The sequence below is a fragment of the Peromyscus californicus genome, unplaced genomic scaffold (genome assembly GCF_007827085.1).
Source record: "Peromyscus californicus insignis strain IS unplaced genomic scaffold, ASM782708v3 Scaffold_14__1_contigs__length_90479793_seg_2, whole genome shotgun sequence".
Classification (NCBI taxonomy): Eukaryota; Metazoa; Chordata; class Mammalia; order Rodentia; family Cricetidae; genus Peromyscus; species Peromyscus californicus.
In genome coordinates this window covers 14,517,133-15,497,132 of record NW_026294436.1, presented here as the reverse complement: position 1 = coordinate 15,497,132, position 980,000 = coordinate 14,517,133, and the positions used below count along the sequence as shown (strand labels likewise).

The 980,000-nt window shown below is 43.4% G+C and overlaps 11 protein-coding genes, 1 long non-coding RNA gene and 4 pseudogenes across 36 annotated transcripts; 8 read left to right on the top strand and 8 right to left on the bottom strand.

Annotated features, from left to right (window-relative positions):
- Positions 1–69,953: 69,953 nt before the first annotated feature.
- Cxcr4 (C-X-C motif chemokine receptor 4) lies at positions 69,954–73,892 on the top strand. 2 transcript variants are annotated; one of them, XM_052736544.1, is made up of 2 exons: positions 69,954–70,108; positions 72,285–73,892. In XM_052736544.1, exons 1-2 carry the CDS (start codon positions 70,094–70,096, stop codon positions 73,326–73,328), a joined length of 1,059 nt encoding a protein of 352 aa, XP_052592504.1. In that variant the 5' UTR covers positions 69,954–70,093; the 3' UTR covers positions 73,329–73,892. The 2 variants fall into 2 exon arrangements, with proteins under 2 accessions (XP_052592504.1, XP_052592503.1); XM_052736543.1 differs by having other exon boundaries at positions 69,957–70,114.
- Positions 73,893–143,167: 69,275 nt separating this feature from the next.
- On the top strand, positions 143,168–143,268 carry LOC128110238 (uncharacterized; annotated as a pseudogene).
- An 87,380-nt stretch (positions 143,269–230,648) lies between these two features.
- Dars1 (aspartyl-tRNA synthetase 1) lies at positions 230,649–284,658 on the top strand. Its single transcript, XM_052736825.1, has 16 exons — positions 230,649–230,878; positions 232,674–232,731; positions 235,528–235,620; positions 243,926–244,028; positions 259,227–259,329; positions 261,516–261,596; positions 262,905–262,964; positions 271,240–271,351; positions 273,112–273,246; positions 275,645–275,792; positions 277,446–277,592; positions 279,480–279,522; positions 280,302–280,382; positions 281,631–281,742; positions 281,892–281,963; positions 284,030–284,658. Exons 1-16 carry the CDS (start codon positions 230,813–230,815, stop codon positions 284,119–284,121), a joined length of 1,506 nt encoding a protein of 501 aa, XP_052592785.1. The 5' UTR covers positions 230,649–230,812; the 3' UTR covers positions 284,122–284,658.
- Positions 284,659–293,266: 8,608 nt separating this feature from the next.
- On the bottom strand, positions 293,267–295,455 carry LOC128109368 (G1/S-specific cyclin-D3-like; annotated as a pseudogene).
- A 5,909-nt stretch (positions 295,456–301,364) lies between these two features.
- Mcm6 (minichromosome maintenance complex component 6) lies at positions 301,365–330,011 on the top strand. Of its 2 annotated transcripts, none has more exons than XM_052736823.1 (17): positions 301,365–301,597; positions 305,001–305,147; positions 307,043–307,153; positions 309,250–309,499; positions 312,735–312,900; positions 313,116–313,261; positions 313,666–313,816; positions 314,830–314,971; positions 316,711–316,852; positions 317,823–317,930; positions 319,732–319,887; positions 322,166–322,294; positions 323,403–323,564; positions 325,121–325,256; positions 326,383–326,541; positions 328,027–328,166; positions 329,568–330,011. In XM_052736823.1, the coding sequence occupies exons 1-17, from the start codon at positions 301,491–301,493 to the stop codon at positions 329,682–329,684; spliced, it is 2,469 nt and encodes an 822-aa protein (XP_052592783.1). In that variant the 5' UTR covers positions 301,365–301,490; the 3' UTR covers positions 329,685–330,011. The 2 variants fall into 2 exon arrangements, with proteins under 2 accessions (XP_052592783.1, XP_052592784.1); XM_052736824.1 differs by lacking the exon at positions 301,365–301,597 and adding an exon at positions 301,651–302,107.
- A 5,475-nt stretch (positions 330,012–335,486) lies between these two features.
- On the top strand, positions 335,487–378,505 carry Lct (lactase). Its single transcript, XM_052736690.1, has 17 exons — positions 335,487–336,135; positions 342,995–343,110; positions 347,015–347,098; positions 349,258–349,360; positions 350,550–350,628; positions 353,068–353,788; positions 356,546–357,191; positions 358,559–360,115; positions 362,273–362,541; positions 365,705–365,995; positions 366,697–366,895; positions 367,980–368,182; positions 370,008–370,117; positions 373,777–373,911; positions 375,064–375,287; positions 376,030–376,263; positions 377,495–378,505. Exons 1-17 carry the CDS (start codon positions 335,487–335,489, stop codon positions 377,710–377,712), a joined length of 5,838 nt encoding a protein of 1,945 aa, XP_052592650.1. The 3' UTR covers positions 377,713–378,505.
- A 2,625-nt stretch (positions 378,506–381,130) lies between these two features.
- Ubxn4 (UBX domain protein 4) lies at positions 381,131–417,161 on the bottom strand. The gene is made up of 13 exons (XM_052736822.1): positions 416,873–417,161; positions 409,957–410,059; positions 405,375–405,403; positions 404,360–404,478; positions 401,604–401,778; positions 401,223–401,316; positions 399,192–399,246; positions 397,960–398,124; positions 395,842–395,966; positions 392,054–392,156; positions 387,499–387,630; positions 385,421–385,620; positions 381,131–383,405 (listed from the first exon to the last, which is right to left on the bottom strand). The coding sequence occupies exons 1-13, from the start codon at positions 416,952–416,954 to the stop codon at positions 383,267–383,269; spliced, it is 1,521 nt and encodes a 506-aa protein (XP_052592782.1). The 5' UTR covers positions 416,955–417,161; the 3' UTR covers positions 381,131–383,266.
- Positions 417,162–423,840: 6,679 nt separating this feature from the next.
- On the bottom strand, positions 423,841–563,418 carry R3hdm1 (R3H domain containing 1). Of its 7 annotated transcripts, none has more exons than XM_052736816.1 (27): positions 563,250–563,418; positions 516,154–516,362; positions 514,126–514,336; positions 504,308–504,349; positions 503,731–503,820; positions 498,643–498,757; positions 497,601–497,679; positions 488,290–488,349; positions 488,067–488,207; positions 484,055–484,163; positions 483,867–483,962; positions 481,584–481,621; positions 481,450–481,500; positions 481,175–481,353; positions 478,529–478,783; positions 476,681–476,832; positions 473,168–473,269; positions 470,050–470,355; positions 464,778–464,901; positions 449,200–449,354; positions 442,897–443,048; positions 436,511–436,614; positions 432,948–433,120; positions 429,737–429,881; positions 426,253–426,335; positions 425,767–425,851; positions 423,841–425,171 (listed from the first exon to the last, which is right to left on the bottom strand). In XM_052736816.1, the coding sequence occupies exons 3-27, from the start codon at positions 514,294–514,296 to the stop codon at positions 424,810–424,812; spliced, it is 3,369 nt and encodes a 1,122-aa protein (XP_052592776.1). In that variant the 5' UTR covers positions 514,297–514,336; positions 516,154–516,362; positions 563,250–563,418; the 3' UTR covers positions 423,841–424,809. The 7 variants fall into 7 exon arrangements, with proteins under 7 accessions (XP_052592776.1, XP_052592774.1, XP_052592775.1 ...); XM_052736814.1 differs by having other exon boundaries at positions 481,127–481,353; positions 563,250–563,417; XM_052736815.1 differs by lacking the exon at positions 563,250–563,418 and adding an exon at positions 527,885–528,021 and having other exon boundaries at positions 481,127–481,353.
- LOC128109541 (ferritin light chain 1-like) lies at positions 522,294–527,175 on the bottom strand (annotated as a pseudogene).
- Positions 563,419–563,746: 328 nt separating the features above from the next.
- Positions 563,747–730,558, top strand: Zranb3 (zinc finger RANBP2-type containing 3). Of its 3 annotated transcripts, none has more exons than XM_052736812.1 (21): positions 563,747–564,369; positions 573,507–573,674; positions 622,320–622,338; positions 637,807–637,985; positions 640,045–640,276; positions 651,407–651,492; positions 668,674–668,845; positions 671,045–671,161; positions 684,319–684,438; positions 687,812–687,931; positions 691,122–691,301; positions 695,014–695,166; positions 706,432–706,840; positions 709,868–710,065; positions 711,892–711,983; positions 715,293–715,394; positions 717,150–717,292; positions 723,456–723,566; positions 724,374–724,770; positions 728,545–728,676; positions 729,915–730,558. In XM_052736812.1, exons 2-21 carry the CDS (start codon positions 573,514–573,516, stop codon positions 730,023–730,025), a joined length of 3,234 nt encoding a protein of 1,077 aa, XP_052592772.1. In that variant the 5' UTR covers positions 563,747–564,369; positions 573,507–573,513; the 3' UTR covers positions 730,026–730,558. The 3 variants fall into 3 exon arrangements, with proteins under 3 accessions (XP_052592772.1, XP_052592770.1, XP_052592773.1); XM_052736810.1 differs by having other exon boundaries at positions 563,747–564,507; XM_052736813.1 differs by lacking the exons at positions 563,747–564,369; positions 622,320–622,338 and having other exon boundaries at positions 573,573–573,674.
- LOC128109352 (COX assembly mitochondrial protein homolog) lies at positions 657,657–657,984 on the bottom strand (annotated as a pseudogene).
- Positions 730,559–746,064: 15,506 nt separating the features above from the next.
- On the bottom strand, positions 746,065–809,580 carry Rab3gap1 (RAB3 GTPase activating protein catalytic subunit 1). Of its 2 annotated transcripts, XM_052736808.1 has the most exons (25): positions 809,510–809,580; positions 809,355–809,410; positions 802,254–802,329; positions 793,209–793,341; positions 791,425–791,503; positions 785,764–785,883; positions 783,456–783,621; positions 780,484–780,583; positions 778,068–778,149; positions 775,955–776,023; positions 773,663–773,736; positions 770,204–770,296; positions 769,580–769,746; positions 766,958–767,047; positions 766,206–766,378; positions 764,767–764,821; positions 764,179–764,535; positions 760,454–760,591; positions 757,359–757,586; positions 751,866–751,962; positions 751,671–751,774; positions 751,268–751,383; positions 750,761–750,863; positions 748,320–748,340; positions 746,065–747,586 (listed from the first exon to the last, which is right to left on the bottom strand). In XM_052736808.1, the coding sequence occupies exons 1-25, from the start codon at positions 809,525–809,527 to the stop codon at positions 747,350–747,352; spliced, it is 2,952 nt and encodes a 983-aa protein (XP_052592768.1). In that variant the 5' UTR covers positions 809,528–809,580; the 3' UTR covers positions 746,065–747,349. The 2 variants fall into 2 exon arrangements, with proteins under 2 accessions (XP_052592768.1, XP_052592769.1); XM_052736809.1 differs by lacking the exon at positions 748,320–748,340.
- Positions 809,581–823,560: 13,980 nt separating this feature from the next.
- Map3k19 (mitogen-activated protein kinase kinase kinase 19) lies at positions 823,561–867,011 on the top strand. The gene is made up of 14 exons (XM_052736807.1): positions 823,561–823,820; positions 827,740–827,935; positions 831,021–831,209; positions 836,994–837,148; positions 838,177–838,292; positions 840,232–840,344; positions 842,553–842,643; positions 845,035–845,107; positions 847,954–848,183; positions 849,281–849,324; positions 854,205–856,613; positions 859,281–859,430; positions 864,406–865,103; positions 866,249–867,011. Exons 2-14 carry the CDS (start codon positions 827,762–827,764, stop codon positions 866,313–866,315), a joined length of 4,509 nt encoding a protein of 1,502 aa, XP_052592767.1. The 5' UTR covers positions 823,561–823,820; positions 827,740–827,761; the 3' UTR covers positions 866,316–867,011.
- Positions 867,012–875,552: 8,541 nt separating this feature from the next.
- Ccnt2 (cyclin T2) lies at positions 875,553–907,881 on the bottom strand. 6 transcript variants are annotated; one of them, XM_052736803.1, is made up of 10 exons: positions 907,696–907,881; positions 906,876–906,957; positions 890,938–891,066; positions 889,089–889,149; positions 887,308–887,370; positions 884,610–884,655; positions 882,727–882,890; positions 879,796–879,866; positions 878,166–879,339; positions 875,553–878,067 (listed from the first exon to the last, which is right to left on the bottom strand). In XM_052736803.1, the coding sequence occupies exons 1-10, from the start codon at positions 907,851–907,853 to the stop codon at positions 878,000–878,002; spliced, it is 2,016 nt and encodes a 671-aa protein (XP_052592763.1). In that variant the 5' UTR covers positions 907,854–907,881; the 3' UTR covers positions 875,553–877,999. The 6 variants fall into 6 exon arrangements, 5 of the variants coding, with proteins under 5 accessions (XP_052592763.1, XP_052592761.1, XP_052592765.1 ...); XM_052736801.1 differs by having other exon boundaries at positions 875,553–879,339; XM_052736805.1 differs by lacking the exons at positions 890,938–891,066; positions 906,876–906,957; positions 907,696–907,881 and adding an exon at positions 884,774–884,867 and having other exon boundaries at positions 875,553–879,339; positions 889,089–889,108.
- A 325-nt stretch (positions 907,882–908,206) lies between these two features.
- Positions 908,207–932,008, top strand: LOC128109632 (uncharacterized). Of its 9 annotated transcripts, none has more exons than XR_008217873.1 (5): positions 908,207–908,712; positions 913,955–914,007; positions 916,997–917,096; positions 917,362–927,425; positions 931,669–932,008. It is a non-coding gene; the product is annotated as an uncharacterized LOC128109632 (long non-coding RNA). The 9 variants fall into 9 exon arrangements; XR_008217870.1 differs by having other exon boundaries at positions 916,992–917,096; XR_008217875.1 differs by having other exon boundaries at positions 913,955–917,096; positions 917,362–917,460; positions 923,642–927,425.
- Positions 911,231–951,000, bottom strand: Acmsd (aminocarboxymuconate semialdehyde decarboxylase). The gene is made up of 10 exons (XM_052736800.1): positions 950,944–951,000; positions 943,279–943,323; positions 941,218–941,314; positions 938,156–938,205; positions 937,518–937,754; positions 931,741–931,834; positions 928,830–928,925; positions 927,351–927,523; positions 917,025–917,123; positions 911,231–916,536 (listed from the first exon to the last, which is right to left on the bottom strand). Exons 1-10 carry the CDS (start codon positions 950,998–951,000, stop codon positions 916,465–916,467), a joined length of 1,020 nt encoding a protein of 339 aa, XP_052592760.1. The 3' UTR covers positions 911,231–916,464.
- Between the last annotated feature and the right edge of the window lie 29,000 nt (positions 951,001–980,000).

Sequence of the window (980,000 nt, the reverse complement as noted above, 5' to 3'; positions counted from 1 at the left end):
CTGAGCTTTCTCCTGGGGTTCTCTATCCCCAGGGCTGTAGGCAGGGAAGGCTCCAGGCTAGATCTGACCCTCCCCTGGGTCAAAGAATGATTTTTTTCCCCTTCATTTTCATTGAAAAGTTGCTCTTCAACTTAACACAGTGAAACTTCACTCCCCAAAAGAATAGAAAAATAACCCAAGTCCTGCTCAATAGTGTAAATATTGGGATAAGATAAACATCTGAGCTGCCTTAAAAAGACCATTGTGTTCCCGCAAACTGCATTTCCTTACCTTGAAGAGAGCTCTGGAATCAGAGAGCCTGAGGTTTTAAGGAGGGGTTGAAGCTGTGGTTGGAGAAGAATGGCTGGGTAGCCACACCCCTCCCCAGGTCCCAGGTTGCACCCAGAGGCTTTCCCACTGGCCTGTTTAACTATTCTCTACCCAGCAGGGAGGCACCTCCATCCCCAAGGCCTTGCTGGGCCTCACTCTCGTTTCTGTTGTTGTTGTTCACCAGGAATGTGTGCTGGGTCAGCTAACAAGAATGTGTGACCAGTGTCTCCAGGCCGGCTCAGTCCTCAGGGCCTTGGGGAACCAACTGTATCTTAGCATCATTCTTTCCGTTTTAAAGTTCCTCAGTCTTCTTCTGGGATAGGGAGTATATGCACAGTATAGATAGATACACAGTATAGATACACAGTAACACTGGTAGCTGCTTTGTTTGTTTGTTTGTTTGTTTGTTTTTACAACTCACTGCAAGTTTCCCCACATTTTGTGTGTGCTATGTGTAATTCATTCCATCCTGTATTTCTGCTGCTTTTTCTTTTAGAGACCAAGTCACATGTAGCCCAGGCTGGCCTCCACCTCACTCTTGTAGCCCAGGCTGGTCTCTAATTCCCGGCCCTCCTGCTTCTACCTCCTAAGTGCTGGGATTATAGACATATACCACCATGCCTGGGCCTTTGTTTCTATTACGGCGTAAGAGGCTCAGAAATCGTCCAGCTCATGGACTTTGAATTCTGCGGTTTTATCCAAAAATCAAAGGCAAGTGACAGATGGGAAAAAAGAAGAGGAGCAACCTTGACTTCTTTTAGCCAAAGCTTCAGTTTTGTTCCTTCTGCCTGACATTTTCCCCGGGGGTCATCTCCTTCCACCTAGATGGGGGAGAGGAGAAGCCTCCCTTCACTTTTTAAAGACTTGAACTCCAAGAGCCATCTCAGCAAGGCATGGAGAATTCCGGACGTTTCCTCCTGGACAAAGAGTCAGAGAGAGGTTGGAGGTGGAGACAGGGGTCTTTCAGGTGACTCAGTGCGGCCAGTGGGGCTCCTCTGCCACAAGCAAACTGGAGGGTGGCCTGAGGGTGGAGAGGGAACTGGGAGGTCAGGGGCTGGTGTTGTGCTTGGGGGTGGGTGGGCTCTGTTTGCTCTCCTTAAGTTTCTCCTGGGGTTTGTGTTTGTAGATGACTATCTCCCATGCATTCGAGCAAAGAGACCAACACATTAGGAAAAAACAAACATTTACATAGCCCGGGAAGTCCCTGCTCCAGACCCCCTCATTCACAGGACTCCAACCATTTAGAGATTAAAACAAGCTGGGCTTGGGGCTTTGTTTGGTTGACTTTTTTTTTTTTTTTTTCCCCTCCTGGGTAGTGTGGATTCTTTCCAGAGCTCCAATCCTCAGGAGTGAACTTCAATGACAAGATCCTCTTTTCTCTTCCTGCAAAGGAAAACCCAGACGAGCAATGCAGTTTCCTGACCAGTGAGGGAATCCTAACAGCCTCTTCTGGTCCATCCAAACATGCTTTTGAGTTCCGGAACACTGGTATGGGAGCCAATCATCTATGTGATGGTCCTTTTGAGTTCCGGAACACTGGTATGGGAGCCAATCATCTATGTGATGGTCCTTTTGAGTTCCGGAACACTGGTATGGGAGCCAATCATATATGTGATGGTCCTTTTATTATTCAATCTTGTTGAGCTATCATCAGTCATTATCCCCAGGAGATTAACGATCCCTTTTTTAAACCCATGCAGACCCTGTGGCTCTAAAATTATGAAAAGTTCAGGCTGAAAGCCCCTTAGGGAATAGCTGGTCCAGAGATTTTCAGACTGAGCCATTAGGGAGTCAGGAAGTCAGCATAATGGGTTAGAAGCACATTTTTAAGAAAATACACAACACAGAGAATTTCCTATAGTGAGTTAGTATTGTTTCATGAAGCTTTTGTTCCAGTTATGTATGTGCTTCTGAGGGTTGGGGTATGAAAGTACGTCACTTTTCTCGTGTGTGTGTGTGTGTGTGTGTGTGTGTGTGTGTGTGTGTGTGTACACTTGTGATGTGTAGTGTATGTTTACATACATGTGTGGAATATGAATACCCATGCACATTTAGAAACCAGAAAGGGATAATAGCAGGTGTCACTCTCTATCCGATTCCCTTGAGACAGGGTCTCTCACTGAACTGGTGGCTAGTAACCCCCCTGTCTCCACCCTTCCACAACTCTGGGATTAAAGGTGCATGAGGCTATGGCAAGGTTTGTAGTGAGTGCTGAGGATTTGAACTCTGGTCCCGTGTCTTACAACAAGCCATCTTAACCACTGAGTCCTCTACCCAGACCTCTTTTCTGTGTTATAGGCCAGAGGGGAAGCTAGTCATTCTCCCATTCTTTTTGTTTTGTTTTGTTTTGTTTTTTGAGACAGGGTTTCTCTGTGTAGCTTTGCGCCTTTTCCTGGATCTCACTCTGTAGACCAGGCTGGCCTCGAACTCACAGAGATCTGCCTGGCTCTGCCTCCCGAGTGCTGGGATTAAAGGCGTGCGCCACCACCGCCCGGCCATTCTCCCATTCTTACCAAACCAACTCCCTCAGCTCCCTCTCATCGGTCAGCACACATCATCTTCTGTCTGGTTTAGGTGTATTAGCGTTTAGTACCCTTCCGACAATAAGCCTGTGATGGCTAATATTGTCAACCTGACAGGGTCTACAGCCACCCAAGAGACAAGGTTCTGGGCATGCCTGGGAAGGAGGTCCCCCGCATTGGTTTAATTGAGGAAGGAAGCCCCACTGTGTATGTGAGCAGTACCATCCCACAGACTGGGTCCTGGACCAAACAGAAGGAGAAAGTGTGTGCACCATCATTCATCTCTCTGCTTCCTGACTGCAGATGCCATGTGACCAGCCGCCTGGCCCTCCTGCTGCCATGCCCTCCCACAGGGACGCTGCGCCCTTCAACTACGATCCAAAATGAATCCTTTCTTAAGTGGCCTTTGTCAGATGTTTGATCAGGACAAGAAAAAGAGTAACTACCACACACATGGTCCAGTGTCACCTCGGTAGCCAACGCAGAACAGAGTGCCAGGTTCCGTGTTAGATGTCCAAACCCAATGACTCGCCAAGGCAGCAGAGGAAGATAAGGGGGAGAAGAGAACTCATCGAAAGGGCCGCCATCTTGAATCTCCAGACCACCAAAGACAATCATTACACCATCACCAAGTGAGTCCAGCAATGGCCGTCCACAGCTTCTTATGTCCTCCCAGATACTGGCCTGAGCTCATTGGTTGCAATGCCTCCTTCATCTTCACGTGGAGCTGGTAGGATGTTATTATTCCAGGGCCAAAAGGGTATGTATGCTAACTACACCACTGCACTCAACTCCTCCTCCACACAAAACCCCGTTGAATGCTCGACATGACAGCAAGGTCAAGGCCCAGAGTTTATTGGAAGACTTAATAAGTAGATGAAGAAGCCGGAACTCTTCTTGGAGGTTGAAACAGAACTACTGGGAAGGGGGAGTCTAAGGAACAAGCTAGCGTGAGAGAGTCTTCTCAAAGGGACAGCAGTGATTGATTGTGAATCACGGATGATCTGAGACATGTCCACCCTCCCTTCCACCACCCAAATGTTACCACTTCTCCTCCTCCATTGGCAGGACCAAAGGTCAATCCAGGGGCATAGTGTATGGGTTTGTAACCTCATACAGAAGACTTTTTTTTTTTTTTTTTAGGACAGGGTCTCATGTAGCTCAGGCTATCCTCAAACTTACTACAAATGACCTTGAACTCCTGATCCTTCTACTTCCACCTTCCAAGCACTGGGAACATGGGCTTGCATCACTGGGACCAGTTTAAGTGGTGCTGGGATTGGAACTCAGGCTTCATACAAGCTGGGCCCTCACTCTACCAACTGAGCTACATCCTCGGCACCCCCAGGAAGAAATCTCACAGCACTCTTCCATAGCCCGATGCCTTTCCAAAATTTCTGCTTTAAAACAAAGAGAAGAATTAATGTGAGGCTGAGCCATGGAAGAGAAAATTAACTCGGCCCTTCATCAGCTTGGACTCCTGGGGTTGCCCAAAGACAGCGCGTCAAGTTAAAGCGTCCAGTGAAAATAAAGGAGGAAAAGAGAAGCCTGTCTTGGAAAGCCGGCCTTTTCTTTCTATTCTTTGCTGTTGAGGAGGCAAAGCTGGTTTGGTTATTCTTGTTCAGTCTCCTTGAGAAATTCTCAGTGTGATTGGCAAGACATCAGGAATAACAAGATAAAGTGGTGGCGTGAACGCCGCTGGGAACAGAGGAGCCTTTGTGCTGGCCTTGCTTTAGAAGTGGGAAGAAAAGCTGGGATTTGGGCTTTGGTGCAAAGCCCTCGCATGTTACGCTTACAGTATCCTTTCTGTCGGAAATGCTAGAATACTTCCCCTGCAGGTATTTACGGTCTGTCTCAACATTTGCCCGACTCCTGGCACTCCCCTGCTTTCATTCATAGTGGAGACTCCAGTATTACATTGAATTAAAACAAAGGCTAAATCACCCAAGAAACATGGAGGTGTAGAACTCATTCATCATCTAAAGAGGGGGAAATCACTATTCTTCACAAATACAACACACCAGGAGTATGTAGCCAGACATAGGATAGGACCCAGAAAGCTGGAAAAACCAGCCTAGAAAAACTACATCTAAAACCACTGCAGGGGCTGGAGATACAGCTCGGCTGATAGAGCACTTTCTTAGAATGAGCAAAGCCCTGGGTTTGATCCCCTGTATGGCATAAAACCGAGTATGGCGGTGCTCAGAGGATCTGAGCTGGATCTAACCTGAATGCTGGAGAATTAACTTTCATAGTCACAGAAGGTGCTATGCAAGCTGCCAAGGGAGAGAAGCAACCAACAGTCCTACCCCCAGGTGTGACATCTATAAACCACAATGGCAAGATATTCCTAAGGGTACAATAGTGGTTATTCCTATCTCAGCAGCAACCAACAGCTGTCTAACTGGACTAAACTGTTTAGACCCACTAAACAGGAAGGAACTCAGCACTGGTACTGGAAACCTAGCCAAGCACCAGGGCTAGTGAGGTCATGGATCCTAAAAGAGAACCTTCCCCCACCACTTTCCTAAAACACTGTAATTCCTAACTGCACTGTAAATACTTACCCTTACACCCACAGATAAGTGTAGCTCCCAGGACTCACCAACAACATCGCAACAGATGAAGACCATTACAGAAAAATCCAACTGACCAAAATGAAGAGGAAATTGATCGTGAGTTGCCCAGGCCCAACTGATACAGCTACAACACAACCCCTAAGCCCAAGGCTCAGGGAGCATCATAAAAGATCGGGTGGAAAGATTGTCAGAGCCAGAGAACCAGGAAATGGGATGTGAGATTGTATCTCACAGGAATGACAGGAAATCTTCACCCATGACACCTCAGCAATATGGCTGTCTAAACAAGATCTAAACAAGGACAACACTAATAGATGTGCTGACATGGAAAGGGGGAATTTCTTGGGCTCCCATCCCTAGACAAAGAACTACAGGCAACTAAGGGATACTGAAAGTGGGGGAATCCATCTTCCCCAAGGACGAACCCCTTAATTGGTTACCCAATGCTAAGAGATAATAAACAGACAAGCAACACTGAACAGACTCACCTGGTGTAGTTAGAGTATATATAATACATAGGTAACAGTAACAGACTTTTAAATTTTTTAATTACATGTATGGGTGTTCTGCCTGCATGTGTGTATGTACTTCATGTGTGTGCCTGGTGCCCATGGTGGTCAGAGAAAGTACCAGATCTCCTGGAACTGGAGTTATAGATGTGAGGCACCATGTGGGTACTGGAAATCAAAACTCAGTCCTCTGCAAAGGCAGCCAGTGATCTAACTGCTGCTGAGCCATCTCCCCAGCCCCAACAGTAACAGGTTTTTTTTAAGGCCATGAGTTTGAGAGGGGGACATGAGAGGAATTAGCGGGAGGAGAGGGAAAGGGGGAATTACATAACTATACTTATATTTTTTAATTTTAGAAAAAAAATGGTGGTACATGATTGTAATCTCAAGAGGGTCAGAATGCCAAGGTTATCCTTTGCTGTATAGAGAACTCGAGACCAGCCTGGGCTACATGAGAACCTATCTAAAATGAAGAGACTAAGGGGGTGGGGAGTTAGGAGGAGAGGAGGAAGAGGAGAAGGAGGGACAAGGACAGGCCACTTGAATACCCATCTCTGTTGTGTTAATTTTTTAATCATTTATCACTTATTCATTCATTATTATTATGTGTGTGAGTGCGCGTGTGTTTATATGTGTGTGTGGTGTGGAGGTCAGGGAACAACTCTGTGATGTTCACTCTCTCCTTCTACCCCTATGTGGTTTCTGGTGGCGGGAGCCATAGCCTAAGCGATCCTTGACACACATGCTGCCATATTTGGGCTTCTCTCCTCTTTTCTTAGATCTAGGCCTTGCTTAAGTCTCCAGAGCACCAGAACCTCTTCCCACAGATCCCAGAACCTCTTCTCAGATATCAGGTGAATGAGCTGCAGTTAGACAATTAGGCAGTTAGGCAAGAGTAGATAGATAACCCCCAAAGCTACATTCCCTGCGAGCTGAACAACCCATAATTAAGTCCCTTCCTGCTTGCAACCCCCAATTACTAAGTCTCTTCCTGCTTGCAAGCCCCCTTTGCCTACCTATATATACCTTGAGAGAAAAATAAAATTTCGGAGCTTGATCAGACGTCCTGTCTTGCTCTCATTCTTTGTGTCTCTTGTCCCTCTCATTCACCGGCCCTCCCGTTAGGTCCCCGTTGAAGACGCCGCTGGCCGGGGCATTCTGGGATCCAACTTTCTGGTTTTGCATTGCAAGCACTTTGCCAGCTGAACCATCTTACCAGCCTTGAATAACCCACTCTCCAACACTTCCAAAGCCCTGGCATTCCACTGTCCTGTATCTTTTTCCGTTTAGTCTCTCTTCAATAATCCCAACAGACACAGTCCTTTCATGTGTCTTACTTGATTTAATTTGAGTTGTCTTATGTCTGTGTTCTGCAGAGAAATACTGTTTGCTTGCATCCTGTAATATCCTGAGACCCTCCAATCCTTGCCTGAAAGCCATCCTATGCATCCCATTTTTGTCTTGTGGATTTCATTCTCAATGCCAATATCCATGTCCCATTTCATATGAAAGTGCTTTTAGGCGATCATCAAGGTAAATGGATATGTTAGAACAATACATCATGCTTCTCTGTCTGCTGGAAGTGCAGGCCTCCCAGCACCATGCCCCTGCCCCCATTTCAATCCCAGCTCTGGATGGAGCCTCTGTCCATCACAATGCTTTCAGCTGCTAAGAACAGAATATTCCATTTAAAGTAACATTACTGCCCATAAAAGACCACAGAGGCAAAGAGTGTCAGATTGTTTTTAGTGCCTCCAAAATGGCGTCAAGAACCAGACAAAGCAGCACACATCTGTAATTCCAGTGCTTAGGAGACAGAAGGATTTCCAGAAGCTGGAAGTCCAGCTAGCCTGGTGCCATAGCAACCATCAACAAGACACCCTGTCTCAGACAAGGTGGAAGATGAGAAACAACACCAGAGTTGTCCTCTGACCTCCACATGTGCACCATGGAGTATACATACGTATGCCCACACACACACACACACACACACACACACACACACACACACACACTCACACACACACACACACACACACACACACATGCATGCACATGTGATTTTTTTAATGGTATTGGGGCCCCTAGTCCTGGGCAATTTTCTATTTTGCAGCTTCTGAATGGTCCTTAGGTATGTTCTTACACAGGCACAAAACTGCTATCATGGGTTCAGTGTTCCACACAAACACAGCAGCACCAGCTTGAAGAGAACAAATGTGTCCTCCCACAATCCACTCTCAGGAAACTTTCCCTTATGTGTCCTCGGCTACAACTGGACTCCAGGCCATGTCTTAGCTGCAAGGGAAGCTGGAAATTTTCTACAGTAGGATGTGACTTCTGCAACAAGGAGAAGACAGAATAGAGGCCCCATTACCCTTTGTTGGGTAAGCAACTAGAAAGATCTTTTCCAGCTCCTCAGTCCTACCAACATTACCCTCCTGACAAGGAAGGACAAGAAACAACCACTTGGATGGACAAAATTCTCAAGAGACCCCTCAACAAGTTGCCCTGCTATCAACGTTTTCCTTGTAAAATACCTTCCTACTCTTCCAGATGAGTTCAGAAGTCTCAGGTCATCCTTGTCTACACAGTTGGACTCAAGGACAGCTTGGACTACATGGAACCATCAAGAAAGAAAGAATATTTTGGGGTATCAGAAACTAGAAGACAAGTTGTGGATAACTAACAAATAACACTAAATTTACATCAGAGCTGGGAACTAAGGAATGATGGTGAGTTTGACAAACTAAGAAGACACAGAGCTGGAACATAATAATTTAGACATGGGCTTGCCAGACAATCCTGTTCTTCTGCAGAAGTAAAAACCTAAGACTGAGAAAGGATAAGAAGAAACTGACAAGACTCATACAGCTAAGTAGTAAAATTAAGTAGGATTTAAACCCAGGCCACCTGACTCCATAAGCCCTGTTTTTTTTCATAGCATGAAATAACTTTATTGGGAAGGTGATAGGCTCCTTTTATAGGTGTGGATCAGAGTCCAGAGGACATCTGATGAGACTCCCAGCTTCCTATATCCCAGAACAAAGAATTGAACCAGAAACACCTGATTGATTAGTAGTAGAAACAGAGACAGTGTATTAGGGCCGAGAAAAACATGCCTGCCTTAGTTATTGTTCTATTGCTATGAAGAGACACCATGACCAAGGCAACTTATAAAAGGGAAGCATTTATTTGTGGGCTTGCTTAGAGTTTTAGAGGGTTAGTTCATGATCATCATGGCTAGTAGCAGGAATGGCTCTGGAGCAGTAGCTGAGGGCTTTACATCCATATCTGCAGGCAGCAGACGGAGAGAGGGAGACTGGGCCTGGCTTTGACTTTTGAAACCTCAAAGCCCACTCCTAATGACACACCTTCCTCCAGCAAGACCACACCTCTTAGTCCTTCCCAAACAGTTTCACTAACTGAAGACCAAGCATTCAAATCTATGAGCCTCTGGGGTCATTCTCATTCAAACCATTATAACTCCTGAAAAGGGAAGTAAGCCAGAGAGCTGGAAATGGTTAAAGGCTCAAGAGCCCCAGACCCCAGCTTCATGATCCTTTATAGACCATTTGCACTGTACCTGTTTTCTCCCACATTTGGAGAAAATCATGGGATTTTTTCCCTTCCTTTCTTTCAGATAGATATAGCTACACCCTCTCTGTATATATGTATGATGTATATGTGTTTGTGTATGTGTTCATGGAGAGGTCAGAGGACAGCCTCAGGTATCAGTCCTTGTCTATCACCTTGTTTGAGGCAAGGTCTCCTGTTACTGGCCAGGGCATATTCCAGGCTAGCTATCCCAGGACTTGGTGGGGATTCTTCTGGTTTTGCCTCTCCTCTCACTGTAGGAGTGCTAGGTTTACAAATGCACACTACCAGGTGGTTTCTAGAATCCCAGCTCTGATTCTCACCTTGTATAGCAAGTACTTTTACCCACTGAGCCAACTTCTCAGCCCCCCCTTTTTTTTCTTTTCTTTTTTTCCCTAGGTTTTCTTCCTCCTTAAAAATTTTCAGACAGCTCAGGACGGCCTTGAACCTCCAGTCCTCCCATCTCCACGTTCTGAGTGCTGGGACTGCTGACATGAGCCACCCTGCCCAGGTTTGTGCTAGGATTCAGTACAGGCCCTCATAAATGTAGATGGCCAAGTACTTTACCAACTGAGCTACAACCCAAGCCCCAATAACAGGATTTCTTGTACGTGCTCTGTTCCTTACATGCAGCACTCGTGGAGAGTGGTTTCTTCTCCTATGTGATACTTGATGTCTTGGCTCTCTACCCTCCTGCCACACTATGATAGCAAGTGCTGAGGCAGGTAGACCCCCTGGACAGGGCACCAAGCAAGCCCACACCCCTCACTTCTGAGCTCTACCATGTAACCCTTCCTTCCTTAGACTACCCTTGAAGGGTAAATGACTGCCATGGAAGGCTGTGGCCAGAGATCGTCTTCCAGAACTCAAGCTCTTTCAGGAAGCACCTGATCCTTTAATTACCTGGCACCAGAAAGGTTCAAGGTCAAGAGCTGTTGTGACTCTGCCTAGGAGAAGAGGGAGGCCTTTGTAAAAGGTGGGTTCTGAAGGGCACACGTAATACATGCTTTGGGCATTGTCTCAATACATTTTAACATGGGCCTAGTTGTTTGTTTGTTTGTTTCTTTTCCTTTCTTTTCTTTTCTTTTCTTTCTTTCTTTTTTAAATTGGTCTTATGTAGCCCAGGCTGGCTATGTAGCTAAGGCTCCTGTAGCTTGAACTCCTGATTCTCCTGCCTCCACCTCCCAAGGGCTGAGATTTCAGGAGTGTACCATCACACCCAGTTTATGCAACACCAGGGATTAAACCCAGGGCCCTGTGCATGCTAGGCAAGTTCCTTACCAACTGAGCTACATCGCCAAGCCCTGGCTTAGCTTCTTACAGTCCTACCTAGCAAAGGCCTGAGAAGTCCCTATAGATGACCATTACCCAAAGCTAGTCCAGAAGCCTTCAAAGAAGGCTTCCAAATGTCTGGGTATCTGCTTTCACAAAGCCTGAAGACTGTAAGTTTCAAGTGTTCTTAACACCACGCACGTGTTTTTATCCCCCAAACAGAAGTAGACCAGACAAGACATTGGGGCAATGTTCTGATTGCAAGTCCTTCCCGATAATATCTTCAGATAATACAGCGGTAAGCAACCCCACTTGCAATCTGCTGAAATAACTGTTGCTGGGGAGCCTGGGGCTACAGAGGAGAAAGGAAAGTCGCTACATTGACCATCAAATTTGCAAGACTGGCTGGCTGCAGGGACTTCCCAGCTGAGCCTGGCAGTCTTTGTGGGATGCTCACTGTTACACAGGGCAGCCACTCAGTGAAGGCATCCCTGTCGGGATTCCAGCTCCTGTTGAAAACATTGTCAGCTGCTATTGTTTTGACGGTTCTCCGAACAGTCCTCTCTTTCATGTCCCCCATTCATGAAAACACGCCCGGCCCCCTTCCCCTGGGCTCTGGGATGATTTGCCATTTATGAAAAGTTCTCTCTTTAAACAGTCAGTGCAAATCCCAAGTTAGGCATTTGAAGTTCGTGACCCTTCCTTCCTCTTTAAGTTCCCAGCTCTCCCTGCCTCACAACTTGCTGAGCTGCAGGGAAGGAAAACCCCCCTGAGAACTGAAAAGCCTTCCCCATCTTTTCTCTCCTCCTAAACAAGCAGTCTGCTAGAACAAGTAAATGTGAGGTCTTTGCTCCTCTCCTGCACCCACGCCCTGCTCCTCTGCTTTCCCTTATTAAGGAAACAATGAGGCGAGCCATCCAGGATATGCCTGTGTGGACAGTGATGTCCAGCCATAAATCACTTCCTCACTGGTGACTTTTATGGGTCAGGGAAACCATATGGCCCGTGCCTCTGACTGTGGGGCAGACTCAGCTAAGCGATGCTCATTTTGAAACTGCTGTGGAGAGACAGTGAAGTCAATAGAAGGCTTGCCTTTGCTAGCGTGAGGACCCGAGTCCCATCCCCAGAACCCACGCAAATGCTAAGCGTGATAGGCCACACTTGGAATCCCAGAGCTGACTAGGTAGACCGGTAGGTCACTGGGGTTCAACAGCCAGTCAGCCTAGTCTCCTTAGCTAGCCTCGAGACAGTGAGAGAACCCCTCTGAAGGAAGAAAACAAGATGCATGGCTCCCAAGGAAGGACATTTGAGGTTGTCCTCCGACCTCCACATGCACACTTGTGTACATACGCAGATGAGTGCTCTCTCTCTGTCTCTCTATCTCTTTGTCTGTCTGTCTGTCTGTCTGTCTGTCTCTCTCTCTCTCTCTCTCTCTCTCTCTCTCTCTCACACACACACACACACACACACACACACACACACACACACACACACACATAGATTGTGGTGCACACTTTGCACATGTTTTAATTCCTCTGTACCCCTCATGCATGAACTTCACTCTCTGGCCTGGGCTGCCTTCCTGCCCTGCTCTGTGCCCCACCCCCACCCCAGTTTACTTGCTCTCTAGCTTAGACAGTCCTCATGGGTCCTTCCTCGGTTGGCACGGTGAAGACAGCCCCAGCCCCATGCAGGAGATGTTTCTGTGGGCAGTGCCACCCTGGGTGGATATACTTGGTCTTGGTCTCACCCTTTCTCCTCTTGGCAACAGGAATGACATAATGCGATTTACCTCTTCTGCAAATTAGGCAAGGCCAGCCTTGGTCAGGGTCGGTCCTCTTGCACGGCTCCTACTTCTGCACTGTGGAGGCCTCACGGCTGCCCCATTGCAACACTGCACTAATTACGGCATCATTCCCCTGCCTGCTACCGTTCCTAGCTGCAACTTCTCACCCAGGGAGCACTGCCCCCCAAATACACAGCAGTGACACAGGGGGCCCAGCAAGACAGAACAAACCATTTCCTTCCAGACTGTCAGCTGGAGAAGAGAGCTACAAGTGATTTAACTGGAGACATCTTCACACTGGAGCCGGGTATGGAGAGACAGGACTGAAGTCTGCAGAGGTGGTGGCAGCTCAAGGCCAGTGTGGCTCTCATCTTAGCTTTAACGGTCACCTTAACACAGCCTACAGTCCCCTAAAAGGGGAATCTCATGGAGGGATTTCCCAAATCAGGTTGGCCTGTGGCCATGTCTGTGAGAGGTTGTCTTGCTAGTTAGTTGATGCAGAAGGGCCCGGCCCACCGTGGGTGGCACCATTTTCTGGATGGGTAGTCTTTGGGCCATATAAGAAAGCTAGCATGACCTTGGGTGAACCAGAAAGCACCGATCCTCCATAGTTCCTGCTCCAAGTTCTTGCTTGGGCTCCTACCCTGACTTCCCTCAAGGATGGAGTGCAACCTGTAAGCTGAAAGGAACCCTCCCTTCTCCCAAGTAGCCTTTTGTCAGAGTGCTTTCTCACAGCGACAGAGATGGAACTAGAACACTTACATGTACGTATATATGAAACGGAAATTAATTTCCTGTTTTAGTTGTGGGTCCTATCCCCAAGATAGTGCATTATATGTATATAAGTACTCCAAAGTAAAAAACAAAACAAAATCCAAAGTCTGAACTGCTTCTCTTAAAAGATGGTCAAGAACCTGAGACTTTGGGTGTGAGGGCTGGCAGAGTGCTTGCCTAGCATACACGAAGCCCTGGGTCTGATCCTCAGCATCACATAGAGCAGCTGTAATAGTGCATTCTTATAATCCCAGGGCTCAGGAGACAGAGGAGGCTGTGTGAAACATTGTCTCAAAAAAAAAAAAAGAGTGCTCCTTTTACAGACAGGGAAACTGAGGCAGAGAGTGACATCTCAAGAAGGAACAAACCATATACCCTGTTTACTATTTATGATAGTACGGTCCTATTGTATAGTAGTCAATACTGAGGTGAACAATTTGAATGCTCTAGTCATTTGATATTTGATTTACTAACAGTAAGGCCAGGCTTGGGGGTCAGGCTCAGTTAGAATGCTTACCTACCACACATGAAGTCCTAGTTTGAGTCCCAGAACTACCAAACCCAGATGGTGGCACAGGCCTGTAATCACAGCACTGAAGAGATAGAGGCAGGAGGGTCAGAAGGTCAAAGTTGTCCTCAGCTACACAAGTTCAAGACCATCCTGGAAGTGTGTGTGTGTGTGTGTGTGTGTGTGTGTGTGTGTGTGTGTGTGTGTGTATGTGTGTGTGTGTGTACATCCCCACTTACATAAACAAAACCAATATTGGATAGGTCAACTACACTGTCTACTTTGTTCAATTTGATCTCAAGGCTCCAGTACAGTTTGATATATAGTATACATTAGTACATTAGTTGAATAAACTAATTTTATATTTACATAATATTCAATTTATTATTAATATATTTAATATGTGGCATATGCCTGCTTAGGACTACTTACACACATAAGGAAGTGTGTGTGTGTGTGTGTGTGTGTGTGTGTGTACAAAGTGACATATTAACCAGGACTCTTGTCTGCAAATGACAGAAATTGGTTAGAGCAGCTTAAGATAAAAGGAAAAGAAAGACCGGGCGGTGGTGGCGCACGCCTTTAATCCCAGCACTTGGGAGGCAGAGGCAGGCGGATCTCTGTGAGTTCGAGGCCAGCCTGGTCTCCAAAGCGAGTACCAGGAAAGGCGCAAAGCTACACAGAGAAACCCTGTCTCGAAAAACCAAAAAAAAAAAAAAAAAAAGGAAAAGAAAGGAAAGGACAAAATGGCGCACACACATAAACTGAAAGCTCAGAGGTGGACGTCAAGCAGAACTGGGTCTGAGACTTCAGTCAAGCGTCAAGTCTGGTTAAAGGAATGCAGTATTCCATAGGCTCTGGCTGAATCGACTCAATCTATAGTGAGAAAAAGCAAAGCAGGGCGTCATCCTGTGTCGGCAGCTCAGGGACCAGGAATCACTTGGGCTATGCAAGCTGAAGCCATCTGTGCACCCTGAGCTGACCTCAGAGGCCAGGGGAGCCCGGCTCTGATTAGCTGGAGCTGGTTGTGTGCCTTTCTCTACAGGAGAAGGAAGGCGGACTTCAGCTGCTTTGCTTCCCAAGCTACGGGAACAAGTTTCTCGTGAGGAAGGAAAGCTTAGATGTTAGACCGACACACGGTACCAGCTCTGGATGCTGCCGTTCACTAAAGAAGAGGTCCGACTTCCTCAGCTGCGTTGTGAGGCCCCAGGGATGAGTCTCCAGAGCCTAGAGACTCCTTCCATCCATCTGTTCCTCCTTCAGCCTCTGCTGGGAGCTTACTTTGCTAAAGTTGTAACCCTGAAGAATAAAACACCTTCCCACTCACGTCCAGTCCTTGGGCCCAGCATACTGACTCCCAGTAAGTTGCTTTTCTTCTTATAGTGTTTAGGAGACAGGGAGATGTAGATGTATCCAACCATCTTATTAAATAAGAAACACAGAACCAATGCAAAGAAGAAAGCCAAGAGGTCAGAGCTAAGAGCTAAAACCTTACCCATCCTCCTGCGGTGGTCCTACCTCTCTGAAAAAGAGCTACTTCCTGTGTTAAAGTCTTTATAAAGACTTTCGGTTCTGCCTTCTCATTGGTTGTAAACCCAACCACATGACCGCCTATCTGTACAGACCGTCACTGCCTGTCTGTACAGACCTCCAAGTCTTCTATGGTTGGTATTGAGATTAAAGGCATGTGTCTCCAGTGCTGGCTGTATCCCTGAACACACAGAGACTTACCTAGCTCTGCCTACCAAGTGCTGGGATTACCAGCGTGCGCCACCACCGCCCGGCTTTCCTATGGCTTGCTAATAGCTCTGACCCCTGGGCAACTTTATTTATTAACATACAAATAACATTTTAATATAAATAAAATATCACCATAGGGAGACCACCTTCCCAGCACAAGACCGCACTCTCACCCCCGTCCCCCGGGGTCACCAGGCCCACTGGCTCATTCATGCTCCATTTCTCCAGTTCTCACCCCGGGCACAGGTTGTCTGTTCGGTGGCCATCTTGAGTCCTTTATAATTGGCCAAACCACTGCACGCCAAGTGTAAATCTCAGCCTGCCATGGCATCAATCACGCCCACGCAAAGGGGATGAGAGATGGCCTCCGTTCTCGATCATCATTGCAAAGCCAGTAATGCATGCAGAGAAGGCAGATCCATTTATGAGGGGCCGTGATCTGTAACCCACTAAATGACAGGCTTCTGAGTGTGTGTGTGGGGCTGCCAGGGAAGGGAGCAGAGCCCTGGGAGTTCATGCTATGCTCGGTCATGTTCCCTCTTCTAACAACCGTGATGACACTCAGTACATAGGCCACTCGGTAGCATGGCTAAAGTGCACAAGGCAGGGTTTGACTTTACATGCAGTTATATAAGAACCTTCCAAGTGACTTCCAGCTCCCTAACGAAGTCTCTGATCAGTAAGCTGGTAATCACTTATCGAGGTTTCTAAGAATGGCCAAAGAGCTAAAAGGAGGCTACAGGGTAGCCTGTCCTGGCTTTGGCCCACAGCCTCCTGGTGAAATGAGACACACAAATGCATTTTTAGGGGTTCTGCTACTGCTTCCCAGTAAGAAAAACTCACCTTTTAAAGAGCCCAGACATCTAGGAGTTGAGGAAATGGCTCAGTTGGTAAAGTGTATGCCTTGCAAGCACAAGGAACTGTAAAATCCCCAACACACACACACACACACACACACACACACACACGCACGCACGCACAGAGCCAGGCATTGTGATGTATACTTGTAATAGCAGTCCTGGAAAGGAGGCAATAGGTGGATTCTTAGGCTTACTGGCATGCTGGAAGAGCCAAATTGGTAAGCTTCAGGCCAGTGGGAAATCCTATCTCAAGGAAAGAAAGAAGAAAAGGAAGGAAAGAGAGAGAAGGCAGCATCCAAAGATGACACCTGACTTTGTCCTCTGGGAGAGAGACAGAGACAGAGACAGAGACAGAGAGAGAGCTAAACTACTTACCTTAACATACTAAACTCTAACACATTAGGCCCACCGTCCAGCATGGCAGCAATCAGCGGTGGTGACAGAAATAAAAGCTGCTCACAACAGTTCCCAGGGTTACCCCCACCCCATCCTCCTCTAAGAATGCTCACACCCCTCCCTCTCCACAGGCATTTTACTCACCCACCTCCTCACTGCCACCCAAGTCAGAAGGCCAGGGCTGGGGAGATGGCTCAGTCAGTAGACCGCTTAGTGCCCAAGCACAAAGACCTGTGTTTGATCTCCAGCATCCACGTGGGGAGTGGAGCGTGGTGGTGGGCGTCTAAAGTCCCAGCATCGGGGCAGGTGACCAGGGGATACCTGTGGCTCATGGCCAGCCAGCCTAGCCTGCTGAGCTGCTGAGCTCCATGTTAAGTGAGAGACCCTGTCTCAGAAAGCAGAGTGGGGAGGAACTGAGGGAGACACCTGACGAGGTCCAATCTGGAACGGCTGGCATAGGTATGGGCTGACGTCCTGGAATCCCCTGAAAGCCTCAGGAAACAGTGTCTATGTTTTCCTTGGCTTACTCCAAACATGCTTCTCAAAAGCTTCCTGAGAAAGGATGCATGGAAGGTGTATTTCTTCTCAGGCAGTTCTGCGCTCACCTGATAGCCTCGCTGGAAATTGAATCCCAGGTCTGACCCTTCACAATTCCGAAGGCAGTTTTCCACTGGACTTCCGCTCTCCAAGTTTCAGCTGAGAACTGTGCCCACTCTAATTAATGACTCATTTTAAGTGGCATGGTTTTGGCTCTTCCTTTGGCTCAGTGTTCTGAAAGTTCGTGGCGGTGTGAGTGTTGGGCTATTTTCACGCATTGTGCAATTATGATGAGCACCTGACGGCCTTGCAGTCTACAGCCCCTGTTTGTGTGCTGTGGGGATTAGTCTTTGAACTGTTTCCTTGACAACCCTTGAACTTTTCCTGGTCTCTTCTCTCTGAAATCCATATTATTTAGACCACCTGTGCTGTTTCTGAGACTATCATCTTCACTCCCCTACGCATCCAGCTCTGTCTTTTTATTTTCAGGAGCCTTAGGGTTTTTTTGTTTTGTTTTGTTTGTTTGTTTTTGTTTTTTGTTGTTTTTTTGTTTGGTTGGTTTTGGTTTGGGGGGTGTTTGTTTGTTTGTTTGTTTGTTTGCTTTTTAACACAGGGTTTCTCAAGACAGAGGTTCTCTCTGGAACTTTGGAGCCTGTCCTGGAACTCGCTCCGTAGACCAGGCTGGCCTCGAACTCACAGAGATCTGCCTGCCTTTGTCTCCTGAGTGCTGGGCTTAAAGGCAGGTGCTACCACTGCCTGGTGGTTTTTGTTTTTTAATTTATTACATTGTTGTTTGTTTCTTTTGAGAGGAGGAGGGTCCACGCCACTGGCGCATTTGAAGGTCAGAAGACAACTTACAAAAGTCAGTTCTCACTTTCTGTCACGTGAGTCCTGGGGATTGAACGCAAGTCCTCAGGCCTGGTGGCAGGTTCCTTTACCAGGGAGCACCTCGCTCGCTCTGATGTAGCCCAGGCTGATTTTGAACTAGCTATGTGACCAAGGATGACCTAGAACTCCCGAGTGTTGGGATATGGAGGCATGAACCACCAAAGCTGCTTTCGGTGGTGCTGGGGACCGAACCCAGGACGTCGAGGATGCTAGGCAAGCACTCCACTGCCTGGGTTACATCCTCAGCCCTGTTTTATGTTTTTAAAGACAAAGTCTCCTGTAGTGCAAGCTGGTCTGTCTTTTCATTCTTTTTGGGGGTGGGGTGGGGGGGTTTCTTCAAGTTTCCCATTCTAATACTGAATTTTCTCTTTTGCTATTTTTTACTCTCCAGTACTGGGGACCGAACTCACGGCCTGCACATGGTAGGCAAATGCTCTGTAACGAAACTCAACCTTCAGCCCCTGGGAGTAAATTTCAAGGTAGCTCCTTTTTGTTGTCTGTATATTATTTTTTAGTATCCTGTTCTCATTCCCTAGTTAGAGTGTCTTCTGTCCCTCTAAATATTAAACTGTACTTTTCTCTATTCTATGCGTTTTCTTCTCCCTGTCTAATTTGTTTCTTCCAAACTGTTTTTTTTTCCCCTGTTTACTTAGTTTTTGCTCGTCCTTTCCTGTTAGAAACCTTCCCCAGATGTCTGGTGATCCTTGGCCATCTGTTCTTCTGAGGAATGGGGAACTAAATTGCTGAGTCCCAGCTCTGCACGCACAACAGGTGGGCTTCGCAACACGGTTTCGCTCCTGGGTGTCATCACCCTGCACCATTTGTTTGGAAAACCCCCCATCAGTGCCTTCAGATCTTTCTTTCTAGTGATGGTTGGACTCCCCAGAAAGGACCTCTCCAATCGCCTGCTGAAGGATCTGGGCCTAGCTGCCATCATTTTGGGGGAGAAAAAAAAGCAACCCAGCACATACAGTTCACTCCATGACCCTTTATGTATAGGTCCCGCTGGTCCTGATGCCATCAACAGAGAATAGAGTTCCAGTCTTCTGCAGGGAGTGCCCAGTCTAGAGAGCCAACCACTCCTTCAACAAACTAAATGGTCCTCTTTTGTGTAGGTGTATGGGGGTGTAGGTGTATGGGGTGTGTAGGTGTATGGGGGGTGTAGTGTATGGGGTATGTAAGTGTATGGGGTGTGTAGTGTATGGGGTGTGTAAGTGTATGGGGTGTGTAGGTGTATGGGGTGTGTAGTGTATGGGGTGTGTAGTGAATGGGGTGTGGAAGTGTATGGGGGTGTGAAGGTGTATGGGGGGTGTAGGTGTATGGGGTGTAGGTGTATGGGGGTGTAGGTGTATGGGGGGTGTAGGTGTATGGGGTGTAGGTGTATGGGGGGTGTAGGTGTATGGGGGTGAAGGTGTATGGGGTGTGTAGGTGTATGGGGAGTGTAGGTGTATGGGAGTGTAGGTGTATGGGGGTGTGTAGTGTAGGTGTATGGGGATGTAGGCGTATGGGGTGTGTAGACATATGGGGGTGTGTAGTGTAGGTGTATGGGGGTGTGTAGTGTAGGCATATGGGGGTGTGTAGTGTAGGTGTATGGGAGTGTAGGTGTATGGGGTGTGTAGATGTATGGGGTGTGTAGGTGTATGGGGAGTGTAGGTGTATGGGGGTGTGTAGTGTAGGTGTATGGGGATGTGTAGTGTACGCATATGGGGGTGTGTAGTGTAGGTGTATGGGGTGTGTAGACGTATGGGGTGTGTAGGTGTATGGGGTATGTAGGTGTATGGGGGTGTGTAGTGTAGGTGTATGGGGGTGTAGGTGTATGGGGTGTGTAGATGTATGGGGTGTGTAGTGAATGGGGTGTGGAAGTGTATGGGGGTGTGTAGGTGTATGGGGGTGTAGGTGTATGGGTGTGTAGTTATGGGGTGTAGGCATATGGGAGTGTGTAGTGTAGGTGTATGGGGGTGTGTAGTGTAGGTATATGGGGGTGTGTAGTGTAGGCGTATGGGGGTGTGTAGGTGTATACGTGTATGGGGTGTAGGTATATGGGGTGTGTAGTGTAGGCACACTTGTGCTGCCCAGCCACCTTCGATGCTTTAGTTGCTTTGTTTATTTTCTTGTTGGATTTTGTTTTGAAGCCCCAGAACCCATGTTTTCTTAAAAAAAAAAAAAAAAAAAAAAAGGTGGATGTGACGCTACACACTTGTAATTCCAGTGTTAGGGAGGTAGAGGCAGGAGGATCCCTGATGCTCGAGAAATAGCCAGCTTAGCCTTGAAGAATTCCAGGCCAGTGAGACACACTGTCTCAAAAAAATAAAAAAGGACAGATGGTATTGGCTTCTGAGGAGCATCTGAGGATGTCTTCTGGCCTTCATACACATACATACACACACACACACACACACACACACACACACACACACACACACACACGCCTGCACCTTTGTGAGTGCTCACCCATGCATGTGCATACACACACACACACACACACACACACACACACACACACACATCACTGATTGGCACTGTGTGAGGTGTCAGGTTTCACAAGGAGCAAAAGCAGATGTGTGATTTCACTCTGACACCTGTATCCAGCCCTCCCCGTCCTGCATCTACTTATTTGCTTATGTCTGCCGTACTGGACCAGAATATGAGCACCAGCCGGGGCACAGACCTAGACATGTTGATCACCTCGTTATCTTCAGCTCCCTGCCACATGGAAAACGACCAACAGTCGTTAACAAACAAGTGAGCCAGTGTAAGGAAGAGGACGTCTCCTCCAGCTCCTCTGCCAGTTCCTTACTCTTCCGGTGACCACCAGTGTCCTTGTGAGCGGAGCGCCTCACACCCCAAAGCATCCCACCTCACTCCTTCCAGTCTTTGGTTTTTCCTGGTGCTTACTCATCTTCCTGGCCTGCTCTAACTTTTCTTCTGCTCCGCCCCTCCCCAACTTTGACGTCAGTCTAGTTTTCAGTCAAGGAGGTGAATCTGTAGCAGCTGTGAGCGTGCAGAGGAGGAGGGCTCCCACCTCGATTCTCTAGAAAAGTATAACTAACTTGGCTAAAAGTCAGGGGAAATGGAGCAATGACTCAGCAGTCAAGAGCATGGGCTGCTCTGCCCGAGGGCCAGCACCCGCATCAGGCAGCTCACAACGGCCTGTAACTCTAACTCCAGTTCCCGGGCTTCTGATCCTCTGGCCTCTGAAGGGAGCTGCTGCACACATGTGTATCTACCCCCACACAAGCACAGTTTACACATATATATGTCATGTACACACACACACACATACACACACACACACACACACACACACACACCAACATTCTTGTGGTTGGTAGAGCGCTTGTCTAGCATGCAGAGGTTCCATTCCCAGCACTGCATAGACCAGGTATAGTGTGGCTCTTACCTATGCCACCAGCACTTACTTGGAATATAGAAGAGAGAAGATCACTGAAAGTGTGTGTGTGTGTGTGTGTGTGTGTGTGTGTGTGTACAAATGCCTCTTCATATGTCGGGGAGTGCACGTGTATGTGGAGCCTAGAAGACATCCTCAGGTGTGAGCCATCCACCTTGCATTTTGATACAGCATCTCTCCCTGACCGAGGGCTTACCTGGTGAACTAGTCTGACCGGCTAGCAAGCCTCAGGGACCACCTTGTCTTCCACCCGCTCAGTGCTAGGAGTATGAGCACATGCCACCATGTCCAGCATTTCCACCTGGGTCCTAGGGATCAAGCTCGGGTCCTCGTGCCTGCGCACCAAACGCTTTGCTGCCTGAGCATCACTAAGCCCCCCAATGGAGAGTTTTATTGACACTCTAATTCAAGCGAGGTGCACCAGAGGGGGAAATAAAACCAAAACAGCAAATTCCCAAAGTGGCAGGAGCAGGTGGGTTCATCAGAAGAGAGGCAGGTCAAGGGAATTCCGGGACAGTCACGGTCTAGACCAGCGTTTCTCAACCTGTGGGTCGTGACCCCTTTGGGAGGCTTGTATCAGATATCCTGCATAGCACGTAGTTACATTACGATGCATAACAGTATCAAAATTACAGTTATGAAGTAGCAACAAGATAACTTTACGGTTGGAGGTCACCACAACACTAAGAACTGTATTAAAGGGTTGCAGCGTCAGAAAGGTTGAGAACCACTGCCAAACAAAAGCCCAATTCACAGTGTGCTCACTCATCCTTATTGTTCCAAGCCCTCCTCCTCTCCTACTATTTAGTAAAAACCAGACTGAAATTGAAAATGGAGAAAGTTGTTCATTTTTCTCTTTCATTAAGAAAACATATATTAGCCAGATTGTGGTGGCGCACGACTTTAATCCCAGCACTTGGGAAGCTCAAACTCGGATCTCTGAGTTTGAGGCCAATCTGGTCTGCAGAGTGAGTTCCAGGACAGCCAGGACTGTTACACAGAGAAACCCTGTCTCAAAAGAAAAGAAAAAAGAAAAAGAAAGAAAGAGAAAAGAAAAGAGTTCAAGGCCAGCCTTCTCTACAAAGCAAGTTCCAGGACAGCCAAGGCTACATAAAACAAAAACAAAACAAAAAAACAAAAAAACCCACATATATTAACTTTTCTAGTATATTCAAGCACTGAATGAACAAAACAGATCTATTTTCATAAATTTAGAACCTAGTGGAATAGTTGAGCCACAAATTAATATATGAACAAAATAGATATTTGCAAACATTCACAAGTGTTAAGAAGGAAGGGAGTGGGGTTCAGTCCTAAGTTAACAGGCACCCACTTCTTTAGACGTGGTAGACAGTGATGGCTCCTCTGAGGAAGTGCCTGGGACAGATAAAATAAATCTGTTTCACATTCCAGATGCTCATGTTCTGGCAAACGTTTCATGTAATGCAGGCTGGCCTCAAACTCAAGATGTAGCCAAAGACGGCCTAGCTGACCCAGAACATCTGCCTCTACCTTCCAAGGACTGAGATCACAAGCATATACATTGTCCAGTTCACACAGAGGTGGGGATGGAGCCCAGGGCTTTATACATGCTGGGCAAGCACTCTACTGAATGAGCAACAACTCCATCTCCCAGAAGTACTCTCTACCACTTGGGAATTAAGCCTTCTCCTCTGTTAAGTCCAGTTGTTACTGGCAAGTACAATATCAGCTGGGGAAGGAATTCTGATTGGCTGGAGAAACCTATCCCATCATCTTGCATTTATCTTGCTTCCAAAAGGATTGGTTCATATGTGGGCATATGATTCAATTAAGGCCAATGAGAGGCCTAGGGAAACAATCCCATGAGCACATGAGGACCTGAGCTCTATCCCCAGAACCACCGTGCGTGTGTGTGTGTGTGTGTGTGTGTGTGTGTGTGTGTGTGTGTGTGTGTGTGTTGGTGATGATGGTTGTGGTGTTGCTGTTGTTTTAAAGCCAGTCAAGGTGGCACACACTTGTAACCTCAGCACTGGGACGATGGAGACAGGGGGATCTCTGGGAGTTGCAGGCAGTTAGAGCTGACTGACATGGGTGCTGGGAACTGGCCTTGGGTCCTCTGAAAGAGACTCGATTGTTTTTAACTGCAAACCTACTCTATTCAGCAAGCTCTGGCCAATAAGAGACCCTGCCTCAGACAAAACACTGCTCCTGAGAAATGACACCCAAGGTTTACCTCCGGCCTCTGCACGTACACACTTGCACACGTACCCAAAGCATGGGCTCACCCAAGCACACATGAACACGTACACTCACCCCGAAGGCCCGTGAAAGAGAATGCTGGCCTGGACCTCAGAACTCACGGCCTCTTTGCTCCTCTGTGTTTATGCCGAGGCGATGCAGCCTGAGATGTGGTGGTGGTTTCGTTGTCATGCAGAGAGACTCAGAGCTATACAGAGGCTGAGAGAAACGGGGTCTTCGGAGACATGGGTCAAAACTTTCTGAAAGTCAAGACTACCCAAGACTCAGAAGACAGCGGCCCGTCATTAGATTCCTTAAACAGTTAGGGTATTTCGAGTGGGAGTTTTTCTTACTCTCTGACAAACAAAACAACCGTGCCTACTAAAGTGATATTTCAGCTAAATCCTGAGAAAGAAGCAACCCAGGACCTAAGAGGAAGTAGGAACACTCTAGGCTAAGGAGCAGCTCTGAGAAAGTTGTGGAGAGAAAAATCTTAAGAGCACCAGGGAACTGAGAAGAGGCGCCTACGTGTGAGCCTGGGAAGAGAACAAGCTGAGGCCAGACTGGCAAGCAGCGGGCTGACTCTGACTTTTGGGCCCTGGGAAGGAATGTGGGTATCTTGTGGGAAGGGGAGGTTTCGTTTGTGTTCTGTTCCTGTTGATGTGATAAAATACCCTGACAGAAGCAAAGGTTCACCTTGGCCCACAGTTCACAGAGGGTCCATGATGGGGAAATCCAGGTAGCAGGGGCCTGAAGCAGCTTGTCACATCATATCTACAATCAGAAACGAGTTCAGTGAAGGCTCCCTGCTGCTCAGCTCCTTCCATTACTTCTATAATCCTGAGGGCTCCAGGAAGGGAATGATGCTACCCCACAGCAGATGGGCCTTCGCACCTCAACTGAGGTAATCAGGAGGCTCCTGACTGGCATTCGTAGGGGCCTGTCTCACAGGGGATCCTAGATTCCATCGGGTGGGTGAATGTTTAACACTAGGTAGCACACTGGGGTTTATTTCTTTTTTCTTTAGGGGAATATGGAGGGGCACGTGTGCGCATGTCTGTGTCTGTGTGTAGCAGCCACAGGCCGACCTGGAGTGTCTCTCTCAGCCCCTTATTTTAGGAGGCTAGAGACTGCCATTTTGATGGACTGGCTGACTAGCAAGCCCCAGGGATTCTCCTGTCTCCACCTCCTCCCCAGTGCTGGCATTATAGGTGTGTGCAGCTGTTCTCTGTTTAGTGAAGTTCTGGATTAAACGGGATTTAGTATATGCGAGGCAAGGCCTCTGCCAACTGAGCCTCATTGCCCAATTCACGCCACTCTGTAGGCTTCCAATTCCACATCTGCATAATGAGATCATTAGACCGACTGATCTAGTTCCATTTTCATGTCTCCTAATTCTCCAAAAGGAAAGAAATTGATGGGAGAGGAAAGAAGGGGGCCTAGAGAGATACCTCAGCAGTTAAAAAAGGCTTGCTTCTGTTTCAGAGGACCCACGCCCAGTTCCCAGCACCCATGTCAGCCAGCTCTAACTGCCTGTGGCTCCAACTTCCGGGGACCCAGCACTCTTTCCTGGCTTCCAAAAGCACCTGACCATTATGTCCATACTTGTACCTGTGTACACATAAATAAAAAGTAGATCTTAAAAAAATAAAGAGGAAAGAGAAGAAATGTGAGAGAGACCCATCTAGGACCAAGAAGAAAGGAAGGAAGGAAAAGACAAGAACGGACTTAAAAGACCTTGGTCCCTGGGATCCAGCCCCTCCAAGGGATGGTCTACTTAAAAATAACACTTGGTTACCGGGTGTAGGTTTTTGCTTTGTACCAGCTAATATATATTGCTTTCATGTATTTAATTTATATTTTTGGTTGTTAATATTATAAATAGTCCAAATTTACAAAAAGGTGTCAGTGGTTCAAAAATGGTAACAATAAAAATAATATGTAAATACCGTACCTCAGGATAGCCTCTGAACCTCAAAGAGAGGACAGACTCGGAGATAAATGAGGGGGATGAAGCAGCGTGCACTGGCGGTAAGAGCATGGCCATGCGCTGATGCACATTCACGGTGTGAGTCTGTAAGTTGAGCACAAGAATCTGAACACTGGGTTGTACTGGATGGGTAATGGGTTTGCCCCTCAACCTCCAAGGTGATGCCTGTTATAAAATGTTTTTCTGAAATAGCAGGAAGCCATGAAAGCTTCAATGTCATTCTCAAAGTTCTTTGATAGAACAATAAAGATTTCCCAGGACACGCACAAACATGAGGACTGCTTCCCAACACAGCGCTGATGGGGTTTGTCGCTAAAGGAAACTGACAGACAGGCGGGCATCATAAAGCAGGTGTATGCCATCTGTAGCCAAGAAACGAGTGAGACCAACGCCCGCATCATGATAAACACTGTGTTTGGGGAGAAAGCAGAAGGCCCAGGAAAAGACTCCTTTATCATAGGACATGGGTATGTTGTGTGTCATTGGTGGTGGGAGAAAGGTGGATGACCCGAGTACGAGGATGACAGGCAAGTGCCACCATACCCACTTTACACCCGAGGTCTAACCCAGGATCATGCATCCTAGGCAAACACTGTACCAACAGAGCCAAATCTCCAGCCCCCTTTCTCTCTTTCTTTCTTTCTTTCTTTCTTTCTTTCTTTCTTTCTTTCTTTCTTTCTTTCTTTCTTTCTTTCTTACTTTCTCTCTCTCTCTCTTCCTTCCTTCCTTCCTTTCTTTTTTAATTTAATTTATTTTCATTTTATGTTCATTGGTGTTTTGCCTGCATGCACGTCTGTCTAGGAGAGGGTGTCAGATTCCGGGGGATCAGAGTTACAGACAGTTGTGAGCTGTCATGTGGGTGCTGGGAATTGAACCGGGGTCCTCTGGAAGAGCAGCCAGTGCTCTTAAGTGCTAAGCCATCTCTCCAGCCCCTCTAACCTCTTCAGCCCTTTTTTTAGACTGCTAAAAGTAAGTTTTTAAAAAGCTTTACTGTGATAAAATACTTCATGTGCATATGTTTACATTATCACTTATAGAATACAAGCCAACTGTTTTGCTATGTTACATTCTTGATTTTTAAAATTACCATAAAATATAAATGATGTAATTTTTCCATTTAGCCAGTTTTATGCATATGATTCTCTAGTATTAATTCTGTTTGCAAGGTTGGGCAACCATCACTAAGACCTACAAGGCTCTTTTTTTTTTTTAAACAAAGATATAATTAACCTGACTGTTCATTACTGCAAATCCATGCTGTAAGTGAAAATGGTTTTCATTTGGCAAACACTTATATTTTGAGCCCTCCTGTAAAGTGGCAAAGTTCAGGGGCATCAGTTTTGACAAGTCTCCATCTCTGTGTGAATTAAAGAAGGCATTTCCAGCTACTGTATGAGGGCCCCTCTGCACACCAACCTGCTCACAGCATCCCTCCAAGGGACCACCCGCTGTTGGTAACATGCCTTTTGGTCTTCTTTCTGTCTTAAAAGCCTTCCCTACAAAGCAGTCTTTTGAGATGTGCTTGAGATACAGGATATTTATTGATGTTTAAGCTTGGGATCAACAGTCATTGAAGAGAGAAAAAGGAGGCAAGAGGGCAGAGGTTAGAAGATATCTTCAACAAATGTTATCAGAATAATCAGCTGCGATCAAGAAGTAATCAGCGTCAATGAGGCAAACTCTTCTGGGAAGTGTTTCCTTAGGGTCTGCACACAGGACTTGTGGTCCAGGGAGGCCCAAAGCTGTACTTTGTGTTGGTAGCCAAACATGGTAAATGTTTTAGAGTTTTCTAGATAGTACTGGTTTTGAAGGCATGAAGGATACAGAGAGCAGCTGAGCATTAGCACTATGAGAGGTCATGAGAGACCATTGGTGAATGTACAGCCTTGGCTAAAGTGGAAGCCTCAAGACTGAAAGGATTGTGGAGAGAGGCTGGAGCTTGGTACCCTTGGCAGGGTCAGAGTCCCTGAACAGAACCCAGAAGAGGCTCCTAGTGAACGTGCACCCCAGTTGCAATGGAGCCTGGAGCATTTGGAGATGCCAGTATTATGGGATGACTGCCAAGGCTAGGGGCAGCTGTGGAGTGGCGCCTGCCTGAGCATGAGAGATAAGCTGCATGAACTGTGTACGGCAGAGCCAGAGAAACAGAGCCATTCAAGGCCCTTTGGAGCCCAGAGGATTGGGAGTGGGTCCCAGACATGAAGAACTGAGCTTTGCACAGTTGGACTTTGGTTTTGATTTTATTTAATTATAACTGTGTCCCAGATATTCCATCTTGGAGTAAGAAAGTGTGTAACTTAATTTTCATTTTATAGGATCCCACAGAAAAGACTTTGGAATTTTAGAGTAATTTTGAATATTTTAGAGGAACTTTAGATATCATACAGAAACTTTAGATGTTTTAACTTTGAGCTTTGAAAGAGACTTGGGATGTTTTAAAGAGACTGAGCTTTTAAAGTGTTTAAATTTTTAAAGACTGAGATTTTGAAAAGTTGGAATATTTTTGTATCGTGATATTAATATTGACTTGCCATCTTGGGGACAAACAAGAAAGGAAAGGTTCTAGTTGAATAATGTTGTGTTTGTGTGTCAAGTTTAGAAGGATCGATTGTGCTTAACACAAGCTAGGGTCATTTGGGAAGAAAAAAACCTCATATGAGAAAATGCCCCACAAGATTGGCCTATCTGTGAACCTGTGGTACTTTGTTGATTGGTGACTAGTGAGGCAAGGCCCAGCCCTGTGTGGGCTGTGCTACCACTGGGCAGGTGGTCTTAAATGGTATAAGAAAGCAGGATGAGCAAGACATGAGGAGCAACCTAGTAAGCAGCACCCCTCTATGGCCTCTGCATCAATTCCTTTCTCTGGGTTCCTGCCCTGACTTCCCTGGATGATAGACTACAAGCTGTAAAGTGAAAGAAACTCTCTCCTCCTCAAGTTGCTTTGGATTATGATGTTTTGTCACAGCAATAGAACTATATCTAAAACAATCTCTGTGTGTGTGTGTGTGTGTGTGTGTGTGTGTGTGTGTGTGTGTGTGTGTGTGTTTGTGTTTAGAGGCCAGAGGTCAACTTTGGATATCATTCCTCAGGTGCCATCTATCTAACTTGTTGTTTGAGACACTGTCTTTCATTGACCTTGAACTCAACAAGTGCGTTAAGCCAGTCTCGGAGATCTGTCTGTCTCCACCTCCCAGTGCTGATATTGCACTTGCTACTATGTCTGGCATCTTATGTAAGGGATGGACTTCAACTCAGGTCCTCATATCTGAGGAGCAAGCACTTCACTGACTGAGCTTTCCGTCTAGCCCCAGGCTTGTTCTTAAACCAACACCTTTGGAATGGAGACAAAGCAAGATCAAACAGGGAGAGAATGTGAGCTAAGGTCCAGGCTCTCTGGAGACATTCTGAAGTTGGGATGACCCTATCAATGTGTCTTGAGACCCACTGAAAGGGCTCATCACGTGGAAAAAGTGGTATTACCTCTGACCACAGCATCCCCAAAGGCTACCTGTGACAGCCGAACACTGTGGTCCTAGTTAGCTTTCACGGTCCACTTGATACTTGTCTAGAGTCCCCTGAGCAGGGAGTCTCGGTGGGAGAATGACTCAGATCATCTCGGTCTGTGCGAACATCTGGGAGGGTTGTCTTGACTGTTAATTGATGTAGGGGAGCCCAGCCCACTGTGGGCGGCACCATTCCCTTAGCAGGTGGTCCTCAGCTGTACAAGAAAGCTAGCTGAGTTTAAAACACCCTGTGAGTCCACAATCAGTATTCCTTCATGGTTTCTGCTTGAGTTCCTGCCCTGACTTCCCTCAATGATGCCGTATGATCTGTAAGCTGAAATAAACCTTTTCTTGCCCTGGGTTGCCTTTGGTACGAGCGTTTCATCACAGAAACAGAAAGGAAACAAGAACAGCTGTCTTACGGGAACACACGTGGATACTTGTAAAAGAAGCAGCATCCATTTCTCACTCCCCGAAGAGTATGGGGCCATGAATGTCACAGCACCCACCACCACAAAGGAAATGGTGAAACTAGGAACAAGATGGCAGGCATCACCATCACTGATAAATAGTGGCTTTCAGGTTTTTCATAAGGAAGGAGGTTTTGAAATAAAAAATGAGATAAAAAGTAATTTCTTCATGACCGTGTCTATAGTTTCAAGAGGCTTGCTCCATGGTCATACCTCACTGAGATAGCAGTTTGAACAGCCTGTACCTAAGTGGCCAACTGAAGGAAAAGATAAGGGGATTGCTTTGAGTCACGAGTTGGGGCTAGGAAGATGGTTCGGTTGGTAAAGTACTTGCTGGGCAGGTTGGACACTTGGAACATGTCTAAAAACTGTGAACATGGCTCCTTGCATCTGCAACCTTAGAGCTGATGGGATGGAGACAGGCCAATCCCTGGAACTCAAAGTCTTATCAAATCAGTGAGCTCCAGGTTCAAGAGATCCTGGACCCAAAATAATGATGACAGATACTGACAAAGATACCCAGTGTCAACTCTGGCCTCCACATGTGCCTCACATTGATTGTACACAAATGAATAGGTACATAAATTTACATTACACACATACACACACACACATACACAGAGAGAGAGAGAGAGAGAGAGAGAGAGAGAGAGAGAGAGAGAGAGAGAGAGAGAGAGAGAGAGATTGAGCCATGTGTAAACAGCTAAAAAATTCTGAAAAATGGAGATGGAGAGATGGCTCCAAGGTTAAAAGCACTTGTTACCCCTGCAGAAGACCTGGGTTCAGTTCCCAGCACCCACAGGCTGACTCCCAACCATATGTAATTCCAGTTCCATGTGATCTGACACCTTCTTCTGACTTCTTTGGGTACCAGGCATGCACATGGTACCACAAACATACTATTCAGGCAAAACACTCATACACACAAAATAAAAACAAATAAATCTCTAATTTGTTTTAAGTCAGAATGAGAAAACATTTTGATTCATGGCTAGAACTTAGTGGATTTTCTCACTTTTCAGAAACAAGCCTACTGTGCTATTTTGTATGTCTAGAAACACACCAAGTGTGTTTCAGAGACAAGTGGAGCCCAAGCAGACTGGACATCCACTCACCATCCCCTGACATTAGCCCCCTTCAGAGAAAGCCCTCACCATGATTCAGGATCTGTAAGTGACTTTACCCAGAACCAAGTACAGGTGCCTGTCCCCTGCTCCTTCAGGACTGTGAAGTATAATCTTCTAATGTAATAACAGGAAAAGAGAACATAAGGGAAGGAGGAAAACAGGAAGAGAAATAAAGGACATGTGACTCAAGCGGATGATTCAAAGAGATCACAGAAAGAGATCCCCCAGCTGAGAGATTCCTGGAAACAACGAGACAACCATCATTTTAAATTTTTAGAATCACCTTTATTTGTGTATGGGTGTGTGTGGTGTGTGTGAGCATGCACCATGGCATGTGTTTGGAAGTCAGAGGACAACTTGTGGGAGTGAGTTCTCTCTGTAGTTGGAATTTTTGTTGTGCCACCAGCCATCTCTCAAATAAAGACAAGGAGACTTATTATTAATTATGAATGCACGGCTGTAGCTTAGGCTTGTGCCCCAAGCTCTTTTAACTTAATGAACCTGTTTTGGTTCATGTATGGATGCATGTATGTTTTGCCTCAGGGGTTTTTATCTTTCTTTCATTCTGTGTTTCCTACTTTCCTCCATGTGATGTTTCCTTATGACATTTTCATGAAGGCATACACTGTCCTTGGATCATATCCCCACAGCCCCTCCCACATTACTCTCTCGAGTCTTCCTTCCTCCTCCTCCTCCCATCCCCCTTCCTCTTCCCTAATAGTTCCTTTCTACATCCAGTGTCATACAATTTTGTTAAAAATGCTTAGGATTGGGATTAATGATTGCTTCAATATTTATTATTGACACATGATGAAAATCACAATGTCTTTCTAATTATAACTGATTATTAATATAATTTTTATTATAATATTAATATTTTATTCTAGGGATTGAACCCAGAGTTTTAGCATAAAAGTAGAATTTCATTTCTACCACTCAGCTATATCTCCATCCTATTTATTATTATTGTTATTTGTTGTTGTTGTTATTGTTAATTTATCTGGTGAGGTGATTTACTCTTCTAGACTCTGAGAGTGTAAGATGAGTTTTTAATATTAGTAGGAAAATGTTCATTTTAAACCTTGCCTAAAACCAACTACTCAGTGTGGTTTGCAGGGCTGAGGGTTCCTTTGATGTTGCTCAGCAAGCACTGTGAATGAACCAGACAACCTCACATTTAACTGTACACCAAGGGCTTTGAGATTGTGATTTGGAAGGGCTTTGACTGAAGGAGTCTTCTGGGCAGACCCAGGCTCTCCTCACTCATGCTCACTCTGTGGTCCAGACTCTTAAAGGTAGTTTCAAGGAAGGAAATGCAAAGTAGCTAGAAATGGTTCTGCTATCCAATGGCCCAGCCTCTTTAGCTTTCTAGGGTAAAAGCACTGAGTGGAGGAAATGAAATCCCAGCTTCTCTCTCATGACATTGTTGAGGTTTGCATCCTGTTTTGATCAGAGGGTGAAGTGGACCAGACCTGTTTCAGACATTCTCACCCTTTGTTTCCAGATTTGGGGACCCTGAGCAGAGGCTCAGGGAGGAGGAGGGAGGCCAATACAGACGAAGAGTTATAGGCTGATGTAGAAGAAGTGGGAGGGAGGAAGAAAAAACAACAGTTAAGATGTCTGAGAAAGCTAGGCATAGTGCCTCACACTTTTAATTTCAACACTCCAGAGGTGGAGGCAGATGGATCCCTGTCAGTTCAAGGACAGCCTGATCTACATAGTGAGTTCCAGGGTAGCCAGGGCTGCATAGGAAGACCCTGTCTAAAAATAAAACAAAATACAAACAACTCAGAAAAAATAAACAAAAGGATGTTTGAAAAAGTCATAAGAAATTATATTATTCTCGCCGGGCGGTGGTGGCACACGCCTTTAATCCCAGCACTCGGGAGGCAGAGGCAGGCGGATCTCTGTGAGTTCGAGGCCAGCCTGGTCTACAGCGCGAGATCCAGGAAAGGCGCAAAGCTACACAGAGAAACCCTGTCTCGAAAAACCAAAAAAAAAAAAAAAAAAAAAAAAAAAGAAATTATATTATTCTCCATTTACCTAAAATCACATAATATATTTAACTCTGTATATACATGTCCATATACAGTTTAAATTAAATTTACTTACCTGGGCTGAATAGCCTTCCCAAGAACCACAGACTATGTAACAAAAACCAGGCATAAGAAGGCCACTTTTGGGTCGTTAGTTATCATTGTCCAAGAGACTCCCCAAAACATTACAAGCTACTGCTGTTGTCCTTGGTTACCCCCAGAGGTAGAAGGTTAGTATCTATCTTAGTTCGGATTTCTATTGCTGTGAAGAGACACCATGACCAAGGAAACTCTTATAAAGAAAACATTTAATTGGGGTGGCTTGTTTACAGTTCAGAGATTCAGTCCATTATCATCATGGGAAGGAGTATGGCAGCTTGCAGGCAGACGTGATGCTGATGTACTAGCTAAGAGTCCTACCTCTTGCAAGCAACAGAAAGTCAACTGAGATAGTGGGCAGTATCCTGAGCACAGAAAACCTCAAAGCCCACCTCCACAGTGATACACTTCCTCCAACAAGGCCATATCCACTCCAACAAAGCCACACCTTCTAATCCTGCGAGTCCCTATGAGACTATGGGGGCCATTACATTTAAACTACCACAGTCCCTATTGCTGAAGACATCATGAACTTCAGACACAGGACTCAGATGATCTGAACTAGATCTGACCAGACAGCCTCCTCCCCGAAGACTAGTTCTCATGGTACAAGAAAGTGCCATCCAAGCTTCCAAGGGAGGGAAGCAACCAATAGTCTCACCAACCTATGGTTCCTATGAACTACAGCAATGGCCAGCATGGCATGATAAACCTAAGGGTATGCTAGTGGCATGCATGCTTTGGCAGTAACCAACAGCTTTCTGGTTGGCCCACTCAACAGCAAGGAAATCATGCCTAGTAAGTTGTAGATCTTGGAGAACATACAATCATTTACTAAACCAGCACAATCCCTAACTACATTCTAAATACTTATACCTACAGATAACTGTAGTTCTCATCAAAGAAACTTCTCTTTGCACCAGATGAGACCATTATAGAACACTGGAACCAATCAAAATGCAGAGAAGTGATCATGTGGGGCCCAGCCCCCACTGATAGCTTTGTTTACAACACAACTCCTGTACAGTTATCCTAAGGCTCAGAGATTATAGTAGAGGAGGGGGCAGAAGGATCGTACAAGCCAGAGGAGTAGGAAGTTTGCTGTGGATTGTGTCTTCTAGAAGTGTCAGAGCAGCTGCTCCTGTGAAGTCTCATCAGCATGGCTGCCTAAAGGAGACCTGAAGCAGGATGACATCAGTAGACAGGCTGGTGTGAAAGGAGCAAGCTCACATGGCCTCAGCCCTAGACGAAGAACCACTGGTGACTGAGGAACGCTGAGAGGGGGAGAAATAGTCTTCCTCAGGGGTGAGCCTCCCGTTTGGTTATTCAGTACCAAGTGGCCAGCTGTGAATTCACATACATACAAGTGACATATATGGACCGAACAGGATAGAACTCATATCCTCATGTTTTCATTACCAGCACTTTACCAACTGAATGTCCTCCTCAGTCTCTGTCTCAGCAGGATTTTATAGGCTACTATAGCACAGGGTGGAGGAAGAGCCTGGTGACCAAAATACATTTCCAGCATGACCTCCATTTTCATGGAGTTTGTCTTTCAATGAAAGTAGTTCATTTTGTTCATGTTATCACAGAGTCTGGTAAAGGCCATTGTCTTCGTTAGGCTTCTATTGCTGCAATGAAACACCATGGCCAAAAAGCAGGTTGGGTAGAAAAAGGTTTATTTGGCTTACACTTGCACATCACTGTTCATCATCAAAGGAAGTCAGAATGGGAACTCAAACAGGGCAGGAACCTGAATGCAGAGGCCATGGAGGGATGCTACTTACTGGCTTGCTCCCATGTGCTCAGCCTGCTTTCATATAGAACCCAGGATCACCAGCTCAGGGACAGTACCACCCACAATGGGCTGGGCCTTCTGCCATCAATCACTAATGAGAATGCCTTACAGCTGGCTCTTAGGGATGCATTTTATCAACTGAGGCTCCCTCCATTCAGATGACTCTAGCTTGTGTCAAGTTGACATAAAGCTATTCAGGACAGCTATGTTTGTGTGGAGAAGAGACATACACAGACAGATGCAGCTGTATTCTTGCTGTCATTCCTCACTATCATAAGAATCACACCAGAACCTTAGAGGAGACCAACATCCAAAGATGATCGTATCATAATAAAATAGTGGGCTGGGGAGATAGCTCAGTCAATAAAGTGCTTGCTATGGGAGCATGAGGACCTGAGTCTGAATCCCATACTAAATGTGAAGGCTCTGAGCTGTCTGGACTGTGCCCTTGAGTGACACAGCCAGCCCTTTGTGCTAGCATTAAACAGGCTCAAAGGAGACAGTATTTGTGTGGTTGATATTCTAGCTAGGCTGATAATTTATGTGTATCTTCCTATCCAGCGTCACATGGGAGTGTCCAACTTTCAAATGAATAAATAAAATGAAATGGACTTCACAGCTTCTAGGAGAGAGAATACACTGTATAGTGGCATCTTGAGATGAAACTTGTCCCAGCGTCTCCAAGAGTAGAGAAGAGGAGGTGGGCCCTCTGGGGAAGGAGGCAGTTTGCAGATGGGCATGGATGTCACATTAAGTTCACCTTTTGTGTCTGTCTTAGGGTTGGCAGGGAACTGAATGGCCACTGTGGAACAGAGAAGAAAATGTGCAGCCAGAGTAGAGGTCTGGGTATTAAGATGGAGAGGTGGGGATGGGAGGTCAGGTTCAGGAAGACTGAGAGAAGAGGAAGAGAATCAAGGCGGTGGCAGAGGAACTCTGATGTGGCTGTAGGTGTAGCCTGTGACATAATTGGCCTGGCCACCGGCTTATACATTGAACCATGACATGGAAATAGTTAAGGAGATGGGCTTAGGGTGAGGTTGCTGGAGTTTGATTCCCAGATCACAGTCTTGTTACCTGCTCGATACTCAGTTTCCCCACCTATGAAATGAGGATGACAATAGCTGTTTCTCACAGACTTGTCCTGAGAGTAAAGGTGATGTGCAAAGCGTTTAGCACAATCCCTGGCCCATCGATGGGCAGCTGGAGTATTCAAACTCATTCTGCTGCTTACTCCAGCATAATGCTGACATGGTAGCGATTGTGAAACGCCATGTATTACAAGTACCTGGAAGTCAGGACACATGACTGAGTGGTAAAGCACCTGCCATGCACATGTGAGGACTGAATTCAGACTCCCAGACCCTCTACAAACAGGATTGGGTAGCACATGTCTGTAATCCCAGCATTCCTGTGGTGGAATGGGAGGAGAGACAAGAGAATTCCCGCAGCTCATGGGCCAGCTGGTCTGGTGTGACCAGTGGAGTACAGAGAGAGAGAGATCCTGTGTCTCAAACAGGTACAAGGCTAGACCAACACAGAAGTTGTCCTCTGACCTCCACACATGTACCGTGGCACGCATGTGCCCCACCCCCAACATAGGAGCTACTGGACATGATTCCATGTTTTCAGGGGATGGACTTGAGAAGGATTTAGGGGGCTCTTTGTTGGAGAGCCCTATCCTGATCTCACAACTTGGCTCTATTGACTGTCACAACTTTTGTGAAATAATTATAATGACAGGTTGTAATTTTTGCATGTTTTCATTCTGAGGTAGGTGAGCAAGATTAGTTTTTTAACCTTGTCTTATAGACATAATAGTTATAAGCACCCCGATGTGCAGTCACACCATCTCTTCCTTTCGCAGTGGTTGTGGGTACCACACTAGTTTCCTGGTCTGCAGAGAAGAAAAGTGGAGGACAAGGGCTCTGCAGGCGATGGTGATCAGACATCTCTGTCCTGGGAAGAGGCTAGAAAGAGGCTTAAGGGGCCAGGGGAAGGTTAGCGCAGCCGAATTAGAACCTATCAGTTCTATGTATGTGTGTGCACACATGTGTGCACACATGTGCATTAGATGCCAGAGGCCAGTGTTGGAATGTCTTCCTCAGTCACTGTCTACCTGATTTTTAAAAACAGGATCTCTCACTGGACCCAGAGTTGGCTGGTTCAGCTAGGCTGGCTGATGAGCTAGCTGCAGGGCTCCTCATGTCTTTATCCTCTAGTGAAGGAATTACAAGGGCGTGCTGCTGCCCCAAGCTTTGAGAAGTGTGGGTTCTGGGACTTGAACTCAGGGTCTCATGTTGGTGTAGCAAACACTTTACCGACTGAGCCCTCTTCCCAGGCTCCATGAAAGTTCTTGAAGGAGATTAGGAATGATTGGAATCCCTGACACAGAACCAGCAAAAGAATAGAATCTAGAACCCCACACGTTTTAGAATGTTGGTCATTCTTTGGTATACTGTAGCTTAAATTATCCTTAATTAAAATTCCCCCCTGGGAGAAATAGAGAACTGATGGGCTTCTAGTGGAAAGTCATATTCGTGACAAAAGACAACATCCTCTCTGACTTGGCTTCCACCTGAAGTGTTTGTAGCCGGACGCACGTGACTCCTTTTAATCGATAACAATGGTAACTGAGCAGGTCCTCTGGGGACATGATTCAGGGTGAGTCAGATGCACATGGAGGCCTGATCCAGCTGTGAGGTCCTTTTTTTTTTTTTTATGTTTTGTTTCTGGTTGTTGTTTTGTCAAGGGGTCTCCACTGTGTGGAGCTTAGGTGTTGATGGGATAGAGTTGGACAAAGTGGAAGGAGAGGTCCTTCAGTGACTGCAACGTTGTTGGGCACCAGCAATGCCAGCCACCACATCTGTCGCTGTCCCTGGTCCATGTGTGTAATGGTAGCATCTGCACCCCAGGCAGACTGTGCTCTGGAGTTGTAGGAGAGCCTACAGGAGAAGAAGAGAAGAAATGGAGCTCAGGCACAGCCTTGGGACCATCAGGGACCTCCCAGGACAAGGTCCTTCCCATATATGATGGGTAGCCCTTTCAAGGCCTGCAAAGCCCAGATGGGCCCTGTGCCTGCTTGTGTCTTCATCCCAGTACATGGAGCTGAGCTGCTGTGTCTTTTTTACTTCCCACCTCAGGGCTTCCTTCACAACTTATGAGTGACATCTTTGGAATTTTCTTTGGACCGGCAACCAGTTCCCAAATAAGATATGGAGACTTATTATTAATTATGAATGCTCGATCTTAGCTTAGACTTGTCCCACTAGCTCTTTTAACTTAATTTAACCTGTTTCTATTCATCTACATTTTGCCTCTGGGCTTCTTACCTTTCTTTAATTCTGTATGTCCTACTTTCCTGCTTCCTTCTTGTCTGTCTGGCTGCTGGCATCTCCCTGGTGTCTCTTTTTCTTTCTTCTCTGGAGCCTGAATCCCTCCTCCTCCTTACTCTCCCTGCCTGGAAGTCCTGCCTATACCCCCTCCCTCGCTTTTGGTCATTCAGCTTTTTATTAGACTAACCAGGTGCCTTAAGCAGACAAGGTAAAACAGCAACACATCTCTACATGATTAAATAAATGCAACACATCTTTACATAGTTAAACAAATATTCTGCAACATCTCTACTTTTACCATGTGGATCTGGGGAATTGACCTCAGGTGGTCAGTCTTGATAAGAAATGCCTTTTAACCAATGAGCCATCCTGCTGATCCCCAGTCACTTCATTTTTAACATTTTATTTTATTTCTCTTTTTTTAAGGCTTATTCTTATTTGTGTACTTTATATATACTGTATACAATTTTATAGTCAATGACCTAAATTGTTAGGGAGGGCTCTAACATCACACATTTCCACAGATATGTTTTTAGCTCTTTCATATATTAAAACTGTACATAGGAGATGTAGTTTTTTCAAGTTCAAAATATGGTTCCCATTGTTGAAATCAAATTTTAAGACCACGACACTCAATTGTCTGGAGCTTTATTGTTTGGCTGTAAACATATCCTATTACTCTGTCCATCCCTATCAGCTTATTTAGTTGTCTCTACGGTGCTATGTTGCTTCTGTTGTACATACTGTCTACTTGTTTACTGTAAAAGGCTCTCCCACTAAAATAGTCACCACCGAGTCTGTAAACTTTGTTACCCCACCCCCTAAAACAATGGTAAGCCCATGGCACTTACTAAATGTTCAGTGAAGAAGTGGTGAGGGATAGGAGCTGGCTTGGTTGGCAAAGTGCTTGCCACACAGGCATGACAACCTGAGTTCAGGTTCTCAGTATCCACATGAAAATCTGGATAAAGTAGTGTGCCACCGTAAACCCGGTGCTGGATTACATGCAGTAGAGACAGAGATCCTGGGCCTCACTGGGCAGTCAGTCTCGCTGAATTGATGAGCTCTGGCTTCGGTAACAGCTCATGTCTCAAAATCTTAGAGTAGAAAAGCAATGAAGGAAGACACTTGATGTCAGCCACTGAGCACACATGTGTACATATTCATGAACACCTGTACACATGTACACAAATAAGCAAATGAATGGCTCTGTACTTATTCAAGAAACCACACTTATCTATTATATGAGAAGGCCAGGTATACTAGTGGGTTTGTTTCTTTAATCTATTAGGCAGATTAAATATAGTCTACATATACAACATATAATGTGTAAAGTAATATTCTGGAGGAGTCTTGGGATAGAAGTCCAGGGCCAGGGAAACGGATCAGTGAGGAAAACGCTTTGCTCAGTCCTTAAGGACTGAGTTCAGATCCCCAGAACTTATTTTTTAAGTGTTTTAAGCTTTTAATCACCATGGTGGGAAGGTAGAGATGAAGGATGCCTGGGGCTTGCTGCCAGACAGCCTGGTTGACTTTGTGAATTCCAGGTGCCAGTGAGGGACCGTGTCTCTAAAGACAAGGCGGGGCCTGAGAAACCATGTCTGAAGTTGACCTCTGGCAAGCCCATGGCAGGTGCGTGTGCACATACATGTACCTGCAGACATACAACAGAGAAAAAGAGAGTTCAGAACCCCAACAAAGCGACAGCTGGAAGGGCCATCTTTCATGTCGTGTCCCAAGAGGATGCAGGAAATCAGTCCTGGAGCAAGCATCCTTGGGAACTTGTTTGATCAACCCCATTATGCTTTGTATGTCCTTTATTTTAAAACCCTCCTTCCAAATACTGTGCTAGCACAGCCTAAATCAGTCCTTTGTACAGCGTACATACCTGATGCTCATTAATAAGCCCTTTGTTCTGATCTCCCCTGCGCTGCACAGCTGCCATTACTGTCGGTCCTTACCCAGGCATTGCCAACAATCTCTTCAAGCTCTTCCTCACACATTTCTTAAAAGCTGGCTGTTCCATTGTTACCATCCCGGGGGATTATCGACCAGGTTGGGTTTGCATTTATGAGCATATAACTGGAGCTGACACAGCCCCCTTACCACAATTAATAGTTCTTGGAAGAATTTGCCTTCTTAGCACTTTATAAATGGCAGGTTTTAATTAGTGTCACTAATAGCTAACTAATCAGAGAGAAAATAATTAAGTGACTGCACCAGTCGAAGCGAGAAATATAAGGCGGTGTTAGAGTCTGCATGGGTTCAAGGTGGAAGAGGTTGCCCCTTGTTTTGAGAGTGGTGTGGTCTTCTCCTCCCACTGACCAGAAGTTACTGACGGCTGGCAGACTCTGTTTCTATGTATAAAATATCATTTGGAAACACCCGGTGCTTCCTTCCTCCCCCCCCCCCACCCCCACCCCGGTTGCCCCTCTTATTTTAATCATGCTCGCTCTATTTTATAAGCAACGCAGCTGCCTGTGTGGGGAAGCCATGTACCACTCAGAGTCACGGTTCACAGTTTGCTGGATGTACGCCTGCATAATCCTTTGGTACTTTTGGATTACTATCCACCAGCACGTTTTCCCAGCTTTTCGTCGTGAGAATGGGCTCCTGGCCAAGAAAGCACTCATCCCTGCTGAGGCCCCACCTGGTGCTGCCTTGTGGAGCCTCCTCCATTCCAGGCCTTCAGAGGGGCTGGCTCTGAATGTTTGCACAATCGTCTCTGAAAGCTGAATCCAAAGTCGTTGCTCTGCAGACTAGCCAGTGCCCACAGGATTCTGCTCCAAGTTAGAGTCAGGAAAGGAGATACAGAAAGGGCCAGTAAGATGGCTCAGCACGTAAGGGGGCTTGCCGCCAAGTCTGAAGGCCTGAGTTCCATTCCCAGAACCACATGTTAGAAAGTGAGAACCAGTTCGTGCAAGTTGTCTTCTAACCTCAGCATGGTGCACTATGGTATGCCTGTACACACACACACACACACACACACACACACACACACACACACACATACGCATACACACATATACACATACATATACACACAAAATAAATTAAAATGTAGAAAAAAAGATATAGAAAAAGGAGATCCCTTAATTATAGTCAGCTTGCTTTAATATTATCCAATTATATAAAATATATGTACTTTTTCAAAATACATACATATGATTTGTATAAAATAAATGTATTTAAGCAAGTTTAAATAATAGCCAAGTCAGATCAGAGGATTTAGGGAGAAAATAATATACCTACAAAGATTAATACCATTCCTCAGGCGGCTGAATTTAGAAGACAAGTTGAAAAGCCTACTTGGAATACCTAAACCCCTCCTACACTCTACATCAATTAAAGCTTTAACCCATTTTAAAAAAAATGCTCACGGCCATTTACTGCCTGATTCTCTCTTCAATCCCTTCTTGGATTTCAAAGGGGTCTTTGTGACTGGGAAACAGAACAAGGCATTTGAGCTACACACACACACACACACACACACACACACACACACACACACACACATCTGTCAGTCATGTCTAATACCCAGAGCACGTGTAAACTCCTTCACAGGGCCAGGACAGTAGTACCTTGCCATTTGATCTCCAGTTTTAATCCTTTCTCAGCTAGATTTTAACAAGTGTAAGCAGACAGTCCGGGAAGCTGGGTTGTTCAAACAGCCCCTTTCAGATCAAAGACCCAGACCCAAAAGACTGAAGAACCAAAGATTCACATTCATTGCATGGGCAACTACCCAGAATTCATCTTGAATATTAAATCCATTTCAAATGTTATGAAAATAAGAGATTTCAATGCACATTTTCCCTTTCACACAAACCATTCAGGAGCTGGAATGCAGAAAACATTTGAGAGAGTATTCACTCAGGAGCAAAATACTGGGGGTTTCTATGATGATGCTCTCTTTTATCCATGGAAGGTATTCCAAAGATCCCCACAATGGATGCCTGAAATGGTGGACAGTACCAAAATCTAACAGTGTATTCCATACATACACCTATGTAACGGTGTACATAGACACAATAAAGTTGGTAAGTTAGCCAAGCATGGCGGTACAGACCATATAGCATGCATTCTGATTACTCTCACCCCAGCCTTTCCTATCTCCCTCCACCCTCCTGTCAACATCTTTCTGTTCCTAACCTTTTGTCTTTGTTATTGTTTGGAGACTAGGGTCATGTAGCCCCAGCTGGTCTTCAACTCCCTATGTCCTGGAAGATGACCTTGAACCCCTGATCCTGTTTTGTCTACCATTCAAGTGCTGGGATGACAGACACCACAAGGCTCAATGTTACATTTTGGCTTTGTTTCTGAGACCTCATGAGTTCTTTGCTCCGTGTACCCTGACTTCAGTTCTGCCACATAGAGCTAAAGTTGATCTGTTCTTCCTTTGTTTTAGCCGGGGTCCCCCCTTTGCACTTCAATGAACCGATCCTACTAGACACCTTCCATGGGAGTCTATTTTAATTGCAATTAAAGACTAGCTTGAGAAGGTATCCTCTCTCTACATTAGCTTCTTCAGCCTGCCAGAGTATGACAACAGCATCTTCATGGGCAGATACTGCTCTCCGGTGATATAGAGAGGTAGGTAGACAGAAAAATGGACAGACAGACATAGAGAGAGATACATACAAAATCTCATATAGCCCAGACTGGCTTTGAACTTGCTATACACCCAGTAATGACCTTGAAGTCCTGGTCCTCCTGCCTCTTCCTCCAGAGTGCTGGAATGAGAGACATGCACCACCATACCCTGTTTATATGGTGCTGAGGATGGAACCCGGGGTCAGACAAGCACTGCAGCTCTATCCCCAGCCCTCTCTAGCAATTTTTTACATTTTTTGGCTCATTCCTGAATCTACATAATCGTCCCCTGTTGTAGTAAGAATCATGATGTCGATCATTTCAAGGGCCTCCTTGCTCAAGTCTTCATCTATACTTAATACTTTCTGGAATAACACATTGCTGTCAATCAGAAAGCGTTTTCTATTCATGCCTTCTTCTTCCAGTTTAATGTCTCTTCCCTCTGAAGCACTTATGAAGCACTTGCAGATGTAATTTTGGCGGCTGGAGGCGTGACAGCCGACCTGGCCATTTCCTTTCTCCTTTCCCAGATGGAGGGGGGATTCGTCCTTACTGGAGATTGTAGCCACCTCAGCATGGGATCTTCTTTTCTTCACTTATGAAGCCAGGATCTTGAAGGACGCTCTTTAGAGCTTCTCTTTGTTCTATTCAAATGCGGTCAGCGCTAGCTTTGTTTGGGGTCACCTGAACGGAAGCACTGTGAGACCGTGATGGTAAACCTGATGACCAAAAACAGCCCCCGTCTTCCTTTCCTCTGTGACAAAATACTCTGGTAAAAGCAGCTTCCAGATAAACCGAAGGGTTTGTTTGGGTTTACCACTCTGAGTTACCATCTATTGTGTCCGGAAAGCCAAGGATAAAGAGCTTGAAGCATCCGGTCACGTGACATCCGTAGAAGACAGCAAAGAGTGGAGCATGCTGCTGTTCAGCTCCTGTCCCCACTTACACAGTCCAGGGTCCCCTGCTCAGAGAGTGATGAGGCCCACAATTAAGACAAGTCTCTCCTTATTAACTAAGATCATCAATAGAATGCCCCATAAGCGTGGCCAGAAACCAGCCTCCCAAGGGACTCTAGATTTCGTCAGATCGACAGTAAACACAACACTCACGGCACCTGACTGATTCATGAGTGACTAGGACATTGTCTTGGTTACTGATCTACTGCTGTGAAGAGATGCCATGACCAAGGCAACTTATAAAAGAAAGCATTTAGTCAGGCGGCAGTGGCGCGCACACCTTTAATGCCAGCACTGGGGAGGCAGAGGCAGGAGGAGTCCTGAGTATGGGGCTAGCATGGTCTACAGAGTGAATTCCAGGACAGCCAGGACTGTCACACAGAGAAACCCTGTCTCAACAAAAAGAAAGAAAGAAGGAGAGAGAGAGAGATGGGGGGGGGGCGGGGAGGGAAGAAGGAAGGAAGGAAGGAAGGAAGGAAGGAAGGAAGGAAGGAAGGAAGGAAGGAAGGAAGGAAAGAAAGAAAGAAAGAAAGAAAGAAAGAAAGAAAGAAAGAAAGAAAGAAAGAAAGAAAGAAAGAAAGAAGGAAAAGGGGGGAAAAAGAAAAAGCATTTAATTTGGAAACTAGTGGTTCCAGAAGATTGAAGTCTATGATCGTCGTGGCTGCAGGCCAGCAGCCATAGCACCGGAGCAGTAGCTAAGACCTTACATCTTGAGACAGCAACCAGAGGCAGAGAGAGAAAGAGCTGACTGGCAATGGTGTGGGCTTTTGAAACCTTAAAGGCCATCCTCAGTGACACACCTCCTCCAACAAAGAAACTTCCAGAAATAAACAGCTTTTTTTTTTTTAAGCTGTCCGCTGTTCTGAGCAGTGTGGTGAGATGAACTCCATGCACCAGGTGTGGTGGCACATGCCTATAATCCCAACGCTCAGGACGTGGAGACAGGAGGAGGATTAAAATACTAAAAAGTGGCAAAGGTTAAGGTGTTTACCTTTCTAGTGTTACCAGGGAAACAGGACATAGAGTCCAAAGTCAACCATGAAGGAGGCTTGTCCTCCATGGCCTCCATGGCTGTTAATCCCCTTAACAGAAGAGACATTCTTCTCATAAGCCTCACCAAGCGATAACAGGAGAGGCTGTACCCCGCTAGCCTTGACTTTCCTCCCCTCCTTCCAACCTTGTAGAAAACAGAGGTAAAAGGTCTTCTAAACCATTTTCAAAAGCTAACATCCTCCTCACCGCTCCCCTAGTATAAACAGAGTGGTCCACATGAGCACAGAACTTTGAGAAGAGTTAGGCAATGCCATGCCAGGCTGGGACTGTAGCTCACTTAATAGAGTATTTGTTGAGCATCCACACTGCCCTGGGTTCCAACACCAAACTGAATAATAGACCAGGCATGGTGGCACATGCCTGTAATCACAACATTCAAGGGGTGGAGACTGTGGAATCAGAGGTTGAAGATCATGTTTGGCTCCTTAGTGGGTTTGAAGACAGTATGAGCTACATGAGATTATCTCAAAAAGAAGGAGAAGGCAGGGCGGGGGGGAAAGGGAAGAAGAGGAGAAAGGGGAAGAGGAGGAGGAGGAGCAGCCACTGCCATGTCATTTGACTTAGACGACATATCTTATTTTAAGTATATATTCCCAAAGACAAAGATCCATAATTTTTGAGAGGGGAGGGTGACACCTAACACGTGTGTACACTGGTAAACTGGAACTCCGCTTCCATTCAGAGAAGTCTATTTGACTTGATATGCACGCACACTCCCAAGTTTCACTTTGCATTTCCGGGTTCACTAAACCCTCAGATCCGACGTTGAAAGTCAAAGTGAAACCCCCTGTAAAGAAAACCACACTGATTTTACCTGCTCTAATGTGACTATTTTGGGAAACTCTGATCATCATATCAGTGTACTCCACACTCACCTTTGGGGTTATATAAAATACCTCCACTAAAATCTCAGCAGACTTGACTCACCTCAGAAATGCTCACCAATGCAGGAACTTTACATAAAATCAAACACTCCTTGCATAGCTAAAAAATGTTTTAAAAGAATCCTTGCTGAAAGCTAGGGCTGTGGTTCAGTTGGTAGACGCTTGCCTGACATGCATGAAGCTTGGGTTCCACCCCCAGCACACCATAAGCCAGCATGATGGCACACACCTGTCATCTGAGCACTTAGGAGGTAGAGGCAGGAGGATCCCAAGTTCAAGTTCAGCTACATAGAAGAAATTTTAGTTCAGTCTGTGATACATAGACCCTGTGGGTGCTTGGTAAAAGCCCTGAATATCTCGAGTCCCTAAAAAGAAAAGAAAAAAAAAAGCCATAGGTAACTACACAGATTTCTCTATTACTTACAAATACTGTAACATTGCCAATAAAAGAAATAAAAAAAAAAAAGAAAGAGAAACTGTTTAAAGAATCAGCGTAGAGCAATTGAAGGGGGCAGGGATCAAAGATGGAGTTCTCTCTCACTCATTACTGGAAAAGATCAACTATCCACCTGTTACAATAACAAGTCTGATTGGAAATGCTGACTTGAAATGTTTCCATCAGTGCCAGCGCCACACTGGTCCACCTTAGTCTGAAACTGCTCCGTGTTCCGCTCCGGAAGGCCACCGTCAGCACACCAGGACGCATTCTTTCTGGGCTCTTCGGCTGTTTACCCTGAAGGAGTAGGACCTGAGCCAGCCTCAGCCCAGGTTTTAGGAGGAAAAGAGCCAAGATGCTAAATGTATAAATAGCTCAGAAGGACTGGCCAAGTCAAGGGTCAAGGTCAGAGTGGCAGGGTTAGAGCTAAATCAGGTGGGAACTGGTCAGTCAGGAAGGCTGAAGAGGTGGAAGTTGAAGGGGAAGTAGGGCTGTTCCCCAGTAGTCTGCACCCCCTACCCTTTTTGGGGGGCACCCGGTTATGTAAGTGAGGGGCACCCCGGTTATGTAAGTGAGTTTTTACACAGCCCGATGCAGAATGTAATCAAGCTAAGCTCAAAGCGTGGTAAACAGGTGAATTGGGAGCAGCTGGATACTTCACCATCCCCCTTTTGAAAAAGAAAATATAAACCTGAGTTTTAGTTTCTTGGACTTCACTGACTAAACCAGAAAGACGTAGCAGCACCTGGTGGGACATGCCCATAATCCCAGCATTCAGGAAGTTCAAGACCAGCCTGGGCTATGTGAGACCCTATCTCAAAAAGAGACAGCCTCAAGTGGGAATTCCATGAAGATGAAGATGGGAACAGATGACTGTCTTACTCCATTGTGCTGTTTGTTATCTGTTATCCACCCCCCCCACCCCAACCCCCGACTGGTGGTAATTGCTTGGGGCCTCTCCCTGTCCCTGTCCAGAAGTGTTTAGTTCAGACCTTTTAAAATGTTCATTTCTGGTCCTTGTTTATCACATCCAGGGCCTCATCATGAACAGTAGACACACACAACCACTAAGCTCATACGATACTTTTTTTTCTGTGTGTGTATGTGTGCATATATATATGTGTGTGTGCATATTCGTATGTAGGCAGATGCTTGTGTATAAACCTGTGTTGACATGCATGGGCTGGCCAGAGGTCAACCTTAGGTGTTACTTCTCTACAGCCATCCACCTTATGTTCGGAGATAAGATCTCTCACCACCGGGATCTGGAGCTCACTAGTTAAAGACACTGGCTGGCCACCAAGTCCTAGGGATCCCCTATCTCTATATCCCCAGCACAGGGATTATAAACATATATGCATATGCCACCACACACGGCTTTTTACGCCAGTTCTCAGGCTCAAACTTGTGCCCTAGTGTTTGCAGGGCAAGCCCTTGACTCGGCAAGCCACTCCCCGGATCCCCATAGGACACTTTCAACGCGGAGGGGTTTCAGATGTTAGAAGCGTTTGTCCCCAGAGCGATTACAGTCTTCAGGAAGCCCCACAGGGTGTCACTCTGATGCTCGGTGTGCCTTCCCTAGAACGAAAGTAGATGTTTCTTTTCTGGAACTATCTAAAGTATCTTCTGGGCGGTCCGTTTTCCCGCCCTTTTCCCTGTTTCGCAAAGTCATCCCTCTCTTCACCCCCAAAGATTATAACATCCGTGTTTCCAAGCTGCAGAGAAACCGTTGAAAATTAAACCACAAAACAGCATTTTAATGAGAACATTATTACCTAACACTCCACTGTGGTTTTACATGGCTTCGTGCCAACCTTCCAAACTGCTGTAAGAAGCCAGAAGTCCAGAGCTGAGCGAGAGAGAGGGGTAGGGAGAGAACATGAGAAGTTACATCCCCCTTAGTGAAGGTAGCTTTCTTGGACGGCTTCCAAATAGATCTTTCTAGAAGGTTGGAGGTTATTATTGGTGCCTATAGTTGAAGACAACTTTCTTCCTGTTTTGAAGTTTGAAAGAGAAAGAAAGGGGGGGGGCACCCTTGAATTAGTACATGATGTCCTCAGTGAAGTGTTTTCAGCTCTGAAGTGGCTGTACCCAGCACTGACTATCTACCTCATCGCCTGCCCTCTGCATACCCAATTGCTACTTCTGTAACCTAGGCTACCAGACCACAAGTGCCTGTGTGGTGCAGGGTGAAAACCCCAACAGAGCAGAGCCAAGGTAGCCGCTGGTCCCCCTTGGTCAGCAACTGAATGCCCTTGGTTCTGGGCACCGAGAAGAAGACGGAGGGGCTTCTCACAGAGGGTCACTTCTTAGAGACCATCTTGCCTTGGCCTCCAGCTCAGCCAGCAGTTAGGCCTGGAGGGCTGTGGTTTCATTTCCACATTGGGTTTCCTGACTTAACCCCTGAACCACCCTCTGCCATCATCTTCCCACAGGTTCGGTGACAACCAGATGGCCCTCAGAGGCAGCAGGGAAAGGGGCGGGTGGGGATGACAGGCTGGGAGACGCTGAGCGGAATCCCCTCCATTCCACAGATGTGCAAAGCCAGGCCCACGGGGAGTTTAGAAATCACGCAGGCACTAGGTAGTGGAGACACCAGTCCAGACACTGCCTTGATTTCCAGGCTGTGGCGATCGCCCTGCACGACACCTGTGTTCCTCTCAGTAACAGTCACTTAAATGACTCCTGCATATCCGCAGAGCAGTTGGGGAAGAGTGGGCCGTTATGATCTGCTACGCTTCCTAGCCAAGCACTGCTTGCTGAACTAAATGAGCAAGGATAAGCAGAGAAGTACGCTGAACTCCTGCTGTCAAGGAGTGACACTCATCATCATTGTCGTTTTGAGATAGAATCTCATATATCAAAGTTTCATGTAGTCCAGGCTGGCCTCAAACTCTCTAGGTAGCCAAGGATGAGCCTTGGTCTCCTGAACCTACTGCCTCAACCTCCAGAATACTGGAATCACAAGCATACACCACCACCACCACACCCAGCTCTATGCAGTGTTGAGGATCCAATCCAGGGCTTCATGCATGCTAGGGGAGCTCTCTACTAGCTGAGGTATGTTGCCAGTCCCAAAGAGTTGCACTCTTAAAGGTAACAAAACCATGAATACAATCAGCGTAGAAACAAGACAAGCCTATGCAAAGCAGGAGGCAAGAGAGGCGCTCACTAGCATGATGCAATAAAAGGCAAGCTCCTGGGCCGTGGAGATGGCCCACTGGGTACAACACCTGCTGTACATCAACATCCTTGTGCTGGACCCGAGTAAGATCCTTAGCATTCGTGGAAAAGCCAGGCCTGGAATGTGATTGCTGGAACTCATTGTCCAGCCGGCCTAACCCACCTTCATGAGCTCCAGGTTCAGTGACTCTATCTCAAAAAAAGAAAAAAAGAGAGAAAGGAAGGAAGGAAGAGAGGGAGGGAGGGAGGGAGGGAGGGAGGGAGGGAGGGAGGGAGGGAGGAAGAAAGGAAAGAAGGAAGGAAGGAAAGAAGGAAAGGAAAGGAAGGAAGGAAGGAAGGAAGGAAGGAAGGAAGAAAGAAAGAAAGAAAGAAAGAAAGAAAGAAAGAAAGAAAGAAAGAAAGAAAGAAAGAAAGAGAAAGTTATTGAGGAAAATATCCTATATAACTTCTGGCCTCCATGCTCTCACACGTGACACACACACACACACACACACACACACACACACACACACACACTCACACACACACACACACACTTCTATGCACATACACAAGCACTTGTCTGTAAGAATGCACACCACCCCCATCACCATCCCTGTCCACAAGTACCAAAAGGTAAATTCTCTCTGCTTCTTTAAACTGACTAACCCTTTTCTCATCTCGTCTTGGTTTTGAGTTTGCCTCTTCCAGGCAGCCTTCTGGTTGACCTTAGATTGTTCTGTGACATGCCTGTGTCCTTGACTGGATGCCCACCAGCTCCATGAAGACCGGTCCTAGTCAGCTGTGTCCACTGCTTATTCCCTTGCCTGGGGCCCGAACTCAGTTGGTGTATAGTAAATGTTTGCAGAAGGAAGCAGTGAATGTCTGCCAGGAAGCTTTTATCCAGGACCTGTCAGGAGAGATATAATCTAGATAGGAACCAGTTCCATCAATACAAAAAATCATCCAGAGATGGGTGCTTAGTGTCTCTCCTACACACACCACAGAAAAGTGCCGTGATAGGCGCTAGTGAGAGGTCAGGAAGATGACCCCATCACTGTAGGAGTCTACTTGAAAGGAGAGGGAACAGCAAGTGAGGTTTCTGTTGGGAAAGTCGGGTGAGGTGGAACTTCGTGTCACTAGGTCTACTTGTACGACAATAGCATCCAAATTAAGGTGAGGCTGCAATCACACACAGCTCTAGAAGGCAGATGCTTAAAAAGAAGTGGGGCTGGTGTGGTGGGTCAGTCAGCCCAGTGATCCCCAGCACCCACATAAAAACGCTGGGCGTGGCAATGTGTGCTTCTCCTCTGTGTGCTGGGGAGGTGGAGGCAAGCAGGTATCTGGGGCTCACTGAGCAGACAGTTTAGCTCAGCCAGTGACTCCAGATCCCAGTGAGAGAGCTGCTCTCAGAAAACAATGCGAAGGGCTTCCAGAGGCAACCAAATTTAATATCTGGTGTACACACACACACACACACACACACACACACACGCCCACAGAAACACACACAGGCACGCACGCACGCACGCACGCGCACGCACGCACGAAAGACAGGTGGAAAGCGGAATTAAAGAGAAAATCCAAGTCTGAGAAGCCACTCGGTTTAGAATCAGATTCTGGGAACCCTTTTCTACATTTGCAGGCTTGCCTGTGTTAGCCAAGCCCCGCCCCCAGCTTCAAGCTGTTGACTCTTTCTGGGACCTGAAAACACTGGTTGAGTTTCACCTTGGGAAAATGCAAAGGGGTCAGCTGCAGTGAAGTGAACAGTCATCCTCACGTCCATCACAGATTTCTCTGGAACAGCCCAGGAAGGGGGTTCCGAGAGGACCACTGACTCATATCAACCACGGAGCACGGGAGAGCGTTTCATGTGGTGAATCTGTGACCCCGGAAACCTCTCTTTGGAGAGGATGTTCGCTGTGGCACTTGTGTGCGCGCGCGTGCGTTGCCTTTGCAAACAAATCAAACAAATCGGTGTCATCTTTCTCTCAGAGTCACCTGGTAGGCATCTACCAGAAAGAAAAAAAAAAAAAGAAAGGGACTTCCAAGAAGTATAATTGTCAACAGCCAAGTGGTCTCTGGTTTTGCAATCCACCACTCACCCCCAGGGAATCATAAAGGGGAGCCAATACTGTCTCTGAGGAAGGAGTGTGAGGCAGGAGCAATGGGATCTGGGCGTCTGATGATACATCTTGATTGTAATTTGAAGGGATTTAGATTCACCATGGAAACACACCTCTGAGCGTGTCTATGAGGGTGTGTCCAGGAAAGTTTAACTCGGGTGTGAAGACCCATCTTGAATGTAGGACCCCTCTGTGGGCTGGGGTCCCAGAGTGAACGAAACAAAGAAAGTGAGCTGAGCACCAGCATTCAGTTCTCTGCTCCCTGACTGTGGGTGGAATGGAGTCCGCTCCCTCATGCTCCTGCTGCCATGATGAACTGGACCCTCAGACTGTGAACCGGAAGGACTGTAGTCTGCCTCCCATCACTCACTCTGGGCAGTTCACAACCACTTATAACACAGTTCCAATAGCTTATTCAGGTACACACACACACACACACACACACACACACACACACACACACCACGCACATACACAAAATTAATTTGTTTTTTCAAGACATGTTTTCCGTGTGTAGCCTTGGCTGCCCTAGAATTCACTCTGTAAACCAGGCTGGCCTCGAACTCAGCCATCCATCTGCCTCTGCCTCCTGAGTGCTAGGATTAAAGGTATGTGCCACCACCACCTAGCTAAAAATTAAAATTTTAAAAAGTAAGTAAATACAAATTTTAAATATGTAAAAATACTCATATATACATATTCAGGTGTGATCACACACGCTCTCTGACACAGAGACTGGAGGGTTCCTGGAGCTCACTGGCCAACCAGTCTAGCCAAATAGTGAGGTTAGAGACCTTGTCAAAAAAAAAGAGGTACAAGGCAAGGGAGACAGCTCAGTGGATAGAACACTTGCTATGAAGCAAAAAGGACCTGAGTTCAAATCCTCAAGGACCCGCATAGAAGCTAGGCATGGCCAGGTGTACCTGCAACTCTGCAGCTGAAGACCAAAGACAGGTAGATCCTGAGAGCCTGTTGGCCATCAGCCTAGCCAGAAGAGCAAGCTTCAGGGTCAGTGAGGGACCTGGCTTCAAAAATAATATGGAGGTACAAATAGAGGAAGACATCTGACATCCTCCTCTGGCCTCCTCACATGCATGGACACAATACACACACACACACACACACACACACACACACACACACACACACATACATACACACACATATACATACACCACACAACACACACACACATATATACATATACATAGACACACATGCCTACACACACACCACACACATAAACCACTAACCAGAAGAGTTCATCCTCACCAGATGCACATGCCTCAGGATGCAGGATTTAAGCAGAGAAGGCTGCCATCCACCCCAGAGCAGCTGTGAGAAATGAAAGCTGCTGTCTTTCTGCCTTTGGGGACCCCCGTGGAAACCCACCTGCTGTGGGGTACAGTAGAGAGCACAAAGCAGCTGACTCCTGGGTTCTACTTAAAGAATGAGATGAGGAGCAGTGGGGGTGCATGCCTTTAATCCCAGCACTCGGGAGGCAGAGCCCGGCGGATCTCTGTGAGTTCGAGACCAGCCTGGGCTACGGAGCGAGTTCCAGGACGGCCTAGGGACCCGAGTTCCATCTCCCCAGCTCCCACAATAAAAACATAGGCATGGTGGGACAAGCTTATAATCCCCCCACTGAGGAGGCAAAGACAAGCAGATCCTCGGGGCCCCGGGGCTCACTGGCAGGGCAGCCTAGTCTAAAGGGTGAGCTCAAAGCCAATGAGAGGCCCTGTCTCAAAAGTAAGATGGATGCCATCCTAAGGAACAATACTTGAGGTTGTCTTCTGGTCTTCGTACACATGTGCACACATACGTGTCCATACCCACACACAATATGAACATGTACACATACAACATAAAAAGACAAGAAAAGAAAACACTAACTTCCGGTGCCCTGGTCCTTCCCTCCCACTCCCCCCACATCTCCCACGTGAGCGTCTATCATCTTTTAGGACACAGCACCTCCAACACAGAACTGGACAGAGCAGCTGAGCCACAGATATTAATGGACATTCTAGACATGTGGCAAGAGGCAGGCAACCCTCATCATCTCTAGTTTTCAAAGCTAGGGGGGAAACTGAGGCACTAAATGAAGGAGTAACTTGTGAGAAGCCCCTTCTTTTGGGTGTCTTAGGAGGAGAGGGGAAGGGAGTGGTTCATAGCTCCTGGCAGCACCCGCCCCGCCCTTTCTGCTAGCCTCACTCTCCTGTCTGTGTTGGCGCCAATTTGTGCTCTTGAAATCTCAGTTGTGGGTTCAAGGTCATAACCGTCTGTCCCTCTACAAGAAGGGGCACACCCATTGTTCCCTGGTTCCGCTTGTACATTGGGGTTCCAACTGTCGCTCCTCAGATACCACACAGGTTTCACTTCCCTGAGCCCCGATTCACTCATTTTTAAATAAGGATGTATCTACCAGGGTAGGTGTGAGAAACGAGAAAAGGGGAGCGTCAGATCGGGGCCACAGGCAGCTCTCTGTGATGCCGTTCACACACGACTGAGCACTTCACAAACAGAGCATTGTGATGAAGTATTTTTGTTCTCATATAAACATATCCTGTCTCAGCTCTGGCTGACGTAGGAATCACGGCATTTTTTTTTAAAAAAATGCAAATGCTCACAGCCCCACCTGGACCTATCAATTCACTAAGGTCAATGGTGGAGGCCCAGGGATCTGCATTTTACTTTGTTTGACCTCCTTGCCATGCAAGGGCTGAGGCCAGGCTAATAATCATCCTTCTAGAAGGTTCCAGAAGGAAGTCTTGCCAGTCTAAGAGGCGATTTAGAAGACCCAGGAGGGTCCATGGCTTCTTATTAGGTTGATTCTTGTTTGACATCCCTCTGCTTCCAGCTATTAGTATTCACAGAAATATTTTTTCCACCCGGCTATTTCGAGCTCATCTGCCTGGCAGTTGGAGTGTGGATAAGCTCTGGGCTCCAGACAAAAGCAGTTCTTCCTCCAGGGCTGCCTTTCTTCTGCCAAACATGAACATCACTTTTAACAACCACAACATTTCACCAGCCACCAGGTGAAACTGGCCAAGCTGGTTGTGTCTATTAGCATTCTTAAACACACACACACACACACACACAAAGCAAACCAAGTCAAATTCCTATGAATTCGAGATACCTTCAAATGGATACAGCACTTTTAACATAGCAGCAGCCATGCGTACTTGAGAATGATAACACATTATCTGTTCAGTCTGCAGAAAGAGTTGGGACTGGGAGATAATTTTTTTAATGATTCATTTTTATTCTCTGAGAATTTTATACATATACAAAAATGAAGCATAATCATATTGACTCCCCATTTGCCCCCAATTCCCCTGTATCCCCCTCAACGGGTCTCCCTTTGTCCTTCTTCTCCTCCTTCTCCTTCTCCTCCTTCTCCTCCTCCTCCTTTCTTCTTCTTCTTGTTCTTCTTCTCCTTCTCCTCCTTCTCCTCCTCCTCCTCTTCCTCCTCCTCCTTCTTCATGTCTTCTTCACTGTCTCCACCTTTTTTGATAACCCATTAAGTTCAATTAGTGCTGCTCCTATATGTGTGGGTGGAACCGTCCACTGGAGCGTGGGAAACCAACCAGTGGCCACACCCTCAAAGAACGGATCTCTCTCTCTCTCTCTCTCTTCTTCAATACTTATCAACTGCCAGTAGCTCCTCAGTAAGGGGTGGGGCCTGGGGAACATCTCCAGACTTGGGTGTGTTCGGGTCCTTGACAGTGACCTTCCTAGTCAGATGCCTAGCAGTAAACAGGACACTCAAAAACATAACTGTAACTATGGCGTCAAGTTTGGGAAGCAAGCGCCTGGCTTTTCCTTCTGGAAATGGTGGCCACGTGCCTTAGGAATGACTCTGGCTCAATTTACAAAGACACAAGTGCAAAACTGGCTTTGTTCTCTATTCAGATGAAATTCTACTTGCAGGAGAGGATCCCTGGGATTATGCTCATGAGGTCTTGAGCAGGATGTTCCAACAATGTGCTATCCAGGAAGGAATCGGTGTGCTGACAAGGTTCACTGGGATGCCATTTCTGTGACCCCTCCCCCAGGAACTGATTGGTAATGGAACCTCATCTGAGTCACTGGGTCTTGACTTTGGGCATTCCTGATTCTGTAGGCCTGAGGAAGGTGGCTGCTTTCCAGCTTTTTCTATGTAATCTATCTCTTGCCGTAAATGTTACAGACGATTGTATCTGCATGGCCGCTATGACATCACTGATGTTGACTTAACTCTTAAGTTTCTTAGGACATTTGCCTCTTCCTGGCTCTTTCCTTTCACAGCTCTTAGCACAATCTCCAGCTCTAACTGATCCTCAATAACCACATACTGATTTGCTTCAACCTAACTTAGTGACCTACCCTGTAGAACCAAGGTTAGACCTTAGGGAAGGATCTAAAAGTCTAATTTTTTTTTTTTTTGGTCTGCCAGTTTTGACACCCCTGATGATTATCTTTCAAGACATGCAAAGCACTGAAGTCACCTCAATGACATCAGTAACAGGATATCTACTGCTACACAACAGCCCACAAGTCACGGGCAGGCATTGGTTGTGAAGCCAGCACCCAAGCTTTGAAAAAACAAAAGGACAAGCCTTCAGAAATTCTCTAGACACTCCTGAACAGACTCTCCTTGGAACTCCATTCATCACACTCTGGCCTCAATTCCAGCCCCTCTGTCTCCAGCTTCTTTCTTATTTCCCAAGATCCCTCCTGCTTGGTAGCCTTCTTCCCCAACTCCCACCACCATCCAACGAGCCAGAGTTCTTACCACCTCTCCAACATGATTTCATCTGGTCTCTCAACTTTCCCATCTCCTCCATACTGCACTTACAATCTTATTTATAACCCCAGAGCTGGAGTTATAAGTGGTTGTTAGACATCCAGCACAGGTGCTAAGAACCAAACTCAGATCCTCAGCAAGAACATTAGATACTCTTAATCACTGACTCATCCCCTAACCCCTAAATTAATTGAAAGTCAAGATCTGGATGGATTCTCCAACTCAAATTCTTCATGATCTTCCTATTATTTGATAGAACAATGTCCAGACCTCTTGACCTTGATTGTGAAATCATCTGAGCTCTGACTGCAATGTACTTTTCCAGATAGGAATCCAGCCTATATTCTGGCCAAGCTGGCTGAATATTTGTTCAAGGTTCTATCTTTCTCTACACATCCTTCTCCTCCCTGTCCACTTCTTTCCAAGTTCAGAATCTGTTCCTATTCTCCACTTGTTTATCCTCCTGTGTGAAAGACCACCTCTCACTTTCCTAGATGCTATACAAACAGTGCCCACACTAGTTGATATCATGCTTCTGTGTGACCCAATCAGGAGGACTACAATTGCAGTTAGAGTTTATGAATGGAGAACCAGGGAGAGACTGTGAAGGGAGGTGGTGCCGGGCAGAGAAAGTCTGAGGCTTACCCTTTTATTTTTCAAAGCTTGCCTGTTGGTTTCACAACCAACGCCTGCATTCTACCGTGAGCTACCACGTAGCACAATGTTCTCCCCTTGCTTGACTGAGGTCTTGAGACCAAAAGCTATTTGTTATCCATCTAGTATCCTTCTTTGCACCTGGCAGAACCATGCACATGTTGGCACTCGAAACAGGAAAGAATGAAAGAAGGAAAGGAAGGAAGGGAGGGAGGAAGGGAAGAAGAAAGGAAGGAAGGAAAGAAGGAAGGAAGGGAGGGAGGAGAAAGGGATAAAAGAAACGAAGTAGAAGAAAAGAAAAGGGAGAAAGGTCTGAGGATACAGCTCGGTTAATAGAATGCTTGCCTGCCAGACAAGAAACCCTGCTGTTCCATCCTCATCGTCCTATAAACTGAGCATAGTGGTGCATGCCTATAATCCCAGCACTAGGAAAGTGGAGGCAGGAGGATCAGAAGTTCAAGGTTATCCTTGGTACACAGCAAGTTTGAGGCCAACCTTAAATACATGAGATCCTGTTCCAAGAAGAAAGAAAAAGGACGAGGAAAGGGGGAAAGAAAAGCCTGAAGAGATGGAGAAAAGGGAGAGAGGAAGAAAGGAAGGGGGAATAGCCTCAGAAGGAAGAGGAGAGCAGGAAGGGGAGCCATGGAAGAGGGTAGATTATGATGATAAGTGGAGGGGTGTGTATGTGTGTGTGTGTGTGTGTGTGTGTGTGTGTTAGGTTCTCAAGGGGGATGAAGGAAACTCGCACCATGGAAGGGCTTAACACCAATCTTGATTTCACTCCTCCTCAGACTCATCATCTTATTATCCCCAACCTTTCACAACAGAGCTGGGGTCGGGCTGAGACTTGGTCCCTGTGATTCATAAAGTCATAACGAGTAGGAGCTTACCTCGCCCTTCACTTAATCTAGATTTAATTAAAACATCTTATCTTTATAATAATGAACTCTTAATTAATGCTGTTTCAGTTTACAGAATAACCCTATGGATTACCCTGGATGGTCCTCTTATCAATCTTTCAGGAGACCTGGTTAATAGGATTCCCAGGGAGTCATCCGTAACTTCGGAGTCTGCGAAACCTCTTGTCTCTGCTCCCATCTCCTTCTGACTCACCCACAATCCACTAAGCCCTTAAGGTTTGTCCACTGGAGAAAGCCGTCTACTCCACTTTTCAGGGCACCATCTACTTCACACGCCCACATCTTCGGTCACAAAGTTCTCTCGGCAGAATTCTGTTTGAACCCCTCAGTCACTCCACCACCAGAACCAGGTCTTGGACTGTGGCTGTAGTTCAATTAGTAGAGTGCTCATCTGTCAGGCACAAAGCCTTGGGTTCCGTTCTCAGCACTTCATAAACCAGGCATTGTAATCCCAGCAGGAGGGTCGGAAGTTCGAGACTATCCTCTGCTCCATAGCAAGTTTGCAGTTACTCTGGGTTCCAGGAGACTTTGTGTGGGGGTGGGGAGGGTACAGCACCGGGAAGATGGTTCCGTGGGTAAAGTGCTTGCTATACAAACATGAGGACTACAGTCAGATAGCCAGCGCCTACATAAAAGCCAGGCATAGTCGGATGCGTGGGTAATCCTGTGCTTGGAGATGGGGCAGGAAACAGGTTCCCAACTGGCCAGCAGTCTAGCTAGAACAGCTAGCTCCAGGCTCAGTGAGAGACTCAGTCTCAAAAAAATAAAATGAAGAGTTAAGAAATCCAGTGTGGACTTCCAGCCTCTGTATACACACACACACACACACACACACACACACACACACACACACACACACATACACACACACACAATGTCTTTGGGGGGAACAACCAGAGCAGCACCCATTGAGGGACACTCCAAGGACCTTGCTTGAGAGAGGGAGGTCCATCACCAGATAGGCAAGCCTGGCTTACTGCTGTTACATCAGCTTCCGTGGAAATCCTGGAAGATGACCCAGGAGCGGGGAGATTAGAAGACCCATCCGTAACCTCTGGTGGGTCAAGAAGTACAGCTATGTTCACACACAATCTGACCTGCACAACCCACCCCAACAACAGAGGGAAGCGAGGGTGGCCTGGTAAAACCCACTTCCCTCACTCTGGGGAGAAGAAACAAGGCTGCTCACACTTAGAACAAAGTGGCAAAGTGGGACAACAGAGTGGGGGGGGGGGAGCGGGGGAGCTCAGACTTCGCTGGCCTCTTTTGGCAAAAAAAAAAAAAAAAAACAGTATGTCTTGTAACCCAGACTTATCTTAAGCTTACTACGTTCCCCTAAAATGACCTTGAACTTCTGATCCTCCTGCATCCACCTCCTGACTGCTTAGATTACGTGTGTACACTACACTATCACCCCCAGTTAATACATTGCTGGGGATCAAAGCCAGAGTTCAGTGCCAGCGAGGCAAACGCCTTTTCAACTGGACTGCACCCCCCTAGCACGTGTTCACAAAGCTCTCTTGACTGCTGGGGGATAGATAATGGCAGACCCACTGTCTGTAGATCTGTGCTTTCAAAAAAAGAGAGAGACTGAGGCCACCTGGGACCCATAAGAAAGGAGGGTCAATGAAATGATTATGTTTAACGTAGAAGGATAGAGAAGGTCTTGAACTGCCGGGCCCCAGGGGGCTCTGCTCACAATCTAGGTCGGTCTACTGACTCTCAGCCGCAGTACCCTAGAGAGAAGCCTAGATAGGGATGTGGGACTAAGCCTGAGTCAGGCTTTCTCCTTGCTGGAATAGGGGCTGGGGTTTGGGAAGGGAAAAACAGACGAGAGTGAGAGTGAGTGAGTGGGAGCTGCTGGGAGCCGGGCAGATTCCGAGGCTGAGACCAGAATTCAGCTCCGTGGCAGAGTACTCGCCAGCATTCATGAGGTTCTGAGTTTGATACCCAGTGCTATGAAAAGGAAGGAAAGAAGGGAGGAAGGAAGGAAGGAAGGAAGGAAGGAAGGAAGGAAGGAAGGAAGGAAGGAAGAGAGGAAGGGAAGGTGGGAAGGGGGAAGACAGGAATGTGGGGGAGAGAAAGTGGAAGCCATCAGAAAGAAAAACTCAGAAATACTAGAGAACTTGGGTTTCTCAAGCAGTTGGTCTCTGTGACGGGCACTGTGTGGGCATGCATGCATGCATGCACACACGTGTGAGAGACGTCGGGAGGGGGGGCGGGGAGGGAGGCTTTGGTAGGAGGGTGGGTAGTTCTTTTTTTTAATCTTGGCAAGATGCCAAGTTATGACAAAAACTTTCCTACGCCACATATGGTTGAAAGGCAATAGGAAAAAAAGAAAAAAAAAAAAAAACCTCAGAAAAGTAACCAGCTGCTAGAAGGCTAATACTGAAGTGAAATTGTACCTGGCAAAGAGAAACAGAAGGCCAACCCTGGGGTGAGCTGCCCTCCCGTTCATCACCCGAGATAAGAATCAGAATCTGTTCATAGGAGTGGAGACCTGTGAGGAAAAGGTTAATCCCAGGTGTCCAGTGCTATTCAAAGGCTCCCCATGAAGGTCACTCTGTCTGCTCTGACCCCAAACTAAGCCACGAACCAGCCCCATGGAAGCCGCTTTTTGGATATATGCATGTGTATATGGAAGTCATACTCTGGTGTCATTCCTCAGAGGCCTTCCACCTTGTGTTTTTGAGACAGTGGTCTCTTGCTGGCCTAGAGCTGACTGATTTGACTAGCGTGGCTGCTAGCAAAGCCCAGCTATCCACCCACCACTGCCTCGTTGCTTGGGGATTACAAGTGTGCTACACCTGTTTTGTTTTAAGCATGTTCTAGGGATTGAACTCGGATCCTTCCACGTGTGTGGCAAGCATTTTACTTACTCAGTGATCTCACCAGCCCAGTGAGCCGCTTTCCAGGAGATCAAGAGGCCATCAATAGGGGCAGACCTGGGACCTCTGATGCCAGCCTTCTCTGTGGAGCAGCCCACCCTAGGTCTGAAATGCAGTCTAGGCCAGTGCCCAGAGGTTGGCAAAACAGAACCAAAATACCTCCAAGCATATGCCATTCCAACAGGCAAAATAATGGAGTGAATGAATGGGGATGCAAGGAAGAAAACCCAGAACACAGCCCCTTGTTATTTTCAAATGGTCCTGTAGACATTTTCATTTCTTTCATTTAACAGTAATAAGCCACCTGGCTTGTTACTTTATTTTGTATAGGTCTCTTGTAGCTCAGGCTGACCTTAAACTCTGTGGATCAGAGGATAATTTTGAGCCTCTGATCCTCCTGTCTTCACCTCCGGAGTCCTGGAATTATATAGCACGTGCTTCCACACCCATTTATGCAAAGCCTGGACTTGAACCCAGGACTTCATATCTGGGGGCAAGCATTCTGCCAACGGAGCTCCAGTTTCAGGCCTCCGTCCTCAATATTTTAGTTATCCACTGTAATCTGGTTCTGCCTAGAGAGCCAAGTAAAGATGGGGTTAATTTCTCATTATCAGCCTGCTTCCAACATTGCTCCTTTCACACATTTTCTCTGGAAGACATCTGCAAGTCTCAGGAGGCCTTAAAAAAGCTCAGCACTAAATCTTTTTAGTCGCTTAATCCCCAAATCCTCCATGTTTGAGATAATTTCTTTTATGAAAGGAAACCCTAACCTGACCCGATTCTCCAGTCAAACTTGCTAATGGAACAAAGGAGCTGCTCCTAGTGTGCACTCTGAGCCTCGGGGAGAAGTATTCTGGGAAGGGGAGCATTTTGCCTGGTCCTAGGGATGATGCTGCCTGCCGGTGGCTTTGTCTTTGTCTCCCGGTGACTTCGTCAGCTGAGCTCAGGCTGAGTCAGATCCAGTGGATGGAACATGGGAGAGAGGAGGGACAAACAGAAAAGACGAGCTATCCTGTAATGAACAGGGGTCTGGTTCTGCAGTAGTAGGCTGCCCATCCCTGGGCAGACATGCTCAGAGACAGGACCACCCACGTGGTGCTAGGGACAGAGCCTCTTCCTATGGTTGGCAGATGAGACCAAATGGCTCCGAAGATGCCTTCCAACCCCTGTCTGAGACGCCACCGTAACAACAGGGGGTTTTCAATGCATGCATGAAAAACTATTGCTTTGCTTTTCTTCCTCCATCAGACCTGCCGCTCTTTTGCCCTGAAATTAAAAGTAAGAACATTTCACATGTTATTTAAGGCTCCATTTCTCTTTACCCATTGCTTATGTGGGCAATGGTGAAGAAGGCCATTTGCTTGGTTAATTAAAGCCCTCCACTGGCAAGGAAGAGGGAGAACCCATGCTGGGGGTTGGCAAAATATAGAAATATTATTAAAAATAGGTCATATTTATTGAGTACGTACTTGTGTCCTATATGCTCCTGAAGATTTTACCTGTATACCATATTTAATCTTCCCAATAACCCCAAAAGTAAACCGCTAATGTTACATGAATAGTATGACAAAGAAGATAGAGATAGTCATATATTTGCCTGGAATCCAAACTGGCAAAGAGCTCTCAAAACCAAGTAAGTCTTGGGGCCGGGGATGTGCCTTAGTCAGTAGAATGCTTGCCTAGCGTACACAGGGCCTTGAGTTCCAACTCCAGCACCACATGAACAGGTAGTGCATGCCCGTCATTCCAACACTCATGAGGATTAAGAGTTCATGGTCATCCTTGTCCTCAGTACACAGAATTTGAGACTAGCCTGGGGTACATGAGAATCCACATCTCAAAAAAGTATTTAAAAAGCAAGGAGGAAAAGAAAAAGAAAAGCCTAGATGCATCGCGTTGGCTGTTTTCCATCCATGGTGTAAATATTGGCGCCGTGGCCCGTTTCAGATTACCACTGTAATGTGTCTGATTTTGGAGTTACAGGAGCTGAGCGGAGTAAGACCATTAGCACCTCAGTGGGCTAACCCCAGTACTCCTTACTGTCAATCACACAGCCACACTGCCTGGCCTGCAGTCCTTTCTCCTGGGGCCCTGTTTAAACTGGAGGAGGAGGAAGAATGTCCTTGTGAGTGAAGGATGCCATTTTACCACAGCTGAAGGGTAAAATGGAATCAGCCTTCAAGGTAGCCGAGAAGACGGGGAGCCCAAGGATGGAAAGGGGCTGAAGAATCAGAGTCCCAGAGAACTTGTGAATTCTCTTCAGGAGGAACCCACAGACAGCTGACCTGAGCTCATGGACTCTGGTCCCTAAGCCTACTGGCCTAGGCCCTCTGCATGTGTGTAACAGTTGTATAGCTTGGTCTGTTTGTAAGGCTCCTAGCAGTGCAATCAGGACCTGTCCCTGGCACTTAGCTGGCTTTTGGGAACCTGTTCCCCATGCTGGATTACCTTGTCCAGCCTTGATACAGGGGGAGGAGCTTGGTCCTACCTCAACTTGATGTGCCATGCTTTGTTCAAGCCCATAGGAGGCCTGCCCCTTTCTGAATGGAGACAGAGGAGGAGTGGGTGGGGAGGGGGCAGATGGGAGTCAGGGCGGGGAGGGGGCAGGAGGAGAGGAGGGAGGGGAAACTGTGATGGGTATGTAAAATAAAGGAAAAAATGTTAATAAAAACAAATCTATTATAAACATCAGAAAGAGAGAGAGAGAGAGAGAGAGAGAGAGAGAGAGAGAGAGAGAGAGAGAGAGAGAAAGAGAGAGAGAAAGAGAGAGAGAAAGAGAGAGAGGGAGGAAGCAATGAAGGAAAGAAGGAAAAAAGAAGAAGAAGCCATTCAGGAATCAAAATGGAGAGTCAACTCAAAATTCCCAAATGATTAATTTCAGTCTCAAGGGAAATGGGGAAATTATGACCCAGAGGCCTCCCTGCAAAAAAATCTATAGCTAGCATTTTTCATCTCATTGGAGAGAGTATTCCATCCTAACAATGCCCAACTCTATCCTTTCTTCTCATGCCTCTAGCCATATCTCAGTCAATATGAAAGTTGAGAGATCTTTTATCTGAGCCAATGTTTGTTCATTTTCTTTTGTTCTTGCTTCCTTTTCTCAGAAATGGGAGAGGGATTTCTTTTGGCTTCCTGGTTGGAGATCAAGATTGGGGCATTCTGCATGGTGGCAAACACTTTACTACTAACCTAAACCATTAGGCCCTTAAATAATACTTTTGAAGTTGATAGACTTCAGATTTCCAAAGATCGGAGGTTTTAGCTTTAAAATGACCCGTGAAGGGCCGAGAGATGGTTCAGTCTGTAAAGTACTTACCATCCAAACACTGAGGGCAGCTCATATAACCCACTAAAACAGCTGGATGCGGTGCTGGCCACTGGTAATCCCAGAACAGGGGAGGTAGAGATGGGTAGATGTGAGGAGGGCTAGCCAGTGTATTCCAGGGCAGTGAGAGACCCTGCCTTAAAAATGAGGTGTATGAGCCGGACGGTGGTGGCGCACGCCTTTAATCCCAGCACTCGGGAGGCAGAGGCAGGCGGATCTCTGTGAGTTCGAGGCCAGCCTGGTCTCCAAAAGCGAGTTCCAGGAAAGGCGCAAAGCTACACAGAGAAACCCTGTCTCGAAAAACCAAAAAAAAAAAAAAAAAAAAAAAAAAAAATGAGGTGTATGGCTCTTGGGAAATGACACTGGAGGCTGGCTTCTGGCCTCCACATGCAATCATGTGTATGGGAGTGCACACACGCATGCACGCACGCACTCACACACGCGCGCGTGCACACACACGTAGTTAGAATGAACGGTGTGACCTAAATTCCCACATAGAGAGATGGAAGCAATGACTGACATTTGTAGACAAGGCACATGTCCTCCAGTGACCCGCAGTCCCCACCACTCTCTACTGTGTCTCTTGTTTACAATATCTTCATTTCTAGCCTTTGTCCCTACAAGTAGCTCTGAAGGTCCCACTGTTTTAGCAAAATGTTCAAAAAAGCACGGCATGGATCCACTGAGCTCTCTCTCACACACATGCTTCCCACCCCGTCTTTCTGATGACATATTGATCTTGGTAGACTCAAAGCCCATCTGTGGGGGTGATCACATGACCACATTTCTAGGAACACTATGGCTCTGCCAGAGGTTGCCAAGTTCTCTTTAGAAATCCACTGTCCACAGACTCTGGTCGCTTCCTCTTGCTCCATAGCTGCCTGCGGCCACCACCAATAAATTACCGGTTTAAGGAAGACAACGACAAGCCTTTTCCATGGAGAACAGAGTCTGCTCCCTCAATTATTTCCTAAGATCCCGCCCTCCTTCCCAGCTTGACACCATGGCTTTTGAGCTGGTTTGCTGCTGTGCCTCACACCCACAAAGCCACACAGCAACCGCCATGTGAGCCCAGAAGGCCTCCAGAGCAATTCTTCCTGCTGGTCCTCGGATTAGTCAAATCACGATTACTGCCTTGCTGACTGAGTGGCCATTTTGTTCAGACGACTTACCAGGGCGACTCTAAACTGTCTCTGCTTGTGTACCAGTTGGACCACTTTTATTCAGTCAGAAAAATCTTGTCTTGTTACGCAGCTTTGATGGAACTCGCCGCTAATCTCCTTTTAGCGTGTGTTGGAGTGGGAGGGGGGGGTCGTCTTTCAGAAATTCAAGTTAAACTTGAAGAAAAAGAGCTTCTCAGAAAACTGGTAATGTTTTTCCTAAGCTGGTGCAGGGCTGCAAGGTAGAAAATTTACTTTCCAAAACCATTTTTCACCTGTTAAGTGCCGAAGACAGAAGCTTAGGGACAGGAAGGGTGGCAGGGCACGATTTTCCCTACTTGACATTTGATAGCCCTGTGTCTTGCAGCTCAACCCTCTGCTAGAATTACTGACCCCTTGGGAAGTAGTCTGTTTCTCTCTCTCTCTCTTTTAATCATTTGGGAAAACATTAACTCCATCCTTTTGATTATCCCCTACAATCAGCAAGAAAGGCTGTACTTTTTTTTTCCTTTCAAAAACAAAAAAACGAGGGACGCGCTGAAATGGATCTCAGTTGGGAGAATCCTTGCCTTGCATGCACGAAGCTCTGGATTTCACCCCAGTGCTGCAAAAGAGGACAAGAGAATCCATTATATTATCTCTTCCTCCTCCTCCTCCTCCATTTTCTTCTTCTTCTACTTCTTTTTCAGTGTGTGTGTGTGTGTGTGTGTGTGTGTGTGTGTGTGTGTGTACACATCAGGGGTTGGAGGGGAAATCAGTATGTGTGTGTTGATGTGCCATCTATTTGTTTTTAGAGACAGGGTCTCTCACTGACCTCATGTGCAAGATCCAGAGATGGCATGTCTCTGTCTCTTGGGTACTGGGATTACAAGTGTCACCTTACCTGGCTTGCTTTATTTTTTTTGTTTTCTCTCTCTCTCTCTCTCTCTCTCTCTCTCTCTCTCTCTCTCTCTCTCTCTCTCTCTCTCTCTCTCTCCCTTAGCATAGGTTGTGAGAGACTGGATTCTACAAAGCAAGTAAGTACTTCACCAACTAAGTCATCTCTGGACCCTTGCTATTCAGAAGACCTTGAATGTCGATGCCTCCTGCCATCTACCACCGAGAAAAGGAGCTATTCATGAGCTTTCTCCCTGGCTGACTTGGAGCCTGTTTTGGACAGAGCAGAGCTTTCTGTCACACACGCAGAGACAGCAAATCAACCAGCTGTAGAGCAAGCAACAGGAGGTGGCAGGATGCTTGCCACTGGGTCCCTTTGTAAGCGTCCCCCACAAACTGCGGCCAGGGCTAGTTACCCTTTGGGTTAAAGCAATCCTGAGAACTTGGGGACACTGCCAAAGCCTTGACAGCTCCTAAGCCTGGCCTGTGTTGCCAGAGCCACATGGGGAAAGCTGTTAATTCTTTAAACGAAGGTTCAGTAAACAACCAAGGGGCCCATCATCTGCTCAGCAGCGGGCTAGCTGGAGCACTGCGATCTGAGCATTCTGGTCAAGGAACTTGGAATGTTTAGGCAAGAGGAGGATAAGACATATTTGCTTGTTTAGAAAGTTGAATCACAAGAGGTGTCACTCAAAGCAGTAGGTAAGTAAATGCCAAATGCCCTTGTGGAGGAAGAAGCATTCAGAGGGTGGATTGCGATGGCCAAAGACAGTCATTGTGATGGAGTGGAGAGAGCTGGGGCTCTGGAGCCAGGCAGACTGGGCACAGATTTTATGTGAGCACAAGGTGGGACGCTATCTCCCCACCACCACCAGACTTTAGCTTCCTTATCCTGGAAGACAGGTCTCTGCCTGACGGGACTGGGAAGGGGATTAGCCAAGGAGGATGCACTTAACAAGCATTCAGTCCATATTTGAGTTTGATTCGTTTTTTTTTTTTCTAAAGTACACCACAAAGCTGAGGTGTAACTCAATAGGTAGACAGCCTGTCCCACATGTACATAGTCCTGAGTTTAATTCTAGCACCACATACACTGGGCATACCTGTAGAACCAGTACTTGGGAGGTGGAGGCAGGAGGACCAGAGAATCAGAGTTGAACTCAACTACACAGGGAGGCCAACCTGGGATACATGAAACCCACTGCCTGAGGAGAAGACCCAGGGCTTCATGCCTGCGGGGCAAGCTCTCTACCAATGGAGCTACACCCCCTGTCCCCTAAGACACATTTTGGCATAACTGAGGTCATATAGACTAACATACAGTTTCCATCCCACCCTGTGCAGTTTCTTCCATAAGCATTTCCCCGCACTGTTAAAAATCCTTCACAAACATTCACAACACCCGTATTATTTCATTCACAGATGCACCAAAATCGCCTGCACTAGTCTGCTAATAGTGGACATTTGAGGCTACTCAAGCTATCATTAACTAGTCTATTATTAACACTACTGTAAACAATATTCCCATGAAGAGCTTTGTAGATTAACTATTTCCTGGGGCTATGTCGGCTATAGGTGGAATTAGTACTCTAGGAAGGTTCTGGCTACATACAAAATACTTTTCATTGAAGCTGCTCAAACATCATACACACACACACACACACACCACACACACACACACACACACACACACACACACTTGCCAGTGACAAGCAAGAGGCGGCTGGTCTTTTCCAATCCAGAATCCAAATATTATCTTTGAAAGAAGAAAAACCCCCCTCCCCCCCCCCCCAATTCTATAGTCACCAAATAGCATTTCATTGTCCCCTTATCTGCTTCCTCCAGTGAATATCCTTCACAAGACCCAGAAAGGCATGTGCAGACCATGGAAGGAAGCTCTCTTTTGTCTGCCAACAACCAACAAATATTAATTATGCAAATCATTTTACTCGGATGGTACTATCTGTCGTTCGGGGACAGGTCTGGAAGATTCGCCTTCTCCAATTCTAGCCTGTGTGCATGCAGGAGTTTGGAGGTTCAGTACAGCTGACAGTCCTGCTGCTGTCCAGCTACCCATCCCGAACGCTAGCACTCTTCTAACAGGTGTGACATTCCAGCCCCACGGCGCTTCTGTCTGCCCTAACTAGTTTATGGAAACATGATTATTAGTTATTAATTATTATATAATAATATAATTATATAATAATTGTATCATCGATACAATTAGGAGTGCCTGTGAAAGTTCTTGGCTCCTAACCTGGCTGTTTTTGAGGGTCGCACCTCCAAATTCCAAGGATCATCTAAAGTGCAAAGCCCAAGAGGGCCTGACCCGCAAACTTTGGGGGAAGAGTGCCCAGGCCACACAGGAAAAGATTACAGAGAAAAGGTTCCCAGGCTGCAAACTAGCTCCCCAGTACCTCCAACCAAAAGGCTTCGTTAGATTAAGAAGGGGATGCAAATGTATTATAGTTCAGCTAGCAGATTGCTTGCCTAGCGTGCACAAAGCTCTCTGTTCAAGCCACGGCATCACGAAAACTGGGCATGGTGGTACACCGCTGTAATCCCAAAACTAGGCAGGTGACAAGACAGGAGTATCAGAAGTTCATGGCCAGCCTGATCTACATAAAACTGTCTCAAAACAAAAACGGGGATGGAGAGGACAGCGATTGGAATAGAGTTCAAGGGTCCAGTCTGGGCCTGCATTCTCCTTAGGACCATCCCAGGATGGGGGCGCGGGGGGGGGGGAATGAATCTGGGTTGCCTGGCAACCCAGGCTCCCGCCGCGGGAAGTCTCTTCTTCGCCCTCAAGCCTCCCCCTCCCCCCCCCCTGCCCCCACCGCAATCTCGCAATCTGGTTGGTTCTGGCCCCGCCCTTCTCTCGCTCCCCGCCCCACCCAGGCTCGGCGCCGGCCCGAACTGGCGCGAGTCTGGGAAGCTGTCTGGGCGCCCACTCCATCCCCTAGCCTGTCTGAGACTCTCCAACCATCCACCCCCACCCCCGCCTAACCAACTCTTCATTAGGAATTCCCATCCGTGCTCCAACTTAGTGTTCTGCGTGGGAGACGCGGGTTAGGCGTAAAGGCAAAGCTCTGGGCTCAGGCCTGGCTTGCAGTACTGAGCTGCTTTATTTGGTCCCCCAGAGCTCGCGGAGCGCAGCCCGCCCGATGCTGGGACTCTGTAATTACCTGTTAACTATAATGCATTCCTATATGCTTATGAAATGAAAATGAACCTTTGCGTCTGTGCAGGTTTCTTAGAATTGTTACACATAGTCCTCGTCGCTAAATCCCTCTTTATAATAAAGCACACCTTAATCATTTTTTTTTTTTTAAAAGTCTTTTCACGAATTGGTTGCCACTACTGTGATTTTCTTGCTGGGAGTATACCTCCACTTCTCGAAGGGTCCGCAAGTGTTTTCTGCTCATCGACATCTGATCCTGATGTCATTACTGTGAATGGGCAGTAACACACACTTGCATCCAGAAGAGCTTGGATAGTATAGTAGCTCCTGACAGCTCAGGGAATGGAGTCAGACCATGGCCGGGCTTCCAACATTGCCGCCTACTGGTTAGGTAGGTGCCAAGTCACCCCCTTCTCCAAACACACACACACACACCCCACGCCACTCTGGTCTCAACGTCTCCATCGGTAAACTCTTAAGTCTAGAAGTCTATCCACTTGGGCAAGGATGGATGCGCGACCCACAGAAACTCGCCGGCTGGTACCCTGCTTTCCCCAACATTATCCGGCCCGGCTCTGGACCCACGAGGTGACCTACAGCGGAACAGCAGCAGCCGCTCTCAGACTTCGGCGCCCTAGCGCTCCGAGCCCCTCCCCCGCCGCGCTCCTCCCGCCCCGTCCGATCTGCGCATGCGCTGCCCCGCGAGCGTGTTTTTATAAAAGTCCAGTTCGGGCCAGAAACTTCAATTTGTTGCCTGGTGCAGCAGGTAGCAGTGACCCTCCGAGGCGTTCGGTGCTCCGGTAGCCACCACGGCTGGAGAGCGAGTGTTGCCATGGAAGGCATCAGTGTGAGTGTAAGTCCAGTTGCATCCTACCTTGTAATAAGCGTGCAAACTTAAGAGCGCAGCCCCTCTAAGAACGGGTGGAAGCGAACAGAACCTTGGGGATGCTAGGGTCACGAAGAAGGGGCGCGGGAGCTAATTTTTTTTTGTGAGCATGGCTATAGGGGGAGGAGGATAGGAATATTTTTCTCAGTAAATAGAGGAAGGGGGAGGTTCCGATGGAGCTTTCCTAATGCTGCTCCTGTTTCCCCCTTGAGTCTCGTGGCGCTCGCCGGCTTGCACGCTGTTTGAAAACGTCCTGGGTTTGTTTGTGTTTGTTGGTTTGTTTGTTTGTTGCACACGGGCGAAGAAGGCTCGCGCTCTGCCCCGGGACTCAATCATCGTCTGGTCCTCCTGAGAACCGCAGTTTCTTACATTGTGTGAATGTAGAGACTGAAGTCCGTACGTGTAGGCAGAGTCCCCAGGTCGACACTCCATCCTGGGTGAGCTTCGAACAGAAGCGTCTTGGAGTTAGGAGTGCGGTTCCAAAGTTCCCTGCCGCGGACGGAGGAGCGCCAGTCTCCGGCGGGAAACGCGCACTAGCCTACCGCGTCGCTTGCCTAAGGGGGGTCCAAACCGCGGCAGCCGCGGGGAGGTGACCGAACGTGGCCCCTCTGGGGTGGAGTGGCAGCGCTTTTGCGGACATCCGAAAGGTGGCAAACGAGCCTCCCGAGGTCTGAGTGGCCTTTAGGATTGCCCACGAGAAAGGGGCATACGCCTGCAGCATTGCAGCTGCTGGCCGGGAGGTGTGCTCGGCGGCGGGACGGTGGTTGGGGACAGGAGGGCGTGTTGGAACCGCACCTGGGTTGTGCCGGGTCGCCGCAGGGATGAACAGGTGCAAGCCTGGAGACGGTTTGACTGAGCCCCAGTGCGGAGTTTAACCGTCGGTGGTTTCCTGAGTCTTTTGAAACCCCCTCGCGTAGGGAGGGTTTTGTTGTGTATTTTTTTTTTTTCGTTTCCTCCCGCGGCGCGCAATTCAAAGGCGCTCTCGCACTGGAGCCGCCCAATCTGTTGCCAGCACCCGGAGGGACGATCCTGGCGCGCAGCCAGGAGGAACCCCTGGAACCGCTGCCGGTTGGCCTTAGGCCTGAGTGCGGTGGGCAACAGCGCCAGCCCCTAGGTGGGTGACTTGGACTTCGGGGCGTGCACGGTCTAGACCCCCCCCCCCCAGCTGCTTACCTCGGACCCCAGTAGCTAGCTGGGTCGGCTGCAGGGTGGGAAAGGACTGGGAGAGTGAGGAAGTGAAACTTGGGGCGAAAACCACGGGGTGCAGACCCCGTGACTTTCCCCACCCAGGATAATGTGACTCTAACGTCCCAGATACACCCAGCGATAAACATGGGGGTGGCAAGAGAGGCTTACCTTCCAGAGAAGCGCGGGAGGTGGGGTGGGGTGGAGTAGAGGAGCACTGTTTGCTCATTTTTAACACTCCCATAACCCTGAACCGCACCCCCACTTCCAAGACTTTGGCGTTACTCCTCTTTCTTCACTACGTGTGACTTGAAATGCAGTGGTCTGTGTTTAGACAGACGTGAGAAAAAGGAAATTTTGCACCTAAAAAGCGTTGAGTCTTGGGGGGGTCCCCCACCATCATGCTCTGCCTTTCCTCCCTTCCCTCCTTTGCTTAATCTTCGGAGAAAAAAAAAACTTACTCCCATCTCCTCCTTCAACACAGATTTAGCTCCACACCGCTGGCTCCCACCCTGCAGCGCCTGGGAGTGACTTCTTTGTGTGAATGGAGGGGTTTTTTTGTTGTTTGTTTGTTTTGGTTTGGGATTTTACTTTTTTTTTCCCTTGCCTCTCTCTCGGGGGCGGGCTGGAGAGTCATCCAAGACTAGGCTGTGCACCCCTTAGAATCTCAACGTCCTTTTGTTCTAAACAAAGACTCCTAATTGGTTCCACTAAAGAAGGGATATAAGGAAGTGGCGGTGGGGAGGATGGATGGAGAACCCCGTTGGTTGCAGGATTCTGTATTCTCTCTGGACCTCAGCCAGCCCTTTGGAGTTTCCTGGAAAAGGCTGGATTTAAACCTGCAATTAAAAAAAAAAAAAATGCTAGTTTATTAAGCACCAGGAACACCTAAAACTTGCGAAAGGCTTGTTGACCTTGTAAGTGATGTGCATGTCCCTGTTTTCTTTTGCAGATATATACTGCAGATAACTATTCTGAGGAACTAGGGTCGGGAGACTATGACTCCAACAAGGAGCCCTGCTTCCGGGATGAAAACACCCATTTCAATAGGATCTTCCTACCCACCGTCTACTTTATCATCTTCTTGACTGGCATAGTGGGCAATGGGTTGGTGATCCTGGTCATGGGTTACCAGAAGAAACTGAGAAGCATGACTGACAAGTACAGGCTGCACCTGTCCGTGGCCGACCTCCTCTTTGTCATCACGCTTCCCTTCTGGGCAGTGGATGCCATGGCTGACTGGTACTTTGGGAAATTTTTATGTACGGCCGTCCATGTCATCTACACTGTCAACCTCTATAGCAGTGTCCTCATCCTGGCCTTCATCAGCCTGGACCGGTACCTCGCCATTGTCCATGCCACCAACAGTCAGAGGCCAAGGAAGCTGCTGGCTGAAAAGGCAGTCTACCTGGGTGTCTGGATCCCTGCTCTTCTGCTGACTATCCCTGATTTCATCTTTGCTGACGTCAGCCAGGGAGATGGTAGGTACATCTGTGATCGCCTGTACCCCGACAGCCTGTGGGTAGTGGTGTTCCAGTTCCAGCACATCATGGTGGGTCTTATCCTGCCAGGCATCGTCATCCTTTCCTGCTACTGCATTATCATCTCCAAGCTGTCTCACTCCAAGGGCCACCAGAAGCGCAAGGCCCTCAAGACTACAGTCATTCTCATCCTGGCTTTCTTCGCCTGCTGGCTGCCGTATTACGTCGGCATCAGCATCGACTCCTTCATCCTTTTGGAGGTCATCAAGCAAGGGTGCGATTTCGAGAGCCTTGTGCACAAGTGGATCTCCATCACAGAGGCCCTAGCCTTCTTTCACTGCTGCCTGAACCCCATCCTCTATGCCTTCCTGGGAGCCAAATTCAAAACCTCTGCCCAGCATGCACTCAACTCCATGAGCCGAGGCTCCAGCCTCAAGATCCTTTCCAAAGGAAAGCGGGGTGGACACTCCTCTGTCTCGACAGAGTCGGAGTCTTCAAGTTTTCATTCCAGCTAACACTTACGGAAAGACATATATAATATATATATATATATATATATGATAAAGAACTTTTTATGTTACACATTTTCATATATAAAAGACTGACCAAGCCTGTACAGATTTTTTTTATTGACTGTTGGAGTTTATGTCTTTTTTAGTTTCTGTGAGAGTTGACTTAATTTATATAAATATTGTTCGTTTGTTCCATGTGAATGAGTGGCCAGGTTCTTAGTTGTTGTTTGTGTGTAGGACTGTAGAGCTGTAGAGAAAACTGAAGATTTTAGGACATGTGGTGAATGAACTGAAGCTAGAAGTGATCCTCAGCTGTTGCTGCCTAATCTCTCCGTTCCCGAGGAGCACACCCCCCCCACCTCCCCACCCCGCCCCACCCCCACCCCCGTTCTTAGGTTGCTTATAGTTATACTGTGTGATTTTTCTGTAAAGGATGGCACTTAAAACCAAAGCCTGACATGGTATAGAAATGCTTGTTTTTCAGTTTTCAAGAGTGGGTTGCTCTCAGTACCTACAAATGTACAGTCTTGTATTAAGTTGTTAATAAAAAACACAATGATGAACTTACTTGGTGTTGTACTATGTTGTCATTTCTGCTGGCTATCAGTAAGAATATGTTTGGGAAAGTAGACTAATGAACACATTATGGCACAGCAGAGATCCTCCTGGGTGTGTGTATGTGGGCTCCATGTATGTGGGCTCACGTATGTGCACATGCATGATGCATTGGGTGGTCAAGTCAACTTTAGATGTTCCTTGGGACCTGTCACACCATGCTTTTTTGGGTTTTTGTTTTGTTTTGTTTCTCTGTGTGTGTGTGTGTGTGTGTGTGTGTGTGTGTTTGGTTGGTGTTTTGTTCTGTTTTTGTTTTTTTGAGACGGTCTCTCGCCGGCCTAGAACTGGATAAGTAGACTAGATGGGTTAGCCAGCAAGCCCCAAGGAAGCAGCTGTCTCCCTCTTCCCAGAGCTAGGATCAAAATATGCACCACCATGCCCAGTTTTTCACTAGCACCGTGGGAATCAAACTTGAGTTCTCAAGCTTACACAGCAAGCATGTTACCAACGGAGCCGTCTCCCCAGCCCATCTTACACGTTGTAGAATATTTTGCTTAAGCTTTACCTTACCTAACTGTTGTCCTTTCTGCTTCTATTATGGCATAATATTTGCAGAGGAGGGAACTAGGGCACCGAAAGCTTAAGTAACTTGGTCTAAGGTGTGAGACAAGCCATAGCCAGTATTTCAAAGTCTGTCAGAAAGCCAAAGCTTTACACTTTCAACTCATGGAAGCTTAAGCATACCTGTGCAGTGCCCAGTCCCATGAAGGACTGTCTTTCAGAAAGATGCGTGTGCACGAAGCAGGAGGAACACAGGATGCTGCTTGCATCTCACTGCAGCTTTCCATCCGTTCCATCCGAAGGGAAGTCGGGCTGGACACTGTGTATCATCTAGCGTGGATGGCATCCCTCCCTTCTTACAGAGGTGGAAACTGAGGCTCAGAAACTGGCTATAACTTTTATCTTCAATCGGCACAACCCAGAGTTGACACCCTTTCTCCATCTTACCCACTACTGTCCCCCAGAACACCTGGCCAGATGTCAACTGAGTTGTTGTGAGCACAAAGCCAAAAGTGAATGTTTTCTTCATAAAATTAGCAGTAACCAAAATACCGTCCTTGCAATGTTTTCTATGCAAATCTCAGCACCTTTATTCTGACTCTTACAACACCAACATCTCCTGAGGGCCTCAACTAAAGCAGCTAAAGAATTAATGCCAGTTTTTTTGGGGGGTGGGTCAAGATCTATTGAAGCAAGCTCTTCTCCATCGCCCGACTTTGCACAAGATTTTAGAGCCTTATGTAATAACCTACAGCTATTTACACTAACGTTGTGCAAGCCTCAAACTCTTGAGTAAATTGCAGGTCCGGTCTCCATTTGAAGATAACTTCTCCTCTCCGGTGGCACTACCTCTCCCACTTTGGAACACAAACAGGGTGCTGAAGGCATGCTCCCAGATAGTAAGTGAGATATAATTAAGACAATATTTGGTCTCTTAGTAATTGTTTCTGGCACAGAAAATCTGTTTGGGAAGGAAAAATTGCAAGGCCTTATCTTTCTTAGGCAAATCACATTTGTTCAAGACAAATTATAGATCCTGTGAAGGGAAATAACTTAATTACTTAAAATAGAATCTAATTTAGCTGTATGGTGTTTTTTTTTTTGCAGCAGCCTATGGATCCGGGGTAATTCATGCCAGTGTTCCTATTCCACTTGAGGACACAATTAGATTTTCAGGAGGAAATTATCTTGAGTTTTCTTGCCTTCCTCGGGGGAGTCTTAATTGGATCACCCTGAGACATAGTTTTAGATGTGCCTGCTGGAGGGCTTGGTCGTAAAGCTGTGACCACTGTGGCGGGCTTCACTCCAACCTGCTCCATAAATATTTATTCACAGGGAGACAATAGGAGAAATCTTTGGGAGGAATTCTTTTTCTTTTCTCTTCTTGGCTTGAAACCGCCTCAGCCCAGATTCCTCTCCTTTGCCTTGGAGCCTCGACAAAAGGAACTTAGTGGAAACGGAATTCCCAGCATCACCAGTCTTCATGGGTATTTCATTCTCCCTGGGAACAAAGGCTGATAGCTCCTTCTCAAAAAAGAAAAGAAAGGGGTTTTTTTTTTTTTTTGGATTTTTTTTTAAAGGGTTTTTTTTTTACTCCCTCCCTCTTCCAAACGGGTGCCCCACCCCCAATCATCCTCTGTCCCAACTCTGTCATGATGAACTGCTTCAAAGCTTTCCCTGTGTCCTGGTTTGTCTGGCAATGTGAGGAAACCCAGTCTGCCGGCCAGCCCTCACATGAAGTAACTGATTGTTCCTTGGGCTCCTCCCCCATGAATGGGGCCCTTGAAGGTCAGTAATGTAGCTGCAATTGTATAATGGAAGCTAAAATATTTAAATTGTATGCATGCTGCCAATAATGGTAGGAATATGACATCTGACTTACAAATGACATCAGGTCTCTAACTAGGCAGGAGCCTGGATGGGTTTTATCTCAAAAAAAAAAAAAAAAAAAAACCAAAAAACTTTTGTTTTCCTGAAATGCCACTGGGTAATCTATCTCCCCAGTCTGCGGGCTTCCCAGCCTCCTTTCATGGCTGTATTTGTGTGAACAGAATCATTCCAGGGTGCTCTTTTGGGAGAAAACAGACTTTGTTTTAATAATTGAACCAAGTGTCTGTGGTTTTTCTCCTGTCTGCTACTCAGACACTAAATAAAGGCTCCACATACAATTGTGCATTGTTGTTCAATGGAATACTCATTTAGGAGAACCAAGGCGCCCTAGAGACAAAACTCAAGTTACCATAGAAAGCAACTCAGCACCCCTGCAATGCTTAGAAACATGTTCTGACAGCCTAGCGTCCTAAGGATGCACCCAGCTCTCAGGAGGAACCCTTTTGCCAGTCAGAGCTAAAGAACGCCCCAAGAAACCAGGGCGTCATTCCCAAGAGTACAACCTACAAGGAATAGTAGTGTTCTGGGCCCACAAGTAATGAAAATGGATTCTTTAAAGGCAGTGGTCCTCAGCTGGGAGCCGTGTCTCCCTCCAGGTAACATTCCGGTAGGTCCTGGAAATATTTCTGAGTGATCCTATTGAAGGGGGCAGGAGATGAGGGCGAAAGACCAGAGATGTTGCTTCAGATCCTATAATGCCCACAAAATCACCTGCCACAAAGAACGGGCTGACCCAGAATATCAGTGGCAGTCCAACTTCAGAAACTGCCTTTGAAAGGGAGATAACTCCATCAGTAAAGTGTGTACAAGGGAGGAGGTGGAGACAGACCGATCCACTGGGCTTGATGGCCATTCTAACCTACTTGATGAGTTCAGGCCTAGGAGAGACCCTGCCTCAAAATAAACAACAACAAAAAAAATGTAGCTGGCACCTGAAGAATGACAGTCATGGTTGTCCTCTGTCACACACACACACACACACACACACACACACACACACGCACACGCACACGCACACGCACACGCACCTGCACATTCATACAGACATACACACTGGTAGTTTGAATGAAAATAGCCCCATAGGCTTATAGGGACTGGCACTTTTGGGAGGCGTGGCCTTGTTGGAGTAGGTGTGTCACTGAGGGCGGGGCTTTGAGGTGTCAGATGCTCAAGCCAGGCCCAGTGTGGCTCACTGCCCTCTCCCTGCTGCCTGCTGACCTGGATGCAGAACTCTCAGCTCCTTCTCCAGCACCATGTTCTTGCCTGTGTGCCGCCATGTTTCCCACCATGATGATGACAGACTAACCTCAGGACTGTAAGCCAGCCCCAATTAAATGTTTTCCTTTATAAGAGTTGCCGTGGTCATGTGTCTCTTCACAGCAATAGAAACCCTAACTAAGACACACTAATGCACACACATGCACACACACGGGCACCTACACAGTCACACATGAATACTCATCACACACACACACACACACACACACACACACACACACACACATACACACACACAGAGAATCCCCTTTTGAGGTTATAATGCTTATGAAAATAAGGATATAGACAACCAGTATTTCTTTTTTATGTAAATGAAATTTTATTTGTGTGTGTGTGTGTGTGTGTGTGTGTGTGTGTGTGTGTGTGTGTGTGCGCGTGCCAAAGCACATGTGTGGCAGTCAGAGGACAACTTAAAGGAGTTGGTTCTCTTATCTTGGGGGTCCCTGGAATCAAACTGAGATTGTCTGTTTGGCTGCAGGTGCCTTTACCTACTCAGCCATCTTGCTAGCCTGAAACCAGAATAATTCTATGAAATAACATGACTCCACAAAGGCCTTGATAGTTCTCTTTGAATGCCTTGCCATGCCCAAATTTATAAGTTAAAATCCCACCACTTCGAGGGGATGGCCTTGAAGGGAGACCTCTGGCAAGAGATGGGGTCATAGGAGATGGGATTCCTGACCAGGGTCAGTGCCCTAGAAACCCAGCCAGCCTTTTAGACCTCCTAAGGGCAGCTCAAGGCCACCAGCTATGAGTCACAAAGCAGGCCCTCACCAGACACTGAATCTGTGAGTGCCTTGATCTCCACTTTCCCAGCCTCCAGAGAAATATATTTCTGTTGTTCCTAAGGAGTCAACCGAGTATTTGTTGTTATAGCAGCTCAGCAGAAGAGCATCACTGGGTGGGATTCCAGCGGGATGCCAACATCTTCCTTCAGCCTTGTCTACTGGACTTCACTTGAGGGCACTGTGCTCCTCCTCACCTGCTCATCTCACACAGTCCTCTTCACCCTGAGCCTCTTCACATGCACCTCTTTTCAGCCCATTTTCTTCTCTCTTTAGATAATCTTCACATCCAGGCCAGGGGACTCTGCCATTACTTCTCAGCTCCTGGAGGGTGAGTGCAGTCCACGAAAGGATGGATGACAGTGCACAGTGAAATGTAACCTCTGGGGATCCTGTAATTCCTGTCTAGTATTGACTTCTCTAAGCCAGCAATGTTTATTCCCTCACTCCTGACTCAGTTTAGAACACTTTCTAGTTTGTTTGTTTGTTTTCTTTTATTAAAACAAACAGGAGCCGGGCGGTGGTGGCGCACGCCTTTAATCCCAGCACTCAGGAGGCAGAGCCAGGCAGATCTCTGTGAGTTCGAGGCCAACCTGGTCTACAGAGCGAGATCCAGGACAGGCACCAAAATCACACAGAGAAACCCTGTCTCGAAAAACAAACAAAACAAAACAAAAACAAACCAACAAACAAGGAATGATACAGAACCAGCCCATTCTTCCCCTGACTGCCATGGATTCAGATCATTTAAACCAATCCTGTTACGTCTGGCAGTTAAAAACTTGTAATCCTTCTGGGGAAAAAAACAAAACAAAACAAAACAAAAACAAAAAAAAAGAAAGAACAAAAAACTTTTCAACTGAAAATGCCTGCTAGCAGCAGACTAAGTTGAGGGACCTGCTCTGTGAAGAAGCCACCTAAGGAGAACGAATTTTTCAAAACCAAACAAACAAGGGTGTTCAGGCACACTATGCCAGGTGCTCAGTGTTTATCTGACAGAGCCAGTGTATGATTAGGTTGATTTACATACTGCAGTTCAACTAACCAGAACCCAACTCATCAACACTCTTCATTAAAGAAGATGACTTCCTCATATGGGACCCCGTCGGAAAGAAAGGCATACATATTGAGAGCCACTGAGTCCCAGGTGCTCTCTGACTCAGGATACAAGAGCCCCACCAGGGAGATACCACCACCGCCATTTTCAGGAGAGGACACGGGAAAAAGACATTAAACGACAAATGAAAGGCTATTCTCTTGCTAGTCTGTATAGTAAAAATGCTGCACAATCTCAAGTTCTCATTCATTGTTTCTCTATGTCTGTCTCTCTCTATCTGTCTCTCTGTCTGTCTCTCTGACTGTCTCTGTCTCTCTCTCTCACACACACACACACACACACACATTTGTGTGTTTTGAGATAGGGTCTCAGGTAATCCAGTCTAGCCTCAAACCAGTCAAGGCTGAGCTCTACCTACGTTTGGGGATTATATATTTGAACCACTATGCCCCATGTATATGTGCTGGGACCCAAACCCAGGGCTTTGTGCATGCTAGGCAAGCACTCTCCTGACTGAACCAATTCCTAGCCTTATTAATCCAAATTAATCTACCTTTTCTATATCCCTCCAATCCCAGACGCTAACAATAACAGTTACTACCAAGCCAACAACACACACCAAGTGACTTTGATTATTCCATCTTTACAGAAGCTCTATGCAAGTATTATATTATACTATATATGATATAGTATATATATTACTGTTGTATAAACAGAGAAGCAGAATCATAGAACTCTGTCTAAAGCTGGCCCAGTGTCACAAATATAATGAATGCTAGAACATGGATTTGATCAAGGCAGTCTAACCCGAGTGAGCCCTCTTCATCATTTCAGGGACTTGGTTATTTCTCCTGATGTCACTCAGTATTCAAGGAACTAACCATGAGATCAAATAGATCTTTTATAGAGCTAAAAGTTTGGTGGGTGGAGCACATATGTAACCCCGGCACTTCAGAGGCGGCAAGAGGATCAGGTGTTCAATACCAGACCAGGCTACACGAGATCCTGTCTCAAAACAATAAACAACAGCAGATCATTCATGTTCTTTGATGCTCTTCAGGTTTAAACAGTAGACATCTAGCTGGTCTTGCACTCCTTAAGTTTATTTTTATTATTTTATTTTATTTTATTTTATTTTATTTTATTTTATTTTATTTTATTTTATTTTATTTTATGTGTACTAGTGCCTTGCCTGCTTATATGTCTGTGCACAACATGCACACACTGCCCTCAGAGGCCAGAATAGGGGTTCAGCTCCCCTGGGACAGCAGTTACAGACATTTGTGAACCACCACATGGATGCTAAGAATTGAACCCAGGTCCTCTGGAAGAGCAGCCAGTGCTCTTAACTGCTGAGCCATCTCTCCATCTTAACTGCTGAGCCATCCATCTCTCCAGCCTCTAGTTTTATGTTTTAAAGCAACAAAGCGGATGCTAACATCTTAGAAAGATTTTCACTATTGCTTCTTGTAACAACACACAAGTTAGCCTGGTGCACTGCACCTGTCCTATGGCAGGCACTCAATGACGTATTAGCCAATGAGCGTGTGAATGATCGCAATAGATTTCTGCTTGTGAGAGCACACCATTCTCCAAGCAGTGATTAATGCTTGCTTGTGTGATCTGGTTTCTTCCCATCGGTCATCTTTCCTAACTATTCACTTATTCAGCAGTCTGTTGAACAACACTCTCAATGAGACAAATGTGAAAGATGTTCCCAGTGGAAAGGATGCCCTTTAGCCACCCACCTGGACACGCTGGGAAGTTCTCTAAAGGACTCTCAAACTGCCCTACCTTCAGCATTTTCAGAAATGAAGCTTCCATCCAGCTGTGAGGGTTTATACTGTTGCCAACTTGACAAAAACCTAAACTCACTAGGAGACAAACCTCTACATTGGGTTGACTGAGGTGGGAAGACCCTCCCTAGATGTGGTTAGCACCATCCCATGGGCTGGGATCCTGGGCTTCATAAAAAGGAGAAAGTGATCTGAGCACTTGCATGCACCTCTCTGCTTCCTGACTGTGGATGCCGTGTGGTCAATGAATGGCCTCAAGGTCCATGCCTTCCTCACCATGACTGACTACACCCTCAAACTGTAAGCAAAAAAATCCTTCCTTCCTTCAGTTGCTTTTATGAAGTATTTTTGTTGCATCAGTGAAACAAGAAATGAATACATCAGCCTTTCAATTTTCCCACTGTAGTCCACCCTCTGGATCCCAGCTACTAGACCATGGAGGTATTCTTCCATATCTATCAGACCCATATCCACAGACTCAAGCAACTGTGCATTTTAAACATTCAACCAGCCTAGTGAGGTGAATGTTGGGTAAAGATGATTACTGCCAAGCCCAATGATCTGGGTTCAATCCCCAGAACCCACTTAACGGAAGGTGATTACAAGTTGCCCTCTGACCTGCACATACGTGTTACAGCTCACATACATATATTCACACAAATTAATAAATGAATGTAATAATAAATTAAGTATTCCCCCAAATAATGAAGTCTAACATTCATGTACATAGTATTTCTATTAAATGATGTGTTATAAGGAACCCCATGATGATTTATAGAAGAGAAGATGTGTGTAAGTTAAAAACAAGTACTACATCAATTTACGTAAGAGACTTGAGAATCCATGGATTAGGGTATCCATCCTGAAGCCAAACTCCTGTTCATCAGGGAAGACTAGGCTTAATACCTTCTCAGTCTTCTGCTCATCCTATTGAAGGGACGTGGATCCAGGCCTCCTCACAAGATAGAACCATACAACCTGATCCCAATCCTGTTTCCTTTCTACTTGTCAGTCCTGGGGAAGCTAGTCACGCCTTGAAGATAAGAGCAGGAATTGTGCCAGATCCTGGGATATGGGAACATGCCCTTAAGGCTGTTTTTCAGCCTTCTGTCCACAGGAGGCAACTTGTTAGGCCCCGGGACTGAAGAAGGAAATGGAGACCATCACTTTGGGCCACAGCCCACTTCCTTTGGGGTCTATCAGTCTGAGTAAGCTTTTCCATCTTAAATTCTTAACAGATGAAGTCTGGGATGCGTAAGCTCGTGCGAACAAAAGGCTTTGGCAAAGTGAAAAGCAGCCATTGCACAGGACACCATGCTTTTTTATAATGAATTTTACTTTTCAATTAATTCTGTGTCCTAAGTGCTAAGACCTTTACAGCCTGACATCGTTAATTAATGCAATGAGCTTTCATAATGCTGTGCCAGTGATGGCCAGCCTCTGCTGTTGTGACAAGAAAACATCTACCCATGACACGTAAGTAATCGAGCGTGGCCCTGTTCCTATAAAACCTTGTTTATGGAGGCGGAAACTTGAGTTTCATAGAATTTTCTTGTCATAAAATGTTTTTCTTTTTACTTTTTTTTTTGTCTTTGTCTTTAAAAACTTAAAAATACAAAAACTGGGGCTGGGCAGGGGACTTAGTTGGTAAAGTGTTTGCTACACACACACACACACACAAGGGGGCTGAATTTGGCTCTCCAGCAGCTACACGAAAAGCCATTTGCAATGACATGCGTCTACAATTCCAGCACCAAGAGGGAGACACAGGAGGGTCCCCTGGACTTGCTGGCCAGTCAGTCTAGCCAACTGGTGAGTGCCAGGCTCAGAGGGAGACCCTGGAGAGTTGAAGAACAGCAGAGGAAGACACTCAGTGTCAGCCCCTGACATCCGAATGCACAGGCACAGTCTGTACCCACAGACATGTGCGCGCACACACAAATCCATCGGCTGATTGCTGTTTGATAGATTTTTTTAAATGTAAAAGTCATTCCTTGATCTCAGGCTCTAAGAAGCAGGTTCCAGGTCAGAGCTGGTTGGAACACTATCGTCTACTGATTCCTGGTTTCGATGGTACTTTGACAGGCAATAGAAATTCAATACATTCAGACAAAGAAGTATAACTGGAAATATAAGTGAGTTTATTCTTTAAGCTTCTCAAGACTCCAGAAAAATAATGACTTCCCATTTATAAAGCACCTTAGTGTTAGGAGATAGCACCATTGGTAAAGTGTTTGCTGTGCCAGTGGAGGACCTGAGTTAGATCCCCAGAACCTACATTTAAAAAAAAAAAAATCAAGGCTTGGTAGCCTGTACTTGTAATCCTTATACTAGGGAGGAAGAGCAGGCCACTTTAGACAACTTGATGAGTTCCTGGCCAGTGACAGACTCGGTCAGCTCCTGAAGACTGATGATGCTGAGGTTGACTTCTGGTCTCCATACATACATGCACGCATCTCCACACACTCACACTGGAACACATACTTATGTACACACACACACACACACACACACACACACACACACACACACACACACACACACTTTACCATTCCACAGTGATTCTCCAGAGAGACCGTCAAAGTGGGTCTCTGAAACACTTTGCCACTGTGGTCTGCACTAAGATAGTTGGCTTTTCGTCCACCTCTGTGCAGCCCCATCTCTCCCATTTCTCAAAGTGCTGGTGAAAGTACCCTGCCGTCCCTAATATAAAGCCATCAGGGCACACTGCCTAACCATCTCAAGCTAATCCACAAGCTCGGCTCCTCCATGGTGATAATCACCAGTCACAACTTTTGGCAGAGACGCCCCAGACGGTCAGTAAGGAAGACAAAAGGAAAAGCCATAATCCCTGGTGATGAATAGTGTTTCCCAGCCACAAGCTGAGCCCCGAAAGCCCAGGCAGAGGCAATGGTGCAGACAGAACTTTTGGATCTGACTCCAGTTTTTTGGGAGGTGGGGGGAGAATAATTCTATTTCCTTTTAGCTTTCAATGCCTCGTAGGAATGTCAGAATTAACCTCCAAAGGACTGCCACGATGGTGTCTCTTGCTAACAGTGTCTCCAGACAAACTTTATTACCTGGACAACATACTTTCCAAGGAGAAAAGACTGGAGAAGAGGCTGAAGAAATGATAAAGTGTAGCCTGCATCACTGGGTCCTCTGGTGTGTCTCTACAACAAAGGGAAAAAAGTAAGCTCGGTGACCACAGCCCACAGCAGAGAAAGGCTAGCCACCACCACCTGGGCTAACAGTCTGAGTCACTTTATCACTAGTAAGGACTGAAAAAGAAGAGGCAGGTGTAGACACCATGAAACAGGATCGGGGCTGAGGAGACGGTCAATTGGTAAAGTGCGTGAGGATCTGAATTCTGACTCCCGGCACCCACGTAAAAGCCGGACATGGTGGCACATGTCTCTAACCCCGGTACTGAGAAGGCAAAGATCGGAGGGTCCCTGGAGCTTATTGGCCAGCTAGCCTAGTCAAACCAGCACGCTCCGGGTTCAGTGAGAAACCCACCTCAAAAAATAAGGCAGAGGAAGACACTTGATGTCAACCTCTGTCCTTCACACAAGCAAATATGTATCTGGGTGTGCATGTGAGCACACACACACATCATAGGAAAAGATACAGAGAGAAGATTCACAAAAGAGGAAATAAAATTGATAAACAAAACCAGGAAGAAATGTTCAACCTCACTAGCAACCAAATTAATAAAATTCAAAACCACAACATGCAGGGCTTCTCGTGTGTCAAAACTGCAAACATTTTCAAAGAAGCAATGGCCACAATGCCAGGGTACAATATCACACACACCAGTGAGTATAATGGGCAGACCGAAGCTGGCCAATCCCCGACAAAGCCAGAGCAACTGCCCTGATGCCTCCATTGTCCCTCTGACCCCAAGAAGCCATGGGAAGCAAGCCAGTAAGCAGCACCCCTCCGTGGCCTCTGCATCAGCTCCTGTTTCCACTTGCTGCCTGTTTGAGTCCCTGTCCTACTTGACTGCCTTCTGGTGACAACTGTGATGTGCAAGTAGAAGCAATATAAATCCTTTCCTCTCTCTCCATGGTGTTTCGTCACAGCAATAGACATGATAAGACACCGAGGATGGCCTCAAACTTCTAATCTTCCTGCCTCTGTGTCCCAAGTGTTGGGATTACAGGTGTGCACCCCCACACCTGGTTTGTGAGTTTCTGGGGATCAAAGCCAGGGCTTCACGCACGCAAGGCAGACATTTCACGAACCGCTGCCGCTCCAGCCCCTGTGTGTATTTGCTCTAGAAGAAGATAAAGTGACTCCACAGGTGGTTTGAGGGACAGATCCAGGGTTATTACATTTTAAAATTTTTATCTACATTTCCAAACGTGCTGAAATAAGACAGGAAAAGATAATTTAGCTTATTTTCACAGGTTTGGGGTGGAGAGAAAAAAAATGTTTGAAAACCTGTAAGCTGCTTTCTACCCTACAGTTCTCCAAGACGAGAGGCCGCTTTATTTCCTCTGGTTTTTATTTTCATTGATGTGTGTGTGTGTGTGTGTGTGTGTGTGTGTGTGTGTGTGTGTGTCTGTGTGTGTGTGTCTGTGTGTGTGTCTGTGTGTGTGTGTGTGTCTGTGTCTGTGTGTGTGTGTGTCTGTGTGTGTGTGTGTGTGTCTGTGTGTGTGTGTGTGTGTCTGTGTGTGTGTGTGTGTCTGTGTGTGTGTGTGTGTCTGTGTGTGTGTGTCTGTGTGTGTGTGTGTGTCTGTGTGTGTGTGTGTCTGTGTGTGTGTGTCTGTGTCTGTGTGAAGTTTTTGTGAACATGTGTGATGCCGTGCATGCATGTATGTGTGTGCACATGTATAGAGGTCAGAGGTTAATGTTGAATGTCTTCCTCTATCACTTTCTTCTTCGTCTTTTGAGACAAAATCTCTCCCTGAATCCAGAGCTTGTTTCTATGTAAATTGAGGGAGAGCCAGACAAGACGCTAGCTAAATGATTGTCAAGCTGAAATAGACATTTGTGGGTTATTTTCTTTCTATTTTAATTTATTTATTTTATGTGCATTTGTGTGAAGGTGTCAGATGCCCTGGAACTGGAGTTATAGACAGTTTTTGAGCTGCTGGGAACTGAACCTGGGTCCTCTGAGAAAGCAGCCAGTGCTCTTAACTGCTGAGCCATCTCTCCAGCCCCATTTGTAGAATATTTAAGGAAGAAAATACCAGACATACAGATCACCCTCAGGATATTCAGAATCTTGTGACAGAATCCACCACCTGCAGACACAGCGCTGCTACAGCCCTGGATCTTAGGGAAAGAACCGCAAGAATCACCCAGCACAAGAGAATGAAGCTCGGGGCTAAGTGATAGCAGCTGCAATCTGGGCTCCTAACAGGGTTGCCTGTTCTGAACTGATCGTAGCACCAGGTTTATAAGACCAGCCCGGTGAGGTTTTTGTGGAGGCAATGCAGATCTGAGATTGCTGAGAAGCCTCTACATAGAGGTCTGGACTTCCTAAATCCATTTGGAAGTAAACATACTATAGCACGCCTTTAATCCCAGCACTCGGGAGGCAGAGCCAGGCGGATCTCTGTGAGTTCGAGGCCAGCCTGGGCTACCAAGTGAGTCCCAGGAAAGGCACAAAGCTACACAGAGAAACCCTGTCTCGAAAAACCAAAAAAAAAAAGAAACCATAAAGGAAATCTCTGAACGGGCTAGCCATTCACAGGCAACAGCAATTGTCCAGGCAGGGCCTGAATCTGGGACAGTGTGTATGTGGGCAACTCTAAATATTCCACGGTTGTATTGTATTGGAAAGGAAATGGCATGTTGGGGGGAAACTTCCTTCATTCCAATAAGCTCCCCCCCACAACTACAGCAGCATGCAACAATGGTGGCCTAGCAGGCCACACAATGCAGGCTCTGGGGTGGGAAACACCAGCCGAGAAGACCAACGTTCACCCTCACAGAGAAGATATTGCAACCTTGGGCATCATAGAGAAAACGAAGATGAGAGAAGAAAATTAGCATTTTCCTCCTATGGTCAAAACTAAATAAGTATATTGACAAATAGCTTATTTATTAATTTGAATCATTATTCTGGGTTGCAGGTGATCTGATTGTCAATACACAGTATATGGGCTGGAGACACGTCTCAGTCAGTAACGTGTTCGCAGTACAAGTGTGAGGACCAGAGTCTGAGCCTCAGAACCTGCATTAAAAAGGCTGGGTGTCCTGGAGCACCTTTGTAACCCCAGCACCTGGGAGGTGGAGGCACGAGGACACCTGAGTTTGATGGTGAGTTTCAGGCCAGTGAGAGACCTGGTCCAAAACAATCAAGGTGGATAGCGCCCAAGGAATGATACAAAGGTTATCCTCTGGCCCCACACGCACATGCATCCACACGCACACAAACACACGTTTTAATGATATGGATATCGTGTGCTTTGATTTAGATCTGAAAGCCACGGGACACTGAAATCTACGCTGCTGTTGTTGATATGTGGTCTTTTCTATCGTGGAAATCCGTGTCCTTAGGATGAATGGCCTTGTTAGATGAGCACTGCCAAACCCGGCGTCACTAAGAACCTTGGTCTAATCCTTCTTGTCAGGTTTTTAGGTACACTCACTGAACATTTTGACTATAAACGAGAGAGCTGAAGAAAGGTATTCATTCTTTTTATTCAGTATAATTTTATTTTTCATATTGTATTTTAGTCCTATTTCTATTAGTATAACAGCATAAAACACACCAAACAGTTCTTATTTGAGCTTTTGCTTTATTATCTCTTTCCAGTGTATATGTGGGGGTAGGGGGTGGTGTGGTATGCATACAGACCTGCATGAATGTTTCCGTGTCTGTCTGTGTGTGTGTGTGTGTGTGTGTGTGTGTGTGTGTGTGTGTGTGTGTGAACACATGTTGAGGGGTGTGCACATGTGCAAATGTACACGTAGAGACATAAGCTTGATAGCAAGGATCACCCTCCTTGGCCCTTCCACCTTATTCTTCAAGGCAAGGTCTCCCAATAACCCAAAGCTTGTCTGTATAATGTGTCTTACTGCCTTGAGGTCTTCCAGTCAGATGAACTCATGGGAGTTCTTTCTTGACAGGATACTGAGCAGCACCCGGGAGATGCACTAAGTCCCACCCTGGACTCTCTGAGCTTTACTTTAAGGATGGGGCTGGAGAGCTGAGTGGGTAAGAGCACTGGCTGCTTTCCCAGAGGACTCAGGTTTGATTCCCAGCACCTACTCCGTAGCTCACAACCGTCTGTAACTCGAGCTCCAGGTAATCAGGTACACAGGTGGTACTCGGGTATACACGCAGACAAAACAACCATACACCAAAATATTTGAAAAATGAAGAATAACATCAAGTTTTTAAGCAGGATGAACAACACAGCACTCAGGAGGCAGAGCCAGGTGGATCTCTGTGAGTTCGAGGCCAGCCTGGTCTACAGAGTGAGTTCCAGGACAGGCTCCAAAACTACACAGAGAAACCCTGTCTAGAAAAAAAAAATGTGAAGAAAAAAATTAGGAGCCTAGGTACACAGGAAAAGATTTATAAGCAAGAGAGTGTGGAGTCTATAAAAGATGAAGGTCCCCACAAGTCAACATTTCTGTTTGTTTATTTGTCCATGTGTTTGTTTTTTGAGACAGAGTCATGGTCATGGCTGATCTGCAACTCTGTATGTAGCCAAGGATGACTTTAAATTTCTGATCCTCTAGCCTCCAGCTCCCCAGTGTTGGGGAAATGGTTTGTTTGGTACTGGGGGTGGAAGCCAGGGCTTATTACATGCTAGGCAAGAACTCTGTCAAATTGAGCCACATCCCCATCCTCTCAACATTTCTTCCACAATGCCTGTTTCAAAATAGGCACTCTGAGGAAGACACTGAAACATAAGAGACGCATCCATGATATTGAAATGAAAACTAATGTCAGTGTGGTGGCCCATGCTGGTAATCCCAGCACTCAGTAGGTACGGGCAGGATGATCAGCACTCAAGGTTATCACCAGCTACACAGAGAGTTCGAAGTCAGCCTGAATACATGAGACCCTGTCTCAAAAATTAAAAAAGAAAAAGATTTTTAAAAAGTCAAATGTCACGTGGGCTATAAAACAGACACATAAAAGAACTTAATTTCTCCAGATTGACTTGCTGAAGTTTCCTTTCTTCCTGTCATTCAGACCCAGTATATCAAAACAGATCCAAACACCTTCTCCTATCCACCACACCTTCTTGAACTTTTGGTGTGAAACCTGGAAGTCCCTCGTGGCAATCCTCTGTCCTTCCGAGGTCCACCCCAGCCGAATGAGCCAGGTAGAAAGAATCTATGCAGATGACTTAGTTCCTTTGTCTTCATCCAATGTCCCTGCCCCAGGGACTGGGCCACACACAAGCTCTGTCCACCGGAGCTGAAGCTGGTAGGAACAGACAGACATGAAGTGTATTTCCTCCCTGTGTTTCATAAGGTGTGAACTTCTCCTTTGTGAAAGCTGCCTATGCGCCTCAGCTTTCCTGTCTCCATATTCTCAAATTGGTGTGTAAGTGTGCTTGTGTCCTGCTCCCCCAGCGTGTGTGTGTGTGTGTGTGTGTGTGTGTGTGTGTGTGTGTGTCGCACAAAGGTGTGGCCACGGCCCAGCAATGTGTGCCCTGGCAGAGGCCAGAATAGGACAAGATGGTTGTGTGTGGTCCTCCACTGCTCTTCACCTCAAGCTCTGGGACCTCTTTGTCTCCACCCACAGTGTTGGGGTTACAGGACACCCAGGCCCAGCCTTTTATGTAAGTGCTGGGATTCTGAACTACAGTCTTCGTGTTGGCCAAACAAGTGCTCTTTACCCACTGAACTAATCCCCAGCCCCACTGTCCTGTTCTTTACTTGGCTACAGTTTCCTAATCAGAAAATGAGAGGTTTGAAAAAAAAAAAAAAAAACAACTGATAGCAACACTGTCACTCTTCAAATAAAGTCTTATGTGGGACTAGCGGGGCTGGGGATGCGCTTCAGTTGGTAGAGTGCCTGCCGAGCATGCCCAAAGCCCTGAGTTCAATCCCCAGCACGGCCTATGTCAGGCATGGTGGCAAAGAGCTATAATCCAACACTGGAGAGGTGGAGACCGTAAGATAAGACTTTCAAGGTCATCTCCAGCCTCTTAGCAAAGTACAGGCCAGTCTGGGCTATAGGAGACCTTGTCTCAAACAACACACACACACACACACACACACACACACACACACACACACACACACAGAGTTACGGTGTCTTCTGGACATGATGGGACCATTGCCTTCATGAACTCACAGAAGCTGCACACGATTGTCTGCATAAGACCTGCACATCATCAAGCCAGTTAACAACCCAGCATGGAACAGGAAGGGACTCACAGCTGAGGAACTATTGACAATTGATGATTTCGAGTGGAGTGATGGTTTTCTTTAATGACCCCTGGTTGGTCAACTATGCTCCAGTGAAAGCCCCACACCCATGTGTGTATAAGCAGTACAAACTGAACTCAGTGGGTTATCAAAAAAAAAAAAAAAAAAAAAAAGGACACAAAAGAGGGTGTGGGAAACATCCAGGAGGAGTTAGAGGGGGAGTTGGGAAGTACATACGTTCAAAAGACAAGTTTATGGTATGAATTTCACAAAGAATAACATTCTTAATTTTATATTAAAAATAAAAGACTAGGTTGCTGTGAAATAAAATTAGAAAGCTGAGGAAGAGGAGGCTGAGCTGATGGCAGAAGGATGAACTGGAGCCAACGTGGCAAAGTAGAAGGGAACAGATTCGGAGACATCAAAACGGCAGCGTACAGGGTGATGGGCTCAGAGGGTCTGGAGAAGGGAACTAGAAAGGCCTCCGCTGTTGTGTCTGAAGGCTGCTAAGATAGGAGAGAGTGAGGTGAGGTGAGGCTGAGGGCAGAGAGCGGGACTAGGTCCTGGAGGACCTAGTTTAGGATGCTGGGGATGCCCCTGAAAAGAGACGCGGCATGATGCGTTCAAGTTTCTGTCTGTGGTCAGGACAAGACTGGGTGGGGTCAAAACCAGACTAAAGATGTCCATCAGAGATACCCACTAACTTTATCTGCGTTTGGCTTGTGGGTGTTTGTGAGGTAGACCTTTTAGTTAGAACTGGCAGGATGTGGAGACAAACAGGTTTCTGACTTAAGAAATTAGGTGGCAGTCTGGAACAACGGCTCGGAGGTTAAGAGTGCTTGCTGCTCTTGCAGAGGACCAGAGTTCAATTACCAACACCCATACTGGGCAGCTCACAGTCACCTGTAATTCTAGCTCTGAAAGACCTGACACCCTCTTCCAGCCTCCTCAGGCATGGCACTCAGATGTATAAACTCACACACAGATCCACACATACACATAAATAAAAACAAAATAAATGTTAAAAATTAGGTAAATGAATATGACTTTTACTGAGATGTGGAAGACAGAGTGTATTAGGAGATATAGATGAACGATAGATAGATAGACAGATAGATAGATAGATAGATAGATAGATAGATAGATAGATAGACAGATAATTGGTAGATAGATGATGATGATGATGATAGACAGACAGATAATTGGTAGATAGATGATAGATAGATAGATAGATAGATAGATAGATAGATAGATAGATGATAGATAGATAGATAGATAATTGGTAGATACACAGACAGACAGACAGATAGACAGATAGATAATGGGTAGATAGATGGATGATAGATAGATAGATAGATAGATAGATAGATAGATAGACAGATAGATAGACTCCAATTTGCTATGTAGTGAAAGATGACCTTGAAATTCCACCCCTCCTGCCTACCTTCCAACGCTCAGATTGCACGTGTGTGTCATCTCACCCAGTTTATGAAGTTATGGGGATCAAAGCCAGGGCCTCGAACATTCCATTCTGCCAAGTGCTATACTAAATGGCCCCAAAGCAATGAACTCAAATAAGACAGAGACATTCCTTTTTAAAGAATAAGCCATAGACAGAAAGCCCGGGGCTGGTAAGATGGTTTTGCCATCAGAGAAGAAAGTTCCAAGGACTGGGGACACAGGCTCAGTTTGTCTAGCTTACCTAAGGCCTTGGGTTTCATCCTCAGTAACACACACACACACACGCACACACACACACATACACACGCACGCACGCGCGCACGAGAGAGAGAGAGACAGAGACAGAGACAGAGACAGAGAGACAGAGAGAGACAGAGACAGAGAGACAGAGACAGAGACAGAGACAGAGACAGAGAGAAACACAAGATCCCTACATTTGGATCTAAGTTAGGTTTCAACACCCCAGAGAGCAAGTAGAACAAAACTGTAGGGCCATCTCCTCAAACGTACCTACATATCTCCTGTTAACACCTCTTTAGTCGAGAGGAAGGCCACGTGACCCAACCTAAATGGAGCAGAGAACTAAAATGAAGACTTTGGATGAGTAGACAAAGGCCAGGCTAAATTTTAGTATTAGAATTAAATTTTAATATTAGAAAGGGTGTTGTTGAATATGACAGTGGGGAGTGCTTGGTACCAAAGGAGAGATGAGTGGAAGGAAAAGGCCCCTCCAGAATGTCCAAGTGGAGATGACCAGTAAATAGATAGGAAGATGTGTGTGCAGAGCCCAGGGGTTAAATGAAGCAAGACCTGTTTATCTCCATGAAGTGGTGGGTTGAGATTAAATTGGGCCAAGGATTTGAACCTGAAGACCTCCAACACTTTGAGATTGAGCAAAGAATGATAAGCTTACATAAACTAGGGAGAAAACCAGGGAAGTAGGAAGAAAGCCAAGAAATGTGTGGTCTTATGTCAGCCAAGAGCTGGCAGGAAGGATGGTACATTGTGTAACAGGCTAATGAGGCACTCGGGAGGACCAGGAGGCAGACACTGAAAACAGTGCTCCCCTGCCCACCAAACCTGTCTGGTTTCCAGGAAAGTCTTTTGTCTTGTTCTTTTTTTCCAAACAGGGTTTCATGTATACCAGGCTGGCCTCAAACTCTCTCTTTTTTTATTTGTTTGTTTGTTTATTTATTTTTTGAGACAGAATCTCACTATGTAGCCCTGGCTAGCATGGAACTTGATAGGTAGATCAGGCTAGCCTCAAACTCAGAGAGATCTGCTTGCCTCGGCCTCCTGAATGCTGGGATTAAAAGCATGTGCCATCATGTCCGGTTTCTCTTTTTTTTCTTAGTTGTGTGTGTGTGTGTGTGTGTGTGTGTGTGTGTGTGTGTGTGTGTGTGTGTAATGGATGTATATATAATGTGTGGGAGGGCATGCACATGCCACAGGGTGTGTGACAACTCTGTGAGGTCACTTCTCCCCTGTTGTCTTTATGCGGACTCCAGGGTTTGAACTCGGGCTGACAGTCATGGGCAGCAAGTACTTCACACGCTGGGTTATCTCTAGGTCCTCTGGGCTTAAACTTTCTACTTTTATTCGTTCATTTATTTATTATACTCCTAGCATGCAAAAGGTCCCAGGCTGCATCCCTGGCACCACAAAGAACTTGGTGCAGTAATGCATGCCTATATAGTGCCAGCACCTGGCAGGTGGGGGCAGGAGAATTAGAAGTGAAAAGCCATCTTCAACTACATAGTTTGAGGCCAACCTGGGCTACATAAGACCCTATGAATGGATTGGTGGAGGAATGGATAGATAGATAGATAGATAGATAGATAGATAGATAGATAGATAGATGGATGGATGGATGGATGGATGGATGGATGGATGGATGGATGGACGGACGGTCGGACGGACGGACGGACGGACGGACAGACAGACAGACAGACAGACAGACAGATAGATAGATAGATAGATAGATAAAAATATGAGATTTGGAATTTTAATTTAGTGTCCAAATCCCTATTTTCAAGATGGATTTAAATTTGGGGCAAGATTCTTATCCTTCTGTTCTTGAAGTAGCATATATAATCCTTGATTCTTAAAGAAAACGCTTCAATCACTCCAGCAAAACGATACTCATTCAACACTAGTAATAACCATTGGGGTTAGGGCTGTAGCCCAATGGCAGAGTGCTTTTCTTGCATGTGTGAGGCCTTAGGTTCAACCTCCAGTACTGCACTACTGCTGCTACTGATAATAATAATAATAATAATAATAATAATAATAATAACCATTAGTGTTCTAGCCTCATCTCCATTGCTATAATAAAATTCCCTGACAAACAGCAATGTAGGGGAAGAAAGGGTTAATTTGGCTTACAATTCTGTTACAATGCATCATTTGGGGAAGTCAAGGCAGGAACTTCAGTAGACAGTTACAACACACGCATAGTCAAGAGCAAAGAGAGAAAAGGCACATCCTTGTTTCTTGTTACTTGCTGCTTATGGTCAGTCAGCTTTCTCCACTCTCAAACAGTCCATGGCCCTGTCCCTGAGATAACAGCATACGTCCCCAGGCCAAGCTGATCTAGATGACTCCTCAACTGTGATTCCCTTAGCAGGTGTCTTAGCCAGAGTTTCTATTGCTGTGAAGAGACACTATGACCACGGCAACTCTTACACAGGAAAGCATTGAATTAGGGCTGGCTTACGGTTTAGTCCATTATCGTCATGGCGGGAAGCATGGCAGTAGGCAAGCAGACACGGTGCTGGCGAAGGAGCCAAGAATTCCACATCTGGATCAGCAGACAGCAGGAAGGGACTGAGACACTGGGCCAGGGAGAGCATCTGAAACCTCAAAGCCCACCAGTGACACACTTCCTCCAACAAAGCCACACCTCCTAATAATAGTGCCACTCCCTATGCGCTTATAGGGGGCCCTGTTTTCTTTCAAACCACCATAACAAGTGATTCCAGGTTGTGGCAAGTTGGCAATTAAAATTAATCATTAGGAACTGGAGAGATGGCTCAGCAGTTAAGTGAACATTATAGGGTAAAAGAGCCAGTAGAAGAAACCCACCCTAGCCCTGAAATCAGAGCCAGTGAAAGAAACACACCCTGTCCCCAGACCCCAGCCAGTGAAAGAAAACACTTCAGCTCTGAACCCAGAACCAAAGAAACACACCCTGACCCTGAAACCAGTGCCAAAGAAACACACTTTGGCCCTAGAATCACAGCCAGCGAAAGAAATATACCCTGGCCCTAAAATTAGAGCCAAAAGGCTAAAAAGGGCTAGTGAAAGAAACACACTTTTGCCCTGAAACCAGAGCCAAATCTGCCCCTGACCAACCAAGCAAAAAGTAACCAATCCCTGAGCAGGAAAACCAACCAATCGCTGAGCACAAGATCAAGCCAATCTGAGCTCAAGGACTGAAATCTGACCAATTCCCACCCTGAAAAATCTTCTCCCTGGAAAAACTCTGCCCCTAAGAAGCCCTATATAAGCCCTCACCTGTTCAGTTTGCAGTTGCTTTTTTCCACCCGGCCAGAGGCAGCCACGCTCCTGGATTCTTCCCTGCCAATAAATCTCTCGAGTGAGGTTTGGGTGAGACCTTCTTTGGCTGGAGCGAAGCGGAGAACCTGCAGAGCCGAGTTGTTGCACTCCCAGGGGGACCTGAGCGGAACTGTAACAACATCACTGGAGAAACCTTCCCCTGGAGCAGGGCTGTGAGCTGCTACGGTTACTGTGACTTGTGGTATTCCTTAGCTCCCGACTGCCAGAATACTTTTCTATTGGAGCAGGAATGCTTACAAACATGCCAGTCTGGCAGAAAACCCAGGTTTGGTTTACAGCACCTACACAGTGGCTCACAACGGTTCAGTAACTTCAGTTCCAAAGAATCTGATGTTCTCTTCTTTAAATTTTTTTTAAGCCAGAAAGTGGTGGCTCATGCCTTTAATCCCAGCATTTGGGAGGCAGAGGCAGGCAGATCTCTGAGTTCAAGACCAGCCTGGTCAACAGAGTGAGTTTCAAGACAGACAGGGCTACACAGAGAAACCTTGTCTTGAAAAACCAAAGGGGAAAAAAATTTTTTTGGAATTTTATTTATTTGTATTTTTGTGTGTATGAGTATTTTGCTGCATGGACGTCTGTGCACCACGTGTGTACAGTGTCCATGAAAGCCAGGAAAGGAAGTTCAGATCCTCTGGAACTGGAGCTGCAGACATCTGTGAGCTGCGCTGTCAGTGCTGAGAATGGAACCAGAATCCTCTGAAAGAGCAGCCAGTGCTCTTCACCACTGAGCCATCTCTCCAGCCCCTGATGTCTTCTTCTGACCTTCACCGGTACCAAGCATGCAAGTGGTACACACACACACACACACACACACACACACACACACACACACAGAAAAAAAACTCACATATAAAAAAAGTATAAAAATAAAAACTAACTGCCACAATTATTATTGTCCTGTTATTATTATTATTATTATTATTATTATTATTATTATCTTAAAACATCTGTTCTTTGTTCTGCCCTCCCCCAACCCCATTTCATCTTTCTCCCTGGATTCTCCTCATCCCCTGACTACCCACAAGTGGCGAGTGTGCACACACTAATGAGGTACTTGGGCACTGGAGAATCATAATCCCAAATCACAAAGACCCTGCATAGGACCTCAGCTGCCATCCATAAATGTTTATTTAAAAGCAAGATAAAGGTGGAATTAGGCCAGCACGGAGCCAACGCGGGGAGTGGGGGAAAATATGAAGTGTCAATTTAACATCCTTGTGTGTGTCCCTGTCCTTCCCAAGCTCATAACTTTGGCTTAATAGGATGTGTCACCGTTAATGCCGCTTCCTCCCAGGAACAGCTTCATACAGCCCCTCAAAAGCAGTTATCACAGATGATGGGGGAACAGAGACACTCAGTCAGCCCCCCCCCCCACTTTCCATAATTGAAATGCTTAATTCAGCCTTCGCAGCAGTTCCTACAGATGCTCAGATCTGGTTCTGAGTCTGGAAATCTGCAGTGAATGGACTGACTGGGGATGCTGAACAAAGAGAAGCATCGTTATCTGTGATCAGGAAACAGTAGCCTAATGAGTGTTAATGTCCTCCTGCTGAGCCCCTGTCATCTACCGCGTGATGCTTTATCCTCGGGTTTTAGGGGTGTCATCTTCCAGCTTCAAGAGAGGGAGGCTTGGAGCACAGACAGGAGCAGGTGTGGAGCTGAGGCTGGTGTGCTGCCCAGAGGGGAAGAATTAGCTTCAAGATGCCGCCCACACCTATAAGGATTTTCTAGACTGAGACCTTTATAAAAATGGGCTCCAAGGGGCTAGGGAGACAGCTCAGCCAGTATGTGTTTGCTGTGCCAGTGTGAGTTCTTGAGTTATAGCCCATATTAAAAAGTCAAGTGTTGGGGCTGGAGAGACGGCTCAGCAGTTCAGAGCGCATAGTGCTCTAACAGAGGGCTGGAGCTCAGTTCCCAGCACCCAGATTAGGCAGCTCATACCACCTGTTACTCCAACTCCAAGAGATCCTGTAGCTAGAGTTTTCCTGCCTGGCCCACAGTCAGGACAAATCTCTCTCACCTGCCAGTCCCACAGCCACTTAGACCCAACCAAGCAAACACAGAGACTTATATTGCTTACAAACTGTATGGCCGTGGCAGGCTTCTTGCTAACTGTTCTTACAGCTTAAATTAATCCATTTCTATAAATCTATACCTTGCCACGTGGCTCGTGGCTTACCGGCATCTTCACATGCCATTTCTCATCATGGCGGCTGGCAGTGTCTCTGACTCAGCCTTCCACTTCCCAGCTTTATTCTCCTCCTTGTCCCGCCTACACTTCCTCCTGCCTGACTACTGGTCAATCAGTGTTTTATTTACCAAACAATCAGAGCAATACATTTGCCATACAGAACATCCCACAGCAAGATCCAAATGCCCTCTTCTGGCCTCTGAGGGCACCTGTATTCAATTGCATAAAACACACACACACACACACACACACACACACACACACACACACACACTTCTCTCTCTCTCTCTCTCTCTCTCTCTCTCTCTCTCTCTCTCTCTCTCTCTCTCAAAACACAGATAAATCTTTTTTTAAAAAAAAAAAAAAAACATACACACAAAACCAGAGTGTTGGCACACATTTGTGATGTCAATGCTGGCAAGGTAGACAGGTGGATCCCAAGGTTCACTGGCCTGCTGGCCTAGCTGAATTGGTGAGCTCCAGGCAACTAAGAGATACTGCCTCAGAAATCAAGGTAGATGGTGCCTGAGAAACCTTTAGTTTGTCCTCAGGCCCACTTGTGCACACGAGTGTTCATTAGTGTGCACACACTAAGACAACTGCACTCAGCTTATAAGGCCATTGAAAACAAGTAGCAATTAACTAAACGCATGAGAAGGGTGTGAGAAACGACTTGGGTGTGTGACTTGCTCAATCCGGTTCACCTGCAGGAGAATCTGAGTCTGGTGGAAACACATGAAGGCATGATTTCTCAATGATAAACTTGGAGTCCAGAGTAGATCACGCAGAAGTCAGCTTAATAAGTCTGCTTCAGTGAACACCCTGACGGGAAGAGCTGCATGTGGACCATCCCCTGGATTCCTTTCTTTTCATTTATCCACCCCCCCACCTTGAAGTCAGTGCCCTGATGGACTGATTTGAAAGGCAAAAAAATAGCCTTAGAGACAGTAAAGAAAAGAACCTGTGTGCAAGCCATACATGGAAAGGTGGACGGGAAAGAGAGATAATGGTAAAACACATTTCCCATAGAACTGGTATGCATTATCTTAAAAGGAGATTTAAAAGACCCAGCTGAAACCCTCCCCATGAGGGTTTTCTAGATGCTGGGCCCCTAGCCAGCCATATTTGGCTTGTAGTCAGAGTCAGCACCCCCCCTCCTTCTACCTCTACCTCCCACATGCTAGGACTATGAGCACACACCCATATGCACTTTGCACCATGCAAGGATAGAACCCAGGGCTTCGTGCATGCCAGGCAAGCACTCTACGTCCCCAGTCCCTGAGAGGGGTAATCTGAGTAACGAAGAGGAAGGTTCTTTCCACTCCCTCACTTCCTTCCTGAAATAAAAATGTCTATCCTAATCTGTACAAAGCCAAAATGTCTACAGGAGAAAGCTGCCCATTTCTTTAACTCCCGTGTTTCTGTCAGCGTTAAAAGTAGAGAGCAGTGGATACAAAGGGTACAAACGCTTTCTGGAAAAGTCAGGGCCATCCCCTGCTTCTAACCACCTTAGATAATGGAGTTCCTGACCAAAGGCAAAAAAGAAATGTATCATTTGTTTGGCCACTTTCCAATAAGGCTCCAATCTAAGCCCCAGTACGAAATATGAAAACATTGTCCAAAAGTGAAGCTGTGATAGAGGCTGGGAGAGGGCTCGGACAGTAAAGTTCTTGCCTTGTTAACAGTGAGGACGATTGATGTGGGAGGGCCCAGGCCATTGTGGGCAGTGCCATCCATGGGCAGGTGATCCTGAGTTGTATAAGAAAGCAGGCTGAATGACTATGAGGAAGAACCAGTAAGCAGCATTTCCCCATCACCTCTATTTCAGTTCCTGTCTCCAGGTTCCTGCTCTGATTTCTCTCAGTGATGGAGCGTGATCTGAGAGCTGTAAAGTGAAATAAATCCTTTCCTCCCTATGTTACCTCTGGTCATGGTGTTTTATCACAACTATAGAAACCCTCACTATGACAGCATGTAAAAGATGGATGCGGACATGCACATACTTATGATCCCAGAAGGTCTATGGAGAGAAGGAAGACAAGAGACGGATGAACCCTCCGAAGTCCATGAGCCAGCCATCCTGGTATACCCCGGGGCGAATAACAAGAAAGAGCCTGTCTCAAAAAAGGTAAAAGAAAAAGGCCCACACCTGAGCTTGTCCTCTGACCACAGGCAGGCTTTGGCATGCATGCACCTATACTCACACACATGAATTTGGGTGCGTGGGCACACAGAGAGAGAGAGAGAGAGAGAGAGAGAGAGAGAGAGAGAGAGATTTAAAATAGATGAGTAAAAGATAAAACTGTCCCCATTGGAAACTCCACACTTCTCAGATTTTCATAAGTGCCTGTTCCTCGGGCACCACCCATCTTGTGTTTTGAGAACTGGTCTCTCATTGGCCGTTTTCACTAAACTGACTGGTCAGTGAACCCCAGGGACCTTCCTGGCTTGGCCTCCCTAGCACTGATATACAAGTGTGTATCCCCACTCTGGCTTTCTCTGGGGGTTCTGGGCATAGAATCCGGGTCCTCGTGTTTACACCACCAGCTCCACACCTACTGAGCCGTCTGCCGGCCAGCTGTGGGAATTTGGAAACGAATGAGCGGCAAGGTCTTCCACCAGACTGTAGAGAAAGCTAGACTTTAATAAACAGAAACCAACAATCAAACAAACAAGAACATTTCTTGGGAGTGACCGGCAAGCTGCTGACGATTGTGTGACATCTCGCTGATAACACATCCATTCTTCAGGAAACACATAGCGGGCACTTAATCAGTGAATTTGTGTAGCAATGAGCTGCCCCAAACTCAGTAACTTAAAACAGTCATCATCTTCTCCTCCTCTTCATCCTTCCTTCTCCTCCTCCTCCTCCTCCTCCTCCTCCTCCTCCTCCTCCTCCTCCTCTTTTTCCTCCTTCTTTGGAGATAAGGTCTCATGTAGCCCAAGATAACATTGAACTTCTGATCCTCCTATCTCCACCTCCCACAATGATGGAGTTACAGGCATTCACCATCAACTGAGCCCAGCCACGGCTGGCCTGGAACTCCCTTTGTAGATCAAGCCAGAATTGAAGTCATGGAGATCCACCTGCCTCCTGCTGGAATTAAAGGTGTGCATCACCACAAACAGCTAGTCAGCAATTCTTTAGATGGTCTGTGAGGGTGGACCCAGCTAGACAGTTTCTCTGGTCTCACTCATGTACCTGTGGCCTGCCACTGAGCACACAGGCACAGCACCTCTGGGGGCAGCGAAGGTGGGTAGTCTGTGTCTCTCAGTCTCTACATACTAGCCTAACTTCGTTCACATACAGTGTTGCAGAACCAAAGTCTAGGCTCAAAGCTGACATCACACCCCTTCTGTGAATTTCTGTGGCCAAAACAAGTCACAGGCCAGGAATTGCAGAGCTCAATAGCAAAGGCTGAGCACAGAAGGAAGAGAAGAATTACTGGGGCTTTTCCAACCCAACGCAGATACCCAGGGGAGAGCTAAGCTCTGAGAGAGAGAGACAAAGCCCAGACACAAAGCCCATCTTCCTGGAAGCTACAATCTATTGTCTATGGTCAAGATCTACTGGTTAAACCACTGCTAACGGAAGCACATCTGTCTATAGCTCTAAGACAATGGGTGTAGAATGATTGTTTACCTGTGGGACACTAATGTTGACTCTATTAATTGGCACTTGGCACCTGAGACAGGGGCTTCTTCGTGCTCAACGTGGGACCTATTAACACGTCTTATTGTGAGTAGAACTAATTACTAAAATTGGATTGCAACCAAGCCACCCTCGGCCACTTCTCTCTACAATGCCAGCACTATTGAGCAAAGGACAGTTGCAGTTCTGTCGAAATCCTGTTTTAAGACAAAGTCATTAGTCCATCGCCTCAGACTCCCAGTTGCATCTGGTGCCCCTGGACCAGAATCATTTGTCCAGAAGGTGACCTTCATCGTCATGGCTTTTGCTTGCAAACCAACCCCCAACAAACACGTGGCAAGCTAAGAACCAGGAGGCCCAGCCAAGGTCTGTTGGCCATCCACCTCCCAGATGTCAGAGCCCAGAGACAGAAGGTGATTGTCTCCAAAAAGCCTCATCCTGTGGCTCTGCAGGGGAGCAGCCATGTGGCAGACATGATGGGACCCGCTTTGCCAAGACAGAACCCACCGCGGAGCCAAAACTTGGAAGAGAAACTTGCCAGATCCTGGAGGAAAGGCTGGGCCAAACCGTTCATGGGCTTTGCCTCAATCTTCCCTCCTGGAGAATGGGGCCATTAGTGCTTTGTCCTCATGCTTAGATGTACACAAGGGTACTTCTGCTTCTGTTAAGTTGACTCTGTCAGTCAGCAAACTCTTATGATTTGCCATAGGATGGCTCAGTCTGAAAAGTACTTGCTTTATAATCCTGAGGACCTGAGTTCAGATCTACAGCACCCACATGGAAACTGGGAGTGGACTTGCCTATCTGTGTGCAGAGTCAGGCAAACCTGGCCTGTCAGTCTAGCCAATCAATGAGCTCTGGATTCAATGAGACAAAATGTCTCAAAAGATAAGGCTGAAGGCCAACGGAACAGCTCACTGGGGAGAGGCGCCAAGTCTGAAGACCTGAGTTGGATCCCCGGGACCCACATGGTGCAAAGAGAGAACCAATTCCGATATCTACATTCACTGTAGCACTCTGTGACACTTACACACACACACACACACACACACACACACACACACACAGAGAGAGAGAGAGAAAGAGAGAGAGAGAGAGAGAGAGAGAGAGAGAGAGAGAGAGAGAGAGAGAGAGAGATGAGGAACAGCCACAAGCCAAGCATCAACGCCAGCAGTCCCATTACGCCCCTACTTAACACCAGATGGTACACAAACTTGCTTATTTCAGAGCAACAGGGAGGTTTCCTCTGGGTGGTCAAACATGATGGTTCCAGAAAGTCACCTCAGAGCTGAAGTAAAAAGGGAAAAAGTAAAAAGGGAGCAAGCAGGGGGTGGCCCTAGACTGCCGAAGCTCGAGACTCCCACAGGGTTTTATCTCTGCTCCGCTTTCGGTCTTCTTTTCAGTAAGAACACCTCACACATCACTGGAGGGAAGGGAAAGGGGGCAACCTCACCCAAGACAGTAGCAGACTGTCATCCAGCTGGCCCTGGGCCTCGGCACTCTGGGAATCATTAAACAAGCTTTCTCTACAGGCTTCTTCATGCTCTCTGTAGGTTCTGCCCGTATGCCCCCAGTGGCTTGTCTCGAGGGCACAAAGTTTCTTTCTGCCTCCTCAGCACAGCCTTCACAAATTACAGCTGGGCTTCGCAGAGAGCCCATGTTGTGTTTGCCTTTTACAGATGTGATGTCGAGGTGAGAAATGAAATGTCCGGCCCAGGGTTACAGGCTAGTGAGTGTGACCCAGGTGTGACCAGGGAAGCTGGGGCTCCCTCTTTTAGATTCTCAATCGCATTGATAAAAGAATTTTAAAAATGGATTCAGACCGGGCAATGGTGAGGCACAGGTTTAATTCCAGCACTTGGGAGGCAGAGGGAAGCAGATTTCTGAGTTCGAAGCCAACCTGGTCTACAGAGCGAGTTCCAGGACAGCCAGGACTGCACAGCAAACAAATGGACTCAAATGAAGCTAACGGGCAATTTTATTGAACTTTGAGAGAAAAATAATAGGAAAGGCGAGCTGAAGACCCTTGCTACTACCAGGGGAGGGGATGGGGGAAAGGCAAACTTCTAAGGTGGGCGCAGAGGTCAGAGAAACAGCCCAGAGAGTCTGGGAAACCACGCGTAGGAGCGCCAAGCTACAGATCTGAATTCAGAGGGCACCAAATTCCAGGCTCTTGTTCCCAGGGCAAAGGACTGCACCAGGGGCACAAGACTAGAAATAGAGACAGCATATCCATAGCTTAATGCCTCATTCAGCCATCACAGAGTCGCTTCCCCCAGCGGCAGACGGGGGCAATGCAGAGGCCCTTAGCTAGACGTTATACAGAGAGAGAGAGAGAGACCTCGGAACACACAGCTCTAAATGAAGATGGTTCCATCAAATCCCTCCCATCAGAGCTCAGGGAACCCACAGAAGAGGAAGCGGGATGAATGGAAGACTCAGAGGAGGATGGAGGACACCAGGAGAACAAGTCCTTCTAAACCAAGTGAGCAAAGCTCGTGTGATCTCACAGAGACTGAAGAAGCAGCAAGCGCAGGGCCATCACGGGTCTGCACCGGGTCCTCTGTGTGTACGTGACGACCAGCTGGTGGTCAGTACAAATCTCTCCCACTCACGTCCCCCAAGTAAACACTCAGAAGCTTATATTAATTATAACTGCTTGGCCATTAGCTCAGGCTTATTACTGACTAGCTCTTACACTTAAATTATCCCATAGTTCTTATCTATATTTAGCCACGTGGCTTGGTACCTTTTCTCAGTTCTGCCTCATCATCTTGCTTCCTCTGTGTCTGGCTGCCTCATCATCTTGCTTCCTCTGTGTCTGGCTGACTCTGTCCTTTCTCTTCCTGTCTCTCTCTCCTGGATTTCCTGCCTGGCTATAACCTGACTCACCATAGGCCAGAGCAGCTTCTTTATTAACCAATCAGAGCAACACACATTCACAGCATACAGAAAGACATCCCACAGCAGTTTGCTATAAAGAACAGCAGAGATACAGTTTAATCACTGCCAGAGAGCTTGGGTCTTGGAAAGCATGAGTGCATGCATGTGTGCGTGCAAGCTCTGGATTCGTTTCTTTGTGCACAGTCCAGCTTGTTTTCTGAGACAGGAGCATGCCCAGTGGACTAGTTGACTGCCTAGCAAGCTCCAGGGGTTCTCATCCCTGCCTTCAGCAGTGGAGTTACAAGCATAAATCACGTCAGCTTTTTAAGGTGTATTCAGGTCCTCATACATGCAAGTCAAGCACTCTACCAGCTGAGGTGTGTCTGTGGCCTCGCAGGGAAGTTTTGCAGAAGTACCATCCAACAGGATACTCTATTGTGATGGGAATGATCTGTGTCTGCTATTAGGGTGTTGGTAACATACACTTGAGTACGGGCAGGAGTCAATGACATGGGCCCACTCAGATCACTCCTGGGTAACTCTGGCTCGCAGGTTCCTGCCACCATTATCCACCCCCATCTTTAACTGTACTGGTGTTTACTCAAGCTTTTGTTTTATAATAAGAAAAAAATTCAGGCCAGCAAGATGACTCAGTGATTGAAGGTGCTTGCCGCCAAGCCTGACAAAGTTTGATCACCAGGATCCATGTGGTGGGGGAGGTGAACCAACTCTTGCAGGTCTTCCTCTGACATAAATCAATGAAACAGAGAGAGAGAGAGAGAGAGAGAGAGAGAGAGAGAGAGAGAGAGAGAGAGAGAGAATCCTTCCGTTATGGCCAGTTCCATGAACACTTCTGGGTGGGTCACTTGAATCTCTGTGTGGCTCTTTCTATCTAGGACTGAAATCTGGAGTGAAAATACTTAATTCCCATCCTTTTTAGAAATGAAGTCTCAAGTAGTCCAGGTTGCCCTTGGAATCACTATGTTTGAACTTTGTTGCTGCTCCAAAGGTTGGGTCTTTGTTTTTGCCTGTGTACATGTGTCCATATTTGCATGTGTGTGCATGCACACATGTGGGGATTCATATGCATGTGTTCATATGCTGTGGAGGGCTGAAATTGACTTCTGGTGTCTTCCTCAGCCAGTCTTCACTTTACTAATGGAGGTACAGTCTCTCGCTGAACCCAGAACTAAACAATTCTGGTTGGTCTGGCTAACTTGTCCTGAGGATCCCCCTCCTCTGCCTCCCAGGTAACTGCCATGCCTACCCAACTTTTATGGCTTTCACATGGATTCTGGGGATCCAAACTCCAATCAGTCCTCACCCCTGCAAGACAAGTGCTTTATCTACTGAACTAGATTCCTGGCCTGACCTTGAATGTCTGATCCTTCTCCCTCCGCGTCCCACCTGCTAGGATTACAAGTATGTACCGCCAAATCCAGACCATGCAATGCCTCGGATCAAACCCAGGGCTGTGTGCTAGGCACGCACTCTACCAACTGAGCTCCAGCTCCAGCTCCTCAGTTCAGTGTTCCTAAGGAAAAGGTGATGCAGCCCCCAGGATCTATAGGAAGTGCGGTAAGATACCTGATTCAGAGCACAGGTTTCAGATGTAGCAAGCCACGAGGGATTCGATTCCCAGTTTTTCCGCATTTTTGCTGGAAGAGCATGAGAGAGTTACACCAACCTCTCAGGTTCTCAGTTCCTACATGGGTTAACTGGGGTTGATAAGACTGTAGGGTGTGGTGAGGATCAAAAGAAGACACGCTGCCAGCCTGGCATACGATAGTCATGAATGTCACCTATTATCACGAACAGCAGCAGACATTAGAGAAACCAGCCTTGGAGGCAATAGAATGCCTCAATTAGGGTGGAGGCTTAAGGGAGTCTGCCTCTCAGACTGATTTATCATCTGAGAAGTGGCTATCCATGGTTTCGATGACACCACGATAACTGGAGCCTCTGGAAGCCGAGATCCAGATTAAGGGAAGAGATTCTCTAACTTGGCGTGTGTGTGTGTGTGTGTGTGTGTGTGGCTCCACGTTGGGGGGTTGGGGGGGTGGAGATAAAAGGACAAGAGGATCTGGAGGCGTCTCCAGTAAACATTACCGACTACTGGGTGACTTGCTCTTTTTGACAGACTCTCATCGGCTAGAGCTGCCCACTTAACTCCCAGAGCCTGGCTGATAAGTCCAAGCTGCAGCTGCCAGGCCAGCCGGGGTCTGCTCAGAACTTCAAATGAATGTTCCCAGGCCCGCCCACTTTCTCCACACAACGCTTCCAGATAAGTCCCCCTTGCTCCCGATAAAGGCTTTGAAGCACAACTTGTCTGTTAACAACTGGCTTTTGATTGTGCCTGAGTTTGATCTTCATTTTGTCCTTATTCATCAGACCCTTTAAATGGGTCCTTTCACACTCCTCAGACCAGCCTAAAGGAAACCCCATGAAACAATGGCCCAATTCTCCCTGGCTTCAGGGAGCCGAGCTGTCAAAGGGGAACACAGGGGCCTCCTACAGGGCTGCAAAGGGAAAGAGGTGTGGGTGATGCTCACAGCACAATGAAAAGTGAATTCAGCAGGCTTCAAACACAGTGACCCAGTGAGGAGAGCAGAGATGCTGCCTAGGCCGAGGCCCAGGGCATGCTCTTCACTCAGCTTCAGAGGAAACACATTCCCCCAGACAGCGGCTTCTCCCTGGGAGAGTACAAGGTCACTAGGTATCCAAAACCCCAGCACCGCATAAAACCAGATGTGGCGGACATCTGAAATCTCGGCATTCAGGAGGTAGAGGCGAGACAGAGATCCAAGGTCATCCTTTTCTACACAGGGAGTTCAAGGCCAGTCTCGGCCTCCATAAACTTCGTCTCAACAACAACAAGAACATGACGTAGGTGCCTCAATGTAGTGGACTGTACCAATGGCCTCAACTGCAGATGGGGAAATAGGTTATAAAGCAAACACAGTAAAGTGTCAGTTGAAGAAATTAGATAGTTTGTGTATGTGAGTGCTCACGGCACAAGGCTTTTAACCTTTCCGTATACCTGAAAATGTGTTCAATGAAATGATGCAGGAAAGCATTCCCAAAACAACAATAAACAAACAAACAAAAAACCCAGAGCCCACTTTCAAAGAAGAACAGGGACCCAGCTGTTCTGGGCTGGAGGGGTAGTGTCTTTCGGAGATTTGGGTGGGGTTTTTTTTGGTGTTTATTTTAACGTTCATTTGTGTGGGATAGGGGTGTGTGTGTGTGTGTGTGTGTGTGCGTGTGTGTGTGCTTCTTATACCCATGGACAACTCTGGGGAGTCAGTTCTCTCCTTCTATCTTGTGGGCTCCTAGAATCAAACTCAGGTTGTCAGGCACGGTGGCAAGCACCTTTTACCAGGTGAGCCGGCTCGCAGGCCTTTTTTCCTCCCTTTCCTTCATCTTTTTTTATTTTTATTTTATTATTATTTTTTTTAATCCCAGCTTGGCCTTAAAGAACACACTCCGTAGCTGAAGATAATCTTGAACTCCTCAGCCTCCTAGCATGCGCTACCAAGCCAACCCAGCTAAAGCCCAGCCCCGGCTACAGTAATTCTCATGATACTCACCGCCCAGTCTCAACAGAAGGTGGTTATAAACACGGATCACCAAGCTCTCTGGCCTCCTGTCTGATGAGGGGTCCACTTGTTTCCCCACCAGGCTCCTTTGGGTGCTGTCTACCGCACTGAAACATAGCCAGAGGAGCTCTCACAGAGCCAAGCTGATACCAGAGAGCCTTCACCAGAACCGAGCAGATACAAGGGACACACCTTCGAGCCCCTGAGACAACGAGAGTCAGACGCCTTGTCTCCTATAAAGCTAGCCTGTTTCTAGTATTTCATTATAATAACAAAAAGGATGGCAGATTGCATCTTCCCTAATTCCTGGGTTGATGCCTGGCCTCAGTGTGGTAGATAAATGGTCCCCACAAAATCTCATCTGTGAGGCCCGAGAGGTAGCTTATCAGGTCAAAGTACTTACCACCAAACCTGGAGACCTGAGTTCAATGCCCAGAACCCACTTAGTGGAAGGAGAGAAGCAACTCCTGAAGATTGTTCTCTGGCCTCCATGTGAGCACTGTGGCGCATGCGCGCCCACATATACACATGCAGACATACGTATGTACATACATACACACATATCGTAATTTTTTAAAAGTCATATATCAAACCCCAGGTTATAAGGGAGGCAGGGAAGTGGTAGGGGGAAGCTCTAAGAATGAACTCAAGGGTTCTCACAGATTAAGACGAAAGAGGATTCAGCAACTAATTTAGAAGGGGGGTGTGGACAGCGGAGAATGAGTCAGGTCTCAAACTGAGAACGCAGTGACTAGAAATTGATAGTGACAAGGTAGATAGAGAAGTTGCACAAGAGATTAAACTCTAGGAGGCCAGGTCTGAACATCCTGACCACACAGAGATGTCCAAGTGGAAAGTGGGTCTGAGGCAGGCTTTGCACTTAGCTGCAGTGCACAGGGATTAGAGCGACAGCCAAAAGACAAACTGCTTCCGGGACACAGAAGCAGGCCTGGGAGATGGGCAGATGGCGCAGGCAGGGAAGCGCTTGCCTGGCAAGCTTGAGGAACCTGTGTAAAAAAAAAAAGCCGTACATGGCGGTGTGTGTTTATAATTATAGCAAGAGGAAGCAGAGACAGGCAGATTCCTGGGCTCGTGGGCAAACACACCCAGTGTGCTTGTTAAGTTCCAGGCCAGTGAGAAATGTGGTCTTAAAAACCACAGTAGACACTGCCTTTCTGTCTGTTGTCTGTCTGTCTGTCTCTCTCTCTCTCAGAGAGAGAGAGAGAGAGAGAGAGAGAGAGAGAGAGAATGAGGTTGAGGTTCATTTAGCTTGCAATTTGGAAAGCTAACTATCCAAGACTGGGCAGTACCATTGATTCAGCCTCTGGTGAGAGTCTCCCTGGCTGGCTCACGTCATAGAGGGTGACATCGTGGCAAGAAAGAGAGATTACACGACAGAACAGGAGGCCAGGAAGCCACTGAGGGATCAGGTTCGCTCTATCTATCCTAGCAGTCCACTCTCAGGGCTACAAATCCCGATAATCTAAACATCCCTTACCAGATCTTCAAAGGTTCCACCACTTTAACTCTGCCACACCGAGAACTGAGTTCCGGGACATAAGCCCTTGTGGGACTAACTGTGTCCAAACCACAGCAAGCACCTTTGTTTCTATCATACTTTCTTTTCATTTCCGTACAAGGTGTATAAAATACCATCACATCCATCCTTAAGTCTATAGTTAGTAGACTTGAGCACATGATAGGATTTCTAGAACTTTCTCATCTTGAAAATCTGAAACTCCAGCCTCATTAAACAATGACTCACCCTTTTTCTCTTCTCCATGGTCCCTGGAAACCACCTTCCTACTTTCTGTTTCTATGAATTTGACTACTTCACGTAGCTCACATAAGTGGATTCGTACATGTTATGGTTTGAACCACACAAGCTCATGTGTATGAATATTTGGGTTCCAACTTGCAGTGCTGTTTTTGGAATGCTGTGGAAGACTTTGCCTGGAGAGGCTCAACATGCATGCCTACTCACCCCAGATAGGGAACCCACGACAGATCAAATCATTTCACCAAAGCCCAACTCGGTGAACCACTGAGTTTTTCTTGAGGTTACTAACAGGAGTATGAGTGAGGGGTGAATTACAGATTCAGGGATGACTAGAAGGCAGCTGCATTCCTGAAAAGCCCACCCCAGACTGGCTGAAAACTCACAGAAGCTGAATCCCTGGAGCTCTCTGCCCAACTTGTAGGCAGCTCAACAGGTCCAAGAGATCTCCTCTCACAGCAAGGCTCATCAGAGACTTCTCTTCCAGCAGTTGTCCAGTGCTTTTATAAGAAACTGGGGGTCAGCTTTGGAGAACTTTCCAAGTCTCAGCTTTCCCAGACAAGTGACATTTGTTTACCTCTTGCATTTCATAAACTACCCCCCCACACACACACACTTCCTGGAGAGAATGTCTCAATTTAGAGTAAACTGCTACCCACAAGAAGGGTACTGGTCCTCCAGGAGGTAGATCCAGCTAGAGTAAGTGAGTCTCCGGTGGCAAGCCTTGAAGGCTATAATCCAGCCCTACTTCCAAGCCAGCCTCTTTCCTGGTTTGCTGAGATGTGAACAAACCACCTCAAGCTCCTACTGCCAGAGAGCCGCCAGTTACTGCATCTTCCCACCACAGTGGACCGTAGTCCCGAAAACCATGAGCCCAAATAAATCTTAATCCCTTTGAGCTTCTCATCAGGTGTCTGATCATAGAGTTGAGAAGAGTACCTAATATAGAAAATGGTACCAGGAGTGGGGTTCTTACCGGGATAAACCTAACCATGGGATTCATAGGCCTTTGGATCTGTTTTTCCAGGAAGAATGTGGAAGATTCTGTAGGCTAGAATAGCCCTGGAGTTCTGTAAGCAGAGCTTAATAGGGTGCTGGAATTACAGTGAACTCTAAAAAAGCAGCACCTATCCAAGGGTTGGAGCAGACCCAAGAGCTCTCAAGCAAGGACATTGGGAAGCACAGCTGATTTTTTTCCTGTCACAATCACTTGTTTCCTGGCAGTCAGTGAAAGCAAGGCCAGGGACACTGGAAGTCTCACAACACCCGTAGCTCCACATAAAGAAGAAGGGCTCACTCCCAGTGCTGGCACCACACGGCACAGACACAGGCCATGGGGATGGCAGTCAAAACACCGACTGCTCTTGGAGAGAACCCAGTTTGGTTTCCAACACCCAGTTCTGGGGAGTCCAATGCCTTCTTACGGTCTCTGTGAGCACCTGGACATGCATGGTGCACACAAACCCACACAGGCACACACAGAGACATAGAAGTGAAATAAATAAGTTTTCAAAAGACAAAGCAGAGGCTTGGGCACACTGTATAAATCACTTGCAGTTCAAGCATGAGGAACTGAGTGCAGGATCCTCAGCACCCGTGTAAAAAGGCTAGGTGTGGCCTCACCTGCACAGGGGAAGTGAAGACAGGCAGGATCCCCCAGACTTCCCTAGCCAGCTAGTCTGGCCAAATCAGGAAGCTCCAGGGTAAGTGAAAGAACTTACCTCAGAAAGTACAGTGGAGATGGATAGAGGAAGACATTCAATGTCATCCTCTGACCTCCACGCACTCAGGCACACCCACACCCACACATGCACATACCCACACACATGTAGGCACATCCACACCTACACATGCACACACACACACACACACACACACACACACACACACAAGCAGGCACATTCACACCTACACATGCACACACACAGGCACATCCACACATGCACACATACACACACACACACACACACACACACACACACGCGCGCGCACACACATAGGCACATCCATTCACACACAGGAGGGAGACAGAGAGACAGAGACACAGAAAGACAGAGGCATGGAGAGAAACCTGGGCTCTCAACAATTTTTACAATGTCAGTGAGATCGAGGACTACAGTTCTAACAGTTCACCAAAACACTACAAACAGTTATACAATCTAAATGACAACAGTGTTCATACGTAAACATGGCTCCAAGCTAAGTCCCTCAGTTACTGCCATCCTAGAAACAGCCACCTTTCAGCACCCGATACTAAGATTTCTGGAGCATCCATGGAGGAGGTGTACAACTCAGCACCTAGAAGTTCTAGGTTATGGTCGCAGTGTCTTCAAGCTGTGTCTTCCTATAAATATCAGCAAACACAACTTTCTATAAAGGAGTAGTTAAAAACGGGAGCTTTAGAAAAATCATCTGTGTGTCTGTGCTCATGTGTGTGAGTGTAAGTACACACATGCCATGCTGCATGTATGAAGAAGGTCAGAGGACACCCTTGGGTGCAGGTCTTTGGCCCTCCCTTGCTTGAGAGCAGGTGTCCCTATTATTGTCCATCACTGTGCACACCAGGCCAGCTGTTTTATGAGCTTCTGGGGACACCTCTGTCTCTGTCTCCCATCTCACCACAGGAGCACAGGGATTATGGACACATACTACCACATCTGTGTGTGTGTGAGTTCTGGGGACACAGACTCAGGTCCTCATATTTGTGGGGCAAGTGCTAAACCATCTCCCTGGTGCCCCCCAAACACGCTGTTCCAACAGAAACATGAGATTCCCATTATTAAGTCATCTCTCTTAAAGAAAAAATTTATTTATTTCCCATTTATGTGTATGCCTACTATGTGCACCACACACATATAGCTACTTGCAGAGCAGAGAAGAGGGTGTGGGATCCTCTGGAGCTAGAGTTACAGGAAGCTGTGAGCGGCCTGTTGTCTGTTGTTGTTGTTGTTGTTGTTGTTGTTGTTTGGGTTGGGGTGTGTGGGTGTGTGTGTGTGTGTGTCTGTGTGTGTTCTGAGAACCAAACTCCAGTCCTTTGCAAGAAAAGTAAGCACTTAAGCACTGAGACATCTCTCCAGCCCAAGTCATCTCCTTTATCTTGGGAGGGGGTGAGAAGGGGTCAGGGTCTCATGTAGCCCAAGCTGGCTTCAGATTCATTAAATAGCTAAGGATGGCCTTGAACTTCTGATATTCTTACTTCCACCTCCAGAGTGCTGGGACTAGAAGTCTGTAGCCTCATTCTTGGATTATGTGATACTGGAGGTCAAACCCAGGGCATCATGCATGCTAGGCAAACTGTACCCAATAAGCCATATCCCCGGCCCTCGAGTCATCTTTTAGAGGAGAGGAATCCTATATTTTCCAGACTTCCCCTAAAGAAAAGACACTTTGACAGGGGAGGGGAGAAAAAAAAAAAAACCTTTCTCCTGACTGTGGGCTTTGCAAAGAGCAAAAGATAAGAGTTCTTTTGTGAAACATGGTTTTCAGGCCTTGAAGCTGGTGTTTAACCCATACTTCCTGCAGAAAGCCTGCAATTCTGTACCTCCGACTTGAGTGCTTATGCTGTGTGCACTGCAGGGCCCTAATCTTCAGAAGATCTGAGCCAGGAAAGAAAGGGAAAAGGGGCCAAGGTGCTTTCACGCTCATTAGCATTTTCAATTTCCTTTTCCACCCCTCTTCCTCCTCCCTCTTCCTCTCCCCACAATGAGCTAATTCTTTGTGATCGATTGTGGCTTGTAGATAACTGGGCGTGCTTTCTTGCTTTCATATTCTCTTGTCCATCACACAAAGCACTCCAGATGCTGCTTAGATGGAAGATGTCATGAACCTGAAAAATCTTAAATATCCACGCAGCGTGTTTTCATCTCAAGTTACTGCTCCCTCCAGTTTCCATAACGGGAGAAGGAGCCTGACTTCCCCCATCTTCCTCTTTAGAGTCACACAAAAAGAATGTGAACCATTTGGATGCTGGGGAGATGGTTCAGTTGTTAAAATGCTTGCCCCACAATCACCGGCACCCACATGAAATGTGGGGCGTGTCGGTGTATGCTTGTAATCCCAGAGCCGAGGAGGCTGAGACATGGGGATCCCTGGGGCTCGGAGGGCAGAGGCAGTAGCCAAACCAGTGAAGTCCAGGTCCAGTGAGAAACTCTAGTTAAAAACTAGGTGGAGGAAGCTGCGAAGATGCCTAAGTGGTTAAAAGTGCTCTCCCAGAAGACCTGAGTCTGGTTCCCAGCACCCACCCTGTGTGACTTACAACTCCTGTAACTCCAGCTCCCGGGTATCCAAGGCCCGCTTCTGACCTCCTCTGGCACCTGCACTCTCGTGTACACATTTCCACACACAGACACATACATATACACAACTGAAAATAAAATAAACCTTTTTAAAAAATGTGGCGAACAAAGAGACAGACCTCTGGCCTCCGCATGTACACACACACACACACACACACACACACACACACACACACACACACAAGAATGCATACAAATACTTGTGCACACACCTACATATTAACTTATTAATTAATTAAACTAGATAAATAATAAAATCTAAAGAAGGTGAACCACTTAGGGACAAGCATAGGGCCCATCCTCGTCATACTGGAAGCTCTGAACGTTTTCACTGCACGTACCATGGATGATAAAACTCTAAGCACATCTTTGTTTTTCCTAAATAACTGCATTATCCATCTAATGCTAGAGATGGCATCTGCTCTGTGTGTAATTTCCATACTCACTTGGCACCATCAACCGCCTTTGATGACACCAGGGGCTGGTGCTTTGTGGTTTCCTCCCTCCTTCCAGCTGCAGGACCCAGATGTCAGGTTCCGGAATGCGTTTTCTCTGGCAGGGGATGGCTGGCTTCCCTCGGCAGTCCCCACATAGGTGGCTATTGTGGCCAGGCCAGCAAAATAATGCAAGATCCCTCCAAAGACAGGACTCAGATGTTTTTACGAAAAGGAAAAACAGAGTCTGAAGGAGGGGGTGGGTGAGCAACACACATTTCTTACGCCTTTAATTATAAGCCAGACGTGTGGCAGGCTGGAGCCGAGCAAATTGTGGGTCTCTCCATTCAACTGTTGCTGGGACATTTTTTGTCCTCCTGGCAATTTGGGTTTTTTGTTTTTTAAATCTCCCCGTTCTGCATCTGAAATCAGCAGCTGGGGAGGATGAAGGGGCTGTCTAAATGAATCCCACCTAGAGGAATAACAGCATCAGGACTGATGTAGAAAATGCAGGCAAAGAGAATAGAAAGCAAGGAGGGAGAGGAGGAGGAAGATGACTTCCAGGAATTGGTCAAGTGCAGCAAGGGCAACCTTTGGGTCACCTAGATGTTGGGAGGCCTCTATAGCTGCCCTCCCTCCCTTCCTTCCTTCCTTCTTTCCCTTCTTCCCTTCTTCCTTCCTTCCCTTCCTTCCTCCCTTCCTTCTTTCTTCCTTTTCTCATTCATCCTTCCATTCTTTCTTTAGTGTGTCTGTGAGGATGTGTATGCAGTAGGTGCACATATGTGGACAGGCCAGAGATTGTCACACTTGGGTGTGCTCTCCAGACACCTTTCCACCTTGTCTGTTCCAGACAGGGTCTCTCACTGGACACTGGAACTTGCTGAGTAGGTTAATGTGACTGGGCAGCCAGCCCTAAGGAACTGCCTGTGTCTGTTTCCCCAGCACTGGGGTCACGGGTGCTGGGAACTGAATGGTGTCTTCACAGTTTCAGCGCAAGCACTTTACACACGAGCTATCCGTCCAGCCCTTGGCTTTCTTTTGTGAATCTGAACGGAAAAGGTCTGGGAATGCAGCTCAGTTGGTAGAGCGCTTGCCTAGCATGCACAAAGTCCTAGGTTCAAGCACCACATAAACCAAGAGTGTCGGCCCCAGGCCTGTAATCCTGGCGCTGGGGAGCTGGGGTCAGGAGAATCAGAAATCACTCTTGGCGACAAAGAGAGCTGGAGTCCAGCTTGGAATACATGAGATCCTTTCAAAAAAAAAAAAAAAAAATGAAGGGAGACCAAGCAACAGCCTGCCCAATAACCTGGCCTGGCTTAAGCTGGGTCTGGCTTCAAAGGAACCTTAAACAAAGCAGAAACTCAAAGAACTGCCTCTGGGTGCCGCTTTCCAGTGGGAGCCAAGTTGGACCAGGAGCAGAAAAGAAGCTCAAACACAAAGGACTTTGTGGTGTTTAATTATTGTTGTTATTACTTTCTCCTGTCCAAAGCAGCTGGGCTGTGCTGAGCAGTTAGTTGTGTGCAGGGCCGAGTCTGAAATTTCTCACAACCAATTCAATCGACTGAGTGCCTGTCCAGCGGCCTCTGACATTCCCAATCAGATCAAAGGAGTTCACTGAAATGTAATGAGAACATGACTCCCAGGCCAAACACGGACTAGCCACTGCTGTTAGGAGAATAAAGCATCGTGTCTGTATTGAAAAACCAAAGGAAGGAAGGAAGGAAGGAAGGAAGGAAGGAAGGAAGGAAGGAAGGAAGGAAAGAAGGAATAGAAAAAGCATTGTGTCTTAAGGGGACTTGGCTCCCATGAACTCACCAGTCTGGCTCTCTGTGTGGCCCATGTGCATCCAGTGTAGTGGTTCTCAACCTTCCTAACGCTGCGACTCTTCAATAGAGTCCCTCATGCTGTGGTGACCCCCAACCATAAAGTTATTTTCATTGCTACTTCATAACTGTAATTTTGCTACTGTTAGGAATCACAATGCAAATATCTGTGCTTCCCGGTGGTCTTAGGTGACCCCTGTGAAAGGGCTGTTCCACCCCCCAAGGGGTCGTGACCCCCAGGTTGAGAAGCACTGATCTAGACAGAGCCCTGTCTCTGTCCCATTCAGTGGCCACCTCCCTGACCAAATACTGTAGATGATATCTCAATCTGCTGTCTGTCACTGTTGAAAAACACCCGAGAGTGGATCATTTTTACCATAAAAAGGCTTGTTTGACTCTGTTCTGGAGGCCAGGAAGGTGCTGCCATCTGCCTACCGTCCAATAAGGGCACTCTACAGCTTTAACACCTGAGGGAGGCAAGCAGGGTGCCCGTGACAGGCAGCAATCGGAAACCAGACCCACTTATCACAATCTGGCTCCTTACTGACTAATGGTCTCTTCAAGGCAAGTGCAGCGTATAAACCCGGTGCGTGCCTGTCCTTCCAGCACTCAGGAGACAGAAGCAGGGGGATCAGGGGGCATCCTCGGCTATAGAGCAAGTTTGAGACCTGCCTGGGGTCCATGAAACCCTGTGTAAATAAACAAACAAGCAAATAGAATTCAGCACCAACTCATCCCACCTGGCTCAGCTTCCCTCTTAAAAACTAGCAACCCTCAACAGCCACGCCTCCCGAGTTTGGTGGCAGCAGGCCGTACTCAAACCGTAGAGACGTGGTGTCTTATAAACAACGGGAATTTCTCTCTCCCTGTCCAGGGGCCCGGTAAGTCTATGATCAGAGTGCCAGAGGTTCAGCGTCTCGTGGTGGCACCTTGTATCCCTGCTACTCACATGTTCCAAGAGACTTCTCCAGCCTGTTCCTTCTTACACACATAGCCTCCCTTTCCCCCGACTCATCTTCTACCTCCATGATGATACTAAAGAGAGGCTAAAGAACATGAGATGAGGCATCTTGCTCTGTTCCCAGTCCCAGCTACAGGATAACCCATCTTGCATCTGAGCACGTGCAGCCTCTGGAAAACAGGCACCCTAGGTCAGAGCCATCCTGCCTCTAACCATCTGGCCATCAGCGGTGGGTGGTGAGTTCAGTCCGCTCAGTTTGGAATGTCTGCGTGATGGTATCTGAGAGCCTTCCCTAACTCTAGATTCTAAAAGCATAAGCATTAGGGCTAGGGAGACAAACTCAGCGGATAAAACACTTGCCTTGCAAGTATAAGGACCTGAGTTCCATCCTGAGAACCCATTCAAAGAAGCCAAGCTCCCTGATCCATGCTTCTAACTAACTCCAACTCTGCAGAGATGAGAGCCTGAGACAGGGAATCCCTGGAAACTCATTGACCAGTTAACCTAACCTGCTTGAGGTTCTCGACCAAGAAGAAACCCCGTCTCAAACAAAAACATGGGAAGCTCCTGAGGCTCTCCTCTCACCAGTGCACACCCACATGTGAGTGCATGTGCGTGTACACACACACACACACAAGTGCACAAACACACTCAAAGATGAACCAACAACGCCTTTTAGTGCAAAGGACCAAAAGAAAGCAGATGACCTATGCTTGTGTTGATGACTGCAGCCCTGGATGACTGTCAGGAGTGTATGGGTTTGAGAAGATGCCAAAAGAGTCCCTGTGAGGAAGACTACGCAAGTACTTGGGGAAAATACCTTATTTACATCTTTCACTTTTGAAAATAGAGTCTTTGAGGATCCCTCTCTCTAGCAGCTGTCAGGGTTCTCTGAAGCACTGGAAAGCCGAGGTGTCTGATGGGAAATGTGGGAGAGTTGGAGGAGAGTGGAGTTGTTGCTATGTTGTATAGCAAATAAATGACCTTCTTGTCTACTCCAATCTGTGTGTGTGTGCACACGTGTGTGGCGGTGAATAGCTGCACATGCACATGTATGCACCTGCTTGTGGAGGCTGGGAATCAGTGACAGGTGTCTTCCTCAACCCACTCTGCACTTTCTATTATTATTTTGTTTGCTTGTTTGTTTGTTTTGGGGGGTTGTTTTTGTTTTGGTTTTTTGGTTTTTTTTGTTTTTTTTTTTTCCAAGACAGGGTTTCTCTGTGTAGCTTTGAGGCCTGCTGGAACTCACTCTGTAGCCCAGGTTGGCCCCGAACTCACAGAGATCCGCCTGCCTCTGCCTCCTGAGTGCTGGGATTAAAGGCGTGCGCCACCACCGCTGCCACCATTGAACCTAGAGCATACTAATCTGGCTAGGCCGGCTGGCCATGAAGCCCCGAGGATCCTGCTGACTCTGCCTTCGAGGTGTTAGGATCACAGGTGCACACCACCAAACACAGCTTTTCACGTGGGTGCTGGGGACTGAACCCGGGTCCTCACACTTGCACAGCAAGCACTTTACAGACTGAGCCAACTCCCCAGCCCACCACAGATGACTTTTTTTCTTTTTCTTAATTGGCTAAGAACGGTGGTGAATACTTGTAATCCACACTCCCAATCAAAAGGTAGAGGCAAGAAAATTAAAATTCAAAACCGACCTCAGCTACTGAGTGAGAAACTATCTCCCCAAAGCACAAATATGGGGAATAATGGGGAAGGGTCAAGTGGGGAGAGGGGAGAGGAGGATGTGAGGGAAGGATAACCAACGCTAAGGGTGTGTGAAAAGGCCATATGGAATCTTGCAATTTTATAAGCTTCATATATGTGCGTGTATTCATATGTATATATGAAGCTTGTAAAATATCCATATAATTCATACATATATATGAGTTTCCCTACATGGAGGATTATGCTCCTTTCAGAAAACAGAGGTTGCTAAATAAAATGCCCAGAACAAAGTACGGGATACCTTTTCTGAGTTGTTGCTCAGGGGTGTCCCAGAGACCTCCAAAACAATACAGGATATTGTCATTGCTCTTGGTTGCCCACCAGGACTTGATGGTAGGACCCTACGGTTAAAGCCACCGCATTCTTTGGTGACAGGACATGGAGAAATCAAGTTAGTACTGACAAGAGGCTTCCATCCTGCCGGCTAGCTTCACTAGCACTGATTTGTGGTTGTTTGAGACAGGATCTCACCATGTAACCGTGACTGGCCTGGAACTCACTATGTAGACCAGCAGGTTAGCCTTGAACTCACAGAGATCTGCCTGCCTCTGCCTCTCAAGTGCTGGGATGAAAGGTGTGTGCCACTGGGCCAGGCTTGCTTTCCTAGTATTGAAAGGTGATCTAGGGGTAAAAGTCATCAACAATCTCACCCAGCTATTAGCTATGAGCTAAATGACTGGTGTGGGCAGGCACCCCATGAGTGAAACAGTGGCATGAATGGTATGGGGGCAACTAATTGCTTTTTTTTTTTTTATCTGATTTAAGGCCCACTCCAAAAAAAGGAAACACATGCCTGACAATATTAATCTAGCCAAGAACCCATGGTTGGCTCACGGGCCCCAGGGATAAACCTACTATTAATATTTGCTAAAAGGAGTACCAAACTACCCTCTGCATCTCCATCTCTCTAACCACAGATTAATGCAGCTTTCAGATCTCATCAGAGAAGCTTCTTTGTGCAACGAATAGCAGTCAACACAAAAACTCCCAACAGGGAGAAAGACTCTCCAGAGCGTTCATCTACAAATAAGACATCATGCTACCTACACTCCATCGCCACAAGCTTCGGGGACCATGCAAAAGAGGGAGGGGAAAGATTGTAAGAGTCAGAGGCTGGGGAGAACCAGAAGGAACTAGGACCTGGGCATGACAGGGCCGCTGTCCTCAAGAACTCAGCTGTGGTTCCCTGCACAAACCTTGCACCAAGTCAAGCCAAGCAACATTCCAGATGAAAGGGCAAAGGACTCAGGGCTCCGGAGCTCCCTCCCCTCTCTGATGGCTTCTGGAGGAAGGAGGAGTCAGACTTCTTCAAGGGCGGGGTTCCCCGGTAGGTCAACGGCACTCCAGTGGATGGCCACACATACACAGGAGTATATGGACCGAATAAATTGGACTTAGTGAGTTTTTAAAAAACAAAAAAAAAAACAAGGATTTAAAGTTGGGAGGGGCAGGGGATAGAGAGGAATCCAGGAGAGGACTGGAGAGTGAATGTGATCAAAATACAATGTATGCATGTATGAAATTATCAAAGAATGAAAACATTGTATTCAACTTGAAACTTCACAAAGCATAAGTCCGATTAGGTCACAAGGCAAATGTCTGCCTACCAGCTGTTGTGACAGCAACAGCACGAGCTCACAAGACCAGAGAGACCTGGACCCCACCACCGTGACTGTGCCCCAATTCTATTCCGTCTCTGTTCTCATTCTTCACCATAGTTTGTCTGGATGGCTGCAGGGCTCTCGGAGGCTCTCCTTGTTTTCCAGTGTCTAGTAATTATAATGCAAGAACAGTCCCTTTCCGACAGCAATTATTTTTCTGTGCTGCTGCAGCTGGAGGCTTCTTACAGCCTCAGCAGATTTGTGTGTCCTATGGAACGCTGAACTGGGCTGTTTCCTTTGTGAAGCTACACTGGGCTGGGCTTTGTGTCTATTTTTGACCACTTGTCCCTGAAGATGGCTATTAGATTTCTCCTCTCCTTTCTATGGTCCTGAGAATCAAACCCATCGCCTCATGCACACAACGTAAGCTTTCTCCCACAAGACAGTCGCCAACCTTCCAAGCTAAAGAGCTTAAAGAAGTGATCTTCAGCCATGTGCTCTCAGCCTCCTAATCTTGTGGGTCTCATCTTTTCTCACCTGGTTCCTACTCTACCATGCATCCTATGTCATAGAATCATTCATTTTTATTGTTTATGGAGTAGAATTTTTGTTTTTGTTCCCACTTCCCTGAGGCTTACAATCTAGTGAGGGGGAAAGATCCTCACTGGTAAACAGATAAAGAACATAATGCTGGTGTCCATGGCTACCACAGTACTGTTCACAATAGCCAGGATGGAGAATCCACCTGGGTGTCCAGCAACAGGCAGATGGATAAAGAAAATGTAATTGATAAATAGATGATTGATAGAGCATAGATAGATAAATAGATAGATTGATAGATAGATAGATAAATGATAGATAGACTGATTGATAGATGATAGATAGATAGATAGATAGATAGACAGACAGACAGACAGACAGACAGATAGATAGATAGATAGATAGATAGATAGAAGATAGGTAGATTGGTAAGTAGATGATAGATATAAATTAGATAGACACAAATTAATAGATGATAGATAGTTATACAATAGGTACAGATATCTATATCATACACATCCATAGAGAAGAATGAAAGTATGTAATTTCCAGAAAGGTGGATGGAATTAGAGACCATTACGTTAAGCAAATCAAGCTGGACTCACAAAGAAAAGCAGTACACGCTTTCTTTCTCGTGCTCAGCCTGGAACTGAAAATACTTTGGGCTGGACTGACAGCCCTGTCAGCAAAGCACTTGTCCTGCAAACATGAGAACTGGGGTTCAGACCCTACGGACCGGCTTCAAAGGCGGGGTCCGGCTGCGTGTGTGAGAACAGCCCTGCAGAGACGAACAAGCAGATCCCTTGGGGAAACTGACCAGGCGCCTCGCTGAACTGGGGAGCTCCCGGTGTAGTGAGAGACTTCGTCTCAATTAGCAAGGCGGAGACTGATGGAGGAAGGCAGTCACTCTCGGCCTCTAGACTCCACACAAATGTGTGCATGTGTGCACGCGTGCACACACAAACATGGACGTATGCTACATGCACGTGAGACACCACAGACACACGAAGAAATATGCACGTGACATGAAAACAGGAAGGGGACTGTTTGTAGAGAGGGTGAGGGGAGCAGAAATGGGGAAGGAGACAAGGAAAAGTACCGGGAGGCGTGAATGTGAGCCAAGTACGGTGATACACACGTGTGAAAATAACATGACTAAACCCATTTTTCTGTATGTGAACTAAAAACATCAATAAAACGGAAGTGTGCCAGACGCCCTCTGCATTCTAGGTTGCTCTTTTCTATGTTGCTCAGAGCCCATGGAGACCAACCTTGATGTATCCGTCACCCAGGATTCCCTCATCTCTGTCTTCTGAGGAACATCAGTGGGTGACAGAGGTCAGAATGGCGTCCCTCCACCAGGTGGTCACTGGCAGAGGTCAGATGATAAATCCTTCTCTGCCATGGCTTCACTGTGTCCGCCTTCCTGTGTGTGTGTGTGTGTGTGTGTGTGTGTGTGTGTGTGTGTGTGTGTGGTATGTACATATGTGTGTACGCATGTAGAGGCCAGAGGTCTTCATTGGGCATCTTCTCCAATTATTCTCTTGAAACAGGTTCCTCCCACTCAGCCCAGAGCTCCAGGAACCCTCTTATTTCTGCCTCCCCTCCCACAGCTGCTCGTGGGTTACAGATGTGCACTGCCACACGGCTTTGTGTGAGCACTGGGGTGAGATTCAGATCCTCATTAGCAGGACAGATTTACTGACTGAGAAAACCGCTTCCCTTGGCTGACGATGTAGTGTAGTTGGTAGAGTGCTTGCCTAGCCCTCATGAAACCCTGGGTTTCCATCCCAAACACTGCTTATAAACTAAAGTGGCGGCTCACTCCTATCATCCCAGCATAACGAAAGTCAGGCGGGAGAATCAGAAATTCAAGGTCATCCTCAGATACATAGGGAGTCCAAGACCAGACTGAACTACATGAGACTCTGTCTCAAATTAAAATAAAATTGTCTACAATATGTATTTTTATCTTATCTCTATCACCTCTCTGATTTATATCTGCATTTCATAGCAATCTATCACCCATTTATCAATTACATTTTCTTTATCCATCTGCCTGTTGCTGGATCCAGGCTGATTCTCCATCCTGGCTATTGTGAACCGTACTGTGGTAGCCATGGACACCAACATGTGTTCTTTATCTGTTTACCAGTGAGGATCTTTTCCCCTCACTAGACTGTAAGCTCTGTGAAAGCAGTAACTGAAAGAGAAATCCCACTCCATAAACAATAAAAATGAATGAATACATGACATAGGGTACATGGTAGAGTAGGAACCAGGTCAGAAGAGATGAGACCCGTAAGGTCTCATCATACCCATTTTCCCCACGGATGCCAAACCCTGGATGTCTCCCGCTCTTGACTGGTTCTCTTAATTCTGCCCAGATTCTTGAAAAGAGTTTACTCATGAAATCACCCTACAATGAGGATATCATCTATTTTCTACCACGATCCTGTCTCAAACCAAAGTACAATGATAAAAGCTACAAAAAGAAATCAGAGTAAGTGGATGGAAATGAGGGGACGTAAGAGGAAGAGGCTATTCAGTATTCAGGAGACGGAAGTCAAGGAAGACATCTTTAACGAGCGTTTGAGCCAAACAGTGGTGGCACACACCTTTAATCCCAGCACTCGGGAGGCAGAGGCAGGAGCTACAGAGCGAGTTCCAGAACAGCCAATGCTGCACAGGGAAAGCCTGTCTCAAAAAAAAAAAAACAAAAAAAAACAAAGGGGGGGGGCAACATGTGAGCAGGTGAAACAAGGAGTGACTCCTGTGGCTGTGGAGCAGGAGGGCACTATGACCGGCCGAGCAGCAGGTGCAAAGGCCCTGAGGTGACCGCAAGAGGTCCAATGTATGGAGTACAGTAAGACAGAGAAAAAGCAGGCTGTAGCCAATGCCAGAAGAGTCAGTCAGTCAAGCCAGTCATAAGAACTTGAGAATCTGTTCTGAAAGAAATGGAAAGGAGGCGGGCAGAACATCTAAACAGAGGAAGAACATGACCTGCTCAGTTCTGAGAAGGTCACTCCAGGGCTGGGGGACGGCTCAGTGGGCAAAGCTCTTGCTGTGAAAATGTGAGGATCAGAATCCAGAGCCCCAGCACCCATGTAAACACCGAACAGGCATGGTGGCCTGCGGAAATCTCACTACAGGAGAGGCAGAGACAGAGGATCCCCAGGGCTCTGGCTAGGCAGACTAGCTGGAACTGATGAGCTCCAGGTTCCGCCTGAGACCCTGTACACAAAGACACCATTAAATAAAGCAGTGAGTAATCGAGAAGATACTTGATATCAACCTCCTGCCTCTGTAGATGCCCACACCCATGCGCCCACCTGCATGTGCACACGCAAACACATATACATGCATACCACACACACACACACACACACACACAAACATGAAAAAAGAAAAAAATCACTTCAGTTGTGGAGCGGAGACTGTGAGACCAAAATGAGCCATCTTAGAAATAAGACCAAAATGCCTTCACCCAAAAACTAAGGCCTAAGATTTCTCCTTCTAGGAATAGGCCAATAGTTACTGAAACAAGTCAGTCCAGATTCCAGAAACCAGGAAGTATAAAAGTACAGAGTCACAAGGTAGTCACGAGGTAATGCCTGCCAGACTATAGAATGTCCTCAGGTAACTGACCATAAAAATGCCCCCACCTGAGGGCAGCCAATGAGAAATGGTGGTGGGCAACCACTCCCTTAGAAGTAAGATTAAGCCATGATTTCTAGAAGCCCCTAGAAGCGAGCCAATCAGAATTGTACCCGTACTAGCACCCCTAAACAATGTAACCTTGTGATTTTTCCCTTTAAAAACTGAGCTTGCGGACAGGCGGGCACTTCCTCCAGCCTCCACTGGGTTGGATGTATTGGATGAAGTCCCTGCCTAGGCTTGTATTTGGATATCCAGAATTAAACCTTGCTTTTGCATTCCAGCATGCTCGTCTTTGGTGGTCTCTCTGGCGGTCACGATCTGGGCACAACAGAGACTATGATAGAAAGGCCATCACAGAAGCAGGGAAAGCCATCATAAATGATAGAACTCGGACAAAGGGAGGCAGTGAGAAGTCAGGGATTTGTTTCGGCTGATGTTTATTTGTGATGTTTATTCTGCATCTAAGCAGAGATGATGAGGAGGAGGACTCTCAGCCGTGGGGTGTACAGACATCAGGATGGGAGCTCTAGAGTGGAGAATTATCCATCTATAAACAGTCTCTGAGGTCATGAAACTGGATGACATCAGCTTATGATTTACTATCTTTGGAGATACAGAGTCCAGGGCTAGATGTTGGAGCCCACCACCCTTAGGGCTCAGGGACTCCAATAAAGAGCCTGTATTAGGGAGGAGCAAAGTGTTTCAGGCTGGGTGTGGTTGCACATGCCTGAATCTCAACATTTGAGAGGTAGAGGCCGGAGGATCAGGAGTTCAAGGTCATTTTCAGCTACACATCAAGCTCCAGGCCAGCCTGAGCTACAAGAGAACCTGTCTTAAAATAAAAATAAAGCTGGGCAGCAGTGGCGCACACCTTTAATCCCAGCACTCGGGAGGAAGAGGCAGGAGGATCTCTTTGAGTTCGAGGCCAGTCTGGTCTGAGTTCCAGGACAGCCAGGCCTGTTACACAGAGAAGGATTGCCTGCTTAGCCCTAAACAGGACATCTGTGTCAGTACCACCCCCACCCCACCCTCCACCAAGGCTCCCGAGATATCCTGGAAAGACCGGAAGAGCTGGAGGATGGGGAGGAGCACTGTGAAATGATGCCTCCTGGAAATGACCAGGCCATGCACTCAGGAACTCCCTGCAGCTGTGCTTTCCTGCAGCAGACCTGCACAAGGTCGAGCCAGCAAGGTCAGTCAGCGTTCCGCAGGCAGGACTCATTGGACTCAGCAGGTTACAAAAACAGACATAAAGGGAAGGCTGTGAAGGTGGGAGGGGGAGGTTGTGGGGGACACTCGGGAGGTGGGAGGGGAGATTTGGGGTGAGAATACAGGTATGTACATATATGTGTATGTATAATGTACGTATGTATATATATATATATATGAAATTATCAAAGAATAAAGAAAATATATTCTATTAAAAAAATAGGAGCTGGAGAGATGGCTCCATGGTTAAAACACTCGAAAACACAAGTGTGAGCACCTGAGTGTGGATGCCCAGAATCCAGGTAAAGGGAGATGTGATAGTACGTGCCTGTAACCCTGGAGTTCCTACACACATACATATGAATGCATGCATGTGAGCTCTTGTGCACACACACACACAAACACGAGTGTGCACACATGCACGTGTGTGCACACACAGAGAGGAGAAGGGGCACTGGAAGGGAGTTTTTTGGTGGATGGTGAGGAGTAAGTCTTGTTTAAAGAGTTCAAGAGGCAGATGGAAAGAAAAGAGATGAAGGGGACAAAACACACTCTTTTGGAAGTCCTGCTGTAAAAAGGGCGGCACCAAAGGTGTAGCTGGAAGGAGACCCAGGGCCGCAGAAGGTTCTGTTGCGTTCTGATTTGCAGGCTGATGAGAACAAGAGTGTTGTGTAATGTTTTGATTGTGTCCTGACAAATAAAGCTTGCTTGGAGTCAGAGGACGGAGCCAGCGACTAGCTGACCAAAATTAACCATAGAGGTCTGGAGGACTGTAGACAGACAGGAGACAGGAAGTAGCAAGACGGGGCTGAGAGAGGGTCTCAGCCCTTTTGGAGGAAGGAACAGAAGTAGGAAGTTACTGGTGGTTGCTCCCTTGCTTCTATGATCTTTCAGGTTCTTACCCAATATCTGACTCTCGATTTTTTTATTGATAAAGAATAATGACATAACACTTCATAAGAGAGAAAATAGCAACATGGTGATGCTCAGGAAGGCAAGTGTGAAGTGGAGAGGGAATGACTTCCCTGGGATTTCCATTCCATTTGTCTCTTACTACAAGAGAGCTGAAAAGGTGGCCGTGGCTAGAACAGAGGGGTGAAGGAGGAGTTCAGGTCGTGGGGGCTGGAGAGATGGCTCATCGGTTCAGGTGGTGGGGGCTGACAGGGATTGTCTTCTAGGGGTTTCTGTCTTACCAAGAAATAAGAGAGGTGCTCCTCTGAAGATACACAGGAGGGAAAGCTATTGACAGCTTGAGGAGAGAATGTATGTGTCCATAGCTGCTAGCTAAGAGGATGAGCTACCTGGAAAGGGAGATGCTCAGCGAGTGTAGTTATCCCTTCCAGATCTGTAGCCACACCGACAAGGGAATTCTCACTGGCCTAGCATCTCTCTGTGGGGTTCAGTCCTCACACATGGCTCTCTGCTCTTTGGGACCCGCTCATTTCTCAAGGAATGGCATATTGCTCTCTCTCTCTCTCTCTCTCTCTCTCTCTCTCTCTCTGTGTGTGTGTGTGTGTGTGTGTGTGTGTGTGTGTGTGTGTGTGTGTGCGTGCGTGCATGTATGCATGTGTAAGTACATGTGTATCTGTATGAATGCATGTGTAGGTCAGAAAACAACCTCAAATATCCTTCCTCAGACACCATCCACCCTGGTTTTTGAGACAGGGTTCTCGGCAGCCTGATTTCTAACTAAGCAGGCTAGGGTGGCTGGCCAGCAAGTCCTAGGAACCTGCCTGACTCAGTATCCTCATCCCCAGGATAACAAATATATACTGCTACACCTCGCTTTTTATTTACATGGATTCTGGAGACCGAACTCAGGTCCTTGTGCTCAGAAGGCGAGCACTTTCCTGACTGAGCCAACTTCTCCCCAATCCCTAAAACTGTCTTTTTACAATATATTTTTATTTTTAATTACATATAATTGTGTGTGTCTGCAGGTGGATCTGTGCATGTGAGTGCAGTTGAGCGGAGGCCAGAAGAGAGAGTAAAATAACCTGGAGCTGGAGTTGCAGGCTGCTGTGAGCCATAGGACATGACAGCTGGGAACTGAACCTGGGTCTTCTGCAAGAACAGCAAATGCTCTTTTGTTTTTGTTTTGTTTGCTTGTTTTTGGTTTTTCAAGACAGGGTTTCTCTGTGTCACCCTGGCTGTCCTGGAACTCACTTCTGTAGACCAGGACTGGCCTTGAACTCAGAGATCCGCCTGCCTCTGGCCTCAGAGTACTGGTGTAAAGGGGTTCGCCACCACCGCTCTGCCAGCAAATGTTCTCAACTGCCCAGCCTTCTCAGCTGCCCTCGATGCTGTCATATCTAAAATGAATTAACACTGTAACTCTGTTTTCATCCTGCTGAGCACTGTTTCAGACATACAGAGGCACAGGAATGCTGCTGGCACTAGACAGGTTTGGAATCTGGCTAGGGAGCACTGGTTTGCATACAAGCCCCTGCATGAAATAGCTAAGCCGCCTTGACCACGAGCACACTCAGGGCTGGAATTACGAATAACCACTATAAGGTTATAGGAACTGTTCAGCTCCGAGAGACAGGAAAGGCTTGGCGGCAGCAGGCGCAGCATCTACAGGGGCAGTGGGAAGAGTCTCTAGGCCTGCAAGTCATCTTGTGTGCTCTCCGATACCTCTCAAAATACGGCAGTGAGCTCAACTTTCTCCCAGCGCTACAACTCAGCCCTATGCCTTTGAAAGACACACCCTGTCAAAATATGTGAAGTTGAGAGTCCTGAGTCCAGACCTCACATGGAGGTCTGAAGGAAAGAAAAAAGCAACTACTTACATGCTGGCTGCTACCTCTTCCCTCCCTCTCTCCCTCCCTCTGCCCTGCCTCCCAGGCGGCTGGGGACAGGAGCCTTCACCCATTCTTCTCAATTCATTTCCTTTTTGAGACTTCTTTTCACTTGCTGTTTGTCTTAACCAGAGTTTGCCCATATTTGGGATAGGGGAGTTAGCAATGGAAAGATTCAGTCCCTCTCTCTTTCCCAGGATGGGCGACCTCCTTCCCATTCCTGAGACCTTTAGACGTGTACATTATCTCTATTTTGGATGGCTACAGCTAGGGCAGGAATGAGCTTATTTTGTCTGTTTGATAAGCGGGAAAAGGAACTGGGGATGCGGCTCAGTTGGTACAATGCTTTGGCCTTCACAGATCCCTTGGTTCCATCCCCAGCATCGTATAAACCCAGTGTGGAGCTGGCCAAGGCGAGGCACACCTTTCATCCCATTAGTCAGGAGGCAGATGCAAGGGAATCTCTGTGAGTTTGAGGCCAGCTGGTGCTACACAGTAAGATCCTGTTTCAAAACAAACAAACAAACAAAAAACTGACCACAGGCCTATAATCCCAGCATCGGAGAATCAAATATTCAGGGGCTTTGGCTAGCCTTGAGGCCAGCCTGGGCTACATGTGACCTTGTTTGAGAAACATTAAGAAGAGTATAGTTTGTTTCAGAGCTCGTTGAGTGACAGACCTATGTCACCCTAGCCCAGGCACTGGAAAACACATACCCTCTCTGAAGGCCCCTGGAAAAAAACCAGAGCCGCACACATTTTACATTTCAGGTTGCACTTGCCACTCAGTTATCTTTCCCAGGCTTCACAGAGATAAGAAACTCACTCAACCTCTGTCATCCAACAGACAGGTTCGTAAGTTTCAGGAGGCGGCAGAAACCACATGGCAGCAAACAATAAAACGCAGTATCGGCGCCCCAGGGTTCCTATTAAAGATGATTGGAAATAGGTTTGGGACTACCACAGGAAGTAAGATGCCTGCCAGGCGAAGGAAACAGAAGTGAACGCGGCTGACGCTGTTTGGCTTTAAAGGGCAAACCAGGTGAAATCTTGTAACCTCAAAGGGAAGACAGAAAGACAAGACTGAGATTCACTTAGGTTAAATAAATTTAGACCATAAAGGAGACTACTTTCTTTTTTTTTTTCCAGGGGGGCGCGGTTCAAGACAGGGTTTCTCTGTGTTGCTTTGGAGGCTGTCCTGGAACTCACTCTGTAGTCCAGGCTGGCCTCGAACTCACAGAGATCCACCTGCCTCTGCCTCCCGAGTGCTGGGATTAAAGGCGTGCGCCACCACTGCCCGATGTCAAAAGCCAATGATCTTTTGCCTACCGTAGAAGTAATGGCACCCTCTTTTGTGTAGCACTACAATCTCTGTCTCCGTCTCTCCACGTCTCCCTGTCTCTCTGTCTGTCTCCCTCTCCTGCCCCACCCCTTCGGGATCACACCCCACCAGCTCAGCCACCGCTGCCTGCTCTGGAGCTGTTTGCGGGTTTGTGGAGATAATAGTCAAGAACTTGGCCTGTGGCGACCCAGGAGGACTGTCTCACTGGACAGGCCTTAAGTCCAACGGGAAGGAAGAAGGCACTGGTCCTGGAGAAGTGAGGGGAAGGTAGACATCACCAGCTTCGGAGCTCCGGCCTTGGCTAGGGCTGCAGCCTAAGCAGAAGTGAAAGGCAGAGCTGGGAGCAGACGAGAGTCTGTGAACGAGCTGGGAGCTCAACCAGGGGAGCCCCGACAGGCTCAGCCTGGACTGAGAGCATCGGGAGGACTGGAGGGAGAGCTTTTGAGATAGGACTGAACGAAGGACACAGACAGACAGATGGACGGATGGATAGATAGTGCTGTGGGGCATTTACCAGAGAAGACTGCTCAGACATGGGTTTAAGCCAATAGAAAGTCTTTATTAGTCAGCCAGTGAGGGTACTCAGGATCCCAGCATAGTCCAGAGTCTTCCTCAGGGTGAGATTTTAAGCACAAAAAAACACGTTCTGGGTTGACATACTTCAGTTAACAAGAACAGTTAGCCAGACGCAGAACTGCAGAAGCCAAAAAGCAAGGTTAATACACTTGGAGACTTTTCCATAGCTGTGGACTTTGATAGAATAGGCCTTTGCGCCGGGCGGTGGTGGCGCACGCCTTTAATCCCAGCACTCGGGAGGCAGAGCCAGGCGGATCTCTGTGAGTTCAAGGCCAGCCTGGACTACCAAGTGAGTTCCATGAAAGGCGCAAAGCTACACAGAGAAACCCTGTCTCGAAAAACCAAAAAAAAAAAAAAAAAAAAAAAAAAAAAAAAAAAAAAAAAAGAATAGGCCTTTGTTTTCATTTTTGGCAGGTGGTGCTGTCTACATGCTGAGTTTTATAGCCTGAATGGTACTTCTGTCATGGAGTCAGTTGTGCTAAGGTCTGGAGCTTTGCTATAGATAGATAGATAGATAGATAGATAGATAGATAGATAGATAGATAGACAGATACATACATACATACATACATACATACATACATACATACATAGAGTGGTAAAGTGGTAGAGATTTTTGTTTTTCTTTTTTGAGACAGGGTCTAGTATAACCTGGGCTGGCTTCAAGTTCACTGTATAGCCAAGGATAACCTTGAACTTGCAACCCTCCTCCCTCTGCTTTCCAAGTGCTGGGATTACAGGCACAAGCCACTATGCCCAGTTTAGTCAGAGCTGGGGACCAAACCCAGAGCCTCCTGTGTGCTAGGCAAGCACTCTACTGACCGAGCCACATCCCTAGAACAATGGTCATATTCTTGAGAGCTATTCTTTTATGCTAAGCATGTAATGTCCACAGCAACCTGGGAGGATAAGTCTTATCATGGGTTCTATTTTATAAAGTAGGAACCTAAGGAGGAGAGAGATTTGTAAGCAGTGGTTCTAGGGGGTAAGTAACTCCTTGTGCGTTTATTGGATAAAAGAGCAAATCAGTAAGTCACAATTCCTACATGGGGGGGGAGGGGTGTTTTGTTTTGTTTTGTTTTGTTAAAAAAATAAAAGCCTTTTCAACTTTCTCAAGCAACTTGAAGATGTGTTTGAGATTCCTAATTAAAACTCTGGTCACAAACTGCTTAAAGGAGCAGCTCAAATGGTGTACAGAGCAGTCAAAGGGTGATCTTCAATGAGTTTATTTGACTGTAAAATGCAAGACGGTGAAGACTGTTATCTCAGGGAAGAGATAAAAGGCAAGCAGGGGCAAAGATAACAGATTTCGACAGCCACAGGATCTGCTCTCTGGAAATCACAGCTGTTTTCTGTATCTGCCAGCCAACTGGAACTCATCAAACTACTTTGTTGAAAGCCCACAGGTCCTGGCAGTTTAGAGAGGTATTCATGTAGAAAGCCCCCAGGTCCTGGCAGTTTAGAGAGCTTTCGTCCAGTTGCCATGGGAAACCGGCCTGCTAAGGAAGTGCAGGGGTACCCAGTCTTTTGGCTTCTCTAGACTAAGGGGCATGCTTAAGAACGGTGAGATCAAGTTTATACACACTCGCGCGCGCGCGCGCGCGCGCGCGCACACACACACACACACGCACACACACACACAGATGTGCTTGGCTTGCAAGCCTGAGGAACTGAGGTCAATCCCCAGGTCCCATATAAAAGAGCCAGATGTGATGGCCACACTTGTAATCCCAGATCTGGAGAGATAAAGACAGGCGGACCCCTGGTGCTCACCGACCAGCCAGCCAGGCCTACCTAGTCAGCTTCAGGCAGGTGAGAGACTGCCTGAAAGACAAAAAAAGGTAGATGGTGCCTATGGACTGACACCCACAGTTGTCCTCTGGCCTTCACACCCACATACATGCCTGTGTACCCCCACACTTGCACACACACACAAATTGGAAAAAAAAAAGTCATAACTTTTTGAGTAGGCTTACAGTTTTGTGTTGGGCCACATTCTTACCCATCCTGGGGTCCATGTGGCCTGCAGACTGTAGGTTGGACACCCATGCTAGAGCTTACCCTCACTCATTCTGCGTTCAACTGGGGAGCATCCCCTCTCACCACTGAGCACTAGTCGGGGACAGGGACCCCAGGGAGTCTCTCTGGACTGAAAGGCTATCTAGTACGTATGGGTAACAGCAGTACCGGAACGGCCATTGCTGTGGTCTGAATGCTTGTCCCCTCCCAGACTTTGTATGAAAGTTTAGTCACCACTGGAAGCACAGTAAGAAGAAGAACTTTTAAGAGATGGTTGGACCAGGAGCTCTCTGAAACTCACGAGTACATTAACACTGTTGTTGCTAGAGACGGCACCTTGTTAGAGAACAAACCGGCTGGTGAAATGAATCAGTAGGTAAAAACGCGTGCCCCCAAGCCTGAGGAGCTGGGTTCACGCCCAGGCCCTACTCGGTGGAAGGAGAGAGTCGACTTCCCGAGGTTGTTCTCTCTCTCTCTCTCTCTCTCTCTCTCTCTCTCTCTCTCTCTCTCTCTCTCTCTCTTTCTCTCTCTCACACACACAAACTCATTTAATAAATGCCATGAGAAATGTGTGTTGTTTTCTTCCTATGCTCCCCTGTCCTTCCTTTCTCTCTCCGTCTGTCCTGCCACAAGATGCCAGAGCAAGAAGGCATTTACCAGATGCCAACCCCTCACCCGAACTTCCCAGTATCCAGACCTAGGAGCCAACAACTCTTTGTTCATCATAACTTACTTAGTGCAGAGCTGGGGCTACTCCTCAGCTGGTAGAGTCCTTGCCTGGCAAGCACAGGGCCTTGGGTTCCATCCCCACCGTTGCATAAAGCCTGGGGTGGGGATGCATAAACCCAGTAGAGCACTATACACCTGCGTCCTCAGCACTTAGGTGAAAGATGCTGCAGGAGCATTAGAAGTGCAAGGTCATGCTCAGCCATATATTGAGTTGGAGGCTAGCCTGGGCTACATGAGACCCTGTCGGTCAGATAGATAGATAGATAGATAGATAGATAGATAGATAGATAGATAGATAGATAGATAGATAGATACTAATTTGGAGAAAAAAAATGAATTACCCAGTCTGGCATTCTACTGGAACAGCACAAAACAGACAAAGACAGCCATCTAGCCAATCAACAAGCTTTGGGCAGGACCTACTCTGTGTTCTGCTTCAATGCTTGGATTTGCCAGCAGAGTAAAACAGTCCCCTTGGGCTACAACTCAGGGGACCTCATTTCTTTACAGAAACCGACAAGCTAGACTACACGTTGTAGCAAGTCAGTTTCGGGTGGAAAGCCAGCTGCATTAACAAGCTCTCAGCTGCTCTCAGCCAATCAGGACGCTGTCTCAGCTGCCTGTCATCACGGCAACAGGGTCAACGGCGTCTGGTTGCCAAGGGGCCGCTGCCAGCCCTCTGCCCTTCCTGCCTCGTTTTTATCACCCATTTCCTCTGACTGCTTGGCCTCATCCATAGTACTTCTGTCCGCTGCTGGCCCTTGAGCGGGCACTCACGCTGAGCAAAGTCACCTTAGAAATTTCGTTTTCACTAGGCTTTGCGTGTCGCACACTTGTGACCCCCGCCCCCGAAAGACACCCCGTGATCAGTTGCTACCCAGCAGCTTGGCTGAGGTGAAGGGGGAAATGGGGTTAGCATTTACTGAAAGTGGGCAGGCTGCAGTGGAAATCCCCAAAGAGAAAGATGCAAAGTATACTGTTTCTAGCAAGGATGGAGAGAGCTGTGGAACCAAAGTAGGTGTGGGCACCAGAACACAATGCAAAAATTAGTTCGATGGTGAGAGGAAAATGTGAAGACTATGTCTCTTTAGGTGAAAAATAAAAATTTTCAAACCTGTAAAATAATAAAAAGAGTAACTTAATAATGCCCCGATGAAATAAGTTATGCCTACTTTTTTCTCCAAGTCCTTTAAAAAAACATGATAACCAGGTGTGATCACGGCTGTCCTGCAGCAGTCAGGAGGCTGAGGCAGGGGGATGGAGAAGTTCAGGTTAGCCTGGGCTACATAAAAAACCCTTCTCGAGAGGAGTGAGAGATAGGAAAACAGGGCGTAAGGAATGAGAGGAGGGGGGAGGAGGAGAAAGAAAAAGAGAGGTCTGGGGCTGTAGCTCAGTTATTGGAGGGCTTGCCTAGGGTGCACAGGGCCTTGGATTCAATCCCCAGGACCTCATAAAGCTGGTGTGGTGATGCGTGCCTGCAACCTCAGCACTCTGGAGGCTGAGCCAGGAGGAAAGAAGTGCAAGATGATCCTTGGCTCTGTGTCAAGTTCAAGCTCAGCCTGAGCTACACGAGTCTTGTCTCAAAAAAAGAAAGAAAGAAAGAAAGGAAGGAAGGAAGGAAGGAAGGAAGGAAGGAAGGAAGGAAGGAAGGAAGAAAGAAAGAAAGAAAGAAAGAAAGAAAGAAAGAAAGAAAGAAAGAAAGAAAGAAAGAAAAGAAAAGAAAAAGGAACAACGTGGGAATGGGAGTGGAGATAAGGTGAAACCTGCTTTTTGACACTTTGGTCTCATGTCCCCCACTTCCCCTCCATGAAATGCCAATCATTTTCAAAACTAAGAGCTGTTGCTGCTAGTCATCGTGCTGGAGGTGGCTGTGTGTGTGTGTGTGTAACTTCTTGGTGGGCCTTGCTTCATGTTAAACACAGTAAAGCTACTAAACATCTGCCTCTTTGAAGATGTGAAGTCAAGCAAACTCTGTTTCCTGTAGACTCCAGCGTGTGACAGAGTCAAGGCTGCTCCCGGGTCCCTTCCTGTGGAAGGATGCTTGTTTTACAGCTGCTCTGGGCCCCATTTCTGCACTTCACCTCTTTCAACAGATGTTGTTCCCTTGCGGCCTGTGTCACTTTTGACGCTAGCCAGCACCTCCCCACCAGAGTGTCTCCCCACAAGAGTGTCTCTCACTTCAAGTCATGTAAGTCAAAAGGAATCTCCCTGCACACTTCATGCATATATTAATCCGTTTCATCTCTACAGCGCCCTAATTTGGATAGATTAAATTATCATTTCCATGTGTGTGTGTGTGTGTGTGTGTGTGTGGTGTGTGTGTAATAAGTTGGTGATGCACTTAGCTGTGCGTGCACATGTGGAGACCAGAGGTGGACTTTGGGTGTCTTCCTCAGTTACTCTCCACTGTGTGTTTTTGAGACTGAGTCTCTCCCTGGACCTGGAGCTGACTGTTTCAGCCAAACTGGCTGGTCGGTGAGTAGCTGATGGTCCTCCGGTCTCTGACTCCCCAGTCCTAAGATTGCAGACATATGCCATGCCTGGCTTTTACATGAGTCTTGAATATCCAAACCCAGCTTGCACGACAAGCACTTCACCCGCTAAGTCATTGTCCCCATTTTACAGAAGAGAAAAATGTGTCTGTAAAACTTCCTGGTCTGTGTGTTTCTGTGAGGGAGTCATAGTACTGCTGGGCGTGTTCACTGCACACTGTAGCCCTTGTCGTCCTTGATGTAACCACTGAATCGAGGGTTCAAACTATCCTATTGTGTCAACATTTGGTTGTATTGTAACTACTCCTATGCCCTTGGCTTTCTCCAGATACAGTCCTCATCTCTTCACAGAGAATTCACCAGAAGACAAATGTTGCCCGGGGTCCAGACTGCCCATCTGGCATGCAGGAATAAGTTAGCCAGCCTTCCATCTTCATGAGCCAAAGAGAGACTGCGACTCCACCGAGGGTCCATCACGGCGCTCCTCCACAAGCCAGGTGGATACAAGGGATGCAGTCGCTGCCTCTCTGCCCTCCCTCCCTTCTACGCTCTGCCCATTCTTCCCTTCCAACTGGCCAGGCCAAACAGCAATCATCCTTCATGGCAGCTTAGTTCATCTCCAGAAGTGAAAGCCCATTCCGATCCCTTGCTGTGATTCCCCCAACAGTGTGTAATGTCCTGACGTGTCCTCTCCCTTTGCTTCTTTGACTTCCAAAGGGCAAGGATAATCGCTTGTGCTTATGTGTACCTAATAACCACTGTCAGACTCACTGACGGGGCTGGAGAGATGGCTCAGCGATTAAGAGCATTGGCTGCTCTGAGGGGGCCCAGGCTCGATTCACAGCATCCACATGATGCCTCACAGCCATCTATAACTCCAGTCCCAGGGGATCCAATGTCCTCCTCTTCTGGTCTTCACAGGCTCTAGGCACACATGTGGTATACAGACACACACACAGGCAAACATGTATGTGTGTGTGTGTGTGTGTGTGTGTGTATGTGTGTGTGTGTGTGTGTACGTGTGTACATATATAATCAAATAGCTTTTGCCTAGCAGAATTAGGAATATAAGACCATTTGGGGGCACTTGTCCTATTTCACAGATCAGGCAAAAAAGCCCGAGATGTGAGAATTGCCCGTGAGGGTCAGTCCTTGGCCACGTTCCTTAGCTGGTGGTTTCTCTGGCTTGAATTTCTACGTTTGTACTAAGCTCAAGAGCAACTGCCATTTCTTCTCTGGCTTGGGTGTAGAAAAATGTGAGAACTGAGATCTAGGCCACCAGAGAGAGGGGATTTACATCCAACCGTGTATGTGAGACTAAAAAGAATGCAATACAAGAGCAAGGAGAGAAATACCAATTTGATGGAATCTCGTTTGATCAATGTCATCGACTATCTTATCTGTTTTTTTTTAATTATTACCTAAAAACCATGAGTCAAAAATACGTTTGGTGGAGAGATGAGGCTGTGGCTCAGTTGAGAGAGTACTGGCCAAGCATGCGGGAAGCCCTGGGCTCCCTTCCTAGCACCATATAAACTGGCTGTGGTGGACCAGGCCTGCACTTCCAGCAATGAAGAGACAGACACAGGAAGATCAGAAGATCAAAATCATGCTTGGCTACGTATTGAGGCCAGCCTGGACTATAAGAGACAATGTCTTAAAAAAAAAAAAACCAGTGAGGAGAGCTACCCAGCTTTGAGTCTTCAAGACACACTGAGTAAGAGGAGAAGCAACTGACAGAACACATTCCCAGAAGAGAGAGCTCTTAGTCAAACAGGGATCTGTGGTCGTGGTGTATTTATGGAAAGCCCCATTATTTACAGCAATTCAAAGACAGCGAGGCCGGTGGACACTGGGGCACAACGGCGTTATCCGGAAGCCCTTCGTTGGATTTGATGGTGTTGAACACTGCTTGCCGGAATAAAATTGGGTAGCTCAAAAATGGCTTCAGACAGTGGCCTGCACAGCCTCTCCAGCTCTGTTCTGGACTTTGTAGAGAGCCGCCACATCCCTGGAATGTGAGGGGTTATTTACAGGAGTGTGTGCAACTCACAATGTCTACACCACTGAAGAAAATGTCTGTCCCTGTCCCAGGCAGCCATTAACAGAGGGGCAGCATCTCAGGCTTGCTGAGTTCTCAGGACACTCCTGTTCATGTAGTGACTCCTCAGTGTTCTAAGATGAGATGGGAAATGGAGACCACCCCACCCCAGGGACCCCTGCTCTCAGCGTACTGTCCTCATGATTACCGTCTGAGTACCAAAAGGTGAGTCATGTCTACGGTCATAGCATCCTGAATGTGCCCAAACCTCATCAAAATATGAGTTATTCTGAAATTGTAGTTTCCTGAAGTTTTCTCCTATTCATCAACGTTATTGTTATTTCACTATTCATTAACATCTCTGCTAGAGAATACAGGACAGGAAACAAGACCCCTAGGGACACCATAAAGAAAATATTTAATCTGGTCAATATTAATAGAAAAGTCTTAGGGATGGTGAGATGACCCAGGAGGTAAGGTGCTTGCTGCCAAGCCTGATGACCTGAGTTCCATTTCCAGAACCCACATGATGGAAAGAGAGAGCTGACTCACCCAAGCTGACTTCTGCCCTCCACAAATACACTGAGGCTCACACATGCCCAACACATACACACAAATAAATAACATTTTTTTTTTTTTTTGGTTTTTCAAGACAGGGTTTCTCTGTGTAGTTTTTGGTGCCTGTCCTGGATCTCGCTCTGTAGATCAGACTGCCCTCGAACTCACAGAGATCTGCCTGGCTCTGCCTCCCGAGTACTGGTGTTAAAGGTGTGTGTCACCACTGCCCGGTGGTGGTAGCATCTTAACAGAATGATGGTCCCTAAAGTCCCTGAAAGATCCTTTAAAAAAAATATGTTATTGGCCGAGCGGCGGTGGCGCACGCCTTTAATCCCAGCACTCAGGAGGCAGAGCCAGGCAGATGTCTGTGAGTTCGAGGCTAGACTGGTCTGTGTTCCAGGACAGCCAGAGCTGTTATACAGAGAAACTCTGTCTCAAAAAAATTAAATAAATAAATAAATAAATAAATAAATAAATAAATAAATAAATAGAGGAGACGAGAGAAAGAGGAAGGGGAAAGAAGAAAAGAGAAGGAAAGGAGGGAAGGAGAGAAGAGGAAAGAAAGGGGAGAATGGAGAAGGGAAGAGAAAAGGGAAAGAAAAGAGAAAACCCAATAGCCAGTTCCTTCACATAGCCAGAGTCATGGGTGAGCAGCAAGAGGATCCATGCTGTGTGGTGGAGGGGCCAGGCTCTCCCAGACTCCGGGTGCTGTGTGGTGGAGGGGCCAGGCTCTCCCAGACTCTGGGTGCTGTGTGGTGGAGGGACCAGGCTCTCCCAGACTCTGGGTGCTGTGTGGTGGAGGGACCAGGCTCTCCCAGACTCGGGGTGCTGTGTGGTGGAGGGGTCAGGCTCTCACGACTCCGGGTGCTGTGTGGTGGAGGGGCCAGGCTCTCCCAGACTCTGGGTGCTGTGTGGTGGAGGGGCCAGGCTCTCACGACTCCGGGTGCTGTGTGGTGGAGGGGCCAGGCTCTCCCAGACTCTGGGTGCTGTGTGGTGGAGGGGCCAGGCTCTCACGACTCCGGGTGCTATCATCCTCAGAATGCCAGCTTTTCCTTCTCACACCTGTTCATTTGTGGAGTTGAGATAGCCATCCCAATTCCAGCCAGTTCCCTCACAGTTGGTTTCAAGGCAGAGAGCAGACGGCAGGGGAACAGGCTTCTTTCCTGTATCTTCACATTATTTATAAAAACAGCCCCTCCATGAAACCCTTGCTTGTTTGTGGCCCTTAGGTCACAGGAGCCAGGTCTCATCTCAAGGGAGGCTAAGTCGTATGGGTCTTTACAGCATCCAGGCTAGATGGAGAAGGAGGCAGGAAAGACTTTGAAATGACTCAAGGGAGAGCTGAGCACTAATACCTGACACCAGGAAAGACTGCTTCATTTGACAAAGGGGAGAGAGAGAGAGAGAGAGAGAGAGAGAGAGAGAGAGAGAGAGAGAGAGAGAGAGAGAGACTGAGGCTGGGAAATTCAGAAATGTACATTTCGCATTTGTTTACTAGACTCATAGCTGGTTGGTGACATGGCTAAAGCTGAAAGCTGGGTCAGCCTGACCCTAGCTAGCCTTCTGCACGCGTGTTAGACCACACTGAGTTTGCCAAGAAACCGAAAGGAGGCAGGTAGCAATGGGGATTTTTCTATCAGACAGCTGAAACAATGTTAAGGGCAGAGAGCTGGTTTTTCTTGAATAATATAGACACTACCACTTCTCTTTCTCATTTTCTTTTTTGATTGTGTATGTGTGTGTACAGGGAGTGGAGAGAGCTCTGAGTGAGTGAAGTCCTGAGTGAGTGTTTGTTGACAGGAGCTGGCCATGTTAAGTGGCAAAACCTTTCCCCTGGGGTAAGGTTTAGAAGCACGGCAAAGCCTTCCTCAGAGGACCCAATGTTAGTATTGACAGTGTTTGCAAAAAATGCCCACCATAGCTCTCCTGCCATGTTTAAGGCCTGAAGACGGCTCTCCTGCAGAGACTGTTTTGTCGATGGAGATTAGCTATGTGGTGATGTATTGTGTCCCCCAATATACTGTGTCTCCCAATAAAATTTACCGGAGGATCAGAGGAAAAAGCCAGCCACTATATTAACATAGAAGTCAGGCAATGGTAGCACATGCCTTTAATCCTATCACTTGGCAGGCAAGGATCTGTCTGGATCTATGTGAGTTCAAGGCCGCACTGGGAACAGAGCCAGGTGTGGTGGCACACGCCTTAAATTTCAACACTAGTTAACCATAGAGGTCTGGAGGTCTGTACAGACAGACAGGAAGTGACAGAGCTGGGCAGGAAGAGGAAGTGATGTAGCTGGACTGAGAGAGCAAATGAGAAAACAGAACAGCAAGGCTTATAGGTGTGGGTAGACAGGAAGTAGCTCGCTTTGAAAGCTGTGGAGTTGGTGAGGTAAGGTTAGCTGTGACTTTCCCTATTTCCCTGATCTCTCAGGTTTTCACCTCTATATCTGGCTCCATTTTTTTTTATTTAATAAGACCATTTAGAAATTTGTCTACATAGATAAGCCTGTCTCCTTGATCCAGCTGCCTCCATGTTTATCTGCACGTCATAACCCCACCTCCTTGGTAAGCGGTGTGCAGTAACCCTGCCTCTCTGTCCAAATCTATATGATAAACAGCCTGTGCTTAAGGAGAGCTTTGTCTTCTCCACAGAGAGTCCAGATCACCCAATTCCAGCTTTTGTCTGTGGGAGTCTGTAGGTCTGCATTTTCTTCCTTCCCTTACCGCCCCAGTCAGGTCCATCCTTGAAGGCAGGCTGGATGTTGCACATGGGTTTGAGTTTGTATTTGTGGCAGAGTGAAACTATGCACATGGGGAGGAGGGCACCTCGGTGTGTATGTGGCCAGAAGACCACCTTGGTGCCATTCCTCGGGTGTTCTACCCCTTTTGTTTGAGTCATGGTTTCTCATTGGCCTGGACTTCAACATGGATGCTAGGCTAACTGACACAAAAGCTTTCAGAAAGATCTCCTGCCTCCACATACAGTGTTAGAACTCCAGGGGAGCACCTCATGCCGAGCTTTTGATGTGGGTTCTGGGAAGCTGAACTCAACTCCTCATATGTGCAAGACAAGCACTTCACGGAGCCATCTTTTTAGCCAACACAGCCACCTTTCTGCTAGAAAACAGGCACTTAGCTTTTATTATTTTTTTTTTCCTTTGGTTTTTCGAGACAGGGTTTCTCTGTGTAGCTTTGCGCCTTTCCTGGAACTCACTTGGTAGCCCAGGCTGGCCTTGAACTCACAGAGATCCGCCTGGCTCTGCCTCCTGAGTGCTGGGATTAAAGGCATGCGCCACCACTGCCCGGCGCACTTAGCTTTTAATATTTTTTACGATTCGTTTTTATTTATTTGTTTATTTATTTTGTGTGTGTGTGTGTGTGTGTGTGTGTGTGTGTGTGTGTGTGTGTGTGTAATTAGCTGGCACATTTGTGCAGGTATCCTCAGAGTCAGAAGAGGGCACTAGATCCCCTAAACCCATGAATCTGGAGTGGGACAATGTGAACGCTAGGAACTGAACTCAGGTTCTCTGGAAGAGCAGGAAGCATTTTTTTAAACTGAAGGAACTTCTGGCTGTGATTTGAATCGACCATACCAACAGTTATCTAGGTCATAGTTTCAGTGGAGAAATACATCCCAAGACTGGTTCAGAACATGATTCCCTACCTTTATCTGACAAGTTGGGGGCAGGGGATCTGGAAAGAGCTGACATGCTTCAGAAAATTAAAATGCATACACTATTTAAATTTTACAAAGTGTAAAGGCTACTGTCAAGATCGGCAACAACAACAAAAAAAAAATTCAGCCCGGGCGGTGGTGGCGCACGCCTTTAATCCCAGCACTCGGGAGGCAGAGCCAGGCGGATCTCTGTGAGCTCGAGGCCAGCCTGGGCTACCAAGTGAGTCCCAGGAAAGGTGCAAAGCTACACAGAGAAACCCTGTCTCGAAAAACCAAAAAAAAAAAAAAAAAAAATTCACTAATTACTAGTCTTGTGTTGTGTGCCACTGAGTGTCCTTGAGACCTTACCATGTGTTGCTGAAGTTGATTTGGCTTTACTTTCTTCTTTATGACTTCAGAGATGATTTTTTTTAATGGCTCTAGATGCTGGAGAGATAGACAGCTCAAGGGCTAAGAGCTAATCCTGCCCTTGCAGAGGACCTGAGTTCAATTCCCAGCACCCACAATCAGTGGCTCACAACCATCTGGAATTCCAGCTCCAGCGCTCTCATGTCCTCTTCTGGCCTCTGCAGGAAACTGCACACATTTGCCCAAACACACATGTACACACAGAGAGAATCAAAGAAACACATCTCTTTTAAAAATAAAAAGCTTCTAAAACTAGAGTGTTTTTATATCTTTATTTTTCTGCCTTTGGGCAGATAGAGTCTTGATTCTTTGTGGATCGTTATTAAAGACCCATCTTTTGACAGAACAGAACAATGCCCTAAATGGTATTAAGAAAGCAACCACTCTGGGCTGGAATCCAGGGCTAAATTACTTGATTCTCTTATGAAATAAAGAGATGAGGTGTTGGTTGCTCCTGAGCAGATCCATCCCAGATCATGTACACTCCAGGGATGCACACACCTTCATGTCTTCTAGGAAGAAATGCTTTTATAAAGAACAGTTAAGTGCTCACTAAACACTAGAACAAGACTGAGAAGATTAGCATGGCCCCCATGCAAGGATGACAAGCAAATTCATGAGGTGTTGCAAATTCTCCATGGAAAAACTGAAAGAGTCTACAACTGATGAGTCAGCCTGCTGTGGGCATCATTGTAAACAAGCAAGTGTAGTCAGACTTTCATTGGACCACCAGTGCCCAAATAATGATGTGGGAACTTCTTATTAATTATGAAAGCTTCGCCTTAGCTTAGGCTTGTTCCCAACTAGCTCTTGTAACTTAGATTAACCCGTTTATATTAATCTATATTCTGCCATGTGTGTGTTGTTTTGTTTTGTTTTGACCTCTCCTCCATTCTGTATGTCCAACTCCCTCTGTGTCTGGCTGTTCAATCCTGCACACTTCAGATTCTTCCTGAGTTCCTCGCCCCAGAAATCCTTCCTATCCTCTCCTGCCTAGCTATTGGCCATTCAGCTCTTTATTAAGCCAATCAGAAGGCACCTTAGGCAGAGACACATCTTTACAGTGCACAGAAAGATCATCCCACAATGAGGAAGTTAAGAGTGAGATTCCTACCATGAGAATTAATGTACATATTGAGCGCATTGAACACTCTAAAAGCCAAGACAGCTTCCTGAAATGGGTGAAAGAAAATGACCAGAAGAAGGAAGCCAAAGGGAAAGGCGCCTGGGTTCAAGTGAAGCACCAGTCTGCTCCACCCAGAGAATCACATTTTGTCGGAACTTACAGGAGGGAGCCTGAGATCCTGGAGCCCATTCCCAATGAGTTCATGACTTAATGTACAAAAAGAAATAAAGGACCTAGATGGTAAAGCATTCTTCTAAAAAGAAAAATAGAAAAATGAGCAATTGAGGACTGGGGATGCAGCTCAGAGGTAGAGTGTGCTTACCTAGTGTGCACAAGGCCCTGAGTTCAATCCCTGCTACTCTGATAAGTAAAAGAACAAATAAATAAGGAAAAGAAAAAAGGGTAATTGATAACTTTGAAATCCCATGACACTTCTGATAGATTGTGGTCTTCCATGCATTTATTAAGAACCCTGTTACTATTTCTGAACACAGAAACAGTATATTTATGGTTTCAAACAACCAACTAGAGTGTCTAATTTTAGAATAAAGGCAATTCATAAATAGTCTTCATCTGTGACCCTTGTACAGTAGTTCTTGGAAATTCTTACGTCATGCCTATACTCACCGGTACCCCATGACTATGACAAGTTTTTGGTAGTGGGCAGGGAGTTGCCCAAGCTTTCTCTCCAAGTCCTCCTACCTCTCTGCCCTTTCAGTGTCAGAATGGCTTCCCCTGAAGCAGTTGAGGCAGTACGTCCCTTCTTAAGATGGACCTAAGTCTCATCCCCGTCCATCACAGAGATCATAGAGAAAGACCTATGAGTATGATGTGCAGAAACTGACACCTCTCAGATCCCCTGCCACGGAGAAACTTGCTTTCCAGATGTAAGAACTGTAGCCAACAGATGGCTGCCAGCTGTCAGCATTTTCATGGTCACCCTTGAGTAGAAAGAACCACTCTGCCAAGGTTGTGCATTCTCGGCATGATCTGCATTTACTGGCTGTGAAAGGCAGTGGGCTGCAAGCTAGGACAGCTTGGTTTGGCATGGGAAATACAGGTGGGCAATACTCTCCAGAGAGTCCCAGAGGGCTGGCAGAGGTTTTTGTTGGCCTTGAGTTTCTGATGCTTCGTCTTCACCTACCTGGAGCTGGGATTACAGGAGTGTATCACCATGTATGCTTTATGCCATGCTGGAAGATCAGAGTCTGAGCTTCGTGCACACTCGCCAAGCCCTCCAGCAGCTCAGCCACATCCCCAACCTTATTGCTCGGTACAAGTTATGAACCAACATACTGCTATCAACTAGTCTAGTTGTGATTAGATTTCCTTAGTACTCAGCTACTTCCTTTTCCTGCTTAGGGATTGCATCATGGCCCCCACATAGCTTCTAGTCATCCTGTTTCTCTAGGCAATGGGTCCTCCCACAGGATTTGACCCTATGTAGTATCTTACATCTAAAGTTCTGTCTTAGAATCTATTTTCTAGAGGCAGACATGGTGGTGTTTGCCTGGTATCCTAGCATTTGAGAGGTCAGGACAAAAAGACAAGGTGTTCAGGCTCACTTTCATCCGCATAGAAAGTCAAAGACCAACCTGAGCTACATAAAACCCTCTGTTTAATTTTTTTTTTTTACTTAATTGTAAAAGAGGGGGCTAGAGAGATGATGCCATAGTTAAGATAACTTGCTGCTCTTTCAAGGGACCAGAGTTTGGTACCCAGTACTCACATAGGGTGGCTTACAAATGCTCTCTACTGGCCTCCAAAGGCACTCACACATGTGCGGCATACACACACATAGTCACACATATACATTAGTAGAAATCAATCTTTTGAAACTTACAAAAAAGATAATAATCTGTTTCTAGACCTAGCCTGTGTGTGACCGTTGGCTGCCTGCACAGCAGCTTTACTACCTTCTTGCTAACGGCATCCCAGTGTCATTAATCACAATGTGTCTATGGGAAGGAACTAATTCCCATCTTGCTTTTTGTTGACTGGCATCGGATCCAGACCTAACCAAGACATAAGGGAATGCTTCCCAGGAGCTTTCCCTCAAAAGAACACTTTCTTCTTGGTTGATAAATAAATAAAAGTTACCGTATTGGGGCTCTGCGCATCGCTGGGTACTGATTTGCAGTTAATAGTTGCTGAGGGAGGGAGAGGTATGTTCTTCAGTAGTGTAGGCACAGGTGCCTATGCTCCTGGAAACAAACCTTTGTTCACGCGCCTTGTCTTAGGATTTCTACTGCTGTGAAGAGACGCCATGACCACAGCAACTCTTATAAAGGAAAGCATTTAACTGGGGCTGGCTTACAGTTCAGAGGTTTAGTCCCTTGACATCATGGCAGGAAGCATGGCAGCATGCAGGCAGACGTGGTGCTGGAGAAGGATCTGAGAGTTCTGCATCTGGATCCTCAGGAAGCAGACCAGCCAGCAGGAAGAGAGAGTGAGCCACCGGGCCTGGTTTGAGTTTCTGAAATCTCAAAGCCCACCCCCATGTGACATACTTCCTTCAACAAGACCATGAATACTCCAACAAGGCCACACCTCCAATAACGCCACTCCCTGTGAGTCTATGGGTGCCATTTTCATTCAAACCGCCACACTACTGGGTGCTGGCCTCAAACTCAGAGATCCACCTGGCTCTGCCTCCCGAGTGCTGGGATTAAAGGTGTGTACCACCACCACCTCAACATTAAACCCAGCTTTTCACATGAATAGTAGGAATCCAACCCCAGGTCTTCACACTTTCATGGGAAGAACTCTTACCCATTGAGCCACCTCCCCAGCCCAGAATGTCATGAACTTTTAAGAACATGGGTCCCACAGAGGCTGAACTGGACAGTGGTTCTTGCTAAGGCAGCAATAGACCCTTAGTGGCCAGGTCTTCACTGTTCTGCTCTCCTGTGTATCTTTCCTCTACCTCATAGCTCCCACTCCCCATAAAGATGATATACTTAATGCATCCTACACTTCTCTTAATCTGACAGCCTTTCAGCTTCACCTCCCACGAGACATTCTCATTTGGTCCCTGTTGAAATTTCTCAGGGAGAGAATATAGTTAACCGGGCTCGTCTGTGTCTGGGAGGCCACACCTCAGGACATGCGCTACCTGGAGTCTCTTGTCTTAGTTCCATCAGTTATGCTTGGAGGAACAAGGTCCCCTGGTACAAAGCCTAGCCACTCAGAGCTGCCTCTTCAACATGACTGCTGTGGGATGTTCTGTATGGCAAATGTGTTGCTGATTAGTCAATAAATAAAACACTGATTGGCCATTGGCTAGGCAGGAAGTGTAGGCGGGACAAGGAGGAAAATAAAGCTGGGAAGTGGAAGGCTGAGTCAGAGAGACACTGCCAGCCACCATGATGACAAGCCGCATGTGAAGATGCCGGTAAGCCACGAGCCATGTGGCAAGGTATAGATTAATGGAAATGGATTAATTTAAGCTGTAAGAACAGTTAGCAAGAAGTCTGCCACGGTCATACAGTTTGTAACCAATATAAGTCTCTGTGTTTACTTGGTCGGGTCTGAGTGGCTGTGGGACTGGCAGGTGAGAGAGATTTGTCCTGACTGTGGGCCAGGCAGGAAAACTCTAGCTACACATGACTGTGTGGGTACAGAGTGCTCAGGCACTGAGACATGGGGTCTAAGACCCTGGATAACTCTTAGCATCATGTCTGTTCTCTCACTTACCAAATTCATCTGCTTCTAATACTTGTACATATGTGTGTGCATATTCATATGTGTGGATGCATGTGTGTGTACAGGATATATACACACATGTGTGAAGGCCCAAGGACAGCCTCAGATGTGGTCCCAGAGGTATTATCCACCTTGTTTTTTGAGACAGGGCTTCTCACTGGCCTAGAACTCATGGATATGATTGTGCTGGTGGTCCATGAGCCTCCTCTCTCTACCTCCCTAGCATGGGGATTACAAGCATGCACCAGCATGCCATCTTTAAACACACACACACACACACACACACACACTCATTTGTCTATGTAATTCTTATTTATTTGGAGTGGGTGTACATGTGTGTGCCACAGTGCATGTGTGGAGGTCAGAGGATAGCATGGAGGAGTTGGGTTCTCTCACCAAGTGAATCCCAGGGATCACCTAGGTGTAAGGCTTGGCTGCAGCCACCTCACAGACAGAGCAACACTGACCCATTCGTAGCTTTTTTAAAAAACATGGGTTCTAGAAATCAAACTCAAATTGTCATGCTTACAACACAAATACATCATCTTTACAGCCTTTGCCTCAAGTTTTCTAGCCTATCTGTCTTGTTATAAACTGGAAGCATTCCTGTCTCACAGGAATAAAAGATAGGATGTTTCCATAGATACTTTTGCTTCCTCCCAGGACTGGAGAGAATGGGTAAGGGGAGAGAGAGAGAGCAAGAGAAAGGAAGAAGAAAAACACAAAGCAGGAGAGGACTGTATCTGATGGATGCAGACAGGTGTCGGGATGAAGACTTGGCACTTCAGCAAGAGAAGGAAGCAGGAAGCACGGCGTGGGAGGATTGAGGTCCAAGCCAGCTCCCATCTCAGGCCAGAACCAATGGGAAACGGAGAGTGGGTCATGGAAGACTGAGGTTTTAATGGGTGACAAAGGCTGGTCTAATCCGACAGGCTCCTGCGGCTCCGTTCTGCTCCGTGGAAAACATTCCACACTCCCAACCACACAGGGTCACCGGGTTCTTCTCACAGGAGCGCCGTGCCTCTTCCCTGGCATCAGCGTAGGATGTTGCTACTAAATATCTCATCAGGGTGGCCTAAGCTAACTCCACTTCCCCCAGGGCCAGAGACAACTCCAACTGACCACACTGAATAAAACAAGCCATGGGAAGACTCAGCCCAGGGTGCCCACAACGTGAAGCTGAAGTGGAGTTTGTACGCCGTGACGACCGAAGTTTCTTGCAATGATTTGCTGTGCCCAAGCCTTGGCTTTCGTTCCTCTCTCGATTTTTAAAGCTGGTCTCTGAACACTACTCAGGCGGTGGTTGGTCCTTTTGATGTTCAGCGCTTCTGGGGAAAAAAAAAATGTTATTTCATTTTCTGCAAAGGTGGCCAAGCCTGTTCCGTATGGAAGAGGCAAGCCGTTCAGGTGTATGTGAGGACGCGGGAGTGAAAGCTGTTTTTCTTTGAAGGTTCAAAGTTAACACGTCAATTAAACTCCAGGAAATTGTGCGTCAGATCTTGAAATGCAGAAGCTAAGTTAGGAATCCCAGAGCACGGGGTTAGAGAGCCATTATTAAGGAAATAGATGAATCTGAAGTACTGGCCACAGTGGGTAACTTCCTTTTCGTTTTTTATTTTGTTTCTAGTGTGTACGTGTTTGTGTGAGTGTGCATGTGAGTGTGCGTGGAAGCCAAAGGTCAGTGGAGAATGTTTCCCTCTACCATTCTCCACCTTATTTCCTGAGCCCGCAAGAGCCCACCCATGCAGCAAGAGGAGCTGATTTTCAAGCTCCAGGGAGCCTGATGTCTCTGCCTCCCCAGGGCTAGGGTTATAGGCACACACCACCATGGTTGGCTTGTGTATGGGTGCTGGAGACCTGAACTCAGGTCCTCATGCATGCTCTTTACCAACCAAGCTGTCTCCCAAGGAAACATTGTTTCCATTCTTGTCTCCAATTATCTAGCTTGACCCTCTTCTTATTACAGGAAAACTCAAAAAGAACTTCTTTGGTCATGGCTGCCAAAGCAAGACCACCTAAAAGTCATGTTTGATTATGAGGATAGGTTAGAACACAGCCTTTTTTTTTTTTTAACTAAAGGGTGGTTTTGTCTGAACAGTCCAAATTGTGGAAGTGACTTGATGAACGAAGATGAAAAGTTTTCAATGTGTGTCTAAATAAGGCCCAAGGGGAGGGGACCAGCTCTCAACACGTTCTTCGTCGACAGTCTACATGCACTAGGCTGTGAGGGAAGCTATAAGGGAGGCAGAACAGTTTTTAATACCAAAACTAGTGTATAAAATGAACCTGTAAGAATTAACTGAAAATAATGTAAATGTCCACATAGGCTGTGGGTTTTGAAGAGGTTTCTTTGAACAAGACAAAAGTCTCTGCATGGAGAAAGGGACGTGGACACAAAGCCACTCCTAATGAAGAGGCTATTTGCAATTGATAGCTGCTGGGAAAGGGAAAATCATTTTTCTCCAGTGGAACCTCACTGGGTAGGTCAACCACACTCTAAGGTGGGTCCCACGTCCAGGAGTAGTTAGCCACATAAAACAGACTGCAGGATTTTATTGAACTTTTTGTTTTGGTTTGGTTTTTGTCTTCTTGGGGTTGTTTGTTCTGATTTTTGTTTGGGGAGGTTGGAGTGGGTTTTTTTGAGAGAAAGAACATGTAGGTAGGGATGTGGGGAGAATCTGGGTGAAGTTGAGAGAAGAAAAAGAATATGATCAAAATATATTATATGAAAAATTTATTTAAAAATAAATCAGAAGAAATTTTTTTTTAGTTTTGTGAACTTTCAAAAGCCTTCCTCTGGGTCTGAGGAGATACCTCAGTGAGTAAAGTGCTTGCCATCCAGGCGTGAAGAAACTCTGTGAACGCAGACACAGTACTGTAAGCCTCTGTAATGAGAACACCCCTGTAGTGAGACGTCAGGGACAGGAGAATCCCCAGAAGCTCATTGGCCAGCCAGCCTTGTGTAGACATCAGTACAACAGCAAAGAGGACCTGTCTCAAACAAGGCACAAAGCAAGAACTGGCACCCCCAGGCTGTTCTCTGACCTCCACACATATTGTGGCATCCATGCATCTGCATTCACAGACATGAGTGTGCACACACCCATACCAAAAAACAAGAAATAAAAAATAAAGCCCCAAACCAGGGCTGCAAAAACGGCTCAGTCAGTAAAGTGCTTAACTTGTGACCTCAGTTCAATTCCCAGGACCCTTATAAAAATGTCTGGTGTGGTAGTACATGCTTGTAATCCCAGGGCTGAGGAGGTTGGGACTGGTGGATCTCGGGGCTCAATGGCCTTCGAATCTGGCCTATTTGGCAAGTTCCAGGCCAGTGATAGACCCTGTCTCAAAGAAGCTGGACAGTGTTCCTAAGCCTGATACCCAAGATTGTCCTCTAGCCTACACACACACACATACACACACACACACACACACACACACACACACACACACACACACACACACACACCTGCACACACACATACATACCTGCACACACACCTGCAAACACAGTACCATGTTCCCACCCATTAATAATAAAGAGGAAGAAGAGATACATGACCATATTTTTAAATAAAGCATAGTCAATAAACAAAGTCCATGAAAATTTTAAAGTATCTTTTTACTGCTTTCTATATCATCATATTGCCTTTTCCCATGGATTTCCCTTACAGGCATCTGTAACTCTCGATATTTTTATTTTTAAAACTTATTTTTAGTTAGAGGCACTATCCCTTTATGAGTCTATCTGAGTCAGGAAGTCAGACCACTTCAGGAAAGTGTGGGCTAGTCTGGGATGGGCAGAATTTTCTTATCATCAGGACATGTCCCTGCCCAGACATTTCAAGGAAATGTTGGAGAAGGTTTCTTCATTCTGGAGCATGCCTGTCAGCTACAACAGGAGAGAGTATGAGGACAAGCCCAGACTGAGTTTCCTATTTGGAGCCAGACTTCATTAGATCCGGGCGAACTTCAGCTATTTTTTTTCCAAAAAGTTAAAAGAAGAAAACCAGGTTTAAGGAGAGGTTGCTTTATGTCAAGAATCACAAACGTTTAGACAGGACTGAGGAGATGGATGCTGGGAATAAGGCACTTGCTGTGCAAGTGTGAGAACCAGAGTTCGGATCCTCAGCACCCAAGGAAAAGCCAAGCAGGTGCAGCAGCTGCTGGGACCCTGGCACTTGGGAAGCAGAGACAGCATCCCCAAGGGAAGCCAGCTAGCTAGACTAGCCAATCCGAGAGCTCTGAGTCACCTGAGAAACCCAGCCTCAGGAAATAGGCAGTGGTGGAAGATACCAACAACAATCTTGGGCTTGTACATGTGTGTACACATGTACATTCACATCTGTTTGCACATACTTATATCCATACACACGTAAACATGAATATGCACACATACATCACACACACATGTGCAAAAAAATCCTGAAAAAAATTAGATGGAGCTGGGAAAATGGCTCAGCTTGTAAAATGATTCCCACACAAGCAGGAGGACCTGAGTTTGATCCCCAGAACCCACGTAAAGAAGCTGACTCTGGTGGTGTGTGTCTGTAATCCCAGCACTGGGGAGGTGGAGGCAGGTAGATTTTGGGGCCTCACTGGCCAGCCAGTCTAGCCAGATAAGTGAGCTTCAGACCAATAAGAGACCATGTCGGTGGGGAGGGAATCAGGGTAGATGTAGAAATGCTAGGGTTCCTGAGAAATGCTAGCCAGCATTGACTCTGGCTCCCACATGCATACACAGACATATGCACCTACCCTCAGGCACGCACATACACACACACACACACACACACACACACACACACACACACACTATAAATATTAGGAATAGAGGAAAGAGATGAGGGAATCAGGAAGGGCAACCTGCAAATGGAGCAGGCTGCTTCTTTCATGGCCTTCTGCTGTTTGATCAACATGCTTAGTGGCAGCCCAGTGACAGCGTTAGACAGTCAATACATGTTTTTAAGCATCTATTGTGTGGAAGGGCTGTTCACAGAACAAGGCCACGCAAGTGTTTCTAGTAAGGAAGCAACCGCGTAATTAAAGGTGGGGGTGTAGCCCAGCGGTAGAGTACGCGCTTACCACTGATTCCATCCCCAGCACCAAAAAGACCAACTGTAAGAAATACAACCGGCTTGATGTGCAGTCTTGGCCCCCTGTGGACCAGAGCTCCTATGTGCTGAGCCTGGGGAAACACCTTCCAGATTTCACCTCTGTGATGCTCATCTCCTTAACCACAGCCGGCTCTTCAGCCCCGACTGGCCAGTACCCATTTTCCCAGGGAAGCAGAAGTTTAACCTCAGTGATGCTGGTCCCCTGCTAATCACAGCATATGCTTGAACCCCAGCTGACCACCAACCATAAATTCTGACTCCAAAATATCACAGGAATGTCCCAGATAGTCCTCGTTTGACTCTGAAAGTTCACCCGCCAGGCCTCCACGGTCCACACTTCTCTCAACACAACGGTCATCAAAGTTTGCACAAGAACGGCTCATCAAGCTCTGAACACTGGTTGACTTTTTCAACTCCAAGTACCCAAACACTCTGCCACCTTCCCCAAATAGTCCAAAGGCACAAAAAGCCACACGGTCAGGTTTGTCACAGCAGCACTCCACTCCCAGGGCTAAATTCTGTCCCGGCTTGCTTTTTCCCATTGCTTCCATAAAACACACTGACCATCAGCAACTTGGAGGAGGAGAGGGTTTATTTCATCTTACACTTCCAGGTCACAATCCCTCTTTAAGGGAAGTCAGGGTAAGAACTCAAGACAGGAACCTGGAAGCAGGAATCATAGAGAAGAGCTGCTTACCATCTTGTTCAGGAGCTCATGCTCAATGAACTGTCTCAGACCCACCTCCCTAGGGATGGTGCCATCCACCGTGGGCGAGGCCTTCCTACATCAATCATCAAGCAAGACAATACCTCACAGACATGGCTGATCTGTGAGGCCATGAGCCAATCTGATTCAGACAATTCCTTAATTGAGGTTTCCTCTTCCCAGGAGACTCTAGATCAGTGGTTCTCAACCTGTGGGTCACAATTCCTGTGGGGTTGCGTATCAGATATTTACATTATGGCTCATAACAGTAGCAAAATTACAGTCTTGAGGTAGCAATGAAAACAGTTTTATGGTTGGGGGTTACCACAACATGAGGAGCTATATTAAAAGGCTACAGCATTAGGAAGGGTGAGAACCACTGCCCTAGATCATGCCAGGTTGGCAATAAAAATTAACCAGCACGGAAGTATTGTGATGGAGACATGTAGGGAACCACAAGAATGAATGATAAAGGTATGTAACCTAGTCTTGGAAGTCAAGGAATCTTCTCTACAGAAATGGCGGTTAAGGTGGGCCCAGGGAGACATGGGAACATTTGTCATATTAAAAAGTGAGAACACAGGCAACAAAATGGTTCAGCGGGGTAAGGGTGCTTGCTGACAACCTGATGACCTGAGTGTGAGCCCCGGACCCACGTGGTGGAAGGTGGAAGGAGGGCACCAACTCCTGAGAGTTGTCCTCTGACCTCCACACTCACCCACATGAATGTGGGCACATGACTGTCCATACTAGTTTAATTTCTTTGTTCTGATAAAGTTCCCTAAGAAAAGCAACTTCAGGAAGAAAGGAGCTTATTTCAGCTTAAAACTCCAGCCCAGAATTGTAGGGAAACCAAGTCAGGAACTTGAAACATCTAGCCACATCACATCTACGTCAAGAACAGAGAAATAAACGCATGCTCAGTTGCTTGCAGCTTGTGTTCAGATCTATTTCTCCACTTCCATACAGTTCAGGATCCCTTGCCTAGGGAATGATGCCACCTACAGGGGACTGAGTTTTTCCACATTAGTTAATTTAATTAAGACAATCCCCTACATGATCCAACCCAAAGTAGACAGTCCCTCATTAAGACTCTTCCCAGGTAATTCTAGGTGGTATCAAGTTGACAATTAAAGCTAACCATCACATGCATGTAATTTTCACAAGAATCTAAAATACACAGTACTCTACTAATTAAAATAAGAGAAAGAATGCTAAATTCATCATTCCTTGGACTCATCTATATCATAATAATAATACAAACATAGATGTACAACATTTTAAATAACCAATTGATCTAGACTTTGTGGGTATAAAGCAGGTAACAATATCCCCATATGTTGTGGGATATTTGTACACTGTCTAAAATTGTATTGCTGTGATTGGTGTAATAAAAAGCTGAAAGGCCAATAGCTCAGCAGGAGGTATATGTGAAACTTCTGGGCATAGAGAGAACTCTGGGAAGAAGGATGGAGTTGCCAGCCACGTGGAGAGGAAACAGGAGGTACAAGATGGAAGAGAGGTAATGCCATGTGATAGAACCTAGATTAATATAAATGGGTTAATTTAAGTTATAAGAGCTAGTTAGGCGCAAGCCTAAGCTATAGGCAGGGCTTTCATAATTAATAAGAAATCTCCATGTCATTATTTGGGAGCTGGCCGGTGGGACAGAAAAAGATATGGGTGGGACTCATTCCACCCATATCTCTATAACTTTGCAATGTATTTCCCATAGCTGAAGAGTTCCTTCCCATCCTCCTCGCCCCTTCCTCTACCCTAACCTCTGTCATTATACAGAGCTATGGAGGGAATCAGGAGTGGGAGGGCTAAATAGAGAGCCCCAGCTAACACTAAGGGGCCATTTGAAGGACCACATGGAAACAGATTACAATAGAAGCTTCTTAAAATGTAAACATATGTGGAAAAAAATCTAAAGCAAATCACTAGACAGCAGGGGAGACAAAGCCCCAACTAGACACCTCTTGCCACCAGGTGAAACGTCCAGTGCCAGCAGAGGGTTACGTCTACTTGAGTTGTTGGCCAAAGGGGCCCTGTGGGAACCCCCAAACAACTCAGACTGTTGCAAGGCTATCGATTTCTCTCCACAGACTAATGGTAAGGCCCTATTGCTAAAGACAACACCTACATATCTCAATGAACACGGAGACGTCAAGCTGGAGCCTAACTAGAGCCCTCATGCCTGCTGACTGGTGTCCAGGGTACTGGAAGGGACTCTGCACACTACCAGAAGAGAAAGCTAAACACTAACCCAGCTACAAAACCCTTCCATCTACAATAGTGACCTGTTTGCAGGATGTGCTGGTGTGAGAGTGATACAAAAGTTGTGGGACTAGCCAAGAACTATCTGATTGGATTTAAGGCCCATTCCATGAGATGGAACCGGATGCTGCTCGGTGGCCAAGAACCTGAAACTAGATAGGTCATGGACCTAAGAGAAAGCCAAATACTATTGTTCTGCTAACAGAACATTGTGATAAAATAACTCTTAGCAACATTCATTCTGCTGCATCCATAGATCAGTGTCTCCTGAAGCATCATCAGAGAAGTTTCCTCCTGCAGTTGGTGGGAACTGAGGCTTACAACTGGACAAATGTGCAGAGAGTGAGAGACCTTGGAACACTCAGTCTTAAATGGGATGTCTTCATTAAACCCCTCCACTCAGGGCTCAGAGAACTCTGCTGAAGAGGAGACAGAAAAATTGTAAGAGCCAGTGGGGAGGAATGGAAGACACCAGAGAAACAGCCTTCCAGACACAGCAGGGCTGACGAAGATATGAACTCACAGAACTGTGGCAGCATGCGCAAGGACTGTACAGGCCCAAGCCAGTTGGGGTCCCAACATGGAGATGGGAAGTAGATATGAGTCTCCATCCCTAACCCAGAAGCTATCTCCAACTGACAGTTGCATACAAAGGAAAAGGTAGTTTTCTCCAATAAAGTCTCACTGGTTATACAAACCACATTTAAAGGAGGCCCCATGTCCGGCAGTAGATGGCTGTGGAGGTTTGAGAAAAAAAAAATGGCTCCCAAAGGGAGTGGCACTATTAGGAGGTGTGGTCTTGTTGGTGGAAGTGTTGCCACTGTGGAGACAGGCTTTGAGGTCTCATATATGCTCAAGCCACACTCAGTGAGACAGTCCACTTCCTGTTGCCTGTGAGATGTAGAACTCCCAGCGACCTCTCCCGCACCATGTCTGTCTGTGTGCCACTATGTCCTACCATGATGATAAAGGAACCTCTGAACTGTAAGCCGCCACCTCAGTTAAATGTTTTCCTTTATTAGAGTTGCCATGGTCATGGTGTCTCTTCACAGCAATAGAAACCCTAACTAAGACAATGCCCAATAGAAAACAAACTCAATGGTGTTTTTGTAGATTTTTTTTTTAATCTCAGATTGCTTTCTTTGGCATTTTTTTCTTCCTTGTCTTTTGCTTATGCAGTATGGTTTTCAGTTGTGTGTTTTTATGGGTTTTGTAAGTGTGTGTGTGTGTGTGTGTGTGTGTGTGTGTGTGTGTGTGTGTGTGTGTGTTTCTTATGCTTTTTGCTGTTGTTTTTGCTTGTTTGGTCATTTTATTTTGTTTTGTTTTTCCTCTGTTTGTCTGTTTGCTTAGTTTTATTCTGGTTTGTTTGGTTTTTGTTGGCCTTTTTGTTGTCTAAAGAGAGAGAGAGAGAAAGAAGGCTTAGAGTTGGATGGGTGGAGATGTGGCAAGGATTTGGGAGGAGATGAGGGAGGGGAAGTCATAATCAGAACATAGTATGTGAAAAAATTATTTTCAATTAAAAAATGAACTAATTTAAAAAACCAAAAAAGAAAAATAGTTGCATTTACCCAACTAAAATCTAACTGTTTAAAATCCACAAGCACATTTGTAATAACCTGAGAAATTTTCTTCTTGCCTAGAAAATATCTTTATTGTCTTGATTTTTTTCGGAGTCTTATGTTGTCAACATTGTTTATATACACTGTTTTATACATTATGTATTTCTCTTTTGAATCTTAATTGTGATTTATAAAACAGCTTTACTGACAGGGCCCAAACCAATGGCACAGCAGTTAAAAGTATATTCTGCTCTAGCAGAGGCTCTGGGTTTAGTTCCTAGCACTCATTTGGGGCGGCTTATAACCACCTGTTAACTCCATCTCTACAGCAGTGGTTCTCAAACTTCCTAATGCTGTGACCCTTTAATACAGCTCCTCATGTTGTGGTGACCCCCAACTATAAAATTATTTTTGTTGTTGCTTCATAACTATAATTTGGCTACTGTTATGAATCATAATGTAAATATCTGATATGCAGGATATCTAATATGTGACCCCTGTGAAAAGGTCATTCAACCCCAAAGGGGTCACAACTCACAGGTTCAGAACCATTTTTTAGGGAATCCAACACCCCCTCTGGCCTCCACAGGCACTGCACTCATATGCACATCTACACACACACATACACATTTTTAAAAAAAAACTTTACTGAGCTATAACTCACATACCACACAGTTCACCCATTTAAATGTATGGTTCCATGGCTCTTCCTACAGTTACAGAACAGAGCCTCCATCACATAATCAGTTTCAGAACGTTCGTTGTCCACATCCTTCTGCCATAACCCACAATCTTCCCAACCATTCTCAAGAACCATTAATCTGCCCTCTGGCTCTATAGATTTGCCTATTTCAAAATTAGACAGGGATCCACAATAGAATCGACCAATTTCATCTCTGAGTATTTACCCAGAGAAGTGTGCTGCAAGCCACAGGAAAAATGTAATGGAATCCAGCTACTATCACAAGGACTTTTCCGAAGGTCAAGCCATGGCTTAAGAAGTTCTGGTGATATTTTAGCTTTTGTATATATATTAGCCAATTCCTGCAACGATTTTCCTGTATGCTATGTATGCTTCCAAGAACTCCTAACAGTGTATTTTATCTGAAATACCTATCAAGCATCCAAGGCCAAACGATCTCCTGAATTAAGGCAAATTAAGCTCAGACCCTCCTTTCTTATACAGCCTTAGTGGTATTTATGCTAACATTGTAGACTCATAACATTTACCTAACCACCTCTAGGAATGTAGTTTGAGCACATAAATTCCCTTTTTCTGATATATTAACTGATTTTAGCTCATAGTTGACCTCCTCCTTTACCACTCCCTTTTTTGGGTTGTAAAAGAAAGCCTGACGGTCACTGCCTGAGGAAAACTCTTGTCTGGCTTTACGACCCTGTAAGAATTCAAGCCTGGTGACCTTGCTCGAGCTAGAGCACTACTATTGCATGGATATATGACTGTGAACCTCAGAGACTTAGAGAGGATTTTGATTGGAGAACTAGATGGAGAACTAAAAGAATGAGATGGAAGATGAGAAAGACCAAGATGGGCCAGAACTAAGATGAGAGAATTAAGATAGAACTTAGAAGGGACAGCAGATAAATGTAGAGAGAAATCAGGCAAGAAAGGAGCTAGGCATGAGAACAGAACTGAAGCTGTGTAGATAGAATTTTATCCCAGAGGAATAAAGTAGACGGACTAAGAGCTCGGTGTGCTTAGATTCTTTTCTGAAAAATATTTCGCGCTGTTCGTAGCTTCTCTTCTGGGTCCCTGGGAAGATTACTAAGGCTGGTCCTTAGTAATATTCGAGAGAAACAAAGTATTTACAATTCATACATGTAAATTGTGCGCGCACGCGTGCGTGTGTGTGTGTGTGTGTGTGTGTGTGTGTGTGTGTGAGAGAGAGAGAGAGAGAGAGAGAGAGAGAGAGAGAGAGAGAAAAGAGAGAGAGAGAGATCATATGTGGTTGTATAGATATGGGTATACTAGCCCCATACAGGCACAAGTAGAAACCAAAGGGGTTGATATCAAGATGTTCCCATCAATTGCTCCTCAAATTTTTTTCTTTTGAGACAGGTCAACAGGTCTCACTATATAGCCCTGGCTGGCCTAGAACTAGCTATGTAGATTAGGCTGGCCTTGAACTCACAGAGATCCACCTACCTTTGCCTACCCAGTGTTAATATCAAAGTATATTCCATTATGTCCAACAAATTTGGGGTGTGTGTGTGTGTGTGTGTGTGTGTGTGTGTGTGTGTGTGTGACAGAGACAGAGAGAGAGAGAGAGAGAGAGAGAGAGAGAGAGAGAGAGAGAAAGCACTGGTGGGTACATATATGATGCAGATGTGGAGGTCAGAGGACAATTGGAGTAACTGGTTCTCTCCTTCCATCATGGGTTCTGAGGATCAAATTCGTATTGTCTGGCTTACCTAGGAAGTACTTTTACCTCTGAGCCATCTCAAAGGCCTTCAACCTTAATTTTTGAGGCAGGGTCTCTCTAAAGCTGGAGTCTGCTATTTCCAATAGATTGACCAGCCAGAGAACTCACAAGACCCATCTGTCCCTACCTCCTCATCACTGAGATTGCAGGTGCATGCAGTCATATCTGACTTTAATGTGTGTGCCAGGGATTTTTAACAAAATAAACCATAATAAGATAAAACAAAAACCACCACAACAAAGTCACACAAGGCAAATCAACAGAAGGAAAAGAGCCCCAAGAGAAGTCACAAGAGTCAGAGACCCACTCTTTCAGGAGTCCCATAAAAACACTAAACTGGGGCTGTAGAGATGGCTCAAAGGCTAAGAGCACTGACTGCTCTTCCAGAGGTCCTGAGTTCAATTCCCAGCACCCACATGGTGGTTCACAACCATCTATAATGAGATCTGGCGCCCTCTTCTGTGTACACAATAAATAAATAAATCTTAAAAAAAAAAAAACAACAACAACACTAAACTGGAAACTATAATATGTACACACAGAGGACCCGGTGCAGACCCGTGATGGCCCTGCGCTTGCTGCTTCAGTCTCTGTGAGATCACACGAGCTTTGCTCCCTTGGTTTAGAAGGACTTGTTCTCCTGATGTCCTCCATCCGCCTCCGAGTCTTCCATTCTTTCCGCCTCCTCTTCCATGGGTTCCCTGAGCTCTGATGGGAGGGATTTGATAGAGACATCTTCATTTAGAGCTGTGTGTTCCAAGGTCTCTTTCTCTGTGTAATGTGTGGCCGCAGGTCTCTGTATTTGTTCCCGTCTGCTGCAGAAGGAAGCTTCTCTCTGCTGGAGATCTTAACCCAGTTCCTTGTGCTTACACAGCAGGCACTTTACCCACTGAAACATTTCCCCAACACCTCTATTTTTAATAGCAAAAAAAAAATCTGTAAGCAATCCATTGTCCTTTGGCACATGCATGGATGAACAGTGGTGGTATATTTATACAACGGAATGTTCCTCAGCAGGAGCGTTGGACAAACAGACAAATGCTATGATCTGAGTGAATCTCAAATGAATCCTGCAAAGCCCAACCAAACATGGGGGCATGGATGCTAACATTTATGTAAAATCCTAGCAAATGATTCCAGTGACAAAAAAAAAAATCTTGGGTCTTGCCTGAGGATTATGTGGGGAGAGAGACTGCGAGAGGGATGGGTAGCAAGAGTGAGGGAGGGGAATAGGGGAGCCTGGTTGTAACGGATATGTTCATCGTCTTCACTGTGGTAATGTGCACACATGTGTGTATAACTGTATGTGTACATATATATGTACATGTATAGATACATATATGTGTGTCAAAATATCAAACGGGGGCTGGGATGTAGCTCAGGTGGTAGAGTGCTTGCCTGGCATGCATGACACCCTGGGCTCCACCCCCAGAACTACATAAACTGGGTGTAATGGTGCAGGCCTGTAATTCCAGCATTGAGGAGTCCGAGGCAGGAGAATCAGAAGATCAAGGTCATCCTCAGCTACACAGCAAATTCAAGGCCCAGACATGTTTACAAGAGACCCCTCTCTCAACAGAAAAAATTCAAATTGTACATTTAAGTGTTAGTAGTGTTTTGTATATTAATTATACCTCAGGAAAATCTTTCCTAGGTATATACACCAAGAGTCAGGAAATTTTGAATTTTATATAATGCAAACATTTATGTTGCCCTGGGACAAATGAAGTCTTTTTTTTTTTCAATCTAACCATCTTTTTTGTTTAGTTCCACTGTCTATCATAGACTACTGACATTCTAAAACCGTTAGTGATAAATACTCACACATCTCATTGTATCATTTTTTATTCTATGAATTGTTCTTTCGGAAAATGTATATTCCGGGACTGAGGTGTAGCTCAGCTGATAGAATGCTTACCTAGCATACATTAGACCCTGGGTTCCATGTCCAGCACCAAATAAACCTCGGATGGTGGAGCATACCTGTAATCCCAGCACGTGGGAGCTTGAGGCAGGAGGAGGAAAAGTTCAAGGGAGATGGAATCTAAGTTCAAAGTCAACCTTAGCTACTTTTGAAGCGATCTTGTCTTAAGGAAAAAAAAAAAAGAGGAGGTGGGGGAGGGGAGAGAAAAGGGAAAAGAAAAGGGGAGGGAGAAATGGATGTTTGGTTCTGAAGGAACCAGGGTAAGAGCACCTGGGGGAGAAGACCCTTGAAATAAATGGCTGAAGGTCGAGAGCACTGTCTCCTTAATCAAAAGACAATACACTATATTTCTACAAAAAAGCTACTTTGTATCCACCCTCTCTAAGAGCCTGGCCTTGCAAATGTGGCCTGCTGGAAACAAGAAATTGCACTATTTATGAGTATTTCCCCCGAGCATCTGGGCTGAAACATGCTATTTGATGAGAACAAGAGGTGCCAGCAGAATCTTGATTGTGCTCTAAGAATCTAGTTATTTTGCAGCTGTTTAAAACAAGAGTGGCTTTTCAGGGTTCTAAAAGATGAAAACAAGCCAAGATAACCCATCGTTTCAGACGCCGTCTGAATAGCACGAGACACCCCCGCCCCCCTCTGTGTGACTGTATGTAGATGCTGGGCACGTGGGCCTTTGTTCATTTCTCATCCATCATAAGCCCGTCCACCTTTGCACCTGGAGATGGGCTGATGACCTCTTCACTAGGGGCTTCTCATCCCAGGGATGGCTCACCCTGAATTTACCACATTTCGGCCTCTAAACACCGTAAACTTAATTGTGTTGTAAGCCTATTCGATGACATAGAGAACGAAGAGTGGAAGATTAATGTGTTTTACACACGCTCAGTAGATAAAAGATTAAGAAAGTGGTGCTTGTTTTTAGATGTTTTTCTTTCTTTTTAACTTTTTTTTCTTATGTGGGGTGCATGCATGTGTGCATATGCGTGTGTGCATGTTTGTGTGGATGTGGATGCGTGCACAGCTGATAAAGGAGCCTTCTCTGTCACTCTCTGCCTTATTCACTGTGGCAGGGTCCCTCGGTTGAACCCAGAGCTCACTAATACAATTAGTCTTGTTAGCAGCTTGTTCCCAGGATCCCTGCCTGTGCCTTTTGAGCACTTTTGAGGCTTTCATGCTAAAGCCATCTGACTTAATACTTCTTTTTTTAATGCATGTGTGTGTGTGTGTGTGTGTGTGTGTGTGTGTGTGTGTGTGTGCGTGAGAGAGAGAGAGAGACTCATGTGTGTATACACGTGAAGGAAAAAGGTCAATACTGTGTCTCTACCTTCATTTTTGAGACAAAATCTCTCACTGAACCTGGAGCTCACCAATTCCGCTAAGCTTGCTAGCTAGTGAGCCCGAGGGAGGCTCCTTTCTCCACCTTCCCAGTGCTGGAATTACAGTTGTGCCTGCTGCACCTGGCTTTCATGTGGGTCTGTGATCCAAACTCAGGCCTCTATGCTTATGCGGCGGGCACTTTACTGGCTGAGCCATATCTCTGGCCCCAACTAAATCGTGTCTTAAGTCTATTTCATTCCATTGGAAAGGAAGAGGGAAAGATAAATATATTTTACATGTACTTAGTAAGTAACACAAATTGTTCACTTGGGCCTACTGTTTTGGCCTTATGCTGTTCAACTGGACAAAATTCAGCTAAAGGAGAAAGGTTTGTTTTGAGTCACAGTTTGAGTCCACAGCGTCTTCACTCTGTTTAAGTGTGGATGGGCATGATTTGGTGAGGAAAGGCATCATGGTGGGGGGAGCAGGGGTGTTCACTTCATAATGGCCAGATGGCAAAGAGGGGCCAGGGACCTATTATCCCCTCAGGGGCGTACCCCGGGGAACCTCAGCTTCTCTCTACTCAGCACCCCCTCCTGAAAGTTCTTGGCCCTCCCAACAGCAGCATCTACTGAAGAACAAGCCTCCAACACAAAACCTACTGGGGGACATTGAAGACCCAAATCCAGTACCTACTGTCCAAACCATTGGGAATGAGTACCGTGTGCTTAGCATTAATCCTGCCATGTATAGATCCTTTCTCCTAAAACTTGGGAGTTTATCAAAGGCAGGGCAACGTGGACCTCTTTGGATCTTGATACTGAGCATACATTCACTCTTAATAATTTCCCTTTCAAAACAGTTTTAGCTCTTTGTGTGTGTGTGTGTGTGTGGCTCCTCCTAGGCAGTCAGCCATGTCGAGATGAAGCTGAATATGGCCTTCCCCGTCCCTGGCTGTCAGAACGGAAGTGGACAATGAACAGAAGCTTCTTTCTGTTGAATCGCGGCCACAGAAGTGATTGCTGGTGCTCCGGGTGAAGAGTGGGAGGACTGTGGGGTCCAAATCAGTGGGGGGAATGACAAACAGGTTTTTTTTTTTTCATGAAGTAAGACATCTTGACCCACAGCAGAGTGTCTGCTGTTAAATAAGGGGCATTTTTGTTACAGATCAAAGAGAAAAATCTGGAGAAAGAAGTACAAGTCTATTCATGGATGCATTGTGGGTGCCAATCTGAGTGTTCTCAGCTTGTTATTGTATTTTTTTTTTTTAATTTAAAGGGAGAGAAGGCTATTCCTGGGCTGACAGAAACTGCTGTGCAGAGGGAGTTGGGGCCCTAATGAGCTAGCAGAATCCAAAAGCTTCTCAATATCTCTAAAGAAGTTGATGTCCATCCATATGTTGTTAGAAAGCCCTTAAACAAAGAAGGGAAGAAGTCCAGGACCAAAGCACCACTACTTGGCAACTTTCATCCCATGTATCCTGAAACACAAATGTGGACATATTTCTCTGAAGGTACACAATGCACGAAGAAAAATAGAGAAGGGTGTAGAATATGCTAACCTCTTGGCCAAACTTTAGAATCCACAGGAACAGATAGTCAAGAGATGTAGGCTGACCTCACTGAGAGCATCTACTTCTGAGTCCAGACAAAAACAAATAAATAATCAGGAAAAAAAATTTTATGAGCATATGTCAATTATAATTAGCATTGTGACATTCTGTGTGCCATATAATGTATTTTACTCATGTACACTCCCTATTGCCCTCTCTTGTCTCCCTCCTCCTCCCACTGATCCCCTTCCTCTTCCTGGCTAGTTCCCATTGTACTTTTGTGGGGTTTCTTGTGTGCATTTAATTAGAGTTACTTACAGGAGCATGGGCACCTTACTCCACTGAAGAAACCCTCTTTCCCATCAACCGTTAACTGCCTCTAGATCCTCGGGAAATGGCCTTATTGGCTCCTTCCCCCAGGACAGATTGTTGATGGATCACTCTTGTATAGGTCACCACTACTTCCGTTCCGAAGTTCACAGCCACGTCGTGCCCAGGAGACAATGCTCCACAGCATCCCATTCCTTCCTCGGCCTCTCACATTGTTTCTCATCTCCCTCATTTCCCCCACCTTGGGAGGAGTGAAATAAATACCTTAATATTGTTGGCTCTTTCGAAGTTCCTTCGGAGGCTCGGCATGCCATCAAAGAACCAATTGAGAAGACCGCGTCATCTTTAACCAGCACGTAGACCACACCACTCTCAGGTGCCTGGATTTGCAAGAACTCCGAGATTCTGTTGCGTTATTACAGCAATCCAGAGAGATTAGAATAAGGAGGGCTGCCCAGAGCATCCTGTCTAAACAGGATGGAGAACAACTAAAAGTCTTCCAGAAGGGAAAGGACAGTGCTCAGGAAATGGCTCAGTTGGTTAAGTGTTTACAGCGTGTCGTAGTCAGGGTTTCTATCGCTATGATGAGCACCATGACCAAAAGCAAGCTGTGGAGGAAAGGGTTGATCTGGCTTACATTTCACATTGTAGTCCATCATCGAAGGAAGTCAGGACAGGAACTCAAGCAGGGCAGGAACCTGGAGACAGGAGCTGATGCAGAGGCCATGGAGGGGTGCTGCTTATTGGCTTGCTTCCCCCATGGCTTGCTCAGTCTGATTTTTTATAGAACCCAGGACCCCCAGCCCAGGGACAGCAGCACCCTCAATGGATTGCGCCCTTCCCATCAATCACTAATTAAGAAAATGCTCTACAGCTGGATCTTATGGAGGCACTTTCTCAGTGAGGTTCCCCCCTTTTAGATGACTCTAGCTTGTGTCAAGCTGATATAGAACGAGCAGGACACTGAGCAAGCATGAGGGGCTGAGTCCCATCTCCAGAACCCACGTTAAAAGCCAAGCATGGTGCTTCACACTTGTAATCCCAGTGCTGGGGAGGTGGAGACAGGCAGGTCCCTGGGGCTTGCTGGCCATCCAGCCCAACCTACTGCCATGAATTCCAGGCCGGTACGAGATACTATGCTGGGTAGTCTTATGTCAGCTTGACACACAAACTAGAGTTATCTGAAAGGAAGGAAACTCAGATGAGAAAATGCCTCCATAAGATCCAGCTGTAAGGCATTTTCTTAATTAGTTATCGATGGGAGAGGGTCCAACCCTTTGTGGGTGGTGTCATCGCTGGGCTGGTGGTCCTGGGTTCTATAAGAAAGCAGGCTGAGCAAGCTACAGGGAAGCAAGCCAGTAAGCAGCACCTCTCCATGGTTTCTGCATTAGCTGCTGCCTCCAGGTTCCTGCCCTGTTTGAGTTCCTGTCCTGACCTCCTTCAATGATGAACAGCAATATGAAAGTGTAAGACAAACTCTTTCCTCTACTTTTTGGTCACGGTGTTTCATCACAGCAATGGAAACCCGACTGAGACAGATAGTACCTCAAAAAGGTTGGACAACACCCAAGTGAACACAGCATACACATATACATGAAATGAAAGCAGACAAGAGGGAAAGAACAGGATAAAGATAGTTTTAGAAAGATGGACATGATGACCCGGCCAATATGTATTCTGACCACTGTTACTTTCTCATTGATACCATAAAACTATATTACCAGGCCAAGATAAAAATTTTACATGCTTTCATGGGACCAAAAAAAAAAATTGTTAGATTTCTGTGATAGACTCGATTGAAATAGCTAGGAGGCTGAATCCATTCATTTTCTCATGATAATGCTTTCAAAATACACAATAATGCCCGGCACTCAAGAGGCAGAAGCAGGCGGATCTCTGTAAGTTCAAGGCCAGTCTGATCTACAGAGTGAGTTCCAGGACAGCCAGAGCTACACAGAGAAACCCTGTCTTGAAAAACTGAAAGAGAAAAAGAAACAAAATACACAATAATATATATTAGTTCTGAAAAAAATTAAAAAGGTAGTACAAAGAAAATACATGTTTCTGTAGTGCTGGGAATCAAATTTAAGGCCTATACATGCTAGACAAGTCCTCTACTACTAAATTATACATCCAGCCCCTAAGGGAAATTTTTATTTAATCAACTATAATCATACCACCTACAGAATGGTACTTAGAATAAATATGTCCTTCTAGATATGACTTAAGAAGACTCAGTTTATCAAATATTTATGTGAAATTTTTGGGGTCATAAGCCCCAAGGATTAAGACTTTACTATCAATCCTTTAGCATAATGGTAAAATAAGATAGAAGAACAAATGTAGTTCAGGCAATTTCTTCAAAGAAAATTCATTATGCACCTTTCTTGATATGGCTATTAAAATGGTGGGGGTGGACTGTTTTCAAAAGGTAACTTTATAACCAGGACAAGATATGCAATTACTGCCTTAATAACCAAATTACTCTGCAATATTACTTTCATTCAGGAATGTTACACGACTAATAAGAAGAGCTGGGATGGGATGTGTGCTCCGCATTTCGCACTCATTTATTGCAATACCTCCGAGCATTAGAGAGTGTCTGAGTGAAATGTAATTTTCCAGCTAAGCCACAAACCTGCAGAGTTAGGGAAACTCAAACCGTAGCTTTTGTCCTAGAGAGTTGGAAATGTAATGTTACTATGACTATCTCACGTGCCAAAGTAAACCCTGCAGTGTTAAACTACACTCATGTTACAACTGATTTACAAAAAGAAAACACACGAATTGGGGCTGGAGAGATGGCTTAGCAGTTAAAAGCGCTTGCTGCCAAGCCTGGGAGTCTGAGTTCCTTCCCCAGAACCCACATTGTAAGAGGACAAAACTGACTTACACAAATTGTCTTTTGACCACCATACATTCAATTATGGCATGTGCATGTCCACACACATACACACAAGAAGTAAAATGTAGCTGGGGGAGGGGAGAGACACAGACAGATGCGGTAACATGTACTTGTAATTTCAATTCCAGCACTTAGGTAGCTGAGGCAGGAGGATCAAGAGCTTAAGGCCAACCTGGGCTATAGAAGGAGAAGAGAGATACAGAAAAAAAGAGACTAATATACTAATGTTAATATTGAAAAGATAGAGCAACTTGATTATCTCATACAGCCTTGCATATCCAGCTGCAATATAATATAAAAATAGAAAGAGGGTTGGGGATGTAGCTCCGTTAGTAAAGTATTTGCCTAGTACGCATGGAGCCCTAGGTTCAGCTCTAACACCACATACTTAGGTATGCCGGCACACCGAGGTAATCCTAGCACTGAGAAGGTGGAGCAGGAAGATCAGAAGTTAAAGATCATCCTTCACTACATACTGAGTTCAAGGCCAGCCTGGGATACGTTCAACCCCATCTTTTAAAAAAAAATGGTGGGGGGGGGTTGGAGAGATGGCTTAGTAATTAAAAATACATACAGCTCTTGCAGAGGACCTGAGTTCGGTTCCCAGCACCCATGCCTGGCAGCTCACAACAGCCTGTAACTCCAGCTCCAAGGAGTTCCAAAGCCTCTGGCCTCTGTGGGCACATGAACTCTCATGTACATACCTACACACAGACAGACACATATCATAATTGCAATAATTTTAAAATAACTACTAAGTGATATATAAATAAAGATGGGAAGAGGTCAGGATATCTAAGCATAGCTTTAGGTACTAACTGGACCAAATTTAAATTGGTCAGTGATTAAGGACATTGCAGCCACCAATCTAACTGTATTGTTATATGTAATTAGAAGTGTCCTCACAATTTACTTCCAAAGCTCTAAGACATCCTAGCTAATGCTCTGTGATTTCTTCCCACCTGAAAGTTCAAAGGTGCAGTTATTTTAGGAATCTAAGCCTATAATGGCAAACTTGTTGGTAATTACACATTGTGGAATGTATAGCGATTCCCTGATCTTTTGATAATGCCAGGACCCATTGAATGAGACCCCAAGTGAAAGGAGCAACTCAGAATTTCCTTCCTTTGTGATTTGTAGGGTCTAAATCTCACCACTGCTTTCTCATTGTTTGGGTCTCATTGTGCTAAAGGGCAGGACCACCCTGATAAGAGCAAAGGAAAGTCATAACACAGTAGGGAGAAGGCAGCCTAGATTTCCTCCAACATCAGCACAGGGACCCGCCCTGAACCATGGGAACTTCCTACAGAAGCAAGTACCAGTCCAGGGGCTGAGGAAAAGGCTAAGTCAGCAAAATTCTTGCCTGGTAAGCCTGAGGACCTGAGTTCAATCCCGAGCACCGGTGTAAAATGCCGGGCAAGATGGCGAATGTCCGTGATCCCGGCCCTAGGAAGCAGTCCAGCCAAATAGATGAGGTCCTAGATCAGTGAGAGACCCTGTCTCAGAAAGTAGGGTGGAAGAGCTGGGGCTAGAGCCCGTGGTAGAACACTTGCCCCTCACACATGAAGTCCTTGGTTCAATCCCAGTAGGGCTATAAGCGAACAACTATGTAATGTGGAGAGTGACAACAGAAGACACCGGATGTCTGCCCCTGCCTTCACACACACACACACACACACACACACACACACACACACACACACACACACACACACACACACCAGCCTATAACTTAACTCTCACCATGACATTGATGGAACCTGAAGTAAAGAGTCTGTGGCTCCGGGTAAAACTAGGTACCACAAGTTAGAAGAAGTTGAGATGAACATCTCCATTCTGTGCTCTCAGTAGATCCTCATTTGAGCCCCACAGACTCCTGAAGAAAAAAGTTTTCTCTGGGACTCCAGTGAACTGTGAAGAATTTCAGCTCTCTGCCTGAGGATGACAACCACATAAAGTCTCAGAAGGGGAAAGAAAGAGACAAAAGAAACAGCAGCGGGCCGGGCGGTGGTGGCACACACCTTTAATCCCAGCACTAGGGAGGCAGAGGCAGGAGGATCTTTGTGAGTTCGAGGCCAGCCTGGTCTACAGAGTGAGATCCAGGAAAGGCGCAAAGCTACACAGAGAAACCCTGTATCGAAAAACCAAAACACACACACACACACACACACACACACACACACACAAAAGAAACAGCAGCGACTTTGAAGTCACTTCTGAAAGCAGAGGACAGTCGTATATTCCGTTCACGGAACAGTACTGTATGTTCTGTTCTCAGGTTAGCCTATCCAAAAGGATGTGAGGGCATCCACAGTCAGCTTGCAGCTTTGACTGTCACGTTCTTTAGGTGAAACTTTGCTCCTTGTTGAGTTCAGCCTGACTTGTCTGACAAATGTGTGGTCACTGAAGCCTCCTGCCCTCCCAGCCTACCCACAAACACTTTGGATCCCACCTAATTGATTAACATGGTAAGCAATTCTACTACAATAGTTCTTTTCAACACAGGTGACTTTATCCATCCTCATGAGGCTTTAGGCAACATCAGAAAACTTTTTGTGTGTTCATGTGTGGGGTGCACGTGTGTGTACATGGTTGTGTGTGCATGTGAGTATGGAGGTCAAAGGTCAGTTCTGGTGTCTCCACCTTTTTTTTTTTTTTCTGGAGCTAAGGACCAAACCCAGGGCCTTGCGCTTGCTAGGCAAGCGCTCTACCACTGAGCTAAATCCCCAACCCCTGTCTCCACCTTTTAAAAAAAAAGATTTATTTATTTATTTATAGGTATGCTCATGTGTGTGTGTGTGTGTGTGTGTGTGTGTGTGTGTGTGTGTGTTTATGTGCACATGAGTGCAGATGCCCACAGAGGTTAGAGGGATTGGAACCCCCTGGAGCCTGAGTTACAAGTGCTTGGGAGCTGCCTGCCTTGGGTACTGGGAACTAAACTTGGGTCTTCTAGAACAGTAAGGGCTGAGCCATCTCTCCAGCCCTCCACTTTATTTTTTGAGACAGGGTCTCTCAATGAACCTGGAGCTCACCAGCCTACCTAGGCTAGCTGGTCATTGAGCCCAGGGGTCTCTGCCTCCAGTTCCCCAATACTGGAATTATAAAGACATGCCACCACGGCTAGCTTTGTAAACACGGGTTCTGGGGATCTGAACTCGGGTCCTCAGGCTTGCTGAACAAGCACTTTACTCACTGAGCCGTCTCCCCGGCCCCTCTGAAGACATTTGATAGGAGTGGAGAGACTGATACTGGCATCTAGTGGTCCATCGAGGCCAGGGGCATTGCTACATAGCCTACAAGGAAGGCCAGGTATCTCAGCTGGTTTTAGAACAATACAAATAATATCCTACAAGACACAGAAAATTATCCTCCTTAACATACTACTAGCTCTAAGGTTAAAGTTCTCTGGATGAGGGTGGTATGCTTTTACAACTGCTCTGTGGAAAGGGGCAGGGGTAGATCTGGATTAGGAAGGAGTAGGGATGTGTGTGTGTGTGTGTGTGTGTTCCAGTACTTTTCTATGCTTCAACACATCTACTTTGCTCCATGACTTCCTACCGAAAGACATAAAGGGTTACTTTTAGCCCAAAGCAAATGTTGGTCTCCTCTCCAGGAGCCAAATGGTGAGTGCCAACTTTTCAAGTGACTTCAACTGTTTTTCATTAATTGACTTGTTTTTCCAGCTGGTAAAGAAAAACAACCCAGATAATGGTCTCTGCAGCTCTTCAGAGATTTGAGTGGTGTGGTGTGTGTGTGTGTGTGTGTGTGTGTGTGTGTGTGTGTGTGTGTGTGTGTGTGTAGATGAGCTGTCCCAGCTACCTATATACAACTTAAATACACTTGACCAGGCAAAATGTGTCATCCCTGAAACTGGGTAGTCAAAGAAATAGGATCAATTAGGAAGGGAACATGAAGTCTTGGGGAAGAAGATAAGCTTGGCCTCAATGGCTTGTCTTCAGAAAAGTCTGTCTTATAATGCCAAGGTCACCTGCTGAAGTCCAGGAAAAGGAACAGTGAGATGAAGACAGAAATGTCAATGAAGGATGCCGTGACAGCCCAAGTAGGTAAGCAGAGGACACATTCATTCTCCTTCCAAATCTATGGCTAATCTTGGTTGTCAACTTGGACACTTGGGAAGTGGGACCCTCAGCGGGAGAATTGCCTTACCAGACTGGCCTATGGGCATGAGGGTGAGGGAGGTCATGTTTCTCAATTTCTAATTGATGTAGGAAGGCCCAGCCGACTGTGGGCAGTACTATCCCTAGGCAGGTGGGCCTGAGCTGTGTAAGAAAGGTAACTGAGCTGAGCGTGGTGGCACACGCCTTTAATACCAGCACGTGGTAGGCAGAGGCAGGCAGAGCTCAGGGATGAGTTTGAGGCCAGCCTGGTCTACAGAGTGAGTTCCAGAACACTCAAGGGTACACAGGGAAACCCTGTCTCATAAATAAATAAATAAATAAATAAATAAATAAATAAATAAATAAATAAATAAATAAATGGATGAATGAATGAATGAATGAATGAATAAATAAATGAATAAATAAATAAGTAAATAAGTAAAAAAGAAAAAACAAAGAAGAGAAAAGGAGAATGGTAACTGAAAGAACAAGCCAGAAAGCCATGCTCCTCCATGGTCTCTGCTTCAGATCCTGCCTCTCGGTTTCTGCTTGAGTTCCTTTCCTGGCTTTACTCAGTGACAGACTGTGATGTGGAACTGTAAGCCAAATAAGCCCTTTCCACCCACAGGCTTTGGTCATGGTGTTTATCACAGCAGCAAAAAGAAAACTAGAACACCTTAACTACCTCTTTCTTCTCTATCCCCTGAATACATCATTGCTTGTTTTTCAGAAGTACCACAGGTAGGACTGGACATGTGGCTCAGTCACTACAGTGCTAACCTTGCGTGCACAAAGCCCTGGGTTCAATCCCCAACACCAAATAAACTGGGCATGGTGGTGCATGCTCGTAATTCTAGCACTTTGCAGGTAGAGACAGACAGATCAGAAGTTCAAGGTTATACATACACACACACACACAAACACACACACATACACACACACACACACACACACACTCTACATAACAAGTTTGAGGCTAGCCTGGATTACTTGAAATCCTGTCTTGGGGGGGTGTTATCACACCTCACATCTCCCCTTGATTACAAATCACAAGGCGTGGATCCCTGTTCTAATCAAAAGGTAGGGATCGCCCAGCTGCTTGCATCTGGAAGTAGACTGGTCCTTCCAGCCTGAGAAGCCCTTACCTGTTGTCATCCTTTGACATCTTCCCTCCGTGTGCCTGGTTTACAAAGAACATAAAGAAAGAAGAAGCAGAGTGACATAAAGTAGGGTCTCTCGCTCAAATACATAGGAATGTGGACATTTTCATGAGTTTGGACATAAGCTATGATGGTTAATCTTGATAGTCAACTTGACAGCATTTACAGTCACCATGGAGACACACACCTTTGGGCATATCTATGAAGGTATTTCCAGAAAGGTGTAACTGAGGAGGGAGGATGATTGCTGAAGGTGGATGACCCCATTCCATGCTCTGGGGTTCGGGCCTGAACAAAAAGGAGGAAGTGAGCTGGACACAGCCTTCATCTCTCTGCTTCCTGACTGCGGAGGCAACAGGACCATGTGCCTCACACTCTCATGGCCATTGCTTCTCCACTCTGGAGGACTGTACCCTCACACTGCAGGACAAAATAAACCCTTCTTCCTTACAATGCTTCTCAGCAGGTGTTTGTCACAGCTACCAGAACAGTAGCTAACAGGTAAGCATATATCTATGCATCACCACAGCAAGGGTAGTAAAGACAGCCGTCACCTCCAAGCATTTCATTGTTTTTCCCCCTTCTTAAGAGGACATGAGCTCTGTCCTCTTAATTTATTTTAGACAGGTGTGGTAGAGCACACCTGTAATTCCAGTACTCTGGAGTCTGGGGTAGGAAAATAGCCAGTTTTAAACCAGCCTGTGCTACATAGGAACACTCTGTCTATAAATACATACATACACAAATATCAATGTATATGTGATACAGTATTGCTAAGTAGGTCTCATATCATACAACAAACTTCTAGAACTTACTCCTTACCTGTTCTCTTTCTTTTTCTTTCTTTCCTCCTTAAGACAGGGACATGTCAACCCTAGGCTGGTCTAGAACTTGCTATGTAGGTGACTAAAGGTGACTTTGAAGGTCTGGTTCCCCTGCCTCAACCTCTTGAGTGTTGGGGTCACAAGTGGTAATGGAACTCGGGGTTTCAGTTTGTTCTAGGCAAACACTCCACCAAGTGACCTTCACCCTCCCCCACCGTATCTTTTCTTAATGATCTGTCGTGCCTTGCCTGAAGTGTTATAGTCATTTCAGACAAATACAAAGAAACATCTCTATTTGTACAACTAGTAAACTCAGTGAAGCTACCAATGCTAGTCTGTAAATCAAAGTTTCCCATGTGCCCTGTTTGGTCTAGATGTTAGACCAGGAAAGGAAGGGGGAGTGTATGTGTGTGTCCACAAATATGGGTGTGTGGTTAAACATAAGCTGATCAAGAATTTTCGAGTTCCCTACTAGGACAAAATGGTTTTGAGTCTTTGTTCTGGTGTTCCCTTGTTTAATAAAAACTGAGAACATTCTTCCACCCAGTTGGCCCTCAGGGTCAAAGAGTTCTGTGTTCTCGGAATGCTGTTTCCAGACTGTGTGATGTTAATTGCTTAATTACCAAAATGGAGGGGGTGGTGTAGTGGAGAGTTTCATTTGGGAGGTCTTGGTACCATATGTCAACAAGGCTAAGAAGAAACACCCCTTTGTGTCTGTGGCACACACGTACCACACCAAACTCTGACTGACTTGTCTTCCCACAAATCCCTTCCCAAGCATCCCACCTAAAGAGCTTTTTGTTTATATGCTCTTTTTTCCGATTCTAACTGTATTTACTTTTTATTAATATTTCTGGTTAGCATACAAAGAATTTGGTTTTGTCATGAAAACTTTATACATTTGAGCTATGATACTTTGTTCTTGTTCATTCCCCTCCCCAACTACCTTCTGCCACACCCCCTCATCCCCTCCTGCTGGTTCCCTTTCCCTGGTTAGTCCCACCTTCTGCTTTTTCATTACACATATTCTATCACACCCTCTCTATTTCCTACCCACTTAAGATCTCTTCTTCCCCATCATGATTCCCTTCCTAGGGAAGGGAATACACACACACACACACACACCTATCCACACACATATGGATATATATATATATATATATATATATATATATATATATATGTTTTTTTGAGACAGGGTTTCTCTGTGTAGTTTTGGTGCCTGTTCTGGATCTCACTCTGTAGACCAGGCTGGCCTCAAACTCACAGAGATCCGCCTGGCTCTGCCTCCCAAGTGCTGGGATTAAAGATATGCGCCAACACCAACCAACTGGAATATAATTTTAAATTTAGGTCCTGCTTATGAGATCTGGCTTATTTCTCTTAAAGTGATTACCAGTTGCATTCACTTTCCTACAAGTGCCATTATTTCATTTTTAATGGCTAAGTTAAAAACTCATGCATAGGGCCGGGCGGTGGTGGCGCACGCCTTTAATCCCAGCACTCGGGAGGCAAAGGCAGGTGGATCTTTGTGAGTTCGAGGCCAGCCTGGTCTACAGCGCGAGATCCAGGAAAGGCGCAAAGCTGCACAGAGAAACCCTGTCTCGAAAAACCTAAAATAAAAAAAATAAAAAAAAAAAAACTCATGCATATAGATATATCACATTTGATTTATTAATCTGTTAAAGGGCATCTAGGCTGGATCTATTGCCTGGCTATTGTGAACATCGTAGCAATAAATACAGTTGTGCAAGTATCTCTGTGGTGTGCTGGCTGGGAGTCCTCTGGGTATATGCCCAGGAATGGGGCAGATGGGTCATACGGCGGTTCTATTTCGATGTTGAAGAACTTGCACACTGATTCCATAAGAGTGCACAAGTTACACTCCCATCAGCGAACAAGGGCTCCTCTTTCCATGACCTCATCAGCATGTGTTGCCATTTGTTTTCTTGATAATAGCCAGTCTGATTGGTGGGAGATGGAATCTAAAGTAGTTTTAATTTGCATTTCCCTGATGGCTAAGGACACTGAACACTTTTTCCAAGTATTTGTTGGCCATTTGTGTTTCTTCTTTTGATAGCTGGCTAGTCTGTTAACCCATTTATTGATTGGGAGATTCGGGATTTGGCCATTAAATTCTTGCAATGTTTTATCCTGGATATTAATCTACTGTCTGATGTGTAATTAGCAAAGTTTTTTTTTCCCCCTCATTCTATATACAGACTCCAATCTGGTTATTATTTCCTCTGCTTTTTAATTTCATACAATCCTGTTTGTCAGTTTGCGAGGTTATTTCCTATGCTGAGTCCCTTTCAGAAAAATCTTTGCCTATGTCTCTAAGTTTAAGCGTTTCCCCTGTGTTTTCCTCTAGCAGTTCCAAAGTTTCCGACTCGCCCCGGGTAGCTTCTCCATGTGAAACAACTGCCTTCGCAGCTGTTTTTATAAAGCAGGCCCCCAGGTGCAGGGTAGCCCTACTTTGCAAAATATTCCGGCCTGAATAAATGAGTTTCAGCTGACCACTTGAAGAGGGTTTGTTTTTGTTGTTTGTTTGGGGCTGCTGACGCGGTTCACACAATGGGCAGACAATTGAGTGCAACATCTGGGCTGTAAGCTTCAAGCGGAGGAAGTGCTTGTGCAAGCAGTCTACACGCAGGCCCTGAGCAGGGTCCTGACTCAGACCGTGGAGGTTCAGACCGAGTTCCTAATGACCTTCCCTTTAGGATACCAGACCTTCCCTAGCCTCACGTAGCCACTGCCTCAGCCCCTACGCTTTGTTTCCTGGTACCCGAGCCTGTCCTGTGAACGCTGTATTCTGGCTTTCCCGGAGCCTCAAGCCTTCAGAGCGCTCCGCAGGCGCAAGCGCGTAGCGTCTGGTTGCCCGGCAACGATCCGGCTTAAGCTTACAGCTCACTTTGCAGCCAGCCTGGAGACACATCCGCACCAGCCAGTCTGCCCTGGGAACCAACCGTGTCCTGATTTCTCCCCCTCCATTGTTGTCGCTCACACAAAAGACTGTTCCTGACACAGTGTAGTAACCGCGCTTGCGTTGCATTACATGCATGGCCATTATTTGGACCCAGAGCTTTTGTGGATAGAAATGCGGTTTTTTTTCCCCCAGGAAGGACCACGACTCCTCCCGGCCGAGCTCCCCCAGCGCCAGCGAGCTCCCCCAGCACCCCCGCCTCTCTACCCGGTCCATCCGCCAGCTGGTTGCCAGGCTCCTGGCTAGCCTTTTGGCTGGTATGAGGTCACTCTTGTGGCTGATGTGGGCAGTCCTCCCCCACCCGCGCCCTTCACTCTCAACCCAAGAACGATGCATCAAATGCCAGCAGGTTCAGTCATCTTATCTCTATCCCAGCCGAGTCTCCTTCCCCGCCCCCATGCCTCTCAAGTTTCCAAGGCTGCGGTTGCCATGGAACTCGTTGAGGACTGAAAGGTTTTCTTTGGTGTCAGCCCACCCCTCAAACTCATAGGGTGAAGACTGTATCTCCGTTGCTTCCCTCCCTGTTCTCCACCCTCGAGTTACATTTAACCCATCTCTCTCCACTCTGTGATTCAGTGTTCAGCATCTTGTTTGGATTCTGGGAAAAAAAAATTTTAACTCACACCAAGAAGCCATTGAGTATAAAAATTGGAAAGGGTCCTCCCTCCCTCTAAAGAAAGAACACCGGAATGTGTGAGTTTTTCTTGAACATGGATAAAAGTGTTGCTACATCATTCAATTAATAATCCTTATTTGCTGAGGGATGAGGGTGTGAAGATAACATTAAGCTCACTGTCACCTTCAATAGTGTCATTAGTGAGAAAAACGTGGGTTCAACACACAGCCCAGAAGTGGGAGCCCAGGCATTTACTGGTGTCTCAGCATTTAGTGGCAGTGTAGAAATTCAGGTTTACCGTGGGTGGGCAACCTCCCAGCCATCTCTGTTTCTCCCGTTATCCCCACCACCCTCCCACTAGATGCTGTTAAAACTTGAAGCACAAGGAAGCAATGTAGGCTACAAAAAGAATTCAAACAGTAGGACTGTAGCTTAATGAAGCGTTTGTAATGCGGGAGGCAGAGAGAGAGAAGAGAGAGAGGTCTTTTATCTGTTTAACTGTGTATGTGCATGTGTGCTTGTGAACACGTATGTGTGTGTTTGTGGAGACCAGAGGACAACCTCAGTTGTCCTTCCTCAGATGCCGTCCACTTTGCTTTGTGACAAGATCCCTCACTGGCTTGGAGTTCACCACGTAAACTAGGCTGGCTGGCTGTCACACCCCATGGATCTGCCTGTTGCTGCCCCCCTAGTGTGGGGATTACAGGCCCTAGACCCCACACCCAGCTTTTGATACATGGGTTTTGGACCTTGAACGTGGGTCCTCGAGCTTGCTTCAAGGAAAGCATGTTATCAAGGGAGCAATCTCTCTAGCCATTTAGCTTTTTAACTGGTCTACTTCAAACAGCAGTTGCTGTACCAGTCAAGTAGGTATAATGTCCAAATATTTGTCGATGGTGTGGCAAAGCATTCACCCATCTGTGAAGATGCACTGCCATTGGAAGTGGTCCCACCCAATGCTGAGAGTGAGCCAGGATACTGCTATGATCCTGGAGGGATCCCAGCCCATGCTAGGCAGGTGGGTGGGGCTGGAAGGGAAGCCCAAAATATTGGCTTTTCCTCATGGCTATTTACTATTTGGCTAAAAAATAATTTAAAGCCACCATGCACTAAATGATGATTAAATACTAGATGAAAATCAAATTATTTATAGCTTAGAATTTTCCTCATTAATTGCTAAACTTTGACACAACCACCCCAGGAAATCAGTATCCCCATTTTGCCTATGTGGAAACTAAAAGAGTTATTTTAGAGACATCTTTGTTCAGCTTTTTTAAAAGGCTTGTTTTCAGTTCTGTGTATGTGTATGTGCATGTGCGTCTGTAAGTATATGCCATGTGTGCTGGGGAAAGCCAGAAGTGTATGCCATGTGTGTGACCATGGAGACCAGAAATGCCCTGGAGCTGGATTTTCAGACAGTTGTGAGCCTCCTGATGGGGGTAATGAGAACACAGCTCTGGCCCTCTGCAAGAGCAGCACGTGCTCTTAACCACTGAGCCATCTCTCCAGCATCCAACTTTTTTTTTTGAGACAGCGCCTCACTGTGTAGCTCAGACTAGCCTCAAACCCAAATTTTTCTGCCTCAAGCTCCCAAAGGTTGGGATTACAGGTATGCCCACCACACCTGACTTCATCTGTGTCAGTAAGACAGATGAAAAGACAAATGAGGCATTTATTAATTGCCTGGAGGATTTGAGCGACAGTTGCGTGCAAGATAGTGAATGCTACAGATGGCCGCACCCTAGAAAAAGACTTAGCAGCCATATGAAAGGCAAATAAAGTGAAGAAAAGCTGCAATCAAAACAATTAGGGGTTCTAGAGATGTGGCTTAGTTGGCAGACTGCTTGCCTAGTAGCATGCACAAAGCCCTAGGTTTCATCTTCAGCGCTGGCGTAAAGTGGGCATAGTGGGGTACATCTGTAATCCCAGTTGAAGGTCGGAGTTGAAAGGAGGAGGAGGATCAGGTGAAGATCACCCCCAGAGGCCTGCCTGCATACATGAGACCCTGTCAAAAAGGAAAAAGAAAAAACAAGCCAGGTGCTGGCGGCCCAGCACTCAAGAGGCAGAGTCAAAGGCCAGCCTGGCCCTACAGAGCAAGTTCCAGGATAGCCAAGGTTACACAGAGAAACCCTGCCTCTAAAAAACCAAAATCCTAAAACAAACAAACAAAAACAAAAACCCACTGATCAGGAGAGGTTGGAAAGAATCTAGGCCAAGAAATTCTAGAAAGGCCAAAAGATGGTTATGGCAGTTGCCTAGAAAACTTAAAGGAGCAAAACAGAATAACTATGCTTTTCAGAAAAGGGGAAAGGGGCATGTCAGTGTTGTTGGGGAATCCCTTGTGGAAGGGGCCCGAGTCTCAACCACAGACCAAAGGTGGCAGTTAGGAAATGGGGCCTTCACGACGCGCAAATGAGGAAAGAAAAGTGATGTAAGAGGCGCTTGGGAAAGAGTCATGGCCAGGACTCAGCATGGAGGATGTGAGACAAGAGAGGCAGAAGGATCGGAGAGTTCCAGTGGGCAGAGTTTGTCACAAGCGAAAGTTCTCGAGGAGCTAGGAAGGTGACTCATGGGTAAAACTCTTGCACACAAGCTTGAGGTCCTGAGTTCAGATCCCCGGAACCTACATAAAGCCAGACTCAATAGCGTGCACGTGTAACCCCAGCGCTCCTATGGTGAGATGGGAGGTGGAAACAGGAGAATTCCTGAAATCTCAAGGGTCAGGTAGACTGGTGTACAGCAGCCACAAGCAAGAAGCAACCTGTCTCAAAGAAGGTGAAGAGCAAGGACCAATGCTTAGATAGTCCTCTGGCCTCCACATGTGCACCGGAGCACAAATGTACCTGAGTGCTTGCTGTCTCTGTCTCTCTGTCTCCCATCCCACCCCACCCCACCCCAGAACTTAAAAATAAATAAATAGATAGATAGATAGATAGATAGATAAATGAAAGCAAGCTCTGTCTAAAGCCATACCACCCTGAACACTAACCCTAACCCTAACCATAACTAATTTCATCTAAAAAGTAAAAGTTCTCAAGCGAGCCTGCAAGGGTTAACTCCACAGCACAAAGCACCCAGCTTACCCCTGAGCAGTTCACTGACAAAAAAAAAACTCTAAACCAATGAGTAAATATTAAATTACTTTACATTATGTAAAACAGTGCTAGGTACACAGGAGAAGCTAATTGAGTATTCATTGATTGACTGACTACTTCAATAAAATGAGGAATAAATCTGTGTGCAGACCCTAAATTGTCCTTCAGATTTATGTCTTTGGCTTCTGCTCCAGTGACTTCCTAAAAGCATCCGAGGCAGGAAGGCGCATCTGGGAAAAGAAGGAAACTTGGGTTTGTGTCCTTGCCCTGCCTCTAACTTGAATGTAAGGTCTTACCAAGACCAGTTAAAGGTTGCTGGGGAAGGGAGAGACATTTTCTTCAATGGTGTGGCCTCTGGAAAGTCACCCACCAAATCTCCTCACCTGTGCTCTCGGGAGCAACCCCAACGAAGCTCATTGGGACACACACACACACACACACACACACACACACACACACACACACACACGACATGAAAGTTGGAAACTAGTTGGAAAGAAGAAGGGAATCCACAGGAGTAGGGAGGGGACAAGAAAAGATAAATGTGGGTGACTATGATGAAAACACATTATACACATGTATGAAACTGTCCTAATGAAACACACTGTTATGTATAATATATGATTTAAAAACTGTATGTAATGAAAAGGTCTGGGATATACATGTGTATATTCAGTATTCAAAATTGCACCCTAATGGTGGACTCTTGTTCACAAGTCTCAATAAATATAGTCTCATTTAATAAAGTGACCTATATTTCGTAGAAGAACCAGAAAGGAGGTAAAAAGAAACCCATGTGGTTCCATATGCTTGGATATGTCTGTTAATTACACTAATCATCTAAACAGCCAAACTTTATGATACAGACCCGACCAAAGGACTTGAAGAAAAAAGGAACCGAAGCAATTTTTTGTTGAGCATGCTTCCCAGCGTGCTCTATGGCCACAGAAAGGCCTCTTCTCTCTGAGCAGTGAAGATCGCCACATTGTTAGCGTCTTTTCCTATAAGAATCCTGGCAATGGGAGGAGGTTTTGATTCTCATCATCGCACACGACGGAAATGTCTGCAGAGAAGCTGTGTCTCTGGCAGTCCCAAGCTTGTGATCATCTGAGGATCAATACAGGTTCCACAGACGTGTCCCAGGAGACTAGGTCTCTGCTGCGCAGCAGGAGGAGGAGTTCCTTTGTCACTGAAGAAATAAATACAAGAAGACACAAATGGTTTCTTCTGCACTCATCGCACATGGGAGAATAGGTTGAAGATAAAACTAAAAGATTCTCCATACAAAGGAAAGGTTTTCTGTGTTCTGAGGACAGTTTGTGTTGCATTTTGAGGTGTGTGTGTGTGTGTGTGTGTACCTGTGACAGTCTTGTGTAGTTCAGGCGGGTTTTCAGCTCACTGTGTACCAAGAATGACCTATAAAACTCCTGGTCCTCCTGCATGTCCTTCCCAGGTTCTGGGGTTATATGAATATGCCATCACACCCAGTTTGTGCAGTGCTAAGGATGGTAGCCAGGACTGAATGCAGGCTAAGCAAGCATCCTACCAGCTGAGCTACAGCCTGCTACAGGGCTGCACCATATGGAATTAGGTCCATCTCTCGGAGCATTTCATGCATATTCCAAAATGAAAGTATGTTGAATTTTCCTTTATACTCTTCCTACTATTTAAAAGGGGGTAGAAGCTTTCGTGGAGAGCTTGAAAACAATGAAGTGCCTTAAACAGTAGATAGTTCTAGCAAGTTGCGCCCTTGGGCAACTAAGATTCGGGGTGTGTGTGTGTGTGTGTGTGTGTGTGTGTGTGTGTGTGTGTGTGCGCGCAGGCACATATGCTCATGCACATGTGAACACCAAAGGCTAAGTGTTTCCCTCGATGGCTCTCCACCAGGTTTTTTGAGACAGGGCCTCTCACTGAATGAGGGGCTCACCAATTTAGCCTAGGCTGGCTGGTCAGTGAGCGCAGAGATCCCCCGTCTTCACCTCCCCGGTGATGGAATTACAGGTGCACCATGCCCAGCCTTGAATGTGGTTTCTGGGGATGAAACTCAGGGCCTCTCGCTCGCAAGACAGGTGCTTTCACCAGCTGACCCATCTCCCTGACTACTGAATTCCATATTTTCAAACAGAAAATATATATATATATAACTGTACAGAGTAATGGTCACATTGGCCAAAACCGCAGGGAGGGTCCCCCTCCTAAGACAGGACGACACACTGCATTCTGCCACGAGTATGCAAAGACGCCAGGGGAGGCCTGTGATCAGTGACGCTCATGGCTGGGGCAGGCCCGGAACCTGCCCTCTGTCCACACTGTCTTCCTGGGAGCACACGCATCTGTAAGATAGTTGAGGTTGAGAGTGCAAGATAACCAGACAAAGGAAGAACGCTCGCTGACCCGTGATGACCTCTGACCTTGACCTCATTAGCTAACCGAATGGGCTAACCACTCTCCGATATCAGAGGACATTATGTGCTAAGGCATAACCAGAATCAGCAGCTCATCAGCTTTGCAGATACCTCTAGCCTGAGCACTCTTCTTATTTATTAAACATAATAGGAGGAGCACATGTACACATTCTCTTTCACCTTTAATATTTTTTTCCATATAATGAGATCTGAGACTTCAGGAAAGCCAAAGATTCTTTCCCTTCATAACTCTCTAGTCTTTCCTTCAAAATACTTAAGATGAATTGTCAACGGTAACTTTTTTCTTTAATAAATTGCTTTATAACAATCTCCACCAGTCAACTCCCAAAAGGTAGAGACCACCTCCCTGTGGTCTGCAATCCATACCCAGCATTTAGCAAGATCCGGAAACATAGTCGGTGTTTATGATGAATTTGTTGGGCTGATAATATAACTCAGTTAAGTAGAGTGCTTACTTAGAAGTCGTGAAGCCCTGGGTTTGGTTCCTAGTACCACATCAACCGGGTGCGATGGCCTGAACCTGTACGCAGGATTTGAGGAAGCAGAGAGGGAACAATTGGCTGCAAACCAAAGCAAGAGCCACAGGCAGGAGCGAGCACTTGGTGGTGGGGAAGATCCTTCTCGGAAGGTCTGTGCCATTGACCCGGAGAGCAACACAGTGGTTCCCTGTGGGTCGGTGTCCATCTCACCTCCCCCACTGCTTGCTCCTGTGAGCCTTGGTAGCAGGAACCTTCACTGTGAGCTCCATGCAGGAATCAAGCTTTGGCTTCAACAATTGAATAGATTCAGAAGATTTGGGGATGGGATTATCAATGGCCTCTAAGCTCAGAACTGGAGACGCAATGAGACAGTCGCCGAGCACCATACACAGAACTGTTTTCCGTCTTGACCCTCCCTCTATCTTTCTTCTCTGGAGGGAAGGACCTGTCTCCTCCAGTCTCCACATACATCGGGGTCTTTCGAGTGGTATGACTTCCATTAATGACTGAGAGATTATGATTGTGGCTTCTTGCTCTGCTCCGTGTGTTTCCAGCTGAGATGCCATCCAACTCACATCTCCCTCACAGGGCTCCACAAATTACCCTAGTTCATAGACTTCATAAAAATTATGCTCTTGGTTCCTCAAAGTAGTTCAACAGGACTTTGAATTTGGGGGGAAATTGCATAGTCCTCTGGTGCAATTTTTAAATGGCTTGATCAGACCAGTTCAGTTGGAAAGAAGATAGTGTTTAATTTGTGCCTTCTCAGAGGGAAACTGTCTTTAATTAGCTCTTCCGTCACTGAATCAATACAGCAGAGACCTTTTTCTATGAGATAAGTTATAAGAAGTAAAATAAATGAAAGCTTCCACTCAATTAAAAGTTACTTTAAGGCTGGCACACTGGATCAGTGGGTAAAGGGGCTTGCTGCCAAGCCTGACTACCTGAGTTCGATCCCTGGGGCCCACACGGTGAAAGTAGAAAACCAACTCCCACAAGCTGTCCTCTCACTACTCAAGCACACATGCACATTAGTAAATGAAAGGAATTTTTCAAAGTTACTTGACATGGGCTGTATTCACTTTGCCTCTTTCAACTTTTTTGTTTTGTTTTGTTTTTTTGTTTCTCAAGACGGGGTTTCTCTCTTTATCTTTGGAGCCTGTCCTGGAACTCGCTCTGTAGACCAGGCTGACCTCAAACTCACAGAGATCCGCCCGCCTGCCCCTGCCTCCCGAGTGCTGGGATTAAAGGCATGTGCCGCCACCACCACCCGTCTCTTTCAATCTTTCGATGTGTTTTCTTTTCTCTTTCTTATTTCTTTCATACTTAGGAGGGACCTGATTTTTTTTTTAATTAAAAAGAAAAACATTTCTCCTATTGAGGAAGTAGCTCAGTTGTTAGGGTGCTTGTCTAGCCTGCACAGGAAGCTCTGGGTTCCAGCCCCAGCATTGCAAAAATTGGGCATGGTGGCATACACCTATAATCCCAGCATTCTAAAGGCAGGAGGATCAGAAGTTCAAGACCATCCTCACCTACACAGCAAATTCAAAGTCAGCCCAGGGATACCTGAAATCTGGGGGGAGGGGGATAGAAAGCAAGGCAGGGAGGGGGGATGGCAGGCATGCTCTTCTTCCCGGTCCCACTTACCCCTTGGCATTTGGTAATGTCTTTCTTCCTGCCTCTTCCTCACATCTCCCACTCTGCCCAGTTTCCTCTCCTTCTGGATCCCTCCCTGCCTGCCTTGTCTCCCACCCCCATTGACGTTGTTTCCCCCCTCCTCATGTACCCAGAGGGTACAAATAATTAGTACTTGTAAAAACAAAACATGTTCTTCTCCTGTATGTGTGTGGTATGCATGTGTACTCTCTGCCTTATATATTAAAGCAGAGTCTCTTGCTGAGCCCAGAGTTGACTGATGTCTAGACATCCAGCTTGCCCCAGGGATCCCCTGTCTCTGCCTCCTGAGCACTGGGATTAGAGATGGGTCACTATTTCTGCCCAGCATGTGCATGGGTGCTGGGATCCAAATTCTAGTCCTCACAGCAAGCACTTTCTGAGCCATCCCCAGCCCTGTAATAGCGCCCCTAGATGTCATTACGTGTATTTGCATCCTTTCCTCTCTGCCTGTAATACGTTAGCATAGAACTTGGTCATTGCCTGGATAGTACCAGTCATGACTTGCAACTCAATATTAATGATCTCCACAAATCCATTGTTTCGACATAGACTAGTTTGTAATAGTATCCAATGGAACTAATGGCTAGTGTGAAGGCTGGGGACTGTTCTTTCCTTCATGGCCTGCATCTTCCCATGAAGTGCCCTAGATGTAGTTGGTTATACTAGGGCACACTGTGTAGAAATGCCCTAGAGGTGCCAACTGTGTGTGTGTGTGTGTGCCTGTCTGTATTATATGCATAGGTGTGTGAAGGATAAAGGGAGCCTTGAACACCAACTACCTGGTTTTTTAATTAAAGTTTTTTTTCATTTTATGTAAGGGATGTGTTGCCTGCACATATGTATGTGTGCCACATATGTACGGTACCCTTGGAGGCTAAAAGAGGCCATTGGATCCCCTGAAGCTCCAGTTTTAGGCAGTTGGTAGCCACTTGATGTGGGTGCTGGGAACTGAACTCAGCTCCTCTGCAAGAGCAATACATGCTCTTAACCCACTGAGCCATCTCTCTAGCGCGCGCGCACACACACACACACACACACACACACACACACACACACACACGCCCTAAACTTTTAAAAAGTATTCCTTCCTAGAAATTTTGCTTTCATTGTGAAATATCAATTACCTTTACATCCAGAGAAAGCATAAATGAAATACATACAGGTGAGTGGCTGGACTGAAATGGTTGCCTGATACATTGAGTTTTCTACTGATAGCTTTTGTTTGGTTTTGTTTCGAGACGGGGTCTCACTATGCAGTCCTCGTTGGCCTGGAACTCACAAAAATCCACCTGCCTCTGCCTCTCAAGTGCTGACATTAAAGGCGTGTGCCACGCCCAGCCGATTTGCTAAATCTGTTGCCTAGCTAATGTAATTGATGGTTGTGATGCACACCGCAATGACAAAAATCAAACCAGAAAGAAGAGTGTCTTCTGCACTGTCACTGTTCAAAACAAACCCTCTTTCAACAAAGTGCCCACATCCTAGGAGAGATGTCGAAATGCCCAGCGATGTGTAATTCCTAATAACTTATGTGCTGTTGACTCCCTTTCTGCCCGCTAGCACTCGTCAGAGCCTTAATGATCCTTATAATTAAATTACAGCTCAGAATGAGAACTTCCGGGAATATACAACACTAGAAATATAGATTTTGTATAAAATCAAAGCAATGTAATTCGAAGACAAATGGCTGGGTGTGATTGAAATTGGGGGAGCATGGACTCGAACAAGAAGTGCTTCTGCAAAGAAAGAGAGTTGAAGACGTGTGAGAGGATGGAGAACCACACCCCAGGGGCCAAGGTCAAGATTAATTGACTTTCTAACTAAGACAGATGAGCATCATTGTACAGGAGGCCACGGAGATGAGGGTCATGCATCAAGCTCTGATGCCTGTGGATCACAAATGCTGCAAATGGCCCCTGAGCACTCATCCATTCTGTTTCATGGGGCAGTCTTAATGAACAGAGGATCGAGCTCACGCAATCACATAGCATAGACTTGGGGCAGGTTTTGACCAAGAAGCAAGTGGTGTTAGAATCTTTTCAGACACAGAACTACAATGGAAAAGGGAAGAAGAAGAAGAAGGAAAAAAAAAAAAGCCAGGGTTCGTCATCAATAGAGGGCAAGTATCTATATGTCAGAAAGGAAATGAAAGTCCCACCGTGCAGCTGATGCTTTTGGATGGGGTCCTGCTGTCCTTGGAGGAAACAGAATATTGGATTGGACTGGGTAATGTGGCAAATTTCTCCCTCGGTATTAGCTGCTTGCTTGCATGTTGTATGTATGTATGTATGCATGCATAGGTCAGAGGACAACTTTGGGTCTGATTCCCCAGGCAGGGGCATCCACCTTGTTTTTTGAGATAGTCTCTCACTGGCCTGGAGCTTGACAAGTAGGCTAGGCTAGGTGGCCAGCAAGCCCAGGCATCTGTCTTTCCTCACCTTCTGGATGCTGGAATTACACGCACTCATCACCACACTCAGCTTTTTTATGTGGGTTCTGGGGAGCAAGCTCGGGTCCTTCGGCTTGCAAGGCAAGCACTAGAATGACCTAGCTATGTTTTCATAGCTCCCCAGACCATGTTTTCATAATTTTTAAATGTGAAGAAAATGTCAGCTCTGAAGTGAGTATACACTGAATGTGCCTGTGCGTGTGTGTCTGTGTGCATTCAACCTCAGGGCCAGCCGATACATTGTGAGACTCCCTGTTGCTCCATAAAGCAAATGAGCCATACTCTTCTAGGTGACCAGAGAACAAAGGCACGAGCTCATTCTCTGCCCACCACACCCTTCTCACAGTTGGGGGAAATATCCTCTAGCTATTGCTCTGCAGGAGGCACAGTGGAGTACGCCCAGCCTAACATCAGATCCACGCTAACACAGCACTCTGGTAGATCACATCTGTTAGAACTTTTAGACTAATCCACAATGTCTGCTCCCCAGACTCTTAATTTAACACACTTGCCAGACAGAGATCGGAATCTCTTGATATGTATGACATGTTATCTACCAATCCAAATAGCTGGCCACTAAACAGCATTAGCTCCATCTAGCAGCTTCCACTGTAGCTCACTCCAACCCATCATATGCCATGCTGAGAATGTATACCATTTTGCAATTGTAAATAACTGATGTAGCTCAGTTCATAGAGGGCTTGCCTAAGCATGCACAAAGCCCTGGGTTCGACCCCCAGCATCGCAGAAAAGCCAGGCTTGGTGGCATATGCCTGTAATTCCAGTGCTTGGGAGGTAGAGGCAGGAGGATCAGGAACTCAAGGTCAAATCCCAGTGTGGTGGCAGACCTCTGCAATCCCTGCACTCTATAGTGAGATGGGGGTGGGGGTAGAATAGCCCAGAAGTTCAAGGGCAAGCTGATCTGGAGTACAAACTGTGGCAAAAACAGAGACCCTGGGGCTGGAGAGATGGCTCAGAGTTAACGTTAAGAGCACTTGCTGCTCTTGCAGAGGACCTGGTTTCAGTTCCTAGTACCTAACATAGCAGTTCACAATCATCTGTAACTCCAGTTCCAAGGGATCCAATGCCCAATTCTGGCCTCCTCACATGATACAATACACACCTGTAGACAAAGCATGATACAATGCACACCTGTAGACAAAGCACTCATACACATGGAATAAAAATAAACTTTTTTTTTTTTTTTTTTTTTTTTTGGTTTTTTGAGACAGGGTTTCTCTGTGTAGCTTTGCGCCTTTCCTCGGACTCACTTGGTAGTCCAGGCTGGCCTCGAACTCACAGAGATCCGCCTGGCTCTGCCTCCCGAGTGCTGGGATTAAAGGCGTGCGCCACCACCGCCCGGCAAAATAAACATCTTAAGAGAGAGAGAGAGAGAGAGAGAGAGACTACTTAATGAGGTACAGTGTCTCTCACATACATTAACAGTAAAATAAATAATAAGTTTCAAAGTCATCCTTGGCTATATAGAGAAGTCAAGACCAGCCTGGGATACACTCAATCTTGTCAGGAAAATAAGTAAGTAAAGAAGTAAGTACCAGGGAGCTGGGGGTACAGCTCAGTGGTAGAGCACTTCCTGGCATGTGTAATGCCCTGGGTTCAATCTCTAGCACAGCAAACATGAGTTAATAAATAATAAGGGTCTAGCACCTTTGCTGGGTATAGAGAATCAATATGGATTTACAAAATCCAACTTAACTTTGCCTATTTACATGTCTGGTCACCTGCATCTTGGCCATATGAGGCCATCTCTCTTGGAATGAAAACCCAGTCTAAATTATGCATCTCTTTTTAATAATAGTGCTGTTCTCAAATGGCCTTCCAAGATGAGAAAGACACTGGACTTTTCTAAGAATTCCTGAAAGCCAGGGCACTGAAATTCCAGACCTGCTACCCAACTCTTTGGCATCCAGAACTGCTTAGAGCAGTGGTTCTCAACCTGTGGGTCTCGACCCTTTTGGCTTGACTGACCTTTTCATGGGAGCCACATATCAGACAGCCTGCCTATCAGATATTTACATTAAGATTCATAACAGTAGCAAAATTTAAAAAAAAAGAGTAGCAAAATTACAGTTGTGGAGTAGCAATGATAATAATTTTATGGTTGGGGGTCACCACATGAGGAACTAAAGGGTCGAAGCATTAGGAAGGTTGAGAACCACGGTCTGAGAGTCTTTTGTATATCTCCTAACTAATCATTGCTCCTTTCAATGAGGAGACATTTAAAGGGGAAGCCCGGCGTAAGGAGAGATAGGGACATATAGGTTGAAGGAGCCAAGAAAGAGAAAGAGAATGGGGGGGGGGGGGGCGCGCAGCCTAGAGATGAGATGTAGCTCGGTGAGGAGAGAGCGGTTGTCTAACAAGCACTAGACCTTGGGTTCCATTTCCAGCACCAAAGGAGCTGAAAGGGGTGTATGGGTCTGTCATCCAGCTTCAGGTTTGTGGGATTGTGGGAAGTGAAAGCAGGGGACTGGGAAATTCAAGGTCATCCGCAGCGACATATGGAATTTGAGGCCAGCCTGGGCTAGAGACCCTGTCAAAAGAGAAAGGGGGCAAGAGTGAGAACAGGAAAGGAATGAGGGACAGAAAGAAGAAGAGGAAAAGAAAGAAAAGGGAAAAGGGAGGAAGCCTTTCTGCTGCAGAAGCCCAGGCCTGAGCCCACCCTGTGTTTGTGACAGCGACTGAACAGAGTCCCCAGAAGGGCTTTTTCAAGTCTCACTTTTGTATGTATAAGCACGGTGTGATACCAGGCGCGGAGACAAGCCAAGTGGAAAGACAATATTCCACAGAGCCCAATAGAAGATCCCCACCGGAGTTTGTTTGTCCTATATTTTATACACAGGAATTTAAGACAATATAACTCCTTCCTTTCCAAACAAGCAGTTTTCCCTTCTGGCCACGGCACCATAACACAATTGTCCCCCCCACCCCCCACCCCCGACATGCCTCCTGGCCCAGGGAGCCCCGCTGCCTCCCCTTCCTCGGGACTCTGGGAGCTTCCTCTGCTCACGGTGTTTGCTCTGAGAGTCTGCCCCCACTCTGCCTGTTATAGCACGGGGGCAGGAAGAAACAAGGCAATTGTGAAGCTTGTTGAGAAGCTGTTGGTCCGATATTAAAGGTGACCTTGCCACTTGCGCTGCTATTTATTCCACTTCCTTCCACACCGGGGCAGATCCTTCCTTTCGGGGTTGGAGCACCCTCCTATGGATAGCAGTCTGTGGGAACAGAGAGAAGTTCAGGCCCTCAGAGGTTATTCGTTACCGGTATCTGGAGTGTAGTATTTCCTATTCACTCCCAGTTGGGTCTGTAAGTGACTGCTACTTGGCAGAAGGAAAGAGGGACTTTGGTGAAAAGGGGGTTTTGTTGTTGTTGTTGTTGTTTCTTTCCAAATGTTTCTAATGAGGTTTTATCTTACCGCAGTGAGAAACTTTTTCAAAAAAAGTAAAAAATTATGTATACATATAAGGATTTGTCTGCTGGGCGGTGGTGGTGCATACCTTTAATCCCAGCACTCTGGAGGCAGAGGCAGACGGATCTTTGTGAGTTTGAGGCCAGCCTGGTCTAGAGAGCAAGTTCCAGGACAGGCTCCAAAGCTACACAGAGAAATCCTATCTAGAAAAAAAAATCAAAGAAGAAGGAGGAGGAGGAGGAGGAGGAGGAATTGGAGGAGAAGAAGAGGAAGAAACGGATTTGTCTGTGTGTGGCGTACATGTTCGTGTTGTGTGCAGGTGCAGGAGCACGTATGTGGAAGCCTCAGACAGACACTGGGTGTCATCCACAGTCACTCTCTACCTCATAGAGTCAGCTGGACTGGCTAGCCAGGAAACTCCAGGACTCTGCATGTCTCTACCTCCCCAGTGCTGGGGTTCCAGACGTGCATTACTACACTAGACTCTTTCTGAGGGTGCTGGAGATCTGAACCCAGTCCTTACGCTTGAGTGGCAGGCTCTTCACAGAACCATCTCTTCAACCCACATAAAAGGATTCGTACATACAGTAGAATCCATATCACACATATTCTTCATATTTGCATAAGAACTTCTTTTGTGAGGGTGATCATAATTACCAAGAACCTAACTCTGTCAGAATAGGAGCCAAAGTTCATTCTGGAATTAGCCAGATGTAGTGGTATTTTGTGTTGAAGTTCGTTGCATTTTTTTTTTTTTTTCAGGAAGGAGAGGCATTTCCTGAAGGACCAGGGACCACAGCAGGTGCATTGCTAAGTATGTAAGACACATAGGTACAGATTGTCCTAGATGGGGACAAAACAAGCCTTAGCAAGACTTAAGCTTGATGATTTTGAACAGTTACTCCAGCTGTTCAGCTTAATAACAACCTCGACGAGGATATTAAGTCATCTGTACCATCAACACGAATGGAGTTGGGTGCTTCGTATTGACTCAAGCAACATATAGATCCGGGTGCATTGTTAAAGTGGTCACAATTGCTTCTTCTTCACTGAAAACATCTTTCTTGAGCTGGGGAGATGGCTTAGTAAGAACACTTGTGTAAGCCTGAAGACATGAGTTTGAATCCCCAGCACTCACATAAATGCCAGCCATAGCCATGCGTGCCTATAACCCCAGCGTTGAAAATTGGAGACAATCAATGCCCAGACAAGCTCACTGGCTAACCAGCCTAGGCAAAAAGGAAAGCGTCCAGTTAGTTCAGTGAGAGACTTGTCTAAAGGTAACATGGCAGAGAGTAATAGAAGAAGATACCCGATGTCCTGCTCTGGCCTCTGCGTTCTCATCCATGGGCATCTGAATATACGAGTACACATACATACTCACCACACATGCCCACAAAAGAACAAACGTACTTGCATTAAAAAAAATTGTACCTGTGTGTCCATCTATCTATGTGGGCACGTGCTGTGGCATGTATGCGAAAGTCAGACAATTTGCAAGATTCGGTTCTGTCCTCCTACCAGGTGGATCTCTGGGATCGAACTCAGATCCTCAGGCTTGGTGGCAGGCATCTTTACCCACTGGGCTATCTTGAAGGCCTTCTTACTCTGATTTTGCTCCCTAAAGATCATTCTCATCTCTTTATGGTGTGGACAGATATTCTGTCTTTCGGGTCCACTGTTTGAAACACTTATCGTTGAGTCCTTTTAAAGCCTGAAGCTACTCACAAGTGCTCGCTCTTTTCTCAGTGAGCTCCATCGAGTCCACTTCTTCCTGGTTTCCCTCCTTACTTTTATGTTTTCCTGTTGTTTTTGAGTTAGAGTCTCATGCAACCAAGGCTGACCTGCTGTGCAGCCAAGATTGACCTTCTGATCCTCTGACCTTCTGATCCTCTGACCGCTTTCACTTCCTAAATTCTAGGATTACAACCATGCACCACCATTCCCGGTTTACATAGTGCTGGAGATTGAACCCCAGGCTTCATGCATGCCAGGCAGGCACAGAACCAACTGAATGAGGCCCTCAGCCCCCATGGAGCCCACTTCTTGATTGGAATTCCAATTGATCTAGAAGAAATAAGTTCTAGTGTTCCATTGCACCATGGCTATAGTCACAATAATCTATTACATGATTCATGAAGTAGAAGGGAGATGCTCACAGGCTCCAAATATTGACATCAACAAAATGGAAATCTGAAGGTACTGATTTCATGAGTGCATGCCATATAACTGCATTAAAACAGCATCTACTATATATATATGTGTGTGTATGGATCATATATATGTACACACACACACACACACACACACACACACACACATATATATGAAACCAAGGGGTTGGGATATAGTTCAGTTGATAGAGCATTTGCTGAGCATTCATGAAACTCTGAGTTCATTCCTCAGCACTGCATAAACCAGGTGTGATGGCACATACCAGTAGTTCCAACCCTCAGGAAGTGGAGGCAGGAGGATCAGAAATTCAAGCTACATAGAGAGCTTGAGGCCAGCCTGAGTTACGTGAGACTCTGTTTCCATATTTTTTTTTTTAAATCTAATTTTTCTCCTTCCACTAGCTGTTGGGGATGTGAGGGCTGAAGAAACGGAAGCCTGCAGCTCACTGTACCACCTACCCTGGTCCCAGAGTCCTTCTTTCTTAGTTCTGGTCTTCCTGGTCTACCCGCATCTCCATGTGTGATCAGATAGGAAGTTTCAGCCTGAGTCCCCAGACGCCACGAAAATCAAAGCTTGCCCCGTTCATTCCACATCTGCAGAGAGCATTAACATCTGGCACCAGTCTACCAGACAATCCAGTCACTCACTTCATCTACCCCACATGCTTCACAACCATGAGATATAAGGAACCAAACATGTTCAAAATCTGATAGAGAAAATAGAACATATGCTCGGGCCACTCTATACAGATGAGAAAACCGGAGAAGGTAAACTGTTAGGATGGACACAGAAGTGGGTTGAGGAATGAGAGGAATACTACATAACATGAAAACTGGCTCAGAACCTAGACTGCAGGGGCTGAAGAGATGGCTCGGCAGTTAAGAGCACATGCTGCTCTTTCCCAGGAGTGGGATTCGATTCCCAGCCTGCCTGGAACCCAGCTCCAGGGAATGATGCCCTCTTCTAGCCTCTGTGGGCACCAGACACACGTGTCGTACATAGACATACATGCAGGCAAAACACCCATAGACATTTAAAAACCAACCAAGTGTGGACGTGGAGAAACAAGATGTCAGAGGTGAAGGAAAAGTATCCAGATGAGGAAACGTGAGGAAAGGCGTGGAAGCAAGGACACACACGGTGTGTGTACACACAGGGCACACACAGCAAGTGAGCCTGTCTGCTAAGAGTGCAGATCATCTGGAGAGCAGGAAATGGAGGAGGGGAGGCCAACCTGAATGGAAAGGACAAACGTACCTAAAAACTCAGGAAGATGCTTTTCTAGGCCACTGGGCGGTTTCTTTTTGTTCCTTCCAATGTTTTGAGTACTATTTTTGTTATTGATTATACTAAAATGGATTTTGTTATGACATTTTCATACACATATACGGTGCATTTTGATATTTATCTCCGTTACCCTTTCTTGGTCCCTCATACTGATCCCCTTCCTCTTCCCAACTAGCTCCTCCTCTACTTCATGTCTTCCTCCCTCCCTCCCTTCCTCCCTCCCTCCCTTCCTTCCTTCTTCCCTTTTCTTCCCCCCAACCCATGAATTACATTCGGCTCCTTAGGGGTTATTTACAGGAGTATGAGCAACTAGCCAGATGCTATACTGCAAAGACAATATCTCTCCCCGTGCCCCCAGCAACCATTAACTGTCTATAGATCCTCGTGGAGGGATGGGATAGGAGGGCCCAGTCTTGTGCAGGTAATTGCAGTTGCTCTGCAGTCAAGAGTGCAACAACTATGGTATACTCGGAAGTTGGCACAGAACACTCTTTATGTATTACTCTATTGTTGGGGCGTTTATATCTTTGCTCATTTCCCAGTCAGAAGCAAAGCTTTCAGGAGCACTTTTTAAGAGAGGGAGGAGGGTTGTGCGAATTCGTACTGTGTCTTCAGAATGCATTTCTAGAGGGAGCCTCACTGGGCTATGGAATATGCACAGTCCTCCAGCCACAACAAAGCAGGGAACGTGCTCCAGGCAGAAGCCTGGTGTGCCTAACCTCCCCCACACCTTGCTGGTCCTTTAAAATCATTGGTTTAAGAGATTAACAATTCGTTACTAGTCTAATTTTTATTTATTTGATAAACAATGAGGCTAAATTTTTATCAAATATCAGTGGCCACCTAGCCAATGCAGAAAATCCCTCAACCTAGATTGTGTTAGTAAGATGTGAACTAAAGTGCCATCGGAGTGATTCTGACTTCGTTCCCTAGATTGAAATTGTGAAACTATTGATCCTGAGCTGCATCTCCAAGCAAATGGGGAAGGGTGGGCCTGATCTTTTTATTGATCGATCCTCCCCTCATCCCAGGCCTGCATCTGACTGGGAACAGCTGGCCTTGGAAAATTGGCCACGCAGTAATGCTCAGAACCAGAACTCCAGTCCTCTGTCTGATCCTGGGCTTTCTGAATCTTGACCTGCTCCCCTTTTATCCCTTTGGAAGCTCATCTCAAATGTTTTCCTCTCTAAAGGCACACGTAATATCCTGCTCCAAGTGGGCACGCCATCCTTCCCTTCTGCCAAGCTGCGTTTCTTCTGCCTTTCAGTTCTTCCCTTCGACGGCTGACAAGATGCCTCCAGTGTTTTTGAGTGAAAATAAATGCCGCGATTTTTAAAGCATGTATTTCGCTTTCTTCAAAATGATTTTCTTTTGTTGACGCTGGGTCTCTTATTCTTGAGAAAGTTCCCTAGCATGAAAATAAAATCTCAACAATAACAATAACAAAAGAAGTTGTAACCCAATACACAACATAGTGAATTAAATAGTGCCCTTAATATAGCAGTAACACCAGAGTCTATTTCCTTCTTTCTAGAAATGCTCTCCTTTGTAGGCCAGCTGCTAGAGAATCATTAAATTTTTCTATATTCTGATGCATGCAAATGAGAACATATTTTTAGTTGGCTCATATGGAAATACCACAGTGAAACTCATTGAGTTATAAAAGTAATATTATTAAACAATTACCTGTTTTAAATGGATATAATATAAAAGTGAATTAAATATGCTTGATTTTTGCAAATCATTTTTGTCTTTTGAGTTACAAGTAAATTTGATTTTTTTTTCCATATTTAAGGAACGTTTACTAAAATCCAGAAGTTAAAATCCTAATTTGTGTCATGTTTCTCTGTTGAAAAGGTTGGGGCTTCTTGAGCACTGGACTTTGCAAACTGCCTTAATAGCATCCTTAGCTAAGGAACAGTGGCCAGCTGACTAGCTATTGATTGAATGTTCCATCATTTCCACAGTTCAATCAGACCCACCATGGTGAATCAGTCACAGCGTCCTCAATGAACCAACAAATGAGCAATTTCCCACACCAAAGGGACATGCCTCATGCGTGGCAGAGGCATACATAACTTATCATAAACAATGCTGCGGGGACCCAACGCTTTGCTGACTTACCTTGGATCATCAAGCCTTCTGTTTCCGATAATGGTTTATTCCTCTAATTGGCACTCATCACACACCAGCTTTCTGTTTAAATATTCCTGTACGTGAACTATCCCTGCCTGAGGTCAGGGACCATTTCTCATATATATACTTTATCATTTACCAAGACATATAGTAAGTGCTCAACATCTATTTGTCAAATGAAAAACATATGTTAACGCTGAACAGAGCCAGAGCTTGCTATAGGCCTGGGGTTCGCTCATCCTGGCCACTCATTAACACAACCTGGGGATCTTTGTTAAAATAGACCCATGGCCCATCCCCACAGCTGTGGACCTAATTTGGTCTGAGGTAGGGTCTGGCCATTCCACTGAGACCCTGTGTTTAAAAGCTGCACATGTAATTCTAATGGACAGAAAGGGCAGAGGACCACTGCTACCCAGTGGAAGAAGGAGACAGGCAGGCGACTTGGCAAGTAGCCTTGTAAGAACTATCATTCTGCATCTCTTGAGCAGACGTTCTCATTTGACCAGCAGCAGCATCTAGCCACTAATCTAAAATGGTCTAGGTTGGGCTCCTCACTAACCAAGAAACTCAAAACTCTGAGTGAGAGCCAAGTATCTGTGGAGAATTTGTGTTGTTTTGTTTTGTTGTGTTGTGTTGTGTTTTCTCAAAACATGGTCTCATGCAGCCCAGACAGCCTGGAACTCACTATGTATCAGAGGCTAACCTTGAACTTCTCACCTTCCTACCTCTACATGTGGGGTTCTAGGATTATAGGCAAGTATCATCGTACCTAGCTCAGAAATCTGAGCCTTTGGGGCGAAAGCTGAGAACTGCTAAAGTTTAGGAACCACTGCAACGGAGAAGTCTTTGTTGAGTTGTAGCTCAGAAAAACTGATTTCACGCATCCCGTACTCAAAACATAAAGCAGTTAATGCCTAATAAACAGCTCTCTGGTCCCTAGTCATTCTTAACACCATCCTTTTGATGATTGATTCAAAGTGAGTTCCTGAGTACGAAAAACGTCCTGGGGTTCAGAGATGGTCCAGTCGAGTGCTTTGCCACACAAAAGCGTGAAAGGAAAGTATGGGTTCCATCTCTAGGAAAAAAATATCAGATAATAGCAGCACCGGGAAAGTGGAGACAGGAGTTTGCTAGCCAGCCAGTCCCACCAAATCCATCAGTTCAGGTTCCATGAGAGACCTAATGTCAAACAATAAGGCAGGGCTTGAGAGGCAGCTCAAAGGTTAAGAGCACTGGTTGCTCTCGCAGAAGACCCAGGTTTCATTCCTGGCACCCACATGGTGATCCACAACCACTTGTAATTCCAGTTCTAGGAGATCCAATGTCCTATTCTGACCTCCCGAAGGTACCAGGCATGCACGTGGTACACATACATCCGAATCTAAATAACAACAACAACAATAATAATAAAGGTGGAGAAGGACTGGAAGATGGCGGGGTCAGGAAAGTGCTTACAGCACAAACAGAAGGACCTGAGTTCAGTCCCAAGCACGCACCTAGAAAAAGCCAGACACAATAATGTGCGCCTGTAAGTCTAGCACTGAGGAGGTGCAGACAGGAGAACCTCTGGAACTTGCTAATCAGTGAGGCTAGTCAAATCTGTGAGCTCCAGGTTCACTAAGGGACTGTCTCAAAATAATCTGGATTGAGCTAGAGCAGTGGGTCTCAACCTTCCTAACACTGTGATTTTTAATACAGTCCTTTATGGCGACCCCCAACCATAAAATTATTTTCCTTACTACTTCATAACTGTAATTTTGCTACATTATGAATCATAATGTAAATATGTAGCATCAGGATATCTGATATTCAACCCCAAAGGGGTCTTGACCCGAAGGTTGAGAACCGCTGAGCTAGAGAGCTGATTCAGCAGTTAAGGCATTTACTGTTAGAGTTCAGGTGCCAACAACTGTATCAGGCTGCTCACAAACACCCGTAACTCCAGCTCCAAGGTATCTGACCTCCACGGGCACTCCCTAACACATGCACATGTGTGCACACTTGCACACATGCGTACACACACACACACTCGAGCACACCAAGCAAGTCTGTTTTTAAAAAGTGAGCTGGAGATGAGGAATCTACTTGGTATTGACCTCCATTTGCACATGTGCATGTATGCACATGTGTACCCACCCCTACACATGCAAACACACACACACACACACACACACACACACACACACACACACATTCTTCTAAGTTCAGGCAGCATAGATAACAGCAGCCCATACTTCCTGCACAGAGATACTTGACCTTGAAGATGGACCAACTACCAGTTGCCTTTCGGATGCTTTGTGGTGACCCTTATTGCTTGGGCAAGAGACCTGTTACTCAACTTCACTTTGGGCTCATTGTAAAATCAAAGGTAGATGGAACTTCAAACCACGAGCCCAACTTTCTAGCCAGCTTTGCAGACCATCTTAGGAATCCAGAGTGGGAGCATGCTCCTCCGCTCTGAGGCACAGAACTGTGAATGTAGAACAGGGCAGACACAACTGGCCAGCTCCTTAGGCAGCTTCTTCCTCAAGACCTTGACACTGGAGCCGACTCAGCCTTGGAAAGTGAGGAGCACAGGGTGCTGGCAGTTGGTGGTGGCAGGAAGGAAGTGACAAAGGGAAACTTGGGGGTTGGTGGCAACAGCAGGAGTGGTCGGAGGCAGCCCGTGATGAGGATGTCCTGACTGCCACACCCTACTGTGAACCGCACCTTGTTCACCACACCTTTCTTTATCTGGGATCCATTCAAGAGATAGACAGAGCAGGTTCTAAAGATGGCTCCGAAGTTAAGAGCATATGCTGCTCTTCCAGAGGACTCCAACTGGGTTTCCGGAACTTGTGTGGTGTAGCTTACAATGTCCTGTAACTCCAGTTCCAAGCTTCCAATACCTTCCGGCCTTCAAGGGTAGCTGCACTCTCATGCACAGACCTAGACACACAGACACACAGATACACACACACACACACACACACACACACACACACACAATTAATAGAATCCTTTTTTTAAAAAGAGGGCAGAGGAGTGAGGATGCAGCTCAGTTGGTAGAGCACTTGCCTAGCATTCCTGAAGCCCTGGGTTCGATCTCCAGTGCTGCATGAAACCAGGCATGGCAGTGCACAGGGGTAGTGTAATTGCAGCACTCAGGAGGTAGAGGTCATCCTCAGCTACATATTGAGTTCAAGGTCAGCCTGGGCTACATGATACCCTGTCTCCAAATAAAGAAGAGAAAAGGAGAAGGGGCACATCAGAGCTGTTGATTCACAAGTAATTGAAGTCTTCACATAAATTAAGGTTGGTAATGCAAGGTTGGTGAAGATATACCCAACGCACTCTAAATCAACCACAGAAATAATTGCATATCCACATTAACAGCTGCATTGTTTTCAATAGACAGGAAACGGAACCAGCCTAGAGGTTCATCAACAGAGGAATGGCTACAGAAAATGTGGTAATAATAGATAGTGGAATTCCATCCAGCTGTAAAGAAAAAAAGTGAAATTATGGCATTGTCAGGAAAATGGGTGCAAACTAGAAGTTATGGTGTTAAGTGAGATCACCCAGACAATTGTCAGAAAGAACTTTACCATGTTTTCACTTTATGTGTGTGTGTGTGTGTGCGTGTGTGTGAGTGTGTGCGTGTGTGTGAGCATAGGTGTGTGTGTGTGCGTGTGCGTGTGTGCGCGCGTGTGCGTGTGTGTGCGTGTGCATGTGTGTGAGTGTGTGTGCGTGTGCGTGTGTGTGTGTGTATGAGCATAGGGGTGTGTGTGTGTGAGCATAGGTGTGTGTGTGCGTGTGTGCGTGTGTGTGTGCGTGCGTGTGTGCGCGTGTGTGTGCGTGTGTATGAGCATAGGTGTGTGTGCGTGTGTGTGTGTGCGCGCGTGCGTGTGTGTGTGTGTGTGCGTGTGTGTGTGTGTGTGTGTATGAGCATAGGTGTGTGTGTGTATGTGTGTGTGCGTGTGTGTGTATGAGCATAGGTGTGTGTGTGTATGTGTGTGTGCGTGTGTGTGTGTGTGTGTGTGTGTGTGTGTGTGTGTGTAGGTCATAAAACTAAAAAAGGAATCATAAGAGGGTAGGAAAAGATATTTTCAAGTCATTTATTTATTTATTTATTTATTTATTTATTTTTATGTGCATTGGTGTTTTGCCTGCATGTATGTCTGTGTGAGGGTGTCAGGCCCCCTGGAACTGGAGTTACAGACGGTTGTGAGCTGCCCTGTAGGTGCCTGGAATTGAACCTGGGTCCTCTGGAAGAGCAGTCAGTGCTCTTAACCGCTGAGACATCTCTCCAGCCCCAGAAGGAAGCTATCCTAAGGGAGTGGGAAACAGAGAGGTATGTAACGTATGGTGTAATAAGAAAGCATAAGATGGGGAGAACTGAATGAATAGAGCCCAGCTGGATCAGGACAGAGTGGGGAGGCAGGCAAAAAGGGGAACAAATGAGAAGAAAGCACATGGCACACATGTCTAAAGACACCGTGGCTGCCGGGTAGTGGCACACACCTTTAATCCCAGCACTCGGGAGGCAGAGGCAGGAGGATCTCTGTGAGTTCGAGGCCAGCCTTGGCTACAGAGTGAGTTCCAGGACAGGCTCCAAAGCTACACAGAGAAACCCTGTCTCAAAAAAACAAAAAATAAACAAACCAAAAACAAAACAAACAAACAAAAAGACACCATGATGACCCCATTACTTTGTATGATAACCTAAAAATTTAATAAAAAATTTAAAACCAGCCAGGTGGTGGTGGAACATGCTTTTAATCCCAGCACTCAGGAGGCAGAAGCAGGCGGATCTCTGTGAGTTTGAGGCCAGCCTGGTCTACAAAGAGAGCTCCAGGACAGCCAGAGCTGTTACGCAGAGAAATCCTGTCTCAAAAAAACAAAAATAAATAAATAAGAAAACAAACAAATAAATAAATAAGAAGTCTGAGGTTAGAAAAGACACTGGGACCGGGCGGTGGTGGTGCACGCCTTTAATCCCAGCACTCGGGAGGCAGAGCCAGGCGGATCTCTGTGAGTTCCAGGAAAGGCGCAAAGCTACACAGAGAAACCCTGTCTCGAAAAACCAAAAAAAAAAAAAGACACTGGGGCATTGGAAAGAAGGTAGCATTTGAGAGAATTTGACAACCTTTAATCTCACAACAGGAGCATATGACAAGAGAAGCCGTGCCTTTGTAGATATCTAAGATCATTCTTGGAGGAATGAAGGTCAATGGGTAGGGTGGGAAGGCAAAGAACATGTTTCCAGGAAGAGGGGAGGCAAATACCAGAAGCACCTGTTGGCCAGGATTCCTGCCATCACTGAAATTCTCCCTTGTTAAGAGTCTCTGATAGGGGCTGGAGTGATGGCTCAGGAGAGCATTGGCGGCTTTTCCAGAGGACCTGGGTTTGATTCCCAGCTCACAACTGTCTGTAGCTCCAATTCCGGGGCATCTGGCACTTTCACAGACATACTTGCAGGCAAACCTCCTGCATGTATAAATAAATAAATCTTTAAAAAAAAAAAAAAAAGAGTGGGTTCCAGGACAGCCAGGGACTATACAAAGAAAAACCAAAAGAAAGGAAGGAAGGAAGGAAGGAAGGGAGGGAGGGAGGGAGGGAGGAAGGAAGGAAGGGAGGGAGGGAGGAAGGAAGGAAGGAAGGAAGGAAGGAAGGAAGGAAGGAAGGAAGGAAGGAAGAAAACCTCTAACAGGCTGAGTGTGGTAATGCACACCTCTAATCCCAGCACTTGGGAGGCAGGGACAGGTGGATCTCTGTGAGTTCGAGGCCAGGACTGGGGAGGCAAGGGCTAGTGGATCTCTGTTCCAGACCACACAGGGCTGTACTAAAAAACAAGAAGTTGGGGAGGAAGAGAAAAAAATTAAAAACAATTGCTTTGAGGGAAGGGAAGCAATGTCAACAGATCACTCTAACAGCCATCTGAAAAGTAACATAAGGATCTGGAGGGATGGCTCAGCGCTAAGGAGTGTGTACTGCTCTTTCAGAGGACCAGAGTTCAGTTCCCAGCATCCAGGTCAGGCAGTTAACCACCAGTTCCAGGGCTCCTGACGCCCTCTTCCCGCCTCTGTGAGCATCTACATTCATGTACACATATCCACACAAGACAGACTCAGAAACATAATTTAAATATTTTGAGTAAGTCTTTTTTTTTTTAAAGATGGGATGTGTCTTAGTTAGGGTTACTATTGCTGTGAAAAGACACCATGACCACAGCAACTCTTATAAAGAAAATATTTAATTGGGGTGGCTTGTTTGCAGTCTCAGAGGTTCAGTCCATTGTCATCATGACAGAGGAACATGGTGGCATGTAGGCAGACATGGTGCTGGAGAAGTAACTGAGAGTCCTACACCTTGCAGGCAACAGGAAGTCAATTGAGACACTGGGTGGTATCCTAAGCATGAGAAACTTCAAAACCTACCCCACAGTGACACTTTCTCCAACAAGGCCATACCCACTCCAATAAAGCCACACGTCCTAAAAGCACCCCTCCCTATGAAATTATGGGGGCCAATTATATTCAAATCATCATCGAATGATACAAGGATGAGCAGATAAGTAGTTAAATGAATTTAATAAGATGTTCATGACAGAATCCAAGAATTCGGTATAGGGGAATTCCTGCCTAACTTTCCCATGTGTTTTAATATTTTCTCAAAAAAAAAAAAAAAAAAACGGGGATAGAGGGTGTTTTTTCATAGGTTCTGTGCTCTTGAGTAAGTTTTTTACTTCATTTACCTGGACTTAGCCTTGCTCAGCTACAAAAAGAGGTGTTGAAATAGTTAATTGCCAAGGTCCCTTCTGGCCTCCAAATTCTCTCACTCTCTCTTCTTATGCGTCAGGGAGTAGGAGGGTGACCACCACAGAGTCGTCTAAGCTACCGTGACTGAGCTTTGCTCTGAGAGGTAGTCCATCTTCCTTCCAGCGTGGCAGGGGTGACCCGAAGTGGACCCGGGCGGAGTGACAGTACCGGCTGTGGCCGCAGAGCAGGTGCTGAGCAGCCAGCCTGAACTCTGTTTTGACACCAGCCACCTGTCACTGTGATTGTGTGCCTGTTTTTCCTGGCTTCTGGGATTTCACTTCAGCTGTTGTTCCCAGACAGGAGTTGATTTCCTCTAGGAACCACACAGTTCACGTCTCCCAAACTTAGCCTGTGTGGACAGACTGAGTCAGCTCCGCAAGATCTCCCGAGTCATTCGATCAGCCAGAGACCCTAAAGTCACTTAAAGGTCTGAATGACAGATTCCAAGGGACCACCGACAATCGTTTTTCAAGATATTTGTTGCAGATAATCAGCTTTTGGATTTTGGCTTCAGGAACAAAGAGCGGCATGGCTCAGCCTCACAGACAGGGGTATGTGGGTCATCCCTGCCAAAGTTCTTTCTTAATCTTGCTGTGTATTTGAATTTCTTTTTTTAATAAAATGGAGAAAATGTGTTCTTTTATAGGTTCTGTGATCCTGAGCTAGTTTTTATTTAACTACCTTTTTATTTAACAAGTCATGGTGGCTTGGTTTCTGCTTTTTTTCCCCTGTTCAGAGAACATCATGCAGAGTCATGGATGAGAATTTTTCTGAGTCATGTTTGGCTTTTTGCTGAGCCTTGCTTTTTTGTTTGTTTTTTGGTTTATTTGGTTGTTTTGGTTTTCTCACAGTTGGCTTTTTACTCAATCCTACTCTTTTTTGCTGATCCACCATTTGGTGGGTTTTGTTAAGCCATGAGGTGAAGTTTGGTGTTTAGCTGAATCATGATTAGGCTTTTTTTTTTTTGGAGATAGGGTTTCTCTGTAGACCAAGCTGGCTTCCAACTCACAGAGATCCACCTGCCTTTGCCTCCCAATTGCTGGATTAAAGGTGTGTGCCACCACTGCCCAGGGATTAGACGTTTTTTGCTGAACCTGGTTTGACATTTTGCAGTCATAGTTGGCTTTTGACCAAGTTGTGGCTTAGGATTTTGCTGAGATACAGTTCAGCATGTTGCTGAGTCAGTTAGTGCTTTTGCTGAATTAGGATTGAACTTTTTTTGCTGGGTTGACACTGGGCATTGTACTGAGTCGTCACTACCCTCATATCGGTTGGTTGCATTAAAATTCTTAGGGAAGCAAACATGAATAAGACCAAAGTCTATTATGTGCACGCATTAAAATTCCGTGATTAAATTCATTATTTTGTGCAAGTTATATGTGCCAATAAAAATGATTTTAAAAATTCCTGTGCTCATAAAATTTTCTGCAAGTTAAAACTTAATTGCCAGTAGTGGTGGCGCAGGCCGGCAGGATTTGCTGGAGGAGGCGGAAGGATCATGAGTTGGAGACCAACCCGGGCCACACCTGGGCCAGTGGTGGTGGTGCACACCTTTAGTCCCAGCACTCAGCGGGAAAAGGCAGGCAGATCTCTGTGAGTTCAAGGCCAGCCTGGTCTAGAAGGTGAGTTCCAGGTCAGCCAGGGCTACACAGAGAAACCCTGTCTCGGAAAACAAACGAACAAATGAAAACCTTAACCATAGATTTTTTTAAATTTTTTTATTTTTTATTTTTATTTATTCATTCATTTATTTATTTTTTGCTAATGGTAAAAAGGGAAGGCTGGGATTTGGAAACTAAAATGGACTTGGTGACTAAGTAACCTTAGATTTGAAGCAAGCAAAACTTAAAGACATTGTCATAAAGAGTAAGGTCACAGGTAAGAGAGATTGCTCAGTGCTTAGGACTCAAGTTTAGTTCCCAGTAGGCCAAGTGCCTCATAACCTCCAGCTCCAGGGGATCTGATGCCTTCTTCTGGCCTCCACATGTACACACACACACACACACACACACACACACACACACACACACACACACACACACACACACCTTAAAATAGTAAGCCTAGGTAAGCTAGAATTTTTTTTTATATTAAAGAGTATTTTTTTTTTTTTTTTTTTTTGGGAGACAGAGTCTCTCTACATGGCGCTGGCTACCCTATAACTTACTATGTAAACCAGACTGGCCTTGAATTCACAAAAATCCACCTGCCCCTGCCTCCAGAGTGCTGGAGGGATACACCACCAAGTCTAGCCAGAGTATTCTTGCATAAAGAAAATAATAAAAAAAAAGAAGAAGCTTTGTAAGCTATATAAATATATAAGATCATTTCTTTAAAAGAGGAGAGGGGCTGAAGATGTAGCTCAGTTGGTAGAGTGAAGGAGGCCCTGGGTAAACTGGGTGTAATGGTGTACACCTAAGATCCCAGCACTTGGTAGGCAGTGGCAGGAAGATCAGAAGTTCAAGGTCATCCTCAGCTACGTAGTGAGTTCAAGGCCAGGCTGGAATATACGAGACCCCGTAGTAAAATTTTCCTTTGACTCTGAGACCGATCATATATGTAAAAGGAATAGGACCTACTTATAGGTATGTTGTTTCAAGGTTTTTCTTTTTTTTTAAAGACTTATTTATTATTATTTTATGTGCGTAGGTGTTTTGCCTGTGTGTATGTCTGTGCAATATGTGTGTGCAGTAACCATGGAGGCCAAAAACCCACTGATCCTCTGGAACTGGAGTTACACATGGTTGTGAACCACCAGGTGGGTGCTAGGAATAGAACCCAGATCCTCTATAAGAGCAGACAGTGCTTTTAGCTGTTGAGGCATCTCTCTATCACCAAGATTTATTTTCTTTTTAATTGTGTGTGTGTGTGTGTGTGTGTGTGTGTGTGTGTGTAGGTCAGAAGACAATCTTTGGAAGTTGTTTCTCTCTTTTCCACAGTGTGAGTTACAGGTATCAAACTCAAGTCATCAGTCTTGGTGGCAAGTGCATTTATCAGCTAACCCGTCTCACCACCCCGCCCCTAAGAGTGTGTTAAAATGTGAAGACAGGGCCGTAGGCTGAGTGGTAAAGCGCTCATCTAGCACGTGCAAGGTCTTGGGCTTGATTCTGAGAACTATCGAAGGGGAAAGAAAGAGAGTGTATGTGTGTTAACAGAAACATAAAGCATACATTCTTTTCTGTTTGCCTTTGAGATGAGAGGACTCATATAATCCAGGGTGACCTGATACTTAATAGGCAATAACCTTAAACTTCTGATCCTTCTGTCTCCATATCTAGTGCTGGGGTGACGGAAATATACGACCATACTTGCTATGCATCGTCGAGGCCCATACTCTGCTACATTTCTGTTTTACCAAATAAAGGATATTTGCTTTTGAGCTGGGTATGGTAGCTCATCCCTGTAATATCAGAAACTGGGAGGCTGAGGCAGAAGAGTCTCTGGGAACTTGAAGCCAGCCTGGGCTGAGCTGCAGGCCGGCTTGGGTGGCTCAGTTGGCAGAGTGCTTGCCTAGCACACATAAAACCTAAATCTAATCCCCGGAACCTGATTCATTAGTCCAGTCAATATTTTGCTGTGCACTTTTGAACATTCCAGAAACTGTTCTGGGCACTGAAAACACAGTCCTAAACAACGCAAAGCCAATAAGAACTAATAAAATAACTTCAGATAACGAAGGCTGGGAATGTTGCTCAGTGGGTAGAATTCTTGCCTGAGATTCATGAATCCTATATTCCATCCCTGGTACCACCAAGCATGGTGGAGCACACCTCTAATAATCCCAGGACTACGGAGGTAGAGACAAAAAGATCTGATGTTCAAGGCCACTCCAAGTTACATAGTGAGTTTGAAAACAGCCTAGGATACATTGAGATCCTGTCTCAAATTTTTAATTAATAATTAAAACAGAATAATGGGGTAGAAAGGCCGAGTTGAGGATTGCATTTGTTACTGTTCTGTTGCTGTGATAAAACACCTTGACCAATGCAACTTATAGGAGAAAGAGTTTACTTCGGGCTTATGGTTCCAGAGAGGCAAGAGTCCATCACCATCATGGCAGGGAAACATGGCAGCAAGCACCAGGCAGCGGCAGGAACAGCCGGAGCTTACATCTTAAACCACACACAGGAAACAGGGATGGAGTGTGAAATGGCCCACCCTCCATGACATAGTCCTCCAGCAAGGCCCCATCTTCTAAGCCTCCCAAACAGCCACCAACCAGGGAGCAAGTATTCAAACACCGGGACGATGGGGACATGTCATTCAAACCACTACGGGGGTGGCTCTTCCTGTGGAGTGATGAGGCTGACACCACTGTTGAGTAAAATGAAATCTGTCATGCTGAGATGGAGCAAAAGCTCTCCAGGCTAAGAGAACAGAGTACTGGGTAAACTGGATGTGGTGGCAGACACCTGTCATCCCAGCATTTGGGGAGGCAGAGGGAGGGTCAGACCCGAACATCACCCTCAGCTACATTTCAAGTTGTAGGCCTAGGATACATGAGACCCTTTCTGGAAACAGCAACAAAACTAAAGAGCCTGAGGAAACATGATGTTGAAGAATTGTGGACACAGAAAATTATTTTCCTAGAAGCCCTCAATTCTAAAGGATGATTCCTATAACATACAGATCACAGATTAATGACTGCCATCAAGATGAGAATCCAAATACAAAAACTTCCATGCGGTCATAGATGTTTACTTCTTTTTAAAGATTTGTCTGTCTGTCTATCTGTCTGTCTGTGTGGGTGCCTACACTTGTGTGCATGGAGAAAGCAAAAACAGGGTCGCCTTCCTTGGAGCTGGAGTGACAAGCTTTTGTGGGACATAGGAGCTGGGGTCCAAACTCTGGGCCTCTGAACAGCAAGCATTCTGGACTTCCTGGGCCACCCTCCCCACCCCACCCAGGAGTTTCTTCAGAAGCGGCTGGTACAGATCTGCACGGTGAGTCTCCTCACAGTTCAGACGTGGTACTCTACCCTGATAGCCCACCAACCTTGCTTGCAGCGTGGTGTCTGTTTCTGCAATCTCTTTAACCTTCTGTCGCTCCCTACGCCCCTCACTTGACATTGACACACACACACACACACCCTGCTGGAGCATTCTCTCTAGGCCTGCTGGCCTGACTCGTTCTGTCTTTTAAATAATGACCAGGGATGTTTGGATGAGGTGTGAGGGGTAAACAGAGACTCAGGGAGAGCAGCAAGAGACAGTATTTCAGAGAACCTCTTGTTACCTCCCGTGGGACTGCCTTGGAGCGAGACCATGAAAATTTGGCCAAGATCGTCTCCCCTCTCCTCCTTGCAGTTCTGGAGGTGGGGTGGGAATGGAGAAGTTTGATGTTCCAAGCCATATGGCTTTTTCTTTTAAGGAACGTTCTTCCTAGAATGCAGCACAGTGGAGGAAGGGACCCTCAATACAACTGGAAGCGCCTCCTCACAGCCCTCCATACCACAGGACAGGCAGGTCCTTGTTTGTTATCATAAGCATGTGTTTCCCCAAAATTTCCTGTTTTTGAGATGATTTGTGAATTGAAAATTCTGCCAGTGGAAGGAAAGCCATGTTATTGAAGCCTTACACAATGGAATGACTCTGGCTTTAATCCTTTGAATAAGGCTTTGTTTCCCATTGACTGAAAGCTTCCTCCAGGAAGGAAAGCTGGAAATATTCAGGAAGGATTTGTATTTTATTTCACAACAGCTTTGTGAGGAGGGAGGGGGGAAGTCATCTGGAAGCCTTAGCCTCCTTTTCCTGGTGGACAGGCATCAACACGCAGTTAGCCACTGTGGATGGTGGCTCCCCGCCCCCCAGGGACTTCCCTAGTCCATTGCCAACTTTGTTTTGTTGTTATTAGACTGACACTCACAGACCTTCATCCTGTGCTGGGGTTTCACGTATTCCCAAGACATGACTAGGAACAGGTGCACCCAGTTTATTTCAATTATTTCCGTGAGTCAAAAACATTTCCCTAATTCCCAGATTCCGTGAGGCTTGTGTTATATACTCCTTAACCCATGAATTATCTGTTAACTAGAGACAACTGCAAAAATAGTCATCATCTATTAAACGTTTAAATTACTTGAAATCGCATTTCCCTCCCTCATCCCTGAAGAATCTTTATTTACTTTACTGGTCAACAATAATTTTCTTTAAAAAAAAAAAAATCAAATGAAATCGATGAGCTGAATCCTTCTTGCAATTTGGACAAAAGGGTCTACAGACAAAAGAAAGTAGCATCAGATCCCAGTCAGTGCAGTGATCGCCTTACAAGCATGAAGATGAGTTCAGACCTCAGAACTCAACTGGGCAGTGGTGGTACATGCCTTTAATACCAGCACTCAGAAGGCAGAGGTAGGCAGATCTTGTGAGTTCAAGGGCAGCCTGATCTACAAAGTGAGTTTCAGAACAGCCAGAGCTGTAACATACAAAAACCCTATCTCGAGAAACCGAACAAACAAACAAAATCTAACTGTGGTGGTGCACTCTTCGAATCTCAATGCTGGAAAGTAGGAGACAGACCCATAGGGCACACTAGCAGGCAGTCTAGCCTCCAGGTTAGGGAGATACCTTGTCTCCAAATTAATTAATTAATGATAATGATGTTGATGATAATAATAATATATAGACAGCCCCTGCAGAACAACACTGGAGGGTTGACCTCTGGCTCTATATGCATGTGTGCATGCATTGGTGTATGTGTATGTGTGTGTGTGTGTGAGTCTGTGTGTGTGTCTGTGTGTGTATGCCCCTCACACACACACCAAGAAGGCAGCTTTATTTTTTAACATGTATTCAGTGTGTATGTGTGTGTGTGTGTGTGTACACATGTGCACATATGTCACAGTGCCCATGAGGAAGTCACAGGACAGCTTGATTTTTTTAAAGTTGGTTCTCTCCTTCTACCAAGTGTGTCCCTGGAGTTGAACTCAGGTCCTCCTTGATGGCAAGCACCTTTACACTCTGGGCCATCTTACTGGCCCAGAAAGCTGCTTTAAATCCCCAAACTGTTGATGTGGCCATCTCTGCTATGGGCCGATTCTTCATTGCCAGGGTAAATTGTAGAGCCCAGGGCACAAGTCATTAGGACACACTACAGAAGTCAAGGGACCTCTTGGGCACTTGCCCCTTCTGAGATTCTGAGCGATGTTATTTTTGTTTATTAATCCCGACTGACTAGAATGTCGCATGTACTCCCTCACAATCACTGGCTGTTAGGGCTTTGCCTCAGGTGCCAGTCTGGAGACATAATTTAGGTTTTCGTAATCCTGAGAATTATGTTTCAAGTACATATTGTCATTACAGGTAAGCTCCGTCAGTGGCTCCCCAGGGACAGAAGTGCAGCTGAGGCTAGCTTTGGGCTTCATTAGCCACAATTAGAGTGGGCAGCACCTTCCCCCCTGTGCTGCCCATCTTTCCACGTTACCTGTGCCAGGAGGGGTGGAGAGGGGTTTCGCTTTGCTAGGAGTGCACTGGAAAGACTGGTCCTTGACTAAGAAAGACGGGATCCATTTATAGTACTTCTCAAGCTGTGCCCACTTCGTCTTAAGTCAGAGAAACGCTGCAAGTTACTTCCATTAGAAGGTTTGAAAGAGTGTTCTTGTTTAGCTTTTAGTCCTCTGTCAAAACACCGATGCCTTTGCGTCTGTTGGTAATTATGAATCTTCTCCCCTCAAGGTGGAATACATGTAGATACAAATGATGCCTCATACAACTTTAAGAGAATCATGGACTCGGAAAACTGTGACTATTGGATTAAGAGTGTTTCATCTAGACTTAAATAGTTTGTAAATTTACAGAAGTCTGTTTTATACCATATATCTCTGATCATTTAAAGGATGAAACTAATATTAAAAAAGTAGAAAGAATTTGAAATATAATTTTCTTTCCAGTACTGGAGAGGCAGAGATAGGCAGATGGCTCATTGGACAGAGGGTCGACCAGGGAAGCTCCATGATGAGTCAGAGGTACTATCTCAAGAAGCGATTGAGGAAGACACCCAACATGGATCTTTGACCATGCACATACCACACTATATATACATTCCCATTCACACATCCACATGACCATGTACATCACACACACACACACACACACACACACACACACACACACACCTGCTTTTCTAAGCTAGACAGTGGTGGTTATCTTTTTCTTGAGGAAAGACAGTATAGTGGAGCAGAAATACGAGGATGGCCCTCGGCAGCTTCCATTCTAAAGCTGTACTTAAGCAATGGTCCCACAGATGCACAGTACACACTGAGAGAGAATAATAGCTGCTTTGATGGTCTCTTGGCTTATCCAAGGCCAGAGACTTTGACTACAGAACATACTTAGTCCCAACAAATGCACAGAGTAAAAACTGATCAGAACATCGATGCTCAGAGAAGAAAAGCAACTTTCCTAAAGCCACACAGCAGACGTGCAGGTGGTGACCAGGGTAGTAGCCTCTCAAGGCCTTGCTTTTAACACACCATGATTGCATAGGCTTGTTGAATATTCTGACTCCATCTTGGGCAGATGGAGTCTTTTTCTTGCCTTTGAAATAGTTCCAGGCAGAGAGAAAGCAGGTGGACTGGAAACAAAATCACACCAAAGGCACCCACAGAACAGCCTGCACCTGCTGTGGACCTTGAAGGAAGTAGCACTGTTGACAAGTAGCACTGAATGGCAGCCCTCTGGCTGCCTTGGCCCCTGTTCCCATAAAAAGAGGAAGTAGGCCAGGCGGTGGTGGCGCATGCCTGTAATCCCAGCACTCAGGAAGCAGAGGCAGGTGGATCTCTGTGAGTTCGAGGCCAGTCTGGTCTACAGAGCTAGTCTAGGACAGGCACCAAAGCTACAGAGAAACTTTGTCTCGAAAAACCAAAAAAAAAAAAAAAAAAAAAAAAAAAGGAAGTACCCTCATTCGGTAGGGTGACAGGATTCACAAAAAAGCTCTGCCAACACCCATAGACAGAGGCACCTTATGCCAATATGTGGGCCCCCATCCCTGCTCACAATCAAGTGCATTCTGGGGTGGCCAGGAACATCAAAAGAACACGAAAGACAGTAACTTCTAGCCTACTCTGAACCGTGAGCTTAGAAATAGGCAGACATTTAGACTTTTCTAAGTGTTGCAGGTAGCATTGTACACAGCCTGGAATGGAAACTACATGAATGAGCTCGTTGTAGCCTTAAAGGATCTTCTTATGTAAATCAAGCAACATAAATGAATCCATCTAAGTCACTTTTGAATTGACCTAGTGTTAGCTATGGGCAGTGGGACCTCAGTAGCTAGACATGTGGTGCTTGGGTTTCTCGTGGTGATTCCACTCCTTGCTATTTGACTTTGAATGAGTTGTTTCTGACTTTCTGGGGCTTCATTTTCCCATCTGTGAAATGGAGTCAATAAAAAGTTGTTTCAGCTCAGTGGTGGAGTATTCACATATAAGGTCTAGGGTTCAATTTCCAGACCTACAATCACCAATCAATCTATCAATCAATTGATCAATCATCCAAAGGGGGGAAAAAAAAGATGGCCAGTCATGGTAGTGTAGGCCTTTAGTCCTGGCTCTCGGGAGGCAGAGACAGGTGCATCTCCATGAATTCAAAGCTAGTCTGGTCTACCAAGTGAGTTCCAGGACAGCCAGGGCTACACAGAGAAACCCTGTCTCAAAAAAAAAAAAAAAGCAAACAAACAACAAAAAAAGAAAACCCCAAAGAGCAAAACAAAACAAACAAGCAAAACCCTACAATTCCCTATTGCTCATTATTATATGGATTGATCAACAGTTCCAGCACATGGAGAATTGTCTGGTGCTCTGCTGAGGAGGCTGGGACACCAGAACTGACCTCATTCACATGCCATCTGGGAGCTCAGCTCAGCTATTCTCCATTGTGTGACCTCTTAACCCTCCTTACAGCAATAGCAGCTGATTCCAAGAAAGAACATCCCAAGACATAAAGGCAGAAGCTGATAAATTCTTCAGGCCTAGTCTTGTTGATTGCGTTGTATTGATCAAATTATGTCATGGGCTGACCCAGTAGCAACAGAAGAGAAAGGGTATAGTCCAGTCAAATTGCAAAAGGACAAGTGGGTCAGGGGATGCTCTTGGGGCCATCTTTGGAGACATCATCTACCATAGCTAAGTGATCAGTAAGGAGAGAGATTCACCCCCCCCTTCCTTTGTGTGTGTGTATGTGTGTGTTTTCCTTTTTCTCTTTCCCTGTGTATGCACATATGTGTGCTCATGTGTTGAGGGGTGTGCATGCGTGTCCATGTGCATGTGGAGGCTGATGTCAACATGAGCTATCTTCTTCGGTCTCTCTCCACCTACCCTTTGAGACAGGGCCTCCCATGAACCCTGTGCTTGCTAATTTATCTGGAATCACTAGCCATCAAGTCCTGAGGCTATCCTTCCAGCCCCTGGGTTTTAACAGTGTTTAGATTGAGTGGCTTGATTAGAAAAACCAGGCTGAGTTTGTGCCACAGATACTAAGAAGTAGAATTAAGTTTTAAACTAACATAACATAGGTATACATGCCTGACATAGGGTTGTTGTCCAGAGATAGAAAGTAGTTCCTTCGGGTCTGAGAAACTACTGTAGAACCATATTCAGAACAATTAATGAAAAACAGATAAATTGGGTTACAGAAAATAACTATCCCAAAGCAAGGTAGAGGCTAAAACCACATACTTGAATGGTGACAATGGCGGACACATAAGTGAAAAGCAAACGGTTCTCTACTGAAGTCAGCAAAGCATAAAGCAGTGGAAGGAACCTGAATAGTGACCAGCAGGAACCAGACAGGAGCACGAGAGTCTCCCTACTGCGACATTTCCCCCACCTCTTCAGCATATCGTCCTTTTAAAAATGTAAATGTTTTATATTTTACATTTAATTTCTCTGTGTGTGTGTGTGTGCGGGGGGGGGGGGGGGGGGTGTGGGGGTTGTGAGGCCTTTGCAGAATTTCTAGATATTGCTGCACCCAGCCAGATGAATTATGACTTACCTTAAATTCTCCAGTGCCTCACAACTGTAGACACTTGGAGATAAGTTAGAAAAGGGTAATGTTTAAAAGGGGGCAGCAGGGAAAGATCTGGATGGCTATTTGGGTGCTTGGGAAGAAAGCAATAAGAAACGGCACTGAAGCCGGGCGGTGGTGGCGCACGCCTTTAATCCCAGCACTCGGGAGGCAGAGCCAGGCGGATCTCTGTGAGTTCAAGGCCAGCCTGGGCTACAGAGTGAGTTCCAGGAAAGGCGCAAAGCTACACAGAGAAACCCTGTCTCGAAAAACCAAAAAAAAAAAAAAAAGAAAAGAAACGGCACTGAAATTCGGGAGCTAGAAGATAAAGGGACGGTTATCCTGAGTGAGCAACAAGGTGAGTGAAAGGGAAAGGACAGGAGACAGTTACAAAAGCAAGTCTGGGGCTCCAAAAGTCTTTCATGATGAAGTAACAGCCCTCCAGGATTTTCAGACATTCTGACATCCAGCTTACTTCTGTTCGGGAAAGCTCCGCCCGCCCGCACCCCCCACCCACCCACCCCCCATTCTTATTTTATGAGACTATAACTTTTTATTATTCATTTTACTGTTTGTCATTTATTGAGTTGTTTCTACCCAGTGTGTTTACAACTCACATAAAATACTGAAGACAATCAAATACACAGAAACAAGGCTGAAGAGTGCGTCTCAGCCAGTAAAAACAGTCCTGGGCTCTGGCAGCAGCCGCAGAGTAAACCGGGGGGGCTGGGGGGCCCTGATGGGAAACTGCCTTCAAAGAAGGTGGGTTCAGACAGGCCAACGGAGGGTGGTGCTAAGTCATCCGAGTGAGAAACTAAGAGGAAGAGAACAGAGAGGGCTGCAAGTGTAACAGCTCAGGGGCAGAGTGTGCCTAGCCAGCACCGGGACCAGGCCTTGGTCTTAGGTATCACAAAACGAAGCCAGATGCAAGGGGGAGAAAAGAGGTGAAGTTCTCGTGGGAACAGGATATACAGTTGATGACAACAGGCCTTCCGAGAGGGTGAAGAGCCTTTTAACAATGAGTGCTGTGCATTATTTGCATAAACTCCAAAGAACTTGGCACCATCTACCTTTTCCGGATCACAATCACAACCAGGAAATAATAAGTAAAAAGAAAGAAAAAAAAAATAGGAGGGGGCTGGAGAGATGGCTCAGTGGTTGAGAGCATTTGCTGCTCTTCCAGAGGACCAGGGTTCAATTCCCAACACCCACAGGGCAGCTCACAACTGTCTCAAACTCCAGTTCCAGGAAATCCAGACATACATGTAGGCAAAATACCCATATACATAAAATAATAAAATAATTTAAAAAGAAAAGAAAAAGAATTTCAAGCAAGCAAAATGGGTGTTGGAAGAGTCTATTTCACTCCTAAAACTCTTCAGTTCCTCGTTTACAAACACTGTCAATACACTTGGCTATCTATTTTTACAAGCTCACATACCTTTAGTTTCAGGTTTAACATTTACATGTTACCTACTATAGTAATATCTCACAGTGTAGAGAATTAACCATGTACCACTCTCAGCTCTAAAGTCTACCTAGATGGATTTATTCTATTCATTTATCACCATAACAATCTAGAGACAGAAGCTGAAGATATAGCTCAGTGAGAGAGCCCTTGCCTAGCTACCCTCAAATGCACAGTAGTACATGGTAGATTAGGTACAGATACAGGCCAGTGCTTACACACTTAACAACTAGATCAGCTCTTTGCACAAACTTGTGTGTGATTAAAAACCATGTGAAGGGTCTCTAAAACAAACTGCTTTAGAGAAACTGGTTTTCACTATAGAGCTTCTGACTGGGACGAGACTAAGGACTTTTCATTTCTAACAAGTTCTTGAGTGTACTATTTGTTAAAATTTCTGTAACTAAGTTTTGTAATCTAGATGATTTAACAACAGAAAAAAATAAGCATTTTTGAAGATAAAAGTCCAAGTTCAAGTTGCTAACGTGGTTAGATTCTTCAGAGGCCTTTTTCATTGTCTTGAAGATAGCTGTCTCCACATGGTCCCTTTACATGTACTCTGTGGGACCTCTGTGACCACTGTGGCCAGCAGAGTCATGATCTACCAGAGGCAAGAAGGTAGTTCAGTTCAGCACAACTCAGTAGCCGATACTGGTTCATACTTTGGGAGTCTGACCCCAAGGAGTTTATTTTAGGCATATTTAAGCACAGCACAACTTGGTGAAACTTTTCCTAATTATAAATAACTCAATCCAGTGTGTACAATAAAGCTTAAGACATAACTACATTGAAACTCTTTGTAAAGGATAACTGACATCTTCCATAAAGATGAGTTCTAAGGATTGATTATATCCTAGTTAGGGTTTCTATTGCTATAAAGAGACACCATGACCGTGGCAACTCTTATAAAGGAAAATGTTTAACTGGGGCTGGCTTACAGTTTCAGAGGTTTAGTCCATTATCATCATGTGGGGAACCATGGCAGTGTGCAGGCAGACATGGTGCTGGAGAGGTACCTGAGAGTTCTACATTTGGATCAGGAGGCAGCAGAAAGAGAAGTGACATCCTGGCCAGGCTTGAGCATCTGAGACCTCCAAGCCACCCCCAGTGACACACCTCCTCCAACAACTCCACACCTACTCCAACAAGACCACACCTCCTAATAGTGCCACGACCCATGGGCCTATGGGGGTCATTTTCATTCAAACTACCACAGACTATATGTGATACCTTCCATTAAAGATAGGTTCTATATATTGATAAGCTCACAATAGGGTCTGGGGGAGGATCCTGGGTGGTCTCAGCTACATAGATAGCACAAAAGTCACCCAGTCTATTAACCATATCTGCTTCCAGCCTTCGGGGAGGAAAACAAGTTGTCCATCCCTCCCTTTGAAAAGACAACTCTGTGTGTTTCACATTCCTGGATCCCTTAGTGGTTATCTGTGAGCACAAGAACCTCTGTACCCCCCACATCTCTCCCTTTTTTATTTTTTAATTGTGGTTATAATAGAGGCCAAGGTTGAATGAATTCCCTCATGGCTAGTCTAATGAATACAGACAAGCAGAATTATAAGAATAGCTAACAGAGGACCAAGAAAAGGAGAAAGCCATCTTAACCGTGATGGCCATTCAGAGGTCACTTGAGAGACTGTGTTTATCCTTATGCAGATCGTTAATTTGACCTCAATGAGACATGAGAAAAATCTGACACACTAAAGCAATACATAACAAGAAATCCTTGACAGCCAAGATTATGCTTGAGCAACACATAATCTGCAGTAGCTCTATTTTGTAAAACCATGGTTTTCAGTTCACCCGTCTCTTGGTTAATTTCCTAATCACACAAGCCGCTTGTGAAACCTCTCTTCGTATTCCAGTCATCATTCCTGGGATTGGTAATGTAAAAAGCCTACAAACAATGCTTAGCATGGAAAAACAACACCATACTGTCTCCTGTCACAGGCATGCCTTCTATCCCCCCTGACAAAAAGCATTTGGATTCTTCGATAACAAGCTGAGAGTTAACACAGTCAATAAATATAACAACATCATTTTGGGTCAGTAGAATTGTGTCCTTGTTTCCCCAAGGTCTCGGCTTGATGAGTTAAAAATCCTGCTGTCTCCCACGTTACCCTCTCACTCTTCCTCCTGGAATGTCTCCTTTTGATGGGTTTGCCATCCACCTCCCAGTATTTCATTTGCCCAGGGGTCTCTAAGAAATTGTCGTGATCAGATCCATCATCGTGGGAGCCATACATATGGGACTTTGTTCATTTTCTGGAAAGACACACTCATAATCTCACTCTTTTTGTTGGTTTATTTGTTTGTTTTTCGAGACAGGGTTTCTCTGTGTAGCTTTGTGCCTTTCCTAGCTAGAACTCACTCTGTAGCCTAGGTTGGCCTCAAACTCACAGAGATCTGCCTGGCTCTGCCTCCCAAGGGCTGGGATTAAAGGCGTGCGCCACCACTGCCCGGCATAATCTCACTCTTATGTGAGAAGAAAAATCAGGCCCTTTCCACTTATTAATTTCTAGATCTTTCCATTTAAAATATAGTTTAAGCTGTGCCTCCTTTAAGGAAAAAATGCTTTGGGACAGCAGAAGAAGAATTATCCTTTAAAGTGAAAATTTTAGTTAGCATAGCTAAATGTAGCATATGTGGAGATTTAGGGGTGTTTATATGCTCTTTTTATTTTTAAAATTTGCCATTTAAGTATTTGATGATGTCATTCCACAACAGCCCTACCTTGTGGGTTGTAAGGGATTTAAATAACATGATTAATATTCTACAAATTGCAAAATTGGGGGCTAGAAAAATGGCTCAGTGGTTAAGAGCACTGACTGCTCTTCCAGAGGTCCTGAGTTCAATTCTCAGCACCCACCTGGCAGCTTACAACTGTCTGTAACTTCAGGTCTAGGGGACCTGACACCCTCACACAGACATACATGTAGGCAAAATATCAATGCATATAAAATAAAAATAATATTATTTAAAAATAGCAAAAATTTTTAAAGCATTTCCTAGTGTAAGCAGGACCATTATCAGTTTTTAGTCATAATGGGAGTCCTAGAAAAGAAAGGGTATATAATAAATGATTAATGGCATCTGAGGTTATTTTATCCTGTGAGCAGAAGCAGCAATCATATTAGGAAAAAAATATCTATTGTTACATGAACATACTTTAAGCATCCAAATTCTGGGATGTGAGTAATATCTGATTGCCAAGTGGCATTAGATTTTAACCCTTGAGGATTCCTTGCTCTGGCAGCTGGCTGTAGGGTAAAAGAACAAGAAGGGTAGGCCCTAATGATCTGTTCAGCTTGCTCACAAAGAGAATTGCACCTGTAAAGACTTTGCATTTTACTGAAGAAGTTCACGAGAGTTTTGAGCGGCCTGAAAAGAAAGTATTGGGGATGAAGAGGGGAGGCCAGCACACAGGCTTGAGCACTAGCAGATGATAACAGACCTGGACAATTAGAATGAGCGTGAATATGAGTTTCTCTTCTAAAAGAGGAACAGCTGAAGCACAATGTGCAGAGTCAGGTAAAATAGTCAGTGGCTGGGAAACATATAATTAAAGCGAATTCGTTACAGTGAGTTCAGACTGTTGAGCTGTGTAACAAGGTGGGGCAGGGAATACAATCTTTTTGTGGAGGATGTGGAATTTGTATATAAAACATAAGCTCCTTGTCCTTTTGAAGAGTGTGATAGTTTGAATGCAAATGGCTCCCACAGGCTCCCACAGGGAGTGGCATTATTGGAGACAAGGCCTTGTTGGAGTAGGTGTGGCCTCATTGGAGGAAGTGTGTCACTGGGGGTGCACTTTGAGGTTTCAGATGCTCAAGCCGGGCCCAGTGTCTCTCTCACTTCTTGCACACAGAAGTTGTGTTCCAGAGACAGCCAAGGTTGTACCTCATGATGGCAGCCAGATTTGATAGTGTAAGAGTCACCCAGGTGGTGCTGGTTTTGAGGGCATGAAGGGGTCATGGAAAGCAGTTGAGGCTTGACACTTCCAGGTCAGGAAAGGCCATTATTGGTGAAGGTGCAGTGTCAGTGGCAGCTGAAGAGCCAGGACTGCAGCAGGGAAGGTAAGGCTTGGCATCAGGAAGAGAGCCCAGGAGAAGTTATTGCTGAAAGTGCAGGCCAGCTGCAGCAGAGGACCACAGCATTTTGGAGACATTAGTACCATGGAATGACCACCAAGAACAGCAGTAGCAGTGGAGTGGAGCCAGGCAGAGCCTAGAAGACAAGCTGTATGTGCTCTACAGAGGGCAGATTTGGATAAGTGACTCAAGCCTTTTGGAAGAGTCCAGAAGATTGTGAGCAGATCTCAGATGTTGGATACTGAGTTATTTACAATTAGAGTTGGTTTTGCTTTGATTTGATTGTGACTGTGCCCTAGTTCTTCCCTCCTGAAGTAAGAAAGTATTTTATTTATTGTTGATTTTACTGGAGCTCATAGTTGAGTTTGAATTTTAAAAGACTTTAGATTTTTAAAGAAATTGATTATTTCAAAGAGATAATTTTTAAAGTGTTTAAATTTGTTAGACTGTGGAACTTTCTAAGTTTGTGAAATATTTTATATTGTGATATCTTTATTAATGTGTAATGTTGGGGATAAGCAAGAAGGAAGAGGTTACGGCCTAACAGTGATATGTTTGTGTGTCAAGATGACAAAGAGTCAGGTGTGCTGTCTAGTTTATGCTGATTTGACACAAGCTAGAGTGATACAGAATATTTATTTATGCTGTGTGAAGATGTGTCACTGTGATTGGTTTAATAAAGAGCTGATGCCGGACAGTGGTGGTGCAAGCCTTTAATCCCAGCACTTGGGAGGCAGCGGCAGGTGGATTTCTGTGAGTTTCAGGCCAGCCTGGGCTACAGGGTGAGCTCCAGGAAAGGCTCCAAAGCTACACAGAGAAACCTCGTCTCAAACAAAGCAAATCAAAACAAAACAAACAAAAAAAGAGCTGAATGGCCAATGGCTAGGCAGGAGAGAATAGGCGGGATTTCGGGGGGGGGGGGGGGGGGGGAGAGAACTCTGGGAACAAGAGAGACAGGGACACTTAAGAGACATGGAGCAAGTCAGACATATGGTACAGAGGAGAGGTAATCAAGCCACCTGACAAAACGTAGATTAATAAAAGCAGGTTAATTAAGTTATAAGAGCTAGTTAGGAAAAAGCCTAAACTAAAGGCCAAGCTTTCATAATTAATATTAAGTCTCCAGGTCATTATTTGGGGACTGATAATCCAAAAAGAGTCTGACAAGAAAGCTTGCTACACTAGAGTTATCTGAATGGAGGGAACTTCAATTGAGAAAAATGCCTCCATAATATCCAGCTGTAAGGCATTTTCTTAATTAGTGATTAATGGGGGAGGGTCCAGCCAATTGTGGGTGGTGCCATCCCTAGTCTGGTAGTTCTGGGTTCTATAAGAAAGCAGGCTGAGAAAACCATGGTGAGCAAGTCAATAAGCAGCACCCCTCTACGCCTCTGCATCAGCTCCTGCCTCCTAGGCACTGCCCTATTAGAGTTCCTGTCCTGACTTCTTTCAGTGATGAGCAGCGATGTGGAAGTGTGAGCCAAATAAAGCCTTTCCTCCCCAACTTGCTTTGGGTCATGGTGTTTTGTCCAATAGAAACCCTAACTAGGATAAGTTGTTTTCAGGGGCTGGGATATTGCTGTGATAGGCCAAACCATGTTTTTGTTTGGAGGAATAGGGACTGTGGGACTGTGGACTAGAAAAACAATTGAACATTTTAAGTGGGGCTGACTGGGCCATCCTAATAGAATCATGGAAGACGGTGGTGCTGACAGTAACTTGAACTGTGGGGGCCTGGCTCAAAAGGTTTCAGAGGAGAAAATTGATTGTGTGTGTGTGTGTGTGTGTGTGTGTGTGTGTGTGTGTGTGTGTCCTAGAGATCATACTTGTGATATTTTGGCAAAGAATCTGGCTGTTTTCTGCCTTTGTCCATAAAATCTGCTTGAGGCAAATTGAGGAGTTTTGGATTAACAGCACTGGCAGAGGAGATTTCCAGACAGCCTAGTACTAGTTGTGTTGCTTGGTTATTAGTGGCCACACTTACACAGATCTATAATGAAAAGGGAGCAAACTGAGCAAGGAAAAATATGAAACATACAGTTTTAGGAGAAAAGGGGGCACCAGGAAGTTTAATGGAGCTAAGTCCTGTGTTCAAGAGGATAAACAGATTAAAGAAAACTATGATGCTAAATAGAATAAAAAGAGTGGTGACCTCAGGGCAAGACCTGACCCAGATAAACTGACAATTTATGAAAAGCAATTCAAGAAAAGCTTGGGGCAGGGCACAGGGGGTTAATCCCAGCACTCAGGAGGCAGACACAGGAGGATCTCTGAGTTCAAGGCCAGCCTGGTCTACAGATCAAGTTCCAGGCCAGCCAAGCAGAGGCAGTGAAAGAAAAGAGGAAGCTGGTGAAAGTGTCCTTGAACGAGGGTGCCATGTTTCCCAGCAGAACTTGGCAGCTTCAGCCACGTGGTTCTGGTTTTAGAGTAAAGGATACAAGACAGTTTATGGAATCTCCCTCTAAGACTAAGGAAAGCCACCAAGGCCAGGTGTGTGGCAGGGGTGTCCCCCCACACAGAGGCCTAGAGAGGCCATTGCATGAAGCTGTGATGGTGAAACCTTGATTGTCTTGGAGACCCCAAGATGTTGGAGATGCCAGAGCCGAGGGATACCAGCCAAGGAAAGCTGCAGGCAGGATGTGCAACCAACCCAAGGGAGAGAAATGTGTTGAAGTCAACAAAGCTGAAGGGAGTTGGTGTCTTGGATAGGATTTCTTTTGCTGTGAGGAGACACAATGAACACAGCAGCTCTTATAAAGGAAAACATTTATTTGAGGCAGTGGCTTACAGTTTCAGAGTTTCAGTCCAATAGCATTATGGCAGAGAGCATGGCAGTGCACAGGTATGGAAGTCTGTCAGAGACCAGCTCCAACCTGCTCCTACCTTTCAAGGGGTTCTTGAGTGGAGAAAAGAGGAATGAGGAAATATTAGGTGGAAAGATAGAAAGAAAAGTCAGGCGGTGGTGGCACTCACCTTTGATCCCAGCACTTGAGAAGCAGAGGCAGGCAGATCTCTGTGAGTTCAAGACCAGGGAGTTCCAGGATAGCCAGGGCTACACAGAGAAACCATGTCTAAAAAAAAAAAAAAAAAAAAAAAAGAAGGAAGGAAGGAAGGAAGAAAGGAAGAGATTATAAGAAAGAGAGAGACACCAGATAGCTTTGGGAGGGCCCTGGGTCAATACTCAGTAGCCCAGAGCTTTATTCAAAATGGCTTTTTATAATATGCCCTTGTAAGATCAAAGCACACTGTACAGCCAAGTATAGACTTTTCCAAACACCTAGTAACCATGGCCCTGGCCAAATAATCCCATTATGCAGCCCTGCTGGGTAAAGCAAGCTCAGATCTCACTAGGAAACCTCTGTGTGCCCCACAATAGTCTTATAACAGTTTCAAACCTATTTAAAAGTCTAAAGTTAAAAGTCTTTTCTGAGATTCATACTATCTCTTAACTGTAATCCCCTGTGAAATCAAAATCAAGAAGCAGATCAAATACTTCCAACATAATGGTGTAAGATATACATTGCTGTTCCAAGATGTAGGGAAGGGAGCATAGTGAAGAAATACTGGACCAAAGGAAGACCAAAAAACACCTGGGCAAACTCCAAACTCTGCACCTCCATGTGTGATGTCAAAGTGCTCTTCAGATCTCCAACTCCTTTCAGCTTGCAGCACACTTCTTACCCTTGAGCTGATTCCATTCCATTAGCAGCTTTCCTAGGCAGGTATCCCATGACTCTGGCATCTCCAACATGGGGTTTCCAAAGCAATCCAGGCTTCAAGTTCACAGCTTTACACAAAAGCCTCTCTAGGCCTCCATTCAAGGACACCCCGACACATGCCTGGCCTCAGCAGCTTTCCTTAGTCATGGAGGCAAATTCTATAACCTTTCTTCTATCCTTGACTCTAAAGCCAGAACCATATGGCCAAAGCTGCCAAGTTCTTCTGCTTGCTGGGGCTGGAACATGGGCCCCCTTGTTTAATTACAATGTCATCAGCTTTCTGTTTTCTATGTCTTCTTTCACTGCCTGAGCTTGGCTGTCCTTGAACTCACTGTGTATACCAGGCTGGGCTCAAACTCAGAGATCTGCTCTTGTATAATATTAGAAGGACCAGCCTTGATATTACACATCTCAGGGTCTCAGGAGAGAAACTATGAACAGTGAGGATTATTTTCTGGAAAATAGAATCTCAGCACACCGAGCTCTTTAGTCCACTTGCTTTAATTCCTCTGGCATAAAATCCTATTTACACAGCTTCAGTTCTGTTCTCTCTATATTTACCTACTGCTCCCTCTAGGTTCTATCTTAATTCTCTCATCTTAATTCTGCCTCATCTAGGTCCTTTTCATCTTGTTCTTACCCAGCTAGTATTTCCCCATCTGACTCTTCCTCATCTTCCATCTCATCCACACGTACTCTCTGGTCAAAATCCTCCATATCCTCCTTATCTCTGTCTCTAAGTTCTCCACATTCCTCCTAAGTCTCCCAGGAATCCAGTTATAAACCCAAGCCACAGCAATCTCCTGGTTGAGCAAGGTCACCAGGCTTGAATTCTACAGGGTCACAAAGGTAGGTAAGAATTTTCCTCAAGCAGTGACCACCAGACTTTCTTTTACAATCCAAAATGGGAGTGGTAAAAGAGGAGGTCAACTGAGTGCTAATGACCGGTTAGTATATCAAAAAGGGGATCTATGTGCTCAGTCTACATTCCTAGAAGTGGTTAGGTAAGAAGTTAGGGGTCTATTAGTAAGGTTGTATAAGAAAGGAGGGTCTCACTCTAAATAGCAAAAGAAACAAAGCTATCCGCCTGACCTAGGAGACAGGTGTTGTTTCGTTTGGCCTTGGATACTTGATAGGCATTTTAGATAAATACACTGTTAGGTGTTCTTGGAAGCACACAAGAAAATCATTTTAGGAACCAGCATATATACAAGCTAAAGTATCACCAAGACTTTTTTTTTTTTTTTTTTTTTTTTTTTTTGGTTTTTCGAGACAGGGTTTCTCTGTGTAGCTTTGCGCCTATCCTGGAACTCACTTGGCAGCCCAGGCTGGCCTCGAACTCACAGAGATCCGCCTGGCTCTGCCTCCCAAGTGCTGGGATTAAAGGCGTGCGCCACCACCGCCCGGCTTCACCAAGACTTCTTAAGCCATGGCTTGACCTTTGGAGAAGTTCTTGACTTTTCCAAGAAGTAGCTTTTGTGAATTTCTGAATTCCATTACGTTTTCCTGTGGCTTGCAGCAATCTGGCAGCCTCTGCCTTTCCAGTGCTGGGATTAAAGAGTGTGCCCCACCATACCCAGCTCTAAGTTTTTCTTTAGTTCCTTTTCAAAAGTTGGAAATTTAGCAGGGTGGTTTCTTGCCCTGAGGTCACCACTCCCTTTATTCCATTTCTTAATCCATTTATCTCCTTGAACACAGAATTTAGCTCTATTCCACTTCCTGAGGCTCTTTTTCTCCTAAATTTTACATTTTGTAATTTATCCTGTTCAGCTTGTTCCTTTTCATTATAAATCTTCCTTAGAGTTACCACTAATAACCACACGACAAAGTCTATACTGGGCTGTTTTTTGAGATTTCCTCTGCCAACAGAATTAATCCAAAACTCTTCACTTTAGCCTCAGGCAGACTCTTCAGACAAGGACAAAAAGCAGCTACTTTCTTCACCAAAGTATCACAAGACCAGTTCTAGGCCACATACTAACATTCTTCTCCTCTGAAATCTCTTGATTCCCACAGTTCATGAAATCACATTCAGCACCATTGTCTTCCATGTTCCTACTAGTATGGACCATTAAGCAGAACTTAAAGCATTCCATTGCTTTCCTAACCCAAGTCCATATTACTCCAAACAAAAATATGGTCAGGCCTATCACAGCAATACCCCAGTCCCTGGTACCAACTTGTTGTAGAATATGATTTTAAGGTGTGTTATGTTTGTTTATTTTGCATTTGTTTAACTCTGTGAAGCTGTGTTACTTTGCCTGTCTAAAACACCTGATGGACTAATAGAGAACTGAATGGCCAATAGTAAGGCAGGAGAAAGGATAGGTGGGCCTGGCAGACAGAAAGAATAAATAGAAGGAGAAATCTGGGAGAAGAAAAAAGAAGGAATGAGAGAGGAAAAAAGAGGATGCCAGGGGCCAGCCACACAGCTACCCAGCTACACAGCCAGCCATGGAGTAAGAGTAAAAGTAAAATATACAAAAGTAAGAAAAAAAAACCCAGAGGCAAAAGGTAGATGGGATAATTTTAAGGTAATTTTAAGGTAAGCTGGCTAGAAATAAGCCAAGTTAAGGCCAGGCGTTTCTAAGTAAGAATAAGCCTCCATGTGTGTTTATTTGAGAGTTGGGTGGCAGGACCCCAAAAAAGCAAAAACATCCCAACAACACCAACTTCTGTCTTATTTAAGGTTTTTATTGCTGTGAAGAGACACCATGACCACGGCAACTCTTGTAAAGAAAATTTAATTGGGGTGGCTCACTTACAGTTTCAGAGGTTCAGTCCATTATTATCATCATGGCAGGTAGCATGATGGCATGCTGGCAGACACAGTGCTGGAGAAGTAGCTGAGAGTCTTACATCTTGCAGGCAACAGGAAGTTGACTGAGACACTGCATAGTATCCTGAGCATAGGAAACCTCAAAGCCTGCCCCGACAGTGACACACTTCCTCCAATAAGACCATACCCACTCCAACAAAACCACACCTCCCAATAGTGCCACTTGCTTTGGGGGCCATTTTCTTTCAAACCACCACAGTTGGAGATCTAAAGAGTGCTTTGCCATCAGACATTGAGATGCAGAGTTTGGAGTTTGCCCAGCTGGTTTTCAGTCTTGCTTTGGTCATTTCATCATTATGCTCCCTTTTCTCCCTTTTGGAATGTAAAGTATATCCTGTGTCATTGGCTATTCAAAGTATGTGATCTGCTTTTTTATTTTGATTTTACAGGGAATTACAGTTAAGAGATTACTATGAGAATCTGAAGAGACTTTGGACTTCTAAGCAATGTTGAGACTGTTATGGACTATGGGACTTTTAAAGTTGGACTGAATATAGTTTTGCATTATGATATGGCAACATGCCTTTGGGGGCCAGGGAGTGGAATTTGAATGAAAATGGCCCCATAGACTCATAGGAAGTGGCATTATTGGAGGTGTGGCCTTGTTGAAAGTACCACCACTGGGGGTGGGGTTGAGATTTCAGATCTTCAAGCCAGCCCCAGTGTTACTCTCTCTTCATGCTGCCTGACGATCCAGATATAGAATTCTCAGTTCCTTCTCCAGCACCATGTCTGCCTGCATGCCACCATGTCCTGCCATGATGATAATAATGGACTGAACCTCTGAACTGTAAGCTAGACCCAACTAAATATTTTCCTTTATAAGAGTTGCTGTGGTCATGGTGTCTCTTCACAGGAATAAACTCCTAAGACAAGGAGTTATCAGTAAAAGCATTGAAAGCAATCTCTATAGGATTTTCAGATGTAATTTCAAGTAATACCCATGGGGTATCTTCAAAAACATCTTAAAGGAGATCTTTAGGATATTGTTACCTATATATCCAAAGTAACATGTTTATGCTACCAGCCAATTATTATCAGTGTAAACAAATAATCAACCTGCATTTTATTTAGTAGCACAATGATTTCTGTAGGCTCTTTACTAGTAAGTTATATTTAAAAATGTGTCCTTCCCATCATTATCCAGTTTATAATTTTTTGTAAATAAGGAGTTACCGATCCTTGCAGAGAATTATGACATGCATAAATTTCTATAACACCATTACCTTGTTGATATATAATTCCAGTAGGTAGTGAGGAGGAAGGAAGGATAAGTAATTGATAAATTAAGGGATTAGTTCTACAAGCTACCACTTTAGCAGCAGCATTATTTAATAAGCTAATAACTTGTTCTGCTTCCAGTGTTACATTTCTTATAGAGTTTAATTGAGAGTCTCAGGGAAAAAAGCTTGAAGAGGGAGTCAAACTCTTAGTAGTGAGAGGCAGATAAGAATGTACCCAATTGATATGACCCAAAATTTCTTGTAATTCCCATAGTATTCATGTTCTAATTTCCTCCTCCTACTACACGGACACTGAATTTAGGCTCTGCTTTAGTTAGGGTTTCTATTCCTGTCTTCAAACACCATGACCAAAAAAACAAGTTTGGGAGGAAAGAGTTTATTTGTTTTATGCTTCCACATTGCTGTTCATCAGGGCAAGAAATCAAACAGGGCATGAACCTGGAGGGAGGAACTGATGCAGAGACCATGGAGGAGTCCTGCCTGTTTTCTTATAGAACCCAGGACCACCTGCCCAGGGATGGCACCACCCACCATGGGCTAGCTCCTCCCTCTCAATCACTAATTAAGAAAATGGCTTACAGCCAGATCTTATGGAGGCAGCTTCTCAACTGAAGTTCCCTCCTTTCAGATCTAGTTTGTGTGTCAAGTTGACATAGGACTAGCCAGCACAGGGTTACACCAGTGACCTTATTTTAACCTAGTTACCTCTTTTAAGATCCCATCTCCTAATTCAGTTATACTCTGGGTTAGGATTTCAAAATATAGATGCTTAGGGGTACAGGGGGCAACAATTCAGCCCTTTGTGTCAGTGAATCCTAGCACTGGAGAGACTTCAGGAGTATAGCATGTGGCTGCTAATGTGGCAAATGCTTTTCTTCTGTCACTATGAGGAGAGAAAGCAAGAACGCATATTATTAGAAATAAGTTGAGGGTCCCAAAGAAAGAGACCACATTCCAACGGAAGAATCTGGACAAGGCCAACTTTACTCTTGATCAGAGGGTGTGCTCTAAGGAGCACACATCCCGACACCAAGTCCATTTGGTTTTTATTTTAACTCAGCTGTGTCTTTTCCCCATTGGCTGGGGTCCCGCCTCACAGTCCTATTCAGTTGGCTAGTCTGAAAAGAATTGGCCCACAGGAAATGAAGGCGGAAGGGGGAAGAGGGTCACTGCCCCAAGAAGAAAAGGGTCACTGCTCCAGGCCATCAAAGTCCTAGAGTAGAGCATGGGGACTTTGTGTAAACAAAAGTTTTACTTGGTGGGGAGGATTAAAACACTTTTATAAAAGTCTTACAGGGAGGGGGAGATAAAAAGATTTGAATTCCTTGTCCTAAACACAAGTTGTATAGTATTTGATAGAAAAGTCATAGTTGATATTTCTTACACATTTTTACATCATTACTCCAAAGTTATGACCTTAATGAGAATACCAAAGGCGCCATAGTAAGAAGTATGTGGTAAAAGGGCAACAAACGAAAAGAATTACCTTATGAAGCCTTGTGGACACATTGAAATATGAGATTCCTACACTAGCAAAATGACAACAGATAGGATTTATATTCAGACTTCTGTCAATCAGTTCATACATTAGTGCTAAACCTGAGGGAATTAATACTTCTTTTTTAAAAAATGAAGAAAATTCTGTGTTGGAATCCCGAGTATAATGGGATGTATTATTGATCATAAATATTCAATATCATTCCCTAAGGAATGAATAAATTCGCAGGGCGGTGGTGGTGCACGCCTTTAATCTGAGCACTTGGGAGGCAGAGCCAGGCGGATCTCTGTGAGTTCGAGGCCAGCCTGGGCTACAGAGTGAGTTCCAGGAAAGGCATGAAGCTACACAGAGAAACCCTGTCTCGAAAAAAAAAACAAAAACAAAACAAAACAAAAAAAGAATAAATTCTTCTGTTTAGCGCAAACAGGAGCAGACTATTAAAATGGTTCTCTTCTAGGTAGTAAGCATGCACCGAGAAGGAAGATCAGCCTACGTTCGTGCAGAGTCAAGAACATGAATCCTCACTATGCAGACAAGGCTGGCCCCACTTTCCCGCCTCTGCCTCCTGAGTGCTGTAATTGAAGGCCTGTCACCAAACCCCACATTCAAAAAGACCAATTATAATTTTTTAAGTTTAATTTGGGGAGATCCACCCATTTAGACAACCAACATGATGCACTGCCTTTAACAGTGCAGAGTCAAGGAAAACGTGTAGGTTACCGCCTTTATACCCGCACTCCGCCCTGCCTTAGCAACCCAGCCAGCTACCTGGAACCCAGCACCCCGCGCTCCCACAGAGGGGCAGCTTGCCCAGAGGCCTCCTCTGACCCAAGGGACATACATGCCTCCACAAGGCAATGAAGGCATTAACGTCCAAAAGCGGAGATTCGGGCCTGAACTTGTAGAGATGATTTGATAAACTGTAATCAAAAGAGCGTGCCACCGCTGGGGGTGGCCTTTAAACCCAGCACTCGGGAGGCAGAGCCAGGCGGGTCTCTGTGAGTTCGAGGCCAGCCCGGTTTACAGAACGAGATCCAGGACAGGCACCAAAACTACACAGAGAAACCCTGTCTCGAAAACTAAACAAAAAAAAAAAAGTGAGAGAAGGAAATAGAAAGAGCGTGACACAGTGATGCTCCGTCTTAAAATAAATAAAGCCTATCACAGCGTTTCATGCCCTTAATCCCAGCCAGCACTCAGGGAGCAGAGGCAGGAGGATCTCTGTGAGTTCCAGGTCAACCAGCCAACCAGCACTACACAGACCCTGTCCAAAAAAAAAAAAAAAAAAGAAAAGAAAAGAAAAAGAATGAGGATGTTTGGGGAACACGAGAAAGGCAACTAATGGGAATGCACGTAAACCAAGAAGAAAAGTCAAGCTGCTCCCTAGGGAAGACAGCGCGGAGCCAATCCCGCGAGACCACACCCAAATCTCGGTGACTCCCGTTAGCGCGCCTGTGGGCGGGGCAGAGGGAGGAGCCGGCGACGACGGCGCGCGAGATCGCCCGCGGTGGCTCTCGCGATATTTCCGCAGCCAGGGCTGCACGCGGGAGTCCGAGTGCTTCGAGCCAGGGCCGGGAGGGCAAGCCGGTGCGGGCGGGAGACGCTCTTTAGCCGGCCGTACGGAAGCCTGCGTGCGAGGGAGGGTGGTACCCACTCCCCAAGTCCAGTGTCCCGATGCCCAGCGCCAACGCCAGCCGCAAGGGTCAGGAGAAGCCGCGGGAGATCGTGGACGCGGCGGAAGTGGGTTTCCTTCTCCCCCGGGTCGGGGAGGGAGTGGGCGAGCGGGACGCTCCCGTCCTCACTTTACCTGCGGGCCGCCGCGTGGGGGGTCGCCGCCGAGGACCCACAGGGCCACCCCGGCCGCGCGGCCCGAACAGCCTGGGACTCTTTTTTCTTGGGAACCGTGGCCTAGGAGAAGCGTGTTCCGGGGGGATGGGGTTGGGGGGGAGTCGGGCCAACGTGTGGCGCCCAGTGAACCGGAAGTAGCTGCAGCGGGGCTCACATGAGCCTGCCTAAAAGTTAGCACGTCCTGCACGTAACACACCACCTCAGTCCCCGGAAATTTTTTGATAAAGCACTATTAATCGATATCCTCTCAGCCCTCCTAATGTTCTGGCCAATAATGACAGCCCTCTGCAAAACTGGCTGCCAGTGTGTTTTAATGACTTTTCCTGGGGACAGCTGTGAACACATGTTAATTTCCTTTCTCAGTGACCTGGTGAAGTAGGTAATGCAGTTCACTGAGATAACCCTCAGTGATCCTTTAGCACTATCCAGAAATCAGAGTTTGACACCGTCCTTCAAGTTAGGTGTATTTTAGTAATACTTAAGCCTTAATCTTTGGCTCCTAATTTTTTGGCGGAGGAATTCAGCATTTGTGGTAACCACATCATTACTCATAAGTTAATATTTAATTCTGCTGAAATGTGAATACTAAATGGAAAAGATAACGCTTTCCCCCTCCTTTGGTCACACACTCCCTCCTATTTATTATGACTTCAGGTTTCATTATGTGACGGTGTCTTTCTACTGTTCCCCAGGTGTTGTTTCTCCTTAAATGTATGTATTTTAATAATATTCAAAAGTAATTGCTTGGTAAAACCCAAAACATGTTTTATTTCGGTGTAGTTGTAAAAAACACTTTCTCATATTGAGAGAATTCCAACAAGACAATTCAAAGGACAGAAACTGTTCCAGACAGATCTTTCAAAACTACCTTGCAAAAATCTAAGGAAGTTATTTTTGTGTGTTGGTGTGTCTAATCGTATGCATTATCAGTGCACCCTTGTAGCAGTATAGGTATAAAATATAGTATATTGTGATAGAGTTCTGTAACTGTAAGTGGAAGGAACTTAAGATCATTTTAGAGGTGAGATTATAAGTGTAGTTCATAGCCAGAACTCAGGCCTCCTGTTCCTGACTTTAACATGGAATTTGGTAACACCGCCATGGTCCTAAGTCTTGTAACCTGTTGTTAGGAGGCTAGTTTCTGGAAATAGGAAGCAGGTGAATTTCCTGATTGTGTTTTACAAAAGCAGAGTTGTAGTTAGCGTATATTCAGCAGCTCCAGTTTCTCAGAACTGAACATCTGGTGCTTAGAAACCTTACCTAAAGCACTGGTTCTCTTTGAACATCTCTTCCTGTAATAGGAAGTTAATAAAACTGTAGCACTTCATCCTACTCCCTTCACGGGGGAAATTTATATCTCTCCTTTGAAGTAGATTAATCTCCCTTTTGAAAAGGGTAATTAAGATGCATTTTATGCATGTGTAAATTATACCAGACTGCTATTATGCTTGATATATTCATGCATATATGTATATACATATAATAAATACAAAACCAGAAACTGGGTGCTTTTCTATTTGCAGTAAGCACATACACAAGTAAACAAATTTCCATATTTTAAAATGGCTGATTTTAAATTAATGAAATGTTTTTGAAAATTAATGCAAATTTATTTGTAGTGCTAGGTGCTTATATTAATGTGTTTAAGTTAAAGTCATACTGCAAAAAATCCTTTTTTTTCCCCTAGGATTATGCTAAAGAGAGATATGGAATATCCTCTATGATACAGTCCCAAGAAAAACCAGGTTAGTGTCTTTCTTCTAATTCTAGAACACTTCATGAAGTTTAAAATAGGATCGACTAAGGCATTGCTCCAAAGGAATGACTTTGAAAGTTTAATTGTCACTCACAACCCAGTAAATATTACCACACTCTATTAACATTGTCAGCTTGGAGTCCTAATCTGGGAAAGAATTTATTTCTTTTCTTTTTTTTTTTTTTTTTTTGGTTTTTTTTCGAGACAGGGTTTCTCTGTGTAGCTTTGGAGCCTGTCGTGGATCTCACTCTGTAGCCCAGGCTGGCCTTGAACTCACAGAGATCCGCCTGACTCTACCTCCTGAGTGCTGGGATTAAAGGCGTGTGCCACCACTGCCCGGTGGCTTTTCTGATTTTTATGTTTTGAGACAAGAGTCTTGTGTATAGGTATACCCAGGCTGGCCTTGAACTCTGAGTATAGCTGAGAAGGACCTTTAACTTCTGACCCTCCTCTCTATACCTCTGAATGCTGATTTAGCCAGAGTTCACTACTCCAACCAGATCTTGGCATTTTCAAATCTGTTTTAATTTTCCTACCCCCACCCCAGACAGTTTCTCTGTGTAGTCCTGGCTGTCCTGGAACTCTCTTTGTAGACCAGGCTGGCCTCAGAGATCCGCCTGCCTCTGCCTCTCAAGTGCTAGGGTTAAAGGTGTGCAGCACCACCTCTTGGCCACATCTACCTTTTAAAACCTCAGGCTGTTAGTCTTCTATCTTTCATGGTGTGTCTTTCCTGGTTTGCACAGTGGATGCATAAATTGGTTTGGTACATAGTCTACTGGAGTAGCCCTCCTTCGTGCCCTTTGCTTTTGACCTTGAGAACCACAGTGTTCTGCAAAACACATTTTCTACAGCTGTATCTTTGCCTTATGAGACTAATTATTTAGATGAAGTAGTGTAGCATGAATCTTAAAGAGTCTTATTAATGAAATCAAACCTGAGCCAGGTATTGGGTTGAATGCTGGAAGATCAGAGAAGCAGAACAAGCTACAGCTACTTCACCTTGCCAGTTCTTCAGCTGATCCTGTTTCCTCAGACTGGAAGCCTCTGAGTCCTCATTCAGAATGAATCTCAGCTGAACTGCTGCTCGAAAGCCTGAAAGCTTAACCAGCCAAATGCTTCTAGTTTCTGGTCTTCATGCCTTATATACCTTTTTGCTTTCTGCCGTCACTTCCTGGGATTAAAGGCATGAGTCACCTTTCCTGGCTGTTTCTAATGTGGCCTTGAACTCACAGAGATCCAGAGGGATTTCTGCCTCTGGAATGCTAGTATTAAAGGCATGTGTGCCACCATTTTCTAGCCTCTGTACCTAGTGGCTATTCTGTTCTCTGACCCCAGATGAGTTTATTAGGGTGCACAATATTTTGGGGAACACAATGCCACCACAAAGTAGATAGCATTCATTTATAATTTGATTTTTAGAACATGCTCAAAGGTATTACTCTTTATTGTTGTTTTTACTTAATACCCAAACTTTTCTCTAATCAAATTAGTGCAATTTAAAACAATAAGAATGGTTTTTGTGGCCAGGTGATGGTGGCAGCATACGCCTTTAATCCCAGCACCTGGGAGGCAGAGGCAGGCAGGTATCTGAGTTCAAGGCCAGTCTAGTCTATAGAGCGAGTTCCAAGACAGCCAGGGCTACACAGAGAAACCCTGTCTCGAAAAACCAAAAAAAAAAAAAAAAAAAAAAGGAATATTTTCTGAATGTTATTTCATAGTGCTCTCTCTACATAATAGTGGCTTTGTAACTATTTTCCTATTTGGGGAACTCTGGATAGATGCACTGTTTTGGTTAATGTTAGGGTGCATAATGGTTAGCGCTTATCTACTGCCGGTGGGTTCATATACTAAGTATAGGGGAAAAATATGAGATGCATCAAGCACAATTGGATTAAAGCAGTGGTTCTCAACCTTCCTAATGCTGCGGCCTTTAATACAGTTCCTCATGTTGTGGTGATCCCCAGCCATAACTTTTTTGTTGCTACTTCATAATTGTTATTTTGCTATTGTTATGAATCATAATGTAAATATCTGAAATGCAGGATAATCTTATATGCGACCCCTGTGAAACTCTCGTCCAACCCCCAGAGGGTTGGAGACCCACAGGTTGAGAACCACTGGCTTAGAGACTTGAGCGTCGTCAGTATTTGTTTCTCAGTCACTGCTTCCTTTATCACTGCCTCATTCTCTCCTGTGAACCCATGCTAGCAGGACAGGCGGGTGACTGCAGCCCGGGGCCTACACTACCTGAGGCAGGGACTTTGAAGAGACTTTGCTCAGCGTTTACCTATTCTAATCAGTGTTTCACTAGATTGCTCATAGTCCTGGGGAATGACATACCATGATTATCCATGCCTGTCAGGGAATCCTGTGGCTAGCCTATTTAGAACATATGGCCATTTTCACAGCATGTACACAGATCATCCTGTTAGCTTTGGCCCAGGCAGGTGAGGATACATTATATTTGGCCATTTAAAGGCATTGAAATGTTGAACAGATTTGCAGTGTGAAGCTTTTTTAACTACAGTATAGACTGAATTAGAAGGAGAATAGTTAAGAGCTGTAGTTTAGGCAGGAGACAGTCGTGGCTTGGTTTAAGGTCATGGCAGTGGTGGTAGTGAAGACAGAATTGTGTTTAGGAAGTGCAGTTCATGATGGGGGTATACTGCATAGAGAAAAATGACTAAAGAAAATTAGGAAAGTGACACCAAGTTTTAAGCTGTCGATTGGGCAGATAATTTTAACTAAATCTGAATTTTAAACATGGCTTTACTGTGTATTACAGATAGAGTTTTGGTTCGAGTTAAAGACTTGACAGTACAAAAGGCTGATGATGTTGTTTGGGTCCGTGCAAGAGTTCATACAAGCAGAGCAAAAGGTAAGATTGGCTCAGTGGTTATAGCTCTTTTACTAAGTATCCAACTTTAAAAAAAAAAATCTTAAGTGGTGGCGCACGCCTTTAGTCCCAGCACTCGGGAGGCAGAGGCAGGCGGATCTCTGTGAGTTCGAGGCCAGCCTGGTCTACAGCGCAAGATCCAGGAAAGGCGCAAAGCTACACAGAGAAACCCTGTCTCGAAAAAAACCAAAAAAAAAAAAAAAAAAAAAAAAAAAAAAAAAAAAAAAAAAAAAAAAAAAAAAATCTTAGTGTGTGTGATTGTTTTGCCTGCATGTATGTCTGTATGTGGGTATGTATATGTATGAGCGCAGGTGCCTACAGAGTCCAGACAAGGGCATTGTGTCTCCTGGGGCTGGAGTTGCAGGCATTTGTGAGCTGCCTAATGTTGGTACCGGGAACAGAACTTGGGTCCTGGGAATGGAACATGAATCCTGTGAAAAAGCAATAGCTACTCTTAACTGCTAATCCATCTGTCTCGCTCTTGTTCATATATTATGTTCTTATAGTTGTAATTATTTAAATAAAAAAAATGTGTTGGAGGGAGAAAGTCAAATGTAATAGCTTTAGCTGGGCAACTGTGGCACAGGCCTTTAATCCTGCACTCCAGGAGGCAGAGGCAGGCAGAGCTCGAGGCCAGCCTGGCCTTCAGAGTGAGTTCTAAGACAGTTGGAGTTACACAGAGAAACCCTGTCTTGGGGAACAAAATGAAGAGCTTTGTTGCACTGGTTGTATTTTTTTTTTTTTTTTTTTTTGGTTTTTCAAGGCAGGGTTTCTCTGTGTAGCTTTGCGCCTTCCCTGGATCTCGCTCTCTAGAGCAGGCTGGCCTTGAACTCACAAAGATCCGCCTGCCTCTGCCTCCCGAGTGCTGGGATTAAAGGCGTGCACCACCACCACCCGACGCACTGGTTGTATTTTGAACCATCTGAGTGCTCCTTTCCCTTTTGGACAGTGCTAACTAAAAATGCAGCATTAACATCAAGAAATATTAGGGTTGTTTAAATCTCAAGTTTTATGGAATAATGGCCTTGACCTACTCTTTAACACTTTCTAAAAATATTAATGACATTTATATTTGTTACAACTTTGTAATTTCCTGCTTTTCAAATTTAATCATGACTACACATGTATGAAGTAGGCAGAATAGACGTTGCTAATTCACAAGAAGGAAACTAAGATTCTGAAGGATAAAGCTTCTTGCCCAGCCTCATAGTGATTGGTAGAATATGAACAGAATTCTAAAAGCTAAGATGTCTTTGTATCTTTAGAAAAGCTTATTTAAAGTGTTCCATGTTACAACATTCTTAAAAATTGTGTTTTAAAGTATTTTATTACAGATTAATATGCCTATTATTTAAAAATTTTTGATATTCTATACTCATGCCTCAAAGAGTAATTAATGGTGGTCTGTCTATATCAAATTCTTAAATAAGTGAATATTGATGTTGGACTTTGAGAAGTGTACTGATAGTTTTAAATTTCTGAGTAATGTTGATCTGTCTTGGTGAAAGTTTGGGCCATTTATTCTACCAACAGACAATCACATTGTAATTTACTGTCTTTCTCATTAGACTGAGAACCTACTGTTTGGTTTTTTCTCTCTCTTTTTTAATTCAATTCTTAAAGATTTATTGTGTGTATTTGTGTGGTATGTGCACATGGGTACCAATGACAAGTGTGAGCTATTGTGTCTACCTCAGGCACTTTCTTTTTTCTTTTTATTTTTTGGTTTGTTTTTTGTTTTGTTTGTTTCTTTGTAGTCAGGGTCTTTCCATGTAGTCCTGACTGCCTGGAATTCTTACTTAGCTCCGCTGGCCTTCAGTGCACCACTATACCTGGCTCTTTTTTAAGATTATTTTATTAAACTGCCTGACATGAGTGCTGGAAACTGAGCTCTATTCTTCTGAAAGAACAAATGCTCTTAGCTGCTGAGCCATCTGTCCAGCCCCGCACTTTATTTTGCTAATGGAAAGATAGAATGAATGCGTGCCCATGTAAGCCTGCACCAAGACTTCAGACCTATTCTACCCCCTTTAAGAATCTCTTCCATGTCTCTTAGTTTTGTTTTGTTGTTTGTTTGGGATTTTGTTGTTGTTGTTTTGTGGAGATTTCTTTTATTTTTAATTATGTGTTTTTGGGAGCAGGTGCCCTTGGAAACCAGAGGCAATAGATCCCTAGTACTTAGTTGTGAGTTGCCAGATATGGATGCTGGGAATGGGACTCAGGTTCTCTCACGACACATTCTTTTTTTTTTTTTTTTTTTTTTTTTTTACCCCTCCACCCCCTTCGGGTTTTTTTGTTTTTGTTTTTTTTGAGACAGGGTTTCTCTGTGTAGCTTTGCGCCTTTCCTGGAACTTACTCTGTAGCCCAGGCTGGCCTCGAACTCACTCACCACACATTCTTTTTTGTTTGTTTGTTTGTTTTGGTTTTTTCGAGACAGGGTTTCTCTGTGTAGCTTTGCGCATTTCCTGGAACTCACTCTGTAGCCCAGGCTGGCCTCGAACTCACAGAGATCCGCCTGGCTCTGCCTCCTGAGTGCTGGGATTAAAGGCGTGCGCCACCACCGCCCGGCCACACCACACATTCTTAACCACTGAGCAATCTCTCTAGTTTCTCTCTTCAGCTTTTAAACACATCAGTACAGCATAGAGTGGTGGTGCACATCTGTAATCCCAGTGAAGTAGAGATTCCAGTTTGAGGCCAGCCTGGATATGTAGGCTGTCTCAAAAAAAAAAGTTTGAAATGATATATTATAATGGAATTGTTTTAAGATAAACCTGATTTGATTTTTTTCTTTTATACTGTGTAACAGTGTTTAGTTTTATATCATTTGCATTTTTTTTTTTTCAAGACAGGGTTTCTCTGTAGTTTTGCGCCTTTCCTGGAACTCACTTTGTAGACCAGGCTAGCCTCGAACTCACAGAGATCCGCCTGGCTCTGCCTCCCGAGTGCTGGGATTAAAGGCGTGCGCCACCACCGCCCGGCTCATTTTCAATATTTTTAAGATTCTTTTCTATGTATGTATTTGTGAAAGTCCCTGTTCACCCCTGACAAACGAAAAGAAGGCATCAGGTGCTCCTCTCTGTCGCTGTTCTTAGAGTAGGCTCTCACACCACTCTGCTGGGCTAGAAGCTGCCATGCCTTCCGTCTACAGCATTCTTAATTTGTTCTTTTCATTCTAAAAATAGTATATTATTTAACATACTCAAATAATATGGAATTAAGTGAGGAATAAGTAGAAAATCAACCATAATATTTCAGACTGATTTTAATGAGCCTGAGTGTGAAAGGTATGTTTGAGTCAACAGTTTCATAATATTCAGTTTTATAACCTACTCTTTCATCTTGCCATATCTGTGCATATAAGTATTCACTGAGTGATTTATTGTATTTTGTTTGTGGTACTGGGGCTCAAACCCAGGTATGTGTGTATACACACACACACACACACACACACACACACACACACACACACAACGAACTACTGTTGTTTTTTTAACTTTATGCAGCAGGATAGTATGTGCTATTCCTGGCTTTCTTGCTATGTGTATAGCAGTGCCTTACAGAATGCTGAACTAAGCAAATCATGGCCCTCAGTGTCACCACCAGAGCCAAAGAAAGAACAGTTGTGTTTGTTAGCACATGGCAAGAACTTGGTCTCATAATTCTGGTGTGGGTGGTTTGAGTGGACCGTTCTGTGCCAAGACACCAGTACAGACTTTCTGTTGTAGGTTGTCAGAATCCTTCCAAGCAGACTATTTTTAAAACTGTAGTATTTAGAAACACTAACAGAGAAAACTTTTGGAGACTGTAGCACTGGAGTTACATATAGACCTGTTGTATTAATGAAGCCTACAAAGTTACAGAGTGAGTAGTAGTATCAGCTTTCATTCTTCTGTGTGAATAGTAATGTTATGAATGTCCTTGTCATTATGACTTTTTCCATATTTAATTTCCTTAACATACCCTAAGAAATGTATTCATTGAGCCGGGTATGGTGGTGAATGCCTTTAGTCACGGCACTTGGGAGGCAGAGGCAGGCCGAACTCTGTGAATTCAAGGCCAGCCAGGGCTACATAGTGAGACCCTTTCTCACCAAAAAATATGTGTGTGTGTGTGTGTGTGTGTGTGTGTGTGGACACACACACACACACACACACACACACACATATTGACTGGACAATATTTTTAAGTGTTTTTTTTTTTTTAAAAAAAGTACAGGATATGTTTGATAGCTACAGTTTTCATTCTTTTTTTTTAATTTAAGAATTTTAACTAAAATAGAATTTCATCATCCCCATTGCCAGACCACCCTTCATTAGTATTGGTCACATTTGCTCTTAGCCAGTTATAGTGGGTTTCTTCGCACTTACCTCTACTGAGCATCAAGTATTCTTTTTTTAAATTTGCTCATTTGAGAAGTAAATAATGTATTGCCATCATTTGCTTCAAATTCTGTAACTCTCATAACATCTTGTTCCTTATATTTGATTTATTTTCTTTTTCTTTCATGTTACCTGTTTTGAATTATTGCCTGATTTTCTGGTGGAGGGGGCAGGATTCAGTGTTCTTATCTCATAAATCTTTAAGAACTTTATATTTTAACCCTATTAAGTATTGTTCAGGTCCCCTAGAACTGGAATTATATATGATTTTGAGCTGCCATATGGATGGTAGGGCTCAAACTTGTATGCTTTGGAAAAGCAGCCAGTGCCCATAACTGCTGAGCCATCACTCCAGCCCCTGCTGTATCATTTTAAAAGGTAGTTCTTCCTTTACTGTATAATTTAGTACTCAGTCCCATTGTTTACTGCATTTCTTCTTGGAGCATGCTCTACCAGTGAGGTTCTTTGCCCCGATTTCTTGTTGTTGTTTTGGTTTGTTTTTTTTTTTTTGTGTGTGTGTGTGTGTGTTTTGTTTTTTGTTGTTGTTTGGTTTTAGAGATATGGTCTCATGTAGCTCAGGGTGGCCTCAACCTTAACTGTGTGACTGTGGGTTACCTTGTTCACCTCCAAAGTTCTGGGATTATTAGTGTTACCACCACACCCAACTTTTTCAATTTTTCTCCCTTTCCTGGATTCCTTTTAGAGTCTCTGTAGCCCCATTCTTAGTTCTTGGGCTCCACACGGATGTGGTAGCTTACACCTGCTTCTAGATCTGTGGCCTTTTTCTTCCTTCCTTCCTTCCTTTCTTCCTTTCTTCCTCTTTTTTTTTGGTTTTTCGAGACAGGGTTTCTCTGTGTAGTTTTGTGTTTCCTGGAACTCGCTTTGTAGACCAGGCTGGCCTCAAACTCACAGAGATCTGCCTGCCTCTGCCTCCCGAGTGCTGGGATTAAAGGCGTGCGCCACCACTGCTTGGCCATACTTCTTTATTATATAATTTTAAAAGTTATTTTATGTGTATGAGTTTTTGCATGTATGTACATATACCACATGGGTATAGTGTCTGGGGTCAGCAGAAAGATTGTTGAATCCCCTGGAACTGAAATTACAAAGAATTATGAGCTGCCATTTGGGTGTGGGGAACTAAACCTGGGTCAGCAAGTGCACTTAACTGCTGGGCCATCTCTCTAGGCCTTAATATACTTAACAAAAACAGAATTGCAATGTGTATACAATGTGATCAGTATTTTTCATGTAAAAATCTACTGAATATTTATCTTCATATTCTCAGCGTCCAGTGTAAGTTGTATATAAGTTATCTACCTGCAAAATAGGAATAATGCAGTCTTCAAATAAGCGACCTATAGCTGGAGAGCTTCTCTCCAGGTCCCACCAAGCCCCGGCAGTCCGACAGCCCACTTATAAAATAAACACACAGATGCTTATATTATTTAAACTGTTTGGCCTGATGGCTCAGGCTTCTTGTTGTCTACTTCTTCTATCTTAAATTAACCCATTTCTATAAATCTATACCTTGCCACGTGGCTTGTGGCTTACCGGCATCTTCCATGCTGCTTGTCATGGTGGCAGCTGGCAGTGTCTCCCTGCCTCAGCCTTCCACTTCCCAGAATTCTCTTCTCTGCTTGTCATACCTATACTTCCTGCCTAGCTACTGGCCAATCAGTGTTTTGTTTATACAGAGCCATAGCCACAGCAGCAGCCAATATTAGAAATGCTGATAGCAATACAAGTTAATAGTTAATGTTAAGGGGCTCTGCCTTGACTTTAAATATATAATCCTCAGGTTATAAAAGAAAACTAAGGGCTGGAGAGATGGCTCAGAGGTTAAGAACACTGGCTGTTCTTCCAGAGGTCCTGAGTTCAATTCCCAGCACCCACATGGTGGCTCACAACCATCTGTAAGGAGATCTGGCTCCCTCTTCTGGCCTGTAGGCAGAACACTGTATACATAATAAATAAATAAATCTTTAAAAAAAAAAAAAAAAGAAAGAAAACTAAACCTGCAAGAAGTATGCTAGTCCCCATTTTTCAGATGAAGAACAGACCTACAGTGGTTTAATAGTTTTCCCGAGACCACTTTGTAGAAGTGATAGGATATGATTCTTGCCCTTCAGATTTCAAAGTCTTGCCAGGTGATGGTGGTCCACACCTTTAGTCCCAGACCTATCCCTGGTCCACAGAGCGAGTTCCAGGACAGCCAGGGCTGCACAGAGAAACCCAATCTCGGAAAACCTGTCCAGCCAAACAGGAAAAAAACAGGTTTTGAAGTCTTTATTCTACCAAACCATTAGGTAGAGTGTTACTCCTTTGTGCGCCCTCCAAACTCCATTTGTGCAGGGTCTTTGTGCTGCTTTAGAGCTCTCTATTTTATTACTGGGGAGCTCTGTAATGCAGGGGGCACTGAGCTGCTTCTGTCTGAACAACTTCAGCAGCAAAAATGCTGTTTCCTCTCAAACCTGCACTGGCTTATGGTTGTATAAGCACACCACCTTCCATTTCTTACTGCATTGTGTTCTAAGTGGGGCAAGATTCAGCTGTGAGTTCTGTAGTAGTATACGTAGATAATGTCGTTTTGATCAGGTGCAAGTTTGGGGGTAATTTTTATCATCCAGCACCTTAAAATGCCTTTGAATTTGTTTAGTTTTAGCTTATGTCTGAGTCATACTGTAAAACAGGAGGAGAAAGTAGTGTCTTTTTTCGTGATAAAAATCTGTCAATTATGTGACTGCAGAGTCAATAAATTATATCTCTTTTAACACTTTGATTGCATCCTGCCTTTTTTAATTTTAAGTTTTTTTTATTTATTTTTGTTTTGTAGTTATGTAGCCCAGGCTGGCCTCAAATTCACAGAGATCCACCTGCCTCTGCCTCCAAAGTGCTAGGATCAAAGGCATGTACCACTATGCCTAGCTAACCTGTCTTTAAAATTCATGATTGTACTCTGGTGCACATTTTAAAATACTGTGTGTTGAAAATAATAGCTGTCTGCTCCCCCACCCCTTTTTTTGTACAAGGCTAACTCTTAATATAAAAGAATTAAAAAAAAAATGCTTGTGATGTTTCATAAAACAGTCTGATGAGAAAAGTGGTCTTGGAAAGATTAATTCATTTTTATAAGGAAATGGTTTTCTAGAATTTGATCAGAGACTTAAAATGATCTGCTTTGGAGGAAGAGGGATGGATGGCAAGGATGTGTAATATTTTTCAGGTTAAGAATAAGAAATGGCAGCTCTCTATGAAAGAAGGGGAAGAAAGAGACCCACAACATGTGAAAATAAAACTAGTTATAGGACTTTAAAAAAAATGGATTTTACTGACAGAAGTAAAATGGCCGAACGTTTGAAAAAAGTGTGACTTTTGGCAGAGGACAAGGGACGGGAAAATGGAATGTCAAAGGACCTAGCCTGTTAATGTGGGTGCTCTTTAAAATGTCCTTTGGTGGGAAGAACTCTGTAGCTGGACCATCCCCAAAGAACACTTGTACTCTGACTAGTAAACATTTTATTAGCACCTTTGTGACTGCGTGATTGAAGCTGACAGTTCACTGTCTTTGCCACTAGAATGTAGAAGCTATTGGTTGAATGATGAAAGTCATCTGAAACAACTTGTATTTGTTTACTGTTAGAAAATAACCTTCTAGATTTATGTATCTTTACCTGTAAATCGGTGATTTACCTGTGTTCTCAAACCTGTCGGATGCATTTTTTATTACTCATAGGAGCTAGTGTTAAAGCTTGTCAGTTAAGTGTGGAAGCTGATAGATAACACATACATATACCTGATGAGTATATAAATTTTGACCTAATTTCAAAGTAGAGAAGCTTTTTCCTTTGTAAAACATGAAGTAATATGTTCCTAGTGTACCACATTCTTTGTGTCTCCTGCAGGGAAGCAGTGCTTCTTAGTCCTGAGGCAGCAGCAGTTTAACGTCCAGGCTCTGGTGGCGGTGGGAGACCACGCGAGCAAGCAGATGGTTAAATTTGCTGCCAAGTAAGTAAGCAATTATATCCTGTTGTCAGAATAAACAATGGTGGGAACCAAGACTCCCAGGGGTTTGGACCATTTTCATACATTAACATCAATGCTTCGTTTGTTTAAAAATGTAGTTATTTAAATTGTCAGTTCAGTGTTGCTTGAATACATTAAACTTACAAAAGAGAAAATATGGAGCACAGGCTTGTGATTCATTTGGAACTGCTGAAGCTGCACTCTTCACAGACAAGTCACATTACTTTCAAGTAGAGCAACAAAAAGCCTGGCATCCTCAACAGGGCACAGCAACTTGATTTTGTTGTGTTTGTCGAGCTTCCTTTCCTCCCTTCCCCCTCCCCTTTGAGATTTGCATAATGAGCAACAAGTCTTCTGACTGAATAATAAAGAACATAAAATAAGACAGTGCACTTTTGCAGATGATTTCCCCCCAAAGGAAGGCAGACATGGATTAATAATGTTACAACTTTAACTTTGACACCAAAGAGTAAAGGGGAAAAAAGGTAAAACTTGCTTTTTCCCCAGCTGCAAAGGTATTGCTGTCTAGCCCAGAGCTCTACAGAAGCACATTGTTTTGTTGTTTGGCTTGCAAGAAGCAGGACACTGAGATAGGAAAGGAGGGTGGTGATGAGAGTTGTTTGTGGTTCATGATGTGGTGGTTTTATTAGCTATCTTTCTTAATTTAGTGTGGTGGTAATGATTAAAGACAACCTGGAGAAATGGATGGATGGGTGGTCTACATTTTAAGTAATAAGAGTATTCCATAGATGTAGGTGTTTTTAAAATAAGTTAGATCTAAAGCAACTACTGTGTTTTTCTATTGATTATTTTGAAATCTTTGTTCTTTAGATGCAGGCTTTTTGTTGTTGTTGTTTTGTTTTTTCAAGACAGGGTTTCTCTGTGTAGCTTTGGAGCCTGTCCTGGAACTCACATTGTAGACCAGGCTGGCCTCGAACTCACAGAGATCCACCTGGCTCTGCCTCCCGAGTGCTGGGATTAAAGACGTGCACCACCACTGCCCAGTGCTTCTTAAATTTTTTAAATTTTATTTTTGTTTATGTGTGTGAGTGTTTTGCTTACATATATGTATGTACAGCACGTGTGCCTGGTGCCAAGAGGCCAGAAGAGGGCATCAAATCCTCTGAAACTGGAATTACAGATGGTTATGAGCAGCTATGTGTGGGTTCTGGGAACTGAACCTGGGCCCTCTGCAAGAATAGCAAGTGCTCTTAACCACTGAGCCATCTCCAATCTCTAGATGCATGTCTTCAAAGATGTTGGTATAGATGGAATCGTGAATTCTAGAATTAGAAAGAAACTAACAAATGATCTAATGTAAGATCGGAATTTGTGTTGGAATCTCCTTGGCCCCAAGACGGGAAGTGTTCAGCAACTGGATTTGGTTTAGAGATTTACTTAGGTCAGTTTTATTATTGCATACTAACACCTGTATTTATGTTTAAAATTTTCAACACCATGAATTTCATAACTCAATGGTAGTTTAGTCCTATAAGTGTGGTAGCCCTACCTTTTCCTTGGTCTTAGACAGCTGTCAGAGACCCACTGGTCTTCTGGTCATTAGGTTTGTTTTCATAGACTGAGTGTGCTTGTGAAATACTTTCTCCACCCAGCATCTGAAGATCAGTGTGTGTCCACACCTACATAAGTGACTCTGGTCCCTATTGATAAGCTGTATCTACATAGAAAACCTTCTGTACAAAAGGAAAAGAATGGCCATGAGAATCACAGATGTCCATGCCAAAGTATATTTAATATACTTAAAATACTAGGTAAACATCAACCTCAAACAAAAAGATCTATGGATTTTTGTCTTTTATATATTATTTAGTTCTGGGGAACTAGTAAGCTGATGGTTTTACATAGCACATACTTCTTCTATTAGGTTATTATAACTTCAGTGTTATATTCCAAAAGAAAATATTGTAGTTGAAAAGTCTTCTGAAAATCCCATTAATCTTTAATATTCACTGAGGAGCCTCCTACTGATTGTGGGCAGTCAGTGTTTGTAATATCTAACATATTTCATAAAAAAGTACTCAGGTTGTTTGGATCTTTCAGGAATTCCTGAGAATTAAACAAATAACACCAATTGTCAGCCAAAACTAACTAGCTGGTAGAAGTACTTACAAATAGTCTCCCAAACAGATGCAGTCTGCCAGTGTCCTCTTATGTATAAATTAAAGAAAGGTCAGGCTTCCATGCAGAAGCAATAGTCAAGAATGATTTTTTTAGGCTGGCCAGTTGATAAAGTACTTGTAGAATACCTGAGTTCAGGGCTGGAGAGATGGCTCAGTGGTTAAAAGCACTGACTGCTCTTGCAGAGGACCTGGGTTCAATTCCAGCACCCACATGGCAGCTCATAACTGTCTAACTCCACTTCCAGAGGAGCTGGCACCTTCACACAGATGTACATGAAGGCAAAACACCAATGCACATGAAATAAATAAAATTTAAAAAAAAAAAAAAGAATACCTGAGTTCAGTCTCCAGAAACCACTGAAAAATCCAGGCATGGTGGTGTAGACAGGAGGATCCCTGGGGCTTACTGATCAACCAACCTATTGTACTAGACAAGATCCAGGGCAATGAGAGACTGTTTCTCAAAACAATGGTAAATGATTTTTCAAGAATGATACCCATGGTTGTCCTCTGACCACCATGGGCATTCACCTACTCACAAATACAAGAAATTAATTTTCTCTTAAACAGAAGAATATAGATAATTCTGTAGTCATAGTTTATGAAGTAGGACACAATCAAGATCTAGATGGCATTCATACTGAACAGATAAGCTGTAAAAGTGAATTTTTTTAAAGCATGTTTATTATTTAGTGTGTTAAAAATTGGACTTGATACAGTTAGCAATGTGTGGGAAAGGTAAGCTATTGCAAATTATAAAGCCTTTTGTTATATACAAGTGATGGAGCCAATTTTATACAATAGTCTTAACACATGGTACTTAGATTATAATTGTATAACTTTGGCACTAATGTACTAAAGAATTAAGCCAGAGCAATTAATAGTAGGTATATTGATGGCTTTGGTTACTTGTGAGAAATGAAGGTTCTTGTGACTAAGACTCATGGTGATAACTGATGAGTTGGAATTGTCCGGGCTACTTGATAAGACAATTTTCTTAAGAACATTGGTACACACTCCAGATTAGTTATAGCACTGGTTTGATGTCTCTGTCTCTCTCTCTTTAACAAAGAAAATATAAAATTGAAATACGGAGTGTTTTGACCAAGCTTTTGTCTCTAGGGTAGGGCTTCCCTTGTATCGTCTGTATCGGCTTGCCTCTTTATGACGTTAGCTCAGAGCCCTCCACAGCATAGGTCTACTTGTTAGACACTGCCCCCAAGTTAGTGAGAGTCAAATTAGAGGAGAGACTTTAAAATAGAATTCATTGGGCTAGGCATGGTGGCGCACACCTTTAATCCCAAAACTCAGGAGGCAGAGGCAGGTAAATCTCCTGAGTTCAAGGCCAGCCTGGTCTACACAGTAAGTTGTAGGCACAGAGCTACATAGTGAGACCCTGTCTCCCAAAAAATACAATGAAAACATACGTATGTATGAAATTATGTAGTAAATGTGATGGTTAGTGCTTGACATAGAATGACTAGGAAATAAGTAAAGCACATCTCTAGTTTTTCTAGAAAAGATTGCCTAGGGGGAGACAGCCTCCTGGACTAGGAACCTCGCTGAATAAAAGTGGGGAGTTGTGGGTGGGGCACAGCACAGGCTTCCTTTCTCTAGGCTTCCGGGAAGTGAGCTGCTCTACAACTCCCTGCGTGATAGCCTGAAATGCTGAAACCCACAGCAAATAAGTCCTACCTCCTTTAAGTTGTGTATGTCAAAGATTTGTCACAGCATTGAAAAGTCTGTCTCACACAGTAAGGGACAAGAAAGAAAACTATTCCAAAGGAGGAACTTAAAGGTTTTCTCGAGTTACTACTAATGAGTCTGTCTCTTTTACAAAGTGCTGAGTGCTTTTCCAAGGAATCACCCCATTATTTAAAATCATGCTGTAAAAACTGAGAGAAAAAGTTGTAACTGAGTTTCTGGTTTGCAAAGACAGTTACTTTTTCTGAATAATTTCAATAATAAGAAATTTAATAGTTATAAACATGAAACCTTAATGTTATCAGATAGAGCTAACAATCCCACATACTTTTGATGAGACTTTGGCCTTTTTTTTTTTTTTCTCCTTATAAACATGTCTCACGGCAGTATATTTTGTAATTCCTCTCAGTGCCATTATGAAGAATGAGCTGCAAAGTTACCCAATGAAGCAGCTGAGTGGGGAAATGCGACTCCAGACTTAGTATGTAAAGGAACGGGTTTGCCTTCTGCTAAACTTCAGAAAGGCACGAGCATCTGCTGCCTGACTGGTTCTACTGCTCACTGAATTGGCTAACAGCTATTTGTCATATAGCTCTACAAGCTAAAACCTCCTAAATTCTTCTATCTACCCCATAGAGAAGGTGCTCCTGAGACACTCAGATATGAGTGTCCTTTTAAATTACATTATCTTTTTTTTTTTTTTTTTTTTTTTTGTTTTTTTTGTTTTTCGAGACAGGGTTTCTCTGTGTAGCTTTGCGCCTTTCCTGGGACTCACTTGGTAGCCCAGGCTGGCCTCGAACTCACAGAGATCCACTTGGCTCTGCCTCCCGAGTGCTGGGATTAAAGGCGTGCGCCACCACCGCCCGGCTTAAATTACATTATCTAAAGTAGTGCTTAAGACATTGTCCGTTCTGCTGTTGTGTGACATACACATCCCTAAAAATCCCTCGGCTTTGTGAAGTTGTGCAATAAAAATCACAGTTTATGGATAAGTGAGAAACTTAATGGCACATTTTTAAAGGGCCAGAATTTTACTTTTTAAAGGTAGGTTGAACAATTTCACAAATGTTGGGTGGTCAGTAAATACACAAATGGTAAGCGTGGCATTTTCTTTGAAAAAATATCTGTAGTTTGCTTGTGAAAAAGCCTCCAAAGCAATGTAGCTTCTGCTGTTGTGAAGTGGTTGTAGAAGCTGCCTGGAATTGGAGGGAAAGTGGGACATTAAGTGCAAATGGGTAGGCTAATAACTCAGGTCACGGAATGTCAGCAGTGTGTTCTGAGTGTTCTTCACGGTTGAGGTCACCCATGTTAGCACTGTGATCATTGGCATCATGTTTTCATTGATGATGTCTAGCAGAGACAGATAACGAATTACCTTGCTGGCATTGTTCTTAAACAAGTGTTACATCAAAACTGTCTTCTTGAAAAAGGCCTTACCAGTTTTCTAACCACTCCTGTATGGGAATGAGGAAAAGAACAGGCGTGGAAGACGGTGTCAGAGTTTTGAGAACTCAGTGGAAATAACCCCACTGCTCTCCATCATCTTGTTCCTCACCCAGAACTCCCTTATCCTCTGCTGCTTTCTCTTCCTCTTGCCTGGCAGCATCTGTCAGTTCCTGTTCTACAGACTCCTGGTGCCTTATCTCACCGAGACTGAGTGCATGTGTAGGATTATGACATAATCTGTCCTTCTACCTGACAGTGAAAAGACAAGATTTAAGACTTAGGGACTTCAGATACTTTCATTATTTAGCAGAATTCTTGAGGGTCTTTCCTTTTTTCCTTTAAAGTATAATTACATAATGAGTTCTGCAAAATATTCTGGTGGCCTCCTCCTAAGATCAAAGCAACACATGACCAGCTTCTAAACTAGTTCTGGGTGTTGTGCTTAATACAATGAAAAGCTTACTTATGTTTTTAGCTGACGTTAAAAATTTGAGGACCAATGAAGCAGGAAGTGATTGAAAAGAATATTTTGTAGCACATTGTTTGGGGGAAGCCAGCTGCTTAGGGAGTGGGCCAGCTAATGCTGCCAGAATCTGGTTTAGAAAATAATACCCCGCAGAAATATGTGTGTGAGGGAAAGGCTGTTTTCAATCCTCACTTCGTTTTCATTCTCTTGTGGGTCAGTTTTTACATATGGAATGCTTGTGGCTGACGTGACTGCTGGATGGGCACCTGAGCGCTGTTGGCTCTCTAGGTGTTTACATTTTGAAGATTGCAGCCAAGGACACTGGACAATAAAACATGTGAACTCTTAAACAGCAAAGTGGGAGAAAGAATGGTATTTATATGTTAATTCTATACAGGCCTACGTTTCACCCTATTCCCATTGGCCTTTTACCAGGTGGAGAAAAGCTAGGACTCCACTATTAAAAATACCAAATCAGATTCTTCCAGCTGGGGTTTCCTAATCACTTAAAAGGCAGAATTCAAGGTCACTTTTAATATCTTAAGTAGATAATGATCTTAGCATTTACTTTAGATATTAAATCTGAGGCTCTTGTCTTTTGCCTTATTGACTAAACTGTATTGCTAATTTTGAGCTTTTGAATTTTTTTCCTTGAAAAGAAACATTGGTGTTTAATGTGGAGGAAAACATGTGTCCTAGGTTCATCTAGTTTATTGATATTCTTACCCAAAAGTGGGCTGACTAATTAGATTCAGTGCCATAGGACGCTTGAGCAGATCATTTTAATCAATCTGTTGGAAAGATCCATTTTCTTGTGACTACATGAATAGAAAAATGAAGCAACTGCATGAATTACACAGGGAAGTTGACGCATCTAACTCCATAGGGATTTTAAGACCAGAATCTCAATTGTGCATTTGAAATGCTTGGGGGTCTTTCTGTAAATGAAATTTTTCTGGAAGCAGAAGATGTGATTCCTGTACAAGATTGTGCTTCTGTCCTCACTTTACATTGTCACCTGACTCTTTCTTTCTTTTCTTTTTTTTTTTTTTTTAAGATTTATGTATTTATTATGTATACAGTGTTCTGCCCACAAGTATGCCTGCAGGCCAGAAGAGGGCACCAGATCTCATTACAGATGGTTGTGAGCTACCATCTGGGTGCTGAGACTTGAACTCAGGACCTCTGGAAGAGCAGCCAGTGCTCTTAACCTCTGAGCCATTTCTCCAGCCTGTCACCTGACTCTAGCTAAAGAGTTGAACAAGAAGTTAGCCTGTTTTTTTGTCCTGAAAAATTGTTTATAATTCAATGTCATTTAAAAGTTATAGAGTAATATATAAAATCAAGATAGTTTTTCTTTTTTTGGTAAGGTATTCTGGAAGCCTTTCCGTACCAACTGTTAATAGAGGACAGCAGTTAATATAAATACAAGTTTTTGAAGTTTAAGGCTGACCTTACAGCAGCAGCTTTAAAGAACTATAACAGCAGTTTTATTGTTCATTTTGTTTGAAGCGGTCTCTCTACCACGTAGCCTTGGCTAGCCTGGAACTTGCTGTGTAGATGAGTCTGACTTCAAAATCACAGATCTTCTGGTCTCTGCTTTAGTAGTTTTTAAAGTTAAAAGTTACTATCATTCTGTGCTTGTTCAACAACACTCCTTTTACCCCAAAATTCGGGTAGTTTTGATTCTGAAAACAAAGCTTATTCTGTACATAAATATGTATGTGTTTGACTTTATTTTTCTTTGTATTAGTCATTGTGGTTACATGATTTATTGATAGCTGGTGAGTCACAAGTATATTCCTTATTCTCTAATGAGTCACCTAGCTACATACTAGTTTTGTTTATTTCCTTTCCTTTGAGATATTTCACCTAAAATAGATATTTCACTGGTTGGTAGGGATAAAATTTTTGTTTACTAGATTAACTGTTAGAGCTGGAAAATAGAAAAAAATAGTACTCAGAAGTCTCACTGACTTAGAACACTTACTTAGCACCTGCTCTGGTTCAGGCATTTGGCTAAGCTTGGGTCAGCAAGGGGAAAGAGATTCAAAACTATGCAAAGACATGTTAGAAGTTCTCTGGTAAGCGTAGATGCTTATCTAAAGTTGGGGCCTAAAAGAAGCCAACTTTGCGTTGTTATCCAGTGCTGCTCCTTGAGCAGACAGATGTACCTACATGCTTTGACTCTTTGTTGGAGCAAGTTTATCTGCTAGGAAAGAAATGACTGTATGTAGTGACAGTATGTAGCCTGTTCAGTTCAACGTTGAAATTTTGGATAAAGATATGCTTTAAAAATTAAGTCTAGCCGAGTTTTGATGGCTCATGCCTTTAATCCCAGCACTTGGAAGGCAGAGGCAGGAAGATGTCTGTGAATTTGAGGACAGTTAGGGCAACACAGAGAAACCCTGTCTCAAAAAACCCAAAAGTCTAAAGGGCCTGGAAAGATGGCTCAACAATTTAGGGAACTGGCTATTTTTGCCAAGAACCGGGTTTGATTTCCAACACCATTTGTGACTCCAGTTGTAAGGAATCTGACACCCTCTTCTGGTCTCCATGAGCACTGGGCACACACATGATATGCAGGCAAAACACCCATGTACACAGCAATAAATACATAAATAATTTTTTTTTAAATTAAGTCTAGGGCTAAGAAGGCTCCTCAGCGAATAAAACACTTGGCATACAAGCTTGAGGACATGAATTTGAATCACAGATAAATTAGAAGGCAAGAACAGAGACTCTTACTCTCTGACCTCATGAGCACTGTGGTAAGCACATGCACACACAAAATTAAGTCTAAAATCTGGTGTTGGAAACTCCCAACTAGTTTATGGCAGTAATTTACCTAGCTTAAATATAGCTAGTGACTTACTGTTTCATACAAAGATTCTGCTGAGGTTGACAACATTGGGGCATCAAGCTGTATCAGTGTTATTGAAGAAGGTAATGATTCTTGGACATTGGAAAACTCTTAGCAGGTGGGCCATTACTTGAGTGTCTGCCACATAAGGTTTAGAGAAATATTGCAGCCCGTGAGGTCTTACAAATGAAAGTTCCAGGGCCATGGTGGTGCACACCTTTAATCCCAATACTTGGGAGGTAGAGGCAGGTGGATCTCTGTGAGTTCGTGGATAGCCAGGGCTGTTATACAGAGAAACCCTGTCTCCAAAAAAAAAAAAGAAAGAAAGAAAGAAAGAAAAAGAAAGTGTACTGTTTGCAAATGTGCTGAAGATGCCCTCAGATTCTTACATTTAGTGCAAATTTTTGAGTCAGTAACAAGGAAGCTTTGGTTTATTTGTGGCTAGCTGCATGGTGGTCAGCTAAGTACTTATCCTCTTAGAGTCTGTGTTTTGTTTTGTTTTTTCATCTTTAGATGATAATGCCTACCGTCTCAGTACTTGGCAAGTTTAAATGGATGCTGTATGCATGTCTAAAGCACTTCACATACAACTGGGACGGAAAGGGAAATGGCTGAGTGGTAATGGGAGCAATGCTTTAGAGATTTGCATACTGAGATTACTTTTAGGAGCTACAAAATAAAAGTGTGTACAGCTTCTTCAGCATTTAAAATACAGATAAATTCAACCAAGTACCATGGAATGGTGGCATAAAATTTATAAAACATTTCATTTAAAAATTATTTTTATTTTATTTGTGTGAGTGTTTTGCTTGCATGCTTATAAGTGCACAATATATGTGCCAGATACTTAGGGAGGCCAGAGAGTGTGGTAAGTCCCTTGAGCTATGAGCCACCAGGTGACTGTGGTTCCTCTGCAGGAGCAACAAGTTCTCTTAACTAATGAGTCATCTCTCCAGCCCAAAAAATAAGTTTTAAATTTTTTTTTTTTTTTTTTTTTTTGGTTTTTCGAGACAGGGTTTCTCTGTGTAGCTTTGCGCCTTTCCTGGGACTCACTTGGTAGCCCAGGCTGGCCTCGAACTCACAGAGATCCACCTGGCTCTGCCTCCCGAGTGCTGGGATTAAAGGCGTGTGCCACCACCGCCCGGCAAGTTTTAAATTTTTTATTTAAGAAATAGCAGGGCTGGAGAGATGGCTCAGCGGTTAAGAGCACTGACTACTCTTCCAGAGGTCATGAGTTCAATTCCTATCAGCTACATGGTGGCTCACAACCACCTGTAATGAGATCTGGTGCCCTCTTCTGGCCTGCAAGGACACATGCAGACAGAATACTGTACACATAATAAATAAATAAACCTTTAAAAAAAAGAAATAGCTTAAGGTCTAGGAATGTGGCTCAGTAATAAGTAGAACACTTCCCTAGCATGAGAAGTAAAGCCCCAGATTCTAGCTTCAGCACAGACAATAAATATCTTAAAATCTTAAGAGTGAAGTGGGGTGGAGGTAACACCTTTAATCCCAGTATAGTCGGAGTTTCAATGTAGTCATGACTTAAGCTTTATTATGCGTATAAGGTTAAGTTCATTATCACCATGAAATTTTTCACCAAATTGCATTGCTTAAGAATGCCTAAAAAAGCCGGGCGGTGGTGGCGCACGCCTTTAATCCCAGCACTCGGGAGGCAGAGGCAGGCGGATCTCTGTGAGTTCGAGGCCAGCCTGGTCTACAGCGCGAGATCCAGGAAAGGCGCAAAGCTACACAGAGAAACCCTGTCTCGAAAAACCAAAAAAAAAAAAAAAAAAAGAATGCCTAAAAAACTACTTGGGGAAGGGCTGGAGAGATGGCTCAGAGAGAGATTAAGAGCACTGGCTGCTCTTCCAGAGGACCTGAGTTCAATTCCCGGCAACCACATGGTGGCTCATAGTCATCTGTAATGAGATCTGGTGCCCTCTTCTGTCATTCAGGCAGAACACTGTATACATAATAAATAAATAAATCTTAATTTAAAAAAAAAAACTACTCAGGGTCAGATTACTGAAGTTTGAACCAACATCAGCTAATAAACTGAACTACCTTCTTACCCCTACAGATCGTTACTCTGCTAGCCAGGGTGGTCACAGAAACCCCCTGCAGGGATCATTTGGGAAGAAGGAACCTCAATTGAAAAAATGCCTTCATCAGAATGGGATGTAGTTCTTTCATTTGATTAATTATTGGTGTGGGAGGGACCAGCCCATTGTGGACTGTGCTACTACCCCTTGGTTGGTGGTCCCTTGGTTGTATAAGGAAAACAGGCTGAGCAAGCCAATAAGCAGCACTCCTCCATAGTCTGTGCTTCAGTTCCTGCCTCCGAGCTCCTGCCTTGAGTTCCTACAACTAAAAGATGAAATAAACCTTTTCCTCCCCAAGTTGTTTTTTGTCATTGTGTGTACAGCGATAGAAACCTAACTAGGAGAGGGATTGTGTTTAGTGCATTGACCCACTGGAAATAGATAAGTGGACTAGCATGGTGTCACGTGCCTGTAATCCTAGCATTCAGGAAACAGGATCACGAGCTCAAGGTCAAAATGATTATATAACAACACTTCCAAAACAAAACCAAAGTCATTATAGAAAGCTTTTGTAAGATATAAAGAATGATCCTTTCTGCAGTTTTAATCTATGGAAACTGTTGGTCATAACTAAAGTTTTAAGTTGGTGGTTGGTAGTTCCTAATAAATGGCATGAAGTCTGTTTTGCCTGTTCCTTAAGAATATCTTGATGTCAAGATTGTACTAATTTATCTTATTTGCTGAGTGACTAATTATTTGGAGAGTCAAAAGAGGGGTTGAAAAATGAAAGAGGCATGGAAAACAATACAATGACAGTGTTTCGGGCATTAATAATAAAAACAGCTGACTTGGCTCTTAAAAAGATCTGTTTAATTTACTTCATCCATTTCTCCTGTACTAAAACAGCTCCTGGAAGTTCCTCTGCTTTCTATCAGGGATTATTTTTCACTCACATCCTATGTAAAACTCAAGCTTTCTAGTTATCTGATAGATAAAACTCTTTTTAGAGACATGTTTGTTTTCAAATGTGGAATTGAAAGCTACCTAGTCCAATGTCTTTCTGGTGGCAGACTGTCATGTACACTGTCTTTACATGTAAGTCAGTAAAAAAAATCATGTAGTTAGACTGGAGTTGGGTATAGTGGTATACCTCTGTAATCTCAAATGGAGGTGGAAGAATAAGGAGTTTAAGGCAAGCCCAGGCCACATAATGAATTAAAAACCAGCCCTGCCCTTGTGAAACTGCCTCAACCTCCCCTCCCCCAAAAAATTGTATTGGCAGTAGTTATGTCACTGTGTTGACTTAAGTGTATGTGCACGGGGTTGGGGATTTAGCTCAGTGGTAGAGCGCTTGGCAAGCACAAGGCCCTGGGTTTGGTCCTCAGCCCTGGGGAGGGGGGGGGGGAGTGTACATACGCGCACACTCAACTACACAGAAAAATCTAATCTTTTTACAGGTTCTGCTCACAGGCTTTAGAGCTAGTCCTTTGTTACATTGCATTTGTTGTTGTTTTGAGTTGGGTCTTTTTTTCTCTTGTGAATTCATTTATTTCTGCAAATAGGAGTAGGTAAAGGCATAAATTTAGATGTATAAAGATAGTCGAAATGGATTATCCAAAATTTAAAGAACATCTGATACTAATAAGGAAGAAAGAAGACAAAATGTTTGTATGTTTTCATTAAATCTCCAGCCAGTACTAAGCAGAGAATCTCTGCCCACATTCCACTGTCTTTCTGGAAGGAAACTAGTGTGAAACTCACTTGTCAAAGAGTAGAGATCTTGAGGGGATGGTGATACTTCTCAGTTGTTAAGAGTACTTGCTGTTCAGAGGACGTAGGTTCAGTTCCCACAACACACATGGCATTTACAACTATCCATAACTCCAGTTCCAGGAGATCTGATACCTTTTCTGGCCTCCTCAGGCATCAGACATACACATGGTACACATACATGCATACATACAGGTAAACACTCATACACACAGATGAATCTTTAAAAATAAATGCAAAAGGGAGAAATTGGGCCAGTGAGGTGGTCTGGCAAGGGAAGGTACTTGCTGCCAAGCCTGACAACCAGTTTTATCCCTTGGACCCATGTGTTCAAATGAAAACTGATTCCCCAAGTTGTCACCGACTTCCACACTCCTGCTGTGGTATGTGCTGAGTCCTTGTATGGCTCCAGGGACTTGGCATGACTGAGGAGGTAAGGGGATGAAGGAAAGACAAGCACAGGAACTAGACTCTTGGGTGGGGGGGACCATCAGCACCCTGGTAGTTCAGCGTGTTTATAGAGGTAAACAAAGAGGCAGGTGATTGCATACAGTTGAATCAAGGAAGCAGGGTTTATGGCATAGAGCTGAAGCGAGGAGAGAGGTGTAGCTAATATTAGTAGAAGTCTCTGTAGGGGAGAAGTCTTCAGGCAATAAGTATCTAGGGGGAGTAAGCTGTGGTGAACCTTTTCTACACATGGACCAGAGGAAGGCTTTGCTATTTTCTCATAAGGATGAGGCTTTGGGCTCCTTGAAGTGGCTGTGTCCATGTCAACAAACACACATTCAGGCGTGCGACAGGTTTACGTGCACACACACACACACCCCCACACACACACACACATGAACATAGGCACACAAAGTAAGTCAGTGTCACTATTTTAAGCAGTGTTTCTAGGCATGGTGTCACACACCTTTAATCCCAGCACTCAGGAGGCAGAAGTAGGGAGATCTTGGAGTTCAAGGCCAATTAGGGCTACAGAGTAAGTTCTAGGCCATCCAGGTCTACATGATGAAACCCTGTCTCAAAAAAAAAAAAAAAAAAAAAAAAAAAGTGAGGGTGGACCTGGGAGGACTGGGAAGTGTGATCAGAGTGCCTGCTGTGAAATTCCCAAGTAGTCAATAAAAATACTGTGTTTGTGGGAAAAGGCGATATTTAACTTTAGCTTTGAAGAAGGCTGTCTGCTGACAGAAGGTCCAGAGGACTGTCAAAGGCCTCTACATGGGAGACAAGGAGTAAACCAAAGCACCATAAGCTTAGGGTCAGTAGGAAAAGTGGAGATATGGTTGGAGTAGGGTTGGTTATCACTGTACTATATTGATCAGTAAGGAGAAAACATTCCTCCTAGAGACCTGGGAAACAAGCCCTTCATCATCTCTTCAGGGAACAGGTTGACCCATGTGTACAGATGAGGCACACTACACTGCCAGTGTCAGGAAATGCTTTTTTTTCTTTCTTTCTTTTTTAACTGATTTTATAACTATATGTAGAGAACTAGGTTTTATAAAATAGTTTCATTCTCTGTGTATGTGGATTACCTTAAAATGTGGAGAACCAAATTCTTCTTTGGTTTTATCTTATGGGAGGAAATGCTTTTAAGATTAAATAGAAGCCAGAGCCTTAGGCTTTAGAGGTGACCGCCTACTTCTTAATTACAAATTATGATTTTTCTTTAGGTAGATATTCAGTGATGGCTGTGGTACAGGATACTCGAGAGAGCAGGGCTATATGTACTATTAATTATTTTTAAAAAGGTAGTTGGTGACAGAATCCTAAGCAGTACAGTCTAGGCCTTCATCACTGAGCAGATGGCCTTGTAGCTCACTGTGGTGAGCACTGTGTGTTTTCTAGGGTATCTAATAACATCACAACTACTGAAGGTGCAGTTCTGTGTCAGAATGAAGGCAACTTTTCCATGAATCTTAATCATTTTCACCAAATACATTGTCACATTCCATCATAGAAGAAATGCAAAACAAAAACCAAACAAACCTAGTTATTTTGTTTGGGAATCATCATTTCAAATTATATCTTTTCTTGGTTATATGTAAAATAACCAGAAAATAATTGGGTATTTAATAGACAATATAATAAAATTCTGTTTCAGAATTTAAGTGTCTAATGTTCACGACTCAGGTTTGTTAAAGAACAGCCAGAAGATGCAGTTACTTGAAATTTGTCTTAATATTTAAGTGTCACACAAGCATTCCTAAAGTGTGAGTGCAGGACTAGATTATTAGTCATAATCCAGGACAAGGTGAGCATAGAAACTTTCAGGCGGTGATGTTGTAATTGCAAAGCAGCACCCTGATATTCTTAGTAGTACTTGGAAAACTTTTCAGTTGACCTTCTATTATTTAATTCCCTTTCATAACAGTAATTGCATTTATTGAAGCCAGTGTTTCTTACTAAAGGAAATGCTGATCTTAGTGATCTCAAGTGTAAGAGGAAAGGGTTCTTCAATAATTCAGAGCCTGTACAACGTTTTACAATTCACTTGGTCCTATTGCCTTTTATGTCCCAAGTATCTTATAAATTGTTACTAAACTGTGGCATCTTGAAAAAAAAGTCATCTCATAAGGTAGTCTGTGTAATAGCTTGTTTTAAATAGGTTGAAGAGGCTGTCTTTATCAAAAGTGTCTCCTATATTAAAGAACGGTTTGACATATTCTGCTGCTTCAATACCAAATGAATTCTGACATCTCTAATGAGATTATTAAAGATTTTTTTTTCTCTTGACAGCATCAACAAAGAAAGTATTATTGATGTGGAAGGCATTGTGAGAAAAGTAAATCAGAAAATTGGAAGCTGTACACAGCAAGATGTTGAATTACATGTCCAGAAGGTAACTCATTTTATAATACAATGTCGTGAGGACTGGAGATGCAGCCTAGTATGCATGGTACCCTGGGTTTGACCCCCAGCACCACAAGAAAAGAGTAAGAGAGAGATAGGTTTTTAGGTCATTTTATATCAAATCTGTATGTTCTTAATAACTGATGTAGCTGGGCATAGTGGCACACACCTAATCCCAGCACTTGGGAGGCAGAAGTAGGCAGATCTCTGAGTTTGAGGCCAGCCTGGTCTATATAGTAAGTTAAAAACAAAACAACAAATTGTAGAATTTTGAGATTTGTGTTAATTACTGAATCAGTTTGTGCTGTGCTGTGGATCCACTTAATAAGAGAGTACCAACTCCTGGCCTCCACTCATCCTGTGGTATGAACATATTTGCTCATATGTGTGTACACATTTGTATAAATAAATAATGTTTGTTTAAGTGGTTTTCAAGACAGTGGTTAGTCTCTTCCCTCCCTCAACCTTGAAGGATCTGAAGCCAGAAAGAACATATCCACAGAGACCCCTTCCACAAAAGGGAGTGGTGGAGTGCTTTGTAACATGCATAAGAAAGACAGGTTGGTAGATTCAAAGAGATGAGCACATCTCTACCCACTGATTTGGGAATGAAGAGTTAAATTTCATAGGAGGTAATTGTTGTGGAACTCTGAGATCTGGAAAATCTTGTAGTTACGCTGCGCTGACCTGACCTGACACATTACTTTGTTGAGTCTACTAAAGAAGTCCATTTATATTGACAAAAAGAATTTGTCTTTTCATCCTGACAGGGTTTTCAGTACTCTAATACAGAAAACTTGATGTCTAAAACAAACTTGTATTTTTAATACATGAGAGGGTCCTAGCTCAATGGCAGAATATATATCTAGCATTAAAAGTGTCAGTAATAAATACTATAAAGCCTTAGGAATTTACCAATAAGTTTTGCCATAATAATAATATAGTATTTTACAAAGTATTAAATTATGCCGTAAGCAATTGACTATACCTTACTTCTTTTTTGTTTGTTTTGGGGGTTTTTTGTTTTTGTTTTTTTTTTTTCTTTTTCAAGACAGGGTTTCTCTGTGTAGTTTTGGTGCCTGTCGTGGATCTTGCTCTGTAGACCAGGCTGGCCTCAAACTCAACAGAGATCTGCCTGGCTCTGCCTCCCGAGTGCTGGGATTAAAGGCATCCGCCGCCGCCGCCACCACCCGGGGACTGTCCCTTATTCTTACGTATTCCACCAACAATTACTGCTTATATATATACATACATACTATGTAACTTGAACCCTAGGAAGGAGAGGGTGAATTTCCACTGTTTATGAAAGTCAAGCTTGTATTAACTAAAGGAAGCTTGGATTTGAAAGTCAAGCTTGTATTGACTAAAGGAAGGCTAAAACTTTGTGTAGGGAGCCGTGATGGATAACACTACCTTTGAGTGGCTAGAGCAAAGCCTCTGACACTTCTGAATGCTAGGTGTAGTCCACAGGCTGGGAGAATACAGGTGCCTTTCCTGTCTTAACTACATAGAGGTAATTCCTCTTTGTGCTTCATCAGGCTTAGTGATTTCATGGTGCACGTGGTAAGGTAATATGTCTTTAAGGGTGTTCAGAAAACCCTTCCTTAGTCATGAACTCAATGATTTTTTATCACTAAAATGTGAAATTAGCATGTGTGAGTATTAAGGGACTTTGACAACATAAAAGAACATCCTCTGTGGCTCCTGACCAGAACAGCAGGAAATGAAAATGTGATATTTGACAACAAAGAATAAAGAAAGGAAGATGGGTGTAGCCTAGTGGGGTCATGGTAGTAGCAGTGGCTGAATACTGTTAATAATAGCAACACCTATGTTAATGCTTTGGTTCTTGTGGTAGACCCCATTTTAATTGAAGCTTTGAGATTGATTTCCCTAATCACAGCTTTTGTTGATACAGCGAGGCTTTGTTGATTACATTGGTGTGTGCCTAGGGCTTATAAAGTATTTGTGTTATCTTAGTTGACTTCAAACAATTCATAGAGCCAACAATATTATCCCTGTTAGGTTGATTAAAAATGGATATCGTCTTATTATTTCGCCAAATGGTTTCAGTTAAAGATGTATACAAACATCATTCCATGTAGATTGTCTTTTAAGCAGAAGATAACAGGTTTTGTTTACTTCTTAATATTTTTGGCAATTTCTCATTTTCAGATTTATGTGATCAGTTTGGCTGAACCTCGCCTGCCCTTGCAGCTGGACGATGCCATTCGGCCTGAAGTGGAAGGTGAAGAGGTAATGTTTATGTCACATGTGCTTGCTCTGAGTAGTTTGTCACATTGGAAATCCAGTGCTCTCCTTGTATTAAGTGTACCAGTAGATGGATAGAAGTGAAAATGAAAAATATTGTAATTAAAAACAAAAATTTAGCTCTGCATGGTGGAGCACACCGTTAATCCCAGGCAGAGGCAGGTGTATCTCTGAATTTGAGGCTAACCTGTTCAACAGAACCAGTTCCAGAACAGCCAGGTCTACACAGGGAAAGCCTATCTTGAAACCCGCCCCCCCAAAAAAGAGAGAGAGATTTGACTTCAGGGACTCCCTGAAAGTCTTTGGCGGAAGGGCATTGGTGGTCCCTAGAGCACACTTTTAAAAACTGCTGCTCTGTGTTATTCCTCCTGTTAGGTGTTAGCAAAACTTGGAGGTTAAGTCCAAGATGTACTGAGTTCAGGTGGGGAATTCTGGTACCCCAGTAGTAAGCAAGTTTGGAGAAGGGAAAGAAGGCAGCTGCATTTTACCCCCTCCTTTTGTCTTTGTTGTTGTTGTTGTTAAGTGAGCGTGGGGGCCTGCGTGTGTGTGTGTGTGTGTGTGTGTGTGTGTGTGTGTGTGTGTGTGTGTGTGTGTGTGTGTGTTCCTCAGTCACTCTCCACCTTACATATTGAAGCAGAGTGTCTGACTTTGAACCTAGAGCTCACTGGCGGAGCTCCTCTAGCCAGCTCCAGTGTTCACCTGTATAACATGCTTTACCCACGGAGCCATCTCTAGTCTAAGTCTCTCCCCTTCACTCCTTTCTGTCTCTTGTTGCTGTGGCGGGGGGGAGGGGGGGTGTTTGAGACAGTCTTGTATGTAGCTTTGGCTAGCCTCAGACTCACAGAAATCCCCCTGCCTCTGCTTCCCAAGTGTTGGCATTAAAGGTGTACCTTACCATCCGCAGCATCATCTCTGCCTCTAACCGTAACTTTTCCCTGGCTTTCCTCTTACTCTGTTCATTATCTTGACCTCCTGATTTCCATGTACAATATTAACATACACGCCTCTCACTAAAAGAAAGCATAGCCTCTGAAAGTAGGGTGTATGGTGTGCATGGTTGTGCTGCAAAATACTGGTAAAATATCTTTTCTCAGCCGGGCGTGGTGGTGCACGCCTTTAATCACAGTACTCGGGTGGCAGAAGCAGGTAGATCTCTGTGATTCGAGGCCAGCCTGGTCTACAGAGTGAATTCCAAGACAGCCAGGGCTACACAGAGAAAGAGAAACCCTGTCTCGAAAAAAGAAAGAAAAGTTCTTTTCTCATCCCCCGCCCCTCCTTTTTTGTCTCTTTTAGGAAGGAAGAGCCACTGTTAACCAGGATACAAGATTAGACAACAGAGTCATTGATCTTAGGGTATGCCAACACTGGGGTGGGTGGGGTACCATACAGCTAATTGCCACTTGCCTATGTATAAATATCATGATACAGGACATAGTGTACCTCTCTGACTGACCCTTCCCCCAGAAAGCTGCCAGGAGCAGGAGCAGGTGAGTACTCGTTCGCAGGATACTGACTTGCTTTGTTTGAAGATAACATGATTATAATGCCAATGTTTGGGTGGCTTCCAAGTGATGTCTGTTTTGTACAGGCTTAGTCAAGTAGAAATGCAGTCATAACTACAAGATGTAAAAGAAATGGCATACACTTTAGTGCACCCAGGTGGAGACAGGAGTTGTTATGAAGAAGTCCCTGTCATGGTTCACACTGTCGTCTCATGGGACTTCTCTTTCCCTTTTGGTTTGGCTGCAAGTGGAAGAGTTGAGTGTTTCATCACTGGTTTGTCATCTTGCTTTCTTAATGTTTGACCACATCTTCCTCCTCAAGTGTTCTGTCTCATGTTCAGATTCTTCCTGACTTTGATTCTTCTGCAAGTGAGTATCTCCTGGAAGTACACTTGGTGCTTCTTCTGACTGTTGGCTTTCTGTACCTTTTTTAACCTTCTCCATTTTTAATTTATGTTGAAAAAAACTAATCTCTTGGTACTGCCTAGAAACTATTTGTTACTGGCTTATACTACAGTTTGGCCCAGAAAAAAAATGGTTTGTGGTGGTGGTGTAATTTAAATGCATTGCAACCATTGAATAATGGGAGTTTTACTAAGTACCATGGCACATGCCTGTGATCCCAGCTATTTGGGAGGCTGGAATAGGATCACTGAAACCCAGGATTTGGCCAGACTTGGTTGTGCACACCAGTAATCCCCAACATTCAAGAGGCTGAGACAGGAAGGTTCAGTGTCAGCTTGGATTACATAGGCAATTAGAAGTCAGCTTTAGCTACAGTAATGAGACTCTAGCTCAAAACAAAAGAAAAAGCAGGTGGAGGCCAGTTGGAAGGAAAACAAGGATGGGAAGGTTTTCATATTAATAGCCAGATGACTTTTCTTGAAAAGTTATTGATCTTAGTAGTACTGGGCACATGTTGGCTAAAGTACTAGGTAGGGTATATGTCCTTTGTGTTATCCTAGACCACCAGGAAGTATTGTACATTTATTTCATTCATGTTGTTTATATGATCCTTATAAACATTTTTTTCATGTGTTTGTGGTTTGCATATGCATATGTGCATTATTCCCATGTATGGAGGTACTTATATAAAGTGTGTATGTGTGCGCACACGCGTGCATACATGTATCTTTGTGTTGGGGCCCAAGGTGATTGCCAAGGTCTTTTTCTACTTTATATATTGAGGCAGGGTTTCTTACTGAACCCAGAGTTCACTGTTTGGGGCTAGTCTGCCTAACCAGCTTGTTCCAGGGGTCCCCTGTCAGTATCTTCATAGTACTGTGATTATAAGCAGATCACCACACCCACTTGCCTTTTAATGTGGGTAGTAGAGATCTACACCCTTGTCCTCATATTTGCATGGACCATCTTACATATTTGGTGGAGGGTCAGGGGAGGGCAGTCATGTGCCATGGTGCGCATGCGGAAGTCAGGACAACTTGTAGGAGTTGGTTCTCTTACACTATGTGGGTTCCAGGGCTCAAACTCAAATCATCAGGCTTAGCAGCAAGCATCTCTTCTGATTGAGCCATCTCACCAACCCCTTTTATTTTATTTATTTTTTTGAGACAAGACCTCATGTGTTTAAGCTGATTTTGAAGTGTCTGTGTAGTTGAAGAAGACTTGAGCTTCTGATCCTGTTGCTGTTACTTCTCAAGTTCTGATATTCTAGGTATACACTGTCACATCCAGTTGTGCTAGGGATTGAAGCTAGGGCCTCACACTTGCTGTGTGAGCACTCTGCTCACTTGGCTAGATACCTAGCCTAAATGTGTTCCACTTTTTAAATAGCTCAACTTCATGCCCAGTGGTGGTAACACAGGCCCTTAAACCCAAAAGCAAGGGAATCTCTGAATTCAAGGCCAGCCTGGTCTACAAAGCAAATTTCAGGACAGCCAGGGCTACTCAGAGAAACTCTGTCTTGAAAAACCAAAATAAATAACTAAATAAATGGCTTGACTTCTAGGATGACCTGGCAACCCAAGGGAGGTAGGATTGCACTAAGATCTCATCAAAAGTCTTATCTCCTAAAAACATCTGAGAGGTCTTTGTAGCAGGTAACTGCTATATGTTCCTGTGTTTGTCTGTAAGGAATTGGTAATCGGAGCATAAACGCTTTAGTGTATGGTCAATTTAGAAAAAATAGATTGTGGGCTGGAGAGATGGCCCAGTGGATAAGAGTGCTGACTGTCCTTCCAGAGGGCCCTATTCAGTTCCCAGCACCCATGCACATAAAACAGTCATTTTTAAAAAGAAAGAAATTGTAGTGTTAAGTAATATATTCTTAATTAGTGAGGAAAAGTAAGTATTTACTATCTCGATGACGTTCATCTGTACCTAAGAATAGGGAGAAATCAAAGAGTGATTCAAATTTAAGTGCAACCCTTCCAAAAAGTCTACCAAATAGCCTACCATCCTTAGAGGGAAGAATGATTACCACAGTGATCCATGGAAGGAGGGTGAGTGCTCTTACAGAAAAAGAGTAAGATAAGGTCATTTAACTTAGACTTTTCCAAGAATACAAATGACTTTAACATCTTAACATTCTTGGGGCCATCAAGTTGGCTCAGTGGTATAGGTATCTGCCACCAAGCATGGGGACCTGAGATTAGTCTCAGGACTAATAAAATAATGACTCAGAAGCTTACATTAATTAAGACTGCTCGGCCATTAGCTCAAGCCTACCACTGACTAGCTCTTAACATTTAAACTCAGCCCATTTCTATTCATCTATATGTTGCCACATGTTCCATGGCTTTACCCGTGTGCCGTTACCTGCTGCTCCCTGGCCTGGCGTCTCCTGACTCAACCTTCCTCTTCCCAGAATTCTCCTTGTCTGTTTACCCCACCTATACTCGCTGCCTGGCTTCTGGCCAGTCAGCGTTTTATTAAACCAGTGTACAAAAGCATTATCCCACAGCATCTGCCTTCCCATACACATACAGAATAAATCAATGGAGAGATGGCTCAGCAGGCGAGAACAGATGGCTTACCGTTCTTCAACTGTGGTTTCCCAGCACCCTATGACAGCTTTCAACTGTCTCTAACTCCGATTCCAAGGGATCCAACATGCCCCTATTGTCCTCTCTGGGCACTGCAACCACATGGTACACAGACTTACATGCAGGCAGAACACCCATACACATACATTTTTAACTAAAAAATTAAATAAGTGCACTTTAAAGTGGGGGGCTGGAGAGGGTACTTGCTCTCTTGCCAGATCCAGGTGTGTTCCCAAGCACTCAATGGAAGCTCAAGTGTCTGCACCTCTAGTTTCAGAGGATCCAGTAATGACGTACTCTGAGGGCTGTGGGCATGCACGTGGTGCACATACATACACGTAGACAAAACATACTAAAATAAATTTAAAATTTAAGTGTATATTTTCTGTCTCTTTCTAAAAGAGTCATTAACAAAACCATGGAATCCTGAAACACTTACACAACAATTAGACAGTTGGTAATCAAGTGTCTATGTCTGCTCATTGTCGACTTCAATACTTTTTTTTCAAGTAGAAAATGAAAATCTGTATTTCTGGTGAATTTTTACACCCTTGTAATACAAAAGATTTTCTTGGCAGTATAGTTTGCATGCCAGCATATTGGAATTTATGCCATTTCAGTTTTACAATGTTTTTCTAAAACAAGGTATACAATAGTTTCTGGGTATTAAACAGATACATGTTTTATATTTTAATACTTAGGTGATATAACTTGCAAATTAAATTCATGTGTTGTTTATGGATGCTGCTGCTAAGGATGCACCATTTAAGGTGTGATTTAAAGGGAAATAATGGTAATACAAGTGAAACCCACCATGACAGAAATGAGTAGAGGCAGAAACAAATTGAAGTAATGCTGCTCTGTGTGAGCAGCAGACAACGTTGGGACTGCTGTGAGAATCATAGATGGGTGATTGCCACAGCCAATGGCATTTTTAACAAAGATTTGGATGATCCGAGGCAGTCTGGGGAGTTTGCTGGGTGTGTGGTAATTGTTGGCCTGAATCAGTTCTGTAGGGTGCTCAACACTGTTGTGTTGCAGACCACCCAGTCTCAGACTGCAGCACCGTTGTCTTACCCACAGTGCCTGCCTACTGGACAGTCTTGGCTGGGATTTAATCTGAGCACTGCCAAAGTTTCCTTACTGTAGTAATGTAATTGCAGCTTTGAGCTGATTCCAGTTATATTACAGAGGTTGCTTGTTCTTGATTATAAAATCTACATCAACCTGGTTGCAAAAAAAAAAAAAAAAATTACATTTGGAATGAAGAGATGTAATTTTTACACATAACTTTCTATCCAGTTTTCTATGACAGATGAATGTCTTTTGTATGCAATGCTTAGAACTGGAAATATTTTTGAAGTCTTTTCAGATTTAGGAATGTGTGTGTATACATACTCTGACATTCCCTGGAGAATGGGACCCAAGTCTAAATATGAAATTCATTTATAATCCATATGTATACATAGTCTGAAGGCTATTTTATATGCAATATTTTAAATAATTTCCTGCATAAAACTTGGTCTTGAGATGTGGGTTTCTCAACTTGTAGCATCATATCAGTGTTGAGAAAGGTTCAGATTTTCAGGTGAGGAGTACTCACCAGATCTCTCTTGCCTCAGTCCAGCTTCACAACAGTCTATAAACTGGCTTTATAAACCATTAACTTGCAAGAAGTCTATAGCTAATTAAGGTGGTAATCGAGTATTGTTTTAAATCCACAAGCCAAACCCAACAGAAAAATAATTTATTGTGAAAACGGTGAAAAGCTCAGTACCATTAGCAGTTTCATTGGAAACTTGTGTTTACTTTTTTTTTTTTTTTAAATTCCTCTCAACACTTAAGATTTTTCCCATGAACCTCCCCCTCTTATCTTCTAAAAGATACAATATTGTTTTCTAATAATGTGACCTCAAGGAAAATAATTCTGTTAGTAGAGTCTTGCTTTTTTCCCCTTTTATTTTTACCTTGTCTGATAACTGCTGAGTTATCTCCAGCCCCTAAAATTGGTCCATATTTTAAAAGAGTTGACAGAAAATAAGCTTTTTGGTTCTTTTAAATATTATTATTCTACCTAGAATGACTTGATTTGACCAAAAGACAAAACCTCCCCTTTTCTGTTGCTTAGCTTTTAGTTACCCCACATTGTCCCCTAATGTCATAGGGATGCTTTGTGAAGGAGGCGCAGACGCTGAAGCATGATTCTGCAGTAGACTAGAAGTTTCTCGGGCTCTGGGTTAGTCTGTTGAGTACAGTTCCTCTGAGGACAGTGTTTTCCTCGAGGCAAGTTTCCGTGCACAGATATTGAAGCTTCTTATAGTAGCTTTGTGTACTGAGTACAAAGATAGGTGGCATGCACTCCGTACAAGTGCTTCTAAGAATTGTTGTCAGCATTACAAATGACTGAAATAATTGAGAGTTTCCTTTGAAGCTTCTTTGTTACTGCTTTTAAAGAACACCTTATGTTTACAATATAAATTCTGATGAACTTTTCTCACCAACTTCATTCTTGATTTCATACCTGCCCCACCTCAGCCTCCTAAGAGCTGGTATTGCAGGTATGCACTACTATAATCATCTCAAACCATTTAAAAGGTAGAATCTGCCAGAGAATATTCCCTAGCGTATAGTTGCTAGATAGGAAATGGGACATGTTGGAATTATTGCCTAAATAATTGTGTTCGGGTTCTTTGTTTGTTTTTGTGATGCTAGAGATAAAACCCAAGGTCTTATACATACTAGGCAAGCATTCTACTACTAAACTATACTCCTGTTTTTTCTTTTTCGTCTTCTTCTTTAATACAAATCGAGCACAAGAATTTTAGTATGTTGGTATGCAAGGCAAATGATACAGCTCTGAGCTATATCCCCAGTTCCTTCTTTCTCATAAAATAGGTACTTGTCTTTCCAGTGGCCAACAAGTGCCTTGAGGAACCTAATGGGGCTGGGGGATATTTTTTCTCATATATAACGTGGATCCATTTTCTTCCCACATTGACAGATTTGTTGATAAAATCAGGAAACCAAGAATGGGGGCATAGTATGTGGTGGGGTTGTGTTTGTTTTTTAGGGTGGTTTTTTGTTGTTTTGTTTGTTTGTCTTTGTTTTTAAAGATTTATTTATTTAATGTATGTGGATCCTGTGTCTGCATGTATGCTTTTATGCCAGAAGAGGGCATCAGATCCCACTATAGATGGTTGTGAGCCACCATGTGGTTGCTGGGAGTTGATCTCAGGACCTCTGGAAGAGCAGCCAGTGATCTTAATCCGAGCCATCTCTCCAGCTGTAAAATTTGTTTTTTAAAAACATAATTAAGTGAAATTTCTATTCATACTATATGAGTTATAATAATTAGTTGATAAAAGGATAAAATAAGTTTAGTTAGGCTAGCTAAAAAAAAGCAATGAAGTGTACTAGTGCTCCTTAGAGAATATATTTCACTAAAGTGAGTTGTGTCTCCATATATGTAGCAGCACAGTAACATACCTCTTTGATTTATAGGTTGCTAGGTTTTAGAAAGCAGAAAAATATACAATTTGTAGTGACTGAATGAACTGGTGTTTCCTGAAGTCACATAACACATAGACAAACAAACAAAAATAAATGAATGAATAAATGGGCAAGTAAATCAATAAGTAGAGCCGCAAACCCTGCTCTTCACTTTAAATGTAAATGTCTTAAAGTGAGTAGTTAAATAGTTACAGCAGACTATAGAGGCTTTTAAAAAATGATCTCCATTATTTTGTGAGAAATTGTTGATTTGTATCTTTGAATTTGAATTATAAAATAACATTGATTAAGTATGCCCTGGTTTGGGATAGCAAGATGGCTCAGGGTATAAAGGCACTTTCATCCATGCCTGATAACCTGAATTCCATTCCCAGTTCCAATGTGGTAGAAAAAGAGAGCCAATTCATTAAGTTATTCTTGGACCTCCACACCTGAGGTGTGGCACATGCACACTGAATAAAATGTAAACAAACAAAAAGTCCTGATCTTCAGAAATTCAAGGTTAGATTCTTTCCTATAAAGGAGATGCAGAGTCCCACCTGGTCCTTAGTGTCTGCATCAGAGTGCAGCGAACGCCTAGGCAGGATGAGCTGTGGCCATGAGCAGTTCCTTGAAATATCTGAATGCCAACTCAGCAGACTCTGGCGTTGGTTGAGGTCAGGTATTTGTACCAAACACCTACCTGGTTATAACATTTTTTTTCTTTAATGTATTCTGCAAGACTTACTGATAAGAAGCCTCTTCTTTTAACTGGAGCACAGGTAATTACTAGAGAGCTCTGGCCACTGATTGAGGCTGAAAGTAAACAAAGGGAGCCAGAATAACTGAGGAGGTAAAGTGGAAAAGTGAAAAAAAAAATAGAAAAGGCGACAACAGCACGCTCCTAGAGGGCTGCTGTGCATGCTCTATGTGCCATTGTGGGTCAGAGTTGTGAGAGGTGTGCCTTTGTGTTCATTTTTTTAGTTTAATGGAACAAACATGGCTATCTACAGTTAGTGTATAATTGGTGACAATGAACAAGAATGTGTGTGTTGTCTTCGGGAATTTATTTCTCTATGCCAAACTCTTATTTAGAATATTTGTATGCTACATAAACCTTGATATGTCTCACTCACTGTATTGCCTTTAAAAACAGTCCCCAAGAGAATGAATGTACAAGCAAGGTGTTTCATTAATTGTAAAGAAATATTTTTTCTCAAATGGCATTCTTACACATTAGAACATCTGCTTAGGAAGCATTTCTAGTGAGAATGGCTTAGTGTGATCATGTATATTCATTAGATTGCAGCATGTCTCATCACCTTCTGGCTTGGCCTGTTGTGTACTCACTCCATCGTCTCCAGTACTATTGGACTTAAAAATGGTTAGCTGGGCAGTGGTGGTGCACACCTTTAGTCCCAGCACTCGGGAGGCAGAGGCAGGCGGATCTCTGTGAGTTCGAGGCCAGCCTGGGCTACAGATGAGTTCCAGGACAGGCTCCAAAGCTACAGAGAAACCCTGTCTCAAGAAACAAAAGAAGAAACAAACAAAGAAAAAATGGTTGAGAATAGGAAGAGTTAATTTGCTTGGTGTTCCAGGTTGATTTCATTGGATTTTGATGCTGTCTTACAGACATCAACTAGTCAGGCCATCTTCCGTCTCCAGTCCGGCATCTGCCATCTCTTCCGAGAAACTTTAATTAACAAAGGTTTTGTGGAAATCCAAACTCCTAAAATTATTTCAGGTATGCTTCAAAATGTATCCTGTAATTAAAAATATCCTCCCTCCCCAGTGTTGCTTATGTTTTTTTTTTTTTGGTTTTTGGTTTTTGGTTTTTCGAGACAGGGTTTCTCTGTGTAGCTTTGCGCCTTTCCTGGAACTCACTTGGTAGCCCAGGCTGGCCTTGAACTCACAGAGATCCGCCTGGCTCTGCCTCCCGAGTGCTGGGATTAAAGGCGTGATCCACCAAGAATCCCTTAAGGTGTAGTACCATGGGACTGTTTATTTCAAGGATAATAATACCACCATCTACAGTGTTCCATATTCTTCCTTCAAGAGTCATTTGTGGTAACGAGGAGGAAATAAAGCAGTAACAACACGTAATTCCTACACTGTAAGTTAGGCCACATGTCTTTTTACTATGTTAATTTCCTTCAAAATTGGTCCAGCAGTTTGGTTTTATATAGACTTCATTGTAAAAAATGACCAAGTACCTATTGATATCATTCTTTTTTTTTTTTGGTTTTTTGAGACAGGATTTCTCTGTGTAGCTTTGCGCCTTTCCTGGAGCTCACTTGGTAGCCCAGGCTGGCCTCGAACTCACAGAGATCTGCCTGGCTCTGCCTCCCGAGTGCTGGGATTTTGATATCATTCTTGTCTGAGAATCCTGTCTTGATCTTTTTACCCTTTTAGAATTGCTTACATAATACTTATGATGAGTTACAAATATCATTCTAGCTGGTCCTGCTGGCAAACACCTTTAATCCCAGCATTCTGGAGGCGGAGGCAGGTGGATCTCTGAATTCAAAGCTAGTCTGGTCTACATAGCTAGTTCCAGTCTAGCCAGGACTGCATAATGAGAGCTTGTCTCAATCATCATCATCATCATCATCATCATCATCATCATCGCAGGGCTTAGTAGGTATAAAAGGCTTGCCTTGCCACTGCCATCAAGTCTGACAGTGTGAGTTCAATCCCCAGGACACATAGAAGGAGAGACCCAACTTTCATAAGCTGTTCTCTGACCTTCACATGGACTTCTACAGGCAAACACATACACTAAATAAATAAATATTTTAAAGAATATTAACGGGGCTGGAGAGATTGCTCAGTAGTTAAGAGCACTTGTTGCTCTTGCAGGGGACCCAGGTTCAGTCCCTAGCACCCACACAATTGCTCAGAACCATCTGGAACTCCAGTTCCAGAAGATCCGGTGCCGCCTTCTGACCTTATCTACTACAAGATATGCATATGATACACATACATACATGTAGGCAGAACAGTATATATAAGATAAATTATTAAAAGAATAGTATCTAGATAGATAAAAAATTAAACATTGCCTTCTGACAATCAAAAAAATAATTAAGACAGTAGCCTTACATGGTGAGACTCTGAGAAAAAAGAAGGGAGTATCTTCTTTTCTTTATTTATTCATTTAGTTTTTTTTTTTTTTTTTGGTTTTTCGAGACAGGGTTTCTCTGTGTAGCTTTGCGCCTTTTCCTGGAACTCACTTGGTAGCCCAGGCTGGCCTCGAACTCACAGAGATCCGCCTGGTTCTGCCTCCCGAGTGCTGGGATTAAAGGCGTGCGCCACCACCGCCCGGCTTCATTTAGTTTTTACAGCCTTAAAGTAATAGATAGGAAATTGATTCAGAAAAAGGGAACGTTTACCTGCAATTCTTGATTATCTAGGTCTTTTTTCTCTGAGTGAACTTTTTGTTTTTTAAGAATTACATGGATTAACATATAATTGATTATGATAATATAAATGTTTGCATTTCAGCTGCCAGTGAAGGAGGAGCCAATGTTTTTACTGTGTCCTATTTTAAAAATAATGCCTACCTTGCTCAGTCCCCACAGCTGTATAAGCAGATGTGCATCTGTGCTGATTTTGAGAAGGTTTTTTGCATTGGACCAGGTAAGATAATGTCATTTATGTATTTGTTAATTGTAAAATTATGTTGAGGCCAGGCAATGGTGGCACATGCCTTTAATCCCAGCACTCGGGAGGCAGAGCCAGGCGGATTTCTGTGAGTTCAAGGCCAGCCTGGTCTACAGAACGAGATCCAGGACAGGCACCAAAACTACACAGAGAAATCCTGTCTCGAAAAAAAAAAATATGTTGAGTTAAATAGTTGTATTAAGCCCATTAATTATAGAGCAGTTATGATATTAGAAACACTAAAGTTTAGATCCTTTGAAAGCTTAAATCCATTTATCTGCTGATTATACAAATACTAGGATTTAAGAGCTAGGGATGTAATTGGCTCAGTGGTAGAGCATTTGTTAGTATGTGCAAGCCTCTTGGTTCAATTCCACAAAAACCAAGAAGAATAAAATAATAAACTTGGGTTGGGGATTTAGCTCAGTGGTAGAGCGCTTTTCTAGCAAGTGCAAGGCCCTGGGTTCAATCCTCAGCTCAAAAAAAAAAAGAAAAAAAATAATAAACTCAAAAGTTTGAAATGACGTGTGTGTGTGTGTGTGTGCACGCATGACACTATCTCATTTTAAAAATACACGCTTTGAGGATCAGCCAGACATGGTGATACGAGTCTTTAATTCTGGGCCTCAAAGGCAGGTGAATCTCAATGAGTTCCCATGCAGGTGCTGGGAATCAAACTTAGGTCCTCTGGAAGAAAAGCCAGTGCTCTTAACCACTGAGCCAGCTAGAATTCCAGTTCCAATGGGATAAGATGCCTACTATTCTAGCCTTTGTGAGCACTGAATGCACATGATGCAAAAGCATACATGAAGGGAAAACATCTATATACATAAAATCAATTAATATTTTTTAAACTTACTAAATTACTTTATATGTAAGTTTTTTGATAGTTTAACAAAGCTTAAGCTTTTGCTAATAGAGAAGTTATTACAAAAATTAAATGTTTGAACTGTGTGGTGGAAGTGCATGCCTTTAATCCTAGCACCTGGGAAGCAGAGGCAGCAGGTGGATCTCTGAGAATTTGAGACCAGCCTGGTCTACAAAGCATGTTCAGGATAGGCAGGACTGTTACACAGAGATTTGTCTAAAAACAAACAAACAGAAAAATAATTAAATGTTTAAATTTTCTGAAGGTTTTTGTTTTTGTTTTTGTTTTTTTATTTGCCAGATGTACATTGCACACATACTCTTACGCTGGGTACCATGTCTTTAGAAGAATCAGCAGCACTTCTCAGATGCTGAGAGGGATCCAAATGCAGGTTCTAGTAGTACATTGCGGTGAAAATTGCTGGAACTCCTGGTTTACAGATCATGCCTTGAGTGAGAAGGAAACAAATGTTAATCCCTGCCTCTGCCACTGAATAAGCTACACATGCATAGAGCAGTCACAGGGAATAAGCAAATGAATTGCAAAATAATCCCATGATTTATACATCCAAGTGATAGCCTCTTTAAGTCTGTGTCAGGGAGCCATGTGATGGCTCATGCCTGTAACCCTGCACTGAGGCTGAGGCAGGAGGATCATTGTCAGTTGCAGACAGTCAAGGCTACTACTGAGTGAGACCTTGTCTCAAAAGAAAAAGAAGAGTTAGAATGTACTACACGGTTAACAGTCAGTGTAGAAGGACTGTTTGCTGGAGTCACCATGAAAGAAAATTCAAACTAAAGTGGGCTTTAAGGACATAGTAGGATATATAAAAACAGAGACAGTGTTTTAGTAGAGAGAACAGGATAGGTAAAAAGCATGACTACCGGAGGAAACAGAAATAAGAGTAGTTAGAAACTGGAAGTAGAGGCTCAGATGAAAAGTGGAAAGGTTTTAGACTTTTGTCATTTTATGTCTTGTTATAGTAGCCATTTGGGAGTTGTGAGTTTCCAAGCAGGGATGTGTCGTAGGAATATTAATGTGGCAGTGGAGTAAAGATGAGTCGAGCAGGTCAGAAAGACGACAGCGGAGTTGCAGAGAGCGTAGGAGCTGGACTGGGAGTTGCTGGAACGTGTATAATGTTACTTCATTTATGCAGTTTCATTTTGCTTAAGCCATATTTTAATAAAATGGAGACGAACCACTATATTGGTCATAATTGAGTGTGTTTTTAATTATTGAGGTGGTGCCTCAGGATCTTGCATTCCCTAGGGGTTCTCAACAGCCTCTTTTATTAATTTGCATTTGGTTCTGCTTCTCTCTAGGACTTGGGTGTTTGTAATGAACTTGCTGTCTGGGAGAACGCTGAAACAGATGGCTTATCAGTGCTCCCTCTCACCTGTGGGGCTGGGGAATGGTACCACTTGGGCACTACCAAGTAGAATTCTGCATTTAAGTCCTCACTTGCCCAAGACTTAAAATACTGTGCTATTTTTCTTTGGTTAACAGTTTTCAGAGCTGAAGACTCCAATACCCATAGACATCTCACTGAGTTTGTTGGTTTGGATATTGAAATGGCTTTTAATTATCATTACCATGAAGTTGTAGAAGAAATTGCTGACACCTTGGTGCAAATATTCAAAGGACTTCAAGAAAGGTTAAAATTATTTAATATCTTGATATGGCCTTAATTTCAAAACAGTTGCAATTTTTGTTTTGTTTGTTTTTTGGTTGGGGGATGATACAGTTTTTTTGTTTTCTATTTCTCACATTTATAGTTTAAGAAAGTTTCCAGAACTTGTTATAGACATCAATTCTTTCTCTGAGTGTTTGAAATGAACCAAGATAATTGTGTCTAATTATATAAACTTAGACAGTTTTGTTACTAACCTCTTTAATAAACATAAAGCAACAGTTTGAAAAACAGCCTTCTTCCTATAGTTTACAGGTCATTTGGGAACCATCTGTTTGTTCTATCTTGTGATCTGGACTGTCAGCCTTGTGCCATGTTCTGCTCATGTTTGTGTTGCACAGCAATGTATAGATGAAAGACTATCAATGACTCAGAACATTGAGAGACATAAGTAGGGGTAGACAGTCATTTCCAAATCAATGACTGTACAAGGAGTGGCACATGCCTAGAATCCTAGAATTTAATTATGCATATCTGGGGATGGTATGTGTGTATGTGAGTGCAAGTGTCCTCAGAGTCTAGAAGAAGATGTCAAGTTCTCTGAAACTAGAGTTATAGGTGGCTCTGAGCCACCTGATGTGGGTACTAGGAACTGAACTCAGGTCCTCTGCAAGAAAAGTATGTGCTTTTAACCACTGAACCATCTCTCCAGCCCTTATTTTTAGGAAGTTTTTAAATTAGGAACATTAAGCCTCACAAACAAACCCTATATACTTAGCACCTTGTTTTAGCCATTGTCAATCGATGGCTAATTTTTATTGAGCCCATTTCCCCTGCCACTGTTTGAATCAGATCTCTACTATCATTTCATCCATAAACATTTGAGCAAATGCTTTTCTAAATTTTTTCAAAATATCTCTGAGCCAGATATTGTGGCATACACCTTTAAATGGCAGCATTTGAAACAGTGACAGAGGATTACTAGTGTGAGGCCAGCTAGGGCTACATAGTGAGGAAGTGTCCTTTACTACAGAAACAGTTCTCTGCAGTTGTCTTGGCTACTCTGTGCAGGTGCTGTGGGGACGGCACAGGAGGAGGGAAGTAGCACTCCTTCAGAAACTTAGAAAGCATGGTGGGAATGGCAGAACAGGGCAGACAAGCTGTAGTGTCCTCTTCCTTGAGGATAAGAAATGTTTAAGGATAAAATCAGATTTTTTTTTTTAATGTTTCACAAAATAGGTATTTTATGTTTCTAACAATGTTAGCTGATAGGAGTTGTAAATAAAAATTGTAATCCGCCGGGTGGTGGTGGCGCACGCCTTTAATTCCAGCACTCGGGAGGCAGAGGCAGGCGGATCTCTGTGAGTTCGAGGCCAGCCTGGGCTACAGCGCGAGATCCAGGAAAGGCACAAAGCTACACAGAGAAACCCTGTCTTGAAAAAATCAAAAAAAAAAAAAAAAAATTGTAATCCTTTAATGCCACTGTGGTTAAAAAAAAAAAAAAACAATGAAACCAAGAAATAGAATTCAGCATTTTAAGTACTTTTGTTCTTAGAAATTTGAAATGCTTTTCTTGGTACAGTCACAGGTTCAAAGACTGATACTGTACATTGCTTACAGTGACCTCTTGTGGAAGAAACGTTGAACATGTTACTAACTGAAACATTGAACATGCAGGTTTCAGACTGAAATTCAAACTGTGAATAAACAGTTCCCATGTGAGCCATTCAAGTTTTTGGAGCCAACCTTGAGACTGGAGTATTGTGAAGCTTTGGCTATGCTTAGAGAAGCAGGAGTTGAGATGGGCGATGAGGAAGATCTAAGGTTGGTCCCTGGCCTTGTTTTTAACTCTAATGCTTAGGTTTAATATATTTTGCCTAACTGATAACTTTGGTATATTGTATAATACTGCTTTACATGATAAAAATTAAGCTATTATATTTAATATTGTTTGCCTAGGCTTCAATAATTTTGTGGATTATTTTCATTTTTCAACTTTTCATTTTTCTTCCCATTTATAACCCTTCGACGAATGTAGGAAGACAAACCTGGTGGCCCAGGGCGGTGGTGGCGCACGCCTTTAATCCCAGCACTCGGGAGGCAGAGCCAGGTGGATCTCTGTGAGTTCGAGGCCAGCCTGGACTACCAAGTGAGTTCCAGGAAAGGCGCAAAGCTACACAGAGAAACCCTGTCTCGAAAAACCCCAAAAAAAAAAAAAAAATCGTGCACCACCACACCCAGCTTTTGCCTATGATTATTTTTATTTGTAATGTTACTTCTTTTTTAAGGGTAAAGAACATTCTAAATTTCACCCTGTACAGAATTGGGCATAAAAATACTGTCTATATGTTATCAATATGCTGTATTTTGTTATCTAAATCTAATTTATACTCCCTCTAATTTAGGAATAAATTGCAAAGTAAAGATAGAGAAAAAGGCTGTCAACATACATTTCATCAGAGGTTCCTGGTTAAAATAGTCATCACAACAGTACATAGTAGATATGTGGAAGAGAAAGGTGATAGTTGTCTTTCTTCTTCTTCTTCTTCTTCTTCTTTTGACCAAAAAACATACTTCACCCCTAGCCCATTTTTTATTTGTTTTAATAAAGAAAAATATGATTTTTCAGCATACCCCTTATTGCTAAAAGAAACCATAAATTTTATAATTAGTTCAATTCAAGTAATATATTTCAGGTATTTGAGGAATTGTTCTTAAGTAAGATAGGTGCTAAAGAAGATACTTCTTGGCCACAGATTGCCTTTAAAGACTTGGGTAGACTGGTTGTCATACTGCAAACCTTTGTGAAGTAACAAAAAAGGAGATTATGTAATGGCAAGACCCTCCAGTGCTGGCCCACTGGATTTTATTTCACATAATTATAATAAAGTGAAAACAGTAAAGTTTCCCTCCTATTTCTGGGTCAATGGAATGCTTAATTCTGCCTGGTTGTAATCATTGGAGCAGTGTGTATTGCACTAAGTAGCTGGGGGAGGTGAGCTTGTGGGTGGCTTCCTGAAATGCTTGTCTTAAAAAAGCGGGGTGAACAGCTGACAGTGTGTTTGGGCCAAAGTTTATTATCCTTTGAGAACCTCAGATAAAAAAGGGGGGGCTTACTAATTTAAAAAGTAGGGGCTAGAGAGATGGCTTAGAGGTTAAGAGCACTGGCTGTTCTTCCAGAGGTTCTGAGTTCATTTCCCATCAACCACATGCTAGCTCACAGCCATCTGTAATGAGATCTGGTGCCCTCTTCTGGCCTGCAGGCATACGTGCAAGCAGAACAGTGTATGTATAATAAATAAATGAATCTTTAAAAAAAAAAAAAGTATTTTAAGTTATTACTTGGTGGGAACTGGAGACATAGTTCAGTGGTTAAGAGCTCTGAGTGCTCTTCCAGATATGGTGAGTTTAGTTCCCAGTACTCACATCAGGCTTCTTCACAACTGCCTGTGTAACTCCAGCACCCACTCACAGACACGCAATTAAATACAAATACTAAAAGTTCAAAAAGTTTCTGTTTAAGCCTGGCGGTGGCACACTTCTTTAATCCCAGCACTAGGGGTGCGGAGGTGGGCAGATCTCAAGGCCAGCTTGGTCTGTATAATGAGTTCAGGACAGCCAGGGCTACATAGAGAGACCTTGTCTTGAAAAACTAAAATAAAAAAAGTTTCTGTTTCACCTTCAAACACTAGTTTCGTGTTTCTTTTTCAGTACACCAAATGAAAAGCTGTTGGGTCGTTTGGTGAAAGAAAAGGTAGGAGTCATATGTGTGTTGACTTTCTTTAATCTGAAATGTACTTAAGGAGAGACAGCAGTAGCAGAAAATCCTGTCATCTTCTTACAGTGGCGTTCCAGAGTTAGTAAAGAGAGCTGTACTTTTGTTCTTAGAAAAAAGAAAAAACTGTTTGGGCAGATTCTGACCAACAGTTTGATTAATTCAGTGTGTGATATTTGTGCGGTCATACTGAAGGGCCTCTAAAGGACACTTGAGATTGTCAGATTAGTGAGCAGAGGCCTCTAAACTATGAAAGGTCTTACCTGTGACTCTTGCTCTTATTTTCTAAAACTAAAGCCAAAGGAGATAGATGCTTAGCCTGTTGTCTTCTTTTAAAGGACATTAATTTAATGAAGCATAGAAAGTCCTTGAGCTCCCCCTGCTGGTTCGGTTTTTCTGAAGTCTGCAGTGTTAGCTAGACCTGGAGCGTGTGGTCTCAGCAGTCTGTCACTGGCTGCCGTTGTCCACATCTGCAGTTTTAACAAAGGGGAATGGGGCCAAAAGGGAGTTGAAATGTAATTTCTCTTTAACTAATAAGCTTGTGAGGTAGTAAGAAAATATCCAACACTTAATAATAAACAGTATTTATTTCAGTAGTTTCCACTTGAAAAACATTACCCAGTTTCATTCGGATATCTAAACAAAAAGCTATATTATTGGGGAAATAATTCAGGGGTTTATGTTAATATAATAATGGATATTTTAAAATTTCCACAAAAATATTATATAGACTTAACATAGTTTCTTTCTTTTAATAGTATGATACAGACTTTTATGTTCTTGATAAATATCCATTGGCTGTAAGACCTTTCTATACCATGCCTGACCCAAGAAATCCTGTGAGTAACTTGACTTCAAATCACTTATTTGTGGGGAAGAAAGAACTTTCTAAAAACTACATTTGGGTGCTGTAGCAAATTAGTCCTGAGAACCTAAATTAAAATCCTGTTTCTAGGTCATTTTTCCTAAAGATTTATTGGGGCCGTAAATGCTAAATATAGTACTTGATACTCAGAGTTTAGCAAGAATCTCAGTGTTGGCTTTGAACTGGGAATTCACCTTTCTAATTTTTATACAAAGGTGCTAAATTGTGTTTTAATAGATTTGAAGAAAATCAAAGCTTGCTTTATATTTTAGGAATTAGTAAGCCAGGAAGTGGTGGCACATGTCTTTAAATCCCAGCACTTGGGAAGCAGAGGCAGGTGGATCTCTGTGAGTTCAAGGCCAGCCTGGTCTACAGAGCAAGTTCCAGGACAGCCAGGACTGTTTCACAGAGAAACCCTGTCTGGGGGGGAAGAAAAGGAGTTAGTAATCCAGATGTCCTACGGCTTTTTGTTTTGCAGTGATTCAAGCCCTTAGTATGCATGAACCATCTGAGGAGCTTGTGGTTTGTTTTTGTTTTGTTTTTTCCTTTTTTTTCTAATACAAGGTCTTACTGTGTATCTCTGATTGACCTGGAACTTGCAATGTAGACTAAGCCAGCCTGAAACTCAGTTGTCTGCCTGCCTCGGCTTCCCAGGTGTACGCCACCAGCACCAGACTGGAGGGCTTTTGAGACACAGATGCTGAGTCCTAGCCTTCGAGTTCCAAATCTCTGATCTGTGGCAGGTTCAGAGGTCAGCATTTATAACAAGTTTAGGCAATGCTGAAGTGATCTATTAGAGCCATTGTTTATGTGAAAGTTAAAACTGATAGTATCAAATGCCTGATAGGCCACAAGTCAAGCATAGCTTAACTCAGTTTTAGTTAACTTTCCTTCAAAGTTTTCCTAAATAGACTACTTACTTATTGGTAATTGGTATTCAAAACTGACCAAAATTCATATTATATTTTAAAACTTTTTAGGCAATAAAGTAAAATAAGAAGCAGCACTGCTGCTTTAGATGTGGTGTTTTGGTTATTAGGAGTTGTGGTAGAAAGAGAATGGAGATCTGAACAGAGAACAAACCTGCCCTTAGCAGTTCTGCTGTAGAAAGGAATTGGTGTGGAAGAGTAGTCATTAACCAGGGAACGACAGCATAGCGTGGATTTTTCTCCCTACATGTTTATCGTGGGAAAAGTGTGATAACACAGTACTTCTTCTGCAGAAACACTCCAACTCTTACGATATGTTCATGCGAGGAGAAGAAATATTGTCCGGAGCACAAAGAATACATGATCCTCAATTGCTAACAGAGAGAGCTTTGCACCATGGAATTGGTAAGTAATGTAAAATATTTAGAACAGTGTATATTTTGAAAATAACAGATTATAAACATCCTAAAGTTGTCTCATAAGTCTTTTCCCCAAATCTTCATTCTTTTTTTTTGTTTTATAATAAGGTGATAAATTATGTTTTCTTTTTATAGATTTGGAAAAAATCAAAGCTTACATTGATTCCTTCCGATTTGGAGCCCCTCCTCATGCTGGTGGAGGCATTGGTAATACTGCTGTTGCTTATCAATAATTCTGTAAACGCAAGTGAAAAACAAATTTAAAGGCTATAGAAGAGGGCTAGAAAGATGACTCTGTGGATAAGAGAACGTGCTGCTCTTGCAGAGGACCTGAGTTCAGTTCCCATCACCCATGTAGCTGCTCACAACCGTTTAAAACTCCAGTTTCAGGGGACCTGATGCCTTCTTCTGGCCTCATCAGGCTCCTGCACACACAGTAGGGCCCATAAACTCACGCATGCTCACACACATATATATGCAAATAAATTAGTGATTTGTAAAGATCATAGAACAGTGACTTTTCCAGTGATTAGAACAAATTAACATTTTCAGTCAAAGAACAAAGTTAAACCCTTATCTAACTCCACATAAAAACAATAACCCAAAATGGATCATAGACCTAAATGAAAAGCCTAACACTATAAAACTTGTAGAAGAAAACCGAGCATAAACATCAGGACACCGGATTTGGCCATGCTTTCTTAGATCGTGCCTATGGCGCACACACAGCAAGGTGATTACTAGTCACATTTAACTTAGGGAAAATTTTAAACTTTGTGTATCAGAAAATACTTAATTGCCTAGCATGTACAAGGCTGGGTTTGACCCCCAGCACTTATAACGGGGAAAAGGCAATTATATAACTCAGTGCTTGCCTTGTCTACACAGTCCGTGGATTTGATCCCCAGCACCAACTTTGGGAGCAGGGGACAACTGGGGAAAGAAAGTAAAAGGGGGCTAGAGAGATAGCTAAGGTTACAGACAGCTGGAGTTGAGTTCCCAGCACCCACATCAGGGGCCTCACAGGCACCTGAAGACATGTGCATACACACAGACATGTAATTATATAAATGATTTTCTAAAGTTTTTAAAAAAAAAGTAAAAAGGCAGGCCAAGTGATGGGAACAAATATTTACAGGTCATATATTTGATAAGAGGTGAATATCCAGAATAAATAAAACTCAAATTCAAAATGAGCAAAGGACCCGAACAGAAATTCCTTCAAAAGAGGATGCAGATGGTTGGTGAGCAGGTGAGCAGATACTTAGCAGCACCGGTCATTGGTGAGGTACACCTTCAAGCTAGGATGGCTGCCACCTTAACATCTAATAATCATCACTAGAAAGAATGTGGAGGGTCAGTGTGCCCACTGCAGAAAACAGGATTATAGTTCCTCAAAGATAGAGATTCATTTACCATAGGATCCAACAGTCCACTTCCATGAATATACACTAAAGAATTACTATATGATTTATGATTCCAATTTTGTGTGTGTGCCCAAAAGAATTGGAAATGACACATCAAAGAAATATTGTGCATACATAATCTTCATAGTACCTGAGACATGGCTTCAGCCAGGTGTCCATCATGGGTAAATGACCCAGCAGAATGTGGTACTGGTTAAGGATCCCCTGTCTTAACATGATCAGAACCAGAGGTATTTCAGAATTGTATTTTCTTCAGTTTTGGAATAATTTCATAGACTTTACCATTGAGATCCTTGAGTGCTGCTTGATGCTCCCAAAAATTTCAGATTTTAGAACATTTGGATTTCTGGAATAAGATATTCAACCTATATAGCCAGTCGGTGTTAAAAAGAAAGAAATTTTGCAGGGCATGGCAGCAAACACCTTTAATCCCAGCACTCGGGAGGCAGAGGCAGGCAGATCTCTGTGAGTTCAAGGCCAGCCTGGTCTACAGAGTGAGTTCCAGAACAGCCAAGGCTGTTACACAGTGAAACAAAAAAAGAAAGAAGGAAGGAAAGAAAGAAAGATATTTTGATATGTGCTACACCATAGATGAACTGTGGAGATTATGAATAAATAAGCCAATTGCAAAAGGGAAATTCTGTGTGATTTCTACTTTGCTGGTATTTTAGAGTGGGGAAAAGGAATATTTAATAGTATATTTAAATAGAATATTTAAAAGTATAGAGTTACTGGTTTTTTATAGATACTTTATAAAGTAAAATGTATGTTCAACCAAAACGCTATTAGAACTGGTAACTGAGAGGTTTTCAAAAAAGAGATTAACTGTCATTTTCTTGTTCACAGGGTTGGAAAGGGTGACGATGCTGTTTTTAGGATTGCATAATGTACGTCAGACATCGATGTTCCCTCGTGACCCCAAACGACTCACACCTTAAAGCCACACTTTTTATTCTCTCCAATAATCTGCTATTCATCAGGTTGTACCTGAGGTACTTAAGATATGCAGGAGAATAACTGTCTTATACTAAAGTGCCACGATTATTTTTTAAGTAGTTCAGTACAAATTAATTTAAGAAAAAAACATTTTAAACTTTAGATATGTTTCAATAGGAAATGCTTGGACATTTTAATGAGACGTTTCTATGTTTTAAAACTATAGGAAATGTTGAGGAGAATTTAAGCAGTTTAAGATTGTATAATTTTTTTCTTTTCTCTATTATGGTGGCCACAGTACTAATATCCTAAATTTTCGGTATTTGAATTTTTAACTCTTGACACTATAAAAAAAGAATTGAAGAAATAACCCAAGATTTTAACATATATAAAATCGGTATGTCATGGAAAATTAGAATATGAGTTCTTAAAAGTTACTGCAGAAATCATGTGAAGCAAGTGAGAACATTGGCTAGAAACAATAACACCTAAACATTGTTAAATTCTGAGGTTGAAATTCAATAAAAACTTAAAGCTAATGATAGTTTTGTGTTACTTCATAGAAATCTGATTTTATGACTGGTTGTTAGCATATATACATTGGGAAAATGAAAAGGAAACTGGCCTTATGTAAATATTAGACATGAAAAGTGATACAGAGCCAAGGGTACATGGCAGCATGTGCCTGGAATCCCAGTGTTAGGAATGTGGGGATGGGAAGGCCAGCAGTTCAAGATCATCCTCTGCTACTTGAGAGTCTGTCTCCAAAGAAAAGAAAGACGTGGGAGAGTAACAGAAACATGCAGCCATGTAAATATCTTTGTGTATATTGGTTGCCTTGAGAGAGAATGCACCAGAATGAACTGGTCTGTCATGGTCACTACACACTGGGCACAGCTCCAGTGTCCTGTTGGCCAAAGCAGGAGTTGATGCTGTGCTCTACTGTAGTGCCATCCCTAGAGTCAAAACATCCATTCTGGGCCGGGCGGTGGTGGCGCACGCCTTTAATCCCAGCACTCGGGAGGCAGAGCCAGGCGGATCTCTGTGAGTTCGAGGCCAGCCTGGGCTACCAAGTGAGTTCCAGGAAAAGGCGCAAAGCTACACAGAGAAACCCTATCTCGAAAAAACCAAAAAAAAAAAAAAAAAAAAAAAAAAAACCATCCATTCTGTAGAAGCTTGATGATGCCAAACACTTCCCACCTGGAAAGGGGTAGCAGTGTACCTTAGCCTAAGACACAACACATGTTCCAGTTAACATTTTCTCTCCTGCCTGTAAAGCTTGTTCTAGAGACAACCAGGGCTTATCAAACTTGTTGGAACCCTGTGCTATAGTTTTGGCTGAGTCCCACTTTACCACAAAGCAAAAACAATACCTTGGGGTCTACAGATCAAGAGCTGACTTTGAGCTAAACTCCTATATGTGCTTTCTCAAGCTTGACCGTAGGTGAATCCAAAGCTCCAAGCCCTCCAACCCAACATGCCCTTTATCCCTTCATCTCCACCTCTTTGGGGATCTCTGCTGAGAGATCCTATAGAGGGAGAAGAGAGAATCTATGTATGTATGTACATGTAAATAGCTGTTGATGTAGATGACATCATAATTGAAACGTAAGTTAGAACACTCCTGCTTTATTAAAAGAGTGATGATAGAACTTTCTGAAGGCTTGGTCAGAGTACCAAGATGCTACTGTACGTTGAGAGGGCGCCAGATGCCTTTGCAAGCAATTTCAAATTGTAGTCAGCATTAAGTAAACTGCAGGGGTTCAGGACACAGAAGTGGAAGGAGTCACTCAGCTCATCATCTTTCGAAGTGAGGGATTCAATTGAGAATTTGTTCATCCTTCCTATTGCTAGTCTGTAGGTCTAGAAGTTCCCAAAGAGTTAACACTTCAGGCCAGGCGGCAGTGGCACACACCTTTAATCCCAGTACTCGGGAAGCAAAGCCAGAAGGATCTCTGAGTTTGAAGCCAGCCTGGTCTACGAGGTGAGATCCAGGACAGGCACTAAAACTACACAGAGAAACCCTGTCTTGAAAAACCAAAAAAAAAAAGTTAACACTTCAATTAGGAGACACGTTGAAGGCTTTGATCTACAACACAGTCAGTAGACTGCTTGTATGAAGCCCTGGTTTGAATCCCCAGCACTGTATAAACCAAGAATTCTGTATGCCTGTAACCAAACATTTAGGGATAGAAGCAGGAAGATCAGAAGTTCAGGACTATCATCAGCTACAGAGGGAGTTTCAGGCCATCCAGAGCTACAACAGATTGTCTCAAAATCAGAGTATTAAAATGTGTTTCCTCTGATTAGCCAGGTGTGGTGATACACATCTTCATATAATTAGTCTCAACACTAAGAAGGTGGAGGCAAGAGCATCTAAAGTTTGATTCCAGCCAGGGCTGCAATCACCAACAAGACCCTGTCTCAAAGGGGGAAATATAGGCTTAACCTCAGAGAAGCTTCTTACAGTGGATGGGAAGTAACACAGACACCCACACCTGGACAAGGTGCAGAGAGGGAGAGATTTTTTGGAGCACTAAATAGCAAATGGGGTGTCTTCACCAAACTCCTCTCTTCAGGGTTCAGGAAGCGAATTGGAAGAGGAGGAGGAAGGACTGTGAGAGCCAGAGGAGTGGATGACACCAAGGAAACACTCTTCTAGACACAGCAGGGCTGATGCACACAGGAATGCAGACAGTATGCATAGGGTCTGCACAGGTTCAAGCCAACAGTCTCAGTGTTTAGAGGGGCAATAGACACAAGCTCCCATCCATCCCTAACCAGGAAGCTATCTCCAACTGACATCCACTTGGAAAGGAAAAACTTTCTCCAGTAGGTTGTTTTGGGCATATTAACCACACAAAAGGGTAGGTCCCATGCCCAGCCGTGATGACCAACTCGAAAGGATCTCGGTATTTTTATAGCATTGCCTTTTTTGGGCATTTTTTGTCTTACTGGTCTTTTGCTTGTATATTATGGTTACCAATTTTGTGTTTTTTTATGGGGCTTTTAAGTCTGTTTGTGTTTTTTTCTTTTTTAATTCTGGTTTGGTTTTTTTGTTGGTTTTCTAAAGAGAAAGAAAGGACATGCAATTTGCTAGGCGGAAAGATTCTGGGAGGAGTTGGATATGTTGTATAAAATTTTTTCTTAATAAAATAATTTTTTATTATATACTTTTTCATTTATTTTACATACCAACCACATTTCCCCTCCCTCCCCTCCTCTCATTCCCTGCCTCCATCTCCCTTCTACACGCTGCCCATCCCCCATCCACTCCTCCATCTCCATTCAGGAAGGGGCAGGCCTCCCATGGCAGTCAACAAAGCCTGGCACATCCAGGTGCAGCAAGACCAAGCTCCTCTGCCTGCATCAAGGTTGGGTGAGGCAACCCAGCATGGGGAATGAGTTCCTAAAAGCCAGCTCAAGCACCAAGGATTGGTCCTGATCCCACTGCTAGGAGCCCCACAAACAGACCAAGCTCTATAACCGTCAGACATGCAGAAGGCCTAGGTCAGTCTCATGCAGACTCCCTAGCAGTTGGTCCAGAATCAGTGAGCTCTCACTAGCTCAGGTCAGCTGTCTCTGTGGGTTCCCCTGTCCCCCTTGACCCCCCCTGGTTCGTACAACCCTTCCTGTCTCTCTTCAATAGGACTCCTGGAGCTTGGCCCAGTGCTTAGCTGTGGCCTCTGCATCTGCTTCCATGAGTTCCTGAATGAAGGCTCTGTGATGACAAGTAGGATAGTCATCAATCTGATTACAGGGGAAGACCAGATCAGGCACCCTTCCCCTTATTGCTAGGAGTCTGATGGGGTCATTCTTGTGGATTCCTGGGAGTTTCCCTGGCACCAGGTTTCTCCCTAATCCCAGAATGCACCCCCATCAAGATAACTCTTTAGCTGGGTGGTGGCACATGCCTTTAATCCCAGCACTTGGGAGGCAGAGCCAGGTGGATCTCTCTGAGTTTGAGGCCAGCCTGGGCTACAGAGTGAATTCCAGGACAGGCTCCAAAGCTACACAGAGAAACCCTGTCTCAAAAAACCTAAAAAATAAAAAAAATAACGCTTGCATTATTCTCCCCATGCATCTTGGGCCCAACCTAATCCCTTATGTTCCCATCCCCTCCCCTCTAGCCACACACCCCCAACTCCCAGTTTTGCTTAAGAGATCTTTTCTATTTCTCCTTCCCAGGGAAATCTGTGTCTGTCTTTGGGCCCTTCTTGTTACCTAGCTTCTCTGGGGCTGTGAATTATGGCCTGGTTATCCTTTGCTTTACATCTAATATCCACCTGTGAGTGAGTACATACCACGTTTGTCTTTGGGTCTGGGTTACCTCGCTCAGGATGATTTTTTTTTCCTAGTTCTTTCCATTTGCCTGTAAATTTCATGATGTCATTTTTTTAACTGCTGAGTAATACTCCATTATGTAAATGTACCACATTTTCTTTAGCCATTCTTCAATTGAGGGGCATCTAGGTTGTTTCCAGGTTCTGGCTATTATAAATAATGCTGCTATGAACATAGTTGGCAAGTGTCCTTGTGGTATGATTGAGCATCCTTTGCGTGTATGCCCAAGAATGATATCACTGGGTCTTGAGGTATGAGAAACAGTCACACCAATTTTTTTATTATCTTTTCATTTATTTTACATACCGACCACATTTCCCCTCCCTCCCCTCCCCCTGTTCCCTCCCCCCATCTCCCTTCTACGCCCCCCCCCATCCACTCCTCCATCTCCATTCAGGAAGGGGCCTCCCATAGCAGTCAACAAAACATGGCACATCCAGTTGCAGCAGGACCAAGCTCCTGTACAAGTTTGTACTCCCACCAGCAGTGGAGGAGTGTTCCCCTTATTCCACATCACCTCCAACATAAGCTGTTATTAGTGGTTTTGATCTTAGACATTCTGACAGGTGTAAGATGGAATCTCTCAGTCATTTTGATTTGCATTTCCCTGATGACTAAGGATGTTGAACAGTTTTTCAAGTGTATCTCGCCCATTTGAGATTCTTCTGTTGAGAATTCTCTGTTTAAATCTGTAGCCCATTTTTTAATTGGAATTATTTGGTATTTTGATATCTAGTTTCTTGAGTTTTTTATGTATTTTAAAGATCAGCCCTCTGACAGATATGAAATTGGTGAAGATCTTTTCCCATTCTGTAGGCTGCTGTTTTGTTTCATTGATGGTGTCCTTTGCCTTACAGAAGTTTCTCAGTTTCAGGGAGTGCCATTTATTGTCGATCTCGGTGTCTGTGCTACTGGTGTTATATTCAGGAAGCAGTCTCCTGTGCCAATGTATTCAAGGCTACTTCCCACTTTCTCTTCTATCAGCTTCAGTGTAACTGGATTTATGTTGAGGTCTTTAATCCACTTGGACTTGAGTTTTGTACAGGGTGATAGATATGGATCTATTTGCATTTTTCTACATGCTGACATCAGTTATGCCAGCACCATTTGTTGAAGATGCTTTCTTTTTCTGTTGTATAATAATGAATATAATAAAGAACTTTAATTCTTTGAAGAAAGAAATTGGAGAAGATACCAGAAAATAGAAAAATCTCCCATGTTCATGAATCAGTAGGATTAACATAGTAAAATTGGCAGTCTTACCAAAAGCAATCACCATCAAAATTCCAACATAATTCTTCATAGACCTCAAATGAACAATACTAAATTTCATATGGAAAAACGAACAACCCAGGATAGCTCAAACAATCCTGTACAATAAAGGAACTTCTGCAAGTATCACCATCCTTGACCTCAAACTCTAATATACCATTATAGTAATAAGAACAGCATGGTATTGGCATAAAAACAGATAGGTGGATCAATGGAATCAAATCAAAGACCCTGACATAAATCCATACACCTATGAATACCTGATTTTTTACAAAGAAGCCAAAATTATACAATGAAATAAAATAATTTTTTGAAGTAATGATATCACATATACCCTGCTATTAACCCCTCCCCATGATACCTTTTTACTTTCTGGTTTATTGGGTACTACAGGTTACATAAAAACATAGATGAGAATGAACATATGGAGATAAGAAAAATGAGGTGGGGAATAAATACTAAGGATATTTGGGAAAGCCATAGGATCACACTATTTATTATTTACCTAAAATGACATAAAATCTGTATAAGTGCATGTATATGCATATACTTATGTAGTTTAAAATATGTCATGCCACTGAGCCATAGACTGTATAACAAAGCCAAATACCAGGCATGAGAAATGGCCTTTGGAGTTTTTGGTCAGAGTGCAAGAGACTCCCAAAACAATATAGGCTAGTGCTGTTTCCGTTTGTTGCTTCCCAGAGGTTGAGGGTTAAGACCTTATTGCTGAAGACAGTTAATTCACAGAAGTTGGATCTGACCTTCCTGAGGACTAGTGTAGTGGTATTTGCTCCGCCCATGACCTTGGGCTATCCAGCCAAAAGAGGTGGTGCTTCTTGCCTGTGTACCTGACCTCTTAAAAGGAAAGAGGGAGGGGTCACGCTGCTCTTCTTGGTGTGATTGGACGCAGGACGGCCAGATGCATTCACCTCCCCAGCAGAATGACTTCAGCTGTTTACTCGGTATTCATGAATGTATTTCCCCAACTTATATCTTAATAAATCCCAATTACCCATTAAACAGGCACCCATGGATTGATCTTAACAAGTGGCACCCACTGTGGGGCATGAACCCAGGACCCTGAGATTAAGAGTCTCATGCTCTACCGACTGGAACCATTCCTTTTTAGAGGTCAGGTACCCAGGCAGGAAGTCAGTACACAGCCAAGAAGCACTGCCTCTTTTGGGCTGGATAGCCCAAGGTCATGGGTGGAGCAAATGCCACTACACTTCCCATTTTTGTCTAAGAAGGTTCTAAACCTAATATAAACTATATACAATAAGAACAATTTTCAAGTATTGTCCAGGAGAAATAAAGGGTAAAGACATAAACGAAAATGGAATTATAACCAACAAGAACAACATCAAGTAAGAAACATACTAAATGTCCAGAACGTAGGTAAATGGCAAATGACAGAGATTACTCTAAAAGCTGTCCTTTCTTGAAGAATCTGAGGCTGGTGGTGATGGCACACGCCTTTAATCCCAGCACTTGGGAGGCAGAGGCAGGTGGATCTCTGTGAGTTTGAGGCCAGTCTGATCTACAGAGTGAGTTCCAGGAAAGGTGCAAAGCTACACAGAGAAACCCTGACTTGAAAAAAAAATCTGAATCTAGTAAGTACCTAATATGTTTTCAGCTAAGATATGAGAGGACTGTAACTGTAACTATCTCTTTTTAATCCCATCGAAGACCTGAAAAGGAAAATAATATTACCTGAATTAACAGGAGAAGTACAAGGAAACAGCTTCCGAGAGATCCAAGAAATGACAGAGACTGCTGGCTGCCTGGACAGCCGACCAATGTTTTCCTGCAATGTTGGGGTATCCATTTATGGCTATAGGCCAGGATATCTGACAGACCAATTTTAGAAGCAGGAATTTTGAAAGACTGTCTTACCCTGTCTTGGCAAGGTTTAGCAGTCACTTTTCCTTGTGTCCTGCTTGTCTGGAAAGGACATCGTGCTTTCTGTCAGCAGGCAGAAGAACTGAGGCAAGGGCAGTTCTTTGCCCAACAGGCCATTTATTGCCAAGAAGAAGACAAACTATAGGGAGTGTCTTCGATGCCCAGCATCCTCTTGGGAGTAGGTTAGTGCTGCCAGGAGCAATTGTGTCTCATGTCAACAGAATTCTAGGTTATTAAAACATTTAAATGCCATATTCTGTAGGTCTATGAAGTGTTTGAAGATTACCTATTCATCTGACATCTATTTTTGTGTATCTAGAAAACCTAACTAACATGACTATAAATATGATAAGCATGGATGACTATTATCCTGTAATTCTTATCAACCTAAATAACTTAAAGACTAAGGTTTCGGGCTGGAGAGATGGCTCAGAGGTTAAGAGCACCGACTGCTCTTCCAGAGGTCCTGAGTTCAATTCCCAGCAACCGCATGGTGGCTCACAACCATCTGTAATGAGATCTGGCGCCCTCTTCTGTATACATAATAAATAAACATCTTTAAAAAAAAAAAAAGACTAAGGTTTCACATATAAGAATAAATAATCTGTAAACAGATGTAAAATATAAAGACAATGACCTCGAATTTGTGACTGGTGTTCCAGAGGGCCCAGGTTTAATTCCCAGGCCATCCAATGTCTGATCACACCAGGATAAAAAAATTAAAAAAAAAAAAAAAAAAAAAAAGGACCCACATGACACCTCTCTCTTTCCTTTTAAGAGGTCAGGTACCCAGGCAAGAAGCATGGCGTCTTTTGGGCTGGATAGCCCAAGGTCATGGGTGGAGCAAACACCACTACATACTAGCTTTCATGGAACCATCAAGTGCTATATGAGCAGCCAATATTCCTACCCTGCTCTGATGCCTTTGAACCACAATAATGACCAGCACAGCAAGATATCTATCCCTCTGCGTGCAATAGTGGCACTCACAGTTTGTCAGTAACAAACAACTGTTCAGCAGCAGGGAAATCACGCCTGGTACTGGAAATCTAGAGAAGTACCTGGGACTAGTGAGGCATAGATCTTTTTTTTTTTTAATTCCAGAATCTTTATTAAGGCAGCATGATAGAAATGGGCCACCAGCCCAAACCTTGTGGCCTAAGGAAAGACCTGTGTCAACAGGGCTTGACCTCTCCAAATAGGCTCTGTCACCTCCAGAGCATCCATCCCTGCTTAAACCCTCTGCTGGAAGATGAGGTGCAGAGCCTCAGGAGAGGAAGGCATGGCCCCATCCCAGGCTGTAGCAGCTCCTGGACCACAAAGCGGTAGCAGAGGGGAAGAAAATAGCAACCGCCAGGGTTACCACCACATGTGGGGTACAGGCCTCACTGTACCCTCTTACAGTTGTATTCAAAGCAATAAATTAAAATGACCACCAGTGCCGGGCGGTGGTGGCGCACGCCTTTAATCCCAGCACTCGGGAGGCAGAGCCAGGCGGATCTCTGTGAGTTCGAGGCCAGCCTGGGCTACCAAGTGAGTTCCAGGAGAGGCGCAAAGCTACACAGAGAAACCCTGTCTCGAAAAACAAAAAAAAAAAAAAAAAAAAAAAATGACCACCAGTACCCCTCAAGACCCTTCAAGCACAGAAGCTAAGCAGGAAACAAAGGTAGAATTTGTAGGTTCTTGCCCCTCTGACCAAGGCCTAGGCTGTTCCCTCTAAGAGCAGCTGGGAGCATGGATTATACGGCAACCATCTATTTGGCTCTTCATGCGTGTCTATCAAGATGCCTGAAGGACCCAATTCCAAATGCATTGCTCCTTTGGAAAGTACTAAGGCATTTTGGCAATTGAGAAGATTAGAGCCCCAGAGAGAGGAGGGACTCAAAAAGGAATGCAGGTGCATGAATTTTACCTGTTTGAATTTCTCTGACCAGCATGGCCCAGAACAGCCAAGCTGGTCAAGTGGGAAGGAGGAGGAGCTGACTGGCCATGCAGAGCCCTCATGGCCAACCAGCACCTTAGTGCACGCTGTGGGGATAGGCAGGACATGGCCCCCCTCTGGCTTCAGATATGGCATGGATTGTTCCAAGAGGAAGGGAGGAGGTGGCAGTGACCCCTCCTCTGCTTGGTGGCCACCTGAGGGGGCCTGTCCCAAGCTACAGGTGGATGACTGTGACATCTGTGGGTGTGCTGGTCTGACTGGGCCCCTGACTGCTAGAGCCCCGGGGGGCTTTGGGCACTGGGCTGGGGGCCGTCTGGGCAGCTTCCCTGAGGCTCTCCCTGAGCGCAGCTTCCATCTGCTCCTGACAGGCCCGTAGGCAGTCCACTTCAGTGCCTGTGATTCCTGCCAGCAACTCTGTGAGCTCATCTCCAGACATAGAACAGGCACTTAGGCCTTGCACTGCAGCCCCAATGCTGCCTGTGGCGATGATGGATGGAGGATATGGCGATCGTGGATGGAGGATACATTGCAAAGGTGTAATCTGTAGTACAGAGGGCCAAACAGGTCTGGGCGTGCTTTTTGACCAAGACCAATCGGTCACTGGGCAGAGAAGGCGGTGCAGAATCAGAGCCAGGAAATCGTGTGCGATCACAGCAGCTAGGTCCCACTTGAGCTTCCCCAGGACCAGCACCTCCCATTCCTGCAACTGCCAGGGACCCACATCTTGGTCCATAGAGGTGCAAAGCTTCTCAATAGTCAGGGGCGTGGTTTCGCGCAGCTTGGAAGCCAGCAACAGGCAAACCGTACCGAGGAGCCTGGAGCTGCGCCTTTCGGGTGGGCATGCAGGACAGGTAGCGATCCAGGTAGTTCATGGCCAGAGGAAAGACATCCTCGCAGCGCTGCTCCTCACACACCTCCAGCATCCAGTACGCCAGCATCTTCCGCATGTGCGGCATGATCTCCTTTTGCACGCACTGGAAGCAGGAGGCTCGCGGCACGTAGCGATCCTCCAGGCGGAGCAAGCTCTGCAGGACACGCGGGTCCCCCAGCAGCCCTCGCAACACAGCAGCTCCATCCTGCGACGGCTCACGGGAGAGAGCAGGAGTGCGTGCTGGCAAGTCCTTGGAGAGGCGAGGCGCACGAGGGAGAGCGCGGGGTGCGGGCGGGGCTGGCGCAGGCTCTGGCCCTGGCACGGTACGGAGAAGCCCCAACCTGCCCGCCCGCCACCCGCGTGCACCGCTCCCCTGAGGCATAGATCTTAGAGAAGAACCCGCTACCACCACTTGTAAGCCAGCATAGTTCCTAACTTCTTCTAAATACTTAATCCTTATGCCCACGCTCACCTCTCGTCAAGGAAACTTCTCTTTGCAACCAATGGAGACCATTACAGAAAACCACAACTGGTCAAAGTGCAGAGAACAACCGTTGGTGAGGTGCCCCCGCTCCAATGGGTACACCTATATAACATAACTCTTGCACCTAAGGCTCAGGGAACTTTGCGAAAGAGGGGATTGGAAAAAAACCTATAAAAAGCTAGAGAACCAGGAAACGGGCTATGGGATTGTGTCTCCTAGAAATGTCAGGAACACTTCACCCATGATACCTCAACATGGCTGCCTAAACAAGGCTTGAACAAGGACACCAGGACACGTGCTAACGTAGAAGAGGGGAGAATCTCTTGGGGCCGCACCTGCTACACAAAGATCTACCGGAAATTAAGGAATGCTGAGTGGGAGAGGCAGTCTTTACCAGGGAGGAGCACACCAATTGTTTATCCAATACTAAATGGTCAGTCTGGAAATCACAAACATAAGCAATACTAAATGGACTCAGGAGTTGTATTTGTATATTTATGTGTCTGCTTGTATGTATGTGGCAACAAAAAGGCCATGAATTCGAGAGGGAGGGAAGGGAAGAGGGGAAATGATGTAATCTTATTTTTACAAAAATTTCATTATTTATTTATTTTAATAATGATAGTGCAGAAAGCTCTTCATGGGGCTGGGAGAGGGCTCAATGAATAACAAAAGCTTGCTGACCAAAGTTCAGTCCTCAGAAACCACGTAACGGTGGAAGGACAGAATTGACTCCACAAAGCTGTTCTCCGTTCCCCCCACACACCGGCACACTTGTGCCCTCCCTCTCAGATGGTAAAACCAAAGAAACAAGAGTGTGGATGGCACACTGTTGAGTCAAAAATTAAGGTCTTGGGAGCCAAGGAGATGGCTCAGTATGTGCTCGCTGTGCAAGCAAAGGTTTCCGAGTTCAATCCCCAGAACTCACACGAAGAACCCAGGTGCGGTACCTCCTGCTTGTAGCTGCAGAAGTGGAAGGCAGAAGCAGGGAGATCACTGGAGATGCTGGCCAGCCAGGCTAGCCTATTTGGTGAGCTCCAGGCCAGGGAGAGATCTCAAAACACAAGGTGACAGCACCTGAGCAACATCAGTCAATTCCTATGTCCTCTACACGTGAGTGCACACAAACATAAAAAGCTGCCATCACACAGTGCTCTTTGGGACTTCCGAAATCAGCACAGGATCATGGGAGTTTTGTTTTGCATTTTACTTAATGACTTCAGAGTAATTTGCATTCAGATCAGAAAAAAAAAAAATTTGGTCGGGCGGTAGTGGCGCACGCCTTTAATCCCAGCACTCGGGAGGCAGAGCCAGGCGGATCTCTGTGAGTTCGAGGCCAGCCTGGGCTACTAAGTGAGTTCCAGGAAAGGCGCAAAGCTACACAGAGAAACCCTGTCTCGAAAAACCAAAAAAAAAAAAAAAAAAAAAAAAAAAAAATTCGTACATGGTCCCATCCATAGTGCTCATAAATGCATCTTTTCCTGATCCGGTGATAAACACCAGCCTGCCATTCCATGCCTGAATCTCCTGGGGCTGTAACATGATGATCAACCTGTTGTGCCTGTGTGGCCTGCCCTATCTGCACGTGAAGGTACAAATATCTTTTATGTCTGAGAGAGTGGGATGTGAGGCTCTCCTTTTGGGGGTGGGTGTTTGGTTGGTTGGTTGGTTGGTGTTTTTGAGACAAAGCCTCTATCATAGCCCTGGCTGTCCTGGAGACCAGGCTGACCTCAACCTCAGAGAGATCCTTTTGCCTCTGCCTCCCCAGTGCTGGGATTAAAGGTGTTCTCCACCACACCTGATCTTCAGAGGTCTTCCTTTTCCATCTTAAGCCAAGGAAAGATGGGTTTTATCTCAGAAAACTATGTAATGATTGAGCTTACTCTGTAACAGAAACAGTCAACCCATGGAGGCTCTGAACTTCAGGCAATTAATTTTTATTTTTTAACTAGCTTTTTATTTTTATATGGTTTAAAGAATTCCAGGCATGCCGGGCGGTGGTGGCGCACGCCTTTAATCCCAGCACTCGGGAAGCAGAGGCAGGCGGATCTCTGTGAGTTTGAGGCCAGCCTGGTCTACAAAGTGAGTTCCAGGAAAGGCGCAAAGCTACACAGAGAAACCCTGTCTCGAAAAAAAAACAAACAAACAAAAGAAGAAGAAGAATTCCAGGCATGAATATTGTATTTACATCATTTCCACTCCTTCCTCTCCTCCTGTTCCTCTAGTTAAGATTTCATGAGTGCAGCTATCTCCCTGTCACATATAGAAGACTCTCCCAGCAGATGTCCTGGTCATCTGGCTTGTAACAGTCTCTCTTCCTCTTCCATGATGTTCCCTGAGCCTTACAACAATGGAGTGGTTGTTTTGTAGATGTACAGACTGGGCATGGACATCTCATGGTCAGCTGTTCTCTGCATTTTGACTAGTTGGGATACTGTCTCTGTCTACTGCAAAAGAAGCTTCTTTGATGAGAACTGAGGGCTACACTTATCCACAGATAGAAGGATAGGTACTTAGAATGCAGTTGGGATTTCTTTTCTTTTCTTTTCCCCCTTTGAGACAGGGTTTCTCTGTGTAGTTTTGGAGCCTGTCCTGGATCTCGCTCTGTAGACCAGGCTGGCCTCGAACTCACAAAGATCCACCTGCCTCTGCCTCCCAAGTGCTGGGATTAAAGGTGTGTGCCACCGCTGCCCAGCTGCAGTTGGGAGTTCATACTGGTTTAGAAAAATGACAGCAGTAGATTCTCCTCTAATCTGTGACATCACCAGTCACAAATAGATGCCTAGGGTTCCGGTACCAAGCATGAATTCTCTCCCTGTTGTGTGACCCTTAAGTCCAATTAGATGTCTGTTGGTTACCCGAAAGATAGATGTGCTATTGTAACACCCTTGGGAATATCTTACAATGCTGGTCATTGTCATGATTCACAAACTTTAGATTATTAATTGCTTTTCTCCCTTGGCAGCTTGCATACAGAGAGTGTCCTCAGGGAGGAGGCTTCCAGGTCAGTTCTAGCTTAATTTCTTTCTTTTTTTTTAAATTTATTTGTTCTTTGAAACATTCATACATACGCACAATGATTTAATTTTTTTACTTTAAACATAATTTTTTATTGATTTGGAAATTTCACATCGTGAACCACAGTCCCACTCATCTCCCAGTTCCTCCATATCTGCCTCTCACCCCTGCAGTATGCTCCCCCAAATTAATTAAAAACAAAACAAAATGCCGGGCGGTGGTGGCGCATGCCTTTGATCCCAGTGCTCGGGAGGCAGAGGCAGGCGGATCTCTGTGAGTTCGAGGCCAGCCTGGTCTACAGAGTGAGTTCCAAGACAGCCAGAGCTGCACAACACAGTGATAACCTGTCTTAAAAAAAAAGAAAGAAAGAAAAACAGGATTTGTATCCACAAATGAGACCATTCCAAGTTTAATTTTCTGGGGTTAGATTATCAGACTCAGTATAACATTTTCTTTTTGGAGGGGACAGAATTTCACTGTGTAGTCCTAGCTGGCCTGGAACTTTATCAAAAAGAAAAAAAAAAAAGAAAACACACACACAGAGTGATGGCTAATCTTGACTGTCAACTTGTCTACTTCTAGAATCAACTAAAACCCAAACAGCTGGGCACACCTATGAAGGATTTTCTTGACTGGATCCTGTGAGGTGAGGAGACCTACCTTAAATCTGGATCATTTGTAATCAGAAAACCTACCCAAAGACAGTCACAACCCTTTAATTCCAGCACTTAGGAGGCAGGGGCAGGCCACTGTCTAAGTTAGAGGTCGGCCTGGTCTTCAGAGCAAATTCTAGGACAGCCAGATTTACACAGAGGAACCCTGAAAAAAATATGGCCCACCCTAAATGGACCACACCTTTTTGTTTGTTTGTTTGTTTGTTTGTTTTTGAGACAGGGCTTCTCTGTGTAGTTTTGGTGCCTGTCCTGGATCTCATTCTGTAGACCAGGCTGGCCTTAAACTCACAGAGATTGGCCTGGCTCTGCCTCCTGAGTGCTGGGATTAAAGGCTTGCACCACCACTGCACAGCTGGACCACACCTTCTGATGGCAGCCTACCTAAAATGACACAGAAGAAGGAAGCCTTTTGATTTTGACCTGCTTGCACTCATTTTCATTGGCAAGTTTATCTGTCCTGCTGCTGAGGCATTACTTTAATGATCTTAGAACCCTTTTCTTCAGGATTCCAACATACAATGAAGACCAGCCTAGACATCAGTAGTTCGGTTGTAGACTGAACAACTACTGGATTCCACTGCTGACCCAGCTGGACCACAGCCTGTACACTACTCTTAATAAATCATAGATATCATTCTATCCGTTTTGTACCGCTAGAAATCCCCAATACTCACACAGTGATGGCTACATTTGGAATTGTGAAGGACTGAGGCGTACGAGGCTTCAAGGCTTTAACATCCTTTAGTTAGATAATACCTTCAGTTGCAGATCTCTGTAATATATAACTTAATAGTTATCTTAGTTAGGGTTTCTATTGCTGCAACAAGACACTGTGACCAAAAAGCAAGTTGGGGAGGAAAGGGTTTATTTGGCTTACACTTCAGCATTGCTGTTCATCACTGAAGGAAGTCAGGATAGGAACTCAAAAAGGGCAGAATCCCGGGGGCAGGAGCTGATACAGAGGCCATGGAAGGTTGCTGCTTACTGGTTTGTTTCCCATGGCTTGCTCAGCTGCTTTCTTATAGAACCCAGGACCAACAGCCCAGGGATAGTATCACTCACCATGGGCTGAGCCCTCCCCTTTGATCACTAAATGAAAAAAAAAAAAAAAGCCTTACACCTGGATCTCATGGAAGCATTTCCTCAACTGAGACCCCTTCCTCTGATGACTCTAGCTTGTGTCAAGTTGACATACAAAACCGGCCAGTACAATAGTATTAAAATATTAACTTGATCTCCCCAGGCTGGCATTAATTTTAACACCCTGTAAGCCTCAAAAGGATTTTTTTTAAAGATTTATTTATTTATTATGTATACAGTGTTCTGTCTGCATGTATGCCTGCAGACCAGAAGAGGGCACCAGATCTCATTACAGATGTTTGTGAGCCACCATGTGGTTGCTGGGAATTGAACTCAGGACCTCTGGAAGAGCATTCAGTGCTCTTAACCTCTGAACCATCTCTCCAGCCCCTAAAAGGATATTTTAAATATGTTTGTTTGCTTATTTTGGTTCAGGTTTACTGCGTCCTGAAGGCCCAGAAAAAAAGGAACTGGTGAAAGACAGCTTCAGGTCATCAACACCAGCGTATCAAAGGGCTGGCGATGTGACTTATTTAATAGCACGCTAACCCTTGTCTAGCACTCAGGAAGCTCTGGGTTCAGTCCCAATGTGATGGTCCCATCAGGAATTCAAGACCAAGCCTGGGCTACATGAGACCCTATCTCAGTGAAAATCAACAATGTCCAATGTTTTGCAGATTTTACTGTGGCAGGAGGACCCGGAAGCTATGCCTCCTCCTTCAGCAGAATTTATCTGTCGTTGGCTTGTGTGTGTGCGTGTGCATGCTGGTGTCCACAGAAGGCAGCGGAGGGTATCAAATCCCTTGGTGCTGGAGTGACAGGTGGTGAACTGTCTGATGTAGGTGCTGAGAGGCCAACCTGGTCCTCTGCAGAACAGTTCTCTTGATCTCTGAGCATCTCTCTAGTCCTCCATCTGACTTTGAGAGGGCTCTCTCCTGAGGTTTGTTTCCAGTTCATTTCCCCCAGCTAGACAGTCAGTTCAGAGAGGCTTAACCGAGTGATTTTTCCTCTTTCCCAGTGCCTTATTCTTACCCCTGAATACTATAAAACTATCTAAAAAACATAAAAACATGAAAAAAAATGTATTCCTTCTTTGGAGTCCCACTCTTCAAATTGTTTTTTTGTTTGTTTCTTTTTAAGATTTATTTATTATGCACACAGTGTTCTGCTTGAACGCCAGAAGAGGGCACCAGATCTCATTACAGATGGTTATGAGCCACCCTGTGGTTGCTGGGAATTGAACTCAGGACCTCTGGAAGAACAGCCAGTGCTCTTAACCTCTGAGCCATCTCTCCAGTCCCGAATTGTTTTTCTTTACTTAGTAAATAAGCTCTGGAGAAAAAGAGGGAGGGAGGGAGAGTAGAGAGAGATAGAAAGGAAGGAAGGAAAGAAACGAAAAAAAAAAAAAAAGGTTAAAAATCCACCACGACGCAGACGCAAACAACTACCCAGCTCCACAAACCAAAACAACCTGAGGGTGGGCGAGACGACATTGCGCATGCGCAAAAAGCACCACCGAGTCTGCATTTGGCGCGAAATTCGCGTGTGGTGGGCGGGGCTCTGGACGGAACCGCCATTGATTGGACAGGTTTGGCGCGAAGTACCCCCAGCTCCTGCTCCATGATTGGCTGGGGCGGGGGGGCGGGGCTTGGCGGAGGCGCGCGCGGAGCGGCAGCGCGGAAGGAGCACCGCGTGAAGCCTGCGCCCGGGTGGTCCCTCCTCTGCCGCGGCCTCCCTTCCGCGGTGGTCTTCCCTCCGCGGTTCGCACTCTCAGCGCTGCCATGGACCTCGCGGCGGCCGCCGAGCCCGGCGCCGGAAGCCAGCACCCGGAGGTGCGCGACGAGGTGGCCGAGAAGTGCCAGAAGCTGTTCCTAGACTTCCTGGAAGAGTGAGTGGCCTCCGGGGGCTGGAGGGCCTGGCGGAGCCTGGGGGCCCCCGGGTGTTCGGGGTCCGGGAAGGATGGAGCCGGTCCGGACCGGAATCCAAAGCCGCGTCGAGCCCATTTCCCCACCCTAGTGCCTCCCTGCGCCGTGCTTTGCTTCTTTCTCTTTGCTTTTTCCGAGACAAGGTCTCCTCGAACTCAGTGTAGCCAGAGATGATTTTGAACTAGCGCTCTTCCTGCCGCCACGCCGCGAGTGCTGGATGACAGAGGGGCATCGCCATGCCCGGCGGATGCGATGCTGGGAGCCGAACCCAGCCCTGCCGTTTTATTTCAGCGCTCACGTCACAGCCCAGTGAGGCCAGGGTTTGAGGGGGGGGGACCCGTGACCTCTAGGGTAGGGTTGAGCACACAGCCAGGTACTGACTGCTTGTAGAGCTTGCGGTGCTGCGAGCCTGGGACACCCCGTGTTGGAGAAAGTTCTAGCAGGAGCCTGTGGCTGGATAACTGCACGATGGGGTGAGTTCTGCCCTGTTTGATGAAAGAATTGTTCGGGACATCCGCCTCCCTCCGTTTCTCCTCTTCCCTGCCATCCCTTAGGGTCCTGGACTCCTAGCTTCCACCCCTTGGTTTATTTACATCATGCAGCAGGTACATACTAGTGCGTTCCTTACTCTTCTGCCTCGAGTATGGAGTGCACACACATTGACTTGGCTTACAAAATTCTTGTTATTATTTATTTAGTATGCCAGTATGTAACAAAAACTTACTGTTTTGACTTTTTGGAGGTGTGTGCAAAAGGTAGCATCCTGAAGTGCATTTCAGCCTGTTGTATCCCTATCATCCCTGTTGGAAACTCATCTTTCCACACAAACTCTACCTGTTAAACAGTTTCATGCGCCCCTTTCCTAGCCTACTGACAACTGCCACGGTTACATCCCTGAATTGGATGATTATAGATGCCTTGTATACGTAGTGTGCGGGGCTAATTTTGCTAGACACCTTATTGTAGTCAGAGGTTTCTTTGTAAGGCAGAGTAAAATTACATGGCATGTATATACCTACCACATATTGCTAACCCATTCATCTTCCTGTTGGCTACTTGAATTATACTGCTGTCTTAGGAAATTCTGCTATACTTAAAACTGATTTAAAAAATTCATTTTCCTACTTTTGATAATGTTCTTGGTGCAGTCAGTACAACTGCTCGTACTTCACAACCCAACTCAAGACTCTTGGAAAGTATAAACCAGTGGTTCTCAACCTGTGGGTCTCAACACCTTGGGAGGAGCATAATCAGATTACGATTCATACCAGTGGCGAAATTACCGTTATGAAGTAGCAGTGAAATAACTGTATGGTTGGGGGTCACCACAGCATGAGGAACTGTATTAAACGGTGGCAGCCTTAGGAAGGTTAAGAACCACTGCTATAAACCCTTGAGGCAGTAGGCAGTAGCTGCTTCTTCCCTTGTGAGGGCAGTAAGCCTGTTTTCCAGGGGCTTCCTCCTGTCGGCTCTGGCATTCTCAGCCCTCTAGCCATCCTACCACCTCAACCAAGGTATTGAAAAGGTTCTGCAGATAATAAAAGTGCCTTCACTGGGTGATGGGGCACACCTCTAATCACCAGAGACAGGCGGATCTCAGAGTGGAAGGCCAGCCTGGTCTACAGAGCAAGTTCCAGGACAGCCAGGGCTACACAGAGAAACCTTCCCTGTCTCAAAAAACAAAACAAAAAAGAAGCGCCTTTACCTTTGCTCGGTAGCTAAGTGTTGAAGCTAAGCATAAACGAAGACTTTGTTTTTAAAAATCAGCTTCCTTTCACAAAAGCAGCTTTGTTTTTGTTTACAGAATAAAGTCTACTTTTTTCTTTTTTAATTTTTGTTTTGTTTTTCGAGACAGGCTTTCTGTCTGTAGCCCTGGCTGTCTAGAACTCACTCTGTAGACCAGGCTGGCCTCAAACTCAGAAATCCACCTGTCTCTGCATCCCAAGGGTTGGGACTAAAGGTGTGCACCACCACCACCCAGCTACTTCTAAATTTTCTATTACAGTTTCATTCTCCAAAACCACCATCAGTTACCATAGGTGGTTAAATCATCCACTTTGTTTTTGGTTGCCTGTTTGTTTTCTTAATGTGTTGGGGAAGGAACCCAGGGCCTTATACATGCTAGACAAGCATTCTGCCACTGAACTATATCTCCAGCATCACCCCCTTTTATTTATTTACTTGACAGGGTCTTACTGTGTTGCCATGGCTGTCTGGAATTGACAGAAATCATTCTGTGTGCTGGGATTAAAGGAGTACACCACTGCACACCGCTCCCTAGGCCTTTTTTGACTTTTTTATTTTGAAAAAAAGTTCCCTCTACGTTGCCCAGATGATCCTTGAACTTCCAGTTTTCTACCTTTAGCCTCTCCAGTAATTAGTATTACAGGCCTGCACCACCAAGCCCAGCCACTTGTTTTTTTTTTTTTATAAATTTAACTTTTAATGACTTGCAGGGAAGAATTCCAATGCCACCTCTTACATATTTGAATCTTTATTATAGATATTCCTTTATGCATAATTGGCTTATTTTTCTGGCACTTCTCATCAATAGAAACATTCTTTATTGTTTGTGTCTTGTCTCCTAAGAATGCTAACCCAGCCTTTTCTGTGCCTTTAGGTATCACATGTAATGCTTTATACTTGGATATGTCTAAAATAAACATTTTAGAAGAATTTGAGCCTGATGTAGTTAGAAGAGAAATTAATTTTGCTCAAAACAAAACCTGATCTACATAGTATGTGAAAAGAGCAGAAAATAAATCTGTATGATAGCCTACTTTGCCTTTGGTTGGGACATCACCATCACTTCATGTGTTTACATTTTCTTGCAGTAATACCTCATTTCTATGCGTAGTGTTGTTTGTTTTGCTTGCTTTAAGATTTTTTTTTGTGATATTGGAGATTAGATCTAAGGCTTCATGCGTGCTGGGCAAGCACTCTAGCACTGAACTATGTTCCTGATCTCTTTATTCTGCTTCTTAAATTATGATTAATAGAAATTTAATACTTGGATTTTTAAACTCTGTTTCTTAACTGTCTGATCTTAATTACACATAACAATAATTTAAAAAACCTGTTGTTTAGAAAATGTTAAATCATCCAGGAGGTCAGGTGTATCTCTGGGAGCCAGTCTGGTCCACAGAGCGAGTTCCAGGACAGCCAGGACTATGCACAGAAACCTTGTCTTGGAAAAAAAAAAAGTTTAGAAAAGTAAATAATTTGCCCCAAGTCCTGGAAATACTGAATGTGGACATCTCTGATCCTAAAGCTGATGCCCATTAACCAATATACCAAGTTAGCTACTGTCTGGATTCTTTTTTTTACTGCCTTGTTCCTCGGTTTAATGTGACTTTGTATCTGCAGGTTCCAGGGTAGTGATGGAGAAATTAAATACTTGCAGTTTGCAGAGGAGCTGATTCGTCCTGAGAGAAACACGCTGGTTGTGAGTTTTGCAGACCTGGAACAGTTTAACCAACAACTTTCTACCACCATTCAGGAAGAGTTCTATAGGTAAGAGCGTGCTCATTTCTCCCTTGAAAAGACATGAAGCCTGAGAAGCCAACTTCTTGCCTGGATGTGTTCCTTTGTAAGGAAGAAGGGCAGCGTCACAATCACTTCCTTCTAAGGAGAGGCCCTTTGGTATAAGTGGTCCTGTTAATGCTAGTGTGTCTTTAACATAGGCCTCTGTGGAGCTGGGTTTCCTCATATCAGATGTTTAAAAAACAGTTACTTTATATAGTTTTCCCAAAGAAGAAAATGCTCACTTGGTGTCATGCAGCTGTTCTATTATGCGCTCGCTCTAGCACTCTCTCTCTCATAGCCCTGGCTATCCTGGAACTCGCTCTGTAGACCAGGCTCACCTTGAACTCATAGAAATCCACCTGCCTCTACCTCCCAAGTGCTGGGATTAAAGATGTGCACTGCCGCGGCCCCGCTATTGCTTTCTCATTGTATTTGGTCTTTACCTATCCTGTCTCACTCCTGGAGTAGGTACTTGGAGTAACTGTCTACTAAGTCCTGGTTTTGCACCACGGACATTACTTTTTCAGATAGGGTCTCACCATGGTTGCTGCCCAGGTTGACCCTGAACTCATGGCTGGAGATCTTGCCTCAGCTTCCTGAATAGCTGAAATCACAAGCATACACCACTCATACCTACTTAAGGGGTCTTTATAGCAATAATGTTGTATTTGTTTTGTTAAAAGTTTTTGGGCGGTGGTGGCACACACCTTTAATCCCAGCACTCGGGAGGCAGAGCCAGGTGGATCTCTGTCTCTTTTAAAGTTTTTTGTTGTTGTTGTTTTGTTTTATTTTTCGAGACAGGATTTTTCTGTGAAACAGTCCTGGCTATCCTAGAACTCACATGTAGACCAGGCTGGCCTCGAACTCAGAGAGATCCACCTGCCTCTGCCTCCCAAGTGCTGGGATTAAAGGAGTGTGTTACTACTGCCTGGTCTTGTTTTTGTTTTAAGACAAGGTTTTATTATACCCTGGTTGGTCTTGAACTTGTTTTGTAGGCCAAGCTGACCTCAAACTCAGATCTCCCTGTCTCTGCCTCCCAAGTACTGGGGTCACATTCCAGCATAGCTTCAGTGTTTCAGGGGTAGAAATAACTTGAGCTCATTTTGTTTTTAACTATGTATGACAAAAAGACAGCTTTGTTGCTGGGCGGTGGTGGCTCACACCTTTAATCCCAGCACTTGGGAGGCAGAGACAGGTGGATCTCTGTGAGTTTAAGGCCAGCCTGGTCTACAAAGAGTTCCAGGACAGCCAGAGCTGTTATAGAGAAACCCTGTCTCAAAAAACAAAACAAAACAACAGCTTTGTCCACAAATAATGATCTACTTTGTTCTAAATAAGTGCTTGGATAAATACGGATTTTTGTCAATAGTTACAAAAGAGAAGGCACAGATTAGGAGACATGGCCCTGTTTTCCTGGTGGATTGGGAGTTGGGGGAGTCTGAAGTACTTTAGTCAGAGCTGACTGAAGAACACTTGAAGGGGACCTGGGCAGATGCTCCATGGGTGAAAGTGCTTGCTGTACAGCATTAGGGTCGGAGTTTTTCCCTGGTGCCCACATAAACTAGAGCGGTGGTTAATAAATACCTGGGACCCCAAGGCTGGGGAACGGAGAAGGCGATCCCGGTGCTTGCTGGCTAGCCAGTCTAGCTAATCAGTGAGAGACCATGTGTAAAACAGGATGCGGGAAGACACCTAGTGCTGCTCTCTGGCTTCAGATGTTTTGTGGTGCGCATACCCATATACACAGCAGCAGGGTTTATTACAGAAGCAAGCAGCTGTCTTTGTGACCACGTGGGATGCTGTCGTCTCCAAGCTGATAGACATGGAAAAGAAGGCAGGCTTAGTAGTAAGAGTCGGCTGTCACTGGTCTGTCTGTTTTTCAGAGTCTACCCTTACCTGTGTCGAGCCTTGAAGACCTTTGTGAAAGACCGAAAGGAGATCCCTTTCGCCAAGGATTTTTATGTTGCCTTCCAAGACCTGCCTACTAGACACAAGTAAGGAAGGAATCTTTTGGGGGTGAAAGGATCTGTCATATCAGTACCACTTACTGGGCACTCAGAAATGGCTAACAGCTGGCTTTGTAGTATACAGACCACTCTGACTTTGCTGGGTCTCAGTGTTCTCATCTGTCATGTCTTTTTTTTTTTTTTTTTTTTAATCTTTTTTTGGGGTTTGTTGTTGCCTTTTTAAAAATTTTTTAAAATGATTTATTTATTTGCATTGGTGTGTCTGTGTAAGGGTGTTGGATCCCCTGGGACTAGAATTACAGATAGTTGTAAGCTGCCGTGTGGGTACTGGGAATTGAACCCAGGTCTTCTAGAAGAGCAGCCAGTGCTCTTAACCACTGAGCCGTCTCTCCAGCCCCCTGTCATGTCTTTTGTTTTGAGTTTTCTACTTAAGTCAAAAGACAGATTTGTTGCTGTAAATATTTTTATAAAGGTCAAGCCTTGAGCTGTGTAGCTCATGCTGGCTTCAAACTGCCAATCATCCAGTCTCTTTGCATGTGCTGCTACACCCAGTTCAGATCGGCATTTTGAAGTGTTTAAACCTATTACCCAGAAAATTTAGATTGGAGAAACTTGTTTTCCCATGGAGATAGGACGGGCAGTATGAAGTGAGGCAGACACTCAGTATTGTCATTTTTAAGGCACCTTTTAGGTAAACTGGGAAACAGGATTTGCTGAGGGGGGATTTGAGAAGTAAGCATAGTTTGCAGAAATTCATGAATAAGGCCAATAATTGGCACATGCCTAATCCCAGCACTCAGGAATCAGAGACATGTGATCTCTTTTGTGTTCAAGACCAGATGGTCTACATAGTGAGTTCCAAGTCAGCCAGAGATATATAGTGAAAGCCTATTTCAAAAAAAGAAAAGGAAAAAGTAAAAGAAATTAATAAATTTTAGGGCTTTAATGAATATAGAGTCTCAGTATGTAGACCCACTGGCCTTGAACTTATAGTGATTGATTTTTACAGAAATTGACTGTTTCTGTTTCCCTAAGTACTGGAATTAAAGGCATATACCAGTGGGGTTCAGAGAGATGATTCAAAGGTTAAGAGCACTGACTGCTCTTCCAGAGGATCAGGTTCAGTTCTCAGAACCCACATGACAGCTCAAAGCTGTCTGTAACTCTAGTTCCAGGGCATCCAGTGTAGTGTGTGTGTGTGTTCATGAATCCCAAGCGTGTACAGTACCGAAAGAGTGCTAGATTCCCCTCGAGTGAGTTACGTGTTGTGAACTGCCTGACATGGGTGCTTAGGAACTGAACTCAGATCTTCTGGAAGAGCACCAAGTACTCTTAACCACTGAGTTCTTCAGTCCTGAAACAGTATTTTTCACTGAGCCTGAGATGGCCTTGCTGGTTCACCCCTTTAGTGACATGCTGTGGTTTTAGATGCATGTCAAGGCACCTAGCTTTTTTATTTCTTCAGTCTTTTTATCTTTCGTATTTGTATTTATTTATTTAGGTTTTTTGGGACAGAGTTTATGTCTAGCTGTCCTGGAACTCACTCTGTAGATCGGGCTGGCCTCAAACCCAAATATCCAACTGCCTCTGTCTCCTGAGTGCTGGGACTAAAGGTGTTTGCCAACACTGCCCAGCTCATTTTTATTTTTGTTATGAATTACATTAGCAGTGGGCCTACTGACCAAACCGTTCTTTTAGGAGATTCTATGGGATAATTTGTCTCCATTCTTCTAAAGCATGTTTATCATTAATCACTCCTAATAAAAACAGAAATTATGGAATGGAGAGATGGCTCAGCAGGTAAGAGTGTGAACTGCTATTTGCAGAGGACCTGAATTTGGTGTCCAACACTAGTATCAGGAGGCTTACAACTGCCTTTAACTCTAGGAGGATTTAGTGTCCCTGGCCTTTGAAAGCACTTGCCCTCACATGCACATACCCACCAGAGACACACTTATACATAATTTTAAAAACTTAAAGAAAAACTTAGGTTTCCTACACTAAGAAAATGGCAAGTGGAAGCAGACTAGGGTTGTAGCTCAGTGTTAGGTCCTAGTTCAGTCCACAGAACTGAAGAAAAAGAAAGATGGATATTTATTAACGTGACTCTTGTCTTCAAACAGGATTCGTGAGCTCACGTCATCCAGGATCGGGCTGCTCACCCGCATCAGTGGGCAGGTGGTGCGCACTCACCCCGTTCACCCTGAGCTCGTGAGTGGGACCTTCCTGTGCCTGGACTGTCAAACAGTGATCAAGGACGTAGAACAGCAGTTCAAATACACACAGCCGAATATCTGCCGAAATCCAGTGTGTGCCAACAGGAAGAGGTTCCTGCTAGACACTAATAAATCAAGATTTGTTGATTTCCAAAAGGTATTTACTTCTGTTTAGGTCAGATTCATATATATATAAGTATTAGACAAATAGTACAGTAGATCAGATTCACCACTCGTAATTTTTTTTGTTCTTTGTGGTAACTCAATTTAGATGTCAGTTTTTAAGGAATTTGTGTAAGTATTAGAGTTTTTCTCCCTTTCCATAAAGTTTATTGCTGCATTATCAGCAAGTTTTATTCCTGAAGATGCTCTAATTTCTGTGAGGAGGGACTACGACTGTTTCAGAAGAACTGGAGATGGAGAAGTAACCAAAATCTGAATATTCACATACCCGTGGGGTATTCGCAAAGGGATTCTAGGAAAGTACAACAGTGTGTTCTTCTATAAATTTTCATCTCAACTTGAATGTACCATAAGTGTCCCTCTCGAGGACCTTTCAGAGCGAGATTCAAAGTTACAAGAGCCAGGCTTGGTTGTGCACTTCTTTAGACCCAGCACTTGGGGGCAGTGGTAGGTAGATCTTTGAGGCCAGCCTGGTCTACATAGCAGCTTCAGGATAGCCAGAGCTCCATAAATAGAGAAAGAAAAAAATGACTTCTTGTCCATTGCAGGTCATCCTGTAACAATTGTCTCTACAGTGTTAGCAGATTAGCAAGAATAAAGGAGAGTGTTCTGTGAGGTAGAAGTGATACATAGTCTTAGGTTCTGTTGCTGTGATAAACATCATGACCAAAAGCAACTTGGGGAGGAAAGGGTTTATTTCAGCTTATAGTTGTAGTCCATCATAGAAGGAAGTCGAGACAGGAACCTGGAGGCAGGTAATGAAGCAGAGGGTGTAGAATAGTGGTTCTCAACCTGTGGGTCATGACCTCCTTGGGAAGGGTCAAATGACCCTTTCATAGGGATTGCTTAAGACCATCAGAAAACAGCTATTTTCTTACAATTCATAACAGCAGAAATACAGTTATAAAGTAGCAACAAAAATAATTTTATGGTTGGGGGTCACCACAACATGAGGAACTGTATTAAAGGGTCGAAGCATTAGAAAGATTAAGAACCACTGCCATAGAGGAATGTTGTTTACTGTTTTTCAAGGCTTGGTCATCCTCCCTCTATAACCCAAGACCACCTGCCCAGGGGTGGCCGAAACCACTGTGATCTGGGCATTCCCACGTCAATCATTAATCCAGGAAATGCCCCTGCAAGCTAGAATGATACAGGCATTTTTCTAATTGAGGAACCCTCTTCCCAAATAGCTCTTGCTTGTGTTAAAATGACAAAAATAACCAGGATGTAGAGGGTTGTAAGCCTCCATGTGGGTGCTAGCAATCAAATTCTGGTCTTCTGCAAAAACAGTGTTCTTAACTATTGAACCACCTCTCCAGCCCCAATAGATTAATCTCTTAACAAATTGAGCTATTTGACTAAAAGGAGTATTTTAGGGTAAAAAATTTTATGTGCTTTGCCTACATGTATGTGTGCAAAGCAGACAGTGTTCTTTTAACTACTGAACCATCTCTTCAGCACCAGTAGATGTAGTTGCTTCCCACCCACCCACCCCCCACCCCATGTCAGGGTTTCCCTGTGTAACAGTCCTGGCTGTCCTGGAACTCACTTTGGAGACCAGACTGGCCTCCAACTCAACTGAGATCTCCCTGTCTCTGCCTCCCAAGTGCTGGGATTAAAGGTGTGCATCACCACTGCCCGGCGTTAGATATAATTGCTTAGCCAGTTGAACTATTTGACTAAAAGTAGTTTTAGGACACAATTTTTATTTATTTATTTTTATGCATATGGGTGTTTTCCTTGCATGTATGTCTATGTACCATATGTATTGCAGTGCCTATAGAGGCCAGAAGAGGGCATTGGAGTCTCTGGGATTAGAGTTATTGATGGTTGTGACCCTTCATATGGGTGGTAGGAATTAAATCCAAGTCCTCTGGAAGAGCAGCCAGTGATCCTAACTGCTGAGACATCTCCAGCTCCTGGTACAACTTGTTAAGTGAATATTGATATATGTCAAACGTCTCCAGGGCAGGGCCTGTGGAGATAATTTAGTTGTAACATGTTTGTCACACAAACTTGAAGAGAACTGTATTTGATCCCTGGCATCCCCATAAAAGGCCAAATGTGGTGGCATGTACTTGGAATTGGAACTGGGGGTGGGGTGGGGAGGCAGAGACAGCCAGATCCCTAAAGCTAAATGGTCAACCAGCCTAGCCAGATTGGTGAGTTCCAGGCCAGTGAGACCCTGTCTTTAAAGAGGTGGATGGTGCCGAGGATTGACACCTGAGCTAGGCCCCTGGCCTCCCTCTGCACACCAAAGAGAAAAGTGTTGTCAGTTGTTTTTTACTCTATTGGGGGGGGTGCTCTCCCCCAAATAAATCCTACATGAAGGCTTATTCTTTTTTTTTTTTTGGTTTTTCGAGACAGGGTTTCTCTGTGTAGCTTTGCGCCTTTCCTGGGACCCACTTGGTAGCCCAGGCTGGCCTCGAACTCACAGAGATCCGCCTGGCTCTGCCTCCCGAGTGCTGGGATTAAAGGCGTGCGCCACCACCGCCCGGCTGGCTTATTCTTAATTATGAATGCCCGGCCTTAGCTTGGCTTAGTTTCTAGCCAGCTTTCCTCTTTTTTTCTTTCTTTCTTTTTTTTTTTTTTTTTTTTTTTTTTTTGTCTTTTGAGACAGGGTTTCTCCGTGTAGTTTTGATACCTGTCCTGGATCTCACTCTGTACCCCAGGCTGGCCTCCAACTCACAGAGATCCGCCTGGCTCTGCCTCCCGAGTGCTGGGATTAAAGGCGTGCACAACCACCGCCCAGTGCCAGCTTTTCTTAGCTTAAATTTTCCTGACTATCTTTTGCCACTGGGCTTTTCCCATTCTCTTACTTTTGTAAGTCTTACTCTTATTCCGTGGCTTGCTGTGTAGTTGGGTGGCTGGCTCCTGGAGTCCTCCTCCTTCTCTGGCTGCTAGATTTCTCTTCCTAGAATTCTCCTTCTGTATATTCTCTCTGCCTGCCAGCCCCGCCTATCCTTTCTCGTGCCTTGCCATCGGCCGTTCAGTTCTTTGTTACACCATCAGGTATTTTAGACAGGCACAGTAACACAGCTTCACAGAGTTAAACAAATGCAACATAAACAAAAGTAACACCCCTTCAAATAATATTCTACTACAGAAAAGTATACACACAGGCTGGGATATGGGTATTTGTAGCTGTTGATTTTAGTTGTATAGTGTATAAAGGCATCTGTCTCTTTCTTTTGCTGTTGGTGTAGGTTCGTATTCAAGAGACTCAAGCGGAACTTCCCCGAGGAAGTATCCCCCGAAGTTTAGAGGTCATCCTGAGAGCTGAAGCTGTAGAGTCAGCCCAAGCTGGTGACAAGTGTGACTTCACGGGGACACTGATAGTTGTGCCTGATGTCTCCAAGCTTAGTGTACCAGGTCAGTGATTTGTTGCTCAGCTTTAACCAGTCCTGGTCACCTACTCCTCCAAATATCTGGCTTCTACCAATTAGGGTGAATGTAGAAGTATGAAGAGATTAAAAAATTGATTTTTCTATGAAAGGTGCTGTTTCAACTTTGGCTTATTGAATATATTAGTTCTTATTAGCACCTTTAGTATTTGAGCTGTGAAATACCTTCTCTCTTACTCTTAGGAGCACGTGCAGAGACTAACTCCCGAGTCAGTGGAGTTGATGGGTATGAGACAGAAGGCGTTCGAGGGCTGCGGGCCCTTGGTGTCAGAGACCTGTCATACAGGCTCGTCTTCCTTGCCTGTTATGTTGCACCAACCAACCCCAGGGTAAGTCTTATTTTAACCTATTTATTTCTTTGTTTATCGCGCTAGGGATTAAGCACGGGGTCTTGTGCATGCTAGAAACGAATTGGACTATGTCCCTAACCCTAGTGGTGAGATTTACTGAGATGGCAGAGCTGGGTAAAGCCCTTTGCTTGAGCTTATTTTCATGTCAGTGATGACTTCTGTTATAGCTCAGAGTAACATAAAGCAATAGTAGCTTTTGTTTTCCTCACTGGACAAATGACAAGCTCTTACATACCTCTATTAACTGAAGTCTTGCTAGTTGAGGGACTGTAGTCGAATCACAACTTTGACCTCTCGAGCACTTTCATTATAGTGAAATTTCTTTTCCTTTACATTGTCTTGGCTCTAATGTTTTTTCGTTTTGTTTTTCTGCCACCTCTCAGTTTGGTGGGAAAGAACTCAGAGATGAAGAACAGACAGCTGAGAGCATTAAGAACCAAATGACAGTGAAGGAATGGGAAAAGGTGTTTGAAATGAGTCAGGACAAAAACCTGTACCACAATCTCTGCACCAGCCTCTTCCCTACTATACACGGTGAGAGCTCCATTTGTGATACAGACTTACAATCAGTAGTAAAGGTTTCATGGGTGGGACTGGTTCAGGCATCTTCATGTTGGGACTGAAGATCACTGACTGCTTCCAGAGAACCTGAGTTTGATTCACAATACCCACATAGTGACTCTCAACTGTCTGTAACTCCAGGTCTAGGGGATCCAGTGCCTTCTGAGGGTACCAAGTCTGCATGTGGCACATAACACATACATGCAGACAAAACACCAATACACTTCAAGTTGTCAACAGGCTTTGGGTGCCCAAAAGGTAGACTGGGGTTTGAGCAACAGCTCATGCAGGGGCTCAGATGACTTACCTCAGTGCTAGTGGATAGCTGGGAGCTTGGATTCCTTACCATGTGAGATACCCAGTGGGCAGGCCTTCACAAAGCAGCTCACTTAGTTCAGAACACAAGATCAGGGAGGAGACATAGTGCTCTTGTGTACTACCTAATCTTGGAGCTACAGGCCTTTAATTCCTCATAGTTATTTGTTGAAATTCAAGTCATACTAGGTACCTGTATTCCCTGCCTTCAAGGAGGAGCCTGACCCAGGAGGATGCTTGTGAGCTCTCTCTGTAGACTGTCTTAAGAGTCACTAAATTCATGCCTACTTTGAAAGAGGAAAATTAAGTTCCATCTCCTTTATTTGAAACAAGTTCTCACTATGTAGTCTTGGCTGTTTTGGAACTATGTCGACCAGGCTAGCCTTGAACTCACAGCCTGCCTCTTCAAGTGCTGGGATTAAAGGCGTGTACCACTAACGCCCAGCTTTTTTTTTTTTTTTTTTTTTTTAATTAAGTTACTGTGTGTATGTAAGAGGCACATTTGAAAGTCAGAGGACAACTCTGTAGAGTTGATTGTTTCCTTCTTCCTTCACATGGGTTCCCAGTATCAAACTCTGGTCTTCTGGCTTATGAAGCCGGAACCTTTACCTGCTGGGCCATCTCACCATTCCCCTGAAAGATGAATTTTTATCTGGAGCTTTTCATTTCAGGCAATGATGAAGTAAAACGTGGTGTCTTACTGATGCTGTTTGGTGGTGTTCCTAAGACAACAGGGGAAGGGACCTCTCTTCGTGGGGACATAAACGTTTGCATTGTTGGTGACCCAAGTACAGCTAAGAGCCAGTTTCTCAAGTAAGTGCCTGCAGTAGTACCGTGGGAAAAGCAGTGTGTGTGTGTGCTTGTAGACCAGCCGTGGTCTACAGCCATGCTCCCAGTCTGGCGGTTGCTGCTTTTGAGACAAGGTCTGTATAACACATGTCACTGAGCCCAGCCTAGTTGTTTTAAGTTTTATGATTATTTCAAGTGTATCACAGGTTGAATTTTGTTTCATCTTTGATATGCTGGAGATTGAGTCCAGGGCCTTGTATATGCTACCTCTTGAGCAAGGTCCTCATCCCTAAGCTGAATTTTAGATTGAAAGTAATAGTTATGTTTAAAGCATTCTATTTTTCTATTTGCTGTGCTCTCAACCACAGTGTTGTCGGTTAGGACAGCATTGTGTTTTACATGTATGGTTTTCTTAGATCTTTTATTACCATGTGCAGGTGCACACAGAGCTCAGAAGACAACATGTGGTAGAAGTTCAATCCTTCCAGGGGATTGAACTCAGGTCATTAGGCTTGTCAGCAAGCACCTTTACCTATTAGTCATTTTGCTGGCCCTTCTTCGATCTTCTGTATAGTGTTTTCTAGCATCTTTATTGAAATGCAATTTATGCATCATGACATTCACTCCTTTGCGTTTTGCAGCTTGGTGCTTGTAATACATCAGTAGGATTATAAGTTGAACTAAGTTTAGAATGTTACTGTTATGTGGAGGGAAACTCTATGTCTTAGTGGTCACTCCTTCCCCTATAGAAAGGAACAGTGTACTGCATTGTCCCAATGTGCATTTTTTTAAATCGGCTGATATGTGGTCTTTAGAAATAAACTCGCACTTGGCATGAAGCCATGTTGGAACTTGCAGCAGTATTTTGTTTGCTTCCCTGGCTAAGTAATGCACGACCACCACATGTGTTAGCCAGCCTCCATCACTGTGACTGATACCTAAGCAGTAAGATAGCTAATACCTAAGGTGGTGGAGTTCGTTTTATACATAGTAAGGTAAGCAACTTAAAGGGGGAAGGATTTACTTTTGACTCAGTTTCCATCCGCAATCACTTGGTTCCATTGTTCCTGGGGTGATAAGGAGACAAAGTCATGATGGAGAGTGAGGGAGCAGAGCTCACCTCGTGGGACTAGGAAGTAGGGGAGACAGGAAAACAGGAGCCTCTCCAGGTACTCCAGCAGTGGCCGATTTCTCCTAAATGCACAAATGCACCCCTCCCCCATCTGTCTTCCACACTTCCCAATAGTGCTGGTCTATTATGAGTACCTTAAGGGATTCATGTGTTGATCAGATCAGATCCTCATAATCAAATCACTGGGAGCCACCAGCTACATTCTAGGGGTCACTGTCCATTTATTAATCAACATTTGAGTTATTTCTGCCTTCGCTTTTATGCTTAGTGCTTGCTTGAATAGTGGCTTATAGGAGGGTTTTGTTTTTTTGTTTTGTTTTTCTATCCCTTTTTGTTTGCAGGAGCAGGTGGTGGTGGTGTTTGTTTTATACATAATGCATTGGTGGACCTTTCGGTTGTTTACATTCTCCCCTGTTGTAATGGAAATACTTCTATGAAAATTGTTATACTGAGTGTCAAAAACTCTACTTCTCTGCTTTGTTTTGAGGCAGGGTCTTGCTATACAGCCCGGGATGGCCTCATACTCAGTTTAAGAAGCCAAAGGAGATAGAACTCCTCCTGTCAGCTGATCTTTCTGGAAAATGTAGTGTGTTGATGTGTTCACGAATCTTTGTGTGCTGTTCTTGAACAGGCATGTGGATGAGTTCAGCCCCAGAGCTGTCTATACCAGTGGCAAAGCCTCCAGCGCCGCTGGCTTAACAGCAGCTGTGGTGCGGGATGAAGAATCTCATGAATTTGTCATTGAGGCTGGAGCGTTGATGCTGGCTGATAATGTAAGGACGCTGTGCACTGTCGGACAGTCAGAATACCCTTTGACCTATAGTTTTTATTGAATTCATTAGTATGTTACTCAGTTTTATTAATCTACTTTGAATTGAAACTGTCATCATTAAGTTTTGTTGGTTTGGGGTTTGTTTGTTTGTTTGTTTGTTTGTTTGTTTTTCCAGACAGGGTCTCACTGTGTAACTCTGGCTGTTCTGGAACTCAGACCAGGCTGGCCTTGAACTCACAGATCTCACCTGCCTCTGCCTCCCTAGTGCTGGGATTAAAGGTGTGCGCCACTACACACGGCTGAGACTGTTGTTAGTTGACACACTTTCTGAGCATCCCTAGAATGTGTTGGTTGCTTTGACTAGACATCCCAATTTGTTACTTTGCAGACTCTTAACATCTCTTAATAGATCCATCCACGGATACATAGTATATTACATAAGTATTTGGCAAAGATCAGTTCTTTGTGAGTATGGAAGCTTACATTCATTGTAGTACTCCTTCACTCTGTACTTTCCCAGACTAAAATGAGCAGCTGAACCAGAGTCAGGCTGTGTTTGTCGCTGGCCTGGAGCTCCCAGAGATCTACTGCCTCTGCCTCTGCCTTCCACAGAGGTGTGCACCGTTATACCCAGCCCAAGTGTCTTGATGCTAAGGTTTAATTGTTGAGAAGAGTACATTGTCTGCATATTAATAAATAGTTTTACTCTTAGTTTAAGTGAGTCACATGAGATTCCCTTCCAGCTCTTTGTTCTGTTGGACAGCCTTGCCTAAACAGGAATTAAGAATGTTTACATCCTATCTTCCATTTGCCTAGGGAATGGAAAGGTCTCTGGTAGGAAACTGAGTTTATCATTTTACATCTGTTTTTACAAGGCAGTTTGTCTGCTTTCCTCACACAAGCTAGGCAAGTAACTACTCAACCACCAAGCTGTATCTCTAGCCCTTAATGTTAGATCTGTTTGGTTACAGGGTGTCTGTTGTATTGATGAATTTGATAAGATGGACATGCGGGACCAAGTCGCTATCCATGAAGCTATGGAGCAGCAGACCATATCGATCACTAAAGCAGGAGTGAAGGTGTGTATCCCTTAGCCATGCAGATTGGTATGTTAGAGATGTCCACCAATAGATTGTTTCAATGTGTAATGCTGATCTAAAATGTAAAATACAGATGTTATAGAGGGTCCAGTGCACATATATTGCTGTGATAGAAAGTAATTGTACTGGTGTAATTTTTTATCATTTCTTAGTTTCTCAAAAATTTAAAGCTTTAGAAATGTTTATTGGGGGAGGGGTGCCATGGCATGCATGTGACAAAAGACAGCTTTGTGGCTTTGGTTCTTCCATCTTTACATGGGTTTCCGGGGTCACACTCAGGTCACCAAGCTTTCATAGAAGGGGCTTTTACCTGCTGGGCTTTCTTGCCCACTGTGTTTAGCAAAATTTTCATAAACAAAACTTAAATTCTTTGATAAACATGGTTATTATAACAAATAGTGATTGGTTCCAGTACCACAAAATACTCAAAGATCAACAGATAACTTAATGAAAATAACTGATTACTATATATTATGACCAACATTAGAGAGACTCTTAACTTATTAAAAATGGTAGGTTTGGTGGACAGATGGATGGCTCACCAGTTAAGAGCATGTACTGTTCTTGCAGAGGACCCCAGTTCAGTTCCCAGAACTCACAGTGGACAGTTTGTAGTGACAGGGATTCCAGCATCCTCTTCTGGCTCCTACAGGGTCTGCATGCACATGCACTTACACACAGAGACAGAAATGCATACACATAATTTTAAAATAAAATCTTTTAAAAATCTGAAAGAAAGTAAGTTAAATTTAAAAATTTGGTTAGTTAAATTTTTAAAGTAATCCACTACTGTATAAATTTAAGCGAGATCTTCGCCTACAACTCCTAGCACAGTGGATATCTGGGAATACTTTAAACATAGATAAGCATGTACATACAGTTCTTTCCTCCTTTAACTTCATAGTTTTGTTATCAGTCTTCTATATAGCACCTACTAGGTCAGTTGTCACTTACTAGCCCATGGCATTTAACTGCATGAACCATACATTGAGTGGGTCGTTTTTTAGTTTTGTGTGTCACAAGATATAGTTATTGTAGTCAAGTGAGTTACCACCAGTATCTAGTTAACAAGGTAAATTCCTAGCAGAATGCTGGCTAAGGGACTCATAAGAGATTACATCACCAATGTAGAAGAGCCTAGTGTACTGTGTTATCATACTTGAGTTTTGATGATTCAATTGGTAAAAAAAGCTTCCTCCTTTTTGTTGTGGAATAGAGTATTTGTTTAATTATATAAAGATATATTACAATTGTTTATGCTGCATTTGTTTAACTATGTAAAGATGTGTTGCATTTGTTTTACCTTGCCTGCATAAGGTACCTGTTTTGTTTAATAAAAAGCTCAATGGTCAATAGCTAGGCAGTAGAGGGGTAGACGGGGCTGGCAGGCAAAGAAAATAAGTAGGAGAAGAAATATAGGCTTGAGGAAGACTCCAGGGGCCAGCCAGGCAACCGACAGACAGACAGACAGACACAGAGGAAGTAGGAAAGTAGGACATAAAGAATGAAAGAAAGGTAAAAAGCCCCAAGACAAAATGTAGATGAAGAGAAACAGGTTAAAAACAAGCTGTGAGAGCTAGTGGGACAAGCCTAAACTAAGGCCAAGCGTTGATAACTAATAATAAGTCTCAGTGTCGTGATTTGGGGGCTGGAAGTCCGAGAAAGCCTGCTACACCGTTTGCTTCCTTATAGTTAATTGCATGAGACAGAACCTTTCCTTGTATCTGTATTGACCAGTTTGGGTTCGTTCTTTAGTCTCATGGTTTTCTCTCACGGTCAGGCGACTCTGAATGCCAGGACATCCATTTTAGCTGCAGCAAACCCTGTCAGCGGACACTACGACAGATCGAAATCACTGAAACAGAACATCAGTCTGTCGGCGCCCATCATGTCCCGCTTTGATCTCTTCTTTATCCTGGTGGATGAGTGCAATGAGGTAACCAGCCACTCAGGCTCCTGTTCGTCATTTCCATTGGTGTCTGTTGTGTGGCCTCTTGTGCTCCTCGGGTGTACTGCTCCTGGTCAGAGTTCATTGTTCTCAGCTTGAAATACCAGACGTGTGTGATAACACACACACAGCCCACCATCCCCACCACCCCACAAAGTTTTGTGTATCTTAACTGGCCCTGAACTCTGTGTAACCACTATGGTCATCTTTGGACTGTACTCACATTCGCTGAGCAGGGAGGTCCTCTATTCAGTAGTTACAGTGCAAAACCCTGCTTCCCACCTGACTTGAAACATTATCTAGATTAAACTGCCTTGCTGTTGTGAAAGTGTGGAGACTTGGGCCTGGATTTCTCTTCTTCCCTTCACAAGTTCATGAACACAGTTAACTCCCAGATAATAATACAGTGGGTGAGAGGACACACTAGAGCTAGATTGTTGAATCCTGTCTCCACTACTTACTAAGACCTTGGACAAATTATTTAACTCAGTTTGCTTCTGTATAAAATAAAGTTAATATCTCCTTTATGGGGTTTTTATGAGGCTCGCTTCTAGACATACCTGAGGAGACAGCATCATGTAATGAGTGCCTTGTAAATGCTCTGCCGTGGCTCTTTATAATCTGTTATATGCATGGGTGTCTGTGTGAAGGTGTCAGAAGTCCTGTACTGGAGTTACAGACAGGTATGACTGCCCTGTGGGTGCTGGGAGTTGAACCTTGGTCTTCTGGAAGAACAGCCAGTGCTCTGAACTGCTGAGCCATCTCTCCAGCCCCTTAAAACTAATTTTTTTTTTTTTTTTTTGGTTTTTCGAGACAGGGTTTCTCTGTGTAGCTTTGCTCCTTTCCTGGAACTCACTCTGTAGACCAGGCTGGCCTCTGCCTCCCAGTGCTGGGATTAAAGGCGTGCGCCACCACGCCCAGCCTTAAAACTAATTTTTAAGTTAGCATATGCTACTAGATTTCATTATAGCTTTTTCTTTTTCTTTTTTTCTTTTTTTCTTTTTTTTTTTTTTTTTAGACAGGGTCTCTGTGTAGCCTCAGCTATCCTGGAACTCTCTCTCTGTAGACCAGGCTGGGCTTGAACTCTGAGATCCGCCTGCCTCTGCCTCCAAAAATCTATGATTAAAGGCGTGCACTACCATGTGCACACCAGGCCCTGTGTCATTTCCATTCCCATGTCAGTAGCTTTGCTCTAATTGGTTGCTCACCACCACCATTTTATTTGTGTGTTTGTTTTGGCTGGTTCCCTTCCTCCCCATTAGTTCTTTCTTCCTTCTGTGTCCACAGCAAATACGCTTATTAAAGGTAGTCCACTCCTTCCAGATATATTTTTAGAGTGGCACAAAGATGGGTACCACGTGCTGGAAAGATGGTTTAGTGGTTAAGAGCACTTGCTGCTTTTGCAGAGGACCATGTTCAATTCCCAGCACTCACGTGGTGGCTCACAACCATCCATAACTCCAGTTCCAGGGGATCTGAAGCCTTCTTTTGGCCTCTCTGGGCACCAAGCATGTACATGATGCAAAGATATACACAGAGGCAAAACACTTTACACAGAAAATAAATTTTATCATTGTTTTTTGTTTTGAGACAGTCTCACCCATAATTCTGGCTGGTCTGGAACTTGCTATGTAGGCCAGGCTGCCTCAAAATCAGAGATTCTGCCTCCTTGGTGCTGGGATTAAAGACATATGCCACCATACCCAGCATAAAATGTGTTTATTTTTTAATTTAAAAATCTGTTGTAAGGACTTTGTGAGGCTGGAGAGATGGCTCAGCAGTTAAGAACACTCTGCTATTTCAGAGAACCCAGGTTCAACTCTTAGCACCCACATGATGGCTCACAGACATCTATAACTCCAGTTCCAGGAGATCCAGTGCCTTCTTCTCACCCCAGTGCACATCAGACATGTACATGGTACACAGATACATGCAAGCAAAATATAGAATAAATAAATCTAAAATAATAAAAACTCTGCTCAGAAGGTTGGTACCTATTAATAACTTCTTTCAGGGAGCATAGAGGTTAATTTTGTCTTTGTTTCAAGATAGGGTCTCCTGTAGCTTCTACTGGCCTTGAACATCTTTTGCAGTCGAGGCTGACTTCATTGAACTGCTGTTCCTGCCTCTACGTCCCAAGTACTGGGATTACAGGCGTTGACTACATGCCTAGATGAGAGATCATTTGTTAGCTGTAAATTACCTGGGGTACTTTGGAGTCGATACTACTAGGATTGACAGAAGCTATCTTCTTGTCTTGAATTAGGTGACAGATTATGCTATCGCCAGGCGTATAGTAGACTTGCATTCAAGGATTGAAGAATCGATTGACCGAGTTTATTCCCTTGATGATATCAGAAGGTATCTTCTCTTTGCCCGGCAGTTTAAGCCCAAGGTAATCTGCCCTGCTATACCTGGATAAGTCCTGTGTGCATTAAAATTGGATTTAAATAAATGGGTTGTGTGGAAATTAACTGAGCCTATACTTGGCTTTGGTTTGATTTTGTTTTAGCTTTAGTTTTGATTTTGATCTTTTGAGGCCGGGTCTCCACTGTGTAGACCAGGATGGCTTCAAGTTCATAATCCTGCTTTAGAGTCCTATTGCTTGGTTTGTAGGAATGTGCCGATGTACCTAGCTGTATTTATCTTCTTAATGTCCTTAAATCCTTTTTAACTTATTGCTTGAAAATTTCATACTTTAATGTGCTTTGATAAATCCACCTCCCACTTCCAGACCTCACTCCTCCCATACCCCACCACTTTTCTTTCCAACTCTGTATACTCCTCTTACAACCTAAGTGCATTATAATCTCCTTGGATTTTAAGTTTTGTGTTGTTTGTTTTGAATACTAGTTTGTTTCTTCAGAAATGGTTGAGAGGAGCTTATTTTTTAATCTGAATAATTTCATATTTGACTTGTTAGATACTAGTAAAAAAAATTGGCAGGCATAATAGTCTAATTAATAGTCTACTTAAACCCTGTCTAATAATGAAATTAAATAAATAGGATTTTGAGTGGCTTTTGTATGAAGAGTGCATGTTCACCAGGACTACATATTGGTCCCCTCTGTGTACCAAGTTTCTTGTTCGGAAAAACTGAGGGCCTTTTATTCAGTATATGCTATCTTTTCCCCCAAAGCCAGCTTGAGTTCATTAGCTGAGCCTTAAGTATAGTCTGAGTGTTAATTCAGTTAATGAGCTTTGACACTTGAGGTACAAAAGGCATTTCATTTTATTCCACTCTTCATTTGTTAAACATCATTTAGAAATGGTCATTTGCTTAAACTAGTCTATTGTCTTCCTGTTCATAAATTTAGTACATGGAATTTACAAGTGTCTTAGTGCCCATTTCTGAAGTAATTCATTGTCTTTGTGATAGCTTAAAGTTTTAGTCTCTGCGTTCCCAGAATGTTCCACCTGGGGTCCTCTCTAACTGCAGGTTAATGTAGCCATCAAGGGAAATGAGTATAGATGTCTCCCTGACTTGACTGGTTTTCAAACAGATTTCCAAGGAGTCGGAGGACTTCATTGTGGAGCAGTACAAACGCCTGCGCCAGAGGGATGGCTCTGGGGTCACTAAGTCCTCATGGAGAATCACTGTGCGACAACTCGAGAGCATGATCCGCCTCTCAGAATCAATGGCCCGGATGCACTGCTGTGACGAGGTACCATGGTCCCTCTGATAACACAGGAATGCATGAATTGGCTTGTGGGCATGTTTTTATCTTTGTTATGGAACTTTCCAGAACCAGTTGGTACTAGTCTCCCAGTGGAAAAGTTGCTGTCTTGCAGTTATGAAGTATGATAGTTAGACTGATAGTAACAGATAATCATGTTTATTGTAATCAATAGTTGTGGAGTGCAGATAGAGGTGAGTAATCATTTATCCAGGAGAAGCATATTTCATCTCTACAGTGTCCTCGGCCTCTGGCTAGGAATTACAGATGGGACTGTGACTCCTTTCTCAGAAGGAGCCTTCCTCCTTGAGGTTTGTATAATCAGTGTGTGGTGGATTTGGCTATTTTTGTGTGTGTGCTTGGGATTAAATTCAGAGCCTTGTACATGCTAAGCACACATTTGACACTAATCTATACCCTTAGCTCCATGGGTTTTAAATTGCTCTTTGAGCCCTGGATTCGTGGCAAGCGTCAGAGTATGGAGGGGGGGATATTGGAAGCCACACATCTCTGCTTCAAAGAGGCTTTTGTATACTTTATATACAAAGTTCAGTTAGAATTCAGATTTTGTCTGTGAAAGGGCTGATTGGATCTCACTTGGTAACCTGGATTAAACTCCCAGCCCTGTGCCACAGACTCCCGTGGATGGATCATAAGTGAGTGCACTTTGTTTTTGAGATGGTGTTTATGGCCCAAGCTGCCCTTGAACTTGGAATTGTATCATGTGCCTGTAATCCCAGCACTTAGGAGGTGGTCTCTGGATTCAGTTCTCAATACTGTGAGGGGGACGGCGGACACGGACAGGTGGTAGTGGCAAGTGCCAGCATTTATGAGGCAGAGGAAGGTGGATCTCCGAGTTCAAGGACATCCAGGGCTACATGAGAGAGAATTCTGTGTCAAGGAAAGACAGTGTCGCTGGGGAGTAGATGGCTTAGTGGTTAAGAACACATGAAGTGCATACTGCTGAGCTGTAGAGAGAGAGATGGCTCAGTAAAGAGAACTGGATGCTTTCCAGAGAACCCAGGTGTTGTTGGAATTCTGCCATTCAGTCTAATGACCAATGGAATGGAGTGGGTTGGCCCAATGGGCATGGTCTTCTCTAAAGATACACGATCCTTTAAGAATCGGAGGAGGAGGGTCATACGCCCCTTTATATTCCCAGCACCCATATGATGGCTTACAGTTGTCGTGACTCCACTATTCCCAATACTTTCTTCTTCTGGCCTCTGCAGATATAAATGCAGAATCCATTCCCCCCCAAAAAAAGGAGTATGCACATAAAATAAGGGGAAGAAAGTGCATACTGCTTTTGTAAATAAAAGTCAAGTACCTTTATTGAAAGAAAGAATCTACTAAATGGTTGTATCAATTTGTATGACTCCAGTGGGTGAGAGTTATTCTTTGTTCCTGCCAATGCATGATATTGTCAGTCCGTTCAGCCATTTTAGTGAGTTAATAGTGTACATGGGGAAGAGCTCAGTCTTCTTAGCTGTTTGCTATAAAATATCATCTTACATAGCTAAGTTATCTCATTACTGGGTTAGGTCCAGCCTAAACATGTGAAGGAAGCTTTTCGGCTACTGAATAAATCAATCATCCGTGTAGAAACGCCTGATGTCAATCTAGATCAAGAGGAAGAGATCCAGATGGAGACGGATGAGGGACCAGATGGCATCAATGGTGAGGAGCCTGCTCATCACTGGTCTATAGATAGAAACTGATCTTGCAGGGTGTCATGATACCTGTCTTAGTTTGGGATTTCATTGCTGTAAAGAGACATCATAACCATGGTAACTCTTATAAAGAAAACATTTAATTGGGTGACTCACTACAGTTTCAGAGGTTTAGCCCATTATCATGATGGGGAGCATGGCAGCATGCAGGCAGACATGGTGTTGGCAGCTGAGTGCCCTGCATCTTGCAGGCAACAGCAAGTTGACTGACTGTCACACTGAGGGAAGGTTGAGCAAAAGAGACCTCAAAGCCCGCCCCCACAGTGACACACTTCTCCAACAAGACCACACCTCCTAATAGTGCCACTCCCTTTGGGGGGCATTTTCTTTCAAACTGCTATAGTACCAATGTACCTGTTGGTGGCTATGAAGTAGATGTATTCAAAAGGGGAAGGCAGATGGATTTTACATTGATTAAGTAGTTATACAAAGTATGTGTGCTTGAAAGAGTGGAAGAAAACATCAGAATGGGGTGGTAGATGAGTCCTTTGACCTCTACTCTTTACAGTATTCTATTTTGCTCTTGGATTTAAATTTTCTTGGGTGAGTACTTGATTCAGTGGGTAAATACCCTTGCATGAAAACATAGTTCATTACCCTGCACCCATGTAAAGATGAGAGGATTGAATCCACAGTTATCTTCTGATTTCCACATACATACTATGGCATGCTCACAAGTGTCCATATACATAATGATAATTAAAGATGATTAAACCTCTCAGTCACATTGAAACAGGTGAATAACAGATTGTTTTTGTTCATAACACTACAGATTGATGGTTGGTGTAGGGGAGAGATGTTATTATGTAGGTAGCCTAAGCTATACTAAATGTATAGCCTTCTGGTTCAGTCATTTAAGTGCACAGATTAAAGGTGTGTGCTGCCATGCCCTGTCCCTTATATTCCTCTCCAGTCAGTTATCTTTACAAGTAGGATTTTAATTTGTTCCAGATTTACTTATAAAGTGATTGTTTTCTGAAGCTCATAGTAAGCTGAAGCAGTGTGTGCATGGATGCTAGATGAGGGCGCGTTGAGGGTACAAGGACAAGACTTAGTGGTTGTTCTTTCCGTAGGTCATGCTGACAGCCCTGCCCCTGTAAATGGGGTCAATGGCCCCAGTGAAGATGCCAGTCAGGAACCCCCCGTTTCCAAGCCCTCCCTGAGGCTGGGCTTTGCTGAGTACTGCCGAATCTCTAACCTCATTGTGCTCCACCTCAGGAAAATGGAGGAAGGTGAGTGAGTGAGTGTGTGCCCCACACTGCTTCCTTGCTGTCACTCAGGCAGGCTCTTTCTGCCGCTTGTGAGGTTAAGCATGTGTTCTCTCAGGAGAGATGGTCATTTATGTGGACTTACAGATCGGTCTTGTTTGTGTACTTAGTTTATGATGTTGAAGCAGAATCTTTAGATCTGATCATATGAAGAACATAACATTTTTGCAGGTGAAATTACAATAGTTGCTTTCTTCCCAACAAATGGTCTCCCAAGGTATTTATAAACCCAATAAATCTACTTAACTATTACTAACTTAGTAAAATCTTCCTCTGTAGCTAGAGTTTTCCTGCCTGGCCCACAGTCAGGACAAATCTCTCTCACCTGCCAGTCCCACAGCCGCTCAGACCTGACCAGGTAAACACAGAGACTTATATTGGTTACAAACTGTATGGCCGTGGCAGGCTTCTTGCTAACTGTTCTTACAGCTTAAATTAATCCATTTCCATTAATCTATACCTTGCCACGTGGCTCGTGGCTTACCGGCATCTTCACATGCTGTTTGTCATCGTGGCAGCTGGCAGTGTCTCTGACTCAGCCTTTCACTTCCCAGCTTTATTCTCCTCCTTGTCCCACCTATACTTCCTGCCTGGCCACTGGCCAATCAGTGATTTATTTATTGACCAATCAGCAACACATTTGCCATACAGAACATCCCACAGCACTCCTCTGCCCATCAGTACCTGCTTATTAGGACACTGGCCCACTTCTTACCCTTAAATGCTTGTTGTGGTTATCAGTTTCACCATCTCCTTGTGGGCAGGAGGAAAAAACATCATCTGTTAGAGTTGTAGTTAATTCTTTGGGTGTATGTGTGTATAAGCATTTGAGTATGGGTGCCCATGGAAATCACAATGGGATTTGGATCTCCCAGAGCTAGAGTTATGGTAGGTTGTAAGCTGCCCAGCGTGTGTGCTCGAAACTGAAAAGTTCCAAGGATGACTCTGTGGTAGCTCCTAGGCCTCATTCATCATGCAAAATTCCAGTCTGCTGGAGAATTTCACAGCCAGTTTCACCTATACTTGGAAGAATTTGAATAGGAAGTAGATTCTGGCTGGGTGTGATAGCCTACACTTTTAGTCCTAGCACTCAGGAGACAGAGGCATGTTCAAAACCTGGTCTACATAGTGAGCTCCAAGCTAGCCAAGGCTACACAGTGAGAAGGCCTCTTCTCCAGAAGAACAAAGAAAATAAAGTACTCTGAAGAGGAGCTTACAAATACATCTGATGTTGTATCTTTTGTATGTGTGTGGTGCTAAGGATTGAATCCAGTTCTTGGTACATCCTAACACATATTCTAAAACCAAATCCTGACTCTTGCACCTTATTTTGCAGTTTCTAAAATCAAAACTAAAGTTGTTTGGTTTTGTGTGTGTGTGTGTGTGTTTGCCATTAATTGGCAGTGTAGTTTGAGATCGTTCCTTTTAAATAATGTGTTTTTGTTGTAGAGGAGGATGAGTCAGCATTAAAGAGGAGCGAGCTGGTTAATTGGTACCTGAAGGAAATCGAGTCAGAAATAGACTCTGAAGAGGAGCTCATAAATAAAAAGAGGATCATAGAGAAGGTGGTCCATCGTCTGACGCACTATGTATGTATCCACTGCCTGGGCTCCAGGGCAATGGGGGCGGATTCTTATATCAGCAGGTTTCATAGTAGGCTTTTTGATGAGTTTGTTTATTTTGAATCATTGGGGTATAGTCATAATTGTGGTTAAGGAGAATTAACAGCAGGAAGGGACTTCTTTTCCTAAGATAAGCAGAATTTAGGTAAAAGCCGAGCAAGTAGCTTTTGAATCTTGTTTTGTGGTGTCTTTAGCTGTACGGTATTGAACCCTGGGTTTGCGTGTGCTGGTCACACTTGGGTCTGTGCTGTGTCTACGCCCCTGTTGGGTGCTTTTTACCCTTTGTTTTTACCCCATCTGCTTCATTCACACTTGGCTGTGGTGAGTTCTCAGCCAGTCCGCTCACATCACCTGGTGCTTCATCTGCCTCTCCCACTCCCTCCCCAGTCCAATAATCAGTCTTGTTTGTCAGAAATTGCTTAGGAGCTGAGAAAGGAGAGGACAGATGGCATGTTCTACATTTATTTTTGCTTGTTCAGAGAGAAAATTTCCAGATGAATTATTTTGAGATGTTTTGTTGTTTGTTTATTTAGAGATTGTGTCTTACTGTGAAGCCCACACTGGCCTAGAGTTCAAGGACTTTGTGCCTTAGCCACCTGAGTGCTGGTATTACAAGGTGTATACCACCATGGCAGCTTTGACCGGTTCTTAGTCCAGTTAGAAACAGAATCTGCCTAGCATGTCCACGGCCCTGGGTATGATACCTCGTAAAAAAAATAGATGAGAGCTGGAGAGATGGGTCAGTGGTCATGAGCATGCACTGCTCTCCCTGAGCATCCAGGTTTGATTCCCAGCACCCACATCAGGTGCCTAAGAACTGCCTGTGACTCTTTAAAATAAATTGTAAAAAAGAAAAAGAAATAGAACCTTGCTGAGCATGATGACACACACTTAAAATCCCAGTGCTCAAGTGAGTAGAGCAGGAAAATTGCAAGTGTCAGGCCAACCTGGCTGCATAGACTGTCTCCGAAAGAGGGAGGGGAGTGCGTGAGAAAGAAGGGCTTACAGGCAGTAATTAACAATTAACTGGCGACATTGAATGAAACTAAAACAGATTTAGATGTTAGGGGATTTTGCACAATTGTATAATCTTAATTCAAGCACAGTTTCCATTTTTGAAGTTATGCTAACAAGCATTTGATAAATTTGTAGGATACCTTATTTAAATCCCAACACCTGCTGAGTTTCCTAGTTTTTCAAAGCAGTTCCAAGTAAAGGTCAGCATCCTCATAAGAAGGGAACCAAGTAGAACACTGATTCTAAGGTGTGGTTCTGGTCCAAGGGCTTTGGGACAGGAGACAAGAGAATGTGTAAGTAGCAGACATTTAGAAGAGTGTGGATCTGGACTGAAGACACACTGTTCCGCAGGATCATGTTCTGATTGAGCTTACCCAGGCTGGACTGAAAGGCTCCACCGAGGAAAGCGAGAGCTATGAGGAAGATCCCTACTTGGTAGTCAACCCTAACTACTTGCTTGAAGATTGAGATGATGAAGGTAACTTTATGGCCGGAGAGGAGGACCTGTGGTGCCCGGCCTCTGCCCCGGAGCCTGATGACGCTCAGGAGAGAGTTTCTGGAGCGATGTTTGAGGACTGAGAGCTGAGTCCACGGCCCTGTGAACCTTGTACTGGGACAGGCTTGGGCCCTTGTGCTTCTTGTCCTAGTGAAGTCGGAACCCAGTCGTGTTCTTTGTGGAAGACCTTTGTCTTCATGTGCAGGAAAGGCTGCTGCCTTTGTCACATATGTATCTGGAGATGCCTCCTTCAATTTCCAACTGCTTTTATTCACAAAAATAAAAGAACTTGTTCTGCAGTTGTCTCTTGAATTCATTTCTGCTCTTGATTATTGCCTCTATTTCCATGAGTGAGCTTCTTCTGGCTTCTCTGGTAGAAAGGCCACATCAAGTGAGAGGCCTTGGAGGTGACTTTCTGAAGGTAATACCAGTGGCTTGGCTTTTGGGGGAGGGGTGTTGTTTGGTATGTTTTGTTTTTGAGTGGCAGGGGGAAGGGGTCCCAAGTAGCCTCTTAGTCTTGAATTGCCTGATCTTCTGGTTTTAGTTTGATTGCTGGGATTGTAGGTGTGCCGTTAATTATATCTGGCTTCTAGTATAAAGACTGTTTACCATTTATTTGGTACTGATTTATTTTAATTCTCTATCCTAAGGGTAATTTTTTGGAATTTTTTTTTTAGAAGAAATAGGCCATTTTTTTTAGAAATTATTACTAATTTTTTTTTTTTAAGGTTTATTTATTTATTATGTATACAGTGTTCTATCTGCACATACCCCTGCAGGCCAGAAGAGGGCACCAGATCTCATTACAGATGGTTGTGAGCCACCATGTGGTTGCTGGGAATTGAACTCAGGACCTCTGGAAGAGCAGTCAGTGCTCTTAATCTCTGAGCCATCTCTCCCGCCCCCATTTTTTTTTTTTTTAAATTAAATTTATTTGTTTCGTAGGGGTGTGCATGCTGTGGAATTTGTGTGCAGATCCCAAGAGAACTTGCTAGGTAATAGATCTTAGATCTCCCCTGCCATGTGGGATTCTCTAGATACAGGACTCTGGTCATCAGGATTGACTATTTGTTTGCCAACAGAGCCATCTTACCTTTTTTTTTTTTTTTTTTTTTTTTTGAGACAGGTTTCTCTGTGTAGGCCTGGCTGTCCTGGAACTCACTTTATAAACCAGGCTGGCCTCAAATTTATGTATATCCTCCTGCCTCTGCCTCCAGAGTGCTAGGACTGAAGTCATGCGCCACCACTGCCCGGCTAGAGCATTTCTATTACATGGGAGGCCACAAGTAACTTGAGCCAGCAGGTATGTTTATCATGTGTCTGTGGTCCCACCTCCTAGGCAGCTAAGGCAGACAAATCATAGACTAGAATTTTAGTTAACCTGGGTGAGGATATAAAACTTTTCTCAAAGGGGTGGTTGGTAATAGAGATTTTCAGACCATCCAGGGCTAGAGTTGAAAGGGACTAGGGAGAAAGCCCAGTTAGTGAAGTGTTTAAAGGCCTGTCTTAGCCAGGGTTACGATTGTTGTGATGAGACTCGGGGACCATAAAGCAAGTAGGGGAGGAAAGGATTTATTTGGCTTACACCTCTACAACACTCTTCAGCATCGAAAGAAGTCAGGGCAGGAACTGGAGGCAGAGGCCATGGATGGGTGCTGCTTATTAGCTTGTTCCCCATGGCTTGCTTGGCCATTTAGAACCCAGGGCTACCAGCCCAGGGCTGGGCCCTCTCCCAAGAGTCATTAAGAAAATGCTTGATAGGCTTGCCTGCAGGAGACATTTTCTCATTTTAGGCTCCCTATCTGATGACATAAGACTGTCTGGGGATGATAGTGCATGCATATATAATTTCTTTGCTGGGGGTATGGAAACAGACAAGATAGCCTACTTGGCGAGTTCCAAGCCAATGAGAGACCCTGTTTTAAAAAAACAAGGTGGATGTCATCCGAGGGATAACACTCAGGACCTACATGGTGGCTTACAATCATCTGTAACTGCAGGTACTAAGAATGCACATGGTACATGTATGTACATACAGGCAAAACACTCAAACACTCACCACATAATTTGGTTTTTGCTTTTTTTTTTGAGTCAGGGTTTCTCTGTAGCCCTTGATGTCCTGGAACTCACTCTAGATTAGGCTGGCTTTGAACTCAGATCTGCCTGCCTCTGCTAGAATTAAAGACACAGGCTACCACTGCCCAGCTAAATTTTTGTCTTAAATGAAATTTTTTTTAAAAATAGGTTGAGATGGCTCAGCAGGTAAAGACACTTGCTATGCAACCGTAGTTCAGTCCCTAGAGCCCACAGTGAAAAGCAAGCCACTCTACAAAGCTGCCTCTGACTTCCACGTGTTACACTGCTGCACATGTACACAGTGATAATTGGAATATACAACTTTTAGGAAATAATCAGGGCATTGGTGTCACATGCTTTTAGTTCCAGCACTCAGGAGGCAGAAGCAGGCAGATTCTGAGTTTGAGGCCAGCCTGGTCTACATAGTTGCAAGATAGCCAGGGCTGCATAGTGAAACCCTGTCTCCAAAAAAAAAAAAGAAAGAAAGAAAAAAGAAATACTTAAACAGGCTTTTTGTGGTTTGTATGTGTGTGTTTAAAGACAGTCTCACTGTGGAGCTCTGTGTGTGTTTTGAGACTAGTCAGGAGAGGTAGGACCTTCCTCCTGCGGTGGTCTTACCTCTCCTGACCTGGAACTCACTGCCTCTGCCTCCCCAGTAGTAGTAGGATTAAAGGAATGTGCCACCAAACCTGACTTCAGAGACACTTGAAAACGCTATCATATTTTAATGTGATATGAAAACTTGATAGTTTGTTTTGTTTTCCGAGACAGGGTTTCTCTATGTAGTCCTGAAATTCACTCTAGTCCAGGCTGGCCTCAACTCAGAGATCCACCTGGCCCTGCTTCTGCTGGAATTAGGGCATGAGCCACCACTGCCTGGCTTGAAAGCTTGATAGTTTTTATATTGGTTGTTGAGATAGCTCAGTCGTTAGAGTTAACCTCTAACCCCTCAAACATAAGGAACGAGTATGGAAAGCGTAACTAAACCTGGATGTGGTAGTGTATGCTTTTAAAAAGGAGGCCTGCTAGACCAGCAGCTAAAGCACTTGTACAAGCCTGAGGACCTGGGTGTGATCCCTAGGACCAACATAGTGGACCAGTCCATGATTTCATGTGGAGCACATGCACACCCACACTTTTTGTTTTGTTTTGTCTTTTTGAGACATGGTTTTTCTGTGTAGCTTTTGGAGCCTGTCCTGGAACTCACTGTAGCCCAGGCTGGCCTCAAACTCAGAGATCCGCCTGCCTCTGCCTCCTGAGTGCTGGGATTAAAGTTGTGCACCACCACCACCCGGCTGAATTTTTTTTAAGTAAAAATAAAAAGGTGAACAATGCCTGACCAAAGCTGCCCCCACTTTCCACACAAATATACACACATGCACACTCACACCATGTACACATGTATATAGAGAAGGGATGCTCCCCACTTTTACAAGATTTATTTATGTGTGTGTTTTGCCTGCATATATGTATATGCACCATGCGTCTCTGGTGCCTGTGGTCAGAGGAGGGCCTCAGATCCCCTGGTGAGTCACCATCTGGGTCCTGGAAAGCACACCTAGGTCCTTTGCAAAAACAATAGGTGCTCTTAAGCCCCTGAGCCGGCTTTCCACTCCCACCCCAGTTTTGTCTGAATGTTGGTTTTTTTAGACAGGGTCTCACTAGCTCTGGCCGGCCTGAAACTCACAGAGATCTACTTACCTCAGCCTCCTGGGGACTGAGTTAGAGATGGACATCACCATTCCCAATGTGTTCCCATGTTTTCAAAGGGGGAACAGATTGGAGAGGGGTTCATTTTTGTTATGTCAAATTTAAACTGATTTGTCAGTAACACAAAAAATGATCTTTTTTTTTTTTCCTTTTCAGGGATTTTCAAGTTCCTGTTTTTGTTTTAAGTGGGGAATTTGAAGTTTGTTATCGTAACCTTCATTCCTGGCAGGAATTAAGATATGTTAAGAGATCTGCAACTCCCTTCCTTTATCTAGAGACCAATTTGAACAAGGAACCCATGGGATCAGAATTTCTCCTGGAATTCCACGCAGTCTTGGAGTAGGGCAGGAAGAAAAGCAGAAGCTGGGTGCCAGTCAGGGAGGGAGCTTGTCTTCCGGGAAGAAGCTGCAGAGGTCAGTACTTCTCAGACCCCTGTGCAGGATAAACTGAATGGGTCAGTGATGGGCAGGGCCTCATCTTGACCAGAACGCCTAAACTGTGCCCTTTATTTAAATTTAAACCTCATGGGGCTGGAGAGATGGCTCAGTGGTTAAGAACACTGGCTCCTCTTCAGAGGACCCGGTTTTGATTCCCAGCATCCATATAGTGACTCAAAGCCATTTGTAACTCCAGTTCCAGGGGATCCAACACCCTCTTCTAGCCTCTGAGGCTACTTACCGTGTATGTGGTACACATTCCAGGGGGACAAAACAGTCGTACACATAAATCTTTTGTTGTTTTGGGTTTTGGTTTGTGTTGGTTTGGGTTTTTTGAGACAGCCCTGGTTGTCCTGGAACTGGTTCTGTAGACCAGGCTGGCCTAGAACTCACCGAGATCTGCCTGCCTGCATATGCCTCCCAAGTGCTGGGATTAAATATAAGTGTCAGCACCGCCTGGCAATAAGTCTTAAAAAATAACAAAACTCACGTCAAGACCCTGAAGATAGGGCTAGAAGTTCGACACACCTTTTATCTTCCCACCATGTCTACACTTGTAGATGTAACCAACCGTCTTTTTAAGTAAGAAACACAGAACCAATGCAAAGAAGAAAGCCAAGAGGTCAGAGCTAAGAGCTAAAACCTTACCCTTCCTCCTGCGGTGGTCCTACCTCTCCGAACCAGAGCTACCCCTGTGTTAAAGTCTTTATATAGAGTTCCTGTTCTGCCTTCTCATTGGTTGTAAACCCAACCACATGACTGCCTCGTCACTGCCTGTCTGTACAGACCTCCAAGGTATTGAGATTAAAGGCATGTGTCTCCAATGCTGGCTGTATCCCTGAACACACAGAGACTTACCTAGCTCTGCCTACCAAATGCTGGGATTACAAGCGTACACCACCACTGCCCTGCTTTCCTATGACTTGCTAATAGCTCTGACCTCCGGGCAACTTTATTTATTAAAATATCACCATACACACTGAATAATTATTTTTGTTTTCTCACTGTTACGTGTCTGGCATTTGGGGGGAACAGTGGCTGAGCCTAGCTTGTTGGGGCTTCCAGGGCCCAGACACCCTGACAATTCCATAACATTATCTCATGGTATTTAAATGCCTAAAGATTAGGGTGGAGGAGAGGGCTCAGTTGGTAAAGTGCTTGCTGTACAAGCAAAGAGGACCTGAGTTCTGATGCTCGGTACCCATGTGAAAAGCCAGGTGTGACCCCTGTAATTCTGCACTGAGGAGGCAGAGACAGGCAGTTCCCTGGGACTCACAACTGGGGAAGACACCCAAGATCTACCTCTCCCTCCTCGTGTGCGTGCGTGTGTGTGTGTGTGTGTGTGTGTGTGTACCCCACAAGTGCATGAACGTGTATGCAGAAACACAAAACCCTTTTTTCCCTGAAGATTACACCGGTTGAACCAGGTTCGGCTTTAACTATCCTAGATAACCCAGTTAAATATTGTGTGGATTATCACTGTATTTTACAGCCTCTGCTGTGGTTATAAGGTCAGGATTCCTCCCACAGGCTTCTGAAAGTGCCTTGAACATGGGTCTGCCTTGGCCAGCACTCTTCCTGAGCACCGTTCTCCTGAGTCTTTCATGCCAGGGGACTGACTGGGAATCCGACAGAAATTTTATTTCAGCCGCTGGTCCTCTGACAAATGGCTTAGTGCTTAACCTGAGCCATCCGCTGGGAACCCCGGGCTCTGATTCGGTGGCTGGTAGCAAGGCCATCTCCATCTGCCAGCAGCCGTTGCCGTCCCTCCTACCGCAGTATTTCCACAGTCTTCACGCCAGTCAGGTCACCCATTACAAAGTGCTCCTGTCATGGGCACAGCTTCTCCCAACAGGAAGCTCCAAGAATCCAGACCAGGAAGCAGTGCGGTGCTACCGACAGCTCCTGCAGTCCCTCAGGGATGCCCAGCTTCAGCCCATGGTGGTCCTGTGCCACCAGGCCCCACCCACCAGCGGCACCCTCCAGAGGGATGGGGACTTTGCTGACCTCTTTGCCGACTATGCTGCATTCGCCTTCCAGTCCTTCGGGGACCTTGTCGAGATCTGGTTCACCTTCAGTGACGTGGAGAAAGTGATCATGGGTCTTCCCCACCAGGGTTCCAAAGCCTCTGCTCTCCAAACCCTCAGCAGTGCCCACAGGAAAGCCTTCGAAGTGTACCACAGGAAGTACTCTTCTCAGGGTGAGTACACACGGACGTGGTGGCCCAGCAGTGGCCTTCACCACCTCCTCCGTTTGCTTCCGTGAGCAGGAACTGGTGTCCCTTCCTCCTGTGCGCTTCCAGGAGACCCCCAGATCTGAGCATTGCTAAGAATCCGTCCCCAAATGGACGCAGATGGAAATGCCCAGCATTTGTCTGAGATGTCTTTTCCTTTGAGATAAAGTCTCTTGTAGTCCAGGCTGGCTCACTATGAGGTCAGAAGGTAAGCTGGAACCTCCTAACCTCCTGACTTCACCTGAGTTCTGAGGTGACAGACATGCCACCACATCCAGTGTTATGCAGTGCTGGAGTTTGTGCATGCCAGGCAAGCCCTAACCACTAGGCCGTATCCTACGCTCATGTTAAACACCATATATATGGGTGTTTTGTCTGCATGTATGTCTGACACCATGTGCATGCCTGTGCCCTCAGATCCCCTGGAACTGGAGTTACAGAGGGTTTTGAGTTACCGTGTGGATGCTAGGAATCAAACCTGGGGCCTCCGGACGAGCAGCCAGTGCTCTTAACTGCTGAGCCTTCTCTGCAGCCCTTGAAAACTATCTTCTAGAACTCTTCCTCAGGGTCAAGTCCATGCAACTGTCTTTCTCTGGCCTTCCTTGAAGGGAAGGTTATAAAGTCAGGATTGCTGCCACATTCTTCTAACAGTTCTTGAACACAGAGCTGCCTTGGAGAGAAGAGTGCAGTCCTGAGTCTCTCCAAGGAGACTCGGCTGTGGTTCCCCTTTCAGACTCCACTCTTAGGAAAACAAGTGTATACTTTCTAGTTGGAGCTTATAGTGCATCAGGGGAGGCACAGGTAAATAGGCATCATGGGTAATGAGAAGCCTGTAATTTGTGAATGCACAGTGGAGGCTAAAACTAAAACCTCGTGCATGGGAGGCAAGTGCTCTACAACTTGTATTAGCTTACTTTTTACTATTAACAGATTATGGTGCAGTGACTATTGCTATGTATAAATTCTTGCCCACCCTCTGATAATTCCTTTTGATACAGCCTTCAAATTGAAATTAGCAAGGTGTGGTGGCACATGCCTGTAAATGTAGCATTGGAAAGACTGAGTGGGAAGATTGTAAGTTCAAAGTCAGCCTGGTGTGCACATCTCTGTGAGTTCAAGATCAGCCAGAGCTACATAGTCAGATCCCTATCCTCCTCCCAAAAAATAAGAAAAGAGATAAAAGATGAAACCAGTGTTTTAAAATAGCTGCATTCTTTAAGACCTCAAAGCATAGGGGCTGTTACACCCATTGCTACAATGTTGGTAAGAATGAAACCAGTGTTTAAAGTAGTTTTTCTAGTTAAAAGTTTAAAAACTAGCTGGGCGTTGGTGGTACAAGCCTTTAATCCCAGCACTCAGAAGGTAGAGGCCGATGGATCTCTGAGTTCCAGGGTCTACAGAGTGAGTTCCAGGACAGCTAGGGTTACACAGAGAAACCCTATCTTGAAAAGCAAACAAACAAAAAACCCCAAAAATGTAACTCAGCGATATGGTTGAGTGCTTGCATGCCAGAGTACTTACCGTGCATGCAGGAAGCCCTGGGTTCCATAAACTGGGCACAGTGACACATGCCTGTAACCCAAGCACTGAAGTTGAGACACCTGAGGTCATGACTCAGAAACTAATTAGTGAACCAATTAAAACAACATAAGTAAAATGAACCACAAGTGCTGAGAACGTAGTTAAGTCTGTAAAGCACTTACCTGGCTCCATTCCCAGCACAGCTTAACTCAGGAGGCGGGGGCAAGAGGAGTGAGAGCTGAAGGTCATCCTCAGTCACACAGCAAGTTCAAGGCCGACCTGGGCAAGAAACGGGATCTAAAATAAAAAGGAAAGAAGAAAAAGAAGAACTTTTCCACCCCAAGACAGGGTCTCACTATGTAGTTCTGGCTGTCCTTCAACTCACTGTATAGACCAGGCTAGCCTTGAACTCACAAAGATCCACCTGCCTCTGCCTTCCAAATGTTGGGATTAGAGCTGTGTGTCATACCTGGCCAGGAAAAGAAAATCCACTTAACAATAGGAAGCAGGAGCTGGTTGTAGTGATATGCCTGTGATCTCAGCACTCAGGAGGATTGTGTATTTGAGGCCAGCCTGGGACACCTAGTGAGACCCTATGTCCAGTCCTACCCCCAACACACACACAAAACAGGGGCTAAGGACTTGAGTAGGCATCTCTCCAATGAAGATGTGGAAAAGGAAAAACAGCAACACCACCACAAACCATTAGAGAAGTGCCCATCAAAACCGTGAGTGTCCACTTCACACCTAAGGACGGCTGTGAGGAGACATCGCTGAGGACCTGGAGGAACTGCAAGGCTGTGCATCACTGTGCAGAGTGTAAAAAGGCGCAGCTGCTGTGGCAGAAGAGTGAGCCCCCTCGGGTGCAAGTGCAGCAGATGCACACACAGCGCGTGGAAGCACTCCGGCTACCACTGGGAACACACACACACACACACACACACCGCTGCACACAACCCACAGAGCTGACGCTGGCAGCTCATGAGGAAGTTGTTCATTTTGGAAGGTCAAACATGGGCTGGGAACACACCATCCCACCCACGTGCGCTAATCACAAGTGTGGCAATCTAAAGGTTATAATGTGGCCCCATTGGGCCTGTCCCTGAATTACCGGACAGCTTTATCTTATCAGAATGAGGACTGCCTCCCAGAAACGGTCCCTACTCCAAGCTTTTCTTTTCTTTCTTTCTCTCTCTTTTTTTTTCTTTTTTTTTTTTTCTGTGACACAGGGTCTCACTATGTAGCCCTGGCTATCCTGGAGCTTACTTTGTAGACCAGGCTGGCCTCAAACTCAGTGATCTGCTGCCTCTGCCCCGCAAGTGCTGGATTAAAGGTGTGCACCACTATGCCCAGCTACCCTGAGCTTTTCAAAGTCTATGCATAGCAGAACAAGCTCCGGGGTCAGGGGTGCAGCTCAGGGGTATGGTACTTGTCCAGCTTGTGTAAGACACAACTGCTGTGGTTGGGAGTGCCTTCCTGCTTCAGAGACTGAATGCACGAGGAAGTATGTGATCCCACAGTTCAAGTCACAGAGCACCTCCTCTGTGTGGATCCAATTTTAAGCTTAATGTTGGAAGGAATCACATGTTATCAAGTCTTATGTGTGTATGCTCATATGTGTGCAAATGCATGTGTGAGCCCATGTATGTAGAGGCCAGAGGACAACCTCAGGCATCATTCCTCAAGACCTATTCACCACATTTTTTTTTAATTCTTATTTTGGCCCTGCGGTGGTGACACACGCCTTTAATCCCAGCTCTCAGGAGGCAGAGGCAGGTGGATCTCTAAGTTCGAGGCCAGCCTGGGCTACAGAGAAAGATCCAGGACAACCGGAGCTGTTACACAGAGAAACCCTGTCTCAAAAAACTTAAAAAACAAAAAAACTCATTTTGTTTATTACTAGTGTGTCTATGTGTTCTGTGTGTGCCACACACATGTATGAAGGTCAGAGGACAACATCTAGAAGTCAGTTATTTCCTTCCATATGGATTCTGGGATTGAACTCAGGACATCTATCCGTGCACAGCAAGCCCTTTTACATACTGAGCCATCTCGCCAGCCAAACACCTTGTGAGACAGGTCTCTCCCTGGCCTGGAACTCATGAAGTAGACATGCTGGCAGGCCAGCTGTGCACTACCACCTCTGTGCACTGCCACCTCTGTGCACTACTACCCCTGTGCACTACCACCTCTGTGCACTGCCACCTCTGTGCACTACTACCCCTGTGCACTACCACCTCTGTGCACTACTACCTCTGTGTACTACCACCCCTGTGCACTACTACCCCTGTGCACTACTACCTCTGTGCACTACCACCCCTGTGCACTACTACCTCTGTGCACTACCACCTCTGTGCACTACTACCTCTGTGTACTACCACCCCTGACTAATTTACATGGGTTCTGGTTCTTGAACTCAGGTCTTCATGAGGCAGTCACTTCAGCAACTGAGCCATGTTCCCAGCTCTAGTCCTTCACGTTTTCTTCTCACGGAGCGCACAATGTATGGGACGCACGTGCATGCCAGTTAGACAGTAAGGACTCTGACCCCTCCACAGTAGTGTTTCTCAGAGCCATCTAAGGACCACACCAATGGATAGCTTGTGTTAAAGTTCTTGTTCCCGGCTGCGGATGTAGCTAAGTCAGTCGAAGGCTTGCCTCGCATTCGGGAGGCCCCACCTTCAATCCTCAGCACTGCGTAAACCAGGCGTGCTGGTGCCTACCTATAATCCCAGCACTTGGAGGGGAAGGCAGAAGGATCAGAAGTTCAAGGTTATCCTTGTCCCCTTGGAGAGTTGGAGGCCAGCCTGGGCTACATGAAACCCTGCCACAAAAAAGGCATTGGGGGTAGGGGGTTAGTGGAGAGATGGCTCCTAATGGGCTAAGAGTGATTGCTGTTCTCCGAGGACCAGAGTTTGGTTCCAGCACCCACAGCAAGTGGTTCACAACCCCCTGTAACCCCAGCTCCAGGGGTTCCACACTTTCTTTGGACCTCTGCTGGCATCTGTATATGCATTGCATATACTCACATGGACATAGAAATATACACATACATAAAAACAACTCTATTTTTAAAAGGGTTTTTATGTCCTGGGCTGATCCATATCTTGACTTTTGACTCTAAATCTGAAGATGGGTCCTGACATAGCTTTCTTTTACTTTTTTTTTTTTCAAATTTATTTGATGAGTATGTGAATTGGGGTTTTTTTTGTGTGTGTGCACGTGCGCACTTAGTAAATAGGTTTAAAGTCCTTTTTTTTGTTTATTTTTGATTTTTTGGTTTGTTTTAGTTTGGTTTGGTTTCTCAAGACAGGGCTTCTCTGTGAAGCCCTGACTGTCCTGGAACTCACTCTGAAGTCTATGCTGGCCTCGAACTCAGAGATATCCACCTGTCTCTGCCTTGCAAGTGCTGGGATTAAAGGCGTGTGCCACCACCGCCCGGCGGCTTTCTTTTTCTTTTTCTTTTTTTTTTTTTTGTTTTTTTGTTTTTCGAGACAGGGTTTCTTTGTGTAGCTTTGTGCCTCTCCTGGAACTCACTTGGTAGCCCAGGCTGGCCTCGAACTCACAGAGATCCGTCTGGCTCTGCCTCCCAAGTGCTGGGATTAAAGGCGTGTGCCACCACCACCCGGCAGCTTTCTTTTTCTTAAACTTGTTCTATAGGCAGTTCTGGTGTAAGCGAAAGCTTGAGAATCATCACCATGCTTCGTAAGAGCTAAACAGAACTAGCTTCGTATTTCCTTTGTTTCCCCATCAAGGCGCAGGAGCTATAATGAGGAAAAGAACCCAGCAGTTTCCTGAGAGCACCAAAACTTTGGGTTTTGTTTTATGTTAGGTGGGAACTCTGGTCCCGATCAGCCAGAAATCCAGCTGGGATAGAGCCAGGATGACCTCAAGTTTCTGATCCTTCCTGCTTCTACTTCTCAAGTGCTGGGATCACAGGCATGCACCACCACACCTGATTTATGCTGTGCTGGATATCAATCCCTGAGCTTGGTGCAAGCTCTCTACCTACTGAGCTACATCCTCAGCCCAGAGCACCTTGCTTTTAACTAGAATTTAGAAAGGGGTTCTCTAAAGCGGGACACGGGAGTAGGGGGCCAGGTAAGCTCTGTTAAGGAATGAAAACGTTAAGGTACACTCACGACCCAGAACAGAGCTGAGACGCCGCTGCTGCTGTCCTGCCGTTCTGACCAAGGGTGATGGAACCAAACCACAAGCCATGCTTCTCTGCTGCTCGCTGCCTGCTCCGACAGCCCCAGAGAGAGGGTGTGACCCTTGCTCCATAGTTCTTTTTTTTTTTTTTTTTTTTTTTTTTAAGAGATTTATTTATTTTGTGTACAGTGTTCTGCCTGCATGCCAGAAGAGGGCGCCAGTTCTCATTACAGATGGTTGGGATCTACCATGTGGTTGCTGGGAATCGAACTCAGGACCTCTGTAAGAACAGCCAGTGCTCTTAACTGCTGAGCCATCTCTCCAGCCCGCTCCATAGTTCTTAAGAGATCATGTATCTTCAGAGAAGACCATGCTCATAAAGCCAAAAACAAAAAAATCAACAAAACAAGCGATGCATTCAGTTGGTCATTGGACCGAGTGGCAGAATCCCCAGAATAGTTCCCTTATCACCTTAGAATAATTCTTTTTATTCTGACTTTTCCAAGTGCTCTGTATGTAGGTCTTGATTCGGACAAAACAGTCTCTCTTTTTGGGGGGTGGTGAATTCTGAAAGATCAGAGAAACAGAACCAGCCACATCCAACCTCACCTCGCCAGTTCCTCAGCTGATCCTGTTTCCTCAAACTGGAATCCTCTGTGTCCTCATCCAAATGGATCTCTGCTGACCTGCTGCTAAAAGCCTAAAAGCTTAACAAACTTAGTTCCTGGTCCTCACACCTTATATACCATTCTGCTTCCTGCCATCACTTCCTGAGATTACAGGTGTGTGTAACCATGCTTGGCTGTTTCCAGAGTGGCTTTGAACTCACAGAGATCCAGATGGATCTCCAAAACAGTCTCTTAACCAGGCATGGTGACATACAAATTTAGTCCAAGCGCTCAGGAGGCAGAGACAGGCAGACCTCTGTGAGTTTAAGGGCAGCTGCTCTACAGACTCTGACTTCCGGGATAGCCAGGTTCACACAGTGAGACCCTGTCTCAAAAAAATGCGAATAAAAACCAAAATAGTCTCTTAGAAAGATGTTATGTTTTTTACAGTCTGTCAGTTGGCTAAATCAAGTCGTGGTAGTGATCTATCTCTTCAGAAGCTTAGCCCTCCCTCAGCTACTGCTCCCTCCTCTGTTTGGTTCCAGGAGGAAGACTCTCTGTGGTCCTGAAGGCTGAAGATATCCCCGAGCTGCTAGCCCCATCCTCGACTGCACTCACCAAGGTAGACTCGCATCTGGAAGGCACAGGGAGAATTGTGATTGTATGTATTTATTTTGAGATAAGGTCTCTGTAAGAAGAAAAGAGCACGAGGCCGCTCAAGGGCAGTGGGGCAGGTTTATTTCTGGGTCAACTAGAGAAGGGCTGTCATCAGAGCAGACGAGACTGACTTCTCTCACTGGCTAGGGTTTTTTTTTTTTTTTTTTTTTTTTTTTTTTTTTTTTTTTTTTTTTTTTTTTATCAGGGATGGGGAGGAGGGGTTGGTCAAAGGGCAGAGGCTGGGTTTGGCCAGGGTTGTTAATTGTTTATCTAGGACATACAGAAATGCTACTTGTGTTGACTTTATGATTTGGAATTAGGGGAATTGGAACTGTTAGTTACAGGAGGGGGCCAGGGGTGGTGGTGGGCCTTAGGCTGTAATGTAATCACAGAGAAGGGGTGCTATTTAGGCCTGAATGGGGGTGCCTCCAAGGTAAGATGGTCATGCATTCTCTCAGTCTCACTATGTAGGTCAGGAAGCCTCGAACTCACAGATCCACCTGCCTCTGCTTCCCAAGGTGCTGGTATTAAAGGTGTGCTCCACCATGCCTGGACAAATTGCGATTTCTTTAAAGTGAGGCTTTTGTTTCTTTTTATTACTATTATTTTTACATTTTTGAGATAGGGTCCTATGTATGTCAGACTAGTCTAGAACTCAGTCTATAGCAGAACTTCTGACCCTCCTGCCTCCACCTCCTGAGTGCTACAACCTGATTATAGGCATGCTGTCGGGAAGCTTGTGAGTGGGACTGCAAACCCTGCCCCGGTCTGACATCTCTATAAATTCTTCCAAACAGAATCCATTCTCAGATCTGTAGCTACCTTCAAAGGAAATAGACCTGGCTCTTGATTTGTTGTGTTTTAGCTCTTAACCAGAGTTCAGACAGGCAGGGTGTCTCATGCCTTTAATCCCAGCACTCAAGAGGCAGAAACAGGTGGATCTCTGTGAATTTGAGGCCAGCCTGGTCTACAGAGTGAGTTGCAGGCCAACCAGAGATAGTGAGACTCTGTCTCAAACAAAACAAAACAAATATACTTCTGGAACCCACATGGTCTACACATGCCCACACATGGAAAAAAAAACACATTAAGAGATAATTGAAAAAAATATACTTCTGGGGGTTGGAGAGATGACTCAGTGGTTAAAAGCACTGGCTGTTCTTCTGGAGGATCCAGGTTCAGTTCCCAGCACCCACATGGTGACTCACAACCATCTGTAACCTCCAGTTCCAGGAGAACCAAAGTCCTCTTCTGCCCTCCTTGGGTACTTGTACATGCTACACAGAAAATAAAAATAAATTAACCTTATAAACAAAATGCACTTCTTAGAGTACCGTCCTGATTTACATTCTCTGTGCTTTTTTAAATTGTAACTTGTTTTTTGTTTTGTTTTAGAACAAGGCTTCCCTAAATAGCCCAGGCTGACCTTGAACTCTTGAACTTCTGGCGAAACAGGGAGTCCAGAGTCAGAGAGAGGCACACAGTACCTTCCCCATTGGAAGGCCCTGGGGGTTTGCACTTTGTGGTGATATTTTATTTGTGCTCTAACAAATAAAACGTATCTGAGGATCAGAGGACAGAGCCAGCCACTAGATTAGACATCGAGGCCAGACAGTGGTGGCACACATCCTTAATCCTATCACTCAGGAGGCAAAGATCCACCTGGATCTCTGTGAGTTCAAGGCCACAATGGGAACAGAGTCAGGCTGGTAGCACTCACCTTTAATCCCTGCACTTGAGATCTCATGTCTTTGCTTGGGAAGAACACACGCCTTCAATCCCAGGAAGTGATGCAGGAAGCAGAAAGGCATATAACGCGTGAGGACCAGGAACTAGAGGTTTTTTTAGGCAGTTCAACTGAGACCCTCAGGGGTGAGGGCTCAGAGGCTTTCAGTCTGAGGATTTGTAGAAACAGGATCAGCTGAGGAGTTGGCAAGATGAGGTTGGCTGTGGCTTGTTCTGTTTCTCTGATCTTCCAGCTTTCACCCCAATATCTAGCTCTGTTTTTTTTTTTTTTTAATTAATAAGACCATTTAGCAATTTGTGTTATAGCACTTCCTGGAGGGAACCCGCACACTCTCCTGGGTTTACCCCCAAAGCTTTGTGCTGCATGCGTTGGGTCAGATACCAGTTCAAAGGCTGTTGCTAGACAAGCATTTTTAGAATCAGCCCTTTGGACTCTTGATAGCAATTATCACTCATCGTAAATTAATTTAGATGGCATCTAGTCAGCAAGAGACTGAAACTTATTGTGGCTGTTTTTCAAGTTTCTGAGCTGTCAGACCTGGACTCTAGTGCCCCCTGAGGATCACTTGATTAGGAAAGCATTGGGGAGCCAGTGAGGGCTTGGGGGTCAGGGCTATGAGACACTTAGCTCCCAGCTGGTGCCTGGCCTGTGAAACAAACAGCCAACCTGTGGGAGACAAGGGCTGTGATGAGCTCGTGAGATCCCAGCCAAGAGAGAAATGGAGTGGCCAGCCAGGCATGTGGAGTCGTCGTGTGTGTGTGTGTGTGTGTGTGTGTGTGTGTGTGTGTGTGTGTGTGTGTGTGTGTTAGTCCCACTACTTGGAAGGCAGATGCAGGCAGATCTCTAGGAGTTCAAGGCCAACCTAGGCTACATAATGAATTCTGGGCCAGCCAAAGACTGCACAGCAAACAACAACAACAAAACAAAAAAGACACACTCCTGGATTTTAGGTGGGTCCTGGAGATCAACTCACGGAGAGAACTTCCTGAACCAGCCCTTTCTCCAGCCCCTTCCTTTCTTTTATTTATTTATTTTTTATTTTTTTGGTTTTTTGAGACAGGGTTTCTCTGTGTAGCTTTGCGCCTTTCCTGGAACTCACTTGGTAGCCCAGGCTGACCTTGAACTCACAGAGATCCGTCTGACTCTGCCTCCAAGTGCTGGGATTAAAGGCGTGCACCACCACCGCCCGGCTCTTTTATTTTTTCATTTTTATTTTTCAAGACAGGGTTTCTCTGGGTAGCCCTGCCTGTCCAGAAACTTGCTGGGTAGACCAGGCTGGCCTCAAACTCAGATATCTGCCTGCTTCAGTCTCTCCAGAGTGCTAGGATTAAACCACCTGGCCTTCCTTTTTCCTTGCTTTTTAAAACATTCCTTACATTTTTGTTTAGTGTGTGTGGTGTGGTGTATGTGTGTGTGTATGTGTGTGTCTGTGTGTAGGCATTCACATGCTATGGCACTAATGTGGAGGTCAGAGGGAAATCTGGGAGGAGCCTCAGTTCTACCATCATGTGGGATCTGGGGAATGAACTCATGTCATCAGAGTTGATGGCAGACACCTATATCTGCTAGGCCTTCTCACTATTCTCTTCTTCCTCCTCCTCTTCCTCTTCAAGACAAGATTTTATGTTGCACAAGCTGGCCTTGAACTCGTGAGGTAGCCAAGGATGAGAGTGCTGGACAGACAGGCACCGCCATGGCCTGTTGATGTGGTGCTGCTGACAGACCCAGGGCCTTGCACACGCTCAGCAAGCATTCTGCCCACTGAGCTCCATGCTCAGAAAAGCTGGAGACCTTGGCTAGAGGATGGTTAGAGACATGGGTGGTCAGGACTGTGTAGCTTGTGTTTTCTGCTAGTAGAACTGGTCCAGCCAGACCCAAGAGGGTCCCCAGATTTCACAAAGGTCAAGGGGAGAGCTCCCTGGGGGAAGCTCCAGATTCCAATTCCCTCCCTAGTGCTCCCCCACTTGTTGGCACCCCACACCCGGCACACCCATTTTCACAGTTACTAGTTAACCACATACTCACGCTCCTGCCGTAGTCACATGCACACACAGCCCCAGCTTTCTCCTGGGGAATCCCCAGATTGGGTTAGTCACGGGCAGAATCACAGCACACTGCTGAGGAGGGCTTGTTCCTAATGGTGGAATTTCCTTGTTTCTAGGACTCAGTTGACTTCCTCTCTATTGATTTGACTTATGAATGTCAAAGTGTGGCGACTCTACCACAGAAGCTGAGTGAACTGCAGGTAATGTGAGAGCTTTGCCATCTTGATGGTGAGTGGCAGGTTCTGGACAACGCATTAGAAACTGACGCTTTGGCTAAGGCGTGGACTGAGCCTTCCATAAGTCTGACCTGCCCAGCCTCAGCTTCGGAGATTCCCACTTAAAGAGACCATCAGGATGTGGGTTTGCTGTGGGCTCTCCATGGGCTTGCTGTGGGCTCTCCATGGGCTCACTGTGGGCTCTCCATGGCCTCGCTGTGGGCTCTCCATGGGCTTGCTGTGGGCTCTCCATGGGCTCACCGTGGGCTCTCCATGGGCTCACCGTGGGCTCTCCATGGGCTCGCTGTGGCCTCTCCTTGGACTTGCTGTGGGCTCTTTGTGGGTTCACTGTGGGCTCGCTGTTCTCTCTCTGTGGGCTTGCTATGGGTTCCCTGTGGGCTTTCCTTGGGTTTGCTGTGCGGCTCAGTTGATAAACTGCTTGCCTAGCATGAGCACAGCCCTGAGTTCCATCCCCAGCACAGCATAAAACAAGTGTAGTAGTGCATGCTTGTAATCCCAGCACACAGGAGGTAGAGGCAGGAGGATCAGGAGTTCAGAGTCATTCTCAACTACACAGTGAGTTCAAGGCCAGCCTAGGCTACATGAAACCCCGCTTGAGCGAGAGGGGTGGAGGAGAGAGAACATCCGTACAAGCTGCCACGTGAAAAGGGTGTGTGCAGAGGCCACCAGACCCCAGCCACAATAAAACTGATTTAAAGTGAAGTCAGACACACCAGCCTGAAGATCATTTCCCTTTACACCGAAGATGCTGGGGGGAAACTGAGGAAGGACAGAAAGGTCATAAGAGCCAGAGCACCAACAAGGTTGCCGTGAGATTGTGTCTCCTGCTAACATCAGGAGACACAGCCATGACGTCTCACCACCACCACGACCGCCCAGATGTGAGCTGAGCAAGGACCACACCAACGAATGTGCAAAACTGGATGGAGGAAGCCCCGAAGCCTCAACTCCGCACAAAGAGCTACAGACAACAGTAGAGCTGGGAGGGGAGAGGGGTCCTCCCCCAGGGAGGGCTCACCATTGGTTGTCAGTGCCAGACGGTCAGCCCTGAAAACACACATACAGATAACAGTGTATGGACTCAACAGACTACATTTAGGAATATGTGTATGTAGATGTACCTACAAATACATATATGCAAGGCAATAAGAATCGACAAAAAAGGAGGCCCTGGATTTGAAGATGAGAAGGGTAGATTGGAGGGCTTGGGGGAAGAAAGGGAAGGAAGAAGTAATGTAAGTAAAATGACAATCTCAAAAGTAAATAAGAAGAATAGAAGGAAATCAGTCACACATGCTGAGATCCTCCACGGTGACAGTGGACTGACTTTTAAGAACAATTTCTGTGTGTATGTTTCTGTGTGAATGTATACATAGTTGTGTAAATGTATGTGCCCCCTGCTGGGAGGGAACGGTATTGCCTGTGTGCACAGAGGCTGGAAGAGGGCATCGCGTCCCTCAGAGCTGGAGTGATTGGGCGTTTGTGTGAGGCCTGCTGTTACACAGGATCCGAACTCCTGATTGTGAAGTCGGTCTCTTAGTCACAAGTCGTCTCTCTGGGTCTTTGACTTTTGGTTATAGAGAGTTGGAAACAAATCCCAAGTAGAAAGGACAGTGGAGCCATGGAAAGCTGGTTCTCCTAGCCAGCGTGTTTGGCTGTTGGCATCACTTCTCCTTTCCAAAGTGTGTCATAAACCTGGATGGAAGCCAGGGCTTTACACATTCTAGACAACCACTCTGCCAACCAAAGACATTCTCAGCCTCACAAACCAGGATATTTTTTTTAGCAAACCACAGATGCTCATGAACATGGTGATGTGGTATCTTGGTTAAACTTTTTAGATAGTGCAGGCTCCTGACACAAGCGGAAACTTTGCTCTCGACCCTCATATTGGGGCTGGCTTATGAGGTGCACCATCTAAAATGAACTGGTGTGGGTATCGCTTCATTTTGGAAGGGTTGGTGGCCAATGGTCACTGAATAGTGAGTATCTTTCTTCCTCAGAGTCCGAGTCACTGTCCTCAATAAATGGGATGGCTGGAGGTCATTTCTAAAAGGTGAACATGTAGCATCTCACCTGTTTCTGTTACTAAAGACACACTTGTTTGTCTTTATCTTTTCTAGAACATTGAGCCCAGAATGAAAGTTTTCATTTATACCCTAAAACTTCAGGACTGCCCATCCACAGGGAAGAGCCCCTCCTCACTGCTCTTCAGCCTGATTGAAGGTGAGTGGACCAGCATGTGACTGATGTTGAGTGACATTAGGTACACTGGCTTGTTGGGTAGCAATATTGAAATCGGGACTTCTCATGAGGGAGGGGGCCTAGGAAAATGGCCTAGGAAAATCTATAGAATGAGCCTAAAGTCCCCTCTCTGCCTAAAGTCCCCCTCTCTGCCTTCCCTGGCAATGAGCTCCTCCTGTCCGGAGACACTGAGAGGTTCTGTACAGATGCCAAGGATACCCAATATGGACAGGAAAACCTTCAGGCCTTTGATGGAAACTGTCAGCATGGAAACATACCCTGTTCTGGGTAGCCCCAGTGGCACCTAAGATGCTAAAAATGTCTAGATGTAGGACCTGCTGTTCTAGAACTCACTATGTAGCCCAGCTAGGCCTTGAACTGAAGGGTATGTATGCGTGCGTGCGTGTGTGTGTGTGTGTGTGTGTGTGTGTGTGTGTGTGTGTGTGCATATGTGTACATATTGGTGAAGGTTCCTGAGGAGGACAGAAGAGGAGGGTGTTGGATGCCCTGGAAATGGAGTTACAAGCAGTTGTGAGCCACTTGCAGAGGGTGCTGGGACCTGAACTCAGGTCTTCTAGAAGGGCAGTCTGCTCCTTAACCAGTCATCTTTCCTACCCGAGCCCAGCTTTTTGTGTAGTTCTGGAGGTTGAGCTTAGGCCCTTGTGTTTACCCAGAAGGCACCTTACCAGTTAACTCCCCAGCCTTCTTTTTCAAAAATTTCCCTGCCAGGCAGTGGTGGCACACACTTTTAATCCCAGCACTCAGGAGGCAGACGCAGGCAGATCTCTGTAAGTTCAAGGCCAGCCTGGTCTACAAAGCGAGTTCCCAGGACAGCCAGGGTTACAAAGAGAAACCCTGTCTCATAAAACAAAAACAAAAGACCAAAAGGGTGGGGGAATACATTACTACTCCAGATTGCCCTGAGATCTCCTGTGTCCAAGACTCCGGAGTGGTTCCAGCTCTCTTCTGATGTGTCTACGTGATTGGTATTCACCCTGAAATGTGAGGACCAACATTCTAGTGTTTAAGCAGGCCAGACACATCCATGGCATTTTCAGAAGGGCTTAGAGTCATCGCTTGTGGTGTGGGTGGGTTTTAGAGTGAGGCAAACTGCTGATTGCATGTGTGTGCTTGAGCCCCCCACACAGTCAACGAGCTGCTTTTCTTACAGCCATCAATAAAGACCAAGTACAGACTGTTGGGTTCGACATCAGTGCATTCCTGAGCTGTCCATCCAGTTCTGAGGAGAGGTAATGTTGGCTTGCACAATTAACTCTAAGTAACCGGTAGTATGGGCTCTGCTGTTGTTTACGTGGCCAGTCACTGGGGACCATTGTGCTTGTCTCTCTTGGGTTTTTTTGTTGTTTGTTTGTTTGATGTGTGTGTGCACATGTGCGCACACGCATATGAAAGCCTGAGTGTGTGTGTATGTACACCACCTGCCTAAGTAAACCTGCAGAGATCAGAATAGTTTGTTAGTTCCCATGGAACTGGATTTCTCGTGTGAGTGCTGGGAACTAAACCCAGGCCTTCTGCAGCAGCAATAAACGGTCTTAAATGCTGAGCCCCCTCTCAGGCCTGTCTTTGCTTCTTGGAGCAGCAAATAGGTTCTAGTCATTTAACAGCTGAGAGATGGACGCTCAGAGGGAAGGCTGGAGAAGCAGTTCCTCATTGAGATGGACCTGGGCCCAACACAGTCTGGCTTCCTCACTGTCGCATTTTCCTAGGTCTACATATTTAGCAGAGCTGAGATTTAAGATACTGTCTATATGTGGCAGAGAAAGGGAGTTCTTGGGCCAGCTAGATGGTTCAGTAGGTAAAGGCACCTGCAGCTAAGCCTGATGACCTGAGTTCGGTCCCTCAGGCTCACATGTTGGAAGGAGACAACTGACACCCACAAATTGTCTTCTTACCTCCACACACACGTCATGGGCACACCCCCACACACAGAGTCCCTAGATAAATAAATAGATAAGATGGCTGGGTGGTTGTTGACTCCGAGGGGTGAAGACATCTGCCTTGTGTCCTAGTTGTTTCTGTTGCTAGTGATAAAACACTGACCAAACCAACTCAGGGAGGAAAGAGCTGATTTCATCACAGTCCATCATGGAGGGAGTCAGGGCGGGAACTCAAGGCAGGAGTTGAAGCAGAGGCTGTGGGGAACGCTGCTTGCTTGTTTGCTTTTCCTGGCTTGTTTAGCCCTCTTTCTTTGTTAAAGGTTTATTATTTTACTAATTTATTTTATACATTTGGGTGTGTTGTCTGCATGTATGCACACCAGAAGAGGGCACTGTATTCCTTGGAACTACAGATATAGACTTTGATGAGCCAGCATGTGGATGCTAGGAATTGAACTTAGGACCTCTGGGAAAGCAGCCAGTGTTCTCAACCTCTGAGCCATCTTACCTCTCCAGCTCCCAGCCTGCTTTCTTGTACAACTCAGGGCCACCTGCCCAGGGGTCATACTACCTACGCACAGTGGCCTGGGCTCTCCACATCCATCATTAAATCAAGAAAATGCCTACAGACTTGTGTATAGACCAGTCTGACCTAAGCGTTTTCTCAGTCAAGATTTCCTCTTCTCAGATGACCCTAGCTTGGTGTCAAGTTGACAAAAAACTAAACAGGTCACCATGCCTGCCTGGGGACCCTAGTTCCATCCCCAGGTCCCCCATGTCAAGGCAGAGGAAGACAATGGACTCCATGAAGTTGTCCATATACAACAACCACCGTAACAGATAGTGAAACTTAAAAAGGAAATAAACATAGTAATGTTTTTAAAGGGAAGGAAGAAGAGAAAGCAGTTCAGATGTAGATCTGAGCAGCCCACAGAAGCTTCGGGAAGTAAGTTCCTGACCACAGGTCTTCAGTGTGAGATGTGGAACACCTTCCCCGAAGCACAGCACTGACAGGAAGCCAGTGTAGAGCAGAGTCATGCTCCAAAGAGTCCTTACTTTAAAAAGTTAGAAGAGCAGTTTGGGCTGGAGAGGTCGTTCAGTCTGCAAAGAGCCTTCTCTGTAAGCACGGGGCCTGAGCACCCACAGAACAGGTATAAAAAGCCAAGAATGGTGGTACATACTTGTCACCCCAGCGCTGGAGTCAGAGGTGGCCCTCCTCCTCCTGGTCCTTCTCTTCCTCCTCTTCCTCATTCTGCCCCTCCCTCCCTCTTTCCCTCCCTCCTTCCCTCCCTCCCTCCCTCCCTCCCTCCCTTTCCTCCCTCCCTCCCTCCCTCCCTTCCTTCTTTCCTTCCTCCCTCCCTCCCTCCCTCCCTCCCTCCCTCCCTCCCTCCCTCCTTTCCTCCCTCCCTCCCTCCCTCCCTCCTTCCCCTCCTTCCCTCCCTCCCCTCCCTCCCTCCCTCCTTCCCTCCTTCCCTCCCTCCCTCCCTCCCTCCCTTCCTTCTTTCCTTCCTCCCTCCCTCCCTCCCTCCCTCACTCCCTCTCTCCCTTCCTTCCTTCCTTCTTTCCTTCCTTTTTTCTCCTTCTTTCTTCTTCTTCTTAAGGTCTCACTGTGTAATCATGGCTGGCCTGGAACTCACTCTGTAGCCCAGGCTGGCCTCACATTCACAGAGATCTGCCTGCCTCTGCCTCCTGAGTGCTGAGATTAAGGGCGTGCGCCACCATGCCTGACCCTGTGGGGCGTTTGTAAGTCGGTCATTAATGATGTCCCTTTATGTCCCTTCCATCCCACAGCCCGCCTTGCCCTCTAACTGACAGCCTGGCCTTTCAGACTGAGCAGCAGCAGGAGACAGCAGTTGCGCCCTCTCCCCTTGTATCAGCCTACCAGAGAGTCTGGGCAGCCTTTGTCAACCAGTCTAGGGAGGAAAGGGATGCCTTCCTGCAGGATGTGTTTCCAGAAGGATTCCTCTGGGGCGTATCTACCGGAGCCTTTAACGTGGAAGGAGGTTGGGCCGAAGGCAACAGAGGGCCGAGCATCTGGGACCACTACAGTAGCCTGAATGCTGCCGAGGGCCAGGCGACGGCAAAGGTAGCCAGTGACAGCTACCACAAACCAGTCTCTGATGTGGCCCTGCTCCGAGGCCTCAGGGTTGGGGTGTACAAATTCTCCATCTCCTGGTCCCGGCTGTTCTCCACGGGGCAGAAGGGCAGCCCCAACCTCCAGGGTGTGGCCTACTACAACAGACTGATCGACAGCCTGCTGGACTCCCACATCGAGCCCATGGTGACACTGTTCCACTGGGACCTGCCTCAGGCCCTGCAGGATCAAGGCGGGTGGCAGAACGAGAGCGTGGTGGACGCCTTCCTGGACTACGCAGCCTTCTGCTTCTCCACTTTCGGGGACCGTGTAAAGCTGTGGGTGACCTTCCACGAGCCGTGGGTGATAAGCTATGCAGGCTATGGCACTGGGCAGCACGCACCAACCATCCGTGACCCAGGCGTGGCTTCGTTTAAGGTACTTCCTCCCATCCCTGCAACTCCTACCAATTAGAAAACACATTTGGCTTTCTCCTTCCTGCCCTCAAAGAAAACCAGAGAGAGGGAAGGATGCGTACATTTTGTTATCGTTGTCTTGTACACCCAGGCTGATACTGAACTCATCATGTAGCTGAGGATGACCTTGAACCTCTGATCTCTTACTTATATTCCTGAGAGCTGGGGTCACAGGCATCCACTGCCATGTCTGATCTGTAAACAGTGAAGAGAATTGGACCTAGGGCTCAGCACTCCACCCACTGAGTCACACCCTCGGCCCTGGTCAAGTCTTCTTAACCCCAAAGACGAGTCCCGGACTTGGAGGGGTATCCTCATTGTGGGGCTCTTTCCTAGTGTGCACATGGCCCTGGGTTCAATCCCCACCTCCTACTGCTGTGATGACGGACATGGGCCACCATGCCTGCTTTTACTGGGGGAAGACCAGGGCCCTTGCATTCTAGGCTAGCGCTTCTGTGCGTATAACTTGTCTGTAGTCACAGCTTTTAAGCTTTTGTTTTTATTTGCTTTGGTGTTTTCCAGCTAGGTCTCCGTTTGTGGCTCAAGCTAACATGAAATTCCAAGTTTTCAATCTTCAACTCACAGAAATCCTCCTGCCTCAGCCTCTAAAAGACTAGCCGGGGGTGGGGGGTGAGGGGGTGGGGGAGACAGGCCGAGTCACCATACCTGGCTTTTGTGAGCTTTTCTTATAGTTGAGAATTTCCTGAATGTTTATAGTGGCTCCTGAGATACATTACAGAGACCGGACTGAGAAAGTCTTTGCTTTTCTCCTCCACTTCTGTAGTTGTTACTTTTCTGACTGCTATAACAATAGATCTGTCAAAAGCACTTACAGGCTGGGTGATGGTGGTGGTGGTGGTGGTGATGGTGATGGTGGTGGTGGTGGCGGCACACATCTTTAATCCCAACACTGGAGAGGCAGAGGCAGGTGGATCTCTGAGTTCAAGACCAGCCTGGTCTACAGAGCGAATTCCAGGGCAGCCAGAGCTACAGAGAGAAACCCTGTCTTGCAAAACAAACCACCACCAACAACAACAGAACACTTAGGGCAGGCAGGGTTCCTCTGGGCTCTCAGTTCTAAGGTCCGGCCCCTCATAGTGGGGAAGGCATGGCGGCAGGAGCGTGAGGCAGCCGGTCACATGGCGTCCACAGTCAGGAAGCAGATGGATGGATGGATGCTGGGGCTCAGTTCGATTTCCCCCTTTATTTCAGTCCAGGACCCCAGCCATGAAATGGTGCCACCCACCTTTAGAGTGGGTCTTCCCACCTCAATGAACCCGATCTAGAAACTCCCTCAGCACCTGCCTGCCTTGTAGACATGCCCGGGTTTGTCTGCTACATGACTCTAGATTCTGTTACGTTGACGATGTTACTTGTCACGAATTATTTTTTTCTCCCCTCTTCTTTTTCTCTGTGGTTCTGTGGGTGGAAGGTCACCCACAGCTTCCCATGACCCCCCCCCCCTTTTCGCTATGCCATGGACCTCAAGAGCAGCTAGACAAGTGCTTTGCACCCCGAGCCACACCCCCCTTCTTTCAGTTCCTGTTCTGTGTTACTTCGTGGTGTGATACCTTGTCTTATGGCTGCCGGGAGAAGACACCATAAGCTGGGGCCTTAAACAGTTTCCTCACAGTCCCGGTGCCTGAGAAGTCTGAGATCAAGGCACTGACCTGCTCGGTTTCCAGTGGGTCTGTTCCTGTCTGTGCGCAGCCTTCTTGTCTTGTCCTCCAGGGTGGAGAGAACATGGGAGGGGGCAGACAGAACATGCCCACTGGTGGCTCCCTTTATAAGGACACCAGCCCCATCCTGTCCTACCTAGTCACCTCCCAGAGGCCCCTTCAAACACTACCACACTGAGGCTCGGGGCTTCACATGTACATTTAGAGGAACACAATTCAGCCCGAAAAAAGGTACACAGGTAAGATTCTTGTGACTACTAGGTTTCTTCCCAGTATTGGGTCTTCTTCTTCTTTTGTTTTTGTTTGTTGTTGTTGTTTTTGTTTTTTGAGACAGGGTTTCTCTGTATAGCTTTTGGTGCCTATCCTGGAATTCACTTTGTAGATCAGGCTGACCTTGAACTCACAGAGATCCACCTGCCTCTGCCTCCTGAGTGCTGGGATTAAAGGCGCACACCACCACTGCTCAGTTAAAATTTTTTGTTGTTGTTTTGTTTTTCAAGACAGAGTTTGTCTGTGTAGTTTTGGTGCCTGTCCTGGATCTTGCTCTGTAGACCAGGCTGGCCTCCAACTCAGAGATCCACTTGACTCTGCCTCCCGAGTGCTGGGATTAAAGTGTGCATCACCACGGCCTGCTGGGTTTTCTTACGTGTTTGCTTTTGTGGCATTTTCACAATTGGCCTTAGTTTAGTGATCCTGGTTTCCTCCTCACTGTTTGATCAGTGCTACAGCTGTGACAGCTCTTTCCTTTGTTTGAAAGAGGACCTCTGTAGTCCAGGATGGCCTAGAACTTGCTTTGTAGACAGGGATGAACCTCTGATCCTCCCGCCTCCGGAGTCCTGTGATTTCAGGCTTGCACCACCATGCCAGGGGCGTGTAGTGTAGGAGATGGAGCCCAGGGTTTTGTGAACAGGAGGCTGTCTACCATTGCAGCCCCATCCCAGCCCCGTTGCTGATTCTGTTGACTTCGGCAGTAACTTGTCGACACTACTGAGTTGCTAGTGCCGCTGTTGACATTACCTTCCTCCCTTTTCCCTCCCAAGGTGGCTCACTTGATCCTCAAGGCGCATGCCAGAACTTGGCATCACTACGACCTTCACTATCGCCAACAGCAGCAGGGACGCGTGGGCATTGTGCTCAATTCAGACTGGGCAGAGCCCCTGGATGGGCAGAGTCCCCAGGACCTTGCTGCCGCTGAGCGCTTCCTGCACTTCATGCTGGGCTGGTTTGCACACCCCATCTTCGTGGATGGAGACTACCCCACCGCCCTTCGGGCCCAGATCCGGCAGATAAACCAGCAGTGTGGTGGTCCTCTGGCCCAACTCCCGGAGTTCACCGCAGCGGAGAAGCAGCTCCTGAAAGGCTCTGCGGACTTCCTTGGTCTGTCTCATTACACATCCCGCCTGGTCAGCAAGGCTGGGCGGCAGACCTGCGTCCCCAGCTACGATAACATCGGAGGATTCTCCCAGCACGTGGACCCCACGTGGCCCCAGACTGCATCTCCCTGGATGAGGGTGGTGCCCTGGGGCATAAGGAGGCTGCTGCAGTTTGCTTCCACGGAGTACACGAAAGGAAGAGTTCCAATCTTCGTGGCTGGGAATGGCATGCCGGTCGGGGAAGGAGCCGATCTCCTTGACGACTCGGTGAGGGTGAACTACCTCAACCTGTACATCAACGAGGTGCTCAAGGGTAAGAAGGCTGCTGATCCCGAGTGGGCCGCTCTTCCCCCGAGTCTTCAGAGTTCTGTTTAATGAGACAGGGCAGAGACTGAAGTCAGGTCGTCAGGCGTGCTCACCAAGAGCCTCTCTTTACTGAGTCATTGCCCCAGCCTCTCCGGTCCAGTAGTCCAACACTTGGTTAACCAGTGTTTATTGAGAGCACGATGAACCAGGGACTGTGTAAGACAGTGAGGACACGGTACTGAATCAATGTCATCGTTCCTGAAAGAGGCCCTCAGTCCCTAGTGGGGTGCAGATGGGCTGACACAGGCTAGGACGCCAGTCGCTGACTCGCCTCAGGGCAGTAGCCCCTTTGAGCTCCGTCCCCCTCAGCTGGCCATCCGGTCTGCACTGCGCTTCTTTTCTGTAGTTGAGCCACGCATACACGCTCAGTCTGACCCACGCACCTTCTTATCCAAGTGGAAAGGGATGGCAAGTGGTTTTCAGCACATAGAACTCAACGAGAATGAGTTCACGACACCTGTCACTCTCAGAAGCCGATGATTCTGAGAAGATGTGGTTAATGGCCTTGCATCCATATCTTCTCCAGCCTATGCCTCTATCTTCATGTGATGATCTAGGGACGCTTGTTGCTAGGCTTGGTGGTACATCCCTTTATCCCCAGCACTTGGAATCAGAGGCAGGAGGATTGAGCATTCAAAGTCATCCTGGAATACTTAGTGAGAGCCTGTCTCAAAAATAATTAAATAGGGGGCTTCAGAGATGGCTCAGTGGTTAAGAGCACTGGCTGTTCTTCCAGAAGTCCTGAGTTCAATTCCCAGCAACCACATGGTGGCTCGCAACCATCTGTAATGAGATCTGGTGCCCTCTTCTGGCCTGCAGGCAGAACACTGTATACATAATAAATAAATCTTTAATAATAATAATAGGTCAGGGGATGTAATTCAGGAGGTAGAGTGCTCTCCTAGCGTGCTGGCAGCAGTGGGGTCCATCCGGAGTGCTGTGTAAACCAGGGAGTGCATGCCACTCACACCAGCACTCAGGAGGTGGAGGCAGTGGGATCAGGAGTGGAGCTCTAGTCCCAGGGGACCTGATGGCCTCTTCTGACCTCTGTAGGCACTGCACAATGTGGTGACAGACGTACATGCAGGCAAAACACCCATACACATAAAAATAATTTTTAAGTTAAAAAAAAAAAAAACAAGGAGGGTGGCATGCTGAGGAACAACAGCTGAGATTGTCTTCTAGTTTTCACATGCATTCACACACACACACACACACACACACACACACACACACACACACACACGCACATGCACACACACGCACACGCGCACACACACACGCACATGCCTAACTTTTGTTTTCTCTTTATAGCCGTCAAGGAGGATTTGGTGGACGTCCGTTCATACATTGTTCGTTCCCTCATTGATGGCTTCGAAGGACCCTCAGGTTACAGCCAGAGATTCGGGCTGTACCATGTCAACTTTAACGACAGCAGCAGGCCAAGGACTGCCAGGAAATCCGCCTACTTCTTCACCAGCGTCATAGAAAAGAATGGTTTCCCTGCCGAGAAAGCAAGAAGCAGCCCTGTGCCTCTGAGAGCAGACCTTGCCTCCAGAGCCCCAGCCCTCTTCAACTTCCCATCTGAGGTGCCCTCCCAGGCTAAAATAGTGTGGGAGAAGTTCTCCAGTCAGCCCAAGTTTGAAAGAGATTTGTTCTATCATGCCACCTTCCGGGATGACTTCCTGTGGGGTGTGTCCTCTTCAGCCTATCAGATCGAAGGAGGCTGGGATGCTGATGGCAAAGGCCCCAGCATCTGGGACAATTTCACCCACACCCCGGGGAACAGCGTGAAAGACAATGCCACCGGAGACGTGGCCTGCGACAGCTATCACCAGCTGGATGCCGACCTGAACATTCTTCGCACCCTCAAGGTCAAGGCCTATCGGTTCTCCATCGCCTGGTCTCGGATCTTCCCGACAGGAAGGAACACTTCCATCAACAATCACGGTGTGGATTATTACAACAGGCTGATTGACGGCCTGGTGGAGAGCAACATCTTCCCCATGGTGACGCTGTTTCACTGGGACCTGCCCCAGGCCCTCCAGGATATTGGAGGTTGGGAGAACCCCTCTTTGGTTGACTTGTTCAACAGCTATGCTGACTTCTGTTTTAAGACCTTCGGTGACAGAGTCAAGTTCTGGATGACCTTCAATGAGCCGTTGTATCTGGTGCTGTTGGGCTATAGTTCAGGGGCGTTTCCCCCAAATGTGCAGGACCCGGGCTGGGCCCCTTACAGGGTCAGCCATGTAATCATCAAGGCTCACGCCAGAGTCTACCATACTTATGATGAGAAATACAGGCAGGAGCAGAAGGGGGTCATTTCCCTGAGCCTCAACACTCACTGGGTGGAACCCAAGGACCCAGGGCTCCAAAGAGATGTGGACGCTGCCGACCGGATGCTGCAGTTTTCCCTGGGATGGTTTGCCCACCCCATTTTTAGGAACGGGGACTACCCAGATGTCATGAAATGGAATGTGGGGAACAGGAGTGAACTGCAGCGCCTGCCTGAGTCCCGCCTGCCCAGCTTCACAGAGGAGGAGAAGGGTTACATCAGGGGTACCGCTGACGTCTTTTGCCTCAACACCTACTCGTCCGTATATGTGCAGCATAACACTCCTAGGCTGAACCCACCCAACTATGAAGATGACCGGGAGCTGACGGTCAGTGATATGACCGCCTCGTCCATCTCCACGGTAGTGCACGCGGCCGTGCCCTGGGGCATGCGGAGGCTGCTGAACTGGATCAAGGAAGAGTATGGCAACATCCCCATTTACATCACTGAGAACGGACAGGGGCTGGACAGCCCCACGCTGGATGACACAGCCAGGATATTCTACCACAAAACCTACATCAACGAGGCTCTGAAAGGTGCATGAGACTTCAGCCTCTCACTAAACCTCCCAGTCTCCTGTCCTCCATCCGTCACATGTCCAGTCTCCTGTCCTCCGTCCGTCACATGTCCAGTCTCCTGTCCTCCGTCCGTCACATGTCCAGTCTCCCTGTCCTCCATCTGTCACGTGTCCAGTCTCCCTGTCCTCCGTCTGTCACGTGTCCAGTCTCCCTGTCCTCCATCTGTCACGTGTCCAGTCTCCCTGTCTGCCGTCCGTCATGTGTTCCCATGCTTTGAAAGTTACTCTTTTGGGCATGGGCAGGGCTCAGTTAGTAAAGTGTTTGTCTTGCAAGCCTGGGGACCAGAAAACGAGCCAGGCAGGATATGCTTGTAATCTCTGTGCTGAGGAAGCAGAAAGGGGTGTGTTCTTGGGGATCACTGGCCAGCCAGCCCAGACCACTTGGTGAGCTCCAGGTCACATGAGCGCCTCTGGAAAAGAAAAGTGGGTTTTCTGAGGTTGTGTTCTGGCCTACACACACACACACACACACACACACACACACACACACACACACAAATAACAAATAAAATTTAAGTTCGCACTTGAAGAGCTGGGGATGTGGCTCAGTCAGCAAACTGCTTGCCTAGAATACAAAGCCCTGGTCTCCAATCCCAGCCCCAGAGAGGGAGGGCATGCTGTGCACACCTGCCTTCCCACCACTGGGGCAGCAGGGGCAGAAGGAACAGAAGACATCCAAGTTTATCTTTGACTACAGTGAGTTCAAGGCCAGCCTGGGCTACATGAGATCCTGTCTCAAAAAATTTGAAATGACATCAATAAATTCACACTGGTGTGCTTAGTGTCTAAACAGGGCTGAGGCTCTTGAATTTGAGAGGCCTATCCATTTACCTCACTTGCTGTCGGGTCATGGAGGCCAGCAAAAAGTTAGTAAAGCATAGTTGACCTTCAGAATCCAGTTTGGAGCAGTCCTCTGAGAATTCATTCCAGATCACATGTGCCTCTGTTCCAGCTGCAGTCAGTCCTGTCAGCTGTCAACACACTTCCACTGTGGCATCTCTTACAGTCTACCGGTTCTTTTGTGCACGTTCTGCTACTGGGCAATGAACTTCTTGACTATAAGGCACTGTCTTTCTTTTCTTTTTCTTTCTTTTTTTTTTTTAAGATTTATTTATTTATTATGTGTACAGCATGTATGACTGCAGGCCAGAAGAGGGCACCAGATGTCATTACAGATGGTTGCGAGCCACCATGTGGTTGCTGGGAATTGAACTCAGGACCTCTAGAAGAGCAGCCAGTGCTCTTAACCTCTGAGCCATCTCTCCAGCCCAAGGCACTGTCTTTCAATTCTACATCCCAACAGCCTATCTTGGCCAATACCCAGAGAGTCATACACTTATTTGAAGTCATCCCAGAAAGAAAGCAAAGTATTTCAATACTAACTTGAGAATACAGGCTTAAGAAACACATCCATCCTTGGCTGGGGGTGTGGGTGCATACCTTTAATCCCAGCACTCGGGTGGCAGAGGCAGGCCTATCTCTGTGAGTTCGAGGCCAGCCTGGGCTACAGAGCAAGTTCCAGGACAGGCTCCAAAGCTACACAGAGAAACCCTGTCTCAAAAAACCAAAAAAGAAAAGAAAAAAGAAAACACTGTTCTGGTGGAAGCTCTGCCTCAGCCCCCTCCCACAACTCTCTTCCCAAACTCTGCCTCATCTCAGAAAGCCTGCCAAACATGGCTCCTCCCTAAGAGATGCTAAGACCACTCCCACAGGGTATTTAAACTGCCCCCCCCACCCCCCACCCCCGCAAAGGCAGACATGTTTTTTTGTCCCTCTTCCCCATCTCCTCTCTGAGAGGCCAGAAAAATCATCCAGGAGCATTTTTACCCACTAAACCTGGGCTTTTCCTACTTCGGTTTGATTTGGTCTGATTTGGATTGCTGCATCGGCAGAGCGGCCTATCGGGTGCAAAAACTTCTCAGACACAAAAACAAAACAAACAAAAAGCAAAAAGTGAGAGTGAGGAGGTGGCCTGTCCCCTCTCAGGAAGCATGTCACTGTACACTTCCCTGGTTGAGGGACATAGTCTGGAAGCCAGTGCCCACACATGGCTGGGCTTCTCGAGGCTCCTGCCTGTTGCCTAAAGCTTTCCTCTGCTCTCTTTGGCATAACCTAGCCTACAGGCTGGATGGTGTGGACCTTCGAGGGTATTCTGCCTGGTCACTGATGGACAACTTTGAGTGGCTGGAGGGCTACAGAGTCAAGTTTGGATTGTATCATGTTGACTTTGACCACGCGGACAGGCCTCGAACAGCAAGAGCCTCAGCCAGGAACTATACAGACATCATCACCAACAACGGCATGCCCCTGGCCAAGGAGGACGAGTTCCTGTATGGAGAGTTCCCCAAGGGCTTCATCTGGAGTGCGGCTTCTGCTGCCTATCAGGTGAGGAGTTTGGCTCCGTGAGCTCACTTTCCTACATTGCTGTTGGGCTCCAAGCTTCTGCACAGTGCTGGGGAGGCAGGCACAGAGGCCAGAGCCTCCAGAGGACCTGTGCAGACCAGTGTGTGTGTGTGTGTGTGTGTGTGTGTGTGTGTGTGTGTGTGTGTGTACATGCGCGTGTGCGTGCGTGCGCGTGTGCGTGTGTGTACGTGCGTGTGTACGTGCGTGTGTGTGTGTGTGTGTGTGCGCGCGCGCCTGTGCAATAGGATCCAGGTACCTCATACCACCAAATTCAGTAAGGTCAGTTTGGGTGGGGGCTGGCTTCTTACCTGTCTTGTTGCTCTGATAAAATACCAGACAAAGGAACAGAGGAGAGAAGGGCTGAAATTTAGGTTCACAGTTTAGGATGCCGTCTCTCGTGATACCGTGATGGGGGGAGTCCTGACAGCATGGGTCACATCCCATCCTCAGGAAGCAGAGAGGATGGGTGCTGGTGCTCAGCTCACTCTCTCAGTTTTATTCAGTCCGAGACTCCAGCCACCGAATGGTAACTGCCCACATCCAGGGCGATTTTCCTACTTTAGTTAATTCAGTCTAGAAACTTCTTTATAGATTGGCCAGACGATTGTTTCCTAGGTGTCTGTAGATCCTGTCAAGGGCTGAGATGAGCATCTGAAGGGCCATATGGGTCAGGTAGAGCCATGACAGACAGAATGTCCAGGAAGAGGCCCGCGAGCCCATCATCTACCTGGAGGCCACCTCCTCTCGCCCAGCTCATCTGCACAGGCAGCTGGCCTAAGGTGGGCTCCGAACTCAATCTGGGTTTTTCTGATGCTCGGACATCGGACTTCTCCTGTGTTTGTGACAAAGGAGGTGGATACAGACCATAGGATACTATTGTCTTTCCCCGGGAATTGAGAGGTCAAAGTGCATGGGCAAGGGATGTGGCTCAGTGCCGGCATGCTGACCCCTTACCAGGCAGGGAGCTCTGGGTTTGATCTCCAGTACCACAGAGAAAAAGCAAAAGACAACTTGCCTGGTGGGGAGTTCACAGTGGGTCCTTGTCCCTAGCTTCTATTTTTTGTTCCTGTGATAAAATACCATGACCTAGGCGGTGCACAGAAGAACTAGTTTGTTTGGGCTTTCTCTAGATAGTTACGGCTATAGATAGTCTACAGCTGGAGTTCGCCAGTCTCCAGTGCCCACCCCACCGTGTGATAAAGTCAGCCACAGTTCCACCAGACTGACGTTTAGTAGGGAAACATCAACTACCTGTTCATTCATTCTCTGTTCAGCTCAAGGAAACCCCAGGTCCCTGTCCTGTTAGGTGCTCTGGCTGACCTTACACTCATTAGGGGCCAATGCCAAGACCCCAGAGGCTTCATCCTGCTGTGTTTCAGGCAGACAACATCAGTCCTCTGTAGCAGAATTTCTCAACTTGGGTCTGATCAGCATGTTCTTTTTAAAGAACTGCCTCCCTCTCTTCCTCCTTCTCTTCTTTTCCTCCTCTTTATCCAGTGGTTTTTGTTTTGAGACAGGGTCTCATCTAGGTCAGGCTGGCCTTGAATTTGCTGAGCACCCCAGAATTCTTGGACTCTTGACCGGTCGAACACGCTGCTTCCGTCTCCTCAAATGCCGGGCTTATGGGTGCACAGCGCTAGGCCTGGTTTATGCGGTGCTGGGATGGAATGGCCCATGGATCCGTGCATGGATCCGGTTAAGCCACACCCCAGCCCGGCTTCCTTAATCCCTTCTGGCACAATGGGCTCATCTGTACCTTTTCCTCTCCAGTTGTTAAGCTGCCCCTTCTCTAGGATGCCCAGCTGTTTTTCACAGCAGCAAACTGCCTGGATACTGGTACCCTCGCTGCCCCTGGAGTATCACAACTTGTGGGTCCTCTCAGTAGTCAGAACTGAAGAACACATGGGTGTACCCACACATACAATTGTGTAAATTTACTCTTCCAGCCACCCCACTTTGCATTTATTAATTATATACGAGACAGGGTCTTAAGTATACCAGGCTGGCTTCAAACTCACTCTGTAGCCAAGGATGACCTTGAACTCCTGATCCTCTTGCCTCTACCTTCCAAGTATTGGGATTACTGGCATGCACCAACACTCCCAGTATATGCAGTGCTGGGGATAGAGCCCAGGGCCTCATACATGCCAGGCAAGGCCTCTTCTAACTTAGCCACATCCCCCAGTCCCACACTTTGTGTATTTAAAGCCCTGAGTTCATATCCACACATCCAGTTCAAATCTGACTCCGTGGGGAAATGCTAGCCCTTTCATTTTCCGTATTGGTGTCTCCTTTCTCCAGTAGAAGTCTCTATAGAAATCTCTCTGTATATAAATCTAGCTTCTTACCACCTCAGCTGGTCCTCTGGTTCCAGCCTCCTCCACCTCCACGCAGATGGTTCCTATAGCGATGCTCCTGCTGGCTCCACTCTGCCCCTCTCCCTGCCAGGACGGGATGTGCATTCGTGGTTAAAATGCGACACCATCTCAGCTGTGGCACCGTACTTGTGACAGCACGTTTGTTGGAATGTTTTAAAGAAAATTGTGGTGCCTATCTACCCACTGAACACCACCGACAGGCATTCTTCAGTGTCTCATTGGAAAGGAGTTAGAGAGGAGGGGGAAGGCATAGAAACGGCCATGCACGTCTGGACCACAGATACGTTTTCCACACCAGTATCCTTGCAGTTTGCTTGGCTGTAGTTAGAGGTGGCAGGGGACGTGAAATTGTTCACTCAAGACTTTTGGTGAGTACCCACCATCTGACAGACCCCACTGCCAGCGTTAATGGGAAACTAAAATGAAATACATAGTCTTGGAACTGGGGATGTGACTCGGTTAGTAGAGCACTTGGTTCCTTTGTTACATGAGAGTTCAAAGCCAGCCTAGGCTGTATGAAACTCTGTCTCTCCCTGTCCCTGTCTCTCTTCCATGTACAGACAGAGACAGAGAGAGAGACAGAGAGATGCCCGCTCTGCATGGTGGCATGGGGAGCCAGTATGGTAACAGAGCGCAGGGCGATGCTGCCAGGTGTACAGGCAACTTCAGTAACTGGCAGCAGGGTGTGCAAAGAAGACTCCCCGAGGTGATGCAGAAGAGGACCTGTGTTTGGTCACATGACTTAGACTGCCTCTTCTTGTCTCGAGGTTGAAGGCGCGTGGAGAGCAGACGGCAAAGGGCTCAGTATTTGGGACACGTTTTCCCACACGCCACTGAGGGTCGCGAACAACGACAATGGAGATGTGGCGTGTGACAGTTACCACAAGATTGCTGAGGATGTGGTGGCCCTTCAGAACCTGGGCGTGTCACACTATCGCTTCTCCATCTCCTGGTCTAGAGTCCTCCCCGACGGAACCACCCGGTTCATCAATGAAGCGGGCCTCAGCTACTATGTCCGCTTCATAGACGCACTGCTGGCTGCTGGCATCACTCCACAGGTGAGGGTGTGGTCCCCGGAGGCAGTGGGGCACGTGGACCCATCTAGTGTATAAACAAAATGCTGGCTTCTTATTGCATTTATCTAATCTATCTGTTTTTAAGGTGCTGCCTGCCTCTCCTATCCATTTATTTCTTTTTCAGATAGGATCTTATTGGTTTATGTTTCAGACAGGGTCTCCTATATCCCAGCAGGCCTTTGACTCCTTATGTAGCTGAAGCTGTCCTTGAACTTCTGTCCTGTCTATGTGCACCATCATGCCATGTATTTGGTGCTGGGGATGGAGCCCAGGGCTTCATGCATGCTAGGCAAGTACTCAATCAACTGAGTCATATTGCCAACCCCCAAAAGGTAGGTGTGTGTGTGTGTGTGTGTGTGTGTGTGTGTGTGTGTAAATCAGAACACAACTTTCCAGGAGTGACCTCTCTCCTTCTGCCATGCCGATCCTGGTGGCTGAACCTAGATCAGATTCGGTGGCAAGCACCTTTACTGGCTGAGCCATCATCCCGGCACCAAAATGGCTTTTCAGCTTGGGTTTGGAATTGTCCATATATTCATGTGGTACAGAGTTAGAGAACGGAGCGTTTTCTTTCCTGTCCTGGAGATACTTCAGACCTCCCTGAGCCTCTCCACGTCAGCGTCTGTGCGTGTCTCATGTCGCTGAGGAAACGGCTGATAGAACACTGATCTGGCTTCCCCCAGGTGACCATATATCACTGGGACCTGCCCCAGGCCCTTCAAGACATCGGGGGCTGGGAGAACGAGACGATTGTGCAGCTGTTTAAGGAGTATGCCGATGTGCTCTTCCGGAGGCTGGGGGACAAGGTGAAGTTCTGGATCACACTGAATGAACCTTTCGTCATCGCTGCCCATGGCTATGGCAGTGGGGTGTCTGCTCCAGGTAAAGGCCCTAGGTCCACCTTGTCAGCTGTTTGGATCCTAACCTTCTTAGCACATTGAGAAGTCATGGCCAGGCGGTGTGTTGGAAACCCCACCTCCACGGGCCTGGGGAGGGGTCAGTTGGTAAAGTGCTTGCCATGCATGTGTGGGAGTCTGAGTTCTCTCCCCAGAACCCACCAAAACCAAAACGAACAAACAGAAAAACCAGGCATGGTGACACCTTCCTGACCTTAGCCCTGGGAAGGCAGAGGCAGGGGGCTCTCTGGGCCTCACTGGGCACTCAGTCTAGCCTAGTTCAGGCCCACAAGTGATCCTGTCTCAGAGAAGTAGATGGTCTCTCTGTGAATGGTACCTAAGGCTGTCCTCTGGCCTCCACCTACACTCCCACCCGTTGGCACATGTCCCTACACACACACACACACACACACACACACATTTCAGGCTTGAAATGGGTTGGGGAGGTATTTCTCAAATCACTGGTAAGTGATCTTCTGTGGCTCTTGGTTGGCATTTCGACCCGAGCACTAGTTCTTGTGTCGTGTGTTACTGTCGCATTGGGTGTGTCCTGCCGTCCTGACTTCATGGTGCCCCCTGGAGCTCCAGGATGTCAGCATCTGAGCGTTCATCATGGTAGACATCCCACCAGAGGAGGAGGACATAAGCCGACATAGATCGTACCTTGTCTCAGCCAGAGTGCTGCTGCCCACAGACAATCCTGTTCCCTCTCTCTTTTTTTGGTTTTTCAAGACAGGGTTTCTCTGTGTAGCTTTGCGCCTTTCCTGGAACTCACTCTGTAGCCCAGGCTGGCCTCAAACTCACAGAGATCCACCTGGCTCTGCCTCCCGAGTGCTGGGATTAAAGGCGTGCACCACCACCACCCGGCTCCTGTTCCCTTCTTACAAGTACTCTTTGCTGCCTGTTCTCCTGGGAAAGACACTGTAAGGCCGACTTCCTGTCTGCCATCCAGTGGGAGGGAGAGCTGGAATTGGAACGGCTGTCTCCCAGGTGTCAGATCCTTCCTTCCATACACAGAGAGGATGGTGTTGAGGATGGTGTTTTCTGCTGACATCCCTGTGTGTTTCCAGGGATCTCCTTCAGGCCCGGCACTGCTCCATACATTGCTGGTCACAACCTAATAAAGGCTCACGCAGAGGCTTGGCATCTCTACAATGACCAATACCGAGGCAGCCAGGGAGGCGTGATCTCCATCACCATCAGCAGTGACTGGGCTGAGCCCAGGGATCCCTCCAAGCAGGAGGACGTGGAGGCCGCCAGGAGATACGTCCAGGTCTGTCCTCTGGGTACTATCTCTTCTTGACTGTCTTCTCCCCCACTGTGGTTTGAAGGAAATAGATGGAGACCAGGAATCGAATGTTTTAGATCTAAGCCCAGTTTTTCTCTTACTTGATTTTGTGAGCTTGAGGGGAAATGCTTAACTTTTCTGGTCTTCAGGTTTTTCATCTATGAACTAGATGTTTCTTACTCAGAGGTTTGCTGTGACAAAGGGGATGAGTTATAAGAGACTGAGGTTTTTTGTTTTGTTTTGTTTTTTTAAAGATTTTATTTATTTGTATTTTGGAGACAGGGTTTTTCTATGTAGCCCTGGCTGTTCTGGAACTCAAATTGTAGACCAGGCTGGCCTGGAACTCGGAGATCCACCTGCCTTTCCCTCCAGAGTACTGGAGTCAAAGGTGTGCCCACCACCACCGAATTTATTTTTAATTATGTGTATGCGTGCCTGTGAATGCAGGAGTCTGTGGAGTCCAGAAGAGGGCATCAGATGTCCAGGAATGGTTGTGAGCAACATGACAGGGCACTGGGAACCAAACTCGGGTCCTCTGGAGAGCAGCAAGTGCGTTTGAAAACTGAACCTCCTCTCCAGCCAGGGACTGAGGTTTTTGTTGTTGTTGGTTTTGTTTTGTTTTGTTTTAGATTTATTTATTATATATATGGTGTTCTGCCTACATATATACCTGCAGGCCAGAAGAGGGCACCAGATCTCATTACAGATGGTTGTAAACCACCTTGTAATTGCTGGGAACTATATGAGTTGAACTCAGGTCCTCTGGAAGAACAGTCAGTGCTCTTGACTGCTGAGCCATCTCTCCAGCCCCTGGGACTAAGTTTTAAGTCTTAAAAAATTGTCTGTGGGTTGGCAGGATGGCCAGATAGGTGAAGGTACTTGCCACTACAAGCCTGGTGTGAACTCTAGCCTCGGAGGACAGTGTTTTCTGCTGACATCCCTGTGTGTGTTTCCAGGGATCTCCTTCAGGCCCGGCACTGCTCCATATGCTGCTGGTCACAGCCTAATAAAGGAAGCAGGGGGGCTGGAGCGATGGCTCAGCGGTTAAGAGCACTGTCTGGATCAATTCCCAGCAACCACACGGCAGCTCACCCTGTCTGTAACTCCTGTTCCGGGGATCACCCTCACACAGACACACATGCAGGCAAAACACCAATGTTCATAAAATACAAATAAATAAAAAAAGGACAAAGGAGAGAAGAGACTCCCCAGAGCTGTCTTCTGACCTCCACGTGTGCGCCATGGCACCTGCCCCCACTCCACATCTCACACACAGACGCACACACCGTGTGCTGCCACCACCACCTCCAAGGATGATTTTTAACAACTGTTAGCACAAGGGCTGGGGAGGCAACTCATCTGGTTGAGGGCTGGCTCAGCGTGCACGGAGCCTGAGGCTCTGTCCTCGGTGTAAAGCTGGTTGTGGGGATCCGTGCCTGTGATCCTAGCGCTCTGGAGACTGAAGCAGGGGGATGGGGAGTTTCCGGCATCCCTGGCTACATGGGAATGAAGCAATGTCCTCCATGCTCTGCTCTGACTACACGAGGCTGTAGAGCCAGACTGTAGCCATTACCTCCGGGTGCCAAGAATTCCTTGTATTCTGAGGAACTCTTCAGTGCCCCTGATTTTCTAAGTCTCCAAACAAGGGTGTGCGTCTACCCTCCTGAAGTCTAATATAGTAGACAGATGCCAGCAAGAAGCACGCATGTTCAGTGAAGACCCCTGACGGGGGGAGAACGACCCGATGATGTCTGGGAAAGGCGAGATGCCTCCCCCATGTCAGTTTCAACAGAGATTTACCCCTCCACAGTTTATGGGAGGCTGGTTTGCACACCCCATCTTCAACAACGGAGATTACCCGGAGGTGATGAAGACGCGGGTCCTTGAGAGGAGCCTGGCGGCGGGCCTCAACAAATCAAGGTAAAAGCTGTGTGTGTCCATAGCAGCGAGTGTGCGGTGTGAGGGTGTCAGCACCTGTGTGTCCATAGCAGCGAGTGTGCGGTGTGAGGGTGTCAGCACCTGTGTGTCCATAGCAGCGAGTGTGCGGTGTGAGGGTGTCAGCACCTGTGTGTCCATAGCAGCGAGTGTGCGGTGTGAGGGTGTCAGCACCTGTGTGTCCATAGCAGCGAGTGTGCGGTGTGAGGGTGTCAGCACCTGTGTGTCCATAGCAGCGAGTGTGCGGTGTGAGGGTGTCAGCACCTGTGTGTCCATAGGAGCAAGTGTGCGGTGTGAGGGTGTCAGCACCTGTGTGTCCATAGCAGCGAGTGTGCGGTGTGAGGGTGTCAGCACCTGTGTGTCCATAGCAGCGAGTGTGCGGTGTGAGGGTGTCAGCACCTGTGTGTCCATAGCAGCGAGTGTGCGGTGTGAGGGTGTCAGCACCTGTGTGTCCATAGCAGCGAGTGTGCGGTGTGAGGGTGTCAGCACCTGTGTGTCCATAGCAGCGAGTGTGCGGTGTGAGGGTGTCAGCACCTGTGTGTCCATAGCAGCGAGTGTGCGGTGTGAGGGTGTCAGCACCTGTGTGTCCATAGCAGCGAGTGTGCGGTGTGAGGGTGTCAGCGCCAGGCGGGCACCAGCCTAGGGCGTGTGTCTCTGCTAGGAAGATAGCGTGAGAGCGTGTGTGAAACTCAGCTCTGTCCCTGTCTGGAAGCCACTGTCCCGGAGTCCCCTGTCACCTCTGACTCCCACAATCTTCCCACCTCTTCTGCGCATAGCGAGGGGAGGGAGGGTTTGAGAAGACACCTCATTAGGACTCTCACTCTGCGCTGTCCAGTTGGGAGTCTCTGTGAATTCCCATCTACTGCGAGAAGACGCTTTTCTCATGAGAGCTGAGCGAGCCAGTGATCCAAGGGCGGGTTTGATTGGTGTTTGTTTTGGTTTTTTGTTTTTGAAAGAGAGAGAAAGAACAAAGTTGGGGGGGCAGGGAGGTGGGGAGGATCTGTGCAGAGCTGGAGGAGGGGAAAACATATTTTTGTATGAGAAACAATTTTTTTCTTTTTTAAAGATTTTATTTTATTATATATACAGCACTCTGTATGCAGGCCAGAAGAGGGCATCAGATCTTATTCTAGATGGTTGCCAACCACCATGTGGGTGCTGGGAATTGAACTCAGGACCTCTGGAAGAGCAGCTAGTGCTCTTATCTTAACCTCTAAGCCATCTCTCCAGCCTGAGAAACAAGTTTTTTAATTAAAACAAAACAAAACAAAAAAAACAAAACAAAACTAGGCTCAGAGCCTGGCACAGGAACGATCGTGATGAAACAGTTGCTATTATTGTTGTTGTTCTCCAGGATAGCCACGGAAACTGTCCCCAGAGTGCCTGGTCCTAAGCAACCCATTGCCTCACTCCAAGGACAGTTCCCAGTTCACCTCTGGTTTATCACCAGAAAGCTGGAGCTTGGGGACTGTCGGGCACGTGCGTTTCGTCATTTGGCCAGCAGATGGCAGTGGTGTGCAGCAGCGTCCCTGCTTCCCTGCTGTGCGGCTTCCACCGCTGCCTTTATTACTAAGGATGAGGACTAAAGGCCGGGGCAAGAGTGCTCCACCACCTAAGTGATGTTCAGAACATGGCTGCCTGTACCAAGCTCTTTCTTTTGGGCCACCAACCAGCTCCCAAATCCCGACATACAGACTTTTTACTTTTGAATGCTCAGCCCAGCTTAGGCACGTCTCTGGCTAGCTCTTTTAACTTAAATTACCCTGTTTATTTGCCCTTTGCCTCTGGGCTTATTGCCTTTCTTCCTTCTGTATATCTATCTTATTTTCATGGCTTCTCTGTGTCTGGCTGGCATCTGCCTGACTGGCCCTGGGCGTCTCCCTCCTTCTCCTCCTTCTCTCGTTCCCCCTCCTTCTTCTCTTTGAGCTTAGATTTCTCCTATTTATTTATGTATTTTTGTATGTATGTACGTACGTATGTATGTATGTATGTATGTATGTATGTATGTATGTATGTATGTATTTATTATTTTTTGGTTTTTCGAGACAGGGTTTCTCTGTGTAGCTTTGCACCTTTCCTGGATCTCACTCTGTAGACCAGGCTGGCCTCGAACTCACAAAGATCCGCCTGCTTCTGCCTCCCGAGTGCTGGGATTAAAGGCGTGTACCACCACCGCCGCCGCCCGGCCTTCCTCCTATTTATTCTCTCTGCCTGGCAGCCCCATTTTTCCTTTCTCTGCCCAGCTATTGGCTGCTCAGCTTTTTATTAGACCAATCAGTGCTTTAGGCAGGCAAAGTAACATAGCTTTGCGTAATTAAACAAATGCAGCATAAACACATGTAACACTTCTTTGCCTAGTTAAAATAATATTCTACAACAGCTGCCTGCCTCCAAAACCAGTTGGCACTGGAGGTGTGGCATGTGGAAAGGCACAAAAAGATGGTTCCTGGCTCTATGGGGACAGCCTCACAAACTCTACACTAGCTCATGTGACCAGTGGAGGATGAAGGAATCCAGCAGGTGTACGCTCCTAATAGCCCTTGAGTCTTTCCTCCCAAATCTGCCGTCTCTCCCTTCTTGGGATAATAGAAATTCTACTTCATGCCTTGTAGCACACACCCGGCCTGTTGGGCAAGGTCCTGATGGGCAAGGCTATGCCAGTGTGTCTGATGTACCACTGTGCAAGTGGGCATTCTGGTCCCTCCGCACAGCTTTGCTGAGCAGCTGCTGTACACTTGGGTCAGAACTAAGTGAGTAGGGGCCATAGGCGAGTCTGGCTCCTCCAGCTGTGACAGGCCAGCAGGGAAGACGGGACGGCATGGGATTTTATTTCTCAGTTCCTTCAGGAGAAAGAAACTCCAAAGAGACCTGGGAGGCTGGTAGACCTGGGCATTTCACAGCCGAGGCAGGGCATTGGTGGAGCTGGGCCTTCAGAACAAGAATGTAGGGGAGCAGAAGCCGCTGTGTCTCAGGTTACGGTACAGACAGAGTAAGAGTAAGCAGACTGTATGCAGCAGAGTTGAGAGGAGCCCGCTGCAGGAGGGCCTGGGCCACATGGAAGCCAGATGGGGCCTTGGCCTTGAGGCCGCCAGCTGAGGAGTTAACACAGCTCTCTCCAGAGAGAGAAGGGTTGAGAACACAAGTCCAGTGAAACAACCAGAGTGGAAAAGTCCTCATATCCAACATTCAGTTCTCAAAACTCCCGTTAGTGAGGATAGACATGGCAGGGCACCTGAGGAAAGCCAGCCCGGGAAAGCACAGGGTCAGAGGGCGAGCTGGGGGGAGACAGGTGACAAAGACTGAGTTTACGAGCATAAACACAGAGTTCAAAGGCAGTTACCTCAGACACGCTCTTGGATTTCAAGTCTATCATACATGGTAGAAATCAGAATGTCTGAAGAAAACGGGGCGGGGTGGGGACAGCCTGCAGGGAGCTTCCACAGGGCAGTGAGGCCAGCGGCCGCCGAGTGGCTCTTTGTGGAGAAGGGATGTAGCAGCAGGCAGGAACACCTCCTGAAGGGCCTCCCTTTCCAGGGAGCTGTTCCAGTCCCAGCCGAGGGCCTGGAGTTCTGAGTGCTCCCTGCCCTGTCCGGACAGTCTCTCTGCAAAGTGCGATTCTTCGCCTAATGGCTCCCTCCTCCCAGGCTCCCGGAATTTACAGAGGCTGAGAAGAAGAGGATCAATGGCACCTTTGACTTTTTCGGGTTCAACCACTACACCACCGTGCTGGCCTACAACCTCAACTACCCTGCGGCCATCTCTTCCTTCGATGCCGACAGGTAAGATGACCAGCGGGGCACCCGAGGCAGAAAGTGCCCTTTGCCCAGCTTGGCCTCAGAACGTACCTGACGGTATGTATGGACACTGGGGTCTGCTTGATGGCTATGGCAAGTGACAGCCATCCGACATTGAACTGCCGTCTGCTCCCCACACGTCCTTGTCTGTGTCAATACACAGGTCAACCTGCTATACACGTGCTACGTGAATAGTGTATGCCCAGGGCGGAAACACTAGGAACGAGAGTAAGAAATTCCTGCATGAACGACTTCAGAAGCGATCTGAAAGGACACGATCTATGTTTTTTATTATTATTTATCATTGTTGCTTTCTTAGTTGCAACTTATGTATTTAAACAGCAAGGGTTCTATATATACACATAATCTTTCTGTACCGTTTGGGTATGTGAATGTTGGTGTGCGGAGCAATCTGCCTGTCTCCACCTTCCCAGCACTGGGATTACAGGCAGGAACTGCCATGCCCAGCCTCCCCCTCTTTTTAAAAACATGGACTCATGCTTATAAGGCAGGCACTTTACTGAGATACCTCTCCAGCCCTTCTTTTGAATCTTTCCACACCAAGCATCTTTCTGATTCTTTCTTCACAAACAAGCCTTGTGTCTGCCACCCCTACTTGGAACCAGAGAGTCAGACCCCTCTGCTCGCTCCCTTAGAGCCTTGCAGTTCTGAGACTGTTTCCCCAGAAACCTCCAGCAGAGCCTATGAGACGCGACAGTCCGTTCAGCAAGGTGGAATCCAGAACCGTGAAGAATCTGGGGATGGAGAAGTCTTTGTGGAAACCCAGGGCTCATCAGATACTTGAGCTTTGCGTCTTCCCCAGCCGGCATTCCTCACCATGAACTGTTCCCCCTTTCTCTTCCATCATTCCAGAAGGGCCAGGGATGTGGACATTTGGGGTGGTCATCATCTGTCTGCCCTGTCACTACACAGATGAGGACCTCCAGAATGGGGATCATTAACTGGATGTAGGACTTGGGGACCATTCTCTGAAGGTAGCACTTATATTTCAGCGGGACACAGGACACGGCTGTGAGGTGTCCTCTGTGAACAGGACCCTGGGAGGTTAGGTGCCACAGCGGAGGCCACCCCCTGGGGCTTGTAAGCAAGACCTCATCTTTACTTGTGAACTTGCAGGGGAGTCGCCTCCATTGCGGACAGCTCTTGGCCAGAGTCCGGCTCCTTCTGGCTGAAGGTGACCCCTTTTGGCTTCCGGAGGATCTTGAACTGGCTGAAGGAGGAATACAACAACCCTCTAATTTATGTCACAGAGAATGGAGTCTCCAGACGGGGGGACCCAGAACTCAATGACACCGACAGGGTCTATTACCTCCGCAGCTACATCAACGAAGCCCTCAAAGGTGAGAGCTCCCGCCTCCACCCTGCCGGGCCCAGGAGCGCCCTTCCCTGCTGGAGCACCCGTGTCTGTAGGAGGGCAGTCTGGCACCCTCAGGACAGTCATGAGAAGGGCCTTTGCTCGAAGGAGCTGGAGCACTTGTTGGAGGCTAGAACGTGAGGTCTTTTTCCTTCCTAGACTTCCCTACCCACAGCAGATAAACCAGCTGCCTGAACTGGCCTTAGCTCCGACCTGAGTCCTCTGCAGCCATAGTCTTTCTTGCTGTTTGGCCTCTTTGCACATTACTTTCCTCTGCACAGCCAAGAGTTGTCTGGTGGCTGCCTCCAGGGCCTTTTGTTTCCAAGGCAAAAGGACTGGGAAAGTAGCAGTTGGTGAAGTGCTCGGTGTACAACCCTGAGACCCGAGTTCAATCCCAGCCACCGTGTGCAAAGCTAGGCATGGTGGTGGGTGCTAGAGAATGGAGGATCCTTGGGGCTCTTCAGTTGCCCAGCCTGGCCTCCTTGTCTCAAAGAACAAGGTGGACAGCAGCTGAGGCTCACATCTGGCCTCTGCATGCACCCACACATAGCATTCACATGAACACACAGCTACAAACTATGTGTGTGAATTATACGTAAACCCCGGCCCCACTGCAGCCTAGGAAAGGCTACAAAGCAGGACAGTGGGGACGACTAGGAGCCCGGCTTCCGGAGGCCCGGCACACAGGTGTCTTGATGTGACGTGTTCATACCAGGCCTGTGTTTCAGCCACTGTGCAGGATAAGGTGGACCTCCGGGGATACACGGTGTGGAGCGTGATGGACAACTTCGAATGGGCCACAGGCTATGCAGAGAGGTTCGGGGTGCACTACGTGAACCGCTCTGACCCCTCCCTGCCGAGGATCCCCAAGGCATCGGCCAAGCTCTACACCTCTATAGTCCGCTGCAATGGCTTTCCTGACCCTGCACAAGGACCTCATCCTTGTCTCCACCAACCAGAGGGTGAGCTGGCTCTGGGAGGGACCAACACTGAAGGGCAAGGGGGAGGGGGAGCTGCTCTTTCCACCGCCTTCTCCTGCCTTTCGGTCCCCTTCACTCATTAGCACGTGCTCCAGGAGCCTACAGAGACTCCACAGAGTCTGTCTCCCCCGAGACTGGGCCCTACTGTAGGAAGGAGATCTAGATTCCTCCAGTCCTACCTCTAAGGCACTGTGGCCCCTTCCTTGAGAAGGGCAGAGGCTGCCAGGCAGTTACCAGGTCAAGTTAAAAGATTGTCTAAACACTGGGGCTGTTACTTAGTGGGTGACTATAAACTATAAATGGCCACGACAATAAAAGACCGTTATCCAATTCAGGCTGCAGTTTAATTGCCCAGAGTGATGCTTGAAATGGAGCTAAGGATGTGCCTCAGTTGGTAGAGCTCACCTAGCATGCCCAAGGTGATAGGGGCTCAGTACCCAACACCACACCAACAGGGTACAGTAGCTAGCATAGGCCTGTAAGCTGAGCACCTAGGAGGTAGAGGCAGCAGAATTTGAAGTTCAAGGTCATCCATGGCGACCTAGCTAGCTTGAGGCCTGTCTGGGCTACATGAGACCAGTCTCAGGGGAAAAGGGTGTGTGTGGGTGTGTGTGTGTGTGTGGGTGGGTGTGTGGGGCACAGTGAGATGGCTGAGGCTCAGCAGGTAAAAGCACTATGGCGAGTACAATACTGGGAACAGGAAGGGGAAACAGAGAACTCCTGAAAGTTGTCCTCGGCCTCTCCATGAGCATCATGGTGTGCACACGCACACAATTATTAAAAGACACAACACGACGGGCTGGAGCGAGGGCCCAGCGGTTGAGAGCCCTGCTCTTCCAGAGGGCCCAGGTTCAGCTCCCAGCACCCAGATGGCAGTTCACAGCTGCCTGTAACTCCAGTTCTAGGGTTTCTGACACCTTCACACAGATATACATGCAGGTAAAACAGGGAACAGAAAATAAGAATAAACAAATTCATTAAAAAAACAACGGTGAGGGGGACCCATGCAGACACCAGTGATGAGCTTGCTTTTGCCGTGTATGTTGCGGGGGGGTGGGGGGGGTGGGGGGTGGGGGGTGGGGGGGGTGGGGGTGGGGGGTGGGGGTGGAGTGTGGGGGGTACTATGCAGCCTCCGGGACCGCAGGGATCAGCGGGACCCTCCAGAGTGGTAGCTAACAGTGCCAGAGCCTGAGCCCCCACTGCCCTCTCCTAGACGCTGGACCGACTGCCAGCCCTGTGAAGACGGAAGTGCCCTTCCTGGGGCTGATGCTGGGCATCACGGAAGCACAGACGGCGTTGTACGTACTCTTCGCCCTTCTGCTTCTTGGGGTCTGTAGCTTGGCCTTCCTGTTATACAAATACTGCAAGCGCTCCAAGCAACGGGAAACACAGCCAAGCCAACACGACCTGAGTGCAGTTTCCTCCTTCTGACAAGTCTCCGCCTCCTCACTTGTGCAGAGATGCCCGGTTTCTTTAGATAGACAGCCGGCTAGCACAGACGACTCCTGCCCACAGTGGACCTCCTCGTCAAGGCTTCCTGCACTGTGGGAGACGATTTCCATCTTGAAGCTTTTCACGTTCTCACTTGAAATGAAAGCATCTTCAGTACTGGGAATTCTACTGTGGAGTCTGAGAACTGCAAAGTACCCCTGTGGAAATGCAGAGACCAAAGTGTCTAGCGGTTCTCTGCGTTCATTTCAAGGTTTGATGGTAGACTCCTAATTAACTAAATAAGTAAAAATAAAGCGCAGGCAGGTCTAGCCATGATAGTCCATGTCTGCCTATAATCCTGCACTCAGGAGGCACTCCAGTTTGAGGCCAGCCCCAACCACGTCGTGATATCCTGCTTCGGGGTGAGAGGGAGCAGGGGATGGGGGCAACAGAGGTCAGGGACACAGCATGGTGGCAAAACACTTGCCTATCAGATTCAAAGGTGTGGGTTCAATTCCTAGCCCCTCACCCCCAGTTTTTGGCTAATTTTAAAAGATTATTATGTGGTTAGAGAGATGGTTCAGCAATTAAGAGCACCCACCACTCTTCCAGAGGACGACCTGAATTTGATTCCCAGTGCCCACGTGGCAGGTGGCAACTGTTGTTAACTCCAGCCAGGGGATCCAACGCCCTCTTCTGGCCTCCCTGGAAACCAGGCACACGTGATGCACAGACACATGTGCTGGCAAAATACCCACACACACAATAAAAATTTAAATATAAGTAAGAGTGACTATGTCTGTAGTTCTGTTTCTTACAAGCATCCTAACCTGAAGTATATCCATAGAAATTTCCTGCCCAGGGATCTGAAGACATGGCTCAGCAGTTAAGAGGTCTGACTGCTCTTCCTGAGGGCTTGAGTCTCAGCACCCATACCGCAGCTAACACATGTCTGTAACTCGAGTTCGGGGGATCCAGTGCTCCCTTCTGGCTTATGTGGGCACTGCATGCATGTGGTACACAGACATGTAGGCAAAACACCCATCCATATAGATTGTCTTAAAAAAAAAATCCTTTCCAAAGGTTCTAGGACTAGCTTGGCAGTCAGGAACTTTTGGTGAACACACATCCTTTTTCTGTTGATATGAAAAGCTGCCAAATGGGTTTGTCTGGTTTTGTGTCTTCTGAAAGAGGGTATCACTTTCTACCCTTGGCTACCCTTGGCTGGCCTTGGCTCTATGCAGAAAAAGCTAGCCTTGAATTTTGGGTTAGCTTTTAATTAGGCCCGTGTTTGAGAATACAGGGATTACAGACATGCACTACAATGCGCTAAATGTGAGCGCTTCCAAAACTGGGTACTGAGTCGGGAAGTGGTGGCGCACGCCTTTAATCCCAGCACTCAGGAGGCAGAGGCAGGTGGATCTCTGTGAGTTCGAGGCCAGCCTGGTCTACAAAGTGAGTTCCAGGAAAGGCACAAAGCTACACAGAGAAACCCTGTCTCGAAAAACCACAAAACTGGGTACTGGGCATTCCTTGGACAGAAAGATTTATGATCAAATGTTAGCAACTGGAGCTGGAGAGATGGGTCAGTAGTTAAGAGCACTTGCTGCTCTTGCAGAGGTCCTGGGTTCAGTTCTGTGGGCCCACTATGGCCTACAATTACCCCTAGTTTCAGTTCCAGGGGATATGGCACCATCCTCTGGCCTCTGCAAGCACCACGCAGCAAGTAGTATGTTTATATACATTTAAGCAAAACATTCATAGACATGAAGTAAAAATAAGTCTTTTTTAAAACATAAACTCTAAGAATATTAGGATAGCCAGGGGGTGGTGGCGCATGCCTTTAATCCTAGTACTTGGGAGGTAGAGGCTGACAGATCTTTGAGTTTGAAGCCAGCCTGGTCTTGAGTTCCAGGACAGCTGGGGCTATACAGAAAAATCCTGTTTCACACTCCCGTCCCATGCAAAGAATATTAGAATATGAAACTTAGACTTAGGTTTTGAAATGGAAAGATGTCTGTGAGACTTAAGACCTAGAGGATAAAAAGAAACACACTGTCTATCTGACCATGTACAAAAAAATAAAGCAGGCCCTTGAGATTGCTCAGCAGTCTCAAGTCTTAGGACCTGAGCTTGTTCCCAGGACGCATTCGGGGAAGAACTGATTCCCACGTATTATCTCTGGCCCCCTTACTCCCCTTCCTTCCTGCCCTAACTGTAACGAAAAACCGTTTTAAGGAGGCTGGAAGACTGCTTAATACTTGAGTGCTTGTTGCTCTTGCAGAGGATCTGAGTTTCGTTCAGTTCCCAGCCTGAAACCTCAGGTCCATGGATTCTGAGACTCTCTTCTGGCTTTGGTGTGCACATACCCATGTGTACATAAAAAAATAAATCTTGAAGAATAAAAAAGATTAAAGGACAAAATATTCACAACATATGCTAGTAAAGGGTTTTCTTATGTGCACAGAGTTTTTACAAATCAGTAGGAAAAATACAGAAGTAAAACTGGAGGACAGTTTCAAAATAAGTCAGCACGGCCAGGAGCACCTAAGACCATCTCACTAGTCATGCTGCAACCCTTAAACCCCAGCACTCAGGAGGCAGAGGAAGACAGATCGCTGTGAGACGAAAGCCAGCCCGGTCTACAGTGAGTCTGTGCTGAGACCTGTCTCCACGCCCCCTCCCAAAGTCCATGTTCGTTCAAGCTGAACAGTGCACATAAATTCAACATTACCTCCATCTACGGTGTTGACAAGGATGAGGGATGCACATATGGCCAGAGGGGTCCAGTCTCACACTGATGGGAGAGTAGGTCAGTTCCTACAGCGTAAGAGAGCATCTGGCATCCTTCATAATCTAAACCACAAATATCATTTAAGGTAACAAACCCTGTCCCATGGGTCCACTTCCTCAGTCAGAATCAGCTCCCCTCCAGGGTGTTTGTACAGAAAAACCAAACAGGCAATTCTTGTTTTGTTTTAGAGACAGCGTCTCACTGTGTAACCTGAGTCAGCCTGGAACTCACTGTGTAGAACAGGCTGGCTTCGAACAGAGATCCTCTTGTTTTTGCCTCCATAATGCTGGGATCAAAATCTTGTGTTACCACACCTGGCCTAACCAAGAAACTTTTTTCCTCCTTCCATTTTTGGAGACAGGGTTACACTGTGTAGTCCTGGCTGTCCTGGAACTCAGAGTTCTGCTTGCCCCTGCCTCCCAAGTGCTGGGATTAAAAACATGTGCCATCACTGTCTGGCTCAAACCAAGTAATTTATAATAACCATGGAATACAACCAATGGTAATCAGTTGGGTCCTTGCGTTCAGCAAACTGCTCCAGATAGCAGTAAGACTGAGGCAGCTAGCTGTGTGTGGACAGGTCAAGATCTTCGAAACTGTAAGGAAGGAGCAAGATGCAGGGTAGTACATACAATATGATCCCATTTATTTAAAAATAAAGATTACATATTTGCATATATGCATAAAATTTTTCTGAAAATTAGATTAGAAATTATTAATAGAGGTTACCTTTGGGGAATGGTAGTGGGGTCCAATGCCAGGAAAGAGACACCATTTTCTATATTTGGGAGCTTTTGAATCATGTGGACTTTTTAAAGAGATAAAGCTAAAGAGGAACTCTCTACCAAAACATGAATTATGTACATTTTAAGATTTGTATTTCATCTTCTTCAAGACAAACTGACTTGAGGTACTTATTGTTTTTCCAGGATTCATACCCATTTGACAAGAATTTATTAAAAAAATCATATATTGCCTCGCTATTGTGGAGACAGGATCTTATTCTGCCTAGGTTGGACTTGAACCTGTACCTGAGGATAAACTTGATACTCCTGCCTCCTCCTCCCAAGTGCTCAAACTACAGCATGAGACACCACCCCCAGCTGGCTGCATTTTAAAAGACTGGATTTTAAATGAGTCAGTTACTAGAAATTTTTAAAAACTCACATTTTTTTTTGTTGTTTTTGAGACAAGGTTTTTATCTTGTAGCCTTGGCTGGCCTGAACTTGCTATGTAGACCAGGCTGGCCCTTAAACTCAGACTGCCTCTGAGCATTAAGTGCTGGAATTTTAAGTGTGAGCCCCTACACCTGGCAAAACTCTCTTTAAATAATGCAAATATGATCAATGCAGAAGACTGGAAAAATTCAAGAGTACCAAGAACTAAGACATAGGGCCATCCGTTAACAATGTTTTCTTCTTTCTTTACATACACGTTAACTCACTGTCCTCTACACACAAAACTTACTCACAAAGCTCGACTCATCCTATGCCTACGCTATGTCTCCTACCTTTTTTTCACTAACACACAGCAGGCATTCAGTAATATGGCAAGTGCTGGATTAGTATGTACTGTTTCTCAACAGAAATTACGTCCACAGAGAGCATTTAGTTGTTTCCAGTTTTTAAGTTAAACTAGTAATTAGGTCTATACATAGCTAAACTTTTGCAATGATGATCACTACTTAGAAAAAGTTGCTGTGTCAAAGCATGAGACATTTGAAGTTTCTGGGCATGTTTTCAGAAGGGTCCTGTTGTCCCCGGCAGCTCCGCAGCTCCTCTGCCTGCCAGCACACCGCCCCACAAGCCTCCTGTCACAGGGTAGTGTCCTCTCCCAGATGCTGCAGGCTTCTCTGACATGCAGTCGTCAGGTTTCACACGTCACGACTTTTAGAGGAAGAAGCAGTAAGTTAGAGAACGTCTTCTGAACTCAGGAATAACGCAGTGAAGGAAGGTGTGTCTGCTCTTCCCTAGTCCTACCCTTTGGTCCTGAAGTGTGACTGCTGAATGGGGAACTTCAGCACAAACGTGAGTGTGCACACGAGGCTGCAGACTATCCATCCTCATCTGTTTGGCATCGATGAGAACAGATCATAAAACAACAAATGCCTCAGTGACCTAGGACGCATGGGACCTGGTGTCTGGAAGATCCAGAATCCCTGAACTCTCTCTTTTAAAGGAAACGTAGCCAGTTATTTTGCTGATATCCTCAGGGCAGCGCTGGGAGAGAAAAAGTCAGACGAAAGTGACCTTGATACAGCCCTGGACAACAGAAAGATGCTTACAGCAAAAATAAAATTATTCTCATTTTTGGAAAAAAATTTTTATTCAAGGTTTAAGTAAGATCAAAAACTACAAGATTCTGTTTGCAGGTGATGAGTGCAAAGAGAAATGCTAACCATCATTATCTCCTGGGAGCTAGTGGAAGAGCTCGAGGGTCAGACTACCCAGTGACATGCCAATTACTTTGTGTGGCTTAAAAGTCTTGCAGCAAAAAGTATTCTAAATGAAACATTGGGCTGTAAAGTTTGAGCAGGAACTGGTAGGTGGCTGGGCGAGCAGCTGGTTACCCTATACAAGGACCTAGCATCCAGCTAGTTCCTATTTTGACTTTTTCAGGTTAAACAACTTGAACTCATAACCTCTAAGCAGAAATAAAGAGTGTACCCATGGTCTGAAAACATAAGCAGCCCCACTTGGCCAGCAGAAGCTGGAGTGGACTCCTGGGGAAGCAGTGAAGACCGTCCCACTGTGCCGCCATCTACATCTGCTGCGTGGAGTTCCCGTTCCAAGTGTTGTTCTCGTCTTCGCCATCATCTGGAGTCCTCAGTCTGTAGACCTTCCCTTCCTTTTTAAAGTCCTCCCCACGTCTCTCCAGCACTCTTTTCCGGACTGCTTCCCTGGTATGGCAGAGGGAGGAGAGGGGAGGTGACACCAACCACAGACAACACAAAGCTGTTTCTTCACATTTCTGCTGATAGAGGACCGGCAACTCTATTTTGTTTTTAGCTCAACAATGAAGTGAATGGGCAATATTTGTATCTCTGCCTGCAATAATTGATTTTATTAGCCTTTACTAATTTAATCTCCTCAGTTCTGTAAGTCAACCAGTCAAATCATCATGTCCATTTTCCTGATGACTTACTAAACCTCAGAACATGATCATTTGCTAGCTAGATTTGAAAACCTCATACTAAGATATAACTCACAGACCACCCTAGAGGCTATACAAAGCTCCAGCTGTACCTTAACTGCTAGAAATGGCCAGTCATTGGCAATCCTTTCAAAACCTTTACAGTGACTTACAACCAAGAACAAATAGGACTTCCTATCTGAAAACAGGAAGGAAGGAGTCTAAATTTAAACAATTGTTTGTTTTTGTAGACAGGGTCTCTCAGTAGTCTCAGCTGTCCTGGAATTCTCTCTGTAGACCAGGCTGGACTTGAACTCACAGAGATCTGTCTCTCCTCCCAAGTGCTGGGATTAAAGGGGTGCGATACTACCACTACCACCCAGCAAGTTTAAAGAATTTTATTAACAACAGAAAATGAAAAAAATAGTGGAACATGAAGCCTTACCCTTTCATAGACACATTCACTCTCTCCTCTGCCTCAAATTCAAGTCCCTTTCACTCACTTGAGAAAAGTCTAAATGGTTCACTTGGCATCCTATTCCATACTATAGTAATCACAGAATTAAACATTTCCACCTACTCTTCAGCAAGACTAAGGATGTTATTGATCTTGGGGCCTAACACTCAAGATATAGGCCATATCAGTTAATCCCAGTATTCATACACATCACCAATCACACAATCAGTGAAACATTGGACTAGGTGTCTCCAGACAACAGAGTAGTGGCTTCCAGGGCTGACAGATTTTGCTACAATGTCTATCATAGGCCCAAGAGAAGTGGGAGTGTAGTGAATAGCTGTACCCTAGTACTTGGGAAATGGAGGCAAAAGGATCAGGAGTTCAAGGTCACAGACAGTTAAGAGGCCAGCCTGAACTTCTCAAAACACCTCATCCCCTGCAAGACAAACGCTAACAGAGCGTGTTTAATGAGAATAAGCACCGTCAGATGGTGGCACCCCCTCCTCTTCTGGACAACACTTCTTGTTAACCCATTTAGATCACGTGTCAGAGTACAGGATACAGCTATCAGTGCTGTCTGTACAACCAAGTCTCTGCTCTGCAATCAGTTAAGGCCTCTTGGTTAAAGTAAGTCTCAGGGCGTCATTTTTCTTTTTCTTGTTTTTCATTTTCCGTTCTGCTCAGGGTCTCACTGTGTGGCCTAGAAAGGAGGATCAGATTCACAATCCCCACCCTCTACCTGCCCACCTGGCTGCCCACCAGGTTCTCAAGTGCCAGAGATTACTATGGACCCTGACAAGTCTGGCCATATTCAAGGGAGTATTTAGTTTTTCAGTGTGATTTTCTTCTGAGTGACGCAGACAAGGAAACCAGCCACTATGTTAAAGAAAACTCAGACTAAATTCCTGTAAAGAAATTAGGCAAGACTATAAACAACTAGTGGCACTGTTTTATGCAAAACATGGCTAGCAAGAAGGCCAGGTGTGGTGGCACAAACCTTTAATCCCAGCACTTGGGAAACAGGGAAGTGAGGAAGACACCAGGCTGTGAGGGTGATGTCAACCTGATCTACATAACAAGTTCCAGGCCAGCCGGGCAACAGAGTGAGACCTATCTTAAAAACAAATGAACAACAACAAAACAAAGCTAATACAGACTGGGAGGAAAAACTGTATTAGTAATTATGGAATAGAGAGAGTTCACTGAATGGGGGAAAAAAAGAGGCAAAGCTGATTTTTTAACAACTTTTTTCTAGCAAGGAGTAAGAGACCTACTGGACATGACCTGGGTATTTTACCAACAGAGAAGACAAGAACACATACCTTTTCTCTGACTTGGTGGATGACGCAGGGTTGGAAGGCTCTGTGGGTGTGGCTCTTGCTGAAGTCTGTGCAGGAGGATTACTAAATAAAAAATTGCTAATTAGTCTCCATATGGCCAGGAATGGATAAAGCACCGTCCCCAGTAATGTCCAAATGTCTCTACTGGAAGAGTGGACAATGGATGTGGCTGGCCGTCCTGCCTAGAAAGGAAAAAAATTAAAGGTAAACAAGCAAGTAAGGACTACATCAGTACAACTGAATCACACTTAGATGCTTCTTTTATCTGGAAATGAGACTCTACTGACTTTGTTTCAAACCAAGGGAGTAAAAATGATCATCTTTTACTACTTTCCATGTGCCCACGAACTTGTGGGGACTCCCAGAGCTGTCTGTCTGTCTTTGTTTCTTTCTATTTTTCGAGATGGGTCTGGAACTCACTCTGTAGACCAGACTGGCCTTGAACTCAAAGATCTGCCTGCCTCTGCCTCTACCACCCAACTACTGGGATTAAAGGCATGCACTTTCACACCTGGCTAATTTTACTTTTTAAAAAGCAATTAATTGGGGCTGGAGAGATGGCTCAGAGGTTAAGAGCACCGGCTGCTCTTCCAGAGGTCCTGAGTTCAATTCCCAGCACCCACATGGTGGCTCACAACCATCTGTAATGAGATCTGGCACCCTCTTCTGTGTACATAATAAATAAATAAATAAATCTTTAAAAAAAAAAAAAGCAATTAATTTTAGGTGTATATGTGTGCCTGAATGTATATATGTGCATCATATGTGTACATGAGCCCACAGAGGTAAGAAAAGGGCATGGGATCCCCTGCAACTGGAGTTACAGACAGTTGGGAGCCACCATGTGGATGCTAGAAACTGAACCCAGGTCCTCTGCAAGTACAGTAAGTACTCTTAACTGCGGAGCCATCTCTCCAGCCCCTTATTTATGTCCTGAGACAAGCTCTCATAGTGTAACCCACACTATGTGAACCAGGCTGGCCTTCAACTCACAGAGAGATCCACCTGTTTCTAACTCCCATGTGCTAGAATTAAGGAGGTGTGCCATACACTGGGCTGAATCAACTCAAAAAACAAAAACAAAAACAAAAAAAAAAAGATTTAGTCTTCTTTTATGTGGATTAATGTTTTGCCTATATATGTGTACTACGTGTGTCTGGTGCCCAAGGTGATCAGGATCCTTTGGAACCGGACAGCTGTGAGTGCAGGGAACTTAACTTGTGTCCTCTAGGAGAGCAGCACCTTCTCTTAATTGCCAAGCCACCTCTCTAGCTCTGAACCAACTGTTTTTAAGAAAAGTAAACTTTGTCAAGAAAATTAACAACTTTGATAATAAAAGTCTCACTAACTAGAAGAGAAAGGCTTAAAAAAAAAAAAAACCAAAGAAAAATAAATGAGTCAAAGATTAAGATTTCAAATCCAGTGAACACCATGAAACCATTCTGCTGGCCCCTCTAGTTTAGAGCAGGAAAACTGTACTGACCAGGACACAGACTCGGCTGGCACTTCAGGTCGGACCCTGGCAACATCCTAGCTTTCTGAGCCTCTTTCTCCATGAGGGATCAAAGTGCTATACCCACTGGGTGTGATGGCACACCCCTTTAGTCCTGGCACTCAGAGGCAGAAGCAGGAAGACCTCTTTGAGTTCAAGGCCGGCCTAGTCTACACAGTGAGCTCTCAGACACAATAAGACCCTGTCTCAAAACAAAAAACAAAAAAAAGCAAGCTATACTTGAAGAATTCAATTTTTTTTATGTTATACACATATTTTTAATGTGGTAGACAGTAGAGTCATAGGCTAACAGTCCACAGAGAAAACAATTCAATATTTGTTTCCCTCTTTTCATTTTTTTTACATACTAAACAGCTGAAAATTCAAAGGCTCACAAAACATTAGCACCACAAATTTATGAGACAGAATAAATGGCACTGTAAACTGATGGAATTTGGGCTACTTTGTATTTTCATTACCCACAGCCTTCTCCCCTGTCAACTGTAAACAGTGACCAAGAACAGACGAGGCAGAAAGCCCGAGGGCAGAGCCCAGGACTGGTGCTTACCGGCAGCAGCACCACGGAGGCACTGGGGGCGAGCTCCAGGTCCAGCAGCTTCCTCTTATAGTCTTCTTTGGTGAACTCCCTCCTGGGAAACATGGTTGCTAGCGAAAAATTACCATAGGTGTTGCCAACAGTCTGGAACAGAGAAGTGAACGTAAAACCTTAGAGAAGGTGCCTTTAAAAGTAAGCTACTAAACTATGCATCATTAGCAGTCTAAAATGACTGCTAAAATCGCCTTAATTTACAAAGTACAATTAGACATAAATTCAAAAATCACTTAGAAAAAAAATTGTTTTAAAAAGTAGTTGAGGGGTTGGATTTTTAGCTCAGTGGCAGAGAGCTTGCCTAGCAAGCGCAAGGCCCTGGGTTTAGTCCTCAGCTCCGGGGGGGAAAAAAAGTAGTTGAGACATACCAAATCCAAATGGTTAAAAAGCTTTTAACATCTAAAATATGACCACTGTCTCGCTTTATTCCAGCTGCTGCGGGTAAATGGAGGCTGGGGGGAAAGATCTCTCCTCTGCGGACCAGCTACATGGCTCACTGGTTCCAAGTCCTTGCTGCCGGGCCTGACAAACGAGTCAGGTCCCCAGGGGGAGAACTGACTTTTCAAGTTGTCCTCTGACCCCCACATGTGCCTCCCCCACCCCACCCCCACAGTACTCAAAACAAGCAGCAAAGTGGCAGCTGTGCCTTTAGCCTACAGCAGCTGGGTCTTCACTAGCATTTGGAAAACAGCCTCATGACTCACCAACACACACTTGGACTGTTATCATATTTCTTATCAAAAATTTGGGCCGGGCAGTGGTGGCGCACGCCTTTAATCCCAGCACTCGGGAGGCAGAGCCAGGCGGATCTCTGTGAGTTCGAGGCCAGCCTGGTCTCCAAAGCGAGTTCCAGGAAAGGCGCAAAGCTACACAGAGAAACCCTGTCTCGAAAAACCAAAAAAAAAAAAAAAAAAAAAAAAAAAAAAAATTTGGAATGGCTCGGCATACACACTGAGATCATGTCTCCAAATACATTAAAAAAAACCACAATGGCCATTTTCCCTTTAATACATAGGCAAACCCCAGCATATTCTACAGATACCGTTTTTCCTATTTTATTTTTACTTCTGACTATTGTGTGTGTCTGAGTGTGGGTGTGTGTGAGTGTGGGTGCACATGTGTGTTGACAACTTTCAGGGGTTGGTTCTCTCCTTTCACAGTGGGTTTCAAGAATCAAATCCAGCTTGTCAGGCTTATGTGACAAGAGGTGTTAGTCACGGAGTCTAGTCTTCCTTTACCTCAGGGGTACTCTTCTCCTTTCACACGTTTGTGTGTATATATTTATACATGCACTAAAATGTACATAAAAATCCAGGTTCCACAGACAAGAAGGCTGTAATCATTGCCTAGCTTTTTTTTGCTTTATATGATCTCCAGTTCCATCTGGTTTTCCATAAATGATATAATTTTGTTCTTTTTTATTCTTCTATTGAATACATGTTACTGAGTATATATACCACATTTTCTTGGTCTTATTGTATCGTGATGGACATCTCAGCTGATTTTGTGTTCTGACCTCTGAGAACAGAGCAGGACCATCTGCTGCTTTCAGGTACTCATATCTCTGTCACATTTGGGGGGTTTGTTTCTTTGGTTTTTTTGTTTTTGTTTTGTTTTTTGTTTGTTTTTAGGCAGGGTTTATCTATGTAGCTCTGGAGCCTGTCCTGGAACTTGATCTGTAGACCAGGCTGGCCTTGAACTCAGAGATCCGACTGCCTCCACTGCCAGAGTGCTGGGGTCAAAGGCATGCACCACCACCACCACCCAGTTATATCTGGGTTTTTTTTGTTATTGTTGTTTTGAGATAGGGTCTCTCTATCTAGTCCTGGCTGTTCTGGGACTCACAATGTAGACCAGGCTGGCCTCAAACTCAAAAAGATTGCCTGCTTCTATCTCCCAAGTGCTAGGATTAAAAGCATGCACCACCATGCCCAGCCTACAGTTGGTATTTTTTTTAAACATCGTTGGTTTTAACTTAGTTTTTTACTTTATGTGCCATGGGTGTTTTGATTGGTGCTTACAGAGGCCAAAAGAGGGTGTTGGATTCCGTGGAACTGGAGTTTCAGGTGGTTGCAAGATGCTGTGTAGGTGTTGGGAGTCAAACCCGGGTCCTCTGTAAGAGCAGCTTACAGTGTCCCTAACCACTGAGACATTTCTGCATCCTTTTCTGTTTGTTTTTAGAGCTAATACTAGTACAGACTTAGCTCCGGTAGAGTATAAACATAATTTACGTTCACTGGGAAACCCAGTTTGTGTGAGTGGCTTGACTGTGACCCTTGCTTTACTGCAGTAGGATGCACTTAAACCTCACCTCCACGATGGAATGAATGCCTGTATGGAACTTTAAGAGAGCTGCCTTGGGCTGGAGAGAAGGCTCAGCAGTTAAGAGCACTGGCTGCTCTTCCTGAGGACCCAGGTTCAATTCCCAGCACCCACATGGCAGCTCACAACTGTCTGTAACTCAGTTACAGGGCATGTGACACCCTCACCTAGATTATCAATGCACACTCAAGGCTGGCCTGGAACTTATTACACAGACCAAGCTGGCCTTGAACCCCCAGGATCCTCCTGCCCCTGCTGTCAAGCCAGCTGGGCGTGGTGGCAATACCTCTTTGATCCCAGCACTTGGGAGGCAGAGGCAGGCAGATCTCTGTGAATTCAAGTCCCACCTGGTCTATATCCGGATTTCAAGGATAGCCAGGGCTATGTAGAGAAACCCTGTCTCAAAAAAAAAAGGGGGGGAGGGGGTGGATAAAACCATAGCCCCTTCAGTGTTCTTTAAGAAACATAAAATTCAGTCTCAGCACAGAGGAGCTTTAGTGGGACAAATACTTTTAGAGATTTACAGCATTTATTTTGTGTGGGGGTGAGGTGGGGGAGACACATGCACACCACAGCACATGTAGGGGTCAGAGGACAACTTGAAAAGTCAGTTCTCCCCCTGGGGACCTGATTCGTTTGTCAGGCCTGGCAGCAAGGACTTGGAACCAGTGAGCCATCTAGCTGGTCCGCAGAGGAGAGATCTTTCCCCCACAGCCTCCATTTACCCGCAGCAGCTGGAACAAAGCAAGACAGTGGTCATATTTTAGATGTTAAAAGCTTTTTAACCACTGCATAGTAAAGACAGGCAGGGTGCCTTGTGGGGTCCTTGGGACAGCAGAGCTGGATTCCACAGTGCCGAGGCACCTCCTCTTAGGAGTCAAGATGGTGGAAAGACTATTTTGAGTAGTTTGGTGAAAAGGTCTGAACCCAGTAAGTTTTTTTTTTCAGTCACTAAAATTACATTTTAATAATAGGCCAACTCGCCGGGCGGTGGTGGCGCACGCCTTTAATCCCAGCACTCGGGAGGCAGAGCCAGGCGGATCTCTGTGAGTTCGAGGCCAGCCTGGGCTACCAAGTGAGTCCCAGGAAAGGCGCAAAGCTACACAGAGAAACCCTGTCTCGAAAAACCAAAAAAAAAAAAAAAAAAAAAAAAAAAAAAATAATAGGCCAACTCTCCTTATGAATATAAGAATATGTAGTAAAGTACCCATCCATTAGGTTCATGTACTTTTTTGTTGTTGTTGTTTTGGTTTTTTTTCAAGACAGGGTTTTTCTGTGTAGTTTTGGAGCCTGTCCTGGATCTTGCTCTGTAGACCAGGCTGGCCTTGAACTCACAGAGATCCGCCTGGCTCTGCCTCCCAGTGCTGGGATTAGAGGCGTGCGCTGCCGCCGCCACCACCACCCAGCTCATGTACTTTTTATTAATTAAATTTTTTCATTCTTTTACTTTCTGATCGAAGTTTCCTCAACCCCCTTCCATTCCCTCCCCTCCCCTCCACTCCCCCCCAATCCACCCCTCCTCCACCTCTGTTCAGAAAGGGGCAGGCCCACCTTGGGTGCCAACAAAGCATGGCCTATCAACAAGCTATTCCATGACAAAACCAAAATTAAACAATACCAATCCACAAACCCAGCCCTACAGAAGGTACTAGAAAGAAAACTCCAACCAACCCAAGGAAATTAGCTGCATTCATGAAAATGCAGCCAACTTTCTAAGTTTAACCTTGAAGTTATGAGAAAAATACTGGTACATATAAAGTTTAGATCCTAAAGGATGATTTATAACCAGAATCCATTTGAGTTAGGACTAGAGAATAGAAAGTCCTAGAAATTACTCCTTTCTTACTTCCTATGCTATCAAATATCATATGCCACTTAGATTGTAAATAAGCCCACAGTTTTGAAGTAAATTCCTGATCTTTTGTATTGGCCAACAGAAAAATGGCCAGGCTCTAATCACCCATCAGAAAACAAGAGAAACCACCTCCTTTCCAGGACAGACAGGTCCTCAGATCATTCCTTTTGTTAATTAAGCGCAGTAATAGAATTTTCCTGAGTCTACTGTAAACTGTCTTCATGTGTAATACAATCCAGAACTCCTTCCATCTCGGGCTATTTCCTGCCATTTTTCTGCTTGGGAACTTGTCCTGAAAGATTTTAATAACCCACACATCTGTCTTTATGAACTCACCTGTGCGGCAAACTGCCTTGCTGCTTCTAACGGAGCATCAGAAGGAAACTGATTTGTAAAGGAAGAACCATCGGGCAACCGGAACTGAATTCTTGCAACAGTGCTAGGAAAAAGTCAGGCTGACGTCAGCACCTTCACCTGCAGATTCTCAAGCAGTGTCGTTAACCAGCAGACAGGTCAGGACACTGGGAAGGAGAGACTGACTCCCCCAAGCTGTCACCTGACCTCCATGCATGCACATGGCGTGCTGCTCCCACCCATAAATACTTTTCTCCCTCCCTCCCTCTTTCTCCTAAATTCGGTTGAGAGTAGACATGTCCTTTTTGAGGCAGGTATGATGGCTCCTCAGGTAAAGCACTAGGTATGCTAAAGCCCGTCGACCTTGAGAGGCTAAAACAGGAGGATCCCAAGTTAGAGGCAAGCCTGGGCTACATACCCAAGGAAACCATGTTTCAAAAACAACACAAGGGCCTGGTGAGATGACGTAAGCTCAGTCCCTAAGTGCTTACCTCCACGGAGGAAGTGGAGAACTAACTCCTGAAAGCTGTTGTTTTTCATTCACATGGACACCATAGCACACACACAACCCCCCTTCCAGGCCCCAAATAAATGCTGAAGAAAGTTTTTTTAAACCACAAAAACAAAACAATAAACAGAACCATGTAGCTATCACACTAACTAGACTATTTCATCACTTCCCAAAGTAACCCTGAGCCTATTAATAATCACTCCCATTTATCTCCCAGGCCCTAGCAGCCATTAACTGATTTGCCTAGTTGGAACTTTTCATCTAAAAGAATCATATTATATGTGATCTTTCATAGAGCATTGACTTTTAAAAACATAATGCTGTAGCAGTTCTTGATTCTTTTATTGCTGAATCTCATCTTAAACTGACAAAATCTATGATCACATTTTGGCCTGTTTGAATGCTTTACGTACAGGTTTTTTGTTTGTTTGTTTGCTTTTTTAAGATTTATTTATTTATTATGTATACAGTGTTCTGTCTGCATGTATGACTGCAGGCCAGAAGAGGGCACCAGATCTCATTACAGATGTTTGTGAGCCACCATATGGTTGCTGGGAATTGAACTCAGGACCTCTGGAAGAGCAGTCAGTGCTCTTAACCTCTGAGCCATCTCTCCAGCCCTTACGTACAGGTTTTTGTGTGGACATACTTTTAGTCCTTGTATTGACTGGCTAAATGTCAACTTGATACCAGCTAGAGTCATCAAAGAGGAGGGAGCCTCAATTGAGAAAAATGTCTCCATGAGATCTGGCTGTAACTTGTATAGCTTGGTCTGTTTGTGGGCCCCTAACAGCGGGACCAGGATCTGCCCCTGGCACATGAGCTGGCTTTTTGGAACCTATTCCTTATGGTGGGATGCCTCGCTCAGCCTGGATGCGGGTCCTGCTCAATTGATATGTCATTTGTTGTTGACTACTATGGGCGGCCGTACCCTTTCTGAGGAGTGGATGGGGGGGCGGGCAGAAAGGTGGTGGGGGAGGGAATGGGAAGAGAGGAAGGGGACACTGTGGTTGGTATGTAAAATAAATTTTAAATAATAATAATAATAATAAAAGATCTGGCTGTAAGGCGTTTTCTTTCTTTCTTTTTTTTTTTTTTTAAAGAATTATTTATTATATATACAGCGTCTGCCTACATATATGCCTGCAGGCCAGAAGAGGGCACCAGATCTCATTATAGATGGTTGTGAGCCACCATGTGGTTGCTGGGAATTGAACTCAGGACCTCTGGAAGAGGAGCCAGTGCTCTTAACCACTGAGCCATCTCTCCAGTCCTGTAAGGCATTTTCTTAATTAGTGACCAATGAGGGAAGAGCCAGTCCATTGTGGTGGTGCCATCTCTGGGCAGGTGGTACTGAACTCTTTAAGAAAGCAGGCTGAAGGGACCAAAGCTGCTCCCTGAGACACAGACTCTACCAGCTCCTATTGGACCAAGAGAGCCTTCATCCAGTAACTGACAGAAGCAGATGCAGAGATCCACAGCCAAGCATCAGGCTGAGTTCCGGGAGTCCAGCCGAAGAGAGAGAAGAGGGATTATATGAGCAAAGGGCATCAAGATCATGATGGGGAAACCTACAGAGACTACTGAACCAAGCTCAAATGAACTCATGAACTTTAGACCAACAGCTGAGGAACCTGCATGGGACCAGACTAGGCCGTCTGCATACAGGAGACAGTTGTGTAGCTAGGCCTGCTTGAGGGGCCCCTGGCAGTGGGATCAGGATCTATCCCTGGTGCATGAGCTGGCTTTCTGGACACTTTGCTGACCCCTGATGCAGTGGGGAGGGGCTTGGTCCTGCCTGAATATACCAGGCTTAGCTGTCCTCCCATGGGAGAACTTATCCTGTTGGAGGAGGGGATGAGGGGTGGGGGGAGGTGGGGGTGGAGGGAGTGGGAGGAGGGATGAGAGGGGGATCTGTGGTTGGTATGTAAAATGAATAATAATAATAATAAAGACGTGTGCCACCAAAAAATAAGATAAAATAAAAGAAAGCAGGCTGAGGTGGTCATGGGAAGCAAGCCAGTAAGTAGCACCCCTCACGACTCTGCTTAGGTTCCTGCCCCGTTTGAGTTCCTGTCCTGACTTCCTTGATGATGAACAGTGGTGTGGAAGTGTGAGCCAAACAAACTCTTTCCTTCCCAAGTTGCTTTGGTCATGGTGTTGCATCACAGCAATGTAACCCTAACCAAGACAATCCTCTTGGCATACATTTAAGAGTGAGTGCTGGGCCACCTGGTAACTCCATGTTTAATACTCTGAGGAATTACCAAATGTCTTTCTAAAATGGCCACACCATTTTATAACCCACTGATAATGCAGAGAGGCTCCAAATTCCCTAACTCCTCACCAACATTTGTTTTTTGTTTGTTTGTTTTGGACTTTTGAGACAGGGTTTCTCTGTGTAGTTGGTGCCTGTCCTGGATCTCACTCTGTAGCCGAGGCTGGCCTCGAACTCAGAGATCCGCCTGGCTCTGCCTCCCGAGTGCTGGGATTAAAGGCATGTGCCACCACCGCCTGGCATCTTTTTACTTTTTATTGTGTAAGACTTATACTTTTGTTAAATTTATCAAATATTTATTGCAATATCTAAGAAATTTTGATTCTATTTATTTTTTGAGATTTATTGTATTGTGTGTGTGTGTGTGTGCATGAATCTGTGTGAATGTATGCAAGTACAGGTGCCTTAGAAGTCAGAAGTGAGTCTTAGATCCTCTGGAGCAGTAACGGTGGTTTTAAGCTGCCTGATGTGGGTGTAAGGAACTGAACTCAGGCCCTCCTCTGTGCCATTTCTCTAGCCCTTCTGAGAAATCAAAATTTTAAAAAAGTATTTTTTTCAGACCAGGTCTCACCATGTAGCCTTGGCAGGCCTGGAACTCACTATGTAGATCAGGCTAGCCTCAAACTCAGAGATCAGCCTGTCTCCTGAGTCCTGGGATTAAAGGTGTATACCACCACACCCAGTCATAATATTTGGTTATGAAAGTTAGCAATTATTGAATATCAAAAAATACATAAATCCTAACCGAGAGCTGGGCTTGGTGCCCCCACCTTTACACCCAGCAGTTTGGAGGCAGAGGCAGGTGGATCTCTGTGAGTTCAAGGCCAGCCTGGCCTACATAATGAGTTTTAGGTTAGCAGGGCAACATAGGGAGATTCTGTGGAAAATAAAAAATAAAAAAACATAAACAAACACTAAGCAGCAGCCCCCCCACACACAACGCCTGGCTATTTCAGGGTGACATTTATAAAGCAGTACTACCTTCTGTCTTGAGCAGAAGCCTCCCTCTTGACGTCCGCTTCGGCCTGTTTGGCCAGCAAGGCAGCAGCTTTGGCAGCCTCGACTTCCTTTGTCTTTGCGAACCGAGCAGCTCTTTCTGCACGATCCTTCGAAGTCAATGAAACACCATTAGACACACACTTCTCACTGTCAGAACCTACCCATTTCTAAACGCAAGGAACAAACATAAATTTACGACCTTCCTAAGCTCATAAGCAAACTTCACACATTGAAGACTGGAGTTTGTTTGTTTATTTTCTTCATTTAGGCAACTGTCAAGAATCTGAGTTGTTATTACAAGAAAAGGATGAGCTGGCTCCATAGCCAGGAACAAAGTCTGATACAAGGTTGATGTTTATTGGGTGTTTGTCGAATGACCACATGAATAAACAATATTCAGGGGTGTATACAATAGCTTAATTTAAAAAGCACTGCTGGGCTTGTTACGGCTCAGTGGTTCAGCACACTGACTGTTCTTCCAGACGACATAGGTTCCAGCATCCACATGGCGGCTCACAAACCTCTGTAGCTCCAGTCCCAGGGGACCCAAAACCCTCTTCTGGCCTCTGTGAGCACTGCATGCATGTGGTGTACACACATACACATATGCAAAACGTTTATACACAAAAACAATTTAAAAAAGAAAAGCAGCTGCTGCAAAACCATCCTAGACTTTGAGTTGTGCCTAAATCTTTTCAAAGTCTCTCTCTCTCAGAAACAATGCTTTTATACAGACTACCAAGGAACGCTTTCACTGTTTGGGTCTGACTGGCCTGTGACTCATGAGCTCCATCTCCTTGTCTCCTGAGTGCTGGGATTAAAGACATGCACCACCACGCCCAGCTAGAGAATCTTTTAAAGCTGCACTTTCTTAGAAATTCTTAGTAACTAAGAGGGTAGGGTAGAGCATGCCTTTAACCTCAGCACTTGGCAGACCTCTGTGAGTTTGCAGCCTGCCTGGTCTAAGTATCACATTCCAGTGCAGCCAGGGCTCTACTGTGAGACACTGTCTCAAAACATAAAGTAACATGGAGAAAATAACTTTAAAAGGGTTTTGGGTGGCCAGAGAGATGGCTCAGTGGTTAAGAGCACTTGCTGCTCTTCCAAAAGACCTGACTTCAGCTCCTAACACACATGTAAGAAAGCTCACAACCATCTGTAACTCCAGTTCCAGGGGATTTGACACCTCTGGTTTCTGAGAATATCTACACTCTCATGCATATGTCCACATCAGATACACACACCTGCATATAATTAAACACACAAATACATCAAAAACAAACAAACATAATAACAACAAAACCCAACAAAACAAAACACCCAATCTTGAGCTAGTGAAATGGATTCAAGGGTAAAAGCAATTGCTGCATAAGCCTGGTGACCTTGAGTCCCAGAAACCATATAAAGGTTGAAGAGAATTAACTCTACAAAGTTGTTCTCTGACATCCAAATATGTCATTACACGCAGGCATGCACGCACGCACACACGCACACGCGCGTTTTTTGATGGGGTTGGGTGGTAGAGATGGCTCAGTGGTTTAGAGAACCTGTCACTCTTGTATAGTACTCTTGTATAGGTTCAATTCCCAGCACCAACGTGGTAACTTAACAGCCACCCCAAAGGATCCAATACCCTCTTCTGGCCTCTGAGGGCACCAGGCACACAACTATTACACATACATTCATGTAGGCAAAACACTCATACATGTGAAATAAATAAATCTTAAGAGAAAAATTTTAAAAACATTTTTTGAGAAGTAGCTACATGGGAAAAAAAGAAAAACGTTAAAAACTAAAATAATTATCTATTAATGTGTTCTTAACTATTTCAATTCAATATATAATTCCTTTAAAAAGGGAAGCCCAGATGATATTACTAAACTGTGCTATCGTGTGCACTGTTGGTAATGACTGAAAAGCATGAAGAAACAGTATCACAGATGTCAGCGACGCAAGCATTTAAAATAAACTGCAATGCCTGTGGCTCCCTTGTGTAGGTAAGGCCAGCACTCAGCAGGTTCAGTTAGAGGAGGAAGGTCAGGGCTCCTCCTGGCTCCATAGAGTCTCCAGATGAACGGCCGGAGACACGGGGAAGCTCACCAGTGCGATCTGCTGCTTGATGCGCTCCCGAGCCGCTCTGTCCTCTGCCTTTTCTCGGCTTCTTTCCTCTAACATTCTTTTTGTTAATTCCTCTTCTTGTCTTCTTTTATAATCCAACATTTCCTTTCCAGTTTTTCTCCTTTCAATTTCCTTCTTAATCTCTCTCTGAATCAAAGAAAAGAACTATGAACCAAAACCGTAATCCAATCTTCTGTCCCAGATCATATCCTGATGTAAGGAAAGCTAATCATAGAACGCAGTTAAAGAACTTCATGAGATGTCTGCTGGTGAGGTGCTCAGTGAGTCAAAGGACCTGCCACCAACATTTACACTATGGACTCACACAATGGAAAGGAAAAACGGACTGCTGTAAGTTGTCTGCTGATCTCCACATATGTCTGCATGTGCGCCCGAGCACACACACACTAAACAAATGAATGGATGAATGAATGAATAAATGTCATTTTTTTAAAAAGGAGCTGAAGAAGCCAGGTGGTGGTGGCCTTTAATCCCAGTACTCGGGAGGCAGAGGCAGGTGGATCTCTGTGAGTTCCAGATCAGCCTGGTCTACGAAGCAAGATCCAGGACAGCCAGGACTACACAGAGAAACTCTGTTTTAAAAAACCAAAAAAAAAAAAAAAAAAAAAAGAGTACAAAGAGTCCTCAGTGTAATCTATATCCAAGCAGAATTATAAAGCAAATGTGTTACCCTTCAAGGACAACATGGATCAATTATTTGTCTTGAAAAAATGATAATCTATATGAGACCCCAAAGAGACGGGGCACAATTACTGTGAGAAAGATGAGGAGTACACCAGAATGCAGCATTAGACACAAAATTCAGGAGGATGTCTACAAATTTGACTTTCCTCAAATTTAGCAATTTTAGATCAACTTCCTTTAGCTAATTAGTACAAAAGGATCAAGGCACAGAGGAAAGAAAAAGATTAGTCAATTATTCTTGGTAATTTACAAAAAGAAAATAAACAAGTGGGCAACCCTAAGATTTCTGGTCCAGCAGGGACTGTATAGCAATCATGACAAACAGACAAACAATAACCAAGATCCTAAAGTGTATACAGTATAACCTGAGTGCAAAGAACACATAATTTCCTTCCCCACAGGACAACACTGAGCTCTAAGGATATCACCATAGGTCTGCTAAACTGGACAACAAATCAGAAATTCCCTCAGGTAACAGAGAGAGAACGGATGCTAAGTGTGAGCCCTACCTGTTCTTCTTCCTTCCTTTTTTCTTCTCTCCTTTCTTCAAGTTTTTTTGTGAGTCTGTTTAAAGAACAAAGCACCAAGATACATTCTATTATTCAAACACAACTAAGAATTTTATTGGGGCCGGCACCAGGGGTTGGGTGCACAGCTTTAACATCAGCACTTAGGAAGCAGAGGCTAGCTAGGGCTACACAATCAACTGTCTCCAAAAGGATTCATTTAGCTAAAATAAAGGGAAATATGGAAACCAAAACAGAACTCTCTGAAAGTACAACACAGTTTATCTGCACGTCTCCTGTTCCCCACAGGAGTCCATCAGAAGCCTGTTTCCAACCCTGTTTTAGACTAGATTTACTATTAGAATTCTCACTTTTTCATGGTTTATCGGATTGATAGTGCTTGAAAAATATAAAATCTGAGCTGAAGAGATGGCTTAGCAGTTAAAAGCTTATACTGTTCTTGCCCTGGACCAAAGTTCAGTTCTCACAGCCCACTTCTTGAAGTTCACAACTGCCTGTATTCACAGCTGCAAGTCGTGAATTTGAACGTTTGTTTATTTATTTATTTCTGTCGTTCTTCTGTTCTGCAGAGCTGAAGATTGAACCCGGGACCTTATGTCTGCTAAGTATTCTAACATTGAGCCAGACTCCAGTGTCTTTTTGTTTTGTTTTCTTTTTTGAGACAGGGTTTCTCTGTGTAGCCCTGGCTGTCCTGGAACTCACTCTGTAGACCAGGCTGGCCTCTAACTCACGAGATTCGCTTGCCTCTGCCTCCTGAGTGCTGGGATTAAGGGGACAATTAAAGGGGTAAATTTAATTTAAATTAAGTTCATTTCCTTTAAGTAAAAGAAACTAAAAAAGCATTTTTAATTTCCACATAATATTAAAGATTTTTATGTTGAGATTAGAAATATTAGCCATTTATTCACACTTTTTAATTACCACATAACAGATAAATTCATAGTTACTGCATTTTTTTTTAAAGATTTATTTATTTATTATGTATACAGAAGAGGGTCCCAGATCTTATTACAGATGGTTGTAAGCCACCATGTGGTTGCTGGGAATTGAACTCAGGACCTCTGGAAGGGCAGTCAGTGCTCTTAACCTCTGAGCCATCTCTCCAGCCCTACTGCATTTTTTTTAAAAGATTTATTTATTTATTATGTATACAATGTTCTGCCTGCGTGTACACCTGCAGGCCAGAAGAGGGTACCAGATCTCATTATTGATGGTTGTGAGCCACCACGTGGTTGCTGGGAATTGAACTCAGGACCTCAGGAAGAACAGCCAGTGCTCTTAACCTCTGAGCCATCTCTCCAGCCCAGTTACTGCATTTTTATAAGCCCTAAACTAGAAACTACAGTAAGTCAGAGACCTTTACTATTAGTTCAACCAATACAAAAATGACATTTAGGGGGTTGGAAAGATGGCTCAGAGATTAAGAGCACTGGTTGCTCTTCCAGAGGTCCTGAGTTCAATTCCCAGCAACTACATGGTGACTTACAACCATCTGTAATGAGATCTGGTGCCCTCTTCTAGCATGTAGGAACACATGCCGGCACAACACCATATGTATAATAAATAAATAAATCTTAAAAACAAAAGAAAACAAACAAACAAAAAACTAGAAAAAAAAGACCTTAAAAAAATGACATTTAGTAGTTATTCAGAACCCCAGCTGAGTGCATATGCATAATATGAGCTGCATTTTTGTTCATCTGGAGCTTATTTTTCTTCTGATATAAAGAGATAAAAGCAAAAGTGACAGATGGACACACATGCATGTACCAAAAGGACTCTCAGAACAAAACGTTCAGATCTACAGCTGACTGACAACTTCAAAGATACAGAAAAGCTGTACCCTAGTTTTAATTATCATGGAATAGTTGAATTATTGAGGCAATCAAAAATTTAAAACTGCAATTCTGAATCTTCATTTGCATTATATTTAGGTTTCGTTCATGTTAACAAAATAATTAGAAACTAATTTTTTTTTTAAACAAAATACTTTTTACAAAAGTAAATGCAAACCTTTCCACTCTAACGGTTAGATCCTCTGCTGGTCTCTGGTTTGAACATCCATGAGGCTCCTGGGAGGGGTTGTCACAACCTGAGCATTCTCCTCCTTAATTATTAAAAGAAAACAAAATAAGAATATTGCACGTAATTCAGCTTGTAAAAGGTAGAACTCATCTGTTAACCTTGTCTCTGGAATACTAGGATGACAGAAATGCACCACTGTGCCTGATGGAATGCCAGACAAGCACTCCACCAGCTAAGCTAAGCCCTCAGCTTGGTTTGGGTTTATCAGGGTGTAACTGCATTTGAAAGGCTTGATATTGTCTGTCTGGGTCGCTATAGTGAGACTACCCAACGCCCTTAAATATGAAGTGAAGGAATATTCTTCCTTACCTGCTGTAGTATCTGACTTTGTGTCGGAAGCAGCTGGTGTCTTACAAAGCTCTGTATGTCTGGACTCAGTATTTTCACATACGTCATTAGGTTCAAATGAGGCAGATGGGGTAGATACTGAACTTTCTGACTGGTTCTCATTTGTCACCGATGTTTCACCTTTTGATGAGTGCATCTCAGGAGAAAAGAAATTGGAACTTAACGGGACACTCCATAGCCATTTAATGGTAGATGAATTATGAACACACATACACACCCAGAGTAGAAATACTAAACCCTCAGTAAAGACAAACGGAATTCAATTACAAGCTGGCCAGAGCATAATTTCCCTTCTTCAGTCCTAGGGGATGAGCCATCTCCAGCCCATAAAAGGTTTGAAAGCAGAGGGACCTTCTGGCCAGGGGAGGGACTCAAGACACTTGCAAAGGCAAGGCAGATCTTCTGATGGGCAGCAGCACACTCTGGACTTGAGAGCTCACTCCTCTCAAGGGCGCCATCATTGCAGGTGTTGACAACACTGTTCTTCTGATAAATGGGTCACTGGCTGGGGTAATACTACTTTGTCAAGCTACAGGAATCAGAGGGCAGTTCTGTGCTACCTCCAGAGATTACCTATTGTTAGAAACTGAGCTATTCCAGGGCCTGAGATCAGAGAACATACACAGGTTGGGAAGCATCAATTGGCCTGCCACAGCCCTTGAGTGAGAAAGTCCAAACAGACAGCTGTGGGGAACAGGAGGGAAAGACTCCATGGGCTGAAGGGTGCAGGTGGTAGGAAACCGGCTTGGGCTGGGGAAAATGTTAAGAGATATCCCTGCACACTCAGAGGCCAAAACCTGGAGCTTGACAGCTGTGAACTTGAGGCCAGTGTGGGACTCCAATTCCGGAGTCACGCTTCCTCTCCTCACTGCTGCAGTCTGAGAACTAGGGCTCTAGGAGTGTACTTGATACTCACATAGGCATCCCTCTAGAAGGGTGACTGACACTCAAAAGCCCTGAAACACACAGGCAGGTCTTCACCTGTACCAACCTCAAGAAAACCACTTGTTGTTTTCTACACTCAAGTAAATGATTAAATGAAAAAATAGCCTTGCACCCCAAAGTTCCAAAATAGCAACAATCCAAATCTTGAAGCAGCAGATAGCAAGAAATAATAATGATGAAATTAATGGCCAGGCATGGTGGTGCATGCCTTTAATCCCAGCACTCGGGAGGCAGAGGTAACTGGATCTCTGTGAGTTCGAGGCCAGCCTGGTCTACAAAGTTAGTCTTGGAGAGCCACATAGAGAAATCTTGTCTTGAAAAACAAAACAAAACAAAACAAAAATTAGTAATATTTAATGAGAAGGGGGAGGTTACTACAGAGCGTAATGAAATATAAAAATTAAAAAGATTTATTTCAAAAAACTAGAAAATCTCTGGGGCTGGAGAGATGGCTCCTAAGTTAACTGCTCTTGTAGAGGATTTGGGTCACTCACATCAGATGGTCACAACCACCTACAAATTAGCTCCAAGGGATCCAATGCCCTCTGACCACCTTGAACACCTGAATGCATGTGGTGCACATACATACAATCAGTCATATATGCACACAAGCAAAATAAAATATATGTATTTTTAAAGCTGGAAGATCACCAGGCATGGTGATGCATGCCTTTGACTCCAGCACTTAGGAGGCAGAGGCAGGTGGATCTTTGAGTTTGAGATCGACCTGGTCTACAAAGTGAGTTCTAGGACAGCCAGGGCTACACAGAGAAATCCTGTCTTGAAAAACCAAAATAAATAAATAAATGAATAAAATAAATATAAATAAATAAAACTGAAAAATCTAGACAAAAATGGGAATTTCCCTGGACACCTATGATCTAGCAAAAATTAAATCAAGAAGATATAAACAATTTAAACAGATCCATAACAATTAATGAAATTGAGGCCAGAATTAAAAAAAAAAATCTGGTGGCATATGCCTTTAATTGCAGCGCTCCGGAGGCAGAGTTTGAGGCCAGCCTGGGCTACATAGTGAGTTCCAGGATAGGTTCCAAAGCTACACAAAAAAACTCTATCTTGAAAAACAAAACCAAACCAAAACAAACAAACAAACTTCCAAAGGGCTACTGAGGATTAAAAACAAAAACAGAAGTTTTGTTTTTCAAGACAGGGTTTCTCTGTGTAGTCTTGTGCCTTTCCTGGAACTCACTTTGTAGACCAGGCTGGCCTCGAACTCAGAGATCCACCTGCCTCTGCCTCCCTAGTGCTGGGATTAAAGGTGTGCGCCACCATCGCCCGGCAAAAAACAAAATCTTAAAAAAATAAAAAATAAAAACCAAAAAAGTGGGCTGGAGAGATGGCTCAGAGGTTAAGAGCACTGACTGTTCTTCCAGAGGTCCTGAGTTCAATTCCCAGCAACCACATGGTGGCTCACAACCATCTGTAATGAGATCCGGTGCCCTCTTCTGGCTTGCAGGAATACATGCAAGCAGAACATTGTAAACATAATAAATAAACAACATAATAAATAAATATTAAAAAAAAAAAAACCAAAAAAGTAACCAACCAACCAAACAAAAACAAAGAAAGAGCTGGTGGGGGGGGGGCACACCTTTAATCCCAGCACATGGGAGGCAGAGGCAGGTGGGTTTCTGTGAGTGTGAGGTCCGTCTGGGCTACAGAGCTAGTTCCAGAAAAGCCAGGGCTATACAGAGAAACCTTGTCTTGAAACCTCCCACTCCCTAAAAAAAGTTCTGATTCCTTCTTACTTGCTGGACTTTGTGAATTCTTGTAACAAGTTCATCTGCAGAAACACTCCCTGCTATTACTTCCAAAGGGATTCCGCTGTCTCCTATAAAGAAACTGGATGGAACACAGACTACAGGATCTGTACACGTTAATTAAGTCTAATAGTTCATGTGGGAAGCAAGAAGTTTTATAAAATACAATAACAAAGCAAAACACATCATCTTAGTGGATTTTACGATGTTCCTCACCCCAATTACCATATCATGCCTCTAGTGCATGTGATATGTAAAATGACTTACGGTTTGTTTGGCATATTGGAGTGAAAATGTATTTCATTTTCCTACATCATTCTATCTATTTTGCCTCTTGCCACCTGCTTTTAACATTTCAACCAAATTACTCCATAATGCTCTTCAGATATTCACATTAAAAAAGAAAACATTGGTTCAGCATCCACATGGCAGCTCACAACTGTCTGTAACTCCAGTTCCAGGGTACCCAATATCCTCACACAGATATACATGCAGGCAAAACACCAATGCACAGAAAAATTTTTTTTAATTAATTAATTAAAAAATACAAAACAAAACAACAACAACAACCAGGATGATCCTGCAATTCAGCAAGGCCATTAAAAAAAAAAAAAAAAACACCACCAAAAAACACACACATTGGGGATTGGAGAGAAGGCTCAGAGCACTTAACTGGTTTTCCAGAGGACCCAGGTTCAATTCCCAGCACCCAGGTGGCGGCTCACAGCTGTCTCAAACTAAAGTTCCAGGGGACCTGACACCCTCACCCGGGGAGACATACATGCAAGCAAAACTTCAATGCACATAAAATAAGAAAAATAAATTAAAAAAAAAAAGAAAAACATCTACTTTGCCATTAGCTACAATGTATTACCTCAAAAGACTGCAACATTACTTCTACCAAAAGATGTTTTCTTAAATAAAACCAAATTCTACATTTTTTAATTAAAAAAAGAAAAGCAAATATAATATATATGAAACCAATTCTTCAATGAAAGGATACAAATCTGTGAAAATTGCAGACAGGCTTCACTGTAAAAACAAAATCAAGAGAAAAATCATAATATGAATTCAACTATTTTCCAAATACTGGGTTGCTTTCATTAAATTTACTATACTAATCACAAGTATATTTTAAAAATTACTAGTTGTCATAGCAATAAGCTAGAAGGACAGAAATAAGAATTTTATTTTATTTATTTATTTATTTATTTTTGGTTTTTCGAGACAGTTTCTTTGTGTAGCTTTGCGCCTTTCCTGGATCTCACTCTGTAGACCAGGCTGGCCTCGAACTCACAGAGATCCACCTGGCTCTGCCTCCCGAGTGCTGGGATTAAAGGTGTGCGCCACCACAGCCTGGCAAGAATTTTATTTCACAACACATTTTTGTTCATTTTAATTGTTGTTTCATAATTTCCAGATTAAACAATCCTTTCTTCTTATAACCCACAAAGTGGTGGCTGGGTTTACAAGTTAAAAATGTCTGTCTTGCTGGGTGTGGTAGTATCCACCTTTAACCCTAGTTCTAGGGAGGCAGAGGTGGGAGGATTTTTATGAGTTCAAGGTCAGTCTGGTCTATTCAGTGAGTTCTAGGACAGCCAGAGCTATATAGTGAGACCCATGGGCGGGGGGACGACAAAACAAAAAGAATATCTCGTGTTGCTTCCTTAATAGAAATATACTTAAATAAAATCTTGGGGGCTGGAGAAATGGCTCAGTGGTTAAGAGCACGAGCAGCTCTTCCAGAGGACCATGTTTGACTTCTAGTACCCACATAGTGGTTCACAATCATCTGTAACTCCAGTTCCAGGGGATCCAACGCCCTTTTCCTTGGGCACTGTACGCACATGATGCAGACATACATGGAAATACTCATATAATGCACATAAATCTTTAAAAAACCATAGCCTTTCATAAGATACAGTGACATAACATACTACTCTGTGATAAAAAGGATGAAAACACCTAAATGTCCATTAAGAAAAACGGTCTAAGAGAATTAATGGGGAAAAGGTATAGAAATATATTAATATATATATTAATTCAATTTTTTTGGTTTTTTTTTTTGAGACAGGGTTTCTCTGTGCAGCTTTGTGCCTTTTCTGGAACTCACTTTGTAGCACAGGCTGGCCTCGAACTCACAGAGATCCGCCTGTCTCTGCCTCCCGAGTGCTGGGATTAAAGGCGTGCACCACCACTGCCACCCAGCGGAAACTATATTTTAATGATTTACTTAACACCAGTAAAGAGCCTGGTGGTCAGGGATAGGAGAGAGGGCTCAGGTAACAGTAAAGCACATGCCTAGCATGTATCATCCCTCAATTCAACCACTAGCAAAACACATGAATGCACACTTACACACACAGTCGGGAATAAGAGAGACTTTTTAGAGTAGTTAATTAGATACTGAACAAAGCCAGTAACCTCGTAATTCCCAAGTACGGCTATAAACCAAAAACAACACGTTGGAGAGATGGTTCAGCAATTAAGAGAGCTTGCGGCTATTCCAGGAGATTCCAGTCAGATGGCAGTACCCACATAAGGTGGCTCACAAATACCTATAACTCTACTTTCAGAGGACCTGAGACCCATTTCTGGTCTGCAGAGACACTGCATGCACCTGGGGCATATATATATATGTATATATATATATATATATATACACACACACACACACACACACACACACACACACACACACACATATATATATGTGTGTGTGTGTGTGTGTGTGTGTATATGTGTGTATATATATATACATGTATATATATGTGTATATATATACACACACATATATACATGTATATATATATATATATATGGCTCAGGCAGGCACCTACATACACACATGAATAAAAATAAACAATAAAACATAAGCTATATAGTTCAGTAATATAAAACAGGTCTGCTTTATGCTACTTTTGTTAATATGAAACAATGTAAGTGAAAGTTTTATGAGCTTACAGGTAAATTTCTGAACATTCATGTATTTAATGTGTGTGTATGTGCACTACATGTGTGTCTGATGTCTACAGAGGCCAGAAGCGGGTATTGGATTTTTTTTTTTGTAATCCCTGGAACTGGAATTACAGTAGTTTTCAGCCTCTGTATGTTTGCTGTTAATTGAATCCAGGTCCCCTTGGAAGAGTAGCCAGCGTGCTTAACTGAACCATCTCTTCAGCCCCCTGAACCTTTTTATCTTAACAATGTTTTTCCAAGCATGTTATCTATTTTGAGATGAATATTGAAAAGACATTTGTAATGGTTAATAAATTAAAGATCTTACAGTCTGAAAATCACTGCCAGGCTAAAATCTAAAATCCAAATCAGCTGGGAGGATGAGACAGGAAAACAAGTTCTAGACTAGCCTGGGCTACTGAATGAGTTCAAGCCCACCTTATACAACGTTGTAAGCCACTGTAGCAAAGTAAAATGGCAGGTATGGTGACCCACATGCATAATCTCAATACTTAGGAGGTAGAAGCAGGAGGGTCAGTAACTCAAGGTCAGCCTTAGCTACATAGCAAGTTTGAGGCCAATTTGGGTAACACAAGTTCCTGTCTCAACACACCCCCCCGCCCAATAAAAAGGACGACAGAGAATAAAACAAAAGTCTGTTTAACAGGAACTATGAGGTCCTATAAATGTCTTTATTCTCTTTGACTTATTTCTTTATGTGTGTGCACACACTCATGAGTGCATACACCCCATGGTGCATACGTGGAAATCAGAGGATAATTATAAGAGTCGGTTCTCTACTTCCAGCATGTGCGTTCTGGGGAATCAAACTCGGGTCATCAGGCTTGGTGGCAAGTGACTTTACTCAGTGTGCCATCTCACCCTCCTCCTTCCTTTGAAATAAAATGGCTCCATTCCCAAAAGAGATTCCTAAAGATAAGGAAAAGCACTTGTTGCAGAGAGATTCAACCTAAGCTTTATAGTCACTTCCAAGTTCTTCCAACCGAGACACTACAAATCTTTTTCAGGATAGTAATTTTTTCACTTTCATTTATTTATGTAATATATATGTGTGTGCGTACGTAGGCAGACATGTGCACATCGCAGAAGTCAGAGGACAACATGGAGAAGTTGGCTCTCTCTTCCCACCATGTGTGACCTGGAGCCTGAACTCAGGCCTGGTGACAAGTGCCTTTACCCACTGAGCTGTTCTGATAGCCCCCAATCATATTTTTTGTTACATGCTACATGGATGTGAGGTGGACAAGAGAAATTAAATTTTTTTTAAAATCAAGGTGTAGGCCGGGCGGTGGTGGCGCACGCCTTTAATCCCAGCACTCGGGAGGCAGAGCCAGGCGGATCTCTGTGAGTTCGAGGCCAGCCTGGGCTACAGAGTGAGTTCCAGGAAAGGTGCAAAGCTACACAGAGAAACCCTGTCTCAAAAAACCAAAAAAAAAAAAAAAAAATCGGCCGGGCGCGGTGGTGGCGCACGCCTTTAATCCCAGCACTCGGGAGGCAGAGGCAGGCGGATCTCTGTGAGTTCGAGGCCAGCCTGGTCTACAGCGCGAGATCCAGGAAAGGCGCAAAGCTACACAGAGAAACCCTGTCTCGAAAAACCAAAAAAAAAAAAAACCAAAAAAAAAAACAAACAAGGTGTAATAATGAATTTGAAAATGGTAACCAGAAAATATTAATTGCCGTGAAAATATTAATTTTGATTTACAACTTCTTTATAATAAAGTTTAAATAGTAATCATAACAAAATAATTTAAATTCCCATAACTGGGTGCAGTGGTATACTCAAAAGCAATAAAAAAAATAATTTAAGTTCCCAATATATCTTAGTGCCTTAGTGTGGTGATATTTTATTTGTATGTTAATAACTAAAGTTTGCCTGGAGATCAGAGGGAAAAGCAAACCATTTTAAGTAAACACCAAAGTCAGGCAGCAGTAGCATATGCTCTTACTCCAATCACTTGGCAGGCAGGGTCTCTGTGTGTTCAAGGCCATACTAGGGAACAGAGCCAAGCGTGGTAACACATGCCTTTAATCCTAGTACCAACCCTAGAAACCTGGAGGTCTGTACAGACAGTGACAAGGAAGTAAGGTAAGAGCCAATGAGAAGGCAGAACAGCAAGGCAATAAAGGCGTGGGTAGACAGGAAGTAGCTCACTTCTGGAAGCTGCGGCATGATGAGGTAAGGTTAGCTGGTGGCTATTCCTATTTCCCTGATCTCTAAAGCTTTCACCCCTATATTTGGGTCCATGTGTACCCATAAAATTAACATTCTTAATCGTTTAAGAGTATCCTCAGCCGGGCGGTGGTGGTGGTGGTGGTGGTGGTGGTGGTGGTGGTGGTGGTGGTGGTGGCGGTGGCGGCGGCGGCGGCGGCGGCGGCAGCGGCACACCTTTAATCCCAGCACTCGGGAGGCAGAGCCAGGCGGATCTCTGTGAGTTCGAGGCCAGCCTGGGCTACCAAGTGAGTCCCAGGAAAGGCGCAAAGCTACACAGAGAAACCCTGTCTTGAAAAAAAAAAAACCAAAAAAAAAAAAAAAAAGAGTATCCTCATAAATAACAGACCATGATTACAAAAGAAAACAGTAACGAAACATTAAAGCATAAGCGTACCTTTTGGTGTCAATTTTAATAGCAACGAAATTGTTTGCAGACGCTGCTGTCACTTTCTCATCTTCCCAGCTGGCAGCCATCTGTGTGGACTGCTCATCGTCACCTGAGACAACATTTCAAGAACTCTTATAAACGCCAAGGCCAGGACTGCTAATTCTAAATTCTTTCCCCTGTGAAACTAGAACTCCAAATAAAATATAACCCACAAATATTTTTCTTCTAAATTTTATTTATTATTTTATGTGTATAAGCACTTTGCCTTGCATACACCTAAGAGCATCACAGTGTGTAATGAATGCCTAAGGAGGCCAGAAGATGGTTTTGGAACCCCTGGAAATGGAGACACAGACAGTTGTGAGCTGCCATGTGAGTGCTGGGAACAAAACCAGTTCTCAGTAAGAGCAGCAAATGTGTTTCTCCTTCCTTCCTCCCCCATACAGTCTGTATGTGGTCCTAGAACTCACTGTTTCTGCCTCCCAAGTGCTAGGATTAAAGGCGGGCTCAGCCACACCTAGTTTAGCAAGTCATCTCTTAACTTCATCAAACTTGAAAACTGATCCTTCGGAAGCTTGGCTGTGATAAAGTACTTGTCTTGAACGCACAACGCCCTTGGTTTGATTCCCAGCAGAGCAAACACACAAATGCGCCCCCAAAAATTTATCTATAACTTCAGCTGGCTACTTAAAAATACAAATGTAACTACTTCTTATAACTTCCACTGCTACCACCTTGAGCAAAGTTAGCAGAGGTCACCCAGACAATTACAGTAGCCTAAACGGTTCTTCCCCACTGAGTCTTTTTTTTAAAGATTTCTTTACTTACTTTTATTTCGTGTGTGTTACATTTACATGTATGTCTAGTACTCAAAGAGGCCAGAAGAGGCTGAGTGGTTGTTACACACTTTTAATTCCAGCACTCAGGAGGCAGAGTCAGGCAGATCTCCTGAGTTCGAGGCCAGCCTGGGCTACAGAGTGAGTTCCTGCATAGCCAAGGCTACACAGAGAAACCCTGTCTGGGGGGTGGGGTGGGAGGCCAGAAGAGGGCATCAGATGCGCTGGAATTGCAATTATGGACAGTAAGCTGCCATGCTACACTGGGAGCTGAACCTGAGTCCTGTGAAAGAACAAATGCCCTTGGCTTGTCCAGTCCCACTAGGGTGTCTGTTCTTACACAGCAACTGGTTGTCATGTAGCTTCTGAGAACTGAACTTGGGGCCTCTGTAAGAGCAGCAAGTGCTCCTAACCACTGAACCATCTCTCCAGCGCCATTTAACATTAAAAAGGTTTTAAAAATTAACTTTACTATAAAAAAAACTTGGACATAAAAGCCATCACAGGTCACCCACTTTCTAATACACTATGTATCTTAATTATCTTTATTGTTTACTGCCTTTCTCTCCTAAATAGAAAAGATTCTAGGAGGGCAGAGACAGTTTTTCATGTTATCTTAAGATAGAAATCTCACCAGGTGGTGGTTGCCTGGCACCACCACTTGGGAGGCAGAGCCAGGCGGATCTCTGTGAGTTGAGTTTAAGCCCAGCCTAGTCTACAGAGCCAGATCCAGGACAGGCTCCAAAACTATACGGAGAAACCCTTGTCTTGAAAAACCAAAAAAAAAAAAAAGCGGGGGGGGGGGGGGGGCGACGACGGACGGACGGACGGACGGACGGACGGAGACGGAAATCCCTACAACAGAACTTGCATCTGGGCGTAAAGCAGGTGTTCAGTGTTTACTGGAATAAACATTTAAATGTCTAGTATAGTAAGCATACAGGCATGCCTACAATACTTGACTACACATCTGAATAAGATAAGAGCCATGAAAAATTTGGACATGGAAATGGGACATATTGAAACCAATTAAGAATACCCTTTTTAACAGGCTCATGGAAGTTACAACCAAGAATAAAGGAAAGTTGCTATTTGTAAATGAGAGCATTCTGAATGAAAATGTTTCCAGAGACAATGGAGTTGAAAGAAATAATAAATTCCCAAGAAAATGACTCTGCTATGAACCTAGAAAATAGCTATTTAGGAATATTCTTTCTCCAGTCACTTTAAGGAGGCAGTAAAGAGTGAGAAGTGTGATGCAGTCTTTCATTCACTCACTAATTTTATTCTACTTCCGTTCATTTGTTCAGTTCATAGGCATTGGGCTTGTGTACTAGATATAAAATGAACACTGTTCTCAGCACAGCTTAAAATCTAATATGTATTATATATATATAATATATATATATAAATATATATTATATATCCAAACAAGTAGGCAACTACCAACACTTAAAGCAGTAATTGCTATGAATGAGAGTGTTAGGGTTTGGGAAGACAGTTCAGTTAGTAACAAGAAGATCTGAGTTTGATTCCCAGCGTGTGAGCACACATACAAATAAAGAAAATCTCTTTATCATGGTCAGAGAAGCATGCTCTGAGATGACAGGGTCTCTCTACATGGCCCTGGATGTCGTGGATCTCACTATGTAGACCGGGCTGGCCTTGAACTCCCAAGTGCTAGGATTAAAGACATGCATCATCATACCCATCTCTAAGTTGACAATTAAAGTGGACCAAAGAATGAGCCACACTAAGTACAGAAAAGTTCACCATGCAGAAAGAATATACGTACAAAGAAAGGTCTGTGTGGCTGGGAAAATAATAAACAATGGAGAACACGAGGCAAATGGAACTGAAAAGTTAATGAAGGCTACCCACAGCGTGGATTATCTAACAGAATGTACAATGGTGACATTTAGCTAGAAACCCTGGGGGAGAATAACAAATGAAGGCAATAAACATATTTAAGCTTGAGCCAATCCTAAGAAGGAGACTACATTTTGTTTTGGCCTTTCCTTTCTCTTTATAAAGTTGTGGTCTTTCATTTCCCCACCCATACTGACTGGCTAGGTTAGTGTCTTGATGTCACATTCCCTCTGGCACTGTCTGTTCCTAATTCAGCCTTGTGATGGCAGCAGTAGCTGAGGGAAATCCTCAATGAGAGGCTTCTTAATACTTACTAAGTTCCACTAGAACACGAGTTGCCATTGTCAGTATCTTTAGAGGCTTATTTTAATCAAATTATCAACCACATTATAAAATTAGATGACCCTAAGATTTTAGGAGAACATATGCTATACTTGGAGGTAGCAGCAATATTCAAAGTGAGGACACTTAAAAGTGTGCAAACAAACTCCGAAGCACAGACAGCTGCATTCTTCCAGCCTCACCATCCAACCTAAGGAATCTCAACTGCTCCAACCGTACAGGCTTTGTGGTCTGTGTTAGCCAAAGAGGGCAGCCAACAGTACCGGACATGAACAATTTTCAGCCTGCCTTATAACATCACTGACTAGACAGACATCTTTGCTTCTGCCTCCTCATCAGATTTTGTACTATGGCACAACTGTCTTTATATCTTTCAGTTCAAACAGCTAAAACTGGAAATTCTTGTTAATTTGGTTGAAGTATTTCTAGTTTCTAATACAACTCTACAATTATTTAATTTTTATTTAAGTATTAAATGAATCACCTAATTCATGAAAATTATATTAAACAACGCCAGATGTAGTAGCCCATGCCTGAAGTCTTAGGTACTTGGGAGGCTGACACTAGGGGGATTACTAAGTCCAGGAGTTGGAGGGCAGCCTGGGCAATAGCAAGACCTAGCCTCTGAAAAAAGGGAAACAATTTCATGAAATAAAAACTTGCCTAAAACATTTTCCTGGAATAATTTTTAAAAAATATACACTTGGCCGGGTGGTGGTGATCCCAGCACTGGGGAGGCAGAGGCAGGAGGATCTCTGTGAGTTTGAGGCCAGCCTGGTCTACAGAGTGAGTTCCAGGACAGCCAGAACTGTTGAGACAGAGAAATTTCCTCTATGTGTCTGTATGTGTGTCACATAGGTGACACAGGAGGCTGTGGAGGTCAGAAGATGCCTTAAATCCTCTAGACCTGGAGTCGTAGATGGCTGTGAGCTGCCACATGGATGCTGAACCCAGGTTCTCTGCAAAAACAGTAAATGCTCCTAACCACTGTGCCATCTCTCCAGCCCTGTACATAGTGTGTGTGTGTGTGTGTGTGTGTGTGTGTGTGTGTGTGTGTGTTTAATCCTAGAACTCACAATTCCCTTGCCTCTACCTCCCAAGTTCTAGGCTGTGAATAATTCTTTGAACACTCTTGAAACCACTTCCTTAGCTATAGCTTTCTTTTTCATTTTTTAATAAGATGAATTTTTTTTTAAAGGTTGGTGTATTACTAATGGGATCTCAGATCAAGAAAACCTTAAGTTCTGAATGTATTCTTCAAGTTATGAACAAAGCTCTAGGGCCCAGGCATGTATAGCCTGTGTCCTTGAGTCAAAGCATAAGAGAATAGCTCTGGGGGACTGGAGAGATGGCTCAGTGGTTAAGAACACTGACTGCTCTTCCAGAGGACTTGGGTTCAATTCCTGGCACCCACATGGCAGTTCACAACTGTCTGTAAGTCCAAGATCTAACACCCTCACACAGACATACATGCAGAAAACACTAATAAACATAAAATATTTTTTTATAAAAAAGAGAACAGCTATGTTTATGGTACAACATAGAATGTCTTGAGGACTGTTTGGGTGACTTGGTTGAGATTTGGGGGGTGGTGGCGTAACTTGATTCTGAGGATCTGAGGTATGAACCCTGCAGACAGCTGTGTCCTGTCACAGTGACAAAAGATGGGACCTACCTGCTAGGTGCTGCCAGAGTGTTGCTGCTTTATGATCCCAGTGTCTATACATTCTTAGAGCAACAGTCATCCTACTTCGTGTTGGGACGACCTAGCTAAAACTCTAGAAAAACTAACTGTATTTTGGAAGAGGGACAGACTCCGCTGTCTGTCCATTCTTAACAGTATTTCCGCAAACATTCAATAGCTGCTGATACTCTAAATATATCTACTACCAGCAAATCCCAGTAAAGTTAACGGAGGAGTATGGATATATGCAAAGCGCTGTACAGTGTAAGACTTCAAGTATTTCTACAGCTGTCCAATATTTATTAATCAAACCTAGCAATTCAGACTAGGGATGTAGTTCATTGGCAGAGCAATTACTGGGCATGAATGAAGCCCCAGGTTTGGACTTACCCATGAAGGGGAAGTTTTTTCTTTCAAGTTAACTGCTACCTTAGTGCTTTTTAGGAATATTTAACTATCATCAATCGCATATTGCTAAAAAACATGGATGCTGCCGGGCAGTGGTGGCGCACGCCTTTAATCCCAGCACTCGGGAGGCAAAGGCTGGTGGATCTCTGTGAGTTCGAGGCCAGCCTGGTTTACAGAGCGAGATCCAGGACGGGCACCAAAAACTACACAGAGAAACTCTTTCTTGAAAAACCAATGTAATAAACTAGGGCTGGAGAGACAACTCAGTGGTTAGAAGCACTAGTCACTCTTCCAGAGAATCTGGGTTCAATTCCCAAACCCATGTAATGGCTTACAATCATATTAAGATCTCATAAACCTATTGACCTCATACTATAGTGTCATATTCTTTCATTCTTATGTGCTATTGTCCTTACTGGTTTACAAGACTTACATATTTAAAGTATAATACCACTCCAAGAGACTCTAAAGGATTTACGCTCTAATTAACAGCAAGTACCAAGCTAAAAATTCAGCATAACAAAACAATCAGACATTTACATTTTAAGGCTGAATCAAATGCATATTTCAGTCACTTTTCTTCACAGAAATGGACAAAGTTATAGAACGACTAAGAGATGTGGGTCAACTACGAGTAAAATGTTACTAAACAAAAGTAGATGAAGAAATACACTTCAGGAGCTGGAGAGATGGCTCAGCAGTTAAGAGCACCACTGGCTGCTCTTCCAGAGGGCCCGGTTCAATTCCCAGCACCCACATGGCAGCTCAACATGTCTGAAACTCCAGTTCCAGGACTTTTGACACAGTCCCACAGACATGAATGCAGGCAAAACACCAGTGAACATAAAATTAAAAAAAAAAATTCACTTCAAATTAACAGTTGTCACACAAACTGGTCCGGGTAAGAAGAACGTAGAAAACTACAAGAAGCAGACGGTTGACTGCAAATATACAAGACTTCAGCAATAAAACAGATTATGGAACAAAATAATCTAGAGACATTGGGTAAATGAGTTAGCATATGTCTGGAAAACTAGACTTGATGTTAGAAGGGGGTAAGAATCACGATTGAATATGTACTTTTAAAATTGTTAAAAGTGTGTAATTAATATATATAAACTTGTAATAATGCAGTTATTGCATCTTAGATTCCCCTCCTGGCGCTATTATAAAAGATTACGCCTCTGTGAAGCTTAAGTTTATGTTTCAGAAACATTCTAAGGCAGCTACTGTGGACATCAGGTGGTTTCTTTGTGGCTTACCGATGACACAGCTTTCTTGACAGCTCACAACTAATGAGACCCAACTGTCTGCCTAGTGGCCCGTCCCAATCCCACCTGAACACCAAGACTTAAAAGGACGTCCAAGCTCCCTGGGCAGGGGACCCCACAGGACCAAGGGGGCACCAGGGTGGGGGGTCTTGGGGGTCTGCCTGCGACAACCCGATTGCTAGGGCCTGCAGGGCTCGTCTCCTCGCAGGGATCGGTGTCTGGGGACAGGGCCTGCCTGGACTGCGCTTCCCACACAGAAGCAGGGAGGGGGGGGTCACGCCGGCGGCCCAAACGGAGCCAGAGGAGCCCCAGCCCGCCGCCCGAAGAAGCGGAGCAAGCCCGGAACCAAGCCACATAAACCCTCCCCCCTGGTCCCGATCGGAGACGAGCGGACCCGAGCCGACTTGGCGACCGGGTGAGGCTGCCCGGGCCCGGAGGACCCGACGCTAACGAGCACCAAGAACAACCCAGAAGCGCTCTCTCGGTCCCTCCCAGGCCCGCTGCCCACTCACCTGCCACGAACACCACGAAGACGGCGCCGCTCCTCTTGGCAGACGCGATGGCCGCCGGGATGGCGCCTTGGAACCACAGCATCGCTCCCCGCAGGCCCGGGCGCTCGCTCGCTCGCTCGCTCGCTCGCTCGGTGTGGCGTCGCCGCGGCCCCACGGCCGGCCCCGCCCTCCTCGTCTTCCGGCCTCGCGGCCCCGGGGAACCACCGGCCCGTCCGCCGCCTCGTCTGAGGATCCGGCTCCTCACCGGCTCCTACGCCCGAAAGCGGACACCCGCCCCCCGCCCCCGCCCGGGGACGCGCACCGGAGCGCGCGAGGCAGAAAAACACGCCCCCTGGCCCCCCCGAGTCACGTGACCACGCACGTCTTCGGGGCCGCGCGCCCCGGGGCCCTGTGGGTTAGGGAAGCCCGCCTAGGCGCGCGCCCGCGAAGCCTCGGCTTCCGAGTCCAGGAAGTGAAAGGAGGCCTCGGGAATGATGACTAACCGCTACGGCGCGTCGGCGTCGCCTGCAGCGAGGCTCTCTGGGAATTGTAGTCTTTCGAGGCTTGTTTATTTCCTTGTTGTAGAACTATGAACTGTGGTTCCCAGGCACGACAAAAGGGGGCAGTAGTGAGCGCCACGACGCTGTAAGAATAAATGCTAGATAGCGAGTTGCTATCACGCTCTGAAGTGTGGAGGCAATCTGTTCCACAAAGAAATGAAAAGAAGCTTTACAGGGGTTCACCGGAAGCCTCTGGCTTCTATTTAGTTTGACCCTGTGGATTCAGAGGGGCGTAGTGGCGCATGCCTTTGGTCCCGCCACTCAAAGGCAAAGGTGGGTGGATCTCTGAGAGCTGGAGGCCAGCCTGGTCTACATGGCGAGTTCCAGGACAGCCAGGATATGGAAAGAAATCCCGAATCAAAAAACAAACAAAGGAAAGAAGAAAAAGACTGGAAAGGCCATAAACCCCCTTACCTGAGGGGAGGTCCTGGCAGAATACTGGCCTTCGGGGATATAATAGGCATTGATTAACTGGATCACGTTCTAAAACCTCTAGCCACTATGCTATTGAAACAACTTATTTATTTATTTTATTATTATTGTTGTTGTTGTTATTATTTGGTTTTTCGAGACACAGTTTCTCTGTGTTGTTTTGGTGCCTGTCATGGAACTCACTCTGTAGACCAGGCTGGCCACCATCGCCTGACTTCTTTTTTTCTTGAGTGAGAGAGGTGTAAAGAAAATTGTCTATATGGAGTAAAATCAATTTGTCTATTAGCCAGTAAGAAAATAACTTGAACCAGGCAGTGGTGGCGCATGCCTTTAATCCTAGCACATGGGAAGCCGAGGCAGGTGGATCTCTGTGAGTTCAAGGCCAGCCTGGTCTACAGAGTGAGATCCAGGACAGGCTCCAAAGCTACACAGAGAAACTCTGTCTCGAAAAACCAAAAAAGAAGAAGAAAAGAGAATAACTTGATAACTGTGTAAGGTTTGTGGATGCATATGAATAAAAATGGAAGAAGAAAACATTTGCATTTGTCCTAGCTTCATTCAAACATCAAGTTTTTTTTTTTTAATGTAAACTACTTTGACATTCCTCTTCTGCTTCGAAGGCAGATACAAGTGAATAACAAGTATTAGTGGCAAGATGTGGGGCAATAACAAGGGGTTAAGCCCATAAAGTCTGTAAACAAAGCCCAGGTCATGAATACCTCCATTTATAGTCAACATAACCCTGTACAAATTTCCTAACAGTTGAGTTGCCTCACTGGACAATTGGAGCCCTGAGGGAGCCTGCCCTTTAGGCCATGTGATTACACAGAAAACCTTGTAAGTGCTTAGCAAGTACTTGGTAATTAAGTGGTAATTAAGTGCTTTACAGATGTTAGGTACGGTTCTGGATGCCTGCCCAAATCACGTTTAAAACTATGCATGTACTTTTCAGAATTCAAAGCCTTTGTTTTGCGAGATCGTTTCTCAGTTTAATCACTGGACAAATACTTGTTGAGAAATGCATTGGAGAGATGGCTCAGTGGTTAAGAGCACTGACGGCGCCCATAGAGAACCCAGGTTCGGTTCCTAGCACCCACATGGCAGCTCTCACAGCTGTTTGTAATTTCAAGATCTGGGATACATGCAGGCAAAACACCAATGCACATAAAATAAAAATTATTGGGGCTGGAGAGATGGCTCAGTGGTTAAGAGCACTAGCTGCTCTTCCAGAGGTCCTGAGTTCAATTCCCAGCACCCACGTGGTCGATCAAAAGCATCTGTAATGAGACCTGGCAGCCTCTTCTGGCCTGCAGAATAAATAAATCTTTTTTTTTTTTTAAAGAAAGAAATGCATTAGTGGTGTGGAGGAGGTATTATTAAAAGCAGTAGACGGTCTGTCTCAAGGATCACATTCTGATGGGTAACAAAACATTAAGCAATGAATTGGCCAATGACTCTCGAAATTGCTGCTGTCACAAATGCTGAGCAGAGGAACTACAGGATATTATTAATTTACATCAAGTCATTAATTATAGTTTACCAGAAATAGTCTCATGTGAGACTGAAATGGACCACTGCAGAAGCTGGCTACTTGGAGGGAGTAGTATTTCAATATGAAGTGAGGGGCTCGGTGGAGGGGGGCTCAGTGCGCAAAGGCACACATTACTCTGGCAGAGAACTTGAGTTCAGTTCTACCCACAGTAGAGGGCTCACAATAGCCTGGAACTCCAGCTGCAGGGGATCTCACAAGCTCCTGTGGCTTCTGTGGACACCTGCATACATGTGCACATAACACACACACACACACACACACACACACACACACACACACACACATAAATGTAATTGAGAAAAATCTTTTTTTTTTTTTTTTTGCTAAATTAACTGGAGAATGCTAGGTGAGAAGGTTAAATGTTTCAGGCAGAAGTTAAATGCAGAAACAATGCTCAAATTTTTGTGCTCTGAATGCCCACTCAAGTCATTTTGTGTGTGTGCACTTGTGTGAGCATGTGTGTGGAAGCCAACAGTATTTCAGCATCATTCCCCAAGAACCATTCACCTTATTGGTTGGGGATAGGGTCTCTTACGGGCCTGAAGCTTGCCAAGCAGACCAAGCTGGCTAACCAGCAAGGCCCAGGGATCTGCTGTGGAGGGGACCCAAAACAGCTTGACCACACAGATGCCACAACAGGCTTAGGGGCCTAGACACAGCTTCTGTGACAGGCTTACTGAAAGGCAACACCCAGATCCAGGAAAAGCCTTAAGCAGATACCACCCAGGGATGAGGAAATACCTGACATGCCAAACATTGCAACCATTGGATAAGGTGGCCAGATGTTCCTGAGTCTAGCACACACCTATTTTTGTTTTATAGATACCCCTAGACAATTGTCAGCCAATCAGGGTCCTGAATCCTGGAAATCTCCTCACCCCAACCTCTGCTATGATAAAGACCCCGAACCACCTGAGCTCAGGGCTCTCTGCTCTCACCACTCTGTTGGACAGACAGAGGGACCAAGCCTCAGAGCTTGAAAATAAAGGCTCTTTGCTTTTACATTCGGGATTCAGTCTCCATGGTGGTCTTTGGGGTCCCCAAGATCTGGGCATAACATCTGCCCATCTTAGGCTCCCCAGAATTAGCATGACCAATCATCAGGTTTTTTTGTTTGTTTGCCACCCTCCAGATAGCTCTGGCTGTCCTGGATCTCACTCTGTAGACCAGGCTGGCCTTGAACTCACAGAGATTCACCTGCCTCTGCTTCCCGAGTGCTGGATTAAAGGTGTGCACCACCACCACCTGGATTTGCTTTGTGTCTCCTCCCCCTTACTCCCCCCCAAAACAGGGTTTTTCTGTGTAGCTCTGGAGCCTTCCTAGAACTTGATCTATAGACCAGGCTGGCCTCGAACTCACAAAAATCCGTCTGCCTCTGCCTCCTGAGTGCTGGGATTAAAGGTGTGCCGCCACCACCATCACCGCCACCACCACCACTGCCCAACTTGCCTTTGTTTTTTTTTTTTTTTTTTAATGGCTTCTGGGGATCAAATTCAGGTCACTATGCTTACACAGCAAAAACACTTTACCCACCCACCATTTCCCCAACCTGCCCAAATTGCATTTTTCTTACTCGACAGATGAATGCAACAGAATAGTGAAAGCGGGTGTGGATGCAAGGGGTTCAGTTCCATACAGCCATTTAAGAATTCAGGACTTTGGAATTATAACCTGTTTTGTATGTTCCAAAAAAATAAAAAATAAAGGTGGAAAATGCTGAAGGACCACTGAACTTGATGTTGTATTTACATATCTAATCTGTATAAAATAATGATTATAAATGTTTGTTTAAAAAGGGGAAGTGCGCCGGGCGGTGGTGGCACACATCCCCTCACCTCAAATATATGTGATTTTTGAAAAGTTCTATGCTAGGGATGTATGGATATATCACAGGTACTCTGCAGTGAGGATGACCTTCAATTTCTGATCCTCTTGCCTTCATCTCTGAAGGGCTGGGATTACAGGTATGTGCTATTATACCTCACTTACGCCCAGAATGTGGATGGAGCCCAGAATTTCATGCACACTGGGCTAACTTGCTTTCTACCAACTGAACTACATCTCTGGTGGTCCCTAGGATCACTACTCTTGAATTGTAGGGCCAATATTAGGCGATAAAAGAGCAACTTGAACACTAGCTTTGAAGTACTTTCACAGCAGTGCTCTTATTTGAGATAACTGGGTGACTTACAGGTAGGTAGCATACTGGTGTGGGCACCCTGTACAAAAAGGTACAATTACTAGGAATGACAGAACAGGATGGTATGAGGTTTCATCACAAACCATGTATTCAGAATGGTGCTAACTTAAAAGAAACAAATTGCTTTTTAATGAAATTTTCTCTATATTTTTAGAATACAGGCGACTAAACTCATAAGTGAAACCAGAGACTATTGTATATGATCAAATCCAAGCATGTTACGTAGTATATGATAAACCAGCCTCTATTGCTCTAACCATGACATGTGGCTAATTTGATGTCTAATCTTTGTTTTTCAAGACAGTCTCATGATGAACTGTATAGCAGAGGATAACCTTAATTCTGGATCTTTGTGCCTTCACCTCCCGAGTGCTGGAATCATAGGTGTGCACTGTCCAGACCACATTTTACATTTAAATTCTTAAATTCTTAAAGCTTCACTGGACTATCACTTAGTGATACATTAATGTGTTATTTTTTACACTCACTTCTTCATGTGTATACACGTGTATGTATGTGTAATGTGGGTTGCAGGCCTGCCGTGGTATTCACATGGAGGCCAGAGGATGACTTGCAGGAGTTTGCTCTCTCCTACGGTGTGGTTTCTGAGGTGTGACTAGTCAATAGTCAGGCATGGTGGCAGGTGCCTTTACCCGATGGGCTACCGTTCTGGTCCAGGAATACCATCATTATTGTTATTTGAGACAATCATACTGTGTAGACCAGGCTGGTAGAGAACTTTCAACCATTATCATGCCTGTCTCCTGAGTGCTAGGATTACAGTCTTGGGCCACTATGCCTGGCTTCAATTATTTTGACGCTCAAGTGAAATGTGTAAACGGAGGTTGGAGGTTTCTACCTGTCCAGTGTTCATTCTTTTGTCATGTGACCCCTGTAGTAGTCCAGTCTTTTTGAGGATAGTCACTCTCAGTCTATGGAGGCTTTCTTGGTGACAATCTTATCCGTCTTCAGAAAGCATATGAAACCCCTCCCCCATCACAGTAGACTTGATCCAAGTCAGACTAGCAAAAGTTTCAGGTTAGTGGTTCCAGGTCTCATGTAGCCCAGGCTGTCGTCAAACTTGCCAAAGATGACCTTTTGACTCTTTTGTTTCCACCTCCCTAGTGCCAAGATTTCATGTGTGTAACAGCACACCTGGTTTATGTGGTGCTGGGGATCAAACCTAGGGCTTTCTGAATGCTAGACAAGCATTGTGCCAAGAGAGCTACACCCTTAACCTGGAGGACTTATTTGTGTGTGTGACAGCGTGTCAGAGGTCAGAGGGCGACTTGCAGGAGTCAGTTCTCTCCTTCTACCACATAAATCCTGGAAAAGGAACTCTTGCCTCAACTTCCAAGTGCTGTGATTATAGACATGCACTACCACACATGGTTTAAGATTTGTGTTAAACAAGTAAATTTCTTAAGCAACAAGAGAACTTCACTTCGCTAATATTTTATCTATTTCAATGCTTCCTTTCCTCTTTCCCAAAGAACTACCTTGACCACTTTTGTGTTTCTAACTCAGGCTTTCCTCCTGTCTTTCGTTTATGCCTTTTCAATATTCCTATGCCAGGAAAAAAAAATCAATCACGAATGAATGAGTTAGAAGTAAGTCAGCAACAATGCGTTCCGCATGAGCCAATGAGGCCCAAGGGGGCAATGCAGCTGCAGTGTTTGACGCTATGAAGGCTGATGGGTTCAAACGTGAGTGGAAGCTTTAGGTTTTCTTTCATCATCAGCTCTCAAAGCTTCGAGAATCCCAGACATGGGGCCAGCTTTGAGAGGCCAGGTACTGGACCATGAAGACTGCTGGCATGCAAGGCTCAGACCACCTTCACAAAGACCTTCTGCTGGCCTCTGCTCAAGTCTTACGTTGACATTTTTCTGCTGCTGATGTGGAGAATAACTTAGCTGCTGTGTGCAGTAGTGTGGATGTGTTGCCTTGACTCACACCAAGCACACAAGGAGGGTGGGTTTTTATTCTGAGGTCTCTTTCCACTGTTCACAGGTCACAAGGCCCTCACTGGTGGCATCAGGAAGGGTAACTTCCCTTAGCCTGAATGGGAGTGCAGGTCCTCTTTCTGTTGTCCTGTGAGACTAATTGTTTCTCATGCTGCTGTTGGTGGGTTCTCTCCTCCTGCCTTTATGTTTCTAGAGACTGATATGCAACAAGTGCTTTCACCTCATGAATCACCTTCCCAGCCCCTAAAGAGGTTTCTAATTGAACAAAGACAAAGTGGGTCTACATTTGTAAACATTTATTCTCTTGAACTGAAAAAGGCTTGCATCAGCACATTGTACAGCCTTGCAAAATTACACAGAAATTGAAAATAAGGTTCCTTGTTCATAAGTGCAATGAATCTTGGATGTCCAGTAATCCGCTGCAAACAATGAAAACAAAATGAAACCACTTAAGAAATTGTCAGCACTCGTCAAGTGCATTTCCTCAGGAGATAAAATATCCACAGAGGAGGATGCAGATGAGTGGCATTTAGTTATTGGAAGGACACTTAAAAAAAAGTGGAATAATTTTCCTGCCTAGGATGATTCCTATTTCTCTGTAACCTAAGTGGTTTGATTAAGAGGCATTGAGAACATAATTACCTTACACTTAATGGCCATACTACCTAAATGAAGAAGGAAGGACTCTGTTGGGGAGTTCTGGATTTCCTGGAAAACTTTTCTGTGTTTAGCAATTCAGTGGAGGAGTAATGTCTAGTTGTGGGTCTCCTTAGCACCCTCAGCACCCCCCAGAGGATAGTTTTGACATGGTTTTGACTTGGTTATTCCACTCCTGCATTCTTTTTCTCCCAAAGTCTGAGTTGGTTCACACTGTGCTGGCTGCAAAAAGAAATACAGGTTGCAACTGGTTATAATCACTTTGAAGAATAATTTGCTGTACAATAGAGCTTTGGATCTGATACAAGAATTCAGAAATATAAAACAAAATAACTATAAAAGTTAGGAGGCATCTGAACAGCATTTCCTTAGAAAAAGCTGCTATCTCTGTATCATTCCTGTGTGGGTTCCTATAGTCACTGGGGTGAAATGAATATCTCCCCCTCCCTTACTGGGTCCCTGGCTTTTCTTCCAAAAGCTGTAACACGTGGCCACACATCCCAGGAGTCTCTATATTAACATCCACTCCACATATCAAGCCAATCAGATGGGAGAGGACAGGGGGATTCTAGAGGGGTCCAAAGGTGGCTGGTTTACTGAGAACTTGCCCTTTCCAAAATGTGGAAGTCGTAGTGCTTCTTGCTCATTCTCAGCTTGAACTTGTTCACTGAGTGGATCTGCTTCTTCAGTGCACTCTGTGCAGCTGAGATGGAGGGGAACGTGGCTAGGACAGTGTATGTAGAGGCCAGGTCATTGGGTTTAGAGCGCTCGGGGTTGACAGTGCTATCCCCACTGCCACAGCACAGAGGATGACGACGGAGCTGGGGCTGAGACTGGGGGTCCCGGAGCCATCGGATCTTGGCGCCAATTTTAAAGAGTTCCCCAAAAAGCTTTTCGGCTTCCATTCGAGTTATTCCATCTGGTAGTTCCGTGATTTCCAAGACCTTGCCAACAACTAGCATGGAAAAAGCGAGAGAGTTAATGCATACCTATCACCAGGGAAGTTGGATCAAGAATGCTGCCACCCCATTATGACATTATGGAAACTCACAAAATCTCCTTTTCTCTTTAAAATCATTCCAACTCAGCATTCAGTGCTAAGGTACTGATCTCAGTCTTGACTGATAAGCTGTAGCACTAAACAGTGGCATTCTCTAGACCAGGTTCATCGGGCAAAACTTTTCTGAGCTTCCCACCCCCAATGTGAAATAAAGAGAACAGCACCTGCCCTCCCCACCCACGGCTGCTTGGCACTACTGAAGTATAAAGGCAAAAGCACTTTACCACAGAAGGACAACTTCTCACTGACTGTTTTCCGATGGTGAGAATGAGCCCTTTCTCTCCCTGTTCCTCTCAGACACATCTTTTCCCTGTGGCCCTCTTTCTTGCTCCTAAAGCTACCTGCCAAGACCTTACTAAGAAATTGAAGGTGGAGATTTCTAAGAACTTTTTAAAAGAACTCTAGAAGAATGGAACCCATTTTTTTTTTTTTGGAACCCATTTTTATGGTGTGGTGGAATGAGTATTCAGACCAATACCTATGGACACACCTGCTTCGCCGGCTCCGAGGTCAGTGGATGCAGCTTTCTTAGCTTGTCTGCGTCCTCGGTTTCCATGCCTGCTGCCAGACTGACCCTAGAAAACCAGAAAGAGTGGCAAACAAAGTTGTCATATGTGAAAACATAGCACCTAAACAAACTTTGGATTTGTAGCCTTGGGCCTCCACCTCTCAGCTCACTAGGACCTCTCCAGGAGGCTGTCTTTCATAAACAAAGTGCTGTGCCTGTGGCTACCCCCATCTTCTGCTATCAGTAGCGAGCATCACTGAGCTGAGCAGCTCCCACCTTGTCCCTTGCTCTGTTCTACACTGGGCCAGTGCTAACAAGTCTCAGCAGCTGCTACCTTGTCCCTTGCTCTGTTCTACACTGGGCCAGTGCTAACAAGTCTCAGCAGCTGGCTGAGGCACCTCTGACGTTTTCAGAAACAGTTAGGGTGTTTAGCAACAAAGTCTGTGGAGTAGGAAATGCCCATCATACCTGTTGGTGTGGAATGTGTCCATGCAGAAGAGTAGGAGGGTTGTACTGCAGGGGCTGGCCAAGCAGAGGATACCTGGCATCGCCTGAAAGTCATTAAAAACACTTTTCATGGTTCCCTCTTTTTGGCTGTAATGTACTTACCAGAGTTTGCTAACTGTTCAGAAAGAAGATAAACATAGAAAACATGTTTGGTGGGAAACAAGTATACATAATGGGTGTATTTTTAAAATTTATTTGTGTGTTTGTATGTGTGCCAATACTAAATAAATTATGAGGGTGTGTGGAGGCCAGAGGACAACCTGTAGAAGCTAGTTTTCTCCTTCTGTATGTAGGCCCTGGGGATTGAACTTAGGGTCATTAGAATTGGAGGCAAGTTCTTTTAGCTGTAGAGCCATCTTACTGAGCCAGATGTACTTTTTTTAAAATGAAAAAGTTGCTTAACTTCTTCAAAGAGCCAGAGTAAGCTTCTGAAAGGAGAAGAGCTAACTGTCAGCAGAGTTACAAAAGAGGGCTGAGTGGTAAGGACAGATTAGGAGAAGGGATAGAGAAATTGCACTGTATGCCTTAAAACTATGCATTTACTTACAAAAAAAAGTTTTGAGGGTTTTATTACCTATGTAGCCCACGCTGGCCTCAAGCACAAAGAAATCCAACTGCCTCTGCCTCCCAAGAATTGGGATTAAAAGTATACACCAGAAACGGCCAACTTATTTTTTAGTTCTGTGTATATGAGTGCAGGTGCCCAAGGAAGCTGGAAGAGGGTATCACATCCTCTAGAGCTGGAGTTACATTGGTGATGTGCTGTTCAATATGGATGCTGGGAACCAAACTCAGATCTTCAACAAGAGCAGGACTTACTTTTAACTGAGACGCCATCTCTCTAGCCCCATCCTTTACTTAAAAACAAAGTCCTTCCATTTATATTTATTATTTACTGTGTGTGGGCATGTACTTTCCATGACACAAGTGTGGAAGTCAGAGGACAACCTGCAGGAGTCCGTTCTTTCCTCCCGACAGGTGGGTCCTGGGGAATCAAACTCAGGTTGTCAGGCTAGCAGCCAAGTCAAGTGTCCTTAGATGCCGAGCCATTTTGCCAGCCTTTCACTTAGTTTTTTTTTTTGGTTTTTTTTTTTTGGTCTTTTTTGTTATTTTGTCCCCGCCCCAGCTGAGGACCAAACCCAGGGCCTTGTACTTGCCTAGCAAGAGCTCTACCACTGAGCTAAATCCCCAACCCCTCACTTAGTATTTTTAAAAACTAACTTTAAGTATGCCCATGTGTGTGTCCTTATGTGGGTATGTATATAGGAGAGCAGGTGTCCCAGGAGGCCAGAGGTGTTGGATTCCCTTGGAAGCAGAATTATAGGCAGTTGTGAGCTGGTTGATTTGGGTGTTTTTAGTATGTACTTGCTTAGAGAGAGTGAATGACTTGGCTTTTCAGCATCCCTTGGCTCGCCAACTAAACCCACATGGGTGTGGCAGTCAGGACACAGGTCTGCGGTTGGTTCTCTTCCATTCAGATGGGACACTTGTCACAGTAAAGGCAGAAGCAGTGCTGCTTTCATTTGTACTCTCCTTTTAACAGGAGCCCAACAATTCAGCGATTACCAAGTGCCAAGGACGCATGGACAAGGCATCTTAGGCTCATTCCTTCAACAGCATCCTAACACAGAGAAGTGGGGCACAGACTGTCTGCCTGCCAACAGGGATGCTTTCTTCCTTTCTGAAAAATGATTAATTTTATTATTCATTTGTATTTATGTGTGTGCCTGGTGTCTGTAGAGGCCAGAAGAAAGGGGAATCCTTTGGGACTGGAGTTAATGATGGTGGTGAGCTGCCATGTGGGTGCTGGAAACCAAACCCTGGTCCTTTGCAAGAGCAGAAAGTGCTCTGAACAGCAGGTGTCACTGGACACCAACCCTGCTGTTATTTTGACCTTGGACCCTCTACCCTCTATAACTGTGAAAATAGATGTCTGATCTTTATAAATGAGAGAGAGAGAGAGAGAGAGAGAGAGAGAGAGAGAGAGAGAGAGAGAGACAGACAGAGAGACAGAGACAGAGACAGAGACAGAGAAAGAAAGAGACGGGGTGGGGAGACGACGACACTGGGACTAGCATGGACTTTTGAAATCTCAAAGCCCATCCTCAGGGACAAACTTCCTCTAACAAGGCCACACCTTCTAATCCTCCTAATCCTATCAAAAGTTCCACTCCATGGTGACCAAGCATATATGTGTGCTTAAGGGGGTCTCCCTCTCTCCCCCTCCCTTTCTCTCTCCCTGCTCTCTTGGGGTTTCTCTGTGTAACCCTGGCTGTCCTAGAACTCACTTTGTAGACCAGGCTGGCCTCAAACTCCCAGAGATCCACCTGCCTCTGCCTCCCGAGTGCTGGGAATAAAGGTGTGCGCCCCCACTGCTTCAGCAGGGCCATCTCTCCAGCCCTCAATACGCTTTTCTAACAAGCACTCTTGTTTTGGATCACTGGTGGCTCAGTAGTGAAAGTGCTTGCTGTGCAAATATGATGATCTGCCTTTGATTCCCAGGACCCACACAAAGGTGGAAAGAGAACTCATTTCACAAAGGTACCCTATGACTTCCACACTTGGAAACCATGTGTGCTCTTCCCCCGATCCCAGGGCATACATATACAGTAATAACAATAAGTAAAAATAAAATTAAGAAATAAAGTAATCGAAGCATAAAAAATATAGGAATATAGAATTACAAAGGAGAAAATAGTGTTGGAGAAATCACTCAATAGAAGTGCTCTTTCAGAGGACCTAGGTTCAATTCCTAGCATCCACACAGTGACTCACAGCCATGTTGTTCCAGAGGATCTGACACCCTCTTATGGCTTCCACAGACACCAGGCACACAGGTGGTACAGACATACGTGCAGGCAAAATACCCATATTCGTAAAATTAAACCTTTTTTTTTTTTTGGTTTTTCAAGACAGGGTTTCTCTGTGTAGTCCTGGCTGTCCTGGATCTTGCTCTGTAGACCAGGCTGGCCTCAAACTCACAGAGCTCCACCTGGCTCCGAGTGCTGGGATTAAAGGTGTGCACCACCACCACCACCACCACCACCACCACCACCACCACCACCACCCAGATTAAAGTTTTTTTTTTTTTTTTAAAGATTTTTCTTTATTCATAGAGCAGGGGCACATTAAACTTTGTATAATGCTTACTGAATCAATTTCTTAATAAACAAACTAAACACATAAAACATTGTGTACCGTTACCATGGAGGAATTACTACGTCTCTAATTAAGTATTAGCACCAAGGGTGATAACATGAGTTTGATTCCTGGAACACGGTAGAAGGAGAGAAGCAACTCCTGCAAGCTGTCTTCTGATTTTCACATGTATGCACATACTCACACAAAATAAATAAATGTATGCAGTTATACAGAGAAGAATGGCAGGTGTCATCAGGATGGTTACCAGCTCTCTGAAGCTGTGACTAGTTTCATGAACACTTACCCTGCCCAGGAACAAAAGGTCTAGTGAACTGGGACATGATGGAGAGCGGTGGTCCCGACGGACGGATGGTCTTCAAGGTGGACAGCTGAGCTGGTGCGGGTGACTGCACTGGGGAGATGATGGGGCTGCTCAATTGAGGGCTGTGCTGGAATCACAGCAGAGGGGAAATTAGGTCACACTGGGCAGGCTGTTGCACAATTTCCTTTTGGACAAAATTTTTTATTCACTGAATTATAAACTGATACCTGCTTCAAAAGTTAAATCATTATGAATAATCTTTACCTTCAAACACTACCAACAGGTTAGTCCTATGCATGCGCATTCACACATCATCATTACAAAATGAGAGCAGACTATTATACTGTTGAAACCTGTTGTGTAACTTGGCAATGATGCTGCTGCTTTTGCAAGAAGAATATATACCTATCTCATTCTTCGCTAAATTCAATGTTCACAACATTTCATTTCAAAATAATTTCGTCCTTGGAAATTATAATACATACAAAGGATTTCTAAGTTTCCTAAATGGTGCTAATGTTTTCTTTTCTTTTTGGCAGTCTTACAGTATAGCCCTGGCATACCTCAAATTCAATACGCAGACCAGGCTAGCCTCAAACTCATTGGTGATCTTCCCAACTCTGCCTCCTGTGCGCTGGGTTACAGGTATGCACTGCCTTACTCAGGCTGTATCTTCTTTCTATTCATTTGCTTCTTCTCTTACAATTATCTGACTTTGTGATGTGAGAGCCTTCTGATAAATATGCCGTTATACCACAATTATATAAGCATTAAAGTGCACTTACAAGATCACTGAAACAATGCTAGGTGACAGGAATTTTTCAGCTCCACAATAATCTATTTTCTTTGGGAGGCAATACTGGATTGAACCTAGGACCTCAAACATACTAGGCCTCTACCAGTTAGCCACATCCATAGCTGACCATGACACTCCTGACCAATGTTGTACACTACTGACTGAAATGATGATGTGGCATACAATATATGCACTTGTTTGTTTTTTTTTTTTTTCCTGAAAATAATTTGAGTGAGCAGCTCATGATACTCCTTCAGGAGAAATTAATATCTATTCTCTGAAAATAATGACACTTCATGCTTTATTATTTTGTGTATGCAGGTAGTTTGCACACATATACTTATAGCACTATGTGCTAGCCTCAACAGAACATCAGATCCCCTGGAACTGGATTCATAGACAGTTGGGAGCTGCCATGTGGGTGGCTGGGAATCGAACCCAGGTCCTCTGGAAGAGCAGCCAGTGCTCTTAACTCATCATCCATCTCTCCAGTCCCCAACATTTTCGTATAAAACCACAGGACCATCACTAAGACATCAATAGCATAATACTATGATCCAAACCACAGAGTTCTTTCCAATTTTGACAGATGTCCCAATAACGTCCTTTCTAATAATAGAGAGGCAGTAACGTCTCCTATATTTCTGGAATTCAGACTAGAACCCAAACTGTCCTGAGCTAGAGCTCCTGTGGTGCTCCAGTACATTTGATCTGGTACAACTTCTCTTGCAGAACTCTGACATCTTTGAAGACTCATTTTTAAAGATTATTTTGAAGACCTTTGTTTTTTCTCCCTGAGATAGGGGTTCAAGCCCAGGTTGGCCTTGAACTCATAATTATCCTGCTTCAGTGTCCTAAGAACTGAAATTACAGGCATATATCATCACTGCGCTTGGATTGCTGTACCATCTTTTACTAGACAAAATTCTAAAAGTGGATTTGTGAACTAGACTTTGTACTTTGTTTTAGAAAATGGGAAAACGTCACCAATTGGCATTCCAAAAGAGTTGTATTATTAATTTATACTACAACCCAGAAACACTAAGAGAGCTTGTAGCTAGGTGTTTGCTAACATTTTAAATTATGTCTCACTGAACTTGCCCAATTTGAAATATGAAGTACTTTGAGATCAGGGTGAAGCTCAGTGCTAGATTACTTGCCCAACACTCATGAGGCTCTGGACCTACGCCTCAGCAACACACACACACACACACTAACACACACACACACACACACACACACACACACACACACAAAAAAAAAAAAAAAAAAAAACACAAACAAAACCCCAAAACAAAACAAAAAACAAAACAAAACAAAAACCCAAATCAAATAAACACAGTTTAATTATTTAATGTTCATTGGCTATTTATAGTCTGTTAGCAAATCTATACATGAACTGTCTGTGTGTTCAGCTAAGATTTTATCAAATATACTTGAAATCTTTTTTTCCCCTACTTTTAAAAAGTCCTAATGTGAGCTGGGCGGTGGTGGCACACACCTTTAATCCCAGCACTTGGGAGGCAGAGCCAGGTGGATCTCTGTGAGTTCGAGGCCAGCCTGGTCTACAAAGTGAGTTCCAGGAAAGGCGCAAAGCTACACAGAGAAACCCTGTCTCGAAAAACCACCCCCCCAAAAAAATAAATAAATAAAAATTATAAGTTGCCTTAGTCATGGTGTTTCTTCATAGAAATAGAAACATAATGAAGACACCTGGTTTTTGATTCTTTTTCTTTGTCAAACTTGCAATTCTACTTCAGCTTTCTGAAGGCTGCAAATTTAAAGACATGAACTAGCTAGCATGTCCAGCTCTCTTCTGATATATTTTTAGGTTAAATTTATTTGAAATATAAATAAGCTGGGAAGTAAAAGTGAGGTATAAGAATCAAGAGTTTAGCCGGGCGGTGGTGGCGCACGCCTTTAATCCCAGCACTCGGGAGGCAGAGCCAGGCGGATCTCTGTGAGTTCGAGGCCAGCCTGGACTACCAAGTGAGTTCCAGGAAAGGCGCAAAGCTACACAGAGAAACCCTGTCTCGAAAAACCAAAAAAAAAAAAAAAAAAAAAAAAAAAAGAATCAAGAGGCCAGCCTAGGCTACAGAAGATCTCATTTTAAAAGTTGGAAAATAATATCTGAATACTGATATAAATGTCTGGATGTAAGGGCTGTTCAAATGCCCCTATTAATCATAGAAAGATTTCAAATACAGTGTTATCATCCTATGTGATGAAAGGGTTGCTTCTAAATAGCAAACCAAACCACATGTAGTGGCTTCTAGTTTTAATCTCAGGGAGGCAGAGACAAGTAGAACAATATGATTTCTAGGTCACAGGACTGACTACACAGTGAGACTCTGACTCAAAAACAAACACAATCAGATAACAAACAACACAACTTACCTGGACAATATTGTCTATGCTGCTAAATTCCATGCACTTCTGCCCTCTCTGGTGGTCACAGTAATACTTGTTTTGTTTCCACTGTGGGGGGGAATGCGCCCGAGACTGTGGATTGTTTGGGAGGCTGAGCTGCATCATCACCATTCCTCCACCAGGTGGCTGCTGTGGCACAGCTGGAAATCAGGGTAATGAGTACACTGAAACTGCGTTTCAGCAGCTAACGGCTATTTTAGAACACTAGGAAAACAACACTAATTTCACATTTCTGAATTAGGTTTTCTAACTATGTATACAAGCTAGATTGAAGCTCTCAGTGTAGCTGCGCTACATATAAGTGGTGTGTGTTTAAAAAGGCATTAAAACAGCCTGGAATTCCAGCACTCAGGACCTAAGGCAGGAGAATCATGCCTAGGTTAGGCTGGTTTATGTAGTGAGAACCTATTTCAAATAAACAAAAACCATAACTTTCAAGAAAACAAGCAAACAAAGAACTTCTAAAACAAGCAGTGGGGATTCTTCAGACCTAAGCATCTGGAAGGACCTCATAGAGAACAGCACAAAATGTAAACTCAAATGTTCCTAACTTTTAAAATAGATGTTTTCTAGATACAGACAAATTTTGTATTTTACCAAAAATAAAGAGGCATGCAGATTTATGTGAGTTTGAGACCAGCAAGGTCTACAAAGAGTTCCAGGACAGCTAGTGCTATACTGAGAGACCTTGTCTCAAACAAACAAACAAACAAACTGCTGTGGGATGTCTTTCTGTATGCTGTGAATGTGTGTGGCTCCCACTGGATTATAAATAAAGCTGCAGTGGCCTATGGCAGGGCAGGATGGAGCCAGGTGGGAAAATCTGAAAGAGATAGTGAGAAAAAAAAGGCAGAGACACCAGCCCACTGCCCAAGGAGCAGCAAGATGCCAGTCGACCAGTAACACCATGACCATGTGGCAATATACAGATTAATAGAAATGGGTTGAGTTAAGTTATAAGAGCTAGCTAGCAAGAAGCCTGAGCCATAGGCCATAGAGTTTGAAATTAATATTAAAGCCTCCGAGTAATTATTTTATAAGTGGTTGTGGGACCGCAGGTGGGAGAGATTGGTCTGGACCTCGGGCCGAGTGGACCAGAAAAACTCCCCCCTACACCAAACTAAATCAAAAAGAAAATAACACCAAAAATAGGAGGAAAGGTTATACCTGTCCAGGGCAAACTGGCAAAGGAAGTAGCTTCACCTCCTTTAGTCTGCTTTCTCACTTGAAAAAGGAGGCTAGGCAGGACCAACTAGGTTGGCTTTAGAGAAGTGCAAGGGTTGTATGTATGTAAAAACACTTTGCTAAGGGCTGGGCATATTGCTCAGTGGGTAAAGGTGCCTGCCGCCAAACGGGATGACCTACCTGAATTTGATCTCTAGGACCTACACGAGGGAAGCCAACAACCCCTGAAAATAGTCCTTTGACCTTCACATGGGTACTGTTGAGCGAGACAGACAACCATCCCTAATAAACACTTTGCTAACTGTGCAGTACAGATATGTAAACAAGGGTCCCTTCTTATTTCTCTTGCATACATACTACTGCCACAGCATTTAAAAATGTATTTATTTTGTGTGTGTATGCACACACAAAGACACATGCATTGAGTCATGGCACATGTAAGGAGATAGGACAACTTCCATCTTGTTAAGGCAGGATCTCCAGCTGTGCTGTATATATACTCCAAGCTTCATGGCCCACAAGCTTCCCAGTGATTCAATCTCTGCCTTTCATCTACCATAGAAGTACTGAGATTACACATGTGTGCCACTATATCCTGGTTTGGTTTTTTTTTTTTGTGGGTACATGGCAGGAGTAGTGGTGGTTGAGACAGGGTCTCATTTTAAAGACCTGTCGGGCCTTCAATTCACAGAGATGTGCCAGCCTCCGCTTCTTGGGTGCTGTATTAAAAATATGCACCACCACACTTCATTTTTGTTTTTTTTTAAAAATGTGTGTTCCACAGATCAAGCCTGGATTGTCAGGCTTCGGTGGCAAGTGCCTTTACCCACTGAATCATATTCCTAGGTTCTATTTTTAGTATTAAGTATGTACTTTACCTGTTATCAAGAACATTAAGCTGTGTGAGATAGGATCTGTGCCCCTGTCTTAAGGATGGTGGTTCCAGTCCCCTACATATAAAACCAGCTTGACTGGGCAGGATGTCTCAAGGTCTCCTAAAAGCCTCAGCTGAAAGTGGTTCAGGCTGGATATAACCACGGTTAGTCATTTACTGACAATCACTCATTGTTTATCTGTCAAAAAACCACCACAGGAAAATACAGTGCAAGATCTTATAGAAGCAGAGCACAGCATTAAAGCTTTTTAAAGCTCTGAACAAACTTGAAAAAGAAAGGATCTGGGGGATAGGCGTTTCTAGGAGAAGGAAAATCGGTAAACCAAGTACTTGTGGTGTCAAAGTGTAATTCTCAGCACCTAGGAGGCTGAGACAGGAGAGTAGCCTTGAATTTGAGGCTAGCCTGAAGCAGAGTGAGCTGTAGGCTAGTTTGGCCTCGACCTAGTCTCAAAACGGGATAAAAAGAAAAAAAGAAGTGTAGTAAGAAATAAGGTTCTGTGTGAATGAGCACACATGTGTGACTGGGAGGCTTGTTTGTGAGGGAGGGAGGAAAAAGGGCAGTCCATTTGAGTTTTATGTTATATGTATGGAATTTTGTTTGTGTGGATGTATGTGTGCATACCATGTATATGCAGTGTCTGAGGACTCCAGAAGAGGGGAATAGATCCCTTAGAACTGGAGTTAGCCATCATATGGGTGTTAGGAACTGAACAAGGGTCCTATGGAAGAGCAGCCAGTACTCTTAACTGATGAGCCATAGCTCCAGCCCATTTTTTATTCAGAGAATGATATGAAGAAATTTCTGTTTCAGGAAAATAGTTTTATAACTATGTGTGTGTTGGAAAATCGATAAAAGCAATAAAAACATAAAATAAATAGAACACGTAAGAGATTATTGCAAAGACATGAAAAAAAGACTAAAACCAGCATAGTGGGTAAGAAGTCTCTGAAGAAATAGTCACTGTGTGTGTGACAGGGAGCCACAGAAGAGTCATGGTTCTGAGACCTCCGCACTAGTCACTAGATGGAGGCTGTGCTAAGAGATGTAAAAAGGAAGAAATATCGAGTCTAACATGATTTTAAACTTCTGGGTAGAGATGTCCAGTAGACAACTGGCTACATGATTTTGTTTAAGTAGGAGCAAGATTTGCCAAGTGTTAGCAAAAGGTAGTATTTGAGGCCTTAGGCTGATCTGATTACCCAGAAAGATCTAGAGAATAAGAGAGTTTAGGAAAGGATCCCCAAGATTACCAACCCAATAAGAGGGGGAGAATGAAGGCAGAAGAATGGGCCTAGTATTAGAAAGCGAAGGTGTGAGCTGCACATGCCAACCTGATTCAACACAGAACATGAGACATCTGAGTGTATGCCAGCACTCTGAGAGCTAAGAACCAGTCAATTCTCCTCAAATGAATGAACCACAACCTCTGCATCAGCTGTCTAGACATACCTGCACATTGGTGGCCTTGGAGCTGTTGAGAACTGCATGGTGACGTGGTTCTAGGAAACTGTACTTGTTCTGACCCTGGATGTTGTAAGTAACCAACTGCAGAGCTATAGGATAAAACACCAAACACAGAAAACAGTACAATGAAATGCAGATGACTGAGAGCCTGAAATAAACATTCCTCCAAATCTATTTAAATGGATATATTTTTCAAACTGGCAGGCAGGAGTCAAACCTCATTTTAACTCTTTTTTGAACTGTGATCACTCAGTAAAAACCACTTTACGTTCACAGCACCAACCGAGACACTGAAAACCAAACTCCCAACCCTATCACTGAAATTTTTACCATTATTCTAACATTTCTGTTGTAGTGTTCAAATAGTGATTTAAAAAAAAGAGGTCACACTGGGTGGGGGCGCACGCCTTTAATCCCAGCACTGGGGAGGCAGAAGCAGGTGGATCTCTGTGAGTTCAAGGCCAGCCTGGTTTACAGATCGAGATCCAGAAGAGCCAAGGCTACACAGTGAAACCCTGTCTGGAAAAAAAAACAAAAACAAAAAAACCCAAAACAACAAAAAAGAAGTCAGTAATTTATAAATAAAAAGTAGTGTGAGTAGAGCTCATGGAACTACATAAAAGAGAAGGTGAATATGAAGGAGAGTGGGGAGGGGCATATGAGAAGGCTTGGAGGGAGGAAAAGGAAAGGAGAAATGCAATTAAATTATAATCTCAAAAGTAAAAAAAAATGAGCAATTTGACAATAATCAGACTCAGAAAAAAATGTTATTTCTTGAAAAATGTAGTAAACTGGGCATGGTAGCGCACGTCTTTAATCCCAGCACTCAGGAGGCAGAGACAGGGGATCTCTGAGTTCGAAGCCAGCCTGGTCTACAGAGCGAGATCCAGGACAGCCAGGGCTACACTGAGAAACCCTGTCTCGAAAACAAACAAACAAACACCAACCCCAAATAAACAAACAAAAGGAAAAATGTAGTAAAGATAAAGGCAACAAAACACTCTGACATATTCTAACATAAAAACAGGCAAACATAGAAGGCAATTAGCCAAACAAAACAAAAACTTAAGTTCTTGAGATATTTTTGAATAGCACTTAGAGTCAAACTAATATGGGTTTACTATAAATCTTCACAGTTTTCCCTTTTATAAATTCTTTCAGGATGATGATTGGTCGGGAATCCTAATCTATAATACCAGCCTGGTCAGTCTCTATTAAGCCATTAATCCATCTTTCAGTAAGGATCACTTCATAACACAATGATTTTTTGGGAACTGTCTCATATAATTGTACTAAAAACACTACTTTGAACTCGATTACCCAATGAATTAGAAACTACACAGACAGATAGATATGCTCAGTCAAATCCAGAGACAGGCAGCTCCTAAGACATATACAGAACTTATAAAACATGTATAGGCTATATTTTCTTATGTAAGGAATTGAAAAAAAAAAGAAAAGAAAAAAGAAATGGCATGATGGACATATGAATTTAAAAAATCTTTAGGGCTAAATATACTGAAATGCTCATGACTAAAATAATATGATACCTGGGATCTAAAGGATGAGCTGGAGAGTTGGCTCAGTGGTAAAGATCACTTGTGCTCTTGAAAAGGACCTAGGTTCCATTCCCAGCACCGTAGCTCACAACCGTCTTAAAATCCCAGTCCCAGAGGATCCATGCCCTCTTCTGACCTCCCAGCAGAGCAGGCATGCATGTGGTGCACACACATACATGCAGGCAAACATGCAAACACATAAAATAATAAAATAAATAAATCTAAAAAAAAAAAACCAACAAAATACTATAGGAGGGGGCAGAAGCAGAGGTTTAGACGAAAGTACAATAGTCACTGTAAGTGTTAAGTGTGAACACATGGGGATTCTATATGTATTTGTTTACATTTACATGTTTAAAAATGCCCCAAAGTTGGGGGTGTTAACAGTGTGGAGCATTTTTAAAGCTTTGTGTTCAATTCCTGGCAACATACACACAGATTCATATGCAATCTAGGCTGATGATTCCTTAATAACAACAATTAGCTTTGCTGCATAAGTGAAAGTAAGCCAGGAGTTCCATTAAATGGAAAGAGAAAGTAATGAAAGGGAGGGTTTAATAGAGTGATTCAAGGGACTAGAAAAATGGCTTAGAGGTTAATAGTGTTTCCTGTGCCCCACCCCACTACTTGTTTTGCTATTAATTATGCCCAGAACATACTACATGAATATGAGTGACCAATAGAAAGAATACAGCTTAGGCAACGTCTGGAGGAGTTTTCAGGTTTCCTTGGCCCACAGAGCTACCCTCACCTGATCTTGTTCACATGCTTGTGGTCTACTCACTGTGAGGTGTCTTGATCTCCACACAAGTGTTATGGCACTTGTGTGCCCATACCACACTACACCACACCACACCCATGTAATAAGTAAAATAAACAAACTAAAGTTGTAACTATGAAAGAAGAAATGAGATGCTCTGAAAAGGCAATAATTTAGCAGTGAAAAGAACATTTTTCTTTTTACTTTATTCATTCAATTAACTAAAATCTTTGTTACTTATTCTGTTATTGCTACAAAATCACACTGAGATTGCCACTACAAGCATGTTAAAGAATACACTAGTTTGCTCATAAAAAATTGTTTTATTTCATTTTTATTAATTACTTATATTTGAGACAGGGTTTCACTCTGCAGTCCAGCCTGGCCTAGAACTATGCAGACCCAGGCTGGCCTGTTGTTCAGAAATCTATCTGCCTCCACTTCCCCAGTGCTGGAATTGAAGGTGTAAGCCACCACATCTGGCATCTTCTGATCTCACCACACAGCCCTGGTTAGCCTGGAACTCACAGAAATCTGCCTGATACTGCCTCTTGCCTCCCAGGATAAAAGGGTGTGTCTACACTTTCTTTTTGCAGTGCTGAGATCAAGCCCCGTATTCTGCACATGCTTAGCATATGACCTACCACTGAGTTTTACCCCCAATCTTAATACCTTAAAAGTATTTTTTAGATTTCATTTAATCTTTTATGTGTATCAATTGTTTGCCTGAATGTATGTAGATGTACTATGTGTGTGCCTGGTGCCTGGGGAGGTCAGAAGAGGGCTTTAGATCCCTGGAATTGGAGTTATAGATGATTGTGAATCACCTTACGGGTTCTGAGAACCCAACCCAGGTCCTCTACAAGAGCAATGAGTGGTCCACTGAGCCATCTCTGTAGCCCCAACTCAAACAAAAGTACACAATATAGTTTATTATTATTAACAGGCACAATGTTGTACAGACCTCAAGACAATAGTCATCTGGCACAGTTGAGGATTTATGCTTTACTACTTTTTATTCCTGTCTAGGCTAAGTGTTAGGAACTTTTAATTGATGTTTCTAATGTCAGAAATATTGTGGTCTTTATTCATTTGAAGCAGAAGTAACATTTTCTGTAAAGAGTGCTACTGCTTTAAAAACTGCTGTTAATTACAAATTTCTACCTAGAAAGATCCTTCCTTAATTCTGTACATGACACACTTAGATGCCAAATAACTGCTGCAATTTGTCTAGATGCAAGAGTGACAAGACACACCCCCCCTTCTTCAGGTGGAGCCCATGCCACCCTGACTGGGCTGTCTACAGGTGGAATAGAGGAGGGCCACTTTGTTATAGGAAAGGCTAACTTCAGCTTACAAAGCTGCATACACCCAGAGATGGGGGCAGCATACTCCTCTCTCACCTTCCCTCATACTGTTAAGAGTTATCATATCTGAAAGAAAGCACTGAAGACAGCAAACAAGGAAATCCTAAAACTCCACCATCTGATCCATTTCTGTAGCTTGATCTTCCCTCACAAAAGCACTTCAGGACCATGGAAAAAACTCAGAAGAGTATAGCTATCTTTAACTTTGTCCAGCCTTAGCCAACATAGGAAGGACTGTTTTACTAATGTTTTCTGGTATGTTAGCAAAGAACGCTCTGACATTCTACAAATGGAGCTAGCTTTAGAAAAGAGTTCATTCTGACCTTCTTACTTCCACCTCCCTGGTGCATACCACACCTGGTTTAAGCAGTGCTGGATTAGAATCCAGGGCTTCACACATGCTGGGGCAAGCACTCTCCCAGCTGAGCCACACCCTCAGGCCCTTCAAATCTTTTTGGTGGATGATATGACATCTGACTGTGACATCCATCTTCATGTTAAAAGGGCAATTTCATTTATGAAAAAAATGGCCTAATTTTACTAACCAATCTCAGGACAGAGAAGGGTTTGCAAATTTTTAGTTTGCAGAAGTAGAATTGACACTTGAGCAGTATATATGAGTGACGACCTTTTATAGTTAGTTTTTCATCTAACTGTTTCCTTTTCTGCTGATTGATAATTGTTCTACTTTCATTGCTGGTACTATGATTAAACACCCCGACAAAAAAGCCACTTAGAGAAAGCTGACTATTCCCAGTTACGCTCTATTATTGCAGGGAAGTCTAGGCATTGGAAACCTGACACCAATGGTCACATCACATCTTAGGAGAGAAAGCTGACTATTCCCAGTTACACTCTATTATTGCAGGGAAGTCTAGGCACTGGAAACCTGACACCAACGGTCACATCACATCCACAGTTAAGAGCAGAGAGACATGAATACACGTGTGCTTCAAGCTCAACTAGCTTGCTTTTTCTACTCCTACAATTCAGGACCCAGTTGGGTGGTGGCGCACACCTTTAATCCCAGCACTTGGGAAGCAGAGACAGGCGGATCTCTGAGTTTGAGGCCACCCTGGTCTATAGAATGAGTTACAGGACAGCAGGGGCTACACAGAGAAAGTCTGTCTTGAAAAAAATCAAAACCGAACCAAACAAGATACAAACAAACAAAATAATTCAGGAACCAGGGAATAGTGTGGGCCCCCTTTTAGGTAAGTCTTCCCACATCAATTGAGGCCAGCAAGACAACTCCACCCGTAACCCCAGGCATGCCCAAGGCCAGTCTGATCTAGGCATTCCCTCATTGAGACTCTCTTCCCAAGTGATTCTGAGTTGCACCAAGTTGACAACGAATGCTAGCTACTGCAGTAAATGATGAGGTTTCAGAGCACATTAACGGACACACAGGAGCCTCGCCTGCTTCTCAGCCCCCTCTGCACTGCTTCTGCTCTGTATGTCATTCTTCAAACTCTTAGACTGAGTCTCAGCCTCAGTCAATTTGCTGGTACCTTAGTCCTAAAGCTGAACCCATGAGAACAGCCACCATACTGTTGTGTGATAACCTATTCTGATTGTGTTCTGACAAATAAAGCTTGGAGTTGGAGGGCAAGGCCAGCCACTAGCCAACCAAAATTAACCATAGATGTTTGCAGGACTGCAGAAAGTAGACAGGAAGTAGTACGGTGGGGGCAGAGAGAGGATCTCAGTCCCTTTTGGACAGAGGTACTGGAGAGGTAAACAGTGACTGTGGCTGTTCCCCTGCTTCTCTGATCTTTCAGGTTTTTACCCCATACCTGACTCCTGATTTTTCATTGGTAAGATTAATGAGAATAGTGCTTCACCATACATTGTCAAAGGGAGGGACAATATTTCTAGGGATAAGCAAATTACCATTAGTCAGTCATGAAGGGTTCAGGAATATCCCAAAAGAGATCTATTTTATTTATGTGGAAGCCAGCTGGAGTTATAAACAATTATTAGCTGCAAGAAATAGGTGCTGAGAACCAAACTTAGGTCCTCTAGAAGAGCAACAAGTGATCTTAACTGCTGAGATATTTCTCCATCCCCTATTCTTATTATTTTTATTAGGTGTGGGTGTTTGCATGTGGGCACGTAAGTACAGGTTCCTGTGCAGGCAAGAGGCATTAGATCCCCTGAAGCTGGAGCTATACACTGTGGTGAGCCACCAAGTGCTCTTTACTGCTAAGCCATCTTTCTAGACTCCATTTTCAAAGATTTTAAATCCATGTAAATTTCTATTTTCAAATGGGCTGGGATAAGCAGCTCACACGAATGTTTAAAAATTAGTACAAAGGGGCCTTGAGAATGGTTCAGTAGTTAAGAGCATAGCTGCTCTTACAGAGAATCCAAGTTCATTTCCCAGCACCCACCTAATGGGTCACAACCATCTCTAACCTCAGCTCCAGGGGATCCAATGCCCACTTCAGCTTCCCCTGGGCACTGCATACATGTGTTGCATTTACATACATGCAGAAAAACACACATACATAAAATAAAAATAAATAAATCTAAAAAAATTACTAGATAACTAGAAATCATCATATCTTTTCTGTTTTGTAATTTATTTAACTGTAGCCCTTTGGTCAACTTTTAGTGGTGCATCACACAATATTCCTGTGAACAGTGGCAAGACAGAGGAGTAGGCTTTGCAGTCACACTCACCTTAAATTACTTTGTTGGCCAGATGGAATGACACTGTAGTAGACTGGCATTCCTGTTGTAGGCAGAGATCCTTGATTAGATTGGTTAGGGAACACAACAGGCTGTTGGTAAGTCTGATGGGCAATTCCTTGAGAACCTTGAGGCAGTGAAACCTAGAATTTGAAAGACAATTTAAATAGAAAAAATATTTTTCTAAACCTTGTAGATGTTCATGTCAAGTTCCTATAAACTTGTAAAGTATTGTTAGTAAGAAAAGGTCACCACAGTTCCACCATAATAGTCTATGTGCCCTTGGGCCAGCTACTGTTTTTGACTGACACAAACCACATAATAGGTTAAGTGCATTTGATTTTTGAAAAGTATGATTTATTCTTAAAAAAGAAGACCCAAGCAAGAGGATGATCATGAGACAAGGAAGAGACATCTCATTACCTTCAGGCAAAGCTGACAAGGATGCAGGGAGGGTCTCAGTGAAGCACACTAGGTTACACTGAGAGCTATGGAACTTTGGCCACCCCTCACTTGACTACCCATGAGACACTGCAGTTCCACATCAGAAAAGCTGGACGTGTGTCTCCAGTAGAGGAAAGGAGAGACTGCTCTGAACGTCTAAAGGAGTTAGTGCAGCAAGCATCTGGGAAGGGGACTTTCAATTCTCCACAAGAACAAACTGGATGGTCATGCTAGATCTCTACTTCAGTTCTCCAGCTTCTAAATCAGAAACCACACAGGCATCATAAGGTTTCCTGATTTATAACTGTACCATAAAATTATAGTGGGATATAGTGATTTTATTAAATAAACCCAACATATAAACTTAAGATAGTGATAATGTCACAAGTGATGGTAATGGTGATAGTGAAGGTCAACACTACGGTGCACTTATTCCCAGGTTCCAAATGCGTTGTGTATTATCTCATTAAAACATTCCAACAACCCAAGAAACTACTTTCATAAATTCTTGGCAATTTTTTGTTCCTTTTGAGTTTTTTGTTGCTGTTTGGGTCTTGCTATTCTAACTGGTCTTAAATTTGCAGTGCAAACCAGGCTAGCCTAAAATTTGCTGTAATCCTCCTGCCTCTGCCTCTAAAATACTGGGATTACAGGTATGTGCAACCATGATGAGCAACATCCCTTTTTATAGATAAGTTGACTGGAATTAAGTAATTTCTCTAAAGTTCACTGCATTCTAGGCTAGTCAGTACTACACAGTGAAACCCAGCTTAAAAGAAAAAAGAGATTAATTAACTTTAAGCCTTATTTCTAAAATGCAACCTGTAATCAGTCATCTCAAAATACAAAGTAAACTCTTAATTTTGGTGAAATTATTACAAATTAAACAGGCAAACAAACAAACAAATAACTATGTGTCTGATTTACTCATCTTTGTAAAACATTTCACATTTCAGTCTTTTAGGAGGTATATAATGCTTTGAGATTATTTCCAATTGTATAAGTTGAAGTGAGAAATGACAAAGCTTTATCTAACCAACTGAAACACTCTGAGTGAGTTTCTGTGTTTGTACACACTTTGTGTGTACATATAGTGTATACTGAAGACACAGGTAGACATTGGGTGTACCTCAATCACTCTCCTTTATATCTTTAGACACAAATTCTCCCTGAACCCGAAGCTCATCACTCCCAGTAGGCTGGCTGGGCCAGCAAGCCCCAGGGACTGTGCTCTTTGCGTCTCCCCAACACTGAAATCACAAGTGTGCACTGCTGCCCCTTGTTGTGGGTGCTGAAGATGGACCTCAGGTCCTGATAATTACACAAGAAGCAGTATTAAGGACTGAGTCATCTTTCTAGCACTCAAATATATTCTTAATAAGAAAAAAATCTGCCAGAAATGGTGGTGAATGCCTTTAATTTCATCACTCAAGAGGCAGAGGCAGGCAGATCTCTAAATAAGTTCAAGGCCAACTTGGTCTACATAGTGAGTTCTAGGATAGCCAGAGCTACATAGTTAGATCTGGTTTCAAAAAACAAACAAACAAACAAACAAACACACAAACAAACGAATCAGAACTCCAAAAGAAAGAGAAAGGGATGCTGCTTAAGAATGTGTAGCTTCCACTACCACTAGGTCCATTCCAGCCAGAATGACCTGCACTGCCAACAAGGGCCATCTTAGTGCCCAAGGGCTAAGCATGGGCAGGACCATGTAGATCTGGGTAGCCTGCACTGCCACCCAGGGACATGGTGTTGCCCCGGCAGGGGTTACTGTCAGAGGAAATGTCCAGGTCCACTGCCCTGCCACAGACCCAGTCTGTGGTGAGATTCCACACTGAAAACAGTGAGGATAGGGCTGCACAGAGCTGGCCACGCCCCTTACTAGCTACAACTCTAGGGAGAACTGGCCCTACCCCTCACCAACTGTAGGTGAACAGGCCCTGTACCTCACCTGGGCAACACAGTAGAGTTGGTCTGGTGGTGTGGTGCAAGTGACAAGGTGGAGGTGAGGGATCAGGGAGATGATGTAAAATCCACTCACACACACACACACACACACACTCACACACACTCACACACACACACACACACACACACTCACACACAAGACCGCCTGGCTTCAGAACACACTGTTAAGCACATATCATTTGACCTGGCCTGTTTTCCAGATGGTAATTTATCACTTTGTACTCATCTACCCATAATGGTAGAAACATGACAAAGGAAGCTTCCATTCGCAGTTGGCCACAACACTATCTCTATTACCTTCACATTTACCCAGTGTGAGGGCTGCTTGATATAACATGATAAAGAACTTGCAAAAAATGCATGCTATAGTGCAAGCATAATGCTTCAATCTCCAAAACTACAAAAACATGCTCTCTCTAAAAACAAAAAACAGGAACTATTTTCAACATCTAGCTCCATTTAAAAATTATTAGTATTGGATATCTGTTCTATCTATGACCTTGAAGCACCGCCCCTAGAGATGTAACAGGTAACTGTCCAATCTACCTATGACCTTGAAGCACCTGCCCCTGAGGCGTGGCCTCGGATGCTGGAACGGACTCAGGGGCAAGAACAGCACGGGACTATACTTCACGGGACTGTACTTCGGCCTTCCAGGACCTTCCGATAAATTTCCTGTAGTGAGTCTTCCTTCCTAATAAATTCCTTTACCCTTTAAGCAGACCCAGTGGATTTCTCAAAATAATTATTAAATTGGGTGGTGGTGCCTCATGCCTTTAATCCCAGTACTTGGGAGGCAGAGGCAGGCAGATCTCAATGAGTTGAGGCTAGCCTGGTCTATAAAGAGAGTTTCAGGACAGTCAGGACTACACAGAGAAACCCTGTCTTGAAAAAACAAAACAAAACAAAAAAACCAAAAGCAACAACAAAAAACTATACTAACAACGCTATACTTTATTTAAATGACATTTCTGAAAATAGACTGTGAGTCCCTAAAAACCAAGGGCAAATCTCTTTTACATGAATATCTGACAGCAGAGCAGAGATGCTTGATGCTCTGTATTAGACTGTAAGACCACAGACCTGTAGAAGGCAGTGGTTCTCGCTTGGTGCCAACCCTGCCTGTCTAGGTATGGGGAAGATTATGTGACTAAGTCAAGAATGATGGTTTTATAAAAGGCACAGAGGACATGAGGGAGAAGAAAAGATGTAAAACTATTTTCATGATATATCTCCTTTTAGCAATTCCTGTGTATTATCAATAGACTTCAAAGCTAGATATTTCTAACTACTTCATCACAATTCCTTGATAATTTCACATTGCAAATACTTAACATTTTCTGGAACTATATAGAATATGCTTATATAATTGCTTACATCATTATCCATCCTCTAAATATCTTTACAACTAATTTATGCCTTGTAAACTAATTAATTTTCTTGCAAAATTAGTTGAAGGTTATTTTTAAATAGCATCTAGCATCTCTCTGTGTAACCTGGGCTAGGCTGGAACTATGTAGATCAGGCTGATCTTGAACTCACAGACATCCACCTGTGCCTTCCGAGGCATGCACCACCATGAGCAGAAGTTAAAGGTTCTTAACTTCCCCACCTTTGGCAGCAGGCCTTTCTTTCACATGCTCAGTGCTTCCTTTGTGATCTCTCTGCTACTCATCTATACAAGATCACCAATTTGTTTACCTATGTTTAGATGTAATCTATGAACATTTTTCTCTTCATGGTAAGAAGTTTTCATTTTTTTTTTTTTTTTTTTTTTTTTTGTTTTTCGAGACAGGGTTTCTCTGTGTAGCTTTGCACCTTTCCTGGAACTCACTTGGTAGTCCAGGCTGGCCTCGAACTCACAGAGATCCGCCTGGCTCTGCCTCCCGAGTGCTGGGATTAAAGGCGTGCGCCACCACCGCCCGGCAGAAGTTTTCATTTTTATTTGAATAACAATTGAATAACCTTTGGACTTCGTTTTTAACATTCCATTCCTTAGCTGTGGAAAACATGCAGGTTAATAAATTAAACCCACTTACAAATTACTTCCTATACTGCTTAGTTTCTATTGTCAACTTGACACATGGGGAAGAGGGAACCTCAACTGAGGAATTACATCAACCAGACTGGACTGTGGGCATGGCTGTAAGGCATTTTCTTGGTAACTTATTGATTTATGAGGACCCATCCACTGTGGGCAGGTGGGCCTGGATTGTGTAAGACAGATAGGCATGTAAGTAAGCCCAGGAGCAAGCTAGAAGGCAGCATTCCTCCATGATTTCTGCTTTAAGTTCCTACCCTGCTGGAGTTCCTTCTCTGATAAGCGGCCTATTAAGCTGTAAGATGAAACAAAGCCTTTCCTCTCCAAGTTGCTTTTGGTCATTCATAGTGTTTATCACTACAACAGAAAGTAAACTAGAGCACTCTCTAAAGAAGAAAGAAGGAAAAGCAAATTTCTGGAAATGTCATATCATAATAAAGATATCTGTTTAGGTCAAATGTGGTGAATGTCTTTAATCCCAGCATTAGGGAAGAAGAGGCAGGCAGATCTCTGTGAGTTTGAGGCTGGCCTATTCTACAGATCGAGTTCCAGGACAGTCCCGGCTACAGACAAATCCTTTCTTCAAAAACAAAAAACAAAAAAACAAAAAACAAAAACAATACCAAAAAACCATAGGAAAGAAATCTATTTATATGGGAAACAATAATCTTTCTATTGTTCTATATCTACAAAACAAACTCCTCGATTTAAATAAAATAAAAGTGTCATGGAGTTTGTTTACTTGAGACGAGGTGTCACTAAGTAGCCCTGGCTGACCTGGAACTCACTATGTATACCAGGCTGGCTTTGAATCCACACACATCTGTTTACCCTTACCACCCAAGTGCTGGGATTAAATATGTGTACCACCATGCCTGGCCTTCCTTGGCTTTTGTTTTTGTTTGTTTTTGAGTCAGGGTCTGACAATATATCTCTGGCTGTCCTGAAACTCACTATGTAGACCAGGCTGGCTTTGAACTCACAGAGATCTGCCTGCCTATGCCTTCTGAGTGTTGGGATTAAAGGTGTGTGACACCAATGACTAGCCTACCATGGCATTTTAAATACACAATAAATCGTAACATTTTGGAACTAAAGAAAATAGTAGTCTTGTTTGGGAAACTGTACATACATACAAATTCTACAAATATAGATTTATGGTCGGCATAACCATATCTTATTATAGCAAACACTTATTTACATTTCTATTTTCCTTTCTATTCCTTTTTCTCTCCAAAGAAGGCTTTCTAGGGAAGTGAACAATACAGCAGAACACTTGCTTAGATAGCTATACAGTTGGAAACACAGTACCAGGCAAAACTTACAGGCATTATCAATATGGTTCAAATATTCTAAGTATTAATAAGTGAGGGTAAATGAAGTTGATATAACTTAACAAAATTCTTAGGATGATAATGCTGTCTGTCTTACAAAGCATTTCCCTAACACTAAAGGAACAGAGTGTGATGGCACATGCTTGTGAAGAACCATAAGCTTGAGTCCAGCTCAGGCTGCACAGTGAACTCCAAGCTAGCCTAGGGTACAATAATAAGACTGTCTCAAAAACTCAAACCAAAACCAAAAACTAAAAACAAGCCGACACAAAAGAACAGAATATATTGTAGTGATGCATTTTACTTTATTTTTTTGAAGCAAGAACCCTCTGGATAGCCAGGCTGTCATGGAGCTTTCTTTACAAGTCCTGACTGGCTTTAAACCTACAATCTTTCTGTCTCAGCCTTTCAAGCGCTAGGATTACAGGTGTGTGGCCTTGCCATAGCTATAGATTCAGCTGATCTGAAATCACCTATCCCTAAAGCAGGTGAGAGAAAACATACCTGATATGATGGCACTGAAGGGTAGGGGATGACCACTCCTTGGATATGAGTTCCAGTGCTGTTTGGCTGGCCTCCCACGAGGCTCTGACTCTGGGGTGACTGAACTCCAACTATTCCTTGGTAGTTTTGCTGCTGGTTGGGCATAACTTGATAACCTGTAATGGTAAAATGAGTTAAATCTTGTTTTGAGTTTATTGTGAGTAATAGTGTATTTCTGTATTTTAAGCAAGCCCTGTATGACTCAAAGTGTCAGAATTTTACTTCATCAGCAAATCTCCAAGCCTATTGTAAGAGTTATAAGGTTTACTATGAAATAAAATTCAATCCTCCCCCAAATCTAGTCAAACAAAATATGTGTAAAGATTTCTTCTATGGGTCACAGTCTTGGCTAACAAAGAACAAGCACTAATTAGTTTGCATTACAATACTTAATGATAACAAGTTTCTGGGGATCAGGATGCCTACATTATTTGTTAGAGCACTGTCCAGAGGTAAATATGTACCACTCCTTTAAAAAAAACTACAAACTTCATGTGGTAAGAGCAGAATATTAAAGACAGAATGAATGTGTACCTATGCAACTGTATAAGTCACATGTCAGCAGTGGCCCTGCTGGGGAACAAAAAGACTATGCATGTGTAAGGGATAGGTTTTTAGAATGGTTTCAAGTTGTTTTTTTTTTTAGTAGTACAACAACAAAAAACAAACAAACAAACAAACAAACAAACAAACCAAGACATGAATCTCTTTAGGAATATGTCAGAAACATAAGGTGAATGGAGCCAGTTAGTTCTTTTAAAGGATCATTTTCTGGCTGTATTGCTGATTTCATCTGACAAAAAGCCAGATCGTTAAGAAGATTAAACTTGATTGGTAACTTAAGTGGTAAGAACATGCTTACTTTTATGATGTAAACTTTTTACTTTTAAGAATCTATAACAATGAGTAAGCTTTGAATATCAATTTTATTTTGTTTCCCGAATCTAAGAACATTCTTTTGTGAATACCAATTAGTGAAAAGAAAGATTTTTAAACATTATCAAAAATGCTCTCATTTAAAAAAAAAAAAAAGAAATTGATTGAAAACAAGTCATTATTTAGCTTCAGGGCACTGACAAAAGCTTTTTACATAGAACACCAGTGCTGCCAATGCAAATGTCAGCAGGCAAAGGCTGGTGAGACTGTCTCTGATTGCACCATATACTGATAAATAAATTTTAATTTTCATCTTCATTTAATTCTAAAGTGAGAGGAAGTATACCAAAACCTCAGGCATTGTATGTAAACAGGGGCATCAATGCTGTTGATTAAAATGCATATTCTAGATTCTTCTCTGTAAGAAAGAGACTGATAATATGTTGTCTACTATTTCTTCTCTTGTGCATTTCCAATACTGCTTAAGTTTGGACATGGACTGAAGAAGAGAGCAAAAAAACATTTTGGCCTAACAACATTCCATCCTATCTTCAGTTCATCAAATAATAAACACTTCAAATTTATAAACTGTAAGCACTATCAACACGAATACACTGACACATTTTTGTCCTTAAAAAAATTAAGACAGGAACAAAAATGGGAAACCACCAAGAAACATTATGTCTGAGATGCCACTTTTCAAAACACACACACCACACACCCTCCCTGGCAGAATTCACTGTGATATAATTGAACTTTGTAAGTATTTAAAACTAAGTAGTCATACTTCCCCAATAAATAGCAAGTATTCTACATATTAACTTTTTGGTTTTTAGAGTAGTGCTGGAGAATCAAACATATGACCTCTTACATGCTAAGTAACGTATGAACCATTTATTAAACTTCTAGTCTGAATGTTATCCTTACAGTTTATTAAGGATCACCTGGATAGTACATTACAGAATCTGTCACTAAATTCCCATTTCCATTTTTACTAATTGTCATATACAGACATATACAATTAGTATCATTAACGTTTGGAGATAATGCATGTCCATTTACAGAGGAGAACTTGTATTGTACTTGCCAATGGGGTGACATGAATGATGAGAATGAGGCCATCTTTAAGACATGATGACACTGAGACAATAAAATTACGAAACTGGAGAATGAACAGTCTTGTGAAAGAGGGAGAAGAATTCTTACTGGTATGGCACTCACTTAATGTCTGTGATTTGGCTTAAAGAAAAAAAATATTCCAACAAAAAGTTAAAAAAAAAAAAAAGGCTGGAATAAAGGGGAAAACTCCTGTCTGATGAACAGAAAGTGGTCTGTAATAGTCAGATACAGTGTGTGGACTGAATGGCCCACAATAAAGGTAGAAGAGAATCCCAGTGAAGAAACACTATATGAGTAGAGTGGGGCCAGTTTTCTGAGTTACACTTTTGTCTCGAGGAGGGAGGGTTTATTTGGCTCACGGTTTCAGATATTTCAGTCCATCATGGAGGGAAGGCAGAGCAGCTCACACCGGTGGCCAAGGAGCAGAGAAAAAGAATGCCTGTGTTAGCAGGCTTTCTGCTCCCTCATCCCCCTTCCTTTCTACTCCCAGGCTTTGGGATGGTACACCCACATACAGGCTAGGTCTTTCCCACTTAATCATATCTGGTAATCAAATTTGAGTTTCACACTTCTCTTTCTGAGGTCAGAGAAGAACCAGTGTGAATAGGATGGTATGGCTGTGCTGTGGACCACACTACCTTTGGATAGAAATTAATTAATCCATTTACCCCACTGACTCATGAGTCTACATTTGTACATTAATACGTCCATTCACAAGCAGCATAAACAGTGAATGCGTCCATGACCAACAGTGGATTTATAAAAAATAAGAATGATAGGCACTTTAAAAGACAATGTCGGGCCGGGCGGTGGTGGCGCACGCCTTTAATACCAGCACTCGGGAGGCAGAGCCAGGCGGATCTCTGTGAGTTCGAGGCCAACCTGGGCTACCAAGTGAGTTCCAGGAAAAGGCGCAAAGCTACACAGAGAAACCCTGTCTCGAAAAACCAAAAAAAAAAAAAAAAGACAATGTCTTTTGCCAGGCGGTGGTGGCGCACGCCTTTAATACCAGCACTCGGGAGGCAGAGCCAGGCGGATCTCTGTGAGTTCGAGGCAAGCCTGGGCTACCAAGTGAGTCCCAGGAAAGGCGCAAAGCTACACAGAGAAACCCTGTCTCGAAAAAAACCAAAAAAAAAAAAAAAAACCAAAAAAAAACAAAAAAAAGAAAAGAAAAGACAATGTCTTTTCCTTAAGATGCTGTCATGTGCCAATTCTGTCCACTACCTTATAGAACATCCATCCCTCAAAACAACTGGTAACATGAACTTGTTCTTGCTAATTCTTCCTTTCATGGTTTGTGTATACTGTTACCAAAAAAGGGGGGGGGGAATGATAATACCATTTAAGAGTAAAGAAAGAAATTTTAACACCTACCACTGCCCTTTCAGAATAAAGGAATTAATATGAATGTAGACACTCAGCATGTATACTTAAAATAATGGGGAAAAATAAATTTTAGAGCAGAAACAGGATTACTTACTATGTGCTGAAAGACCAGTTTCTCACAAACCATTTTAGTGAATGTTTTCTGATGGCAACAGTTTAAGTTTTAATGTAACATTAGTTTATGAAGTGGGGGATATTTAGTCACCTTCACTTACAAATCCCATCAGTCTGAAGTTTGTGGTTCACTAGTACATTAAACCTCTGTTAGGAAACTATCCAGCAGCTGAGACACAAATTTCACGTAATTAACCATGAGCTACTGAATTGATTAGGAAGACTATGAAGCTGTTTCAATTTGAATCTAATATGCAAAATTTGAAAGAATTATTTTAACATTTCTAGAACAAATGGGATAATCAGGTGATGATAAAAGATACTCATAGTAGAATATTAAGAAAAAAACTTGGAAAACATTCATCTATAATCACCACTTACTGTTCTCTGTGTGGTTAACCATGCCTTTTCTTTAATGCTTCTAAATCAGATTAAGAGAGATTTTACAAAGCGGTGGGAAGGAAACGTTTAAATAAATTTTCTTTTTGAAACCAAAAATTGATATTTATTTATTTATTTTAAAATGACAATTTTTTTTGCTGAGATTTATTTGTTTTATGTGTATGGATGTTTTGCTTCAATGTTCTGTGCACCATGTACATAAAGTACCCAAGGAGATCAGAAGAAGGCATCAGGGCCCCTGGAACTGAAATGTACAGTTGGTTGTGAGCTTCCATGTGAGTGCTAGGAACTGAATCCAGGTTCTCTGGAAGTGCTCTTAATCACTGAACCATCTCTCCATCCCTAAATACATTTCTTACAGCATGATTAAGCCAGGTGTAGTGGTACATGTCCTTGATCCCAGCACTCAAGAGGCAGAGTCAGACAGATCTTGGTGAGTCTGAGACCAGCCTTACTTATCTAGAAAGTGAGTTCTAGGTCAGCCAAGGTGATACAGTGAGACCTGGTCTCAAAACACAACACAACACAACACAACATACAACAAAACACTCAGACCTTATGTATAACAATTAAAGGGTTTCTAACATACTTTAAGGATGAGAGCATCTAGTAAGATTCAGCCCAAAACTCCTATACCTTTTCATTTAGAATATGCGATGTCTCACTGCTTCAAAGGTATTCAAAGCTGGTACTCATACATTTATCACATGTCAGCACTGCTCTATGCACAGGAAGTATCTCATTCCACATTCACAGACACCATTATTTCAAAGAGACACAACTATCCTCCTTTTCAGGTGAGGAAACACAGGCACACAAAGTTTCCTACCTTAGTCCAAGGTCACAAGCCGGTCAGTGTATAGCTGGGATCTGCATGTAAGATCTACCTTCCCCAAGGACATGTGCTGAAGTGAATGAGTACCACAGAAATACTCAAATAAGTAGGATTTGAGATCTTTGATTTTCTGAGAATTCTGCTTAGAGAAGACATCTACTCTAGTTTAACACCTAAGTTTCTAGGTAAGTTTACTTGTAGGAAAATCTAGAGTTCATTTTTGTTTATTGTTTTTTAACTATTACTATTATTACTACTGCTATTTTTTTTTTCTTTTGAGATACAGACTATGAGGCTCTACCTGGCCTGGATGGAACTCATAACGTAGACAATTTTGGCCTCTGCCTGTCTTTGTCTCCTGCCAAGTGTTGGTATTAAAGGCATGTGCCACCATGCCTGGCAAGAAAATAGAATTATAAATGAAGTGAACCAGCCAGCCAACTAATTGTTCATTTGAGTTAAAGAGTATTTGTGAAAACAAGTATAATTATCAAAAATAGAAATCAGAGTAAGCAGTTAGTCCAGCAAGCAGCTACGTGAACGTGGAAGTTAAAAAGGCACCAGAGTCAAGTTGACACAACCATCCCACGCTGTCCTCGCTGTTTTCCCCACAATCGTGGCATGGTTTGTGACCTGCTTTTTTTAGAGCTATACTTCTGCCTTCTCATCAGACTAGATTTCTCAGTAGAAAACAATTACGAAAGGGAGAGGAAGCCCAGAGGATAGTGGATCCCAGGCCGTATAAAGCTGTGTCTCCAGTCCTCAGTGCTTCCCTGTAATCTACAGTCACCCCCTTAAGGATTCAGATTTGTAGTGCTGCTTGAGGCTGCTTTGGCCGGAAAGAAGAACTCTGCTGCCATATTCTGAGTGAGTCTATAGAAGATTTTCACAGATGCTGGCTGTCTTCCCCTCAACGTCAGAATTGCTCATTGGGCCAAGCCTGCTTTAATGAGGACAGCTCGTGTGCAGGGGAGCCGCTCTACTTCATGTGTTGGGGTTGTCTGAAGCAGTGACTTCCCACCACCAACAGGATGCTTCCATTCCCTTAGCAGCAAGGCAGGAAAAGATAACAGGTTTGAACCACACTGGTAGGGGACATCAGGGATCTTTACAACAAACTTTCTAAGACTATCACAGCTAAGACCATCATTTAACATATTATCCTCTAGAATACTAATAATCAGGAGGGAAATTCCAATGCTATTAGGACAGATATTTGACTTTATTTTTGAAATGTTTGATCTTTCATTCCAATAATTCTAAAACCCAGGAAATAGCTAACAAGTATGTAATTTTGTATTATGTATTATACTTTCATTTTTTTCTCATTTTTTTGTTTTTTGTTTTTTGTTTTTCGAGACAGGGTTTCTCTGTGTAGCTTTGCGCCTTTCCTGGAACTCACTTGGTAGCCCAGGCTGGCCTCAAACTCACAGAGATCCGCCTGGCTCTGCCTCCCGAGTGCTGGGATTAAAGGCGTGCGCCACCACCGCCCGGCTTGTATTATACTTTCTAAAGAGCAGGATACTAAAAGATTATTGGACTTTCCATAATGCAAGATAACTGTGGACCTGTTGGTCAAAGTGTATATAAATCATAAAGAAAGTCAAAAACATGGAAAACACTAAAAACATGGGGGGGGGGCCATAATACTGTATTTCAAATGCAGATAAGAATTTTTCTGTTATTAATCACTCAGTCAGTACCCCATGATACTAGACCATTAGGGACAGACATGCCTCATTTTAGGTGTATATGTTGAATAAAATTCATATTCTTGAAACAGTGTTCAAACTGCTTGAAATTTCCCATGAACTTTTGTTTAAACAAAGCAGTTTTATAGCACCAAGCGTGGTTTATTAGGAGTGTCACCTATGACAAGTGGCTCTGTGCTTCAGATTCCTTATCAATCTCAGACATGAGGAAAGGGTACATAGTTTCAGTAATTTTAAAAACAGTCTGAAGACGGCCAAGTATGAGACTGAGGATAAGAAAGAAGTGGATTCCTAAAGAAAGAAAAGTACCATTGGGTTAAAAAAAGTGCTATAAGAGCATTTTTAGTATCCTGACACAATATACTAGATACCCCCACCACAACATAAATTGTTCTTTATCAAAAGTAGTTTCAGTTTATGAGAAATTTAAAAAAATTTTTTAAAAATTTCTGTGACTTATTTAGAAACCAGAAAGTTAGAGAAAAGCAAGGTATCTTTTATAGGAATTTGTCAGTCTGGTGGGAAAGCCACCAATAGTGAGTGATTCCAAACAGAATTAACTAATATCCAGTTATCAATATGGGTGTTTCCTTCTTCCTTTCCTTTCCTTCTTTTTCTTTTTTGAGACAGGGTTTCTCTGTGTTGCTTTGGAGCCTTTCCTGGAACTCGCTCTGTAGATCAGGCTGGCCTCAAACTCACAGAGATCCACCTGCTTCTGCCTACCGAGTGCTGAGATTAAAGGCATGGGGCACCACCGCCCGGCTTAACATGGTTGCTTCTACCACTACTGTTCTTTGTGAAGGACTGCACTGCGGCCAAGGCTTTCTGAGGAAAGTACCAACAAGTTTTGCAAGCCGAGAGAACAATTCTGAATTGAAGGCTCAAGCATGGCCTGGAAGATCACAAAGGATACCACTCTATGTTTAACTCCCTCTCATTTCAACAGGAGAGAGTAAGTAGGAAACAGTGCTCAGCAGAAAAACAGTTCTAACAAGCTAGATTTACTTTATCATAGGTGACCTGACCTAGAATTTATGTTAATGGAAAGCATCCTTTAAAACAGATTAGCCATAATCATATAGTGAGACAAATTGAAGAAATGATTCAACAACATGACCACCACCAGGAATCTAAATGTATTTTCCTTACCAGTATTAACACTTTTTTCCAGATTAGACTTGTATAAAAGAAGCACTGTGAAGAAAGTTAAGCTTTAAAAAAGTAATTTTGCTGAATCTAAATTTATCTGAACTAGCTGTTTTATGGCAATTTCGAAGAATCTTAAGTTTATAAACCAGGCATGTCTTCTGTCTGCAACAATTTGGTATACAGGCCAAGTTCAATCAAAGCCAGTTCTCACTTGTACTTGAGAAGAGACACAGATGCCAATCCTTTTACTATTATGTTTCAATTCAACAGAAAGGTCAGCAAAACTCAATCACAGATGTTACAGCTCTTAGCTATTTAAGTAACTATCCCAGACAACTCAAGGAAACCTGTAAGTACTTACCAAATACATTTGCTCCTTATTTCAGTGGCAGCAGATTTAATGGAGAGGGAAAGGCAAATAGGTGGAGTCGTACTTATTATATAATTTCTGAATTTATGCAGCTCATGAAAAACTAAGAAATGCTCACAGAATAAACAAAAAACTCCAAAAAAACTAAAAAACTAAGTAAAATCAGGGCCACCACCTAGGACAATTATATGGGTCCTATTATATGGGTCAAAAATTGTCAATAGAGACAATCAGTTCTGTTGTTACAGTCCCTGTGTGGCTAACTGAATCTCTTATCAGTATGATTTGCTTCTGCTCACCCAACAGTGTAGATTCTTCCTAGTTTTTCACATTATAGTTACTTTTATTTATTTTCATTATTTGGTTTGAGACACAGTTTTAATTATCCCAGGCTGGTTTCAAACTCTTTAAAGGATGACCTTGATATTCTTGCCTCTACCTCCTAAATACTGCGATTAAGACACCATATACACCATGCAGCTTATGTGGTGCTGGAGAGGGAACCCAGGGCTTCATGCATGCTAGGCAAGCACCCTGCCAAGTTATATTCCCAGCTCCCCTCAATTCCCAGGTACTTTCAAATCTGTGGCCTGCAATGCTACCTATAATCTGCACATTCTAAAGTGTTCCTTATACAGTGTGGCTCACCATTATGCTATCAGTTTGCTGGTAACAAACCTTAATATATAATCACAAGGTTCTGAGTTACTTGAAAAATTAAGACTGAAGATATAGCTCAATGATACTTGAATTTACCAGCTGGCTATAAAACTAAAATCTGATTCAGTTTCAGAGAATTATTTTGTTTCTTACAGGCATGCAATAGTAAGAGTTTTGAGGAAAATTGAATTATGTATCTTGGTACGGGCTTAAGCAACTTAAAACACATGTGGGTGTCTTTGGTTCATTTGGTCCATGTTTTAATGAATAATTATGCTCCTAAAAATTTGTATAACAAGCGGGAAAGAGACAAATTTGACGTTTACTAGTGAGTTTGGAATGGTTAGGACATTAAACTTTATTAGATAAGCTGCAAACCAAACCAAATCTGCCATCTAAATATGCTTTGGAAAAGAAATGACAGCAATAGCTCTTTTGAATTTTTTGTATTTTTTAAAGGAAAATTATTATGACGCCAAGGCTGTCATTTAAATCCATACCCTTATTTCTGAGTATGATGCAAAATTAAAAGGCAATTACAGTTAAAGGAAAATATAAACAAATATTAGTACCTTTAAATACAGCACTAAAAAAAAAAAAAGCAGTGAAACCCTGAGTAAAAAGAAGCCAGGAAGCAGCTGAAAAAGAGACCGGTTCACTGTGAGAAATGTACACCTCTCAGACAGTGCTACGGCCCCGAATCCAACAGCTCAGGACAAGGCCAATTATTGTAAAATAGTAAACACATATGGTGAAGCTGCAAATTTTTCAAAAGAGTCCTAATGAAAGCAGCTATGTATCATAAAGCCAGGACCTGAAGTCTCTGCTACAGTCACTACCTGTAGGGCCATTTCTTTAAACTTCTTATAGCATGTGCATTATACTCTACAGTATTCAAGGTGTACCTTTTAAGGTAAGGGTTAAAATAATAAATTAGTAGTATCCCAATTGGCAAATTACAGATCTTTTGAAATAGATGCTTCTTTTTTTTTTTTTACAATATTTATTTTTTTTACAATAGCAGTAAGAGTAAAAGACACTAAGCTATTTTAAGTCAGTTCTGAATTTTTTTTTTTTTGCTTTTTAGTTTTTCAAGACAAGGTTTCTCTGCATAGCCCTGGCTGTTCTCCTACTAGCTCTATAGATCAGGCTAGCCTCCAATTCAGAGATCCGCTTGCCTCTGCCCCCTCCTCCTAGGATTAAAGGTATGTGCCACCACTGCCCAGCTGATATTCACCTTTCTAAACCAGAAATGACTCAAAAGAAACACTGAATCTTCCAATTTGTGAGTCCACAGAGGCTAGACAATACAATAAATACACTCTAATTTTGCAAATGAGCAAATGGAAAGCCCCAGGCTTTATAACTAACACAACTAGCACTAGTTAAAAATGACTGAGGGGGGCTGGAGAGATGGCTTAGTTAAGAGCACCTCTTGCAGAGGGCCTACGCTCACTTCCCAGCCTCCACTGATGGCTCACAACTGTCTGTAACTCCCGTCCCGGAGGACTCAGCACCCTCTACTGGCCTCTCTGGTCACTGTATGAATGTAATGCACAGACAAACATGAAGGCAAAACACCCATACATATAAAACAAACAAATAAAAATAAGCTCTATTAAAAACACAGAAAAAGAAAAGACCATGGGCCATTAATTAGGATTCTGATTAACAGTCTGCTATTCTTTCACGTTATACACTGTATTGTCTGGGAAGCTTCATGCATTTCAGGACTTTCATCAGTGTCTGTTGACATGTGCTGATTCAATCTTATTTTTTTTTTTGGTTTTTCGAGACAGGGTTTCTCTGTATAGCTTTGCGCCTTTCCTGGATCTCGCTCTGTAGACCAGGCTGGCCTCGAACTCACAGAGATCCGCCTGCCTCTGCCTCGCGAGTGCTGGGATTAAAGGCGTGGGCCACCACCGCCCGGCTCAATCTTATTTTGAATGACCACAGTATTCACAACAGAAGCCAAGAATATTGACTCCCCTATGCTAATACTGCTCTAGTTGGGGCCCCACAGTATATGGAATTTTATTCTCAAGGAGTCAATACACTGGCACAGATATGGTTAGAACACTAAAGCATTTTATCTAAAAAGAATTTCCTGATATTTATTCCACAAAGAGGAAAATAGCAGTAAATCCGTTATTTCTATTATCCATACTCTATGTGGTCTCAGAAGAATGCCCCCTCCGGCCCCCCGACAGGGTATTTCTGTGTAACAGCCCTAGCTGTCCTGGAACTCACTCTGTAGACCAGGCTGGTCTCCAACTCACAGACATCCACCTGCCTCTGCCTCCTGAGTGCCAGCAATAAAGGCATGCTCCACCACCGCCTGGTTTGACTCAGTTGAGTTTGTTAATTTAGGGGAAATGTTCTTTAAAGTCATATATAAGCATTTAGTATTAGTGGTGCCAAGCCAAAGAAAATGTGCTACAATTTTTCATTATTTGGATGAATGATTAATCCCATTCTTTTATGAAATCAAAGATAACATCAACTTTCTTTAGTTCTTTAGACATACATAAGCATGCTTGACAAGACTCAAAAAATAAGTGGTAAAGTTTACATTTTAATCAGTTGCAATGGTAAAAAATATAAGGAAGTAAGAAAATGTATTGAAAGAAAAGACAGAAACTATGTTTACATATGAAAATTGGGACAGAAATCAGTAAACAGAACAAAAAAAATTGCAACAGAAATTGTCTTATCTTTTAGTTCTTTGTTCTTCTATTAGGATTCAGATACAAAGCCAAGGAATAAAATGTTAGCAAACCACACTTTTAAGATTACAACTTTGATGCTGGGTGGTGGTGGCACACACCTTTAATCCCAGCACTGAGGAGGCAGAGGAAAGCGGATCTCTATGAGTGCCAGGCCAGCCTGGGCTACAAAGCCAGCCTGGTCTACAGAGTGAGATCCAGGACAGGTTCCAAAGCTACACAGAGAAACCCTGTCTCAAACAAACAAACAAAGAAAAATTACAACTTTGAGCAAGGTGTGGTGCACGCCTTTAATCCCAGCACTCTGGAGGCAGAGGCAAGTGGATCTCTGTGAGTTCGAGGCCAGCCTGGTCTACACAGTGAGTTTCAGGACAGCCAAGGCTACACAGTAAAACTCCGTCTTCAAAAAAATTATAGCTTTGTTAAAAAGAGTTCAAATTTTCACCAGATCTATGAAGAGGCCAATATAATTACCAACATATCTCTGATTGTGGTTGCTGAACATTTTCTTAAAGGGAACTTTCTATTACACTTACAGGCATAACAAAAATACTTGCCATTTCAGGTAAGAATTTGTGAGGATTTCCCTTTTATTCTTCAAACAGAATGAGACATAATTAAATCAAGCTATAAGTTACTAGGATAATGCAGAAAATAAAGGAAAGAATGGGCTTTCAACACAATGACTTATTATGCTGATATCTAGTTGTCAATGTCAGAAACTATGGAAGGACAGGCTGTCCTTTTCTGCACCTGTGCTGGCTACATACATGCAGTCTGGTTTACTTTCTATTCTCTTTCATCTTAACCAACTGTTTGAGATATTTTGTTTGTGTTCTGACAAATAAAGCTTGCCTGTGAAAGACCCTAGTCCTTCAGGCTTATACCCCCAAGCCTCAGGAAGAGGGAAACTTCAAGTACCAGGAAATGAGAAACTAAAAATCTAGTTCCAAGGGCCACTTGACTCAGCCACTACTCAATCACCCCTGTAACAATATAACAATGTAAAAAGATTTCTGTTAAGAGATGTGCTCAACCGTGACTGGGATAGTTGCAGGTGTTCCAGGAAGGACCACAGTGACCTGTGTGTAAACTCCACTCCCGCCCTGATACCCGCCTTGAGGTTTCAGGAAGAATGTGCATGCGGACGTGACTGTACCCACTCTGTGATCACCCTGTGATCAGGCCATGATCCACCTGTTTCTACCTTTTCAGTGCTGTATTACAGGTATTACACAGTGCCCGTGGTTATACAGGTCATGGGGACCAAACTCAGGTGCTCAAGTTTGCAGAGTAAACACTCTGTCTGCTAAGTTATTACTCAGCTCTTAAGACAGTATTTAAAAATGAGATTGGGGTTCAATTCAATAAGTTCTTGAAGAAAATGTATGGGAATTGTAATCCTGTGGGTTTTGTGGGTTTTTCCTTTAAAAGCCCTTATGGGGCTGCAGTAAGATGCGACTCTTGCTCTTGGGAGCAGAGGAGCCCTTCTATATAGAAGCTTAATAAATCCTCATGCTGTTGCATCAACTGGACTGGAGTCTGGGTTCTTTGGGCACCCACTTGAGACCCTAAACTTTGGGGTCCAGCAGCCTGAAGGACAGAGGGCAGAGCTAGCCACTAATTAACCATAGAGGCCAGGCAGTGGTGGCACACACCTTTAATCCCAGCATTTGGGAGGAGGAAGCAGGAATGAGGAGTTCAAGGCCCACGCTGGGCTAAATGAGACTGAACCAGTATAAAAGAACCTGGGTCCTCTGCAAGAGCAGCAAGTGCTCTTGATCTCTAAGCCATCTCTCCAAAACTCGATTTACTTTTTATAAAATTATTGAGCCATCACAGGTAGGGATGTTGCTAAGCAGCAAATGCCTGCCTAGCACAGGCAAAGCCCTGAGTCTCATTACCAGAACCACAGGAGAAAAAAACATAATTAAAAACAAACCAGATGTTATAATTTTGGAAGGTTAAAAAAAACAGACAATATAAGAAATCAATTATTTTCAGGCCCAGAAATCACAGAAAAATGCTTTCTTTGCTATTGTTTTTGTTTTAATTTTTGACACAGGGGATGCTATGTAACTCAAGTGTACCATAAACCTACAGAGTTCTGAGATTAGCGGCATATGTCACTGGTCCCGACTAGAATATCATTTGTATTGGAAAATAACTGTGTTTGTGATGTTAAATGAGCAATATTATGATCAATGTTCCCAAGGATGAACAATTTTTTGTTTGTTTTTCGAGATAGGGTTTCCCTCTGTAGCATTGGCTCTCCTGGAACTCACTCTGTAGACCAGACTGGCCTTGAACTCACAGAGATCTGCCTGCCTCTGCCTCCTGAGTGCCTGGATTAAAAATGTGCACCACCACACCTGGCTTCAGGATGAACAGTTTTAAAAACTTTTTTAAAAGTTAATTTATTATTGTAAGATATGTGCATATGTGTAAAGAGAGGGAGAGGTTATATGATGTGTCACAACACACGTGTGGAAGCCAGAGACAACTTTGTGGAGCTGGTTCTCTCCCCATCTACCTTTATGTAAGGTATGGGCATCAGATTCAGACTGCCAAGCTTGTGCAGTAAGCACCTTTACCCACTGAGCCATCTCACCAGCTAGGAGCAACTCTTGATGTCTTTTGAATTTAGATTATATTTCTGAAATGGGTTATATTATTAGGTTTCAGAAAAAATCTGACATTAAAAGGAGTGACATTTGAAACAGAACAAACTGTAGCTTAGCTAGCAGTCAGATGATGTTCAAAATCCTTTAGAAAAGAAGATATGCTGTGCACACAACGTAAGGACTAGTCCACACACAAGAGAGAAGAGCCTGCATACTAAGAACAAGAAAACTTGCAGGTGTAACAGGTTAAGTACATGAAAGACTGGCTGTAGAGTTGTGTAATTATGACTCTTCTTATAACGGAAGCTGGTGACTGCACCAGCACAAGAAGCAACAAGAGTACGTTTTCTGAAGGCCAGGCCAGAAGTAGCTCTCAAGAGAAAGCTGACAGTACTGAAGACGCCTCTGTACAGGCAGAGCTGAAATGCCTCTGCACATAATCTCTACCTCCATCAATGACACATAGCTCAAAATGCTCCATAAAAATCAGTATTAAACTCTAACTTCAATTCTCCAATTTATGTAACACAAGGTTTTAGCTAAACACCTTACTAAATATTTGTAACAAGAAACAATCGGGGTGGAAACAGAAGTGAGTTCATTAGAATCAGTTAAGACAGCTTTCTATATGTCTGTGGAATTGCATGTATGAGCGCACATGTGTGTGCACCAGAGTTCGTCATTGGGTATGGTTCCTCAAGAGCTATCCACCTTGTTTTCCTGAAACAGGTCTCTCACTAGCTCTAAATACACCAATTAGAGTATGGCTGGCTGGGAATCAAGTCCCAGAAATCCACCTGTTTCTACCTTTTCAGTGCTGTATTACAGGTATTACACAGTGCCCGTGGTTATACAGGTCATGGAGACCAAACTCAAGTGCTCAAGTTTGCAGAGTAAACACTCTGTCTGCTAAGTTATTACTCAGCTCTTAAGACAGTATTTAAAAATGAGATTGGGGTTCAATTCAATAAGTTCTTGAAGAAAATGGCAAAAAGGAAACAAGATTGAGTTTTAGTATTTTTTAATATGTTTAGTATTAGATTCTATTTGTTTCTTTTTCACTAAATAATTATCAAACTGAAAATGAGACAGAAATACATGTAAGAACACAGTTTATCAAACAGGCACCTTTGAAATTAAAGTGTCATCCTTTAGCTAAAATACAAAAGAATGAAATGTAGCAGGCTTTGTTCTTTGATTCTGGTAAGTTGTATAGAGGCATCTTGCATAATGTCTCTCTACCACTTCTATTTGGGTAATTAATAGGATGCAAAGAGGGCTTCTAACACCACAGCAGCAAGGATCCAATAGCTACTCACAAGACTCCTGGCCATGCAGAACCTTCCTATTATGCTCTCATCCCTTTATCATACAAATCTGTGTAAATGTCTGGAGAAATGTAAGATTTTCCCACTCCTTTTTATGTGACTGGCTTACACACTCACACACATATATCTGAGATCTTCAAAGACTGAGCACTATAATATCTTTATGTAAAGACTGAAGTATATATTAGGAAACAGTAACATCCATAACTGAAAATTCTGGGATCAGAACTTGACTCACCTGTCTGCTGTGCAGGCTGTGGCAGTGGTTGGTTTAGATGTGAACTGTAATGGACAGAAGGGACAGGGCGGTACTGAGGCTGGCTGGAGTGATAGTGGCCTGGAGTACAGTAACAGGCTGGCATCTACAATCATAAGCATTGAGGACAAAAATTAGTTTTACTCGGAAAAGTAATTTTTCCATGAGGCACATCAGAATGCAATGAGCAGTAATTATAGTACCAACCCTCTGCAAACCAATTGAATTTTAAAATTTAAACTGTATTTAAATAAATTTAAAACGATAAAGTCCAGATCTAAGACATCTTTAAAAGGATAGCTTCCTCTGGGCATGGTAGCAAACACCTTTAATTCTAGCACTTGGGAGGCAGAGGCAGGCGAACTCTGAGTTCCAGGCCAGCTTGGTCTGCATAGTGACTTCCAGGCCAGCCAGGGCTATGTAGAGAGACTTTGTCTCGAATAACCAAACCAACCAAAAAACAAAACAACTTCCCCAAACCAAACAAAACAGAACAAAGGACATTTACCACTGTGCCCACTAATCACATTTAGATGTTACTTTTATTTGTTTCATATTTCTTTTTTATACAACGAAGTTTGCTTTGCTGAAAAACTACTGAAAACTATCACTGTCCTTGGTTGCCTACCAGACCTTGAAGATAAGACCTCACTGCTAAGGACACCATCTACTTTAGACACAGGACATGGAGGAATTGAGTTGGAACTCATCTGGAAGCCTCCTTCCTGGGGACTAACTCTCATAGTATTCAAAGGTGCTACGCAAGCTGCCAATGGAGGAAAGTAATCCATAGCCCTAGTCACCCGTAAACCCTACAAATCACAACAATGACAGCCTGAAAAAATATCCCCAATGGTGCAACAGCAGTACTTTTATCTTGGGGTTACCAGCAGATATCTAATTAGACTTAATGCCCACTCAGTAGGAGGGAGTTCATGCTTGGCACAGTAAACCTAGCCAACTACCTGTATCTGGAGAAGTTAAAAGACCTTAGGAAGAACCCATGATTGACATTTTCCTAAAATAATTATCATTTTTAGCTGACTCTATTTACCCTTATACTCACAGATAAACGTAGTTCTTAAGCCCTCATCGAAGAAGACTCTTTGCAACAGAGACCATCATGGAGATCCACAAATGGTTACAGAGTAAGTGTCTGTGGGGCATCTGACAGAGGACTGATCTCCAAAGTATAGAAAGAACTCAAGAAACTAGACATCAAAATACTGAACAATCCAATTAAAAAATGGGCTACAGAGCTAAACAGAGAATTCTCAAAAGAAGAATCTCAAATGGCTGAAAGCCATTTAAGGAAATGCTTAACATCCTTAGTCATCAGAGAAATGCAAATCAAAACGACTCTGAGATACCACCTTATACCTGTCAGAATGGCTATGACCAAAAACACTGATGACAGTCTATGTTGGAGAGGATGTAGAGCAAAGGGAACACTCCTCCACTGTAAGTGGGAGTGCAAACTTGTACAACTACTGTGGAAATCAGTATGTCCGTTTCTCAGAAAATTTGGAATCGATCTACCTCAAGACCCAGGCATACCACTCTTGGGCATATACCCAAGGAATGCCCAATCATACCACAAAGATCCATGTTCAACTATATTCATAGCAGCATTATTCATAATAGCCAGAACCTGGAAAGAACCTAGACAACTCTCAACTGAAGAATGGATTAAGAAAATGTGGTACATCTACACAATGGAGTACTACTCAGCAGAGAAAAACAATGACAGCATGAAATTTGCAGGCAAATGAATGGAACTAGAAAATATCATCCTGAGTGAGGTAACCCAAACCCAGAAGGATAAACATGGTATGTACTCACTCATAAGTGGATACTAGATACAAAGCAAAGAACAACCAGACCGCAACCCACAGATCCAAGGAGGCTACCTAGCAGGGAGGACCCTAGGATGACTGTGGCTTATAGTAAGTTTTGGTTTTGCCCAATCACTGGGCAAGCTGTAGTGAAACATTTTCACTATTAGGATAAGAATTTGTACTGTATCAAGCTGATGAAAGAAAATGCTGGCTGTACTTTCAGGAGGGGAGGCTAAAAATCATTTTAGATTATGGATTAGCCTATAGAAAAATGTCTGCAGTAAATCAAACAGTGAAGGGGAAGAAGAATAGGAATCTCACTTACATAACTTAAGTAAAACATAGCTCTCTGAACAGACGAAGATAGGTTTCTTCTGTATCCCAGAATCTAATCAGTATTTATATGTATAATTCAGCTATTATTTGGCTTAAAAGGGCTTACTGGGAAATGTTATCATTTTTACTATTTTCTACAGAGAAAATATTTTACTGTTTAAAATAACCCTGGACTTTTGATTTATAACCTGTTCTTTTTTTTTCTTTTTTTTTTTTTGGTTTTTTCAAGACAGGGTTTCTCTGTGTAGCTTTGCGCCTTTCCTGGTACTCACTTTGGAGACCAGGCTGGCCTCGAACTCACAGAGATCCACCTGCCTCTGCCTCCCGAGTGCTGGGATTAAAGGCGTGCGCCACCACTGCCCAGCTATAACCTGTTTTTTTTTTTTTTTTTTTTTTTTTTCCGAGACAGGGTTTCTCTGTGTAGCTTTGCGCCTTTCCTGGGACTCACTTGGTAGCCCAGGCTGGCCTCGAACTCACAGAGATCCGCCTGGCTCTGCCTCCCAAGTGCTAGGTATAACCTGTTTTTATGTTCAAGCTATCTGTGTATTATTTCTCCTGTAGCTGTACATAAAATGTTTTTACATTCAAAAAAAGGGGACAAATACTATAGAATTGTATTACTATAGAATATAAAAATTTATAGAGACAGAAAATTAGATGTTATCTCAAGATGGAGAAGAAAGGAATATAAAGTAATGATTTCCTAAGTACAGAATCTGTTTTGTGTGATGGAAAAGTCCCACAGATGGACAGTAGTATCAGGACATAGTATCATGAATGTAATTAATGAATATCATAAATATATTATTGAATGAATACTGAGAATGTAATCAACAAATACCACAAATGTAATTAATATCATGAGTGTAATTAATATCACGAGTGTAATTAAAAAATAAATAAATACAAAATTTAAAAAAAAAAGTGTCTGTGCGGTGCCCACCCCCAATTGAAACATTCTACCCTATACATCTTAGGTTTAAGGAAAATTGAAAAGGGTCTGAGTGGAAAGACTGTACGAACCAGAGGACCAGGACACCTCCTAGATAGTATGCTCAGATATCACACACTTCTTTTTCTTCACTGTTTTGAGATAGGGTCTCACAATATAGCTGTGGTTGGTCGGGAACTCTGTACACAGAGCAGGCTGGCTTTGAATTCACAGAGATCCATCTGCCTCTGCCTCCTGAGTGCTGGCATTAAAGAAATGTGCCAGCATAAATTTCTTTTAAACTAACCTTACCTAGTTTAGCTGCAGTAAGGGAAAAAAAAAAAAGGCATTGGAAACTTGTATGGAGAAATCATCTGTCACATACACAATTCTAAGCAGCTATAAAACCAAAAGCTATAAAATCAAAAGGCTATAGGAAGGCTGGTGTAGCTTAATGGTACGGTGTTCCCCAACTAAGTGTAAAATCATTCGCTGGATTAAAAATGGCTGTTTAAGGAAAGGCAAACTCAAAACAAATTAACCTGCAAAAACAAAAAAACCCAATAAATAAATTATACTATGAAAATGAGTATCCATGGGAAGGTGTTGTGTGATTCCTTCCCCCTGGGCAGATGTGAACAAATGCCTATTCACCCCAGACAGACAGACACCCCAGAAGGCACCCACAGACAAAAAAATGAGTTCACCCACATCTAGCTTAGTGAACCCAAGGAGCTTGCTGGATGACTAAATGTGACTGCACCACTGAAAATCCCACTGCAGCATGGGTGACAACTCACGACAACCATTATTACTGGAACTCCCTGAACCACCACAGGCCTCCTTGGGGAGGCTCCTCCCTCAGCATGTGTTACTGTAACATCAGGGAGGCCCGTGTAAGTCTTCTCAGTTTTAGAAGCTTGACAAGTTTTCTAAGTGTATGAGCTTCCTTCCTCCCACCACAAGGGAAAGTTTCAATTCATAGGAAATAGCTAAATAACAGGGGAGGGAGGGAGGGAGGGAATCCACAGGGTGTAAGATCAATATGCTCAAATTTCTTTATTGTGAACAAAGAAAACAGTGAAATTTAAAAACAATGCCATTTATAAAACCAACTGAAAACATTAAATGCTTCAAGTATACTTAATAAAATGGTGTACTATCTATCTAATGAAAAGGGCAAAACAGGCATAGTGGTGGTGCACACTTTTATTCCCAGCACTTGGGAAGCACAGGCAGGCAGATCTCTGAGTTCAAGGCCAGCCTGGTCTACAGAGCAAGTTCCAGGACAGCCAGGGCTCCACAGCAAAACCCTGTCTCGAATTTACTCCCCTGCCCCAAAGAGAACTGCAAAACATACTGCGAAAAATTAAGATAGAAGTAAGTGACGAGATTTTTTTTTTCTGAACTGAAAAGTTGACACGATGATGTTATAACTTCTATTCAACCTGGTCTGGTCTTGAAATGCTGTGATATAGACTTTCTAGTTCTTTTACATTGTACTGGCTAGTTCTATGTCAACTTGACACAGGCTAGAGTTATCTGAAAAGAGGGAAACTCAATTGAGAAAATGTCTCTATAACATCCAGATGTAGGACATTTTCTTAATTAGTAATTGATAGGAAAAGGGCCCAGCACACTGTGGGTGGTGCCCAGGGCAAGGTGTCTTGGCTTCTGTAAGAAAGCAGGCTGAGCAGACCATAATGAACAATCCAGTTAACAGCACCCCTCCATGACCTCGGCATCAGCTCTTGCCTCCAGGTTCTTGCCTTGTTTTGAATTCCTGCTCTGACTTCTTTCAATGATGGATTATTATGTGGAAGTGTAAGCCAAATAAAATAAACCCTTTCCTCTCCAACTTGCTTTTGGTTATGATGTTTTATCACCGAAATAGTAACTTTAACACATACACTTATAATGTTTTCATAAGATAATTAAGGAAAACAAAACACACTTCTCAGAGCCAGAGGAAAATTCAAAGGACACATACTTTAAGCCACCTAACTGGATTGCAGCTACCTGTCATGTGGCTACTCTCCAAGGGTTTGACAATCTACAGAGGTAACTATGGGCTTTGCTTATACTATCTCATAAACTGTTCCCAAGTTAGAGGCTCCTGTGTGAGAGAGAACATGGAAAAGCAACACACCTGTGGTGAGGGCTGAGGAAGATACCCCTGCTGCTGGAGCACAGGCTGGCTGACAGGATGCCCAGAGGCAGAGAAACTGGCAGTGGGGACTGACTGCCCAGGTGGTAGGGAAGGAGGAGGAGGAGGAGGAGGAGGTGGTGGAGGTGGTGGAGGAGGATGTGGGGGTGCTGTCGTCACAATGTAACCAGACTGTTGTGGAGACTGAAGAACCACGGTGGACTGGAACATGGTGGCATGAGGGTCGGAACCATCAGCTGATGGCTGGCGGGCAAGACTCATGTGGCTGAACTGAGAGCCAAGGTTATCCTGTTGAAAAGAAGTTGGCCGTCAGTTTCATTCATGGGCCAAACTTACCAATGAATGTTGCTTTATATATACACATATTTTATTATTTGAGTATCCCATATAGCCTAGACTAGCCTCAAACTCATGTAGCCGAAGATGACTTGAATTTCTGGTCCTCCTTGTCTCCACTTCTTGGGTGCTGGATTACAGGTGTGAACCACAATGTCCGATTTGTGCTGTGCTTATGATAGAACCCAAGACTGTTCATGTGAGGCAAGTACTCCACTAAACTAAGCTAGATCCTCCAGGCCCTACACTTTATATACTTAAACAAGCTATAGCAGTGTATGTATGGACATCATATGTATGTAAAACAGGTACGATACTCCAATGTAGGAGGGAAGGTATGTTATAATGCTATCATTACATATTATTTAGAAAATATACCTAATGGAAATCATAGCATGAAGAAAATATTAGGATGCATTTTTCAGTTTATAAAAACATAGCTACATATATTTAATGAATTTTCAATGCTGACTTGGGTTCAGAAGTAAAATTGAACACTCTTATATAATCCATATTTTCTGAAGGGAGTTACTTTTAAATAACTCTTCCTAGAAAGCAGGGTTCAGGTTCTATGCCTTTCTGTATCTCCAACCATCAAAATCCAACTAGTCATTCCTTTTCTTTAATAACTTCTGTTCTTAGTGTTTCTCAGTCTGTCACTTAATTAAACAGTAGAAGACTGTAAATCAAAGCGTCCTGTTTCTAGATCATTGGTAAACAACTAGTGGTATCCAGCCAAGGCAGGGGCTATGATTTACGGGCCACATGACATATAGTTATTACCTTGACAGTGTAAGTATTAGCTCTCATTGGTCACTCAAACGACAGTATAGTCAAAATGGAATATCCGCTCACAGGAAGCAACAGACTAACAGCACATGAAAACAGTTTTTAACATGAAAATAGTTCTAAATTGCAAAGTAATATGGCTAAATATTCTTACAAGAGGTAGTGTATGTACATACCACTGTCAAGAGTCATTCACAAAAAGTACTATTTCTCTTTCCTGTAGGCTGAAAGTTATTTCAGAAAATCATTCAGAGATGAAATCTGGCAAATAAGGTTGCCCAATTCAAAAGGAAAGCATCCTCAACAGAGCAGTTTCCAAAAAGCAGAGAACAGTTTCTCAGCTACAGTTTATAATTTGATTTGACAGTTTCAACATGGGATAATTAATGGTACCAACATAGAATATCCCTAATAAAAGCAAGCAAGCTGTCAGAAGTTCACTTTAAAGGAAGCAATTTTTTTTGTTTTTTGTTTTTCGAGACAGGGTTACTGTGTAGCTTTGCACCTTTCCTGGATCTCACTCTGTAGACCAGGCTGGCCTCGAACTCAGAGATCCGCCTGCCTCTGCCTCCCGAGTGCTGGGATTAAAGGCGTGCGCCACCACCACCTGGCGCAATTAATTTTTAATTTATGTAGAAGCTACTTCATGTATGGAGCTATGCAAAAAGATACAATGTTCCAGGGTCACAGAGCTAATTCCTTGCAGTATGAGCCTGAGATATTACAGACACTGACATATGTCTGTGTTATTCAGGACATATTCTGGATTAAGGGTATTATTTTAGAGTCAGAAATTGTCAAGTATCTTTGATAATAAAATCAGATAAAGTCCTCGGTAATATAGGCTACAATTCATCTAAAGTAACTGGTTCTGACTAACTGTACCTAAGCAGCACTGGGCAAAGAATACAAAATATGAACTCAAAAGGAAAGCTGCCTGTCCTGGCTAGCTCTATGTCAACACAACACAAATTACAGTCATGTGGGAAGAGGGACTCTCAATTATGAAAATGCCTTGATAAGACTGACCTACAGTATAAACTAGTAAGATTTTAAAAGTTATAAAAATATTGGAATAAAAAGTAATAAACAGTCGGGCAGTGGTGGTGCATGTCTTTAATCCCAGCACTCAGGAGGCAGAGGTAGGCGGATCTCTGTGAGTTAGAGGCCACCTGGTCTACAGAGTGAGTTCCAGGACAGCCAAGACTGTTACACAGAGAAACCCTGTCCCGAAAAACCAAAAAAAACAAAAAACAAAAAAACCAAAAAAAAAAACCCCCAAAAAACAAAAAAAACAAAAAAACAAAAAAAAACAGACTGACTTGCAGGCAAGTTTGTGCTGCTTTTTCTTAAATAGTGATTGATGTTGGAAGGTCCAGCCCATTGTGGGTGGTACCAGCACTGGGCGGGTGGTCTTGGGTTGTGTAAGAAACCAGGCTGAGCAAGCTATGAGGAGCAAGCCAGTGAGCAGCAACCCTCCATGGCCTCTGCTTCAGTTCCGGGCCTACAGGTTCCTGCCTTGAGTTCATGTCCTGACTTCCAACAGAGATAGTGTGACCCCTGAGAGTTGTAAGATGAAATAAACCCTTTCCTCCCCAAGTTGCTTAGTCATGATGTTTTAATCAGAGCAATGGAAATCCTATGACACTGCCATTCCAAGACTATATAGACTCAAAACTGACTTCAATGAGAAAAGTAACTAAAATATCTAAGAATATTTAGTTCTGAACATTCGTCCTAAAAATTACCCTTTAGAAAAATCAGGAATATTAAGTTTTAAACAATCACTATGATAAGCTGATATAAGCACTGTCTTATCAAAAGGAACAAATTATTAATAGGGATTAGAAAATACCCTTGTTACCTATATACCAGCCTGTAATAAACACGAAAAGAGCATAGCACACTGACCACAGTCTGAAGTATTCGTTACACATTGCCCATAGTAACGATGAGGTGAAAAGAGATACAGTACCACGGAGTACTGCTGGGTGGGTGAGACTGGCAGGAGCGGGGATGGGTAGGGGGCTGGAGAGCACTGAACAGGCTGAGAAGAGGACTGCAGAGGACCAACAGGCTAGGAATAACAGGGGGCAAACAGTTAAAGTCAGAAGAAAATGTTACAAGAATTGCATAGCATGGAAATTTACACTTTGGGGCAATAGCTTTAACATTTATAACGTCATTAAAAAATATAAGAGAATCAACAAGAAAAACAGCACCAAATAAAGAACTCTACACAGCAAGAACATACCTAGGCTCAAGTTGATGTCATAATGAGGAACATAATTTTTATGTCACAAATGTAACTTTTTTTGCAGATTAATAGAAACAGATAATTAGTCATTTAAAATTTTATTATCAGAGTTATGACAATAAAAACAAAACTTACTCTTATTCCCTAATTTTTATGAAGGGGCTATGCTATGTTTATGTTGTTCTATACTACTAAATTATAAATAAAAACCTTGTAATGTTATATGGTATCTGTACCAACCTTCCTATTTGATAAAACATGTTTAAATTCTCAGAGACAATGTTCCTAAAATTTAACCATTTTGTGAACAAAAACTGTTAAGTATAACACCTCAGGGATTAGAAAGCTATCTCAGTGGTTAAGAACACATGCTTTTGCAGAGGACCCAGTTCAGTCCCCAGAGCCTACATGGTGGCTCACAACCATCTGTTACTCTAAGGCTAGGGGATCTGATGCCCTCTTCTGACCTCCACAGGTATCACACACTCACATGGTATATATACATATCAACAGGCAATTTAAATACTCATATACATAAGATAAATAAATCTTAATAACCATACCAGGACCGAGCATATCTACATACACACAAACACACATCTTTTGTGTAGGAAAAATAAAACCTTTCCTTTGTGGCTAAATGTTCAATTGTATTTTTATTATAAGAATTCACGGTGGGAGCTGAGAAATTAGATACTAGAATCTTTAGCCAAATACAGGAAAATATTGCGTTCCAAAGGTACTAGAAACTAGGTGATCATCAACTGTAATCTATTTTATAAATGAAAAATCAAACTAAGATAAGTGATTTTTTTTACTATGCCAGATAAGCAAGTAGATGAAGAACTCACGTAATTCTTATTTGATAAAAACCTATTTGGTGAGGTTGGGGATTTAGCTCAGTGGTAAAGCGCTTGCCTAGCAATTACAAGGCCCTGGGTTCGATCCTCAGCTCCAAAAAAAACAAAAACAAAAACAAAAACACCTATTTGGTTAAAATGTATATTCACGAACGAATCCTGCTTTGGATAATGTTCCCAAGAAGAATAATCCTTTTAAAAAGTGATTATTATTACTTTTAATGTTTTATTTCTTTATTTTTTGTGCATTCACGGTGTTTTGTCTGCATGTATGTCTCTGTGAGGGTGTTGGATCTCTTGGAACTGGAGTTATAGACAGTTATGTGAACTGCCACGTGGGTGCTGAGAATTGAACCCAGGTCCTCTGGAAGAGCAGTCACTCTTAACCGCTGAGCCATCGCTCCAGCCCAAAAAGAATAATTTATTTTTATTTTTTTTTATTTTTGTGGTGTTTCAAGACAGGGTTTGTCAGTGTAGTTTTGGTGCTTGTCCTGGATCTTGCTCTGTAGCCCAGGCTGGCCTCGAACTCACAGAGATCCACCTTCCTCTGCCTCCCACGTTCTGGGATTAAAGGTGTGAGCCATCACCGCCCAGCTGAAATTCAGCTCTTTAATGCCTCTGTTCCAAACCACCTTCACCTAGGATGGTCTCATAACTACAGGGACAAAGTTATGTCTACACTTGATCTTAACCACAAATCTGAGGATTGACAGGCAAAATTATTCCTAAGAGACAATAATCTGAGACAATGATCTATAACCACAAAGAAATCCTTGAAATTTGTAAATCTGTACTAACCTTATTTCTATGAAATTAAGTAAAAGTGGAAGTCAGTTCTATAAAGCTCCTGGTGCAATACATAGTAGTATAAAGACAACAAAAGCAAATACCACAGCAAACGAGTCTTTGGAAGCAAGCTGAATGAAGCAAAGGCACAGCAGGACAAGGAAGGAATGTGTGCAACCTAATGGGGTCCAGAAGGTCGTGTGCAAGTCTCTGGCGGAGCTGTGTGCAGTCTCCTCCAGGTATACCGATGTTTTTGTATGCTCTTATAAGTGTCCCTAAAACCTCTTAGGCCCCATTTTAGAGAACAAAGCAAAGCAAAGCAAACATGGACTTGCCCACTCGAGAGTCTTACCTGTAGAGAGACCAACTGCTTTCACTACTTTCACACTATGTGACAGTGCAACTCAACTATTTACGTATGTTCTTCACCCCACACGATATTATTATATAATATAATACCAATGTAAAAATGACACATCTTGTGAGAAAATGGGATGAAATTTCTTTGGGTCAATCTTATCACTACATATCTCTTATGAGAATTATATTAGAAGGGATTCACCAGTGGAATAACTATATGGTCTTGTAAGAAAAAGGTGTATGAGTACATATACAAACTATCTTTGATATGCTATACACTCTTTAAAAGTTGGCATGAAAACAGGAATTATACTGATACAATCAAGCTCTCTATAGATAACAAAGGGAGAAAAAAGAATATGTAAATACATATGTATACACTCTATTTATATAAATTCAAGGAATAATTAAGAAAGCTTTTAAAGACAGACATGGTGGTGCACACCTTTAATGCCAGCACTTGCAAGGCATAGGCAGGTTGACCTCTGTGAGCTCTAGGCCAGCCTGGCCTACATAGCAAGTTCTAGGCCAGCAGTGATATAGTGAGACCCAGTCTCAAAAAAAAAAACAAAGAAAAGAAAAATACATTTAGTATTTCAACTCTGGAGGCCTGAGAGATGGTTGTGCAGGTGAAAGTATTTGCTGACAAGCCTAAGAACCTGAGTTCTATCTCCAAAACACACACATGGTGGAAGGAAAGAATCAACTCCTCCTGAAAGCTGTTCTCTCATCAGTAAGTGCATGATGTGGCACACACGCACACTCTGTAAGTAAGTTTAATACAAAAATGAAGACTCAACTCCCAGAATAGCCACCCACTCCACTCCACCCTTACAAGAGGACAGAGTACTCTGCATAGCTTGAGCAGTCCAGTGCAGTTTCTTCTGTTGGAGCTATTCAATCTTAATAACTCACTTTGCTCCCTAGGCTAATGATCAATCTTTGCTTTTATTCTACCTCTTGTCTACTTCTTGCTGTAAAACAGGGATAAAACACTTACCAGTTAAGCCCATGAGATAAAAACCACTCCCCCCTTTCCAATATGTTTTTAGTATTAATTGAAAGTACTTGATTTTAACATTTTCTTCCTGTGACTACTGAATGGGACATCATCGGGGGCAGAATATTAAAGCTGTAAGAGATACTTACTTGGCTATCTCAGTCATTAGCCCTACACATGCAAAGGCAGGTGAACTTAGCATTATGTAATCATGGATTTGGGCACCTGTGAGAAAGTGTGACTGGCTGCTGGCTGCTGAGGTGGTGGGGGTGGCAGAGGTGGTTGTGGAGGACCAGGCACTTGGGTTCGAATTGGCTGTTGCGTCATAGGGGGATTGTACACAACTGGACTTCCATCTGGATTTATGAAGGGCTGACCTGAGAGGTGAAAAAAGAGGAAAAAGTCAATATACAACAGGGAATGACAATAAAACTGTCACTACTGATTTATAAAACACATCCATAAATCCCTTAGGCACAAATCACAATTCCCAGGTCCTTAAGACAAAAGTTTTTCTTAGCTTGGGAAATATCTCAATTTGAAATGAAGCTATTAACAACCTTCATTGTTTCCTCAGTATAAATATTCGATTGTTACTGGTTTTGAGGACAAGGTGTTGTTTCAGACCCTACTGAGCTCACTGGATAATCAAAATATGTTCTGAGGGACTGGAGAGAAGGCTTAGTAGTTAAGAGCCACTGGCTGCCCTTCCTGAGGACCTCAGCCACATGGCAGGCAACTCACAGCCATCTCTCAACTCTAGTTCAAGGGGAGCTGATGCCCTCTTCTGCTTCCTGCAGACATGGCACTTATATGGTGCAGAAACATACATGCAAGCAAAACACATAAAATGAAAACAATCTTTAAAAGAGTATTTTCTGAAAAGTTTTAAGTTCTGGATCTCATTCTGCTCCAGGCATTCAATCACAGGACTGTGGTTCAGCTACTATAAACAAAGGAAAAGGGTCAAGAACATTCAAAAGACCCAGCAATCCCTCAGCCTAACCTCACCATGGTCATTAGGATTGGTATGAATTTCAGTTTAAACGGAAAATGGCTGAATCCAAAATATCAGGAAACTATTCAAAAATTTTCAACAGGATGAGAAATAATCTAGGTGATAGTCTACACTGAATATATTTCACTTTAAAAAATAGGCTGAAAATGTAAATAATCTATAGCTTCAAACTTGTAATTATGAAATCAGTTTAATGGCAATAGATTATACAGTACTTGGAAGGGAGAGACAGGCGGATCTCTGTGAGGTCAAGGCCAGCCTGGGCTACAGAGTGAGTTTCAGGAAAGGCACAAAGCTACAGAGAAACTTGTCTCTGAGGGGGAAAAAAAAAAGCCATTATAAAGGTCACCAATGAATTTAAAGTATAAGTATGTGGTTGATGGGAACTGAACCTGGGTTCTCAGAAAGAGAAGTCAGAGCTTTTAAATGACTGAATCATCTATCCTGCCCTTCAGAAAACATTTTGATTATAACGAGGTCAGTAGGGTGTAGAGCAATACCCTATCTAACTGGATATGGTCTAAAAAAAATGTTTAATAAAATTAATTATTAGTTAATGTCAAGGACTAAGAACATACATTGTCAATATTAACTTATAACAGCTACCTATTTTTTTAAAACAGTATCTTTTAGATCTTCTTAAGTAGAAAGCAATTACCATAATCTCAAGGATATTATAGGTTTTCATCTACTTGGTTTCTTCATAAAGTGCATATTATTTGCTACAGAATAAAAATGCTATACCACATAAAGCTTTCTCAAAGACAGTTGACTCACTTCAATGGAAGGAACTGTTGTTTAATTATAGTGAGGGTATTATTTAGTCTATACATCATAGGTGTCACATGGAGAAAATTCTTACAATATGAATAAAACTTTTAACATTTTATAGCCTAATCATTTCTATTAAAGTGTTCAGGAAAATGGCACTTATTTATCAAAATGAAAAAGCTGATAACATATGTACATTTAAACAATTCATTTTTAAAAGCACCCCAATTTTCAGATATTTCCGGCTATGTCAACCGAAATACACTATCTCTCTGGATACCCACCTGTCTGTGGGTTGATCAGAATACTGCCAGGTGGGATGCCAGTTGCTTCCAAGGGAAGCAAAAGGAAGCTAGTGCTAGGAGATGCACCTTGCCCACTGAGGCCACCATCAAAGGAAAGAGAACTGTGAGTGCTGGCTGCCGGGTAGATGACAGGTGCGCCATGACAAGGCTGGCTAAGAGCTGAACCTGGGAGAGGCTGCTGGGTGTGAGAAAGAGAGCCTGTAGAGGACCCTACGCTCCCTGAAGACTCAGATCCTAGAGGAAGAGTAATGAAAAACATGGAATTAAAAAAAACAAAAAAAAACTTCAATATAAAAATGCAGGTTTAAAAACCCAGCAATACAATTCATATCATACAACATGCACTTACAACATAAGAGCAATGGCTACTATGATTTACTGCTGAGTGGTTCTTTTGTGCTTACCCTCATAAATACATTTAATACAGCAAGCAGCAGCACAGAAACTGTCAGAAAAGTCATAGCCAACGCATGCAATTTTCCGGGTTTACAGTAACACAAGCCACAGACAGCCAACAAAGCATACTATTGACACTCTCAAAAGGACATGTTATACACATTTTACCTTTTAGAGTAACACTTAGGAATATACTGATTACAATTTCCCCAGGAAAAAGAACTTAGCACAGGCAAATGCCCAAAACCTCATGTATCAGAAACCCTTATCTATAAGAACACAGAAAGATTAAGAACGGCATGGAAAATGATAGAAATAATAAATTATCTACTGAAAAGCAATTGCTAAGTTTCACTTCAGAATTTCATCTTGATTTATAACCAGCATCCTCCTATAACGTACACTCAACTACCTTTCTCTTTTACCTAATGACAAAATAGTATGAAAACCATTCCAAGTATAAGATTTATTTCTTACCAAACTTCTTGTATTGAATTTTGACTACTTTCAAGCCTACAGACTATTTCACAGGGACTGAAGCTGTTACTGACGTTTAAAGCACAATGACTGAAGGTGGACAAGGAGACAATGAAATAGACAAGCAGATTCAGATAGTACTTTTAGTTTAGTTAGGTTGTTATTAAGGGAGCTGACTCTGGGATGAAGTTTCTAACGAATGTAATGAGTAATTATGATACACTATACACACTGCCTTCTGAAGAAACCTTTTACTACAAGTCATATAAAAATGACACCTGAACTTCACACCCTTCTTTCTTTCTTTTTCCGAGACAGGTCTGGTTGTCCCGAAACTCAGAGATCTGCCTGCCTCTGCTTCCAGAGTGCTGGAATTAAAGGCGTGTGCCACTACTCGGAAATGGGAGGGGGAAGGCGGGAACTCTATCACTTTTAACTATTAAAGGATTAAAACATACCATTGTCTCTTAAGACAAAATAGCACCTTATTCTTTAAATTTTTTTTCTTATTGTGTGTGTGTGTGTGTGTGTGTGTGTGTGTGTGTGTGTGTGTGTGTGTGTGTGTGTGTGTGTGTGTAGCATGCACGTAGAGGTCAGAGGACAACTTTTCAGAATTAGTTCTTCTACTAGGGATCTGCTTTCAGGACATCAGATTTATATAGAAAGTGGACTGACTGACTGACTGACTGAGCAACCTCAGTGGCCCCAGTTATTAAAATGTTTTAAGTTGGGCCAGGCATGGTGGTACACATCTTTAATTCCAGCATCCAGGAGACAGAAGCAGGTCAATCTTGCACTCTCTAAATGACTTCCTCACAATAGAGATTTATTTTCCTTCAGTTATGACCAAATTGAAGTATACACAGATAAGTATACAAATTTTAAAAACATTCATAAAATTTACTGTCTTTAGCAATATGTTATTATATCCACTAAGACATTTTCCATAGATTTATATTTTGAGGTAAGAATTGCAATTCACAAACATTAGCAATTTAAAGCATATACTGCATTAAGAAATTTTGCTGTCTTAATATACTTTCCAAATGTAGTACAATACTTACTATACGTTTAACCTAATCCAAACAGGCTAGGGAGAAATAGCCATTTCTGACTTCCATGTTTATTTTGAAATAAAAAAAATAAAGATCTATAAAAGTCCTAAGATCTATAAAAGTCCTAAAAGACACATGAAATTCTGTAGTGCAAGAGAAAATGATATGACCAAAAGAATCAGCAGATTATCTAAATTTCTATTTATAAATAGTTGTAGGTATATTATTTTCCTTTGGTTTTAAAGTTCTTCAAAATTTTCTCAGTCATTTTATTCATTTTTATAGGGTAAGTCGTGAAAAATACCACCAACATTTGACAGTACGAGACACACCTAATGTTAAACAATCTTAGGTGAGAAGCCATGCTTTCCAACCATAAATTAGCAAAGAAGAATTTCCAGTCACTACCTCCACACAAGAAATGAGTCACTGAACTATGAGAGTAAGTTTATATAGCAACAGACAAGGAGCTTAACTTCAATTTGTAATTTGATCCCCAGGACCAAATGGATCCTAATGTCGGTGTGGCCATCACTCCTGTGCTTTATAGGTGTCTACTGCTCTGAAGGTACTTTACATTGTGGGAAGATTAGCACCATGTGATGAGAAATAACATTCTGACTATATAGTTCTAGGTAGATACTTATACCTGTTTTTGAAAGCCTGCCTATGCTTTTGCTGCTTCCAGAACTATCACCTCTTGTCAAGACTGAGATTCCGCTAAAGCTGCTGGCTTTGGTTACAGCAGGTTTCAGGTTCCGGAAGGAGCTGTCTGAATCTGTGCTGCTCCAGGGTCGTGGCTCTGAGTATTTCAACTCATTTTCAGTGCTGCTCTGGTGGCTGTTTGTTGATCTACCAGAAGCATCTTTATTGACTCTGTAATTTAGAAATAAAACATTGAAAAGCTAATGGGGGAAAAAGAAAAAAAAAAACATACAATTTTTTACCACTGACAGGAAAGCAGACCAATACCTAAATATCTGGCGCCTCTGCTGAGTACCACTAGTGTCCTCATCTTGGATTCTGTTGGCATTTTAATAAGACATTTAAATTGTTATTAGCATCAATTAGATAACAACCAGGATAGATATTAAAGATTTCCTTACCTTTTGTCAATAATATAGTTTTCTTGGGAACACAGGGACTGGAAAGAAAGAAAAAGGTATAAAGTTTGTCAAATACACAAACTCATCTGTATAACAATGGTAACAAGAAAAATAGTATACAGTAACTTTAAGAGTACACTCTCAAGTGATGGAGAGATGACTTAGCTGCTAAAGGCCAGGCTTAAAACTAAAAATGTAAGAGTACACCCCCAAAAAGATTCAATGAATGATAATGGAATTTTTCATGGCTTGGAGACAGTATGATTATTTTAATAGACATCTATCTTAGAAGCCATTCACTGTCAAAATGAATTTGAAATTTAAATAGTCTTCTTAAAATTGATTAATTCAATTTCATTATTCATATATTTAAGGTCTACAGATTCTCTCTTATTCACATATTTGATTAGCAGTGATCAAAAGCTGATGGAGGGACTGGGAAGATGATTCAGAAGGTAAAGGCACCTGGCCAAGTCAGAAGACCTGAGTCCAAGCCCTATAACCCACACAATAAAAGTTCAGAACCAACTCCTGAAAGTTGTCTTCTGACCTTCTTTCTCATGCACACGTACATACACAAATAATAAATGTGAAAAACAAAGACTGATCAATTCACTATAACACAGTGACCATTCCGATTTGTGATAAGTGGTAACACACAGAATATATGGATAAAGCAGAGGATAAGCAGACAGACCTCAAGGGCCTATAGTCAAATTCCTCCAGTGTCATCAATCTAAGTCAGACAATGGTCACTTCTGTTTGTATTATTACAACAGTGTTCTAAAGTTGCCCTAGTCATTCACTTTATAGAGCCACCAAAGCAAGCTCTCTAAAATGTAGTTCTTCCCTCTTTCATGACTCCTTGGCACAGGGGTCAGGAACACACAGTCAAATACCTGTTTCTATGAATAAAGATTTAATGGAACACAACTATGACTATGTATTATGGTAGCTGTCATATCAGAGTCAGTTTTGCAGATGAAAATGTGTGGCTCAAGGTGCCTAGAATATTGATTATATGGCCTTTTACAGAAAGACAAAACAACCCACACTGCAAGTTCAGCTACTTTAACAAACGATAAGAACCAAGTTCCTGAGTATTTCTCCAGTCTAAAGTTTCCTTACTTATGTCATCTGCCAGGCTATGTTCTGGCTACTCTACATCATTCAATTCTTCATATTTCAAGGCTTCCCTTTCTGTGAGCCTCTGCAAATACTGATTTTCTACTTGAATTTATGGGTTCTCAGAAGCTTACTCTCCGCTCCCCTCCCCAGTTCAACTTCTGTCTACTGCGACTCTATTACACTTTCATGTGTCTCTGTGATTCACATACCATGTTATCTGACAACCTGTCAGTGGCAGTATGCCATCTAGCTTATAAAACACTGAATAACATTTACCTAATATAGATGTTGAGTTCAGCAGATGTGGATTAAAATTCCTATTCAGTCCTTTTCTAGGTGTATCTATTCTGGCTACTTTACACAGCTTCCTATTGTCTCAGTTTCCTTATATGTAAAACGCAAATGATAATACTGACCACAGAGGGCTGTTTAGTATATAAATCATGACTGTCCATGTATATGGTCTTTAGTGTTCAGCATAGCACTTACTATAAGTGCTCAATATTATTTATTACAGATTGTAAATTCTTAATTGATAAATTTTCATGTTATTTACTGTTTCATTTTGCTTTCAACAAAGGGGACATTTCTATCTGTGGCAGAGGAATCATATATTATATTCATTTACATATCCTTGAAAAGTATTAAGTACTGCAAATAACAGATATACAACCAATGTTAGTAAAACCAAATCTACTCATTTTTGGCAAATATGCATAAAATAATCAGTCATACAGATATTGCTAATATAATCACTTATGAAGTAGATAAATGACTATTACTCTAAAAGATCAACTAGCTTTATTTTACAAGACACAAGTTTATTTATTAAGGCTAAGTACACTACAAACAACATAAGATTTATAGTTACTGATGTTGTAAAAACCTTGTTGGTCATAAGCTTTAAAAAAAGTTATAAAAACAGTAACTCATTCCCATCCTCTACTGATTCCTGTAGCCCACCTGTGTTCAATTTTGGTAAAACTTTACAGTATTGTTACAATATACTACCAAATTAAGATGAACAATATGCTTACTTAAAAAACATGACCTGACGTGTATGCAACCAACATGGTTAAAAATGGTGTATCAATAGCTTAAGGGGGGGCTAGAATGTAGCTACACACAAAGTCCTAAGGGTAAGTCAGCACATACATCTTGGGAAAATATTCTATCTCTAGCTCTCTGGTATTCTTCTTCTCTTTCTTCTATAGATTTGCTTCTTCTGTCGTCTTTTAAACGTATTCTCATCTAAAGAGGCAAAAACAGTTGCTTATTAGGAAAATGAACTATTGGTATAATTAAAGCTTGCATTTAAAAGAGTGTAGCATTTTTAAGATTACCTGGCTATCATCTTTGTCAAAGCTAGAGTTATCTCTCTTAAGGATGTATCGTTTCTGAAAATCTTCACCCCTATCATCCTTAATATGTTCATTAAATTTCTGATCAGGTCTGAAAAAAAGAAACAAGACAAAGGAACAAAAATTTTAATGTACAGTATTTACAGAAAAGTGAAACAATATATGCAAGTTAATAAAAAAAAGTAATGTTGCTATTTATCAATGCTACTGAAGATACAATACTATTATCTCACTTATCATAATAAGATTCTCACGAAAAAACACTATGTACAGGATAGTGGAGAGGCACTTTTAAAAACAGCATAGGCTCATACTGTTTGGGTTCAAGTCTAGCTTTTTCACACAGTACTGGCTTTAAGCTATGCGTAAGTATTTCATCTTTTTCTTTCCACTTTCTCATGAGTAAGATGGAAGTTACAGGATTGTTCTAAAGTTGAAATGAATAGTAAAGAAAGAGCACCCAGCAGAACTCGGTCATGATAATACTACTGAGGAAACTGGGCTTCAAGAGGTTAAAGCACTTATGAAAATGTCCAAGGGTAAGCACACAACTAAGTGACAGTAGGAGCCCATGGAGTCAGACCCCAAGGCTGATATCCTGTCTATGTTTATCTATGCACGAACCAAGAAAAAGCAAAGTACTGCATCACATGCATTACACTCCTATAGTCTTCATGCCATAAAATGAAAGCAATCAAGTATTTTGGACTGATTTAAGACACTACTTGAAAATGTATTCAAGTTGCCAAAAAGTCTTAATTACATTAGGGCATAGCTTTTTTTTTTTTTTTTACACTAACTGAAACAGGTTAAAAAAGGTAAGCTCTTATGCAGAGATTAACAGTGGAAACTCAAAGAATGACTGTGAAGTTTAGTATGTATTCTGTAGCATATTGGTGTGTTTTTCTGATTAGAAATGCTGCAAGTTTCACTAAGAAGACAGATATAAGGATATAGGATATAAAGATATAGGAAGACAGATATAAGATTATGGGTCTTACACATTATATTTATGTTAAAATTGACCTCTGCCAATATATTCTGAGCTCCAACAAGTTAATTCGACCAATATTCTACGACTAATTAATTAATTAATTAATTAGACCAATATTCTACGACTTATTACCATTTTACATTGGAATTACTCTTTTAAAATATAGTACTATATAACATTTTAATACATCTAAAGATAATCTAATAAATTTCCTATACAGTTATATATAAAACTATATATGCTTGTATAAATAATACAATATATATTTTATGTATAGTTCAAATATATGTATACATATAATGTAAGCAATATGAGAATACCATGAATAAAATCCATTTTTTGGAAACAGTGTTTCACTGTGTAGCTCTGGTTAGCTCAGAACTTGCTTTGTAGACCAGGCTGACCTTTAACTCCCAGAGTCTGCCTGCCTCTGTGTTTCCTGAGTGCTGGGATTAAAGGTGTGTATAACCATGCCTGGCAATCAATAAACTTTAATCATAAACCCAAGAAATGACATTTCAGCAAAAAAGACCAGATATTTTATTATAAATAGAATAAAAAAAATGGATAAATATTAGTTTCAGTTTAGAGAATGATTTTTCTTTTTGTGATAGGGTCTCACTGTGTAACCTTGGCTGGTTTGGAACTTGCTATGTAGACCAGGCTGACCTCAAACTCAGAAAGATCCTCCGGCCTCTATCCACTAAGTCCTAGGATTAAAGTCATGTGCCACCACTCAGCTCAATCTACCAAATTTTTAATAAAACATTGTAGCTGACTCCCATGTTATACAAAAGGAGATTTAAAGATGATAATTATTTAAACAAGATGAAAAAAAAATCTGTATTGCAAAATAATGAATGAAATAGAGCAGATACAAAAAGAAAAAATCCATATCAAAGTAAAGGAGAAGGTAAGAGCACAACGCTTCATGACCAAAATGATGAGAAGTTTATTTTCTTTGGGAGTTTGAAATGTTATGTATGTATTTAGTGCTGACCATGACACTATGCCATTTGTCATAGGATTCCTTCATTCACTATTATTACCTATAGTTGGAGATGTGCTAAGTCCCATTTTCTTATTTGAGGCATCTGTATTTGAGTGAGAGACTCTAAGTCTAAAGGAAACTCTAGGGTTTAACCAAGGCCCTGGCAACTTTTCTAAGAACAGCTGGATTCCCACACAAAATATGGCAGGCATTTCAGCTAACCTTAAGACTGTCTTACCTCTTTCTTTTAAAGATGCCTGAATTTACTGCCCTGCAATCGGCAACTTCCCGCTCCATTGAGACACCCCAGTGGACACCCGGTTGTTGACATCCACAACACCACTGGTTCAAGGCTGGAGCGGGTAATCTCCCTATGAGGAAAAGGTAAGTTTGTTTTTATTCAATGTGGAGCAGATCTCTAAGGTTTTCTGATTTACAACCTTCAGATCCCAGAAGATATAAAGTAAGAATACAGTGTAACTTCAATGATCTGAAATAGTTAGTTACAATTACATTAACCCATAATTCGAAAATATCTCTGCTTAACTAAATTTTTGATTACCTTCACAAACAGAACCCTAAAACTTTTCTGACATCATTCATAGAATTCAAATAACTGAGGTTACACTGTATTGAAAACCTTAGAGAGTTGTCAGTCAAAATGTTAGTCAAAATGCCTGCTAATGTTCATGTGTTTGGGTATCCAGCAGCTCTGAGTAATGTTGAAAGGTACTGGTTAAAGAGAGTAAGTTCTAGCCACTTTACGTTTCACCTGTATTTTACTGAATACTATCCTACTTTAGTCATTATATAATTAACTGGGAAAAGTTTAATTGGTAAAAGATGTTTCTATAAGATTAATGGATAGACATAATGAAATTAAATCAGATTTATATTTCCTAATAATCCCTAGAGATTAATGAGGATTTTCCATCCAAGACAACTAGTTTTATTAATTTTTGTTGTAGGAATAGTCATCTAAAATACAAAACACACCTATTTACTTGACAAAGATGGTCTGAAATTGAGGAGCACAAATTTTGCTTCAACAAGCAATATGGCACCTATACTGGCAAAGGCCACGATAACCGAAGGGACTAGATGAATTAAAATATAACCACGAGAGATGAATGATACATAGACAAGACTTATGGAGATATCTGACCTGAGGAAAAGCAGAAATAATAATGAAGTGAAGGACATCACTCATGGTTCTTCCCATTGATTGCTACTTATCATCTTAGGTGCCTTTCAACATAAACGAAAATGATACAGAGAATACTTTTGCACCATGTGCTGGCACAGGCCTATAATCCCAGTGCTACAGAGAATGAGACTAGAGGACTTTTTTATAACTCAAGGGATTGACACCAGATCCTTGAACATTTCTAGGTAAGTGTTGTACTACTGAGCTGTAAGCCCAGCCTTTTAAAAGGTAATTACTTTTAAAGCAAAGGGCTCCTTCTAATCATTTTAAAATTCTCCTCAGTAAATCATATATGGCCCAAGAAAGGAACACAGCAGTATGGAAGACACTACACTAACCAAGAGTTCCAGTTTCTTCAGATGTGAGGTAGAAAAAGGAAAAAAAAAAAAGACAAAAACAAAAACAAACCAACAAAACAAAACAGGATTTTGGAAATGATAATAAACTGGTAGACTGATATAAGGGCGTCAAAACCTGCTCAATGTTTTCTTTCTTTTTTTTTTTTTTAATTATTTAAACAAAATTGCCTGAAGGTGGCCATGGATACCTAAATTAACTTTAAAAATTCATCAAGAGAGTAGTTGTCAAACATGGCTGATAATATGTCCTCCAGGGTTTTTGTTGTTGCTGTGACTCAGACAAGGCTCCTCTCCCTCATCTGAATCCAGGTATGCATTTTGTTCCTAGTAAGATAAATACACTTTTTGGCTCTATCACACAAAGTTATGGAATTTATCGCAAATGGAAGGTGCTGTAGGAAGGCAAGTATTAGTCCACAGACAACATAATTTTGGACACTTACATTCTCGTGTTGCTAGTTTTGTTCACTATGACAGACTTTCCACTCTGATCAACATTGTGGTCTAATCCAAAGTAGGCAGCCACTCTGTGTAACAGCATCCTGTGGTAAGATGTCATTGGGGGAAACTTCTTACGTGGGGACCTGAAGGAAGAGAACAGCTAATTTAATAAGTCAAGGAGAATTATAAAGACAATTTCTTTTCTTGTTAAATGTCAGAACTTACTCATTATTACCAATGAAATCTAAAATTTCTTGTTCCAATTTCAGCAGCATCATTCTGTCCCTGAAAGAAAGTATGGAGACTCTTACATGTAAAACTTAGCACTGAAGTAATCATAAATGTCAACAGGTTATGAAACTTACAAAGCTAATTTCCCCCTAAAAATAACACACTCAAGAGATACCACAAGCTTGATGCTATAAATATATAAGCTTCCTAAAAAAAGAAAAGTTAAGAGAATGAAAGATTTTTTTTTTCAGTGTAACTTTTTATGTGGACATACATTAATGTGGACAGGACAGTGTACATCCTAAGAGCTCAACTATGTTATCTTTAGCTCCTCAGAAACAGTGCTCTAAAGAACATGAGATGCTATTGATAGTAACGAATACTCTTAAGGCAATCCAATGTTCTTACTACTCATTCTCTAAGTTGCTATTATGTATTTTTAAGATTTTGAGAAAACATCTCAGACAATCAAAATGAAGCAAAGACATTCACCATCTAAAATGAATCAGTACTCCAGTAACTATCTACATGTGTTCCTTTGGATGGCTAGCATCCTAGTCAGGGCACTGAGGCTGTAACAAGTCAATGGAATCATTCCTCTTGGTTGTTTTTTTTTTTTTGTTGTTGTTGTTTGACAGGGTCTTTCTCTATGTAACAAACAGCCCTGGTTGCCCTGGAACTCGCTCGGTTGACCAGGCAGGCCTTAAACTCACTGAGATCCATCTGCCTCTGCCTGCTGGGATTAAAGGTATGCACCACCACGGCCTGGCTCCTCTTGGTTCACAAACACTGAAAATAGGGCTCTAGGGTTTTCCTCTACTCACTGCAGATTTCATGTTCACGTGGGAAACAAAAGAAAATACCTCACAGAAACTTAGTTAGAAATAGCTTTACAGATTGTCAAGATTTTAAATTCAAGAAAGCAAGGCCCAAGGAGTTCTCTAAAATAAACACTACAGAGAAGAACCTTCTAAAATTTAACACAAGAGCTGATAGCTGCTTCTTGGGTCATTTAAAAGTCCTTTCATTAATACTGAGTTTGATCCTCCCCATGTACTGAAAAACAAATCCCATAAAACTGAATAATAAATACCTTTAGTTTATTCATTTATTCAACAAAAAGTTAACCATATACATTTATAATATGTACAAAAAAGAGAAAACTATGCTTACAATATTTCAACAATTTCAAACCCAAATCCAAAAAAAAAAGTACATTTTAATACAAATTCTATTAACATTCATTTTTGCCCTCTGACCTGATTCTTTTTGCTATTCCTCATCTTAATAAATGGGACCACTTTCTATTTACTGTGGTAGGACAGAATGAGAACTTTAGGTTGGTTATATCCTATGTGTCTGTGTGTGATGGGGAAACATCAGAGAGTATGTATACTTGCTCTTGTGAGCATGCACATATATATACACATATATATGCACACACAGATTTCAAGCTGGCTTGTCTTTCTTGATGACTTTCTACATTTTTCTTTTTCTTTTTCTTTTTTTTTTTTAAAGTCTTTCACTAAACCTGAAGTTCAGATTTGTTAGATTGGCTGGCTTGTGAGCCCCTAATATTATCCAGTCTCCACCTCCCAGCACTGGGACTACAGGCATGCCCAGCTTTCTTTCTTTTATTTTTTAAAAAAGATTTTATGCCAGACACAGTGGCATACACCTTTAATCAAACCACTCTGGAGGCAGGGGCAGGAGGATCTCTGTGAGTTCCTTGACAGAAGGATACACAGAGAAACCCTGTCTTGAAAACAACAACAACAACAAGATTGTATTTGTATATATGTGTATGTATGAATGCAAGTCTGTGGAGGTTCTTGGAAGCCAGAAGGTGTAGTGGATTCCCTGGAGCTTGTGATAGTAAGAGGCCCAGTGAGTCCTGGGAACCAAATTCTTGTCCCACCAATTGCTCCTAACCAAGGTGACATCTCTGCAGCCCCTAAAGCTTGGTTTTTGACATGAGTGCTGGGATCCAATGTAGGTGATCATGTTAGTGTATCAAATACTTTACCTACTGAGCAATCTCTCCACTCCCATTTTTTTCCTACTGACTTTTCTCCCTCTTCTTTTAAAAGACAAGATCTTACTGACTTGTCCAGGCTGGCTTTGAACTCAAGCTGAGATCCAGAAAGTTCTTGAATTTGTGATTTCCTACCTCAGCCCCCCCCCCCCCCCCCCCCCCCTTGAGTAGCTGGTATTGCAAACCTGTATCATTCAGCCCAAATTATTTTCTTGTTTTGTTTTTAAAAATAGTCTTGTTACGTAATCCTGCCTACTTCAAATTTCAGTCTCTTACTTCAGCCTCCAGAATTCTCAGATTACACCGCATCCCACACCATACTCGATATAATTTTCCTAGTGAGTTAATTATTGCTGCAAATTTTATTTGCTTTCTTTGGGTCAACTGCCACACTCCTGTGTCCTAGCAATCAGGATTTCAATATTTTCCTTGTTCTGGTCTAACCTGTTCTATGTGGAGCATGCATAATAGTCTTGTAAGAATACAAGTAACAACAGCATTCCTTTGGTTTAATCTGTGAGAGGTTCCCTTTGCTCTTGGAATTCAAATTCTGCAATATTCCTACAAGATAGGCATGAGCTGGGCTTCATTTCCAGATGAACTCACAAAATTCTTATTATTGTGGACTACTCCTGATCTACCCCATTCCTTAAGGACCTCTTACACTACCTTGTTCCTTCAGCTGTTTGCCCAGAACACCCTTTTATAATCTCTTAAAACTTTCCTATTTTAAAAACATGCATCATAGTTATCATTATATAAATATGTGGATTGTATATAATATGCAGGTTCTAAACAAATTACATTTTGCATGAAATAAAACTATTTCATAAAGTCCTTACAAAATCTTCTTCCATTAAATTTGGTGAAATAGAGGACTTTTTCTCCCACAGACTCTCCCCCATGAAACAGACTTATCTGATTAACTGTTAGGTCTTCTTTTTCTTTAAATTTCTTTTTATTTTTAGACTTACTGACTTTATCTGATGCAAGTGCAGAAGTCATTGGTATGGGACGGGAGTTAGGGAAGTTTGTTCTTAAGCACTGAGCCACTGCTTCAGCCCCTAAGATCCTCTTTTTCATCTGAACTTTTGGGGGTCAAGTTACTTTGAGATGATATAACTTTCAGTAATTTCTCCATTTTTATAAACTGTCTTACTAAAGATAGAAACTAAGAAGCAGTTTATTTAAAAGAATTCACTGGGTAGTACACTTAAATTGGTTTTCTATATACGAAATAAGTAGCTGATAGAAGATATTTCAAATGTTCTTTGGGTTGAATGTGCTGCAATTAGAGAAACAAAATGAAACCTACTAATTTTATAAGCCACTGATAGACAATCAGGCTTTTCTTAACTAAAATGGTAACCTATGGATTGTAGTTAGATTATTTTAAACTAACTTGTCACACTCTTAGTAGGATGTACTAGAGACATAAGAAGCAGTAAGTTTCCCAAGGTCTTAATTTTACACATTTGGCTTTTTATTCACTGTAGTAGTTCAAGATCATAAATTTTCAAATTGATAAACAAAGTTATAAGTATTTTGGTAATAGACATAAGCTAAAAAGTAAACTAATATATGCTATCGTTAAACCTATAAAAACAAGGATGTCAATCAAAATGACAAAAAAAACTACTTAAAGTTAAATAAAGGAGCAATAATACGTGAGTTTCCAGTGTCCTAGTCACTGGAATAGCCCTAACTTTAGAGGCAGCATGGCAAATTCACAAAATGCTCCTCAGGTCACCTCCCACTCAATGCTTCATGCTCCTGGTCAAACTTCTGCATCATGTGACAAATAGAGTGATGTAACATTACTCCAATCAAAGCAATTTTAAGAGTGCTTTACAAAAACACAGAACTAAATATGAGCAAACCCAAATTACTTAAAAAAAATTTCTTACCAAGAGTAATCCATTAATCTTGCTTCCTCCTCCATTAGTTTACACACTATAGCTACCTGTAATACTTTCCTACTTATTAAATTCAAACATGGGGGGCTGGGTAGATGGTTCAGGAGTTAAGAACACTGGCTGCTCTTCAACAGCACCCAGGTTCAATTCCCAGCACCCACACGGCAGCTCACAACTGTCTGTAACTCCAGTTCCAGAAGATCTGACACGCTCACATAGAAATACATGTAGGCAAAACACCAATGCATGTGAAATTGAAAAAAAAGAACAAAATTAAACTCAAATGTGGCTATAAAACCAACAATGTGTAAAGTTATGGCAGTAAATGTAACTCTGTCAAACACATTTTTTCACGTTCCTTGCTTCAAGTGTGTAATGACTAGATAGTGAGGCCACGGAAAACATTTCTTGCCAACAGAAATTTTAGATACTTCATTCTTTACCAGTTCAAATAACGTTTAATAGTCTGAGAATTAAACGAGAGGATTTAATGATGTACAGGAACAAAAGTGGAAGGGCTGGGGTTACAGCTCAGCTTAGAATGCATGAGGTCCACAGTTCAATCCCCAGAACAGCTAAAAATAAAAAATAAAAATATAGTGCTAGTCAAGCAGCTCAGTAGGTTAAAGAGCTTGCTGCCAAGCCTAATGACCTGGTGGGATCCATGTGGTGGGAGGAGAGAATCAACTTGGAAAAATTCTTCTGTGACCTATGCATAGCCACAATGTAATGCACACCCCCTATACACACACCAAATAAATAATAAGTAAGTAAATAAATGCAGTAATAGAAAAATATATTTAGCATCTACTAGAATTCTCTAGGACATACTCAATCGTGAAACTTTTAGTGGAAATCTGCTGTACTTAATTGTGTATCAAGTAATATTAATCATCTGCTTCATTGAGAGCTCAGCCATTTAGCAAAAAATTAAATCCCTACAAACACAATGACATTAGTAGTAACTTATACATCAGGCACTAAATGAATTATTCCCCCATTTGTTAGCTTAAATAAAACTGCATATACAGAAGAAATAAAGCACTGATAAAGCTGCAATATGGGTGAGCACTAAAAACTATACTAAATGAAGACCATGTATTTGATAAGTTGATTAAAATGATGGTCCAGAAGAGGAAAAAATATAGGAACAGAAAACACATTAGAAATTCAGGGGTAATCTATTAATTTTACTATTAGCACAGTGACAGATAAAGGGTGTTCTTTTTTTTTTAAGGGAAGAAAAAGCTCTAAAAACTTTGATAGCTACAAACACCTGTGAATATACAAAAGCCTTAAACCACACATTAAAAAGGTTAAACAGATAATTTAAAAAGCTGTTATATTTGTAAACAAAAATAGAATCACATAATAGAAAATGTCCCTGGGTTTTGTTTGGTTGTTTTTGATAAAGGTTAAGAGGAAAGTTTTACCTACTTGGATCTTACTCAGACTAGCTGTGTATATCCTATCTTCCCATTTATTCCTGAATCCACTCAGTTCTGCAGGAAAAATATGTTAAGGTAGGCAGCAGCTTTCTACTTTCCCCTTCTAATGGGATATTTCAGGTATATCTATTTATCTCTTTGTTGTCTTCTGTGAAACTCTTGTCTTGATGTAGAAGAAACTCAAAATAATAGAATATAAAAAAGGATTTCCTAATAGATTTGCTTAGGAGACATTAAATCACACAAAGCAGAATTTAGCTAAGGGAACACATCCCTCCAAACACCCCAAAATTTATAATGGCAGAATATAGACAATTGTTCCCAGGACTGACTAGCTATGAGACCCATCCTCAATGAGCATGCCTCTAACAGTGGTTCTCAACTTGTGGGTTGTGACCCCTTTAGGGTCGAATGACCCTTTTATAAGGGTCACATATCAGATATTTACATTATAATTCATAACAGTAGCAAAATTACAGTTATGAAGTAGCAACAAAAAGATTTTATGGTTGGGAGTGACCACGACATGAGGTTGCAGTATTAGGAAAGCTGAGAACCACTGGTCTAGTAGGAAGCTCCAGGGAGCAGCACAAGGGGCCTGCCATAAAGCTCTCTTGAGAAATACGTAATTCTTCCAGATGGGCAAGATGACCCCGGGTAATAACTATTCAAAAGGACAACACTGGTATACTAAAGAAATAATTCTGGCAATATCTTTGCTATGTAAATCTCCCATCTAACTAGGTGGCCAGACTCAAGAGTCTCTCGTCTCTGTTTAAGCTGTTTAAAGTGTAATCTGGGATTGGGACCTAAGAGATTTAAGGATGATACTATATGTGAACGCTTAAGCCTCAGTTGTATATAAGTTAGCAAAATCTTCAAGGCCAGCTTCTTTTGGGCATTGGCCACAGCCAGACATAAATTTTTTTCAGTAAAGAGCTTTATTTTATTAATCTCTAAGAGTGGTTTCTCACTGGGAAGGCAGGTTATTTCTATAACATTCTGGCTGACATCTAGGCCAAATATCCTCAGGATTCTTCTGCCAGCTTTGGAGATCAAGTCCTTCCCTTCATGTCTACCTTTTAAACTTAAGCGTTTTAAGATAATTTTGTCCTTATCATTTGTTTAAATACCTCTGCGTAAACTCATCCCCATTAAGCTTTATCTTTACTGAGGACTTCACGATCTGTAACTCACTGCTGACTCGTTCTCTTGATGACTGGAGCCTTTTAATTGTCTATCCTGTTCTACTGTTGACTGCCTCTTAACTTTCAGTTGTGACACTGGCTATTAGCTCAGTCAGAAACATAGCATGCTAATCTCAGTAGCATTCCACATTCAAATAATCATCAGTTCCTAACATGATTATTTCCTGAATATCGTTCAAACCTGCCTCCCCGGCTCTGCCCTCATACTAGGGATTGAAACTTGGGCCTCATGAATATTAGCCAAGTATTCTATCACTGAGTTATATTCACAATTTTTCTCTATATTGAGATTCTAAGGCTTCCCAGCTAGCCTTGAACTTATGATCTATGTGTCTCAGTCTCTAGGGTAGCTGAGACTGCAGGACTGTACTAGCAAGCCTAGTAGTACCTCTCTATTTGTTATGGTTTTCAGCCACTCTTTCTTTATGGTATTTTATAACAAAGAAATCTCTCTAAATGCCCCAAAAAGTATTCTTTAAAAACACCAATCTCGCCAGGCAGTGGTGGCGCAAGCCTTTAATCCTAGCACTTAGGAGTTTGAGGCCAGCCTGGTCTACAGAGTGAGATCCAGGACAGGCACCAAAACTACACAGAGAAACCCTGTCTCAAAAAACAAAAACGAAACAAAAGAAACACCAGTCTCATTATATAGTATTATTGTTCTATTTAAAATCTGGCAATTACTCAAGTTACGTTGTTATGCCCAGTAACTCTTAAGTAATTCACACAACTGGCATTTCAAGGAGAACAGTTTTCATTGGTCACTGTTGCATTCACAGGTCTTTTAAAACATCCCTGATGTCCTATGGTTTTCAAAATTTGCTGGGACATAAAAACAAACAAACAAACAAACAAACAACAGTAACAATAAAAACATAGGTTGAGTCCTTTGCTGTTTGTTTATGCTTCGTTTTGTATGTTGAGGCAGGATTCCATATTGTAGCCAATGACCTGTAACCTGTAGCAATCCTCCTTTCTCAGTCATATAAATGTCAACCATGCTGGGCAAGGATGGCACATGCCTTTAAGTCCAGCACTCTGGAGGCAGAGGTAGGTGGAATTTTTGAGTTCAAGGCCAACCAGGTCTACAGAGTTGAGATCCAGGACAGCCAGGGCTACACAGAGAAACCCTATGTACAGAAGAACAAAAATAAACAAACAAATAAGCAAGTGTCAGCGACAATGCCCTGCTTGTCCTGTTGTAGCATGTTCTCTCTCTCTCTCTCTCTCTCTCTCTCTCTCTCTCTCTCTCTCTCTCTCTCTCTCTCTCTCAGATTTTTATTTTACATATATGTGTGTGTGTTTGTGTGTATGATTGTGACTATATATCCTGCGTGGGTGGCCCCGGAAGTCAGAAGAAGTTGTTAGATCTCCAGAAGCTGAGTCACAAACAGTTGTGAGCTGCCTGATGTGGGTGGGTGTTGGGAACTGAACTTGAGTCCTCTGGAAGAGAAGCCAGTGCTCTTAACTGCTGAGCCAGTCCCTAGCCCCTCCCTCTGGCTTTTACAGCAGCTCAAACAATCTCCTTTACAATATTTATTATATTTTAATTAATTAGCATGTGTCTCTAGCAGAGACAGTAATATCTTCCTCATATTTACAGAAAATGTCAATAAGTTTCTGTTCAGTGAAGTAATGAATCTATCTTTCTACTGAGACTACTAAGAAATAAAATTGAAACAAGAAAGAAAGAGTCACACAGAATTGCTTGTCTTCTTGTTCACTTCAGACCTATGATCCTTCAGGTCTCATCACTGAAGTAAGACCACTCTTTAAAAATTATTTTTTTTGAGACTGCAATATAATTACATCATTTCCTCCTCCCCTGACCTCCACCCAAACCTTCCTATATACCCTTCCTTGTTTTCTTTCAAATTCATAGCAAAAAAGACCATTTTTAATTTTGGTGGATGTCCTTCAGGAGCTAAGTACAAAATTGAAAATCAAGTTGAGTAGCAGACACAGCAAATTTGATTGAGAGCAACAGTCAACAATCACAACTGAACGAAGTCCCAGAGAGACAAAAGACACTACTCACATCCCCTCCCAGGTGCTCCTTCCTGCTGACACTGTCTCTCATCTTTATTCCACTGTTACATAACTACCACACTGCTAAGCTAATAACTGGAGGAAAGGTTCTCAACCTTGGTATCTTTTACCCCAGGAAAGTGCTGGTGAGGTGCATTGTGGGTCCTTAAAGGTCCTTGCCAGAAAGTTTAAAATTAATCACCTCCTATGCTAGGCAAAATGGATTTCCCAATTCAAATGTTGACTCAAATGAGCAGTGTAAAAAGCTTCTGATTGGAAGTTTATAATCTAAATAAGAAAAAACAAGATTTACTCATAATGAGATGCATATACAGAGTTCTTACTTAGATGGAGGATGTTATGGAAAGACACTCATGATTAAATCTCTCTCAACCACAATTCAGAGTCTAAATATATTGGTAACTTTGTATTTCTGAAAATTTCTAAAGAATAGGAATGATTTGCACATCATTATAACATGCATAATGCAAAGATATTTATACATCTGCATTTAGTAGACCAACATCTTATTCCTAAGAAACTAAAATGTTTCTGTTATATTCCATAGAGCTACAATTTTATCCTAATATTTGAACTCAATAATGAAAACATATATAGCAAGGTTATGGTACTCTAGAAACAATGTAAACCTTATAAATTTAATTTTTACCTGGGATTGTTTTTTAATGTATTTACTAAAAATTCATGTAGATCTATGCCAGTTGAATCAGTGTATTCTTGACTGGAATCTAAAAAACAACAACACAAAAACCCAGTATAAAGTTGTTTACCACAAATCCCTTTCCCTTTTGTACATTATGTCTATCTTAAGTAAAATGAGATGCCCCATGAAGAAAAAAAAAAAAAAAAGACCAAGTAGGAAAAAAAAATTTATGATAAAGGCAGATGACCACTATTTTTCAACTTACATATATATTTATGACATGGGCTGATATAACTTCATGAACATACACATTCTTAAACTTAATGTCAGACTAAATTTATCCTGATTTCTTTAACGTTCCTCTTGTACTCATATTCTCATATTCAAACATGTTAGTTAGGTGAAAAACTGAATGATTCTGATAATGATTTCTATCTGTAGCAAATTTAAAGAGCTTAATTCACTTGAATGTATATAAGTAGAAACAGTAATTTGGAAGAATTTTAGTTCTAAAATTACTTACTTAAGATTCTTGAAATTCAGTGCCAAAGGTCTGCTTTTAAAAAATTTCGCAAATATTCATGTGTATTTAATCCCTTAAATGTAATATCCTGGTAATACTGGTCAACACAACAGCGTTTATAAACTAGTAAGAACATTTTTATTTCACTGCAGTACTCAATGATCCTTAAAACTTTATGAAGACAAACATTCTGGGGTTTCCAACAATATTCTTAAAATGACACCAGTTCTTTGTATTGAACAATATAACACAAACTATGATTCTGACATTTGAACATGAGTGAGACTGGAAAGGGACTTTGATGACCATTCTTCTTAGTAACTGAGATTTATGTTACAATTTTTGGTTAGAGAATCTTAACATTATACATACCCATGACATACCAGATGAGTAAATATTACATCATCCCTCCGGTCTGCTATGCCATTTTCAATACAGATATGTGACATGTGTTATTCAAGGGGTAAGGAATTATTGATAATGAAACTAAATTTTTATCTAAAAAATAAAGAATAAATTACTAACCTCTTGATAACATTTTTCTGGGCAACTTATCACTGGCTTTTTCTTTATCTGTTTCATCTTTTGAGGGCTTTTCCTCTTTTTCAAATGATTGTGTTAACTGGATTTGAATTTTTTCCTGTTGGAAGGAAAAATTAGTTATTCCATGAAAATATAAACTAATTCAATATTAAGTATTGGCATTTCCTGAGTAACTCAAAACTGTATGAAGGACAAAAAGGACAAGAAATTTTCATTTTATCCAATTAAAACTTATAAATTAGAAATCAACTTAAGCCAGGTGTGGTAGCATGGGGCCTTTAATACAGCACTCACAGGCAGAGACAGGCGAATCTATGAATACCATGAATTCGAGGCCAGCTTGGTCGACATAGTGAAACCCCATCTCAAAATAAACAAACAGAAAAGAAACTTAAAAAGTGTCTTGAGAAAAAAGGTGAAAACAGTTTGTTCAGTCAGATATGGTGATGCACGCCTTTAATCCCAGCATTTAGGAAGCAGAGGCAGGTGGATCTCTGAATTTGAGATCAGTCTGGTCTACAGAGTGAATTCCAATCCAGCCAGGAACATAGTAAGGTGCTGTCTCAAAACCAAAACCAAAACCAAAACTACACCTAATATGCTCATCTGAATGTATCAATTAAAGCAGACCTTTAAAATTGTTTTGGAGAAAATGTATGTTTCCTGTTATGGTTTTACTGCATTTATTTACAAAACACCCTAGAGATCAGAACTCAGGTCTTCTTGACCTATTTATTGTTCCAGTGGAGATGCTCACCACAATTATCAACCATGACAAGAGAAACATACTAATATCAGGAAAATAATTAACAAAATTTTTGAGATAGTGTCTAATGTATCCTAGGCTTGCTATACAGAGGAGAACGACCCTGAATGTCTAATCTTCTTGTCTCCAACTCCCAAGTGCTGGGATTACAAGTGTGTCTCATCTGATTCATGTGTTACTAGGGATGAACCCAGGGTTTTGTGCATGCTATAAGCACTCTACCAACTGGGCTACATCCCTAGCTCAAGTTTAATTTTTTGAGTATCCCATATAAGCACACTCTCTTTCTCTTGCAAGACAAAATGTAAGCAGAAAAGTTTTCCAAATCATGGCACCTATTTTCTGACTTGAGATTTATGTATCACTGTGCCTCCTTTAATCACTACACAGCTGTTTTAGAAAGATATCAAATAAGATTATGTTTCTTCCTGAAACATGTAACAACAATAAAGCAGCCATACTGTTAAAGACCAAAATGGAGAATAATCTTATATTGAAAATAATGTCATTAAAGCAATTTTAGAGCCAGCAGAGATTACTAGGAAATCAATTTATATACCCTGAAAGGCAAAGATTATGTTGAGCTATGTTTATTCAGGTAACATTACAAGAAATATACAATAAACATCAGGCTATTTCAACTAAAGATAAAAGTGTGGACTAGTGTTAAAGACTAAATTATACTTTTGTTCATTACTTAACTTTTCTAGATAGTAGTAGCAGAAGTGGTCAGTAACACAGAGGATACAAACATCAGGATTCTCAAACTTAGTGCCAGGAGAATTTCTCTTAAACTTCCTCTCCATCACACACAAAATTATTTTCAAAACAACTGCTAGTAGAATTTCGGTTATATATATAAAACAGTAAGATAATTAGATACTGTTTTCTTTTTCATTGTTTCTTCCAAATTTCTTGTTCAAATTTCAGGGGCTGGGAATACTGCTCAGTGGCAGAATGATGCTCAGAAAACACAGTCAACGCCATCCACTGGAAGTTTCTACCAGGATGACGAACTCCTGTTTTCTGCCTTTTCTGTCTTGCTTATCAAACACACTATGTCACATTTGTGACGTTGATTTATTTCTAAACTTGTTCTGTTTCTATTCTTCCCACAGTTTTCAGATATTTGTAAATGGCTATAGAATTAATTTTTAGGACAACATTTAGGAGTTTTCCTTCTTTGAAGCTTCTGACTACTATCATTGACAGGCCAATGAAATGTATGTAGGAGAAAAGACTCCACACTGAACTCTGAGGCCCTGACTAAAAGGTGCTTCCAATGACTAGCACATTTCACTTCTAAATTATTTCCTCTGAGTCATAGATATTAATTTATAGATATTAAATTACTTAAGACAAACTATATTTTACAACTCTAGTAGAGAAGGCTGGTGTTTTGTCATCAGCTGATCCTGTTTTCAGTACCTGCATAAAGAAAACCCATTCTGAATGCTGAAGGTGGCAATGTAAACTCTTCTAACTACAAATAATAGGAACATGTACACAGAAAGCTGCAATTTCTTTATTCTTTACTATGGCATTTATAACATCTGTGATTAAGGTTATTTCCCTATTACAAACTCTCACCACACATGAATGACATCTCTCTTATAATTGCTTCTCAATCTTTTTTATAATGAGTTTTATGTCATATTAATTCACCAAAAATTAACATACCATGAAGAGAAATAGTTGGAAATTGTATCAAGGGTGAGAAAAGATAGCAGAACATGTATTTTCTAAGTCCCTTTCAGGTGCATTTTAGTCAACTTAAAACATGAAAAAGAGGTTTCTACTTTAAACAAAAATATATCTTGTAAATAGAGAGGCAATAAGAGATTATTAACCAAATGAAAAAAATTATGTTTAAAACATAGTAAGTAGAATAACTGAATTCTGACATATCTTATACGGATAGTGTAACTTTTTAAAATGTAATACACAATCTGTGATCAGTATATGTCCTAATAGCTGACATATATCCTGTAAGTATTTTTCAGAGGAATTTTTACTACATAGGTTTCTGTAGTATTATAAGACAAGCCCCAATGCCCCCAACATTTTTCACATAAGGTAAAATAAACAGGAAATTAAAAAAAAAAAAAGATCACGACAGTTTTTCTCAGAAGGTATAAACTTCTCTGTATCAATATACTCTTGAATGGCCACTCCTTCCTATTTCCTCAAAATTCCTGGATCATTAATGCCATGATGCTAAGATAGTACAGCACTTTGTCAACAGAATGAGGAAATGAACTTTCAAAACACACTCCATGAACAATCATACTTTTTAATCTTACTTATAAAAGAAATTGCCAAGCTGGGCAGTGGTGGCGCACACCTTTAATCAAGGCAGATCCCTTGAGTTTGAGACCAGCCTGGTCTACAGAACAAGTTCCAAGACAGCCAGGGCTGTTACACAGAGAAACTCTGTCTTGAAAAAAAAAAAAAAAAAAAAAAAGAAACAAAACCAAAAAATGAAATTCCTTTAAAGATTTTGTTCCATTTATTTTTATGTGTTTTGCATGTGCGTCTCTGCATCCCATGCATGTCTAGTGCCATGGAGAACAGAAGAGGTGTCACATCCCTTGAAACTGAGTTAAAGATGATTTTGAGCTACATTTGGATGCTGGGAATTAAATCTGGGTCCCCTCCCTGGAAAAGCAGCCGGTGTTCTTAACTGCTAAGCCATCTTTCCAGCCCATAAGAGAACTTTTAAAAATTACTTTCAAAGAACAATTTTATTGTTTTTTTTTTCCCCTTTCAGACTATGTCATAACTCACTAGCTTTACTAACAATCAGCCATGTAATGCTTAATATGAAGCAACCACATTTTGTAAAACAAAGTGCCAAAAGGGTTAAGCTTAAAAGTATTCTAAAGATAACTATACTCAGTAAAATATTTTGACATTAATTTTGACTTTGCTAGGAAAATGTTATTGCTAAATACATTCAATCGAATACATACATATGTATATTTTATATAGCTCCAATGAAAAAATAAGAATTTAATTTTTCTTGCATCTTAGAAATAAAATATAGTGATTTGTAAAAGTAAGACACATTATATGCATGTCACAACTAACTTTAGTATCTACTGTATCTCTTCAAGATCATCACTTAAGCCATGGGAAAGCAGAAAAGGTTTGCTTGAATCAACAAATGTACAACTGATATGTGCTTCAAAAACATTTGAGACAAAAGTTTTTTTGAGACAGGGAATCACGGTTTACCCCTGGGTGGCCTGAACTTTCTATACAGACCAGGACAGCCTACTCAAAGAGATCCACCTGTCTCTGCCTCTGCCTCCAGGGTGCTAGAATTAAAGGTGTATCCCACCACTCCTGCATGACATTTCAAATTTTAAAATAGCTGTACAATATGTCATGATTATTTAAAAAAAAATTTGTTTCTTAAATAAGTACTAGTCGTTTTGCTTCTTTAGAAACATAAAGTTGCCTAAACCCTCTTATGAAGCAGCATCCCTCACCAGCAGCCCTAGTTATCCCACTGATAATCATCAGCAGAACTGAAAGCCTATTCAGACAGCACCAGACAAAGACAACTTGCAGTTACGATTAACGTAAGAAAAACCAAAGCATTAAAAACAACACAGGCTTCAAACATGGTAATTTGCTTAAATCTCACTACCTTATGTTTTATAAGAACAGACAGAGAAGTATCAGACAACTACTAAAGACTCATGCAAAATGGACACTGGCTTTACTATGCATTCAGGCTAAGATAAGACACTATTAAGCAGAAGTCAAGGTAGTTCCCAGAGAAACAACAAGAATACAACAAATTCCCAAAACCCAAAATTAAAAAAGGAATTATATCATAATTATAATCACTGAAAGTACTTTAATAGTGAATACTTTCGAACAATAACTTACAACTTTCCTTGTCCTACTTTTTTTGAGACAGGGTTCCTCTGTGTAACTCTGGCTGTCCTGGAACTCGCTCTGTAGACCAGGCTGGCCCCTAACTCACAGAGATCCGAAAGGCATGTGCCACTACCGCCAGCTAATTTATAACTTCCTTGAAGTCACATTCCTGGGTAATAATATAATCTCAAAAGTTTTCCCAAAAGAAGAATCTCTATTGTAAGCCTCAGACTGAAGTAGAGTTTTCCTAACTCATCTGGATTTTCATTAACAAGTATTATCAAGTCAGTTTTATTTACCAGAAATGAAAGAAAGAATACATTCACACTCAACTTTCATTGACCCATATCAAAGACTGTCTCCAGTTCCACCATGTCTTCAAGTAATTTTTGTTTTGCTTTGTTGTAGTTTACCTGGGTCTCCTGTGATATCTCTGCTGCAGGGAGTGGTGGAGATTCTTCACACACTGCAAGGCTCCGAACTAGCTTTAACTTTGAGCTTGACTAAAGAGAAGTATTTAAAATTAACACTACATTTCATAAATTAGGGCATATTCAAAAGCCCCCTAGAGAGTGTCTAAATTTCTTTTTAGTTTCCACCACGAATAAAAAAGTAGATGAATGTGTAAGTTAGATATATAATTGAATAGCACTAAAACCCCTTGAAAGTGAAAATAAACAATTTTAGTTTTAAAAATTATAGCAATAGCAAGAATGGGGATAATTCCAATTTCAAATCCAACAAATGGTGAGAAAGAAATTTTTCTCTATAGTTAAAAAACAACAACAACAAAAACCCCCGCCCAGGATAATTAAAAGCAATGCACAAAAGCAACTAGGCAAGACAAAAAACCCAAATAAAACAAAAGAAGCTTTCTGCCCCAAACAAAAGATGAGAAAACTAAACTGAATGTAGTGCTGTATGAAAACAAGAATTCATCAAGCATGAAGGAAGGCCTTGGCATGCCAGCACACCAAATAGTTACTATACCTTAGACCTTTTTCCTGTCTGTCCAAATGACTGCAGGGGCCGCTGAATATATAATAAGAGAGATTTTATTAAATTTCACACTCAAACAGAAAATTTGCTTCTTAATTCATACACCTAAACCTCAGAGTTTGCTAAACAAGGAAATCAAAGATGGTTCAGAGAAAGAGATTCCTCGAGACACACACTGGGAGAAGTTACTAAACCCCTCTGTGGATTGGTATTTTCTTTAAATCAGCAAATTTCTGTATTAAATGAACACAATATGGAACTCTGAAGGTTACTTTTTCATAGCAAAATAAAGTACGTTTCTTCAGTATTTTTTTTTAAAGATTTATTTATTTATTATGTATACAGTGTTCTGTTTGCATGTATCCCTACAGACCAGAAGAGGGAGTCAGATCTCATTACAGATGGTTGTGAGCCATCATGTGGGTGCTGGGAATTGAACTCAGGACCTCTGGAAGAACAGCCAGTGTTCTTAACCTCTGAGCCATCTCTCCAGTCCCTCTTCAGTATTTTAAAACAACATTTTCAGCAATGTTGGGGTAAGTGGACACACCAAATCACTCAGCAATTTCAATTAGCTGAAGTTAGAAAAGTTTCAACCTCACTAAGGAAATATTTGAATAGTACAAAGACTCAGAGTCTATACTGCTTTCATCTCTCATCTGCTGAGCCTTTTCAGTAAAACATGAAGGACACACCACCAGATTCAGTAATGAAAGCTACTCACTAGGTCTCAGGTGAGGCAATGAAGTAGACGTGTTAGAAAGAAGGCAGACTTCCAATAAAGGTGTTTAGCACAACCGTCAGATCACTAGTCACACTATCAGAGGACTCACAGAAGCAACTAGCTATAGTCTGTGCTTGAGCCTACAGTGCTGGTAACTCAGACAGACTTAAAACTCTTTCCTTCTCTTCCTTCTTATCTATCATTTCAAATCCAGCTCCTCACAGGGCAGGGACCAGGCATCTATTCTCATTAGTAGTAGGGAGCCAATTAGGCATCAAACACAATACACATTCAAGCTAATCCTCAGGCTACTAAGCTTCACATTTTTAAGAAATGGAGAGAGACATTATGTATACTAACATCCCAACAGAAACACAGGCCAAAGTACGAAAATGTCAAAATCTCTATTTTGGATCTTAAGGCCTTCAAAGATTAAAACACTGTATTCTTACAATTCTGACTCTAGATCACCAAGTTAACAATAAAATCTAAGACACAGAAAGCCAGGTACCCTCCCCCCCCAAAAAAAGGAAGGAAGGAAGAAATGAAGGAAGAAAAGAACTGTTGCTTATAGAGGGAAATGGTCTGACTATGTTTGCACAGGGGAGTGCTGCCAAAGAGGACTCCTTGCATGTTGGTGGATTAGTTTCAACGTGCTCTCCACTTCCCCTTGGCCAAGTGGGCTTTTCACTCTCTGTAAGTCATATCTAAAACATGGAAATAAAGAAGACACAGTTCCTGACTGGTCTTATGGTCTCATAGTCCAGAATCCGTTACAAATTAGTCGAACTGAACCTCAGAGCTTCCGAACCTTAGTCCAGTAACCTCACATTCCACCTGCATACGTATGTTACAGATTACATTCAGATACAGGAGACAGAATTCCAAAGACATTACCCAAGAATGATTCCCCATCCTTGTTCTATTTAATGAAACACAAAGCTGGGCTCTGCTGTGAAGGGCTTTTACAGAAGTAGCTTATCTCCTAGTCAGTTCACCCTAAGATACAGATTTAAAAACTGAAGTAAGTCTGCCCCATCAATAAGCCTCTTAGAAGCTGAGTTTTCTTTGGTTGAGACAAAACAGTCAAGTCAAAGAGATTCGAAGGATTCAAATGCACTGCTTGCTTTGAAGATAAAAAGGCTACCCAGGAAACATGAACCTTGTACCAACTTTGGAACTGAGGTCTGCGGAAAAGGAATGCACCTTGATGCCTATTCTTTCCAAACTCTCCAAAGAGGATCAGGGTGGCTAACACTCTTGAATTTTGGCTTTGTCAAACCTTAAGCAGAAAACTCAAATAAGTCTACTGTAAGTGCCTAAGGGGGAGTCATTGCCACTCTCTAAGTTATGTTGATCTGTTATGCAGCAAGAGGAAACAAAAATATCAATATATAAGTAAAGTGCCAGAGTGGCATTATTACACCAAATTACTTATTTCTCTTCATTTCAAATAGTAAAAGATATATACTAGAAAATCTGCCACATTCACCAGCACACACCACAGAGCAGAAAAAATGATTTCTGCTTATAAAAGTAGATGTCCTTCATTTATTTTTATTCTGTTTAAAGTTTGGCAGCCAGACCTGGCTTTAAATAAGAATTCTTCCAGTTTGATCTACAATCATCTTTTAAAGTGGATTTTATTTATTTGGAGCACATGTTTCACCTTTAGCAGAACCTTATTTTGACAGTAAAAATGTAGCAACTCTTTTAAGCCCCTTACTCATAGTGAGAAATACTCAGTGAATTAGAATTTAGGCCAAAAGACAAACCCCAATTTATTTTATTTTACTGAACATAAAAACAGGTTATAATTCAAAAGTCCAGGGTTATTTCAAACTGGAAAATATTTTTTCTGTAGAAAATAGTAAAAATGATAACATTTCCCAATAAGCCCCTTTAAACCAAATCATAGCTGAATTATACATATAAATATTGATTAGATTTTGGGATACAGAAGAAACCTATCTTCATCTGTTCAGAGAGCTAATGTTTTAAGTTGTAAGTGAGATTCATCTTCCCCTTCACTGGACAAACCCTAATTTATATAGTTTATCCTGTTTATACCCAAGAGCAGACAGAAACCAGGCCAAAAAAAAAAGGTGCAGAATATAGAAGATTCTTGATAGACTCTCAGTTTTAAACTGATAAACACACTGGCAGAGACATCAGCTACTAGAGTTTGGAGATAAACTGAGAAAGAGCCAAGTAATCCTCATGTGTATATTGTGTGCTAGCATCAACTAATTGCCAATCCAATATCACTCAATTGAGAGGAAATCCAACTTATTTCATGAAGGGAGTCATTTTTATTTATAATCAGTAATTTATTATTATTAGGTTTCAAACCCAGGACAAATGGCTGAGGGGCCCACTTAACATATCAAAGCAGACCTGGCTGCCAGGTTCTCCCAGTATCCCCCAGTCCCTACCTGTTACAGGGTTCTCCTGGCTGGCACACCCCTCCCTATATAATCTGCTATACCTGGTTCCCCTCTTGCCTCTCCCTTCCCCTCCCTGTCTCCTCACATGGCCAGCTGAGTCTGGTTACGACCACTCTGGATTCTCCCAGAAGTCCCTGCCTCTGACTATGCTCCCACATATCTATAATAAGCTTTCTCTTCCACCATACCCAGGAGCAGTTATGTCCTTTCCTTTTTTTTTTTTTCATTCAGTTACTAACAAAATAAACCGTAACAGTTGAAACTTTTTGACTAATTAAGACCACACCTTGCAGGTTACTAATGTGCACTGCATTTCTGTACAATAGTAAGGATTAAGAGTAATTATGCAAAAGAATAGAATGAATTCAGTACTTAGCTAAAGGTAAAACTAAGGAGTGAAAACAACCAGCGTCAGGCTGTCAATTTCTATCAAAATAAAATAAAACAACGTTTTCTTAAGAGATCTGACCAAAAAAAGTCAATAAAGCAACAAGCCAAACAAAACCACCAGTTTAATGTCACCATTTAATCCTTTTGGCCATAGAATATGAGGTTAAAATGCAAAGGTATATTAGATATTTAAGCAAAGTTCCCAAGGAAACGCACAGCCTCATGGCTTATTATTCCACATATTAAATGAAGACAGAAGAGTTTTCCATTATAATGGTGAATATGTAAAAATTATTCAATGTAAAAAACTATACTCAAGCATTTCTTCCATCTCCATGCTTATAAATGTCACCACCCAAATGTATAAAACCCAAGATCAACTGAAAATAACAAATTCTAGAAATAATTTTAAATAATAAAGTGTGACTTTGGAAAGTGAATTCTAAGTTTTAAAGTGTTAAACTTGTTTAATGTTTATAAAATTCAATAAAAACAAGCCATATAAATACGCTTAAAAGACAAAAAGTTATGTTGAAATGGAAATTTTGGGAATATGTTAAAAAACAAGCTTTATTGCTAAAGAAAAAACTATCTTTCATGACAACAAAGGGAGAAATTGGAGAAGCGGTGCAGCTGTGTTTTAGCTCATGAGTAACTGATAATAGCAATGACTATAAAGATAATATTGTATAAACTGAGGACATGGCTGCTTCAAGGTATGGTTGAGGAGAAGACTTTTATTGCAGATATGAGAGAGAATAAAGCCAGAGGCAACAGGAAGAGTCCATAGCAGAAAGACAAAGCAGTACACAGAACAAGGCCAGCAGACTGGACCAGGCCATGAGAGGCAAGCCGGAGAGTGAGAAAGGTAGACAAAGAGAGTTCAGGAGGGGCTGGGGATTTAGCTCAGTGGTAGAACGCTTGCCTAGCAAGTGCAAGGCCCTAGGTTCGGTCCTCAGCTCTGGGGGAAAAAAGAGAGAGAGAGAGAGAGAGAGAGAGAGAGAGAGATCAAGAAAAGGAGATGGAGAGAGGCAAGAGAGAGGGGACAAAGAGAGAAAGAGAGGAAGACAAAAGAACACATATAGCTGAGATAGTAGCGTTGTAGTGGAATGAGAAGCCAGAAGTAAAGTCGGAGCTGAAGAGCTGAAAAGAGCCAGGATGCCAGCATGGACTCTGTTAAAAGGTACTTGTGACACTGAGAGACCCTGAAAGCCAGCCTGTGCTTTGGTATGTTAACGGTTACCACAGATAGCCAGTTTCTTTTGGACTTGACCTGACAAATGTACTTTGCATTTGTTTCATCAGTTAAGAAATCTGTTGCCTATTCTACCACTCTCAGGGATGCCCTGATGTGTTTTGCTTTTTCTTTTCCCTGATAAAGGATTAGCCTATGCTAGATTTAAACTTCAAATGTAGCCAAGATGACCTGGGACACCACATCCTCCTACTTCGGACTTCTGACCATGACTGGCTTCTGTTCCCTTAAACCCTTTGAAAGAAAGCATTGCAAGTAATTCTTAGAAGCACAATATCAGAGTCTCATCATCCATAACAGTGCAAATTACAGTGCAAATTATCTAAGGCTGCTATCTTACTAAATTTGTTTACTAGTATATACAATAATCTACCATAATATCTTATACCTATCCATTCCATTTCTTCTTTTCCCTTCTCTCTCTCTCTCTCTTTTTTTTTAAGAATACTGAGTTTAATATTTTCTTCCACCCCCAACCCTATAACCATCATCCATAACCCTGAGAATTATGAAACCTAAGAGAGAAAGGGCATCGTTTTCTTAGAATTGCTTCCTGCTGTTTAAGGGGTGATGTTATCTCTGTTGGGTACTGTGAGAAAGCTCAGATAGTTAAATCTCAGTTAGACTAACTGTAGGTTCTGCAGCAAGTCTTAGAGTAATGGGTAAGATTGTCTGAAATTCTGGTAAGAAGTGTAGTATGATGATGATTACCATGGCATAGATAAGATGGAACTACAACCAATGCAAACAATATCAAGCAAGAAACACATACTAAAATCCAGGGAAGTATAGAGCATAGGTAAATGGCATGTTACAAAGATCATTCCAAAAGGTGTCCTATCCTAAAGAACCTAAATCTAATACTTAATATGTTCTATCTACTAAGTTGTAACTATAACTGCTAGTCTTCAATCCCATCAAAGACCTGAGAAGGAATATAATGGTACCTGAGAAATGGTAGATGGATACAAGCAACTTTCGGGAATCTTGCAAGAGTAGCCCGAGACAGCTGGCAGCCTGGACAGTCACCTGATGTTTCTCAGCATGGTTGGTGCATTCAAATTGGCTACAGGCCTAAAGTATCTGACAGACCATTTTCAGAAGCAGGAATTCTGAAAGACCACCTTACCCTGTCTTGGCAGAGTACAGTGGTCGCTTTCCTTGTGTCCCGCTTGTCCAGAAAGGACAGCATTGCATTTGTACTGTCAGCCGTCAAGGCAAGGGCAGTTCTTTGCCCAGTAGGCCATTTTGTGCCAAGAAGACAAACTTCCAAATGGAAATGTCTTAGAAGTCCAACATTCTCTCGGGATCAAATTGGTGTAGCCAGGAGCAATTGTGTCTCACGTCAACAGAATTCTAAGTTATTTAAATGCCATATTCTCTAGGTCTATGAAGTGTTTGAAGATTACCTGTTCATCTGACCTATGTATCTGTAAATCTGGATAACCTCACTAAAGTAACTATAGAGATGACAAGCATAGGTGACTATAAATCTGTCTTATCTACCGAAATAACCTAAGGACTAAGGCTTCACGTAAACAAGGTAAACAGTCTATAAGCAAATGTATGGTAAAGAACGATGACTTCAAAATTGTGACAATACACAAGATATTTATAACAGAGGTAGGAATATATAGTGCGATATGCAATATGACAGTAATCTTAAATATATATCAATATTTATAACAGAGGTAGGAGTATATAGTGCGATATGCAATATGACAATAATCTTAAATATATACCAATATTTATAACAGAAACAAACTGAACTAACTGCCTAGTTTAATTGATACTATATGTGGAAAAAAAACATACACATCAGCTAAAATTATGTACCCTGAAAACAGGCCTATTGTAGTATGCTACTGAACTACAGTTATGCCACCTCATGAAAGAATTCCTGAAAATACTTTAGTGCTAAAAATATCTTGGATAAAACTGGTCTCTGGACCAGCCCTAAACTCCTATACAATGAGCCCTAAGCTAAAGGTTAACTGCCTACCCATTTAACTGCTATCTTGATGCTTCTGTAAACAATGCTTACTTGTTACAGATGTCCAGAGCTGTCTTTCTGTACTCGTCACAATTGCCTTTAAAAACTCAAACCAAGTGGAGGTCAGGCTCCTTCCCACTAATCTGCCTGGGACAGTCCCATTAGCTGTTGACTTATTCAGGGCTCTAAGGAGTTTTTCTCTTCAGGTATCATAACACTATACTCTTTTACCCCCTAACTGTTACTAATAAAATGTGGAAACAGCCATACTATTGTTTTAAGACAGGTCTCACTATGTAGCTTAGGCTGGTTTTATAGTGAACATCTTAAGATAGACAATTAACCACTATTCTTATATTTTTGGTTGTGAGCCTAGCCTTTAACGGCTGTACCATCTCTCTAGCCCAACCACTCTTCTTAAAACAGAGCCATTATTTCTTACTGATGTTTAATATAAACAGAATAGATTACTTCCTAGTTTTCCTATTACTTCAACAAGTTATTTCAACTGTAATGTCTTTTGCCAGGTTCCTTTAATGAAGGTATCCTGGTCTTAGAAGTAAAGAAAAAAAAAAAAGTCAGCATTCTTATACTGAATAACTTTTAAGGAAACAGTTGAAGACACAGTTTATAGAGACTTTGGTGAATTAAAATAAAAGGAATTCCTCTTTACAGTCAATAAACTATATAGCACATACGGCAAACAATATGGTCATTGAGTACAAAGAATAAATAGTCTTTTAATAACTGCAGTCTAACTGAGGCTTGGTGTAGTTCAGGAATGTTTCTTAGATTATTTCTCAGAGCAAACACAGACATGGCAGAAATGCAGTAATCTGAGTTAATCACTTATTGATAAGCATGACCATGAGAATGCACATTAGATGCAGAACAGAGAGTGCACTGAAGTAATTTATTTACTTATTTATTTATTTTTTTTGGTTTTTCGAAACAGGGTTTCTCTGTGTAGCTTTGTGCCTTTCCTTGAACTCACTCTGTAGCCCAGGCTGACCTCAAACTTACAAAGATCCGCCTGGCTCTGCATCAAGAGTGCTGGGATTAAAGGCGTGTGCCACCACCGCCTAGCTTGAAGTCATTTTTTTAATTAAAAAGTTATGTACATGTATTTATGTTTTGCCTATATGCATGGCTATTTATTCTCTATTCATAAATATGCTGAGTACGTGTGTGTGTGTGTGTGTGTGTGTGTGTGTGTATTGCATGTACATGCACACATGAATGTCAACAGTGAATGTCAGGTGCTCTATGCTTTCCATCTTACTTTGTGAGTCAGGGCCTCTCAATGAACTGGACAAACTTGCTAGCCAGCAAGCTCTAGGGGTTTTCTTGTCTGCTTCCCCACTGCCTAAGCACCAGGAGTACAGACACATGCCTCCACACGTGGCTTTTACAATGGTGCTGGAGATATGAACTTAGGTCCTCATGTTTGTGCCAGAAACACTTAACCAATTGAGCACCTCCCCAGTTCCTGATGGTTAATCTTAATTTCAATTTTAATGGCTTGAGATACCCAGGATGTCAATAAGGTACACTTCTAGGAGTGTCCATGATGTTGATTGTAAGGGCTCTATCCTAACGAGTTTCTCAGTCTACTGACATAAAACATAAAACTCAGATCATCTGTTGTGAGGTGAGGAACTGTGGGGATGGAGTCTAGCTGGAGGGAGCAGGCTGCAAGAGGTGTGCGTTTGAAGGGTGTATCTTGGCCAAGGCTGCTTTATGTTAACCTCTTTCTGCTTGGTGGCTGATAAGAAGTGAAGAGCTTTCCACCATGCTTTCCTTCTCTCTGTACTCCTGCTTGCTCCAGGCCTAAAGTCATTGGATCCAGCCAAACACTGAAACCTCTGAAAACGCGTCAAAAGAAATGTTTCCTCATTTAAGTTGTTGTTCTCAGGTATCTGTCACAGCCAGGAAAAGCTAACACAGTAAATAAGGCATTAATGTTAAAGAGGCATTTTAGGATGTTTGAATGGTAGATTTCAAATGAATAGAAACTCTTTCCTATTTGACAGAGAGGATCCAAGCACCCTTCCTCTAGGCCGGCATCATCTGTATGTATCATTAAAAGATGGTGACAAGGAGGTTCTTAGATATGAGCCAGGACTCAAGCCTTGTTTAGTGTTCTTATTTCTTAGAACATTCTCTCTGGGACACCTGAGCTGCCACATAATTCATCCAGCTACCTTGGGACTGCCATACTAGACAAATCATGGAAAGGTACACCTAAGGTCTAATTAAGCCAGGGGTCCAGTCATTTCCTCAAATTTAAGTTTCCAATCTCTGCCGAGAATTAAAAACCTTCTCAATGGTTGGTTCTAAATTATCATGCATGCACAGCAACAAAAGTACTAAGTAATATCTGCCCCTTCTCCACAAGCTTCTTTACTCAGAAATGGCTGATAGATGAGAAAACATTAGAGGGCTGCTTTTGCCAGTAGATCTTCTGCAGGTTTGATCACTATATTTACCTCTTCTCTGAGAGCTCTTAGGTTAAATGCTGATCAATTTCAGCACAAGAAGAGGAGTGAAATGTAAAGGTAGAAAGCCAATAAAAACATACTGGCTACACACACATGTAAAGAATCATATCATGTGAACCATATCAGTGGATCCAAGACCTAAGACTTGGTCCATATCTATCGGTCCAGATAACTCAAAAATAAGTTAGTAAATATGTACCCAAAAGTCAACTTGCCCTTTTAGAATTGTGAAAAGTGGCTGGGCGGTGGTGGCCCACATCTTTACTCAGGAGGCAGAGGCAGGTGGATCTCTGAGATTGAGGCCACCCTGGTCTACAGAGTGAGTTCAAGTACAGCCAGAGCTACACAGAGAAACCCTGTCTCGAAAAACTAAAACCAAGAAAATAAATAAATAAATAAATAAATAAATAAAAGAATGTGAAAAGTGAGTTCCATATGAAAAGAAGCACACTTATACAATGAACATTAGGTATTTATAGCCATGGAGAAAGCTATTTACCTGCAAATCAATATTGTTGTCAATACAATGTTCATTCTTCTCTGCCAAAATCTTCCCATAGTTTTCTGATTTAATAAGATTTTCAACTCTGGTTGTATCTTTCACTTCTGCCTCCAAATCCTTCATTGTTTCAGTTTCATCTTTTATTATAACAATATCAGACATCCTCATTAGCAAAGGTTATTTTAGAATTCTACAGGGAACTTGAAGCCTTGGCAAAAAAGAAAAGTAATCTTAATTTAGTTTCAAACATTCTTTACATTCAGTTACTACATAATAGTAACTAAGTGACTTTTATCTTCCAAGAATAATGCTGAATGCACATAAACAAAAGCAAAATTCCTACCTTCAAGGATTATAATATTATGGGGTAGATGTTCCTTAAAATGTTACAATATAATGAGAAGAGAACTGAGCCAGATCAAGATGGGAAGTGATGGCTAAATAATGACTTAAGTATAACATTAAAGTATCTTTCTTTAAGGAATACCATCCACATTGTCCCACATCCTCCTGTACTCCGAGTATTCACTATTGCCATACAGTAAATGTATCTTCCTGTCACAGTTTACACCTAGATTCCAAAAATTCCAAGCTTTAAAACTTGCCCTGGCTGGGCAGTGGTGGCTCATGTCCTAAACCCAGCATTCAGGAGGCAGAGGCAGGCAGATCCTTGTGAGTAAGTATGAGGCTAGCCTGGTCTACAGAGCAGTTGCAAGACAGCCAGGGCAACAAAGAAATCCTGTCTTGAAAAACAAACAACAACAACAAAACAAAACAAAAAAACAAAACCAAAAGAAAAACAAAAAAATTGCCCTGATTTAATTAAAAGAATAAAAAAGTAACATTTTATACAAAGCATATTTGTGAGTCAGGGTTAACAATTCTGTTTTATAATGTAAATAAAGCATTAACGTCTTTTGACTCATGTGATTCAATGCCTAACAACACGTATAATCATACACTCTAGCAAATGAACTTTCTGAGAATCAATGACCAGGACTCATGGGGGCTCACAGAGATTGGGGAGCCTGTAGGGGTCTGATTTAGGTCCTCTGCATATATGTCATGGCTAAGTGGCTTGGTGTTCTTGTGGGAGTGGGGGAAGTCGCTGACTCTTTTGTCTACTTATAGGACCCTTTTCCTCCTTCCAGCCTGGTCTTATTGTAGCATATTATGTATATTGTGTTTGGTTGATGTCCCTGGGAGGCCTGTTTTTTTCTGAGGGGAGAGGAAACTGCAGTCGGGATGTAATATATGAGAGAAGAATTAAAAAAATAAATAAAATGACTTTCTGAGAGATCACAGACATTAGCAGATTTAATGTAAGCAGTGAATTTAAGAGAAAAAGTGGGAATTTCATCCTAGATATCAGGAACAGGAATGTATCAGAGATTAAGCAAAAGCTAGAGGTAGAGACACTCGGAAAGTGGGTCAAGGAGGTATGGAAAACAGTAACTACAAAATCAAGGAGTGGTTGGTTTATGAGACCCACTGTAAAATTCTTTCAACCTTACTATACTTTTGACAGTTTTCATAAGAAAGTCGGTTTGAAAAAAAAAAAAAACTACCAGTAAACTTGTCTTGTCTTCTCTTTAACAAGTTGGAAAATTAAAAGGGTCCCCCATTCATAAAAGCTTTAACAGTTAAATACAAGTAAGCACATCTGAAAGCTGAAAAAGAAAAATAATTTGTAAAATCATAGACTAACCTGAACTAAAAAAGTAAAAACAAAACCACCTCTTATTTAGGCAGGGTGGCAGTCCAGCCTTGTGAGAAGGAGGGGCTGACCCACCAGAGACCTGAAGTAAGGTAAGTTTGGCAATTTTCTAGGGTACTCAAGCAAGCAACCAGAATGCCTTCTGTAATTGATCCCAAGCCAGAAGTTCACTGGCTCATTCTGAAAACAATTCAGGTTGCAAAGCAGAGAGAAGGTCAACTGGCTAAGGAAGATATTCAGACTCTTCCATTTCTTTATAAATGAACTGTAAAGAACACTGGCTACACAAAGAAATTGACAAACATTACCTGATGTGTCCTATGAATCTGGGATTGTGGTGTTCCACAAAAATAAAATAAAATAACCCAAGGTTCCTTTTCACAGTTGTCAGCCAGGATGTCAATTGTATTGAACCAACAGTAATCTGGCGGGAGGAGTCCCATGTCCTTGTCACCACTGTAGATTCCTGGGCTGAAATGGACTGTCTTGGATCAAATATATCATACCTTTCAGTGGCCTAAAATGAAAACAAACAAAAAACATTTAAAAAAAAATAACAAAAACAAAAAAACCAACCAGAACAGGAAAATGGAATGCTTCATAGTAATTTAAAATTAAAAAGCTATTGTTGATGGTTGTATTACTTTCTTGTCTTAAACCATGGTCAGAATACTTATAATTCTGAGATGTATTAATTATACAAACCAAAGGAGTCACCTGAGACAACAGAGCTAATCTAAAGGGCAGAGAGGGGAGAGAAGAGGAAGGAAGAAATATGCAATATGGTTAGCGAAGCAGGGAAGATGGCAGCTCTTACTTCAGGAATCACTCAAAATTCCAAGAGCTAAGGTTTTACTTAGAACAGAACTTTGGATTTAAGACTGTAATTCAGGATATCAATAGTGTATCTTGGAGCTTTAAAAGAATAAAGGTTGTAATAATCCACTTAACATTCCCAAAGAAATCCACTGTGCCTGCTAAAAGAAAATGTATATACACGGTGGAAAGATTTAGTAACATCTATAAAAACAATGAATGCCCAAATTCTCACCATACTGTATTTAAAACATTTTTAAAAAATTATTTAGGGTAGTGGTGATGGTAACGTGTGCCACAGCACACACCTGTGGAGATCAGATGACAACTTGCAGGTTCTCTCTTTCCTCCTGGTGAGTTTCAGGGGTTTGAACTCAGGTTGTCAGGCTTGATGCCTTTACTCACTTACATCTCACTGGCCCTCCCATGCTGTATTTTTAAAGTCAGTTTTATTTTGTTTGATGCAAGTGAAAGTTATAAACCAAGTAGAAAATACTGAAAAAGATCACGTGCCTCTTCCAATTTCCTTTGACAGTTTTACTGTTGATAAACAGAATAATAAAATTTTAGGTAAAACTGAGAACAATGAGATCTAATACTGAGCACTAATGGTAACACAGTTGTGCATGCATGATAGAATGATTCACATCTTATATGAACTCTTCAAAAACTGCTTTAAAATAAAAGCATTTATGAAACTAAAAATTACCATGAAATTTATCATACATCAGTCAGAATGGCCAAGATCAATAAAACAAATGACAGCTCCTGCTGATGAGAATGTAGAGTAATTGGAACACTCATCCATTGCTGGTAGGAGTGCAAACTTGTACAGCCACTATGGAAGTCATGTAGTGGTTACTCAAGAAGCTGGGAATAGAGCTACCTCAAGATCCAGCTATACCACCCTTGGAATCCCCAAGTACTCTACATCCTACTATAGAGACACTCCCTCGTACATGTTTATCAGTGCTCTATTCATCCATAATAGCCAGAAAATGGAAACGCCTAGACGCCTATCAGCAAATAAATGGATAAAGAAAATGTGGTACATTTACACAATGGAACATAATTCAGGCGTTAAAAACAACAAATCCGCTGGGTGGTGGTTCCAGCACTTGGGAGGCAGAGGCAGGTGGATCTCTGTGAGTTTGAGGTCAACCTGATCTACAAAGTGAGGTCCAAAACAGCCAGGGCTATTATACAGAGAAACCCTGGCTAGAAAAAACAAAAACAAAACCACAAACAAAAACCAACAAAATCATTAAACTTGCAGGTAAACGGATGGAGCAAAAAACCATCCTGTGTGAGGCAACCCAGACCTAGGAGAAATATGGTATATATTCTCTTATACGTGAATGTTAGCTCTCAATCCTTCAATAGGCATGCTACAGTCCATATAACCACAGAGGTTAGGTGAATAAAGGTCTAAGTGGGAGTTAAGGCTGTCCCAAGGAAGGGGAAACAGAATACATAGTCATGGAAAAACAAGGCCAACTAGAACAAGAGGATTAAATGAGGAGGAGAGAAAAGGAGGTAAGGATGATATGGGGAGGGACAACTAACACTAAGGGCCATTTGAGGGGTTGTATGGAAACCTACTACTGTAGAAGCTTCTCTCTCTCTCCATATATATATGGATGAATGAAATCTAAATGGAGTCACCAAATAACAGGGGAGAGAATGCTCCACCTATTACATCTTTTGCCACCAAGAGCAATGTCCAATGCCAGAATGGGTTACAGCTAATTTGAGTTGCTAGCCAAAGGGTCCCTATGAAAACCCCAAAACAATTCAGGCTATTTGCCAAGGCTATTGGTCGCTCTCTACAAATTGATGGTAAGGCCCTATTACTGAAGACAATACTTATATATCTCATTGAACATGGAGAAGTTGAGCTGGTGCTGAAGTAGAGCCTTCTCTCCTACTGATTAGTATTCAAGTTACTAGCAGTTACTCTGAGGGACAGAGGTAACCATCAACCTAGCTACACACCCTGCAGTCCACAACGGTGATGGGCTAGCATGTTATGGTGGTGTAATAGTGGCACAAATGTGGAAGTAACCAACTACTCTCTAATTGGATTTAGAGACCCTATTCAGGTGGCCAAGAACATGAGAGTAGATAGGGTATAGGTTTAGATATACCGTTTTCCAGTAGAGGAAAATAAACACTAGAACCCATGGAATATGTGCGCAAGCATGGGAAGGGGTTGCTGGCCTGGGGGTAGGTTCCTAAGGGCCTATCACTGTAATACTTCTAAGTGAACATTAAAATTCATAGCGGAGAGCTGGAGAGCTGGTTCAGGGGTTAAAAGCACTTGCTCTTGTAGAGGACCAGGGTTCAATTCCCAACACCCACACAGCGGCTCACAACCTGCTGCAACTGCAGTTCCTAGGAGTTCCAAGGCCTTTTTCTGATGTCTGTGAGCACCAGGCATGGACATGGTGCATACACATACATGTAGGCAAAATACTTATACATGAAACACCAACAAATAAACAACCATTTTGGTTCTGGGAATCTGCTACTTTGGTCACTTTTCTTGTTAGCTGTTTATTATTTTCTGCTACCGTACTATATACTTTAGCTTTACATGAAAGAAAAACTCACAGAAAAGGGAGCAAAATTATTTATAATTTACCCTCCAGTTTGGATAACTTCTTACTCAATATAAGTAAAATACTATGATCTGACTTTGTTATTCTTTTTATTATTAAAATGACATAAAATGAGAATTATCTTTTGCTTCATACTCACAGGGGACAAAGGATGTTTTGAATTAGAACTGAGAATTTATTTTTCAATTCCTTACAGTTACTCTACCTTGACATAATCTTTCTTGTCACCACGATTTAACAGTCTGCAAAAGCATTACAAATAAAATGCTGAGAGGCCTTTCTAACATATTTGTCAGGTCCAATGAAACTCATTCCCAATCTCTGGCATTTAGACAAAAATCAGCATTCCGTCAGGGACTTGGGAAACTAGTTCCCACTTTCTAAAAGGAGTCATTCTCCTTATCTTTAGCAAAAGGGACAAATGGCTCTTCCATTAACACACGCCTATGGTGCCCACCATCATTTCAAGGCCCATGTCAGCCTATAGGCTTCCTTAGTCCCTACAAAGCCTCCTGCCCCAGCTAACAGGCTCCCTCTTTCCAGGTGCCCATTCCCTTTTAATTCTCAAGATGTTTCCCATTTACTTCTCTCTGCTTTCCTGAGAAAAACAGCCTGGGCAGTTTGCAATGAACTTTTCCCATACAGAGCGGCCATTTCTTTGCTACACCACTTTCCTTAGGAGAGTCAAATCAGCAACTTGGTTTAGTTGGGAGGCTGGGCCCCTTGGAAGTCCATTTATGCCCTACCCAGAGGTTTCAGTCCCAGATGTATAAAGTGAGGACACAACTGTTCCAAGGTATGGTTGAGGAGAAGATTATTATTGCAGATTTCAGGGAGAGTACAACCAGAAGTACTTGGCAGAGTCAGAGCTGGTATGGAAAGTAGTAGAGTAAACATGGCCAGCAGAATGGACCATGCCATAAGAAAGAAAGAGGGGGAGAGTAAGAGAGGAGAACCAAGAGAGAGAGCAAAGAGAGGAAGACAAAAGTGAAGGAAACATGGCCGAAATGGCAGGGTTATATGGGAATTCGAAGGTGGGAGAAGGGAAGTCCACGAGCATGGGAGAGATAAGTGATGGCTCTTCTTGACAGGGAAATGTCAAGTATGAAAGGGCACACTTGTAATTCCAGTGCTGGCTATTTATTGCAGAGAACATGGAGAATTTTGTGGAAAGAGTTTAGCTACTGGCAGATGAAGGCAAAGGATAATATAATGAAAGGTGAGTTAATCACTTCCTAATACATCTCTGCTAGTTATGGCAGAATGTCTCTGGCTTAAGTCTGAACCTATTACAACACAAGTTACTGCGAGACTGCAATGTCTGTTCTAAATGCAGGCCTAAAATAAACCAGGCTGTGAAGAGATCTTTTGGCAGATAGTAACCTCTCCTTTAAATACTATATGGGGTAAAAAACAAGACTAGCCTTACCATCTAACTAAACTTCAGGAAATAAACAAGAATGAAGAGTATTCCTGAGATTCAGATTCTTGGACAGTTGTAGATAAAGTGAGAGGAAAGCTCAAGATAACCAGAATCAAAGAAAAGAGAACACATATTTTCTTCTGTTTCCATACTGAGTTTGAGTTGATTCAGATTCATTCCATAAATTGTAATACTATATTATTTATTTGGAGATGCTTTAAGGTACAGAACCAGCCAGAGAGAACTGATCAGTGAGTGAGACATCTGTTTATCCAGTCTTTTGTTTTGTTTTGTTCTTTGTTTTTTGAGACAAGGTTTCTTCTGTGTAGCTCTGATGTCCTGAACTCACTATGTAGACCAGGCTGACCTCCATCCTAGAGATAGATCCACATGCCCCTACCTCCCAAGTGCTGGGTTTAAGGTGTGCATCACCATTGCCCAGCTAATTATCCAGTCTTAATCTCAGAGTTATCTCATCAATGAAACAAGTTTATTATTTCCTTAATAAAGGACATTATATTTTATCAAGTTATTAGAAACAAGTATTTATAATGAATTTGGCTGGCTTTTTACCTGGTATTTCTAGAATAATGGAAATGTCTTTTTCATTCATGGTGGACCTGGTAAGTTTATTCCTCTGAGGTGACTCATATGGGCCTCTGAGCAGTTTATTTAAGAAGCTGATTCAAGATGGGCACTAGGCTAGTCTCCTCTTATGCTTGACAGCTCACAGCATTATATATAAAAGGTTACCACCATATCAGTATAATCAATCTCAATCTTCTCCCTCCCTTCTTCTGCTGGAATTAAAGGCATGAGGCACCACACCTGGATTACTATTTCTTTAGTCAACCATTTCTCATGCTATTAATGTGTACATATCTGTTTTATGCTAATCTGCAACTGTAAACACTCAACTTTGTATGATAATTTAGCTAGACTCTGATGTGGTATTCCAAAATTTAAAAATTCTCTTTCCCTTAAAAATTCTTTTTGTACTGAGAATGAAGTTATCTTTTTACACCCTTTACCCACGACTGGCATTTCAAGGTCACAATGAAAAACCCTTTGAGAGTTTCAAAGATACAAAGATTTGCCATCACTGTCTTACAAAGTTCATACTGAGCTTCTGGCACATTTATCTGATCCACTCAATGGTTCTTTGGTGGCTTAATAAAATTTACCAACATGTGGAACTTCCTATTATCTAACATGATACTGTTTCTTTCTGGTGTAGGATATTTCTTTTACAGAATCTTAACTAAATATGCAACAACTAGCAAACACCTTGTTTTATAACGTTTAATGTGTTACTTTTACTTAAATTGCCAACTATATTCTTTTTTTTTTTAATTTATTATGTATACAGTGTTCTGCCTGCATATATGTGTATCGGCCAGAAGAGGGCACCAGATCTCATTACAGATGGTTGTGAGCCACCATGTGGTTGCTGGGAATTGAACTCAGGACCTCTGGAAGAACAGCTAGTGCTCTTAACCTCTGAGCCACCTCTCCAGCCCCTATTCTTTTTTTTTGCTATTTCAAAATGCTTTATTTTTACTTGGTCCCAAGACTTGGGAGGGGCTCCAGAGAGGTTACAAAGCTGCCTAGAGGTTCAGGTGAAGGTCCTGAGGCTGGCTGGTGCAGAGCAGAGCAGAGGAGGGAGCCCCTTGGAAGGTGACGCCTCCTAGTCATGCTTGAGAGTGAGCCTCTTGAAGAGGTACTTGCCCAGAGATGGCGGGGGCACACCAAGTCTGTGCTGGCTGCGGCCCAGCCACCCTGCGGAGGTTGGTCAGGTGGTTGCCCATCTTCTTGATGAGCTTCACCTCCCCATCCAGGAAGTGGTTTTCTAGGAAGTCACAGAGGTGAGGATCTGTGTGAGCAGAAGCCAGGGCATGAAGATCCAAGAGGGCCTGGTCCAGGCTCTTCAGCCGCTGAGCGCCCTCGCGCTTCTCCTCTTCCTTAGCGGAAGAAGTGGCCTACACCCTCCAGGGCCACGTCATCCCGATCAAAATAGTAGCCCAAAGAGAGGCAGGTGTAGGAGGCCCGCAGGTGCAAGTTGACCAGGCGGTTCACTGCAGCCTCCACTTTGGCGACTGGAGATACTGAAAGGCGGCTGGAAGCTAACAAAGGGAGTCCCCGGGTCTGCTCCGTCCAAACACTGTTGAAGCAAGACAGACACGGGATCTCCGGGGCGCTGCTCCGTCCAAACACTGTTGAAGCAAGACAGACACGGGATCTCCGGGGCGCTGCTCAGCCAACTATATTCTAACAAAAAGACCACAGCCCTTGCTCAAGGCAGCATCTCTAAGATTACATGGGGTGGGGGACTCAAAAGGTTTTGTTTCTTCTTTTGATAAAAGAGCAGTTTATATTTAGTAACAAATAGCTTAAAAACAGCTCTTTGGTAGAACCGGTGTTCTCTTTCTATTGCCATCGCCCACGTCATACACTATAAAGCTATGAGTACTGTGAAGTACAAACAACCTTACCATGTGAGGACTGCTGCTGAGAGCAGACAATGAGCAGCTGCCCACTGTAGCTAGAGATCCATCACATGACAGACTAAGCAAGAGAAGCTGGAAAACCTGTAGTCTCTCCAAAGTACCCACACTGCTGTCATATTGGCTCAGCTTACCATGGCTGCAAGCTGAGTGAGTAGAAAGGGTGTAATGTTTCACATTTTTAAATGACTTCCCTTCACTGTTTATAGCTACACCTCGTTTTTGCTGTCAATACTTGGTAAATTTCTTTTGTGTTATTTTATAACTATTTCATCCGTTGTTCAATTTTTGTTGTTGCTCATGGTCTACAGTACTGTAAAAGTACTGAGACAATATAAAATGTTGTTACTTCCCCCGGGTGACCCTGTGTTGTGGAAGTCTAAGATACCATATGCTCAGTGATCATAGATCTCTGTTTATTTTGAAGATATATCTGGGTAGGGGATGTAACTCAGTTTGTTGACTGCATTCCATTCCCAAGCACTGAATAAACTGGGTGTGGTAAGGAGGGGGAGGAAGGAAAATCAGAGTTGAAAGTCACCTTTAACTTACACATAGAGATCAAGGCCCATTTGGACTACACAAGACCCTGCTTTGCTAAACAACCACAAAAACCGCTTGAAAATCACAGTGTGTGGCATCTGTGGCAGTGGCTGCTAGTGTAGGCATCAGCCACATACTCTGGAGCATTTGAAAAGAAGAAGTTGAAAATGACAGACTGGGGCTGGAGAGATGGCTCAGAGGTTAAGAGCACTGACTGCTCTTCCAGAGGTCCTGAGTTCAATTCCCAGCAACCACATGGTGGCTCACAACCATCTGTAATGAGATCTGGTGCCCTCTTCTGACCTGCAGTCATACATGCTGTACACATAATAAATAAATAAATCTTAAAAAAAAAAAAAAAAAGACAGACTGAGCGCCAATTTATGGACCAGGTAAAGTGGCAATTCTTAGACCATTACAAATTCTTGAAAACCACACTAAAACCAAGGGCTTCCTACTCCACCAGAGCACTTGCACAGAGGTTTCCACTCACATGCTGATTCAGAATCCACATGATTTTAGGGGTTTATGGCTCCTCACAAGCACTACATAAATCTTACCAAACCTTGTTTTTTATTTCCTGCATGTATATTATATAAATGTATAGCCATAGATTTATATGAGCTACATACAGACATACAAACACATTAGAAAATATGTATATTACATAATAAAATGTCATTTAGCTGTATAAGTATCAGATTTATACACAATTTAATGTGACATATTTATATACTACATAATGCATACCATTTTATAACATGCATGTATAAAATAAGAGGTGTTGGTGCCTATCTGTAATCCTAGCACTTAAAATGCTATGACGGTCCAGAGGTCCTGAGTTCAATTCCCAGCAACCACATGGTGGTTCACAACCATCTATAAAGAGATCTGGTGCCCTCTTCTGGCCTGCAAGGATACATGCAGGCAGAGCACTGTATGTATAATAAATAAACAAATCTTTAAAAAAAAATGCTATGACAGGACAGCCAGTTTGAAATATATAGAGAAACCCTATCTTGCACACTATATGTGTGTGTGTGTGTGTGTGTGTGTGTGTGTGTGTGTATGCATATGCTAGTCACATTTAAGCATCTGGAGAACTAAGAACCAAGAAATACATACTTACATGCACATAAACTTGCTCTACTCAAGTGAGAATGTAGGGTTGAGTACTGAAATATTAATTGAGCTTCTTTTACTCCACTGAATTTACTGTTTAACTTTTTGTAGAACTTTGACTTAGAGGAATTTAGGCAGTAAATAAAATTGTCCCAATTGTTAGAGGTCAGCAGTGTTTTGTATTTAAATATATATATACATATATATATATATATATATTTATATAAAATATTTTGGAGCTGGAGAGATGGCTTGGAGATTAAGAACACTTGCTGCTTTTGCAGAGGACCCAGGTTCAGTTCCCAGCATCCATTATCAGGTGGCTCATCATGACTGACTGTAATTCCAACTCCTGGTGCTCTGACACCCTTTTCTGGACTTTTTGGGCACCTGAATACATGTGCATATATGTGTGTCTATCCAACCAACCAACCACACATACACAATAGGCACACTCTGTCTCTGTCTCTCTCACTCACTCTTTCTTCATACCTACCTACCTACCTAGCCTGAAGGTAGTTTTATTTATATTTTTAGTGTTCCTTTCATTTTGATTTTTACACGAGATGAAGTGTAGAATTTTCTTTATGGCATCATTTTGCTCATAAAGATTATTTTGCATTTTGGATTTGGGGATTAGGAATGGTGAGGCTGTATTCTGTAGCAAAACTAACACAAATCAATTGAAATGAGTATTGGTTAGCTATAGAGCAATGATAAGATTTACAGAGACAAATGATTTTTTTTTTGGTCTAATTTCACCTGCACTTCATACGTCCCACATCAAGGATCTAATCATATAGCAGAGACATTAACAAAGCAGTAGAGTCATTAAAAGAATGTAGAAGTAGTAAGTGCTAGATTCCGGCGGCAGGGAGGGGAGTGTAATATGTCAAAACAGCATTTAAATAATGATATAAAAAGGTCATAGAGGCATTGAAAAATACAAGTTTATTCATAACCGACAACACTATTATGAAGAGGGAATTAACTATAGTGTCTTGACTTTAATTACTTTTTATAAACCTGAAAATTTAATAGAAAAAAACATATAAGAGAAAAACCTCCATCTCTTAATGACCTACCCATGTACAACTTGGGAAGATAAAGCATTCAAAAATATCCTCAGTATGTAATAACTTCAATCTAATTACAATGTCTCAAGCATGAAGTTCTAAAAAAAAATTGAACAAAGACTAAAAGTCTGTTTATTTTAAATATATAACCTTAGGATCATAACTCTTGACCAACTAGTTTGCAAGAGAACAGAATTTAACTTAAATTAAAATGTAACCAGTAACTGCTGCTGACCAAACAGCAACAACAACAACAGATAAAAACCAACTGCATATCTACATCCAATGAAAACTGAAGGAGTGGGAGAAAGCCGTGGAGGGAGGAATGGAAACAAAGACCCCATGCCCAGGAGTGGAGGCGGGAGCCATAGACATGGCAATGACCGAAGAAGTGCAGACAAACAGGTGAGACCCGGAAGAGGGTGCGGAGAAAGGCAGAAGCACACACTCAGACACAGGTCATCAGAAAGACAGACCAGAGACCAAAAGAGAGGGACAGGGAGGCAAAGAGAAAGAAAAGGAAAAGCAGTGAACGCTGGGGGAAGAGAGGAGGGGAGAACAGGAGAGAAGAAATTAATACAGGACCAGAGGGGAAGGGCGAGCCACCGAGTAGATGGACAACTGACTGAGACAAAGTGAGGAAGAAGATGGAAGACTACGGGGAGATGAATGCAAGACAAGAGGCCCAGAGCCCCCGACAAGACACCCAAACGAACAGGGGCGGGCGGGCGGAGATTAGATTAAAAGTGACTAGGATGCTGGGTGAGAGCAGTTAAGATTACAAGGTAAGTACTGCTCATTTTAACTTTTGTTCTTTTTGAAGTTTTCAATGTAAAATTTAAAAAATCTGAAACTTAAAAAGAAATAGTGGTGGTATTTTCTGAGCATGAGGTTGAAATGATACATCTGATAAAAGTCTAGTTAAATAATAGGTACTAGTGTATTTATGAACCTAATTACAAACAGAGTTGAGAACTGGAGAAACAAAAAGAGGAAGAAAAATGATATTTATGAACAACCATTTAGTGATTTACCTACTCTCTAAAAACAAATGAGTTACTTCTTAAGAACAAAAGAAATGTTATACAAGGGGAGATGTTTAAAAATACCATAGCAATTGCAAATCTTCTTGAAATTTCAACGAATGCCAGGTAAAAAGCAAGTAAACTCTTAAAAAATTACCTATAAAATTTTATACATAAGCCAGTTACATACCTGGGGACATTCTGTCATTAGCAGCATAACCCAGGAGGTAAGAGTGCAGTTTTGAGGAACCAGAAAACAAGGTGGACGTCAAAGTTTTCAGACATCAGATAATTTCAAGCATCAGAGATAGACTGGCATTTCTCCTCTTTTTTGTAACATTTGTAACATTTCATTATGCCAATCACAGCAAAGACAGATGTAGGTTTTTTTCTAAGTACTTTAAAAATTACCTACATCTCCCCAGTCAAGGGCACAAATATTAACATGGGTTTTGAAAGTTAAGGTGCTCAGTTTCTTCATTTCCAACCAGGATCTCATTCACACTGTATTTGTTCAATAAGGAAATTAAAAAAATTGAACAAGCCATGTAACATGTCCATTTTAAAATGGAATTGAACAAAACATGTTTTTTCAACTGACAATTTGTTTTGCTATATATAAATACAAATCAGCACAGAGGTAAACCACTCTATCCACACGATATAAAAATCTGTTTGAAAATCTGAGGTGTAGGGAGGAACTGGCATTACTGCAGAGAAGTATATGACTCTTACCTATCTAAATCCACACAGATCTTTGTAAAAATAAATATATTTAAATGCCCTAATTTTGGATTTTATTGCATATATCCATTAATAAAAATTATGGTACTAAGAAAACAAACATAATAATTTATCTTTTTGATTACCTTTCATATGCATTTAACAAATGAGCTCAGAATCACATACCTTCATTGTCCTGACATTTGCTTCATCATACAGAGTTACTGAAGGTACACTTTTCATAGTGTCTATATACTGACGCTCTGCATTATTCCTCTACAGAGATGAACACACACACACACACACACACACACACACACACACACACACACACACACACACACGATTAGTCAGGCACCAGAAGCAGAATAAGGCACTTACTGAGGACCAAGAGACAATAGAAACCAACAGCTGTTATGTTGTGATGTCAGTAATCCTCTAGCCAGTCACCACCCAGAATATCTGGAACGCATCAGAAGCTATATTGAGCTCTTCATTAGCAAGTCAGAAGCAATGATGTAAAAGTCAAGAATCTCAATGCTATAAGACTATCAAGATTTTGGAGATTTCTTGCTATTAAAATATATTTCTTGCTATTAAAATATTTTTGCGCTGTGAAACTGATTTCATTATGATTCAAAAAAAGAAGATGATAATATTTTCTAAAGAATAAAATAAAGAATCTAGTATGGTTAATATATTTAATTTTAGGGTTTTGTTTTTCTCAAGATAGGATCTCACTATGTAGCTCTGGCTGTCCTGGAACTCAAACAAATCTGTATGACTCTGCCTCCTGAGTACTGGGATTAAAGGCATGCACCAAATCACTCACCTACAATATATATAAATTTTAAGTAACTCTCTAATATGACTAAAAGCCCCCTCAACCCCCACACGCTCTGTCTCCAAAAGCTGACATTTTAGCATCTTCAAACTGAAGAAAACGCATTTGGAGCACAATTCATTGTTGCTTAAATTATTTTTGCATAAAAAAAACCCAGCTTGCATGTTCAGGCAAGAGCATTACTTCTTCACACCGATAGATGGAGACAGTGACAGAGCTATGACACAGGATGGCTCAGCCTGCTGTTAGATGTTCGCTGTCTACCTTAGCCCAAGGATAATTTACAAGAAAAGGATCAAATGAAAAGAAACTCGGTATTCATTAAGCATGAGAAGACAAAATAAAATGAAGAAAATTATTTTCATCTCTGGGGTAAAACAATGAATAACTGGAACAACTCTTTATTCTCATCTGCCTTAGTTTGCTATTCTGTTTAACAAAGACCATATTTCTGCAAGCATGCAGAAATGCTCTAAGGATCCTATCAGACAATACTCACATATTACCTGCACTAACTGAAGAAAAATATGTGTACCACTACCTAGGAATACGACTCTTCTTTGCCACTAAATGTCTTGTAGGAAGTGTATAATCCTACAGTCTATGAGATCAGCCAGGGACAAAAGATAAAGAGACTTTATAGTGTAAGTACTATTATATTCCTTTCCAAAACGAACAAACAAACAAAAACAAACACCTCCCCCCAAAACAAGAACAAGCTCCGGTTCAGGTTCACAGACTTAAATATATATAAATCTACAAACTCTTCTCTGCTATTCAACAAAGATGATCTGATAACTCCTGAAAGAAATGAAGAGGGAGAAAGGACACAACCTGTCTAAATTGGTTTAACATTGACAGGATAACAAAGTCAACTTAGGTAATTAATGCTGTAGCACTAAAAACAAGGTTCTGTGTCTTACTTGGAAATTAAAGAGTGAATAGGGGCCGTTTATCACTGGAGTTTGCTTTTCCCCTTCCAGTGCTGAGGACTGAGTCCAACTTAACTCAGCTACTCAACAAGCACTGTGTGTCACTGAGGTTTACTATCAGCAGATAAGCCTTTTTTCAAATTAGATGAAAGCTTCTACTTGACAATAATAAAACTATTTGAAAATATTAATTATGAGTTTTCACTAATTCTGAATGTTGAATTTATAAGACCTAATCATTTCCAAATCTTAAAAAGAGAATAAACAGAGAAACCCTGTCTTGAAAAACCAAAAGAGAAAGAGAGAGAGAGAATCATTTGAAGCATTTCAGTTTTTGTCATTTTGTAAGTGGCTTGCTTCGTTTTATTATCTATGTCAGCGTGTCCATCTGTTTCTTAACAAGTTTCTGTTATAATTTTGAAGTAAAGCTGCCTTGAAATTATGCTTGCCATAAGAAGCAAAGATTTTATCTGAGAAAAATCACTTGTACCCTTTGTTAGAAGCAGCAACTATTTCTGGAAAAATCGAGCTGGGATGATTGCTTTGGGGGAACATAGGCTAGCATTTGATTTTTATATTTTTAAAATAGCTGAACAGAACATACATGATAAAGGATGGCACAATGGAGAAATGAGAATGGGAAGGAAACTGTAGACAAATTAATATGAAATTCCTCAGACAAGATACTCTTGCATGAGTTGTTCTTTGCCTCCTGACGTAATGCAGTCACTAATGCTGTATTTATCCCTACACATCATAATCGTACAGTTTAGACTATTGACCATTTTCTAAAGAAAGCGAGTCTAAACTTTTAAAAATATAAAATTTAGGGGACTGGAGATATAGCTCAGCAGTTAAGAGTACTGGCTGCTCTTAAGAGGTCCTGAGTTCAATGCCCAGAAACCACATGGAGTCTCACAACCTTCTATAATGGGATCTGAAACCCTCTTCTGGCATGCAGGCATACATGCAAACAGACTCACATACATAAAATACATAAATGAATCTTAATATATGTATAACATATATATAAACTTTATAAAAGAAAAAAGGCATGGATGCAAACTAAAGCATTGATTGATTGGATTTTAAAAATTGAGGATAATTGTGGAAAAACAGAGATGGTATAAATATGGTTAGTATATTAAAAATGTATTTTACCAATTAAAGAAATCTTAAAAAATTAACCAAAAAAATTGTTAACCAATGTTAAATTTCTTGGGTATGATAAAAATAGAGGGAGGAAATGAGGAGAAAAAGCCAGAGGGGTGGAAAGAGATGAGAAGGGGGAGGAGAAAAAGGTGTGTGTGTGTGTGTGTGTGTCCCTGACAACCTGAAAGGGCCCTGATTTAAGGTTTTGAACTTAGAATCCTCATTCCTCAACCTTGGCTCTCTCTTTTCCTTTGTGAGGTAAAATTCTTTATCTATTAAGTCAAAATAGTTTTTAAAGTGTGACAGTATGTTTATTAGGATTCTTCTTTTTTTTTAAATGTGTGTGTACAGCAAATTCAACTCAGGATTTTTTAAAATAATGTTATGGACAAGAAAACCATTATATAGCAATACTTCACTATCAGCACATATACACTCTACTTTTGAAATCGATTTGAAGTAAAATACTTCACTTGGCAATCTAAACTGAAGCATATGGCATTGTCCTGCTAAGGCTCTCCCCACTACTCGATTCCAGGCAGCACTGGCCCTGCTGTGGGTCTTCTACTGAGTATGCTAGCACACCCAACTGGCATCCTGTGCTTAGACACCATGGGAACCCAAAGGATGACTGATCAAGGCTTTTAGACCCTCGAAGTTTCCCCTCATCCCTTAAATGTCTGTTTTACCAAGAAGGAAATTATAACGCCTAAAAGGAAGAAATTTACTTTCTGAGGTCTATTTTCTTTTCTTTTTTCTGGAGTGTGGAAACCAAACCACGGCTTCCATATACCACTATGCAGACACTCTAGTAGTCTTACTGAATAATTTTTAATTTTCTTCTTATTTCTCAAACAGCATAATAATCTCAATAAAAACAAAGATCCTTAATAACTGGCAATAAACAATAAAGGCACAAAGGTTTGGTTTGCTGATCTTATTTTAATGGTACACATATCTGTAGTATGATGCTTTGACAGGAAATAACATAGTAACACAGTAACTTCAGTTAGAAAACACCCCAGAAGCATTCTATTCCATACCTATTTACAGGCATCTGATCCCTGTTTTAGAGCAAGTCTGCCAGTAGTAAGATTAACCAGCTAATGAGATTCTATACCAACAGCTCCTGACATACCACTTGGGAGATGGCCTCCAACAAACCTGGCTTCACCTGTTGGCTTGTTTACTCTTACTTGATGACTTGCAAATATGAGTAACATAAACATGAAGGGATTAGGATCCCATGCAGCTGAGTTCACTTGGCTTGTGAGCCAAGAAGTTACTTTCATAGATTTCTTCCCTTTCTTGCCTGACCCATGTCCAGTTAAAATGACTCTCCAGCTATCTTAAGGCATAATTTGATGCCACGCAGCAATTTCCTCCCCTCAACATTCATTTGCTGTGGTTATCACTCTGTATAAATAAAATGCTGATGGTATAAATAAAACGCAGGAAGTATAGGTGGGACAAGGAGAGAGGAGAATTCTGGGAAGTGGAAGGCTGAGGCAGAGAGACACTGCCAGCCGCCGCCATGAAAAACGAGATGTTAACATACCGGTAAGCCACAAGCCACGTGGCAACTTATAGACTAATAGATATGGGTTAATTTAAGATAGAAGAACTAGATAGCAAGAAGCCTGCCATGGCCATACAGTTTGTAAGCAATATAAGTCTCTATGTGTTTACTCGGTTGAGTCTGAGTGGCTGTGGGACTGGTGGGTGAGAGAGACTTGTCCTGACCGTGGGCCAGGCAGGACTGGAGAAAACTTCAGCTACATTCATTCATTCATTCATTCATTCATGGTGTGTGTGTGTGTTTTGAGTGTGTACACATACATGTACAGGACAACTTTGTGGAGTTGATTCTTCTTATCATGTGAATCACTTACTGAGCCATCTTGCCAGTCCTCATGTGGCAATTTTTATAAAAATCTTTTTCAGGTCCACAATTGAATTCAGGGCCTTGTGTAGGCTAAGCATGCACATACATATTCTACTGAGCTACAACACCAGTGTTTCCTTCTTGCTGAATATATAGTTAGCCTGCAGCTAAATTAAAAAGATTTGAGTGCCTTATAAGCCATTACCCGAAATTAATGTATTAATGCTTGTCTATTTTTGCTATAAATAAAAAATGTGTAGTACAATAGGTAGGTATAAGACTTTTTCTTAGTACTTGTGACAACCACCCAAAACAGACATCATCAAAATGGAAAGACAGAGGTAGAAGATGTAGATTAGGTGTTAAGTCCTGAGTAGTCTCTTAGATCAAAAATATAAGGCTGGCTTTAAATTAATCAGCTGTTACTTTAATTTAGTACATTATATTATCTCTGTGGGTGATATATTGTGTACCTAACAGAACAAGTCACTAGATTAAACACAGATGTCAGGCAGCGGTGGCACACACCTTTAATCCTAGCACTTGAGATCTCATGCCTTTGCTTGGGAAGCACACAGCCTTTAATCTGAGCACTAAGAAGGAAGTAATGGCTGGGCAGAGAAGGTATATAGGGTGTGAAGAAATAGGAACTAAAGGCTTTTCAGGCTGAGAAGTCCTAGAGGTAAGATGTGGTAGTGGCTTGTTCCTTTGTCTCTCTGATCTTTCAGCATTTACCCCAATATCTGTCTGGGGTCTTTTATTAAAAGACCATTTAACATTCTTGTTACCTATCTCTATGTAAGAATTAAAGGTAATCAAATATTGGCTAATTATGAACGACCAATAAAAAAGATAAGATTTGAGCTAGTGGTGGTGGCGCATGCCTTTACTCCTAGCGCTTGAGAGGCAGAAGCAGGCAGATCTCTTGAGCTTGAGGTCGGCCTGGGCTACAAGAGCAAGTTCCCAAAAACTCTGGAGAAACTCTGCCTTGAAAAAAAACAAAAGCAAGCAAACAAACAAACAAAAACATCAAAAAAAAAAAAAAAAGGGAAAGGAATAAAGAACAATCATCAGTACATTTATTTAAATTGATGAATTATATTTCATTGGATGGATAGATCATGCTTTTTTACTGAATTATTGATTGAGGAACACTTAGGTACTTCCTTTTTTTTTTCCTATTATAAACAATGTTATAAACACTTACATAGACACTTTCCTGTTTATTCTTGCACACAGAAGGGTCAAATTCCACCTTTTTTCCAAATAGCTACTCAGACACCCTAGAACATTTAAGTCAGCCACAGGTTTCCACGGTAAGATGGAGTACAAGCTGCCTCTGTGATTTGCTAAATGAGAAGAGTCAGGATAAGAACAAACAGACTGGGGCTGGAGAGATGGCTCAGTGATTAAGAGTACTTGTTGCTCTTCCAGAGAGCCCAGGTTTGATTCCCAGCATCCATATGGTGGGGCTCACAAACAACCATCTGTAATTCTAGTTTCAGGGGATCTAACACTCTCTTCTAGCCTACAAAGGCACCAAACATATATACATGCAGGTTAAACACCCATACACATAAAACAAAAAAAGGAAGGAAGGGAGGGAGAGAGAGAGAGAGAGAGAGGGAGGGAGGAAGAAAGGGAAATAGACTCTATTCTAAAGAGAGAAAGTGGATGAGCACTGGAAGTTTTAAAGACAATGATAGGACAGCTGAAAAGAAGAGAAACAGAGGGTCAATGCAGCAAAAAAGCAAGCAAAACAGGGTTTCCACCCCAGAAGAAGATGAAGCAGAAACCTAACTCAGGAGTTAAGCCAGACTATGGCTTAGGTAGGCTTCAATGAAAAGAAGCTGTTATGGATACTGTTCCATTTAGGTGTTTAATTAAAAATAAGAAGGTTCCATTTTGCTTTTCAAAAGATAAGATGCAATAGCTCAATGTGGCTATACTTTAAGGATATTAACTGCTCTGGTATGTGCAGGCAAGCAGTAAGCAGTCAGTTCCCTACACTGGTGTACACCATGCTTTGGAGGTAGAAAGTAAGGCTTATGTGCACAATGTAATCATCTGTGTTTGGGAATAAATCATGTTACTGCCCAACAGTATTCAAAGTGCCTGGGAGTATAACACTCAGGAGGAAGAACGAGTTAATTATACTGGGTCCTAAGAGAACGAAGTCTATAAAAAGAAATAACAGGGATTTTTCAGCCTGTGTGCTGTATATTCTAGGATCCTTCAGAGTTACTGCAAGGTTCACACAACCACCAGCAGTGCAAGCACTACTCCTGATCCTCTTACAAAGACATTCTTTCATGCTTTATTCTACCCAGGTACAAAGCATTTGGTGGCTTTTCTCTCTCTAAGACAAACATATTTCTATTAGATTGTTTAATTATTTTTCCTTCAGCTGCAGTCCTTCCTTTTCACCAAACATATTTCTAACCATAACTTAACTTCCAATGTAGATTAACTTGAAGGAGAGAATACTGGTATGATAGTTAGGTTTTTTTTTGTTTTCTAAATCAACTTCACACAAGCTAGGGCCATCTGAGAAGAGAGAAGCTCTTTAGGGTAAGCTAACTAGCCTGTGAACTCCTGTGATCCACTGTCTCTACCCCTCAAGGCTGGTATAACAGGCACCAACAGCCATACCTAGCTTTTTATATGGGTTCTTGGAATGTGAAATCAGGCTGTCTTGCTCTCATAGCAAGCACTCTTATGCAATCAGCCATCTCCCCAACTCCAATTAAAAATTCTTTACCATGAGCCGGGCGGTGGTGGCGCACGCCTTTAATCCCAGCACTCGGGAGGCAGAGCCAGGCGGATCTCTGTGAGTTCGAGGCCAGCCTGGGCTACCAAGTGAGTCCCAGGAAAGGCGCAAAGCTACACAGAGAAACCCTGTCTCGAAAAAACCAAAAAAAAAAAAAAAAAAAAAAATTCTTTACCAGATCAAGTGGTGGCGCACACCTTTAATCCCAGCACTTGGAAGGCAGAGGCAGGAGGATCTCTGTGAGTTTGAGGTCAGCCTGGTCTACATTGAGTGTAGGACAGACAGAGCTACATGGAGAGACTCTGTCTCAAAAATAAAAATCTTTACTAAATATTCTTACAAGTTTTGGGGATGATGGTCAAATACACTAGAAGATGATAGAAAGTACTTAACAATCAATTTTGGACTAAGTACTTATTCTAAGTTAAAGTTCAGAAACTTTGAAAAGTCTTTTTTTTTTTAATTTATTATGTATACAGTGTTCTGTTTGCATGTATCACTGCAGGCCAAAAGAGGGAGCCAGATCTCATTACAGACGGTTGTGAGCCACCATGTGGGTGCTGGGAATTGAACTCAGGACCTCTGGAAGAACAGTGAGTGTTCTTAACCTGAGCCATCTCTCTAGCCCAACTCTGAAAAGTCTTATTGGTAACAATCAAAGCTTGGGTGGCCCATATACTTTATTCCAACAAACAGCCATTAGTTAGCTATTGTAAAGATCAGAGGAATTTCATTTTAATCATCTCAGAATCAGTGTCGCCCTGTTTTTCTTTAAAAATAAAAGTTTCAGCCAGGCAGTGGTGGCACACGCCTTTAATCCCAGCACTCAGGAGGCAGAGCCAGGCAAATCTTTGTGAGTTCAAGTCCAGCCTGGTCCACAGAGTGAGATGCAGGACAAGCTCCAAAGCTACACAGAGAAACCCTGCCTCGAAAAAACCTAAACAAACAAATAAGTTTCATAATTCTTTTTAATAATTCCCTCTATGATAATATGGCTTCCAGACTTCCGCCTAGCCACTCTGGTGACCAATTTTGTAAGCCAATTTTGTTAGTTTGTCCTTACACAGTTCTACTGATACTCAGTAACTATCCTAAACAATAACAAAACCAGACAAACAAAAAACTCAAACTACAATTCAGTGTTATCAATGTGATCTTATGATTTCATACTGAATTGATAGCTTCTCATGAATTGGGAATCATGTATTTTTAACACTAGTGTAATTGTTTTTCTAAACTTAAATGCTTGTTTTATTATATTTTAGTTAATAACTGATTCTGAGCTCAGTGTTTTGTAGTAGTAACATTAATACATATTTTTTTTCCTAGACTGACAAATTAAGGGAGATTCAAAAATGTCTTACGATAGTGAAGCTTCCAGTACATGTAATTTTCACCCAGAGGCATAAGTATAATCACAGGTCAAATGGGACCAAGACTTGAGCCACTATAAAGATCTTTATAAATGGAGTCTCCAACAACAGAACAGGCCATCTTACAGAATGCACAGTTTGGATATACAAGAGTCACGAGCTAGCTGATATCAGCCATGTGCTAGTTAGGTTATACTCTGATGATAAACACCTAACGTTTACTAGATTAACATATAGACTTCCATTTTGCCTACACTACAGATTTGGTATCACTCTAGTGACTCTCTACAACAGATATTAATGAATATTGTAGATTAATACAACAGATATTAATGAAAGAACATGGTTTATAATCTTGAAATATTTACTCTGTGACTTCCATGTGGTGACTCTGATCCAGGCTTACTCTATCTTCTGGTTCCCGGAGTCTTTCTCTAAGTGACGCTGCCATTTCAACTGTTCTAACAATGACAACAAGAACAAAGGCTAACACCTAAATGCCATATGCCAGAGAAATGTCAACCACATTTACATGAATTAAGCCATTAGATCTTCAAAATAACTCACCTGAGATACATATAATATTTCTCTTCATCTTACATATGCAGAAATTAAGGGCAAGAAAAGTTCAGTAAGCTGCCCAGTATATTACAGGTACTGAATATTGGGAGGAGGAGAGAACGAAGTGCAAGTCTCAACTTTTCTCTTGAGGTACATATTTATCTACAAGTGGCTATTTAAGTTTTATGAATATTAAGTATCAATATAAAGTCAATTCTTTGGTTACATCACATACACTTCGATTGCTCAGCACCAATGTGCTGATAGACGCCATGCTGGGAAGCACTGACATGGAATGTTTCTATTACTGTGGAACGATACAGATGGACAACACTGCTCTATGGTATTAACCACCATGTAGTATGCCTTAAAGGTGAAAACAAACACATACTTACAAATCAGCAGTATATTTCAACTAGTAGTGGTTCAATATTTCCAATGTTTTATCCCTCCCAACTGACTGCTATTTACCATTATATCTTTATATATATATGTGTGTGTGTGTGTATGTGTGTGTATATATAATATATATATATATATATATATATATATATATATATGTCACAATATATCTTCTAAAATCTCTCCTTTCTTCCCTCCTTCCACTGTGGAACTCAGGTTGGCCTTCAGTCTCCCAAATACTGGGTTACAGGCACCTGCCACCAACTCAGCTCAAATGCATACTTCTCTAGCACTGAGGATTCCATACCCCACCAAGTTTCAAGAATCACATACATCTAATGTATATTCTAAGAGCTGATGTCAAAAATTTATCTTGTACATGGGTTCATGTATTTTGTTCAATGAATCCTCACTATATATACTGACCCTTGTTACCATTCTGTCCTTAGTGCTCAGTTCCTTTTCATCTGAGAATATTATCATTCTTGTCAACAGCTTTGCCTGGCACTGAACTCAACCTCCACTTCTAGCCCAGAAATGATTCTGGCCATAGTTCAGAATTGAACACGTGTCTTAAGTTGGGTCACTCAATGTGTCTTATGATTTTTCCTGCTATCAGTTCATTTCTACTTAGATCAGAGCCATAAAGTCTAGAAAGGCCTGGATATTTGCCCAGACAACAAGCAGGAAGCTGCATTACACCTGCAGAGAATAGATGAAAGTAGGATTAGGCCCCACCTGGGTCTAGCTGTAGCTTAAACTCCGGGAGCTAGCATTCAGATGAATTAGTAAATTCATCCTTTGCTGAGGGAGGATGTTTTGGATTTCTCTGGCACACGATGAAAAAGAGCAAGGGTAGAATGGCCAGCTATAAGAGCTCTGAGTCTCGTCTTATTTGAAAAGGAGAGTAAGAATGCACCTGTATTAGCTATATGCGGTAAAAAGGGATAACTACTAAAAAGAGTAAATAACCTCCAAATTAGACAGAGACAAAAGTAAGTCAACAACAAACACTTACTTCCTTCAGGGTTGCTTTACTGCTAATTTTCCTAACAACAAACAAACAAACAAACAAAAAGTAGAACCAAGCAGCAGATGCCCAAACTCCCCATTCTGAATCTTTAGCACCAAGCAGGGGTTTGAAAGTCATTGAGGGGAGGGGGAGCTGTGTGGTCTTTAGGCCTCAGTCTCTTTTATGGGTTTCAATCATTAAACAATGCCTTCTTCTGAAAGAAAGGAGAAATAAAGAGCTAAAACACTAGAGTAATATGATTTGATACATAGGTAGCTGTTAAGATCTTAAGATGTATTACAATTTTAATACGCTTTAAAAAAAATCTGAATTCTAATACAGTGTTTTAAAATAACAATATTTTTATTTTATAAGTGTTCTCTCTCCAAGTAAGTCAGAACCTAAATCTCTCAATCATGATCTCATACCCAGAGATTTACAAATGACCTGAGATAACTACTACCTTTTCACTTAGCATGTCTTTCAAGATGCAACCATATTGTAGAATGAAACACTATTTCACTAATTTTTGTAGCGATACACTATTCCAATGTACACATGTAGCCATATTTTATGTATTAGTTAATTGACAATGAGTTGGTTTTACTTTCCTCAATATCACAAATAAGGCTATTTCATTATGGATATTTATAAACATATTTAAAATATATGTTCATAAGAACATACATTTTAATTTTTACTTACGAATATGGAATTCTTTAGTCAGAAGGGAATTCACATTCAATCATCTAAACGTTTAACTAGTCAAGGTACTGGCAGGCTTCACTATGCTGGATATGCTGATGGCAAAGGTTGTGTCTAACTTGTCTACCTGATTTTTAAGTGTTTTTCCCTGAGCAGGAATGGTCATCAGCACAAAGGAGAAAGTTTATTTCTAAGACAAAAAGGACAGGGGCTTTATTTCCTTTTTAGAGTCATCAGTTATACTCGACTGGTAACTTAAAATATTCTACTGAAACCTTATCATAACTAACTAATGACTATTTACAAATAAGGTTACATTTGGAGGTAGTGAGAGTTGGAATGTCAACATATCAGTTTTAGATAATTCAATATGCAAGTGTTATAAACAATGTAATTTTAAAATGGTGATGGTGTAAAAATAACAGTCTTCTTATATACCTTTAAAAAGGCCGATTTTTGGCTGGATGGTGGTGGCGCATGCCTTTCATCCCAGCACTCGGGAAGCAGAGGCAGGTGGATCTCTGTGAGTTCGAGGCCAACCTGGGCTACAGAGTGAGTTCTAGGAAAGGCACAAAGCTACACAGAGAAACCCTGTCTCGAAAAAAACAAACAAAACAAAACAAAAACCGACTTTTTACATGCTGAGTTCTTTGGTATTGCCATGAATATTTTCAAGGTGTAAGAAAACGGAGGAGCTCATAAAGCATTCCAGTTCACAAAAATCAAAAGATCAGTCAAAGTCACCTTTACATTTCATCTGCTTTCATCTTTTTGGTCTACACCATCTTTTGTTATTTGTATTTTAATGACTGTTAATTTTTCCATAAAAATACAAAACCTCTTCATACAGAATTGTTAAAGATAAAATCTTAAGGATTAGAAATGAATGGGAAGATCTTAAAAAACACTGAACTTATCCTATGTAGACTAAAACACTCATAAAATGGATGACACAGCTATCAGAATTTTAATGAGTAGTCTTCAAATGTTTACTACTTTTAAGCTCAATTATGACCAACTAATAACTTTGAGAAATTAAAACTGGTAATGTTTATAGAGCTTCTTTAAAATGTCATCTATTAAGATAATTCTACGTGAAATAGGAAGTCTTTACACTACAGTCTCAGACTGACCCATTGAGAACTGATGGAAAACTACTGAATACAAGTAGTTTTGTATGTCTAATAGTCCTTTGAAGCGTGGTGGTGGTGGTGGTGGCGGCGGCGGCGGCGGCGGCGGCGCACACGCCTTTAATCCCAGCACTCGGGAGGCAGAGCCAGGCTCCAGCTCTGTGAGCCAAAGCCAGCCTGGTCAGTCTGGACATCCAGGACAGGCACCAAAGCTACACAGAGAAATCTTGTCTCAAAAAAAAAAAAAAAAAAAAAAGAAAAGAAAAGAAATAGTCCTTTGAAAACACACTGAAGTTAAACACTATCTGGTTACATTTATGGTAAACAGTTTCAACTGCTGCTAAGTAAAGATACCAGTAGTCTTCATTTAATGACTCCTTCATTAAGTATTCAATGCTTAGGCTTCTAAACATATGGCTAGCACATTTTAACATGCTTAATAAGAAAAAATGTAATTTTATCTTAATATTGAATTTCAACAAAGCTGATTAAAAACAATAAACAAAATTACAATAAACATAACAGAAATCCAATTTAAAAATAAACAAAATACATAATTACAAATTGAGCATAAAAGGACTCGACTTTAATTTCCTTAAGGAAAATATACAAATAGTCAACAGTCACATAAAAGAACGCTAAACATCACTAAGTATAAAGAAAATATAAATTAAAATAACAAAAAGATGCCAATGTATATCCACTAGGATATGTAGTACTAAAAATCCAGAATATAAATTGCAGTGGTGAGGAGATCCAGAAAACTGGAATCTTCGTGGATGTTGGGGATAATGTCAAATGGTATAACCACTATGTAAATTAGCATATTAGTTCCTCAAAATCTGTTGCTGTGAGAAAACATTTGACCAAAAGCAATTCAGGAGAGGAAATGGTTTGCTTAGCTTTCATTTCCAAGTGGTCACAGTCCATAACTGGGGGAAGTCAGGACAGGAACTCAAGCAAGGACCATGGAGGAAAGTTGCTTGCTGGCTTGCTCACAGACTAGCACTTGGCTAGTTTTCCTATATAGCCTTACCCCAACTGCCTAGCTTAGGCTGCCAAGAGTGGGCTGGGTCCTCCTTCACTGATTAATAATCAAGACAGTCTCCCATAGATATGCCCACAAGGCCAATCTGATATAGGCAATTCCTCAATTGAGGCTTTCCTCTTAGATGGAGTCTAGGCTATTAAGCTGATACAGTCTTACTTTTTAATTTTTAAAAAGAAATTTAAATACTATTTTCCCATATCAAGTCATATCTTCACCAAGAACATTATGAGGACACTTTCTTCCATATCCTCACTAACATGTGTCTAGGAGGTCTGAGATGATATTTCAGTTTAGTGAGGTCTTTTTTAAAAGATTTATTTTTATTTTATATATATGAGTGTTTCATCTGCATGTATGTATGTGCACTATGGTGATATTTTATCTGTGCTGAAATGTGATTTTATTTGTATGTTAATAAATAAAGTTGCCTGGGGGTCAGAGCTAATAGCAAGCCATTAGCAGAAGTCTGGCAGTGGTAGCACACGCCCTTAATCCCGATCACATGACAGGCAGAATCTCTGTGTGTTCAAGGATACAGCCAGCATGGAGACACACAGCGAGGGGTAAAAAGGCGGTCTTGGTCTTAGCTCTTGGCTGCTGCTCTGACCTCTTGGGCTTTTAACTCTGCATTTGGCTCTGTGTTTCTTATTTATTAAAACCGTTCAGAATTACATCTACCGTACACCACATGTATACTTGATGATACCTATGCAGGCCAGAAGAGAGGGTTGGAATCCTGGACTGGAGTTACAGACACTTGTGAGCTGCCATGTGGGTACTGTGAACTGAATCCAGTTCTCTGTAAGAACAGCAAAATGCTCTTAAATGCTTAGCCCACGCCCCTCCCCCCTTTTAAAGACATAGTTTGTTAGGTGTCCCAGATTGCCCTCAAATAACCCTCCTGTCTCAGTCTCCTAGTGCTAAGATTAGTGTATGTACCATATTCTTTTTATTGTAGTTTCAGCCTGTATGTTCCTGGTAATTAATGATTCTGAGTATTTTTCATATACCTATTAGGATACCTTCTTGTCTTAAAAATATCTACTTGGGTCATCTGCCCATCTTCTTAGTTTTGTTTTTAACTGAACGTAAAGGTTCTTTACAAACTGAAATACTGGCCCTTTGATAGAGTCTGCAGTCTGCCTTCCCACAGGCTGCCTTCCCCCTTGGTTCCTTTGGTGTACAGAAGTTCTACTATTTGACATTCTCCCTATTGTTCCAGTTTTGCTTTTGTTGCCTGTGCTTTTTCTTCACATCCAGCAAAATCAAATCCAAGCCAATGCCAAAGAGTAATTTTGTGTATTGTTCATACTTTTTCAAAAATCAGATAACCTATACATATGTTTTCATGATCACTGTAGCAAGATATGAAAACAACCTAAGTGTCTATCAGTAATGAGTAGATAAGAAATTGCAATAGACAACTAGCTTTTCATATCTAAGAATACACATCTATAGCCTCAACTGAGGACCAAACAAAATTCAAGATAATTCTGAAAAGCAAAGTGTGTATCTCTCAGGCATCTGTCAATGCCAAGTGAATGAAGTGGTATGTATGCACATACAATGGTGGCCACCAAGCAGTTCAGAGATCCTTAGTCATTCTGTAGGACTCACAGAAGCACTGTTTTCTTTTGTGAGCTATCCACATGCTATCAAGTGAGAATTTGGACGGTTATGCTATTCTGAACATACAGACAAACTGTTTCCTGGTCATGATTCTCTAAACAGTATAGTATAACAAGCACATACACAATATTTGCACTATAATAGGTATCGTAAGTGATGTAGAGATGATTTAAAATATATGGGAGGATGTGCCTAATTTATATACAAACATAAGGGGCTTTAGGACAACTGTGGATTTGGGTATAGAGGGGTGCTTTTGGAACCAATCTCCAACACATTCTGAAGGACAAAGAGACACACAAACATAAAAAGAATCTTCTTTATCTTCTTTATCCTGCCATTTACAATATGAATGTAACCTAAAGGGTATTACCCTAAGGGAAATAAGCCAATCACAGGGAAACACACACACACACACACACACACACACACACACACACACACACACACAATAAAAACCTGCACAGTCATGGTTATGTCTAAGCTACAAAAATCAAATTCATAAAAAGCAACAGAATGGTGATTACAGAAGGCAAAGAGGCCAAAAGTCAGGGAGATGGGAAGACACCTGCCTAAGATTATAAAATTTCAGCTGCACAAATACGATAACATTCTAGATAACTAATATACAGCATGATGATATAGTTAATATACTATCTAAGTTAATATACTGAATCATAAAAAAGTAACTGAAGAGATCGACATATGAACCCAACTGTAGCAGTCAATTCGCAACATATATCAAGGTATACTTTTCTACAACTTAAATACATACAAGTTTTATATAAAAATGGTTATATAATGGTTACAATGGTAAATTTCATTACATGTGTTTTACTACATTAAAAATAAAAACTTTTCAACCACTCACAGTATCAAGATGCTCTTTCTTTAAGATTTAGGGCTGTATACATTATGTGCATATGTGTCTACTCACCTACCCACCAACCCTAACCCATATAGTAAGCAGAACAGCTCAGGTTAATTCTATATTAGTACTTGTTACAAGATACTGGACTAGTTTATATGAGAAAGAAATGATCTATATATAAAACACACTCACAGAAGAGTTGGAATTAATCTTTACTCAAGGCTAGGATTAATACGAAGGACCACAGGGTTCTCCATCTCTTTTGTCTTCTTGCTACCACACATAACATTTTCTTATCTCCAAGGGAAGATTGAGATGGTACAATGTGAAGGATGCTGAAGCTTTAGAGATGGCTCAGCAGCAGAGGACTCAAGTCCCAGTATCCACATGGTGGCTCACAACCATCTGTGACTCCAGTTCCAGGGTATCTGATACTGAATGCCTTCTGTCCTCTATGGACACCAGGCATACAGAAAAACACCAAACACATAAAATAACTTTTTTTTTTTGGTTGTAAGCCTAGCCTTTAACGGCTGAGCCATCTCTCTAGCCTTTAATCCCAGACTCGGGAGGCAAAGACAGGCGGATCTCTCTGAGTTCGAGGCCAGCCTGGGCTACCAAGTGAGTTCCAGGAAAGGCGCAAAGCTACACAGAGAAACCTTGTCTCGAAAAACAAAAACAAAAAAAACTTTTTTTTTTTTAAAAAGATGCTTCCTTCTTTTATCTCCTAGAGGGAAAGCAGTCTTTCTTCCATTTAAAAACTTGTTTTTAGAAAGAAAAAGTAAATATTATCCATTAAAGATGAAAACAATAGATGGAAATGGGATCACAAATGCAGTCCTGTGGGCAAGCATTTTCTGCTGTCCATCACTCTACATGTGGTCAGGAATTGACAAATTCTAGGGAAAGCTGGGAAGTAAGTTTGAAAAAGAGAGGGATATATTCACCTGAAATTGGGGAGCAACACCTTCCAATAGGTACTTAGACAGTTATTTAAAACACTCATGGCTAAATATCACTGGTATCCCAGAAGAAACACAGTAAGGGGACCATGAAAGAGTTTTAAGTTAAGGTCAAGGCACTGGATTCAGTCAACTATGAAAAGAAAAATGAGGTAAATCTCTTATTTGAAAACATTCTTATTAAGGAAAATTTTATGTATGGCTTAACAGAGAAACTTTTTTTTTCCTTACCCTTAACAATTATTCATTTTTCAGCCTTCTGGCTAAGATCAAGTGTAGTATCCTTAGTAATAACACTGTCACTTTCCCCACACCTGAATCCAAAACAGGGCAGTGTTAACCAGTGAACTCAAAATAAATTCTAACTGGGCAGAAACGTGAGTTTTTCAAGTATCACTGACAGTCTACTGCAGTCACCCTAAGAACCTTTTCAGGTTTGAATCCCCAAGAAACAGTGGAAATACTGACAGGGCTAAGTCACCTCACTCAATAAGAAACAGACAGAGGTGGAGTTCAGTCAGTGTTACAATCTTGGAGATCTTAACAGTTTCTCTCTCTGTATCTGCCTAACAAAGGTGTCACTCCAAGGAAACTAGTCAAAGCATTAGGTGGTAAGAAACGAAGTCCATGATCTTCTAGGTCACAGGCCTCAAGCTAGTACTAGACAGAACCCATGTCTGGGTGCTATTGTTAAGTTCCTAAATTAAGACAGCTCTAGGTCAGCAATTACCTGTAGAGCAAGTATGTGGCCAGTATCATCCTAGCTGCAAAATGGTGACTCAATCACACGTGGGTGCTCTACTACACCTGCCTCAAAACAGGAAGCAAGCTTCAGTATACACATATCTATGGAGTATGCTTTGATGTGGCCCACTGCAGGTAACAAAGCTGTAAACCCAGAGAGAGACCTTAGCTAGCATCAGAACTCAGTAAACTAGTGTGACCAACTATGTCGTCCAAAACAACCCAACCCAACCCAACCCAACTCCAAAACAGTTCCATAGAGACAGAGAAGACAACCTGCTTGCTCAGCGATGACTTGAAGAAGCCCCACAGCATCCCTATCCAATAGAGTGCAGTCATGGGACCACAGAGTGCAGCTACCAGTACACTTTAACCCTAGAACACAGAACAGCCTACCAGACACCACCAAGGTCTTCCTGCCTAGTGATGATACTAGGTGGTGGTGGTGGCCCATGCAGAATCTCAGGCAAAATAGTACAAATCTGCCACCAATAAAGAAAACCAGGAAGAGATGGCTATTTCCTTAAATGAGTCACCTGCAAAATAAAGAAAATAATCCCTATCAAGGGCGGTGGTGGCGCACGCCTTTAATCCCAGCACTCGGGAGGCAGAGCCAGGCGGATCTCTGTGAGTTCGAGGCCAGCCTGGGCTACCAAGTGAGTTCCAGGAAAAGGCGCAAAGCTACACAGAGAAACCCTGTCTCGAAAAACCAAAAAAAAAAAAAATTCTAATGCTGGCCAGGCAAGGTGGCACACACCTATAATTCCAGCAATTGTGCGGTCAAGGCAGAAAGATCATGAATTCAAGGCCAGCCTAGAGTACATAGTGGGACACTGTCTCAAAAGTCCTCAATACATACTCAAAAACCTATGAACGAAAAAAAATAAAACTATATGGATTGCCTTTTCTGATTTTAAAGCCATATGGGGGTGGTAACAATCTACTGTGCTCTTTAAATTTTAAAATAAAGGCTGAAGAAATAAGGAGACAGTATAATGCTGGCATATTGCATTCCTGGAGGGCCAGTATCACTGATTTTTCCAGACTTGATTGCCCAGGATGCATTTTGCCTGAAGTTGTAGTGTTTTCTAATTTAAGCCAGATTTTAACTCTAAAAACAGGACTGATAATCTCTTTCTTAGAAAGCTACTAATACAAAGTCAAGAGGTTGGATAAAACTAAGAAAAATAGGGTGGTGATAGACTGAATAAAAAAAAAAAAAATAATAAGCCGGGCGGTGGTGGCGCACGCCTTTAATCCCAGCACTCGGGAGGCAGAGCCAGGCGGATCTCTGTGAGTTCGAGGCCAGCCTGGACTACCAAGTGAGTTCCAGGAAAGGCGCAAAGCTACACAGGGAAACCCTGTCTCGAAAAACCAAAAAAAAAAAAAAAAAAAAAATTTTAAAAAACCAACTTCCTGATCACTACAACTACAGTTATGGAAGGATAATGATTCAGAGCATAGAGTTAGAGGTGATATCACAAGTGTTTCAAGAGGAGCGAAGGCCTAGAAACACAGTGATATCTATTACTATCACCTTATTCCAAAATACCCTCATCAGTTTCCCTTGAAGCCAAATACAGAAAGTATGCTATTTAGGAATAGAAAATTCTCTACAGTCATGTCCTCACCTAACTTTCCATTTATTACTTCTCATTCATCCTGAACTGCAGCCACACTAGAGCACTCACCTTCCACGCCATGTGACTGTTATCTAGACCCCTTTCCTCTTCTCTAGGCTCTGGCTCAAAGCACTGTTTCTTCTACCAATCTTTCTGTTTCGTGATCTCCTGTCTGTCTCCCAATATCCCCAATCCTCCAGTCTAGTCACCATTTGCTTTTTGAGCATTTACTATTTCAAGTGTCAATTTGACATGTACTTATTTACTAACATTCTCTCACTTAAAGATGTATGTATTAGCTGGGCGGCGGTGGCGCACACCTTTAATCCCAGCACTCGGGAGGCAGAGCCAGGGGGATCTCTGTGAGTTCAAGTCCAGCCTGGTCTACAGAGCGAGATCCAGGATAGGCACCAAAACTACACAGAGAAACCCTGTCTCAAAACAAACAAACAAACAAACAAACAAAAGATGTATGCATTAAAAGACACTAGCCACTAGCACAGAAGTTAGGTAGCCGAGTACCTCCTCCATAAAAATGGAAAAATCTTGAAAATAACACAATGTAAAATATCATTCTCTGGACAAATGGTGACTTTTCTCAGGTTAACAGCTGGGTCAGTCAGACTTTCTATCACTGTAACAAACACCTAAGAAAAACAACTTGAAGGAAGAAAGATTTCTTTTGGCTCAGGGTTTCAGAGGCTTCAGCCTGTGGTCAGCTGGCTCTATTTCTAGGCCTGGGGTGAGGCAGAGCATGATGGAGGAAGACAAAGTTCTTACCTCACGGCAACTGGGAAAGAGAGGTGAACAGGTAGAGGAAAGATACATACACCCTCAGTGACCAACTTCCTCCAACCAAGTCCTTCCTACTTTTTTTTTTTTACCATCTCCTAATAATGCCATCATATTATAAATTCATCAAGACATCAATCCCCTTTTAGATCAGAGCTCTCAGGGTCCAATCACTCTGCAAAAACCAAACAGCTGACAACCAAACCCATCATTATGAACATTTCATATTCAAACCACAACATTCTGCCCATTCCCCAAAGGCTCACCTCCACCTCATAATGCAAAATGTACTCAATCTATTGCAAGAGTCCCTAAAGTCTTAACAGTTCCAGCATTCCTCAAAAGCCCCAAGCCTCTTCTGACTCAGGCGAACTGTTGGCTGTGAGCCTATATGAAATTACAAAATAAGTTATATACTCCAAGACAAAATGGAACAGAGTAAACATTCCTATTTCAAAACGGAGGAACGAGGGCACAAAAAGGATGGAACCAAAGTAAGAACAAATCCCCGCACGACAAACATTATATCCAACAGTCTTGGGGCCTGTGCACATGGTAGAGGGAGGTAAGCCCCAGAAGTTATGGGCAGCACTACCCCTACGGTTTTCTAGATGTGGCCAATATGGTATCTTTTGTGGGGTGGCTCTGCTCATGTCCTATGGTTTCCTCAGCAATCGTTTGACTTCCTGGCAGCTCTTAATTTCCTGGGCTCCCTACGGTATTTTTTGGATTTGTCCACAGTCTCCTGCATTGCCTTCTCAGGAACTGCCTTGAAGGAGTCTTGACTCTATGGTACCTGGCCACTAAAACTGTCATTTGAGATGTGGGTAGAGGCCTCCACGACACATTATTTTGTATCCTGTATGCCTGCAAAATCAGTATCATTTGGATGATGCTAATGTCTGGTGTGAATTCGAGTAGTCCTCAAGCCCCCTTGGACCAGCGTAGCAAATCCTCTGTCTGTGTGGGTGAACACCAATAAATACTCTCATGGGTGGCATTGTGCCAGCAGATAGCCCTGGAACTCTCTCCTCGGAGCAGTCTTTTAAATGAGTTAAAACCTTTACTTCCTTGCTTGCCATGAGTGGGGTATGGCCAATTTCTAAGATACTTTCAGTGAAATTTTTCTATTGCATCAATGTCAAATACTTGGCTTTCCTCCCTCCCCCACTCCCTGACTCCCACACTTCAAGAAAGGGTTTCTCTGTGTAGCCCTAGCTGTTCTGGAACCCACTCTGTAGATCATGATGACCTCAAACTCAAAGATCCACCTGCGTCTGCCTCCCAAGTACTGGGATTAAAGAAAGGTGTGTGCTACCACCTCCTAGTTTACTTAGTTTCTTTTAATGACTCTGATCTCTCTAATAACTATGCTCTCCTTGTCCACAACTTTAACCACACTTCTTTCCTAGTCAAACTCCCAAGTTTTCCAAATCGCTCTGCTCTGCTTTTGTTTCTAAATTCAGACGGTAAGTAATGGTTAAAAGCAGCCAGCACTAACCATACAGCAGCCTAAATGTTAGGCTACTCTCATTTCCTCACTGCATTTTCTGTCATGTTTAAACTCAGTTTCACACAAAGGTTAGGGGCACAAAGGAAATGCAGACAAGACATGAGTGTTCTCTTGTCCAATTTCTAATAGAAGTCTTATTCTCATCTTAAACCTCATGAGAAGTCTTCACTCTTCACATTCATATCCATTTCTCATCTTCTGAACCCCCATCAGAATCACTCACTCAGCTTTTCGAGCCTCCACCAACACTGTCCCCAAGACCTCTGAACATATTGCCAGTTAGTGACAGCAACAATCTCACTTCTGTAACTCTAGTTCTAGGGTCCAGGGGATCCAACAAGTGGTGCACAGACATATAAGCAGGTAAAACACTTACTTTATGCATATAAAATAAAATTTAAAAATTATTTCTGGGGCTGGAGAGATGAATCAGTGGTTAAGAGCACTGGCTGCTTTTTCAAAGGATCCAGATTCAATTCCCAGCACCCACATGGCAGTTCACACCTGTCTATAACTCTAGTTCCAGGGCTTCTGACACCCTCATACAGACATACATGCAGGCAAGACACCAATGAACAGAAAATAAAAATTACATATTAAAAAATATTTTCAGCTGGGAGGTGATGGTGCACACCTTTAATCCCTGCACTAAGGAAGGCAGGTGGAACTCTGAGTTTGAGGCCAGCCTGGTCTACAAAGCAATTGCTAGGACAGCCAGGGCTACACAAAGAAACCCTGTCTTGAAAAAAAATTTTTTAAAGCATACATTTTGGATGCATATAGTTTACTGCATGCTAATTAAACCTTAAAAGTTGGTAACAGATTTCTCATTGGTCCAAAGAGTTTTTGGATAAAATATACTGTGTAAGTAGTTATACTGAAGACAGTATATAGATTAGTATTATGGCCTAAGAAGAGCTGTCTTGAATTCCTAGCTAATGCACAATCACAAACCAGTAACAATTCTGAGATACAGATAGCCATTTAAGTATGTGCCATTGTTTCTAAAAGGTAATCATTCAAATAAGAAAGTGTGAATGGCTCAAAACAAATCTTTCCACAATAATCAGTGCATCAACAATTTTTAGTGCATTCATACTAAGTCAAAGTATTCTCTCTCACTCAACAATAGTTATATAATTACAATAAAAAGAAAAAAGAAAGAAGAAAGAAACATACATCTGAAAACCCAGACAGGCATCAGATACCTCTATGCAAGTACAGCCATCTTAAAAAGTGCTGGGCTTGTCAGGCGGTGGTAGCACATGTCTTTAATCCCAGCCCTTGTGAGGCAGAGACAGGTTGACTTCTATGAGTTCAAGACCAACCTGGTCTACAGAGCAAGTTCCAGGACAGCCAGGGCTACAGACAGAAAGCCTGTCTCAAGAAAAAAAAAAAGTGCTGGGCTTACAAATGACCCATGTCTAAGTATTACAAAACTCTACTGACTTCCATATAAAAAACAGTGATACCATTCTATATTCATTCTCTGATGGCTCAGAATCTAAAATTGCATCTTCTACCTATCTCCTGTTCCCCATTGATTCTTATTTCTTGCATATATATGAGGAACATCCTCTACACTCATTAGACTAGATGGAAAACATTGTTGAGCTCAGCTTTGCTCATGTCTTCTTACATGGCACCAAACTGAGATCACTATACTTTGCAAAAAAATATTCTACTTTCTTCTACATATCACACATGCCCACTAAGAAATGTACTTCCGCCGGGCGGTGGTGGTGCACGCCTTTAATCCCAGCACTCGGGAGGCAGAGGCAGGCGGATATCTGTGAGTTCGAGGCCAGACTGGTCTACAAAGTGAGTTCCAGGAAAGGCGCAAAACTACACAGAGAAACCCTGTCTTGAAAAACCAAAAAAAAAAAAAAAAAAAAAAAAGAAATGTACTTCCTAACAAGAACTATCCAATTCTTTGTTTTAGCTTTAGAAGTGGGCTTTTGACATGTTCACACCCATACCTGTAATTATATAAGGAATACACATTCAAAATCCTGAGGAAATAGGTAACAGTTATACAGACAACATCTAGATATCAAAGTCTACATAAAATCAACAATGGCCAATAAACACATAAAAAGCTATTGGACATCTTTACCCTGTAGACAAATATAAATCAAAATAAGAAGTGGCTGTAGGACTGGCGGGTGTCAGAGATTTGTCCTGACTGTGGGCCAGGCAGGAAAACATTAGCAACAAATGGCGTCCAACGTGGTGGCAAGAGTTTCCACCTAAAAACTGACAAAAAAAATTCTAAAAAGGAGCTAAAACAGATTTGTAATTGTCTCTCTCAAATGAGCGGCAGCTGCCGGTTTGAGCTCCTGGTGGGTTCCTAGCATGCGCGCATGCTCGACCTGCAGTATGGCGGGAATGAGGCCTCTGCAAGTGGCACATTAAGCTGTGTGGTGGATTTAGCCTTTGCTAGTACAAAACAAAAAAAAAAAAAAAGAGGTTTCTGGGCTACACGCTGCTTTGATAGAAGCATAGACCCACTATTTCTGAGAGTTGATGGCTCCCAGAGCTGGCGGAAAACGTATCACCGCCATGTTGGGAAGCTAAAGTGGGCGGAGCCAGCAGCGCCAGCGCCGTTTCAGGCTTAGAAGGCTGCAGTTTAAAGCAATAGGCTCAAGCTATTATAAAAAAATAAGCCACGTAAAGATGGCTACCACACAGAGAATCTGGATTATGTTCTCTTTGATATTCGTAACTGAAGAAAAACATTTGATTGCAAAAGCTGTTGAGTTATGCCAAAATGTATATTTTAAAGGTACCTTGACTTCAAAATTTGGATGTAAGGATATGTTGCTTTGGAAAGGAGGCTCTGCTTTTGTTTCCACAGAAAGCCAGAGGCTATGGATTTGTTCCAGATTAAGACACATCAGGTTTGACCAGCCAAGACCACCTGAAAGGTCTCCGATGACACCATGGCCCAGATGATCCAACATCCAGAACCGTTTCAAGGCAACTGGCTCAGATGATACACCCTCATGGACTACTCCATAACCCTAAAATATTCTTTGTGTCCCCATAAGATACAGCGCCCCCCTCCAGCAGGAAGTAGTAAGAGAAGCTACGCCCAAATTCCCAAATATACCAAGCTGACTTTGGAGATGTGTAAAGGTTAAAACCTTCCTTTTTAAGAAAAGAAAAGGGGAAGTGCTGTGGGATGGTCTGTATGTCAAATGTGTTGCTGATTGGTCAATGAATAAATCACTGATTGGTCAGTGGCCAGGCAGGAAGTATAGGCGGGACTAACAGAGAGGAGAAAGGAGAGAACAGAAAGCTGGGTGAGAGAGACACTGCCAGCCGCCATCAGGACAAGGAAGATGTAAAGTACCGGTAAGCCACAAGCCACGTGGCAAGGTATAGATTAATAGAAATGGATTAATTTAAGCTGTAAGAACAGTTAACAAGAAGCCTGCCACGGCCATACAGTTTGTAACCAATATAAGTCTCTGTGTTTACTTGGTCGGGTCTGAGTGGCTGTGGGGCTGGCGGGTGTCAGAGATTTGTCCTGACTGTGGACCAGGCAGTGTCTCTCTCACCCAGCTTTCTGTTCTCTCCTTTCTCCTCTCTGTTAGTCCCGCCTATACTTCCTGCCTGGCCACTGACCAATCAGTGATTTATTCATTGACCAATCAACAACACATTTGACATACAGACCATCCCACAGCATACCACTATACATCTACTAGCAGTATTAGCATGATTATATTTAAAATTAGATAAGATAACAAGAAATTGATGAATGCTGCAACATGGGTGAACCTGAAAACACACCAAGTGAAAGATGTCCACATATTGTGCAATGCTATGTACACATGATGACTAGAACAGACAAATGGGAGACAGAAGGATTCCTGCTTATCCCAGGCTGAAATGGTATGTGTGTGTGTGAACCTCTGATGAGTACAGGGTTTCTAACTGGAACAATGAAGAGGTTACAGTTGGATTATGGCTATAGTTACATAACCTATGAATATACTAAACCTGGTGAGCTGTATACTTCAAATTCATGACTCTTACAGTATGTGAATTATCCCCTAAAGCTGTTTAAAACAAAGTAGCACAAGAAAAATCTATACTGGCCAATCTTAATATATTTAATGTTACATTATACACAATTTTTTTTTTTTTTGGTTTTTTGGCCCAAATGGTAAACTTTAAATAATTTTTATTGTTTTGATTATTTTTGTTGTTGGTGGTGGTGGTTTGTTTGTTTGTTTGGTTTTGGTTTTTTGAGACAGGGTTTCTTTGTGTAGCTTTGGTGCCTGTCCTGGAACTTACTCTGTAGCCCAGGCTGGCCTCGAACTCACAGAGATCCACCTGCCTCTGCCTCCCGAGTGCTGGGATTAAAGGCTTGCGCCACCACTGCCTGCCCGGCTACACAAACTCTTTTAACTTGCTATGTAACCCTGGCTAACTTGGTACTCACTATACAGCCTTGGTTGCCCTTGAAATTTCCATCAATCTTCCTGTTTCATAAGAAACATACTTTGTGAAAAGGGAATCAAGTACTGTACTTCATTTCATAATGAAGTCTAGTGAGTTTCTTCCAGTTTGAATGTACTTTAGTTCACAAAGACTCTCAAACATGAAAATCATCTAGATAACCAAGAAAAGTATTCATGGAAGGGATGCGAAGCACTGGTTACAATAAACTAGTTATTAAAATGTTCTATTTCAGCCAGGTACAATGGCATGACCCTGTAGTGTGTATGTGTGTGGGAGGGGTGGGTAACAGGGATTGTTTGCACTCAGAAGCTTAAGATCAGCCTGGACAACAGAGTGGAAGCTCATGGAAAAAGAACAAGAACAAAGCTGGGGACCTAGCTCAGTGGCAGAGTACTTGCCATCATACGCACTGCTCTGGGTTTGATCTCCAGCACTACCAAAAACAAATAAAATCAAACATCAAAAAAAAGAGTCTTACTCCTTTAAACTTAAGTTTTTTACATTTTCATATTTTATTTATTTATTTATCTAGGTTTTTGCACACAGGGTTTCTCTGTGTAACAGCCCTGGCTGTCTTGGAACTCACTTTGTAGACCAGGCTGGCCTCAAACTCAGAGATCCACTTGCCTCTGCCTCCTGAGTGCTGGATTAAAGGTGTGGGCCATCACACCAGGCTTAAATTCTTTTTAAATAGCAAAATCCAGTTCACAACTTTTAAGAAACTCCTTATTTTTATTTTTTAAAGTCATTATAGTTACCTCAATAGTAAGGCCAAGTAATAAACTATTGGTGATTTTGGTGGTTGTTTTTAGAAGGCTCTTGCTATGCAGTACCAGACTGGCCTCCAACTTGGAATCCTCTTACTTCAGCCACCTGAATCTTGGAATTAATTATAGGCACATCTCCATGCCCAGTTGATCTAGTTTTTTTAAGTGCCCAAATCTCTACCAATGTCCTTCAATAGTTTTTTTAAGTGCCCAAATCTCTACCAATGTCCTTCAAAACCATGTTTTAACAACCATACCATCTAGAACCAGCATTTGGGGCTTGATTAAGTACCTAGCACCAGTAACCAGACTTTCTCACTCTGTTCGAGTTATGATTGGTTGACTTACAGTGTGAAGATTTTGTATTAGCTCATTAACATAAGAGACACAGGTACACTTTCATAACTGTTGCAGTGTACACACTTCTGTTTTCATGTATGTGCGCTCACCCCTCCCCTTTGTGACAATACTGTCCTGTTATGTAGCCCAGGCTTGCCCGAAATTCTAGATCCCCAAGTGATAAAGTGCTGGGATCACAGTACTGACATTAAAGATAGAGACATACCCCTGGTTAGGTTTTCTTAGTTCACAATGCTGAAATCTCTTCTATTGGGATTTGAAAATGTGCACATATAAAACCTCTTTACTTAATAGCCTGAAATTATTTCTTAGTTATAGCATGGACATGTTATGCTAACTTTGCTATTTTGCAATTACCAGAACTGAACAGCTCAGGTTCATTTATAATCTAGTTGGATTTTTGGTGTTGATGGTGGTAGTTAATTTTGTTGTTTTTTTTTTTTGTTTTTTGTTTTTGTTTTTTTTTTGTTTTTCGAGACAGGGTTTCTCTGTGTAGCTTTGCGCCTTTCCTGGAACTCACTTGGTAGTCCAGGCTGGCCTCGAACTCACAGAGATCCGCCCAGCCCGGGCGGTGGTGGTGCACCCCTTTAATCCCAGCACTTGGGAGTTAATTGTTTTTTTGAGACAGGGTTTCTCTGTGTAACCCTGACTGTCCTGGAATTCCATTTGTAGACTAGGCTGGCCTTGTACTCACTTAGATCTGTCTGCCTCTGCCTCCAGAGTACTGGGACTAAAGCTGTGTGCTACCATGCCTGGTTTATAATCAGTTGTTAATACTAACAAATGAGCTGTCATTTTCTTACAAAATAAGCATTTATCTTCAATGTAATATTGAATGAAAATCTAAAGCTTAGTGAATCAAATAATAAAACCCATTTTCAAATCAGGTTAGCAATTATTTTTAACATGCCACTCAAATTAAAAAGGCAACAGAATCAGAAAGACACATTTCCTTGAACTCAATGAGCAAACATGTTCACCTCAAAACCTCACAGTGTAACAGACAAAATCACAATTACACAAGACTTGGCTAAGTGTGAAACTGCTATGTTCAAATGCAAAATAATGTGATTTAATGCCTACTCCAAAATACCCGTAATATCCTAATTGGTTATCAAATCAAAGGTGAATGAATTTTGAAGCTGTCCCTTGCCCTTTTTGTACCATTCTCAAAAGAAACAAACCACCATTTAACAACAACAGCAAAACCAGATTGTAATATACTGAATGCAGTGACTCTTTAAATTAGGTACATGAAAAATCTACTCTACACTTAAATGGCCCTACATAGCTGTGCTTTTGGAGTATTCTAAGTGCTTTTCATAGTTTCATTTCCTACTTTGATTTGTCTTTTCCTGCTACTAGCATTTCTGCAACAAACAGCCTTTCATATTTCTAATTTTTGTTTCTGACCTTGCAAGAGGAAGACTTAACTTATCTGCCTAGTGAATCTCCTCAACCTAGTGCCATGATATTGGCTAGAAAAACATTTAATGATAGCAGTGAATTACTTTGCAGTACAACAGGTTTATTCTTAAAACTAAATATTGAGTAAATCAGAAATTACCTCAGCTACCTAGCTATAAAAGAACTTTAAAGTTTACATGATATGCCAGTCACTTATTCACTAGTAAGTTTTTTTTTCTCTGCCTTAAGTAATCTAAATGATAAAATGTAGAGACAATGGGAGCAGTTTTGAAGAATATTAATATTTGGCTGTATGCTACTGGTACTTCTAAGAACAGTGTTTACAAAGTCTGGAATAATAAAACATGAAGTTTGGGTCAGTGAGATGGCTCAGCAGGTAAAGGTGCTTGCTGCCAAGCCTGTTAACCAGAGTTTTATTCCTAGAACCACTAGGATGGAAAGAGAATCAACTTCTGAAAGCTGTCCTCCCACCTCCATGCATGTACCACAGGAAGTACCACACCCATATAAACAACAAAAATGTAAAACAACAACAACCAACCACAAAATACCTTTGGAGTTTAATTAATTTTGAAGTACCAACTAGTAACCTTGCCTCCACTATATTCTAGGGTAAAGAAAAGCACAGACTAATTCCTGAAATGATTTATACTTGGTAAGCTTACCAACAAAAATCGTGCAATAATGGGTTGGGGATTTAGCTCAGTGGTAGAGCGCTTGCCTAGCAAGCACAAAGCACTGGGTTCGGTCCTCAGCTCCGGAAAAAAAAAAAGAAAAAAGAAAAAAAAAAAAAAAAAAAAAGAAAATCATGCAATAAACTAAATAAAACATATGAAGCAATTTTAACAGATGGCATGTGTTTAAAAACAGATATGTTGGGCTGGAGAGATGGCTCAGAGGTTAAGAGCACTGGCTGCTCTTCCAAAGGTTCTGAGTTCAATTTCTGGCACCCACATGGTGGCTCACAACCATCTGTAATGGGATCTGGTGCCCTCTTCTGGTCTGCAGGCATACTGTATACATAATAAATAAATTAATAAAAAAAAGATATGTTGCCTGTAAAATTATGAGAACATATATATTTTAACTTTTAAATACTTACAGGTTCACAGGAAATTGAAAAAACAGTATAGAAAAATCTAAAATGTACCATTCATTTAGTTTCCCCTAATACCATTATAGGAATATCTTTTACTATCAAAGCTAAGATGTTGCTACTTATTTAGTTTAAAATCTTACTCAGTTGAGGCCAGCCTGGTCCCCGTGGTGAATGTCAGGCCAGCCAAGGACTACATAGTGAAATCCTGTTTCAAAACCACAACTCCAAACCAAAATAACAAAACAAAACCACACTCAACACTTTACTTATCTGAGAACGTAGTGATGTGCAATTTTATTAAATGTATATAGGTTTATGTAACCAACAACCACCACAATCAAGATACAGAGCTGTTTCATCACCACACACATCCCCATCATCATCATCACCGTCCTAATTTTCTCATTTCAAGAATGTTACAGGAACCAAACCATATGGTATGTAGCCTTTTAAGATTTTTTTTAAAGTTATCATATTTTTCTTTGGGATATATCCAAGATGCTGTACCAATAGCTTGCCCCCTTTATCGCTGCATAGTATTCCATGCATAGATGCTATGGATGCATCAGTTTACTCAGTGAGGGAGGGGCATTGGGATTATTTCCAGAAAAGAACAACCACCCAATTACTTCTTTTAAACAACAATTCTGTAATATATGAGTTCATTTTTTAGGACAAAAAGGGGTGGTGGTGGCTAACACTCATTTAAGCTATTTCTTCCAGAAAGCTATAATATGCAGAAAATTGTAATTTTACATTAGAACTTTTCATCTTATTTTTTTATATTCTAGATCTTCCCTTAGTATGATGACCACTGTATCAGGAAGAACCTGCAGTTGATTAAACGTCTACCTCAAATTGCAAGGTGACACCTGAGTGCAGTTATGGAGCCCTTTCATGTAGAAGACAGGTAGTAAAGCTAACTGCACAACTAGTCTACAAAGGCAGCTTCTATCTGTCACTCAGTAAACTAACACTGGCAGAAGTCAAATGGCAGAACGTTCCTTGCACCAGACGTCAGGTAACTGCCGCTCAAGGTCAGGAATACAAACAATTCCTTGATTTTAATTTCTTTTGGAAGGAAATTACAACAAGTTGTGGATGCCATAAGTGAAGAAGACCAAGAGTTACCCTTTTACAATGCTAAGTGATCTAGCATTCAGAGTAAGAGGCTCAAAACGTACAATTTGTTTAGAGAAGTGAGCTTATGGTAAAAAGTAAGAGTCATGGCGGCTGGAAAGATGGCCCAGAGGATTAGGAGAACTGGCTGCTCTTTCAGAGAAACTAGGTTCAATTCCCAGCACCACATGGCAGCTCACAACAGTCTATAACTCAAGTTCTAGATGATCTGATACCCTCCTCTAACCTCTGAGGGCTCCAGGCATACAAGAGGTGCACAGACATACATGCAGGCAGAACATCCATACACCTAAAGTAGTAGTAATTTTTTAAAAGTCACAAACCTAAAAACTAACAAAGCAAAGAACAAAATAAAATGTAAGGGAATGTTTAATTTAACAAATATGAAGACTAACAACAGGTAAGCAGAAAAAAACCTGGAAAAATCAAACTGCTGGGAAATTCAGGCAGAAAACTAGCTTTGAGCCATGATTTAGTATCTTATTTCATTTGTCCATCGGTGACTAATTAAACTACATTTTGGAGATTACACATATTCATATGTGAGCTAACATCAGATACAAGCACATTTATTTAATGTGTTCCTTATATGAGGACCAAAGTTAATTTGATAGAAATTTTATTTATGTTATTTGATGCATGGTACATCTCTGTACTACTAACAAAGATTACAGTGAGCCCCAAGGATTAAGTGAAAGGCAATTCAAAATATTTTTTAAGTTTATACTGGGAAAAACTGACACATTTCAAACTTTCATCTGCCTTGTCAACTTAGTTATCTAGAGCTGTAAATACATTATTATTCTTCCTCTAGGCAAGAGTGACTATAGAAACAGAGCACTGTTTCTGTGGTTTGCAACAAGAGCAATCTGAAAATTTCATTCCCACTTGTAACCACACCTCTATGACATATAAATGCTGGACACTTTTACAATGGCTCACTAGTGTTAATAAGGAAGTTTTCTATTCAAGTAGGAAAAGTATATTACAGACCCATTAGTCTTTAGCATGATTTATGTAACACTTAAAAAAAAAAGCAAAAAAACTTTATCAACTCTTACTACACTTCCTTATTTCTGAGAATTAAAACTTAATATTAACCCAAATGGCTATAACTGGATTTTTCCCGAGACTCGGTTTCCCTGTGTAGCCCTGGCTGTCCTAGAACACGATCTGTAGACCAGGCTGGCCTCTAACTCAGAGATCCATTTGCCTCTGTCTCCTGAGTGCTACGATTAAAGGTCTGTGATACCACCACCCAGCTATAACTGGATAGTTTAAAACACCAATTTAAAAGAAAGTTTCTTTTTTTACTTGGTAAATCCCCTTAGAGAAGCACCCAAGTGCCATCTGACTGTTCAGATGCTGTCAACCTTGGCTACTATTGTCAGCAATACTTCAGAATATAACTGTGCATGCTAATCTTGAATTACCTCAACTGTACAAACTCCAAGGACACCTTTATGTGTGAAAACCCACTATATTCTCAAAAATGCTTGGGAATGAAAAGAACATGTTATTTCAAAGAAAAGAAACACTCAAGGACTGCTAAACAATGGGTTACAACTAAAGAGCAAGGATTTAGCTTACTGGTAGAGTACTTGCTAGCATGTGTGAGGTTGGAGGTTCAATCACTGACCAAACCAAACCAATACACTTCAAGAGCACACAAAGCAACAGTCTGGTATAGTCACATCAATTCAAATAACTTGTTCAATCTTAACTTTGTATCAAAGAATCACTCAGCCTTCTCTGGTAGCACAACACTAGGATAGTAACTGTTAACTAGTTCTTGAAACATATTGACTAAGTCAGACGATATTACAATACTTAACTATTACAAAACACAATAAATTGTTATTATGGGTAATGTATTTGAAATACATTCCAAATACAGAAATTTTACACATAAGGAAAAAAAAAATCTCATAACAATTCTCTTAGGTACCAAATGACCAATTTCTCATGCTGTTTCTGCTAAAAAAAAAAAAAAAAAAAAAAAAAATGACTAGAGGCCAGCAAGATAGCTTAGTGCAAAAGGGCACTGACTGAACCTTCAAATCTGACTGCTTGAGTTCAGTCCCCGAGACCAACATGACATAAGGAGAGAAGTGACTTCTGCAAATTGTACCACTGTCCTCTAACCTCCCAAAATGTGCTATGGCACTTGTGTGCCCCCACCTTACTTAAATGTAATAAAACAAAAATGGCTATTTAGGTCACTGTGTATATTAACACTACTACAATACTCAACAGCAGAAGAGATTTTGAGGCTGCAACAATACCCTGGGCACATGAACAACAACTTCATTCTCTAAATATGAAAATAAACGAGAAAACAAAAATTAAATTTAATGTAACAAAATATATATGTATGAGATACAATCCCAGTAGCTTTATATATTCTCTCTCTAGGCCTCACAACTCCATAAATTAAACATTACCCTCCCCATTACACAGGTGAGGAAACCTCAGAGCCTCATGAAAGGATCCCAAAACTAGTAAAAGAATGTAGTCCCCTGTATTTTCATCAGTCCTTCCCTGCAAAGAATTCATGAGATCTAAAAATATAATTACGTAAATTACCAATTAATTATCAAGTTTGGGGGAATATGCTTGGCAACATATGCTATAAGAACTTCACGGAATAGCTAAGGGAACTTATCTCCCAAAGCTACACTTAAAATAATAATAACAACACATAACCAGATTCCTTCTTGATCCAAATTAATGGATCTATTTCACTTTGGTATCTACTTGCATTATTTTGAGAATATGGCAGGTTCCTAAGTTACTATAGACTTCTCCGACCCTAAAGAAACAGTCTATCACTCAAAGAACAGACTTTTTTTTTTTTTAGAACAAATGTTTACTCTAAAAACTAGAAAGTCTTAGAAATGGGGTGATCTGTAGCCATGTCTATTACAGATTACTGGATCCATTAAAGTCACATTCTCCTAGGCCAAAAAGCAGAGTGGAACTTGAAAAGATAGGCACACTATCAAAACCTGATGCAATTATAAGAAAACTCCCTAAAATATAGTTAAAGAAGAAAAATTTTGAGAATGACGTTTGTTCAGTTAAATGTGTAGCTACATGAACCTTACCGATCAAGTACTGCAAAAAGGGACTTCCAGTTTGATTTTAACCATCTTTTTATGACACAATGCTCTTGAAATCAATGACATTTACATTTAAGGAGTTTCTTTAGGCGGGTGGTGGTCTGGTTCGCCTTTAATCCCAGCACTTGGGGGGCAGAGGCAGGCGGATCTCTGTGAGTTCAAGGCCAGCCTAGTCTACAGAGAAAGTTCCAGGACACCCAGGGCTACACAGAGAGACCCTGTCTCCAACACCCCACCACCACCACAAAAGGTGGGGGGTGGGATTCTTTAAACCCACCTGGGCAAACTATAACCTCAGTGTTGAGGTATACGTGCTTATGCGCATTCATTCATGCTGAAAATTCTTTTTTTCTCCTTCAGGAATTCAACATATTATTTAGTTAAGGCATACTGTTTTGGAAGATACGTCTTCATCTCTAGCTAGTTTAGGAGACTTGCTATCTCTGGACCCAATTCAGAGGGATCACAACAGCCAGACCCAATTTGTTTATCTATAAAAGCAAGTTCAAACAACAGTGACACTATCTTGCACGTAATAACCACCAAAAAAAAAAAAAAAAAAAAAGAAAAGAAAAAAAAAAAAGAAAAAACTTCCAACACACGGGGGTGGGAACGGGGGGAGGGGAGTGAACACCATAACGTCCCTGTAAAACCATCAGCGACCAAGGCTCTGACAGTCATTCAACTTTCGTGCTAATCTCTCCCCTATGTTTTTTTTCTAGCAGTATAGGCACGACATGCTGTTTCCTTTTCGGGGTGTGTGACAATTCCCCGAAGCGGGGCTAGCAGCCCTGGGCATCTGCGCCGGGCCCCGGAAAACAGTTCCGTGAACGACCCCTGCTCCAGCCCGGCCTGGCTGTGGCTGCTTCTCCCCGCGGTCCTCCCCGGATCTCCAGGGCTCACGAGAGCAGCAGCTGCATCAGGGACGCTCGGGGAACCTGTCCCCAGTCCCCCCGCTAGGCCTCAGGGGGTTGGCGCTGCACATGGCCCCCGGCGAGGCGGCGGGCACAGCGCGGTGGAAGCGGCGGGCGGGCTCGCCTCGGAACCCCAGGGCCCCCGGAGGACTGGCGGGGAGGGACGCTGTCTCCTCAGCGCGTCCCTCCCCGGCTGCCTCACTCTCCCGCTCCGTTAGGGCTACCGGTCGGCGAGCGGGGGAGGGGAGCGAGCGCGTTATTCCCGGGACGCCGCGGGGGAGGGGACGGCATCGCTTACCCGCGTTACTGAGGAGAAGGAGCAGGAGGAGGCGGCGTGAGCGCGGCGCGGCGGGGCGACGGCGGGGCCGGCTGGTTGCAAGGAAGAGTCTCACGGAAGGGAATTAACCCCATCACCAGCCCGGACACCGGCTCCAGCGGCAGCCGCGGCGGCAGGATCCCGCCCCTTCCCACCACGCACTAGCCCCGCCTCTCCGTTCGGGTTGACGGGTAGCCGGCTCGCTCATACGCTACATGAACTCTGAGTGACAGAGACAGGATCCAATCAGAGGTTCAAGAACCACTTTAGCTCCACCCCATTATCACTGCGGGGCCGCGGGAGAACAGGGCTAAATCTATCTCCACCCCCCGAAAGAGAAAGAACCAATCCCTGACAAGTAATCGTCCTTGAAGGACGCAAAAGACAACCAATGATGGGGCTAGGAGGACAGCCATTTTGCCCACTTGTGAAAGAACCACCTTTTCCCACGAGTAGGACCCTGAGGCAGTGGAGTTCCGGGAGGTTTTAGTCACTGGAGATATGGAAGAGAACTATATTCCTTCAGGGCATATTTGTAGCGCTTCTAAGGATGAAAGGAGAATTTTGTCCTTCATGTGGGAGATGTGGGGAAAGCTTTAAGGATGTGGCTCCTCCCCTTAGCGGTAACGGGTTCCAAGCAGAACACCTGGTCTCTCCAGTCTTAGTAGTGGAGGGCAAGACTACTGAGTACTTTGGCTTATGGAACTACAGTTCCCAAGATGCTTTGCGACCCGTTTACCATTTTCCTCCACTTGCTTCCTGTTGCATCTCATGGGAATTGTAGTTCTTGAGAGGTTACCATGCGCCCTTCTTGTCCAGATGGGTAGGGGGAAAGTTTTGAGTAATTTGGATTTATGAACGAGGTCCCAAGGTTCTAGTCAGGTCTTTTCGCCTCACTTAAGGAGGAGCAAAAATATAAAAGAAGGGTAGGGAGTTTTCTCGGGATACCGCAGGGTTTTAGAGTGCTGGTATTTGAACTCTCCCACTGTCAGGTCATCCAACGTCACTTCCGCTTAGGTGCGGACACTTGCAAAAAGCTTGGCGGGAGTTGGAGATTCTGAAGCTAGGGCACCAGTTTTGGCGGTCTGGGAGTTCTGTGTAGGTAGGGCAAGAGATGGCAAATTGAATATACTTTAATTGCGTTTTAAGAAAAGAGTTGGTAAGAGTCGGGCGTCGTGGCTCATGCCTGTCACAGCAGGAAGCCGAAAGATCGCCGCGATTTCTCAGCCTGCGCTTCAGAGTGAGTTTTAGAACAGCGGGGACTACAGTATTGACCTTGTCTAAAATACACAGAGACAGACAGAGACACACACACAGAGAAAGAGAGACAGACAGAGAGACAGAGATGTGAAACGGCATGGGTGTAATTCTCGAGCCTTTAATGTAATTTCCTAATCCTGCTTTTGTTTCCGCGGACCCAATGTTTCCTATCAGATCCGCTCACGAGTAGATTGCACCTCTTTTGAGTTTGTAGAGGTCACTTTAATTTGTTTTTATTCCACTGTATGTAAAGCAGCGTGGGTTTGTAGACTGGAAGGACTTGGAAGTCCTGAGCTAATTCCTCCTGTTTATACAAACACTCTCCAGAGGTTGCCTTTAAAGGAAGAAAGCTCAGGGTTGTTAGTCTAATGGAATGGTCCTATTGCCATTCTCTCTTTGAGTAACCCTTCCATCATATTAAGTGGTGACCAGGTGACACTTGTAATACTCCAATAACAACATCATCAAAAAAAGGCTTCAAAATTCACAACCTAGTAAACTTATCAAATGAGGCATGCCAGATTGATCACCTCAAGCCTGATGCCCCTCAAAGTCTCTTCCATCATTTTTATGGAAACTTTGTCTTAAAACTTTTCTTGTAAATATTTATTGAACATTTACGCTGGTAGTGAGTATATCAGACTTAAAGGGTCCAACAGTGCCCAGAAAGGTAATTATTATTTTGTTTTGTTTAAAAGGAGTGAGGAAGAGAAAGATTAAACAAAACTAATGTTACTTGGTCTTTTAATATCTCCCTAAATCCAGCATCTTCATAGTCATGTTTTGTGTGTTGATTTGGTTTCCTCTTTGCTTTTTACTTTTAGATTTAAAAACCAGGATTGTCTATTTCCATTATTTTTATTGAAGTATTATCAAGTCTGTGTTCAGTACTCATAAGAGTTGTTTATACACCACGTGGATGAAACACCTAACTAGTGCAATTCTAGATGCAGAAATAATCTGTAACTTGCCGACAGCCAAAGCAGTCTTACTTTCTCTTTCCTAAGGGGAAAAAAAAATTGTCTTTGCTTTTTAATGTAATACTTTTGCATGGGAGGGTGCTTGGGTGTGAGCTAATGAACTCATCAGCTCCTGTACAATATGCATATTAAACAGAAGGCACCATTGAGCTGCATCATTCCCATCGTGGAGTTAGAATTTCCAGTGATGTTTAGCATTATGATCCCTAAATGCTTAGTTTGGTTTTTTGGTTGTTGTTGTTGTTTTTTTTTTTTTTTCATAAACTCTTCCAGAGTAAATCAAGTCAGTAAGTAGTAACAGTAACAATCATATTACTAACTGCTTTATCTGAGCCAAAAATCAGTGTATTTACATATTTCCTGTGCCACATCTGTGGTTTATTTTCTTGTTGTTGTTGTTGTTTGGTTTTTTTTTTTTTTTGGTTTTTTAGTTTTGTTTTGTTTTTGGGTTTTTTTGTTTTGTTTTTGGTTTTGAGACAGAGTTTTCTCTTTGTAACAGTCCTGGCTGTCTTGGAACTCACTTTGTAGATCAGACTGGCCTTGAAATCACAGAGATCCTCCTGCCTCTGCCTCCAGAGTGCTGGGATTAAAGGTGTGTGCCACCAAAGCCCAGTTCTGAGTTTAATTTTTGAGTGCTGGAGACAGATGGCCTTGCATTTGCTAGGTATGTACTCTATCATTGTTTTACATCCTCAGCCCTGATATTGTTTAATAATTGAAGAAATTGGGGGTCAGTAAGTGCAATAAGACTTTAAAGTCAGTCTCTGTAGAGATGGCTCAGCAGTTAAGAGCACTTGACTGCTTTTCCAGAGGTCCTGAGTTCAATTCCCAGCAATTACATGGTAGCTCACAACCATCTGTTATGGGATCAGATTCCTTCTTCTGGTGTGCATGAAGACAGTGTGCTCATATGCATAAAATACAAGAACAAGCCGGGCAGTGGTGGCGCCTTTGGAGGCAGAGGCAGGCGGATCTCTGTGAGTTCGAGGACAGCCTGGTCTCCAAAGCGAGTTCCAGGAAAGGCGCAAAGCTACACAGAGAAACCCTGTCTCGAAAAACCAAAAAAAAAAAAAAAAGACTTTAAAGTCTGACCCCTTAGGCAAGACAGTTTGAAGCTGAGATACATATCCAGGTCTCTTTGATTTTTCAGCCCTAAACCATTGTTTCTCAAATGTTTATGAATCATAGAGTTCTGCCTTCCTGTGTCATCAGAATGCTGGGATAAAAGGTAAAAGGCATCACCACCATGGTCAGCAGAAAGACACTGTTTTTGTTTTGTTTTATTTTTTAAAGATTTATTTATTTTACATGTATGAGTGCATGTATGTATGTACACCACTTACATGCCTGTAAGAAGGCATTGGATCTCCTAAAATTGAAGTTCCAGATGGTTGTGAGCAGCTGTGTAGGTGCTGGGAATCCAACCTGGGTCCTCTGCAAAAGCTGCCAATTTTCTTAACCACTGACCCAATCGCTCCAGCATCTCAAGGAAGACCTGTTTTGATGAAATGCCACTGCTTTATTTAAAGTTCAGTGGGTTGACTGTGATAATATCACTGTCCCTTTTTATAGCTGCCTGTATTCCGGGGTGTCGCTCAAATATAACCTGTTTCTTGCTAATGGCTATTTACAGTTTCCAGTTAGTAAATTTTTTTGTTACCATAGTGAAAGCATATAACAAACTCTACCATCTTAAGCGTTCTTACATGTGGACATGACAGTGTATTAACCATCTGTACCTTGTTATACAATACAGCTGTAAAATGTTTCTGTCTTACACAGCTAAAATTCTGCCTTCGGTCTTCCCTGACCCCTTGCTTTCTGTTTCTAAGAGCTCATCTTAGAATACCTCATACAAAGTTATACATTTCGTGACTAGCTTGTTTAACTCAATGTCTCCAGGGTTCAGTCATGTGGGGTGTGGTAGGATTTTCCTTTGCAGGGCTGAATCCTTGGTACTGACACGCCACACACACTTGGTAAAGGAATTCTTCGGTTGGTAGGCATTTAGGTTGATTTTCCCTCTTGGCTTTGGTGGCCAGTGCTGCAGCTAACGTGGAAGTGTAAATTCTTCGTATATGTGTGTGTGCACAGCGGAACTGGAGATCTGCGTGGAGACTAGAGCTTGGCCTGTGGTAGTCAGTTCTGTTACCACGAGGAGCTAGAGATCAAAATTCAGGTCGCTGGGCTTGGCAGCAGGAATTTTACCTCCTGAGCCGTCTCGCCTGCCCAGCTTTTTGAAAGTAGGTTCAGCTGCAGAGCCTCTGTGATTCCTAAATTGTTCTCCAGAAGAAATATTTCCACTTTCTTTACTATAGGACTCTTGGAGAGAACCTGCTTCCCTGTTACGTGTGGGTTTGTGTATGTGTGGTATGCAGCTGCACCCCCTTGGGTGGGTGCATGTGGAGACTAGACTTTCACTCTGGGGTGTCTTCCCCAATCTCTTCTCCACCATACTTTCTGAGACACTGTCTCTCACCAAACCTGAAGCTTCCCCTATCAGTTAGACTGGCTAGCTTGGGAGCTGCCAGGACCCTGTTGTCTTTGAGGCACCCCACCCCACCCTAATTTTAGATGGGTTCTGGGAGTCTGAATTCAGGTCCTCCGATTTGTACAGAAAACATGTTACCCACTGAGCCATGTGCTCTGCCCCACCCCCCTTTTCCCATCTCTTTTCTCTGTTTAGTCTGATTGGAAAGGGATGACTCATTAACGCAGTTTGTATCTCTTTGAACCCACTGATGCTTTATATGTATGTTCCCTGGCGATGTCTAGTTTCTTTTAAGTAGCCTGTTGCTGGCCTAGCATCATAATTTTAAGAAAATACTTCAGTTTATTTCAGTTTGTCACATACTAGGGGAAGCTTTACTCCCATTTAAAATTTTCTTTTTAACTTTTAAATGCTGTTTTTCCCAAAATGAATTTAAATTACTTTAGTTTTCATATCTGTTGTCTTTTCTTTTATAGTGTCTATCTCCTCTCCAGTACACAAAAAAATGTATTGTTAAATTTTTTTCCATGTTTTATAGTTACTTATATTGTTCTTTGGTATGAAGTACAAAATTGGGATCATTTGGTGAGGTGCTGGATTTAACACTGGGCTTCTGCTTTCTTTCACTGAACGAGCTTTTCATCCTGTTTTGTTTTTCTGATGATCTCAAGTAGCTCAGGATAACCTTGATCTCTCTGTGTAGCTGAGGCTGACCTTGAACTCCTGATCCTTCTGCCTCCACTTCCCTAGTATTGGCATTACAGGCACATGCTAGGCACTCCTTAAATATTGTCAGATGAGTGATCTGGAAGCAGTGTTGTAGAATGGTAAAGCTCAGACTTTTACATCAGACCAGCGTAAGTCCTGGACTCAGAACCAGTCAGTTCTAAGACTTGTGTGAATTGTTTATTAGCTCAGAATCTCAGTTTTATCATGCAGATAACAATAGTTTGTGGGCCAGTGAAATGGCACAGTGGATAAAGGCACTTACTGCCAAGGCTGAGGACCTGGGTTTCGTCCCCAGAATTTACATGGTGGAAAGACTCCCCAAAATTTCTTATCTCTACATGGGTGCACAGTCCTCTCAAGGACACACACACACACACACACACACACACACACACACACACACACACACCATGGGATAAATAAATGTAAAAAAAAATGCTTTGAAAGTTGCTTTGAGAATTTAGGAGATGTTATAAATTTTTTTAGCATAGTGCCTCCATGGAAGAGAATATCCAATAAGTGGAAGTTGGTGTGGTGTTGATGGTATGTTAGTGAGTGTAGCTGCCTTCCAATAAATGGGAGTTATTCTATCATTCTTCTGAAAACAGTTGCCTATGGAATGAAAGGTGTCTTTGCTTTTAAAGTAATTGATATTTGATATGGCAGCTTAGGAAACCTTGTGATAAGTGAGTCAGAAAATATTATGTAATTCTATATTTATTGTAATCAATATACTATCTTATAATATTAAATTTTGCCAATTAAACATTCCAATTTATTAAATTTAGGCTTTAGTTTACTGATGATCTATAAATATAGTTATATCAGGACTCGAGGATAGCTTAGCTGTTAAGAGCACTGGCTCAACTTCTCAATCATTCTGCAAAATATACTAATTTATTTATTATAATTTGAATTTAGAATATACTTTCTGTATTATAGTGACTTCTACATGTAAGCATTCACAGCACTGTTCTAGTCCCTTAATTCCTACCTTGCTGCGCACGAGTTGCACACTAGCACTGTGCATGCTTATGGCCACAATTTATATCTTTTTTTTTTTTTTTTTTTTTTCTTCCAGACAGAGTTTCTCTGTGTAGTTTTGGTGCCTGTTCTGGAACTCGCTTTGTAACCCAGGCTGGCCTTGAACTCACAGAGATCCGACTGGCTCTGCCTCCCAAGTGCTGGGATTAAAGGCGTGTGCCACCACTGCCCGGCTAATTTATATCTTCTTATCCCTAGCTCCTGTCCTGCTTCTGGACCCAGCATGGTCCTCCTGACCTTTGAAACTTTATTTATTTTTATTGATTGATTGATTTGGTTTTTGTTTTTCAAGGCAGGGTTTTCTATATTAGCCCTACTGTCCTGGAACTCACTCTGTAGACCAGGCTGGCCTCAAACTCAGAGATCAGCCTGCTTCTGCCTCCCAGGTGCTGGGATTAAAGGAGTGTGCACTAACACACCCAGGCTGTCCTTTGAAAGTTTAAAGAGACAAGTAATAGTGAGTGCTCAGTGCCAGGCGCTTCTGGGTGTTTAACAAAACAACACTTCTGGGTGTTGTAAACAAAACAAAGAAATCTTCAGTTGCTGGAGTCACCTACTTCGGAGGCTGATGAAGCAGGAGGATCACAAGTTCAAGGTCAGCTGGCTGACTTAGACCTTGTATTGAAGTAAAAAGTAAAAGAAGACTGGAGACACAGCTCGGGGGCAGAGTGCCTGGTTAGCAAGCACAAGGAAGGCCCTAGGTTCAATCCCTCATTACAAAAAAAGCAAAACCCCCCCCAATAAACCCCTGCCCTTATGAAGCTATGTCCTCATTAAGAGAAATAGAATGAACAACAAAGGATGTAAATTGTGTAGTACTTTGTAAGCTGATAGGGGCTATCAAGGAGGAGAAAAAGTGAGGAAGGGTAGAGCTGTGAGGAATTAGAATTTAAATAGAGGGGCTAAGTTCCTTATTGATAGAATGGCCACTTAGAAGAGTGTGAAGGACACAAGGAAGGCGGTCATGCAGGCATCTGGGGGTAGAATGATATTCCGATGAGCTAGTGCAGTGTTCTCAGACCTGAAAGTACAAGAACATTAGCATGATAAAAGCAGGCGAGTGTTGGAGAGGTAACTGGGGTGGGGTGGGGGAGATAGAAAGATGGCTTAAGAGATTGAAAGGCAGTAGTGAGACAGGTCTGAGTAAAGGCCAGAGTACCTCACTGTCCGTTGTATTGCAAAAAGGATCAAGGAAAAGGTGGACACGGGCAATACCAGTTCAATTTTCCTAGAAATTCTGACTAGAGACAGTGGTGGTTCAGATCAGGCCAGTAGATTGTAAATGATTGGAAATGGTGAGATTCTGGGTATAATTAGAATGTGGAGTCAACAGGAGTTGCTGATAGAGAGCTGTGCAGTTTGAGACAGAATGGAGTGCAAGTCCCTGGACGGATGCAATGAATGCAGCAAAGGTTGGGGAAGAGAGTTAAGAATTCTGTTTTTGGAATGTAGAGATGTCTAGTGAGATATGTGAATCTGAAGTTTAGGAGAGTTCCTCACATGTAAATGTGGAAGTTGTTGTCTGAGCAATAATATTTAAAGCCATGAGTTAACACTCAAGAACAAAGGAAACTACTAGGAACTGAACCCTGGTCCATCTGCCTTGCAGGTAGACCACGAGTGAGGTTCAGACTTGGAAGAATTAACCAGTGAGCTGGGATGAGAACTGTGAGATCTCTGTGTTCTAGAGTCTAGTGACAACATGAAATGAGGAGGGGTGGTTCAGTGGAAGGAGCAGGAAGGTACAGACTCAGGATTCTTCCTGTTAGTTTTTTGCGGCGCTGTTTTATTCATCAAGTGGCTCTGTTTACCGTGTGAGGAAAACCACGCCGTAGGACAAACCCACTGTAAGAGTTTAAGAGAGGAGTGCTTAGGCCTATGGAAATGGTTGGGGCGGGGAGGAAGGGGAGAGTCTGTGGCCCGCTTTTTATGGATCCTCCCCACTTGCACGTATGGGCTCACATAGCTATGCCACACATGCACATAGATTATGTGATCATGCTGCTGCCAAATTACGTGACCATGCAGCGCATGCATGGTAGGGCGTAAGGCCCTGGGATGACTAATCATTTGCCAGCGCATGTGCAGTCATGTGGCAACGCTTCCCCATGTCAGACCTTCCCAAACCAGGGTTTTTGTGTATGCTATACTTCTTCCAATAACTTTTTTTTTATCCCTTCTGCCCTCGCTAGTAAATTTATTATTCAGGTTTCAGTTTTAATATATGCATATTAACATATGCATATATTAAAATTCTTCTAAACCCCCAGATCTAAAAAAAAAGAATCCCTGTTCTATGCCAGCTTAATAACAAGTACCTGCCTTTAGGAGATTTTTCCAAGAGCATCTGTATTTGCTATGATGTAGCCAGAGTCCAGCACAGAGTCTACTGTATGTGTACACTGAGACTCATATTTCTGAATGCACAGCGCCATGGAATTCAAGAGGTTGGGTGTTAAGCATTTTTAACTGTGGCTGTCTTTAAGGCAAATATTCACACTATTAAAAACAGGTATTTTTACGGTAATTTAACCACAAAGAAGGTACCACCCTGGCGTATTTCCGGTGATGAATAGAGGAAAGATCTACACCTTCGTCTCACATCTTCCTTATTTTAGCTATGTGGTCTGAGAATTTTGCCTTTCTAGATTTTACCATTCTAGACTTTCAGTGTTCACTGGCACATCATTTTCCCCACACCCTCTTTTGAAGACAAATTTACAGCATGTAGCCCTAGCTGGCCTCAAACTCACTGTATAGACAAGGCTGGCCTGGAACTCTGTGTAGACCAGGCTGGCCCCCTGAGTGCTGGCACCACTATGCCCAGTGCAAGTGTTAACTTTTTAAGAGAATTATTTAGAAGTGAATTCTACTAAATCTTTCTTTCCCCAAATTTTCCTAGACAGTAACTGTTGTTTTGATTGTTTTATTTTATGTGTTGGGGCATACACAAAACTCAAAGGAAAACTGTGTAGTCCATTCTTTCCTTTTTTACATGGGGCCTGGGAATCAAACTCATGTCCTCAGACTTGTGGGGCAAACATTTTTACCCACTAAGCCATTTTCCCAAAGAATTTGTAAATCACCTAAGACATGCATTTTTTTTTTTTTTTTTTTTTTTTTTTTTAAAGATCTGAGCTGGAATTTAAGCTCAGTCGTGGAGTACTTTATAGTATTTGCAAGCCCTGGGTTTAGTCCACAGCACCGTAACAAACATCAAGAAAAGATTCAAAAGGCTATAATGTTACTAGTTTTGTAAAAATCCAATTGAGGGCTGGCAAGATAGCTCAGAGATTAAGAGCACTGGCTGCTCTTCCAGAGGTCCTGGGTTCAATTCCCAGCAGCCACATGGTGGCTCACAGCCCTCTGTAGTGAGATCTGGTGCCCTCTTCTGGTGCTCTGCACTGTATACATAATAAATAAATCTTTAAAAAAAAAATCCAGTTGATGCATGATTTTTTCAGTGTTGTATTTATTTGCTTGAAATGGGTATGGCTATATTATGTTTCAAAATGAAATAGAGGACTGTTCTTGGACAGTGAATTATTCTGTCACTTCTGGACTCAGTGCCGTGGGTTTTCTTGGCAGCTCACTCAGGGAATGTGGTTTAGCTAGTCTGTGTGTAGCCAGTATCCTGGAGCTGGGTGTAAGTGACTTGCTGTCGTGCATGTGGGATTCTGCAGTGTGGTGACTAATGTCCCCCAACCTTTGTGTGTCATGTTCCTCCTTTTTCAGGCTCAGCATGCCTGCAGCTGGTGACAAAAAGAAGGCCCCCACGCCTCAGAGTTCTCCTTTAACAAGCGAACCATATACACAGCTGGATTTTTTACCTGACAAGCTCAGAGAAAAGCTGCTCCCATTCCAAAAAGATGGCATAATTTTTGCCCTCAGAAGAGATGGCAGGTAAAGAACTTTGATAAGTCATGCTAAAAATTACTAAGAAAAAAAAAGTGCTAAAAAGCCAAGTTCTGTTTAATCCTTTCTTTTCAAATATCGCAAAGCTTTCTATAACTAGAGTGATTGTAATGAAATAGACTTTATCCATAAGCTTTAATTTACTTATACTTGAGGTGGAAAGACATTGAACAATGAGTGCTGTGTTTTAACTGCATTTGATTTATTTATGCTTGCTGTACATATGTGCCAAAGTATACTTGTTATTGAGGTCAGGTCAGTTTGCCATAATTACCATGTGAGTTCTGGGGATCAAACTCAGGTCTTCTGGTACCTGTTTTTATGGTTTTGTTTTGTTCTGTTCTGTTTTTTGAGCTAGGGTCTCTCTACATAGCCCTTGCTGTCCTGGAACTCACTATGCAGATCAAGCTGGCCTCAAGAACTTAGAGATCCACCTGCCTCTGCCTCCCAAGTGCTGTGATGAAAGAAGGCATGTGCCACCATGCCCAGCTTCAGTCAGGTATCTTCAGTCTCTGAGTTACTAGGTACTCTCAAGATTTCATATTGACAGCTTTCTTGAATATATACTATTCATTACACACACACACACACACACACACACACACACACACACACACACACACATCTCTATCACATTTTTTTCTTTTCTTCAGTTTAAAATAGCAACCTTTTGGTGTTTATATTATGTCTTACATTTCATATGTCATTTATTTATTTATTTATTTATTTAGTTAGTTAGTTAGTTAGTTTGTTGTTGTTTTTGTACATCTTTTCAAAGGTCATTGTACTGGCTAACCCTTCCCTTGTTGCTGTGACAGATACCTGACGAAAGCCAAATGAGGGAGAAGTTTATTTGGAGTCACAGTTTAGAAAGAACTGTCCCTCCTGATGGGGAGAGCATGAGAGGGAGGGGTAGCTGTTGAGCAGTGAAGAAGGAAGTGGGGCTCACTGATAACCTTACTCTCACCCCCAGCAACCTGCTTCCTCCAGCTGAACCACCGCAGCAAGGCTCACCACCTCCCAGAGCCGCACCACTCACTGGGACCATTTCGTGTCTGAACTGTAACAATTGATGTCATCTCCTCTGTCAGACCAGGCCATCGCATGGTTTTCTCTGTTCTTATGGATAGTGTGCCCTTGATCCCGGAGTTCAAGTGTCCCGTGCCTTCTGCAGCGTGTCTTATGAAACACGTTACACATAAAACAGCACTGAACAAATGCTGAGCGGCCAGCCGCAGTCCTCTCTATCACCAATCCGTAATAACAGATTTCACTTATCTATCCCTCTGTCCTTTCTTCACATCAATCCATCTTAGTTATTTTTAAATCATCTCACAGTAAACTACAGATATTTTTCTGTACCCCTAAATACTTAAGTGTGTGTATGGTTAACTATAATTCTTATTTAATTTTTATTTTATTTTATTATTTATTTATTTATTTATTTATTTATTTATTTATTTATCTATCTATCTATTTATTTATTTATTTATTTGTAGTTTTTTGAGACTTCTCTGTACAGCCCTGGCTGTCCAGGACCTTGCTTTGTAGACCAGGCTGACATCGAACTCAGAGATCTGCCTGCCTCTGCCTTCTAAGTACTGGAGTTAAAGGCATGCACCACCACCACCAGCTGGCTTGTTTATCTTCCTTACGTCTATTTGTTTTAGGTGTGATTGCACCACCTATGCACTTGTGGAGGTCAGAGGACAGTTTTTGGGAAGCTGATTCTCTCTTTCTACTTTGTTGTAGGTCTCAGGGATTGAACTCAGACTGTCGGGCTTGGTGGCAGGTGCCTTTATTTGCTGAACCCCCTCACTAGCCCGATCTATGCTTCTTGGTGGTTTGTATTTTGCTTTTGTTATTGTTTTGAGGCGGGGTCTCACTGTGTAGCCCTGGCTAGCCTTGAATTCGCCGACATCTACCTGCCGCTGCCCCTCTCTCTCTCAGCTGAGATTAAAGGCGTGCGCTCCCATGCCAGGCCCAGTTCTGCAGTAGGTGTGTTTTCCCTGTTCTAGGACTTCCTGTTAATGGGATGACACAGTATGTGCTGTTTGTGGAAGACTTCTCGCTAGAAGTTAATCTCTTTTAACATATTAGTAGTTCCTCTGTGTGCATTTGTATTCATGGCTGTAAATGAATGAAACCTAAGACTATTGCGCTCTTTCACCTTGTCCCTGTGTCTTCCCAGTTTTTCCTAGCTAAGCATCTCCTTTGGAGATTTACTTTGTTTTTAAGGGTGAGACCACTCTATATTCATAATGTCTGTGTTCAGGTTCCTGAAGATTTCAGTTGCAAATGCCATCCAAAACTGCCACTGGATGGCCTTAGCTTCTTTAGCCTTTGTTTCTTTGTGCTTGTCTGTGAAAGCTGGGTAAACAGAGCATGTGCTTCAGAGCCCAGGGAGTGCTGAAGTCTGAGCCACTTACTCTCTGTGGTCTCGGGCGTGCGTCTTTAACAGTTCATCCTTCCGCTTTATCCGTAGAGTAGTGCTCAACTAGTGCCTGTTCCCTTTTAGTGAGCTAGCCTTAGTAATTTCCAAATACTTGTCCTTAGACTGTTCACTATTCTTAGGAAAATATAAGTCTATGCAGGAAAATGGGAAAGTAAGAAGTGAGCTATTTACAAAAAATACAATTAGAATTGTCCTTTTTTTGTTAGAATATGATGTGAGCAGCTACAATTTTAAATTGTCTTATTTAGCAAATGAATATGAATAGTGTCGTGCTGGTTTCCCATTAACTTTTTGTTTATTAGACTTTGAAATATTTTTTTAAATGAATAAGGAAATAGAATCTGTTTGACAAAACAAAAGATAGTTTAGGGGTGAAGAACTATGCTATTGGTGGCTCCCTTTCTTGTTTTCTTAAATACAAGAACATGTGTATGTTTAGAGGAACTTTGAGTGGATAAGCCAAGATGTTACTAGTATAAATATAGTGAGTGTATTAATTGTTGAGTGGTGAATTCTGGTGAATGTATTTTTTATTTGTGGCTATTCTTTGCATTTGAAAATTTTTTTAAATGAGTAATGTAAGTCATTCCAGTTCTTGTTTGTGGCATTCTTCTGATTGGAAGGAAGTGTTTGTCTCTGGATTTTTGCATTCTCAGAATAATTCATTCAGCATGCTTTCCTTTTTATTTATCCCATTTTGGATTTTTAAACACAGACAATCTGATTAGTGTTTGTTGATTCCAGGAGGCTCTCAGACAGTCCCTCTTCATTTTGCCCCCATCCTCCCTTTTGTCTATAATTCCAGCCTTTCACTTATAATTCTTTACTTTATTCTGTTTCTATTAATGTCTCTTACAATGTCTGTTGCTAGATAATGGCTTTGTTTTTGTTTTTGTTTTGTTTTGAGACAGGGTCTCTCTACATAGCCCTGGCTTTCCTAGAGCTCTCTATTTAGATCAGGCTGGCCTCGAACTCACAGAAATTCACCTGCTTCTCCCTCCTGAGTGCTGGGATTAAGGCATGTGCAACTATGCCTGTCTAGATAGTGTCAACTTTTAGTTTTCTCTCACAGCTCTAATCTGTTCTCTTAGTTTTTGAAAAACAATTTTTCTTAATTGATCTATAGTATATGTGTAGAAAGGTATACAAATTATGTAAATCTTGAAGAAATTTAGTGTAGCCATCTCCCAGATCAAAAAAAAGAGAACATGAACCCTGCATGATGACACACTTGTGTAATCCCTGAATTCTGGAGGCTCAGGTATGAGAATTGTGAACTTCAGGCCATCCTGGGATGTGTACTGAGACCATCTTTCAATAAAGACAAAACAATAATAGCAAATGCTGGGTGGTGGCGGCAGCAGTGCACGACTTTAATCCTAGCACAGGGCAGGTGGTCTCGAGTTCGAGGCCAGGCTGGTCTACAGAGTGAGTTCCAGGACAGCCAGGACCACACAGGGAAACTCTGTCTCAAAAACAAATCAAACAAAACAAAGAGCAAACAAACCAATAATAGCAAGAAACTGTCCTCTTGCCTCCTAATTCCTACTCTCCCCTCCTCTTCAAAGGAGCACTGTCCTGACTTCTAACACCACAGATTGCTATTTCCTATTCATCTACAATGAGGTGTATCCAACTTTTTAAATTAAAACAGTAAAGATTGATTGATTTCTTTAATTTATGTATATGAGTGTTTTACCTGAACGTATGTGTACCACTTGTATGCCAGGTGCCCTCATAGGTCAGAAGAGGGTGTCAGTTCCGCTGGGACTACACTTACATATGGTTTTAACCCACCGTGGGAGTGCCAGGAACCAAACCTGGGGCCTCTGCAAGAACAAGTGCTCAGAGCCACCCAGCTGCTTTTCTAGTGCCGATGTGTCCAGCTTTTTGGTATAACGTGTTATCTTAAAAGGTTGCACTTGAGAGGCGTGCAAATAAGTAGCAATAAAAGTTTTTAAAAAGGTGGCCCCCTCCAAAAAATTGTTTATTTTTTAAAGTAAGTTTCTGATTTTATCTTGATCTGCATTCATAGTTATCCTAGGGTGCATGTAGCCTAGGCTGCAGGTTGGACACATGTGATCAATCTCTTTTGTGTCTGTGTCTTCCATTTCACAGCATTCTGATAATAAATCTGTATTCTTGCATGTGGCTACAATTTCTAAATTCTCCTCTTATAAAATTTTATTGTATGACTACAGCAAAACATGTTCACTTTTTTTTTGTGATGGTCTTTGGGTTATTTCTGAGTTTCAAAGTCTTAACAGTAGTAATTCTTACACAAATACCTAGGTAAATATATTTATATTTTTTTTCTTATATTCACCTCCCAAGAAGAGTTATTGGATCATAAGAGATACATGTATTTTGCTTTACTAAATACTACTTGCATGGCTTGCTTGGACTATCATAAAAAAGTACTACCATTAATGCAGTTAACAGAAAAATGTATTGTCTCTCACTCTCTAGAGGTTAGTAGTCCAAAATCAAGGTTTTGGCCAAGTTGATGTTTTCTGAGGGCTGTGAAGAAAACATCTATTCCAGGCCCTCCATAACCTTTTCCCTGTTTTTTAAACGATGTATTTATTTATTTACTGTGTGTGGCTGTGCTCACTGTGGCACACACATGCAGGTCAAAAGACAACTTGGGGGAGTTGGTTCTCTCCTACCAGTGGGTCCTGGGGATCGAACTCAGACCATTGGGTATTACGAATTTTCTCACTGTAGCTTCCCACTCTACTGTCCTAATAATACTGATCAGCATAAATTTTTATGTTTTTATAATTTTATTTATTTATATTTTTGGTTTTTTTAATTGTTGCTTTGTTTTTTTAACATACGAATGTTCTGTCTGCATGTATGCCTACATGCCAGAAGAGGGCATCAGATCCCATTATAGATGGTTGTGAGCCACCATGTGGGTGCTGGGAATTGAACCCAGGTCCTCTGGAAGAGAAGCCAGTGCTCTTAACCGCTGAGCCATCTCTCCAGCTCTTTATATTTGTAAAAAAAAAAAAAAAAAAAAAAAAAAAAAAATCACGTTTATTTATTTTCTTTTGCATGAGTGTACATGTGTGCTATGGTGCACATGTGGAGGTCACAGGATGCCTTCTGGGAATCTTTTTCTCTCCTTCCACCATGGGGAACCTGGGCGTCCAACTTCGGGGTCAGGTTTGGCAGCAGCTGCTTTTACTCACTTATTTTATCTTTTACTCAGTTTTCCTCCCCCTTTTTAAAATTCTAAAAATCATATTGATTTTTAGATTTTACTTACTATCTCTCTCTCTCTCTCTCTCTCTCTCTCTCTCTCTCTCTCTCTCTCTCTGTGTGTGTGTATGTGTGCGTGCACATGTGTATATATGCCATGGGTCCTATGTGGAGGTCAGAGGACAATTTGCTGCTGCTGTTTCTTTCCTTCTATCATATGGGTCACAGGGATCGAACTCAGGTTGCTCGGCTTGGTGGCAAGCTCCTTTACCCCACTGAACCATTTCTCCAGAATCCAAAATTCTCCATTTTAGTGCCATTTCAAGAAGTTTTTACCAGTAGTATTTTTATGGTTTGCATTTTTTGCACACCTTTTTTTTAGAAATCTGTGCCTGCTGCCCAGTAATGAAGAGGGTAGCCTGCATGCCACCTGTCTTGGCTGAAGAATGGTTTTATTAATGAGAATAAGAACATACTTGCGTAAGGGGACCCAAATTGTACAGAAACAGTATGGCACCTGCTCTCTTGTTATCTGGAGAGCCAGAAAAATGGCTAACACTGTTCACTATGATCCCAAAGACCTGAGAACCAGGGAACGCATGGCAGAAATCCTGCCTCTGAATCCTGGATAACCAGGAGCTCCCTTGTCCAAGGCAGGACATGATGGGAATCCCAGATTCAGTGGAAGGACAAGCTTTTGCCAGTAGTTTCTTTTAAAATATTTATGTTTTTACTTTTCACATCAATTAGATTTACAGTTCACTTGGAATAATTTTATTCCTGGTACAAAGTAAAGGTCACAATTATTTTTCCATTTCCTTTTGCATGTGCACATCCAGTTGCTCTTCCTCAATCTAATGAGAAGGCTGATTTAGCCCACTGGTATGTAGTGACCTCACTGTCGTCAATCAGGCTCCTCTTTCTAGGTGAGTGCTGCTTTCTAACAGAATGTTCTGCCAGGATGGAAAGGTTCTGTACATAGACAAGCCGATCAATACCCATTTTAGCAACCTGTGGTTATTGGATTCGAAAAATATAGCTAATGCAAGTAAATTGGGCATTTTAAATTTTGGCTAGCTTGAATTAATTTAAATTTAAATCTGAAGAGTCATAGGTATCATCTGGCTATGACATGTTATAATGCAGTTGTACATTTATTCTATTTATCTGTTAGGTACCTTTTTTTAAATTTATTTTTCATTTTCTGTGTGCGTGCGCGCGTTCATGCCTGGAGGTGATAGGAAAATATTGGATATCCTGCCTTACCATGGTCCTTTGAGAGACTGCCTCTCATTGAACCTGGAGCTAGACTGGGAGATAGTAAGTCCCAGCCATCCTCCTGCCTCTGTCCCCAACAGCTCTGAATTACAGACAGACAGTCATTCTTGGTCTCTTGTAGGTTCAGGGAGCTGAACTCAGGTCCTCATGCTTGTAGAGCACGTGCTCTTCTCCACTGAGCCCTCTCGTTAGCCCACCACTTTTAGTTTTAATAATTTTATTTTTATTTATGTATATGCCTGCATGTCTGTGTGTATAACATGTATGTGCATGTGCCCAAGATGGCCAGAAAAGAGTATCAGATTTCTTGGAGCTGGAGTTAAAAACAGTTGTTGGCTGCTTGGTTGGAGGGAACTGAATTCAGGTCCTCTGCAAGAGCAGGAAGTATTCCTAACTGCTGAGCTATCTCTCCAGACTTTGTTTTTAATATTAATATTAATTTTATTTATTTTAATTATTAAGGAAGGCACATGTGCCATTACATGAGTGTAGAGGTCAGAGGACAACTTTGTGGAATTGGTTCTTTCTTTCCACCGTTTTTTTTTTTTTTGGTTTTTCGAGACAGGGTTTCTCTTTGTAGTTTTGGAGCCTGTCCTGAAACTGGCTCTGTAGTCCAGGCTGGCCTCGAACTCACAGAGATCGGCCTGCCTCTGCCTCCTGAGTGCTGGGATTAATCTTCCACCTTGTTATACATAGGTTCCAGGGATTGAACTCAGGTCACTAAATTTGCATGGCAAATAGTTTTACCTGCCTGGCCTAGCCTCCAGTTTGGTACCTTTCCTCTTCCCAAGCAGTCACCATGCTACTTTTTGTTTGTTTGTTTGTTTTTCGAGACAGGGTTTCTCTGTGTAGTTTTGAGCCTTTCCTGGAACTCACTCGGTAGCCCAGACTGGCCTCGAACTCACAGAGCTCTGCCTGGCTCTGCCTCCCGAGTGCTGGGATTAAAGGCCTGCGCCACCACCGCCCGGGCTACTTTTTAATGTAGATTCTGCATGTGAAAGAAGTCATGTGATCTTTACTTTTTTCTGTTGTGCTCATTTTGCTTAGCATGGTAACCTTCAGTTCCATCATTTTCCTGCAAATGACATATTTTTGGTGTTTGTGATTTAAAAGTGCATTATGCTTACAGACCACACTTCCTTTACCATTTCAGATGTTGCAGGGCACTTGGGCTGATTTTGTGACTTGGCTATTGTGAATAGTGTTTCCGTAAACTTGACTGTGCATTTATCTTTCCTGTCTGCTATCTTTGGCTCTTTTAGTTCTGTACCCAAGTGTGGAAGATCTGGACCATATCAGGATTATATTTTTAGTTCTGCAGAGTTTTGGTTAATTAAGTGATTTTGAGAGGGGATCACTCTATGTCTGTCACCCAATCTGGCCTGGAACCTGCCATGTAGCCATGGCTGAACTCAACTCATGGTCCTCCTACCCGCTAGGATTACAGATATGTACCATGATGCTGACTGTTCTGTTAGTACTTTGAGGAGCCTCCATAGTATCTGGGCTAGTTATATTCCTACTAACGTTGTATAGGTCTCCACACCCTGCACATCCTCAGCAGCCTTTGAGTGCTTGATGATAGACCTTCTGTTTGTCCGCTGCTTTTCTTTTCTCTCTGGCTTTGGAGAACTCTGTTCCTTGTGGTTCCAACTTTCATTCACAGTCCCACAAAGGAAAGTTTAATTGCAGCGTCTTTTCCCACAAGCCCATAATCTCTGTACTCTACAACGACTAGGTCTTCCATATCAACTACCACAGTTATTCCTGGGAAATTAATATATTTGATTGTTATAAATTGTCTTTCTGTTGTAATTTTTTTCTATTCTCTCATTATCCAGCAGTTTTAGTTGGTATGGTTTCCTTTGCTCTTCTTGACTTGGTGATGCTAGGCATTCACATTCAAGATTTTACAGTTGTTACCTGTTCCAGTATCTTTTTAAAGAACCACATTCGTATTTTGTTTGTGTGTACGCATGCACGTGCCACAATGTACTGTCCAGGTCAGAGGGCAACTTTCGGGACTTTTGTTCTCTCTTTCCACTGTGTGGCATCTTGGGTATCAGGCTAGGGTCATCAGCCTTGGCAGCAAGTGACGTTACTCCGTGAGCCATCTGACCAGCTCCCAGTGTGGTCCTTGTTCCGCCCGGTACTCCTTGGACTCTGTTTACATCGGTGTTAGCCCTTCCTTCGGTGTCCTTGCGTCTCCTCCTCTGTTTAGTCTTAGTTTTTGCTTCTGTGTATATATAAGCGTGTGTGTAGCTGTGCCTCTGTCTTCGCCCGTTTGTGTGCATTTCACATGCACTCTGTGTGTGTGCTCACTCACTCTGCTGTACTGCCTTTTGCTGCGCTTGTCCTGAGAAGGAAACTACTGGTGTTGGTGAGACTAAAACCACTCGGTTTTTGCTGCTCACATGGGAGAGCTGGATTATTAAATATTCTCTTCACAGAACACTTGCCATCACACCAGGCTTCGGGAAGCACGATGGAGACGTTCATAGGGGAAGTGTTGAAGGCTTGGCTGGTTTCTGTGTCCAGCTGAGGGATTAGCTGACTAACGTCAAGGAACAGTCAGTCCTTCCCTTTCCTGCAGTTAGAGAATAGGAGCATTGTGAACGTCGCTCTTCCTCCAGCATTGTGCTTTTAGATCCCAGCATATCCAGTTCGAGTCTGCTGGGTCTTGTTTCTGTCATGTTTTAGCTCTGCCTTGATTTCTGTATAAATTTAGAACATTTTTATTTACGTACTCGAAGGCTACTTTGTTTTTTGTTGCTCTATATACTTTATTTCTCAATGTTCTAGTTTGCTTTCTGTTACTGTGATAAAACAGTTGGACTGAAAGCAATTTATAGGAGGAAAAGGTTTATTTGAATGACATTTCCAGATGGCTGGGCTCTCCTACATAATTAATAACACCCCCCCCCCCCACACACACACACACACGCCAGTCTGATCAGGCAGTCCTTCAGTTACGACCCTTCTTCAGTGATGTATCCTTCTTAAGGATGTATCAACTCGACAGTGAAAACTGACTAGGATACCTAATGTATTTTCTGGTTACATAAATTTTCTCAGTAATTAAGAATAGAAAACTCAATGATTAGTAAGTTCTCATAATGAAGTTAGCAAAACTGAGAACTTCCCTTGGGCTTTCCCAGGTCAGCCATGTAACATAAATATCAAATTCACTTTCAGGGAAACTTAGGGTTGTGATTTTGATACTTGCTTGCATCAGACATGATCTTCTATAGCCCAGGCTAGCCTTGAACTTTCTATGTAGCTGAGGGCAGGTCTTGTCTTTCTGACCTGCTGACTCTGCCTCCCAAGTGCTGGGCTGTCTCATGTGTTCACTACTTTAGCATTTTACATTTCTGAATTTTGATTACCAAATCATGTGAGGTGGATTTGCTTTTTTGACTTAAACTTTAGATAAGGTTTGATTTAATAAGATGCTCTGGTTTTCTGTGTGTACTTTTAAAGGTTCTGATAGGTTTTGTAACCACAAAATATGTCCATCAACCACATTACACCTGTTCCTAACCAACTCTTCCCTAAATTTGGCAACCCTGCCCTGACTTCTTTCACCACAGTGTTTGTCTTTTCTTTTCTCCCCCCCCCCCCCCACTCCCAAGACAGGGTTTCTCTGTGTAGTTTTGGTGTCTGTCCTGGATGTCACTCTGTAGACCAGGCTGGCCTCAAACTCAAAGAGATCCTCCTGCCTCTGCCTCCCGAGTACTGGGATCAAAGGCGTGTGCCACCGATGCCCAGCTATGTGCTTTTCTTTTTTTTTTTGGTTTTTCAAGACAGGGTTTCTCTGTGTAGCTTTGCGCCTTTCCTGGAACTCACTTGGTAGCCCAGGCCGGCCTCGAACTCACAGAGTTCCGCCTGGTTCTGCCTCCTGAGTGCTGGGATTAAAGGTGTGCGCCACCACCACCCGGCGTGCTTTTCTTTTTAATAACATTTTTGTTTAGTGTGTGCAGTGTTTTGAACAAGAATAGCCCCCATAGGCTAATATTTTTGAAGACTGGGTTCCCAGTAGGTGGACTGTTTAGAAAGGATTGGGAGGTATAGCCTTGGAGGAGGTGTGTCACTAGGGGTGGGCCTTGAGGTTTCAAAAGTCCATGCCAGGACCACTCTGTCTCTGTCTGTCTGTCTCTGTCTCTCTCTCTGTCTCTGTCTGTGTGTGTGCGTGTGTGTCTGTGCACACCTTATGCTTATCAGTCAAATTTATGCGTATATAAATCAGATGTAAGCTCTCAGCTACTGTCCCAGTTCTGTGCCTCTGCCATCACGTTCCCAACATGATGATCATGGTTTAACCCTCTGAAACTGTAAGGAAGACCCCAATTAAATGCTTTCTTTTCTAACTTTAGTCATAGCGTCTCTTCATAGCAATAAAAAAATAAGATAGCTAGCTCCCTGCTTTTCCTCCATAGTGATCAGTGTTTCTTTCTCACTTCCCATTTTGGCAGTCTAGGAGCATAGTATGCCTTGGTGGTAATCCTTATGCCTCTCTTTTTCTTGATTTGCCGTTGGCTAACATTTTCTTTATTTCTGTAAATTGAAGCTTATTTATTTATTTCTGTTGCTTCAGGCAGTGTCTTATGTAGCTCAGGCTGGCCCCAAACTTGCTAAGTAGTGGATGGACCTTAAACTCTAATCCTACTGGCTTGACTTCCAAAATTCTGAGATATAGGAAGCTGTGATTCAACTGCCTGTACACCGATGTTTAAGTTGGTCACACCCATCATTTTCCAGGAAAAAGAAACTAAGACACATTTCACATTTTGAATGTGTCAGCCTTCTGCTTTCAAAACTTTGCTGAATGAAGGCCACTGTTAACAGTCAGCTACTTGAGAAAACTGATTATTAGCAATTTTTTCCACCAGTCATTTTCTGATTTTCCAATTGTGCCCCTAGACAATGTATCAATTGTATTACAATTAAAATCATCCACAATATGTATTTAAATAATACGTATTTAAGTACTATGGGTGGTATTTTATTTGTGCTGAAATGTGATTTTATTTGTATGTTAATAAATAAAAGTGCCTGGGGGGTCAGAGCTAATAGCCATAGCAGAAGTCTGGCAGTGGTAGCACACGGCCTTAATCCTGATCACATGACAGGCAGATCTCTGTGTGTTCAAGGATACAGCCAGCATCTCCATGGACAGACACATGGGAAGTAGGTCTCTTTCTCAGGGGAAGGACGGCAGCGGCAGTGGGTGGTAAGAAGACAGTCTTGGTCTCAGCTCTTGGCTACTGCTCTCTGACCTCTGGGGCTTTTAACTCTGCATTTGGCTCTGTGGTTAAAATTCTGACTCCGTGTTGATCTGTTCTGCACTAAGACTTTCAACTCCTTTTCTGCTCTAGGTACTTGCTCTAGAAGGTTCTAGACCCTATAGGAACCGCTAACTTGGACCCCACTTGTCCTTTCTTGTTTGGAGGTTACACTCCTGCTCTAGGGTTAGTCTCCCCTGACTAGCCACTGTTCCCAGCTCTCTCCAGTTTTCCATTTGGCTCTACCTTGGTAGCTGCACTGGGCACAGCAGGCACCAGGAGACCGGACTGAACTTCATTTCAGTTATGTGTGCTTATCTGTGACTTGTCTGCTGACATTTCATTTATTTATCAGTTTTCCCAATGGTCCCCTGAGCCCCTGTACCCCTGCTTTATCTCTCTTTGATTATAGAGGCAAATGCTTCTTTATGTGTAAATTCATGACAAAGTTTTTAACTAAATCTTTATCTCTCCCCAGGCAGTGGTGGCACAGAACCTTTAATTCCAGCACATGGGAGGCAGAGACTGACAGAGCTCTGTGAGTTTGAAGCCATGGTGGTGTACAGAGCAAGTTCCAGGACAGCCAGGGCTACACAGGGAAACCCTGTCTCGAAAACAAAAAAACAAACAAAACAAAAAAAATTTTAATCTCTTCATGATAACTTTTTTCTTTAAAAAAATTTTTTCAGGCTGGTATGGTGGCACACACCTTTAATCCCAGCACTTGGGAGGCAGAGACAGGCAGAGCTCTATGAGTTCAAAGACAGCCTGATCTGGTCTACATAGTGAGCTCCAGGACAGCAAGAACTACACAGTGAGACCCTGTCTCAAAAAACCAAAAAGTTAAAATAAAAAAATAATAGTTTTTTTCATTTGTTTTTCATGTTTCCTTTTCTTTTCCTTTTTTGGTTTAGCTTTCCTCCCAACACCAGTTAAGGAGAAGTATACGTTTCCTGATCTTGTTAGTTGCAAGAGCCCCTTGCACAGTTCACAGCTGTGGTCTATTCTGACACCTTGTCTTTAGTGTATTACTTTCAGGAGTATTTAGGGCCATCAACTATACATCTTCTGAGTTGAAAGAAATTGACACTTCTAGGGTAGCCAGGTGGGTAAAACTTACCTGTGCCATTGAAACCTTGCATCCTTGACTGGGTCTAGGCACATTCTGGCTTCCAGCTCTCCAAGTCCTCTGTTATTGCAAAGAAAGTCTCTGAACTTGGCAATGGTGGTGACTCCCCAGCTTTAGATCTGTGTCCCATTGGGTTTGGTATTGTTTTGCTTTGTTTCCCTCGTGTGTATAGACAAAAGTATTCTTCTTTGTTTGTTTTTTAAATTATAATACTTAATTTTTTCCCATTTAAGTGGGTGTGTGTATGAAAGCATGCAGGGGCAATTGTGTGTAAGTCAGAGGAGAACTTGTGGGGTTGTCTCTGTCCTTCCACTCTGTCCGTCTCAGGGATTGTACTTGCATCACCAGACATGGCTGTGAGTGCTTTTACACTGAGCCGCCTTGCAGTCCAATATTTAATGTTGTTGTAACTGTCTTCCTGTTCTGTCATTTTATAGTTTTAGATGCTCTTAGATTTCAAAGATGATCCGTAGCCGTGCTTCAGATCTTTCCACCTCTGCTCCACCATGCTCAGTATGAAGTGAAATTATGGAATTATTGAACAGCTATTTCTGTGTACATATTTAGGTTTACATGTGTGTATTTGCGAGTATATGTGGTTGAGAAACAATGTATGAATTTTTAGCATACAGTTGAACAAAATTTCTTATTTATTTACATCTGAGGAGATAGAAGAAGCCTATCTGTCCCTGAAAGACTTGATACAAGGTTTGATGTTGCATCCTGTGATTGTTGCCTTCATCCTTAGCTTTTGTGTGTAGATGTCATCTGACATAAAATGTATTTTCATTTCTTCTGGAAGTACTGGTAGGTAATTTATTTTTATTTCTCTGTCTACATGGAGAAGACTTTAGTGCTTGTTCAAAAATATAAGGGAATCATTTATAGTAACTCAGTGCCCTGGAATGGATCACTGATGATGAACTAACTTCCTTCATTTTTTTTTTCCTTTTCTCCTAAAATTGAAGTTTTCTTTCATTTAAGTGTAGTGCTGTAATCCTTATTTGTTTGGTGGGAGACACATTCAATTTTGAAGCATTTGGTGATTTTCTTACCAAAAAAAAAAAAATTCTTTGTTAAATTGTTTTAATATTAAGGCATTAATTTTCCTCCCTATCATTTGAATTTAATAATCTAAGGATAATTAGGATAAATATAAGTGACATTCAAGTACGACTCTTAATATGTGGAAGAAGTTATTTTGAAAAAAATGTATTAATTGATTGCATGCAGTCTGAATCGCGTCATTGATAAGAAACCAAATCTTGGCACTCCAAACAATTTGTTTTGTAGAATGACTTCATTATTTTCCCTTGTCCCCAAGCAGTATAGAACTTTACAGAGTGTCTAGTGAGAGATTTGGCTTCCTGTTTCTGAAAGCCTTGTTGACGCATATGTCAGAAATTGTGAGTGTGTGATGTATGCATGTGTATACACATGTTTGAGGGTGCAAGTATGCATTGTGGAGTCCAGAAAGCAACTCTAGGAATCAATCACTCCCCCCCCACCCCCCCACCCCACCCCGCCCGTCTTGTGCTTTGAGACAGTTTCTCTCACTAAACCTGACTCTGCTAAACTAGCTGGCCTGCACGCCCCTGTACCCTCCTGCCTCCGCCTCTCCAGTACTGGGATTATGGACATCTTTGCTTTACTTGTTTTTCATACCGTACTGGGGATCCAAAATTGGGTCCTCATACTTTTAGAGCAAGCGCTTCACTTACTGAACCATCTCTTCAGTCCCCATAATTCTGCTTTGTAATAAGTGAACTTATTACTGTTTTTTAATCTCCTTCATTAGACTTTTGTTTTTTTTTAACTTCTTGTTAGGAAATACCCTTCTTTAATTCTGTATTCTACAAATTTAAGGAATAATATTAAATTATATTGAACATACATAGTCTTGTTGAAAATACATATGAGAGTAAAATGAGAAAACTATACACTCACCCTAATGGCTTAAATGTCTATATATAGAGATATAGATCTATCCAGTAAAGATGTTTCTGAAAGTATAGCTATGTTACACTATGGTTAGAAAGGGGAATTGTGCCAACTACTTTGGAAAGCAGTTTGACTATTTCTACTGTACATTGGTCAGTATGTTCTGAAATCCAGTAGTTCATCTCTCTGAGTTTATTGGGGTATATATATGTTTACCAAAAAATTGTTCATAGTAGCACTGTTCATAATAGCTATCTAAACTGTCCATTAGTAGGAAATAGGGAATAGTTGTGATATGTTACATAATGGAAAACTTACATCAATGAGAACAAAATAGTTGTATGGATCCTCAACACCACAAAAATGTGTGTGGGAAGTCGGGCGTGGTGGCACAGACCTTTAATCCCAGCACTCGGGAGGCAGAGCTAGGGGGATCTAAGTGAGTTCAAGGTCTACAGAGCTAGTTCCAGGACAGGCTCCAAAGCTATACAGAGAAACCTTGTCTTGCAGAAAAAAAAGGGGGGGGGGTGTGGGCCAAGAGGTGGGGGATGGTGTTGCTATTTTAAGGCCAGGTCTTTCTATATAGCCCTGGCTGTCTTGGAACTCACTATGTAGATCAAGCTAGCCTTGAACTCACAGAGATCTACCTGGCTCTGCCTCCCAAGTGCTGGGATTAAAGGCATGCACCACTGCCCAACTCTTTTTTTTTTTTTTTTTTTTTAAAGGACATTGTAATCTTGAAACAAAGGTAATATATATTACCTAAGTTTTATGGAATAGTGCTACTTACTACTTATAGAGTATTGAATCCCATGTGTACCATAAAATTGACCTGCAAATGAAATGTCTTTTACTAACATCCAATTTGAACTTATATAAAGACTTTGATGCTGTTTGTATACACATATAATATTTGGGGTGGGGGTGAGTTGTCATTACAAAGTGTGTTGCTACTGGACTGTTTGATACTTAATATATACAATTGAAAGATAAATAGGATTTCTCTTAATAGGTTCCATAAAATACTGACATTCACAAAGACAGAAAATAAGTGTTTATCTGGGGCAAGAGAAGAAGCCCTCGAGAGTTAAAACAGAAGCTTTAATAGATGGCTGGTAACAGTAATTGCACAGGAAAGTAGACGTGGCTGGTGACATCGAACTGCAAACTTGAAGGAATTGAAATAGAAGGCTTTAGGTGTATTTTACCGCAATAGGAAACTGTACGTCTACTAGTAATAGTGAGCGATACTACTTCCTTAGTGTGCAGAAAAGAATTAGGTAAGTGAGTTTAATTTTCAAATGAGCCTGTGATACTTCCACCCCACCAGGCATATACTCACTGGTAACTCTCCTTATTATGCGCTAGAACAGTGGTTCTCAACCTGTGGGTTGTGACCCCTCAGGTCACATATCAGATATTTACATTATGATTCATAACAATAGCAAAATTACAGTTATGAAGTAGCAATAAAAATAATGTTATGGTTGGGGTCCCCACAGCATGAGGAACTGCATTAAAGGGCCGCAGCATTAGGAAGGTTGACAACCACTGCTGTAGAACCTTCGTTGTGCAAGGCTGCCACCCTCTCAGGTAGATACTTATCACTAACTCTCCTCTACCTGTAAAGAAACTAAAGGTCATAACTTTCAATTTTTTTAAATAATTTCTTTTTTCTTTTTTTGTTTATTTGTTTGTTTTTGTTTTTTGAGACAAGGTTTCTCTGTGTAACTTTGGGGCCTGTCCTGGAACTCACTCTGTAGCCCAGGCTGGCCTTGAACTCACAGAGATCCACCTGCCTCTGCCTCCGGAGTGCTGGGATTAAAGTCGTGCACAACCATGGCCCAACTTCAATTTCTTATCTCTCAAGATAGTATGTTTTAAGGACTCATAAGCTCACAAAAAAACATATCTTAGATTTAGACCCATTTCCTTTTTTCCTTGTTACTAACATGCACAATAACAGGTTTCCTTGGGCATTTTTATATGTATTTTGTTTTGGTTGATTTCCCCGTTTTCTCCCCCTTTCTCCCATACCTGCTTCCTTGATCCTGCCAGCCTACCTTCCAAGAGAAAATTGCAGCTTTGGATTAAAATGGAATAGGTGCCATGGTTCTTCACCGGAAGGAAAAAAATCTGCTCTTTGCAGTTTAATCACCCTGAGGTAACCCCAGCCTCTAGTGCCTTCAAGCAAGTCCTCATGGCTATTTTGTGTAGCACATGTAAGATGAGAACACTTCATGTGCTCTGATGCCATCTGCTGCAACAGTTTGTTGCTGTTATTTGATAGTTGATTCCTGTGATGGTCACCGTTCATTGTAAACCTAAAGACAAGCTTCCAAGCATGCTTTTGAGGGGTTATTAGCTTCTAGGTATGCCTGTGGGGATTGTTGACTCGGTTAATTGAAGTAGAAGATGCATCCTAACTGTAGAAGGTGTCATCCCAGGGCTTGGGGTCTTGAACTGAAGAAAAAGGAAAAAGTGAGCTGAGTATCACCATCTCTGCTTCCTGACCGCAGATCCGGTGTGACAGCTGCCTCGTGTCCCTCCCGTCATGACCTCTCCACACGATGGGCTGGGCCATCCAAGTGAACCTCTCCTCTAAGTGGCTCTGTCAGGCATTCTGTCACAGCAGCGAGAGAACCAAGACAATGTTGTCGTTCTTCACAGTGCCTGAGTCTGTGCCCTCTTTGAGGGACCAGTGCCATTCTTAGACCTGTCTGCCATTCTAAATCACTTTCCTTCATTCCTACGTGCTCTCTTCTCCTTCTTCCTTCTTCCTTCCTTCCTTCCGGAAGATTCTTTCCTTCTAATAATAGAAAATTGAAAAATTTCCCCCATGATAAATAATTAAACAATAGTCGTGATTTCCAAAATTTTGTCAAGAAACGAAATTCTAGTAATACTGTGAGTATAAGAGTTTTAGCGTAGACAACAAAATGATCTAGATATTCACTTATTATTTTTGGTAAACTCACACACACACACACACACACACACACACACACACACACACACACACATCTTTGCCCTTCAGAAAAGGAATATATGATATATACTGTGTAGAAGCCAGCGGTGGTGGCGCATGCCTTTAATCCCAGCACTCGGGAGGCAGAGGCAAGAGGAGCTCTGTGAGTTTGAGGCCAGCCTGGGCTACAGAGTGAGTTCCAGGACAGCCAGGGCTACAGAAAGAAATCCTGTCTTGAAAAAAACCAAAATAAATAAATAAATAAATACACACACACACACACACACACACACACACACACACACACCATAAAACACACACACTGTGGAGAAAACCAAGTCCATCTTGCCCTCCTGCCCCCAACTCTACTTTTCTAGAACCATATTACTTATCTTTAGTAGATATGTGTGGGAAAAATTCTCCATTAAACATATAGTTGTTAAGTTACTGTTTATTTTCTTGATTTCTCTGTGACCAAAAATGACTAATTTTACCTAGATTTAAAAAAAAAGGTTCTAAGACCTGGGGAGATGGCTCTGTGGTTAAGAGTACTTGCTCTTCAAGGGGGTCTGAGTTTGTTTCCTGGTGCTCACATTAGTCACAACTGCCTGTGATTCCTGATCTAGGGGATCTAACACTGTCCACTGGTACCAGCACTCATGAACATACACCACATGGACACACATGCATACATAGAATCAAATATAAAACCTTAAAACGTTTATTTCCTTACAAACAGTTTATATATTTTCCAAATACTTTTTGCTAAATCATTATATTATTAAAATGCACTGGAATGCTTCTTTGAAGCGAAAGAGCTTTGTTACTGACATGATAATAATTTGGTTGTTTATACGTTTTGCAAAATATTAAAATGTTGCAAGTTACCATATTCTTTAAATAACACAGGGTAAAATGTTATCTCCGAAGTGTTGGCTTGTGAGTAGGAGGGAAATTATATGTTAGTGTGTTATGTAAAGCTGACTCATGAGTGGGGGAAAGATCCCAAGGATACCAGGACACCCACACTAGAGGAAGCCAATATGTGCTGTTCTTCTTTATACCACATTCCAACAGTCTGCTTAATGGAACGGTATTCATTAACACATTTCAGTAATTTCCTCATTGCCTTGGTGAATAGTTTTCTGTTTTTAAAAATTAAAATCTGTTAAATCTTGAACTTTTTTTTTTTTTTTTTGGTTTTTCGAGACAGGGTTTCTCTGTAGTTTTGCCCCTTTCATGGAACTTGCTCTGTAGCCCAGGCTGGCCTTGAACTCACAGAGATCCGCCTGCCTCTGCCTCCTGAGTGCTGGGATTAAAGGCGTGCGCCGCCGCCGCCGCCGCCGCCGCCGCCGCCGCCGCCGCCGCCGCCGCCGCCGCCGCCGCCGCCGCCCGCCGCCGCCGCCGCCGCCGCCGCCGCCGCCGCCGCCGCCGCCGCCGCCGCCGCCGCCGCCGCCGCCGCCGCCGCCACCACCACCACCTGGCCATCTTGAACATTTTTAATGAGACAAAAGGCCTATTTCAAATTTGAATCAATTTGCTATGCTTCAGGGGTTTTGTTTTGTTTTGTTTGTTTATTTGTTTGTTTGTTAATTAAAATCCAGAGAATAAAGCAAACTAACATTGAAAGTTTTTTAGGATATCTTTAAAATAAAATATCAGTACAATTAAATAATGTTTTAGCAAGTCACATCCCCAGTCTGATAAACAGACCAAGCTATTTTACTGACAGTGTATTATATAGTGTTCACTTCTCAGATGTAGTCTTTCTGAGAGTTTAATTTTAATAAAGTCACAGTTTTGCATGATAGCATTAAGTAATCTTAACTATATTACTTCTGTTGCCCCAAATATGTTTAAGTTGAATATCATAAATAAGGTTTTGTTTATATGGAGAATTTTCTGGTGTTCTTCTTTTGTTTGTTTGGTTTTGGGTTTTTAGGTGTTGTTATTCTCAAGAGAAAGTTGATTACAGAGAAGAAACACAGCAGGTTACATCATAGCCAGAACAGCTGTGGGCGGAAGAACACAGCTGGCGAGTAGCTACACAGCAAAGGTGGACGGTGCCTTGTGTGGTGAAGAGTTTCAGTAGTCCTGCCCTTTCAGGAAAGATTTGGGTATGGATGGTTTTCTTGGTAAGGAGAGGCCTTTTGTTGTGCATGCATCCTTTTTTTATTTTTTTATTTTATTATTTTTTTATTTTCCGGAGCTGAGGACCGAACCCAGGGCCTTGTGCTTGCTAGGCAAGCGCTCTGCCACTGAGCTAAATCCCCAACCCTGTGCATGCATCCTTTACACAGGGCTCAAGACTAACAATTACAGAGACAACTTAATGAAGCTCCAGGACAGTTCTCAGTGACATTAGCCATCTTGGCAGTCACTGGTCTGAACCGTTTGCCCATGGCTCCCTTTTTCTCTACCCACTTACCCAAGAAGTATAGTTGCCTGCCTGTGGCCTAAGAAAGTGAAGCCTGCTTGTTTTGTTTGTTCTCACGTTGTAGTTAGTGCCGTAGCGCCAGCTGCGGGGTCCCTATACAGTACCCCTCAAGGACTAATTCCTTCTTAATCTGAAGGGGAGCTGAGGGGTATGGGTGCACTTGCGGGTATGTTGAAAGCTTGTGTGGAACTGTTGGCCATGCTGCTGGAAAAATACAGCTCCTTGGATGCCTGTTCCAAGGCCTCACTGACAGGTCTTAGATTTTCACATTTGTCATTGCTATGGGCTAGAAGTGTCATTGGTATGGGCACATGCTCATTAACTTGAGAATGGGATTATTTATTTGCATCCTAGAGAACACAAACTTGACCAAAAGTTTAAAGGACTGATAATGATATTATACCCATTAAAAGTCCTAAGAGGCATACAAACCGAGTTGTACTTTGTAGGGCAGCTTTTACTGTTATGAACCTGGTGTTTAGATCTGGGCAATAGAATGTTATTGGTGATTTTTGTTTTAAAGATGTTAACTATTTGCCTATATGGTTCTGTTCCGTGTGTGTGTGTGTGTGTGTGTGTGTGTGTGTGTGTGTGTGTGTGAGAGAGAGAGAGAGAGAGAGAGAGAGAGAGAGAGAGAGAGAGAGAGAGAGAGAGAGAGAGAGATATTTTTCTAGAATTGGATGTATTTTTCCCCTCTCTGGTTTTTCGAGAAAGGATTTCTCTATGTAGCCCTAGCTGTCCTGGATCTTGCTCTGTAGTCCAGGCTGGCCTTGAACTCACAGAGATTGGCCTGCCTCTGCCTCCCCGAGTGCTGGGATTAAAGGTATGAAACCCCCACCCCCCACCCCCAGCAAAGGATGGATGTGTTTCTTAAGCCTGTATTCTCAAGTTAGTGTTGAAATACTTTGCTTTCTTTCTGGGATGACTTCAAATAAGTGTATGAACTCCCTGGGTATTGGCCACAGATAGGCTGTTGGCATGTAGAATTGAAAGACAGTGCCTTATAGTCAAGAAATTCATTGTCCAGTAACAGAACATGCACAAAAGAACCATTAGACTGTTCTTTTGTCATGCCACAGTGGAAGTGTGTTGACAGCTGACAGGACTGACTGCAGCTGGAACAGAGGCACATGTGATCTGGAACCAAACTGGATTCTGAAGGTCAAATCTGCATTTACTAACTGTATAAGGTAGGCTATAGGATGGGAACTTTCCTGAAATCATTTTAGGCAAAAGGAACACGGCATGTAGGGAGATTTGTTAAAGAGAAATGCACATGTTATTTTAGAAGGTTTTCTCTGGTTTGTGTAGAATAGCCTTTTATTTTACATTTTGTGTGTGTGTCTCATAGGGGATGTGTGGAGTTCCAAGGTCAGTTCTGTGGAGTTAAGTCTCTTTCCACCATGTAGGTTCCAAGGATTGAATCAGGTCGCCATAGTTGGTGGCCAGCACCTTTACCTGCTGAGCCACCTCACCAGTCCACAGATGTTCGTTAAGAATACCGCTGTTTTGTTTTGTTTTTTCTTTTCTTTTTAAGAAAGCCTTTGTGATAGTTCAACCTTAACCACACTGTATTTGCACTGATAAATGTTAAGCATTAATGATAGCATTTACAACTGATAGAATGATGAGATGCCTACTTTTCTATTAAGTTTATAGTGAAATATTAACTCCCCCCCCCCCCCCGTGTGTGTGTGTGTGTGTGTGTGTGTGTGTGTGTGTGTGTGTGTGTGTGTGTGTGTGTTTGCCTGAGACAGGGTTCCCCTATGTTGCTTAGGCCAGCTTTCAGCTTCCTATGTAGTTCAGCTGGCCTTGAATTTGTAGTCTTTCTGCCTCAGCTATATGAGTGCTGGTATTACTATTACTGCATATCTTAAAAACATAAGTTAGGCACAGATTCATTTATCAACGCTTAATCTATTAGGTTGGTAGCCCCACTTGATGTGCTAGAAAACTAAGGCACAGAGGGGAGCTGGTCCAGCTCTGCATACTAACAGAAATGCCGGGAGCTGCATCCATTTGCTTGCAGAGCCTGAGCTTAAAGAACTCTTCCCAGCTCAGTGGGTCTGAGAACTGGGACTGAGAAAAGCACAAAATGAGGCTGGAAGCTTGATCGTGAGGGACTGGAGGAAAGCAGCTGGAAGCTGGAGAAGCAAAGGAAGGACCAGGAGAGGTTCCTGTTTATTTCTACAGTGGCAATGCTTAGCATTTGTAAATGCTCATAAAAACTATCCAGCAAAGAGAAGGAGAAACAGGTCAAAGAAAAGATAGTCAATACTGAACTATGACGAGAATGTAAGAGAGAGCTGGAGTGCTGAGTTAGACGGGGCCTGAAGGAGTACTACCTAGGACGGAGGGACATGAACGTGGAGTAGATAGAGCTAAGGTTGGCATTGCCAAATTAACGGTGGTTAGTTTATCTCTGGGTCGGCTTTTTGGACTGCTTTGCTTGTACATACAGTGCTTTAAGTAGTCACTAACAGAAGACGATCTTCCCTCGTTACAGTTTTCCTTTCCATAATTCAGTTGCATCAGTTGTGTTTTAAATGTATTAAATGAAAAATTCTAGAAGGAAATAAATATCAAATTACATGACATTCTGAAGTAATATGGTGAAATCTTGCAGCATGCTACCCTAACCCAGCTAGGATGTGAATGATCTTCTATTCAGTATGTCTACACTGTATATACTACCTACCTGTTAGCCATGTTGGTTTTCAGATCCACTGTCACAGAATTACCGCGCTTGTGTTTAAGTAATTCCATTAAAAGAGTATATGAGAGAACACATTCATATAGCTTTTCACTATCTCATATTGTCATAATTGCTGTTTTTCATATTAATGTCTTACTATGTCTAACCTGTAAATTAAGCTTTATTGTAGGTATGCATGTATAGGAGAAACATCATTTATCTACTATTTGATATTGTTTGAGGTTTCAGGCATCCCCTGGGGTTCCTGGAGTATATCCCTGAAGATAGATAAGGGGTGTCTACTGGACTTGTATGAGCCTCTCACTAATTGGAAGTGCTCTTGAAATCCATCTGGGAATCTTCACAACTGGATGGAGGGTTGGTTTCTGAGTGTTTTCATGGAGAAAGATGTAACTGCCTAGTATAAAGAAGTGGACTGATGCTCTGCTGAAGTGTTTCCATGGAAGCAGATAATGAAACCTGCTTGGCAAAGCATTAGCTAGGAAAATTGAAGCAGAAGTGCGGCAACCAGAAGGATTGTGTCAACACATGAAGCCACAGCTCATGTCCATCAAGGAAAATGAAGTCCTCACACCCAGAGAAATAGCAGTGCCATTACACTTAAAGAATGTAAACTTGGCCGTGTGGTGGTGGCACACGCCTTTAATCCCAGCATTTGGAAGGCAGAGACAGACGGATCTCTGTGAGTTCGAGGCCAGCCTGGTCTACAGAGCGAGATCCAAGGCAGGCTCCAAAGCTACAGAGAAACCCTGTCTTAAAAAATCAAAAACAGCCGGGCGGTGGTGGCGCACGCCTTTAATCCCAGCACTCGGGAGGCAGAGCCAGGCGGATCTCTGTGAGTTCGAGGCCAGCCTGGTCTCCAAAGCGAGTTCCAGGAAAGGCGCAAAGCTACACAGAGAAACCCTGTCTCAAAAAACCAAAAAAAAAAAATCAAAAACAAAACAAGCAACAACAACAAAACGTAAAAGAATGTAAACTTGTTCTGAGTACTTGTTTTTGCAGTCATTTTTCAAATAACAGAATTATAGAATTCCAAAGCTTTCATAATGTTATGGACCATTTAATAGAAGAGAAAATTGGTGCCTTTAGTTACTGCTTGATTCTCAAACCTAGCTTTTGGTAGAACTGCAAGTTCTTTTCATTGAAAAAAAAACATTTTATTATTTTATTCTTGTCTGTGTATACATAGTTGTGTATATATGTACATATTCATACAAGTATGCACATGTACATGTGGAAACCAGCAATTAATACAGGGTGTCTTCCTCCTTGGCTCTCCTTCATGCTTTTTGAGGCAGGGTCTCTCACTGAACCTTGCCAATTTGGCCAGATTGACTGACTCTTGAACCCCAGTGATCCTCTGTCTCCGCCTCCCTAGTGCCAAGACTGTAGGCATGCACAGCTACAGCTGTCTTGGTTTGTTTTGTTCCGTTTCATGAATCCTGAGGCATCAGACTCAGGTCTTCAGGCTTGTGGGGAAAGCACGTTGCTCACTGGCCATCCCCATCCCAAACTACATGTTTTTGACTCACAGTTCCCTGTACTTCACCCACACTACAGCCCCTGTCATTTTAGAAACTTTCTAGAACCGTTACTGCAGAGCCTTTGCGTATGTACTTAGGATGGCTGTCATGCCTGACACATGTCTAAAACATGTTTACTTATAGTGCTTATTCATTTCTTCTTCATGTCCTGGTTTTCTTCAGCAGATTCTTCTTAGTCCTTAGCATTTCATTGATGTCCCTCTTCAGATATCTAATCTAGATGGTCAGCTACATTCACAGAATATCTCTTGGATAACACTCTCAACTCTAAGTTGTTATTTCATGTCAGTTATTATTTTTGATGTAATAGACTACACAGCCTCATAGTATGTGACTATTTCCTTACTAACATCTTGATTATCTTCGTTTAAAATTAATGTCAGAGGGCTGATGAGATGGCTCTGCAGATAAAAGGGCTCACCACCAAGCCTGATGCTCCTGAGTTCCATCCCCAGCACCCACCTGGCAGGAAAGAGAATCTACTCTCTGAAGTTGTTCTGTGTCTTCCCATGTGTGCTGAGGTACATTTGCCTCCCGCCCTCATGTACGTCGATCATACACAAATTCCTTTTCAACTCATGTTTTTCTTCATTTAGGAATTCCTTTTTAGGATGTGATCATCCAAACTGTAACTCTTATTTCATTGATTCGAGGGAAGGCACACATATGCCGAGGTGTGCTTGTTGAGATTACAGGACAATTTGTAAGAGTCAGTGCTCTTCTATGATGTGGATCCTGGAAGTCTAACTTACGTTATTGGACTTGGTGCAGACACCTTTCCCCACTGAGCAATCGTGGGTTTTTTGTTTTGTTTTGTTTTTGTCAACTTGACACAAGCTGGGAAGAGGGAACCTCAATTGAGAAAATGTTTCCATCAGACTGCCTGTATATAAGTCTGTGAGGCATTTCTTGAATAATAATAGTTGATGTGAGAGGGCCTCGCCCCTGGTGGGTATTGACGTCCCTCTGCAGCTCGTCCTGCGTTGTGTAAGGTAGTTGACAAGCCATGGGGAACAAGTCAGTTCGTAGCATCCCTCCATGGCCTCCGTTCAGTTCTTGCTTCCAGGGTCTCTCCCTGATTCTCTTAGTGATGGACTGGGACCTGAAAGTATAAGATGAAATAAACCCTTCCCTCCCCAGATTTCTTTTGACCATAGTGTTTATAACAGCAATAAAAGCAAACTAGGAGAGCCATCTTGCTGTCCCTAGGAATGTTTGAATGAAAACCTTTTTTTTTTTTAAAAGACTTTTATTTATTTATTATTTATACAATGTTCTGCCTGCACGTATGCCTGCAGGCCAGAAGAGGGCACCAGATCTCATTACAGATGGTTGTGAGCCACCATGTGGTTGCTGGGAATTGAACTCAGGACCTCTGAAGAGCAGTCAGTGCTCTTAACCTCTGAGCCATCTCTCCAGCCCAAATGAAAACCTTTTAAAAGTCCAAAATTTCAGGTCTAGAAACAGTTATCATCGTGATCATTGTCAGAGGAAATCAAACTGGGGATTTCAGAAAGAACTTAGCAGCAAATACTGTAAGGACATTTAACATTCTTCTAAATTCCTGTGTTTTTTACTTTGGGTAGAATGGATCAATTTGCAGAATATGAAACTGAATATGTATTTGAAGCTGACAGCCCATGTGTAATAATAACTCAGACATAGAGTCCTGAATACAGATTTCACTAACTTGTCATAAGAACCAGTGGCAGAATAATGACAGCCAAAGGGAAAATGCATATGTGAACTTGAAGATGACACATAGACTAACACGTGAATCTAAGGTATTCTGCCTGAGTGTCCTTTTTCCAAAGATTTCATCATTTTTGCAACTATTTACAGAATATCTGCCATGTCCTAGGAACTGGGTTACCATTACAGTTCTTAACAAATTCAGTTCTATACTTCTGCTTTTCTGTGAACTAAAATGCTTTCTTCCACTCTGAGTTATGTTTTTCTTAGAGATAGTATGTACTGTAGGCTGAGAATATTTTTAGTGCCTTATGTCTGTTCAAACTCCAAATGCTTCTAAATGGCATAGAAGAGCTTTGTATGCCACCCACCTTACATTGTGTGTGTGTGTGTGTGTGTGTGTGTGTGTGTGTGTGTGTGTAAAGCCAATGGCCCAACACATCTAAACAGGTTCTCATTTGACAGCTTTTATTTGGCCATTAAAATATCACTTGAGAGACAGACCCTTGTCACACATCAGTCAGGTGACTAAGTCCACATTGGACTTTCAGCACTGGGTCTAGTTACCCTTGATACTGCATGTGCTCTTTAGAAGGACTGGTCAACATTTCTTGAAACGAATTCACATAAACTAAGCAGGTAACCCATTTCAGTTCGAGGGGCAGATTCCAAAGTAGCAGATGCCTTATAACTTAGGGAAAAGCTGCTTTTTGGTTTCATCCAGTTATTGCCAAGTCATATGATTCTTCCAACTTTGCTAGATTTCTCAGGTCTTTCTCTAAGAATTTTCATGACATATTCTGATCTTTTTTTTTTTTTTATATATTCAGATTTTTAAATCTTAATTCCAGAATCACACTAGGGTCTAAGCAGCTCCCATTGTAAGACACATGGCCTTTTGCACACTCTGTTTTCAGGGAAGCAATATGGCTTGCATCTCTAGCTTGTGTACTGTTTCATCAGCCACTGTAGTTGCTGTAGTTGGGCTCCAGGTTACTCAAGGGCTCCTGGGCTGTTCAGTAGGAGGTAGGAATGTCAGCTCTTGGCATTATCTCAGCTCTTTACTTTTTGGAGCCATAAAGCCTTTCTTTACACTTAAAAAAAGAACTATTTTCAAAAACCCTATTTTGGATAAATTCAATTAACAAAAACTCAGTTTTGTTTTTAGAACTGACCCTGTCAGTTGAAAATGACCTAAGCTCATCCTGGAGATTATGATTCAACCTTTTGTGTGTGTTGTTGGGGTTGGATGCGCCTTCCCCTCCCTCCAGGGGAAACACAACGTGCAGATGCTGCAGTGAGGGCGGGGTGTGTGTGTGTGTGTGTGTGGGTGGTGGTGGTGGTGGTGGTGGTGGTGGTGGTGGTGGTGGTGGTGGTGGTGGAAAGTCACTTATACCATGCAGATATGCATCCATGTGGAAAGTTTTATTGTGGGGAGGGAAGAAAGAAAAGAGGGATGAAGCGGGGGAAGAGATAGAGAAAAGGTGAGGTGTGCAGCCTCCTTGAGAAGAGAGAGGGAAAGGGGAAGAAGAAGGAGGGGGAGGGGATTTTCCTCTTAAAGGGGACTTTACTTCAGGATAAAGGGCGGGTCCCCAAGAGGCAGCCCAGGATGCCAACAGGGGGTTCTCTTCACTTCTTAAAATTATAATCATTGCAGATATTTGCATCTTTTTGTTTTTGTTTTTCCAAACAGGTTTCTCTGTGTAGCCCTGGCTGTCCTTGAACTCACTCTGTAGACCAGGCTGGCCTTGAACTCAGTGATCTGCCTGCCTCTGCCTCCTGAGTGCTGGGATAATGGTGTGCACCACCACATCCAGCAATTTGCATCTTCTATAGACACAAAATTTAAAATATAGAAGTTCATGATTTTGTAGATGAATGAATCTGCAACTTTTCCCTCTAATATCAAAGTACTATTATCTTCAAGTTAAATTTAGTTCTCAACCTAATAATTTATCTGATAATTTTTTTTATAGAAAAATAGGAGGAAGAGTAGCAATAACTGACTTTGAAAAGTAAAGCTTGTTTTTTTGGAATATTTAGATATTGCTTTAAAATGACTTAAATACATGAAACAGAATGGAAGCAACATAGTGAGCATTTTTGTTTGTTTTTGTTTCTTGAGATAGGCTCTCTATCCACAACCCCTGGCTATCCTGGAATTCACCATGCAAACCAGGCTGGCCTTGAACTCACAGAGATCCTCCTGCCTCTACCTTTCTGTACAGAGATTGAAGGCATGTACCACCTCACCTGGTCTAATAGTTAGCATTCTTAGACCTGTCTCCATCCTCAGCAACTTACCAACCTGGTAGACCCACCACCTCTCGTTCTTTGCACCCTTAACTGATGCTTTTTCCAAACATATCTCAGACTTATATCAATTTAACAGGGGCTTTGATTCCCAGAATGTTTGAATTAGTTTCCTCTGGTGAGAGACTTGTTAAGACTGATTGAGTGCAGATTCGACAACAGACAATAAAGGAAGTAGTTAAGGGAAGAGGATTTTAGTATGAAAGTCACTTGAAAATAGGGTGCTTTTACTATGGATGATTGTGTATAATATTTATATGAAATTGTAACTGTAGATCATTGCTACAGCTTTTTGTAGTGCTAGGGAACAAGTTTGTGTGTGTGTGTGTGTGTGTGTGTGTGTGTGTGTGTGTGTGTGTGTGTTTGCAGTGCTGGCAGTTGAACCCAATGCCCCACATATGCCTAGCAATCACTCTACTACCAATCTGGATCCTGAACCATGGGAACAAGTCCTTAAAGTGACCATTAAGGATTTCATTTATAGGAAGGAGAAGCTCATAAGGCTCCTAAGTGAAGAGATATGTCGGGACAACTGTCAGTCCTGTTTTGGTTTTATCTTGTCCTCAGAGTGTTTATTATTGGCACAACAATGGTAGATAAATGGATGGATAGATTGATGATAGATATAGATATAAGATAGATGATGAATAGGAAGATAGATGATAGATACATAGATATAAAATAGATGATAAAATAGACTGATAAATGATAGATATATAGATATAAGATAGATGATTGATAGCTAAATGATGGAATTGATATATAGTTATAAGAGATGATAGATAAGTAGATGATAGATGCATAGATATGATAGGTATATAACTATTCTGAAATAAATAAGGCAATAGTGTTAATCTACTTAAATTAAATTCCATTTAAATTACATTGATTTTTTTTTATATAATATGAAATATATATATATATATATATATATATATATATAATGAATATAAAATCACATGTTATTCCCATTGAATGTTCTTTAAAACTAGTACCACTCCATCCTCTTCCAGGATAGGAATGTTCACTAAATTTCCACTTTGCATAGAGAACCTGCTGAATTGTTTATATATTTAAAAAATTTTAATCCTACTAAGTCTTTTGAGGTATGCACTGATACCTAAGGTTTTTTTGAGTGAAGGAACTAGTCTCAGTCAATTTAAGGTTTCTCAGCCAGGAAGTAACAGAAGCTATATTTGAATAGTTTTATGACTTAAAACTGATTCATCATTCCCCAGTACAAAGGAACCTACTATTTCTCAATGCAGATTACAGTGTTTCCCATTTTAGACTTATTTTTAGTCCTAAACAGTTTGTTATCACAAAGATACTGACTTATGAATTTACTGCCAAACCTATCTTACATGTATGCTGTTTATCACTTAATTTTGTTTGTAAAGATCTAACCAGTGTTACCAATCACTCTTATTTATAGCATTAACAAAAGAATAGTATGTGTATGAGTTACCCAGAAATGATGATGGTAGCCATGGAGAAATTTCACTCTAAATAGGAATGTCAGCCTCCATAATCATTTCTTGTCCTCTGAATTACAGCTTTTTGTAGTGACAGACTTGTTCTGATGTCTAATGTGGCACCTGATGGCTACTGCACTTACAGAGCATGACAGAGGGACTCAATTTTTCATTTCAATTAATTTGGATTTAAAATTAATCATGAATGACTAGTGACTCCCCTATTGGGTAGTAGCTCTATTGAACTATAATTTATATTGGATTAATTATATCATAAAATATTAATGTAAAAATACAATACTGAATTGAATGTTTCTGAAAATCTGATTTGGACAAGAAGCATACTATATTTAGATTCAACACTATCTATATACAGCAGAACTTAAAATTATCACTGGAGTATAGACTGTTTGTGTGGCTGAGTGTGTAAAACAATGTGACAGGAATTCTGAGTCAAGTCAGGGAGGGACATTTGAAATGTTCATGTACCCCAATTTTCTCCCTGTTCATCACATTCTCTCATCCCTTCCCCTTACTGTGAAGATAACTTCATTTAGTGAAGAAGCCACATAGTGATGATGTTCTCAAGAGTGAGGAAGGCAGAAAAAAGCCGAAAGCTTTTTTGATTTGAGACAAATCAACAGAAGATTTGTCACTTGGAATTTTTTATTTTAATTCTTACATCTACTGTCAAATTAGTGTGAATCAAATGAACATGATCTCTTTGAGTTGTTTCAAAGTTAGAGTTCCAGAAGGCTTGTCAGCATCTGGATCAGCCGCTCCACACTTAGTTAACATTGTTACAAGGTTTTCTTTCTTAAGAGAATTTACAGATACAGTAAGTGGTGGAAGCAGATGAATTCGTTGGCTTTTGTTCAGCTCTTACTTTTTTAGACGTTCACTTTCTTTTTCAGATTTTAAATGACAAGTAGTGTGACAAAATGGATTATTTTTTAATCAAAAAAGCAAATACTATTCTCCAGTAGAACAAAGGATCGTGGTTTCGTCTCTTTTTGTCTTCCTTTGACAGAATAATAATAGGGCATTAATAATAAGAGGAAATTACAGTGATGTGATATTCATTCTTCTCTGGCCAGAATACGATTTTTTTTCTTATTTCTCCGATTTGAACCTGAGCTTTTACTGGATAATTTGGACACTGTGAATGTGAGGAAAATGTATCAAAGCTAGATAAAGAGATTAATTTACGGCTATAGTGATGGTACTGCATCCCAAGCATTTTAAGTATAAATTTTAATTGAGAAGAGAATAAGGCAAAAGGGTCGGCTCAGAGCACATAATTCAGGATTTTATCTAACTTCTGATTCCACTATTGCCATATTGGGCTTTTCTGAAATGTGAAAACCTGGGAGTTATTCACATGTAGAAAAGAAAAGCTCTCGTTCCATTTCACAGATGCTTCAGAGAAGAGTAAAAGTATCTCAAGCTAGGTATACAGCTCAGTCAGTGGAATGCTTTCCTAGCATGTAGAATGCACTCAGTTTGATCCCCAGTAGTGCCCAGATTGGGTGTGGTGATCGTGACTGAATATGAGCACTCAGGAGGTCGAAGCAAGAGGATCGAGAGTTGGTCATCATCCTTGGCCAATTAGTAAATTTCGAGCCTAGGCTACCTTATAATCTGCAAACTACAATGTCTGTTAGACTGGGAATTCAGAGACCTGGGTTTTAACTTTAAAAAAAATTATGTGTGTTTATTTTGTATTTTGTATGTGTTCCATAACACATGTGTGAAAGTCAGAGGACAATTTGTGGACAGCATTCTCTCTTATACTATGTGAGTCTGGGGATTAAATTCTGGTAGTTGGGTAGATCTCTGACTCAGCCTCAGCCAGCCTTGGCTGCAAGTTTGAACCACCAGGGAGCCTTTCAAAAACCTGTGTCCTGTTTTCAAAAGTTCATTAACAACAGTTTGTTCAGGCCCAAGGCTCTGGCTCCGGCATAAATATTTTCTGGTAAGGATGAAAGGAAAGATATATGTTTGTGATTTTTTCTTTCTGCAGCAATCAATAGATAATACCTGTAGTTAATGATTGATGCAATTGAAATAGAAACATCACTGAGAATTTTCAATATTGACCTCAGTAGTGGAATTGATTATGGCAAGAGGATGGTGAGATGGTAGATGTGATTACTCTTCACCCTGTGGCAGTGGTTCTCAACCCTCCTAATGCTGTGATCCTTTAATACAGTTCTTCGTGTTGTGCAGACCCCTAATCATAAAATTAATTTTGTTACTTCATAACTGTAGTTTTACTACTCTTATAGATTGTAATGTAAATATCTTTGTCTTCCGAAGGTCTTAGGTGACCCCTGTAAAGGGGTTGTTCATCCCTTGAAGGGGTCACGACCCACAGGTTGAGAACCACTGCTCTGTGCTATTCTTTTATGGGGTAGGAGGGAGTTGCCAGATACTCCAGTGAGGGTCCAGTGGCCCTCCCCAACTCTTTCATTAAAAAGTGGGGGTATGTGTGTAAGTATGTTGCCTGCATGTATGTATGTATGCCATATATGTGCACTGTCCACTGAAGCCAAAAGAGGGCATTGGATCCCCTGAAACTGGATTGACAAATGGTTGTTAGTTGTCATGTGAGTGCTGAGAACTGAACCTGGACCCTCTGCAAGAGCAACAAGTGGTCTTAACCACTGAGCCGTGCGCCTCAACTTTTTTTTTTTTTTTTTTTTTTTTTTTTTGCAAAGGAGGCAGAAAGGTTGGTAGTTCAAGCCCAGCCTTAGCTTGGGATACAGGAGATACTGTCTTAAGACAACCAAGTGAGATTATTCCGCTATTGCCACAAGTGGGAGGAGCCAATTTCAATCCCTAGGACCCGCCTGGGGAAGAAGAGGACTAACTCTGCAGGCTGTCCTCTGGCCTCCACTTGTGTGACATGCACACTAATAAATAAATGAGTGGGAGGGTTTGTTTTTAAGTCAGAGTCTCACTCTGTAGCCCTGGCTGTCCTGGAACTCACTGTAGTCCAGGCTGGCCTCAAACTCACAGAGATCCACCTGCCCCTGCCTCCTGAGTGCTGGGATTCAAGGCGTGGGCCACCATGCTTGCTGGTTTTCTGTTTTGAGGCAAATTCTCGGGTGTATCTCAACAGCACCTTGAATTTACTGTCCTCAGCCTCTGACGTCCTGGAATTACATGTTTATGGCACCATGCCTAGCTTTTCCTAAAGTTTGTCATGTGAACAGAAAGCACCCCAATACGTGTGAATTTTTCACAAAGGGAACACTTGTATACAACCAGGATTTGGATCCAGAAATATATTTTCGTAACCCGTGGTTCTCAACCTGTGGGTTGTGACCCTTTGGCAAACCTTTAGATTTAAAAATATTTACAGTATGACTCGTAACAGTAGCAAAATTACAGTTATGAAGTAGCAATGAAAATAATTTTATGATTGAGGGCCACCACAACATGAGGAACTATATTAAAGGATCGCAGCATTAGGAAGGTTGAGAAATACTAGCCAAGGTCCAGGGTGTGATCTCCTCATACACTATTAGCTCCTTTTCCAACTGTGAAGTTACTTTGCTTTTCATTTCAGAATATTTTATAAGTAAAATCTCATCGTGTTGCGTTATGTTTGGCTTCCCCCTGAAAGTCATGCTACTTGGCTGATGATTTCTGTGGACTGGACCCTGTCGTACTGTATCACTGCAGTGTTGATTCTCAGGGCTTCACTAGACTCTGCTAAGAATGTGCCACATTTACTCGCCCCTTCCTTCCAGTGTTGCTGAGCACTAGTTCTTATTTTTATCTTCATATTTTTGTCTTTAGTGAATATCACCAGAAACATTCCTGTTCATTTCCTTACTGCATTTGTTTGAGTCTTAAGTTTAAGAACTATTTCCAAGGAAAACACAGACATTAAGTAGTGCTAAACAGGCCTGGAAAGATGGTTCAGTGGTTAAGAATGTGTACTGCTCTTCGAGAAAACCTGAGTTCTGTTTCCAGTGTTCATTTTAAGTGCCTCCAAAGGATCTGATGCCCTCTTCTGGCCTCTGCAGGCACCTGCACTCATGTGCACCCACCCATACCCAGTCACATACATACATGTACAATTTAAAAATCTTAAAATGGGGCTGGAGAGATGGCTCAGTAGTTAAGAACACTGTCTGCTCTTTCAGAGGACCTGGGTTCAATTCCCAGTACCTACATGGCTGCTCACGACTGCCTGTAACTCCAGTTCTAGGGAATCTAGTACCCTCACACAGATATACATGCAAGCAAACACCAATGCACATAAAATAAAAATAAATAAATCTTATAAAAATCTTCAGGTAAGCCAGACATGGTGATGTACACATTTAATCAATTTTAAAGTAAATGAAGGAACTAACCAAGCTTTTTATTCATAAGCATTCCGTGTGTGCCTTTCAGGACGTCTTATGTCTGTATCCTTGGCTTTTTGAAAGGCTCATGTGTTGGCATTTATACATGCTCTTGTTACTTTTAAAAACAATTTTGGTTGTGTTAAAATGTACATAATATAAAATGTATTCTTTTGTATGAGTTACTTTTCCCATCACTCTAATAAAATACACGACAGAGGCAACTCAAGGATGGAAGGGCTGGTTTGGGTTTACAGTTTGAGAAAATAATCAGCCCTGGAAGGTGGTGACCGGGGCATGAGGCTGGTCACACTGTGGCCAAAGTCAGAAAGCTTAGTGACCCTGTTACATCCCGAGAGGCTCCTGATTTCTACCAACACTGTCTGTCCTGTCCTTGTATCTGTCCATGAAACTGAAGCTATTTTGTCTGTCTTTATTAATGAAGCAGTTATAATACTGTACGTTGTTTTAGTTTACTTACATAGTTCCATAGACTCAATCAAGCATGTCTGAGCTACTTTTTTTTTGGTTTTTCGAGACAGGGTTTCTCTGTGTAGCTTTGCGCCTGTCCTGGAACTCACTCTGTAGACCAGGCTGGCCTCAAACTCACACAGATCCGCCTGCCTCTACCTCCCGAGGGTTGGGATTAAAGGCGTGCGCCACCACTGCCCGGCCTGATTTGCTTTTTATTTAAAATGGTTTTTACCTTTTGGGGGTGGGGGTGGGGGTGGGCAGGAGCATGCTCGGTAGAGGACAGCTTGGAGTTGGTTCTCCTTCCACCGTGGGGACCTGGGAACCTAACCCAGGTCGTCAGCCTTGGTAGCAAGCGCCTTTAACCACTGAGCTACCTCTCTTGCCTTAATATTTTCATGTAACTATATTTTTGTTTTTATCGCCATAATATTTAAATAATTGTTACTGTCTAATTGGGCTATAAAAATTCCCTATGAATTATTACAGGAATAGTCAACCATTTTTTTTTTTTTTACTTAAAGTTTTATAAACAAGAGTAAATAATTGTGTAAAAGGTAATATAAGCTATTGGCCAGGAGGATTTTTTTAAGATTTATTTATGTGTATGAGTGTAGTGTCAGCATATGTATATGTGCGCCATATGTGTGCCTAGTGCCTGCAGAGGTTAGAAGAGGGTATGAGATCCCCTGAAACTCGAGTTACAAATGATTGTGGGCTACTATATGAGTTTTGAGAACTGAACTGTACCACGAATTGTTAGAAGGTCTTAATAATAAAAACAAACCCGGTGCCAGGTATTGGGGTTAATGTTGGAAGATCAGAGAAGCAGAACAAGCCACAGCCACCTCACCTCGCCAGTTCCTCAGCCGATCTGTTTCCTCAGACTGGAAGCCTCTGGGTCCTCATCCAAATGGGTCTCAGCTGAACTGTGCTGCTCAAAAGTCTAAAAGCTTAACCAGCCTAGTTCCTGGTCCTCACGCCTTTCTGCTTTCTGCCATCACTTCCTGAGATTAAAAGCTCTTGTTACCATGCCTGGCAGTTTCCAGTGTGGCTTTGAACTCACAGAGATCCAGATGGATCTCTGCCTCTGGAATGCTAGGAATAAAGGCGTGTGTGCTACCATTTTCTGGCCTCTATATCTAGTGGCTGTTCTGTTCTCTGACCCCAGATAAGTTTATTAGGGTGCACAATATTTTGGGGAACACAATACCACCACACTGAACCTGTCTCCAGCTCCTCAGTGGGAATTTTTGTGTATCTTCTCAAAACAGGTGAGATACACCTTTTCCTCCAGCTGTCTAGCAGGACAAAGAGACTAGTATCTTGTCTGTTCTTTATTGGTAAAAGCTACAGTTTGTGCTAATGGGGTCAGACTAATGAAGCATAATATTTTCGTGATATTACCAAGCATTAGAGACTAGTTTAATTTTTTAAGCTAATTTAGAAGAGGCAATTCTTTTAAACATCCATTAGGTTTTCAGGACATACAGAAGATTTATTTGCATTGCTCTGCATCTCTCCACTCACTCAGAAATCATCAGAAGCTTTTATATATTTTCTGTACATGGCTGATATTAATGGTTAAAAGCTCTAAAGGAACAAAGGGCTAAAATGAACAAAAACACTGCATTCTATTTGAACTTGTTTTTCTAGCTGGCAGCCATTACAGCTGCTTCGGCTCTTCCTCTCCTTTAGGAGTGTGTGGGTGTGCCTTCCGTGTGCTCCTGAGGTTGATGGATGAGGGCCAGTCTGGACCAGTAGCCTGGAGGGATGAGCTGATAAGGCTTCTGCTCTGGTTCTATGTCTGTTGACAACACTGACCAAAAGCAGCTTAGTGGAGGAAGGCTTTATTTTTTATTACAATCACAGGTTACAGCCCATCATTTGGGGGGACTCACGGCAAGTCCTCAAGCAGCTAGTCACATCACATCCACAGTCAAGAACAAAGAGAGAGTATCCTGCTTGTGTTTGCAGCTGGCGTTCTTTACTCTTCTACAGTTCAGAATCCATAAGGAATGGTGCTGCCCACCGTGGTCTGAGTCTTCCTGTATCAATTAACAATGAAGACAGTCCCGTACAGACATGCCCACAGGCCAGCCTGATCTACCAAGTCTCTCATTAAGACTCTCTTCCCATATGACTCTAGATTGTATCAATTTAACAATTAAAACTAGCCACCAGAACTTCTAGAATCAATGGACCTTGGACTGTCGTCCCCTCTTGGTCTTTGTTATATGATAATGAGCGAACTCTCATTAGCGATTGAGCCACTTTGAGTTTGGGTTTGGTTTTTGGTCTGCAGTATGATTGCAACAGTTTCTAAAAACTGATTCTAAGCCAATCATTTTTCTGAAGCTATCATTCTCTGCTACTTCCTATATACCCATTGCTTGGGCAAGGCAGCATAGATAGCCATTAGTTTTGTGTCAAACAAGACTTAGTTCACCATCAAAGCCTCAATAAAAGGGTTTATGGTGCTCTTCATTTACAAAGGCCAGTTGTCATTTGATCATAGTTTGGTGTATTTTACTTGGTTATTCTACAAAATGTGTGAGACTAAGAAGCTAAGTCTAGGGGCTGGAGAGATGGTTTAGCAAGTAAGAGCACTGGTTGCTCTTCCAAAGGACCCAGCTTGATTCCAAATACCCGAGATGGTTCACAACTACCTGTAGCTAGTTCCGAGGATCCGACACCCTCTTTTGGCCTCTTCAGGCACTGCATGCTGTGTTCACAGATGTTCAGGAAGGCAAAGTACCCATACACATACAAATAAATAAATAATTTTTTCAAAAGGGGCTTGGTAAGGAATTTATAATTATAAGTTTGAAAATAAGAGCGTTTTTTGAGCTTTTCCAGAAATGCAACAACTAATTTGATATGGAAGCAAAATAACCCCTCATAGTTTTCAATATTGAAATTTCTGAGAAAGAAGTAAGAATCTCAGACTCAATTGTTCAAATAACTCTTTACGATTTGTTTAACCTAAATCATTCCTTTTTGTTGTTGTTGTTGTTTTTGTTTTGGTCGAATGATCAGTATCCATTCTGTGTCATAGTTACTTCAGAGGTTAAAAAAGCATGCCCCCAAACAGCGTATGTGTATGTGTGTGTAAGGACATGAATGTGGCAATCAGAAGACAACCTTGGGTGTCCACCCTCACTTACACCTTGTTGGGGACATCATCTCTTATTTGTTGTTCGCCACTGCACATGCCAGACTGTCTGGTTGCAAGCTTCTCTGGTCGGGGGTCCTGTCTCTGCCTCCCATCCCTCTATCGGAGTACTGAGATTACAGGTCAGCTACCCTGACCAGCTGTATGCAGCTCTGAAGATTGGCAGTCATATCCTCAGGCTTGCATGTAAGCGCTTTACCCACTGAGCCATCCCCCAGCTCCCAAACAGGTTTTTAAATGTGTAAAGACTGAACACCAGCGAGGGTGGGAAGAGAAAAAAGCATGAACCGGAGCTCCAAGGAGAACCAAGAGCTGCTGACGTTCACACACACTTTCCCCAGAAGTGGTGCTTCTATCCAAGACTTCAGAGATGCCAAGCTCAGAACAGCTGAGGCTGGAGGACAGGGCGTATTTGCATTTGCCAAAGCAATGGCAATCAGGGATCATTTCTATTTCAATCGAACTTTTCTTTATCTTAGTTTTCATGATGCTGCAATATTCTTTTATGTATTTTTTATATATTTCAGATTTTAAACTAGGAAAGATACAGCTGATAGACTCTTTATGATATATAATAACATATGCATAGATGATGTTTCTAGAAAGCTACACAAGAATTTGTGAGAGTCTTGGGATAACTACAGTGTCAAGCCACATCTGCTATAATTTAATGAGTACAATGGTCACGTCATGTCCAGAAGACAGAGTTCCACGGGAGTTTTCCTTCCTTTGACTCTTACCTTTTCACCTCTTCCAAAAATTGTCACTAGGTCTTGAAGGGGTAACAATATTACCTCTTTTATAACACCTGTGTTACTATGTTAAAATTGATAAAATACTTTAAGAATACAAATGTGCATGAGTGTGCCCATATGTGTGCAAACATTCAAACACACACACACACACACACACACACACACACACACACACACACACATAAACAATTTGGAATTGATTCCTATTATTGGAATGATTTTATGAGTGCCTGCATGACCAAAACTTGCCCTGCAACAATAGCCTTCTTCTGAGGCTCAAGTTTATATGATAACTGATTAAGCACATCTTGTTCTTGGGTAGCAAGCTCAGAGTACTTAGGACTCCCCACAGAGGGAGAGTGCCCATTTTATGTCTGTGCCCCTCACGGAATCTTCTGTGGCATTATAGTGTTCTCTTGCAGTCTATAGCTGTAATTTACTGAAAAGAGATATGGTAATGATAGAAAAGTTATTTCTATGTCAAGAAATTGAATAGCTTCAAGTCGGATATAAATCATTCAGTTAAACATGTCTGAATAGAAACTGGATAGTATATAAAATAATTCTCAGAAAGTATAATGCTATTCACTTTCCTGTTTCCTATTTGTATCTGAATTGAATTAAAAAACAGCTAACACTGAGCCTGTGAACCCTAAGATAGGGCTCCTGCGAACACTGATATTCATACTGATACCGTAAGTAGATGATGAATATGAGGAGCCTCAGGCTTTGGAAACAGCTCAGTGAAATGCAAAATGGCTTTTTAATATCTACAGTCGAGCTGGATAAATTACAGTACAACCAATTAACAATGAATTTAGGGAAAACTTTAATAGTGGAAAGCCAAGTTGTTTGTAAAACCAATAGAATTGTAGAGTTGTTAGCATACCTACTGTTTGGCAAACACAATACATAGAGTTTTGTTGTTGTTTTTAATAGTTTATTTTTTTATTTTCTGTTCATTGGTGTTCATGTACATCTGTGTGAGGGTGTCAGATGCCCTGGAACTGGAGTGATGGACAGTTGTGAGCTACCATGTGGGTGCTAGGAAATGAACCCATGTCCTCTGGAAGAGCAGCCAGTGCTCTTAACCACTGAGCCGTCTCTTCAGCCCCCACAATGGATAGTTTTTATGCCAGGAAGTTTTTTTTTTTTTTTGCTTTTTTATAACTGTAGTTTAAATAACCCAAATTTGGGTCATATCTGCCATTTTCCAATAGAGAAAACAATTTGTTTGCTTTCTCTGAGTAACTATAATTATTGGCAGCCCATTCCTCCTTTACAAAGTAGACTTTAGATTCAATCAAACATGGTAGGAAAGTTCCAGTAAAGTAAAAAAATTGTAAGAACTATGGTATTGGTAACTCTTGCTTGTCCAATGAACTGTGTTTAGAATAACCTAGGAGACACGCTTCTGCAAGTATCTGTGAGAGTTTCCACAAAGACTTCACAGAGGAAGTCTGAATTTTGAGAAAAGCATTTCACGAGCTGGGATCTCTGAATGAAAAGGAGAAGGCAAGCTGCATGCCGGCATTCATCTCTCTGCTTCCTTAATGTGTGTTCAGTGTGAGCATCTGCCTTATGCTCCTGCCTCCATGACTTTCCTGCCATCACAGACTGTACCCTAAAACTGTGAGCCAAGAAAAACTCCTCTTCGCTTTGGTGGTTTAGTTGGGTATTTTGTCTCCCAATAGAGAACTGCCTACTATGACTGTATTTTCCATGTCTGATATGGCACTGTGAGGCACGCTCAGGTGGGTTCTCATCTTGACGACACCCCCCCCCCCCAACCCGACAAAGAGGACAAAGGTGAACAAATGGGAGAGCCTGTATTCACCACACGGGGCAGTTAGGACAGAAGGAGAGAGGCCCCAAACTCTTGGTAGCGGTAGTCTCAGGATGCCAATGTGGTGGTTTGAATGAGAATGACCCCCATAGGCTCCCATGTTTGAATCCCTAGTCATCAGAGTGGCACTGCTTGAGAAGAAATAGGAGGTGTGGCCTTGGAGGAAGTGTGTCACTGGACCATGTACTTTGAGGTTTCAAAAGGCCCAGTGCCTCTCTCTCTTCCTGCTACCTGGGGATTTGGATGTAGAATTCTCAGCTACTTCTCCAGTACCATGTCTGCCTGCATGCCACCTCGACACGATAATAGACTAATCCTCTGAAATTGTGAGCAAGCCCCAATTAAATGCTTTTTTTTTTTTAGAAGATAGGCTATGGTTGTGGTGTCTCTTCATAGCATTTGAACACTGACTAAGACACCAACTTAGAGTGATTGTAGGAGGTGGTACAGCTCCGAGTTCTCAGTTGTCCTCGGGATGCCAACCAAGAGCAGGCCTCTGAGGAATGTGTTACAGAACAGGTTGCCAATTAAAGCAAAAGTGGTGGATCTGGAAGGCAAGAATTGTGAGTACCCTCAAGGTCAGAATGAGTATCTTCCCAGAGGCGTTAGTCATGTGTGAGTGTGAGCTGGTTCCCTGCTGGAGGCAGGGTGGTGTCTGAACAATGTCATCTTCCTCTGACAGGCAGACTAGTAAATCTGAGGATGAAGAGGTGGCGGTTGTGGGGGAGGGGTGTAATATAGATTCGAGTGAGTCTTGATTGGCTGGCCATGTATATATAAGGTGATCAGTCATTTCCTTTTGTGGTGTTGCCCAGGCTAGTTCTGAACCCCTGGGCTCGAGGGAACTTCCTGGTTAAGTGTCTGCTACCCCATTTTAAATCTTTTCTTTGTACCAAAATTGCTTTCTGACTACAGATGCTGGCTCCATTTTCCACTGTCTGCCGTCTCCTTAGCCACTTTGGAATGATGCTTACAAGTTTCCTGTTAATGAGTTCGAAGGCCTTTTTATCTCTCATCCTGTGCTGCATCCTTGCAGCATTTGACCTCGCAAACACATTAGTCTGTGGTAAATGACTTTAAACCAAGACCTTTGTTCTCCTCCTTTAATATTTCTGTTTTTCTTAGTTTTTAATGAGCATAGCCTAAAGTTCTGGTTGAGAACCACGCCACCTCCCTCTCCCTGTTTTTATAGCTGTACTGGAGAATCCTATCCATTTCTGCTTTCCTGTTACTGTCACATGTAGAGACTTTCTCATTTATTTCATTGTCTATTCCTGATTCACGTTTATAACTGCCTGCCAGATGTCACATTCATAAAGTCAATAAGATGCTTACTTAGTAATTGTTTTTGTAGCTGTTTCCTTTGAATTGAAACATTCCCCCCATGGGAGGCTTCTCAAGAAAGAAAGGAAACTTATAAAGCTCAGGAAGTAAATAAAACTCAGAAGAAACTTACAGGATTTACAGCTCTCCTTCCCAATAGATTAGACAAAAAGTAACAATAGCTGGGGAGAGAAGACTCCTCCACCAGCACAAATGCTCTCAGTGCAGGAAATTGCTGCATGCAGCTTTCTTGCATTATCACCCATGCAGGTGTTAATCACTGCAGGTCTGAGTTTGGAGGGCATACACAGAGATTTCCAGATTCTTGTATCCCAAGATAAAGACTCAAACCAAGGACACATGGTAAGGTAATAGACACAGATATTCCTGAGAATATGGGTAGGACATTGAGTCATGGAAAGACATATGCTTTGATATCTATGTGGTGATGTGGATGACCCTTTATAGATCATTTAAATAGCATCTGCCTTCTCCTGTGCCTGTATAGGCATAACATTTCCAGTGCATTCTCTGTTACTTGTAGCCCAGGTGGGGAAGGGTCTCCAGTCCTTATTTCAGCTGGCTTCTTTCATATGTCAATCTTTAAAAACAAAAGGCATGTTATGCGAGTGTGGGTGCCCGTGAATGTTGGAAGAAGGCGTGGGGTCCCCCAGAGCTGGAGTTCCAGGCTGCCTGACGTGGGTGCTGTGATCTGACTTCGGCCCTCCTGGTAGAGCAGCCAGTGCTCTTGGGTTAATCTTGATGCTGCTCTGTCTCTACTCTTCGGCCACACTGGTGGACTTGAGTCACATCAGTGTGGAACTCAGTCTCCTGGGAAAGAACAAGGTCTGTCCCTGGATTGACAAATGATGGGCAATAGAAAAGAATTGACTGCTGTGTGCTACCTGGTCACGAACAGAACATGGTCATGGCTGTTACAGTGAGCTCTGGTACAAGATAGGGGTCTGTGTCCATTCACCTCCCCATCAGCATTGTTCAGAAGTTCCATGATATCTGAGATTTCCTGGGTGACAAATAGATCTACAGGGTTTGGATGACAGCAGATACTGCTTGTTCAGTACATCAGCCCCAAAGGACCAGTTGATACTTACAGGAAATGATATTGAACTCATTTTGACTTCAGCTGTTTTTACTCACTCAGCAAGCCACAACAGCTAAAAAACAAGAAGGCTGGAAAAATTTTGGATGTTATCTATGTTTCTGAAAAAGAAACAGCGCAGCAAGCTGATGAGTAAAACCTAATTTATCAAGTTACCAACACAAGACCCTGGAGTATAACGCCAATTTGGTATTTAGTGATGTGTAATAATAAAATATTTTATTGTAAAACCATGAATTTTAATTGGTTTGAAAATCATGCTTTTTAAGCTTTAGAGGCGTGTGTGTAATTAAAATATATTTTATTTGTCTCACAGTTTTATGCAGGTTCCCCCACCTCTTTCATTTCTCTTCCAGATAAGTGTTGATCTCACTCTTACTGACCTCCCTTGAATATGGGGCCTCTCTCATAGTCAGCTGTTGTTTGATAACGGCTTGGTGGAGATCAAGTGTGTTTGCTGAACTATCTTTAAGAATAAGAGTCCCAGAAGTTGGCCAGGTGTCATGTCTGTAATCCCAACCCTTGGGAGACTGAAGCAGGAGGATCACCATGAGTTTGAAACCAGGCTGGGCTACATAGTTCCTTGGCTACAAGACGAGCCAAGGCTATTCTATAAGACCCTGTCTCAAACAAAACAAAACAGTGTGAAAAATTCTCAGGGGTCAAAACATGCTTTGTGGCTAAAGTTTTAAGAGCATTTAGCAATATTGGTAATATTCTCTAATATACTGGAATTCTCTTACTTCCCAAAGCAGGAGAGATCTCTCCTTTTGTTAGGAAAAATCTTGCATTTTCAAGTTGATGGTACTGGGAAGGTCTTGATATACCTAAAGGCCAGCTATTCCAGCCATGTGATCTGAAGCTCTCAGTTTTTACCCAGAGCTGTAAACTGCTTCTCAGTAAACCTTAGTGAAATTTAGCAGCTTACTGCTTCCTCTGAATGTCTGACCAGAGCCAAAATCTCACCCACTAGCCTGCGTGTATCCGCAAATTTTTAACGTTTTAGAGACGTAAGAAACTTGGAGTTGGGCACAGAGAGGAATAAGCCACAGTCAGGTTATCTTGAATCCTCATTTTCCAGTACTGCTTGCATCCTGCTGATGCTCAAACTTAATGTTTCGAGTGTCTGGAGGACCCTGACCCATATGCAGTGGTCTGCTCAGCAATGTCCATGCCTTGAGTAACTAACAGCTATTGCGGTCCCAAGGGTTTCTCTGTAACAGCCTGGCCGTCTTAAAACTCGCTCTGTAGACCAGGCTAGCTGAGAACTCACAGATCTGCCTAGCTCTGCCTCCTGAGTGCTGGGATTAAAAGCGTGTCCCACCTCGCCCAGCTTTAGAACTGAATTTTTTACCACAACCCCCAAAGCTGACTCCCTTTCAGTCACTCTTGCCTCAGTAAATGGCACGGCCACCATTTTTCACATTTGGTCACTTGGCTTATTCTTGACTGGTCTTTATGTCTATTTTTACCTGTCCACATTCCAACTGATCAGCTAGTTTTACTGGCTCTACTTTCAGGATGTGCCCCACTCCAGCCACTCCTCCTCACTTGTGTCTCTGCCCACCCGCACACAGCCAGCCTCTCCTCTCCACCTTCACCCCACCCCTCATCCATACCATTGCTTCTTTTCAGATGTCCCTAACAGCTTTCTGTGCTGCTCTTGTCTTAGGTAATCTTTTCTGTTCGTTTTTTTATTATTATTATTATTTTTTATTTTTAAGATGGGTTGTCAGCCAGCTGGTGGTGGCCCAAGCCTTTAATTCCAGCCCTTGAGAGGCAGAGGCAGGTGGATCTGAGTTTGAGACCAGCCTGGTCTACAAAGAGAGACCAGAAGAACCAGGGTTACACAGATAAACCCTGTCCCGAAAAAACCAAAACAAACAAACGAAAAAGACAGGGTGTCATGGTGTACAGGCTGACCTTGCGTTCTCTATGTGGCCAAGGATAAACCTGAGCTGCTTATCCCACTTGCCTCTACCTCTCAAGTGCTGGGTTTATAGACATGCGTCAACACATCCAGTTCAGAGGCTTTGTTTTATTTTATTTTATTTTATTATTATTATTATTTTTTTTTTTTGGTCTTTCGAGACAAGGTTTCTCTGTTTAGCTTTGCGACTTTCCTGGAACTCACTTGGTAGTCCAGGCTGGCCTCGAACTCACAGAGATCCGCTTGGCTCTGCCTCCCGAGTGCTGGGATTAAAGGCGTGTGCCACCACCGCCCGGCGGTTTTGTTTTATTTTGAGACGGGGTCTCACTACTAATGCTGATTGATCTGGAATTTACTGTGTAGACCAGGCTGGCCTTGAAGTCACAGGGATCCCTCTTCCTCCTGTGCTGGGTTAAAGATGTGTGCCATGATACCTGGCTTAGAGTGATATCTTAAAAATTATTATTTTTTTATTTTCTTATTATTTGTATGCCTATGTGTATGTGCTTACCTGAGTTTCTGTGAGTGCAGGAACTCTTGAAGGTCAGAAGAGGATGTGAACCTCCTAGAACCGAAGTTACCACCATGTAGGTGCTAGGAACTGAACCACAGTCTTTGCAAGAGCAGCCAGTGCTCTTAACAACTGAGCATCTCTGCAGCCCCTGGGGTCATTTAAAAAAATAATAATAACACATTGCTTCCCTTCAGAGGATTATAAGACTGTCCGGTCTTCACGCCATCACTTGTGAGACCCTCTGTGACTGGACCCCCGGCTGCCTTCTGACCTCCCCCACTCTCTTGCCCCCTGTGCACCAGCCACATCAGCTTCCTCCGTCTTCCTTACCTGCACAGGGCCTTTGCACTTGCTGGCCCCTGTTGAAATGCTCCTCCCTTGGACTCCTTCGTGACTTCTTCCCTCCCTTCACTCCCTGTTCTCTATCATTCCTTACTTGTTTTGGTTTTTAAAGAGGATTTACTGATTTACCGCCACCAAATCATGTATTTTTTTCTTCTAGACACTGTACATAAGGGAAAGGCTCAAGCTCACTGTCTCCCCAGCACAGTGATAGTTACACAATAGACTCTGAGTAAATACTATACTCCTCAAGAGACCTCTCCAGCTAATTTCAGTGGGATTTATTTTCTTATTTGAGACAAGTGCACTTACCTGAGTGTGCACCTGTAGAGACTGACATCTGCTGTCTTTCTTCCTTTGTGGCTCGCTACCTCAGTTTTTGAGACAGGGTCTCTTCCTGAACCCAGAGCTCACCATTTTCGTTAGCCTGGTGGGCCGGTGAGCCCCAAACATCCATCTGTCTCTACAATTTCCATGGGGTTGCAAGTGAGCCATGCCCAGGTTTGTGTGTGTTTAGAGCCTGGACTCAGATCCTCACACCTACATGGCGAGCATGTCCCCAGGCTTTGGCTTGGATTTTCAAATGAAAAAGTCAATATTCATGAGTCCGTCTGGAAAAATACCATGTTACTTCTTAATTTTCTACTTTCTCTAAAGAGTGTAATAAACCGATTTTTACTAAATTATTTGAATTTTAATTTTTCCTTAGTTGAGATTATTTTTGTTCTCATGATGTGTTTGCCGTCCGAAACCAGCCACTGATTATCCTGACCAGGCTTAATATGTTCTCTCTCTATTTCTTCTACTTAGAAACTCAATTTATGAGCCCAGCCTAACTTCTCAGTGGATCAGATTTACCTCTAGAAATCAATTGTTTAAAGAGAATACAGCAGCCGGGCGGCGCTGGTGCACGCCTTTAATCCCAGCACTTGGGAGGCAGAGGCAGGCGGATCTCAGTGGAGTTAGAGGCCAGCCTGGTCTGCAGAGTGAGTTCCAGGACAGCCAGGATGGTTACGCAGAGAAACTCCATCTCATAAAACCAAATGAAGAAAAAAGAGAGTCCAGCAGATAGGGGCTGGGCGACGCCTCTGTTGGGGGAGTACCTGCTGCACAAGCTTCGGGACCTGAGTTCAGATCCCCGCACTCGTCTAAAAACCCAGACGAGGTGGTGTATGTCTGCAATCCTAGCCCTGGAGCTCAGTAGCCAGCTGGACTACCCAGGTCAGTGAGAGACACTATTTCAAAATAGGAGGGTAGAGAGGCCCTTCATTCTGGCCTCTGTAGGCCTGGGGACACATAGAAAACACACACACACACACACACACACACACACACACCCTCACTCTCCTACTCTCCACAAGAATAAAGTAGAGAAAAGTTAGCAAAATAATAGAAATCAAGTTCACCTCAGCGATAGACACACCTACCTAGATGTGTCACATAAAATTAGATATCAGATGTGTGCCCAAATGTGGTTGCTGGTCAGTGTAATGGTTAGTTTTGTCAACTAGATACATCTAGAATCACCTGGAAAGAGTCTCTGTGAGTCTACATCAGGTTGGCCTGTGGGCCTGACTGTGGCCTTTTGTTGTATTTGCTTCGTTGGTGAGAGGACCCAGCCTGAAAGCAGGCAGCACTGTTTCCTAGTCTGGGGTCCTGCACTGTGTGAGGAAGGACTGTGTGGAGGAAGCTGGATGAGTAGGAAGCAGATATGTGTTAATTGCTTTCTGCTCTTGCCTGTGGATGCAGCTGCTTTGGGTTCTTGTCTCCTTGACTTCTGTTCTGTGATAGACTGTACTGGAGTTGTCAGGGTGCTTCATTACAGAAACAGAAATAACATGAAGTCCTCCATTTTCTTGTTTCATTAATTAATTGAGACAGGGTGTGTCCCTAGGTAACTCTGCCTGCCCTGGAGCTCACTATGTAGCCTAGGCTGGCCTTGAACTCAGAGGTTCACTTCCTTTGCCTACAGAGTGCTGGAATTAACGGCGTGTCCCATCACACTGTTCTTCAATCCAGCATTCTCGACTATAGGAACAGCCAGGCTTACAGTTTAAGGATGGAGGCAGAAGGCATGCTTCACGATCTCTTCTGTTTTGCTTGATCCTCAGGAGTCTTTGTAGCTCCTCCATGGTGGGCAGTGCCAACAACTTACCTGAAGCACTGGCCCTCCATGTCACTGGCAGCTGTGGAGTTGAAATCATCACTGTCCAGTGCTCTCATGCCCTTACAGACACCTGTCTTGCTTAATCCTTCAGCATCTGTAAAGTGTTCTCTGATGAGTTACTTAATCAGCACTCTGAATAGTCTTCACTTTGATGATTAAGAAATTAATTTATTTGGTTTTTCTTTTTTCCAGGTGTATGGTGGCTGATGAAGTAAGTACCTTAGAGTCTTTTCTCTGGTGTCTACTATCTTCTGTTTTCTGTATTGACAATCTGCCTCTGTTTTCTCATGCATCTATCTATCTGTGTAGTGAGAGAGACACAAACAGAAATGAATTTACTTGTATAATGGTGATTTCCTCTTAAATACTTCTGTGTACAGTGCATATAATTGTGTGTGTGTATAAACTTTAAAACAGTTTTGTCCACATAAAGTACAAAGTTAACACTATGCTAAGTCTTCACAAGGAAGTCCTTGGAAGAGTCCACAGCCACAGGATGCTTTTGTACCTTGGCTGCATTAGTAACTTTTCCAGTGCTGTGAGAAAGTATCGTGACCAAAGGTAACTTAGAGGACAGAGGGTTTATTTAGACTTACACTTTCAAAGGGGTGGAGTCCATCAGGCCCAGCAAAGACATAGTAACAGGTAACGGAGCTGTAGTAGAAGCAGAAAGCTGGTTGCTTGATTACATTTCATCTGCACACAGGAAACAGATAACAGGAAGTGAGGCCAGGTTGTAAAACCGGAAGCTGGCCCTAGTTGTGTACTTCCTCTAGCAACAGCACTTTACAAACAGCACTGCCCATCAGTTGTTCACATATATGAGCCTGTGGGAGGACCTTCTCACTCACACTGCCAGATTAGCCTTCACTTTGATGGTATAGAGATTTGAACGCACACACACACAGATGCACACACACACACACACACACACACACACGCACACGCACATGCACGCACGGACGCACACATGCACACATATTATACAAAAGTTCTTGTGGAGTAAGACAGACATTTGGTCAGTTCCTTAACTACCCATTCACTTTTCCAGTCTCCACTGCCCTCAGAATTCATTATGAACTCCTAACCTGGAGGTCTTTTCCTGGCCTGGGTTGTTTGTTCTTTCTTTTTTTTTTTTTTTTTGGTTTTTCGAGACAGGGTTTCTCTGTGTAGCTTTGCGCCTTTCCTGGATCTCGCTCTGTAGACTAGGCTGGCCTCGAACTCACAGAGATCCGCCTGGCTCTGCCTCCCGAGTGCTGGGATTAAAGGCGTGCGCCACCACCGCCCGGCTGTTTGTTCTTTCTTATTTAGCTTCACAGCACTTCTCATGCTGTTTTGTCTTCTTTCAAACCTTTCTGAAATTTTTTATTATTTTTTTATTTTTATACGAATGTTTGTCTGCACCAAATTTGTGCCTGGTGCCTGTGGAGGCCAGAAGTTGGCATTAGGTCCCCTCGGACTGGAATTACAGACAGTTATGAACTGCCACATAGTGCTGGAAGAGCAGTCAGTGCTCTGTACCACTGAGCCATTTCTCCAGCCCCCCAAACCATAACTATTTAATGAGATTATTTGTTTTCTTTCTTTCTCTCTCTCTCTCTCTCTCTCTCTCTCTCTCTCTCTCTCTCTCTCTCTCTCTGTGTGTGTGTGTGTGTGTGTGTGTGTGTGTGTGTGTGTGTGTGTGTGTGTATGTATGGGAGTGTGGGTGTGTGTGTTCTGGTTATTGAACTTGGGTACTTGTGTATGCTAGGCCAGTGCTCTACTACTCACCAATATCCCCAGCCCTAGTATAATGAATTTTAAGAACCATTTAATAATTCCACAATACTTAAAAAAAAAGAATACCTCCATTTTAATACATCATAATTACTCCTTTCTTTTCTGTAGCTTTTTGAAAATGAATATTTTTCTTAGTGTTTCATGTGCATACATGTGTGTGATATGCAGAAATACATATATGCATAATTAACATGTGTGTGGCGCATGTGCATATATACATGTACGTACATAGAGGCAGCGGTTGACATCAGGTATATTCCTAGATTGCTTGCCCCTTTATATGCTGATACAGGGTTTCTTGCTAAACTGGAGCTCACAGATTCACCTACATCAACTGGTCAGCCTGCCCTGGGGATTCCTTCTCTGCCCCCAGAATGCTGGGATTACAGGCAGTGTCTGCCCATATTCAGAGCAGATCTTACCACTTCAATTAACCTAATCTAGAAAGTCTCTCACATGCTCAGAGGTCAGTTTCTTCATTTGCTCTTCACCCTTTCAAGCTGGTGAGCAGTATGAACCATCATAAGATTCCTCCATATCTTTTTGTTTGCTTTGTTTTGTTTTTTTGAAACAGGGACTCACCATGTAACTTTGACTGGCCTGGAGCTTGGTATGTAGACCAAGCTGGTCTTGAACTCAGAGATCCTTCCTCTGCCTCCAGAGTGTTAGGATTAAAGGCGTGCACCACTGTATTCAGCTTTTCCCCACGTTTCTAGATTAGCATTTTCTTTCTTTCTTTCTTCCTTCCTTCCTTTCTTTCTTTTTCTTTCTTTCTTTCTTTCTTTCTTTCTTTCTTTCTTTCTTTCTTTCTTTCTTTCTTCCTTCCTTCCTTCCTTCCTTCCTTTCTTTTTTGTCATTGAGTACTCTTATTCTATAATGTGGATATACCACAATTTTTTTTCTTTTTTAAAAAACACTTCATTTTAATTTTTAAATGTGTGAGTGTGTGTGTGTTATGGCTATGCTTGTGGAGTCCGGAAGAGGGTGTCAAATCCCCTGGAGCTGGAGTTACAGGAAGTCGTGAGCCACCAGCAAACTGACTTCAAGTCACCTGGAAAAGCACTGCTCATTCTTAACTACTGATATATCTCGCCAGTCCACCACAATTTTTTTTTTTTCTGTTCACCCCAGTGAAGCAACATGTTGGTTCTTCTAGGGCTTTATAATTATGCATGTAGCTCATAGCATGGGTGTAGTGGGTACAAGAGCCACCTCTGTTCAGGCTATCCTGTGGGCATCAGTTTTTACAGGGGTTGAATGGAAACCAAGGAGTTGCTGTATTACATGTTGTATCAGTTTCCTGTTGCTGTTTAATAAAGTATTACTGAATGGGTAAGTTTAAAGCCATGTTATGTCAACATTCTGAAGGTTAGAAGTCTGAAGTCAGTGTCAGAGTGCTGGGGCTGTAGTTTGATGATGAGGGTACATCCTGAGCTAGGTGTCAGAGTGCTGGGGCTGTAGTTTGATGATGAGGGTATAACCTGAGCTAGGTGTAGAGTGCCGGGGCTGTAGTTTGATGATGAGGGTACAACCTGAGCTAGGTGTAGAGTGCCGGGGCTGTAGTTTGATGATGAGGGTACAACCTGAGCTAGGTGTAGAGTGCTGGAGCTGTAGTTTGATGGTGAGGGTACATCCTGAGCTAGGTGTCAGAGTGCTGGGGGTGTAGTTCGATGGTGGGGGTACATCCTGAGCTAGGTGTCAGAGTGCTGGGGGTGTACTTTGATGGTGAGGGTACAATCTGAGCTAGGCATCAGCCTGGCTGTTCCTTTGAGAGCTCCCAGGAACACGCTGTCTGTGAGGGCTGGGTGTCTGGCATTTCTTGGCTTGCAGATGTTACCATTTCATTTTCTATCTCCATTTTCATAAGATGTTCTCTCTGTGTGTCTTCTATTACACAGACACTATTCATTTAGAATTAAGGATTCACTTCTAGGATGAAGTCATCTTAGCTAATTACTGTACATCTGCAACAAGTGTATTTCCAAGTCAGGTCAGATCCTGCAGTTCTAAGGTTAGGACTGCACTAGATCTTTTGAGTGGGAGGACCTAGTTCAAATCATAACCACTACTCAAAAAATTTAGAACAGCCATTTAATATATTTTGACCACAATAATTTTGCAATGATTTTTTCCATGTGATTTTTGTATATTTTTGCTTCTTTTAGCACTGTACACTGAGCATAATATAATTTTTCTTATTACTTAGGGTTACCAGCTGTTGACATACGTGAGATATCTTACTGAAACTCTGGATGCTTTGAGCTCCGAGTGTGTTTCTTATTCTTCAGTTCTGTTTTCTTCCTGGTCCTAAGTGAGTTATGAGTCAAAATACCATGACTCTTTTATCTGTTACTGATATTTGTCCTAAACCCATTAATGATAATCAGTATTAGAGTAGATATGTAAAGAAGTCCTGTCTGCTAAGTATTCCTGTCACTGTTGAATACTTGTTTGAGATCTGTATTTTATGGTGGTTTTTGTTTGTTTGTTTGTTTGTTTTGTTTTCTGTCCTGTCGCTCACTCTATAGACCAGGCTGGCCTCGAACTCACAGAGATTCACTTGCTTCTGCCTACCGAGTACTGGGATTAAAGGCATGTGCCACAGCTACATTTTAGTTTAATTCATAATATATCATTAACTCAGAGCTTGAATTAGTTATCTTGCTTTTTTATTTTAGCATTCATCCTATCATTTATTACTTCTTTATTTCAGTATTTTCATAACTTTTAAAATCTTACTAGTTTAGACCACAGTATGAATTTAATTTTTTTTTAGGTTTTCTGAGATTAGGGTCTCATGTATCCCAGGCTTGCCTTGAACTTCGTATGTATCTAAGGTTCTCTTTGCCTTCCTCCCTCCCTCTTTCTCTCCCTCCCTCTCTTTCCTTTCCCCCTCCAGACCTTCCTTCCTCTGTTCTTTTCCTTTTTTGTTTTTTGAGATGGTCTCACCTCTGTAGCTGACACTGTCTTGGAACTCAGTGTATGGTTCAGACTGCCTGAAAATTTGAGTGCTAGGATTCCTGGCATAAACCCATATACACCTATTTCTGATTTGTAAATCACTGCTAATACTTTTCAAATAACATTTATTTTTACTCTTAACCCAACTTGAAATTTATTTCTTAGGAAGATTTTCTTACAGATATTTTCTTTTGAAGTTCAGATTATTTCCTTTTTTCTGTTCAACTGGTTCCGTAAAACCAGAGTCCCTTTTTTTATTGACATGGATAATATTTTATAAATAAGTGCCGTGGCCAGCTTTTTTGCTTCCTGGTCATTTATTTGGAAGTACTTTCACTGTTGAAGAAGAGTTGAAAAGACTTGATGACCTTATAAATTTGATATATCTTGTTTACTTTTATAGATCAAATTTGAATTAATTCAGTAATAATTGATAGACTATGCACTTTTGAGCCAGTTCTGCTCTTAGAATTGTTTAGGAAACTTGAAACCATTATTAATCTCACTAAAGAAGAGAGAAGTTATTTAATTATCTATTAGGTAATATTGGGGAAACGCCCCAAGAAAAATAATGGAAACCAAATAGATTTCAAGATTCATGATGACTTGGCTTTATAGGAGAAATTGCCTGTAAATGTGTCTAACACAGATGTAATTGTTCCTTTGCTGTGATAAAATGCCCTGACAAAAAGCAATTTAGGAGAGAAAGGTGTTTTATTCCAGCCTAGAGTTCCAGATTACAATGTATCATAACAAACGCAGCAAGCGGAGGAGCTGGAAACACCTAGTTACACTGTACCCACAGTGAAGGGCAGAAAGCAAGAAATACATACGTTTCCTTGACTTGTGTGAGTGTTCTGCTCCCATACAGTTTAGGATCCCCGACCCCCAGGGGGCCAGTTCTTTCCATGTAATAAACAATGAAGGCATGCTGCCCTTCAGACATGCTACCATTCAACCTGATCTAGACGGTTTCCCTGGTTGGGACCCTGTCCAAGTGATTCTACATTGTGCTAGGTTGACAGTTAAAAACTAACCACCAAGGTAACTTATTTCTATTCTATACATATTCATAAAGAAAAAAAACTATCCTGTTTGGATCCCAAAAAATGTACGTTGATATGGAATGGTTTACTTTGAGGCAAAATAAAAAATAAATAAAAAAATAAAACCTTGCAATTATTTTCTAAATGTATGAAATTTGATTTTAGCAGGTATCCAAAAAGCATTGATTTCTCTTTCTTTTCCCTAGGTGTCCAGTTTTTGTTTGTTTTTCCTATGCAGCCTAAGCCATTTAGATGGCAAATATTATTGTTTGTAATATTTCATAACCTTGTCTTAGAATGATAAAGTTGATTTTACAACCTGACTTACTTGACATTCTCATTTCCAGTTCTGGCCTTGAGTTTCCTGGCTTCCTTTATACTTTAGCCTTTACAAATACACCAAGCTCACCGGGGTTTCATTCTAGCCAGGTATGACAGTTTTACAGCTGCTAAGGATACCCTTAGGTAGCATTTTATGTTCTCATTGCTTGCCTCTTTCATCTTTCTGGGTTTTTGTTTTTTTTTTTTTTGAGGATTTCATAGATGTATCCAATGTGTTTTGGTCATCTCTATCCACCATATACCTCCTCTAACACCTCCCAAACAACCCACCCCAACATGTTCCCTTTGAAACAGGCTTAGTCTGGCCTTCTGAGTACTGGGATTACTGGCATATACCTCCTTACTCAGTTTATGCCTTGCTGGGGATGGAACCAAGGGCCTCCTTCATGCTAGGCAAGCACTCTACCAACTAAGCTCCACCCCTAGCCCCTTTTCCTTTGTAACCTTTTAAGCAAATCAATTTTTAATATTTTTTGTTTTGTTGGGGTTTTTTTGTTTTGTTTTCTTTTGTTTTTGGTTAGTTGGGTTTTTTTTGCGGGGGGGGGGGGGGGGGAGTGGGCATGGGCAGGATCTCACTCTGTACACCAGGCTGGCCTTGAACTCAGAGGTCTGTCTGCCTCTGCCTCCCAAGTGCTGAGACTAAACGCTTGTGCTACTACACCCAACTTATTCTTACTTTTCTTTCAATCCTTTTTCTATAATTAAAACAAAAAGAAAGAAAACTGTTTTAATTGTGTATCTGTATGTCAGGGTATACACATGTGTGTACAAGTCCCCAGCAAGGCCAGAATATCAGCTAACCACTGAGCCCTCTCTCCAGCCCTTTAACGCTTTCTCTTTAGTAAGGCCTCCTTTTTCACTTTGGTGGTGGGCAGTGTGTGTGTGTGTGTGTGTGTGTGTGTGTGTGTGTGTGTGTGTGTGTGTTTTAAAAGGTCTTAGTGCTGAATCTGCATAGTGAATCTTTGACATTTCTTAATCAAAATTTTCAAAATGTACCCAATTAAAATTTCTAGATCGTTTTGGGTTTTAAACTGATTGCTATGTATAAACACATGAATTGACAGAGGAGTCCAAGTACTTGTTCAGCTACAAGCATCCTAACAACCTTGAAAACAGTTTGTCTCTCTAAATGTTTGATTAACTTGCTTTTGGTTAATTTGCATTTGACTTCTTGTTATGAAAGCAAAAATCACTTTCAATTTTATTTACTTCATTCCACCATAATTGTATGTGTCATTATATATAACTGCTAAAATGTTATTTTAAAAGACTGATCTGAATTTCAATATGACATTCTTTATTCCTAATTCTGATGTTATGTTCAAATTAATTATAGTGTTGCCACATCAAAAAGAATGTAACACACCACATTGTGATTATTCATAGTACTGTGCATTTGATCTTTTGTAAAATCTCTAACTGAACTGGTCTATGGTTGTTGACAATCAAATGCAAGATTTTAGTGTCTGCTCTTTGTTTCCTAGACTTTATTTTGTTTTAATCATTATTGATCCCCAAAATGCAGCCTCATCACCATCCGTATAAGTTTTCCTTTAAGGGTCTTTATTATTTTTGGTTAAGGTACATACTTTTTCCTCATATGAAGAGATTATCATCTTAGTAATAGTTAATAATTTAAGAGGATTTTTGTTTTGTTTTGGTTGGTTTTTTGAGACAGGGTTTCTCTGTGTAGTGTTGGCTGTCCTGGAATTTGCTCTGTAGACCAGGTTGTCCTTGAACTCACAGAGATCCACCTGCCTCTGGCTTCCAAGTGCTGGGATTAAAGGCATGTACCACCACCGCCTGACAATTTAAGAGCTTTTTTAAATCTTAGGAATGAAAATGAATTTTTGTTAGTTGCCTGTTCAACATTTAAAGATTATCATGTGGGAGCTGGAAAGATGGGCTAGCTGTTAAGAGCACATTTCCTCCTTTTCCAGAACACCCAAATTTGGTTCCTAACACATCAGGTGGGTATCATAACCACCTGTAACTCTAGTTCTAGGGCAGTGGTTATCAACCTGTGGGTCACAAACCCTTTGGGGTCACATGTCAGATATTTACGTTATAATTCATAAGAGTATCAAAATTACAGTTATGAAGTAGCAACTAAATAATTTTATGGTTGGGGGGGTCACCACAGCATGAGGAATTGTATTAAAGGATCGCAGTATTTGGAAGGTTGAGAAATACTGTTTAAGGGGATTTGATGCCCCTCTTGTGGCCTCTGAAGGTACCTGCATACTTGTAGCATATGCACACATACATATAGACATATAAACATTCTTCCTTTTTGCTACTAATAAGATGCATATGGATTTTCTTATGTTGAACACTTTGAACTAGAACTGTTGGTCAGTGTCTTAGTTAGGATTTTATTGCTGTGAAGAGACAACATGACCATGACAATTCTTATGAAGGAAAACATTTATTTGGGGCTGGCTTAACAGTTTCAGAGGTTTAGTCCATTATCGTCATGGCGGGAAGCATGGCAGCATTCAGGCAGATGTGCTGGAGAAGGAGCTGAGAGTTCTACATCTTGATCCACAAGTAGTAAGAATAGAACTGTGTGCCACTGAGCCTGGGCCTAAGCATCTGAGCCTTCAAAGCCTGCCCCCACAGTGACACACTTCCTCCAACAAGGCCCCACCTCCTTCTCATAATGCCACTCCCTGTGGCCCACCATTCATACACATGACGGGGGGCCATTCCTGTTGAAGCCCCCACAGTCACGATTTTTTTAAATATTTTACTGAATTCTGTATCCTAATAGTCTACTTAAAATGTTTTTTACCAATGCCTATATATACAGGATTCGTCTCTATCTTTTATGCTACTTTTCTTGTCTTAATATCAATATTACACTGACTTTAAAATATTTTTTGAAAGAATTTGGAAGCTGTTTTCTCTGATCAGTGTCGGAAATAGCTTGGTGTCCTTTCTTTGTGGCCACCCCTGATAGAACAGTGCTCTTGTCCTTCCTCTGAGTACAGTTCATGATGTCTTCTAGAGCTGTGGCTTCCTGCTTTCCAGTCGTTTATTTAGAAGTAATTTCACAGTTACAGAAGAGTTGAAAAGAGATGAATAAGTCTATCCTTCTGTCTATCTGTCTCTCTATCCCTATCTCTTCATCTCTATCCCATTCTCATACTGATAACTTTTATCCCATTTATAAGAGGGCTCTAATAAAGCTACCTAGAAACTTGAGTTAGGAATGCCATCCCAAAAGCCTAACATCTGACTACTCTGAGAAATGACTTCTCTTATGACAGTTTTGCTCACAGACCTTTACAAATGGCCTTTCTAGAATGCTGGACGGATGGCTCAGCTGTTAAGAGCACTGGCTGCTCTTCCAGAAGGATCAGGTTCAATTCCCAGCATCCACATGGCAGCTCACACCTGTCTGTAACTCCAGTTCCAGGGGACCTGACACCGTAACACAGACATACATGCAGGCAAAACAGTAATGAACCTAAAAGTAAATTATTTTTTTAAAAAGAGTAATTAAAAAACAAATGGCCTTTCTAGAGCCTTCTCTCTGCTTTGCCACAGCCCAGCAGAGCTTCCCTAACGCCATTCTTTAGACTGTCGGCCCACTTGAGACTTTTCATCAACCCAAATGTGGTGCTGTTGGAGGGAGAGGGAGGAGAGAGAGAGAGAGAGAGAGAGAGAGAGAGAGAGAGAGAGAGAGAGAGAGAGAGAGAGAGAGGGAAATAGGTGTTTTATTCGTCCCTTTCTGTTAACTCTGCACAGCCCTTGACCTTTTTAATCAGTGGGCTCTCCATATAAGAGAAAGCTTGCCCCTGCCAAAGGGTGAGCCGACTAGCAGTGATTGTTGATAGATTTCCTGAAGTGTGGCCTCAATGGCTCTTCAGTATTGAGAAAAAGAGATGGAGCCTGAATGTATCCTTTGGGTATATTCTACTGCAGGTCTCCTAGAAGACACACAAAGTTCTAAGAACAGCGATTTTCACATATACCATCTAAAACTCCTAATAGGAAGGAAAATTGTAATTTAATTATTAAAAAATAAACTCACAAAGACATAGTTCTGCTAAAACATATGTTCCTTAAAATAATAAATAATAAGAAGGCAGGTGCATGCCTTTAATCCTGGCACTCAGGAGGCAGAGGCAGTCAGATCTCTGAGTTTGTGGCCAAGCTGATCTATAGAGCGAGTTCTAGCACAGTCAAGGCTACACAGAGAAAACTAGTCTCCAATAAAGAAAAGAAAAGACAGAGAGAGAGAGAGAGAGAGAGAGAGAGAGAGAAAGGGAGGGAGGGAGGGAGGGAGGGAGGGAGGGAGGGAGAGAGAGAGAGAGAGAGAGAGAGAGAGAGAGAGAGAGAGAGAGAGAGAGAGAGAGAAAGGAAAATAGACTTTTAAGTCTCATATTTCCCTATGTGGGTTTCCTTAATTTAAGTCTCTTAAGACTTTTAGACCTGCTTACTTGAAGTGGTTTCCCCAGGGAGCCTCTTCCAGGACAAATAGGACATCCAGTTTAAAAATAACCTCTCTCCTCCATTTCCACACTAAAAAGGTGCTAACTGCTTTTAACTCTAAAATTTGACTTTTTTCCAAATTCAAAAGGTTCTCAGTACCTGGCATTATCTGTGTTTAAAATTACTGTATAAAAGCAATCACAGCATAAATAAATGAAACTAAAATTCCATATTGAGGTCATTGCTAATTATTCTTTTTAGTTTTAAGAGAAAACTTGAAATTATTCTTCCAAGTTACATGATGATTTACTATTTTGAAAACATTGATAAAATGTGCTATTAAGGTTCATGTATTCTATTTAATTCTTATGTAGACATCTGCATGATCATTGAGTCAGCTTTAGTTCTTAATAGTGGTTTATACTCAAGTGAAGAAATACTGCAGGATTCCACTTTAACAAACTGAAATTGGTTAAAGCCAAGGGCTTTGAGCTACCTATTGAGCCTAGTTATTTTCTCCTACCAAAATTATGTGGTGTGTTATTGCTTTAATTGAGTATTATGCTATTTTAAATTCTCCTCCATATACTGACTTCGAAGTCCATGATTTAAAAGTTTGTATCTAACAACAATAAAACACAGTCATCCTCCTGCTAGCAATTTTTTTTTCTAGAACAAATTTGTCCTGTCCTTGAAGCGACTGTCCCCTCTTATAACAGGGCCAGTTGTCCCACTAACCCGCCCCCGCCCCCGGCCCCCAGGGGCCAGTTTGCTAAGACCTCTGCCCTATATTATCCCACCATCCTATGTTGACTCAAGTCTGGCTTCAGTCAGACCCTCAGGAAGTATGTCCAGTCTGTTAGCCAATCAGGGTCCTACCTGGCCACAAGCAGGAACTGTTCTTGCTATTTTCAGTCAAACAAACCCCTGATACTGCAAACACAGTTGCTGACCAGGTGTCCTGAGCCAATCATAAATGATTTCTGGGGCTGGAGAGATGGCTCAGAGGTTAAGAGCATAGACTGTTCTTTCAGAGGTCCTGAGTTCAATTCCCAGCAACCACATGGCAGCTCATAACCATCTATAATGAGATCTGATGCCCTCTTCTGGCATGCAGGGATACATGCAGACAGAACATTGTATACATAATAAATAAATAAATAAATCTTTAAAAAAATAAATGATTTCTGTACCAATAAGGGTCTATACCCAGTCACTTCAAAGTACACTTAACCACAGTTGGAATTCCCCTCATCCTGCTTAAAAGGAGCCTGCAAGCTTCTCTTGGGGTCGCCATTTGCCACTTTGTCAGATGGCATGCTGGAATTTTTTATTAAACGTTCTTTACACAATTATTAAACGTTCTTGTTGATTGCGTACATGACTGGTGGTCTTTAATGGGATTTCTCACAGACCCTAACATCCTAAAGACGGGACTTGGCTTTGTAACCCATGCTGGCTTTGAAGTTGCCAGGTAGACCAGGATACTTTCCAACCCAGAGCCTTCCTGCTTCAGCCTGCACCACTCTATCTGCTACCTCAATTTTATCCTTAAAAGATTAGGTCAAACGTTTTGATCTTCAGCTGTATCTTCCCTCAGTATTTGTTAAAAGCACTTAGACTTGAGTTCCCTGTTACCACATCACGTGGCTTGAAGCTGAATGATAACTAGTCATACTACCCTGCTGGACTTAAAGCTTTTGTGCTGCTCATTTAGAACTGTAAACACTTCCTCATCTCTGTATTTTCAACTCCAAGGAATGTAAGGTTGCTTGTCTTTCCTTAAAGTATCCATTCATTCTTGAGATCAAATAATATTTGTGGCAGTGGCAATGTTGTAGGTCACAAACATTACTTCCTAAATTCTATTCTCTATAGTCTTTTTCTTAAAGGAGAACATTTTCTTAAACATCACACTAATTTTCTCATTAATATAGAAGATTAGTTGTTATAAATGTAACTTTAATTAAGTCGTTCCCATTGTCTTTCTTGTTCCTTTTTGTTTGGGGAGGAGACGCCAACCCGCCGTCCAAGGAACAACATGTAATGGGACCCAGGTAAAGCCACGGAACACGTGGCGATACATAGATTAATAGAAATGGGCTGAGTTAAGTTATACGAGCTTGCAAGAAGCAAGAAGCCATGGGCCATACAATTTGTGATCAATATTAAGCCTCTGAGTGATTCTTGGAGCCCATAATAGTCCCAAATATAAGTTGCATCTTGTGCTTGGTTACTTCTGTAACATTTCTGTCACTGTTGCACTGGTGGCCGTATCTTGCCAGGCAAGTCGTTGTTGTAGCTGAGTGCTCCTCTTTCCCCCTGTGTATCACCCACTCTCTCTCCTCTCCCTGGAGAGCCCTCCCCACTGTCCTTGACTAGATCCCTGTTCTCTTTTTCCAAATGAAACACACATGTCTAAAGATCCAAAGTTGGCATCCACATATAAGAGAAAACATATGGTGTTTGTCTTTCTGTGTGTGGGTTATACAAATGGAATGTTATTTGACTTTTAAGAAAAATGAAGTTGTAAAATTCACAGGTAAAAGAATGAAGCTGGAAAAAATTGTTGTGAGTGAGGTAACCAAGATTCTTGTTCTTTTTTGTTGTTGTTGTTTGTTTGTTTTGATTTTTTGGTTTTCCGAGACAGGGTTTCTCTGTGTAGTTTTGGTGCCTGATGTGGAGCTCACTCTGTAGACCAGGCTGGCCTCGAACTCACAGAGATCCACCTGGCTTTGCCTCCCAAGTGCTGGGGTTAAAGGTGTGCACCACTACTGCCCGGCTGATTCTTGTTGTTAATAGCAGTAATTAAAGGAAAAGCATATAGGGGGCTGGAGAGTTGGCTCAGTGGTTAAGAGCACTGGCTGCTCTTTCAGAGAACCTGGGTTCAACTTCCAGCACCCACATGTCAGCTCATAACTGTTTGTAATTCCAGTTCCATGGGATCTGATACCCTTACACATGCAGGCAAACACCAATGCACATAGCATTAAGTGAAAAATAAAAATAAAATCATTTATGTGTGTGTGTGTGTGTGTGTGTGTATGTGTGTGTGTGTGTGTGTGTGTGTGTGTGTATAAAGAAAAACACATAAACAAGTTTTCTGTAATAGACTTGCTAAAATTCCAAAACTGCCTTTTCTCTTTTTAATCTCACTCAGCATTTGAAACTTACTCTTTTAGGTTTCTCCCTTTTTTTTTTCTTTTGAATAGTCTGCCATGCAAAGCCTATATCTATTAGTCCTTTTCTTCACAACTATTTACTGTAGTAATTTCTTCTTTGTAAATGTAAGGACTATTGTGGTGTAATTTACTCAGAAGGGTAAATTAGGTGAATTAACCCATTTTTGTTTTTGTTTTCTGTGTGCTCCCTTTTTTAAATTTTTAATTATTATGAGTGAGAGTAGAATAGTTGAAGGAAAAACAGAAACATATGTTACACATTTATTACCTTGAATATACACCTAGTGTAGTCAGACTACTGTCTTGCTGTACGGAAGCTTAAATAACAATTCCTGCTTAAAGGCTCTAGTATTATGTAGAAATAAATTAAAATTTTATTTCCAACATATTTAGGAGTGCTGAATTGTGCTTTCATACTCCTGCAAACCCCATCCAAATCCCTTATGTTGAGAGAACAAACACAAAACTGTTTTAAGACAATAGGTGCCCTGCAGAAACTGCCCATACCAGCCCTGCTTCAGAAGGCATGCCTAAATGCATTGGAATTTCCCTTCTGTGGCCGTGAAGCACAGGCCGTCTGCAGGTGCCCACTTCAGTTCCGGCCAGACTCTTCAGAGCACTGGCTCTGTACAGGCCTGCTGGCATAAAAAGTCTCCAAATGCTGCCTTGGTTCCTCACTGACCAGTTTTTCCTCAACACAGTATGTGTGACGTGTGTGTGTGTGTGTGTGTGTGTGTGTGTGTGTGTGTGTGTGTGTGTGTGTGTGTGTGCACTTGTGTGCGTACATGGAAACCAAAGGAAAATGTCTAGTGCCTTGCTCTGTCACTGTCTGTCTTTGAGACAGGTTTCTCATTGAACCCCGAATCTTGCCACTTTTTTGATTAGGTTCACTGGCCAGCAAGCCCCCAGGATCCATTCATTTCTGCCCCTCAATATAAGCACATGCAGACAAGCCTGAATTTTTTGCATGGGTTCTGGGAACTCAAACTCCGTTCCGTTCACACAGCCAGTGCTTTTACCCACTGAGCCATCTCTCCAGCCCATCTGACTGTGTTTACTAAACTATCCATGACTTCTGGCAAGTGTGTGCAGTCACCTCACTGCACTGAAGTCAAGGGGGAACAGCTCCGCCCTGCCGCCTCCCTCCTCCCTCCCCTCCTCCAGCTGCCCTTGACCCGCTGTATATCCTACTGTTAGGCCTTCTCCACAGTGATATGTAAGCAGTATCATAGAAAGCAGTAATTTGCTGCTCCTTTAAAAATCAGGGCATGGGTTGCTGGAGGTTGAGCCCTGTGCCTGCCACTTGCTCAGCCACACTCACCCCAGCACCATTTATTCCCTTTCATCAGTGAACCTTGGGCTAGAACGCTCCAGGTGAAACACATTTGAATTGTCTTTCCTTTCCGACTGTTGTGGAGAAAACCTCTTTAACGGTTCACCAGGAGCTTCCTTTCTGTGGAAACAGCTTAGAAAGGGCTGATGGGAATAGCATAGAGATGGTCAAAAGAAAAAGACACCTCAAACCTGGAATCTCATCCCAATTTTGTATCAGTTAGCTGTGGTTTCAATAACTCAACCTCTCTATCTTACTTTTTCTTTGGAAAACATGTATGACTCACAGTTACTTTAACTTTAAATAACATGATCTTCTGCTTGGTAGGTAATGCATTTATTGTTGTGTTCTCAAAAAGAAAAACTACAAATGAAATCAGTATAATCTAGGATCATCTGTCTTTAATTATAATCACAAATGATTTTTAAAATAGCGTAACTTAATGACTTCAAGTTTCTAGTAATCTTGAACTTTTTATTAACTGTATATTCCAACTGGTATAATAAAATTCTTGATGTTGTACTTTTCAGTATTTGATCATTTCTTTCAGGATATAGGCTTTATTTGTAATATACACTTTTTAAATTTTTGTGTAGATGGGGCTTGGGAAGACAATCCAGGCAATTGCAGTGGCTTACTTCTACAAGGAGGAATGGCCCCTGCTGATAGTCGTCCCTTCATCTCTGCGGTACCCGTGGGCGGAAGAACTAGAGAAATGGATCCCAGAGCTCGAGCCAGAGGAAATCAATATTATCATGAACAAAACTGACATTGGGTAAGAAGAACTGACTTGTCTTGAAGAAAAGGTATATGGCCACATGTGGTGGTGCTGCTCACCTTTAATCCCAGCACTCGGAAGGCTCAGGCAGGCAGATCTGTGTGAGTTCAAGGCCAGCTTGGTCTACAGAGTGAGTTCCAGGAAGAACCAGGGATACACAGAGAAACCCTGTCTTGGGAGGAAAAAAAGGGGACAAGTGACACAGAATTATCACTTTCTTGGCTTTAAAAGTAACACTTCCAGAAATAAGTATTTGTCAGTTCTTAGATCATTCTTGGTAATATTGTTCTGAACTGTATTATCTAACACTATGAATGTAAATAGTTTTTGTAGGGATAACTTCGGCTTGCATGGAGAAGGAGGAAGCGGACGACATAGATATAGGATATTTTACCTCTTTTAACCTTGGAACCATAATTCATTAGCATTTATATGTATGAATCCAGAAAAATTAGGCCTATTTGCATTACTATAATAAAATTTAAGCAATTCTTATTTTAAGAAAATGTCAATATAGACATTTAAATTAAGGTAAGAAAGCCTTAAAAATTCAACATTCTCTAAATTTGTGTCTTTTCAATATTATGCAGAAACTGAATGTTGAATTTTTAAGGCTTTCTTACCTTAATTTAAATGTCTATATTGACATTTTAAAAAAATCTATCCTGTGCCATCTTTTTTGGCATTAGATCATCCACTTTTCATTATTATTTAGGAGGCACACACTCCTGTGATTAAATAGTGGTAGTGGCTCTTGTTTATAGAACGTTTGCGTGTGTTAGATGGGACCGCAACTCCAGGAGTGTTCATTCTGGAAGATGTTAACCAAGGACAGAAAAATGACTTAGTGTCTTCTAGATCCCTAAAGAAGCAGTTTTGGGTCTGTACCAGCCTGTGTGTGTGTACTGCGTATAGAGATTACTCCAGTGCCAGCTTTTGCTGAACTATCACCCAGTTCTGAAACGTCAGAATAGAAGCCACCAAGACGGCTGCAGTGACCTTCACCACCATTGTCTGGTGGATAGTATTCCTCACAGTATACCTTAGTTAGCTCGTGATACTAAGCCCACACTTTTCTTCTGCAGGCTCTTCTGCTGTCTGAGCACATGGAGGAAGCCATAGTTCTCTGTGCTAATTAGATGTGTTCAGACCTTCAGATGCTACTCACAAGTCCAGAGCTCTCACTTCTTCCGTGGAGGATAGAAAATGGGCTGGGGCTGGGGGATGGCTGTGAGGGTAAAACACTTCTAATCTCCAGCTTCGGTGTAAGTGGTGGGTGGGCACGGTGGCCTTCCCTCATCCCCTGCACTGGAGAGGTGGAAACAAGGAATCTGGCATAAAAACTTGGCTAACATGTTAGCCTCCCAGTAATCCTAGTCCTTGAGTTGTGAAGAAAAGATGAGAGGCCCCAGGGCAAGCTCTCACACATAGTAACAAAATGTGTATCGGAATAAATTGATAATAGTAATTGAAGACCTTTGCAGATGTGTGTTCTAGAGAGCAAAGGCTCAGAGGGTCACTTTGCTTTAGCCGGTGGCTCTCTGTCTAAGGGGAGGGTCCTTCTTCTAACTTGTTCCATCTCTTCAGCACCACAGTGCCTGAGGGCTGTGCTAGATGAGATGGGAAGACCAGGGATGTGCAGTGGACAGCTCCATTGGGTGCTGTTCTGACAAAATATAACCGCACCCAGGTTGAAAAACCAATGCATGGAAGAAAATACAGTCATAAAGTAACATTCTTATCCTATGTTCTTCCAAAAATGATCTTCCAAAAACCGCTTGACCAGAATTGTAAGTCTTGGCTTAACATATTGGAGAAATGTAAAATCTGAACTCTTTTAATAGTTGAGGTTTAGCAGTAGGACCATCTCTTATTTCTCCTCTCTCTCTCCCTCTCCCTCTCCCTCTCCCTCTCCCTCTCTCCCTCTCCCTCTCTCTCTCTCTCCCTCCCCCTCCCCCTCCCCCCTCCCCCTTCCTCTCCAAGACTACTGTGTTTTGTTTGTGATAGATGCATTGCTGAGACAGATATTTCTTAAGCAGTGGATTTTCTTTTCTAGGAGAGTATCGACCAGCAGGGTGACAATTCTAGGCTACGGTCTCATAACCACAGATGCAGAGACTTTGACAGATGCACTGAACAGCCAGCACTTCAGAGTTGTGATAGTGGACGAATCGCACTACATGAAGTCCAGAACTGCTGCCCGCAGCAGGATTCTCCTGCCCCTGGTACAGAAAGCCAGGCGAGCCGTTCTGCTTACAGGAACCCCAGCTCTGGGCAGGCCTGAGGAGGTATGAGGACTGCTGTGCTCTCAGTGTATAGGAAAACTGACTGTCTGCTGCTTGACAAGTTTAAGTCTCAAATCAGGTGCTTCAAATGCCAGAAGAGGAGATTGGGAATCTCCAGGGCACTAGTAATGATTAAACACTATTTTTTTTTATAACTGGGTTTTAAAAAACGTAGTTATTCACAAGTCTTAGCCATACTTACAGGTATGCATAAAATAGTTTTACCTTTATTATAAGGTTTCTTTTTCTTTTTCTTTTTTTTTATTGTTGTTATTTATTTGTTTGTTTTGACCCAAGGTCTTATTATGTAGCTCTGACTGGATTAAAATGTGCTATGTAGTAGACCAGGCTGGCCTCAAACTCATAGTGATCGGCCCACCTCTGTCTCCTGAGTGCTAGAATTCAAGGTGTGCACTACCACACCCAATTATAAAACCTCTTTATTTAGTGTGTATTTGTAATGCTATTCACATCTGTTTCTGGGGCTTTTTTGTTACTTTCTCTATCTAGTTTATGTAAAATATCTTAGAGTTGAAATTTAATCTATTTTGTATGTGTAGATGTGTATACATGCATGTGTTTATGTTTGTGTGGTGTGTGTATGTGTATGTGAGAGAGAGAAAGAGAGAGAGAGAGAGAGAGAGAGAGAGAGAGAGAGAGAGAGAGAGAGAGAGAGAGAGAGAGAGAGAGAGAGAGAGACACTCCTGCACGTATGAAGGTCAGAGTTTGATAACACCTGGTATGTTTCTCACCTGCTCTCCACCTTATTTTTTGAGGTGGGCTCTCACACTGTGCCTGGAGCTCCATAATTTTGCTGGGCTAGCTGGCCAGTGAGCTCCTGGTATCTGTTTATACTCATTATGGAACTTGTCTATAGTTCTTTTTCCCTTCAGTAGCTACACTTTGCAATGTGGAGACGAACTAGGGCTCACTGTAGGCCAGGTGAGGTATCTAGTTATACTAGAGGAACTTAGTTAGTCAAGAACACAGCCGTGTTCAGAGTGTCTTCTTCAGTCTCCCTTGGTTCTTTCTGACCATTTTATCTGAGGAATCTAATTTACTGGTTTATAGTATCATTCTCTAATACTTTGTAACTCCACGATTGGTGGTAGTATTTCTCTATGCATTGCTAATTTTGGAAAGTTTTTGTTTCATTGGTTAACTAACTGAAGCTTAGTCTGTGTTATTGATTGTTCTAAGAACCAACTTGGGTTTGCCGGTTTTCTGTATTTTCTACTTTATTTATGTTCAACAAATGCTTACAGTGTTTTCCTTCAGTGCTTGCTTCTCATGTAGCTTGTTCTTCCCTTCCTGGCTGGGAAGTGAGGTTCTTGATTGCAGATCTCTATTTTAAGTTAACAGGTGTATTCAGCAAAAGACTGTGTAGCTGAAGTTTTCCTGGTCCTGCCTGGTCCACAGTCAGGACAAATCTCTCTCACCCACCAGTCCCGCAGCTGCTCGGACCCAATCAAACACACAGAGACTTATATTACTTATAAACTGTATGGCCATGGCAGGCATCTTGTTATCTAGTTCTTATATGTTAAATTAACCTATTTCTATAAATCTATACCTTGCCACATGGCTCGTGGCTTACGGGTATCTTACATGTTGCTTGTCATGATGGCAGCTGGCAGCATCTCTCCACTCAGCCTTCCACTTCCCAGAATTCTCCTCTCTCTTTGTCCCACCTATACTTCCTGCATGGCTACTGGCCAGTCAGCACTTTATTTATTAATCAATCAGAGCAACACATTTATAGCATAGAGAACATCTCACAGCAAGACTGTGCTATGGATAATTCTTTATATGTGAGATACCAGGAACAGAAAAATTTATAAAAGTAGAAAATAGCTTAGTGCTTGCCAGGGGAGGGAAGAGGGCTTTGACTATGAATGGAGGTGGGTTTCTTTTTAGGATGGTAACAGCAGTAGTTGATGTATGACTTTGTAACTGTGCTAGAAGTCACTGAATTTCATACCTGAAGAATGGTATATTAATATGCCATTAATATATTAATATATATTAATTTCAATAAAGCCATTATGTTAAAGAACCTATTAAAAATAATAGTAAAATATTATTGTGTGCAGCCTATCAGAGTTGTGAGATGAAAACACTTAATAATACTATTGGCCTAAATGGTAAACTTTAAATAATTTTTATTGTTTGTTGTTGTTGTTGTTGTTTTGTTTGTTTATTTGTTTGTTTTTAGTTTTTTGAGACAGGGTTTCTCTGTGTAGCTTTGGAGCCTGTCCTGGAACTCACTCTGTAGACCAGGCTAACCTCGAATTCACAGAGATCCTCCTGGCTCTGCCTCCCGAGTGCTGGGATTAAAGGCGTGCGCTACCACCGCCCCAAATAATTTTTAAAAGCATATATCTAGGCTAGGAAGTTAGCTCAGCAGGTACAATGCTTAATGCGCAAATGTGAAGTCCAGAGTTTGATCCCCAGGGCCCTGTATAAAGTCAGGCAGGTGTGGCAGTAGACTGTAATCCCAGTGTGGGAGGAGGATTCAAAGAATCCCCCAACAAGCTGGCTAGGTAGACCAGCAGGAATGCAAGTTCCAGATTCAATGAGAGACTTTGTCTCAGTTTATAAGGTGCAAGATGATTGAATAAGACATGATGTTTGCCTCAAGCTTCCACATGAACACACACCACACACAGATATATATGTCAAAAGAAAAGGAAAAGCATGCTCCTTGGGCCAGAGATTAAACTTAGTGGTATAGCACTTGCCTACCATGCCAAAGGCTCTGGGTTTAACCCTTAATACCAACTGTTTCATTTCTAAAACTGTATAAAACTCATCCAGCGCCAGGTAGTGGTGGCGCATACCTTTAATCCCAGCACTTGGGAGGCAGAGGTGGGCAGATCTCTATGCGTTTGAGGCCAGCCTGGGCTACAGAGTGAGTTCCAGGACAGGCTCCAAAGCTACCTAGAAAAACACTGTCTTGAAAAGCCAAAAAAAAAAAAAAAAAGAATGCAGCTGGAAGGGGGTCTGGAGGCACATGCCTTTACTCCCAGCATTCAGGAAGCCAAAGCAGGAAGATTAAATTTTGAGGCCAGCGTGGCTTCATAATGTCTGTATAAATACCTCATTTCAAACAATCAAATATATATGAATGGATGGATAGATAGATAAATAGATGACTGATAGATACTCATGTATAACATATATTCACAAATATAACTATATGAAATTATTAATTTGTATGACTGCGTAAAAGATAGAAATAGCATGTTTATTCAATATCAGGCATCTGTTTAAATATTTTATCATATAGATACAATAATACATGGTTATTCAGCACTTTAAAAGTTCTTTATTATTGAACTTGAGTGAAGACCCTCTGTGCAACAAGAGGTCATTCCAGCCACCAGAATTCCAAGTAGACCACCTGCCCATGGACCACCCCCTGACTCTCTCTGTACCCTCCATCCATCCCCAACCCCCCTCCCTTCTTGTTGCTGTGTCACAGCCCCTAACTCAGGTGGAGACCCCATGCATGACCATAGGCCATGCTGGCTACCAGAAGCCCAGCCACAATTCAAGTGGAGACTACCTGCTCAACCACAGGCCACACCAACCAGAAGACCAGAGAGGAAACAGAAACTGGAGAACAAAACACTCATCTAACCAAGACAAACTCAGAAATCAGCACCTAGACCTATAATCACCCCAAACCCAGATGCCTAGATGCCAGCCCAAGAACACAATCAACAACAGCTAAGGCAATATGTCTCCATCAGGGCCTAGCTATCCTACTACAGCAACCCCTGACTATTCTAACACAGTCGAAGCACAAGAAAAAGACCTTAAAGCCAACTTTATGAAGATGACAGAGTACCTACAAAGGGAAATGAATAAATCTTAAAGAAATCAAGGAAATGACTAACAAACAAACCAAAAAAAAAAAAAAACTGGAGGAAATGAATGTGATGGTTTGAATAGGTATGGCCCCTATAGACTCAGGTGTTTGAATGATTGGTCTATAGGAAGTGGCACTATTAGGAGGGGTGGCTTTGTGGAGTAGGTGTGGCCTTGTTGGAGGAAGTGTTTCGCTGTGGGGGTCGGTTTTGAGGTCTCATATGCTCAAGCTACATCCAGTGTGGCACACAGTCTCCTGCTGTGTAGATCAAGATGCAGAACTCTCAGCTTCTTCTCCAGCATCATATCTGCCTGCACACTGCCAGAGGACTAAACCTCTGCAACTGTAAGCCATCCCCAATTAAACTTTTTCCTTTTTAGGAGTTGCTGTGGTCATGATGTCTCTTCACAGCAACAGAAACCCCAACCAAGACAATGAATAAATCCCTTCAAGAAAGCTAAGAAAAGAACAAACAGTTAATGAAAGCTGGAAATTCATTAACGAAACTGTTCAAGACCTGTAAATGGAAATAGAAGCAATAAAGAAAACAGAAATTGAGGGAATTCTGGAAATGAAAAATACAGGTAAGCCACCAGGGTCTACAAAGGCAAGCTTCACCAACAGAATACAAGAGATGGAAGAGAGAATTTTAGTTATTGAAAATATGATAGAAGAAATAGATACATCAGTCAATAAAAATATTAAATCCTGACACAAAACATCCAGGAAATCTGGGACACTATGAAAAGACCAAACCTAGGAAGAATATGAATAGAAGAAGGAAAGGAATCCCAGCTTAAAGGCCTAGAAAATACTTTCAACAAAATTATAGAAGAAAATTTTCCTAACCTAAAGGAGATGCCTATTAATGTACAAGAATCATACAGAACATCAAATAGATGGGACCAAAAAAGAAAGTCCCATCACCACATAATAATCAAAATACTAAACATACAGAACAAAGAATATTAAAAGATGCGAAAGAAAAATTCTCAATAAATTACTTACAAGCTAAATCTAAGAACACATCAAAAAGATCATTTAGGCCGGGCGGTGGTGGCGCACGCCTTTAATCCCAGCACTCGGGAGGCAGAGCCAGGCGGATCTCTGTGAGTTCGAGGCCAGCCTGGGCTACCAAGTGAGTTCCAGGAAAGGCGCAAAGCTACACAGAGAAACCCTGTCTCGAAAAAACCAAAAAAAAAAAAAAGATCATTTACCACAACCAAGTAGGCTTCATCCCAAAGATGTAGAAGGGATGATTCAACATACACAAATCAGTGTAATCCACCATATAAACAACTGAAAGACGACTACACACACACACACACACACACACACACACACACACACACACACACACACACACATACATACACGATCGTCTCATTAGATACAGAAAAAGCCTTTGACAAAATGTAACTAACACCCCTTCATGATGAAAGTCCTTAGATTAGTGATACAAGGAATATACCTAAACATAATAAAGGCAGTTTACAGCAAGCCTATCACTAACAACAAATTAAATGGAGAAAAACTCAAAGCAATTGCACTAAAATTAGAAACAAGAAAAAGCTGTCCACTCTCCCTATATATATTCAATATAGTACTTGAAGTTTTAGCTAGAGCAATAAGACAACTGAAGGAGATCAAAAGGATGCAAATTGTAAAGAAAGAAGGCAAAGTATTGCTATTTGCCAATGATATGATATTATACATAAGTGACTCCAAAAATCCTACCACGGACCTTCAGTGAAGAGGCTGGACACAAGATTAACTAAAAAAAAAAATATATAATAGCACTCCTATATACAAATGGTGAACAGACTGAGAAAGAAATCAGGGAGACAACATCTTTCTCAATATCTACAAATAATATAAAATATCTTGGGGGTAACTTTAACCAAGCAAGTGAAATACTTATACGACAAAAACTTCAAGGATTTAAAGAAAGAAATCGAAAATGTCAGAAGATGGAAAGATCTCCTATGTTCATGAATTGGTAGGATTAACATAGTAAAAATGGCCATCCTACCAAAAGCAAGTTATAGATTCAACACAATCCCCATCAAAATTCCAACACAATTCTTTATAGACCTTGCAAGGACAATACTCAACTTCATATGGAAAAAACAAAAAATCCAGAATAACTAAACCAATCCTAAACAGTAATAGAATTTCCAGAGGTATCACCACCTCTGATTTCAAGCTGTACTATAGATCTATAGTAATAAAAACTACATGGTATTGTCATAAAAACAGACACATTGATCAATGGAATCAAATCAAAGACCCAGAAGTAAATCTATACACCTATGGACACCTGATTTTTGATAAAGAAGCCAGACATACACAATGGAATAAAAAAGTATCTTCAACAATTGTGCTGATCAAACTGGATGTCAGCATGTAGAATGTGGTAGTTTGAATGTAATTGGCCCCCATAGGCTCATAGGGAGTGGCACTATTATGAGGTGTGGCTTTGTTGGAGTAGGTATGGCCTTGTTGGAGGAAGGTTTTCTTGAGATACTGACCAGTATGCCAGACCATTTCCTGTTGCCAGCAAGATGTAAGACTCTCAGCTACTTCTCCAGCACCACATTTGCCTGCATGCTGCCATGCTCCCCACCATGATGATAATGGACTGAACCTCTAAACTGTAAGTGAGCCATCCCAATTAAATTTTTTTATTATAAGAGTTGTGGTCATAGTGGCTTATCACAGCAATCCCTAAGTAAGACATTGAAGAATGTAAATAGATCCATATTTATCACCTGTACAAAACTCAACTCCAAATGGATCAAAAACTTCAACATACAACCAGATACCCTGAACCTGATAGAAGAGAAAGTGGGGAACAGCCTTAAATGCATTGACACAGGAGACAACTTCCTGACCAGAACACTGATAGCATAGGCACTAAGATCAACAATTAATGGAACCTGATGAAACTGAAAAGCTTCTGTCAGGCAAAGGACACTGTCAATTTGGCAAAGCAGTGGCTACAGAATGGGAAAAGATTTTTACCAACTCTACATCTAACAGAGGGCTAATAGCCAAAATATATAAAGAACTCAAGAAACTAGATATCAACCAACCAAACAATCCATTTTTAAAAATGGAATGAAGGTCTAGACCGATAATTCTCAACAGAAGAATCTCAAATGACTGAGAAACACTTAAAGAAATGTTCAACATCCTTAGCCATCAGGGAATTGCAGATGAAACTTACTTTGAAACTCCATCATACACTTGTCAGAATAGCTAAGATCAGTAACACAAGTGACAGCTCATACTGACAAGGATATGTAATAAGGGGAACACTCCATTGCTGGTGGGAGTGCAAACTTGTACAGCCACTGTTGAAATCAATATGGCAGTTCCTCAGAAAATTGGGAATCAGTCTACCTCAAGATCCAGCTATACCACTCTTGGACATATACCCAAAGGGAGTTCCATCCTACTATAAGGACACTTGCTCAGTTATGTTCATAGTGGCCTTATTCGTAATAGTCAGAAACTGGAAACAACCTAGATGTCCCTCAACCAAAGAATGGACAAAGAAAATATGGTATATTTATACAATGGAGTATTAATCAACAGTAATGAAATGAAATTTGCAGGCAAAGGGATGAAATAGAAAAAAATCATCCTGAGTGAGATAACCCAGACCCAGGAAGACAAACAGGGTATGTACTCACTTATACGTAGTTATTAGATGTTAAGTAAATGATAATCATGCTACAATCCACAGACCCAGAGAGGCTACGTAACAAGGGGGGCTCAAGCAGGCATGCATGGAGCTCCCTGGGAAGGAGGAATAGAATAGAGTTTGTGGGTGGACTCAAGGCAGGTGGGGATGGGAATAGGAGGGATGCGGAGAATAGAGGGAGAGAGTATGGGAAGAGACAACTGGAATTGGAGGGCACAGGTAGCGGGGGTAGATATGGAAACCTAGTGCTGTGGAAACTCCCTGAAATCTACAAGAGTGACCCTATTGAGAACTCCTAATGATTGAAGATAAGGAGCCTGAACCATCCATCTTGTATAATCAGGCAAGGCTTCCAGTAGTGGGATGGGGACACCAACCCAGCCACAAAACCTTGGACCTACAATCTGTCCTGTCTACAACATGTGCTCAGACAATGGTGGCACAGAGCTAGTGAGAGTAACCAACTAATGACTGGTCTAATTTGAGGACCACACCACGAGAGGGAGCCCATGCCCAACACTGCCTGGATGACTAGGAACTGGAGGCTGGATAGCATCAAGACCAGACTAAGGGTAGAACCAAACATGACTGGCCAAAAAAAACAAACAAACAAAAAACCAAAACCAAATTCAATCCTAATGATATTCTGCTAGGCTCATAGACTGGTGTCTAGTCCAGTTGTCATCAGAGGCTGCCTCCGCACCTGATGGGAGTGGCCACAGAGACCCACAGCCAAAGATTAAGCCAAGAGAGAGCCCAGATTGGAGATCTTCATCTGGTCCCTCCCTCAGGAACTTGGGAAGCCCTGCAGAATGGGAGGAGGAAGAATTATGGGAGCCAGAAAGGTGGAGGGCAGCAGGAGAACACAGCCAGGAAATGAACTAAGCAGGGCTCACGGGTGATCACGGAGACTGGTGACAATCACAGACGTGTATGGGTCTGCACTAGACCCTCTGATATATGTCATGGTTGTTGGCTTGGTGTTTGGGGGCAACTCCTGACAGTGGGAATGGGGATGTCTCTGACTCTTTTGCCTGCTTTTGGGACCCTTTTCCTCCTCCTGGGTTGCCTCGCCCAGCCTTCATATGAGGTTTTTGTTCCTAGTATTATTGTATCTTCTTGTGCTGTGTTCATCTGATGTTCCTGGGAGGCCTACTCTTTTCTGGAATGGGAGTGGATCTGGGGGAGAGGGAAGGTGGAGGAGGACTGGGAGGACTCGAGGGAGGGAGAGATGCAGTCAGGATGTATTATATGAAAGAGAAAATAAAAATAAAACTTTGATGTCTATCTGAACTACAAATTATGCAAGTCCTGTAAGTGATGCAAGTACACAGTTAGTTTCTTTGTATTCTGGTAGGACAAGTAAAGGACTCATTTCTAGTCTTAACTAAACATGTCTTTATGGCGATAATGTGAATCATATACAAGTATCCTGAAATACGGCTTCTATCTACATCGTCTCAGGCTGATTCCATCACATAATTACTACTACTCCATATGAGAGGAAATCTTTTTAAAGTGTAGGTTAGACGCATACATGGACACAAAATGAAACAACATAGTAGTTAATTTTCCTTCTATATTTTTAATCCATTTCTTAACATAAACATACTTGGTAGACTGTTAGGTCAAATAACCCAATAATTAAAGACTATGCATTCCCCATAATCACTACCTCTTGGAAATTTACATTTTAAAATTACGTATTTAATATAAGGGAAAACCACAAAGGAGTTTCCATGCTGATGTACAGAACTATGTTGCAATTATGGAATGTAATTTTATTTTAAGAGTAAGCACTTTAGAAAATCAGAAAAAAGCCAGGCTGGGCAGTGGTGGTGCATGCCTTTAATCCCAGCACTCAAGAAGTAGAGGCAGGTGGGTCTCTGTGAGTTTGAGGGCAGCCTGATTTACAGGGTGAGTGTTAGGACAGCCAGGGCTACACAGAGAAACACTGTCTTGAAAAACAAACAAACAAATAAAAAAAAAACCCTCAGAAAAAATGGCCTGTTTTTTATGAATGCTAGGTGCATTGCTAAATTGAAAGTCTGACTACATTTTTCCAAATAGACATGTAAGACACTATAATAAAGAACAAATATATAGGAAATCAATTTCTTTACAAATCATGGTAATATTTAGTATTCAGTGATATCTAACCCTAGTTTATACAGCTATATCTAGTTTGACTTGTGTGAGGTTTTGTATTCTATACCTAGCACTTCAAAACAAGTAAATAAATCCGTGTTTGAAAGTGAAAGAAGATAATTGAAATGTATGTAAAACAATTTCCTATGTTTGTTACTGTTTTCAAGGATGGGACTTAAGGGATACAAATCTTAGGCAGTCATAGAGAAGGCATAAAATTCGATAAGGATTTTAATGATAAGTGACATTTAGGGCATCAGAGATAGAGCTTTCTTTCCAAGCAAACCACGGACATAAGGAAACACTATATGGAAGGTGTAAGCATTCCTGTTTTTTTGAACTTTAGCTTTCTATTCACAAGATATACCCTGGAAGATTATATGCTGATCATAATGGTATATGCAAGAAATAGCCGAAGCATACTTTTTAAACTGCTGCTCAATGATCTTGTTTATGTTGGGAGTTAGTGAAGTCCTGAGTGAATGTGTTTTGTTTATATTGTTTGACATAGGCACGACCATGTCAGTACCTATCCAGTGAGGCTAAGAAGGTGGGCAAAACCTACCTGTGCTCTGAGTGCAAATGTTGACAGTGTGCAGAAAATGTCTACCATATCTTCTCCTCTTGGATGTTTATGTCCATCCAGAAGACAGCTTCCCCACAGAGACTGCTCCTACCGAGATTAGCTAAGCCTGCCTCCTTGTTCAGCTATGTATAACACCCCTGCCACCTTGTTTATCTGTGTGTAATAACTCTACTTCCTTAATTAAGCTGTATGCAATAATCATGCCCCCCTTCAGATGTATATGATAAATATGCTGAGATTCCAAGATTAAAAAAAGTTTCTTTATTATTATAGTTCTTTTCTTATATACTTCTTAAAATTAAAAAAAAAGTTGCCTGTGACACATTTCTCAGTAAAATTTTCATTGTACCATAATATTATGATTGTCTATATGTGAATAAACATACACAGTTTGATTTCTAGTATATTCTTTCTTTATTATACTGTCTTACATGTCTATTTGAAAAAATTACTCAGACTTTAAGTTTAGCATTGCATCTAGCATTCATAAACAGAGGCCATTTTCTTCTGAGTTTTTTTTAATATATACAGGGGCTGGAGATAAATCCTTTTTAAAGTATACATATATATACACATATGCATAAAGTATATATACATATACATAAGAATATATACATATATGTACAGATATATACATATTTAGAAACAGATGTTATCCCTGAAGAATGGATAGGGTGGGGGTAAAGAGGAAGGAAATGCCTTGAGGAAGAAGTATTTTTGCTTTTATACCTCTTACTATTTCTGTTAATGTTTTTGTCATCATAATAATTTACTTGAAAATACTGCAGTAAATTAAGAACATTTGTATTGTTGCAGCTTTTCATGCAGATTGAGGCTCTCTTCCCACAAAAATGTGGAAGTTGGATCGAGTACGCTAAAAGATACTGCAATGCCCACATCAGGTAGGATAATTATTCTCCATAAGCCTTTATCTGCACATGCTTAAAATTCTAAACATTGAACACTGTCAGCCATTCCTTGTTCCAGTGGTTTTCAAACTTGCTGCAGCTGTGGAAGAATTTCTTTAAGTAAAAGCTTGTATGAGTGACCCACACATAATGTAAAGAAATATCTAGGTGTGGTGGCCTTAATTCCAGCAGTTGGGAAGTAAAGCAGTAGAGTTGCTAGAGGCCATACTTGCCTACATAATGAGTCCTTGTCAAGGATGAAAAAAAAAATGTGCCTGTTCTGGAGATGAGTCTGTACATGGAGGTGTGTTGTCTGGCTTTTCATTTGGCTGTGTGGGGTGTCAGGCTTTGGTGAGGCAGGTTTGGGTGTTATAGTAATGTCTTAGTTACTGTTCTGTTGCTGTGAGGAGACACCATTATCAAGGCAACATATAAAAGAAAGCATGTAATTAGTGGCATGCTTACAGTTTCAGAGGGCGAGTCTATGACCATCGTGGTGGGAGCATGGCAGCAGGCAGGAAGGTGTGGAGCTGGAGCAGTAGCTGAGAGCTTCCATCTCCATCTGATCCACAAGCTGGAGGAAGAGAGCTAGACAGGGCCTGGTGTGGGACTTTGAAATCTCAAACTGAGAATCAAACATTCAAATGTATGAGCCTCTAGGGGCCATCCTCATCCAAACCTCCGTAAGTGAAGAGGTGTACAGAACCTGGTATCAGTCCGTCCAAGAGCCTTCCTGCACTCGGTTTCTTGTTATGTGTTGTAATATTTTTGTTTTAGGAAACCATCTCGATTCAGAGTTTCAGTTCCTTTTAGAAAGAATTATGATTCCCATACATGATCCCTCCTAATATTTGTGTTGTTCCCATGATAGGTCTGTTTGGTATGAGTCTAGGTATTGATTAAAGCAAAAAGCCAAACAAAACAGAAAACCTTAATGGTGACTCTTGCACTGGAGATGCCAAAGTTTATTTGCGTTATATATATTTCTAGATTTACTGTTGGACAACCAGAACAGGCTAAACATTTAATCTGTGTGTCTGTCCTACTCTTTGTTTCTTTTTAAAAATTTATTTATTTTTACTTTATATGCATTGGTGTTTTGCCTGCATGTATGTCTGTGTGAGGGTGTCAGATCCCCTGGAACTGGAGTTAGAGACAGCTGTGAGTTGCCCTGTGGGGCCAGGAATTGAACCTGGGTCCTCTGGAAGAGAAGCCAGCGCTCTTAACTGCTGAGCCACCTCTCCAGCCCCCTATTGTCTGTTCCTTGATTAGTATCTGTCAATGACAACAGAAGTATGTACTCACTTATTAATACAAACAGTATTTCAAAGAGAAATATTTCATCTTTGTGAAATGTTGTGTGATGGTGGAACCTATCTTATGTTTCCTACTTACTAGATAAAGTCATTTCAAGGGCAGCATTGTGCTTCTCAAAGGCATTTTGTTTCTTTTTCTTTGTAATTATGTGTACATGTGTATGTCTGTGACTGGGTATATGCATATGTGGGTGCAGGTACCCATGGAGGCCAGAAGAGGCGTCAGATCTCCTGGAGCCGGTGTTTCCGTCATCTAACATGGGTGCTGGGAACGGAACTTAGGTCCTCTGCAAGAGCCGTGTGTGCTCATCAGGGCTGAGCCATCTCCAGCCTTTGAAGATGTTTTCTTCTACATCCATTTCAGAAGTCTTTCTAATCCTTGATTTCTTTACCTTGAGAGCACTCAGGCTCCATAAGCTTTGACTCAGATCAAGGCATTGCCTGACATTTTAAGTTAGGCTGGAGGATGCTATATTTTCTTCCACAGCGTTTTTATTCTGGAAAGGTGTCATTTTCACACTATAATTTTACAGAATGCAAATTATGGATCGTTATTCCATCCTAGACCCACATTTTATATTTGAAATGTCATGCTGCATTCAAAATAAAGTTAAGTGAAATGCTTGAGCAAGAATGATACTTTGTCTTTAAGAAGCTTATTAAATTCCTGAGGAATGGCCTAAAGAAGCATGTTAATGCAAATGTAATCTGAAGAAAGAACTTAGAGTGTAAGTAACCAAATACCACCTACCCCATTTGATTTGAGAGACATAGGGAAAGGGGATTCCTCAACCAGGATACCCTTACCCAAATGCCATATGTTAGTCACGCTACTGAATTCTATTTGGAGGCAGCTATAAATACACATAGGATTTGGAGAAGGAAGCGCAGTGAGTAAATTGATCACCGTTGTTGGAGCAAGGGAAGGTTTAGAGCCCATTAGCTCCCTGCACACTTTCGGGGGTTAAATCGCTTACTCTGTATCTTGCTATTTTCTTTTGTGTTTCTCCCCATTTTTCTTCAGAAGTGGCAACTTTAATAAATACTCCTGTACTTACAAGAAGAAGACATGTGCCTCATCCAGCCAAGCATCCTCTATCAGGAGCTCTCCTTAGTGTGAGCGTTGGAGCCAGGGGTTATATACAGGCCTTTAATCCCAGCACTTGGAAGGCAGAAACAAGTGGATCTCTGAGTTTGAGGCTATTCTGGTCTACACAGTGAATTCTAGGCCAGCGGGGGCTACATAGTGAGACACTGTCTCAAACTAAAAACAAAGATGTGCTTTGGGAAGATGTCTGTCCTTTCTTATGTTGTGCCTAAAATTTAATTTATCCTTGGGAGATCTGGGGAAATTGTGCTTGCTTCTTATGCACACAGTCCTGGGTTCAGTCTTCAGTGTGGGACATCAAATTCTATGCCAGTTCCACTACTTAGGAGAATTATTTGTCTAAATTTTCTTGAGAGGGGAAATGCAGATTGATAATATATACTCAAGGTGTTGTGTCCGTTTACAGCATGGTCAGGGTCATGTTTACCTCCATGTATCTCCAGCACTCTGCTACTTACTGTTCTTCCTCTGGCTGGCTACATACAGGACTGTCTGTTCCATGTGCAGATGGCTCAGATCTGAAATGATAGTTAATATACTGAATGCTCAAAGGATGTTTGGGGAATAGTTAAATAAGATGAAGGATAAATTCTGCACTTGTGCTTGGAAAGTCAGGTTCATGTTGAAGAGATGTGAGAACATAGAGTCTATAGTTCAGTTCCAACAGACTTCTGATTTTGAATCATCCTATGCTGAGTTGGTGTATGAGGTCATTTCATCCCATCTACTGCCTCTGGTTTGATTTTATTAATCCATTCATTCAAAAAGCATTTTTAGGAGGCTGGAGAGATGGCTTAGTGGTTAACAGCCCTGGCTGCTCTTTCAGATGACCCAGGTTCAATTCCCAGAATCCACATGACAATTAATAACTGAGTACAACTCCACCTGCAGAGGATCTAACATCCTCTTCTTGCCTCCACAGACATCAGGCATGCTTGTGTTGCACAGACATACATTCAGGCAAAACTCTCTCTCTCTCTCTCTCTCTCTCTCTCTCTCTCTCTCTCTCTCTCTCTCTCTCTCTCTCTCTCTCTCTCTCTCTCCTAAGTTCAAGGCCAGCCTGGTCTACAGAGCAAACTCCAGGATAGCCAAGGCTATGCAGAGAAACCCTGTCTCAAAAAGCAAACAAACAAAAAATAATCCAGATTTCACTGAATTGTCAATTCAGGTCCTAACAGGTAATTGCAGTTTTGATGAATGTCATGGGGGGCTGCGGAGGGGGGGGGGGCTGCGGGGAGGAAGAGAAGGGTGCTATGGCTGCGTGTGCCAGAATGAACCAGTCAAGACAGCTCAGAAGCATCCTGTGAGTAAAGCTATTTCCTTTCTTTTCAGGAAGTGTGAATTCTATATGCTAAAGCTAGAACAAGAGAACTCACTGTGCCCTTGAGGAACTAAAGCAGGACCAGCTCAGCTGAACATTCTAGAGCTAAATCAAGATCTCTAGACAAAGACAGTTATTTAGGAGTTAGACAAAGATAGAGTTAGGTAGGAGTCAAATTACAGTCTTGTTCATCAGAAAGGGAATAGGAAGACATTGTGGGTGTCTTCTGTTTTTCTGTTTCTTTGTGGGTGTTGCTTATTGCTATTGTGGGGTGGCTTTTCGTTTTTTTTTTTTTTTTTTTTTTTTTTGCAATAGAAATACATAAGAAAATTTACTCTTTAACCATTTTAAGTTTAAAGTTTGGTAGCCTTAGATACATTCATACTGCTGTAAAGCACCAGAACTTTCCATTTCTAGCACATTTCACCGTCCCTAATCTAAGGCTCTGTACCCATTCAACAGTGCCCTCCATCTCTTTGTTCAGCCTCTGCACTGTGAAGTGGTGAAGTATGGGAGAGTCATGTGTGAGAAGATTTACATCATGTTATTTTTGGGATTATATTTCTACATGATTCAAAATCTTAAACTAATAGAAGAGTAAGCAAATTCATATGTTTTGGAAAAGAGATTAGTGTATTAAAAACATAAGCTTTTTTTTTTTTTGGTTTTTCGAGACAGGGTTTCTCTGTGTAGCTTTGAGCCTTTTCCTAGAACTCACTTGGTAGTCCAGGCTGGCCTCGAACTCACAGAGATCCGCCTGGCTCTGCCTCCCGAGTGCTGGGATTAAAGGCGTGTGCCACCACCGCCCGGCAACATAAGCATTTTTTTACATTTGGATTTTGACCCTTTTTACTACATAAATATTGTTTCCTTTTTTATAGTTGCATGGCATATTATTGAGATTATACTGTGGTTTCAGAGATGCCAGAGATATGAGGGGGTTTGCATTCATTAAGTGGTATATTATTGGGGCTCTACCATAGTGTTTGGAGGGATAGGGGCTTAAGGGAGTTTGTATCTCATGACATTTTCTTATCAGAGGGATAGATGGCTTGTTGAGTTCAAAGAAATGAAGACGTAGGAGATTAAAACTTTGAAAGTTGGCCAGGCGGCGATATCGCATGCCTCTAATCCCAGCACTCGGGAGGCAGAGGCAGGCAGATCTCTGTGAGTTCAAGGCCAGCCTGATCTACAGAGTGAGATCCAGGGCAGGCACCAAAACTACACAGAGAAACCCTGTCTCAAAAAACAAAAAAAAAAGAAAGAAAAGAAAAAGAAAGAAAAATTTGAAAGTTGGAGCTCAGAGGTTAAGAGTGCAGGCTGCTCTTCCAGAGGTCCTGAGTTCAATTCCCAGCAACCACATCGTGGCTCACAACCATCTGTAATGAGATCTGGTGCCCTCTTCTGGCATGCAGGCAGAACACTGTATAGATAATAAACAAACAAATAAATAAATAATTTGAAAGTTATCATGGTCTGAACTACAGGATGGGAATGAGATGGTGAGATTAGTAGCATAGGCTTATTAGCAATGCTTAGTAGCCATTTGAGATCAGTAACATGTTGTTCGAATCTTAGATGGTCTTTTAATAAAAAGCTCAGAGCCAGATAGGGTGAAAGCTGAAAGATAGGGTGAAAGCTGACAGAGAAGCAGAGCAGCCAGCCACTAGTTCTTACCTCTACGAAATTCTCAGCCTAAAGAGAGAGAGTTCCTATTTCCTCATGCCTTATATACCTTTCTGTGTCCTGCCATATTACTTCCTGGGATTAAAGACGTGTGTTTCCCAAGCAAAGGCATGAGATCTCAAATGCTGGGATTAAAGGTATATGCCACCACTGCCTGGCTCTGTTTCTAATCTAGTGGCTGGCTCAGTCCTCTGATCCTCAGGCAGGTTTATTTGGGTACACAGTATGTCACCAGAGTAACATGGATTAGTAGTGGAGCCAGTCTTCTCAGTGGTAGATTTCCACAGCAATGTGGTAGAGGCCTAAAGTATGCCTAGAGTTGGATCTGTCTAATATTGGGAGTTTTGTATCAACTTCTGATAGCTGTAGAGGCTGAAGGACAAGGAGGACTAGTTATCCTGGTAAGACTCCGAAGTCAGCATGGGCAAGGAAGGTGTGGGGACCGGAAGGGGATAACAGTCACTTGGCCAAAATATCGTAATGAGAAGTATACAGCGCTAGGTAAATGAATGGGTGCCTTAGAGGAATCAATAGAGACCAGAATTGTTATTATTATTTTAGTTTTATCTTCTATCCTGTATTTAATAAACCAGAACTCTGAAATAAAGATTTTTTGCTTCATAAAATATCAGTATTTTCATGATGGGAATAAAGTAAACATTGTTTTCTCTGCTACTTGTAGTTAGCATTATAAATGTTTCCATTAATACAGAAGTTCCTGACTCACTTAAATATTTGCCTTCATGCTTGTTGGAAGCTCCTGGAACCTTTTCTCAGTAGGAATCCCTGTTTTTCTGAATTCTTCCCTTTCCTTGAGATATTTCAGTTTGTATCCTTCATAAAAGGTTGAATCATCATAATCAGCAGTTAGACATTCTTTCAGTGCAGAATTTTCTTTCTGGCATTTTACTAACATATGGATTTTGGCATCCTTGTAACATGTAGTGAAATCTTCAACTTGTTCAGAACACCTCTCTCTGTCCTTGTCTCATTATTTTGGGGATCAGAACATCTTTTACAGCATGCCTGAGGTGCTGCTCTGCAGGGTGTAGCATCTTCTTGGCAGGTAGATGAGAAGCCAGCTGCTTGGCTGGAGCAGAAAGGAAGCTATTTTGAAACAGATTTGTTTTATTTTACTTATTTTAAGTTCTGTGTGGGTGGGGAAGGAGGTTGTGCACATGAGTACTGGTGCCCTTGGAGGCCAGAGGCACCAGATTCCCCTGGAACTGTAGTTACAGCAATTACACGTGATTGAGAGCTGTCTGCCCCGGGTGCTGGGAACTTATTTGGGCTTTAGATTTTGACTTTAATGTGAGAACTTTAAAACTATACATTCGTATATATGTAGAATTGGAGCAGTGGGTTCTGGGGCTCAAGCCCCAGTCCTCATGCTTGTATGGTAAGCACTTTGCTTACTCAACAGTCTTCCGAGACAGCTAGTATAATTTCTTCCTGAGATGTTTGGTAGAACTCAGGAGTGAGTCCACCTAGACCTGGTGTTCTCTGCTTTAGGAGAATATTAATTAGCAACTGAAGTTTTTCAAGAAATGCAGACCTCCTTGGAGTGTCTCTTCTCAACCCTACTGCATCTTGTGTGTGTACTGCACAGTAGCTGTAAGTGAAGAGAGCGGCCATTGTGGGATATCAGCGTTTCTCAGCTCTGTTGTCCTAATGCCCACTTTCCATAATGAATATTCACTACTCCCTTGTTACACTGGAAGGAAATTCATAGGCATAACCATATATAGCCACATGTAATTTCAAATAAAGAATCCAGCATAATGCAGAGAGAAAATAAAAGTTAAGGTAACCATAAACATGTACTTTAATATGTAAGTAGGTTGAGACTACATTAGAACACAATTTAAAATGAATGTAGTAAATAAGTTTATATTTATGGTTATAGGAAATCTAAAACTTCATCAATTGTGATATATGCACTATTATTTTATATGCTTCCAAAGGATAATTTCTGTAGTTAAACTGATTTGCACATCTGTAAATTCCAGGTATATAAAGTTAGAGAAATATAAATCATAAATTGATGAAAATTTACTGTGTTCAGAATTGTGGATACTGCTGTTCATGTGGAAGCTAATATATCACAGCTGTGTTCATATGGTAGCCAGTACACCACAGCTGTGTTCATATGGTAGCCAGTACACCATAGCTGTGTTCATATGGTAGCCAGTACTCCACAGCTGTGTTCATATGGTCGCCAGTACACCACAGCTGTGTTCTGATAGTAGCCAGTATACCACAGCTGTGTTCTGATGGTAGCCAGTACTCCACTAATATCTTCAAACAGTGTTTAATAAATCACAGTTATGTGTATTATAGCTTAGCCACCAGAGTGTTTTGGGGGTCAGTGGCATGGTTTTCCACATTAACAAAGTATTCTGAGTTGAGTTTCCAACAGAACAATGTAGGAGATCCCTTTTAGTTAGCATTATATACAATTTCTAGAAAAATTCAGTGAATAATAAACTTGTACAAGAATAGTTCATTGCTGCAACCCTAAGTTCTTAGCTGCTGTTGCCTATTCTTAGATATAAAAGGAGTAGATTTATTATTTCAGCTCTGCTCGCTTTCCACTTTGGTTTTGTTTCTGGGCTGCAGTGATATTTGTCCTGACTTTGTCTTCAAATGTGAACTTTTGTTTTCTCTTTATGTTTATCCAGCCTGAGTTTGAAGCCACATCAGAATACATACATCAGAATCTCCACATTGTATGAAAGTCTTTTCATTTAGTTTTTGAAGCTATGTGTATGTAGTGCTTTAATAAAAATATTCTTTTAAAATATAGCTCTGGTTGGGCGGTGGTGGTGCCACCCAGCACTCGGGAGGCAGAGGCAGGCAGATCTTTGTGAGTTCGAGGCCAGCCTGGTCTATGGAACGAGATCCAGGAAAGGCTCAAAGCTACACAGAGAAACCCTGTCTCGAAAAAACATATATATATATATATATATATATATATATATATATATATATATATATACACATATATATATGAAGTTTTAAAAACAGGAGCTAAATGTCATGTGCTAGTCCAAAGTAGTTTCTAAAGCTAGGCTTGATGGGGTACTCCTGTGATCTCAGCACTTGACAGGTCATCCTTGGGTCACCCTGGAATCATGAGACACTGTCTTTAAAAAGTAAAGGAAGCCGGGCGGTGGTGGTGCACGCCTTTAATCCCAGCACTCGGGAGGCAGAGCCAGGCGGATCTCTGTGAGTTCGAGGCCAGCCTGGGCTACCAAGTGAGTTCCAGGAAAGGCGCAAAGCTACACAGAGAAACCCTGTCTCGAAAAACAAAAACAAAACAAAACAAAAAAAGTAAAGGAAGAAGGGAGAGAAGGGGAAGAAAGGGAGAGAGAGGAGAGGTAATGGGGTGGGGTGGGGTGGTGGAGGGATGGAGAGTGGCAGCGGCAAATGTGTATATGGTCCTCTGCTCACCCAGAAGAAGGCCTGTGAAAAAAGCAACTCTTCATTTGCGTGAAGGTCTGCAGAGATGAGTGCAGACACCTTGCCACGCTTTTTTTTTCTATGTATGGCTGCATACTGCTATTTTAGCCATCACCCTTTGTTGCTAGAAGCAGATAGTAAAAATGGTACTTGTACATGGTGCTCCATCCATATGAAAGTTTTATGTTTTTATAAGATTTTTTACTTTTAATTATGTGTGTATATGTATCTGTGTATTGCTTTGTGAACAATGCAGTGACCTCAGAGGCCAGCAGAGGGCCTCAGATCCCCTGGAGCTGGAGTTACAGGTCACAGCTGTGAGCTGCCAGCCATGGGTTCTAGCAACCAAACATTGGTCTTAGAAAAACAATCTGTACTCTTAACTGCTGAGCTGTCTCTCCAGCCCCAATTGCTTATGTTTATAGATATAGGTTAAAAATAAAATAAGGAAGAAAACATTACGTAGTAAATAGACTGTTCAGCTCTTTTCCACCCCACAACGTCCGTCATTAGTGCTAATATCAGATACATACTCTAAGTATCCACATCATGGTATGATGTGCAAGCTAAATAATATATCTTTTGTTTGTTTGTTTTTAATTTAATTTATTTTATTTTAAATTAAGTATTGCCAGGTGGTGGGTGGCACATGCCTTTAATCCCAGCACTCGGGAGGCAGAGCCAGGCAGATCTCTGTGAGTTTGAGACCAGCCTGGTCTACAGAGAGAGATCCAGGATAGGCTCCAAAACTACACAGAGAAATCCTGTCTGGAAAAACCAAATAATAATAATAATAATAATAAAAAAGTATAATTATATCATTTCCCCCTCCAATTCCTCCCCTCTCTCTGCTTCTTAAATTCATGAGCTCCTTTCCCTCTAATTATTATTGTCACACACACACACACACACACACACACACACACACACACACGGTTGTATTTACATGTTTATGTATTTGTATATTTCTTGTATTTAGATTTATATATATGGAGGAGGAGGGAGGGAGGGAGGACGAGATGAGGAGTGCCGGTGGGATATAAACAAACAAGTGTAAAGTACAGCCGCAGAGTCTGTTTAGTGTTGCTTGCACGTGTGTTTTTAGGCTGACCGCTTGGGTGTTGAATCATCACTTAGGGGCTCCTCCCTGGGGAGGACTAGCTCTCCTGGACTCAGCATTGTTTAGTGACTGTAACTCTTCACCTAGGGTGGGGCCTTGTGAGATTCCCCATCCACTTTGGCATGTCTATTGACGCTGTCATTGCTCGGGTCTTGTTCAGGCAGCTTTATTGTTGAGATTTCATGGGTGTCTCTTCTTTGAAATCTATAGAAGACACAAGCTTATAGAACTCCTGGTCCTCTGTCTCTTATAATTGTTCCCAGCCCTCTTAGGTGCTGGGTTATGTTTTAATGTGTCAACTGGGGCTGGGCACCCCACAGTCAGTTATTCTCTGCATTCACCAATCTGGCTTTCTCTAATGGTCTCTGTCCGTTGCAAAAAGAAGCTTCTTTGGTGAGGGGGAGAACTTCTGTAATCAGGTTGTCTAAGGATGGTATGTCTTAACATTGTCTCTTAAGATCAAAATAAATGATAAGCAAAGGTGTCAATAGAACAAAGAAATAAGTGTGATGATTGTACGTCCAGAAGTATACATTGGAAGAATGAAATTTTAGGACAATAAACTGAGAGCTCACTCCCCTTGGTTAGTGAAATTTCTACCTACTCTCATGAAATTGATTAAACACTTGGTACGGAATAGTACTTCCAACTAGGTTTTTTTTTTAAATGCACCTATGGACTTATAGAGACGAATTTCTAAACAGTCTTATTAAGTAAGAAACATGGAGCCAAATACAGAGGTAATAGCCAAAGAGATCAGAGAACTAGCGAAGAGCCACGACTACCTTATCTTACCACCTCGACACCATCACTTCCCCCGAGAGTTTCTTCCCATCTAACTTGTGTTTTTATTGCTTTCCTGTTCTGCTTTCTCATTGGCTCTAAGCCCAGCCACATGACTTCCTTGTCACTACCTGTCTATACAGACCTCCAGGTCTCTATGGTTGGTACTGGGATTAAAGGCTCCTGTCACCACGCTTGGCTGTGTCCTTGTCCACACAGAGACTCTGCCTGCCATGTGATCTGATTAAAGGCGTGTGCTCCCACCGCCGGACTTCTGCTTATAGCTCACTATGTGACCTCTGATCTCCAGGCAAACTTCATTTATTAACATACAAATAAAATCACATTTCAGCACAATTAAAAGATCACCACAGACTTATGAGATAGTTCAGTGGGTAAAGTGTGTGCCACACAATCTTAACAATCTGAGTTCGATCCCTAGAACCTGCATAAAGGTGGAAGGAGAGAACCAATTTCCAAAAGTTGACCTCTGACTTCCACATGTGTCCCATGTGTGTGTACACACACACACACACACACACACACACACACACACACACACACACACATAAATAATTAAAACATTTAAAAAATATCCCGAGTCTAATTACTGTCTAATTACTGCCTTATGTATTTTACCTTACTTTCGTTTTTGAGAGAGTCTACGTTCCCTTCTTGTTTAGTTCTAGGCCTAGAACTCACTGTGCAGTCCAGGTAGCCTCACTGTTGTAATAATCCTGCCTCCGCCTCCTCAGTACTGGGATTGATGTCTTTTTACAAGTTGATTTTGTGTGAATTTTTGTTTTGCTTTGTTTTCTTTTGTTTTGAGACAGGGTTTCCCTGTGTAGCCCTGGCCATCCTGGAACTTACTCGTAGACTAGACTGGCCTGGAACTCAGAGATTTGCCTGCCCCTGCCTCCAGAGTGCTGCTGGAATTAAAGGTGTGCACCACCACACCAGTCTTCATTTTGTATGGAATTTTAAGGGACCTAGAATAACGCAAACATTAAAAAGAAAAATTGGCTAGAAGGCCCAGTTATACTGACTCTTCGTGACAGTGTGGCAGTCATACAAGATAGCTAGGGCTGGCAAGAGGCAAGAAGCTACTTGCTGCCAAGCCTGATGGCCTGACTTTGATCCCCAGGATCCACCTGATGCAAGAAGTGACCCTCACAACTTCTTGTCTGACTTCCACATATACTGCACCATATGTAAAGTAAATAAATGTAAAAAATAGTTTAAGAAAGAATAAATATCCATATCAGTGAAATGGAAGAGCTTTATGATAAATGAACTTTTAACAAAAGACATTCATATGGTGGTTCTGGGACACCTTAGTAGCCATTTTAAAGCTAGGGTGTATACACCATGTACAAAATTCCACTCCAAATGTGTCAAAGAACTGAATGTAAAATCAGCACCTAGAGGGAAGACCTTACTTACATCATGGTAAATCTTCACACCTCAAATTTAATAACGCATTCCTAGATACGACGCTGACATCAGGAACAATGGAAGAGCAACTGGATGAAGTCTGTCCTATCAGAATTAACAACTTCAGTACTTAACAAGAGATACCGTCAAGAAATTGAACTGGGCATACATGTGTGCTTGTAGTCCTAGTGCTTAGGTGACTGAGGCAGGAGGATCGCAAGTTTGAAGCCAGCCTGGGTACCTTGAAAACATTACCCACAGAATGGGAAAAATATTTACAAATTGTGCCCTTGATAGATGACATGTGTTTAATATGTGGATAGCTCTTATAACTCAGGTACTAAAGCTCTTATAACTCAGGTACTAAAACTAACTCAGCTAAAATGTGCAAATGATTTGAATAGACATTTCTCAATAAAAGATATATAAATGACCACCAAACATATTTTAAAATGGTTCCTGTCACTCATCAGAGGGTGTGACTCAAAACTACAAGAGAGATATTGTATACTTGGCAGGACACACAGAACCAGACACAAGTGGATGTGGAGAAACCGTAACTCATGTGAACCACTGATGGCTACGTCACGTCATGTGGTGTGTTCTTGGGTTCTCCTCCTGCACTGGTGATAGGTGTGTCAATTGCTTTTGCAAACCCACTGATTCCCTCAGTACTTAGAGTCACTCACTGTTCCAGTCTTTGCGTGCCTAGCATATACCCAAGAGAAGTGGAAGTGCACACTTGCACAGACTCTTCCTGGATGCTTGGAGCAGCTTTATTTGTAATTACAAAACTTGGGAACAGCCCAGATGTCCATCAGTGGGAATGGCTAAAACAATCGTGGTCTGTTTGTGCAATGGAATTTCAGTCAGCCATTGTAAGGAGTGAAAGATCCATTAATGCTTCTGCACACAGGAATTTTAAAAAAGCAGTGTTTAGTGAAGGAAGGCAGCCATAAAGGAACATTCAGTATATGGTTCCACTCATAAATAAGAGTCAACAAGCAACTTGATTGGGACAAAATCTAAGTAAGTAATCTAAGTAAGGCAGCCACACCCTTAATCCCAGCACTCAGGAGGCAGAGGCAAGAGGGTCTCTGTGAGTCAGAGGCTAGCCTGGTCTACATAGTGAGCCCAGTATAGCCAGTGCTCAGTAGAGACCCTGTCACCAGAGAGAGAGAGAGAGAGAGAGAGAGAGAGAGAGAGAGAGAGAGAGAGAGAGAGAGAGAGATGAGGATGACCTTGAACTTCCTCTGATCTTCCTCTCTCCAACTTCAGTGTGTTGGCATTACAGGTGTGTACCACCATGCCTGATATACAGAGGCTAGAACCCAGGGCCTTACATATGCCAGGCAAGCATTCAACTGAGCTACATCCTAGCCAAGGACATAGGATTCCTTCCTCTTTGATTTATTTATTATGTATACAGTGTTCTGTCTGCATGTATGCCTGCCTGCCAGAAGAGGGCACCAGATCTCATTACAGATGGTTGTGAGCCACCATGTGGTTGCTGGGAATTGATCTCAAGACCTCTGGAAGGACAGCCAGTGCTCTTAACCTTGAACCATCTCTCCAGCCCAAGGATTCTTTCTTCTTTCTTTCTTTCTTTCTTTCTTTCTTTCTTTCTCTCTTTCTTTCTTTCTTTCTTTCTTTCTTTCTTTCTTTCTTCCTTCCTTCCTTCCTTCCTTCCTTCCTTCCTTCCTTCCTTCCTTCCTTTCTTTCTTTCTTTCTTTCTTTTTCTTTCTTTCTTTCTTTCTTTCTTTTTTTCTTGAGACAGGGTTTCTCTGTGTAGCTCTGCCTCCACAGTGCTGGGATTAAAGGCATGCACCACCACCGCCCGGCAAGGATTCTTTCTTGAGGTGATAAAAATGTTCTAAAATTTGTGGCAGTTAAATTGCTACAAATCTATGCATATACTAAAAACCATAGAAGCCTGCATTTGGCATGTTCTGTATGGAAGTGTGAATTCTGTTTCAATGGGGCTGGTTTTAAAATTAGAATATTTGGGCTGGTGAGGTGACTCAGCAGGTAAGGAACCCACATGATGGAAGGAGAGAACTGACTCCCACACCTTGTTCTCTGGCCTCTACACGTGCACCATGGCTTATACCCCCTCCCAAATAAATAAGTGTGATTTTATAAAATTATATATAATCACTATCAAATATAATGACAAGTAATCATTTGTTGGTGGGTGGTGGCTCTTCTAGCCCCTGTTCTGCACTTCCCTTTGCTTCCCAAATATGAGATTAGGAATTCTTTTGTTTTAAGACAGTGTCTCACTTTGCAGCCCTTACTTGCCTGGAACTCCTGACATGACCCAGCTGATCTCAAACTCACATACATAAGCCTGCCTTTGCTTCCTAAGCGGTGGGATTGATTGAGTGCAACCACTCCCAGCCTCCAGCCTCTTTAATAGAATGTTTTTGTTCTTTGAGAATTTTATATGTGCATACTGTGTATTTTGATCATATTCACCCCCCTTTTCTCCCCCCAACTCCTCTGGGATCCACCCCCACCCTATTTCCCAAGCTTCCAATGTTCTTGAGAGTAAGTGCCACCTCTGGCTCCTTAGCGTCTTCTGAAAAGAGATGAAGTGGAGGTAAGTTGCAGTGAGAAATAATTTTGGTAACCCCTGCTTCAATGCCAAGCATACAATTTACAATAAGCTTGAGGTAAAACACCCAGAAAGCAACTACTCGTGCTTCTTTCTGTGATGCACAGTCTCCAAGAAGAGCAGAGAAGCTTCCCCATAACACTCAACACTGTACTGGCATTCTGATATTAGGTTGCTCAAACTTTAGGCTGGGGATGGACTTGCCTAGCATATTCGAGGCCCTGGATCGAATCCCTGGGTTGAGTGCCACAAAGAAAAAAAAAAAAGCTCAGCCATCTACACTTCTGAAACACAGATATTGGTTTCTGCAGGAGGCAGATAAGACACGTATGGTGATCTGTACCCGTCTGTGTACAGTCTTATCCCATGAACTTTCAGATAGTGTGCTTGAGTCCATTTTAATTCAGACATTTCATTCTTTTTTTTATACAGAAATTATTTTTTACAATGGTGGTAAATTCATGTCAAAATTAACTAAAGCAAAATGATTCAAAATAATAGGACTTAAACCAAGGTAGTACTACTTATAATCATCAGTAATTAGGATATTAGTGTTTGTGTTGCATTCTACATGAAGATTATTTTGTTCATAATATTTGCAATTTTTAAAAAATATATAGGTTGATTTAATCCAGCTGCCACCATAATTCAGTGTGTCTCAGTAGCTGTCGGTCATTCATCAGAAATCAAACAATTTAAAGTCAACACAACACTATATAGGATCCAGAGTCCTGTGTATTTTCCATTTGTTTTTCCAGATAGAGTTTCTTTGTGTAGCTTTGCACCTTTCCTGGAACTTACTCTGTAGTGCAACCCGGCCTCAAACTCACAGAGATCCACCTGCCTCTGCATCCTGTATGCTGAGATTAAAGGCGTGTGCCACCACCGCCCACCATATTTTCCATATTTATGTGCCTTATTCTTATTATTATTTTACTTCTCTCTTTAAAGATTTTATGGGGCTGGAGAGATGGCTCAGAGGTTAAGAACACTGGCTGTTCTTCCAGAGGTCCTGAGTTCAATTCCCAGCACCCATATGGTGGCTCACAACCATCTGTAATGAGATCTGGCTCCCTCTTCTGGCCTTCAGGGATACATGCAAACAGAACACTATACATAATAAATAAATCTTTAAAGATTTTATTTATTTTTTTCTTTTTTTCTCCCCATTTTTATTTATTTATTTATTTTTCTATTATCAGCTTGATACAGTATAAATTCTTATCCTAATAGTGAAATGTTTGATTGAGGCTTGCCCAGTAATTGAGTAAAACCAAAACTTATTCTAAGCCACAGTCATCCTAGGGTCCCCCCTGCTATATAGCCTCCTTGGTTCTGTGGGTTGCAGTCTGATTGTTCTTTGCTTTATATCTAGAATCCACTTATGAGTGAGTACAGACATTTCATTCTAAAAACAAAATTAAAGAGTTCTTCCAACATCTTCTTTCTGTGTGGGCAGTTTGGAGTCTTAGGTTTCTTTTGTTAATGATGTAGTCAAAGCATACCTAGTATGGTGAATGGAAAAATAGGTGACAGAGTTAGGTATTGGCAAGCATTTTCCCCAGTGTTTTCTTCTGTTTTTTTCAAGACAGGGTTTCTCTGTGTAGCCCTGGCTGTCTTGGAACTTGCTTTGTAGACCAGGCTGGCCTCAACTCACAAAGACCTGCCTGCCTCTGCCTCCCTTAAAGGCATGTGCCACCACTGCCCAGCATTTCCCCAGTTTAATATATACACAAATCTTTAAGTATGAGTATATAAACATTAAAGGAAGCAAAATATTTCAGTGGCATGAAAATACATCAGGCGTGGTAGTAGCTAATTTGGTAGAATGCCTGCCTAGTATACATTCATAGTGATCCCCGTGCCTTAGGCTCTTGAGTCCTAGAATTACAATTGTGAGTCAACATACACTACTTAGATTAGCTCTTTTTTTTAAGATTTATTTTTAAAGTGTGTGTGTGTGTGTGTGTGTGTGTGTGTGTGTGTGTGTGTGTGTGTGAGAGAGAGAGAGAGAGAGAGAGAGAGAGAGAGAGAGAGAGAGAGAGAGAGGCGCCCTTGGAGGCCATCAGACCCTTGGGGCTTGAGTTACAAATGTGAGCCACCTGATGTGAGTGACAGAGACCGAACTTAGGTCCACTGCAGGAGCAGTGTGCCATCTTAACCGTGGAACCATCTCTTCAGCCCCTTAGGTCAGCTTTTTGAAACTGGTTTTCATTTGGAAATAACAGGACAGCGCCATTGCTCCCTATTATTACAAGGAGGGACGGACTGCATACAGGGATGTCCTCCTGCTGCGCTCAGCTTTGCTTTGTCTTTTCATCCTACCAGGTACTTTGGTAAAAGGCGTCAGTGGGATTGCAGAGGAGCATCGAACCTTAGTGAACTCCACCAGCTGCTAAGTGACATGATGATCAGAAGGTTAAAGAGTGAAGTTTTGAGCCAGCTGCCCCCTAAAGTCAGACAGCGCATTCCCTTTGACCTGCCGCCAGCAGCAGTCAAGGTAAGGGCCTGGGTTTACCTGAAAGTCTTACTTTAAGCATTATGAATTATCCTATTAAAGACTGTATATCACGTTTCACAGAAAAGCATGCTTTCTTGAAACAGGTTTGATTAGTAGAACAGGACGTCTATTGGTTTTGTTTCATTTCAGGAAAAACACAAGATTTTAATTATCAAATATGTGAACAGATATAGCTCCTAGTGATTAAAAAATTTTCTATTGAGCTGGGCGGTGGTGGCGCACGCCTTTTATCCCAGCACTTGGGAGGCAGAAGCAGGCAGATCTCTGTGAGTTCAAGGCCAGCCTGGTCTCCAAAGCGAGTTCCAGGAAAGGCGCAAAACTACACAGAGAAACCCTGTCTCGAAAAAAACAAAAAACAAAAAAATTTCTATTGAATATAGGAAAAAGCACAGTGATGAAACTATTCAGTATTAAGGACTCATGTTATCTACAATGTAAGTCCCAGTAGTTAGTAAGGAATACTGTGTTTCATGTTCTCTGGATACACACACACACACATACACACACACACACACACACACACACACACACACACACACACCCCTAAAGATGGGGCCGAGGCAATGGCTCCATGTGTGAAATGCTTGCCATGCAAGTGTGAGGACTTGACTTGGGTATCTCAGAACCCAGGTAAAACTGGTACCGTGATAGGTGCCTCTGTAATTCCAGTGCTGCTGAAATGAGATGGGAGCAGAGACATGAGAGTCCCCAGAAGCTGTCAGGCCATAGCAGTGAACAATAGGAGACCCTGTCTCAAACAAGGGAGGAGGTGAGACCCGCACACTAGCTGTCCCTGACCCCCAACACACAAACATATGCCATAGAGTACATGAATGCATGCATGCGTGTACACGCACAGAGACACATACATCACACACGAAGATTTCTTTTTGTAAGTATAAATAGCTATATTGCAGAATAACTTGAATGTAGCTCTGTTCTTGAAATCTGAAACCCTGTGATAACCTTGCAGGATGTAATATTTAACATATCTGAAAGCCAAATGTTTATTTTCCCTGATCGTCACCTAGATTTACTTTTGGGGAGCACATTACCTGTACAGTCTCTGGATGTGACTGAGTGAACAAGGATTTTTTCACTGTTACATCTTAGAAGTTAAATCAGTGTCTTGTAAACATTGGATACTATGGTATTGCTTACCAAACCAAACTAGTGGGAACTCATGAAATTTAGACCAGCACCTGTGGAGCCTCCACGGGACTGGACTAGGCCCTCTGCATAAGGGAGACAGTTGTGTAGCTTGATCTGCTTAAGGGGTCCCCTGGCAGTAGGATCAGGATCCATTCCTGGTGCATGAGCCGGCTTTTTGGAGCCCAGTGCCTATGGTGGAACACCTTACACAGCCTTGGTGCAGGGGGAGGGGCTTGGACCTACCTAAACTGAATGTACCAGGCTCTGCTGACTCCCCATGAGAGGCCTGACGTTCTTGTAGGTGGGAATGGAGGATAGGTTGGAGGCGAGAGGCTGGAGGGAAGAGGGAAATCTGTGATTGATATGTAAAATGAATAAAAAATTTCTTAATAATAAAAAAAGAATTCTTACTTTATCTGCTATTTTAGCATTAAAGAGAAAAATGAAATGAAAAATCAATTTATGATCATACTATATTTTATGTAACTAGTATTTCTTTCATCCTTATACTTGTTTTTGGTTTTTTTAAGATAGGGTTTCTCTGTGTAGTTTTAGCGCCTGTCCTGGATCTCGCTCTGTAGACCAGGCTGTCCTCGAACTCACAGAGATCCACCTGGCTCTGCCTCCTGAGTGCTGGGATTAAAGGTGTGTGCCACCACCGCCCAGCATCCTTATACTTGTTTAAATAATACATCTTACTACAAAAATAAATTCCACCACCCTGTTTTCCTACATGTTCGGTTATTTTTCACTTTATACACTGTTTTTCAAGAGGAATTAATAATTCAGTTGTTTGAATTATGGTGTGACATAACTTGTTGCTGGCTTCTCTCATTAGCATAGACATGTGACCTGTCTCTGCACTGTGGTTTTAAATGAACACATTGATATCTATGGGAATTATATAAAAATTCTTTTTATAACTTTCTATACAGAGAAGGAGAAAATAGGACCTGATGCATGATTGAATTAATTGTTCTGTTCTTGATCCTGTAATCATGAACAATGTTATTCCTCTCCACATAGGAACTGAATGCCAGCTTTGAAGAATGGCAAAAATTAATGAGAGATCCAAATTCAGGTGCCACGGAGACGGTTATGGGGTTGATAACACGCATGTTTAAACAGACTGCAATTGCCAAGGTACTCCTTGTTGGGCCATTATGTATTTGTCTTCATAAAAAGTTTTCAGTGTGTTTTAATTAACCCAATAGGTTACTTATATACTACAACTTGACTCTGCCATTTTTGAATTATGATTGAACACCCAAATGTATTGAAAACAGACAGCAGTGTGAAAAACACTCCTTTTTATAGTTTCCCGTATATACCTTACTTAAGGGATGTACAGATGGTCCTCTTTATTAGCTTTTGGCTTGGTTTCTCTACATGATTCCTGCAAATAATCTTTAAATAAGTTGAGCCAATCATCTTCTATTTGTGTTCTGGAGTTTAAAGAGTTAGATACACTCACATTTACATAAAATTTAGATGCTATTGGGAGTTCTTGCATCCATGTGACTTTCAGATAAACTTATTGTGTGTTACTGTTTTGACAAGTATAGTATTTATAAATACTGTGGTTCCTCTTTTAGGTTTGTTTGTTTGTTGCTTTTTTGTTTTGTTTTGAGGCAGGGTATTACTGTGTAGTCCTGCCTGGCCTGGAACACTCACTCTGTAGACCAGACTGGTGTTGAACTCACAGAGACCCACCTACTTCTGCCTCTGTAGTGCTGGGATCAAAGGTGTACAACACCACACATGGCTGGTGTGGGGAGCACACGTTTAAGAATTTTTTTTTAATGTCCATATATGTGTGTGGTTGATATATTGTGCACCCCAATACACTTATCTGGGATCAGAAAACAGAACAGCCATAATATTAAACATAGAGGTTAGGCAGTGGTAGCACACGCCTTTAATCCTAGCATTCCAGAGGCAGAGATCCATGTGGATCTCTGTGAGTTCAAAGCCACACTGGAAACAGCCAGGCATGGTGACACACACCTTTAATCCCAGGAAGTGATGGCAGGAAGCAGAAAGGTATATAAGGCGTGAGGACCAGGAATTAGAGCTGGTTAAGCTTTTAGGCTTTTAGCAACAGTTCAGCTGAGATTCATTCTGGATGAAGACTCAGAGGCTTCCAGTCTGAGGAAACAGGATCAGCTGAGGAATTGGCAAGGTGAGGTGGCTGTGGCTTGTTCTACTTCTCTGATCTTTCAGCATTCACCCCAATACCAGGCTCCAAGTTTGTTCTTATTAATAAGACTCTTTAAGATTCATGCTACATATGTGTGCCTGCATGAGTTCATATGCAGCATGCAAATGCCCCCAGAGCCCATATGACATGAGGTGCACTGGAATAGAGTTCCAGATGGTTGTGAGCTGCCCACCATGGGTTCTGAGAACTGAATCTGTGTCCTCTGCAAGAGTAGTAAGTGATCTTAACCCCTGAGTTGTCTCTCCAGCCCACAGTTCTGAGAAATTTATATACATATATATATAAAATTATTTTTAAGTGCAGATTGTTAATTTATAACTAACATAACTTGAAATGTATGCTTTTAAAATGTATAGATAGGAAGCCAGCCCGTAGTGTGGCACACCTTTAATCCCAGCACTTGAGAGGCAGAGGCAGGTGGATCTCTGTAAATTCAAGGCCAGCCTGGTCTACAGAGCTAGTTCCAGGACAGCCAGGACTGTTACACAGTGAAACCCTGCCTCGGGAAAAAAATGTATAGATAGGGACTAGAAAGATGACTCAGTGGCTAAGAGGACTGGCTGTTTGGTGTTCCAGAGGATTTGTTTGGGTTCAAGTCCCAGCACCTGCACTGTGGCTCCAGTTCCAGGGAACCCTACTCCCTCTTCTGGCCTCTGTGAGCATTGCATGCATGTGGTGTATAGACATTCATGCAGGCAAACACTCATACACATAAAATCAAAATAAATAAATCTTTAGAATTCTATAGGTCACTAAGGTTTATCAGATGTACATAGTCAGGCACACTGCAGTGCAATCTGGAGGCTATTTTTGTTACACCAAAAGGTCTCTTACCCCAGCCATTTCCGTTCCATTCACCCCAACTATGGCCGTTGCATATTAGCTTTCAATCACTAAATTTTCACAATTCCCGGACACAGTAAGAAGCCTTGAGTTGAGTTTTTTTCATGTACTGTAAAGCTCTTGGTTTAACCCAGGGTGTTATGTAATTTTTTTTCTTTCTGTTGCATCCTGTGTATCCTCCAATGTATAGAAATACAGCTTAGTTTTTTGTGGTTTCTTCACTAGACTTTTAAGGTATTCCAAATTTTAGGGTGTCCCTTGATAGCAGAATATGCTATTATAAATAAAAATAATGTGATAATCCATGTGGCTGTTTATATAGTCACCATTTTCATGAAATTTTTGATTTCGTTACATTATTGTTATCATGGGGAGCACATGGATGCCGCATGTACAAGTCAGAGGACAACTTTCAGGAGTTGGTTCTCTCCTTCTGCCTCTTCTAAGTCAAGGTCTCTTGTTTCTGTGACTGAACTGCATATTCCAGGCTAGCTGGCCAGCAGGCTTCCTTTCCTGTTACGTCTGTCTCTACCCCCATCCTGCCTTAGGAGTGCTGAGATTACAGGTGTGTGCCACCATATCCAGGTTTTTCACTTGGATTCTAGGGATCAAACGCAAGTCATCAAACTTGCATAACAAGCACTTTTACCTACTCCGCCATCTCTCTGGCCCTAGACATCATTGTTATTTCTTGAGGGCAGAAATCTAGACATAGGACTGTGGTGTCAGAGAAACACATGCTTGCCTTCCAAAACCCTTTGCCAAGCGTTTGACCACTTTGCATTTGTGCTAGCATACATGGGGGCTCCACAGGGCACTGTCATGTTTCCTTTTCTATGGACAGGAAGTGCTTTTTTATTTCGGGTTTTGTTTGTTTGTTCCCAAGTTATACTGGATATATTTTCTTTTTTTAATTTTTTATTTATTTGTTTATTTATTTATTTAATGCAGAATGCCATTTATTGAAGGAGGGAGGAGGTCTTAAATACAGGCTTACAGCACAGTGGGAGAACCCCGGAGGGCAGAAGTTCGCTACCAATGTTTTACAATCTTGCATCTAAGCTGTTAATGCCCATTATGCAGGATACACAGACGAGGATCTTGGATATATTTTCATATTCTTTTTAGTTATTTATTTTCTCTTGTGACCTGTTTACTTAAATTGGACTCCTGCTAATATTGGGTTATAAGGATTCCTTATGTTTAGGAATGGATCCTCATACATACATATATATCTTTGTAAATTTTGCCCCCAACCCTGTGTGTTCTATTTATTTATTTATTTATTTATTTATTTATTTATTTATTTATTTATTATCCATTCATTCATTCATTCATTGTTTTTTTGAGACAGATTTTCTCTACATAGCACTAACTGTCCTGGAACTGTAGTGATACACAGATCAAGTTGGCCTCATACTCAGAGACCCACCTGCCTTTGCTTCCTCAGTGCTGGGATTAAAGGCATAGGCCATCATTGCACAGGCTCTCATTTTGATTTTCGTTACATACTGTTTTAAAGAACAGAAATTTGTAATTTCTAAATATTTCAATATGTCCTTTTCATTCTTCTTTTCTTGATTTTTGAGTCCTGATAAACTTTTGCCTAATACAAATTTACAAAGATACCACCTTTTCTTCTATTAATGCCCTAGCTTTAGAGTGCATAGGTACATCTATGAAGTTTTTAGAGTTAATTCTGTTTTGTTTGTTTGTTTTTTATTTTTGTTTATAGACAGGATCTTACTAGGTAGCCCTAGTTGGCCTGAAAGCTGGCCTTGAACTCTGCAGAGATCCGCATAATTCTTATTAATTAATTAATACTTGGATTAAAGGCGTGTGCCACCATCCAGTTTAGAGTTAATTCTTTACACAGCATAACATAAAGATGGAGATTCACAGATTTTTGTTTTGTTTTGTTTTTCAGAGACAGGGTTTCTCTGTGTAGTTTTGGTTCCTGTTCTGGATCTCACTCTGTAGCCCAGGCTGGCCTCGAACTCACAGAGATCCACCTGGCTCTGCCTCCCGAGTGCTGGGATTAAAGGAGTGCGCTACTACCGCCCAGCTGATTTTTGTATTCTTAAAGGTGTGTGTGTGTGTGTGTGTGTGTGTGTGTGTGTGTGTATGTGTGTTTGTGTGTACCATCACAGTGCTCCTTTGTGCTATAGAGTCGTTCATTATGCTCACATTGCTCTATTGTCCCATCACAATGCTCCCTTGTTCTATCATAGTGTGCTATTATTCTGTCACAGTGATCCATTGTTTTATCACAATTCTCCATTGTGACATCACAGTTTTCCATGGTAACATCATAGTGCTCTATTGTGACATCAAAGTGCTCCATGGTTCTATCACAGTGCTCCAATGTTCTATCACCGTGCTCCATTTTTCTATCACAGTGCTCCATTGTTCTGTCACAGTGCTCAACTGTATCATCACAGTGATCAATTGTATCATTACAGTGTTCAATTGTGACATCAAAGTTCTCCATTGTGACATCACAGTTCTCCATTGTGACATCACAATACTCCACTGTTCTATCACAGTGCTCCATTGTTCTATCACTGTACTCCATGGTGACATCACAGTTCTCCATTGAGACATCATACTACTCCATGGTTCTATCACACTGTTCCATTGTGACATCATAGTACTCCATTGTTGTATCATCAGTCTCCATTGTTCCATCACAGTGCTCCATTGTGACATCATAGTGCTCCATTGTATCATCATAGTGCTCCATTATGACATCACAGTGTTCCACTGTGACACCACAGTTCTCCATTGAGACATCATACTACTCCATGGTTCTATCACACTGCTCCATTGTGACATCATAGTACTCCATTGTTGTATCATCAGTCTCCATTGTTCCATCACAGTGCTCCATTGTGACATCATAGTGCTCCATTGTGACATCAGTGTTCCACTGTGACATCACAGTTCCACTGTGACATCACAGTTCTCCATTGTGACATCATAGTGCTCCATTGTGACATCATAGTGCTCCATTGTATCATCATAGTGCTCCATTGTGACATCACAGTGTTCCACTGTGACATCACAGTTCTCCATTGTGACATCATAGTGCTCCATTGTGACGTCACAGTTCTCCATTTTGACATCGCAGTGCTCCATTCTTGTCACAGTGTTCCATTGTGACATCATAGTGCTTCATTGTGTCATCAGGATGCTCCATTATTCTTTCATAGTGCTCCATGATTCCATCACAGTGCTCCATTGTGACATCACAGTTTTCCATTGTGACATCATAGTTCTCCCTTGTTCTATCTCAGTTCTCCATTGTGACATCACAGTGCTCCAGTGTGACATCATAGTGTTCCATTGTTCTATCACAGAGCTTCAATGTGCCATGACAGTGCTCCATTGATCTATCACAGTGCTCCATTGTTCTATCACACTTCTCCATGTTGATATCACTGCTCTCCATTGTGACATCATAGTACTCCATTGTTGTATCATCAGTCTCCATTGTTCCATCACAGTGCTCCATTGTGACATCATAGTGCTCCATTGTGACATCACAGTGTTCCACTGTGACATCACAGTTCTCCATTGTGACATCATAGTGCTCCATTGTGACATCATAGTGCTCCATTGTATCATCATAGTGCTCCATTGTGACATCACAGTGTTCCACTGTGACATCACAGTTCTCCATTGTGACATCATAGTGCTCCATTGTGACGTCACAGTTCTCCATTTTGACATCGCAGTGCTCCATTCTTGTCACAGTGTTCCATTGTGACATCATAGTGCTTCATTGTGTCATCAGGATGCTCCATTATTCTTTCATAGTGCTCCATGATTCCATCACAGTGCTCCATTGTGACATCACAGTTTTCCATTGTGACATCATAGTTCTCCCTTGTTCTATCTCAGTTCTCCATTGTGACATCACAGTGCTCCAGTGTGACATCATAGTGTTCCATTGTTCTATCACAGAGCTTCAATGTGCCATGACAGTGCTCCATTGATCTATCACAGTGCTCCATTGTTCTATCACACTTCTCCATGTTGATATCACTGCTCTCCATTGTGACATCATAGTACTCCATTGTTCTATCCCAGTGCTCTGCTGTGACATAGTGCTCCATTGATCTATCACAGTGCTCCATTGTTTAATCGTAGTTTGTACCCACTGTGTGTGTGCGCAACACTATTTTCTCACTGAATTTCTCGAACTGTTGTCCCAGTTTGTTTGTGCATACATGCCTGCACATTCATATTTACTTGAAGTCAGTCGTAAACTTAACATGAAAACTGAATTTTACTCTTCGTAACAAATATGAATAAAAAAACTACCTTCTCTGAGTTGGTGAATTTTCACATAAAATAAAGGACTCAATTTCAAAGAAAAATTAAGTTAAACTTTCATGTGTATTCTGTTTAGTTTTTTGAGTATTGAGTTCAAAAGGCGTATTCATTGGAGTGAAAATGTAGGACATGTTAGAAGGAAACCTCTGTCTTCCCGTGTTAGTTCTGGGTTAGTCGTGAGTTAACATCTGATGGTGATCACTGTTCACAGTGTGACGACAGCCGATACATCACACTCCATCCAACTACGCTTCTCTGACAGGTGTTGTTCTAGGCGTTAATAACCATCTTGTGTTGTTTGCTTGTCTGTCGTTGTGCTTGATGCTGAATACAGACGATGTCTCTAAAGTCGGAGAAAACCCTTTGGTGACTTTTTTCTGTGTTAGGATGCTGTGGCTGTCATTAGTAGGAAGTTGACATCTAACTCTAAAACCCTTGGGGGGAAAAAAGGAGATTAAAATCAGCTGTCTGGAAATTGAGTCACATTCTTAAAAATAAAGTGAAGCGAATACCCGTCCCTGGCACTCAGGCTTGTGGAGATTTTATTCATCCCTCCTCCCCTCACATCAGCTCTGTTCTCAGCCATCCATGTATTTTGGACATTTTTCTATTCCTGGATAACAGCCAGAAACCATTAGTTCCTGCCGTTACAAAATGGGGACACTCACTACATCTTCCCCCATGTTATTGAATTCCAACAGTTAGAGTCTATAACTCTGAATAATACCGTTTATCTGCCGTGTGGATTATGTGGGCTGATTATGAGGTAACTAGTTATAGGCTACTTTTGTTTTCTGTGACAAAATGTGTTGCTGAGTTCTCCCATACCAGCTTGAAAATTAAATTGAAGTTGTACAGATTGTAGATTGGTTATTACAGTGTGTGCGTTAGTGTTGAAGCTTCCTTTTAAAACAAAACTTTTAAAAAAGTGTTTTGCCTGATGGATAACATCGAGTCCCTGTTATGAAGTGGGCCGCTGGAGGGCATGGTGAAAATGACCGTGTCTACTTCTCAAAGAATCTGAAGCCTTTTGGAGAGACCAGTGAAATAAATATCCACCTGCCAAAGGCCTTGCTTACTGGTTCAATCCCAGATGCGAGGGGAGCATCGAGGAGAGGGCTACTGAAAAGGTGTCTTAGGGAACGTGTAAGTAGATGCAGCCAGTCGAAAGGAGAAGGCGATGGGGCTGCACAGTTCGAGCAGATGACAGTTTGTGTAAACTCACAGGGATACTGAGAACTGGTGTAACCAGGCAACCCAAACTAGGCAAGCGCCCTTACCACTGAGCCTTCGATCCCCAGCAAGAAAGACCTTTTTTTCCTGCGTCTACTGTATCTTACTGTATAATACTAGTGTGGACACAGTTGATGGAAAGGCAGATGTTCAGGACTGGAGAAATGACTCAGAGGTTGAACAAACACACTGCTCTTGCCAAGGACCAGAGTTCGCTATGAAGCATCCTCATCGCTTGGCTCACAGCTACCTGTAATTCCAGCCCCGGAGGATCCAACACCTTCTTGGGGGCATCTGCTCTAGTAAAGTCACAGAAGGAAACAAAATGCAGATCAGTTCATTCACTAAGTACACTGTTGAGGACATTAGCTAGGCAGCAGCTCACAGCCAAGTGGGAGACTATTACTATAGGTTCCCGAGGCTGTCTGGTGACATTCTTAGCTCTGGTGTTGGCAGAGTCCAGTAATTGCTAGGAATACATTCCAAAAATGTCACTGGAATGTCAAAGGAAAAAACAAATCCTCTTAAAGACCTGTTTCTTTCATGTGTGGGTGTTTTATCTGTATGTATGTATGTGCACCATGTGCATGCAGTACCTGTGGAGGACAGAAGAGGGCGTCAGATCCCCTGTGACTGGAGTTACAAATGGTTGTAAGCCACCATGTAGGTGCTGGGATCCAAAGCTGAGTCCTCTACAAGAGCATCAAGTGCTCTTAATCCACTGAATTATCTCTCCAGCCCTCAAATAAACCTTTTTAAAAACAAGATATCACTTATTTGGGGGCACGTTACAATGTTATGTCATTTTTAGAAGAAGCCATTTCAAGAGAAATGCCAGTTTTTTAATGAAAGTTACTAAAACCAAGTATAACTTAAAATTTCCTGCCACTTTGGGAATCGTAGCATTCTTCAGTGCCTTATGTGCTGAAGGGAAATTCTTTAAGCATGCTCCCTTAAGGTACAAAGTATGTTTCCTATTTAATTGCTTTATCAGCTTAACGTGAGTAGAATCCCACTTCAAAATGCAGTGAGGAATAATAAGGTCATTACATTCCCTGGAGACAGGGTCTCTTGCTGAACTGGAAGTTCCCCAATTTAGCTAAGCTGGCTGGCCAGCATGCTGTCAGGATCTTGCTCGTCTTTGTTCCCCAAGAATGGAGTTACAGGTGTGTGCAGCCTTGCCCAGCGTTGAGATGCCCGTGTGGCATGAGTCCTAACCCGTGAGCCATCTCCCCAGTCCTCGGCCCCCACCGCAAGCCTTTTAAAGCAGTGGTTTGAAGGAATGGGTGCAGAGGGCTTGAGCCTTCTCTCAGCAGCTCTGGTCCTGGTGAGGGTGGGAACAGCTCACTTGGGAAGAGGGCACGTGAGACCAGGTTACAGCAGTTGTTCCGTCTGTCAATCTAGATTTGGAGTGTAATGGATGTACCCTTTACACATTCCAACCCATGTACTTACTGAAAGGCCTATCCCAGTAAATATAGCTCTTGAGGCAAACATGCACTTTATAAAAGTGCTTCGGTTGCCGTGACGACATAGCTGGAATTTATAGCTGCTTGTTCTGAAAGAACTTAATTTCCACTTCCTGAGGCACTGACACCCAAAGCTCTTGCCGGCCTCCAGGCTCACTGTATCATGAATTTCATTGTTCAGAAAACTTAGACATGCAGAATACAGCTTGCAGAATAAACCTTGAGGCTTTGCAGTTAATACGTATGAATTTTAGGTAGGTATTTTTTAATTTTTAATTTAAAGATTACTAAAGCTATGTTAACAACAGAAAACAATCACTCCAGAAAAGAAGTCTAACTTTATTCCCCGTTGGCCGCCTCTCTTGGCTCTTGTAAAAGTTGAGCGCTGTTCTGTGTTCTGCTAATTCACTCAGATCTCAACACCGCTTCTGTGGCAGCTCAGTTTACATTACTGCTTCCATTGTAGTTTGCAGCTACATTGATTGATTCATCAATAGCCAGGATAAAATTTTACTTCTTTATGTCTCTGCCCCCTCCCCAGATCCATACCTGTCTCTTACTCCCGTCCTTCCATCCAAGTGTATAATTTTACTGATTTTTAAAATTATGCTAATTTTTGCCTGATCAGTATTTACTATATGTGTTATTAGACCTTTCCCCTCTTCTTCCTTCTCCTTCCTTTTCCCCCTTTTCTTCCTCTTCCTCTTCTTCCCCGCCTATCCTCCCTCTCTCTCTTCCTCCCTCTCTCTCTTCCTCGCTCCCTCCCTCCCTCCCTCCCTCCCTTCCTTCCTTCCTTCCTAACTTTCTTCCTTCCTAACTTCTAGATATCAAACCTAGAAATTTGTACACACTAGGCAAGTATGTGCTTTACCACTGAACTATATACCCAGTCTTTCAGTATCAATTAATAAAACCCCAATTTAATCTTCACAGTTGTTATGCACTGTGCCTACTCCCTGATGCCCGATTGCTTCTATAGCAGAGTACTTGAGACTGGAACATTTATAAACAATGTAAGGTTGTTTAGCTCACAGTTCTGGAGGCTGGACAGTCCAATATCAAGGATGAAGGCTTTTGTGCTGCTGCTTTATCCCACGGCAGAAGACAAAAGGTCAAAGAGTAGAGAGGGTAGAGGACTGCTGCAGTCTCCAGGCTTTTTATAATCAGCGTCAACTCATTCGTGAGTGTAGAACCCTCGTAACCGAGACACTTCTCTGTGGGCCCTGGCACTCATCGCTGGTGCCCTGGGGATTTAAGCATGCCCTGCATCTTCTTTAAGCATGCCCTCACACCACACTGCTTGCCCTCAGTGCAGCACTTATCCAGACAAACTCTGTTTTACCCCATCTGAAGAATAGACTCCAGGTTGCTGCCAGGATAGGGACAGTCCATACCTGTGACTCCCCTCACCCTGTCCCTCCTGGGCCTTTACATGGCTGCACTGGAAATCAGGTACTCCTGTCCATTCCATATAGCCAGGTTACTATCTCTCAGGATGGGGAATCGTGTACTTCTTAGCTTCCATAGATTTCACTCTTGACTTTTGTGCCCATGTCCTTTGCTGTTCTTAGACTAAGAGGGAATAGGAATTGAGTGAGTTCAGCCTGCCATCTTTATCCAAAATGTCTAAGTAACTAAATCTTTGTCATTTGTTTGTTAAAACATTTATATTTATTTTGTTTATCTGTGTGTGTGTGTGTGTGTGTGTGTGTGTGTGTGTGTGTGTGTGTATGCGCGCGCGCGCACGTGCATGCACTTAGGAGCCTATGAGACCATAAGAAGGTGTAGCTTGAGTTTTCCTGCCTGACCCACAGTCAGGACAAATCTCTATCACCCGCCAGTCCCACAGCCACTCAGACCCAACCAAGTAAACACGGAGACTTATATTGGTTACAAACTGTATGGCCGTGGCAGGCTTCTTGCTAACTGTTCTTACAGCTTAAATTAATCCATTTCTATTAATCTATACCTTGCCACATGGCTCATGGCTTACCGGCATCTTCACATGCTGTTTGTCATTGTGGCGGCTGGCAGTGTCTCTGACTCAGCCTTCCACTTCCCAGCTTTATTCTCTCCTTGTCCCGTCTACACTTCCTGCCTAGCCAATGGCCAATCAGTGTTTTATTTATTGACTAATTAGCAACACATTTGCCATACAGAACATCCCACAGCAAGAAGGCATCATATTCTCTGGAGCTACAGGCAGTTGTGAGCCACACAGTGTAGGTGCTGGAAACAGAACTTGGGTCCTCTGGAAGAACAGAAAGCACTCTTAACCACTGAGCCATTTTTCAAGCCCCTCAACCTTTTTTTATTTTCCATTCAGGAGCCCAGGCTAGCCTGGAAGTTACTGTATAACCCAGTAACTAGTCTTAAATGTGTAATCTTCCTGGCTCAGCCTCCTGGATTTACAGGCATATACCACCACAATCTCCTGGTAACAATTAAGAGATAGTATATTCATATTTTTATTTTAATTTTAAGTCACTCATCCTTATTTCTTACTCTTTCTAGATAACATGGAGAGACTTTAGCTAAGAATGCCCACTCAGTGTTAATTTTTATGGTTTTTATTCCTCTACATCAACTCCGTTTCATTCTGTTATCTTAGACCTTCCTCTTGTGCTCTTGAGCCTGTCTCTTCAGGTTCTTCCAGAACCTTCTTGTTTTATTATGGTTTCTATTGCTGTGATGAAACACCATGGCCAAAAACATCTTGGGAAGAAAAGGTTTATTTCACCTTATAGATCATAAGTCCATCGTCCAGGGAAGTCAGGGCAGGAACTCATGCATGGCTGGAACCTGGAGCCAGGAGCTGATGCAGAGGCCATGGAGGGGTGCCGCTTCCATGGAGGGAGCTGCTTCCATGGAGGGAGCTGCTTCCATGGAGGGGTGCCGCTTCCGTGGAGGGGTGCCGCTTCCGTGGAGGGGTGCTGCTTCCGTGGAGGGGTTCTGCTTCCATGGAGGGCTGCCGCTTCCATGGAGGGAGCTGCTTCCATGGAGGGGAGCTGCTTCCATGGAGGGGTGCCGCTTCCATGGGGGGCGCTGCTTCCATGGAGGGGTGCTGCTTCCGTGGAGGGCGCTGCTTCCGTGGAGGGGTGCCGCTTCCGTGGAGGGGTGCCGCTTCCGTGGAGGGCGCTGCTTTCTGACTTGCTCCTCGTGGCCTCCTAAGCCTGCTTTCTTATAGAACCCAGGACCACTGGCTTGTCTACAGGCCAGTCTTAGGGAGACAGTTTCTCAGTTGAGAGTCTCTCTTCCCAGATGACCCCAGCTTGTATCGAGTTGACAGAAAACTAGCCGGCACACTTCTCCATTCTCGAGACAACTAATTTTCCGTGTCTCCCGGCCTCCTACTGCTTCTCTACCTGCCTTTCCCTAAGGCTGCCTCACTATCTCAGTTTAAGAAGGTGAAGCAAGTTTTCCTCAGCCTTCAACGTCAGTCCCAGTCTTTAAAAGCTCTTACTCATTTTCTTCCTTTTCCTCCTTAATCCCTTCCTTTTCACTGTGTGAACCCATCTTCTAAACAACGGTACCATGCTCCTCCCACGCAGCCTCCTGTCTTCCACCCATGCTGTTCTAATCTGAAGTGCCCCAAGGCCCCTGTCTAGAGGCTTTCTTGCTAACCGTGGGCTCTGAGGAGGTTCTGATCTCATCAGTGGCTGAATTCACTGGTCTGTGAGTTGGTGGTATCATTGGGAAGTGGTGTGGAGTAGGTTGTCAGAGCCTGGCTGAAAGAGGTGGATCATGGGAGTGTGTCCTGAAAAGGTGTGTATCTAGTCTGGTCCTTGGTGCCTTCACCCCCTGCCGCGTGCCTGCTGTGAGATGGGCAGCACCATCCACCATGGTTGCCTGCCATGATGTTCTTGCCTCCCCAGTACTCAGAACCGACCAGGGACTGAAAAGAAACTTGGCACCAAAAGAAATTTCCCATGCTTTAAGTTTATTTCTCTTAAATATTTTGTCACAGCAATAAAAAAACAAAACAGTGGACGTACTTGGATAGCTTTTCCACACATCCCTTACATATCGGGGTTCCAGTTTAGTAGGCTGCCTAGAGAAAAAGCTGCTGAAGGTCATGGAGATGGATATCTAAAGATACTGATATCAGGAGCTTTTTGTTTTTCCTTTATTAAAAGTGACATGGTGCTTTAATAAAAATTTTGATGATGTTAATAAAATTTGTCTTTAATATTTAGGCAGGTGCGGTGAAGGACTATATTAAGATGTTGCTTCAGAATGAATCACTTAAATTTCTGGTCTTTGCTCACCATTTAAGTATGCTCCAAGCTTGCACAGAAGCAGTCATCGAAAACAAGGTATTGTGACATTTTTCTATAAAATAATGTTTAGAATGCATATTTTCACTATACTGAATTTTTTTTTTTGGGGGGGGGGGGTTGATACAGGGTTTCTCTGTAACTTTGGAGCCTGTCCTGGACTAGCTCTGTAGACCAGGCTGGCCTCGAACTCACAGAGATCCACCTGCCTCTGCCTCCCGAGTGCTGGGATTACAGGCGTGCGCCACCACCGCCCGGCTATATTGAATATTTTAATCTCATGGTTTATGTGGATTTTTTTTAACCTTCTTTGGATGGTGTTTTTAAAATGCATTGTCTTATCAATAATTTATTAAATTTTCTTACAAATTTTAGTAATATATTAAGACCATGGCATACTGATTTCTTCTTTTTTTCAATCTTAAACTTTTCCTTTCTCCAATTGATCTGAGTTGATTAAGGCTATTCTGTCCTAATTCCATAAGGGACTCCCTTCCTGTTCCTGGAGATAGCACACGAGAGTGGCATATTCATAAACACACCTAAATGTGGCTAATAGAAGAGAATAAATCCAGTAAAAATCACTGCCCCCAAACTTTCAGACCTTTCAAACCCCCAGGCCATATACTCTATGGAAAATTGCTATTAAGAAAGAATATGGACTCATTAAAGGGTATGGCCCATGTGGGTGACCCACGTGGTTGACCTGGCCATATCCACAAGGCCAGTGATCTTCCCTGAATCCTCTGAGATCCGCCTCAGTTTCCAGTGTTCACGCTAGAGATGGCATCTCCCATCGATCATTTCAAAGCTTTACCTGCCATCTGTCCTGTAAATGCTTGGCGCTGGCACAGGTGTGCAGTGGCAGCTATAGGAAATGTCCTGGCAAGTAGTGTGAGCCTTGTACACACAGAGCAATACAGCCAGTACAGGTCAGTGTTTTCAAAATCAGAGCTAAAGCCATGTTAGGTGTTAACTAATGTGTTTGTAATATGTCCTGGTATCTTCCCTCACAGAGGGATTTATGGTTTTATGGTGTGATGTCATAACATGAGAGGTTCTATTGATTTTTACACTCTAAGAAAGACTTCATTACCCTTACAACTAATTTTTAAGTCATTGACAAAAAGATAGATTCATACTATTTTCCTATTCTGAATGTATTTAATCTTAAATTTCCTAGATTCTGCTCTAGGCACAGCAGTCCACTTCTTTTCCTCACATCTGTTCTGCTGATATGTTGGACTCTCACTCAGCTTTACAGAGTTACAAGTGTAGGTATTCATGGTGCAAGGCAAATTTCTCCCCATCTTCCCTATTCTGACCAAGTATTTTCTTTAGAAAGCTCCTGAGAGGATTTTGTAATCTGCAAGGGATACTGAGTGGTTCATTGATCAGGCTGTGCATGCTTTGTGAAGTAAAGTTACTAATTAGGGCTGGAGAGGAGTCCGTGAGTAGGGTTTGCTGTGTGAGCCTGAGGACTGAGATGTAGTTCCTATCCTAACCCCAGCGCCCAGCAGTGAGATGGGAAACAGAGACAGGAGAACCCTGCTACCCTGCTGTGCACAGCAGGAAGACCAGAGACTGCCTCAAACAAGGTGGAAAGCAAGGACCGACCACACCTCTGCTCTGGGGCAACCGCTTACCCACATTCACACATATGTACGGCTAGATAGGTTTAAAAAAAAAAAAGAATCATTTAATGATTCATTTAATGAGCACAAACAAAATATCACACAATGCTTGGACAGTCTGATTTGAAATTTAACTTCACTTTTTTTTTCCCTTTTCTTTTTTTGGTTTTTCAAGACAGGGTTTCTCAGTGTAGCCCTGGCTGTCCTGGAACTCACTCTGTAGACCAGGCTGGCCTTGAACTCAGATCCACCAACCTCTGCCTCCTGAGTGCTGTGGTAAAAGACATGTGCCACACACCACCCCCAACCTGGCAGCTTAACTTATTTTTATAAGGTTGAATTTGTTCTTTTTAGCTATTTCTAACTCACAGCTCTTTTCACAGCTTAAATTGTTCTTGAAGACAAGTCTATTCAGTTTAATACTTAATGAGTCTGTTTTTAAAGGTGTGTGTGGGTGTCTTAATTCCTCACTTCAATGGATACAGTCATCTCACATAGTTCTTTCAAGTTTAATAATGTGAAAAAAAGAGGTCGTGAATGGTAGATTTAGTGTTACTTTCCCAGTTACATTTGGTTGTGTTTCAGAAACACATGTACCACTCTCCGAACTTCCTTAATACCTCAACAAAATCGTCTCTTCTTTCCCTCTCATCTGGTTTTGGTTTTATTCTGCAGGACCTTATCCTGTAACCTAAAGTTATTCTTACCTACTGCCTAAAGGTTGCATGTTAACTTTCATAGAATTTTACTGAAGAAACATTTGCTTCATTAAAAAAAATATTCATAGAGCTTCCTTCTGTTGCATAAAAGCAATTGCCCTTGGTATTGATGGCTGTCTTAGTTACTTTTTATTGCTGTATAAAGACACCGTGACCAAGGCAACTTATAGAAGAAAGAGTTATTGAGCTTACAGTTTGGGGGGTGAATCCATGACCATTATATCAGAGAGCATGGTAGCAGGCAGACATGATGCTGGAGCAGTAGCTGAGAGCTTACATGTTGAGACAACAACCACGAGGCAGAGAGAAAGCTAACTGGGAATGGTGTGGGCTTGTGAAACCTCCAAACCCACCCCCAGTGACACACCTCCTCTAACATGGCCACACCTCCCAATCCTTCCCAAACAGTTCCACCAACTGGGGCCCATTCTCATTCAAACCATCACAGTGGTATTAAGATACATTAAACATAAAACCTATCTTCAAGTAGGTTAAAAAGTCAGCAATGGCAAAATAGTTCAGCTTGTAAAGGTGCTTGTCACCAAGCCTGATAACCTGAGTTCAATCACTGAAACCCATGTGGTAGAAGGAGAGAGCCAACTCCTGTAAGTTGTCCTCTGACCTCCATATATGTACCATGGCACTCATGTGTGTGCATGCACATGCACATAAACCCACATCCACACACACAATATACATAATAAAATCTTTAAGTAAGAAATTATGTTTTGGGCTGGAGAGATGGCTCAGCCATTAAGAGCACTAGCTGCTCTTCCAGAGGTCATGAGTTCAATTCCCAGCAACCACATGGTGGCTCACAACCATCTGTAACGTGATCTGGCGCCCTCTTCTGGCATGCAGGCAGAACACTGTATACATAATAAATCTTTAAAAAAAAAAAGAAATTATGTTTTGTTACGATTCTTACTGTATAACATTTGCTGATGTACCATTTTAACCAGTTTGCATCTTTATATGACTATTAAAATAAGGTATAAAACATGTAAAATAGGAAGGCTGACTAGGGCTTGTCTAATTTTGCTATTTCCCTTATGCTAGGCTCGTTACATCAGAATAGATGGAAGTGTTCCATCTTCAGAGAGGATTCACCTGGTTAATCAATTTCAGAAGGACCCCAATACTCGTGTGGCTATCCTGAGCATTCAGGCTGCTGGCCAGGTAAGAGATTCAGGTCTGAGTTTGACAAGAAAGTGTCATGGAAATAACAAGAAGTCCATTAACACTAACTTTGGTTTATAAAACTGTAATTTTTTTATCTGGATGTCTACTGTAGTAAGTATCCGTTCTCCTTCAGAGTGCTAGAAAATATAATAGAAGGCAGCCTCTTATTTTTATTCTTTGAAAATTTCACATGTGTGTATATGTATCTTAGTCATGACTACCCCTTACCCCCTTCCTTCCTCCAGCACATCTCCCTCCCAAATTCATTCCTTTTTTTTTTTTTAATAACCCATTGAGTGTCCAGTCAGTGCTGCCCATGTCCACGTGGGCGTGGAGTCAGCCATTGGGTGTGGACATCCTGCCAGTGGCCACCCTAACCAAAGAAAAGTGGTTCAGGTTGTCCTCTGACCTCTGTGCATGTGCATGCACACACATACACACAATTAATGAATGTAATGTTATCGTGCATGTGCATGCACACACATACACACAATTAATGAATGTAATGTTATCTGTGCATGTGCATGCACACACATACACACAATTAATGAATGTAATGTTATCGTGCAGATTCTTTTACCTTGCCAGTAATAGCTCCACAAAGTCCTTACGACCACATGCCTTCTAGCATTGTGGTTTTTTTGTTTGTTTGTCTTTTAAAATGAGGTTTCACTTTATTATCCCTGGCTGTCCTGAAACTCACTATGTAGACCAGGCTGGCCTTGGGCTCACGTCATTTAGCATGGGGGCGGGGTGTATGTGCGTGTGTGTGACTGAGTGTCTGAGCATACTTCCATGGTATACACTTGTTATATATTAAAGGTCAGTTTTTACCCAGCTGGTTGAGGTCTATAAAATGTTGTGTGTAGAAAAACTGTAAGGACAAAACCGTTTAGGGACCCACAAGGAGTTGTCTCAATACTTCCTTAGGTTGGATTAAACTTTCTAAAATCTGACATAAGTATCGGTTAGAATATTCTAGCCATGGAGAATATTACCAAGAACCTAAAATTAGAAACGGGTGAGTGTCCCTGTCAGGAGACATGATAAGTAAGTTGAAACCAGACAGGAAAGGCAAGGCTATTATGAGCTTAAGATACGATTAAAAATAAATGACATCTTGAAATTAAGAATGTACAGGGCACTCATATTTTATTCAAGGTTGTGCTCCTGGAGCTCTTATATAAGTCAACTCGTACATACTTGAAGATTGATGTCCCCATAAGAACAAAGGTAAGAAGGAAGGGCGTTGTTCTGGGTGATAGCTCATACTGAAGACTGACTGCTTCTTAGAATAATAATGATCTTGCGAGCATGGTCATATGTGAGTCTCAGGGGTCTGGAATTGTAGCTCAAGAATCATCTACCTTGCTTGTTTGGTGATTGGTTTGTGTCTTTGTTTGTTTCTCTGTTTTGGGGTTTTTGAGGCAGGGTTTCTCTCTGTAGCCCTCTCTGTCCTGGAACTCCCTATATAGAGCAGGATGGCCTTGAACTCACAGACTTCTGCCTGCCTCTGCCTTCTGAGTGCACCACCACGCTGGGCTTTTGCACCTGGTGTTTTTGAGACAGGGTCTCTCGCTGAGACCTGGGGCTCACCAATTAGGCTAGGCTGACCGGCAGTGAATCCCAGGATCCTGCCCGTCTCCACCTCCCGAGTGCTGGGATTACAAGTGCACACCACCACACTCAGCTTTTTATGTGTGAGCTGAGAAAAGGACTCAGGTCCTCGTGTTTGCAAGGCAAGCGCTTTCCTGACTGAGCTGTCTGCTCTGGCCATGGTCATACATGCTTCTGACAGGCTTGTCGGTCTCCCTCTGATACTACCACTTGTTTTTCCAATATTACCTCTAATATGGCTTTGCCGTCCTAAATAGCAACACCATTTAATATTGTATTTAGTTTTATTCTGGTTTTTATTACTTCTGGCCCATTTTTATGAAGGGACGAATTTTCAGGGAATTTGAATTATTCATTAAGGATAATCATTAAGTAGGCAACAAAGTATGATTTTGGTGTAACACAAAAATATTTTAAGTTAAAGTGAAAATATGGTTTAACAATCTCAAAAAAAAAGAGTCATCCCTCATAGAAGCTCCACGTTGTGAACAACATGGATTAAACCGTATTTCCAAAGCAAGGCAGACCTCATCCACTGCCCACACCTTTGGCTGTATGTGGCCACAGTCCGACATGCTTCCAAGTTCACTCAGCCCGCCACTATAGAAGCGATGCATCTTGACACATTTTCATGCATCGAGTGTAAAATTAGACTTAATGCTTTTCTGCCACAGTGTTTCAAGTTCATGCCAAAGCCAGCGGCACAGAGAGTACAGCAGCGGCATGACACCCTGAGACTAGAGACAATAAACTCAGGGTCTTGGAGTCGTAGCATGGGAGATTTCACAGGCGGAAATCGCATGACTAGAGACATGTTTCTCTTACTTCCAGCACAGCAGTTTGAATGAACTGAAGAGCATGTCAGTGCGTGATGCCTAGTTGCCATGGATACCATGTGTTACCAGTTACAGTCTGTTTTATAATGTATTTTGTTAGATTTTCTAGCAGTAAAGTGAATCTAACTCTTCCAAGGGATAAAGAGGTTTTGTATGTGTGTTTGGTACCCATAAACCTGCCTATTGAAATGTCTCTCAAATATGTTCCCTTGTAGTTCACTTGGCATCGTGCAGTAAGAAGCTTTTATCTGCTGCTCATCAATTAAATCTTCCTAATATATCTCACATTGCCTGACTCACTTGTTTTAAATCTCTGTTGCTGTGGTAAAAACACTTTGACCGGAAGCAATTTAGGGAAAGAAAGGATTTATTTCAGCATACAGGTTACAGTCCATCGCTGAGGAAAATCAGGCCAGGAACTGAAGTAGGAACACTGTTCACCGCCTCACTCACTCATGCTCAGCTAGCTTACTTACATTCCCTGGGACCACCTGCCACCCACAGGGGGCCGGGCCCTCTTACATCAATTACAGTCAAGACGATCCCCCACAGACATGCCCACAGGCCAGGCTGTCTTCTCCCTTCTCAGATGACTCCGGGCTGTGGAGCTGACAGTTAAAGCTGACAGAACACCCTTCCTCTCTCCTTTTCCCGTGTTCAGGAGGCTCTTGCTGCATGTGTATACCTCATGCTCGGCTATGTGTGCCTCAGTTTCTTTGCTTTGTTTTGCTTAGGGTTTAACGTTTACAGCTGCCAGTCACGTGGTCTTTGCTGAGTTGTACTGGGACCCTGGACACATCAAGCAAGCTGAAGACCGTGCTCACCGCATTGGACAGTGCAGTTCCGTGAATATTCACTACCTTATTGCAAATGGCACTCTGGACAGCCTCATGTGGGCCATGCTGAACCGAAAGGTAGCGTTCGGGTTTTAATGGTCTGTGTGCTGCATGAGCTAAGAGACTGAGTTTCAGTGTGTCCAGGCATAGGCGACTTAGGTATACCAGAGCAACAGTTACAGAGACTACGGTCATAAAGGATTCAGTTGGTGCTTCATTTCTTGCTATCCTCTACCATTCCAATGCTTCGATGTCCATGGCTATGTTTTTCCAAGCCCTTTTTCTTTTCTTTTTTTAAAGACGTTTTGGGGTTTTTTGTTTGTTTGTTTATTTTGGTTTTGGTTTTTTGTTTTGTTTTGGTTTGTTTGTCTTGTCTTTTTGTTTTTGATTTTGGTTTTGGTTTTTTGAGACAGGGTTTCTCTGTGTAACAGCTCTGGCTGTCCTGGAACTCACTCTGTAGACCAGGCTGTTCTCAAACTCAGAAATCCACCTGCCTCTGCCTCCTGAGTGCTGGAATTAAAGGCGTGTACTGCCACCACCACCGCCGCCGCCGCCACCACCGTCCAGCTAAGAAGATTTATTTTTAACTTTGTGTATGTATGTATGTCCATGTCAAGGTATATACACATGAGTGCTGGTGTCCATGGAGACCAGACAAGAGTATCAGGTCCCCTGGAGCTGGAGTTATGAACCAGCTGTGGGTCCTCAGCAAGAGCTTTTAACTCCTGAGCCACCTCTGGCTCCTGTGGAAGCCTTTTTTCTATTGTTTTTTTATTCCTCCAAATTTTCTCATGTGCTAAGACTGACTCAGGGCCTCCACTATGCCTCACACAGGCTCTCACGAGTGTTTTCATGACTGCTCCTGCTGCTTAGAGATGAGGCTAGGATAAACTGGAACCGAACACTTGAAGGACCATGTCCTTTCTGTGACTGAGACCAAACTACTGAATATTTTCCAAAAAGATTCTTGAATTTTCAACTAATGTTACCAGAAGACAGCCTGTACCTCTCCTCAGCTGTCTCTTTTCCCCACATGGAAGGGTGCTTATGGAAGAGGATTTCCTAGTCATTGGGGATGCTGTAACAAATACCATACACTGGGTGGTGAATGGATTCGGATTCTCCCTCAGTTCTGGAGGATGGGTGTTGGCATCAGGGAGCCAGCATGGTCAAGCTGGGTAAGGGTGGTAGACTGCCATCTTCCTGTTGGAGGCCCAGGTAGAAAGAAGGTGAGAATGCTCTCATTTTACAAGGGCAGGGATCTCATTCATGAGGTCTTATGCTGGCTAGTTTTAATGTCAGTTTGACACAGGCTAGTCATCAGAGAGGAGGGAGCCTCCGGTGAGACAATGCCTCTGTAAGACCGGGCTGTGGGCAAATCGTAGTGCATTTTGTTATTTAGTTATTGGTGGGGAAAGCCCAGCCCATTGTGTGTGGGGCCATCCCTGGGTTGGTGGTCCTGGTGCTATAAAGCAGGTTGAGCAAGCCGTGAGGAGCACCCCTCCATGGCCTCTGCATCAGCTCCTGCCTCCAGGTTCCTGTCCAGCTTGAGCTCCTGCCCTGACTTCCTTTGGAGAAGAACCGTGGCGTGGAAGTGTAAGCCCAGGTCACAGCCAGTCACTGGGGGAAATCAAGGCAGGAGCTTGAAGCAGCTGGTCCAGTCATGCCCCATCCGCATCAGGAACAGAGAGCAGTGAACTCGTGCTCACTACTCAGCTCCCTTTTTCCACTTTTCCACTGTTTAGGCCCATGAAATAGTGGCACACAATTAAAAAATAAATAAAAAGCCTCACATGCATGCCCATGGGCCAATCTGATCTAGGTAACCCTCATTAAGAGCTTCCCAGGTAATTCTAGCTTGTGTCAAGTTATAAAACTAGCCATTTATCTGTCCCCACAAAAATCCATGTGCTTCTCACATGCAAAATACATTCCTTCATCCTGTCCCTGGGGCCCAGGAATCTTAGCTCCTTCCAGCATTAATTATACAATCCAGTATCTCATCTAAATATTATCTAACTCGGATATGGATGAGACTCGTCTCGGGGTGAAGTTCCTCTCCAGTTGTGAAATCTTTGAAACCAACTAGGTTACATGCTTCCTAACTGCACCCGTGGGAGAATGTCTGGAGTCCTCATTCACACTCCAAGAGGAAGAAAACGAAGGGAGAAAGGGCTAGGTGGTCCCAAGCAAGTCTAAAACCTCACAGGGCAAATTCAGTATCAAGGCTTGGTGTTCATCCTCCAGGCCTCTTAGGGCAGGAGCCCTGCCTTCTGGATCCCCTGTGCTGGAGAGATCAGCTTGTCTTAGCTAGGCATTGGCCACGCCCTCTGTGGTGGCTCCGCCCCTGCCTTGGCTTTCAGGTTCTGTCAGGGTGGAGAGAGCTCCTACCTCCAGAGCTCCCCTGGGCAGCCCCACACCCTGCAGCTCCCTGGGCACTGGTTTTTAAAATCCACATGTAGGCAGGTCCACCACTACACCCCGCCACCCTGCCAGGTCTGTGGCAAGAGTGGCACCCTGTGATCCCCACGGTGCCTCTGTGGTCTTGCTTCCTCTGTTTTGTTTTCCAGCCAGGCAGTGCTGTGCTGCAGCTGTGTGCAGTTCAGGAAGGCTGACGGCCCCTCACTCTGTCATTCGGTCTGGGATTGCTTCGCCCCCAGCTGACTCTCTTTCTACGGAGGCAGCCTGTCTGCTTCTCACTTTTATTCAGTTGGCTGATTAAGTTTGCAGTTCATGTCCATGCCAACTGTTACATCAAATGGCCACTTGGACAGTTTTTCTCATTTGCACAGTCTTGATGAGCCAAGAATGTCCCCAATTTGAAATTGTTACCTTTTTCTTAACAGTTCCGTCTGTGTTTGTCTCTTCTTGCATTTACCACAAGTAGTCAGAGGGGCCATCCTGCTCCTTCAGCACATCCTCGGAAATCTCAGAGATGCTCGCAGGTTCTTCCTTCTAGAAATAACTAGAACATTGTCCACACAGTTACATTCTTGGCTTTTGAACAACGTGACCTTTCCTCCAGTTTCTAATTGTGAGTTCCTCCTTTTCATCTGAAACCTTACCAGAATGGCCTTTGCAGTCTGTCTTCCCAGCAACATTCTGTTCATGATTATGTGGGTGTTCTTTAAGAAGAGAGATGCTTTCTCTGCTGCTCTCCTTGTTGGCTGGAAATACCGTTAAAGTTCCATTTGTGGAATCACTAGCATGCACACTTAAACTCCCAGCCTCTATCCGTTCCCTACTTTGTAAACACTCGCACACTTCTAGGCAGCAGCCACACTTTTGGGACACCAACTTCTTTGTAAGTAATTTGAGCTACTTCAACAAACTATGATAGAAATAAATAGAAATGTATTCTGTCACTAATCCGCTGAAAGTGGACCTCACATTCACGACCTAATCACTTCCCCAGACCCTGCATCCTAACATCATCACACCGAGAGTGAGGATTTCCCCATGAGTTGGCGGGGGGAGATATAAACAAACATTCTTTGGCAGTGAGTTCTGAGTAGTGAGTATAAATATACATAATGACCAATCACGTTTAGGGAAAACTCCCAAGTATATAAACATTAAAATAAAAATTTCACAAAGAAAGTGAATATTGTGTCATGGTTCTGTTAAATCTCCCTTAAACAGTTGCTAATTACATTGTAATTTTGAATAACTGCATTACTAAGCCATGATCTGTTGAAGTAATAAGACTTTCTCGGTGGGTAACTTTATGACCAACCAGGGAGTGTGAACTGGGGGTGACTGCCCTAAGATCCCCGTGTCTCCGTCTCAGGCCCAGGTCACTGGGAGCACACTGAACGGCAGGAAGGAGAAACTCCAGGCTGCAGAAGACGACAAGGAAAAGTGGGCTTTCCTGCAGTTTGCCGAAGCATGGACCCCAAGTGACAGCTGGGAAGAGCTCAGCAGGGATGCTGTGTTCACTCACGTAAGAGAATGTGACTCGCTCTTCTCTACTTTCTTATTCGTGAGTGTGTGAGTGTGTGTGTGTGTGTGTGTGTGTGTGTGTGCGCGCGCGCGCGTGTGTGCATGTGTGAGCTCTCACCCAGACTCAGGTCCTGATGCTTTCACAGCAAGTTCTTTGCCCACTGAAGCCATCTCTCCAGCCCGTTTTTCCTACATTTTTAATACCTGGAAATGTACTTTATCATTTATCATTTTAAACAGAAATTCTCAATTATTTATGCTCTTGAAAGGCTATTTTACTTAAAGCTAGAAAAACTCGAAGAACCAAAATTAACTTTGCTACTGGACTAGTTTATATTTTCCAGCAGTTTCAGAACTTAATCCTCTGTCCTTGAAAAGCAACCTGAATAGAATCTAACCTTCAGAAGATAATACTAGGGGAAATATTTTTATGACCTTGGAGGCGGGGAAGGATAGTGGTTTGCCTCAAAATACACAAGTAAGAAAAAGATTGAGATGCTGACTGTAGAAAAGTAAAAACCTTTACCTGAGGGGGCTGAACCATGAAGATCATGAGTTTGAGGCCTGCCTGAACTACATACAAGCCAGCTTGAGGTACGTAGCAAAACCCCGTCTCAAAAACAAAACCAGCAAAAACACCTTGTTAGTATAATAAGGCAGATCATAGTGTTAACTGTGGCTGGTGCTGTGTGGTGAGCACACTGCTTTCCAAACACAGTGGCGAGTTATCCCTGAGACAGTTTCAGAGCATGTGACGGTCCTGTTCCCACACCTCCCCGGTGGCCGTAGCTTTCGTCAGTAACTTTTGTGTGAGGTTTTGATTTTCCAGTTCTGTCGTTATTTCTATATTTATTAGCTGCATTTTTCCGTAAAGAACTTTTATTGTTTGGTGTGCATGTGTCCGTGTGTGCATGCAAAACGTGTCCATGTGTGCGTGCATATGTGCCTGCACGCATGTGTGTATGTGTCTGCAGGTACACATGCAGTTGAAGGCCAGAAAAGAGTATCAGGTCGACGTTCTGCTCTGTCACACCCCCTTATTTCCACTGAGACACAGTCTTCTCACTGAACCTAGAGCTAGATTGGCAGCCGCAAGCGCCAGAGATCCTCCTGTCTCCGTGCGCCGCAGTGCTGGGGGTGCAGGCACAGGTTACTGTCTTTGGACCAGGGTACTTGAGATTTGAACTCAGGTCCTCATGTTTGCCCAACAACAACACTTATCTACTGCACCAGCTCTTCAGCCCCTTAATTCTATGAGGGCGTCCTTGCTCTCTGGTGAACAAAGTATCCCAAATCCATGTTAATTCTATTTATTATTTATTTAGTTAGTTAGTTAGTTTTGGTTTTTCGAGACAGGGTTTCTCTGTGTAGGCCTAGATGTCCTGGATCTCGCTCTGTAGACCAGACTGGCCTTGGCCTTGAACTCACAGAGATCTGCCTGGCTCTGCCTCCCCAGTGCGGGGATTAAAGGCGTGTGTCACCACTGCCTGGCTCCACTTTGAATTTTATTGGCCCAGACTTGGAGCTTTCCCTTTCCTTAAGGAGCTTCCTACTTCCTTTTACTAGAAGATACTACTTAAAAATCAGGGTTTTTTCACTCCTTTGGGATATCACTGTTGGAGGGTGCTTTTTCAGTGTGAAAAGCTACATGGGAACATATATATTTGCACAGAAAAGTAAATATGTACTTTGCACATGCCAGTCAAAGGACACAAGGCAGAAGTCAGTGCATCCCTTCCACCGTGTGGGATCAAACTTGGGTTGTCAGAATCGGCCACCGATCTTTCTACCCCAGCCATCTGGCCAGCCCACATTTGATTTCCGTATTTATTTTCTTTTTTGCTTTTGTTTTAAACCAGAGTAGAGTTGGTTTGCTTTGCTCTTTTCTTTGTGCTTGCAGAGAGAAGCTGGGTTTTGTAGCTGGAGAATTTTTCTCCAGCTCCCACCGCCAAGTCCCGCCAGTCCCGGAGCCCACTTATAAAATAAACACACAGACTCTTACATTATTTAAACTGCTTGGCCATTAGCTCAGGCCTATCATTGTCTAGCTCTCACTCTTATATTCAGCCCATTTCTATTAATCTTTACTTTGCCGCGTGGCTCGTGGCTTACCGGTACTTTACATCTTCTTTGTCTTGGCGGTGGCTCCAGCCGGTCTCTCTTTCCTTCCTCCTTCCTCAATTCTCTTCTCTCCTTGTCCCGCCTATACTTCCTGCCTGGTCACTGGCCAATCAGTGCTTTATTTATATAGAGCAATATCCACAGCAGGGTGTGCCTAAGAGTGGGTCACTGTTGAATGGTTTTCAGCTACATGGGAATGGTCTGTTTAGAAAATCTAGAGGGAGCTGGGCAGTGGGGGTGCACGCCTTTAATCCCAGCACTTGGGAGGCAGAGCCAGGTGGATCCCTGTGTGTTCGAGGCCAGCCTGGTCTATAGAGTGAGATCCAGGACAGGAACCAAAACTACACAGAGAAACCCTGTCTCAAAAACCTCCCCCCCCCAAAAAAAAAAAAAAAAAAAAAAAAAAAAAGAAAAGAAAAGAGAATCTAGAGGGATGAAGAAGGCAGTGATTTCTTCTTCAAGGTACTTTAAATACATTTTTTTCCACTTCGACTATTAAATTCTTACTCTGTCACTCTTGTCCTTTAAAAAACAGACTCTTCTTGGAGTTGACAGATGTGAAGGGTCTTCAGCTGCTGTTCCAATCATCCATTAGTGTCTCTGTGGAGGTCAGCATGATGCCCCAGTCATCATTTGTAAAGTGGGTTTATTAATTTTGTTAGGAATGGGGCCGAGTGACAGGAGGCAGGATGGCTCCTTGCAGAGGCCTGTGATCAGAGTCTACTAACCCTGACACCAGCGCCCTCCCCTTGGTGGCCTGGTCTCTGCTGGAGCAGCACCGCCTTTGAAGTACTTTATTGTTTTTATGAGTCTGAGTTTCCTTTTCCACTCCTTCAGTTCTAATAACTGACTTTTAATCCTATCATCAAGGCCAGGGGATTTGTCTCAAAGGACCCTGCATTTGCCATGAGGTAAAACCGAGCTGATAGAGGTCCCCAGCCTTTCAGAGAAAGCATGCATTAACCATCATAAGCATTTGCAATTCTTATTCCCAGCACTTCCCGCCAAAGGCAATATTTTCCTTTTGTTTTTATTGAACAATGATTAAACACTGGATAGGGACACAGAAACTGCTAGCTGTGTAACCGAAAAGAGGAATTTCTTCTCTGTCCTTGCAAGAAGCAGCTTTCTCCTCGAGAGGAATTAGAGAGGCTTTCTTGAGATAAATATGAATGGCCGTGCCCTGGTAGTGTGCATTTGGGTTCCTCCAAATAGCAAGGTCCAATGTGGACATGGCTCCATGAGGTTTCTATAGTTACAGAACGAAATCAAGTCGTAAGGCAAGGCATTTTGACACACTAGGAGAACCAGGAGGCAGGCAGCTTACAGCAGAGTGAGGAGATCTCTGCTGTAGTTTTCAAATGCTGTCTGCTGGCAAGAGATTTGGGGCTGGTGGAAGCTGGGGAGTGTGCGTGTATATCCCAGAAAGCCTCACATGTGAAGGCCAGGGAGCCAGGCGTGGTGGTACATGCCTATAATCCTGGAACTCAGGAGGCAGAAGCAGAAAGGTCGATGCAAGTCGAGGCCAGCCTGGTCTACATAGCAGGTCCCAACAGAAGGAGGAGATGGGGTACTAAAGATTGCCCAAGAAGGTTTGGGCTCTACATTTGCAACTTTTATCTTCCCACAGACTGGGAGTGCTGATCAGCCCATCAGCCTTGTGGACTATGTCACAGGTGTGGCTTTTTGTCTGGGAACTTGAATTCTCATTGGTGATGGAAAATCTGTCAGGTCAGATCCTATCTCCTATTTAGAAATGCCAGCTTTTAAATTCCTTAGTTATCAGTCATAAAGAGAATCCCTTGCTGTGATTAAAGGACAAATAGTCATGGTGAATTGGATATTGTCCGTGATACTACTACAATGACTTTTCTAAGTGCAAGAATGCCATAAGCTATTCAATAACACAGCTTTACTAGCTCATAAAAATATCTTGCCTCTCTGTGTTGCTGCCTCTCTAAGAAAAAGAATGGAAATAATAAAGACTTTCATTTTAAAAATAAACCACAGGTTTGGAGAGATGGCTCAGTGGTTAAGAGCACTGGCTGCTCTTGCAGAGGACCTGGCTTTGATGACCAATACCCGGTACACAGCAGCTCACAACTATCTGTAATTCCAGTTCTAAGAGCTCTGGTGCCCTCTTCTAGACTCTGGGCACCAGGCACACATGTGATGCACAGACACACATACAGGCAAAACACTCATGTACATAATATAAAAACTAATGAACCTTTTACAAAATAAGCATCCTGGCAGTGTGATATGCGTGCTAAACATTAAGCTGTCAGGTTGGATTTGGAGATCCTGGCCTGTTATAGTGAGACCAACAAACTTATGTCTTTAGTCTCTAAGTGATAGGGAGTTACAATATTGATAAGTGTAAAATTTTTAGGAAACATGGTTGTTTGGGAAATATTAGTGCCTGATCCTCAGATGCTTTAATCTGTGGATCCAAGAACTCCAGGAATGTCAATGTCACCGATCTAGAGGCGGTGGGACCTGGGAGAATGGAGCCAGTAAATAAGGTGAACTAAAGTCTCATATAATAGCCAGCTTTATTCAGAGCCTCAGACAATTCAAACTCTGAGGGTTAAGAAGAGTCACCTGAGTAAAGTTGTCATGAGTTCAAGCTGTGTACAATCACAAGGACAGGTCACACATGGCAAACCATGTTTCTTCCATAGAGTCATATAAAGGATGGTTAAACCTTCAACTGAATAACAGCGCAAGCAATGTGAACAATCTGAAGTAAACTCGCTCTCTCTGATTCCTCTGGGAGCATCACAGAGTCACATTCCAAGAACAGTTCCAGGTTTTGAAGAAACTGAGATCACAAGACTCTTGTTTTCTTGGATGTTCTCACAAGAATTCTCCTCACATAACTCCATTTCCACACATTTTCCAACAGTCACCAACACTAAAAGTGGATGCTCAATAAAAACTCAGCTTAATAATAAAGGACAATATGGAAATCATTAGAGAAATGAGTGTTGTAGTTCTTGCCTACAGTCTTAGCCCTCAAGGGGTAGACGCAGGAGGGCCAGAAGTTCAAGGTCTCTCTTTCTGCTGTATATCAAGTTCAAGGCCAGCCTGAGCTACATAAGATTGTCTCAAAAAAAAAAAATTACTAGAAGCATTTTTTTAAAAAACAGCATCTTGTGTATCCCAATCTGCTCAGTCTCACTGTGTAGCCAAGGATGCCCTTGAACTTCTGATCCTCCTGACTTCACCATACCTGGTTCTACCAATGTCTTGCAGACAATGTGTCTACAAATGAGTATCTTGTGAAAAGCTTCTTTTTCTTCTAATTAACCAGCCATGTCCTTTAGGCACCTACCCATCTGCTGGATGTCCTATCTGCAGATGGATACAATGCCATCGCTGTGTCTCAGCTCAAAATATGAGGGACAGTGTGTTTTGTTTTGTTTTGTTTTAAGCTGCATGGCATTTGAGTTCTTTTTCTTTAAGATTTATTAGTGTGTGTGTGGCGGGGGGGGGGGGGGGGGGGGGGGGGGGGGGGGGGTGTGTTATGCTTGTGAGTGTAGGTGTCCATGGAGGCCAGAGGCATGAGATCCTCTGGTGCTGGTGTTTGTGAGCTGTGTGATGTGGGTGCTAGAAACCAAACTTGGGTCTTCTGCAACAGTAGTGCTGGCTCTTAACCCCTAAGCCATCTCTCCAACTCCCACATATGAATCCCGTATGTCCTTCCAGTCCCGTGGTTTCCTAGAATCCTTACACCCCCATCATGCAGCGCACCTCCTCCAGCTGTGTGCCAGTTCTTGCTCCTGTGGCAGCCAGTTCTTCTCCCAGAGCGCATTGCAATGGGGTACAGAGAACCCACAGTGGCATGTGTTGTCCTGCACAGGAGTGACTCTGCATACATATCCATCAAATTTTAAAACATTATTCTTGAAGTCAGAGGGATGTGCAAGATGGACTCAGATACTTCTACAAAACAAAAAGCCAGAAACGGTGGCCTCCACCTGTTATCCTAATGCTAGGGAGGCAAAAGCAGCAAGATCTGGAGTTGAAGGTCGCCCTTGGCTCCTGACCAAGTTCCAGACCAGCCTGGGGTGTATGATACCATCTCTCAAACAGAAAACAAAAAGAAAATTCATATTTGTTTCCTTGTGGGTGGGGATACAGCTCAGTGGGTAAGAGTACTTGTTGTGCCAGCCCGGAGACCTGAATTCAGATCCCCAGCCCCTACATAAAAAGCAGGGCATGGCCCCAGCCCCTACATCCCTAGCTCTGTGGGCACTAAGACAGAAGGCTCACTGGGGTTTCCAGTCAGCACATACACTGGACCCGCCCATCACCCCCACACATTGCTGGTGACCTCTGGTTCTGAGTGCAGTTTCTCACTGCTGCCCATGCCTCTCGGTTCCCACTAGCACAGATGAGAACTTCTCAAATGCTGCCTTCCCAAATTAGTTATTCTTTTAATAGTAAAAAAATTCTTATAAAAGTAGCTTAAGTAAATTCTTACGTAAGGTCTTCTATATTTGAAGGCCCCAAGAATTCATTGTTGGAAGATTTCTTTAAGGGTTTTTGCTGGGAAGATTGCTTTCATCTTAAGAACTTACACACTTTTTTTTTAATGATGAGTTGGATAGGTAAGTCTTTAAGGAAACAAATTATTTAAGATGTAGACCAGGAGCCTGGGGCTGACTCGTGGGTTTATCCATCACAGCGCACGTGTGATGACAAGAGCTTGGGTCTCGAGGAGCCACTAAAAGTCAGGTGCACATGGATCATCAGGACAGGCTAGCCAGCCAGACTAGCCAAAACAGTGAGCGCCGGGTTCAGCAGAGATCCCGCCTCAGTCTGTAAGGCAGAGAGTGATTGAGAAAGACACCCTTCATCAATCTCAGACCTACACACACATGCACCCCACGATGATGATAATTCAGTAAAACAGAGCGCAAGGATGCTGATACTATTAAACACAATTGAATGTATGTGATAGCTCAGTAATGTGTATTTCATGTGTAACTATACTGACTGTATTAGTCATGGTTCTCTGGAGTAACAGAACTTACAGAATGAATCTATCTATATAGAAAGGAGATTTATTAGATAATAACCCAACAGTGGCCAGCTGTGGAAGGAAGGTCCAAGAGTCCAGTAGTTGTTCAGTCCACTAGGCTGGATGTCTCAGCTGGTCTTCAGTAGACCCCGGGATCCCGAGGAAGTAGGCTGTAAGGCCAGTGAAGGAAGGGACTTACTAGCAAGGCAGGACAAGCAGGCAAAGAGCAAAAGCTTCCTTCTTCCATGTCCTTATATAGGCTGCCAACAGAAGGAATGTCCCAGATCAGATCTGGACTAAAGGTGTCTGTGCCTACCTCAAAATCTGGACTAAAGGCATGTCTTGTCCCTCTCAAAAGATCTAGGTTAAAGGCATGTCTTCCTACCTCAAAGATCCAGATTAGAAGTGAATATTCCTGCTTCAAATTAAGCAAAAATCCCTCAGAGGTGTGCCCTCCATTTTGGGGTCTTAGTTAATTCCAGATGTAGTCAAGCTAATAACCAAGAATAGCCTTCATACTGATATATGCTTTATTTGCTCCTCATTAAAAAAAAAAGTTTTAAACTGTTTGTCTAAAAATGAGGTTGCTGAGCAGCGGTGGTGCACGCCTTTAATCCCAGCACTTAGGAGGCAGAGCCAGGCGGATCTCTGTGAGTTCAAGGCCAGCCTGGTCTACAAAGGGAGTTCCAGGACAGTCAGAGCTGTTACACAGAGAAACCCTGTCTCAAAAAACTAAAGAAGAAGGAAGGAAGGAGAAACAGAGAGAGACAGAGAGAGAGAGGGGCAGTTGAGGGGGGAGGGGGAATCTCACTAAATTGAAAAGCAGATGGAGGGAAAGACTCTTTAATTAATATAAGATCTTTATCACTTGTTTGATCTGCTCCCTGATGACCACCACTGTAGTTATTTGAAAAGACAACTAGACTCGACGAAGAAATGTCATTGAGACTCCAAGACTCTTCAACAGAACCATTATTGATATCTATACTCTGAAGCCTTCCTTGTGGAACTTCTCTTAAACATGAGCAGATACGTTAAATAGCTTAATTGGGGCTGGTGAGAACGCTCAGTGGGTAAGGAACCTGCCACGAGCCTCAGGACCCGAGTTTAACCCCTGGAGCACATGGTGGAAGGAGAGAACCATCTCCTGCATTTGTCCTCTGGCCTCCACACCTGCATGGACACATGCACATGCAATAGGATAATGGAATTAAACTATTTTCAGAAATTGCTTAGCCTAGGATATCTAGATTTTAGGCCCTGTGTGTGATTCATTTATTAGAAGAGGACTTTGGTTTTGTCGTGGTGGTAAGGAAAAGCCACCAGCATTGTGCAAAGCTTTTCACTGGAGAAACAGACTGAATTCTTTATGCCAAGAAAGGAACGCCAATAAAGCCAACAGTGAATTGAAGAAAACAGACAAAAAAAAAAAAAAAAAAGAGCAAAAATGCCCGTAGTAGCCACAGAAAAATAAAAGGAATTATTGTATCTATGAAAAAAAAAAAAAGGAAAAGTCAGCAAACGGACAGAAACTAAATTTTGTAATCCAAAGTTAATGACTTACCCAGGAAAGCAAAGATAAGGAGGCAGATACCCAGAGAGAACGGAAGAAAGGGAGAGAAAGCGGCCCAGGACTGAAGGATGGCAAAGCTCCCAGTGGACACTTGAGTGAATGGACAGCCGAGTCCTCCGCTGCCCACTGTGTGTGAGTTTGTCTCGTTCTCTCCTTCATTCAGCCCGAGTGTTGTGTCTCGTTTCACCTTTTCTTCCCTTCTCAAACTGCCTCGGTGTGGCCGGACGTCCGTTCCTATTGGCTTTCTCTACCTGCATCAGTAGTTTCCAAATGTCCAAATTCTCTTTCATTCACATTCTCATTCTTTCATTTATCCATATTCTCTCTCCTTCCTCCCCTGGTACCCAGCGGTCCTCACATGTCTAAGAGTGAGCTTACTTCCTTCTCTTCTCTTCTGATCTTCCAGTTAACAAGTTTATCTTGTAGTTCCTACTTCATAACTGAAAACATTATTTTTGGTGTATAGTAGGTCAAAAACTAGGAGTCCAGGATGGAAGATTATCATCACCCCAGGTCCCCAGCATATTTTTTTAATTCTCACATGCAACCAGAATGTCCTATCAAATCCTGGTGATTAGCCCTTGTGTCCATTCCATGCATGTGGAGGTCAGAGGGCCACATTCAGGAATCCCTCTTTTGAGGTTTCCGGGGATGAACTCAGATGGTTCCATTTCACCAGCCCCTCACTGTTTCTCATTCTTTGTGTAAAGGAAGAACCAAGGGTCACTGATGTCTGACAAGGAAATGATAAGGATAAATAGAAGTAAGCAAACACAAAAATTGATACTGAAGATAACCTTAGTCCCAGCACTCGGGAGACACAGGCAGGTGAATCTCTGTGAGTTCAAGGTCAACCTGGTCTACAGAGCGAGTTCCAGGATGGCCAGGGCTCTGTTGTTACACAGAGAAACCCTGTCCTGCACAACAAAACAAAACAAACAAGAACAAAAAACTCTAGTCAGTAGCTTCAGCCTGAGATGATCCTGAAAATGTCAATGAAAGCAGAGGACCAGGAAAGAGGAACAGGGAACCAGAAACCACTGTTAGGTTAAATGCGTGACTGCCAGGCTGGGAAGACGGCCCAACCAATAAAGGCACTTGCCACTAAGGCTGAGGACACAAGTTCTCTCTGTTAGCCACGTGGTGGACGGAGAGAACTGACCCCTACAAGTTGTCCTCTGACCTCCACACCTGTGCCGCGCACCCAAGTGTCCACACAGACACACACACACACGTACACATGGTAAATAAATACATGTAATCAAATTTCTGAGAAAAACACATGACTGCCAAACTTAAAAAAAAATCTGTAGAAGAGAATGAAGCTAAGCAGAGGAAAGCTTAATATTTTAGAGGGGGAAAGGCCACAAAGGGAAATATGAGCCTAATAAGAAGACCTAAAAGGTTAGGTCCAAAACCAGGCTATCAGGGATTCCAGAAAATAAAGACAAAATGGGAAGGAATAAATTATCCAAAGGAAACCATGAAAATTTATGAGAACAAAAAATGTTATTCAAATTAAATAAGGTATTCTGAGTGATGAGCAGAATTTTGAGGCATATAAATATAGTTTAAATATATGTGTGTGTGTCTATATATACATACAGATAGAGGTAATTATGAAATTTTAGAATACTAGAGATAGAAGTGAATGAAACCCTCTAAAGAAAAGGTTTTCTTGGGCTGGAGAGATTGGCTCAGAGGTCAAGAGCACTGGCTGTTCTTCCAGAGGTCCTAAGTTCAATTCCCAGCAACCACATGGTGGCTCACAACCATCTGTAATGAGATCTGGTGCCCTCTTCTGGCATACAGGTATATTGTATACATAATAAATAAATCTTTAAAAAAAAAAGAAAAGGTTTTCTTTTTTCTTTTTATATTTTTCATTTGTATGTGTGTCTGTGTTATATATCTGTGTGTTTGTATGTTTGCAGATACGTGAAATACATGTGGGAATGCACATTCACGTGTATGCCTGTGCATGTGGAGGTCAGAGTGGATATTTTAATGCTACTTGAAACATGTTTCCTGGTCAATGTAATGCTTTAACATGAGTGTCATAGTTCATGTACAGTGTGTTTACAGTTTGGTCGTGAAATCGTTTTTCTAGGTTCTTGGTTGACTTAAAATATTACTTTACATGCTTGAAATGTTTACATATGCAATTCCTTCTTTTACCAGATGTGCTCTAAGGCAGGTAGTTTAGAAAGTATGTTTTTATTTCATAACTTCTCTAGCTAAGTTCCTAACTTCTCTAAAAGGTTTCTGTTTCCTCACCCAAATGCCACCTTCACAGAGCTGCAGTAGGGTTCAATGTGTTCAGCCCACAGTGAGCGCTAAGCAGAAAGACATAGGAAGACCATGGCTGTGTTCAGTCGGTACATGGTTGTGATTATTCCACTGAGTTATAAGTCTTTATGAAGAGTGGCACTATAAATTAGATTCATGTCCTGTCAGTCTGGTTAATGAAAATACTAAGTTCTTTCATTTAGGAAGAACAGTTGCTCCCTCATTTGATTTGATATCTGTTGGCTGATTTTTAGTTTGAAAAAGAAAAACAACATGATATCCGATCATTCTTCTTACCAAAACCGAAAAAGAGACAGTTGGAAACATCCTGTGACGAGTCAAAGGCGTTCAAGGAGAAGACTGTAGTGGCCTCAGGCCCTAGGGAAGTGGCTGTGAGTGACTGCATTGATGATGGAAATGGTTCTGAGCCCGAAACCAAAAGATTGAAGTCACTCAGCACCAAGGACCACCGCAGTGCGCTGGAGGAAAGACCGTCCCTTCAAGCCGGAGCCTCGTCCGGGGAAGGTGTCCACCAGGTCAAGCCCCCGTCGGCCTCACCAGCCCTTCTTCCTAGGAAGGGCTGGCCCTGTGGCTTCTGCACGTTCATCAATGACTCAGCCCTTCCTCACTGTGAGATGTGTGAGAACCCTCGGGGCAGAGCTGGTGAGTGCCCAGGTGAAGGTGAGCTGGAGGGATGGGGGCAGGGGGTGGGGGGTTGTGCTCTGAAGACCATCCTAGTCTTCAGATACTGTTGTTACCCAAGTGTCTTGTGACTCAGCAGCCTGCAGCCCTTAAAGTGGAGTAAGAATTTCACTGAGTGAAGACTGTAAATCCATCCCCTGTGGAATGTGAGTGGCTCCTGGTTCTGTCAAGAATGTATATAATGAATGTCAATGGCTTGGCATTGTTTTGGCACAAGTGGGCATTTCTGGTTAATGTCAGCAGGATGTGAGCTCAGTGGGCAGGAGAAGCCTTGTTGCTATGGCAACAAATGTGCCTCCCATCACAGACCTGCATTATAAAACAAGTAGATATTCTTGTTTTTAAGGAAATTATAGAGGATTTCTATATTTAAATGGAATCATTTGGGTAACGACTTTGCCTGCTTAGTATACATTGCGCCATAGTTTTTTTTTTTTCTTTTTTGCTTAACAAGTCATGAGTTCTTCTCAAGGTTTCTTAAAGGAATCTGCCAACACACACACAAATACAAGATAAATACAATGTAACAGAAAAAATGTCATTAGTATTCTCTGTTTTCAGTTTCAGAGAACATTTTATGCCAATGGAAAAAAAATGCCAAGTTGACAGTTTTGGAAACTAAAAGCAGGTTATTTTATTAATGGCATACATAGTTGCTCACGTCAGTTCTCCAATATATTCATTCTTCCGACAACAGAGACAGAGCTTGCAGAGACAGAGCTAAGAGAACTCTGATGTTATATTTTTTCCTACTCCTTCTCTCTTAGTTTTGATCTAAAAGAAAAATGCATCAGCAGCTAAGCCTTTCCTCTCTCACTTCTGAGAACTTGTTGGGAATTAACAAGTGGCCATCTGGGTAGCTTTGTTTGTTATGTGGGCACCTGTTCTCTGCAATCGAACCACACACTTTCTCCAGGCAGGGTCTTGGCCACAGTTAACATGACCCCCTGCAATCCCTGACTGGTGCAGACAATTGAACTACAGCAACCTGTGACTATAAAGTAATGTCCGCTCACAGGAAGAGTATAAAGTGACGAGCTCAGGGGTGGGGGTGGGGGTGGGGGTGGGGAGTCAAAATTTTTAAAAAAAGCTGTTTTTTTTAAAAATCGTAGTTGATTATGTGTCTGATAGTTCTGATTTCCCCTTATGGTGCCAAGAGCAACAATGAAAGTTGCTTCAATAAGCAACTGTGAGCATGAAGCAATCTGCTTATAGAAAAAATAAAAATGTTAAGTAACGGTGTCGTCTCAACATTACAGTAGTCAGCTTTACATTATTACAGTTGGCAAGGGATCACCTGCCTTGGCTTGTTTGTGCCCCCAAAGTATTAAAAGGCAGAACTAATACTAATTAAACAGAAGAATCCAGAAACTTAAAGGAGCCGTATTAGGATGCTGCAGTCTACGGAGGCTGCTGATTGAGGCCTGTGGTGCTCTGGAGTGAATACAGCACAGGATACATTGCATGAGAGTATTGAACAGCAGCTGAAACTGCCCAGCCTCTGTCTCTAACTTGAATGCCGGAGTGGTTATGTCCACAGCAGTCTACAAACCACTCCGCTTGGGAGTTCAGTGACGTCTCAAGCTCCACAGGCCCGGGCTAGAGTCTGAGGGCTGCAGAGATCCCAGCCGCTCAGACGCTTGCTGCATAAGCTTTATGACCCCAATTTGAATCTCAGCCCCTACAGAGAAAGCCAGGCACAGGCCACATCCCCACCTGGGAATCCAGACAGGCAGGTTTCTGGAACTTACCAACTGGCTAGCCAACAGAGCCAAATTAGTGAGCTCCAGGTTCAGTGAGAGACCAAAATAAGGCGGGAAATGATTGAAGAAGGTACCAGATGTCAACTTTCAGCCTGTGCGTGTGCGTGCGTGTGTGTGTGTGTGTGTGTGTGTGTGTGTGTGTGTGTGTGTGTGTGTGTTGCAGAAATTAAAAACCTCAGCATTGGGCTGGAGAGATGGCTCAGCTGGAGAGAGCCTAGGACTGCTCTCCCAGAGGACCCAGGTTCGACTCCCAGCACCTAGATGACCACTCACAACAGTCTTTAACTGCAATCCTAGAGGATCTCACACAGCCCTCTGGCCTCCATGGACCCGGTATACACATGGTGCACAGACATGCAGGCAAAATACCCATATGCATAAATGAAAATAGATAATAATGTCCTTGATCTCCTGCTCCCCTCCCCTCAGGTGTTAAACCCTGAAATATATCCCTATTCCAAGCACTTCCTCCTGTTGCTACCACATGAAAGCCGCTCTTTCAAGACCCAGTAGCGTCCTCCACTCCAGTCTTGCCCTTCGGAGCCTTTCCATGCAAAACAGTCAGAATCACCCTTGAATAATGGGCGTCAGTCAGCTAGGCATGGCAGCGGAGGCCCTTAGTCACAGCACTTTGGAGGCAGAGGCAGATGGATCGCTGTGAGTTCCAGGCCAGCCAAGGCTTCCTAATGGGACCCATGGAAAAAATCAACAGCAACAAAAGTGCAGCCGTCATTACTCCTCTGTGCAAAGGTCTCTGTTCCGTGTCGAGTCCATCCACCAGTGTGAGCCCTTGACGGCTCAGCAGCGGCTCCGAGCTGGGGTGGGACTCTGAGAGCGTGACCCTGACAACCTGTTCTGTGTGTGGTAGTCTGATACTGCTCTGTTACAGTTCTGGATTCCGCCCTTGGTAGCTGCTCTCCCTGCCTCTAGTCCTCTTACACAAGCCCAAGCTGGCTCTCCTTATTTGCAGATACATTTTTTATTTGTTTGTTTACACTTTTGTGTATCTGTGCATCTTAGAAGGGATACTTCGGGTGGCAAGGCAAATAGTCCTTCCTGCTAAATGTTTTGTAAATCCGCCTGCCTCTGCCTCCTTAGTGCTGGGATTAAGGGTGTGAGCCACCAACCCGGCTATCTCCGCCCCCCCCCCTTTTTAATAAAATTGAGCTGTGACATTTTAATTTATGCTTGTTACATGTAACATACTTTATTTTAATAATTCTAGCTGGCCTCAGCCATGTGGAGGATGCCAACAAAAAGGAGGAGGTTGATTCTCAGAAAAACACCTCCAAACAGGACCAGGCTAGTTTGGACTGTGTAAAACAACCCCCTGGACAGCCAGAACCTGAGCAGTCGGCTAATAGCAAGGAAGAAACACTGGAAGGAGAGAGGGAAGACAGAGTGACGTCCCAGGCAGGGAATGGTAAGTCCTGCTCGGACAATCTCTGTATGAGGTCTAGAGATACGGCTCAGTTGGCAGAGTTCTTAGCATGAGTCTGTGGCTTCAGTCCCCAGCACTGCATACACCAGTTGTGGTGAGTTTGTCATCCCAGCACTCGGGAGGAAGAGACAGGGACATTGTGAATTCAGGGTCATCTTTGGTTACATAGTGAGTCTGAGGCTAGCCTGAGCTATATGAGAGCCTGTTTCAAAACTAACCAACTAAATAAATAAGTACCATAAACTTTAATACGTAATAACTTACTACATTTATGATTGATACCTTATCCCAAGTACGTTTTGTCCCCTTTTATGAAAGTTAAAACCATCTCCCTCTCTCAGAAACATCTTTCAATACCGGATGACTCTCTGCCGGCATCGACACTACGTAGTATCACCACCAGCAAATCGCTGCTGCCCCCAGAATGTTGCCCTGCCCAGCCACAGTGAGCTCACTGACAGGGAGAGAGAGAGCTGTTTTTATTTGGGTAGTACATCAAGTCACAGTAATCAGATTGACAGAGAACCAACAGCCCTTCAGCAAATCATTAATCTTTTTCACAGTGAATGCTTTGAGATGGCTACACTCAGCATTTTTTAAGAAACCATTTTCAGGACCATAATTTCAAGGCTGTCTGAAGTGAGCTCGAGAGACGCACTGAGGGCAGCGGTCAGCACAGTTGCTGGGCCACTGATGTGTTGAGGAGGTATTGTCTGCACTCATTATTTAACCGGGGCCTGGGGGGCTTAATTTTAGTAGTTCCAGGGGTCCCGCCCAGGGTCTTTGTATTTTAGACAAATACTCTACCACTGGACTACAGCCTCAGCCCCTTTGACTCTAATTATTGTGTAGACTTGTCTCCAAGTTTTGTTTCTCCTGAAGAATTCTGGATGCTGGGACCAAGAAAATACTTTCAAGACTGATGAGGGAATAAGCATGTGTAGTCATCTCCTTGTGGATGAGACAACAGCCACAGGGAACCGGGCACATCAGTGACACTCAGCAGGGTAGTCGTGATGCTCATAATCAAATGGGGATATTCAGTCCCAGCTGCAATATGCTCAGCAAAGGGGAGAAATTCTAAACCCCTTCAAGTCTGGTAATGGTTTCTGGTAGTGGGGAAGCGTCCCTTCTGACAAACTCTATCTTTACAAATGATTCCAAATCTATTGCTTCTCGTCCAGTCATTAGCAAAGAAGGCCCAGGTTTCAGATATGCCAATGCTCTTAGAAGACCTGCCTTGAGAGTTTTATTTCAGGCCTAGACAAGAATTGCTAACCAAATGTGTTGGTTTCTATACATAGCTATTTCATCATTCTAACCTGCACAACAGTGAAATAAGCTATTTTTGGAAGATCTATTTTTAGTTTATCTATGTGTATGACCATGTGTGTAGATACCCAGAGAGGCCAGAAGAGGGCATCAGATTCCCTGAAACTGAAGTTACAGATAGGTGTGAGCCACCCAAGTGGGTGGGGGGCATCAAACTGCAGTCTCTGAAAGAGCAGCAAATGTTTTTAGCTGCTGAGCCATCTCTCCAGGCCCCAAATACGCTATTTTAGACAGAGAATAGACAGGCCTTTCAGATTCTCTCCCCCCGCCTTTTTTTTTTTTTTTTTTTTTTTGGTTTTTCGAGACAGGGTTTCTCTGTGTAGCTTTGCGCCTTTCCTGGAACTCACTCTGTAGCCCACGCTGGCCTCAAACTCACAGAGATCTGCCTGGCTCTGCCTCCCAAGTGCTGGGATTAAAGGCATGCGCCACCACATGGTGCATGCCCGGCTCAGATTCTCTTTTGTCTTCTTCATTAGAGCAGTTGAATAACCCAGGCACCCTGCCAGTGTGTGAGACCTTCATGTTTTGTGCAAGTAAGAACACAGACCGGATCCACCTCTATACCAAGGTAAGTGCCACACAGATTCTGTATCTCAAAGTATAAAGCCAGGCTTCCTTTCTTCACTTCTTAATGGAGATCTTTTTTTGTTTTGTTTTGTTTTTCAAGACAGGGTTTCTCTGTGTAACAGCCCTGGTTGTCCTGAAACTCACTCTGTAGCCCAGGCTGGCCTGAAACTCAAGAGATCCACCTGCCTCTGCCTCCCGAGTGCTTGGATTAAAGGCGTGCGCCACCACCAGCTGCACTCACATTTTCTAAAGCAGAATACCGTGCTGAGAAGAGCAATACCATCCCCATTTGTCAGCTCCTCTCTAGTTTCAGTCGAAGACTGGGGTCTGGGTGTAATGGTGCATCTCTATAACCCCAGCAATGGGGAGGCTGAAGCAGGGGAACTCCAGTTCGAGGCCAGCCTGGGCTGTTGTAGCATGATCTTGTCTCAACAAGACAGATGGAGACTGTTACGGAGAACTCAGTCATACGGGGTAAGAGCTTGACGGGCAGATAAGAACCCCCAGTGTTACAGTGTGTGACTTTGTGGCCCCATGAGAAGGTCTTGGAGACCATGTGAGGATCGTTATCCTAACCACACCGATAGAAGTACGGAGAAGTTGGCAGAGATTTTAAATACCTGTTTCTTCAGTTTTGAACTTGTAATAAGTTTAGCTGCACAAACTGTAATTCTATAACTACACGGTCTATTCTATTGAAAGAATACTTTTTGTCTCTTCACTATTAGATTTCTTTGGTGTGGGGCATTCTTGTGCCACAGCAAGTGTGTGGAGGTGAGAAAAAAACTCACAGGGCTCCGTTCTCTTGTTCTATCATGTGGGTTCAGGGAAGTGAAAGGCTTTTTAAAACATGGCTATGAAGCTGAGGGTGCTGCTTAATGAAACAGTATTTGCTGGGCATACACAGGCCCCAAGTTTAATGTCCAGCACTGGAGAGAGAGAGAGACAGAGACAGAGACAGAGACAGAGACAAACAGAGAGAGAGAGAGACAGAGAGAGAGAGAGACAGAGAGAGAGAGAGAGAGAGAGACTTACAACCAAACTACTTTCAACTGTGTTATCTGCTAAAGCAGATTTGATATATGGTGTGCTGTACAATCATATTCAGTCAGAAGGAAAGGTTTGTACAGATACCAAATCACCACACAGCATCCACTGTTGGACCAAAATGACCTTGAGTCACCAGAGACCAAGCAAGGCGGTACTTGTTACCCTTGTGGGCCTGAATCCCAGCCCACCCTGTGGAGCCTCTACCTGAGGGAGGCAGACTGGAGAGCACGTGGGACTTCTCCACTCATCTCCAAGCAGTCTTTAGTGCCTGTGCCAACCTCTTCATGGGGGTCCAGGCTGTGCCCTCTCGCCATCACCAGGAAGGAGCAGAATGGTGACGCCCTCATGGATATGTGAAGATGAGGAGCCAAGAGACTGCCCAGTCAGAACACAGCAGGGCCTCAGAAGCCCCTTGGGTCTGTGAACACTATCATATCATCAGTGTTTTTCCCCTAGAGGTGGGGACCGGGAGAGACAACAAGCCTGATAAAAGGGGGAACACCTAAGCAGCCTGCCAGCCTCCTGCCTGGGCTTCCTGTCCTTAACATTTCTGTCCACAGTCTCACAGACATTTTTATGACTGTTCTAAATGCTGACATATCCATTACCATAAAAAGGTGTCATTCATCTACTGCCGTTTCCTAAACAGATGTAGATGGATGGAATGTGACATCTTTTCACAGCTGAGACTGTGTGGAGATGAAAGTTTACCTTTTCACCCCAGAACTTCTAGAAGTCTATAAAACCCCTAGTTCACTGCCTGCGAGTGAACCCCATAAAGGAGAAGTCAGTAACAGAAGCTTAGCATCCTATGTCACAGAGAACTGATTATTGCCAGGAGAATCCCAAATCCAAGGTTTGGAATTCTATCTCCCAACTTTAGAATTATATATTACATACACGAGTAAATGTCATGTCATAAAGGCGTCCATCGTTTTCTTCTTCCAATGATCCGCCAGCACTGTTTTGATGAAGAGACGTGAACATGAGCAAGTGTTGTTGATGTAGTGAGTTTTCATATGGCAGTCGTCTCCCCCTTTAAAAAGGAGATGACATGCACTCACTCGTGCATGAGATGATGCTCCCCAGTGCAGCTTCAGTCTCCTCTCCAGGCAGGGCCATGGACCTGCTCCTCATGGAGCAGCAGTGTGACATGGCTTTGAGAAGCCGAGTTTTCAACAAGTCTCTAGAATTTCTCTTCTCCCTTCCCCTCCTGCCAGTGACAATGGGCAGCTGTGTCTGCCCACTGGGAAGGGATAGACAGATGTTTATCGAGCTGTTGTTTGACGGGAGTTATGTCTTTAAGACTGTAGAGAAGATGACTTGGGGATTTGGAGGTGGTTGTGTTCATGTCAAGGATGCACAGTTCCTCTGGATTAGCTGACAGGTCTCCATCATCTCCATGTATGTCTCCAAGGTCAGGCAGTAGAGAAGTCTGTCGGGGCAGTCAGTGCAGCCTCCAGGCTGCTGACGACGGACAGCGTGGACTGTGTACAGGCAGAGTGAGAGGGCCAAGCAGACGCCATAGCAGGCCGCTCAGTCTTTTCCCGGAGATCAGGCCTCAATTTCCATTTCCTGAGACTGAGCAAGCAGTTTCTGAGAGGGTCGTGAACAAAAGACGATTCATCACTGATGCCCCTGTCAGCAGGGACAGGGAGATAGGCTGTACCAAGCCTGGGCCACTGAGTCAGCCCCCACAGTCAGCACGTGCTAGGCCAGCCAGCCTCCATGGCAGTTCAAGGACAAAGCCTGGGACTTGTCCAGGCCTGCCCAAAAATGGATAACTGCAACCCCCAACTAACCCTAGCCAATTAAAAGTTACTAACATGATTGCCACTCGCATAAACCAATCCTGAGTCTGTTCCTATGTAGTCTGTAGACCCCAAGACCCCCCCCCCCCTTGCTTTATCCCCTATAAAAACTTGCCCCATTGCTACTCAGGGTCTCTCCTGCTCTGCTGCTGCATCAGAGGGATGGAGAGGCCCAGGTTAACTTGCAACAATAAAAAGACTCTTTGCTTTTGCATTAGATGTGGTCTCTTGATGGCTTTTGGGGGACTCTGGGTACAAGAGTAAAGCCTCGGCCCCCCACCTCAGCTCTGCAGGGGACTCATGTTGGGTACGCCCTTGTCTAGAATGTGCCTCCTAGTGTTTTTTTTAGGAGATTGGTCATGCTACATCATGACTAAACTTTTCTTATACAGTAGTTACTAGTACCTACAGATTAATCGCACTAACAATGTCTCCTCATCTGTTATCAGGATGGGAAACCGATGAGCTGTAATTTCATTCCTTTGGATATAAAATTAGACCTTTGGGAAGACTTGCCAGCAAGCTTTCAACTAAACCAGAGTCGCTCACTGGTAAGAACACTTCTAAATAATGCACTTGCATTTATCTGAAAGAAAACTATTTTAGTAATGTTAGACGTCATTTTTGGTTTAATGAAGCAAACCTTATGGCTGTGGCAGAGTCAGGTTGCAGGCTGCATTTTTATCCACCCAGGCAGTGTCTATTAATTCCACCGGTGCTAAGAATAAATCTGTTTCCTTGCTGAGTGATCACACCTGGCGCGGCTGCTGAGCACAGAGTCATCCTCACATCTCTTCACGCTCATCCGCCAGATTAGCAGCTGTGACACATCTGTCAGAATCACACTGTCTTCTAAGGCTAAATTCTAACACTGGCACACTCCAAGAGCCAGGGTAATACCACACTGTGACTCTGGACTCATTGCCAGTGACCCGGCTGCTGCAGCTGCAGGCCAGGCAGCTGCCAGGGAGACCTTAACCTCCACCCTCCTCGTGCATGCCACCATTTGCATTTTCAAGAAAGTAGTGGGCTTTTATTTCTGTTTTTACTACCCTGTTAATGGAAATGAAGCAGTGCTGGGGGTCAGCTGCACCCCTCTAGTAGGAAGAGGGAGCAGGGAGCTGTTGTCTTTGGTATCAGTTAGTACTGATGCTCAGATTCAGGAAGATGATAGATGAGATAGATTGAATAGATGCAGTTATAGATACATAGATATATGAGTGATAGAGATACATAGATGATAAGTAGTAGGTAGGTAGGTAGATGTGTAGGGAGTATCCATTGCAGGCTCGCTCTCTCTCTCTCTCTCTCTCTCTCTCTCTCTCTCTCTCTCTCTCTCTCTCTCCCTCCCTCCCTCCCTCCAAACCCAGAGCTTGCTGATTCAGTTAGAATGACTAGCCTGTGAGTTCCAGGAGTCTATCTTGCCTTCCCAGTCCTGGGGGTTCAGGTGCACGCCACCACAGATGGCTCTTCTGTGGGTGCTCTGGATCTGTGGTCAGGTCCTCACACTCGCACAGCGAGCTTCCCCCACTGAGTCATTTCCCCACCTCCAGCATGGAGGTTTTCTGTTGTGGGTGAGGTGGACCAGGCGGGGAGGGTTGCCAGTGCCTGGTGACAGTGACAGCAATACTTCTGTCTGTCTGTCTTGATGTGGGGTTTGTAGTTTCCAGGCCAGCCTCACCCCAACTGACCACACAGTTACAGGGTTTCTGCTGGAGATGCCTGGAGGCAGACACTGTCTGGGCAGAGGGATTGCAGGTCTCCAGGCTTCACCAAGGTGGTGTCTCATCTCCCTTGGTGCTGCCAAAGGGAAGGCACGGGCTGAACACCCAGAATCCCCAAATCTGATAGATAGATTGATAAAGAACAATTGTGATAATCCTCAATTTATTGCTGGCTTTTGTCCTGTGGTGTCTGAGACCTCTAATACAGTGTGATCGTGGAAGTTGCACCATCCCCTGTGGCCCCTACAGAGTCTGCCTCCCTGAGGCCAGCTTTCCCGGGCTGCTTCAGGGGTCTATACTTCTACCCTGTTCTGCTCTCTGTGAGCACATTCTCACTGTGGACGCCTGTGTTCAGAGCGTGTGCTGGGCTGCTGAAGTGCCTGCCGTTAGAGACTCTGGATTGAACTTGGCATAGGCAATTCATAACACAAACGTAGTATCAAGTTGAAGAACAACACACTTTAGGACTCAACCTGTTGAGGGGTGCTGTAAGACATCGATTTTCTCATGTTGTAAACAACCCGACTTTCAAAGGAAGGGACACGGAGAACAGTTAACTGCGCGTCATTTCTTTTCTACCAGATTTTGAGGTTTGTCCGAGAATGGAATAGTCTGACTGCCATGAAGCAGAGGATGATCAGGAAAAGTGGACAACTGTTCTGCAGCCCAGCCCTGGCCTTGGAAGAGATCACAAGACAACAGGCCAAAGGAAACAGTGCTAAAAGGTGACAGTGGTCTTTCCTTTGCGTCTTGTAGGATATTGCTTTCCATGGCTGCTTCTATGGGCCATCTGAGGCACCTCATGGAACCATTAATGAAATTTCAGTAAGTTGAAGAAATTATGCTGAGGATGTAGTTTGTAGATAGAGTGCTTGCCTGGCATATGCAAGCCCTGGGTTCCTTCGTAGCACTGAATAAGCCAGTTGCAGGGCACACATTTGTAATGGCATCCCGTAGGAGGCAGAGGAATCAGGAATGAGGATCAGGAATTCAAGGTCATTCTCAGCTATATGGGGAGTTCAAAGCTAGTCTGGGCAATGTGAAGCCTTGTTTTAAGAGAAGGAGGGAGGGAGAAAGAATTATACTTAAAATAATAGTTACATCATTTCATAGCAACATAGTTATGTATGTAGTGAATTCAATAAGATCTGCTGAGCCAGGCAGACCTTAGATTAAGGCACAGGCCTTTAATCCCAGCACTTGGGAGGCAGAGGCAGGCCAGCCTGGGCTACAGAGTGAGTTCCAGGAAAGGTGCCAAAGCTACACAGAGAAACCCTGTCTCAAAAAAACAAAACAAAACAAAAAAAACAAGATCTGCTGGAAGACATCAGATTGTCTGGATTTTGCTTATTGGGAATCCTGCTCATTAACAGAGAGGTTGGTGCACCTGTGACCTACTAAGCCCGGGCAGTTACACCAGAGAGACCTCTCACCTGAGAGCCACAGAGCAGGCCCTGGGACTCTAATCTGCCATGCAGCAGGGGGCTGTTCCTATTGTAGTACACCATCCCGTTCCCAGAAGAGGAAGGTAACTGTCAGGTCTGTGGTTGGAATAAAGGGTAACTGTGACACATTTTCACTGTCACCTGCCATCTTCACCAGAAGTCCATTTCTAATACCTGTGTGTGACACTGTCAGCATCTGCGTCTCGCTTCAGTGACTGTCTCTGTGATCTTCAACCCCGGTTCTCTCAGCACGGACCAAAGAGTGCCAGGAGCAGTTGCCAGCTGCCCTGTAGTAAAGTTCTTTCTTTGAAGGAAGTCACAGAGTGACAAACCTACCCAAGACACCTTCCTCCATAAGTCTACATCTGCCTTAGGAAATGAGGGACTGGAGGGGTGGTCCAGTGTTTATGTGCACTGGCTGCTCTTGCCGAGGACCTGGGTTTGGTTCCCAGCACCCACATAACAGCTCACAACCATCTGTAACTCCAGTTCGGGGAGGTCTAGTTCCCGCCTCTGGCCTCCACAGGCACCATGTTCCCAGAAGTGGGAAATAACTGCTCTAAGGGTCAGGCGTGTTTCTAGGAGTCAAAATGTCTGGAGCCTTTTAGATTATCACAGCTACAGGACACACCTAGGGATCGCCTTGATTAAGGAGTCAGCCGTGGGAACAGAAGGAGGAGAATGAAGAAAGCTGTTCCCAGGGTTCGTCCAGACACCTTGCTGACTGACCACAGAAAGGGAAGTCTTGCAGGTAGACCTTTGCAGCCGCAGAGGGAGCAGCTCGGCACTGGGGTCCTGTGCTGGACCTCAGTGGGTGGCAGTGGCAGGAGGGAGGGTGTGTCCGCAGAGCAGGTGTGGAAGACCGGGGGAGTGGCAGAGCTCTGCCGGAGGCAGCACCAGACTCCAAGTCTCTTTCTCTCCCCTTGCCGTCTACCTGATCATTTCTTAGAGAAATTCAACCCAGAAGCCTCTTAGAAGCCCTCAGCCCAGTGGGCATGAGGGAGAGGCATCACACTTCACACCGTAGGCATGCACAAGGAGGATTCGTTTCTTAAAATATGAAATGTCAGGCTGGAGACATGGCTCAGTGTGTACATCGCTTGTATGAGGACCAGGGTTCATTACCCCAGCACCCACATAGAAGCTGAGTTGTCCCAGCAGTCAACTCAGGACGCAGACAGGGCTCCTTTGGGCAAGTTGACTAGCAGGACCAGCCAAACTAGTGAACTCCAGATGCAGCAAGAGACCCTGTTTTGGTAAAGTGGAAAGTGACCCAGCAAGACACGTGACAACCCTTGGCCTCCACATGCATGTGGACCCGCAGATACAGAATCACACGTGTACACGCACACACACACAATGTCTCAAGGACCCTCAGATACAGAATCACACGTGTACACACACACACACACACACACACACACACACACACACACACACACAATGTCTCAAGAAGAGCAACAACAAACAAGACATAGGAACTCAGTTTTGGGACTCCTGAACAAATGATTAGGTCCCCAGAGATTAGGCCCCAGCAAACAGCCCCAGCAGTGACCGGCCTTATCCAAGCTGAGGCCTTGCAGCCGGCTTCCAGGTCACTCAGTCCGGGTGACTGGGAATGACCAAGACCAGCAACTACTGCGTCGGTTCCGAATGAGTTCCACTTCTCAGTGACCAGGCCTGAGTGAGTAGCAGCCCTGTCATGCAGGTCCTCCAGCAGCCGGTCAGCAGCCTGGGATTATACCCATCACTGTGAGCTACTTTCCAAAGCACATGCTTCTTCCTTTTCTGTTTGACAAAATTGAGATTTACCATAATCCTTGTTTTGTTTTTTTCAAGACAGGGTTTCTCTGTGTAGTTTTGGTGCCTGTCCTGGGTCTCGCTCTGTAGACCAGGCTGGCCTTGAACTCACAGAGATCTGCCTGCCTCTGCCTCCCAAGTGCTAGAATTAAAGGCGTGCACCACCAACGCCTGGCCCATAATCCCTTTTTGAGCTGGCATACTTTCTTGAATGTCTGCAAACCACAATGAAATATGAAAAAATTAAAAGGTGTCAATTCCCTCCTTTGTAGTCAATCTTTTTCTTGTCATTTCTAAAAACTTATGTTTAAACCTTTTATATGAAAGCAAGTGATTGTTTTCAGTTTTTAAGTCTCTGACTAGATGTCTTAGCACCTCTGAGATCACTGAATCAAGTGTCTGACCCATTACCCATTGACCAATGTGGGTCAGGCTTCATAGCCCCTACTCTGCAAAGTTGAGGGAGTTTGAGCTCATTTGGAACCCTCAGAAATGTGTTGGCAAAAGGCTTTTGTCGGGAATAAAGCAGTTGGGGGATGGAGGCCAAGGAGGAGGCTTGGGGGCTAAAAGGACAGGGTAATTCACTGTGAATTAACCTAATCTTTGCTTTAAGAGACAGACGTAAGTACACGTATAAACGTATAAAAAGTTTCTCCTGTGCAGACTCACAGAAAAGTGCAACTTTAGGCTACAGACGGACAGCTGTTAGCAGAGGGTTGGTGTTCTTTGTTTCTGTAGCCCAGGCTGGCCTTGAACGCCTCCATTCCCCTGCCTCTGCTTCATAAGTACCAAGATTACAGGCCTGTGATACTATAACCAGCTAGCAGAGATGTGTGTGTCTGTGAGTGTGTGCACATATTCTTGTGTGAGTGTGGTGTGTGCATGCCATGGCACACATGTGGAGATCAGAGTACAACCTGGGGTGTTGGTCCCTGCCTTCTGCCTCGCTTGAGACAGTCTCTTCTTGTTCATCGTTGGCCATACTGACTGGATGGCCCAGAAACTCCCAGGGTCTGTGTCTCTGCCTCACACCACACCACAGGAGCACTGGGGTTCCAGGTGCCTCCAACCGTGTTATTCTTAGTGGCTTTGCTGTGCTAGTGAAAATGTGAGGAGATGAGTATTCTCTGCTGATGGAGTGCTGTACTGCTGCATTGCAGAGGAGACCCACACATAAAGCAGCCAAGACTTTGGTCGTTTTTCTTTTTCCAAGACAGGGTCTCACTGTATTCTCTGGCTGTCCTCTAACAGAGATCCACCTGCCTCTGCCTCTCCTAAGTGCTGCAACTAAAGGCATGTGGCACTGTGCCCAGCTCAAAGCAGCCCAGACTTTTAACCTAGAGATTCTAGTTCTGGGGATGTAGTATATATGTATGTGTTTCCATTTTGTAGGGGGGTACATGTGCACATGTGTGTATGTGTTTCCATTTTGTTTGTGGGGGGGTGCATGTGCACATGTGTGTATGTGTTTCCATTTTTTGTGTGTGTGTGGGGGGGGTGCATGTGCACATGTGTGTGTGTGTGCATGTGGAGATGTCAAGAATCATCCTCAATTGCTTTTCCACTTTATTCATTGAGGCACGTCTCTGAAACCCAGAGCTTCCCTATATGGCAAGCTTCTGAGGCAGAGCTACAGGTGGGATGCCACCCATCTGGCGTTTACATGGGTTCTTGGGCATCCAAACCCTGGTTCCCACACTTGCTCATCAAGCACTTTAACCCCTAAGCTGTCACTGTAATCCCTATATATACAGTTCGTGTGTAAAAAATACAGTGGAGGCTGGAGAGTGGCTCAGGGGTTAGGAGTACTGGCTGCTCTTCCAGAGGACCCGGGTTCAATTCCAGCGCCCACACGGCAGCTCAGAACAGCCTGTGTATAACTCCAGCTCCAGGAAATCGGATGCTCTCTTCTGACTCCAACATGCACTAGTCACACACGTGGTGCACAGATGTGTGTGCAGGCAAAACAGCTGTACACATAAACCAAAGTGTTTTAAGAGACTCGTGTCCTCCCTAGAGTCTAGAGCATTTTTAAATGTGGTGGGTATAAATGTATGCTGTCGCCCAACAGCCCACTAATCAGAAACTGGGTACACAGATTATCATACATCGGTTTATCCTCCACATGGTAGAGAGGCCTGGAACCATTACAAGGAATGTGGGGCTGGGCAGATGGTTCAGTGAGTCAAGAGAACTTGCTCTGCAAGCATGAAGGCCAGTGTTCAAAACCCCATCACCCATGTTACAAAACAAAAAGCTGAGCATGAAGAAGTTCATGTTTAAATTCATGTGGAACTTAAAATATCCATAATAAGGGTAATAGCATAGAAACTGGGCCATGCTAATTAGAAAAAATTAATTGCGTCATTGCATTTTCACTAGCACAACAATGCCACTAACTGACGTGGGAGCCAGAGCCTCTCACACACTAGCAGTAACACACCTGGTTTAGACACTGGAGGTAAATAGAAAGTAAATCAGTTCTGCTGAGGCTGTGGCAAGTTCAGGGGCAGTAGCCTCCAGCTTATGGGAGATCCAGTTGAACTCAGTTCACTAAAAGCATCACTTTGCACAAAAGCTTTCCGGTGTTGTAGCTGGCAGAGGTGTTGAGTTCAGAAGAGCAGGGGCACACTTGGAAAGTTTCTGTGCAGCTTGAAGGCAGTTTCCTTAAGACTGTCGGCCGGCCGTGTATTTGATCATTTCTAAGGCCCGCAGCCACTCTTTCCTTCCCCCAGATTTTGAAAAATTGTGTATTCTAGTTTTCTTGCTACAGTAGAATACTCTGACCAGTGGTAACTTGAACAGGAAAGGATTTGTCCGGCTTATAGTTGCAGGTCACACTCCATCAGTGAGGGAGGGAGGCTGGGAACGTGAGGCAGGAACTGAGGGGCAGGAACCATGGAGGTTCGCTGCTCTTGCTGGTCAGCGTTCTGGCTCCTGTGTGCATGCTGGCTTTCCTGTACGATGTGGGACTGCCCACAGTGGGCTGGGACCTCCTACACCCATGGCCTATCAAAACCATCCCCCACGGACACTCCCACAGGCCAGGCAGATCTAGGCAATTCCTCAACCAGGCCTTCCTCTCAAATAATTCTAGACTGTGTCTAGTTGACAATTAAAGGCGTGCACCACCAACGCCTGGCTGGTAGTGCATATTTTTAATACCAGCACTTCAGAAGCAGGGCCAAGCACATCTCTGATTTCAAGGCCAGTTTGGTCTACATAGGGAGTTCCAGGCCAGCCAGGACTACAAAGTGGAACTCAAAACAGAAAAGTATATAGAAACTCTTTTTTCTTTTTTTGTTTTATTACTATAGATTATTTGCACATACTAGTGGGTTTCATTGTGACATTTTCACACATGTATACAATGCAGACAATACATTTGTTCATTCTCACCCCCCATCACCCTCTCCGGTCCCCTTCCCACTCCCACTGACCTCCTTCCTCTTCCCAACTCGTCTGTCTTCTGCATCCACACCTGTGTGTGACCTATGAACCTACTCAGGGTTGCTGACATGAGCATGACTGATGTAGTCACTGGCGCATGGACACCTCATCAGTGGCTACACACTAGCAATGTCTCTTCCTCCTCCAGACACTCCTATGTGAGAAAAATCTATTTAACATCTAACTGTTCCAGATACATCACTAAAGAAGATGTTGCCATGGCCTCCATGACCAAGGTGAAAACTGATGGGGGCCACATCCGTCTGATCACCAGGGAGCCCAGGCCGCAGGACCCTTCTTCAAAGTAAGTGCCCCATGACACCTAGAAATAGGAAAGAGTACTGCTTCAGACTTATGCACCAGTTTCTGTGATAACAGCCCCCATGGTGTGACCACTTTAGAGGTCACAAAACAGTGTCATGATTTAATAGCTTTTTAGACCTTCTGACAACCCTCATAGGTCCATGAGCTCAGAGTTGAGGAATACCCAAAGCCAGGAGCCTATGTGACCTGCCCCAAGCCTGAGTAAAGATGCCAGGAGACCTGATCTCAGTCCTACAAACTCTCTGCCAGCCTGGCACTGTTCCAGTCATATCAGCCTGGACGGTGGGGATCCTGATCAAGTGAGCGTGTGTCCTGCTGTGTTTCACTTCTATCTGTTATCTGATCAACTTGGAGTTTACCTGGAGAAACCCAGTATTTAGCAAGTGTTCTGTTCTAATCCCTGTCATTCTGACCTTGTAAGGCAGCAAAAAACCAGGAAGATTCACTCCATAGTGCCCTGAGGCTGAGGAGGTGTATAGGCCGCTGAGTGAGTCTCAGCGTATCCACTAGGGTTCTGGAGCTTTCACGTTAGTTTGAATGGGCATTTCAATAGATCTCATTGTCCAGCATCATCTGATGTCTGGAGGTGCTGGGGGCGGGGGCACTTCAGTGCCTCAAAGAGGCTGCTTGTGTCAGATTCACTTTGGTGGCATGGCTTTTCTCAAGTTGGCTAGACTTTGGGGTCCTGACCACCGCTCTTTCGCCTCCTGACTGAACACCAGGTCTGAGGCCTCTCTACAGAGCAGTGGCCCAGCTTCACTGCTTACCTCCACGGTCTTTTGTTCAGTTGTAGAGAGCTTGACAGAGCCTGCGTCCCGTCTCTGAACCCCGGCCCAGCTGATCTCACTGTGGAGCCATCCCCATCCAAAGGCTACATCCAGGCTGTGGATAAGGAAGGCAGGCCGCTCTGTCTCCGCTGCCAGCATCCCACCTGCCAGGCTGAGCAGGGGTCCAAAGCCAGCGCCTGGGACTCACGGTTCTGCTCCCTGAAATGTCAGGAGGAATTCTGGATCCGATCCAATAACGGCTTCCTGAGAGCCCAGGTGTTTGCTGTAGAACATGGTGTGTGTCAGCTGTGCGGTGTGAATGCCCAGGAACTCTTTCTGCGAGTGAGAGATGCCCCTAAAAGTCAGAGGAAGAATCTTCTAGATGCTGCCTGGACTGCGAAGCTCCCATTGGAGCAGGTACGTCGTCGTGGCCTGTCAGGGCAGTGGTGCGGTCAGTTTCTAACCTTGTTAAAACACGTACGAAGGGAGAGGATACGAACCACAGCGTCCGCACTCACCGCGTTGTTGGCTTCCCTCTGCCGTCTTCCTTGTGCTTCTCGTGGGTAATGCCTGCCCGCTCCCTTCTCTCCACTCCTGAACTCCCCTCCCACCCGCCCTCCCCCTCCTTCCCCTTTCTTTTTTCTTTCTTTCTTTCTTTCTTTCTTTCTTTCTTTCTTTCTTTCTTTCTTTCTTTCTCTCTCTCTCTCTCTCTCTCTCTCTCTCCCTCCCTCCCTCCCTCCCTCCCTCCCTCCCTCCCTCCCTCCCTCTCTCTCTCTCTCTCTCTCTCTCTCTCTTTCTTTCTCCTTCTCTCCTTCTCTCCCCTTCCTCCCTCCGTCCTTTCTGGCTCCTTCCTTCCCGCCTTTTTGCCTCTCACCCTGCCCGTCCCTCGTCCTCAGCCTTCCCTCCCCCCTCTTCCCTCAGCTCTTCCTGTTTTACAGTATAATCACGGTGCACATGACTAACAGAATCAGAATTCCTCCATTATAGAAGTGCATGTTGGCGTCTCAAGACCGTCTCGTTTACTTTGTTCAGATTAGGATGGAAATCCGTTGTCTTCTTTCTGGTAGGAATGCTGGTTTCTTTGATGGATCTCCAGCACCCTTCCCTTTTCATACCATCGATGGGGAAGGAAACGGGATCATTTCCCTGGAGTCTCCTTCACTCTGTGTCTCACCGATCCACACGGTGTCCCCTGACATGTTTTCCTGACCCAGCAGCTTCCTGGGTAGTGGCCGTATGGTCTAGGGTGTGCTTGGATTCTGATTCTGTTTGCAGAGGTCACGTGGTGGTGAGTGGCCTGCAGACAGACACTGAGCTACTTCCAGGGTATCAGTATGTTAGGATGGGGCTTACAGGGGAACCCCAAAATGCAGCTCACAATGAGAAGGCTGTGTGTGTGTCCATTGTATAATACAGTTTTAGTAAAAGTTTATGGCCAGTTATTGTGCCTAGCACACTCACCAATAATCGCTTAGCTTCCCAAAGCACAATCAGAAGTCTCATCTTACAAAAACTGTTCTAAGTTTCCAACTAAAGGAAAATATTTCGTTTTGTGGTGTGCTTAATCAAAAAAGGATCACTCAAGCAATCTCTACCCACTGAAATATCCAATGAATTCCTGTCAGCTAAACAAACTATACATTTTTAACCAGGTATGGTGGCACATGCCTTTAATCCCAGCACTTGGGAGGCAGAGGCAAGAGGATCTCTGCCAAGTTCCAGGCCAGCCTGGTCTGCAGAGTGAGTTCCAGGACAGCCAGGGCTACATAGTGAGACCCTGTCTAAAATTAATTAATTATTTAATTAATTATTTTAAAATTTTTATATGTTTTAATTTCCCTGGTACATTATGATAGAACTAGTTAGCTAACATTCATTTCTAAAAGATGAATTAATGTAGCTCTTGGATCTAGAGAAACACATGTTTCTCTAACACGATTCCTGAGATTCCCCTTGCTCTAACTGATGAGGGAGAAGCTGCACTCTTCAGAGGAATGTCAGTCAAGCTCCCATACTGCCTGCTGCCCAGGCATGCGGGCTTCCTGAAGCTGAGTGCTGAAATGACTCAGGATCATCTTGAAAGTGACCTGTCTAGGAACGTAGCAGTCACATGGTAGACACCACACCCAGGAGGGCTGAGGGAAGAAGCCTTAGCAGGAGTCTTTCCTGAGGCAAATTCAGCATGTTGAAAGCTGGTCTCCAGGGATCTGCTGCACATTTACCAGGGAAAATAAAGACACGTCTTCTGGATCATTGAGTCTGTCAGTTAAAGATGCTCAGAGAGAAAGAATTGGCTGCAAAAAGCAGCACCAAATGGATTCTTTTCTTCTAAGAATATGCCATTTAGAATGACATTTGTAGTTACTTCTAAAACTCAATCTGTTCCTTCTAACAAAAGGCTGCAAGTTGAGTACAGAAGAGAGAGAGGCAGGCAGTGACAGACATCACCAGGACAGACTTCCCTGCACCAGCTGGCTGTCTGGAAACTCACTCCCTGGGGGTCGGCACTATTGGTCGGGTCACAGGTCCATCCCAGAGCCCTACACACTTCCTTAAAAGTGCCTTCCTTACAAATGTCCAGTTTGGCCAGCACCGTCTACTCGATGGGTTGTCTTTTTTCCAGGGTTCATGTTTGACACCTGTCTTAGTTAGGATTTCTATTGCTGTGAAGAGACACCATGACCACAGCAACTCTTATAAAGGAAAACATTTAATTGGGGCTGGCTTATAGTTCAGAAGTTTAGTTCATTATTGTCAGGGCAGGAAACATGGTGGTGTGTAGGCAGACATGGTACTGGAGAAGAAGCTCAGAGTCCTACATCTTGATCTGCAGGCAGAAGGAGACTATGTGCCACACTGGGCATAGCTTGAGCATAGGAGACCTCAAAGCCTTTCTCCAACAAGGCCACCCTCATTCCAAGGAAGCCACACCTCCTAACGATGCCACTCCCTATGGGCCAAGTATTCAAACACATGAGTCTTTGGGGGCCATTCCTATTCAAACCACCACAACACCTTTGTCAAACATTAGGGGTCCTTGGTTGTATGGGTCTGTTTCTGGGTCCTCTGTTGTGTTCCACTGGTCTATGTGTCTGGTTTGTGCCACAGTATACTACTGTCTTTGTCACTCTGAGGTCAGGACTATGATGCCTCTGGCTGTGTTTCTTTCTGCTTTAGATTGAAATAATCATGGGTTCCTATGGCCAGCATTCATGAAATTAATTATAATTTCTTTCTTATCCAAGACTAAAAAAATAAAAACATCTTACATACTAATCTCTGATGTTTAAACAGTTGCAGTACCCTAGTGCATGCTGCTTTTACTATCTCAGGTAAAATGGTCAGATGGATCTCATTTTAGCATAGGGGATCGATGTGTGTGTAGACTGGCCTAGATGCTGGCTGTTTGAAGTAGCTCCAAATATGCACATATTCCAACTATGCAAGGTACAGAAGTTTGTTGTGGAGATTTCCTGCCATGCCAGTCCATGGAAGCTGGGAAACTGTCTGGTAAATAACCAAGTTCTGGCCAGAGCTGGGGATGCGACTCAGTTAGTAGAGAGGTTGCCTAGCACACAGGGAAGCCTGGTTCTAGTTCCAGCACTGCATAAACCCAGCATGGTGCTGCATGCTGGAAGTCCAGCGCGTGGAGGTGGAAGAGGAGGGCCAGGAGTTCAAGGTCATACTTGGCTACATGATTAGTTTGATACCAGACGGGATACAAGAGGTCTTACCTAGAAAATAAAAGCAAACACAACATTGTGGAGGCTAGGTTAACCTGCTATTGATATAGGAACAAATGTGTTTAGGTCAACAATGAACGGTTACTTAGTTATTAATTTCCAATCTGTTCTTACTCTGTCGCTTTTGGTTTCATAAATATATAAAGCAACTTAAAAGGTCAAAAAACAACCATTTTCCCCTCAACTGTCAGGAGCCTTGGTATCGTATATTTGGTTATAAGGTTTTCCAAATATGTTAGGGGGGGAAAACTCTTTTAGAAAGACATTTTATTGCTTTCAAATTGCTAACCTAGCATTTTGTGGGGGTTTCTACTCACAACAAAAGCTCTACGAGGCATCCTAATGTGTTTCTCCCTGTGACTTTGCTGTATGAAGGGATCGCAAAGTGCACAGCCCACAGTTCCTGGAGCAAATCTGGAGAGCTGCTGATCGTGTGTTCTTCCTGCAGCTAAATGAAATGCTGAGGGACCCGGGAGAAGGCCACTTCTGGCAGGCGGATCACATCAAGCCGGTGTATGAGGGGGGAGGACAGTGCTCCCTGGACAACCTGCAGACACTCTGCACAGTGTGCCACAGGGAGGTGAGTGACACGTTCCTGGGGGGCTGCACAGGTGGGCGAGGCTGGGCGAGCCCCACCTCGGAGCGGAACGCACGCACGCTGCTTCTTTCGTCGTTCTGACTCTTGGCTCTGTGGCAGTTTGTAGTCACAGACGCGAGGACCCTGGGACCCTCTTAATTCACTCTCTGGGCAGAGGATGCTGCTCAGTGGGGAGAGCAGTCACTGAACACACATGAGGGCCTGGGTTCCATCCCACACCACACAAACTGGGTGTGTTAGTACAGAAGGAGGCAGAAGCAGGGGGATCAAGAGTGAGGCCAGCCTGGTCTACAGAGCGAGTTCCAGGACAGCAGAGCTACACAGAGACTCTGTCTAGGGAAAAAAAAGTTCTAGGTCAGCCAGACATGGTAGCACAGCACTGGAGAGGCAGGTGGATCTCTGAGTTCAGGGCCAGCCTGGTCTATATAGTAAGCTCCGGGACAGCCAGAGCTAGACAGTGAGAGCCCATCTCAACAACAACCACCACCACAAAAAAGAGTCCAAGCCATTCTCGCTACTTAGTGAGTGTGGGGTTGGCTATGTAGCTAAAGGAATAAAGACATCACCAAAAGGAATGCCATCTCTCCTGTGTTTGTTTGTTTGTTGGATTCTCGTGAAAATTTTTACTTAGATTTAGCAGAAGAATTGATTCTATCCCATTGGACTTTCTACAGTGTCTAAGTATTGAGTTGGGAATGAATTTTCTGAGCTGGGCCCAGATAATAAGAAGAGGACAAACTTTTTACCCACTGAATGCTGGGGATTTTTAGATGTGTTATAAGCACCCACTAAGATGAGGAGATGCATGGCTTCTCTTAGTTCCCAAACGCAGGATTCGTAGTCTACTGGGCAGTGAGACATTCTCCACAAGAATACGTTTTCTCGCCTGGCGATGGTGGCCCACGCCTTTAATCCCAGCACACGGGAAGCAGAGCCAGGTGGATCTCGGTGAGTTTGAGGCCAGCCTGGGCTACCAAGTGAGTTCTAGGAAAGGCACCAAAGCTACACAGAGAGACACTGTCTCGAAAAAAAAAAAAAAAACTGTTTTCTCCGGAGACCAGTAAATTCAGGATCTCAGGGCACTTGCCAGTGCTGCCAGACTCCACCCGTGGCATGGAGCACCTCCTCGGGGTTAAACCCTGCACATGTGGATAATGCACATTTTCCAGACTGCAGCACAGTCTTTCCCTGACCTGCACCTTGCATTTGCTGACTTCTAGAGAACTGCCCGACAAGCCAAGGAAAGGAGTCAGGCGAGACGACGCTCCCTGGCATCAAAGCACGGATCAGACATCACTCGGTTCCTGGTGAGGAAGCAGAGCGAGGTGTAAACAGAGCGAATGGCCTGCAGGTAGAGGGGTTCGACACGATGTCTCTTCATGTTTCTCTAGTATTTTAACAGTGAAAAGTTTTTAAACATAATCAAGAACTGAAATTTAGATTTTGTGCTTAAGTACCTAGCAGATGCTGAGGTGTGACCAGAAGCATTTCTGTGGTCTTGTGACTTCATGCAGATTGTCAATTATGTTTCAGCAAGATTTTGTTCAGCTTTTGTTTCCCCTAATACACTTTCATCCCTGCATTGTGCATAGATAACATGTGATAAATATATTCCCAATCACTGGACAATTGCTTCTTGATTTGTCTTGCTTCTGGATTGTGTAGAACATTCCAGAAAAGTCCGGGAAATTTTGGAGGTAAGCCATCATTACTACGGAATTCTGGGCAGACCACGACCAGCCTGCTTCCTGTACAAGAGCCTCCAAAATGGGCTTGGGTGTGTGTTTTGGATGTTGCCTTCTTTTGGGCCAGGCATCTTTATTGAAAAGATACTTCCATAAATAAATTAATTGTAACCATGGGATCCGTGCAGAATTTGTGTGCTCTGGGCAATTGTGAGAACAAATGATATAACATAAAGTATAATGCCTCCAAAGCCTTGGGGTCTGGTTTTCTGTTTGCTTTTTCTTTTTTTCTTTTTTTTTTTTATGTGTAAAACCAGGCTAATTGTCAAAAGAGCTTTTGTCTCCTGGTCTTCATTTTCTGGTTTTAAAATCCTGGTAGTATTTTGTTTTGTTTTTTAAATAAACTTTTTTAAATTATGTGTATGTGTGTCCCTGTGTGGGGTATGTGCACATGAGTGCCAGTGCCTGCAGAGGCCAGAGGCCCCTTATCTCCAGACCTGGAGTTACAGGGAGCTATGAGCCATTCAGCATGGCTCTGGAAACTGAGGTCTTCTGGAAGAACAGCAAGCACTCCTAACCACTGGACCATCTCTCCATTTCTGAATCCTATTTTATTAAGTTTATTTCTGGTACCTCTTTTAAAAAGTTGACAACCCAGTCATGGGGACAACACACCTCTAATCCAGCCCTCAGGAGGCAGAGGCAGGTGGGTCTTTGTGAGTTTGAGGCCAGCCTGGTCTACATAATGAGTTCCAGGACAGGCAGGGCCATGTAGTAAGACCCTGTCTCCAAAATGAAGTGATGATGGGATTGGGAGATGGCTCATTTGATAAGGTGTTGGCCATACAGGCATGATAGCTTGAGTCTGAGCCTCCAAACCTGTGTGAAAACTTGGGTGTGGGGTGTACCTATAACCCCACGCTGAGCAGATGGAAACAGAAGGATCTCTGTGATGTCACAATGGAGAACTGTGATGTCACAATGGAGCACTATGATATCACAGTGGAGCACTGTGATATCACATTGGAGAACTGTGATGTCACAATGGAACACTGTGATGTCACATTGGAGAATTGTGATGTCACAATGGAGCACTGTGATGTCACAATGGAGAACTGTGATATCACAATGGAGCACTATGATGTCACAATGGAGCACTATAATGTCACATTGGAGAACTGTGATGTCACAATGGAGTGCTATGATGTCACAATGGAGTGCTGTGATGTCACAATGGAGTGCTGTGATGTCACAATGGAGTGCTGTGATGTCACAATGGAGTGCTGTGATGTCACATTGGAGAACTGTGATGTCACAATGGAGTGCTATGATGTCACAATGAGTGCTGTGATGGCATAATGGAGCACTGTGATATCACAATGGAGCACTGTGATGTCACAATGGAGCACTGTGATATCACATTGGAGCACTGTGATGTCATAATGGAGCACTGTGATGGCATAATGGAGAACTGTGATATCACAATGGAGCACTGTGATGTCACAATGGAGCTCTATGATGTCACATTGGAGCACTATGATGTCACAATGGAGCACTGTGATGTCACATTGGAGAACTGTGATGTCATAATGGAGCACTGTGATGTCACAATGGAGCACTATAATGTCACATTGGAGAACTGTGATGTCACAATGGAGTGCTATGATGTCACAATGGAGTGCTGTGATGTCACAATGGAGTGCTGTGATGTCACAATGGAGTGCTGTGATGTCACAATGGAGTGCTATGATGTCACAATGAGTGCTGTGATGGCATAATGGAGCACTGTGATATCACAATGGAGCACTGTGATGTCACAATGGAACACTGTGATATCACATTGGAGCACTGTGATGTCACAATGGAGCACTGTGATGGCATAATGGAGAACTGTGATATCACAATGGAGCACTATGATGTCACAATGGAGCTCTATGATGTCACATTGGAGCACTATGATGTCACAATGGAGCACTGTGATGTCACATTGGAGAACTGTGGTGTCAATGGAGCATTATGATGTCACATTGGAGAACTGTGATATCACAATGGAGTGCTATGATGTCACAATGGAGTGCTATGATGTCACAATGGAGTGCTGTGATGTCATAATGGAGCACTATGATGTCACATTGGAGAACTGTGATGGCATAATGGAGAACTGTGATGTCACAATGGAGTGCTGTGAGATCACAATGGAGCGCTTTGATGTCACAATGGAGCACTGTGATGTCACATTAGAGAACTGTGATGTCACATGGAGCACTGTGATGGCATAATGGAGCACTGTGATGCCACAATGTAGAACTGGGATAGAACAATAGAGCACTGTAATAGATCAGTGGAGCACTGATAGAACAATGGAGCACTATGATAGAACAATGGAGCACTGTGATAAAATCCACTATATAATAACACAATCAGAAGGTTAAACACACAAACTACAACGGTAACATTAAAGAAGTAAGTGATAATGATGGACAGGAGAGTTCAGTGGGAAGAGCACTGGCTGCTTTTCCAGATAACCGGGGTTTGAATCTAGCCCCACATGGCAGCTCCCAATCATCTGTAGCTCCAGTTCCGTGAATCCAGTTCTCTCTTCTGATCTTGGATGCTGCACACACATGGCGCATAGACATACATACAGGCAAAGCACCCATGCACATAAGAATAAAACAGAATTTAAAAAGTCACCTTTTAAAAACAAAAAAAGGAAACTGTTAATGAAATGAAACAGAGGAGCCATCCCTGCCACATGTCACTATCAGGAAGAGTCGGAAGAACATCACCTTCAGGTCCCAGGAAGAATTACATCCCCAAGGCTCCTGTTTATAAATGCCCTTGGGATGCAAGCCCATGTAAAGTGCTTAGTGCAAGCATTTTGCAGTTTTAATTAGCAGCTAGTAGTTTACACCTTATTTTTAGAAGGCTGTTATCAAGTCTATAATGGACTCACTGAGAGATCAAGTGGCCTCTCTCTTACAAATGAGATCCGGTGTTGTCTGGCCTCTTTTCTCTTCACACACTTGGCTCTTTGCAGTTTTCTGCCTCATTTCCAGTAACGTGGGCATCATCAGGTTCATAGGTGAAAGCCCAACTCACCGCCCCTCCCCTCCAACGTGAGGTCTTTGCTGTGGAGTTCAGTCTGAGAAGGTTAGTCAGAGAGGCTTGCTCTCTTCTCAACTGTGGTGGGAATTCTCGGGAGAGAGTTCTCAGATGTAAGTTCTGCATGATGGTCGTGTAACAAGCCCCCAGACCTTAGCACAACTGACTCCATGATGGAAGGACCATTCAGGCTGCAAAACTCACAGACAGCACCATCCAAAATGAAAACACAGGCCTGAGCCATCAAAGTCCATAGATCTGGGGAAGTCTCCAAATGGACTTACCTCGCTTTTAACTTCTGGAGTTCTGCTTCTGGCTAACTGCTCTTGTTAACTGAAGTCTGTCAACCCAGGACATGGTTTTTGTGCTTTAGCTCACCCTGAGGAAGACTCTGGACAATACTGGCATCCCAAACACCCAGGGTAGTCACCGGCTGGGTAATAAAGACTTTCTATTGGCTTAAACCCGCGTCTGAGCAGTCTTCTCTGGTGGCTACCTCACAACCTTTCAAGGTATGGTCCATGGAGCTGGGGTCTTACCCAGGAGGAGCATTTGCCCTGCAGGCGCCCAGCTGCTCATCTCCGTGTCTCCCTGACACAGCTAAGCTGCTTCTCCTACTTGGTTTGCTCTGCTTTTCCCACCAGGTGCACTGATAGGAATGGTCAGGAGACTGAAAAGAGACAGGGGACCCCAGCGATGTCCTGTCAGTCTGAACTAAAGCTGCCCTGCATGTATTCCAAGGGGAGCACTGGGGCGCTGGGACTGGAAGAGGATGTGCGTTGGATGTGTGAGGCGGCCCTGGGTTCAGTTCCCAGGACTGCGGCGGCGGGAGAAAAGTGGATTCGTGTTTACGGCTGGGACTGCAGTTCCATCGGCAGAATGCTTGCCTAGAACGCACAAAGCCCTGGGGTCCATCCCTGGTACCACAGAAACCGGGGGTCGGGGGTGAGGGGTGGTGCAGGCCTGTCATCCTGGCCCTGGAGAGCCGGAGGCGGGAGGATCAGGAGTCAGGGTCGTCTCTGACCTCATAGTGGATTCGATGCCGCCAGCCTGTGGTGCGTGATTCTGTCTCCCAAAGAAACTACTAACAAAGAATGAGAGGAGGGCCCGAGAGAGAGCAGGAGAGCGTGGAAGGGGGCACACCTGTGTGCCAAATTGTGCAGTCGGAAGGAGACAGCTGTGACCACACAGTGCAGAAAGACCCAAACCCGCGGGGACGTGAAAAAACAAAAACAAACCAAACCAAAACCGTAAAGAGGGATGGACTCAGCTCTGAAAGGCCCCGGACTCTGAGAAAAGAAAACGAAACGTGTCTGGACCCCAGGACTAGAAAGGGGACGTGGTAGCCGCGGAGCAAGGCCACTTGCCGTGCGAACTGTGTGGCCTTCGCCTGGCGTGGATGCTCAGCCGTGTGGGGCTGCTGTGAACTAGGGGAGCACCCTTCCTGAGCCAGGTGGGCTCACACCCAGGCCACCCAGGCCTGGTGTCACACCGCCCTACTGCCATGTCTGAGCGACATTAATCCGAGTCTCGGGTGACTATGAAGCCTCTCTTCATAACCCTCCTATGGCAGGAAGGAATTCACACTTACGCCAGTGCTCTGGAGGCAGAGGCAGGCAGATCTACGTGAGTTCAAGGCCAGCCTGGTCCACACAGTGAGACCATGAACACCCTCCCCTGCCCCCCCCCCCAAAGGCTTCTGCTCAGTTAGTGACAGCCAAGGGGCGTTCTCGGAGATCTTCTTTTGACAAATGAATAGGTACCCATATGGGAAAGCTTCCTGCCCACACATCCCCCTAAAAAATCAGACCTCTTCTTCCGGCCCTTCAGTGAAACGGACGCTTCAGAAATAAAGGTGTGAAGCACTTGAGATCACATGTGGAGGAAGCCAGTGCTGAGTAAAACGAAAAGGGTGTTCCGTGGAAATCAGCCATGAAAAATAGACGGCAAACAGCAGCTCATGGTCTGGGGCAGTTTTTACCAGCCTCTCACGCTCCACCTTTTATTCTTACGGACTGGAAAACTCAAGCTTCTCGCTGGGGTACCGTTCCATCTTTTATTCTTACGGACTGGAAAACTCAAGCTTCTCGCTGGGGTACCGTTCTGCTGTCTCCTCTGGTTTTCAGCTGCTCTCTGCTGGAAGCGGGGTGGGGGGGAGTGGGGGGGTGTTGCAGCCGTGCCATGTTCTTATCTAGCAGCTAGAAACGCCACTGTCTCCGCTCGTATTCCGGCTTCTAACCATCTGCTTCTCTGCCTTCGAGTTTCCCTCTTCATTGACTAATGTCTTTCCAGGAGTCAGTAAGGATGCTTCCTGGAAAGCAGCCATTAGAACACAAAAATAGCACTGTGGGGCTGGGGAAATGAGTGTAAGGACCTGAGTTCGGGTCCCCAGAACCCATGTAAAACTTAGTGAGGTAGTGCACACCTATAATCCCAGCTCTCCTTCAGCAATAGGGAGTTAAGACAGGAAAAGCTTGCAAGCCATCTTGGTGTACCCAGGTGTAAACAGTAGAGACCCTGTCCTAAACACGGTGGAAGGTGAAGAGGACCCTTGATTGTCCTCCAACCTACCTGTACTCACAGCCATGACACCCGTGCACCTATGAACACACAAACAGTGGTGGGTGGGGCACTCAAGGGGCAGAGGCAGCTGCATCTCAGTGAGTTCGAGGCCAGCCTGGTCTACAGAGTGAGTTCCAGGATGGCCAGGGATATATAGTGAGACCCTGTCTCAAAAAGAGAGATGGGTAGCTAAGTCGGTAGGTGAATGGATATAATTATGCACATATGACTAGTATATTTTACAGCCTTTCAGCAGTTACATATAACTGCATTTCAGTGTTAGATTGCAGAACTTCACAACACCAATCTCTGTACAGTAACTGGGTTAGTCAGCTTCTTGTCAAACAAAAAACCTGAAGTAATCAGCTTTGAAACAGAAGTATTCTCGGCCCATCACGTTGTAGTTTCTAGATCATGCTCACTTGGCCCCTTTGTTTTGAGACACAGCACACAGCATCATGGTAATCCTAGTAACACACAGTAACCATAGTAACCATGGTAGTCATGTGACAGAGCCAAACACTCACCTCATCAACCAGGATCACAAGAAAGAAGTGGCCAAAATTCCACCAATCCCTTTAGCGGGCACCCCTGCAGTGACTCTAGGGACCAAAGCTGTAAAACATTTGTGATTGAAAGTACGGACGGCAGTCACTAATGTCTGTTGAGTATGGGGACTATGGGGGTCCAGCCCCTCGAAAGTCCCCTCCCAGGGTCTGGGAAGAATCTACAACCAGCTGATAATTTAATCTTTGATGAAAAGAAATGAATCTACATACACGAAACTCCTCTCTCTCTCTACACAGTTCTCTCTCTACACAGTTCTCTCTCTACACAGCTTCTATTCTGCTCTCATGCCTAGTTCCTTTCTTGCCTGATTTCTCTCTACATTAATTTGCTGTCCCCTCTAAGTTCTATCTTAATTCTCTCATCTTAATTCTGCCCCATCTAGGTTCTCATCCATCCAGTTCCTTCCCATCTTAGCTCCTCTCCTGTCTCCTTCCTCATCTTGTTCTTCCCCATCTGGCTCTTCCCCATCTCCCATCTTGTTCCTCTAGTCCTCTCTCCCAGCCCTTCAATCCAGTTCTTCCCCATCTCAGTTCGTTTCCTCTCCAGTTCTTACCCATCTAGTTCTTCCGTTCTCTTCTCCGTCTCATCCTCAAGGCCTCTCTCCACTCCTCCTCTAAGTCTCCTTATACCTTATATCTTAGTTCTCCCCAAGTCTCTGAGGTATTTAGTTATAAACCCAAGCGATAGCAATCCTCCCCCTCCAGCCAGGTCTCCAGGCTTGAATTCCTACAGGGTCATAAAGGCAGGTAAGAGTTTTCCTCAGGCAGTGACCACCAGGCTTTCTTTTACAACCCAAAAAGGGAGTGGTTAAAGGAGGAGGTCAACTGAGAGCTAATATCGGTTAGTATATCAAAAAGGGAATTTATGTGCTCAATCTACATTCCTAGAAGTGGTTAGGTAAGAAGTTAGGAGTCTGTAATGTTAGTAAGGCTGTATAAGAAAGGAGGGTCTCAGCTTCAATTGCACAAGAAATAAAGCTATCCGTCTGACCTAGGAGACAGGTGGTGTTTCCATAAGCGTGTTACCTTAGTTCAGGAGATCATTTGGCCTTGGATGCTTAATAGGTATTTTAGATAAATACACTGTTAGGAGTTCTTGGAAGCACACAAGAAAATCATTTTAGGAACCAGCTAATATATATACAAAAGCTAAAATATCACCAAGACTTCTTAAGCCATGGCCTGACCTTTGGAGAAGTCCTTGACTTTTCCAAGTAGTAGCTTTGGTGATAGTAGCTGGACTCCATTACGTTTTCCTGCGGCCTGCAGCAGTTGAGCCAAGATCTCAGTATAGGTTTGGATTTCTCTACAAACCAAGCTAAAGAAAGACCTACCATGGTACCAAAGCTAGGAAGTGATGAGCATGGATAAGTCACTCCTAGATGCCACATATTCCCTTGGGGCCTCTTCCACTTCAGCTCTGGAGACACCTGTGCAGTCCTTCAAAATGCCTTCAAAATACCAGCTTTTCATGTCGCCGTCCCATACATGTTCTGGTGGCTTATGCTCTTGCATGCACCAGGGAATATTTTTCAAAGGCACATGGGAAACAGTTCTGGGCTGATGTGGCCACATGAGAAGTGAGGCACAGGGGTCAGACCGAACTCGAAATGTTTGAGGCCAGCCTGAGGTACACGAGACATTGTCTCCATAAAGGAGGAGAGTGAGAGGGCTGGGGAGAGGGCTCGGCGGCGGCGCATGTGTGAGGACCAGAGTGCAGAAGCCGCCCACATCAAATGCCCAGTAGGTATGGCATCCTACCTCTAGCTCAGCCCCAGAAGAGAGAGACAGGAGAGCCCTAGAGCGAGCTGGCTAACAAAAGTACACGTATCTTCCAGCTCTGACACTGAGAGACCCTGCCTCGAATAAGGTGGAAGGGCAGTCAAGGGGATTCCAAACACCAACTTCGGGCCCTCACATGCACGCGTGCATAAACCCCCACCCCCATGGACCCTTACACATGCAGAAACACACGTACAAGCACACGCACGCACGCACGCACGCACAAATGCTCTCCCTCTCCTGTCACATCCTCTTTCCTCTTGTACAAAGACCACAGTCCTGGAAGAGAACGTCTTTCCTCGATTATTTGCAGCTGAGTCCTACATAAGCACACATTCCTGTTAGTGGAGGAAGCCATGGGTTTTAACTGAATGTCCAAACCACTGCAGCTTATTCTCAGTAGCTGAGCCATGGCTGGTTGGAGAAGAGCCTGTGGCTAATTAAGCTGTGAAACCCCAGTTGAGCCATCTCCAGCTGGCTGGTCGGCCAGGCTGTGGCCTATTGAACGGTTTTCCGCCAGTGTTCTCTGAGCACATTGGTTAGATGCTCAGGATCCGCTCTGCTAGCTCTTGGGTTCACAGATCGATTTTAGTTTGCTGCAACTCTACCCAGGTTAGCTGCTCCAGGTTTTCCCCCCTTCACAGTTTCGACATTATCACCAGGTTCTGAAGCAGGACTGAGGCAAACCACGAGCATCCGGTCACAGGTGTGGACCCTGCCAGGCGAGGCCCAGTTTTCCCACCTATCTGGGGGCATGGGTAAGTGTTCTTTGGATCTGGGTTTTTAAACTGAGTTTAAGGTGCCATCTTGGTCTGGACAAAAGCTGTAGATGTCTGGGTCACACATAATTTGAATAGGGAGCAGCAGGAACAGGCCTGATCTGTAGAGAGGCCTTGGTGTCTGATGGGAGTCAGATAGAAAAATGAACCTCCCGGGTTCAGAAGGGAAGATTACTAGACAGAACTCCAGTGTGAGCCGCAGCCAGGGAGCTGCGAGCCTACTGCCCGCCACTTCACCCAGCCTGTCTCATGGTGCCAGAGAACACGGAAGGGCGGGAAGAGGCCACCCTATGCTGTGAGTAGGCCTTGAGGGATTTTCAGTGACTTGCCCTGCCAGGCAGAAACAGGCCTGTGTCCAGGCTGTCTGGAACCCCACGGTTTACTCTCCCTGAATCCCAGACACTGGCTGAGGATGCAGCTGAGTCTGTAAGCAGCTTCTCTGGCAAGCATGAAGCCCGAGTCTGATCCTCAGCGCTGCATAAAACCGGTAGAACACACCTACAGCCTCGTTAGCAGAAGTGGAGGCAGGGGGGATCAGAAGTTCAAGGTCATCTTTAGCCACATATAGAGTTCAAAGCCAGCCTCGGGTATATGTGACTTTGTCTCAAAAAAAAAACAAAGCAAAAAAAACCCCAAAAATAACAAAAAACAAACCAAAACAAAACAAAAAAACCCAAACAAAACAATAAAAGTTAAAAAGCGCAAGCCAGGCAGTGGTGGCGCACGCCTTTGATTCCAGCACTAAGGAGGCAGAAGCAGGCTGATCTCTGAGTTAGAGGCCAGCCTGGTCTACAGAGCGAGTTCCAGGACAGCCAGAGCTACACAGGGAAATCCTGTCTTTAACACACACACACACACACACACACACTAAAAATTAAAAAGCATCCAAACCTGCACTTGACTTACAGAAATAGGTTAACCTTGGCAGAAATAACTTGAAATTTTGAGGCAAAGCTGTTTGACTGAAAACACTTAAGCTCAGGAATTTGGAATCAGCTTAGCAAGCTCCTCTCTGCAAATAAAACACTACACTTGGGCCCATGGTGTCTTCGAATGGCACGCCCGGACAGGCCTTCATGGCTGCTGCTGTCTGTTAACTGGCGTGTTTCTGGTGAGGCAGTTTCACCGGTGGAGGAAGGGGTCCCAGTCTGCACCTGGAATTAGGGCAGCCACTGCAGTGGGAGAGGAGAGCCTCATCGGTGTCTGGCGCGGCTTCCTGGTTATGCTGCCATGTCTTTGTGGGCAGCAGGCTTTATTTAGGACTGAGGTGAGTGTCCTTTGAGTCGGCACTGTGAAGTGGGCAGTGAGGAAAACGTGCTTAGGAATGGCATTTGATCAGCAAGTGAACAGTCTGGCCCTGGGGACAGACGCTGGACACCTCTAGAGGTGTGGGGGACTCCTCTGAGGAGTCTTCACAGGACTGACAGGCCAGACCCATCGGAAGTACGTGCAGAAGGCAGAACCTTAGATTTTGGTGTGTCCTGAGGGTATTGGGTGTAAAGCAAGTGTATCCAGCTTTTGAGCATTGGGATAAGTATTGTCATCTACGAAGTTCACACTTGAGGACTCACAGTTGAATTATCAAAGAAAAAAATTGCAAAAAGACTTGTGATGTTTTAAGTTTATGATTTTTGTAGTGGGCTATATTCTCAGCTGTCAGTATAATCCCTGTGAAGTCCTGGAATGCCCTGCGGGGGAGGGGCGCGGCGGTCAACCCAATGCCTCAGACATGCTAAGTGGATGCTCTACCACTAAGCTGTACCCAAAGCCCACTGACTGACTTAGCCAGCGACTCATGCATAAATTAGGTGAATGTGAACGGATGCCGACCAAAGTAAGCGGCTCACAATTTGGGGAAATCTCTCAGCAGCCTGAGGTTTTAAGGTTGTTAATGTTTGAACCAGCACAGGAGCCGTTTTTTTAAGTTAAACTCATCATGGCATAAATATGGTTCTCAGCAAAGGCTTTCCTCACTGCCTAATGAGTGGGACAGGCTACTCCCTGTAACCGTGCAAGGAAAACTGTTCACCACCTTCATGTGAAATGTGAACCGTGTCCTGACTGAAATATTGAGCTGTGGTCTGAGTCACTTGAGACTGTCACCTCACGGTGTTCTCAGGATGCCAGGGTCAGGAATATGGTGACAGAGGGCATAAATGCAGCCCCTTGCCTGGAGGAGTGTGCCACAGGTGTGCAGAGCTGAGCAGTTGGGTTCGGGGCGGTGGAGAGGGTCCATCTCTGCACAGATGGGTGCTGGACTTGAATTCCTCATCTCACTAGCTTTGTTCTGAGTTTCAACGCTGCTTTTTGTTGTTACTGTTTCTGGGCTTTGTTTTGTTTGTTTTCTTTTTGAAACAGGGTCTTGCTAGATAGTGCAGACTGGCCTCCAGCCCACCACCCCCTGCTGTGGCCTCCTGAGTGTGAGGATTATGCAGGTGTGGGCCGTATTGGCTTCACCTGTCTCTACTGGCTGTGAACCTGTTGCTGGTTGGAGTTCCCACAGGGCTCTGGTGCAGGGAATTTCCAGATTTGCAGTTTGATTCAGTTTTGCTCAAATAAATTGATTGGAGGAATTTTCTCCTTCAATGTTGCTAAGCAACTTCATGTTGAGGGTCCCCGTAGATGGACGGCCTCTGGCGGCATGACACCACTGACGGGCTGCTTTCCTCTCAGCGCTCTGCTTTGTTATTATTTATGTATGTGGGTGCTCTGCGTGTATGTCTGTGCACTGTGCGCGCAGTGCCCTTGGAGGCCAGAACAGGGCGTCAGTTACAGACTCATGTGGGTGCTGGGACTCAAAACCCGGTCCTCCGTGAGCAGTCAGTGCTCTCGACTGCCGAGCCCTCTCTCCAGCCCAGGGCTAGGCTTTTAGTACCATGTTGATTTTAATTTTTGTTGTTTTGTAGGTATTACCTTTGCTACAGTCCAAGGATGTCAGGGTTTTCGGACTGTGAATGTCATGTAGTGTGTCGGAACTGTCCTGATGCCCCCACAGAAAGGTCTGTAACAAAGAGGCTCCCAGACTAGCCTACATTCCAGAGGGCTTATCCAGACATAGGGCCCTAGTCCAGAGCTTCCTGCTCAGGAGTGCTGGGTGACTGAGGAATTGGTATCTTCTTCCTTCTTTCCTTTTCTTTGCCTCTGTGAGTGTTTGTACTTGTCAGTGTGGGTGTGTGCACACAGGTGTGGAGACCAGTTGTCCATGCTGGGTGTCTTCTTCAATCACTCTCCACCTTTTACTTTCCCTGATACAGGGTCTCACTATATAGCCCTTGTTGGCTTGGAATTCACTATATAGACCAGGCTAGCCTTGAATTCAGAGGTCTGCTTGCCTCTGCCTCTCGAGTGCTGAGAATAGACTCGTGGTGGTGCACACCTTTAATCCCAGCACTCAGGAGGCAGAGGCAGGCAGATCTCTGTGAGTTCGAGGACAGCCTGGTCTACAGAGCGATTTCCAGGACAGCCAGGGCTGTTACACAGAGAAATCCTGTCTCAAAAAACAAACAAACAAAAACCCCAAACAAAACCAAAAGCCATTTCTCCCGCTCACCTTTAGCCACAGGCTTTCTCATTGAACCTGGAGCTAGGGTGAGCATCTGCTTGTCTCAGTCTCACCAGCACGACCGCCACACCTAGCTTTTTATTGGGTTGTCTTCATGCAGCAGAAACTATCAACGGAGCCATCTCCCCTTGCTGGTGAGCACCCAGGTGATCCTGACCGCTGGCCTGGGACCCTGGCTTTAGAATCACAGCCCAGTCTCTAGGATGTGTGCATGCTTGTTTGGCATCTTAGGTAATACAAAGTCATTTCAAAAGTTGTACCAACTACACTTCAGCCAGCTGTGGAAAACTGTCACACTGGAGTGTCATCTGACTTGCCTGTGTGCTCGGCTCCTGTCTTTGTGTGTGAGGTGGCATCTCCTCATGCCTGGCTCATGAATGGTTCAGTTTTTTCTTGGTGATATGAGGAGGGATTTAAATTTTCTGTTGTAGACTTTAATCTTCCTCTGCAAGAACAGCCAGTGATTTCTAACCCATCACCTCTTTTCTGGGGACTGAGTGGTACAGTGCTTGCCCAGCATGTCCAAGGCCCTGGATTTCATCTCCAGCACAACAAAAACCAGACATAGGCTCTAAAGGCCCTCTTTACTCTGCTGAGTGCTTGCTTTGTGGTGCAGAAACTTCTTGGTTGCATATAATTCTATATGCCAATCCTTAGGATATTTTTTTTTCAAGACAAGGTTTCTCTGTGTAGTTTTGGAACCTGTCCTGGATCTTGCTCTGCAGACCAGGCTGGCCTCAAACTCAGAGATCTGCTTTCCTCTGCCTCCCAAGTGCTGGGATTAAAGGCATGTGCCACCACTGCCTCGTTAGGATCTTTTTTTTGTGTGATGTTCAAGTCCTAAGAAATCCTGGCATATACCTGTATCTTGAGTGCTTTAAAGCTTATGCTCTCATCTGGCAGCTTCAGGATCTCATATGAAGAGAAAAAGAAAGAGATGAGATGTCTTTCCTGTGGCTTATGCTGGTGTTGACGTGTATTGGACAAGTGATGTCCCCCAGAGCGGCCTCTGCTGGCAACACTTAGCTTTGCAGCCTGTGGGCTGAGCAGTTCTCCTACCCTCCAGACTCATACCAGGTCACCCTGGGGTGGTTAATATTCTAGCTAGGTGGTATCTCCCAGGTGCACTGGTCTGCAGTAAGCAGTCACAGCTTTGAGATCTGGACAGCCTAAGGGCCTGTTTTTGTGTAGATCCTGTTGGAGAGATGCCACTGCGGACACCAAGCACCCACCCCACGTTGGGGCGTCAGCCAGATTCACTGGGCAGCCTTCTGCCTCTGACCAGTTTTGTTAGCCAAATGACAAGTGATCATTTGCCACAGATGTAACACGCTTCGTCCAGTGCCTGCGACTGAATAGAGCTGACCCTGCCCTGGCTTGGCCCGGGACTTTCTCTTGTGTGAATCACAAGGATTTGAGGGGATGGGACAGAAGGCAGTTTACGGTCCTCCCCTGGAGTAACGGGAGTGAAGAAAGGTGAAGTACATGGATGTGATGGCTTACCTGTTGTCCCCGGTCCTCAAAGGCTGAGGCTGGAGGGTCTGTGGAGCCCAAGAGCACTGGGCTAGCCTTGGCAACATAGCAAGACCCCGTCTCTTTTAAGGGGAGACAGAGGTGAATCCTGGGGCTCTATGTAGAGGACAGTACCACTGGGACAACATAAACCAAAGTAACACCCCTAAAGTAATATCCCCAACAGCAGACAGAGCATTCGTACACATAAATCTTTAAAAAAAAGAATACAGTTCCTCCTTACAGAACTGGCAGAAGTAAAACCTGTTCTGGGACAAAATCAGTCCAGAAAGGCCAATCAATAGTCCTTGCAAGTCTCTGCTTACTGAGACTGCCCAGGGGCGAGGGGACCTGGAGTTCTGTTCAACGTCCAGTCATGTGTTCTTTGAGTCCCTGCTGTGGCTGGAAGAGGACACCTGTCTCTTGCCATAAGCAGAAGTTGTTCAGAGTCAGCTACTGAAGGACAGATCACAGCATGGTCACCCATGCCCTGTCCCACAGCGGGGCTCAGGATGCTTGGGGAAGAGGATGGGGCGGTAAATTCTCCATGAGTGGACTGAGAAGTGACAAGACTGGGTGTCTAGGGGGATTTTACAGAAGGGCCAATAGGACAAGAATGTGAATGGTGTGTGTGTGTGGGGGGGGGGGTGACACCGTCCCACAGACCAGGGGCCCAAGGAATGGAGAGGAAGAGGAGACAGCCTGTGAGCGGACGTTCTTGTTCACTCCCTCCCTTCCCTGTCAGCTGCGTGAACTGGAGCCACACCCCGCCTGTCAGGATGGACTGAGACCTCTACTGCCATAAATGAGCCCCATGCTGCTTAAAGCCCAGTGCGGGTTCAGATGAGGGGTTGTTGGGGTGGTGGAGCTGAGCATCTGGGCAGCTGCAAATACAGACCCTGGGCGCTTGGTTGGCTCCCGCATCTGTCCTTCCTCCTCCTGGACTGTGCCACTGGGTCACTTTGCCTTTTCTTCTTTTCTGGTGCTGGGAACAGAATCTGCACCTCGTGCGTGGTAGGCAAGCACTCCACAACTGAGCTCCAGCCCTTCCTAGCTTTACAACTTGTCTTTGCTGATAACTAACTACCCTACAGGACACTTTGAAACATTACCTGTTTAACAGATGTTTTCATTTCGTGTGTGTGAGGGCCTGCATATATGTGCACATGCGTGTCTGATGCCCACAGATGTCAAAGGAGTGTCAGATCCCTGGAACGGCATTAGGGGTGGTTGTGAGCCACCATATGGGTGCTGGGACCCAAGACTGGGCCCTCTACAAGAGCATCCAGTGCTGTTCTGAGATTACAGCTCAGGTATTGTTTCTCAGGAGGTCTCGATCCCAAGCCTTTAAAGCCTCCTCAACTTTACACCCACGATCATCACTGTGTGGTCTCTGCTGGGCTCATGTGATACATGAAGGATCTCTAACCACACCTCAGAGCAGACTGCCTCACGTGCCATGGACTCATCACTGGACTGACTGTGCTTAGGTGACCTTAGCTCAGTCTCCCCACTGAAGCTTTGTGCACAATGCAGTATTTGCCTGCATGTCATTCCTTAGTGCAGTGCTGATACGGTAGGTATTTTCTTTTTTTATTAATTTTACATACCAACCACAGATCCCCCTCTCATCCCTCCTCCCACCCCCCACCCCCGCAGTAGGTGTTTTCTAATGTCCCAAATGAACAGATAACCACACTTCAAAAGGCATAAAGAACATTCTGAGACAGTGCCTTGTAACCCAGAAGAGCTGAAGCAGTGGGAACTGAGTGAAGCGGCAGGAATGCCCTGGGAGAGAGAAACACAGCACAACATAGACAGCAGTCCTTTTATTAGATAAACAATTCCACTTTAGACCAACCCCTCACCACAGAGTTCTGTGTACACCCAGGAAAGCAGACATCACTGTCCTTTGGGAACCATCTTCTGCTTGGCCTGACACTCAGGCCTCAGCCAGTATCTATGGGTTTCTAAGAAGCAAAGTCCAGCACCTCAGAGAAGAGTGCTGTGAAGCCTAGGGGTCAGCACCTGGCCCCCTCACACAGGCCCCTATTCAACATAGATATGTCTGTGAATACTATACAGATAAATGTAAATAGTTTTTTGTTTTGTTTTGTTTTTTACAAAAATAACACAGGGTTTGTGCAGTTCTATCAATTTTTAAAAATCACACAGGCAGAATTTACACTTCAGCATAACCATTTTTTACTTTGGATTCCAGTGGGAATTTTAGGTCCCAGAATAATTTACAATCACCAAAGAGGTCCTGCAGTGACACACTTACACGTCCTGAGCCGCACAAGGGATGGCGTCATCATCACCCTGTGCCGACTGCTACAGCCCCAATCGCTCACAGCTCCAAGAGCCAAGCAGCCACCGCGTTCGGCCCACTCGCGTCAGCACATACACCAGGGCTCACTAACTGCACGGAGATCTACGTTCCCAGGCTGTGTGAGAGCATGTGCTCATATGACCATCCCCAGCCAGCAACACAGAGAAGTAAAGTGCAAAGGCAGGGGTGCAACGGAGGAGAGAGATCCTGACAGACAGACAGAGGCACACACACGCAGAGCTAATTTGCAGCCACATTTCAGGTACAGATTGATCAGAAGGAATACATTTGGCTACAGTCACGTAGAAAACAAAACTGTAATTCTAGTCTTTCTACTAGAATATTCCAATGTTCGCCACGCAGCATGAGCTGACCACCGGGTGACTGGATAAAGACTGTCACATGGCAGTTTAAGAACAGGTCCTGGGACTAAACGCTACCTCTGCACTATCGGAACCTGAGGTAACAGATACTCTATTTTGCATACGTGATACTAAAGAGGACAACCACTAAGTGTTTACACAGATGACTGTCGCAGGACAATGAACAAACTCTGTCCTCCAAGGTGAGGCCCACGGTGTGTGGTTTCCTCTACCCAGGCCATCTCCCCCAGGCAGAAGTCTTTGACACTTCAAATCTGTCCCTCTGGCTCAAGCTTGGTGCTGGAGATGGCCCTCAATGCTGGTGTGACTCCTGCTGCTGGCTGGACGAGGCCCTCTTGGTGGCCCTCAGGTGTCCATGGCAGGAGCTGCCTCTCCTCCTCCCCACTAGAAGAAGGAGGTGTCTGAGGAAAAGGCACCTGCAAGTCTGAAGTCCTCCTTGGTGAGCACGCTGTACATGCGCTGTGGGAGGGCTTTGGAGTAGGGCGCAGGCCGCGGCACAGTGGCCCTCAGGATGAGCTCCCGGCCTGCAGGAGGTGGGAAGTCTGAAACCGAGTTCTGTCTCCGCTCCTCTGGGCAGCCTGACCTCTTCAGCTCCTCCTCTGGCAGAGCCACTGCGGCAGCCTTGAACAGAACCAAATGCCAAACTTAAGAGCCAGCTGGAAGCCACACTACTGGAGGGCGGATGAGTAAACACGAGAAACACACAATGTCCTGTGGGACTTGGAAATGCATCATGTCCACTGTGTGTTATGATTGCTCAAAAGAACAAAATGGAAAAGCAGGAAGCTGGAGGCAGCGTGAGCACTAGCGAGGCAGGCAGAGGCGGGGGGCTGGGCACTCTGCTCTGAAAAGCGAGGGCATCGTGGCGCCTCAGCAATGGTGGAGCTGCCCTGGAGTCTGCATTTCTTCAGGCAGAGGTTAACAGGCCAGACTTGCTCAAGTCTGGAAAGGTGATTTTTTTTTTTTTAATCTCTACTCTCTCAGTAAGTTCTTTTTAGATTTTCTTGCCAAATCAGAACCAGAAACATGGGCTTTGTTTGCTGGGCACTAATGTGACCGTGAGCTGACAGATGCCCATGGCAATGGCCACAAAGGAAAAGTGCTCAATGTTGAGGGCATCCGCTTTGACATCCACTGCACCAAGTGCAGCCCAACAGAGCCTTTGTGACTCAATACTGTCCTCCATTCATGATGCCATTGCTCGGGGAAGTTCTCTGGGCAATGGAAACATGAAGTCACCTTAAGCTGCACAGCCAGGGGATGCCAGATCTAGCCGGTTAGTTAAGATGACCTTATGAAGTTAGAGGGATGGGGACGGACGAGGAACTATGAGGGACAAAGGCCATTTTGTTACCTCATCAGAAGACTCAGTCAGCTTGAGAAAAGTGAGAAAAGAAACAGTGATGAAAGGGAACGGGTGAGGTGGTTAAGGAGCTGGGCGACTCCAGGTCACTGAGGGAACAGCATGCACTGTGTGGGCAAGACTCCACTGAGGGACTACTGAAGGTGCACAGAGCCACACCACAAGGACACCAGACTGCTGATGCGGCCAGTGCCTCAGGCTCATGCATCTGATGGCCCGATGGGTGATGTGCAGGGTCAGTTATGAGGAAATGGCTGAAAACCCTCACTCTTTCTGAAGAAGATGCTGTTTAAAAAGTGACTTGACAGATAAACCATGAATTTAAGAACTGGTGTCTAGGAACAATTCAACTTAGCAAAACTGGAGCAGAGTTGGATAATTCTGCTGAATTCCATTTAAATGTGTACAGACAAAACCTACAGAGTCAGGGCCAACTTTATAAAAAACAGTTCAGATTTTCATATTTACATTTGTTTTGGGGTGTGTGTGCGTGCACATGCTTACACCACAGCAGCATCTGGGGGTCAGAGGACAACTTTCAGGAATGGCTTTTCTCTACCATGTAGGTTCTGGGGACTGAACTAAGGTCATCAGACTTGGCAGCAAGTGTTTACACACTGAGCCATCTCACCGTCCCTACAGTTTATAATTGTGAAGAAAACTTCTAATATGTAAGTTAATGTATGCTCTAACAATTTAGCTAAGTCTTAAATATAATTAAATCTTCATTAGTAAAACCTGGACAAAGTATCCGCTCATCGTGAAAAGTTATATGAATAAAACGCGACAGTTCATTGGAGCTGAATTAAAATGCAACCATGTGCTCGTCATTACACAGCCCCTGAGAGCACTCCCGACCAGGCTGGACCCTGGAGACTTTGTCACTTTAGTCATGAGGAAGACCTGCCAAGCCAGCGTCCTCCTGAGATCTGACGAGCAGGGTCTCCAGCCTGAGTGACGAAGCACATGTTGGTATGTCAGACAGGGGATGCCGACAGGAGGAAAGAAGGACTAGCCTGTTTTCTAGCCTCTGTGTAGTCAGGGGAGACTAAGGAGACCACTCCAGTTTAGGGGAATCACTCTGACGAGCACTGAAAATCTGGACAGTTCTGGTTTTAAGGCTCCTTAACTCGTGATTTTCTTAAAAATCACTGGAGAGTTGAGTCTTCCCTGTTGAGGATGCTGCCTGTCCACCTCTGGGTATTAAGTGTTTCACTGGTGGAGATGCACAGCATGTGAGCAGAGGTGCCGGGGAGGGACGAAAGGAAGGCATTACTGTCTCCTAGAAGTCATTCATTTATAAGCAAATAAAGTAATTTGGTCTTTAACTTGAAAAACTTAAACTACCCCCATAAATAATAACTTTCAACTACTGATAAACTCAGAACAATGTATTTGACTATAATTCTGAGTTTCTCAATTCAGACTAGCAACTGTTAGCCCATGTGCTAAGTTGTTTTGTTTTTTGTTGTTGCTTTTTATGTCAACTTGACACAGGCTAGAGTCATCAGAGGGAGCCTCAATTGAGAAAATGCCTCCCTAAGATCAGGCTGCAGGCAACCTTGTGGTGTATTTTCTTAATGATTGATGAGGAGAGCTCAGCCCTCTATGGGTGGTGCCATCCTGGGTTCTATAAGAAAGCAGCCATGGGGAACAATCCAGTAAGCAGCACCCCTCCATGGTTTCTGCATCAGCTCCTGCCTCCAGGTTCCTGCCCTGCTTCAGTTCCTGCTCTGACTTGCTTTTTTTGGTCATGGTGTTTTATCACCGCAACAGCAACCCTCAGACGGCCTATGTGTGCACCAAAGACAATTCTACTTGGTGGAGAATGACTGTCTCAAAGCTTAGCTGGTGTTCTTTTTCCAGGTCAGGGAGAATAATATTTAGTGCACATCATAATACTTTCACCTGGGTCTCTGATACTCATCTGTGGGTACCAGCACATGCGTATGCATGTATGTGTGTATGCATGTGCACATGTGTGCACGTGTGTGTGACCACTACCCCTTAATCAGTAGTGGAGTGGCTACATAACTTAACCCCCTACTTTCATGAGTGGAGGGGATGATAAAGATAATTTTCGAAACTGGATTTCCTTCTGTGCTAAAGCCTGTTTCCACAGACCTCACAGTCTGAAATCCTTTTCCTCTCAAGTCAATCTCTACCACAGACTAGTTAGAAACGGGAAGGTATAAACACGGTTTCCCATACCATAGCTCTGCCCTGGCTTACTAAGTCCCCACTAGCTTCTAGAACAATGAGTGTGAGATCCTCCTAATCTCCAAAGTTTAGGTCTGAACACACTTATCCTTTTCCTTAACTCAGTGGATCTCAAAGCCTTGGAAGCCCCGGAGTCTGACTCCTGTGTGCTGTCAGCCTGCTGTGGGACTCAGAATGTCATCCTGGCAAAGGCAGGCAAGAGACTCACATACCCGCTGAGCATTCACAAAGAGCTTGTGGATGATGCGGCCCGCGTGGCCTCTTCCAGCTCCAGTGACGGACACTTCGGGGTGCTCCAGCAGGCAGCTGACAAACCTAGAGCAGACAGATGGGAAGGAAGGGGGTGCTCGTGAGGCGGCCTGAGCCTCATCCGGGTGGTTCCAATGACAACTCCTAAACCCACCCATGGAAATCGGGAATGACAGAAATGCCTGATCCTAAGAGAACTGAGTGTCTCTGTCTCTAGTCAGAGGGGCAGGACTTCTTCATTTTGTTCTTTCATTCCTGGGTTTCCATCAATAGCCCTGGCTAACCTGGACAGCTCACCATGTACCCCAGGCTGGCCTTAAATTCAAAGTAAACCTCCTGCTGATTCAGCTTTCCAAGTACTGGGATTATAGCCAAGAGCCACCATGCCATCACACCTCAGAATTTTTCCATTTTTCTAGTAGACTGGCAGCTTGTCCTGCAGGCAGCCCGAGGCACACAAGGAACCGTACCTCTCAAGGTCTTCTTTTTCTTCCTCTTGCTCACATTTCTCAGTTCCAAACTTGGCCTTCAGGGACCGGGCTCGGGCTATGATAGCTTCCACGTTAGTGATCTGCAGGATGATTTCCTAGTGGAGAGAGAGGCACAAGCACTGAGGACAACAGAGATGCAGCGCCTTTTAAAACCCTTTATGAGCCGAGGAGACGGCTCAGCAGGGAAAGGCACTCACCACCCAGCCTGACACCCCGCATCGAGGGTGGAAGGAGAAAACCAATTCCTTCCTGACCTCTGACCTCCATGACATGCACGCACACCATCTTCACCATCCCATAAATAAATGTAGAAAGAAAATTTTAAAGTAATTACTGCTAGGTGGGGAGAGAACTCTTGGCAAGACCCTGACACAATGCTTACTTCCAACTTCTTGTCTTCGGGACTGGGAAAGTGCAGAACTTTACTGGAATGGGCTATGATCTGCTTTATAATCTTCTTAACTGAAGGAATGTTTTCCAGACTTTCTGTTATGGAAAGATAAAGAAACAGTTAAAAAGGAAACCAAAAACACTTCTCTGGAAACGCACTTAGGGACTAATCAATTGCGACATTTACCTTCTTCCTTTACCTTGAGAACAGCTGCATGGATCACACACGGCAGGAGGTGCCGAGCTAGGTCTGCAGGCTTCTGCATGGCCAGGTAGTGCAGCACCTGCGGGAGACGCAGGGGACACAGAAACTGCGGTGGCATCCCCAGGGCACAGCAGCCTGACACTGACTCTCTCCTGCCTCTTCCCTAGCTAAACAGCAGCCATGACAGAGGTGAGGGTCTGCCGCTAAAACACTTGGGAATGTAGTAACTACTTTTATACATTTTCCTGTGTCTTTATGTTATGCATGCAAACTAGGACCATGCAAAGAGAATGAGGATGATCTGTAAGTCACAATACATGACAGTTAACAGCAGAGTGCTTTCAATCTAGGATTTTTTTTTTTTAGGGCATTAGATATAGCCACTAATATTAAATGTGTAAATACTATCTTTGTAACTTTATTTTCTCAGTATTTCTAAACATTGTTAGTGGCCTTCCACAAGCTGCTTCTTTTTTTAATAGAAACTTTATTATTTCTTCTTGTAAACATAGAGACATGTGTAATACATGGACCCTCCCTTTAGTTGACAGCAGGAAATACAAGCATCATCTCACAGTGTGGTTATGAAGATGTTCACAGGCTTCAACACAAAACAGGTATCTCCCAGAACTTGTTTACCTTCTGTCTTATGTCCACTCAAACACAGAAATACAGATGGAATTTCTTCCTTAAAGAATAATTTATATACTTTTTATAGTTTGATCATTTAATGATGGTAGACTTGTATTACTGTTGGTCACTCAGAAGACAAACCTCTTGGCTCGTCTGTGAGGGTTGTCTATTTCAACTAGGCTGACTGAGGTGTGAGCCTGGACCTAACTGTAAGTGGCACCATCCCATGGGCTGAAGAAGCGAGCTGAGCGCCAGCATTCACTCTCTGCTTCCTGACTGTGGATGCCATGTGACCTTTCTCAAACAGCTATCTAGCTGCCCCAACACTATGTGTCAAGAGACACTGAGAAGCCATCTTTACTGCATACTAGATGGATTACTGCATTCTACATGGATTGGCAAATGTATAGTGTGTTTCATTAGAATATTGAAGCACAGATACCACACTGTTTAAATACAACCCAGTCCTGTTCCCTGATGGTTCTTCCTTTTCAGTCCAGTTTGAGCTGTTTTTACATGCTTATTAAAAAGAAGAGTTCACTCGTTTAACACAGTTCAACACTGTACAGTCAGTAGGACAGCCAAACACGAGTATTTTCACCACTCTAAAAAGAAATCCATTTACGGCCAACTGTGTTATCAACTCCACATCTGAGGCTGTTATGTTTACTTTTCCAAATGAACATTAGTATCAACTAAACTGGCTACATAATAACATCTTTTGGTATTTTTGTTGCAATTATGGTGAATTTACTGATTAATTGAAGGTAAAATGACCTTTTTTGAGACAGGGTTTCCCTGTGTTGCTTTGGAGGCTGTCCTGGAACTCACTCTGTAGTCCAGGCTGGCCTTGAACTCACAGAGATCAACCTGGCTCTGCCTCCTGAGTGCTCAGAACTGTTTCCCCTTAACTTTTCTTTTCTTTCTTTCTTTTCTTTCTTTCTTTTTTTCTTTCTTTCTTTTCTTTCTTTCTTTCTTTCTTTCTTTCTTTTTTTCTTTCTTTCTTTCTTTCCTTCTTTCTTTTCTTCTCCTTCTCCCTCCTCCTCCTCCTCCTCTTCCTCCTCTTCTTTTTTTTGGTTTTTCAAGACAAGGTTTCGGGTTTCTCTGTGTAGCTTTGCGCCTTTCCTGGAACTCACTCTGTAGCCCAGGCTGGCCTCTAACTCACAGAGATCCGCCTGCCTCTGCATCCCGAGTGCTGGGATTAAATGCATGCGCCACCACCGCCCGGCTTGGAGTTGATTTTTATACATAGTCGAAGTCAAGGATCAAGTTTCATTGTTACATATGCTGATATCCAGGTTTCCCAGCAAAAACGTGATGAGTGGTAGTTTCCTAGTCCTCTCTATTATATCACTAAAGTGCGGTTTATTCCTCTTAGAGCCCCATGAGTGTGTTTTTTTCTCTTCAGTCAAAATGAATCTTTCAAATATCTCCTATAGAGCTAGTTTGGAGGCCATAAACTCCCTCAGACTGATTTTTAAAAAAATATTCTTTGAAAATTTTATATATGTATACAATTTATTCTCATCTCATCCACCCCCTACTCCCTCCTTCCAACTCAGGACCCACCAAGTCTACCCCTCCTGACTTCATGTCCCTTTTAGTTTGATTTTCCATGCCGAGTTTTAATTTCTCCTTTAATTAGGAAAGACAGTTTTGTGGGTATAGTAGTCTGGGTTGGCATCTGTCCTTTCAGAGCTTCAAATACATTCTTCCAAGCCACCCTAGCCTTGAAGGCTTCTGTTGAGAAGTCAGCTGTGACTGACTGGCCTGACTTTACACGTACCTTGCCATTTCTCTCTTGCAGCTTTCAATGTACCTTCTTGGTTCTGTACATTTACTATCTGGATTATAATACAATATGGAATGTTGTTGTTCTTTGGTGTTGTCTGTCTGAAATTCTAAATGCCTCCTGTTTATGGGTGAGCACCTCTTCACCTAAATTTGGGGAAATTTCTGCTTTAATTTTAATGAAAATATTTTCTGTGCCTTTAGCATGAAATTCTTCATCTATGACAATAGTTCATAGATGTGGTCTTTTCATAGAGTCCCACAATCTCAAATGTTCTGTTAGCACCTTCTTACTACATTTTTGTTTCCAGCATTTTTTCCCTTTACTGAATTTCAATTTCATATCTTTTGTTGCCTTCCTAGTTCATTCAGCTGGTTAGTGGTGTCTTGGAATTCATTCAGGACTTTGTGACCTCTGACTTTATGTGTACATGTGCACCACATGTGTACCTGGCACCCAGATTCCCCTGGAACTGGAGTCACAGATGGCTGTCAGCCACCATGTGAGTGCTAGCAATAAATTCAAGTCCTTTTTTTTTTTTTTGAGACAGGGTTTCTCTGTGTAGCTTTAGGGCCTTTCCTGGAACTCACTCTGTAGACCAGCCTCCCTAGTGCCAAATCCAGGTCCTCTTAAAGAGCAAGTGCCACTAACAGCTGAGCTGCCAGCACCGTCTTTAAGACTTCTTTAAACGTACTTATAATCATTCTTTTTAATTGCTTCAGATTTCACCTAATTCACTCATGTTGGAGGACATGACTATTGGATTCATGGTTTTGTAAGCACTCAGGTTGCTACGGTTCCTTCCTGTTTCTTGTGTTTTGTGTTGAGATTTATGCACCTGGAGTTAAATACCCTTATTTGCTCATTGAAGTGTTTACAATGGTAAAGAGAGACTAGGTTCTCGGAGGGTTTTTCTCTGCTAGAGTGGTGTTCAAGGTACAAGGCTCAGCCCCCTGTGTATCCCTGGAAACAGAATACTGGATGACTGCTCGTTGGAGCCTGGACTCTTTGGGCATTCCTTCCTGGGCTCCACAAGGCTTGTCACACCCCTGGGTAAGCTTCTCAGATCAGTTCACAGATCGCTGTCACAGCCCTGAACAAATCTGGAGGGACTGGACTGTGAATGTAATCTTTTCAAGGTCAAGTTCAGGTAAGCGATGTTGGATCTGTCAGTGGGCCGTCCTCCACAGGTCAGGTGACTGATGCTGCTCCTTCCTCTGAGCAGTCACACACTCGTCTGCGGGAGAATGAGGGCTCCAGCTCTGAGCTGTCACTCTGATGTGGGCATCCCACTTGAAACCTGTCTAATTTCTTTACAGATCGTTTCTGAGTACATTTTCACCTTAGCACTGTGGGGTTCTCATGCAGAGTTCCTTTCCCACAGTCAAGAGGCATCTTACTGGCAGGTTGCAGTATGAAAGTTACACTTGAACACTTGCTCCGAATTTCCCAAGAGTGAGATTTACCCAGGGTAAGTCTAGGGTAGAGACGACTCCAAGCCTGTCACTCCTCCCTGCTGGTTCCACGTGAACTTTCCTCTCCTCCCTCCTCTCCTTTAAAAGGCCTGTGCCTGCCTACAGGCCTTGTCTGCTATGATGCTTAAGTAAAATGAAACTATGTACATGTAGTGCTTACAATACCAATGCTGCATTTCTGCTTTTAAACATGTTTTATATGTGTGTGCCCTGCCCTTCTCTATTCTGGCAACACACAACCGGAAAGTGCCATCTTCTGCCGTTTCTTTAAAAAAGTAAGCAGTGGGAGGTGGACCGTCATCTTTCGTTTCTGTAGAGTACTTATTAATCTTCCCCTTATTTACTTCTTTCTCCTTCTTTTTCTGTCCCTAAGGGGTACCCTCTCTTTTCTACAGTCAGCCATGTATTACTTAAAGATGGAAACAGGTCCTGAGAAATTCACCAATGACTTCATTATGTATGAACATGAAAGACCACTTAGGACAAACCCAAAGGATATGTCAATCACTGGACACAGTCCAGCCTCTTGATCAACCAAAAGACACATGAACAACAGATATCCGAGGATGGGGCCAGGATAACATGGCTTACAGTTAACTACAGTAAATGCAACCCAGTAACACAGTTGTCTACTATTATAACCAAGTATCATGTACACACAAGGCTGGATGTACAATACTTTTACACAGCTGGCAGAACCTCACACAGGTGTGTAAGAGCCTGGCCCTCTGATGTTCTGATAACTAAAGCACAATGGGGCAACAAGGTCTTATCTTCTGTGACCATCCTGACCTCTGGGGTCCTGCAGCATCTAACAGTGATGGGTTCTCCCCAAGGCTCCACTGTTGTCCCTCTCTTGACTTTGAGGACTGCTGCCCCTCTTCCTGCATCCACAAGCTTACAGCAGAGGCAGCACCACTGGAATCTGGCTCATTTCCTTACTCACTGTCAGTCTGAAGATCTCTATCATTTCTATCTCTAATAATGCTGGAGGCATGGATTTACTCACTGTTAAATTTACTCATGGGGATGATGGAAGGGTCAATCAGGAACCAGGGAGGCCCACTATTCTCTAGAAGTACAAGCATTTTTTGTTTTGTTTTGTTTTTTGAGACAGGGTTTCTCTGCATAGCGCTGGCTGTCCTGGAACTCATTCTGTAGACCAGGCTGGCCTTGACCTCACAGAGATCCTCCTGCCTCTGCCCCTCAAGTGCTGGGATTAAAGGCGTGTGCCACCACCACCCGGCCCGAAAGCATTTTTTATACACATAAAGTTTGACTGTTTCTCCCTTTTCAACTAAAGACTTTGAACAAGACTCATGTACTCAGATCCCCATGTCTCAATATTTCCCCTAATAATTTTCAATGAATTTCTTAGGACACGCTCATTTTTATCACTTCTGATATAAAGTATGAGACACTACGATGCAAGAGTTCTATATAAACCACAACTGTCTTTACAACTAGCTCTAAAACATGATATGAGGTACACAAAAGCTTATAGAATTTAAATGTTTTGCTTGTTAAGTGTGTGCAAACTATCATGTCTAAGATTTAATAATAATTTCCTATTACCTTTTCAGCCTCTCGGGTGTCATCAAACAGTCTCCTCTGGCGTCTCGCTGGAATGGGCTTAGCAGTTTCCCAAGCTTCCACCCACATGTTGCTGGGGATCTTCATGCGGGCACTCAGCTCTCCCTTCAGCACCACATTGCCCTTCTCGTCAGTCACCTCCTCTTCAATGTAGTCCCTCGGCGAGTACCACCTCACAAAATCTTCCAGAACACAACCTGGATTAGCTGCCTAAGGCGAAAATTCAGCAAAAGAAAGTTTAAAAAAAAAAATCAACACTTACTGACAAGCCTATTTGCAAAATCATACTCACACTTTAAGTTTGAATAAGCACATTTAAAATGGGAGATGTTTACGGGGGAAAATTTTCATATGATGACTTTGTACAAACTTTGTAGTATAGCTACTCAGTACTTAACAAAGCAGTTAATAAACTCAAGTGTGGTAAATTAAATAATGCACAGCTCAATCAGAATACCACAGTGACAGAAACTGTATTTTTCTCCTCGGTTAGTCAACACCAGCACTGCAATAAATATCAGCTAGCCTTACCCATGTTCTATTACACAACCAAACTCTAAGGTTTCATGGAAAAACACCAGCATCTAAGCTTCCATGCTGTTAAGGAACTGAAATCCCACTACCATTGTTCAGGCTTCTAAAAGCAAACATTAAAGTTCCAATCACTGCACAAGTACCTAGAATTAACAATTATTTATGCCAAACTCTTTTCAGCAATTCTACTTTCAAGCCTCGAAGATAAAGAGCCTCACAATGCTTGTGGTCAAGTGTCCAGTATTATTCACAGAGTACTAAGGATGGGCATGGTAAGCACTGTTGGTGAGAACAGTCTGTTTCAAATTTATGGCTAAACTTATGGGGTTTAAAGTCTAGCCTGAGCATCCCTCAACTAAGGAGTTCTTCACTAATTCTAGAATCTATTCTTGTAAGGCAGCGCCACAGTCTGTGACAGTGACTAGGAATTTATGCAGAGGTCTGGACCCTACCCAGGCAGCACACGCATCTGAGTAAAGACAGTGTGATGGCTATCTTTGAACCCTGACTCGTACACAAAGTAAGCTTAATAGAAAACAATATTCAACTCCTGTGTTACAGCCCTCCCCCTGCCCCAAGTTCTTAGTAATACACCAGGCTGGACGACACTACAGCCATGGCTTATCTTCTCTTAGCTGTTAAAAGACTTATCACAAGGGGTGGCCCAGAGTAAATCCTTATGATGTACGGATGCTTCGTGGCACACATCCAGCCCCACCCTATGCAGAATGAGAAAGGCAACCAATATATTCAGAGCAACTACTTACTTTTAAAAGCATCTATCCCACACAGCTGTGTTTCTAAGAACCACCTTACACGTGTGCCTCTAACTACTGGTTAAAACAATGTTATAGATTTGGAGGTGCCCGGCTTCATCCAAAAGCATTTAATCAGCCGCAGTTCTGTCCCTGCACAATGTTAAAAGAACTGCATAGTTCCAGTCTGTAATATCTTCCTGTGCACACCTCTGCACAGAGAAACTAAATTAGAAGACAGCTGGAGGTTGGAAGGAAAACTGCAGCGGGGATGCACATTTCTTGCTGTTCCCATCCACATCAGCCACTCCCTTTTTGGTCTTATCCAGAGAGAAATTTGGCTTCTCTTATCCACCATGCCAACTATTTTCAATACTGCACAGCAGAATAAAAGTCACAAATTTCTGTTATTTTCAAGCTCTTATGGGAAAATAAGCCGAGAAGAAAAGGCCCCCTTTTCTTGTCACTGACCTCCAGCAGGTAGGGAAGAAAGTGGGAAAGGTAGTCATGAAGTGCTTATGTTTAAAAAGAAAACACAAGTATTTCAGAAAGAAACCAAACTCAGGCCATCCTGCAGGACAGATGTGGACTGAGACGGGCTATGAACTGGGAAGACAGAGGCCTCTGTGATGGAAGAGAAGTCCAGAACTTCACGAGTAGATAGGGAAGCCTTAGGCCCACTGGCCTCCCCTTCTGAGTTCCTGTTCACATTCAGGTTGAGTATTCTGTAATCCAAAATACATGGGGCTGGAAGTGTTTTGAACTTTTTTTAGATTTGTGAATTTTTACAGACACAAAATGAGCTCAGAATCAAGTCTAAACATGAAATTCACTTACTTTTCATGTACACTACATACATATACACACACCATGATAATTTTGTGTGTGAAAGTCTCACAGTGTGGAATTTCTACTTATGGTGTTAGGCCAGCACTTTAAAGTGTCAGATACTGAGGGCTGGAGAGACGGCTCAGCAATTAAGAGCACCACCTACTCTTCCAGAGGACACTGGTTCAATTCCCAGCTCTCACATGGTACACAGATATATATGCAGGCAAAATAGCTACACACATAAAATTAAAAAGTTTCTGATAATGGATCACGTAGCATCTTACAGTTAAGGACAAATCAAATGTCACTGTTACCTGAATGCTGGGTGTTGTACACCTAAGCATTCATCCAAGCCCACAATAACCTCCTCCAGGTAGCAAATACTGACTCTTCTGAGAAACTTCCCATAACTAGTCAACAAGTCAGTTACGTCTCAGACCCTGCATTCTTTGACGACTAGTCAGTTAGACATAAATCTTCTCTCATAAGCTCAACAGACTAAATACTGTATCTCCCTCTACCTACTCAGTGTGTGGTGCCCAAATGTTTGTTGAGTAATAAAATTCACATTAAACCCCAAGAGTTTCCTAAAAGCTTTAAATTGGCCATCCAGCCTGGTCTACAGAGTGAGATCCAGGACAGGCACCAAAATTACACAGAGAAACCCTGTCTCGAAAAACAAAAAACCAAAAAAAAAAAGCCTTAAATTGGTTAAGCACACACAAATGAAAAAACATCCCTACCACAGAGAGAATTTATTCAATTCTCAATTTTGGAAAGCAGGTTAATTTTCTTTTTTCAAACCTAAGAAGCTGTGTCTGATATGTCCTTTAGGGGCTGAGATAGCGTTTTGTAACAAGTAATAAATCCAAACACTTAAAAAAGACACGGCCTTCATGTCACAGTTTCATCCCAGAATAGCTGAAAGTAGACCCAGCGCTCTGAAGTGTAACCCACCTTAAACGACTCCATATCAGAAAGCAGACAGGCACTCTGCATGCGTGCGCGGAGGTGCGCCCCCTCAGCAGATGTCCCTAATTTAGCTAAAACCTCAGACTGCTCTTCCAGCAGATCTTCTGTCATGGGTGCTGGTTCCTGTGAAGCACGAAAGGACAAAAGTTACCAGTGGCCCCTTTTAGACAAAGAACCATAAAAATAGAATAAAGAGTTATTTCTGCTCATGTAGCCATAGCACACACATTTGAAAGAATTCAGAGAAATACAAAATTTAACAATCCTCCATTTAAAAAGTAACAAATTAAGAATAAATGACTCTCTGGTGCCCTATTCCTGATGGACAAGACTACCAAGTTTCCCTTGTCAAGAACTCAAAGCTAAGACAGGGACTGGCATTTACTGCATACGTTTCTGCCTATTAATGGTAGAGAAATGAAGTCCTAATGATTATGCCATCACAAACTGCAACAAAAGGTTTTAGTGCAAAAAATGGGCTGAGACTGATCACTGTTAGACTGATCAGTACTGATGTGAGGTCACAAAGGTCTGTTTCTTTGTTCTAGAGCTACCATCCACCACTTTTAATTAACAACAATTAAGTACCAGGTAAGCCTTGCTGACACACAGGGTGGACAATGACTGGTGAGGCAGGATGGCATAGTGGTTCAGATAAACAGTCCCCAAGGCATTAAGTCTATACTGGAATCCCATTATGGGACCTCATTCCTTTCAGAGGCTCTGTCTGAAGGCTAAGTCCTGGTACACACTTAGTAAACACTAGCAGTTATAAGAAAAACACATATAAACCTCATTCTCTCCCTCAAACTAAGTATGATTATTAAGCAGCCAGGTTTACAAATTACATGAGCTTCTACTGAAACACCACACTTCAGAGCAGAGGCCTTCACTCCTGCTTTTTTTTTTTTTTAAAGATTTATTTATTTATTATGTATACAGTGTTCTGCCTGCATGTGTCCCTGCAGGCCAGAAGAGGGCACCAGATCTCATTACAAGTGGTTTTAGCCACCATGTGGTTGCTGGGAATTGAACTCAGGACCTCTGGAAGAACAGTCGGTGCTCTTAACCACTGAGCCATCTCTCCAGTCCTTCACTCCTGCTTTTATGGAGCTATTTTTTATAGCTGTGAAGTCACAGGAGGGAAGAGAAGGTTTGGAAAAATTACTAAATAATAAATATGAATGAACCACTAGTACAATAATATACATGAATCCAAAACAAAACTATGCTGAAAGGGTTAGCCATATAAACACACGTGTAGCTAGGCATGATGGTACAGGACTGTAATCCTAGAACTTGGGAGACGGAGGCTAAAGGATCTGGGGTTTAAGATCATCCTCAGCTTCACAGTCAATTTAACACCAACGGAGGCTACATGAAACCTGACTCAACTTTCTCCCTTCCTCCCCACATCAAAAGCCAAGAATATTTCTGTCCTAGTTAGGTTTGCTGGAGCAATGTTGACCAAAACCACCTTGAGGAGGAAAGAGTTTATTTTATCTTATAATTCTCAAGTCAAAATCCATGGCCGAGGGAAGTCAGGGCAGGGATTCAGGGCTGGAGATTTCTTCAATTTCTAGCAGCAGAAATTGCAGCTGAGGCCATGGAGTCATGTTGTTTCAACTGACTGCTGTGTGACTTGCTCAGCCTGCTTTCTTATACAGCCCAGGACCACCTGCCTAAAGGTGGCACCATCCAGCTGGCTGAGCTTCCGTCCCAACATGAATCATTCACCAGGAAAATGTCTAATGGAGCCAATTCCTCCAGTGAGGTTTCCTCTTCCCCGGTGACTCTCCTTTGTGCCCACATTGACAAAAACTAATCAGGACAAAACTGTATTATCCTGTGAACATATAATACAAATGGTTCCACTTATATTTTATTTATTTATTACTGTATGTGGACCCATGACAGATCAAGCAAAGGGGATCACATACAATAATCACATGCATTGCTGGTGAGGATACAAATCAGGTTAGAGACAGAGTTTCGTAATAGCTACGAAAACATTTCATGATATATAAACCAGTCAATTCACAGGAAATCATGGGCAATAACACTGAAGGATGCTTAAGTTCATCGAAAGTCAGGAAAACAGCCAGGCATGGTGGTGTACACTTTAAATCAGCAGTCAGGTAACACAAGCAAGCAGATCTCGATGAGTTCGGGGCCAGCCTGATCATCACAGTGATCAGGGCTACATAGCAAACCCTTTCTCAAAAAAGAAAGGAAAAGAGAGAAAGTCAAGGAAACAGAAGACACTGCACCAGTACACCACTGACAACGACACTGACTGGAAATGTGGGCTATGAAAGTGAAGTAAAATATAAGTAATTTCAGTGCTAGAACCTTATTGTACTTTCTTGCTAAACTGCCATGGCTATAATGTGTTAGCATACACTAAACATGTCATCATATGAGGAAGGAAGAAAGTGAGAGTTTATATTTCCATACCCTTTAATTTACCACCGATGAGGATGTAAAACAGGTACAACCTTTTTAAAGGGAGCTTGATAACATCTATCCACTTACCTCGGAATGCCATTTTTCTTATGTAATGGCAGGGACTCATGATACAGACTTATTTAAAAGAATAAAACCTCGCAAATGACATGCACCATGATCATCAGGAATAATTAAATAAGCTGTAGCTCTTCCATGTATTAGAATATTATGCAGCAATTATAAATGGCACAGATGTATATATAATGGTAAGAGGTGACCCTCAAAACAGGATAAACAAAGAGCTGAATATCAGTGCGCACATTCAGAAACAAATAAAATCCTAAGTATCAATATGCACACATGAATGCAAAGAAACAAGTAGAAACACGAACTCAAACTAGAAATAAGAGTTACTTCTGAGGATAAGAACTGAACCAGTGGGCAGTAGCTTGCTATTTTTACAATAATAGGTACTCACATATCACTTATGCAAAAGCCAACCACCAAAAATGAATTGTTCTTCCCTAGATACCAAGCTCTGTCCTAATGGTTTAAAGCGGTTTTAAAAAATGTTTGAAGAAATAAAAAACCATCCTAATTGAAGGGCTATTATTTTTGTTCTTTCCATTCCATATTCTTGGAGTATTCCATACTCAGTTTAAGAAATAATAATTCCACGAGGCTCAGGGACCACTGTGGAAGAGGAAGACCAAACCTAATTAGCATCTCTGGACCTGACAGGCCACTGCACTTACTGGTTCACAGCAGCTGTAGCTGCCTGCAGAGGATCAAGCCAGTCAACATTCCAACATGGAGTGGGAAGGAGTTCATGAGCTCCCACCCATGACTGAGGAGCCATGGATAGGCGATGGCTTCCAAAGAGAAGAGAGTCAGTTTTCCTTTACGGGTGCGGCTCCTGGTAGGCCAACCATGTTCCAGTGGATGGCTCCAGACCCAGGAGTATAGGGGGGGGAAAAAAAGAGGATACAAAGCTAGGGAGAGTAGGGAAGGTCCAGATTCTAGAAGTCAGGGGAGGAGGTGAGAGTGAGTATGATCAAAACACACTGAATGGAATTCTCCAAGAATTAATAAATCACCTTATATATGGTGAGTACTATCTACTAAAGCTTCAAAACACCACTCAATTTCAGAGTGACAGACCTGAAAGTTCCAAAGTTCACTTCAATTCCAAACCTAAACAGACTTTAAAGAATCTCCCCTAACACCAAAGGACACTGAGTTGGAAGCCCTGGTGCACACACCTGGGTCACGGGAATGTAGAGAGGTTCCCCGTTCTGCAGCAGAGTGAGCTTCCCATGCTGGTGCAGGCGTCCTTCCGGCTTGAAGTTGGCCGTCTCCTTGGAGCCTCCTCCTTTCTTACCACCCTCCTGCCCATTTCCTTTAAGGTCTTCAGTATCACTGAGGCATTCGAAGAATTCTTCTTCACTATCGCTCCAGGAATCCCAGGATTTCCCCACTTCTCCCTTTTCCTTCTCTGTGTCTCTGAGATGGTCCAGGCCTAGCTGGCCCCCTGAATATGCATTAGTTACATTATCTGAAGGGCTCGTCTTTTTCCCCTCATCGCGTGCTTTCTTTCTTTCAATACAACAATTTAACATCTGCAGAAAACAGAAATAACATTTATGGCTGAATTAGAGAAAAGCAAAATGTATCAACTACTTGGGTATTTCTTTCTACTCTTTCCCAGGACCTTGCTAAGAATTATCAGGATTATAAGCAACCCGGGAGCAGCACAAGGAAAACAGCCTATATAAGCCATTACTGCACTTAAGTGTTACCTTAAGCTTTGTGTGTGTGGGGGGGGGGGGGGGCGGGGGGGAAACAATTACCTGTAGTTTCTGATGGAGTAAACAACATCTTAGATCTGGTGGTCCACTTGTTAGTCTACCAAATAAGGAGAAACAGAGCTTAGTTTAGTAAAATTCTATCAGATAAGCCTACTTATACACGGCCATATTTTTAGCTATATTGTTACAAAGCTAAAACTAGATTTCTTTACATAAGCAAGCCAGCTTCCAGGTAGATAGATATGATTAAAAGTTTAAACTTTTAAACTTTAGGAGGATATCCTAGCTCACAATCAACAGCAAATAAGAGACATGTGAAACCTAAGGGCAAACTCACAACAGCTTCCAAGCTAATGAGAAACTTGAGTCTCTAAACCCCCCCACAGGAAGTACCAAGTGCACAGTACTTTGCACATCACACAAACTAAAGTCATCTGTGCATTCAGCTTTCAATTATTAGGTGGATTCTCCTTATACAAACCAAGGTCTCTCTCCCTGGACTCCCTCTGGTTCTAAACCACTAGGTTCTTCTCCTCTGTGCTTCTGCATGTGTGATAACTTCCAGAGCAAACAGTCAAGAGAAAATCCAGATCAACAGAGACTGCACACTTCCTATCACAAAGCACTGTTGGGTCAGTGGCCATGTTCTACTATTCACACCACTTTCTCCTTAGCACAGGTAGACAAGCACTAGCCTAAGTACAGGCATGTATGCTCAGTAAACGGTCTATTCAATTAGTGAAATGTCCACATACAAATATTCAGGGTAATGTTTAGTACCTGAACTTTTAAAATATATGTACAGATGACTTAAGAAATACAAAGAAGAAAAAAAAAGTACTTTCACACCTGGGAAAACTATTAACAGTTGCCTATATTTTTCTCTAATCTTTTTTGCTACACCTACATATCAGCATAATTGAAAACATCCTGTGATGTATTACCATACCTAATCACTAATACAGTTTCTATGACTTAATCTTGTTTGTTCGTTGAGACAGGGTCTCACTGTGTAGCTCTAGCTGGCCTGGAACTTGCTATGCGGAGCACACTGACCTTGAACTCACAGAGATCTGCCTGCCTCTGCCTCTTGCCTCCTGAGTGCTGAGAAAAAGGCATGTGCCACCATGCCCAACATAGTTTCTATGTTAAGGTTCTTGAGGGCTGCAGATGTAGCTCAGTGGTAGAGCACTTGCCTAGCATGTATGAGGCTCTGGGTTCAATCCCAAATACACCACCTTAAACAAAACAAAAAAGATTCTAGAAGAAAACCTTGTAGACACACAGCACAATTTAACCATTCCACTGACATTTGGTTGTCAGGCCTTTTCTCCTATTATAAATGGACTGCAATGAACACCTCTGAGCCACGCTGGATCCACATTTCTTACTACTTTTACAGGAAGAATTCCTAAAAGAAGTCAGGTGTTTGCTGATTAAAAAAAAATACTATCTAAACAACTGGAAATTAAAATTATTACCCTGGAATCAAAAAGTTGTTTTCCCATCTGAAGCGCATTTCAAGAACAAATTCCTGCCAGAGATGTGCCACTCCCTTCAGCCCTCCATGGTAGAAATTGATCATACAGAGACACAGGGCCAGTTTGTATGTTAAACTGTCAGAGGGCGCAGACTTGAACTGATTGTACAGAGTCTAAATGTAACAAAAGAGAAACAAACAAAGCCTGTTAATAGCAAATCTGCATGCATGAATAAACAGTCGGAGAGAAGAGTCCCATGAAAGGTAACCAGTGAGAATCTGCCGCAGAACAAACTTAATGATTTGGCAGGAACTCTAAAATAAGGGTACTCTGACAGCTATGTACAGTATACTATTACCTTTTGCCTCCTAAAAGCTCTTGGCTACCCAAAACAGGGATCTCCCCAAACGTTCTAAGCAGGTCGTTATCTGAGTGGCTGTGAACTCCACTCAATTTTCTAAGATTTTATTTTTGAAGGGTAGATGGGATGGGGCGTGATTCAAGACAGAGTTTCTCTGTGTAACAGCCCTAGCTGTTCTGGAACTCGTTCTGTAGCCCAGGCTGGCCTTGAACTCACAGAGATCCACCTGCCTCTGCCTCCCAAATGCTAAGATTGAAGGCATGAGCCACCACCACCTGGCTCCAAGACAGTTTTTAAAATGAAGAGATACTTAAGTTACCATACTAGACATTCAGCAGACCTCTAGAAATTAAGTGCATTTAAAATATTTTAATGTGGAACTCCAACTTACATAGTCTTCACCCTCTGGTGGAGGGTTGCTAGTGTCTACTGAAGCAGCTGCATCTAGTGGCTTCTCAGAGGCAGCATCTGGGAACAAGAACTGGGGAAGGGATAGTATGGGTTAAACTTTCCTGCTTTGCTGAGTTTTCATTTTCTTTCTTTTCTTTTTTGAGAGACAGGGTCTCACTATATAGCTTTGGCTAACTTGGAACTCAATATGTAGACCAGGATGGCAAAGAACTCACAGAGATCCGCTTGCTCTGCCTCCCAGGTGCTGGGACTAAGTGTGTGAGCTACCAACCACACCTGGCTATTCTGTTGATTTTTATGACCCATAGAAGACACTGTCGGACTTTCCAGTGGATTTGCTGTTAAAATTATGGAAATGTTCTTACTGTGGTGTCCAGCTGATTCTATATTCTGTCAAGAGAAAAATGTTTTCAGTAATATACAAAATTTCAGAAAAATTTCATTCAAATAACCACTTGTTTCTGTGAGCTGAACAACAGAGAAGCCAAAGTCTCATCACCCTGATTCCATACTCATCAAATGATACATCATGTGTAAGTAAAAAAATGAGGGGGCTGGAGAGAAGGCTCATCCGTTTAGAGCATCCGCTGTTCTTCCAGAGGACTGAGTTCAATCTGCAACAACCACCTGGTGGCTCACAACCATCTACAGTGCGATCTGATGGCCTCTTCTGGCATAAGGGTGCCCATGCAGATAGAGCACTCATGTACATAAAATAAATAAATCTCTAAAAAAAAATGTGAATATCTTTAGAGTCAAAACTGTAACAGACAACCTAAAAGCACCTCTGTATTTAGGCTGAACCTGTGGTAATTCATCCACAGGGTTTCATGTATGAAATACTAAAGGCATGGTCTGACAGACCCCTAAAAAAATGAGGAGCGTGAGCCTGCAATGGCCAATGAATATATCTTCTCTAAGTTAGCACGGTGTGTGTGTGTTCAGACAGACAGCAATGCGATGGGAGGTTTCAGTGTCAATGACAAGTGCCTGTTTAATCTGCACTCAAAACCTTTAAGGTTATTGTTTTTGAAGACAAAGTTTCACTATAAAACCTAGGGGAGACTAGAATTCATGATCTTACTGCCTTAGCCTTCCAAGTGCTAGGCTTATGCCACCTTACCAGGCTGTAAGGATACATTTTTAAGGAGTCTTCTTTATAGAAAATTACTTTCTTTTATTAGTATCCAAACTGTTTTCTGATATTGTTACCCAATAATCTATCTTCTCTGCCACATAAAACATGCTCAGACTTCTTAGGTTTGTTTTTTTTGTTTGTTTTTTGTTTGTATGTTTTTCAAGACAGGTTTCTTTGTGTAGCCCTGGCTGTTCTGGAACTCACTCTGTAGACCAGGCTGGCCTTGAACTCATAGAGATCCATCTGCCTCTGCCTCCTGAGTATTGGGATTAAAGGTGTGCACCACCACTGCCCGGCTACCTTTTAGTTTTTTAACCAATATTTAAGAGACTTATAAAAATTAAAGTAACTACTAAGTACTAAGAGCCAGTAGAGGGACATTTACAAACACTATCTCGTTCTCATGTTACCTGTATTTATAATGTACCTTGTTCAGAAAAATGTCAAGACATATGCTAAAGGTCAGCCTCCAGTACACATACAGCATTCCCTTCCCTTCATTACACTATACTTGAAGAGTTTCCCTCATGACTATATTATAACTACAACTAAAATACGAACAGCTATCATTAAATAAAAGGTCTATTACATGTCAGATAGTACCACACATGGCCCTTTAATTTTACAACAATCTCTAGCTTCATTTTTTTTTTCCTGGTCATTTTGAGGCAAGGTCTCTCTATGATGCATTTCTGGCTGTCCTAGACTGGCTATGTGGACCAGAACTCACAGAGATCCGCCTGCCTCTGCCTCCTGAGTGTTGGGATTAAATGCGTGCACCACCATGCTTGACTATCAGCTTTATGTGAGAGATGAGAAAGCCGCAGTGACTTGTTTGATGTCAGTGGGAAGTCTGTGGCTCCCAGCCCGCACCATTCCAATTACATTACACCCAAGACCCATTCAACCCTCTTCTTTGTCCCCTCTAGTCCATACTGTACAGATTTTTCTAGACTGTCCTCCTAAGAACATTTTGAAAGTTCAATCTCTATCACAAGTGTGTTTTAAGAGTGTTAGACTGTAAGACAAAAGCGCAGTGCTACATCATACAGGCTTTCTGCTACCTGCCCGTCCTGACCCTGATCACTCCTGTGGAAGCACTCTACAAACACCACTGTTCAACATGCCCTCAGGCAGGAGAAGCCCTAGGTGTGATCCCCAGCACTGCAAAGCAAAACCTCAGCTCCCAGTCCTGTGCTTGACTTAGCCCCCCGCACCCTCTTGAGGAAGCCTCCCGACTCCCACACGTGACTACACACACTCTTTCTGCTCTCTTCTCACTGCCTCCTTGTTCTGTTGACTGTAACTCTACTCCCTTCTCTCCACTAACTAGCAATAGTCTCTGAAGGTGGAACTTAGTTTTATACTCTAAGCTCCCAATCCAGTGCTCGACATAAAGAAGAACTGAACAGACAATGAACACGTGCTTATGCAAACACACATAAAAGCAAGGCAGCTACTTACCAACAGAATGGTGTTGAGAACATCATTGTTCAGTGGTGACTCTTCTCCTCTGTGCTTCCGTATTTTCTTCTTTGCAGTATGTACCATATTTGAAACTGATAATTTATGAATTGGAACTGGTGCTGGTTCAGTCAGCTTTGACAGAGCATGAGTTATATCAGCAACTTCTACAAAGTAGAAAGAAAAGCAAATTATATCACCAAAAGTGGCAGGAAAAGCGATCAGTAAACTGATGACATTTACATGCTTCAGTTCTTTACACAAATGTTACATGCTCTCAGAATTATAAAATTATAAAGTTCTGATTCAAATGTTCAGCTTTACATGAAAGTGTGGGTATCACAGATATCACACAAATTATTTTCCCTCATGGAACTTCAAAATGAGTATCTAAAACTCTGCTTTTCAGAATACCTTATTACTATGTTTTTTGGTGGGAAGAACTGACTAAATGCATTTGCTGTCTTAACAAGCTCTGGGTACAGCCTGGAAAGAAAGGCAGCTGTGCAGTCCATCTACACTTGCTCCTCCAACTTAACTCAAAGTGATAAAATGTTGCCAGAATATCTGCCAAAGAGCAAGGGCAAGGCTTGTGAGGAATATAAAAAAGGAAAATTAGGTCACCTTTTCCTTCTTCTTCAAATGTGGATCGTCCAAGAATCTCATCAGTTGATTCCTTTCGACGGCAAATTTTTAAAAATTCATTGACAAAATCACCTACAAAGAAAAAAAAAAACCCTACTCATTCATGACATTTAAGTCCAAGAACATAAGTGCATGTCTTTTAACAAAAGCTATAGGTAAGATATGGTTGGGAAGCCAGGCGGTGGTTGACACCTTTAATCCCAGCACTCTGGAGGCAGAGGCAGGTAGGTCTCTGTGAATTCGAGGCCAGCCTGGTCTACAAAGTGAGCTCTAGGACAGCTAGGGCTACACAGAGAAATCTTGTTTTGAAAACTTAAAAAAAAAAAAATTTAAAGAAACATACTGTCATTAATAAGTATTATTCTAACAACATCAGCTGAATGTGACATATTAGGTGATACAGAGTAAAGGTAGGCATGACTGAAGAGAAGAAAGAGAAAACATCTCCATGTGTGCTAAATGTAAGAGGGAAATAAGGAAAGGTTTCAGAAGACCTGCAGAGATAACACTTTAAAAAAGGGCATAGAAGCACATAATCTCCACACCCAAGAAGCAGAGGCAGGCAACTCTCTTTGAGTTCAAGGCCAGCCTGAGCCAGGTCTACACAGAGAATTCAAGACTAACCAGGGTTACACAGAGAGATCCTATCTCAAAGGGAAAAAAAAAGATAAAGAAAATATAAAAAAGAGAAACAATTCTAGACACAGATTCTAAATGGCAATTACTATTTTTCAAGGTACTTTATATTTCACATAATCTTCAAATAACCTGCTAGGTGAACCAAAGTATATTTACATACCCCTTTCTCCATAAAATAGGTTTGCAGATGTGATGCAACTTGGCTTAATGCCTAGCTGCTGCTTCTTTTTTAATTCTTTGTGTCTTCCACACCATGCAATCTCCATCCCATTCATTCCCCATCCCTTTGTACCTGCCCTCTGCCCTTGCAATCTTCCCCATAAAACAAAATAAAACTTGAGAGGAAAAAAAAGGAAAAATCAATCTTGTTGTGGAAGCTGTGTGACACAGTGAGTCACACAGTAAACCCTTTTTATATCTATACTTGCAATTGTTCATTGCAGAGTCATGGTCTGGTTCAAATCCTCTGGCTTCTGCTACCCTATCGATGCTGGGCTCTCACTGGACTCCTCTTGGTTGTCCTATTGTTGCCCTGTGTTGTGGAGATCCTGCAGCTTTGGGTCTGCAGAACCAGCCCCTTCATGTGCTCCGGCAGATCACAGATGTGGTGGACATTTAGGTGGGCCAACTCATAACCCTAGTTCTAGGCCTGGGTGGCAGCTGGGTTGGTCAGCCCACCAGCTCTCCCCCACCTTCACCACCAGGGTGAGCACTAATGCCCAACTTTTCAAACTGTGATCACATAATTGAATGATTTCTACACACACACACACACACACACACACACACACACACACACACACACACACAAATTGGAAACAGTAAAGGGCTTCTGAATGTGCAATGATGAAAAAGTAACTCAAAATCAAACATAATAAATATGAGATGTTTCTGGCAGTGCTCACACATGCTGCACTGAGACTCCACTGCAGTCCTGCTTCTGAACACCCAGTATGCACTACACAAGATGCTGTGACTCCACATAACACCTCAGCTCGGACCACTCTACTGTATGCTATGCACTGCAGCATTTTTACTGGACATACAATGTTTTCTGCCTTTGTATAAACATAATGATATAATTACAGAAAAAGACAATATTTTCTTTTTTTTTTTTTTTAAAGATTTTTTATTTATTATGTATACAGTATTCTACCTACATGTATGTCTACAGGTCAGAAAGGGCACCAGATCCCATTACAGATGGTTGCGAACCACCATGTGGTTGCTGGGAATTGAACTCAGGACCTCTGGAAGAGCAGTCAGTGCTCTTAACCTCTGAGCCATCTCTCCAGCCCGACAATATTTTCTTATCATTATTCCTCAGCATGAAAGAATAATATAAGTGTATCCTCAGACTATACTAATAGACTGTTTACTTTTAAAAACTGCTGAGTTGAGTTTCATAACAAATAGTTCAAGTGAATTTTGATTTGAGATTAGAAGTGAACTTCTAACCATTTCTGAAATGACCCTAAACATAATCCTGCCACTTTATATTACATGTTTATGCAAAGCAGCATTTTCAGAAGTGACAATTACAGAACTAAAAAATCAACTCTGGGAGCTGAAGAGATGGTTCTATGCTGCTCTTCCAGAGGATCCAGATTCTATTCTCAGCACCCACATAGCAGCTCACACCTCTCTGTAATTCCAGTTCCAGGGGATCTGACACCTGCACATAGACATGCATGCACGCAAAAATACCAATGCACATAAAGTAAAAATAATAAATCATTAAAATCAACTCTGCAAAATGTTAAAAATGCTAAGATTTAATTCTGTATGTGAAATTAAATAAGCACATTCATCTCATTAGTAACAAATTTGTTTCACCTCTAATAAATAGTGGAGTTCTATATGTGTGTGTACACACACACACACACACACACACACACACACACACACACCCCCCAAAGAATCAGCTTGAATAACCTTCTCAGTACATGTTTGCTCTCTATACCTATTTCATTGATAGCTAGTATCATGTAAAGATGCCTCCATGAAAAAGGGTCATAAGTGGAGGGAATTGGAGCAGCCCTGCTCCAGGGCACACTAGTGGTCATGCTCTGTGCCCCCACAGCACAGGCCCAGAAGGACATCAAAAGACAAAGAGGACTCAACTGAGGATGCAGACTGTGATGGAAAAAAAGGTGACATAGTAACATAAGAAAAGCAAAACCAGATGTGAGACTCTAATAGAGAATGCTGAAGTACAGATTCATTAAAGAAACCCTGCTATTCCGGTTAATAAAAGATTCACGGGAGCCAGGCGGTGGTGGCACACGCCTTTAATCCCAGCACTCGGGAGGCAGAGGCAGGAGGATCTCTGTGAGTTCGAGGCCAGCCTGGGCTACAGAGTGAGTTCTAGGACAGGCTCCAAAGCTACACAAGAAACCCTGTCTTGGAAAAACCAAAAAGATTCTCTATAATTGGTAAAGACTTTTTTTTTATAATGTATTAACTGAAGAGGTCACAAAAATGTAAAATAGTATTTTGAATAGATGAAATACGGCTGGAGAGATGGCTCAGTGGTTAAGAGCACCGACTGCTTTTCCAGAGGTCCCGAGTTCAATTCCCAGAAACCACATGGTGGCTCACAACCACCTGTAATGAGATCTGGTGCCCTCTTCTGGCCTGCAGACATACATGCAGGCAGAACACTGTATACATAATAAATAAATAAATCTTTGAAAAAAAAATAGGTGAAATAAAGTATAAAGAATGTATTCAGGGTTCCAATCTGGAAAAGAGGTAGATATGTGACATTTCAGAAAGGGACATAATGATGTACCTTACCTAGTAAACACTGGGGGTTATCAGCTTTTCGAACTCTAACAGACCAATGGGGAGCTTGAACAGGATCCAAATCACTGGAACGGAATAAGACAGTAATTATGACTATCTCTGAGACTTATAAATGTGTCACTATGCAATGGAATGAGAACTAGAGAGTCCACACCCCTGGAACCGGAGCACCTGGGAGGCTGGGCAGGAGGCTCACCAATAGGAGGCCAAACAGGGCTACATATTGACCTTGTCTACAAATTTAAAAAAAAAAAAAAAAAAACCCAGCAAAATAAAATAAATAAAATGCAGTTTATCTAACTACGTTCTATAAGGGGAAAAACAGTTCATCTTTCATCCCCTCCCCTATCTTCTGGAGACAAGCTAGCCTCTACCTCTTAAGTCTTCAGCCTCAGTCTCCCATGTGCTGGGATCGTCGGTATACTCTACCACACCCAGCGACATTTTGCTTCGCTTAAACTTCCTATTATCCAGACATATACTACCATTTAAGCAAGTTGTTAAAAATATAAAATCTTAAGACATGAAACTCTAAGACCAAAATAAACAAATAGATTACCAAGATCAAAACAAAATTTAAAAATATAAAAATTAAGAGATTCACATTAATAACCAAATGAGACAAATACATTAAAGAATACAACAGAAAATAAGAAACAAGTATGCACAATTGTCCTTTTTAGATTTATTTTTCCTAGTCCCTGTGTAATCACCTTTTTAGTGTAGTATCACTGCTAACAAAAATAGGGACTAAAACCTTTTTTTTTTAAAAGATTTATTTATTTATTATGTACACAGTGTTCTGCCTGCATGTTTGGTGAATGCCAGAAGAGGAGACCAGATCTCATTATAGATGATTGTAAGCCACCATGTGGTTGCTAAGAGTTGAACTCAGGACCTCTGGAAGAGCAGCCAGTGCTCTTAACCTCTGAGCCATCTCTCCAGCCCGGGACTACAAGTCTTGGACAAAACTGAAAGCATCCTGTTCCTTAAATATACTACAGAGGACCTACTCAATGAAGTACTATGCACAATGTTTTTTAAAAAATTCATGACCAGCAAGATGGCAGGAAAAGGTACTTGCCACCAAACCTGACGCCCTGATGTTAACCTCCAGGGCCCATATGGCAGGAAGAGACAACCCACAGTTACTCTCTGATTTCCACACTTGCACTGTGGTACAAACACCACAAAAGACATAAGGTACTAAAAGAATAAAGCAAATCGATAAATTTAAACTTTAACAACAACTACACTAAAGTTCAGTGGGCCCTTGAAAACTATGCCTTCATTTTCTTCTTTACACCTAACTGTTTAAGTGAGAACATTCATGTTGTTACTTTTACCATCAACAAATACAATGAGTTTCCTTTAACTGTAAAAAGAGAAAGTGTCTATTTCTCACTGTTTTGCACCCAGAATAAAAAGCAACTAAAATGTTTTTTTTTTTTTCTTTCACTATATTCCTAGCTTTGCTGAAATGTTCAAGTTGTTCCCTCTACACAGAACAGGGCATAGTTATTTTCTTACTTAGAACACTCAGTGATCAAATATCCAGGCCAGCAAAATGCTAAAAGTCTTGACAACCTGAATTTGATCCCTGGAACCCAGAGTGGAAAGAAAGAACTGACTCCTCAAAGTTGTTCTCTGAGCTCCATACATGTGCCATAACATGTGTGTGCCTATGCACAGTCATCATACACACACAACAACAAATCATATACATCTGTATACTCATTACTTCTTTTTCAATTTATTCACTTTTCATGTGCATTGGTGTTGTACCTGAATATATGTCTGTGTGAGGGTGCCAGATCCCCTAGAACTACAGTTACAGACAGCTGTGAGCTGCCATACAGGTGCTGGTAATTGAACCCAGGTCCTCAAAGAGCAGCCAGTACTCTTAACCGCTAGGCCATCTCTCCAGCCCCCTCCCTACTTCTTAGAAGCAGTTCATGAATTTTTGTGTGTGTGTGCTGAGTGTGAAATCACACAGTGGGCAAGTACTCTACCACTGAGCTATACTCCAGCCCCACAATGATTCTTAAAAGCTAAGTTGAGTTCAAAAGAATTACACAATAAATGGTAGAGACCACTATGCTACAACAGTAAGATTCAAACAGTTCACTCCCCTGAATTAAGGAACACCTTTCCAAAGCAGCATCTTAAAAACTCATCTCTAAATCCACACAAACAGGTCTAAACACTGATCTTTCAAGAAATAAAAACTTGTTCCAAGACTTGGTGGTTAATTTATTAGAAGCAAGTTCTTAACATACTTACGAATAAACATCATTGTCCACAATGATCCCTTCTGTCAGATGAGGCCATGTCGTTGCTAAATGGAGTTCGCTAAAATTAAAAAAAATTAAAAACATAAAATACATCCAAAAGATTTGTATGTCCTCTGACCCAGTAATTCTATTTCTAGAAATGTGTCCTAAACGACTAAAGATGTATGTAAAGTGGTGTATGCAATGGTTGTCAGGGGAGGGAGACATTTTCTTCAGTGGTGCATAATCTCTGGTGAGTTGCCTATAACTCTTGTAAATAATCCTTCACCTACACGCACACCTATGCTCCTGTGAACAACTCACTGAGTCACCAAAAGTAAAAGGTAAGATAAAAGTAATGAAAGAGGAAAGGGTACTAGTTAGGGGAGGAAGGGATCCTCAGGAATGGGAGGAGATAAGAGGGTAATGGGAGAGGTGAATATAATCAAAAGACATAAATCTATGAAACCCACTATGTATAATTAATATAAGCTAATAAAAACTCCTAGGAGAACTTTTAAAAAGTGGCGTTATGCATAATAAACTGAAAACAACTAGTTTAAGAAAGGAAAGCATATCCATATGAAGTTGTCTTATGGATATAAAATGTTACATTATACAGTAAACAAAACATATAAGCAAGAGCCAGGCATGGTGGTGGCTCACGCTTTTAATCCCAGCACTCGGGAGGCAGAAGCAGGAAGATCTCACTGAGTTCGAGAACAGCCTGGTCTACAGAGCGAGTTTTAGGACAGCTAGGGCTGTTACACAGTGAAACCCCGTCTCAAAAAACCAAAACCAAACAAACAAACAAGTAAAATGTCCATCAGTTGATGAATGGATAAACAAAAATGTGATATATAGTAAGCATAAAGCATATCCACATAATGGCATATTTAGAAAGGATTTCTTTTTAAAGTAACTGCTTCATGCTGTAACATAGATGAGCCTCTGTAGCCCTCCCTCATCTCCACCCCCAGGCCTACCTCCATACTCTGCCAGCCCCAAACCAGCTTATTCACTAAGTACTCAGGGCAGGGTAAGTGGTCCCTTCCTTCCTAGTCCTCCTGTCTGCTGCTTCTCAACATCACAGATCCAGCTACAACCCAAGGCCCTGGAGCCTGCTCTGTCTGTGAGGCACTTTAGCCTGCTGAGTCGCCCCTTCCCTCTCCCATCCTTCCCAAGGGCCGAGGCCCAGAGCAGTGGTGCCGGAGTTTGCCTGGTCCAGTTAAACAGTGTGGACACCAGCGTTATCCACCTAGCTCTAGTCACAAAGCTCCTACACTGGCCCAGACTAAAGCAGGCCAGATCCTCACATCAGACACACAAGCAAACAAGTCCACATGCCCAGGTTACATCACAAAAATAAACACAACATGGATGGCTAAGACAGCATGTTTCCCATGAAACCCACTACTCCAACAAAAATGTTTGCTGATGAGAATTACCCAGATAAACCCCTGGACACAGGAACAATCACAAACTTTATCACAGAATTCAAGTAGTTTAAAAGACATGAGAAAACACATATAAATAATACAAATTTTAAAAGAACAGTTTCTCTCTGAGGTATTAAAAATGTTTTAGATTTATATACTGATGATGGCTGCACAAATCGCTAATAAAAGCCACCAAACTATACACTTTGAAGTGCTGAACTTCATGGTAGATGAATTTTCTCAATTATGAAAAACATCATGTTACAGAGATGAGATGGCAAACTTTTCATGCAAAAGCCAAAGAACAAATATTTTGGTGTTCTGAGCCATGTACAGTCTGCTATCTTCTTGTGTGGTTTTTTAATGCAAACTTTTAAAAATGTAAAACCTATTATGAGCCACACAAAAACAGATACTGGCCAGCTATGGCCCCTAAGCCACAGACACTGAAGCCAAGGCTTGTGCATGCTCTGCAGGCACTCTACCACTAAGCCACATCCCAGGCCAGTCTGCTAAACCTTAGGAAGAGTTCTCATGTGAAGTTACAAACTAAAGAGAGCCAGGCTAGTTATTTCTAGCATTAATTACTTCAACAGCCTACAGTGTCATAAAATGAACATCAGTATAAACTTAAAAAGCAAAATAATCCTGTAATTTAATAAAGTAAAAGGCTGAAATTCTCACCTGATAGGATCTTCACAGGCACCAAACGGCAACTTGCCAAACTCCAGGCCTCCAACTTCTCCTCCCACAAGGGCATCGATATCTAAACAAGGGAAAAATGTATTCCTTTATTTGGCAAAAAATAGAAATAAACACTACACAGTGAATTCCAGGCCAGTCAGAACTACACAGATCTTGCCTTGGGGGGTGGGAAAAGACTAAGTTAACCCTTTCAGAAGGTAACAGCTTTGAGGTGCCTATGACAGTGCTGACAGCAAGTTAGAAAAGAAAAGGCTAAGAGATTATACAGACTCCAGCCTCCCAGGGGTGTTAATATCTTTATCCACACTTTAAAAATCTGGCAACAGAACATCATAAAGCACCTAATTAGCTATCAGAATTATAATGTAAGAGTCTAGCCTACCTCACACATGCTAAGTCTATACTCTCTCAAAGGTTCTACCTTGGGAAAGATTTAAACTGATGAGTACAGTAGCCGTGGAAAAAGGAACAGAAGAAGAATGGAAACTTGTCAGGAGAAGCAGATTATAAACCACCCAGTGGTCCTGCTGTGTGGAAACCAATAGCTTAGCTCTTGCGTCCCCTTTGCTGTAGTTTAGATGTAGCTCTTTCGCTACACATTAGAGTTCTAAGTTACTCAATGTATAAAAACAGTAGTGGTACACATAACTGCCAAAAGCTGACTATGTATAATAGTAATTTCAGTATTATCTCTAACCTAGCAATTATTCTGAATCTTATAGCCAAAGAGTTAGAACAAAATAAACCATGAAAAATATTATTTTGATTTCTTGGAGGCAATACACTTGAAAAAAATGTTTTTAGGCTAGAAATTTATTAATACATGGGTGTGGTGGCTCATACCTAAATCTCAGCATTTGGGGTGCTGAGGCAGGAGCATAAGTTCAATGCCAGCCTGGGCTAAAAAGTCAGTACCTGGCCAGTCAGAAATTCACACAGCAAGATCCTGTCTCAAAAAGAGTGGGTGGGAGGAGGGTAGGGTGATAAGCCTTCTAGTTACTTAACAAATCTTTATTTCTTATTAAATGTGTCTGAAATATAAATGCCCTCACAGATCTGGCCTACAGGAGACCCTGTCTTTAAAAATGGAGTGGGGCTGGGCTGACAGCTCAATAAACAAAGTGCTGGCTGTGCCTACATAAGGACTTGAGTTTGAGCAATACAGACGTAAAGCTGGGCACAATGGTGGTGGACACTTGTAACCAACTGGAGGGGGAAGTCCGGCAGATCCCGAGGGCTTGCTGGCCAGCCGCCCGTCTAGCCAAAACCATGAGCTCCAAGTTCAGTGAGAGACCCTGTCTCAATAAGGAGACAAGATGAAAAAGGGCTGTCTGGGGGACAAGGCATGGAGAGGACTAGGGGTCCTGCACTCTCAGCAGTAAGGACTGTAGAGTGGGTTTCCAAGAGAGCCCCCTTTAGGGCCCAGACCCAGAAAATCCCATGCAGGGTGCCCTGCAGCTGGAAGAAGGAATTTGGAGCTGATTTTGGTCACACACTATGGCACATGCATGCCTACACATATATACATAACATTAAATATTTTTAAAAGGAATGCTATGAACAATTAATTATATCCAACAAATTAAGCAGGAAAAAAAAAACCCTACGATTAGGTTCTATGCCCTTCTGGTTGAGTTTTTCTAGAATTTAGGTGATGCTTTGTTCATATCTGAGTCCTTGGTATGGCCTGGGATACTACAGGCTAATAACTAATGAATTAATTAATCAATGAACAGCCAAGAAAGTATTTCTGATGACATTTTACTAAGTCCATATTAAATATTCTACAATCTTCTTCCATAAGACTATATACAAACTTATTTTTCTTCCCCCCCCCCCAATACTCATGGCAGTGGTTCTCAGCCTTCCTAATGCTGTGACCCTTTAATATAGTTCCTCATGTTATGATGACCCCCCAACTACATTATTTTCATTTCTATTTCATAACTGTAAATTTGCTACTGTTATGAATCATAATGTAAATATCTGTGTTTTCTTATGGTCTTAGGTGAACCCTGTGAAAGGATCATTTGATCCTCAAGGGGCCTAAGGTTTCTACATTACTGTTTTCAGCTTATGGGGGTGGTTTCTCTTAATACTCTAAAAAAGGTATTTTAATTACTCAGTATATGGTAATGCATGCACACAGTGTTGCATCACAGGGGATGCTTTATATTTCACAGACAGATTGTCAAATATAAAATAACAGTCTCTAAAAGACATGAGAACTTTTCTTTAGGAGAAAAAAATTACACAGACAAAAATATCAGCATTAACATTTACAGTGAGTACAGGTATTTCTAGACTGAAGCACCATTAGATAATTTTAATTTCTTAATACATGTTCTTTTCAATTTATATTCAATAGGTTAAACAGAGTTCCAAATGTTCTCACCTGGTGGCTGCTGAGGCCAAAAGTACTGCTGCCAATCCTGAAGCACATACGTGAATCGAATAGCAATGCTAACTGGAGGCAATGGAGTCAAAGGGCAGCCCTAGAAACACATGCAAGACAACAGCATGTAAATGTTTTAGCCTGTGTTCTAAAAACTTCAGCACCAACATTTCAAAGTTATGGAACACTCCCCTTAAGAAACCAGAATTTAACTAGCCGGGCGGTGGTGGCGCACGCCTTTAATCCCAGCACTCGGGAGGCAGAGCCAGGCGGATCTCTGTGAGTTCGAGACCAGCCTGGACTACCAAGTGAGTTCCAGGAAAGGCGCAAAGCTACACAGAGAAACCCTGTCTCGAAAAACCAAAAAAAAAAAAAAAAAAGAAACCAGAATTTAAATTTACAGTGTCAGACAACAGCTGTAGAGGTGAACCACGAGAAGGAAAACTAAGACTGAACTAGTAGTGTGTAACTTTGAGCATGGTGTACACCTTTAATCATAGCACTCAAGAAGTAGAGGCAGACAGATCTCTGCGAGATCAAGGTCTAATGGTCTACACAGCAAGTAAATAAATTAATATACAGATTTTTAGGCCAGGCAATGGTGGCACAAGCCTTTAAACCCAGCACTCAGGAGGCAGCAGCAGGAAGATGTCTGAGTTTGAGCCAGTCTGGTCTACAGAGTGAGTTCCAGGACAGGCAGAGCTATTGTACAGAGAAACCCTGTCTCAAAAAGAAAAAAAAGAAAAAAGGGAAAAGACTGCAATCCCAACTGACACATCTATGCAACCCCTACATCTAAGGCTCAGAGAGCATCATGGAAAAGGGGGTGGACAGATTGTAAGTCAGATCTTTGAATGTTTGTATGCATATAAGTAAGGGGTTGCAGGAGTAGGTGTAGCCTATGACACTAGATAGGGAACTGCTCAGGGAACAAGAGCTGTTGAGACGGGGGAGGGCAGCGTGTCTTCTATGACACTAAAGTGGAAAGGGGGCTGTTGGAGGTAGAGGAGCACGAGGAAGGGGAGAAGCAGGAAAGGCAATTTAAAAACACACCCACAATGAAAAGTAACTCTTTTTACGCTAATAAACTTTTTATGGAAAGAAAACAAAAAGGAAGAGACTACAGAAAGGGACAGCAGTGGCAAGTGTCAGACCTTGTTCTAAAAACTGGAAAAGTCAGCTCTGTGAAGAGTCACTATTATTTGGCTGTATATCTGTAGAGCAAGAGTTCTGTAATTTCTGCATACTTTTTCCACAAATGTTTTCATCTGATTAAAAAGCTATATAGGTTAAAAAAAATTAAGCCACTGTGTTCTTATAGTCCCAGGGAATTCCAGGCCAGCCCAGGCAATACAGTGAGACCCCATGTCAAAAACCAAAGAAACAAACACAAAGGTCTAAAAACAATTCCAGGGAACAATTACTTTAAAATAAAGTGCTTACACTACTACCAGAAAGGAAAAATACTAAGTCCCATTAAGCAAAATGATCTTCAACTTGGTTATAAAACAAAATTGTGTGTGTGTGTGTGTGTGTGTGTGTGTGTGTGTGTGTGTGTGTGTGTGTATTGTCTGCATGCCTAACTATGAGCCATGTGCATAAAGTACTTAGAGACCAGAAGAGGGCTCAGATTCTCTGGAACTGCAGTAACAGATGGCTTTAAGCTCTGTGTGTGTGTGTGTGTGTGTGTGTGTGTGTGTGTGTGTGTGTGTGTGTGTGTGTGTGTTCGGAGTAAAATCTGGGTCCTTTAGAAAAGCAGACAATGCCCTTAACTGCTGAACCATCTCTCTAGCCCCTAAAATACAATTTTTTACTATCCATTTCAGACACTGAATGTTATAGAGAGTAGTATTCTTTTTAAAGTTCATCAGTACATTTCAGGAAAATGATATCTTTCTCTTTAACTAAAATGGAAGTCAAAATCAGGTTTCAATATTTAACCATGATAACTCACACGAAAGCTTATATTAAATAAATGAGTTAGCAAAAGAAGGCCTAGAACTATCCTTAAGTTCTCTAGCAATAATAAAAATTCAATGACCCTGACTTCTCTTCCTGTTGAGCCTACATTAAGCCCAAGAGCAGGTTATGCAAGACTGCCATCTCGTGACAGTGTTTTGCTATTTACTAAAAAAAATAAAATAAATTTGCTTTTGCTGTTGGGGAGATAGCTCAGCAGTTAAGAGCACTTTCTGTTTCTCTTATACAAGACTCATGTTTAGTTCCCAGAACCTACATGGTGGCTCACAACCATCTGTAACTCCAATGCCCACTCTGGTTTTAGGCACCAGGTACACACATGGTACACAGACATACACATAGGCAAAACACTCATACGCATTCCTTCCATTGGAGAGGAAGTGCACACATGCGCCATTATGCACTGGCAAAGGCCAGAGGACAACTTAGTGGATTCGGCTTTCTTCTTCTACCATGTGAGTCCTGGGGCTCATGCCTGGCAGCAAGCACCTTCACCAGCTGAGTCATCTTGCTGGCCAATGTCTTTATAGAATACCATGGATATATTCGGTATACCTAATTAGCCCTGCAGCTTTCAGCCACAGCACAGATATTAAACCTAAAGATTAAGAGGATGAAGACTCGGGGGGGAAAAAAAGTATTTTGAAAAAACAGAAAAGGGCTATTCAGCATCCTACAAACTCAGACTCAAGATGCTCAAAGGCAATGTCTCACACAAGCAGCTACCTGAAGCTTACTAAACTGATGGACCATCAAAACTATTCCTATAGAAGAACAGAATCAGTGAATGTTAACCGACCATACAAAAAAAAAAAGGGCAGGTCCTTTATTATTTTCGTTAAATGTACACAGTAACACATAATCTATCAGTTTTCTTATAATTCATTACATTATTGATATAAGAAGGTATAAGATATTCTATATGCTCAAATTACCAAACTGCTACTTTTATCTGGATCCCAAATAAGACTGAAATACCAATAGCAACTCACAATCTTTGATTTGAAGATGTCCAGCAGGCCTGACAGGTGAGTGTACTGACTTGGTACTTTTCGAAGATGAACCATTTCAAAGTCAGTTCGAACACCAGGACCTTGACATTCTCCCATGTACATCCTTCTCCATTTGTGATGTATTTGTACAAACAATGGTACTTGGCTATAGGACATGGATAAAAAAGAACAGAAATCAAGCTCATTAAACAGTAAATAATCCTAAACCTCAAAACTGTTCCTGTTACTTTAGTTGCAAATATTTAAAAATACTCAATAAAGAAAACTTCTAAGTCACAGTTTCTCATTTATAACAAAGATACACTGAGTTCCTCCTCTTCTTATTCTCACTAGCATTTGAGCAAGGAAACTGTCTTAAACCAACTTTGTGGTGAAATACTTTTTACTTTATCATTTAATGGTAGGTGGTGCTGATTCTCACTATTCACAGATTTCTGCTTCTGGAAATCAGCCCATTCACTAAAATTTTATCTGTAACCCCCAAATCAATACTAGTAAGTACTGAGTTACTTGCAGAAATGCAGAGCAGCAAGAATCATGTATCTAAAGTATGTTTCCAGATGAACTCAAACTAGGTAATGATATGCCTTCCTGTTTCAACTCTCAGACTTTAAGTGTCCTTTCATGATCTAGGTGGAGCTGAAGGCAATCTTTCTAAGTGCCAGAAGGGTGTAATGTGTCTTACAGACAGATTACATGCATAAGATATGCTTCATTCAAACATGGATTACACACTTTCATGAGCTGGCTGTGAGCTCAATCTTAGTGAATCAACAATACATATTCGTATATAAGAGCATAAAATGGGATCTTTAAACAGAAACATACATGAAACAAGATCATAAAGTATACAGCTGATAAGAATATGACCAAAAGCTCACAAGAACCTATGCATTTCCCCCTAGGAACAATGGTTGATGTAATACGACATCTACAGTATTTATTGAACACAAATACAGTAAATAACGAAGAACAGGCTATAAAATGCATTCTCAAGTTAATATTGCTACATTGGTAAATACTCCAGCTTTGCCAGGTTTTCTTTAAGAGAGGAAGGGGCTAGAAAGATGGTTCCACCATTGAAAGCTAGGCTTACACTACCAAATACTTAAAAAAATTAGAGGTCCAAATTATTTCTTAGGGCACTTAGGTTACTCTACTACATTAATTTTTCTGTTAGTAAATTTACGTTTAGTTTCTTGGTCTATCTGATATGCAAAGGAAATACAACTAAAAACAGCAGAATATGGATAGAGCTAACATCATGTTCTTTACTACTTACACCTAAGAATAGGGAAGTGCTGAGCATGGTGGTACAGTACATACATTCTAATCCAAGTACTGAAGGGAGGAAGAGGCAAGGCAGATCTCTGTGAGTTCAAGGCTGGCCTGGTCAGTGTTCCAGATCAGACAGGCCTACACAGTGAGACTCTGTCTCAAAGAAAAAAAAAGAGAAGCGAGGGGGTGCCATAAAAATACATAAAAAACGACAGGCGGTGGTGGCACACACCTTTAATCCCAGCACTCGGGAGGCAGAGGCAGGCGGATCTCTGTGAGTTCGAGGCCAGCCTGGGCTACAGAGTGAGTTCCAGGATAGGCACGAATGCTACACAAAGAAACCCTGTCTCGAAAAACAAACAAGCAAAAAAATACAACATAAAAATAATTCTTTGACAAATTAATCCCAAATCAGGCAGTGGTGTGGTGCACATCTTTAATTCCAGCACTCAGGAGGCAGAAGCAGGCAGATCTCTCTAAGTTAGAGGCCAGGCTGGTCTACAAAGCAAGTTCCTGGACAGCCAGAGCTGTCACACAGAGAAACCCTGTCTCAAAAAAAAAAACCACACATAAAAAAAGTCAATCCCAAAATAATATCTAATATTATATAAATTTTAAAATTAGATTTTGCAGCAAATTCTTCCTTCATTTGAAATATACAAAGAATATTGTATTTTTTTAGAAATGACCCAAGAATATTTTACTAATTAATTATATTCCTTTTGGGGGTTTTGGTTTGTTATTTTTCTTGAGACAAGGTTTCACTATGCAGTCCAGGCTGGCCTTGAATTTATGATCCTCTTGCCCAAGCCTCTGGAGTGTCGGAATTAAAGCGTTGCTCCACCATGCACAGCTTTAATCTCATCCTCTCATACCAAATTCTAGCATAATAATATGCAAGGGTAGGCACTAAATTCTTTATTATAGGAAAAAAGTAACATTTAATAAACATTTACCTTCCTAAATTATATCACTAAAATTATTTTAACTTATTTTCAAGTGTACCTACCAGCCAGTGTTTCCCAGAGCAATAGAAATGGAACTAAGGAGGAGGTTGCACTTGGACTCACTGAGAACCGCATCACTGTGTGCAGCAGGAGCAATCACCACAAACTCGCGCAGGCCATACCTTCAAGAGAGAATCACCCAGTAAGGACACCCATAATTTGGAAAATATGAGCAGTTTCCCCACGGAAAATTTAAGCCAAATTTGTACTACCAGAATTTTCATTTTCCCCTCTTCCTACCCCACATGGCAACCGGATGCATATACATTTGAATCTTTAAAAAAACCAAATCAGTGTGGTGTGTGTGTGGTCATGACTATGCCACAATGCACACATGAAGGGTTTTTCTGTGTAACTTCTAGAAGTCAGATCTCTTTGATCGGGTTCCAGGGATTGAACCTGGTTGTCAGGCTTATGCCTCAAGCGTTTTTACCTGCTGAGTCCTCTTGCCATGGTTCCCACATGAATTTCTTTTTCATTTTTCTCCTTGGAGGTTCAGGGTCAAAAACAGGGTCTCATGCTTGCTAGGTAACTACTCTACCACTGAGCTAACTCAGGCCCTGAGTTTTCTTTAAGAAGCTGTTGCATCTTCTTCAGCCCCTCTATTCATTATAAGTGAAGTCACTTGTTGAAATTATAGTAACTGCTAAGTAACATTTTTTGTCTAAAAAATTCACTTTACAAGGCCAGCAAAAAGACTCTTGTCACACAAGCCTGGAACCTAAGTCCAATCCCAGAACCCACATAAAAGTAAAGGAAAACACTAACTCCACAAAGCTTTCCTATGACATCCACAAGTATGCCACGGCAAATGTCACACACACACACACACACACACACACACACACACACACACACACACAAAACATACCACACACACACAATAAAACTTCAGTTTATAATAGGAAAGAATAAGTGAAATCACACCTAAAATAACTGATGGTATAATGTACAGCAATGTAGAAAATAAGTTAGATAGACGACATAAATGGTAGGAAAATAATTGCCAGTCCTGATATATATGTACTGTTTAAAATGAGACAGACACGGTTACAAAGTATCTTAAAAAATTTCTTGCCAGGTGGTGGTGGCAGCGGCGGCGCACACCTTTAATTCCAGCACTCGGGAGGCAGAGCCAGGCGGATCTCTGTGAGTTGGAGGCCAGCTTGTTCTACAGAGTGAGATCCAGGACAGGCACCAAAACTACACAGAGAAACCCTGTCTCGGAAAAAAAAAAAAAAAAAAAAAAAAAAAAAGATTTCTTGTATGCCTTTATTCAAGAACACATATTAGACAAAGGTTATAAAATTATTAGATTATGGCTTCCTTTTGTGATTCTAACCACAACAATGACATTTTCTCATTTAGTTGCCAAGTCATTTAAGCCACAAATTTGCTGCTTGTGTGTCTCTCTGTGTGTATGAGTGATTTGCCTGCATGTGTATCTATGTACCACATGCAGGCCTGGTGCCAACACAGGCCAGAAGAGGGTGTTGGATCCCCTGGAACTGGAGTTGTGGATAGTTGTGAGCTGCCTGTGGGTGCTGGGAACCAAACCCAGTTCCTCCTAATAGCTAAGCTACTGCTCCAGCCCCTGCTGCCTAACTTTTAAAAAATAGTAATTATTTAAGGCCAAGTTGGTGACTGTTTCTACCTAACAACAACTCATTTCCTCAGTACTCTTAAATGTATTAAGAATATTTCAGCTGGGTGGTGGCGCACACCTTTAATCCCAGTGCACGGGGGCAGAGGCAGGCAGATCTCTGTGAGTTCCAGGACAGCCAGAGCTGTTACACAGAGAAACCTTGTCTCGAAATACCAAGAAAACAAAAACAAAGAGTATTTAATAATTTTTAGTTAATTTTTAAATAAAGAAGATAATTTATAAGAGAAATTTCTCATACTTACTTGCCCATTTTATGTTAGTCTCTGCGTGTGTAGTTATACATGCTGATTTATCAAACTTTCTCAAGAAATCCCTTGGAGTGCAGTATATAAAAACTCTCCTTAAAGTCTAATTCACACTCTGTTCACTATTTAGATGCTGCTATGACTCTGATAGTTTGTAGGTTTCATGAGCAAAATTTATCTCACTCCTCAGCTCACCTTCACCCTCTGACCCATGAAATCAAGATTCATCATGTGGAGGCGGCAGCAGCAGGCAACTAAAAGAACCCAGGATGTGAATGAATTATCCTTGGGTTTCTTGGTTGTTCTTCTAGAAATGTTTCGTCTGTTCCTGACTTTCATGGACCAATCTCTACTGACCATTTCTGCTCCCATGTTGCTGGTGTTGAAATAACTTAAAGGGTGAATTCTAGAAATTCATCTGTACAGTACATTCATGGAAGTTAAGTTCCTGAATAACAAGAACCACCATTGCCTTTCTGACACTGATATCTGCTGCCAAATAACCCTTTGTTTTAATAAACTGTTGTCTGCTTGAGTAAAGGGCAATGCTTGAGTATATCTGCAATGTCTTCTATTCCCATACATTGTTTTCTGTGTGAAACGCCACACACACACACACACACACACACACATACACACACACACACACCCCTGTGTATGCACCATCATTAAATATCCAAATATTTTCTTAAGGAGTTAGCTTAAATATCAACTGATAACCTGCATTAAACATATACCCTTCTCTGAATTTTTAGCATCTTTTTTCCTATCATCATGATCTGTAAAGCTGTCAAAATAACTCACTGGTTTAAATTTCCTCACAAGCTCTACTTGAGACTCAGAACCATTCTCTCACCAAGTCAACAAACACTAGTGGAGGCATTAAAGAGAGAGAAAGAACGTGTGCAAAAACTACCAACAACAAAAAGTAAACAACTAAGTTTTTCTATTTTCTTTTGACAGAGTCTTACTGTGTATCACTGGCTGGCCTAGAACTCACAAAGATCTGCCTCGTAGTGCCAGAATGAAAGGCGCACACACCCTGGCCAGCTAGCCAACTGTATTTAAAAATGAACAAAGGATCTGGACAGCTACCATCTCCCAAAAGGTTACACAAATGGTTTTAAAAAAAAATCACATGAAATGATGATGAATATCAGTAGTTATCAGGACGCACATAAATCAGAGAGTCAGAGAGTCATCATGAGACAGTACTTCACAATCATTAGGATGCTATTACCAAGTAAAAAGGATGAAGAAAAGCTGAATTCTGGTTTTAACGGTGGGAATAGAATGCAGTGAAGCTGCTGTGAAGAACAGTATAGAAGTCTTCTTCTGGTCTATACAGCAAGTTCTAGGCCAGCCAGGACTACACAGTAAAAGCCCAGCTCAAGAATGACAATAAAATGTTTTCAATTAAAAATGAACTACCACTCATCCTAGCAATCCCAATTCTGGGTACAGATCAAAAAGAACAAAAACAGGCATTCCTGTTCAAGCCATCCAAACAAAGAAACAACCTGAATGTCCATAAACACCTTGAGCCAACACAAAATACAATGGACTACATCATACAATGGAATAGTAGCCCTTAAAACAGACTGAAAGCACATAAATGAACCTTGAAAACACAATACGCCAGTAAGTCACAAAAGGATAAATACTCCACTTTTATGAGTTACTAAAAGGATTAAAATTCATACAGATGGGAAATAAATACTGGTTTACCAAAGCTTATGGAAGGAATGCCAGTTGACTAATGGCTACGGGGGGGGGGGGGGGGGGGGGCATTTCATATTCTAACCAAAACAGCCTGTCTTACTCTCATGTGTCCTTGAGGATTAGGGTGCATTATCAGTTCTTCTAAGAAACATTTTCCTGACTTGATCTACGTGCATTAGAGGGATAGACCCTCCATCAAATCTGTAGTACACTTGTCACACAGTGGGGCCACTGCCTTTCTCCTTACTAAAGCCATAGCTAGCTTACTGATTGTGGTGGTCTGATAGAAAACGGCCACTAAAGGGAGTGCCACTATTAGGAGGTGTGGCTTTGTTAGAATGGGTGTGGCCTTGTTGAAGGAAGTATATCATTGTAGAGGCGGGCTTTGAGGTCTCATATATGCTCAAGCCACACCCACTGTCTCAGTTCACTTCCGGTTGCCTGCAAGTCAACAGATGTAGGACTCACAGCTACTTCTCCAGCACCAAGTCTGCCTGCATGCCACCACAATGCACCATGATGATAATGGACTAAACTCTGAAAATGTAATGCATTCCAATTAAATGTTTTCCTTTATAAGAGTTGCCGCGGTCATGGTGTCTCTTCACAGCAATAGAAACCCTAACTAAGGCACTGATATAGGGAATATACTTTGGTATGACTCTGTCTGGCTCATCTAAGTATTTTAAAACAATGTTTTTTAAAGGAAAGAAAATACAGTAACATTTAATATGTTTAACTTTCAGATGCTTGGCTGTTGTTTTTCTAATTTTTAGGGAAGATGAAAGAGAAAAATCTCCAAGTAACTACCAGCGATATGGCAAACATTTTATAACAGGGTCTCTCCTGCTTCCACCCCACCAACACTAGGATTACAGGCATGTACTGCTACATCTGGTTTATGAGGTCCTATGGATCAAACTGAGAGTCTCACACATGGTAAGCAAGCACTCTACTTGTTGAGTTACGTTCCCTAGATAGTACTCTTTACTGTATCCCTTCAATATAAAGGTCAGAGACTTTATGAATGAGTAGCTGACAAAGATCAAAGAAATCCTTCAAATGTGAGATACCTCTTGCACTAAGGTATCACATTTACAGATACTTAGACATATAGGTTTTGATTTTATCATGTAACTTTTTAAAGTCAACATTTTACTTAAATTTACATAATGCACACTAAATCTTCTGTATTTAAGTGTTCTCTGCTGTTCATTAGAACTGAAATTAGGTATTGCTCTGGGTTATGAAGTGCAGTGTGCAAAAGAGCTCAGAGCAAGCCTGAGACAGCAGCACTGAGAGATGCCTATCAAGTTGGCTCTCGGTTAACATCTGGGAATCTGGATTTAGAGAGGGTTCTCATCATTCCCAGGTTGATAAAGACTTAGTGTGTCTAAATTCCTTGTGCAAATAATATGGTTTATGTTCTACACCTGTTGTCCTTTGAGGAGTCTGAATTTTGGTATACATTATGCAGACAGAGGATGCCTACTGACCAAGTCCTTTAAAGCTTTAACGAGTTAGCCCCTAAAAAGCCTTCCTGAGAGACAATGTTTCATATGTCGTCATCATTTGTTGCTGAGGGAACTGAGTACAACCCATAGGACCTTATCAGAAAACGCTCTTCCGAGCTTGATGTCTGCAGGGTTTTAACTCCTCTCTTCTTCCTCTGCTGACTGTGCTTTGCACCTGCTGCTATGATTAACAGCTCGAAGTGCAGCCAGACGCTGGTCATTTCAGCCCTCTAGTTCATCACTGAACCTACAGTTAGCCTTGGGGTCACCTTAAAACACACACTACCTGGTCATAGTGACACACACCTTTAATCCCACCACTTGGGAGGCAGAAGCAGGGGAATCTCTGTGAGTTTCAGGCCAGCCTGGTCTGCATAGAGTTTGAGGACAATCAGGGCTATGTAGAGAGACCCTGTCTCAAAGCAACAACAACAACAACACACACACACACACACACACACACACACACACACACACACACACACACGAAAACCTCTAAATAAAAAAGATACGTACCATCTTACCAGGCAATGTGCTCTTGGAGGAAAGTCATTATTCATACACAGCAAATCTTGCATTGACTGTGGAATAGCATCTATAGAAACATTTGATAATAAAAAGTATGTCCATTTAAACTTTAAATTTTAAAGCCATTTTATACATGCTTTGATGAAAGTTTGTCTTACTGGACTGCAGACTTGCAATTGCTAAAGATTTAGATTCCTATAAAATCCTTATCAGCTCTTAAAGGTAGCCTTTCTATTACCCAAGACCCTCCCCTCCCCCCCCTTTCTCTTTTGTTTTTTTGAGACAAGGTTTCTCTGTGTAGCTTCGGCTGTCCTGGAACTCTTGTAGCCCAGGCTGCCCTCAAACTCAGAGATCCACCTGTCTCTGCCTCCCGTGGGATTAAAGGCATGTACCACCACTGCCCCTAGACATCTTTAAAATTTTTTATAAAACCTTTCTCTACTCAGTTTCTCATTTCTAACCCATGTATCTTTAGCACTTACATTTTATTCCATAATCAGGCACTGATACAAATTATCATTATATATATATTCATAAATACATAATAAGTTTAAAACATTAAATAATATTTGCTTATAAAATGCATCCATAATTTCTTAGCAAATGTATATTTTTTACTAATATTCTAAAATAAATGGAAAAGCATCAACATTTTGAAATCCTGAATAACCAAAAAATAATGAAGAACTCCAAAACAATGAAAGTCAGCTCTCAATCTTCTGACTGTTGGTAATGTAGCTTTAAAATGTGTTAACTAATGTTTTACTTCTAACTCTTTCCATTTGTTTCAGTTTTGATCACAACCAAATAAAAAGGAAACTTCACAGTACACCAGCATAAGCAACAATGCCTTAACTACCTTCAATTCATTATCTTCTCTTACACCAACCCTCTTCATCTGCCATCTCAGAAACACTGTTCTGAAGCACCCTTACTATAGCAGCCTATCTCTAATATAAGGTCTTTCTTAAAATCAACAAAACTTATTTTGAACAGTTTCCTTCATTCATCAATATAACACTGGACTCTGCTACCCTTGGATTATTATCCAACAAAATACACACATTTCCTTCCTCTTCTATCTCTCAGAACAGATACTTATCTTCTGCTTGTTTTATTTTGCTCCGTATGTGTCTATCTGGTCAATGTTACCCCTCTCTAAATCTAAATCAGAAGTTATAGAGCTTTGTCGGTAGGAATATATTTAACAGAAAAGGTATCATGTGATGCCTACCTAGGAAAAGCAGACATTTCAGGCCCATACTTACAAATGATAACCTGCTTTGACCAAAAAATAAGTAACAAACATTGTGCTGAATTTATTTCAGAAAGACTATGACGGGTAAAGTTCTTCCATCTTATCTATGGTTTTGTTTTGCTTGAGTTTCCAACCAAATATGGTCCAATGACATTTAATGGTAAATTTAAAAAACAATTCATTTTAAATAACTTTTATTTATAACATATCACTATAATTGTTCTATTTTACTATTTACTTTGGCAATCTCTTATATGATAATTTATAAATTACACTTTGTCACAGATTTGTGTATTTGTAGAACATACTATATAGAAGGTTTGGTACTATAAATGGTTTCAAGTATCTTGGGATGAATCCCCTAAGACGAAAGGGGAACTACTGTGTTTGATTAGCGACTGAAATTCACAGTAGTTCTTCCTCTACTTCAGATGCAGTACTAGCTCGTAATCTACTTCAGATGCGGTAAAAACCATTTCCTGTGGATATTACTGAGTTATGAGAACTGACATACCCTCTGACTCTTCATCCTTTCCTTCTTTATCAGTGGACTCTTGGACAAGATAGTGATGAGTGACTGAAAACTTGAAGTCAGCAAAGGAAATTTCATCTGCTCTTTCTTCCCATGTGCCAGAAGTAAATATACCCTGCATTTAACAGCAGAATGGGAAAAAACAACTTATTCAAGTCATTACAGTGTTTACTATGCAGTGATTCCCCCCTTCTACTCACTAATCAGAAAGTCGCAATCTACAGTTGTCCTCTACATAATAAAGGCAAAAAAAAAAAAAAAAATCACAGTGGCTATTTAAAAAGAAGAGTCTTGGAGCCAAATGGAAAGAGAGAATTGACCAAGTTGTCCTCTAACCTCCACCTGCATACCACAGCATGAGCACACAGGAGCACATGCGCACATACAAGCACACACAAGCACACACACACAAACAAATAAATAAGTAAATAAATGTGATTTTAAAAAAATACTCCAGAGTATTAAATACCAAGTGACTTACAAAAACCCTAACTTTCAAATAATTTATGCCATGTTTGAAATCATGAATAAACAGAAAAATCTCATATTTGTTTATTTTAAAAAAAATTAGCCAACTAAATATAACCTGTTTAAACTGTGTGCTTTATGCAACACATAATGAAGCAAGGGATTAATCATGTATTCTGGGGAGACAATCAACATTTACTGAGAATATACCAGACAAGGAATGTGTTAGTGGTCCACATCTACATCAGGGCCAGAGAGAGATGGCTCAGCTGTTAAGAGCACTTGCTGCTGTGGCACAAGACCTGGGTTCAGTTCCCAACACCCACATAATGGCTCACACAACTGCCTCTAACTCTAGTTTCAGAGGACCCAACCTCATTTGGCCTCAGAAGCTCCAGGCAGATATATGGTACATGGACATACATGCAGGCACTCACACACACAAAACAATCTTAAAAAAAATTCACATCTTCTGCATGCAAGACTAAAAATAAACCAACAACAAAAGTTAAGATATGTTCAAGACCAGCCTAGGTTATTTAGTGTTAAGACAGCCTGGACTACAGAGTCAAACACTGCCTCAAAACACACACACAAAAAAAAACCCAAAACTCGTAGCAATAAAAATGTGATCGCCACCAGGCAGTGGTGGCACACGACTTTAATTCCAGAACTTTGGAGGCAGAAGCAGATGGATCTCTGTGAGTTCGAGGTGAGCCTAGTCTACAAAATGAGTTCCAGGACAGCCAGGACTACACAGAAAAACCCTGTCTTGAAAACAAAACAAATGTAATTGTTAAAATCCTCACAAAATTATTATGGTTTTAAGTTATTTTTATAAAAAATACTTCTATTGCATTTATTATAACAAAATGTAAACTATATCAAGCCAAGAAGGAAAACATAAGCCAAGACATCACTTAATAAAAATATTAATTTTTCATTATTTAAGGAATATTAGTTTCTGTAATCAAACCCACATACAAATTGCATGTTTATGAATAGCTAATATATAATATTTATGTTGCTTACAATAAGTTGTAGAGTAATTTCATTACATAAAACATTGCCAAAAGTAAGTGAGTAAAGAGTTTGGTCTAAGACATTTCTTAAGAATTAAGAAAGATCTTTTAAGGAGGGTAAAGGGGAATGCAGGATACAATGCAGCAAAGCACAATAACCCTACAGGTGCAGTAGTAGCACACAGGCCTTGGCAGTAACAACTGTTCTCTAACTGGACTTAAGACCCCCTCAACAAGAGGGAAACCATATCTGGTACTGGAAACCAAGCTGAGTACTCAAGTGTTAGAGAAGTTGTGGTTAGTGGAGGAGAACCTACAGTCACTAATTTACTAAACAGCATAATCCCTAACAATAATCTATTAACATTTGTCCTTATACCCACAGGTGAGTGTAGTCTTCACCCCTCATCAAGGAAATATCTCTTTGAAATGACGAAGAACATTACAATCAGTCGAAATGCAGAGCTGTGGAGCCCAGTCCTAGTGGATACATCTACAAAACACTCTCACATTTACGGTTCAGGGAAGATTGCAGAAGAGAAGGCAGAAAGGTTAAGAGCCAGGGGATCGAGGAGTTTGCTTTAAGATTGTGTTTCCTAATGATATCAGAAGCGACATCCAAAATAATCTCACCAACATGACTGCCCAAATGTGGGCTCAACAAGGACGACACCAATGAACATGCTACACTGGACAGGGAAAAGCCCACGAGGCCTCAACCATACACAAAGAACTTTAGGCAACTGAGGAAAGCAGGAAACAGGAGAAGTGGCCTTTCCCAGTGACAAACAGCTAGCTCTGAAAACATGCAGACAGGTAGCATTATGGAGACTGAACAGGTTATATTTAGAAATATGTATGTATGTGTACACACACACACACTGGACAGGGAAAAGCCCACGAGGCCTCAACCATACACAAAGAACTTTAGGCAACTGAGGAAAGCAGGAAACAGGAGAAGTGGCCTTTCCCAGTGACAAACAGCTAGCTTTGAAAACATGCAGACAGGTAGCATTATGGAGACTGAACAGGTTATATTTAGAAATATGTATGTATGTGTACACACACACACACACACACACACGCACGCACGCACGCACGCACATAAAAACAATTAGTGGGAAAAAAAGAGGCCATGAATTTGAAGGAGAGCAGGGAGGTGTATATGCGAGGGTTTGGAGAGAAGAAAGCGAAGGAAGAAATGTTGTAATTAAATTCTCAAAAAGGAAAAAAAAATGTTTGCATGGTTTTACTGGTTTTTGTGGCATATGTCTCAGACAAGATTAAGTTTCAAAATTCATATTGACAGCATTCATGCTGAAAAATTTACTTATCACTTATTTATTTACACTATAATTGGTAAGCGGTCTTTAAAAAATCTACAATATTGAGAAACATCTGAAAATGTCCAGAGACCTCTCATCTATCTTAATTAAACTTAAGCATTTCATGGGTTCATTATATAATACTCCTGTTAGGAGCTAGGTGTTTAACAGCTAGGTGCTCCAAGGAATAATGAATCATTTTTTATTGTCAAAAATGTGTTAAGTTGTCTTTATGCGTATGTCCTACTGTGTAGTCTTCTTTACTTGTGTATCATTTTCTAGCCTCTGAACACATGTAATAGAGCGGCAGTACTAACAGCTAATGCTGACTGAGAATGCAGTGTCATTAACAGATGAGCAGCAGTACCAGAACCCTGACAATCAGTGTGACTTTACAGCCCATAGGTATCACTCTTGCCATTTACACAACAAAAATAAAAATAAACCATTACCAAATATAACAAAAATCTTCTCCGAAGTTCAAATCTGATAGAAGGAAACAAAATACCAACCAAAGACACAGTCAACACTACGGCTACTCTTTACACAAATGAAAATAAAAAAACATAAAATAAAAAGATCTTATTTTAAATAGTCCTATTCCCCCCGTCGCCCCCGCTGAAAAAAATTATGAGCAGCTCAACACTGCTTTTATTTTTCACTTCATTTTAGAGACACTGAATTCTCAGTGAATGATCTTCATCTAAGTTCTTAAGGGAATCCCGGATATTTATGGTTTGTATCTGTCCCAAATTTGACTTACAGAAAGCTAGAGAAAAACTACAGTTAAAGTCATTGCACATTTACCACAGGAACTTCTAAGTACAGAAGTCAGTGTCGCTCCAATCTGCCGAGTGAGTGTGAAAAATCCAAACTCACTTCAATGCTGTGGGGGCCATTAATTTTTCTATTAATATTCTAAAGTTAATGATTCTTCTTCATTAATTTTTCAAAGGGGTAAGAGTTGATCTATTACCAGATTATGACATATCTAAATTTGATAAAAAGTACTTGCAATTTTTGCCAGCTACATAGAATCATAAAATTCCAAAACTAAAAGAATTTCAAAGGCGGGGGGGGGTGGGGGGGGGGTGGCGCACACCTTTAATCCCAGCACTCTTGGGAGGCAGAGGCAGGCAGATTTCTGTGAGTTCGAGGCCAGCCTGGTCTACAGAGTGAGCTCCAGGACAGGCTCCAAAGCTACACAGAGAAACCCTGTCTTGAAAAACCAAAAAAGAATTTCAAAGACCATTTCTTTAATTTTCCCCCAACTTCAAGTAGGATTATAGGTCCATCTGTTTTATAAAGCCCAAAACACTAAAATTCAAAAGGCTCCCTTAGAAATCTACCTCAATTCTTCTAGGTAATGTTACATTTACTTAAATTTCATCGTAGCAAAACCTCACCAAGTAAACAGAAAAACAATATGCATTTGAAAGATGATGCATTTAACCTAGCTTTAACCCTACTTCATCAACTGCTAGCAAAATAATCAAGCAAATTACTACACTGACTAGGGTAATACATCATCAATGAAGTTTATTTAAGGATTAACTAAGCCAACAGACATAGACCCAGTAATAGTGTATAGTACCATAGTGTATGCTCAATAATTGCAAACCCCTCTTAAATCCACATCTCAGCACTTCAGGTTCTATAACACTCAAGTAGCTCAGTTACAAAACCCTCCTTTGGATAAAAGTGAATCTACCCAGAAGTTTTTAAATTTTACTCTGTGTGTGTGTGTGTGTGTGTGTGTGTGTGTGTGTGTGTGTGTGTGTGTATGTATGTGTGTGTGCGCAGAGTATGCCTGAGGAGGCCAAGTAGAGAGTGTTGGATTCCCCGGAGCTGGAGTTACAGAAGGTTGTAAGCTGCCTGATGTGGGTTCTAGAGGAACCACACCCAGGCCCTCTGGAAAAGCAGTGAGTGCTCTTAACCACTGACTAAGCCATCTCTCCATTCTCTCCAGCCCTCCAAAGACTAGCTTAAGGCTCTGTAGAGTAGTTAAATGTAATCACAAACTGGAGAGGAGTTCACCTATGAGAGGAAGTGTATCCAATGAGATCTGCATGTTATTATCTTTTTGTTTTGGGCAGTGGTTCTTGACTTTTTGGACTAGGACCTGGTTATACTCTTTTAAAAAGGTCACTGATGATTCCATATTACAACTTAAAAGGAAGCATCTGACTGTAGAGCTTATTGGTAGAGCATGTACTTAGCATGTCCATGGACTCAATCCCCAGCACCAAATAAATGAGAAACAATTATAAGTTATTTATTGCATTACTTACTGTAGTCTTCTATGTCAATATAACTTTCTAATGATGCTTTCCAGAAAAATAGAAATATAGCACTATTCCACATTTTGCAAGTTATTAATGTGTATAGTTTCTTGTTTTTATTTATTTTACATTTTTTAAATACAAGATCTCGTTACGTAGCCTATATTTGGTATACATTTTTTTTTTTAAATATGGTGTCCAGGCTGACCTGGAATTTGGCGAACACAAGCAATCCTTCAGTCTCCGCTTTCAAGCTGAGGATAATCAAACAAGAGTTGGGGGATAGCCTGAGCTACCTAGCAAACAAAACCTGCCTCCGGGCAAAGGAGCCTATTTTAAAAATTTAGTAAGCAGTCAAGGAAGTAGACAAGGTTATGACTGAACAAGAAATGGAAAAAGATTAATTTTGCTGAAAATAGGTGATGGGCACATGGGAGTTCATTACACTATCTTATAAATTTTACTTTTGAAATTGTCTATAATTACATGTTTAAGATTTTTAATTATGTGTGTATATATATATATATATGGCATGAGTACATGCACATGTGAGTGAGCGTGCCCACAGAATACAAAAAAAGATGTCATACATATCCCCTAAAGCTGGAGACAGAGCTATGAGGAGCCCATCATGAATGTGAGACTCAAATTCCAGTGCCTAGTGGAGCCATCTCTTCAACCCCTATAATTAAAATTATTTTAATTTATTTAACTTTATTTTATAAGCATTGGTGTAAAGGTATCAGAGCTCCTGAAACTGGAGTTACAGACAGTTGTGAGCTGCCATGTGGGTGCTGGGAATTGAACCCTGGTCCTCTGGAAGAGCAGCCAGTGTTCTTAACTGCTGAGCCATCTCTCCAGCCCCCTCTTTTGGGGTTTTCAAGACAGGGTTTCTCCGTGTAACAGCCTTGGCTGTCCTGGAACTCACTCTGTAGAGCAGGCTGGCCTCGAACTTAAAGAGATCTACTGGGATTAAAGGTGTGTGCCACCACTGTCCAGCCCTGGAATTAAAATTTTAAAACAGAAATTTATTTTATTCCTTCTCAGATGAGAACTGGTAATCACTGTCCTTTACATGTATGAAAACTTAGGCATTATCTAAACTTTTTTTTCCCCCTGAGACAGTTTCTCTGTGTAGCTTTGGCTGTTCTGGAACTCATATTGTTGACCAGGCTGGCCTGGAACTCATAGAGCTCCACCTGCCTCTGCCTCCAAGTGGTGGGATTAAAGGCATGCACCACCACTGTCCAGTCTAAACTTTCTATACCAAATAATCCCTTTCATCTATACTTTCTTTAATCCTACCAATTGCAGCTTCTCTTAAAATCAGCTTCTTTCTCTACCTGTTGATGCACTAAGATAGAGAAAAGGGTCCGAGCTAACATCTCTTCAGCCTCAACTATGTCTGAAGTATGAACCTACTATAAACATACTACTAACTTAAATCCCAACATCTAGTATCTTAATCTTATTTCCTCATGACTTCTTTCTCTCACGAGAAGGATCTTACTATCTTTCACTGTCACCGATATATACCAAGTACTCAGTAAATACATATAAATCAAAGGATTCAAGAATGCAGTATCAGATCTTACAAGTACCTGAAATAGCTCTTGTTTTTAAAATACAAATCTTTTTGCCTTCCAGATCATCCAGCTCATTGTGTCTTTGACCTTGTTGGAGTCTATACAAACTTCATAAACATATACATATGTCTGTGTATGTTTCAAGGGCAGCAGAAAGAGCTACGTTTGAGAACTTCATGTTTTTCTTATTCAAAAATTTAAATGAAAGTGTTTTAACATAGAACACCAATTTATTCTGTATATTCCAACATATCTTTAAATACTGTGATTTCTATATGTAATTGTGTGGTGATATATTGTATATCAAATAAAGCTTGCCTGAGGATCAGAGGACAGAGCCAGCCACTAGATTAAACATAGAAGCCAGGCAGTGGTGGCACACACCTTAAATCCTAGCACTCAGGAGGCAGAGATCCATCTGGATCTCCGTGAGTTCAAAGCCACCCTGAACTACATGGTATTGATGATTCAGTCTAGGAGAGAAACAGAGCCAGGCAGTGGTGGCACACACCTTGAATCCCAGCACTTGAGATCTCATGCCTTTGCTCCCAGTATTTGGAAGCACACACACACCTTTAATCCCAGCACTAGGAAGGAAGTGATATGGCTGGGCAGAGAAAGGCATATAAAGCATGAGGAGACAGGAACTAGGCCTTTCGCCTGAGGACTCAGAGGCATTCAGTCTGAGAATTCGTGGAGACATTGACAAATCGAGGATTTGAGAGTGATGAGAAGTTTCTCTAGTGGCTCGTTCCTTTCTCTCTCTGATCTTTCAGCATTTACCCCAATATCTGGCTCCAGGTTCTTATTATAAGCTCATTTAGATTTCATGCAACACAGTTGCTTTTTTGCTCATATTCATAGGGGAAAAAAGATCTTACTGCCTAAATTCTGTTATCACTACCATGAAGTTGAAATCCCTAGCAAATATTGAGATTTCGAGGTCTTTTCAGGATAATAATAAAAAAGATGATCAATTTTACTTTAAAAGAATTCAGGGACAACAAGATGACTCAACATGTAAAAACACTTGCTGCCAAGCCCAATGACCTACTTTGAACCCCAGGACCCACTTAGAAGAAGGAAAGAGGTTAAAAAAAAAAAAAAAAAAAAAAAGCTCTCCGTATTCTCTCTGTATTTCCCCTCCGCACGGTCTCTCTGTCTCTCTGTCTCTGTCTCTCTCTCTCCTTTCTCCTAACAAAGCTCTAAAAAGGTAAAAAAAAAAGAAAGAAAGAACCAATGCCTACAAACAAATATAATTTTTTTTAAAGATTTCCTAAGCATCTACATCTAGATAAGCTTAAGATCAAATTATATCCCTTCAGTAAATCAAGAAGTCTGTTCTCAGAATATTCTCTTGAGGAAACATCTAGAGTGTGGTTATTAGTACAGTATCAATACAAACTGAGCAAGGTAACAGAAGCTGGTAATTACATCAAGAGTTGTTATACTAAGATGTTTTTTCTCTTAATGAACTCTTGGTAAGTCCAATTTCCTCTGATCAATTAAAAACTTTGAAAAAGCCAGGCGGTGGTAGCGCACGCCTTTAATCCCAGCTCTTAGGAGGCAGAGCCAGGTGGATCTCTGTGAGTTCGAGGCCTGTCTGGTCTACAGAGTGAGAGCCAAGACAGGCACCAAAACTACACAGAGAAACCCTGTCTCGAAAAACCAAACCAAGACAAAACTTTGAAAAAAAATTTACTGGTTAAAAGAAAACTTAGATTTTGAGAAAAGTAAACTCAGAAGAAATTAATGAAACCACACAAAGACATTCATAATATGTAAAACTTTATGATTTAAAAAATGTTTCACAAGCAAGCCCTAGTGACAATTCTGGTACTGGGGAGGCAGAGGCAGGCAGATCTCTGAGTTCAAAGTTACCCTGGTCTACATAGTGAGTTCTAGGACAACCAGAGCTACACAGTGAGACCTTGTCTCAAAAAAACCAAATCAATCAATAAGTAAATAACTTTACAAATGTCTTACATATATCATTTGCTACAAATTCCTATCCAAATTATTTTAGATGACATTTGATGTTCATAAAGACTATATATAACTTAAAATTTAAACATTTAATTCAATTGCACCATGTGTAATGAAGGGCATAAAAATAGGATCTCGCCGGGCGGTGGTGGCACACGCCTTTAATCCCAGCACTCGGGAGGCAGAGCCAGGAGGATCTCTGTGAGTTCGAGGCCAGCCTGGACTACCAAGTGAGTTCCAGGAAAGGCGCAAAGCTACACAGAGAAACCCTGTCTCGAAAAACCAAAAAAAAAAAAAAAAAAAAAAATAGGATCTCAAAGTAAATCCCAAACTAGAGACACAAGCAAACCGATCTGACCTTTTCAAGTGGCTTTCCCAGAGAGTTTCCAATCAGTTTCCAGTCATTCAAGACTTCTTCAACTTTGGAAATAAACCTAAGAAGAAGGGAAAATTTTCTAAATATATAACCACACATTTTTCCTATTACTATACAATTTCTTTAGAAAGACATTTGCTTATATCCAAACATTAGAGATGATTAGAGAATTCTCAACAAGTTTAATACTATGAGCCTAACTTAGGGATATATTATAAAAGCAGAAACAATGTTGTTTAGTTGAATTACTCTTAATTTTTGATTCATTTAAATCTATTCACGCAATAAAAGCCTTCTTTACACAAAATATAAACTAAGAACAATCCATCCTCTTTCTTTTTTTTCCCCCTTTTTTTTTTTTTTTTTTTGGATTTTTTTTTGAGACGGTTTCTCTGTGTAACAACAGCTCTGGCTGTCCTGGAACTAGCTCTGTAGACCAGGCTGGCCTCGAACTCACAGACATTAGACTACTTTCTGCCTCCTGAGTGCTGGGATTAGAGACATGCACCACCTCCTGGTGAACAATCCTCAATATGATACAATAAATTTAGAAGAGAAGCAAAAATTGACAGATTAAATGATACTTATTAAGGACAATTATACAACTGATCACTTCTCCCTACCTTCAAAATTTCCATCCCCAGCACCCACATAGTGGCTCACATTACCTGTAACTCTAGTTCTAGAAGATCCAATTCCTTCTTCTGGCCTGAAGATACCAGGCACACAGACATGCATGCAGGTGAAAACACTTTTACAGACAATAAAACAAATAAGTAAATCTTCAAAAGTGGACTAAATTTGATCAGCACCTAATTAACACAGCATCAACAAATGAAAAATGTCAAGTTGCTTACATTGAGAGAAATATGGTGCAATCTAGCAACAGCACTGCTACCTAAAACATCTAGAAAGTGCTTCTGGAGTAATTAACGATAACTGTGTGCAAAGGCATCAGATTTTTTCCTTGCATAGCATTATGAGTTAATGCATTTAAGACAGTAATGACATCAGGTAATAATAATAATAATAATAATAATAATAATAATAATAATAATCAGCTTGTGATTTGACTGAAAATTCTCATTAACTCCTTAAAATTAAAATAATAATTATTCATATATGAATTCACTTTGGGGGAGTTTAAACAAACGACAATTACTAAATTTGAAAATGAACTAAAAATAAGTTTATGTTTACAAAACAAATAAAAATGTAAACTAGCCAGGCGGCGGCGGTGGCGCATGCCTTTAATCCCAGTACTTGGGAGGCAGAGCCAGGCAGATCTCTGTGAGTTCGAGTCCAGCCTGGTCTACAGAGCAAGATCCAGGACAGGCACCAAAACTACACAGAGAAACCCTGTCTCTGAAAACCAAAAAAAAAAAAAAAAAAAAACTATATCCAATGGAGAGCAAAAATGTACATTAAACATACACTAGAGTGGTCTAGGTATACAGCCCACTGGTACAGTACTTACCAAAAGCCTGAGTCCCATCCCAAGCAACCCCTAACCGCACAGAAAAGCACTAAACTATACTGCACTTTTTATAAAAGTAAAAACTGGAACCTACTTTCATATGCAATTGCAGCAAACAGTCATAATTTATGACACATCCACTCACTAGACTACTATGTACCTACTAAAAATTGTTCTGAAGAACATCTAAGGAAATAAACGATGTCCATATGTTAAATGAAAAAAGAAAGTTGAAGAAACAATCATTCGTATAGTTTGACCTAAAAAGTTTACACATACAATTAAAAGAAATATGTCAAAAATTTAATAGCTATCTTCAGTGGAAGGTTCAAAAGTATTTTTTATTTTACTACAAGGTATTACTGCTATAATAAAAATAATTTAAAATATAATTTTCAGAGTAAAAGAACCATCTTCAACTACTTTATTTATGAACTCTAGCAGTACTTGCTAGAAGACAATTATACCCTACAAATATTGAGATTTGACTAGAAAAATTTAGTAACATTTTTCTTTAACAATTCTCCGTATCTCAGCTGATGAGTCACTTAACTCCTTCTCCTATATTAGTATATTAGGTTCTTTTGTACATGCTTTTAAGAAAGAGGTTTCTTTCCATTTCCCTTCATAGTTTTTAGGTCAACATGTAATTACAGACTCGGTCATATTATCTGACTCATGTCTGTCTCTTCTGCTAGACTATACTTTCAATCAGAACAGGAACCTTATCTTTTTCATTTTTTGCGTGTTTACTGCAGTAGTAGGGATGAGCATGCTAAGCCTTGTTTGTCTTTACTAGCTACTAAATCCCTAAGGTCTTACACGGTGTCTTACACATGGATTATTTTTTCAACTGAAAAAATAGTAATTTTAGGTTTCTATTTAGTCTTCTCAATAAATTATCTGTATGGTACATAACTGCTAGGTTTCAAATCTGGACAAAGGCTGAGGTGCCTATCTAACATATCAAAGCAGGCACTGGCTGACAGGTTCTCCAAGCACCCCTCCGTCCCTACCTGTTACAGGGCCCTCCCAGCTGGCACACCCCATCCCTACCCTGAACTTCTCCGGCCCTGGGGCTGGGATGCCCTTCCCTATACAACCAACCATTTTGGTCACCTGGTCTTTTTGACAGCTTTCTTTTGGGCCTCCTGGCTGCTGCATCTGGTTTTCCTCTCCCCTCTCCCTTTCCCTCCCCCTCTCCTCACATGGCCCAGTTCAGTCTGATCATGACCACTCCGGGCTCTCCCAGATGTCCTTGCCTCTGGCTATGCTCTCCCACATATCTATAATAAGCTTTCTCCTCCATCATATCTAGCAGTCATGTTCTTCTCCTTTTTTTCCCCCCATTTTATAACATACTCGTTAGGTCTCAATAAATTCCTTTTGCCATTCTGGCAATCAGACAAAAGCCAGCAGCACTGCCTCAGGGACTTAAGAAGACAGTTCCTACTTGCTAAAGGGAGTCATCTCCTTATCTCTGGCAAAAGGGACTTATGGCTCTTCCATTAAGCTCTGCTTGTGGTACTTATTAGCATAGCGAGGTCTATACTAACCACTAGGCTTCTTCAGTCCCAACTCACAAGTATCTGTCACAGAGTCATCTGGGCTGGCATGCCCCCCCTCCCCTACACCTCTCCCTGCCCTGAGCTTCTCTTCACTTCCCCTTATGGTGATATTTTATTTTGTACTAAAATGTTATTTGTATGTTAATAAATAAAGTTGCCTGGGGGTCAGAGCTATTAGCAAGCCATAGGAAAGTCGGGCAGTGGTGGCGTACGCTTGTAATCCCAGCACTTGGTAGCCAGAGCTAGGTAGATCTGTGTTCAGGGATACAGCCAGCATTGGAGACACATGCCTTTAATCTCAATACCAATCATAGAAGACCTGGAGGTCTATACAGACAGGCAGTGAGTAGGCGGTCATGTGGTTGGGTTTACAACCAATGAGAAGGCAGAACCGAAAGTCTATATAAAGACTTTAACACAGGGAGTAGCTCTCTTTCAGAGAGGTAGGACCACTGCAGGAGGAAGGGTAAGGTTTTAGCTCTTAGCTCTGACCTCTTAGCTTCCTTCTTTGCATTGGTTCTGTGTTTCTTATTTAATAAGACGGTTGGTTACATCTACATCCCCTAGTCTCTTTCCCTGTGTTAACGACTATTTTGGCTGCACATTCTCTTGGTCTCCTGGTTCCCATGTGGTCTTTTTATTCCCTCTTCTCTTCCTCTCCATCGCCTCCTCCTTTCAGGGCTAGTTCAGTCTGGACTCTTCCAGATGCCCCTCGCTGTTCTCTCCCTCACGTCTACAATAAGCTTTCTCCTCAGTCCTGTCCTCATCTGCATTCAATACTGAAAAGAACTTTTCATCCAAATATTAAAATCAAGGCCTAAGAAACCTCAGTTGCCAGGCAGCAGTGGCAAACCCCTTTAATCCCAGCACTCAGGAGGTAGAGGCAAATGGATCTCTGAGTTAGAGACCAGCCTGATCTACAGAGCAAGTTCCAGGACAGCCAGGCCTCTATAGAGAAACCCTATCTCAAAAAACCAAACCAAAACAAAAAAACCTTCAAAGTCTCTACATTTGCCTCATGAATTATAAAATACTGGTTTTATTCTACAAAGAGAAACTTACAAGAGAAGCTTAACTTCCTACTTTGCGACAGTCCTCATAACTGTGCTAACAATTATTTCCACATGAGCAACCAAAGAATTTAATACTCCCCTCAGGAAATTCCTTTGGAGCCAAAAATTTTTTATTCATTTCTTGCATTTGAAGTACTCTTTGATGACATCTTTGGCCTGATATTCTTTGCCATAGTCCCTAACCATTACACATCTGCAACCAACCGTTACTTTAAGAAACTTTCCCTCTTGATCAAGTTCAAGGAGGTCACCCACCCCCCTAGTTTCCTGTCATCAATCTTAATTAGGTTGATGTGATGCTCAGCACAAAGTGCCTTCACTTACTTGACATCCACAGACTCATCACAATTGCACACAAGCACACAGAGATGGGCTTGGCACTTCATGAATACCATGCCGTGCTGGGCCATGACGGACAAGGGTGGTCTTTAACACCTCTTGTAAGGCATCCATTACACCTCAAGCAGCAATGCCTTCCTCCGCCATGGTGGTGGATTATAGGCAAGTCCTAATCTTGAGTGCAACCGAGACTCCACCTCTACCCAGCTCAGAGGCAGCAGGGGAAAAGGCTTTTTTTTTTTTTTTTTTTTTTTTTTAACGCATTGGTGTTTTGCCTGCATATAAGTCTATGTGAGGGTATTGGATCACCTGGAACTGGAGTATGGGTGCTGGGACTTGAACCTGGGTCTCTGGAAGAGCAGCCTGCTCTTAACTGCTGAGCCATCTATCTCTTCAACCCCATTAAATTAATTTATTTATATGCATGTGGGTGTTTTGCCTGCATGTACGTTTGTGCACTACATGTGTACCTAGTGACCATGGAGTGTAACAAATCCTCTGAAACAAGTTACAAATGGTTGGGAACTGCCATGTGGTTGCTCAGACTTGAACCTGGGACCTCTGGAAGAGCAGTCAGTGCTCTTAACCACTGACCCATTTCTCTAGCTCCCCTCAGGAAATTTTAAGTTATTTAACTATGGGAAAAACTATCATTTTTCATTCCAAAAACTGTTTCCTTATCACTCATCCTCCAAGATCAATTATATTTTCTAACTACCTTCAAAATATCTACCTTAGAGTCAACACGCCCCAAACTGCACCCTGGTTACTTTGATGCTTCTCTTCATTCCTTAAGTCTCAGCCTTCCCCCTCAGACTTCCATCAAGCTCATCTTCCTAAATCTAGTTCATTCTATTCAACTAATTACAGTTCCACTTTATGAATCAAGGTAAGTTGCTTACTTCATTTTACCACAATGTAACAACTTACTAAACAATCCTTGTACCATCTGGCCAAAATCTTACCACTTTCTTAAGCAGCAATTCTTTCTAAACCCAGTCTTCTGACCAGCAGCAACTGTATTATCTGGGACCATGTTAGAAAAGCAAATATGTGGATCTGACCTAAAACCTACATTAATGGGAAATGCTGAGAGTTGAGACCAGCAAATTCTGATGCATAGTCAAGTTTGAGACTTTTTAGTCCAATACAGCAACTCTAGATTCCTCCACTTGGCTCTGGAAGGGGGTCTCTTTCTTATTTTTATTTATTTCCCAGTAATAGCTCCTCACTTACATGTCTAGCAATGTCAGTCCCTTCTCTGTCTAAACGAAACCCTTAACCATTTGCCATTTTCTTTCTTGATAGATTGCTCAGGCCAGTCTTAATTTCCTTAGATCAAGAGATCTTCCAACTCAGCCTTCCCAGGAGCCAAGATTATAGGCAAGTGCCACCTCACCCAGCTTCCATTTCCCTCTGGTTTTCAAAGCAGGCTATCTCTTGTCTTTTCCCTACAAAAATGTCTTCAACAATTTTGTAGTCCATATTACCCTTTTTAACTGGTTCTCTGCAGTTAGTATCAACTAACTTACATTTTAACTATTTGTTGGGCTTTTTTTTTTTTTTTGGTTTTATGAGACAGGGTATCTTTGTGTAGTTTTGGTGCCTGTCCTGGATCTTACTCTGTAGACCAGGCTGGCCTTGAACTCACAGAGATCCGCCTGACTCTGCCTCCCGACTACTGGGATTAAAGGCTTGCTGGGCTTTTTAAAAGGTATAGCTTTCCCCATCTTTAGGATAGCTCGGGGCACAGAATACTTGCCCATAACGTCTTGCTAGTGTGTTAGTCTTACTGACTCTCTGAAGTGTGGGGATGGACATACAGGTCAAAGTACTATTTCATCAAGGATCGTTAATATATTCCTCTGCCACCATTTGATATTATGAGAGCCACTAACTTGGCAAGCCTACAAACATTGCAATAATAAAACGACCTCCATACCCATAACTAAAGGGTTTCTGTGACAATCAATAGAAAATCACAGTCTAAGCTATCAAGTCCACAAACTTAGCTTTCAACTAACTTCAGTGATAACACCATGTCACCGGGACAGCTGTTCATCTGAGTTTGACGAACTCAGGCAGCCCGGGCACACAACCAAGTTTAAAATGTAATGACGTGAATCAGAACATCCCAAAGACCGACTGTTTGCAAAAATAAAGAGGAGGAGGAGGAAGGAGGGCACAAAGGAAAGGAATAAGGAAATAATAAAATTTTAAATGTGTAAATAGATCATTCTGGAAGACAGGGTGGGGACAGTGGGAGGAAGGCAGATGGACAGCCATCGGTGCGCTCAAGGAAAGCCAGTACACACGGGAAGGAAACACGGCAGCTACCGAGCTGCCTGCTTAGGACGACAACTGAGGCAGACGGACAGAACGGCAGAAAACACCCGGACGACTTCGGAGATGGTGTTCGGTGTCAGGGGAGTGGTCGGGAAGTCAACACGACTTTTTGGGTTATTTATTATTATTATTTTTTTCAAAGGCGAAGTCCGAAGGTTCGTCTGACCTGCCCCGATGAGTGTTGCGGAAGAAGCCATAGCTGGCCAGGGAGAGACACGGGGACGTGGGCGTCTCCCTCAGAGCCCGCGTCACCTGGGTGAGGACCCACGGCGCCACTCACCTTTCCCACTCCGAAGCCGTGGTGAAGTCCGTGATCTCAAACACCTCGGACTCGGGCTGCGGGGAGAGAGAGAAGAGCACAGACATTAAAGCCGCGGAGCAATTGCCGTGGGCGGCAGAACCCTGTGACAGACGCAACCAGGGCGCGGAGCTCACCTCACTGTCCGCCGCCATCTTGCGGAGCGGAGTGCCAGGCCGCGCGCGAAGGCTGCCGGGAAGGAGGGGGCTAGGAGGCGGGCACTGAGTGGCAGGGGGCGTGGCTCCGTTGCAGAGTGGGTGTGGCCTCGGTGCAGGCCCGCCCCCGGAGGGCGTGGTGCCTTTTCTCCAGGCAGGAAGATCTTAGAGTGACTTCAACTCTCCCTCTAGGTTGTTTAATAATATTTTTTAAAATCCTGTAGTGGCTGGAGAGATGGTTCTGCGGTTAAGACTACCCGCTGCTCTTCCAGGGGACCTAGGTTCGATTTCCAGCACCCACAGGACAGCTCCCAACTGTTTTTAACTCCAGTCCAAAGGGATCATATGCCGGCTTCTGGCCTCCACTGACACCAGGCATGCACGTGGGTGTAGACTTACATTCCGACAAACACACACATTAAATTAAATTTAAGAATTTTTTAAAATTTATTTTATGTGCATTGGTATGAAGGTGTCATATTCCCTGGAACTGGAGTTACAGACAACTGTGAGCTGCCACGTAGGTGCTGGGAATTGAACCAGGGTCCTCTGGAAGAGCAGCCAGTGTTCTTAACTGCTGAGCCATCTCTCCAGCCCCTTCAGAAATATTTTTAAAAGAATTTTAAAAATAAAAGTATTCTGTGGACTCAAGCAGAGCTGTTGAACCTTTTGATATTGTCATCTACAAATGTGTTGAGCCACATTCATAGATATCCAAGGACATATACAGTCCTATATAGTAAAGACCCTAGATGTGTGTGGTCAAATTGTATTTAAAAATCTAAAGCACTCTGTGTTTGTTTTCATTGAAAGGCTTTTTGTTTTGTTGTTGTTGAGACAGGGTTCCCAAGCCAGCCTCAAATTCATTGTGGTGAGAAGGATGACCTGGATTTCTGATCCACCTTCTGAGTATCCTGACTATAGGCATGTAGCACCAGGCTTGGATTATGCAGTGAAGCTGGAACCCAGGACTCTGTGCATGCTAGGTAAATGCTCTACCTGAACTATATCTGAGCTATAACCTCAGACTTTGTTCAAACTTTACTGACTTGTAAACACTGACCAAAGTCCTATAAACCCACCATCTCTTTATCCTAAAGCCCCCTGAGGGGGTGAACTATACAATTATAGTTAAATTTTAAAAAATCATACAAGTTACATATTTTCTGAAGATAGCAGCATGCTGTTTGACGAATGCTTCACTTTTTAAACCACTGAAGAACAGGAGTGCCAACTAGCAGTTGAGAGTTCTGTTGGGGACTGGAGTGACGGCTCAGCAGTTAAGAGCATTGAGCGCTCTTGTACAGGACCTGGATTCAGTTCCCAGCATCCACACGACTGCCCTCCATACCTCTAGTTTTAGAGGATCCAGTATCCTCTTCTGGCCACATATATTCAAGCAGCCAAAACACTCAGACACATAAGAATTAAATAAGAAATATTTTTTTCAAAGACAAGGTCTTTCTAGTATGTAGTTTTAGCTCTCCAGGAACTCACTGTGTAAACTAGGCTAGTCTCGAACTCAAAGAAATCCACCTGCCTCTGCCTCCACCAGAGTACTGGGATTAAAGGCAGATGCCATCACACCCAGCCTTTAAATAACAAATCTTAAAAAGAAAAAAAAAATTCTATCTCAAGCCAGCCAGATAGCTCAGCAAGTAATGGCACCTGCTGCCAAGCCTGAAAACCTAAAGTCCATCTCAGGGACCCGAATGGTGGAAGGAAAAAAACCAACTCCTGCCGGGCGGTGGTGGTGCACGCCTTTAATCCCAGCACTCGGGAGGCAGAGCCAGGCGGATCTCTGTGAGTTCGAGGCCAGCCTGGGCTACCAAGTGAGTTCCAGGAAAAGGCGCAAAGCTACACAGAGAAACCCTGTCTCGAAAAACCAAAAAAAAAAAAAAAAACCAACTCCTGCAAATTATCCTCTGACCTCCACAATTCTGCCAGCCCTCCCCCACCCCCACATAAATAAATAAATAAATAAATAAATAAATAAATAAATAAATAAATACATGTAGTTTTAAAAATGACCTTCATATGTGTGGTGGGCAGTGCATTAGAACACACACACAATCAATCAATCAGTCAATCAATCAATCAATCAATCAATCAATAATAATCTGTGAAGAATTCTGTCATAGATAATGAAATATTGTAGATGAGCTTGGTGTATGTGGTGCTACAGATCAAACCCAGAGACTCGAGCATGCTTGACAAACGTTGGACTAACTGGGCTGCATCTCCAACCCCTTGAGTTCATTTGAAGCCTGGCAAAGTAGCCAATGTGTCTCTTTTGGCTGGATATAAAAACAAGAAAGAAAGACCAAGATCATAAGTTTTGACGATGGAAACAAAGTGACAGTAAGTTTTCACAGTGAAAAACAAAAAAAGGAATAAGGGGATGTAGCTGGGCTGGTAGAATGCCCAGCATGCATGAAGTTCTGGGTTCACTCCTAGAATCATTGGATGTGGTAGTGTGCACCTGTAATTCTAGCACTTTCTGGCCAGCCAGTTTAGGCAAATCAATAAGCTCCACAAAAAAGCTTAAAAAGGGGAAAGTAAACAATGGATAGAGACCTAGGGAAATTTATACATGGAAAAAGATTTCTTTTCTTTTCTTCTTAAGTGGTACTTTGCCTGCATCACAGGTACCCACAGAACCCAGAAGCCAGAAGAAGACGTCAGATCCTCCAGGCTGTGAGTTGCCAGGAATTGAACCTGGGTCCTCTACAAGAGCAGTGAGTGTTCTTAACCAACAAGCCATCTCTTCTGCTTCTGGAAAGATTCTCTTTTTCACATTTAAGATCTTTTTTTTTTTTTTTTTTTTTTTTTTTGGTTTTTCGAGACAGGGTTTCTCTGTGTAGCTTTGCGCCTTTCCTGGAACTCACTCAGTAGCCCAGGCTGGCCTCAAACTCACAGAGATCCGCCTGCCTCTGCTCCAGAGTGCTGGGATTAAAGGCGTGCGCCACCACCGCCCGGCTCACACTTAAGATCTTTAAAGTGAAGTAGGCCCGTGGGTCTTAGGGTCAGACTGATCTGATTTTAGCTATTTACTATTTAATTTTTTAAATGTTTTAGCTTCCCTAACCCTGTTCATATTAGTAAAAAGGGCTCTATAATACCAATTACTATGTAGGATTGTATTCAAGATTGAGTTCACATAAAAACAACCCAATGTCCAGCCTGAGATAGGTGAGCAATGTAGTAGTAGTCTTTATAATGAACGTCCCATGAAAACTACGAAACACTACTTACGTATGAGGCATTTCTCTTCTCCCTCCTTGATGAGTATTGAAGATGGTTCAGAAAATAAAACAGTCTCAGAGACTTTGCTTCCTGAAGTTAAATTTTAGACAACGCATGAAGCTGCCAAATGAGGTTGCTAAGGCAAGGTTTCTTCCAAGATATTTTTGGCTTCTTGTCCTCTCCCTGGAGAAAATTTTAAAATAAATTATTTGTTACAGTGAAGTGTGAAGCCAGGATGCTAATGATGTAGAAACCCATGGGAAACACACTTTTATTAGACTTTTTTTTTCTCCCCTGCTGCCTCAAAAAGCAGAAAAGATCCTGTTTCTCTGGGATGAAGGGCTGTTTCCATCTACATCCTGAGGCAACAGCTTCTCCTTAGAAACTTATTTCCTCACTAGTATAATTCAGTTATTTCAAGGTGTTACCAATAATGGCCACAGGGAGCTATTTTGACACACAGGCAATTTAAGAGATTAGAAGCTTTGGAAAAATCACCCTCAGCTGGGACCTCAAGGGACCATGGGGGCATAACAGTTTAATTAGGTCATGATGACAAAGAAAACATCGTTTGTGTGGGACTCCGCTGTTCTCGTCTGTCTTGACGGCACTGTGCAGGACAAAAGAGGACCTCTCCATGATGCTGTCCCAGAATGCCTCCAATAGAAGCTGCAACTGGAAGAGGAGGACCATGGGAACAAGAATCTTCAAAGAGAGATTCTCTAAAAAGTCAAAACTGCCTGGGAGTGTTTGCTCACTCGTTAAGCGTCTACCGTGTAGTTGATCCTGTGAAGGGATTCAGTGAAGAATAATCCCCTCCGGCTGTGTTCACCATCTGAGGACAGAGATAAGACACAAGTAATGATAATGTGGTTTAGAAAGGATTGTGTGATGTTTATTCAATCTCTTAAAACTCTTTTAAAAATCAGGGCTAGAAAAATATCCAAGTGACTTTCAAAACACACTTGCATCCTAAAAGCGAAGCCCACTTTTTTGTTGTTTCGTTGTTTTGTGCACACGTGTTCAAGGGTGTGTGGGTGTGTGTAACTCAGAGGACAACCTCAGGTGTTATTCCTCAGAAATGCTGTCCACTTTTTTCTTGAGACAAGGTCTCTCATGGACTGGCCTGGAGCTAGCCCATCAGGTTCGACTGGCCTAGGTGGAGACCATTTCTGCCAGAACATGTGGGTTAATAAATGAAAATCTCAGTGTTAGGCATGGGAGAGCCCCTTATGAATTATGGGTCAGGAAGACCTCAGACTCCCCACAAAACAACACAAGCTATTACAGTTGCTGTTTGTGGCCAACCATAGCTAGATGGCGAGCCCCTGTAGCTGAAGATACACCACACGTTGGTCGCAGGACCTAGAGAGATTGGGCTGGAATTGACCTGAAAACTTCCTCCTTGGTGGCTGCTAGTTTTCATAGTGCCAGAAAGTGCTGTGCAAGCCACCTGGAGAGAAAAGACACCAATGGTCTTAGCCAGCACCGGACCCTGCACGCTGCAGCTCTGACTTGCTAGTAAGATGTGCCCGTGGATAAAACAGTGGCATGAAGGTTTGGGGGGATAACCAACTGCTTTCTGATTGGGTCAGAAACCTGGTTCAAAAGAGGGCATTTGTACCTGGTACTGTAAATCCGGGCGAGACTGGTTGACCAGACAGCCACAGGATCCTCCCAGCTCTGCCTCTCCAGCACTGGGATTACAGGTGTACTATATAATACCCAACTTTTTTTATGTGGCTTCTGGGCTGGACTGAAGTCCTCCTACTTCTAAGGCAATTATTATACTGAATGACCTGTGCTCCAGCCCTACCGGTTTTTGTTTTTTGCATTTTTCAGACAGGGTCCCCATTCTACAACACAGGTTGACTTGGAACTCATAATGTCATCCATGCTAGCTTCATAAGCATGAGTGATGCCTCTGCCTCAGCCTCATGAGTGCTCGGATTGCCGATATGATGCACCACACCCAGCTTAAAACCATTGTTTACTGAACAAAAAACCAAGATTCTCAAGTGTAGAATCTCCAGAGAATGTGAGGCCAGGTAAATCTGAATTCAGTCACTCACCATTCATTCAGCTACCTCTTCATTCAGTAAACGTTTTTTTTTGTTGTTGTTGTTGTTTTTGTTTTTTCTTTTTTTTAAAAAAAAAAACAGCCACTCCTAGCTGGGCAGTGGTGGCGCACGCCTTTGATCCCAGCACTTGGGAGGCAGAGGCCAGTCTGGTCTACAGAGTGAGTTCCAGGACAGCCAGGGCTATACAGAGAAGCCCTGACTTGGGGCGGGGAGGCAGACAAACAAACAAAAACAAAATGTTGGGGGTCATGCGAGGGGGCCAACAGGCAGCTTTGGAACTCATGGGCAGTTGGCAAAGCCACACCTGAGTGACCTTGGAGAGGCAAGGCCCGGAGGACTATGTGTCCTGCGGACCTCATGCTGTCATTGAGCACAGCTTGGATTGTTGCCTTCCTGGTCACCACATCCCTCACAATCTCTGGGTTATATGAAGACTCTCAGGGAGGCTTTAGTCCCTCACTGGGCAGTGTTACTGGTACTTACAATAATAGTGATTGACTTTTTCCAAGCATTGCTGCTGGAGCAGATTAATGACTCAACCACCACCCTTAGAAAGAATTTAGACGCCGGGCAGTGGTGGCGCACGCCTTTAATCCCAGCACTCGGGAGGCAGAGCCAGGCGGATCTCTGTGAGTTCGAGGCTAGCCTGGTCTACAGAGTGAGATCCAGGAAAGGCGCAAAGCTACACAGAGAAACCCTGTCTCGAAAAACAAAACAAAAAAAAAAACAAACAAAAAAAAAGAATTTAGACATGTAGAATTGTTAGTAAGGTTAGGTTAAGATGTTTTTGTTGATGGCTTTGAGGTAGAAAACCTTGGGGAACAATTTAAAGCTTAGAAAGGCACATAGTTGAATGAGGGACTCATTGAGGTCAAGAAACAAGAACAAGGCAGCCCAGTTATTATTAGCTGACGTGCCTTTCTTGCTAGGATGGGTTGGTGATCAAGGGTGATGATTAATTCCTTGTACCCATTTCTGCCCTCAGCTTCCTCATAAAAACTGTTGATGAATGGGTATGCACCCTGAGGAGTTAAAGTAGAGCTGACTGACTGTTTTTCATATATGAAAGTTTAGATTTGTGATTCTTTTAAGATTTTTTTTATAAGATTACCATTGAAGATAAATAATAAAGTGATTGATCCTTTCCTTGTAACTGCAAAATGCAGCCTGTCAGTAAAAGAACTGGCTGAGAAAAATACCTTGCTTGTTTATACTCTGTTAATCTATAAGAAATTGCTTGGACATGAATGTATGTGGGTTCTTGGAGATAATTTGTTTTTCACCTTTAACACTTAAAATGTTTAATCATGTAAGGGATATGGAAAACATACTGCTTTTTACTTGCATTCATTGTAACCATTCACTTCAAAAATAGAATGTAACCACATTGCAACTTTTATACTGCTTGAAAGATTTTTGCTGGGGTATATAAGCTGTAAGGAAAAAAAAAATAGAAGTTAGTTAGAAGGAAGATATCAAGTGAGGTACAGAAGGGGTACATCTGGATAGAAGTAAGAAAAGAAATAAAGAGATGATAGAAAGACCCTAAAGGTGTGTGTGTGTTGTGTGTGTGTGTGTTGTGTGTGTGTGTGTGTTGTGTGTGTGTGTGTGTGTGTGTGGTGTGTATGTGTTTCCCTTTTTTTCCGCTGGCCCCAGAGAGTTAAGTTTTGCCCCACTCACCAACCCCAGAGAATTTAAGTTTTACTCCATAAAATAGAAAAGTCAAATTGACTGATTAGTCTGCCAACTCCTCCCCTCCTCTCCCCTCCCCTCCCCTCCCGTCCCCTCCCCTCCCCTCCCCTCCCCTCCCCTCCCCTCTCCTCCCCTCCCCTCCCCTCCCCTCCCCTCCTCTCCTCTCCCCTCCCCTCCTCTCCCCTCCCCTCCCCTCCCCTCCCCTCCCCTCCCCTCCTCCCCTCCTTCATTTTTTCCTTTCTCTTTCTGTACTGAGGATTACAGGACTTGCAAATGCTGGGCAAGCATCCTACCACAGAGCCCCAGTGTGAGCCCTATCTTTTAGTTATTGTATATTTCCAGTATGTTCTGCTTTCTGGAAGACAAGGAATGTGCCTTGATTACTTTTATTTCCTCTATTGTGTTTCACATATAAAAGATTCTTGGTGGATGTTTCTAGAACTGTTCGCATGCCCAGGAGAACTTTAAAGACTGTGAATTTCACACACTAGCATTTGGCTCACTAAAGGAGAACCCAGATTCTTAACAGAATTTTTATTGCATTTTGTCTATGTAGAGAAGAGAAATCATTTCAGGAAACATTAATGCCTTGTGAAATGCTGTAAGGACAGGTTTGAAAAGAGGGCAATTGTAGTTTTGACTCCAGCCTCAGTTTTAAGAGAGCCCCGTGAATACTTTAGGAATGCTTGGGCAGCCTCAAGCCATTCAGCAGAGACAGGACTGAAGGGTTTTTCCAGTTTAAGAAGCTTTTCTGCTGAGGCAGCACTACTGTCAATGTGAGCTTCGTCGCGGGCATGTTCAGTGTGACCTCTTTGTCCCTGCAGCATAGCGGTGAGGAAAAGTGGATTTGTTTGTTGGTTTGTTTAGTCATTTTGCAGAAAGATCATGAAGGAGCCTGTTGTGTGTTCATGCATGTCTTAATTATATATGTACTTAATTAAGTATATATCACATAACATATTCTATCTTTATATATTGATAAATATTTGGTTATATTATATATAATATATATATACGTTGATTTAAGTATATGTGATATATATCATATATGTTTACGAACATGTGTGTACATATACGTGTATATGGAGACCAGAGGCCAGCCTCCTGTGTCATCCTCAGATGCTACCCAGCTTGTTTTTTTTGCGACAGAATCTCTCACTAACCTGGAACTCACTGAATAGGCTAGACCGGCTGGTCAGCAAGCCCCAGGTACCCACTTGTCTCAGCCTCCCAGGCACTGGGATCACACGTGCATGGCAATCATGCCTGTCTGCTTCATGCAGGTTCTGGGGATTGGACTCCAGGCTCATGCTGGCACTGGAACATGACATTCCTGGGAGCTTTGTTCTAACCGTCTTCTCTTCTACTTGGGAAGAAGACGACAGACAGAGGGCAAGGAAAACGGGGCGTCTCCGTGGACAGAGAGAAGAAATAAAAATGGCTGTATTGTCATAAAAGAAATACAAAATGATGTAAGAATAGAGCGTATTAGGGGAATGTATTGGAGAAGTTCATTGGGTGTCTTAGGATTTCTATTTCTGTGATAAAATACCATGACCAAAAGCAACTTAAAGAAGAAAGAGTTTATTTCATCTTACAATCAGCGGGTCACACTCCATCACTGAGGGAAGTCAGGGCAGGAAGTCAAGGCAGGGACCTGGAGGCAGGAGCTGATGCAGAGTCCATGAGAAGTCCTGCTTCTTGGTTTACTCCTCAGGGCTTGTTCAGCCTGCTTTCTTGTAGCACGCGGGACCACCAAGCTCAAAGATGACACCACCCAGGGGGAGTTGGATCCTCTCATGTCAATTATCAATCAAGAAAATTCACCACCCTGCCCCCAGGCATTTTCTCAACTGAGGTTCCCACTTCCAATGTGACTCTAGCTGGGTCAAGTTACATAAAAACTAGCCAGTGCACGAGGCTGAGAAAGCTCTAGAGCCTGGAGGCGTGTACTCCAGTGAGGGCAAGCTTCCCAACGTGTTGGCCACCAGAGGGAAGTCTTGACCACTGCCTTGTGTCTTGTTCTGCCCTCCTCCCCCTCCTCCGTGTGTGTGTGTGTGTGTGTGTGTGTGTGTGTGTGTGTGTGTGTGTGTGTGTATGTGTATACAGAGGATCATGTTATCAAGTCACACGTACACAAACAGATCTTACATAGTATCAAGTTTTACTAATCAGCCCAGTGAGTGGATTTAGCAGCTAGAAGTACTTACAACGAGCCTGACTACAGAGGTTCCCCGCCCCCCAGATCCCCGGAACCCACATGGTGGAAGAAACAACCAATTTCTGCAAGTTGTCCTCTTACCTTTACACACAACCACAAAAACCAACCAAACAAACAAATAAACAAATACCAAACAAACAACAAACAAACAACAAACCAGGAAGCAAGTTAGATCCCGTTACTCCCTGAGTGATATGGCATGCTATAATTCTACATTTGGAATAGAGGCAAACTCCTTACTGCTCCCATTGGGCCCTTGAAGATTTGGCCTCTGTACACCTTCTTACATCAGTTCTGACGCCTTTGCCCAGCCCCCTTCCTGAGGTTGAGCACTTAACACGTACACGCTTCAGGGCCTCTGTACCAGCTGCACACGCAGCCTGGAACTCGCCGCACAACCCACCAAAAGGGCAGCTGCTGCCTTTCCTGTGCAGTGAGAGATGATCTGTCATCTCTCGGGGGCTTGTGATAGGGCTCAACATTCGCCATGCAAACCCGAGAATCTGAGTTTGATCCCTGGATCCCACCACGGAAAGAGAGAATTGATGCCCAAAAGTTATCCTCTGACCTCCACACGCTTGCTGACGTACTCATGCGCCCACATACTCATACACACACACACACACACACACACACACACACACACACACACACACACACACACACACAACCATAATAAATCAATCAATCTCAAAAGCAGAACGAGTAACACCCCCCCTCCCAAAGCCACCTCTCAGGGAGATCTTCCATGAGCATAGTCTGATAATGCCTGCCTCCCCACCCCCCCCACCCCCCACCCCCCCACCCCTCGGACTCACAACTCTCAGCCTCCCTTGCTGAAATTTTCTTCATAGCATTTACAGGTATCTAACTCCGTGACCACTTACGGCTTTATATGACCTGTCTTGTTTATCTGATAGCTCAGTACTTAGACGGATACTTCGCACTTACACACGAACACAAATCATCATGTAAAGGAATTTCCTACCAAACCTGGAGACCTAAGTTCGATCCCTGGGACCTACATGGTAGAAGGCAAGAACTGACTCCCACAAGTTTCTGACCTTCACATGTGCAACACACACACTTCTCTTTAGTATATATTCAGCTAAATATCAAGCTTGATGCCTACCTGAAATACATTAGACTTTGTCTCAATAAAAATAAAAATAAACGGAAAAACGACCTCACATTTTTCTCTTCAGATACGCTTTGGTTAATCTCATTCAGTCACTGAACTCATTTGCCATGCATATATATGTGACTCAACTTTTTTTATATTTAACATAATTTATTGATTCTTTGGGAATTTCACATCACGCACCCTAATTCTACTCACCTCCCAGTCTCCCATATCCTCCCTCAACCCTGCAGCGCCTCCCCCAAAAGAAAATTTTAAAAAACAAAACAAAACAAGCAAACAAACAGACAAACCAAACCAAACAAACAAGACCTATTCACTCCTCCATCCTTCCCGCCTCTCCAACACCTCTTCACTCGTCCTGGTGGCGTTGGGGGCCTCAGTATGTCACACAGCACACACTTTTGTCCAGTCAGCTTTACTTGCAAATGTTCATTGCAGTTAGTCACTGGTCTAGTTCAAGGCTTCTGGTTTCTGGTCCACCATCATTATTGGATCCTCACTGGAAGTCCTCTGGGATATCCATCCCAAGGCTGCCCCAGTGACTCAACTTTTTATCTCTCACCTACATAGTACCCATTGTCCCATAAACTTTTACAGATCCATTTGCTTTACTAAATATCAACTCTTGGGAGATTAATAAGCAACTCAAACTTAAGTAGGTCCATAATAACTCTTTTTGTTTTAGCCCAAGCTTTCTCCTACCATTTCTGGCCAGTAAATGACAACAACCATTTACATATTTGGCTAAGTCCCAAATGAAAGTTTTCCTCAATACCTTCCTACGTCTCCCAATTTCAATATTCTTAGCATATCCCATCAATTCAACTTCTAAAATACCACTTTAGAACTAATGTCATTTCCTGCCATGGTGAGGAATTTCCTGCTGTATATTTTGTAGTAAAGGTGACCAGTACTTGCTGGTTTTGTTTATGTGAAAATGATTCCCATGCTGGGGATGTGGCTCACTTGGTAGAGTGTTTGCCTAGCGTGTGTGAATCCTTGGTTTCAAGCCTAAGCATCCCCTACTGGTGGAGAATGATCCACACTAGTAATCCCAACACTTAGAGAAGGTAGAGACAGGAGGATTCAAAGTTCAAGACCATTCTAGGCTATCTAGCAAAGTAGAGGCTAGCCTAAGCTGTGTGAGATAGACCTTACCCTGTGTTTACTTTTGTAGTCTGGCAACCCATTTGCTGACCTTCCGAATCCTCAGCTAAACAGTTGGAATAATGGTGTGATGGTGTGTTTCTTGAATGGTTGGTTTTTTTTTGTTTGTTTGTTTTTTTTTGGTTTTTCAAGACAGGGTTCCTCTGTAGCTTTGGAGCCTGTCCTGCACTAGTTCTGTAGACCAGGCTGGCCTCGAACTCACAGAGATCCGCCTGCCTCTGCAGGCTTGCGCTACCACCGCCCGGGGAATGGTTGTTTTGATTGAAGAAAATTTAAAAGAACCACAAAACAAATACAACAAAAACTACTGTAATTAATAAAAGTAGATTTTAGGGCAGTCAAAGACACAGCAAGCATTGACAAAAATTGATCAAAACTCCGTATGTAACCTTTAGAAAGATGAGTATGAATAGATGGAGAGAAAATCACACAATAGAAACTAAGCTTTGTTGTTGTTGTTTTTACAAATAATTATTTTTTGTGTATGTGTGTATCTGTGTTAGTGTATGCCACCTCTATACAGGTGCCCACTGAAGCCAGAAGAAAGTGTCAGATCCACTAAAGTTATGACCCACCCACCCAGGGAGTTGGGAACTGAACCTAGGTCCTCTGTAAGAGACACAAGTGCTTGTGATTGCCAAGCCCTCTCTCCAGCCCTAAGCTTCACGTTCTCAAAGGCATTGGAAGTGGTTCTTGAATGCACAGCTGCACCTCATTTCAGTGAAAATATACAATAGCACATCTTTAAAGAGGAGACCTCCACACCCTTTGGTGGACAGTAGGAAAGACCAGGAGCTCCAAATGCCAGCTAGTCTTATGTTCTGGTATGTTCCTTATGAGTATGTTTGTTTTCATGGTCTCTCTCAACTTTGGGTTAGTTGTAGTCTATGAGTCAGACAAAAATGCATCCAATCTGCTGAAGCCTTTGTGTTAGAATATATACAAGCCTCTCTAGACAAGAAATGTAGCAACCAGGAATAGAGGCAAGTGAATCTCCGTGAGTTTGAGACCAGCCTGGCCTATATAGTGAGTTACAGGACAGCCAGAGCGACAAAGTGAGACCCTGTCTCAAATAACGAAGAGGAGGAGGAGGAAAAGGAGAAGGAGAAAGAATAAATGTGTCTCTTTTTTTTTTGGTTTTTCGAGACAGGGTTTCTCTGTGTAGCTTTGTGCCTTTCCTGGAACTCACTTGGTAGCCCAGGCTGGCCTCGAACTCACAGAGATCCGCCTGGCTCTGCCTCCCGAGTGCTGGGATTAAAGGCGTGCGCCACCACCGCCCGGCATAAATGTGTCTTAATGAAAGGATTCCTCAAGTTTGGGTCAATGAACACCACCAGTCCAGGGACAATCTATTGGATTGAATTCTTATTACCAACGTGTTGGGGTCCACAGAGGTTTCCTAGTGAGATCTGAGCTTGCTTTACACATCAGGGCTGCATAAGGGAATGGACTGACTACGTGTGTGGTTACTAGGTGTTTGGAAGGGTCTGCACTTGGCTGTGCTGAGGGGAGGGTCTTTTGCTCCACCCCTTGGCATTTCTATAAATAGCCCTTTAGAAAAGACAGAAGGGGCTGGTGGGTTTTGACCTGGGCCTTCCCGAGGCTATCATGTGTTTCTATCCTCTATATTTCTAGCTAAATATTTCTCACTTCTCCCTGCTTAAGAGTACCCTGGGTGGGGAGCAGGTCTCCCACACCAACGTCATCAGGTTCAGAACCTAAGTCTTGGCAATCCCTAATAAGTCAGGCTGGGCCACCCATCCTCAATGGGCCATGTAAATAGCCAAGTAACAATGAAAAGCCGTGAAAGGAGGTTTAGTCAATGTTGCCATGCTGAGAAGAGTAACAAAAAGGTCTAATGACTCCCACCTAAATCCATCACTGAGATCCTGGTGTGAAGTTTCATCTAAATAAAGGGCGAGAGGTACATATGACTAAGCAGTCCTAGGGAAAATGTGGTCCTGCCTGGTCCTGACCCACCATTGTTTGGGCCCCAGTCTCTCTTGCGAGGTGGTCTCAAATTGTAATCACTTCCTGGGAGACAAGCTCCTCCCTGGCTGGCCCCAGGCTCCAGCCATGCCCTTTCCCAGCATGGGACTTTCAATTTCTTGGGGTTCATTGCTTCAATAGTCTGATAGTCAAAGAGAAAGGTACTATGCCTCGTTAGAATATCTTCATCCCTGCTTGTATAGTTTATATTATCCCTCTGACCTGTCTTGGATTTGAAAAGGGACCTTTCAGCACACAGCAGGGATACAGAGGCATGCGTCTTCTGGAGAACATCTCACTGAGTAAAGAGATCATGGCAGTGGGTCAGCCATGGATATGTAACTGTTCTAACCACTCCAACAGCAGCTTAGAAGCTCGTACCACACTTGTTTTCCTGCCTCCATGAGACTGTCCTGCGTTTAATTCTCCAAGCTAAACACACTGCAGCTGGTTGCCTGGGCGACAGCCTGTAAACTAAGCAAGTCTCCTCGCACTGAGCCAAAGGGTTTGTGCATCCAGAACCAGTTTTAAATAATTTTTTTTTATAATAAAGTGTTTGAACTGTACAACACTGGAACAGAATCAGGACAAAGGTCCTAAGTCTATGCTGCTTTTCAACGGAAACCTAGCTGAACTGAGGGGTGATGGCTGGTCCGGAAATCAGAGCCATGAAGAAGTAGGATGATTTGGGCTGCTACTGGTCTGGGTGCTCCTTCAATTGCGTCCCTCAGCAAAACGCCCTCAGCACACTAGGTAAGCCACGTTTCCATTTTTTCACCCTGTTTTAGATAATACCGAATGTTGCAACTTTTTGTTTTCCTCCAGGAAGAGTGTCCCAGGGGAGGCACATCAGGTAAACTGACGGGAGAAGCTGTGTCTGAAGCTTGAATAATTTTATCCTTAGAGCTGTAATAATCTAGTTTTGACTTTACAAATGATCCCTTCCGGTGCTTTATGGAAATGCCTCCAGACCACAGGGGAAACTAGTAACGACAAGAAAGGTTTATTAATATAAAGCACTTTCATCCACTGAATTCCATGCAGAGATAATCTCATACTTTGATCACCTAAATATTTGTGAACTTTTTGTAACTACTTAATATTGTATACACATATTTTGGGGCACATTTTATTAACCTTAAAATCAAGTTTCAGTCGCTTTAAGCTTTTCTATATAATAATCCAAACCAAACGTAGAATATAACAGAAAGGTTTACTAGGAAAATGCCCATGCTCTCAAAAGCAACCCAACAAAACTCACTGGGCCACAAAATAATGACAACAAAAGCCATGAGAATAGAAGAGAGATCAGTTGGGAAGAGGAAGGGGGCCAGTGGGTATGGGAGGGAGACAAGAGGGTGAGGGAGCAAACACAATCACAATAAATTATAAATGCATGAAAAATGTCATCATGAAACACTGTGCTGTGAATGATTGGTTACAAAAGTTTTGACTTTACAAACTGATAACACAGTTAAGAACAGAAGTGACAGTTATCCAATAGAAGATACACCTACCAGTTTAACCCTATAGAACAAAACATTATTGCTTAAAAAAAAATCATTGCTCAAAAAATACTTGTAAATAAATGGAGAAAAGTTTTCTCCATAAGAAACTTTTGCTTTGTTTTTGAGACAGAATGGTTTCTCTGTGTAGCCTTGGCTGTCCCGGAACTCTCTTTGTCCTTGCCTTGGCTGTCCTGGAGCTCGCTTTGTCCCGAGTGCTGGAATTAAAGGCGTGTGCCACCACCACCCGGCTCCATGGGAAACTTAAAACTGAAATGTTGTAACTGTGGAACCTGCATGGGACCAGACTAGGCCATCTTCATATGGGAGACAGTTGTGTAGCTTGGTCTATTTGAGGGGCCCCTGGCAATGGGATCAGGATCTATCCGTGGTGCATGAGCTGACTTTCAGGATCCCGTTACCTATGGTCAGAAGCCTTGCTCACCCTTGATGCAGGGGAGAGGGGCTTGGTCCTGCCTCAACTGAATGTACCAGGCTTAGCTGACTCCCCATGGAAGGCCTTACCCTTTTGGAGGAGGGGATGGAGGGATGGTTTTGGGGGAAAGCTGGGAGGGAGCAGAAAGAGGGATGGGGGGGGGGATCTGTGGTTGGTATGTAAAATATAAAAATATTATAAATTGAAAAAAAAAACCTGAAATGTTCAGGCTGGAAGTCACAGGAGGAAATGACATTCAACCACAAGAAGCAGTGTGAGTTAGTCCGTGTTACCTGAGCGACTGATGTGTGGAGACACTACAGAGTGTCCTTGACAGGCCATTGTCTTTCTCTAGGTATCTTTGAGTGTGACATAGATCACCAGATAGTGATCACATTGCCAGTCTTCTAGTGACTGGATAACTTACAGTGAAGCTAAATTCACATTTTTTAAATTTATTATTTATTTGTATATTAGGGAGTAGTTACTACTTCTCTTTTAAAGGTTATGCAAGATCCAGGTGCCATGGTACACAATGCCATATCAGCACCCAAGAGTGTGAGGCAGGAGGATGGAGAGTTTGGAGCCAAGCCTGGAACCTAGGCCAGCCTGAACCGCAAAGACAAGCCCTAGTGGAGAAACAAACACACAAAGAGGTTACAAGCAATAGTTAAAGCACAGACTCTAAAACATTCATTGCTAGGTAACAACCGTGAAGAAAAATGGCTGGGTTCTTGAGGTTCTAGCTCTCCTCTATGAAAAATCCGATGGGGTAAATACCTCTTTCTTGCCTTGTTGTTATTTGAATACATGGGTTTTAGCTTTTTTGAAGGACAGGCTGTAATTATCCTGTTTATGAAAGCATTTCCTAGCCTTGAAGTGATATTGCATTTTGAAAAACAAACGTATGAAGATAAATCCAAGTTGCCAAATGATGTGCTAGGGTGTGTATGTGTACTGCCTTGAAATTTTCCTGTGGTCCAATTTGGAACATATGGTCTGTTCTTGCTACCTTTAGTGAAGTTCCAAGCGGGACCCTTATTAAATGCTAATGATTAGTATGGTGACTAAGTCACCGCAGTCAACCAGGTTAGAACTCCAAGAACACCCCCAGCGTTGGTGGTGGTGTTACTTGCTGAGGTCATTCTGGGAAACGTTCTGGCACATTTTAGTGAAACTGAATGTCTTTGACACATTAGGTGCAAGCAGACTTTTGGGCTATGTATTACCAGGCTCCAGGAGGGATAGTATCACAGTGTTGTTTACAGGGTGGAACACTAGAGGCAATTTAGATGCCCATCACAGAGAGAAGAAATAATAAAATACAGTAGATGTGTAATAAGCAACTGGAGGTTACACACAAATACGTGGATGTACCTGAAAGCAAAGTGTTAAAAATAAGTAGCAAGTTATGCATATATATATATATATATATATATATATATATATATTCAAGACAGGGTTTCTCTGTGTAGCCCTGACTGTCCTGGCATTAGCTCTATAGACTACGCTGGCCTTGAACTCACAGAGATCTACCTGCCTCTGCCTCCTGAGTGCTGGGATTAAAGGCATGTGCCACCACTGCCTGACATATTACTATTACTTATGTAAATTTATTATTTTATTTTTAAAGATTTACTTATTAGCTGGGCAGTGGTGGGGCATACCTTTAATACCAGGACTTGAGAGGCAGAGACAGGCAGATCTCTATGAGTTCGAGGCCAGCCTAGTCTACAGAGCAAGTTCTAGGACAGCCAGGGCTACACAGAGAAACTTTATCTCTGAAAACCAACAAACGAAAAAAGGTTTATTTATTTGTGTATTTTATGTCTATGGGTGTTCTGTATGCATAAATGTCTGCACACCAGAAGAGGGCATCAAATCTCATGGCACTACAGTTAGAAACACTTGTGAGCTGCTGTGCGGTTGCTGAGAATTTAACTCAAGACCTCTGATAGAGCAGCCAGTATGCTTAACCACTGAGCATCTCTCCAGCTCCAATATTTTTATTTTTTATTACATTTTCATTTAGTGTGTATGTATGTGTGTGGTGTGTCTGTGTGTGTGTCTATATATGTATGAATGTATGTCTATGTCTTTGTGTCTGTGTGTAAATGGGTGCCACAGCACACATGTGGAAGTTAGGGAGTCCGATTCTCTTTTTCTACCATCTGGGTCCCAGGGACCAAACTCAAACTTTTTTTTTCATGAGTGCTAAAGAATTGAACTCAGGTCCTCGTGCTTGCAGAGCAGGTGATCTAACCAACTGAGCCATCTACCCAGACCCTATTGATTACATTTTACATCTATATGTGTATGGTGTGCATGCATGTGCATGTGTGTGTGTACACGGTGTGTGGGTATGCATGCTTGTGTGTGTACATATAGAGGCCTAAAGTTGATACTGGGCATTTTACTCAGGCATTCTCCACTTTGCTGAGGCAGACTCTCTCTCCAAGTCTGGCTATCATCACTAGATAGCTTGTCCTGGGGATCCTCCATCACCTCCTGAGTGCTGGGATTACAAGCGGCTGCCAAGCCTGTTTAGCTTTTATGTGGGTCTGAGAATCTGAACACACCGAGCAGCAAGTGCTTTATCCACTGAACTACCCCCCCCCCATTTTTCCTTATAAAAGAAGGAACCATGTAACAATGAAGGCAGACTACGCTACGTTGGAACCACCCACTGTCTTGCTGGCTTTCGTGTCATTAAGCCATTTTTCTCTTTAAGGTCGTTATACGACACCAGCAAGATGAACAAAAACAAACTGATTCATGATTTCCTGGACGTGGTTTCCAGGGGTGATGTGGAATGCATCTGTGGCCGTATTCCTGAAGTCCATTCAGTCCTCGGGAACCTTGACTTTCAGCACCCACAGACTGGAAATACACCCCTCATTACTGCGGCAGAGGAAAATCTATCAGAGGTACAGTGGGGAGGGAGAAAAAAAGAGTCTGGTGGGAAGCAAGGAGGGTTTGCCTTTGGTTTTCTGAAGCTTGGTAGCTTCCTGTTCCTCCACAACAAATTCCTGTTCCCAGGCCTTGCAAAACCCTAGCTCGGGGGTCAAGATTATTATGACAGAACTGTCTCATTCAGTTTCTGTTTTCTGAGAGATTTGGGGGACTTGCAGCCTTTTTATTATTTTTTTAAGCTTTTAATAGCTCAGTAGAAAGAATGTAGACATAAAAAACAAAAACTCTTTGGGCATATCCAGCGGCCTGTCTCCCAGGTAGTTCCAGAGTCTATCAAGTTGATCATTAATATTACCACTGAACAGGGTGGCTCACTTCTTTAATCCTGGAATCTGGGAGGCAGAAGCAGGTAGATCTCGAGTTCAAGGCCAGTCTGGTTTGTATAGTGAGTCCCAGGACAGCCAGGACTACACAGAGAAACCCTACCTTAAAAAACAAAGATAATTAATACTACCTATCATACCAAAGCTAGCCTGAGCTTGCTATAGCCAAAGATGACCCTGAACTTCTGATCCTCCTTCCTCTATCTCCCTGGGATTGTAAGTGTGGGTCACCACACCCCGTCTTTGCAATATTAGGACAAATTCTAGGGCTTGCTGCATGCCAGGCAAGCATTCTTCCATCTGAGCTGCATCCTCTGCCTTTGTGAGAACTGTCTGCTAAAGTCCTCTGGACTTTGAAAGACAGCTCAGTGGTCTTCTTCATTGACACTACTCCAGTCTCCTGTGCTCATCTTCATCTTTACATTCACCACACTGATGCTTTCTCATCTGTCTCTGTGACCCCACCACACTATGAGTAGCTTGAAGTCTGGGTAGTTACCTGGTTCACTGTTTAGGGTTTAGACGAAGGACAAGTCATGACACACATTGGGCACCTATTCCATACCTGCTGGAAAACTAATCACTTCAGCATTTGAAGGTAGTTTACTTACTCTCCAAAGATACATAAAAAATATTTGCAACATTCAGGACTTTATAAGCCAACCTGAGCTGGAATAGAGTGCACTTGCCTAGCAAACATAAGACCCTAAGCCCAATATTTGTTGCTCTATAGATAGCTAATAGAAATGTAGATAAATGCTAGATCATGGGGTGAAAGGGGGCATTGGTAGATTGGTTAAGATAAGTAGACAGGGCCGGGCGGTGGTGGCGCACACCTTTAATCCCAGCACTCGGGAGGCAGAGACAGGCGGATCTCTGTGAGTTCGAGGCCAGCCTGGGCTACCAAGTGAGTTCCAGGAAAGGCGCAAAGCTACACAGAGAAACCCTGTCTTGAAAAACCAAAAAAAAAAAAAAGATAAGTAGACAGGGGCTGGAGAGATGGCTCAGTGGTTAAGAGCACTGGCTGTTCTTCCAAAGATCCTGAGTTCAATTCCCAGCAACCACATGGTGGCTCACAACCATCTGTAGTGAGATCTGGTGCCCTCTTCCGGCCTGCAGGTATACATGCACGCAGAACACTGTATACATAATAAATAAATAAATAAATAGAACATAAAAAATAGATAAGTGGGCAATAGGCAGACAGCTAGAGATGATAGGTATATAGATAGATAATAGATGATTGATGCCAGGTAAGCAGATGATAAGTAGATGATAGATAATATGAATTTCATTTTCTAAATTATAAACTACTATAAGACTTCAATGCTGGGATGTTGGGAGCTGTGGCTGTGGCTCACATGGTAGAGTGTTAGCTTAGCACGCATGAAGCCCTGGGTTTGAGTCCCAGCACCACAGCAACCAGGCGTCATGGCACACACTTAAAATTCCAGCACTCAGGAGGTAGAGCAAGAGAGTCAGAAGTTCAGGGTCCTCAAGGCCAGCCTGGACTACATAAGATCCTGATCCTGTCTCAAAATAAAAAAAGATTTCAATGCTTATGTGTCCTCAGAAGAAAATATTTATAAATCTCTAGTCTAAAAATACAGTTCTCAGAAAGCACCCCATCATAGAGCTGTTTTTGTTGTTGGTTTTGGCTTTTTTTGGCGGTGGTGGGGGGCAGGGTGTCACTATGTAGCCCTGGTTGTCCTCAAAGATCTGCTTGCCTCTGTCTCCCAAAGTGTTGGGACTCAAGGTGTGCACCACCACACCAGCCATCACAGAGATTTGGTTTCCACATTTAGAAAGTTAAATAATAGTTCCCTGCATTCAAATACTTCGCTGTGGTGGTGCTGGGGACCACCACACAGATGCTAGGCATGAGCTCCCACCACTGAGCTACACCCCCAGCCTGCAGTCCTCCATTTTTTCCCACTCTTACCTGCCTTTTCTTTATCAGGAATGAGAGCCATATCAAAGTTACTCTTCTATCCATCCCTAACGGTACAGCTGCCACTCAAAAAATATGAAGCATTCTGGGGATGGAGCTAAAGAGATGGCTTAGCAGTTAAGAGCACTTGCTGCTCAGTCACAAAGACCAAAGTTGGCATCTCAGCATCCACATTGGACAGCTCATAAATAACCAAGGGGTCTGATTCCCTCTTCTGACCTGCATGGCCACCCACATATTCTCTCTCTCTCTCTCTCTCTCTCTCTCTCTCTCTCTCTCTCTCTCTCTCTCTCTCTCTCACACACACACACACACACACACACACACACACACACTCACACTCACACACTCACACATACATACTCATACACAGACACACACACTCACACATACATACTCATGCACACACATAGACACACTCACATACACACATTCATATACACACAGAGACACACTCACACAGACACACACATTAATTAAATTAAAAATAACTTTGTAATCCAGGCTTGGTGACACACATCTTGAATCTTAACAATCAGGAAGCAGAGGCATGCAAACCTTTTTGAGCGTGAGGCCAGCCTGATCTAAATAGCAAGTTCCAGACCAATCAGGGTGACAGTGAGACTTTATCTCAAAAGAGAAAAAAAAAAACAACTTAAAAAATTGGGCAGGGAGGGGAATATGCTCAACATAATAATTATGAACATTTTAAAGCTAAAAATAAAAACAAATCTTTTGAGTTTTAAGGATGTTACTGTTTTACAGGTTGTTGAGATTCTTCTGGAGAAGGGAGCGGATATCACCCTCTGTAATTACAGCAATCAAACTGCGGTCCATGTGGCTAATGGTGGCATCCGGAGACAGCTATTGGCCGGCAAGAGAATCCAAGCTCCCCAAATGCAGCTTCTAAGAAGTTCGTGGCAAGGCGATCTTGAGCAGCTTCGACACTTGCTGGTTAGTTACAGTGATGTTTACTTGGGTCAGGGATGGACAGATGTACAGAAGACAGATAATGCCTTCACATGCCCAATACAGGACTCTTTCTTAAAATGTATTTGTGTTTACATTTAAATTTTTTAATTTTTGTTTTTAATCATGTGTATATATAAGTGTGTGCGTGTGTGTGTGCGTGTGTGTGTGTGTGTGTGTGTGTGTGTGTGTGTGTGTGTGTGTGTGTGAATACAGGCATATGAGTGCTCACAGAGGCCACAAGAGGATGTCAGATCCCGTGGAGCTGGAGTTACAGGCAGTTGTGAGCTGCCTCTTGTGGGTTTTCGTAGCTGAACTCTGGTCCTCATGAAAAGAGTAGCAAACACTCTTTACTGCTGAGCCAGTTCTTCGGCGCCCAAGACTTCTTCCAAAGAAGGAGAAAGTTATTTTCAAATGCAATCCCGGAAAGTCTCAGGCAGGAGAGACAGAAAGATATAGGGCCAGACAGGACACAGATAGAAAACAAGAGCAACCACCTATTTCTACCCCCCTCTATCTATGAGCTAGAAGTCAGGTAGTTCCCCCCGGGAAATGATGAGCCCCAGGAAGACCCAGAGGAGCGCTGTCAGCTTGCTCAGATCAGTTCCCTGGATATCACTGCCGTTTGCACAGTTGCTGTTTAGATCCCTTTGGGCCACTGGCAATTATTATCTTTATCCTGAAAAGGGAATCAGAGAACGTACACATTGCACAATATTTAGCTGTGCCCAAAGAACTTTAGGGGAATATATTTGTGTGTGTGTGTGTGTGGTGTTCGTGTGCACATGTCTGCATATGCATGTGAAGGCCAGGGAGCAGCCATAGGTATCATTCCTCTAGTGCCATCCACTTTGGTTTTTTGTTGTTTATTTTTTGTTTGTTTTTGAGACAGCCTCACATTTTCCTGGATCTCACCAAGTAGGATAGGCTGGCGAGCCAGGGCTCCTCTTCACCTCCCCAGCACTGGGGTTGAAAGTGCATGCCACATCATGCTGCTGTGTGACAATATTCCCGGGGAGGTGTGAACAGGCATCTATGCACCCCAGAGAGGGAACTGAAAACAGACCAAAGTGTGGCTACCACCAAAGTCCAGCTTGGTAAACTAGTGAGTTTTATTGCAGTCACCTACCTATAAGACTATGGGTGAGGGGTCACTCCAGGAGCATAAGGGTCTCAACAGCAGCTGCAACACCAAAGCCCACCCCAGCACGGGTGACAGCTCATGAAATCTGGAAACTTGGAGCTCACTGCACAACCTGCAGGCAGCTCAACAAGTTAGAGAGAACATCCTTTGCAGTTAGCTCAGTTGGTCTGAACTCCTCGAGGTGGCTGGCTGCTGTCTGTTTCTCTCAGGCAGTTCAGCTTGGCTCTGCTTCTTCTACACTGCAGATCTGGAGGGTGACTCTCAGTAGACATTAGGGGAATAAATCTGGTCAGTTTCAGAAACTTCCTGGAGCTATTTTGAGTGGTCTACATCCTGTCTTAATGAGCTTCCCTGAAAGATGGAATATTTGACCTCCATATAGAATGTCCTGTAGTTTTACCTTCCTTTAACTTCCTGTGTTTTAATGAGCTCCCCTCCAAGATGGGTGGTTTTTTTTTTTTGTTTTTTTTTTGTTTTTTTGAGAGAGGGTTTCTCTGTGTAGCTTTGCACCTTTTCCTGGATCTCGCTCTGTAGACCAGGCTGGCCTCGAACTCACAAAGATCCACCTGCCTCTGCCTCCCGAGTGCTGGGATTAAAGGCATGCGCCACCACCGCCCAGCTAAAATGGGTGGTTTTAATCTCAGAGGAAACTACTATACAACACATGCCTGGATTTTTATGTGCACTCTGAGGATAAGATTTTGGTCCTCATATGTGCATGGCAAGTACTTTACCAACTGAGATGCCTCTCCAACCTGAAAATACATTTAATATATTTTGTTTTTAATTGTGGGTGTTTGTGTGTGCATTTGGGCACATGAGTACAGTGTGCCCCTGAAATCCAGCAGGGAATTGGATCCTTTGGACCTGGAATTACAGGTGATTGTGAGCAACCCAGCCTGGGTGCTGAGAACAGAACTCATGTCCTCTGCAAGACTGGTACGGGCTTTTAACCACTAAGCCATCTCCCTGGCCCCAAGAATACGTGTATTAAATGTTCTCTTTGGGGGTAACTGATACTCTTATTTAGATACTTCACCCCAAAGCACCTTGCAAAATTGTATGCATAACCAAGGACTTCAATTATTAGAAATTTCTCACTCGCCGGGCGGTGGTGGCGCACGCCTTTAATCCCAGCACTCGGGAGGCAGAGCCAGGCGGATCTCTGTGAGTTCGAGGCCAGCCTGGGCTACCAAGTGAGTTCCAGGAAAAGGCACAAAGCTACACAGAGAAACCCTGTCTCGAAAAACCAAAAAAAAAAAAAAAAAAAAGAAATTTCTCACTCATGACATTGACCTTCAATGCTGCTATAAGACCCATGTGATCTTCCAACTGAAAGAAAAGCAATATTGCTGCTAGGAAATAGTTTTTTCTAATCCCTTGTGGTAAAGACACAAACAGATCAAGAAATTAAAGGTATCCTAACCAGGTCGAGTTCAAGGACGATTGTAACAAAACCAAAGGACATTTCCCATGCTTTTGTTGTACTTAGATAGTCTAAATTGCTATATTTCCAGAGCTGAGGCTTAGAAAAATTTCCAAAAGGTAATCCATTTTTCTTAATGGTAGTCTTGTTGTATGTAACTGTAACCAAATCTCTGTTTTTATAACCACATTATTTTTTTTTTTTTACCCCTGAAGGTTCAATGACCAAGCTTTAAGGAACTATTTATTGCCTGGAACGTGAACCCTAACTTGATCAAGAGATGCTAAGTTGATGTGTTGTTGTAATACGACTGTCAGCTCAAAACGCTCATATTGGCTCTAGATAGTAATGAGCATTGACCTAAGAGGTAGCTTCTTCTCAGAGACCGAGGAAAAAAATTAACTAATTCCCATAGCACCCTGCTGAGGTAATATCATTATCTCCATTTTGCCCCTGGAGATGCTGAGGTAAAGACTATATTGCCATGGCAGAAAGCGAAACAGAGGTGAAAATTAGAAAGTTACTTTGGTCTATAAAACAAGCAGTTTGTGTTTTTGGTCTTCCAAGAGATTTTCAGTTCTAATGATCTGAATTAAACCTCTCTCTCTCTCTCTCTCTCTCTCTCCTTTTCAGATGTCAACACTGGGTGATTTTTTTGTTGTTGTTGTTATTTTTGTTTTTTAATCAATTAATGCCCATCTTACTGTCTTTGGAGACAAGGCCTCTCATTTACCGTGGAGCTCACCAGTTTGGTTAGACCAGCTGGCCAGTGAGCTCCAGGGATCCTTCTGGCTCCGATTCCCCACTACTGGGATTATAGGCATACACTGTCACACTGGGCTTTTCCTGAAGGTGCTGGGGATCTGATCTTGGGTCCTTACCCTTGTAAGGCAAGCATTTTAATAAGTGAACCACTTTCCTAGCCCAAATTTTACTTATACTAAAGCAACTGGTCATATCATATGTCACTTCTGCTTTGACTATATACATGCAGTTACATGACACATTTTCCTAGTGCAAATCACTCACTCATTCATCAATGTTCAGGGAGCAGCTGCCCCGTGTAAGTCCTACTGCTAAGTGGTTTTCAGTTTGTGTCACCGGTCATGCTAGCAACCCTATAGGGAGACACTGGTGTGTCGCCTGTCCAGTGCCACTTAGAAGGTCAGGAAATAGAGTTGCTAGAGTCAGCAGATGGTGCAGTGGGTAAAAGCTCTTGCTCTGAAAGCCCGTCACCTGGCGTTCTATGTCCAGGACCCACAGTGGAAGGAAAAAACAACTGAAGTTGTCCTCTGGTGGTATGTGCACACCTGCATTCATACACACACACATCATACATACACACAGTAAGGTATTTTAAAATAGGGCGATCAGATTTTGCAAATAAAAATTACAGGACACCCAGTTACGTTTGGTATACCAGCTACAGAAGTGAGCACATTAAGTTTACATTTCAGATAAACAAGTTATTTTTGAGTGTAAGTATGTGCCAAATGAAAAAACGCTAAATTATTTATCCTTTAACTTCTCCTTCTTTATTTTATCAGGGTTATTTTTTTCTTCGTGTACTTGTGGATGTGTGGATGTGTACATCTTCAGGTGCATATATGGGCACATGTGTGCAGGTGGAGGCCAGGTAACACAGGGGGTTTCCTCAATTGCTCTCTCTCTCTCTCTCTCTCTCTCTCTCTCTCTCTCTCTCTCTCTCCTTTTCCTTCTTTCTTCTTTTTTTTCAAGACAGTCTCTCACTTGTCCAGAGCTTGTCAAGTAGGTTGTTCAGGCTGATTATTGAGGCCCAAGGATCCACCTGTCACAGCTTCCCCAGCACTGGCCTCATGGGTGCACACTGCCACTCCTACCTTTTTTTATGTGGATCCAGGTTATTGAAGTCAAGTCCTCACACTTATTCAGCAAGCCCTTGACTGACTGAGTCATATCTACAGCCCTATCAAGGAGATTCTTTTAAATCAACCACTTAACAGGGCATCCCCGATACAACCTACACGTTTGTTAAATAGTCAGCTTTGGGAACCAACATTGAAACCCAGGGCTGTGGTCTTTCACTTTGTCAGCTCCTCAGGATAGGTACTAAGAAACAGTATATTGAGGAGGCTGCAGATGTGGCTTAATTGGTAGAGTGCTTGCCTATCATTAACGATGCTTTGGGTTCAACCTCCAGCACCACATAAACCATGTGTGGTGGTACACACCTGTAACCCCAGAGCTGGAAGCAGGATTATCAAGAAATCAAGGTCACCCACCCTTAATTATATAGAAAGTTCAAGGCCATGAACTTTTTACATGAGACCTTGTAAAAAGCAAACAAAACAAAATGGGGCTGGAGAGATGGCTCAGTGGTTGAGAGCATTGTCTGCTCTTCCAGAGGATCTGGGTTCAATTCCCAGCACCCATATGGCGGCTCACAACTGTCTGTAACTCCAGTTACGGGGGACATGACACCCATAGCAAAACGCTGATGCACATAAAACAAAAAAAAACATAAATAAATAAATTAAAATAAAACAAAACAAACTCTGAGATCATCCTGTGCCATCCTCGGGGTGTAAATGAATGTTCCGGCCAATGCTCTCAAGGGCATCAACGGGGAGTTTTCAGGCGGCCGATGCTCTCATGGGCATCAACAATGCTTAGAAGAGAGACAAACTCCGGGGCTTTTTCAGGCTATGCTCAGAAATCATCGTCCCATTCCTAACTATGATGGTAAAGCATGGCTACATAGGCAAATTTGAAATCATCAGTGATCCCAGAGCTACGAAAATCATTGTGAATCTTGCAGGCAGGTTAAACAAGTGTGAAGACATTAGCTCTAGGTTTGATGTGCAGTTCAGAGACCCAGACAGTAACAGAATAATCTGCTCCCATCCCATCAGTTTGTATCATTGTACTGACAACCTCAGCTGGCATCATGGACCATGAAATAGCAAGATGAAAACACACAGGAGGGGAAACCCTGGCATTCTATATAAAATATACACAAAATGCATTCTATATAAACTATAAACAAAATGCCTCCATATGGTGAGGGGTTAATCTATTGAAGTTAAGGCTGAGGTGCAATGCCTACTCCAGGGGAAAAAAAGTTAAAATGAGAAATTGGTCAAGCAATGACAGTGCAAAGATTGGTTTCAGTAGCCGTATAGTAAGAACACAGCAGAAACCCAAACTCTTGTTGTTAAAGGCATCCGAAGAGTTCCTGGATATAAACTTCCCAAACCTGCATGGCCTGACCCCTCTGATGCTGGCTGTGAGAGATGTGGACCTATTTGAGAGTCTGGATGTATTAACAGTCTACAAGCCTGCCGAAGTTCTAGCCGAGCTCCTCAGGCATCACGCGTGAGTACGGGTGATCAGTCAACATCAGCAGAGAGACAACGCTTCCTCTGTAATTTGCCAAAACTACGTGTAAACTTAGATGTGTGGATTGTTTCATATATATATATATATATATATATATATATATATATATATATATGACTTTTTTGTATCATTATAAAAGGGACTTCATTGTAATTTTGAGGAATGGACTAATACTTAAATCAACCATTATTCTTAAGATATCTAGCTCTTTATCGGTTTAGATAATTGCTCTTTGGGCACTGGAGAGGTAACTCAGTTGGTAGAGTACTGGGTTCAGTCTCCACTACAGCAGCCAGATGTGGTGGTATGCATGTGTTATCTCAGCGCGTGGGAAGTAGAGGCAGGATCAGAAGTTTAAGGTCGCTCTCAGCTCCACTGCCGAGTTTGAGGCCAGCCTAAAATGGTAGGCATGAGCTACCACGCCTTGCTACTTCAGCATTAGGAATGGAACACAGGAATTCTGTGCATATTAGGTGTGGTAGTTTGCTTGTAATTGGCCCCCATAAGCTCATAGGGAGTGGCACTATTAGTAGGTGTGGCCTTCTTGGAGGAAGTGTGTCTCTGTGGGGGCAGGCTTTGAGGTCTCCTATGCTCAAGCTATGCCTAGTTCAATTCACTTCATGTTGCCTACAGATCAAGATATAGAACTCTCAGCTCCTTTTCCAGCACCATATCTACCTGCATGCCATGATGATAATGGACTAAACCTTTGAAACTACAAGCCACCCCAATTAAATGTTTTCCTTTGTAAGAGTTGCTGTGATCATGGTGTCTCTTTACAGCAATAGAAGCCCTAACTAAGACATTAGGCAAGCACTCTACCAATTGAGATATATCACTAGCCCTCTTGTTTAAAATTTTGAGAAGTGGTCACGCTCTAGCGCATGTGTTTTAAAATCATTATTATATCCCTAACTTAAGTTTTTTGCTTATTTGATGTCAGTGTTTTTACGTCTTAACAGATCTAACCTAATAATCTTTGATGCTTCTTCCATTCTCCCCAGAGATCCTAAGCTTTGTGACTTCAGTGGCAAGTCCGCAATACATTATGTGTCACAAATTGAAAGTTGGAGGAAGCCGCAGTTATTGGACATCCTGATGAATTCTATGCCCAAACCAGGTCAATATTTCCTTCTAGATGCACATCCCCCCCCAGTTTGAAAGTCCTGTTTGAAGTCTATCTTTCTGTCTTACATCTGTTGAATAGCTCCATTTGTTTGTTTGAGACAGGATCACACCTATATATACCTGGCTGGCCTAGAACTCACTATATAGAGCAAGCTGGCCTTGAACTTAGAGAGATCTGCCCTCCTCTGTCTTCCAAGTATTGTGAACCAAAGGTGTGTGCCATCACACCCCACTCATTTAAATAAATCAAACCAGTGACTCTTAATTGAGCAGTGACTTCTGAAGCACAGGACTAATGCTGTAAAGACTACAAAGTAGTCTTGTCCCACACTCTCATATATTTGTGGGGGGGTCAGAGGTCAACCTCCAATGTTTTTCTAAGGATGCTGTATCTTGTTTTTTGGCTTTTTAAAAGTAATTAATTTATTAATTTATGCATATGAGTGTGTGTCTGCTGATAAACCATCTCTCCAGACCCCATAGCTTTTTTTTTTTAAACTAGTATCTCTAGCTTTTTCCTAGGACTGGCTTATTTAGCTAAGCTGACTGGCTAGTGAGCCCCAGGGATCCACTTGTCTCCACCTCCCCAGCACCGGGATTACAAATCCACACCACCACGCCTGGCTCCCTTTTCTATTTTGAAATGTATTTATTTTAATTTTATGTGTGTGGATGTTTTTGCCTGCCTGTATGTCTGTTTACTACATATGTGCCTAGCGCCAATCGAGGCAAAAGGAGGGACATAGATCTTCTGGGACTGGAGTTACAGACAGTTGTGAGTTACCATGTAGGTGCTAGGAATCAAGCCCAGGTCCTCTGGAAGAGCAGCTAGTGCTCTTAACCACGGAGCCATCTCTCCAGCCCTTCTTTTAAATTCAGGTGTTGAGGATTGATTGAACTCAGCTCCTTAGGTTGCAGGAAAGCACTTAGTCAAATGAGTCATCTCCCAAGGCCTAGTTTGAGGCATTTAAATGACTGCATGGCCTTCACAAATCCCCGTATTACATTTCACTTTGACTTCTCTTGCTATCATACCGTGGGGAGATCACCCTCACTCCATGAGACTCTTCCAGGGCAACTCAAGAGAGCAAAAAGGCCAGTTATCAGCCAGCACAGCCTTCAGAATTGCTAGCAAATCGATTTGGAAGAGAATAGAGAGGTTTTCTCCCACCCACCCACCCACAGGAGTCCATTCAGGGTTCATCTTTAGCGAAAGGTGAAGGGTAAACATCCTTCCTCTTTCTGCAGCATCCTGGGAGACAAGGGCTCTCCAACCAACCCTGAGGTACCTGTTGAGGGCTCTGATGGTTGAAAAGCTCCTCCCCAGGTCCCAGCACCTCACAGAGGGTGTGGCTGACAGGATGAAGTCCCTAAGAATGAGCTGATGTATTATGTGGAGGCAACATCTGACTCTTTCTTGCACATACACAGTATGTATGCTGTGTGTGTGTGTGCGCGCGCGCGCGCGCACGCACTCGCTCACACACATGCCAGAGGTTGACATCAGGCCTCTTCCTCCATTACGTTCCACTTTATTTACTGAGGCAGGTTCCCTCACTAAACCCGGAACATACCGCTTCTGCTCGTCTGGGTGTGCACCTTGACCTGGGGGCCCCACTCCACCCGGCCTCCTGAGTGCTCAGGTCACAGGCATTCACTCCACCTGCCTGGCTTTCGCATGGATTCTGGGGGTCTGGACTGTGATCCTCATGTCTGTGTAGCAAGTGTCTTGTCTCCGGGCCGTCTCCCCAGCCTGGCTCTTGCCTTTTTTTTTTTTTTTTTCCTGTGAAAATTATCACCTAAAGTTTCATCAGAATTCCTGATCAACCTTTCAGGAAAACCTAACTAAATGGACCTGATTAAACCTAGAGACAGATCTTCCTCTGAGACTGTTGAATATTACCAAAGCACATGTTGTTTCTTTTTGATAGAAAGACATGCGGAGTCACTACTTGACATTGGTCATGAGACAAGCTCTTCTCCAGTGGATATGACAGTTTCCAAAACTGAAAACATCATCTTGCAGAGTGTCAGCAGCAGTGAGGTAAGAGGACCTGTAAATGGACATTTCCTGTCCTGTCTGCCAGTTCCTAAATAACCGACTCAGAGGCTGAATAAAATTATAACTGCTCAGCCAATATCTCAGGCTTATTACTAGTTAACTCTTATACTTAAGTTAACCCATAATTCTTCTATGTTTAGCCACACGTCTTGGTACCTTCTCTCAGTACGGCATTCTCATCTTGCTTCTCTGCCTTTGCCCGTGACTCTCTGACTCCGCCCTTCTTCCCAGCATTCTCCTTGTCTGACTCTCAATCTTTTCCTGCCCAACTGTTGGCCAATCCACTTTTTATTAGCAAATACGAGTAATACATATTCGTAGTGTAGAAAAGGATTGTTCCACAGCAAGGACCCACGTAAAGAAACAGGCTAAAGGAAAATATTAAAAAGAAAAAACAGGAGATGGAGAGGCACACCAGCAGTTAAGAGTGTGCCCTGCAAACCGGGTGGTGGTGGCGCATGCCTTTAATCCCAGCACTCGGGAGGCAGAGGCAGTCGGATCTTTGTGAGTTCGAGGCCAGCCTGGTCTACAGAGCAAGTTCCAGGAAAGGCGCAAAGCTACACAGAGAAACCTTGTCTCGAAAAACCAAAAAAAAAAAAAAAAAAAAAAAAAAAAAATGTGCACTGCATTTGCAAAGGACCCAGATTCAGTTCCCAGCACCTACATGGCAGCTCACAACTGTCTGCAACTCCAGTTCCAGGGGATACGACACCCTCACACAGACATGAATGCAGACAAAACACCAATACACGTAAAATAAAATATTGAAAGAAAGAAAGAAAGAAAGAAAGAAAGAAAGAAAGAAAGAAAGAAAGAAAGAAAGAAAAAGAAAGGTGCCTACCACCAACCTTGGCTACCTGAGTTCAGTTCCTGGGACCCATGTGGTACAAGTAGAAAACGGAATCCCACGGACTGTCTTCTGGTCTCCACATGTGTTCTATGCCACAAGCATGTGAACTCACACACACACACACACACACACACACACACACACACACACACACACACAAATTAAGTTCAGTAAAAATACATTTTAAAACACGACGACTTCTATCATACTAAGAAATACATTTCCCTTTAAAGAGTTCTAAGTGCTTTTTATAAATCAAGTTGGCTTTCAAACCTAAGGATTATTTTCTAGCAGGCCAGAGGAAGTTTGAGAAGTTGCACGCCACGATCAATCAGGTCAGAAAGGGGTTCTGGTGAAAACTGTAAGCCGATTTGCTGCCTGCTTCCGTCCGGGGTTCTATCTGCAGCTTCCACAGGGCAGGGATTTCTTCTGCAATGCCCCAGGGGAGAGCCGTGAAAACGGCTTTGTTCCCCTGGGGTTGTGCCCCTGTGACTGTGGCTGAAGCATTCTTTCCACTTCCCCTTGCCCTGGGACTCCTGGCAGCTTAGCAGCCGGGATGCTAAATCCACAAAGTAGAAAATACTGTGGGCCTCTGCGCTGCGTTTCGACTTTGATCTTCGGTTTTCATTAAGCAGTTAATCACATCTGAACCTTCCTTGTTGTTTTAGTCCTAAATACTTTACCCGATTGTGAAGGAATCTACGGTGCCCAACTTTAGCCTTGGAAAGTCAGCATTCACCCTGCCCAAAAAACAGTTGTTGAATTACTGTTTTAATGTTTAAATTAAAAACAAAAAAAATTATGTGTATGTGCACACGCATGTGTATGTGTGCATGCATGTGGAGGCCAGAGGTCATCCTTGATTATGGTTCCTCAGGAGCCGACCCATCATGGTTTTTTTTAAGATAGGATCTCTTGCTTGTACCTGGAGTGCTCTGATTCAGCCAGGCTGGCTGGCCCCAGGTATCCACATGCTTCTGGCTCCCAGCACTGGGATTGCAAATGTGTGCCACACCACCAGGTTTTCCTCCTCCTCCTCCTCCTCCTCCTCCTCCTCCTCCTCCTCCTCCTCCTCCTCCTCCTTTTTCCCAAGACAGAGTTCCTCTGTGTAACAACCCTGGCTGTCCTGGAACTTGCTCTGTAGACCAGGCTGGCCTAGAACTCACAGAAATCCACCTGACTGTGCTGGGATTAAAGGCATGTGCCACCACCGCCTGGTTAACACCAGGCACTTTAACGTGGATTCCAGATACTGAACTCAGGTCCTCGTGATTGTGTGGTGACTGTTTTACTGAGCATCTGTCCATAGCCTCACTGGCTTTCATTCTGTGATCTTACAGGACTTTGGCCTTGAGGATGACTACAGCCTGTCAATACCGGATGGTGAAGAAGGAGCTCCCAGGGGTGAAGACTGGCCATGCAGGACAGAAGGTAACTACTTCCATCCACGACTTGTCCCTAAAGATAGCACTGATGTCTGGGGTTCTCTCAGAATTTCAGAAGTGTGTGGTGCAATTGGAAAACACAGACACACTGGGCAGTGGTAGCTCACACTTTTAATCCCAGCACTCAGGAGGCAGAAGCAGGTGCTCTGTGAGTTCGAGGCCAGCCTGGTCTACAGAGTGAGTTCTACGACAGGCTCCAAAGTTACACAGAGAAACCCTGAACCCTGTCTGGAAAACGAAAGAAAGAAAGAAAGAGAGAGAGAGAGAGAGAGAGAGAGAGAGAGAGAGAGAGAGAGACAGAGACAGAGAAAGAAAGAAAGAAAGAAAGAAAGAAAGAAAGAAAAGAAAGAAAGAAAGAAAGAAAGAAAGAGAAAGCACAGACAAAAGAAGAAAATAAAAACTGGAACTGGAGGACTGGTCGCTGGATAAAGCGCTTGCTTTGCAAATATAAGGCCCTGAGTTTGATCTTCAGAGCCCACATAAAAAATTCGGGGTGTGGTGGTGTGTGCTTGTGTGACCCCAGGGCCCTAACCTATGTTCTGAGTTTCAGGCCAGTGAGAGACCCAAAAAACAAAAACAAAGAATGCCACTCTTGCTTCATGCATATGTTCACATACATGAACACACACATTCAGAGAGAGAGAGAATAAAAACCGCCCATCGTTCAGCCATATCCTTTTTTCTGAATCAGTCTTGGCAACTTGTCCCTCGCCCATACGGGCCACCTACCCCTGGCTCTTCCGTAGTTGAGTCCACTCCAGCTCAGGCAGTGGTCACCTCCCACCTCCAGGAATCTGTTCATTTCCAGATCCAAATATACTTTCCTCAGCCCTCTGTGCCCTGCTTCCCTGTCCCAAGCAACCTCCTGTCTTCCTTAGACTTGCTTATCAGCTCTCTCCAGGCTGAGTATAATTTAGTAACAGTTAAAATAATGAACAGCATCAAACCTGGAAAAATGGATTAAAATAAATGAACTCAGGTCTCCCTTGGAAGAGTCCTGTGCTCAGAGTGCTTTTGACTTTTTTAAAATATAAATTATTCAATTATTATTTTATGTGCATTGGAGTGAGGGTGTCACATCCCCTGGAACCAGAATTACAGACCGTTCTGAACCACCATGTGGGTGCTGGGAATTGAACCCAGGTCCTCTGGAAGGTCAGCCAGTGCTCTTAACCCCTGAGCCATCTCTCCAGCCCCAGCCTGTGGCTTCCATAAACTTTAAAGCCAAATTCTCAGAAGCCCAACATTTCCTGAAACACTTTTGGTGGGGGTGTGATGTTAAATGTCTTATTTATTTTGTTCGACTTTGGGACACCTTGCTATTTGAAATGCTGGTCTCTTTTCAGATGGATTTGTAATGTTTTTGGTTTTTATACAGGCGATGTGAAATTTCTCCATTCTCTCCACCGAGCTTTTAAACCTTAATAAGTCAAAGAATCAATGATCTGACAAAATTTCTCCTCACAGTTGATCAGTTTCAGTTAATATAGATAGTCTGTGAGACAGGTATCATCAGTTACACTTACAGAGGACAGAGTTGTCTCCACCCAGGGCACTATTCAAAGACTGTCCTTTCCATCTGAAAGGTTTTAAACATTTTAAATTCCATTTTAATTGTGTGTGTGTGTGTGTGTGTGTGTGTGTGTGTGTGTGTGTGTGTGTGTGTGTGTTTATGTGTGTAGATATACACCTATGTCAGCCCATTTATGGAGGTCAAAGGACAACTTGCCAGAGTCAGTCCGCCATGTAGGTCCCAAACATTAAACTTAGCTCATTGAACATGGTCTCAGATTCTAAGCCATCCCACCCTGCATCTGAAAATGATCCTAAAACCCACCTTGATATTGTGACATGACATTGTCATCTCCAAAGTTCACACTCGACAATAGTGCTCTTGTAGCTATACACACACACACACACACACACACACACACACACACACACACACACACACTTTCATGATACTTTAATCAAGTATTTGGTGTTCAGGGCCACAGTCACTGCTGTCCATAGCTACACAAGGCCATGGGCTGGAGAGGGGGTACACTCAACACAACATGTCATATGATGGAGAAAACGGCTAAACTCAATCCCCAGCTAACACTTACTCTATAACCATTCAGAATAGACTTATCACCGGGTGGTGGTGGCACATGACTTTAATCCTAGCACTCCAGAAGGCAGACACAGGTGGATCTCTGTGAGTTCAAGGCCAGCCTGGTCTACAGAGTGAGTTCCAGGACAGTCAGAGCTGTTACACAGAGAAACACCCCCTCCTCAAAAAAAAAAAAAAATAGACTTATCTAAATAGTCTGTGCTTCTCCCTCACCCATGGAGTGTTCTTGCTTTCTTCTCCTCCTGTTATGACTTTTTACAGGTGTCGAGATTATAGTGACATTTCCACCAGATCCTCCCCAAGAAACCAGCCAAGAAGATTTGAAAGAAATCAAGTAAGGGAAATCTTCCCAGGTACTGGATTGTAATTTAAGCAGAAGATAGGAGAGTTGTGTGGCAATGGATGCTATGAAGAGGGGCTGGATAATAAACAGACATTATAGGTGATGTCTGTTGTAATGATGGAGCTCAGGTTGAAGGACACTTGCTGCGCAAGCATGAGGATCAGAGTTCAAATCCCCAGCATCCATGTAAAAAGCTTGGCATGGGTGTATGTGTACCTATAACCTCAGCACTGGGGAAGCAGAGACAGGAGGATTGCTGGGACTTGCTGGCTGCCAGCCTTGCTTCGGGTTTTAGTGAAAGCCCTTGTCTTGAGGGAATAAGGAAAGAAGGTCAGGGCGGGACACCCAGTGACCTCCATTGGCCTCTACATCAGTGCATACAGAGTAGTACAACACACACACACACACACACACACACACACACACACACACACACACACACACTATAGAAACAGGCTTGCCTTAGTTAGGGTTTCTATTGCTGTGAAGAAACAACATGACCACAGCAACTCTTACAAAGGAAAACATTTAATTGGGGCTACCTTACAGTTTCAGACATCTAGTCCATTATCATCATGGTGGGTGGCATACAGGCAGACATGGTGCTGGAGAAGGAGCTGAAAGCTCTACATCTTGATTTGCAGGCAACAGGAAGTGAACTATCTCACTGGGCATGGCTTTGGCATATATGACACCTCAAAGCTGGCCTCCACAGTGACACACTTCCTCCAACAAGGCCACACCTCCTAACAGTGCCACTATTCCTAATAGGTCAAGCATTCAAACACATGAGTCTATGGGAGCCAGACCTATTCAAACTACCACAAGACTGAAGGTCTGATTTAACTCCAGGGCCATGGCATACCTACAGTGCTCCAGAAAAATGGGTTCCCAAATGTGGTTCTGTAGCCCCGTGACCAGCACAAGATAATGTTAATACAAAACATGAGTATAAACACTGAAAGGTTGTAATTTGATAACACAATCTATGTCCATTGATGAGATGTTGAAAAAAATGGAACCTGTTTTCTGCATGTTTTTGATTTTTTTTTTTTTTTTTTGCATTCTGCACTAGTTTTCATTATAGTTGACAAAGTTATCACTCTGCAATGAATTGGAAGGTTTTAAGGTGGGTCCTTCCAGCACTTAGAATTCAGGAGCCAGAGGTAGGAAGATGGCTACAAGTTTAAGGTCAGCCTGGTTTACACATCAAGTTCCAGGCCAGCCAGCACTGTTGGGAAATTTCCTTCCCTGGGGAGATGTAAACAATGTCTACCTTCTCCTTATAGGGCTCCCACAACAGACAAACTAAAGTATAACTCCACAAGAGTTCAGGGAGTTTACTTACAGAGCATGGGTGAGGGGTTTCCAGGAGCATGGGAACCCAGAGCAGCCACGCAGGAAAGTCTTCAAGCAGTATAGATGTTGGCTTCCCCATAGTCAGGTAGCTAGAGCCCTCTGGAGTTAACCTTGCCCAGCCTTTAGACAACTCCCGAGATCCCGTGCAATCAGGGCAGCATGGCATACAAGTGGTCAGAGGATTGGCTGAACTCCCAAGTGAGGCTCCGTGACCCTCCTGGTAAACTGGCTAGTGATGGCCTCTTCCAAGCAGGCACCACCGATCTGATGAAAATGTGGGCCGTCTGACTTGGGAGATAACAGGACAGCAATAGCAAGACCCCGGCTCTCTCAGAGAACCAAACAACGGGGCCCCGGACGGAGCTCAGTTGGCAGGGTGCTTTCCTAGCTTACGCCAAGCCCTGAGTTTGTTCCCCAGCTCTGCGTAAATCAGATGTGGTGCTGCACGCCTGTAATCCCAACACCTGGAAGGTGAAGGCAGGAGGTTTAGAAGTTCGATGTCATCCTTGGCGACATAGCTAGCTTGGGACTAGCTTGGATTACATGAGACCCTGTCTCAAAAAGTAAGAATAAAGTAATAAAAATAACTAACAATGGCCGGGCGGTGGTGGCGCACGCCTTCAATCCCAGCACTCGGGAGGCAGAGGCAGGTGGATCTTTGTGAGTTTGAGGCCAGCCTGGGATACCGAGTGAGTTCCAGGAAAGGCGCAAAGCATAGAGAAACCCTGTCTCGAAAAATCAAAAACAAAAAACCAAAAACAAACAAACAAAAAAACTAACAAAAATGGAAACTGGTTTCCCACTGCAGACAGTTTGGGGAGGACCGGGCTGGCTAATTTATGCCTTCTGAGACACAGTGTGCAGCTCCTGTCCCGGCCTTTTGTCTCTGACTTTTGGGTTCCTAGAAACAGGGACTAAGGAGAGAGAGTGGATTAGGACTGAATCCAGAGGGCAGGGCTGACAGGGGCAGGCCAGAGCGTGGAGGGACCTTGTCCTGTTAGGACTCCACACCGGAGCTCAGCCAGACCACTGGGTAACTCGTTTTCCAACTTCCCAGTGAGGTCAGACTGACCAGAGAACTGCAGATCTGGAAGATGTGGGGAATGGACCAGGCAGGTTTCCGTAGCTGACAGACTATTCAAGCTAACGAACAAAGAGGAACTTGTTTTGGTTTCAGAGGCCCATTCCAGTACAGTTGCTTTGGTTTGGTGGGTTTTTTTTTTTGCTTCTTGGTCAGGCAGCAGCACACCATGGAGGAGAGCTACTTCCTTCATGGTGACCACAAAGAGAACAGGGCAGTGGTGGGGAGTACCCAAACCCCCTTCAAGGGCATTCTGCCCATGAATTAATTTCTTTCCGTTAGACGCCACCTCCTCCAACACCATCACATGGTAGGGACCAAACTTTTAACACAGAGGGACCATCCGAGATCCAAACTATGCCAGCAGATGAGTTTTCCTCCATCTCTCCCCTCTCAGTCAGGTGACATCATCGCATCAGGAGTGGGGACAGGTGCACCCTGTCTCTCCACCGGATGCAGTGGAGATGGTGGGCCTCCTTCTGAAGAGGGAAGGAAGTTCTGAGGAGCTCCGTGGCGCAGATGTGGCCCTCTTACCATCAAGACCTGGCTTAGATCCAGGTACTGCTACGTCTGCAGCCAGGGAGGAGGTTCCCCATGACCTGAGAGTGCAGCAAAGGATATCTGAAGGTGAGCCAAGCATTTCTTTATGTATTTGAAGTTTCCATACGAGAATCTGTTCTACGGTAACCACATTTCCCCCACCATCCCCTGCTCTCCCTTTCCCCATCTCTTCCTGTTAGTCCCCTTTGTACCCGATACAATTTTACTTCTCTGTTTATGTAATATAAACATACATGATTTTATGTATCTCTATAAAAAATCTAGAAACCACAAATAAGAGGAAACATATTAAGTTGAGCATTTAATTCTACAGTGGAGCTGGAGAGATAACTTGTCAGTAAAGTGCTTGCAAGCACAAGGATCTGAGTTCAATTCCCCAGAACCCATGTGTTGTTGTTTTTTTTTTTTTTTTTAAAAAAAAAAGCCAAATATGCTCACACGTGCTGGTCATCACAGCCCAGAGCGGGGCTGGTTCAGGAGGATCTCTGGGGCTCCCTGGCCGGCCAGCCTAGCCAACTTGACAAGTTCCAGGCCAGTGAGAGGTCTTGTTTCAAAACACAAGGTCATTGGTGCGTAAATGTTTGTGTGTGTCCTCTGATGTCTACAAGCACATCATGGAATAAGGATGCCTTCACTGGTGCGCGCGCACACATGCACACGCATACATGACAATGCTCACACACATGCACATGCATGCAAATGAAGAAGAGATGATGCATTCTATGTGTGTTTCAGGGAAGAGTATTTCATTGGGGAGGGGGAAAAAAAGCTAGTGTAGGAGCTGGGCATGTCTTATTTGGTAGAGTGCTTGCCTAGCATGCATGAAGCCTGGGTTTCGTTCCCAGTACCGAACTGGGCATAACACATACCCATAATCCGAACACTCAAGGTCATCCTTGGCTACCTAGGGAGTTCAAGGCCAGCCCACCTGAGACCCGGTCTCAAAAACAAATGAACCAACCAAACAAACCCACAACAACAATCCCTCCTGGTGGCTTTGGCCTGAGGTTTTCTGGAAACATTCCACACCCCTATGGACACTGCACGGGGAAAAACATATTTTGAAACCCTTCCCCACATACCTTAGCATCTACATGGCTCCATCCACAGACTTTTCACCTTACTACTAAGAACACCCGATATTTGTTTGTTTTTTCTTGTAGAATTTCCTACTTCTGACATGAGATACAGTAGCCGAAGAATCGAGGTAAGAAGAGTTCCAGCATTTTTGACTTAATTAAAAACCACCAACAAGCCGGGCGGTGGTGGCGCACGCCTTTAATCCCAGCACTCGGGAGGCAGAGCCAGGTGGATCTCTGTGAGTTCGAGGCCAGCCTGGGCTACCAAGTGAGTTCCAGGAAAGGCGCAAAGCTACACAGAGAAAGCCTGTCTCGAAAAACCAAAAAAAAAAAAAAAAAAAAAAACCACCAACAAGCTCTACCAAGCTATTTGGTGTCAAATCCTTAGCAATAATAGTGTGGAGGAAAATTAAAAAATGACTATTTTATGGGGAAGTCAATTATTCATGAGAATATCGGCCCATACTCTGTGGGTTGCTTCTCTGGGCAGTTTCCTGTCCCCTGCTTGGTGAGATGAACAGGTCTTGTAGCGTGAAGGGGTTCCTGTGGGCATCATCACTGGCAGGAAAGCAGACCAAAGAGAGGTAAGAATGAAAGCTGGGGACACTGGGTCAGGTCATCCAGGGACTGACCCCGCGGTCTATTTTCCTCATACATTAAAACATAGTAGAACTTGTGACCAGTTACCTTTACAATTCTATTGGCTGCTAAGCAGAGCTCAGAGCTAGGGCCTAGAGACGGATCTGTGATAAGCGTAAGGATGGATTCTGTCACTGGAGGATGCAAAATTCACGGCGCCTCTTTCATAGGGATGGGTTCTTTTCCCTTGAGAGACAAAGCTCAGGGTTAGGGAGGGCCTACACAATGCTCAGGCTAGTGGGGGATTCAGGAAGGCTGGCTCATAGAATAGCGAGTGGCCACCAGGTTGGGAGGACACTTTTCTCTCTGGCATTCCAGGTGACGAGGCGTCCTCCATTTTCTTCCATTGACGAAAACAGGCCCACATGATTGACAGTCCTGGTTTCTCCAATGCTTCTTCTAAGCTGTGCTTCCTGCCTCTTAGTTTTCTTTCACTCAACTCCTTTTGTTTGTCTGTTTCTTTGTTTATTTATGTATTTAACTTTTTAAGACAGGGTCTCACTATGTAGCCCTGGTTGACCTCAGACTCACAGAAATCCAGTTCCTCCTGCCCCTGCCTCCTGAGTGCTGAATGAAAGGTGTGTGTGTGGGTCACCACACCACTCAACCTTGCATTTGTCCAAATCCCAGATAATTCTTTGCTGTTTTCCTCCAGCCCCCATGGGGGAGAGTTTTTCCTGCTTCTGTAATTTAAAGGGAAAGCTTCTGGAAAGATACTTGTCATTATTCGGTTTTCTCGGCTCTCCTGGCCTTCAGTGTCCTAGGACACATAGACATGCCTGTGCACACCTGTGCATCAGCATGTGAGAGATACCTGTGCATATCTGTGCATCAGCACATGAGAGGTATCTGTGCACACCTGTGTACCAGCACATGACAGATACCTGTGCACACCTGTACATCAGCACATGAGAGATGCCTGTGTGCACACCTGTGTATCACACAGGAGAGATACCCGTGCATATCTGTGCATCAGCATGTGAGAGATGCCTGTGCACACCTGTGCATCATCATGAGAGATACCTGTGCACACCTGTGCATCAGCATGAGAGATACCTGCTTGTACACCTGTGCATCAGCATGTGAGAGTGCTTTTAAAGGGACTTCCTAACACTGGGAGACTCCTCCTTCCTTCCTCTCTCTCTCTCTCTCTCTCTCTCTCTCTCTCTCTCTCTCTCTCTCTCGTGTGTGTGTGTGTGTGTGTGTGTGTGTGTGTGTGTGTGTGTGTGCGCGCGCGCGCGCGCGCGCGCATAGGTGTTCATGTGGCCAGAGGTCAACCTCAGGTGTTGTTTCCCAGGCACCGTCCACCTTGATTTTTGAGACACTGGCCAGTTATACTAGCCTCATCAGCCAGCAAACTCCAGGACTCTGTTTTAACCCCCACCCCAACACTGGATTCCAGGTTGGAAACGTGTTCCGCCATGGCTAGCTTCTTAAATGTGGGGTCTGGGGACTGAACTCAGGTGTCTGCACTTGCAACGCAGGCCCCTTACTGACTGAGCCATCCTCTCATTCTTTATTTCCTACTTTTGAGAAATGGGAGGAAAATTCAGGCAATAAAATCGAGGGGAAGATGCATCACCTAACACCCGAGTTCCTAGTATCTAGGTCTTCTTCCTACCTGCTTACACCTAGCGGGCAACTGAAAACTCAAGTTCTAGCTCTCAACCACTACGAACAATTCATGTCTATAAATAAGCTGATAGAATTAGGTATGGAGTTCGTATACGTGAGAAAACACCACAAAGAAAAGAAACCGGGCTTGAGGACTTTATAGCTTAGCAGGCCCAAAGTGGAATGCTATACTTGCATTACACTGCCCCCTAGAGGCAGTACTAATTAAAAACGAGCTGAGTTTGAAATAGTTTGGAGGGCAAAGGAGAAGTCTGGAGAGATGGCTTAGCACTTAAGAAACCTGTCACTCTTGAGGACCTGGGCTCAGTGTTTATTATACATATGGTAGCTCACAACCCTCTGGAAGTCAAGTTCCAGGTGATCCAACAGACATCCTCTGGGCATGCACGTGGTACAGATACACACACATGCTGGCAAAGCGGTCATTCGTAAACATTAAATAAATCTTTATTTTTTTTTAAGCTATTGAGGTTGTTCTTTTTTTAGGGGTTGTCATGCAGTTCAGACTGTTCTCAAACTTGCTATGTGGCTGAGGATTACCTTAAACTCCTGATCCTTTGGCTCCACTCCCAGAGTCCTGGGGTCACAGGCAGGTACTACCACATCCAGTTTGTGGATTGCTGGGGATTTCCAAAGCTTTGCACATTCTGGGAAAACACTAGCAACTGAGCAGCCTACCCAGATCATAGGGTTGCTAATTTTCCAAGTCTAAAGCTGTTCCCAACCAAACAATTCGGCAAAGCAATGAGGAGCTTTCTGTTCCACAAACCCTGAGTTCATCAGTCATGGAAGGACCGCTAAAGTACATGTGACAACAAGTTTGAAGTGATCTCAAGAGAGTTCCAAAACATCTTAATCAATCATTTGGAAACTAAAAAGAAAAAAGAAAGAAAATATTTTTCAATTTAAAACTTAACATTTAAGGTGGTGTGGTGCTGTATTCCTTTTAATCCCAGCACTTGGAAAGCAGGAGCAGGTGATCTCTGAGTTAGAGGCTAGCCTGGTCTACAGAGTGAGTTCCAGGACAGTCAGGCTACACAGGGAAAGTGTCTCAAAAAAACAAAAACAAAGCAAAATAACAAACAAATAAATTATATATATGTACAAATAATTATGTATATATATATATAAAACCATGAGTCTTGACATATAAATTTTAGCTTTGATTTTTTAAAAAAAATTGATAAATATGAGCATTTTGTCTGCATTTATGTCTGTGCACCATGTGCATGCTTGGTGCCTGTGGAAGCCAGAAGACGGTGTCAGATCCCCTGGGACTAGAATTATAGACTGTAAGCCACTATGGATGTTGCCCCAGAAGAGTGGCCAGCATTCAGCCACTGAGCCATCTCTCCAGTCCCCTAACGTTAGCTTTAAAAGGGGATTAACTTTGTTATTTTCAATTGTGTTTACATATATATGTCTGTGTATGTGTGCTGTGTGCATACACATGCCTGAGGAGGCCAGAGGCACCAGGTCCCCCGGAACTGGATTTACAGGCATCTGTGAGCCACCCAGCATGGGTGCCGGGACCACACTTGAGTCCTCTGCAAGGGCAGTCCTTACTGCTAACTTCTGACCCACCTTTGCAGCCCCTAATTGTGTCTTTTAAAAGAGTCGCTTAATCCTTCTTGGTTTTGAAAAGGTACTAAGAATGGTATTTTAATTTTCTGTTGTTTTTTTCCCCCTCATTTTTGGTATTGGAGATCCAACCTAGGGTTTCATGTATGCTAAGTATATACTATACCACTGAGCCAAATCGCAAGTTTTGAGATATATTTTTTAAGGTATTTGTTTTTAATTTGCTTGCGTGTGTGTGTGTGTGTGTGTGTGTGTGTGTGTGTGTGTGTGTGTGTGTGTGTGTGTGAGAGAGAGAGAGAGAGAGAGAGAGAGAGAGAGAGAGAGAGGGAGGCAGGGAGGGAGACTATGTACATGTAGAAATCAGAGGACAACTTGGGGAGTCAGCTCTCTCCTTCCACCATGTGGGTCCCAGGAATCAGACTTAGGTCATCAGACTTGGTGGCAGGTACCTTTACCCAGAGAGCCGTCTTGCCGGTCCTGATTCAGGTTTTATTTTATTTCTGCATGTATTTTTTATTTTTTTTTATTTACTGGCAAGTACTTTATCCCAGGCTGTACATAGTCTATGACCTTACCCTTCTCTGGTTCCCCTGCCTCCACCTCCCCAGTACGGGGTTATACGTGTCCACTTGGTGCCCTGCTTATATGTTGCTGGGAATCCAACCACGGCTTCGTGCAAACCAGACAAGCACTCTACTTACTGAGCTCCACCCCCAGTGCCAGATTTTGGTTTTAAAAACTATGATCTTTCTGGTCTGTTGATGTATTGATGTAGCTGGATGTAGAGATTTACCCAGTATGCACAGGCCCTAGGTTTGATCCCCAACTCTGAAAAAAAAAAATGTGATCTTTAGGGTAGCTTTATACTTTAAAAAGGCTTTCCATAAGTGAGTATTACAACTTTTGATTTAAGCTAGGTGGTGGCGCACGCCTTTAATCCCAGCACTCAAGAGACAGAGGCAGGCAGATCTCTGAGTTCGAGGCCAGCCTGGTCTACAGAGTGAATTCCAGGACAGCCACAGCTACACAGAGAAACCCTGTCTCGAAAAAAAAACAAAACCAATCAAACAAAAAAGAACTTTCTGACTGTAAACCAGTGAATGTGGTACTTAGGTACTTTACTGCATTCACTGTTTTCGTTCTCTCTCTTCAGATTCCTCTGCCACCACCATCATTCTTGCCCATGAGGTCTTGTGTCCTCGATATGGAAAAAAGTCACAAGTTCCCAAGACACAGGGAGAGAAAAGTCCTAAGCCTCATCCCCTCGGGACCTAAGCACTTGGAGCCTCTTAGTCAATCAGCTGAGTTTAGTTCATCAAAGAACCATCCGGGAGTCACATGGAAAGGACCAGCGGAACAGACCCTCAGGGCTTCTGACAGTGCCATTTGGTCTAGAAACATGTGCTCTTTCCAGAAGGTGGACCATCCCAGAAGACAGGGGGGAGTGGCGGAGAGCTGGCGATCCCAGGAAATGGAAGGATGGGACAAAACTGGAACCTCTGGCTTTGAAGAAGGGCCATCTGTGGTTTCCTGTGAGAGTGTCAAGGAAGGCAACATTCCCACAGAGAGGGAAAGGGGCAGTGAGTGCCAGAGAAAAGGGGGGGAGAACTCCCAGTACCTTTCATTAAGAAAAAAAGAGGGTTCGACCGTCAGAGTATGTGGGGAACGAGATCCTGAAGTTGTGCACACCACGCTCGGCAAGCTCCAGGAAGCCTCGGATGCAGACATGACCCCAGCTGAGGAAAAAGAGATCAGAAATGAGAAAGTTCCCGATTCCAAAAGCAATTCTTTACCCAGAGCTGGAGCAATGGGACCGCACACTGTGTTAGAAGAGCTCAGCCTTCTTAAGAACGCCTCCAGTGTGGACTCGGATGGCTCCACTGGAGAGCTCCCAGAAAGTGAGAGAGACACAGAACAGAACAAAAACCTATCACTAGAGGAATCAACCATACCAGAAATGAATGGAATGGTGCCTCTGACCCAAATCACATTCCCTGGAGAAGGAACACCCAAGGAGCCAGCCACAGTCAAAGCCAGCCTCCAAAGGAGGAAGCCCTTGGTGCAGAACAGCAGCAGCCTCAACATGCTCGCTCAACAAGAACAGGACCAACTCCAGGCAAATACTCATAGAGCCAAGTTGGATTCAAGGATCAAGGCGAGAAACAGACCGCCTCCTAATCTCACGGTTTCTATTCAAGCTTCCACTCAACCCAACAGACATAAAAGCAGCATAAAAACTCAAGTTTTCCCTGCTTTGGAACTCATGGACCCCAGACCTCATCCATCCCCCAAGTTTCAAAGGAGAGCGCCTCTGACAGAAAAGAAGAACTCAGTGCATCAGACCCAGAAACCTAAAAAGCAAGCATTTCCTCGAATCTGTAAAAATTCAGGGATAAAAAAGCCATGTGTTCCCCTCTCGGTTGAAGCAACAGGTCCAAGACTGCATTTCCTGGACTTGAAGTATAGTGACATGTTCAAAGAAATCAATTCCACCTCCAACGGACCAGGGATCTACGAGATGTTTGGGACTCCTATTTACAGCCACATTCGAGAGGCAGAAAGGCATGAACACAGACATCACCGTGAAATATGCACAGCTCCCCTGGGCCGATGCGTCACCAGCAAATGTCAGTCTTCCCAAAGCGACAGAAGCAGCAATAGCCGAGCAAGACTTCTTCAGAAGAGACCACATGTTAAACCCCCAAAGCCTTCACTTGGGCTCAAGCAAAAGCACAGAGGGTTAATTTCCAAAGCAAAGGGTTGCAAGGCTATGGGTAGCCACACGGAGGATGGTGTTTCAGAACCAGATTGGCAGATGAGATCTTCAGGAAACGGTTTTCTGTCTCCCAAGGATGAAGTTCAGCTCACGAACTTGACACTGATCCCTGAGCAATCCCCCAAACAGAAAGAAACCCCTCCTGTCTCCGATCTATCCATTGTTGAAGAAGAAATCTTCACGGAGGAGTGTGTGGATGACAGTGACGTACTAACCCAAAGCCTTGGAGATCTGAAAGACCTTGAAGAGCTGTACCACCAGACCCTGCTCGTCCCTTCAGAAGACAGCTGGGCTGTGCTCAGCAACAAGGCTTCAGGCAAGCATCACGTGTCACCAGAAAAGCCGGATGGAGAACCTCTTGACAAAGTAAATGCTGGCCAGATGTCCATGGACTACCTAGAATTTGATAGCCTTTCAGATAAGTCTAAAACACTTGTGAGCTTTTCAAGTTTCTCTTTCCATGAGAACCCAGAAAGCGTACCTTCCCCGACAGAACAACACTGGACACGTTCTTTGGATCAGGATAGCCTAGAAAACAACTCTGTCACATATGGAACATTTGGAAAGATTTCCCAAGAAATCTTAGACCCGGGAAAGAAGGAAGAATTGACGGACGAGTTGCTAGGCTGTCTAGTTGAAGAACTATTAGCACTTGATGAGACAGATAACAGCTCTTGCCAAATAATGACAAACGAGGCAGATGCCGAAAACCTGAACCTTGTCTTCAGCAGGAGAGGCAATACCATCGAAGAACTGGACAGAGAGACTACAAATGTCAAACTACAGGTTGGTCTGAGTAGAATCAGAGGCGCAGTGGGGTGGAAAGGACCCCAGAGATGATCTGGGTCAAAACCCTTATTTTAATTATGTGTGTGTGTGTGTGTGTGTGTGTGTGTGTGTGTGTGTGTGTGTGTGTGTGTGTGTGCATGTGTGTGTGCGTATGTGTGCTTGCAGGTGCATGAGTACACACGCATGTGACATGACATATGGGTAGAAGTCAGAGGATACCTTCAGGTAACCTCTCCTTCCATCATTTCAGCTCCCGGGATCAAATTTTGATCGTCAGGCTTAAAGCCTCCTTCTACTGAGTCAGTGGTTCCCAACCTTCCCAATGCTGTGACCCTTCCTCGTGTCGCAGTGACCCCCAACCATAACACTATTTTGTTGCTTCTTCATAACTGTCATTTTGATACTGCTATGAACTGTAATGCAAATATCTGATGGGAGACCATAACCACTGCACTGAGTCTTCTTGCTGGCCCCTAAAATCCTTATTCCTAAATAAGGAATCATAAACCCCAAATAGTAAATTTTCTTTTTGGTTTTTTGAGACAGGGTTTCTTTGTGTAGCCCTGTCTGTCCTGGAGCTCACTCTGTAGACCAGTACTGGGATTAAAGGCATGTGCCACCACAGCCAGGCTTAGGCTACAATTTTTTTTTTTAGATTTTATTTATTTATTTATTTATTTATTTATTTATTTATTTATTTATTAATGACAAATGCCGTTTATTGAAGGAGGGAGGAGGTCTTAAATACAGGCTTACAGCACAATGGGAGAACCCCAGAGGGCAGATGTTTTACAATCTTGCATCTAAGCTGTTAACGCCCATTATGCAGGATAAACAGACAAGGATCTTTCCTTAAGCATTCAGGAGGGTGGAACCCGGCAGGGAATTAGCATAAGGAGGATATCAAGGTCACGGTCAGCAAGCAAGGCAACAGTTACCCAAAATGGGGGCCAGGACCCTACAGGTCCCCCTTTCACTAAAAAATGAGCTTCTGACTTAGGTTGTGTGGGACATCAGCAGGTCACCTTACCCATCATGGAGACACCTGCCCAGGCCACACAGGCGCTCTGTCTTAGGTTGGTGAGCGCCCCCCCCCCCCAGGCATTACCTGTCTCTGAATACTCATTATCATACAGGCTCAATTGTGTGTGAGCTGCAGAGTTAACTGCTAGGCTACAGTTCTTTACTGTGTTTTTTCTTCTTTGAGACAAGGTCTCTTGTAGCCCAGGCTGGCCTTCAACTCATTATGTAGCTGAGGATGACCTTGAACTTCTTTTTCTTTTTAAATTTATTTATTTATTTTATATCCCAAGTGCAGTTTCCCCTCTCTCCTCTCCTCCCATCCCCTCCCCACCTCCACTCCTCCAGAATCCACTCATCCGTTCCGTTCAGAAAGGGCAGGCCTCCCGTGGGTATCAGCAAAGCATGGCATATCATGTTGCCATAAAACTAAGCACCTCCCCTTGTATTTAGGCTGGGCAAGGCAATCCAGTATGAGGTTCCCAAGAACCAGCCAAAGTGTTAGGGACAATCCCTGTTCCCACTGTTAGGAGTCCCACAAGTAGACCAAACTACAGCTGTCACATACGTGCAGAGGACTTTCGGTCTCGGTCCCATGTAGGCTTCCAGACCTTGAACTTCTAAACCTCCTGCTTCTGCCTGGTTTGTGTGGTGCCGGGGATGGAACCCAAGGCTCTGTGAATGCTAAGCAGGCACTCTACCTGCTGAGCCAAATCCCCAGGTCTCATTGTGGGCTTATTTCTGGAATTTAGCTAGTCTGACTCTCTGCCTTGGGATCACCTGGGATAAATTAACACAACGAAACTATGTATTTAAGTAGGTCAGTATTTTCTTCAATGATGACATTTTCTATCAACGGCAGATAATTTCCCATGATCACCAGACAGTTACAGGCAAAGCTGACAGTCAGCTCTAGAGCCTCACAATTGCTTAACAAACAAACCAAACAAACAAGCAACCCAAACCCCATTATGTGTGAAGTAAGTTTATGATTTTTGTATTGGACCATATATACTTATAGCTACCCTAGGTCGCACATGGATGTGGTGGGCTGCATGCAGGTGCGGTGGACTGCATGCAGGTGTGGTGGGCTGCATGCAAGTGTCCTGGGCTGCACACAGGTGTGGTAGGCTGCATGTTAAGTAAGTGTCCTGGGCTGCACATGGGTGTGGTGGGCTGCACACAGGTGTCCTGGGCTGCACATAGATGTGGTGGACTGTACGAAGTTGCCCTGGGCTGCATACAGGTGTCCTGGGCTGCATGCAGGTGTGGTAAGCCGCATGCAAGTGTCCTGGGGCTGCATGAAGGTGTCCTGCGCTGCACACAGGTGTCCTGGGATGCACTCAGATGTGGTGGGCTGCATGCAGGTGTGGTGGGCGGCACTCAGGTGTGGTGGGCTGCACACAGGTGTCCCGAGCTGCATGTGGTGCCACACCATTTGTAGTCACAACACTTGGGGCATAAGGCAGTAGGGTCAGAAGTTTGAGGCCATCCTTAGTTACATAGTAAGTTGGAGGTCAGCCTGGCTACCTGATACCTTGTCTCAAAAAAGGAGGAGGAGGAGGAAAAGGAGACAGATCTCTTGTGTTCTCAACTCCCCACAACAACTCAGAGTTTAATGATCTTTTTTTCTCATTATCCCAGAGGTGTATTAATGGATTCAGGATATATGATAAGGAGGAAAACTTTCTTAACTCAAATGAAAAGAAGACACTTTCTGACAAGAGTCTAAAACATGAAGAGGCTATATTCTGGACCAAGGGTGAGATCCTTGGGAGAGGAGCATATGGCACAGTAAGTCCACTTTGAACCCCGAAACCAGAACTCTCCACCTGTTCTTTTTCCTACTGCCTGTACTTAGAACAGTTTCAGCTGGAAGCCACAGACAAACCCGAACTTGCTTCAGGGGGAATATGTTTCTTTCTTGACGAATTTGAAAGGTGTGGAGTTGATTTGATGTTTTTAGAGGCTTAACCATTTCCTCAAGATTGACTGTCTCACAGGCTTTCCCCCTGGCTCTTGCTCTCAGGCAGTGACCCATCGCACTTCCAGCCTCTCTTCATTCCAAGTTCAAGCCCTGCGTTAACTATTCTCATTGCTTTCACAAGACGCCTGACAGAAGCAACCTAAGGAGACAATGACTCGTTCTGGCTCAGTCTGGGGGCACAGTCCATCATGATGGGGAAGTCCCGGCAGCAGGCGGCAGGAGGGGGCGGCGGCTGCTCACAGGGCACCCAGTCAGGAAGCAGAAAGATGGATGCTGGTGCTCAGCTCACTTTCTCTTTTTATTCAGTCCAGGACCCCAGCCCATGGGATGGTACCAACCACGTTCAGGATGGCCCTTCCCACCATAGTTAACCTAATGTAGAAATTCCCTCACAGACATGCCCTGATGTGTGTCTCCTAGACCGATCTAGATTCTGTCAAGTTGACTGCCAATTCTAACCATCATCGTAAGCCCATTGGGGAAGAAATCTCTCCCTCCAGTGGCTCAACATAGCACTGGAAATGGGAAGACTTACCACACAGGGGCCAGCCAACTCAAGTGCTGTTCTTCATGTTTGAGGATTTACATAAATGACCCCCTAAAGTTTGGGTGGTCTAAAGAGTATTGAACCGGGCCGTAGTGGCACACGCTTTTAATCCCAGCACTCGGGAGACAGAGGTAGGTGGATCTTTGTGAGTTCAAGGCCAGCCTGGTCTACAGAGCGAGATCCAGGAAAGGCACAAAGCTACACAGAGAAACCCTGTCTCAAAAAACCAAAAAAAAAAAAAAAAAAAAAAAAAGAGTATTGAATAGACAATTGAAGAACAGACTAACCCCTAAGGCAGATCTGTGGAGTCTCTAGCTGGGGACACTTCAGGAATGCACAAGAAGAGGAGACAAACACCCTAGAGCACATTACAGGGTGGCCGGCAGGACCTGCTTCCTTCTCTGCTAGAGCGCTTCATTCTGACTTAGCCCCGATATTCCGATATTCTTTCTCATCAGAGAAATAGGTGACGCAAATGTTCTATCAGTTTTATAGATAAAGAAAACTGATAAAAGATTGTACATGGCAGGCTGGAGGGACGGCTTGGTTTGTAAAGCGTTTGCTGTACAAGCACGAGGACCTGAGTTTGATCCCCGGTGCTTCGACAGAAACTGGGTGCTTTTGCTGTACCATGCACCTACAATCTCAGCAGAGCAGAGGAAGAGACAGGAGGGTCCCCGGGGCTCAATGGCTAACCTAATTGGGGAGCTCTATGTTTAGAGAGAGACTTTGTGTCTCAAAATAAATAAATAAATCGGTAGGAGAACAATTGATTGAGACACCAGATGTCAAGCCCCAGCTTCTACTGGCACACACAAGCATCTGACTCCCGCTGGTTGGAGTGAGACACACTGTAATCCTAGCATGCAGGAGAAGGCAGAAGGATCAGGAGTTTAAGGCTATCATCAGCTACAAAGTGAGTCTGAGGCATCCTAAGCTACGTAAGACATGGTCTTCAAAAAACAAGAGCAGGGGTGGAGAGATAGATCATCGTTAAAAGCATACCCTGCGCTTCCAGAGGACTTGAGTTCCATTCCCTGCATCTATCCACATTGGGCAGCTCATAACCACCTGTAACTCCAATGCCCTCTTCTGTCCAGACACACAAAGAGATACATACAAATAAGATACACACATAATTACATAAATGAAAATAAAAAGACCATTTTTTTCCAGACAGGGTCTCACTATGTAGCAACCCTGGCTGACCTGCAATTTAGACCAGGTTGTCCTTGAACTGACTGAGATCTCCCTGCTTTGGCCTCCCATGGGCTAAGATACAGGCATGTGCCGAGATATCCGGTTTTTTAGTCTGTGTCTTTTTATAGGTGAGTTGAGACCATTGATATTGATGGATATTAATGACCAGTGATTGTTAATTCCTGTTATTTTTTGTGGTTGTGTTGTGTTGTCCTTCTTTGGTGTTTGTTGGTGTGGGATTATTTATTGCCTGAGTTTTCATGGGTGTGTTTAGCTTCTTTTTTTTTTTTTTTTTTTTTTTTGGTTTTTCGAGACAGGGTTTCTCTGTGTAGCTTTGCGCCTTTCCTGGAACTCACTTGGTAGCCCAGGCTGGCCTCGAACTCACAGAGATCCGCCTGGCTCTGCCTCCCAAGTGCTGGGATTAAAGGCGTGTGCCACCACCACCCGGCATGTTTAGCTTCTTTGGGTTGGATTTTCCCTTCTAGTGCTTTCTGTAGGACTGGGTTTGTGGACAGGTATTGATTAAATCTGGTTTTATCATGGAATATTTTGTTTACTCCTCCTATGGTGATTGAGAGTTTTGCTGGGTATAATAGTCTGGGTTGGCATCCATGGTCTCTTAGTGTCTGCATAACATTTGTCCAGGACCTTCTAGCTTTCACAGTCTCTATTGAGAAGTCTGTTGTTATTCTGATGGGTTTGCCTTTGTATGTTACTTGGTCTTTTTCCTTTGCGGCTCTTAATATTTTTTCTTTGTTCTGTGTGTTTCGTGTTTTGATTATGATGTGGCAAGGGGACTTTTTTTTGGATCCAGCCTATTTGGTGTTCTGTAAGCTTCTTGTATCTTCATAGGTATTTCTTTCTTTAGGTTAGGAAAGTTTTCTTCTATGATTTTGTTGAATATATTTTCTGTGCCTTTGAGTTGGTATTCTTCTATTATTCTTAGGTTTGGTCTTTTCATGGTGTCCCAAATTTCTTGGAGGTTTTGTGTTACGACTTTTTTATTTTTAGTGTTTTCTTTGACTGACGAATCTATTTTGTCTATTGTGTCTTCAGTGTCAGAGATTCTCTGTTCCATCTCTTGCATTCGGTTGGTTATGCTTGTTTCTGTAGTTCCTGTTCGTTTAGTGAGGATTTCTATTTCCAGCATTCCCTAAGCTTGTGTTTTCTTTATTGTCTCAATTTCATTTTTCAGATCTTGGAATGTTTCTTTCATCTGTTTAATTACTTTTTCTTGGCTTTCTTTGATTTCTTCCAATTTTTTGTTTGTTTTTTCTTCCATTTCTTTAAGGGAATTTTTTATTTCCTCTTTAAAGGAATTTTTCATTTCCTCTTTAAGGGAGTTTTTCATTTCCTCTTTAAGGGAATTTTTTTATTTCCTCTTTAATGTAGTTTTACATTTCCTCTTTAAGGGAATTTTTTTTTTTGGTTTTTCGAGACAGGGTTTCTCTGTGTAGCTTTGCACCTTTCCTGGAACTCACTTGGTAGCCCAGGCTGGCCTCGAACTCACAGAGATCCGCCTGGCTCTGCCTCCCGAGTGCTGGGATTAAAGGCGTGCGCCACCACTGCCCGGCTCTTTAAGGGAATTTTTTATTTCCTCTTTAAGGGAATTTTTTATTTCCCCTTTAAGGGAGTTTTTCATTTCCTCTTTAAGGGAATTTTTTATTTCCTTTTTAAGGGAATTTTTTATTTCTTCTTTAAGGGCCTCTATCATCTTCTTAAAGTCATTTTTAGGATTGATTTCTTCTGTTTCTTCTGTCTTGGTATGTTCATGTCTTGCAGGTGTAGAATCACCAGGTTCTGATGTTGTCATATAGGTCTTTATGTTGTTGCCTGTATTTTTGCACTGGCGTCTACTCATCTCTTCCTCTGCTTGGTGCAGGCAGAGTCTGTGTCTGAAGGTGCCTCTCTTGTTCTAATTTTTAGTCTTGGTTCACTAGGAGTTCTTGGTTAAATTGGTGCTGTTGGGCTCTGTTTCTTCGGGAGCAGCTTAGTCAAATCAGTGTTAGTGGGTTCTGTCTCTGGGAACAGTTGTTCCCAGTTGGTGCAGGTTGTACTTATGGTTTCAGTGGTTGTTAGGTTTGTAGGGTTAGTTTTTGTTGTTTGTTGTTTGTTTTTTTTTTTTTTTTTTGGTGGGGGAGCAGGGAAAGGTAGCTGTCTGGTCTCTGGGACTCCGATGGGTAGGGCCTAGGGGCTAGGGACCTGATCTGTCGGTCTGGAGATGGGAGCTTACCTATTCTCAGTTGGTGAAATGTATACTTACGATTTTGGTGATCTGGTTCGGTGGCTGGGCGGCGCCTTCTTCTGTGTTCTCAGGTCACGTTTTGCTCATTCATCAACTCCTCAGCTAAACTTGTTTCCTCAGACTTCAAACTGTAGGGTTCTGAATCCTCTCCCGGATGGATTTCAGCTGAGCAGGGTAGTCTCACCAACACCTCCAAGTTGTTGGGTTTCGCAGGATCAGCAGCTGGGCCCTGGTTAGTTTCAGACAGAGTGTTCAGATCCATTCTGGTTCCATCCCACGGAGACGACTCCTTCCCTGGGTGTTGAGATTAAAGGCGTCCCTGTTCCAAGCTCTTGATTAAGAGCTTGTTTTCACTAACTTTTCAGCGGGTAATAGCTCAGTTTCTGGTCTTTATTGCAACTGTGTCTCAGCTGCCGCCCACCGATGCACCTGCCTGCCTCTGCGGCCCCACGGTTTTTTAAAAAGCAAGACAAGTAAGCAAAAAAAAAAAAAAAAAAAAAACCCAAAAAAACAAAAAACATACAAACTTAAACTTACCTAAAAATGCATGTCTGGAGGGGATGATGATCAGTTTGTATTGATCTAATCATGGAACTATAAATTAACGTGCCACCTGTTCATCATCCTTGCTCACCGCCATCTGGAATGCAGAGTTGGCTTAACTATGTGTCATTCAGCTGGGGATGGGTTGACTTAAGAGGGGAGAAAATGTTTGGGAAGCGCAGGGCAAGGCACTTCTGAACACATTGCTTTATCGTAAATTTAGTAATATGTATTGGCTTGTTTGTAGGTTTACTGCGGGCTTACCAGCCTAGGGCAGCTCATAGCCGTAAAGCAGGTGGCCTTGGACACTTCTGACAAATTGGCTACTGAGAAAGAGTACCGGAAACTGCAGGAGGAAGTGGATTTGCTGAAGGCACTGAAGCATGTAAACATTGTGGCTTATCTAGGGACATGCCTGGAGGAGAACACGCTGAGCATCTTCATGGAATTTGTTCCTGGTGGCTCCATCTCTAGTATTATAAACCGCTTCGGGCCCCTGCCTGAGACGGTGTTCTGTAAATACACAAGGCAGATCCTGCAAGGTGTAGCTTACCTCCACGAGAACTGTGTGGTCCACCGAGACATCAAAGGAAACAATGTCATGCTCATGCCAACTGGAACAATAAAGCTGATTGACTTCGGCTGTGCCAAGCGTTTGGCCTGGGCAGGCTTAAACGGTACCCACAGTGACATGCTGAAGTCCATGCGTGGGACGCCATACTGGATGGCCCCTGAGGTCATCAATGAGTCTGGCTATGGAAGGAAATCAGACATATGGAGCATCGGCTGTACCGTGTTTGAGATGGCCACTGGGAAGCCTCCTCTGGCTTCCATGGATAGGATGGCAGCCATGTTTTACATTGGAGCCCACAGAGGCCTAATGCCTCCTCTACCTGACCGATTCTCAGAATCCGCTGCAGACTTTGTGCGCCTGTGCCTGACCAGGTAAGAAAGTCAAAGAAGGGAGAAGATACCTGGTGTATCTTCCCTTCACAACGTGTGGCCCATTCCGAGTTCTGTATCAGGGCTGGGGATGTATCTGAGTCGGCAGAGTGCTTGCCCTGGATTCGATCCCCAGCATCACATACACTGGGCATGCTGGATGCCTGTAGCCTCAGCACTCAGGATGTAGGTAGAAGGATCAGAAGTTCAAGGTCATTGTGAGATACATGAAAGCCTGTCTCAACAAAAAGACACACCCAAACGGTATAAATACCTACTTTTAAAGGTCTTAAACTATGAATTCTTTTTTTTTTTTTGAGACAGGGTTTCTTTGTGTAGCCCTGGCTGTACTACAATTCACACTGTAGACCAGGCAGGTTTCAAACTCACAGAGATCCACCTGCCTCTTCCTCCTGAGTGCTGGGATTAGAGGCATGTGCCACCACTGCCCAGTGAGTTTTTTATTTTAAGATACATATTTATTTAATTCTTTCAATGAGGTAGGTTTTAAAAATTTTTTTTAAAGTTGAGACAAGGTCTCATGTAGCCCAGGATGGTCTCAAGCTCTACAAATTTATGCTTAGCCAAGGATAGCCTTGAATTTCTCATCTTCTTGCTTCCACCTAAGTACTGGATGATGGGTGAGCACCAAGCCCAATTTGTGTAGTGCTAGGACTTTGTGTGTGCTAGACAAGCACATAGCCCCAGTCTATAGGTATTGTTAATCTTCACTTTACAGGGGAGCAAGGTTTGTGTCACTTGCCTGAGATTAGAGCTAAAAACTGGAGTTGAAGCTCAAGCCAGTCTATTGGACAATCAGCAATTGTGCCTCCATCTTTATTTTAATTAGATTAATTAATATTAGTTAATTAATTGTGTCTACCCCATGTGTGGATGCCTGAGGAGACTGGAAGAGGGCATTGGATCTCCTGGTGTTGGAGCGACAGGTAGTTGTGAGCCACCCAACATGGTGGTACCAGGAACTGAACTATAGACCTTCGCAAGAGCAGTAAGAGCTGGTAGTCACTGAACTGAACCATCTCCCCAGCCCCTGTGCCACCATCTTTATAGTTTGCATCAGACTCAAGCAGAGCTTGGTAGCGGTCATGTGACTGTGTGCTGCTTCTAATGTGTTTTCTCCCTCTTAGGGACCAGCACGAGAGACCTTCTGCTCTCCAGCTCTTGAAGCACTCCTTCCTGAAGAGAAGCCAGTGAACATGCCCCAACTTCCCGCTCTAGACCCCACCCCCACTCCCGGCTCTGCTGTGGGGAATGATGGTTAAGGGACTTATTTTCCTGTTGTAAATTCAACCTAGCCCAATTTAACCAGATCCTGCAGCATTATTGGAAAGTTTTAGTTACATACTGACCTTAAACTTCAGGCATGACTGTCTGTGTGCATGAGAAGAAAATTTTCATAATAATAATTTTTTAAAAACCCACCCAAACCCCCATTCCAGTGTTTACAATTTGGATCGCCCAAGAGCTGTCTCTACTGCTTTATATACTTCTTTTAATTTTTTTCAAGACAGGGTCTCACCACATAGCCCTGGTTGTCCTGAACTCACTCTGTAGACCAGGATGGCATCAAACTCACAGAGATCTGCCTGCCTCTACCTTGGAGTGCTGAGATTAAAGGCGTGTGCCACCACACCTGGCTTACTTCCTTTAAATGGTTTAAAATAAATCACACACAATTTGCCTGATAATTTGCTTATTTATTTGTGTGTGTGTGTGTGTGTGTGTGTGTGTGTGTAAATCAGAGGTTGACATTTGGTGTCTTTCTCTGTTGCTGTCTCCTTTGTTTTTTGAGGCAGGGTCTCTCACTGTACCTGGAGCTCACCCATTGGCTAGGCTAGTTGGCTCACCAGCCCCAGGGGGCCTCTGGTCTCCACCTTTATTGAGTTTTTTTTTTTTTTTTTTTTTTTATTTTTTTGGTTTTTCGAGACAGGGTTTCTCTGTGTAGCTTTGCGCCTTTCCTGGAACTCACTTGGTAGACCAGGCTGGCCTCGAACTCACAGAGATCCACCTGCCTCTGCCTCCCGAGTGCTGGGATTAAAGGCGTGCGCCACCACCGCCCGGCGCCTATTGAGTTTTTTAAAAAAGATTTATTTTCTATGTGCCCGAGGGTATGTATGCACACTGTGTGAGTGCAGGTGTCCAGGGGCCAGAAGATGATGTCAGACGCCCTGAAACAGGAGTTGCAGGTAGTTGTGAGCCTCCTGATATGGGTGTTAGGAAGTGCGCCCCATTCTTTGCAAGAGTAACAGATGCTATGAGCTCTGCTGAGCCGACCCTCCAGCTCCTCCCGGTGATTTTCAGTGTGGGTGCGGGGAGGGGATTCAGGTACTCAAGCTTGCGCAGCAAGCATTTTAACCACCGGGTTACCTCCTCAGCCACTCATGACTTAATTCTTGCAAAAGAAGTCTGGAGGGAGTGGAGAAAGTGGGTGAGAGGTCCTAGGGATTGCTGACTGTGACGGTGTAACCACCCTGGCAGAAATACACACACACACACACATACTCTAAAGCCGTACTTTATACACACACACACACACAAGCCATACTACACACACACACACACACACACACACCATACTTTAGCTACACACACCATACTTTAGCTACAAGACTGACTCCTGGAGCAATGGATCCCAAGAATTTGGATTTTCCCAGGAATCTGATGCTAACCTTCGACTCTAGAAACCTTAGGGTGTGTGGCAAGAGGAGCTGAGGGCCTTGTATTCGCTCTCTCTGTCCCTGAACGAAGACGTCTTCAAGAAGCTGGGCAGCTGCTTACAGATGATCTTCACTGCTAAGCCTGCCTGCTTTTCTGAGTTCCAGTTTTAAAAATGTAACTTTGGGGCTGGAGAGACGGCTCAGAACTAAAGAGCACTCAGCACCCAGGTCAGGTGGTTCACAACCACCTAAAACTCCAGCTTCAGGGGACCTGGCACCTCCCTCCAGCCAATGAAGGGTTAAACTTTTCCATTTTTACAAGTGAATTTAGGTTTCCGTTCTCTGAGAGGGGCAAACAGTTATCTCTCCCAATAAAAGTCCATTTATCAACAAATGACATTCAGGGATGAGGGAAAAGCACGAACAAGGCCCGAGTCAGCCCCACAGTGTCTCGAGGACAGTTCCTGCAACCCCCTTGAAACTTACCCAAGTATGTCCAAAGAAAAACCTCGGCCAATTAAAGGTATACTAGTGTAACTGCTGCCTGCTTGACCAATCGTATTTGAGATGACCTAACTATTCCTAAAATTCCCCTAGCTGTGCTTAAACGGAGCCTGCATGCTCCTCTTGGGGTCGCCATTGTGAAACACCAACCACGCACACGCTGGTATAGTAATAAACGCTCTCTGTTCTTACATGCTATTTGAGACTGGGGTCTTCCTTCAGTGTTTCCTTGGACCCTACGTAAACATGTGGCATACATTCACACACATAGGTAAAAATCAGTATTAAAAAAAAACCCCACACTAATTTTTCTTTCGCTTCTCTGTATTTCTCATTAATATACTTTCCTTGACGCTTTCTCACTGTTTCCCTGAAGATCCCTGTACTGGCTAGTTTAAAGTCAATTCGACACAAGCTAGTCACTTGAGAGGAGGGAGGGAATCTCAACAGAGAAAATGCCTCCATAAGATTGGTGTATAGGCGAGTCTACAGTGCATTTTCTTAGTGATGGATGCGGGAGGGCCCTACCCATTGAAGGTGGTGCCACCCCAGCAGTGGTGGTACCACCCCAGGAGTAGTGGTCCAAGGTGCTATAAGAAAGCAGGCTGACCAAGCCTTGGTGAGCAAGCCAGTAAACAGAGCTCCTCTATGGTGTCTGCATCAGCTCCTGCCTCCAAGAATGCTGTTTTTCCTGTCTTGACTTCCCTCAGCGAAGGACTGCGATATGGAAGTATAAGCTGAAATAAACTCTGTCCTCCCAAGTTGCTTTTTGATCATTTTATCACAGCAATAAAAACTACTTTTTTTTAGGTTTCCTAGTGAGAACTTACTCAGGGTCCGAGAATCTGAGTTTGCTTTACCCAGCAGGGCTGTGTAAGGGGATGATTTGACCACGGGTGTGGTTACCAGGTGTTTGGAAGGGGCTACACTTGGCTGTGTGTGCGGTGTGCCTTGATCTAGCGAGGGGGAGGTCTTTTGCCCTGCCCCTTGGCATTGTTATAAAAAGCCCTTTTGACTAAATGGAATAGGCTGTTGGGTATTGACACAGGTCTTTTTTTTTTTTTTTTTTTTGGTTTTTCGAGACAGGGTTTCTCTGTGTAGCTTTGCGCCTTTCCTGGAACTCGCTTTGGAGACCAGGCTGGCCTCGAACTCACAGAGATCCGCCTGGCTCTGCCTCCCAAGTGCTGGGATTAAAGGCGTGCGCCACCACTGCCCGGCGACACAGGTCTTTTTGAAGCTACCCTGTGTTTCTGTCTTTCTCCTCTTCGCTATCTTTCTGATATTTTCTTATCCCTCTCTCCTCACAAGAACGCTTCCTTGAAAAGGTGGGAGCTGGCCTCCCAGACAACTCCCCACCTCATCTTTCTACAGCTGCTTGCCCACCTCCATGCTCTTTTAAAAGCATGGTTTTTCTCTACCTCCTCCTCCCAGCAGCTCTTGATATCTACCACTTGCCTGCCCAGTTGTCTTTCAAACTTTGTTGGTTTTTCAAGACAGGGTCTCTCTGTGTAGCTTTGGAGGCTGTCCTGGAACTCACTCTGTAGACCAGACTGGCCTCAAACTCACAGAGATATGCCTGCCTCTGCCTCCCGAGTGCTAGATTTAAAGATGTGTGCTACCACCACCTGGCTTCTTTCAAACTCTTAATGGTCCTAGACTACTTAAAAAAAAAAAAAGTTAAAATAATTTAACTCTTTAAGGCGTGGTCATAAACCTCAGACTGCTTTCCCTGAAGTTTTCTAGTTATACGATCTGACAGTTGCTCTTACTTCAGGGAGTCAGGTTACATCCACAGGGAGAACTAGGGAAGCCTAAAACAGGGGAACAAAGCCTAGACCTGCTAGAGGAAGAGGCAGCATGTAAGCTTGTTAGAGGATCCTGGCTGCTTTGCTTGAGGTCATCTCCACCGTAGTTACTCAAGTTTTTTCATTTCTAAACACCGGTAAGAGTTACGATTATAAGCCCTTTGAGATTGGTAGGCTACGTCTGATGTTTTGTCTCCTAAATCGGACAGCTATTGTTTAAAGACTCTATTCTCAGCCAGGCTTTAGTAGTGTACTCCTTTAATCCCAGTACTCGAGAGTTTTTTGAATCTTTTTTTTTTTTTTTTTTTTTTGGTTTTTCGAGACAGGGTTTCTCTGTGTAGCTTTGCGCCTTTTCCTGGAACTCACTTGGTAGCCCAGGCTGGCCTCGAACTCACAGAGATCCACCTGGCTCTGCCTCCCAAGTGCTGGGATTAAAGGCGTGTGCCACCACCGCCCGGCTTTTTAAGTTTGAATACTTTTTTTTTTGGTTTTTCGTGTTTCTGTATTTTGAGACAGGCTTTCTCTGTGTGGCCTTGGTGGAGACCTGCCTACAAGTGTGCACTATCACATCCCAGCCAGAACTTACTGAAATCTGGTCTTTTGAAATTTGCAACAACTACTTCTGTTCAAGTCTGTTAAAACTTCTGGGGAAGGGGCAGGGAGCAAGGCATGTTTTCACTGTTATAGACCACAGCAAAATAAATTGCCTAACAAGTCTATCCCACTTCTGTTGATGCAGAATACTAGAAAATTCTGGTTGGTTTTTTGTTTTTGTTTTTTGTTTTTTTCAAGACAGGGTTTCTCTGTGTGGTTTTGGTGCCTGTCCTGGATCTCGCTCTGTAAACCAGGTTGGCCTCAAACTCACAGAGATATGCCTGTCTCTGCCTCCCGAGTTGCAGGGCGTTTACCCACCAACCCCACAGTTCCCCAGAGTTTTCTTGAGTTTGAGCAGCGGGAAATATTGGACAGAAAGATTTAGATTGTGGAGATAAACAGAAAATAAAGAATAACCTTGAGAGAGCCTGGAACCTATTCCAACAAGCCCTGTCTCTGCCCTAGGGTAATTATAGAAATACCAAGGGGTGGAGCAAAAGACCTCCCCCCAGCACAGCCAAGTGCAGACCATCTCAGACACCTGCACTCAGGCCCGTGGTCCAATCATCCTCTCTATGAAGACCTTCTGGGTAAAGCCATGAGGAACCTGAAAACGGGCTCCCACACCGAGTGCTGGGATTAAAGGCATGCGCCACCACCACCCGGCGAATACCGGACAATTTTGGATTAAGAACCTTCAAAATAGTTTGGTAGGGCTGGGGAGATGGCTCAGTAAGGTGCTTGCTGTGTAAGCATGAGGAACTGAGTGTGGGTCCCCAGCACCCACACAAAAGGTCAGGCAAGGGGGCATGCACCTGTAATCCCAGCGCTGAGGCAGAGCAAGATGGATCACAGAGGCTCACTGGCCAGTCAGTAGAGCCAGCTGGTGAGCTCTGAGTTCCTAAGAGATTATCTCAAAATGTACAGAAGAGCAATGAGTAAGGTACCCAATGTCAACCTCTTACCTTCGCACACATAGGCACAGGTGTACAGACACACCAGACAAAAACAAGCTCACTTCAATGTATACATAGTTTTTCAAGATAAGGTTTCTGTGTCGCTGTGGCTGTCCTGGAACTTGTTCTGTAGCCCAGGCTGGCCTCGAACTCAGAGATCTGCCTGCCTCTGCCTCCTGAGTGCTGGGATTAAGGGTGTGCACCACATCCCACAGTTCACTTCATTATGTTTAATCTTCCTGTAAACTGGGGCCAAGTGCAAGTAAAGAAATGCTGACTCCCAGGTACTTTCATGTGTGGCTGCCGGTGCACATATGGGCAGGGTAACTTCCTCAGGTGCTGTCTACCTGACTTTTCAGACAGGCTCTCTCATTAGTCTGGAGCTCACCAAGGAGGCTAGACTAGCTGGTCAGTTAACCCCAGAGATGCTCCTGTCTACCTCACCAACACTGACATTACTAACATGGACCATGAACCAGTGCATTATTTTAGAATTTTATCATTGTGTTTGTGTGTGTGCATGTATGTGGAAGTGCATGTGGAGGTACGATTCCCAGTGTTCGGGAGTCAGTTCTCTTCCACTTTGTTGAGGCTCTATATACTAGAGGCTTGCTGGCCCAGGAGCATCCACATCTTAACATTAAGTGTGGGGTGATGGCATATGCCTTTAATCCCGGCACTCTGGGAGGCAGAGGCAGTTTGAAGCCAGCCTGGTCTCTAGAGCCAAGTTCCAGGACAGCCAGGGCTACACAGAGAAACCCTGTCTCGAAAAACCAAACCAAATCGAACGTAGGTTTGGGGGACAAACTCATGTCCTCATGACCACTTCCCAGAGCCTTTTCTGGCCTCAAGTTCTAAGAAGCCCATAGTCATCAATTATAACTCATGCTCCCATGTACTGTGTACATTTCTCAATGGCTAAACCAGGATGTCACGAAGAGGGGTTCTGGGCCTTAGAACGTTAGGGTCCAGGTCTCTACACAGACCTTTTACCTTTCCTGTGAGGGCACAGGCCAGCCAGGGCCAGAGAAACCCTGTGTGGAAGAACCAAAACCAAACACAGTTTGTGTTAGTGGTACTCTACAGACCGCTTCAGTGAGCGCTCTTCCTTTCTGCTGTTGACAGCACATCCCAATTTGGAAAAGTGGTGAAAGTCACTGTGAAGAAAGGCCAGTGACAGGGCTCAGGTGGATGGCTCCCAAAGGTAGTTCTCTGACCTTCACAAGGGCACGGTGGCACCTATCCCCCCAAAAAATCAAACCACACCACACCTACTTTTAGGCTTAACAGATTTTAGAGGACACAAACTTCCCAATTCTACTTTATTAAAATTATGACTAACTTTCAGAAAGTACTAGAAAGTAGTAGTAGAAAGTACTAGAAAACTGGTGGAGAGGAGCTGGGAGCAGATAAGAAGTGTTTAAAAAGCAGAGTAAATCTGGTGTGCTTATCTGTAGTCCCAGCACTTGGGAAATGCCAAGAGCAGCTCAAGGCCAGTTTCAGCTTTGTAGTGAGGCCAGCCAGTCTTGGACCTTGCTTGTAAGAGAACAGAGGACAAAACCCAGTCCTTCACCCATGGCCATCACTGTCAGTTTGAGGATGACACTAGTGTAGAGAACTTGATTCCAGTTAAATGCTTTCCTGGGTGATTTCTAAGGCACTTGGATGGATGAGAGTCAATTATATCACAGCGAATGTCCCATTTTCCCCAGGAACTGATATTTTGGATTCACATTAACACATTACAGCCTTGGATTTGGTTGTCAATAAACAAACTTTATTAATAATTCCTTATGTATTGAGAAGCTGAAATTCAACGGCTAATTCATGCCATTATACACATTTTCTTGTTTCATTCAATTATCCACAAGGGTTTTGAACGCTCAAATTCCACCATCCATAACAAATTAGTACTGCAGGGAAGTTTTCCTAATCAAGGGAAGCTATCACTACTGCGCCAATCAAGTTACATGAACTACTAAATGAACTTGTCAGTTGGAGGATTTTATGTGAGGCTTCCTTTCAAAACTTGGAAACAAAGGGAAGCTACAGAGTTCATAGGACTGACTTTTGAGATTATTGAATTGCAGTGAATGGACAAAGCCAGCTTTATGAGAACAGAACTGCCCCTATCCATGCAGTCTTGGGCATGCCAGCACACCTCAAGAGTATGCCAGGCAGGAAGATGGTGAATTATAGACCAGGAAAGGGGACTCACAGAGCCAAGAGCTGGCTGGGCACAATTCAAAACTGGAATAACAAAGGAACATACTGGGAGCATGTCAGTACCACCAAGATCACTAACAATGAAGACAGGTGTTTCCAACTAGTGTCTGACTTGGCTTCCATCTAACTGTATGACAGAAGTGCCTGCATTCTGAGCACACATCCTAGTATCAATAGTCTCAACAGGGAGTACTGAGGAAAACAAGGAACACACTCATGTCTCAACCGCCTATCTTCAACCAACAGGCACAGGAGAGTTGAACTCAGTCCACTCCCTTCCCTGTGTAAATGTGGTGAGTGGATCCTACCACTGGCCAAGAGAGGCTCCTGAGGGGAAACTACTGAATCAAGTGAAATCCAAGTAAATGTCTTTAGTTACCAAGAGTTTCCAGATTTTTTTCTCAGCAAAGAAACGCTCAGAATCTTCAGGCAAATTAAGTCCACCTTTGAAGTCCTTTTTTGCTTAGATAAGATTGGGAATAACTTAAACACCAAGGCAGGAGAATGGATTGATTTAAAGCCAGCCTGTATCCTTGCTACAGAGTAAGACTGTCTCAAAAAACCCAAACTAGAAACTTTCCTCTTTCCTAGATGTTATCTGAACAAACTATCTCCATAATGCAGGAGCCTGAGTTATCTCATCAACAAATCATGTTCCAACCGTGCATATATAGGCAGTGGCTTATTCCTCAGGCTGGCTAAGGAATAAAATTAGAATTTAAATTCTCAGATAAGAAAATACACTTTTTGAAACCTCTAAAGGCAAGGTATTTGTAACTAATGAAAACATTTCAAACTGGTTCTCTAAAGTAAATCTTAACTAGTCCTATTTTTAGTTCAAAGGGGATAAATAGGTCCAAAAGTTTGGGAGTTCAGTATAACTACTATGTGTTGGCACAAAGTATGTACTCATGATGTATCATGGAAGACATCTTAGAAGGCTGAATATTCTCAATACCAGGAAAGACTGGGATGCACACGCACTGCTTTTAAGGGTAGCCAGGACTGGCACCATCACCCTTCATCGATAAAATCTGCTGCTAGGAGACATGCAAGGCCTTCTCCACCAGTGGGCACTGCTGCTGAGTCTGTAATGCAGGTCTCCAAGAAGACCTCTACAAACACACACTCCTTTGCTTTGGTCCTGAAAACAGCACGTGTTAGTAGCTAAGGCAAATATTTAGGAAGCACATATTGATTTTGGAAAATTAGCTGAGAGGTAGACAGGAAGCCTCTGATTACAATGTGCTTTTGTTAAAAGGTCACGAACCTAGGGAAACACACCTTAAGAATGAATCACTCTTTTATAGGACAATTTAAAGAGAATGCTTTTTAATATTTTCAAGTATTAAAAAAAAAAACTCATCAAAAATGTATCACCTTAACAGTACTTCGCACATGTGAAATTCACACCTAAGTTTGATACTATTTTGGTTATTTATGGCTACTTACAAGACTCACAATAGAATGTCCATTCATTGAGTCTTTTTTCTTTGGTAGAGTCTAATGGGACCATGCAGATGAACTATTTTATGCAAACAAGATGGTTCAAGCAAACTCATGGTGATATGAATTATGAGGGTTTTCCTTAGTGGAAAGGGAACGTAAGAGGATTCACGCACTATCCCCCATTGTGGTTTTAGCATCTTGGTCAGAGGTTGCAGAGTTTGAATAGTTCACACAATCCTGTAAAAATCATGACTGACTGCCTTTTAATAAATAGTCATTGTAAAGAATTACATTTACAGAGTGAAAAGTGAATACATAGCATTTCAAAGTCAATTCTGGAAGTACTAAGTGTACTGATCCACAGCATATACACTATCTGTTTAACTGTCCGTCATTAGCACCAATAAGATTCAACAAAATTACCTTTATTCCCATATCTTAAAAAAACAAAAACAAAAACCCCAACACATTTCTGAAAGTCCTTAGTGAAGTTTAACTATATAGTCCCAGACCTTAAATATTCACATTGTTTTCTATGTCATACTGAAAATAAGTTCACTACTTTTCTGGATACTCTTTACAAAAGCTGATTAAAATTCCTGGCATCACTCCCAATGATACAGTAGCATGACCACCCCATGTCAGTTCACATGATGCTCTGTCGAGGTTTCACATCTAAATCACCAAGAACAAAACCCTTCCCTCCCTCGCCTCACACTGTTTAATTCTATGCTAGTCTCTGAATATGTTCCACAGTAAAACTGTAGCTGCATCAGAATCACCATGTTTATGATACAATAGTATACCACACAACAACAAAATCACATAGTAACAGATTACTGATGCAAGACAAAAACAGAGCGAGGATGAGCCTGCTAGGCTGAGTTCCCACAAAGAGGCTTCTGACATCCCAAGTTCAAATAACATTGACAAAATAATCAACAATTTCTTTAAAAAACAAACAAACAAACAAACAGCTACTGGCAAATTAGGTAATTGCTAAATAAAAGTAGAGTACAAGGCTCAACTCTAATATTTACAACCACAACATACTTGAATAAAATTACAATTGTGCACAGATCAGTGGCTTTATAACAAAACAGTTCATATACAGAGGAAAACTATGATTCAATACAAGTTGAATCCGACCCATCTTAAGAGACTCAACAGCTAAGACTTACCACAGAAATAAATTCAAGATTAGGCAAGAGACAAGAGCCATACTATTGGTGCTTACACCAAAATGTAGACAAGTCCATCTATCCCCTGACGAGGCGTCAGGTGACAGTGCAAGCATCACCTCGATGAGAAAGAACCTACTGAGATGTGCAAACGAATGTAAAACCTCCAGCAGGGGCTTGCCTGAGGCTGGCCTTTTTCCTTATATTTTCCTGATAATGACCATAAGCTATAAATACAGGTACAATGCACAGTCAGCAATGTTTTCTTTTTATTTATTGTTAGAATATAAAAGAATCAAGAGAGCAGAGGTTTCATTTCATTTGTATAAGGAAGACTGCATTTACCTGAAAAAGAAATACGGTATCTCTCTCGCTTTCACATACTCATTCACTTTCTCTCCATGGGAAGAGTATATTCAAGACTATGGTGTCACTGCAAATGTTAAAGGAAAAGAGATCCCTGTTCACTGCTAAAATCGGTAGTGTCAAAGTTCTTGAAGAAATAGACAAATTCTTCACTGGGAGTTCCTGTGAGCTAAGTCACAGTCATCCTCAACCACATTATTAACTGCTCTTCTCCAGCACTGCACAAGCCAACAAACATTTAAATGCACTTCACATCAAGTGTATGTAAACTTTATTTATTTATTTTTTTCCTCTTCAGCCTTCAGAAATCAGGGGCTGATTCTGCAGCCAATCTGGTCAGAACCTCTGAAGGCAAACTGAGCACTTCCCAGTGTTAAGGGCCACCTGTGGCACCGCATCCCCGCCTAGTAGTGAAGTGTCCCCTCAGCGGCTTCCAGTAAGGCCTAGAGTTTAAGGTTAACATAAAAAAGTGCCACTTGTGTTTTAGATTAGTGATGGACTCTGACGAGAGAAAATAAAGTTATTCTGTATATTGTTATACTTACAAGCAGCTCCGATCCTGAGTATTTATGGTAATATCTAAACATACAAAAATGTATGTACATTTTTTCTCCACTTTCTTGTAAACAGTTGTCAGTATACTGTTTTATCCCTTTATCACTGAGACATGCAAACCATACATACAAGTATAAATACACAAAAGAAAACAGTTGACACTCATTCAAAGCCAAGCAACAACAAAAAAAACAGCTACAGTATTCAAATCATAAATAACAAAAGCTTGAGGCAGCTTAGAATCCTAGCAGCAGCCAGCCATTCATCCTAATGTTCTTAGCTGCATCTTCCATGCGTTTACAGGACTGGTAACACTATCGTGTGTGGAGACAGACTTGTTTCCTATCATCTCTTCTTTTCAGAGGGAAGAATAAAGCAGCACTTACAAATACAGAAGCAGTGGCCCCACTGCTGGATCAGGAGGAAGCTTCCATTCCAACCATTTTTTAATTCAAAAGAAAGGAAGAGTTGACCTAAACAAGTGATTACATATTCATTCCTTGGGCACTTAGCAGCGAGTCCAGCATGTCGAATGTGTCTTTGTAGTCCAAATGCTGGCTGCTTGTACTGTACTCGTGATTGGCCTCAGGACCGTGGGGCTCCACTGGTTTCTTGTCCAGTTTCACGAGGGTGCTGAGATGTCCGTAGCCCACCTGGTATGTGACAGGGGGAGGAGGGGGTAAGGGATGGTTAAAAACAGAGCTGTGAGAGGATAGATACTGCTTAACAGAGGAAGAACTAGATGAACTACCTGAACTTTTGGAACTTTTGCTCATTTTGGAGTGGTGGTTGTGGGAGGCATCGTTGACATGCAGCTTCTTCCTTGCACTGGAGCTGGAGGAGATGCCTTCTGAGCCCAGGCCTACAGGACTCCTCAGCACAGTGGGTGGCATCCCATCAGCAGCATGCTTAACACTGCCGCTGCTGCCGCCGCTGCCTCCTCCTCCACCTCCTCCTCCGCTGTGCATGTGCAAATGCTTGTGGCTGCTGTGGTGGCGATTGGCAAGGTGCTCCTTGTGCTTCTCCTTGTGGTCTCTGCTGATGTGTGGGCTCGAGTGCTTGCTCTTCCCGCTGCCTTCATCAGAAGAGCTGTGTCTTTCCGAGGACGACACTTTGATCTTCATCTTCAGCTCTTCTTTACTGGGACCTTTATCAGGCGGTGGGATGGGAAGCCGTAACTTCAGCGATCCACTCTTTTCCTTTTTCTCGGCCATGCTTCTCTCAGGTTTGTCGGAGTTGGCGACGGGAAGTTTCATTTTAATGGGAGAAGTGACAGAGCTGCCTGCGACTGCCTGGGCTGGCCCATGTTTGTGCTGCTGCTCTGCATGGGCAGCTATGTAATGATCCCTTGTGTCCAGGTCAAGGGTTTCCAGCTTCCGCTTTTCTCTGTACTTATCTAAAGACATTTTCTGAGGAGCCACTCCAGGAGCAGCAGGAACGGGCCCATGGTGCTTGCTGCTCCCGGATTTGTGAGCATATTCTTGCTTAGCCGATGGATGTTCAGCAACTTTGTCCGGCCTGTGATGCAATCCTGAATGCAGTGTCATTGAAGGTCCCTGCTGGAAGCTGAGGTACTGGCTCCCAGAGAGAGTGGCCTCCTGTTTCTGAGTGTATACAGGGTCTGTCCTGGCTGAATCTGGATGCTGAGGCCATTCTTGGTGTGATGAGGACAAACTGTATGAGGTACTGGGCATTCCTGCTGCCAGTACTGACAAACTATCCGATGCACGGCTGTCCTGAACACAAGTACTTCCTGAACTTAGAGGTACTGGAGCAGGGAAGGTTGATGTTGAAGGTTTCTGGAAACTTGGGTTGGCAGGCCCACCAGTGACACTATCTACTAACAGGGAATTCTGGACCAGAGATGGACCGAGCAGTGGTGTCTCTGATGCTGGTCCATCTACTTTTGGTTTCTTAGCCATAGCCTAGTTAAATGAGAAACAGAAGACAATGACAGCAGGGGTTAATACAAGTCTTTGCTTGTAAGACTAGAGCAAGTACACAGAAACAAAACCACTAGGCTCAAAGGTCTAAGGCAACGATGAATGTCACAGAAGCCTCGAAGTTCTGAGAATTAGATACAATTACATCCTAAGCCAGCACTTGAGATAGTAACTTGTGTAGGCTTTAGCCTCACTTGTAAAGCTGAGGGAGTTTCCCCATGACTGATAATAATAATAATAATAATAAAAAAGATATGACACGGAGTCCACTGGACATAGGAGCTGGGCAAGTATGAGTACCTGCAGTCCAAGTGTGGTATACCGTAGGGAATACTGCAAAGCGCAGTACTGAATCATTCCATTTCAAACTGTTTGCTAGGCAATTGCTAGAGGAGTGACAAACTGATACATTTTGTTAAATCCTGCCAATTCTCTTACCCTCCAGTTTCGAATCCTCTTCAACCTACTAGGCGTTTTCTCCAATATTTGTAGAAACTCATGTGTTAGCTCTAAAAATAAAATTTAAATTTAAAGCTTAGACGGTGCCTTTAGGATCTGAACTTCTCTCAAGTGGGCAATATTTAAAAGGGGTCTTAAGAGCTCATCTCATTATAAAGAGAAAGAATAGCTTCACAATGAAGAATTCAATAACACCACTGTTATACCACGTGACCAGCATGGTGGTAAGATACATTGAGTCAACACTGTCCCATGCTTTGAGAGGCAAGCAAGGCACCCAAGGCACAACTGACTTGTGCAGCATCCTTGACAAGAACACTCAATCTCAATGATGAAAAACTACCTAAAGGTTGTCATAGCATGACAACTAACCAAACTCAGATTGTGAAGGGATGAGGTGCAGCTCAGTGGTACTTGCCTAGCACATAGGAGACTCTGGGTTCAATGCCCAGCACCCCAGACAATTACGACTGTATTACACCACCGTCACCAAGATCAGTCTATAAAAATTATGCTAAAGAGCATTCATCAACTAAACTCTACATCAACCATCAATTTCAGATGGAACTTCCTCAGTAATTCCAAGACTGTTTCCTTTTTAATCTCAGGAGCTTTTTGAGCAAGTCTGGATAAAATAAAATATCCAGTGCTGGGAACTCCATTTACTTTTGGGTCCAGGGTGAATGAGGATGTTCTGCTTCAAATTTCCTGCACAAATTTTGTCTGCACATAGCAGACAAAAATGCAAACTTTGCCTTTCCCAAGCATCTTATTCTGTCAAATTTTGTAATAATCTGTTAATGTAAACAAATAAGTTCATGCACTATAGAGTATGAGGTCTAAAATAGTGGCCTTTCTCCTATCTCTCTCTCCATCTTTCCATCCATCCATCAACAGGGACTCATGTATAGCTTAGGCTGGCCTGGGAGTATGGCCTCAAATTGACTCTCCTGGATCCAACTCCTAGGGACTTCTTTACTGAGATCTTTCTTCCTTAGAGCTAATCTACAGACAGAATGAGACACAAACCACTTTACACACATACCCATACTCACATGCAGAGAATCTTATAATTAGGCTAAATCTGAGCCAATGCTGTTTGGGGGCAGTTACTAAATATGTAGCTTAAGGAAGTAATAATAGTAGAAATAGTACAGACAATTCAAGACAACTTGATCAAAACAGAAATTATGGTACTATTTTAATATACTGAGTTTCAACTTCCAAATCAATACTGAACTTGAGCCTATACAGACTAGAAGTGGAGGAAAACCCAGGTGGCTCTGAGGTCAATGATGTAAGATAAGTGTCCATATGGCAGATGACTCACTGCTCCTGACAGTTGAGGTCAGACAGTGATGACACAGTAACTGGACTTTTCAAGGACAGGGCAAAGGGAGCCAATGAAAAGGCCTCTACTGGTTGTTAGATTTGCTTTCCTCCAAATAAACTGAATAAAACCAACCATTTAAAAACAGCATCTTCAGCTGTTAGCTCAGCTTGTTAGAGCATGACAGGTGACAGGAACACAAAAATATATATATATATATTCCCCCCACTCCCAAGAGGAGAAATAAAAAGATTCATGTTTTATATGTGGGTCAGGCCAACTGTAGCCAGTTAGGCAGATGTGACCTGCAGCCCCACTACCGGCTCTTTCTCAGCTGATGTGGAGCTCTATTCATAACAGAAACCCCACTGCCCCACAGACTCTAGAACTCAGGGCTCTGTACTTTCCATAGTAAATTAGTGTTTTTAATAGTAACCAGGTGAAGCCTGGCTCCCCACCAACCTTTCCCTTGTAAATAGAGACTGGGAGTCTAAAAAGAGGATGCCGAAAACCTGACGCCTGCTTCAGTTTGTTGTCTACTCTCTTTCGAAATCTAGCACCTGCTGGAGAGTGCTAATCACTCATCTCAACAATCTGTCTCATTTTTAAATCAGTGACTACTGTTTCCTACCAGAGACCCTCCAATCTCAGGTTCACAACTGGCAGGACTTGTACTATTTATTCCTAACTAATAATGTAAGAGAACATCGTAAGGGAAAAGCCCCTTGGCCTAATGTTTCAGTTTATACAGGAATTAGTACCCAGCTTTGAGCTTACACTTCTCAAAGTGCTTGCGATTGAGCCCAGGACCTTATAGATTCCAAGGACACATTTATTACCTAACTATACCCTAGTCCTAGTTGACACGCTTCCAACTCAACAAAATCAGTATCCTTTAACACCTCTTATCTAACAAACAAAACGAACTGTATGTAGTATCTCCAGCTTATTCTTTGTTTTTTACTTCTGTGAGACAGGGTCTCACTGTGTATTCCTCCTGGATGGCCTTGAACCCTGGATCTATCTACCTCTATCTCCCAATTACTGAGATTAACAGTATGTGCCCCTACACCCAGTCTAGTTTATTCGTGTTCCATCAACCTCCAGTATTTAGTGAAATAAGGGGACAGATTAGAACAAAATACAGTGACTCCTCTTTTGTGAAAATGCCATAATGAAACTCATTCATTACATTACTTTGTACACAAACGTTAAGATAATACAATTTAAAAGTTCTATTTACTGAGAAACCCTAAAAGGGTTTTCTGTGAACTGGTGGTTAGTAAACATTTGATGGTTGATGTGGTTCATAGGTTCCTTATTTCAATGTACTCCTAACTGTACTTCCAAGTTCTTCCACCAAATTACTAAAAAGGAATTAAATCCAAGCTTTTAAAGAGATGTTACCTTCTGAAATCTGAATACTAATGAATTAAAGGACACCTGGGATTAACACTGGAGCGACTGTGGTGTACCTGTGGCCTGACCAGCACTGGTAATGCTTCAGGTAGGTAGTGCATATACAGAAAAAGCTTACAGTATATTCTTTACATAGGAAAGGACCTCTTCCCTCTGCTTACCATCTAGCAGCTCTAGGGTAACTGTAGGGTCCACATATTCCCACCAGTGCTTTCCATCCGTTGACACAGGGATCTCCCAATTGGACCATTTGCAAGCCAAATGAATGCACACACATGCTATGACCGTGGGTTTGTACTGGAGACAGAAGGTCGTAAGATGCAAACTGGTGTAGAGCAGGTTTAAAAGTGGAGGGCCACAACAATTCAAAATATGTAAGACAAAGAAAACATTGCCAGTAAGACGAAAGCAAACATAAAATGAGAAGTGCTTTTCTTTACATAATGATATTCTATTAAATTCAGAGCTAAAAATACTGAAAATTATAATAAAAACCCCTTTACATAGATGAGACACTTCCCTCATTCTCACCCCTCCACAGCATAGTAATATTTTATTTACATGATTAATATTAATAAAATTTTTTGTTTTAAAACCTAACAAAGTATTATACAAAGGAAAAACTATATTTACAATAATCATCATATACAAAATATAACCTTTTAAACCTTTTTTTGTGGTAGGTAGTCTTGGTTCTTTTTTTTTAACGTTATAGCAAAAATATAAAGACGTTATAAAACAAAGCAATTTTCACAGCACAATCAAAGATCAGACCATTTGATGTGGCTTAACAGCAAAAATACTTCTTAGTAAGTCAGAGCTTTCAGTTCATGTAAAACTCTGTGTCTGTGCCAGCAAAGCCTCAAAGAGAACTTACCTTTGGCCATAAAATTCCAAGGCTCAAAATAGGCCAATACTAGTAAATATTATCTTTCCTTTTCATTATGTACCAAAAATTGGGCACATGACATTTCACAGGCTAGCTTTTTAAACCAAGTTTTTTTTTTTGATTTTTTTTTTTGGTTTTTCGAGACAGGGTTTCTCTGTGTAGCTTTGCGCCTTTCCTGGATCTCGCTCTGTAGCCCAGGCTGGCCTCGAACTCACAGAGATCCACCTGGCTCTGCCTCCCGAGTGCTGGGATTAAAGGCGTGCGCCACCACCGCCCGGCTTTTAAACCAAGTTTTTTGAGACAGGGTCTCATATAGCCCAGACTGGCCTCAAACTCTCTATGTAGTCAAGGACAACCCTGAAATCCTGATCTTTTTATCTCCATCTTCCAGGGCTGGGATGACAGGGACATGCCACCATGCCCAGCAAATTAAGTTTTGCTAATCCAAAAGGGTAGTTTGGTTCCCATTTCCACAGTGCCCAATTAAAAAACTTTCAACATTTAATACCAATCCAGAACAGAATTATACATTCAATTTTAGAGCCTCCTTCAAACTATTCTTCTATTTAGAATAGATTAAACAATTACTGAAGAGCCACAAACACATACTACATTTTTACTTTCTATAAATGGAAAAGCGGGACTTAAAAAAAAATAGATTGTATCTCTGCAAGCTTGACTATTTCTAATTTGCTATTTGGAATATTATCTGGAACAAGTCCCAAATCACATAAATTTTACTTAAGAAACTTTAGCAATTATTTTAAAAGACTGGATCAATATGAAAATTAAAAAAGAAATGTCATTTAACTATAATTGTAAACTAGAAATAGCTTTATACTTACCAAGTTTCTAGGTTAAGTTTAGCTCTGTGTAATCTTTAGCTGCTATTCAGGCTACCAAGTTTAGACTTATGCACTCACAAATCGAGAATATGCCACCAGAAAGCACCACTACACTTCACAGTGTGCATTTAACCCCTCTGTGCCCAAAGTCCCTTGTACAATACACCGCAAAGCAACCAGGAAGGTACCACCACAGTAGATGGTCCAGTCTCCTGTTGCAACAAGGGCAAGAGACACGTTGAGGGGGCCCTGCATTAAAGGAAGCTATAGTGTGCTACAACAGTGCAACAAAGAGGGTCAGGATAACAACCTGTTGGTAGCCATGAAATAGGATGTCTGTGCCAAATCCTTGCTTGCTGTAAGAAAAGAAAGAAGAGCGAAGACAACGTCATCAGCTTCAGCGTGTAAACACCACCCAACTCTCAATACAACAAGACATCAAAGATTTGTACACAAAAAGTAAATTTTACTTACTACTTACAAATATCACAAGAGCGCCATCATTTTCTATACTACTGACAATCTTCAACAACATTCACTCAAATGTTTCTTGCTATCCCCCATAGATCTGAGAAACAAGCCGATTTGCTTTTAGCTAGGCTAAACTTGTTACTAAGTTAAGCATCTAGTCAGCTAAAAGTTGAAATAAAGCATTCTCCTGGATTTAAAAAAAAAAAAAAAACAAAAACAAAAAGAAGAAGAAGAAAAGATTTTTGAAGTCTAATACAAAATACAAAGAGTTGCCTGCCAAACTTAATCCTGTCATCATATTTAGGCTGGCTTAAATTTCCTTTAAAATGGAACAAAGCAACCCCCACCCCCCACTCAGAGCACCAACCGCAGTTCTTTACCATGCTGTTTACACATGAACAGAATGTAGGCAGCCCCACTACACTTGTTTAATTTACAAACTCCAACTACAGACAATACCTAGAAAGAGGAGTATTCTAGGGGGAAGAAGGATGCTTCCTACACTGGTCTCCAACAGGAAAGGAATTTTTAACTAGTTTCTTAAGACATTAAATAGTTTTCCTTCCCTTCTCCTACCCCATATTCTCCCCAAAAGGAAGGACCCCACCAGCTGCACCCCCACCCCTTCTGTTCAAAAATCACTGTTCACCTAGCGTGGCAGCCCCGAACCCCACCCTCTCTAGTCCCCAGACTCCTTCCCCTCCTGGTTTTCACTCTTGGCACCTGTAATCCCCGCTGCCCCATGTGATCATCAAGGGAAGGTTTAACAAAAGGGACTGGGTCTGGCAGAGCTGTGCTAAGGAAGACTGTCAGAGCACCAGAGGTCTTGAGGCAGTGTGACTTAAGTATGGCATTCTTTCCTGGTGGGGAGGGAAGGAGAGATCAGAGTGAAAGGTCCCTGTAAAATGACAACAGCTAATTCTGCAGCAAAGTAGCAACTGTCTCCTCTGGAGCGGGAGGTGAGGGCTTTACATGAATCACATCTACCCACCACCAAACAAACAAGCACCCCATAAAACAATAAAAACATTCAATTGTGGCATCACATCTCCTAAATTCAATAAACAGGAATGAAGGGCAACTGTTCTTGTTAGTTCAAAGTCATAACAGAACAAAAGAAACAAAGACACTAAAGATGAAAGAACATCTTTAAAGGGAATAAGCTCAGCTACCTCAAAGCTGAGTCAGACAGAGCCCTCCCCGACCCCTGTACCAACCCATGAGCACAGCGCGCGCGCGTGTGCGCGCACGCGCGCGCACACACACACACACACACACACACACACACACACACACACACTTTGTATTCTATTCAGGGTTCAGGCTAGATAGACTTTAGCAGAACATCAAATGTGTAGTTTTGGTGAAGTGTTAATTTAAAATACAGCTTATTTCCTAAGGCAATACATACACCTTTGCTAAACACACACAAATATCTTTCTTCATTAGGCTCTTGACTTAGAGCAAATTACATGGTGTGCTACCTTGCAAAGACGAGTTCATTCTTTCAAGTTTTCAGGGAGATCAACCTATAAGCTTTTCTTAACTCAACATCTACAACTAGTTAAGTTAGCTATTTAATTCTGTACTATCCTGTAACTAGGGAAGAGAATGTGCTACAAAATATATTTGTATGATTGTGAAGAACAGAAAGCATAATTAAAATATTGTGGTTTACAAGTGATTGACTGATAATGTGTGATCCTAGGATTAAATATGAGTCTTAGAACTCTTAGCAAGGGTGCTGGTTATGAAGACTCTAGGCTTGTTTTCCAATGCTACCATTAGTAAAATAAAATGCTATCTAGATATAAAATGAATTCAATTTAAAATGAATGAGACTATTGAGCTAAATACTAATGCACGCACACACGCACGCACGCACACTTTCCAAAACAAAAACCCCAAGGTCTTTAAAAGTATTATCCATTTTGTTTACAAACAAACCTTAAAAGTCCTGCAAGTAAGAGACTGAAACCACAGGATCTTATTTTCAAAAAGAGAAAAAGGACAGGAGTGGTCCCTAGAGGCTGTGATGTGCCCACAAACAACCCAAACGGGAACCAGGGCAACACTGGCAACCTGTGGGAAGAGTTCTAGAGCCACAGCAAATGCAAAGGGCTGTTGCTCACATGTGGCTTCATAGGAACCACAGTGGTGTATGATATGCTTTGTTAGTTTTCTCCATTATCACACAGAAGCAACCAAATGCACTTGGAGAAGCGCATACAGAAGCAGATGAATACTATTTCAAAATGACATTTGCCCCTTCCTCCCACTTTTTGAGACAAGGTTTCTCTGTGTAGCCCTGGCTATCCTGGAACTCACTTTGTAGACCAGGCTGGCCTCAAACTGACAGAGATCCACCTGTCTCTACCTCCTAGGTGCTGGGATTAAAGAAGTGTGCCACAACTGCCCAGCTTATATTTGCCCTTCTTAATAAAACCCAAAGACTAGAAGAATACATTGCCATCCATACCAATCCTAGAGGGGAAAACCCATCAACATTCATCCCAGGTGGCTGAGGGACCACTCACCTCTTACTAACTGGGTGCATTTCACTACATCTGTGTGTGGGTGTTCAATGGTGATCTCAAAACCTGAAATGAGAAGCACTTTTTTTCCCAACTACTTACCATTACAATACTTGCCTGGGCAATGCAGCTCACCATACGATCATGTCTAATACACTCTTCAGTATCAAAGAGAAATCCAAAGCCAACATTAAAGCTTCTCATTGCTGACATGTCCATTACCCTCCAGAATAAAGGATAACTAATTTCTTATGTCTTAATAGGAAAACAGACAATTATTTAAACATCAAAGCCAACCTGATCTGAAATTTAGAATTTTAATTTTAATTCACCCAAGCTTATGTTCAAATCATCAAATAGTTATTATCATGGTTGTAGCTTACATATTCTCTTTTTAATACTAAAAATCTTTGTTTCAAAAGATGTGGGAAAAACATTTCTCCTCAACATACCTGCTGCCCACAGCAGCATCAAAGAACTTAACATAGAGCAGCTCTCTTCACTTTCCTGGTAAATCACAGGAGCACAGCTCCATCTCCGAACTAGAACCACTCGGACAGTGAGCTACACAGGCAGACATTTCCAAAGAGAGCTTCAGAAATTCAAGGAAAAATGCTGGCAAGCTTTCAATGAATATTCAATCAGCTCTTCCATGTGGCAGGATTTTTGTTTTTATTATCTAGAATCTTTAGAACGCTAACAAATGAGTAATCAGGATTTATAAAGGTGTATTTTATTTATATCTCTCCTGTAATTAACTAGCAAAATAACATTTCAAATAAAGAGATGTGGTTTTAATGTACACTTAAACAGTATGCATTCATTCTCTATGTTTAAGAATGTGTCACTAAACATGCACATTACGCAGGGACTATTTTTGTTAGTGGCACTGGGGATGGAACACAGCCTCACGAACACAAAGTTGAGAGTTCTTCTACCTGACCCCTACCTTCAGTTCCTATGTAATGCCTTCATACCATAAAAATAAGTAACATATTAATAGCAAATAAATATAACTCATACATTTTGTAATCAAGACAATATGTCAAATAATTGGATGCAGAGGCAATACACTCACTTTTTTTTTATCTTCTAATAAAACTTAATTCTCGTGCTTTAAATAAGCTACTTTTATAATAAAAATCTGCCAGCACATGTAGCTGTACTTCTACTTCCTTTTTTCTTTGTTTGACAGAGTTACTGCGTAGTCCTGGAAGCCGTCAAACTCACAGAGAGCTGCTTGCCTCTGCCTCCTGAGGGCTGGGATTAACGCCATGTACTACCATTACTGTTTATACTTATATTTCTATTCAACATTTGAAAATGGAATAACAGTGAAATAGAAACAAAAAGTTTGCAGTCTTTCTTCCATATGTTCGGGATGGAAATGTAAAAGGGAAGAAAACTACCCCAAGCTTACAACGGTGGTCAGAAGCTTATAGATTTAAATTTGGATTTCCCCACAGCTTGTATTTATCTGACCTCAGCCTGCTAGGTTCCTCTCTAAGAACCACCTAACTTTGGATTAAGTCTAACATTCTTGGTTTTCTTTTTCTTTTTTTTTTTTGTTTTTTTTTTTTGAGAAAGGGTTTCTGTGTAGCCCTGGCTATCCTGGAACTCATGGAGATCCACCTGCCTTTGCCTCTGAGTACTGAGATGAAAGGTATGCACTACCACCACCTGGCCCAAAACTAGTTTTAAACAACTTTCTTCACTAAGAAGCTATTCTAGAAATTGTGTTTAGAATATTGTATTAGTGAACACAAAACAATATGAGCACATACCCAGTGTTTGTAGCATTATGGTTTCAAGTAAAACCAGTTCTTGAGTCTGCTGAAGATAAGCCTGTCAGACAAAAATGATATTAGATGTTTAGAATAAACACAACACCACTAGAGTCCTGGACCGTTAGATCTCATGAGGATTACAGTACAGCAGTTGCTTGCAAATATGAGGCAAAGAAACTGAGGGAATAGACCGCTCTTGGGACAAGTCTAAATGGAACCACTTTTAATAGACAGTAAACAAAGGCAAAGGAACAAATAAAACAGAGTGTCATGAAGCAGGGTAGGTTAACTGAATAAAGACCCACAGTCTGCACAGTACAAGTTCACAGACCCTGGTGCTTCTAGACACCAAGTACAGGAGCGTCAAGCTGAGGAAGAGCACTTAAATCTGCCTTTTGAGAGAAAACTTACCAACTTGTGTCTGTGAGTTATTTTTAAAATTAACTTCCCTAAAAAGGCAAATCTTAAGTCCCTAGATCATTTACCACAGAGATACAAATTATCACAGAATCTTCCCCTTAAAATTCAAGGACCAATCTCCCTTTCATAAAGCTCTTGGAAGAAAGAACATAGAAGTTTTCTTGCCACCCCAGTCTTATGGACCCTAACAACTGACCCAGGTGAGAAGGAAGCAATATATCACATTTAAGATGGCATGGTAGCTACACCCTTAGGAGGCTGAGGCAGAATAACTCAGTTTGAGGCTAGCCTAGTCTACATACAGAGCTGGACCCTGGTGTACATCTGCTCTAAATTCATGTACACACACATGCATGCTTTTTCTGAGAACACACTAAACCCAGAGAGTGAAATTACCTTTAATGTCACTGATCTGATTTTTAAAACATTAGCATGTACACACTAGAGTAAGTGAGTAAATGAGAACCATTGTTAAACAATTACAAATCGCTTATTATTCAATGTACACAATGGCATTTTGTTCATTTAAAACGTAGCACCAATGTATCAATCTTCTATTAGAGCCTAAGCTTAGGACTTTAAACATGACCTAAATCAAACGGAACTAACATAACTTGGTAGTCATTAAGTGGATGAAGACTCCTGATTGAATGACTTGCCCATAATGCTAGAAAAATAACTGCAATGGCCCACACTTGCAGCTCTCATTTTAGGATGTCAGAATTTGAGAAGTATAACCAATCTAGAGTACACTGGAGTCTCTATTCCTTCCTCTACTAACAGTTTCATAGGAGTTATTCAACTTCTGGTCTTAGGCACATCTACCAACAGGTCACACAGGACCTACCCTTTCTACTGCAGGTGCGCTGTGAGGATAAGTCACTGTGGTGGTTTGAATAGGAATGACCCCATAGACTCATGTGTTTGAATGCTTGGCCCGTAGGGAGTGGCACTATTAGGGAGTGTGGTCTTGGTGGAGGAAATGTGTAACTGTGGGGGTGGGCTTTGAGGTCTCATATATGTTCAAGCTATGCCCAAATAGAGTTTTTATTTCTGCTGCTGTGGATCAAGATGTAGGACACTTGGCCCCTTCTCCAGCACCATGTCTGCCTGCACGAAGCTATGTCCTGCCATGATGATAACAAACTCAACCTCTGAAACTGTAAGCTTTCTTTGTAAATTAAATGTTTTCTTTGTAAGAGTTGCCATGGTCATAGTGTCTCTTCACAGCACTAGAGACCCTAAGACAGTCATTCACCAACACTTCAAAATAACTGTGAATCAAGCAGCATGATTCAAAATCTTATATAATTCAGGATGACATACGAGTTCATGAAGCATACAAAAAGTTTTCCTGTCAGACGGTTCCTGGCGTCAAATTTATAAAGAAAATGAAGACAACAAAAGCACCCCCCTTTTTACATACATCACATTTTGTATCCAGCAGAGGCTCTAGGGGGTGAAGACAAGCGTGTGCTACTTTGATAACATGTTCAAGCTTTCGAGCCTGTTCTTCCACTTTTGCAGCCAAAAACAATGCAGTAGGTGATATTATCTGTAGAAGAGATTGTTATAAATGGTCATGTTAAAGCAAATTCATTTTGGGAACAGTCTCTACTTCCTGGGGTTGGGCAGGCAGAGAAAGGGATGCATTATTATAGCCTGAAGTACACACTGGGGCTGAGCTAAAAGGAAGACTGATGGGAAAGCTTTCCCTTTCTTCGGTGCTGGGGATGGAACCAGAGAAGTGCACGTTTAAACACATGCTTTGTCATTGGGCTGCGCATCTCCTGCACTGATCTCATTCTCCTCTCCGTAGACCAGTGTAGCAATTGGATACACTGAGCATCACCTTCTGTGACACTGATGTGAAAGTTCTCAGAACTCAGCACCACAGGACCAGCCAATATTAAAAGTTTTAAATAATTATTCATTGTATTTATTTTGCAAACAAAAAAGAATGTGACCTTGGACTTTGGTATTAGTATATACACAGTGGAGGTAAAGGAAAAAAAAACACCAAGTGATACTACAGCTTTAAAAGAGTTAAGAGAGCAGGCCAAGCACACTGCATGCATGGCCTCTTTTGGCTTGGCCACTAATTTGAGTGCTTGCTAAGTCCAGCATCAACTCTCTGTGTGGCTAGGAGTCATGTTATCTTATTTATGGGGCAGTAAAAGACTTTGGGGCACAACACAAAGAGAATTCTGAAAATGAATGGGCTACATAGAATCTTCATTACTTCACTACAGTTATAAAAGCAGTTAAAAACAAAATAAAACAGGAGAAGCATAATAAAGACCAAGAGAGTAGAACCTTTGCTAAGAGGAGATCTGGAAAGTACCTCCCCATCCCCGCCCCGACAAAGTATAGTAAGGTAAATTCTTGGGGTATAACTACATAGCATTGACTATGATAGAGACACATAAATTTCAACAACTACCTACTCCTGGAACTAGTAATAAACCAAGTGGTTATTGGCTCAGAAAACAAACTATACATTAAAATTAAAAAAAATTTTTTTTTAAAATATTCTACGCTAAAGAGCTGGCGACGCCCCAGGAGCTTAGAGCATTTGCTACTCTTGTAGAGGACTCAGGTTCGATTCCCAGCACCCATACTTTGGCTCACAACCAACTGTAACTTCAGTTCCAGGGGTCCCAATGCCTTCTTCTACACCCCGAAGGAATGGTGCACAGGCATACATTCAGGCAAAACATTCATACACATAAAAAAAAAATACACAAAAATTTCCCACAGAATGGCAATTTCTAAATGCTAAGATGCAGGTACCTATTGTTCAAAAGGCAAAGGAACATCTGGCTGTTATCTGAGGGATCATTCATTTCACAGAAATGACAGGAGGTGGAGAATGAGGCAGACCCTATCACTAACGGATCTGTGACTTCAGCCTAGGGAGAAGAATATCCTTTCCTGCCAACGTTGGCGACTGACAGGAAATCCACATCAGACTGTGGATCTGAAGGGGACTTTTCCAGTTTAACTGCATAGAGAGTAAGCAGAATAGAAATGATTTTGAGAAACTCTTTCTGAAGAACTTTTGAGACAGTCTCACAATGTAATCTTGGCTGGCCTCTAACTTAAGGGATCCTCTACCTTCTAAGGGAAGGGATTAAAGGGGTATGCACCACACTGAACTTTGGTTTCTATTACAGTTTGTATGTTCAATAACCCTCAAAGGTCCATGTACTCAAGGCCTAGGGTAGCAAACAGATTTTTAGGTTACTGGAGGCAAGTCCCCAAGGGAACTGTGTGACCTTTTCCTCCAATTAAACAAGACGAGTAGTTTGCTGTGCCTTGGATGTTTCCTTAACTAGAATCTCAAAGCAACGGCACCAGAAACATAATTCTTAGTTTTTTTTATAACAATAACAGAAACCTGATTAATATTAATTAACAGCCAGAAATAATGTCACGATGGTAATGCTAAGGAATTTCAAATTATCAAGAATGTTTCTAGTAAATGAGTCTGCAATCAGTTAAAACAGACTGATTCATTCATCTGAATTCCTGTTCCCTATCACTGAGTAGCTGATGTGAGTATTTGCTGAGTGTATGATGTGGCCAACGATACCCAAAGGCACCAGTATCAAATTCCAAGCACTCCAGATGCCACTCTGAAAATCCATGAGCCATCAACTGTGGCAGAAATTCAAGAAGTCCTCAGTAAAACAAAGTAAGTGCTTCCCCACAATCTTGCACACAGTCTAGGAGAACAGCCAGCTAACCTAGCCTTCAAATGCTAACACTAACAAGAGGAAAGCAATAGCAATTCAAATAAAAAAACCAAGGCAGATGTGAATTTCCTTCCCAACTACAGAAGTTCTATTTGCCCAAATGGTACTTGTTTTGAAAAACCAAAATAAACAAGTAATAAAAACCATACAATTTAGCTCAGTCGGTAGAGCATGAGACTCTTAATCTCAGGGTCGTGGGTTCGAGCCCCACATTGGGCGCCAAATGTAGATGTATCCAACCTTCTTATTAAATAAGAAACACAGAACCAATGCAAAGAAGAAAGCCAAGAGGTCAGAGCTAAGAGCTAAAACCTTACCCTTCCTCCTGCGGTGGTCCTACCTCTCTGAACCAGAACTACCCCTGTGTTAAAGTCTTTATATAGAGTTCCTGTCCTGCCTTCTCATTGGTTGTAAACCCAACCACATGACCGCCTCCTCATGGCCTGTCTGTATAGGCCTCCAGGTTTTCCATGATTGGTATTAAGATTAAAGGCATGTGTATCCAATAATGGCTGTATCCCTGAACACACAGAGACTTACGCAGCTCTGCCTACCAAGTGCTGGAATTACAAGCATACGCCACCACTGCCCTGCTTTCCTATGGCTTGCTAATAGCTCTGACCCCGGGCAACTTTATTTATTAACATACAAATAACATTTTAATACAAATAAAATATCGCCGGCGGTGGTGGCGCACGCCTTTAATCCCAGCACTCGGGAGGCAGAGCCAGGCGGATCTCTGTGAGTTCGAGGCCAGCCTGGGCTACCAAGTGAGTCCCAGGAAAGGCGCAAAGCTACACAGAGAAACCCTGTCTCGGGGAAAAAAAAAAAAAAAAAAAAAAAAAAAAAAAAAAAACCAAATAAAATATCACCATAAATGGTACTTGTTTTGAAAAGCCAAAATAAACAAGTAATAAAAACCATACAATTTTCAAGCTGCACAACTTTTCTTCTTAAAAGATAAGACAGCCTCAAATGGATTCCTAAGTGTTACACTACTCCCCCCCCCCCCCCCTGCTTTTCAAGACATGGTTTCTCTGTGTAGCTTTGCACCTTTCCTGGAACTCACTCTGTAGCCCAGGCTGGCCTCGAACTCACAGAGATCTGCCTGCCTCTGCCTCCTGAGTTTTAAAACATGAAGCATACAAGGAGTTAGGCAGGAATCTTTGGGACAGATGCCTGGTTTGGGCACCCATACTTTCTCAAGAAAATCTTCCTGGTCCCCATAAACAGCTTAAGCCTTGTCTTCTGAAGTACAACACTAAACCCAACACTCTTGCTAGGTCCTGGAAAACCTACTAACTTCATCCCACACCTCTACAGCTTGTAAACATCTTACCCCATTAGGGCAGCAAAACAAATCCAAACACATTTTTAGACAGATACCTGGCAACAACTACCCAAGGCTTTAATTTTAAGGTTGACTAAGGGAGGTGATCGCACCAGGTACTACTGCTTTCTATATGGAAGACTGACTTCTGGACATCTTAGAAGAATTCCTGAGGTTTTGGGCAACAGAAGCATTACTAGCAGCTCTGTAGCGTTCAAGGCTGAGCACACTTCTAAAAGCTGCCAACATTCTTTGGCACAGGTTAACATGGTTTAAAGCCCAAGAATTCACAACATTATTAGAGAAGTATAGATAGTTTGGTTTCTATGACCAAACAGAAACAGATTCAGTTCACTGGAGAGAGGCACATACAATACTTCAGTGTTCTACTATCCAGTTCAAGAAACTTTCTCAGATTACTCCAGCTAAAGGAAAGTGGAGGGAAGTTGATTGTTTATGTGTTTGGTTGTTCACTCGCTCATTTGAGACAGGGTCTCACTATGTAGCCCTGGCTGACCTGGAACTCATAGACCTGCCTGCCTCTGCCTCCTGAGGGCTGGGATTAGAGGTGCACACTGCACCATCATGTCCAGCTCCCCCGGCCCTTTTTTGAATGTTACATTCTTAAACCAAGATAAACTTTCGTAGAAATGTGATATTCAAATACTGGAAATGAGAGCAGAGGTGCTGAAGCCAGCTGGAGCCAAGTAGCCAGGCTGTCTCACTGCAGTTTGAGTAGCACAGGCAAACTATTCTGGGGCTCAGGAAATAGAACCAGTTTATATTCCTGGGGTGAGACTACAACCAACTAATATATGCATGGCACTTTAGGAAGCACTCCATGGGAATATGGCCAAGATATTTCTAAGTGAAATCAAACAACTGTGTACTGTTAGTTCTGATCTTAAATTTAAAAAAAGCTTATGTTTAAAATGCTCTTGTTTCTTGCTCATCTTTTTCCTTCAAGTTAAACTCAATTCTTCAAAGGGTTTGTTGCAGACCTAAGAATACTGAAGCACTGGAAGGAATCCTGACACTTCCTATCACTTCAATATTCATGCCATAGTCCTCTCTCCCTTTGGCCTATTCCTTTGTGTGTTTTCATTCCTCTTCCTTTTTTTTTTTTTTTTTTTTTTTTTTTGGTTTTTCGAGACAGGGTTTCTCTGTGTAGCTTTGCGCCTTTCCTGGAACTCACTTGGTAGCCCAGGCTGGCCTCGAACTCACAGAGATCCGCCTGCCTCTGCCTCCCGAGTGCTGGGATTAAAGGCGTGCGCCACCACCGCCCGGCCATTCCTCCTTCTTGATCTGACTCCTTTCTCTACCTGCTCTCCTCCCGCTCATTTCTGGTCACTCGTCCCCTCTCTGCCATGACACCCTCTCACTGTTGACATTCTTCACTTCAATGCTGCCTTCAACCTTGACGGTTGGAGGCAAAGTCAGTTGAATTAACAGAAGGCTGGGGTAATTACTAAGTTGTAGAAAGTTTCAAATGACTCCATTTGGTCCTCATTGATTTCTAGTCTTGATGAGCATGAATGCCACAATTAAATGGACTGAGAAAAGTCCCAGAGAGCCCAGCTTGCCATGTCTGCAAATAAACTAGCAGCAGGCTCACTGTAATTGGTTGTGTTGTATTTTTAAGCTCTCAGAGCAGGGAAGATATTCCTCCCCTGTCCTTTTAATTAACTGCCCTGTATATTTTCCTATCTCTGCCACCCTCACGGAGACTAGAATAACTATTTTTTTTAGTGTCTTTTAAGAAGCCTTCATTCATTAATAAATACTCACCTAGCTTTAATCACAGCTAAAAACTGGGAAAGCACTTGCCAGAGACTATACATACTTTAGGAAAAGTGGTAAAGGCACGCACAAAGACCTCAGAATAAGGATAGAAGTAGAACTTCAATACTAGGGAAGGCAAGGGAACACCCACCAACAAGCACTGGAATAAACCAGAATGTCCGTCTGTTACCACAGGAAAGATTTCTAAGCCTGAATCAACTGAAGCAATGCAGTAAGTAGTATGTTAGAAAGTGCTCACCGCCTTACTTCTGCTGTAAGGAGGCCCTGGCAGAGGAGCAGAGCGCGTCAGTGACTCAGTCTAGCATCTTTGTTGTTTTCTCCTTCATATAATTACGCACACAATATTGTCACACAAGAAAATTCACATTGATTTAAAATAATCTTCAGCTTGGAATAAATTATTACATTTAAAAGGTAGCTGGTTTAATAGGCTAAAAATTACTATTCAATACTGTTGAAAAGCAGCACAGAAAATAAGAACTGATGCTTATAGACTGAGTACTACAAACAGTATTTAATGTGTTACACAATCTGCCATCTGAAAAGTTGTCCAGTGGGGGATTATTTCAACACTATGAATCTGTTTCTAAGAAAAATGAAAAAACGTTAACTTATACTTTGAAGGATAGGTGTCATTTCATAGTTGTCTCCTGTAGCAGAGACAGATCCCACCAGCCCAGTGAGTGGGCAAAACCACACAGCACTGGAGAGATGGCTCAGCAGTGTCAGAACACTGGTTACTCTGGCAGAGGGCACAGGTTTGATCACAACAGTCAGTTACTCTAGTTCCCAGAGACCTGATGCTTTCTTCTGGCCTCTAGGCACACAGGTAGTGCATAACTCATATACATAAAAATAAATAAATCTTAAATGTTGACATACTACTGCATGTATAAGAACATCAATGTACAGGCTTTCAAATATTCTTACTTACAATCCTTACTAAGGACACATTTCCAGTTGTGTAGTGTGAAGACAACAATAAGAACTCACCAAACCTAAGTGACAAACTGATCTTAAAATTCACATGGAAATAAAAGATCAGGAGAAACAATCTTTAAAACAAAACAAAAAAAACCAAACACAAACACAACTTGGGAGACTCACACTCTTTGAATTCCAAACCTACTCTAAGGCTGTATTTGTAGTCATAACTGTGTGGCTGGGGGTGGGGTGGGAGCTGAGATTTTGGTAGGGTCTTCTCATTAGTGCTGCCAGAAGTGGAGACTTCACTAGGCTTGTGTAGCTATCTGAAAGTCTATGAGATAATCAGGGCAGACACAACACATTGTACTGGGACAATTGTCTGTATATTCACATGTAAAGAAAGGAAAATGTCTACTTTAGATCATATACAATAATGAACTGAAAATGTGTCAAAGGCCTTAATCCAAGAGTTGAATCTAAAACAGAAATAAAAGTCAGATGTGTAGTACATGTCTATACTCCAGTACATGTCTGTACTTGGGAGGCGAAAGCAGAAGACCAAGGGTTCAAGGTTACGGAGTGGCTACATAGTGAATTCAAAGTGAGCCTGAGACACAGGAGCCCCTACAGCAATAAATACTGCTTTATTCAGCAAAAATAAATGCTTTGTTTGTTTTGACATTATTTACTTATTTACTCATTTATTTCTCATACTGAGAATTAAATCTAGGGCCCCTGCTCTTATCACTCAGCCTTCTTTTTACTGTTTTGTTTGCCTTTTGAGACAGGGTCTTATTGTAAGCCAGAACTGGCCTCCAACTTCTACACCAAGAATTTGAACTCCAGATCTGCCTGCTTCTACCTCCCAAGTGCTGAGATTCCAGGCCTGCATCCACAGCAGGTCTGCCACAATATATTTTTAAGGAATGTCCTTATCAAATGCAACAACGTAGACAGAATACTGGACTAAGTGAGATGAGCCTGAGCAAGAGCAAGTACTGCCAACTCCCACATACGTACAGTACGTAGACAGGGCAGATTCCTAAAGGTAGAGGCAAGAACAAGGAAAGTGGGCAGATGGCTACCAAGGAGAGAACACAAAATAAATTCTTAAAAATTAAAAAACAAACAAACCCATAAATATTAGTGTTCCTAGATTAGACGAGGGGTTTTCAATGTGACACCAATCTGACATCAACACAAGCACAGAAAAACTAAAACAAGAAACTAGATGTTTATGTTACAAATAATATTGTCAAGAAAATGAAGATCACAATACATAAAGAGTACACACACGCACACACACACAGAGAAACAAAAACAAACAAACAAACAAAAACAAAACAAAAAACCCCAGGCTAATGTAATGTGGAGCTACTGAAACCCTCAAAAAGCATTTCTGAGGAGGTAAAATGGTGTGACTATTTTAGAAAACAGTTTGGCAGGTTCCTTGAAATGTGCTTCACAAAGCTATCTAAGACACTGAAGTCTAGAATTAACACACAATCCAGAACTTCCACTAAAACACTGAGTGCAGCATTGCTCATAAAGCTGACAAGCAGAAACAACCCAAATGTCCACTAATGATAAATGGGTGATGGTGTAGGCACATGACAGACCAAATATTCAGCAATAAGAGGAAATGAAGTTCCAACAGCGTCACACCACAGATCTTTTAAAAACGCTATGTTCAAGATCTTATCATTCATAATTCCACTAACATAAGATATATGCCAACTTATGGAGACAGAAGTTAATTTTAGCATTTACGAGATCTGCAGAGAGGGAAGGGGTGGGTGAACACTTGCTACGGGGCAGTTTCTTTTGAGTGGGAAGAAAACACTGTAAACTGGGATTGTTGAAATGGTAGTATAGTATAACATGATATGCTTTGAATTATGGGCTCTAAGTGGATGAAGTCTATGGTCTGTGAATTGTCTCTCAACAAAGATACTTTTACACGAAGCTAATGTTAGTTGGGCATGGTAGTGGATGCCTTTAACACCAGCACTGAAGAGAAAGAAGCAGGTGGATCTGTGAGTTCAAGGCTAGTCTGGTTTATAGTGAGTTCCAGGCTAGCCAGAAATACATAGTAAGAGTCTGCTATTAAGAATAAATAAATAAGAAAGCAACCAATGCTAAAGATATCAGATCTCTTCAACAGCTACAGTAACATTACAAAACAACCATTAATGCCCACCTTGGAGAGGTTCAGAAAAACTCAGTCTCTCCGACCTCTTGAACATTTAATGATTGCCCCAAATCTTTAGAAGCTTTTCTAAAGATTTTTTTTCTCTCTGTCCTCCAAGCTGTTTTTTTTTAAGCACAACTCACTATCAGTTTTCACTATCTTCAGATTTAAGCAAAAAATAGTAATACTTCCTATTTAAAAAAACTTCTATTTAAGCCGGGCGGTGGTGGCGCACGCCTTTAATCCCAGCACTCGGGAGGCAGAGCCAGGTGGATCTCTGTGAGTTCGAGGCCAGCCTGGTCTCCAAAGCGAGTACCAGGAAAGGCGCAAAGCTACACAGAGAAACCCTGTCTCGAAAAAACCAAAAAAAAAAAAAAAAAAACAAAAAAAAAAAACTTCTATTTAAAATTAGTGTTAGTGCACATTTGTGTCTATAGAGCACATTACTATAGCTGAGCCCCAACAGTTTTGGTTTATAATCCAGTATCTATAGACTAAAGCAGACTTTTTTCCCCCCTCCGAGATAGGGTTTCTCCGGTGCCTGGTGCCTGTCCTGGAACTCACTCTGTAGACCAGGCTGGCCTCGAACTCAGAGAACCACCTGGCTCTGCCTCCCGAGTGCTGGGATTAAAGGCTTGCGCCACCACTGCCTGGCTTAAAACAGACTTCTTAAACAGAAAAACTCAGCTACAAATAACAAGAAACTTGGAAACCTCTTAAAAATAAAATTAATTCAAATGTACTTTATCTCAATAACCTAAAATCAATTGTAAACCTGTTAAATATGATAGTTTATATTTCTGCCATGTTAGGCCTCTAAAATGTGGCATTTTACAGCAATAGTATCTCAATTCAGATGTTAGTATTTCAACAAGATAAAATATAGGCCTTTTACAAAAGCAGTGCTTAGGAATTATTTCATACCGTTTGAGTTCTGTAATTCATTCATTATAAATCAGCTCCCTAGTGTAATCACCACATTTATGTGTTACATAGTCACTTTTAGTTAGTGCCTATCATGACCTCCCAGTTTCAATCCAGGAAGATGAAGCAAACATCTTCATCTTCACCAGTATAAACCAGCTCAAACAACTTGCTCCTAGCCACTTCACATCAGACTCCTGCTAACCTCTAGGTAGCCACAGCCTTAAGAGAAAACTGTAGGGGTTAGGTACCATAGGGGAGGCTTGCTAAGATGAAAGATGCCAGGCCTTCCCACAAACTCTTAATTACATAAGTCAGGGCACAGCCGGGTGAAGCTTAATTGTTATCAAGCCAGCTGCCGATACTGATGGAGGCAGCTGCTGAATCACTTTTCCTACACCATGCCTTTCACAGTGCTTTCAGCGGGAAATTTCAGGGCTCTGAAGATGCCCCAGGAGCAGATACCTAAGGCAGGTACAAAGATACGGACTTCACATCTGAGTTAGACTTGTTTTTGTCACTGTAGCTGTGTGACTTCAGACACAGACTTTAAGCTTTATGATTCCTATCTTCCTTATTTGCATGAAAAAAAGAGAAAGAAGACACCAACTTTAAGTAACTGTTTAGGAGCACACAAGAAATCCCTCTTCTGGACAGTGTGGGACACACCTATGAGGCCACTCTAGTTAGTATGGGTTCCAGGACAACCAAGGCTACAAAGAGAAACTGTCTCAACAAAGAAACAAAGAAACAAAGAAAAAACAACCCCTTCTCATGAAATCATTAAAGAAACCTAAGCAGAAGATAATGAAAGCAAAATTAAATTGATATTATTTCATTAACACATTTACAATAAACAAAATTAAAAGACAAAGTAAAAATACCTCACTAACAAGAAATGTGGAGCAAGCTCAAATAAGCTTAGTAACACACAAGTTCACAGGAAGGCAGTGTTTATTATTATATTAAATTTAAACTTACAATTTTTGAACTACTAAACTGTCCTTAGAGTTCTTAATTTAAAAAAATCATGTTCATAAATTTTATTAAGGTCCTTGGAGACTAGGGCATGTGATGACTCATTGTAAGAAATGAACCGAATCTGCAATTAATTTAGTGGAGTCAACAGTTTTAACTGGCATCCACTCTGCCCTTCTCTCAATTCTTTAGGCGAATCCAGAATTCCTCAATCTCAGAACCAGTGAAATCGCCCCCCACCCCCAAAGCAGAGGTGGACAAGCTGCAGCCCTTTGTGCTTATAAACTGTTGAAAAGCATTCCCAGCTTCTGTGCACTAGACAACAATAACCCCACCCCCAACAACAAACATCTCCTGGAGGACAAAACTGATGCACTATGCCTTCTGATGCCATCTTACAGATTAATAGTTCCTGGCTTGGCAGGTAGCTCAGTTAGAGAACACGTCTAGTATGTATGAGCTGAATTCTTACTACTGCAAACTAACTATACCACACCTCATCTAGAAAGTAAAATCCAAGTCTGTGTGTTCCCATGCTAATGCCATATGCTGAATCTAATGCTATGGGGAAAAGAGAATCTCTCTCTCTCTCTCTCTCTCTCTCTCTCTCTCTCTCTCTCTCTCTCTCTCTCTCTCTCTCTCTCTCACACACACACACACACACACACACACAGGCAAAAAATATTTCAGAAAGGAGGCCCCAAAACGGTTAGCAGCTGATACTATAAGTTAGTATTTATCCTAACCCCTGTTATACTGTTTCATTTACTACACACCTATAATTTTTAATAAAGAAATACTTTAAAATCAGCAGCTCTCAACCTGTGGGTTGAGACCCCTTGGGGGGGGGCATTGAATGGCCCTTTCACAGGCATCACCTTACACCATCGGAAAACACAGATATTTACGTTTCAGTTCCTAACAGTAGCAATGAAAATAATTTTATAGTGGTGTTTCAGTTCCTAATAGTAGCAATGAAAATAATTTTATAGTGGTCACTACAACATGAGGAATTGTATTAAAGGGTCGCAGCATTAGGAAGGCTGAGAACCACTGCTTGAAATGGATCTATGTGGTAGTATATTTATCAAGAAAATGTAGGTGACACTTCACTAGACCTGGGAGCCAAGACCAAACCTCTCTGACAGTCTAACTTGGAGAGCCTCTTTTGTGAGGGCTTCTCTAGGAACTAGTGATAGAATAGTGAATAAAGCCCCCAAATAAAACACCCCACCCTAGCAGCCTAACAGGCATGTTCTACAGAGGAATAGAAGAAAAGGAGTAGTGTTCCCTTGATGAAGAACAGCCTTCCTCCAAATCAATGAGGAGGTAAGAAATTCAGGAAGACTGCCTTCCTGATTCCAGAGACACTCACTAATTAAAAACGAAGTCACTAAGAAGCATAACTATTGTAAATAAGAAAGTAAAAATGATTTTTTAGCATGAGGTAGGAGGTCTAGGAATTTGGGACCACCCCAGGCTATATAGTCACCCCAAGACCAGCCTGAGTATAGGGTCACCCCGCTCCTTCCCCAAAAGTTCTAGCACAAGCAGATGCACATCTGTTTTGTGTAGCTGGAGATCAAATGAACATGTATAAATGAAAATGAACTATGAAGTTGAAGTATTCTCATAAGTCAATACCATCATTCCTGAAGATTACTGGCCCCCAATAGTTACCCCACCTAACTCACTCTTGGGTCCTTAAACAAGACAACGATGCATTGAAGTTTGTATATTATAGGTAGTTCTGACTGCAGCAGCCCTAGAAAGGTAGTAATCTAAGTAAAGAAACACATCACGGGGCTGGAGAGATGGCTCAGCGGTTATGATCACTTGCTGTTCTTTTTTTTTTTAGATTTATTTATTTATTATGTACACAGTGTTCTGTCTGCACATATCCCTGCAGGCCAGAAGAAGGCACCAGATCTCATTACAGATGGTTGTAAGCCACCATGTGGTTGCTGGGAATTGAACTCAGGACCTTTGGAAGAGCAAGCAGTGCTCTTGACCTCTGAGCCATCTCTCCAGCCCCACTTGCTGTTCTTTTAGAGGACCCAGGTTCAATCACCAGTACCCACATGGTGGTTTACAACCATTCCTAACTCCAGTTCCACAGGATCCAATGCCCTCTTCTGGACTCCCAGATAACAGGCATGCATATGGTACACAGACATACATGCAGTCAAAACACCCATACACATAAAATAAAAATACATCTTTAAAACATTCTTTTATATTTTTTTGTGAGTGGAGGAAGGGGAGGTGGGGAGGGAGGGAGGGGAAGGAGAGAGAGAGAGAGAGAGAGAGGGAAGGAGGGAGAGAAGGGAGGGAGGAGGGAGGGAGGGGGGGAGGGGGAGTGTGTGTGTGTGTGGGAGAGATCGATCCTTCTTCTATGTGGGCCCCACAGATCCCATTCAGGTCATCAGGTTTGGCAGCAAGCACCTTTACCTCTTGAGCCATCTCACCAGCCCACTAGACTTCTCTTGACTTGATCCAAGGAGGGTATATTTACCAGTCCCAAAGGTGGGTTTATTCTTAAGCTGTATACAGTCACTTATTTGACGCTCCAAGAAAATTGACGACTGAATGACAGTTTCCGGGTGAAGGACAGAGGCTAAGATTGATTTCATTCTTAAATAAACAGCAAATAAATACTTTTTTATTTTTAAATCTGTCTATCTGGGACACTAAAATGAAGCACTGAACATTGGAAGATACCATAGTATCACAGATACATGACAGTTTAAGACCTTACCGTTCGTCCCAGCACCTCAGCTTATCCCACTGGGTAATTTGTCAAATGATACTTGGTGTTTTTCCTTAATATGACACTTGACTATAACTGTCTAAGAAAAAAGTTTCCAAGAATGTAGGAAAGTAGGAATTCAAGCAGGACTGACATCAATCTGAGATCATGCCTAAAGGATCAGGCATGTAGGAGGGCTACTGAGGCTATGCAACTGATGCAAGTACAGGACACAAATACTAAAGCCACCTTGGACGCCGCAAAAACAGAGGCAAGAAGGAATAACTGCTTCCCCAAACAGATAATATTTTTATTATCCTGCTAAAAAAGACTCAGTATAAAGTGCTCAAGTATTCCTTCATGTGTAAGAGATTAAGAGGGGCAATAAAAAATATTGAATGGCTTTGTCAGTAAGAATGGTGAAAGCAATGACGCAAATGACTTGGACGTAACTAATCTGGAGACACAGATTCTACCTTTAAGAAAAAGGTTTATTTAAAACACACAAACCAAGCCACCAAAACAGACAGAGGGATGGAAGGCTCAAAAAGCAGAACTTGTGGTGAGATCTTTTACTGAAAATAGAAAAGTAAACCCATCACAAAAAAGAATTCCCACAATTTTGACTTGTAGTTTCTACCAACATTATCCAGGGCTACTTAAAAAAAAAAAAAAGCCAAATTTATGTAGTGTTCAATATTAATTCATACTTTTGGGGAGATATGAAATAAAATCTCGATTCTCTTAGCTTAAACATTGTTACCAAGAGGTTCTTTTCTCCTCTACAATAGTTACTGAACTAAGAGTGATACAAAAGAATCAGGAAAAGAGCAAGACTCAAGCAGATTAAAAGAGCATAGAAGGGGTTGGAGAGCGCACCAGCTGCTCTTCCAGAGGTCCTGAGTTCAATTCCCAGCACCCACATGGTGACTCACAACCATCTATAGTGGGATCTGATGCCCTCTTCTGGCCTGCAGACATACATGCAGACAGAGCACTCATACAGAAAAGAAATCTTAAAAAAGAAGAAAAAGAGCATAGAGGAGGGTTTGCAAGAGCCCCAAATCTACTAAAAATATGCACCGTCTTAAAAAAAATTTGCAAATTTGATGAACCAAGTTAGATTTAAGATAACTGAACTTAAACCTGGAAATTTCTGCCACTTCAAAAGTAACAATGTAAGAAACTTTTCTAAAACCGTTTCCTTAGCAACTGAGAACTTAATGACTATCCATAAACAACATAAGCCCTTATACGGCCTATTTTCTTACCTTTCAGAATAACACTATCAAAACTATAATAAAAGGCAGAGAGTAAAGAGTGGTGAGAAATTGAAGTGGGAGCTAAACATTTCTAATACCCACGGGCATGGGGACTAAGAAAACGCATTGCGCCGGGCGGTGGTGGCGCACGCCTTTAATCCCAGCACTCGGGAGGCAGAACCAGGTGGATCTCTGTGAGTTCGAGGCCAGCCTGGGCTACCAAGTGAGTTCCAGGAAAAGGCGCAAAGCTACACAGAGAAACCCTGTCTCGAAAAACCAAAAAAAAAAAAAAAAAAAAAAAAAAAAAAGAAAACGCATTGCATGTTACTCTGAAAGGAACAAACATCAACTCATAACTTTGATAGCTTTAAAATTTCAAATCAGGTCTGTAATTCCACAGGCCTATAATTCCAACACTCAGGGGGGCTGAGGCAGGAGGATTCTGAGTTTGACACCAGCTTGCACTACACAGTGATATGGTCTCAAAGTAAACAAACTGATTAATTAAAATAACTACCCATTTATAACGATGTGCACATTATATCAAGACCAGTACAAGACTATCCCACAGGTCTACTGCAACCGAAACGGACAGTGTATTTGATGGTAGGGATGGGAGGACTGACATTGCCATTGCCAAAACCGGTAAGGAGACAAGCGACACAGCCTTACTACCTTCTTCACACTGTGAGAAACTTCACGGAAGGATTCCTCTCAACAGCTTGCCCTCTCAAAAGTATCACTTCTGCCGCAATGTTTACACAAATCTCAATCCTTAACAATTGAAACAATGAGTCCTATAACAATTAAGATGCAGCCTCCCCAAGGACAAGAACATACTCTGTATCAGATTACTGAAATCATTCTAATATAAATCACCCCAGCTGCAAAGTGTAAATGAATAAAACACCGCTGCCTTTTTGAGCTAAGAAACGTGTCCGCCCCATCCCCCCCCAATAGTATATGCCTTAATCCCAAACACTGGGGAGGCAGAGGCAGGGATATCTTTGAGTTCAAATCAAGGCCAGCCTAGTCTATATATATAGTGAATTCCAGGACAGCCGGAGCTACACAGTGAGAACCTATCTCAAAAACAAACAAACAAAAACAAAAAAACAACAAAAAAAAACCCCCCCACAAAACCAAAAGCCAAACACCGAAACCAAACAAACCAACAACAAAAAACAAACCAACAAAACAAGTTCTGCTTTGTTTTGTTTTGTCTCAGAAGGTCTGGCAGAGGCGAACACCAAATCTTACAATTAATAAAACTCACACACACACACCCTCCTGCATTTGAGGCAAAATGTTTACTACATAACTCACATTTACAGTAAACTCAGAACACTAAAGCCAACAGTAAAACCAATGACCAACTAACTTTTCCTGCATTACCTATTCATTTTAACATTCGGCGACTAAGACAGTAAAACAGTACTTACATTTCTGTTGAATTTGGTGAAAGAATGGTGCATATAAAACCTGTGCATATAAACAATCGCAGTGTTTATTGTAAGCTGAGAGCTGGGATGCAACGTTTAGGAAATAATCTGAGAAAAGTATTCCTAAAAACCAAATCAATTTGGATGGAAAACCCCCGATTTATTTTAGTTCCTTTCCATTTACTCAAAATCCAACCCCCAACCTGTAAGTAAGTACATAAAAAAGTCTGCGGGGGAAAGAGAGAGACTAGGCTCGATGCCAAATTACTCTAATATGCTACGTAAAGAGCGCCCGGGAATTATTTGCAATGGCTACAGCTTAGTACAAGAGAAATAAAGTAGTCGAAAGGCGCGCGCCACACACCCAAAGAACATAAAAGATTCCCCCACGCGTTCCCACAGCACAAGAGAGCCGCCCTGGAGCCGGCAAGGAAGGCTTGGAAAACGCTTTCTGTGAAATATCTGGGACCTTCCTGCGTCTCAAAGCCTTTTCCGACTTCCGAAGGAGTGGAAGGGGCCGTCCCTCGGCTTCGCTCATCCCGGATCCCCCTCTCGCCGGGGCAGCAATGCTATTCCCCAGCGCATCACGCGCTTCCAGGCACAGGTTACACAACGCGGGCTCCCGGCCTGCCTTCCCCGGCTCATCTCCCCCTCGGGCTCGCCACGGCAGCCCCGGCCCAAGCTTTCCGTGTCTCTCTCTTTCCCGAGGCCAGGAGAAGGCAGAGGCAGCGGCGCCATGTTCGCAGGGCACTAGGCCCGGTCACCCGGCGAGCGCGACCGGGGCGTGAGGGACGCAGGGCCGCCCCTAGGAAAAGGATACACATTGAGACGTTGCCCCATGTCTTGGATGAGGTTGGCCGCCTGCTGGCGATGCGACAGCTCTTCATCCGCTTCCACTCCGCAGCGGCGGCTCGGCGTGTTCTCCAGCTGTTCTCGAGTAAAGAACCAGCGAGAAGAAGCTCCACGGCCCGACGCCATGACACTTCCTCCTCCGCCCGCACCCTGAGCCCGCCCCCTCCCCGCCCGCCTCCGAGACTCCGCGCCAAGGCCTCGAGGCCCCGCCCCAATGCGCTCGCCGTAGAGTGTGTCACGCCCTTTCCGGTCCTGCCGCTCCTCGTGCGCACGCGCCGGGGTCCTCCCTGCCGGCTCGCCCTGGTCTTTTGCTTTCTCCTTCCGGTCTCCCGCCTCTCTCTCTGGCCCGCTGGACCACAATGCTCCGCGCCTCTTGTCATTGGGAAGGCGCCGAAAGCAGGGGTCACTCGAAAAGAAAAGGTCGACGCGGTGCATGCTGGGTATGGGAAGGGAGTAAGGCGAAGGGGCGGGGCGGAGGAGAAGAGGTCACGCGGCTGCGCAATAGGGTTTGGGCGGATGCTTTCAACTTTGCGGTTTATTTCTCGGTCTGTGAGTTTGCGGGTTCATTGAAGACAGGAAAGTCTGTTCTCGTACGGCTTCACGCCACAGCCTCCATTTTCCTTACAGGTTCCTGGGTGTATTTGCTTGGGTGTGTTGGCTCCTGTGCCCACGAATGACTGCCGTCCCCTGGACGGCTCGGGAGAGGAGTCAGCTAGGAAAGACTGGGAAAAAAATAACGCTTTTTCTAACCGTGGTCGGCACCTCGGTGTCTTCTGTAGTTTTTAAAAAATCGCTAGTAGGCCGGGCGGCGATGGCGCACTCCTTTGATCCCAGCACTCGGGAGGCAGAGCCAGGCGGATCTCTGTGAGTTCGAGGCCAGCCTGGTGTACAGAGCGAGATCCAGGACAGGCATCAAAATTACACAGAGAAACCCTGTCTCGGAAAAACCAAACCAAACAAACAAAGTCGCTAGTAGATGTTGGAGGTAAACGCCTTTAAAACGTTACTTTAAATAAACCTAAAATAAACCCAAGGGGTGGGTTTATTTCATTTACTATTTTTAAAACAATGTGCCTGTGTCTCGGGCTGGCCTTGAATTCACTATGTAGCCAACGATGACCTTGAACTCCGGATCCTCTTGCTTCCACCTCCAAAGTGCTGAGATTACAGACCGGGGGCACCACTGCAGATATCTTTCTTTTTAAATCCCTTGCCAAACATTATGCAATTAATAATTGGAGGACATGACTTTCTAGGCCTTCCATACAGATTGGGCGTATGGTTTTAAACCTGTGTGTGGTTTCTGCTGCTCGAGGTTTGCAGAAGTTGGGGAGGAGCCGAAATGTCATAACCCAGGTTGTCCAGGAACTGACAGAGGCTGGAGGATGATTTTGAGCCCTAGATCCCCCTCCTCTCACCTCTGGAGTGCAGGGATTATAGGCCGGTGCCTGAAGAAAAAATTCTTTAGGATTTTATAAAGTAAGATCTCTTATAACTGATGATTAATTCCATCTTTTTGCAAGAAAATGCCACTTACTTGGTTACATGTTATCTGCCTCTGAGTTAATGCCTATTGCTTATGACCAATTTATGTTTAAGTTTTTAGCTGTATGCTGAAGACTGCAGTAGGGTAGTACAAACTGGCTTCTAAAAAAGCAAGTGAGCAGCCGGGCGGTGGTGGCGCACGCCTTTAATCCCAGCACTCGGGAGGCAGAGCCAGGCGGATCTCTGTGAGTTCGAGGCCAGCCTGGGCTACCAAGTGAGTTCCAGGAAAGGCACAAAGCTACACAGAGAAACCCTGTCTCGAAAAACCAAAAAAGCAAGTGAGCGCTGGGCTGGTGAGATGGCTGAGCAGCTAAGGGCACTTGCTGACAACCTTTGTTCAGTCACCACTGTCCATTTAGTAGAAGGAAAGAAGGAATGTCCTACAAGTTGTCCTCTGACCTTCACGTGTTCAATGACACACAGTCATAAATGTAAAGAAAACGACCCTATCTAAAAAAATTCCTAAAAAATAAATAAAAGGGCTGGTGTGTTTGTAATTAAAACTTGAAGTTTTTGTTTGTCAGTATTTTTGGGGTTTCTGCCCTCAGCCTACTGCCTGCTCCATCATACTATGCTAATGTCTTGATTATTGTAGGTGGTTATTGTGAACAGCTACCTAAATACCTTGTTACAGATATTATAGCAAGATAGCACATCTTGTTTCCTAGATTGATTAAAAGCAACATTCTATCAGTGCCTTCCTCCAACATCCATTCCTACTGAGAAAAAGAGAGAAAAACAAAACAAAACAAAAACAAAAACAAAAACCAAAAAAGAAATGGAGGAAAGTTTCTTCAACTTGGCAGAGAGCATCTACAGAAGACCATAGCCAGCATGATGCTTGATGCTAAGATGCTAAGATCCAGGACAAAGCAAGGCTGTGTCCTCTCTGTTGAGTCCTTTCAACATTGTATGAAGTGTCTTAGGTGATACAATAAAAAAGAGAAACTGAAAGCAGATTGGGAAGGAAGAGTTAGATCTATCTGTCCATAGATGATATAATTAAAACTTTTTAAAAACAATTGTATGTGTTGCTGCTGGCACACCAGAGCACACATGTGGAGGTTGAAGGACAATGTGAATGACCCTCTTCTTGCCTACCATATGGACTGTGGGGATTGAACTAGTCATCAGCCTTGGTGGCAGTGACCTTTATCCACTGAACTATCTTGTTAATCCATTAAACCCCATTCATTCATTTTTTAAAAACATTTATTTTTAAGTGTATGAGTGCCTGCAAGTATGAATGTGCACCACATGTGTGCATGGTGCCCACAATGGCTAGAAGACACTGTCAGATTTCCTGGAACTGGAGTTGTGAGCCAGGTAATGGCTGCTGGGGTCTGAATCTTGGGTCCTCCACAAGAGCTGGAAGATGCTGAGCCATCTCTCCAGCCTCAGCTTTTCCTTTCCTTTGGATACACAAAACTAACTGACCTTGGCCTTCTGTGCTGCTTCTCTAATTGGCCTCACATGATCTTGCTGCTTTACACTAAGAATCTCTCCCTTTCTCACTTCCATCCCCAGGAGTCTTTCTTGGCTTGTCCTTCCCTGCCACAAGACTTAAATTTATACTATTCTGTTAATTCTTTTGGGCAACTTCAATATGAAAATCTAAACGCTTCACTGTGATCTACTGATCTGACTAAATTTCTGGCTTCCTCTGTTTTCGATTGTCCACATGCTCCAATCTCTTCCTGGCCCTATCTCCTTTGCACTGTTGCCAGGCAGGAAGGCTTTTCATGGCTAACCAATCCTCTTTACAGTGGATTCCTTTGTCCTCTTTACAATGGCTTTCTTTGACTCCACAACTGAATATTTTACTTCCGCTCTCCTAGTCACTGTCACATTTTCCTTAATGTCTTTAAGGTAATTAGCAATAAAGAGAAATTTCCTTCTGTCCTCCTGGCCCTCCTCTCATCCTCTATTCTCTTGCCTCCTCCCTTAATGTTTCTCACTTTTCAAATTTCATCCCTTTTTTTTTTTTTTACATCTATACACCCTCCCCATCCAGTGCCTAGAACATTCTCGAATCCCTGGCACATAGAAAAATGTTCTTGTGAAGATGAATACGAGCATCTACTATGTTACTAGAAGTTTTGGGGTACTCCACTGGGGTGCTACATGTTACCTGGGAAACTGTGGTTACTTCTCGGGTTTCTTAGTATGCTAATAAAAAAATTTAAAAGACTCAGAAGAAACTTTAAGGACAACTTTATTAGGGTTTAAGGAGAAAAAAAAAATGCAGGGCCACCAAGCTATAAACCTTGGTATCTACCTGGAGGAGGAAGATGATGAGAAAAAAGCCATGCTGTTTGTAAGCTACCTGGCTAAAAGAGGAGAGCTAACAGAAAGAAGGAGAAATTCCAGTGTGTGTGTGTGTGTGTGTGTGTGTGTGTGTATTAGCATGCCTAGGCTTTGGCAAATATCAGAAGCTGATAGGCTTAATGAGGCTGCCTGGCTGTGGCCCTTAAGTACCTATGCAGAGGGCAGAGATCTGGAAAGGGAAAGTACACAACTTCATTCCAAGCTTAATATTTTTCCCATCCCTTTAGCATAATTGAAGGCAGTTGTTCTCAACCTGTGGGTTGCAACCCATTTGAGAATCTAATGACCCCTTCACAGGGGTTATCTAAGACCATCTGAAAACACAAATATTTACATTAAAATTCATAACTATCAAAATTACAGTTCTAAAGTGACAATGAAAATAATTTTATGGTTGGAGTCACCACAACACGAGGAGCTATATTAAAAGGTCATAGTGTCAGGAAGGTTGAGAGTCATTGCCTTAAGATGAGCCCACCTTTCAGAGGGGTGATTCCTTAGCCAGGCATTTGACCAGGCTAGCTGTAATCTTAGGTCTCTAGGCCATTAATTCCATACCATTTCCCTTAATGGACCTTTAACACTACTGTAATACCTGCATATATTTGTGACATTGAATAAAGTAATCAGGTCACCTGATAACCAGTCATATCCTGTGGTTGGTCTGGACTGTCATCTTGGGAGGATTGATAAGTGTCTAGCAGATTAGTACGGCACACATCTGGGGTTGCCTGTGAGGGCCTTTCCGGAGAGAAATTACCTGGGGAAGGACCCCTCCTGAACGCAAATGGAATAGAATAAAGGGAAGAAAGAAACTCCCCTTACCACAGGTACCCTCTCTGCTCTCCGGTCACTGTGGCATGAACTACCGTGTTCCACCCCGTCATACCTGGTACTGAAATCTCTGGTACTGAGCCGGAAGAAACCTTTTGGTTCAAGTTGTTTCTTTTGTACTTGATTACACCATCGGAAGAGTAACTAGTAGAGAAAGTTGGTACTGGGGAAGTGGAGCTGTTGCTGACACTGACTGACTGTGGTTGAGAAGAACTGATTGGAAGGAAGATGTCGGGAAGCCGGCTCTAGAACGCTTGGGAGTATGCCGACAGAACTCCTGGCAGAGAGCCAGTGAGAATGGGTGAGCCTGTGGCTGGGAACAAGGGCGCTACTGAGAATTGGAGCCTAGAGGCCATTTGTGTTATGGTGCCTAGATTCTGTCTATGCTCTAAGTCTATGGGAGGCTGGATTGATTGGTAATAGACTAGTTAAACTGGAGCAGGAAATTTGAAGGCAGCCCATTATCCCAGCTTTGGAATGGACATTCCTGGCTGCTTTTAACTAGTTTTATAGTGAGAACTGGGAACAAGAGAGCAGAGAAGATTTGAAAAAGAATTGGGTCAGAAAAGGATGGTGTTCCAAAATAAGGCTTAAGAAAGCATGGTGTTTGAAGAGATTAGGCTCTTAAAAAGAACCCAGGAGGGTGTGGGTGCTCTGTCGGCAGACAGTGCATTGAGGATGCATGAAGCCCTGGTTCTGTCCCAACACTGCATAAAAACAGACTGGGCGTGGTGGCACAGCCTGTAACCAGCACTGGTGGTGGTGGTGAGGTGGACAGGAGTCAGAAGTTCAAGGACATACTTGGCTACATTGTGAGTTGAACTCAAGGTCAGGCTAGGATACTTGAGATTGTCTTTTAAAAAAAAAAGCCAAGTATCTTGCACCAGGACAGTAGAAAAGATACTTTGAATCTATGCAATCAGTGAGCTCCCACTCATCACAGCTACAAGGATACAGAGATGCAAACTAATTGGATAGACTGTCCCTGGAGTAGAGAACTAACGCAGCGCTTTCTAAGGCGTTCCTTCAGGAGGCCCCTCCATCTGTGGTCAGAGGGGCTCAGCTACTGCTCAGGCTGGAAGCAGACACTGCTGTTGTCCACATGCTGCTAGGTCTGCAGGCAAACAAAATGTAAGAGTTGCAGAGTCATGGATGTCAGCCCACGCCGTTGCCACCAGGGCTAAGTCTCTGGGATTGAAGGATATTCCAAAGATCTGATATGTGGGGTCAACCAGGGGACCCTAGGTGCTTGAGCTCAAGAGTAGAGCAAGCAAAGCACTTCTCATTTTTATTATTAAAGCAAGCAAAACATGAGGTGATGTTCATGGTTAGCTTAAGAAAATACGTCATGGGAATACATTTGGCATTATGTCTTATCTTTGGTCACGTGAAAAGAGTCAAGAGTATTCCTCCCAGGCCTTTGCCTTTCCCACAGAGAGAATGTGGACATGCCAGATACTCCCTTCATGTCCTTGCTCTCAAGTCCATTCACTTATCATAGTTTGTACATTTCTTTCTAGAAGGCCACCTTGTGGGAAGAACGTTCTGCATTCTGCCCCATCCAAAGTTCTCAGTAAGTTTACTGCTTCCTTGCACAGACTCTCACAATAGAAGCCTCTATCCAGATTTCAAAGGAGAGTCTGGGAGGCTAGGCAATGTGTAACATTGTTAGAGTCCTTGCAGGCAGCTCCTTAGAGGGCAGTGCATGAATCTGTGAGAGTGAAATCTAGGATGAATGTTGTGGAGAACCCAGGATGTTGGTGATGTCAGGAAGTTGGGAATTCTCCTGAGGAAAGTATTGGGCAGTGTGGAGCCAGCCCAAGAGAGGCTAGGTGGCTTGGGAATGGCAAGACCATGGGGACTGATTTTCCCAAGCCCTGGCACAGCTCTATGAGCTCTGGGTACTGGACGTGGAGCTACAGGATTTAATATTTGCCCTGCCAGGTTTCAGTCTTGCTTTGGGCAGATCCTTCCTGGATTCTTTACTTTGGGAATGGGAATGTTTTTGATAGGTACTTGGGACTATATACCTTGATGTTAGCAGAGCACACAGCTAAGTGTTTGCCCCAGTCTCGGGAGACTGGACTAGAGCTTTGGAGCATTGGGGTTGGGGAGGGATTGAATCTTATGGTATAAGGAGATGTGTTGGAATGTCAGGTTGACTTGGGATGGTTAATCTTGAGATTACTAAAGCCCACTTCTAGATGTGTCTGTGAAGACCCTTCCAGAGAGGACTAAGAGACAGTGACCTTCCTTGAATGTGGGTGACACCATCCCATGGGCTGGGTCCCAGACTGAAAAAAGGAAAAAGGACCAAGTCCATGACCCCAGGCCTTCTCTCCCCCTGCCGCTGTCCCACAGTAGTGTGAGCTATTCTGCTCTGCCAGGCCTCCCTCTCCCACCACAACGGACTGAAACTTCCTTTGAGTTTTTTGTGTGTCCTTTTTGGTCACAGTGAAGCAAAGTAACTAACAAAAATATTATGTGTGTAGTTCTCAGACATGAAATATTTGAAAAGGAGTAGACATTTCTTCCAAAGATTTGGGGAAGGTGGAAAACAGTAACATATGCTTCCGATTGTTGCTTTGTTCAACTTTATTTTTCTTTCAAGACAGATTGGAGTAGTAAGTAGAGTGATAGTTGGGGAAAATTCTAGAAAGCAATGAGAGGAGCCGGAAGGAGGGGGTTATTGAAGCACAGATGGCGGAAATAAGAGAACGGGAGTCAGGGAGCAGGAATTAGGTCCCCTCTTTCTCTGTTGCAGAGCCGCCACAAGGTGTGCATTAACAGTGAGCCTGCTTTTGTAGAACAATGGGAAGAAAAGCAAGGATGCCTCCCAAGTTAAGAGGGTAGTATGGAAAGATTATCTGATGTGAAGGAGAGATGCTGCGTGCTACCCTGCCCCAGGCCCATGTCCCTTCGCTGCGACTCAGGTGGACCGGTGGGGCCTTGAACAAAGGGCATCATGGTGTCACCCACTCACTCCCCAGAGCTCACTCCACCTCCTGCTCTGATAAAAGTAAACTTACAGATGAAATTCCCTTTAGAACAAGTTTCATCCACTCCGAAGTCACACCTCTGTCCCCATAGCTTCTTTTTCTTCATTTTCTTCTGATCTACCTTCCCTCTTCTGTTTATTTACTTACTTATTTATTTTTGAGACAGACTCTCACTATGTATCCTTGGCTGGCTGGCCTAGAGCTTGTTACGCAGACCAGGCTAGCCTCAATCAGAGATCCACTGCCTACCTCTGCCTCCTGAGTGCTGGCATTAGAGGCATGCACCGCCATGCCCAGCCCACCATCCTTTTACTTTTTAAGGAAGTGTCCATCCATCCTCCTGGACTCAGCCCAAGTTCTAAGATCTGCCAGACTCTGGGAGACTAAAATAAATTGGACTGAAGTGTTTTTGAGCTTTCTGTTGGATCACTCAGCAATTATTCCATGAGCATTTGCCTTACTTTCTTAATTAGCTTTTGAGTTTGCACATATCCTGTGTGTAGTTTACAAAGACAAAAACATTCCCAGGGAATGACTAGACTATTGCAAAGTGTTACAACTGGAAAAAACAGATTACTTGAGCACAATTCCCGTATCTTGGATCAAAGTAGAGAATGCACCTGAGCCTTCTAGAGTAAGGCTGGTGTTGGATTTTCTCTATGTAGATCATTAATTATACATTAATTTTAAATCTCCAAATTAAATAGTTTTTATTTGCATATGTAGCAATGTACTGCTTTTCAGTACATTACATTTCAGAATAAAGACCTTATGAAACATCTTGTTATTATTAATAAGTTAGAATATTTGAGAATATTACCCCTCCACTCCTCACCCCTTTTCATTTAAAGACAGTCTCATGTAGCCCAGACTGGCCTGGAATTTGAATTCCTGATCCTCCTGCATTGTCCTGAGGGGGGATATTCCATTTTTTGGGTAACATAATTCAAAATAGAATTTTAGTGATGTGTGTATGACTCATGTTCAAAGACAGAAGTGATGTAGCTTCTTCGAAGTTTGTTTTTCTGTGGTTAATTGTGACATTCAAATAGTTTTCTCTCAAGACCCAAAAAAGCCAAGGCATTGCCAGCTGTGAGTTTATCCTGAATAAAAGAGAGAGAAAGAGAGAGAAGTTTTACTTTAAAGCATGATTGGCTTGATAAAGCACTTATTAGAGTCATTGATTACTTTTTTTTACATTTGTGTGTGTGTGTGTGTATGTGTGTGTGTGTGTGTTCTCATGCAGAGGATTTATGCATTTAGTTATACTGGGCTTATTTTAAGACATAAAGATTCTCTTGTTTTTTTTTTTTTTTTTTGGTTTTTCGAGACAGGGTTTCTCTGAGTAGCTTTGCGCCTTTCCTGGGACTCACTTGGTAGTCCAGGCTGGCCTCGAACTCACAGAGATCCACCTGCCTCTGCCTCCCGAGTGCTGGGATTAAAGGCGTGCGCCACCACCGCCCGGCAGATTCTCTTGTTTTTAATAGTCTAGCGATGTCAGAAGATTGAGTCAAATGAAAGTTGTAGGCAAATGAAGTATAATGGGCTCTCTGTTCAGCTCAGGAAGAAGACCGAGGTTCAAGGCATGTACCTTTGTTTCTTCGTCGAATTCTCCCATGGACTCTATCAACTTCCCGGGCTCCTGCTCACCTAGTGGAAAGGGGTAATCAGTTCCCAGAATGACTTTATCCTAAAAGGAGAAAAACACAATTTTATTTGTAAATATGAGAACATTAAAGAGCCTTCTGTACACTTAATTTGCTTATCATATACACCCGTCTGGTAAAACAAGCACTTTCTTCCTAATTTAATAAACCAGAACCGCTCTAAAACGTTAAAGACTTAAAGGTTCAGTTTCCATTTTGCTGTTTTTCTGTCCCAGCAGGTGTCACTATTAGGTCTTCTAAGAACTGTAAATCTACTTCCAGGCTTGCTTCTGAGTATGCGTGTCTACAAGGGTGGAGGCCAGAACACAGTCTCCGGTGTCTCGTTCCTGAGGTGCTGTCCACCTTGGTTTTTGAAACAAGGTCTGTCACTGTCCTGGAATTCATTAAAGATGCTCCTCTGGCTAGCCTGTGATCCCCAGGGCCACCTGTCTCTGCCTTCCCAGTGCTTGGAACGCAGGTGTGTACCATCACACCTGGATCTTTTTAATATGGGTTCTGGGAATCGGACCCAAGTAAGTATGCTTGTATGATGAACGCTTAATTGAATGGGCTATTCTACACCTCAGCCCGTTTATTTTCTTAGTAATTGAAATACAGAATACTGAAATATAAGAAATGGCTATTTACTTGATAAAACATACAGATATATTCTGATGAAATGAAATATTCTGCCTTTCTTATAATGACACATCACAAGTGAGCCTGTAAGAAAGTAGAGTTGGAAAGAAAAGTTTGGGCTAAATGGTAGTCTAACTCCTCATAGCTCTGTAAATAATTCCTTTGTTAACTTCTCTTGAGCTTTCCCACATGAAATGTGGCATCCTTTCTGCCAAGCTCTCTAAATGAGCCATGGTCCCTTCCAGTCACAGCAAGCCTTTCATAGTTGGCTGACTTGAATGGGTTGATTCCTCTGGTTGCAGTGTCCTAGTCATCTTGAACTCTGATTTGTGTGTGTGTGTGTGTGTGTGTGTGTGTGTGTGTGGTGTTTGGGGGTGGGAGATGGAGTACCATATGTGTGAAAGTGTTGGTGGAGAGACCAGAAAATGGTGTCAGAGCCACTGGTGTTGGAATTGTAAGTGGTTATAAGCTGCCTGATGTGGGTGGGTGTTGGGACCTGAACTTGGTCTTCTGCAAGTGCAGTGAGTGCTCTTAACCACTGAGATATCCCTACAGCCCTGTTGAACTCCACTTCATACTAATTAATTAACGTGGTATTTAGTTTTTAATTTTATAAAGTTTTAAAGCTACAGAAGAGTTGCCATGAAATTCAAGAATCTGCCATATAACCATCACCCAAGTTAAAAAGTTGTTAATATTTTGACACCTTACTTTGTTATTTTTAGGTATATGTATGTGTGTATGTATGTATGCATGTATGTATTCATGAAACCACGGTGAGTTTGGAGACATCATTGCCCTTTATTCCTAAATAAATTAGCGTTTATTTCCTAAAAACAGGACTTTTTCTTTTCTTTTATAACATGAACTTATTTGTGGTGTGTGTGTGTGTGTGTGAGAGAGAGAGGGATGGGGCGATGGTGACATGTGGAGGTCAGAGTACAAACTGTGGGAGTCAGTTCTCTCCTTCCACCCTGTGGGTTCTGATCAAACCCAGGTTGTCAGACTTGGCAGCAAGTCCCTTTACCCATGGAACCAGCTTGACTTCTTCTTTCTCCTCTCCTCCCTTCTCCTCTTCTCTTCATTTTTGAAAGGGTTTCATCAGATAGCGTTGGTTGGCAAGTGTCTTGCTGTGTAGACCAGGCTAGCCTAGAAACTCACAGAGATCTGACCACCTTTGCCTTCAGTGTGCTGTGATTAAAGACATGTGCCAACAGGCCTGGCTAAGGAGACACTTCTTATATGACTACAATGCACTTTCTAAAATCAGGAAATGCACCATGGAGGGAGGGAGACATGTGCTGCAGCGCACATGTGGAGGTCTAACCGCAAAGTTTTGGGAATCAGTTTTCTCCCTTCAGGAAGTGTAAGTCATTTGTTTATCTGTTTGTGTGGGAGAGATTTTACCTATTGAGTCAGCCCTCTGGCTCAATACAGTGTTTTGTTATCTTAACTGACACTGTTTTTTGGTTGTACTAACAGTGTGCACTATCCATCCATCCATCCACCCACCCACCTCTCTCTCTCTCTCTCTCTCTCTCTCTCTCTCTCTCTCTCTCTCTCTCTCTCTCAATCTATCTATCAATCACTATCTTATCTATCATATCTATCTATCTAATCTATCTATCTATCTGTCTAGAAAAGGGCTCCCTACATAGTCCTGGCTAGCCTGGAACTCACTATGTAAAGCAGGCTGGTCTAAAACTCACAGAGGTCCACCTGCCTCTGCCTCCTGAGTACTGGGATTAAAGGCATGCACCACCACACCCAGCTTATGTATTTACTTTAGTATTTGTACTTTGAGAATAATACTTTTATAAATTCATCAGTACCATGCAGTGTTGATACAGGCCTACATTGTGTAATGATAAAATCAAGGCATTGGGCTATCCATCAGCTAATCATTTAGTGCTTCTTTGAGGTGAAACAATTCTCCCATACCTATTTTGAAACATACAAGAAATTTCTGGGTCATATAGTAAGTTCCAGTTAACCTGGGCTACAAAGTGAGACCCTGTCTCCAGAAGCAATGACCAACCCACCAGCTAAAGAACCCCAGGAGATCTGGCATGTTACACAGTGGGATGACTATACATAATAATAATGTTCTGTATATTTCAAAAAGCCAGGAGAAATGACTTGTAATGTTTAACCATAGAGATATGCTTGGGTAGATATGTTTAACCTGATAGAAACATTATACCATTTACACATATATCAAAAATCATACCAGATATATGTGTACATATATATATATATATATATATATATATGTACACATATAGTGTTCAAAATAACTTCAAACTTAAAAAATACTTCAATTGGTAATATACACTGGAGGAAATGGTCATTTAAAAAATAGAAATTTAACCTGGGTGTTGGTGGTACATGCCTTTAATTCCAGCACTGAGGAGGCAGAGGCAAGTGGATCTCTGTGAATTTGAGGCCAGCCTGGTCCACAGAGTGAGATCTTATGTTATGTATATGTATATATATATTTGATGGCTAGGGAGATAGTTCAGAGAGTGCTTGTTGCCCAATCATGATGAACTGAGTTCAAATCCCCAGTACCTCAACTGAACATGTTTGTGCATGTGCCTATAATTCTAGTGCTGTGTGAGGCAGAGGCAGGAGGAGTGTTGGGGGCTTCCTGGCTGCCAGCCTAGCTCCAGATTCAGTGAGAGACCTTGTCTTAAGAGAACAAAACAGCGTGATAGGATAGAACCCATGATGTCCAACACACACACACACACACACACACACACACACACACACACACACACACTCACACACACACACACCCCCCACAGTTTCAAAGTCCATGATTGACTACCAAATCTATGTTTAGATTTCTGTATTCATTTGTATATGAAGCCAAGCAAATACACCTGCTGCGGAAGCCCTCAAGACACACAGTTATGTCTCCTTGCATCTGTGCCAGCAGCTGATCTTGTTCTAACACTCTGCTTGGTATGCACCAGGGGTTCATCTCCTCTTCTTGCTAAAGCTGTTTACATTTCCAACATACAACATGATTTTAGAGTCCCACGCTTATACTGCCCTCGTCAGCTCCATTAGCATGAAGATGAAATCCAGGCATTAATTTTCTAATTAGGAACTTTTCCCTTCCCAGCATGCTGGCATTCTCAAATATAAATATGCTTTAGGAAGCAGTCTGTCCTGTTTTAATATGGAGAAAGCAAAGGCGCCTAAAGCAGAAGTGAAAAGCAGTCTTCCAGTCTTCTGCAATTCATCCCTCCTGATTATTTCCTTGGTTTCCTTCTGTGTGTGTGCATGTGCATGTGTGTGTGCGCATGCATGTGCGTGTGCATGTGTGTGTGCATGTGTGTGTTCAGAGGATAGTGTCAGATGCCAGTCCTTCTTGACTTCCACTTATTTCAGACAGGGTCCTTCTGTTGTTTTTCTGCTGCATGTACCAGGATAGCTGGCCCTTGGGCTTCTAAGAGCATTGGGATTAAAGATGTTCACGCTGTGTATCTAGCTCTTAAACGGGTTCTGGGGATTCAAACCCAGGTGCCCAGGGATGCATTGCCAGTGCTTTACCTGCTGAGCCATCTCATTTCCCCAGTCCCTTGGATTGATTTTTTTTTAAAATTTTTAAATTCTACCACAGACCAGCAAACTCATGGTTTGAAAGGTTTAAATTATTACTTCGACTTGCTCTCAACTTCTTTCTATAGAAGGTTCTATATCTGCTTGTAACTTTCTGAGTTTTAAACTTTTCATGCCTTTTATTGGTAACTGTCTTAGTCACTGTTCTGTTGCTGTGAAGAGACACCATGACCAACACTTAGAAAGCATTTAATTGAGAGCTGGCTTACAGTTCAGAGGCTTAGTCCATTATCATCATGGTGCGAATCAGACAGGCATGGACTGGGGGAGTAACTGAGAGATACATCCTGATCCGTAGGCAGAGAGAGAGAGAGAGAGAGAGAGAGAGAGAGAGAGAGAGAGACTTTTGAAACTTCAAAGCCCACCACCAGTGACACACTTCCTCCAACAAGGCCACACTTCCTAAGCCTTCTAATCCTTTCAAACATTTCTACTCCCTGGTGACTAAACATTCACATATGTGAGCCAATTGGGACCATTCTTATTCAACCAACACAGTAACTCTTGATCGTCTCCAGCTTGATAGCAATTTTACAAATTCATTGGTTTTGAAATTGGTCTAAATCTGGGCTATCATCCTTAATGCTTTAGATTTTTTTCTTTTTAAATCCATCGTCCTTAGATTCTTTCATTTTGAAATAAATCCAGTTAATAGTAATTATTTAGCCATTATTCTTCTTATGAGGTGACTCTGCCCATAATAATTCTTTGAACTAGCCAGGTGGTGGTGGTGCACACCTTTAATTCAAGCACTCGGGAGGCAGAGCCAGGTGGATCTCTGTGAGTTGGAGGTCAGCCTGGTCTACAGAGTGAGTTCCAGGACAGGCACCAAAACTACACAGAGAAACCCTGTCTCGAAAAACAACAACAACAAAAATTCTTTGAATTGGAATTGGACTTGTAAAAAAAAAATCTTCTTTTGAGATGGTTGGAATATAACTTTGACACATATGCTTTCAAGTTGATTAACTTGAAAATTGCTTTAGTAAATGTGTGAATGAGTTGAAGGAACAATTTCTTGAATGGGTGTGGGGCTGGAGAGATGGCTAAGTGGTTATGAGCTTGTATTGTTCATGCAGAGGGACTGAGTTAGTTCCCAGCTGTACCATGAATCTTAAAAGATCTTATTAATAAAAACAAACCCGGAGCCAGGTACTAGGGCAAACGCTGAAAGATCAGTCAGGTAGAACAAGCCACAGCTGACCTCACCCGGCCAACTTCTCAGCCGATCCTGTTTCCTCAGACTGGAAGCCTCTGAGTCCTCATCCGAGTTGATCTCAGCTGAACTGCTGCTAAAAGACTAAAAGCTTAGCAAGACTCTAGTTCCTGGTCCTCACACCTTATATACCTTTCTGCTTCCTGCCATTACTTCCTGGGATTAAAGGCATGTGTCTTTCCCAAGCAAGACATGAGATCTCAAGTGCTGGGGTTAAAGGTGTGAGTCACCATGTCTGGTTGTTTTCAGTGTGACTTTGAACTCACAGAGATCCAGATGGATCTCTGCTTCCAGAAGGCTAGGATTAAAGGTGTGTATGCCACCGTTTTTTCTGGCCTCTATGTCTATCCAGTGGCTGTTCTGTTTTCTGACCCCAGATAAGTTTATTAGGGTGCACAATATATTGCGGGACACAATATCAGCACACCCAGCACCCATCTCAGGCTGCTCACAAAGCCTTGTAACTCCAGCTCCTGGGGGGTCTGACTTCTAGCCACTGTAGAATGTGCTGCTACTCATGTGCACATAACCACATCCCCATATATACACATATACAATAAAAACCCAACTTTTTTATTGTTTGAATATATGAAAGAAGGAACCCTGGTGTAATTAGTCCTGAAATATTAGGTACAAGAAAGTAGGCACAAGAAATGAAAGTCTTGTTAATGTGGAGCTCTTGTTTTGAGGGAAAGGAGATTGCATCAGGAAGGAAGTAAGGAAAAGAGACTCCTCAAGATTTGTGTGGTTCTGCAGGAAGGAGAGCACACACCCACCCATCAGTTGATAACCCCTCTACTTGATAGATGCTTAATAAATACTCGAGTAAAAATACTTTGAAAAATTGCTGCTTCTTCATTCGTCATGATGGTTAATATTGATCATCAATTTGACAGCATCTAGAATCACCTAGACGACAAACCTCTGGGCATGTCTGTGGTGGAGTTTCTAGATTGGGTTAATTGATGTGAGAAGACTCACTCTGATTGTGGACAGTACTATTCCATGAGCTGAATGAAATGGAAAAGGTCAGCTGAGCACCAGCATTCATCTCTTCCTCCTTTCTCACTATAGATGCTATGAGACTAGCTGCCATCTGCTCCTGCAACAATGCCTTCCCGGTTATGATAGACGATACCCTTGAACTGTGAGCTGAAATAAGCCCTTTCTTCCTGAAGTTGTTTTTGTCAGACATTTTATAACAAGAAGAAAAGTATCCAATTCACCTATTATCTTACAGCTGCAATTTTCCTGTGTATTAAATGAATCATAAGGAAGAATCCGGGGCTGAGGAAGCCCAAGCATGGCCTTGCACAGACAGTTGCTCTGCTGTCAACTGGCCTGACCTCCCTGGGACACACAAGACTGTGTCAGGTTCTCATCACATCTGTTCCCAGAAGAGTCTGTTCCCTAGGGATCTACTAAGATTATGAATCAGTTTCTGAAGATATATGTCTGAATGAGCTAATGTGGCATTTCACATCTACTGTTTTAGAAGGCCCCCTTTAAAGGTTCTGTGAGGGCCAGCTGTGATAGCACAGACCTGTAAACTGAGGCACTTAGGAGTGAGTATGAGACAGAAAATATGAGGTAGGCGGTACTGATCTGTTTAAGAGTGGAGAAATTAAGCTGAGCATAAGCAAGCAAGTGAGCATGCTCACATTCATTTCTCGCTGCTGTCCACTGTGGATGTGATGTGACCAGCTGCTTCAAGCTCCTGTCTTGACTTCTCCACAATGATGGATGGTAACCTGGAATCGTAAGCTGAAAGAAACCCTGTTATCCCCTCTGCAGCTTCTTGTCAGGGTGTTTTATCATAGCAACAGAGATGAAACTAGAACAGTCACCCAGCTACCACGTGCTAGAACCAGAATTTCCTCTCATTGTCCACAACTTCTTGAGGGAGAGTTAGAAGCCTCTCAGGAGGCTTACAGGCATCAAAACAGGGTTTCCCTCTTTCGTACTGCAGTGCATTGGAAGACATCATTTATCAAAGTTATTTGGAGATGGAAGTATAAAAATAAACATAAATGTCAAGTTGGGTGAGAGCTGGGCAGGAAACCCTGTTTGTCTCAAGTCATTTTAGAAGTGTTTCTATTAACATGTAACATTCTATTTCCTGCCATAGTCCTGGAACTAGTAAAATCTTTCTTTGATGACAAAGAATCTTTTTAGTGACGTCAGATCACTGAGTTTGGATTTCCAGAATCTTTGTAAAGCCAGATTTGGTAGCACCTATCCATGGTCTCAGCACGTCCATAGCAAGAGAGGGTAAGTGGGAATCCTGGGAAGATGGTGGGCCTGGTGGATGCAGCAGTGATAAGACTGTCTCCAAACAGGTGGATGGCGAGGACTGGCACTAGAAGTTGTCTTCTGATGTCCAAGCACCTGCGCATGTTCATGCATGCATGCATGCACGCATGTGCGTGCACACATATACATACACACACACACACACACACACACACACACACACACACACACACACGACTTGGATGAAGACACACAGGCTTAAGTACACTTGCAGAAATTCTTAGAGAAGTAAGAAAATGTATTGTTGGGCATTTTTGGTCTGTTGTCTTTTGTTTTGATTTTCATTTTTTTTTTTTGAAAGAGAGAAATGAAACAAAGTTAGGTGGGTAGGGAAGTCGGGAGGATCTATGAGGTGCTGGGGAAGAAGAAAATGGTCAAAATATATTGTATGAAAATTTTTTTAAATGAAATAAAAAAGAAAATGTATGATATTTACCCAACAAAAAACAGGATATATAAAACTAGTTGAGGCCTGAAAATGGTGATAATTCATGAGAAATTACAAGTAAAAATCTAAAGGCCAACCACTGATGAAGTCGTTGAGGAACATTCCCAGAAAAATCAAAGTTCAAAGGATCGTTCTGATCTGGGGATTGTTTTTAGAAGGGAATCTGCCCATGTGACTGTAACTAGAATTGGGGAGCATTACTATTTTAAAGAGAATAATGAAAACAGCTTCTAAGTCCTGGATCTACCGGCCTGCGAGGGCATAGAAAACTTGAGGGTTTCATGTCCAAATTATAGTCATTCAAGCTGTCACAGTGTGAAGACAAGACACTAGAACCATTACCTTTCCTGGGAGCCCTGCTCAGGATGTACACACACGTGCCCACTACCTGCTGTACCCACTGGGGTCACAGTGAACTTGCCAAGCTCTTCTTCTTCAGCTAGTGTATTTGTCTCAGGTACTATTTCAAGGTGGGAATAGTAACCCCCATTGCTGGTTATATTATTCAGAGGATGGGCTTTGAACTTGACGGTGGTGTTTTTCTCATGATGTTTCCATTTCCGAGAATGCTAGTGGACACTCTGTTCAATGGGGCACTGTTCAGAGTGGCCCTTTGCCCAGCTTCCTGTCTCTTCCCCTCTTCTGCTGCTAAAAGTTCAGGACCCACAGTAGCCTTTGGGTTCTCTCCTTTGCGCTTTCCTGCTTACATACTTGCTCCCATTTTCAGTATTTCCAGATACTTTTAGAAAATTCTATGGGGCTGGAGAGATGGCTCAGCAGTTAAAAGCACTGACTGCTCTTCCAGAGGGATCATTCCCGGCACCCACATGGTAGCTCAAACTCCAGGATCCAACACCCTCACATAGACGTACATACAGGCAAAACACCAATAAAATAGAAATAAATAAATTAAAAAAAGACCACCCTCTGCATCCCGGGTGAAATTGGAAACCTTCTACAGATACGCATGTGCAATAAGATGGAACTGAAATGTGATCGCTCCTCTGTGCTCCTTAGTCATCTACTACACTCTCCAGTCCTGTGTGCTGAAATCCAACCAACTGGGCATGGAGAATACTTGAAACAATCTCTCACCCATGCTCCTCCTGCTCCTGTGGGTAGCCCTTCACCCCTAACAACCCTAACAAAGCTCACTGGGTCACCAAAAAGGGGGAGAAGGGTGGAGGTTAGGGGGTATGCTTGTTATTTTTGTCAACCTGACACAAACCTAGACATACCTGGGAAACTTCGACTGAGGCGTTGCCTGTCTCAGATTGGCCTGTGGGCATTGTGTTAATGGCTGTGAGAGGGCCCAGCCACTGTGGGCGGGGCCATCCCTGCGCAGGTGGGTTTGTGTGGTGGAAGGAAGGTACTGAGCAAGCGTGCTCCTCCTTGGTTTCTGCTTCAGTTCCTGTCTCCAGGTCCCTGCACTGAGCTTCTGTCCTAGTTTAGAACGCACTCTAACCTGTCAGCCCAATAACCTTTTCCCCGCCCAGGCACGTTTGCTAACGGTGTTATCACAGCGACAGAAAGCAAATTAACAACTAAGACAGGAGAAAGAGAGGGTGATGGGAGTAAATATGATCAGAGCACATCATACACACGTGTGACTATGTCATAGTGACTCAATGGGAAAATACTTTGGAAAATAGCTTTTGTTTTTAACATGTAGAAGCTGACTCCCTTTAATTACCTCCTAAGCAATAGAATAAAGTAGACCAAGTAGACACCACTCACTTTGTATTATGATTGTAAGGGATCTAGAGCATTTAGGAGGGTGTGTATAAGTTATATACAAAAACTATACCACTTAATATAAAACAATTGGGCATCTGAGAGTTTTGGTATCTTTTGGGGTCCTGGAATCAATTCTCTTTGTACCAAGAAGCAATAGTACATATTTCGGATGTTTTACTAACTCGAACTTTCCTTTTCCCTCAAAAGTGTCTAACCTGTCAAGTAGCAGGCTGCTGGTCTAGCCTGCTGCTTTCCACAAGCCATCCAAATGGGACCCCAGCTTACCTTTCCTATGACATCTGTCAACAGCTTCAGAGACCGAGGATCGTGAACCAGGGAGTCTGTGTAGAAGGAGCCAAGGTATTTCCTGGGGTCAGATGAATTGTCCTGGGCACAGAGATCTGGGCGCATGTTGAATCCATGGGCGATTCTTCCTATTGTGAAGGGGAAGGCACCACCTGCAAGGAGGCAGAGGCAGGAGGATTGCAAGTTCAAAGACTAACTGCTTGGTCTACAGAGTGAGTTTAAGGCCAGACTGGGAAACTAGTGAGAGACTGTCTCAAAATAAACTTAAGGGGCTGGAGAAACAGCTTGGCAGGTTCTTGTTGTTACAGAAGACCTCTGGTACCCAGCACCCATGACAGGCGGCTCACAACTACCTGTAACTAGCTCCAGTGGCTCTGACATCCTCCTCTGGTCTCAGAAAGCACCTGTGCACACGTACACACACACACACACACACACACACACACACACACACACACACACACACACAGACATATCAACAACAATAACCTTTTTTAAAAATTGAAAAGGGCGCTGGGCGGCGGTGGCGCACGCCTTTAACCCCAGCACTCGGGAGGCAGAGCCAGGTGGATCTCTGTGAGTCTGAGGCCAGCCTGGTCTACAAAGTGAGTTCCAGGACAGGCACAAAAGCTACACAGAGAAGCCCTGTATCGAAGAAAAAAAAAAAAAACCAAAAAAAAAAAAAAAACCAAAAACCAAAAAACAAAAAAAAAAAAAACCCAAACAAACAAAATTCAAAAGGGCTTGGATGTAGCTTGGCATAGAGCACCTGCCTAGTGTGTGTGAGGCTCTAGAGTCAATGCTCAGTAGCACTAAAAATAAATGAGTAATAAACAAACAAACGAATAAATAAATGAAAGATGGATGGGGAGATAATTCACTTGGTAAAGTGAACGACTGTGCAGTGACATGTGAGGACTTTGAATGCCAGACATATGTAATACAGTCAGGCATCCTGTAATCCCAGCTCTGGGAAGGTGGAGACAGAAGGATCCCAGGGCTTGCTAGCTAATCAGTCTAGCCAGATTGATGAGGTCCAGGTTTAGTGAGGGACGCTGTCTTTAAAAAAAAAAAAAAAGGTGGGTGGCACCTGAGGAACAATACCCAACATTGGCCTCCTTGTCCTTGGCCTCCACATCCATCCACATGCATCCACAAGCATGCACAAAAAAACATGCTAAATACACACATGAAAGAAGAGACCAGAACCATCTCGTCCTCCAAGCACTGTCCTTTGTCCTTTCCTTGCCCATGAATGCACAGAGGAAGGGTCACATGAGGACCCAGGAGAAGGCCACCATCTATGTGCTAGGAGGAAAGCCCTCACCAGAAACCAGGCCTGTCAGCACTATAGTCTCCAATTTCTAGCCTCCAGAACTGTGATGAAATGTTGCTTTAAGTCACCCTGTCTGTGGCATTTTCTTAGGCCACTCTGAGCTGATGTGAATAGGGACTCACCTCCATGTGCAAAGCACACTTTGAGTTTGGGAAACTTCTCAAACACCCCACCCATGATCATGGAGCAGATGGCCATGGTGGTCTCCGATGGCATCCCTAGAAGAAGAAATGGGTTGTGTGATTCAGGGCTTGTTAACTTAAGCAAGAGGCTTAGGGACAGTGGCTGCAGAGCAATAGCTAAGTTGGGGACTTGTCGTGATGTGAAACACGGGGTCCCTCTGCCCAGAAATGATTCCAATGTATCCAGGGCATTACTTAGCCAAGAAGAACCACCGAAGGTCCCCATTTGCTGTTTCAAGGAGAGGGGCCTAAGAGATGGAACCGGCAAAGGGCTTGGCTTTGGTCCTGATGAGGCGGCAAGCTTGGTTTAGCTTGGGATTCCTGTTTGGTTTGGGGTTATACACATCTCCCCGTGTAACAATGCCCTCGGCAGCCCAATCCCTTCCCTTGCACATAGTATGCAAACACACATGCACACCTCTCCAAACAATGAACCTAGCAACCTCAGAACCTCTAGGCCCCCAATCTGCATCAGATTACATATACTCTCCTTTCTGAATGATGTTGTTAAGTTTCCCCAGCCCTGGTAACAATCAAACTTGGCTCATTTCGGCCGGGCGGTGGTGGCGCACGCCTTTAATCCCAGCACTTGGGAGGCAGAGCCAGGCGGATCTCTGTGAGTTCAAGGCCAGCCTGGTCTCCAAAGCGAGTTCCAGGAAAGGCGCAAAGCTACACAGAGAAACCCTGTCTCGAAAAACCAAAAAAAAAAAAAAAAAAAAAAAAAAAAAAAAAAACTTGGCTCATTTCTATTCAAGTGTATTCCCAACATATCCAGCTAGGAAGAATAAAAGGGCCTATCTGGCCTGAATTGGTTTGGGGTACATATACAGTAAGACAAAACTGTCTTCTAGTAACCTATTAGGGAGAATCTTACATTAATCATCTTATGCCTACATAAGTCAGGTGTATAATTAAAATAAAATGCATTATGGGAAGTGACATTCATAGTAAGTGTTGGGTCCCCAACCTTAAAAGGCAGCCAGTGATTATGTTTCAAGATGAGTCTGGGCTCACTCAACTCAGGCTGGACACAGAATTGCTGGCAGATAGATACGAGATTACAAGCAGCCAAGAAAAGCCACTTCCCTTGTCTCTTTCTACCTCAGGCAAATGGGGGAATCTAGTTACATACCAAAGCCTACACTAACCTGCAGGCTCCTTCAGTCCCTTTTAACATGAAGCTATGGTGAGTTTCAATGCTATTCGGCTCTTCTGGATCTAACCCCCCAGGCTATTCCAATTTAGATATTCTTCCTCCCCCAACCCTTCGGCTACCTGCTCCCTTTAAAACCAACCACTCCCCACCCCCCCACCCTGACCTTCCTCTCTGCTCCTCTTTGCCTCCTGGGAGGTAGCTGTGGCAACTTTGGACTCCCCAAAATGCCTCTGGCTATTCTCTCTACCACACTAGAGTTATGCGGCAGCTTCATATTTACAATAAACCTTTTCTTTCCATGCACCATGGATCAGTCCAGTTCAGTGGTTTCACTGCACCCTTACTTACAGTAAGAAAATAAACACACGACCCAATCTAACAAACAAAACAGAGAACCAGATTATCAGTGTATCTACCGTCTGTACTATCTGTTCACTCCTAATAAAGTTACTCTGCAAATCTACGTGAGTCCTTATTTTCAGCTCCTTGGATAAGGGACCAAGAAGCTGGAACCCCCTGGCCTGGCCCTGATTCCCAGTAACACTGATTCCTTCTGTTTTCTTCTCAGAGCTGAGGACCAAACCCAGGTCCTTGTGCTTGCTAGACAAGTGCTCTACCACTGAGCTGAATCCCTAGCCTCTCTCCTTTCAGTCTGGATACGTAGTGTTAGTTAGGCTTCTGGGCAGAATGACAGCTCTTGGGATGTTCTGCCCTTGGCCTGGGAGCAGTTGTTTGGTGTTCTCGCCTGTGTTTCTTCGTGGGGAATGTGCTTTCCTGTCTTGTAGGGTTTTTGTGTAGTTTTGTACATAATGATCTCAGTAAAGTTCGTGGTTATGACTTCACATTGGAGGTGCTCAGCAAACATTAGTCAGCTCCCTCGGCTCTATTTCCTCATCTGTGAACTTAGGGTAGTTGTCAGGTCCAAATTCTGCCAGTTAGACAAAAGCCAACTTTCCTCAGGAACTTGTGAAGCCACTCCTCTTTACCAAGGGGGCCATTTCATTATCAGAAGGGACAAGTGGCTCTCTGTGGTGCCTATTACCATACCAAGGCACATGCTGGCCTCCAGGCTCCCTCAGTATCACGAGTACCTGTTACACATTTCAGAGTCCATACTGGCATCCTGGCTCTTCTCACTCCCTCTTACCCTGAACTTCCTGCCGCTCAGAAACTTCCCTCCCCCCAACCATACCTTGGAGTCATCACGCCTTCAGTTTATACAGCAGTGATGCTTGGTTCCTAGCAATGGGTTAATTTTAGGGTTCTGTGATAGTATCTGGTACATCACTACAGCTCACTAAATGTTAACGATTACTATTAATCCTGCCAAGTCTCTGCTGCTTCTTGGAGCTAAGGCTGAAAATTATTGGGTTGATGTGAATTTCTTCAAATGCTCCACACTCCTAGAAGCAGCAGTTGGCTCATGTTGGATGCTTTAGCCCCCAAGGAACTGACAAAGTTGGAGAAACTGAGTCTTCAAGTGATTGCTCATTAACTAGGAGGTACAGTTAACAGGAGAAAATGTAGTCAGGTAGATCTGTTAAATTGGAGTTAGCTGAGTAAAAGCCTAATCATGGTAGTTGCTATTACTCTCAATCTGATCCCACTTTCTTCCTCTGGCAGAATGGAGTCCCATGGATAACTGGAAAAACCCAAGAGTTGAAGCTGTGCTCCTGACCCCAGTCCAGCACAAACCTACGAGCCAAGGCAGCCAGTATTTGGCCATTCGACCATCCATCTGCATATCCCAGGGATGCACGAACAGAGAACAGTTCAGCCTCTCAGCTGCCTTAAATAGAGCAATGAGAAAGAGGTTATTGGGGGCCACCACTTTTTTATATCTCATTCCACGTTGATCTGAGCAAATAAGCTCAAATACTTTGAAATTCCTTCTTGATCAGTATAGAAGATTCCTTGACCAATTATTACTGCTTGAACAAATAAAAAGAACTCTCAGAATTAACCATAGGTTGATGAATTTAACATATTGCTTGGTGAAAGAAATTACAGGAAACATCCACCACTCAATGGTGTGTGTGTGTGTGTGTGTGTGTGTGAGAGAGAGAGAGAGAGAGAGAGAGAGAGAGAGAGAGAGAGAGAGAGACAGACAGACAGACAGACAGACAGACAGAGTCTTTCACTAGTCTGAAGCTCACTGATTTGTCTAGGTTGAGTGGCCAGTGAGCACCAGGAATCCATCTGTCTCTATTTCTCCAGTTCTGAGTTTCTAAGTGCATACCAACATGCCTAGCTTTTTTACACGGATTCTGGAGACTGAATTCAAGGTCTTGGACTTCCAAGGTAAGCACACTATTGACTGAAAATCTCTCCAGCCCCAACTCAAACATTTTGATGAAGAGCAAATGCCTAAAGTCCAGTCCCACACTTCAAATGCAGGGGAATTTTTCCCACTGGTGCCTGCACAGTGCACCCCTTCAGGATGACTGGGAGGGTATCCTTGGAGTCAGGGCAGGAGGGCTCCCTCCTTCTCCCCTCTTAGAAACCTGGAGCTTCAGAAAGTGAGGAAATGAGAGCCAGACATGTTTGTGTATACCTGCCAATGCAAGTTCAAAGCCAGCCTGAGCTACATAGGGAATGCCAGGTTAGGTACTAGTGCACAGACAGACCCCATATCAAACAAACAAACAAGTACATAAATAAATAAATAAATAAATAAATAAATAAATAAATAAATAAATAAATAAATAAATAAATAAATAAATTCAGGAAAATGATGAGATAGGGATTAGGCCCTTACAGATAGAATGGGGTAGGCTGATCTGATCTAAGTCATGAAGACAGTTGGATCCAACAGTGATGGGGTGTCTGGGTCTGTGGGTACTCTCACTGTTCCTTGAGCCCAGTGAGTCTCTCAGCACTCTCCCATGAATGAAAGGAATTTACTGAAGAGAGAATTCTCAGTGTCTGAGCTGGGTAGATACTAAGATGAATACTATGGGCTAACCTGCCTCAAGAGCTTGTGGGAAATGGAAAGACCATGTGGATGAAATGATCTTTAGTCAACAAAATGTTTGATTAAATCCTCTCAGTAGTTTTACTGGTGAGTTTTTTTTTTCTCAGCTCGACACAAGGTAGACTTTTCTGGGAAGAGAGAACCTCAACTGAGAAACTGTCCATTAGACTGCCTGTAGGCAAGTCTGTGGGGACCTTTTCTTGATTAATGATTGATATGGGAGGAGCCAGCCCACTGGGCAGGTGGTTCTCCAGGTTGCTTTGGTCACGGTGTTTTATCACAGCAGTAGAAGGAAAATTAGGACAATAGTCATTAATACTAGTGATCACCAAGGTTCTAAACAAGCTTTCATTAGGACATTTTCTTTTTAAGCATATTGGGACACAAGTGTGACTCATCCTACCTCTACACACAAATATTTGTGCTAACCCAGCTGATGCAATGTGACTTGTGTATGCAAGTATTTTTTAATATGGCACAGTTTTGGATAGCTAGGGATCCTAGGCAAGGGATGAACTGGAGATCTCCAACTCAGTGGGCTCTGCAGAGCACAGTGACATAAGCTTTTGAAGGCATGGAATTGAACTGCTTCCTGATCATGAATGCAAGCTGGAAAGAGAATACTGACTTCTTGGGATGCCATAGGCTTCCCCAAAGCACCTGATCACGGCCCTTTGTGAGATCTGACCTCTTGGGCTCAGATGACTAACTCAGCAGTTAAGAGAACTGGCTGCTTCTCCAGAGATCCCGAGTTAAATTCCCGGCAACCACATGGTGGTTCACAACCATCTATAGTGGGATCTGATGCCCCCTCTTCTGGCATAAAGGTGTACATGCAGAACTCATATACATAAATAAATAAATCTAAAAAAAGAATGAGATCTGACCTCTCATTAGGATAAGACTTGATTGAATTCTAACTAACATGAAAAAGAATTTCCTTCTATGTGTGGGGCATGACAGAGAACACAAAACCTCATACTCTGAAGATCATAACTAACATTCACGGAGCGCTTAATACCAGTGCTGCTATAAGAATTTTACAGCTATTAGGCTGAGCACATGACCCAGGTAGGAAAGTGCCAGCTGTGCAAGCATGAGGTCCAGAGTTCGGATCCCCAGAACCCATGGAAAAGCTGGGCACAGCAGCATCTGTTTGTAACTCCAGTGCTGGGGCGGGAGACAGGAGCATCTCTGGAGCCCACTGGTCTAGCCAGTTTAGTGGGGTCAACAAGCTCCAAGCTCAGTGAAATACCTCGTCTCTGAAAATGAGGTGAAAGGGCTGGTGAGGTGGCTTAGCGGTTAAGAGTCACTGTGGCTGCTCTTCCAGAGGACCAGCATTTGGTTCCCAGCACCCACGTGATGGCTCACAGTGGTCCATAACACCAGCCCCAGAAGATCTGAAGCCCTCTTCTGGCCTTGGAGGATACTACACACATGTGGTGCACAGACATACGTGCAGGCAAAACACTGATACATATACAATAAAATTTAAAATAAGACGAAGAGCAACTGAGGAAGACATTGGATGTCAGCATCTGACTTTCACACACACACACACACAAACAGATACATACACACACACACAGACACACTCACACTCACATCACACCACACCACACACAAACAAGAATTTTACAACTACTAACAATTTTAATCATTTATGAGACACGCACTCTGTGTGTTACACATGTTTAGAGACATGTACTCATGCCTGCCTCTGTAAGGAGAAGAGAGAAACCACGTAACTTAGTCAGGCCTTGGCATCGGATGAGTAGTAGAGTCAGGTGGTCAGGCGCTAATATTCTGCCTGCCTCAAAGCAGCAATGAAATAATTTTGTACCTGGGTGTATGTTACTATGTTTATTCACTTAGAAGAGAGGTCTATGGGAAAGGGGCGGGGGCATTGGGATGCTGCGGAGTGCCGGGACTCCCTTGAAATGACAGCACATGACAGCACCAACTCGGCTGTCAGTTCTTCCCCTTTGTTTGAGCACGTTACTGACGCATGCTAGAGAGGAGCTGGGCAGGCCAGCCTTGCTAACCAAACAAATAGATTGTCAGACCAGGGACACTGCAGGTCAACTCTGGTCCCTCAGAGACTGGCATGCTCCCAAACAATCTCGTTGGAGTGATAGATGGGTTGCACTCGGCACTCAGATGGAAATGTCTGTGTGCACTCCAGCGGCTGCTATTGCTTTCTAGCCCCCCAGGAATTTATAAACCCAGTTCCGATGAATACTAAAAATGACTTGTAGCTGAAGACTCTCGCACACTGTGCTGAGGCAACTTGGCTGCATGAGTAAATAAATCCTTGTTCAAAGCTCACTGAAATTTCCAGAAAACATTCTCTGCATCAGCTGAGCCTCTGCTGCTAATTGGTTCAGAGAGTTCAGTACTGAGAAGGATATTAAATCTTTAGAGGCGGTTTCACAGGCAATTCCCCGCATGGTGGGCAGTCACCACAGACACAGACATGGGAAATTGTTTGCATGTGATTAGAGCTCCATAAATATTAAATGAATAAATGACAGAGAGTAGAATGCCTGGTGAGTCTGCAAACATCTACTTAAATCAGTACTGAGGATTTTTGCATCACGATGGAAATAATAGGAAACTCTCCCATACCATTATAATTGTGAGAGGAGAGTGAGATTTGTAAAAAAAAAAACGCAATTGAGTGAAGAATCATGGATCTTAAATCCTGGTACCAAGGAGGGCTGATCCAGTTACAGGATGAGGAAGGAAGAGTGGTGGAGAGGATGGTGGGGTGGGAAACTGGGCACTTCAGAACTGGATAGTATCATTTTGAAAGCGTTTTTAATTTTGAACTATTTTAAATATAGACATTATAAACAATAACACAATAAACACTCATATACTCACCATCTGAGTTTATTAAATGTTAACATTTTCATTGCATTCTTATCTATATATGTAAAACCTCCATCTATCTATATATGTATATGTTATCTATCACCTATTTATAAGCTATGATATATAGATACTATCTACCCATCTATTGATATATCTATTTATATTTTTCCCCTTCCCCCTTTCTGCCCTTCCTTCTCATCTATATATATTTATTTTGAGGATTTTGAGACAGGATCTTGCTCTGTATCTCAGGCTTGCCTGAAACTCACTATGTAGCCCAGGCTGGCCTCAGATTCATGATCCTTCTTCCTCAGACTCCTGAATGATGAGATTATGGGCTGTACCTTCACGCTCAGCTTCATTATGTATTTTTATTATGTACTGCCAAAATACACCTTTAGCTGCCTAAGGTTCTTTCTGTATTTGGTTTGGTTTTTGGTTTTTGAAGACAGGGTTTCTCTGTGTAGCCCTGGCTGTTCTGGAACTTGCTTTGAAGACCAGGCTGGCTTCAAACTCAGATTTCTGCCTGTCTTTTCCTGAGTGCCCAGCTTCTTCCTAAGATTCTTAGTTGAGGACTGATGAATAAAATAAAAACATGCCAACACACTGGAATATTCTGCAGTTTAAAAAAAAAGTCATTCATTAAGATAATCTTCATTGGGCTGGGGAGGTTGTCATACAAGTGTGGGGTCTATTCTTCATGTTTTCAGAACCCACATAACAGCCAGGTGGCTGCCTGTGATCCTAGTAACAGGGAGCTGGAGACAGGATACTTGGGCTGAGCTGGCCAGACCAGCTGAAACAGGCAAACAGCAAGAGACCTGCTTCAGTAAATAAGGTGGAGAGCTATCTAGGAAGATGCCCGATGCTATGCACCACATGTTTGCACACATGTGTGCCCACACACATGCAAACATGAATGTAAGTATGCATGCCACATGCGCGCGCGCGCGCGCACACACACACACACACACATACAGATACAATGCTTATTTTGTTTGTAAATTTTCAATTAGGAGATGAGATCATATGTGCAACAGAATTCCAATTTTGTTAAAATATAGACATGCAAAGTTTTTAAATGAAATGAGACATAACAATGGTTATTATCTTTGGGTGGAATGATTGGTGTGTTTGTCTTTATTTGTATATTTTTTGTATTTCTACAGTCTCTTCAAAATTACTTCGTATTTTTGAAAAATATTATTTTTTCCATAGCAAAAAGAAAAGTGTGTGTGTGTGTGTGTGTGTGTGTGTGTGTGTGTGTGTGTGTTTGATTATGTAAAGTGCTAACAATGAGGGTGACATTTAGGCTTCCATGTACAATGAAAAGGAGTACCTGTGTGATACAGGAAGAGAGATATTTCATTTGAACTACTCCAGGGCAGGCCTGGGAAGTGTCCCGTCTTCTTCTGTAAAACGGCTCACTCTTTTGGTAGGATTTTTGGTAGATTTCTCCACTTTCTACCTACATCTAAAGTCACTGGCCTCTTGTGGTCCCCCTCCCCCACCAAAATGATCCCTTCTTGGTCCCCCACCAGCTTGGTGTCTGCCAGGCCAAGGCTGTGCTGCTGCATGTTGACTGAGTAAATGTTGGCTGAGCAAAAGCAGCAGTACTCACGGTGTAGACAGGGAAGAGTTCCGGGTCATTCAGGTCCCACATGTTGATGTGGGAGCCAATCTGGACTCCAGGAAATCCTAGCTCTCGCACACAACGCTCCATCTCCTCGACGGCCAGCTCTGGGGCTTGCATAGGCAATGTCCCCAAACCCACAAACCTTTGAGGGTATCTGGCAACGGTGGCAGCTAGGTCATTGTTTAAAAACTGGCACAGCTCCAAAGTATCCTTAGGTTTGGCCTGGTGAGAACAGAAAAGGTTCTGTGCCAGTCAAAATCGACTTTATCAGACGTTCATTCCCAACAATGTTGCCTGCCCAGCATGTAAGAAGCCATGGGTTCCAACCCCAGTGCTGTATAAACTGGGCGTGGTGGAGCCTACCTGTATCCTAGCACTCGGGAGATGGGGGCAGGGAGGATCCAAAGTTCAAAGTTATCCTCACCTACAAAGCAAGGCTGAAGCCATCCTGGGCTATTGGAGAGTTGGTCTCAAAAACAAACATCCAAACAAAGAGGAGGACAGTCAGGGGAGGGGCTTGATGGGACCAACTGCAAGATTTAAGTTGTCCGTCACCTACTGGGGAGCTGGACATGGACATGAGCCTTCACCACCAGGGAGATGGTTTGAGGCTTCACACTCACCCAGTAGCTAAACATGACAGGAACCGTGGAAAGAGCCTGTATTGTCACTCCTAGAGCACAAAGAGAGACAAATCTGTGAGAAGAAGAGCCTTTCCCAGGACAAGGAGGCCTGCGGCTTCCAACCCACCCTGCCATCTGGCCCCCACGGCTCCTCCCGCCGGCATGATCTCTCCCCCAACTCTCAGCTCTACAGAGAGGGAAGGTTGGACAAAATTGGATCATTCAAGAAGAATGACCTGACTCTATTTGCCAGGGATTTCTTCTACCCTCCTTGTGACAAAACTTTGTTTAGGCAAGGCATTTCTCCACCATTTAAAGAAAAATAGCTTTCGTTAATTATACAGCAATGCGTTTCGTTGGGATGCTTTTTAGACATGTATATAATGTATTTTGATCATGGTTACCCTATTATCACTCTTCCCGGTCCCCTCTCATTCCTGCTCATCCTTTCCTTTCATCTTCCCAGCTAACTTTTCTTCTACCTTCTTGTCATTTTTTTGGTCTCCATTTTTTTTTCTAGAGCTTTCCATTGTAAGTCATACATGACAAGTATATCTCTCAAGTCCCCTTAATTCAGCTCCTAAATTAGCCTGGATAGTTTCATGCAGTCCCCAGAGCTCAGTTCCACAGTCTCTGATGCAGGAATCTGAAAATCTGTGATCTGAAGAGAGCCTGCCTCCGGGGGTCATGGCAGGAACTGAATGAGTTAATGTGTGTCAGGGGTTCAGAACTGTGTGTAGGGGCAAAGACAAGGCTTACTGAAAGTTCGTCATGACTGTTGTTGCCTCAAGGACAGTAACTGAGATAAACATACAAAAAATAACAAAAGTCAAAGGAGAAGCATGTACTTTTGCTGCAGCCATAAATGACGCTTTCTGACTCCTGGGAGCCAAGTCTGAGTGTCACTGTCTTCCCCTTGGGAGGGTAGGCCCGTGCTCTCTCTTCACGTTTACAGTGAAAGGTTGCTCTTTGTCAGAGGTGTAAGAAACATGTTCTTCTCCAAGCCCCACCCCTACACAACCCCTGTGTATGCTGAGAACCAGGGGCACAGGTGTCCTGCGGAGTGGCTCACTAAGAACCAGGGCCACATATGTGTCCTGTGGAGTGGCCCACTGAGAACCAGGGCCACACAGGTGCCTTTTGGAGTGATCCACTGAGAACCAGGGCCACACAGGTGCCCTGTGGAGTGATCCACTGAGAACCAGGGCCACACAGGTGCCCTGTGGAGTGGCCCATTGAGAACCAGGGCCACACAGGTGCCCTATGGAGTGGCCCACTGAGAACCAGGGCCACGCAGGTACCCTGTGGAGTGGCCCATTGAGAACCGGGGTCACACAGGTGCCCTGTGGAGTGATCCACTGAGAACCAGAGCCACGCAGGTTTCCTACAGAGTGGCCCACTGAGAACCAGGGGCACACAGATGCCTTTTGGAGTGATCCACTGAGAACCAGGGCCACACAGGTGCCCTGTGGAGTGGCCCACAGAGTTGCTTCCAACTTTCCGCAAAGCTGGATTGGAATGTTACTTGAGTACGTGTTTAAACAGTGACTATAAAAATAGCCCTTGGACAAAAGTACATGCCACCAGATTCCAAACTTCAAGACAGCCCTATTCATTTGGTGCTGCCAGAGTGACTCCTTTTTTTGTGGACTTTGAAATAAAACACAATTCTACTTGGGCATGGGGGTGTAAGCTTGTTATTCTAGCACTTCTGAAAGTGGACACAGGAGGAATAAGACTTCAAGGCCACCTTGGTTACATATAGTGAGTTCAAGGCCAGCCTGGGCTGTACATGAGACCCTGTCTCAGAAATCTGAAGTAATGGGGCTAGAGAGATGGCTCAGTGGTTAAGGGCACTGACTGCTCCTCCAGAGGACTTGGGTTCAAATCCCAGCACCCATATCACAGCTCACAACTGTCTGTAACTCCGGAAAGGACCCGACACCAAGACCTGTAAAATAATAATGATAATAATATATGATAAAAATAAACAAATCTGAAGTAAGCAGTGGGCCTGCACAAGGCTGGTGCTGTCCACAGTCAATGACAAACTGACTCATTGCAACGGGGCTCACGGGGTTGAACCCACCTTGCCGAACTACTGGGATATACTGATAGATTCTGGGGGAGGGATGGTTATCGTCTGCAGTTGAGTAGCCAATAGTGAGCCCACCAGACTCCAGTGCATAGTTCTAAACCTTCTGGTCACACAGAGGATCCTGGTTAAAAAACAGAGGCTCACAAGCACAACAAGAGGACAGGAACGGACTTATAGGGAGGGAGGGAGTTGGCAGAAGACAATAAAAGAGAGCATGCGCACGCATGTGCTTTCTAAAATTTTTCTAAATTTATTTGTGCCTGTGTGTGTGTGTGTGTGTGTGTGTGTGTGTGTGTGTGTGTGTGTGTATGAACCATTTGTGCCACAGCATGCATGTGGCGGTCAAAGGACAACCTTATGTATCAGTCTTCACCTTCCCCTCTGTCCCTTGCCACTGGCTGTCCATGAGATTTTAGAGTCTGTCTCAGTTACTATCTCACCCCAGGGGCACAGGGATTGTAGTGCCCCCGGCCAACTGGCCTGTGGGCTTCTGGGATCCTCCTGTCTCTGCCTCCCATCTCACTACAGGGATGCTGAGATTATAGACACCTCCACTACTGCATCTGGCTTTACGTGGCTTCTGTGGATCTGCACAGTGCTCCACTACTGCATCTGGCTTTACGTGGCTTCTGTGGATCTGCACAGTGGTGTGGCCAGTGCTTTACCCACTGAGCTGTTTGCTAGACCAGAAGTAAAAATATTTTAAGTAATAACATGCACTGTTATCATTTTGGTAGTATACCACTTTGTTTTTAAACTAATTTAAAGCTTTCAAATCCATGCTCTAAAAGCATTGGCTTGCAAGTGCCTCCTTCTTCTACTGAAGCCATAACAGCATGGCTGGCGGGGAAACGGGAATTGGAAGTTGCCATCCCATAAATCATATCAAGTGATCATCAACTTTAAGGGTGGGTGCTGCTTTACAGCAGATGGAAACATGGAGAGCATTTCATGTCGTAAGTACCTTTCTGGTCCATTTCTCTGATACGAGCTTCCGGGTCCCAGCAGTTCTGTTGGATCACTCTGAAGACCTTCCCATCTTTCATCATCCTTGCTTCTCCCTGAGTCAGAAAAATCACATCAGCAAAGTATGTGGCCATCCAGGTGTCTGTGTGGAGGTCAGCCTCGGGTGTCCTTCCTCTGGGGCTGTCCACCGTGGCTTCACCCACTGGCCTGGAACTCACAGAGCAGGCTAGGCTGGCCAGCCAGAGAGCCCCAGGGACCCACCTGTCTCTGCCTTCTCAGTGCTGGGATTACAAGCACACATCACCATGTCTGTCTGTTAACATGGGTACTGGGGAATAGAACTCAGTTTCTCGTGCTTGCTGTGTGAGGAGACCTCTACTGATGGAGCCATCCCCTCAACCTGGATTAATCCTTTCCGGAATGTTTTGGAACATGTTTCTTCTCCATATAGTTTTAGGGATTTTTTTTCCATAATCAGTATGGAGATAAAAATTCGATTGCTTAATGGAGCTCAGCTTTTCTGTCTCTTGCCTTTCAGGCTTGGTATTGAAGGGTTGCTCTGTGTAGGTACCAGCAGCTGAACACAGAGACAAGCCCTTTCTACCTATGTGACTGAAGATGGCCCAATCCGTCAACTTGCTGATCTGAACCATTGGCTGTGAGACCCAGGAGGGCAACTTGTGTCTAGAAAATGTCATATCTCTGACACAATAGGGCTGGAAAAGACCTTTGAGATGGAGCATAATCTGACTCTCTAGGGAAGCAATATATGGGCAGTGAAAGTAAGTAAGTCTGTGTAACAGCACAGGGTCAGCTGATTCAACATCTTCATCATCTGATTTCTCCTAACCAGTCCACTGTTGTAGAATGCTATTTTAAGATGTGTTACATTTGTTTATGCTGTGGAATATTTGTTTAATGATGCAAAGATGGGTTGCATTCTTTTATGTTGCATTTGTTTAACTCTGTGAAGCTGTGTTACTGTGCCTGTCTAAAACACCTGATTGTTCTAATAAAGAGCTGAACGGCCAATAGCAAGGCAGGAGAAAGAATAGGCGGGGCTGGCAGGAGAGAGGATGAATGGGGGAGAGAGAGAGAGAGATCTAGGAGTGAGAGAAGAAGAAGGACTCCAGGGGCCAGCCACACAGCCACACAGCCACACAGCCACACAGCCACACAGCCACACAGCCACACAGCCACCCAGCCACCCAGCCACCCAGCCACACAGCCACCCAGCCACACAGCCACACAGCCACACAGCCACACAGCCACCCAGCCACCCAGCCACACAGCCACCCAGCCACCCAGCCACACAGCCACACAGCCACACAGCCACACAGCCACACAGCCACCCAGCCACCCAGCCACACAGCCACCCAGCCACCCAGCCACACAGCCACACAGCCACACAGCCACCCAGCCACACAGCCACACAGCCACACAGCCACACAGCCACACAGCCACACAGCCACATAGTCAACTACAGAGTAAGAAGTAGAGAAAGGTATATAGAAACAGGGAAAGGTCAAAGCCCAGAGGCAAAAGATAGACAGGATAATTTAAGAAAAGTTGGCAAGAAACAAGCTAAGCTAAGGCCAGGCATTCATAAAAAATAATAAGACTCTGTGTGTTTTATTTGGAAACTAGGTGGCAGCCCCCCCAAAAAAGTAAAAATAGTAAAACAACCAACTACAATCCACTAATTTGTTCAGTCCTAATATACTGTAATAACCTGTATAGAGGGCCAAGTCACATCCTTGGGGCAGAGCAGGAAATGCTAAAACTGGTTCCTGGGCAAATATAACAAAATTAAAAAAAGTTTTTGTGAGTTTTTTTGTAGTGGTGTTTCAATTCTGGTTTTTATTTCATAGATGTTGCTGTTTGAAGTCACCCCTAGTTTTCCTACTATTTCTGAGAAACCAACCGGCTACTTCCTCACCTACAACAAGGTTAATGCAAGCGGGGAAGAGTTGAGTTTCTTGGATGTCCAGCCTACAATATGCTAAGCCAGGGATACCATCCCTGGGTGGCCCTTAGGTATGTGCGGGGAGAAACTCACCTTGCCTTGCTGTTGGAGCTGCACCCAGCCTCCATAGCCGAACTTCTGCCGGGAGGAGACGTGTGGTTAGACTTATCAGTAAAGAAGATGGGCCTGCAGCCAAGGCGCATTCTCCAGACCCAGGATCCCAAGCTCTGTCCTGTCAGACACCGTCTTTCTGTCTGTTCTCTCCTCCATAGTGGCTCAAGATTTTCATTAAATCAATTCGCCTTTAAACTGGTATACTTATAGAGAAAGAAAAACTCTGTATTGGGGCTGGGGATGTAGCCCAGTTGGTAGGGTGCTTCCCTAGCATGCACAAAGCCCTGGGTTCCATCCTCAGCACCAGATACATTGGGCATGGTGGCTCACATCTCTAATCCCAGCACTCAGGAGGTGGAGGTCTGACAATCTGCAGTTCAAGGTCATTCCTGCCTACATAGGGAGTTTGAGACCAGCTTGGGCTACATGAGAATCTGTCTCAAAAAATTGGAAGAGACGTAGAGGAGGAGGCTAGCTTAGTTTTGTTTGAGAGTTTTATAGTTTTATTTTCCCCCTCGAACTCCTGGCTGAATCCATCACCCTGTCTCAGTCTCCTGAGCACTTGGAATTATAGGTTTGTGCTACCTTGTCCAACTCTTAAGTGATATTTTAACTTACCGGGGACTTTATACCTTCATCATGTGTTCAATAGAACTCCTGAGGAGGCCGGGCAGTGGTGGCGCACGTCTTTAATCCCACCACTCAGGAGCCAGAGGTAGGCGGATCTCTGTGAGTTCAAGGCCAGCCTGGTCCACAGAGTGAGTTCCAGGACAGGCTCCAAAGCTATACAGAGAAACTCTGTCTTAAAAAAAATGAGGAGATTGCTCAGCTGGTAAATGAAGGCAGAGGACCTGAGTTTGAGCCTGTTTACTCATGTGAAAAAGCTGGGTGCTGTGGCACACGTTTGGAATCCCAGCAGACCAGCCTGGAGCAGCTTTCACCGTGGACTCTGTTCCCGTGAATCTGATGTCTTTCCACCTCACGTTATCTGTTTTAAAAATGTATGTGTGTGTTTATGTGGGTGCCCGTGCGTGCGGAGGTGTGTGGGTCGATGGAGGCTGGGAGACCTTAGCTGTTACTTCTCAGGTACTAGCCACCTGGAGTTTTGAGACAGAATTTCTGCTAAATCATGAGCCCCAAGGATCCACCTGTCTCTTACTCCTCAGTTCAGGGATTAAAGGACTGCTTTTTGTTTTGTTTTGTTTGGGATTTTTTGTTTTGTTTTAGACAGGGTTTCTCTGTGTAGTCCTGGCTGTCCTGGAACTTGCTCTGTAGACCAGGCTGTCCTCGAACTCAGAGATCTGCCTGTCTGGCGAAAGGATTGCTTTTTAATGTGGGTTATGAAGATCAAATCCAGGCCTTCCTGCTTTTTAGGTGTTTTACTAACCGAGTCATCCATCCCCTAAACCACGCAAATTTTCTTTAAGAATCCCGACCCTAGCCAGGTGGTGGTGACACAGGTCTTTAATCCCAGCACTCAGGAGGCAGAGGCAGGTGGATTTCTGAGTTTGAGGCCAGCTTGGTCTACAGAGTGAGTTCCAGGACAGCTGGGACTACACAGAGAAACCCTGTCTGGGGGGGGAGCAACAAAGAAAAGAAAAGAAATCCTGGCCTTATCCCTGTTTGAAATCACCATAGCAAGTAAAAACAAAAGATCTGTGAAATACTAGTTCTTTATAACTCTCAGTTAATCATCATCCCAGAGGTGCTGACTCTGCCCTTTTCTTTCTTCATTGCACAAGGTGGTGGAGGCTGTGGGGGTGTGTCTATTAATATTTAAGAAGAAAAGGCAGGTTTGAAAAGCGATGATATAATTTCTTCCAAAAATACTTAAGGTTCCCAAACAAAATAGCACTAACTTACTCTTTTCGTTATTCCGTTGGAAAGTTTGGAGAAACTGTGAGAAAAGATCAGAGACAGGCGTTTTAACTGCTATCGTTAATGCTACTTTAACACCGGCTCTAGAGGGGTGAAGATGTGGTTCAGTAGGTAGAGCGCTTGCCTGGCATCCACAAAGACCTGGGTTCCATCCCCACCACTGCATAAACCAGGTATGGTGGTATACACCTATGATCCCAGAACTCCGGAGGTGAAGGCAGGAAAATCAGAAGTTCAAGGTTATCCTCAGCTACATAGCAAGTTCAAGGCCAGCCTAGGACATATGAAATACTGTCTCAGAAAACAAAACAAAACCAGACCCAACTCATTCTACTCTGGTAATATAGGCCAGAAATAAAGGAATAAAGAGAAAAACTTTAGCCCACACAGATATAACTCCCTTTACCTCACTCTCATCCTTCAGGGAATCACGGCCATTGGAGTCTAATTATCCCAATATTGGCTAACCATCACTCCCAGGGAAATGTCTACTGTGTTAAAGATCTGGTTGCTTCACCTGTGGGCTGGGATCCTATGAGGAATTTCCCTCTGTGGGTTAATCTGAATGGGAGAAGTGGGGAAGGGACTTGGTGTCAAGGGGGACACCGAGGAACAGAGGAAGTAGTGATATATCGGGGGCCAGACTTCTCCATTGGATGGGGTTAGATTGCTCTGAGGGACCCACAAAGCTCCGGGTTCACTTCTAAATATCAAGTGCTTTACCTATCAAGCTGGGTTAATAGTGTAGATAATAACTACACATGTTGTGACGTTTTGTATAAATCATCTCTCTCTCTTTTTGTGTATTTGTGTGTGTGCTCATGTGTGAGCATACATGTGTGCAGGGGCATGTGCATACGTAGAGAATTGTTCCTCCTCAGGTTCCATCCACTTTATTTTGTGAGGCAGGGTCTCTCTCCCATTGGTTTGGGGTTCACCCATTAGGCTAAGGTGACTGGTCCACAAACCTCAGGGGTCAGTCTGTCTCTACCTTCCTGGTGCTGGATGATTAGTACACATCACCACCCCTGGCTTTTTACATAGGCTCTGGGGACTGAACTCAGGTCCTCAACTGAGGCAATGCCTCAGCATTGTTTTTGTTTTTTTCATTTCCAAAGGTACAAGGTATTTTGACTGTTACTGTTGCTCTTATTCTTATGAAGGGTCTGCTTATCTGCCTGCAGCATGGGACTAAATACCCTCCCTCTTTCAGTGGAGTAGGTGAGAGGAGGGAGAGGTAGTAGAAAAAGCCACCAAGACTTCTGCCTGGAAGTGCACTCTTGTTTGCTGTTTAGGAAGTTTCTGGGACATACATCTATGTACCCCCAAATTCTTTATCTCCCCTTTTTCCAATCAGTTTTTAAAAAAAATGCCTTTAGGGTCCAGATGGTGGGGCGCCTGGAAACTGCCAGCTCTAGATGTCCAGTTCTCTGCTTCACATGGAGATAGGCTGTGGAGGGGGCCGGGGCTAGGAGACAGGAAAGGGAGGTGAGAATATGGCAGCCCGCTACAGAAAGCTTTCTCCTCCCCCCGAAGAGCAGGCTCTGTTCTAGGCTCCTCTGGTTGTCCAAGATGGAGAGTAGGAGGGTCTTTATTCTTAGGACTTAGCTGGAAACAGCCTCCTGTGCTCAGATGGAGGATTTTCTTGGGACCTAGTGAGATGATCACCCTTTCTAAGGATGCCAGAGAGTGTGTTACCCAGAAACAGTGGGCATTGGCTTAAACTGTTGGGAGGGAGTTGTGAAGACTGCCTTTAAGCTCAGATCCCACAGCAAGAATGCAAGCAGAGGCTGGGGTGTCATACACATCTGTAACGCAGCACTTAGGAAGCTGAGGCAGGAGAATCGTGCGTCGGATTCCAACCCGGGCTACAAAATGAGACCCTATCTGGGGGGAATGGGCAAGGTGGGGAAGAGAAAGGGAAGAATGGATGAAGCATTGGCTTCTATGTGCAGTGTACCTCCATGTGGCTGGAACTGAAAATTCCTCTCTGACTTATTCTGTCTTCGTCCCTTTGGGATACTCTGACACAATGCCACCCACCAGAGGCATCTAAATGCAGACATTTACGTTCTGGTTCCTGCCAAGCCTCATGCCAAGAAAAAAGTGCAGAGCTTCCTCTGGACTGTTTTATGAGAATCACCCGGTTCCTCGAGTGATTTAATTGCTTCCTGAAGCCCCGCCTCCGGGTACTTTTGCTTGCAAGGGAGGGTTTCAATACATGAATTTTGAGAGGAGATAACATTTAAACCACAGAACTTTTTAAGCCCTTTCAAGATTTCCATCTAGATAAGGGGGTAGAGACCCTGGAGCTTGAGACCCTCCTGGTGCGACATTCTCTAGGTGGATGATGAGTCATGCTGGCCAATCTCTCAAGGAGAATACAGGTGGGAGAGGTCCTCTAGGACCCACTCTTTAAACTGTGGGTCATGATCCCATGTGGTGGTCTCTTACTGGGTGTTATGAAAATTTCAGCAACAGCAAAGCATGCAACAATCACAAATCAATTCTAAGTCAGACGTATAACGAATCCGAGGTGGTTCTGGCAGTCTGTGCCCGAGTTGCATTGTGCAACTTCCCTGAAGCCTTGGTTCTGAACCCACAGCCCATGTACTTTGCACTGTACAGGCTGTCACACTGTGCCACGCCAACGAACAAGCCCCTGACACACCTCCGCTGAGACTCAAGACCATTGTATGCACTAAATTGCAGTGAGTGACTGCTGTACGTATAGTTTCCGGCTCTTAGAGAAACATGATGGATTCATTATGGAAAACAAAGACTTCCAATATTTCCCTGCTGTCATTCCTCAGCTCGTAAGTATCCTGTTAGTGTATTTTTGGATTGTACTATGTTCGAGTGCTTGTTTTAAATATTGCTATCTATCCCAGGGCTGGACATATAGTTCAGTCTGGAGAGTGCTTGCCTTGCGTGTATGAAGTCCTGGTTCGATCCCCAGCACCATATACACAGGCACGGTGGCTTATGCGTCTAATCCCAGCAGTCGAGAGGCAGCAGCAGAACGGTCAAGAGTTCAAGGTCATCCATCCCTGGTTACACAGAGAGGCCAGCATGGGCTATGAGACCCTGTCTCAAAAAATAAACAACAAACAAACAAACAAACAAACAAAACATTTGCTGTTTTATTTGCTGGCTTGAAATTCATAAGATGGTTTCAAGACTTTTGGCTTGGGATTAGGACAGAATTCCCAATGCTTTGTGGAATGGCCCTAAAAATACTTCTGCCATTCTATACTATATATTTATGTGATATAGCATTCTCAGCACTGTTATGGAAACAAAATACCCATCAATTCCAAAAAGCATTGAAGATGTTTTATGTCCTGCAGTGTCCAATGTTCAGCCAAGGTTTAATTCTTTATGTACAAACAAACACATTTATCTCATGAGTATGAAAATTTGCTTTTTATCCTTAGTACATATTAAAGAATTGTTTTAAAGTAAATTTCAGTACATGTTTGATTTTCATACCTATTTTATACACTAGTATATGTCGGATGGCATAAAAATGTCTTGGTATAAAGGAGTCCTGAGTGGGGAACTCTTGAGCAGCTTCAGAGCAGAGCTCACCATGGGAGCTCTGAGCATTTCATGTGGCTTTTTTGTTTGAATTTTATGAGGTTCAAACAAAAAGAAAATCTGTGCCTTTGGAGTTAATACTCCTTGCTTCCACTAGATTGAGGGATGTCATGCATTTGAGTGTGTGTGTGTGTGTGTGTCTGTGTGTCTGTGTGTCTGTCTGTCTGTCTGTGTCTATGTCTGTCTGTGTCTTTGTGTTTTCCTAAAACTGTCAGGTTAGGGAGTATGATACATTTCACACATCATTTATTCAACATAGTGTTCCTCAGATGATTCATCATAAGCCAGGGGTTGAAAACTATTGGAAGAAGAAAGACACTACCAGTAGCTTCCATAGGGCTCCTGGGAAGTGGCTGGGACATTCCTCTCATAAAATCATTAACCTCATGAAGTGTTGTTTACACTTTTCTAAGATGTACCCAGCACAAGAAGTTCCCAAGCAGACAAGCTCCACTGCGGGGTGTGAGGTCAGTGGGGCTCTCTGTTTCCATTGGCCACAATGGGATCGACTTTCAGACAGCTCAGTACTATTCCCACATTTCAATCTGTTATTTCTACCTCCCAGATCACTTACAACAATGGACAAAGAAATGCTTGAGATCAAAAGTTTGTTTGTTTTTTCCTTTGAGACAGGGTCTCATATAAACCAAGATGGCCTTAAATTCTCTGTGCAATGGAGGATGACCTTGAACATCTGACCCTCCTGCCTCCACCTCCTGAGTGCTGGGACAACGGGCAGGGGCCCGCTTTAATACAGTCCTGGAGACTGAACGCAGGACCTCACGCATGCTACATGAACACTGCATCACCCGATCTACACACTAAGCCTGAGGTTAGCATTTTTATATGAGATAACAGTGAGAAGAAAATGTGCTTGCACAATGAACTGCTTTTTAATTAGAGTTTGTGTTAACTCATTTTTTCCACTTTAAATAAAATAAAGATTAAACATTATCAGTAACATGAAAGTACTCCAGAACAGGAAAGACGGGGGTAAAACCAGATACTGTTCTAAATTAACTTCTAGGTAGTTACAAGTTTCCTCTGTGTTCCCACCTTGCTTTTTCAGTACCTCTCCCTCCCTCCTTCTCTTCCTCCTTTCCTCCCTCCCTCCCTCCTTTCCTTCCTTCCTGGTCTGGAATATACTCTGTAATTTTCTTCAGCCTACTGACACCAACTTTACAAGTTGTTAAGTGGGCTGAAGAGATAACTCAGAGGTTAAGAGTGTGTGTTGCTCTTCCAGAGGACCTGAGTTCTATTCCCAGCATCCTGTAACTCCAGCTCAAGGGGAATCTGATGTCTCTGACCACACACACACACACACACACACACACACACGCACACACACACACACACACACACACACACACACACACACCACAGGATTAGTCTTTAAGGGAAGTTTCCATTCTTAGGGACACCCAAAGAACGCTTCCCCTTTCAGCACCCCTCCTGGAATCTAGGGTTTCCCACATGCTAGGCAAACACTCTATCACTGAGCCATGCCCACAGGTCCACCCCGCCTTTTTTTCTTCTTACAGAGAACACTCTTTAGAGAAAGCAATGTACAAAAATTCCATGTCACAGCCTGTGAGGATTTCTAAGATACCTGCTTCCCAGGTCTCCCTAACAGGGTTCACAGCTTAAAGATCAGGCAGGAAAGGTTTCAGACAGAGCTCTGAAATAGACTGAAAAGACATTTCACAAAGCTATCTCCTGGTGCTTCTAGAGCCTATTTTAAACATTTTGGAAACCGACCACATTCTATTTTTTTTTTAAAATGGTCTTTTAGTTGCAACCGTGACTTTCGATCTTTGTAGTTGGCAGGTGTCGTTCCAACAGCTGAACACACTATTTAAAAGACAGCAAAGCTGCTTGACTTAAATCATCCAGGGATTTGAAAGGATGTGTCATGTGAGGGGGAAAGAAAGGCTCCAAGAAGCCCTTTATTTCTTTGAGCCATTGCTCCGTCGAAATGAATGTAAAAGTCATCTTTAGACAGTAGGAAATTATAGTTACCAAGTTGCTTCAAAATCACTCCCCCAAGAGCGAAGAAGAATGACATTCAGTTCCATCTCCAAAGAAGAGCGAGGAGGTCTATAAATAGAGCTGTTGAGAGACTCTGGAAAAGGTCCAGAAAGAATCCCGCACATTAGTTACCATTACCTTTTCTAGATCGGGCCATTCCTTTGGTAGAATATGAGTGTGGATGTCAATTTTCATCTCCACAGGATCAGAGGAGACACGTGTATGTACACAAAGGGAAATTTGATGTCAAGAGATCGTCATGAAAGGCAGAGTTCATTGACTTCCTCTGTCCCTTTATGTCTACCTTCAGGTACCAGTCAGCAGGCCTGGCCAGCCCAGGTTTGGTCCATGCCAACTGCCCTATTAAAGTTCAAGATTCTGTTTATCCCCTTGGCTTTGGTTCAGTACTCTTTGGTAACTAGGACTCAGCACAAAATTTAAAAAGAAAAAAAAAGGCAACAAGAAAACAGGAATGTACTCAACTTCTGGGGCCAAAAGGGCAGCACGCTGCCTTGACTCAACAGTAGCTCGGAACTTGACTGATTTGGAGGTGGGGATGTAGCTCAGTTGGCAGGAGGCTTGTCTAACGTGGGTTCCATTCACAGCCCCTCTTAAACCAGACATGATGGTGCACACTTATAATCATGGCACCTAGGAAATAGAGGCAGTTGGATCAGAAGTTCAAGGTCACCCTTGGCCTTATAGTAAGTTCAAGGCTGGTCTAGTAAATATGAAACCCTGCCTCCAGGAAATAAAAATTGACTAATTTTGTATTTTAATATTTAAATTTTATCAAGATACATTCTGTTAAAAATCAACTAGCATGTGTTTAGACAAAATAATTCAGGGGAGTTTTAAAGAAAAATCGTATATCGTCTAATTCATCTCTTCTTATATTTGGTTTTGTTACCCAGAAGTAACTCATGTTAATGGTTTTTGGGTTTTGTTTTTGATCCAGTTAGCTATTTCCATGTTTTTAAATCATATTTAAAAACTGCTTGTTTGAGCGAGGAGGTGGTAGCACACTCCTTTAATCCCAGCACTCGGGAGGTAGAGGCAGGCAGAGCTCTGTGAGTTCGACCTGGTCTACAGAGTGAGTTCTAGGACAGCCAGGGCTACACAGAGAAACCTGTCTCAAAAAAAAACAGTAAAAAAATAGAAAGAAAGAAAAAAAGAAAGAAAGAAAGAAAGAGAGAGAGAAAGAAAAAACTGTCTTGTTCACAAAAATTTAACATAGTAGGGGAAGTTTTTTCTTTTAATTATTTTAAGTGTGTAAGTATTTTGTCTATATGTCTGTCTGTGTACCCCATGCAGGTCTGATACCCTCAGAGATCAGAAGGAGGCATTGAAACTGGAGTTATGGATGGTTATGAGGGCATTGGATCCCCTGGAACCGGAATTACAGATGGTTGTGGGCTACCATGTGCGTGCTAGAAACTGAACCCAGGTCCTCTGGAAGAGCGGCCCGAGCTCTTAACCACTGAGCCGTCTCTCCAGCCCTGGGAAGTTTCATCTTCACTTGCATCATCTTTATGGTTCCATTTCGTTCTTTGCCTCTGGTTTTCTACCAGTGGTTCATTTCTCTTCTCACTCAGACGGGCAGGTATTGAGCAGGCACTGGCTGAGAGTTCTGCTGACCAAATGGTAGGGGAAGTTTCATCTTGTAGGAAGCGTCTACCATTCAGGTTGTACTTGGTCCTCGTGGACTTTTCAGTTCATTCATTCACTCATTTATGCACGCATTTAACCAACACTTCTGGGGACTTCCTATGTGCTGAAGATGTAAGGCTGAATGAGATAAGACGATGCACTTCCTATAATAATAGGTCCCTGGATACAGCCTTGCGTAGGGATGGAAACCAATCAGCATTCCAGCTGAGGGTGGGTTGTGTGGGCCAGGAGGGTGTCCATTGAAGCATAAAGTGGGACTTAACAGTCATGCCATCAAGGGGAGCCTGGGATAAACCAGTCCTTTTCCTCATCTTGGAAAGGAAAATGTTCAAAGGACCCTAGGGGCTCTGACAGACGTTACATCTACTCTAGGGATGTTCCCTTCCGCGAAATCTCTTCAGTACAGAAACCGAGTATTCAAAAAGCCTTCTGGCTGTAATTCACCTGATTATGGATGAATTATGAAAGCATATTAGTGATTGATGCTCAGCGTGAGAGGGAACAAGGGGAAATTTCAATGCTCTTGCCTTTCCTTGTTCATGAGACCCATTTTCACATGGCTTGGGCTGCCCTCAAAGTCCCTGTGTAGGATGGATTGCCTCGGACTCTTGACCTTGCCGCCTTCACACCTCGTGTGGACACTACAGGCATATAGCGCCGTGTGGAGCTCCTTTTTTTTTTTTTTTTTTTAAACACAGGGTCTGGTGTATTCCAGCCTGTCCTTGAACTCCTGGCCCTTCTCGTTCCTCTTTTTGAGGGTTGGGATTACTAGCCTGCACTACCAGACCCAGTCCGCATGGTTTGGATGGAGTTCAGAGCCTCTGCACACTGAGCCACACCCCGGCCTCTCCCTCGCCCATTCTCCTTATTGGGACCCCATTGCATCCCACCACCATGTTCCGCTTTGTCCACTCTCACAGACAGGACCTTGTCTCTCTTCAAGATTCTTTCATTGCTGCTGCTGGTCACTGGCTGCAGTGGCGGCTCCCCGTGGTTTGTCCCAGAGACTGTCTGGACCCAGCACAGTCTCTTTAAAACACAACCTGATCACATGCCTTTTGGCATAATGCTGTTTATGGTTTTTCACTGCTAGGTCCGCGAGAAACCCAGAGCCGCTAGTGTCCACTGAAACCCACAAGAAACAAGCACCACTAGTTCAGTCTCGGCCCCTCTTGTCTCCGTGTGCTGCCTACTGTGCCCTGTTCCCCAGCCACGGGCCACATTTCGTGCTTCCTCACACAAAATTCTGGCACCTTTCTGTCTCTATTTACTGCTTCCTTGGTGTTTGATGCCTGCAACAAAGGTCTTTGTTCTCCTTTCTAACTCTAACCAGGACTCAGTATTTAGCCTAAGCATCATGTCTTCTGATCACTCCTATCTCCCAGAGATAAAATGGACCACCCATTCACATCCCCATCCTCCACCCATACATCACCCCATCCTCCACCCATACACCTCCCCATCCTCCACCCATACACCTCTCCATCCTCAATCCACACACCTCCCCATCCTCCACCCACACACCTCCCCATCCTCCATCCATACACCTCCCCATCCTCACCCATACACCTCCCCATCCTCCACCCATATACTTCCCATCCTCTACCCATACACCTCCCCATTTACCTCCCATCCTCTACCCATACACCTCCCCATCCTCCACCCATACACATCCCCATCCTCTACCCATACATCACCCTATCCTCCACCCAAACACCTCCCCATCCTCTATCCACACACCTCTCTATCCTCTTTCCATACACCTCCCCATCCTCAATCCACATACCTCCCCATTCTCTATTCATACACCTCTCCATCTTCCACCCATATACCACACCATCCTCTATCCATACACCTCTCCATCCTCTATCCACACACCTCCCCATCCTCCACCCAAACACCTCCCCATCCTCCACCCATACACCTCCCCCTCCTCCACCCACCTTGCCTACCCCCAAACTCATGAGTAGAAAGGACCCCCCAGAAGTGTGAACAAGTTCTAGCTTATCTTCAAAGACACCAGAACTCCTTCCTGCTGCTTCCCCTCCACCCCGAGTGCCTGGGCTTAGGCACCCAGAGACTCTGTCTCTTTCTCCTTCTTAGCAATGGCAGGTGTGTTGTTCCACAGACTGGCTGACTTTTAGGCATGTCTGTGGGGGACTGTCTTGATTGCTAACTGAGGTGGAGAAATCCAGTCCACTGCAAGCAGCACCATTCACTGTGTTTGGGTCCCGGACTGTTTAAGAGTAGAGAAGGTGAATTGATTAGTACAACAATCGGGGTTCAGTCCAGTTAAAGAGGCAAATTATAATGGAAAGCAGAGAGGAGTTTTACTCAGTGTGGTCACAGTGTGAAGAGGGGCAGAGAGGTTCACTGACCTCCCCAATTCCACCTTCTGGGCTCCTAACAGGGGTTTAGGGCAGCATGGATGCTTAATTAAGAAGTGCTGGTTAATCAAGGCATGGTCCCACCTGCTTGACTCATCTTTATCTGGGCTCCAGTCTCCTCTGCAATGAGGTCTGACAAGTTGGAACTGTCTGAAATCTCTTCCTGGGAGTTAAATTCACTCTCTGGCAGGCACTAGGCTTCAGCCCTTTTCTTTCTCCTTAGCGTGAGATTCCTGGGAAACTTCCAATTTGTTGGGGTGCCTTGCTTCAATATTCCAATACCCGAAAGAAGGGCACAAGTGGTGGCCTTAGCATAGTGGTTGTCACCCCATGGGTCACAACCCCTTTGGTGTGTGTGTGTCGAATGACCTTTTCACAGGGGTCGCATATCAGATATCCTGTATATCAGATACTTACATTACAATTCACAACAGTAGCAAAATTACAGTTATGAAGCAGCAATGGTGATTATTTGGCTGGGGATGACCATGAGGAACTGTATTAAAGGGTCGCAGCATTAGGAAGGTTGAGAACCACTGCTTTAGAATGTTTTTATTTCTGCCAGGCTGCTGACAAGTCTTACTATTTGGAGACCACCTGATTCAGTCTTCTGCTCTTAAATTTGTCTACGTTCAGAAATTGCTGAACTAATAACTTTTTGAGTAAACACCACAGGAACAGGGACCATACTTGTCTGTTGATTTTATGTGCTGCCTCGTCAAGGTCATGACGCTCAGACCTTACACCAGACACTGCTCTGCCCTTTTCTGCTGATGTAGTTTTAAACTGTAGGAACACTTAAATCAATGGAGTTTCAGAAAACTAATCTGTTATTCACAATGGGAATGATCTTCATCCTGGGAGCTGGATGAGACTTCATTAAAAAAAAAAAAAAGCAACAGACTGATTTTCTCTCCTCCCACCCCTTGTCTATCTGTCTATCATGTCCCTTATTGATGGTAATATGTTCCAAAAATGTGTTAGGCAACTTTGTTATTGTGCAAACACCACTGAGTGTATTTACACAAACTTAAATGGTATAGGGCAAGCAAAAGACTTGGTAACACAGATAACATAGGAAGCTGCTGTCACTACAGCATCATTTTGTTGTTATTGTTGTTGTGCGTGTGTGTGTGTGTGTGTGTGTGTGTGAGAGAGAGAGAGAGAGAGAGAGAGAGAGAGAGAGAGAGAGAGAGAGAAAGAGAGAGAGAGAGAGAGAGAGCTCTAATTGGTAACTTGACATAACTTAGAATCATCTGGAAAGAGTCTCAGTGATGGATTGTAGATTAGGTTGACCTGTAGGCATGTCTGTGGGGGATTGTCTTGATTGCTGATTGAGGTGGAGATGTCCAGTCCACTGCTGACAGCACCGTTCCCTGTGTTTGGGTCTGGACTGTGTAAGTGTAGAGAAGGTGAAGTGATGAGTAAGAATGGCTGTATTGCTATCTCTCTGCTCTTGACTGTGGATGGGATTCGGTGACTGTTCTGAGCCCTGCCACCTTGTTGTCCCTGCTATGATGAACTATGACCTGGAACTGGAATTGTGAGCTCAAATAAACCTTTTCTTCCTAAGGTTTTTGTTTTTGTTTTTTTTGGGGGGAAAGGGTTTCATTATGTAGCTCTAGCTGTCCTGGATCTCACTCTGTAGACCAGACTGGCCTTGAACTCACAGAGATCCACCTGCCTCTGCCGCCGAGTGCTGGGATTAAAGGTGTGTGCCACCACTGCCCAGCATCATTGCTTTTCTTTTTTCAAGGTAGTCTATCACAGTAACATTATCAGACAAAGTTTCCCTTCCCAGAGCTCTCTCTGGCTCTTTTTGTATTTATGCAATTAATTGCTCAAGGGTTGAAACAGAAACTAGCTATTGGATTTGAATTTTAAAAGCGTTGGCCTCAGTGCTAGATTGAAGACTTTAAGCCATAGACTTGGGAAGGACTAGGGTGGAGACTACATGTTGATTTGAGTCTGACTAAATAAAGGTCTCCTAGACCCAGAGAAGAAGTTCAAAGAAGGAACAGCAGCTTGTGGACGCTGTGAGTCCAAGCTGGAGTGGGAGAAGAATCCCTAGATGACTTAGGAGATCTTGGTCTAGGAATGGACGGACAAGAGCTTTATGCTCATGCAGAGGATGGAGCCAGAAGGCAGGATGGAGGTTGTGCCTGGACCTATCAGGCTCTGTGTGAGTGAGCAGAGTAGCCACAGTTCAATAAGGTGAGAGAGCTTTAGAGTGATGGCAGAGGAGGATGGAAGCAAGCCAGGTATCAGGAGGCCTGGGGGAAATAGGTGACAGATGGGGATGAGCCTTCAGGCCCTGTGTGTCGGTGGTTAGAGAAGCACAGAACTACCCAATATCAGCGATTACCCACATACTTCTTCCTTCTATTCCTTTGCCTGTTGCATTAGCTACTTGTCTTGTTGTAAAATATCTTACAAAAGCAACTTAAGGAAGGTGTGGTAACTATGCCTCACAGTTTGATGGCACAGTCACAAAAGCAGGAGTGTAAGGCACCTGGTCACGGTCTTTCTACCTTAACTAACCTAATCTAGAAACTCTCGCACAGACATGATTCTAATCCTGTCAAGTTTACCTTCAAGGTTAGCTATCATGTCTACAAGGGAGAGACGGGAGACCTGGGCTAATGGTTTAGAGCATGAACTACAGCAATGATATGGATTTTGTTTCTTTGGGTAAACAATGACTGTCTACCTGTCTGTCTGTCTGTCTATCTATCATCTGTCTGTCTATCATCTATATATCTACCTATCTTATCATCTATCATATTTCTATCATCTATCATATCTATCTATCTATTCATCTATTTATCTCTCTTCATCATCATCTATTTTATTATATCTATCATCTATCTATTATCTATCTATCTATCATGTATCTCCTATCTATCTATCTATCTATCTATCTATCTATCTATCTATCTATCTATCTATCATGTATCTCCTATCTATCTATCTATCTATCTATCTATCTATCTATCTATCTATCCTATCTCCTGATATGTTAAATAGGACAGTAGTGGTAGATTCTACCTTGGGCTGTTGTAAGGATTAAACTAGTTATGATATAGAAGCCATATAAATCTACTGGCTAGTGAAAAGTAACGGCACATGAGGGTTAGTCCTTGTTTATTTTCTTACTGTTGTTATAAAATCCTGCTGGAGTTTAGTTAAAAGATAAAAGAAACCCTGAAATGACTGAGGTAAGTTTCCACAATTTGATGATAAAAGAATTTACTAACAACTGTGCAGAATTATAGGAAAGTAGAAGAAGTTACATTTTGCATCCATCTACAGACATTCCTGAAAAATTTGCAAGCTCCTTTAGGAATTCCAAGGGCCATTGTCTTAGTTAGGGTTTTTATTGCTATGATAAAATATCATGATCAGAAGCATGGAAGGGGTTTATTCGGCTTACACTTCCATATCACAAACCATCATCAAAGGGAGTCAGGGCATGAACTCTCAAAGTAAGAACTAAAAGCAGGAACTGAAGCAGAAGCCACGAAGGAATGCTGCCTACTGACTTAGTAAGCTTTCTCCTGCAACCCAGGACCACCTGGCCAGGGTGACACCAACCACCTCCCTGTGGGATGAAGCCACCCACATCAATCATGCATGGATCAAAGAGATTCCCCATAGACCTGCCCACAGTCCAATCTGGTGGCAGCATTTTCTCAGCTGAGGTTTCTCTTTTCCCAAATGTCTCTAGTTTGGGTCAAGTTGACAGAACACTAACCAGAACAGTCATTATAAAGTTCAGGGGGTTTGGAGGAGATTGGGGCTTGGTCATGGGCATATCATCAAGGGATGTGAGATGCCTGAGGAGTCATGGAGTAACAGGAACCAGGGAACAGATAAAGTGTTAGCTTAGGGGAGGCTGGGGAGATAGCACAGTGGGTCAAGAACTTACTACTTAAGCACTGGGACCCAAGTTGGATCCTTCAGCACCCACACAAAACCTGGGTATAGTAGTAAGCAGTTGTAATACCAGTACTGGGAAGATGGAAACAGATGGATCTCTGGTGCTGAATCTCAGCCTAGCCTACTCGGTGAGCTCCAGGTTCAGTGAGAGACCCTGTCTCAAAAAATCAAGGCAGACATCACCTGGAAAAAAAACCCTGAAATTAATCTCTGGTTGCATACATATGTCCATACATGTACATGCACACATATGAACAGGTACATATATAAGCGCACAAAAAGAGTTAGGTTGAGGGGAAGGGAGTCAAGAAACACTATTGTGCAGGTAGAGGGTTTGTGGTAATATTTTACTTGTATGTTAATAAATCAAGTTGCCTGGAGATCAGAAGTCAGCGAGCCATAAACAGAAGTCAGGCAATGGTAGCACACGCCCTTAATCCGATCACATGGCAGCCAGAGTCTCTGTGTGGTTAAGGACACAGCCAAGCGTGGTGACACGAACCTTTAATCCCGGTACCAACCATAGAGACCTGGAGGTCTGTATAGACAGGCAGTGATGAGGAAGTGATGTGACTGGGCTTAGAGCCAATGAGAAGGCAGAACAGGAAAGGCAATAAAAGCAGTTTAGACAGGAAGAAGCTCTCTCTGTGGAAGCTACTGCATGGTGGTAAGCTAAGCTAAGGCTAGTATGTGGCTATTCGCTCTGATCTCTTCGGCTATTACCCCTGTATTTGGCTCTGTGTTTCTTATTTAATAAGACTGTTTAGAAATTTGTCTACAAGGGTTAGCTTTAGAAAGGAGGGTCCTCCATCCTGACAGGCAAAGAAGAGATGAAAACAACAAGGGTCATGAGTTGAAGGCAACCAACCATGCTTGCTGTCTTTAGTCTTGGTGCAGCAGGAAGTGAGGCCATGGTCTGAGACAGAGGTTAAAGTTTACAATCGAGGCCTTCACAAGGCTGGGTGACAAAGAGCAGCCTCAGCACTATAGTGCAGCTGGACTTTAGGGATGTCTAGTTGTCCAAAGTCTAGAATAAAGCGTAGTCACCTGTACTGGACAGCTGTACTGAAGGCATTATTCATGCTTCTTATCTCTGTTTTTTTTTTCCTTCTGTGTGCAGGTGCATGGGGAAGCCGGAGATCAATGCAGGGTTTCTCCCATAAATACTCTCTACCCCATGTTTTGTTTTTGTTTTTGTTTGCTTGAGACAGGGTTTCTCTGTGAAATAGTCCTGGCATGCCCTCTGTAGACCAGGCTGGCCTCGAACTCACAGAGATCCACCTGCCTCTGCCTCTCGAATGCTGGGATTGAACCACCACCTCCTGGCCTCTATGCTGTTTTTGAAAGAATCTCTGACTGAACCTGCAGCTTGTTGATTTGACGAGGCTGGTTGACCAGTGAACCCCAAACATCTTCCTGTCTCCCCTTCCCCAGCCTGGGATTACAAGTGTGTGCCGTTGCACCCAGCGGCTTTTATGTGGTGCAGGGGATCCAAACCCAGGTTCTCACGGCTGCGCAGCAAGCATTTTCCTAACTGGGCCATCTTCCCAGCCCCTTTGTGAACACATGACAGTACTTCAAGTGTTTGCATTGTCTATAAAACATGTTTAGGGAGAACTTCCACTGTTTCACATCGTTAGTGTTCCCAGAAGTCACCATCACCCCTGTCACGCTTGGCTGGCCGTTAAACACATAGATGACGTCACTCAGCTGTTTAGTCACATTCCCATTTGACCCTCAAACCCACAGGAGATGCGACTCTCCTGTTTGCCTCAACGACTGAGTCAGAAACCTCACAGCCCCGTGCGTTCTACTCCAGGCATTTCCTAAACTACAGAGACTCTATCCAGGATCTCCTCCCATTTCATTAGTTTTGCTGGATCAGTTACCTAATAAGAGTCTGCACTGGACTGGAGAGACAGCCCAGTTAGTACAGTGATTGCGTGTAAGTGTGAGTGAGGACCTGATTTTTTTTTTTTTCCGGAGCTGAGGATCGAACCCAGGGCCTTGCGCTTGCTAGGCAAGTGCTCTACCACTGAGCTAAATCCCCAACCCAAGGACCTGGGATTTGATATCCAGCACTCAAGTGAAAACAGCTGGTACATACTTGTAATCCCAGCACTGGGGAGGCAGAGACGAGTGGATCCCTGGGGCCAGATGGCCAGGGAACGTAGCTTTCTCGGTGATTTCAATGCATTCAATGCCTGAGACATGACACTGGATGTTGCCCTCTGGCTTTTGTGCTTCTGTACATAAACACACATGCACGGTGCAGGGACTTGGGGGGGGGGTGCCTCAGGAACCACCCCTTACTAGGACTGAGGAAACATGTTCTTTTCACTTCCACTCAAATATAGAGTGCCAGCCCCAAAGCTAGCACGTTTGAATTCGATTCATCTGTTTCCCCACTATGGCTTTGGATCAGGCGCCATCAGTTCCTCTGTCAAAATCTCTTCATTCACTATTTTTGGAGTTGATGACTAATTCAGAAATGAACAGTAGGCATTCACAGAGTTGGAGATAGTGTGCCAGGCACTTGGGATATCAGTATAGTGTGCCAGGCATTCATAATATCCGTGCTGGAGCTGTCAATCTTTGCCCCCCTTTTGCAACACTGTAAGGTGGAGAGGCAGAAATAAATTCATGTGAAATCCAGCACCTGGAGTGGAAAGGACGAATTCCATACTAAGAACCCTGAGGACAGAAAACAATTCTTTTCCTAAAGGGTTAAGGCTAGATTTGGAAAATTACAGTTTCTCCCTGTGAAATTTCAAATGTCAATCACCCAGGGGAATCTAAAAAGACTGATATCGACCTCTCCCCTGACACTCCCCATCAGTTACCTTTAACTTCAACTTGACACACTCTAGAGTCACAGAGAGGAGATTACCGAGGAATTGCCTAGATCGGACTGGCCTGCAGCATGTCTAGAGGGGAGTGTCTTAATTATTAATTGATGCAGGAGGGCCCAGTCCACTGTGGGAGGCATCACTTCCAGGCAGGTGGTCCTAGGATGTAGAAGAAAGTTAGCTAAGGTCTGGAGAGATGGCTCAGTGGTTAAGAATGTTTACCTTTCTTTCAAAGGACCCGGGTTTGATTACCAGCACCCACATGGCAGCCCACAACCATCTGAAACTCCAGTTCTCCTGCCCTCTTTTGGCCTCCACGGGCACGAGGCACACAAGTAGTACACAGACTTGCAGCTTGCAGGAAAAACATCCATACACATAAAATAAAATATTAAAAAAGAAGGCTAGCTAAGCATGAGCCATCAAAGCAACATTCCTACACTGTTCCTGCCTCCAGGTTTCTGCCCTGATTTCCTTTAGTGATGGATTATGGCCTAGAAGTGAAAGCCAAATAAATCTTTTCTTCTTTTAAGTTACTTTTGGATAGAGTGTGTTCTTACAGCAGCAAAAGGAAACTAGAACACCCCCCCACACGTACACACACACACACACACACACACACACGCACCCCCACACACATACACACACACACACACACACACACACACACACACACACACACACACACACATATACACACACATCCAAGAATGCAATGCGTAGTCAAATTTGAATTTCAGATGAGTGGCGGATAATGTTTCCAGTGTAATGCTATTTCAAATATTGCACAGAGCGTAGTTATATTAGAGCATTTTACTGCTTAGTGCTGGGACTGCAGCTTAGTGGTGGTGTCCTCAGAGGTCAGAAAAGGACATTGACACTGGAATCATGTATGGTTGTAGGCCACTGTGTGAGTGCTGGGGATCAAACCGTGTCCTCTGAAAGAGTAACAAGTGCACATAACTACTAAGCCATCTCTCCAGCCCCTGGAAATTTTTTAAGTTCTTTGTGTGGTTGTGATGTTCACTGAGGTGAAGAAAGATGGGGCTGGGCCTTCCAAGGTGCTCTCTGTAGGGGTTGGCAGAGGAAGAGCTGAAACAGGAAAGAGAAGAATGGGGATTTTAAAGACAGACCAGTTAGGGCTCATCCAAACTCCAGTAAAATCATCCTATTTTGTTATCCTATATTCTGTATGTGAATTGTATGCTTGTTTTGATTATATTTCTCTACGTGTATGTGAGTGGGTGGGTGCATGTGCATGTGTGTATATGGAGGCCAGAGGTCACCATCAGGGTGTCATTCCTCAGGAACCATAGACCATGGCCTCCAAATTCCCAGTGTCCCTGAGTGTCATTGTGGGGTACTGGTCCATTATCTCAATGACAGAATGTGCTGTACATGTAAATCCATAATCCCAGACAGTGGCTGTTTGTGGGTCTGTAACTGGAGCTTGTACATGTGAGCTGTGAGCTGGGATTTTGAGGTCCATTCTGTCTTAGAGGGAACCCAGGAGTGAGTAGGAAGAGGAGAGGCACACAAATCGTGGACCAGGGACCAGAACCCTCTGGCATGTTATATTTGGGCTCAGAACTTCTGTGGATTCAATAATTTCTTCCAACACTTTTTATACTAAATTGAAGATATTTTCCTTGTGGGCTGGAGACATGGCTCAGTGGTTAAGAGTACTTATTGCCTTTCTAGAGGACCAGAGTTCAATCCACAGCGTCCACACGATGCCTCACAACTGTCTGTGACTTCAGTTCCAGGGGATCAGATGCCTTCTTCTGGCTTCCTAGGTCACCAGGCACGCAAGTGGTGCTCAGTCACCCATGCAAGCAAAACTCCCACACATATAAAATACAGTAACAACCTTTAAAACATTTTCAGGGGCTGAAGAGATGATTCTGGGTAAGAGCACCGGTTGCTCTTCCATAGAACTGGGGTTTGATTCCCAGCACCCACAAGGTGGCTCACAGTCTGGAACTCCAGTCCCAGAGGATCCGATGCCCTCTCCTAGCCTCTGTGGGCACCAGGTATGCATGTGGTGCACAGACATACATGCAGGCAGCACATCATAGGCATAAAGTCAATATATACTTGTAACACTGTTTTCATACAGGTGTGAAAACCCCCATGCCTCTCTACCCTCCTCCTTCTCCCACCTCCCCTCAACTTTACTGCCCTTTGTCCCCCTCTGCTTTCATTTTACAAAGACAGTCACAGTTTTATGTGACCGTGTGCAATCTAGGGACTATAATGAGAGAAAACACATGGCAATTGTCTTTCTGAGACTGGCTTAATTCTCTGAATATGATTATCTCCAGTTATATCCAATTTCCTGTAAACGACATAACTTTGTTCTCCCTTAAGGGTGAAAAGATTCAGTGTGTGTGTGTGTGTGTGTGTGTGTGTGTGTGTGTGTGTGTGTAGCTCATATTTTCTCTACCCATTCCTCTGTTATTGGACACTTAGACCGGTTCCATAACTTAGCTTTTACAGTGATGCGGTCAAAATGGATGTACAAATAGCTGAGATGTGTTGACTTGAAGTCCTTGGGGTAAACACCTGGGTGTGATGCAGCTGAAGGACCTAAGGTTTCAACTTCAAACTAGGCCTTCTATGTAGTCTAGGGTATATTTGTCAAGGTGGGCGAGTAGATCATGTATTTGAAGTTCTGAATGAATGTGTGTTATTATTGACATGACCATGGCCATATTAAGGACTCCAATGCCTTAGACTCATAGGAAGGACAAGAAAGTTCTTGAATCTTGGAGATTCGACAGCTTCTGCTTTCCAAGTGCAGGGTTTAGAGGCGAGCACTAAAATGCTCAGCGTCAACTTTACAGATTTTAAAAACAGTAGATTGCACTCCCCCCAACAAAAAGCCCCACTATGTTCCACTGAAGAGTCTAGAAGAAAAAGAATACATGCTCATTGTCTTAGTTAGGATTTCCATTGTTGTGAGAAAACACCAGGACCAAAAGTAACTTGGAGAGAAAAAGGTTTGTTTCAGCTTCACAATTCTACCTCATGGTCTGTTATTGTGGGAAGTCGGGGCAGAAACCCAAGGCAGAAGCTGATGTAGAGGCCATGGAAGAGTGCTGCTTACTGGATTGATGTCCGTGGCTTCCTCAGCCTGCCTTCTCAAACACCCTACGACCATTAGCCTAGGGATGACACCGCCCACAGTGAGCTGCACCCTCCCACATCAATCATTCATCAAGGCAACGCCACGCAGACTTGTGTTATAGGCCAATCTTATGGAGGCACCTTCTCAATTAAGAGTCCCTTTTTCCGGGTATGTCTAGGACCATCAAGTTGACAAAATCCAACACTTCAATTAGCTAGCTTAACTCTCCTATGCTCTTGTAGCCTTGTGATGAAGGTCGAAGATGAGGTGCTGGGCACACTTTACTAACAGAACTATCTCTACAGCCCTGGACTCAGTCATTCACTCCGCAAAGCAACCCACAAGCAAGAGCCTCTCTGTTTTTCTGATGGTGAAATTGAGGCACGTTGAAGCCTCATTTCCATCAAGCCCGGGGACAATAAATACACTTCCTGCTGTTGGCAGGTCAGGGAAATGATAAGAAGATCTTGTCTGCTGCTTGAGAAGCCACTCTTTGGGGTTATTGTACTTTTTAGGGTCCATGGAGCTGCTTGCAGGAGTGTCTGAGGGAAACCTTGGGAAGACAAGAAAGAATGATGGGGGCTACAGGTCAAGGTCATGAGGGCAAGCTGTGTGAAGGGGATTCTCTTCTCAGGGCTGGGGAGAGGACAGTGGGTAAAACCCTCGAGGAGAGGAAGCTGAGCTCTGGATCGCAGAACCCAAGGTAAGTCAGGTACAGGAGTGCCGATCTGTAATCCCAGCGCTCCTGGGGGGAGCTGGGAGGTTGGGACAGGGCAGTCCCTGGAAGTCTGTGGGGCAGCTGGCCTAGTGGATGCAGTAGTGACTTCTCCGACAAGGTGGAGGGCAAGGGCCGGTACTAAAGGTTGTCTTAGGACCTCCACACAGGCAGGATGCACACGATCACGATCACCTGCTCTCTCTCTCTCTCTCCCTCCCTCTCTCCTTCCCTCCCTCTATCTCTCTGTCCTATCCTCTCCTCTCTCTCACATGCTTTGCACATACATACACACACACACACACACACACACACACACACACACACACACACACACTCATACCCAATCTCCCCACTCTCCCCCCTCCCTTCCTCTCTTCCCTCCCCCCCTTCTCCACACACACAGGTACACATGAACACACACAGGTAAAAATAAATTAATAAGTGTCCTTTTCTTGATGCAAGATTAACAAAGTAATCATGGACAGCACATGACTCGGAATTCTAGACTCCAGATGATGAAAAACCCCAGACGTTGCCATGGCAGAGGAGACAGGGAGTTGACTCCAAGGCTATCTCCTGGCAACCATTTGACGAGGAGCTGCACTTGACTTTGAATTACAGGCAAGGCAGCAACCACTCGGGGATCCTTTGCAAGAGAACTTTAATCAAGCTTACCCGGATGCCCCGAGAGAAGTCCAGATTTATTAATAGAAATTAAATATAATTTCAGTCACCCTCCCACAGTGAACCACTTCCCTAGTCTGGCTAGTTATGAAAGCTTTAAAAGTTCTGCTCCATGAAAGCATGTTCTACTTTCATTTTCTTTTATTATTGTTATTCACACTTATTTATTTAATTGTGTGTGTATATGTGGGTGGGCACTTGTGTGTGATGGCACATGTGTGGGTCAGAGAAACACTTTGAGGGAGTAGATCCTCTCCCTCCATCATGGGGGTCCTGGGACTTGAACTCAGGTCGTCAGGCTTGGCGGCAGACTTCTTTGCCCACTAAACCACCTCACTGGCCCTAGCATGCTCTATGCCAAGGAAAAGCTTGCTAGTCCTTATCTGCAAATGCCTCTATCCAAGACGCTAGAGCATGAGGTTGAGGATCCTAAAGTACTTTCTGGAATGTTGACCCAAATCCCACCATTGCCCTTGCTTTGATTTTATGATGTCTGGGTACAGATACCATACATAGCACAGGCATGTAGAACTTTGGTTATACATTTGGTTATATCATAGGAACTTAAGAACTATCCCCACCCACACCTGAGCATCAGCATGTTTGAAAACTTTCTGGGCTTTCCTAAGATCCAGCCAGGACTGAAAAGCACCAGCTTGATGGATCTTTGAGGACTAAGATGCACTACAGGAAGCCATCATTCTAGGAAAGCGCACATTGAGGTTTTTACATTTGTTGTTTTTTGAGACAGGGTCTTTCTGTGTAGTCCTGACTGGCCTGCAACTCTCTATGTAGACCAGGCTGGCCTTGAACTCACAGAGATCTGCCTGCCTCTGCCTACCAAGTGCTGGGATTAAAAGCATGTGTGCCACCATGCCTGGCCATACTGAGTTTTAAGATCACATTTATTTTCTGTTTTTCAGTAGATTCTCAGTTATTTTTGATAACAAGAAGGTCATTCAACTTGTCTTTACAAAGTTTTAAAAAAATATGTAAGCTCACAGGTAGATTTCCTTCCTTCTTTCTTTTCTTTTCTTTTTTGTTTTAAAGCAAAAATCATTCTTGTTCGCTTGTCTTCCAGAGGTAACTCTTTTGTTAGCATGGGGCGTATCCATTCAGACTTTCACCATTGTTGCTAAACATGTATATGAATATAGAGAGACACAGACTTTGTGTATGTGTACATGTCTGTGACTGTGTGTGTGTGTGTGGAAACGTATGCATGTGTAGAAACCAGAGGTGAACCTTAGAGGTTCTTCTTCAGGATGATGCACACCTTGTATTTTGTGACAGGGTCTCTCATTGAGCTTGGAGCTCACCTATTCATCTAGGCTGGTTGACCAGTGAGTCCCAGGGATCCTCCTTTCTGTTTCCTCAGCATTGGAGTTACATGTGTGTGCCACCACGCCTGGCTTTTTTCACATGGGTCTTGGGGGACTGAACTCAGGTACTGATGCTTGTATGACAAGCACCTTACTGACTGAGCAGCCTCCCCAGCCCTGTAGCCCTCTAACCCACAGGTTTTGGCAGCCAATCAACCCATAACCTTGTTTGGCGTGTGCCCTTATTTAGAAACACCTTATATATACATTTTCATTATACTTCAACTCAAGGCTATTAGCATTACATCAACATTGGAATGAAGGCCATTGGGTAAGACGCATCTAATAGTTCTCTAATTAGGAACATCAGATAGTACTTTGACACTGGTGGGGACCCACTGTAAACAGCAAAAGGATCATCAAAAAGCGCACAAGTGTCGGGCTGGAGAGATGACGTGTGGTTAGGAGCACACACTGTACTTGCAGAAGACCTGAGTCTGGTTCCCGACACCCACACTGGACAGCTCACAACCACATGCGTCTCCAGTGCCAAGGGATCCTACATGTCTGGCCTATATAAACACCTGCACTCATATGCACACACACACACACACACACACACACACACACACACACACAAATATTTTATTATTTAAAATAATAAAAATACACCTTTAAAAAAGGAGCATGTATTGTTCCTGTAGAGCATCCAAATTTGGTTCCCGGTGCCAATGTGATGGCTCAAAGCCTCCTGTAACTCCAACTCTAAGGGATCCAATGTCTCTGGCCTCTGTGGACATCTGTCCTCAAGTGTACATACCTCTACACACACACACACACACACACACATACACACACACTTAAAATTAAAATAAATCTTAAAATATTTTTCTAAAAAGCCTAAAAATACAGAGAAAACGTGGCACTAAATGAACTACAGAAATGATACCCAGAGATGAGCAAAAGCTGAGCAAGGGAGTTGAATGTTGGTTTGTTCGACCTGAGATGGAAAGGTGTGTGTTTTTGAAGACTCATATTTTCTACTACTCTGCACATTATCTGTGAATGACCCAATGACCCAAAGCAATCTAGTATTGATTTGAGGGGTTGCAAATACATTTGTGTAAGTAGGCAAATTCACAAATACAGAATCTGTAAACAGTGGTGATTGACTATTTAGTTTGATCAGCATGGTGATACGGAGGAGGGGGATTGACTGAAGAAATTGAATTATGGGCTGGAGAGATGACTCAGCGATTGAGAATGCTCTTATGGAAGACCTGAGTTTGGTTCCTAGACCCCATGCCAAGCCGCTGACGACTGCCTGTAACTCCAGCTTCAGGGGATCTGATGCCCTCTTCTGGCCTCCAGAGGCACCTGCATTACACACACCCACATAATCACATAAATCTAAAAGAGAAAGCAATTGAGTTAATGATCAGGATTGTAAGTATGCCTTCTTTTCTTTATGTGTGTACATGTGTGTTTGCCTGTGTGTGTGTGTGTGTGTGTGTGTGTGTGTGTGTGTGTGTGTGTGTGTGTGTGTATGTATGTGTGTTTGTGTGTGTAGGCCAGAAGGAGGTCAACCTATTGTTCCTCAAGATGCTATTCATCTTGTGTTTTGAGACAGGGTTTCTCACTGGTCTAGAACTCACCAAGCAGGCTAGACTGTCTGTCCACTAAGACCCAGGGAGCTGCCTGCCTAGCTGTTTCTTCGGAGCTGGAATTTTAAGCGTGTGCCGTCACTCCTCGCGTTTCAAAACCTGGGTTCTGGGAATTGAACTCAGGTCCTCCTCCTTTCAAGGCAAGTACCTTGCATCTTGAGCCATCTTTCCAGCCTACAGGGATGCCTTCCTGAGCTGGCCACCCCCTCACTCCTAACTATGCCCTGCTGATGGTGTTGTGTGTTCACCTCCCCTCTCTGTGTGCAGATGAGTCTGGACTCCTGGGGGACTGGCCAGGGGTAAAGTGCCTCTTTTGTCAGAAGTCAAGTTAAGAAGCTGCCTTTTGTAGTATTTTGGTCTTGGTGAACTGGGTGGGATGAGGAGCTGGGGCAGGCTTAGAAGGAAGGAAACCGGTGTGTTTGTGGTTGCGTGCACACACCTATGAGTATGTCCTCCTTGTGGCATGGCGTGAGTGTGGAGCTTAGAGGACCACATAGTGGTGCCTGTTCCCTCCTTCCACCATGTGTAGCACGGGAAATCAAGCTCCGGCTGGTCGAACTTAGGTCTTTAGGCTCGCAGGCAGCAAGCGCCTTTCCTACCTGAGCCACCTTGCCAGGACCAGTGTCTTCGTTTTTAAGGTTAGCATACAAAGTTCTGGGCTTCTTCTTGGCCTCTGCGTCACACGTCACTAACCTTGTCCTCTCTCTCCCTTTTGCACTGCCTCCCTCCACCAGCTCCCGTGTTCCCCCTAGTTAGACGCCCCCTTCTCAGAAAGGGAGGCCATCGTGGTCGCACAGAGTGTTTAGGAGAGAGAGCATTTAAACTGAGCTCTGAGGGGGTGGGAGAGATTAGGGAACAAAGAGGAAGACAGACTACTCTGGAAATTATTTATTTATTTATTTATTTATTTATTTATTTATTAAGACAAAGTCTCCCTTTGTTTTCTGGTTGGTCTGGAACTCAGATATAGAGACCAGATTGGCCTTGAACTCATACAGATCCATCTGCCTCTGCCTTCTGAGCGCTGGGATTAAAGTGCTAAGTTTTAAAGATGTGTGCCACCATACTTAGAGGAAATTATCTTATCCACACAGAGTTTAAAGGGAAAGAAACAGAAAATACTTCTTTACCTTCTTAGCCAAAAGAAGCACAGAGAGGACTTATTTTCACTTACGTTCTGTTTTTGAGGCGGGGCCTCACATGTCACCAAAGCAGGTCTGGCACTCACTAGGGAGCCCAGTACAGCCTGGAACCCATGGTCATCTGCCTGTTCAGTCTCCTGAGCACTGGGATAAGGTTTATAGGTAATATAAATTTCCCAGCAGAATTCTGGCACTCTGTTTTGAAGAAAAGAAGGGAAAACACTTTTTGGAGGCAATGGAAAGGAGAGGTGGTGGATGCAGCTCAGGCTCTAGAGTGCTTGTCTAGGATGCTCGGAGCTCTGGGTTTCATCCCTAGCACCACACAATCTGTTGGTGGATGTTTCTTTCCCACCCACCAGTTCCCAAACAACTAACACAGAGACTTAATATTAATTACAAATGCTCGGCCAATAGCTCAGGCTTGTTACTAGCTAACTTTTACATTTAAATTAACCCATATTTCTTATCTATGCTTTGCCTTGTGACTTGGTACCTTTTCTCAGTATGGCATGCCCGTCTTGCTTCTCTCTGCATCTGCTCTTGACTCTTCAGACTCTGTCCTTCTTCCCCACAGCATTCTCAGTTTGGCTCTCCTACCTAACCTTATCCTGTTCATCTACTGGCTAGTCAGCTTCTTTATTAAACCAATCAGTGACATATATTCACACAGTGTATAGGAATGTTCTACACAATCTGGGCATATTGTCACATCCCTGTCATTACAGCACTCCAGAGGTAAAGGAAGAAGAGTCAGAAGTTCAGTGCCATCATTGCCGATGTAGTAAGTTCCGAGGTCAGCGCCAGCTACCTGAGGACTTGCCTCAAAACACCACCAACGAAAATGAAACAAAATAAAATAGAATGACAGTGAAGTTAGTTTTGTTTGCTTTATTAAGAAAACTGGAGAGTTGAAAACACACACACACAAACACACACGCATAAAAAACATAGGTACACAGATAACCCAGCTGGGGCTAGAGAGGTGGCTCAGCAGTTAGGACATGACACTGCTCTTGCAGAGGACCTGGGTTTGATTCCCAGCATCCACACAGAATTTCACAACTGTCTGTAACTCCAGTTCCAAGGGGAATCTAATAATTTTTTTGGACACTGCATGAATGTGGGGCATAGACATGCACACAGGCAAAAACACTCACACACATAAAATGAAATAAATCTCAAAAACCTCCACCAAGGTAACTAAGCTGGTGTATGTGAGGGGGCACAAAAAAGAAACTACCAAAATGGCTGCTCCATTGGGGGAAGGTTTCTATTGTGGATAGGAGAGAGAAAATATCCAGAGGCATCTCCAAGAGTCCAGATCAGAGAGAGAAGAAGAAAGAGATCGGACACATCCAGAGCTATCTGTAAAAGAGGCTAGAAAATGGGGGATGGGGTGAGGGGGTCATGCCGGTTATAAAGAATCAGGGGTGGGGGGAGCCTGTGAGCTGGACGAGGCCTGAGAGTTTGGGGTGGAAGGGGCTGTGTGTGTGAGAAGGGCCAGGAGGTTAGCCCAGGGGCTTTGAAATGTCTAACAGTACTTGTGAACAGGAACTGTAGGACTCCTGGAGAATAGCATGGACTTCGATATGCTTCTAGGTGCCACAGGTGTATGTCCACAGGGAGCCACATACCCCTTCTGCCAGAGGTGAGGAAATGACTCCTTTTGACAGAGAACCTGTGAGTTCCTGAGGAATGCTGGCTTTTATCTAACCAGGAGAAATCCTTCTGTAGTCCAGGTTGAGCTGGCTTCTGGATATATGCATTGCCTGAGACCTAACACTAATAGCCAAATGTTCATATTTTGAAATTGAATTTTAATCATTTAAATGAATTTTCATTTTCTAGACCTGCAATTCAGTGAAAAGTTCTTAAAAACTGACATTCAGTAATTTTCATTCAGCTTTTAGGAACCAAAGGGGATACAAACATTTTCGTTTTCTAAATTTCTACAACATGATATCACTTTAAAAGCAGTAAAAATGAAAGTGAGAGGAAGTTCTTAACCTCCACATTCCTTGGGTCCATCCTCAATCTCTGATCTCTGGTCTGTTTGTGACATGTGTGACAACAGCCAGACATGTAACAGCAGAGAGGAAACCTCATTGTAGGGCCGGGGCTGCTCATTCAGTGGATGCTTACCTAGAATGCCTGGGGCCCTGGACTTGACCTCCAGACCCCATAACATGGGTGCAGTGGTGAATTCCTGCAACCTAGCACTTGGGAGGTGAGGTGGAGGCAGGGGGATCAGAAGTTCAAAGTCTTCCTTGGCTACATAGAGAGTTGGAGGCCAGTCTGGGGCTAGGTACAGGAGGAGGGAGAGAGAGAGAAGCTCTGACAGCAACTGCAGATCTTCTAACACAGTTCCTGTAGGGTTTCTGTGTCCTGCCTACAATTTTGTGATGCTGTGTCTCATAGCAACATACGCTTAGATCCCTCTCTTTGTTTAACCTTTGTTAAGCCTCCTCCAGTGTTTTCTACCTGAAGTGATTCAGATGTTAGTGATGGATGTCGCCCTCTAGTGGACATTCCTCAATCCTTTTACTCTCTGGACGGCCCTCAGTCACAGTGCAAGGCTCAAGCCACTCTGTCAGGCAGGAGAGATGGAACCAGCCTTCCTGAGCCTCAAGCCAGTCCATCAAACTGGCCGTGACAGACAAAACAGTGTCCCTAACAGAGATGCCCATTTCCTAAGCCCAGAATCCATGAATATGTTATCCTGCAGGACCAGAGGGGTTGTGTCCACGTCTTCAAGGATATCAAGGAGGAAAGTCACCGGGACTGTTCAGGTGTGTCCAGTGAGAGCACAAAAGTCCTGATCGACAAGGAAGGAGGAGGGTCAGAGTCAGAGGTGGTGTGGGGACAGAAGGACAGAGAGATGAAGGGCACCATGGGTCAAGCCCCACCAGCAGCTTCTTCTAGGTAGAAAGCACAGGAAGTAGATTCTTCCTTGAGGCTCACAGTGTGAACCTATGCTTACCTGGGCTTTAATTTAGGTCAGTGAGACCTGATAGTTTAGAACTTTAAGCTAACACATGTGTTCTTTACATGTATGTATGTATGTATGTATGTATGTATGTATGTATTTTCAGTGAGTTCAGTGAGAAACTCTGTTAAAACAAGGTGTAGAGTGATTGATGAAGACACTCAATGCCCACCTCTGGATTTGTTGTATCATCTTGTGTGCTACTCAATTTGAAAACCATCCCTATAGACCATGAGAGTGGGCAGAGGTGAGTGTAGTACAGACGGGCACTTATGAGAGTCAAGGAACACCCCTTCCAAAGAACCTCACTCTCCATATTTCACACAACTTCAAGAAACACACCAGTCTGATGAAATGATCACAGCACAAGACTGAAAACAACATCTGCATCGCATGCTGACCAACCTTTTACGATCTGAATTTAGCTCTGCCTGGATCCCTAAATGTCAGCCCGGCTAGTTCTTCATCTCGGATGTTTGTTAATTCTAGACGTTCTCACAGGTACACACCTTGTGATGTCTACACATTTAATAGCGGAAGGCGAAGTGGGGATCGCAGCTCCTTACAAGTCTAAATTCCGTGAGATTCTGATGTCTGCTGTGCCTTTGGTGTTATCAACGCTTCAGGGGACGTGCAGATGCTAGCGGAGCTTTCAGAAAAAAAGGCATTAGATTTCCGGGAGTAGCATTTGTGGAAAAGGAAAGAACAAGTGAGGAGGTTCTAAAAATAGAGAGAGGAGTGTAGAAGGAAGAGACCACTTCTAGTTTTAGAAAGATGTCAGAGTACTTTTCTCAGATTCAGATAGAAGAGAAATTCCTTCTTAGTGTGTCAATGCAGCCATTGCGGCAACATACTTTTAGAACAACTGCCAGCAAACTTATCAAACACCGTAGAACACTGAGATCTACATCTAGTGGGCAACTTCATGACAAATTATGTTTCTGATATAAATTTCTTTTTTATATTTTTATCTATCTACCATCTATCTGTCTATCTATCTATCTATCTATCTATCTATCTATCTATCTATCTATCTATCTATCTACCTACCTACCTATCTATCAGCTATTTAATTTTTTTTTGAAGCAAGGTCTCATGTAGCCCAGGCTGGCCTTGAACTTTTGAGCCTCCCACCTCCACCCCCCAAATGCTGGGATTACAGGCATGTGCCAGCACAATGCACCTTGGGATGACTAGCATTAACTGTTCAACTTGCCAGGATCTAGAACCACCAAGGACACAGGCCTCTGAGCATGCTGATGGGAGATTATCTCTGTTAGGCCAACTGATGTGGGAAGACCTGCCCACAGTGGGTGCACCTATTCCCAGGGTTGGGATTCTGGATTATACAAGAGTGAGAAGGTGAGCTGAGCACCTGCATCCATCACCCTCTGCTTCCTGACTGGATGTGGAATGAAATGACCAGATGCTTCAGGATCCTGACACCTTAACATGGACTGATGGACTGTTCTCTCAAACTGTGAGCCAGAGTAAACCCTTTCTCCCTTAAGTTGCTTTTGTCAGAATATTTTATCACAGTGACAAGAAAAGTAATTGAATTCCTAGTGTGAGACACTTAGTGTAGGTGTGCTGGATGTTGGACTCAGCACTTCATGCATGCTAGATGAGTGTGGTACCAACTGGAGCTACATACCCAGTCTGGTATACAGAGAACATCTGCCTCTACAGGCCATCTTCTGGAGTGCACACAGAAGAGGCCTCTGGCCGTATACAGGAATGCTGAGCCATATTTTGTTGTCTGGCATTGTAACAATGTTGCCTACACCAACACTGCTAGCTTTTGCCACATTGCTGGGCAGAGTAGGAAAACACATCATTGGTCTAATTGGGTGAGTTAGTGCCAGGCACTTCACACAGCAGAGGGGGGCCCGGGCTTGAATACTCACCTTCCTCTCTTGGCAATGTGCCTTTTCTAGGGTCTAAATTTTCCACATGTAGAGCTCCATAAAACTTCTCATGGAGGACTGAAGACGCAGACTAAAGTAGACTAATTGTCTAGTCTGTTGAAGACTCAGCCTCCATCCTTAGTGCCACCAACCAACCACTCATCCATCCAGATAACCATCCATCCATCCATCCATCCACCCTCTCAATCAATCATCCAGTCAACCAGCCGTCCAATCATCCAGCCACCAGCCAACCAGCAAACCAACCAGCCAGCCAGCCAGCCAGCCAACCAACCAACCAACCAACCGTCCAACCAACCATCTAACCATTCAACTACTCAGCCAATCAACCAACCAACCAACCAACCAACCTGCCAGTCAGCCAGCCAGCCATCTAGATAACCATCCATGCATCCATCCATCCATCCACTCAATTAACCAACCAACCAACCAACCAGCCAGCCAGCCAACCAACCAACTGTCCAACCAACCATCTATCCATCCATCCATCCATCCATCATCCACCCTCTCAATCAATCATCCAGTCAACCAGCCATCCAATCATCCAGCCAGCCAACCAACAAACCAACCAGCCAGCCAGCCAGCCAGTCAGCCAGCCAACCAACCAACCATCCATCCAACCATCCATCCATCCAACTAACCAACCAACCAACCAACCAACCAACCAACCAACCAACCAACCAACCATCCAACCATCCAACCAACCATCCAACCATTCAACCATCCAGCTAATCAACCAACCAACCAACCAACCAACCAACCAACCAACTAACCAAACAACCAGCCTGCCAGCCAGCCAGCCAGCCAGCTAGACAACTATCCATCCATCCATCCATCCATCCATCCAACCAGCAAAAGTCTCTTGTGGAAAGAGTACTTCCAACACCGTCATCTGTAAATAGCACCCTCCTTGTACAGACACTCATACCCTTGTAAAATGTAAAGGAGCCATTATCTCCAGAGAAACAACTGACAGGGTGCGGGTGGGTGAGGGGGTAGGAAGGGAGTGAGGTGCTGGCCTCATGTTATGGACAGCCACGGAAGAACATGCTTTCCTTCTTCATCACATCTCAATTTCCTCTACTTCCTTGCACAACCAAGTAGAATCTTCAGGAAGGGTTAGCCTGGTGACCTTATATGTGATTATATTAGACATTAAAGATCAAGTCCACAGGCCACATAACAGGTAAGGACTGCTTCAGTAGCAGCAGACACAAAAACATGTCCAGAATGACGGTGACTATAGGGGAAATGTACGATCTCATTTAGCAAGAAGTCCTGAGGTAGTGTAGTGTGGGCTCAAAAAAAAAAAAATCACTGCAGTGCTAAGAGGTGTAGCTCAGTGGTAGAACATTTAGCTGAGCTTGTGTGAGGCCCTGGGTTATACCCTAGTGCCAGAAAAATCAGATTCTTTCTAATTTGTAAAACTTATCATATTAATTTAGCTGCCTTTCTGTTACGGAGTGGTGGTGGCGGTTCCAGATTTTGCATACTGGCATGACAGTGTCTAACAGAATGAGAGGATTGAAAAAAAAAAGGATTTTTGTTTCATTTGTGTGTGTGATGAGTGCATGTGTGTGTGTGTGTGTGTGTGTGTGTGTGTGTGTGTGTGTGTGTGTGTGTTAGGTAGGTCAGAGGACATGTGGGTTCCAGGGATTGAACTCAGGTTCTTAGCAGCAAGCATCCTTATCTGCTGATCCATCTTGCTGGCCCCAGAACTTTGTTTAATACACTTTTGGTTCCTCTTTTTCCCTGCACACACCTGCCACCACATTTCCTTTCTGTCTATTTACTAGAACTGTGTCCCAGGCTCATGTTCAGACCACTCACTCATAGATAGTCCATTAGGATGGGCTCTGAGTAAGATCTCTATCTGGTGTGTGAGTGTGAGCCAGGCTTTCAAGGAAGTGGATTTCTGAGCATTCAGGGGTATCATGCTCTGCTGAAGAGTGGTCTTGATTTTCCTAGTCACATAGGCATTTAGTACCTATTTGTGGAAATAAACTTGAAATTTGTGTGAATTGACATTCCTGTTTTTTAAAAAAAAGCCACACCCGTTTAAAGTTCCTATGAGGCCAACTGACTGATTAAAATTTTTGTGATTATGGAGGATTGTGATGTTGCAAGTCCAGAGCCAAATTATTTTGGACTATCTTAATGCCCCTTAATAGCCCTTCACTGCCTCCCTCTGTTTCTGAACTAATATCTACCCTTGTGACTACTTGTGTAGATACCCTGGGACAAATCCCACTGAAATGTGCAGGCAGACCCCCAACTCCCACCAATACACAGACTAAGGTGTCATCGGACAGCGCCTGAGGCCTACAGCAGAGATTCCCCGCTCTGCTCTAACCGGTTTTCCCACGAGTGTACTGCTGGGCAGTGGTGGCAAATATCCTTAATCTCAGCACTCTGGAGGCAGAGGCAGGTGGATCTCTGAGTCAGAAGCCAGCCTGGTCTACAGAGCAAGTTCAAGGACATCCAGGGCTACACAGAGAAACCCTGTCTGGAAAAACAAAAACAAACAAACAAAAACAAGAAGGAAAGAAAATGTCTTAATTTAAGACTTTCTTCTGTTACCATGAAAACTTCTTGAGACCATTTTAATGATGGCTCTTGGTATTTGGAGTATTCTAAATCTATGTTCCCAGACCATGGTCCCTCATAGTCAGCTCCAGAATAAACCATCTCTTACTCCTTTTGAGGTGGGAGCTGTGTTTTCAGGTTGACAGTTTGAATTTTTATTTTATTTAGTTCTGAGATAAGGTCTTGCTGTGTAGCCCAGGCTAGCTTTGAACCCCTAATCCTCCTGCTCCACCTCTGAGTTCTGGGACTATAGATGTGCTTTACCGTGCTTGACCTGGAATCTGTACTTCCTGGGGGTCATTTTTCATCATCACAGCTGTCCCCTGTGTTTTCTAAGGATCGGCTTCCTGATGTCTGGCTTTCCCATGTCCACAGGAAGGCTCTGTGAGGTGACCTGAGTCCATCACACATCCCCTCAGGACTCGGATGCTCCCAGGACAGACATACATGCTCCATTCCTTCCCGATGGAGGCCATGTTTGTCTCCAGCAGGGTCCCAATACAAAGGTCCTTCAGGCCTCTGGAAGTGCTCCCCTTCCTGTTCCAGCCCCACCCCTACTCCTGTCCTGGAGGTTTCTGTGAGTGTGGCTCCTTGAAGTGTCTACATTTTCACCCAAAGAGAGCTACTCACATTTCCCCAAATTAAACCTCTCACCACAGGTAATTTTCATCTTGATTCTTTTGGGTGCCCGGACGGTGGCTTCTCATCTTTACACTCACATCACTTTCTATTTCAGTGCGGTCTGAGAATGTCACTTGTGACGTGGTGTCCTTTTTGGGAGCGCTGCAGAAGATGCCAAAAGAGAAGTATATTGCAGATAACCTTCTGAGGTCCCCAAGAGGAACACACACCTACCCGGCAGGCCCTCCCGACAATGGGGAGGACACAGGGTCACTATGTCGCACCCCAGGGACTCTGCAGCCACCCTTAATATGCCCCCCAAAATGACAGAGAGTGTCTATATTTTCATTGTTGCTGTGACAAAATATCTCACAAAAGCAACTTAAGGAAGGAAGGAAGGGATTAGTTTGGCTGATTTGGGTTTTACAGATCATCATGATCAGAAGGCCTGGAGGCAGGAGTGTGAGGCGGCTGGTCACATGGCAACCACAGTCAGGAAGCAGAGAGATGGACACCGGTGCTCAGCTCACTATTTCCTTTTTGCTCAGTCCAGGACCCCAGCCCATGGAATGCTGCCGCCCACAGTAAGGGCCGATCTTCCCACTTCAATTAATCCAATCTAGAAACTCCCAAATAGGCATGCCTAGAGGTTTGTTTCCATGGAGATTCTGGATCCCATTAACTTGACAATCAAGATTAACCATTAGATTCTTAGTACCCCATTTTGCAGTTGTGGAAACTGGAGGGACTGGTCTGTATAGTGATATTTTATTTGTACTGAAATGTGATTTGTATGTTAATAAATAAAGTTGTCCGGGGGTCAGAGCTAATAGAAAGCCATCGCAGAAGCTGGGCGGTAGTGGTGCACGCCTTTAATCCCAGCACTTGGTAGGCAGAGCTAGATAGATCTCTGTGTGTTCAAGGATACAGTCAGCATTGGAGACACACGCCTTTAATCTCAATACCAACCATAGAAGACCTGGAGGTCTGTACAGACAGGCAGTGACGAGGCGGTCATGTGGTTGGGTTTACAACCAAAGACAAGGCAGAACAGAAAGTCTTTATAAAGACAAACACACAGGAAGTAGCTCTCTTTCGGAGAGGTAGGACCACCGTGATAGTGAAGGGTAAGGTTTTTAGCTCTTAGTTATTGCTCTGACCTCTTGGCTTTTATCTTTGTATTGGCTCTGTGTTTCTTATTTAATAAGACGGTTGGTTACTTCTACAGGTCTTGATGGGATGTGAAGCCTCAAGTGCTCCCTGGACATCTTCTCTTACTAGGGCATCCTTCATGCTCTTGTGGAGTCAGGCTAGATGTCCACAGGCCACTGTGGTAAGAGGGGACTGACCTGCATATGAACAGTAGCCCTGAGCCTGGGGGCATGGGACCATGCCACGGTGCCACCATGTCCTAGCAGGAGCAGCCGGGAGGATGGAGGGGGCAGCAGGATAGGATACGTGTGGCAGAGATGGACACTATAGGGATGGGGCTCCTCTGCCTCCTTTGCCATTAGGCACTGGGAGCAGCTGCTCCCGGAGACTCTCACTTTGGGCTTGGCATTTTCAAA

Excerpts from the sequence above, each read along its gene's own strand:
- Map3k19 (XM_052736807.1), top strand. The coding sequence starts at position 827,762 with ATGAACAAAAACAAACTGATTCATGATTTCCTGGACGTGGTTTCCAGG. Across the intron at positions 849,325-854,204 it reads ACAGTAGCCGAAGAATCGAG|ATTCCTCTGCCACCACCATC; the intron begins GTAAGAAGAGTT and ends CTCTCTCTTCAG. Across the intron at positions 856,614-859,280 it reads CTACAAATGTCAAACTACAG|AGGTGTATTAATGGATTCAG; the intron begins GTTGGTCTGAGT and ends TCATTATCCCAG.
- R3hdm1 (XM_052736814.1), bottom strand. The coding sequence starts at position 514,296 with ATGAGGATGTCTGATATTGTTATAATAAAAGATGAAACTGAAACAATG. Across the intron at positions 436,615-442,896 it reads GGCCAACAAAGTAATTTAAG|CTCTGCAGTTGGTTACTTAC; the intron begins GTGAGTGTGACT and ends TTTATCCTATAG. Across the intron at positions 429,882-432,947 it reads GCATAGACAATATTGTCCAG|CACAGCCCTCAATTGAGCAG; the intron begins GTAAGTTGTGTT and ends CTGTGATTCCAG.
- Dars1 (XM_052736825.1), top strand. The coding sequence starts at position 230,813 with ATGCCCAGCGCCAACGCCAGCCGCAAGGGTCAGGAGAAGCCGCGGGAG. Across the intron at positions 279,523-280,301 it reads GTCGTTTGGTGAAAGAAAAG|TATGATACAGACTTTTATGT; the intron begins GTAGGAGTCATA and ends TTCTTTTAATAG. Across the intron at positions 280,383-281,630 it reads TGCCTGACCCAAGAAATCCT|AAACACTCCAACTCTTACGA; the intron begins GTGAGTAACTTG and ends CTTCTTCTGCAG.
- Mcm6 (XM_052736823.1), top strand. The coding sequence starts at position 301,491 with ATGGACCTCGCGGCGGCCGCCGAGCCCGGCGCCGGAAGCCAGCACCCG. Across the intron at positions 309,500-312,734 it reads GATTTGTTGATTTCCAAAAG|GTTCGTATTCAAGAGACTCA; the intron begins GTATTTACTTCT and ends CTGTTGGTGTAG. Across the intron at positions 317,931-319,731 it reads TCACTAAAGCAGGAGTGAAG|GCGACTCTGAATGCCAGGAC; the intron begins GTGTGTATCCCT and ends TCTCACGGTCAG.
- Acmsd (XM_052736800.1), bottom strand. The coding sequence starts at position 951,000 with ATGAAAATTGACATCCACACTCATATTCTACCAAAGGAATGGCCCGAT. Across the intron at positions 931,835-937,517 it reads AACTCTTCCCTGTCTACACC|GCAGCTGAGAGGCTGAACTG; the intron begins GTGAGTACTGCT and ends GCTCTATTTAAG. Across the intron at positions 916,537-917,024 it reads AATTCGACGAAGAAACAAAG|GATAAACTCACAGCTGGCAA; the intron begins GTACATGCCTTG and ends TCTTTTATTCAG.
- Cxcr4 (XM_052736543.1), top strand. The coding sequence starts at position 70,094 with ATGGAAGGCATCAGTGTGAGT. Across the intron at positions 70,115-72,284 it reads TGGAAGGCATCAGTGTGAGT|ATATATACTGCAGATAACTA; the intron begins GTAAGTCCAGTT and ends TTTCTTTTGCAG.
- Lct (XM_052736690.1), top strand. The coding sequence starts at position 335,487 with ATGGGTCTGCCTTGGCCAGCACTCTTCCTGAGCACCGTTCTCCTGAGT. Across the intron at positions 353,789-356,545 it reads CAGGCGTGGCTTCGTTTAAG|GTGGCTCACTTGATCCTCAA; the intron begins GTACTTCCTCCC and ends TTCCCTCCCAAG. Across the intron at positions 376,264-377,494 it reads TTGTCTCCACCAACCAGAGG|ACGCTGGACCGACTGCCAGC; the intron begins GTGAGCTGGCTC and ends GCCCTCTCCTAG.
- Ccnt2 (XM_052736801.1), bottom strand. The coding sequence starts at position 907,853 with ATGGCGTCGGGCCGTGGAGCTTCTTCTCGCTGGTTCTTTACTCGAGAA. Across the intron at positions 906,958-907,695 it reads ATGGGGCAACGTCTCAATGT|CTCTCAGCTTACAATAAACA; the intron begins GTATCCTTTTCC and ends GTTGCATCCCAG. Across the intron at positions 884,656-887,307 it reads ATGCACCCAGTTAGTAAGAG|CAAGCAAGGATTTGGCACAG; the intron begins GTGAGTGGTCCC and ends CTTTTCTTACAG.
- Rab3gap1 (XM_052736808.1), bottom strand. Across the intron at positions 778,150-780,483 it reads TTGGCCTCAGCAGCCACCAG|ATATCGATGCCCTTGTGGGA; the intron begins GTGAGAACATTT and ends TCCCTTGTTTAG. Across the intron at positions 757,587-760,453 it reads CTGATATGGAGTCGTTTAAG|GCAGCTAATCCAGGTTGTGT; the intron begins GTGGGTTACACT and ends TTTTCGCCTTAG.
- Zranb3 (XM_052736812.1), top strand. The coding sequence starts at position 573,514 with ATGCCTGCAGCTGGTGACAAAAAGAAGGCCCCCACGCCTCAGAGTTCT. Across the intron at positions 640,277-651,406 it reads CTCTGGGCAGGCCTGAGGAG|CTTTTCATGCAGATTGAGGC; the intron begins GTATGAGGACTG and ends GTATTGTTGCAG. Across the intron at positions 728,677-729,914 it reads GCACAGTGTGCCACAGGGAG|AGAACTGCCCGACAAGCCAA; the intron begins GTGAGTGACACG and ends GCTGACTTCTAG.
- Ubxn4 (XM_052736822.1), bottom strand. The coding sequence starts at position 416,954 with ATGCTGTGGTTCCAAGGCGCCATCCCGGCGGCCATCGCGTCTGCCAAG. Across the intron at positions 405,404-409,956 it reads ATTAAAATTGACACCAAAAG|TGAAGCCTGTCTGCAATTTT; the intron begins GTACGCTTATGC and ends TTGTTTTTACAG. Across the intron at positions 395,967-397,959 it reads TCAAGCAGCAGATCGCACTG|GATCGTGCAGAAAGAGCTGC; the intron begins GTGAGCTTCCCC and ends TTGACTTCGAAG.